The sequence below is a fragment of the Polypterus senegalus genome, chromosome 8 (assembly GCF_016835505.1).
Source record: "Polypterus senegalus isolate Bchr_013 chromosome 8, ASM1683550v1, whole genome shotgun sequence".
NCBI lineage: Eukaryota > Metazoa > Chordata > Cladistia > Polypteriformes > Polypteridae > Polypterus > Polypterus senegalus.
Window position 1 is genome coordinate 111,267,215 of NC_053161.1, and position 970,000 is coordinate 112,237,214.

Consider the following 970,000-nt stretch of genomic DNA (forward strand, 5'->3'; position numbering starts at 1 on the left):
AAACTCCGCCCCCCCCACGTCATTGCCAGCTCAACTCCATTACAGTTAATGGAGAAAAATACCTTCCAGTTATGACCATTAGGCATTAGAATTTCGAAATGAAACCTGCCCAACTTTTGTAAGTAAGCTGTAAGGAATGAGCCTGCCAAATTTCAGCCTTCTACCTACACGGGAAGTTGGAGAATTAGTGATGAGTGAGTGAGTGAGTGAGTGAGGGCTTTGCCTTTTATTAGTATAGATTTACATATGATGACGATATCATTTTTAAGGTGAAATGCAGCAAAATATGTTTGTTAAATTATACAGATAAAACTTTAACTTCATTTAAATAATCTATATTCTTCACTGGGAGTGTCGTTAAGGATAGAATAATTAAACAAGTACTACGAAGATATTTCAATGTTCTTTAAACGTTTTGAAGACTCGGCGCTAAGCTTACAGGTGGCTCAACTTCTGTTACAGAGCTGATTGTGTGGCGATCGGTTACTTGGGGAAAGAAAAGCACTGACTGCAGTGATGGCCACGCCAATATATATTGAATATAAAACAGAAAGAGAAAATAACAACATAGCTAAAAACGCAGCGACATATTTCGGCAAACGTTAAATGCTTGTGTCATGAGCACAAGGCGGCTATGCTGTGTCTGCAATGGACGTGGCCATCCACCGTGCATTCGCTGCCTTACTGACATTGACGGACGAAGGAGCCACCGATTCTTTCTCTGCCCAGTGTCACCACAAGCCTAGAGCCGCCCCTGACTACTGCTGCAATAAATTATTTAATCGAAGTGAAACACATGTTTAATAACGTGCTTTAACTATCATCATGAAAATGACATTACGTATACATCTCAGTATTTTAGTTATTCAGAGAGCTGTAATATCACGAATGTAATGGACTCTGTGTCCAGTTGGAGGAAGAGAGCCGGTTTAAGAAGCAAGTAGTGATTCACACACACAGAGCACATAGAAGATCAAATACAAAGCAAAGCATTTAAAGTGCTACTTTAATTACGATGTGATTTGAGAAACTGGTTAATTAAACGATTTTAAGATGAAGTTTATGATGTTCTACTTTAATGACAAAATAAACTACGTGATTAAAGTGGAAATGTCGAGATTGAAGTTGACATTTCGTGCTTTTTCCCCACCGTGTGCCTTTTTTCTCTGTACCCTAATAAGCTTTCATATGACAGTGACATCAGACAGTGGGCTTACAACTCGGCTTCTCACAGCGACTTTAATAAGGCGTAATTCTGGGAGGAGTTGGGGCGTTACATAATGCGCGTGCACGAGCGTTAGTTTTCACGCTGATCGGGATTTATGTAGCGGAAGAACGTGGAAGTTGGAGTACGCACAGATTCCTGCATCTGGATTTTTCTGTGCGTAAGCACATTTCAGCTTTTGTGCTTACGCCATGTTATAGTGTGAGTTCTACGCACGGCGTTATACATGAGGCCCCAGGTCCGCAATAGAAGTAAAATCTTGCAGTACTTCTTTATATTCCCTGCTTTGTGCCCCAATAAATGCAAGTTATCTGCAATATACTATACTAATAACCCAATTGTGCTTCACTCACTCAGAATATGGAACCAATGTAAAAAGCATTTTAAGATGGAGAAGCTGTTATCTGTGGCACCTCTGCAAGAGAAACACCTCTTTCAACCCTCGCAGTTTTTAATATCTGGAAACATTTGGGATTAAATTGCTTAGAGATCTTCATATAGACAACATCTTTGCATCCTATGAACAGTTACATTCCAAATTTAACTTTCCAGCTACACATTTCCTTCGCTATCTTCAAATTCGGAACTTTGTTAAACGAAACCTGCCCGATTTTCCTCATCTTGCACCCTCGTCCATGCTGGAAAAAATATTGCATAATTTCAAGGACTTAGACACCATCTCTGCAATATATAAAATTATTTTACAGTCCCTCCCTTTCAAAGATCCAAGAGGACAATGGGAAAAAGATCTCTTAATCAATATATCAGAAAAGGAGTAGAAAGTAGCAATGCAGAGACTTCACTCGAGCTTCATATGCGCAAAGCATACAATTATTTAACTCAAAATTATATATCGAGCACATCTGTCTTACCTAAAACTGTCCAAAATGTTTCCAGGGCAAGATCCAACCTGCGAACGCTGCAATCAAGTCCCAGCTTCACTGGGTCACATGTTTTGGGCCTGCACCAAATTAACAGCATTTTGGACCAAATTTTTAAGTGCCTTTCAGACAGCCTTGGTGTCACAATCCCTCCTAACCCATTAACAGCTGTGTTTGGTGTTCTTCCAGATGAGTTTAAAGTGAAGGACAAACAAACTGTGATTGCATTCACTACACATTTGGCACGCAGACTTATTTTGCTAAACTGGAAGAATCCTAACTCTCCTCTTTTAAGTCAGTTGGAAACCGATGTTTTATACTATTTGAAATTGGAAAAAAATCAAATATTCAGTTAGAGGATCTGTACAGAATTGTTTTCAAAATCTGGCAGGATCTTATCAATAATAATTTAGAATAAGCTCTTAAAGCACAGCGGAAGCAATTATCTCCGCATTTCTTTTTCTTCTCCATTAATCTCTATTGGCTTATTAAACTCATCAATTTATGTATGTTTAAAATCCTTAACTTTTACCCCGTTGGCCATGCTCTCTCTCTCAGGGGTGGGGGTCGACTTGTTTTCAGTCCTGTTTTTTGTAAAAATTGATCAATTTGTATGGAATGATTACAATAAAATAAAAAAAAAATGGGGAGGGGGACTCTGTAAGCTGATTCACAAAGGTCTAGCTTGGTAATCTTAATTATGCTAAAGTACATTAAACAAAAGACATACTCACAAGAGCCCAAGATATACTTATTGCTATGCTATTAATTCTACATATTATTGCAGTCAAAATATCATGACTTTATTGTAAAGTATCATACATTGTAAGTTACCAAAACACACCCAAGTAAATTAGTGTTAATTTATGTGCCTTATACGCCACCCCTTTGGCGCTTCTTATTCATATTTTCAATAAAAAGTCGCTGCACCTTTGCTCTCAATCTTGCCAAACCTAGTAGTTCATGATGTAAATGAATGGTAAAATTCTGTACTTCGGCCAATACCATGTACTGCATGGGGAACTCATACAGGTGTCATTTTTATTAGTCATTTGAATTTAGTAAAAGTAGGAGTAATGCTGGCTTTAACTTTTTTTATTTTTATTATAGTATAGGCATAGCAGAAATCCAAGCAAAATGTAATCCAAAAAGAATACTTTCATCAACATTATTAAATGTACTTTAATATTCAGTATTTTCACTTTACTTTAAGTAATCTGAGCTATTTTACCTTTAGAAATGTTGAAGCATACAGGAGTTTCTTATAAAAATACTTTCTCATATATTCCAGAAATTCTTAAATTTGAATTTGCTGCCAATTTCTATAATGCCTTTCCCGAGTATAACCTCATTACTTTTTGTGATACAGCACAGTAGCATGTTTATTTCTTTTAAGAGTGAACAGAGAGAAGCATTAGGAACATTAATAATTTGCTTCATTTTGTTTGTCTGTACATTAACTTCACTTACATGTTCTAGTGTCACATCTTAATTCTTTTACTCTGTTGCAGCACTAAAATTATGTCCTATGCTACAAATATTAAGCAGGGCACACCCTGGAAATTCAGGTTTCCTACAACAAAGCACTTAATGAGAATGTTTACATACATGAGAGAGTGCCAAGAGTGCTAGCTGCAGTATTCCAGTATTAATTGTAATAATTGTAAAAAGTAAATTCAAGACTTTAGAAAATTATTTTGTCATGTGAAAGTGTTCAGGAAATGCACTTTAACTTCTAAGATTATCTTTATATTGGTGGACAAGTTAATGCTGGGATTGCCTAAATTAATAGCATTGATTTACAACTACCCTGAAGTAGTTTAACTTTTTCGCATTTACTTATTGCTTATGTCACAAACACAATGGCCAAGGGGCATGTCACTGCCCCTGCCAGTATACAGGTCCAGTACAAAACAAGAATACCTTAACAAAGAGACCAAGGGTCTATCGCTGCCCTGGGTCACTTAAACTAGAAGGGCTATACAACTCAATCAGCAAAATAATCGAGCATGGAAACCTCAGCCTCGCAACCTTAGCAAGAACTACAGGCTGTCTACCTCATCATTACCTCTGAAAAGGCTGCATTCTAATACAATAAGCACAGCTCATTCCAGAACAAACATTTAAGACATATGCCATTAAGGCCAGATCGCTACATTATCAAGAGCTAAATAAATTAAAAACCCATGTTGGGGCAGATGATATCAATAAACAAGGCAAGTTTTCGTGAGGAAATATTTTAATTTTAATTTAATTGTTACTTATGTTTGCTTACAGGGAAACCAGGCATTAGACACTAAAAGTTAAATGTAGAATCACATACAATATATTCTGAACAATCCATCTATCCATCCATTGTCTAACCCGCTGAATCCGAACACAGGGTCACGGGGGTCTGCTGGAGCCAATCCCATCCAACAGAGGGCACAAGGCAGGAACCAATCCTGGGTAGGGTGCCAACTCAACGCAGGACACACACACAAACACACCCAGACACCAAGCACACACTAGGGCCAATTTAGAATCGCCAATCCACCTAACCAGCATGTCTTTGGACTGTGGGAGGAAACCGGAGCGCCCGGAGGAAACCCACGCAGACACGGGAGAACATGCAAACTCCACGCAGGGAGGACCCTGGAAGCGAACCCAGGTCTCCTAACTGCGAGGCAGCAGCGCTACCACTGCGCCACCGTGCCGCCATTTAAAGAGTCCATTCTTCCTAATCCAACTAAGGTGTTCTTTAAAAGTATTGACCTTCAAGGCAGAGCCATGGTCAACTTCTTGGTTGAGACTCTGTTTAGGTGGCGCTACACTTTCATGTTTGGACACTGTAAACCACCTTAACATTCTAATGCTGCTTTCCCATTTCTTCTCCCATCAACCTGAAGTTGGTCTAAGCTTATTATAAGATACATTAAACAATAAATTCACCATGGGCCCCTATTTCATGTTTTCTTACAAGCATACACTGTACATACTAGTTAGATTATATGAGCCTAAACATACAGTACTTCTTCCTAATGGTTTGCCTTATATTTGTATATCTTACCCCATAATGCTTGCCTCAGTTGCATATTCCATAATTCAACACAGTATTAAAATACATCATTTATCCCCATCAGTGTGTTTAGGTGATGATTCAAAAGAAAAGCAAGTCTAACAAACCCCTCTTCTAGAGTGGGCTCATATTTAGTTCAAAATGTTTTCTAAAACTTTTACATTTCCCACTAGCCCTTATTTTCATGCAACTTCCTCGAAAACAGCATGTTTTTGCCAGTCACCATTTTGTCAGCTTTTCTTCCATAATCAGTCCCTCCATGAATTTGTGGGCTGTTTTTGTGATTGTTACTGCCTAAAATGCCTCACTTTGCGGCATTTTTTTTGAAAAAGTTGTGGTTAAAGTTGTACTAGGGTGTTGTACAGTGTTAGCCATTCGGAATGTAGTGAAAAGTCAAGTCAAGCAAAATGACACCTTTTATTGACTAATTAAAAAGATTACATTATACAAGCTTTCGAGACAACTCGGGCCCCTTCTTCAGGCAAGATGTAAAACAGAAGCTGGAGTTCCCCGTGTATATATGCACACTAGGACAAGAAACAACATTGGTAAATCTTTAAGTGAGAAATCTATGTAAAAAATTAATAGACTCCTTCAGGCTAGGGTTCATTTAACAAGAGAGAAGAACAATGTACAGTATGGTCAGGATTTTTGGATAAAATCTGTCCAACAAAGTCTTTTGAAGTTTCTATTGAGTTTTTCCATACAATATGGATCTGTAGTCAGGTTGTCTGTGTCAGTCTGAGAGATGAAAACAATCCTTATACCTGGCCATAAAGCTCTTGTCTCTATTCAAACCATGTTGCAATGTGTTAAATTTTAGCATGAGTTTAACTTCCTAGGTAACTTCAGATCACATGAAGAGAGAAAAGAATGGGAAGCAAAGTTCATTTATAGATCCACAAGACAGTCAAAAAATCTTGGTGGTTATATGGTGTCAGGTCTGGAAGATGTTGAGAAGCTACACAATAACTTTGTACTTATCTGCCTTGAGTCTGATCTGGACCAATGTCTGGATTTTGTAGCATTTCATGGAGCCTCGCCATAGACTGTGGTTAGCTTTTGCCACACATCTGTGGGTAGAATAACAATTTAAATTAGTCAAGTGTTTTAATGCAATTAACTAAAGTAAATCAAAAAAGCACCAATGTACTTGGCAGCTGTAAAAAATACATTTTTCAATATGTGTATTTAGGTGCAAGTTAGCGCGAGTAGGTGTAAAGTATGCTTACAGATATTGATTAATTAAGATCCTTTGTTAAGACAGGGGAAAATGGTCTTTACCTGCATTTCCATCTCTATGAACGTCTTGTAGTGTATGAAGTCCTGTGCTTGGTACTGCACTAAACCCAGAGTTCTACAATGTAGATCATGGATTTGGAGTCATGGTTGCCATCCTTCCTGCTGACAGTTTTTTGTCATGAACTCCAAGTATCTTTTGCAGGAGCCAGCTTGGTAGAACACCTGCAAGAAGCTCAGCATGAATGCATTCAGATTATCAACAGTTTTGCAGAAGGCATCGTCAATGAAGTTCATTATGTATGCCATGCATGTAATGTGCACTGAGTTTGGGAATAAAAATTGCAGCGCAACTTTAAATGCTTTCTTCTTATATGCTGCGTTGTCTGTGTCAAACACAATTACATTCTCATTGACTATGCAGTATTCTTGCAGTTCATGTCAGAGCACAAACCAAGCATGAAGTCAAAGGAATTGTCTGTAGACCTCCGAGACAGGATTGTCTTGAGGCACAAATCTAGGGAAGGTTACAGAAAAATTTCTGCTGCTTTGAATGTCCCAATGAGCACAGTGGCCTCCATCATCCGTAAGTGGAAGAAGTTTGAAACCACTAGGACTCTTCCTAGAGCTGGCCAGCCATCTAAGCTGAGCGATCAGGGGAGAAGGGCCTTAGTCAGGGAGGTGACCAAGAACCCGATGGTCACTCTTTCAGAGCTCCAGAGGTCATCTGTGGAGAGAGGAGAACCTTCCAGAAGGACAACCATCTCTGCAGCAATTCACCAATCAGGCCTGTATGGTAGAGTGGCCAGACGGAAGCCACTCCTTAGTAAAAGGCACATGGCAACCCAACCAGTAGTTTGCCAAAAGGCACCTAAAAGACTTTCAGACCATGCGAAACAAAATTCTCTGGTCTGATGAGACAAAGATTGAACTCTTTGATGTGAATGCCAGGTGTCACGTTTGGAGGAAACCAGGCACCGCTCATCACCAGGCCAATACCATCCCTACAGTGAAGCATGGTGGTGGCAGCATCATGCTGTGGGGATGTTTTTCAGTTGCAGGAACAGGGAGACTAGTGAGGATAAAGGGAAAGATGACTGCAGCAATGTACAGAGACATCCTAGATGAAAACCTGCTCCAGAGCGCTCTTGACCTCAGACTGGGGCGACGGTTCATCTTTCAGCAGGACAACAACCCTAACCACACAGCCAAGATATCAAAGGAGTAGCTTCAGGACAACTCTGTGAATGTCCTTGAGTTGGCCCAGCCAGAGCCCAGACTTGAATCCGATTGAACATCTCTGGAGAGATCTTAAAATGGCTGTGCACCGACGCTTCCCATCCAACCTGATGGAGCTTGAGAGGTGCTGCAAAGAGGAATGGGCGAAACTGGCCAAGAATAGGTGTTTCAAGCTTGTGGCATCATATTTAAAAAGACTTGAGGCTGTAATTGCTGCCAAATGTGCATCGACAAAGTATTGAGCAAAGGCTGTGAATACTTATGTACATGTGATTTCTCAGTTTTTTTATTTTTAATAAATTTGCAAGAACCTCAAGTAAACTTTTTTCACGTTTTCATTATGGGGTGTTGTGTGTAGAATTCTGAGGGAAAAAATGAATTTAATCCATTTTGGAATAAGGCTGTAACATAACAAAATGTGGATAAAGTGATGCGCTATGAATACTTTCTGGATGCACTGTAAGTTACCCATTCCACTCTTCCCCTCACTAATAAATATTACATGAGTTTATTTGTGTATGTTCTCTCCTCTGCATCATTGTATCAGTGACATTTGACACACACACTCACGTGTACATCATTAAAACATTCAACAAAGCATGTACAGTACATTTAATCGTTTCATTTAATATTTTTATTTGTAAACATATTTATTTCTCCTATACTCGCTCGCATACACCTGGATCAGTACCAGTATGTATGAAGGCAGTTATGTGACCCTGTGCTTCTTCTTGCCCTCTTAGGTTTTCAAATGAACAATGGCTGGTGGTGTCAAATCTCAATCCATACTCTTGTCATGTGTCTCCTAGCTGGTGGAATGAGCTGCCCACCTCTATTCAAACCACTGCCACCCTCACTGTGTTTAAGAAGTGTTTAAAGACTCTTTGGTTCAGTGAAAAGCTTTCTTATTGATCATGGCTTTATTAGATTATTGTAACTAAAAGAAGTAAATAGTTTTGCGGTGTTCTGTTGGTTCAGAGCTCTTCCCTTATGATGGTGAAGTTTGTAATCTTTCCCCTTAACACCTCTTACATAACTGTCCCCCAGACTCATGTTTATATGTTTGTGCTCAATTGTAAGTCAGATGAGTAAGTAGTCAAATTGTAAGTGTCTGCTAAATGCGGAACTGTAAATAAGTGCATTTGTCAGTTCAGAATCAAATATATCTCCTTTTGATTTTATTAGGTTAGTTTCATTTTACAGTACATAGCTGTAATAAAAATTTTAGACTTGCATAATATTGATGTTTAAATTAACATTGTAATAATTTTGGGTGTTTGCTATTTATTAGTTTCTCCATTCTCATCTACATCTCCGCTTGTTTTTTGTCTTTGCAGCAAGCAGTGAAAGTCAAGGTCAGATTCTTCAGCGCTTTCCAGAGAAAGACTGGGAGGATAATCCCTTCCCTCAAGGTATTGAGCTGGTGAGTAAGTTTTTAAACTGAGTATTAAAACCAAATAATGAATACAGTAACTATGCAAAGTTTCTATATTGTTTTGTCAGTTTGTGAAAGCTTCTAGGCTGTCAAGTGTATTTATGTAGTTTTTCAATAAGGCAGTTTTCTTTACTTTGTCTTATTGACTTTGTGAGCTGTTAGATCCTACATCTTAGTGTGTTCTTCATAACATGGTCAGTTACAAATAAATGAAAAGAATATACTATGGACAATGTAAAGTGTTCCAATAGTTTGTGCAATCATATAAAATGGATTTCTGAAAACGTTTTGCTGTATATATTTTTATATAAGAATCCCTAGCATGCTGATGTTTAGTTTACTATAATTTATGTTAAACATGAAAAGATACCAGTTAAAATTGGCTTGTCTGATTCTCTAATTTTATATCTTTTCTTCTATTTATAGTTTTGTCAACCCAGTGGATGGCAGCTGTTATCAGAAAGAAAGCCACCAACTTTCTTTGTAGCCGTCCTGACTGATATAAACTCTGAGCGCCATTACTGTGCCTGTTTCACTTTCTGGGAGTCAGTTGGAGATCTACAGGTTCGCATTTAACACTTTGATCATGATATGGACAGAACAGATACAGTGGGGGAAATAAGTATTGAATGTGTCAACATTTTTTTCATTAAATATATTTCCAATGAGTCTATTCACATGAAATGTTCGCCAAACTTTAGTATTAACTCAAGAAATTCACAAAAATATAAAACTCACAACATTAAAGGTCATAAATAAAGGTATGTGTAATAAAGTGGAATGACACAGAAGAAAAGTATTGAACACGCTAATTTAATACTTAGTGGAGAAGCCTTTGTTTATAATGACAGCTTCAAGATGCTTCCTATATGAAGAAACCAATCACCTGCAGTGCTTAGGTACAATATTGACCCATTCTATTAAAAGTGATTATCTTTAAATTTTGAGGACTCCAGAGGCCTCTCTTGTGAAACCTGATCTTTAGTTCCTTCTACAAGATTTTCTTTCTTTGAAACCAATTGAGAGTTTCCTTTGTTGTATGTTTTTAATCGTTGTCCTGCTGGAGATCTATCCTTGTCTCATCCTCCTCATCCTAGTGGATGGCAACAGGTTAATTTCAAGAATCTTTCGGTGCATGGCCACATTCATCATTCCTTCACTTACGTGAAGTCTGCAGTACTATGAGATGAGAAACAGTCCCACACCATGATGCTGCCACTTCCAAACTTCATTGTGGGTATAGTGTTTTTCGAGTGATGTGAAGTGCCATTTCTCCTCCAAACATGGTGCATAGTGTGACAGCCAAAAAGTTCAACTTTGGTCTTGCCTGATCAGAATACATTCTCCAAATTTTTCATAGGCTTGTCCAAAAGTTGTGTAGCAAACTTTATATAAGCTTCAACATACCTTTTTTTTATAGTAATGGAGTCTTGCGGGTGAGTGCGTATCAAGGCTGAAGTACATTGCCTATTGTTACATTTCTTTGTAACAACTGCACCGGCTGCATCCAAGCCTTCCTGGAGCTCTTTCCAAGTGGTCCTTGTGTCTTGGGTTGCTCTTCTGACTATCCTTCTGCCTCTCTGGTCAAAAATCTTGCCCAGAGCTCCTGTGTGTGGCTAGATGATGGTAGCTTCCTTCCACTTGTGGATAATGGCCCCAATGGTGCTTGCTGGAAGATTCAGAAATTTCAAAATATGTCTAGAACCAGTTTCATTGATATGGTTGCAAAAACAATCAGGTTGCAAAGGTGTTGGACGAGCTCTTTACTTTTACCCATCATGGGATGTTTCTTTTGTAACACCATGGTAGCAAACACCAATTTTTAGCCCATCAATATTTACCAACCTATCTGATATTAATTTGCACAAAAAGGAGGATACTCTAGTTTAGGGTATGCTAAACTGAAGTAGTGAGTCTTTAGCTAGATTTTGAAAGCTGAGACTGAAGGGGCCATCTCTTATAGTGGCAGGCAGATCATTCCACAGCTTTGGGGCCCTTTAACTATAAAGCTCAACCTCCAACTGTTATTTTATTATTCCTTAGAATCATAAGCAGACTTGCTTCTTGAGATCTTAATGTGCGCTAAGGTTTGTAAGTAATGATAAGTTCATATGAGTATTCTGGATCATGGCCATTTAGGGTTTTATATGTTAAACATAGGATTTTGATATCCACCCTAAACTTAACCGGGAGCCAGTGTAAAGATTTATAAACTGGAGTTATGTGTTAGTATTTGCTTGTTGTTGTAATAATTCTTCCAACAGAATTTTGGATTAACTGGAAACTGTATAAAGGACAGTCAGCATCACATTGCAGTAGTCAATCCTACTAGAAATAAATGCATGAATTAATTTGTCAGCATCCCGCATATTTAGAAAATACCGTCATTTCCCAATATATTTAAGATGAAAGAGACAGTTTTAAATAATATGCAAGAGTCAAAGATAACACCTAGAGTGCGGGCTGATTCAGTAAAACTAATTGTGATTCTGAGATGACTGACAATTTTAGCGCATCTGGTACTTGCCATGCAATACTTAACTGTTGATAATGTTAGCAATAGGTGCTGCAAGGACATACATTGCACTTTTTACTAGTTTTGTTGCCACTGCATCTAGGACACCAGTAGTAGGTTTAATTTTAGAAATTAAAATTAAGACTTCCTGTTTTGTTACAGGATTAAAAATTCTGTTTCCACCAGCATTATCATAGTTCTGCCTTTTTATGTTAGTTTTCATTTCTATATTTTTTCTGACTTGACTTGGAAAATCAGTTTAGATTTAGTTTTCGTTCATCATGTATTTTTAATTTTAATTTAGTTTTAATTTCACAGACATTTCTATTTTATTTTTATATCTATTAGTTTTAGTTTTAGTAATTATGGGCATGATCAAAAAGCTACTATGGTTTTAGTTTTTTGTCACAATCAAGACAGAACTGTACACTTAACGGGTTTGCATATAATGTGAGTTTTATGTTAGTGGACACTTACTACATTACACTACATGGTTTACTATCTGGGTTTTTTTTATCTGATAAAACAAGCATAATCAAAATCAGATACTTAATATGATCAATTTTATACAATTTTTATAATTTTTAAAACGATTTTCTATGTCATTTGTGCTGAACAAATGTGCACTGAGTATTGGCCCTGCACTTTTCATCTTTTCCTTTCTTTGTCCAGAACGGGTCAATTTGTGATTAAATTTAGGTGAATTTTAATGTTTGAGGGTTTTTTACTCTAAATGTCTATAGCACACATGTCCTACTCCAAATCACTAGTCAAGTGTCCATCCAGTTTTTTGCGACATTTTGTTATCGACAAGCACAATATACGTAAAAAAAAATGTGCGAAATTTGCTGTCTCCAGCCTGTTTCCATCCAACTGACTTTTTATCCATAAAATGGTGTGCATGATGACGTCATCCCCTCCAAAACGTTTTGTTGTAAAAAATCTGCCCTTGAGCCATTTCCATACATAATTTTGTGTATGTCACAAATTATCTACCGTTTGTTTTCCACGTTACACCCCCTTCACTAAACAAAGAAATGGAGAGATTATTCAGACAGTTTTTTGAAATTTGCCAGCTTACTGTTATTTCAGTTTCATAAATAATTGGAATTGTACATAATATCTGAAGACGACAGCAGAATGAAGCAGTTGCTTGTCTGATAGCCCTAGTACCCCAGTGCGACAAAACCCACGGGTATGGGAGAGACGACGGAATAAGACCATCTGGAAGGAGGTGGTGGGGAGACACTTCACAGAAAATCTCTGGCTGCAACATTTTAGAATGACACGGCCGATGTTTGAGATGTTGTGTGGATTCATCAGTCCTGATGTTGCGCCCATCACAGGTTGTCACCGACCACCGGTTCCAACCCCAAAGCGGATTGCCATCGCCCTTTACAAGCTGGCAACCTGCGCCGAGTATAGAGTAGTTGGAGAAACTTTCGGGGTTAGTAAAACTACCGTCCATCGATGTGTATATGCTTTGTGCACCGCTATTAAACAAAAATTAATGCTGCGTTATATCAGACTTCCGACTGTAGCGGAGGCCAATGAAATTGCATACCGCAATTCCTTGGTGCATCTTGTGCCACAGATTTACGGTGCGCTGGATGGCACGCATGTGCCTATTCTTCCCCTGACGGAAGGCTACCGCGATTACATTAATCGCCAAGGGTTGCCATCTATTGTTCTCCAGGCCCTTGTTGATGACAGGTGCATGAAAAGAGACATTTGTGTTGGCACTCCTGGAAGTGCCCATGATGCAGCTGTATTTGCAGCATCGGATCTGTACAGGTGAGCCTACCTTTCAACATCCCTTCTCAGTGCGATAACAACTGAATTAGTACTGTAACCCGCTTCCCTTAAGGTTTTTAATTAAAACTGAAATTTGAATTAATACAAAATAACGTTTAATCAAAAAACTAAAGTTAATATTAATGAGAGAATTTCTCATATATGCTAAAACATCTGCCATTTAATAATAAGAAAAAAATGTTTAGATAATGAAACACACGGTTTATTAAATATTTTGAATGGCACAGTAAATTACCTTTGCGGTTTTTGAATTATTTAGACATCCTGAGAGACACCCCCAGGCTACGGTTGATGTGGGGGGAGTTCAGGTACCCCTTTTAGTAGCAGGAGACCCAGCTACTGCATTGGCTCATCACGAGAAATAACGAGTCTCTTCATCAGACCATGCGAACCACTCCGCTATTCTTGTTTTGATTGCACGTGATGAAAATGTATCATGTGACACATTTATTTGCGTTAAAGCCCTTTTTTCCGACAAAAAGTCTTTCCAATGTAGTTTTGCACATCTGAAGTATCGATATGGAATTTATGCGCTAAAGTTAAACGGAAAAATATTATGTTGACATGTACAACATTTTATCGATAATTAGCATTTCCATCAGCTAAAATTTGAAGCGCTAAATATTTTTTTGCAAAAACACCTTGGATGGAAACCTGGTTAATGTGCTCAAAATTAATGCCTTCAATATTGCATTCAAAAATGTCCTTTGCTGGGCTTTGTTATTTTCCACCAGCCATATTGATCTGTGATTCTCATGCACATTAAAATTTATAGATAGAATTTTACCACCTGCAGGCCTGAAAAGATATAAAAAAACTAGAAAATTGATTCTTCTGTGTTCTGACAGGTGTGATCATGAAAATCATGGGGGCTTAGGAAGAACAGTGCTCTTAGGTTTGAATCAGTGGGTTAACCCCACCTAGCTATATTAAGGGAAACAAAGAAAAGCAATCATGTAGTGTCAAGGTTAGTGAGACTTGAATAGCCCATGCATAAGAACAGTAAACTCTTAATGTGCAGAGTAAGAGCAGGTAATAGGAATATGGACAGCCACAAAATGACAGAAATAGCATCTGAGATTAGGAATAATATATGCATATTTTCTAAACCCACTTATCCAGAGCAGGATTGCAGGAATCCTAGAGCCTATCACAGCAGGTTTGGATGCAAGGCAGGAAAAATTCTTGGCATGCATTATGTATGATATGGCTGATGTTATGAAAAAAAAAGTGTATGATGTTTCAACTATCTACTTTGAGAGAAAGATAGCGAAAGATTGAAAATAGGGGGACAAATATTTCAAAACATAATTCTGCTAACAGATTATTTTAACAATATTAGGTATTTTGAGCTGTGAATGTAAAACTAAAAAAAAGATAAATTAAATAAAGAATAAATACAAAAACACATTAGTAGGTTTAGTTTTTTACCAGTTGACAGACTCTTTTTACCTACCTACCTCTACTTCAGTGGAGACATTGCAAACTCAAGAATTTTACGTTTGTATCGTTTCATTTTTAAATTACCTTTTTAAAGCAAAAGTGATTAGTCATCGACATTATTCTGATCTTGTACAATACAATACAATACAATTTATTTTTGTATAGCCCAAAATCACACAAGGAGTGCCGCAATGGGCTTTAACAGGCCCTGCCTCTTGACAGTCCCCCAGCTTTGACTCTCTAAGAAGACAAGGAACAACTCCCAAAAAAACCCCAGTAGGGAAAAATGGAAGAAACCTCGGGAAAGGCAGTTCAAAGAGAGACCCCTTTCCAGGTAGGTTGGGCGTGCAGTGGGTGTCATAAAGAAGGGGGTCAATACAATACAATACACAAAACAGAACAAATCCTCAATACAGTATAAAAATAAAAGTACTTGTATGTTGACCTTGTCAGTCTCTTGATCAATGCCATTTTATTTTCAAAAAGGATCTTTCCTGTGTGAACTGGCAGGTGAATTGTTGTCAACAAACAAACAGGCACCCGAGGAATTAACTGAAACATTTTTCTTTTGTGATATTTCTGTCTATACAGTAAAGTTTTTGTTGACCAGCACATTCCGACTTTAGGCATTTAAATTACATGTTGATGTATAAGAAGCGCAAAGAAATGTGACAGTTCATCATAACGGACATCAGACGTGCAACCTGGAATTTGGCTTTGTGTGTGCTGCTGTATTAATGGCTGTGTACATACTGTATCTTGGGCTCAGTCAGAATTGCAGCTAACATGCTGTCATTTATTAATGGGTTGAAATTCTGTATGGGATTATCTTTATCTAATACTTATCTCTTGAGCCCCAGAAATCCAGTGAGTGGCAGCTTTGAAAGCTGCAGAGAATATCCAAGGCAAAATCATCACCTTGGTATTCTTCACGAGCACTTGAGCCAGAATCTATCATGCTGTCACTGTCAGCTCCTTAAGAACTGTCACTGTTCTCACACAGTGAATCACTTTCTTTTTCACACACTTTACGCACCCGTATTCATCTTGCTGTGGTACCGCAAATGCTGTGTCAACACCTGCTCTCTGTCACCAGCCACTGTTGACTGGGTGAATACATGCAGGCAACTTGTGGTGTATTACTTTCCATTTTAGAGTTAAAAGTTACAAGGGTTAAAAACTAGTGGCAGGAATATTTATTTAAAAACCAAATATGAAATTCTTATTAATATATGCATCCTAGGTTAGCTTTTGTGTAAGTCCTGTTGTGACAAAAACTACAAATATTTTTTAGTAAACTATTATTCTATTTCAGGTAGTCTTTAAAGCTATTTTTATAGTTTTGTTTAGTTTTAGTTTTCCATTTCGGTTTTGTTAATTATTTTATTTCAGTTTGCAAAAATGTTTTCTAATTAATAGTTATTAATAGTTTCAGTTTTGATTTTAGTTTTCGTTATCTATAATAACTTTGGTTTATCGAGTTATTCCTAGGCCTCCTCCTTGACCAGAATTTCTAAATTTATGAAGGAATGTCTATCTGTCTAATGACACCTCAGCTAGGGGAACAGTGTCAGATTTACTAAGCCAGGTTTCAATGAAAAGATACAGACCAGATTTTGCACTTAGTCTAATATCATTTACTAAAACAGCTTTATTTCCGAGAGAGAGAATGTTTAATAAGCCACATTTAAAACCGCATAATTCTTTCTGAACTAGTGATATATTTTTGCTTTCCACACTTCCCCACTATAACCTATTGTCTGTGGGGGAGGAGCAAAATCTTTCGTCAATAATTTTGATCACCGGTTTTTTATGAATCTTGATGTTTTATGATCCTCTGATACAGAACACATCAACATCTCAATGATGATTGTGTGTCTGTCTGTGTGTCACAGTTTCTTGAGGACGGTCTAGAGCTTAAATGGCTGGACTGAAAAATACCAAACTCGAAACTTAAAGCTGTTATGAGATGATGATGTGCTGATTAGTTTTTGATCCAAATCGTACAAGAGAAAGATGCACTCTAGAGGAACCCTCAAATACCGTAATTCTACAATTAATTATGAATTCTTCCCATCAATTGTTATTGTAATGACCTATTTTATGATCAGAAAGATCAGCATCAGAGCGGTAAATAATGACTGAAATGTTATAGAATCGTTTGGGAAACTTGGTTCCTAGGGTGCAAAACCTACTCATTCTCATGTCTGAAGTTTTTTTTGTTTTAATTTGAATTAAGTTATTATTACAGGTGCCGCTGGTGAAGGATCTGGATTTACAGTCATATGAAAAAGTTTGGGAACCCCTCTCAGCCTGCATAATAATTTACTTTTAACAAAAAAGATAACAGTGGTATGTCTTTCATTTCCTAGGAAAATCTGAGTACTGGGGTGTTTTCTTAACAAAGATTTTTAGTGAAGCAGAATTCAGTTGTATGAAGTTAAATCAAATGTGAAAAACTGGCTATGCAAAAATTTGGGTAATTTTGCTGATTTGAATGCATGTAACTGCTCAATACTGATTACTTGCAACACCAAATTGGTTGGATTTGCTCGTTAAGCCTTGAACTTCATAGACAGGTGTGTCCAATCATGAGAAAAGATATTTAAGGTGGTCAGTTGCAAGTTGTGCTTCCCTTTGACTCTCCTCTGAAGAGTAACAGCATGGGATCCTCAAAGCAACTCTCAAAAGATTTGAAAACAAAGATTGTTCAGTATCATGGTTTAGGGAAAGACTACAAAAATTAATTTCAGAGGTTTAAACTGTCAGTGTCAACTGTAAGGAATGTAATCAGGAAATGGAAGGTCACAGGCACAGTTGCTGTTAAACCCAGGTCTGGCAGGCCAAGAAAAATACAGGAACGGCATATGCGCAGGATTGCGAGAATGGTTACAGACAACCCACAGATCACCTCCAAAGACCTGCAAGAACATCTTGCTGCAGATGATGTATCTGTACATCGCTCTACAATTCAGCGCAATTTGCACAAAGAACAGCTGTATGGCAGGGTGATGAGAAAGAAGCCCTTTCTGCACTCACTCCACAAACAGTCGCTTGTTGTATGCAAATGCTCATTTAGACAAGCCAGATTTATTTTGGAACAATGTGCTTTGGACTGATGAGACAAAAATTGAGTTATTTGGTCATAACAAAAAGTGCTTTGCATGGCGGAAGAAGAACACCGCATTCCAAGAAAAACACCTGCTACCTACTGTCAAATTTGGTGGAGGTTCCATCATGCTGTGGGGCTGTGTGGCTAATTCAGAGACTGGAGACCTTGTTAAAGTTGAGGGTCAGATGAATTCAACCCAGTATCAACAAACTCTTCAGGATAATGTACAAGCATCAGTCAGAAGGTTGAAGTTACGCAGGGGTTGAATATTCCAACAAGCCAATGACCCAAAACACAGTTCGAAATCCACAAAGGCATTCATGTAGAGGGAGAAGTACAATGTTCTGGAATGGCCGTCACAGTCCCCTGACTTGAATATCATCGAAAATCTATGGGATGATTTGAACAAGAACAAGAAGGCTGTCCATGCTCAGCAGCCATCATATTTAACTGAACTGGAGAGATTTTGTATGGAAGAATGGTCAAAAATACAGTTGTACTTGAAAGTTTGTGAACCCTTTAGAATTTTCTACATTTCTGCATAAATATGACCTAAAACATCATTAGATTTTCACTCAAGTCCTAAAAGTAGATAAAGAATAACCAGTTAAACAAATGAGACAAAAATATTATACTTGGTGATTTATTTATTGAGGAAAACGATTGAATATTACATATTTGCGATCCGCAAAAGTATGTGAACCTCTAGGATTAGCAGTTAGTTTGTAGGTGAAATTAGAGTCAGGTGTTTCAATCAATGGGATGACAATCAGGTGTGAGTGGGCACCCTGTGTTATTTAAAGAACTGGGATCTATCAAAGTCTGCTCTTCACAACACATGTTTGTGGAAGTGTATCATGGCACGAACAAAGGAGATTTCTGAGGACCTCAGAAAAAAGAGTTGTTGTTGCTCATCAGGCTGGAAAAGGTTAAAAAAACATCTCTAAAGAGTTTGGACTCCACCAATCCACAGTCAGACAGATTGTGTACAAATGGAGGAAATTCAAGACCATTGTTACCCTCCCCAGGAGTGGTCGACCAACAAAGATCACTCCAAGAGCAAGGTGTGTAATACTGGGCGAGGTCACAAAGAACCCCAGGGTAACTTCTAAGCAACTGAGGGCCTCTCTCACATTGGCTAGTGTTCATGAGTCCACCATCAGGAGAACACTGAACAACAATGGTGTGCATGGCAGGGTTGCAAGGAGAAAGGCACTGCTCTCCAAGAAAAACATTCCTGCTCATCTGCAGTTTGCTAAAGATCACGTGGACAAACCAGAAGGCTATTGGAAGAATGTATTGTGGACGGATGAGACCAAAATAAAACTTTTTGGTTTAAATGAAAAGTGTTATGTTTGGAGAAAGGAAAACACTGCATTCCAGCATAAGAACCTTATCCCATCTGTGAAACATGGTGGTGGTAGTTATCATTGTTTGGGCCTGTTTTGCTGCATCTGGGCCAGGACGGCTTGTCTTCATTGATGGAACAATGAATTCTGAATTATAGCAGAGAATTATAAAGGAAAATGTCAGGACATCTGTCCATAAACTGTATCTCAAGAGAAGGTGGGTCATGCAGCAAGACAACGACCCTAATAACACAAGTCGTTCTATCAAAGAATGGTTAAAGAAGAATAAAGTTAATGTTTTGGAATGGGCAAGTCAAAGTCCTGACCTTAATCCAATCGAAATGTTGTGGAAGGACCTGAAACAAGCAGTTAATGTGAGGAAACCCACCAACATCCCAGAGTTGAAGCTGTTCTGTACGGAGGAATGGGCTAAAATTTCTCCAAGCCAGTGTACAGGAATGATCAAAAGTTACCAGAAACATTTAGTTGCAATTATTGCTGCAAAGGGTGGTCACACCAGATACTGAAAGCAAAGGTTCACATACTTTTGCCACTCACAAATATGTAATATTCGATCATTTTCCTCAATAAATAAATGACCAAGTATAATATTTTTGTCTCATTTGTTTAACTGGTTTCTCTTTATCTACTTTTAGGACTTGAGTGAAAATCGGATAATGTTTTAGGTCATATTAATGCAGAAATATAGAAAATTCTAAAGGGTTCACAAAGTTTCAATCACATCTGTACCTCCATCCAGAATCCAGACATTCATCCAAGGCTATGGGGGGTGTCTAGAGGCTGTTATATTTGCAAAAGGAGGCTCAACTAAGTATTGATGTAATATCTCTGTTGGGGTGCCCAAATGTATGCACCTGTCTAATTTTGTTATGATGCATATTTTCTGTTAATCCAATAAACTTATTGTCATTGCTGAAATACTACTGTTTCCATAAGGCATGTCTTATATTAAAAGGAAGTTGCCTCTTTGAAAGCTCAGCCAATGATAAGCAAACATCCAAAGAATTAAGAGGACTTTCCAAACTTTTTCGTATGACTGTATATCTTAGTCTAATTATACACATTATTTTTTAGTTGTAAAGTAATTTAAGGTTTGCATCATAACTAAATTTATCAGATGCCCCACAACAGGGATTGGGAGTAAAAACTACAATATAGTAGTGCTTTGGTTTATTTGATTGGTTAATGTGATTAACTTACTTGAATTTGAATTCATGAAAGTTTTTTGTGAAAATGTTAAATGAAAATGAACTATCTTAAATTTCTTTAGACCCAGAAAAGCCAACCTAGAGAAGCTGTTGAAGATGAAGATCATGGGATTGTGCAGCCTACACAGTTATTTGCACCAAAGAGCTTGGTTTTGGTATCTCGTTTGGACCATACAGAGGTCTTTCGGGTATGAATTATTATTGAAGTACTGTTTAACTCTGTATTTTTCTTTGACTTTATTTGTAAGTACTTTATTTAACTAACCATATAAATATATATTTTTTAGAATTGTTTGAGCCTAATGTACACTGTACATATAGATCATCTCAATGTGCAATTGGAGACTTTAATCGGAAACTTGCTTACCTGCATTATTCCCATTGCTGGAGGATCTCAGGTTAGTAGAATTTATAAATACAATGTATTTGTTCATGAAGTATATGAAACTCTTGCCTCTTTTTCATTAGACTTGAAGCTTTAGTTTGCACTACTACTTTAGAAGAGAGGCTCAAGCTTCCACATCTTTTTCATATATATACATCCTATGTCTGTTTTCAATTTTTATTTTCATCTAGTGCCTGTTTGAGTGTTCTTCATTCCTCTACTCACAGGCAGCATGCTTCTGGGCTTTGAAAAGTGTCTTTTTATAACCTCCACCCATTGAGAGGATCCTGCTTTGCTTATTCATTTTTATGTAATTTATTGCAGTCATGTTTTCTTTGCATCTTATTATGTTTTCCAGCAATATCATACAGACAGATGCAACTTTGTTGTAAAATAACAGGAAACTCCTAAATTTACTATGTGCTTTAAACAGAAACAAAATTAAAGTTTGGAACATGTAGAAAAGGAAATATTAGCTGAAAAATCTGAAATGAAATGCACAATTTTAAAATATTTAGACCATTCATTTTTTTGTATTTTGACATATTATTACCTTGTTCTTAAATCATTTTAAATAATTTTTCCCCACATAACATAACACTCAATACACCAGAAGGCCAAAGTGAAAAGAGGATTTTAGAAATTCTGTTTTCTCCCTGTCCATCTGGGGTATGGAGTGTTACTTGATGTAGGTAAAAATTAATTTAAATAATTTTAGCACAAGTGTGCAACTTAGCTAATTGTGAAGGGGCCTGAATACATTCTGAACCTACTGTGTGTGCGTGCGTGTGTGTGTGTGTCTATTTATACTACCTATCAATAGTTTGCAATCACGAAGAAATGTTTGTTTTTGATAGAATTGATGCTTTTTTATCAAGTCACCATTAAATTGACTTAAAAATATAGCCAAGACATTACTGGTGTTTCTAATGGCTGTTAATTCTTGAAATGGCTGATTCTTAATTTGTTGTTCACAGAAGTCTTCAAAGTCAAATTTTCAGTACCCACTTAACTTAACCTTAGTTATCATGTATAAATGTTAATTGGTTATTAGATAAACCTTTGCAATTGCATTGGCACTTCTGAAACATGTTATTATGTTCACTCGGGTTGCAAAGTTCTGGCATACCTAAAATTCAATTCTGGGTTCAAAAATGGCCAAAATAAAACAGTCTTTTCAAGAAACATGTCAATCTATTGTTTATGCAGACTGAAGGGTTATTCCATGTGAAAAAGTTATGTCAGTTTGGCCATTTATGGACCCAGAAATTAACTTTAAGATGCTAGTACCTGATAACTCAAGTGAACAAAATAATCGATTTCAACAGCCTTCTTTAAATCCCACCAAAGATTTTCTATGGGATTTAAATCCAGGGACTGAGAGGGCCACTCCATGACATTCAGAGAATCTGTTTCTCTAACATGCTTTAGTTGACTTGGAGGGTATGCTTGGGATCACTGTCTTGCCTGAGAGCCCAATAATCACCAGGTCCAATTTCCAGACAGAAGGCATCACATTCCTCTTTAAAATGGCCTGGTATGTTTGGGAATCTATGATGCTAGTTACATGGTTTAGATTGCCAGTTCCTGCAGAAGAGCATCTCCACACCATCAATGACCCATCTCTATGGTTATTCCTCTACTTCAAGAGTGTGTCTCTGAGTCCAGCCATAAAGTCCTTGTTTGTTCAGTGTTCATCTAATAGTTGCCTTTGAAACAGTTGCCCTGGCCCTCCTCAGGTCATCATGAAGGTGTTTTGCAGTAGCACAGGGTTTTTGGTAGTTGTCCTGTTGTGATGCTCTGATCGATTGGATGATTCTCCTTAAAAAAGACTCAATTGGTAAAAAGACCAGTCACAAAAAATGATATTTTCAAAGCTTTTCTAAGCTTTATAGTAATTTTGTTGCAGTGCTCCTTTATGCAAGGTATTACAGTAGTTGAACCAGTGCATGTCTTTTTTTCTTTGAATGAGAGGCAATTGGTATATTAGCCTTTACGTTAAAGTTAGTGTAGTAATAAACTAAAAAAAAAGTAATCTGAGAAGTCGTCCTGTGCAACTAGAGAAACAGAAAGAAAAGCTACGGTAAGGAATTTATGCCTTTATTTTGTCCTTTCAATTAAAACAGACACCGCTTGAGTTTGGACAGCGCCCTGGTTTAAAATACAGCAGCTTACACTTTTAGTTGGGAGAGGAAATAAAGATAAAATATGAATTTGAAATTGCTGCTTATTAAATAATAGTTTTTTTTTTAAAAGATATGTGATGTTTATTTGTTAGTTTGTGTCATATAGCATATGTTATGGTAAAAAAAACAACTACTACATAATTAAAATGGTAATCCATATTTATATTTACACCTGAAGAATTCCAAACATCTAGATGATACAGTAAAGAAAAAACCTACCTGTATAAATATAGTTAATGTATCTTTTAACCGCAAAAAGCTGTAGTGCAATTAATGGTTTAAAATGAATAAAATGTATAAGTGCATGTATATTTATATTTAAGCAACATTTACATGCCAATATCAATTAAGTGATTGTGTGAGAATATATATATATATATATATATAATACATATATATATATATATATATATATATATATATATATATATATATATATATATATATATATATATATATATATATATATATATATATATATATATATATATATATATATATACTGTGTATATATACAGTGGAACCTCGGGTTCACGAACGTCCCGGTTCATGTACAACTCGGTTCACGACCAAAAAGATCGCCAAACTTTTGCCTCAGTTCACAACCACACACTCGGTATACGAACAAGCCAGGTTCCCTTGCCTGCCTGCAAGCTGAGCTGAAAGAGAGAGAGAGAAAGGGCGAGCGAGCACGTGCCTGCTAGGGAGGTGGAGGAGGAGATTGCTTCACGTGTTTGCTGAACAAGCCAGTTTCCTTGCGCCCCTCAGTTGAGAGAGAGAGAGAGAAAAGGGCGAGCGAGCACTTGCCTGCTGGGAAGGGGAAGGAGGAGATTGCTGCACGTGTTTACCTGCCTATCTGTAGGCTGTAGTGCAAGCGAAAACATCCCCTCCCCCCACAGGCAGCCTGAGAGAAAGAGAGCTGCCATGCTTTTTCATTTAAGCAAAGCCGCTCCTTGTTCATTGTTTTCAATAAGACGTGCACTCTCTTTGTGCTCTACAGTATTTCGTGTGCTTTTGCAGTTAACTATGGCTTCTAAGCAAGTGGAGAGTTGTCAGAAGAAAGTTTTGAAGAAAATTGAAATCGAAGTAAAGAAAGAAATTACAAAAGGTGGAAAAATGTTTACCAGTTTACTCATTTACCAATCGGAGAACCCTCGTGCTTTCAAGCAGCATAATGTAAACAAAGCCAGACTGCCAGTAATGTGGAGGGTCACAAGAACGTTCTTTTTGGAATGGCTGCATGAGGCTTTCACTCCCACCAGCTAAACCGCTAAAAGCACCAGAAACCCAAGAAATCACAAGAGAGAAAACACCTGAAGGAAAACACTTCATGCCAGAACTCGTTTCATGCAAGGTTAGTTTTCTTGGTGGTTTTTGTATTACGGATTTTTCAAAAGTAATTTTTTTAGTTCATAATGCGATTTGTTGCAATGTTATTTTCTCTTTTTCAAATGTTCGCTTTTTCCTTGTGCTTAAAACTCATGAAAGGTTTACAGATGGAGTTTTTCATAGCGATTAGGTGCGATGTTACATTTCTCTTTTTCAAATGTTCGGTTTTTTCCTCGTGCTTAAAACTCATTAAAAATTGTTTACATGGAGGACTTCATCGTGTGATTTGTTGCAATGTTACTTTTTTGGTTGCTTGCGAGTTGGTTTTTAAATGAAGTTCGGATTTGTGCGATGTTTTTTTCTGCTGTGCTTAAAACTCATTTTAAAAACATTGTTTACAGCGATCAGGCTTTAGGTTTAATAGCGCGATCTCCTGCAATCTGACTTGTTTGCTTGTGAGTTGTTTTTTGCAAGCGCTTCGGAATTGTTCCTTTTTTTCTGCTGTGCTTAAAACTCATTTGAACAACATTGTTTACAGCGATCAGGCTTTAGGTTTAATAGCGCGATCTCCTGCAATCTGACTTGTTTGCTTGTGAGTTGTTTTTTGCAAGCGCTTCGGAATTGTTCCTTTTTTTTCTGCTGTACTTAAAACGAATGCTGCGCGAGCACGTGCTACAGAGAGATTAGAGAGCACTAGCGCGCAAGCGCAGATAGAGCACGGGCAGCTGACAGGGAAGGGATGGGGGGAGGATAGGTGTGTGTGTGCGTGTGTGTGCGTGTGTGTGCGCTCGCGCTACACAGAGAGAGAGAGAGAGGCGTGAGCCAGCCTGCTCCTGTAGCTGAGGGAGGGAGGGTGGCAGGCAGGCAGGGAGGGAGGGAGGGGCTTTGGTGGTGTGTGTGCTACAGAGAGAGAGTGTAGCTGATCAGGGAGCCTGGGTGTTTTGTGTCAGTGTTATTCAATGTTTTTACATTAGTTTACTATTACACTGTGGATTCTATGGTGTAATTAACTATATTTGTGCTTAATCTTTACATATTTTTACATATTTACATACAGTTTGTACGGTCTGAACGGATTAATTGTATTTACATACAATCCTATGGGGAAAACTGCTTCGGTTTACGACCAAAGTTCTGGAACGAATTATGGTCGTGAACCGAGGTTCCACTGTATATATATATATACTGTGTATATATATATATATATATATATATATATATATATATATATATATGTGTGTATATATATATATATATATATATACTGTGTATATATATATATATATATACTGTGTATATGTATGTATGTATGTGTATATATGTATATATAAACTGCTCAAAAAAATTAAAGGAACACTTTGAAAACACATCAGATCTCAATGGGAAAAAGATATCCTCCTGGATATCTATACTGATATAGACTGGGTAATGTGTTAGGAACGAAAGGATGCCACATCGTTTGATGGAAATGAAAATGATCAACCTACAGAGCCCTGAATTCAAAGACGCCCCAAAAATCAGAGTGAAAAAATTATGTGGCAGGCTAGTCCATTTTGCCAAAATTTAATTGCAGCAACTCAAAATTGTACGCAGCACTTTGTATGGCCCCTGTGTTCTTGTATACATGCCTGACAACATCGGTGCATGCTTCTAATGAGATGACAGATGGTGTTGTGGGGATCTCCTCCCAGATCTGGACCAGGGCATCACTGAGCTCCTGGACAGTCTGAGGTGCAACCTGGTGGCATTGGATGGACCAAAACATAATGTCCCAGAGGTGTTCTATTGGATTTAGGTCAGGAAAGTGTGGTGGCCAGTCAATGGTATCAATTCCTTCATCCTCCAGGAACTGCCTGCATACTCTCACCACATGAGGCCAGGAATTGTCGTGCACCAGGAGCCACTGTACCAGCATAGGGTCTGACAATGGGTCCAAGGATTTCATCCTGATACCTAATGGCAGCCAAGGTGCCTTTGTCAAGCCTGTAGCGGTCTGTGTGACCCTCCATGGATATGCCTCCCCAGACAATCATTAACCCACCACCAAACTGCTCATGCTGAATGATGTTACAGGCAGCATAATGTTCTCCATGGCTTCTCCAGACCCTTTCACTTCTGTCACGTGCTCAGGGTGAACCTGCTCTCATCTGTAAAAAGCACAGGGCACCAGTGGTGCATCTACCAATTCTGGTATTCTATGGCGAATGCCAATCGAGCTGCATGCTGCTGGGCAGTGAGCTCAGGGCCCATTAGAGGACATGGGGCCCTTGGGTCACCCTCATGAAGTCTTTCTGGTTGTTTGGTCAGAAACATTCACACCAGTGGCCTGCTGGAGGTCATTTTGTAGGGCTCTGGCAGTGCTCATCCTGTTCCTCCTTGCCCAAAGGAGCAGATACTGGTCCTGCTGATGGGTTATGGACCTTCTATGGCCCTCTCCAGCTCTCCTAGAGTAACTGCTTGTCTCCTATAATCTCCTCCATGCCCTTGAGACTGTGCAGGAGACACAGCAAACCTTCTGGCAATGACACGTATTGATGTGCCATCCTGGAGAAGTTGGACTACCTGTGCAACCTCTGTAGAGTCCAGGTATCGCCTCATGCTACCAGTAGTGACACTGACTGTAGCCAAATGCAAAACTAGTGAAGAAACAGTCAGAAAAGATGAGGAGGGAAAAATGTCAGTGGCCTCCACCTGTTAAACCATTCCTGTTTTGGGGGTCATCTCATTGTTGCCCCTCTAGTGCATCTGTTGTTAATTTCATTAACACCACAGCAGCTGAAACTGATTAACAACCCCTCTGCTACTTAACTGACCAGATTAATATCCCATAAGTTTCATTGACTTTATACTATACTCTGATTAAAAAGTGTTCCTTTAATTCTTTTGAGCAGTGTGTGTATATATATATATATATATATATATATATATATATATATATATATATATATATATATATATATATATATATATATATGAAATGTTAAATCCGGACTAATTAAAGAAATAAACACTTATGCAGTCTTGCTTGGGTTGAAATTCATTTTCAAAAATGTTACTATTGAAATGTGCAGTCAATTATTGTTTGGACAGTGATATAACTGTTACTAGTTTTTCTATTTACCCAAGCACGTACTGAAATGAAACAAAGATAATATAACATTTTAGTGTAGAATTTCAGTATTAAATCAAGAATATTTACATAAAAAAGGTGAATGGTGTAGAAATTGCAGCAATTCTTATGTTAGATCCCCCTATTTAAAGAAACCAAAAGTACTTGGAGAGACTAATATTAAATAAAATTGTCATATGTAATGCCTGCCTAATGTGTGGACCCCATAGACATCACAAGGCATTTGGTTTCTTTCCTGGTGATGCTCTGCCAGTCCTTTACTTTAGCCATCTTCATTTCCTGCTTATTTTAGGGGGCTTGTTTTTTTTTTCAGTTTTTTCTTCAGCAAGTGCAATGCATGCTCAATCAGATTTAAGTCAGGTGAGTAACCTGCAATTTAAGAACATTCCACTTTTTGGTTTTGAAGAATTCTTTAGTTGCTTATAACCTTATAATTTGGGTTATGGTCCTGCTGCAGTGTGAAGTGCCGTCTAATCATCTTTGACTCATTCAGTTGAACCCAATGAGACAAGATACCTCAATAAACCTCATTATTTATTTTCTTGCTTTTATTGCCAGTTATCTTATCAATAAATAGAAATGATTCAGTTCAATTGGGAGCTGTGCATGTCCAAACATATCTTTGTCTCTGCCATGACATTCTTAGGATCATGAGCTATCCCTTTCTTTCACAACACCTTTCTGTTTTCATCACCATGGTACAGATGAATCTTTGTTTCATTTGACCATAAAATGATGTTCCAAAACTGTTCTGATTTTTGATTTACTTAGCAAACCATAACCTAACATTTATCTTCTTAAGGCTTACCATTGGTTTGAATTTTGTGCTAAACCCCAGTCTGTATCCTGGATAGTATTTTTGATTTAGTTGACAGTTGAAAGAGCTTTTTTTTTTAATAAACAAGTACAATTATTCTTCTGTCTTCAACTGCTGCAGTCTTCCTTCTCCTATTAGGTAATTTTATATACCTTGGCTTACCAGTACATTCTTTATTTTTAACAATGTACCAATTAGTTGATTTTGGCAAGTTTTTGCTAATTCTCGGATTTGTTTTAATTCTTTTTAAGGCTCATGAAGGTTCTCATTTTGAGTGATAGCTGCAACAAATCCAAATGAAAACACTACCTTTAGAACTACCTACCAGCCTTTTATCCAGTTAATTGTGCATGGTTTGACAATGCAATATCTACACCTGACCAATGAACAGTTAAGCAGCAATTGTTCAGTTGCTTTTGGTTTCTTAAAATAGGCAGGACTACATACAAGGAAGTGCTGCAACTCTAGCTCCCCTGGAGGTCTACACTAAAAACTCAAATATTTTGTTTCATTTCAGTACCAGTATGCTAGGTTAAAGAGCCACACTAATAACAGTTGTTTTATGTCCAGATACTTATGGACAGCATTGTAGTTTGTTACGTTAAGTCAGAATGTGAAGGGAAAGTAGTGTGGTAATGAAGCAACACAGTAGATATCTTCCTCTGCAGAGGGGAGTTTAAAATAGAATACTGATATGAAGCAAACAATAAGTAGATTCAGGAATATTGGTAACTCTTCTCTCTCTCTCTCTCTCTCTCTCTCTCAGCACAAACCTCATTCTGAGCAGATCTAGTCCCCCTCACTGAATTATGTACATATAATGTATTAGTTGTACCTAATTTGGTTATGTCTGCAAGTGTTCTTGGATAGCCAAGGATGGCCAAAAACTTCTGCAACTCTGAACCTGAATAAGAGTTTGATAATGAACTAGTGGATGAACTCCCATTTCCATTTTAATTAAAGTGTGATTTGGATTGTCCTTAAACTGGATGATTTGTAATTACTTAATGTGTCTGTCCAACATTAATTATTCTAAATGATTTACCTTACCTTATATTCATCCATTCATTATCCAGCCGGCTATATCCTAACTACAGGGTCACGGGGGTCTGCTGGAGCCAATCTCAGCCAACACAGGGTGCGAGGCAAGAAGTAAACCCTGGGCAGGGCGCCAGACCACCGCAGGGCACACACACACCCACACACCAAGCACACACTAGGGACAATTTCGGATCGCCAATGCACCTAACCTGTATGTAAACTTAATCACTGTTTCATTATACAGGTTGCTGTCTCTAAATGCTAGTACTGTACAGATCGTTAAATTATGTTTCTGTTTTTAATCTATTTATTACACATTGCTGATTTTAGACCAACACTTTCATTCAAGTACTGTAAGTTCTGTCAAATTTGACACTGGGTTATATTGCACATTTCACATGCTTCCTGAAATGATGGCATTTTATTCAGGCTCTTTAATATAACTTTTGCTCCCAGATGCCATCTGTTGGTGAGAGGAAATGAAATAAATTACAACAACTTAAAAATAGTTGCCCAATGCAGAGCCTATCTGCTGCAGCTTATAACTTGCCAGGATTTTCCACTGTTTATCAAGCTTAAGACATTGTACATTTATGCAGTTGCTCTGACCTTTGGCTACCTCTGCAGGATTTAGTAATTAAGGAATAATTAATGATATTCGGAAATTACTTTAACTCTTGCAGTTTTATTTTTTCGTTTTCTTTCTATATGTTTTAAAGTAATTCTTGATTAATTCAACACCCAGTAGAAAATAAAATAAACATGATAGTCTGTATTTCAAAGTCTGTGCCATTTATGCATTGATTATAGTAATTATCTTGATATGACTTATTGTAGATTGAAAAATTAACATTATGTTCACAGAACTTAAAATTTATTTTGTTATTTACTTTTACTAAATGCCATTCATGGTAATGAATATAATCCACACATTAACAAACTGCAGAAATATTAGGAAATGTCAAGTAGTCCTCTCTTGCAGTTTAACACTTCATTAGTACAGTGACTTGTCTACACTATCTTGTCACTTAGTAGAAACATCTTCTTAATAACAGGAAACATGTTGCCATAGCTATAGTGATTAATTATTTAGAGAACGTTACCTGTCTTTTCCAAACAACATTTAGACTATAGTGTATGTTTAGTCAGTTATAAATGTCGCAGCCCCTTCTCAGAAGTGAATTGCATCATTACTACAAATGTAGCTCAAGAAATGTAACACTTTTTTAAAATTACAAAAAAGAGGGGGTGGATAAAACTTCAACTGGGCTAATTGTATGAGGGCAGTAACAATGACACATTATAAAGGAGTACTGGTGAAGGTTTGGAGGAACCTAAGTAATATTTCTTGATGCACTTCTGATGAATAATTCTTTAGCTAAATGTACTTAATGATAGTCTGCTGTGGAGAGTATTTATCATATTACTGAAATTAAGTGATCTTGAGAGCATACTTTTCAATATTCAGAATTCTCTTTCTACAGAAATCAAAGTTTGTGGACAATTTAAAAATATATTCTAGTAAAAAAATTATCATTATTGGTACCAAACAAAACATCTTCCATTCCATTGCTTTGTAACATTGAAGATATCATTTCAACATACTGTACATGGATCAAAAGATGTAAAAATCTTGATTATTGTTGGTTACTTGTAACTTTATACTAAAATTTTTCTCCTTGTAAAAAACTCTATGATGCCCCTTTCCTCTCGATGCCCTATACATGTTCTTATTTTGCCTAAGGGTTAATGAAGGGCTACCTTATTATCATTATCATAGACTGTGGAATGCAATTTGCAAGCATATATTAAATTACATCACAAATTTAGTTTATGTTGGCAGCACAGTATAATTGTCATTGGTTTGTATTACTTTATTTTCCTATGCTGGAGGAAGGACTGATGTACAAACATAAGCATACAGTGGTGTGAAAAACTATTTGCCCCCTTCCTGATTTCTTATTCTTTTGCATGTTTGTCACACAAAATGTTTCTGATCATCAAACACATTTAACCAATAGTCAAATATAACACAAGTAGACACAAAATGCAGTTTTTAAATGATGGTTTTTATTATTTAGGGAGAAAAAAAATCCAAACCTACATGGCCCTGTGTGAAAAAGTAATTGCCCCTTGTTAAAAAATAACCTAACTGTGGTGTATCACACCTGAGTTCAATTTCCGTAGCCACCCCCAGGCCTGATTACTGCCACACCTGTTTCAATCAAGAAATCACTTAAATAGGAGCTGCCTGACACAGAGAAGTAGACCAAAAGCACCTCAAAAGCTAGACATCATGCCAAGATCCAAAGAAATTCAGGAACAAATGAGAACAGAAGTAATTGAGATCTATCAGTCTGGTAAAGGTTATAAAGCCATTTCTAAAGCTTTGGGACTCCAGCGAACCACAGTGAGAGCCATTATCCACAAATGGCAAAAACATGGAACAGTGGTGAACCTTTCTAGGAGTGGCCTGCCGACCAAAATTACCCCAAGAGCGCAGAGACGACTCATCTGAGAGGTCACAAAAGACCCCAGGACAACGTCTAAAGAACTGCAGGCCTCACTTGCCTCAATTAAGGTCAGTGTTCACGACTCCGCCATAAGAAAGAGACTGGGCAAAAATGGCCTGCATGGCAGATTTCCAAGACGCAAACCACTGTTAAGCAAACAGAACATTAAGGCTCATCTCAATTTTGCTAAGAAAAATCTCAATGATTGCCAAGACTTTTGGGAAAATACCTTGTGGACTGATGAGACAAAAGTTGAACTTTTTGGAAGGCAAATGTCCCGCTACATCTGGCGTAAAAGGAACACAGCATTTCAGAAAAAGAACATCATCCCAACAGTAAAATATGGTGGTGGTAGTGTGATGGTCTGGGGTTGTTTTGCTGCTTCAGGACCTGGAAGGCTTGCTGTGATAGATGGAACCATGAATTCTACTGTCTACCAAAAATCCTGAAGGAGAATGTCCGGCCATCTGTTCGTCAACTCAAGCTGAAGCGATCTTGGGTGCTGCAACAGGACAATGACCCAAAACACACCAGCAAATCCACCTCTGAATGGCTGAAGAAAAACAAAATGAAAACTTTGGAGTGGCCTAGTCAAAGTCCTGACCTGAATCCAATTGAGATGCTATGGCATGACCTTAAAAAGGCGGTTCATGCTAGAAAACCCTCAAATAAAGCTGAATTACAACAATTCTGCAAAGATGAGTGGGCCAAAATTCCTCCAGAGCGCTGTAAAAGACTCATTGCAAGTTATCGCAAACGCTTGATTGCAGTTATTGCTGCTAAGGGTGGCCAACCAGTTATTAGGTTCAGGGGGCAATTACTTTTTCACACAGGGCCATGTAGGTTTGGATTTTTTTTCTAACTAAATAATAAAAACCATCATTTAAAAACTGCATTTTGTGTTTACTTGTGTTATATTTGACTAATGGTTAAATGTGTTTGATGATCAGAAACATTTTGTGTGACAAACATGCAAAAGAATAAGAAATCAGGAAGGAGGCAAATAGTTTTTCACACCACATTAATCTCCTGTATGTTTTTCAGTTATTTTCCTTTTATGAAAGGACCCTGATCAAACCCAACTGTTAGCTATGAGAGATGATGGTCTTCCCTCTTCATCTTGAAAGGAGATTGATGTTCTCTGTGGGAAAGAGTGTGCTTTATTGTGCCTACCCAGATGGATGCCAATAAATGTAGGAATGGAAGAGATGAATTTTAACTTGGTTAATTATAAATTTTGCCTTCAGCAGTACCGCTAATTAATCAAATAATTCGGTAGGATCCCCCACTTCGTTTATCTTACCTTTCTTTGTTGTAGGAAGTGGCCTTTAGACTTGTATCATGGTAACTGAAGCACATTCATTTTAAGAAGCAGTATAATACAATTTCTGAATAAACACAAGAATTATATGATATATGTCAACATATATATGCAGTTAAGACAGGACACTGACAGACTAGACAGACAAACATGTAACACAGAGAGGCTAGCTGTGTACTTGCTATTTAGAGTTCTGATTTATCTTGGCATAGATAAATAGTTTTATGGTACCAAGTCTTTAAAAGTGATGTCAGATATTGTGTGGATTTGTTGCTTTGTTATTTCTCCAGGTTCAAGTGAAGGATTCTTCTTGTGTTGGAGTACACTCTTTCTCTTTGCTGCATGATCCTTTGTGGTGTACTATGATGTTGCTTTCTCAGTTTGCTTTCTGCAGTTAGGTCCTTTGCTTTGTCAAAGAGTTTTACATTTGATATTTCTGTCCTTAGAATAATTTTTGAAAGCTTGTAGATTATTCAGGTATTTCATCACAAATGCGAGATGAGTACTGATGTTACCCTTTGGATAGCAAAGGTTTCCGCCTTGCTACTCTCCCAAGAATCACATTTTAAACAATCTTCTTCTTATGGAATTATGAGCACTGACCTCAACTGAGGCTAATGTGGTTTGTAGTTTTTTGGATTATCTTGTTGAAAGTGTCATCACTGAACCCTTACGGTCATTTTGGCAATCCAGCCTTTCCTGTGAGACTGGGAAGATTCACCATGTTATGTTCTCCATTTGTATATAATCACTCTCATTGTGGTGTGGTAGAGCTCCGGAGCCTTATAAACTGATTTGCAACCCTTTCCTGATTAAGTTTCAAAACCCCTATTCCTCATCTATTCTTCTGTCATTTAACTTTGCTCAGCTGTTTCAGTGAGTAATTAAGGAGACAATCATATTTATAGCAATACAAGTGTTTAAGAACTTTGTTACTTAAATATATTTAGTTGCAATTTTTAAATGATTGTATATTTACGCTGGTTCCCTTTTATTTAATACTAACTGTACTACCCATCCAAGATGTATTAAAATCTAAGTAATCAACATAGTCTTACGTGTTAACATTTGCAGTGCACCGTGCAATGCATATTTCTCTAATATGTGCCATTTGGTATGAGATTTGCAAAAATATTGTTAATGTTTGTGATGTGCCATCTATTATAATGACAAATTTATCAAATTTTATTACTGAAAATATTTGTTATGTACCATCTTTTGCTATGACAGAGATGTAGTGCCCGGACAGACATCCTTTTGTTTTGGTGGGTTACATTTTTTCTAAAGATCTGAAGCCATTTATTGTGACAAATTTATAAAAATAGAGGATAGCAGGAATGATGCAAAAACTTCTTCATGGCACTGTTTGAAACAGTATGCTTGTGGAAGACGCTAAACAGGTTACAACAGTCTCTATACAGTATATGGGATATTCTTTTAAAGGTTTATGAGGATTTTAGGTTCCTTTTGGTGCAAATGAATCCTTTACAGCTGTTTCAGCTAGTATTTTAACAGAAGTTGCTTTCACTTGCTAGGTAGTTGTGTGCAGCTAGGGCTGCTGCTTTATTTACAGGTAGTTCCTATAAACGACTAACATAAAAATGTATCAAGCGTTAAATCTGTAGATCGCCCTTAATCAGCATGTGTGGTGGAACTCCCAATAGACAGGCAGGGTGAAATTCATTTATGAACAGATAAACAAGTAAATTTGAATTAAAAAAAAAAAACAAAAACATTACATTGTTTATCACAGGTCTTTGAAAATGTATTTATTATTTTTAATAACTGTTACTATAAAGTATGACTTTTGAGGGGGAATCGAGGCTTGAAAACTGTAATAGTTTCATCATTATTTCCAAATGTAAAATGTAGAAAACTGACTAAAAAGGAACAAAATGATTATTGAAACATTGATCATCTGTATATCATCTTTTATAATACTAGGAGGCTCCGCCCCCTGCTTGCTTTGCTCGCCCAACCCCGTGTTTGGTTTACTGGATGTACAATTTAAAGAGATTGTTATTTTCATGGGAATTGTTGCATATGCATTATTTTCACTTGTACTTTAAAAAATTTTGCAAAAACAATACTTGTCCTTTATTTCTGGCCCCGTGCGTAGTTACATCACTTTCTCGCCAGAGTTATAATGCTGCTCGCATTGTGAGGGGGGGAGGTGGGTTATGGGGTGGCTGAATGCACGCTAAGGATATGTGGTCGGTTCATCTGCTGTCTTTTTGCTGCTTGCGAGCTGCCTGTTCTGCTTGTCGCATGTCGTTGTTTTAAGAGCTAGGAGCACATGATACTTATCTGCCAAAAGCAATCCAACAACTGCTAGGTTAGATGTATGTGGACTTGTTTTAAATGATGGCTCACTGCCTTGTCTCGTATGACGTAAAAACAATAATTGTCCTTTATTTCCAGCCCCGGGCATGGTTAAATCTCTTTCTTGCAGGACGTATAACGCTGCTTGCGTTGTTAAGGGGGTGGATAGCTGCTGTCATGCTGCCCTTCGATCATTTTAAAGCCTGTACAGCCTCCGTCCTTTTTGCTCTCATATTGCTTGTGTTGTTAACTCTTCTCTGTGATCGTAAATATACACCTGAGCGAATTGTGTTTTCTTTTAAATTAAACTTGTCGTTGCTTTAACTGTTGCGGGACCACAGATTCTCATAGCATATGTTCCATTATTGTATAAATCTACTTTTTGTGCATTGAATGATGCAAATGTGAAAAGACTTTGTTTTCTGCTCTTTGCCTTTTATTTCTAACCTCACTTTGTCCTGCTATTTTTTCAGTTACTCCTGGTCCTGATGATTAATTTCCTTTTGTTTGCGCTAATGTGATCTTTTATTCGTTGACATTTCATTTATAACGTATTGTCCTTTATACGCTTTATATGCACTGAGACCCCTGTATCTGTGTGTGCAGCGTGCCTTTACACTACTAATTTTTTTTTTTTTGCCCATTCTCTTTCATCTCACGGTTCTTTTTATTTGTCATCTGTGATCTTAACGTGAAGATCACGTATTGTCTCCAAGTCATTCATTCCACACGATTTTTTTTATAAATAGAGAGACAAGTAATATGAGCCTCATACCTATTCACATGTCTACTGTTTAAATTTAGTAAAAAATTTACTGAGCATTAGAGAAAATGATCGAGTTTCAGTTTTTTGCTTTTTACTTTACTTTCATTCCCATCGCATTAAGTGGACCTCAGCTTTTTAGTAATGTTGGCTCATAAGTAAATTAGGTTTATATCTGTGGCATGTGAGAGAAAGTTCTTGACTAATAGGAACTGCTGAATATTGTAATTTGCTGATTTGGAAAATTGAAGGGATCAGATTGCCCTTGGGGAGCTATGTTTCAGTTGTTAGTCAACATGTTTCAATTTGTGATAAATATTACATTATCATATTGATAATAAATGTACCTTTCTTCATCTATATTCCAAGCTGGTTTCTTTTCCTTTGCATCTGATATATTTCTCTACAGAAGAATTATGTTTCCCTTGGCTTTTACTTCTAGCTTGTTAAAAACACTTTTGTTTAGATTCTCCTATGTTTATCCTTGTAGTATTCTTAAATTTGACAGCTGAGAAAGCTCCAGTCTTGTGAAGTATTCTGCTGTGAAGTGTACTCTGAGGTAGCAAGTACAGTATATCTGAAGTGAGCATATAGCCTACTTTGTAAAATGGTGAAACACAGACAGAAAAACATGTTTCAGTGGCCAGCACATGAAATATATCACCTTACTTGTTACAGTGACACAATAATACTAGAACTTTAGATTTACTATATTGGTATTAGATATGTGTTATAAATTAATTTAAACACTGCTACAATAGTGCATCATACTCAAGTACTGAAAATAGCAAAGGCAGTGAGGGGGAATGATGTTTAGTAGCTGTGTGTTATGTTTTAATGGGTATTCTTTTTTCCCTTTTCAAGTAGTTCAAATCAACTTACTGGGCTACAACTGATCAAATCAGAGATCCTTCTGCTTTACTTCAAATTAGTTGCATTTCTGTAAGAGGTGTGATGCAGGATCAATAATGTGTTGTTTTTTTAAATTGGCATGTTGTTAAGAGTGAATGAAATAGTAGTACTATGCATATGTTCATGTGAAAATCTTTATTTAAACTAAAATAAAATCAATGAAAAAACAGTTCCTCATCAAAAAATATATTTTCATATTGGTGTTTTCATAATTTATTGTTGTTTTCAGTAGCATTTGTTCAAAGTAACACATCTGTGAATTTTAAAAGTAATTAAAGCTTCACTTAACCATTCTAGGCTACAGTAATTGCATAGGTTTAAGGAGAAATACCAGTAATTTTATTGTTACTGTAGTACTACATGCATAACACAATGTTTATTTTTCTTCTTCCTCTTCTTCTTGAAAGAGGTTCAATTTTAAAATTAGCTCAGTGGAAAAAAAAATTGGTTATGAACACTATGATCCTTTCAGTGTGCTATATGCAGAGAAAAAAACAACCCTTTGATTAAATGCTAGACACAAAATAAGTTTTAGCAAGATAGCCCTGTATATAATACATGAAATGGAATTCTTCAGCTGGTAATTTCAATTCTTCAACAAACACTTTTAAATGTAGGCTTTTTTCTTTTTATAACATACATATGTGCATGCTTATTTTTTACCTTTTTATTGAAATAACAAACTGTATACCTATGTGAAGTAAATTTGTAATAAAGTCCTATTTAATGCCTTCACCTTTAACCAACGCACCCTAATGTAAGTAATTTAATTCAGGCCAGCTGTTTTTGCCATAGAGGTGACCATATGCCTTTGTAAAAGGATTACAGAAAATTTCCTCTTTGGTATTCATACTTACTTGTTAATTAAAACTGTAACAATAACTGTGTGTGCAGTGGAGAAGATGAGCTTTATTAGAAATTAAAATAATTAACTGGAAAAGGATTTCAAACTAATTTGCTGTAATAATTTTTATATTGCGTAAAGGTTTTAATTTTTTAAATTTTTGTTTAAATACTGTTAATATACACTTTGTATTATTCATAGTTTGACAATTGTTATAGATTTGTACAGTTCTACTTGGCAAATGTCTTTGAATTGCTAAATATTGAGGAATGGTATTATCTTGACATGCCTCTGGACGATTTAATTTTGTTTTGAAACCATTCACTTTTTTTCAGGATAAAGTACCTTATTTCAATCTTTGCCTTTTAGTGCCTGTAAGAATACAGTAGTTTTGTATTACTTATGGTGAGACACTGTGAGCATTTCCATTTGCCATTCTGATAAAGCATTATTTCTTCTGCTTTTTTGTACAGCATCTTTCTTAACCACTGAGCAATTTTAGTGAGTGAAATTCAGTTTGAATGTTGAAATAGATTTTAATTATTTTGCATGGTTACGTCTCTGGACACAATAATTTACTTTTATCTGGTAATGCTAAAAAGTGTGATCACCATTAGCTAAAATACATCACAGTAAAACAAAATATGGTATGCAGTATATAATGTGCCTATTTAATGTACAGTAATTATATTTTCGTTAAAATGTAAAATCTAGTAGGCCTTTCACTATTGCTCCACTAAGCTACACTATTCTACAATTATACAGATGATTTTTTTTTCTGTGCATGTTTTCTTACATTAATACACACATACTTACTGCGCAATTTATTAGGAACACCTGTACACTTGCTTGTACACGCAGCTATCGAATCAGCCAATCATGTGGCAGTAGCACGGTATATAAAATCAAGAGATACAGGTCAGGAGCTTCAGTTAATGTTCACATCAAACACCAGAATGGGGAAAAATGTAATCTCTGTGATTTTGACCATGGCGTGATCGTTGGTACAAGACTGGCTGGGTTGACTATTTTTATAACTGCTGGTCACCTGGAATTATCCCACACAAATGTCTCAGAATGGTGTGGAAAAACATCCACTGAATGATATTCTGCAGAGAATGGCCAGACTGGTTCTAGCTGACAGAAGGTCTATGGTAATTCAGATAACCACTCTGCTGTGAGCAGAAATACATCTCAGAATTTGAATCATGCTGTAACCTTGAGGAAGATGGGCTACAACAGCAGAAGACAAAGTCTGGTTTCACTCCTGTCATCCAAGAGGTTAAAGCTCCAGTAGGACCAGGCTGAGCAAAATTAGAAAAATGTGGCCTAGTTTGATGAATCTAAATTTTGGCTAACATACACAGATGGGAGAGTCTAAATTTGGTGCCAACAATATAAATTCATACACCCACCTTGCCTTGTGTCAACAATCCAGGCTGGTGTTGGTGATGTAATGGTGTGGCGAATTTTTTTCTTGTCACAGTTTGGGTCCGTTAACACCAATTAATCATTGTGTGAATGCCACAGCCTATTTGAGTAGTGTTTCTGATTATGTGCATGCTTTCAATTTACTCATATTCTAATAGCACAGAATAAAAGTCACCTCCAAATGGTTTCATGAACATGAAAATGAGTTCATTGTTCTTCAGAGGCCTTCCTAGTCACTGGATCTGAATTCAACAGGACACCTTGTGGATGTAGTAGAACAGGAAATTGCAACATGAACGTTCAGTTGACAAATCTATAGAAGTTGTGTGATGAGATCTTGCCAAAATGAACTTGAATTTCAAAGTAATGTTTCCACCATCTTGTGGAATCCAGGCCGTGAAGAATTGAGGCTGTATTGAGAGTAAAAGGAGGCCTTATACAGTATAATTTTACCATTCCAAGTAAATTACTCTGTAAGTGTATGTTCTGATAATCAACCTTTATTTTTCATATTATAGTTTAATTAAAAGCATTAGAACAACAACCACATACATTCCTTTAGCACCTTTTCATGCACAGAATGTTGGTCAATGTGCTTTACATGATGTCAAAGAAATACTTAACAAACAAGGGAAAAAAGTGGATAAAAAGCAATAACAAATAAATAACACATAAAAAATAAATAATACACACTTACATATATGATTGATAGAGATGCATTACTTTTGTTGAGTTGCCATTCGTCAGCTCAGCCATTTGCCACATTGTCATTATTGAACTCAAGTTACTGTATATTCTTTCCATGTTCTGGAGTGAACTCACATTCAAAACCCATTGCAGAGGTCTTTGATTTAAAGTTAGTTAACATTAAAATGTCTTTGCAATGCTTCAAACAATGGTGTAAAAGTTTAAAGAAGGAAAGTGGTTTCATATTTAAAGAAGAATGGCTGGAAGAACTGTTTGAAACTGATATGCCAAATACGTCTGGTATTTAATATTAATTTTGGTAAATATTTGTAATAATAATAATAATATAAGTATAACTCTAGAAGCTGTTTAATTATTTGCATCATCTGTAGACAAGTGAGCAATGATTTGTGATAAGCATTTTGTCAAACTTTTGGGTGAATGGAAACTGAACAATCTATAGTGTTACTTGTTTGAAAACATCACATGTCACCTGTCAATAAATTGCTCACACATTAAATGAGACTCCAGAAGATAGTGAAAATATAGTTGAACTGTCGGAAAGGAAAATTGCCACTCCTGATGAAGTAAAAATCTATATTCACAGCACATTTCTTGCCATAAAATCAAAGTTGTCAATCCAGTCAGTTCAGGTGATACATAGCCATGTTTCTAAGTATGTTAAAATTCTAGAAAAGTGGAGAAGCAAAAATTATCTGTTTGGATTTGTTGAATGCATAAGCAGCTAAAGTTGTTAAACGATAATCGGTTAATTATTGGTGGGGATCATTTTTCCAAACTCTGATCAGTGATGAAAGTAATACTCACATTTCTGAGGACAAAATATGAAATTTAAACAACCAGAGTAGTGTTTTTATCATCGTATACTTGCATTGAGTCTTAAGTCGCTGAAAAGCGATAGTGCAGTTATTAAGAAACAAATAGTACTGCTGGGACAACCTAAAGTTGGTAATGCTCAAATCTGATGGTGCTTCTGCTTTGGTAGAAAATAAGATGTTATAGAGCTGTTGTCCTGTGTTAGTCTATTCCACGGGGCTTGAGTAGCACAATGTGGCACAGAGAGATGATGTAGGAATTAATGGATTCTACAGTAAAACACATTGATCCTCTAATATAAATAATTAATCAAATTTTTAGCAAGTCTAAAAGAGAGATATTAAAAAACGAAAGTCTTGAACTGCCATAGATCTTTTCAGCAGTTTAATGGCTGAAATGTAAATGCAATATTTTGAACTTCATACATTGCAAGAGACTTTGCCTCATTCTGAATCACAGAATTATAGAAGGGCACCTCTACAATTATGCCACTGATACTGGACTGCTGTTACACATTCTATTTAACATTTCCAGCAAGTATTAGGTAGTGGCTTTACATTGAGTATTGAAACTTTGTCTTTAAAAACTTGTGAGCACTTTGCTGAGGCTACAAATAGTGTATACCTTTTGAATAGTCCCAAAAAATGTCATGGCTTTAGGGTAAGATTGTGCCACTTATCATATAGTCAAATTCAAATTTTGACATGGATGCACAAGGGTTTAGTCAAATAATGTGAGCTTGTGCTCCTTAATGCTTTCTTCTTATGTTTGCACAGTTGTCACTTCTGGGACTCCCTCAGTTACTAATGTTGGGATTAAGCCTACCCAGTACACTTAGAATAATATCTGACAGTCTGGATCCACTATGATTGGCAGCTAACCTAAACATAATAAAATATTCTTTTACACACTTGTCATCTTCACAAAGACACGCAGAGTGATGACATTTGTTCCTGATAATTAGTATAAAGGTTCAGTTTTGGCCATCATTTGAAAAGAGATCCAAAATACTGTATTACCATTGCTTGGTTCATACAGTTTAGAGTTTGTCTCATGACACAGCTACCAGCCAGTGAGCATTTTCCTTGCACATTTTTCTATGAATATGTTGTTTGATTGTTTTCTGGTGACCATAAAGTTCTTTTTCTTCCAATCACTTCTTTATAGCTGAGTTTTGCGCTTTGAAGCAGTTTTTGGAAACCTGAGTAACTCAGCTAAATATTTCTAGTCACTATTGCATTAAATAACCATTTTTCTAGTGATTGAACTAAAAAGTTTACAAGAAGCAAAAGTCTGCATTAAGGTTTTTTGGAGTAAGTTAACCCTTTTTTGAACAGTCTCTCAGTCAACCAGTTTTCTATAGTAAACATCCTCCAAAAACAGTCTCTACATACTGTTTTTAGGTAAATTATAGTGTCTATTGTAAGTCTTTTTGGGTCTGTTATTTTACTGTTCATGTGAGCCAGACAGGTGGCTGGATCCTGCTGTATAGTTCTCAAATTTGTGTGGTATTGTTGAATTACATTCACAAGAATTAAGATGATTGTATTGCTGTGTACTGGGGAGCAGAGGTGAGATTTACCTTTGTCTCAGTGCTGGCATACTTATCAATCACTATATGTGTCCATTTCTTCCTTGTTCCTGATTTTTGAAGTGAACCCTCCAAAGACCTTTTTTCTTTCTTTGCATCCACTGTGGTAGTTTCTAAAGGTATCCATATCTCTACTTGTGCTTTAATTTTTTCAGCAGTTAACTTTTTTTCAAGCTAATTTATGTATATCACATTCTGTAATAACATTAAGCATGCATCTGAAGACCTATAACATAATTATTGCATAATGGATGTGCATCCAGTTCGGAATACAGTAATTCCTCCTCGATCGCAGGGGTTGCGTTCCAGACCCCCCCGCGATAGGTGAAAATCTGAGAAGTAGAAACCATATGTTTGTATGGTTATTTTTATATATTTTAAGCCCTTATAAACTCTCCCACACTCTTTATAAATATTCCCCGCAGAGTTATACAGCATAATCCCTTTGTATTCTCTTAGATATTAGGTAAGATTCATTTAAATTATGTATATAAACACACTGTTTATATACAATTAAACCTAAATATTATTTTAAAGATATCGAGTGTCTCCGATATCACATATGTTACAGCCATTGTGAATTAATAAAGTATCTATCTATCTATCTATCTATCTATCTATCTATCTATCTATCTATCTATCTATCTATCTATCTATCTATCTATCTATCATTAAAATAGACAGGCCACCAGCAATAAATACGTAAAATGCAAGAAAAATAGTATACAGTAAATGTGTGTACAGTGATACTAAACGTATGTACATGTACTAAGTTCTGTAAGTAGAAAATTAATTATGGTTACTCACCAACAATGACACGAGGACTTGTCTGATAACAATGAGTTTAATTTTACTGCACAACAAAGGAGAGCGTTACAGCCCTTCTAAAGGAGCCACTTCAGGCGATTGTGTAGCACTGCTGTTGTTCTTCTTCTGGCAGTCTTCAATCCAAATCCCTAAAGCAGATTCCATCCAGACTACTGCCTTATTACATCCACTTACAACTCGTTTTGCACCCTGGTTAAAAGGACACTGTGGCCGTAGATCTTATATTCCTTTCCTACTTTTTAAATAAAAAGAATCATAGCCTCATTGATGCTGTAATGGCGTCCTACAGCGGTGTAGCTTTTCCCTTCCTTCAACAAATGCAAAAAGTTTACCTTTTCGGCAGTCGTTAACATCTTCCGCTGCCGCTTGGGCACGGCCCCTGAAGCAGTAGCAGGAGCAGATCGTTTTGGAGCCATAATGAAGGGCTTGACTATGCACAAAGATAAACACAAAAGAGCAGAAAAGTTAACTCTTTACACAGCGAAACACGTTGATGCTGAATGAGCGAGACGAGACTTCCTTGTTAACACTGCATTCAGCACACAGGAACTTAACTGCATGCTCTGATTGGTTAGCTTCTCAGTCATCCGCCAATAGTGCCCCTTGTAGGCAAACCAACTGAGGAAGCATGTACAGGAAGTAAAAAGACACATTGTCCGCAGAACCCGCGAAGCAGCGAAAAATCTGCGTGTTATATTTAGTTATGCTTACATATAAAATCCGCGATAGAGTGAAGCCGCGAACGTCGAAGCGTGATATAGCGAGGGATTACTGTAATGCATCTGCTCTTCCGCTAACTTCAGTTTTCATACACAAGTAAAAATAAGAGAATTTTGGGTGTTGCTTTAAAACAGCTATAAATTTCTGTTTGTATGGGAAGTGAGAGTGCAGATGAGGGCAATGGTAGAGATGGGGCCTTGTGTAACTACCCATTGTACCTCCATCACAACCACTACCACTGCCTTGAGATAGCCCAGGGTTTATTGACTGTGATTTTTATCTTTGATTTGTATTTCTTTGGCAGAAAAAGGAGTTGATTCTGATTATCTATTTCAAGGCTGTGTACCATCTGTACAAGTTGTAGATCAATGAAACATTCGAACACTAAGGTTTTATGCAAAGATTAAAACATAGAAAAATGTTTCCAGTCTTTAAGTAACACAATGTAACTGTCGATTTTCCTTCCTCCATTTTCTTGGTTGCCTAATCCATTTCATCTTTATAGAGCCCCTGAACTAGTTCTGACAGAAAAGGACTTAAGGCAGGGATGCCTCTGGAGCACTTACCAATACCAGACACATATCAGTCATTATTTGAATCAATTTTGTGTAGTACAAGGTTGAGGTGTTCAGTATCCTGAATTTGTGTCCAGCAGTATTTGGAAACTTTTCATTTAATTTCCAAATGGCAAATTTAAAGGGGCGGAATGGACTACATCCTCAGTCTGTTAGGGACTTTTATAGCTAGTTAAATTACAGTTCTGCTGTGTGTGTTGCACTATTGAGTTTTTTTTTTTTTTTTGGATGTTCTCTAATTTTCATAGTTTGGGCATTAGGTACTAATGGTTTATGAGTACATGTATGTAAAGTAAAAAGTTAGTAGTGTACTCTGTGTTATGTGTTTGATCAGTTTGAGTATAGTTTGCCCCATACCTGCATTCTAACTTAATTTTCCTAATTTTCTCATTTGTATTATGCAAATAGCTTGAAGGCCAGTAAACAAAAATAAAATTAATTTCTTAAAATAACAACCCCAGTGCTATACAGGATGCTCATTATAAAGCATCAAACATCTAACTACCTTCTATTAGAGCAAACCCTACATAACCAAAACAGAGAGTTGTGAACAGTGTTTATAACTGATTGGTACTTGCCTGAAAACAAATACACACAATCAGCACTTTGCTACCAGCTGCTCCACAGATGCAAGTAGCATAAATCATAAAATGAAAAAAAAAAACTCATGCTGTGTATCTGAAATACTCTGCCCAAAATTAAAATTAACCAGCTACACATGCATTGCCAAGGAAAAAAGAAAATCTAGCCTCCCAACAGCAGGATATTTGGACCTTTTTACTTATTATTACAGTGTGGTTATGCATCGTGTTTAGCATATGATCTTGCATATATTGCAAATGTTCAACTAACTGCAAATAATATTTATTAAATTGTAATTTAACATTTCTTTTTACAGTAATTAAGTGTAATTGCAGTGTCTACATCTATGTTTTCTTCTGTACATCCTTGCTAATCTCCTGCCATTTCCTTAATTTTGAACTATGGTTTGAAAGGGAAATTAACAATGCAACAATACAGTCTTTAAACAGCCACTTACACCACTGTTAGGGCCAGTAAGACACAGATGTCAACATCTTGACACACCTGTGATGCTTTTTCAATGCTGATGCTAGTCTTTCAACCTAGACCCCCATTTTTCATTTAATTTTATTTATTTGTATATGAAATAGTTACTTATATATGTATATATGAAACTCATTGTGCAGTACAATGTGTATTGAAATTAACATAAAATAATATGCAGCTGGTGATTTTTTTAAGTCCTTCAGATACTAACTAATAAATACATAAGTTGAAAGTATATGGGATGTTATTAGCCTTGTATCATACAAATAAAGCAGAGAAATGAACAAAAACAAAATTTTCTTTTAGATTTTGTGCTAGTGATGAAATGCTTACTTGTACTCTGAAATTGGCTTAGATCAGAGTTTGACAAAATGTATTCTAATAAGTTAGAAGTTAAAGGCAACTAAATTAAACTGTAAATAACATGAAATAAAGTGCATCTGTCCTATAGGAATAAAGGCAAGCACAGAACATGCCTGAAAAATGTGGATGGCATTTATTATTGATTAATTAATGTCCTATATGCAATTAAGTGAAAACAAAAACTTAATTTGAAATTCGCTTGAAGGCCTACATCTGCTGTGAACAAGCTGATTCACTTTAACTCCATATGCACTTTTTAAAAACTTGACGACCAGTCTTCTCCACTTATGTTTTTTCACACTTCTCTTTAACTAAACTATGCATTTACTTAATAAGATAGGGTTGGAAGAAAACCTGCTTGTTAAAATGTAGTTGAAGATAATAAACTGCATTATTCAGGTTTGCTGAAACGGATATTAGCTATTCCCACAACAGTTGGTGCCAGAACACCAAATAATGGGGATCATGAAGTTTTTTTTTTTTTTTTTTTCCTTATTTCGCCTTATACAGTTTCTTGTATTAGGAATTTGTTAGTTTTTGCATACCCCTTGGGGTCAGAGTCAGCCATTGTACAGTGCCCCTGGTCTTGCTCAACGGCCCAGCAGAGTAGGATCTCTTTTGGCAGTGATGGTGATTCGAACCGGCAACCTTCGGGATACCAGCACAGATCCTTAGCCTCAGAGCCACCACTCCGCTCTGTTAATGAAATGCCAATTATTTATACGAGTATTGATTGAGTATGAAGAACAAACAAAGGCCAAAACTATCTGTCTGGATGATTGCTTGATCTCTAAGCAATATAGTAATTGAATTATCAATGTACTTTTTCTGTTTTTTTTTTTTCTTTCCTTTAAAACAAATTGGATAGATAGAATAATCCTCATGATTAAATATACAAACAATACTGTAGTTTACTCAGATTTTTTTTGAGCACTGTTAGTCCATTTAGTTTTTTGCTGGATTGTAGTTGTTTTCTGTGTATTCATGTTTTCTTTATTCCTTTAGATATCTGTTATGACAGTTTCTGCAATGTGTCCTTTAAGATTCCATCAGCTTGTTTTGTTAAAATGAATCATGGATGAAATGTAATTAATTTTCCCACATTTATTGTTTCTAACTTCTGTCTAATTTCCTGTGATGTCTCTGTCTATCTGTTCTAACCCAGCCTTGCCTGGATGAAAAGGAGGAACTTTCGGTATGCCTTTCCTTTGTATTCTTTACAAATATTTTTTTTTTTCATATTTGTTCTTATTTAATTTTATCTCTTTTCTGTCTTCTTTATATGTGTAAAACATTTATTTCTGTTTGACGTCAATGACTGTTATTTTTTTCAGTTTGGTGTTGTTTATTGAAATGTGAAATACTTTAAAGTAACTTTATATACTATACTAAATTATAAAATTAAACTGTAATGGATAGTTACCATATCCAGTTCTGTTTCCTGCCTTGCACCTGCCAGAATAGGTTTCAGTCATTGTGTCTCTGAATTAAATTCTCCAGGTTTAAGAAAAAACTTAATAAATTTAATGAAGATATACAGTAAATAGCAACATAATTAGACAATTGACTTTTCAGGCAGTGGCAGCATCTTATGCCTCTGGAGGAGATTTGGCCAGAAACAGCCTTTAATCAAATCGGTATAAAAATCATAATGTAAAATATCTAACAGGCTACAGTCAGACAAATAAAAAGACAACTGTCAGTCTTCCACTGATGTCAGGTGAAAAGCAAAAATTGAAACAGTAGTTCACAAATAATATTAGACACTGGATGAATGGATAAACATCAAATGGTCGAAAAAAATCCTGGTTCCTGTTAATTCACAAGAATAACATGGATATGATGTTTTCAATTTCTCTGATAGGTTTTCAATTAAAGTTGGTATTCTTAAATGCCTAATACCATAAACAGAGCTAGGAAGAGGGTATAGGGCTCTCAAATCAAAAATTATAGTATGTTAAATAGACGCTTTTTAATACAGTAGACAAAAGATATTGTTTACCTGAAATAAATATGTAAACTTAGCCAGTAAAAGTGTCAAAAAAGTTAGTGAAATGTTTAAAATGTAAGCATTTTTCCTAGTTTAAGGAATGTATAGAAAGAGAGTTAGAGAAGAAAAAAAGCAACTTTTGACAAAATACCTTTATAGAAATCTGGTGAGTCATATCAATACTGTAGCAGTCTGACTGAAAAGGTATTAGAAAAGCAGTATTTAATTAAGAGCCTTGCTCAGAACACCACCTGGGGCCTCATGTATAAACGCTGTGTACGCACAGAAATGTTGCGTAAGAACTTTTCCACATTCAAATCGTGATGTATAAAACCTACACTTGGCATAAAGCCATGCACTTTTCCACGGTACCTCATACCTTGTCGTACGCAAGTTCTCCACTCGGTTTTGCAGACTGGCGGCACCCAGCGTCAAAGCAATGCTACTGTTCCTGGTGGTTACTCTTTATTTTCCTGACGCGGCTTTATAAATACACTGAAACTAACCGCATATTGTTTATTAGTGTAATGCATCTGATTGTAATTAACTTGTAACAATATAATGGTCCAGGGAATAGCCATAGTATTCCAAATACCATAACTGCTTTAGCATTGTTACTCTAACTGCACCTTATTCTTCTTTCAGCTGCTCCCGTTAGGAGTTGCCACAGCGGATCATCTTTTTCCATATTACTCTCACTGCACCACTCGGAGTATTTATATCACTGTATCTGAGTGGGGAATCACAGCAGCAGCTGATCGGAAAGAGAATTATCGGTATACAGCTTCAAGCACACGCTACCTCAGCCACTGCAAAATGTTTCAAAGCCTTTCCTGTACGGACCTCGCGGTTCAGAAACAGTTTCATCCCAAGAACTTTAAACGCACTCAATCAAGTGCTCCTTGTAGAACTGTTTGTACTTATAAGTACAATTACCTCACTGTAAACTTGCACTACAGTTATAATGTTACACAACCTGCGCCACTTTATAAAGCGCGTATTTACATATGATGACAATATCATTTTTAAGATGAAATGCAGCAAAATATGTTTATTATATTATACAGATAAAACTTTAACTTAATTTAAATAATCTATATTCTTCCCTGGAACTGGCGTGAAGGATAGAATAATTAAACATGTACTACAAAGATATTTCAATGTTCCTTAAACGTTTTGAAGAATCGGCGCTCAAAGCTTACAGATGGCTTAACGTCTATTACAGAGCTGATTGTGTGGCAATCGGTTACTTGGAGAAAGAAAAGCAAGGACTACAGGGGCGGCCACGCCAATATATATCTATACTAATAAAAGGCAAAGCCCTCACTGACTGACTGACTCACTCACTCACTCACTCACTCACTCATCACTAATTCTCCAACTTCCCGTGTAGGTAGAAGGCTGAAATTTGGCAGGCTTATTCCTTACAGCTTACTTACAAAAGTTAAGCACGTTTCATATCGAAATTCTATGCGTAACAGTAGATAACGGTCGATAACGTCCGCCATGTTGAACTTTCTTATTTATGGCCCCATCTTCACGAAATTTGGTAGGCGGCTTCCCTGCGCTAACCGAAACCGATGTATGTACTTATTTCAATGGTATGGCGCCACTGTCGGCCGCCATATTGAACTTTCCAACGTCTACTAATTCTCCAACTTCCCGTGTAGGTAGAAGGCTGACCCCATCTTCATGAAATTTGGTAGGTGGCTTCCCTGCGCTAACCAAAACCGATGTACGTACTTATTTCGGTGGTATGACGCCACTGTCGGCCGCCATATTGAATTTTCCAAACGTCACTAATTCTCCAACTTCCTGTGTAGGTAGAAGGCTGAAATTTCGCAGGCTCATTCCTTACAGCTTACTTACAAAAGTTAAGCAGGTTTAATTTAGAAATTCTACGCATAACGGTCAACAACGTCCGCCATGTTGAACTTTCTTATTCATGGCCCCATCTTCACCAAATTTGGTAGGCGGCTTCCCTGCGTTAACCAAAACCAATGTACATACTTATTTCGGTGGTATGACACCACTGTCAGCCGCCATATTGAACTTTCCAACATCACTAATTCTACAACTTCCCGTGTAGGTAGAAGGCTGAAATTTGGAAGGCTAATTCCTTACGTCTTACTTACAAATGTTAAGCAGGTTTAATTTCGAAATTCTACGCATAACAGTCAACAACGTCCGCCATGTTGAACTTTCTTATTTATGGCCCCATCTTCACGAAATTTGGTAGGTGGCTTCCCGCGCTAACTGAAACCAAAGTTATGTACTTATTTCAGTGGTATGACGCCACTGTCAGCCGCCATATTGAACTTTCCAACATCACTAATTCTCCAAATTCCCGTGTAGGTAGAAGGCTGAAATTTGGTACTTTTTTCGGTGGTATGATGCCACTGTCGGCCGCCATATTGAACTTTTCCACCGTCTTTCTTACTTATGGGCCCATCTTCAAGAAATTTGGTACGCGGGTTCCCAACACTAACTGAATCCTACTTACGTACATATGTATGTCCATAGCCTGCAGTTCAGTCACCGTGTGAGGCGGCGTTGGGTCCCCCATCCCAACGCCTCCCACGTTGTTGGCTGCTTCCCTTCCTTGCTTCGCCACGGGATTCACTTCTCCCTGCTGATAACTACAGCCTTTTTATTTAATCCACGGCTTCTCCGCTGTTTTATTGTTCCTTTATTAAGATTATAGTTATTGTGTAGGTATTTTAGACTTACTTTACATTGTTCAGGTACCCATTTCCTTTATCATTCCAACCGTACCCGCATTAACATGTCTATCGAGGTGATCATCATCGATCAAAGAACTGTCACTTACTGAGTGGTTTCCATGCCCGGAGATGGCACCTACCTTTTCCATTCTCTGTGTTACATATTGCACGGCTATATCAGGCTCACTCTTGATATCCGGAGAAACATTGTGTCTTATGTATTGAATGACTGGGACAGGTTCAAGGTGTGGACTGATGACGGTACAGGAGATAATTATATTACACAGGAACACTATAAGAGTGAAAGGCTTAAGCCCTTCACCTATGGTTCTGCATGTGAGTTGATGGCTGCTGCTGAATTGTTCGGTTGTTGCTTTCAAGTGGAAAAATATTTTACACCTTTGGACAACCGCCAATGCCTCTTAAACATCTTAGATTCACAGGTGACGATTTCAGTAGTGGACACTTTGATGTTTATGAATGTTTAAACTCTCAAAAGCTGTATGTGAAGTTATTGATGAAACTGGTTGTATACTTACAACGCTTGACAGATGCCAAATGTCACTTCAACACAAGTCCTACAAATACTGTTGTAATTGAAACAAACCTTGAAACTTAAACCGATTATGACAGCAGCAATCTAAGCTGTGAGATTTGAAACAAGATTACTGTTCACATGGCCAACTGTACATTAAATGCTCAAGAGTAAGCTCAGCGCACAGCTTGGTCATATTACAACCGGAGGGCCTCACAATGTGGTATACAAAGAGATCCTTAACAAATAATTATTGGTATATTTTCCCTCAGTTTAAAAAGGTTTAATTTTCTTCTTAATAAAACTTTTAGCAGTACTTGCTGCTAAGCACGGTATTTTTATATATATATATATATATATATATATATATATATATATATAGATATAATGTGTGTGTATATATATATATATATATATAGAGATATATATATATATATAGATATTAGATATATATATAGATATAGATATATATATACTGTATATATAATGTGCGTATGTATGTATGTGTGTGTATATATATATATATATATATATACAGTATATATATATATATACTGTAGATATAGATATAGATATATATATGACAGCAACACTCATAACAGTGACAAAACAATTACATTGACAATCATGTTACGTTATTTTCAAAATGTTGCCTTTAATTTTTGATTACTTCTTTAACACACTACTTCTCCGCTGCGAAGCGCAGGTATTTTGCTAGTTGAATATAAAACAGAAAGAGAAAATAACGCCACAGCTAAAAATGCAGCGGCAAATTTCGACAAAAGTTAAACACTTGTGTCATGAGCACGACAGACGGCTATGCAGTGTCCGCAACGGACGTGGCCATCCACCGTGCATAAGATACCATATTGACATTGGCGGGCGATGGGGCCACCGATTCTTTCTCTGCCCAGGGACGCCCAGGAGTACTGCTGCAATAAATAATTTCATCGAAGGTCGTGCACAATCACTGCGCCGTGAAACCCATGTTTAATAACGTGCTTTAACTCCTATCATCATGAAAATATTATGTATACATCTTAGTATTTCAGTTATTCAGAGAGCTATAATATCATGAATGTAATGGATTCTGAGTCCTGTCGGAGGAAGAGAGCCGGTTTAAGAAGCAAGATGTGATTAACACACACAGAGCACATAGAAGATCACATACAAAACAAAGCATTTAACGTGCTATACTTTAATTACGATGTGATTTGAGAAACTGGTTAATTAAACGATTTTAAGATGAAGTTTATGATTTTGTACTTTAATGACAAAATAAACTACGTGATTAAAGTGGAAATTTGGAGATTGAAGTTGACATTTCGTGCTTTTTCCCCCACTGTGTGCCTTTTTTTTCTCTGTACCCTAATGATCTTTCATATGACACTCAGACAGTGGGCCACAACTCGCCTTTTCACAGCGACTTTGATAAGTGATTTCTTTTTTATTTCCGGCACTGTGCGACTTTGTGAACCTGAGCTTTCAAGTTTCTCCAACACACTATATCACTCGATCAACTTCCTTTTGTTGATTATACCATGGTTTTATTTAAACAAAAAGTATGTTTTTCCTTTGCCTTCACTTTGTATTCGCTGAAATTCTTATATTTTCCCCCGTGCTTTTCCCATTGTCTTTTCACAGAAGCTTGAGCTTAAGGGCGATTTATATTGATTTGCATATTCAAAGAGGCGTAATTCTGGGAGGAGTTGGGGCGTTAAATGAAGCGCGTGCACGAGCGTTACTTTTCACGCTGACCGGGATTTATGTAGCGGAAGAACATGGAAGTTGGAGTACGCATAGATTCCTGCATCTGGATTTTTCTGTGCGTAAGCACATTTCGGCTTACGCCATGTTATAGTGCGAATTCTACGCACTGCGTTATACATGAGGCCCCTGGTCCCTACTGCTACCCGTGTGGTCTTCTTTTCAGAAATTTGGGAAAAAAAGGAACATTAATTAGGCTATCCATTTTAATTTAGTTTCCTTTATCGTACATTGTTTCTTTCAACCCTCTGTTTAAGGTCTTGTATAGTGTGATTTCTTTACATTTCCACTACTTGTTGGTCTAAACATAATTGGCAATTCTTACAGATACTCAAGTTTTCTAGATCAGTCGTTTTAGTTCCTTGAATTTTTTTTTTTTTTCTTTTTGTTTTTATGCATGCTCTTTTTTACTTCTGTTTCATGTTTGGTGTCAGTTATTTATCTGTCTTGTTCAAATACACAGGCATAGATGGGAGAGACCTGTTCAAAGTGAGTTAAAAAAAATGTGGTTTTATAGTGAGACATTTTCAATTTAGAATATTATAAAAGATAAATGGTTACCCAATCCAGGTTATTTTGTTGCAAAGTAATAGCAAACATGAAAAAACAACGTCACAATATTTTTGGCTCTGTACTGTCTATTTAGAGTTCTCAGTTGGCACAGATACATTTTCTAATTAAATAAAAGAGTTTTCAGTGCAAGGTATGCTCATCTGTGGACTAATATTTCCTGTCATTTAATTTTCAGTGACTGTCATTTAACTGCGACAAGTGCATTGTGTTTGAACCTTTTTTTCTTGTGATGTAGTATGGTTAGTTTGCCTAGGGACATTCTGGGACATCCTTTTAATTTGTTTGTAGCTGTCTTTCATCTAGCAAAGCATAGAAAAAAAAAGCTTTTTAAGCATGACTTTATAGTAAATAAACCAAAATAAATATATATTCATTATATATTATATATAATGAATATTACATATTCATTACTAGTGATGAGCAAACCCTATTGCATTCACTTCATGTTGACTTCAGCAAAAATGCAGAAATGTTTGGGAATTTTGGCAAACTTCGTGAAATGCATTGAAATCAATTGAGAAGAAGAAATTAAGCTAGTTGTGAGTGGAGTGTAAGGATGGAATGGTCTTTCAAGTGTCCGTGAACGCTAGGGAAGCATCTACCATCTATGCTGGACTGATTATTGTGGGTAAAACTGTGACATGAGTGTTGAGCCAGTAGTGCTAACCTCTGCACTTCCCTGAGATAAAATTATGTCCTGCATCATGCTTCATTGTCATGTCCTAGAGCTGGCTCAGTTATAGCGAGTACAAACTTTTATAAAGACAGAGGTCATAGAAATGCTGAATCATCGTGATCACACTCTCATATCTTACAGTAGTAAAAAAACAAGTGATTGATTATGTGATGCAATTGGCATAACCTGTCTGAGATGCTTGTCTCATGTTCTATGTTGTGCAGAAAAGCAGAGAAAAATAAAATATAGTAATTTTATACTAAAAGTGTCGTGGCTGATGCCTTTTAGCATTGTGTATAAAACTGTACTTAAATATCAGTGCAGTGTGTATATCGTGCTCCTGTTCTTTCTTTACCTTTCCTAAATTGCTTCACTTCAGATGCCCCTGTTGTTGAAATTTGTAAATTGTGTTTATAAAACATGATTGATATTTTTTTGTTTTTTTTTCACAAAATAATTACTGTCTCTCTCCTTCAGCATGCACTTGCCTGCATTTGCATATTTGTGATACTTGACAAATCCTCTCCTGCCACTGTTATTGACAGTACTGAAAATTGTTTCCCAGATGTGAATTGTTGTCTGCCTTCAGCAGATAACTATGAAATAATCAATAATTCACATTGGTTGACTATGCATGAAGAAGAAAAAACATCTGAAAACTGTCAGCACTCCAGTTTTTTTAGTTAGGTAAAAAACAACTATAAACTCACTTTGAAATGCCATTGCAGTGTTTATCACATACTGTGGAATATGAAGTACACAGCCAGCATGAATTTGGTGTGGGAAAAGTGGTACATACTGGATGGAGGAATCAGACTGTGAGTAAAGAGTGCAGTGGTGGATTTTGGTTAACTCACAGAATTTTTACAGACATGGCAAAACCAACAGTGAGAATAAATGGCATGTGTGTGTTTATATATATATATATATATATATATATATATATATATCTTCATGAAAATGAAAGGGCCGAAGCACATAGTGCTTAACCATAAATAAAGCACCTTTTAAGAGAACAACTATATAACATGAGTACATTTATATTGAAATGCTGGTAATGAATTACGTATTTAAACAATCACACGTATTGAATAGCATGCATGATTTGACACAAAGAAAAACAACTGATTGTACCTATATTTGCATACATTGTCATGTCTACTGTGTCCGCAAAAACATTTCAAGTGAACTGCATTCACTCATGGATTGCTCTGTCTATAATGTGTTTACATTTTCTCACGTAAAACTTGCATTAACTGTGCAATTCATATACTGACAGCTTTGCTGCTATAGCAGCCACTTGGCAGACTTTGTGCAGAACTGCATAATGTGTTATATTTTCAGGAAAAAATGTTCAGTGAACATGGTCACCAGAGACTCTAGCAAATTCACAGTGAAAAATGCGTTGGCAAATTAACATTAGTCATTACTAATCCTAATTTTTCCTGTGCCTTATTTTTAGAGAGTGTTTTTCAGAGTATGCAATGACATAATGATACAGAAGTGATACTTGTATTAATTTGATTAACAAATGTCAATAACTCAGTAGGAACTGCCAGGTTAGCTTTTTATTTGTAGTTTGTATTGTGCATAGTCAGCATCAGAGTCTTCAATTTTTTTCTAGTAGAAACACCACTTCATTGTTTTAGTTTCTTGAGCAAGCCAAAGATATTTGCTATTTTGGCAAGGTAAACCAATACAGCTTACTGGAAGTCCACTTTTTGTTTGCACCACACTAGCAATAGTATGCATTTCTGTGGACCTGGTACTTTTTGTCTCTTTCAGGAATAGTATGCTGTTCATTAAGGGAAGCACAGTACCACATAACTCACTCAATCACACTAGCTTCTACACAGTATTCTATTTTTTCAAAACTTTGCTACTGTCTTACATTGTTGTTAATTCCAGAACTCCATATTCCTTACCATTCTTGCTTGCCTTGTATCAACCTGTAAAACACCTGAGATTGTTAGATGCTGGTCTGTTCATTGTTTCAAGACATGTAAAGCAACACTGCAAGAATGGCCATTGAGGCTTAAGTCTTCGGTATTTTGGTTTGCTTTCTGTATGTTCTGCTCCATCACTGGTCTTATTCAAATCACATTTAAAATACATGCCTTCTGTTTTAGGCAGTTTATAAAGTTATACTATTAGCTCCATTCACATTCGCTTTTACATTGATATTTAATTAAACCTATGCAGACTGGCTAAATCTGAATTTTACGAAAACTAACCTAACAGTTTTATATTCACAAAATGCTAGTGATTGTGCCTGAGAAGTGCAATTAATAACTGGTCATTTTTGAAGTTTTGTTTTCTTTAGGTATTAGATGGAAACATAGTGATACAGTGGTTAACACTACTGTAGATAAGGTGATTCAAACTCAACTTTATGAGTTCAGTTTGTATTTTCTCCTTGTTTTCTTAGATTCTTATATGTATACTTTGGGTTTGTGTAAACATATCAGTGATGTGGTTGTTGAGGTAATAGGCAGCTGTAAGTTGGCCCTGTAAAGAGTAAGTGTGTGTGTGTGTGCTTGCATGTCCTCAGTGGTGGACTAACATATTTTTCAAGTTTGATTCCTGCCTTTTGTCCTTTATTGCTGGAATACCCCCTGTCTGCACATGCTATTAAATTGGACAATAAATGTACTGAAAATGAATGATTAGATTAGATGTAATTGTCAAATATAACTGTTGTACACAAGTGGAGGTGAATGAGCCAAAACTGAAAAGGAAAGCCATTTGCTGTTACAGTATGTATGATATGTAGTTTTTCAGTGTCTTCCTAGTATACAGTTTTGTGGAGAAGAGGCATTTGTATACTTGTAAAACTTTGAATTTGGAAATATAAACAGATTTTTTCCCCTTCTAGAGAACAATAACTTTAGGAGCTGGCGACCGTCAAGTGATCCAGACACCAGTAAATGATTCACTGCCTGTGAGTGGGTGTAGTGTAGCACTTCTGTTTAGACAATTAGGTAAGTCACTTTGTTTGTGTTTAATAGTTTTTTTTTTCCCAAAAAATAAAAAATAGTTTTATAATCAAGATGATGTTTACTTGCCACTAATTATACTTGACATTTTTTTTTTATTTTGTACTGTATTCATTAAGGAAATAAGGTTAAGATACAGGAAAAAAATGTAGTAATAACCTCAAAGTCTTTACACCTACAGACCTTAAAATCTCTAGAAATAAAATCATAATCTGTTAGGTTGTCTGCTTTCCAATTATGCAAAAATGGCTGAATCTATTTTTCACCAAATTTTACATATGGTTTGCTATTTGTTCAACTTAAAATACTGTATAGTTATATATGGTGTATTAGAGAGAAGTGTTCTAATGAGGGTTGGGGAAGTAGTTGGCAATTCCAAAATCAGTTTCAATGTGGGGTCTACAGTTTCCAGCAGGCATCAAGAGTGCACTGGGGATAATATGAGGACCACCATCGTCTTGGGCAAAGTTTTGGACTGGCTAAAGCAGAATATCATGTAAGACCGCGAGTACAGCATTTTTTTTTCTCAACTAATTTGGATATGAGAATGCCTTTTTATCTCATCATGGGTTGTTGTTAACCATGTTGAATTTCCAAAATACAGTTTTACCCATTTTATTTTCATCTCATATCTTTTCTGAGAAATACACCAGTCCAGGGTTGTACAGTGGCAAACCCCTAAAGGAGTAATCCCCTTTTCTCTCAACCCCACAAAATAGTTTTTAGAACTCCAAAACACCCATTTTAATCAATTTTGCAGTTGTGAAACTTTATGAGTAACGGAGTTTCGATGTTGTTTAAAACTGAGTGTTTTAAGGTTGGGTTAACAAGTCTTTTTATTTTTATAAGTAGTAATTACCAAACTCAGAGAGTACCCTTAGATTTTTTTAACCTTTTTCAGTTGGCCTAGTTGTTTTATTTCCAGTTGGATTGTGACAATATTTATACTAGGGATGTCAAAAGAGCTGATACTGAAAACAAAACAAACACAGGCTTTTGGTATTACCAATATTATCCCATTATGCAGTCAGTTCATAAATAGCTTCATGCATGCTTTGTGAGCATAATGAAGTGACTGATCAGATATGTGTTTTAATCCTTTCAACCTGTAATGTCATGGTGTTAGAGAGGAGACAAAATGATGGCATAATGAATTACTTTTACCAAGACCTATAAGGACCCTAAACGGAACAAACATTCTCAGGTTATGTCAAACTCATCCACATGTGTGCTTTTAGACATCTATCTATTTTTTAAACAGTTTATATAGTTAGCAGTCATGAGAAAACATCACAAGCATCCTGTACTGGCGAGGAAACATCCATCCATTTTTCAACCCACTACATCCTAACAAGGGTCACAGGGGTCTGCTGGAGCCAGTCCCAGCCAACAAAGGGCGCAAGGTAGGAACAAATCCCAGGCAGGGTGCCAGCCCACCACAGGACACATACACTCACACGCCAAGCACACACTAGGGACACTTTAGGATCGGCAATGCACCTAACCTGCATGTCTTTGGCCTGTGGAAGGAAACTGGAGCTTCCGGAGGAATCCCACGCAGACACGGGGAGAACATGCAAACTCCAATCAGGGAGGACCTGGGAAGCAAACCCAGGTCTCCTTACTGCGAGGCTGCAGCGTTACCACTGTGCCACCGTGCTGCCCGCAAGGAAACATGCACTGTGCATATATGTATGACTGTGTGCAATGGCAATTGGAACAGCTATAGCAAGTAAAATTCAAGGCGATGAAACAAACTGCTCCAATTCTTAATGCCAAAATAAGATTTGTTTAGCTCTTCAAAGCACTGCAATTATGCCAGTTAGTAGGAATGACAAAACGACACACTTCATTGCTAGATATGACTATGCAAATGTTAAATTTGTGTCATTCATTTGGGGTTTGAAGCCAAACTAATGTCCATTCATATACTCCCCAAAATGTGATATACATAGTGAAAGCACATATGTCATATATTTGAAAGGTATGTAGATTAGTGTAACACAGTCAACCAACTAAACTGTAGGTTCAGTTAATATTCTACTTCTGGATTAGTACAGAAATAAGCAATTATAAAGAGATCATTCATATAAGATACTTTAAAAACAGCTCATCAAAGAGTGTTTTACAGGAGTTTTGAAACAATGGATTAATGTAAAGCTGACAAGCTTGATTTCACACTGGAAAGTAAAGTTGGGACAAGTGTAAAAAACAAAATAATAAAAGGAGAAATAGATTTGGAAAATTAAAACTCTTGTGACATTTTGAAATTTGAATCAGTTTATCTGTTCTGTTAGCTAATGATGAAAGTATAAATCTTACAATATCAGGTGTTACAAAGTAACAGAGTGATTTTCTGGCAAGCCAAATTTTAAGAAGTATGCTGTTACAAAACGTTTTAAACAGTTTAAGTTGAAATATCCTAAATAGTTTTGGAATTCACTCATTTGATTGTGTCCATGGTAAGATAAATTAGGTTATCTATGTTGATATTATCCTTTATAAACCCTTTACTGAAATCCTTTCAAGATTATAAAATTTCTCCCAATTTTTGTTACACTGGGGGGGATCCACATGTCCATCACACATTAAATTTCTATCCCAGAATTGTATTTTGATGTTTATGAATGCCAATACTAATTAAATGAAATGAGAGTTGGGTAACCTGTTGATGCGTATACAAGTACTTCAAAGCTGCTGTCACTACTGTGGCAGTGTGGCATAGAGATTAAGGCTTCTAACATTTAGCTCTAAGGTTGTGGATTTAAATCCTGCTAGTGACACTGTATGACCACTTTGTGTTTCTGTGCTCCATTAAAAAAAAGATATGGAACCAGTTGTATCTCAGATGTTGTAAGTCACCTTGGATAAAGGCATCAGCCAAATAAGTGTTATTAGTATTTATGTATTTTATATTTTGTTACAAAAAAGGCACAATATTGTTCACTTTGATAATGAAGGTACCTTTAATAAAAAGTGGGGGAATGGAATTTCTGTTTTTGCAATGGTATTGAAAAGTATTGAGTATTGTGAAATTTAATTTCTTCGGTATTGGTATAAAATACTTAAATTTTGGTATTGTGACATCCCTAATCCACACTAACCACAAACAAATGTAAAAAAAAATAGTGAGATATGTACCATAACAGTATCTACAAATTTTAAGATTCGATAAAATGGAAGGTTGCATGGGCTCAGCTGCATAGCACTGTTGACCAGACATTAGAGAGAACATGAGTGTGTACTTTTTTGTTTTTGGAAACAAAGATTTCTTCACATTGCCAACACATCTCTGTAAGTTTTACTTTAAAAAATATAAAGAAGGCATCTTATAAAATATAAAAGTTTTCCTTTTATATTTTAAATGCTGGTCTAATGAGCTAAAAAGTGATGTAATTTTCTACAAAACATTTACGTTTAATTCCCCCTGTAGTAGCTTTAGCTTTGAAGTATCCTCTGGTCAAGTAGCATTTGAGTAATGTGTAATTATATCCATCCATCCATTATCCAAACCACTATATCCTAACCACAGGGTCACGAGGGTCTGCTGGAGCCAATCCCAGCCAACACAGGGCGCAAGGCAGGAAACAAACCCTGGGCAGGGCACACGCACACCCACCCACGCACTAGGGACAATTTTGAATCATCAATGCACCTAACCTGCATGTCTTTGGACTGTGGGAAGAACCCAGAGTACCCGGAAGAAACCCACGCAGACATGGGGAGAACATGCAAACTCCATGCAGGGAGGACCCGGGAAGCAAACCGTGTAATTTTATATACTTTTAAATTTCCTGGTATTTTTTACATTTAAAGACAAGATCCTAATGAATAATTATGTATTGTTAATCATTAGCTATATAATGTAATTGGTTTGGAATTGCAATGCATACTTTTGGCAGTGTACCTAAATACTGTAGCATTACATGAACATTTTTTTAAGTTTAACTCAATATATTTATCTAAAATTATATTTTCACCTTTTCTGCAAATGTGATTCCTGATATTGCAATTTTTAACAATGTTATGCAGACACTATCAATTTTATATACATAAATATTTGGTTAAAGACCTGTTTTCAATTCAAGTATAGTTAAATTGTGTGGAAGTGGGTCTAGACTGTGTTCTTATGCTTTATAAACCTAGGACATAGATGCTACAAAATGTAGTGGTGTGAAAGGATTTTGACTGGAAGCAGAAAAGTATGAACAGAACAGGAATTTTAAACGTAGTATGTGAGAAAAGAATTGTAATCTGCAGATAGGAAGATATTGCAGAAGTGGAAGAATTAAACTTTATTTGATTTATGTGAATTGAATAAGAAAGGAAAGAACTAGAGTTGGTCACAGAAGTTGGAGGCATAACTGTTTTGGCATCCAAAGTGAGGAAAAGAATGTATTAAAAAAAAGTGTTTGGCCAGTAATATTTAATATGAGCTGTTTTGCATTTTATTTTTGATACATTTTTCCAGCAGTTGTAGTTTTACTTGCCCAACACATATAGCATATTAGGTATTGTCATATATTCAATTTCCAATTAGCAATAATCGCATGTACCTTCCATGGCACAGATGATCTTTTGCTCATCAGAAGACATTACCTGACACCTCCATCTGTTTTTTGATAATGATAAAAAAAAAGTATAAATTAAAAATTTATAAAACTGAATTAACTGTGCTGCCGTCATTTGAGCCACATCCAGCTTGAATGATCATATTGTCCATTGTTTTTGATGTCATCCACTCTTCCTCTCACTGTAAGTAATGCTATAGCATTCGCAGTGTAAATGTTATGTATGCTTGCCGTATCGCTTTAAATATGACCTTTATTTTGCTTAATACAGTAAAACCTTACTATGGATTTCCTTATCCGCTTCTTTAAAAGTACAACCCATTTTGAGACAACTGCAGTCTACTCGTGCCTATTCCTGGCTATGCACAGTCAAAAAACAGTTTTGCAAGGCCTATCACACAGCAACAATAACAGATCTGTAATGTCCTTAGATTGTTGGTGACTTCACGTGTGCTGCACTGAATGGATCAACATTTGGTTACCCAGCACTGAGTGGTTTGGGTACGTTTTTGAACCCCACTCGGGCCAGGGCTTGCAATTGTTCCTCACAAATGAGGAATTCCCAGTAAGTGCTAGTCTTAAGTTCGCACTGAGTCCCTGCTGTTTGTTCACTACTGATTGGATGGCTTACTGAGGTATACGAATCAGCACTGTCATTGTCCTTCACAGGCTTTAGCAGAGCCCTAGGAGATGATCAAACTGACTGTATAGGAGATAAAAGTCAACAAGTTTTCCGAAGGTGAACCTGCGGAGGGATCATTATTGAAATCTGGTTAATGCATGCATGAACATCCATTTTAATTTTCAGTAGGCTCATGTTAAGTGGTAAGCATAGAGTGATGAAAATTATTAAAGAATGCATGTATTATTGAAATAGAAATTTTATCATTTTAAACCACTAAAGTGTTGAAGTCTTGTTTAGCTGTAAACTTATTTTTTGTATATCAAAGTTTCATTCTTTGAACAATGGCAATTTGGGTATTTATACCAGATGCATGTCTTGAAACAGTTTAATAACTTTACAGTAGTATGGAATAGTTATTAAAGAGCCTTTCACAGAGCACATTAACACAGGGTCTTTCAAAAAAGAAATAAAATACACAGTAACAAGTTAAAAAAGAATATCATAAAGGAGATTTTACACAAGTAAATAGCTCATGTGTGATTTTTATATTGATAAACCTTTTTTTTCCTTAGGGATTTTGAACGTGCTATACCTGTTTTGTGCTGCTCTCACAGAACAAAAAATTCTGTTTTTGTCAAGTAGTTATCAACGTCTTTCTGATGCGTGTAGAGGTATTCTTTCAATACTGTTCCCACTAAAATACAGGTATGTCTGTATGTTACATATGTATTTGTATATTTATGTTTATGTAATATGTATTTTATTTGTGTTTTTTCATTCTTTAATAACGTGTAAGTCATCAAATTTTGATATGTTTTAGTAAGAGATATTTTTTAAAAGTTTACTATTATACTTTTGTAATATTGTTTTATTCTTTACATTAATTGCCTTTAAAACCCATTTTTAAAGAAGACTGCTCCTTCTAAACCTAAAGCAGACTTGAAACCAATTACACTTATGAGTGAAATCTGATTAGGGAATCAAAATTAGAGAATAATTAATTAGGTCTTTCAAGTGTCTTTAGTATAGTATTACATGTATTCCTAATTTTTATTTAGTAGTCTTCAAAATATCTGTTTATTGTGAAATCCTCCATGATAATTAGGTAAAATAAACCCAAACAGAAGCCTTCCGATAATGTTCTTGGAAAAGATATTTAGGAGAATTAACTGTTTTATGCTATTTATTCAAAAATCTAATTACTATACTGAGCAATTCAAACGTGTGAAGTTCTGGTACTCTTATTAAGCCTTTGACATGTTTCCTCTTTTGTAGTTTCACATATGTTCCAATCCTACCAGGAAAACTTTTAGAAGTTCTCAGCTCTCCAACACCATTCATCATTGGAGTGAATTCTTTTTTCCGTTCAGAAACACAAGAACTGGTGATTTTTTTTTTTTTGCTTTTTGCAGCAGTCTTCCAGACAAGTCAGAGTTTAATATCCTCAGTTTTGTTAACCCTATTAAAGCTATTCTTTGGTACACACTGATCTTAGCACTGTTTTACCATTGTAAGAACTGTTTATTTGTTTTGTAAGAATCTCTAAATTGTTAATTTAAAGCTGATTAAAGTACTTTTAAGTGAAAAGAACTACACTATTTAGCAGATGTGAGTGTCACTTTATATAAAATTTAGTGTTCAGGTTCACATTCCATGTCTGGAAACACTGCTTGTGAGGTTTACAGCTAAGTCTAGATGTTTTTTTTCTGTCAATCAGCATGAAAAAAGTGTGTGTATGTTAGGTTAATTGGTAGCTGTAAATTGGCCAAGTGTGAATGAGTGTGTGTTTGCTACAAATAAACAGGTGCCCCATCTAGGTTTACTTTCTGTCTTGCACCCAGTTTTGCTATGATAGGCATTTGATCTCCACAACCTAAAAGTGTACAGGCACTATTACTGACTGATTCATCTTAATAAACCCACTTTATTTTGCTTGTTTGCTTTTAGTGATTTAAGTATTAAGTATTAGTATTGTTTATAATTTGTCTTATTTTTTGTTTTTCTTACCTAGTTGGATGTAATTATAGCAGATCTAGATGGAGGAACAGTGACAGTGCCGGAGTGTGTCCATGTGTCTCTGTTGCCTGAGCCACTCTTACATCAGACTAAGACTGTCTTGTCAATGGCAAGTAAAATAATACTAATTTTAAAGATAACCTCTGTGAAATTGGTAAAGTTTTAAGTTATGTCATTAGCAGTTGTCAATGTTACTTACTTTTGTTATAGTAAAAAAAAAAAACAAGCAGTAAATTCAGTAGAAGTAAATTGGAGATCCAAAAAAATAACACATCACAGATAATCTGTAATTAGAACTGAACAAAAGAAAGTATCTTACTTGTTACTAATCTTTTTTTGGGGTGAGTGGTTGAAAACTGAATTTTTCCAGAACAGTTTTACTAAATTATTTCAGTGATACAAGGTAGTACAGTGGTGTAATTGTTAGTGCTATTATCAAAAAGATCCAGCCTCCTTAGTATGAATCTCTTATCACCTTATTTTGAAAAGTAATGAAATACAGTAGTAATTGCTTTTTACTTTTATCACCTTCTTTTATAAAGTTATAACAGTAAAGAGTCTAATTGACTTGTCACAATGAAGGTAATTTCATAGAAACAATTTTCTGATCACATACACATACAAATATAAAGATAATATGAAACAACAATATGAAAATAATGCAATTCAAAAATATTTTTGCACCTATTCAAGCATATTTTGGAATTACTGTATATTTTTGGAATATTATATGCAATACTTTCTAGAATAGTCAGAAAATTGATTCCAGTTTGTCTAAAGTTTTGTTTGTAAATAAAATGAACTGATAGATAAACTTCAGTGTAAATAAATGTAAACTATGACATAATAAAGGCTAATTTGAGCAGCAGGTGGTACCAGTACTTATTTGCATTTTACTTCTCATTATTGCTGCTTCATTTTGTACAGGCTGAAGATGAAATTGCAAATGGTGTTATTTCAATTTATTTTTAATTTTTACAGGATTCTTGCGTGTAGACTTTGAAAATGTAATTGCAAAAAAAATAACATTTTCATTTTTTAATTTTTAATTTTCATTTCACTTTTTGAAGAAAATTACTCCCAAAGGTTCTAGTTAATATAGATGTGTGGAAGGAAGGAAGCAATTTGGGGAAAAAACATTGATTCCACAATAATTTTAAATAATAAATAAAATTAAGAAAGAGACAGCAAACTTTCTTATTTTGGGCCAAACCAGAAATTGAGTAAGCATAGAAATAGCAACAGACCTAAACAAAATATTTCACTTTTATTCTTAAGATTGAGAGATTTTATTTTGCATTAAGGGCAGACATTTCATTCCTACAACCCCTTGATCTTAAATAAGATGGCGTCTCATAAGTCATCAGATAACACACGTATACTACAGCTAGAAAGCACCTTTGAAAATAAAATGCTGAATGCCTTGTGACAGTGCACTTTCTTAAACAGACTATATAATGAATATTTATTGCCTTTTTTATATAGGCAACAGTGACAAAAACAAACCAATCATCACAACCTGCGTTTTCAGCAAATAATTTACATTCCACCAAATTATTTCCACACAAAATCCTCATTTCCCAAGTCAAGGGTCAACCTACCATGGAGTCTGTTGACACAGTGATATCCAATTAGATATACAGTTGGGTGTTGTGCAGAAAGATGGCTGTCATTCCTAAATGGCTCATACAATATTTTAGGTAAACCCCTTATATTTAAAGCTGAAAGTCTACATTTCAATCACATAATGATTGCTTTAGTGGTGAAGTACAGAGTCAAAATTATTTCTCTATCAAATTACTTATGGGCTTAGCTGTATGCTCACCTTACCTTTGACTGTTGGCTGTGTAACACAAACTTGTTCCACCATCTGAGAAAGCAATATTATGCCTCATTGAACTTATCTCCCCTTATGGCTGAGATATGAAATAAAACAACATTTAATGTAGATATTTTAATACAGTCATTGTTTTTCGCTGTGCTTACTGTGATGAAAATAGGTTAGGAGAGTGTTGAAACAATCCTAAAACAGGGATTGTTTAAGGAGTTGGAGACAGCCTCAATTGGGGATTTTGCTTCTGAGCTAGCATTCTGTAGCATCTCTGGATGCAAGATTGATTAATTGGTATTATTGAACCGGTATAGGTTTGTAAATTAGTGTCCCCTTCTTTTTACTGATTTCTCTTCCTGGATTGGTTCCCAGCATGCAGCCAGGCCAGTGCTGCAAAAATAAGCAGTGGCATCCCACAGCCTGCAACTGGATAAATGGATTACCAAATGGATGGTTGACATAATGGATTTTTTCCTTCTGTATCGTTTGTGTCTTTTCACATTTTAAGCTTATAGATCATTAGAATTATATATATGTTTTAGGTAATGGATCCTGAATTGCAGTATGCTGACCATGCCTTTCCACCCACTTCAATACAATCATCAGCCCTTAAAATTCAGGTAATATTTATTAATTTTCACTCACTATTTATATAGGAATTTGTTCAAATGTTTAATTCATGTATATTAACTAACATTTATGAAGAAAATGTGTTATTTAATAAAGAGAAAAATGCTAACCTGTAATGTTTTCTAATACATATAACAAAACATGTCCAAATTTAAGGCATAATAATATATAAAATAGACCAGTGTTAATATGTTTTTTAATTTTTGGAGTATGGCAGTGTGATGTAGTGATTAAGGCTTTGGAACTCATACCCTAAGATTGTGGGTTCAAATCCCACTACTGACACTGTGTGACATTGAAGAGGTCACTCACCTGCTTGTGCATCAATTAAAAAAACAGCAGAAATGTAACCAATTGTATCTCACAAATATTATTAATAGCCTTGGACAATGGCGTGAAACAAATAATAAGTAATAATGGTAATTTTTTTTTTCTTTTTTTTGTGTTTTGTAAAAATGTATATCTTACGCTAAATCTTTATGTAAATATTTATTGAATTGCTTTAGTAATTACTATAGTAAGAGGGTTAATATAAAGGTAGAGATCAATATACAGTATGTGTGTATGTGTATATATAAATGTAGATATAGTTATATACTGTATATAAAAATAGAAAAATAGTTTATCACAGTTTAACAAGTTAGTTAAAAATAGTGTCATTTGTTTGTTTAATAGTTTATCATTTAAGCTATTTAAAAATCATCTTTGTCAAACTCCTTACAAGTGACTGGTTTTCTGTTTTAGTTGCTTAAGTATATGTTGTTTATTAAACTGTTCTTTCTATTTCATTTATTCAAACGATTGTTGCAGGACAAAGAAATCCGTGCTGTTTTTCTCTGGCTCTTTGCACAGTTGTTTCAGGGATATCGTTGGTGTTTGCATATTATTCGCATCCATCCTGAACCTGTAATTAGATTTCATAAGGTAAGTTTTATCTATTTATATTTTTCATTTTTGCACATAATCTTTAAAGGTTTTATAAAGTTAAAAAATATTAACAATTTTGTATAGTAAAACATCATGCAAATTTAAATATCATTATTTAAAAAAAACAAAAAAAGAGTGCAATTCTTTGTGCCTGAAATAATTACTATTTTTAATTCATTAGTCCTTAAATGGAGAATGTTTTTTTTTAATTTACCTGAAAACATGCTTTTGATGCTTTCTGACTTTTTATATTATTATTATTATTATTGCATTATGTCCTTTAAGTCAGTCTCTAATTTAAAAACACAGTGTGTTTGTGCTTGTCTTAAAACATATGTGTGAAAAGACAGAAATTAAATGACACTTGTTTCAGCTGTCAGTATTTTACAAGATCAGAAACATTATATCACAAGAAAATTTCCTTTCTATCCATTTTTCATATTCTTACATTACAACACAATACCACAAAATATCTGAAATTCTATTTTACCTTCTAAATATGATGATTACCCACCTGGTTTCCTTTGTCTTTTTTCCAAAAGGTAGACTTCTGGCTTAATTTAGCTAAATAAGAATGAGAATCTAGCAAGTTACTTTTCTTGTAACTTTCAGTGTTAAAAGAACAGGTAACTACTAAAGGGATTTTTTATATAATACTTACATTATTTACCATTTAGTTTAGGACTAAGACCACAAGCAAGTAAGTAAGTTAAAAGTATATTCCATTGGTATCACAGCATTTCCCTATAATTACAACAGAAATGGTTAAAGCACTTTTTCTGTAGTTACAAAAATGGTAAAAATAAATCTTCCACAGGGTGATGTCAGTGTCAGAAAAATATTTGAAAGAACAAAGCTTTCAGTAACATATTCAAGTCATGTTTATTTAAACAAATAGTTTGGATTGTGGTAACAATTCCTCCAGTTACTATTTTTCCACCTAATGTCCCAATTTTTCACCATTTAAGTGTTTTCTTTAAAGATCCTTTTTCAGTTAATAAAAATCTTTCTAATTGCATTGGATATTTATCAGCTCTGATTCATCATCTATGGTAACATGTTCTATATCATCATTGGCCTACATGACTAGAATCTGATGTCATTGTTGTTGTTGTTGTGAATTTCCCCTTGGGATTAATAAAGTATCTAATCTATCTATCTAATCTATCTATACAATATTAAACCACCCTTGAAAATCAATGCTCAAAACAGAGGCACGGCAACATTATCAAAGTAACATAATAACAATTATATTAAATGTAACATTTTAATAAATAGTGCCTACATAGTATTTAATGCATTCTTGACAGTGTCTGGTGCTTATTCTGTATAGTATCCCTTTTATTGTTGTCCCATGTGTATTTTAAATAAATATGCATGTTTGTAACATTTTGACATAGGTACAACAGTTCAATCAACATAACACATCACAAGCAAATTACAAAAGAAAGCTGTTTCAAACAAAATTAACAATTTCTTACAAGATAGCAAAACTAACAAAGCCATACTTTGTCTTACTAGTAATATGATGTTTCTAAGTAACTGAACAAATGCTTCAATTATATTATGATTTAAAAAAAAATCATTTACTGAGCTTTTAACAACTATTGGCCAAATGTACAATGTGTGTACAGTTCCATGCAGAAATTTGGACATCCCTGGCCAAATTGCACATTTTCTAAATATTTAAAGTAACAATTTAAAAATGCAACTCCAACAGCAAACTAAAACAATGGCATTTTAATGTAAATGTTAATGTACAGTTAAGATTTATTTGATGAACAAAAAAATGTATTAAAAATAAATAGAGTAAATGTTGCATGGTTTGGGCACCCTTTCAGTTGTAATATGTCAGAACTTGTTAGGTCATTAGTCTGGTCTGGCTTAGCTGCTAATTTGTTACTTTGGTCAAGAATTGTCATTAGGAATTGTCAGCTGATGACAATTCCTTAGCCTAATATGCTTCAGAAGTTGTGCAACACTCAATAGCCATGGGCTTTTCTAAAGCAGCTGAAATTAAAGCAAACTGAAAATTATACTAGTTCATGCTTACAAAGCATTGAAAGGCTTAAAAAGATATAAAAGTGCTTCCAGCTAGAAATTCCCATGCCTGAAATGCCATTGAGAAATTACAGTTAAAGAAAGCCAGAGAGGTCAAGATAAGATGTGACAGACTGACAGACTGGACAGCTCATATACTGTGCAAAAGCAAACCTGCATATGACTGCAAGTAACTGAAATTATGATAAGTAAACACAGCTTTTCATGATTTCCTTTAGTATCAGTAATTGAATGAAAATGCCATTAGTATATAATTTAAAAAATAAAATCAGTGGATTTTGAAATATCGTGCTTAAATTTAAACATTGCCTATAAAGGAGCTGTCTTAGTAAAATACAATTATGATTATTCAAATTGGAAAAAATAAATAAATGTATCTCAGTAATTTTTTGAAAGCTTGTTTATTGGTTTTAAACTAGGCAGCATTTTTGGGGCAAGGATCAATGACTGAAGATGACTTTCTTAATAAAGTCTTGGATGGAATGGCATTTGCTGGATTTGTATCTGAAAGAGGACCCCCTTACAGAGCAACAGACCTTTTTGATGACGTAAGAAAAATTGTAATTTATTTTTAGTTAACCTAAATTAAATACATTTTGACAGTCTGTTTACACAGTGCAAAATAATCCTCACTGTTTCTCCACTTCTCCTGTAGCAAAAAAATCACATCATATTCTAGCTTTAGTTTAAAATTTCCACCAAAAAAAGTAAATGCATTGTTGTTTTACTGTAGAAATATTTCAGTGTTCCATATTTGTGCTTGTACTAATATTACAACTTAGCAATCATTTTACGTTAATAATATTTTTTTATTCAAGAACTATGAATTTAAATATTTTTCTATATAAGAAAAAAATGGTAATTTGTGCTTTTTCCCTTTTTTTTCTTCAAAGCTTATGGCAAATGATATGGAACGTATCAAAATGGAAGAAGGACATCCCTGTAAAATACTGAAGCACATCAAAGAGCTGGCGGAACATCTGTTTAAAAATGTATGTCATACTTCACAAGAGTAACATGATTAAATGCACATTTTTAACATAATGAACTGAAAGGTGTGAAAATGTATAACTTTTAAAAATAATGTGGGACAATATTTTTTTAAAGAGGTAATGTTAAAAGGCAGGAGGTTGTTTTGATAATTTTTCTTCATTTATTTTTGTATACAAAACATAACTAGGATCAAGACAAAAAGGTGGATGCAGACTTGATTTGAACTAGTGCCACCAACTTGCAGTTAGGCATATATCATCTGAGCTCTTCTGCAACTTTCATGGACTAACACAAGTCTTGCTTTCTGACTATTGTTGATTTTCTCACCTAAATTATTTATTTATTTTTGATGACTGAATTAACTTCTCGGTGAGACTTGATTTTTCTTATCCTTGAGGCCATAAAGACTGTTCTCTCTTAGTGAAAACTGTTTTTCCTTAGGTTGTTAGCAAGTAGTCAAGAATTTCTTGCCAGTCTGTCAGTAAGTCAATAAGGGACATGTAGCTTTAATGATATATCTATACTAATAAAAGGCAAAGCTCTCACTGACTGACACATCACTAATTCTCCAACTTCCCGTGTAGGTGGAAGGCTAAAATTTGGCAGGCTCATTCCTTACAGCTTACTTACAAAAGTTAGGCAGGCTTCATTTCGAAATTCAATGCATAACAGTCATAACTGGAACCTACTTACGTCCATATATACGGCATAGCCTGCAGCGCGGTCGCCGTGTGAGGCGGAGTTGCATCCCGCATCATCATGCCTCCCACGTAATTGAGTGCCTGCCCATATAAGGTAAATATTCACGGGTGAAGGACTGTGCTTATGCAAACGAAGATGAGATGGTCAGGGAGACACGCTGCTGCTAAATATTCGCGGGTGAAGGACTGTGCTTAGCATATTCATAAGTGCAGCTACTGCGGAAACCCTCTGACGCTGAACAAGCCTTTGTACACATATCAATACGAAAGCAAGGTGTAAAGCTTAAGTTTAAATTACGTTCATAGATACGCTGCCGCTAAATATTCGCAGGCAAATCCACAACTTAATACCGGGAATGCCTGTTAAACATCTTAGATTCACGAGTACCGATTTGGGTAGTGATCACTTCGATGAATGAAACCTGTTCAAAAAACACATTACGCAATTGAGAAGGCAGCAAAAGAATATGAAGCGAGTGACGTATACAAGCATATTCATAAGTGCAGCTACTGCGGAAACAAAGCACGGTGTAAACCTTAAGTTTAAATTAAGTTCATAGACAGGCTGCCACTGGCGTTTGTCATGCCTACGATGAATACGATATTCGCGAGATACAAGTTTAATGAGAAGACACAGGGTATAAACGAGGCTTTTGATCATTTTGTAACACAGTTAAAATTGCTGTAACGGAGTTAAAATTGCTGGTGAAGGACTGTGCTTATGCAAACGAATAGGAACGCAGGGTATAAACAAGACTTTTCATCACTTTGTAGCGGAGTTAAAATTGCTGGTGAAGGACTGTGCTTATGCAAACGAAGATGAGATGGTCAGGGATACAATAGTGTTTGGCACAAGAGAGAGAAACTTTTAAGTGCCGGGTCTGAGCTAACATTAAATAAAGCCGTGGACATCACAAGACCGCACAAGATAGCACAAGCACAGCTGAGAAGCTTCGAAGCATGTACTCCGAGCAGCTCACGTGAGCTGCCTTAGCAAGACTGGGAAAGGTAAACCCGTGCATGCAGTGTGTGATGTCTCAGATAAACAGGAGGACGAGCTGTTTATTGATGCAGTAAGAAAGGAACAACCCTCAGGTACCACGCCAAACATCAGGTAAAATTCCAATAATTCTCCTTTTTATTATAATAATTATGTGCACCAAGCACCCTCCACTCCACACTACTTATTAATAAACACAATAATCACAATAACAATAAACTCTCCACCACTCCCAAACGCGTTGCCCTCCAACCGCCTAGCTCAGCTCGTCGTCAGGGAGTTCCCAAAGTTCTTATATAGTCCCTGACCCGGAAGTGTTTCTCATCCTTCAGTCCATGATTCCTTATCACTTCCGGGTCAGATAATAAGTCCTTTTCTTTACCCCAGAAGTGCATCATTCTTTCCGTCCATGCGAGTCGTAGGGGCGTACGGCAAATAGCAGTCCCTGGTTCTCCCTGGAGCGACCCCTGGTGGTCCCGATGTTATCCTGCAGGGCTTTACAGGAAAACTCCATAGTCCATGATGCCCTGCTGGAATCTGAAGCATCTCCATGTTTTAGGGATGGCTCCCTCTGGCGGCCTGGGGGTATTGGCCAGAATAGAAAGCCGGCCATGGACCACACTGGTTTTGATTATGCTTGTTTTTAATCAGACAAAAACAAAACCAAATAATAAAGTGTGTTATGTAGTGTCGTAAGCTTCCACTAACATTAACGCGTTTGGATATAAAACGAGTTTAAGTGTACAGTTCTGTCTCATTGTGATACAAAAGCTAAACTCCATAGTAGCTCTTTAACCATACCATAATTACTAAAACTAAAACTGAAACTAATATACAGTATATATAAATATAAAATAGAAATGTCTGGTAAAATAAAAACTAAATTAAAATTAAACATACATGATGAAGGAAAACTAAAACTAAACTGAATTTCCAAGTAAAGTCAAAAAAATATATAGAAATAAAAACTAATATAAAAAGGCAAAAGAATAATAATCTTAGTATAGTGCACCAATACTGAAACAGTACCACAAAACCCAAAATTGAAAACCACATAGTACCAGCATTTCAAGATTTTCATCAGCTTCTCTCACTGACACTCAATGTAGTAGTTGGGGCAAAACATAGTTAAAATTGCAGGTGACTTCACAAAGCTACTTGCTTCAACATGATAAAGAATCTACTGCATCCCATCCCACACCTAAGATAAAAATAAAATTGATTTGACGCGATAAGGCTTCATGGGGTGCCCACCATTGCTTTATTGTGAGTGAGACTTCACTGGGAACCCCCCTTCCAACTGTCCTATTGCTTCTAAGCACACTTTATTTTATCAAGAGGGACGTGGTATATGCATTGTGCATTGCAACAGGGGGGCTGTTGTATAATTTTGGAGTTCTGAAAAGCGATAACAAAGTCAAAAGTTTAATACTGATCCAACACTAATCCACACTTAATATTTTAGCTTCTAAAGGAAGTTACCAAGCCATCACATTTAGTGTCTCTTTTTGCCAGTTCCACTGGAAATAATTGCTTATGATAAAACTTGTATGTCATAAAGCTGCATTTAGCTTAGAAGCATCCCCAGTAATCCCTCTGCCCAAAACGCATTATAATAGGTGACATGTATTTCCTTGCAGTCTTTGTGACCCAGGAATGTAATTTAAATTATTAGTCACTCACTTCTGCTTTCTGTACTTACCCATACTGTATGTATTAGTTTTTAGGGATATTGTGTGTCTGTGAAAGGATTAAAATAAATACCATGCAGAGGAATAAAGAAAAAATAGTTACATCAGCTAACTTTTCACAATGTCTTTTACAAGCTTCCCTTTAAGTTGTTCTGTATCTTCCACAGTAGACATGAGTAAAACGAACAGAATGTTTGTGTACTGAAAGGTAATGAAAGCATATGCAATAGTAGAATAATAGGAAAAGAACATAGAAAATGTAATTTAACTTGAATGAGTTAGTTATTTTTAAAAGCAGATATTAAGCTAACAAGTAAAACAAACAAAACTTTTCTTTGCTTTTGTAAATTATTTCTGTTTGTTTATTTATTTATTTTGTGGTGCAGGAGAACCCTTATCCATCTGTTGCCATGCATAAAATTCAGAAACCCACAGAGGGATCACATTTAAGGATACATCAAAAAATCTTCCCCTCATTAGATGAAGTTGCAGTACAGTTCCGCATTGATCATGCTGCATCTAGTCAAAAAAGTGCACCCCCAGTTGTCAAACCTGAGAAAAAGTGTCTGGTGCTGTCAGGCCCGCCCATTGGTAAGTGTATTATTAACTATTTGTCTGTATCATCTTGAGATTTACTTTCAGTTAAAAATGGCTTTTAAATGCTCTTTAAAAGTCAACCCATGCTAATACAATCTGCATAATGAATTCACAGATTTTTGTTGATATGCTTTGTTAATCCCTATGGAGAAGCTGACTTCTTGCATGACAGTTACTGATAAATATCCAACCTTTAATCTATCTGTGTTCATTACCTTCTTTGCTGTGGGTATTTAGGTTCCATTCTAGCAGCATTGCATATAAAATGTATGTTTAAATGATAGTCATTTCTGAAGTAAAAAAGATTTTATTTGCATTAATTCCTGCCAAGCAATTATTTTCATAAATTGCTTTTGTTTTTCCAGCTGCCATGGTTGACAGAAATGGGAGTGCTCTTGCTAATAGTGCTCGAAGATTAGAAGTGGTTAGGAACTGCATCACTTACATTTTTGAAAACAAGTTATTGGAAGCTAAAAAGGTAGGAAATATATTACAGTAGATCTTAATTTGACATTTGAAAAACTACTCTATATAGGTAACTTTCTGGTTTTGGTACTTTTACAACTACATTAAGGTTATGACTTGAACAAAAATTATTTTATTTATCTCCTAATTTTTGTACTCTTTCAAATTGATGTTGGTTATTAAATAGAATTATGAAAAACTATGCAATATTAGTGACTTGAAGGTTTATCGACCTTATGATTTTCCTTACATTGTGCTTCCCATAAAATAAAACTCTGAATTCTTTTAAGGAGACAAATTATTGATCTACACAATATCATAGTGTATTATATAAAATCTTCCATATTTTTGAATATATTGTGATGACCGTAGTAAACTAAGTAGCCTTCTAAGAGGATTGACATGGAGATGCCAACTTATCCTGCATCTGAAGCTGGAGAGTTGGAAGGACTATGTTGTAGTAGAGAATAGGTGGACCTGGCCCAGGTGTCCTTTAGAGACATAGTGTGCCATCCTTAATGGTGCGTGGTAGGACATTCAAGGCCAGAGAAATAGAGATAGATGGGTCATAGTCACAAGGTGCAAGACAAAGGGTCCAGGGGCATTAACCCTAGGTTGGAATTGTCAAGCCAGTTTTAGGTCCTTTCGGAGATGGACATTATAACTGAAGATTCTGAGGTTGTAGGCAAGCATGAGAAGCCCCAACAGATCACCTCAAGACCAGCCCTCAGAAAGAAAAAGGTTATAGTAGTTGTCTCAGTCATTAGGGGGATTGAAGCACAGGTGGTTCCAGAAATGGAGAGTCACACACAGTGTGTTGTTTTTCAGTTCACAAGTGGGAAACCTCCCAGGAAGAGTGGATAGGCTCCTGGTTAGAGTAGGGGGAGGATCCAGTTATCATTGTCCATGTTCGAACAAATGACATACACAAGGCCAGTCTCTCAGTTGTGCAATCCAAATTTAAAGAGTAAGGTGCCAGGCTGAAGAGCATAACTGACAATGCAGTCTTTTCCGGTGGTCTATATGTGCCTCATGCCAGTAAATGCAAGACTGAAGAGATCAGAAGGCTTAATGCATGGCTGAAATCTTGATGTAGGGTACAAGGATATAGGTTTATGGAGCACTGGGTCATCTTTTGGAGCAAATGGGACCTGTTCTGCTGAAGTGGGTTACATTGGAACAGGAGTTGTACCAATGTGTTGGGGAGGTGTATGGGTAGATTAGTCGAGGATTGTTTAAACTAGGAAATGGAGGGACAGGTAGTTTAGGACAGGAGAGGTTTAGAATTGTACATGAGGAGATGAATAGTCGTATAAATACAAACGTTCACAGTAAAGTAAATTCTAATCCAAAGTTTAAATGCAAAAATAAAATAAGTAACACACAGAGTTGTAGTTGTATGTAAATGAGCATAATTATGATATTGTAGCAATAACACAAACCCGGCTAAATAACAAAGTTTGAATAGACAGAACAGAAAAGGAGGTCGGTTTGCTGTTTCTTTAAAACAGAATTTAAATGCAAGTCTTTTTCAGTTGAAAAATGAGCCACATCTTAGTGAGGTTGTCTGGATTAATCTGGAAAGCATGAGGGAAAGAAGCCTTATTTTAGGAGTGTGCTGTCGCCTTCACTTTTACAATACACATTATTTTAAGAGTTTCAAAAAGGCAAGTTTATAAGAGAATACTATACTCACAGGCAACTTTAACTACCCCACTATTAACTGGGAGATCCCTTCAAACAGTGGAGTACAAGTGCAGCAGTTTATAGACGTAATCAGTGACTGTTTTTTAACACATTGTGTTACAGCACCAACATGGGGGGGGGAAGCCTGTCTAGATTTAGTATTTTGCACTAACCAGTATAGAATTGAGAATGTAGCAATTAAACCATTAGGGTCATGTGATTATAAATATTACACAATTCTCAGTGTTTTGAAAGAGAGCAGATGCAAGGACAAAAACTGTTATATTTAACTGCTGAAGAGAAGACATGTCATCCTCATTGAGTACTTTTACATATGCTTTAATAACCCAATTATTCACAGAAACCAGGTTTCAGAAATGCCATGTATACCCATATTCCAGCTAGAGAAACTTTCCCTTATTCCAGCCTGACAGATTTCTCTGTGAGTAACCAAGTTATGTTATATTGTAAACCCTTAACCAGGTTGCAGTTAAGGATTTCGTAGTTTCTGCATGTTTGTTGCACACTGTTAGCCTGTGCATGTGTCTTACTTCATGCACGTGTCCAGCACCCACAGGTAGAAAATGGAGGAAGTGGCCACAAAGATAAAGTTACTGAGGCTAAACTTCTGGGATATTGATTTGGTCAGTTAAGTAGCACAGGGAGTTGTTAATCAGTTTCAGCTGCTTTGCTGTTAATGAAATTAACAACAGGTGCACTAGAGGGGCTACAATGAGATGACCCCCAAAACAGGAATGGTTTAACAGGTGGAAGCCACTGACATTTTTCCCTCCTCATCTTTTCTGACTGTTTTTTTCACTAGTTTTGCATTTTGCTATGGTCAGTGTAACTACTGGTAGCATGAGGCGAAACCGGGACCCTACAGAGGTTGAACAGGAAATCCAACTTCTCCAGGATGGCACATTAATGTGTGTCATTGCCAGAAGGTTTGCAGTGTCTCCCAGCACTGTCTCAAGGGAATGGAGGAGATTCCAGGAGACAGGCAGTTAGTCTAGGAGAGCTGGACAGGACCATAGAAGGTCCTTAACCCATCAGCAGGACTGGTATCTGCCTCTTTGGACAAGGACAAACAGGATGAGCATTTCCAGAGCTCTACAAAATGACCTCCAGCAGGCAACTGGTGTGAATGTCTCTGACCAAACAATCAGAAACAGACTTCTTGAGGGTGGTCTGAGGGCCCAACGTCCTCTAGTGGGCCCTGTGCTCACAACCCAGCGCAGTGGAGCTCGATCGGCATTTACCATAGAATACCAGAATTGTCAGGTCCACCAATGGCACCCTGTGTTTTTCACAGATGAGAGCAGGTTCACCCTGATCACATGTGACAGACGTTGAAGGGTCTGCAGAAGCCATGGAGAATGTTATGCTGTCTGTAACATCATTCAGCATGACCAGTTTGGTGTTGGGTCAGTGATGGTCTGGGGAGGCATATCCATGGAGGGACGCACAGACTTCTACAAGCTAGACAAAGACACCTTGACTGCTATTAGGTATCAGGATGAAATCCTTGGACCCATTGTCAGACCCTACGCTGGTGCAGTAGGTCCTGGTTTCCTCCTAATGCACGACAATGCCCGGCCTCATGTGGCAAGAGTATGCAGGCAGTACCTGGAGGATGAAGGAATTGAAACAATTGAATGGCCTTCACGATCCCCTGACTTAAACCCAATAGAACATCTGTGGGACATTATGTTTCGGTCCATTAGGCGCCGCCAGGTTGCTCCTCAGACTGTACAACAGCTCAGGGATGCCCTCATACAGATCTGGGAGGAAATGCCACAAGACACCATCCGTCGTCTCATTAGGAGCATGCCCCGACGTTGTCAAGCATGCATACAAGCTCGTGGTGGCCACACAAGATACTGAAAAGCATTTTGAGTAGCAGAAATTAAGTTTTTGAAAAAATGGACTAGCCTGCCACATCTTCATTTCACTCTGATTTTAGGGTGTCTACACAATTGAGCCCTCTGTAGGCAGAAAACTTTTATTTCCATTAAAAGACTTGGCATCCTTTTGTTCCTAAGACATTGCCCTGTCGTTATTTGTATGAATATCCAACTTCATATTGAGATCTGATGTATCTAATGTGTTTCTTTAAAGTGTTCCTTTAATTTTTGTGAGCAGTGTATATATATATATATATATATATATATATATATATATATATATATATATATATATATATATATATATATATATATATATATATATATATATATATATATACATATATACAGTGGAACCTCGGTTTGCGAGCATAATTGTTCGAAACGTGCTCGCAATCCAAAACACTCAGATATCAAAGCGAATTTCCCCATAAGAAATAATGGAAATTCAGATGATTCGTTCCACAACCCAAAACTATTCATATAAAAAGGATTACAGTAATACAAAATATAAAGTAAAATACATAATACAAATTAACCTGCAATTTACCTTTAAAAAGAATCATGGCTGGTGTGAGTTTCTAAACTCATGTGGAATTCCACCCAACGGGACGACACGCTGAAGATTGTCCCAAAGCAATCGCAGTCTCCCAGCGCTGTAGCAGTTAAGCCGTATAAGCGCATCCAAAAAGATCAAGGAACATTATAAAGATCCTGCTGCAATAAATAACAGCGCTGTTGCTGTTTCAAACTGAATAAACTGGTGTTTATTCAGCTGGTGTTAAAGTACTGAGACTCAGCTTCGTGTTTTGGGGAGCAAGATGAGGACTCGCACTTCACAGCGCACACACACAGTCACAATGCTGTAGTAAACAAAGGCGCTGGGCGAGCGAGATAAGAAGAGAGAGAGAAGCGCTGGACGAGCAAGATAAGGAGAGAGAGAGAAAAAGACCACTGGGCGAGCGAGCGAGATAAGGAGAGAGGGCGAGCGAGCAAGATAAGGAGAAGAGAACGCACTGAGCGAGCGAGCGAGATAAGGAGAGAGAGAAAAAGACGCGATGAGCGAGGGAGCAAGATAAGGAGAGAGAGAGAGAACCACCATCAGCTCAGTTGTGATCACATGACGCTCAGCAGACAAAGTGTATCCATACTACTCGTATTGCAAGACATCGCTCGTTTATCAAGTCAAAATTTATTAAAAATATTTGCTCGTCTTGCAAAACACTCGTAAACCAAGTTACTCGTAAACCGAGGTTCCACTGTATATATATATAAATTAAGGCAACTAAACTAAATGTTTTTTAAGAACATTGGTGTAAATATACTATCATTAATGAAGTATGTGATGTTGCTTTCATTATTTTAGCTTCTGCCAGCTGTTTTAAGAGCTCTGAAGAGTCGTGTGGCCCGACAGTGCCTGACACAAGAACTTAACCTGCATGCTCAACAGAATCGGGCTGTTTTGGATGACCTGCAATTTGATTACATAGTCCGAATGATGAACTGTACTCTCCAGGTAATGCTTAAACTCTCCGTTAAGTTCTCTTGTATATTTGTGGAAACCTTTTTGTCCAGAACCTAGTTAACTGCACGCTTGTTTATTTGTGAATTACATAAGTAGTAAATAAAAAAGGCAACTGTAACACATCTGTCTTTTTTTTTAAATAATAACATGCCATGTAATTTTGGGTATGTTCATTGAAATGGACTTGAAGCAACAACAGCAAGCTTATTAGAGGCAAATTATATATCTATGGTGTTATACATAAAAAGCATATCTGCATTCTTTATAGTAAAGTACAACTCATTTTTCTGGGGCCTGATGATGCAATCATCTTGCCTGAAGAAGGGGCCTGGGCTGCCTCGAAACTTGCATTTTGTAATCTTTTTAGTTAGCCAGTAAAAGGTGTCATTTTGCTTGACTTGTCATGAAATGAAGAAAAACAAGTTTCCAATGCTGCTGCCAAATTAGGAGACTGTTTCTTTCCAATTTATGTTGTAGTTTCTACTTCGTAGCACACCATCAACTGTGAGATGTCATCGAGCAAAATCCGTCAAGCCTAAAAGTTCCCTTAATTTTTCAGTTGTTTAAACTGCCACTAGAATTTTCAGAATGACTTGGATGTCCTGATAACAGTCAAATTTTTAAATGCTTTGCATGCTAGCTGGAGTTAATAATTTTATATAAAAAAAGTTGTTGGAGCTAATGTAGCAACAAGAAACAGAAGTCTTAAAACTTATTTAAAATTGTCAATTTTCTGGCACATTGACATTTCAGAATTTCTCATATGTTAAATAATTATTTATCTAAAGGTTAATTATACTTCTTGAGTCTCCGGCATTATTGAAAGAATTTTGTGTGTTCTTATGTCAGTTACAGTACATGTATGATATCCTTTCATCCTTGTTGGAGTGGCTACTGAGAGCTTGTATCCCAATAATATGGATGCAGATTTACTTTTTTAACAGCTTTTGTGCATTGGTTATTGCTTTTGTTATTGGTTATTTTTTTTAATTTATAAGCATAAATAAAATAAATTTCACTTGTACCGACAATATCTTAAACTGCAAAATTAGTAATGACAATATTGATAAGGAGAAGATTGAAACAAATTGAGTGATAGTAAAATGTAGAATCTGAGAAAAGGATGAAGAGATTTCATAACCTCTGAACCTTAGAGTGACTGGTGACAAATTCTACACATGGGAGGAAACTTATACAATAATACTTGAAAATATGTGCATGCCAAAAAACAGAAAAATGTGTATGGTAAAAAAAAATCAAATGTATAAAACCTTGCATTTACACCTTTCTGTTCAATTTACCTTTATAATTCACAATTATCTTGTAAATGTGCATTCATATGCTAATGCTAATCAACCTAATACATATGTAATCATGGTGCTGCAGATGTTCCTTGGCTAGAAGAGCAGCCTCTCTCCTGACACGTTGAGGCCCTGTCCCCTGTATTTCAATGCATATGGTTACACTCTGCAACTCAACTTGTAAAATCATATGTACCATTATAGCACCTCTCTCCTGTTTTTGGTTTTTGGGAAAGGTGTAAGGTGCCAGCATCTAAGCGGGTAGCCATTATGACCTGACACATGTAATGGCATGATTAGTATAGAGCATATAAAAACTGAGGGTATAGCCAGTTACTTCAACTAGCCAGCAACCGCATATAGTACTGCCATGTCTGCCAGAGCTAGTTTGCCACAAAATAAATGAATCACAGGTTCACCCAGGCCATGAGTACATTAATGGAGTGTAACAGTTTACGGTTAACAAAAAAAAAGCTTCATTCCCTCTAGATGCCCTTTTTGCAATATGAGTGAAGTAAATTGATCCAGTTACATCAGGATACTGCTGCAGATTTCTTTTTTACTTTGGCTAAAATATGTTATGTTTTATGTATGTACACTCACACCATAGAAAGCTTGGCTGAGATATTCCCGACCTGAAGGCCAGTTCCCTGAAAAGTGACAACACGTAGGCCTTATAAACTAATGAAAAACCAAGGGGTTTTCACATTATTGTGCCTAAATTACATACCTAAAAATTAATGTCTGTTATTCTGCTTATGTAATAAAGGAGCTTCAAATGACCAACTCCATATTAAAATGTATATATTTGAATGCAACATCATTAAAGTCCCTGTTGGTGTAAAGGTCAGGTGTTCCAATACTTTTGTCCATATAGTGTAGTTTGTCCAGTACAGTTATTAACATTATTGCGGTGTTCAGTACCTTTGATTTTCATTTATTTCTTCTGGCAGTTAAATTAAATTTTCAAAGTCAAAGGCCACCTAGGCATGTTTGTCTCCTGCAGCCTGGCCACTCATATAACATGTTTCTAGTAAACAAAGTTCCATTAAATATACACAGTTCCACTGCATACTGTATGAGCCAACAAGCTGCAAGTGGAAGAAAATAACGGATACAAACATGGTCTATGTAATTTACATTCTAAAAATTTGTAAAGTTTGTATTTTGTCAATGGTCAGATAACTGCACTAACAAGTAATTCACACCAAAACTGACAGGTCTGTGCATCATAAGCCCTCACTCATCCATTTTGCTCAGTCTCCAATTTGTACTGAAAAGTTAGAAGCATGAATAAAATCAGCAGTTTTTGTAGTTTTCTTTTGTGTAAATTATTCAGTATTTATGTATCAGTTGTGGGGTAATCTGAATTAGTGTTCATTTTGTTTTCATTTTTTGTTTAGGTAAGGAATTGGATTTCCTGTACAACTGAGCTTACAATAGTTGTGAATGTCCAAGTTAGCATGTTCATTTTGAAATAACATTTTTAAATACTTTGCCTTGGTGACCTCTGAGTCTGTTAAAGTTATTTGTAAATTGGAAGAAGTCAAATAAATAACCCTATTACTTTTTGATTAGCATCTAGTAATAGGATAATGCAATGTCAGTTAATTAAATAAAACTGTATGATTATATAATAACAAATTGTAATATTGAGATTTTACTTTAGTGTTGATTGGGATTGAAAGTGAAAATAAAGTCTCTCTGGGTAGGTACAATGGCTTTGCTTCTACCAAAATATTATCTCCTTCCTTAGAGGTTTTCCCTGGTACCAGTCTTGTAAGGAACCTATCAATATTGCAGAGAAAGAAAGATTCAGAAAGCTGTTATGTACACTTTTTTTGCAAAATACAAGTTGTCTGGCCACAAATGCAGTACTTATAATACTTATGAATGTTATAAAATGAATGCCTTCACGCATTATACAGAATAAGTTACAGACTAGAAAAATCACATAATTGCAGATACTTAATTTGAAACCAATAAAAATGACATGTAACCAAACATACAGTTTATTTATATATAATCTACATATATTGAGATCTGCTTTTACTGTTGTAATGAATCAAGCGGTTTGTCTTTCTTTTATAAAAAAGTCAAATAGATACAGAGCAATGTTTGCTAAGATGATAGTATCTGGCAGACACGTACTTGTAAAACAGGTAAGATGTTAAATGGAGTGCATTGCAGATTATGCAAATTATTATAGGAGAGAGTAAATAACTAAAGAAAAGTTCTTTGAGCTTAATTTCTGCAGAAGTGATAATGTATTAAATATAGTATAACTCTGACATTCATATTTTTTATTGAGTGATCTTCTGTGCAAAAGTATTTAAACGATTATTTGAAAATATGTATAATGACAGGTAAATTTGCTTTTATTTAATCTAGATAGATTTCTTATTTACTTTTTTAGAACTGTTCAGCAATGGGAAAAAGGGAAATTGGATAATTAGTGATCACAAATTTGATGTTATACAGTACTGCACAGTAACTTCTTAACTAACATTGTAACTTCTTAACTAACAGTGTGTAAAAGGTAGTGTGTTTAAATAATATGAATTAAATAGTTGTGAAATTATTACTGAGGTAAAATTAATTTTGTTTACTTTTATAGGATTGTTCTCACATGGATGAGCATGGAATTGCAGCAGCACTTTTACCTCTTGTTACAGTCTTTTGTCGAGTAAGTATCAGTAGTACAGATATTATTTTTTAGTAGAGCCAAATGATTAACTTTAATTTCTTTATCAATTTCTGTTTCTAAGTGCCATGTTCAAACATTTTAAAGCTAATAGTTCCATAGTTAAATGTTTACTTGAAGTTTGCTTAATTTTAGAAACTTGGAGCAGGAATCACTCAATTTGCTTACAGCTGTGTTCAGGAGCACAGTGTATGGATGAACATGCAGTTCTGGGAGGCTATGTTTTACAGCGATGTTCAGAATCATATACGAGCACTTTACATTGAGGAGAATGAGAGTTGTGATCAGGTGAGAAAATCAAGTGTTAATTCATAAAGAGAATTTATTATGTTACACTCTTAATAACAAACATCACAGATTCTTTGGAAATTATTAAATTTGTCGTTCACATTTTATTATAAAAAGTCACCTGTAAGAATATAATTATGTCCACACAAGGGAATACATATATACTTTACGTCATTAAAAATAGCCTCTGTCTCTCTCTCTCTTTCTCTCTCTGTCAAGCAGGACAACGGGGAACAAATGCCTGGTGGTAAGAGTGCATTAGAAATCGCTGCAGTACAGCGTAGACTGTGGCCAACGCTGTGCAAAGAGAAACAACTTGAACTGGTTCAAAAGGAGGAGAGTACCGTATTCAGCCAGGCAATTCACTACGCAAATAGAATGAGTTATTTGTTACTTCCACTGGACACAAGTAAAAATCGTCTCTTAAACCGATCTGGACTCGGTGATGTGGAGAGTGTTAGCAACAGCTATGTCACAAACAGGTATTTTAAATTCTCAGTGTAATGTCATTTTTAGCAACAAAACAAATCTATTGAACAGTACCACAGTGTGTGTAGCCTTTGATTTTTATGACTGTCATAGTGAAAAACCCTCACTAAATAAATAATGTGGTGGTGAAAGGTAACAGAAATTTGATTACCAGATGTGAGAGAGAGAGGGATCTTCAGTGGTAGCCAATATCTAAAATGCAGCCTGGTCAAATTCTGCATGTTGAAACTTCACACTGCCTGCTGATAGTTCCATCAGCTTTTTTTCCTGCACTGGAAAGTAAGATATTTTCTGATACTGCATTCAGCAAAATAGGGTCCAAAACCCAAAGATTTATATTCCAGGTGGTCGTCTTGGAAATAAACTAAACATTTTTTTGAAATTGGAGTTAAATGCCTGGTGACAGTGTTTTAGAAGTTGACATGAGAAGACTTTTGCAAAGTTTCACCTAGGAGTGGAACATTTCTTTCTATCCCTCTTATGTTCCAATGGATAAGTTTTCTTGAAATCCTTGATTTTCTCTTAATCAAAATACTGTGCTGTTTCTCTCTTGCATTGGCATACTCACCTGATTTGTAATGATCAAATATATATGTTAAGTTGACACATTTTTTGCAGAAGTCAACATTAATTTAATACTGTTGACATCAGAAATGCAAATACTTCTTTTCTCAATTCAAATACTTGGTTAAGTACATGTCCTTTTAAAATTCGTTTCACTTGGAGGTTTTTTTTTTGTTTGTTTGTTTTTCTGTCTTCTCTGGCCATCGAACCTTATTCTTTGTTAATTAGTATTGCCTAATTTTATTTTTACATTTTTCTTTTTTCTTCATCATTAAAGCACTTTTTGTTACATCATTTGTATGAAAACGTGCTATATAAATGTTGTTGCTGATACAAGAGTTACAAAATTCATCAATTCCCTCACTTAGAAAAGCAGACAAATCTGAGTAGATTTTTTAATATAGTTATCATTTTACCCACTTAGAACTAAAATGTTATGCAGTTCTAGGCGCTTTTTCATGACCAGACTTTCACAATGTAAGAAGCGTTGTGTCCACTTTAACTTTGGTGCCCTCTCCTGGATTTGTTCAACAACACCACAGTGTATTCATACCATTAAACATGTCCATTCTGTGCAGACACTGAAGTTATTTTTCAGTGATATAACCATCAAGGCATTACATTAAAGAGCAAGTTTGGTATTTTTTAATGTCAAAGGTATTTATTCAAAAACATTGTATATATGTTTGAGAAAAATAGTACTTGAAATATATGATAGTATGATTATTTTCAGATCCCTTTTGTTGTCACAAATATGTGCCGGAAAAAGACGGAAGGCATGTTTTCTTATATTGAAACTTTTGCCACTTCAAAGAGAATGTAATCAGTATAGTTAGGCTTTTATTTTCTGGTTGAATTCTGGGCCCCACAGATTCCTACATAATACACCAGGACTGGCTATGTATTTTTCATAGTTAATAGAAAACACATAACTTTAGAACGCAATTTTACGTGGCAAATGCATATATGTCATGTTTGTGAACAAACAGCACTGACTTGAAAAATACCAAACTTCTCCTTTAACTCATCTGCTGTTCTTTGTAATCTTTGTTAAAATTACTGTTTTAGTCCAATCTTACAACACACAAACATACAAAACAAAGCAGCATTGCTAATGTTATTCAACTCATCCAAGTATATGGTATAATACAGACTTGATTGTACTTTCCCCAAAAGCTTGCTTTCAGTTTCATCACTCATGTCAATAATTCTACTACTCCGTGTGTTGTTTGATAATGGTATGGCCGATATTTTGGGTGCTTATGCTACTCCCAGTAACTCTTGACACATTTGTAAGTTATGCAAGATGATCTCCTCCGAAACTGTACATAAACTCCACTTGGACTGTAAATGTGTTCTTACAACAAGCCACACAAGGAAACGGGGAACTCAAATCTTAAAATAGCTTTTGATTGAGTTGATAATAATTACTTTCTGTTGAATTTGAAGTCCGTCGTGCTTCATGCTGATGTTTTTAGGCAGTACCTTTGCAGATTATCAGTTGAGATTCGCAGATTTAATACCAGTAGAATTTTAAATGTAAACCTGTAGAATTTTTCCCTAAGTCTTAGTGATTGTTTGATATAACAGTTTTTTTGTCAATACATGCACATCAGCCTGTGCTTGCAGCCTTTTCGACAGTATGTTCTCATATCATAGTGGCATTCAGGTCTTTCTCTAATACGATAACTGAAATCTTCAGCCAATCAGATATCAAGTGAGACCTTATATCTTATTCTGGAGTGAATCCTTCAAAAACAATTAAAATGAAAAGTTTCCCAAGGTTTTTTTTTATTATTATTTATTTTTTAGGTATTTTTTATTTTACAAGTATGTATGATTTTACAGGGCATTGTGTTGTAAAGTTTAAACACTGTACAAATCACTAAACATGTATACATTCATAAAGAACAGTGCCTGGCCTTTACTTTGAGACAAAGAATAACTGTTGAGTAAACTTAATGATGAGGCTGTGGTTAGTTATTTGGAAATAGTAATATAAAAAATTCTAAAACACAGTAAAACTTTACATAATAGCATAACAGATTATCAAATCTTATTCCATCACGTATAACAAGAAGAACGCCATTCAAAGTAAATTTTTATTCAGCTGCAATTTATGAACACAGCATACTTCCTTCACCAGGTGTAAATATTCTGAAAGAGGAATATCTGCCCTTTATTTAAATACATGGAACATGAATCAGTCATCAGTAGAAAAGAGCCAGAAATGAGAGAGAATTGAATCCAACCATGTATTTTTAATCCCTTTGTGACCACGAGGGTGCCCCAGTGAACCCAAAACACAGCAATATACCACACATTTTAAAATAAAGGATGGTTATTCTCACAAGGCACTTCTGTCTAGTAATCAGCCAAAATAACAAGACATAATCACAATAATAAACAATTCTTCCTTCTCCCTACCGCAGCTGAGTGTTGACCGCTGCCTCCCGACTCTGACTCTCTGATGTGATGCAGTAGACTCCTTTTTAAAGTAGGACCCAGGAATGCTTCCAGTGCTACACTATATCCTTGAGGAAGCACTTCTGGGCTATAGAAAAAGTAGGGACGTCCTCCCCCGACATCACCCTCTAACGATACCCTGGGACCCTCACAGGGCTGCACTTTTATTCTCCCAAGTCCCAAGCACCTCTGCGGGTATCCCAACTGGGTTACCATATGGAGACCACTGCCACCTATTTAATGTGGAATGGAACAATTACCGATCCTCTGCTTTTCTTAGTCCATCCAAATTTCTTAGTCCATCCATTAACACTAGAATTACCAAAGCCTACAAAAAAAACCTCGTAAAAATGGCCCACCTTAAATGCCTTTGCTTGAAAAATGTTTCTGTTTTAACAATACGAGGTGTGTCAGAAAAGTAATGAGACTGGTAACACTGCAAGCGATCTGGCAATGCTGCGCTGTTGTCCTTGATAGAGCACGTGTATCAGTACCCTCCCATAGCTCAGTGCGAGTTTCAACTCCTTCCGTTAACTTCGTGATTTTTGTGACTGCTATTAGCGAAGTTGTGTTTTTGATTGTGCGTCACGCAAAATGGAACAGCGGAATTTGGAGCAACGTTGTGCCATTAAATTTTGTGTTAAACTTGGAGAATCGGAAAGTGTGACGTTTGAAAAGTTAAAACAGGCCTATGGGGAACATTCTTTATCCCGAGCTCAAGTTTTTCGCTGGCACAAATCATTTTTGGAAAGCAGAAAACACGTTGAAGATGAACACCCTTCAGGGAGGCCTTCAACTTCGAAAACCAATGAAAACATCGAACGTGTGAACAATCTTGTGAGATCAGACTGTCATTTAACATTAAGAATGTTGAGTGAACAATTAAATTTGAACAGATTTACCGTTCATCAAATTTTGACTGAACATTTGCACATGCGAAAGGTCTGTGCCAAAATGGTGCCGAAAAACCTCACAATTGAGCAGAAGGACAATCGAAAAAACAAGTGTCTTGATCTTCTTGACAGAATCGCTAATGAGCAAGATTTCTTTAGTCGTGTGATCACAGGTGATGAATCATGGATTTTTGAATACGATCCTGAGACCAAGAGGCAAAGTCAGGAGTGGCACACTGCAAACTCTCCTCGACCAAAGAAAGCTCGAATGAGCAAATCAAAGATCAAATAAATGCTGATTTGTTTTTTTGACAAAAGGGGAATCGTCCACAAAGAATTTGTTCCTCCAGGACAAACTGTCAACCAAGTTTTTTATAAAGACGTCCTTGAAAGGCTCAGAAAAAGGGTCATTCGCGTGAGACCAGACATTGCAGACAAATGGATGCTCCATCATGTCAACGCCCCATGTCACACTGCCCTCTCCATAACAGAATTTTTGACCTCAAAAGGCATTCCTGTGGTTCCCCAGCCCCTTATTCACCTGACCTCAGTCCGTGTGACTTTTTCCTTTTTCCTAAACTGAAAAATGTCCTCAAAGGACGTCATTTCAGGACTTTAGAAAACATCCAAGAGAGTGTAACGGACATGCTGAAGACCATACCGGTTGAAGACTTCCAGAAGACTTGCACTTTGGTAACTCTAGTGTTAAATCATATTGGCCGATTATTTAATTGAAAGATTAAACACAAATGATATTTATAACTAAAATATTTGTCATTTTTGTCTCTGATATGGATGAGAGTAAAACTAGAGCACCACAAGGAAGAGTCCTGTCTCTTTTTCTCTTTACGCTGTACACCTCAGACCATAAACATGGTCACGTCACTTGCAGAAATTCTCCGATGATTCTGTACTACTGGGGTGTAGTGAAAAGGGGAATTAGACAGAAGGAGTCTGGTGGAGAGCTTTTTTTCCAGTGCAAAAAGAATTGTTTGCAGCTTAAACCAACCATTTATTGATATAGGCCGCAACAAAGGGCCCAGTCACTTTTCCAGGAGTAAATGTGGAGGGCGTGCACTGCTACAGGTACTTGCGGGTCCACATCAATGGCAGACTGAACTGGTCTCGTAACTATATTAGAAGGGACTGAGCAGAGTGTTTTTGTTCATTAGAAGCTGCACTCCTTTAATGTAGGTAGTGATATCCTCTTTATATTCAAAATTTTTGTGGTAGGCACTGTGATTTTTCTACGCTATGGTGTGCTGCTGGACCAGTAACATCACTTCAAAGGAGTCACACCAAATCAGCAAGCTAATGAAGAAGGCAGGCTCAGTTACAAGATGCACTGTTTTCCCCCAGTGGTTGTGGCATAGGAAAGAATGAAACCAAAACTGAATGCCATTATGAACTGTGCTACACAATTTCTTTCTGACACTCTAACATTGAGTACTTTCAGCTAGTCAAGTCAAAAATTGTCTTACTTTTTATTCAACATTTATGTGTATTTGAGAATGATTTGTTGTTTGTCATAACATAATATAAAGCAATATTTATTTACTGATTTTTGTTAGGTTGAGTTTCTGTAAAAAAAACAAATTCCCGCTATGGACAAATAAAGTGATATCTGTTTTTGCTAGAATGAAAATATAAACAGAATGTTTGTTACATTTGCTTTATTTTTATGTAAACTGATGGTTGATTGTCTTGTAACAGTATTGCAGGTAGCATGGCAGAAAGCTATGACACAGAGAGTGGTTTTGAAGACGCAGAAGGCTCTGATGTTGCGAATACAGTTGTCCGTTTCATTAACAGATTTGTAGACAAAGTTTGCACTGAAAGTGGTGTGACAAATGAACACTTGAAGACGCTTCACACTAACATTCCAGGTTACGATTTTGAAAGTTACCTTTTTTAATTACAATTGTTACCTCTTTATGTAGCACCTTAACCAGTTCATTGTTGCAGATGCAACAGTATATGCTTAATTTCAAGTAGTTCTGACTAATTTACTTTTTGCCTTACAGATATTGTCCAGATGCACATTGAAACGTTGGAAGCTGTACACAGAGAAAGTAAGAGGCTGCCGCCAATACAAAAGGTAACCAATTCTTATTTTTACTTGGGGCTGGAAAAGGATATAAAGCCCAGTAACCAATACTACAAAATCAAGTGCTAAGGTAGCTGTGTTAAGAAGGATACAGTCAGTTTGCTTGCAGGTGAAACTAGATTTTTTTTATAAATCATCAGCTCAGGTTTCATTCAGTGTTTTATATATTATATGAATGACTTAACAGAAAATGTTCAAATTTATAATGGATTTTGAAATGAAACATTAAAACCTTTTCTCATTTTATCATGAAATAGTGGTATTTTTTTAATCCAAGTTTACTTTACATTCCTGTATATACAATCCTTCTTAAGAATAAATATATATATATATATATATATATATATATATATATATATATATATATATATATATATGGGCTGAGTGCAATGTGACCTGCACTGACCAGGAGTTAAAGGCAAAGGTCTTGGTGGACTGGAACCCAGACACACAAACTGACTGTTGGAATGTGAAATTTCACTTAGTGTGAGGAAGAAGCATGGGTTGGTGTGTTGGGCAGAGCTTTACTAAAAAGATATAGTTGGGCTAACGTACCCCCACTCGCTTGGTTCTGGATCCAAACCTTTCGACAGGGGCTGGACTTTCCTTTATTCTGGAATTGCAAAGGGTGAAAGATGTAGGGTGGGTGTGGGCTTCTTATTGATGACCTGCCTGGTCAATGCCATGTTGAAGTTTATGCTGGCGAATGAGAGGGCTGTGTGTGGCTAAAGGTCACAGAGAGAAGAAGTTTTTACTCCCGCATGTGCTTAAGCACCAAATTGCAGCTTGGAGTGCCTGGAAGGCATCCTGCAAAGGGTCGAAGCAGGGGACTCCACAGTTCTGCTGGGCAACTTCAACACTGAAGTGGGTATCAATGGCGTGATTGGGAGGAACTGTGACAGTCCAGGTTGGCTCAATGTCATTTGGCAACTCTGGAACCCAGAAGCTGTCTGTAACATGTCCAAGGATGAGCTGGTGCAACACTCTAAAACTGATGTCCCCTCCACTTATACCATACATCCAGTGACAGGTATAATTAGCCCATTAAACAGGCTTGGGTTCCCATTGCCAGTCCTTCAGCATCTTTGGGTCACAATTCCAAGCCACATTCATATCTACCCCCACCAATCCCTCGATATCCAAAAGAGACATAATGCAATGGGCCACTCTTCAGCTCCCTTCAAGCATCAGCCACATACTGTTCCATCAGGGCTTCTTTCCTGTCCACCTGCCTCCACATTGAACTGTACCAACTCTCCTGATCCAGCCTTTCTCTCTTGCATTAACCTCTGTTCTCTCGATCTCCTTATCTTTCTTTCTCCTTATCTTACATTCTTTTTCTCTGTTCTTCTCATTTTCTTCCCAAGTTCATCTTTTATATCTTACAAGAAAGCATGTTCAGCCTCAGCCACCCTATAAAACACAGGAACCACACCATTTTTTATCCATCCATCCATTATCCAACCCACTATTTATGTAAAAATTGCACATTGTCACGAACCCGCTATACCACAAAAACAGCTTGCCTGAACTAAACCTGAGCAGTGTTTTATTGTTGGATTTCTGTGCTAGGCGTGATTTGACTGATTTGACCTATTCGAACATAAGGTGTACTTGGTACCAGAACACCTTAGGCTAAAGATCTGTGATTGATTTTAACATTATCAGATTTGTTGTCATTTGTTCTGAACATGCGCGTTGAAGAGAGAGGCAGGATGGTCAACTGGTCAGATGGTGAAGGGGGTGCCTGGACAGACCTGGAAAGCTCAAGAGAGTAGTAAGGGTAGATGCGAATGTCTGAGGGATGCCCCACTCCAGAGGGCCAGCCTCCCACCTTTGAAATAACTTTTCCCACATCCTTTGGGGGGCAGAGGATATAGAGTGTAAATGGACCTTGTTGAAAAGCCTTCATTGTGGAAGTGGCTGCTTAGAGCTGTGGCTTGAAGGCCATAGGCGATTCTCAAGGTGGCAACATGAGAAGTACAGATAAACTAAAAGGTGGTCATTGAAGCAAAATCGTGGGTGTGCCGCAATAGAAATAAAACCCTGCAGCACTTCTCTATATTCCTTGTTTTGTACCCCAGTAAATACAAGATATCGTAAATATACTAATGACCCAATTGTGCTTCATTCTCTCAGAATATGGCACCTCTGCACGATAACCACCTTTTTCCTCCCTCTCAAACATATGCAGCTTTCAATGTCTGGAAAATGTTCAGGATTAAATCACTTAGAGATGTGTACATAGACAATGTCTTTGCATCCTATGAACAATTAAACTCCAAATTTAATCTTCCAGCAACACATTTCTTTCACTACCTTCAAATTAGAAACTTTGAAAAAACAAAACCTGCCCATCTTTCCTCCCTCCAACCTACTTCTACTCCGGAAAAAATATTGATCAGTCTTGAAGACTCAGTCAGCATCTCTGTAATATATAAAAACATCTTAAAGTCCCTCCCTTTCAAAGACCCCAGAGTACAGTGGGAAAAGGATCTCTCACTCAACCTTTTGGGAAAGGAGTGGATGGCAGCAATACACATAATTCACTTGAGCTCCATATGTGCAAAGCATACTATCATTCAACTTAAAATCATCTATCGGGCACATCTGTCTCGTTTAAAATTGTCCAAAATGTTTCCAGGGCAAGATCCAACCTGTGATCGTTGCAATCAAGTTCAAGCCTCATTGGGTCATATGTTTTGGGCATGCATCAAATTACCATAATTTTGGACCAAAATCTTTAAATGCCTTTCAGACAGCCATGGTGTCACAATCTCTCCTAATCCATTAACAGCTGTGTTTGGTGTACTTCCGGATGGTGTTGAAGTGGAGAAGGACAAACAAACTGTAATTGCCTTTTCTTCACTTTTATAGACTTATCTTGCTCAACTGGAAAGATCCTACCTCCCCTCTTTTTTGTCAGTGTGTAACTGATATTATGTACTACTTGAAATTTGAAAAAAATGCTCAGTTAGAGGATCTGTGCAAAACATTTTTTAAAACCTGGCAGGATCTAATTAATAACCTTTTAGAATAAGCATTTAAATTGAGGAAGCAGACTTTCTTGCCCTTTCTTATTCTATTTATTTACTTATTTTTTCTACTAAGTTTCACTCTGTTGGCCTATCTCTCTTTCTCGTGGGTGGGGGTTGACTGGACTTGAACCTAGCAGCTATCAATTAGGCTCAAAGAGATACTGGCACAGCATGAGGTGGCTCAGAAGGGAAAGGCAGGGCTTCACCCAGGCTGTTGACCTAGATGGAGGATGTAGTCTGTCAGTGGAAGGAAAACTTTGAAGAGGTCTTCACCCTGATGGATATGCCCTCTGTGATGGAGGCAGAGCCAGAAGCTAATGGGGGTTCAATGCCCATTTCTTTGAGGGAGATCACTGAGGTAATTAAGCAGCTCTATAGTGGCAAGGGTCTGGGGGAGGATCTATAAATGAGATATGGAAATGTCCAGTGTTCTTGATATTGCTTGTCTGTTATGGCCGACATGTCTTTTCAATCTTATGTGGTTGCCGTGAGCAGTGCCCTAGGAGTAACAGACTGTGGTAGTGGTCCCCATTTTTAAAAATTCAGACTGGAGTGTGCACTCCAACAGTTAGGGGATTACACTCCTCTGCCTCCCTTGGAAAGCATACACCAGTTGTACTGAAAAGGAGAAAACACCCAGTCATAGAACCTCAGATCCAGGAGGAGCAATTTGGAGTTTGTCCAGGCTGTGCAACAGTGGATAAACGCTTTACCCTTATATGGATCCTGTTTGGAGACATGGGAATGGTGGCTCTGAGGCTAGGGATCTGCACTGGCAATTGGAAGGGTGCCGGTTCGAATCCTGTAAATGCCAAAAGAGACTCTGCTCTGTTGGGCCCTTGAGCAAGGCCCTTAACTTGCAATTGCTGAGTGCTTTGAGTAGTGAGAAAAACGCTATATAAATGCAAAGAATTATTATTATGATTAATTATTATTACCCAATCAGTCTACATGTGCTTTTTGGACTTAGAGAAAGTGAATAACCATGTTTTACAAATGGATTTACGGGGAAGCTGCTGGGAGAGTGTGGGGTTGTGGGCCCCTAATAATAGTCGTTCTGCCCCTATATAATCGCAGTGGGAGTTTGGAGAAGCATCGGCACTGTCCTCAGAGGTTGTGGTACTAATCCATGGCTGTGTTTTGTTCTCTATTCTGTTTGTAATTTTCAAAGACAGGATGTCGAGGCACAGCCTGAGAGGGAAGAGGGTTCAGCGCAGTCACCTTAGAACTGTGTCACAGCATTTTGCAAACAATGTGTTTTTGTTGGCTTCATTGGGCTGTGAACTCCAGCACACGCTGGGATGGTTTTTAACTGAGTGTGAAGTGGCAGTGGTGTGGAACACCCCCTTCAAATATGAGACCATGGTCCTCGGTCGGAAAAATATGGACTGTTCTCTCCAATTGGGAGATGATTTAGTAGCTTAAGTAGAGGAGTTTAAGTATTTTGGGTTCTAGATCACGAATGAGAGGAAGAGGAAATAAAAGACTGACAGACAACTTAGGGTGGGAAGCACAGTTCTGTGGTCACTATACTGATCCATAGTGATGAAGAAAGATCTGAGCCAGAAGGCAAAGCTGTTGATTTCCTGTTCGATCTATGTCCCTTCACTCAACTAAGGTCATGAGCTTTGGATAATAAGTTAAAGGATGAGATTGTGGGTGCAAGCGACCAAATTGAGCTTTTTCTACAGGGTGACTGGGCTCTCCCTTAGAAATGGTGAGAAGCGCAGACATCTGGGAGAGGCTAGGAGTAGAGCTGCTGAACCTCTGCAACAAGAGGAGCCAATTGATGTGGTTCGGGCATCTGATATGGGCATGACCATCTGGGAGGAGACCCTGGGGAAAACCCAGGACTCGCTGGTAGTATTACATCTCCCAGATTGCCTCGGAAAGTTTTGGAATCCCACAGTATGAGTTGCAAATGTGGCTGGTGAAAAGAACATATGGGCCTCACTGCTAAGACTTTTATCCCTGCAAGCCAGTCCCTGATAAGTGGTGCTAAAATGAATGAATGAGTAAATGTATTATAAAATATGGTGAGTGCTTTTTGTTGGATTATATTTAACATTTAACTTTCACCTGCTTACAGCCAAAGCTTTTAAGGCCATCCTTATTGGTTGGTGAAGAGCTGGTGATGGAGGGTCTTAGGGTGAACCTGATGTCAGATGGTCGAGATGAAGCAACTGGTGGTGTAAGTGGAGGGCTAGCATTGCTTCCAGCTGAGGGTGCGATTTTCCTTACTACGTACAGGCTTATTTTCAAGGGAACTCCTACTGACCCACTGGGTATGTTTAAAGTAAAAAAAAATACTTCTTTCTTTTAAATTCTACTTATTTAGAATAGATTTCACTTTCATGGTATACTATAGTCAAGATGCTTTACATTGTCCATTTTTTTTAGTGGGAGAGCAAGTGGTTACACGTTCATTTCCAATTGCTTCTTTAACAAAAGAAAAAAAAATATCTTTTCCTGCACAAATGGAGCCGTATTTTGGTGAAGGACTGCAGCTACGATCTTGCACGTTTCAGGTAAAACAAATTTTGTACTTATATATATGTATATAGTTTTCTATGCATGTTATGTGCATGCAAATGATACTAGTAAGGATTTATTAACATAAAGAATAGCTGACTTTCATAGTTTTTGATGATTTGCTATAAAAGTGATTTCAGTATGTTTTATTGTTGTCTTGCCATTCTTGTCACCCAACTACTACAACAACAACAACAACAACATTTATTTATATAGCACATTTTCATACAAACAGTAGCTCAAAGTGCTTTACATATTAAAGAATAGAAAAATGAAAGACACAATTATAAAACAAAATAAATCAACATTAACATCGAATAAGAGTAAGGTTCAATGGCCAGGGGACAGAAAAACAAAAACTCCAGACGGCTGGAGAAAAATAAAATCTGTAGGGATTCCAGACCATGATACCGCCCAGTCCCCTCTGGGCATTCTACCTAACATAAATGAAACAGTCCTCTTTGGATTTAGGATTCTCACGGAAGGGCTTGATGATGATGATGGTCACGTAGACTTCTTCCTTTTAATCCATCCATCATTGTTGGAGCATCATGAAGCTTTGAGTAGGTGGAGGTGGCGCAGGCCACCACCACAAAGAAACCGGAAAAAGAAACAGAAAATAGAGTAGGGTCAGTACCGATTTTAGAGCCACCATGAATAGTTATTATGATGAATTGAACATACAGAGTATCAGGATTAAGTTAAATTAAGATTAAAATGAAGTTATAAAAAGGCCATGTTAAAGTAATGTGTTTTCAGCAGTGTTTTAAAGTGCTCTACTGTATCAGCCTGGCGAATTTCTATTGGCAGGCTATTCCAGATTTTAGGTGCATAACAGCAGAAGGCCGTCTCACCACTACTTTTAAGTTTTGTTCTTGGAATTCTAAGGAGACACTCATTTGAGGATCTGAGGTTACGATTTGGAATATAAGGTGTCAGACATTCCGATATATAAGATGGGGCGAGATTATTTAAGGCGTTATAAACCATAAGCAGAATTTTAAAGTCAATTCTGAATGACACAGGTAACCAGTGTAGGGACGCTAAGACTGGTGTGATGTGTTCTGATTTTCTTTTCCTAGTTAGGATTCTAGCAGCTGCATTCTGCACTAGTTGCAAACGATTTATATCTTTTTTGGGTAGTCCAGAGAGGAGTGCATTACAGTAATCTAATCGACTGAAAACAAACGCGTGAACTAATTTCTCAGCATCTTTCAGTGATATAAGAGGTCTAACTTTACTTATGTTTCTTAAGTGAAAAAATGCTGTCCTAATGATCTGATTAATATGTGATTTAAAATTCAGATTACAGTCAACAATCACCCCTAAGCTTTTTACCTCCGTCTTGACTTTTAATCCTAATGTATCCAGTTTATTTCTAATAGCCTCATTGTATCCATTATTGCTGATCACTAAAATTTCAGTTTTCTCTTTATTTAACTTGAGAAAATTGCTATTCATCCATTCTGAAATGGCTACTAAATAAAGCATTAAAATAGATGAACTATTTTAATAATGAGAAAACAGTTTTAATATTGTGTTTACTTGAAAAAGGGTTATGAATCTTTTACATTTACAGTAATACTTCAAATTTTTTTTATTAAATATATTGTTGGCAGACATGGCTACAAATTAACTCCTGTGAAATACACAAGGTTTCTGTAAACACATACATGAACAATACACAGGTACATTTGTGAAAGAGAGTACTCGATAATCTTTCCTGCTCTTGATTACTTTATAATACTTTCTTCCACTAAAGAGTAGTACAAGGAAGTTAGTCTGCAAATAATATATTAATAACAACAACAGCAGCATTTATTTATATAGCACATTTTCATACATAAAGTAGCTCAAAGTGCTTTACATAATGAAGAATCGAAAAAATAAAAGACACAGTAAGAAAATAAAATAAGTCAACATTAATTAACATAGAATAAGAGTAAGGTCCAATGGCCAGGGTGGACAGAAAAAACAAAAAAACAACTCCAGACGGCTGGAGAAAAAAAAAAACACAGCTGCAAGCATAGTAAAATATATAGCCAAGACTTTATGAATTTTCTTTGAGGTAATAAATACAGTTGTGCATGAAAGTTTGTGAACCCTTTAGAATTTTCTATATTTCTGCATAAATATGACCTAAAACATCATCAGATTTTCACTCAAGTCCTAAAAGTAGATAAAGAGAAACCAGTTAAACAAATTAGACAAAAATATTATACTTGGCTATTTATTTATTGAGGAAAATGATCGAATATTACATATTTGTGAGTGGCAAAAGTATGTGAACCTCTAGGATTAGCGGTTAGTTTGAAGGTGAAATTCGAGTCAGGTGTTTTCAATCAATGGGATGACAATCAGGTGTGAGTGGGCACCCTGTGTTATTTAAAGAACAGGGATCTATCAAAGTCTGCTCTTCACAACACATGTTTGTGGAAGTGTATCATGGCACGAACAAAGGAGATTTTTGAGGACCATCAGGCTGGAAAAGGTTACAAAACCATCTCTAAAGAGTTTGGACTCCACCAATCCACAGTCAGACAGATTGTGTACAAATGGAGGAAATTCAAGACCATTGTTACCCTCCCCAGGAGTGGTCAACCAACAAAGATCACTCCAAGAGCAAGGTGTGTAATAGTCGGAGAGGTCACAAAGAACCCCAGGGTAACTTCTAAGCAACTGAGGGCCTCTCTCACATTGGCTAATGTTCATGAGTCCACCATCAGGAGAACACTGAACAAAATGATGTGCATGGCAGTGTTGTAAGGAGAAAGCCACTGCTCTCCAGAAAAAACATTGCTGCTCATCTGCAGTTTGCTAAAGATCACATGGACAAACCAGAAGGCTATTGGAAGCATGTTTTGTGGATGGATGAGACCAAAATAGAACTTTTTGGTTTAAATGAAAGGCGTTATTTTTGGAGAAAGGAAAACGCTGCATTCCAGCATAAGAACCTTATCCCATCTGTGAAACATGGTGGTGGTAGTATGGTTTGGGCCTGTTTTGCTGCATTTGGGCCAGGACGGCTTGCCTTCATTGATGAACAATTAATTCTGAATTATATCAGAGAATTCTAAAGGAAAATGTCGGGACATCTGTCCATGAACTGAATCTCAAGAGAAGGTGGGTCATGCAACAAGACAACGACCCTAAGCACACAAGTCGTTCTACCAAAGAATGGTTAAAGAAGAATAAAGTTAATGTTTTGGAATGGCCAAGTCAAAGTCCTGACCTTAATCAAATCAAAATGTTGTGGAAGGACCTGAAGCGAGCAGTTAATGTGAGGAAACCCACCAACATCCCAGTGTTGATGAAGCTTTTCTGTACGGAGGAATGGGCTAAAATTCCTCCAAGCCAGTGTGCAGGAATGATCAAAAGTTACCGGAAATGGTTAGTTACAGTTACTAATGCAAAGGGGGGGTCACACAAGATACTGAAAGCAAATGTTCACATACTTTTGCCACTAATAAATATGTAATATTCCATTTTCCTTAATAAATAAATGACCAAGTATAATATTTTTATCTCATTTTTTTAACTGGTTTCTCTTTATCTACTTTTAGGACTTGAGTGAAAATCTGATGATGTTTTAGGTCATATTTATGCAGAAATATAGAAAATTCTAAAGGGTTCACAAACGTTCAAGCACAACTGTACAGTGGGGGGAAATAATTATTTGATAACCCTGCTGAATTTGTAAGTGTGCTCACTTGCAAAGAAGTGAACAGTCTCAAATTTTATGGTAGCTTCATTTTAATGGAGGGAAACAGAATATCAACCAAAAATCCAGAAAAAACACATTACATAAAAGTTACTAATTTATTTGCATGTCATTGAGTGAAATAAGTATTTGATCCCCTACAACCCAGCCAGAAATTAATTGATTTGCATGTCATTGAGTGAAATAAGAGATCAAATAATTATTTCCCCCACTGTAGTTGCAGGGACTACACCTTTTACATTTTTATTAGTGCTCCTAGCCAAGGATAAATATTATTTTTTACAAAATGTTTTAGTAATTTTTTTAAGAATGTGATAGTGAAGACCACTTGATACTGAATACATTTAGAGAACAAAAGTTATAAATGATGGAGAATTGGCATTCTCAGAGCTCAGTTATTGAATTCATTAAACCATTTGTTGATGGACCAAATGCTGCTTCAGTTTCTGAAGCCTTGTTACTTCTGACAAGTAAATAATTCTTCTGTTTTCCGTACATGTATAGATATTACTTTATAAACACTACACATTATTAATTTGTTTGTTTGCAGGTGCTTATTTGAATTTTAACTGTTGTTGTGTTCCATAAACCTTTTAATTAAAGATTTAACTCCACCAGTATTAAGACAAGTGCTCAGTCTAATTAGTCATTTACCGTGCCTGTGTTTAATTGCATTACATTATTTGGAGTTTACAAGCTTGTTTATTCATTTTCTAATATAATATTTAGGTTTGCATAATATGTCAGTTTTACTTTCTTAATGTGCTTGCAATTGCTTAAAATTGCAGCCTCAGCAGATTTCACTATTACATGGAAAATGCTTTACAAATTTATAGTTTTGAGCTCTCCATTGCTGAAAGGCTTCAAGGTTGAAACATGCTTCATGTGGAGCTGAAATTCTGCAGGTCTGGGTGAAGCTAAACACAAATCAAGAAGTATTTATAGATCATTCACTATAGCATTGAGCATAGGTGATGATGGCACAACTGAATGTAGAGGGCAGGATGTGAATTTAATGTGCTGGTGAAACAAATGTGGATTTTAAAGTATGAAATTTGCTTTTCCTCCTTTAGGATGTTGTCTACTAAAGCTTGGCATTTTGTTGAATACGTATATATAGACAGCACAGATGCATCATTTTGAGCACTCACTAACAGTATCACTTGGAATACATCAGTGCATTCATTTTTGAACAGATATGAACAGTATTGCTTAGTGTTTGAAGTTTGCATATTTATTTATTCTTTGCATCACCTTATAGAGTGAACTAATTTTCAATGCAGCTGTCATGTTATAGTCAGCAATGTTTATGGTCAATTAGAAGTCTTTCCATGTATGCCCTCGAAAGTAGCAAAGTTATTAGTTACATAGGAAAAATTAAGCACAATTGTATATTATATAATTCAGTTTATTTATAATACAGTTCTTCATTCTCTTAATTTCAGTTCCCAAAAAGATGCATATACTATAACGATTGTGATTGCATACTACTTCTAGTACTAGATCTGGTTGAATTCAACAAAACTATTTTCACTGGGAAGTACCTACTTTGTATTTGTTTTCACTATTTTAATAGTTAATGAAAATTGCTTTTGATGAAGAAGTTTCATCTGATCTGGTGGAATTATTCAGGAAGCACCTCCATAAACTGAGATACCCACAACAAGTTCAAGGAACTTTTGCTTTTACTGTGGGACAGTCTGCTAAAACGTTGGTTGAAACCAAAAGTAAGGAGAAAAACCAGTCATTAAAGTAAGTTACAATACAGTACCCTTTTTACTTTAATAAATGTTTTCTGAGCTAATTTGTTTTCATTGAAGCACTAAATATATTGTGTGGAGGTATGACTTTAAAATTATATTGATTATGTTGACTTACTGTTAGGAGCTTCAAATTTAGAATTGCAGGTTCACATATGTCATGATCATCATATTGTGCCTTCTGTGTTTAAACATGTTTCCAATTGTTAATTTTAAAGCAAAAATTTAAAATATCCATAAGTATCAACCGTTTTCCTTTTATTTCTGATTTGTAAAATGACATCCCATACACTGGAGGACCTACCCCAGTTGTCCCATCATGCCACCCAACCAGCAAGCCAACAGAATGTATGTTCTCCAGAATACATTAATGCAGTTTCTACTTGTGGCACATTTTAATATCATAGTTTAAGGATTGTCTACAACTAGTTTTAACTCTTACAATCCCTTTTATGTGTGAGTTGAGATATGTAATCTTGACATCTGATCAACTCAGATCTAGTTAGGAAATGTTTCTTTGTCTTTAAGTTTGCAATATTAAGGTTTTGTTTCTAATTTTATTCTTCACACCATGGACTATTTATTTTGCCATGAAAGGCATCTTCTAAAAATATTACATTTTTCCTATCATGAATATAATCCATTTTTCTTGCAGTAATCTTAAAATACTCCTAGAGGGATCATTGTTCATGATTTGCTTCCCTGAGTTTTCAGAAAGAGTATAAACATTTAGAAAATGGCATAAGATGTATGACATGTAATAATCATTATGTGCATTTCAACTATAGTACCAAACTCTACACTATATTAGGGAGAATCTTGTTATCCAAGTTAAGATGTACTGTAAATACAACACAGCATAGGGGTACACAGGACAGCACTAAAATTATGTCCAATGCTGAGATGCATTGTTTTGAATCATTCCCCTGGACCAAGTGACCAGTGGACAAGGCTACAACTGGCATTTATGCTTAAGTTTCAGCCGAGTGCTGTATGAAATCAGGAAAATATTTGCAACAGACCATATGATTAGAAAATCCACACATTGAATTTAAATTTACTCATTTCTTTGTTTGTTGGAAACATCAACTGCCCTTTGACAATAGTGATTCAGACTTGAGATACTTAATTTAAATGCTTTTCTGTACTAGAATGTTTAGAGATACTGTATATCTTGGCAAGTAAATGGCATCTGGTTTTCTTTTTCTGCACAGAACAGTAAATTATGGTCATCTTTTATAAAATGATTGAAGAGAGAGAGAGCAAAACATGATGTCAAAGTATATTGTTGTTTAAAAGATACTGATACACTTAACATCAGATTTTTAAAATTTATTTCAATTTACTGGCTTGAGTCAGTTCATTACATTTAAATAATTCTTTTCTTTAAAAATGAAAGTTGATTTGAAAATATCAACAATTGTCATAATATGAATGGGAGCATTTGAGTATAGTTCATTACATACACACACAGGTTAACTGTCTGAAATTACTTCTGCCTAATGCCTTATGAGATGAGCCCTTATTTTAGGCAGAATTGTCAACCAGTAATTAAGAACAGAATATTTCAGAGTCAAAATATGTACTGAATATATTTGAATATATTCAAAAGTCAATTTGAAATTTAGGAGCATAAATGCATGTAAATTGCCATAAGAGATACTTTCATGATCACATTAATGTTTTGCTGTCATTATACATTATGTTTTTATCGCGTTAACACATTAATTGATTGATTGATTGATTAATTGATTAATTAATTAATTAATGCAGACAGTTATTTTATTACTCAGGAAGGGCATCCGGTGTAAAATTTCCAGAGGAAGGAGGAAAAGGAAACCTGGAGGTGGAATGAGGAAGTACAGGAGAGTATACAGAGGAAGAGGATGGCAAAGAAGAAGTGAGATAGTCAGGGAACTGCAGAAAGTAGACAAGAGTACAAGGAGATAAGACACAAGGTGAAGCGAGAGATGGCAAAGGTTAAAGAAAAGGCATATGATGAGTTGTATGAGAGGTTGTACACTAAGGAAGGAGAAAAGATCTTTACAGACTGGCTAGACAGAGAGACTGAGCTGAGAAAGATGTGCAGCAAGTTAGGGTGATAAAGGATAAAGATGGAAATGTACTTACTAGCGAAGAGATGGAAAGAGTACTTTGAGAGGCTTTTGAATGAAGAGAACGAGAGAGAGAAGGTTGGATGATGTGGAGATAGTAAATCAGGAAGTGCAACTGATTAGCAAGGAGGAAATAAGGACACCAATGAAGAGAATGAAAAATGGAAAGGCCGTTGGTCCAGATGACATACCAGTGGAAGCATGGAGGTGTTTAGGAGAGATGGCAATGGAGTTTTTAAACCAGATTGTTTAATGGAATCTTGGAAAGTGAGAGGATGACTGAGGAGTTGAGAAGTGTACTGGTGACGATATTTAAGAATAAGGGGGGTGTGCCGAATTGTAGTAACTACAGGGGGATAAAATTGTCGAGCCACAGCATGAAGTTATGGGACAGAGTAGTGGAAGTTAGGTTAAGAAGTGAGGTGATGATTAGAGAGCAGCAGCATGGTTTCATGCTAAGAAAGAGCACAAAAGATGCAATATTTGCTCTGAGGATGTTGATGGAAAGTTTAGAGAAGGCCAGAAGGAGTTGCATTGCATCTTTGTGGACCTGGAGAAAGCATATGACAGGGTGCCTCTAGAGGAGCTGTGGTATTGTATGAGGATTTTGAGAGTGGCAGAGCAGTACGTAAGAGCTGTACAGGATATGTTTGAGGGAACTGTGAATGCAGTAAAGACTGTGGCAGGAGTGAGGGATACATTCAAGGTGGACATGGGATTACATCAGGGATCGGCTCTGAGCCCTTTCTTATTTGCAGTGATGATGGACAGGTTGACAGATGAGATTAGACAGGAGTCCCTGTGGACTATGATGTTTGCAGATGACATTGTGATCTGTAGGGAGCAGGTTGAGGAGACCCTGGAGAAGTGGAGATATGCTGTGGACAGGAGAGGAGTGAAGGTTAGTAGGAACAAGACAGAATACATCTGTGTAAATTGGGGGTTGATCAGTGGAATGGTAAGGATGTAAGGAGTAGAGTTGGCGAAGATGGATGAGTTTAAATACTTGGGATTAACAGTACAGAGCAATGGGGATTGTGAAAGAGAGTCCAGGCTGGGTGGAATAGGTGGAGAAGAGTATCAGGAGTAATTTGTGACAGACTAGTATCAGCAAGAGTGAAAGGGAAGGTCTACAGGGCGGTAGTGAAACCAGCTATGTTATATGGGTTGGAGACTGTGGCACTGACCAGAAAGATGCTAAGATTTGAACTGGATGTGACGAGGACGGACAGGATTAGAAATGACTACATTAGAGGGTCAGCTCAAGTTGGACAGTTGGGAGACAGAGAGAGGCGAGATTACGTTGGTTTGGACATGTGCAGAGGAGAGATGCTGAGTATATTAGGAGAAGGATGTTAAGGATAGAGCTGCCAGGAAAAAGGAAAAGATTTCAGTATGATTGTGAGATAGCCATTGTTTGTAGTGTTCCAGAATTCTTAATGTTCATATGTGCTTTCTAATATTATTCTCTTTTTTCCCTTCTGAAACTAAAATGAATCAAGTGGACCAACTTAACATGGACATACCATCAAAATCTTTCTGGCCAAATAAAATTAGTGGTTCCCATTAGTTTTCTTAAAAAAGTAAATTTAAATTGTTTCCTGACCATTTCCATTTTTATGATAGAAGCGCACAATCCTAAAATGCTTCCCCAGAAAATCTGATACTTGTTTTTAGTCTGTCAGTGATGAAAAATCTTGCATTACTAAATTCGATTGATTCATGTTTAATACTTCTACAAAGTCCTGCCATCTTTCAAAAAAGTGTATAATGTCAAAGAGCATTTATAATTAATATCTGTAGTGATACTATGTATGTGTTTTTTATTACAGTGTTTTTTTTAAAGTGTTTCAGAGTTAGAACATATGTTATAAACCTCTTTACAACTTGTGATTGAAGCATTTTTCTTTGTTTTCTTTAACTTCTTACTTTTGCGCTGCTAAAATAACTGCATTTCATTTTGCTGAAAAAATTTTTACAAACTGAAATGACATGTGCTTTTAGAAATTTTTTAGAGGCCAAGTGTGGTATAGCGGGACCGCGGCTCAGAAGTAGGTGACAGTTTTTAAGTAATAAGTAATTAATTTGCCGACTTATTCTCCGTTGTTGTGTGTGCTCAGGCAGCTGGGGGGGAGTTGGTGGAGTAATTGTGAGTGAGACATCCCTGCACGTTAGGGTGTGGTCTGTCTCAATTACTTCATTGGCTTCCTGTGGAGCATGATTGAGACGCTGCACCAATGGAGGCCTATAAGAATGAGCCGGTAAGACAAAGAGAAAAACGAGAAAGACTGGAGGATGACAAAAGGAAGAAGAAAGGCAGGAGTGAGAGTGAGCTGTTGATTAGAGAGAGAAGCAGGCGGAGAAGAATGAAGTCCCAGGGAGTAGCACATGGCCAGCGCTTAGGATGAGACTCAGGGATCACACTTGTTGAGTGACTTGAGAGCAGGAGTGTCCTCTTACCGGGTGGAGCCTACGATAGGCAGCAGTGGGAGGATGGCACGCTTTTGCCGGGTGGAGCCCTATAGCAGTGGTGAGTGTGGAGCCGAGCAGGGTCTGGTGGCTCCACATGGGAACGCGTCTGTTGGTTGACATCTCTGTGATCTGCGAGGCCCAAGTAAGATAAGCTAGAGAGGCTTCAGTTTTTAAAGGAAAGCACCGGGGGCTGAGAATTTTAAAGGAGACTCCTGTATAGTTTTAACCTTGTTTTTAATGCATTATTTCTTTGAATTTTAACCTCCACTATTAAAGACTTTTTATGGACTATTTATTTATTTATTATAAGTTGCACTTTACTTTGGAACACTGTTTGGATTTTGTTTTAGTAAAAGCAGAGTTCACTTTTGTACCTAGCCCTTGCAATGCATTGTGTGTTTTGTCCTTGTCTCCCAAGCTCTTACTGGTCTACTGACTATTGATGATGTGGGCTTCAAAAGGATCCCAAGATGAACTGGGAGCATGGCAATGACCCACACCCTCTAACTGAGATTGATTTCAGTTTAATAATATAAAATAAGCAATGTAGCCCCATCTTAATAATTGTAATTATTCAATTTCCACATTTTACTAATTTGTCTTGAGTTTGTATCAGTATGTTCAGTATGATATGAATCAAATATGTTATATGTGAGATCAAAATTTGATTTCTGGGAGATACTCAAGGGATAAATCAAATATGTACAGTCTGCTTAGGTTTAAAACTGTTCTGTGTTGACTTTGAAACATACTACTTTGAAGTAATTGCAATAAATCTGTCCACAGATGCATTCCAAAAATAATGAAAGATTCAGCAATTGTTTCATATCAGAATATTTTTCTCTTTATTACCTCTCTTTGTTTTCACACCTTTTTTTAAGCAGCAGGTTTTTGTAGTTATTTTAGGTATTGATCATTTTTCTTTTGTTAGAAGTTCTTTTCAGATTTGTTTGTTTAAAATTACTAGTTTATATCATTTCTGTGTTTGGTATTTATTTGAATGTATTTTTTAATGTTTTATCAAACCATCCTAGGTTTAATATTCAGTTTCTTCTCATTTTGGTAAATAATTAGAACAAAGGAATGAAGTTTGTTTGTTCTTGTGTGTTTCCTTTTTCTTTCTTTGTAAATATTTTAGGCTTTAGGGGCTTTGGGAACTTTGTTTGTAAATGTTACTTTGCATAATTTGCTTCACCCAGTTTTCTCTACAGTCAAGCAAGTGCTTGCAATATGCATTTGTTACGCCAGTTTTAATACTGGGATAATGTGCCAATAAGAATTTATTTATTTCTGCCTCAGTCCTTGGCAGATGAATGAATTCCTCCACGGTCTCAAGATTGGTTTAACCATGGGTCATATCAGCCATTCAACGACGTAAGACTATGGATACTCCTACTTTGTACTATACCTGTGCCTAACGTGTGAAATAAATTAGCCCTGGCGGATATGCAATGCTAAAAGCTGTAAAAACATCAGTATACTATTTGCAGAAGTTCCACTAAAAGTTTCTTATGCTGTGTTAACAAACATGGCAAAAAATAATGTTCATATACAGCAATTAGTTTTGATTTCAAATTTTAATGTATTCTAAGACAAATAAATCTGCATATCTGTTATTGATGTTATTGCATATAATCTTAGCTAGTGCTAGTAATACTTTCACACTTATGAGCAGCCTCATTTTAATATTTCCAAACATTTTCTCTGCATGACTTTCTTGCACTTCTAATTGGGTTTCCTATTTTTTTTTATTTACTATATGTAAGGCATGTAGTAATAACTGAGAATTAGTGCACTCTAAATTCATTGGACTTCTAATATTTTCATCAAATATCTTTTCCAACTTTTAGGATTTTCTCTGAATGGCTTAATCCTTCTCTTAAAAGCTTGTGATTCATAAATAGTGTTAGGTGCCTTTCTAACATAATGTGGTGTTAGTGGTCATAGAGTGCATTTTTGTTATAGTCTTGCAACACATGTTAATGAATTGTGCATTTGTTACCTTGTTATTAAATGTATTTTAAAACCGAATTAAAGAAATAGTTATTATGTGCAATATTATTGCTGTCATTTAACTTCAGCTGTTAAATATTTAGTCCCACAAAAATGCTGGCACGTTTCACTTTTGAGTTAAACTGTATTAATGAATATCTTACTATTTATTGTAATTTTCAGTTGAACTGTATTAATGATTATCTTATTATTTGTAAAGATCTCTTAAGCAGATGTTATGGATAAACTCCACATGATGAAAAAGCATTTCCCTTTATAGAGAAATTGAAATCATCAAGCTTCTAGAAGCTTAAGAAACTTCGTAGTCAAAAATGTAACAGTTGCTCTTTTATGCAAGTACTTTTAATATTTTTATTTTGCACACTTAGAATAAATTTAATTTTGGCCATTTGTAGCAGCCCATCATTTCCCATTTTTGTTGTACATTTATTACAGATATTGTTATGAGTATAGTAATGAGCAACTTCAACCTCAATCAAATGTAAGAACTGGGAAACATTTAGGAACTCCTAGAATTAATAATAGTCTCTCAGATTTCTTGTAAATGAACATTTAGGGTGTTTTTATTTGTAAAGTTGAGTTTAAAATCTAAAGTTTCTTATCAGCATCAATCTGAGCTGCCTTGAATAAGGCAATAGTAGGTATAGTTAGTCTATCAGTGCTTCCACAAAAATGTTGCTTCACTGAAAAATCACTGCAAAGATATCATTTCATCTTTTTTTTTCTTTTATTCAAATAAGCATGTTTATATGAAATTTAGAAGTCCTGTTTTCTTACAGTTCTACATCTGTGTTTGTGAAGGAAAAGGCTTTATAAATGTGGAGTTCATCCTGACCCATGTGAAGGCATCAACCTATGTCTTCAACAAACCATATAATCATTCTGTAATGTGTCTTCTTTTTCTTTATTCTGGTAAAGAACCCTTTCTAAGAACCTTATGAAGAATGCTAAAAAGACTATTGGACGTCAGTATGTGACAAGAAAAAAGTATACACCACCCACGTGGGAAACCAGAAGTGGAGCACAGTTTGCTACTGATGAAGATGACATTTCAAGTAGGATGAATGTTATGTTATATTTATTCTTTAAAAGCTTTTATTTTAGTTATACTAGTTAAGGTCTATATTGTGCCTTTTTAACAGAAAAGTCTTTAAGATTTACCCTTGGACATTTTGATGACATTTTCTGTGTCATTTTGACAGTTCACATTTCAGCTATGACAATTGTAAAGAAAAATTTTCCCCTTAATCCTCAGATTAGTGCCCATATATTTTACAGTAGAATACTTTAAAATTTAAATAGATAGGCAAATAGGAAAACAAAAAAAGATGCATTGTAATTAGATATTGTTTTTTTTTTAATGATTTTTCCATGTAGTATTTTTGTATCGTTTTCACAAATCTTAATTTGAGAACCCTGAAATGTCCTTTTAATGAAAATGTGCAATTGTATTGTTTTGTCTCAAAAATTCTGTCTTGCTTAGATTTATAATTATATCATTTTATTGCAAAATGCCCAATATTGCAAATATGTTGGCTGGTTTTAATGGGAAGTTTTAGAATGACAGTCGGTTTTCTGTTTTTACAATTTATTATTAAATAATTGTTAAGGTATATTTTATATGGAGTCAATTTCTTTGGAGAGGCTATGTTTGTCTTTTCTTTCCACATAGATGATTATTCTTAAACAGTCATAATATTTTATTAGGTTTAGCATATGTTGTTATAAGGCTGTTGGATGTAAAACTTTAAAGACGCAATGCTGAAGCTACTGTTTTTCCTCTTTCCTCATTTCTGTTTCATTGACAAATATTCACTAAATTTAGTCAACAATGAAGCTAATACAGGATTGCATCTATTTCTGATGTACAACACAGCTGTGGTTTTAACATTGTGCTCATTTTGTTTCTTTTATTTTTTTAACAGTTATTTCTTTACCAAAACCTCCAGCATAGAGTTGGTTGTTATATGTTTGTTTTTTGAGGTTTATAGTGTCATTGTTGTCATGTGTACAGAGTACAGTGAAATTCTTACTTGCATTTGCTAATCAACATGCAACATGTCGCCATGATCAATAGATACGTAGATAAATTGTGTCATATACAATATGTTATATAACTGACAGTTTTGTACAATGCAGCTGAGTATACCGTGGCTCCTTACAATCCTGTTTTGGAATCTGCAAATTTACTAATACAAATTAATTTTTAAACTGCCTTGTTTAGGTTCCCTGTACCCCTGAAAGAGTGAAAGAAAAGAAATTTTAAAAATAGGTTTATCGATGTATCTGTTTATAATTATGTAATTTAAGCCTAAATTTTTAGCTTATTCTTAATATTACCAATAATTCAAAAATTCATTAGATGGATCTATTTATATCGACTCTGAGTCTATATTAGGTACATGATAACTCTGTACTTTTGTTAAAAACTACTTGGACATTCAGCATCATTTTCTGTTTTTTAATTAGGTGGTTTGAAAACAGATTCATTTTTCTTGTACATAAGTATAAAAACTATTACAAGAAATTAATTGCTGTGCACCTAAAAAACTGATATATAATACTAGGACAGAATATAAAAATATTGGACAATTAATCTTTTTTAGTGATTATAGCTGCAGCCTGTTGTATCCAGGGCTTGCTCCAGTGTTGATCCCAAAAAAACTGTTTCTTTTTCTAATTTAAAATATCAACTGCTGTACTTGACAGAAGCTCACTAATTGTTTACACTCATACAAGGAACATCATTTTAAATTCTTTTTAGTTCAAGTACAAAATGAAAAGGTTTTTATAACTCATTAATACTAGAATTCCTGAACCCTACGAAAAAACTCTTACTCCTGGCCACCTTAAATCCCTTCGCACCTCTCCATCAGCGTCTTTTGTTTTGTAAATGCATTGATCAGCACAAGCAGCCTGCTGTTCCATCCCCTGCCTTGATGAAGCTCTGCTCAGGAAAAAAATTCTCCCAGCTCAAGCCAAGGCTCCTAATCTGCGTGTGAGATCTGAAGGTACAGGGTAAATAATACAGTACATCGTTATTTGGAATACATGCGTATTTACACCGTGGGATGCACAAACCATTGTATTTCTTTGTGCTGGTCCCAAGCCCGGATAAATGGGGAGGGTTACTTCAGGAAGGGCATCCGGTGTAAAGTTTTGCCAAATCAATATACGGAATGCAATACAAAACAAATTTCCTTACTGGATCGGTCGAGCCCCAGGTTAACAACAACCGCCACTAGTACTATTAGCCAACAGGGTGCTGGCGGAAATTGGGCTGCTGTTGGCCGAAGAAGGAGGAGAAGAAGAGGGGGAGACATGTCTGGAGGCAGAAGAAGAGGAGGATAGTAAAGAGAGTGGAACTGAGGGTAGGAACTTTGAATGTTGGCAGTATGACTGGTAAGGGGACAGAGTTAGCAGATGTGATGGAGAGAAGGAAGTTTGATATATTGTACGTGCAAGAAACTAAATGGAAGGGGAGTAAAGCCAGGTGGATCGGAGGTGGATTCAAATTGTTCTATCATGCTGTGGATGGGAGGAGAAATGGGGTTGGAGTTACTCTGAAGGAACAGTATGTCAAGAGTGTTTTGGAGATGAAAAGAGTATCAGACAGAGTAATGATTATGAAGCTGGAAATTGAAGGTGTGATGATAAATGTTGTTAGTGCCTATGCCCTGCAAGTTGGGTGTGTGATGGATGAGAAAGAAGATTTTTGTAGTGAGTTGGATGAAGTGATGAACAGGGTACCGAAGGGACAGAAAGTGGTGATTGGAGTGAATTTCAATGGGCATGTTGGTGAAGGGAACAGTGGAGATGAGGAGGTGATCGTTAGGTATGGTGTCAAGGAGAGGAATGAAGAAGGTCAGAGGATAGTGGATTTTGCCAAAAGGATGGACATGGCTGTGGTGAATACGTATTTTAAGATAAGGGAGCAACATAAGGTACGTACAAGAGTGGAGGAAGATGCACACAGGTGGATTACATCCTATGCAGAAGAGTCGATCTGAAGGAGATTGAAGACTGCAAAGTGGTGGCAGGGGAAAGTGTAGTTAAGCAGCATAGGATGGTGGTCTGTTGGATGATGTTGGAGATCAAGAAGAGGGCAGAGCCAAGGATCAAATGGTGGAAGTTGAAAAAGGAAGACTGCAAGGTTGAGTTTAGGGAGGAGGTGAGACAGGCACTGGGTGGCAATTTAGGAGTTACCAGACAGCTGTGCAACTACAGCAGATGTAGTAAGGTTGACAGCAAGAAGGGTGCTTAACATGACATCTGGACAGAGGAAGGAGGAAAAGGAAACCTAGTTGTGGAATGGGGGAAGTACAGGAGAGTATACAGAGGAAGAGGGTGGTGAAGAAGAAGTGGGATAGTCAGAGAGATGCAGAAAGTAGACAAGAGTACAAGGAGATAAGGCAAAGGTGAAGAGAGAGGTGGCAAAGGCTAAAGAAAAGGCGTATGATGAGTTGTATGAGAGGTTGGACACTAAGGAGGGAGAAAAGGACCTGTACTAATTGGCTAGACAGAGGGACCGAGCTGGGAAAGATGTGCAGCAGGTTAGGGTGATAAAGGATAAAGATGGAAACGTACTCACAAGCGAGGAGAGTGTGTTGAGCAGATGGAAAGAGTACTTTGAGAGGCTGATGAATAAAGAGAACAAGAGAGAGAAGAGGTTGGATGATGTGGAGATAGTGAATCAGGAAGTGCAACGGATTAGCAAGGAAGAGAGTAAGGACAGCTATGAAGAGGATGAAAAATGGAAAGGACGTTGGTCCAGATGACATACCAATGGAAGCATGGAGGTGTTTAGGAGAGATGGCAGTGGAGTTTTTTAACCAGATTGTTTAATGGAATCTTAGAAAGTGAATGGATGTCTGAGGAGTGGAGAAGAAGTGTACTGGTGCCGATATTTAAGAATAAGGGGGATGAGCATGACTGCAGTAACTACAGGGGAGTAAAATTAATGAGCCACAGCATGAAGTTATGGGAAAGAGTAGTGGAAGCTAGGTTAAGAAGTGAGGTGATGATTAGTGAGCAGCAGTATGGTTTCATGCCAAGAAAGAGCACCACAGATGCAATGTTTGCTCTGAGGATGTTGATGGAGAAGTTTAGAGAAAGCCAGAAGGAGTTGCATTGCGTCTTTGTGTACCTGGAGAAAGCATATGACAGGGTGCCTCGAGAGGAGTTGTGGTATTGTATGAGGATTGTGGTATTGCATGAGGATGTCAGGAGTGGCAGAGAAGTATGTAAGAGTTGTACAGGATATGTACAAGGGAAGTGTGGCAGTGGTGAGGTCTGCAGTAGGAATGGCTGATGCATTCAAGTTGGAAGTGGAATTACATCAGGGATCGGCTCTGAGCCCTTTCTTATTTGCAGTGGTGATGGACAGGTTGACAGACGAGATTAGACAGGAGTCCCTGTGGACTATGATGTTTGCTGATGACATTGTGATCTGTAGCGATAGTAGGGAGCAGGTTGAGGAGACCCTGGAGAGGTGGAGATATGCTCTAGAGAGGAGAGGAATGAAGGTCAGTAGGAACAAGACAGAATACATGTGTGTAAATGAGAGGGAGGTCAGTGGAATGGTGAGGATGCAGGGAGTAGAGTTGGCGAAGGTGGATGAGTTTAAATACTTGGGATCAACAGTACAGAGTAATGGGGATTGTGGAAGAGAGGTGAAAAAGTGTAATTTGTGACAGATGGGTATCAGCAAGAGTGAAAGGGAAGGTCTACAGGACGGTAGTGAGGCCAGCTATGTTATATGGGTTGGTGACGGTGGCACTGACCAGAAAGCAGGAGGCAGAGCTGGAGGTAGCAGAGTTAAAGATGCTAAGATTTGCACTGGGTGTGACAAGGACGAATAGGATTAGAAATGAGGGTCATCTCAAGTTGGACAGTTGGGAGACAAAGTCAGAGAGGCGAGATTGCGTTGGTTTGGACATGTGCAGAGGAGAAATGCTGGGTATATTGGGAGAAGGATGCTAAGGATAGAGCTGCCAGGGAAGAGGAAAAGAGGAAGGCCTAAGCGAAGGTTTATGGATGTGGTAAGAGAGGACATGCAGGTGATGGGTGTAACAGAACAAGATGCAGAGGACAGAAAGATATGGAAGAAGATGATTCGCTGTTGCAACCCCTAACGGGAGCAGCCGAAAGAAGATGAAGAATGTTATTTAACCACTAGATGGCAGCAGGATACTGTCCCAAGAGTTATTTGGGCTTAACCCTTTAAAGGAGATTTTACATATTACCCTGAATCTGGTTTGGTCTTAGCCCTAATGACCAAAACTGTGAGCCTCAGTCACACTTGGGTTAATGCCTAGGAGGTTAAATCAGATGACTGCCATGATGTTTCCTGACAGTTTGTGCACAGACACAAACAGCAAGGCTGCCTGTGTCTCTGTGTAGCGGCTTTGATAAACAAGAATACCAATACCAGGATTAACAAGAGACCCCACAAAATACAGTAGTAGCAATTAAATATCTATCTATCTATCTATCTAAATGTTCACAAAAAAAAGATGATTAAAAATGGTAAAAACAACAAGACAATATTAGCGATATAAAATTCTGACACCTGCAGTAAACCCTGAAGCTCCTGTTCCCCTGACAGTTGGCTGTCTGTTCTTCTCAAGCAGCTTCAGAGTTTCGAGACTTGAAGAGTCAACACACTTCTTGCTTCTTTTATCTGAGGCCCTGTGTTGTGTCTGCAGCTTCTTGGGGAGACACTACACACTTCCATCCAGGATATCCCACTCTGTTTTGTACCTGGACTTCTACCTAGAGATCTTCTGTAAAGCATTTTGAGCTGCATCCTGTGAATGAAAATGTGCCATAAAAATAAATGTTGTTATTGTTTTTATTTATATAGATAATATTTCCACATATTTATTATGTTTACATATTGCATATAATTGTATGTATGTGTTTATTTTTACAGTATCAATATCTATATATGTGTGTGTATTGCATACTATGTATACTGTTGTTGTGTGGGTGTCTTTAGTTGGTGTTGTGTGTCTCCTCACAACAGCTGACAAAAGCACAAACAACAATGTCATTGTGCTGGGCACACATTACAATAACAACAACAACATTTATTTATATAGCGCATTTTCATACAAATAATGTAGCTGAAAGTGCTTTACATGATGAAGAAAGAGAAAAAAAGACAAAGTAAGAATTAGAATAAGACAACACTAATTAACATAGAATAAGAGTAAGGTCCAATGACCAGGGAGGACAGAAAAAACAAAAAAAAACTCCAGACGGCTGGAGAGAAAAAATCAAATGTATGTTTTTATCATATTGTAGAAATAATAATAATAGCCGCTCACTACTCAAAATGCAGAGTGCCTGGTCTCGAACCTGGGACCTTTGGGTTATAAGGCAACAGTTCTTACCTTTGTACCATTCGAGAATATGTGTAAATTACCTGTCGATTGACATTTGAGCTTAAATTTTTAACTCTTTAATAGCCACATATAAATCGAATGCTTTTTTTTTTCCTTTGGTTATATTCTTGAATAAAACGGCACGTGTTTATTTGATAATCTTGACTAAAGTCTTCACACATTATACTTCATGTCATTACAGTAATCCCTCCTCGATCGCGGGGGTTGTATTCCAGAAACCCCCGCGATAGATGAAAATCCGCGAAGTAGAAACCATATGTTTGTATGGTTATTTGTATATATTTTAAGCCCTTAGAAACTCTCCCACACTGTTTATAAATATTCTCCGCACAGTTATACAGTAAACCCTCATTTATAGTGGTTAATCCGCTCCAGACAGATAAATGAATTTCCACGAAGTAGTATTCTTTATTTATAAATCTAATATTTTCGCAGTTAGAGCATAGAAAACCTTTTTATGACCTTCTAAATACGCTTTTTAACATTATTAGAGCCCTCTAGACATGAAATAACAAACGTTTAGTCAAAGGTTTAAACTGTGCTCCATGACAAGACAGAGATGACAGTTCTTTCTCACAATTAAAAGAATGCAAACATATCTTCCTCTTCAAAGGAGTGCCGTCAGGAGCAGAGAATGTCAGAGAGAGAGAGAAATGTAAACAATCAAAAATCAGTAGGTCTGTTGGGCATTTAAGTATACGAAGCACCCGCGATAAAGCGGCTGCAATGAAGGGATCAATGTGAAGGTAATCTTTCAGCATTTTTTACAAGAGCGTCCATATCTTCTAAGCAAACAGCCTCTGTGCAAACAGCCCCTCTGCTCACACCCCCTCCATCAGGAGCAGAGAATGTCAGAGAGAGAGAGAGTGAGACACAGAGAAAAGCAAACAATCAAAAATCAATACGGGCTGTTAGAGCTTTGAAGTGTGCGAAGTACCACGCGGGAAGCATATCGTATATCATTGAGGAGTTTTATTTAATACGTAATACGTGCTCTGATTGGGTAGCTTCTCAGCCATCTGCCAATAGAGTCCCTTGTATGAAATCAACTGGGTAACGTGCACTTCCTCAAGTACCATAATATTTTTTATTCAATTCACCTTTATTACCATAATAATTAGAAATGCAAATGATGGAAAAATTTGGAGAAGGCAGATCAAGTCCCAGTTGAGTCTTTTGGAGTAGAGTTTGGCCAATCAAGGTGGTTCGTTCTGAGCATAACTAAAAGCTACATTTATTTAAAAATAATATAGTGACCCGTGTATAGGAAAAATAAGTTAACCATTTAATTATTAGAGGGGCTCTTAAACTTTGTCCTAGTGGTTGGTTGTTTATGTTCCTGGTTCTGCTTATGCTTTTGATTAAGCTAATGAATTTAAATGCTTTCTTTCATGAAAAGTATGAACTAGTTTTAACTTAGTATAAATTGTATAGTAGTGTATTTAAAGTACTAATGTAGCTATTCATAAACTTTTGTCAACATTATATATCACCTCCTCAAATAACTGGAGATGTTCTTGTATGTTTTAGTAAGAATATTAGGTTTGAAAAGGAAATCATTAAAGATATCCTCAGTTAAATACCAGTATCGCTATAAAATTAATAGTGCTATAACAAAAAAAAAAATCACTTAGGTTGTTATATTGTGATTATTGACTAAGGAAAAATGTGATAAATAACTTCCATAAACTACAAGATTTTATGTAATATGTTTATCTTCATAAAAAGGCAAATAATACTAAAAGGTATGTTTCAAGTATGGTTCTAAGGTTTTTTGGTAAAAGAACAAGTATGGAAAAGTTAATCATAAACAGTGCCTTCAGAAAGTATTTCCCTTTTTACACATTTTATGTTGCAGCCTAAAACAGCATTTTATTAAAAATAAAAAAAACTGAAATATCCCATTGTCAAAAGCATTCAAACCCTTTGTTATGACTCTTAAAATCTGGCTCAGGTGCACCCTATTCTGTTGATCATCTTTGAGATGTTTCTACACCTTGTTTGGAGTCCTCCTGTCATTATTCAATTGATTAGATATGATTAGGAAAGGCACACAACTTTCTATGGAAGGTCCCACATTGGATAATGTGTATCAGAGCAAAAACCATGCAGTGAGGTTAAAGGAATTGACATGAAGCTTAGAGACAGGATTGTGTTGAGGCACAGATCAAGGCAAGGGTGCAAAAATGTCTGCAGCATTGAAAGTTGAGCACAGTGGACTCCATAATTCTTAAATGGTTAAAGTTTGGAACAGCCACAAGCCTTCCAGAAACTGGCTGCCCAGCCAAACTGAGCAAGCATATGAAAAGGGCCTTAGTAAGAGGTGAATAAGAACTCAATGATCACTCTGATTGTGCTCCAGAAAACCTGTATGGAGATGGGAGAATCTTCCAGGAGGACAAATACTACTGAAACACTCCACTTATCTGGGTTTTATGGCGTAGTGGCCAGATGACACATGAAAGCCTGCTTGAAGTTTGCAAAAAGGCACCTAAAAGGACTCTCAGATTATGATCAACAAGATTCTCTATTCTGATAAAACCAAGATTGAACTGTTTGGCATCAATTTAAGCATCATGTTTGGAGGAAACCAGGTGTCATTTATCACCTACACGGTGCCATTCAAACAGCGAAACATGATGGTGGCTGCGTCACGCTATGGGTTTGTTTATCAGCAGCAGGTACTGAGAAACTATTCAGGGAAAGCTGATTGGTGACATGTACAGAGATATTCTTAATGAAAAACCTGCTTCAGAGTGCGCTGTACCTTAGACTGGGCAGAAGGTTCACCTTCCAGTAAGACATTGACCATGAGCATAAAGCAAAGACAACACACAAGTAGCTTAGGGCCAACTCTCTAATTGACCTTGAGTTGCCCATCCAGAACCTGTACTTGAACCCAATTCGAAATGTCTGGACACACTTGAAAATAGCTGTCCACTGAGGGTGTCTATCCAGCTTGACTGAACTAGAGAGAACCTGCAGAGAAGAAACACAGGAAGTCCCCAAATCTAGGTGTGCAAAGCTTGTCGTGTCATACCCAAGACCACTCCAGGCTGTAATTGCTGTCAAAGCTGCTTCAATGAAATACTGTGCAAAGAGTCTGAATACTTAAATGTGATATTTCAGTTATTAGTTCGAGGCTGCAACATAAAACAATGTGTCCTCACAGGTGGCACAGTGGTAGTGCTGCTGCTTTGCAGTAAGGAGACTGTGGAAGAATGTGAGTTCGCCTCCCGGTTCCTCCCTGTTTGGATAGCGAGGTCTGAATACATTCTGAAGTCATTGCACTAATTAATTAGTAAAGTCACCAGAATCAGTTCAATTCCTAGCATCCTCTACTAAATTAATTATTATGTTATTGCAGAACTGGATACTGGGCAATATAGCACCCACTTTATTTTTTATTTTTTTTTTAAAGTGGTAAATGATTATTAAATAAACCTGGACTTGCAGGACCAATGTTATTAAATAATACATTCATTTTTTTAGTTTCAGAAGAGCCAGACCAGAGTTCCTTAACTTTGTCTTCAACCATCAAGTCTTCTGATCGCCAAACAATGAGCAATGTGGTTGAACGAGCCTGTTGTCGAGATTACCAACGCCTGGGATTAGGTACACTTAGTAACAGTCTAACTCGATCCAAAAATGAACCTTTTAGGATATCCACTGTAAATCGCATGTACACAGTATGCAGGAGGTAAGTCTATCAGAATTTCATTTTATTAAAAACAATACATTGCTGAAGCATTATTCACTTGACATTAACATTATCAAACTTTCTCCACAGTAGTTTTAGATAGAAACCTACCCAGAATAGGGCACCAGTCCATTACATGGACACGTTTAATTCTTAATATAATATTGTTCAACCCGTTTTGTCCAATAATGTGTCACGAGAGTACACAATGTTTTCCAAAAGCAACACATGTGAGGCATTAATGATCACAGGGACATGCATAACTTCTGCTTTAGTTAGAGTATATACTGAATTGTGTACTTTTAATACCGAAATGTATTTTGAAACTGATTATGTAGGTACCTGCAAGATGTTAAATCAGCATCACTATGTCATTAGCCTGACTTGCAAATAATGGTTTTACTGTATATTTTTGTGTATTTAACATACATTACAAAATAAAAAAGTTCAATCAAAGAACATTTATCCTTTAATTTTAATACAGAAAGCATGACTATCATATAGATTTTAACAGTATTGAATAAATGTATTATTTTATCAAAATTTAATTTTTAAATACCCCCCTACCTGAAAAAACATGCCATACTGTATATTAAAATATTGTGTTTTCTATAGGAGTACTTTCTGCATTTATAATCCAGTTTTCCTACATTGGCAGTCCACTGGCCTCGGTTCAGTTTCAGTTTATTTTTGTATACACTGTGTGCACAATTATTAGGCAAGTGAGTATTTTGACCAAATCATCATTTTTAATGCGTATATTCCAACTCCAAGCTGTATTAACTTGAATGCTTATTGGATTTAAGCACGTCAGGTGATGTGTATTTGTGTAATGAGGGAGGGTGTGGCCTAAGGAGATCAACACCCTATATCAAGGTGTGCAGAATTATTAGGCAGCTAGTTTTCCTCAGGCAAAATGGGCCAAAAAAGAGATTTAACTGACTCTGAAAAGTCAAAAATTGTAAAAAGTCTCTCAGAGGGATGCAGCACTTTTGGAATTGCTAAGATATTGGTGTGTGATCACAGAACCATCAAACATTTTGTTGCAAATAGTCAACAGGGTCGCAAGAAACGTGTTGAGAACAAAAGACGCAAATTAGCTGCCAAAGATTTGAGAAGAATCAAACGTGAAGCTACCAGGAACCCATTATCCTCCAGTACTTTCATATTCCAGAGCTGCAACCTACCTGGAGTGCCCAGAAGTACAAGGTGTTCAGTGCTCAAAGACATGGCCAAGGTAAGGAGGGCTGAAACCCAACCACCACTGAACAAGAAACATAAGTTGAAACGTCAAAACTGGGCCAAGAAATATCTGAAGACAGATTTTTTCAAAGGTTTTATGGACCGATGAGATGAGAGTGACTCTTGATGGACCAGATGGATGGACCTGTGGATCAGTAATGGGCACAGAGCTCCACTCCAACGTGGAGGTGGGGTACTGGTATGAGCTGGTATTTTTAAAGATGAGCTAGTTGGACCTTTTGCATTGAAGATGAACTCAAAATCAACTCCCAAACCTACTGCCAGTTTTTCGAAGACACTTTCTTCAAACAGTGATACAGGAAAAAGACCATGATTTTTATGCAGGCCAATGCTCCATCACTTGCATCGAAGTTCTCCACTGCGTTGCCAGCCAGTAAAGGCCTTAAAGATGAAGGAATAATGACATGGCCCCCCTTCCTCATCTGACCTAAACCCTATCGAGAACTTGTGGGCAATTCTTAAACGCTAGATTTACGGGGGAGAAAAATAATACACCTCTCTGTAGAGTGTCTGGGAGGCTGTAGTCACTGCTCCACAAAAAGCTGATCATCAACAGATCAAGAAACTGACAGACTCCATGAATGGAAAGGCTTATGACTGTTATTGGAAAGAAGGGTGGCTATATTGGTCATTGATTGATTGATTTATTTTTTTTTGAAATGTCAGAGATGTTTATTTGTAAATTTTGAGGTGTTTGTTTATTATTCTCACTATAACAGATGAAAATAAACAAGTGAGATGGGAAAATTTTCATTTTTCCTTTAGTTGCATAATAAATCTGCACACTAATAGTTGCCTAATAATTGTGCGCACATATGTATTCCCCTGATGATGTTCACACTCACATTTCCGTTGTGAAACATTCAGGTTTATTAACATTTTGGATTGACTGATAGCACTGTGTTTGTTCCATATTAAAATTAATCCTCAAAAATACAACTTGCCTAATAATTCTGCACTCCCTGTAGAGCTTTACTGAGTGTAGGCTCAGAGTGCTGCAATATGTTCACATGTAAAATTCAATTATAACTTTTCAGTTTCAGGTATAATTACATTTTTCTATGTTTTGCCTATGGGGAGAACTTTTCTCAGGAACAGCCAAAGCAGAACAAGCATATGAAAAAATAAGATAATTACTCACTTTTGACCTAACCCAAATAGTCACTGCTATAAAATAAGCAGACCCACTGCACAACAATTTTTTTGAAAAGTCTTGCTTCCTGAAAAGTTTTTTCTGAGTCTTATAGGTACCTACTGGGTATGCACAAATATAGTTTTACTGCATCACGTAGGAATTCTGAGAAATAGACATTTATATGTTTACTGACAATAACTTATTTAGTCACGTTTATGTTTCGCATAAGCTATTAAATTCAACAGAATTAAAAGTGTTTTGCTCCCGATTTTCTTTTGTATACAATGTTTGGTGCCTCACATTGCAGTGTCCAACAGTAGTCAGCAAGCACTGAGGGATTCCATTTGCCCTGGTATCGGTTCTCCATCGTAGCAATTTCCTGGTGAAACCTTGCACCGTGTTCGTCACTGACAGCACTGAGATTTGCTGGGGAAGAAGTCCAAATGTGGGTGGAGCAAATGAATCTTGAGTGACATGTTGCACTTCATTGTCTTGTATGCTTTGAGAAGTTTGTATACCAGCTGAATGTAGTTTGAGGCTCTATAATTGCCCAGAAAATTGTCAACAACATCTTTGAAGGCTTTCCAGGCAATTTTTTCTGTCCCAACTAACAGATCTTCAAACTGCTTGTCACTCATAACATGTCTGATCTGGGGACCAACAAAAATGCCCTCTTTGATCTTGGCATCAGTTATTCTTGGGAACATCTGTCTTAAATAACGAAAACCTTCGCCTTCCTTGTTCAGTACTTTCACGAAATTCTTCATGAGTCCCAGTTTTATGTGAAGAGGAGGCAAAAATATCTTTGCCGGGTCAACAAGCGATTCATGTGCCACATTTTTCTGTCCTGGAACTAATTTTTTACGAAGTGGCGAGTTCGTGCAACTCTTTGGTACGGCTGTCCCATTCACAGATGAAACAACAATACTTTGTATAGCAGAGCTGCAGTCCTAGTAACAGAGTAACGACTTTAAGATCTCTACAGATATTCCAGTTGTACCTGCTATGCTGGACGTGCTTCAGCAATAATTCCATGTTCTCATACGTTTCTTTCATGTGTGCTGCATAGCCAACAGGTACTGAAGGGTAAATGTTGCCATTGTGTAGCAGAACAGCTTTCAGGCTTAACATTGACGAATCAATGAAGAGACGCCACTCTTCCGGGTTATGCTCACTACCCAAGGCCGAGAACAATCCTTCAGTGTCACAACAGAAACAGATTGTTGACTTGTGAAAATTTTTTTTTAAATTTTCAAAAATTAGTCAAACAGTAGTATCAGTCCGTCACATGGTCTTTCTGTTCTCGCCATATCATCGGAACAGCAAACCGCATCATCTTTCGAGTGCCTGTGAGCCAGGCTCTCAGACTGACAGCACAAGAGACACAGCAAATGTGAGGTTCCCATTCCTTGTCTTGATCACCAATTTTGCAGCTGAAATACAGATGATTAGCTTTCTTCACTAGAGCAGTCATCCAGCGTCTCTGAGGCGCATGTGTAGAGATATAGCACAGATATAGCAGAATGTGTCATGGCTGTTATGACATTGAAGAGATATATGGCCGACACTAAAATATCTATAGCATCAAACTTACTTACTGTTATATTGCTACAGATACTATACAGTACTTTACTATACTGATACTATATATACACACTGACTATCTAAATAAACCAAATGAGCAGGATCGGTGTATGCAAGCCACCTTTATAGCATGCTGAGACAGTGTCAAGCTCGTTCAGACCTGCCCAGGATGTCAACTTCCACAGAACAGCTTCCAAACTGGCCTGATTCCATGCCTGGACATGCACAGGCTGCACAAACCATTGTTGATAAGTCACTTACGGGAGCGAAAATGTTTGGATACAAATATATAAGGAAAAAATCATGACAAGACTGAAATGGTATGTAATGGGTAAATTTTGATGTGATGTTCATGATCAGTACCCAAAAATCTATAAGAAACACCCAACAGTGTTCAAGAAGCAAAAACTTTGTTGTGCAGTGACTGACTTTTGGTTTTGTTCTGTGTTATATTTGCCAAGATATCCACAGAAATTGCTAATCTATTATAGAAATTAGTACAAAAAATATAATTTTATTTATTTGGACTCCTTTCAAAATTAAACTTCCTGTAGACTGCAAAAATATATGAAGTTGTGTGCCTTATGTGAAGTTATTTGAAGTGTTTTTTTTACAATGTTTTGTTTTTGCTGCAGCTATCCTGGACTTCTCATTGTACCACAGAGCATTCAAGATCCTACTATCCAGAGAATTTCTAGATGCTATCGTCATAACAGATTCCCTGTTGTTTGTTGGAGAAACTCTCGAACTAAAGCTGTTTTGTTGAGGTCAGCTGGGCTTCATGGAAAGGGTGTTGCTGGGTTCTTCAAATCACCTAACGCACCAACAGCAGGTAATATTTAAAATTATGCTTCTTCTGAGCTTCAGTTACTATCAGAGCAAATAATATTTTGTATTCATCATACATAAATTTAGCATAGGTAGATCTGCAAGATCATTATGCTTTTTAAAAATGGTATAAAGTTTAAGCTTAAGAAATTGACAATTTTTATAACAATGACTGAAATGATGAGAAAAATAATTACTGAAACCCTCCACATTATATAAGTAAAATAAGTATTTAGTTGTTTTGATTTTGAGTAAGTCATAGTTGTAGTCGAAGATTCAAGGCACTATTAGTTTGAAATGCCAGTAAAACAGCTCTGTTTAAATTTTGCATAATTACCACTATAAACCCTAAAACCCTGTAACACCCTGTGTAAATTTATGGTACCTGTAAAAGTTAGCACTGAAGGAATAAAAGCAGACACACAAGCGTAGCTCAGTCATTTCTTCTTGGTGTCTTGTTGAGTAAACAGACACTGCAGTGTCTGTGGTGGATGTTACTTTTCTTTGCTCACGGACATTCACATCAACATGTCATTTGAATGATTTTTTTATTCAAGAATAAAGCTGAATAAAAAAAATCATTGAATAAATCGTTAAAATTCAGTTTTAATCAAGAATCCAAGAATACAACTGAATAATCACTCAAATGACATGTTGATGTGAATGTCCATTTACAAGGAAAAATAACATATTTTAGAAGTACCATAAATTTGCACAGGTTTTATACAGGATGTTACAGACTCGCATCAAATGTATATTTTATTACATGATAATAATAATAATAGCAGCTTGTTACTCAATGTGCCAAATGCAGAGACGACACAGGATTCAAACCTGTTACCTTTTGGTTGCTAAAATACACCTTATCCACTGCACCATCTGCGCAGATCTGTGACGGAGCAGTGTTACCACTGTGACAACTGGTTGAAGATGAAACTCGCAAACACACACATATGCGAACATCTTTTACATTATACCAACTGATAGTTGGGCTTCAACGACATGTCAATTGAGCAGTTTCTTTTTGTTCTATAGAATTTGTTTTATTCTTGGACAAAAGCATACTTGTTTTGTTACACCTTTTGTGAAAGTGTTTCTTGGATATTTGGCCTTCAGTCTTCACACATCCTACACTTCACATTATGTTGTTATTACTATAACATCTAAAATCTTTTTCTGTTTTAGCTGTGTGTTCAGCATTTCTTGCCTAACATTTCTTCTCTCATTCTATATTTACACAGATCGTTGTAGACACTAAACACACGTGAAATGTATACATTTCAAATCACAGTATTTCATTACCTATATAATTCCTTGCAAACGCATCGCCAGATAAACACTTCAAAAACGACTTCTGCTGTGAGGATTGCAGCAGAGTGATGATGCCTTCATCTGAGTGAATGGGGGGATTTGTAGCAGGCTGCATTCTGCTAATCTACACCTTTGTTAAACAAAAGCGGGCTATTAGTGCAATGATAGGGACCTACAAGCTTATGGCCGTATGTCAGGTAAATTTAAGGAGGGCAGGGACAATGAAAAAAATCGTAAGCTTCAGGGATTCTAGTGTTAAGGATAGCTTTATGTTTATTTAACTATTATAATGACTTTGTTTCCTGAAAATGTGCTGTCACCAAAAATTTAAGAACTTTATTAATTTAAACCTTTATTGCTTTTATTATATTTTTGTTGATGTCTCATAGGTCCTTCTCAGACTGACTCAACTAGTTTAGAACAAGAAAAATATCTTCAGGCCATCATAAAATCGATGCCTTCATATTCAGAGGCAACTGGGAGAAATACACTAAGTGGCTTCAGTTCTGCCCAAATGAGCAGTTCAGGTAAACATCTTAAAGTGTAAAACAATTGTAGGAACCCCAAAAGTAGTAAACAAGTTTGTTTTAAGTATGCTGTGTGTCAGAAATAGTACAATGTACTAAAATGTATTTTTTTTTTTTGTTGTTGTTTTATTATTTCTTTTTTTTATTATTGGGAAGATAAAATAATAATTGTGTTTCAGTATCCAATAAGAAAGCTCATTCAATATAGGTGTACTTATGCAAGCCAATCGATGTTGAGCTTGAAGTTGCATCATGATTTAGTCACGCGATGAGGCAGTGCGAGAGAGCATGGTGAGCATGTGCGCTGCCAGCGATATCTGCTGTCTTTACAAGGGAAAGAAAAAGAGTGCGTCATCTGTTTTGGAGACTAGTATATTCACTGTGATATCAGGCCCAAGTGAAGAGTGACGACGCTTGTTTATTTTTTTTTTCCGGTTGTATTTCAAGTGCAGTTATGTTTGTTTCTCTACGGTAGCGGTCGCGATATTAAGTCATCACTTAGTTACGCTGCGAGTGTGTGTGTGAGACGCGAAGGCCTAGAAGCTGGAGAAACATTTGTTCGCAAGGAGCAAGAACTGCTGATAAAGCCATTATCACCGCCGAAGTCTTCAGAAGGGCAGCAAAACAGGACAGAGCGTGCATTTCTTTTTTCGAAGTGGATTGGCTGGATTCATTTAGGATTTCAAGACGGCTTGTGAACGACGCTGAGTCTTCGTGTTGTTCGGTGAATACGATTGTTTCATTAACTCATCGGAGAAAGTAAGTGGATTCATTTTTCATGCAGGATTGACATTGGAATTCATTTTCTGTTTAATGTGCACCCACGAATGGGCCCCAACGTTAATGATCGATCCAACTTTTGAACTATTTGACTGACTCACGTACTTTTGAACTAGTTGACTGTGGTCCTGATGATGACGACACCTGGTACCAGGAGGCACACAAAAATAAGAATTGCGTAGTGAAGCCCTTTGAAGTGAAAAACAAGTCAGCATGACCCTCTGGCCATATTCCCAGTACTTTTCCTTCTTGAAGCTGGTTTTGCTGAGCGACCAACGCCCATCTGCTCTCTTGATCCCCCTCTCTTTAGAAAAATCCTTCCATTACATTCGCCCTCGCTCAGCACAAACCCAGCTCTTGCCCTTCTTGTTCTGATTGCAATTTTTCGTAAAGCACAAAATACATAACAGTTAAATATAGTCATTAAAGCAATAATAATAAAACAATTGTCCATAATAAATGCTTTTTCTTCGCTTGGAGAAATATTTTTCCAGTGAAATTACAATTTTTCTTCAACCCAGGTACTTTGCACGTAGAGGGTCACCTCCTGGGGAGCGTTACTAGCACTTCACCCAAGGAGTTTCTTCTGATTTGGTATTTCATCATCCACATTGTCATTAAGAAAAGAATAAAATCTTTAACTGAAGGTGTCCATGGTTCAAGAAATTGGGTGCACACCTGTTTGACAGCAACTCTAGTAATAACTAATTAGGAAACTAGTAACAAGCAACAACGTACTATTAAGAGAGTAATTTCTGCTTCACTAACATGAACCCCCATGATACCCAGGTTCAAATAAAGTTAATACTAATTAATATTATTGGTGATGATACAGATGGCATAAATATTTATCTTAAATAACTCAAAAGTTCTCAGTTTTAGGTTGCCACCGCTGTGCACAATGATAATCGGAGATAAAGTCCTTACACACCTCACCATGCTCACATCTTAATACACTCATTCATAAAATTGCCCAAATATACACCCAGCTGTGGTCTCAACCTTGAGCCACCTTTATCACATTAATGCAACCATCTTGTGGACAGTAGGTGTCAATCCTCCCTTCGGAAGATGTCAGCACTACTTCCAAAATGCAAATCACTGGGTCATTTTTGAGGTCACATTTATTTCAATTTCAATTTCAAGGGTTGTACCCAAGCTTCTTATTAAGGATTCATATCTTCAGAGATCTTCAAACTTCATTTGGGCTTTTAATTCACGACCTCACACTCACCACTGTATGTATAAGACACTCCATCTCCTATGAGCCAAATTATTACTTCATTTCACTGATTTCCATAACACATATACTCATCAAGCCATGATGTTAATCATTTGACCTGTATCACCATCAACATGCTAGCCTAAACTGTTTTATCCTCTTCTAAAAGCTATAGATGTCCTGACCTATAGTATGTGTCCCTTATCCCCAAAATACTAGTCATGTGTGTCATCCCATATGCTTACTATTATTCTTTTCAATTAATTAAATGTACCTAAATGTAAAGTTCTACATTATTTGCTATAACACTACAATCAATAACCTAGAATATCTAAACTGGACTGACCCTGACTAGTAATAGTGCATTGTCCCTTCAATGACAATCACTTAACAATCTCTAATAGATCCCTTATGTTAGATTAGATTCAATTCTGATTAACTTTACAAATAACCAAATCATTGGTCCTTAAAGGTGACTTATTATCTCATACAAAATATCAGAAGGCATATCAAAACATTTATCTAAAAATACAAATTATATAGTATTCCCATTAATGCAAACATTCATTAAATACATATTATTTAGGAATCCCTATATTCTGCTTTGTCTACAAATAATTAGCTTTCCCTTCTATATCTTTCACAGTTCAAATACTTTTAACCCAAAAGATGTTGCCATTTGTCAAACAAGTGGACAGTCAAAGCAGGCTCCAGCAAGAACATTGAGCCCTGCAGAGTAAAAGTGTGACAGATTTTCTTCTCTAATAAGGACCAAAGCAGGTGTTGGGGTCCAACATCCCAAGCAAAAAGGACCCAAGTAGGCAGATGTCATCTATGATTCGGAATCCACGATGATCTTTTGGGCTCAAACATCACCAGCATAGCTGAGCTCTTGGCAGCAGGTATCCATGATGTCTGGAACTGGAATCAAGTCGTTGTCCAGTAGTCAGCTGATCGATGGCCTGATTCATGACTTGATTCCCTCTTTGGTATGGCTGGGTTCTCCTTGGAGTCAGATAATTAGTTTATCTGCAGACCTTTATCACAGCCCAATCTCTGGTTCAACTTCAAATGCTGTCATCTACGATGCACTAGGAAAAAAAACAGCTTTCACCTGCAGATGTAAAGACTTAAAATGCTCATTTAAATAGTCAGCATATTAATTCTTCATTGGTAGCTACTTATGGATCCAAAAAACAATATGTCATAAGATGTCAGATCTGTTTCGTTGGGGGTACCCCTATTAAAAATATTGCTAGCAGTGAAACAAATGGTCAGTTCAATCCAGTCTGTGCTTGTCTGAGTCAATTTGTCTTTAAACAGTCAGAGTAAAAATTTAGATTGATAAGCACAAAGTTCAAGTCCTCCTTTATAGCTGTTTCCAGTTTGGCTGCGGTTGCAATTTCCACTCAATTAAAAAACATGTCCCAAGTCATTAAAATAAAGTCAATCAATGTATTACAAAAGGAAAAGTACTCAATAATAAATCATTACAAAAATTGGTCCCAATAATATTGACATAATATTCAAATTATCTGCATTTGTTCCAAGATTTAAACTGGTTTCAAAATGTAAAATTTAAACAAAATTAAACATAACATATCAAGCAGAGTCAAGAAAGAAATCCACAATCTAGACGGGTAAATTCTTAATCTTTTCCTTGGTGACATTAAATAACAAAAGAGTTAGGCTCCACACTTCTTCCCCCATGTATCTAATCACAAACCATTGTTCAGTTATGCAAAGTCCTAAAAACATTTTTCTTTTTACACAAGGTGTTCATTTTTAAAGTTTCTATGCATGTATAAAAGTGAGCCTTCCATTAGTTTTGTTGTGATCCCAGTATTCCACTGTATTTCACACAAACATGTCAATATTACACACAAAGGAAATGAGGAAAGAAATCAATATATCAAAATGCCCTATAATGCAAAATGTGTCTTTATTTACTATAAAGCCCTCTAAGAAATTTGCACATTTCTACCCATATTTAGAATGAAGAACCCACTTGTTTATCAGGTAAACTAAGAAAATACTTCAAATCTACTTCAATTATATACACTGATTTTCTTTTCCCCATAACCTTCTGTCAAAGACAGTTGATCTTGCACATTCTTTCATTGTTATCTTCCAGATGTTTTATTACACGTTTTCAGAATGTTGACTCCAAAGAGTACAGTCTGTTTTCCTCTTAGTTAACCCTCCTTATTCCCTTTCTTTCACTTACAGTTTGGCATTGGCTGGTTTTATACTGCCACATGCCATTCTTCATACCATTGTCGCATTTGACCATCACCAAACAAATGCACACCATATTGTCACTTACACTTACCTTCATTACCACATACAAGTAACCCTCACATTATAGCAGCTTTCCTTGTGCTCTGCCTCTCCAATATACAGTAAATTTTGTTTTCTAAGCAGCACTAATCAACATAGGCTTTGAAAGGAGTATTACCAATAACCTGCTTCATTTTGGTAAAAGAATGTCTCCTTCAATCGAAATTTACTCATTTTAATTAAAATCCTCCCTTTTATCAGAGTCTGGCCAGTACTCAAATAAAAGGGGTGCTCATATAATATGCTTAATCTGGAGACCTTTTACACCACCTGTTCAAATCTTTTTTAATTTAGAATTAAGAGCTCTTTTAATTTCAACATTTACATTCACAATAATACCAATTATTTAATTCTTGCAAACAACACATATTTTTACACATTCTTTTAAGCACACTGAAACCTATTTAACATACACACACATAGGGATCCCTCTAATACACTATATAACATACAAAAAACACCCAAAACCATTGTTTTAACACATTCAACTTTACCTCAGTTTTGTTACTTATTATCACTTATTACTAAAAGTGATTGCATTCTTCATTTTATCAAATGTTACTCATACTCACATTTATTTTAACCCATATTTACTCAGAGCTCTGGCGTTTATATGCACACGGCAGCTTCAGCAAATCATAGTTGAACTACATTACCCAGAAGTCTCCATGTTTTTGCTTTCTTACTCCCAAACACACGTACGCACCCACAGAACAAACAACAGGCACGCTCACACATTTTTAGCACAAACATATTTACACACACACAGAGAACAATTAATGCTCAGGCATACACATAGTATACAGGCACACACATTGAATAAGTTCAGCACAGACATATTCATATACACAAACATTAGCGGCGCCAGGTACCTTTGATGTTAAATACAGTGCACTTTTTCTTTTCGCATTATATTCTTCTCAACGCTTGTTATTCTTTTTGGTGCTATCCTCCTACATTTTTCTGAAGGCTGCTTTACTTATCAGACTATAATATAAAACAGCCTCTCATGACGTTAACGGATGTTAACTCTAACACGATTCTACTCAGCTCGAAACGGCGCTGGTTTCTAGATCAAGGAGACTCCATTGGCGAAATGACTCGGTGACAACGAGGAATTGCTTCCGTGGCGATCCATTCCTGCCAATTAGGGCAAATCCAACTATCAAGAAATCACGCGTTCGATACTACAGCAAGACGGCACTCTCGTCAAAAGACTAAACTGTCATTGAGAATATTAACTCAAAACAAACAACATGTAAGCTTCAACATAAATCACAAATAAACTCGAATCATGGCATAAGTGCTAACTACTGCGCCACCACACACTATAACACTGAGCGATCGTTGCTTATTCTATATGGCATTCTCTTTATACATTGCTACGAGTACTGCTAGCTGCTCGCAAATTTTTAGCCAGGTATTTATCTTGGCTATGCATAAGGCTGCCTTTTCCGTCATCCCTCGCCCGCTGTACCGCGGCAATAATACAGCTACCTGGGATTCGGCCATCGAGGCCCGCCCTAACGCACCCACCAAGTCCATTTGCATTTTCTTAAGCGCGGCTAGTACATTCACTGGTGTTGGGGGCCTAAACTTTGCCAATATTGTGCTAATCCCCCCCCACATCTCAATTCTCTGGCGCAGTCTTCCCACACCGTTTCCTCCCAACCGGGAAGAGGTAAAGGAGCTGCCTCAGGGTCTTTATTCTTCTTCTTAAACATCTCTGATTTCTTTTTGCCTCACTCAATAGTTCAATATTTTACCAGATTCCCCAAAATCCTGCAAGTGACGCCAAAATGTTTTGTTACGGGAAAATGGTTCAAGGGATATGAACATAAGTAGGCAAAGAATCAGAGAGAAGAGGTCCAATACTTCTGTTTTATTTACTTAATCAACTATAATAATCAAACACATATAATGCAGACATACAAAACAAAACAAAACAATACTTACAGACATACAAAAAGACATAGAGCCATCATCCCAGACCAGTAGACTGAGGGGGCCCGCTTGTCAGTCTTGTCAAAGGACCAGCCCATTTTGCCTTTCATTTACGGGCGGTGCGCTGTCCCACGGTTGAGCCTCCAAAGAAACTGAGGGCGTTGAAGTGAAAAACAAGTCAGCATGACCCTCTGGCCATATTCCCAGTACTTTTCCTTCTTGAAGCTGGTTTTTGCGCTGAGCGACCAACGCCCATCTGCTCTCTTGATCCCCCCCTCTCTTTAGAAAAATCCTTCCATTACACTCATGCATGCTTTGAATGGATCCGAATATCTATCCGTCTAGTGTCTATATGGTACCTATATACTGTTGTGGTGTGAACTGCACGTTTTCTCGAGTCTTAAACTCACCTGGGATGGATGATGTGTTTTTTTTTGGTTTCTTGTATTAGATAGTTCTGAGGGGAAATGAAGTCCTTGAAAAGTGTTCTAACTGGTTTGCTATTATTGTGATTCAACTAAGGTATTCCAAAACAGAAACATAGACAAGTTAAAAAGATCAGAGAAGAGGTTTATGTCTTTTATTTGACCACAAACTATTACATTATTGTCCTACAATAAATCGTTATTCTTTTTCCTTTTTTTTTTTTTTACAAATTTGTATTCTGGTATTTCATTGAGCCAAGAGAGTTATTTAAATCTAAGAAGAAATCAAGTTACTGCTAAAGTTTAAAACCGAAAGTAAAGAAGTTACCGGCCTAACTCACCATTCAACTGCCGGGGATCCAGGATTTTTGTTGAGTATACAATTAAATTAACCCCTAGGGTTAAGAAAAGAGTTACACAATGAAATTATTATTAAAAATATTATCATAAAAAAGTACAAGTTCCTGATTGACTGAATTTTTTAACTTTCATCATTAGATCTATTATTTATAGTAGCGGTATTCTACATTTTTGTTTCAAAGTTTTTATAAAGGTAAATGATCACTAAGTGTCATTCTATGATGCTGCTGTCTACGAAGGAAAATTAAAGTGAGGTATTTGGGTAGATTAGAGACATCTCATATCTTTCTGGTAGTCAATGTAATAAAACTATAATATATATACATTTTTTTGTATTTGTCGTTGTGTCTCCGTTCTTTTCAGAACAGTAATAAATACTTATTGAAAAATTTCCTTAATAGGCTTACATCTTCTTAATCTTGTGGTAGAAGATTTTGTAGAAATACTTTCAAAATCATGTTTTTTGGCTGTCTATTAGACAGGACTGCCTTTGAGTAGTTGTAACATATGTCCTGGTTCTCTTGAGTTGCAAATTTTGAAATGAGAAGTATGTTACTGTATTGCACATATTGCTTACTAGGTTGTGTGCATGATGTGCCCATTGTATAAACCAAGTGTGCCCTTGTTGTCCTACACATGATTCTTCCTGCAAGATTGAAGGATGGAAATTGTATTTGTCTGAAAAATTGTGCTTATGCACAATCTCTTATTATTGCTTGTTAAGTTTTCTTGCTTTTTAAAAATCCTCCACAAATCTGTTTTGAGTGTTTAGTGTTTTAAAACATGCTGCAGCCATGGGTTGAGATATTTTTTGTATGAGTTTTCATAGTACTAGGGGCAGCCTCGACTGATTTGCTGTTAATTAAAACTTGAACTGATGTGGAAAATATACTTTCTGTAAATAGCATCTTTTTCTTAAAAACATCTTCCCACATCTGTAAGTGAAGAAAACCTTTTATGAACCTTTCAGTTATCAAATGTGTGCTTTTCATAGATTAGGTTCATTTTAGAATTTATGCCAATACTGCAAATAAAATGTACCAAAACCCTCAAGTAATACTGCATAGTTTTGAGTTATTTTAAAGGATAACAGATTTTGAATTGGTTCCATTTCATGTCATAGTATACAGGTGCCGGTCATAAAATTAGAATATCATGACAAAGTTGATTTATTTCAGTAATTCCATTCAAAAAGTGAAACTTGTATATTAGATTCATTCATTACACACAGACTGATGTATTTCAAATGTTTATTTCTTTTAATTTTGATGATTATAACTAACAACTAATGAAAGTCCCAAATTCAGTATCTCGGAAAATTAGAATATTGTGAAAAGGTTCAATATTGAAGATACCTGGTGCCACACTCTAATCAGCTAATTAACTCAAAACACCTTCAAAAGCCTTTAAATGGTCTCTTGGTCTAGTTCTGTACGCTACACAATCATGGGGAAGACTGCTGACTTGACAGTTGTCCAAAAGACGACCATTGACACCTTGCACAAGGACGGCAAGACACAAAAGGTCATTGCTAAAGAGGCTGGCTGTTCACTGAGCTCTGTGTCCAAGCACATTAATAGAGAAGCGAAGGGAAGGACAAGATGTGGTAGAAAAAGTGTACAAGCAATAGGGATAACCGCACCCTGGAGAGGATTGTGAAACAGAACCCATTCAAAACTGTGGGGGAGATTCACAAAGAGTGGACTGCAGCTGAAGTCAGTGCTTTAAGAACCACCACGCACAGACGTATGCAAGACATGGGTTTCCATCTGTCGCATTCCTTGTGTCAAGCCACTCTTGAACAAGAGACAGCGTCAGAAGCGTCTCGCCTGGGCTAAAGACAAAACCGCTGCTGAGTGGTCCAAAGTTATGTTCTCTGATGAAAGTAAATTTTGCATTTACTTTGGAAATCAAGGTCCCAGAGTCTGGAGGAAGAGAGGAGAGGCACAGAATCCACATTGCTTGAGGTCCAGTGTAAAGTTTCCACAGTCAGTGATGGTTTGGGGTGCCATGTCATCTGCTGGTGTTAGTCCATTGTGTTTTCTGAGGTCCAAGGTCAACACAGCCATCTACCAGGACGTTTTAGAGCACTTCATGCTTCCTGCTGCTGACGAACTTTATGGAGATGCAGATTTCATTTTCCAACAGGACCTGGCACCTGCACAAAGTGCCAAAGCTACTAGTACCTGGTTTAAGGACCTTGGTATCCCTGTTCTTGATTGGCCAGCAAACTTGCCTGACCTTAACCCCATAGAAAATGCATGGGGTATTGTAAAGAGGAAGATGCAAAATGCCAGACCCAACAATTCAGAAGAGCTGAAGGCCACTATCAGAGCAACATGGGCTCTCATAACACCTGAGCAGTGCCACAGACTGATGGACTCCATGCCACGCCGCATTGCTGCAGTAATCCAGGCCAGAGGAGCCCCAAATAAATATTGAGTGCTGTACATGCTCATACTTTTCATGTTCATACCTTTCAGTTGGCCAACATTTCTAAAAATCCTTTTTTTGCATTGGTCTTAATTGATATTCTAATTTTCCGAGATACTGAATTTGGGATTTCATTAGTTGTCAGTTATAATCATCAAAATTAAAAGAAATAAACCTTTGAAATACATCAGTCTGTGTGTAATGAATGAATCTAATATACAAGTTTCACTTTTTGAATGGAATTACTGAAATAAATCAACTTTGTCATGATATTCTAATTTTATGACCGGCACCTGTATATGGTGTATGTTGGAGGTCAAGTTGAGCTGATATCCAGGAATTTATTTTTACATCTTCATTTTCTAGGTATGCAGTTTTTTTTTTTTTTTTTTTTTTTTTTTGAGACAGTTGGGATTGCAGCCATGTGTGACTGACTGCAAATAGACCAGTTACTTCAGTAGGGCACAGTAAATTGTGAGGAAAATGTGAATAGAAACTACATTAAAAATTGGATCACAGTGGTGATGATACAACACCGCATCAACAAATATCAAAAATCAGAACATGTCTAGGATGTTTAGTCTTCAAGGCAGCAGAATTTTAATGCATTGCTGTGGTAATCGTACTTATTATTATTTTAAAAATGCCGCAACACACAAAAAGGCTTTTGTTATTATCACTATCGTTCCATTATGCAGTTACTTCAGAAATAACTTTATGCGTGCTTAGTGAGCACATTGATGTGACTGATCAGATATAGGTTTTAATTGTTTAACTTTTTAGTGTTAGGAAACCGGTGATGGCGCAATGAATTATTTTTTAAAAAAAATGTGCCTTTTACGGTATTTAGAAAGGAACAGAGGCTTTGCATTTATTGTTTGATTGTGTCAAACACGTCCACAAATGTGCATTTAAGTATCTTTCAATTTTCTAACCAGTTTATACAATTCACAGTCACAAGGGAAACATCGCATGCACCATGCACTGTTATGCGTAGAGGACTGTATACACTGTCAGTGCTAAAAACAGCTATAGTTAATAAAAACAGAAACAAGTTTCAACAGACTAGCATGGCTTGCCTTCATTGGCAATGAATGAGCTTCTCCTTTTGTTATTACTAAAATAAAATTTAGCATTGTGAACTTGCCAGTTAGCAGGGTGAGCAAAGCTGAATACATCATTGCTAAGTACGTTTGTGCTGAATTTGTATCTTTAGTTTTGTTTTTGAAGCCAAACTAACATTCATTAGTATAATCCCTAAAATATGAAAAACATAGTTAAAGCAGATATCTGATATTTTAAAGGTATGTTTTTGAGTGTAATGTGCCAACCAGTTACACTGCAGGTCCAGTTAATAATCTAATTTTGAACTAAGATACTTTTAAAAAAAAATCTCAACAAAGGGTGTTTTACAAGAGTTCTGAAACAATGAATGACAAGATTGATTTCACACAGGAAATCTAACACAGTTATTCTCTGACAAACCAAATTTTAAAAGCATGATGTTATAAAAACGGCTTTAAGGAATTTTTTAGATTAAAATGTCCTGATCGAATTTGGAATTCACTAATTTAGCGGTACAGATATAATGATGTATAAACTATTCTTATTAGTATTAATATTCATATTTTTCAGTTACTAAGAGAAAATTTCAGAGAATAAATTTTGGAATTTGCAAATGGTAAGATAAATCAGGTAGTTCATGATTATCACACCCTTTTTAAACCTTATGCTGAATAGCTGGGTAACTACTTAATGGGTATAGCATTATTTTAAAGCTGTTTTTAGTAGTGTTGTATAGTGGCTAAGGCTTTGAACCTCAAACACTATGGCTGTTCATTTAAATCCTGCTACTCAAATTGTGTGACCATGATCATATCTCTTTATCTATCTGTGCTTCAACTGAAAAAAAAAACAATGCTGCAAGTCATTTTGGATAAAGGTATTAACCAAATAAGAAAATATATTAGTATTTACATATTGTGGCTAGAAGAGGACATAACTGAGCCCCAAACCCCAGACACAACCTCACAAAGACAATCCTGGGTAAAAATCAAGTGCTTTTTTGCATAGCATAGCTTTAACAAAATTCTTTTGCTCAGTACAGCATATCACAATTCTTCTTTTCGTTTCCTTTTTTATTCCACACCTCTCATCAAAGTTTGCTCTGACTCCCTGGCAAAGCAGAGGGCTCCAATTCAATCCTGACCAGGGAGTACTTTCTGTGCTAAGTCTACTGTCTCCAGGAAGCACTTTCCATCAGGCTGAACCGAACCCCACTTAGTCTCAAAGCACTCAATTCCCAACAAGTTCCCCTGGCAGCCCAATGGGAACACAATTTCCCATCTTCCTTCTGGGCATCCAAAACAGGGTTTACGAGACGGGGTACTTCTACCCAGTGTATGGTGGAATTTATCTGCCCCTAGGAGTAGTTTAGCACTGTCCCAAATTTCTGGCTTCCTGTCAGGCTGCTTTCCCCTTCCAGGAGATCCATCCACACATAATGGGACACAAGAACCAGTACACCCACTGCTGTAGTGTCTCTTTATGCCCACTTTCTTACCAAGCAGGGGAACATCGCACCTCCCTAAATGACCATTACAGCCATGCAAAGAAATATGGTCTGTTTTATATTCTATTACAGAAAAATGCACTATGTTCTTCACTTAGAAAATGGAGGTGGTATTAAATACATTTTGAATATCATTATTTTTCACTGGCAGTTGTATCAGATATTAATATTCTAGTATCACAACACCCTTAGTCACTAATACAATGATTTGCGAATAACAGTATACAGGTTTTAGCAAGTGTGGCTGTTGTTTACTATGATTAAAGATACTCTTAGAAGAATACATCCAAAAATCATTTCTTTGTATAAATAGTAAGTTTATTATATATACTTGTTTTTTTGAGATCTGGTTGTATTTCACTAATAGGTCTATTTGTAGTAAATCCCATTCTTTAAATTTTACAGTATGAATTAATGTGCGTCCGTGTAGCTGTGGATCTCTACTTTATTTGATGTGTGTATTATAATCTTATTTCTAGCACCAGTAAATTTTGAGATGTGGATGTGTCTGAAGCGAAAGGAGACAGTATGTGCTGCCAAATGACCACTTAGTAACTAAGCAACACACACCCAGGTCTGATTAGCTTGTGGTGGACCTGACCTGCCTTGGCTGAGGGCATCTTGAGGTAAAATGCCAAAAACCCCTATGAGGTCAGACTGACTATATACTGTACTGGTGAAAACATTTAAGTTTCTAAAGTTATTTGCTGTTGCATGCTTGTCTGATTGCCATGCTGTGTCTGAATTTAAAGAGAGAGAAGTGAGAAAGAAGCTGTACTTTCATCACTTCGAGAGAATTTGAGTAGCAGGGCATTATTAAGCATTTATTTTTAATGATACTATGGTAAGGCCGTACTTCCCTACGTCTAAGTACATATACACCTACCTTTGCAAGCTAGTGTCTTTTACAGTTATTATGAAGGGATTTATTTACCTGTTTTAATTGTGCCATGTGCTTGAATGCCTATCCACCTTCTAGTGTCTGTAGCTATATGTTGAGAAATCCATATTTTTGCATCAATGGAAGCTTTACATTCCTCTGTACTTATTGTCATTAGAGATAGTTCATATGCAGCCTTTTCTTAATCTGATCATTTGTAGCGGGGTAGACAGTGTGAGGAATAGATTCCAAGATGTATTAAGAATCAGAGACATTGTGTATTGGACTGAGGTTTGGGCTCTTGAGCCTGCTGTTATAAAATGAAGCCATAGAGGTAAAATACCAAAATAAATTTTGCTTAAATAAATTTCAGGGAGGAATGAACAAAGAGAGTAAACAAAGTACAGTCACATCAATGAAAAAACAGTAACACTGCTGTCTCGCTGGGCCTGTATACATGGGTGGTTTTTTTATCTAACCATTGGTGACAGCCCACTTATCCAAACTTGTACTACACAAAGCACTCCCTGTATGACCTCCATCTCTTTCTAAATACTTCCTCCCTTCAGTCTGTATGCTTTCCAACCTCATGATCCAAGCTCACATGGTCTTTGACCAGAAGTGGTTTTTAGTTCCATCTTTGGAAAAATATTGAGGTTGAACTTCTGGTCCAGCTGTCCTTAGGAACCCCTGAGGGTGTCTTTATATGTCTCTTTTTAGTGGCACTAGGTGTCCCAATTTAAATTTAAAGAGCTAGGCAACCCACAGAGGCCTTTCAGTTATAATACAAAGTATTAGCCCCCTACTTCTCACTACTAGGGTGAACGTTATAACTCTTGTAAACTTTATTTCTAGGTTGTATTTGTATATATCAATCAGTGTTTGTTTCAGGTGTATCATAATAAAATAAAAATAAAAAATCAGCTGCATTTAAGTGACTACAGATTGTGCTTGCTGTTGCTATCTAGCCATTAATTTGGTATGAAAAGCACTGACCAGAGGGCTTGAAATTCATTTTTGAATTTGGAAGGACAGAAATGCCCCCCCCAACCTCTCTCTCCCCTTAAATAAGGGGGAATTTTTGGTCTTTATGGGGGGAATGAGGGGGTGGTCAAAGCCCACAGTTTAAAACTGCATTTTGAGGCATTCCTTAAATGTTATAACTTATTCTTCCTGGTGTTTACTGTAGCTTTTAAAATTTTGAAATGATAAAGTTATCATCCAGTCTTTCAAATAATTGTCATTTTCACTTTAAGTAAATAAATGTTCCATTTTTGCTGTAGAGATTTTCACTCTTATTTATCCAAAAAGCCAGATGTACCATGGAAAATTTTCATCAGTAGACTAATGCAAAACAATTTACAGAATATAAATATAAAATATACTAAGAAAAGTATACATTTTTATATCCATACCATACTCTTTTTCATGTCAGCGTATAATTTTCTGTAGGTTTAAGATTGCTGTTAACTTAAGAAATGTAGGTATTTATCGTATATACTCGCATATCAGTCGGGTCTTGAAACCCGAAAAAATCTATTATGAAGTCAGACCCAGACTTATACGGCCATTCAAAAATATGACACTTAAATTTTTTTTTCTTGCTTCCTCCAATGTCACACCAGTTTCTCAGGCACATTGAATTTTGTTGCAACAGCGCAGTTACCAATTTCTTTCTCCACTTCAATGAGTTTTAATTTAAAAACAACTTCATATTTTTGTATGAGGGTGTGAGATACAAAAACACAAATCAGTGCAAACGTTGCTTTATAATAGTTTGGGTATTACGTGTGGTCACGTAAGCGCAATGCATTAAAAAAAGGCTGTGTGCTCCGTGATTACTCTCTCGGGTGGGCGTTAGCATATCATAATCTCTTGGACCAATAGCGGGAGTTTTCCACATTTGAATTATACGACTGACATTATAAAATACTGAAAATTACACAGTACAATCAAGACCTGACTTATATGCAGGAGTACTTAAACGCGAGTATATACGATAGTTGAAATACCGTTAACAAATTTGTAGCTTAGGTGGCACCATTGTGCACAGTGATTTGCACTGCCACTTAACTGATCTGGTGTGCTTGATTAAAATCAGCACCGGATTGTCTGTGCAGAGTCTGCATGTTCTCAATGTGTGTCTGTGGTGTTGGCCCTTTTCCTGCACTGTGTCCAGTTCTGCCAAGATGGGCTATTGCTCCCTGCCCCTCTGAATTGGAGTAAGTGGGTTTGAGAATGGCTAAGACTATTATTAGTTTGCCAGTAAATATGACATATTTTTTTGACATTACCCTGATCTTTTAAAACAGGGGCTGGCAACATCAGTCCTGGAGGACCACAGTGTCTGCAGGTTTTCATTCCAATCCAATTGCTTAATTAGAGACCAATGATTGCCAGACCTTATTTAATTTTATGGCATGTTAGTCTGCAATGTAATGTTCTTATATTGTAGATTTTTTTTCCTTTTCAAGGAAATCATCCAAATACTTTCAAGTATAAAATGAATCATTTTCTGTCTGTCACATTTTTCTCTCAACTGTTTTATTAAACCAAATAGTGCATGATGAATTTACACAGGTGTGAATGGAAACAAGTTAGATGGAGAACTGCTGAATCCTTTGTAATTTGCATCTTATTGCTAGTAAGGAGCCATTAAAGTACTGAATGCAGCTGTTTAAGGCTGAAATAAGCAATTAAGGCTAGGGAAGCTTAACAAGCAAGACCACTAAAATGAAGCGGAAAATTGTCACTTGAGCAATAAACAATAATTAGCAATAGTAATATAATAACCATGTAATAGTAATAATAGTAATATAATTAGCTAATTTATATTTAGTATAAATAGTAATATAATTATAATTATTAATTAATGTAATATAATTAGTAATATAATTAATAGTTAATAGAAATAATTGACTACTGATTAAGAAACTGGGTTAGAACAAAAACCTGCAGCCAACACTGCAGCCAACTTCACTTAACCCTGTTTTTAAAGATCATAAGAAAAAATAAAGGTGAATTGTGTTATAACATGGAAAGGAATCCTACAAAGTCCTTACTGTTCCACTGAAATCTTCTTTTCAGAGGTAGATGGATGCCTTAGCTGTGAGTATATCTACTGCCGAATTTCTTGAAAGTTATTCTTAAACAGGGTTGTTGGAACAAACTTTTTGGTAAGGGATGCTGCCAACTACAAAGACTATACAGTGTCAATACATGATCCATATAGGCCTAAATGAACTACATATAATATATGCAATGTGTTTCCATGTCTAGCCTTACTGCAGCAACGTCCACCATTTAATGTTTTTATTTAGAAATTGAATAAATTAAAAATGCAAATACACCAGACTTTTTTTTCCAGTTTGTAGAATCTTTTTTCAAACCTCTAGTAGACTTGTTGTTCAGAAGAATGGACATAGTGCCATTTCAGTGTTTGCCCAATGTTGGTATCGTGATTGCAGGTAACAATTCAAATATCTGAGACATAAACTCAAACGCTTTTCAGTCATGATCTGCTGGCATTTCAAATGATAATTTTGTTGAGCAGTACATCTCAACCTTCAATTCTGAAGTATATAGACTGAGTATAAAGAAATCCAGCAGCTCGTTATAACATCAGAGCTTATGAACAGCCTGAATTTTCCTTTCATTGTGTGTCAGTTGGTGGGTGCTGGTGCAAGTAAACGCAATAATCTGTTACTGACTGCCCACCAAAAAGACAGTACACACACAAATTAATAGAAATTTATATGTGAAAGTATAACTGTATTCCATAGGTCCATGTACCAGTCAAGAGCGACTGTAACAGATAAGCTAACATCATATGCACATGAGCTTAACAAAATTTACACAATAAAAATGTTAATTCATAAGTTAGAAATTAGACACGATTATAAAATAGTAAGTTGAAAAAGATGTTTTAAAATTAAAAAAAATTTAAAAAGACAACAACCAAGTAAGGTTGCTTACCAAATAGATATGTGTGGGAAATTCACACATTAAGAATGAGAATTTGCTTGAATGACATAATTTGTGCAGGATATGCATACTCCCACTCCAAATTTCAAACCATGACTTACTATACAGTACTATTAAAAAGTTGAGACTGATTGTGCTTACGTGAATACCCATACTAGGGTTAAGGTGAATAACCCTGTAAATTGTCATTTACATGGGCAAGTAATCTTCTGGAGTTCTCCTTTGTCAAAACACTACAGTATAATTAAACCATGCAAAAAAAAAAGAGTTAAACGTCATCATCAACCACAGTGAATTCCAAAAATAAGCATGACGCCTGTGATCAATTTCTTGTGTATTATATGCACACAGCATATTCTATTCTGCTTGGCTGTGTGACTGAGTCCTGTAAAGGATCCAATACCTGTCCTTCTTGCCTTACACCCAGTTCTATTGGAATAATAATAATGCAGGTATTTGTACTTCAATAGAATAAATATTTGGTTAGGTTACTCATTATTTTAAAAAGTAATCCGTCTACTTAATTTGCATTACTTTTAACATGATTCTGCTCTTGATTGTGTTGGTGAGTTTAGCACTGTATGGTCACCTTTTCAACATAAATTTAGCAATTTCTGAAATATTGAGACAGATTATTTCAGCCATGAGAAAGAATAATGCAATAGCCCGAACATTTACCTTTGGAAATGCATCTTGTGGACTCTTCTACCTGTGACTGCTAAAATCGTATGCAAAGCTAATACACATGCAGGCTGACAGAGTCCAATGGACACGTGCAAACTACAGAATCCTTAACAGTAACCTGGTTTAGGATTTACTTGGTCATATAATCGGGTTACTTGAGGAGAAATGTACTTCTGTTAAAGAGGTTTCTCAGAGGCCAATAACCTGATTTTTGTAACCAGGGTTTTACATGGCATTTTAGAAATCAGGTTTCTGTGAATAACTGGGTTGTAGAAGTACATGTAAATCCACTGATTCAATAATCCCAAGCACTATGCTGATATTTACTGATTTATTGTCTGTGTACCATATTACCAAATTGGTTACTTAAGAATTGTTTGATTTCTTACCCTCTTGACAGTTAACAGGATATTTAGAAAACATTCTAATGCAAGGTTTAGACCAAATCAAATGTATGTACATTCTGGTGCTTTATTTACTGAGGCCTGCTATTTCATAATTTGAATAATGCAATCTTTTCAGTACTTTTAATACAAAGAATGTAATGGAAAAAAGTTTAAAATGTTAACTGTGTAGAAAATAAAAATGTTCATAAGGAGAAATAAAAATTTGCATGAGCATTTTCAATAACCAAAACTTATTTCAGTATTTGGCAACCCTAGTTATTATGACTAAGCTAAAAATAACTTGTTGCAGTTAATTCATTTGTTAGTTTAAGTTTGTTATTTTGTAATGTTAATTTAATGAGCTACATATTACCTAATTTATAAAAAGTAGGCTATGTGTGTTTAATTAAATATTATATCAAATGGTTATTTGTTTTTTGTGCATGATACATTAAATATGAATTTTCTGTTTGTTTTTGTTGGACCTATTTGATTTGGATATTGCACGATTTATGAAATGGCACATTTTAGACTACCAAAGAATGGAGTTCTGATGAAACAGGTGATGGGCACTTACAGTGCATCCAGAAATTATTTGTAGCGCATCACTTTTTCCACATTTTGTTATGTTATAGCCTTATTCCAAAATGGATTAAATTCATTTTTTCCTTAGAATTCTACACACAACACCCCATAATGACAACGTGAAAAAAGTTTGCTTGAGGTTTTTGCAGAGTTTTGACTAGACCGTTTTCTGTTGAGTATTTTAGTTGTGTGTAGAATTCTGAGGAAAAAAATGAATTTAATCCATTTTGGAATAAGACTGTAACATAACAAAATGTGGAATGAGTGATGCGCTGTGAATACTTTCCGGATGCACTGTAAGAGCTTCCAGGTTTGTTTAGTAAGGGAATTAGACTTATTGCTCTCCATGTCTAAAACATACAGTGGGTACTTTTATTAAGGTATATATGCACTCTGACAAAACACAGTTATACCCAGAAATGGTATTTGGATGAAAATTTGCTCTGAAAAATTACCCTGTTTGAAGATACTTTGAGTTTATTTATACGAGTTTAGGTTATGGTTACTTTAGGATATGTAAACTGCCAAGATGTATGTTTATCATCCATATGAACTATTACCTAAGTCTGATAAGGTTGTTCTTTTTGTTAGGTCTGGTTGTCATCTTGAAATAGTGTAGCATGTTGGCCATAAACATATGATAGTGAAAAAATGCTGACTATGCAAGCCATGGTACTGGAGCTCTGTTCGCGACATTTGCTATGTTATCTGCCACCAACCCCTTGCAGTTCTTGGCTTTGTCTGCTGTGTCTATTATGTATGTAGGTCATTGCATACAGATGGATGTCAAAGTGTACACAGACATTAGCATTCCGACTAGCCAGTTCATTTATTTGTATTTTGTCACAGTTTGGAATGTTTAGTTCCATTTGTTTATCAAATATTTTGTATCTATTTTGTCAAATAGTTTGTGTCTAATTTTGTATTGGCCGCTGTTCTTTTAAACAAAAATTTTTTTCAAAATTGATTGCAAGTTATAATTCATAAAAATACAAACAATATACAGTACTAGTTCTCTTCTCTCATCCCAGTGTCATTTGGTCACAGTTCAACAATGGATAGATGGTCATTGGCTCCATTTATGTTAATCAGTTTCAGACTGCTTTGTGTCTTTATGTAATCGTTATGTAATCAGTAAAGTATGTATTTGCAAACTTTTAACCTTTTCCAGGTTTTCCACTTTGTAAAATCTTTTACTTTTTAATCTGTAAGTTCTGTCAATTTAATTAGTTGAATCAGTGGATATTTAATTTTTTTTAAATATATTTCATCCTTATTCAAAGTATGGCAAATCATTACCATCAGGCCTAGTATGAGTGAGTGTGCATTTTTTGCTTGTTGTAATGAATTGTCTTCCTGACCTTGAGCTTTGTACAGGTATAGGCTACAGCTGGCCACAAATCCTGCAATTTGAGGTTTGAAATTTATATTGATACATTTATTACAGTGTTATTCCCATTAACTAAAACAAATATGGCATACTATTTGCAGCTGCTCTATCTTAGGTCCTGTGTTACATCCCAAAATTTTTAAATGATACATCTGTACAAATAATAAATAGGTTTTCTTGTTTAGGGGGTGTCGGTGTGTGCATAAATGGATCCTGTAATTGACTGACGTCCAATTTACAGTTGTTTTCTGTCATGCATCAAGGACTTGTAGGATAGGTTCTGTTCCTCTGCTACCCTGAACTGCATTAAGCTGCTTTGACAGTATCATTTTTTAAAATTGAAAAATATATCTTCTTAAAAATACATTCTTCTTCCGTAAATTAGAACATTACAACATAAGAATTCTAATATGAACAAGCCCCACACCACCTGTCTACCCTAGCCACCTAATTCCTCCAAAATAGCTCAGTTTTGAATGCCCCTGAAGTCCTAGTGTCTACAAAAACACTTATTAATTTATTTCATATTTCAGTTGTTCTTTATGAAGAAAAACTTCCTAACACCTTGGTGTGAAATTTATCCTTAAATTGATATTAACTGTGCCCCAGTGTTCATGTAGAACACATTTTAAAGTAACAGTCAAGATCCATCTTTACTAATTCTTCACATACTTTTAAACACTTCAGTCCCCTGATGTGCTACAAGAAACAGAAAAAGCAGTCTACTTTAAAGATTTTGCTCAAAGTCTGTTGGCTTCTATTACTTTACAATGATAATAATTTTTATTTAGATTAAGTTTTTCAGTTTTGAGTTATCACGTCCACAAACGTGATTCCTTACACAAGTGTAGACACAAAGTCATTGCTTTAAATGTGGTCAAAAAAGGTCGAGGGAGTACTAATATGTGCAGATCTGTTGGACTGAAACTTTGACCCAGTTAAAATACTTTCCCTAAGTATATCAGCAGTATGTTTGTTCCAACTTTTCTTTTCACACCCCATTTCTTTCTGATCAATAATAATATTATATTTAATTAATCCGTGCCAGCATACCTGATATTTTGTGTAAATTACACACGTGAAAATAATGACAGCTTCATCTGCAGGAAAGATCTAGGGAAAGGAGAGGATGGATTTTGTATGTTGTGCATATTGTTGTGGGAAAAACATGTTACTGCAAACAATGCTGTTTTTATATACCTACTATAGATTCTTCAGTTTCTGCACACTTTATTGTGTTGTAGACTTAATTTTAAATGAATAATTTAGCCAATCTACACTTAATTGTCTATAATGACAATATGAAAATATGTTTTAAAAAAAGTTTATAAAAAAGCTAAAATAACAAATTTACCAATTTAAAATTAAGTCTATAACACAATAACATGTGCAGAATGTGAAGAGACCTTAATACTTTCTGAATTTACTGTATGTAATACATGTATGTAGAATGTGTAATTTTTTAAAAATTCGCTGTAGTCTTCCACAGTTGTACACATAGGGTCCACAGAATGTTATTCATCTCAATGGGGGCCTGTAGGCTATTTGTGGTGTGTGACTGAAGATAGTGGATGTGTGTACAAGGTTTAAATCACAAAGCCCAAAAAAGTTAGATGAAATAGCAACACCACATAGAAATAAATGTTACTGGGCAGTCATGTTAAGAGTCTGGTCAAGATCCAGTGAAAAGCAAAATATATGTTGAATGCCTTAAACTTTCACCCATCAACAATCTCAATTCAGTTCATGTATGGTTCAGCAGCTAAAGAGCAAAATGAAGAAAAACACTGCAAAATCATGGTCTTTTCTTTTGACTATAGTAATAACTGTTTTTACTATGAGTTTATTTGTTACAATAAGTGAATACAGGTAAAAAAAAACTTATTGTAAATCAGGTTACGTAAAATAAAAAGAAAAAATTCATATACATGCTGTGTGTGTACATTTTGGATTTTTGCGGTTATTAATTTCATATTGTTTTAAGCTTCACTAGTATTTAGGTGAAGTCAAACATGCTATTAAACTAAAGTCAGACTAATTCTTCTAGACTGAATTTTGGGAATGTATTTCCTTGTTTTTAGATTTCCTTAGCAACAAATCCAATATTCAGCTTTACTTTCTAGTAAATGTTGTTTTTTTTTTTTCCTTTTTTCAGCTTCTTTAGAATTTGATTTGATTCTTGTTTTTTGTGGTGCTATTATTCTGAGACATAGCAGAATAATATTTTTTTTCAACTTGGTAATGAGGGAATTGTTTCTGTCCTGTTCAGTCTCAGTGATAGGTCACAGAGCTAGGGTCATCTCTCTCTCGCAACCTAGAGCAACGGTGAAAGCAAGAAAATCTCCGAGAGGTACAGTAGATAATACCATTAGCTTTAGCTTGCTCTTACTGAATCTTCTAACAGTGGAGGAAACCCTCTCTTAAAATGCTTTATCTAAATCATTGTCTGTTACTTACAAAACTAATTCTTTATATCAGTATAGATTTGTTCACCAAATATAATCTTCTGATTTCTATACTTATTTTCCTAAAAATTGCATTTAACACTTCTTCTGATTTCTTAAATCTGTAAATAACTTACAGATTAAATTTAAAATGCAATTCCAAATTCATTGTTTGTCCGTGTCATTGTTCTTTGTGTCTTGTTAATTTTGCTTAGCCAAAATAACAATTTTTGCAAACAAATCATAAATTTAAGATCCTGTGATTTTTCTAAATTTCAGCTAATCGTAATATAACCATATATAATTTATTCACAATATAAATAATTTCATTATGTGTTGTTTGTCTGTTCTTTTATTATTATTATTATTAATTCTATATATATACTATCTATATATATATATATATATATATACAGTATATATATATATATATATATATATATATATCTTCTTACACACTGACTATGGCATACAGTGCATCCAGAAAGTATTCACAGTGCATCACTTTTTCCACATTTTGTTATGTTACAGCCTTATTCCAAAATGGATTAAATTCATTTTTTTCCTCAGAATTCTACACACAACACCCCATAATGACAACGTGAAAAAGCTTACTTGAGGCTTTTGCAAATTTACTGAAAATAAAAAAACTGAGAAAGCATATTTACATAAGTATTCACAGCCTTTGCCATGAAGCTCAAAATTGAGCTCAGGTGCATCCTGTTTCCCCTGATCATCCTTGTGATGTTTCTGCAGCTTAATTGGAGTCCACCTGTGGTAAATTCAGTTGATTGGACATGATTTGGAAAGGCACACACCTCTCTATATAAGGTCCCACAGTTGACAGTTCATGTCAGAGCACAAACCAAGCATGAAGTCAAAGGAATTGTCTGTAGACCTCCGAGACAGGATTGTCTCGAGGCACAAATCTGGGGAAGGTTACAGAAAAATTTCTGCTGCTTTGAAGGACCCAATGAGCACAGTGGCCTCCATAATCTGCTAGTAGAAGAAGTTCGAAACCATCAGGACTCTTCCTAGAGCTGGCCTGCCATCTAAACTGAGCGATCGGGGTAGAAGGGCCTTAGTCAGGGAGGTGACCAAGAACCCGATGGTCACTCTTTCAGAGCTACAGAGGTCCTCTGTGGAGAGAGGAGAACCTTCCAGAAGGACAACCATCTCTGCAGCAATCCACCAATCAGGCCTGTATGGTAGAGTGGCCAGACAGAAGCCACTCTTTAGTAAAAGGCACATGGCAGCCCGCCTGGAGTTTGCCAAAAGGCATCTGAAGGACTCTCAGACCATGAGAAACAAAATTCTCTGGTCTGATGAGACAAAGATTGAACTCTTTGGTGTGAATGCCAGGCATCACGTTTGGAGGAAACCAGGCACCACTCATCACCAGGCCAATACCATTCCTACAGTGAATTCCTACAGTATCATCATGCTGTGGGGATGTTTTTCAGCGGCAGGAACAGGGAGACTAGTCAGGATAAAGGGAAAGATGACTGCAGCAATGTACAGAGACATCCTGGATGAAAACCTGCTCCAGAGCGCTCTTGACCTCAGACTAGGGCGACGGTTCATCTTTCAGCAGGGCAACGACCCTAAGCACACAGCCAAGATATCAAAAGAATGGCTTCAGGACAACTCTGTGAATGTCCTTGAGTGGGCCAGCCAGAGCCCAGACTTGAATCGGGTTGAACATCTCTGGAGAGATCTTAAAATGGCACCGACGCTTCCCATCCAACCTGATGGAGCTTGAGAGGTACTGCAAAGAGGAATGGGCGAAACTGGCCAAGGATAGGTGTGCCAAGCTTGTGTCATCGTATTCAAAAAGACTTGAGGCTGTAATTGCTGCCAATGGTGCATTGACAAAGTATTTAGCAGAGGCTGTGAATACTTATGTACATGTGATTTCTCAATTTTTTTATTTTTAATAAATTTGCAAAACCTCAAGTAAACTTTTTTTCACGTTGTCATTATGGGGTGTTGTGTGTAGAATTCTGAGGAAAAAATGAATTTAAACCATTTTGGAGTAAGGCTGTAACATAACAAAATGTGGAAAAAGTGATGCGCTGTGAATACTTTCCGGATGTTTTCCTTACAACAGCATGATCACAGATGCAGCTGCTGACTGCATTGACTAGATCTGGACTTTCTACAAATAAACTGTAAAATGTGCATTTTAGTAGAAAACAAAGTTGCATATTACATTTACTTACACCCAATTAAGCTATAGCACCTGATAAAATAACCATTAAATGGTGGAAATGTTCTTGATATTTCTTGGAAGTTTTTAGTAACATTTTTATTGTATATATTTAAGTTAGTAGATTATCTATCTATCTATCTATCTATCTATCTATCTAAAAACACAATTGAAGAAGGTCAGTGATCAAAATAAGAGAACAAGTTGTGCTAGTTAACCAATGGCACTAATCTGATAGTGTCTTGAAATACCAGGCAACACCACCTATTTGTCAACATTGATATGCATTTTGCAAGATGGTGAGCTGCTTTAGGGTAACTGAAATGCTGTGATGTTGGATTGTTCAGATGAAGGCTGATGGGATGTTCCTTTCAGCCATTGGAAGAGAAGCTGGTCATTCCCAGAGCATAATTTCTCAAATATGGAAGCTGTACAAAAAAAACAAAGTCATTGAAGTCCCAGTAAAAGGCCGGTCTCCCTCATAAGCTGCAAGATCCGGAGATTCTCAGTGTGGTTTGTTTCAACATTGCTTACCAATTCAGTGCTGAACAGGGCAAGAGTTTGTCTTGACAGTGTCTCGTAGTCTAAGAGAATTGGAACTTAAGGCCCACTCTGCTGTGACCAAGCCTCTTATCAGCAAAAAGAATTAAAACGCTAGACTAGCCTTTCCTGAGGACCATGTTATGTGGACTACGGAGAACTGGTCCAAAGTTTATTTCAGTAACAAAAGCAAGTTTAATTCAGTTGGCTCAAATGAGAAACATTATGTTCAGTGTTGAATTGGGGAAAGACATCATGTTGCAGAGGATGTTCTCTGCAGCAGGAGTTGTGCTTCTCATACAGCTACATGGCAAGGTGAATGCTAATGTGTATCAGAACCTTCTTCAACAGTATGTGCTTCCATCACTGCAAACATCATCCAGTCAGCTAGCCATTTTTTTATATGCCAATGTCCCTTGCAACACTGAAAAACAATTGAAGCGATTCTTAGAAGCTGAAAATATTAAAGAAATGAAATGGCCAACCCAGAGTCCTGATCTGAACCTGATTGAGAATCCCTGCAAGATAATTAGTGACAAAGTTATGGCAAAGAACCATTGCTACAGCTAACGAAATGTGATATGAGCTGGAAGACAAGTGGAACAAAATCAAGCCAGAGCAGTGCAAAACCTTAGTCAGGTCATGCAGATGCTGATGTGCCAGAGTCATTTAAAGCAAGGGCTTCTACACTACCTACTAAGTTTTCAAAGCTGTTAAAAAGCATTGACTACTATAGTTTTTGCTGAATGACTTTTTCCTTTGGTTATTTTTTTTAACATTCTAGAAGTACAGTAAACCATATCTACAGCCATTCTGACTTTCAGTAACAGTCACCAATATTTGAAAGAAGCAATTTTTCATAAATTGTTCTCTAATTTTGATTGCTAGTGTAAATGTAATAAATGCTTCAGTTACACTTTGTTTATAGGAATTTTTAAAGGTCCCAATAATTATGGTATATATTGTTTTGTTAAAAATAATTATTTCTTCATGTGGGATTATATTATCGTAGAATGAATCTTTTTGAATTAAAGGTTGGATTTCACTCATTGTTTTCTGTACGAGATTAAGATAAATCATCAAAAGGTGATTTTTTTTTTTTTTGGACAACCCTTTTTACTCCTCTTTATCATGGGTGCCAGTGATTGTGGAGGGAACTGTATATTTTATGGGACATTGGACAGTTGACCATCACTGTCATATAAGTGCCTTCCCTCATATTTCTTGTGCTTTTTTTCTATTCTTTCATCTATATTCTTAGTATATTTCTAGGTTTAGTTTTAAAAATGAGTTTTTAAATAAACAAAATAGCATATGTAGTTATCATTTTTAATTACTGTATCTCTGTTAAAAACTGCATGTGTCAGGTGTTTCTCCTTTTTATTATTACATTGTATTGTAGAAGTAATGATATTAAAAAGAAATTGTGGATTTCTTTTTACCCTCCATACACATGTCCTACTGGGGGATTGTGGCATTACACTGAGTTTGACCAATCAAGTCACCCTGTTCCTAACAGCAATCTCTAGGTACCTGTGGAAAATGATCAGGTTCTCCCTGGCCAGCCAAGAGAGAGAATGAGTCAAATCTGGCATATTCTGGGTCTGATTTTTAGGTAATTTCTCACCGAGTAGTCAAAAAACACAGGAGATCATTTTCACTACATGCCCAAAACACTTCAAGTTTCATATTCTCCAAACCTTGGGTTTACCTTAGCAAACTGTCCTTTCTGTGTAAAGACACATCTTTTTAGTTATTTTCTCACATTAAATTAACTTGAATGATCACCAAGTAGGTGAACAAATGTCTTGCTTCTTAAATACTGGATTCATAATTACACAAATCAGCAATCCTGGAACCTGGTAAATACTTTCAGCTGCATTACAAAACATGTGTGTTCATAAATCATCTTAGTTTTTATACAGTGTATGTATGTAGAATTTGGACACTTCCCAAACCCTTCAAAAAGTCATCCCAATGTTCAACAGATAAAATAGAATTTGCATTGTCCTTTCTTGATATGTAATTGACTTATGTAAGAGTGTCTGTCTCAGTCTGGCAGTCAAGAAAGTCCTAATCCAAGCAGTTTTTTTTCCAGTTCTGACTTCCCTTAGGAGGGCATATTCACCAGGTTTAGTAGTCCTTTAAGGTGATCTTTCCACCTCTTGATGAAATTCTCAATTTAGGTCACCTTTACCTCAGCAGTTATTATTGCATAGTTTCCAAGCTGCCATTAAAGCATCCTACTCACTGCCTTCTGTGTTGCTCCAAGTACAGCTGCTGCTGCCTTCTTAGCCTATCAGTTGCTCAGCCAGTTCTATCCTCTTTGAAAGCTTTACAGAGATCAATTTACTGTTTTAACGGCCTGTAAATGTGTATTAGTGATTTCCTCTCCACAAGAAGGAGCTCAGCAATTGTCTATTGTTTAAAAGACTAACCATGAAACCCCATCTTGAGGGTCAGCTCTGCAAATGTAAGGAAATTAATTGTTTTCTCACATTGCAGTCACAGGCTGGATATTTCAAATTAACCATAGAATTAGTTGCAAATGTTCCTATACATTTTAACAGACGTAATGTATAAAGAAGTACTGGAACATTTTGGGAAACTTATCATAGTATCGTATGGTTTTCATTTAGGAATGACCACTATCGTATCACCATTTTCTAACTAACTAACTAACTAAGTGCCTCTTGTAAAAGGAGTCTGTTAATGTGTTTTATTGTGCATTACAGGAAAATGGGGAAGTATTCGTGTTAACAATCGGATGAGCAGCTATAACCCAGACATTGGAACTAGATTGGCAGCAAAGGATATACCACCTCCCCAGGCCAATGGAGGACCCTCTGAAACACATTTTTTGAGGCAACAAAGAGCATACCTGTACATCATCGGTGATAAGTCACAATTGAAGGTACAGTAACCAAAATAGGAGCGTTCAGACCTGAAATCTTTACTCCTCCATTGAGTTAATTTTTTTGCATTACTTGATCCAGAATATGTTCAAAGATGCTTTGGCACAATATATTCTTCTTTGTTTTTTTATTACTGAAACTACTTATTTTTTTGGGTTCTCCTTTTGTGCAATAGTTGTACACAAATGATTGTGCATCACTTATGGTCAATGTTTTATTGAATCTTTAATTAAAAAGTAAATAACATTTTCTGATTAATTAAAATGTAAAATAATGAATACATAATTATTAAGCAACTGCTGGATTTTAAATATTGAATTCAATAAAACAGAAAATAGGATCTTATTGTTAAAGTGCTGAATGCTATGTGCTGCTGTTGTTATTTATTTTATTTTATTCCCTCTCCAAATTGTAACTTAGCTCATTGGTGAGATACCTGATATTTCAGATAACATGAATATGACGGAACAAAATGACATTGTTTTGCTAAAGCTGTGTGAATCGTTTTGTCCTGTTTTCCTAGGTGCAAGTTGACTGTAAAATTTCAGAAATGGGAAAGGAGAAGTGTAGTAGTAGTAGTAGTAGTAGTATCATATATGCAAAAGCAGCTCTGCTGTTATAAAATAAACTTTATATAAATATCTTGCTGTAAATGTGAACAGCACAATTCATTAGTGGAATATTTTTCCTATTAAAAAGGAGTAATACCAACGACAGTATTTTTTATGTGAGTGATTTCTACCTATTTTTATAAAAAACTTATGTTGTTCAAAGGCTAGACAAAAATATTGAAAATATTGAAATTCAACGCAGAGTTAGAAATAGTCTGATACTTCATAAACCTGAATACATTCGTAAAGGAGACAAAACCACTAAATGATTCAAAGTGGATGATTAAATTGAGGTAATTTTTAGAGAATAGGTAGTTCAAGTATAATTTCCACATTATTATATACAAGGACTATCACCGATCATTTAAATGGGTATATATTCCAGAAAAGGCATTATGTTTCAATAGGAAATGTTGAACAGAAAGCAGAAGAAGAAAAAAAAACTATGGCATAATAGGTTTTGGGAGGCACAGAATGTGCTGATGCCTCTCAAATATACCATCACATGTTTTGCAGCAGTGGTTCAAGTATGCCGTTAATAATATAATGAATTCCCTTCATGCGGGTCTGCTAATTCTGGGTGGTTACAGACTCTTGTATTTATCTCAAGGGCTGTGGAAAAAATATTAAATATACATATTAACAAAGTTTAGTAAATATTTAATATAGTGTAGTGGCTATTTATATTTTTAGCAGTTAAATGTGTCTGAATACCTAACCACTATAAAATATCCATGCAGCAGTGTGTTTAGCTGTATTTGTTTTTTCAGTGTATTTTTACCACTGTAGTAATTGGTTGGCTTCTTAAAATTTAAACTTTAAAATACGTTTAACCAGTGTTATGAACCTTTTTGTAAATGAGAACAGATAGAAGTTGTTATTTTATGTTCATAATTATTTGAATTTTTTAACCATGTAATATAATATAAAGTGCCACCTAACTGGATTTATTTCTTTAAATGTATGTTTTTTTTATGCTACTGAGATGCATGTTTTCATTGTAAAATGGACTTTTTTTCCACCCAGGGCACCAAACAGGATCCTTTTCAGCAATGGGAAGTTGTTCCTATTGAGGTGTTTGACATACGACAAGTGAAAAATAGCTTTAAAAAGCTTATGAAGGCTTGTGTTCCCAGCTCTGTATCTAACGAGTCAAACATGACCTTTTATCGATGCCTTGAAGACTCAGAGTGGCTTTGCCTGGTCAGTGTTGTTTGACTGTTTACTTAATACCAACAGAATGAATTCTTTGATCAACAGTTTGTCTATAATACTAAATACAGTGGCCTCAAGAATTATTGTCATCAAGATCCTGCACAAACTGTTCTACAGACTTATTAGAATTATCAGGAAAGGTTATTACACACATACAGTACATATACCAAAAAAGGTTTAATCAATTATACTTATGGGATCCATTAATTGTAAATGTTTTAAAATGAGTAACACAGTTTTCTTTCTTAAAAATCTTTCTTTAAAATTCTCAAATTCCTCGGCTGTGTTATTTTTTTTGTACTGTCTGTGCTACTTATTTTATACAGCTTGTTTGTCTTTATCATAGATACCCTTTCATGTAATGCTCATGTCAGTTAAAAATGTTATTCAGCTATGATGGTGAAGAATTCTTATGTCTTTATTTGCTTTATTTTAGCTTCACAAAGTTCTTCAGGTCTCTGTTTTGGTGGTGGAGTTGTTAGATTCATCTTCCTCAGTAATGGTTTCACTTGAGGAAGGATGGGACATAACTACTCAGGTAATGAGCCGTAAACTTTACTGAGGTACTATTAAAGTATATCATTATTAAAATGCACTTTGAAAGGTTGAATCAAAAAATAATACTCCAGTCTGAAGGAAAACTGGCAGGGAAAATCAGTATCACTAGGTATTTAAGTGATTATATTTGGATGCTAGCTACGCATAAGAACTCCATTTCATAGCTGGACATCACATATAATGTAAATAAGAGACAACCAAAATGGAATTGTTCTTAGAGACCTTGACATTTTTGTACTGGTCCTACAGCAGCACATTATCAGTGCCTCAATCACTCATTTAATCTTTTATACAGTCAATTGACAGAGTTTAATAGGAGCCAAACTGCCATTTTTAAGAACATAAGATCATATTAAAAGTTTTTATGAGAACAGGCCATTCGGCCCAAAGCAATTTGTCAATATCTGTTCACCAACTCTTTAAAAAAAGAAGGCAAGATTTGAAGATCTACCCCTACAGTAATCTGTTGTTCTCTAAATGAAGAAAAACTCATCTTTTATCAGGAATGTAAATCTGCATTCTGCTCTAGATACCAGCTCTAGACAGTCCCAAAGGCAGTATATATGAATATGTTGATCATATAGATAGATAGATACTTTATTAATCCCCAAGGGGAAATTCACATACTCCAGCAGTATACTGATAAAAACAATATTAATTAAAGAGTGATAAAAATATGTACAGTAATGTCAGACAGTGCTAATAATAGTGCTTGCTGGGAGGATCTTCCACCCATTGAAAGAAGTTGTGGGGGCTAGAAAGTCCATTACCATTTGAAGAGAGACAAATGCAGCAGTTAAAACTTTGAATAACCACATAATAACTTGGTTATCTTTTTATGTAATGCATTAGTATTTCAATTGAGAGTGCAAGGAAGTAGTTTATGGAGTTTTTAGTTAAGTAAACACTGAATGTTCCATAGAAGCAATTTCAAATGAACAGTTCAAGGTTTTTATTAATCCCTTCATAAGTTCATATTCAAGCAAAGCCAAAAAGTATTAAATCCTAATTGTGGAAAGTCGGTCAGCCCAAATTGAGACACGCTACTGGAATATTCAAGCACATTTTCTGCTTCTGCATGTTAATATTTTTTAATTTTTACTTTATCTTTACTTACAGGTGGTGTCCCTTGTCCAGTTGTTATCAGATCCATATTATAGAACAATGGAGGGCTTTAGACTACTTGTGGAAAAGGAATGGTTGTCTTTTGGGCATCGGTTTAGTCATCGTGGGGCTCAGACTTTGGCTAGTCAGAGCAGTGGATTTACCCCAGTCTTTCTTCAGTTCCTTGACTGTGTCCACCAGGTAACTGAATTATTGCTCATCACAACTGCTTGCCATTTTCTTTAACCTAGGTCAAATCTTGAGTAAGCACATCCCAATATGAAGTTCACATTAATCTGTATAAAGCTATATACTAAATGCTCCTTTATTATTGTAAAGATTTACAACAAATTATTTTTAAAAAATGACATTTTAATCAGCAGTGTTATGATCTCATTTAAACTTGTAATTTGGGGCAGCTTTTAGTGAGCATATATTTGAAAATGCTAATTTCAAAATATGTATATAAAGGTGTTAAAAAATGAGATTGCATGTTTCAATAGAAATGGAATCTACAATTTCAAAGATGTTCATAATACATCAAAGAAGATCAAAGACCCTAATGAACAAAATAGAAATGAAACCTTTTTGTTTAGTCTGCTTATGGTGTTTTAAATTCCATTACTTATATTTACAGTGCCCTCCACAATTATTGGCACCCCTGGTTAAAATGTGCTCTTAGACTTCTAATAAATTATTTTTTTCCCAAAAATATAGGTTCACAACACAAAAAAGAGAAAAATCCATCCTTTAATTTAAAGTTCATTTATTCATTGGGAAAAAAAATCCCACATTAAGAAATACATTTTGTTACATGAAATCATGTGTGCCACAATTATTGGCACCCCTAACACTTCCTATAAAATAAATGTAATGGAAGCATTTTTGCAATTTTTAGTTTAGTTTTTAAAGTTGATCAGAGTAAATTGGAAATTTTAATTAGTAATTAATGACTTCCTGTGTCCCTGGGGTATAAACATGACGTGACACAGAGTCCTATTACTTTTAGTCACTTTTCAACATGGGAAAGGCCAGAGAATATGCTGTTCAAGTAAGGCAGATGTGTGTCGACCTTCATAAGTCAGGTAATGGCTACAAGAAAATAGCTACTCGCCTAAACCTGCCTGTATCTACAGTCAGAGGAATAATAAAGAAGTGTAAAACAAGGGAACAGTGACAAACAAGGCTGGACGAGGACCACCACGCACAGTGAGGAAGATAGTAAGAGAAGTAAAAAATTCTCCAAAGCTTACTGTTCGAGAACTACTCCAAAGAGTGGTATTTTGGGGTCACAATGTCTCCATGACAACCATAAGATGCTATCTCCATGCCAACAAGCTGATAGATAGATAGATAGATAGATAGATAGATAGATAGATAGATAGATAGATAGATACTTTATTAATTCCAAGGGGAAATTCACATAATCCAGCAGCAGTATACTGATATAAAAAACAATATTAAATTAAAGAGTAATAAAATGCATGTAAAAACAGACTAATAATAATAATAAAAGTAATCTCGCTAATAATGTTAGCATTTTCTCCCCCATCTGGAATTGAAGAGTGGCATATTGTGGGAGAGGAACAATCTCCTCAGTCTGTCAGTGGAGCAAGACAAACTGTTAAAACTGTCCAGCTTTATTCCTACAATAGAGCCTGCCTTCTTAACAAGTTTGTCCAGGCGTGAGACGTCCTTCATCATTATGCTGCCTCCCCAGCACACCACTGCGTAGAAGAGGGCATTCGCCACAACTGTCTGGTAGAACATCTGCAGCATCTTATTGCAGATGTTGAAGGACGCCAACCTTCTAAGAAAGTATAGTCGGCTCTGACCTTTCTTACACAGAGCATCAGTATTGGCAGACCAGTCCAATTTGTCATCCAGCTGCACTCCCAGGTACAGTAATCCCTCGCTATATCGCGCTTTGACTTTCGCGGTTTCGCTCTATCGCGGATTTTATATGAAAGCATAACTAAATATATAATGCGGATTTTTCACTGCTTCGCGGGTTCTGCGGACAATGTGTCTTTTTACTTTCTGTACATGCTTCCTCAGTTGGTTTGCCTAGTTGATTTCATACAAGGGACGCTATTGGCGGATGACTGAGAAGCTAACCAATCAGAGCACACAGTTAAGTTCTCCTGACTGAGAAGCTAACCAATCAGAGCACGCAGTTAAGTTCCTGCTTGCTGAATGCAGTGTTAACCAGGAAGTCTCGTCTCACTCATTCAGCATCAACGTGTTTCGCTGTGTAAAGAGTTGTGCTCTTTTGTGTTTATCTTTGTGCATAGTCAAGCCCTTCATTATGGCTCCAAAACGATCTGCTACAGCTTCAGAGGCCGTGCCCAAGCGCAAACGGAAGATGTTAACGATTGCCGAAAAGGTAAACGTTTTGGATTTGTTGAAGGCTACGATTCTTTTTATTTAAAAAGTAGAAAAGGAATATAAGATCTACGGCCGCAGTGTCCTTTTAACCAGCGTGCAAAACAAGTTGTAAGTGGATGTAATAAGGCAGTAGTCTGGATGGAATCTGCTTTAGGGATTTGGATTGAAGACTGCCAGAAGAAGAAAAACGGCAGTGCTACACAATCGCCTGAAGTGGCTCCTTTAAGGGCTGTAACGCTCTCCTTTGTTGTGCAGTAAAATAAAACTCATTGTTATCGGACAAGTCATCGTGTCATTGTTGGTGAGTAACCATAATTAATTTTCTACTTACAGTACACTGTACTTAGTACATGTACGTACGTTTAGTGTCACTGTACACACACATTTACTGTATACTATTTTTGTTGCATTGTACGTATTTATTGCTGGTGGCCTGTCTATCGTAATGGCTGTAACATGGGATATCGGAGACACTCAATATCTTTAAAATAATATTTAGGTTTTACTGTATATAAACAGTGTGTTTATATACATAATTTCAATGAATCTTACCTAATATCTAAGAGAATACAAAGGGATTATGCTGTATAACTCTGCGGGGAATGTTTCTAAACAGTGTGGGAGAGTTTATAAGGGCTTAAAATAAATAAAAAATAACCATAGAAACATATGGTTTCTACTTCGCGGATTTTCACCTATCGCGGGGGGGTCTGGAACGCAACCCCCGCGATCGAGGAGGGACTACTGAGGGGCCTGGGCCTCCTAAAATCCACCACCAGTTCCTTGGTCTTGCTAGTGTAAGTGGTTTGAATCACACCATTTAACAAAGTCTTTGATTGGCTTCCTGTACTCCTACTCCTGCCCACTCCTGATGCAGCCCACAAAAGCAGTGTCATCAGACCAAAAAAAAAAAAAAGGAAGAACCTCACCTCACCTACTATCACAAACGTAAATGTCTGGAGTTTGCTCAGTGGTACTGGTGCTTCAACTGGGACAGTGTGCTGTGGTCAGATAAGACTAAAATTTTGCTTTTTGGCAACAAACATTTTAAGTGTGTCTGATTTGAATCCAAAAATGAGTATGCGGAAAAGCACCTCACGGCCACTGTAAAGTATGGTGGAAGATCTGTGATGCTGTGGGGCTGTTTCTCTTCCAAAGGCCCTGGGGACTAGGGTGCCTGGCATCATGAAACCCTTGAAATACCAGGACATTTTAAATCAAAATCTGGTGGCCTCTGCCAGAAAGCTGAAGATGGGTCGTCATTGGGTCTTCTAGCAGGATAATTATCCTAAACGTGGCAAAATCTACACAAAAATGTCTCGGCAGACACAAAATCAAGCTCCTCCCATGGCCATCTCAGTCCCCAGACCTCAACCCCATTGAAAACCTGTGGGGTGAGCTGAAGAGGAGAGGACCCAGGACTCTGGACGGTCTAGAAAGATTGTGCAAAGCCAACCGTGTGAAATGTTATAGGAGAAGATTAAGTGCTGCCTTGTTGGCAAAAGGGGGTTGTACAAAATATTAACAGCAGGAGTGCCAATAATTGTGGCACACATGATTTCATGTAAAACTTTTATTTTTTAATGTGGGATTTTTTTCCCAATTAATAAATGTACTTCAATTAAAGGTTACATTTTTCTCTTTTTTGTGTTGTGAGCCTATATTTTTGGTGGAAAAAAGAATTTATTAGAAGCCTTAGACCACATCTTAACCAGGGGTGCCAATAATAGTGGAGGGCACTGTAAATATCTTCACGTATATCAGTATCTGGTACCAATTACTAGACAGTCATATTTATATCTGTGTATTGAATTAATATTAATTTTGCATCTACAAGAGTCACTAAGCTTGACGAACAAGTAGCTAGCCTGTGTTATAGTAAGGAATTGGTAGATGTTTCCCAGGTGTCATTTAGGTAGATAATATGCTTAAGGCACAAGTTGCATACTAATTAAGGGGATCAGCTCCTGGGTTGAAGGTGTGCAGACATTATCAGGACTAAGAAGAGCAGGACTGTGACTCTGATAACACTGAGGTGATATGTAGAGATCAGAAACCCAATCGGTCACCTCTAAACTAAGCCAATACATGAGGAATACAGAGAATCTTGTACGATGTATTGCTGCCTAGTGGCAAGGATGACAACCTCTTTGAAAGGGTGGATAGGGTCCTGAAAACAGTATGGGTGGATCCAGTTGTTATCGTCCACTTGGAACACATGATATAAATTAGGGTGCTCTAGCCCAGTGTTTCCCAACCTCGGTCCTAAGGGCACACTGTGGCTGCAGGTTTTTGTTCCAACCAGATTCCTAATCAGTGACAACACCTGATAACACTGATCTCATTTAATTAGCTGAGATTATTTGAGTTTTATTTTACATTCAGAAAGCACAGCAGCATGAGTTTTATATTTATAAGACATTTAGAAATATTTCTGCTTTTGCTATAGATTTAAATGCTTAACTCTGTTTTGTTGATTTAATTATATTTTGCCCTTTTTCTGTGCAGTTTTTCCCCTTCGTTGTATCTTATTTATGACAATTAAAAATGAGCAGAACAGACACGCTAGCAAACAACACTGAATAATCAAAGGCTGCAACTACTTTAGCATCAGACCCACTAATTAGTAAATAATGGATAAATTAAACAATTAGAACACCTAGAAAAAGTAGAATGAAAATGAAGATGAAAATATTGTTAAAGAAAAAAATACATTATTCACATATAACTGCTTGATACATTTTTATATAACTAAAATATGTACAGACAGTAAGTTTACAAATGTGAAGACATTGATAGCCTCCCCACAGTTAAAGGGAATATCAGGAATGTACTTAATGGTTTGAAAATTAGAGAGGGTGAAGTGCTGTGTACAATAAAGAGGAATGAAGTCCAACAAATTGCTGGGACTAAAAAACATTTATGTTAATTTATCTTAAGTAGGTTAGTAAGTACATATATAATCTATAGACGGTTATCTCTGCATATGGTAGAAATTTCTAAGGGCTGCTGAAGCTGTCAGATATCTTCCTATTATTAAAAATAGCTGTTAAGGCTGATCCAAGTAACTATAGCCCAGTATGTTTACTATGCATCATGGGTAAACTGATGGAAGCAAATATTAAAGAAAAGATTGAGCATCACTTGGTTAGAACAGGTGTATTGGGTCAGCATGGGTTCAGATGGGGAGATCTTATTTCACAAATACTCTGGAATTTTGTGAGAAAGCAACAACTGAAATCTTTTCATAAGACAACACATGAAAAATGTTATTAAATTAAAAGAAGTAGGATTTAAGGCACATTAGGTATATAGCTGCAAAACTGGCTTAAGCTCTGGGAACAGTGAATTATGGTAGTAGGAGCTTTTTCAGAAATAGGAGATAATCCGTGAGGTGTCCATCGGGCACAAATGCTGGGAATATTACTATTTTTAACATATATAAGTGATCTGGATAACAGTATAAAAACAAGATGGTTAAATATGTATATGATCCCAAAATGGCTGAACAGCAAATAATCTAGAATCAGCTTAATCACTGTAGAGGAATCTGGGCAGATTTGTGGCAGATGAATTTTAATGTAATTAGATGTAAGATATTACATATTGAAATTAAAAATGTTTCATTTTCAAGAAAGATTGGAGGAGTTATGCTTTTTCAGTTTGAGCAAGTTTAAGAAGTAGGGATGTTAAAAGCCAAAAACGTTGGTAAACATTTTATATAAACTGTTGAACATATGGAATTCTGAACTTGTTAATGTCAAATTACTACAACTCAAAATAGACAGATTAAGTTATGGTCTTACTCTTGGCGAATACTGCCAAGTATTGAAAAGTCACATGGACTGTACTGTGTATCTAAAATGTTTGCTAGCATAACACAAAGTTTCCACAATGTATACCATGCTTTTTTTTGCTAATGTCAGTGTTTGGTGTTTCAACATTGGGAGCTGGGGTTTAAGACATGCAGCATCCATTCCCCTTTTTGGTATTATAGTCTCTTTTTTCTGGGTTTGCCCACTTGTTGTGCATGCACTCTCTCATGCTCAATTGCTCGCTGCATGCGGGGCAGGCACAGAGAGGCTAATAAAATTGCTCAATTCTATTTGTTTTTTAGCCATTTAAATTCACTGTGTAAAAAGTGGAATAAAGTAAAAGGGAATTTGAACAGTGGACTAAGTAAACATTACTCTACTAGATATAACCTGTTTCTCTAATGCTGAGTAAAACCGTTCTTAGTTTACATGCACAGTGTTTACCTCCTCAGCAAATGCCAAGAAGTAATTGACAAACTTACAAAAATTATTTAGTCCTTTATTGTGGGATTTTACATATTCCGAAATGAAAATGGCAAAACAACACAAAAAACTGTGTTGCTGCATGAAAACTATTAGGCCACAATTAGCCCTTTTGTTTTAAACACAACTTGCGTAATTTTCTTTTACAAAAGCTAAAATCTTGAGCAGTGTACCTACCAACGTGCCTATAAGCAGAATAATAGCCCAACAGCCAATAAATAACACTATCAATGCTTAAAATTGCCTGTTCTGGGCCTGCACCAAATTAACATTATTCTGGACAAAAATTTTTAATTACCTCTCAGACAGTCTTGGACTCACAATCCCTCCTAACCCATTAACAGCTGTGTTTGGGGTTCTTCCAGAGGGTCTTAAAGTGGAGAAGGACAAACAAATTGTGATTGCATTCACTACACTTTTGGCACGCAGACTTATTCTGATAAACTGGAAGAACCCAAACTCTCCTCTCTTAAGTCAGTGGGAAACTGATGTGTTATATTATTTAAAATTGGAAAAAATCAAATACTCAGTTAGAGGATCTGTGCAGACTTTTTCAAAACATGGCAGGATCTAATCAGTAATATTTTGAAATAAGTTTATAAAGCACAGAGAATTTGTTGATTTAGGTATTTTTTAAAAGCCTTAAATTTTACACCGTTTGGCTTGCTCTCTCTCTCAAGGGTGGGGATCGATCTGTTCTTAGCATAATTCTTTTTTTTTCTTTTTTTTTGTAAAAATGTGATTGCTATGTATTGATTGTAATAAAATTAATAAAAAAAAAAATTGCCTTTACTACACTATTGGCACGTAGACTTATCTGGCTCAGCTGGAAGAATCCTAACTCTCCTATTCTAAGTCAGTGGGTATCTGATGTTATATACTGTACTATTTGAAACTGGAAAAAAAATCTAATTCTCACTTAGAGGATCTGTGCAGGACTTTTTCAAAACCTGGCAGGATCTGATCAGTAACATTTTAGAATAAGCTTTTAAAGCATTGTGGATTTTTCTTCTCCATTTATCTTTATTTACTTATTAATTCATATACTTATTTTTACTAGCTTTAAGTTTTACTCTGCTGGTTTAGCTCTCTTTCTCAGGGTTGGGGGTTGATTTGTTTTTGATCTTATGTTTGTAAAAACTGATTTATTTGTTTGGAATGTTGTGTGACTTTAATAAAATCAATAAAATCAAAGAAGAAAATAGTTGAAGCAGCTTCTGCTCATTGACATCGATAACTTTTATAAATTATTATGAACATTGCTCCAGCAGACCACCGTGACCCTGTGTTCGAATTCAGCAGGTTGGAAAATGGATGGATGGATGGATAGATTGCTTATTGTACTCCGCACATTGTGTTAATACTTGAAAGTTCTGCCACTTTTTTCTAAGTATGAACACCAATACTACACCAGTCAGTATCTCAGTTTCACTAAAATACACTACTTTATTTGCTCAATGCTTGACTATAATCAAATTGCTCCTTCCTCGTCTGTGTTATAAAAAGTGCAACTGCCAGTGTGGCGTGCACTTGCTGGATTTGTAAGTTCTAAGGATGAGTGAAAAAGTGTTTCAAAACCCTTTTTACTGTAGTCTGCCAGAGTTTGATTTTGTTGTTACACTTTGTTTGATTCAGTTGTGCAAATTTGATTTTGTTTTATATAATTGTCATGCAATTTGACAAGCAGGCTATGTTGCAACTTTTTCTTTCTTTTTGTAACTGCTGTTCAACATCAAATTTATTAAACATTTATGTATTTTGTATTTTACTCACAATTCTATTAGGAGGCAAAATTATGAGCAGGATTAGTATGGTGAATTCCAGTTATACTTTAAAATGTTCTTAAACAAGCATGTAGATTTCACACAGACAGTAGAAGGTTTTCACACAGAAAGGTGAGTAAATGTAATGTGGTAGTGAGTGGTACCATAGGGACATTGTCATTTTGGGGGAAAAAATAATCAAATAGGATTGTCGATCGTTGTTAAACTAAATGGCCTTTTCTTGACAAAATTGGTCAAATGTGCATTACAGTGTGAATATGTAAAGGTTCATGCATGGTGGCCTCTGTAACCACCATTTCAGTTGGAGATATCAACTGGTGCATGGGTTTCCAGTATTTAAACTCCCATTGATACATTTCCATGCAAAACTCTTGGCAACCCTGGCCAAATTACATGTTTTGTTGACACTTGATGTAAAATAGTAAATAAAGAAAGAAAACTGTAGCAATGGCAATTTTATGAAAATGTGAATGTACAGTTATGGGTTATGTAATAAGGTGAAAACAATGTAAAAGAAATTAAATGAAAGATTAAATGTGGGATTTGCACATGTTTTAAGTAACATCTCAGAACTCACTAGGTTGCTAGTTTAGACAGTAGCATGCAATATTCCTGGTTGGCCTTAGTGACGCCACTCCCTTGTCCCTTCACCACCATCCCAGTGTGCCTGGTTTTCTAGATGGGAATAGACTTCAGCAAGTCACCAAGCTAAGTTTTTCCATGCTACTCTGCTGCCTTGCACATGCTGTTGAGCTGTGTGTTGGCCACAAGATTTTTTTTTTGTTAATATGGGTCTCAGCCCAACAGAGGGCAAGGAAGTCTAATCTAGGATGCAGCTTGTGAGAACCAGGGGGTGTGCCAACTCCCCAACACCCATCTAAACAGACACAGGCACAAGACCAGTACACACAAAGCTTTTATTAAACCGTGGAAAACGCTTTCCTTTTTGTTTCCCACCTAAAGCACAGTACAGTTAATAAGCACAACACACGGCACTTTATCTCTTCTCTCTCTTCAGTTTCTTTCGCCTCCACTCCTTTTCCAGCAAGTTTTGCCCTCCACCTCCTGACTCTGGCTCCCTGAATGAAGGCAGGCGGCTCCTTTTTATAGAGCCACTCAGGAAGTGATCCTGTGTCCTGTGATCTCCATCCGGGCTTACTTCTAGTTGAGCTTCCATGCTCCAAACCCGTGGTACCGTAGCAAGCTAGGGGGCCTTCCCACTGTTTTCCCATGGTGGAGTTACTGTCCCTTGCAAGCTCTTTCCCCCGGTCTTCCTCTTATGCATCCCAGCTGCCTGTTACAGTAGCTAAGAAGAGAGTTATTGGTAATAAATCATAGAAAACAAAATGAAACTGTAAAATATCTTCCAGAAAAAGGAGTACCGTGCTTTGTGACTGAGTAACCTCCTACTTATTTTTCAGATCCATCTTCAGTTCCCTATGGAGTTCGAGTTCAGTCAGTACTACTTGAAATTTCTGGCGTACCACTATGTGTCTAATCGCTTCAGAACCTTTTTGTTGGACTGTGACTGTGAGAGGATTGAACTTGGTATGGCTATTGCTTTATAAATGTTTATTTTATCTCTCTTCTTTTAGCTTAATGCTTATAAATTAAGCTTATTTAAAACATACAAAAATATATAAAGGAAGATTTCATGCAACTTTTGGCAAGATATATGCAGCTTAAAATTTTTTTTTTTTCCTAAAGCATTACATAGCTCACATGAGTACTAGATGTACAATAAACGTTACTTATTTACAACTCTGTTATTATATTTCAAGTGTCTAAAACTTAATCATGTAATTGTGGATAACACTAAAAAAAGGATTTTTTTTTTTTTTGGAAGAACAAGCTAATATATTAATTTTTAATAAAAAAAATGTGGTTTGTATAGTTGTATGTATGCTTTATAGTGATTTAAGGCTTGTGCTTTGCAAAATCTGTAAAACCCATATTTTTGAGTTTCAGATTACACAGTAGAAAAGCACAAGATAATAAATTGCTTCCTAACTTTAAAATACAAGGTTATTGAAAAAGGTTCATCCAATTTCAAAGTGCCATATTTTTACAGCTGTGAGGCGCCTAGGAACCAATCACATAACAATTGAAAGAGGGGGATCATAGAGTTTCTGATTGTCACTGGCATTTCTCAGCAACAGACTCCCTCATCACTGGATTGGCTGTAATGGAGCCCACAATTTGGAACTCCACTTCTGGTCCCCAAAATCACCAGATCTCACGCCATGTGACTTTTTTTTTTTGTGGCGTACGTTAAGGATTCTGTTTATGTGCCACCACTCCCAACAGCACTGGATGATCTCTAAAATCGCATTGAAAGAGCCGAGAGTACAGTAACATCCAACATGCTCAATCAAGTATGGGATGAATTTGACTATCATGTTGATGTTGTCCCTACAGCTGGAGGAGGTCATATTGAGCACTTGTAAAATTACATGATAAACTTTATGCTTACGTAAACCATTTACAATTTACTGCATTGTTCTGTGCTGTTTTACAAGTGAAATAAATCATTTTGAAATCTGATGAATCTTGTTGAATTACCGTGTATAATTGTTGCATGCTTTAAAAGAAAATGACCTGCCGTTTCAGTTTATTAAATTGAACTAATGAATAATTTTTTTTATTCAAGAACAAAAAGTTTCCAGTAAAAGTTTTAAATTCTAAGAAAATCAAAAAGATTATTTAATGCAGAGAACAAATCTTAAGTAAATGATAATCATCCTAAGAAATACAGAGAATGAGAAGCTCTTCATTTTTAGTCTTTTCTTTCATTCATTCTTCATTTTTTATGCAAGCTGTTTTGCAATGTTCGTGATTAAATGGTTTGGCGTGTAAAACAATTTAGCATTTAAATGACAGGAGAATAACAGATTGTGTAGGGAAATGTAGAAAAGAATGACAAAGCATAATGACTATCAAGTATAATTTGCATAATATATTTAAGACACCATATTTTATTTTGTGGAACATAATATCAAAATTTAGTGGCAGTTGTATCAGGTATATACCTGCACAATAAACAGTATACTGAATGCATGTGTTATACTCAAAATCAAAATCAATAATGACAATACACAATGACTTTCTCCGTAACAGTGCCACAAAATTAATATAAAATGCTATGTACATCCAATATACATTCCAATTTCTTATTATTGATATGATCTGAGTAAGGAGTTCTCCAAGTCAGTTGTTTGTTAAACCGCAATGTTTGTGTTCGATTGATGGCTGAAACATAATGAACAGTCTCAAATACCTGTAAACCACTGAAAGGTCTTTCTAGCATTCACCAGTTATGTAATGTGTACAATACACAAACAATGCTTTGGGACCATGTTTACAGCAAGCATTCTCTTGATATTATCTAATATTGATAAATGTCCTTAATTGAATCTCTGTTACTGCATTTCTTTTATAAACTGCTTTCGTAAAGTCATGTATAGCTCATTGCACCATCAGCTATTCATCAGCCCATTGTGAACTGGAGTGTTAGTATTCACTCCACACTGAAGCCTCTTTTTTTCTACAGTGGTTTCCCTTTCGTTTTAAGAAATAATCTTACAACATTTCAAGAGCAATTAAGTAAAAACACAAAGCGTTTGTATGTGGGTTTTAGCATTGGGTGAGTGCAATAGACACTTTGCGGCTGAGGTGTTATTATCAATTACACCCTTTCAGGACAGTCATACTGTATATATATTTTCACCATCCATAAAGTGGATCATATTTAACTTGATATTCACTTAGTACTGAAAATTTTGAAATTTGTACATGGACATTGTTTTTAAATTATTTTAACCACTGCAGTTAAAAAAGTTTATTAAACAAACCATGGTCAGTTTTCCCAGCTTTGTCTTGAAATCTACTGTAGAAACTACTTTTTAGCTTCAATAAAGGTATCGATAGCATCCACAAGCCATAGCTGAATTCCTCAGAGTGAACCACAAGATCTATCAGTAAAATTTTCATATCATCAGTGAAAGTCAGCCCATGATTACATTTATTAAAGCATGATCTAATCCTCCTCAATTTGTTTACTCCACATATGTCTTTCTCAACTCAGACTGACCTAAATGTACATAGGTCAAGATCATAAATGTGACTGCTGTTGTCAGGCACCCACTGGGTCATAAGTTTTGGGAAATTCCCATGCTGAGACATTGGAATAAAATCTTTGCTTATTTATCAAATATTGTTGAATTCATAATAATTAATAATCCTCTAACAGCATGCTGTCAGATCTTTTTCTAATGCAAGAATTCTAAACTACCTACCATAACACAATGGAAAAAAATAAAAATATAAATAATTACAATGAGTATCTATAGGACACATCAAGATATCCGAGTTATAACTTCAAATGAAGCTGTCTTTCTTTCTCCACAATGTGGGTGTGAAGGGGAGGAGGTATCAGATCTGATTTAATAAAGTATAGTATTGTTTAATTTCCTGACTTGTAACTTACTCGTTCTGTTATAATCTTTGAAATTATTTTTAAAAATTGTAAAATTACAGTAACTACTCTCAGAAAATAGAGCATTTCTTCATATAAGTCGGGTTTGTTTTATTCTTTTTCTTTTTTGAAACCAAGAGTTACCACAAGATTTGAAAATAGAGGCAGGACTGTTTTGTAATATTCACATTCGTAAGATGCAATCATGCCTTTATAGTTTCAGCCTTAAAATGTCAGAATTAATTTGGACTGTCTTTTGCACAAAATTGCCATTGTATAGTATTTTAAAAAGTTTAAATTACATATGTTTAGCCTTAAGTACTTCACAATTTTAAGGTGATTGCTCATCCCAGATGTTGAAAAATACCAAAATTGTTTAAAACAAATGTTTTGATGTGAAACTGAAGTGTATTGTAAATGTGTAGATATGTAAAATGATGTATACAATCTGAAATCTCTCATTATAAAAACAAGATTCTTTGTTCTACTGCATAGTAATATTTAGAAGAACAAGTTTCTCTCCCTTAACTACTTAAGTTTCTAAATACAGATATGTCTTCATAATGCTGAAGTGCCTCACTGTTTACTAGCATCCTAAAAACATACTACAGGTTGAGCATCCCAAATCTGAAATGCCTGGGCCTTAAGTGTTTTAAATTTCAGATGTTTTTGGAGTTTGGAATATTTATGTGTACATAATATATTCTTATTCATAAAGCTTGAAGGTAATTTTATGCAATAAGCTTAATAATTTTATGCATGAAACAGTTTGTGCACAAAAGCAACAGTAAAATGCCTGTATAAGCTGTTAAACAACAGCAACAACAAACAATGGCAGGCTTTTGGTCTGCATCTATGGTGCTCTGTTTTGATTTCAAGGTTATTGTACACAGAATAAGTGAAAAACACAGTGAATTGATAACAAAACTTTTGCCAACACAGCTTCAGAGTCTATTTCCCCCTAAAATTGTGCCTTGTAGCATTTTTGAATCACACTGCTTACTCCCCCCACCAAATCAGAGTTTGGAAGTGGCATGTAGCTTTTATTGTGTCATTCATCAGTGGCTCCCAAAAACATTCATGTGCTGGTGCATCTCTTGAAATTCAAAGGGGAATTGAAAAGATCAGTCATAAAATGTTAAGCACACCAGCTCATGTGGTGTAAAAAAAAAAAAAGTGAGGTCAGGTGAGGAGTTTTCCCACTTACGGCATCATTTCAGTTCTCAAAAAGGTTTGGATTTTAGAATTATGAATTAAGGATACAGGGCCCATATTTAAAACAGTGATGATACCAGAGTTGTTGTCATAAATTTTACAAGATGTTCTACTAATATCTTTTTAATCTTGTCAGGTGTAATGTATGAAGAAAAAGGTGAAAGGAAGAATCAAACTGTGTACAAGTCTGTGTGGGATTATATAGACAAGCTAAACAAGAAGACTCCCATCTTTTTTAATTACATGTTCTCTCCTGAGGATGGAGAAGTAAGTAGTTCTAAATTAATATACAGAATTTCTAAAAAATAAACAAATTTTATCTGAGATGCTAGACTTGATATAACAATATTTCAAGATACTAAAAATGTATGTGGGAACCTATAATTTGAATTGCCACAGCATTATGTTAAGCTTATGGTCAGTGGTTAAACATGATTGCATTCTGTAAATTTGCTTCTTGCACAATGTTAAATATTTTTCTTCAATCTGTCATCCTCAGTTTTTCATATATTTTATGCTTAACATCTAACCAACAAAACTATTACATTAGAATTGCTGAGCTACTTTTCCATATGGTAAAAATTTTATTTACCCAAAGAGACCATAGAGTGCATCTCATTATCCTTGTTTTGTGGAATAATATGTGTAATTTCATGCACTTACGACTTGATAAATAGTCTCTCTGGCAAGAAAGTAATATGCAAATAAAATTATATTGATCTCTAATTATGATGTTAAGTTTTAGTTGTAAAAAATGTAAATACGTCTAAAGTGATTTAGCCTTTAATGTTTATCAAAGGTTTTGGTTGTGCAAAACATTTTTATGTACTCTTACAATGCATAGTCTAAATTATATTTTTTGTATACAGAATTTAAAATTCTGAAAATAAATAAGATAATACTGCTGAAGAGAAAATTATTTCTTCTTTTGATTTGTATTGGAGTTAAAAGGTTTTATTAAATAATGTGCTTGTTTTTAGAAATCACAATGTTTAATAGTGATTAAAAACTTTTTTTTGGCAACAGGTGTTAAAACCATACAGTCATATTTCAAATCTGAAGTTATGGGATTTCTACACTTATGAAACACTATCAGAAGGCCCATCATATGACTGGGAATTAGTGCATGGACGTTACGAGCAACCAGATGAAAGTGATCGTCAAGACACAGCCTCTCAGAAGTCTCAGCGTAAAATTGTTTGGCCGTGCTATGACAACAGAAGTAAGGTTGAACCAGATGCCATTACTAAGCTTTTGCAGGTATCTATTGTATTTTTTATTGGTTTCTTAGATACCTTATGTATTTCATCCATCAATAAATTCTATATTATATGTAAATATCTAAAACTATGTTAAATTCTTATGCCAAAATACTAAGAGGCCATCTTTATCATGTTGTTTTTGCATTTTATAGCTTACTTTTTTTACACTTTTGTGGGCTTCCCCTGTTACTCTGAATTTATTGACAGGCCATTAGGTATAGTAGTATTTCATAAAGGCACATAAGTGCATAAAATTGTGCTTGTCTGCTGTTAAGTTAATTGGTATCCTACCTGTAAGTACTTTACGTCTTTTGAACAGTGGTATCTCAAAGACATGAAGTGAATAAAGTAAAATTTGGATAAGGATAAATGGGTTATTTAGCTTAACGGTTTCCAGTCAAGAGTTTAATGACTAGAAGCTTACCATAAGTCATGGCACAATATAAAGAAATATTTATTTTTTTAAAAGTTTTATTCCCTTTAATGGAATCAAACATAAATTGTTTCCCGTATTTTAAAACACTGTAAACCTGTTATGGTTTCTCAATACACATACCAAACCTTGACATACAAATAAAAAAAAGCTAAAAAAAATTAGTGATTTTTATTTAGAACACTAAATTCCTGTGTTTTGTCTTATTTGTCATGTCACAAGAGTTCATATGAGAGTACGTTCTTGTAGGGTATATTGATTTATTCTATTCTTGTATTTTTGTGTTTTCTCTACTATAGTTATGTCCTCTCTAGTGTGACAAAGAAACCCTTGTACTTAGTTTGTGTTTTGCTTCAAAATATTTTTAAACATCTTTAAATCTGTAATCTATTTGTAAAATATTAATTGTAAAAGCATAAATATAAAATAATGTTACCAAGCATACCACTTAGATTACTTTGTTCTGTTAAAAAGTGTAAAATGTAACAGCATGTCAGGTGTATTTGCCCTTTTGGTTTTATAGTTAGTTACTGAATTATTTACTAACCTCAAGAAACACCCTTTCTGAGTTACTAACATAAAACTTGCGTCATTCATGATCTGTTAACCCAGCAGTTTACCATTTTAGTGCCTTTTTTTTCCTTCTTCTTTTTTCAGCTATAAGCAGTTGTTTAATTGCAACAGAACCTTGCCTTGTCATGTGGTACAGCTTTAGATTTGTATTAGATATAACATTTGGCAGACATTAATTAGATTAGAAATTTTGACATGATTCATTAAAATAATAATAACTGACATACTTTTTATGCATGCATTTAATTTTATCAAGAGTTGTAGGGAGAAATGTTTATTGAAATCATGGAAATACATGAGAAAAGCTCAAATTTCACTTTATAATGTTTTTAAGATTCCTGCCTTAAGAATGTATATAATATTCTGTTTCACTTTCTTGGAAAAAAATCAAGTTGTTTGCATAAAATGCACAATTAATGTCATATTTATTATTATGTTAAAGGAGCTCCAGTCACTGGAAGTTGAACTTGGTTTAGTTTCAGAGAAATGGAAGGACACGTGGGATAAAATCAAAGCAACACAACGAACAGAGACAAAACTGGAATCAAGGGTAAGATAAAAAATTAAAGTAAATATAGAAATTTATAAATAATTATTTGTCTAGATCTAGTAGTAACAAACTGCCCATATCTGTGCATTTGTTTCTAATTTACTACATTGCATGGGAATTCACATATGTCATTTTTGTTTTACATTTAAAATGGCTATACTGTAGTTATAAAATTAATTAACACATTCATACCTCTAGGCTTTTCCACATTTTATTGTGTTATGATATGAAACCCTGATGTATTTAAAATGTATTGGAGATTTTTTTTCCCATTTATCAGCATAAAGTACTATGTATTGCCAAAGTGGAAAAGATCCAGTCTTTTTTCTGAATTACTTAAAAATGAATAAGTCTTTGACTTGGACCAATTTAAGTTGCCAAGTACTAATATCAGTAAGCTTACAATCATTGTGGTGATATTAAAATTTCACTCAGTAAAATAAAATGCGTCCTTTCTTATTAGGTTACTTGCTTGTAATTTTTCATGTAATGAATGATCTTTTACTGTTCTTCATTTTGTTCCACTAAATTATGCTCATATTTACTTTAGAAAGTTTTCTGTGCTAGTGTATGCTGGCAATATGTGGTATATAATTTAAATTTATTTTTTTTTAATTTTTTCGTGGTGAAACGTTATAGTGTATTATTTTACATATGGCTAAATAATCATATTTAAATATGTGTATTTAGTTTTCCTTCTTCTTTTATACCGTACTCATTTTTTTTATGATGTGTGTTATGGATGGTATTACATGCATTTCATATTTTCTTGATTTACTCACGGGAAGCATGAAAAAAGAATTCAGTTGTCTTGTGTACAATAGACTGTGTTTCTAATATACAGTAATCTTTGTTATTATTTCTAGCATTCTTTGTTTAGTCCTCTGCTCTTGTCATCAAATCTGAGCCATCAACGACGCACCCAAGGCATGTATCTACAAGAAAGTGTAGGCTCTTCCATTAACCTATTGGAAAGTGAGAACATTGCTACCTCTACACCATCAGGTAGCATGGCAAGTGGAAGGCGAAGTACTAGCACCCTGTACAGCCAATTCCAAACCTCTGAAAGTGAACACAGGTAATTTTTCACTCTGCCACGCATTCAGTAATGAAACCTTATTGCAGCTACAACAGTAAAAGCAGTTTTATTTTCACATGTGCAGATTGCAGTAAAATTAGGGGACATGCATCTAATGCTGACTCAGTCTTTTTAAAACAGTATGTGTTTTTCACTGTCTTGTTACATGTCAGTGAGCTGTTTGTGATTCTTGATGTCTTCTTGCATCTCAGTTCTGATGATCAGCAGCTACTCCCTTGGTTTTGGTCCCTTTCAGATTATTTATGTACAATACAGAAATGCAAAAATCATCAGAGAATCACCTAAAAAGAAGTTATTTAACCTGCTGTTTGATACGCAACAGGTTTTGTGTTATACTTTGAGTATCTTGAGATTATTTTTACTGAGAAACAAGCTTCTTACCAGGCAAATGAGAGACAACTAAGTTCTACTGTGTAGCATATATTTCAGAGGGACTCAACTTAATACTTAGCAACATGGCAGCAATAGAGTTTAGGAATAATATGAGGCACTAATATAACTTAAGTTTTTAAGACTTCTGTAATCCATGACTCTAACATGCCATCTTTTTTCTTGGAGTTACGTTGCAATTTATGGTATGCTGAAATAGGAAACTGTATGCAAATTTGACCAGAACGTGTCAGCTGTCCATAGATAAAAACATAACCTGAAATTCACAATCTATGTGATGTGAGGTGGCAAAGCTTCCCTTTGCAGCACTTTGTTTTTTTAATACTAGTGTCATAATAAACAAAAAAATGTAGCGTTTGTCACTACTTTGTATCCATTAAATACACCTGACCTGACATGAACCGTTGGACTGTTCATCTTTTTTGTGTAATTCTTATTTTAATTCTGTTTCTCTGTGTTTTGGTCATTAACAATTTCAGTCCCTTATCACTGTGGTATATGTTGTGTGCAGGAGACTGGAGGATGGCTTTGAAGAGATTTCTGTCATTCTTAACTACAGACATTTATCCCTAAAAGATTGTTGTTTAAACCTTTAATTCACACCCATTGTTAAGAATTTAAAATACTACAGGTTTTAGAATTTTTTTTTCTTTTCTAGATCACTTGAGGGTGTCCTCTATAAGAAGGGTGCTATCCTAAAACCATGGAAACCACGTTGGTTTGTCCTTGATAAAACAAAGCACCAGGTACATATTTAAGCTTGCTGTATAAGCAAATGAGGCATATTAAATAATTATGTATAAGAAAATGCTTAGGTTTTGTCTGTCTATTAAACACACAAGTACTTGTGAGCTATTAGAGCTAGAATTCTGATCTTGGTCGTAATCTATTACCTCATAAGTTCTGAAAATTACAGAAATTTTAATTAGCATCAACTTTGGCAGAATGATCTGTGGTCATGTGTTTATTTTGGAAAAATAAGCATACAACCTAGTAATGTGGCAGAAAGAAAAAGAAGACCAGTGAGATCTGCTGATTGACAATTACAGCAGAAAAGGCAATTAAGCGTTGCAGAATGACAACAAATAAACAAACAAGATGCTCAAGCACATAGATAAGCAACCGCTAATCCTGAATATAGCCTGATTTGTTCTTGAATTTCAAAATATTTAGGTTGTGGCAACCTGCTGGCCACTGGTGGCCAGAAAGGCTTGTTGTGATACAAGTGTGCTGTCAAAATAGAAAGGTTTCAGTGTCAAATAATCTAAACTTTTGACCATAAGCATGCATTGCGTTTATATCTTTTGATCAATACTTGTTTAAAGAGCTCTATTTAGGAGTGTTAGATCTCCATTGTGATCATATGAAGCAGCATTTTAATGGTGAAAACTATACCAAAATGGAAAAGTTCAGCTTGCTGTTTATGAACCACCTTTATTTTAGTACCATAGGGTTGCATTTTTCACTAGTTTAGCATAATTTATGCAATATTGAAAGATTTATTTATGTCGTTGATAGCACTCTCTTAAAATGAATGATTGCATTTTCCCCTTATAATAGTTGAGGTACTATGAAAGCAAGATTGATAAAGACTGTAAAGGTGTGATTGACCTGGCTGAAGTGGAATCTATCATCCAAGGAACCCCATCAATGGGAGCTCCCAAAAATATAGATGAAAAGGCCTTCTTTGACGTAAGTAAACACCTGTCACTTACTGACTCTGCCATTTTTTGAAAGGTAGTCACTGTCTCCATTCTGTCTGTCTTCCTTTCAGAGTCTACATTCTTTTTCCATACATAGTTAAAAAATGCTGCTTTTTGTTTAGAAGCATTTAAATTACAATTTGGCACAATTAAATGCATTTTTTTTCCTTTGCATTCCTTTTCAGCTGAAAACAACAAAGAGGTTTTATAACTTCTGTGCGCCAGACAGCCATAATGCCCAGCTTTGGATAGACAGTATACAGAGCTGCCTGTCTGATGCCTGAAACCATAGGAGTTGAATGAAGACATACTGAACTCTGTGTTACATAAAGTCATTCCTGCCTGGAAACAGAAAAGGATTACTGCAGCACTCTGGAAAGGAAATTCCAAATACTGCAAATTAAACCACTCCAGCCTGCAGTTGTCATGGCCCAAAAGCAGAATGTTTAAGGATGGTTAGGGAATGTTTTACAGTAAAGGTGCCATTTTGATTTGTGGTATCTCACGTATCTCAACTTTTCTTTGTTGTCCCTTTTATGCTCATCAGGTACAGGTTACAGCTACTATAAACCAAACAGAGATTAACGCTGTATTTCATACTCTATACTCGTGACCCTAAGATGAAAGGTTATACAGTAAATTCACTTGTTCTGGTGGGGACTATTGTCAAATCCTGAACTGGCATTCCTTTGTGTTTCAATCAAGCCAATATCCAGTTTACTTTTTTAAACTAATTCTTGCATGATAGGCTTTTAAATGTTGTTCATGTTAAAATTGTGTTTCTTGCAGTTCACACTGTTTTAATTAAATTATGAAGGACTTGTGCAGGATTTTGTGATTTGCATTACATAGTTTCCTTAACAGCATACAGGAAAATTCTGTCTCTAAGGAGAACATTATGTTAGTGAAATTCCACAGCACAGTCAAGATTTCTAAATATTTAATTGTAGAGTTGGAATGCATTGCATTATTCTTTGAATGGAGCTGTGGTGGCAAAAACTATGCATGAAAAGTAATTTTAGTGAAGATAGTCTGATTTAGGGCCTGTGGCAGGTTTGAAAAGCCAGTGTCCTGTTTTGCTCATTTCCAGTAAAAGCTTTGATCAAAAAAACAAGACCACTTCAAGAGCTCACATAGTTTCCTTAACAGTTAAGGTTTTAACTTTGAAGTTTTTATCTACTTCTGTGATATATTTAGGTGTTGCTGCCCCTAATTCTGAGCTGGCACAATGGATGAAGTAAATAATATTTTCGTATCATGAGATACTAGAAGAGGACTCTTAAAATTAAGAACTACGTTTTGCACAATGTATATATTCAGGTCTTCTGTGCTTGCCCGTCTTCTCAAGAATGCTTCCAAAGATTTTTTTTGTTTTGTTTTTGTTTTGTTTCATTTTTAACACTGGTTTGTTTGAACAGATTTGGGGTGCCAGTTTAGGGCTGGGAAAGTCCACCAGACAAAACAAGTGCAGAGTTAGTAAAACTGATGATCTAAAAGCAGCTACAGCTAACATTTAATGTTCTTCCGTGTTTTTATTTAAAGAACCACTATTAATATTTAAAATGTAAGGGATGTATAAGGGCAAGGAGGGGGGTGTGTTTTATTTTCATTATTAACTTATGCAGATTCAAAATGTGTTAATGAAGCAGGATTGGTGATGCTCAGAGTGACAAAGGGAGGCAGGCATTGTTTACAGGGCACAGCTGTGAGAGGCTTCTACTGCTGCTTTGTTGAAAGGACAAGTGTGTTGGTTATTTATCTCTTTGGATTTGGCTGCTCCACAATCTTGGTTATTTGAAAAGAGGAGACTGGCGTACAAAGTGCTATAGTCCCCTGTCTTAAAACATACAAACATTTAACAGTTTTGGTTTTTTTTTGTAAATATTATTTCCAATAAAAACAATAACTTTCTGTGGGTTCACTTCTGTAGCCGATTAAGTGACTCAGGTAAAAATTTCTACATTTGAATTACTGCTGAAGATGCTAGATAGTGTGAGTATTTGAATTCTACACTTCATCACATTCCACCACATAGTTGGGATGGTTCGCTGAACGTTTAAGGAATGGGAACATTTCTTCCAGCTGTTTTCTAAACCTGTGGTAATTTTGTTTTCTAATTTTATGATAGTTTTCTTGTGGTTTGCTTAATAAATTGCACCTTTTATAGGAAGAGGCAAGATTAAGAGCCGAAGCTTGTTTGCATTCTCTTTCTCTGACTCAATTTGGTGCACATCCTCTAAGCAGTCAAGTACAACCGAGTTGTGTGTTAGAAGCAATGTCAGTGTGTTTGTGTGTATATTTGTGTCATCAGATGCTCCAAATTTTACTTGTTACTTTTTTTTTCCACTTGGCCAGTTACTTCCTGCCTTGGGATGTTAAAATCAAAATGTGGGTTATTAAATAGAAAGGTATTACATAAATCTCAGTTTTAACACATTACCTCCTTGGGGGCGTCATGCTGTTCCTGCCCCCAACTTCAAAAGAACATAAACACACAAAAGTATTTACTCTCTTCAGGCTTCAAGCACTAATGTACCTTAGGTAAGAAGAATGGAAATAACTGGGTTGCAAAAACTTCTTGTGCCCACACCACCTTCTTCTGTTGGCTTTTGGCAGTGTCGACTCTCACAGCTGTAGGTATCAAGCAGTGTTGTAGCTAGAGGTGAGCTGTTACATTTTGTAATGCTTGTACATAGTCGTCCCTCAGTGCTTCTTAGGAAATGATCTTTCTGTACAGTGTACCGCTGACTGTTTACAAAAGGCATTTTACCACATTTTCCAGTTTTTTTATCCTACCAATCCAAATCAAGCTATGCACCTGTCTTAAATGCTCTCTCTAAATGTTGAGCTTGAGCAGAGTGCAAACAGCACAACCGTATCGTCCTTGGTATCCGTCATTTACTGCAAAACTCTGCACAAGCTAAAGCTGGCAGATGTGTTTACTGCTTTGCAGAAGGTAATCCAATCCAGTTTGATAGCTTTCAATGGGAATTTTGTGCTCTTCACGACTCTTTTAAACCATTCACATTTTTTTTTTTTTTTACACCATTTTTATTCTGATGCCTTAACAATGAACATGACAGGAAAATCCAGGTGAGTGCGATTGTCATCTCAGATGAGCCATAACATTGTAACCAGCCACATTGTGTGGAAATGTTATGCAAGTAAAAGCATTTGTGCAGAGCGTTAAAGTTTGGCCTTTTTTACCCATCGGTTAATAAGTAAGTACTAGACTGGTCGTTGAATAGCTGATTCATAATTTAGGTTTGATCCAGTTAAGTACAAATAAACATACTAAAACAACAACTGTTAACACACGCTGATGTTCCATTTCATAGCTGAGCATTGGCCATTTTAGTCTCCTAGTTGTAATCATGACCTGTTTGCTTCATGGGAGAAGTTAAGTGATCTTTACATCTGAAGGTTCAGTAGATCAGGGCAGCAAAAAAGAGGGAGCCCACTGAAGCAAAAGTCACAAACCACAATTGTAGGCCGGTTCCTTTAAAAAAAGGTTGCTGGGCATTTCATAATAATGACTAACTTGTGTTTCACAGAAAAGTAATAATTTCACAAAGACTGTGCTTGTCCAGACTCAGTTTTACATAATTTCTACCAAAATTGGAGAGTCTGTCTGATTAGCACGTAGGCATGAAATCGCTTTACACATGACTGGCCAGTTGTGAAAGAGCAGCCTAAGAAGTCTCCTCAGGAGCACAAAGGGCCCTTTATTTTTCAAAAGGCTCACTCCAAGTCCTGGTCCATTCCTGTTATGCTATCATTTGTGGCTTTGGATCCAATTCCGTGTCATAGTCTTAAGCTTTCTGACAGTGTTTCTTATGGATGGTGCGATGAAACTGGAAAATGTGGTCATATTCAACAAGTTTGGCTAAGAAAAAACAAAAAAAAAATCTTATTTTTTATTCACCTTCACCAGACATTTAGATGTTCTTCTAATAATAGAATCTATCACTGTATATAATACTAAGATTTTATATAATGTAGTAATTTATTTAACTCTGTCATATGTAAGAAAGATTAAAATCCCCTTTAAACCTCATTTTTTATTTGTGTGAGTAGACATGCAGTATGTGCCATTATTGACTTTATTAACCCAGCTTTATCTTTGCAGATTCTTTTCACTTACACCTTCTGCTGTACACCTCAAGCTTAAACCCTGAAATTGTTGACAAATTTGCTCAAGTTTGTAAAATGGTAGTATTACATGTGAGCACATATCAGAACTATTTCAAATGTCTAAATGGTAAGAGAAGTCATTTCTCTTTGTTTTATCTGTACAAATATGTCTTCATTCCTTGTTCATTCTCTTAATTTAGCATTTAGGCAGATGCGCGTGATGCAGCTTTTCATTAACTTATGCAACTGGTAATGAGGATTCACTTTTTCTTCTCACCATATTTGTTGGATTTATTTATTTAACTACAGAAATGTTAATTTAAATTCTGACTAAAATGTCATTGTTTGTATGAAGCTTCAAGTATAAAGTTCTGCTTTGAGTTTATATTTGCATGAACCTTCTAGCCAGGTGTGTTTGGAGAGCTTCTAATTCCAAGTACTTTGACTCTTTTCATGATATTTCTTAAACAGATTAATTCTCTGAGGTTGTATAATGCACCATGTTAAACCACTGGGTGGCAGGCACCTCCTTCTCTGGCCCACAAAGATGTCTGTGTGCCATTTGTGCTGAGGTCGAGGCTGGAGCAAATCATAGGACAGAATGGGCACGGATGTCACAGAGAATGAAAGCCACCTCCGTTTTCTCCCTTGCCTGCCCAGTTTTAGTTAATACTACCATTTTATTTTTGTCCCTTAGGTGTATAAGGTAATGTCAACTTATGAAGGGTACATGTCTTAGTACCTTTTTTTCCATTTTTTTAAAGCAGGAGTTTCTGGGGCATGTGTTTGCCAATTTTTAATGTATTATAATATAGCTATGTAGTATAAATATTTGTTTTCCCCCCTTAAAAAGATTCTCCTCTTCAGCGGAGTCTTTGCCCACATCTTATTTTTTTTTTCTTTTTTGCTTTACATTTTTAAAGGAACTGAATGTTTTATGATTTTTGTATATAGTCTTTTTTTTTCTTTGTATAAAAATTTGCCTGGCAAATAGATGGCACTATGTGGAGTTTGTAAAATACCTGAGCAGCAATGTAGAGTACTCAAATTGTATCAAAGTTCTGTACATTGTGTTATACGTACAGAGTTCTTGTATTGTGCCTAGGGAAACAAAAAAAAGTCTAACTCAAATTTAATAAAATTATATATAAAGAGGCATTTCTGGTTCTTTTCTGCAAATGGGTTGATTTCAGCAAGGGGATGATTTTTGAAACTCTCTGCCATTTAAAGATGTTTGGGGACGTGTGTGGAAGAAAACGAGTTTTAGTGAGGGCAGCAATGCTGAACTGGGCAAATGTCTGAGGCCGCCCAAGACAGTTACGTTTGAAGCATCGGTAAGTGCTTATTTGCTGAGAAAATGCTATATATCATTATAAAAAACGCAAATAGGCAGTAATAAGAATGTGTTCTGTTTTTCAAACACATCAGTGTTTTGTATGACATCCCATAAAATGAAGAATTAAAGCAGTTTGTTCTACTGTACCACTGTAATTTTTCTGTTTATTTGATTCTTTCTCAAATGGCCCAGTGGTAAATTCTTCCAAACATCTTACAGCTTTTGCTTGCCTTTTATTCTTTGTTCTTTAAGTTAATTTCAGATCAGGGCTCTAAGGTGGCCACTGGCCATTCTAGTATTGTTGGTGTGCCACTACAGGTAGGTCCTAATGGTGTTTAGAGTCAATATTAAGTTGAGAGATGACATTTCCAAGTCATTTTCTGAGGGTATGTCATGTCATATCATATAATATCATGTCTTTTTCAAACCCACTTACTCCATACCAGGGTCACTATAGGAAGCTGGAGCCTATCCCAGCTAGCATAGGGTACAAGGCAGGAGCAAACCCGGGACAGGGCACCAGTCCATCATAGTGAAAGTGTATCTTGATGAATCAAAGTTTGATGTTATTTTTCGGCTGTCATCATCCTATTAATTCTGCCCCCAGGCCACAGAATGCATTAGATAGACATTCATACAACAACAACAATTACTGTATAATGTAGCACATTTTCAATCACGGAATTTAGCTCAAAGTGCTTTACAACATGTTAGATTAGGCAAGAATAATAATTAATAAATAAGACTTATGTAAAGTGGATATATACAGTAATTAATAGAAAAGTAGAGGTTTAGCATCCCTAATGCCAAATGCTCCAAATTCTGAAACACTGACACCTCTAGTGGAAATTTCAACAGCAAGGGGTCTGTTTTATAAAATTTTACTTGGATTCAGTTGTGAAAATAGGCTTACAGCAAAAGGTGGACGTGAACACCATAACGTGCAGATTCAAAGTGGATTTGTTCTTTTAGAGCAGGTTGGAGCGGGCCCCACCAAGCAACTGCATGTGATTTGTGGTCCTGGGAACGCGTACGAAGCAGTGAGCACTCTGCGTGCGATAGATGATGTGGGGATTAATTCAGAGGTACCCCATGAAGCATCTAGTGCTGCTAAACAACAAAACACAGTTGAAGAGCTTTGTCCTCAGTGGCTTGAAACAACAACACCCATGTTCAGAGGTGCTGTGCTGCAGCGTTAAATATGTAGATGACTTGTGTGTTAATGGGATGTCACAGCTTTGAGGTTTAATGTGTGGCTTGTCTTTGTACCTTATAATAATATTTGCTTGGTGATACAGATTGTTAGTTGTCATTTAGCTGGTTTGGCTGCTTTTCCCTACTTGACCAAGGGTGTCCTCCAGATATCTGAATATGTATATGCAAATATTTCAAAATACTTATGGTCCCAAGTGTTTCAGATTAGGAATACTCAACCTATATAGAGAATCATTTTTAAGTCTGTAAAGATGAGTCAGATGATAAGGTCAAACAACTGGGAGGGCACAAAAAAATGTAAACATAATTCAAGAGGTAAGATGCTGGAGAAAAATGAAATTTGCAAGGTTTCAAGGCTGAAAAATCACCCAGCCGTAATTCCACAAGATGCTGGAAAACATTCCCTTGAGATTCTCCTCTATGTTGACTTGATTGTTTCTGCAGATTTGTCAGCCGCACATTCATGCTGTGAATCTTCCACATCCCCAAGGTGTTCTGTTGGATTCTCATCAAGAGACTGGGAAGGCCACTGAAGAACAATGAACTCATTGCCACGTTTATGAAACCAGTCTGAGATGACTTTTGCTTTGTGGCATGGTGCATTATTATCCTGGAAGTAGCCATTAGGCGATAGGTAAATTGTGATCATGAGGGGAGGTGTACGGTCAGCAAAAAAACTCGGATGGGCTGTGGCATTCAAGCTATGACTGCTTTGGTATTCACATCTTCAGAGGGTGTCAGGAATCCTTCTAGAAATAGCTGTAATTAAGCAGTTAAATGTTTACTTGATTCAACATTTTATTCTTGACAAATTTCAGTCCGTGTTTAGAACAAACTGCAGTATAGAAACTGTGCTGGTTAAAGTAGGAAATTATCTCTGGGATAATGCAGTCAGAGGCCACATATCTGTTCTTGTTCTCTTAGACTTGAGTGCAGAATTTGACGCCATAGAAATCGCTTTAGATAATGGTGGGCCTCACTGGCGGTGTCTTAAATTGGTTTGAGTCTTACTTAACAGGTAGAAAATTCTTTGTTGGTTGTTATGTGTGTACGTTGAAGACTCATGATAGTGTGTACGGTGTACCAAAAGGATCTTTCGTGGGTCCACTGCTCTTTTCAAACTACATGCTTCCATTAGGTCAGATTATCTCAAAGCACAAGGTAAGCTACCACAGCTATACAGATGACAGCTTTATTTATGGATAGCACCTGATGACCCTGATGCTCGTGACTCTCTGACCCTGTGTCTTGCTTGTAAATTTCTGAAAGGATGAGCAGTAACTTTCTCAGACTAAATAAGGAGAAAAGAGAAATCTTAGTGATTGGCAAAAATGGATATTGTGAGAGTAATACAGTAAATTGGATCAAGACGAGACCAAGGTAACTATTAACTTTGACCTAAGTTTTAAATCACATTTGACTGAATTTTTTTCTTACCGAACCGTCTGTGTGCCTCCGCAGCAATCGATATTCATCAGACCAGACTGCGTTTTTCCAGTCTTCATCTGTCCAGTTGTGTTCAGTCTGTGCCCACTGCAGCTTTAGATTTCTGTTCCTGGCTGGCAGGAGTGGTCTTCTGCTGTTGTAGCCCCTCTGCCTTAAGGTTCTGATCGCCACAGTTGTACGGAGCTGTTTTCTGAGTTACTGTAGCCGTTTTGTCAGCTCAAACCAGTCTGGCCATTCTCCTCTTTCTTCTCTCATCAATATGGTGTTTTTGTCCAAAGAATTGTTGCTCACAGGATATACAGGTGCCGGTCATAAAATTAGAATATCATGACAAAGTTGATTTATTGTAGTAATTCCATTCAAAAAGTGAAACTTGTATATTAGATTCATTCATTACACACAGACTGATGTATTTCAAATGTTTATTTCTTTTAATTTTGATGATTATAACTGACAACTAATGAAAGACCCAAATTCAGTATCTCGGAAAATTAGAATATCAATTAAGACCAATGCAAAAAAAGGATTTTTAGAAATGTTGGCCAACTGAAAGGTATGAACATGAAAAGTACGAGCATGTACAGCACTCAATATTTAGTTGGGGCTCCTTTGGCCTGGTTTACTGCAGCAATACGGCGTGGCATGGAGTCGATCAGTCTGTGGCACTGCTCAGGTGTTATGAGAGCCCATGTTGCTCTGATAGTGGCCTTCAGATCTTCTGAATTGTTGGGTCTGGCGTATTGCATCTTCCTCTTCACAATACCCCATAGATTTTCTATGGGGTTAAGGTCAGGCGAGTTTGCTGGCCAATCAAGAACAGGGATACCATGGTCCTTAAACCAGGTACTAGTAGCTTTGGCACTGTGTGCAGGTGCCAGGTCCTGTTGGACAATGAAATCTGCATCTCCATAAAGTTCGTCAGCAGCAGGAAGCATGAAGTGCTCTAAAACTTGCTGGTAGACGGATGCGTTGACCTTTGACCCCAGAAAACACAATAGACCAACACCAGCAGATGACATGACACCTCAAACCATCACTGACTGTGGAAACTTTACACTGGACCTCAAGCAACGTGGATTCTGTGCCTCTCCTCTCTTCCTCCAGACTCTGGGACCTTGATTTCCAAAGGAAATGCAAAATTTACTTTCATCAGAGAACATAACTTTGGACCACTCAGCAGTAGTCCAGTCCTTTTTGTCTTTAGCCCAGGCGAGACGCTTCTGACGCTGTCTCTTGTTCAAGAGTGGCTTGACACAAGGAATGCAATAGATGAAACCCATGTCTTGCATACGTCTGTGAGTGGTGGTTCTTGAAGCACTGACTACAGCTGCAGTCCACTCTTTGTGAACTCCCCCACAGTTTTGAATGGGTTCTGTTTCACAATCCTCTCCAGGGTGCGGTTATCCCTATTGCTTGTACACTTTTTTTCTACCACATCTTGTCCTTCCCTTCGCCTCTCTATTAATGTGCTTGGACACAGAGCTCTGTGAACAGCCAGCCTCTTTAGCAATGACCTTTTGTGTCTTGCCCTCCTTGTGCAAGGTGTCAATGGTCGTCTTTTGGACAACTGTCAAGTCAGCAGTCTTCCCCATTATTGTGTAGCCTACAGAACTAGACTGAGAGACCATTTAAAGGCTTTTGCAGGTGTTTTGAGTTAATTAGCTGATTAGAGTGTGGCACCAGGTGTCTTCAATATCGAACCTTTTCACAATATTCTAATTTTCCGAGATACTGAATTTGGGACTTTCATTAGTTGTCAGTTATAATCATCAAAATTAAAAGAAATAAACATTTGAAATACATCAGTCTGTGTGTAATGAATGAATCTAATATACAAGTTTCACTTTTTGAATGGAATTACTGAAATAAATCAACTTTGTCATGATATTCTAATTTTATCACCGGCACCTGTATACATTATAAATATATATTTTTTACACTATTCTGAATAATTTACAGACAGTTGTATGTGAAAATGTAACTGTTTGCTACAGCAAGCATGCCACAGTTAGAATCACTGAGATGACATTTTTTCTCCATCAGGGCCGGATTTTCCTATAGGCTAACTAGGCTTCAGCCTAGGGCCTCAAGATCAAGAGGGGCCTACATTCAACTTGTTAGTAGTTTGAACAAACTTAAAAATGGGAGGTGAAAGGGCCTCATAAGTGGAATAGCCTAGGGCCTCTTTTCATCTAAATCCGGCCCTATTCTCCATGCTTGTGTTTGACGTGAATATTAAATGAAGCTCCTAACCCATATCTGCCTCATGATTGGCCGATTAGATAACTGCACAGATAAGCAGGTGTTCCTCATTACTAGCTCAGTGAGTGTATGTGGTGTCAGAGACCGAGATCAGCCGATGTCGCCTGGAAGTGCACTGCTCAGAGTTAAATGAATGAATGAATGGATGGAGCTCTCTGTTCAGCTCACACTGTAAAGCGATTGTTTCTAAGCTGGAGATCGCAGGTTCACAGCTCACCACCGATTCTTCATGGGGTGAGTTCACAGCATAGTGGACTGTTAGTTTAGTTTTTCTCCATTTATGTTCAGCTGTGTGACATTCTTTCTAAAGATCAGACACTCTCAGTTTTCCAGGTGCTTTTAGCTACTGGAGGACTTCTTTTTTATTTTTTGTTCATTGCTGACTGTATTAGAACAAACACTATTATTAGAATATTAGCAAATATAGAAGCTGCAGAGGCATCAAAATTTATGCTTTTAACAATATGCTACTCTTTAGTTCTAGTTACCAGTATTTGTACGTGAAATAAATTGTAAACATGTATTTGTGAAATTCCCCTTGGGATTAATTATCTATCTATCTATCTATCTATCTATCTATCTATCTATCTATCTATCTATCTGTCTATCTATCCACAACCTCCCTCATGTTCATTTTAATCCTTTTGAAATCACTAAATCCAGCGTGTGCCCTCCCTTACATGTAGGCTCGCTAAGATCAAAATAAATGCTGTAAGTTAATAAATCCTCTTGCATTGGGTTCACACTGGTTATCAACCGAAAATCTGAAATTATCTACAATAAAGAATCTGTCATAATTAGTTATTATTATAGACACTAAGACTGAATTCCTTGATAAAGGACAAATTATATTTTGAAGGTCTATAAATGGTCAATACTAGACACTGTGACACTTTGAATAATTACAGCAAGATACTCAAATGACACAAAAATACCAAAACTTGCATCTTTACAGTTTAATTGGCCTGTGAAAAAACTCGTTAAACCGCCTCCTCTTCACTCTTAATGAACTGAACAAACAAAATGATGTTTCGGAGGTGCACTTCAACTTTTCACTGCTGAGCCATGTTTCACTCAGTGTTAGAAAGTCTATTTTCCTATCACTGATAAGATCATCAATTTAAAATGTCTTACTGCTTAATGCTCTGACATTTAGTAAAGCCACATTTACGGTCTTGGAAGAACACAGCTGTTTTCCCCTCCTCTCTTTTCTGTTTCTTTTTCCGGTTTCTTTGTGGTGGTTTCCTGCGCCACCTCCACCTACTCAAAGCTTCATGATGCTCCAACAATGATGGATGGATTAAAAGGCAAAAGTCTACGTGACCATCATCATCAAGTCCTTCCGTGAGAATCCTAAATCCAAAGAGGACTGTTTCATTTATGTTAGGTAGAATGCCCAGAGGGGACTGGGCGGTCTCATGGTCTGGAATCCCTACAGATTTTATTTTTTCTCCAGCCATCTGGAGTTTTTTTGTTTTTTCTGTCCCCCCTGGCCATTGGACCTTACTCTTATTCTATGTTAATTAATGTTGATTTATTTTGTTTTATAATTGTGTCTTTCATTTTTCTATTCTTTAATATGTAAAGCACTTTGAGCTACTGTTTGTATGAAAATGTGCTATATAAATAAATGTTTGTTGTTGTTTGAAGTGTTTGGGCAGCTTGAAATAACAATTAGGTTATTTGCATTTGTGTTTTATCCCGATATTTTAGATAAACTATGATCCGTTATTATAGTGCTAATATGGTGCATATCTATAAGTAAACCTACTGCAATATGATCACATCCTAGCACACTGCTTTATTGTTAACAATAGACCTAAAGTTACAGAGTCAAAAATGACAAATTATCTTAGAGATGTTTTCAGAGATGACCCAAGTGCGCAATCTGTTTGGATGCCGTCCATCAAGTCAGAAGAAATGTGGACTCTCGCAAAAAAAGATCTTATCTCACTTAATTCACATACCTCCGTATTTTCTTCTGATATGTTTGTTTTCTTTGTGATACTACATTTTAAGTTTGGAGTTTCTGCTCTGTAACATTTTGTGTCACCCGCCGGCTCCTTCTCCTCCATATGTGATGGCGTTTTTCAGCCTGTACAGAACCTCAACACACATTTCTTTTAGGACTTGTTTGGAATGTCAAAGCTTGTACTTGAGTGCCATAAGCCAGCGTTTCTCAACCTTTAAGTGTTTTCATAACAGTTTTAATTGCGCCCCGCTAACGTTTTTTTGAAACCCTAATAAAATGTATTCCTATGTTTTTTGCTGCCGATACACCGCTACAAGTTTTATTATACCTACTTAACTTTTATCGACATTTATCTAACTCTACATTTATTTTTCTAGTATCAGAATGTAGTTTAAGTTCATTTGTTTTGGTTTCAATCGATGTATTTTTCATATTTTCGAGTCTTCTTTTCTTTTTTTCACATCTTCGCGCCCCACAGGTTGAGAAGCGCCGCGCTAGGCTTAGTAAGAACGTCACTCGATGTCCTGCTGTCCTTTAAAGCGGTGGTCACTTGATGCTGATGGGCTTTCGTGTCTTTCAGTGCATCTTCTGCCTACCCAGTTTATTCATTTTTTATGACAACTTGCACACCATTTTTTATTCTACTGCTGGTTGATCACAGATTTGCTGATAGAAATGTAGATTTTTTTTATCTGTAAAAGAATGCTAGCTTAGTCTTTGAGGCACCCGAGTCTTTGTGGTTACAGTCCAGAACACCCGTTTACAGTGTGCTGTTTGTGGAATTTCAAAAAAAAAAATGAAATGGCTGGGAGACCCTGATAAGAGATTTGAGAACCAACCCTGGGATATTTTAATCATCGCCAAAGATATTCATACGTTTTTGAGCAACGCAAGGAATGTTGGGATAGCGTAGCTGTGATCGAAACAAGTGAGCCTGGTGGACAGAGTGGGCTCCTCTTGTTCGTCAAAGTTCTTACGGGGAATGCCAGCTACTTTGTATTGCGTCAAAGTTTGTTTTATTTGCAAATCTAATAAGCGCTGGCCGGACCTGAGGATTTTACGGCGTCTTCTTCTTTCTCTTTGCACATGTGAGTCACCCGAATTCTTATCGCGCTAGTCGTAGTCGTAATGCTTGAATCATTCTGATGACCAACTCATGCGCACTGTGTATGAGTACAGTACTTGTTTGAATTTATTTGCTCTTGTATTTGTCTTAGTGACAGCATACATCAATGCCCGGAGAGCACAAGATACATGAAAACAGCAGGCAGGTGGCAAAAACGAAATGGTGTAAAAATCCACTGCTCAGCCACCACAGTAAAACCGCCCGCCTAATACAAGTCAAATCCTCTTCTAGTGAATACTGGACTGAAGTAACGACATTTGTTGAATAACAAATACACTTTGTTGGCCCAAACAAACGTTAATAACAACAACTTGTGAAATGAATTTCGTTAACTTTTTTTCAACCAAAAAATGGCCACCGAAGATAATAATGTGATATAAAAATACTTAAGGCTGTGCCTACGCTTTTGGCCAAGTGTGGAGAGCGGGCCGTCACTTACGTGTTAGGCCAACAGTTAGGCTCAGTGAGCGGGTAGGCCCGACAACTTATACTAACGGCCACATTCGGAGGTCGTGCGCACACATACTGTAATGTTCAAGTTACACTGCACTTGTCAAAGTTGAGAAATAATATTGTAACGACCCGGCAGCAAGCGCTGGCGGAGTGACGCCGTATGGGTAATTTATGTAAATAGTTTGTGGGGAATTTATGGGTAATTTATGTAAAGCTTATTGTTGTGTCGAAAATAACTTGAAACCTAATTGTCTTTCTTGTTGTAAGTGTTGTATGTGTTTGTGCTCAATCAGTGGGGTGGGTTGGGTTATTATGGCGTTATTTCAGTGCCACTATTCTAAGCGCACGTAAAAAAATATTGCAAGTGTTGCATTTTGAGGAGAAATTTATTTTGAGCGTACAAAAGCTGAATTTGAGTGAACAAAATTCATTGCTGCGTGCAAAAAATGTATTTCAGTGTTTGCGCTTATCCATATACACACACACAATAGCACCCCTCTCGCTCAGTTTTTCATTTGCGCTTGCTCGCAATGTGTTGCTTGCGCTCACAACATTCTCTGCTGCGAGCGCTCAACTCTCTGTACACCGTTATAAGTGTGCCACAAAACCAACCAATCACAGACTTGGTTTCAAAAATTCTGATTGGCTCTTACGGTCTCCAATCAGCTCGCTAGCTGCTGCATTCCGGAAACAGTCCGAAATGTAGCTAAATCCAGCTAAACTCAATTAAACCCCAATTTGCGGATAATATCTTTAATTATTTTATTTTAAAATATATTATTTGTTAAGACTATCGTTGGTGTAGTACTCTCCCAGTCAATGCCTGGATCCTGAAGCTCCTTCAAATCCACAAACATATATAATAGTCATTATTCCAGAATAGGTACTTTTGGGAGTAATGTTATTTTGTGTAAGCGTTTTTTCCAATAAATACAACAATTTAAAAAGAATGCCTTTGTTTTCATGTTCTTCTTACTGTGATTTACATTAGTGGTAATTGATAGGCAAGAATGTATAAAATCACCAGAAGCATCTCGCAGATGTGCCACAATGAATGCAGCAGCTAGCGAGCTGATTGGAGACCGTAAGAGCCAATCAGAATTTTTGAAACCAAGTCTGTGATTGGTTGGTTTTGTGGCACACTTATAACGGTGTACAGAGAGTTGAGCGCTCGCAGCAGAGAATGTTGTGAGCGCAAGCAACACATTGCGAGCAAGCGCAAATGAAAAAACTGAGCGAGAGGGGTGCTATTGTGTGTGTGTATATGGATAAGCGCAAACACTGAAATACATTTTTTGCACGCAGCAATGAATTTTGTTCACTCAAATTCAGCTTTTGTACGCTCAAAATAAATTTCTCCTCAAAATGCAACACTTGCAATATTTTTTTACGTGTGCTCAGAATAGTGGCACTGAAATAACGCCATAGGTTATCGCCGTCCGGGGTTGTTGTTATTGTAAATAGTCACCATCAATGAGAAAGATGGCTCTGTAAATGACCTTGACCATGGCTATACAATGAGTTTTGAAGCTTTGTTTTACTGGCTATCTGTTAATAAAAAGATACAACAGGACAGAGCTGTATCATTGCTAAGATTCTATCTAAGCATTTATTGCCGAGACACTCGGAGTCGTGCGGTGTATGGGACATGAGTGCTCGTTATCTAAAGAGCTGCGTGCATAACGCTGGCAATCCGCTAGCCGACAGCTTGGGAGAGGTGCACGGCAGAGTTCGGCTCTAAAATCTTTAAAGACTCCACCACGGGTCGCTACAATATCAGTTTACATTGAAAGAAAAATTTAACAATCCTGGAAAAAGTTTACAGTTTAAAAGGAAAGCATTCCGAATCACGATTTCAATGATGTCAACTGTTTTGAGGGATTAAAAAAGAATAGAAGGCAAAGTTAAAGATCGGGCATTGGGACCTGAACAGGAAAAAAAAAAAGAAGTGCGTTTGTATTTCTATTAAAAAAATTAAAAAAGTTAATCTAATGATGCAGTGGGTAGCGCTGCTTCCTCGCAGTTAGGAGACCCAGGTTCATTTTCCAGGTCCTCCCTGCGTGGAGTTTGCATGTTCTCCCCGTGTCTGCGTGGGTTTCCTCCCACAGTCCAAAGACATTGTCCCTAGTGTGTGTGTGTGTGTGTGTGTGTGTCCTGCGGTGGGCTGGCGCCCTGCCTGAGGTTTGTTTCCTGCCTTGGGTCCTGTGTTGGCTGGGATTGGCTCCAGCAGACCCCTGTGACCCTGTAGTTAGGATATAGCGGGTTGGATAATCGATGGATGGATAATAAATAAAATATTTTTGCAGTTTAAGAAGTGCTGTTTTTTTTTTTGTTTTTTTTTAATATATATATATACAGGTATTGTAAAGCATGGATCACAGAGTTGCGCAAGAGACAGGAAGCAGAGTTCAGGTTTTCCAGGAACATGCAGGTACTTTATTACCTTAGAGAGAAGGTAGATAAAGTCTCAAGACTTCATTCAATATAGGAGCCTTTAGAAACCGCATCACGGGCAAGTGTCCTGCTTTAGCTCCCATCTTCAGATTGAAAGAACACCAGTGGCTCGAAATCATTGGTGTAGCAGATGTGGTCTGATGAAGAGAGTTCCAGAGAGTGCAAGGAAAAGCAGCGTGCCTAGTGTAAAATGTTCTAAACATTGTGCGACAAGCACGTTACACGCTTAGCCCAATCCTGCAGAGAATGACCAGTTTACCCATGGTTTATTGTTTACCAGATACAGCAGACTACCTAGAGAGCTGTCCTTGCGCTGCTGCCATTAGAGATGGCGAATCATAGGCAACCCTGGTTATACCTTTTCTCCATATTCATAATAACAAAATATTTTTGTGGTCCCATGAGTTTCATTACAACGGGATTCCACCCTGTATTGTGTAGGTTCCCCCTCGTGGCACCAAAACATCTCTGACCCGTCAAGACAAGGACTGCAGGTATCCTGTGGTATTTGGCACCAAGACATTATCCACCGATCCCTTAGGACACGGGTGTCAAACTCCAGTCCTAGAGGTTACAGTGGCTGCAGGTTTTCATTCTAACCATCTTCTTCATTAAGGGACCAGATTTGCTGCTAATTAACTTCTTTTGCCTTAGTTTTAATTAACTTGACCCAGGCCTCTTACTTGTCTCTTTTTCCTTTATTAGCAGCCAAACAATAATGAGACACAAAACAAGCTGCCACATGACCAGCTCACCTGTGCCCATCACACAATATCTAAAAATAAAGAAAGGTGAAGGTCTCAGTAAGGTTGATCTGCTCAGCTTACCAAAACAGTTTGACGTTGTTCTTAGAAAAAACAGAAAATAAACAGTTTTGGAAATGTCTGCTGTGGCAGAATAAGAGCAGCAACAAGCCATGAACTGAATATCGGGTTTGATTAACAGTAAGAAGATTGGTTGGAGTGAAATTAGCTGGAGTTTGAAATCCCAATTTAGCTGGTCATCTGTTGGATCATTTCACATGTCATTTCTGTTTGGCTGTCACTTAATGAAGAAACAAATGAATTTAGAGGACTGAATCCTTAAAAACAGGGCTATTACAATGAAGGGTAAAGGAGTGAATTAGCAGTGAAAACTGGACACTGATTAGGAAAAGGGTTAGAATGAAAACCTGCAGCCACTGCAGCCCACCAGGACCAAAGTTCGACACCCCAGCATTAGGACCTGCAAGTTAGTTTGGGGGGTCTCCATGGATCAGACTTGTCTTTCCAGAACATCCCACAGATGCTCGATCAGATTGAGTTTTGAGAAAGTCAACACCTTGAACTAATTTTTTTTCCATGTCCCTCAAACTATTCCTGAATTGTTTTGCAATGCAATGCATTATCCTGCCAAAAGTGACCACACCATCAGAGAATACCATTGCTGTGCAGTGTTGGACATGGTCTGCAACAGTCTTTAAGGAGGTGGTACAAGACCCAAGGCTTCCCAGCAGAACATTGCCCAGAGCATCATACGGCATCTATTGGCTTGCCTTCTTCCCTTATTGAATCCTGCTGCCATCTCTTTCCCAGGTAAATGGCTCACACGCACTCAGTTGTCCGGATGATGTAAAAGAGAACGTGATTCATCTGACCAGGCCATCTTCTTCTATTGCTTCATGGTGCAGTTCTGAAGTTCGCTTACCCATTGCAGGCACTTTCTACAGTGGACAGAGGTTAGCACTGGCACTCTGACCAATCTGCAGCTATCACCCCCAATTACAGTCAGCAAGCTGTGATGCACTGTGTGTTTTCCGATACCTTTCTCTCATGGCCAGCATTAAGTTTTTAAGGGATTTGTGCAATAGTGGCTCTTCTGTGGGATAGAAGCAGACGGGCTAGCCTTCACTCCCCACACACATCAATGTGCCTTGAGCTCCCATGACCTTGTCACTGGTTCACCAATTGTCCTTCCTTGGAGCATTGTTGATAAGTGCTAACCACTCACTGCACACTGGCAATACCTTACAAAATGTGCCATACTGGAGATGCTGTCACCCAGTTGTGTAGCCATCACAATTAGGCCCTTGTCAATGTTGCTCAGATTCTTAAGCTTGCCCATTTTTCGTTTTTGCAACACATCACCTTCAAGAAATGACTGTTCTCTTGCCGTCTAATATACCCCACCCCTTGACAAGTGCCACTGTAATGAGATAATAAATGTTAGTCACTTCACTTGTCAGTGGTCATTGAGTGCTGTGGATTTTAATGCCTTAAATGTGCAGCCTAAACAAAAGTCTGTGGAGACGTTCAAAGGGATTATGCAAATAAAATTGGATGGGAAATAACGAGCAGGCAGAGAAGAAACAAGTCTGATGGTCTCCATGCTTCAAGTACAGATCTGGCTGTCCGAGCCTGGGGTCACATTCAGACTCGTGTCACTTTGAGGACCCTCTGCGGTGCTTCCCACACAATCAACATCCATCCATCCATCGATTATCCAACCCGCTATATCCTAACTACAGGGTCACAGGGGTCTGCTGGAGCCAATCCCAGCCAACACAGGGCACAAGGCAGGAAACAAACCCTGGGCAGGGCACCAGCCCACAGCAGGACACACACACACACACAAAGCACACACTAGGGATATTGTTATATATATATATATTATTATTATTTATATATATGCAATTTATACTATATATTATATATATTCTGCATCTCTTTGGAGTTCTATTGTCACATCATTTTTGTTGGACTTGTTTTTCTTCTTCATGTCCACTATCCTCGACAACAACGTGGTGGGATTTTCCAGGCTCTCGCAGTGCCTTTTGCATGTGTGACGGGGTATCAAGTTGCAGTTTTTAGTTTGGCCGCTTTCTTCATTAGTGACCAGTTAGTGCTGCTAATGAAGCTGACTCCTTGTGCCCTGATGCAAAGTTAATTAAAATGAAGGGCAAAGATGTCTGTGCTCCCAACACCAATATTGGTCACTAAGGAAGAAAGTGCCTTGAAGGAACAGCAACAGCAAACTCCGGTCCTGGAGGGTCTCAGTGGCTGCAGGTTTTCATTCAAACCCTTTTTCTTAATCAGTGACCTGTTTTTGCTGCTAATTAACTTCTTTTGAATTAATTTAAATTGACTTGCTCTTGAAGACTCAAACCCAGACACTGTTTCTTTTTCTTATCTGAAAGTAAAAAGGGTTGAGGTCTCATGAGGGCTCAGTAATGCTGTTCTGTTCAGGTTCCCAAAGCATTTTAATGATGCTCCTAGAAAAGTAAAGAAAATAATTCAATAATTTTGGAAATGTCTTCTATTGCACAATGAGAGCAGCAACATACCATGGAATTAAAGAACAGGTTTAATTAAGAACAAGAATCAGAGCCCAATGAAGCAAGCGGATGGAGTTTGAGGCCCTGACTTAGTTGGTCTTCTGTTAGCTCACTCACTTCATATTTCATTTCCGTAAAAGGAAAAAAAAGAAGCAATTCAGAGGAACAAAACTTTAAAAACAAGTCAAGTAAAATTAATTCAAAAGAAATTAATTAGCAGCAAAAACAGGTCACTAATTAAGAAAAGGGTTAGAATGAAAATCTGCAGCCACTGTGGCCCTCCAGGACTGGAGCTTGAGCCCCCGGTTTGTGAACCACACATGCTAAGGACGGAGCTCAGCCTCCAGAGCAGGACAATACTGACCCCTAGTGCTCAAAAGTGGATGTGTTGCTCTATCCTGCTGCTCTCTGCTCCTGGCCCCAGCCACCGACTCCTACAGCAGATGCTGACCTGGCCTCTTGACAGCACAGCATTGCCATGAGCAGCTACAGGACACCACCGCTCCAGATATTTTTTCGTGATGCTTTCCCACAGGTGGCACAGCTGTTGAGTGTGATATTGCTGATTTACAGTCTTCAAGGGGAAAGAAACACCATGAACAAGTCTGCTGATGTGGAGAAATGTGATGATCGCTGTCCAGAAAATGAACACTTGTAGAAAAAGAAATCACCAAAGTCACCTGCAGAGTATTATAATAAACAAGACTGTTACTCTCGTTGAGCTTGACGTACCGTATCATGTATACGTCTGGAGCCAATCACGAGTGAATTGTGCTTAAAACTGGGTGGAAACAATTAGACCAGTCACTGAGTGTCACATTTCTAAACTAATCCCAACTCCTCAACGTAGGGTGAAGATTTTAAACTGCAAAGAGCAGTGGTGATCTTGTTAACTTGATCTGACAGGCAGCAAGCGTCTGGTTACAATAAACTGTAGGTCTTTGGTGGTCCGTTAAAGCCTCGACGTGCACAGCATGACCATGAAGTTGAATTATGCCATAGAGCTCAGTGCTTAAAGGGAGCCTCTAAGTGTTTTAAAAGGGCTGTTTTATCAAGTGCTCGATGGAGGGCTGAGTTATAGTAGTCATCAAGTGGTCTGACAATCACCTCGAGCTTCACTGGTCACAGTTGTGGCTCACACATTAACTGCAGGAGCGCAAGCGACTTTTCTGGAAAAAGGCCATGACATCTGTTGTGATGCGAGATTTTGCATATAACTTGATAAATATTTTGTATGTATTTATTTGTAACTTAGACAAAGCAATGTAATATTAGTGTTATATTATTGATAATAACAGCAATGGTTTGATGGTTAAGAGCCCCTTCTCCCCTTTTAGGAATAGGTTTGGCCAATATTTCTCTGCTGAAGTCTCTCAGTCAACCCCCTGAGGAAAGCCAGGCTGCCTAACTTCCAAGCTTTACCTTAACACATGGAGGGCAGGTATGAAGGTATTTTGTCCCCACCCATTTGTCTGAAGTATGGCTATTTGGAATTGGTTTGTATCAGAAACCTTTAAGTACCATGATGCCCTATTGGCTGTAGAGGTTGTATGGAAAATCTGTAAATTTTCTTGCTTTACCCCCACCCACCCTCTCTTTCTGACCAAGTGATGCAAGACCATCTCACATCATGAACTGAAAAGGACAACAAAATGAAGAGCACAGCTCAGCAGCCATATTGAGACAGTCATGTGGCCTGTTCTGAAGAAAGCTAACCACAAATGATGCCTTAACTAGAGACATTATAAGTAACTAATAAGTCTGTGTGCCACCTGAAACTACACATCACCATTTATCAGGTTGTATGGTTGCCAATATTCAAATGTACTTTGCATCGTGTTATTATTTATGAATATTATCAATAATACAATATTTAAAGTGCAACTTAACTCCTGCTTGTCTTTTACTACACGGAATTGCCTGAGGTTATAGATGTAGAAGGGAAGGTGGGGAGACGTTATTTGGTACAATACCTTATAAACAGTGGTAAGTCTGTGAGATTTTTTTCTACCAGGACAAAACATCATCCGATTTGGAGTTGCTAATCTCATCCCAGCATCATCATCATCATCATCATCATCACACTTGGCGGAGGATCAGCCATCTCTTCTTTCTGTGCTCTGTCTTGGTATCCCTATAATAAAGGCTGACCCACTTTTACATTTCAGTGGACTCTCTATCAAGTACTCTACAGTGGCTTCCTTTGAGTTCTGATTAACCCTGGAAAAATGGGGAAAAAAAAAACACTTTTTTTTTTCCAACATGAAAAAACGTTATATGTGGCTGAAACGTAAAAGCAAAAAGTCAACACGAATGCAGAAGGAAAGGCGTCTCAAACGGCCACCGATTCAGATATTGTACACATCCTTCATGTGACAGGTTTTGGAATTGCTTTTACTTGTTCAATTTTGCTCTGTTTCCTTATGGTTCATTCAGTTTTGGACATTACGTATATTTATATACATGTAGAATTTTGAGCTTCTTTAAGTGATTGCAATTCCGAGGATTCGAGCATTTCATTTATCAGCCTTCATTTTCAGTGTTACAAGCCTCACTCTGGACGACTGATACCATTTGTCATCACCTTTCTCTGCTCCTTAATTTTGGTGCAACTTCAGTTATGTTTTTACTTTTGGTGGGATCTGTTTAAAGTTTTTAGTGCACACAGAGGTTTTCTAATTGTCGGAGGGAGGCAGCCTGCCTGCAGTGCTCTCTTTTCTCATTTTTTTATTTTGTAAAAGGCAGGAGATTTGCCTTTTAGTTTTTGTGGTGGCTTCCTGTGAGTAGGGTGGGTTATAGGAAGGGTTTAAATGCCTAGAAGCTTATGGTGCTTTCTGTCACACTATGTTAACTTCTATACTCGTCTGTTTCCTCCGACAATGGCTAAGCTTAACACTTCTTGGAATGTCAGGTCACCAGCAACTTTGCATGCTTGAGCTCCTCAACAGTCACACAGGGGTCTCACCTACTGGCCCCAAACGTGTATAATAAATACTACCATGCCAAAGCCTCCTCTTCCTCCACAAAAAAGGTACACTGTTCCTATTAAGTGCTTTCTCCAAGTTACAGGCAGGTTTTGTTTCCTGCCGGCCAAAATTGGTGAATGCAAACGGCTGTTCATTTCTGCATTTGGACCCGCTCCATTCTGCCCTTCCCTAACACATGCACTGCTGGAACACTTGAACTCCCACTTGGTACGGACGTCAATGCTGTAATGAGCCCAGTCCAAAACAGCTGCCCTCCCACCTCAAGCACCCGCTCTCATCTTTCTATGCTTTGTGAACATAAGCTGGTATCGCAGCGGAGTTTGTTGGACTCTTTCCTCCCTCAAGAAGCTTGTCTTCACTCTATATTGGTGTGCTCTGTAGTTGTCCTATACTCATTCCTCCACTGCCTTCTCCTCTCTGCTGGCACAATATTTTTAACAAGGTGAGATTTTGTTCCAGAAACTAGAAATTCGTCCGATTTTCACTACAAAAGACTTGGATTGATAAATTGGTCACTGCCATTTTGAGACCCTACTTCTCTAGGGATTAAAGTAATTGAGTTGCTATGCTCCTTTACACGAGGTATTACGGTAGCTGAGCGAGCATAAACAAAGACTAACAAGTCGAGGATTGTTTTACACAAGAGCTTAGCCTTAATGTCAAAGAAAGTGGACTAATAAACCAAGAAAAAGGAATCGGAGAAGTCATCCTGTACAGTTAAACAAAACGGCAAGAGAAGCTACTGTAAGGAACTCAGACCTTTTTATTATAACAGACAGTGAGCTTCTTTAAAATGCAGAAGCTTACACTTTTAATTGAAAAAAGAAAAGGCAAAGACAAATGTGAAATTGCTGCTTAGTAAACAATAGGCTTGTTATATTAACAGCAAAATGTATTTTACTTAACTTGTTAAGCATGTTAGTCTTGTGTTTTCTTGATAAAAACTTATGAACATTTGACACATTTGTGGCTTTTTTTTTTTAAAGATTTGTACCAGATTATTTGATGCTGGTAAGAAACTTCTACATAATTAAAATGGTAACCCATATTTATAACACCTTGAGAATTACAAATGTCTAACTAACTCACTGAAGATCCATCCATTATCCAACCCACTATATCCTAACTACAGGGTCACGGGGTCTGCTGGAGCCAATCTCAGCCAGCACAGGGCACAAGGCTGGAAACAAACCCTGGGCAGGGTACCCGCCCACCGCAGGGCACACACACCAAGGGCAATTTAGAATCACCAATGCACCTAACCTGCATGTCTTTGGACTGTGGGAGGAAACCCATGCAGACACGGGAAGAACATGCAAACTTCACGCAGGGAGGATCCGGGAAGTGAACCCCACCATGCCATCCTGTATAAATACAGTAAATTAATATTTTAACAGTAAAAAAGCTGTAGTGCAATTAATGATTTAAAACTGAGCACGGTTTAGCTGTCAGTACCAATTAATTGTGTGAGTATGTGTGTGTATATTAGGCATATACTGTACAAACAAAAGACCTGTGTGTGTATGGAGCAGACCACTCAGCTCACACTCAGCTACTGCCACTAGATGGCACTTGTATGCACCTCACTTCTCACTATGAAACACCAGTATGCAGCTAACGCCGCCGCTCAATGATGAAGTTGTGCTAGTGATGCAGATGAAGAAAGACAACGACGAAAGGAAGCAAACACCACAGCTCAACAACATGCAAGTGAAAGACCTCAGCAACGGAGGGCAAGGCTTGAAGTTTTCATTAAAAACATTGTCTATCCGGAGACATTTGCTTGAGACAAACATTTGTAGGACGCATACGTCAGAGATACGGCTAACACATGGTATTGGCAGTGTCTTCTTACAAACGCCAGTGGGGCAGCAAGCACAGGTGAGTTCACGTCTTCTGCTTTAGGTAATTCCTATGAGCTAGCGAAAGTCCCTCCAAGTTCACAAATATAGTAAAACTGCTAGGGAGTCTTCAGGTGTTTTTTTTGGTTTGAAGATCACATGCAGTTTGTGTGTATGAACTGTATATATAAAAACTTTTTTTAATTAAGCCTTGTTTCAGTAAGGTACATTAAATTAAAAAAATAAACATATGACAGTTTGTAATTGTAAGAAGAATTTTGTTTTCTTTAATGCCATATGTATTATGAAGGACATTTTATTTTAGTATTTTTATGCTCCTGAGCAATAAGCCTAGAGAATTTCAGTTTGTTAATAAACAGTTAACACCTCTGGTCTATAGTTTAATTACACAAATCCACTTTAACATCAGTCCTACTCCTCCAACTTGGCTTCTGTTGGATCTTTCCAAACCTTCTGTCACCTCTCACGCATGTGAACTGCTCTCTTGGTACTTCAGTGACAAAATGACTTCTTGCCTCTGAATGGAAATCTTGAAGATTCTTTCTTTTGACAGCTGGCGGGCTTTGTTTTTTAATCTAATTTTTTTTGAACTGCCAACCTCTCACATTAATGGAGTATCCTCAGAAACCACAGAGACAGTCGCTATTCGGAGTGTACGGTTTTTCCCTTTTTTTCAAATGACCTGTGTGTATGTTAAATTCCCTGAATCAATAAAAAAAAAAAAAAAACTGATCACAAAAAAAACCCCAAAAACACACAATGATCCACCTGATCAATACAAAAGTGAGTATCATATATCAGCATCAAGAATAAAGACTTGTGTTGAACATTTCGAAGAACACATTGGAAACTTTCCATCAACAAATACATAAAAACCAACAGAATAAGCACCATGCAGAAGAGGAGCTTAGTGCCCTTCAGGGAGGTCTTTCTTTGGAGCTCCTTAACTCATTCCCTAATTTACTTTGTCCAGGGCCAAATTAGTGACCATTTTCTTCAACTATTACTTTCTTCTATTAGATAAAAAGAAGGGGATCTAGACACGAAATATGTATATTAAAACATATACAGTAAAATAAATTGCTTTAATCATCTGTACATGTACAGCTTATCATGGATATATAACTGAAACCACCTTATTGGCACCTTGCAATATTATTAATATAAGTACAAATGTACGTATATGTTCATTTACTCTACCTCAAACAAAATAAATGAGCACTTTCGCTTGGAGAATCAATTCTGTGAAAATACAGAAAGTTACATTTACTGTTTCTTGAAAAATTTTAGATTTGACTCCAAAACTACATTTACCATTACCAAATAAACCTGATTATTTCAATTAGTATTACAAAATGTGAGAGTGTACAATTTAAATCCAATGGTAATGTTTCCGTTGTCATTCATAATGCCATAGCGGTAACTATTTTAAGATCTCGTTAATTGACAGACATTGGGCAGTCCTGACTATTACTGCTAAGACGCACCAGTTCTTCTTCTTCTTTACGTCTGTGATACTGTGCTAGGTTTCCATTTTTGTTTCTGCAGCACTGCCTTCTGTTGAGCTTGAAGGTCCTGCTGCCACTAGTTTTTCTCGGTTCCCAAAAGCAGCATTCACTGAAATGGAACCAAAACATCATGGTCAAACAAGAGAAGACAGAACTAGAAATACTGGTCACATTGGCACAACAACATTTGCTGACAACTAAATACAAAGCCATAAGCCTTACAAATATAAATGCATGGTATTTTACAGAAGAAACACAGGTACCTCAAAGTAAGCAGTAGTAATGTATATAATGTACAGAACCAATAAAATGGCCCCCAGAAGCTGGGAGACTGTGTTGATCTAGACAGCTGCAAGTCCACATTCCTGACTTCAAATAATCCAAATCCACCCAACCCCAAAATCAGAAAGGACTGTTAAGTACTTGAAAGCTATTTAGAAGAAAAAAAATAATACTATCATCCTGATGTGTAGGGTGGAGGCTAGAGATCTGTGTTGGCAATCAAAATGCTGCCAGTTCAAATCCCGTAATTTGCCTCAAGTGATTCCACTCCTTTGGGCCCTTGAGCAAGGCCCTTAACCTGCAATTGCTTCGCCCAGGGTATGACAGCATTCTGCAACCACACCTGCAAGCAGTTCCTCCAACTTGCAGGGACAACTTGGTGGCAGGATTGGCACTCCAGTCACTGAGGTGTCACCCACTGCACTCAGGTCCCAATCTGGGTGGTTCATCGTGTGGTGGGTGTAGCAATGTGCTGCATGCTCGCAACTTCTGTGGTACCCAAAAAAACTACAACCATCGTAATTATCCAGGAATTAACACGTGTCAAAAAGTCTGTAACTAGAGCATCTAACCCAAAAAGTTTTATCAAATATCTCATAATATATTTCCGAGGAAAAAAAATAAAAAAGATCTACTGATCTTTAGCAAATATTACTGAATCTAAAAATAAATCCATGTCTTTGATTTGGGATACTCTGCTATACATTTAGTGCCAAGTAACTGATGAGGCATAGGAGGTGACATCTTGACTTTAAAAAGGCTTTGGGGTGCTTTAAGTGTTCATTTAAGTTCATTTAAAACAACAGAATTCTAATAGATTTTGAATTACTGCGTAACAAAATCAACTGTAAGTTAAAGCACATACAATTTTTAATGGTTGATGGAAGATGTTTTGAGAGAAAAGTAATGACATCATACAAGGGGGGACCCAAAAATAACAAGAATGAAAAAAAATTGTATATTTCTCAGAACACTTCTAAAATTTATTCACCATCAAAATACTCTCCCTGAGACCCAATACACTTGTCCCCCCGCTTTTTCTGTTGTTCAACACTGTTCTGAAATTCAGCTTTCAGTGCCTTTGTCATTTGCTTTGCGTCCTCCTCTACATCCTGAAAACACTTTCCTTTAAGGTCCCTCTTCATTCTTGGGAAAAAAGAAAAAAATCACAGGGTGCAAGGACTGGGAAGTAGGGTATGGGGTGGGAAACTGTCGTCATCCCGTTTTACGTGAGAAACTGCCGCCCACTCAATGCTGTGTGAGCAGAAGCGTTGTCGTGATGCAGAAGCCACTCGCCTGATCACTACAATTCGGGTCGTTTTCTCCACACTGCATCACGCAATTGCTTGAACACTTCAAGGACACCGTTTGGCCAAATGATGCAGCGGGCAGTCTAGTACACACACATAGCGGCAAACGTCGGAAATAATGACTCTCTAGAAAAATATTCTCCTTATTGTTGGGTTCCCCATTGTACAATTCAGATTACACACAATCAAAATATATATTTGAAGTAAAATATATATATTTTTGTACCTGCTCCTACATCGCTTATGTTCCAAACACGCAAACCTCCTTTCTGTCCTCCAAATGCATAGACAAATGGAAAGTCTGGACAGCATGAGGCACAGAACAAAACTCCCTGTCAGATAAATAAAACAACGTAAAATTAAAAACCATTAAATAAAAACTCATTCATGGTCAAAAGTTAATGAAATATTTTCACAATAAACAGTAAAGAGAGAAACTGCCAGATTAACTAATAAATAAATATTTTTATGTTATCAAAATAATGTCAATATAAAATTAGTTAAGTGGAAGAGGATTCATATTTTTTGATAAAATTGCTCATGTGAATAGTAAGGACACAATTCTTAAATTACACAACAGAAATGAAGGCTCACCATTTTCATGTCTCTTGAATAAATTAGATTAGGCTTGTTCCCAAGGATATCCCATATTTTAACATATTTATCTGATGATGATGTCACTAAGCATCCATTAACTTGACTGCTTAAATCCAAACCTGTAAAAAAAGAAAAAATAAATAAATACATCCATATAAATGTACTTGTGTCTGCTATACTTGTACTCCACGTGCATTCCTTATAAAGACAGAAGTGAGAAGCATTAAAAGATGACACTGTACAAATGAGGACACCCACTTCACAACAATCACAACCCTGGGCTGAAAGTGAAGTAGGTGACTGCATTACAACTGCTGCAGTAAATGATCACTTGAAAGTGGGAGGAACACACGACTGGAAAGCAAAGATTGACTGTTTAATGTCAGCAGTAGGCAGTGTTTGGCAGGGTGCACGAACCCATAAAAGGTTAAAGAAATCCTGAAAGTGATTAAAAACTTAATGAAAGTCAGTACAGAAATGGAAATATATAAGAAAATACTTTCTGGTACTTATTATGACCCTTGCTTTCATATTTTGATTTAACTGTTCTTTGGTTAAGGGGGAAAAAAGTTTCCCATGTGACTCTTGAGCCTTTGGTGAAGTACCTATATACACATACATATACTGTATATACATACATACATATACAGTATACATTTGAAATTGTTATATAATTGCAACAAAACTCATAAGTGTGTATATTATATATATATAAATATATATGTGTGTGTGTTTGTGTTTGTGTATATATATATACTGGATAAAACAGTGGGTCAACACACTTATGAGTTATTTGTTGCAATTATATAACAATTTCAAACAATCTAAATCTAATTCAGAGTCAAAAGGGTCTGAGCCTATCCCAGCAACACTGAGTGCAGGGCAGTTAACTGACCTAGACATGGTACTAGTTCATCTTAAGGCCTACTGTATATACACATCCACACTCACACTTGCAGTTCCACTCCAACAGGGGCCAAAGTAGAATTGGAAAATACTCTCTCTCTCTTGTAAAACACTAACAAGAATACCTTGGAGGATGCAGGTCTTTATCAGGACTTCACAGAAGAAAACCCATGTAAACACAGAGAGAACAGGTAAGTTCTGCATAGAGAACCCAGGCTCAAGATAGACATACCTGATACTTCACCATCATGAGCTTTGATAGTAAAGATGGGCTTATCTGATCTGGCATCCAGACAGTACACAAAACCATCATCTGTACTAGCCTGCATAATAAAACACATCAGGGGAAAAAAAAATCAATAAAAAAAAAAAAATCAGAATTTGTATGTTAAAACTCATAACATGAATATATCCTTTATTTTGTCTTATAATGTATACAACAGTAAGTTCAAGAATGTAAAACATTCTGTACAAATTCTGTACCTAATATTACTTTTAATGTAACTGTTCTGTCTTATATTCAAATGACCAAAATGAAGAAAAAAAGAATAACAAATTAAAAGGTATAAAACACATGCTTTCCATATACCAACAAACATACAAAATCAATACAACCTAACCTGTGAAAAATAAAGTGATTGCAGAAAAGAGTGGATACATTGCAATCTATTCCAGTTAACAAAATAACATTTTATTATCTGTATTTTCTCATTTTACTTGAGACGGTGACATTGTGATCACCATGCAAGGTATCATTTCACTTAATAGACTAGTAGAACTCTGCCACTTGTTTCTTTGGAGAATTTACTTTTAGAGTCTTTTTTTATTTCTCATCAGTATCAGCTGCCATTAGGACTTTTTTTTTTAAACATCATTACAATATTGGCATTCTTGAATGTCTTTATTTTTTGTTGTTGTATGTAGAATTTTGGAATTACTGTATATGTGTTTAGTGACAGTTTCACTTGGGGCATTTCTACTTGTAATGTAACTCTTATTTTTAACTTCAAGATATTCACCTTTTACTTAAAATATCATTGACACTGTATGTTTATAGAGAGAAAAATGTTGTGAGGTGTCTGAAAGGCTTATGGTTGGCCTCTGACAACAAAATAAATAAAAGCATAACAACTTAGTAATCTCTATGCAAGTCATAGGGACTTTCAGAGGGTAACACTTTCACAATCTATCCCAAACAAACACTACAGTATCAGCTGCAGCTTTGGTTGCTAATACTCCTTTACTTTTATAAGCCAACTTTATTTGAAACTGGAGTTGTAGTCTCAGTCCTATGTCAAAAGGGTCAAAGCACAATTAATTTTTAAAACCGCATAAGCTGGGCAAAGTACTGTGGTCAAACATCAGTGTCACCATCTACATGGTTCTGTCTCCAGATTTAGCATTCTTGGTTTAACACTAGAATTACCAGAGCCTATGAAAAAACTCGTAGATCCGTCCCACCTTAAATCGCTTCGCACCTCTCCATCAGCGTCTTTTGTCCTTTAAATGTGCTGATAAGTTTTCTCAGCTCAACTCTGTTTACCTGCGTGTCAGTTGCTTAGAGTTGTATAGAGTGAGAAATCAAGCAAAATCACACCTTTTATAAATACTATATCGTTATTTGGAACACATGCATTTCATGTATTTTCCATGTCTACAACAATCTATGTAAACACATTGTTAAAAAAGAAACGTTTTTCATGTTTTAGTAATAATTAGCAAAATGTAGATATGAAGTCACGCTTGGGTCACAGATTTGCACAGAAACACAGGAGGTTGTAGAGACAGGAACTTTATTCAAATACTGCAAACAAACATTTGTCACTTTTTCCAAAAGTTTAAACGTACTCCATGACAAGACAGAGATGACAGTTCTGCCAGTAGCAGAGAAAGAGAAGCAAACAATTCCAAAGCTGACAGGTGCTGTTCAGGCTTTTAAATATGAGTACCACCACACAGGAAGCATTTCGTGCAACAGAGCAGCCCGCAAGAAAAGCCCAGCAAGTAAGGAAGCAATGTGAAGGTTGTCTGTCAGCGTTTCTAGGAGGGGTTTTCCCAGGAGCGTCTGTATCCTCTAGGGTTGCGTTCAGCCCCCCAGCTCATACCCGCTCCGTCAGCTTTATTCACATTTTCGTGAATCAAGCAACTCTCCAAACGAGGTTTAAACAGGCGTGACAGGACATCAGCATTAACATGTTCAGAACCAGGTCGATGCCCAACTGTAAAATTGTAAGGTTGCAAGCCCAAAAACCATTTCATGAGATGAGAGTTGGTATCTTTCTGATGGTATAACCATTGAAGTAGGGAGTGATCTGTCACTAATGTGAAATTTCGATCCCATAAGTAATAACGATGCGCTTCCACAGCCCATTTAATTGCCAAACATTCTTTCTCAATAGTCAAATACTGTAGATCCTGTTATATAAGCCGAGAATTTCATCCTAGATTTTTGGCTTGGATTTTGGGTGTTGGTTTATACAACGGGTATTGTTTCAGATTCAAGATTTCCAGCGCAATGGCGGTTTTGCCAATGAATACGGAAGTAAATAATGACGAAACCACAGAGCCATCTTTCAGATGAAGAAGTAACTTTGCATGCCGGTACTTTAAATTAAATAAAGAATTTATTCAAAAAAGTGTTTTAGTTGTTGATTTTATTAATAAAATTTATAATAAATTATCGGGAAGTTTAAAATAAAAATTTTGTATTGATTTACGACCAACATCTTGCATTACGACCCGGATGCGGTCACGTGTATCCGCTTGCGCGATTGTAAACAAACAACCAAGAGCGTTAGTAGCGTCAGTCGGAGCCCAGATACATGTGTTTGTGGATGTAATTTAGGTCATTGCAGTGATTTATATATATATATATATATATATATATATATATATATATATATATATATATATATATATATATAATTCATTAAGACCATGTAAGCAAGACAGATAATTGCTAAGGAAGGAAGAGAAGGTAAAGAAAGCGATCACAATCGAAACGAAGATGGAAATTGTGTGGAAATATGAGAGTGCTGTTCGTGTGACCGATCTCGCTAATATGTACAGCATGTCGAAATCCACCATCTCGACAATTTTACAAAGAAAAGATTTGCATAAGGAGGCTCCTTCTAAACAATAACCACCTTCCGTTTCATTCTCCTCCTCCTCCCTTCCTGCAGCCCAAAGATGTCAAATTAAATGGTGAGTACAGTATGAAATTGTTGTTTCTAGAATAGAATGCCTTTTATTGTCACTATACACATCTACAATGAGATTAAAAGCAGCTCCTTCAGTGCAGAAAAAAAGTTGTGCATAGGGCTTGTATGATTGTTTTTTTAGCCTTAGCATAAACGGCCCCGCTTCTGCTTCGTTTCCCTCCTCCGTCTGTGTCGTCTCCTAGACCCGACAACAATCCACAGAGAGCCCGCTGGTCTCGCTACGTTGTCTGGGATGTTGTGCGTGTGATGAAAAACACTCGAATTAGATTTCTGGCTCTGGACACCGATATCTATAAGGTTCTGATGGGTGTAGCGGATGTTTGCCGAACCGATCGTACACAAACAAGGAAAAAAAAAAAAGTACAAAAACAACAAAAAAGTGCACTGAAAAGGAGAGCCCTGAGCTACTGTGACCATGCGCGCCGCCATGCTCCATGCTAGGCTAGGCACTTTTTATAACTTTTTGGTTAGTACATTAGCCATGCTAGGCTAGGCACTTTTTATAACTTTTTGGTTAGTACATTAGAAAAATGATTGGCGTTTTGGTAAATTATGCACATTAAACAACCCTTTTTTTATTATGAAAAGGTTAAGTAAGTGTTGCAGTGGGTGGATTCGGAACGCATTATGGGTTAGCCTTTCGCGAACGAATTAAGTTCGTAAGTCAAGGGTCCACTGTATTGCGTATTTAAGGTAATCAAATTTATAACGAGTCTCCGGAAATCCACCCACCAATGTACCGTATTTGAGTATATAGTTTCAACACAAAGGTTTAATTTTACCAAACTTCTCTGCAATCACTTCCTGGTTTCCATCAAAAATGCCAGGAGTCTCAAATTCTCGCCGATAAACATGATAAATATACCTGAAGAGACACTTTTAAGGAAATGTAGAAAATTTTGCTTGGAGAAGGGGGTCGGCTTAAATACCGGTCATCGGCAAATACATGTAATTTAGTAGGTAGAGAAGGGGGTCTTCTTCCCCATCAAAAATCTGGGACAGGACAGCGCCTACACCAAATGCACTTGTGTCTGTCTGAAGAACAAAATCCTTAGAGAAGTCGGGATTCCGCAAAACCGGATAAAAAGACAAAGTTTTCAAATCACAAAAGGAATGTTCACAAATTTCTGTCCATAAAATAGGGCGATTCTTCCTGCCTCTAGTAAGTTCTGAAAGAGGAGCAGCCCTATTTGCAAAGTCCTATCCATTCCTCTCATACAACATCCAGGATGCCTCGCAGGCGCCTGCCAAATAACAACTCGAACGGACTCAAGCCAGTGGACACCTGCGGCGATTCCCAGACCACGAACATAACAAAAGGCATGTTGGATCATCATGAGTGACTCGCCTGATCATCTGTTTTAAAGTCTTGTTAAATCGTTCAGTCAAACCATTCGTCTGTGGATGGTATACAGTGGTACTCAATTTCTTAATAGCAAAGCTGTCACACAATTGTTTCATCACGCGAGAAGTAAAAGGTGTGCCCTGATCAGTAAAAATTTCTTTAGGGATGCCAAAACAAGTAAAAATCTCGCACAGAGCTTTGGCTACAGTGGAGGAATTGGCTTTTTTCAGAGCAGCCACTTCCAAATAACGCGTTGCATAGTCAACCAACACCAGCATATATTGATACCCATTTTTAGTCTTAGGTAGAGGGCCTACAATAACTAATCCCACCTGCTGAAAGGGGACTTCCAAAATAGGCATTAGACAAAGGGGAGCTCGAGGAGGTTTCTAAGCGGAGACAATCTGGCAGTCAGGACATGAAGTACAGAACCGCTCAACATCTTTTCCCATATTCAGCTAATATAATCATTTTGATAAACAATCTCTAGTCTTATCAGTCCCCAGGTGGCCTCCCAAAATCTGAGAGTGGGTTAACTGCAAAAGAATGTCCCTATGTACTTCAGGTACAACTAGTTCAATAAATTTCCCCATTAAATAATCCGAAATCACTCTGAAAAGGCAGCCGTCTTTTTCAAGACCCCGGATTCACAATCTTGGTAATAAGAGTCACTAGCAGAGCAAGCCTGTTTAAATGCATATTCTAATGAGCTATTGGCATGCTGCAAGCACACAAAATCTGACTGCTCACTAGTGCTCGGTTTGTGTTCGGTGGCATTTGCAAGTTGAGAAGCTGTAGATAAGCCAGCCTGCCACTCTGGGAAATCGGGGGTGTCTACCTCGGTTTCGCTGGAGAGATCAGTTCAATATCTATTTGGTGCTCGAGATCTTCCCCGACCGCCACCAGTTCTTCTTCCTCTCCCCCGCTAAGCTCAACAGGGGACTCGATGACTGGTGCCCGACATTCAGTAATTAGTCTAGGAAAAAGGGCATTCCTCCTGCCTAACAGCAAGGGCCAGGGGAGGAGTCCGAAACGGCAGACCAAACTTTAAAGTGACAACCCTTATAAGTCAAAGGAAGAAACAATGTCTGATAGTCTTTAACATCTCCATGTACACAACATATCTTTACAGTCTCAGTGTTACCGAGGTATCTGTCGTTAAGACAGTCCCATCTTACAACACATTGGTCACTTCCTGAGTCCAATAATGCCGAGATCTCATGGCCCCCCAACTTCACCGAGATCAATAAGCCATCCTTTTTCTCTGAAGAATAAGGAATACAGGAGCAACAAACCACTCTCTCGCCAAGTGGCCGGGTTGATCACACCGGAAACATCTTCGCTTAGCCCCACCGCCAGAATATCCATGGCGACTTCCACGACCTCCCCCTGTCTCCACAGATATGGGCACTACATCAACAACTGGATCCCCCGAAGGCCTTCCTGATAACATCCAATTCTCAGGTCTTGATGCCCGTTGATGCTCTAACCTCCGTTCAAAGCGACGAGCATTCCCTGGGCGATCTCTCGTAGGCTGTAAAACAGCATAAGGAGCAGCAAATCCACCGCTTTTTCTCCAAGCAGTCAGAACCCTCCAAGCATTTGGCCAAGATCGTCAATGACTCAACATTATGACGAAGAAACTCATCTCGGAGAACTGCAGGTATCCCGGCCAGCAGTATATTCATGACAACTTTTTCCACAACACGTTCAATCTCGTCTCCCTCAAACCAGCAATGTACTTTATGAATCAAATCTTGTATTTGCGCACGGATGGGACCGTCCATGTTCAGTCTCCAATCATGAAGTGGAAAACCTTTAGCCAAAAAGCTCGTAGTCTTAACATAAAACAACCTGCCGCTTCATTTGTCGCATCCCAGCAAAGTTGTCTCATGCTCAAAGGCTAAAAGAAATATTTCTGGGTCATCAGAAGGACCCATCTTCGTCAGCACATCCTCAGAATTATCAGGAAGAGCAGGAATCGGATCATCCTCCGAGTCGTGATGAAGCGGGTCATTCTGAGCGATTAGAAACAACTCCTCAGTGTTCATCTGTGCAACCACTTCTGGTACCACTTGTTACGCTTGGGTCACAGATTTGCACAGAAACACAGGTTGTAGAGACAGGAACTTTATTCAAACACTGCAAACGAACATTTGTCTCTTTTTCCAAAAGTTTAAACGTAGTCCATTGACAAGACAGAGATGACAGTTCCGCAAGGAGCAGAGAATGTCAGAGAGAGAGAGAGAGAGAAAAGCAAACAATTCCAAAGCCGACAGGTGCTGTTCAAGCTTTTAAATATGCGGAGTACCATTCGGGAAGCATACTGCGCGACGGAGCAGGAGAGCAATGTCAAGGTAAGTCTGTCCTGGGTTTTCCCAGGAGTGTCTGTATCCTCTAGGGGTGCGTTCAGCCCCCCAGCTCACAATATATATTTTACACATACACACACAGAAACTGAAATGTGTATCACCTTTTAAGCTCCATAATTTGAACATTTTTCAATTATAGTGTTATCTTGCGACTTAAGGATTCACAAATGACACTTTTCTCTTTGCATTTCCAGAACTGGCGTACTGGTAAGGAATGTTAAGGTTTCAGAAAATAAGCACATGATGTTTTATTTATCAACAGCTTATTTACAAAAGGGAAGTTATTTTTGTGACTGTGTATAAATTTGCAGTGTGCTCAAAAAGTACAAATATGTTGCTAAAACCTACACACATATGTTGCCAGAAGTTTTAAAACAGAAAACGTACCAGAAAATTGTATGGTGAAAAGTGATTCCAGGTGACTCTTTCAACTTGACCACTAAATCTCCAAATTCTGTGGTTGTCTTGAGGATTTCTGCAGTCATACAGAATGGCTGACCTGAAACAATGTGCATTTGTGTGAAGATTAGGCATAGCATGCAAATCTAAAGTTTCATAAGACATTTTAAGCAAAATAATTTTACATACTTGTCAAAAGATCCAGATATAAGAGTTTGTGCTTCAAATGGATGAAACTTCAGTGTTTGAACCTGAAAATAAAAAAAAACCAAACTAATATTTAAATTATATAATTTAAATATTTAAATTTACAATAAACATTAAAAAATACAGTGAACACACAATCAATAGCTCACATCACATTCTCTTAAGCTAAATGAAAATATGAATTTTCTGACCACACTACATCAGCTTAAAAGTAGTGATGGGCAAACTGACAAAAGCACACCATTTATACAACTGTAAAATCACTCATTTTCAATATGAAAGGGAAATTAAATCCCTTGTTGCCAGCAGGCTGATTTTTTCATGGCAGAAAAAAATGTATTTGTATTTGTTGGTTGGTTTCCTATATTTCGAGTCCCTATCTGGAAAGGGAAGGGTGATCGCCTGGACTGCAGCAACTATAGGGGGATAACACTATTTTTGGTGCCGGGTAAGGTCCTTGCTAGGGTCGTCCTCAATAGGATCCGTGATCACTTGCTCACCTACCAGCACTGAGGGTTCTCATGGAGCGCAAACGCGAATATTGGCAGAGTTTCTTTGCAGCCTGTGTCGATTTTTGCAAAGTGTTGAACTGAGTTGATCGAGCTGCCCTGTGGGACATCCTGAGGGTTTGTGGGATTCCCTCGAAGTTGCTGGATATCATGGCTGGCCTATACACTGGTACTTTGAGTGCTGTGCAGAGTGGAGGCAGGACCTCTGCGTTTTTCCCAGTTGATTCTGGGGTTCGTCAGGGGTGTGTTCTTGCTCCTACTCTGTTCAATGCTTGTATAGACTGGGTGTTGGGCAAGGTCGTGGTGTCCAGCAGACGTGGGGCATCTGTTGGTGAAGAAAGATTCATGGATCTTGACTTTGCTGATGATGCAGTGATCTTCGCAGAGTCAAGGGAGGCTCTGATTGGGGCACTCAAGAGACTGAGTGAGGAGTCCGAGTGTCTGGGCTTGCGAATGTCCTGGATAAAAACCAAGATCCAGGCCTTTAATGACCTCTTAGGCACTGCCATCAGCAGTGTGTCTGTTTGCGGAGAGTGTGTTGACCTTGTTGAGAGGTTTACTTACCTTGGCAGTGACATTCATGTCTCTGGTGACTCTTCCTGTGAAGTCAGTAGACGGATTGGGGGTTTGGGGGTTCATGAGGTCACTGGAAAGGGGTGTGTGGCGCTCCCGATATCTATGCAAAAGAATGAAGGTCCAAGCGTTTAGAGTCCTGGGGCCTCATGCATAACGGCGTGCGTAGTATTTGCACTATAACATGACGTAAGCACAAAAACCAAAATGTGCTTACGAAAAAAATAAATCCTGATGTAGGAATCTGTGTGTACTCCAACTTCCACATTCTTCCGATACATAAATCCCGGTCAATGTGAAAAGTAACGCACGCGTATGCGCCTGATGTCCCTCCCCAATTCCTCCCAGAATTACGCCTCTTTGAATATGCAAATCAACATAAATAGCCCTTAAGCTCAGCGTTCTGTGAAAAGAAAATGGGAAAAGCACGGGGGGAAAATATAAGAATTTCAGCGAATACCAAGTGGAGGCAAAGGAAAAACATACTATTTGTTGGTTTAAACAGTGGTATAATCAACAAAAGGAAGTTGATCGAGCGACATAGCATGTCGGAGAAACTTGATAGCTCAAGTTCAAAAAGTCGCACAGTGCCAAAATAAAAAAGAAGTCACATATCAAAGTTGCTGTGAAAAGGCGAGCTGTAGCCCACCATCTGAGTGTCATATGAAAGCTTATCATGGTACAGACAAAAAAAAAAAAAAATAGGCACACAATGGGGAAAAAAAGCATGAAATGTCAACTTTAATCTCGAAATTTCCACTTTAATCACGTAGTTTATTTTGTCATTAAAGTGGAACATCATAAACTTTATCTTAAAATCATTTAATTTACTAGTTTGTCAAATCTCATCGTAACTAAAGTAGCATGTTAAATGCTTTGTTTTGTATTTGATGTTCTATGTGTGTGAATCACTACATGATTCCGTTCTTTCTCCGACAGGACACAGAATCCATTACATTCGTGATATTACAGCTCTGAATAATTAAAATACTGAGATGTATACGTGATATCATTTTCATGAGGACTGGAATGAAACCATGTTATTAAACATGGGAACATGATGGCACAGTGATTGTTCATGTCTCATACAAGATGCTGCTGTGCCATGTGCGACCTTCGATGAAATAATTTATTGTAGCACTACTGTCTCTTTCAAACGTACTAACCTCCAATTCCTGTCCTTACTTTTCTTTCCCCAAATACCCAATCGCCACACAATCAGCTCTGTAACAGACGTTAAGCCATCTGTAAGCTTACAACGGCGATTCTTCAAAACTTTTAAGGAACAATGAAATATCTTCATAGTACGTGTTTAATTATTCTATCCTTCTATCCTTCCAGTGTCGCGCCAGCCACAGTAAATATACAGCACAAGGCAGAAACAGTACGTGAACTTGCTAGCGCTGTGGTACCGTGTCCTCACATGTTTAAATTATTAACAATACAGATTATTTAAATGAAGTTAAAATTTTATCTGTATAATATAATCAACATATTTTGCAGCATTTCATCTTAAAAATTATATCGTCATCATATGTAAATACGCACTTTATAAAGTGGCGCAGGTTGTGCAATATTATAACTGTAGTGAAAGTTTACTGTGGGGTAATTGTACTTATCAGTACAAACAGTTCTACAAGGAGCAATTGATTAAGTGCGTTTATAGTTCTTGGGATGAAACTGTTTCTGAACCGCAAGGTCCATACAGAAAAGGCTTTGAAACGTTTTGCCGTGGCTGAGGCAGTGTGTGCTTGATGCTGTATACCAATAATATAAGATACAGATACACCGATAATTCTCTTTCTGATCAGCTGCTGCTGTGATTCACACTCAGATACAGTGATATAAATACTCCGAGTGGTGCAGTGAGAATAATATGAAAAAAGATGATCCGCTGTGGCAACCCTTAACGGGAGCAGCTGAAAGAAGAAAAAGAAGATGGTGCAGTGAGAGTAACAACGCTAAAGCAGCTATGGTATTTGGAATAGTTTGACCATTTCATGGACCATTATATTGTTACAGGTTAATTACGATCAGATGCATTAAACTAAAAAACAATATGCGGTTTAGATGCAGCCGCGTCAGGGATGTTGATCTAAAACAGAAATATAAATCACACAGGAACAGTAGCATTGCTTTGATGCTGGGTGCTGCCAGTCTTCAAAACCGAGCGCAGAACTTACGTACGACAGGCTATGAGGTACCGTGGAAATGTGCGTGGCTTTACACCAATTTAAAGTTTTATACATCACGATTTGAACATGGAAACGTTCTTACACAACATTTCTGTGCATACGCAGCGTTTATACATGAGGCCCCTGGTGCTTCCGTTTCTTACTATATAGTTGTGAGACATGGACGCTATCCAGTGAACCGAGACAAACACTGGACTCCTTTGGTACTGTGTCTCTCCGGAAAATCCTTGGGTACCGTTGGCTTGGCTTTGTGTCGAATGAGCGGTTGCTCATGGAGTCCCGAATGAGGCACATTACCTGCATTGTGAGGGACCATCAGTTATAGCACTATGGCCATGTGGCGCGTTTCCCCCGAGGGTGATCCAGCTCATAAGATCCTCATTGTTGGGGACCCAAGTGGCTGGACCAGGCCAAGGGATACCCACGTAACACCTGGCTGCGGCATATAGAGTGTCATTTCCGGAGGGTAGGACTGGACTGCTTGTCTGCCTGGGGGGTTGCCAACCAGGATCCTGAGCTGTTTCGACGTGTAGTGAGTGCGGCAACGCAATGTACCAGTGCATGCTCCCCAACTTGACTTGACTTCCTATATTTCAAAATTTTAAGTTATTACTAAAAAGCATAACATTTTCACAGCATGGTATCACCGTCAATTAAAAAATAATGACTATTTCAGCCTAAGATGAGAATCCCTCATGTTGTCTTTCAACTAACCTCCATGAGTTTGAAAATGTGTCAAAATGGCTTTTCTATTACATTTAAGAACTGTTATCTTTGCAACATTATCAAGAAACAAGATAGAGGAATATTTTTATTTTACATTGACCGTGATGTCAGCATGGGCACTTGAGAGACTTCACAGTATTTTTAAAAAAAAAAAACACAAGGATAGAAATGAGAAAAAAAAATGTAAAAGAATTTGTAAAACGTCAGTCCAGGGCATGCCCTTCGGCATAAATGCTGTGTGTATCAATCATTGTAAGAGACAATCTTAGAATGTTAATGTTAAATTCATCTAAGCATTTTGCTTAACACTAGAATTACTAGAGTCTACGAAAAAACTTGTAGATCCGGCCCACCTTAAAACCGTTTTCACCTCTCCGCCACCGTCTTTTGTCTTCTAAATGTGCTGATTAAGACAAGCAGCAAGCAGCCGGCTATTCCATCCCCCACCGTTGCAGAACGCTCACGAAGTTCTCCCAGCTCATGCCTTGTTTGATTATCTGGGAGTGAGTGAACTGCTGGAGTTTTAGAGTGGAAATAATAAATCGTTATTTGGAACACATGCAGCGGGGAACTCGGGTCTCTGAGGCACAACAAGCCTGCTGCGTTCTGAGAAAAAAATCTTAGCGTGCTACACCATGGAAGCTGTTGTATTGTTCTTGAACCTTTTGTGAAAATGTTTATTTGATCTTTGGAAATCAGGTTTCACACATTCTATAGTTTATGCCTATATTTTGTAACATTTATTATTAAAATATGAAAAAGTTTCTGTTTTAACAATGTGTTTACACAGATTACTGTAGAAACAGAACACACATGAAATGCATCTATTATTTCAACGCTAAAACTCCAGCAGTTTTGTCACTCCCAGATAATCAAACAAGGCATGAGCTGGGAAAACTTAGTGAGCATTCTGCGACGGTGGGGGATGGAATAGCTGGCTGCTCGCTGCTCATCTTAATCGGCACATTTAGAAGACGACAGTGGTGGAGAGGTGAGAACGGTTTTAAGGTGGGCCAGATCTACGAGTTTTTTCATAGACTCTGGTAATTCTAGTGTTAATTTGAACAGAATTTAGGTTTAGCATACCTACACAGATAATAAAAGATTTTGTTTTATCCCCTGTAAACTAACTTGGTAATGTAATATTCTTAATACTCTGCTATATTCCTCATGTGACAATAGAATGCTATCAGACTGTTAGATAAATAAATTACAAAACGAACTGTGAGATTAGATTGAGGTATAGAGGCATATAGCTTTACAACTTTACACATAAATGCCCAAAGGTATGTTCTAGTGAATGTGATAGAAACATAAAGAAATTATGTACAATGCGTACAGTTAAAGTTAGAAGTTTACACACACCAAGATTTTTTTTAACACTAAAATTCCCATCAAAAATGTTGTTCCCCAACACACGCAAGAAAAATCGTATGTCCTTATCAGCGCAGCAGATAACCGCCTTTGTTTTGCAAATGTGTCAATTAGCAATGCTGAACCTGCACTTGCCCATCCTCCATTCAGCCAGCATAACACCTGGAATATAAACACTTTCACCCAAGGTATAACGAAGTAAGTACAATTTTATTCAAGAATAAAAAATGAATTAAAAAGAAATTGTTCAAATGACATTGCTGTAAAAGAGTTCAGAATGTCCAAATGGGAAAGTTGCTATATAAATAAAATGCATTGTTATTATTTTATTAAATATCGTTTTCAAACAAATGTGATTCAAATTCAAGCAGTTAGATTTAATATGATAAATAAATTTCATATGAGTAATAGTCTGTGTCTCAGTAAGTCATTTACACAGATAGTTGCAGATATGGAATACATTATCAAATGTTTGAACTGTATTTCAAATAACAATATTTCATTACCTATACAATTCCTTACAACTCTTTGCTATGTAAAATCTTCCATGTAAACTTGAGCTGTAAATGACAGAAGTCTGGCTGTGATGAGGAGGGTCACTGTGTCAGGAAGGGCATTATGTTGTCTGAATGGGGGATGGGTGAGTGCAGGTTCAGCATTGCTAATTGACATATTTGCAGTTCAGTGGGCAGTTGCTTGCCTGTGTGCATTTGGGAGGCTTTTCAGGAAGAACGAAAAAATTCATAGACTCACTAAGTAACACCTCCACTGATATTATACCAACAAACTATAAACTTGGCATATTGTTTAAGACATCTACTTTGCACAGGACAAAAGTAATTTTTTCCAACAATGTTCACAGTCAGATTATTAAACTTTTTGTTGACTATATCACAGTTCCAGTGGATTACAAGTTTACATGCAATTTGTTAACTGTGCCTTTAAACAGATTGGAAAAATTTTAAAAATGGTATTAAAGCCTTCAGCAATTAAGATATTTGGAATTCAGGTTTCACACTTTATACACTTCATGTCTACATTTTGTCAATTATTACCAAAACATGAAAAATGTTTCTGTTTTAACAATGTGTTTACATAGAATGTTGTAGACACCGAACACACATGAAATGCAAGTGTTCCAAATAACAATATAGTATTAATAAAAGGTATCATTTTGTTTGACTTATCACTCTATACAACTCTAAGCAACTGACACGCAGGTAAACAAACTTGAGCTAAGACAACTGTACGGGGGGTGATAGTAGGCTGTTTGCTGCTTATCAACACATTTAAAGGACAAAAGACGCTGACAGAGAGGTGCGAAGCGTTTTAAGGTGGGACGGATCAACAAGTTTTTTCGTAGGCTCTGGTAATTCTAGTGTTAATGACTTGTGACTTGACTCAGACTTAAGATAAATGACTTATGAAGTGTGAGGTTATAGCACACTACAAAGAATAGAATGGTCAACTCCAAGATCTGCAGGTCAAAAAAAAAACAAATCACAGATGCAGCAACAATATTAAAAAAAAAATTATTTCAAGATGCATAAATATAGTTATGCTTGCTAGAGAGCTGACCATAAATACTGTGATTAAAGCATCACTGATCTAATGAATATACCACTTTAGTGGTGGAACCCACAGCCTGTTTAGATACTGTGTGTATTAGACACACTGCATAAATGAGGAAACAATGGAAAGCCAATAATACACATGCAAATTACTTCAAAGTAAATCTATTATTTTATATAACAGTTGCTGTCACATCTTATTAGGAATTTTCTTCCCAGCGAAAGTCTATTCTTACACTAGATCTTGCTTTATTAAATCCAGCAACCTGATTTGCTTGAATATATTCACCATAAACTTTGAGACTTGACTTGAAACATGAAGGTCAGGACTTGAAGGTTACACAAGACAGCTGTGTAGTGTGCTATAATTTTCTATAACCTACTAAAATGCAGACTTTATGTAAGTATATTAAACTAGGAACTTGAAAGCAAATCTTCCTGAATGATGTAGGTTACATTTACACAAAGCATAAATTAATGTTAAAAAAAAAAAAAAAGTTAGAAAAAAACAAAAGTTTTTTAATTAAAATGCAAGGCTCATATTTAAACTGCACATAGAAAAAAACTACATTTCCTACAAGATTAAAAACAATATAAACCAGATATTCCAAAAAACTACTATAATAGAAAACTCTAATAAAGAGCTATGGTAACTTGTAACTTTCTCATTCAGATAACTGTTGCGGCAAAGTATAGTGGGCAGAACTTCACTTCCTCACATTTCCCATCATGAAGATTTGACTATCACTATATGTACCACTTCTGATCATATAAGCCTGCTACTGCAGCTTTCTAGTATAGCATAAATTAAACAACTCCTATTGATAGTTACTATTAAGGAGATAATAGTTATGGGGAAAAAAAGGGTAGATGCTGCTATAAAATAATTTATATAATTTATTTTGATAACTTAGAAACAATTTTCCATCCAAAATACTATAGCTATTGGCATTTAAATGATATTACCAAATTTCCATTTCCTATACAGGACAAAAACTTGTGTTTGGAAATTTAATAATATCAAGGCAATTAATTCTGAGACAATGGTACAAAAAAATTGCCCTAAATGAAACCACAGATACAGTGGGTAGCATTGGTCAGCACCTCCCTTATCTATGTCATTCATCACCTTTTTAGTCCACTGTCATTTTTGTTGTGGGCAATGAAGCTTGGTAAATTTGTTGGCCACGGACTTCAAATGCTTTGGTAAGCTACTAGAAAAGAGCCGCAGACTTTCACACCATTCTAAACATGCAGAGGGACAGTTGGGTTGATACCATCATTTCTCTTCTTCAGGTCAGTTTTTAAAATCTTTCTTTTCTACATATTATTTCATCTAAAATTTTAGAAATATAAATGAAAATCACTATTAATGTAATAATTGTATTGCCTTTCCATGTACAAGTTTATTAGTCTACATTTGCTCATGGTACAATTTCACAATGCAAATAATTGTTGGAATATATCTTAATAAAACTGTAAATACAACTGTTGTTTTTAATACCATTATACTTCTACAGATAAAACTTTGCACTCTCTTTCTAAAACTCATGCGGAATTATTCTCATATTCTTAATGCTTTCACAAAACCAATACACAAACAACTTTTCCACTATCAAAACCCAGCCCTGTTGAATGCACTGAGGGCACATTTGTTTCCCATCGTTAGCATCATAGACATGTAGTTAATCATTAATGATGAACTGTTCAGGTGGCAATATACGGTTTGGAACATTGATAAAAACATTCTACTCTCTACAATAGCTTATTGGGTTAAAAGTAACTCTGAAAATAAAACAGCAGAATAGAGGAAACAGACAAATTATACGTAAACTGTGTGCTCTATAATATATTACCTACAGGATGATAAGAAAATTGTACAATTCCCAATAGTTTAATCATTTCCAAAGATGTGGTTTTGGTTTTGAAAAGAAGGTACTACGCAAGAACATAATTAGAACAGTAAAAAAATATTTTTTTTAAAAAAAAAAAAGTAGCATTTTAAAAAGTATGTGAAAAAAGACATATTACTACATTATTTATTTCAGCACTGACATAGATATATTATTTATAGTTATACATAGATTTCTTTAATCCCTTGTCATTGCATATTCTGTTAGATGTGAATGTTACAAGTTATTTTTATGCAACATCATACATGTACAATTATTGCCAAGCTATGCAGAATACAGAGTATGCCGATTATTGTCAAGTGTAAAAATGTTTTAAGTATCCCAACTTTACTATGGAGTGATGATAATTTAAATTACAGGGTTCTCTGTTAGCTCTCCTGCAATCTTCCATTTAGCCCCCCAAGCAAAACATTCTGGTCTGGTGTCTGCTCTTAAAGACTATTTCACTCATATTCTTGGTTAAATGTGCTATTGGTCTGACATGCATGAACAGCTAAATAAGCATTTAGTTTAACGCATTCTCTTGGTGCACACAACCGGACAAAATGTAAGCACATTCAAAGCAAATCTGTCTTCCATTGAGCTTTTCTTTCTAATGACTTGTATTAGTTTTGACAGTGTTGCAAATGCTGTTCCTAACTGCATATTTATACATGTACTTGATCATGCAGAAACTCAATGGGTCCAGTTCTCAGGCTCAAGTAGGTTTTGAGAGGAAAATATGCTTTGATAAAAGTACAAATTATAAAAGTGGAAGAAAAATAAGATCATTTACAATACTAACAAAGTGTCCATGTCTGTCACTGTTTGAGATGATTCTCTAATCAGCTTACAAACTTGCCACTGTTCTTCTGTTTCAGCAAACAGCGCACAGATTTGAAGATGGTCTAAACAAATAACATTTTGCAAAAGTACTGTGTAGAGCTGCTCTCTATTTTAAGGCAGAAATACAAAGTTACTTACATCAGGAAAACTGAATACTGTATGTAGGGCAAAAAACCCTTACAAGATCAAACCGTGCAGCACAATGACAGAATGTCCTTTTCCACTATCATTTTTCTTTGTAGAAGTAGCAAATGATCAGTATTAAGAACCAACGTGGACTTTTGCAAAGAAAGCTCAAATCATCTCAATGAGCTAGAAAACTGAAGAAGAAACATCTATGATGACAGAAACAATAATAAATTTTAAAAAGTCTGCATATGACCAAAAAATGAAGCAAAATTACTGATTTTGCAAAATCAAAAAAAAAAACAAAACAATATTACAGTCCTTAACATAAAAGGATAGATAAAGTTCACAAGCTGTATTAGTGTCCTACAAGGGACAAAAATGTCTACAAGCCCTGCTCATGCTACTTTATTGTTATGTATTGACCTGTTTTTCTGTTGTCAATTAGTACTAACACCTGCTGCCTCAATTCTCAACTTATTTTCATCGATAAAAAAAAAAAAAAAGTGAATTTTGCACAATTATCTTCCAGAACAATTGTATACTTTTGAAGATGTAATAATGCAATAAACATGTGAAATATATGAATACAATTACACAAATGCATCAGTAAAACATTATAATTACTGTGTTATAAGTTTTAAAGCATGACTTACTATAGTATAGGAGCAAGACAGAACATATTTTCATCACTTTGTGGTAGCCTAATTTTACAGACGTCAAACTCCTTTTTTTCTTCACATTCACAAAGTTCTTTACTGGTAGAAACAATATAGTCAAATTCACAATTTGGTACTGATCTCTACCTGTGTCATTTTTATTGTTATACCACTCACACCTCATTTTAAGTGGAGATGGAGTTCTCCACAGTCCTGTTGGGATCAGAGGTGGCCACTAGGGGGTGCTGCATGGGTCCCCGAGCCTGCATGGACGACTCTGCAGCCCTGCCCGGAAGTGAAATTGGAAATGGGTGATCAAGCACCTGGAGCACTTCCGATGTGGGCTATAAAAGGGGCCAGCAACCACCACTCAGCAGCCACAGTCGGACGGAGGAGGATGAAGGTTGACGGGAGGAGTGGTGGTGCCAGAAGAAATTGTATTGTGTGATTTACTGTGAGTGATTGTGGGACTGTGTTGTGGCTGTAGGGATTATGGGGAAGACAAGCCCTCCAGCTGAAGAAAAGAAGTCTTTTGTGTGTTTTACAAGTGCCTCTGTGTAGTCTGTGCTGGGTCGGGCACAATATAGCGTCTCATATCACAGTGGGTAGAAAAGGAAATGGTTATAAAAAAAAAAAAAAAAAAAAATAAAAAAAACAATGACTAAGTGTATATTTAGCGTTATTTATTACATGCAATTATGTGTTATAACAAATGTGTTATAAAAAAACAAAATCTTAAAAAGTCTTGGATAAATGTGGCATTTAATAGCTATTACATATAGGTAAATCAGTAAAGAAGAAAAATCATTTTTATTTAAACAGTTTAATACCATGTTCAAGCTTAGTCTCTGTAATGTGGTCACACTGCAGTGAGTGTGTACAGGGGTCAGGAGACTTCATGATGCTAAAAGATATCACTGCTATCAGGAGAAAGTGCAGGGGATGAAGTCTAACCAGCAGTACAGATTTTTATTTGGCAAATGTTATATTAGGCTTCAATGAGTATGTACTTCAATATATACCTTGTCAATACTAAATGCAGTTTAAGAAATAATTTTGTTGAAAAGCGTAGCTCATATAAAAGGAATATACCTTTTACTCAAGTGAATTCTAGAAATTATAAAATGTACATGCTAATAATTATTCAATTTCATTTTTTGTAGGTATACATGGCGACAAAAACAGTTTTTCTCTTAATCAGCTTGACTATCGTCACAAAGGGTTGGACAGGATCAGCTGACATGCAATCAGAGATGTGCTTAAGTTATCGGTCTGCTTTTTCCGCAGCCAGGACAAGCAGTATGGTAGGGGGACTCCAAAAAACAGTCACTTTTGACAAGCTATTTGTTAACATTGGAGGCGATTTCAACCCAGACACAGGAAGGTTTTGCTGCAGGATACCAGGAGCCTACTACTTTGCATTTACAGTTGGAAAGTATCCTAAAAAGATACTCTCTGTTATGTTAGTAAAAAATGGCCAGGAGGTTCAAGCTATTGCCTACGATGAACACAAATGCAAACAGCGCAAGGTACAGAGTCAAAGTATCATGCTTAGCTTGGAATCCATGGACACTGTATGGCTTCTGCTCCATGACAATCCTAAATTTGGACTGTATAGTAATGCAGGGACATATACTACCTTTACTGGTTATTTGGTGTATCCAGAGATCTACAGCATTGACCTAAATAACTATTTATCTCCACACACCCACAGTCATTTTTCAGGATGCTCAAAAGTTGAAAATACTGATTCTACGAAGGAGTTAAGAGAAATACATCCACAGAAAAAATTTCACTCAGCATTTTCTGTGGCAAGAACTAAATCATTACTTGGAGAACGCACAAAAGAAGAAAGCAAAAAAGCAATTACCTTTGATGTGGAATACATCAATATTGGGGATAACCTAAACAAGTCATCTGGTCAGTTTATATGCAAGGTTCCTGGGGCTTATTATTTCTCCTTTAATGTTGGAAAACACCCTTTAAGGGCGGTTTCTGTCAAGTTAATGAAGAACTATAATGAGGTCCAAGCCATGATATTTGATGATAACAGTTCTATGAGCAGGGAGATGCAAAGCCAAAGTTTAATGCTCTCTTTAAAACAAGGTGATGTGATCTGGCTATATAGTCAACAAGATGAACAATATGGAATATACAGTAATCATGGCAAGTATATAACATTTACAGGATTTCTCCTCTATCCTGATGAAAGCAGACTATATACCAACAAGCTAGAAAAAACATAATCATACTGCCTATTGCCTTCAGAAAGTCCAACAACTGGGACTGTCTTTCATAACATAATAACATTGCAATAACAAATTTAGCCAGTGCAGCATTTATCACTTTAAGCATTTCCTTTTACATGAGTTGATATATTATTTTCATTATAATTTGTTGCTATTTTCAAATATTCAGTGTTTATCTTGTTAGTTCCGATACTGTGCATTGCAAACCGCTGTGCAAAAATACTTTTACTGGTTTTTAATGTGGTAGTGATTTAACTTCTTTACACCGAGAGCAGTCACATTTTGTTAACATTACCTGAAACTATTATTTAGTGTGATACATATATGTGATCTTTATTTCTTTATTTGAATATGCCTGGAAATATGTGGAAAGTGACATTAATTAATAATGTTAAATTTGCTATATTAGGTAGTATGTTAATAAACACAAATTTTAGTAATCTTACTGACAGATAATAATGTGATCAATATAAAAAATCATGCAAAACAAAAAAAAAAAAAAAAAGAAAGAACTGAAGGAAAGAAGCAAAGCTTTAACACTATACAGCTATATCATCATCATGATAAAAACCTGGTCAGAAAAACATTGTGGAAAGTGACATGCACAAAAACCAAATAGTACATTAATAAAGAGATACATAAAGTATGAATTAATTTATGAATATTATGAAAAGGTCTGCTTAGATACAAGGTTTAGAAAAAAGAATGTGAACATTAGAATGCAAATCATAATGCTTTTTACATCATCCACATTTTTCAGTCTTCATGTGCATATGTAACAATTATAAGGGAACCCATCTATCATTTTATTTCTGTACATCTGATAAAAAGTTTGTTTACCATCCACTAGCTCTGGCCCAAATGCTGCCAAATCAAAAATAGTACATTTTGCAGTGCATGGTAGGGAATGGTGACATGGAAGGGCATTTACATGCACATTTGGGTTAGATTAAATGCTAATATATCCCAATAACCTAGAACAACATTAGTTTACAATATTAAAACAACATTTACACTATAATTAAACTCAAATCAAATTCTACCAGTAATATTTAACCCACATCTGAATTTTGTACTGTTAATACAACTACTGGTAAGGAACATTTCTGTTCTGTTGCTGTAGGTGTTTAAAAAAAGTATATCTGCCGTCTTAAATAATCAACTTGCTGCGATACAGACTACAAAACATCTGTGAATAATAAATTATAGTGATGATTTTACAGTGGTTTCCAGCAAAAATGACTGAACATAAACTAAAATCAAGTAACTTGAAAGTAACAATAGCTACAAAAGCACTGATCACATTGACAGTTTTACATTACTTCCATAAGTATACTTTTGGTTACTTCTACTGCAATATCTAACTTTTAGAAATTCATGCCACTTAAGAATACAGTAACTGAACACAAAAATTAGACATTATGATACCAATAAGAAGTTTTAGGTTCGCTCTCTCTCATTTAATAATTTTAACTTAAAAACAAGCAGGATGTAGCCCACCTACCATGCTCGTAAATTAAGTAACTAGCTGTATGGCTCACTACAAAATGGCTCTGCAACAGCCACGAAAGGGAACTCCATTTTACTTTACTGTAGATTACATCCATTTTTATTTACATTCCACTCCAAGTGGACAGTAATGCATGCTGCTTCAGTGTGGTCATTCTGCCTGCCACTACACATCTGATAAGCTACTGCATATTACTGGCTGAAATATTGGGCTCTAAATTGAAAATGATGGAGCGGTTTTCTATTTTTCACATAAAAACATGTGATAAAGTGGTAACTATGGAATTTATGCTTCAATAATTTTGACTTTTATATACAATAAGTGGTCCATAGTGTCTTTTAATTTGGTAAAGTGGCTCTCAGTTCAAACTATTTGGAAACTACTTTATTAGAACAATGAAGATACATAAAGTTTCACCAAGCTATGATTAGCAATGCCGAAATAAGAACTGACTGTAAAAGCTGAATTTATTAAATGAAAATATAAAATCTCAAATTTTAAATGTAATAAACTCCTGATATTTTTTTCAAATCTCAAATCTCTACCACCTTTCTTATAACTGTTCAAACTTTAAGACCATCTTTGTACATAAAATGTATTATTCCTATTATTAAATGAAAACTGCCCAGTTAACATTACTACTACGAGATTTCCGAATTCCTAAAAAACAGTCATTGTTCTGTTGTTTTTAAGCAGCCTTACACAACTAATCAGACTTTATTATTTTTGCCCATATTCCAAGCCAGAATGTGCCACTGAAATGGATGGCAAGAATTACTCGCAACTGAAGGCTGCATTCCATTCACTCCCATACCATCCAAATAGGCTTGGAATGTGCTCTCACTACATTTGTAACATTTTTGTTGTTACAATAATGAACATTAGTTTGATTTAATAAATATACAAGCATCATTTATGTAGTGCTTGCTGATTCAATTTTCAGCAATTAGGTATTCTGTTTTAGCCGGCTCAACAACAGTGCGACTCTGCGATAATGCACTTCCGACACATAATTTACTAACAGATTATTAGTGACATGAGCTGAGCCACACAGATGATAGAGGAATGTTTTGAAACATTAACTACATCCATTTTACTTCGGAATAAAACACATGGAGCAGCTCACTCTGTTATCATTGATATGTGAAAGGAAGGTGTCCTGAAAAAACATTGCCTTTCTCCCATCTATTACTGGAAGGACAAGCACCCTTCTTCCAATGGTCCTTAACTGGATATTTTGGTTATAAAATCTAAAAATATTGGTGACCTCAGAGAAGACCTGCTACTCCTTGAGTGACCTCTGGGTCCTCCCACAGAACAAGTACTATCCATCCATCCATTATCCAACCCGCTGAATCCGAACACTACTACAAGTACTAGGTATAGTAAATTACAAGATTATAATGTGTTGTCTCAGGAAATTAGAAACGGTTCCCTTGGCTGACCTAGAAATGCCCCACATGTATCTAGATACTGCAGCTAGGTGTAGGTTTGCATGGTCTGTAAAACAACATAATTATTTAAATGAATGAAAAAGAAACCTCGGGTTACAAAATAAGTTTAAACAAATGGCAGCCATAACTCTCCCAAATAACCAGGACTGAAAAATGAAAAACCTTTTGTTTGCTTAAAATGCTAGATGTTTATCACTTTTTTTTTTTTTAATACCAGGTATGTTATAGGAGCAGCGGCATCTTGTATACTCAATGAAACATCACTGTGCATCTTCACTAAAAGCATATAATATCACAGCACAAACTAAGTGTTCTTTTCTAGCTGATGTTTTGTGCAGTCTCATAGGATGTTTTTACTGCATAGAGTGGAATTTTCATTTAACTTAAAAGTTGAATTCTTCTATTATATCTAGTAGTTTCACAAATATACATTACACTCTTGTCAAAGTAGAATACAGTACTAAAGAAAATTCTACAGTTAAAACGCTGCCTAATTAAGTTTACTCTTACTCTTTATGTTTAGTGAAAAGAGTGAGCATTTGTAACACTTTTCCAGAAATCCATTCAAGTCAGTTTGATATAGTCTGAAGTTAGCGGTTTAACTTCTGTTTGTAAATCTAAAGAAAAAGAAAATTACACTAATTTAATTTTCTACTGAAGTTAATGCTAAAAATAGAATATTTAATACAGTATACATCCATTGACATGGCAGTTTTCAAAACAATTTGTCTAAGAATTGGTTTTTCAAATTCATTTTCCTTTTCAACATTAAGTTTGCCCTTACATTGTCTGTATGCACTGTGAGAGTTGATGCCATCTTGCCTTGAGCCATATCCCACAAAATTACAGTATTATCTGCAGATGCGCTTGCCAAAACATTCCTGAAAATGAACAGAACAAAACAGTCAATAGTTGTAAAATAATTAACATGAATTACAGAAATGTAAAACTGTTTTGTGAAAGGTAATCACAGTAGATCTAATCACGCATTTCATTCACAGGTGCAATGGGCCAAGGTCCTATTAATAATATTGTCCTGAGCAAGGCTGAGGTTTGTTGGGGAGGATTTTTTTTTTTTTTTTGTAATTTAAATTGCATTTATTAAACTTTCAAATTTCAAGTTCTAAAGTTGCTCTAAATAAAATTTAGGTCTTTAATATTTAACTGCCAAATATCTAAGACAGCACAGAAATCCACTTGGAGTCCAAGTTAGAGATGGATAACATACAAGTGCTTTTCTGTATGTTAATCAAAATGTTTCAATTTCCTGACTGATCACACTCACCAGATTCATTAAACCCAACACATTCTACAAGGTTATATCTACTGTCTTCCCACCAACCCTCTTTCTCTTGCTAAAAGAAGTGAACTGTAGTAAACCTACATTGAGCAATGTCTATATAAAAAATGTATAGAGTAAGTGTTCATCAATCTGAAAAGACACATCAGTGTATTTGACAAAATAACAGTCATATCATACCTAATGTGTTTGTTCCAGGACAAATCCAACACAGCATCTGAATGTCCCACTGTAGATTCTGCTGCCTGATTCTAAAATAAAAATCGACACAGCACTTAATTTACCTTTGTTCAATTAATTATCGCAAAAGGATCTGTTTGTTAACGCAGTCTTACAATATAAAATTGCAACAATTTTACTAGTTAATTCCATTAGAAATAAAAACATAAAAAAGACTGCTTGATATTTTGGCTGGTTTCCAAAGAAGGCATATTAATTATAAATTATTTGAAATGAACCTTTTTTTTGGACTTTTTCTTCTTTGCTTTTTTAGCATTCCCAAGAGAAAACACTGGTTCCAGGCAATCCACAACATCAAGGTCCCATACATCTATCACAGGAGTCATATTACCAACAGCAACATAATTACCTGGTGAATGATGGGGAAAAAAAAATAGAATAGCACATTATCTGATGGATAATCAAGACAATATAAGAGGTAGCTCTAAAGTACAATTGTTAGACTAGGACTGTTAATATAAATGTATAAATAGAGGAGGTTATATTTCATTAAAAGTGATGAGTGAACCCTGTTGAGTTGCCTGTGCTGAGAGTTCAGCAAAATCACATCAATGTTTGGGGACTATGCCGAACTCCTGGGGAATGAGGAAGGATGAACTGCACTAGTTTTGAGCAGATTATCATGGTGCAATGGTCTTTTAAATTTTACTGCAGAAAGGAAAGCACCTGGCAGCTATGCTGGACTGATTATTGTGGCCAGAAATGTGTTCTGCACTGTGAGGCAGCAGTGCTGACCAATGAGCCACCATACCTTGCCAAGATAAAATTATATCATGTATCGGGCTCCCTTGTCACCTTCTGGAGCTGGCGGAGTTACAAAGAAAAACTTTCACACAGCCTGAAGTCAGAGAAATGCTGGCTCAACTTCAGCTTTGCACAAATCATATAACCTGCTGTAATAAAAATCATTACAAGTGATTAACTACTTGATGCAATTTGCTTTACCCATCTAAGAAGCTTGGCTCATGCACTGTGTAGCACTGCCCCTCTGCAGCAAGGCAGCAATCTACAGGATACCTTTGAATTGTTCTAATTTCAGGAAGATAAACACACTCAGACTCCTTTAAAAATTAATCAAGTTGTGTTTTTTCTCTTGAAAGACTCCAAGTTCAAGAATAGTGTTTTCTTTAAAGAACGTATTTATTTGTGCAACTCTGTACCTGATACATGGCAATTAACAGAATTTAATATAAGAAATGTATCATTTACTGCAGGCAAAAGTATCAGGAAACATGAATTGAATGAGGATTGGCCCCACCACACCCAGTGCGCAGAAGAGCAACAAAAACTGAGAGACACAAAGTGGGACAGACAAGAGACCAATCTAGTCCCTGGAATTGGCAGTAGGGGCTGTAAATCTCTGCTGATCTAGGACTCATTCATTTTTATGAATGCCAGTTAGCCCACAGCTCACTCAGGTTCTCTTGTCCATGAGCACTCCACTCACAACTCTGAAAGACAGCTCAGACAGTAAAATGGAACACATGCAATCCAGTGCTTCTACTGCCAACCTGTGTCTGACTGGCTCATTCAGGATAGAAATGGTCTCTCCACACATCCAATAGGCCTCAAACAAGCGGCATATCCTCTGTTCCTTCTGGCTAGACTCCATAAACAACCCCATCCTGGTCTTTTACAAGGGTTCAAGGAGTGTGGCCACATGGTCATCATCCTTCTCTTTAATGGCTGTAATCCAAAGGTTCCTTCTAAAACATCACAGCATATGTGCAGTCATGTGGAAAAAGTGCACCCATCTCTTTCACCCCCCACTGCTGCTCCCCAGTATCCCTCCAACCCCTAACAAATGAAACAACACTCTTCACCAGCTCTCCATCCTGCTGTTGGTCCCATGCCTCCTCCTATTCTTTCTTCTTCTCCTGGCCAGGTTGTTTACTGAGCATATTTTCCTCTAGGACCTTTCCATCAGAAACACTACTGGTAGCACATCATTCCAGCCAGCATTATTCCGGCTGACAAACTTGGTAGCCTGCTCGAAAGGAGCACAACACTTTGCAGAGGTCCTCATCTGCTGCCACTGATCCACAGTAAAATATCCCAGTGGCAGTGCTTGGTACCTGGTGCCCTGCTATATCAGGCAGTGGCTGACTGCCCTATGCTGTTACAACAACAGTTCAACCATATAACAGTGGAGTCCCACTGCATTGCTACATCATAAACCAACCTGTGGTGGGAAAGGTGGTGCTGGTGCTGCATTTTTGCAAACAACACACTCACAAGCTTGTCCGTCCCCTCATAAGTTTTGAGGAACCTCTGGACCACAAGGTTGAGTATGTATGCAAAACATGGCACATGGGTCAGTTTGCCTAATCGCAGGTCAGCCAAGAGGTTTGTGCCTTTGTCTGACACCACACTGCCTGGCTGAAACGGAGGACGGACCTTCCACTTTAAGGCCTGGCTCCAGAAGGCATTTAGTCGCAGAATCTCCTCTTACCCAGACATATCAGCTCTAGCACAGCCTAACAAGTGGCACAATGATGCCACTGCATAGCTGCAGGGGTGTTTGCTGGGGGGTTCAGCATAACTTGTACTTGGGGTGGAGGCAGCCCTGGAGGAGGAGAAGGTGGAAGTTGGAAAAGGACAGGAGTGGAGCTGGTCTCAAGTTGACTAAAATGACACCTTTTAATGGCTAACACACACCCACACGGTGTGTAATGGGTGAAATCGACATTACATATTTGGAAGGGAGGTCCCATCCAATATTGACTGCTGTAATGTAATGCTTAACTCAAGCATCATGAGGCACAGGTAAAAAAAAAGTTTGTCTAAGCTGCCTGCATGACTAATATCCAGTAAAATATTCTCCAAACAAGGTCACTACAAACATAACCCATTTGCTGTCAACAACACTATGACGAATTTCGCTAATCAACACTGTTTAATAATAAACCATTGGCTTATAAGGGCACAGTTCTATGAGAAAACATACTTTTTAGGAAAAACAACTTTTTTGTAAAGGATAAAGTGAGATTTATACCAAGAGCATAACAAAATCATTGCTGATTGACAAGTGATAGAGTAAGTACAGCTGTAAATTAACGAGGAAAGCAATGAGGTAGAAAGGCTAAACAGTCCCAATATAATGAATGAAGTGTGATTTCATAAAGTGCCAGTCACATTTTTCCAAAAACTTCAATGTTCACAGATATCCTTCCAGCATCACCACTTCCTGTTTTGTGGAAAATGCGTTTGTTCCCATGTCAACTGGAAAATCTCTTCTGCATTGCAAGTAAGTTTATTGTGAACATGCTAATGGTCTCAGTTCTAATCTGTTTTATAGGGAACACACATGAAGCCCCTGAAATTAACCCATATTCACATATATTTGAAGAAATACATATTTCTTGACATAAAACCTTCAAATATCAATTACTGGATCAAACGACAGTCTGCTTACCTTGAAAACCTTTACTCTAAGAGTGTTCCCAATTGGATTAATATTATAAAACAGTAGCACAAAGGTTGGCAGAAAGCACAATATATACAGAAACAAATGGTCCCAAATACTTTGTGCTTGAGACTTGCATCCCAAGTGTGGTTGATACTAAGTCAACAGGAGATTAAAAGTCTAATAACTCAATTGATTCAGAAAACTGACAAAAATGTATTTTTTTATATTTGTACAAAAAGCTTATTATTACCTGGTCCCTCATCCAGATTTGGATCAAAATTCAACCATTCAACACACAATGGGTAGGCAGGCAGGAGGATATCATGGTGTACATAAAAAGAGTCTTCTTCATTATTATAAACTACCAGGGGAAAAAAAAAAAAAATCACTCCTTTGAAAAAGCATATAATGTATAATATAACACACCATCACATTTAAAATGACACTTCTTAAAAGGTAAATAAAAATACGCATTACATAATTAATGAGCTAATCTTGCTACTGTTACTAACCATGAATCTCCAAATTACAGCAGTCCTTCTCAGCTCTTCCAGCCAAAATCAAATTATCATTCGATTTTATTTCAAAGTCTTCTCTTTCATAAATATCCTGCATTAAAACATACAAATTGAATAATGAAGTGTTGTACCTTGAGCAGTATATTCACAAAGTACAGTACAACCTAAATTTTCTCAGAACAGTAGTTAAACAGTAATTAATGCAATTATTTTCTGAAAAGCACTGGAGAAGTATTTAAGTACACACTGAATATCAATTAACATGAAAATATTGCCTTATGTATAGCTTATGATTCTACCTGTACAATGTACTTTTGTGTTTTTCCTTCACAGTCCAAGTAAATTCAACAAAAACAGACATCAACAAAGTGCATGTGGCCTCTTCCCACAAACAAAGAACATTTACTTTATGAAGGAAATAGCGATACTAAATGGAAAAATGGTTATACTACACTATTGGCAAGCTGATGTATTAACAAAAAGGCAGCCACTTTCTTCCTATATGACATTGGCCATGGTTTTTAAACAATCTAGCATTTTATATACCAATTGAACATACTGTATTTGTAATAGCTTTGTTCAGTAATCCTGCTCTCAGACAGCCAGCCGAACTCCAGCCTCTGACCGTTACACTAAAGCTCACATTGCAGAATCTCACATCAGATAATGTTGGTCTCACAGTATTATTACAGAAATGCAACTCTTTAATTAGAACCATAATATTTTTAAGATGGCATGCAGTGTTCCACAAGGAGCACAGATTATAAAGATTGTGTTTAAACAAAATATAAGAATGTGTCCTTATAAATGATAGATCCAAAAATAAGATATTTAACATATGCTACCAATATTGTTTACAGACTGTGCACCCTAGTAAATTTTTGCAGCATGTTATTTATGTTTAATCTATCTATTCACCCATTTTAACCCACTATCCAGTTCAAGGTCGAAGGTGGGTGGCACACACAGCCTGGCAGCTCAGACTGCACCAGTCCAAAAAGCACACTCACTCAAAAACTTCAGACAGACAGCATCCAGGCCTAAAATTCTGGAGCTATGATGTTGTGGCACTGACCACTGTATCATGGTGTTGCCCTGTATTTTCTAAAGATACTTCATTTAAAATATGTACAGTACTTTAAACTTTAAAAATGGAAATTCACTAGAAAAGAATACATTGAAGTTAGATTATTTTATCCATTACAAATACTGTAAACTTGCTACTTTTGATAGTTCGAAATATTAATAAATATTACAGGTTACTTACTGTGCTTTCAAATTACTGCAATCTGCTCACTAGTTTTGCATTTTTATGAAAAAGTCAATTTAAATATATTTTTGCTAACATGTTATTCTATGCTTTACTTAAATTTCTAGTAGCTTAACACTTACAGTATCCTTAAGAGTAATGTAAGGATCCTCTTCATTATTGCCATAAACAGTCAGCCCTGCCAAGGTGTCCCCCAGGTTATTTGTATCTGGATAATTAATAACACAAACATTTTCAATGTTGCATATGTCATAAAGCACTATTCTCCAAACCACCTTAATCTAATTCAAGGTTGAAGGGTGTCAAAGCCTATAATGGCATCATTAGGCACAAGGCAGGAAAAAGCCCCTGTACAGGACTCCAGCCCACTGCAGGACTCACTCATGAAAACATCCATATTTAAACGGTCAATTGGGACTTACCATTTAACACTAGAATTACCAGAGCCTACGAAAAAACTTGTAGATCCGTCCCACCTTAAATCGCTTCTTAAAACCGCTCTCACCTCTCCGCCAGCCTCCTTTGTCCTGTAAATGTGCCGATAGAAACAAACTGCAAGCAGCCGGCTATTCCATCCCCCAACCGACTCAGAACGTGCACAAACTTCTCCCAGCTCATGCCTCGATTATCAGGGAGTGAAGTGGAGTTTTAGAGTGGAAATAATAGATTGTAATTTGGAACGCATTTCATGTGTGTTCCGTTTCTAAGGTAATCTGTGTAAACACAATGTTAAAACAGAAACTTTTTCATATTTTAGTAATAAATGTTACAAAATGTAGACATAAACTATAAAATGTATGACGCCTGACAGCCAAAGAGAAAATAAACACTTTCATAAAAGGTTCAAGACTTTTACAACAGCTTCCGTGGTGTACTGGTAAGATTTCGTCACTTAGAGCGCAGCAGACTTGCTGTACTTCAAAAGATCAGAGTTCGATTCCCCACTGGAGAGAAAATTTATTTAAATTTTTAACCTTCGCCATTCTGCCTGCCGGAACTCCTTGTCTATCTATATTGTAATAACAGTAATTTTATTATTATATAGGAGCTTCCCTGTCTGCCTATCATTAAATGCCTTTCCTTCCTACCTATCTATATATCTATCCCCTTAGCTGTTTTTTATATATCTATTATACAGTGCCTTTCCTGTTTATTTATATATCTAGTGCCTTCTCTGCCTGTCTGTCTGTCTGATTGCATATAGCGCTGAACTTACTGCTCTGTACTATTCTGTCCTCTGCATGTCCTGGAGTACAAAAGAAACACCACCATACAGCAACATGTGCGAACTGGCAAGATCGGGGAAAAAACACGCGGTCACGGATTACAAACCACAAGATGAATGAAAGAGACAATATATGTAAAAACATCATCGCACTACTGCAATATTATTTGAAAACGAACAGCGTCAGATCAGGCTCATATTCAAACCCGATCTGACGCTGTTCATTTTCAAATAATATTGCATGTACTGAACTATTTTAGAATAAAAACATACATTTGATTTCAGTCAGTCTGTAAGAGCCAGTGTAAATGCATGATAATTGTAAAGGTTAGCTTTTTTTTTTTTTAATTCAGTTCCATTCTCTCAGTCGCGTTCACGATCCCAACCCCCCCCATGTGATACTGCCGTTTTCACATAAAGACGCGCTATAGCTCAAATGTGATTTATTTGGAGATGCGCTATACTCGAATGTTATTTATATAGGGAAGAAAGTACAGTACAATGTCAGGTGCTCATTCAGAGTAATAGGAACCATAGCACAGAGAGCTGTCTACACTGCAACAAGTACACATGTCGTGAATGTAGGAAGGGTGTGTGGGAATTGATAATATTTGAATGTGATGATTTTATATAGCACGGATCGGAAATCAGCAGTTCTTAGCATTGCACCACACAAGCTGTCGTATCAACCGCCTACTGTAACTTGCTTTATTTTTTCTTCACTTATAGTCTAGAATAAAAGTGCACTTGTTTTGTTATACTTGTACACCAACATATGTTCCTGTGTTTGAGCGACACGGGCATGCTCAAAAATAGACGTGTAATGCCACGAAAAGTGCACGCAGGCACTTCAGTTCAAGCATTGATGCGAGAATGCAGTCACAAGTATGCTGCAGAGCTACAGCGCATCTTTATGTGAAAACAGCATTCTCAGATTGGGGTAGGGAAGGATCCTGAAGACGACTAAGAATGAAAAGTGAATAAAAAAAAAAAAAAAAAAAACTAACCTTTACAAGTATCATAAATTACACCGGCTGTTACACACTGAAATCAAATTAGAATAAAGAGCAGTTTACTTCTCAAAACTGAATCGTGCGGGATCAAACTAATGACCTTTTGAATACTAGTCAGCGGTTGATACCATTACGCTACCGTGGCAGCTGCAGTTCGAATGTGTCAATGTGGCATGCTAAGGCGGTTTTTTCTGCAGTTATATTTTTGAATAAAAGCATACTTGTTCTGTTATATTTGTACCTTTTGTGAAAGTGTTTGATATTTGGACTTCAGGCTTCATGCATTATATAGTTTATGCCTACATTTTGTCATTTACTACTACAATATGAAAAACGTTTCTGTTTTAAAAATGTGTTTACACGGATTACTGTAGAAACGGAACACACGTGCAATGCGTGTATTCCAAATAATGATCTATTATTTCCACTCTAAAACTCTACTTCACTCCCAGATAATCAATCAAGGCATGAGCTGGGAGAAGTTTGTGCACGTTCTAAGTCGTTGGGGGGATGGAATAGCCGGCTACTTGCAGCTTTTCTTTTATCAGCACATTTAGATTAACAAAAGACACTGGCGGAGAGGTGAGAACGGTTTTAAGAAGCGATTTAAGATGGGACGGACCTACAAGTTTTTTCGTAGGCTCTGGTAATTCTAGTGTGAATCGAAGATACACACCTTTCGGCATGTGGGCAAAACATTCAACTATACACAAAAAAAATGACCAGGAATAGGATGCAAACCCCACTACACTACTGTTCTCCACAGGGTTACATATTTTTCCTACAAATACTTTATTTGGAAAAACAGAAAAATTAAATGTATAAATTTGCACTTAAATATGAATTTATAGGAAGTATGGCTTTGGATCAGATTTTGTATTGTACTGTATAATGAAACATAAAAAGTTATAAGGAACATCAACTCCATAGTGCATTGGGAAATCATACAACCAAATCCTTATTTTTACAATGGAAGCAAAGCACAGTTCAGTTCATTATGATTATGATATATTTCAATACAGAGAGCCTCTTAAAAAAATCATCACTGAATGATAAATTGAAACTCATCTATTACAGCAGAACAATAAGAAAGTGTGAAACAAGCTGTCGGCAGAAACACCTTCCTTTGAGTTTCCTGAACAGTAACTAGCAGTCTTGTAATACATTAACACATAGGGTCTCTTAAAGAGATTGTTTCCAACTTGTGTTAATGCAGAGGTATTTTCCAAATCAACAGGACTTGGATTATACCAATTACTTATCTTATCAATAGTCTGTCTGTCTCATTTTGTTTTCTGCTTATGATGCTTCCACCTAACTGCTGGCACTCCAAGAAGTATTATATACATATAAAATATCAAAGCATTACCTAAAGAAGAAATCACTAATAAAAAGTAATCAGAAACAGCCAGATCAATCCCAAACTTTGATTACTGAAAATGCTGCAATGAAGATATCACTTTAAACACATATCTGTACAATAACATCATTTGCATTTCTCACAACTAAGCTAGGTAAATATGGAGAGAAGGCAGTTTCCACAGTTCAATTAGCAAACAATCCATCTGATTACCATTAATAATAATTGTAAAAATATCTTTCAATTATTACCTGTATCATTATCATAATTATCTAAGTCGTATTCTGCAAGTTCATCTACATCTGTTTTCGAATGAGCATTGGAATCATCTTCACAATCTTCGCCTGCAATTTCACCACCTTCCTCTGCATTTTCCACAACTTGTCCACTGTCATCATCATCATCATCATTATCTACTTCTTCTCTGATGGGGAGAAAAAAAACCATTAAAAACTATTTAAGGAGGACAGATTATCTCATATCTTTCCCACAGAAATAAATTGGAAACCAAGCAGGTATCAAAGCTAACCAACGAAATTATTAGAATAGATCAAGAACATGCCAGGTGTCCAAGTATGGCTCAACATATTAAAAGGCAATCATTACTATGAACATGGAGAGAAAGCTAATAAGCTTTTAGCTCAACAATTCCACAAGCAAGAAGTTCGCAATGCAATCCCAGCAATTACCAACACAAATGGAGACATAATCATTGACCATAAAAATATAATGCAAACATTTAGAGACTACTATAAATCCTTATATTCTACTGAGTTTAAAGAAAACAAGACACAATCTAATGCATTTCTGGATGCGTTAGAGATACCACAAATAAATACTCTTAGTGCAGAGGAATTGGATAAACCATTGGCACTATCAGAATTACTAGATGCTACAAAGTCGCTTTAGAGTGGGAAAGCAGCAGGTCCCGATGGTTACCCTGCCGAATTTTATAAGAAGTTCTCCACTCAGCTATTAGCGACATTTACAGAAGCTAGAGACAATAAAATTCTACCTCAAACTTTTTGTCAAGTATTAATCACCGTCTTTCCTAAACAAAATAAGGACTTATTACAATGTGCATCATACAGACCTATTTCACTTCTGAATAATGATGTTAAGATACTCTGCAAAGTCCTAGTTAAGAAAGATGGAGAAAGTGCTGCCTTCAGTAATATCACAAGATCAAACTGGATTTATTAAAGGCCGACATTTAGCGCCCAATCTTCAACGTCTGTTTAATGTTATATACTCACCTGCAAAGTCAAACATACCAGAGATTTTATTATCCTTGGATGCAGAAAAAGCATTTGATATGATTGATTGGCACTACCTTTTCACTACATTGGAGAAATTTAGGTTTGGCCTGAACATTTGTGCATGGATCAAACTACTATATACCAATCCAGAGGCTTCAGTTTGTATTAACAACATTAATGCAGACTACTTTAAACTAGAACATTGTAACACACAAGGATGCCCCTTGTCACCACTATTTTTTTGCAATCACCATTGAGCCACTGGCAGTTCACTGACGGAATGCTTACCAGGTAAAGGGGATTATCAGAGAAGGATTTGAACAGAAAATGTCTCTATATGCAGATGATATGGTACTGTATATATGAGACCCACAAAATACTGTCCCTGCAGTCCTAACAGCACTAACAGAATTTCAAAAGATTTCTGGTCTCAGAATTAATTTTGACTAAAAGTGTGCTCTTTCCAGTGAATTCTCAAGCACACATTAGATTGGTCACCATCCCTTTTATCATTGCAGATCAATTTAAATATCTAGGGGTAAACATCACAATTAAACATAAAGCTCATTATCAACATAATTTTGCTGTCTGAATGGAAAAAAATCAAGCAAGACTTGCATAGATGGTCTACCCTTCATCTCACTTTAGTTGGAAGAATTAACATTGTTAAGATGAATATCCTCCCTAAGCTTCTCTTTCAAAATATTCCAATATATATCAATAAATCGTTCTTTAAGAAATTAGATTCAACCATAACCACATTTATTTGGAATTCAAAACATTCATGTATCAAAACAGCAACCCTACAAAGGCCAAAGGCAGAAGGTGGCAAGGCTCTACCTAACTTTCAATTTAAGTACTTGGTAGCAAACATACAACATATAAAAACCTGAACTTTGACACAAATAGATGAACATATATAGGCTTGGTCTGCAATAGAAATAAAATCCTGCAGTTCCTCTTTATATTCTTTGCGCCCCAATAAATGCAAATTATTGCCAATATACTAATAACCCAATAGTGCTTCACTCACTCAGAATGTGGAACCAATGTAGGAAGCATTTTAAGATAAAGAATCTTTTATCGGTGGCACCTCTGCACGAGAACCACCTTTTTCAAACCTCGCAAACATATGCAATTTTTAATGTCAGGACAACACTTGGCATTAAATCACTTAGAGATCTGTACATAGACAATGTCATTGCACCGTATGAACAATTACATTCTAAATTTAACTTTCCAGCAACACATTTGCTTCACTATCTTCAAATTAGAAACTTTGTTAACTTGCATCTCTGCAATTTATAAAACCATTTTACAGTCCCTCCCTTTCAAAGATCCAAGAGGACAATGAGAAAATTATCTCTCCCTCAACATATCAGAAAATTAGAGCAAGGTAGCAATGCAGAGAATTCACTTAAGCTCCATATGTGCAAAGCATACAATTATTCAACTCAAAATTATATAATCAAGCACATCTGTCTCGCTTAAAATTGTCCAAAATGTTTCTAGGGCAAGATTCAACCTGCGAACGCTACAATCAAGTTCCAGCCTCACTAGGTCACATGTTTTGGGCCTGCACCAAATTAACATCATTCTGGAAAAACATTTTTAAATGCCTTGTGTGCCTTGGTGTCACAATACCTCCTAACCCATTAACAGCTGTGTTTCGTGTACTCTAGGGCTGCAACTAATGATTATTTTGGTAGTCGATTAATCATTTATTTTTCGATTAGTCACGATTATTTCATGCCTGACTATTTTGATGCCTGTGACCTGTGGTTGCACATCCTGTTCTGGGCTCCAGTACATGTCTTACCTCATCTGTTCACGTATGTCCACCTGTGAATGTCACCCTGATGTCTCTGCATTAACATGATTAAAATTAATAATAATCAAATTAAAATAACAACCACAGAAACATGAATTTGAAAATAATCAATGTTTTATATTAGGCTTTATCTTTGACATTAATATGTCTTTTAAAACATACATCGCAAAATAATCTAAAACCTGCATTATAAAATTGAGAGCTTTCGAATAAGGAGGATATTGTGACATTAATATAGGCACCGTAATTATTTCTAATAGGATTAACTACTGCAATGCATTATTCACCAACTGTTCAAACTTTTCTATAAACAGCTTTCAGTTCATTTAAAATGCTGCTGCAAGAATCATTATAAGAATTAGAAGGTATGACCACATAACTCCTGTTCTTAAGTTGTTATATTGGCTCTCAGTTAATCTTAGAGCTCACTTCAAAATGCTCCTTCTTGCACATAAAATTCTCAACTGGCTAAGCCTTTGCTTATTTTTGTGAATTTATTGTTGTTTACAAAGCAGAACGTGCATTAAGATCTCAAGAGGCCATCTTAGTAAAGATACCAAGAATTATTAAAATAAAAATAGGAGATCAAGCCTTAAAACTACAGGGCCCCAAAGTCATGGAACAATTTGCTTGCTTATATAAGTGATACTGTTTTGGTTTCAGTGTTCAAGTTTAGGCTGAAGATTTACTACTTTAGCTGTGCATACTCTTATCAGAGGTGCTGATCAGCTGTGCATATTGCACATCTGTTTGTACTCACCTGCATAAAACTATAAGTAATACAATAAATATGAATGGCTTCTAAACCTCAATTTTTTTGTATTCTTGCTTATGTAAACTCTCCTTACTTATGTTATGCAATATAGTGATGCAATAGACAAAATGACAGAAAGATATTATGACATAAGCACTTCTTAGACTCATGGTGCCAAGTAGCTGCAGTGCGCCAAGTGTGTGTGTTAGGGCTGTGTGGTATACTAGTACTGGAAAGGATAGAAAAACCCAAATATTAAAAAGGTATGGTTGGTATGGTACCAGCATTTTGTGATTTTTGGTGCCAGAAGTAAATATCAGCTTTACTCTCAACTCACAATACTTGCTATTGCAGTTGTAGAAAAATAGATCGTTTAACACACTCCACAAAATAAAGGTATACGCCTTGACCCAATTGGATCTTATGGCCTCCCACCACCTCCCCATTGCCTCAATGTGATCTGGATTTCAAATATCAAGTTGTTTATCAAGTGGTGTATAGCACAATGCACCAGTGAACCTTAAGTATGACAATTTTGGTAGTTGTACTGAGGCTTCAAAGCTGGTATCGATACCAAAAGTCAAAGGTTTTGTACTGATCCAATACTAGTGTGCGTGTGTGTCTGTCTCCCCTAGCACAACACTCAATACAACGTACAAATTAATCATTAAGCTTCAGTTACCTTCTTTTATTTTCTGTAAGCATCAAGTCTTTTGCTAGTTTCTTTTGCTTTCTCCCTAACACCCTGCTGGGTTAGCTATTGCAATGCAAAGTGCTACATATGGGCAAAAGGAATATACATGATAAAAACAAGATGGGAGACACTTATTTAGGAAGCAAACTCTGAAAAGGATTTAGCAGTATAGCCTGACGCAGCATTTTCATCAACTAAATTTAATTCTACAGAAGCAATTAAAAAAGTAAAAAAAATGTTAGTTTATAATATAAAAACTGTTGAATGTTTAAACTATGTAATGAACTAGTAAGACCACATCTGAAGTATTGTGTGTAGTTCTGGTACAAGAAAGACTTAGCAGTGCTAGAAGTTGTTCAGAGGAGTGCAACTAAGTGAACCCCAGAACTTAATGACATGCCCTACTCAGAAAATTAAACCTATTTAGTCTCAAGCAGAGGAGACTGCGTGGGGATCTAATCCAGGTATTTTAAATCCTCAAAAGGCATTATTTTAATTTTATTGACTTTATTGTAATTATTCCATACAAATAGATCCATTTTTACAAAAAATAGGACTGAAAACAAATCAACTCAACCCCCACCCCTGAGAAAGAGAGCATGGCCAACGAAGTAAAAAGTTAAAGCTGGTCAAAATACATAAAAAAAGAGAAAAAAAAAAAAGAAATGCGAAGAGAATTATTTCCTCAGTGCTTTAAGAGTTTATTCTAAAATATTATTGATTAGATCCTGCCAGGTTTTGAAAAAGTTCTGCACAGATCCTCTAACTGAGAATTTATATTTTTCCCCAATGTCAAATAGTATAAAACATCAGTTACCCACGGACTTAAAAGAGGAGAGTTAGGATTCTTCCAGTTTAGCAAAATAAGTCTGCATGCCAATAGTGTAGTAAAGGCAATCACATTTTGTTTGTCCTTTTCTGCTTTATGCCCATCTGGAAGAACACCAAACATAGCTGTTAATGGGTTAGGAGGTATTGTGACACCAAGGCACAAGGCACTTAAAACATTTTGTCCAGAATGGTGTTAATTTGGTGCAGGCCCAAAACATGTGACCCAGTGAGGCTGGGACTTGATCGCAGCATTCGCAGGTTGGATCTTGCCCTGGAAACATTTTGGACAGTTTTAGCAAGACAGATGTGCTCGATATATAATTTTAAGTTGAACTGAATAATTGTATGCTTTGTACATATGGAGCTCGAGTGAATTCTCTGCATTGCTACCTTCCACTCCTTTTCTGATATGTTGAGTGATATATCCTTTTCCCCATTGTCCACTTGGATCTTTGAAAGGAAGGGACTGTAAAATAATTTTATATATTGCAGAAATGAGTCCTGCAGACTGAGCAATATTTTTTCCAGCATAGAGGGAGGATGGAAAAATGTTGTGTATATAAAAATCTCTAAACAATTTAATACCAAATGTTTTCCAGATATTAAAAACTGCATACGTTTTGCAAGGGCTGAAAAAGGTGGTTCTCTTGCAGAGGTGCCACAGGTAAAGGATTCTCCATCTTAAAATTCTTTCTACATTGGTTCCATATTCTAAATGTGAGTGAAACACAATTGGGTTATTAGTATATTGGCAGTAACTTGCATTTATTGGGGCACAAAGCAGGGAATATAAAGTAGTACTGCAGGATTTTATTTCTATTGCTGACCAAGCCTGTGTATGTTCATCTATTTGTGTCCAGGTTTTTATAGCTTGTATGTTTGCTGCCCAGTAACAAAACTGAAAGTTAGGTAGAGCCATGCCACCTTCTGCCTTACGTCTATGTAGGGTCGCTCTTTGGATACGTGGATGTTTTCAGTTCCAAATAAATGAGGTTGTGGCTGAATCTAATTGCTTAAAAAATTATTTATTGTTGTATATTGGAATGTTTTTAAATATAAGGAGAAGCTTAGGAAGGATATTCATCTTAACAATGTTAATTCTTCCATCTAGAGTGAGATGAAGGGTTGACCATCAATGCAAGTCTTGCTTAATTTTTTCCATACAGACAGTGAAATTTTGTTGATAAAGAGCTTTATATTTACTTGTGATATTTACCCCATGGTACTTAAACTGATCTGCAATGATAAAAGGGAAGATGTCCAATCTGATATTGTATGCTTGAAAATTCACTGGAAAGAGCACACTTTTATTCAAATTAATTCTGAGACCAGAGATCTTTTGAAATTCTGTAAGTGCTGTTAAGATTGCAGGCAAAGTATTTTGTGGGTCTGATACATACAGTACCATATCATCTGCATATAGAGAAATTTTCTGTTCAAGTCCTTCTCTGATAATCCCCTTTATCTGATTAGCATTTCGACAGTCAACTACCAGTGGCTAAATAGCGATTGCAAATAGCAGTGGTGACAAGAGGCATCCTTGTCTGGTAGCACATTCTAGTTTAAAGTAGTCTGAACAAAAGTTCTTAATACAAACTGAAGCTTCTGGATTGGTATACAGTAGTTTGATCCATGCACAAATATTCGGGGAAAACCCATTCCATTCAATCATGTCGAATGCTTTTTCTGCATCTAACGATAATAAGATCTCTGGGGTGTTCTGACTTTGCCGATGAATATATTACATTAAGGAGGTGTCGAAGATTGGAAGCTAAGTGTCGGCCTTTAATAAATCCAGTTTGATCTTGTAATATTACCCAAGGCAGCATTTTCTCCATCCTTCTAGATAAGACTTTGGAGAGTATCTTAACATCATTATTCAGAAGTGAAATTGGTCTGTATGATGCTCATTGTAATAAGTCCTTATTTTGTTTAGGAAAGACAGTGATGAATGCTTGGCGAAAAGTTTGAGGTAGACTTTGATTGTCTTTAGCTTCTATAAATGTTGCTAATAAGAGGGGAGCTACCCGAGTGGAGAATTTCTTATAAAATTCTACAGGGTAGCCATCACGGCCTGCTGCTTAGCATCTAGTAATTCTGACAGCGCCAAAGATTTATCCAGTTCTTCTGCACTAAATGTATCTATTTGTGGTATCTGTAGTGTATCTAGAAATGCATTAGATTGTGTGTTGTCTTCTTTAAACTCAGTAGAACAGAAGGATTTATAGTAGTCTCTGAATGTGTGCATTATATTTTTATAGTGAATGATTTTATCTCCATTCGTGTTGGTGATTGCATTGCGAACGTCTTGCTTGTGGATTTGTTGAGCTAAGAGCTTATTAGCTTTCTCTTCGTGTTCATAGTAATGATGTCTTGATTTAAAAATGAGTTGTTCAGTTTCTTTGGCTGTTAAGAGGTTGAGCTCTGAATGCAGAGCCTGCCTTTTCCTATGAAGAGACTCACTTGGACACCTGGCATGCTCTTCATCTATTCTAGTAATTTCGCTGGTTAGCTCTGTTATCTTATTGGTTTCTAATTTATTTCTGTGGAAAAGATATGAAATAATCTGTTCTCTTAAGAAGGCCTTTAGAGTTTCCCAGAGTATTACTACAGAGACCTCCGAGAATGTATTTGTCTCTAGGAAGAAACGGTTTGTTTGGATATAAATTCTGTACAGATCTCGTCTGCTAATAGAAGTGGGTTAAGACGCCATCTGCAAGATGAGTGTGTGCGGCCTAATGATTTTAGCTCCAAGATCAAAGGGGCATGGTTAGAGATAACAATAGCATCAAAGGCATTGTTAAAGTATGATCCAGCAACATTTTTTGGGCTTTAGAGTGAATCACATACTCAAAGACATCAGTGGAAATTTAGGTGTATTTAAAAACATAAGACAGGGAGCACTTCTTTACACAAAGAATTGTGGAACTCTGGAAGAAACAACTGAGACATTGAATTGAAGCAGAAGCCTTGAGAACCTTTAAGAAAAATATGGATGAGATATTGGGACAGCTTAGGTATCACCTAAACAAACGAGCTTGATGGACTGAATGATCTACTCTCATTTCTCAAATGTATTATGTTCTTATTTCACTGCTATTCATTACAAACTTTTTAATGGATTTTCCAAGCAACATTACTAAATTGTTAGATTTGTTTTGTAATTCTGTTTCAAGAATTGGTGGACAACTTTTTCAAAACAGTTTTAACTTGAGCTATCAAGTGTAAAGATGCTGTATTTTATTGGCAGTTTCATTATTTATTTTTGAACACTCATATAATAAATATCATCAGACTGAATAAGTGGATTGCTTTACATTTAAAATACAGTATAGGCAATAAAAGGATTAGATATACTGTTGTTCTCTGTGCTCCATTCAGTGACTCTGACCAAAGTCACAAAAACCAGTATATGCAAATATATAATTTGAAAACATTACAATTTATGTAAATCCCCAAAAAAATATGTGCAATATGCACATGGGCATGTATTACTATCTATGATTCACCAGGTAATGAATTGAACTGATTGACAGACACTGATGCCACATAGCAGGCAAGGATTCGAACACAATACAACTGAAACTCAAAATTTAGTTTAAAAAACAAAAAAAAACAAAACACATACTGTAAAATAAAAATGGCTTGGAAAAAAATGCTTTTTGAAAATATTCTTTGAGGCATGGCTATTCGTGAAATTGAGGAAAAAAAGTTTCCTTTGCAAATATTTAATGTGAGAAAATATACCACATATTTATGGTGCTGATCTTCAATCTTTAAGGTGTTTTGAGAACATCGAGATGTATGCAGTGATATTTTCATAACGAAAACAAGAACTTGAACTAAAAATAGTTTTTCATTTTACAAGAACGAGAACTGAAATTAAGGTAAACAGAGGAACAAAAACTAAATAAAAATAAAAATTAGTGATATGTGAATGAACTAAAACGAGAACTAAAACTGAATAAAAATGGAAAAAAACAGCAAAAGCATTTTCATTCAATCCGGTTCAGTCATGCAGAGTGGTTGTTTGTAGGTTGCTCTGAGTGTTCCTGTTACATTGTGCTGTTTACTATGTGGTGATTTTGTACCTTGGGCTTACTAATGTCAGGTGGTGTAACTTCCGTACAGGACCATTTTTTGTTGAGCACATTTGGTTTGTCGGGTTGAAGCAGTAAGCACTTGTGGTTGACGATGGAGAGTTTTGCACAGATATTTGCGGGTAAAAAGTAAGAAAGTAACATGTCGAAATGCTTTAATTACAGCGCAGATGATAATTAAAGCAAATGTAGCATGTGAGAAGAAGAAAAGAGTCTGGGTGTTTCAGTGCAGGGCCAGCTGGATCAGAACTCAATGGAAGTTCAGCACTTCAGTACAGGGACATGCAATAAAAGAAGTAAAAGAAAGAAAAGTAAAACAAAAAAAAAAACCCTAATAATGATAACATAAATGTGTCCACTGGTCTGAGCTATAAATTTGTTTTCTGTATGATTCCAATAACTGATTATTTTTATAGTCAAAATCTCTGAATTGCCGCATTTCCTGTTCAAATACGGGGAGGAAACGTGAGGTGCTCAGACTGCGCGGTCCTTCACACACGGGGTTGACGCATGTAATCGGTGCGTGCCTGTTGCTGTCTCTCTGTATGTCGTCAATTAAACGTTTGTAGATACGTTTATTATAAACCATGACTTTCCACAGTCTGGCTGATATATTTAATGAATGTGTGTGACATATTTAGTCTTGCTGATCGGATATAAAACCACACTGAAAAGGCACAAGGTGAGGCAGACAGTTCCGTGCCATCCTGAACAGGGCGCATGTGAGCCCAACAGGTGCTTGTTGCTGCTGCTGTTCTGCGCAGACGCTCTATGCGCCAATAAGTTAGAGATATCAGAAAGTCAAGTGCACTGCAGCGGCCTGTTTATTTTTATTTTTTGTTCCGACTGACTGCCAAAAAGGATGACTAAGACTTTTAAAATTCAAGGAAAATAACAAGAACTTTTACAAGAAAGTGACAGAGATTTTCGTGGAGAAAGATAGGTGCATGGACTTCATCTATACTAATAAAAGGCAAAGCCCTCACTCACTCACTCACTGACTCACTCACTCACTCACTGACTCATCACTAATTCTCCAACTTCCCATGTAGGTAGAAGGCTGAAATTTGGCAGGTTCATTCCTTACAGCTTACTTACAAAAGTTGGGCAGGTTTCATTTCGAAATTCTACGCCTAATGGTCATAACTGGAAGGTATTTTTCTCCATTAACTGTAATGGAGTTGAGCTGGAATGACGTGGGGGGGCGGAGTTCCGTGTGACATCATCACGCCTCCCACGTAATCACGTGAACTGATTGTCAACGCAGTGCGTAGAAAACCAGGAAGACCTCCAAAAAGCGCTTAAGAAAACATGCATTATATAATTGAGAAGGCAGCGAAAAACAATAAGAAGCGAGCGAGTGACATATACTACCATATTCATGAGTGTTGCTGCCTCGGAAAGAAAGAAAGGTGTAAACCTAAACTTTAAATTAAGTTCATAGACAGGCTACCGCTGGCGTTTCACATGCCCACAGGTAATGCGGGATACAAGTTTAATGAGAGGACGCAGGATATAAACGAGAGTTTTGATCACTTTGTAACTAAGTTAAAATTGTAGGTGAAGGGGTGTGCTTATGCAAATTCGAGACTGTGTTTGTGGGGATTGACAGTTAAGGCGGGTGGGGGAGTCACGTCATCATCTCCCCTCCCATTCATCTAATTTCGGTCTGAGCTGAGCTCCGCGGCTAATGCCGTCTTCAAGCAACCGTCAGACTGCCACCAAATACTCACAGAAAAATCCACAAGTTAATACACACGCTATCTCTCGAGTTTCTCCACACTGAATCCTCCAGGCACTACTTACAAAAGGTCACATTGACAATCGTGTTACGTTATTTTTAAAATCTTTCCTTTTCTTAGCACAAGCACAGCTGAGAAGCTTGATGCATGTGCTCCATAACGCGTTAAAAAATAATGCATTTAATCACACTTTGCATTACAAGCAAAGGGGAGCTTTTGTCAATGCATGATTTCCTGGTACACGGATTACATTGATCAGCGCATCCCGATTCATTTTACCCTCGCACCACCTTAGTTTGAGAAGAAGTCTGAAAAATATGAGGTTAACACAGAAAAACATCACCAATTCAAGCTTTATGAATAATCGATTCGCCATCAATAATTGTTTTGGTAAAGCCATCCTCCTTCCATTTTATAATTTTTCCGCCAATAGCCATGATTAAATGAACGGTAAATAAAGTAAGAGCAAAGCAAGGGTGACTTATTTAGGCAGGCATATATATGACAGCAACACTCATGACAATGTCAATCATGTTACGTTATTATTAAAATGTTTCCTTTTCTTTTCATTACTTCTTTAACACACTACTTCTCCGCTCGTAGCGCGGGATTTTGCTATATATATATATATATGAATGACCTCCAAAGAGCGCTGAGACTTTTGATATCATGAACGTGTCTGCAAAAACTGTGGTCTCCTGCTCAGCAAAAGTCGAGCAGCCAGCGCGCGCGCATAGCTGTGCCGGCCTTTGAGACGCTGACTGCGCTTCTGCCTTAAGTCAAAGTGAGCACTTTTAATTTTTTTCATCCTCCCCCTGCGCTATAGCCCAGACAAGTGCAAACACGGACCCCTTTTCTACACCACGGAAAAATAATATTAAGGCGATTCACACTTTCTTTTGCACGTATACGATTATGAGGTCATCACCTCGGATCAGGGCCGTTTAAAGGAATTTGGGGGCCCCAAGCAAAATGGACATGGAGGCCCCCCACACACACGCACGCAAAGGAACCACAGCATAGCCATACAGTTTAAATTCGCTCACACTTTATATAAATAAAAAAGGTTTACAGTGCAAATACTGCTGTTGCATATACTGTGCATAAATAAAAAATGTTTAGAGTGCAAATACTGCTGTTGCATATAAAGTGCATAAAATTTGAACATTTTCAACAATTGAACATTTGCAAAAAACACCACTGTACAAATAAACAATCATTAATAGAAGGTAAATTGACAGTTAATTAATCTTTAGTCTTTAGCTATGCATTTACTGAATGAGCACTGTGCAGCTGTTCGTCCGACTGTACTGTATTTTATTTTTCTAAACTGTTTTAATTATTCTTATTTCTTTTTATTATTTTAATTTCTTCTATGTAAAGCACTTTGAATTGCCATTGTGTATGAAATGTGCTATATAAATAAACTTTTTACTGTTAACAAACAGTGAAATTATAATTAAATGTTTACTAATTATTAGTAGTGCTGTGAGTCGACTACCAATGCTTAAAAACATCCCAAGCTAATGTTTGATGCACAGAATTTATTGTGTTGTTTTCCTAAGTAGATTATCACAGACGTGGAATAGTTAGTATAGCATGCTATGCCACTTTCATCAAAACATATTACAAAGCTATAGCAATGTCATGTCATTTATGTATGATACATACAGTAATCCCTCGCTATATCGCACTTCGACTTTCGCGGCTTCACTCTATTGTGGATTTTAAATGTAAGAATATCTAAATACATATGACAGATTTTTCGCTGGTTCGCGGATTTCTGCGGACAATGGGTCTTTTTAATTTATGGTACTTGCTTCCTCAGTTTGTTTGCCCTGTTGATTTCATACAAGGGACACTATTGGCGGATGGCTTAGAAGCTACCAAATCAGAACATGTATTACATATTAAATAAAACTCCTCAATGCTATAAGATATGCTTCCCGCGCGGAACTTGATTGTTTTCTTGTCTCTGCCTCTCTCTCACCCTCTCTGACATTCTCTGCGCCTGACGGAGGGGCTATGAGCAGAGGGGCTGCTTGCACAGAAGCTGTTTGCCTAGTGGATACGAACGCACCTCTAAGAAATGCCGCTTTATCACGGTGCTTCCAAAAACACACTTATTGATGTTTGGATTGTTTGCTTTAATCTCGCGCTCTCTCTCTCTCTCTGACGTTCTCTGCACCTGACGGAGGAGATGTGAGCAGAGAGGCTAAAGGCAAACTTTAAAGCACAAGTATTGATTTTTTGATTGTTTGCTTTTCTTTTCGAGCGCGAGCTCTCTCTCTCCCTCTGAAATTCTCTGCTCCTAAAGAGAAGATCTATTTGCATTCTTTTAATTGTGAGAAAAAACTGTCATCTCTGTCTTGTCATGGAGGACAGTTTAAACTTTTGACTAAAATGTGTTATTTCATGTCTAGAGGGCTCTAATAATGTTAACAGTGTGGGAGAGTTTCTAAGGGCTTAAAATATATAAAAATAACCATACAAACATATGGCTTGTACTTCACGGATTTTCATCTATCGCGGGGGGTTCTGGAACGCAAAACCCATCGATCGAGGAGGGATTACTGTAAACATATTTCTGCTAGCCTACCTGCTGCAAAATTGCACCATTTGTACAAGACAAGTAGAGCTATTTTATGTGTGTAATTTATCACTTACCACTGTCTTGTTTTTTCTTATCCTCCTCTTCCTTTCTCTTCTTTCTTTTTTGGCTTCCTGAAGCATAATTCCGCTTCCTGACTGCCGAGGAAGTTTTGTATTTTGCCGGCAGCAGAGATCGCGTGGTTGGCTGGCTGCTGTCAGCAAGGGGGGCCCCCTTGAGGGGGATCCCGATAACAGTGTCATTGCACTTTACTGCATTCACTATCAATGGGGCTCACACAGTTTGTCGCTGCATTTTATTCTTAACCAGTCGTTGTCTTGGGGCCCCAGGCCAGCTCGGGGCCCCAAGCAATTGCTTGGTTTGCCTGCCTTGTCGCGACGGGCCTGCCTCGGATTATGAAGACACGCACACGAGTGGAGGACTGACAGTGCCATCACAGCTGATTAATGGCAGGGACGTCTCACCAGTCTACACAAGACCCACCGCGACTGTCCCCAAAAGGCGATCATAACGTCAGCGAACACATCTCTCTATATTATATAAAAGAAAAAGGCAACTTTCCTTTCTTTACACCTTTTATCCCAAACCAAACTCTTTCTCTCTTAACAGTGCAGAGGACACAAAACTAATTTTCTTTAAATGCCGGTAAGGCACATTACCAGAGGCACAAATTTGAACGTTCACATAGAAAATGTAATTTCAATGTACCTGTACTTCTTAAAACGTTAATGTTTTACTGTTTAATAACTTATAGACTATTTTATTATTTTTCCCTTGCACTCAGTGACCAAAGCTATACACACACATATAGACACATACACATATATATACTTGTGTGTATGTTTGTATGTATGTGTATGTATGTGTATGTATGTGTATATATATATATATATATATATATATATATATATATATATATATATATATATATATATATATATATATATATATATATATATATATATATATATATATACATACACACACACACACACATATATATAATTTGTGTGTGTGTATGTATGTATGTATGTGTGTGTATATATGATGTAGATAGGTATGTATATATATATGTGTATATGTAGATATGTATATATAGATATGTAGATATGAAGATATCTATGTGTATATATATATATGTATATATATATGACAGCAGCAATCAAGCTTTGAGAAAACAGTAAAAGGAGGCGTGTCAGGCGTCGTGGTACATTTTCTGATGCAGCTACCGAAAACAACTTTGTGACGCTGCCTGAAATACACAAAACAATTACTTTGACAATCATGTTACATTATTTTTAAAATGTTTCCTTTTCTTTTTCATAACTTCTTAAACACATGACATCGCTGCGAAGCGCAGGTATTTTGCTATATATATATATATATATATATATATATCACAGCGACACTCATAACAGTGACAAAATAATTACATTGACAATCATGTTACGTTATTTTCAAAATGTTTCCTTTTCTTTCTCTTTCCTTCTTTAACACACTACTTCTCCGCTGCCAAGCGCGGGTATTCTGCTAGTTTACAAATAAAGGTAACACCATATACAGTTTTCAATTTTATAAAGAATGGAATCAGACTAAGAAAAAAAAATCCAATATTTAAAAACTAAATTTTGACCTTAAAATATTCTTTTGTTTTTCTTGTTATCCTTTTGTTGAACAGTCTCTACTAAAATGGATTTAAACATCAGAATTAAAAGCTTTTAAAAATAGCTAAAAATATTTCAATTAAGGTCAAAATTAAAATATTTTTTTTTTATTCCACTCAATACTTTCATTTTTATTGAATTAGTATGAATTGTGGAATTGCAACAGCAAATTTAGAACACATGGAGGGTGCAGAGCAAATGCTCTCTCTCGCCACTATAAATGTAATGTTCTTTCTTAGCCAAATATGAATCTTACCTGTGTGTGTGTAAAGAAAGCTGATGAGATATGAAACATAACCAATACTCAATGTGCACGCTGCCATTTGAATAGTGAATAAGCTACGCTTTCACGTTCATAGATTTGTAACTCTGACTCTGAAGGAGTCCATGCCTCACCATCCATGAATCTCACTGCACGTCACTGTTTCAGTACTGGCAGCAGAAATCGTCAACATGCAGTCTGCTGGCACCAGTGACCGAGGACCTTGTCTGTGCACCTGCACTACAGGTTATCATAGAGAGAATATTTTCACTGTGTGGCTATTTGTGCCACGGACATCGTTACAACATGAACACATCTCACTAGAATTACCAGAGCCTACAAGAAAACTCGTACCTCTCCGTCAGCATCTTTGTCCTGTAAATGTGCCGATTAAGACAAGCAGCAAGCAACCTGCTATTTCATCCCCCACCGTCGCTGAACGTTCACTAAGTTCTCCCAGCTCGTGCCTTGTTTGATTATCTGGGAGTGAGTGAACTGCTGGAGTTTTAGAGTGGAAATAATAGATCGTTATTTGGAACACATGCATTTCATTTGTGTGTCGTTTCTACAGTAATCTGTGTAAACACATTGTTAAAACAGAAACTTATATATTACAAAATGTAGGCCTAAACTATGAATTGTGTGAAGCCTGAAGTCCAAAGATCAAATAAACACTTTCACAAAAGGTTCAAGGACGATACAACAGCTTCCGTGGCGAAGCAGCAAGATCTGCTGACTTGTAATCAAGGAGCCACCGGTTCGATCCCCACTGCCTCCTATATTTGCCGTTTTCAGTAGTGAGCTGCTCTTATTGTTAATATTATACAGTACGCAAATACATTTGGTTTGCGTCTGTAACAGACTGTGTACATTTATAGTACTGTACTTGTAAAAGTTACCTTTTTTTTTTCCACTTTTATTCTCTCACTCACGATCACGATACATACTACCACCTTAGGGATCTGACGCTGTTAGCTTTTATTTGAAACTGGGAATAACTGTAGATGTGACTAGTGTTTTGAGGCAATGAAAGTGGACATTCTCTGATCTGGAGAGTTAAAAGCTGACAAACAAACGCTGGTGAAATTGCCATCTTCGTATCTCACAGTCACTTTATTTTTTTTTTATTCAGTTTTATTGAGTGTTCCTGCTCACGCAGAATTAGTATGCACCTTATGGCTTATGATGTCAAAAAAAAAAAAACACAGACGTAGGTATATATGATACTAGCAAAATACCCGCGCTTCGCAGCGGAGAAGTAGTGTGTTAAAGAAGCAATGAAAAGAAAAGGAAACATTTTGAAAATAACGTAACATGATTGTCAATGTAATTGTTTTGTCACTGTTGTGAGTGATGAGTGTTGTTGTCATATATATATATATTATATATATATATTTACACACACACATAAACACATATATATATATACATATCTATACATATACACATATATATATACATATATATATCTACATATATACACATACACACACACATAAATACATACACACACAAATATATAAACATATATATACATATACATACATATCTACATATATACACACACAGCTATTTCGTATCAGTGCAATACGCTGCTTGTTAAAACGGATAACTCCCGCTCTTACGTGCAAGTCTGCGTGGATATTATGAACTATCATATTTGTTCAAGTTCTATTTAAATTTTAAATAGAAGGAATTTTTATTTAGTCGACAGAAATATCTTTGGTAGGAATGGTAAAAACAGACAGGAATATTATTCGTGAATAAATCAACTCAAACCTTAAACAACTTATAATATTTTGCTCTCCATAAAAATTTATCCTGTCTAAATTATACAAGTTAGAAATAAAGTAAACGTTAAAAGAACAAACATTCACATTTCTTTACTCTTATGTAATTTTATATAAAAATAAACTTAGATTTTAAATATCCCAAAAGATTTTGCTCTCCATAAAAATATATCCTGTCAAAATGATACAAATTCAAATATGAACATGCTGCATAACAAAACCTAGAAATATAAATGAAATGTGTTCTTTTCAGCAATAACAAATCAAATCATTCAGTTTTCTTTGCTCATATGTCATTTTAGAGCTGGACGCCTGGCATCTTTTTTTGGCCACAGGTTCGTTTATGTTTGGTGTGAGGTTCTGTGTTGTGGAGATTCTCAGGATGGATTGCAGGTGCTCATCAGTGAGGCGACTCCTGTGTGCTGTTTTGTTAGTCGCTTCTCACACAGATATGTGCTACCAAACATGCATAAGGTTCGAGCCGCATGTAGACTGACTTTTTTTGTTCTTCGAAGTCACCAAAGCGCCGTGCAAACTCAGTGCGCTCAGTTTATCAGCAAAGTGCGTATTTGGGAACACCGTAGTGACGACTTGGTTTAACATTACTTGGCAACAGGGAAAGTGAGGCAAGGTGCACTGGTGCATTTGTGTCTCCCATAAAAGCAGCTTCACTTGAAATCACTTTGTGATTGTGCACGGGTTAAAGCGTCCGCTGAAGTGTCAGATTCTTATTTAATTATGCTGCTTTCTGTATCTTCTGCATTGCATTCAGGTTAACCTGATGTTTTGTCTCATAGTGCCGTCTTAGATTAAATTCTGTAATTACAGCCACATTAGCTCCACAAATGAGACACACGGGTTTAGTAAACATATACTCAGCCTCCCATCGGTTTTTAAAGGCTCTATTTTCAGAATCAACTTTTCTCTTCAGCATCGTGTGAGCTAGCCGCAATAACTTGATTAACTTCGGTAAGTGTTGGCAAGGCAGCTGAAGCGCTGCATTATGGGATCTGTAGTTTATTGTGTTACCAGCGCTTCATATACCCGGCTTTAATAACAATAATACAGTATATAAAATGATCTCGGGCGGATATAATTACGCCGGGCGGATGTGGCCCTGCCCTTGAGTTTGACACATATGGACTAAATAGAACTTGATATATTTTTCAAATGTGATCGCACAATTCAGATAGAGTTGACGCACTACAGCCTGCATGCCTCAATAAGTCATCCTTCCCTCGCTCTTACTTTTTTACCGTTCATCTAATGAATACACTGAGTATGGCTTTACCAAAACAATCATTGATGGCGAATAAAGTATCCATTATTCGAGTATGTAGATCGGGTTATATATATATATGTATATATATATATATATGTATGTGTATATATACACATATATTATATATATATACACATATATATATATATATATATATATATATATATATATATATATATATATATATATATATACACATATTACATACACATATACATATATATATATACACATATTACATACACATATACATATACATACATACATACATACATACATACATACATACATACATATATATATATATATATATACCCAGCGATACATGCGGAGAAGTAGTGTGTTAAAAAGCTATGAAAAGAAAAGGGAACATTTTAAAAATAACGTAACATGACTGTCAATATACAGTATTTGTTTTGTGAGTGTTACTGAGTGTTGCTGTCATCAAGGATTTGATTATCATTATTTCTTTCAATCAGGTTCGTATTTGTAGGATGTGTTGTGTTCAAGTTACATTCCGTGTTTGTCAATCGTTGTAAAGATGACAGGTTTCATTCATCGATTCGTTTCTTACTGCATCAATAAACAGCTCGTCTTCTTCTTTATCTGAGACCTGACACACTGCATGCACGGTTTTTTTTACACTGTCTTCCTTTAGCGGGACATTGACTTTTTCCAACGTGTGCTTTGTTTTGGATTTATGAATATGCTTGTATGTATCAAACGCTTCATATTTTTTGCTGCCTTTTCAATTGTGTAATTCGGTTTTGTTCAGCTCTTTGGAACTGTTGCTTTTATCTGTGCACTGCGCCAGTTCACGTGAGCGCCGGTGTACATGCATCAAAGGTTCCCAGCTGTGCTGGTGCCATCTCGTGCTATGTCCATGGCTGTATTTAATGTTACCTTAGTCCTGGCACTTAAAACTTTCTCTCGCAGTTTCGCTGAGTTTGTACCAAACACCACCCTGACCATCTCATCTTCCTCTGCATAAGCACAGTCCTTAACCCGTGAATATTTAGTGGGAGTTTGCTATTGGATTGCCGCTGACGGACGGCCTTATATGGGCAGGCACTAAATTACAAACGCCAGCGGCAGCCTGTCTATGAACTTAATTTAAAGTGTAGGTTTACATCGTGCTTTGTTTCAGTAGCAGAAGTCATGAATATGGTTGTATATGTCACTCGCTCGCTTCTTATTGTTTCGCTGCCTTCTCAATTATATAATGCATGTTTTCTTCAGCGCTTTTTTTAGGTCTTCCTGGTTTTCTATGTACTGCGTGATTACGTGGGAGGGGTGATGATGTCACACGAAACCCGCCCCACAGCGTTGAAGCTCATCTCCATTACAGTAAATGGAGAAAAACTGCTTCCAGTTATGACCATTACACGTAGAATTTCGATATAAAACCTGCCCAACTTTTGTAAGGAAGCTGTAAGGAATGAACCTGCCAAATTTCAGCCTTCCACCCACACGGGAAGTTGGAGAATTAGTGATGAGTCAGTGAGTGAGTGAGTGAGTGAGTGAGTGAGTGAGTGAGTGAGTGAGTGAGGGCTTTGCCTTTTATTAGTATAGATTTTGAAGAAATCATTTTATGACATGAATAGTACCAATCAGAAAACATCATCGCACTAATGAAATATTATTTGAAAATGAACAGCGTCAGATCGTATAAATTTATGGTACATGTAAAAGTTTGCTTTTTTTCAGTTTTATTCTCTCAATAATCGATCACGCTCTAACAACCAACCTCCTCTCCTGATCTAATCCTACGTAACAGTGCCAGCGTAAATTCACACCTGATCTGACGCTGTTCGTGATATCCATCGCCCATAGGCAGGCCACATAGTGGATGTAAATAAAAATCAGCAATGGACACCAAACATTTGCTGAAATTTCAACAAAGCTCCAAACTGCAACTGTCACTTTCTCGTTTTTTTTTTTATCTTGAGCACCTCACAAAGAAGCGGTCAAGCATTAATAAGACATTTTCACATTTAGCCCATTTCCATTACTGTGAAACAGGTCATGATTTGTTACTTTGTTTAAATTTCTAGTTACTTCAGTTGTTTCACACTGAAAACTTGCAATATTTGGTTTATTTATCAAACACAGCTCTGTGAGCAAAACGCTCATTATCGAACAAGTGGGAAAACTACTTCAAAATTATGTTCTACTACTCATGGGAGGAAAAGGACATATCTGAAATAAGCAAGTGTATAAAAGAATGCCAGCTTTGCTGAGGGCATGTGCTTCATTTCTTTGACAGCAAACACAGCAGGCGAGTTTCATTTAAATGTATGAAGTTCTTCATTTACTTTGCAGTTGCCACCATAGGAACATAACCTTGGTTTATTTTATCTCAAAGCACGTCTGCTGCTCTTGTGTGTGATTATATATATATATATATACATATATATATATATATATATATATATGGATTGTTTCATTAACATTTACTACGTACATCAAAGTTAGTGTGTGCATCGAGAGGACACCCAATCTCATCTAGTTGTATCACTTTCACAGCATAAAATTAGGGGATGCGATTGTCAGTTTCACAGGCACATACTATTCATTTCTTGCCACCTCTGTATATGTTTTGAGCAACTTGATCACAGGTGAATTTACAAGTGCTATCTTATTGTATGCCCAAGAGAAGCAGTAAGCCTAAAACAGGTGCATGGCTTGCTCTAACTAGCTGGAAATAACACAAGCCGTTTTATGCGAATTGTTTTATATTTGTTCCTATGCACATTTTTATTTGTACCTTTTTAATTGTTTTTAACGCTACAAGTTAACCCTTGACTCATTAGGCTGTGAATGAGATTCCCTATTACTTACAGCAGAAGCTTAGCATGACTACCCAGTATGCACAATTTCATCCATAATGCACAGTGTTTCATATAGTTAGATTGGTCCCATGTCAGATCATATTTATGCATCATGAATACTACTCCAGGATTCACCTGGTACACCACCGAGACCAAACTTTCTAAAAGGTCTTGGTATGGCTGTTTTGGAGCGCATCAGGGTGCTAATAACATGATCACATCTACCTAAATGAACTGGACATTTGCAGAAATCACATCAAAGTTCAAAAAAGCTGTTCTAATTGAACTAGGTGTGAAAATGCATATACAGTATTCACAGCAGAATTCGTGTGAATTAAAGCAACCTAAAACAACTGTTGAAATAATATACGGTGTGTAGAAGATTCAGTTAGATGTTCTCAAAGGTCCACCAATCATACACAGTTTAATAAAAAATATCTTACATAAGAAAAAAAAATCTCATAGATACACAAACTATAGAGACAGCAACTTGTGGTGTGTCACCAAAGGGAGGACCCATCATAACTAGGTCTCATACAAATAAACATTAAGTGCTGAACAAAATTAAAATTAATATATCTACTTAAAGCACAAGTGTCTTTCAATTTCATAACACAAACCAATTCTTGTGGTTTGTGGAACATGCTGTTTGATTAGAAGATCAGCTTTTTTCATTTGTTTATTGTACTGTGTGAAAAATTTCCACCACTGAATATTTTACTTTCTGGGGGAAAAAAAATGTTACATGGAGCAGAAGGCATTATAATTCCTACTTTTTTTTTGGTAAATAACTTTATTAGATGAGCTTTAGTACAGCACACATAGGTTGAAATGGTTCCAATTTAACTAGTTAACTGTAGAGTGAATTGAGGTATACCGCTACATTTCATGCAGGTTACCATAAAAAAGAAATAAAGAACCACTGCATTCTACAAATGCCTGCCGACAGCTATACAGAGGGCTATGGCACTTGTTCTGTCTTGGCTACTTTTGTGGAGAAAAAGATGTGGTAGCTAGGAGTTTAATATTAACCCGATGTTGATTTATCTAGTCCATCTGGCCAACTATTTTTCTTGCAGTCCTATCAGGCAATCAAATTGCACACAATCTGAGTATGCTCAAAGCTGCGGCTTCCAAATAAACAGATGCACTTTTCTGGAGTTGGTTTTTGGAATCAAGTTTAATTGGATTGAGGTTTTTTTTTTTTGCAAAAATAGGCCCATATTCTTTAGACAATTGAGCCTAGTAGCTTTTTCCCCATTTAGATCATTCTTATAATTAACTGACTGATCTCTGAACAATCAGCCTAATGAATACTGCATAAAGGGACTAATGGGCCTAGGCTTGTGGGAATCGCACCAATTATTTAAAACTCCCGTATGGTTTAACTTAATAAAGCAGGAAAATCTGGCTGCTCTATCAAGGCAAAAAAGGCTTTTATTATTGCCATTTCATCCTTCGATGGAATTAGTTCATAAACAAAAATACATGTTTTGTGCATGCCATGAGAGGACAAGGATGTGTCCAATTAACGGTAACTTGTAGAGTTATGTATTAGAGTGGAGGAGTTTAAAATGGATATGATTACAGTTGCCTAGTATTCAACAATCCACGGCAATCACATTAATCTGTATAAACCATATGCTAAAATTCCCCTAATCTGTAATTACCCAGAGGGGAATGACTCTCCCATACAGGTGCTGGTCATAAAATTAGAATATCATGACAAAGTTGATTTATTTCAGTAATTCCATTCAAAAAGTGAAACTTGTATATTAGATTCATTCATTACACACAGACTGATGTATTTCAAATGTTTATTTCTTTTAATTTTGATGATTATAACTGACAACTAATGAAAGACCCAAATTCAGTATCTCGGAAAATTAGAATATTGTGAAAAGGTTCAATATTGAAGACACCTGGTGCCACACTCTAATCAGCTAATTAACTCAAAACACCTGCAAAAGCCTTTAAATGGTCTCTCAGTCTAGTTCTGTAGGCTACACAATCATGGGGAAGACTGCTGACTTGACAGTTGTCTAAAAGACGACCATTGACACCTTGCACAAGGAGGGCAAGACACAAAAGGTCATTGCTAAAGAGGCTGGCTGTTCACAGAGCTCTGTGTCCAAGCACATTAATAGAGAGGAAGGGAAGGACAAGATGTGGTAGAAAAAAGTGTACAAGCAATAGGGATAACCGCACCCTGGAGAGGATTGTGAAACAGAACCCATTCAAAACTGTGGGGGAGATTCACAAAGAGTGGACTGCAGCTGGAGTCAGTGCTTCAAGAACCACCATGCACAGACGTATGCAAGACATGGGTTTCAGCTGTCGCATTCCTTGTGTCAAGCAACTCTTGAACAACAGACAGCGTCAGAAGCGTCTCGCCTGGGCTAAAGACAAAACTGCTGCTGATTGGTCCAAAGTTACGTTCTCTGATGAAAGTAAATTTTGCATTTCCTTTGGAAATCAAGGTCCCAGAGTCTGGAGGAAGAGAGGAGAGGCACAGAATCCACGTTGCTTGAGGTCCAATGTAAAGTTTCCACAGTCAGTGATGGTTTGGGGTGCCATGTCATCTGCTGATGTTGGTCCATTGTGTTTTCTGAGGTCCAAGGTCAACGCAGCCATCTACCAGGAAGTTTTAGAGCACTTCATGCTTCCTGCTACTGACGAACTTTATGGGGATACAGATTTCATTTTCCAACAGGACCTGGCACCTGCACACAGTGCCAAAGCTACTAGTACCTGGTTTAAGGACCTTGGTATCCCTGTTCTTGATTGGCCAGCAAACTCACCTGAACTTAACCCCATAGAAAATCTATGGGGTATTGTGAAGAGGAAGATGCAATACGCCAGACCCATCAATTCAGAAGAGCTGAAGGCCACTATCAGAGCAACATGGGCTCTCATAACACCTGAGCAGTGCCACAGACTGATTAACTCCATGCCACACAGCATTGCTGCAGTAATCCAGGCCAAAGGAGCCCCAACAGGTCTTGTGGGAACTAACGAGCCCATCATTCACCCTTCAGCACTACAGCTTTAGGTAGTTTCCGTTAAAAACATTAAGTATTGTTCCTGTTCCAAAGAAACAAGGTGCCACTTCACTTAACAACAATAGACATGTGGCCCTTAAAACTCACATAAATGAAGACTATCAAGAAGCCAGTTCTTAAATTATAAGAGTCCCCTTTTAAAAGACCACTTGGACACAATGCAGTTTGCCTATTGGACAAGACTTGGACTGAATGTTTATTGATTTCTCTAATGTCTTCAGTACCATTCAGCCATCCCTGTTAAATGGTAGGCTCAGGGAAATTAATGTGGACGAGCCTGTGGTGTCCTTCAGAATGGACTCTGTGTCTGGCAGCCTGCAGTTTGTGAGGCTCAAGGACTGTGTCTTTGATAAGGAACTAGGTAATGTTGGAGCACCACAGGGAGTAGTAGTCCTGTCACCTTTTCTGTTTACCCTGTACAGCCTGAACAACAAATATAACAAGTAGTCATGTCACTTGCAGAAATAGTCTGATATTTCTGCACTAATGGGATGTACAGACAAGGATGATGAGGCAGAGTACAAGACTCAGATGGAGAACTTTCTTTTTTGGTGTAAAGAGAACTGTCTGCAACAGAACATCAGCAAAATCAAAGAACTGGCTGTTGCCTTCCACCGCTCCAAATAGTTTCTATCATCAGTCACTATTCAAGTGGATGTGGAGGTGGTATATTGCTTCAAGTACTTGAGTGTCCACATCAGTAAAAAGATGGACTACAATAGAAAAACAGAGGAACTATATAAGAAAGGACAGAATAGACTCTTTTTACAGGAGGCTGTGTTCCTTTAATGCGAGTAGTGACTTCCTTTACTTGTTCTATAACTTTGCAATAGCCAGTGCACTTGTCTACAACTATAATATGCTGGGCCAGTAACACCACTTAGAAGTGGCCCACCAAATCAACAAGTTAATTAAAAAAGGCCGGCTCAGTTATGGAATGCACTCTGGTTACCCTGGAGGTAGTACTGGAGGAGAAAATGAACACAAAACTGATGGTCATTATGAACAAAGATGCACATCATCTCTATAACACACTACAATTGAATACTTTTTGCAAATGAATTATTCAGTAGAAGTGTGTCAAGAAATGCTACTGGTGCTCCTTTACACTAACAGCCTATATACTGCCTCACTGTAACTGCTCTCTTATCTTTAGCCAAGTCACAATTTTTAGTCTTTTTTTGTTCTTCTTGGGTATTTTAAAAGGGGATGGTTATCTTTTTTTGTAATTGTTTTTTCTATTATTTCTTAACCTTCTGCAAAATAAAAATTTAACTTTGTTTGTCCCAAGGGGAAAGTTATCTATGAAAACCACTGTCAGCCATACATTAGCAACAGACAAGTAGTACATCTAACTGCAAGCAAGAGTTCTGACAAGAAAATCCAACCAGCCAAAAACTTTATATATATATATATATATATATATATATATATATATATATATATATATATATATATATATATATATATATAAATAGCTTACTTAACAGGTTTGTTTAGTGCTTACATCTGTTGGTAGTATAGCCTGACATATATTTGCTTATGTGGATACACATTCTGTACAAGCCTGAAGTATGATCTCTCCCAGTTTTATTTATCTGAATAATACTCTTTTTATTCATTCTTCCCTTTAATTGAATATAAAGAACTTTATTTGTCTGAAAGGGGAAATTTGGCTTTTTAAAGAAGCTAAATAAACATTATAACAAACACACACACCAGAATTTCTTTAAAAAAAAATGGAAAACTTCTGACTTACAAAAAAATTCAAATCAGTCACAATCATAACGAGGCATTAAAAAGGAATGTTGCCATACGTATTAAAAAGCCTAAGGACATCATTGCTGTTGACACAGAGCAGTGGAGACGGATGAAGTCGCTGGGTAAGGAAATGTGGTCGACATGACCATAGAAGGTATGGTACTATGACCAGTATGTCCACTTTCCCCTACTTATTCTATGCAAGTTAGATCCAATTCACTTTCTTCTCTCAAGACAGTATCAGACACCACCGTATAAAAATTGACAGTTTCTTGGCAATTTATCACATTGAACAACAAAAAAATAATAGAATGGCACATTCTTTGAGAAAGCGGTTTCATTTTGGCCAAACCAGTGGTACCCAAGGATTCGTCAAAGAGACACAGTACCGAAAGAGTCTAATCTTCATCTCACGTCACTGGATAGCATCCATGTCTCACAACCATAAAGCAAGACAGGAAGCACCAGGACTCTAAAGACTTGGACCTTCGTCCTCTGCAGGGATATCAAGAGTGCCACACACACCCCCTTCCAGCAACCTCATGACCCCCATGCTCTCCCAATCTGTCTACTGACTTTACAGGAACAGTCACCAGAGACATGAATGTCACTGCTGAGGTAAGTAAACCTCTCAACAAGGTCAATACTCTCTCCGCAGACAGACACACTGATGATGGCAAAGCCCAAAAAGTCATTAAAGGCCTGGATCTTGGTTTTTATGCAGGACACTCGCAAGCCCAGACACTCAGACTCCCTTGACAGCCCAGATCGGGGCCTCCATTGTCTCCATAAAAATCACAGCAATATTGGCAAAGTCAAGATCAGTGAATTTTTCTTCACCAACAGAGAAAGTGACTGTTAAAAAAAAAAACCTGATGCAGTCTGCAAGAAACCTGCACCTTTGGAGATTTGCCTTCCAGTAAGATGACAACCCAAAGCGCAACAGGTGCACATGGAATGGCTTAAAAACAATAACACAATTCAGATCGAAGTCCAATTGAGAACTTGCGGTTGGAATTGAAAAAGGCTGTCCAATCACTGCCACCATGCAACGCAACACAAGCTTGACCAGTTTTGTTATGCAGAATTGTGGGGGGTTGGGGGGCCTTTTGGTTCAGTGCCTTGTCCATATGTGCAAAGTTGATTGGAGAGCTATCCACACAGACTCATTGCTGTCAAAGGTCCATCCACTAAGCATACTGACTTGAGGGGGGCAAATATTTATGTGATTTATTATTTGTAATAAAAAGAGATCACTTTGCAGGGATCCTATTTTCACTTTGTTATTTTCTGTTAATCACGCCAAATTAAATCCACTATTATTTACTATTCAATAAAATGTGAAAACTTCCAATGGTGTAAATACTACAGTACATATACTACTTATTAAAAAACTTACTTGCACTACCGTATAAGCAAGACTAACAATTCTGTTTTAAGCAGCAAACCTAAAACATATGAAACACATTTGGAATTACGCAAAAAAAGCCCAATGCTTGCATTTCATTGTAACCATCAAATTCGAACTCCTCTGCACTATTGTGCCAAGAAAGTGCCAAGTGTACGCATACATAACGGTTAGAAACGACATTTATACAACACAGAAAAGATCCGTCTTACTCTAGTTGTCTCCTTGCTTCTGCAATGAGAGTCTGCAGCTCTTCCTTCTTCAGTTCCACCTGTCAAAAATTAAACTCTCTATTAAACGCTTGTTTCCAATATGAGTTCTAATCGTTTTTAAATTTACTTAACATGAGACTAAAAAAGACTGGAGAATGCGACATGTTGAAGAAGCTTCATTTGCTTACCTTGTCAGGATTCGCTTTTGCGATGCCTCTCCTCACCCAATTCACACAAGTAATCTGACAGCTCATGGTGAACGTATAAAACACTAACAATAACGCTACTAACCCTCAGCTGTTATGCGTTAACTAGAAACTCCGCTGCCGATTGTTTTAAATCTGCTACTACTAAGAAGATGATGTCTCACATGGACAAACACCACTGTCATTACCACGCGTACAGTCTCAACAAGTCGGGGTCCTACTTTCAGCCAACGATGGCGTGTGACGACATTATGGTGGCTATTCAATATGCCTGATTAAAATAATAATAATAATAACAACAACAAGGTTAGATTGTGCTCTCCACGGCACTATTTGTTCTGCTAACTAAAACAAACTTACAGAGCGACTCGGTGATATAATGGAGTGCATAATAAGATCCATCAGTGATAGGGAAAAAGCGGTAAAGGGAGTTTCCGATAATGTCCAGGAATCGGTGTCAGTTGTTACTGGACATTTATTTATCCTCAAGCAAAAAGAGTTAAACTAAGCCTCTGACGGTGCAACGTATTGTCGAGACCAAAGCACGGAAAATTGCGAGCCAAACAGGGAAAAAGCTTCAATGGAAAACCATGATTTAAATTAAAATCTTAATTCTTTTACAATTTTAAAACCCTTATTAAAAATAGTGAAAAGCTATTTCGCACTTACAGTTCCCTGCTTTATAAGTCCACTTTATACTATTTCAAGAACACTCGAAACCTGTAAAAAAAATATATTTAATAAGCCGACCGAACCCTTCCAGGAGTCAATGGGGCTGGGGGGCTAAACCTTTGCCACAGCACTGAACTAGAAAATGGTCGATGAGTGGGTAGTACTGGCACAGGGAAGCGTCTGGGTAAGTAGGTAGAATTCTATTTACGATTCTCGTGTTCGTGGTTCATTATTTACAACCGTAATTTCTCCCCACATCACTGGATAATTTGGGATGAGGAAAGCATAACCTTCAGCAGGAAATGTTTAATTTTTGAAAATGAGCATGGGGTGGTAATATTTTATTTCTAAGTCAACTTTTTTACATATTCTGAATTCCTGCTTCAACAAAACATCACAGTTTCTTCAAAGGATTATAGCGCTGCGATAGTAACAGTTAATGATGCATACCCTTGCAATGACAAGTCAAGCAAAATGACACCTTTTATTGGCTAACTGAACAGATTACCATATAAAAGCTTCCGTGACAGCTCAGGCCCCTTCTTCTGATTACAACCTGCCTGAAAAAGGGGTTTGGACTACCTCGAAGGTCTGCATATTGTGTTCTGTTCAGTTAGCCAATAAAAGGTGTCATTTTGCATGACTTCTCTTTGTATCCACAATGGCTAACACGGTACAACACCCTACTACTATATGCATACAATTATGTTTCCAAAATACTTCATTCTCGAAAGCCTTGGAATAAATTCTGTCAATGGGATAAGCGTAGCAGAAAACAATTAAGCTACTAGTTTATTAAGGAGCTATTAATTCTAAAAACTCATCCTGCAATGTAATTTAAGTAGGCATCAACATACATGGTTGATTAGCAAGTGGTATTAACCCTTCCTCATTGATACCGCAGTGCCAGAGCTGAGTGCCACACTAGATGGAATTCTTCACTTTAGGGGCTTGCCATTTTTTTAGCTGTTGGTGATGGAATCCCAGCTCCTTCCATGGATGACTCTTCTCCTGGCTGATGCAACTTGCAACACCATTACATAGCCCTTCCTTCAAAGTGTCTTTACCCCAAGTCTTAAGTTCTTGAAACGACACACAACTCTTAGACATGGTGGACAGGTCTTTGTTTCTGCTGCAGTCATGCGGCCAGTGACAAAAGCACATCAGGTCTTGAGCACTCTGCGGTCTCAGTTTTTGTCACCCAGACGATCTTTGAGTTTGCCACTCCTCCCCCTTACAAAATTAAACAATCATACAAAAAATAAAAACGATAAAAATTTTAACTACATTTTTGATTATTAATCATAATTGAGGTATTTCAATAATGCCCCTTCGTGCTTTTATAATACTTCTTCCTTCACCTTTTTCTTTTTTCTAAAAGCAGCACCACTCTGTTTTGTTCACTTCATCTTGAGATTGAGAGAATAATAAAATATTAATAATGAGATTGAAGGGTTGTCCTTTTGGGTCAGAATAAGTTGAAGCAGAGAGTCTTCAGTCAGAGCAGATCGGCAGAGAGAGTGTTCAATCAGAGTAATCGGCAAACTAATCACATTTGTAAAATGTAACTTTGCAACATAAGTATTTGTAACAGTTTTTAAATATTAAAAATTGTGTAATTTTGACATAGATAAGACACATTAACTTGCTAAAGCCCTATCTAACAAAATTGTCAAAAAAAGTCTAAAAAGTCTAGTACTAAAGTTTATTAAAAAGTGCCACCGGGGAAGTCTGTGGTCAGCCTTGTCCTTTGTCTGCTTAGTTTTACCACCAGAACTGCTTTACATGACTCATCTCGGGTCAGTAGCAACACAATCTGCTACACTTTATCTCAGTTCCATGATCCAGAAGCACCACTGGCGTCCATGCACCTGGGAAAATGGACATTAGTAGATGGAGACATTAGCAGATCCTTTACCCTTTACATGGCTCTTTTAGATGGTTTGATGTCCTTAAAAGGACTGCTTGCCATTGCACTTGCTTTATATATTAGATTATTTACATTTATATTGATTATTTTTATAATAAAAAAATACCCAATAGGTGTATTTACCCAAAATTAGCTTTTTTTTATGCAAACCTTTGCTTACTGCGTAATGTCTTACTTGTGGCAGGCTGGGTGTCCCATAGTCCATCTCACCTTATTATATTAGAGTCTCACTTGACTGTATCAGGTCTAAACATAAAACACCATTGGATGGGGTGCCAGACTATTTCACATCACACTCATTCGCACACCCACTGACTTAGGACCAATTTACAGTCATCATTTAACCCATCCTGAGAAATCAGAGTGCCCCGGGAAAATAATGCAACCATTAAAATATATACAGAATTGGCACAACAGTTCCCATATTGGGATTCAGACTAAGACAAACTGAGCTATGAGGCACCAACACTAATCACCGTGCCACTGAAAATTTATTATATCTTTAAAATTGTAAAAACCTTATTAATTACCTTCTGCATTTACAGTCTTAATAAAAATCCAAAAAGTAAATTTTCTGTATTCAGTGGGCTAGTGATGCAGCCTGCAAAGAATGTAGACATTGAAAAAATGAGGACATAACACTATGGTGACAAATGGAAACGGTCAGCTGGGCCGATCATCAGACAATGTGGAATAAAGAGGTTTAGAGGACAATCGCTTCTCTAAGGCATCCTAGGATGTCAGGAAGCCAAAAAGAAGAAGTCCAAGGATTTTGATTCTGAATTAAATGATCAAGGAACAACAATGCAGAAAAGGAAAGGAAAAATCAAGTGCAATACTGTAATGGAATGAAAGCATTAAAACGTTTGCATTGGCCTCTATTTGTTTAGCAGTGCCAGACTACGGTCCCCAGTACTTTGACTGAGCTCCACACTGGTCACTCATTTTCAATTCATTTAATTATTAATGCTTTAGTTGACCAACCATCTAAAGTAGCGGCCTGCAAGGAAAAGTGCTCAAACAATCAAGGCTTACACATATACAATTGTACAATAAACTGCCTCTGGCCATTTCATGAAATAAAAATCAACCAGGTTGTACAAAGAAGCATTTAATACAAGATCAGGAAAAGCTAAACCTTGTCCCAGCAGCACTGGGAACCTTAATTGGGTGGCACCAATCCATCACATGGCAAACCCAATCCCACTCTAGATGTGCGAATGGGCCTAACTTACATAACTATGAGACGTGGAAGATAACATGGAGAAAATTCTTCAAGACTCATGGAAAACATGTACGCAGTACACAGGCAGTCACTCAAAAAATGATTAATTTGTGGAATTTACTTCAATTCCATATGAAAATTTCCCATAAATCAATAGAGCATTTCAAACTAAGATCACTATGTTACTTCATGTGCAATAAATAAATTAGGTTAACATAACTTGTTTGAGGTACTCATACTTATTTTAATTGATAACGTAATCAAACAGTTCTGTTATTTGAATGTTGCCTGAAAAAAAGGCAGAAGTTTTGATTGCATATTGTCAGAGATGGCTGGGGTGGCGATCTGGCCGGGACGCCCAGAAGAACCGGAGGAGGGCTTGCACCTTCCCCAGACCATGTGGGGGCAACCACCCTGGTACTTTTCAGGGCCAGGGGTACATAGCTTTGAAGCTCCACCCTGTAGGGGCCAGTGGTCACCGCCAGGGGGCGCCCCTATGCCTTTGGAGCCCTGGACCTCAGCACTTCCGCCACACCTGAAAGTGCTCAGGGGAAGAAGAGCGGGGACACCCGGAGTGCTTCCGGGGATGCAGCCGGCACTTCCACCACACTGGGGCGTGTCGGTGGAAGATTGCCGGGAAACACCTGGAGCACATCTGGGTGATTATAAAAGGGGCTGTCTCCCTTCATTCAGGGCTTGAGTCGGGTGAGGAGAAGGACAGAGCTTGGTGGAGGAGGCAAGGAGGCGGCCTGAAGAGAGTGAGGCATTGTGAAGAGGCCAGGACTGTGGGGACTTGTGGGGTTTGTGAGCACTAAATTGTAAATATGGAGCACTTAAATAAACATGTGTTGGGTGATTTCAACGTGTCTGCCTGTCTGTGTCCGGGCCAGTCTCCACAATATACTTACATTGCATGATCACTTTACAATAGGTCAATTAAGTAATCCCAAAAAATTCAATTTTGCTTTCAGAAACAATATTTCTTCATATCTGATTATTTGGTAGCCATATGCCCAATCACATCATTATTAACTAAGACTAACATCTAAGTAATTGAATGAGATGAAGTAATTAATACCTCCTATCATCATATAAAGAATAAAAGACTGGTCTTGTGATGCAGGGTGTTCTGTGGGTTTGCTGAATTATCTTAGTTAATCTATCCAAAAGCCATTTTCAACACATAAATGTTCAACACTTAAAAAAAATAGTGTTATGTGCAGTGTAAAATAAGACACAAACATTAAGAAACTTGGGGCACCACCTTGCTGACCCCATGTAAATCAAATGCTTAAAGCAAAAGAAAAAAATGCAACAATTGTGGAAACATCTATACAGACGCAAGTTCATAATAGAACTGACTCAAGATGGCCAATTTCCAGGTTATGAGTTGACGAAGCAGGAAGTGGGGGGAAGTGATGTCAGAGATGGAGTGGCTGTCAATCCACCATTCTGCAGAGGGAGAAGAAGAGGAGGCATTAGGATACAGTGCCAACCCCTGGCCCAGCGGGTAATTACCATCACCAAAGCCCTTAAGCTCTCCCTCGTGTACACATACAGTATGTTACAACGGTCTTTATTTATCCCTGGCAAATGGGTGGAGATCACCAAAATTCTGTTAAAGGGTGTTCTCTTAAGGTAAATGAATTAAAGTTGTGCTGATAAGGAGTTTTTGACCAAGAAAACCACAGAAACACTGGACAGACATTATAGAAAATATTTTTAAAAAGCAGCACTTGACCAAAGCTCCTTTTTCTCCACTGGAAAATGTTTTAAAAAATCACCTAATGGGTGACATTGCTGCTTATCATTCAAATGTGAATGGCGATTCTATGCCTGTGAGATTTTTTTGCTTTGTTTCAACATAAATGAATGAAATTATACTTCAGACAGCTACATAAAGCCTACAGACATTAGCAGGTGTTGTATCTTGTATCTTCACACATTCTGTTTCTTTTTGTATTTTTTATTCTTTTCAGGTTAGCTGTGTAATGGCAAATTTTCTCAAAAATTATTTTTTAAAGATTTTAGAGTAAAGTCATCCTAAGACATTTGGGTACTGGCAATATGTATTAGAAACTGTTTTTGTGAGTGCTGCTGGTTTCTAAAGCAATCCCTTCCTATTGTTTCTAATAATTATTAATAATTATAGTTCTTAATGTGGTATCCAAGAGGTTTAAGTCAGTTGTGGTAGAAATAAATATGCAAAGCAATTGAAACCTGCTAAGTTTGAGTAAAGTCAATTTAACTTAGCTAAGTAATAGCACCGTACCCCAAGAATAATTCTTTGAGTTCTCTGGGATCTGAACTTCACGGTCTGGAGCTATGAGACAACAATACTAACCACTGTACCACCATAGTTTCTCAAAAATAGATATGTTAAATGTACTGTTATGTTTGTTGTGCTGTTTCCCTGTCCATTACTTAACAGATCCCCTTCCTTGGGAAGAAGAGTGCTGAGTAGGGTGCAGAAACAAAAAAAAATTATCCTTTGCTGCAAAAGAAGTATACAGTTATACCAGGATAAAAAATCTGAAACTGTCTTTTTACGTATTAAACAGTATGAGAAGCAGGTGCTTACATTTGTATATATAGTTTTCACTCTTAAAAGATTACATTTTTACACAGCCAAGTGTGAAGAACTTATTTTTTTATTAGCAGTGTACACTATGGTCAGGATCCTTTGCAAGTTAAATGTGTTGCAGTACATTTACGGCAGTTTGTTCACATTTTGTTTCTTTGAAAATGAATTTTACTCATTAATTAGCTGTTTAGTTGTTGTCATCTGGTCATGTCTGTATATTTGGAGGCAGAGAAATATACCCCAAGGAAAACCCACAAGGACAACTGTGTGGGCTAAATAAGGACATAGATATTCCTTTTGTAAAATGTGTTTACTTTATTGTTATTACCTAATACAAAACCAGGTCACCATTATAAAATACAAATAAAGTTAATGTGTAAATGAGTTACATTTTTTATGCTAGTATGTCATTTCAGGGATGTTTAACACTTTAGAGCATGTGAATTTATATCTAAGGGGATAACACCTCTAAAGTGGGGTCCTCAGGTTTGGTTCTTGAGGACTGCAGTAGCTGTAGGTTTTTGTTCCGACCCTATTTCTTACTAATAATGGAAGTTATTATCTAATTTTATGGCTTGTTAGTGTTTTAATTCACTCATGTCAAATGATTTCTATATTTCAGATTTTTCCTTTCCAAAGATATCATATAAATAATTTGTGGCACAGAGCAATAGATTAGTAATGATCAATTGTTCATTCTTCTTCTCTTCTATTTCTTTCCTGATACTTTAATAAAAACAGATGCTTTGTTAGAAACACAGACACAAGTGTAAATATGGCCAGTTTAGATGGTGAGCTGCTGATTTTAGAACATTTATGAACAGAACAATTTATGATGAGAACAGGCCATTCAGCCCAACAAGCTCTCCAATCCCATTCATCTAGGTTCTTTATTAGAACATTAAGACAACTGTGACGAGAACATTTGCATCTCAACTTTAATTGTCAAATAATTAAGAAAACAAATTGCACTTAAAAATTGTGAATGCTACTGTTTAGTAAAAAATGCAATTTATGGTTGTGAATCTTAACAAGCAAGTTAACAAAAATGAAGTACAAAAATATCATCAATCCATCAACCTGCTGTATCCTAATACAGGGTCATGGGGGTCTGCTGGAGCCAATCCCAGCCAACATAGGGCGCAAGGCAGGAACAAACCCCGGGCAGGGCACCAGCCCACTGCAGAGCATACACATACACACATCCACACACCAAGCACAATTTAGGATCACCGATGCACCTAACCTGCATATCTTTGGACTGTGGGAGGAAACCCACGCAGACACGGGGAGAACATGCAAACTCCACACAGGGAGGACCCTAACTGCGAGGTGGCAGTGCTACCACTGCACCACCGTGCTGCCCACAAAAACATAATCTGAACACTAATTGGTTTAGCAGCAGTATTTGATTTCTAATGAAGTACTTGGGATAGTGCAAAATCTAAAGCCCCAGTGATCATCCAGGCCCAAACTTCAGCACTCCAGCTCTAAAGTGGCTTATGGCACAATGTAATGGAGTGTGTGGATATTTTCATATTTCAATGCTGTTTAACTTGAGTCACCCATAAACCTCACCTGACCATGTTTGGGAATCAGAATAAATCAATCAAATTGTTTTTTATATTCAAATGAGGTCACCACTGGAAGTGGCTGTAATTGCTTGATAGTGTTACTTTTATGGCCGTAACATCATGGGAAGTGGTAAGATGAATAACAGCCTGGACTAAACCTTGGGCTCTCAACACCACGTCAGTTTATTCATCTGCTAAAATAAATATACTTTGCTTATTTCATTGGAGGTAGCTGACAGGTGACCTTACTGACAGAGATGTCTGCTCTGTAGAGCAAAGTGAGTATTACCCATTCTGCTAAGCTTTATTGGCAGACCAGGCCAGTTAAGGTAGCAGATTTTGCAGATATCCAGTTGTGCCTTCCAAACCTAAATGACTGAATTCCAGCTTGTACCAGGATCTGCCTGATGTGTCATCTGAGAACAAAGGTGTAAATCAGAGTTGAACTGACATCTTAGCAGAGGCCTCTCTGCAACCCTCTTGAGCCAGAAGAAGTGAAATGGACTCAAACAGGAACAAAGACCTAGAATTCAAGGAATGACAACTGGAATGGACAGAATAACTCTCCTATGAAAAAACACTGATTTTATAACTGTAAGTGACTTCATTCCAAATCAGAAGAGGTTCCATCTTCTTTCATAAATCTTTTGCACTCACCCCATCCAAAGATTCCCTGTGTAATTCTGTGGGAACAATGGGGATACTCTGGGACAGTCACTCCTGAGCACACTCATTGATCTCTCAGGAGAATTCTGAGGGCCCTCTGAGGAAACTCTCAGGGGAGCACTCTTTTCTCACATTCCCTAAAATGACATTTCTCTGAAACTGAAATCTGATGGACCAGAATGCCTAGTTCCAGTCTGCTAAACCAAAACTGTGTGTCAGTAGTCTGAAAAGGCTGAGAAACTGTTATTACTCCAAGAAAGGAACTTCAGCATCTACACTATTGTGCCAAAAAGAGTAATGCTTTTCTCTATGAAGTTGCAGACAACACAGCAAAGAGTCTAAATGAGAAAAGCACAGAACACCACATACAAAGGATCATGCAGCAAAGGGAAAGAGTATGCTGTAACAAGAACAATCCTCCGTATGTACCCAGAGCAGCAACAAAAGCAACAACTCCACACAACATCGGACATCATCATTTTCAAAGGCTTGGTTTCGTAAAACTATTTATTTGTGCCAAGATAGATTAGAACTCTAGATAACCAGTAAACAGCCAGTCTCTTCTATTGTATATGTTTGTCTAGTGTCACACAGGCAAGTCAGAGAATCGCCTTCTGGGCTCATCTCAGGTAGGTAATAACACTTCTGGGCAGAGAGAGGGTGCGGTTACTAACTGTGTCATCTCCTTTTTCTTCCAAAGTTCTGAGAAGATGCCCAAAGAAGGTAACTGACTCTGCCCCTTCTGTTTGGAAGGAGTCATCAATTTGTAGACTGAGCAGACTGCAGGATGGAGCTCCTACAATATCTGACCTGCTCAAGAGAGCAGGCTACGTTTTGTGATTTGCTTTACTTGTTCCTTTTTAGTTGCCAAAATGTGCTTGTTCTGTTTTTGAGACCATTACTGATTGAACAAGATGTCACAGTTGGCACCCCAACATGTCCTTTTGGACATGATCATTCCCTCGCCCAAACACACTGTCTAGTCTGTCTTCATCCTGTCTTATATATTAATATATAACGTTATTGTATTTCTAGAATCCATGTGTTTATCAATAAATTGTATTATTCTGTTTCTTAAAAATGAGTATTCCTCAGTTATCTTAATATATGTCTACTACCTCCTACAAAAGAGAAAGATAAGGTAAATAAAGCAGGATACTTTCTGAATTATTTAATTAATTACCAGTAATGCCAAAAGCAAAATGGATATTTTATTAACCAAGTCAAATCTTTCCTCATTTTTTACTGCACGCCTCAAAACTTTTGTGTCCATATGGATTTGGTGGCATTCACCAAGCGTATGAGACTCACACTCCCAACAAAGAAAGATGGATGTTTTCCAGGAGCACTTGATAACAGGCATGTGTAAACTGTAAGGCAATTGGCTTTACCGTGAAAAGCCAACTATCTGAATTGTATGTGTGTTTCTGTAAACCTGCAGTGACATCCATTGTTTTCATTACAGTTTTTCCCATTTGCTTAAATACTATATCTTGAACAGTCAGCTAGATAACCATTTGCTTTAATTCAGTCCTGAAAATTATCACACTATTCTCAGAATTACAAACTGTGTTCCCGTCGTTAACGTCATGTCACAGATTGGTTGCACCATTTGAGCAGATCTTCAAATACAAATCCCATTGGTAAAGCACACTTATCACCATACAATTAATCTGAAAACACTCCTGTAATCAAACGCAATATGTCAAAACTTAAGTTCAATTAGCACTCAGCTATCCATCTGAAAACGCTGTATGTCAAATTGCTTCACATTTGATGCTAAACTACTGACTGTTTATAAATGAAGCTCTGGGTGTGTTTACTGTGGTTGTTTTTCCTACAATAGATAATAGATGGAAGAGGAAGAGTAAAGCAAAGGACTATAATATCAGATGATATTCATGCTACTGTGGTTGACCATGTGCTTGTCCATGGTTTGACAATGAAAGAAGCTGGGCAACCTGTGAATCCAAATCTCTGTCGCTAAACACTTGGATCCATATTATGTTCATATTTCTTCAGAACTGAGAACAGGTAAAGCTCTTTATCTTTATGCCATTTAGCAGACTTACAGTAAATTGCATAATTACAGTTTATCACAATTGCTAACAGACTAAAATGACATGCATAGCACAATTATTCAAACTGACACACAGAGAGCAAAACCTCTTCTCAAGTCTCTAAAACTCTAAACACATTTCCTGCTTTACACACATTTTGCAATTCAAAATGGCACTTTCTAAATGCACTGAACACGGTTCTCTGCATAAGACACAACAATCTGACATAAAGTCACATGTTTGCCATTACAACACACTGCCATTCAAAAGGACAGAACATGAGCTAATTGGCCAATATATGTGCCACCTGGCCAAACACCTCAATGGTTAATTGTTACCACTTCAATCAGGAAGTAAGCACTATAAAAAGACCACAGGTGAGCACCTTTTTTTCAAGAACAATGGAAGACATTGCAGAGAGAGGAAGAGGAAGAGGTAGGGTGAGGATGAGAGGGGAAGGAAGAGTGAGAGGTAGGGGCAGAGCTGGTATAGGAGGTCATGGGTGAAGAAGACAGCAACTGTCAAATGAAATCAAAGCAACCTTAGTTGATCATGTCATCAACCATGGGCTGACAATGCAAGAGGCTGGACGTAGAGTGCGGCCCAACTTGAGCCGTTTTACTGTCACCTCTGTCATCCGGACATTTAGACTGGAGCACAGGTATGCAACCAAAATGTCTTTCACACTGTGTAGTACACCCCATGTCATAGTGTATCAGTTGGCTGACACCCGTGTACTTCATGAATGGCTAATGTCATACACTAACTGTACAAGTTTCCTGTCCAATTTACTCTACTGTGGGGGAATCATTAGGCTGCATTGTCCAAGCCCTATATTTTTGTTTTTTGTTTTTGTAAAGGACTGAGAGACGCAACCATGGTGGAGGAAGGGGCAAAATGTTCACAGGGGTACAGGAAGCTGCCATTGTAAACTTGGTCTTGGAGAATAATGAAATCAGATTAAGAGAAATTCAAAGCAACATCATCCAAGACAACACCATATTCACCAACATTCAACGAGTCAGTCTGTCCACATTGGCTTGCATTCTCAAGTGAAACCAAATCAGCCTGAAACAATTGTATAAGGTGCCTTTTGAGAGAAACTCTCAAAGAAACAAAGAGCTCAGACGAGTATATATGGATGTAAGTACAATATTGACTGCAGCACATTACACGCAACATTGTTTCCCAGTGTACTGGATAACACCATATTGACTGATTTTAGTTCATTGTTTTCAGGGAGTACTGGAAATGGATGCTCATGCAATCCCACATGAGTTCATCTTCATAGATGAGGCTGGTTTCAACCTAGCAAAGACCAGAAGAAGGGGAAGAAACGTCATTGGCCACAGAGCCATTATAGATGTTCCTGGCCAATGTGGTGGGAACATCACAATGTGCGCTGCCATCTCCAATATGCATGGTGTCCTCCACCATCATGCCAACCTTGGACCATACAACACAGGCCATATTCTAACATTTCTGGACAGACTCCATAACATTCTCATTCCACCAGAGCGTATGAATGATGCAGACCATGCAAGAACCCAGTATGTTGTAGTATGGGACAACGTGAGCTTTCATCATGCAGCCCCAGTCCAAAATTGGTTTGCTGACTACCCACTGTTTCTCGTGCAATACTTCCCACCATTCTCACCATTTCTGAACCCCATAGAAGAGTTCTTTTCGGCATGGCGGTGGAAGGTATACGACTGGCAGCCCTATGTGCGCATGCCTCTTGTGCAGGCTATGGAAGAGGCATGTGATGAAATTGATATTGGTGCGATTCAGGGTTGGATAAGACACTCAAGGCGCTTCTTCTCTCGATGTCTGGCAAGGGAAGATATTGCCTGTGATGTGGACGAGGCATTGTGGCCAGACCCAGCTGAGAGGCAAGATGCTGCCTAATTATTTTTCTTGCCTCTTTTTTTCTATATATTTCTTCTGCACATTTTCTTTTTCAGTTTACTGTTTTTTCTGAGCATATTTTTGTTCGCTCCAATGTAAATATATCTGCTGTGCATGTGTTGCACTGACTTGTTTGGTGAAAAATAAAAAAATAAATGCATGTGTGTGTATCTGCAAATATTTCTGTGCATGTGAACACTCTAATTTTCTACAATTTGGACTATTTTAGTATTGTGGCAGAGCATACTAAAGATGAGAGTGCTTTTCATTTTGCCCAACAGTGTGTAGTTGGTTAGACAAAAATCTGGTTATATGACTGACATGTGTGCCATTTAGTGCAGTAGTTTTATTATGATCATTCTATATGTAGTTTGGGTTGCAGTGTTTCATTTTGCAGGATATGTGAGGTGTTTTGCTCTTTGGGTGAGGTGTTTTGTGAATTGTGCTAAATGATTTGCAACAATGAGCCTTGTTGTCAAAATTGTACTTTAGCAATTGTAAAAAACTGTATAGGGACAGTCTTCGTGAAGCTGTAGAAAAATGTTCATATTGCCAGGATAGATCCTACACAAAAATTACACTATGCTTAGATCTTACACTGTGTTTTTTGTACACTGGATATTGATTGCAGCTCCAAAAGATGCATTGTGTGTGTGTGTGTGTGTAGAACTGAAAGGCAACCTCATAGAGGAGGCAGACAACAACTCCTGTCAGATGCAAAAAGAAAAAGAAATAGTGAATATGGTAGTGACCAACAATATTATTCGCTTACGAATTCAGAGCAGAATCATAGAAGATCAGCAAACATTCCAGGGTATAAATCAAGTCAGCATTTCTGCTATTGACTGCATACTACGTCATAACAACCTGAACATGAAGCAGGTGTACAAAGTCTCTTTTGAAAGAAAATCAGACTGAATCAAGACAATATTCTACAGGTAAAATAACTGTAACCTCGTACAGCATGTAGTACCATGTCATGATGCAGTAAAAAGTACAATTCTGATTTAGTGTACATACAAGTTTCAAACCTTTTACTGTACAGTGTGCTTATCTCTGTCCTTTCATTGGAGAAAATTTTTGAGCTTGATGCCAGCAACTCCACATGAATACAACTTTGTTGATGAGGCAACATTATTGGCCAGTGTGCCATTGTGGAAATCCCTGGGTAGCAGGGAGATAATGTGACCATGTGCGCAGCCGTAAGTGAATATGGGTTTCTCCACCACCATGCTATATTGGGGCCCTTACAACACAGCACATTTGTTGAATTTTCTAGATCACCTTTTTCAGAAGAATGGTGAGCAACAACAATAAAATCAGGCTGGAAGGGCAGAGTTGTCACAATACTTTGTGATTTAGGACAATTTCAGTTTTCACCGAGCTGCGGCCATACGTGACTGTTTCACTGATCATCCCAGGTTTTCCAGTTTGTTCTTGTCAGCATATTCCCCATTTCTCAACCCCATAGAAGAACTCTTGGCATGATGGGAAAAGGTTTATGACCAAAATCCTTATGACGCAGGGAATCTTCTGTGGGCCATGGAGGAAGCCTGTGGGAATATCACTTTAGAGTCCATCCAAGCCTGGATGAGGCACAACTGAGCATATTTCCCCTGCTGCCTTAGAAGAGCAAACATGTTCTGTGATGTGGATGAGGATTTGTGGCCTGACCCAGCCTGGAGACATGATGTTGATGAATATGTCTGTAATGTACAGTATTTGGCAGGCATTATTCATCAGCTTCGTGTACATTTGATTAAAGTTTTTTTGTCATTTATTTACTGTACCTTTTTAGTTTAGTTTTACAGCATATTTAGAATTTTTTTTCTTTCATTGTGCATGAGTTTACATTCTGTTAACAACCTTTAGAGCAGTGCATTCAAGAAAACTTAAAATATGAAACTTGGTCTTGCACATGGTTGTATCTGTACTGTACACTTTCACTATGATATTTTGAGAACTATCAATGGAAATCTTGGTCAGGTAGAGGTGCATGCACTGCTACAACATGTTTCCACATACACCAAACAGCGAAATAGCTCGGGACCCTGGTTGGCAACCCCCCAGGCACACATGGTCCAGTCCCACCACCTGGAAATGACCATCTATCTGTCACAGCCAGGTGTTACGTGGGCATCATCTTGGCCTGGTCCAGCCACTCTGGTCCTTAACAATGAGCAGCCTGTGAGCCAGATCACCTTCGGGGAATCACGCCACGTGGCCGTAGTGCCGTAACTGGTGCTCCCTCACAATGTAGGTAATGTGCCTCATTCGTGAATCCGTGAGAAACTGTTCATTCAACACAAAGTCAAACCAGTGGTACCCAAGGATTTTCCAAAAAAACACTTTACTAAAGGAATCCAGTCTTCATCTCAGGTCACTTTATAGTGTCCATGTCTCTAAACCATATAGCAAAACAAGAAGCACCACAACTCTAAAAACATTGACCTTCGTCCTTTTGCCACACACCCGTTTCAAGTGAACTCATGACCCTCATATACTCTCCCAATCTGTCTACTGATTTCATAGGAAGAGTCGCCAGAGACATGAATGTCATTTGACGAGATTGGCAGTCTCTCTGCAGACAGACACACTGCTGATGAGGTTGTTAAAGGCCTGGATCTTAATAAGTTTGAAATATACAGTTCCTGGTTGTATCAAGTTTTTAGAGTAGTGTTTTGAATTGATTGTTGTTATGTCTTGTGGTCAGTGTAGGTGTGATCATTTTTGCTTGCTTTTGTGTGTCATCTGAGTGAAATGCTTTAAGTGACAGAGTGAATTATTTTGAGTTTGCTTTTGGGCTGGAAGACTGAGATTTGAACAGATGAGTGAGAAGTTATGATATTGTGCTTAGACCTTTGAGAGAATAAGGGCACTTTCAGTGAAAAGTGTTTAAGCAATTGGGAATAACTATGAAAGCAGCCTATTAACCAAACACATTGTTCTTAGTTCAAGATGGAATTACTATTCAAGTCTTTCTGTGGGCACAAAATGAGCCTGCAGTGTAAAATAGAGCTAATTTGGATTATTCTATTGAGACTTTTATTACACAAGGGGGCACAGTAATTTTTCGTATTCTTATTTTCCTATTTGATTTTTAATTTACATCCAACAGGCAAAGACAGTAATGAGAATAAATTATCTGCTGCTGTTTTGTGGATTCTGTTCATTTTAATTATTTACCTTAATAAGTACATTGTGCTGCCAACACTCCAACAGGGATTTGCACAATCTGAAAATGGTTGAATGGATTAAGCACCGTTTATGAAGTGGGAAGATCTCTTAAGAGGGAATTACAGACACAATGAAGTTAAATTTCTTGACTGCAGTTCATAATCATTAGATATCTTGTGAAAAATAAAACACCTTACAATTTGTGCCGCCGTCACGTTTTTGGCTAAAATTGATAATGCATTTTAAGGGCTTGGCATTGTTCCTGTGTCACTAGGTGGCAGCAGAGAACTACTTTTGACAAGTGCTTTGCTCTATCATAGAGAACTAGAGTTCGTCTTGACAGTATTTGACATAGGCAGAACCCAACCCAGGACATGCAGCCATCCACTAGAAGGAACACTTTAAATATTTGGAGTTTACAACCAACCTTTGTTTAATTTCCAGCCCAGTTACTCATTGTCTGGATATTGACTGCATGTTCATTTTCTATTCATTACATGAGTTGGTGTGTGTAGAAGTGTGCCCTTGAATTGAATGATTTCCAGTCCAGGGCTGGTTACCACATTGTGCTCAAAGCTGCAAGGATTGGACTGGCTCATGCAAACTAAGCCAGGGCACAGTGGTCAATTACGGAGGTGATCAATTGAGATTTATAAAATAAATGGCTAAGTCATGCAGGAAATATTTTATATACAGTAGTGACTGAAATTCAGAATTCCCATTTTCAGGTATTCTGCCTAGAGTGACACTGCCAACTCATGGCATGTATACATTCAGCAGTTGTATAACCAGACCCCTGATAAAAAATGCTGCCTTCTGGGGTTGCTTACTCATTTTTCTTAAATGTAACTTTCTTATTTTTTCACAGGAAGGTGAAAAGGTTAAATGCATGCATTGAGAAACATTTGGGTGAATTCGGGGAGTATTTAATATTGTTTATCAAAAAACAAAGTTATGGACTTTTTTTTATGAAATATTATTGCAACAATGAGTCATATTAAAAATAACAGTAAGAATAAAATGTAATTATATGCTGTGAAGTGTAAAAGAGGGATGGGAGAACCAAAGAAAGGTTGGGGTGCCAACTGGGATATCCTGTTTACTTCCAAAGTGCATAAATAAGAAATAAGGCGCAGCAGCTGCCTTCCTAACCTCTGCGGCTTGTCAAAGGTTTTAACTCTCTCAAGCAGGTCTGAGCCAAGGAGTCCCGTCATGTGGGGCAGCAGTCCTCAGATTGAGTCGCCATTTTCCAGGAGCCCTCCAATTTATATTGTTCCAGCCAGAAGAGGCGTGAATCAGTCCAAAGCCGGCAAGACTTAGGTACAGTCACTGGGCAGATTCTTAGAGCTGCAGAGAAGAAAGACATGTTAGTATTGGTGCCCCCTATTGCTCAGCAGGGTATTGCTTACTTTGTTTGAAACTGGAAGGTGATCCTCAGGCCCCCATTGCATTTTATTTTTTTCTAATTAAAGACAATTTTGAGAATTCACCATTGCTTTTTAATAGTTTTTTTTTATTATTTAAAAAACATGTACAATTTACTCTGTGATAATTCACCAAAAATAGCCCTTTCCCCAACAAATTTCCTTGTGCACCTTAATTTAATGAAATCAGTTAACTGGTAGCTGAATTGCTTTCTGTAGACAAACAGACATACAAATCAAAACATCGGTGACAGTAGTTGCCTTTGTATTTTGAGTGAACACACCTATAAACAATCATAATGTACTGTATATTATTTATCTGTTAACTGGAAAGCATTCATTTGAGCTACCATTATATGGAATTGTAAGCACCTTTGCTGCACAAGTATGTCCAACTTCTGTAAATAGTTACTTTTTTTTGATGTATCACTTTAAAGGTTTTTGCATCAAACACTCAAATGAACATTTGCCAAAAGCTGCTAAGCAGGTTAATATAAAAATTAAGAAGATGACCACGATGTTAAATAAGTTATAGTAATTTGGTATAATCACTGTACAGAAGTGTGCTGGATTTTTAGAACAAATGGCTTTAAAAGTTAATAAATATTTTGCAAGGGTCACACACTGCCTAAAAAACAGATTATTTCATTTTGTAGCCATCCTCCTCATTCCACACACATACAAATGAATGTTGAGGGAAACAACACTTAGTTTGAAGTTTAAACTATTTAATTTTAAAAACAATAGCCAATAAGGTAGAGGAAGGCAGCACACTGTAAGAACAGGAATCTCCAATCCAGCAGTGAAAACAGGAAATTGGGCAAATGTCTGCTGAATTCTTGGATTTCCAGCTGTGCCCAGAAGTCTCAGTTCTGAGGAAAAGTCCAAAGGCTGCTGGACAATTTAATGAGATCCTAAAAGAGAGAATCCCAATGTGAATTGTGAAGACAGATAACCAGAGGCAGCTTTAGGGGTGTGCAGGGCCTATGGCTGATCAACCCCACTCAGGGCCTGTTATGTCAAACGCTGTTACCGGTATGTGTAGACTGTATAAACTTATGTGCAAATTTAATAAAAATAATATTAACATACACCAGATTTTCTCATTATAGTATTCAGCTAAATTTTTGCAAGATAACACATGGACTTTATCAAAATATAACGATATAATCTATTAAAAAAGTGCAATTCATAATTCATGACAATACCACGATAGCGCGAAATGCGATGTGGAAATTAGCAGGACCTCTTCTAGGAAAGTACCCAAATTGCAAGTATACTCTGAGTCTTGATATGCAGGATTTCAAAGTCATAACTCATGTTGATGTCATGTCAAAGGTTATCATTAGCTATACATGTTTTTGTGCATTAATATTCTAACATGTTTATGGCCTACAAATAAAATGTGAGTTTCAGTGTTTCTGTGATAGCCCATTTGATTGCCAAGGCTTCTCGCTCCACCGAAGCATACTTGGTCTCCCGTTCCAACAATTTCCGGCTAAGGTACATAACGGGGTGTTCAGCACCGTCGACGCATTGGCTCAGCACGGCACCCAATCCTGTGGCCGATGCGTCGGTCTGGAGAATAAAAGGAACAGAAAAATCAGGAGACTTTAATACAGGTGCTGACATAAGAGCCAACTTTAAGTCACAGAATGCTTTGTCAACCGTATCATCCCATGCCACTTTTAAAGGCGCATTTTTCTTTGTTAGATTAGATAAGGGCAAAGCAATTTCAGAGAAATGCGGTACAAAACGGCGATAGTAACCCGCCAACACTAAAAATGCCTGCACCTGCTGCTTATTCATTGTTCATTATTATGCCAATTCATGATGGCATCAATTTTATTACATTGCGGTTTAACAATACCCCCACCCACCACGTAGCCTAAATATTTGGCTTCTCTTAAACCGAAGAAACATTTCTTCGGATTAATACGAAGCCCTGCTGACGCTAGTGTGAAGAGCACTGTTTTAACCTGCGATACATGATCCTTCCATGTGCCGGAATAAATTACAACATCATCCAAGTAGGCGGCACTAAAGGAATTGTGGGGCCATAGCAATGTGTCTACCAGACGTTGAAAAGTAGCTGGTGCCCCGTGCAAACCAAAATGAAGATCCCTGTATTGCCAATGTCCATTGGGTGTACTAAAAGTGTTTTTTTCTTTTCATCTGATTCCGTTAAAGTTGTCAGAGCAATGGGTGGTGACCGAGCTACCTCCTTCCGTATTCGTGCTGCAGCACGAACCTCCAATTCTGCTAATTGGGTCCTCGTCTCTCCCATTTGAATTTTTAAAGTTTGTAGATCTCCCATTATGGTGGAGAGAACTGTATTTAGGTCCTGTTCCTCAGACATACTGGAACAACAATCCTGCCGGCTACGCCAATTGTGGTCGAATAAACGTCACACAGTACAAAATAAAGATTTGGGGACCGTCCCCGTATATTGTCATCAGACAATAAGAAAATAAAATGATTCAAAGCCTTGTAAAAAAGTACAATGAACTGTTTTCAAAATGGCGGTTATATAGGACGCAAAACACATGTGACAGGAAACGGTTGGCAATGTGGTGATGTGGCAACAGGATCCGGAAGTGAGGTGTTTTGTGGGGGTGGCCGGAAGTGATGTCATCGTGGCCATTTTGGAACCCGGAAGTTGCAGTATTATTTTCCTTCTTGTTTTCTATTGATGAGAGAAAAGAGTTCAAGTAAGTACCACGTGACAACCCCTTATCTCGCAATGTTTTACTCACCTTTAGGCTTTTTGACTGCCTCCTAATCGCCCATGTGTGACAAGGGGTAATGTGGTCACTGAGTTTTGTTCCAGCTGAGACACAGAAAGCCACTTTTTAAACACTAATACTAGTAATCTGTTCATCTTTCAGAAGAGCAGCCATCACAAAGAGAATTGTCATTAGATTAGAAGTACAGAGTGAAACTATCAACACCTGAAGAAGAGGTCATTCAACATTTGGGTCAAGTGCTGTTTTAGTGCTGTAATGAGACTAGAACCCAGACATTGAAAGATTTAGAATAAATGTTATTTGTTAGAGGATGATTAAATGAAGAAGAAGATATGTGTTCAGGTGTTTCTGATATTAAAGAAAGACTGTATTAAAAATAGAGAATAAAGGGAACAGAAAGCACCAGGCTTTGTTTCTACCATGCTGGTACAACTCATCTAAGCTTGATGTCAGTAAGAAGTGAGCTGGTGATAAATGGAGAAGTGTTGTTGAGAGGACCCTCAATCAAGCCAGGAACAGACCTCATAGCAGTCACTCAAAGAGGAACCCTAATAATGAATCTCACATCCTGCTAGTTGTCCCATTCCACTCTAACATTCTATCCCTCCCATATGTCATTAAACAAAATTTCCTCATTTTGCATACTGATCCTTCCACAGGAGCCTTTTTCCTAATTCTCCTTTGATCACATTCTGTCAACCACCAGACTTAAACAAACTTCTGGTCTGCATCTCACTTTACAAAAGAAAGCCATGTAACCCACCAGGCATTTCTATATGTAACAGGAGCTTGTAAATATGTCACCAACAATACCCTTGGATCTGGTCTCTCTGGTAAATTCAATATTAAACAACAGGCCTCTTGCCTGTCTAAAAATCTTATCTACTGCATTTCTTGTAGGATGTGTCCGACTATCTACATAGGTGAAAGAGGAAGACAGCTAGCAGATCATTTTATGGAGCAGGTTCAAGCTGTTAAAACCAAAGACTATACAAAGCCTCTTCACACCCCTTTATTATAGCCACATTGATCTCTCTGTTTGTGTTTTTTTTACAAGACTGCAGAGATGCTTTTTAAACAAAAACAAAAGAAGCTAAGCTCATTCTCAGCCTAGGATCACATATTTCTCCAGGTCTTAATAACTGAATAGCTCTCTCTTCATCTTTTCTGATCGCAGCTTTTCACAGTTACTCTCACTTTTCACCCTTTTTACCTGGTTTGGTCCTCCACCCCACTTCATCTCCTGTATATGTTGCCTAACCTTTTCTCTTCACCTACACACTTGATCAAGGCTATAAAATGCTGACACGTTGTGCCTCTTACCTTCTTTCCTTTTCAGCATGGAATTAACTGTAACTTTTTTTTTTCTCTGAATAAAGAAGTGTAAAACAAAGGGCAGGCACACACTATGCCACGAGTTGGCAACTCCAAAGTAGTTTTCCTAATTGATACAAATCTGAAAATGTTGTTGAAGGTTGTAATATAGTTACTTACAATGTATGAGATTTATTCCGACCCAATCCTAGTTGCTTATGACATGTCAAAACAGTTTGGCCACTATAGGCTTAAGTTTGCAGGGTGTGAGAGATCATGCAAGCCTATTCTGCATTTTAATTCTCAATGACTAATTAAGAAGCAACTCTGTATTTATGCTTTTGTAAACATGGCTGCAGAACACTGAGAAGGAGAAAAATTGGTTGAGCTGTGGCAAGGAAACTATCCATTTCTTCCATGAAATATCATGATTGTGTCTTCAAAGGAGAAAAACTGAGGAACCTTGCAAAGCTACAAATTCCTGATAGCATTTCATATTTATGCTTTTAACAGATCAAAATAAGTAAAATAGTCCACTAATCGGAAGATACAGGCTAAATAAATGAACACTGACAGTGAACTTAGCTACACTTAGCCTACTTTAAAAACAAAAGATACAGTTAAATATCACATAGCATCAAGTTGCATGGGTACCGGGAGTCTCACCACACAATTTTGTGTGATATTGGTTGAAAGGCCTCCAACCTTTCATAAGCCTCTAAAAGTTAAAGCGTATGCCTGCCTCCAATCAGCTATCAATACAAGTGTATTGTTAAGTGTGAGAGGGTAACTTAACCTTAATGTTGTAACACATGAGAACAATCACATAATGATTGAACTAACAAATGCATAGGTAGGTTATCCTGTGATGTTAAAAAGAGCTACCAATGAGGAGGTTGCAAGTACAGATTAGGAAAGATGACTTTTCCAGCAATTTTCGGTCTTAGTCTTCATTTGCATGATCTTCAGCAGTTGGGGGCAGTCTGCGGTGGGCTCCAGTGAAGTTGATCGTCTAATGCAACATGCCTAACGACTAAAACCAACTAGTCTGTGACTGGCTAGGATAAAATGAAACAATTTTGATTTTCTCATTAGTTAGTGGTTCAGGCCATATACGCTGGAGAGCTAACAACCTAATAACCCAATGAATGTACATCCGAAAGTAAAATGCATAGAATGTCTTGACAATGAATAAGGAACACCGTGTTTTGAATCTCACAAACAAAAGAGAAGCTGTCTGATTCCTCGTATTTTACATCCCAGAACAGAACAGCAAAAGAATTAAAAGTTAGAGACTGCTGTTGATCTCTATGCAGCTGTCAGTTCTTCATAAAACCCTTCTCCTGTTCTAATAGATTTGATATCTGGTGTTAACCTCTCTCAAAAGTGCTGTTTTTTTACTTACTCACTTACTTACTCATGCTAGCGCTGCTGCTGCCAAGCAGACACAGCACAAGATGTGGCTTCTTTTTGTCCTACTTTTCAGTTTACATCAATTCATCAATCAGGCTGAACTGCACAGCACTTTGGGTAATATATCTGTACCTACATGAGTATGCTCATGTATTGTACGCAGCTAATGCACAAAGCCATAAACAAAAACATTACTTTCAAGAAACTTATACATTGACAGAGAATCACATTTCCCATTTCATTTTGCGTATATGGATTTGCACAATTTTGTGTTGTGCATTTAATTCTGTTTACAAGGTTTCTACTAATTTTTTGCATTCCAGTGAAACTTTTTTATGAAATCCATACTAGAAGAAGCATTTTATGCATTACACTAAATTAACATTCCTAAATGTTCACACAACAGTTGTGTTTTTTTCTGTAATTTTTTAATGTAATCTAAGAACTATGGATAAGCCCATATCAAGTAACATCTATGGTGAAGCATTAGCGACATGAACAAGAAGAACTGGGGTGCTATAGGGCAGACCTTGTACCCAGAATAACACTACAGAAATCCACACACAGTAGGTATTAGTAAGGGTACTGTATTTATTAAGCATACTTAAACTATACAAGAGAGGGAAAACACAACACAAAAGAAATAACAAAACAGCAAAGAGTGTGTGCCTCTTGGCTTTCTACAGTAGTAGACTACATTTACCGTGGCCACATACTCAAGCAATAATCAAATTAGACGCCCACCTCTTCGCCTTCTTTTACCAAATCCACTGGCCTCCATTTTGTTTGCACCAAGTGACAGCTAAGGAGGTGGAGGCCCCTAATTGGTCATTGCTGCAAGTACTGCCAGTGTCACTTCTGGCTACTGGAAAGCACTTCCAGATCACTTCTATTTCCACATTTGCTACACGTCCCAGGAGCCTCTGCTCATTAGTGCTCTAGGATGCTGTGTTTTCCATTGAGCTGAATCCCAGATAAAACTGTGTGTGCTTGGTATCGACAATCTCTCCGTCCTCCTGCTTTCTTTATAACACAGTGAGGCTGGAGAAAGTAACAATGAAACCACCCATTGTAAGAAGGTGTGCTCTGCATGGTTTCCTGCCAGATTGCAATATAAGATATTTTAAAATAATTCAGAGCTTTGCTTAGAAAACCAGACACATCATTGAGACCAATTTTAGCCATCAGGTGACCTGTTGGCCTTAGTCTCTTTTCAACACATACTGCACATCCATTAAAGCGAAATTCTGGATGAAAGACTTGACTATTAGCATTAATATTTCTTCACTTCTGCCTTTGTTATCTTTCTGAAAGAAAAAAGATTCAAACATCAATTTTCAGTATGTGCCTATGAAATAATTACAACTTTCAGCAAAATCCAGAGTTATTATTGTTATTATGCCTTATTTAGCAGAAGCCATTATCAAAGGCGAGTTAGAAAAACATTATTACACATCTTATACACAGACCAACATATATTAAAGCTTTCAGAGAAACAAATGGAATGTGATCAAACATGGTTTGAGGGTAAAAAAATCTTATGTATAAATTCTTCATAACATTGATACAGTATATTGTGGACAGTCAGGGCCATCCCATAGCTTAAACCCCCAACACAGCTATCCAGAAAATAAGAAAAATATTATTCCAAAGAATGCTAAACTCAAAACAGACCCTCAAACCAGTGACTTTGCATTTCTACTGTCCTATCTCCTTCTCCTCTTCTTCTCATAACTCCAGCACATCTGGCTGAAGTACAGAGGCTTCTTTTCAAGGCCTAACAAGAGAGCCTCCAGCCGGCTGCTCCCTTCAGTGCCCCAATAGGATTGCCTGTCATAACTACAACTTCATGAAGCCCTGCTGGTGTCCAAACCTGTATGGTCCCAAGAGGCTGCCAACTGAAACAGATATATACCATGCAGAACTTCAAAAAGGCTTTGAAAGAAAAGTTAAGAAAAATATATTAGGTCTACTGAACCCTAGTGAACGCAAGCATAATATAACGTTCTAAAATCGTTATAGTCCAATTCAGGGCAAAGCGATGATGGCAGCCCAGGCAGTGTTGGCATTAAGGCAGGAAGCAACACTGGATTAAAAATCAAAATGCTACATCCATGAGGTGGGGCTGCTACCCACTGCCATCATGCCACAGAGGCCCTATTTTGTGTTCATATATTGTGCAAAATGCAAAGACACACAACTGCAATATTACTATATAGTCACAAAGATAACATTTTGTCATGCTAATGATTTTATTTCAGAACTTTATGAGTTATGGGAACAGATGACTTCTGTGTTATTACTTTGTTATGTGTGGTTGAATTAAATTTCCATCTAATAGTATTTTGTGTTGTCTTTGTCATTGCTTCTATAAAGGTATGTTCATTTTAAATATAATATATCACTAATAATCTATGCCACAACAAACTGTTATGAAGAAATACATTAGCAAGACAAAGTTGGATACGATGACATTTCAAATACAACTAAATATTGGCTCCAAAGTAGAGGCAGTGCTTGTGTCTTGTAATATTAAACATTGCATTACTGGCCCTTATGGGTTATTCCAAGTAGACTGTTTAGGTTTTCATGAATCATGTGACATAACTAATTTAGCAGGACAAGTGACGAGGCAGGGTGAGTCCAGAAATAGTCGGGATGCCAAACCCTGTTTAATATGAACAAAAAAAAAAGGAAAACACGTGCTCAATGGCACTACAACGGTTGCTGGCTTGATGCCTTCTAAACCACTCTGATGGTATTCTTAAAGACCTTTCCATGTAGTATTGCCCCTGTTAGTCATGCTGGCAGATTCAAATGATAAACCGCCTTCCAGGAATGTCTCGCTTTCATATCATAAGAACTGGAAAGGGTGGAGCTTCTTTATCTCTGTTACCCTCAAGAGGTGGTTTCTCGATGCTGTAAAGGAAAGAGGATATGAGACTGGTAGCAACAGTGCCCCCTCTTGTTCTGGGGTGGTACCACATACCTGAAGTGAACCCAGAAGGTGATCCTCTGGCAGTCATACGTGACACTAATATACTGCAGTAAGTGAAATGTACAAATGTTCTGTCACAGTATTAGACTTTTGTAATATATGTATAGCTTATAATAACAAAATAACACCTGTAAACAATTTCAGGTTTCTTGTAATTTAAAGACTGAATTAGGTTTTCTATTAGTTTTTTAAGAAATCGTTGTTTAGTCACTATTTATAATAAATTTTAGGTAATTGTTATTGAAAGACTAAAAACAAAAATAGCCCAGAAAAATACATTTTCCACTTCAGTTGTATAATGTTATCCAGTGGCTGGCAGTCAGGTTGGATTCCATGATTCAAAAGCATACAAATATAAATACCCGTACACATGTAGGATTTGTACCCTGTTATGAATCATTCAACTTGCAAAACATCAGTAAAATTTACTTTGTTTTCATCTAAAAATTAATTCTGTGCACCTATCTGACTGAGCTGAAAGACACTGTGGCAAGATGCGAGATCCTTTAAGCTTTATGTGACTGGAGGCTAGGCCGTGTCCTTTATGACACAAGACCACTAAGAAACAATCTGACTAGAGGGTAACACTTCCACATAAGCACTGTAATTGTAGTGATTTTTAGTGTTTGATTTTTCAGTCTGTGTGAAATTCAAACAGATTTGTTAATAATCCTGCAGGATCTTCTTGATATTATTGAGGGTAAAGGCCTGAGATCATCTGTTGTTGCATTCTGAATTCCATACTTGGGTTGACTTTTTCAGGACATTGCATTTTAAAAATGGATTTAACTTGACTCTTTCAGTGCACTTCATTTATCAAGAGAAACATTCATCCATCAGCCATCTTGTCCACAGGTTAAGTGCTTTTAAATGGTTTCACAGTGAAATGGTAATCTAAATTCCGTATGAATCACCTGCCTTGCTACAGTAACTGATTAAAGTAGATATAAGAAATCCTACATGTATCTACCATCTCTGTATTGTGAAATTTCTATAGCTTCACTTCTTTGGTCATGTTAATTTTTTTACCGCCAAAGCAGTGTGTTGAGGCCATTATACCACTTACACAGTTATACTGTTCAAGCCTTTAAATTTCCTAAGTCATTGTTAGTCCTGTTCTACACTGCAATCATTGAGTTCATCCCTATATACTCCATAACTGGTTTGGCTCCATCACAGCTGATGACGTGGCAAGACCTCAGCATATCATTTGGGTGACAGAGAAGATATTTAGTTGTGACTTGCCCAAACTACAAGCTCTAATTAACTCGAGGTACAGAAAGTCGATGTCCATCCTGGACATCAAACCCTTCAAGCCCCCACTTCGGAAAAATGTTACAACAACAAAGTTTATTTCAAACAGCACATTTTCATATAATGCATGTAAGCTCAAAGCATTAAAGAGCATATTGGACATTAAAGATTAGGCAGTAAATTTTACTATCCTTTGATCAATTTCAAACAGCACATACCATGTTACAATGGTCACTAGATGATGTGTTGTCAAAGATTGTTCCCTTACCATTATTGTGTTAGGTGTTTGCATTTAATATACCCGTGTAAGCAACCATCATGGCAAATTCCTTATACTGTAGGTCTAAACGTACTTGACTAATAACGTGATTCCAATCCATTTAGTATGTGTCAGTAGCTATTTTATGGCAGGTCATACAACTGATTTCCCTTGTTTACTTAGATACATGGCATCAGTTAAAAATATCCTTCATAAATCTATCTAGAGGTCCTCACATTAAAGCACCTTAAAGTACCCTCATAGAACATTATAAATGTAAATATATTCTCTTGCTTTGTGTTTCCTAGAAAGTCCTACTAATGAATCCACCTGAATGGTGAGCCTCGTTGGATAAGACCAAGTCCACATACATCTGGTATTGATGTGCTGTTAAATTTACTTTGACTACTTGATATAATTGAATAGTCTGGCCAGATATTAGTCCATTTCTTACCTGAAGTTATCTAAGTTTGATGTGTAAAGCTTGTCAGTGCTTTTCTTGTAGGTCTGATTACATACAAAACATACAAATGCATTGTTCTTAAGTGCCAAAGTTAAACATTTTTGCAATTACGGAGAAAACAATGAGGTGCATTTAGTTTTCTTTCAAAGCTTTTATGCTCATACATTCAGTTATTAATTATAGTACTGATGAGTTGACTAGTTTATAACAACTTTCCTTCATCTTTTTGAGTTATTGTTCACATTTTACTGTTATCAGTTTTTCACAGTATTGCATGCAAATTAATTATTGGTCATAAATGTATGTTACTTGGTAACTCATTTGGTTTTAACTTATCTCTTAAAAAATAATGCATGCTGAATCACTGTTTTTGCACAGAAAATGGTAGAAAGGAAACAACTGAGGATGCTGTGTTCGATTAAGTAAAAGCAATTAGTAACTTCTATCCATCCATCCATTGTCCAACCCGCTATATCCTAACTACAGGGTCACGAGGGTCTGCTGGAGCCAATCCCAGCCAACACAGGGTGCAAGGCAGGAAACAAACCCCGGGCAGGGTGCCAGCCCCCACAGGGCACACACACAATTTAGAATCGCCAATGTACCTAACCTGCATGTCTTTGGACTGTAGGAGGAAACCAGGGCACCCGCAGGAAACCCACACAGACAAGTGGAGAATATGCAAACCCCACGCAGGGAGGACCTGGGAAGTGAACCCAGGTCTGCTAACTGCAAAGCAGCAGCACTACCCACTGCGCCACCGTGCCACCCTAGTAGTTTTTAGTTTCCAAAAATTTTTTTTGTAATTTTCTTGTTGGTAGAAATTTATTCAAACTGATTTTTTGATGAGGCAGATCTAAATTTTATAGTTTTGTGCCAATATGGCGTTGTGATTTGTAGCAACTTTAAATGAACTTGGAACTAATTAGCTTTGATTCATATCAATAATATTACTGAATACAGCTACACGTGTTGAGTTGCAGCAATCTGTGAAACAACAGGAGTACTGTGTCCCGAGCTACATCGCCTATCCCCTCCACTGCCAAGTGTAGACACTTTCGATGGTACATGGGTGGGGCAGCTAATTATTCATAATCCATAAGCATCTCTCCACCACTCCATAATAACAATGGTATTGTACATTGCTGTTGTTTTGAAATGGCATGTAAAGTGACGTTTTGAAAGTGTAAGGCATCACACAGCCCTATTCTGTTAATTAGGAAAAGCTGGGTGCATAAGGAATGAAAACTTCTTTTTTATCTACTTAAATTAAGTTACAGTGAAAGAATTATGCTTCACATAGGATTTTATAATGTGTACAGTACCTCTCATTGTCATTATTTTCTATATAGGGATTTTAGGGCAATTTCGTACAATCAAAGTGAATAACAAAAAAAATAAGTTGAGCTCTGGCCAGTGGATAAGTCAGACACTATTTTTTGGGTCTATTTTGGATCCTTAAACTCTCATGTTATCCGTGAATATAAATGGTATCTGTTTAATCTGGCTTGTCTCCTTCAGTGTACTATTTTGTGATTAATTATGTTTCTTTTTTCCTGCCTTTCCTGTCCTCTGAAAGGCAATTTTTATTAATTTTGTGATTTTATGAACCCCATTTTGTGTGTGTTCAAACAGGCTTAAGCTTACCTTTTGATTTGGGACTAGCCTGCCTGGGGTGAGGCCTTTTGAGTGAGTACTGGTCTGGCCTAAGATTTTTCAGGGATTACACCCTTTTCATTGCACTTTTGTGGGGGAGTACAGAATAACTAGAATTGAAAGCATCAGATAATGTGGTAAAAATGACAAAGTAAGGACCAAAAAAGCCAGAAAGTCAAGATGAGATTAAAATGACAAGGCAGATACATTAACAAAAGTCAAAATAAACATGTAAAACATCTTTTAAAACCTGGTCAACTATAACACAGCTAGAGTCTTTTTAGAAATATCCAGACTTTTGGACACCAGAAAGAGAATACAATGGCCTTCCAGGTACCCACATCATAATGTGCAACTTTCTGGAATCACGTGATGGCAATGAGACTTGCCTTGCGAAGCACAAAATGGCTAACAGTAAACAACACTTTTATCAAAATGTCTGCGATCTTAATATAACAAAATGGTGGTTGAAAAGTAATACTGACCAAAATAATTGATTTCAAATCACAAAATAAACAACAATAGCTAATATTCATTCAAAATACAAGAGATAAAATGTACACCCCATAACTAGCCAATAATTTTAACCTTTGGACTCCAGTGCTTAATAAGATTTTTTCAATATACAAGGAAAATGTAAATTTTCATTTGTTAATCTGAGTATAATAACTTGATCCAGTTAAACAGAAGGGACCTCGTGATTACCACATCTTCACAAACTGAGGGCTGACATGGCAGGCTTAATAGCACCGCTGTGTAACTGGTGCAGATGCCCTGGGTATGACACCATTAATAATTGACCATAAAACTAAATGGGCCTGTTAATAACAACACCTCTCAAATGGAAATAAAAGTTTTAGATAAGAACAGTAACATTAAGTAGGAAACAGTTTTACAGTTTTTGTGAAGTGCTAAAAAAATGAATCAATGTTTTCACAGGACTAACACCCCTGTGATGTATTTCTAAAATGTATAGTTTTAAAAATAAAATGTAAGAACCTGATGGTGAATCAATCAGATTTCATTTTAGTCTCAGTCTCTATCCTCACTGTCAGTCCTGGTGTTATTGTGGGTGAACTCGAGGTGAAAGCTCATGAAATATGAAAGTGAGATGGATGGTGACGGCTCACATCGCAATGCCTCCAGAATAAAACTGGCAGGTAGAAAAACGTAAAGGGGTAAACTTTTTTAAAACACCATTAACTAAATAATGTATTTGTAACAGCCAAACTGAAACCATTTCCTAACTCAACAGCAGTTATCGAATGATTAACTTCTCAGTCATTTTGAAACTTGGCTGCACTGATAACAGATCATTATTATTATACATAATCATCCTACCTGTGCCCCGAACACAATAAAAAAAACAATCATATGATGGACGCACCCTACTCTGCATCGGTATTAAAAAAGATGGCAGCAGTACATCTTTGAAGCATCTGTGTGTCCACCATCCGAGTTTTATATTTTTTATAGTTCAAATGGAGAGAGTGCAGCGGAGGATGTTCTCATGAGACTGTGGATTTTGTTTCAGCAGCTTTGCTTTGGTGGGGTCCTTTGTTGCAGTTGCCATCTAACTTTCCAGTTGGCAAACAAGGCACAGCTACACCAGGTCTAAGGCAGTCCTTAACCTGTTGATCGTCTCTGTCACAAAGTTTACACTCCTGCTGGTTCTTTTAAAATTATAAGAAATTCAATTTGCTCATAAGCAAATGCTGTATGTTCTTTTATACATATTAAAGTGTCAATTTATTGGGTACAAGCTCCTTACTGTACACATATTCTACATTCCAACACGTGGTGTGGTATAAATCAGCCAGATAAGCATTTCTAGCCTCAGTTAGTGTTTAGTTTTACATAATGGACAAACCGAGTGAGCTTTGTGGCTTTCAATGCGGCATGATTGTTGGCGCTTTTGTGTTAATTCTCCCAGATGCTTGTGGTTATGAGCTTTTTAATCACAACTGTTTCAAACGTTTACAAATGATTGTGCATTCACCACTTATTGGATTTGAATGGGCTACAACAGTTGAAGATAGGGTTGCCAGTTGCTATGGCTGGCTGAGGACAGCGACACTCTCACCGTTTTGCTCTCCAGCCGCGCTGCTGTGCAGTTCTGTATCGGCATTGCAACATACAGCATCAGCAAAGTGTGTTGTTACTACTTGTCACGGCCCACTATTTTTCCAACAGCCTGTATTAAATAATAATGATATTTCTCTGTTGTCTGTATTAAATAAATATTTTCAAATGATTTCACTTTTACAGAATTCTTTTTTAGCTTGCATTAAATAATTTTCAAATGATTTTACTTTTGTTTTCCTCATAACCCATTTAAATCCTTGCTTTATGTTTTTAACTTACAGTATGTCTCTACTCTTATATAATTATATTGGTCTGGATGTGTAGGGGGCATGTATAAATTTATATATATAGTAATATAGAAAGAGATTTTAAGAGTGTGCTAATTTCTAATTTTCTAATCTGGCAACCCTAGTTGAAGACGAGATTGAGGGCTGATGATGTCAGTGAGAAGCCTGAAAATATGTCTCCAGTGGGTACAGAAAAATCAAACTTGGACCATGGAGCAGAAAAAAAAGAGTTGCTTGGTTTGACAAATGCTCATTTCTTTTGCTTCATGCTAACAGAAGGATCAGAAGCAAGCAACATGAGTTCAATCTATTTGATATCAAGAGTACTGCTTGTGGTGGCAGTGTGGTGCTTCACATTTGGGACCCTCATACCCACTAAAGAATGTCCGAGTAGCAAAACATATCTGAACATTGTGGCTGAAGAAGTGCATACTTTTATCGCTTTTTTGCTGCATCTCATCCACACTCAGATGGCCACTTCCAGGATAATAATCTACCATGTCACAAGTCATGTATCATCACCGAATGGTTTTGGGAACATATAGTGAGTTTTCATTGCTTCAGTGGCCAGTGTAGCCTCTTTAGGATGAGATAGAATGGTCTATTTCCAGCAATAACAACAAATGTACAATGATACAACATATTTGGGCAACGTATCCGGAATCCTGTAGATTCCATGCCCAGATAAATTCTTTCTGTTCTGAAGAAGGAGCAAAACAGAAAGGTGTACCTAATAAACTGGCCACTGAGTAAACTGAGTATAACTGTATAACAATCACAGTTCTTTGGAGCCATGCAAATCATTGTACTGCTTATACATGGCAGGAAAGTTGAACTAACTAAGGGCTAATGTATTGTATAGACCAGGCATTTGAATCCGCTACATCTGCCTGTCGCATTCCACCAACATGATAAAAATCAAAGAAAAAAACATTATATCAATGCTGTTAAGCAATACATTTTGAATAAAAAAAGAAAAAAGGAACAAAGAAACGTAAAAAGACAGATTTTTTGATCTGACCAGAAAGGTGTTGCTGATAAGAAATCATGTTGGCTTTTATTATTATTGAATTTCCCAAACAGGCAGAATCATAAATTTCAACTTCACAGATTTCTTTCCAGCTGCTGACTCTACTGGACTCACTAAAATCAATGGCTGCCTGCCCTGCTTGTATGTAGCACACTGCATTACTCACTCAGTGTTGCTGCTAGCTGTCCTACTTATACGGGGCATTACAATTCCCAGCACCCACTGCTGCTACTGACTGCATTGGCGGAGCATTGACACTCAAGCTTATGTGACATGAGGAGTCATAATGAGATTTCTGTAATGTAGCCTGCAGATTGAGAACTATTGACCAGACACTTGAAGCTCCATCCTAATTGCATCTTGCTTTGAATAGTTTTGTTTAGCTGTCATTACCCAAGTTAATCAAGTATAATCCATATTTTTAAATGTGTAATCTGTTGCAAGTAAATGCAGGACATTTCTAAATGCTTAATTGCACTGTTAGGTGCAGTCCCCATGCTTGGCACAGAAACAAAAACCTGCCTAATCCTTCCCATCCATGTATGTGTACCTCTATAAACTGTGATATGCTCCGGCTCTCTTAATCCTTGGTAATATACACCAGTAATTTACTGGGATTCATATTCACGAACGCCATGCCTCAGCACAGCTAACAGCATTCGTAGATCACAAGGGGAGGACAGAGATTTCTGAAAGATACACAGCCATGAAATGTTTGTGAGGATGAGTTGGAAAGTGGAAAAGGTTTCCTTTAAGAGAATTGAAATTATGGGCTGGACGAAGGGTGCAGGAGATTGGAAAGCTGGAGAAAAAGAGGAGAAATAAAACAAGCAGGGGATGGAGCTTTATGTTGCATACCTCTATGTGGGTCATTTATAATACAGTATGTAAGAAGTGATATCCCCATGTTTTTGATTAACTCATTTTAAAATAACAGTTTTGATCCACTGTACTAATTCCTTTCATAATTTTAAAAACTTTAATCATGTCTCCTCTTACTCTTCTTTTGCTTAAACTGAAAAGTCTCAGCTCCTTTAATCCTTCCTCATAACTCATCCTCTGTAGCCCTGGAATCAGCCCAGATGCTCTCCTCTAGACCTTTTCTAGCGCTGCTATGTCCTTTTTGTAGTCTGGAGACCAAACCTGCTCACAGTACTCAAGATGAGGCCTCACCAGTGCATTATAAAGGTTGAGCATAACCTCCTCGGACTTGTACTCCACACATCAAGGTGCTATATAACCTAACATTCTGTTACACTCTGTTACAGATTCTGAACACTGAGTGGAAGCTGATAGCTTAGAGTCCACTATTACTCCTAAATCCTTCTCAAAGTGTACTTTGATTTTCAGATCTCCCATTTTTACTTTCCATGTGTAATAGTTTATATTTACTTACATTAAATTTCATCTGCCACAAATCTATCCAAGCCTGTATGCTGTCCAAGTCCTTCTGCAATGATTTAATACATTCCAAATTATCTACCAATCCTCCTATCTGGGTATCATCTGCAAACTTAACCAGCTTGTTACTAACAGCAGCAACCCTACCACTGACCCCTGTGGAACACCACTCTTAACATCGGCCAGTTCTGATGAGGTTCCTCGCACCATCACCCTCTGTTTTTTTGTTTTTCCAATTGGAGCTCAGGCAAGTGAAGTGACTTGCTCATGGTCACTCAGTGTCAGTAGTGCAACTTGAACTGATAGCTTCAGAATTTGAGGTCCACAGCTTTAACCACTACACTGCACTTCCTGCCTTATTAATATTTCTGAATTATTTTTCTTATTTATCATTACAGGTGTTTAATGGAGTGGGCCTGAGGAGACAGTGCCACCCTGATGTAACCATTTCTGGGTCCTCTTTATGCCTTTACCTGGAGGCCGAAGTGACAGGGCCAGCCAGGGGCTCATCTCACTTTATATTTGGAGTTGTTTTGAGAGTATTACTGTTTTATTATTCGGCTGTTTTTTCTTACTACATTTGGCAAATTTTGTTTAAGGATTGTATATTGGACTTGTTGCCTTTTAGGCATCGTTGTCTATTATTTTTGTTTTATATTTTATTGAATTTATTAAATGCAAATAACATTCCATAGAAGCAAGTCAAATTTTACAAAACTAGGTTCAAGTCAAATCAACCCCCACCCATAAGAAAGAGAGCTAGGACAACAGAGTAAAACTTTAATAGAAGGAAAAATAAGTAAATAAATACATAAAAAATAAATAAGTACAAATAATTAAAATAAATAAGGGAAGAGAATCCAGTTCTCAATTTAAATGCTTATTCTAAAATGTTATTGATTAGATCTTGCCAGGTTTTGAAAAGGTTTTCCACAGATCCTCTAAGTGAGAATTAGATTTTTTCCAGTTTCAAATAATATATAACATCTGTTACTCACTGTCGTAAAAGAGGTGGGTTATATTCTTGCAGTTGTGCAACATAAGTCTACGTGCCAATAGTGAAGTAAAGGCAATTACAGTTTGTTTGTCCTTCTCCACTTTAAGCTCATCTGACAGTACACCAAACACAGCTGTTAATGGATTAGGAGGCAATGTCTGAAAGGCATTTAAAAATTATGGTCCAGAATGATGTTAATATGGTGCATATGGCCCAATGAGGCTGGAGCTTGATTGCAATGTTCACAGGTTGGATTTTGGACAATTTTAAACAAGACAGATGTGCTTGATAGATGATTTTAAGTTGAATAATTGTATGCTTTGCGCATATGGAGCTTGAGTGAATTCTGTGCATGGCTGCCAGAAATGTACTCTGCCTTCCACTGCGTTCCATTCCTTTCTTTTCCCACTGTACTCTGGGATCTTTGAATGGGAGGGACTTTAAAATCCATCCATCCATCCATTATCTAACCCGCTATATCCTAACTACGGGGTCATGGGGGTCTGGTGGAGCCAATCCCAGCCAACACAGGGAGCAAGGCAGAAAAACAAACCCCGGGCAGGGCGCCAGCCCCCACAGGGCACGCACGCACACACACACACACACACTAGGGACAATTTAGAATCGCCAATATACTGTACTGTATATCTAAATATAATATATAGCATTATTTTACTAACTAATGCCTCAAGATTTTTTTTATTAAATTCTAAATTGTAGATGTCAGGACTAATGGGCTCCCATCTTATATAATGCCTGTGCGATGATGTCATATAATGCAACTTCTTGTTGTCACATGCCAGCAATGGAACACCATTGACAAAAAACAACATTTAATGCGAAAAACAAAATGGAAAAGTGATAAAACCACAATAATAAAAATAAAATCAATGAAGTTATAATTTTTCAGACTCCAAAATATTATTTTCAGATTTTTGTTTTTTTGTTATTTTTGTAATTGTGTACAGTTAAGAATTTAAAAAAAAATCCAATATTTTATTAATGAAGTCTAAATTATGCTTAGCTTGAAGATTATTTTTAACTTTTGAGTGGTTCATTATGTTGTTATGCTGTCAAAAACTTGACCAAAGTGGTGTGATCCATAAAGACTTGACAGTACCATCACTTGCCAGCCCAGATGAGAAATAATGAGTCCAACTAACTCCCAATTAAACTACTTGCAGGCTTCAGTCTAATAAGGCCTAAAGTTAGGAAAACTAGAGTAAACTTCAAAATATAAAGAAATGTCCTTAAATATATCAAAATACCCTACAAGAGAAGGGATAACTGCACACCCCCTTGCTTGTAAACAGAAGGGCAAATAAGAATCTTTATAAGTGAAGAATATTAATTAACAAAATAGAAAATAAAGCAGGGATGCTCAAAAGACCAAACATAGACAATGATAGCAAGGCCAGTTGGAGTCGGTGTTACCGGCTCACTAGGGGTAGCTGACAGCTCAGAAGGTAAGGCCATGTTCAGTTTCACTGAACCTTCTGAAATCGGCGAGGACTCCTGGAACAATTTCACTTTCGCGCCCACTTTCACTCTCGGCTGTAGACGATGCAGCATCAGGTCCCGGGAAATCTGTGCTTTTGCCTATCTGTTCCAGGTCAAACTGGCAGGCTGTACCTCGAGCTTGAACTTGATGCCTATTTAAATTTGAATGAAACTTTAGCTGACTTTTTCGTTTCTTTCTGAGCCTCTTTTCTACCACTCTTGCTTATATATGCTTGCTTATAATATAATTGAGACTGTCGGGTAAATACAGCATACCCACAAAACACAGAGAGGACCAAAATGAACAGTCTGACCAATCTTGGGGGGTGGGGGACATAAAGGAGCTCAAGAACAATATAAAGAAGGATGTAAATGATATAAGGAATGAAATAAAGGACATTCACAAGACAAACGAGAAGCTGCTTCAGGATATTAGACACCAGGAGAAACATTAACATTTAAGTAATCGCTTTGAGGCAACCTTTAAAGGTATTCTAGAAAAAAATTGAGGAAAAAATACCGGAAAATGCATCTAAGTTTGAGAATAAACTTAGAGCACTTGGTCCTCAGTTTGAAGACGTTAAGCAAACGTTCATGACTTGTATTGAAATAGTGAACAACTGGCATCTACCACTTATGTAAAAGCAACGGCTGCAAATTCCAAATGTAATGTGCTTGGAGACAGACTAGCTGCAGTGGAAAATGGATATAGAAGGAATAATATCAGAATCTAAGGTCATCCTGAAAACCGTGAAAGTCCAAACCCCATGAAATTTGTAGCTGAACGATTCTCTAAAATAATTGGAGAGGACTTTAAATCAGACACCAAGATAGCAGCAGCTTATCGCATACATGGATCAAATGCCTCAAAAGCTAGAACTCTCATTGTGTATTTTGAAAAATTGCAATTTAAATCACATATAATGCTACTTCTAAGACAGAAACAAGAGATTATATTTGAAAATAACCACATTCGTATTTCCCTGATTTCTCACCCTTAACAGCTGCTAAACATGCTGCCTTTTACAACATTAAACAGTGCTTACAGAAAGCTGAGATCAGATACAGTCTTTTGTATCCCACCAAACTGAAAGTGGACATTCAAAATAAGTTCTACATTTTAACTCCTATGGAGGAAGCAGAAAAAGAGCTAAGAAAACTAATCCCAACACTTTTTTGAAATACAATTATGAGTCCACATCAGGTCCTGGCATGGCAAAGAAGATTATACATCCTGTTTACTTTGTAGCGACTGGCCCGGATACAGACAGGCAGACACGTTCAAATCACCCAACACATGTTTATTAATCATATTTACAAAGTCCAGTGCACCACAAACCCCACAAGTCCCCAAGTCCTGGCCAAAACACCAATGCCTTGCTTCAGATCGCCTCCTTTTCTCTTCTCTTCTCCAGCTCTAGTCCACTCCTCACCCGACTCCAGCCTTGAATGAAGGGAGGTGGCCCCTTTTATAATCACCCAGATGTGCTCCAGGTGTTTCCCGGCAATCTTCCACCGACACGCCCCAGTGTGGCCAGCTGCATCCCCGGAAGCACTCCGGGTGTCCCCGCTCTTCTTTCCCCCAGCACTTCCGGGTGTGGCGGAAGTGCTGAGGTTCAGGGCTCCAAAGGCATAGGGGCGCCCCCTGGTGGTGACCACGGGCCCCTACAGGGTGGAGCTTCAAAGCTCTGTACCCCTGCCCTCCAAAGGTGCCAGGGTGGTCGCCCCCACATGGTCTGGGAAAGGCGCAAGCCCTCCTCCGGTCCTCCTGGGCATCCCGGCCGAGTTGCCACCCCAGCCATCTCTGACACCTTCTTGGCCACTTTTTATTTACATTTTAATTACAATTATATGCATATGTAATTTTTTTTTCTTCCCCGAAAGCAGACTGTTTAACATCATACCCTTGGTTTATGGTATTAGGACTTACTATCATACTCTATCTGCTTACCCAGGACTCCTGTTTAACATCATTCCATGGGTTTAATCTTTCAAGACTGTTATACTTTACGTTTATAGTAGTTGGTATGTACTGTCAATAGATATCTCTATTTTAATCCTGCTTGGGGGCTTTTTTTATTTGGATGTGCTATGTCTCTAGGTATGTCAGAGGACTGGGACTTTGTGAAGTGTGATTTAGCATCACGTAGGAAGGCAAAATGGGGTGATGGGGAGAGAAAGAGAGCAAGATATTTCTAATCTATCCTTTTAATCCTTGTAATTGTAAAAGCCAACGTAATGATAGGCTTCATGTAATAACTCCCATAAAAATTGGAAATTAAGGTCAAAGCTGTCTTATTTAATAATGTACTATCTTAAATTAAGACTACAAAATGTTAACAAAAGTTCAGAAGCAGTGCCTCCATGACCAAACAGTTAACTTTGTGAGTTGGAATGTTAAAGGTCTCAATCATGAATTAAAAAGAGAGTATTCTCTCACCTAACAGGTCTAAATTCTAAAATTTTATTTTTACAGGAGACCCATTTATTAAGCAAGGATCAGTTTCAGCTACACAGAGACTGGACTGGCCAAATATTCCATTACAGCTTTACAAAGAAAATGGAGTGGGAATTCTTATACTTAGAAAAATCTCATTTGTAGTATCAGATATAGTATCTGATCCTGAAGTGTGATATATGATCATCATGGGTAATTTATTTAATTGTAAAGTGATTTTGATAAATATCTATGCAAGCAATGTGGATGATAGAGACTTCATCCACAAAGTATTTCTATCAATGTGAAAACTCATAAAATGATAATGGTTAGTGACTTTATTTTTGTTTTAAATGCAGACCTAGAAAGGTCTCCTGCCATAGGGTGTATGACATCTAACACTGCAAAAACAATTACAGTTTGTAACCAATCACAACTTATCAGACCCCTTGAGATCTCTAAACCCAAAGTCAAAAGAATATTCCTTCTACTCACCAGTACATCACTGTTACTCAAGAACTGACTATTTCTTTATAGACACAACAATTTCTTGCCTACAATTGAATCGTGTAAGTATGTCACTATTGTTATCTCTGACCACGCCCCCTTGATCATGGAGCTTAAATCACTATGCCCCACATACTCATCGCACAGCTAGTGTCTTAACCCACTTTCATTAGCACACGAGATCTGTACAGAATTTATATCCAAGCAATTCAATTTCTTTAGAGACAAACTTATCCTCAGAGGTCCCTGCAAGAATACTCTCTGAAACTCTGAAGGCTTTCTTATGATGACAGATTATTTCATATCTTTCCCACAAAAATAAATCAGAAACCAAGAAGGTATCAGAGCTAATCAGTGAAATTACCAGAATAGATCAAGAACATGCCAGGTGTCCAAATGATGCACTTCATAGGGAAACACAGGCTCTGCATACAGAAATCAACCTCTTGACAACTAAAGAAACATCATTACTATGAACACGGAGTAAAGGCTAATAAGATCTTAGCTCAACAAATCCACAAGCAGGAAGTTCGCAATGAAATCCCAGCAATTATCAACACGGATAGAGACAATATCATTAACATGAAAATATAATGCACACATTTACTTACAATATAATTCTACTCAGTTTAAAGAAGACAAGACACAACCTAATGCATTTTTGGATGCATTACAGATACCACAACTAGATACCCTCAGTGCAGAAGGATTGGTACTCTCAGAACTACTAGATGCTATAAACTCACTTCAGAGTGGGAAAGCAGCAGACCCTGATGGCTACCCTGACAAATTTTATAAAAAAAATTCTCAATTAAATTAGTTTCTCTTTTATTAGCAACATTTGCAGAAGCTAGAGACAATAAAATTCTACCTCAAAATTGTCGCCAAGCATTAATTACTGTCTTTTCTAAGAAAAATAAGGACTTATTTCAATGTGCATCATACAGACCAATCTCACTTTTGAATAATGATGTTATTCAAAAGTCCCAGCTAGAAGGACTGAGAGAGTGTTTCCTTCAAACTGGATTTATTAAAGGTAGACACTTAGCGTCTAATCTTCGATGCCTGTTTAATGTAATATATTCACCCACAAAGTCTAACAACCCAGATATATTATTATTGTTGGATGCAGAAAAAGCATTTGATATGATTGAATGGAACTACCTCTGTACTACATTAGAGAAACATAGGTTTGCCTGGACATATGTGCATGGATCAAACTGCTGTATAACAGTCCAGAAGCTTCAGTTGGTATTAAAACCCTTATTTCAGACTACTTTAAACTAGAACGTGGTACCAGACAAGGATGCCCCTTGTCACCACTGCTATTTGCAATCACCATTGAGCCACTGGCAGTTCACTTTCAAAATGCTTATGAGATAAAGGGGGTTACCACAGAATGACTTGAACAGAAAATTTCACTATATGAGGAGATACCCAAAAATAACAGAAATTGAAAAAAAACATTTTTTTAATAATTTTTACTTACTTTAGTCTCCTTCAAAGTACTATACTGTCCATGTGAATGGATGCACTTGTCCCAATGGTTTTCCCACTAGTGGAACATTTTTGGAATTGCTGAAGAGGAACATTGTCCAATGCTTGCAGCAATTTTTCTTAGACTTCCTTCATGGTACAAAAACACTTACCTTTGAGCTCTTCTTGCATATGTGGGAACAATAAAAAGTCATACGGAGCAAGATCAAGTGACATTTCCCCTCATTTGAAACACGTAAACCACTCATAGATCTGTGTTTTACTTAAAGTTTCCTCTTTAAAAGCAGTTTCAAGCATCACTACAGTTCCAGCAGCTGTTTCCCTAAGAGAAAACAAAATGTAATAGCAGAGCACGTTTAATAAGTACCAAGAAAAACCGACACGGAATGCCATATGAACAATAAAGAGCAACACCACCTGGTGGACTGCCACAGAATACTGTAAGTATGCTATACCTAACAGTGAAATTCGCAACTAAGTCTAGATTGCAAGCCAGGTGCAGGTTCTGGTTATTTCTGGGTTACCCCCTCGTATGCAGATAATATGGTACTGTATATATGTCAGATCCACAAAATACTGTGCCTGCAGTCTTAACAGCACTAACAGAATTTTCGAAATATGTCTGGTCTCAGAATTAAGTTGAATTAAAGTGTGCTCTTTCCAGTAAACTCTATACACACAATATTAGATTGGACACTTTACCTTTCTTCATCGCAGATCAGTTTAAATACCTAGGGGTAAACATCACAACAACATTTATTTATATAGCACATTTTCATACAAACAGTAGCTCAAAGTGCTTTACATAATAAAGGATAGAAAAATAAAAGACACAATAAGAAAACAAAATAAATCAACATTAATTAACATCGAATAAGAGTAAGGTTCAATGGCCAGGTGGGACAGAAAAAACAAAAAACTCCAGACGGCTGGAGAAAAAATAAAATCTGTAGGGATTCCAGACCATGAGACCGCCCAGTCCCCTCTGGGCATTCTACCTAACATAAATGAAACAGTCCTCTTTGGATTTAGGGTTCTCACGGAAGGACTTGATGATGATGATGGTCACGTAGACTTCTGCCTTTTAATCCATTCATCATTGTTGGAGCATCATGAAGCTTTGAGTATGTGGAGCAGGCCACCACCACAAAGAAAGCGGAAAAAAGAAACAGAAACAAGTAAATATAAAGCTCTTTATCAACAAAATTTTGCTGTCTGCCTGGAAAAACTTAAGCAAGACTTATATAGATGGTCTACCCTTCATCTAACTTTAGCTGGAAGAATTAACATTTGTAAGATGAATATCCTTCCTAAGCTTCTTTTTCGATTTCAATGCATTTCAATATACATCAATAAATAATTTTTTAAGAAGTTAGATTCACTCATAACCTAATTTATTTGGAATTCAAAGCATCCACGTATCCAAAGGGCGACCCTAAAAAGTCCTAAGGCGGAAGGTGGCATGGCTCTACCTAACTTTCAATTTTATTACAGGACGGCAAATATATAAGCTATAAAAACCTGGACATGGACACAAATAAATGAACGCAGGCTTGGTCTGCAATAGAAATAAAATCTGGCAGTACTTCTTTATAATCCTTGCTTTGTACCCCAGCAAATATGAGTTATCACCAATATACTAACAACCCAATTGTGCTTCATTCACTCAGAATATGGAACCAATGCAGGAATTACATCAAGACAGAGAAGCTTTTATCTGTGGCACCTCTGCACAAGTAACCACCTTTTCCACCATCTCAAACGTACACAGCTTTTAATGTTTGGAGAACATATGGGATTAAATCACTTAGAGATTTGTACATAGACAACGTCTTCACATTATATTAACAATTACACTCAAAATTTAACTTTTCAGCGACACATTTCTTTCACTACCTCCAAATTAGAAACTTTGCTAAACAAAACCTGCCCAATTTTTCTCACCTCCCACCTACTTCTATCCCTGAAAAAATATTGATCAGTCTTGAGGACTCATATAGCATTTCTGTAATAAACAAAAACATTTTAAAGTCCAGTGGCACGGTGGTGCCTTTTTAGGAGACGCGGGTTCGCTTCCCGGGTCCTCCCTGCGTGGAGTTTGCATGTTCTCCCGTGTCTGGGTGGGTTTCCTCCCACAGTCCAAAGACATGCCGGTTAGGTGCAGTATTATAGTTTCTATATTATATATTATGGGGTGCCAAACAGGCAAATATAATGATTTTTGGAATATATAAAGTCAGTGTTCTGAATATATAACACCAAAGCCTGATTATATAAAGTCAGCGGTGGAATATATAAAGTCAGTGTCGTAATGTATAAAGTCAGTTTTGAATATATAAAGTCAGCGTTGGAATATATAAAATCATTCCCTAATATATAAAGTCAAAACTTGAATATATAAAGTCAGCACTGGAATATATAAAATCATTTCTGAACATATAAAATTAGGACAATTCAAAAATAAAATGGTCTAGTTCCATCAAATATTCCCTGATTTCCATGCTTGTCATTTCACTCGTACTAATGAAAGATAAACTTTGACAGAAGCCACTCAGAGTCGATCAGGCTTGTGAGGTTTGTCCAAAAATAAATATAGTTTTCAAATTGCCAGGCACATACATTATTTTGAATACATTAACTGAACAGTGCTTTTTTTATATATTTTTCTGAAGATATTTTTGTTAACTTATAAAACGTAATGAACTTATTGAGTTTACTAAAAATGTGCCTGAGTCGTTTCAATCAATAATCAATATCAATTGTCACAATACCGAGTGTCACAATAACGAGACATACTCAAGATAAAGATTTGGGGCAGCCACCCGTATAATCTGGTATCTCGACTGCAAAGTCGTTCTTATTTATGAGAATATACAGCCCTGAAGTGCATACAAACGAGTCCAAAACAAGACTGAGGGAAAAGGGAAAAGGGGCACATTTTTAAAGGGGAAGACAGGAAGTGAGGTCATAAGGATCGAGCACGTGGTCTTCAACCATTGGATCACAGCCGGACGTGACATCAGAGGGGCCGGAGCTGGTGAGGTCGACTTCCATTGGCTCAGTCCCGGAAGTGATGTCAATAGAGCCAGGTGGACTCCCCCGGGAATGGTCTACAGGGAAGTGAGAAAAGAGTCAGTGTACTCTGCCACATCCTGGCATGCCTCCGAACTGCCTTCACTCAAGCCCTTTAGCTGCCTCCCATGCACACGTGTGTGACACAATATAATCTGATTTTAAATTTATATATTCAGGAATGAGTTTATATATTCCGACACTGACTTTATATATTCAAGTTTTGACTTTTTATATTCCGACATTGACTTTATATATTCCGACACTGACTTTATATATTATGAAAATCATTGTAATTGCCTGTTTGGGACCCCATATATATATACTGTATATATCCATCCATCGCCCAACCCGCTATATCCTAACTACAGGATCACGGGGGTCTGCTGGAGCCAATCCCAGCCAACACAGGGCGCAAGGCAGGAAACAAACCCTGGGCAGGGCGCCATCCCACTGCAGGGCACACACACACACACACACCAAGCCCAATTTAGAATCTCCAATCCACCTAACCTGCATGTCTTTGGACTGTGGGAGGAAACTGGAGCACCCAGAGGAAACCCACGCAGACACGGGGAGAACATGCAAACTCCACACAGGGAGGAACCGGGAAGCAAACCCAGGTCTCCTAACTGTGAGGCAGCTGCACTACCCACTGCACCACCGTGCCGCCCTACTGTATGTGTATATATATACTGTATATACTCTTGAAAGTACCCAGTGTCACCTAGGAATATCTGTATAATGGGTTAAGGCAAGAAAGCAAATATTTATGTGTTTTTCATATGTTGACCTCTATGATAATTATTGGTTTCTCTGCTCTCGTGAGCTGAGAATGTGTTCTTTTGCGTATGATTGAAATTTCATAATTATGTTACTACTTGCCAGGTTGGGGCCATGAACGCTACACCTTTATACATTCTGTGTAGTTTCATGAGTATACTATAAATTTAATCTCACATTAATAAACTAGATGGCTTGTTCAGTAATTGAATCCGTTGATTATAGTAGCGGGGGATAAAGGGGATTGGTGTTCACAGGAGACAGCACCAGTGTACTCAATATTGTTATAAAGATGATTCAAAGTTGAGGGGTCTCATTGCTGTAAACGTGTAAAAGTTGGTGGTGCATGGTCCTCAGGATCCAAGCTTTTTTGCTTGACAATTCAATTATTTTATTTATATAGAAAAAGAAATTTTAGTGACAGTTTGGATTTTTTTTTTTTTTTTGCTTTTTTGCATTTTTTGACTTTTGTTTCACGTTTTGTTCTCTATGGACTTACATTATTGTTCTCTTTTGGACTTCCTGGTTTTGGCCAATTCCAGTTTTCTCGATTATCCTTTTAGCTAGCCTTGTGATCTTTTCATCGTTTAGTCTTCACTCCTTGTTGCACCATTTTTTTCCTTTCCAAGTCACAATATGGGTTATAATAAGCTTTTTATACCACCAGTAAGCTAAAATATGTCAAAAAATTATCCATTTTCTAAAAAATTATATTCATTTTATGGCAGATGGCTGGCACCCTTATCTGGCAAGGATGACTGCTATATGGAAGGACCGAGGGAGAAAGCGCCACACTCATTGGAGTTCTGCAGTTCCACAGATTTCCATAGGGTATGCTGAGACTTGGAGTTTGGTGGCTTCGCCCTGTTGGTTTCTGGGGGTGCCACCAGAGGGTGCTACAGGGACTGCAGAGCCTTGCTTCATCAGGCTCCCACCTTACCTGGAAGTACATCAAAATTCCAAAAGTAGCATGTCTAATGTTAAAACTTAAAAGCAAAACTGTGATTTAGAGTTGATGCTGCTTTGGTACAAAAGATTTAAATGTCTGATGTAACTAAAATGTAAGCAGTATCGCAGGATACCATGTCCCTTTGTTAGAGAAGGAAAGGAAAAATAATTTAGAAGCATTCAGTGATCTCTTCAGTCTAACAGTGTGAAAAGGGAGGGAGTGGTAATATTATATCTTGTGTTGATTAAGTGCAAATCAGAAACTTGCATGGAGTTTTCAACGTCTCAGAGAAACAAGAAATAACATTGACGTTAGATTGTTTTCTAATATATACTGTGGTCCCCGGCCGGGGCTGGAGCCCGGCCGGGACGCCCAGGAGGACGAGAGGAGGGCTTGTGCCTCCTCCACACCGCGAGGGGGCGCCCGTCCTGGTTTTGTTGGGAGCCACGGGTTGAGGGCATGGAAGCCCTACCCTGTAGGGGCCCGTGGTTACCGCCAGGCGGCGCCCCGATGCCGGTTGATCCCATGCAGTCGCCGGCCGGAGCTGGAGCCCGGCCGGGACGCCTTGGAGGACGAGAGGAGGGCTTGTGCCTCCTCCACACCGCGAGGGGGCGTCCGTCCTGGTTCTGTTGGGGACCACGGGTACAGGGCATGGAAGCCCAGCCCTGTAGGGGCCCGTGGTCACCGCCAGGCGGCGCTCCGATGCCGGTTTATCCCGACGGTCGCGGCTGGGGCTGGAGCCCGGCCGGGACACCTTGGAGGACGTGAGGAGGCGAGTGCCTCCTCCAGACAGAGTGGGGCGTCCGTCCTGGTTCAGGGGCCTCGGGTACAGGGCATGGAAGCCCAGCCCTGCAGGGACCCGTGGCCACCGCCAGGCGGCGCCCAATGCCTAATTATCCCGGGAGCCCGACACTTCCGCCACACCAGGAAGTGCCGGGGGGAAGACTTTATGTGGCGCCCGGAGAGCTACCAGGAAGGCAGCCGACACTTCCGCCACGCTGGGGCGTGGCCAAGGAACAGATGGCGGAAGCACCTGGGGCTCATCCGGGGCATTATTTAAGGGGCCGCCTCCCTCCAGTCGGGGGTGGAAGTCGGGAGGCAGAAGGACTGAGCAAGAGGAAGGACTGGAGGCGGCCAGGAAGGCACAAGAGACTGTGGGCCTGGACTTTGGGGAAATCGGTGCAAGAAGGCACTGGGGGTGCACGTGAGCCATTTTTGTAGATAATATTAGTGAAAATAAATGGTGTGTGGTGAAACAATGTTGTCCGTCTGTCTGTGCCGGGGCCAGGTTTCACAATGGCGCCCAACGTGGGGCCATCCGTCTGGTGCAAGACGGGGGCCCCATAACGATAAATATTTTGTGAACGGCCCGGCGCAGCAGCGGACCCCACACACTGGCCGCGGGAGCGGCCCGTGCACGGCCCCGGAGGCGTTTACCCGAAACGCCGCCGGACTGAAGAGAGGCCATCCCGGTGCGGAGGAGGAGGGCCTCGCTGGAGCGCAGCGGGCTCCGAGAGACGCGCTGTTGAGATGGACAGCCAGGCCGGCGTTGCTTCGCTGAAGGCCAAACCGAGGCAGGGGCCTCGGCACGACGGGATTCGGGAGGTGAGTACCCTGCCCTGCGGGGTTGGATGTACCTTGTTCTCCGCAGGGAGGGACGAACCGGATCCGCGTCTGTGGCAGGAGCACGCCGGGCCACGGGCTGTCGACAGCGCGCGCGGCGGCGCTGAGGAGGCCAGCGAAATCGGCCGCAGCTGTGGTGCGGCGAAGAGGCACGTCTTCGCAGCCAGAACAGGGGAGACAAGATGGCGCGGGCGGAGGTCCCGCCCGCTGACAGGCACGGGATTGGCGGTGTGTCTTGTGTGCCCGCCGATGATTGGATAGAGGCGGGCCCAAGGAATGCCAGTCTCGTGTCAGAGAAGAACCCGATTGGGCCAGAGGGAGTGGCCCAGAGGAGGCAGGCGTCGCGTGGAGCTGATGAACAGGTAAGCCCACCGACGTCTGTCTCTCTCTCTCCACCAGCGGCTCGGCGTGTGTCGGAGGAGTCCCTTCGCCCGCCAAGCCGTCCTTAGAGGAGCTGCTACGTGTTCTCGCCGCTCAGTGTGAGCAGCTGATGGAGATGGCGGTCGCGTCGAGAAAGACACCGAGTGAGACGGAGGATCGGGCGCGGCGCTGGAACCGGAGGCAGGCAGAACACGGCGGGAGTGGTGAGTGTTGCCGTTCCGTAGAGCAAGTGGGGGTTCGCGAACATGGCGTGACCGATTACGGACGCGACCGGCTCCGAGTAGGCGACCTCCCAACAGCGGATGCGGCGGTGCAGACAGCTAGCGAGGCGAGGAGCTCGAACACGCAAGGGCTGGTAGGATCGGGGCTGCTGAGTGCCCTGGGTCCCAGCGCCCTGCGCTTCAAGCCTGCAGCTGTCTCCTGTCGCTCTGCCTGGACGCAGACGGGGCTGGATTTGAGCTTTTGCTGTGCTCAGACCCAGACCGCCAGCGTCAAGAAAAGAAGGAGGAACCAAAGGGTGAATGCGGTTCCTCCGATAGGAGAGGGCGCGCGCTGCGCGCGTCGGAGAAGGGCCGTCCTCTGTGCGGGCAGAGGAGATCCCCTGGGCGGCTGGGCGAGCCGCCTGCGAGAGCGTGCCGCGGACAACAGGCGGACGGGCATGGAACCTGCGACGGAGGACTTCAGCAGGCCCGAAGCCCCGACGAGCGCTGGGGACGACGTCGTCAGGGACCTGCCCTCCTGAAACGGGCCGCTCCGCGGGAGGGCTCCACGCCGGGAGGCCAATAGTGTCCCAACTGCGGGGAACAGCGGGGGCGAGAGCGGCGCAGACCATGGGGGCACGTTTGCGCGGAGGGTGCCGAGCGGATGTCCCAGGGTGCCGTGTTGGACCCTGGGGGCATAGTAGGACCCTCACCGGGGACGTGCTGCCCTTTCGGGTTGTGCCGTTCGGACCCACGTGTCCTCGCTAGCGGTGGGCACTGTGGTCCCCGGCCGGGCTGGAGCCCGGCGGACGGCAGGAGGGCGAGAGGAGGGCTTGTGCCTCCTCCACACCGCGAGGGGGCGTCCGTCCTGGTTTTGTTGGGAGCCACGGGTTGAGGGCATGGAAGCCCTACCCTGTAGGGGCCCGTGGTTACCGCCAGGCGGCGCCCCGATGCCGGTTGATCCCATGCAGTCGCCGGCCGGGCTGGAGCCCGGCGGGGCGCTGGAGGACGAGAGGAGGGCTTGTGCCTCCTCCACACCGCGAGGGGGCGTCCGTCCTGGTTCTGTTGGGGACCACGGGTACAGGGCATGGAAGCCCAGCCCTGTAGGGGCCCGTGGTCACCGCCAGGCGGCGCTCCGATGCCGGTTTATCCCGACGGTCGCGGCTGGGGCTGGAGCCCGGCCGGGACACCTTGGAGGACGTGAGGAGGCGAGTGCCTCCTCCAGACAGAGTGGGCGTCCGTCCTGGTTCAGGGGCCTCGGGTACAGGGCATGGAAGCCCAGCCCTGCAGGGACCCGTGGCCACCGCCAGGCGGCGCCCAATGCCTAATTATCCGGGAGCCCGACACTTCCGCCACACCAGGAAGTGCCGGGGGGAAGACTTTATGTGGCGCCCGGAGAGCTACCAGGAAGGCAGCCGACACTTCCGCCACGCTGGGGCGTGGCCAAGGAACAGATGGCGGAAGCACCTGGGGCTCATCCGGGGCATTATTTAAGGGGCCGCCTCCCTCCAGTCGGGGGTGGAAGTCGGGAGGCAGAAGGACTGAGCAAGAGGAAGGACTGGAGGCGGCCAGGAAGGCACAAGAGACTGTGGGCCTGGACTTTGGGGAAATCGGTGCAAGAAGGCACTGGGGGTGCACGTGAGCCATTTTGTAGATAATATTAGTGAAAATAAATGGTGTGTGGTGAAACAATGTTGTCCGTCTGTCTGTGCCGGGGCCAGGTTTCACAATACGTATTTCTTTTAGCTGTTTTCTTGACCAAAAAGTCTGTTTTTTCAATGCATCTTGATAACATTGCAACACACCTGCCTACTAACTCTTAAGATAGATCTGGCAACATCTGATTAAATCCTTCAGAGTGAGGAGACATTTGTTCCTTTCTTTAATATTATCATCTACTGTATGAGCAGGGCCTGCCTACTCACTTATCATGTAATCCTGAGGATTTAAGTTGTAGTTCAAGCACAAGAAAATCACCAGATGTTTACCAGTACACATTGGTCTTTCAACACCCTTGTATGTTATTTTTATATTTCTAGTATATTTTTGTCATTTTACATGTATTTAAATAATAAAAAATGTAATTGTGGAGGTTGAGATTTTTGGTAATCTTTTTCTGTCTATTAGCATTATGACACACACATTTCATCAATGATTTTTTGGTGATGAATTGTTTGTATTTATGCCAAAATTTCATTAATGCAGGATTATTTAAAAACCCATCTGTTAGCGGCAAAATGAGAAACTGACTTATGTAAAAATGTACTCTTTGCAAGATGTTCAAATTTAAAGTAAGCTTGAGTGTTTTCAACAAGACATAATCATTATTTAACTCACATTAATATTTTCTGCCAAAATCTTGCCTAAAGAACTTTCTTTGTATAAATACCACATTGTAGTACATTACATATTGTTACATACAGTATGCATCCCTTGTTTTTATTTGGTTTATCTTTAAGATTCCAGCATATACTATACACTGTTGAAAATGAATAATACATATGAAGAAGAAAAATCATATTTTCAAATTTGTAACACTACCCCATATTTTTCTGCTTTATTATGGAAGATGTCATGGTAAGCAATCACTAAAAAAGCAAAACTAATAAAATAAAAATAAAATGTTGAAACACACAATTCTTTATATTGGCTTGCCAATATTTTATTAATGTTTCAGAAATGGAATCCAGGAAACTGCTTTGCCATTACGAAAGAAGAGGTGGGACAGTAGAAAAATAACCAGGACCAGGGTCCTCATTTATAAAACATTGCGTGGATTCAAGCTTGAAAATATGTATGCACACACCATAAAAACAGAAAAACGTGTACACCAGAAAAAACAGATTTATAAAACCTTGGCATATACAACCTTTCTATGCAATTTATCCTTTCACCTTGTACATATGCTTACATGAACGTGTCCTGAATGCCAACCTCAAACATCCATATACTATATATATGGCATGCAAATCAACCTCATACAAAGCTGCAGGAGTTCATTGGCTGGTGGAGCATCTCCCTCCTCATGCATCGAGACCCAGCCACTTGCATTCAAGAGTATGTGGAAAATGCAAGATCGTGCACGGCTTAATTATGCCTCTCCTCTGCGCTCTGAGAGTCTGGGAAAGGCATAAGGTGCCAGCATGTGAGAGGGCAGGTACTATAACCTTGCACATGTAATGATGTGATTGCTGTTATAATGAATAGTACAAGCCATATGAAACACTAAGGGTTATGTTACCAACATGCAAGCCACCACAAACAGCACCATCACATCCATCAGAGCTACTTTGTCTAAAAATAAATGAATCATGGGTTGACCCAGGCCATAGGGACATGATGTTTGCCAGAAAACATTTTTGGTAACTTGTTTATTAATAGAGTGTAACTTCTTATAGTTAAGAAAAGCAGCTTCATTCTCACTAGGTGCCCTCATTGCAATACCAGCGCAGTATGGTGTTGCAATTATGTTAGGAGAACCGAACAGTGCTGCAAATTGCCTATTTATGTAGGGAGAAACATGTTATGTTTTATGTATGTGCACCCACACCATATCCTTACCTGCTGGTTAATGGCTACCAGCACAACATGCATGATGGAGAGAAGCTTGACAGAGATATTCATGACCTGTAGGCCAGTTCCCTGAGAAGTGACAACATGTAGCTGATATAAACTGACGATAAAACAAAAAAGTTCTTCAGTGCAAATATGTAGCATTGGCCCTCTTTAAAGTGAACTACAATACAGTCCATGCATCTTATTTTTCATTTTGGACACATAATATTTTGTCACATCAATGCATATAACAATAACAGCTCGATAATATGAATTACTATGCGTACGAGCCACTATTTAGCTGGTTTGGCTGCATTTATGTGTTTGATCAAGAGTGTCGTAATTTCCCAGCTTCTCTGAAATGCTGAGTATGTATGGATTAGATTTCCCATAAATATCTGCATATTCCCCTGTCAAGTTTTTCTTTTATAAATCCTGATGTTTACATACGCACATTTCAAGCCTCTTTTTATGCATATGCAAGCTTTGTTAATGAAGCCGCAAGAGATCAAGCCAAACTTAGATTGTTAAAGCATGCCAGGATCAAGAAGCCAGAAAGACACAGTAGTATTTAAGAGCGTAACCTAAAGGGCTAATCAGAAATCAAAGTGAAAAAACAAGTCAAAGATTTGGGGCCCCAAATGAAAATAAACATCACTACACACCAAGAAAAAGTGATTTTAAAATGTGAAAATCTGAATAATGATATGCTGGCTTAATTATCTTCACTCTGATTATGACATGTATATAGTGTCGTGTAGTGCAGTGGTTCTCAAACTGTGGGGTGCACCAAAATTGTGGGGGTCATCAAAATTTATTTTTTACATTTTTATTTCAAATTTAAATTTGCAAGCATATAATCACAACGAATGCATTATAACTAAAATTAAAATAATACATTTATTTAGACACTCTGAGCTCCTTTTCTATTTGAAGTTTGTTTCTATGACGAGCAGCACCGCTGCTGCTGCTTTTATACTCATTTATTTTCAATCCCGAAAGCTCGAGACGTATTTGTATCTGTCGTAAACATTCGGTTAACAGTAGATCAGGTGATAATGCGGCACGACTGCACCACATTGGCAGTGTAGCCAATATTGCCAAATTGAGTTAAATAATTTACTGTGTATTGGGTTATTTTCATGATATAACTAACAGCGGTATAATATTTGTCAGACAAAAATATGTTCGTCTCACGCAGATTGACTTCATCAGTGTCCTCGTTTACGAGATTTTTAAAAATTTAAAACATTTAATCATTTCTTTACATAAAAAAAATTAAATAAGAATAAATTATTTATTCTTTGTTTTTGGGATTAGAATTACTACCAAAAACCAAACAAGGCATTTAACAGTTATTAAAGCAATTAAAAAAAAATAAATTGCAAATATGTCATCGAAGTTAGCCGAACACATGCAAATCTTATGGAAGTAAAAATCATAGGACACTGCGATACTGCACAAGTATCATTCCACTGTAATTATGTTGTTGGACTTAAGTGCAGCATTTGACACCATTGACCATTCTATTTTACTGCACAGGCTAGAAAATGATGTTGGGCTTACAGGCCCCGTGCTCACTTGGTTTAGTTCTTATTTATCAAATTGATTCCAATATGTACAGAAATGTGCAGACAGTACTCCATCATTATACACAGAAGTTCAATATGGTGTCCCGCAGGGCTCAATACTGGGACCTTTACTGTTTTCACTTTACATGCTTCCACTGGGATCTCTCATTAGGAAACATAATGTTAATTTTCACTCGTATGCAGATGACACCCAGTTATACCTTTCATTTAAATCAAATGAAATTTCTCAGATATTGTCTTTAATTAGTTGCGTTAGTGAATTAAATGACTGGATGAATGAGAACTACTTGTCTTTAAATACAGATAAAACAGAGATGTTAAGTATTGGAGGGAATGACGCTGATCACAGCAATATTTTGTCATAATTTAACTCAGTTGGAATCCTAATTAATTTTACTGAATCAGCCCGCAATCTAGGAGTTATTTTTGACTCTAGCATGTCATTTAAAGCGCATATTACAAAGTTGTCCAAAACATGTTTCTTCCATCTTAAAAATGTTAGGAAATTAAGGCGCTTTCTAAATAAACAGGATTCTGAGAAATTAATTCATGCATTTATCTCTAGTAGGATTGACTACTGCAATGCGGTGTTCACTGGCTGTTCAAACTGTTCTCTATACAGCCTCCAGTTAATCCAAAATGCGGCTGCAAGAATTATTACAAGAACAAGAAAATACAAACACATAACTCCAGTTCTTAAATCCTTACACTGGCTCCCGGTTAAGTTTAGGGCAGATTTCAAAATCCTCCTTTTAACATATAAAGCATTAAATGGCCGAGGTCTGGCTTACTTGTCTGAACTTATCATGACTTACAAACCAGAGCGCACATTAAGATCTCAAGATGCCGGTCTGCTTAGGATTCCAAGGATTAATAAAATGACAGTGGGAGGTCGAGCTTTTAGTTACAGGGCCCCTAAACTGTGGAATGGTCTTCCTGCTTCTATAAGAGATGCCCCTTCGGTCCCAGCCTTTAAATCTCAGCTGAAGACTCACTACTTCAGTTTTGTATATTCTGACTAGAGCTGCTGATTAACTGTACAGACTGCATCTCTGTTGTTAGTCATTAGCACTAAAACATAAGTAACATGACAGTTAAAATTGAATACTAACCCTCACCTATTCTATTTCTCTTCTCAGTATTCAAATGTGGCACTTGGTGCCATGGCCCACCTGCCAAGTTGTTTTGCCTGCCTATGGTAAAGTCATCCTTGATGGAGGATCGCAGGAATCATGGGAAAGAGGGGTCTTTTCATTGGATTGGCTGGTCCAGCATTGTTTTAGCCGTGGAATGGCCAAATTGGGGAGGCAGCTTGATGGATGAGGTCTCCAGGACTCTAAAAATATCCAAATCTTATTATGTGATATCATCTACTGTTAAATTCTACTCCGTGCTTCTAAATCTTTTATTATTATACTGTATTAAGGATTTGTTCTGTTCTGTATATTGTATTGTATTGACCCCCTTCTTTTGACACCCACTGCATGCCCAACCTACCTGGAAAGGGGTCTGTCTTTGAACTGCCTTTCCCAAGGTTTCTTCCATTTTCCCTACAAGGTTTTTTTGGGAGTTTTTCCTTGTCTTCTCAGAGAGTCAAGGCTGGGGGGCTGTCAAGAGGCAGGGCCTGTTAAAGCCCATTGCGGCACTTCCTGTGTGATTTTGGGCTATACAAAAATAAACTGTATTGTATTGTATTGTATACCTTTGTTAGTTGTATCATGGGTTATTCTCATTTTCTTATATTATGCAGGGGTCACAGAATTATTCCAGGTAGAAATACGAAAGTTTGAGAACCGCTGCTGTAGTGGTTAAGGCTTTGGACTTCAAACCCTGAGGTCCAACATGTCAAACATGATCTGCCTTTGCTCCAAACAGGCTTACTATATACAGTAAAGGAAAATGGTTGACCTTGTATGATAGTGGTTACCTTGTCAGTATTCAGCAGTCATATTGGATTGAGAGAACAATGTAGTGCTGAACCATCAATAAATAAATATGTAAAAAATACAAACACACCATGCAGTGCCCTTAGTCAGGCAAAACATCTGACAGAAGGACAGTAGATCATTTGTGAACATTCCAAAATTGAATGATTGCAAAGTTTTGGAAATATAAGTTGTTACAGCTTCATAAGTTATGTCAATTTAATAATTTGAAAAGATTAATGTTGATGGAATGAACAAAATGCCAGGGCAAAAGTACATTTTAGTGAAAAAACTAAGAATAAATCAAAATCAGGTAAGGAAAAAGAACAAAACAGGTTATAGACAAACAAAGGAAATCAATGCTGATCTACAAAAACATATTTATTAACTAAATTTTGAAATGTTTGGAAACATGGAGGATACAAATTTCTTGAGAATTTATTTTTCCTGATATTGTGAGCAAATAAACTTTCAGTGTTTAATATCGGACACATTTAAGTTGCAGCTTAAGTTAGTGTGTACTAGAAAACACACTCACCTTTTATAATGCTCAAATTATTCAACTATAATTATGGTAATCCAATTTAGACTGAATCTTTTATTAGCACACACTGCCTTGTTGCCACTATATAAACTTTATTTAATAAAGGAAAGGTTCTCAAGGCTATAACAGACTATTTGTTAGCCTATAAAGAACTTAAGAACCCTGAACTTTGCTTTGTTTGATTTTGATTTCTGTGGTTGTTTTGCTTTTACCATTTTGTTTTTTGTTTTATATATCTTACCTGTTATAATCTATTCCTTGGAGAGTCGCAGTGAGGTCGGCTGATGGAACGGTCCTTACGGATGACACTGCAGTTGTGACCCATTGGGCTGGCTACTTTGAGGAGTTGTTCAAAGCTGATCCTCCGGCTAAGACACCGGATATCTCTGGGTCCACAGTTCTTGAGGCTGATCCTACAACTAGCTGTGAACCACCCAATCTCACTGAGATTGAACAGGTGGTGAACCAGCTGAGGGGAGCAAAGGCTGCAGGGATCTGTAGTATCCGGGGTGCACTTTTCCATGCTGGTGGTAAGGCTGTCCTCCTGGCATTACAAACAATGTTTGCTTCCATTTGGGAGACTGGCATCATCCCAACTGACTGGAATATGGGACTTGTCATCCATGTCTGGAAAGGGAAGGTCGATCACCTGGATTGCAGCAACTATAGGGGGATAACACTGCTCTCGGTGCCGGGTAAGGTCCTTGCTAGGGTTGTCCTCAATAGGATCCGTAATCACTTGCTCACCAGTGACAGGAATAGTCTGGTTTTACGCCTAAGAAGTCTACCATCAACCGCATCCTGGCATTGAGGGTTCTCATGGAGCGCAAACGCGAATATCGGTAGAGTTTCTTTGCAGCCTTTGTCGATTTTTGTAGAGCATTCGACTCAGTTGATCGAGCTGCCCTGTGGAACATCCTGAGGGTTCGCGGAATCCCCTCAAGGTTGCGGGATATCATGACCGGCCTGTACACTGCTACTGTGAGTGCTGTGCAGAGTGGAGGCAAAACATCTGTGTTCTTCCCACTTGCTTCTGGGGTTCATCAGTAGTGATTTCTTGCTCCTACTCTGTTCCATGGCTGTATGGACTGGGTGTTGGGCAAGGTCATGTGGTCCAGCAGCTGTGGGGCATCTGTTGGTGAAGAAAGATTCACGGATCTTGACTTTGCTGATGATGCTGTAATCTTCGCAGAGTCAATGGAGGAGCTGATCAGGGCGCTTCAGAGACTGAGCAAGGAGTCTGAGTATCTGGGCTTGCGAGTGTCATGGATAAAAACCAAGATTCAGGGTTTAATGTCCTCTTGAGCACAGCCATCAGCAGTGTGTCAGTTTGTGGAGAGAGTATTGACATTGTAAAGAGGTTTACTTACCTCAGCAGTGACATTCATGTCTCTGATGACTCTTCCTATGAAGTCAGTAGACGGATTGGGAGAGCATGGGGGTCATGAGGTTGATGGAAAGGGGTGTGTGCCACTCCCGATATCTATGCAAAAGGATGAAGGTCCAAGTCTTTAGAGTCATGGTGCTTCCTGTCTGCTATATAGTTGCGAGACATGGACGCTATCCAGTGACCTGAGACGAAGACTGGACTCCTTTGGTACTGTGTCTCTCCAGAAAATCCTTGGGTGCTATTCGTATGACTTTGTGTCGAATGAGTGGTTGCTCATGGAATCTCGAATGAGGCACATTACCTGCATTGTGAGGGAGCGTCAGATCCGGCACATAAGATCCTTATTGTTGGACCCTGAGTGAGCTGGACCAGGCCAAGGGGTCACCCACATAACACCTGACTACAGCAGATAGAGGATCATTTCCGGAGGGGGACTGAACCGCGTGTTTGTCATTGTACCAGTGCATGCTCCCCAACTTGACTTGACTTGTTATAATCTTGCTCAGACTGAGCAATGGACTCAGGCAGTTTTTAAAGATAAACATCTGGGAGATAAAAATACCATATTGGACCGTTACGTTATTGAAACCATTACTTGTGGCATAGGCTGAAGGACAAAACATGGAGAGAGAAAAACAATAAACTATGTGTACTGAGTAAGCGTAAACCAGAATCAGACCGCAGTCAAAACCAAAATAACCCAAATAACCAAAACAAATGAGCCTAATGCATTACCCAGAGATGAAGTCAAATATAGAAACAAAATGTCTGACTGCAAAAGATTGTTTTAAAGCTCCCTTGCGAAAAGATATTCGTGAATTATTACAATTACAGTAATGGCGGAATGCACGATAACGTGCAGTGAATACACTTGACTTGAGCATTCATAGTTCTCATCCTCTTTCTCTGTACGTTTAGCATTCGTTTGCTCAGAGGTTGATGCGCTTTTTGCTTCCTGAGTAGCTCAATTTCTCAACTCTAGTCGCCCGCTTCTTCTCTTCTTCCATCGGCATCTATTTGTGTTAAAAGTGATTAAGTCATTTTTTGTTTTGCAATTACTTAGCATGTTTTTCTTAATGTTTCACTTAAGCTGGCACTTAAGTGTTCCTCTACCTCTTCATATTTTAAATCATTCTTGAAGCAGACTGAAGTGATGGCAAAGGTGGTGGAAGGTGGCCCTGCGGCCCGCTGCAGAGAGTTGACTCTGCAATAAAATAAAATAAAAATGAAAAGAGTAATAAAAATCATCTCCCCGAAAGCGGACAGTAGAGGTCATGTATACAGTCATATAAAAAATTTTGAGAACCCCTCTCAGCCTGCATAATAATTGACTCTACTTTCAACAAAAAAGATAACAGTGGTATGTCTTTCATTTCCTATGAACATCTGAGTACTGGGGTGTTTTCTGAACAAAGATTTTTAGTGAAGCAGTATTCAGTTGTATGAAATTAAATCAAATGTGAAAAACTGGCTGTGCAAAAATTTGGGCACCCTTGTAATTTTGCTGATTTGAATGCATGTAACTGCTGTGGAGGATGGCCGGTCGTTTATCCCGGCCAATACCCCCGAAGCCGCCAGGTGGAGCCCTCCTTGCAGCATGGAGGTCCCCAGAAGACCAGCAGGGCATCATGGACAATAGGGTTTTAATGCACCGCCCTGCTGGATGCCATGGGGGCCACGAGAGGGAGCTGCAGGGAGGGCCGAAGAATTCTTTGTGCCCTATGACCCGGAAGTTTGTCATAGGAAGAGTGACGGGCTTCCGGGTTGAAAAAAAATACTATTTACCCTGACCCGGAAGGAATAAGGACTTGAGGACTGTTGGCTAGGAACACTTCCAGGTCAGGGAGTATAAAAGGACTGTGGGAGCTCCCAGACAGCGAGCTGAGCTAGGTGAAAGGGTGGCAACACGTCTGGGAGCTGGAGGATTGTATTTATATGAGTATTGTGGAAGAGAGTGTGCTTTGTACACTGTGGCAATTGAATAAAGTCGATTTGAGGACTTTTACCTGGTGTTTGGAGTCGTGGACAGGGGTTCAAGGGAGTGACAGTGCCCCCTATCTACCACACTGCTCAATACTGATTACTTGCAACACCAAATTGGTTAGATTAGCTCATTAAGCCTTGAACTTCATAGTCAGGTATGTTCAATCATGAGAAAAGGTATTTAAGGAGGTCAATTGTAAGTTGTGCTTCCCTTTGACTCTGATCTGAAGAGTGACAGCATGGGATCCTCAAAGCAACTCTCCAAAGATCTGAAAACAAAGATTGTTCAGTATCATGGTTTAGGGGAAGACGTTATTAATCCCAAGGGGAAATTTACATACTCCAGCAGCAACATAATGATAAAGAACAATATTAAATTAAAGAGTGATAACTATGAAAGTATAACAGATAGACAATAATTTGCCAACCTTCTCAGAAAGTATAGTCTGCTCTGACCTTTCTTACATAGAGCATCAGTATTGGCAGTCCAGTCCAATTTGTCATCCAGCTGCACTCCCAGATATTTAAATGTCTGCACCCTCTGCACACAGTCACCTCTGATGATCACAGGGTCCATGAGGGGCCTGGGCCTCCTAAAATCCACCACCAGCTCCTTGGTCTTGCTGGTGTTAAGGTGTAAGTGGTTTGAGTCGCACCATTTAACAAAGTCTTTGATTAGCTTCCTGTACTCCTCCTCCTGCCCACTCCTGATGCAGCCCACAATAGCAGTGTCATCAGCGAACTTTTGCACGTGGCAGGACTCCGAGTCATATTGGAAGTCTGATGTATATAGATTGAACAGGACCAGAAAAAGTACAGTCCCCTGCGGCGCCCCTGTATTGCTGCACACAATGTCAGACCTGCAGTTCCCAAGACGCACATATTGAGGTCTGTCTGTAAGATAGTCCACAATCCATGCCACCAGGTGTGAGTCTACACCCATCTCAGTCAGCTTGTCTCTAAGGAGCAGAGGTTGGATGGTGTTGAAGGCGCTAGAGAAGTCCAGAAACATAATTCTTACAGCACCACAGCCTCTGTCCAGGTGGGAGAGGAATTTGGATTTGAGTACACATCTGCTGTGATTCAGAAAGTATAAAAGCACTGGTGTCAAATACATGCTCAAATCGTATTATTTTTTATTTTGTCTGATGACACACTTAATGAATTACATAAAGACACAGTGGTTTAATGGCAGAAACACACCTAAATCATATGATGATTTTCTTTTTCATAAACAGCACATACGTTTCCCATTTAGGTTGTAACTATGTTACTTATGTTTTAAATAGTCTACGGGCTGACATTCACTTTCTTCACCAACAGAAACCCAAATGAGACACTTTACCTGCATAGTGAAAGAGCATCAGTTACGGCACTATAGCCATTTGATGTGACTCCCTGAGGGTGATCCGGCTCACAGGATCCTCATTATTGAGGACCCGAGTGGCTTGACCGGGCCAGGGTGATGCCATGTAACATTTGGCTTTTGCAGATAGATGGTTATTTCGGGGGTGGAGAGACTGGACCGCATGTCTGCCTGGGGGGTTGCCAACCAGGATCCCGAACTTTTTCATCATTTGTTGGGTGCTGTACCAGTGCATGGTCCCCAACCTGACCTGACCTGTGAGTTTCACACCAAGTCACAGAGTGGTGCGTATTAGTGAAGCATGCACATAAAGATTTCACTTACTTTATAAACCTAACAAAAAAAAAAATCTGGACTAAGCTGATTATAGCTCATTGCATTTTTTTAAACCCCAAGCTTTTTGAAGGCCACTTGCACATCAATACAATCAATACACTTTCTGTAGTGTGTCAAGCACCCACATGATAGATACATACAGTAAATAATAAAAAAATGAATAATGTCGCTTACTGTATGTGATAGAGCCAACCCACAATAAAACAAGTTGAAATGCCAGAAACCAGTTATTGGAATTTATAGCGTTCAGTACATTCTTCTTGCTGAGGATTTGGTAATAAAAAACTGAGCACAATATATTTGAGTGAGTAAATGTAAATAGTAAGTTTCACCCCTTCTTCCTGGTTGTCATTTACTCAAGCCCATAATATGACGAGGTAGTACCAAGTTATGATTTATGGCAACTTTAACCTTTTAGTTATTTTTATCAGATTTAGTGAAAGACTGTGAATTATTATGTGACTTTTTCAGTGATTATTGCCTTCTTGTCTACAAGACAGAGACAGCAATTCACATCCACAGTAGGTGTCAATAGCCAATAGTGTCAATAACAATGCTGGGAGTTGACTTTTTGAAGTGACACCAAGCTCTTTGGGCTGAAATTTAAACTATTAGCGAGATGAAGCACATAACCAGTGTCCTTTTAAAATGACGGAATCTTACAACATTGGCTTGCTTTTTACTTTTTTCCTCCGTACAAAAATGACATCGATACTCTGTTATACAATATATTTGCAAACTCAAGACATGGATCAATGCGTGAGAGCACCCTTCGCTTGAAAAATGGACATATTTGTTAAGTTTGAAGACTTTTGTTTTTATGCCCCATCACTTCCATTTTAAAATACAATTTTAAAACACATTTAAAAAAGCTTCACCTTAGAGCATAATTTCACGTGACAAATTCAAAATACTGAACTTATCCTTTAACAAAGTTGGACAAAGCCACCAGTATACCATTATGTTCTGCACCAGCAGTGTTTTAAAGTACGTCCTCACTGAATAGCAATGGCAGCTTTTACTAGCAGCAAAATGATCGCGGTCAAGGAAAGTTTTAGTGATAAAATTTTACTAAATTCTCAATTGACCAAAATACAAAAAAAAAAAAAAAGTGAAAAAATCAAATATGTAAACTCCACCAAAACACACAACACTACTGACTTTGATTATTCATTTTATTTGCCCTTTCAAAAAATACTCAGTCTTGCTTAGACTAAATTTTGACCCTCCGTCTACAGAAGGATCATTATGATCGGGACTGTCAGTTTAACGTTTGGTCAAAACAGCAGCTGGCCATAAAACACCATTGATCTTGTTTTACCAAGGCTAGCCTGGACCCAAAAAGCTCTTGTTATTCTCTCTGCTCTTAACTCTCCAGGCACAATGACTTTATAGGCTGGATGTTAATGGCCTCTGTCAAGAGGAGAGAAGAAAGAAGGAGAGAATGGCAATTAAATAAATGCTGAAGGGGGATACACTGAGGCCTTACACAGCTGGTCTTTGTTGAAAGAGAGCAGATGCAAATGTTAATTAGAAGTTAATTTTTCTTTCTAGATTTTCACTGTAACTCAACGTTTTATTTACACAGAAAAAAAACAAAGGATGCCTGGGTGGCAGTAATAAAGTTAATTTAAATTCTTCCTGCAAATGTATTGCCAAACAGATGTGTGCTAATATTAATTATTGACGCTTCTAAGTTGCTGACTACTTGGGATCTGCGATTTGCAGCTGGATTAACCCAATATAAAGTCTGCTGCTTAACACGAGACTTATAAACAGACTGGTGCTCCATAATGAGGCGTGTAGAAACCGTGGAGGCTGAAATCACATCCATTAAAATGTCTGCTGAGGATAGCAAGAAAGAGTCTGAAATCATTGACAGTGACAACTAGGGGACCAAGACTTGTAGATCACGCAGTATTCTACATTCATACAGAATGATAGTCTGATCACTTCAGTAGGTCATATTGGCATTCCACAGAAAACAAATGACGTGACCAAAGTAGCTGGGAGGACCAGCAAATTACATAGTAATATGTTTCTAATTAGAGATTGAGGACTTATTAGAATATGGATGCTTGATGCTGAATGGCCAAGTCACCTGCAGGTTTGCAATTCAGTTTGAGTAGTAAATGAGCTGCTTGCTCACTTGGCTCTCCTGTTCACTTGGCTAGTGTGAGGTTTCTTTTTTTCTATGCTCAGGGCCCTTTGTGAGGACAAATCCATTCCAGGGCACCCTGTCCTTCACCCAGAAAGTAGAATTCCATGCAGCCTTTCTTGAATTATTTGTGTCACCATACTGAACACCCAAAGGTGTTTGTTGACACCACTTAATATATGGGGATACGAACGCAACTCTCTCTTTTTTGATAGGCCCAATGGTGAAAGAGGTACTGTAGTTGCTCCATATTTTATCCTCCCTAAAGATCTTCATGTCCATTTCATTTCTTTTTACATTTTTGGAATTATTCTGGCATTTTAAGTAAAATGTTATATTCAGTTACTTGTGTTTGATGCGTTTTATTCTTTTTTCCTATTGATTTGTAGGAAGATAAAGCTCTTTTATGTTTCAGATATATTTGGCATACAGTGAAACCTCGGTTCACGAACATCTCGGTTCACGTACAAATCGGTTTACGACCAAAAAGTTTGCCAAACATTTGCCTCTGTTCACGACCACACACTCGGTATACAAAACAAGCCAGTTTCCCTTTCGGTTTGTACGTGTTCAGTCTCTCCCTGTGCATTTCCTGTGCAGCCAGCAAGAGAGAGAGCAAGAGAGAGTGCGACACACATGAGAGAGAGACACACACACACACAGGCGCACGAGAGAGACACACACACACACAGGCGAGCGAGAGAGAGACACAAGCACACACGAGAGAGAGAGCTGGACGCATAAGGTAGAGAAGGCAGTTAAAGAATGCACTGGGCTTGTTTATGTTTTCAGTTCTGTTGACAGTGATCCGTTCGTAGCGTGCATTGTTGCAATGTTACTGTTTATTAAATTCTGGATTTTTCAAATGTTAATTTTTTCCCTGTGCTTAAAACTCATTAAAAAAAAGTGTTTTTAACGAGCAGTTCTTAGCGCTATGGCGCAAACTCTTGCAGTGTTAGTTTTCTCTGTTGTTCAAGGTTTTCTCAGTGTTAATCAATGTTTTTACATTTAATTTACTATTATGCTGTGCATTCTATGGTATAGTTAACTATATTTGTGCTAAAAAACTGAAAAAAAAAAAAATATTTACATACAGTTCGTACGTCTGGAACGGATTAATTATATTTACATACAATCCTATGGGGGAAATTGCTTCGGTTCACGACCAAATCGGTTTACGACCAGAGTTTTGGAACGAATTATGGTCATGAACCGAGGTTCCACTGTACAAGGAAGAGGTAAACAAAGCACGATCAAATAATACAAATAAACAGAACATAAAAACCCAACTGCCATTCTGGAGCTATCAATATGGCTGTTGAACTTTTGTCCGACAGATGTAGTGGCTCACAAAAGCGACATTTCACTTGCCTTAAGTTTCTCTTACTTTCTTGCTCTACCATATCACATGCACTTAAGAAGAGGTCATTCACCTGGAGCGAAGCATGTTCGAGCCCCACCAATACTTGGGTGGGAGACCATCTAGGAAAAGTTTGGATTGCTTTGGGAAGAGGTGTTGGTGAGGCCATTTGGGGCAGCTTACCATGTGCTCTGCTAATGTAGCAATGGGAACATTGTGCTGTAAAAATGGTGTTGCCTCTCGGAAGACCAGACTTTCTGTGGTCAGAAAAGAATCCTGGGTATGTTTCAAAAAGAGTAGGATGTTTCCCGATGTTCTGGCTAAACTGCCCTTCACAGTCTTGTCATTCTGCCCTCCTAATCATCTCCTGTTTCTAATTGGCTATCTCTCTCACCTCTTCACTATCTAATAGTTAATGTATGGTGAGCGTCCTGGCACAAGAATGGCTGCCCTCACATCATCCAAGTCGATGCTACACTTTGGTGGTGGTTGAAGTGGTTCTCCACAGTCTATGGAAAGTATTTTGAGTAGTTTAGAAAAGTGCTATATAAATGAAATTAATTATTATTACCACCATCTCATGTCTAAATTCCATAATCTCTCTAGGTGGCACATTTTACTTTTGGGTGTCAGATTAATAATGTCAAAAGCCTTGTACTTGCTCTTGTTGTAATTGATGAGATCAGTCTATTAAAAACAGAGAAAGTAAGTATGGTGTTCATTTTATCTTAGAGAATCAGAACTTAACATTAAGAAGCAAGGGCATAGTTGTTGACAGAAACCAGGAATGGCTCAAAATGAAGTAATAACAGTCCTTTATCAAAGACATTAAACATGCACAAAAAAAACTAAAAATCACAATATGTCCATTTCCTGAAATGTTTAATTTTAATAAAATACTAAAACATTGCTTTCAACTTTTATAGAGTTTGATAAGATTGAATACAAGGTAGCAACCAGAAGATGAAGAAATTGAGGGTATGATATAAATAATGTTGAATAAGCAATCAAAAGACAAAATACCAAAAGGGCAAACCAGAAACACAAACCAAAAGTCCTTAGAGTCTCCCCAGAACTACTTGACATTTTTCACTACCACTAATAGAAAAAGGTTGAGAAATGTGAGAACGAGATAAAATATGATGAGTCAAGAAGCTGTGCACCACCATCTTTTATAGGAAGTACATAATGATGCAAAATGTTATGTGACCTGCGTATGACTAGCTACAGACATCATAACAATATGGCCACAGCCATGCCAAAAGAGCCACAAAACGTTGGTGACCATCTAATAGAAAAACACAAAGTAGTGCAAAAATAATAATAAAATAATGCAAATATAACAAAAAACAAAGTCTGAATATATACAAACTCCAAAATTGAGGTAAAGAAGTTTCAAAACCATGTTACAATTGTGTTTAGAGGAGTTCTTGATGTGGAGCTCATACTTAATCCAGGACTCACTCTAGCTTTTTTGCTGCCTTAGGTGAAGGTGAAAATGTTGTACCCAAAATACAGGGCCGAGAATGAAATTGTTTTATTTAATTATCATGCGAGTGTTCAGAGCTCAATTTTAATTGATATAACAGAGGATTGGGGCCCCACTTGGATTTTCAATTGTGATGTTACACATTTCTTAAATAGAAGAGAGATGGAGGTCCCTACTGGTGTTGAAAATTGGTGTTCGAAATTTTTATAGTAATGTGTATGACAATTGAAAAAAATGCCACCCTCCATTTAACTTTGCCGCCTTACGGCATGGCCTAGTTTATTTTAGATTTTCATCATTATAGCTTGAGTCAACTAATGATACAGTTTCAGTTTGTTCTAAAACTGGCTTTGTAGCTTCTTGTTTACACGCCATTGTATTTTGGTTGAAGGCTCCATCCCATTCATGAATATTGATAAGTTTACCTTAGGGTGGTAGAACCATTCTTGATCTTGTGAAACAATGTTATTGGTGATGGACAGGTTGACAGATGAGATTAGACAGGAGTTCCCGTGGACTTTGATGTTTGCTGATGACATTGTGATCTGTAGCGATAGTAGGGAGCAGGTTGAGGAGACCCTGGAGAGGTGGAGATATGCTCTAGAGAGGAGAGGAATTAAGGTCAGTAGGAACAAGACAGAATACATGTGTGTAAATGAGAGGGAGGTCAGTGGAATGGTGAGGATGCAGCGAGTAGAGTTGGTGAAGGTGGATGAGTTTAAATACAAAGGTCTTAAATACAAAGGTTTTGATCAACTGAGTCATGGGGAATGTGGAAGAAAGGTGAAAAAGAGAGTGCAGGCCGGGTGGAATGGATGGAGAAGAGTGTCAGGAGTGATTTGTGACGGACGGTTACCAGCAAGAGTGAAAGGGAAGATCCACAGGACGGTAGTGAGACCAGCTATGTTATATGGGTTGGTGACGGTGACACTGACCAGAAAGCAGGAGACAGAGCTGGAGGTGTCAGAGTTAAAGATGCTAAGATTTGCACTGGGTGTGACAAGGATAGATAGGATTAGAAATGAGTACATTAGAGGGTCAGCTGAAGTTGGATGATTGGGAGACAAAGTCAGAGAGGCGAGATTGTGTTGGTTTGGACATGTGCAGAGGAGAGATGAGTGGTATATTGGGGAAAGGATAGTCAAGATAGAGCTGCCAGGGAAGAGGAAAAGAGGAAGGGCTAAGAGAAGGTTTATGGATGTGGTGAGAGAGGACATGCAGGTGATGGGTGTAACAGAACAAGATGAAGAGGACAGAAAGATATAGAAGAAGATGATCCGCTATGGCAACCCCTAACGGAAGCAGCCGAAAGAAGATGAAGAATGTTATTTAACCACTAGATGGCAGCAGGATACTGTCCCAAGAGTTATTTGGGCTTAACCCTTTAAAGGAGATTTTACATATTACCCTGAATCTGGTTTGGTCTTAGCCCTAATGACCAAAACTGTGAGCCTCAGTCACACTTGGGTTAATGCCTAGGAGGTTAAATCAGATGACTGCCATGATGTTTCCTGACAGTTTGTGCACAGACACAAACAGCAAGGCTGCCTGTGTCTCTGTGTAGCGGCTTTGATAAACAAGAATACCAATACCAGGATTAACAAGAGACCCCACAAAATACAATTGTAGCAATTAAATGTTCACAAAAAAAAGATGATTAAAAATGGTAAAAACAACAAGACAATATTAGCGATATAAAATTCTGACACCTGCAGTAAACCCTGAAGCTCCTGTTCCCCTGACAGTTGGCTGTCTGTTCTTCTCAAGCAGCTTCAGAGTTTCGAGACTTGAAGAGTCAACACACTTCTTGCTTCTTTTATCTGAGGCCCTGTGTTGTGTCTGCAGCTTCTTGGGGAGACACTACACACTTCCATCCAGGATATCCCACTCTGTTTTGTACCTGGACTTCTACCTAGAGATCTTCTGTAAAGCATTTTGAGCTGCATCCTGTGAATGAAAATGTGCCATAAAAATAAATGTTGTTATTGTTTTTATTTATATAGATAATATCTCCACATATTTATTATGTTTACATATTGCATATAATTGTATGTATGTGTTTATTTTTACAGTATCAATATCTATATATGTGTGTGTTGCATACTATGTATACTGTTATTGTGTGGGTGTCTTTAGTTGGTGTTGTGTGTCTCCTCACAACAGCTGACAAAAGCACAAACAACAATGTCATTGTGCTGGGCACACATTACAATAACAACAACAACATTTATTTATATAGCGCATTTTCATACAAATAATGTAGCTGAAAGTGCTTTACATGATGAAGAAAGAGAAAAAAAGACAAAGTAAGAATTAGAATAAGACAACACTAATTAACATAGAATAAGAGTAAGGTCCAATGACCAGGGAGGACAGAAAAAACAAAAAAAAAAACTCCAGACGGCTGGAGAGAAAAAATAAAATCTGCAGGGGTTCCAGACCATTAGACTGCCGAGTCCCCTCTGGGCATTCTACCTAACATAATTGAAATAGTCCTCCTTGTATTTAGGGTTCTCATGGAAGGACTTGATGATGATGGTCATGTAGACTTCAGGCTTTTAATCCATCAATGTAGGGACATCACGGTGCTTTGATTAGGTAGTGGTGATCGCCACCACAGAAAACTGGAAAAAGAAACAGAAGAGAGAGTAGGGGTCAGTATGGATTTTAGAGCCACCATGAATAGTTATGATAATGAATTGAATATACAGAGTATCAGGATTAAATTAAAGTGAAGTTATGAGAAGGCCATGTTAAAGTAATGAGTTTTTAGCAGTTTTTTAAATGCTCCACCATATTAGCCTGGCGAATTCCTACTGGCAGGCTATTCCAGATTTTAGGTGCATAACAGCAGAAGGCCGCCTCACCACTTCTTTTACTAATAATAAACTTCAGTTGAGATTATTGGGACTTTGTGTGTTTTTCATTATGAGTTTTGGTTAATCTTTCAGCTTCTTTTAATATTTTGGTTTATGCTAGCAGTTCTTCACCTGATTTTTTTATATACATTTTTCCTTCTAATTTTACTCTGGCATAATGTTCACATTCAGGTTTCCTTTCTGCCTTGTGGTTGATGTTCCTGGGATAGCTTCTGTTTCATTGGACCAGGATTTGCACATGAAGTCAGCTGGAAGTGGAATCACCAGCAATGCCATTTTCTTGTCCAATGGCGTTCCTTTCAATTCACTCATCAGTCACATTTCATTGGAAATGTAAATGGAGAAGGATTTAACTAATGGCTGACCATGAAAGACATATATTCAAGGCAAAATGGAAGAGAAAGGCATTTGTTGTATCATCCAGAGAGTCTTTTTTGCAAGGAAATGACAGCAGCCATCAGTGCCCACTATAAAAGGCACTGCATCACTGTTGATATACTGTTATCTTCATTTTTGTGGTTGGATGACCCACTGATCGCTCCTTTAATGGCAGATCTCTGAGGCTACGCTCACACTACTACATTTCCATTTAAAAATGTAAACATTAGTCTCCATTTTTCATCCACACTACCCTGGTTTATTTTACCTCTGAATATGGAGACTTTTGAAAACGCTCTCCAGATCCCGGTACTTCTGAAAATGTTGGCTCAGCGTTGCAATGTGAAAAGTGTAAAAGACACAAGAACAAATAGAAAACTAACGCACGTGCACATGCCTGCAAAAAAGAAGTGGTCAGATATCAAAGTCGCCGTGAAAAGGCAAGTCATGACCACAGTCTTAGTGTCATATGGAAACGTACAGAGAAAAGAACAGTGGGAAAATTCCAATTTAACTAAAGTAGCATGCTAAATGCATTGTATTCTGTGTGTTCTTCTACATGCTCTATGTGTGTGAATCACGTTGTGCTTTTCAAATGGGTTTTCTCTTCCGCTGACAGGACACAGAATACATTACATTCATGATGTTGCAGCTCTCTGAACAATCATTTTAATGATGTATAAAACATTGAGGCACATTTGTGCTGTGGTAGTGACGAGCTGGTGCCCCTTCCAGAGATTGTTCCTGCCTCCCGCAAGATGCTTGCTGCCCCGTGCATGACCCTCAATAAAATAATTTATTGCAGCAGTACTGTCTCTTTCAAACGTACTAACCCCCAATTCCTGTCCTTCTTTTTCTTTCTCCAAATAACCAATTGGCTATTTAATAAAAGTCAAGCCATCTGTAAGCTTAGAACGGCGATTCTTCAAAACTATTAAGGAACATTGAAATATCTTCATAGTGCATGTTTAATTATTCCATCCATCTAACCATCCAGGGTCGCGCCAGTCTAAGCAAGAATACAGCGCAAGGCAGGAACAATCCCTGAACGGGGAGCCAGCTCATCACTACTGCTGCACCACCAAGTCCTCGCATATTTAATCATTAGCAATATACATTATTTAAATGAACTTAAAAATGTATCTGTATAATGTAATATATATACTGGATTTCATCTGAAAAGTGATATCAAGAGCTCCAAGAAGATAACGCCTGGAAATCTAAATTGATTTAGAAGCCAGTCATCATTATCTATAAATACATGCTCTTTTCTATTGAATTGATTTGAATTCCTTTATTGTAATTGTATGGTACAATGAGATTCAATATGCAAATCCTCAATAAATTTATTTTCTTATAAAATGGTAAAATAATAACAACAATAATAATAAGTTAAAAAAAAGAGAATATGAACAGAGAATACAATATGAAAGCATACAGTAAGTGGCTCAGGTTGTGCAATATTACAACTGTAATGCAAATTTAAAGTGAGGTAATTGTACTTATAAGTGCAAACAGTTCTACTGGGAGCACTTGATGAACTGATTGAGTGCGTTTATATCTCTTGGGTTGAAACTGTTTCTGAACCACGAGGTCCGTACAGAAAATGTTTGCCTAACGGGGGAAGTTCAAATAGACTGTGCACATGGCTGAGGCAGTGTGTGCTAGAAGCTTTATCCCAATATTTCTCCCCATTCTTGACACAATCTGTGGTAGAGCTTTCCGATCAGCTGCTGTAGAGCTGTGATTCCACACTCAGATACAGTGGGTTAAAATACTTCGAGCAGTGCACTGATAGTAACAATGCTATAGTGGCTATAGTATTTGTAATAGTTTGGCCATTTGGTGCACCATTATATGGTTACAGGTTGATTACAATCAGATGTCTTGAACTAAAAAATGATATGCGGTTAATTTCAGGGTATTCGATACAGCCGTGTCAGGGATGTGAATCTAAAAAATAAAAGCAAACCACACAGGAACAGTAGCACTACTTTGACGCTGGGTGCCGCCAGTCTACAAAACCAAGTGGAGAACTTGCGTACGCAAGGGATTGAGCTGGTGTGAGAATGTGCAAGGATTTACCTCAAGTTTAGTTTTTATACATCGCGAAGTGAGTGTGGAAATGGGCATACTGTTTATACATTAAGCCCCAGATGTTCTGTGGATGAGGGAGAAAAGGCATTAGTGCAGTTCATCAACCCCTGATTCTGCATCTTACCCTTTATTAAGTCCTTAGAGTGCCTTCCATGCACGTGTGTGTGACTGCAGGTAAAAACAGAGACTTTTGAAAACACAGACTCTAATTACGCGCTGATTTGTTCATGCTTATTACATAGCCCTTGCCTGTTTGGATCCCACTCATGATAACGAACCTGATTGGTCACCCTTCGTGGAAGAAAACCAGATTCCAACATAGCAGACATAGAGGAGTTGATTTTCATGACACTTGTGGTGTTGTTTACTTGTATGCATCTACATTGCACTTTGTACAGAAAGAATGCTGCATCCATGCACAAAAGGCAAATCGGTTGCTACGATTTTATATTAAATCTCGTGGTCAGTTCCATCACCATCCTCACGCGTGCATGGCCAGTGTGGGCAAACATCTATGTCATATGCGTTTTCAGTTATTTTAGTGTGGATACTTTCATAAATTAAGTGAAAATGCTATTGTGTGCGGATATAGATTAGCGGTTTTTAAACTAAAATGTAGTAGTGCAGACGTAGCCTAAGAGTGGGGTCAATGCCCTGGGGTGGTGATGTTGAAAAACAGGCTAGAAGCACATTCAGGAGATTGTCAAACACATAAGGCATCCTACCTGAAATACCTGCCTTCTGTACACAAAGGACTTTTATGAAGTTTAGTGTCTAGGTAATGAAATAATTAATATTGCAGTCAAAGATGTTTTAAAAGCAGGTTACCAACAATTGCTAAGTGTCCCCTTTCACCTCTGTGCCTTGTTTCATTTTGAAGTGCATCCTGCATGTCTTTCCTTGACTTCACAATTCTTCCTTAGAACCGAACAACAAGAGTGAACCTTGAAAGGAAATATCATCTGGAGTTTAGATGGCAGTTATAAAATGGGAAGCATCAGGAGCACACGGTCGATTCATTTTTTAGAGTTTATTTTTTGTCTATTTGTGTCAAGTTTTTATTCCCATTTGTTACTGTCTTTCCTTATCATTTCTATAACATCATGGTCAGGGACACACTCATATTTAATTTGTGATGTTTTTGTTTTGTTCTATTATTTCATTAATTTGTATTTCTTATTTTACTTTGTTATAGTTCTCTGTGTTCCTCAGTATGTGCTGCCATTATGTGCCCACTGAGACGGCATGTTGCCAGTCAGTAATCCTGTAAAAGAAGGCAGCGCAAGCAGTGCAGAGTCTACTCTTTGATTCATGCTATTGTCTAGCAACTCACCTGCTCATGTTCTGCCTATTCTCCAGCCGCCTTTTAAATGAAGGACCTTGACATTCATCACTGCTCACAAAACACATTTATTGTTTAAGGTTTCATACAAAGTAACACAAAATGCCTCAGACGATATACATAGCCATTTTATTGTTCATATCACATGACTCTGTGCATATTTAGTGTTTAGTGCAATGTGAATATTCTGGTAGGCAGCACAAAGTCTGAGGTGTTGCTGTGGCCTGTGAACATGGCTACTTTTTATACGGTTTGGTTATTAAGGTTATGCCTCCAACAGGGAACGCACACTCCCTGGGAATATGTTCATTAGAGAGTGCAGCATTTACTAAACCAAACGTGTGTGTATATGTACAGTATATATATATATATATATATATATATATATATATATACTGTATATATATATATAGTCACACATGTGCGCTTAGGAGGCAGTCAATAAGCTCAAAGGTGAGTGAAAGGTGAGGGGTTGCTATATGGTAACGGTGCCTCTCTGTCTTTCTCTCCCTCAGGCAAAAAGAAGAAAAATAAGTACGCACTGATGGATTCCAAAGATGGCTATCGAAAACATCATGTCCGTCAAACCCAGATGACGTCACTTCTGGCCCATTCACATGACATCATTTCCAGCTCGACCTGATGACATCGTTACCAGTTCCACATCACTTCTGGTCCACCTTTGATGATGTCGCATCCGTCCCACAGCTTCAACGTCATCTGCCAACTCACTGCCTGTCTCCATTTTGTTTGTCCGTATATAAATGCCATGTTTTCATGTAATGATTGTCAAACATGATTTATGTGTTTGATCACAGACCAGGGGGTGGCGAGTTGCACTGTCTCTCTCTCTCTCAATCATCTGCAGAGCATCCACGAGAAATCCCACTTGGCACTAGCGCAATTGATGACATCACTCTCAGTACCGGCCCCAATGATGACATCACTCCCAGTACCGTTGCCATTAAAGACATCACTTTCCTTTCAACGCAGATGTCACTTCCTGGTCCGGTGCTATTAAGGACGTTACATCTGGTCCCAACGACATCACTTTTGGTTCTGGTCCCGAAGACGTCACTTTCTGTGCTGACCTTTAATCCACAATGTTCTCACCATCAAATCAGTTCGGTTTTAGAAGTTCTACCATTCACTACTATAAAAATACCCATTTTGCAGCCTGGGATATTATATGGGTGGCTGCCCCTGTGTCTTATTGTGACAATATACATATATATATATATATATATATATATATATATATATATATATATATATATATATATATATATATATTCCTAGTGGTACAGTGGTAATTCTAAGATGAAGAAAAGAAAAATAATGCTAAAGAAAGGATATACTTGGCTTCTTTTAATATTGGCTGGACAATACACAATAATACAATTTCAAAGGAAAGCTCCTGGCAAAAAGCATGCAGTTGTGGGGTCCCTGAGTCGGCTCTGACCACTTCAAGAGTGTGGCAGGCAGGACTAATAATAGGAACAATAATAAATTTTATTTCTATAGCGCCTTTCCCATGCTCAAGGCACTTCACAGAGTTTAAGAAAGAACTGCAGGGTACACAGTATATAGCATTGTATTAAACCAGATAAATACATAAAGAAGAGTAAGATAGTAAATTCAGAGAAAAAAACCTAACAGACAACGTAATGGATGGTCTAGCACACACACACACACAGGTTACATGAGCATCTTGATATAGAGGTGAACTGAAAGAAGGGTAATAAAGTCAAGTAGAGTTAAAAGCCTTCCTGAACAGATGAGTATCGAGTTGTTTTTTAAAAGAATTCATGAAGTCAGCTGATCTGATTAATTTTGGTAGGTCATTCCAGAGTCTGGGCGCTATACAGCTGAAGGCCCTGTCACCCATGGAGTGTAGATTAGTGTGGGGCACAACAAGATTGCCAGAATCAGAGGACCTTAGTGGGCGGACAGGCACATAGTGATGGAGAAGGTCACTGATGTAGTTTGGCACAAGGTCGTTTAAGGCTTTGTAGGTTATTTGTAGGATTTTATATTCGATTCTGTAAGACACAGGGAGTCAATGAAGACGGAGCAGGATGGGTGTTCTGTGCTCGCTGCTGCTGGTCAGTGTAAGGACTCTTTTAGCCGTTTTGAATAAGCTGGAGCTGTGATATAAGATTAGAAGGGGCCTGCCAGCAGCGAGTTACAATAATTGATGCAGGATGTGATAAAAGCATGGACAAGTTTCTCAGCGTTAGAAAAGGAGAGGAAGGAGCGAACACGTGATATGTTATGGAGGTGAAAGTAAGAAAGTTTCTTAATGTGATTTATGTGGGTGGAGTAAGAAAAGGAGGAATCAAAATGACACCAAGATTCTTTGCATTAGAGGCAGGTCTGATGAGATCACCACCAAGATTGACTGGGAAGGAGCTCATTTTATTAAGTTCCATTTTAGTCCCAATTTGCAGGAGTTCAGTTTTGTTCCAGTTTAATTTTAAAGAGTCCTGCTCCATCCAGGTTTTAATTTCACTAAGGCAGGTTGTGAGCTGAGAAAGCTCTGATGAAGTTCCACTTTTAACATTGAAGTAGAGTTGAGTATCATCTGCATAAAAATGATAGCCCAGTCCAAAGCTACGAATAATATGGCCAAGGGGAAGCATATAAATGCAGAAGAGAAGAGGGCCGAGGACAGAGCCCTGAGGAACTCATTGTGTGACTGGCGCTGAGCTGGATCTGCTGTTGCCAAGACTAACAAACTCTTGCCTATCAGTCAGATAAGACTTGAACCACTGGAGGGCAGTGCCAGAGATACCCAGCATGTTCTCCATTCTGGACAGTAGAATGTCATGTCTGACAGTGTCAAATGCTGCACTGAGGTCTAACAGAATTAATATGCTAGTTTGTCCAGAGTCTGCTGCCATCAGCAAATCATTGGTTACCCGTAGCAGAGCAGTTTCACAGCTGTGCTGCGCCCTGAAACCAGACTGAAAGGGTTCCATCAAATTATTAGACATTAAGTAATTGGTGAATTGGGAGGCTACAACATGCTCAAGAGCTTTTGACAGGAAAGGTAAGTGGGAAATAGGCCGGAAATTGTTAAGATTGTCAGCATCAAGACCAGACTTTTTTAACATTGGGGTTACAGAAGCGATTTTAAAAGTGAGCGGCACAGAGCCAGTGTCAAGGGATGAGTTTATTATTGTTGTAATAGTTGGGATTATGGCATGAAGACAGGATTTAAGAAGTGTGGTGGGGATGGGGTCCAGCACACAAGTAGTCGGCCTCATCTTACAAAGCAGGTTATTAACAAACGCATGTGACTGGTGAGAACTTAGAGAAGGAGCTGGATGGAGTGGAAAAACAGGGAGAGATATAAACAGATGATGTATTTATGTTAGTTGAATTATTTAGATCTTTAATTTTGCTAAAAGTGGAGGAATTTCTCACAGACTTCAGTAGACGAGGTAGTTGGGCCAAATAACAACAACAACATTTATTTATATAGCACATTTTCACACAAAAAGTAGCTCAAAGTGCTTTACATAATGAAGAAAAGAAAAATAAAAGACAAAATAAGAAATTAAAATAAGACAACATTAGTTAACATAGAAAAGGAGTAAGGTCCGATGGCCAGGGTGGACAGAAAAAATAAAAAAAAAACTCCAGACGGCTGGAGAAAAAAAAAATAACATCTGCAATTGTTCCAAGGCCACGGGACTGCCCAGTCCCCTCTGGACATTCTACATAACATAAATGAAATAGTCCTCTTTGTAGTTAGGGTTCTCACGGAGTCACTTGATGTTGATGGTCATACAGACTTCTGGCTTTTAATCCATACATACACCTGCTCTCTGTTAATAGCCTGCCTGAGTTGAATCTCCACTTGTCACTTACCATCTCCCTGGCAGAGTACTTACATGGCAGTAATGTTTTCTCCCTGTCAACAGGTTTGCATAGTTTAGGTGTTTTTAGCCATGTCAATTCATGGCCTTAGTTACTCGTTTTGAGTAAAACAATTTACTGTGCAGAGATCACACTTCAAACCTGCAGGTTAAAGTTACAAAAGAGTATTGTAGTAGAAGTATTGTGGTTATGGTGAAGGTTACAGCAGTGAGATTTTGAGAGTTGGTTTCAATACCTGAGCAGGTAAAATGAGGACACATAAAATAAACTGATTAATTTTTAAAATTTTGAAAATTTTTAAATGAGGAAGACATTGCTAAATTTCAGCGCCCTGGTTTGAATCTCACAGCCAGTCATCATCCATGTGAAGTCTGCATGAGTTTTTAACTCAGATACCATAAAACATGCAGGATCTTTTAACTGGCTAGTCCAAAGTGACCCCATGATGGCGTGTGTGAGTGGGCCCTGTCATTGGCTGGCACCCTGTCCTGCCTTGTAGCAGGTGCTGCTGGAATATGCTCCAGCTGCCCATGACATCGAACTGAATGAAGCAGGTTGTTAATATTTTATAAGGGAAGTAGTCACCTACATTAAGAACAGATACTGGTGCACCAGAGCCAGGGGGTGAAAGCCATCCCAAAAGCAGTATGTGATAAGTTTGAATAGGCAGTGAGTCCATCACAAGACACAAACATGTACCAGTATATGCTCCAGACAGGGCAAGTTAGATTTGCTAAAAAAACAGCAATTAGTCATTGGGAAAAAGAGAACATGGCCTTCCTTCCATGCATTCTCTGATCCATCTACTGCATCTATTTTGTGGTGCTGAATACCACACAAAAACACTGCATAAAAGGAGGGATTTTCTGAGGGAAGAACACCAGTCTGTTACAGGGTACTCTCACATCCACATCCACACTGGGCAAGATAATCAAAAACACACATCATTGAAATGTTGAAGAGGACCAGGGTACCCTGAAGCTGTGAGGATGAATTGCACCACCCTGGATCATGCATACAAACCAAAGCGAATGTATTTAGACAGGTCATGTTCCTCTTCAGGGTGAGCACGATTATTACCTTGGAGTTTATATCCCAAAGAGAGTCAAGTCAAGTCAAGTTGGGGAGCATGCACTGGTACAGTGTGTTGCCGCACCCACTACAAGACGAAACAACTCAGGATCCCGATTGGCAACCCCCCAGGCAGACACGCGGACCAGTACCACCCTCTGGAAATGACCTTCTATCTGCCGCAGCCAGGTGTTACATGGGCGACCTCTTGGCTTGGTCCAGCCACTCAGGTCCCCAACAATGAGGATCTTACGAACTGGATCACCCTTGGGGAAATGTGCCACATTCGGGACTCCATGAGCATCCGTTCAGTCAAACCAACGGTACCCAAGGATTCTCCGAAGAGACACAGTACCAAAGGAGTCCAGTCTTCGTCTCAGGTCACTGGATAGCGTCCATGTCTCGCAGCCATATAGCAAGACAGGAAGCACCAGTACCCTAAAGACTTGGACCTTCATCCTTTTGCATAGATATCGGGAGTGCTACACACCCCTTTCCAGTGACCTCATGACCCCCCATGCTCTCCCAATCTGTCTACTGACTTCATAGGAACAGTCACCAGAGACATGAATGTCACTGCCAAGGTAAGTAAACCTCTCAACAAGGTCAACACTCTCTCCGCAAACTGACACACTGCTGATGGCTGTGCCCAAGAGGTCATCAAAGGCCTGGATCTTGGTTTTTATCCAGGACACTCGCAAGCCCAGACACTCAGACTCCTCACTCTGTCTCTCGAGCACCCCGATCAGAGACTCCATTGACTCAGCGAAGATCACAGCACCGTCAGCAAAATCAAGATCTGTGAATCTTTCTTCACCAACAGATTCCCCACAGCCGCTGGACCCCATGACCTTGCCCAACACCTAGTCCATACAAGCATTGAACAGAGCAGGAGCAAGAACACACCACTGACGAACCCCCGAATCAACTGGGGAAAACGCAGAGGTCCTGCCTCAACTCAGCACAGCACTCACAGTACCAGTGTACAGGCCAGCCATGATATCCAGCAACTTCGAGGGGATCCCACGAACCCTCAGGATGTCCTACAGGGCAGCTCAATCAACTGAGTCGAATGCTTTACAAAAATCGACAAAGGGTTCAAAGAAAGCTGGTGAAAAACACTTTCTCATTTAAACAAACACTCCATACAAATATGAAAATCATACCCAGCAGCAATGGTAGTGATTACTGAGAAAAATGTTCTCATGGAGAACACAAATTCCTCATACAAATGGTCTTCAGTGGGGGTCGTCCAATATCAGTTGTGTTGCATAAGCCCCACAGTTGTCCAGTCATATGCTTACAATGTCCCACACACATAAAATATTGCTAATAAACCACTTCTGGAAGTACTTTTGCGTGTTCTAATGAGATTACTTTTGAACTGAAGCTCCATATTCATTTGTCATTAAATTTATGCTTGTAATATGGGACACGTTGAGATTTTTTTCACAGACATCTTGATTGCTGTTTGTCCAATGTTGGTCACCTTTGAAGTCTGTTGTGTCAGACGCATTATTATCTCCATTCTCTATACAGATGGAAAGAAATTTTTTTTTCTTGGCCGTCACTTTCCACAACACGGGGTTAGTATCAGATAAGGTATAATGATTTTGTTTAAAATTGCCAGTTAACATGAGTGTCTTCAAAATGTGGGAGAAAAACTGGAGCACCTGTGGAATATGGGGAGAACATGCAAACTCCACACAGTAGATGGGTTTCCATCTCAGGGATCTGAAGCAGTGAGAGTGTGGTGGTAAACACCGCACCACCGTACTGCTCTGAAAACAGACGTACTCTGGAAATATGTGTATATAAATATGGTGGAGGGGTGTACAGTGGGGATAATACTGTGTGAAGTGTGTGTGGTAAAGAAGAAAGAGCAACCAAAACAAAGAAATCCACAGACATCAGGCATGAGTTATTTGACAAACCAACCTTTAGTGGAGTAATCATTTTTTATTGCAATTAATTTTAAACAACTGCAGCACTGTAAAATGTGCACATATCTTTGTGAGAAAAAATGTAAAAAAAATCTTGCATTTGTGCAAAAAATTGGAAAATGTGTCATATCACCTACTGGGTACAGCATCAGTTCAGGAGCACAGACAGCATTGGCCATTTTGTTAATAAGCTAATCCAAAGTAAGCTTTAGAAAAAGACATTTAATTCACAGTCTGAGAGAGCAGCATTCTCCTCCAGTGACCTCTGAATGACCACTTCTGGCTGCCATACAGTAGGCTAGGTGTGTGGAAAAAACAGTTTACAGGCAATGGAGTCGGAATCACCACAGATAAAGAACTAGATGGCCTCGCCTCGGCCCCCGGCAGTGTGACACCAAACTGAGCGCAGGCAATGCTCGCTAGCTGAGGGACACAGTCATACCTGCAGTCATGCATTTGGATTTCATGGCAGTTTAACACCAAAGAGCATAAGAGCACAACAACAAGAACAGTACAGTACAGAAGCAGCAAGCCAAGCCAGATATGCACACACACGCACATACAGTACAGTATATGCGTATATATATATGTATTTATATTTACATTAGTTTACAGAAAGAGAAAACAAGATTTTTGTCAGATTTACACAAAATATTTACAAAAATGGGGCATTGCTGGTTTGACAAAAAAAAATATGAATGTAATAAATAAATATAAGAGCAATTGTTTTCTGTATAATGACAATAAGAACATTTAGAGATAGGACACCTTTGGATAGAACTTGCAAATTAGGCTAATGCTTAGAAACCAAAATTTATAACTACATCAGCTTTGATTTAATTCTTTGATGAAGTACATTTTGTCAGTTTTTTTTTTTTTTCCACCATGTGTATTAAGTTTAAATTCCAGCCTTGCAATCTCCTCTTTGGTCAGTTTGTTACCGCCAGGCGCCCCTTCCTTCGCTCCGTGCTGTCGAGGTTTTCATTTCTTTAATGTAACATTACACTCGAGGCCGGACCTTTCTAAGCATACGTCGGGTAGTCCTTGTCAGTGTTTATCTGTTTATGTCAGTGCAGGGTTACAGGTAAAAACCAACCATGGATGACACAGTAGTCCTTTGCAGGGTACACTTGTTCACACAGGTCTCTGGAACATGCAAACTCTAGCCAGGCAGTGCGAGAGTTGGGCAGGGTGCCCCATCATGCCCCCGTGTTATAGTTCTGTTCTATTTGAGTGTTATAGGATGGTGCTATATAGCCAAAACAGAATTTCCTTCATTGCAGTTATCTTATAAATACAATTACTGAAGAAATGTTCTCATGCCCCTTGTGTCCTCCTAGATATCTGAATCCCCTACTGTAGGCCAATCATTATTTACGTCCTAAAATGACCAGCAGTAAAAGATTACAAGGCTGCAATTAATAGTAGGGCCGATTTTGTTTTGTTCTGAAATGTGTTTCTTTTTATTGTTTTCTGTTGCATGGCTATTACAGATACAAACTAAATATATTATTTCATATTTCACAGCATGTAGGGCAATTTTGCAGATACAATTAGTTTGTAAAGATCCTTAAAAGTTTGTTACAAAACAGAATAGTTTAGAATGACATGTACCATGTTTAAGCGCAGTGAGGGAAATCAGTTGCTTGAAATATTACAGACAGTGTTTATTCTACTGTTCATAATCTTCCGACAGTTCATGCACATAGCACCCAAAGCACCACTGAATTTGAGTTTTTTATTTACACAGAATGCACAAACCCTGTTCTTTGACTGGGCAAGCCAGTTAAAGTGGGAAAGAAAACACAAGAATTGTCTCAACTGAAGAATCCACTGCATGGATATGAATGCTGTTTTGGTGAGTTTTATGAACAAAAGTGGGAGAGAAAACACAACAATTACCCAGAAGTGTTTTGAAAATTGCCTGAACTGACCATTTACTAATGGATATGAATGCTTTTTTGGTGAATTTTACAAACGAAAGTACAATAAAACAATGAACCATGGGAAACTATGGGCTTAGAAGAATCTAGGTGGAACTTTCAGGAAAAATGGCAACCTAAATGAAGTCTTTGGCAAATGCTCCATGAGACCTCAGGATGAGTAGGACCTTTGTGTGGGTCACCGATGCTCATTGTGCCAAAGTACTAACTACACGGTAGTCGAGCAGGGCACATGCAACCTGTGAGATACGGGATGAGCTGAAACGTGCTGTAGCATCATGGTTGGTGTCTAGATAACATGTCCTACACTCACAGAGAGTGGCGCAGAAAAAGAATTGGACCAATAGCATTGGTCATGCTGCGTGAAAATAAAAGAAACGAGTGGACACACACCATCCATCATGAGCTTTGTTCAGGTTACATCTCTTAGCAGGTATTGGCCCTAGAGGAGAGTCCGGACACTAGCAAGATGCCAGATAACAAAACAGTGTAGATGATGAAAGAAAAAACAACTCAGTTATTAAAAAAAAACCAAAAAACTTTTTTAGTGATACCACAGTGATTTCCAGGTGGATAATCATGAACAATTTTTGTAGAAGTGCCAGGAACAGAAACCAAAGGAAGTCCAAGTCCATCCACCCATTTTTTGAACCCTTTTAATCCAGTATTTTTAGGAGCTTATCCCAGTAGCACTAGACACAAAGCAGAAACCAAAACCAGACCAGAGTGCCAGTGTTTTACAATCTCATTTTAGAGTTGCTAAATAATTATTGAGAAGTGGGATAAAAGCGAGAACCTCTGGGAAAAGAATCCTCAAAAACATACAGAGAACAAGTGTAAGATCATATAGACACTGATCCAGCTCCCCAACCAGAATGCTATCCAGAACATTTTATGCGTTAGTAGAATCAATAAAATAATTTCTACTGTTTGCTGATGCTAGCAACATTTCTAGAAGAGATCCAACAGGTTGAGGTTAACAGAAAAGTATTTGTTTTGTTCAACATCACGGTAAGGAAAAAGAATCGAGCTGAGACAGAACGCGGTCAATTCACAAAGAAAGACACTGAAGTAAGTCTGGACTTGAGATAAAAAGACTTTACGATCATTCTCAATGCTATGGCTACATTGTGCAAGTTGAAGGAAGGACTCCACTGTTGGTGAGGAGACAGGAGTGATGACACGGTTCCCAAATCATGGATTTATTGATACTGCTTCAGAAAGGAGCACAAGTATGTGATCATCTTGGTCAGTTGATCAAGATTCATTTCCAGTGACTCTTTTCACAGTGAACCCTCCAACAAAGGGCTTCCTGTAATAGTGGACAACATTGCAGCTCAAAAGTAATCAAGTAAATGAACTAACTTTGTGGTTGGGAGATATGGCGCCTGAAGGTCATCAAGAACTGCAGAAGATAAACAAATCACGACAGGTCTGCTTAAACTGGACACGGATACACATTTAAGTCTTATAGTACACGTACAAAGCACCAACATGACTGCTACAAAAGGCTACAGTCGAGCTTATCCCAAATTGAGTGTCACATTAAGTTAGGTGTAACAGCAGCATGGCCTCTTGGAGTGACCCTTTACATGCACTGTATTGTCCAAAACACAAATGCTAGCATAAGTAAGCCAAAATATATGTATCTTTACAACTAATGTCTATATAGAGCCTTTCCTACTGTACTCTCACAATATGATTAAACTAAACTTTACAAAATTAAAACATTTGGTATTGCTTGTCTAGAAAGCATCTTTGTTATGAAAAAGCTACTGACGCCAAACGTGCAGAAGACTGGCTGTGAACCAGTGTGCAGTTAGGGTTCTGTGCTACATAGTAGATATCTTAAAGCCATATTCTTTTAAAGTCTAAAATATACATATTCAAAATATACATTTCTAAATAAAGCATTCTTTAAACTAAGGAGATACTCTTGTTACTATACAATGGTAGCTGCTGTTTGTCTTCAGTGACGCAAGCATGAGATTACATTCCGCTGCACATCGCTTCAGACTTTTCTTCAATTTCAGCGCCCTGAAATTTTTGAAGCAAATTCAAATTTGCAGGACAAAAAAAGAAAATCAATGAGGGTTTATTTCTCTTTATGTGGTACCACCAAATGGATCATAATAAGTAGACAATGCAGACATTTTTATGGTCCAATCTTTAAAGGCGTGCATATTAAATAAAAAATGTCACTGTAATATTTTCTCCCAGTGCAGTTATACAAAGTATAAAGAATACTAATACCCAATAATAAATGGTATATTTTATGTCTTTAGATTAGTCAAGTATGTACACTTCCCTCCTTACTGAAAGCACAATCTCAAGGTAACAATAATCAATAACGTGAATAAGCATCATTTGGCCACGTTCCAAACATTCTGGCACCATTTCTAAGAATGAAATGCATGGCTGTCCTTAGAATGTATAAAAAAAAAATAAAAAAAAAGCTGATCAAGATGATATTTAAAAAGTAAAAGTTTCACATTGCATGCGTGAAGGTGTATACCTTATGAGTGTTATATCCCATTTGGTCGGAAATGAAACACAGGTTAGATAATACTCCAGCAGTAAATGTGGGGAGAAGTCAGGAGAGAGGTAACAATTTAAATTGCTGCATGGAGAATAAATTAAAGCAAACCAAAACCAAAAATCTCCTTTAGCTGCATCACACAATAGAGCCTTTGGAAGAAGAGAGATGAATTGAATGGATCCTGGTTCCAAGGGTCTTCTCAAGATCATGCAGCACATCTAACCCTGGGTTCTCTGCAGCCTTGTCATACAGTAGTTGCTTGAAGGCTTCATTTTCAATGAGAACCACCATATTCTTTAAGAAGTATCCCTCGATATAGGCAGAAAGCTCTGGTGCTCCAAGAAACTATTGAAACATAAATAAACACATTGAAATATGTAAAAAAATGAGTGCAATATAGTAGATGTGCTTTAGTAATTACACAAAACATGGTGAGTGTAGAGTTTTCCAGGATATCCTGGTACTGCACAATCACTTCATCAGCAAGGACAGAGAGGAAATGCCTATTTTTGCATCAAGTGCAAATGCTGCCATAACTGAAATTTCCACCTCAGATTATCAGTTATGAACTTTGGTGCCTATAAAAAAAAGTATTCGTCTCCTTGGAAGTTTTCATGTTGTGTTATACCACATTTCATCACTGTGGATTTAGTCTTGCTTTGTTGGCACTGATCAATAGAAGATGACTGTAATGTCAAAGTGAAAACAGATTTCTGTAAAATATTCTAAAGTAATTATAAATATAAAAACACAAAATAACTGACTGCATAATTATTCACCCCTTTCAAGTCAGTATTGAGTAGAGGCAGCTTGATCAGCCGTGACAGCCTGTGTGCTCAGGTCTCTATCAGCTTTGCACATCTGGACATGTGTCATTTTCCCCCATTCTTCTTCTTCATAAGTGAACAACCTTGTTCAAGTCCAGCCACAAATTCTCAAGTAGATTGAGATCTGGACTCGGGTCACTCCTAGCTATTAACATTGTTCTTTTGAACCATTCATGAGTAGCTTTGACTTTATGCTTGAGGTAGTTGACTTAATAGAAAACAAATCTTCTCCCAAGGCACAGTTTTTGATAATGTGCAGTGTTTGGCTTGTGACAAACACGGAGTTTGGTCTGATTGCCAAAAATGTCAATTTGGGTCTCATCAGACCATAGATGTGAATTTGTGAATTTCCCCTTGGGGATTAATAAAGTATCTATCTATCTATCTATCTATCTATCTATCTATCTATCTATCTATCTATCTATCTATCTATCTATCTAACTAACCTTCTTCCAGCTGACTTCAGAGTCTCCTGTGTGCCTTGTATAAACTCCAGCCCAGATGTCACATGGCTTTCCCTTCCATAAAATTGCAAATGGGCAACAGCTGTTGTATGCACAGTCTTTCCAACCCTAGCCAATGAAGTTTGTAACATCTTCAGAGTTACCATAGGTCTCTTGGTGACCGCTCTCAATAGACACCTTCTTGCAATCACATAATTTTTGTGGATGACCTGATCTAAAAAGATTTATAGCTGTGCCATACTCTTTCCATCTGGACTCATAAGGGTATTAAGTGACCTGGATATTTTCTTGTCTCCATCTCGACTATTAGGTTTCAATCGCCGTTTTATAGAGTTGTTTTAGAGTATTCTTCTGTCTTCATTGTGTAGGTTAGGCCTTGACACTCCCTCCCCACAAGTTAAATCTTCCAGATAAGGTGCATTTAGACTACCATTAAATGAAACTCCATGACTACAGACAAGTCATCTGCATTTAGATAATTATGTGACTTCTACAATTAATTGGCTGCACCAGTGATGATGCAGGTTTGCCATATTAAAGGGGTGAATATTTATGAAAACGATTATTTTATAGTTTAAATTTGTAATTAATTTAGACCCCTCTGTTTGCAAGGAAGAATCTTTTGTTGTTAATCAGTGTCAGAATGTCAAATTAAATCCAATGTAATTCAGTGTAGTAGAAAGATAAAATATGTAGTAAAAACACTTCCAATGGGATGAATACTCTTGTGGGTTCTGTATTAACAGTACCAGCTAAAATAAGAATTATACTGAGGTTACATTCTAATAATATACAAGACTGTACCAAAGGTAACAAGCATATTAGCATTACTAAGGAGTGCCTGACATAAACGAAATATCTGGTACTATAACTAATAGGTTCATCTGTTATCTGCATTTCCCTTTTAACTCACAACTGCACCGAGTGCTCCCAGCTTACTTGAATCTACCTTCATACCGCGTGTATGTATGTGTTGCGCTCCTGTTGAAGTGGAAAAATAGGTTTCACAGTTTTATAAGTGCTCACAGTTCAATGCAAAAAAATGACTTACAAGAACAAGATCAAATTTCTTGTGAAGAAAGAAATCATGCATGAGTTTACCATGTACATGGGGACACTGTGATGAGAGGACCGTGGCATAGTGCAGTTTTTAAATAAATAACTGTGACCCAGGCTCCAATCGGGTGCACTCTGGGGATGGCTGGGGTGCTTGGCTGATTGCGTACTCGTGTGCAAATGCAAGCGATCAGTCAGATTGCCTCATTCCCACTGGGAACCCAATCATGCCATATATCTGGAGCCCACACAACAGCAAGGATTGGAGACAGATAAAAAGAAACAGAATGGAAACAGAGAGTCGTATGAGCAATTTTGGGGGGTAAGACAGGATGAGACAGCCTGCAAGTTAGTGAGAGGCAGAATGGTTAGCCCTGATGAGGAGCGAAGGATCGGGGCTCTAGGGGCGGATTGCCCTGTTGATTGTGGTGGAATCCTCCCCAGGGACTGGAGGTATGCCAGGGGAGCAGGAAGGAAGAAAGCAGAACGACTGGCCCCAAGCCGTCTAGATGAAGCCGCTTGAGACAGCTAAGAAGGAGGTTGGTGGAGAGGACTGTGGCTGCTGGAGTCTCCGCCGGCTGAGCAAGTTATGGGTGAGCCAGGGAGATGGACAGGGAGTTATGCTAGGCTCGTTTGGGATCAGAGAAGGAACATTATGGACCCGATGACTGTGTTTGCTTTAACCCTGCTTTTAGCTGAAGGACTGTCACTGTTTTTAATCAATTATTTATTGATTAACTCTTTGAACAATTGCACTGTTAGTACATTTCTCAAGATTTTTAATAAAAGCACTAAACCTTTTTTTTTGCACAAACCCCTTGCTGAATGCATGTGTTGTCATTGCCCAGTTAATCTGGGTCTAAGACTATCGACTGTTTCAGGTTGAAGAGGGTCCAGGAAGTGTTGAGCCAACCCAGACTGCCACAGATATGCAAATGAATATAAATTGCCCTTAAACTCAGCCTTCTGTGAAAAGACAATGGGAAACGCACGGGGGAAAATATAAGAATTTCAGCGAATACCAAGTGGAGGCAAAGGAAAAACATACTATTTGTTCAAATAAACCGTGGTATAATCAACAAAAGGAAGTTGATCGAGTGACATAGCGTGTTGGAGAAACTTGAAAGCTCACATTCACAAAATCGCACAGTGCCGGAAATAAAAAGAAGTCACATATCAAAGTTGCCGTGAAAAGAAGAGTTGTAAGCCCACTGTCTGAGTGTCATATGAAAGCTTATTAGGGTACAGAGAAAAAAGGCACACAGTGGAGAAAAAGCACGAAATGTCAACTTTAATCTCGACATTTCCACTTTAATCACGTAGTTTATTTTGTCATTAAAGTAGAACATCATAAACTTCATCTTAAAATCGTTTAATTAACCAGTTTCTCAAATCACATCGTAATTAAAGTAGCACGTTAAATGCTTTGTTTTGTATTTGATTTTCTATGTGCTCTATGTGTGTGAATCACTACTTGCTTCTTAAACCGACTCTCTTCCTCCAACTGGACACAGAGTCCATTACATTTGTGATATTACAGCTCTCTGAATAACTAAAATACTGAGATGTATACGTAAAGTCATTTTCATGATGATAGGAGTTAAAGCAAGTTATTGGTGCTTATGGTGGCACTGGGCAGAGGAAGAATCGGTGGCTCCTTCGCCGCCAATGTCAGTAAGGTAGCTTATGCATGGTGGATGGCCACGTCCGTTGCAGACACTGCATAGCCACCTCGTGCTCATGACACAAGCATTTAACTTTTACCGAAATTTGTCGCTGCGTTTTTAACTGTGTTGTTATTTTCTCTTTCTGTTTTATTTTCAATATATATTGGCGTAGCCGTCACTGCAGTCCTTGCTTTTCTTTCTCCAAGTAACCAATCACCACACAATCAGCTCTGTAATAGACGTTAAGCCATCTGTAAGGTTAGCGCCGATTCTTCAAAACGTTTAAAGAACATTGAAATATCTTCGTAGTACATGTTTAATTATTCCATCCTTCACGACACTCCCAGTGAAGAATATAGATTATTTAAATGAAGTTAAAGTTTTATCTGTATAATATAATAAACATATTTTGCTGCATTTCACCTTAAAAATGATATCGTCATCATATGTAAATACGCGCTTTATAAAGTGGCTCAGGTTGTGAGATATTATAACTGTAGTGCAAGTTTACAGTGAGGTAATTCTACTTATAAGTACAAACAGTTCTACAAGGAGCAATTGATTGAGTGCATTTATAGTTCTTGGGATGAAACTGTTTCTGAACCGCGAGGTCCGTACAGGAAAGGCTTTAAAACATTTTGCAGTGGCTGAGACAGCGTATCCTTAAAGCTGTATGCCGATAATTCTCTTTCCGAACAGCTGCTGCTGTGATTCACACTCAGATACAGTGATATAAATACTCTGAGTGGTGCAGTGAGAGAAATATGGAAAAAGATGATCCGCTGTGGCAACTCCTAACGGGAGGAGCTGAACGAAGAAGAAGAAGAAGAAGGTGCAGTGACAGTAACAATGCTAAAGCAGTTATGGTATTTGGAATACAATGGCTGTTCTCTGGACCATTATATTGTTACAAGTTAATTACAATCAGATGCATTACAATAATAAACAATATGCGGTTTGTTTCAGTGTATTTATAAAGCCGCATCATGAAAATAAGGTGTAATCACACAGGAACAGTAGCATTGCTTTGACACTGGGTGCCGCCAGTCTGCAAAACCGAGCGGAGAACTTGCATACGACAAGGCATGAGGTATCGTGGAAAAGTGCGTGGCTTTACGCCAAGTGTAGGTTTTATACATCACGATTTGAACGTGGAAAAGTTCTTACACAACATTTCTGTGCGTACGCACCGTTTATACATGAGGCCCCAGATGAGGTGTCTCTGTTGTATCTAGGCCCATTAGGTCAGTATACTTCTGAGTACAATAAAAAAAAACAATATTTATTTACCTCTCCTCTGTTGTCAACTAACAATATCTCAGTATTAACACTGATAGACTTGCATTGTCTTGATTAGTTTATTTTATATAATCATTCATTCATTCCTACCTTAGCATGGTTGTAGATGTCAACACAAGTGTCTGTATTGATGTTTTTTGCACAGATGATTTCACAGTGACGCTGGAGAGCTTCTAGTTGGAAGAACTTTGCTGCTGACAAAAGCTAATAAGATAAAATATATTAATATAAGTGGTGAAACTGAGAGTCCCAAGTTCACGACTAGACATGTATAATTGAACTATTGAAGTGGAAAAAAGTCTATTTCTGCTTTGATGATCCTTTAAAATCTGACATATTAAGTGACACAAAGAAATTTCTAGTACTGCATTTCTGCACATACTGTATGAATCCTTTTTAAATATTTACTTCAATTTCATTCATTCATTTAATCTTTTATTTTCTGAAGTTACTTACTTCAGTACAAGATCTCATGGGTTATAACCTGTTCTTTCAGAACAGGCTGAAAAGCTGGAACCAACCCCAGGGAGTGCACCAGCTCACTGCAGGGCACACCATTGCACAATGGACCTATTTTGGGTTGCCAAAAATGTTAATATGCACATCTTTGTGATGTACCATGAAATTACCAAATGGACATAGAAATTGTGTCCCCAAAGGCAGAATCCAGGCTAGGGTTTCAGCTTAGAATGGTGGAGCTGTGATACATCAGTGCTAACCACTGCACCACTGTTTTGTCCCCTTTTATTTAAAAGTTACAGCTAAATAGGACATACATTTTTGGGGAACATTACATAAATTATATAATACTTTTTATTTCAAGTATTATTTGTATTAGCCTTTTAATATTTTTACTTTGAATGAGCTTCACCAAATCCATGCTACTGACACTGTAAGAGCAATAATACATTTATACATTTTCCTTCATTGTGCACAGAGCAAGGACTGCTACAAAAAAACACAGTGATGTCACAGATTTAAACCAGAAATGGCTTTAATGTTCATGCAGAAAAAGAAACTGTCAAGAGGCTTGGCAGGGAATTTTAAAAAGATGACAACCTACCTCTAAGATCTCGGTATTCCTGATATGAAGAGACTCTGTTCCTCCACAGTAGAGGTACTGCATTACCAGCTATAACAGAAAGTATAGGTGACATGAAGTAATAGTTGGTTGCTAATGTTTGTTTTTTTCTAGCTCATAAGCTTTAGTAAAATTTCTAGTCCATCACATTCTTTAGTGTTGCAATGGACATGACATGCATTTAATAATAAACAAATGAGCAAATTTCAATGGGCACTATGCAGTTTAAGATACCAGTCAATCAGGCATTATCTAACCCGCTATATCCTAACATAGGGTCACGGGGGTCTGCTGGAGCCAATCCCAGCCAACACAAGGCGCAAGGCAGGAACAAGTCCCTGGGCACATGCACACACACACACCCACACACCAAGAACACACTAGGGACAATTTAGGATTGCCAATGCACCTTACCTGCATGTCTTTGGACTGTGGGAGGAAACCCACACAGACACGGGGAGAACATGCAAATTTCACGCAGGAAGGACCCGGAATAAGATACCATGAATAATGTATATTAAATAATTGTCTTGTGAAAATCTATTCTTATTCATATATTTTTACTGCCAGTTACAAACACAAAGTTGTACAGTAGAACTGATCGGGGCCGGCTCTACGCTGGGGCAAGGGGGGGCAATGCCCCCTTAAACAAACGTCCTGCCCCCTTAAATCAAACTTTTAGAAGCTGAGAGAGAAAATAATAGATTACCCACACACAAGATGTACTACAGTAGCTGAAAAATCCACTGGAAAAGGCACAAATGAGATGATAGGTTTCACCTCTTGTTTGCTCTTTCCCTCCATGCACTGTTTGTCCGCAGCTCACGCAGCACTCCGCAGAGATCCCCCACTCACCCTCCCCCCAGCTAAACATCCAATCACTGTTAGTATGCAAATGACCCGGTGTCAGGTTTCTCAGTAGGCAGGGCTGCGCAATAGCGGCAGGCTTTGAGGAAGCAGCAAGTCTCTGTCGTCAAAATCATAGCGACTCGTGAGATAATTAACAACAACTAAAAAATACATCCATATTTGTACAGTCAATGGGGGACTAGTCCATTGTTCTTCTCACAGTTTCAGTCTGGTAGAGAAGTGTTTCTTTCTCGATCCCACAAGCACCACTGCTGCTGCATAGAGCCGACTGGAGAACCCGTGTCTGTCTGTCAGACCCCGACACAAAGCCCCGCCCCAGCTTTCAACTCTGCACTCAACAGTTTTCTCGTTTCATACACTGATGAAATCACAGAGATTTTAGTAAAGCTTAATTACTTTCCTCCCCAGCTTCCAGCAGTTCACAAAGGGAAAGTTAATGCTGTGAGATGCATCCTTTTTCCCAAGCTTTTAAAAGTGTGCGCTGCCCTGCCTGTACCAATAGCAGTAGCAATGATCAGAGACAGCAACTAGCATGTCTACTCCTGTGGCATCAACAGGCACTGCTTCTCCTGTACCTCTGCCAACAATTGCTGCCCCAAAGCAACCCGCTCAGCTACCCAGTGAGTTAAATGGTAATACACCATCCCAGCCAATACTGGGTAGTTACCCCAAATGTGTATTTGGTGGTACAACATTAAGATCGTTCAATCCTGCCTGGTACCACACACGACCATGGCTGGAGTACTCTGTTGTGCGGGACGCATGCTTTTGTTTCCCATGTCGGAAATATGGCAGCACAGTTAATGATAGGGATGCAATTTTTACCTGAACTGATTTTACCAGCTGGAAAGTAGCACTTGATCGAGACAAGGGGCTACAGAGGCAAGTGTCCAGCCACAAACATGTGCATGCTTCAACCATCTGGACTGAGCATAAAAGCAGAGATGCCACTTGGGGGTCTGTGGATTCAATGTTGGTTGGTAAAACACAACTTGAATAAAACCATTACTATGTCAAGAGTATTGGTAGTGCTATAAGGTTTCTCTGTGTAAATGAGTTGGGGCTCTGTGGGACTGCAGAAACCTTGAGACATGATGCAGCGGGTAATGATGATGACATTGCTTCAGGTATATTTCTAAAACTGATGGAATATACCTTAGAGAAGGATGAGAAGCTAGCAAGTATTGCTAAGGGTGTCCCACAAAATGCAAAATACACATCTAAGGATATTCAAAATGAAATTATCCAAACACTAGCTGACATGGTGCTTGGAAGGTCAGGAAAAAATATGAAAGTGCTGATTCTGCAGGGTTTTGCCTCAAAAGTGATGGGACCAGGGATAGGTGCAATGTGGAAAATGTGTCTGTGATAATACGGTTTGTCAGAAATTCCATGCCAGAGGAGCATCTTATTGTGTTGCTCGACTTGCAACAACTTGATGCAGAGTACATCACCTCTGAGATCCTGTTACACCTTTCTGTTGCTGGCTACAGTGCTGACAGTATACTTAACCAGTGTTATGATGGGGTTAGAGGTGATGTACAAGCTCTGCTCCAAAAGAAGCTTGACAGATATGTCCCATACATCCACTGCTACAACCACCAACTGCACTTAGTGGTTCTGCATGCTATGCAGAGTGAGCCGTGTGCAAAAAGATTTTTTAGCCTATCTAGTTCACTCTACAACTTTTTTCACCACCACTATGTGCTCAATAAACATGATGCACCTTGTCTAAAAAGGCTGCTTGAGATCAGATGGACAAGTCACTATGAGGTGAGGTGACAAGGTGCACTGTGGACAATCAAGAACAAATCCTTAGTATCCTATCTGAGATGACAGAGGATGATGATGCTGCAGTTGACCTGTGCACCGAGGCATGAGGCCTGCTATGCCAAATTAAGAGGCATCACTTCTTTGAGATTGGAAAGTTCCCAGTGCGGGTGCTTGGTGTCTTGAAACCAGCAAATGCTATTCTACAGTCTCAGTCAGTTGATCTGTGCAGTGCTTCTGAGGTTGTTAGTGCAGCACGGACTCCTTAAAAAACATCCGTGAGGAAGACTGTTGGGAGTGTCATCTCCTACTGAGGATGAGTCACATTCAACAAAGAGAAGGAGAACAATGAGCAAACACCTGGGTCAAAGTGTTGTGCTCTCAACTTTGGGCCATACAGACTCTGGTGACCCTACCATTTCCCCATCAGTCTCTGAAAAGATCCCTGCTCAACATCCTTGACAGGGCCATTTCAGAAATGGAAACTAGATTTTCACACAAGAATATTGACCTGATGAGAGCCATATCTAGTCTTGCACCCAAATCTAGTGCATTTCTAGATCCCACCCTCTGGCTGTGATGGCTGGCACTGTAGCAGATGTTGTAAGTCTGAAAAATGAAGTTCTTGTGGCAAAACAGATGCTGCTCAAAAAATGTTCAAAGGAAACAGACCTGTCCACTGTGTGTAAACTCCTGCAGGAGTACAAGGAAGCCTTTCCTGAGTTGCATAAATTGTATGTAACAGCCCTGGTCATTGGTGTGTCTTCAGCATCGTGTGAGAGTTCCTTCTCCACTTTGTCACGGGTCCTAACCCCCTATCGTCACACCATGTTACATAAAAGAAAGAGGAATTTGGTGATCTTGGCCCATGAGAAGTCCATAACAAATAACTTGATATGGATGAATTTGTAAGAGTTTTTTTGCAAAGGGAAACAGGAGACTGTTGTTGTAGAGTGGATTGAGGAGAAAGGAGAGAGGAGCTGTTCAATTGCAAATAGAGAGTTCAGTTGCTTGCAAAACAAACAAGCTTAAAAACAAGACAAAAAAAGAAGAAAAAAGTTCAAATGTTCTCTTCTAAATCTGTTGTGTTCTACAACTTAGTTTGAGAATTGTGGGAAAAGACATGGTGAATTTTTTTTTTAATTACTATGCCAACCCTTTTTAGTTTTGTAAATATTGGCTATATTGAGAGGTCTTATTTTATTCTTACTTTATTTTGCAAATTTATTTGAGAATTAGGCCATCCAATTAAGATAATTTTTATGTTGTTGGTTGTAAAGATCTGGATGGATATTTTATTTTATTCTTTATTTTATTTTTTTACTTTTCAAGACTTGGTGAATTGATTTTTTTTTATAACTTGGCCTACCCTTTTTAGTTTTGTTAGTATTGGCAATAGTGAGAAGTGTTATTGTTGGGTTCGAATATATTTGATATAGGCCATAAAATTAAGGTAAATGTCATGTTTTTAGTTGTTATAATCTGATAAGGAATATTTTATTTTACTTTTTGTTGTTTTATTTTTCAGTTTTCCTCCTGAGGGATTGCCACCTTATTGTGGTCAGGGGGTTTGCGTGCCTCAGTGACCCTAAGAGCTACACCAGCAGAAGCTTAGCCTTCAGGTGGGACACCCAAGTTGGACCGGTCTTAGGGTAGAGGCCTGAAAAAGTGCAATTCAATTACATGACAAAAACAGTTATCCAGAGCACCCCCACCCCTTTCCTGCCTCCATCGTCACCATATGCCCCCTTCACATTTCTGTCTGCCCCCTCATATATGCCTGTCTAGAACCGGCCCAGGAACTGATACCAGGTTACTTTGAGGCACAGGACTGCATGGCTGTTTGCTGGACAGAGAACAAAAAGACTAAAATGGATGATGAGGATATACTTGGAGGGCACATCAAATTCAGGATGAGCGTAACTTTCATCTCCTGAAGAAATTCTACCCTGTCCTAGAACACAGAGGAGACGCAGTTATAGAATTGTGATTGACAAGTTATTAAGAAGAATGCCTTCCATGTACTTTTTGAAGGTCTGCCTTTGGACTTGACTGCATTATAATACCAGGCCAAAAAAAACAACAGCTGTGGCAGTGACAAAATGGAAGACCTAGTTGTGCGATGAGTTTGTGATGAAGCCTTGGAGAATATAATTGGATCAGAGAAGTTGTGGTAAAGCATTTTGTCAGTTAGGACAGTGTGGGAATGATGTTAACGCATTTTTTAGGAAGAAAGGGGAAAATATTGATTCAACTGAAGGCATGGTCATGAGGTGAAACGTGAACATGAAACAATATTTAAAACTGTGTGCAGTGTTAAAACTAGGAACTGAGATGCAGCAGAAAATATTAAAGGAACTGTATATTTGGGGTATATTTTTATTGCAGCCTTTAAATATTACAAGGAAAATGATGAAAGCACCTCAGATTAAACGAGATTGACTATCTCCATGTTCTGGTTACAGAAGGGATCCCACCGGCTGATGTCCCTATGATGATTAGTATAGTCAGTATTTACCTCCTTGTCCTCTGCCTTCTAGAGCAAGCCTATCCTAAAATGGCGGGAAAGTAAACCAATTAAATATTAGATTAAGGAGGACCAGTGCAGATTCTTTCCATAATTCTTTGACTATGTGTGGATATCTGAATTTTACAGTTTACTCTGAGTGAACATTACAACATTACAAGCATGAAGAAGCCTAATGAGCAAGATTTGTCAAGGATTTTGTGAGGAAGTCTGAAAGATTATGTGATTCTGGGAGTTTCATCGTGTTACTCTATTTGTATGAGATGACTCGTGTCCGTCTTCTTGGTATTTATTCACATCTCTTTAAGATTCTGGAGAAGCTATCAAGGTACAGCTATATTTAGGAAAAAAAAAAACAAAGTGAGATCCATAGGTTTGCATTTCTGCCTGTTTGAATTAGGTGATGTGCTTTATGCCTCATCCAACTGTGATATATGGTGTGCACTTGAGTGGTCCAAAGCAGGGCATGTAGTGGTCAGAAGGAGAATCAGCATGACTAAATCTCAAGAGAAGAAAAGGTGACATGCTCTCTGCAGTTGAACACTTATCCATATTTTTGTGTTAATAATCAGTTAATGCAGAAAGTATTATGTTGCCGAGTTACAAACTGCTGCAATGAGAGAGCAGTACTGTGGGCTGGCTGGATGTTAATGGAAAATAATGAACTAAATATTAGATGAAACACCCAAATTCTCTCACTGTGCTCACCTCTGGTTACAAACTGTAAGTAGTCACCAAAAGAATGAGAATGTGAATTATGTTCCTTCACAATGGGAAGCTTGAAAGTCAGATTTCTTCAGTGTACAGTCACAGCTTACCAAGGGGAGCACCTGGGCACACTGGATAGACCATATCTTTCTGATGGTCCAGGAGCTCAAGAAAATTCTCCAAAAAGTGCTGGACACTATTGCTAAGGATAGAGAAGTCTGGGCATCCCAACTACTCATGACACGTATTAAAAAAGTAGGACAGAATTGAAATGAGATGTGATATACTGCATTAAATACAACACCCCCAATCAATCAAAGTTACAGTACTCCAGACACTTGGAGGAAACCTACATAGACACGGGATAGCCAAGCAAATTCCACACAAGGAAAGGAACTGAAAAGGCAAGGAATTAAACACTGAAACTAGAGATGTAAAAAAACAGTGTTAGCCTCTGCACCACCATGCAACCCTTATAAAAGCTATGCACAGAAAAGTTTTATTTACGGAATGTCTTTTTCTTCCTTAGACTTTACCTGAAATATATTGTATTTAACATGGCTGATTTCAATGCAGGTATTCTCAGTTCCTGGTCTGTTGGAGAGCAAAGTTTTAAATCTGAAAGAAAATATGGAGATTAATTACTTTATTATCTTGACAGTCAAGCTGCTTTGCTAACATGAAGTAAATAGAGTTTCGATCAACAAAGACCTTAGATCAGAAAGATTAAATGGTAGGGTTTCTATTATGACTAACTCATGTGTGAATGTCTATAAAACTCGCTGAATTATAGCTGTTTATTACTAAAAGATATCTTCTGGTGACTAACGCACTAATTATTGACTTCATGAACATCATATAAAACTAAACTGGGACATTTCTGTAACAGAGGGAATTATATGTGATCGAAATTTACATATCTGTAACTGGAAATACTTTATGTTCAAGGCAAAGGGTTATTCGTTCCAAGTACATCATGGGAAAGAAAGCTAAAAACAGTATTGCCAGTGATGCAGATGAAACAGAAAACAAGGCGCAATGTAATTCTATGATGTTTTAATAGTTTGCTGTTAAATTATACATCTAATGTCTAGCAGGAAACACTTGTGAAAGTGACAATCATGGAAATATAAGCTAGTAACCACTCGCCTTTCTGTAATGGAATACAATTGATGAAAAAGTAATAGTTTTCAATTATAGTTTAAAATACACATTGCTGTATTTTTAGCAGCCACTATTTACAGTCTCTTCAAATCAAAGTCTACTTAAGAGATAACATGTGTTTGTAGATGTCCACTTTTCACAAAATAAAAGTGCCCACTGACCTGTCCTACTGTATACACACTGCAAGAACAACCTCAAGTACCTGTCTCTGAATATCACTTGTACTTTCTTTGAATAACATATTGGAATATAATCTAAGAAAATGCAATATTTAATTTTAAAAACAAAACTCAAACTGAAAAAAAAATCACATGGATCTTTAGTTTAATAGACCCTGTGTAGTCTCCTGGGCTACATGGATCAGCAAGTCTGACATCAGAGATCAAAAGTATTTAACTTGCTGAAAAGATTCTTCATTAGATGATAATTCACAACTTTAGAGCATTACTTTGTTTTTATTCTTATCCAGCCTACAGCCGTGGCCAAAGGTTTTGAGAATAACGCAAGTATTTGTTTTCACAAAGTTTGCTCCTTCTGTGTTTTTAGATCTTTTTGTCAGATGTTTCTATGGAAAAGAGTTTATGCAAAGAGACAATATTTGCAGTGTTGGCCCTTCTCTTTCTAGACCTCTGCAATTTGCCCTGGCATGCTGACAGTCAACTTCTGGGCTAAATCCTAACTGGCAGCCCATTCTTGCATAATCAATGCTTGGAGTTTGTCAGAATTTGTGGGTTTTTGTTTGTCCACCCGCCTCTTAAGGACTTAATGGGAATAAAATCTGGGGGTTTCCTGGTCATGGACCCAAAATTTCGAAGTTTTGTTCCCCGAGCCACTTAGTTGTCAATTTTGCCTTAAGGCACAGTGCTCCATCATGCTGGAAAGGTCATTGTTCATCACCAGACTGTTCTTGGATGGTTGAGAGAAGTTGCTCTTGGAAGGTGTTTTGGTACCATGTAAACTGTGAGGATGGAGACTCGGATCACAGCCTCACACAGGCTATAATATGACTTCAACCATGTGACTTTAGAAGAATCATTGCCACAAGTACTTGGGGGTCCATATCAATGACAGGTTGGAATTGTCCCATAACACACAGGAACTACACAAAAAAGGGCAGAGCAGGCTCTTTTTTATTTAGAAGATTTTAAAGTAGGAAGTGACATCCTTCACAGCTTCATCAACTCTGTGATGGCCAGTGCGAGTTTCTATGCAGTGGTGAGCTGAGCTGTTAACATCAGTTCAAAAGAGACGTCACAGAATCAACAAGCTAATTAAAAGGGCCATTCAGTTATAGGACCCACTCTGGAACCCCTGAAGATAGTAGCAAAGGAGAGATTTAAAACCAAACTGAGTGCCGTTATGAACAATGCAGCATATCTTCTCACTGACACACAAACACTGAGGACTTTCAGCCAATGAATTATTCAGTAGAAATGTGTCAAGAAACACTACTGGGGCTTCTTTATATCAACAGCAATATGTTTGCATAATGCCTCACCGAGACTGACTGCTCTATTTACCTTTTTATAGAGGTTTTCTTTCTTTTCAGTAATTCTAGTGTGTATTTATTATTATTTATTTATTAACTGAGTGTTTGTGTGACAAGCCAAGTTCAGCGGTGGTGGAAGTAAAGAAAATACAGGTCAAATTCCGTTACAATGAATATCTTTACAACAAAATTTTCATTACAACGAAGTGTTTTACGGTCCCGACAGTTTCCCCATAAGACAGAGACTATAAAAATCTTGTTACTACGAAGTATATTCAGCAGATACTTTCATTATAACGAATTGCCTAAAAGACTTTAAAATGCCTGAATGAATCATCCACAGAGCAGTCAAGAGAATGAACCATCACAGAGCAGATAGTTCTGTGGTCGCAGCTCAGTTATGCACAACAATTCCCGAACAGAAACATTATAAATTTTTCTCTTTCTTCAAACTTTTTTCGTACTGTTTATCATTGTTTGTTTGTTGTGGTTTTCAGTGATACCTTTTGCTTATTGCTCAAAAACATCCATTGGAATTTAACTCATTGTCACTGTCCTATAGAAATGGCAGATACCAAAAAAATGACAACGGTTCACATTAGAAAAAAAACTTGAAATTTTTGTGGCTCTCAATTCCGGCAAAAAGAAAAAAGACGTTGCCAGTGAATTCAGAATTTCACCATTGTCATTGTCACCTTTCTTGAAAGACCGAACAAAAGTACAAGAAAAATCTTGGGATGCAAACCTTGGCCCTCAGCGAAAACATATGCGAACTGCTGCATTTGAAGATGTTGAAAAAGCAGTTATTCCTCTCATCATTGGCTTCAGCCATTGGATTTGGGCATCATTTGCACCCTGAAAATGTATTATCACAAAGGAGATGCTGAGAAAAATTCTCATCAGCATAACTTGCAGATAGGAGGAGATGAAAATTAATGTGAAAGAAGCTATTGAAATGATTGCAAACGCTTGGATGCAAGTTAAAGAAAGCACTATAGCAACAAATACAGAATCACATTACTTTGAAATTTTCATTACCACGAAATATTTTTTAGGTCCCTGTCCTGGTTCTAGCGACCGAGTGCGGAGGCGCTCTTCCACAAGCGCTGCAGAACTGAATGAGAAAGTGCTATTTGAAATTCAGAGAAACAGATAAGAAGGATGGAGAGGTCAGTTTCAGAGTAGCTGACAATGTGGATTCACACGGGTGGTAGAGAATGGAAATAAAAGTGGGTGTAAGTACACAGAGGATGAATGAGAATTCATCACGTCACCAAGACAGACAGATAAACACGCCCGTGTGCGGGAAGGTTTACAGTATATAGGGTGGACTGCACCTGAGCAGGTGTTAACGCTTGGCAAACATCCCGACATGACAGTTTATTTAGAGACCTCGGGTAACGTAAATGAGGACTGAATAGACAAAAAGAGCTCATGGTATAAAAACACGGTCTGAACGCCAGATGTTGTCATTTGACCAGGTCTTCGGGCTTGAGTATAAATCTATGCTACTGATTTGCTTAGTTTAGTAGTGAAGATATGCATCGATCCTTGTGTAGAGTAGGTGCTAAAATCAGATTCACTTCCCGGATTAGTTTTGTTGGAAGAATTTTCTGTTTAATGGTGCTCAGTGTGTTATTTTTTCTTGTCCTTATACTGAAGTTTTCACTTTTTTATGTTTATGAACATTCTTTTAGATAGACGAAGGGAGGAGGAAGAGTTTATTTCGTTGTTTTTTTTTTTATTTTTACACTATTGTTTTGGAGCCACTGTAAATATTATACATACCACCTGCACTAATTTTCTTTTGTTTGGATGGTCTCTTTACACTGGACTTTGTAAATATTTTTGCAAGGTAATTGTTTTGTAAAATGTTTAGACACAGCTGGAATACTGTTTTTGAGTAATTTTTTTTTCAATCTGTGTCTCACATTCTCCATCCCCTGGTCGTTCGGTCACGTCGTGTAGCGCCCCAAGTTGGTAACTGTACAACAGTGTTCTGGCATGGGATGTCACAGTTTTTAAAAGCTGCATTTTCCCCTTTGGGACAAATAAAGTTCTACAAATCTATTAATGGTATGTTGTCTTTCAAACCTAATCATAGTTATACGTAAGTGTCTCTAGAAATAATATTGATGAGTACCGTGTTATAGGAATTGGTTCCTCCATGGAATCAAATGTATGTTTATGTTTACTTTTTTAATTTGCTTCTCCTTCCTATTGCAGTTATCAATTCTAATTGTGACACGTCATAATTATGTTGACTAACACTACTATTTTAAATTAATACAGGGTGGTCCAGATCTAATTATGCAGATCCAGATCATCTGGATGCCTTTGATTTATGTGGGGACGATTCCAGTTCGGTGCAAAAGACAATTCTTCATGTTGTCAGTTTGCACACTTCTTGACGGTCGGGAATTTTCGGGTGATTTAATAAACTTAATAAGTTATAGCGTAATGAAAATTGCATAATTAGATCTGGACCACCCTATACAGCTTAAATTCCTTTTTCATTTATGAATATCTCGTCACTGTCCCACTGACTGGCTAGAGTAAATGTAAAATGTAACAAATGATCACAAACGCCTTAAGTCTACTACTAGTTTTTAGGGAATATATAAGCATTTAGAATCCAAAACAATCATATTTTTTTTTAACTGATGTATAACAATACAATGTTATTGATCACAACACTGACAAAAATGCAGAGGTAAGAAAGCTTTAAAATTAGAAAATTATAATAAAGTCTGGTACCTGCACACACACAATTTAAATTCTAAAGAGAAAGGCACAGATTCTTATTCTGAGGATGCAATACTATATTAAAAGATAAAGTTTTTTTCAGCCAGACACCAGGTTTTGTACATTTTTCATACCCATAAACATGGAAAATGCTACCAACATAAACACACATACATATAGGTACCATTTATCTAATATTGTGAGTTGGTAAAGACCTGAAACTATTTCATTTTTTAAAACTGCAATAATATAAGAAACTCAGGAAGAGGCAAGTGCTTTTTCACTGCACTGTATTTGGAACAGGCACACTTTGGCTACTGTATGGACATAATGAGCAGATGGTTTTGTCACTAGATTCATTTTTACGAAAGAAAGATTTTCTAAGGAATATTTTGGCAAAACACTTCAAGTAAGATAATCATGCATTAAATGATATAAACCATATTGTGGCATATTGGCACCTAGCCACCACTGGTGGTTTATCCATTGGGAAAGGAAATTGATTGCATAAGCTCACATGAAATTTATTGTCAAGGAGATTTTCATAAGTTCTGAAGTGCAGCTCATACCTGGGAGAGGCAGTGAAGAGGAGGACTTTGTGCGCATAGAATGGCTTTCCTTCAACAAGGAATGTAACATCAGACATTTCTTTATTGTTCAGAAAATGAGGATCTAGAGAGAGGAAAAAACAAATAAGCCCAGAAATATTACCTTTAAGCTTAAGCAATTAATACATTTTTCTGCATTTTGACCATAGCAGCATCTGATATAAGTATCTGTAAAATTTGGTTTATGGAGGAATTGACCTGTTTTGTCCTACCATGCTAGGCAAATGCCATCCTATAACAGGCCTGTATCTTTACATATACAACCACACTCGTTCTTCAGTTTGGCTGCATGGCCAACATGGAAGGGGGTAACTTACTGCCAGCACTGCGGGAAAGCACTAATGGTGTTGTTTTAATGGTGATAAGAGCAGTGAGACAGATGACAGTATGGAGATTTGGTAAAGAGAATAACACAAGGAATGGGCAAAAATGGGGTCAGATTTAAGCAAAAAAGGGTTAATGTCAAGTTAGTGAGTGAGGCATTTGCTTATTGTAATTCTCTGAAGCATGTCTCTAAAGTGTAGAACCAAAAGCTCAAAGTTTTGGAGTGGGACAGCACCATGGAATATCCGAGTAGCAGTAGTACACAGACAGGTAATGCAGAGGGGAACTGAAAAATGGAGAAGAACGAAGCACAAGCAACTAGAAGAAACACAGGGATCAAAAGCAGGTGAAAGACAAAAAATCAGAAATAAGCAAGAATAAAAACTATAGTCAAAATAATTCTAAACTGAAGGCTTTCATGGAGGCTCCCTCTCAGATTAGTACAATGCCTATATTCTTCACTCTTTCAGTTGTTCTGCTGCATACAAAGTAGCTTAGAAAGGTTGTCTGTCTACTCTCAGAAGAGGACCACCTTTAGCAGATAAAGAGAAGGGAATAAAAAGGGTGAGATGCTCATTTCGAGCATTTATGGTATCTTTACTATCCCACTCTTTGGAAAATATATGATACGTTTTCAAATGGAAATCAGAAAAAATGACACACAGAACTACACAAGAAAGGGCACAGCAGACTGTTGTAGTGACATCAAAACACATTCAAGATTGTTGTATAGTAATTTGGTTTTTTTTCTGTGCTTCATAATTAAGGCAATGAAGAAATAAAATCAAAGTTATCATACTAGTAAAACTTGCAAGTACAGAATGACATTGGACTTCTCGGCTCTTACTCTGTCTTTTGCAAACCTCAAGTCCGCAATCTTGGTGTTATCTTTGATAGTAATCGCTCTTTTGAGAAACAGATTAATTCTGTAGTCAAGAGTTGCTTTTTCCAACTCCGTCTGTTAGGTAAGATAAAGCCTTTTTTATCTTCTAGGGATCTTGAGAAAGCTACTCATGTTTTTATCATTTCTCACCTTGATTACTGCAACTCGCTGTATTCTGGGATTAACAAATCCCTGATACACAGGTATACTGCTGCTCGCTTCCTGATTGAGACTAGAAAGTATGATTCTGTTTCTCCTATTTTAGCTTCTTTACACTGGCTGCCTGTCAGTTTTCAAATTGATTTTAAAATCTTGTTGCTAGTTTTTAAATCTTTACATGGGCTTTCTCCTGCCTATTTATCTGAATTGTGTGCTTTACACCAGCCATCCAGAGTGCTTAGATCTTCTGGTCAGTTGTCTCTTCTTGTCCCTTGTACCAAGTGTAAAACTATGGGGGACAGAGCTTTTGCAGCTGCTGCTCCTCGCCTGTGGAACTCTTTACCTCATCATATAAAGGAGTCGTCTACAATTGAACTGTTCAAAACAAGATTAAAGACTCATTTCTATTCACTTGCTTTCTAAGACCTTCAGGAATACTGATGGTTTCCTCTTTATTATTATGTAACATTGCTTCTATTTATTATTTATTTTATTTATGTTCATGTATTTTATTTCTATTTATGTTATTTATTTGTTTTCTTTTATTCTATTATTGTAAAACACTTTGGCCACAGCATTCCTATGTTGTTTTAAATGTGCTATATAAATAAAGTTGACATTGATATTGCCATGGTGAACGTTGCTTATTTGCTAAGTTTATTGTATGTGCAAAAATTGAGCATGTATGGCTTACCTTCATGTGACTAATGTGGAGATTTTGCTTGTGGCATAACTGTTGATTCATCTGCATCACCTTAACAAGGTACCAGTACTTTCTTATTAGACTTTTTAAATGTCATGTGGAGAAAGGTGGGTGGCAAGGTTTCCTCAAGTCAGATTGTCTCAGTTTGTGTTAAACCACTAAAGCACAGCAGGCCACATTACTTTACTGAGGCAAAGAGAGATACTGTATGTACTGGAATTTCAGCTCTGTGCTAGCACTTTAATGGTTGCATGGTTATTTTGAAAGGTGAGGGGCAATGCAATGTATTGAATAAGGTTGGACAACCTAGAAGATCGCAGTGGCTAACATTTATTTTGGTTGCCATTAAAGCAATTTCTGTACTTTTAGATTACCGTGTTTACCTCTTTCTGTATTCAAAAGCTACGCTGAAGTATTTGAGGCTTTGTCCTCTACAGTATCTTCATGGTCATCAACTCTCAACTAAGTAAGTGTGGTTGAGAGTGTTGTGTTGTGTTACGTTACTGTCTTGAAGTCAGCATGCCCATGGCTCTTTGTCTGAAGTCAGTAAACAAGTGGCAGTCTTTGATAATTTGTGTTGTATAAGAATTCTGCTCTTGGCTATCCTCTTGAGCTCTTTCTATCTAATCTGAACTTGAGTACCTCTTCGACTACATCTGATTCATTTCTTATTTCACATTAGAATTCTGTAAAAGCTTTATGCTTTGACCTATCCAATTTACTTTCTTGCCACTCCACTAGCTCATTTCAAATAACTCTGACCTGCTTCTTTCTGCCTTATCACTAAAATCTCTGAACTATTTAAAGCTATGCTCTATCACATTGTTTTATTTTTTTCTTGAGCCCCCTCCTCATACCTGTAAATGAACACCTTTCTTCTTTTACTAAACTCATCTCTGGCCACAGGGAATCTGGTTTCTTCTAAATGTAATTAAAAAAAAACTGCATTGGGTGGCCTTTATTTATTACTGTAATAATTAGCTCTCAGTATGTCAGTCCACACTTGTTTTGATTATCACACATTTACATCTGAGGCAGCTAAAATAACACAAACTGATTTACACCTAATTAAGAAAACCATAAGGATATACAGTATTTTCAAAACAAATGTTTTGGAGAGTCAGAAAGCACAACCTTATAAAAAAGACTTGGGGAGTCTTTGCTTGCTTGCTGATATTCTACTCTGGTTGTTGTTTCAGGTGTAAACCTGGTTTTCCTTTTCTTACTGCTTTTTGAAAAGTTAGACCATATAGTGGTCAGTGGCTAGCATGGCTGCTTCAAGCTCCAGAGTGAGGGGTTTGTATCCTAACATGCAGGTTGGGATACCTGTCAACTCCAAATCGACACAGTGAATAAATGTGGGTGTGAGTGACTGTGCCTTTTAATGAAATGTAGGTCTGTCCAGAACTGGTTCCTGTCTTGTGTCCAATATAGCTGGGTTAGGCATTGATTTCCTGTTATCCTAACATGAAATTACGGGATAAAAAAACAATTGGTGTAAGGTACATTGACTTTGACATAAGTGTAAGTCAGACTTTAAAAATAATATTCAACACATACTCAGAAAGTCTTCACACCTTATTCTGCCAGTAATTTAAGTTTGATTAGTTGGAAATTAGACCTGATAAATTATTATATTATTATAATATATATAATATATTATTGTATTACATTAACAAAAGAGGCTTTCATTTCATCTCTTTATATTTTTTTCTGACCAAGCGGACCCTTTAGAGACTTACAGCCTATTCAGAGCTTTAAAACCCATGTTGTACATATAGTGTGACACTGGCTACACTGAAGCAATCACTCTCTCTAGCTAGTCAGGGAGTGGATGCAGATGTGGAGGTAGTGAAATGCTACAGGTACTTGGGGGTCCACATCAATGACAGGTTGGACTGGTTTCATAACACTGAGAAACTACACAAGAAAGGGCACAGTAGACTTTTTTCTTGAGAGACTGCACTCCTCTAATGTGGGTAGCGACATCCTTTACATATTTTACAACTCTGTAATGGCCAGTGTCATCTTGTAAACACCAAAGAGGCCCACCTTATCAACAAGCTGGTTAAGAGGACAGCCTCAGTTATGGGACGCACTGTCAACCCAATGAAATGCTGAAGTTCTACTGGAGCTCTTTATACTAACAGTAATATGCCCACATAATGCCTCACTGTGACTCTGACTTTTTCTTTCTTTTTAGTAATTCTGGTGTGTATTTTAGAGGGAATGTTGTTGAATGTTATAATATTCAGTTATTTATTGAACTTCTGTAAAATGCTACACATTTTACACATTGGGACAAATGAAGTGCTATCTATCTATCTATCTATCTATCTATCTATCTATCTATCTATCTATCTATCTATCTATCTATCTATCTATCTATCTACACAATATGGACAAAACGTATTGGGACACACCTCTTAATTACTGAACTCAGGTGTTTCAATCAGACCCATTGCCACAGGTGTATAAAATCAAGCACCTAGCCATGCAGTCTACATTTACAAACATTTGTGAAACAAAATGGGTCATTCTGAAGAGCTCAGTGACTTCAAGCATGGTACTGTGATAGGATGCCACCTTTGCAATAAGATGGTTCATGAAATTTCGTCTCTGCTGGATATTCCACGGTCATCTGTGAGTGGTATTATTGGAAAGTGGAAGCATTTAGAAACAACAGCAACTCAGCCACGAAGCGGAAAACCATGTAAAGTCACAGAGCGGAGTCAATGACTGCTAAGCTGCATGGTGCATAAAAGTGATCAACGCTCTGAGAATTCAATAGCTAAAGAGTTGCAAACTTCCACTGGCATTAATGTAAGCACAAAAACTGTGTGGTGGGAGTTTCAGGAGATGGGTTTCCATAGCAAAGCAGCTTCATGCAAGCCTCATATTACCAAGTCCAATGCCAAGTGTTGGATGGAGTGGTGTAAAGCACACCGCCACTGGATTGTAGAGCAGTGGAAACGTGTTATATGGAGTGATAAATCATGCTTCTCTGTTTGGCAGTCAGATGGGCAAGTCCGGGTTTGGTGGATGCCGGAAGAATGTTACCAACCTGATTGCATTGTGTCAACTGTGAAGATTAGGTGGAGAAGGAATAAAGGTGTGGGGCTGTTTTTCAGGATTTGGATTAGTCCCCTTACTTCCATTGAAAGGCAATCTTAATGCTTCAGCATACCAAGACAGTTAGGACAACACTATGCTTCCAACTTTGTGGAAACAGTTTGAAGAAGGCCCTTTTCTATTTTAGTATGACTGTACCCCAGTGCACAAAGCAAGGACCATAAAGACAAGGTTGGATGAGTTTGGTGTGGAAGAACTTGACTGGCCTGAACAGGGTCCTGACTTCAACACCATCAAACACCTTTGGGATGACCTGGAATGGAGATTGTGAGCCACGCCTTCTTGTCCAACATCACTACCTGATATCATAAATGCTCTACAGAATGGATGGGCACAAATTCCCACAGAAGCACACCAAAATCATCTGGAAAGCCTTCCAAGAAGAGTGGAAGCTGTTATAGTTGCAAAGGGGAGACCAACTCTATATTAATGTCTATGTATTTGAATGCAATGTCATTAAAGATCCCATTTGGTGTAATGGCCAGATCTATCTATCTATCTATCTATCTATCTATCTATCTATCTATCTATCTATCTATCTCCCTTGGGATTAATAAAGTATCTATCTGTCTATCATACTGCACCCTCTCTATCTATCTGTTTAAACACTGGCCAAAAAAGGTATGGCAAACTGGATGCTTGTGTAGTGTGTGTTAAGTTAAAAAAGTTAAAAGTTAATTATATCTTATATCTTATATTTCGGAATGTCTTACACCTTACACTCCAAATCGTAACCTACGATCTTCAAATGCGTGCCTGCTTAGAATTCCAAGAGCTAAACTTAAAAGAAGTGGTGAGGCGGCCTTCTGCTGTTAGGCACCTAAAATCTGGAATAGCCTGCCAGTAGGAATTCGCCAGGCAAATACAGTAGAGCACTTTAAAAAAGTGCTAAAAACACATTACTTTAACATGGCTTTCTCATAGCTTCATCTTAGTTTAATCCTGATGCTCTGTATATTCAATTAATTATCATTACTATTCATGGTGGCTCTAAAATCCGTAATAACCCCTACTTTCTCTTCTGTTCTTTTTCTGGTTTTCTGGGGTGGCAACATGCGCCAACACCACCCGATCAAAGCACCGTGATGTCCCTACGTTGATGGATTAAAGGCCAGAAGTCCACGTGACCGTCATCATCAAGTTCTTCCATGAGAACCCTGAATAAAATGAGGACTGACTGAGATCATTTATGTTAGGTAGAATGCCTAGAAGGGGCTGGGAGGTCTCGTGGCCTGGAACACCTGCAGATTTTGTTTTTTTTTTTTCTCCAGCTGTCTGTCCTCCCTGGCCATCTGACCTTACTTTTATTCTATGTTAATTAGAGTTCCGTAATTTTAATTCTTATTTATTTTGTCTTTTTTCTCTTTCTTCATCATGTACTACAGCACTTTGTGCTACATTGTTTGCATGAAAATATTCTATATAAATAAATGCTGTTGTTGTTAAGTGGTGTATAAGTTAAATGAGCCTATGATTTAAACCATATAACACACTTGTGTGGCCATCTTTGCAATCATGTGTGTATCACTGATCTCTGTAACGCAGAAAATGTCTGGAAAAGCCCAGCATTACTCTTGGAGAAAGCAAATAGGGACTATGATGACATGATACAATTACTAAAATCATGAAAAGTTGATGCAGGCTCTTCTTTTACAATAACTTTTATTAACTAGGACAGAGGGCACTGCAAGAACATTTCTTTACATGATGCAGATCAGTAGTGCATAGCTTTTCTGAATATTTTTGGGGTAAAATGAAGGGGGTTTCCCCTTCAAGGTTTTGAAGAAAAAATAAGTATGCCTGCTCTGTAACTCACAGCATGGCTAAACCAGAGTTATACTGTAGTTGTGAAAAGGAATTTCTGAAAGGAATAGTGCTTTTGTGTTGCACCCTTTTGGATCTTGTGTTTCACAGCCCTCAAACTGAGAACCATCGATTTGAGGCATGTAGCATCTTGTCCTTGAATCCTTGACTTAATACATTTCTTGGAAACACTAGATAAACACTAGATAATTTTAAATCGATATGCTGTATTCAGGGGCACTGCCTGCTCTTGTGATGCTGCTGTTTTATTTCTTAAAGTAGTCCTAAACATTATACTTGCATTTGCCTGTGTACATATTCTAACAGTTTTTTACACCATTGAGTCCCTTTTCAATAAAATACTTTATTTTTAAAATGGTGGACGCTGCATTAAGTGGTGTACAGGACACATAGCTCCTAGTCTGGGAATGGAGGCTCCTCCTTTTGTCTATCAATGTTATTTCCTCTACCTATTTCAGTAGCCAATGTTTCTACAGACTATGAGCTGCTGTGCTGTGAGCAGGACACAGCTGAAGGCTTGACTGACATGTACTTACCTAAGCGTGAAGCCGGCTTCTTTTTAATCTCTGTCAACTTTGGAATCGGGTATGGTCCATAACACTGTGTGAAAATAGCTGCCAACTGCTGGCTTATCACTTCATTCTGCAAAGAAGAAATGAAACATAAAAAAAATTGTTTATTTTTTTCTTTTTGTTCAGTTAGTTAATTATTTGGCAACTTCTTTGAAGGTTGAATATTGACAATATTTAAAAAAATATGACCTGCCTAAAAACAACAAGATGCAGAACCTGCAAAGAGATGAAAGTAATTACTGATCAGTCATTTAAGCTACCATTGCTGCATTCATAATCTAAGTTCCTACAGGCATGTCCATCAGACGTCTGCCTCCCTGGCTAAATTATACAACACCTGCATGACATGACCACACAGGGGATGTCACAAAAGTAATCCACACATACGCCACAGAAATGAGACAGGACCTCTGCTCTTGTACCGCTTCTCATTACAGACTTTATCTCATTTCAGGGCATTTCTGTCACTTGTAATTTAAAGTAAACAGAGGGTCTTAGCAGTCTCTGAGCCAGACACTGACATGAGACTCATCGATCAAAATGGAATTGACCTTTCATCCAATCTAGAGACAAATACAATGGTTAGGACAAGATTTTTGAGGGACAGGATGTCTGCTGGGAATATGAGCCACGGGGGTACTAAGCACAGTGAAACAATTATTCACAACATCTATGCAGTGAAAATCAAGGCCACTAGGGAATCATACCCTTTCTTTTTCAGTTAAGGTACAAAATGCTAGTACATTCTAAACAATGATAAGCTTTGTGCCATACTTAACTGTTCTATGGGTTGAAGGGGTGGTCAAGAGCTGTATAGAAGTCCACAAAATGCCATAGATAGCATTTCAAGAACTATTCAGTTGCAGTTTGTTCTTACATAGTACTCCTCTTATCAACAAGTTTAAGCCTAGTCTATACTTGATGCGTCCCTGCTGGGCACAAATGCCATGCAGTGAAAATGATGTCAGATTTGGTATTTTTGCCACATACTACATACACACAGAAAATGTTCTAACTACGTGGCACAGCAGCAGTTTATTCAAAATGGTGAATGATGCGGGTGAAAGAATGATGAATGAAGTGTTGTATATGATGCAACAGGTCATCAGAGCACAAAACATTTGAAATGCATTTACTCGTCATGTAGGTTCCCTAGTCACGAGAACATTACACTCACCCTTCCTTGACCACTTTTGGTCAATAGGGCTGACACTCCACCTTTTTTCTTTCTCTTAAAGGCAGTAATAGCAGGTACTGTACAACTTTTCTTCCATCAGCAGAGTCTCACATCCTCTGCTGTGACATTATTATCTATAAATGTGATTTGGTTGTTCATCATGCACGGTAAGCATAAACCAGGCTTTTTAGTTATGTAAGTATTTCTGTCAAAAAGAAAAAAACAAATAAAAAAAACAAACAGACAACTCCTTCATCAAACCTAATTATTTCACGTGAGGGTGAGACCTATTGTGCCAAAGCCAATCCTGGGAGCATCAGGTGCCAGACAGGAATCAATTCTAGATACTCACACACAAAAGAACAGTTTAGAGTTCTCCATAATATAAACTGCAAATCTTGTGGAAAGCCTTCCAAGAAGAATGGAAGCTGTTATAGCTGCAAAGGGGGGACCAACTCCATATTAATGTCTATGTATTTGAATGCATTGTCATTAAAGATCCCATTTGGTGTAATGGTTAAATGTCCCAATACTTCTATCTATCTATCTATCTATCTATCTATCTATCTATCTATCTATCTATCTATCTATCTATCTATCTATCTATCTATCTATCTATCTATCTATCTATCTATCTATCATACTGCACCCTCTCTATCTGACAGTTTAAACACTGGCCAAAAAAGGTATGGCAAACTGGATGCTTACGTAGTGTGTGTTAAGTGGTGTATAAGTTAAATAAGCCTATGATTTAAACCATATAACACACTTGAGTGGCCATCTTTGGTATCATGTGTGTAACACTGATCTCTGTAACCCAGAAAATGTCTGGAAAAGCCCAGCATTACCTTGGAGAAAACAAATAGAGACTCACAAACAAGAGACCAGTTTGGAGTTCCCCATAATATAAACTGAAAATCTTTGGCATGTAATAGGAAGAGTGGAGTATATGGAGAAAAACTCACACAGACACTGGGTGAATGTGCAAAGTCCCTACAGCCAATGACCAAGCTGGGATTTGAACCCAGTTGCCTGCATATTTACAAGTATATAGTTACAATTAAATACAAAAATAAAATACTCAATAAAACAAAAACACCCATACAACATGTACTGTTACAACATGTTCATACATTTTAGTTAGACTGTTAGATCTCCTAATAGTGATGATGCAACTAAATGTTAATGTAGAGCTCTGCTATGCTTAAATGTACTGAAATCAGGCTAACACGATATTTAAATAAACTACATCCTATGCATTTTTGGTCATGCTATATTGAGCACAGTCATTTTTACGGTGTTTTTATAAACATATTTTAAAGACTAAGACAGCGTTTCTGAACCTTTACGTATTTGCGACCCGAGTTTTCATAACAGTTTTAATCACGCCCCCGTAACGTTTTTTGAAAGGAGCCCACTAATACCAATTTGTTCTTTTTTAATTAATGATATATCATAGACTTTTAGTTATTTATCTAACTCTATATTTATTTTTCTAGTATTAGAATGTAGTTTAAGTTAATTTGTTTTGGTTTCAATAGATGTATTTTTCATATTTTCCATTCTTGTTTTCTTTTTTTCACATCTTCGCGCCCCCCTAGGGGGGCCCGCCCCACAGTTTGAGAACCACTGGACTAAGAACAATTACTAATAAAGCAATCCAGTAGGATAGCAGTGTGAACTACAGGAGTAAACACAGCCCAGATGATGTTGTCATTTATTTCCATTCTCAGTTAGGGATACTCTACAGCAAAGTAGTAGTAACCTCAGTTCACTCATGGGCAGTAGCACAACTTCCTGCAGAGAGTCTTGGGAAGTGGTGTTTTTTGCAACAGGTTATCTATGGGAAGTGCTTCCTAATTTGCCTTATATAGGCCTCCACCTACTCAATCAGGTGAACTTGAAGTTCTGAAAGGAGCAAAGATAGGAGCTTTGCTGGACTAGACCAGTTAATTGAAGAAGGAGTATATTACTATCAAGAGTTAGGTAGTTAGGTCAAGTATGTTTAGACAGGCTGAGAATGGACATAGGCTATGTCTACACTACTACATTTTGGTTTTAAAAAATGTAGATTTTAGTTTCCATTTTCGTCTTTTGTCCACACAACCCAGCATTTTTAACCCCCAAAAACACAGACTATTGAAAATATTCTCCAGTGCCATATACTTTTGAGAACAATGACTTGGCTTTGCATTGTGAACGGTTAAAAACATAGACTTTTGAAAATCCAGACTCTAATCTTGCTCTGATTTGTTCATGCTTATATATAGCCATTACCTGATTGGATTCTGCTCATTACAACATCTCATTCCCTGATTTGTCACCCTGACAGAAGAAAACTATATTCCAACATAGCAGACATAGAAGAGCTGCTTTCCATGGCACTTGTTGTGTTGCTTACCTGTATGTGCCTAAATTGCATTCTGTACAGATTAAACGCTGCAAACGTGTAAAAGGCATATAATTTACCAGTTGCTGCAGTTTTGAGATAAATTCAGTGGAGTTATCATCCCATTAAGAATTTTTCTTCTGATGTAGACATACCCAATGCAGGCAAATGTCTACATCATATGCGTTTTCAGTTGTGTTAGTGTTGACTGACAGTAATGTGGAAGGTGATCATTTTCATTAAAATGCTGTTTTTAAATGAAGATGTGGACATAGCCATAGTATTATTACTTTATTTACCCTCTTTAATTGTTTTCCCTCCCTTGTTAATCCTATTTTTCTTATGAGGAGAAGAACCATGGATTCTTCTAAGAAGAAGAAAAAAAACAAGTCATATGGAGGTTAGGTTGGAGGACAAAAAAAGTTGTTCTCAAGCAGGAATGGAAGGGATGATGTTAAAGTGCGGCCCATCCTCACAATAGAACTTAGACTAAAGTGAGACCTAAAGGCACCTCTTGACAGGGAAGAGATTGCATCTGGAGTGAAGAGTAATGTTTGATACAAAAATGCATAATGGTGAAGGAAGAGCTGAGGACTGTGTAAAACAAGAACAGAGAGGAAGAGAGTGGATTGAGAGAGAGGGGGATAAATGGCAAATATGAAGAGAGCGTGTGAAACTTAATAGGTGGCAAGTAGATAAACATTCCACCAAGCACACAGAAGTTCAACAACCATGTAGGAGTGCACAGTTATGCTGCAGGCTACTTTATTTCCTTGGTTTTTATTTCTTTTCTTTCTCCTTTTGTTTATCCACCCCTTCCATGTTATATTTTTAGTAAATGCACCACTTGGATACATCCGACCTCCTTGGCATCATTATGGGTGTTGACAGTCAACCTCTCTGATTAACAACACAGCAGGACAGTCTCACAGCCTCACAGCTCCAGTTATCCAGGTCCTATTCCTGGAACAAACATTACCTTGTTGAAGTTTGCACAGTATCTCTGTACAAAGGACAAAGGTGTCCAGAATGGCATGATTGGTTATGTTGAAGGATGAGTGTGTGAATGATGGGCAGCCATTAACAAAGACCGGCTTCTGCAATTTTCGAAGCTGTTTTATCTTTATCTATGTAGAATATATAATTTAAAAATTGAAGCAGTATAGTAACTTGGGCTATAAATAATAATAAAATATCACTGACATGTTTATCCATCCATCCATGAACACACATTATCCAAATTGTGGCCTGTTGGAAGAATATCACTATTAAACATAAAGCCAATAAATATTCACCATTACATCTCTTTGCTCATCCGCTTGTGTAATTGTTCTGACCTATCTAAGCCTGAGCACCACTGCCACCCAACCCTTTACCATGAATTCTCTGCTCAAAGATTAGCAACAGGCTTTTTTTTTTTTTTTTTAAGGCTGCACGCTCACAGCATTTAGAAACCTAAACAAAAATGGAGACCGTGGTGGTGATGTCATTCTACAATAATCTCCAGAATTACTCAGTGGCACAAGGTGATTGATTTGTTAGCTCCTTGCCCTTTGCTGCTGTACTCATGAATGACCTCTCCGAGGATTTAATCTACAGCACAGACAGCAAGTGAAAAACAAAGTAGGTGACTGAAGATAAAATGTACACTCTCTGTCTGTATCAATCAGAAATGTCTTCTCCAGGGTGCCAAGGGGTCTGGCTTTGCAAAGTTTCAGAACACTGTCTTGGGATCTCCTGTACAGGTGATCCTATCATAATTTGATATAGGACACAGGTCAGACGAAATAGAAAGCAGACATCAAACCTGAAGAGGTGCTTGAAATAAGTACCTTATATAACAATTAACCACTCTGTTTCTTCTTCTTTTTGTTTCCCTCTCTCTCCACTGCTCTGCTATTCCTCCACTCAAGTGTTTCCCGCTCCCAGCTCCATCTTGCCTGGATAAGGCTGTGCAGTCTCTTTTACTGAGGACCAGGGTGTACCCCTGGTGATGTCATGTAGCACTTTCGGGTTATGAGAAAGCCAGAAAGAGCCTCCCCTGGCAGCACCCTCTACCATCCGCCAGGGGCCGCAACAGGGCCGCTGCTCTGGACTCCAATTCTCATGCAACTTTGTGGGTATCCAACCTTGAGCTCTGTATGAGGGATACTGCCACAGCTATTAAAGTGAGGGATGAACTGCTCCATGATGTACTCTCCTGCCAGTTCTTGTAATCCTCGGGCATTCCACCCAGGAAGAGGATCATTGAGGGTATTGCCCTCAATTAGTCGATCCTTCCACTATGGCATCTCAGCTGGGTAAGAACTCTACCTCCATCCTGTTATGGGACACCCAACCATCCACTGGGGCATCTACAATAAGTATTTAGGAACAGTGTAGTTCTTAGTAGGAACGATTTAACACTAGAATTACCACAGCCTACAAGAAAACTTGTAAATCCGGCCCAACTTAAATCCGTTCGCACCTCTCTGTCAGAGTCTTTGTCCTGTAAATGTGCCGATTAAGACAAGCAACAAGCAGCCGGCTACTTCATCCCCCATCGTCACAGAACGTTCACTAAGTTCTCCCAGCTCGTGCTTTGTTTGATTATCTGGGAGTGAGTGGACTACTGGAGTTTTAGAGTGGAAATAATAGATCGTTATTTGGAACACATGCATTTCATGTGTGTTCCGTTTCTTCAGTAATCTATGTAAACACATTGTTAAAACAGAAACTTTTTCATATTTTAGTAATAAATGTTAAAAAATGTAGGCATATTATGTTACGCTGACGGAGAGGTGCGAACGGATTTAAGGTGGACCGGATTTAAGAGTTTTCTTGTAGGCTCTGGTAATTCTACTGTTAAGAAGAGCACAAGGGAAAGATGTGGATGCAGCACTGCCATTGCAGCCTCAGTCAGCAAAACTAGGACCTGAAAGAAGGCCACTGGAACCAACCATAAATAGGCAGCCCATATCTGGAATAGCCTGTGCACGTCTCTGCCGGTCTGGGTTTGAATCCCACCACTGACACTGTGTGACCCTGTGCAAATCACTTCACCCGCCTGTGCTCCAATTGGAAACAAGAAATGTAACCAACTGTATCTCAAACATTGTAAATCGTTTTGGATAAAAGCATCAGCTAAATAAATAAATGTAAATGCAAGCCCACACACACAATGAGATCCAGCAGTGTTCCTCATTACACCACTCTATCTCACTTTATAATTTTGCCATATAATTTATTCTAACAACCATGTCTGGCCAGGTGCCTATCTGGTCACTGCTGCATACAGAAAGTAGAGCTGATAAAGAACTGTTGTTAATTCACTTGTTTCTGTGATAGGACACTGCCATTGGGGATATCTAAGGGTAATGGTGGGGGAAGGGAGAAGGAGTCCTTCTTAACAGAGGTCTGCCTTTTTGAGATATAAATGATTTTATCTCAAGCTTGAGCATATTATCATGAGTGAGGAAGTAGACTGTATATCTTAAATATTATGCCTTGTCTATGTTTTGAATAAAAAAAGAGTAACTTGAGGTTGGCAGGAGTCTGAGAGTTCAGTAATGCTCCTAGCACTTTCCATGTGTAGCCATGGTAAAGTAAAGGTAAAGGACATCTCTCTCATACAATAATCCCTCGCTATATCACGCTTTGACTTTCGCGGCTTCACTCTATCGCGGATTTTATATGTAAGCATATCTAAATATATCACGCAGATTTTTCGCTGGGTTCTGTGGACAATGGGTCTTTTTACTTCCGGTACATGCTTCCTCAGTTGGTTTGCCCAGTTGATTTCATACAAGGGACGCTATTGGTGGATAGCTGAGAAGCTAACCAATCAGAGCATGCAGTTAAGTTCCTGTGTGCGGACTGGCTCAGCGACGGTGCGCCGAATTCGATTCTGTGGCGTTAACCAGGAAGTCTCGTCTCGCTCATTCAGCATCAACGTGTTTCGCTGTGTAAAGAGTTAACTTTTGTGCTCTTTTGTGTTCATCTTTGTGCTTAGTCAAGCCGTTCGTTATGGCTCCAAAATGATCTGCTCCTGCTTCAGGGGCCGTGCCCAAGCGCCAATGGAAGATGCTAACGATTGCTGAAAAGTTAAAAGTTTTGGATATGTTGAAGGAAGGGAAAAGCTACACCACTGTAGGATGCCATTACGGCATCAATGAGTCCACAATTCTTTTTATTTAAAAAGGAGGAAAAGAATATAAGATCTATGGCCGCAGTGTCCTTTTAACCAGGCAGCAAAACGAGTTGTAAGTGGATGTAATAAGGCAGTAGTCTGGATGAAATCTGCTTTAGGGATTTAGATTGAAGACTGCCAGAAGAAGAACAACGACGGTGCTACACAGTCGCCTGAAGAGGCTCCTTTAGAAGGGCTGTAACGCTCTCCTTTGTTGTACAGTAAAATTAAACTCATCATTATCGTCATCGTGTCATTGTTGGTGAGTAACCATAATTAATTTTCTACTTACAGTACTTAGTATATGTACGTACCTTTAATGTCACTGTACACACATTTACTGTATACAATCTTTTTTGTATTGTACGTATTTATTGCTGGTGACCAGTCTATCGTAATGTCTGTAACATACAGTATGTGATATCGGAGACGCTCGATATCTTTAAAATAATATTTAGGTTTTACTGTATATAAACAGTGTGTTTACATACATAATTTCAATGAATCTTTCCTAATATCTAAGAGAATACAAAGGGTTTATGCTGTATAACTGTGCGGGGAATATTTATAAACAGTGTGGGAGAGTTTATAAGGGCTTAAAATATATAAAAATAACCATACAAACATATGGTTTCTACTTCGCGGATTTTCACCTATCACGGGGGGTTCTGGAACGCAACCCCCGCGATCGAGGAGGAATTACTGTAATGGCAAAGTGCACACAGAGCTGCATTTCGATTACAACTTGTGATCAGCAAGACAGCAAACTGGTCCTGATATGCACCACCATACAAATGATACACAGACCACTCATTAGGAAGCTTGTAGTGGTGGTGCGTTGCACCTCAAAGGGAGTAGAGATGCTCGGTAACTCATAGGACCTCAGGCAAATCTTGCTAGCTGTAGGGTAGGACACACACTCAGTGCCCTTGTGCTTTCCAGAAGCCATCCTGTTGCCTTTAATTTTTAATGTCTCTTATCTCCAAGCTTATGATTTTTCATTTCCAGATAGTAAATGCAAAAAAGAAGCACAAATTAAAACTTGAAGCCTTCAGTCTATTTAGTTATGGAATATACACTATTTATTGATTTAGTTAATTGTGCTGTATACATTTCTCTGAGGCCAACTTGGTTTTGTGGTAAACAAAGAAATGTTTAAAAAGTTATTTTCAACTACAGCAATAATACTTTAGACTTATTTAGAATGCTCTTACTATATACAGGAATATTTGCTTTTGGAAATGAAAGGACTCAGCAACAATGTTGTGGCTTTCAGCTCTGTGATGTCTCTGCTATGCCAGAACTTAACAGCATTTACCAGCATGCAGCACATAAGAACAGTTTTGATGAAAACATATGCCCATTACAGTGGAATTTATTCTGTGAGACATTTAAATTGGACCTGGTGCCAAAAGCCTGTTTTATTTTGTTTTCTTGTGCTTTGAAATTACCCTAATGGAGACGACAAATGATATGGCTCAGTGGTAAATGGCATGCTGCAAGACCTCCTAAGGGTTATCATTGCCCCTGAAATAAGTGTCAAAAAATGAATAAATGGAGAAGAATTATTACGAAAAGAACAAACACTGGGTCCCCAGCTAGCCCAGTGGGGCATGTGGTTTTCATGATATCCTGTCAGCACAGAACAGCCCTTCCTTGTTTCTGACCTCTGCTGACTGCTCTGGTAATCAACATTTCATTAGAACAACAGATTACAGGGGACTACCATACGCCTACTTCACTAAAGGTATTTTCTTCTGATTTTGGTAGTAGTCTTATTCAACTACAGCTGACACACAAATAGCTAACTCTGAAGAATGTTGTGATCAATCAATTATTATTTTATATGGCATGAGTGAGCATCTGTTTATGCATGTTTCTCCCTGTAATGGGCTACAAAAGTAAATTAACAGATGGAGAGACCTTCTATAGTACGCACCATCTCCAATGACTTTAAATGTCCAGGCAGGAAGTGCTCTTCTATAATGTTAATATCAACATCTCATTTATTGTTTTCTAATTTGTTTACATTTTTAGTGTCACTTTTTTGTGTTAATGTGACATCACCATGGCACACTACATGATGACACAAGTGATAACACAATTGATGCTGGTGGTCATTTGAGGACTGCTTGTATATATGGCCTTAATTATCTGGACTCTGTGATTAAAATTAGCTCAAACTGCTGAAGGGCAAGGTTGAAAACCATGGGGAAATGGTGGTTCTCATCTGGGCTTTGGTTCTCTGGCATCAAGAAAATTTTTGTTGTTGACATAGCACATTTCAATACAAATTTAAGAAAGTTTGGAATACACCTGTATTTCTCCTATTTGGAAATATTTAATACTTAACATCTATTGCACATGCTACTTAAATACTACAATTTTTATACTTTTCATCTTTAATTTATGCAGTAAAATGAAGCGTCTGCCCTGTGGTCACTAAGAGTGAACCTGTGTCCAGGATGGGCTGGACCACTGAACAAAAGTGTCACATCTCTGTCACTCTGGCCAAGTGATTAATAATCTGACAAAAGGTGTTCATCAGTGAAGAGTCTGTGATTAAAGAAACTATGTAATGTATGTCCAAAGATGAACTGATTTTCTTGCTTAAAACAAGAACATGGTTGCTATAAGTTCTACATCTCTGTGATAGTCAGTATGATTTTCTACGCTGTGGTGTGAGGGCTGGTAACATCACTTCAAGAGAGGCCCACCAAGTCAACAAGCTAATTTTAACTGCAAGCTCAGTTACAGGATGCACTCTGGACCCCCTGGAAGTGTATCAAAAGAAGTAATTATAACAAAACTGAGTACCATTATGTACAATGCTGCACATTCTCTCTCTTACACACTAACACTCAGAACTTTCAGCCAACGAATACTTCAGCTGAAGTGTGTCAAGAGACACTGCTGGGGCTTCTTTATAACAATAGCAATACCTCTGCATAATGCAGTACTGGAACTGGGACTGCCAAGTCGAAGGTTCAGACCATAGTGTGTGTATATATCTATTTATTGATCTATCCATTTATAACAGTATATTTACATAGCTTCTGTAAAAAGCCAGATTTCTCTGTGGGGACAAAACCATTTCTATCTATCTATCTATCTATCTATCTATCTATCTATCTATCTATCTATCTATCTATCTATCTATCTATCTATCTATCTATCTATCTATCTATCTATCTATCTATCTATCTATCTATCTATCTATCTATCTAAGTATCTGTCTCATCTGCTACATTAGTGCTTGCCTGCATCAATTAACTCAGAATTACATAATACTTAATTATAGGGTATTATAGCCACATTTTTGTATTAAAACAAATACAAACTCACCTGATGATGGAAGTTTAACAAAAAATAGACTTTTTTAGTTGCCTGTAGTATATCACAATTTTGAGGCTTTTCATGTACATCATTTGAGTTACAGAACCATATCAAAAGCTACATTTAGCCCTTGAAGTTCCTATTTTTTCATCAAATAAAAACACTTTCAAACTATGCCCCTTTGTTCCAACTTCACCCCCATTGTACCTACAAAATTTCTACCTCTGTGGCGAGAGTTACTGAAGTAGTGATAAGTGGAAGCACTACACCCACCATCTCTTTTATTTGTTTCAGTTGAACTGCCTACTAAAATAACTGCATTCCAATAGTACAGTAATTCCATTATCATAATCTAATAATGACATGAAATAACATTTTTAAATCCACTTAATCCATTCAGGTTCATGGGGGCCTCAAGGCAGAATATCTTGCACAAGACGTTGAAATGGGGTAAATGAAAAATCGCCAAGTAACCCAACAATCATGAATTTGGGATAGGGGATAAAACAAATTTAATATTTGGGGAAAAAACAGACATGTGGAGGATGTGCCACATGTGACCAGGATTGCAACCCAGAATGCAGTAGTCATGAGGCCTAACTACGGAGTCATAATAATATCTTCAGCTACTAACTAGTTTTAGATAATTTGGTTGACGCATGACTGTTGAACTGGATGCAATGTTATTCTATCATATCTGTTTTGATATTTTAAAAAAATATAGTCAGTATATTTTTTATAAATTATTGCAAAAAATCTAATAGTGTTGTGTAAAATATACAAATATTCTGTGATCAACAAAAGAGAACAGAAATGTTTTCATTATACTCTTAGAGCTCTTTTAGGAATTGACTGAAATCATGAGTTTCCTTTTTCAGAGTATAAACCTTTAACCAAATATGTGACTTTGTGACAATGTGGGTTCGACTCCATGCTCCCATCAGCTGTTTGGAAGCCCTTGAGCCCAACACCGTTGATAGTTATAACCGAGATGAGCTAGACAGTGGAGCCAGCAACATAGCAAGGGGATGGTTCAAATGTGCAAAAGTGCTTTGATTAAAACAGTCAACAAAACAAAGTGTTCAAATAAAGTGCAGTGATTCAAAAGAGTCATTAATTAAATAATCCATTAAAAGAAAAACGTGGAGGTTAAAAATACTACAAAAAAACAATCCTTTAAAAAACGAGGTTAAAATGTTCATATAGGAAGCAGTCTTTAAAAAAAAACAACAAGCTCAGTGCTTCTTTCCCGTTCGTATTAGCGTCTCACCTGCTTCTCCCGACTAGGCTTTGCAGCAGGCGAGACGCTCTCTCTGCAGCCGCCCTTTTCCATTCATTAACACAGGTCTGGAGACCTCCCGATCCTGACTTCAGTCTGGCACTCATCCCAGACCTGAGACTTGAACTCCTTGGTCTCCAGGACGCCCACACCAAGGACTGCAACTCCAAGCCTCGCGACTCCCGCTGCCTTTCTGGTCTTTTACGGCCAGTCGCCTTTCCCTGGTCACTCCCTCTACCTGATCGCTCAGCGGGAGCGACTTCAACATCAACACCTGGGTGTCGGCCTAACACCCGGCTTCCTCACAGCTGCCCACGAACACTCATTCGCTCGCCCACACGCTCCGTGTGTCTCTGTCTCTCTCTTGCACTGGCTTCCTCGCTCCCTGTAACCTCTGTCCTTTTTGTTCTCATTTTTTTTCTCGTTCCTTCTGATCTTTTTTTTTCTCTCCTTCCTGCCAACCGACTCGCGCTTCTTTTATATTGCGAGGGGCCATAGCAGCTGCAGCACATTAGCCACGGGAACAATCACTGATGTGGGCAGTCCCTCACCTGTGCACTCGGTGAGAAACGCCCACACCGCAGATCGCCCCGTGGCTTGCTACGACTACTATGCCCCCTCACGAAGCCGCAAGCGCGGTGATTATTTATTTAAAAAACGGCTTTTGCTCAGCAAATTGTGGACCCATAACACCACAGTCTTAAATTTGGTTCTAAGTGCACACAATACACAGTTTGCACTCAAGGTAAAAAGATTACCTTTGGAATCACAGAGAGCTAAGCTTTTAATGCAGGATAGGTTAGATAGGTGACTATGGATGGCTTTTAGCCCTGGGTTCAAATCTTGGCTCGATTACTCCTTATGGGGAGACTGCATGCTCTCTCTCCTACCTGTGAATTTTCTCTCATACCCCATAAGTGTGCAGGTCAGGCTAATCTGCAGTCTACACTGGCCTAGCGTGAATAAGTGTGTCCTCTGATAAAGGTTTCTAACTCAATTAGACCAGGATAGTCCCCTGTGACCGTAGATCGAATTAAGCAGGTCAAAAATTCAAATCAATGAAAAAAAACCCAAGGCTGGATAGAGTTAAGTTGGAATAGAACTGAGCAATTTCAGTTAGACTTCGTGGTAAGCACACAGCTATGTTATTTTCAATTATATATAAATAAATGCATAATGTCAAAATTATGATTTCAGCTACATCTTGCATATTTATAAATACAAATTGTCTATTACTACAGTAGGAAAATGTTCTTTATTTGTTCATGAATATGAATACAATTAACTCGTGCTGTATCAGCTTCATATGCGCATAGGAAATCATTTAATCTTAGTTCAAATAAGCTCAATTCAGTTGATTTTAATTCATCCTTTTATAGTGTTTTTCACTGAGTAGAAGGCACAATACACTAAAACAAATTACAACTATAATATGATAATAGTGTAGTACTAAAACTCAAAGCATTTATTTATATAAACACAAATTTAAAAGTTTAATCATAACAAAATCAGGCCAATAGTCCCAGTAACTATGGTTCATTGGCCTTATGGATTCCCTTGTGTTTGTGTTCAAGTACTTGCAATCAGGAAGCTGCTTTGGATGAAAGCTTCAGGACGAATTGATGCAAAGTATATATACTGCATGTACCGTATAAGAGGCAAGTCTTCCCACGCCATCCCTGCTACAGTAACAACTCCAACCAAATCAACTGGAATGGCCAGTGATGAGTCCAACTCTGACCATTGCTGTGGTCTGTCCATAACTGAAGACCAAGTAAGGAAACAACTGAGGAAGCTACACAGGAAAAGCTTCAGGGCTGGAAGGAGTCAGTCTTCAAGTTCTTAAGCCCCAAATGACCAACTTTGTGATGTCCTCTGTCACCTGTTCAGTCTGTCCCTAAGGTTTCATAAAGTGCCACTGCCATGGAAAACATCCTGCAGTGTCCCTGTTTGAGAGAAAGAAGGTACCTTTTCATCTAATGACTGCTGACCGGATTCACTTAAGTCTCACAACATGAACACCTTTGAGAGACTGGTCTTGGGCTATATGAGTCTTTTTGTGGTTAACTACCTGGAACCCATTGCAGTTTGTCTATCGGACAAAGATGGGAGTGAAAAGTGCAATTATCTATTTGCTCCACAAGGTGTATTTTCAAGCTGGCAACACTTTGAAAATTATGCTTTTTGATTTATCCAGTGCCTTTAATACCATCCAGCCAGTCCTGCTAAGGGGTAAACTCAGAAATATGCAGGTGCATGAGCCTATGGTGCCCTGCATAATTGACTATGTGTTAGGTAGACCACAGATTGTCAGGCCTTGTCTCTGACATGGATGTAAGCAACACTGGAGCACCATAAGGAGTACACCTCAGAATATAAATATAACACTAGGTCATGTTAATTGAAGAAGTTCTCAGATTGTTCTGATTCTTGGGTGTATTTATTAAGGAGATGAGACAGAGTATAGAAGTCAGATGGAGAACTTTGTTTCTTGGTGCAAAGGGAACTGTCTGCACCTTAACATCATAAAAAAAACAAAGGAACTGAGTATTGACGTTCGCCGCACCATGTCACTCCTACAAGTACTTGTGGGTCCACATCAATGACAGGTTGGGATGGTGTCGAAACACAAAGGAACTACATAAGAAAGGGCAGAGTAGATCTTAATCCTTAGCAGACTGTGTTTTTTTATTTGGGAAGTGAAATTCTATCCATCTATCCATTTCTGCTTGGAAACTCTATGTACTCAATATACTGTACTATTGAATTGAAGGAGTAAAACTGATGCCCGTCATGAAAACGGTAACATGTCCAACCCAAAATATAATCCCACACAGCTGATGGTTAATGTGTTGTCTATGCCAAAAGAATTACGTGAACTAAACCACAAAGCCCTGCAGAAAACATCTGGAAATCTTGTGTTTTATGAACAATCAATGTTATGCATGCAATCAAATCTTCTAGAAAGTAGGCTTTCTCAAAACAAATAGTTTGGGGAATCAACAAACCATCTGAAAATGCTGAAGTGTTCTTGAAATAAGAGCCATAAAGACACCACAGGCATATAATCATGTCCTCTAAAAATGCCAGCTCTCTGTATATATGAGGCACCCTCAGGAGATGAGAAAGGCAGTTGTTTAAAACACAAAGGCCTTTGGAAGCATAAATCAAATTAGTAATGCACATGCTCACTGAGAATGCTGTTAAAAGCTTTCTGAACCAAACAACCCTTGCAGATATGGAGCACAATAATACACTTCCTTCTGAAAAGGCTGTGCTAGAAAACAAACATTTTCACAGCAGTCTAGAGATGGCCTTGCTTGCAATTTGTTATGAACTGTATGTTGGTACAGTTTTGCTTCTTTTACAGTTAGGCCTTGCCAGGGCAGCATAATAATGTATTGCTTAGTTCTGACGTCTCAGTTTTTGAGAGTACAGGGTTTCAATCCCATTTGAAGTGCCATCTGTTAGGCAGAGAACCTGGCGATTGTGCATCCTCTGAGATGGATGCTGCTTCATGCCCCATTCATGATGCTTCCTGTTCCCAATACAAATACAAAGTGACACTGTTATCTAGCTTCCTCAGCACTAAATTATGGCAAGTAGGTAATGAGGACTAATGGGTATTAAACAATAGATAACTGGATGTACTGACATTCAGGGGCCATAAAAATATTCACACAACCTTTAACTTACTCAGGCTTTTCATGTCACATTATTGAGGTTTTAATTCATAGACTGTGCTATTGCTGTTTTGACATGAGGCCCATAAATCCCCTGATCGTGAAGGAGCTACAGCTTGTGAACAGGGCTGGAAAATACTATACTCAGAGTCTGCCATGGCTGAGGACTGTTGCTGGGATGGGGTGGCCTGGTTTGCCCATCTTGGCATACTACCTCTGCGACTCAAACCAGGATGTGCAGATGGAATGGGAAAGTGAAACGCTGCAAGACATGGGAAAGTATAGGAAACTGTCCAACACTTTTGAAAATCTTGCTGAAGAAACTAAAATACACTATACTGTAATGGAAAAAGCATTTAACAACTGACAGTCTACACAGAAGAGATCTTTCTCACAAATCCACTTGTTTTTCCACTTGTTTAGGGACACGAGTAAGAGGTTTGAGGTTGCACAATAAAAATTATAATCTATAAATGTAGAAAAATGATAGCAAGGAAAGCAATTAGCTGGGTGCTAATTAAACTTAGTCCACACTAAAATGGATAAATCTGAATACACCATTTTTGTTTTAAATGTTTTCCATCCACACTAGCATTTTTACATTATTTTCTAATAGTTTGTCATCAACACTGAAATGGCAAAAACACGTAAATCTTGTCTATTGGGCATGCATGGTTTACAGCCAGGTGCACCATTTACAGAAGGAGCAAACTGAAATAAATCTAAATACCAAAAGAATAAGGAAGAAACAAATACCTCTTTGTCTGGACTGATGATGATGTACAACTGCTATTAAAGGTTACAAGCGAACAGAAGGTTGCTAAAGCCAAAATAAATACAGAGAAATATTTGCCAGTTTGAAGTTACAGTACCCATCAGTTGATAAGAAGATGTTATGGAGTCTCCACAGTAAACATGTGATCACAAAGGGAATTTTCAAAACAATCTGATGAAGCGTCTAATCACAAGACAATTATGCATTGACTCTTTCCAAAATAACTGTTTTTCTCATTGTAAATGCCCAAGACAGGCATCCGGGCTGGGATGGAGAATGGGAAGCCATAGTAGAAGGAACGGCAGGAGCTGGGACGAAACCTGGCCTGAATGCCTTACATTCTTCATCCTGGCACAGAGAGTAGGGTGATAAGTAGATTGGGCGAATGTGAATGCCTGGAGCAGTTCATTGCCCCACACTGTAGGTGGCAGTGTCCCTTCAGACTAAACCCAGTTGAGACACCCAGAGGGTGGGATGGGACTTGGAGTCCAGAAGTACAACCCTGTCGGGGTCTTTGGGTGGTGCAAGGGGGCACTGCCCGGGGAAATCTAACCCAGTTTTCGCCTGACCTGGAAGTGTTCCAGATGACCAATCCCAGGATACCAGAAGCAGTCCTGGGTTCAGTTTAAACAAAGCCCACAGACTCAGCTCAAGGAGTCGGAACGCAGAGGCAGCGGGCAACATTCAACTGGAGGTGGAGGGAGGAAGAGAACCTGTTTGTTTTAAGTATTTTCGCTGGTGCTTGTTTAAAGTGCTGGTAACAAATAAAAAGCCTTTTATTTGAACCCAGAATTGTGTTAGGTAACATTATGTCTGTACTTTGTGGCTCAACGGCAGGCACCCCCTTGTGTTTACATCACCTATACTGCGATGCAAGTAAAAAAATTACACACCTTGGAAGGCATTTTCAAAATGATGTTTTCAGTGGTCAGAATTGCCTTTTTCCGGGTTGCTGGGAGGCCAAAATCAGTAAAAAAAAAAAAAAAAGCGCTGTCTTTGTTAGTATGAACTGGTCTTAGACACTGTAGAGAGGTAATAAAACAAAACCCCTTACAGAAAAAAGCCTCAAGTGGGAGTTTCTAAGTTACAGATGAGAAGTGCCTGTCCAAATGTACATATTTTTGGGCTCAATGTCAACTATCTATGTGTGGTGCAAGTGTACCCAGACAAGTCATCCAGAAGGTACCATCATTACTGTGAAGCATGGTAATAGCAGAATCATACTATGAAGATGCTTCTGTGCACATATGTGTTGCAAATATACAGTCAGACAGAAGGCAATAAAAATGTAAAGAAGTAAGAAAAATTCTTTAGAGAAACTTTGTTATTGCCTGAAATATATAATATTTACAGAACAAAAAAGAAAATTCACCTTCAAGAAGTAGCCCAAAACACAGAGTCAAAACTGAAAATGAGGAACTGAAAACAATGATAAATAAATGCAGTATTCTGCAGTGGCCTTGTCAAAAGCATTGACCTTAGTGTAACAGAATATGTGGCAGAAAATGAAATTTTCTATTAATTGATGTTGTCTTTTCATCTTGAGGTTGTAAAGAAAATGGGAAATATTTGCAGTGTAATCCCCTGATGTCTTGTAAATTCAGTAAAAATTATTCCTGCTAATATTGACTTAGTGAGGATAGAAACCAAATGAAGCAGTTATCATCTAGAAAGTATCTTTGGAATTTAGCATTCACCTTTTTTAAAAGAAAAATTCCTGGGCCCAAACAAGTCCAATATCCTGCAGCACAGGAAAATGCTGGAATGAATATATATATATATTGTGTATATATATATATAAATATATATATATATATATATATATATATATATATATATATATATATATATATATATATATATATAAATATACTGTATATAGTGATAGACCCAGTCGGGATGCCCTTCTGAGGAGAAGACTGGGAGAGAGGACATATCAACAGCAGTACCTCCCCTGGGACACAAGAGGGCAACCCTCCTGGGTTACATCAGGGAAATGGGCTTGGAGCTTAGAAACTCAACCCTGTTGGGGTCCGTGGCCCATGCCAGGGTGGCGCCTGGACCATAGACAAAAAAATGACTAGATGCCGCATGACCAGCAGCATCATACGTCAACATCGCCACCATATTGCGAGTGGCACTGCTGTGGAGTGAAGTAATGGATAAAGATGCCTCACGCATGTGCTGCTTGGGATTGTACAAACCACTGTACGCTCCAAACCAGATCCAAGGGGATTACATTTCATAGGTAAGGCTGAACAATTGTTTTGGTTATATTTGGTCATTAGAAAATCCTGTTTTATAATCTTAGCAGTCAAGGTCACCTTACAATAAAATTTAACAACATTAGAAAAATTAAAACAAGAGAATGATAAATCAAAAAGCAATAATTAGCAAACAAACAAAAAAAAAACTGGCAGTAACAGTGAAAAATTCGCAATTGGTATGCCAGTTTGAAAAGATAAGTTTTGAGGGCAGTTTTAAGATGTGTCATTGAATCGAGCTGATGTATATGAGAGAGAAGAGAATTCCCGAGTTGAGGCGCACTATGAGAGACGCTCGAGCTGCCAGAGCACTGAGTCTGATGTATGGTACAGAAAGTACAGCTGCAGATGAGAATCAGAGTGAGCGAGACGAGTGCAAGTCTGTAGGAGATCAGTAAGGGTGTATAGAGCTTTAAATGTTCAGAACAGTATCTCGATATATAATTGAGTAAATCGCCTGACCATGGGGTACACATAACAGAGCCACGGCCGCCAACTCACAGAGCCCCGCCCGCCAACTCTAACCCTCCTCCCGCGTCATGGGATATGCACGTCAGAGCCCCGCCCACCAACTCTAACCCTCCTCCTGCATCCACCCTCACTCTCGAGGCATGCACACTGCCTGCTCATGTGCCCGCACGCAATACCTCACCAAAAACAGCCTCAGTCGCTTTCATCTCTGCTACAGTCCATATGCACCTCTGAGCCACATTGACTTTTCATTGTTCTTTTCGGTTCCGGCTGCTTTTCTATATATATAATCGACCAAGTCGCCAGACCATGGGGTACGCACGACAGAGCCCTGCCGCCAACTCTAACCCTCCTCCTGTGTCCATCCTTGCTCTCGAGGACTTATCCCTACCGACGAAGTAACTTTCACCAGCATTGACTCCATCGTCACAGATGATCCTGCAGGCCTCCGCCTAAACTCAAAATTAAAATTGGTTCAGTCGTCATGCTTCTCAGAAATCTCATGCCAGCAAATGGTCTCTGTAATGGCACTAGACTTTCTGTTATCAGCATTTACCGCAATGTACTGGAGTGTAAAACTATCGCAGCTGCTACCTCACAAACTGTCCTTATTCCCCAGATTTCCCTGACCCCATCGGATTCAAATTTGCCTTTTACTTTTACACGCAGACAATTTCCTGTTAGATTGGCCTTTGCAATGACAATTAATAATGCACAGGGCTTCAAAAAGATATGCCCTTATCTGCCAAAACCTGTTTTCAGTCACGGACAATTGTATGTTGCTCTCTCCAGAGTTCCATCTTTTCATTCACTCACAGTCGTATCCTCAAACCCACCCCATTTGGACAACTGTATCTTTCAGGAAGTGTTCTCCCATCAGTAAATAATTATGCGGCGTATACTACACCGCAGGTTGGCTAGTTTAGTATTGTATGCTGTAGTTAACAGGGAGCCAGTGAAGTTGAGAGAGAGTAGGTGTGATATGTTCAGTGGATTTAGAACAGCAGGTTATTATCCTGGCAGCAGAATTTTGAATAAGTTGTAAGTGATGGATACGTTTTTGTGGGATGCCAGATAGAATAGCATTACAGTAATCTATATGTGAGGTGACTCGGGCATTAACCAATACTTCAGTACTGTGTTGCGTAAGAACAGGACAAAGTCTAAAAATGTTTCAGATATGGAAGAAGGCAGTCTGAGAAATGTTACTTATATGGGAGGAATTATTTAATAATATTAATAATTATTATTATTATTATTTATTAATTGCCATTATTAGTGTATAAATGGATATAAATAATTGCATGTAAATGATTCGCCTAAATCTACTGTATGTAAACGATAATGTTTTAAAAATTATTGTTTTTTCATCAGAGAACCAGTTTCCACGTCTACCTGTATTAGTTTAAATGGCACTTTTGCCACTTGCAATATGGCGGACGCGCTGACATATCATGTTGACTAGGCAACACAGTGAATGCGGCGTCTACCTATATATGTCTATGGCCTGGACAGCTCCAGAGCTGTGATCTGCATTACTTCCACCACACTTGGAAGTGTTGCCAGAAGAGGAGCTGGATTCCTATGTAGCATTTCCACCACACCCAGAAGTGCTGCCGGAAGTTGATAGGAAAAGCACCTGAAGCACTTTTGGGTGCAGTATAAAAGGGGTTGCCTCACTCCATTCAAGGAGCTGGAGTCGGGAAGCAGAGGATAGAGCTTGTGGGATAGGAGTGGAGACAGCCAGAGCAGAGAAAAAAGAGAGGAAAAGAAGAAAAGACTGAGCACTGTTGGTGATTTGTGTATTGTGTGTGCAGAAGAGAACGTGTGTGCTTTCGGACATTGTGTCTGTCTTTAGCCGGGCTGATCTTAGACAGTATATATTTTATATACATACCCTATATATATATATACATATATATATATATATATATATATATCCATATATCCACCTTAATACAAGGACAAGTGTCTGTGTGTGTCTGTGTATTTGTCGTTCCAGTGGCTATGTCTCTATGTCTGTTATATGCCATTTAGTATGGGATTTATAAAAGCAGTGTTAATATTTGTAATGCTCCATCTGTTGAAATGAAAAATGACATGCACTTTATTACTACATGTATCACAAAATACATTCCAGTAGATCGTGCACTCTTTGACAGGTAGCACAACCAGTATATATATAACATGCATGAACTGTGCTGAATATTTTTGCATACACTACTAGCTACTCATGGGTGCACAAGTTTGAAACATCAATCACATGAAAGAGACAAGTTCTGTCCAATCAAATATCCTTTGACTATGCCTATGTCAACCCGAATGACAGCATGCTTGATCCTCACAAAGGATAACTTCAAGTTAAACACAACCTTCTGACAGAGAATGAGAAGTTCAGTGCCTCCAGCTAAGAAAGAAACTTTAAATTCTCCGTTTGTAAATTACAGAGCAGTGGTCAGTGATGCTGTCAGTAACATTTCTGACTAGTTTTGATATAAAATTGTAGACTTTGTGGTTAGTGGTTTTCCTTTTTAGTTGTTGTTGCTGGTTTGACAGGCATAGCATTGAGTCTAGAGTGTACTACTAATGTAGACTGTGGCTATACAGGGCTCTTGGGAGCAGTGCAAACGTGGGTGAAACATGAGTGTGTGCTTTAAGCAACATCTACGTGGAGAGCACAAAACTGTATAAGAAATATACTTACACTTATAATTAATCACTTAAATCTAGTAAGGCGAGAGGAGGATCCCTGTGGGCATCTCAGTTCTAGTGTTAAACGTCCACCAGGAGTGAACCACCATGGGGACTGTCGTAGATGGGAAGTGTGACTGAGGCGGTGCACTGCCACACCATAACACATGTGTTCTGAGGTGAGCTTAGGGATGGCAGAATCCTTTCATGGATCTGAGGAGATAAAGCTCTCGGCATTGAATTTCAGTTTAAATGTAGACCATGAAAGCAGGGCCTCATAATTGTTCTGGCATTTTGGGTTTTAAGCAGGAAACCAAAAAAAAGCTATCTTTGGGAAAATGGCTATGGGAAGGCAAAGTGTGTGTAGCAATGTTGGTTTATGATTATCTTTTTTGTTACTGTGAAGCAGAATACACTATTTTTCTTTTTTTTTAACTTTGCAGCACTAACTTAAAACTCTGTAATTGTGTTATGCTTCGGTGCAGTTGTCATTAGAATAGCTTCCCAACTTTATGATCCAAATTTAATTTTTGGACCTCAGCTTGAAATCTGGATGTTGTCTCCAGTTTCTTTGTTGGATTCCTTCCACAGATATAATGTGACACTAAATTGGTGGGTGTGAATCAACATGGGTTACTTTCATGGGCTGGTGGCCTGTACAAGGCTGATCTCGACCTTGTGTACACTGTAGAGATAAACGGTATACAGCAGGCTACAATTATGATTAGAAAAAGCAAATTACCTAAGTTGGATCAGAATAAGAGAGAAAAATCGGATATTTTTCTGAATGCCTATTGGAATATGTCATAGTTTAATACAGACATGTGTCAAGGACATGATTATCTGTTTGAGAGTTTTTGGACTAACCCATAGTGAAAAACGGAGCTTAGGAAAGGACTAGAGAGATCATGTATCAATCTGCTTCCATTATAGTTCTGATGTCACTGACTTCCAAGAAGAAGAAGAACTATGTCCTCCCAACCAGCTCTGCCTACCTGTCTGAACACTGTCACTCTGTCATATGGCTTTCTTTGGCAGCACCTCAGTAACAACTTGGGGCTGTCTGAGGATCAAAAGACAAGACGACTTTCCACTGCGACCAGAGCAAAAGGCAACATTGCTGCAATCTTATGCTGCTCCTGACTTTCACTTCCATTTTTCAGTTTGAGTTTCCCATCTGGTAACACAACTTTACTTTCACCCCTCTCTTTTTTCCTTTTACATACAGTATGATAATTTCATTTGAAATATATCAGCTGCCTCAAAATGCTTGTTGAAAGAACATTATTCAAAAATACAACAGAGATTTTTTATTAGGACTTATTAACATTGGTGTTAAAGGAAACAACAGAAACTTTTGAAGTTCCTTCTTACAAAGCAGAAATCAAATCTTTATGTAGGGTTCACCTTAATCCTAGAAGAATGCCTACATGGAGGAGACTCAGTTTGATGTCACATATCATTTATGATGGAAGTTTTCTCCCCTGTGGTTTCAAGCTAACAGCAATATGATTAAATTATAGTCCCCTCCTGTGGGGTGTCACAGATAATTAATGCCTTAGCTTTTAAATTGCACAAACTGCTAAAGGGCTAGCCCTGTAATGAATGCGGCTTTGGTTACCTTGCTGGCTCTCAAGATTTCAAACATTAGTGGCAAGCCATGGGTAATGAGCTCCTCCGTATATTCGTCTTCCTCAATTGAGCCAAATTCCTTCAGGAGGCACTGGATGAGAGGTCTTCTGTGCTGGTGAAAGGAGGTACGCAGAGACTCAAGCCAGGTATGAAGAGTCCATGGCACTCCTGAAAGCAAACAATGAACTTGTTGGTCATTGTAGAAACAAACAATATGGGGATCCTAGTGGAATCATCATGGCCTAGGACAGAGATTTTCAACCAACAGAATCATTAGCTACCTTGTTTAGCTTATTAAAGAATTATCTTGTGACTTTTTTGAGGTGGTAAGAGTCTTTTTCCTATGGTTTTAGCCTTATTGTTGGCTATAATCATAACTTTATTTCGCAGTTATTCTAAACATGATGCAAAAACAGGATTTTATTCCTTTCACTGCAATGTAAAATTGATACAGAATTTCAACAGGTTTTGAAGTTCTCAGAGACTTTAAGGTACTCATTGACTCCAATGGCAGCAGTGTATGGTATACAAATAGTAAATAGTAAAGTAAGGTAAGCTAAACTGAAATAAGATTGGATAGCAAAGGAGGAGAGGACAATAAACCACCATCTTATTGATATCAAGAGAAGACAGTGTCTATGGGAAAGTTAAAGCTGATGTCTACTGGGCTAGATGAAATGGCTGACCACTCCTTACCTAGGCATTCTGCATTATACTACAGAGATGACTAGTGCACCAAATAGTAGGGCACTTGCTTAGGAACAGTGTCAAGATGTACTGGACTCTTGAATATTCCATGAGGGCACTGATTTCTTTCAGCTCTTTATTAAACTTAGGCAGCTACTTGTATTACAGAGAATTAAATACTACCATAGATTTAAGAAGGCTATGTTTCCTGTAGCGTGCTACTGACCTAGACTTCGAATGTCAATGGTCACATCCAGATAGCTGTGCTCAGCACTGTGGTACATGGCTTCCCTCAGAGCTTTCAGTTTGGCCTTGCTGTTACGGGTGGGGTCAAGACCGGGTGGCTTCTTTTCTCCCAGTTCAGTGCCTTCAGCCAGGATCTCCTCCAATGACAACACATCATTTTTGCCCTTCTCAGGTTGAGCAAGCAGCTTCCGGAAAACATTCCTGAAAGAGACCACATGCAGAATTAAATTGTGAACATCTTCATCTTTAAAGCAATTTTATACACTGATTGCTCATTTTTTCATTGTTTATCTGCAACAAAGGAAAATGTTAAAAACTATAAGCTATTGGTCTGGGCAATCTAAAGACACAATCTTTGCTACAAGTAATTAATGACATTAGAGATGAAATGATGATGTTATATTATCTCCATGTTGCATGAGTGGCTCAGTTTACGACACAATAAATATCCAGCTGTGCATAATGTACTAGTTTAATAAATATATACTAATAGAGACTGTTGTCATCGATCGATTGATACTGATCCATTTGATTATTTCATTTTGCTGTTTTATATTAATGTACTCACTGTTTCCGTTTTACTTCTTTATTGTTTCATGGCAGATTTTAAGTACTACTGTGAGAGAATAATTTAGAGGTAACAGTAATATTTTGGTTTCCAAAGCACAGTGAAATTTTTAAGTATTTGTTTTAAGAAATGTCATGAAGAAGAACTACTGAAATGGTTAAGTACACAAAAGACAAGTATGTACCAGAGGAAGGTTGATGTCACATACAAAATGTACTCAGAGATCATCAGATGTCCTATAAACAATGACTGCACAATTGTCATATACACAGAAATGCCAAAGATAATAGCTAAACCTAAAGATATAAGAAGAATAAGAGAATCATTAAAATCAACTTTTATTTTCTAAGTTATCTGAAGTATAAACCAAATTGTATTATATGATATCATCTGCTGTTGAAGTCTGCTCTGTACTTATAATATTTCTATTGCACTATTATATTGAATTGAGGATTACTTGTGTTCTGTTCTGTGTATTGTATTGTTTTTACCCATTTTGTTGACACCCCCCGCACGCCCAACCTACCTGGAAAGGGGTCTCTCCTTAAATTGCCTTTTCCAAGGTTTTTTCCATTTCTTAGAGAGTCAAGGCTGCTGTCAAAAGGCAGGGCCTGTTAAAGCCCATTGTGGCACTTCTTGTGTGATTTTGGGCTATACAAAAATAAATTGTATTGTATTGTAAACCAATGAACCAGCCAGAGTAAAATGTATGCATTGATTGACAATGTATGTTAATTGAATTGTTTATAAAACGGACCTGTACTCTTTGTTTATCGATCATTCTGACCATGCTGGAACAGACTGCTGTGATGGATGCTCCCTCTAAGGCATTTGCAGAGGAGTAATAAAATGACAAAATGAACAGCTTTTCTCCTGTCTGATTACTAACTCAAAAAGGTTTTATAAAACATGTCCCAGTTGAGAATATGTTTCTTTCTTTAATTAAGATGTTGATTTCTACCACACCACACATTCACAGGCACAAATAAAAATGCACCCTGCAGAGCAGCATCTAATTCTGTGCCATTAGTGCTTGTACAAGCATTAAAACATTTAAGAGATAAGACAACAATTATTTAATAAACAATACTCAAGTAATCCACTCGTTTGTTGAAAACTTACAATTTAATATTAAAATACGTACCACTGTGTAGGGCTTGGGTCATTGTGGCACAATGGTTATCACTGCTGCATCATGGGTACAGGGACCAAGGTCAATTACTAGGTTTGTTACTGTCTGTACAGAAATTATACATTCTCCTATACGCAAGTATGTGGGTTTTATTTGAGCATTCCCGTTTGTCTCTCACATTTCAAAGATGTATACATTATACTGCTTTACACAGCGGCATTAAACATAAGGCAGAAAACAACCTTGGATAGGATGGCACTCCATCACAGGGCACTCCGTTACTTGGACCAATTTATAGTCAGCAATTAATCTGAGGCACACATTTGTGAGGTTATGGGAAGAAAACTCGAGTACTAAGAGAAAACCCCATGCAGTTGTGGGGGAATGTGAAAGCTCTACACAGGCATTGAAAGGGCAAAGGATTTAAAGGCAGAATGCAGGATGCATGAGGCCACGGCATTAAACATTGCACCACTATACTGCCATAGGTTAAATCCATTTCACTTAGTCTATTCTTATAATGTGCAGTTCTACTTATATGCTCAGTGCACTATACGTTATTACAAATACAATGTGAATAACATAAAACATAAATGCTGCTCTAAATTGGCCCTCTTATGAGTTTGTGTGTATGAGTATGCTGTCAGATGGACGTATTACTCCATTGCACCTGATGCCACGGCAGTCAGTGGCTCTCGGCCACTTTTTAAAGTAGATTGAGGGCTTAGTAAATGGGTGGATGGATGGATAAGTGGATGTCTGTCCTAGCCTCTCATCTAGGGATATCTCCAGCTTTGTTTCAGTCCTCTGTAGCCCTTCCTCTGCTAATGAAGTGGATGGCGAGATAAACCACTGGCTTTTTGCTAAAGGCAGAAGCCACCTGTTGAATTAAAACAGCTGAAGACAAGAAATGACTGGAAATTTAGACATTTATATGGGAGGATATTAATAAGTGACCACCTGCTATGCCAGGACCAATTTGAAATCCTTGGCATACACAACTGGAAATTTAATGAGCACCATGCAGGTTCTTCATTGATGGAAAAAGCATGTTTTATAAAAGCATTTCTAAAATCAACAATGTATTTTCCATTAAGGTTTTAGCTGACTTTACAAAAAGATTCAATATTTATAACCTCTGGTTTAAATGAGAGTTCCTTTCTCTTGTATCATAAAAGGCTGTAAAGAAGGCACCATCAAAAAGGTGTTTATGAAGCCAAAAAAAAAAAACCAATAACTGCCACCTGAAGGAGTCACAATCTGGATTTAGATAATGACCATATTACTGTACTTATGGTTAGCCACGTTTTACAATATTTTAGATATTCAAGATGAACCACATCATCACAAGCCCTTTAACAAAGCAATCTACCAAATATTACAAAAAAAAGTCTCAGTATGAATAAGTAACAACAACAGATGTTAAGTGTGTGTGTGTCTGCTCAATGTACAGTATATCATTTTCATTAAATGAGATGGCCTGCAGGCTGATAATGTTACGAGAACAATATAAGTCTTTGTTAAAATGCTGGACCTTTCTGAGTGACTAGTGTAGAATGTGTGAAATGACACCCAGACGCTAGCTGCAGAAGACAGACTGTCAGGTGACAAGCTTCATCATGAGTCAAAGACTTGGCTCTGTGGAGCTACACTGCTGTCTGGTCTGTGATAATACTGCTTACATTTAAAAGACAGGGAGAGACAGCACATCACACCTGGGGGGTTTACATTTTACACGTGGTGTTTCCCTTAGTAGCATGTATTGTACGTTACAAGTAGCCACTTTAATAATTGTGCATATACATACTACACTGTATATATAAAATCTCAAAGCCGCTTAATGAAATTCAGGATCCTAATGCCAAACAGCCTATCAATGCAACACTTCGTATAAGGCAGGAAGCAGGCCTGGACCGGGTACCAGTGCATCACAGGCCACACACTCACACACACACACAGAATTGCCATTTGCCCTAACCTACACATCTTTGAAGATGAAAGAGCAAAACTTGAATACCAAGAGGAAAACATTGCAGGCTTTGAGACAGCATGCACGTTATACAGACAGGGACTGGCCATGGGAGTTAAACCCCAGAAACTAGATCTGCGAGACAACGGTGCTAGCCACTTAGGCACCCTGTCACCCTCATTTTATTGGATTGTAAACCAATTTAAATTGTGATTGTAGTGTGATTGCATAAAAATGAACCAACTGGCAATGGCATAAAAGAAATGATACCTTGTCTCCAGTCTGTCCCTCATCTCTTGCCTATATGGCCCTTATGCTTCTACCTTTCACTGCTTATTCTTAGTGTAATGCAACATGTAGTTAGGTGTCAATTATGACAACACAGAGAATTCCCTGTGAATCCCATACTAGACATGAACAGTTCAAGACGTAAGGGCTTGGGCCAAAAATGTGCTTGTGATACCCGGGATGCCTGCAGTGGGCAAACTCCCCTTGGAACCTGGGCCATCGATAGCCATGAAACCATGATGGATACTCAACAATAAGATGAGGTGTAAAACAATACTCCGTGCCTTTTTTCAGTTGAACAAAGTGTTCAAAAAGTGAAGTGCAGTCTCCATTAATAAATAAGCCACTAAAGAATTCATTTAAACTAGTACTCTTCTGTGGGAGACAAAATCAACGAATAAATAAATCCAAATAGACAGGTTAAAAATCAAGAATAAAAACACCATGTTATCCTATCCTTCCAGCCCAGCATGTGTTTCTCCTTCCATCTCCCCAGCTCACCCTGCGGTCCTTGCAGTCAGGCGGAGACACTGACAGGTAAGGTCTCTCTCTTTCTATCTCTTTCTCTGCCTTTCTTCAGGACCACCAACCCTTGGCAACTATTGTGGACCCCAAGTACTTGCAAGAGTGGGCACCTCTACATCCACTCCCTAAACAATGACTGTACATTGAGGCTTTTAAAATATCAATAACCAGTTCTTTGGTTTTGCTGATGTTAAGATACAGACAATTCTTTCAGCACCAAGTAAAACTGCTCATTTACTTAACTTTACATAGGAGAATCAAAATCATTAAACTTAATATCCTACCTAAATTGGTATATCTTTTGTAGCACATCATTTTTATATAATTCCTTCTTTAAAAATGTGATGCAGTTTTTATATTGTTTATATGGAATAGAAAGAAGTCCCAACTAAACAACTTGAGACACAAAGCAGAGAGAATTCTGATAACATCCATACTCTGCCATCTAGAATGACACATGCAACACTGCACCCCTACTAGTATGACTTAATACAAAAATAAGATTCAGTATTTTTGCCTCATTCTAAATACTACTCTTCAAACATGTTAAAAGTACCATGCCTTATGTAAACAGATTACTTTTTACAGTAAGGAGTATCCTACTATACTCTCCGGCCATCTGGTGGCAACTGAGAGAAAAGGTAAGCATGTCCATAGGTGAAATCAAATGAAAAGAACTGAGCAAATGTTATAAGTATACATTTAATTCTGCACGTGGTGCAATCTGCCCAGTTTAGGGTCAGACTGAGACAGGGATTATCGCAGCACCAATGGGTATAGGACAAAAAGTAAACGTGTTTGATGGTATGCCAGTCCTTTGCATGAGTCAAATGCATAGCCAATCAAAAGAGAGTCTGCTGCATTCAATCCAGTGCCAGAAAACTAAAAATAAAGTATCAGTGATATTTTGTAAAAGTGTGATCAGGTGTCACAGCAGCCAGTGTTCACACTGCAAACCTTCAGGTGCTTGGGGTGAGGACAGAAGTTATTAAAAATTATTCTAACTAAACATATTTATAAAACAGAAGAAAATTAGAAAATTTCTCTGTGTTTCTGGTGAGTTTAACAAAGGTTCATATTGTATATGTACTTAGCATTTAATAACAAATTCTATCTGGTGAAATATTCAGTTTTTCATGCAAAAGAAGAAAAAGCAATGCAAAAGTAAAACACAGTTTTTAACACATCACGTTTTGTAATAAGTAACTATATAGCATATTTAGTTACTACTTTTGTAAGTAATGTATAAAGTAACTAAGTTACTTTAAAAGTAATATTCCCCTGCATTGCTCTGCACACATGGCAACATCTACAAATAGCAAAAATCCTATGGTTCAGTACTCACCAAGAATCAGATGTAAGCAGAGTCAACACTTGTCATTTTCAGTTACACCTTTTATTAGCTAACCACATACTTCATCTCTCCCTAAAGTACAAGCCATATAACATATCCATCCATCATCCAACCCGCTATATCCTAACTGCAGGGTCACAGGGGTCCGCTGGAGCCAATCCCAATCAACACAGGGCGCAAGGCAGGAAACAAACCTCGAGCAGGGCGCCAGCCCACTGCAGGGCACACACACCAAGCACAAACTAGGGACAATTTAGGATTGCCAATGCACCTAACCTGCATGTCTTTGGACTGTGGGAGTAAACCGGAGTACCCGGAGGAAACCCACGCAGACATGGAGAGAACATGCAAACTCCACACGGGGAGGACCCAGTAAGCGAATCCAGGTCTCCTTACTGCGAGGCAGCAGCGCTACCACTGTGCCACCCCCCATACAACATATGCAACACACTTATAGTTGAGGCCTTTTGGGGATTACATATAGATAATGTTTTGCCATCTTTTGAACCACTTCATTCTAAATGCAACCTCTCGCAAAAAGCATTTCTTCCAATACTTGCTAGTCAGAGACTTTCCTAAAGGCAACATAGCTCACTTCTGTGAATACCACCCCCCATTGTCATCTTCTGAGGCTTCATTGTAAAGTATCATTACTAATAAAGGAATATGTTAAAGCCAGGCGGCACGGTGGTGAAGTGGGTAGTGCTGCTGCCTTGCAGTAAGGAGACCTGGGTTCGCTTCCCGGGTTCTCCCTGCGTGGAGTTTGCATGTTCTCCCCGTATCTGCGTGGGTTTCCTCTGGGTACTCCGGTTTCCTCCCACAGTCCAAAGACATGCAGGTAAGGTGAATTTGCGATCCTAAATTGTCCCTGGTGTGTTTATGTGTACCCTGCCTGGGGTTTGTTTCCTGCCTTACTCCCTGTGTTGGCTGGGATTGGCTCCAGCAGACCCCTGTGGTTAGGATATAGTGGGTTGGATAATGGATGGATGTTAAAGCCATACCAGTGATTTCTGAATAACAGAGCTTTAGACAAACCGAGGTAGCACCATTAATGGCACCTTACAAACAGATCTGAAAATAATGAATGGAAGTCCTAGACAGAAGACTTTCATTGTTGGTTTGTGCGTGGCACAGTCTAATTGCACACTGCACACATCTCTCTTTACTTAGCCTGTCAAAGGTTTCCACTAGATTAGACCCCGCCTCCCTCAACCACATGTTTTGCTTATGCCTCTGGCTTATTCTGTATTGGACTACAATTTTCCCATCACCAAAATCATTTCAAATCCTCACCCTTTTTGACGTTCAGGAATACCAGAAGCAGCAGTAGTAGACTACTAGCTTGGCCTTCCATACTACAAGGCAAAAATGTCCTGTCTCATATAAACTCAGAAGAGAATAATTTACTTAATGACGACCAATCGACTGCATCGGTCTGTCATGGTGAAAAGGGAGCTGAGCCGTAAGGCAAAGCTCTCAATTTACCAGTCGATCTACGTTCCTACCCTCACCTATGGTCATCAGCTATGGGTAGTGACCGAAAGAACGAAATCGCAAATACGAGCGGCTGAAATGAGTTTCCTCCGCAGGGTGTCTGGGCTTTCCCTTAAAGATAGGGTGAGAAGCTCAGTCATCCAGAAGGGGCTCAGATTAGAGCCGCTGCTCCTCCGCATTGAGAGGAGTCAGATGAGGTGGCTCGGGCATCTGATCAGGATACCTCCGGAGCATCTTCCTGGCGAAGGGGTTCCGGGCACGTCCAACCGGGAGGAGGCCCCGGGGAAGACCCAGGACACGCTGGAGGGACTGTGTCTCCCGGCTGGCCTGGGAACGCCTTGGGATTCCCCAAGAAAAGCTAGAAGAAGTGGCCAGGGAGAGGGAAGTCTGGGCATCTCTGCTCAAGCTGCTGCCCCCGCGACCCGACCTCGGATAAGCGGAAGAGGATGGATGGATGGATGGACGACCAATTTAGAAATTTTTCAGTACTGGGTAGTCCTTTATCAACGCCATGCTTCATTGACCTTCTTTAAAGTAATCATTGATCACACTGAATCTCTGTAAGCCTTGGTGCCATTTTGATATTTCTATCAGCTTATTGTCTATATTGTTTCTTCATATTTTTCTCCTTTTCATTTACATAACATCTCTCATTTCTTTTGGTCTATTTTATTTTTGCTTCATTTCTTAGCAAGAGGGTTTTGAATTTGGCCACTTGATCATAAATTTAATATACAATTGCATTTAATTTACAACGTGTTTATTGTATAGCTACTATGAGTTTGATCCTTAAAGCAAGGAAGGGGTTTTCGAAAGTAAAAAGAACCATCAAAGCTGATTCATTGTCTTCAGAGCTTGTCAGGTAGTCAGACAAATGCACCAAAATTTCAATGTGTAGTGATAAAATATGAGAGTGACATTCGACAGCATAACGCACATTTGCTGCAGATTTAATGTAAAGACACCTTTCAGTAGTTCTCATCTGAGAGAAGTGGGCATTGAAAACTGATGGAGATGTACTTTTACTGGACCCTAAAATATGTACACATTGTTGTTAGGAGACAAAACACGAAATGAGGCTCACAATGCTATAATACTCAGTTCACATATTTATTCAAATAAAAGCAAAAAAAAGATGTTTTTTTACCTGTGTCCATGTGCCGCAGCTTGGCTGTATGAGTTCATATCCCCATGAGGCATAGCGCAGATCCCATTTCTGTACATTGTCCCTATCATTGGGTCTGCTCCTCTCTCCAACAGCAAATTGACAAGCTCAAAGTTACCTGTAGAGAAAAATTCATTTTTCAGGACATTCAGTTTGCTTGAGAGGAATTACTACAGTGTATCTAACCACAAGAGCAGAACAAATGGGGACTAGGAGAGAAATGACTGAGATTTATTATACTGTTATATGTCTATTCTACTGTCTTCTACTGTATACTCTGTATTAAATTTTCATCCATTCACATCTTAAGCTGCATATACAGTTTAGGGTTTTGGGGTGCTGATCCAATTACAGGGCATCCCTACACCCACACACCCACACACCTACACTAACTTACAATTGACAAATTTACAGTTGACAGTAAACCTAATTTGTATGTGTTTGGAAAATAACACTCAGGAACCATCAACCAACAGTGTTACCTACTGCATCATCATCCCACCTTACACTAAATACATAACATAACTGTCTTAGACCTGCTTTATCCAATTCAGATTCATGGGGGAGCCTAATCCTATTATGGCAGCAATGAGCGCAAGCCAGGAAACAACCCTGGACATTGTGCCAGTCCTTCGTAAGACACACGTGGACACACTTCTAGACTCACAAAAGCCAGTTATCCAAATCTGCATGTTTTTGGGGATATGGGAGGTAAGTAAGAGTACCCTGTGGAAAAATAAGCAGGCACAGGGTGAACAGATTCTACATGGATGTCTGAGTGCAGGATTCAAACCCAGGTTACTGGATCTGTGAGAAAATAGCTTGACTCCCTGTGCAACTATGCCATCCCTTAACTATAAGAATATAATCTTATACATAAACGTTTATGCGTGTGTGTGTGTGTGTCTGTCCGGCCCGAGAGTGAAGGTGTAGTTGTGGTAAGGGCTCGCTTAGAGAAAACTCGCTTAGCCACTAATAACAAAAGCAGGACAAGCATGTCAGCAAAATGAAACCTCAGAAGAAAGACAAAGTTGCTTAGCCGCTAACATCGGCTTTTATTTTTCCACCCGCCACTAATGCATAAGCGATGCGAGCACATGTACAAAATGAATCCTCCTAGGAGAGAGACACCCAGAGTAGTTCCTTTCAATTACCTGACATCTCTACATTTTAATTTTTTTCTGATGATTTTGATAGTTTCTAGGGCCCAGGGCTTTTTGCAGCATGGGCTTACACAGCTAACATAATATAATATAATATAATATAATACTGCGGTGGGCTGGTGCATTGTTCGGGGTTTGTTTCCTGCCTTGTGTCCTGTGTTGGCTGGGATTGGCTCCAGCAGACCCCTGTGACCCTGTAGTTAGGATATAGCGGGTTGGATAATGGATGGATGGATAATATAATAAACGTCTACACGTGGAAGTGTGTGTGTCTGTCTGTCTGGCCTGGAAGTGCAATGTTTCAACATGAAGTGAAACCGCTGAGAAAAGAGAAACTTGCTTAGCTGCTGATACAAAACGAGGCGAGCACATCAACAGAACGAAACCTGCCAAGACAGAGAAATCCACTTAGCCGCTGATAGAAAACAGAGGTTAGCACGTTGGCAAAGCGAAACTGCAGAGGAAAGAGAACCTCGCTTAGCCACTAAGGCACAACTGATGCGATTGATTGATTGAAGTGCCAGAATTGAAGGGCCTTGCTGTCTGCATAAACCCCCTTGTGACTGTGTTAGCTTCCTCTGGGTAACCCCGCTTCCTGAAACATTTCAAACATGTGTTATGTGTCCAAGGCGCCTGGGATAGGTTCTGAACTCCTTGAACTTGAAAAGGATTATGCAGCTGCAAAACTTAAACTGGCCCTGTTTCCCAAAACCCTAAAAGCTGGACAGCCTAGTCACAACAATCACTTCAAGAGCATATGTGCTAGGATGTGTACATTATTTGATAAGGTGCATGGAGGTGTTTCATTGTCATGATTTTGTGGAACTCCCATTATAAAAATAAACCTTAAAATTGAATCTCTTTCTTCACCTGGGTACTGGGAACTACTTTGAACACTATAATGCTTCAAAAGAAGTCACTAGTGAACCTATGTATTATGCTGAGGGATACTGCATCTGGATGACCCCAGAAGCATGGGATGATCTCAGAATTTGTTCACCACTCACTACTAGTGTCCATGGACATACCAAACTATACAGTAAGTGCAGTGTATTCCCCCCAGGGTTGTAGAAATCAGGCTTTCGTTGTTTTTTTTTTCAATTATGCTGAGTATGACTTGGCTAAGTCTTAGGTTTGCTGATTCCTGAGTAATTTAAAACAAAATATTCAATCAGGATAAGTAAGCAGGGCACTGCAGTAAACACTTTCCATGCCATGTGTGTTGATTAATAGTCTGTATTTGCTTATTTTAGTACCACTTTGCTTTGACATTAATCTAGTGGTCTACTGTAAACCTTACTCACCTGCTGCAGAAGCTAACTGTAAAGGAGTTTCAGCATAATTTTCTTCTCCATCTTGCAAAGATCCCTCCACATTTGCACCTGCATCCAGCAGTAACTAGACAAAGAATACCAAAAACAAAACCGAGTTTTAGGACAGAGAATTCATTTGGGACCTAAACCTGACTGAATATTTTTTATGAAGTGCTTGGGTCTAAAAGATATATCAAGACCAGCAAGTTTGGCATGTCCAGTAACTGAATTTATTAAGCTACTCTTCCTCAAATGCAGCCTATCATTGTGTTATTCTGGGAATAAGTCAATCTCTTGTTCAGTTCTGAACTCTCTTATATAGTTTTGTAACTTTTTTCAGATACCTACAGTATCTATAATTGTCTATCAATTTACCTATCATTAATCACTCCTCATCTATCTATCTATCTATCTATCTATCTATCTATCTATCTATCTATCTATCTATCTATCTATCTATCTATATTTCTATCTATCTATCTACAGTGGGATGCAAAAGTTTGGGCAACCTTGTTAATAGTCATTATTTTCCTGTATAAATCGTTGGTTGTTACGATAAAAAATATCAGTTAAATATATCATATAGGAGACACACACAGTGATATTTGAGAAGTGAAATGAAGTTTATTGGATTTACAGAAAGTGTGCAATAATTGTTCAAACAAAATCAGGCTGGTGCATAAATTTGGGCACCACAAAAAAGAAATGAAATCAATATTTAGTAGATCCGCCTTTTGCAGAAATTACAGCCTCTAAACGCTTCCTGTAGGTTCCAATGAGAGTCTGGATTGTGGTTGAAGGTATTTTGGACCATTCCTCTTTACAAAACATCTCTAGCTCATTCAGGTTTGATGGCTTCCGAGCATGGACAGCTCTCTTTAACTCACACCACAGATTTTCAATTATATTCAGGTCTGGGGACTGAGATGGCCATTCCAGAACGTTGTACTTGTTCCTCTGCATGAATGCCTTAGTGGATTTTGAGCAGTGTTTCGGGTCGTTGTCTTGTTGAAAGATCCAGCCCCGGCGCAGCTTCAGCTTTGTCACTGATTCCTGGACATTGGTCTCCAGAATCTGCTGATACTGAGTGGAATCCATGCGTCCCTCAACTTTGACAAGATTCCCAGTCCCTTTCAACGATTTATACAGGAAAATAATGACTATTAACAAGGTTGCCCAAACTTTTGCATCCCACTGTATCTATCTATCTATCTATCTATCTATCTATCTATCTATCTATCTATCTATCTATCTATCTATCTATCTATCTATCTATCTATCTATCTATCTATCTATCTATCTATCTATCTATCTATCTATCTATCTATCTATCCCACATAACCAGAGCACAAGGGAAGCAACTAGAAAGTGGGATATTAATTCTACACACCTCAGAGTGTTTCCAGTGTTCAGGGAAAGACCAAAGTGCATCAGGAAGAGTTATCTCAGAGAGGTTACTGGATGTCCCAGGGAAGATGCTCAACCCAAAGAAGGTTGTAGGTCAAGCAAGATTACTTCCCCTGTGGTCATGTAGTTCCAGAGAGGTATAAAGGAGGCCAAGTAAGTAGTTCAGTTATGATAAAAAATATGGCTTAGAACTCCACCTGAGAGGTCACTTCAGGTTAAATATCTACTCTAACCTCACTCTGATAATTGGATATGTGGAAGCACCTTTGAGTTGCCAATTAGGCTTTTAATTTGCTTAAGAGCTACACACTGATAATTGGGGGAAAAGAACAAATAAGGACTGCATTAAAAGAACTGCATCTAGAGTAAAATGTTTACTGTAGAATCTCGAATCATAATTAGCTAGGTGTACTGTCACTGTCTACCACATTTAAGTTAACTGCATGTATCTGTCATTCATCCGTAAATCAAAATCATTGTGGAGCTAGACAGAAATCAATGAGCTTCTACATTTGCCTTGCCTAAGTCTCACATCTTACTTTGCTACAGGTCTCCAAGTAGAGACGAGCTAAGTTAATGTTTTTTGCATTCATATGCAGTTGGATAAAACAATCAGGTAACAAACAGCTGTTTGAGCCCATAGTTTGCAAACTTAGGGACTGTGAGCAGGAAGTTAATGCAGTCACTTTAAAATTATGGAAAACAAAAAAAGGAAAAAGAAAGAAAACTTAAATCTTCTAACCTGCACAACTGGGATGTGGCCATGCAACACAGCAAATGTTAGCGGTGTCCAGTGTCGGGTCTCTGGGTAAACTGAAGGATATTTGTGCACCGTATTAGGAACCTAAAACAACACAGAATGCAAGAATAAGTTAGAGGGTGAAAATATGAAATATTAAAGTAAAACAAAATATCTCATTTGGTCAAGGCAAGTAGAATTGTACTCACAAGTCTAGCACCGTGCAACAATTTTCTTACCAGTGCAGAATAGTGATACTATAAAAGTCAACAGCTGTTGCAAGAAATGACTATCTTTCATGCTCAGAACATGACACATAAGGCAAAAGATACAGAGAAGTGTCACTGCTACTGAACAGGTAAAGATACACACAATGAAGAACTCAAAATACAAATCAACAATAAGAAAATACAAACTACCTGCTGCGTACGTGGGCCTAGCTGAACAGGCCTTGCAGTGCATCTGTTTGGTGAGGTGGCTCATCCACATGCCCATCACAGTTCTACAACAAGCATTTCCTTTACCTGGCATTTATTTTCCTCTTCAGACCCTTGTCCTTAGTGAGTTTAATGTTCATGTCCTCTAATCCTAGCTTTTTACTCTTAACAGAATCTGGCCATAATCTGTTCTTAAATCCCATGCCAATGTCACCTTTGGCTAAACCCTGAGATTTCCAGGATTGGGGCAGCCTTCCATCTGCTCCAGTAACACCAGCCTAGGACTTTCTCCAGTGATGCCTGCTTTCCCTGAACTTGCATTCTCTTTAAAGTCCACGGCCTCCAAAGCAGCAACCCAGCTACATTAAATAATACACACTTACCCCTAGAGACATGTTCCTACCCCAGAAACCCCAGTGAAATTTTATAAACTCAGGACCTTTTGTAGCTTTTCCCACTATAGAAAATAGGGCCGTTTGTAGTTCCTGGTACCTTTTTTAGCCTCTACACCATCATACGTATTTTTCTTTCGACTAGGAACTCTCATTGGTAGGGCTTGGATGTGAATTGTGCTGACTGTCTGACCACATGCTCTGTCCCATCTAACAAATTAGTAGTAGTTTGGACTTTGGAGAGTTATCAAAAAAGATGGACTGCTGCACTTCGTACCAAATCACTTTTTTATAGTTGCCTCGCTGGTGCATCACACCATGCACTTCATTATAGCAATAATTTGTGAAGTTGTAATCATTCTGAAGCAGTAAAGTGGAGGTATTTCCCAGTAAACATCCAATTGCACTGCAATTTGCACCACGTCATCCTTCATAGCTGCCTCCCTATTGCACTGTGCTATACAACACATCAAAGCAATTATAAACCCCATGATGTCACAATTGCTTTGAAGAAATAAGGTATGGGGGTCCCCAGTGATCTCTCCTAAATGTATGTCACCTAACACTGCATCACTCTTTGCACTTCATATATTTTGCATAAAAGGTTACAGTTTCTGTTGTATGGTGGGAATGTAACACATGAAAGTAGTCAGGGACCACAAGTGGCAAATGTCATACAGGAACTCTTTGGTTTCTGAAAACAAAGTTCCTGTAATGGGATAATGCATTTTGATTCAAGTTTCTCTCCTGTATTTCTCTCCCTCTCATGTTGGTGCTCCTGTACCTTCAGGAGCTCTTCATGCTTTCAGTGTGCTTTCTCCAGCCTGGAGGTCTTCCATAGGATCCAGCCTTCTGTTGTGGATGTCTATAGCAACCTCTAGGCTACCAGATACCCCCTCACAACCTAATTAAGATATTTTACATTTACATTCCTCTTCCTTAATTATTCAACATTCAAGTAGTCTCTTTTGGGGACTTAATAACATATTTTTGAGTGTCTTCACAAAGCTACTACATAAAAGAGCATATACAGTGCCATGTGTACAGAATTCTGTGGGACAGGAATGTATTTACATACTCCCTGCTGCTAACTAGCTTCATGTCACACAATTCAGGAAACCACAACAAAGCTTGAAAACAGGCAGTCCGTCAATAACACATTCCATGCTGACAAGGGAGATGAACTTTAAGTCTTTTGTTACATGTCCCTTTGATGTAACTCAATAGACTTAGGCACTGTTAATCACATCCCACAAAGAAAATGTATCTTTTGACATTTTCAACAGCTAATGCTGATGATAGGCAAATTAAAAAGTAACTTTCTAAAATGCAATGCTTACTGTCTGAGATTTCCTCCTACATCCATCCATCCATGCATCCATCAGACCGATGCCACGGCTCTCACATTGCACATGGTGGGAGATCACTTAGTGTACAAGCAGAGAAACTTGCAATCATCTGAAATTACACCTCCTCACAGTGTGTGGCTGTATTGAACATTTGATTGTTCAAGATTTATTTTACACTGATACTTCTTACAATAAGAGTAAAAGGTGGTTACACATCTTTCCAAATGCACAGTAAAATTGGTAGGTTGTGAAACCCCTACAATTATTTAACAAAGCCAATATTCACTCGAGGGAGACACAATTGATTGGCATTATTTTCACAGTTAAGCTGTACCTTATTGCTTTACTACTTAGTATGTGGTGCATTAATCCTGGTAAACACAGTGCTGTTAAGAAACTAGATGCGGGATATAAATTCAGAAATGTGAAGGTCTGCTTTCTGAAGCCATTGTCATTATTTTCATATTATTTTAGAATGGATTTAAATCTAATATGAAGGGGTGCCTGTTGTGGGAAACAGTTTACCAGTTGCAATAGTGGAGTGTAGTGGAGTATTGGGCAGGATAAAATCCAACGGTAAAGCAAGCCATCAGCAATGACTAGTGACTGTACATGGCAGGCGGGGATGGTGGCAGGGGGTTTTGACAGCGGTGGTTGTGGTGGGCAGAAGGAATCACAAGGGGCTACGAAGATAACAGTTAAGGACAGGCAAAATTTTCATTTTACAGTTAAAAATGTTTATAATAAAGTAAATAAAAAAGCATTTAGCCTCAAAACCTGTGATAAAACATGTTTAATTGTGACCAGGGTGGCTTGATAATTATATCATTAATAGCTTTTTTTATGAAATGGGGCACTATGTGTGTTATAGAGATTGATGGTGTTAGATTTAGGTTCCGAATTCATGACTTTACTGCGGTGGGTTGGCACCCTGCCCAGGATTGGTTCCTGCCTTGTGCCCTGTGTTGGCTGGGATTGGCTCCGGCAGACCCCCGTGACCCTGTGTTCGGATTCAGCGGGTTAGAAAATGGATGGATGGATGGATGGATGGATTCATGACTTTAGGTTTTAATTTAAGTATTGGATGTTGTCACCAGGTTTTCTTGCTACTGTGGTAATGTATTTGACTTTGTTTGTTGAGAATCGTTTATCTTCTGGTTCATTCTACAGCTGCCATGGTGGTCTACCTGATTGTTATAACTGCTGGCAGCCTGCAACATTTTATAACAGCCCACCAAATCCAACAATTTAAAAATAAAGAAAAATAATTCAGAAAAATAAATCAGAAAAATTTAAACCAACACAAACTCGAATGAAACATGACAGCTATTAATTTGGAAACATCTGTACCTTAGAGTAGCTGTCTTAGCTCCTTACTCTAAATCTTTATCACACAAAAGTTGAGAACACTGAATAAATTCCAATGCTTTCTTCTTTTTTGAAGTCGTTCTGTAAATCTGTGCATGAGACTTCCTCAGTTGTAACATTTAAATCAAGACATTTGTCCTTTATCTGCTGCATTCTGGGTTATTTTTCTCATTTATTCTTCCTAAGATTGTCTTTGTCATGCTTTACCTGTACATCGCAGTGCTACTTTAACCCTTATTTTAAATATATATTTCATTATTTTTCATTATCCTTAGTTCATGGTGTCTTGATGTTTTTCTATTTTCCATCTATTTATTTTATAGCCCATTGGAATAAAGAATGGCGTGCACTTGTAGTATTTCTCATGAGCCAGAAATATTACAATTAATATATTTTGAAACAGAAAAACAGAAAGAGTCCAGAAATAACTTGTCATTTTGGACCTAAATAGAAAGGTCTCACAACCCTTCCTACCTAGTCCAGTGGCTTACCCCCTTGTCTTCTTATATAATATGCAACTGTAAAAGGCTGTCCGTTTCTCTGTCCAGGAATTTAAATCATCTGTCACCTGGCACTATCCACTTTCAGGGTGATGATTGACCTCCAAGGTTATTCCTCTTTTAATTTTTATTTTATTTAATTGTAGAATCAACTCTTGGCAGTGGCCAGCAGGGCGGCCATGTGGTGCATGTGTATGGACACCGTTCTCATTCCCTACCACCTTTGCCGTCTCTTCCCCTACCTCTTCATACATTAAATCATTCTTGAGGCAGATTGTAAGTAATTGCAACACAAACACTGAGTTAATCAGTTTTAACGCAAAAAGATGCCAATGAAAGAAGAGAAGAAGTGGGCCGCTAGGGTGGAGAAAAGAAGAGCTGCTCAGGAAGCAGCAACTGCATCAACCTCTGAGCAAATGAATGCTAAATGTACAGAGAAAGATTATGACAACTATGAATGCTGAGTATGAAAACTATGAATGCTCAAGTCAAGTGTATTCACTGCCCGTTATCGTACAGTGCCCCGTTATTGGTACTGTATATTTTACAGTACTCACAGAACTTGCTTCCTCTAGTGTCTCTTTCACATACTCTCTTTATCCTTGTCTCTCTTCCTCCTGCCAGTTAGGTCCAGCCTAGCTCTGCCCCTGGACAGTTAACCAGTTCATCCATTAAATAGTATCCAGGGGTTATTTGTGAGGCAAGTCCCTCAAATCATTACAGGGATAAGGCCTGCTCTCTGAAAGTCATAGAGTGTTTACCTCTTAGCCAGCTCACTTTGGTGGCCTAAGGTATCCTTGTATCACTGTGGCCCAATTTTATACCCATAGGGTCAGGTACCACTGGTGGCTTCCATAATACCTGCCCTTGATAATATGCATCAATTGCCACATAACATTCTAGGGGATTTCTCCAGGCATTTTGTCTGTCCCGAAGACCTGCTTCTATGTCAGGGCTCAGAGTAAACATCATGTCAATACTGTTCCTTGGAAGGGTCAGTATCAAGTAAATTACTTCTTCTCTCCCCTAGAAGACCTTACTGGGCTCCAGTCCTGTTCTGTGCTACTCATGTCTGTCTAAAAACTCCTTGTCCAACAGGCTACCCATTACACAACATAGTATAATGATAGTCTTGCAGGGCCAAACAAGAATACACATCGGGGGACAACCTGTTACTAAGTTTGTAATGAAAAGTGACCAAATCCTACGCCGCAAAGGTTACAATCACAGGGTTTCTTCCTAAAACACCCACTCCCAATTCCTCCAGTCTGTGCATTTTAAGCCTCCACCGGAGTTTTAGGGAAAGAGCAAAACATAATGAACAAAAGACTTGACACTGAGAGAAAATAAAAAGCTAAAATTGCTGTTATCCATTCAGTAGCACAAGGTAACTGAAACTTAAGAATTAATTTGCAGATTGTCATGAGTGTGGCATCAGTGGAAAAAGACAGACAGACAGTCACACGTACACTCACACACACACACACACACACTTTTGTTAAGTACCTCTCTCTGCTACGATAGATTTCTGTCATTTTAACTTTTGCATCACTATATGACATAACAACAGTAAATAGAGTTTAGGTAAACATTGTGGTTTACTGACATACGATATGTAAAAACGCAGTGGCTATTTTGTCATGGCATGTTTATATGTCCAATTAGATGGTAATTTTTCAATTCCTTGGTTATTTGTTTAGATGTACAGTCAGAAGGTGGATGCTGTGCAGCCTTCTCCCTGATTTTACTCGTGTTGTTAGGCAGATTAGATGAATTGGATGTTTTGAGTACTGAAATCTGCATCTCCTTTGCTTCCTCATTATTAGCCCTCTTATAGGCAGTCCTTTTGACAGAATGTGACACACTATTATTTCAAATTCATATTTTGAAGTTTATATTTTCACAAGCATAGTTGCCAATCTTTTCAAGCTTACATCGATTACATGGATTGATTTGACACTCAGTGAGCCCTCTTATTGTTCTCACCTAGTTTTATCCAAAATTCACTCTTGGTTGTCTCCAGACTTATATATTATATGTGTGGCTTCAGTGAGACTAGTACAGTATAGGAGAGCCTATCTTGACAACATTGGACATCAGTTAGGAAGCAGCCTTGGACTGAATATCATGTGCACATCCAACACTCACTTGCATGGCCCAGCTTAGTAAGCTAATTAATTTCATATGGATATTAAGCTTTTTTTATATTTGCCCAACCAGTCTACATGTGTTTTGTGGACTTGTAAAAAGGTATTCGGTTGTGTCCCTCGGGTAATCCTGTGGGGGGTGCTCCGGGATTATGGGGTACTGGACCCCCTGATAAGGGCTGTTCGGTCCCTGTACAACCGGTGTCAAAGCTTGGTCCGCATTGTCGGCAGTAAGTCAAACCCATTTCCAGTGAGAGTTGGACTCCACCAGGGCTGCCCTTTGTCACCGATTCTGTTTATAACTTTTATGGACAGAACTTCTAGGCACAGCCAGGGTGTTGAAGGGGTCCGGTTTGGTGGACTCAGGATTGGGTCACTGCTTTTTGCAGATGATGTTGTCCTGTTTGCTTCATCAGGCCGTGATCTTTACCTCTCTCTGAATCTGTTTACAGCTGAATGTGAAGCGGCTGGAATGAGAAATAGCACCTCCAAATCTGAGACCATGGTCCTCAGCCAGAAAAGGGTGGAGTGCCCTCTCAGGGATGAGGGTGAAATCCTGCCCCAAGTGGAGGAGTTCAAGTATCTCGGGGTCTTGTTCACGAGTGAGGGAAGAATGGAGCGTGAGATCGATAGGCGGACTGGTGCGGTGTCCGCAATGATGCAGGCTCTGTATCGGTCTGTCGTGGTGAAAAAGGAGCTGAGCCATAAGGCAAAGCTCGCAATTTACCATTCGATCTATGTTCCTACCCTCACCTATGGTCATCAGCTATGGGTAGTGTCCAAAAGAACGAGATTACGAATACAAGGGGCTGAAATGAGTTTCCTCTGCAGGGTGTCTGGGCGTTCCCTTAAAGATAGGGTGAGAAGCTCAGTCATCAGGGAGGGGCTCAGAGTAGAGTCGCTACTCCTCCGCAATGAGAGGAGTCAGATGAGGTGGCTTGAGCATCTGATCAGGATGCCTCCTGGACGCCTCCCTGGCGAGGTGTTCCGGGTACGTCCAATCGGAAGGAGGCCACAGGGAAGACCCGGGAAATGTTGGAGGGACTATGTCTCCCAGCTGGCCTGGGAACACCTTGGGATTCCCCCGGAAGAGCTAAAAGGAGTGGCCGGGGAGAGGGAAGTCTGGGCATCTCTGCTAAAGCTGCTGCCCCGCGACCCAACCTTGGATAAGGGGAAGAGGATGGATGGATGGATGGATGGATGGATGGATGGATATTAAGCTAATCTGAAGAAATATTTGCTCAGATATGGGAGAATGCAAAACATATATATGCACATTCTGCCCAGGTCAGGATGTGAAATCAGAAATGCAGACTGGTGATTAGTAAAAAGTGTTCTAATATGCCCTGCTTTTGCTACTATAAAGCAGTTTTTGCTTTAAAATTTCACTGTATTCATCATTGCATAGGTTAATATATTTTAATCCTGCTTGGTTTATAAAACATCTTGTGATGCTAAATGTTAATAATGCTACACAATATAAAATGTTCATCTGTTGATACCAGACAGAGCAAACATGCCAGTATCAAATTCACAGAGTTAAAGTAATTTTTATATATACTGTACTCTAAGGATACATACTGTGTTCTGCTGTTTTGCTGTGTTCAATAGCAATCTATTATCTATTAAAAATTTCAAAGGGCATCGACTTGATAGTAATAGAGTGCCCAGCGTTAAACTGTTGATGTGCAGGTTTTTTTTTTAAAAAAAAAAAGTTTGTATCAAGCTGAAGTTAAGCTAAATACCAAAACCTCTTGTGACCTGAACTGTCTAGGAGGAAAATAAACCTTGTTATATAGCTTGCTAGATTAAGAGCAGCTGTACAAATGTTTTGTTTTCTTCTTTTTTTTCCCCAAGTACTCCTTTTATATGACAAAGAATATACAAATGCTTTGGCTCCCCTCTGATCAGAAAAGTGCAGGTACAGAAATAGAATAGCTAGAAAAGATTCATTGGTAATTGCAAAATGGCAAACACCATTAATTTCATGCCTGGTTGTATGAAGCACTATAGTAAGCTGCTGCCTCAAAGCAAACAGTCTAGATAACATTCAGATCAAAGGAGCTAGTGGACATGTGGTGTAGAAATGCAGCCTGCGATTCTAAAAAGATGTCTGTATTTAAAGATGTCAGCACTTCACGTATTCCTGTGTGTGTGTTTAACTGTTATTAGCCATGCTGGGCTCAGCCAGAAAACAGAAGCACTCTGTAGCATAAGGAAATAAGGAGTCCTCAGTCCAGTGCTTACTTCTGATGGTTCAATTATCTTTAAAATGATCAGTTACTACAGTTAATACTGCAATAACATATAGTAGGATTTCTAAAAATAAAGTCAATTAGTTAATCAATTTTAGTCATCCCAGCATCTCTTATTGTTTTTGCAATGATAACCAGACATTTATCTACCAAGATTTTACATTAGAAAGCATATAAAATATTTAGTCCACATACACTTATTAAAATCTAACATTCTAAAAGTACAAATCTGAAAAATGGGTTTGCAAATACATGATTTGGTAAACATTTTGTTCAGTTGATTAAGATCTGCATATACAGTATGTCTGGGATGTCGTAAGCACATTAGTGGATACTTCGCAGATGGATTTTGGGAATCAAATAGTTCAAGATTCTTCCATGGACATTTTGATATTGTATAATGTTGTTCAATCTGGGCTGAAGCCGACTGTATCAAGAAATTTGCTATCTTCATGAAACCATGAGTTAAAAAAAATTTTCTCGTTCATTGCTATAAAAAACTCAGGCTGAGTGACAAATACTGTAGTAATCTTTGTTTAGTGTAGTAATCCTTTAAGAAAAAAAAACTGTGGACTTTTCCATAGGCTTTGTGCCATACTAAATTTTGTTTTTCTTCTCTTTTGTTAGCAAATAAACAATATGGCACTATTAATAATAATAACAATAATTCTTTACATTTATATAGAGCTTTTCTCACTACTCATTATTAATGATATTTTAACTAAACTAAAGGCAACTAATAAAAGCGTAAATATTTAACATGGAATGCTAGCTTGTGTATTCATATACGCTACAACAACAACATTTATTTATATAGCACTGTTTCATACAAATGATGTAGCTCAATGTGGTTTACAAGATGAAGAAATAAAAAAGAAAAATATAAAAATATAATTAGGCAATACTAAGTAACAAAGAATAAAGTAAGGTCCGATGGCCAGGAGGACAGAAAAAACAAACAAAAAGAAACTCTAGAAGGCTGGAAAAAAAACCCAAAATCTGCAGGGGTTCTGAGGCCATGAGACTACCCAGCCCCCTCTAGGCATTCTACCTAAAATAAAAGATCTAAATCAGTTTCATGGTTTTCACATTGGTGTTTCCCAACCAGTGGGCAGTGGAGTAATTATAGGTGGACCATGGCTGATTCTGGATGAAGCTTTGACCCTGACTGTGATGATCATGAGTGATTCATCTATTGGTCTGGGACAACAACAATCATGCTTAATTCACCAAGGGGGATCACCCCATGTCCCCCACTCGGGCAATCAAGCTAAATTCATGGAGGGTGAAACCTTCCCCCTGGGTAGGCTGTGAACACATTGGCATGTGAAAAACTGAGCTGTGACACTACAATGTTTGGGAAATACTGCACTAGTAAATTATGTAATAGCTATTTCAACATGGATGGCAAATAAGGTAGGCCTGCCACCTCTTGGATTAAACATGCTAGGTTCGGTCCTGCACTTAGACATTGTCAGCATGGAGTTTTCACAGTCTCCCCTTGTCTGTGTGAAATATCCTTTGGATACTCCAGTTTCCCTAAAGGTCGTGTTAAGTCTAACTGGCCTTTGTGTGGCTGTGTGAATGACTTACATTCGGCTGCAACTGTCCAAGGTTGCACCCACATAATACATCAAGACTTGTTTAGAAATGACGTTAAATTAGGAGGCTGGTTGGACCCTTTATTCTGTATGCATATTAGCAATGAATGTAGAGAATTAGCTGCCTCTAAAAATGGCACATTGACCTGCATGACTGAATCGACTAAATTTCCCTCATAACAGTTTTAGAGGAATATACTGTAATTAGGGATGTCCTCCATTAATATGCTGCAATATAGGCATTCTACACATTAAGATTTATTTTGTTGTTACAAGGATATGCAAATACAAATTTCCCTCCCTATTTCTGCCAGCTAGGAGAAATGTGCTTATTAGGGGAGACAAATATGTGCATGCATTATTTACCTAAAAGATACTGTACATTCATGTCAAAAGATGGAAACAAGGTCTTGCTGTCTCTGTAGGTCTTTACATGTTGCTTCTTTGACTATCTGGCAGAGTGGATTAACCACCTCAAAAATACAGTGACAAAGTTCAAGATTATTCTGCTGTCTCGCCTCATACTGTCTGAAAATTACCCTGATTGTAATGCTTCCTTGCCATTCCACATCTTCGCTTAGACTTATCTCCATCCCCAAATCTCAGTAGTTGGTACTGAGCAATTTATATGACCCAGTCATAATTTACTTTTGCAACAATTCCTTGAATTTTACGATAGAATTCCTCAGATCACTTATTTGAGTGCCCTCTTATGGTTATAGGTGTACCTGTGTCCCTGAGCCACAATAGTAATTTAGAAGAGTGTGCAGAAATGAAATACTCTAAACCCATCTTTTCATTGAATGCTGTACATAGTATTTTTATTTGTAGGTGTGCCACAACTAACGGCATCTATGTTCCTAGAGTTAAACAATCTGCATTTTTTGATTACTATTCTCAAATTAAGATCAGCAACTAGCATGCAGAAGAGCAAAGCAGAGGTGGCAGTTATTGTAAGAAAACTGTTACTGTTGCAGTTGTAGCTTTGCACTTCAGTTATGTGTTTAATTTAATCTAGGATTTTATTGATGTATTGGGTTATTATTGTCACATGCAAAGAGCACAGTAAAATTTTAAACTTGCATGTGCCAATCAGCTTTTGCATGATTTATCAATTCCATTAACAGTAAATATTAAACAGAATTACATGGTCTACTGTGTAAATTATATTTATTAAAATCACTAGGCAAATTAAGGTCAGAACTGATAAGGATATAATCTAAATCCTATTTAAGAAAATTAGTGAATGTTGGTTCTGCAGTTAGAGCTATAAAATTCTACAAAATAGTTATTATCATTACAAAAGCATATTTAGGTCAGTAAGAAACGCAGTACACAAGATCATAGACCAATATTCCTACTATTAAAATAACCCATGTTTATCACTGGAAGAAAGGAAGGGTGTGAGATGGGTAATAATTATGGCAATAGAGCAGACTCTGACTCTGCTGGAGTTTCACCTTGCTTTCCTGTTTTACTTTTTGTTTGTTTGGATCTCGAACTGGTAATACACAAGCATAAATAGTACAATGAAATTGTTGATAACTAGCTGTGCTACCCATCTAAGACAGGGTGAAATCAAAGTAATCAACATAGACCTCAGCATTAATATTTGCATTTTACCATGCAATTCATAAGTCTCAGTTATATGCCATTTGGTATGAGAGTCATAAAAGCAGTGTTAATTTGTGTGATGTGCCAGCTGTTGGTATGACAAATGCAATGTACTTTATTACTAAAATGATTGTGATGTTCCATCTTTTGGAATGGCAGACACATAGTAGCAGACAATAATAATAACAATAATAAAATATACAGATGAAATATTGAAAGGTTAAATGTCTTGTTACGGTCACACCAACAATCAGTGATAGGGACTAACTCATCAGTGTTTTAGTTTAAGATTAGTATTGTGTGTGATTATGCCGCATTTCATTCATAGAGTAAACTATATAATAAATAAGCAATACAATGGATAATAAACTACTAAACAAATATTAAACATTACCTCACTGTTTATATTTGCTCCTGCATCAAGCAGCATCTGTACCATTGCCTCATCACCACGAACACATGCATACATTAGTGGAGTCATGCCCTGGAAATGAAAAGTGAAAATACATAATGAGGATTTCATCAATTATAATGTCAAGGACATTATAATTCCAATATGGAACGCACACCATTATTTGGACTGTCACTTAACAGTAAGGAACAAGAAACTAAGGGTATGATTAATGTATTTTAAACAGAAGAAAACTAGGCTGATGTGAGCATAGAAAATTTATTGAAGATAAGTTCTTAAATCATGCTGAGAGAACACTTAGGTGCACAGTAAAATCAAACAGAACAGTTAGTTTAACTCTTTTCTGTGTCAATTGAGTTCTACTGGGACCAAAAAGAGACTAGTGCCAAAAAGAAACTTGCAAATTTATTATATAGCTTTGAAGTCGAACTCAATGCTATACATTAGAAGTTTATTGAAAAAGAACATTTGCATAATCTTATCAAGACAGCCACTACAGAAATTGGAGCAGAATTTTAAAAAATGCAGTTCACAGAGATTCAACAACTGTATATAAATACACACACAGACACACTTGACTTAGCAAAAAAAAAAAAAAGTTAATTCCAGAAATGGTGATCCAAACTTCACAAATTGGTTTCTATCCCTGACAATATCCAGACTTTAGCCATCCTCAGCAAAGGATTTTACCTTTGCTCATCTCACTGTTGCTCCAGATCTGATCTCATGCAGTCACTAAGGTTACCACCTGAAATATCGTTTTGGACACTGCTCCCTCATGGCTTGCTGCAACCTCACGACACTCACAGTGAAATTATTTCGGTGGGGATTGAGCCATCTGCCTTTTGTTTTCAAACAGTTACCTCCACTTCAGTTTAAGATAGGGACATGTCAGGTTTTCAGTGTTTTTAACCTTGCTTCTTTCATTATCTTTGAAAAACTGGACTGTCTTTCTATTGCATTAGTGGACTTTGCCCTTGTGATTTATTTGTTTTATATGTGTGGGGGTGGTGGGGTTTTGATGGGGAATACAATTCATTATGTGCTTTGCTTATTGTATCATATTGTTTTGTTTATCTGACTGCTTGTTTCTTTTGTATACATATCGCTTGCACACCCCCAAACCAAGGCTTGCGTTGTGAAGGGGGGGATGGGCTGAACGCACACTAAAGAGATGCGGACGGATCAGCTGCTGGCTTGCAGCTGCTGCTACCGAGCTGCGTGTTCTAAATATCGCGCTGCGCAACGATCATTTAAAAGCCTGTACAGCAGCTTTCCTTTAAGCCAGCTGCTGCTTGTGACGTGCTGTGTGATCTGCATGTTGCGCTATGCGTTGATCATTTAAAAGCCTGTACAGAAGCTGCTGCTGCCATGCTGCATGATCTGCATGTCACGCTGTGCGATGATCATTTAAAAGCCTGTACAGCAGCTGTCCTTTTGCCTCACTTCCTTGTCTCGTGGGACGTTAAAGTGTCTCAGAGAAATTGTTTGTAAGTAGGACGTGATGTGCAAGTAGTCTTGCGGGACTTCAAAGTGTCTCTCGGAGATGATCACATCTCAACCCAAGATTTTTTTATATAATAGATAGATATGTTTTGTTAGATGTCTTTTGTATAATTTGTTGCAGGGTGATCAGGAGGGCTAGATATGGTGAGATGTTGACTACGTCTGGCATATAGTATAATAGCTCAGATTTATAGTCGGTCTGGGAAGTGTGGCAACACATTTGTGTTCTTTTTGAGCGAGTCGCTATAAAAACACTAAGCTCTGTCTCTGTTTAAAGTCCCTCTCTCATGCAGAAAATGATGCCTGAACCATGTCCTGAGTTAAGTGTATTAAGGAGTTGAATTAGAATTTAAATACAAAAATAAAGGTGTTGGTCAATCAGACCTGATTAAATGTTGCTGTCTAATTATTTAGCAAATTACATTAGCTTGTTAGCTGAATTGTTTGTAAAACATATCATTTGAGATCTCTGAATTAGTCTTTTCTTTGAAAATAATTCAACTATTAAATGACCAACTAAAAGTAACAACACTAGTAATGAAATCTGTCTAATAGAAAATGAATTTCTTTTGAATTTATGTCACTGTAATTTCCCAAAAGGAAACCAAGGTAATAAAAATTGGGATCTTCTCTGTGCTTTAGTATTGATGCTTCTAATTGCTTCTTTATGAAAAAAAGAGGCATGTGGATAAGTTATAAGTTATGAAATTTTATCTTTTTTTATTCAGGCTCTGAACTAGCCACTAAGTACCAATACCAATTGATGCCACATTAGTCACAATAAACACTGGCATGAAAGGTGCATAATAATGACAGCAGTTGCCTATATTATGAAATGGTGTTTATGGGTTTAGTTCAAGTTTAGTTACTTATAAAGTTCCTTGACTTAAGCACAAAATTGAACATTTTGAAGTCATCTTCAAAGAAATGAAGGAAACAGAGATCTAAAATATTTAACTTTAAAATTAATTTAAAAAGAAGACTGTCATGTTCACTTCATACTCATATTTCTGGGTTTGAATCCCAGCCCTTCACAGTCACTGAGGAGTTTAGGTAGGCTTCAGGGAGTGACCATTAAAGGAATATTTAATATATTTTTATATATACAGTATATATATTGTCACACATGCATATCGGAGGATCCTTATGGTCTAATCCAAGGTATTTAATACCGCCACGGGAAGAGAGAGAGCAAACTATATTGTCTTTTTTGCCCTCCAGAGTTAGGCTGGGCGACTAACCCAGCCTTTCTGGTCTGAGCCCTATAAAGTCTGGGCGTCTTTGGAAAATGGCATCTCATTTTGGACTGAGAAAAGCACTGGATGGAACTCCTCTAAAATTAGATCCGCTAAGAAAGAACCAGTGAATACACTAAGCCACGAGAGCTACTCTTTGTTTTGTTTGTTTCTTTTGATGCACTTGTTTTGTATGAACCAACAACATATTAAAAGGGAGGACCCGGCTTGCTCCCCAAAATTTCTTTTGAGGACTCTGTCCTTCACTCACCTGATGACATTATATATACATATATATATAATAACCTGTAGGTAAAGCCTCAGAGCCCAAAACCTCTAACCCAGCCACACACCAGTCCAAAATACCTTTTATTCACATTTCTTTTACTGGTTTACTTCCAGAAGACAGTTCTTCCTCATTTACATTTTTCCATTCCTTCTAGACAAGCTTTATTCACCTCCTCCTGACTGTAGCTCCCAGAGTGAGGTGAGGAAATTCTTTTTATACTGAGCCTGGGGTCTCCCAGGATCACTTTAAGGTCAGGCAGAAGTGTCATAAAACATGGGAGTGTTCCCTGGAGGCACCTGGGAAGCCCAATAGGGATGCCATTCTGAATTATACTTCCCATGCAGCCATGTGGGTGTCCATAACAGGCCCATTCCACCTATTCTACTGTGGGGAACTGTTCTAGGAATGCAGTCTCCCTCAGATCATCCATTACATATTTATCCCAACTGGGAAATGGATTAGGAAACTTCCTAACAGGGATGTACTTTCATAATGACCCCTCGGACATCCATTAGTCTATCATTATATATAGCTTATACAGTGAATCTGAAAGAGAGCAACAACATGGTCCCTGAAGGTCATCAAGTCATTGATCACATGAAACAAATAAGTAAATAAAGTCTACATAAGCTAGAGAGATATAAACTGGTGCCAGAGAGGAGGAAGGGCAGTTGGTTTATGACAACAGAAATGTTTAGAATTCAGTCTAAATGGTTGCCCACCTATGCTGGAGAGAACCTCACTCTACTAACTGGGGAGGGATTCTATAAATGTATCTTATTAGTTGGGCGCATAATTTTCCTAACAGCCTCATCTGATATCTAAAGAAAGAGAACTGACTATTTCAGGAATGAAAGTATCCACAAACTATGGAGTTAAAAATGTACTCCCTTGCTTTATTTCTTGGTCTGATGAGTGCACTCTGCTAGTCACAGCTCATTAAAACAGTAAACACCACATTCTGGCAAAAATACGTCTAGACAGCTTGTTTTTTTTTTTTTTTTTTTTGTATATTAGACTTTATGAGCTACACACAGAAGAGTATAAAAACAAATTTGACCAAAAATGACTTTTAGCTTTCCATCAGAAAAAAATACTCTTCATATCCACTCAGTGTTTTATCTGCCGTGACTGTGTGTTTGTGAATCCTACTATAGTTTGACCTACTGGTTTGCTAGCCTGCTTCTTCAGCCCCTTATAACATACCTTACCAAGTGAGACTGTATTTAGCTGGATAAGTACTACTGCACACAACATCCTTTTGTTCAGGGGCATAAAAATGGTTCATTTAGATAAATTCAAATACATTTTATTAATATAGTGCCTTTAAACTGTTACACAAAATCATTGACTGAAAGGTGCAATGAGTGGTTAATACAGCATAAGAGGATTATTTGATTTTCTGTGTTCCTCTTAAATATTATTTGACAGAACAATACCTGTTCACTCATGCTGTTGATACCATCAGGACCCAAAAGAGATATTGCCTGTTTTACAAGATCTGTTCTGCCACAGTTCAGCATCCTGAATCCCAAATCTTGAAGAAACTTGGCTTCTGTGGTGGCTGCATCCAACTTCCGGGAGGCACAGAAGCAGTCATCTGTCCTAAAAAAATAACTTATTTCTTAATAAAGACAAGGTATTCCTATTTCATGACTGTTGACAGATGTTATGCATTGCCATTAGTAAACCAAATTAACTCAATTAAGGCTGAGGTTAGGATGCTCTTTTAGGTATTATGCTGAAATTGTAAGAATTATAATATTTGATCTCTATAAACCGATTTAAGTCCAAGTGCTTTGAGACACAGGAAACCACATTAACCAAAATATGTGATAATTATGGTAATATTTTGTCTACATACAGTATATGACCCTGTCAAGGTAGTTCAGTTAGAATGACAGGATTCATGTAACAAACAGAACTGTTAACTGTCACTCAAATATCTAATATACAGAACAGCAGCTCTAAGTTTTGACTTTCTTCCTAGAGCAAAGAGATTACATAGAAAATCTCTTCTGCTACATGCTAAGGTTTCTTAGTCAAAAACTGAGTGAATCCAGACTTGTTTTATCTTATAGAGCTGGAGTTTTAAACAGATGTGAAACTAGGAACATAAAAGAAAGTTTGACTAGGGGAGCTCAGTACTGCATATAAAATACATGTTAATCTATAAATATAAATACAGTAATCCCTCGCTATATCGCGCTTTGACTTTCGCGGTTTCACTCTATCGTGGATTTTAAATGTAAGCATATCTAAATATATATCATGGATTTTTGCTGGTTCGCTTTCTGGACAATGGGTCTTTTAATTTAGGTTACATGCTTCCTCAGTTTGATTGCCCAGTTGATTTCATACAAGGGATGCTATTGGCGGTTGGGTGTGAGCAGAGGGGCTGTTTGCACAGAGGACACAGACGCTCTTCTACAAAATGCCGCTTTATCGCGGTGCTTCTGTATACTTAAAAGCATGTATTGATTTTTTGATTGTTTGCTTTTCTTTGCGAGCGCTCTCTCTGACATTCTCTGCTCCTGACGGCAGCTCCTTTAAAGATAAGATATATTTGCTTTCTTTTAATTGTGAGAAAGAACGGTCATCTCTGTCTTGTAATGGAGCACAGTTTAAACGTTTAACTAAAGGGCGTTATTTCATGTCTAGAGGGCTCTAATAATGTTAACAGTGTGGGAGAGTTTATAAGGGCTTAAAATATATAAAAATAAATATACAAACATATGGTTTCTACTTCGCGGATTTTCACCTATTGCGGGGGGGTCTGGAACGCAATCCCCGCGATCGAGGAGGGATTACTGTACAGTGGCATGCAAATGTACTGTATTCAATTCCCTTGAAAGTCACCATAATTTTCTGCATGACAAAAGATTTGTAGGCATATTCATCAATTCAGTATTTTTTATGCTGTAACAATACACTACCAAAGTCAAAATAAACATTTTTTTTGTAGATATTTAACTGAAGAAGAAAAACTCAAAAGTTAGTGTTTTCATAAGTATTTATACATCAGTGCTTTGGAAGCTCCAGATTTACACAAATGACAAAAAGACAATAGTCATTTGACCATAATTAAACATAATTAGATACTACTTGTGAGTCCTTTATATCCTTCTGGATATAAAAAGCACTATTTGTGTGGGCCATAGACTTTGTTGAACAATCATTGCAAACATGAAGACAAAGGAGCATTCTGCTGATGTGAGAAACAAAGAGATTGAAATGCACAAAAAGCAAGAAATGAGTACAAAAAATATAAAGAGTTTGAATGTCCTGTTGAGCACTGTTGGATCCATCGTCAGAAAATGAAAGATTTATCACAGCTCCCAGACTCTTGACTCTTGCTAGAATAGGCCTAAACATTAGAGCAAGACATTGACTGGTGAGAGAGGCTACTAAAAATCCAACTGTCACTCTCAGAAGTTTGCAGAAGTCTTTGGCTGAAACAGAAGTGAAGGTGCATGAGTCCTCAATTTCAAGAGTTCTCCATAAAACAGGCCTCTATGGGAGGGTAGCGAGAAACAAGACATCCCTTAAGATGGTTGAAATAACAGCATGTATAGCATTTGCTACAAAGCATGAGAAAGACCCAGCTAAGATGTGGCAGAAGGTTTTATGATCAGACGAGACCAAAATAGAACTTTTTGGCCAGACTTCAAAGAGGTACACATGGTGTAAAACTAACACAGCCTGTTGCCTCAAGGAATACCGTTAACTATGGCGACACATGGTGGTGGCAGCATTATGCTATGGGGTTGCTGTTCATGTGCTGGGACTGGGAATCTTGTCAGAGTTAAAGGGACAATTCAACAGGCACAAACACCACTCAATATTGCTGGAGAACTTGTTCCAGTCTGCTATGAACCTTTGGCTTGGGAGAAGATTCATTTTTCAACATGACAATGATCCTAAGCATAAGGCTAAAGCGACACTGGAATATCTCAAAAACAGAAAGGTGAATATTTTGGAAAGGCTAAGTCAAAGCCCTGATCTTAATCTATTGAGAATCTGTGGCACTATTGGAAAACTACTGTCCAGAGGCACCATCCCACCAACCTAGAGGATTTCTGTAAATTCTGCCAAGGAGAATATGGAAGAATCACTCCTCAACAATGTACAAAACTGGTACATACGTACCCCAAAAGAATTAAGGCTGTTATTACAGCAAAAGGGTTCTCGACAAAGTATTAAATACTTATGCAAACACTAACTTTTGAGTTTTTCTTTTTCAATTAAATATTTACAGAAAATGGTTTATTTTGACTCTGAAATTGTATTGTTACAGCATAAGAGTTTACACTTAAAATACTGAATGGATAAATAGGTGTACAAATCTTTTATCCAGCAGAAGATTATGATGACTTTCAAGGGGATTGAACATTTTTGCACACCACTGTATATATATTAAGTTACTCTAGAATTTATTTTAAAATATAAACTGTATTTTTAAAAACAACATACAAAAACATACACTGTAAAGCTGGCATTGTATCTAACAATTAATTCCAGCAATTCCTACAGTATAAGTTATTAGATACATTATTGAAGCATACTGTACATGCAAGCACTGTCTTTGTTATAACAACATGCATCTTCTGAAACCACTTAATTCAAGCATGGCATTATGGAGGGCAGCACCACATCTTGGAGAACCACCCACAAAACACAAGGAATATAACAGAAAATACATAGACATTTAGAAACTAAATGATCAAAATACTGCTGAATAATATATACATATACAAGTAATAAACAAGAACAACAATCTCTCTATATATAAAATCCAACATCAGTCTGTCTGTATGTCTGTCTGCTTTTCATGAGAGATCTACTTAATGGATTTAGATTGGGGTTTTTTCTATAATTTGCTTGTCTTTGCTTCTCTCATCGCTCTAAGTATCATAGTTCACTTGTGGTACTGATTTATTTGCGTGAAGTCAAGAAACATGCAGAGGGCCGAGGGGAGGTGGGAGGGGCCCTTCTCACTCACGCGCCAACCTCAGGGCGTTCCTTACCTCCACTTAGCTAGCGAGAGAACTAATGAACAGATTTAGAATATATTCATGTTAATCTGAGACAGAGGCTGTGGGCCAAGGGGAAGGGGAAGTGTGACGTCAGGAGAGAGGAGCCAGCGCAGGGCCCTCCTCACAGTCCTGTTTCACTATTATGCGGGTGGAGCTGCAGGTGACGGCTAGTACTAACATAAATAAAAGAATCAAAAACTTACAAAAAGACATATAAAAAGGGAATTTGAATCCCAGCAACATAGCAGGTATCTGTTAAATAAACAAACCCGTTCTGAACTCAGAGTGCTGTGTAAGAAAGTCTGACTATGAGAAAAAGAAATTGTAATGACTTCCTTTCTCAGCAGCACATTTACAACAGCAATGCTCGTAGCCAACATTAATGAGCCAAATCTAGCATAAGATGTGGTCCTTCCAAAGCTAGAGACTGCACAATTTGCCACAAATACATGAAGCTGAAAAATAAGCTTAGGAGTCCTGATTTAAAATGAACACAAATGACAACATTTTCACATTCATTAGGTAGAAATCACTGCTGTGTACAATGATAAACAATTGCAGGTATTTTATATATAAACGTCTACGTGTGGAAGTGTGTGTGTCTGTCTGTCTGGCCTGGAAGTGTGAGGCTACAGCATGAAGCTCAAAGAGCCGGCAAGGTGGCCCCAAGTTAGAAAAAAGTAAGAAGTACGAGGCTATAGAATGAAGCTGAAAGAACAACGAGGGCGAGCATGTCTGCAAAACAAAACCACTAACTCTGCATTCCAAATTTTTTTCTGACAATTTCAATTGTTGCTAGGAGCCTGGGCCTTTTACAGCAGAGGCTTACACAGCTAGTTATTTGATAATTTGAAGAGGATAAAATCACATAATGGGAATTTCCACAACCAGTAAGGTAAATAAATTGACTGTCCAATAAATGACCATTAAATAGAGTTTGATCTATCATTATTAGAATTAATTCATAAACATACTATATGATCTCTCACAGAATATCGTAGCTGTTAGCTTAGTTCTAGCTGAAGTGAAATCTTGGTTGAGCTGGGATACTCTTTCTGTGTTTTCGTGGGTTTCCCCCCACAAGCCAAAGAAATGTAGAAAGACGGTTGTCCCCAAAAAGGCCCATTGTGTGTGTGCCAATAGCACAAGAGTCAGGTCTCTTGATGTATGCAGCAAGTTGTTGGAAATGTTCTATCAGTTTGCAGTAGCCAATGTTTTGTTCTATGCTGCAGTCTTCTAGGGAAGCAACTTGAGCTCAAAAGAAGCACAATGCGTGAGCAAACTTACAAGGTAAGCCTGCTTAATCCTAGGGCAAACCCTGGACACTGTGGAAGCTGTTGTTGGAAAGAAAATTGTGGCAAGTTGGATGTCATCATGAGAAATCCCCAGTAACCCTCCAGGAGCCACTCTTTTAGCCACAGGCTCATTCCACGGTGTGCTAAGAAGCACCTCTGAGGCTTTTTTCAATGCTATTAGGCAATTCAATGCTTTCTCCCGATGTATGCTTAGTTTATTTTAAAATATCATCAAAATATGCATTTATTGATTGACTGAATGATTGATTGATTGATTGGCTGTATTATTTGTCCTGTGAGTCTGTATCCTTGTTTTTGTATGTTTCTGCTGCTGCATGCATCTTAATCTCCCCATGGAATTAATAAAGTTTATCTAATCTAATATTATACCAGTCTGAAAGTCTCGTACTCAGTGATGAGGATGCAAGGAGATGTGTGCTTGAGTTGGCTCCTGATTCAAGTGCACTGCGGCCTGGGTCTGCTCGCTTTGTTTTGCTTTACTGCAAAAGTGCACATATGGAAGGATCAATCAGTGTACTAGTACAACAATCTACTGAATAACCAATATAAAACCATAATGTCTTCAACAGTTTAATCGCATGATTTCAATGCCTATAATGTATCCTCTACTACTAGTACAGTTGCCTGGTAATATGGGTGGGCTGTAATCCTAAAGTTAAGGGTCTGGACTCTAATAGGGCATAATCAAAATATGGTATATGGTATCGAGACATGGACGCTATCCAGTGGCCTAACATGAAGACTGGACTCCTTTGGTGCTGTGTCTCTACGGAAAATCCTTGGGTACCGTTATTTTGACTTTGTGTCGATTGAGCGGTTCCTCATGGAGTCCCAAATGAGGCACATTAACTCCATTGTGAAGGAGCGTTAGTTACAGCACTACTTCCATGTGGCGCATTTCCCCAAGGATGATCTGGCTTGTAAGATCCTCATTGTTGGGGACCTGAGTGGCTGGACCCGGCCAAGGGGTCGCCCATGTAACACCTGGCTGCGGTAGATAGAGGGTCATTTCCAGAGGGTGGGACTGGACTGCGTGTTTGCCTGGGGAGTTGCAAACTGGGATCCTGATTTGCTTCGTTATGTAGTGGGTGAGGCAACGCACTGTACCAGTGCATGCTGCCCAACTTGACTTGACTTGTAATCTCAGTTTCTTGTACTGTGCATAGTGGAGCTTATCAAATGAAAGAAAACATGGACAGATATACAAAATATCTCGGGAATTACAAAGAAGATTTTGCTGAAATGGAATTTTTACCTTGGGGAGAAGAATGACTAGCAGGTACCTGTTGCGGTAAATATCTACAACACAAAGTCAGAAAGTGTAAGAAAAAAGATGATGAAAAATCATACTTGAGCTGACGAGGTTCACAGTCCACTCCAGGGAGTAAGAGCCTTGCTGCTTGCCGTACATCATCACTGTCCACTGAGAAACTCCTTCTGTGTTCAGCATGAGCAATGGCGACCCTGATCCATTCCATCAAAGGAGGCAGTACGAGGAATGGCCTGCAGAGAGGGGTAAGAGTATCACAATAGAGATAAGAAGTACAATCATGTATAACTTAAGAAAGTGTGGCAACCACAAGTTTTTTATTTTATCTTGTCAATATTCAATTCATTTGTAGGAAAAAGGTGGAAGTCATGCAGTCAAAGTGACTCAACATTAAAACCTTTTGATTTAATACATTTAACTATGAATAAAATCTAAAAATACAGTACAGGTTGTATAGCTGATCGGATGCAGGCGACTGAGCCCCAGCCATCATGTTCCCATCAGTCTGACTGGCTGACCTAAGAAGGTGTGCTGTAGCCTGGGACGAGCATATCACAGCTACTTGCACTCTGCATTGACACACAACACAAACAACAGAAATAAAGACCCTCCCTTTAACTAAAAAGAAAAAGAAATCCAACTATTATGTTGGGCACATATATTTTATTTTCTTAGAAAACATTTTCATCATATTCTTGTCAGGAATATTTAAAGGAAGGGAGAAAGAATGCTATTCTCACTTTCCACAAGTTGTGTTTCAAAGCCTTAAGAAGCCAAATATACACTTAAGGTTGGAATCAGAGGCCTTCAATGTTCCTTATAAAGGGCAGTTCAAAGCATAATTGAGGAAATGTGATGATAAGTGGCAAGAACAGTTTCAGAAAGCCAGTAACAGGCAGCCCCGGCACATACATCTTTAGATTACAGGGGAAGTGCCCTGGGATCAAGGCTCTCTTACAACTTAAAGCCAGGTGTGCACACAGCTGTGTGCTTCTGTGCCCCTGCACAGACAATTTGGATTATCACCTCTTCATTATTGAAGGCCATGTCAAAAAGTGCACTTTTGATTGCTTCTGTTTTGATCACAATAGTTCAGAATGGAAAAGTCATTTTTAACTCAAGGAGGACCATACATGTTGAGGTTCCACAAGCAGAAATTTAAAGGAAGTACTACAGTATGTTAGTTCAACAGTCACAGTCTGCGAAATCCATCATTGTCACTATAAACAGTTGACTTTATTCCTATTCACATGTGGTGAGACACAGCGCTTGATGTAATCTTTTACCACACAAATGTCATTATTTCAGAGTCAATAAAGCAATTACATGCCTCGTATTGTTACAAGTAGTATTGTAGTGGCGACCATGAAACAAATATAACAGGCCAGTGTTTGACGTTCTGCCTAGCCCACTCAGCTGCATAGCTGACAGTTTCTTAGCTTTATTAAAAATATTGAAAAAACGATGCACAAGGACACCGATATAACTTACTGAGATGGAATCTAAGAAGCACCTCTTCATAAAAATAATGGTAGGATTCATGAACAAACTAGAGAGTTATGAACTATACAGTGGTTGAAGTTGTAATCTTACAATTCTTGACTTTATTAAAACACCAATGCTCAAGGATACCTATTGAACGTAAGGAATAAATGCACCAGAGACAGAATCTAGGAAGAATGTCTTTATGAAAATAATGGTGGGACTGTGGAAGAAACTACAGAGTCATACACTGTACAATAGTTGAAGCTGTAATCTTAACATTAGTGGCTTTATTAAAAGACCAATGCTCATGAGCACCTATGGAACTTATGGAAAAGTGCACCTAAGGTGAAATCTAGGAACCAATTCTTCTTTACAAAAATAATGATGGGATTCACAAACAAACTACAGAGTCATACACTGTACAGTGGCTGAAGTTGTAATCGTAACAATCTAAGGAACTTAAGGAGAAGTGCATCTGAGATGAAATATAGGAAGAACGTCTTTATGAAAATAATGGTGGGACTGTGGAACAACCTACAGAATCATGCACTGTACAATAGTTGAAGCTGTAATCTTTTAAAATGCATCCACATGAGACTTTAGGGTAACTTATTAGCAAAGCAAAAAATCTTGATGGACTGAATCAGACTTTCTGCGTTCTTAACATATGTCCCTTACATTCATCCACATATTTTCAAATTCTCTGGGAAGGAGATGGTCTTTTTATCTCATCGTTTCATTAGGTCATATTCTGAATGCAGTGACTAAAGCACTTCCCATCAACCTTACTGTATGCCATATAACTAAACTGTGCCCTCACTCAAAAAAAGCTTTTACCTTCATTTTTTTGTGTAAGGGAGCCATATCTGTAACAGCAATAGTTTCATTTGGCCCTGTTTTAGTTAACATCCAGCAAAGCCTGCATAAGCATAAAAAATATGCCTGATGAACATCTAATGATGCACTTTCATTTATCTAAGCCTCCTGAGGCCGCTAAACATATTCAGAATACTGAGTGCTCAGTAGAGACAGCTTCTGTATTTAATGGATTATTAATAATAGCTTTCTGAAATCTAATACTTTTTACTGCATAAGGCACATAGGTATGATCTATCGCATATTAAATCGAGGTGGTATTAGTAAGTTTTGAAGGGATGCAAAAATTCTATCAAAAAATGGCTGTTCTGTTTCTTTTTTATTGGTAATACTGCAATTGCTGTCAGTAGCTAAGACCAAGAGGGCTTTTGGAGGAAAGGGTATTATGAGGAAAAAATATCTTTAATGATTTACCACTTTAAGGTAAAATAATTGTATTTCTCCAATTAAATGGAATGCCATTTGTGTCAAAATTAAACAAATAATATGGCATTTATGAAGTAAATAATTATAAGACAATCTACAGCAATATATATATATAAATGAGTCAATAAATTTAAAAAAAGAATAATTAAACAGTCAGCTAATTATCACGAAATACAATGTCATCATTTGATTTTGGCTTAATGATGGTAGTTTGCATTTAATTATTGCAATTCTTTTTTTCTCCAAATTACTTTGTTTTTAAAAGCATTTTATTTAACAATGTGACTTTTCTGAACTGCACATTTACAAAGAAGTCTTTTAATGTCACAGCCATTCATTTCAAAATGTTTCTGTCCATGAAAATTTCATCACTTGTCAATCAAAACAAAAACCACCAGGCTGAACGTGTTCCTATTGGCTGATCTTTTCCTGTCAATAACTTTTCACTGATTGTAGGCAGTAGGCTACTAAAGATCATCAATGCTACTTGCTTTCCAAGGAAGAGGAAATTAAAAGTTGGCATAGTTAGTATTGTGGACTAAACAGAAAGAGATAATTTAGCTCATAATACCACGGGTGTCAAACTCTGGTCCTGGAGGGCCACAGTGGTTGCAAGTTTTCATTCTAACCATCATCTTCACTACCTGACCAGTTTTTGCTGCTTTTGCCTTAGTTTTAATTAACTTGACTCAGGCCCCTTAGCTGTCTCTTTTTCCTTAATTAGCAGCAAAACACTAATGACACACAAAACAAGCTGCCACATGACCAGCTCACCTGTGCCCATCACACAATATCTAAAAATAAAGGAAGGTGAAGGTCTCAGTAAGTTTGATCTGCTCAGCTCACCAAAACAGTTTGACGTTGTTCTTAGAAAAAACAGAAAATATACAGTTTTGGAAATGTCTGCTGTGGCAGAATGAGAGCAGCATCAAGCCATGGAATTGAAAAACGGGTTTAATTAACAGCAAGAATTGGCTTCTCATTAAGAGATTGGGTGGAGTAAAATTATTTGGAGTTTGAAGCCCCCATTTAGCTGGTGATCTGTTGGCTCGTTTCACATCTCATTTCTGTTTGGCTGTCTTTAATGAAGAAGAAATCAATTCAGAGGACTGAATCCTTAAAAACAGGGCTATTACAATGAAGGGTAAAGGAGTGAATTAGTAGTGAAAACTGGTCACTGATTAGGAAAAGGGTTAGAATGAAAACCTGCAGCCACTGCAGCCCACCAGGACCAGAGTTCGATATTCCTGAATTGTACTATTCTGCGACTTATTGAAGATATACTAGAAATTCTCAGATGGACAAGAGCTCTTCGAAAAATGATACTGATGAAGAAGTCATTAGTATTTTAAGACTGAGCACTGTGTCTCTACAGAAGGTGTCTGCCAAGAAATCACACATAGGTATGGATTAATGTTGAATTTCCACAGTTGTAAATTCCAGGTGATTGCTTCCAGAACCACTTCCATGAGAATACAGTGCTCAACCAACCTTAAACTATTTAAAACCTCTTCATTAATATGAATATTTTTTAAATATTTGAATATTTTGTCTGAGCATTCTCAATGTATTCCCAATATGTTGTTAGTTTGACATAAAATAGCTTCATATGGTGGCCGACATATAGCAGGGACTTAGTGGTTAATTGACAATGACCCATAAACCTTATCTCAGGTGGAATGTTCAATAAACTGAAAACAAATATTACATTCTGAAATGAGGAACCATCTTGTCTATGGCATAACATGGTCAGTGGTACTTTGTGTGTTTCTCACACACCATTTGCTATATAAGTTTCTGACTTTGGTTTCCTAGATGACTAGTCTTGACCAGCAGGTCCATTGACTAGACCTTTGCCTCAGTAGGTTCTAGATCCAGTCCAATATCTTCTTCCTTCACTTTTCTCCCTCATCTTCTCTTATCCACAGACTACTGCCTACTCTTACATCATTGTCACACTTTTAAGAGGTTGATTGTCCATTTGGGGACAGCCAAACAGCAAAAAGTCCCACTTACTGGTGTGCCAATAGCCAACAAACTCCATCAATCCACATGCACAGTAAAAATCATGCACAAATAAAACAGTAAATAAGCCCGCAGAGATCTAATATCGCAATTTTCTTTAAATCATTACCAAAAGTGACAAAATGTGGAGCAGGTGGCACTGGGAGATTCAGAAAGTTGATGCCTTCATAAAATCCATTATTTTCTGTGGAAAATATTAAAGTTTCAGTGTTTGTATATATAAGAAGCATGGAGGATGAAATGAGAAAAAGCTGCCTGGTGGGAGACTAGCAGTGTGTGTGTGATTGAAAGAAAGAGAAATGAGAGAGAAAGAGAGGGGGAGTCATCAAACCAGAAGGCGTATTAAATAATTTATTCTCCTTTTGATGTACTTTAAAGAAGAACATATATTTGGCGGACTAGCTCCATCTCATTCCCATTTGAGGATCAGTGACCCAATAATTCACAGGGTGGCTTTTGGACTACTTCACAGCTTGAGTGCATCTGGATCATCACACCCACACTGACCTCTCCACTCTCCCTGGGGCCTGGTGGGAATGTTTCAAGGAAATTTACAGTTTACAATTAATCACTAGGTACAGCATCATGATAAATTCAAGATGCTAGTTCTTACTATGAGGGGGAGTCAAGCTAAAATTAGAAAATGGGATTTATTAGAAAATGGAATGAACCTTAACAAAACTTATAATGTCATTTCTCAATGTCATCTTCACCCTTCTCAAAGCACTTGAGCCACCTGCCTGGACGTGCCTGGATTCCAGCAGAATAAAAGGTTTTGTCTTGACCTCACATCCACTCATGCACCCGAGTATCTGTCAAACACTAGATGCCGAGGGGTACTACAGTCACTAGTGCAAGTTACTGTGACTTGCTGGACACCAATGTGAAGCCTGCTATTCGGTCCAAGCGGAGGGGACTGCTGTCTCAAGGAGTCATTTTGCTGCAAGATAATGCCCACAAACTGCTAAGAACATCAAGGGTTGTCTGGAGAAACTGAAGTTTGAGGTATTGCCACATCCTCCTTATTTGCCAGATTTAGCACTATGTTATTTAAACCTTTTCGGACCTCTAAAAAAGCATCTGGGTGGTCATTGATTCAAGACAGATGACAATGTGTAGAAAGCAGTGCACGAGTGGTTGTGAGGAGAAGACAAAACCTTTTATTCTGTTGGAATCCAGGCATTTCCAGGCAGGTGGCGCAAGTGCACTGAGAAGGGTGGAGATGACTTTGAGAAATTACATCATCAGTTTTGTTAAGGTTCGTTCCTTTGTCTGATGAATTCCATTTTCTAACATTAGCTTGACTCCCCCTCATAGGTATCTTTTCAAAACTACATAGTGATTAAAAAAAGAGAAATTATGTCTTAAGAAACAGTGAGAAAAGCTTGTAATGTTCAGCAAACTGTATTTGCTAACCAACAGATACTACACCTTAGACAACCTGGTAAAATTTGGCTTCTGAGCCAAACAACCCACTTTAGTATCACTGGATTATTCTCCGACCTCCAAAGCCCCATGTTGCATTTGATTTCCATTCATGTTTTTTTAGGGGTGAAGCAGATGGTACTTGTATGAGGGTCACATCTTTTACAATTATTAATATCTGAGCCAACATGTCAGATTAGGACATGTTTTATTAATTTACATGTATTGTATAACTGGAGTAGAAACAGATTAAATGAAATACACAGGCACTGTGATTCACATTGGAGACTTAGCTACTTCACCTTTGCTTTTGATATGCAACTATGATTTGGTGTGCTTCATGCTTTTGAAAATATAACATACTCTTTAAGAAAGTGTAAAGAATATATACCCTGAAATCCTGTAAAAAATGCTTGGGCATCTGAGTCTATCCTTGGCAGACTGCACATAAAACGTTAAGCAGTCTTGGAAAATATTACCAGTAGGAGAGCAATTTCAGAATGGGTTTCAAGAAGACCAGACTACTTGCTGAAAAATTTACATGGACATTCTGAGAAAAGGCAGCTTTGTCAAACGCTATGCTTCAGAGCTGCCTGTGTAAAGAAACAGCTAAAGTATATACTGTATTTAGTTCAGCTTAGACAGACAATTAAAAGTAGGTTATGTTAATGATTTTATAGTTTAAGGATGCATATTGCAGATACAGAGAAAGGAAAAGAAAATGTATTCTAGGGAGTTTGCAGTATCAATAAATGTCTGAGTAGTTAAAGCAAGGCCTTCACATAACAACATGTGGCTGAGAGAGATGGACCATGAAGAAAGAAATATAAAATAAAATATGTGAAGTGAGACGCTGCTATGAGCTGGACGACACAGAAGTTAGACAAGACCCAGTTGTACAATGGCATGATGCACAGTATACAGTACAGTCAAGCTTATGTAAAAAAAAAAAAAAACTTCATGGAAACCTTCTAGGCTCTGATGCTTGGAAAGGACAAGAAGATATGAAAGATGGATATCTTCAGGCATGATGCAAAATGACTTAGCACTAACCATCCATGCATTTTTGAATCCACTTAAATTAAATCAGGTTCCAGTGACTATAGCCTACCCAGGTAGTAAGAGAAGTTGGTATGGCCTACCATCCATATCTTGGTTTTTCTACTAGTATAATGTATTTGTACACACATGTCAGACTGAAGCTTATTTTTAACAAATAACTTGTATTACTGATTAATGTAACAGTCAAAGGAAATTGATTCCTCTCCATTTGGAATGTTAGTTAATGTTCTGCCACTCAAACAGAGTCAACTGCAGGTATCCACCTTTCTTCAGAAAGTACAATTACAGCTTCATCTCCTCTTTCAGTTTCACTCACTCACTCACACAGCCACTGCTGCCAAGCAAACACACCACAAGAAGTGGCCTCTTTCTGTACTCTCTTCTATTTTGAATCGACTCACATCAGGATGAATCGTACAACAATGTGATAAATAAAAGGGCAGGTTCACTTATTATACACAGTTCACATTTTAGACTAATACATTGACACAAAATGACATTTCAAGCTTCCTTTAACAAGCACATGTTTCAATGTGTTTGTATAGTTTTTAGCATACCAGTTCATTTAGGGATATCTCCTACTACTACCTGGAAGCACTAGGTGCAAGGCAGGAATGATCACAGGATTTGGACTACTAACATACCAGTCTTCATTCATCAAGAGAAACACCCACCACACAGGCATGATTAGAACACACAGACTCCACATGGACAGTAACTGGGTTGAGATTTCATAAAGATTTAAGACAAGAGCACTGAACCACTGCCCTGCACATCATAGTAGTATCTTAGGAGGATAGATGTCATTGGATGTTCTATGACATCTTTTATACAATGTAGACGAGACAAGGTCAGAAGCCAATTTTCCCTTACTTTTATATGATATTCCCAAACACATCCACAAATGTGTAAGGCAGAGGGCATAGGAGAGTGTAAAACTAAACTGATTTGACTGGTCTCAATGGGTCCATCTAAACTGCCAACTGTGCATAAAGCAACAAGCTCATTATTTGCTTTCCCTGGTTTCTTACAACCTGTACTTTTTTGCTTTCATGAGCTACCTCTGTTCTATGGAGGAATATTTCGGACAAAATGAAATAAATAAATAAATGCGTAAATAAATAAAAGTACTGTGAAATGTGAGCATAAATAAATAAATGTGTCATGAAATGAGAGCCTTAATAAATAAATATGTCATGAAATGAGAGCATAAATAAATAAATGTGTCACGAAATATGTTTTTCGTTGATTATTTATTTATTTCATTTTGTCCGTAACATTCCTGCAAACCGTCATGAAATACGGCTTGAAATAAAACTGTCACTTTCACTCGTCAAAGTTGAGAGGGTGGGCTCTAACACGCCCTCTAGTTGCTGATTGGTGAATCGATAGCACAAGAATTAATTAGAAAAATGCTTATTACTGCCGATGAAATGGATTCTGCCGAAGATATTACGTATTTCAGAGAGAGAATTGAAGATTTATCGGAAGAAATTACAATGTTGGCGGCAAACTGAGTATTTGACCCTTGTTTTACGAGTATAAAGTCAGTTGCATATTCGCAGCTACTTTTTCAAACAACTGTACAGCTCTGATCAGTGGTAAAGTTGTTCAGTTCAAAATATTAGGTGGAGCTGCTTTGGGCATTCCATGTCAAAGTACCTAAACTAATACAGCCGTTGCAGCTTACCGTATATCAAACTGGCTCATTCGCCTTGTGATCGTCTTCTCCGATACACCATATAGATCTGCAATCTGTCGTACTTTTAAACCGCATAACAGAAGGTGTTCTATTGACTCAGCTGGAATGTCAAAGGATGGACGTACAGGGAACTGTGTCACCTGAACTGGAGTGTAGTCGACTCCGTTCCACCTGTTCTTCGATAATTTCAAAAACAGTTTCATCTATATCGGAGTCTAAAAGGGCCGCCAACATTGAAATTTCTTCCGATAAATCTTCAATTCTCTCTCTGAAATACGTAATATCTTCGGCAGAATCCATTTCATCGGCAGCAGTAAGCATTTTCCTAATTAATTCTTGTGCTATAGATTCACCAATCAGTAACTAGAGGGCGTGTTAGAGCCCACCCTCTCAACTTTGACGAGTGAAAGTGACAGTTTTATTTCAAGCCGTATTTCATGACGGTTTGCAGGAATGTTACGGACAAAATGAAATAAATAAATAAGCAACGAAAAACATATTTCGTGACACATTTATTTATTTATGCTGTCATTTCATGACATATTTATTTATTAAGGCTCTCATTTCATGACACATTTATTTATTTATGCTCACATTTCACAGTACTTTTATTTATTTATGCATTTATTTATTTATTTCATTTTGTCCGAAATATTCCTCCATACTGTTCTGGGTACAAGTCTACTCTTTATCCCTTGGTGTTTCTACAAAATAAAGCTCACACATTTTCACATATAACATTTCACCCTTTCCGTCCTTCTGCTTTTAACCTTTGAGGTGGGTAATCTTTAGAATTCCTGGCCCCAGCAATGAATGGGGTACTTTAAAGGAACTGAAAGTGGTTCTGATTAAAGCCAAATAAAATGAACAGAATGAATTCAACTTTGTCTTTCTATACTAATAGTGCCATGCCAAAACAAAGAAACTGCTAATAAACTAAGCTGGAATTCAGTTTCTGATTTATCTCTTAAGTCACAATTTCTCATTTCAGGTGGAAAACTGTCAAACCCACATATCTGTGAATGTGCTGTGACTATCACCTACTAACTATCTAACAATAAACACAAAATGAACGGAAGACTTCTCTCTTATTTGATATGTATTAGCTTCTCAAACTTTCTGTCATGCATATATGAATTGTATATCCACTGTAATAAAAGGACAAGTGTCTGTGTGTCCATCTGGATCCTATATCTCTGATGTTCAGCAGATGGTGCACAACAAACATAAGAGAGACATAGTAACCAGACAGACATGCCACACTAATAATGGTCCCGCTGAGGTCCACGTTGATTAATTAGATTTTAGCCCATCTTAGATGGGTACCACAGATGGTATTAAACGCAAGCAGACAGAAGGTCTGAAAGACAAAGTGTTAGATTTGTGTGGCTTTTTTATCAGAGTCACCTGGTGCTCTAGCTTCAAAGTGCAATAGCTTGACACTCCTCTCAAGAAAGCATTTACGTTCCCATTAAGCACCTTGCCGAGACAGACAGCTGCTAGTCATCAAGATCTCCTACACACTAAAGCATTCCAAGAGAGCGCTAGTTAGCTCAAGTGAGCTGCTCAATCTGCTCCGCTCAGATACAATTTATTCAGATAGGAAAACCTGGAAATCTAATGAATAAAGTTGAATATCTAAACTCATTTTAGTCTTTTACGATTTATTTTTGGCTTGCACCACTAACGTTTTGAAGGGTCCCTGTAATAAAGCATCTGCTAGTCCGACAAGCTCCTGACCTTAGAGACAACATATACTTGATGGTGACTTGTTTGTCTTCTGTAAGGCATCATTTAAGGAATAGTAGAAACATAAGAGGCAGAGCATTTAGAAGTCTCTTATGCAGAGGCATAAAGAATGGGCTTTGTACTAAATGTCAGCCATTCTGGTTCTTTTCAATAGCTCACTGTGTGTCTCTGAATAAGTCACTTAAACCACCTCTGCCCCAAGTGTAACAAAATGTAAGCAAACTATTTCAGCATATCCTGGTCTTGTAATTCAACTCAAATAAAGGGAACAGTCAAATATACAATAAAGGTATTAGCCATTAAGCCAGAAGCAACCAGTTGGAGAGAGGATGAAACCCTGAAAAAAGCTTCAGTTGATAGAAAGAAAAGTAATTTGCTTTAATATAGGCGGGTAACCCATATTATAGAGAGAGAAAAAAAGAAAGACTCTATAAAAAGGTGGCCTGGTCTTATGATTAGTGTAGTTATACTTTGTGAGATGAACTTGGATCTGATGCTTATGGTTTATTAATTAGTCAATATTCGCATTATCGTTTATGGGAACACACTTTTGCTTATCACCAAAGGAAAAGATCATGGGATTAAGGAGCTAAAATGAGGATTCTTCACAGACTTGCAGAGTTTCCTCCCTGTGGCAAAATAAGTAGCTTAACAATAATGAAGGATCTCAGTGTAGAGGTGTGGGCTTTTCCAAATCTAAGGTAACCTATCTAAGTTGACCATTTAACAACAATATGTTCTGGTTGCCTCCAAAGTGAGGTGTACCAGAATATGTCAAATGGGATAAGAGTGGAGAAATGTGTCTAGACAACACTTAGATAAGATGGGTGTACCCAGAAGTACTATGTAATGTTGTAATAACAATCAAAAGAAGGAACTAGACAGTGGAGAAGGAAAAGTGTGGTCTTTTCTTCTCAACTCTCACCAAAATAAACACCTTTATCTCACCTTTAGTTATTTTATCCAGTCATGAATTCACATAAACTGCTTAGAGAAATCTTTTAGTTTATAGTCAAGAAAATAGGCAAAGAAGTCAAACCGAAGTAAACTTGCAAGAAGCACAAAAGCAAATGATTTTGTTTTTAAGAGGATGTGTCCTCAAATTAGATAATGAAAGGGGCCTCCAGCCAACCTTTTATCTCACCACACTAATTACCTGCAGGTCACAACCCATGAAACCACACCCCTAGAAACAACAACTCTCAAATTAGCAGCAATAGAAGAACCAGAAAATAGTGTTTGAGACATTAACATTTACAAAATGAAATCACACAGACCTAACCATGATACGCACAATAATCCTGAGACTTACATGTTTTATAATACCTGATGCTCCTCACCCATACTGTCCTGTTACCTAGAAGATATTTTCAGAAATATGTCATCTGGAGTCATCTGGAGAGCCTGTGCAAGTCAAAGTGAATAAAGGATACTCTGTTCCTGCCTTCACTAAAGTAGACTGGGGGCTCTTGTTGTGCAGATATGCTGATTTTTTGTGCAGTCTAAAGTGTTTGCTCTGGGAACATGTAAATAGCATTAAACTGTAAGCCAAGTGCAAAATCTTATCTTATAATTGATATTCTTTCAGATTTTGTGAGCTTTCCAGTTTTTATGGTATCACCCCAAACAGAAAAAGCGAAAAAATGTTGAACACCTTTACCAAGTAAAATAAAACTTTGTTTGATATTAAGTCCATGAAACTTGAAAACAGGCCTACAAATCAGAAACAGGCTTCAAAACTCAAGATAGGCCTTGAAACTCAAAAAAGTAAATTAGGCCAGTATTCAACAGGATAAACACAACAAAAATAACATCATATACAAACTTAATAAAATAAAACAAAGATCACAAACATAGCTCGGATTGAACCATAACAATTTTACATTTTTATTAATTTATAAATTTTAATGAAGAATAAATTATGTCAGCAAGCCAACATGTTTTAAAAGGGAAACCAGGAGTATAAACAAAAGACAGAAAAAAGGGTCAGAACCAGGAGTCTGAGGAAACTGAAGCGCCAAAATGGAAACGAAATGCCAAAAAAATCAGTCTATGTACGTAACTAAATTCATAAAACCAGAGGTCAACTGGGTGGCCTTTTAACCCCATCACTACATTTATCTGTGGCTTATGACCCACAACCCCAGAAGATAGCCAGAAATGATACAAAAACCCAAAATATATAACACAGTGGGATAAAATTAAAAAATAAACTGTAAATGCTACATAAAAAAATCAAACCGAAAAACAAAACACACAAAAAAAGTAAAAATCTGAAAGAATTAACAAGAAAGTGCGTAAAGAAGTCAAAGTGCAAAATCCATTTGCGACACTGTTACAATTAGAGTTATTTTATTAGTTTTTAAGGGGTTTCCTTGAATGTATTTAAATAAGTTATATGTCTATTTGGGTTTGTTGGGTCATACTATCCAATTAAATCATCCACATTCTGTTTAAAGAGCAATATTAAAATGCTTAGCTTAATTACTGTTTCACAGCAACACCATCTTCAATTTGTTTCAGGTGTTGCCATTTTGGAGGCTATGTGTTGGCTGAATCCTTGGAGGTACTTTCTAGAATTTTAGGGGCCTGAGTTGCCTCGAAAGCTTGCATATTGTAATCTTTTTAGTTAGCCAATAAAAGGTGTCATTTTGCTTGGCTTTTCTCTACATTCATAATGGCTAACACGGTACAACAACCTAGTACTATAGAATTCTCCAGGAAGTATGGCATGTATGGTATCTTTGATGCAACCATAATTAGATTTGCATGGGGATTATATCCATATCTTAGATTGATATATAAACCTCTAATCACTTGTGATAAAACTCTTTGAATCCATGTCTCACAGTATTTCAAACTTAGCTTCTGCCTTTTGATTTACAAGTCTAGTTAGCATTTCATTTTTGATGATCTGATCACTTACTTTTCTGACTTTGTCCTCAATTTGTTTTAACTATGTTTTTCTCCTGGTTCTTGCATCAAATTCTCACTGCCTCTTCTGGGGCAGTATGGTCACAAGCCACAAAAATGTAAAACTTCAATAATTAAACACTACAAATCAATACATGAAAGACCACATAAGCAACGAAACCCAAAAGCTACCTAAGGAATTTAACAGGACAGCCTTAAATAGGGGTTCTCAGGTAATTGCTGAACTAATTAAGGAATACCTGACTGCTTTTAATTACCTAGGATTGGAGTGTGGGAGAGGAAACAGGCTAAAGATGACTGAATGTAAATTCTAAAAAGCGAGAAGAAAAAAAGGAGGTGACAAGACAACGGCAAAGCAGTTCAAATACATTGAGTACCTCCTGTTGAATAAAAGCCTCATGCAAATTCTGAAATGGTAAAAGCTAGTGGAATCAAGAGTTTTTTTGTTTTTAATTTTATTAATACCTGGTTAATTGTTAAAACTTTCAGGAGTGCTTCATAAATAATGATAAACTACTCTGGCCATTGCTCACGTTTTTTTTCTCACCACATTTCATCCACATACTTTTGCTTGAGACGTGTGAAATGTTACAGTGACCTGACATTTGCAGGACAAAGTTTTAGAAGACTTTATTGGAACATCTCATTTTGCAAAGTAGCAACCTGGCAGAACTCCTGGTGATACTCCTGTCAGAATGTTTGCTTTAAGACCTCCGAAAGGTTTTTATGAAATTTTATTGGAGTGATGAATCCATTTATGTCAAGTACATTGTGCACAATCTGGAAAATGGTGAAGCAGTTCAGAGTTGATTTGACTGGTAGCCAAACTTTAATTTACGGGCAATACAGGAATTGTTATTGAAGGCATAACCTGAATAGACAGAAACCTTCCAAGAAGAATTTTGAAAGGCCGTAACCTAGTGAAACAAAAGCTATACAAGTTCTTCTATGTATCAGAGAATAGTCAATGTGCCAGAGAATAGGAAAAGGTTCCAAAACCTGTCAGGGATCATAAATTGTCTTAGGAAAAAAGATGTGATGGCTCAAAGAGGCATTAAAAAAATCCAAAGAACACACCCAACAGAGCATTTAGGAGGCAATTACCCTTCAGTGACATTCATGGCAGTCTCACCACTCAAAGTCACATCAGGTTTGCCAGCATGTGGGGGAAGTAAGAGTTGGATTAAAATACAAGAAACCTTTGGCAATCCACACAATTTCATACTGTCAGTAACGTCAATTTTTTTATGGTAATTAAAATTACAAGAAGAAATAATAATAACAATCTTGTATGAATTCTGTACAAGAGCATGGCGTAAATACTTATTAAAAGACTACCATTCAGAGGAGTAGGAAATAATTAAATTTAGAATGTCACATCTGGGCATATTAAATCAACAGCAACAAAAAGAAAGATTTTCTACTTGTTAAACACTCATAAGAGCTTCACATACAATATTCAGCCTAACGGGACACCTTTCTATCCATCCTCAACAAGAACATAACAAAGAGAGATTATCTGTCTGTAGACAGCATGTGATGACATAATACCCAACACAATATGGCAGCAGTCTTACTCAGTGGAAGACCTCCTGGTTATACACCTGTTAGAATGTTTTCTTTATCAAATGGAGATGTGAGAACATCACAAAGATTATGACATACATGAATGTCATCTTCCAAACTAATATAAAAAGGCAAAACATGTACAAAAGTTAATTCTGCTGCTCCAAACACCTTCATTCATAACACATTCTCAGTAAATTCCTTGTCTGGTCTCATCCTACCCCTTTTTGGATGACTGCTTGGTAATTCATTGAACAGACCAAGCAAGGCTCTTCACCTAATCCTACAAAGTCTAGTGGCTAAAAAAATGAGTAGTACACCTACGCTCAGAATACAGAAACCTCCTGTAGCAGCTGCATCTGTGCGATTTATTGCAACAGCAGCAAGAAAAAAGACAAGTAAGACCCGTAATGCACCTCATCCCTTTTGGGGTTATTCATACCTTCTTGAAAAATAAGATAAAAGAAGCCCACTGCTTATATCCATTGTATCCTTCTCAAAGATTCCTTCTTCTTTTGCTTGCATTCTGTCTCTTTATCATAAACTCATGATTGCCAGTGAAAATAACTGCTTCCTGATTTTCTTTACCCATACTTGCTCTGTGCCCATCAGCAGGAATTTGCCCATGTTTATAGCAGCATTATACTGTCTACAATAAAGATGAAATGTCTGTTTTTTTCTTAAATAAGACATTTAATATATAATCTAATTGTTTTATTTAGACAGAATGTAGACTTTTTAATAAATAAACTGTGACCAGAAGTATAACTAGTATATACAGAGCACATTAGTTTTGATTGTGTGTATTTAAATAGGAGTTTAGCAAAAGGTTTGAAAAAAGGCATCATACTGTGTGCATTGAGGGCATGCATAGTGTCATAGATGGCCAGCCCTTGCCCGGCAGGGACACCTCTGCTATGGGAGGACCAGGGGAGCCAGTGTGGACATAACACTATCTCCCCCGAAACACTAGATGGCGGCCACCCTGGGTGGTAGTCATACCTCAGACTCCTGCAAGGCTTCATGGGAGATGGAGTCCGATACAGCCCTGTTGGGATCCGGGGGCGTCTCCAAGGGTGGCTGTTCCTGAGCCCGTGTGGACGGTTCTTCAGCCACACCTGAAAGTGCTTCTGGAACTAGGGTGACAAGCACCTGAAGCACTTTCGGAGTGCTTTATATAAGGGACCAGTGGACAGTACTCGGTGAGCCAGAGTTGTGTGGAAGGTGGACGAAGCTTGCTGAGGAGGAGTGGAAGAGTAAAGAGAGATGAAAAGGAAGTATTACTATTGTGCTGTTGTGCTTGTGGGACTGAGTTGTCCTGTGGAAAATGGGGAAGGTGTTTCCCATGTGGAGAAGAAAAATAAAAGTATCTTTGTTTGATCAGTGTGCCTCTACCATCTGTCTGTGTCGGGTTGGGTGGCTGGCAAGCCCCCTAGAGTTGGTACAGTAGGGAATTTCAACGAGGCAGAAAAAATGGACGTACAGAGGATTAGATGTAAATTGAATTGACAGTAACAATGTGTTTGAAAAGAGTGCTGAAACCTGTGATGCAAATGAATTGATAATTCTGTGAAGGATATGCAAATATAAAGCAAACATTTGGATGAATTTAGTATTATTATCTATTAGCATATTTATGTTTAAGCTCAGATAAACTAACTAGTGTACACAGTGTGTAAAGAAAGCACCTCTGTAGGCATGGTGCTGTACAGCTTTGGAGAGTAGCACAGCACATATGGCTTTTAAAATGGAGGGATGACACGCAGCTTTCAATATAACATAGTGTTGTTATGAGAGAAAGAGGGAAATAGGCAGTTCTGAAGGTGCACGGAACTTCATGCTACCTGAAGATAGAAGTGCAGCGCCACATATGAAATTATAATGTGCCCCAAAGAAGAAGAGCAGGAGGAAGACTCCGCAAAGGCACACACTTTTAAGCAACACTTTAGTTAGATTAAGAAGGACTCTTTAAATTTCATGGACATGTCTCTTCCAGTTATACTGAAGTGAAGACCACTTTTGCAGACATTGATTTGAAATGTTCAGGTTGTATTTTTTCTTCTAATTTTGGCTTCTAGTATTTAATGCCTGGTCTCTCTGCAAATAAACATAAATGATTAAAGTCTGAATATACTTTCCATGAAACTTGCCTTGTTTATTGATATCACCTGCCCAGTAATGAATACAATAGTGAAGTGTGCTTGTTTGAGTGATTGTTATTTGTTCAGGCCTTTCAAAGTTAGTGGTAAAGGTAAACAACCTGTCGACAGCAGCCTTACCTTTGTTGGGGTATATCTTACATGTTTGTTCTATTAGATTTGTACAGCACTTTCAGGAGATTTGCACAGTCCCAGCAGGAGTGCAACTCTTGGAGCAGCTCTTTGTCTTTGCTAAGGTGGTTTCAAAATGTAGCAATTCTGGTGTCCCAACAAGAATGTGGCTCATTAGCAGAGTGGCTTCCAGCCCTTGGTAAAGTATTGATGCCGAGGTAGCCAGCCCCTTAAAACTGAGATACTGAAGTTAAGGTAACCAGCCTCTGCCCCGTCATGACAGTGAGTGATGAATGAATGGCGAAGATGCAAGTACTATGGGGAGTACATGCAAATCATGGCCATTAGTTTTCATTTCAAGCATTAACTTGTCCACCAATATAAAAAGAGCCTTAAAGGTAAAGTACCTTTTCTGTACAAAACACTGTCGTACACCACTTCATTGAGTAAAGATAAGAAAATATGGCTTATTGGCATATAAGCTTGGCCTTTTACCACAAGAGTTATAACTTAATTTTACCTGCTTGTCTGGTAATTGTATTGACCAGGACTATGTAGCTTTATTTCAAAGCATGCAAATATTCCATAATTAACTGAATCATGTTTTGAGTTTTTTAATGACTCACCTACTGTTCTACATGGACCTCTTAAAAGGAAAAAATTGGCATGGTAAGCATATTTAAATTGTCTTTTCAAGTAAAAGAAGTGATTTTTAAATAAAAATTGTTCTGGCGTTTTTCATATTGCTAGCTAAGCTAAGAAGAGAGAGCCGACTCTTTTAACATTTCAAAAAGAGAAGTGGGTGTGGTTGGTCAGTTGGGGGGGCTTCAAAAACTCTTGTGGTAGCATAGTCTCATAAATCACCCGTGTCGAATTTTCAACATTGGAGCTTTAATTCCATAAAGGCACAAAATACGCTGCACTCATAATGCAAGTAAGCAGCACGCATTGCTAAGGCAGTTATTCCTTCAAAGTGAATAGTAACTATAGTTGCAGTTATTATGCTTCAAAAGTTCAAGAATTTCTTTTCTTGGTTTAGCTTTAAACTTCCATTGTCTGGATACATCATATAAAGAACATGCAATACATTCAGTACCTTCATTTCCTACTAGAAAAGCCATTTAAGAGCAATAGAAAAATGTTTTTACAGAGTGCAATGAAGTAGTAATTTCTTTTCTAACCTGTTTTCTTTCTCTTGTTAGCTGGCATGATGTGTTTCTGCCACTGTTAAATAAATGCAAGGGACATTAACACCACTCTTGAGGTCACCTTTCAGCTTGCCAGCCCTGCTGAGCTGGTTTACAGTATACAGATCCTAATTATCAGTGTTTTGAATGAATGCTAATAAACACAGAGCAAATGAAGCCTTGCAGAGGGATTAGCAGGGAATATCAGTTTAAAATATAGGGTATAGGACCAGGATGCTGTTAACTCATTCACAGGCTCACCAACTTCCTGTGGTTGCTACTAGTACTATGAAGTCTGAAGCAGGACCACCAAGTAAACATCAAGATTTTCTCATTATTATATAGTAGGTTGCTTTTTTTCAGTTCCATTATTTAAAACTAAACCAAATATTTACAGTAGTGGGTGTGACCTGTAATAAACTCTCAAACTAATTCCTAATTCTTTGTACCTGATACTTCCAGTATTTGCTGAGGTCCGTCATAGCTCTGTAATTAGAGTTTCATAAAATGGATTTTGTGATGAACAGCTAAACACTACCACTCTCAATTCTTGATTCAGCTTTTAAGTAGGCTTTTGCAGCTTACACTTTAACTGTGCTACTTCATTTTACTTCATCAACATCCATTATGTTATGTTACAGCCTATGTTTATTTTCTGCTTTATTGTTATTATTGGAATATTACTTTTAATTCATTTTTTGTGCTTATGCATTTTTTGCTAATACTGTTGTATTTATTATTTAGTATATATAGGTGTTGTGTATTGAAGTTGCTTGAGTATGTTCCTTGTATTCTGAGTGTTGAGAGAGGGTCACCTGATTATACAGCCACGGGACAGCCCTATAGTATAAATGGAAAAGCTGCTGATGTAAGATCCACTTTGATATTGTGACATTTGTGATTCTTGTGTTGTTTGGACTCATCCTCATTCATCACCCTAAGGTACTGTTATTAGGTCCCATTTTTGAAAATGATTAAGGTTTTTTGCCCTTTGGTCTGCCTTGCCTTTTGTTCAAACCTTTTGAACCCCTCAATAAAATGTAAAATATTTGAGGAACATTGTTTATTTGTCTGTTTGTTTTTTAATTGCTTAGCCAGATATTTTTTTCCTCTTCCCTGGATATTATTTAGTATTTTTCAAGGTTTAGGCAGGTTTAGAATCCTACCTCTTAAGTCTGGTGCTAGGCTGTCTGTGGTAAGGCCTAATTCTGAGGCTTAGACTAGTTAGGTTCTGATCTGGCTGTTGTGTAACTGTAAGGCCTGATCACCTTGATTTGATATTTTCTGCTTTGTTGTGCAAAGATATCACAACACATTATTTGTCTTTTCCTCTTTGTTGTACTGTCCAATTTTCAATAATTTTAAAATCTAATCTTTTCATCTCTTTACACAATAGTTTTACACATTGTATTACTTATCTTGAACTTGTGATGGACGGCCGGCAGCTCAATCAGGCCGGCACGCCTAAAGAGTGAAAGGATGGGGGAATGCAGCTACTTTGGGACACTGCCTTTCCCAGGACGCTAGATGGCATTTTCCCTGCAGCATAGCAGTGCCCCAAATTCCCGCAGGGCACCATGGGATAAGGAGTTCGACTTCACAGCCCTGCTGGGTACCGCCAGGAGACGCTGCAGGGAGACAGGGGGATTTTTGCTTCCCAAGTTCTTGTCTGAAGAAAACTCAAGCCCTCCATTTGACCCAGACATGCTGGCAAGTCACGTGGGAGGAAGAACGGAAGCACTTCTGGGTCAAAGACTATATAAAGGACTGTTGGGAACCCAGCAAGTGAGCCGGAGTTGGGAGGTAGTTGACAGAGCTTGCTGGGAGGTGTGGAGGAGAGAATTGTGCATTATTATTGTAGTTTACTTTTATTACTTGCCTGTGTATGGTGGTTGGGGTCCTTGGAGGCACTATTACAGAAAAGGAACAAATGAAATTACCTTTTTGTGCTTTTACCTGGTGTCCTGGATGTTTGTCTATCGGGTTTGAGAAGTGGCAGTACCCTCTAGTGTCACAAGCTGTAATGTTGGAAGGTGCTATATAAAATGGCTCGATCATACTTTATGTGTGTGTGACTTGTATCCACTTGATCTAGTTCATCATCTCAGGGAGCCTAAGCTTTGCTTTGAAAGCAGGAAACAACAATAGATTGGGTGCCACACTCACATCTTGTCTCACTTGTGTTTGGCCCAATTTATCTGGCACTTAACCTGACACATATGTTGGTGGGAACTTCTACAACTAGGTCAGAATTTGAACCCAGAAGTCTGGAGGTGGGTGGCGGTAAAGCTAAAAACCACTCTACCATGCCACCCCTTGCTTCATAAGAATTTTTTTATTTATATGGCACCTTTTATATGACTTATTACAGGGTACTTTTTAAAGAAAATGGCAGTATGGTACAATACAATAAAAAGCAAAAGAAAATTACAGGGCAGATAGTATCTAAGTAAATTTACAAGATAATTCATACTCATACTAAACCACAAGGAAATAATGAGACTCTGGGAACAGGTTGTAAATATCGCTACATTAAACTAGAATAAAAATCAGAAAAAAAGAGTGTATGATTGAGGTGTTAGAGCATGTGGCATAATACCAGCAGTGTGGAGAGACAGAAAGGGCCTACTTAAAAGCAACTCAATACAGAAATTTAGTGGGTTAAAATAACTGGCGACTCTAATCTGGCTGGCAACTCTTACCGTGCATAACCTTTACTGCTCCAGACCAAAATGTAAGACCAGAGCCCTCTTTTCTGAACTGTTGCACCCTTCCACTCTGCCCACCTTGCACTCACTCTCCTTTACTATGGTAAATAGTCAAGGTCAGTGAAAGACTCCCAAATTTCTTAGCATTAGTTACCCACAAGCTGTGAGATGCAATCATGCAGACTTTAAGAGTTTTCTATACTAATTTGATGAATATATCTTAAGGATATTTGTGATAAATTAGTTTAAGAAATGATTATCGTTGTCTTTATATTGTATGTTTGCATTATCCTTTCATTTGATATGAGCTCTCCAAAAGATATTCAATGCAACTGTCATTACATCAATAAAGTAAAGAAACATAATGTTATTTGTGTTTTTTTGAGTTAGACTGAAGATCCCACAAGAAACTAGTTGGTTGGGTTAGCATTAAGCTGAAGTTGCACTGATTCCTTTGTGGCATTCCAAAACTACAAGTAGAGCTGTATGTCCTCAGCACACTAATGTAACAAGAGGTCTTGCTAATCAATCCAGTACCTGGATTAGATATTACAAATACTGAACACTGAGTGGAACCACAGCAAATGGACTGGAAGAAACTGTATTCACCATCAAAAATGATTCACCAGCTAAAGTAGTCACTTTACAGCAAGTCCTTCACAGTATTTTAGGTCAGGTCAGGTTGGGGAGCATGCACTGGTACAGCGTGATGCTGCACTCACTACACAACAAAACAGCTTGGGATCCCAGTTGGCAACCCCCAAGGCAGACACACAGTCCAGTCTAACCTTCCAGAAATTACCATCTATCTGACACAGCCAGGAGTTACGTGGGAGTCCCCTTGGCCTGGTCCAGCCACACGATCCTCAAAATTTAATATTAAAAATTACAGTCAAAATGTAAGATTCTTGATTGAGCATAAGCAGCTTATGATTTGGAATTCTTACTCCTTCAGCAACACTCATTTCACAGATGGTAAGTAAAAAGAGGGCAGACAACTGTGCATTGCAAAACAAAACGGTGCAACAAGTCAATATTGCATTAAAAAGTAATACTGAAAAGTGCATGTGCCAAAGGTAGACCTCTTCTTGATGAGAATGGCTTGGGGGGAAAACTGATCCTGAATTTAGTTGTCAGTGCCCTTTTACCAGACTCCAGAGGAGAAAATAGTTTTGACCCATGGTGATTTGTGTCCTGGAATATATGTTGTACTTTGCTGTGGCAGTGATTTAGGTAGATGCTGTCAGCTGAAGGTAGTTCTATCCCTGCAATATTCTGAGCAGACCTCACAACCCTCTGTATGACTCTCCTGCCCTATGCTGTGGCTCTGCCGTTCTATACCATAATATTAATGGTGAGAACACCCTCAGTTGTATTATAGAAAAAGCTTTTAATTGTCCCCTTGGTCATGTCTCATTTCCTTAGCACTCTAAGGTGCTGATAAGTTTTAAAAACGATGAATCCTCTGGTCTTTTTCCATCTGTGTTTTGTTGATGTTTAGGCTGAAGTTGTTATTGTAGCACCATTCCACCAGCTTCAATACCTTGTTCCTCTATGTAGATCTGTCATCTTTTTTGATGGGACCATGTGGTATCATCAGCAAACCTGATGATTCTGTTGATGCTAAATTATGCCATACGGTCACCGGAGCTGATATTCTGAGGGGATGAAATTTTATTCTTCACCCTCACCACCTGATGTCTGCCTGGTAGAAAGTCCAAGACCTACTGTATTTGCAAATAGAGTTATAGAGCCCTAGTCTTGCGGGGTCGGACATGATTCTCAAATGAGAATATATGTCTGGGGACAATCCGTTAAAAAGTATGTAGTGGATAGCAGTGAAATCCTGTGCTGCAAAGGCCACACCACTGGGCTTCTTCCTAAAATACCAGGCCACAATTTCTCCAGTCCGTACATTTTAAAATGCCACCAGGGTTCCAGAGTCAGAGCAGAAGATAACGAACAAAGGACTTGACACACAGAGAAAATAAAAAGCTAAAATTGCTATTTTCCACTCAGGAGATCAGTGCCACAAGTTAACAGAAGTTTAATGATTAATCTGCACACTGTAATAATCTCTGTGACAGAAGAATCAGACAGACAGACAGACGTACATGTACTGGGCTCCACACGTTTGAGAAGCGTTTGTCGGCTATGATATCTTTCTGTCATTTTAACTACGGCATCACTTTATGACATAACAGCAGTGAACAGAGTGGTCTATGGAAATACAACATGTTATAACGGTGGGGCTATTTAGTCATGGCATCTTTGCATTTCCAATTAGACAATAATGTTACATTTTTTTAGTTATTAATTTAGACACGCAGTCAGAAGGTGGATAATTTATAGCCTCATCTGTGCATCTATGGGTGTTTTGAGTACTGAAATCTGCATCTCCTGTGGCTCTTTCTTATCAGCCCTCTTAATGGCAGTCCTTTCAACAGCATGTGACACACCATTTATTTCAAATGCACATTTTGCAGTTCGCATTTTCATGAATATAGCTGCCAGTTCTTTCAAGCTTTCATTGACTCCTACAGTATTGTCATAATTTTAAACAACACAGAGCACATCTGTGACAACATATCGTTCACTTTTACAGTTTGTCCATTGGTGTCTTTGAATACCAATGTACACTATAATTTGATGCTACGGAAAGGTTTTTCCATTGCAACAGGTTATGTTTATTGTTAAAATGTGCAATGGGGTCTCTGCACATACAACACACATTTATATGTCTAATAGGATTTTTTCAGAAGACTTTTCAACTGTAGATAGTTCACCGTAAGCAGAAGCTTGCTTTCTGTCAGACCAGATTAATATGAGCATCTCTGATCTTTAGAGTTTGAAATCACCACCCCTGCTTTGAGCACCACCTACATGAGGTGTTGGATTGGTTAAGAAATGTGATACTCAGTGAAATGCCTAATTGTTCCCACTCATTTTTAAGCAAAATTCATTCATGGTTGCTTCCGGATTCAGCAATACTATAGAAGCCCTAACTCCAGATTACCAGGAACAATTGTGCTGAAGGCAGAGCTGAAGTCAATAAACAACAACCTGATATAAATGTTCCTGTTGTCCATGGGTTTGAGGGTGGTGTATAGGGCCAAAGAGGAAGCAGCATCATCCACCGATCTGTCGCTATGGTAAGCAAATGCAGTGGATCCAATTCACTTTATATGTTCCATTTCCAATTGCTCTATACACTTAATTTCAAGAACACACTGTGTTATGCAGTGTCAAAGGCAGAAGTGACATAAAAGAGAAACACAGCATAAGAATTTCTAGAACCATCCCTGAATATACAGCAAGTACCCTTCAGCTTATCGGGTCTTGAAATATTTTTAATTGCTTTGTATAGCATCCTATGCCTATAGTCAGTATTAGTGTTGATCAGTGAATTTTGCCAAAGTTTTATTCACAGCGAATTTGCTGCGTCAGCATTCACCCTTCCTCATTACAGTTATTTACTGATAATTTGGCCGGTTTAGGAAAACTTTTTTCCCCAGTGCCCCATAATGCTTTGCGCAGCCAATGAGACATTCCCTGGAGCTGTAACAGCCAACACTGGATGGGTTGTTGTCAGGTTGTCAAAATTGTATTTTTATGAAAGATAATGTATCTCTACTTGTTGCCAAATGTGCAGGTCGATCTTCAAAGTCCATGTAAGTATACAAGAAGGAGGAGCATGCCCTATGTATGCATAATTAACCACGTGGAGATAAAAAACAAACCTTGAAAGAGCCTGTCCACATGCCCAAACACAAGAGACACAATGAAATAATAATAATGAAAGATTCATTACTATTTACAAGACATTTCTAACTTTTTGAAAGAAAAAAAGTACAAAGCACAAACAGTTTGGAGAGCCTTCAGCGTGACTTCAAAAACTAGAACAAGCCAGCGGCTTCAATCATGACACGCCACTTTAAATTTTCTGCCTTTAAAAGACTGACATATTTTTTTCAGATCTTTGACTACAGTTTCTGCATTTTCGCTTTGTTTTGATGAAATATACATTTGTACGTCTCTGTCTGTGTTCCTTCTTCTTTGATCTCACGGAAGCATGGTGGTACAGTGGTTGGTACTGCTGTTCAGTTCAGGTCACCTTCTTGGCCACAATAATTGGTCCAGTATAGTTCACAGACTTTACCCTAGTCTCGGGGACACTTTAAAATGATTGCACCATTATAATCCACTCAAATCCAGTTCAGTTAGTCCTTCTCCATTAGCTTCAATGAATTTAGCTGAGCTAAAATGAGTGTGTCCTTAGAATTCCAAGAGCTAAACTTAAAAGAAGTGGTGAGGTGGATTTCTGCTGTTATGCACCTAAAATCTGGAATAGCCTGCCAATAGGAATTCGCCAAGCTAATACAGTGGAGCACTTCAAAAAACTGCTGAAAACACATTACTTTAACATGGCCTTCTCATAACCACTGTAATTTAATCCTGATACTCTGTATATCCACTTCATTATAATAACTATTCATGGTGGCTCTAAAATCCATACTGACCCCAACTCTCTCTTCTGTTTCTTTTTCCGGTGTCCTTTTCCATCTACTCAAAGCACTGCGATGTTCCAACAGTGATGGATTAAAAGCCAGAAGTCTCCATGACCATCATCATCAAGACGGTTCGTGAGAACCCTTAATACAGAGAGGACTATTTCATTTATGTTAGGTAGAATGCCCAGAGGGGACTGGGCGGTCTCGTGGCCTGGAACCCCTGCAGATTTTATTTTTTTTCTCCAGGCGTCTGGAGTTTTTTTTGTTTTTTCTGTTCTCCCTGGCCATCAGACTTTACTCTTTTTCTATGTTAACTAATGTAGTCTTATTTTAATTTCTTATTTTGTCTTTTATTTTTCTTCATTATGTAAGGCATTTTGAGCTACTTTTTTGTATGAAAATGTGCTATATAAATAAATGTTGTTCCATGATTTCTCCGAACTTGAGGTGAAGCAAACACAGTGGATTTCACTCATCACTAGTCATTAAGAAAGGTGCTATGTAAAGTCTAATGACTAAATCATTGACTATCCAAGATAATCTACAGAAATTAGATCTTCCAGCAGGGGGAGTAATCACCCCATGAAGACACTATCTGCTCTTGAAGAAGAGGAGGTATTGGTGTACCCTTATCAGAGTGCTAATGCTGCCACCCTCATCAGGGCAAGTGGACGACACAATGGAGGGAATGGTGGAGCCTACTGCTATGAAAAAGGGCACTCAATTAAATTGTTGTTAAACACTTTTAATTTAATTTTAGTATTACTTGATTAAACACTTAAAATAATTAACCAATATAAAATAATGACCTGTTAATCATCAAATGGGTTTATAATGCAGTGCATTCCTCTGTCTTATCATACATAAGGATAAACTGTATTACTCATTATTTGTATAAAATACTTCCATTCTTTTTTAATCTAAATCTAAAGTCACTGGCAAACCTTTCAAACTCTTCACATCTACACCATTTGTCAGCTGCAATATTTTTTCCTGATGTTATAGCCCGCTTTCTGAAATGACTTGCAAGGAAATTGCTGGAAGTGAAGCATTTGCATGTATAGAGTGCACTCCCGATCAGCTTCTGTATCAGTGTTCACGCAGCAGGCTGCGGGCTGAAATAAGACCGAAAGGCTCGACAGTACTGTATAAAACCTTATCAAGTACATGTCAGTTTTGAGGCCAAATGGCTCACGGGAAGAGACTTAGATAATAATGCAGGAAGCCTGCAAGTCTCAGGGTACTGACAGAAACATGAAATTAAAGAGTTTTGTTTCTGAAATACAGCAAGCAAGTTGACAAATAGTATAAGCATACAAAGTGAGTATTAGCACCCCTTCCTCAGGGTATGAGAGGAAGACAGGCTACTGACGGAAAACAAGGCTTTTTGTCAGCAGTGCAAGTACAAAAAAAAATAATAATGATACAAATAACATGTGTGACTGGAGTCTAATAAAAGTGGACACCCTATCCAAAAATCCCTAGAGGTCTCAAAACAAGTGGTATGTTAGCTTCTTCCTGCTTTTCCCCTCTCCTCCTTTTGGATTTCCTTTACTTTTTGATCATTAGGCCTAAGCCACTATGATCTGAAAATAGCTCAAGGCTTAATCATGTTCATCATTACGCAAGTCTTCAGCAGCTGACTTCTACAAAGCAAGCAGCTGAGCCCTGCTCTCAGCCCCTTGTCATCTTGAACTTTAAAAAGCCTGACAGGTCACATGCTATGACATGGTATCTCCCTTGCCGACGGTAGGATGATATAAAGACTTGCTGCACACTACATCATGTCCTCTCACCTTACTGACTACAATATCACAAGACAAGACACACTGGAATCTACAGTAGCTAATACTGTGACAAATCAAAGGTCTAATAACCATCCATCCATCCACCTTTAAAATGTCAATCTTCCATTCCATTCACGTTCACTGCGAGCTTTGGTCTACCCTGGTGTGTAAGATACAGTGCCTATAAAAAGTATTCACCCCCTTGGAAGTTCTCACACTTTATTACTATCCATCCATCCATTATCCAACCCGCTATATCCAAACTACAGGGTCACGGGGGTCTGCTGGAGCCAATCCCAGCCAACTCAGGATGCAAGGCAGGAAACAAACATTTTATTCAACATTTTCATTTCAGTTCCACCATAAATGCGTTTGTAATCAAGGTGATGCAATAATGGCCGTTTCCTTTAAAAATTCAGGTGAAGCATTTTGGTCCATAGAAAATATGGGGAGTGCATTGTGATGAGCAACACACAAAATGGTGAAATGATGCGAGGCCTCCAAAACACCCAAAGAACCAGGCCATAAAATTTTCACTGGGTTGATTATAAGAGGCCTCACCACAGGTAGCCTGACCCCAAATTTTGCAGACAGGCTATGGCTTATCCAGGCCCAAAACAATTGAGAACAGTACCCATATTTACCAAGCATCTCAGAGTAGAACTGGTTCACAAATTTCAGAGTGATGCAAATTTGGTCCTACTCTTAGGAGAAGGAGTAAAAGCATTTTATCATATTTCCTAATTTAGAAAACTACTCCTGACTTTACCAGAAATTAATAGAGCTTGTGTGCTGTCCTAAGCTGCTAGGAGCTACCAGAAGATGGTGTTTAAGCAAAGATCAGCGCACACATCCCAGAAAAGACAAAATATTTCAGAAATGCGAAGCAACAATAAACTCATAAAAAGATATTGATTAGGCAGAGATAGAATAATTATCAATGTGATCACTCCCTCTACACAGAGACACCATGCACTGTCTGTCAAAATGAAAGTGTTGGTAAAAGTATACTTTTGGTCAAAGGAAAAATACAGCTTTGAAATAGTAATGATTTGGACATGTTACAACCAACCTTCTCATAAATTTTTTACCCAATATTGACCACCCTTACAATGTCTGAAGTAATACATAGATTCATACATTTCCCCACAACTCCATGTGAGTTAGTATTAAAGCAAGACACATTCATGCAAAGTAGCCCAAACATGAAGATCATTTAGCCAAATATAGATAAGCATGCATATGTGAATCACAAGTGACAGTATCATCACATGAGTGGTCATGGATACAAAATGTATTGTATAGCCAGTATATTACTCCAAAAATAATCTGGGCTGAATGGGTGATTCACAGTAAAATGTCACACAGGTACAATGATCTTTGCATTACATGAAGCCGGGGGGCATTTGTGTTACACTTTACAAGCCCAGGAAGGTTAAAAATGCAGCATCCATCCATCCATTTTCCAACCCGCTGAATCCAAACACAGGGTCATGGGGGTCTGCTGGAGCCAATCCCAGCCAACACAGGGCACAAGGCAGGAACCAATCCCGGGCAGCATAAGATAAATTGAGTCTTGCAGAGGATGAATAGAGGGATATGGCACACAACTGCAGAAGTTATAGCCGTGGCTACTCAATAAATGCTACTTTATGAGATGCTTTCTGTGGCCATAACAGTGTTTAGATGATACTTTTGAAAGTACGGCTGTGGATCATTCACTCATTCACTGTTACTATGTCCATTATCAGGCTTAACTCTCATTCAGTGTGTATGTCTTGGTCCTTCCATCTTGGTGCTTATTATAGTATTATTCTTAATGTTGTTATGTAGTTGCCACAATCATGTTTAGTCTGGCGCAGTATTTTACTTTATTATGTTTTCCTACTTGTTCTTCTTCTCCTACTACTTTGAATATTATTATTATTATCTTTCCGGTGAAGCCTTAGTGTTAGTATCAGGAAACTATAAAACGTCAACATAAGTGGAAATTTATCATTCATTCTTTCTCAAATGTCACTTGCTACTTACTCATTGCTTGGAGTGGATGCACCTCACAAATAATTTTTATGTCCTACTCTGAGGTAAGACAAATTGTTATCCTAGTCAGACTACTGGTGCATTTTCTAGGAGTATTTGGAGACTCTTGATAATTACTGGTCCAGGATTTTAAAGTTAAAAATACTTTGAATACCTCAAATCATATAAAATGTACCTTCAGTGGAAAGGAGAACTGTAAAACCTTTGGCTCAAGAAACCAGTCCATAAAGAATATTTATAAAAATTGTAAATTTATTTAAAACTATTCAAAAATAGCAACAAAAAAATGACAAAAGCCAAAAGAAGCCAAAAAGTTTGCCTAAATCCCAACAAACAAACATGTCCTTATCTGAAACACAATAATCATAAAGTCAAAAATTCAGAAAAATAAAGTAAATGTACCTCTTGAAAAATAACCTCAAGTAATTAAATTGAATCACTGAAGGATCTGCTATTCATCCTCACAATAAACAGGATGAAGGGGGTCCTTCAGCTGTGACACCACTGTGGCCCTGCCCCTTGAGGATCCACCCACAGAACACACACGACATAAGAGAAAACATGTATAGATGGTAAATAATTAAGTACAAAAATGGTTACAAAAAAACATTAATATAATAAAACACATGAAAAATAATACAAAGAAAACACAGAAAAGGAAAATAAAGTCAGGGAACACATCCTGGCTGAAATATAACACTGTGACATTCATTGTTGTGTCTTTTCTTTATGTCTTTGAAGGAACAACAATATCAATATCAACATACTAGCAAATTTTAGTTTTGCAAAACAAATAAACTTGCAATCTCTCTGCTTACTTATCATCAACCATGAGCTCTCCAGTTTTTTAGGAGCTGTTGACTTGTCTGCTATGCCTGTCTGAAAGAGGAGCTTCCTGATTCCACTCTGCACGGATCTAGAGGCGTATATTAGAAGCCAAGACTGAGGAAACAATGCAAGGAGCATAACTCAGTGAAGTTTTATCCAAAATGTGTCTGTAGTCTGAAACAGGCATAAAGAGCATTCAACTAGGTGTAGATGAATGCAGAAATTAAATAGCTAGGAAAAACCAGCAAAGGGTGCCAACATCACATAAATGAAGTAAAAGGAGATTCTGCCAACACAAGAACTTTAAATTAACATGAACAGTTTCATCCCAAACTTTATTGCCAGGCAGTATAGCTGCTAGGCGTTATATTGATACACATAGCAAAAGTAAATTCAACTAACAGCACAATATACAATACATAACACTATCACAATATTATATTCACTAGAACTGATTAATAAAATATCGCACAAATGGTCTGACAATGTAGAATTGTAGGTCCTTATAAAAACATCATTAAGGTTGGGTGGAGCAGTATGGAGATCAGAAAATGACAGAAGAATCAGAGAGTGACTACAGTAAGAAAGAAACTCTTTATGTGTAGAATAGACCTTGCTCTTAGTGACTGGGAAAGTTTCCTTGATGTTAAAAGCTGAAAGAGCTGGCTGACAGTCTTTGATTATATTTCCTGACCCGTGATGTATGTAGGACCTCAATGGAGTCCACTTTCAGGCCCACAATTTTTTCTACTGTCCAAATAACACAGTGCAGCTTATGCTTCGAGTGATTAGATGCATTGCCATATCAGACGTTTAGGAATTTTTCCAGTAACAGCTCTTACTAGCATTGATTGAGGAAGGTTAAACTTTTTAAGTTAATGGAAAAAATATACAGTGCTGAGTTTTGTTGATGGGAGAAGTTATGTTTTCATCTCAGTTCAGACTGAGACATAGCTGTGCCAAGAATGTTAAAGGATTCAACCCTGTTGACAGTAACACTATTTATAATCAGTAGTGTGGGATTTGAGGAGAGTCTCCTAAATCCACAAGTGCTTCAACAAAAAACAATGCCTTTCAGATCTGCCCTACACCTTCACAGCCTACTTCATTTTTCAGTTTCCAAGAAAAACACTACATTTTGTGCTGCTGTGAAAAATACCAAACCATATTATTTATCTTCAAATGACTTTTAATATGAAATTGTTCTCCATTCTATAAAGTACTTGTTCTGCCCGTCCCATTGTTCCTCAACTTTCCCTACAGCTCCATTTTTTGCTTTGCTGCATTGCTTTATAAACTATGGATTAAAAAATATTGTGCACTAGGCTGACTTGATCTGTGTTTGCTTCCAGGGCATGATACACCTCCAGGGTTATCCTCTCAACAGTGTCCTCTACTATTATTATCAACTTCAAATTTATGTGTTAAAGCAAGCCTAGACTTGTGCAATGCTGATGACCTTAGCCAAGTGATAAGGCACACATGATAAATTGTGTCTAGGCGCTCTGTACGTGGGTCCCATTAACGGAAATTAGTTTTGCTAAAGGGCTTACTTTTGCTGGATTTTGTTAGAAGCATTCTACTTAGTATGATATGGGCTCATGTGAAGACACACCAATGTAAAATTCAAAGCAGAAAAACACAAACAGACGGGTCCAACCAGTAATTAATTTATCTGGTGTACTGTATATCTATTGAAGTAAGTTTTATCCATTAATTTGGTTATTTTATATATATATGTGCAAACTTCTTAATTAGGATATGTTGATCTAGGTTGGGCTTTTCCACTTGATTCTCAGTTCTTTCATAGATTTAATTGAGTTCCTGTTGGTAATGTGGTGTAAAGGACAACAATTGCTCTTAATCTTCTTTTTTGTGTATTTTGTTTGCATGAGTGCTTCTACCTAATCAGGGACCAAGCACTAACTGAACAATCTTTGCATCTTTGTACTATACAAAAACACCTCCACCTCATACCTGAGAGCCATCCAGCCAGCAGTTGAGTATCTCGTAAAAAGTAAATTATTTTTATTAGCAGTAAATAGGAAAGATTGCACCATAAGACAAGACAGCAGTTTCGTTTTATAAAATGCATCTGTTTAAAATGGGCATGTCCTGAGGAGACCATTTTGTGACTGCAGACATTTTTTTGCGTAGGAGGCCACAATGGAGTGCCTTTTTCTGCAAGTTTTGTTCAGATGAGCAATTATAAATTCTATTAGAATTCTTGAACTTTACTCACAGATCAGCACCGTGACACCCTGTGAGTGGCACCGTGTACTTTGTTTTATTTGTGTAAGTTTAAAAGCAACACGTTTTCTTTCATTTCATCTCAGCATGCAACTAACTTTTTAATCTTATACTAGAATGATCGCTCAATTTATCTCTTAAATGGCAGGTGGGATGTTTCTATCCCATGGGAACTGGCTACAGTATAGATAAACAGTCATTACAAAGTAAGGTGCCTGCACCTATTTTTGATGATTAAAGCTTTTTGGACAGGCTGTCCATCACAAGAGTAATCAATCAATTATCTGTGTGTAACATTTAGGGTGGACCATTTGGGCCTACAGTTTGAGAGAGGTAACCATCCACCTAGATATTGGCGACATCATCTACACATTAGCCTAACTTCTGAGTCAAGACAAGCCACCTGAAAGACAAGCCTCCTGCCTTCCCTTTGTTCTCACTCACTCTCACAGATATTTCCTTTAGAGCTACTCTTCAGCATTCTTATTCTTATGGAAATTATTGTTTAAGCTTTCTGACTTTGAAACAAGGGTATACCTATCTTAGGGCTTTATATCCGAACATTTCCATCCATTTACATTTTCACTCATTTACATTTTTTGCTGCTTTTTTTGTATTTTAACAAACATTGCTTAGTTTTTAAACTTCGATACTCTGAACATCTTGAGTGACTGAATTAATAAATACAGAGCCACTGGTGTGGGTGGATAGCTACTTCTTTCCAACATGGTTAGCGGCTGAGGAGAGATTTCTCCCATAGTAAGCAAAATGGAAAGGAGTAATGCACCGTTGCTTAAGTGGATTTAACTGTGGTGTGTCAGTTTTCACTGTCTAGGGTACAACTGGGGACAAAGGTGTGTCAGCTTTCAGTGTCTACGGTACAATTGAGGACCAAAGTGTGTCAGCCTTCAGTGTTTAGGGTACAACTGGGGACAAAGGTGTGTCAGCCTTCAGTGTCTAGGGTACAGCTGGGGACCAAGGTGTGTCAGCCTTCAGTGTCTAGGGTACAGCTGGGGACCAAGGTGTGTCAGCTTTCAGTGTCTAGGGTACAACTTAGGACCAAAGTGTGTCAGCCTTCAGTATTTAGGGTACAACTGGGGACCAAGGTGTATCAGCCTTCAGTATCTAAAGTACAACTGGGGACCAAGGTGTGTCACCTTTCAGTGTCTAGTGTACAACTGGGGACCAAGATGTATCAGCCTTCAGTGTCTAGGGTACATCTAGAGACACCTGTGTGGATCACTCAAGCCAAACTAATGAGTCTCTATGTGGAGTACCAAGGAGTGACAGGCTGTACAAGCATCACTCATAATCAGTACTTGTATGTGTGTTTGTGTCTCAGAAAAAATCCATTAAGTGTCCATTAAGAGTTGGCCATTCAATAACAAACTTTGCAAGTCCCACTCACCTCATGGTAATACGAGAGTATACTAGAAATACCTGAGACAGAAAGGAGGAGAAAAAAATGAGATAAAGAGAAATTTAAGTGCTCTAAATATATATCTAAATATACAGTATATGTAAAATTTGCAGAATGAACCAGTATCAATGTTTATTTGTAAACTCAAAATACAGAATCTGTCAAAACAATCTAATTTCTACAAAGGAAAATGTATTGCAAGTTCAGTAGCAATCCCAAGTTATTTTGTCGTGTATTTGCTTTTAATTTTATTCATAAACCATCCCTGTTGCATTTGTAAAATGAATGTTTCATTTTACTTTTGCATTTTTAATCATTCACATTTGACATATTTGGTGGACTAATACCTATTTAATGTTAACACAGTGCCTTAATGTTTGGCTCTTGTATTTATGATTTTTAAATTCCAAATATTCACCCGTTTTGTTGACATACTTTATCCTATTTGGGTCCTATACTTGGATTCTGTTCTGTCAGCAGTCTAACAGCAGTATGGCAGGAATCTGGTCTAGTCAAGATTGAATGCCTACATTCAAGAACACATATGTCCATCACCAGAGTAATGTATAACAGGTGTCACACATATGTGATTAGGTGGAAGCTGAGTGGACCAAGTGGAGGTAATTACCTGCCAGGCCAGGGGGTGATGGGGTGCACTAAACCTACTTCTGTTATCTCTGCAGGCCAAATACGGGAAAATCTATCTGATTTAACAGCAACTACACCACTTCTAGTTCCGGTGCCCAGAACGACATCACTTCTGGTTCCGGCACCTTGAATGATGTTACTCCCAGCTCCAGCGCCTAGAATGATGTCACTTCCTGTTCCGGCCTTTTGATGACATCATTTTCTGCTTTTGGCATTGAAAATCACTATCATCTCACCACTGAAATTAGTTCAGCTTTGGAACTCAAACAGAGCACTACTTCTTTTATTCATTACCCTTTTGCAGCCAGGGACAATATTAGGGTGGCTGCCCCAAACCTTCTTTGTGTGTTGAGACTAATTCTTTTACACAGGATTGTGAAAGGCAACAATTGGTCAGCCATATGAACCCATGGAGAACAAACTCCAAAAACAAGATATATTAGCCAGGAACCAGCTGTGATCAAAGGGCTATAAGGAACACTATCTGCAGCACCACCATGCCACCTGATTTGAAAGTGACAGTGAACAACAGAGAATGATTTATGGAATTATCTTTCTGTTCCACATGGCCTGTTCTCACCTGGAGAAAGCTGGCAGCAATGTGAGAATTTTACTTTTTGATTTTTTCTGTGCCTTTAGAACCAACCAGCAATCCCTGTTAAGGGGTAAGCTCAAAGATGTGCAGGTGGATGAGCCCATGGAATCCTGGGTAATGGAGCATTTGTCAGGCAGGGTGCAGTTTGTTAAACTCAAGGACTGTGTTTCAGATGTGAGCAACACTGAAACACAACAAGGATCAGTCCTGATTCCTTTTTCCTTCACCCCAACACATCAGACTATAAATATAACACCAGGTCATGTCAGGAGATTCTGCACTTATCGATGTGAAAATGTAAAACTCAATTGAAAACTTTTGACTACCTTTGGTGAAGCAATTTTAAGGAAATTTGAGAAAATCACTTTAATATAATAATTTTGAGTGGGACACAAGGGTGAAGTGAAATGTCAACAAGTCTGTCTTGTAGTTTTGGAGAGGCAAAGATACAGTTAGTTTAGTGGGTGAGCTCCGCAGAGGCCTATGTAATTGGCTATTGGACAACACAAGTAATGAGGATGAGAAAGACACGTGCAGTGCATTTTGTTTTCTTTTTAAATTACTTCTTTGGCTTATTACTAGTTGATAAGTATTGTTTAGTGGACTTGATGTATATATTTTAACTTTACGTTATCTGACACTAGACAAATGATCCAATGTGCAGACATTAGCAAATTGTATTTGTTTCTTTAATAATTTTAACATGTGCCTGAAATCTTCCTGTCAAAAGAAATGTATATAGACAAGAACATTTTGAAAAGATCTCTATAATAAACCCTACTGCAAATCTCCTGTAGAAGTAAACTGCAAAACTACTGCGTTAAATATTATAAATGCAAGGAGAAATTTGGAAATGTCATTATGAAGTGCTGACTGCTGGATTGTGCTTCCACCCCCACCATTCCCCTCTACAGCTGACAAAGCTGAAACAGTGTTGGCAGCAGAATCCCAGAGATCGCGTCACTTTGGTTAACTTCCGCTGCTATGAACTAGAGAGCTGTTCCATCCAGTTTGACCTTGTCAATGATGATGAAATTTACAGAAAATAAAAACAGACATTCCAGCCTTTTTTTCTTTTAATGCCTAGAGCTTAATCAAGTGCAATTAAAACAATGAATGTCCTTATTGCTTATAATGCAGTGCCAGGGAGGACTCCAATAAAAAAGAAATATTTATGAGCTGTGTCCAGGTGTTACAGATTTATTAGTACAAATACTGAGTCCTGTAATATCTTTGGATGTCACAAATGCTAAAATCTGTTCTCATCCCATGTCATCTGCAGTACCAGTTTTACTAGTGAAGGCATTAACAGGCCGAGCAGGGCAGCCTAAGCACATCTAAGTACTTTTAACACATAGCTGAGATTGTATATGCAAGCTGTAATGCAGGGGAAGACACAGACAGTGAGTAGATATGCTTTAGAGTAATGAGAGGAACAATATATTTGGCTAAACTACTCCAATCACCCATATTATTTTCTTATTGAATATGCAGATTGTCACATGGTAGGCCTAACTGCACATTCAATACTGACCTTCAAGATTTAAATAAAAACAATATTGAAAAGGGACAAACTGTATATTGCTATTGAAATTATAATCAGAATCAGAATATCTTTATTGTCATTGTAATAATTACAATGAAATTAGGTGCAGTCCCTGCGGTGTCAAAATATAAATAAATATAATTACAAAAGGATAAGAAAGGATAAGAAGAAATAAGGTAGAACACAAACATTCAACATAAGACCCTAATTGCACATGAACACTACTGCACAAGATGTCATCTATTGCATTGGAGGTGATTAGGTGGCATTCAGTGCCCTAATAACAACAGGGTAGAAACTGTTATTTAGTCTATTTGTGTTTGTTTTGATGCTCCTTTATCTTTTGCCTGATGGCAACAGTTGGAACAAAGCATGAGTGGGGTGTGAGGAGTCTTTTAAAATGTTTTACACTTTCCTGAGGCAGCGAGAGCGAGAGGGTAAAGAACAGCCGATGATCTGCTGGGCAGTCTTTACGATCTGCTGAAGTGTTTTCTTCTGCGCTGTTGTGCAGCTGGAAAACCACACGCAGAGGCAGCAGCCCAGGATACTCTCGATAGAGCAGCGATAGAAGGACACCAGCAGTTTTTCAGGGGTGTTATTTTTCCTGAGAACTCTCAGGAAATAAAGTCTCTGCTGAGCCTTCTTCGCCAGCTCTGCTGTGTTCACATCCCAGGACTGGTCTTCCATCGTGTGGAGTCCCAGGAAGCGGAAGTCTGACACCCTCTCCACACAGTCCCCTCTGATGCAGAGTGGTTTGATGTTCCTTTTCTTTTCCTGAAGTCCACAACAAGCTCCTTGGTCTTGAGTAGGTTGTGGTCAAGTGCACCATGCTGTCAGCCGCTCCACTTTGTCCCTGTAGGCGGACTCATCCTTCCCAGAGATGAGCCCCACCACTGTGGTGTCGTCTGCAAATTTGACGATGGTGTTGCTGTGGTGGGCAGCATGAAGAGCAGGGGGCTCAACACACAGCCCTGAGGAGAGCCGGTGCTGATGCTGATGGCCGAGGAGATGTGAGGGCCCACCCTAACCCTTTGTGTGCGGTCTGCCAGGAGTCTTTAATCCATATTCAGGTTGGAATACGGGAGTCCCAGGGCTAGCAGCTTGCGCAGCAATTTGTGAGGGAGGATGGTGTTAAAAGCAGAGCTAAAATCAATAAAGAGGAGACGTACGTAGCTTCCCCGGTGCTCCAGATGGGACAGGGTAGCATGGAGAGCAGCAGCAACAGTGTCCTCAGTAGACCTGTTAGCCCTGTAAGCAAACTGGTGTGCATCAAAGGTTGGAGGGATAAAGGACATGATATGACCCCGGACCAGTCTCTCAGAACACATCATCAACACCGGGGAGAGTGCTACTGGCCGATAATCATTCAGGCAGGTTATGGGTGATTTTTTTGGTAAAGCGAGTAAGATGGAGGATTTCAGACAGGGAGGAACTGAGGTATGGGACAGTGACAGGTTAAAGATCTTTGTAAAGTCCCCAGCCAGCTGCTATAAATAGGATTTTTCAGTGTAGACATATGCATTTTCAGCAGCTCTTTTCACCAAGCTATGATACGTGCTTTTTGACAGTCACTGTGTATAATGATGAGTTTGGGCATGCACTCTGGTGTCATAAATTGGACTATTTATTTCCTTTTAGGCATTTTAATACCAAATGGCAAGTTCTTGCTCTCCTTTTGTTTTTTTTTTTCAAGACAAGAAATCTATTTCTTAAGTCAGTTTATTGAATTACAGTTTACTTTTTGTTTTGTGAATTATTTTATATTGTATTTACTGCTGTTTCGGTTATTTACGGTGTAGATACTCCAGGGAATGGTTAGGTGTCCCGCCCAGAATGGAGGTGGAGACTACAATGGGTTCTGCCATTTTGTGTCTCCCATCTTTAAGAGCCAAGTTGTATGAAGCCCTCAGAGGTTTTGACTTCCTACTACCGACATGTCAGGTTAAAAGGTTGTCTTTAAAGAACACTTCCTCATTGGAGTTTGCAGATACAAAACCCCTTTTGTTGAATGAATGAATTCTGAAAACTAATCTCTAGATAGTGTTTTAGGTGCTGACCCTTTCCTTAGTTATTTTTTGACCATGATTTTTCTCCCTTGTTTTGATTCTGATGTGTGATTGTTGTTCTCCAGGTTTTGACCCCTATTCTGCCTATTGAATATGTCTTATCTCCTGGTCCTACTCAAAATTATCCTTGCTAGCATAACATCTGGCCAGACACCTACTTTAATGTCCTTGGATCTTGCCATCACTGAAGCATTATTAACGCTGCATGAGATAATAGATACATATTGTACAGACAAGGGACAAACTTGACTAACAGTCTCATGGACAAAACCAAAACAGCAACCAGAGAGTTGACTGAATGGTTTAAAAAGACAGAACACCTAACACTCAGCATGATGTAAACAATTTCCAGGAATCCAACAAAAAATGTCACAGCTTCTGACTGGCAAGAGATGGTTAACATACAGAAAAAAACTAATTATAACAAATGGCTCCCGTGCTAAATTTCCTGGTGCCCCAACTCAATCTATGGCATTAGGTCCCTAAGACAAGAAAACAAAGAAATAATAAAGGAATAAATAGAAGAAAGGCTTCTTTCTTTCTTGGTAGAGGAGCTATCCTTATGTATTTTTGCATATAATTGAAGCACCACTAAGGGTTTTGTGCTCATCACACAAATGCTCCCAACGCTAAGAGACACACACGAAAAAGAAGAAAATGAAGAATAGAAAAGTCAAAACTAAAAATGGCACTTTGCAAAATTTCACAGCGCAAGCACCAAAGATCCTGACAGGATTGACTCAAGTCTTGATGCAAAACTAATTCCCAGAACGAAAGTGCAAGTAACCTCTAACAGTTTTCTAAAATGTGTATGTCTTAATGCAAAATAGCTGTCAGCCTTACTGCAGAAAGAGCAAATGTGGCATTTTATTAAAAAAAGAAAAAAAAAAAAGCTAAGAGCAGCACTGTACTGTGTTTATCCCATCAAATCCATATGACATTCAGTTTAAACAAGCACAGATTTCTTTGACAGTAACAATGACATAAGGTTTCATAATACACACATTAAGCAAAAAAATACTTTAAATCAATACCTCATAGAATAGATATATGAATCTGTTTCAAAATGCTGAAAGCTATTACCAATAAAATATGGAAAAATAAACTAATTACCTAATTAAAAAAACAACATAAAGCGCAATGCACTATTTATTGAGGGATCTGTATTCACTTCCAGGACTTCTAATGTGGAGCTTAAATGCGCCCATGTATTAAGATTATGTGTGTTTGAAAACATTTCTTATCACATATTTCAAGTTATTGTTGTTCATAGCTACATTTGTGCGTTGGATTATATTTTGTACTCCATCGATATTATTAATATTATTTTGTGTTATTACTGAAATAATTTTGCCATTTCTGTCCCTATTTTATTTTTTAGGGGCACTGCCTTGTTGAGCTACTCTCAAGATGTGGTGTCAGCTGCTATGGAGGGCTGCTCTATAAATACCATAATTAACAAAATGGAAATATAAAAAGTGGCACATCAGACAAGTCATTGTCCAAGTTTCCAGATATCTCTAAGAAACGATCTTTTGTGTGTGTGTGTTTAGATCTTCTTCTTTAGAGTTCATGGTTTCTAACTCTTTGCTTTTGTCTCCTAACTATGATTCTTTGATTAATGTTTTGGTAGCTGTGACCTACTGGGTAAATCTGTAGTTTCAACTTTAGCGTCTGTCAATGTTCCCAGTCTCCCAGTCATATCCATTTCTCAATCAACCTTTCCTTGCTCACGAGAATTTTCTTAGGGCACTCTAGTTTCCCCCAAATGCAAAAGATGTGTTCGCACAGTATAAGGGATTAAGTCAGTTTTCTCTATATGCCAGTTGCTGATTGGGTAGACCTTTGCCCCCGTGATTATGTAATAGGAAAACTAGTTTTAGAAAATGAATAGATATATGGATTTGCTGTCTTAGTTAACCTCATTATTCACAGCTCTTCACAATAAACTTAAATATTAACTATTAGACAGAAAATTAAATCTTTTAATTATGTTATAAGGTGTTATAAAGTGATTTCAGACCAATGATGTTATTAATTTAAAGTATTATGATTATTATTGATTTAACAGTAATAATCAATTTTAATCATGGTTTAAAAATGTCACAGAAATGTAGGAGTCAGGATGACCATAAAAAGGATGGTTTATTTTAAGCAATTTAATTCAGGGCACAATAACCCCTAGCTGAATTGAATTAACAAAAGAAAGAAACTTATTAATGTGATTAAAATTAAATTGGTATTAGAAGAATCGTTGCATTAAATATTATATGAGAGGGATGAAAACAGCATTTTAGGTCCATGTTGTTGCACAGTAGCTCTTTTTTTTATTTTATTTTTTTTTCTCCAGCCTCTGGAGTTTTTTTTTGTTTTTTCTGTCCACCCTGGCCATCGGACCTTACTTATTCTATGTTAATTAATGTTGACTTATGTTTATTTTTTATTGTGTCTTCTATTTTTCTATTCTTCATTTTGTAAAGCACTTTGAGCTACATTTTTTATGTGAAAATGTGCTATATAAATAAATGTTGTTGTTGTTGACTCTACCGTACTTGAAATCATTTCATGAACAACACTCTCAGTTTTCATCAATGTAGTGAGAAGTCAAGCAAAATGACATCTTTTATTGGCTAACTAAAAAGATTACAGTATGCAAGCTTTTGAGGCAACTAAGGCCCCTTCTTCATGTAAGATGTAATACAGAAACTGGAGTTCCCTGTGTTTATACAGACACTAGGACAGACACAACATTGGAAAACCTTTAAGTGAGACATCTTAAATGTAAAAAATGAATAGACCTCTTCAGGCTAAGATTCATTTTGCAAGAGAGGAGAATAATGTATGGTCAAGATCTTTGGATAAGACAACTGTCCAACAAAGGTTTTTGAAGTTTCTGATGAGTTTTGCAGTACAATGTGGGCCTGTAGACAGGCTGTTTGTGTCAGGTCAAGAGATGCAAACAATCCTTATATTTGGCCATAAAACTCTTGTCTCTATTCAAACCATGTTGTGATGTGTTAAATTTTAGCATGAATTTAACTTCCCATTCTTTTCTCTTGTGCTGTGTTTTGAAGTTGCCCATAAGCACTGAGACTTTAAAGTCCAGCTCACAGTGTCCACGGCTGTTGATGTGGGCTGCTACAGGAACATCTGTGTTGCAACATTGAATGTGGAACCTGTGCAAATTCATTCTCTGGCAGAGTGTTTGTCCAGTTTCTCCCACATAGAGTGCAGTGTCAGGACATTTCATACAGAGAATTAGGTTGACCAAATTAGATGATCCGCAGCAAAATGATCCCTTTATGAGATGTTCTAGTTGGCAGTGTTGTATAATTACACAATCTGTATTATACATGTTTTACATCTTTACTGTAGGCAGGGAGTTGTGCCATTTTCTGTTGGTTCACTTAGGGAGCTTTGGACAATCACTATATTCATAATGGCTAACACGGTACAACACCATAGTACTACAGTGCTCATTAATATAAAAGATGAAGTGAATTCCCCATAGTGCAGGAGCCAGGTAAGAATCATTGTGTTGGGACCAAAAAGATGTAAAAAAAATTGTACCAAACTGTATAGAATAAAGACCTAAATGTCACACAACATTTACATTTTTTGGTTCTATATTTGGACAGCACAGAATGACCCTAAAAGAAAAACACTGTTCATTTCATCAAAGGTTTTTACTGATAGTGAGAGAGAGAAAAAAAAATGTCATTTCTCCTTCCCACCTGAGCAACACTTGCATCAACTTTGCACATTTTTAGCATTTACAAAATTCATAAAGTGGAAAGGAAAGTGCCATTTTGTGCCCCTGCTGTACATTTTCAGGGGTGTGATGTTGTGATGTCTAGCAGCCATGGCATAATTAGCTCATGGCTTTCTTAACATCTGCTTGATTTAATACACTTATTATAAAATACTATACAAAGACCTTAAGTAGCAAACCCAGGGGGCAAACAAGCCCAACTTGGTGTTGGTCCCAAGCCTAGATAAACAGAGTGGGTCAGTGTTAGAAAAAGTAACATGGCTGTAAAACTTTATGCACAACTTCAATGATGGAATCAATAAAAACAGCTACAGATAATGCTAGAGCATACACTGTGGACGATGAGCTCCCGACCACTGTGGGAAATGAGTGAGGGCTACTGTGCCAAGAGAGGGCCTGGCTAAAGAAGTTAGTCCAGAAGAAGAAGACAGGGAAGGGGAAAAAAAAGAGTAAGTTGAAGGTAAGAGTGGGGACACTAAATGTTTGGAGAATGACTGGGAACAGAAGAAAGTTAGCAGATTTCAGGAAAAGGAAGACTTGTGTGTGCTGGAAACTACATGGAATGGAAATAAGGCGAGAGACATGGAAGAAGGTTATAAGTTGTTGTACAGAGGAGCAAATGAGCAAGACAAAAATGAGGCAGGTACAGTATAGTAGTATCCAAAGAACTAAAGGATAGTCTTGTTCAAGTGAAAAGGAGGAGTAATAGGGTGATGAGTTTGGGCCTTGGTGACACTGTGGTTAATTTAATTTTGTGTATTTCCTCCTCAAGAGCACTGTGAGGAAGAGGAGAAGGAAGAGGCAGAAAAGGTGATTGTTGGTGGTGATCTAAATGGGCGTTGGGGAGAGAATAGAGAGATGAAAGAGTGGGGACATGAATGATGAGGTATAGGGGAGAGAAATTGGGAAGGGGAGAGGATAGTAGATTTTGACATGGCATTTGGTTTGAGAAAGTTTAACACATTTTTTGAAAAGAAAATCGATCAGCTTATGACTTACAGTAGTGTAGGAAGGAAGAATCAAATAGACTTTCTAATGTGCAAAAGATCTAATTTGAAAGTGATAAAGAAATAAAAGGTCATAATGTGTGACAGTCCAGTATAAAGTGGTGGTGATAGACTGTGAGATCACAGTCAACAAGAGAAGAAAACCAGAGCAAGCAGCACCAAGGATAAAGTGGTGGAGATTAAAAGAGGAAGCACTTAGGAACAGGTTCAGGCAGAAAGTACTAACTGAAGTCATTTGAGAGTATTGAGGAATGGTGGGAGAAGAATACCACAGTTGTATTCAGAGTAAATAAAGAGGTGATAGATAGGATGAAAGGAAGAAGACCACCTGGGCACAAAGATATGTAACAAAAAGGAGAAAATAAAGAGAAAGTTGGAAGAATTGAGAAGGGCTTTGGAAAATAGAGGATTGAAGATAAATAGGAAGAAGTCAGAATATATGAGGCTTAATGTGGAAATAAAACAAAGAAACATTTAAAACAGATTTAGGGAGACAGTTATTATTCAAGGATTCAGACGTTAGCCTGCAGAGAGACATACTGGAAAGAGTAGGTAAGTTTAAATATCTATGATAAGTGGTAGCCCAAGATGGACAATTAGATGCAGAGATAACCCAAAGAGTGCAATGTGGATAGAACAATTGGAAGAAATTATCAGGGACTTTTTGGGATCAAAGACACTATACAATGATCTGTTTTAGAAGGTTATCTCTATTTATGTTGTTCTCTTTATTGGATGTGTGTTGAAAGTTGAATTCTTTTTGGGCTATTTATGAAGCATATCTCTTCTACAATTTTGATATGTGCATTTTTATAATGTTTTGTGCTTTAGTAAATATAAAACACACATGTGTATTACATATTATCTACTAATTATAACAACTACTAATTAAATTACTATTTATAATACAGTACAATAGTATAATGTTATAATATACATCTATAGGGTGGTTCAGATCTAAGTCTATCTTAAGTTTATTACACTGAAAATCACCCGAAAAATCCCGGACCATCCAGAAGTGTGCGAACTGATGATGTGAAGAATCGTCTTTGCGCTGAACTGGAATCGTCCCAGCATAAATCAATGTTATCCAGACGATCTGGATCTGCATAATTAGATCTGGACCACCCTGTATTTTCTGAACTCACTTATTAATTTGGAGTTGGAATCCTTTGCAGTCACATTGGGCACAAGGAAGAATTTTAATCTGAATAGAAGGCTAGTTCATCGCAGGATACAATCCCACATACAAACACACTCTAGTTGAACAGGTGAATTCTACAATATTTGTTTACACGTCTCCAACTCAGTAACATTTGCTAATAACTCCGCCATCGTAGGCCTGATCACCAACAATGCTGAGGTGGTTTACATGGAAGAGGTCTACTTGCCAATGCAGTGATGCAATGACAGCAATCTCACCCTTAATGTCAGTGATCCAAAGAGCCAGCCACTTCCTCAGACATTTGTGAAAAGTTTGTATTTCTGCCATGTGTTGTCACGAAATTAGGAAGGTGCACAGAGAAGGCACTCATCAATGGCTGCATCACATCTTGTTTGGGTCAAGATCGTAAAGCCCTGCAGAGTGTGGTTAAGGCTGCAAAAATTATCACTGCATAGCTGTTTTCTGTTCAGGTCTTGTATAACACACACTGCCTTGAAATGAAACAGGTAAACTAAAGAACTCAGCCATTCTGCATATTGACTTTTCTCACTTTCCCCAATTGATAAACAGTATAGGACAATGGCTGCCGCATACAATTATTTTATAAATGATTAATCTTTCAATTGTTTTATCAATTAATTGATTAATCTAATGACTAATTTTGTCCAAATAATTGAACCAGGCAAATTAATGAATGTGTGCTCTATTTAAATACAAGATATTCAAAAAAAACAACAAGACAACACTATTAACAATAAAATACTTATTTCAATAAAGGCTAAAAGTAAAAAAAAATGAATTAATTTTTGATTAATAATGGACTTATTTACTTAACTTGATGTTAGTAATCCAATATGAAACAAGAGGAAATAATTGGGCTTTTCAGACCTCAGTGTTACAATGGATCATTTCACATGTATTTCTTAAACAATTCCATTGAGATGAATCTTATTCATAGACATCATTAATATAGCTGCTAGGCATAAAGTGGTTTAATAGTATTTGCAAAGTATAAATGATACCAAATTAAATCATATTGCAGGAAACAAGCAACTCATATCTCTTAAAGAGAAGGGTAAAACCAATATTCTATACTTTTGCAAGCCCACAACATTAAATGAGTATAAGTTACATTTCATAGTAACAGTTCATTTTTTGTACTATTAACTTTGGTACAGCTTTGTACTTTGCTCTGATAGGCAATGACTGCACAACTAACTAACATTTATAAAATTCTTGTTAGTTTATTATTGCCATCATCATATTTAAACATTTATTTATTATTTATAAAAACAGTGACGATCAGGGCTGACAAAACATGCATAAATCTGTTCATTCACATTAAATACTCCATGTTCATTCGCAATTTTAATTCCTTCAAAAGCAACCCATCATAATTAGTAGGTTACCAGCATTAATAATACATCAAAGATCATGTGCAAAGTTTCTGTGCAATACAAAAATGAGTTCTCACACAGCAGTTCTTCTGCTAAACAATGTACTATTTGTTTCAGACATTGGAGAAGATGTTCACACATTCAGTATAAATCACACATGGCTCTTCCAGAGTGTGCATTTCCAGCGAGATGATTATACAGCCCAGCCTTTCATCGAAGAGCATGGCTCTTTATAAGACACAATTACCTTTTTAACATTAAAGCCAGGATACTGTTAAGCTGCACGGTTTGTGTATTTTGCAATCTAAACTGCAGTAGAAATGGAGTGTCTTTTCAAAAAAGCCATCTTCCGAGCAGCAGCTTCACTATGAAAGAAAGCTGCTTGCTGCTGTGCTGCAAACTCTCTTTCAGTTTGGATCACCTGCATCAAATGTGTTTGATTCAAAAAAATAATTTTATGGAGTCAGCCTGATTGTTTATTGAATGTGATTATTTGCAATTTCATGATAGGAGAAACTACCAAAAATAATTTAAAAAGCAGACCTATGTTTACATAGGATGTTAATTCTGCTTGATTTTGAATATTTTTCATAAAGATGACAAAGAGTTACAAGTTACTGACACTGGCATAATTATATGACAAAGGGATGGAAATGCAACTCTACCCGAAACAAAGCCAGCAAGTGCATTTAACAGATTAGTCTTTCATATTTAGCTAGCCTTGGTACTGAAACATTATTTTACTTCAGTCCACTCGTGGGTTGCAATGGTGACAAACATTTGTATTTATCAGAATACTTATCTGTTCTGTTCAAAGAAATACTGTGGCTCTAACCTTCATCCTGGTGCTCATTATCAGAATGAGGTTCTCAAGGCAACCTGCTTCAAAATACTCAAAGAACTAATATCAAAAAATTTAGTAAGAGTATGTGGGTTACTTACAGTATCATTGTCTTGTCTGTTCCTATACTTTCAGCAGTGCTTACTCTTCAGGTGCTCATGCATCTGTTTTTTATACAATGAACTTAGAAGAAAAAAATGCCTGATGTTTGAAGGAACATTCTAAATGTGGTGCAACTGTCACCATGATATGCCTACTCAAAAAAGGGCCCAGAATGTTGCAACCTGCTGGCATGCAGCATTGGGGAGAGGCAGGGACAGCTAATCGATTAAGAGAATACAATCTGATTAAAGTTTCTAGTCGACTACATTTGTGGCAGCCCTATATAGGACCACTGGTAGTTGAACTGGTCGATTCAGGAGCAGATTTTATCTACAGGTCAGAGGGTTACTGAACAGCCAGAACAAATACTTTCAGCTTTCCTACTCTGCTTGTGTTTGTCTATGTCTGTGTGTGACATCCACTGAAGTCCAGTGAGCTTTCAGGTCACATGATACTAGAGAGATTAAAACCTTCAATGTGTGCCACAGCATTTAAGAGCTTTGCAGAAAACTTTTGCAAGCAGCAAAAATAGTAAATTGTAAGTGATTCTTCAAATTTGTGATTACTAACAACTGCACTGTAGTGTTTCTTACCTCAGTTTTTTACAGCTTTACAATTAATAAATCTATACACAAAAATATCTCAAAGAAAGCTCATGATCATTACATACCTTAAATAACCTGCACTATTATACCAAACCAAATAAAACCAAAATACACAAAAACAAAGTTTACAGTTGCTACATCTGGTGCACATCTGCTGTTTTATGAGAGGCTAGAGTCTGCAATAGATCTTCATTTATTGAAGCAAAAATGTTGCCCACATCTGTATCATACTCTCATGCTGCTGAGTGGATGGTGGCACTCTGCCATCAGATACACTTCCTCATCTGTATGACACCTTTAGCTCAACTCACTGACTCCTCATCCTGATCTTTATTTTTTATTATACAAAAAAAGTAAACTGAATATTGGTTTAATATTTCAAACCTGAAAAGTAACTCTAGTAATATTAAGCACACCCTGTATCATCCATTCATAAATGCTTATAGTAAGGAAATTAACATCAGGTCAATTTAGAGTTCCTCATCCAAACACATGCATTTCAAGTGAAATTTATTACATAATACAATGAAATTCTTATTTGAATGCCTCCCTAGAACAGTTGACAATAATACAATAACAAGAAATGATACCTTCAAAAAAGTATGCATAGCCTGAAAAACACTTATATGCATATCCATAGGTATCTATACAATATTATGCATACTTGCAGGTAATTACATATACAGTGATCCTTCGCTATATCATGCTTCGACTTTCACGGCTTCACTCTATCGCGATTTTTTCTCATACACGCTTACGTCACTATGCATGCGCTTTCTGAGAACTTTTATCTAAGCCCCACGATGGCTCCTAAACGTGCTGCTTTTTCTAAGCCTTCTGACAATAAAACTAAGCGCCGGAGGAAGATGCTTACTATCCAGGAGAAGGTGAAACTCTTGGATATGATTAAAGACAGCAATACCCTACAAAAGCCTCCTCACGCATATGAAAAGACAGCGCCAGCAACTGCCTATCAAGATGTTCTTCAGCCGCGCACCCAGACACCCACTGACTACTCTTAGTACTCCTTCAGAGGAAGAAGACAACGACGCACCTGCTCAAGATACTGCACCACCTGAAGACTCTCCTACTGAGGTCGTGCCTTCATAGGTTAGTGGTTGTGTGTAAGAACTGTGTGTGTGTGTAATTAAATGTACAGTACAATAATCTACTATTATTGTATAATATATAAAAGTGGTCGGGATTGTCCTACCTGTCCCATGAGTGCAAAGCGTAGCGGTATTCCGCTTATCACAGACTTACTACTTGTGGCTTGCAGTATGAAGCGACGGGATGTGAGTAGAGTTCTGGTGCTCCAATCGTTCCCTTGCTTTTGTGCGCGATGTGCTGGAAAAATAGACAAAATTATGTCTCTGGAAATAATTAATGTTGATGGAGTACAAATGCCTCACCGCGTAGTAAATATCAGGGGAGATGGTGCTTGCTTATTCTCATCTATAGCTTATTTAGTGCATGAAACTCCATCTTTAGCAGTACAGATTCGGGCTGACATTGTACGACTTTGGACAGGCACTCGAGGGGATAAAAAAACGCACGTTTTCGGGAGATGTTATGAATGGGCACTTTGATGTTCTCATTCCCTACACTTACATGCCTGATGTACACATGGAGCACACACAAATTGAGGATAAAAGCCGGTTGCCTTAAAAGGCAGGTGAGCCTAGTAATAATATGATATTTGTAATGTCTAATATGTCTTATTTTCTCTTATTTTGTCTAATATATTGGGTAATACGAGTGTAATGGTGACTAAAGGGTGTTATTTCATGTCTATAGGGCTCTAATAATGTTAAAAAACGTATTTAGAAGGTTTTCTATACTTTAACTGCGAAAATATTCAATTTATAAATCAAGAATCCTACTTCGTGAAAATTCATTTATCACGGTAGAGTCTGGAATGCATTAACCGTGATAAACGAGGGTTCACTGTACCGAGTGATTTAGGAAAAAATGTCCCTTGAATTATTCAGAGGATATAAATATAGTGGAAGGTCAATGAGGAGGGAACATTGAGGCTCCTGCAGGCTCGTCTGGCCTTTTGGTTGGAAATGGGCAAGCAGTATGTAAGGGATACCAGAGTGAGCACTGTGCAGGGAACCCTTGAGGTTTTGTAGGGCAAGTCCTGACATGGAGATACTTCAGAGGAGACCAGAAGTGACCTTAGAAGTAGTCCAGGGTCTCTACTGGGTATAAAATAGGTCAGTGACAATGGTGTCAGTGAACTTGGAATAGGGAGGAGTGTGACTGAGAGTTCAACTGGTAGGGAGAAGGAGAAGATGAAAGGTGCAAGAAAAGATAAAGGTAGAAGGTGTAAACAGGTGGATGTGTAAAGGATCTTCTCATTATTGTTCAATTGGCTCTTATATTGTGTTTTGCCTCAACAGTCATGTAACCTTCTTTATTAAGTACTAGCAGGAGTACGTGGTGTTGCCCAGGAATCTATAACCGGTGAATTTCCCAAATGAAAGAAACAGAACATAGAAATAGAACAAACAGTTTTCTGATTGACATTTTATTGTAAGTTCCTCAACTCTGGATTCTGTCTGTTGTAGTGTTTCAGACGTCCTTGAAATAGACTTTCTTGTGGCATCTGAAGTGAATCTTCCAATTGTACGTCTTTTTTTCAGTGGCATGGGTATATTAGCGAAAAGCAGGGCAATTATAATGTGTTACATGGTATTACATACGGAATAAGCACCACATTGAGATGAATTTAACTTATTTACAATACGTCAGAAAGTGAGCAAATAGCACCAGTCAGTCAGAAAGAGCAACACTGAAATTGTACTGTGAGTCGGAGCGGTGCTGCATTTGGGGAAAATGGTGGGGGAAGGATACTGTCTTTATAAGGGAAGTCTCTGTTCAAACTTGCTTGCATACAATGGACATTGGCGAAATAAATACAGCACTATCAGTGTGTGTGGAAGTGTGACGTGTGGAAACGCAGGTGTGTCAGCCGGTCACGCTTACTGGGTTGTTCACGTTTTACATCCATATGGCAATTCCCCTTCACCCGATCAAAGCAGTCTGTCTTCTCATACTTGGACACTTCCATCATCTCTTGGCAATTTAAAGAAACATGGGTAAAGAGCGACGCACAAAGACCAAAGCTGCCACTAGATGCCGCCGTGGTGAACATCTTTTGCAACGTGTGGCCATCTTGATAATAAGTACAGAGACGTGTGCCAAACGTTGTGTCGGTGAAATGGTGCCATGCGGTTCACCACGAACATTTTCCCCAACCAAACATACCCCATGACCTTCTCCTGGTCACAAAGGAGTCCCATCTCCGATCGGATGCCCAGTACAGATTTGTATGGTGGACAAACAAACATACATACACACATCGACTGCTTTATATATAAGACTAGCAAAATACCCGTGCTTCGCAGCAGCGAAGTACTGCCTTAAAATTTTTATTAAGGAGAAAATTAAACCTTTTTAAACTGAGGGAAAATATACCAATTATTATTTGTTAAGGATCTCTTCGTATACCACATTGTGAGTTCGGCCCTCCGGTTGTAATATGACCAAGCTGTACGCTGAGCTTACCCTTGAGCATGCAACGTACAGTTGGCCATGTGAACAGTAATCTTGTTTCAAATCTCACAGCTTGGATTGCTGCTGTCATAATCGGTTTGAGTTTCATGGTTTGTTTCAATTACGACAGTATTTGCAGGACTTGTGTTGAAGTAACATTCGGCATCTGTCAAGCGTTGTAAGTATACAACCAATTTCATCAATAACTTCACATACAGCTTTTGAGAGTTTAAACATTCATAAACATCAAAGTGTCCGCTACTGAAATCGTCAACTGTCAATCTAAGATGTTTAAGAGGAATTGGCAGTTGTCGAAAGGTGTAAAATATTTGGCCATTTCGGTACACTTGAAAGCGACAACCGAACAGTTCAGCGGCAGCCATCAACTCACATGCAGAACCATAGGTGAAGGGCTTAAGCATTTCACTCTTATAGTGCTCCTGTGTAGAATAATTATCCCCTGTACCGTCTTCAGTCCACACCTTGAACCTGTCCCAGTCATTCAATACATAAGACACAATGTTCCTCCGGATATTAAGAGTGAGCCTGATATGGCCGTACAATATGTAACAAAGAGAATGGAAAAGGTAGGTGCCATCTCCGGGCATGGAAACCACTCGGTAAGTGACAGTTCTTTGATCGATGGTGATCACCTCGATAGACATGTTAATGGTGGTACGGATGGGACGATAAAGGAAATGGATACCTGAACAATGTAAAGTAAGTCTAAAATACCTACACAATAACTATAATCATAATAAATGAACAATAAAACAGCGGAGAAGCCGTGGATTAAATAAAAAGGCTGTAGTTATCAGCAGGGAGACGTGAATCCCGTGGCGAAGCAAGGAAGGGAATGTAGAGACTGGAGCGACAGACAGTTTTATATAGGCAGGCAGCCAACAACGTGGGAGGTGTTGGGATGGGGGAACCCAACGCCGCCTCACACGGTGACCGAGCTGCAGGCTATGGACGTATATATGTACGTAAGTAGGATTCAGTTAGCGTTGGGAACCCGCGTACCAAATTTCTTGAAGATGGGCCCATAAGTAACAAAGACCGTTGAAAAGTTCAATATGGCGGCCGACAATGGCATCATACCACTGAAATAAGTACTAAATTTCAGCCTTCTACCTACACGGGAAGTTGGAGAATTAGTGACGTTGGAAAGTTCAATATGGCGGCTGACAGTGGCGTGATACCACCGAAATAAGTACGTACATTGGTTTCGGTTAGCGCAGGGAAGCCGCCTACCAAATTTCGTGAAGATGGGGCCATGAATAAGAAAGTTCAACATGGTGGACATTGTTGACCGTTATGACCGTTACGCGTAGAATTTCGAAATTAAACCTGATCAACTTTTATAAGTAAGATGTAAGGAATGAGCCGGCCAAATTTCAGCCTTCTACCTACACGGGAAGTTGGAGAATTAGTGATGAGTGAGTGAGTGAGTCAGTCAGTGAGTGAGTGAGTGAGGGCTTTGCCTTTTATTAGTATAGATTAATATAATCTTCATTACCTTTTATTGTTAGTTTCTTTGTCATATTTTGTAGATTGAGGGCTACAACAGCATCCCCCATAGGTCATAATATATAGATTAACATACAGTGATGTTATGTGTGCTGTACAATAATAATACTTTATATAACATTATGTGAGTAATCATGAGAAATGGTTATATGAAGAACTGCCAATAAAATCATATTAATTTTAACCAGTTAAGTTTACTACTATTTTTCAGTCAGATCAATTCAATTACATTTTTAAATCAAAGCCATTTCTATAGCGGTTGCTTGGTGGAGAATTGAATTTACAGTATTAATCAAAAAATCAATTGTATTTGACATAACACTTTTTTCAGCCATTACTGTCTCTAACCAATTTACCAAGTGAATAAAACTTTAACGTTAAATTAAGTCAGTGAAATTCTGTTTAGTAGGATTGGCAGGAAATTATATGATTCATTACACCAAGGTCACTATCTGATAAATTTCCTCTGTGAGCTACTTTACTGGATTAACACACTCATCATTATTAGAAGTCTAATCACACCAGAATTCTAAAATCACAGTAATAGTCTCTTTTTCCTTTTTGGGGAATTCCCAGAAATACCCAAGGCCAAAAGACAAATATAATTCCTTCATTTTGTCTTGGGTCACCTCATTGGACTGCATATTAGAGGAGTGGGCAACATAGCAGCTGATTCAGTATACCAAATTCTCCTGGTATGGATTTAGAAAAAAATGCTTTACAGATATGCTAAAAATCAGTGGAGAACTTGCAAATACTTTCAAAGATAAAATATAAAAAGTTGAAATCTGTACATTGTTATACATATCCAATTGGAAGACAATCTAAGGGTTCATCTGATGGTAATTTCACCTGGGTTGAGAGTTAGCACTGTTGCCTCATGCCTTTTGTTTCGTTTTGTCTCCAGAATGGATTATTGATGTGATGAATAGTAGCATCACTTAGGTGTGAGGAACAGTAGGTTCACTTCTGGTTCCAGTGACCTAAATCTGCCTTTTCCTGCAAGAAGCCATCATAAAAGAGCTTCCATCACCACAACAGATTAGTCAATGGAGGCGCATCTGAAAAGATGTATTGCAAAAGTGTCAATTGCTAATTTTTTTTTTCTGAAAACCTTACTTTGAAACCTTCAATCACACAGGGCTCATCTGTGGTACCCGAACCCTTCAAGTTGTCTCTCTCTTGTAATTTACATCATGCAAAAGTAAAAAGGAATTTTCTGTCAGTATATTTGTATCTTAAAGGTGATATTTTTTTGTATGTACTTGCATGTGAAATCTGTGCAATAAGTTAGTCTACCTACCCACCTTAATAAAAGGATAAGTGTCTGTGTGTCTGTCCAGTCACTATATCTCCATTATTCCAAAACAAAAGGCATATCACAAACAGTTTTAGTAATAAAATACATTGCATTTGTCATTCCAATAGATGGTGCATCAGAAACACTAACACTGAATCCCATATCAAATGATTGATAACACAGACATGTATTGCAGGATTCAATGCAAATGTTAATGGTGAGGCCTATGTGATTACTTAGATTTCAACCTGTCTTAGAGGGGTAGCACAGCTATTTTAAAAATATTTACCCAGAGTGCCATGACACCTGATAAGTGAGTTGATGCATACAGGAATGCAGGACGTGAAGAAGCCATGTCTTGTGTTGTGTTTACTTGGCAGCATCACGAGTGAATGAGAAAAAAACAGTACCTTTATTGGTTCAAGGAACTACTAAATCTATCAGAGTAGAAATGCATTAACAAAATCTATAATAATAGGTGGTGCAGCCGTTAGTCAGTCAGTCATTTTCTAACCTGCTTAGTTGTGAACAGGGCCATAGGGGTCTGCTGGAGCCTACTATTGAGTGCAAGACTGGAACAAACTGTGGACTGGACACCAGTCCATCACAGGGCCAACACACACACACCTACCCCAAATGCAAACTCCATGGACCCAGGATGTGAACCCTGGATTCCTTAGCTACCACTGCGCCACCATGCCAACCTGATGCACATGTGTGTACAATTAATCACTAATGCATTTGAATTTTTTTAAAAATGATGTTTTCATTATGAAAAGTGTAACATGATTTCGATATTTACCAAAATGGTGAAAAATTTCATTTATACTGTGACATGGGTTTTTGCCCATACTGCCCACTGCTAAAGCCAGCTACAGTTACATGGACTCTCGCTAGATGAACAAATCATTTCAGTCCAAGAGGACAGTGTCCCTATTCCAAGTTCCTTCCACACTGTCAATTTCTCGGCCTGTTATGAAAAGTGAGCCTCTTGTACCCACAATCCCATTATTTCAACCACTGGACAAGGTTTCCATAATATTGTATATTTAAGGATGGAGATGTGTATCAACTGGTAAAACAATAGCCTTTTGCAAAGACACAGCTATTGCTCTACCCACATACAGCAGATATAAAAAAAATCTATTATTCATAAAATATGGCAAAAAAAAAAAAAAATTTAACAGTGACAGGGAGACAAAGAAATCTGCAAACAAAAAAGCTCTGACAGGCAATATTGATATCCTGAAAAGGAAGGTAAATGCCAGCTCATGAGAGATTGCAGTCAGTGTGGACAGCTGTCTAATTTGCATTAAACTCCTAACACGTACAACCACCACAGTGCTGTAAATTCAATAAGCAAGAAAAAATAAGTTTACAAAAACATGTAGCAAAAACAATGTACAAAAGCACAGAAAAATGGAGTAAATAAAATGGTTCAGAATGATCAAAAAAGAAGTCTGGCTTTACTGAAGCAGATCTGAAAAGAATCAACCATCTTACAATTCTTCATATACTGCCAAAAGAGGAAAGGCAATGAAAAGGGAAAGGAAGGCAACCGTGTAGTCAAATGATTATAAAAGTCAAAACCTAAATATCTTTCAACAACCTAATAACCAGAGGCCAATAAATTAACCAAAATTCAGTCAGTTAACACATGAGTTCTAATTTCTTTGAATAGAACTGCACTTCATAGCACTGTGAAAGCTTTTCGTTTACAAGTACAAAGTCATGGATGCCACTGCCATCTCAAATCCTATTGATGGTAGTATGTTGCATAACTTTTGGATATCATGTGGTGGCAGTGATTCAATCTTGCTAACATGTTTGTCAGTTCACAAAAAAAGAAAATGGTGGTGGCCATGGAAAATAAAATGGCAGCATGAAAATAAATAAAAATAACGATAAAAATGAAATTGCTTGAAAATTGCACATAAACTGCATAACAAGCAGGAGTAATCTAAAGTATACCAGCTTCCCCTGAATCACAATACTTCTATTCCATGCAAAATTAGAATATAATCAAATCTAAATGAGATTACTCATAATAAAATACGCTAAATCAAATTATATTTTATTTACCACATGCAATTATACACACTTTACAAATTGTAGTAAAATGCTTAATTATAAAAGCTCAAGAAAAACATTACTATTACAAAAAACAAACCTAAGAATTTCTGGGTTGTTGCTATCAATAGTGAAATGTGGGTGGCAGTAATTCTGCTTAGTTGTGCCACAGGTTAGCATTAAATATATTTTCATTTGAATAAAGCAGATCCAGCTTGTTGCGTCCGCAAATGGAACAGGCTTATAGAAGTTGTTGTCACTGGCACTGGGGGTTTATCTGTGGAAGATCCAATCCAATAAATTAGATTTTCATGAAGAGTCAACAGGTGTAGTAGAAAAAAGAAAGGCATACAGCACATTGTAATTAAATTTTTAAAAAGACTAGGGTGCTCTGGTCGCCAACCCCCATGGGGGCCCTATGCGCTAGTCATTTCCCGAATCTGCTGCTTACGACGAATCATGCTGTGCTTTTGGGTTAACAGGAATATCAACCCTGTCTTTGATATCTCCGTATTTCGAAACTATTATTGCTGACAATTCGTCACATATTGGTTTATTATACATTCAAGCATGATCTTTCGGATTTATATAGAAATAATAATTCTTTGCATTTATATAGCACTTTTCTCACTACTCTAAGCACTCAGCAATTGCAGGTTAAGGGCCTTGCTCAAGGGCCCAACAGAGCAGAGTCCCCTTTGGCATTTACGGGATTTGAACCAGCAACCTTCCGATTGCCAGTGCAGATCCCTAGCCTCAGAGTCAACACTCCACCTGAGTGGTTAAAATATAATTCAAGAAAACTTCTTTGTTTATGTTTTTCAGATAAATTTCGTGTAAAGTGCAATACTTTTGGACGCATGGATTTGTATCCTTATTCACTGTAGAATTTCTAATAGTCTGATTGTTTAACTCTTTCGATTCTCTGTTGCATCGCTTCTTCGTGATCATAAATATAAACCTGACCGAATTGTGGTTTCTTTGAAATTAAACTTGTAGTAGTTTTAATTGTCGCAGGACCACAGATTCTCATACCGTATGATCCTGAATTGTGTAGATCTATGTTTTGAGCATTGAATGATGCAAATGCGAACAGTTTATTGTAACTAGCTGAAATACCCTGTATTGCCTGGGATGAAAATAAAGTTTTTTTTTAACTGTTTGAGAAAAACATAATTAAAAAAAACACAACTTTAAAAATAAAAATAAACTGACAATCAATAAACCTGGGTTCGCTTCCTGGGTCCTTCGTGTGTGGAGTTTGCATGTTCTCCCAGTGTCTGTGTTGGTTTTCTGCAGTGGGCTGGCGCCCTGCCCGAGGTTTGTTTCCTGCCTTGCACCCTCTTTGGCTGGAATTGGCTCCAGCAGACCCCCGTGACCCTGTAGTTAGGATATAGCGGGTTGGATAATAGATGGATGGATAAAGACTCACTAATGTGCTTGTCATGCGGTGTTGTATGCATGTTATCACCCAGTTCACGCTCGGAACCGGGCAACTGGATTTAATTTGACAAGCAACAGGGGCACGGTGGTGCTCAGACATAAAGAATGCTGGCAGTCACCTCCAGTTTGCCCTCATATTTTTTTTTAATTGTTTGAGAAAACATATTTAAAAAAACACATTGTTAAAAATAAAAATAAATTAAGAAACAAAGACTCACTAATCTCGTTGTCTTGTGGTCTTGTATGTATGTTATCATCTAGTTGACGCTCGGAACCGGCCAACTCTATTTAATTTGTAAAGCAACAGAGGCGTGGTGCTACTCAAAAATAAAGAATGCTGGCAGTCGCCTGGTATATACTAACTATGTAAGCCTGTGCTGTTAAAAGCACGGGATCCTATAAAGTATTTAAATCATCAGAACTACTCTGGGCATCTCTCTGCTAGAAGGATTCATGTTGACGAAGTGCTCTCATCGTTTGTGCATTAGCAGCTAAGCGACCGTCTTTCTTAGGAGGTTTCCTTTTGCTGGTGTACTGGCCTCGCTTGGGTATCCTTGGAACTGGAGTTCTCACCCCGACTCTACGTCTCACTTCCGGGCCGGACAGACACACACACTTCCACGTGTAGAACTCAATTTAATTTCAAAAGCAACAGGGGCGCAGTGGCACTCAAACATAAAGAATGCTGGCAGTCACCTTCAGTTCGCCCTCTGGTGGTCGTTCTGAGTGTCAACTGGATGATAACATGCATACAAGATCGCAAGATCACCCCCTTCCCTACCCAGAAGGGGTGGGTTATGGCTGATTTCACCCTACAGTATTTTTAGTCGACCAATGAAGAACATGTGTACCAAGTTTTATGAAAATCGCTCCAGCCGTTCGGACGTGATGCTGGAACATACATACACACATTGACTTTTATATATATAGATTAGGATATTTTGCTTGTAGTATTTGTGGATTTCACTTTCAACAAATAACAAATCTCGTATTTCTGGCGGATACGCTTCTTCATTGGGAAGAAACATTATTTTTCCCTGATGGCAACATGAATTTGATGATCTACAAGTCTCCAGCTTAAACTTTAAAGCTGAGAAATATGTACATACTTCTGTCATATCACATATGTCCATGTATTCAATCTCTTTTTGCTGTTCTGTTATTTCACAGAGTAATAATTTCTGTTTGTTAGTGCTAATGCGAACTTTACCATCAGTTTTTTGAGAATTTTAGCACTTTCATAATTTCTTACCTGCTCTGCATCTGTATTGCGCCAACGTTTTCGAACTTCTTTATGACATTCTATTTTGTTTTCTACTCTTTGTCTTTTATTTCCACCCTCACTTGGACCCGTTAGGTTTTCAGTTCACCTCTTGGCACAGTCTCATCTCGCGGGACGTGAAATTATTTCTCTGAAAATGTCTCGTCTAATCTCTATGAAAAAGTGTTGTCTCGTTCAAAGATTTTTTTATATAATATAGAGACTTTAACTAGATTTCAGTTTGGTTAACCGGCAAATGGACAAAGGAGAACCACATGGGCCATCAATTGGGACAATTCCTCAGGGGTCTGTCCTTGGATGAGTTTCTATTACTAGTTTACCTGAATGACATTGATTCGGAAATAGCAAAATTGTGAAATTAGTAGTTGCAAGAAAAAAGTAAATTTGGAGGGATGGCAGATATTGAAGAGGCAGCAAAAGTAATTCAAAATGACCCACACAATCTTCAAAATTGGGCAAATACTCGAGTGGTGCTATATGCAAGTTGTGCGAGACAAGACGTGTAACAGTCATCTATAGGATGCAATGTCTAAAATACAGTATATTTAGTGGTTTATATTCTGATGAATATTCTTCATGTAGAAATGGCAATGTTAGGTTATACTGTGAAAACTGTTGAATATCATCCAAGGGATTTTATGTTACATTATTTTATGTTACTGTAGTTTTGGTTACCACACTACAAAAAAGAAACAGCATCACTAGAAACTCACAGAGACTAGCAAAGATTTGCATCTCGGGACAAAAGATCATATTCTACTTTGAGTAGCTCTGAAAATTAAACCTTTTCAAGACCTTTGTGGAAACCTAATTCAGGTCTTTAAATTTGTAAAGGCATCACTTGGTAGCAGAGTTTTTTCTGTTAAATGGTGAATCACAAACATGAGGGCACCAGTACAAATTAATGGGGTGTTTATTTAAAACTGAAGCCAGGAAACTCCTTTGTACAAATGATTATGGTGATCTGGAACAAATGCGTTGATGAAACACAAAACCTTGACAACTTCTAAAACAGCATCTTGTTGAAGTTTTGAGACAAATATTAGCAAACCAAATGAGCTTGATGGACTGAACTGTGCCCTCTCATACCTCAAACCTCTTATGTTTTTTTCTGTTCTTGTGCCAGTAAGCTTTTATAGTGGGGAACAAATGGCTGCCAAGAACAAACAACCATGCCTGTATGACATGACATTCTGGCAACACACAATGAATCACAAAACCATGCCTTCTAAATACGTGAACAGTGCATGACTGCTACCCAAACAATATAAAATCAAAATAAAGAAAACATTCTTGGGGAGGAAAAAAAAATTAACATTGACTGCATTGAACTGGTAACATTTATCTTTTAATGGTTTTTGGTTGACCATAATACCTTCAAAATGTCATGAACATCAAAACCTTCCATAGCAGTTGTCTCAGATAGCTGTAAGGGGTAAGTGGCATAGAACTCTTAATGGTAAATCAAAAAACTGTCAGACAAAGAAGAGGTGGATACAAAAATGTCTTAGATTGACAACCAAAGCTCTCAGGGCAAAACAAATCTAAGATGCTGTGTTAATCCATCTTTTATGATGGTGTTTCTTAAAACTAATGGTCAAGAACAAGTTTGTGATGGTTTGCCACATGATTATGTAAAGCTTCTATTAGAACACTCTAGACGAGAACTGGCCATTCAGCCCAACAAAGCTCGCCAGTCCTTTTCTTCCAAAAAAAACATCAAGTCGAGTATTGAAAGTGCGTAACGTCTTATGAAAGTCCCTAAAGTCTTAAGTCTTACACTAACCATCTGCACTGTCAGTGATATACCTTAAAATGTTTTGAATGATATTTACTGTTTTATTCACAATATGTTTGCTTTTCACTTCTGTTTTAGTAATACTCACGTGAAAAGTAAAAACTAATAATCCTCTTCTTGGGTCCTAGTATGATATTGATTTTATTATTTGAGTAAACAGATTATAAAGTTTAAGAACCCCTACTTCATGACATGGTCTTCATGATGTCACGGATCATGCAGCATGTGCATCACTTGGCTAGCAACTAGGTTGCATCATAGAGAGCTGGGACAGAAAACGGTATAACGCATAAAAACAAACATACGAAATGTAGAATATAAACTAATATGTGGAAAAGAGTATCTGGAGAGTGTGCGCAACTGTGCATTTCACAGGCTGGCCTAAAAAAGACTCGACATGCAGCTTAATAGTTAGAACATTATCAAAGTAAGCATCATACCTTTCTGTCTGCAGGGTAACTTTTGAAGGCTCCACATTTGGATTCTCCCACTCCATCTGTGGACAGTGCATGAAGTAGCAGAGGGTGTACAAGGCTTCAGGCTCCCAGTAGACTGGTCCCTGCTTGTGGTGCATTGGAGTACCATTCCCATGGTTTTTCAGATGCAGAGGCTGGAGATGATGCATTGCCCGGGACACTAAATCACCTACAAAATGAAGATTTAAATTAAACTCTACTGGATTGGCAAGATCAATGTTACAAACCACAGTTGAGAGTTCTGATTAGTAATGTTTAATGGTGTCTAACCTGTGGTGAGACAGCTAAATACTCCTCAAAGCATCAGTCTGCATAAATGATCAAGTGAAGAAAATAACACAATGTATTTTTCAAGAATCTCAGTTGACAGATTACTTTTTTAATTTAGTGAAAGAAGCAGAAGGTGGACATGAAAAGTCAAACTGGAAGAGACTGATTCTTTTTTGCTGCATAACACTGAAACTGTCCCTGTTCGGTATGTTGTGTACGAATAAAGGAACATAAGTGCTTGAGCATACCACGTTTTCGAGAAGTACAGTAAATGTTAAATGCAGGAAATGGAAATTGACCATCAAAGTTTAACTTTAGGGCTTCTAATCAAATTACAAATGCATAAGAACATCTAACAAGGGAAAATGTTACATTAAAAGTGCTGATGGGTGAAACATGTTCATTTGTACATTATTAATCCTCTATTAATTATTAATTATTAGTTGATATAAATATCTTTATACTGATAGTAATTAGGAACAGATTTGTACTTTAAATATATAACACTTAATCAAAAGGGCCAGTGCTGCTGTTTCATAGAATTGGTTGTAACTCAGCCACGTCTTTGTCTGGGAGAAGTCCACATCTTGTCCCTGAGTCCTCTTGCAATTTTCTTGAGGTTGGTAATTAAGGACCCTCCATTACTAAAGTATGAGTGAGACTGAATTTGTGCTTGAGTGTTTTCGGTGACAGACAAGCCACCCTGCTCAGAGTTAGTTCCTGCCTTGCACATAACCTTGCAAGATAATCTTCAGCTCTGTATTGGTTTAGCCAGGTGCAGACAATTAATAGATGAACAAAATGGAAAGTGAAAAAAATGGTATGCCAGTGGCTGATGTTTTAAGGTGTTATGTTGTCAAATGCTATGATTAGTGTGTGAGCTTTGATAAGGTGATTCATTTGTTCGACATACAAAAGAAAGCAGCACAGTAGATACTGTAAGGTTGGAGTAGGAGAGACACATTAGTGAATTGGAACTGCCACAAGAGTGTGTGTAACAGGGCCTAAGAAGCAAATTAATCACTGCTCTAGACATACAGGAACAAACAGGCAACCTAGACCTACCTATACAGGTACATACATTCCCTGAAGATTGTCATTGACTAATCTTGGTACATTCTGGGGGCTTCCAAGGCCTAAAAAAACATCTAGTTAGGATACACAGTAATCCTAATTCAGCACAAAATAAAAGTACCAGAGTGGTTCTTCAGAGTAATGCCATGGGGGAGCCATTTTGGGTTCCCAAAAGACCCATCCACATGAAATTTCCAGACTGCATCTTTATTTATATCTGTAACAGTTCCCATAGCGTGAATAACCACTAATAGACTTATGATAAACCAATATGTCATGTTTTTAAAAGGACTCTTCCTGAATAAAATAACACAGGTTAAGTCCAGGTTTTCTTAATCAGTTAGTGTCCTGTTAGGTACCCTACCATACATTAAATATTTCAGGGTTTTTCTACATATTAGGAACTTTTTCAAATCACAAAGGACCAACTATATATGCAGAGAACCCTTCCCAGAATGGAATGGTGCTTTGCCAAGTAATAGTTCTATGAGGAACCATAAAACCCAGAAAAGAACCATAAAATGCCATGAAAGAACCAATATGTTCAAGGGTGTATGATTAAGACATTAGTGGTACCTTAAAGCCAGCATATCATCTAGGGTTAACTTACACCTCATTTCTTCTGAACATGAAAAATGTATTACAAAATCGATGGATGTATGGACATATGATCTTGGTTAACTCCATTATCTATATTTTGTCATAATTATTATAAACAGTTTCATGATAACGCAGTAATAAGCACTGCTGTCTCACATATTTAGCATTCTCCATTTGAATTCTACATCTCGTTATTTCCTTTGTGCAGTCTTTATGTACTCTTCTTCTCTTTGTGAGTGTTCCTCCCAAATTCCAAAGGTAAATACGTAAACATCTGATGCTAAAGTTGGATCCCGGTAACTGTAAGTATGGCTATGTGCATTAGTGGGACCTGGACTGGCATACCATTCAAGGTTTACTCCTACCTTGTGTCCATTGCTGTCACTATTGGCTCAGGCTTCCAATAACCCTGACCTGGATTAAAAAGTATGCTATTTCATAATAATAAAAAAGATCCTTGGGAATCAGTCTGAAAGTTTCATTATATTTTCAAATTATGTCATAAAGTAAGTTCAGAGAACAGATAGAAAGTATTCTTCTTGTTCCATTTACATGTATTTAAATAGATCTTTAATGAGTAAGCAAGTATCTAAACATGAAATCATGTTGGCATCCATGCATTTCCTAAACCTGCTTAATTAAATTATAGGGTCAGCACCCTCAGATACAAGACAACTCTGAATGGGACAGTATTTACCCTGGTTAATGAACATTTATTTATTTAGTTGCCACATTAATTCATTGTGATGCATTGCAGTGCAAACATTCTTCTGTTGATATTTTTTAAAAATAGTAAACTAGCAGGTTGTGACATGCCCAAAATCCTTCAGTGGGTCAGGATGATGGGTGTCCTATGAAGTTTTTTTTCACCCATCTAGTAATTCTGTCTCAATTACACTATTTGATTTCCACAAGCCTTTCCTATTTTTGTGTGAAATACACATTTTTGTTAAATTTTGCAATGTTTTCCACTGAATTTCTTATGAGGAGAGGGCCTATGGCTGACTCTCCAATACCTTGGCCTCCATACCTCGGATGCTGACAGTGGCTGACAGTGCCATTGAAACTCATAATAAAAAAAAAAGAAAAGCACTTAGCCTTACCTAAAACATTTCATTAGTCCAGATATACATAGCCAAGTGAAACTGAATTAACAATTGATAAGAGTCCAAAGGAGCAGTTTTATGCAAGAGAGATAGTTTCCCATTTTCTAGCATATGGAAGGGTGAGGGTGTACAGTTACAAATGGAGCCCCTTTCTTAGCCTTTGGCAACATTGCATAAATGAATAAAATAAAGGGAAAAATGAAGATTGGGACTCAGTGTTGACAGTGTTGTGCTTTACTGTTTATTTTTAGTATATAGTAATTTTTCACACATATTCAGCAGTTAATCTAAGTTCTAGCTGCTGAGATTGCTTTTTATGAGTGGTGGGGCCCAATCCATCCCCCTAAATGTCACATTTACATAAAACAAGTGCAGATGTGTATGTGGGCAGGTGAGTATTATTAGGCCAACAATTGGTCCGGTCTAGAGAGCAGGAGGGTCATGATCGGAAAACAAAGTTCTGTGCTTCTCTAAGTAAAACTGCCCATTTATAAATGAGGGATGGGAGTTGGGCTTTAGCACAGCATCTTTACAATTTCATGAACCCTGATGCATTTGCTTTTTTTTCATCCATTTACAAACTGCTGTATCCTGGTTAATCTAGTTCAGGGTTCCAGTAGCTACAGCTTATTCTGTCAGCACTGGATGTATTCGATAGGGTGCCAACTGATTATTGTCTTTTGATTTTTAAGTAACTAAACTTTTGTATCAATGTCATGACAGGGGTCCGTGGTGTTTGGTATTTTATAAGTAAATAAATATGAAGAATTAGGGCTTTGGAGGAATGCAGATGTACATGGTAGTGTGGTGAAGCGACTCAAGAAGCTGATGGGATGATTGACTGATTGGGCCTTCACATGGTTGACTTGTTAGCACTCTGGAGTCAGTAATCAGTGTACCTGAATCCTTTACTGTATAAAGGAAGTCTGAGCAGGAAAACAGGAAATGGACAAGAAATGACAAAGGAAACAGAACAGGAGTTAAAAAAGGAGAACGGCAGAATCAGAAAGCCTGTGTAAGTACGGAGAGAAGGCAGCTGTTGGGAATGTGAGCCCTGCAAAGGAGTGTGTTGCTGACACTTAAAGGGTAAAGTGGTCGCTCTTGTTGAATACATCAGGGAGCAGGAGTGACCTTCTGGTCCGAAGGCTCCCATAGAAGCCAAAGGGACTGTGTCTGAAGGGAGAGAGGAGCAAAGCTCAGTACTATGTGTCACAGATGCCAAAGAATTGGCAGCAGCAAGGACCTGAGCCACATCTGAGAGCTGACTGCATCTGTCGGTAGAAATCTCTCCACGCTGAGGAGACCGCAAAGGTAAAGCGGAGGAGATGTCTGCTGCAGAAAAAAAAAACACTGGGGCTCAATGGTGATTGAAAAGAATTAACAGATTCTGCCTGGGAATTTAACTTTGTTTTCTTTTTCTCTGTATTATTTATTGTTGATTTTACACTTTAAACTTAAGAACACCTGTTCTTAATGAAAATATTAATTTATTTGAAGATTGCACTGCACTTTTTTAATTGGTGAACAATGGAAACAAAAGCACTAGCTCTTTTTACAACATCTGCTGTTGTCATGTGTCCTTATTGCACAGCTCATCCTCAAGACATTTTATTGATGGCTATGGGTTTAAGAACTGCCATGGATCATCGAGCTAAGTCATATCTCCAACATCAATATCAGCCTTTTTTATATACAATACTGCCATTAACACAAAGAACTTACCAGAGGAAACAAGGCTATAGAGTACAGTAAAAAATACACTGATCAGTAGAACAGCAAATGTGAAAAAAAATAAAGAATGCCGCACTAATAGATTCCGGGAGGAATGTGGGGGACCCTGCGCTTTTCTTTTTTGAACAAGGCCTAAATGAGTGTCCAAAATGAACAAGGGCATTCCCATTTACAGACATTTCTAGTCACAGATAGCTCTGCTTTTACTAGACTACTCTGTTGTTGAAGCTATGGCTGTTCCTGTGATATTAAGCTTTGAGCTTGTGTTCCAGCTAAAGTAAACCTCCATGTTTAAAGAGAAGGTATTATAGGCCCTCCATTTAACAAGGCACCTTTGCAGCAGGATAACAAAGAGCTTTTGTTTTGATGTTTTTCTTCAGGCCGGCGGATGACACGTTTGAAGCTCCCTGTGCGGCCAGCTTTGCTTTGATGGTGTTGCCTGAAGGATGCTCTTCCCTTTCATTTCAAAGTCAATACTCTTCAGTCAACTTATCATTTTATTTTGTTTTTGTGGCTGTCAATATGAGGAAAAGATGAGCCATAAAACAAACAAAATAAGTCAGAAACGAGAAGCTGTTTTTCTAACCATAAAGCATAATTTCAAAAGTCGCACCTCAATATGAAAAAAAGAAATGGAATAATCCGTGCTTCAATTTATGGCAGCTCAAAATATGCATCCTTCTTTGGCACCTGCATGCATCACTCCATCTAACCTTGCCTTTCCGAAATCTAATTAGGTTTTATTTTAGTAAAAGCCTCCAGGTATCCAGTTAAAGCCTCATTAGGACACCACACTGTGACACAAGGACGGCTCTATGTGTTGAACAGTGGTCAGGAATTAACGGCCTTTGATTATGACAGCGAGGTTGCAAATTTTCTGCTTCTTTCCTTTTTTGAATTTCCAAAGTAATTCAACTGTTTGAAGTAATTTCACTCTACATTAACTCTGCATTCTTATTTGTAAATACATTAAGAGCTGAAAATAAGAAAAAATTGTATTACTTCATAAAACAACAAAGCTTAACAGTAGAACATATCATGTAGCAGTACTTGATTTGGTTTCATTTAAGTTGTTACTCCATATGTTAGCTGGTACTTGTGAATCATCCATCCATCCATTTTGCAAGCTGTGTAATCAACTTAAAACACACATGGGGGTCAGAGGCTTACCTCTCCATGAATCAGCCCATCAGATACAACAAGTCCACATCTATACTCACCCGCACACATTCACTCCCCCTAGGCCAATTCATCTAACCCATATGTCTATGGGATGTGCAAGGAAATCTATAGATGTGGTGAAGCAAGTTATGGGTCTGTGGCAGTGCTGCATTTTTAAATAAAAACAGCGCAGCTCAGGCTTGTGGATGCTTGCTGTTGCATTGCCGTGTGGCCCTGAAATGTATAGTAAGGAAACTTGTTGATCACACATTCTCACCTGCAAACATGATCAGCACAACTGGTTTCTTCTTTGAGACTCATTAAGGAAAGCATCTGCACTCACAAAGTATAAATGAGTGTGAGTAGGACAAAGAAGGAGATTGTCAGAATAAGAGACGGAGAACAGGGGAGCAATCGCTAGTGTGAGAGTCAGCAAATTGAAAAGGGCAACATTGGCTTGATTGAACAGTTTTATTAAGGAGTGCTGCAGATTGTCCGAACTGGTGGTGATCTCATCAGCTGAGTGGAGGTGATAAGGGGAAGCCATCAAGGACAGTTGGGGGAAGGAGTTAAAAGACATGGTGGCTTCTGTTAGATTGTAACTATGGCTGGGGAGATGGTGCAGCTCAGATACTCTTGTTTGATCAGGATATGATGAGAGGTGTTATGGGAGGTGTATAACATAGCGGCATCTGGTGAAGGGCAAGGTGCATGCTGTCACAATTCAGGTCTGCGTTGGTGGACTTAGGGTGTCGATGGGTAACATGGTTGAGGACTCCCAAAGATCTGACAAGGACAGAAAGGAAAAACAAAGAACAGAAAAGGTTTTATAGCTCTCTACAATTTTGGATATTAACCTATTTATTTGGATATGTTTATTTATTGGTTTTATCTCCCACGAACACTTGTTTTTATGGGTTACTTATTTAATAAAGAATCTGCAATAGTTATTTATTTACTGAAAAGTACTTTCTATCTCTCCATATATAAAATTTAACTTCTGTCTGCCTGTATGTCTGTCTGATTTATTTACACGAGTGAACCAGGGGGTTGCCGTCCTCACTCATGTGTCAGCCTTGGGGCGTTCCATACCTCCGCTTAGCTAGCGAACGAGAGAACTACTTAACAGACTTAGATTGGGTTTTTTTCTATAACGAGCTTGAACATTCTGGTTGATTTTGCGACTTCTCTCATCGTGCTAAGAATCATAGTTCGCTTGCAGGAGTGATATATTTGCACTAATCCGAGACAGAGGCTGTTGGCCTCTTCCGTTCAAGTCGGTCTACCTCTGCGTTTTGGAGTGGACCTTGCTTGCGATAAGCTAGCGATACCTGTTTGTTTATTGATTTTTAAAGTTTGTCTGCGGTGGACGTCTAGTTTTAAATATACAGCACAAAGCACTGCTTACACCAATCTTGTATGTGTGTCCCCACATGCTCTAGTCTATACATTGATAACCTGGATTTAAGATGATGCCACGGCTGGGGGCAGCTTGGGCATCACAGGACCAACAAAGGAAGACTTGGGGAAGACATTCACAGTCTACACAGACAACACTCAGACTAGAATTTGAATCCTGTCTTCGGGAGCTTTGAGGCAGAACAGCACTACATCATTATATGCCGGTTATGAATAATAGTTATAAATACATCTTCCACATAGCATAATAATTTCTGTTTTACACATCTCTATATTCTAGTCATTATATGGAGCTTTGGGTGCTTTTCATAAGGTGTTGGCAGGGCTAACAAGGAGGCTACGCAACAGCCTTTTAGGATGTCCTTTCCATCACCCATTATATTTAGGCAAATTAAAGCAACTACAGTCTGAGAAAATGGAAGACAAATGTTGAACAGAAAGGAAGACTCACTGAGAGACCGAGTGCTACAGTCAAACGTTACCTCCTTGTTGTTGCCTGTTTGCAGTAACTTTGGTTTTCTCACATTATGTAAATATGCTTGACTTTATAATTCAGACTCTCTCTTGTTGTGTTTCTGATAAGTGCTAGGACACAGCAGTCCTCCTGTAAGGCCAAGATTAATGTATCAATGTCAGCTAAATAAATTTGGTATTGAAAATGTCCAGAATGGAGGACTGAGCCACCCAAGACAACAGGCTTCCTGTCACTGTGTGGCACATATGGGACATAATCCGTTAGATTCCAATTGAACTGTTACAAGCAGGGTATGAACTCATCCAGTTTACAATATCATGTCTTGAGCTTTCACACCAGGTAGTAAGGTAGGAATAACACGACGGCAGGTGATAACAGATGCCAGGTGATAGGCCTTGTCACGCATGTGTGCATGGGGGACAGCTTAACGGCTTGGACGATGGTAATTCTCCACTGAGGCGGGAGGTGATGTGGGGTAATAATGATCACTCTTTTTCTGTTTGTGCAGAAAAGAAGATTGATGGCTTTAGCACCTTTGACGTCACTTCCAGGGTCCATCCACCTCGACCTACCTCTTCTCCCTAGAAAGCCTCATAAGAGGAAGAGCCACAGTCTCGGGCAGTCGACCTGAATGACACAGAAGACTTGTTCTGCATTTTAAATGCGTTTTCTTTAAATCATTTTTTCAGTTATACAGGGTTGGCCACATGGTACGCGAAAATACTGATGTTGTCTGGCTTTCTCTTTACAGCCTTTACTCTGAAGTCTTGTCCAACTGAACAGGAGTGCTGTGCATGCTGGGAAAGCTGGAACAAAAAGACATATTCTAGAGTGTTATGCTTAGTTAGAATTGAGTCCCAGAGAAATAACCTTGAGGTGGGTGTGGGAAGTTGTTTGTTTTTATTTCTTTTTTTGTTTATTAGTGACAGTGATGTCTTGTATCATTTTCTGGTCTCTTCTCTGTACATTCTTTCAATGTTTTCTGGCTGACTGTAAAATGTCAGCTGTTGCCTTTTATAAAAACTGAGTTTTGTCTTTGCTTGGACTGAGAACACAAACTCTGTAACTAGGGAACAGGACCACCTGTAATGGTCACCAGTGTCCTGCTTTTGCTAATGGCACTACATGAAAACTTTACCCATAGAGGTTATATAATTCTATATATCACTTTATACTTGCTTATATTGTTTTTAATGAAAACAAATATGTTTTTTAGTGAAACCTTAAAGCCAGTCTCTCCATCTAACTGCTACTTCTGGGCCGGGAGGTTACAATATTCTTTGTTTTTCTAACTGCGGTTTCTTAAGGGTGAGCTGGAGAAAGACGCGCTGGGCTTGGACAGTGTGATTTTTAAAGGGCTACCCGATTCTGGATGATATGTTACTATGGGATTTAATCATATTTATTGTTCAATTTTAATCTGCACAAAAGATGGACAGATTGTTTAATAATGAAAGAACTCAGCAGTGCACTTTAGTAATGTTGGACGTTTTACTGTTTTTAATAAAAGCACCAAGCACAACCTCATGTTGCTATGTATCTGGATTGCCCACCCCATGTGATTATTTATTTCCCAGGTTGAACAGGAGTATGCCAGCTGCAGGAAACTCGGGCATCACAAGGCATGATAACTCAGTTCCCAGCACCAGTGAGGCAACAGCACCACCAGAATGTGATGCCCATCTCTGAACTAGTACCTTGGAAGCAATTCTGCATTTTGGGGCTCAACATATGGCAGTGACCATCTTGCTGATGATTATACACCATGCTGAGCAGTTATCACACAATCAATCACGTGGTGTGTTTTCAACTTCTTTATGGTACATAAAAAAACACAAACTTATCTTTGTTTTCTTATCATTTTTGTTTAAACCCTTCTTAAAACAGTGCAGAATTCTTACTGAATTACTGAAATAAGATTTTCAACATTATTTATAACCAGAGCTTGAAGTGGGCAATGGTGTACCAGCCATAAATGGCTCCATATCAGCAACTCCCACACTGAACTTGAAAGCCGATCCCCTCAGCTCCGTTACAGAATTGTGTGAAATTTTGGAGAGGACCAAGATGCTGACCAAAACAAAAAAGTAACATCACTTATTTGTTTCTACATCAGACATTGTTTATAACAGTAGTTCATTTTGCAGATTGCCTGTTTTTAAGCAAAAGTAAAGAGTCAAGGCAGTACTTGTGTTCTAATGGCAGTGTGTACTGTTGTAAGGCTAAAAATCTTTTAATCAGGATGGTGGTACCTGAAATAATCATGCTGTGCCTGAGCTCCTCACTCTTGAAGGAGCAGATAGCAATGGTAAATCAATTTAGGTCTATTTATGGATTTTGCTATTTTTTACCCCTCCCAGTGTCCACTGAAGTAGATCTGAAAAATCTTGACCAAACAACTCTACAATAACAATTTTTATAAACAATTGTCACGGCATTTTGAACATCCCTGTACACTGCAGACTGTCAATGATTCTAAAGTGGAGCAAGTGAGCCCAGGCAATAATGACTCAATACATGGATCTCTTCAGTACTTTAAGACTTCACTCTGCACTTATGTTTTCTTTTTAATTAAGTTCTTTGTATATACTACTTATTTTCCTTCACTTTTGTTCAAAAGACAATCTTTTGTTGTGGGTGGAAGATTTTTAACTCAGACTGTGGCCTTGCTCATATTTGTACTAAATAATGCAACCTGCTAAATGTCTTCTTTAACTATATACACTCTATGGGTCCTTACCTCATAAGCTATTCAAGATGGATGAATAGTAGCTCTCTCTTCAAATATTACTGTATACTAAAATGCAAATCAATCTTGAGGTAAAATGAAATAAAGCAATAAGAACTGTAAAATGTTTCAGAAGATGACAACATAGTGTCCCTAAAGTAAACCCAATTCTTTAAAGAGTTACAGGTGAAAAGAATCCTGTCCAGGCAGCTCTGACTTGTACAGACAATAAGGACTCAATCTGTTCAGTCCAGGGAGATGAGAATTTTAAAATTACAAAAGGCAACAATAAAATGAATCCATCTATAAAGTGAAATTTACAGGCAAACGCAAAAAGTAAGGTCTTCGTGTGTTGCTGAGGTTTTCCTAGGTTTGATTAAGCTGAATGCAGCTTGTGAAGTGAAAAAAAAAACTATACTACATAGTTTTCATCTGTGGTAGATAAAAAGTGCATAGTAGATCCACATTTGGTTAAATAATTGCTGGCATCTTTTGAGGAGAAAAAGAATGGCAGATCTGAAAGCTTTGCATGAAAATGTGATAAAATCCTTGGCAGCTTTTTCCAATCAATGTCACATTTGATTGAAAATGAATCACAGAAGCTTTAAAAAAACTCCATTTTGAGAATATGCGAGGAGACTGAATTAGCATTAAAACAAGTGGCTTAATCCTTTTTATAGTTTAGTAAGAATAAAAGTTTTTTTTAGTCTTCCTTCTAGTCATTTCAAAGCATGCTTGATCTAATTTTTAGAAGTGAGGGGGTACAGTTGCTAGGCACAAGGCAGGCACCTAAGCTGTATGGGGCACCAGTTCACTGTAGAGCACATCATTTCACTCAGCTATACTCAGTCATATAGGCTGGTTTAAAGTCTCCAGTTAATCACTCACATCTACCAGATGTACCAAGAAAACCTAAAACTGAGTTATTGCTTTCAATATAAAACTACAGATTACAGATATCATGTGACCATGGCCCTGAAGCAGATCAGGTCAGAAAAATCATTTCATCTTGAAATGGCATTTATTATGAATTAGGAGTCCCAAGGCACGTTAAGTCTGAAAAAGTTGCAAAAGCACTTCCAATAATACCCACTAAAGGGGAATATACCGCCAAACCCTGGGTAGGCAAACTGGCAAACACAGACGCTGCATAAAAATAATAGATTTTATTCTTCACAAAAGATGTTCTGTGATACTGTAGAGTTCTAAAGAGCACAATGAAAAAATGGAGTTGCCTAAAACACAAGGTAATCCAAGCAAAATAAAACCACACATCCAGAGAATAATCAGAAAACAGAGCAAAAAGTCAGGAATCCAGAAAAAAATCACAAAAAATTCACAAAAGCACAGCAAACAGAAGAACTCACCACAACTGCCAGAGCACATTCAATGACCCACCAGGAACAATAGAGACCCTCCAAATTATAGGGTGGAAGGTAGTTCCTGACGATGATTGGCAGGTGGTCCAGCCTCTTGTGGAACCGTCCACAAAACACGTGGAACATAACCAAGGCATAGGACACAATGCAAAAAATAAACAAAAGAAACATTGCCATAAATAAATGTAAAACAGTTTACATCTCAGCCAGTTGAGGATCCCTGGCTGAGACATGACAGCATTGCAAACTAAATGCACATTCTACCTACCGTATATACGTGCAGATAAGTTCTCCCACAGATAACTCGGGACTTAATTTTACCGTATAATTTCTGGTATTTTATAATGTCGGTTGTATAAGTTGTGGTCTATGGCCGGCTTGTCATCACGGCCAATACCCCTAGGCCACCAGATGGAGCTCTCCCTGCAGCATGGAGGTGCCCCGGATGCTAGCAGGGAATCATGGACTATGGAGTTTTCCCTTACAAACCTGCTGGATACCCCAGGGGCCAACAGAGGACGCTGCAGGGAGGAACAGAGAGTCATATATGCCCTATAACCCGGAAGTGTGTCATAGGCAGAGCGACAGCAGAAGTGACGTACTTCTGGGATGAAGAAAAGGACTTTTTATCTGACCCGGAAGTGATAAGGATCACATGAACTGGGGATTGGAACACTTTCGGGTCAGGGACTATAAAAAGACTGTGACAGCTCCCAGATGGCGAGCTGAGCTGGGTGGTAGAAGGGCAACGCGTCTGGGAGTGGAGGATTGATTATTGTAGTTATTGTACTTTATTAAATGAGTATAGTGGTGGAGAGGGTGCTTTGTGCACTGTGGATAATAAATAAAGTCAACTTTTGAACTTTTATCTGGTGTCTGGCGTATTGGACAAGGGTTCAAGGGAGCGATAGCGGCCCCTATCTGTCACAAAGTCGAATACGGAAAACTCACGCTATTGGTAGAAGGGATTATGATATGCTAACGCCCACCTGAGAGAGTAACTTTTTTTTCTATGTGGGAGCGGCAATTCACTATATCAGAATATGCTCCTAACCTCTTTCTCTATATTGTGCCTACATGATCACACGGAAATACCCAAACTACCCCAAAGCAATGTTTGCACTGATTTGTGTTATATCACACCCTCATACACCTTTATTGTAAGAGAATTATCTACGATGGAGTGTCAGAAAAAAATATGAAGCTGGTTGTAAAATTAAATGTCGTTGAAGTAGCGTAAGAAATTGGTAACTGTGCTGCTGCAACAAAATTCGATGTGTCTGAGAAACTGATGCGAGAAAGATGTAGAAAAAAAAAAATATATTTTTGAACGGGCGTATAAGTTGGGGTCTGATTTTATGATCAATTTTTCGGGTTTCAAGACCTGACTTATACATGAGTATATACAGTATTCCTTTGGTCAACCATTTGTAACATGTCAGGTTATCCTGTGGTGAGTCCATTTACCTAGTATGTGCAGGACCTACCAGCTGAACTCTTTGTATTATAAGTGTGTTTATTTCTCTTCTCCAAAATGATATCTTTTTAGGCCAGACCAAACAAACTTTAAAAAAGAGGAAAATGTTACATACATTTTGAAAGGTTCATGACAAAATCTGAAGGAGGATTGATGAGGAAGGTTTTGCGAGAAAACAAAACAATGACAGTTTGCGAACAGGCTAGTTTCAAAGCAATGAAAGGGCCTTACAAACCAAAACAACTAAATCAAAATTCAAAGGACAGAAATAAAGTCAAAACCAAAACTAGATTCACCAAAATATATCTGCAGAGTGTGAATAATTTGTTTAGAATTATACAAAAAAGTGGCTACCTTAGTATCCAAACTTTCATACTGCTCATGTGACCATAAATAAATATAATGGAAATGGAAATAATGGACTTAATTGTCTTTTATTTACCTTACTGTATGAAGGCAACAATGCAAAATGAGCAGGAAATGCCCACACGGTGCCCACAATAAAACATGTTTGAAAATACCTCTACTGTAAATATAATGAATAACAACAAAAAAGTATATTTTGTTTAACGCTGCAAAAATGATTCCTAGAAGTCCAATCCCAAGAATTATAACAGAAAACAGTTTCTTTGAATTTTTAACAAATCTGACTGATCAATGACATTTTTGAAGTAACTATCTGATCATTTTGTGATGCTATTTGGATTGGAAAATATAAGAATAAACTACCTTAACTAACAAGACAGATGGAAAATTCTCCACTAATTTGTACATTTTTCAATTTATTTTATTTTCTGGCAAAAATAAAAAAGTGTACTGAACAAAACCCACTTGCTACTCTAAGACATTACATGCAACCTGACAGACAAGCAAAATGCAATGGCTACATCAATAGTCCCTCAGAACTAATCCAATGAAGAATTTTGCCAATTTATATAAATTAATGCATAGTCCCACAAGTATATTAGTTGATAATATAACAAACAATTCCTTTATTTGCAATAGAAAATTAATTGCAATGAAATTATAAAGATGGAACATACTTCAATCTATTCTCTTATGCTAGGGGTAACAGGATTATTGTAATCATCATAGACATGATGTCAGCTTGATTGCAGGGCAGGGCCCAAAAACATACTGTACGTGCATGCAAGCTGAATGTATGTGTTCTGAATGTGCCTGCCGCATGGATGCATGCTCAGCCCACACTAAGATGGGATTTTACCCTCTTTTGATATTAATAGTTAGCCAATTTTGAGACGGGCGACAGTTTGTGAGCAATCAGAGGATTGAACAAGTTTTGACACTGATGGAGGACTGATTCAAAATTGCATAACTATAAGCCAGAAAATCAACAAACATGGGCATGAAGGAGGAAGTTTCGTAGGCTAGTCCAGTTACGCAGAACAGGCCAGAATGCACTTAAAGCTTTATAATGCACTGGTGAGGCCTCATCTGGAATACTGTGTGCAGTTCTGGAGCCTCATGTATAAACGGTGCGTATGCACAAAAATGTTGTGTAAGAACGTTTCCACATTCAAATCGCGATGTATAAAACCTAAACTTGGAGTAAAGGCACGCACATTTCCATGGTAGCTCATACCCTGTCATACGCAAGTTCTCTGCTTGGTTTTGTAGACTGGCGGCACCCTTCGTCAAAGCAGTGCTACTGTTCCTGTGTGGTTATCCTTTGTTTTTTTAACCACATCCCTGACGCGGCTTTATAAATACACTGAAATTAACCACATATTGTTTATTAGTTTAATGCATCTGATTGTAATTAACCTGTAACAATATAATGGTCCACAGAATGGTCTAACTATTCCAAATACCATAGCTGCTTTAGTGTTCTTACTCTCACTGCACCTCAGATCCCACATTGGATCATCTTTTTCCATATTACTCTCACTGCACCACTTGGAGTATTTATATCGCTGTATCTGAGTGTGAATCACAGCTATACAACAGCTTATCAGAAAGAGAATTATCGGTATACAGCATTAAGCACATGATGCCTCAGCCATGCTGTCTATTGAACTGCTCTTATATGAAAAACGCTTCAGAGCCCTTCCTGTACTGACTTCACAGTTCAGAAACAGTTTCATCCCAAGAACTCTAAACGTACTCAATCAGTCCATCAAGTGCTCCTTGTAGAGCTGTTTGTACTTATAAGTACAATTACCTCACTGTAAACTTGCGATACAGTTATAATATTGCACATCCTGAGCCACTATGTAAAGCACGTATTTACAAATGATGATGATATCATTTATAAGATGAAATGCAGCAAAATATGTTTATTATATTATAAAGATAAAACTGGTGCTCCGTTCACGGATTGTACCTGCCTCAAACTGTATTCTTACTGGTGCTGACGCAACACTGGAAGGATAGATGGATAGAATAATTAAACACATACTACGAAGATATTTTGATGTTCCTTAAAAGTTTTGAAGTATCGGCGTTCTAAGCTTACTGATGGCTTAACGTCTATTACAGAGCTGATTGTGTGGGGATTGGGTATTTGGAGAAAGAAAAGTAAGGACAGGAATTGGAGGTTATTATGTTTGAAAGAGACAGTAGTGCTGCAATAAATTATTTCATCGAAGGTCGCACATGGCGCAGCAAGCATCTTGTGTGAGACATGAACAATCACTGCGCCACCGTGTTCCCATGTTTAATAACATGCTTTAACTCCTATCATCATGAAAATGATATCACGTATACATCTCAGTATTTTAATTATTCAGAGAGCTGTAATATTATGGATGTAATGGATTCTGTGTCCTGTCAGAGGAAGAGAAAGCCGGTTTAAGAAGCACGTTGTGATTCACACACATAGAGCACATAGAAGATCAAATACAAAACAAACCATTTAACGTACTACTTTAGTTACAATGGGATTTGAGAAACTAGTAAATTAAACGATTTTAAGATGAAGTTTATGATGTTCTACTTTAATGACAAAATGAACTACATGATTAAAGTGGAAATTTAGAGATTAAAGTTGACATTTCATGCTTTTTCCCACTGTGTGCCTCTTTTTTTCTCTGTACCCTAATAAGCTTTCATATGATACTCAGATGGTGGGCTACGACTCACCTTTTCACGCCGACTTTGATATCTGACAACTTCTTTTTTATTTCGGGCACTGTGCGACTTTGTGAACGTGAACTTTTGAGTTCCTCCAACACGCTATGTCACTCGATCAACTTCCTTTTGTTGTTTATACCACTGTTTAAACCAACAAATAGTTCATTTTTCTTTGCCTCCACTTGGTATTCGCTGAAATTTTTCTATTTTTCCTCTTGCTTTTGCCATCGCCTTTTCACAGAACGTTGAGCTTAAGGGCTATTTATATTGGTTTGCATATTCAAAGAGGTATAATTCTAGGAGGAGCTGAGGCGGGACAGCAGGCGTGTGCACATGCGTTCATTTTCACGCTGACTGGGATTTACAGTGGTGTGAAAAACTATTTGCCCCCTTCCTGATTTCTTATTCTTTTGCATGTTTGTCACACAAAATGTTTCTGATCATCAAACACATTTAACCATTAGTCAAATATAACACAAGTAAACACAAAATGCAGTTTTTAAATGATGGTTTTTATTATTTAGGGAGAAAGAAAATGCAAACCTACATTGCCCTGTGTGAAAAAGTAATTGCCCCCTGAACCTAATAACTGGTTGGGCCACCCTTAGCAGCAATAACTGCAATCAAGCATTTACGATAACTTGCAATGAGTCTTTTACAGCGCTCTGGAGGAATTTTGGCCCACTCATCTTTGCAGAATTGTTGTAATTCAGCTTTATTTGAGGGTTTTCTAGCATGAACCGCCTTTTTAAGGTCATGCCATAGCATCTCAATTGGATTCAGGTCAGGACTTTGACTAGGCCACTCCAAAGTCTTCATTTTGTTTTTCTTCAGCCATTCAGAGGTGGATTTGCTGGTGTGTTTTGGGTCATTGTCCTGTTGCAGCACCCAAGATCGCTTCAGCTTGAGTTGATGAACAGATGGCCGGACATTCTCCTTCAGGATTTTTTGGTAGACAGTAGAATTCATGGTTTCATCTATCACAGCAAGCCTTCCAGGTCCTGAAGCAGCAAAACAACCCCAGACCATCACACTACCACCACCATATTTTACTGTTGGTATGATGTTCTTTTTCTGAAATGCTGTGTTCCTTTTACGCCAGATGTAACGGGACATTTGCCTTCCAAAAAGTTCAACTTTTGTCTCATCAGTCCACAAGGTATTTTCCCAAAAGTCTTAGCAATCATTGAGATGTTTCTTAGCAAAATTGAGACGAGCCCTAATGTTCTTTTTGCTTAAAAGTGGTTTGCTTCTTGGAAATCTGCCATGCAGGCCGTTTTTGCCCAGTCTCTTTCTTATGGTGGAGTCGTGAATACTGACCTTAATTGAGGCAAGTGAGGCCTGCAGTTCTTTAGACGTTGTCCTGGGGTCTTTTGTGACCTCTCGGATGAGTCGTCTCTGCGCTCTTGGGGTAATTTTGGTCGGCCAGCCACTCCTGGGAAGGTTCACCACTGTTCCATGTTTTTGCCATTTGTGGATAATGGCTCTCACTGTGGTTCGCTGGAGTCCCAAAGCTTTAGAAATGGCTTTATAACCTTTACCAGACTGATAGATCTCAGTTACTTCTGTTCTCATTTGTTCCTGAATTTCTTTGGATCTTAGCATGATGTCTAGCTTTTGAGGTGCTTTTGGTCTACTTCTCTGTGTCAGGCAGCTCCTATTTAAGTGATTTCTTGATTGAAACAGGTGTGGCAGTAATCAGGCCTGGGGGTGGCTATGGAAATTGAACTCAGGTGTGATACACCACAATTAGGTTATTGTTTAACAAGGGGCAATTACTTTTCACACAGGGCCATGTAGGTTTGGATTTTTTCTCCTAAATAATAAAAACCATCATTTAAAAACTGCATTTTGTGTTTACTTGTGCTATATTTGACTAATGGTTAAATGTGTTTGATGATCAGAAACATTTTGTGTAACAAACATGCAAAAGAATAAGAAATCAGGAAGGAATACACCACTGTATGTAACAGAAGAACATGGAAGTTGGCAAACGCACAGATTTATGCATCTGGATTTTTTTGTGTGTAAGCATATTTCCGCTTTTTTCCATACGCCTTGTTATAGTGTGAATTCCACGCACAGCGTTATAAATGAGGCCCCTGGTCTCCAGGCTGCAAATGGACATAGCAGCACTAGAAAAGGTCCACAGAAAATCGTCCTGGTTCATTCCAGGGCTAAAGGGGATGAATTATGAAAAAAAGTTTAAAAGAATTAAATAAATAAATAAATTTAAGAGTTGACACGATTGAAGTGTATAAAAGTAAGAAGCGAATTACTACAGTGGATCAAGAATGTTATTTTAAAATGAGTTCATCAAGAACATGGGGACACGGTTGGAAACTTTTTAAGGTTAAATTTCGATCAAACATGTTTTTCTTTACACAGAGAGCCATAGACACTTGGAATAAGCTACCAAGTACCATGGTATATAATAAAACTTTAAAAACTTTTAAAACTAGACTTGTTTTTTTAGAAGAATTAAGTGAATAGGACTGATGAGCTTTGTTGGGCTGAATGGCCTGTTCTCATCTACATTGTTTTAATGTTTAATGTTCAAATGTTCAGTCTAAAAAGGCAAAAAGGTCAGAAACAAAAATAAATTAAATGTCAGTGAAAAACCTGTAAATGCAAGTGGTCAAACAAATAAACATTAAAACAAGAACCCAACACTAAAAATTTGAAAGACTTCAAGAGAGTATGAAGAGTATTAATCAGGAGTTTGTCAATTAGATCAACATTTAAGCCATCAAGGTCTTTGTGCATTGTGAAGTAATTTTAGTTGTCAAGAAACTACAAGTAAATGAAGTGGCCAAAGACAATCTTCAGTTGGACGGGTTTGTCCAAAGGTGTGACAGAGTATGTGCAGAGGCCTGAGGCGTGACAGCATCAGGGTGATCCAACAGCCTCAGAAATGTTAAACCTCATAGAGGAAGAACAGATTAGGAGGGAAGTTTCTACAGGGAATCTCCATTCCCTTCTCAGTTTAACTCCAAGTCTGTGGGATTGTCTCCCTTTTAAAGAAATCCTTCCATTATGGCTTTGTGAAAGTCTATCATTTCTATCAAAGCACTACCACTCACCAGTCAAAAAAAGTTGAAAGAAAAAACAGACTTAATGCAGTACACTCTTACATAGTACTATTTCAGCATCTTACCTTAAATAACCTCAGCATATTTTTTTTACTATTTTCAATGATTTTAGGGCTTGGTAGTTTTAAGATACATCTACTACTGGAACACAGGGGGAATAAACCAAGTCATAGACAGAAGGAGTCTTTAGTCAGACACTAACCTGGAACCCAAATGTTGTGATGTAAGACAATGGTTATTTTCAAATGTCTAAGCTCAGCCAATATATGCACACAGTGTGGGGTAGTGGTTAAGGCTTTGGACATTGGACCATGAGGTTTTGGGTTTAAATTTCACTACTGACACTGCATGACCATGAGCAAGTCACTTCACCCACCTGTGCTCCAGTTGGAAAAAAAAAAATAAATTCAACCTATTGTATCTCAACTGTTGATAATAAATGTTGGATAAAGGTGCTGGTGAAATGAGTAAATATATGCTTCTTAGGTGCTTATGGCTTAGTTTCTCTCTCTCGGCACTAATAAACACACTCGAATTTTCAAACAATCACTCAGGGTTTAATCAAAGATGGCAATTTGTGATACAAGCAGAATTTTTAAAATCTTCTGTTTATATTCTAGCAGTTATTAGCTGGTAAAGGGAGTAGGAATGTTGTCTAAAACTATTAAATTAGGATCTGGAAATTTGCTAATTAAACATGGATATTAATGTTAAAATATCAGTATGTCAAAAAAAGCCCCTGGCTGATAAGTACTGAAAATACAGAGGTTTAAAAAAAGGGGAAAGATGAAAAAGACTGAGAGCCCTAGGAAATTAGGTTATGAAAAAGTCTGTGTATTGCATTTTTATGAGATACAAAATGACAGCTAATTAAAGAGGCAGCATTTCATTTCCTTCCCTCAGATCAAGCTTGGTCACTTACTGCTTCATATTATTTGATTACATGGTAATTAAATTTTCACTGTGTATTTCAGTAATTAGGACACATAAAATGTGATGAGCAGATCCCTTGTGGACGTGTAAAGTAGGGCAGACCAAGCTATTACACCTCAGCACCTATGATCATTAATGTGGCACAGTATTTACATAACTTTATATTACCAATAATCATTGGTTGCAATGGGTTTTATTAGTATGTTTTGAAGCCAGAAGACTTAATTTGTAAAACTAGACCTGAGCTGTCAGTTCTCAAAAGGTCTGAGCTCATCATTTTCAAGGTTGCCACCTGGCAGCTGTGACACCACAATCCATGACATAACAAAATCAGTTAGGATAAAACCCAAACTATTTCATTTGAATGGCACACAGACTGAAAGGGATGGCATGCTCAAGTAAATTCTGCTGTCCCTGATTTAAACACAGTCCATCATCAGAAGCTACTCTAGGTTCATTGTCTGATTTGCTTTCCATTTTCATGTCATGTCATTAGTTGTCTTTGGCCTAAAAGACTAAAGCCAGAAAATATTTTACAAATGCGGTATAAATGTTACTATCTGGTGGTCCCAGTCAACACCATGACTAACAAACACATTAGTTAAAAGTCCACCATGTCTTATTTTAATCCTCTAACAATAATTTTTGACATCATTTGGTTTTACACCTTTTCAGATTTTTGTATCCTTTAAACTTTGATGTGAACTGAAAATTTCTTAAGTTTACTATTGTCAGAGACGGTGTAATTGATATAGATCACAAAAAGTAACAGTCCAAGCGCAGTTCCGCGAGGGATTCCACTGATGACCACACGAATGTATCGCATGGGAGGCAGCTAAAAGGTTCAAAAGAGGGAAATACCATGCCAGGCCAGGGAGTGGCAGAGTGCAATAATCCTCTCTCTATTAGCTCTGCAGACCAAACACGAGAAATCCTGCCTAGGACTGATGACATCACTTCCCGGATCATGTGCAGATGACGTCACTTCTGGTTCCTGTTTTGATGACATCACTTATCTTCCTTAACATCTTATTTTGCTCTTTTACAGCCAGGCTTAATGGTACAGGTGGCTGCCCCAAACCTCTTTTTTTGTGTGTCAGGGCTGATTATTTCACACGATATTCTTTGTCATGTTTTTGCACGTTACCACTAATCCCAATGACAATGTTTGTTATGAAACTGAAAAAAAGACTTTTAAAAAGTCCTATGATCCCACGTTGGTTGTCATTTAATAACTATTTTAAGATAATAAAGTATTATTAAACCTATCATCTTGCACCTCAATCTCATATTTCCCCCTTTCCTATGTGTAAAACTTTATATTTAGGCTCTTAAAATTTTATTTGGCACATTACAGTCACAGTTGATTAAGGAGAGCAGAATAGTAGAAAACTTACATGGCCCTGTTGTGAGCACAGTTGGAAGTGCACAAAATTATTGTGAGGTAAATAACCAGTAGATGAATCGAAAGGCTGAAGATGTGGTCGAGAATGTGCCAGGATCAAAAGACATATATTAAGGACTTGCACAGTCTGTCAGACTCAGAGAATTAAGGCTGTTTAGTTTTGAATGGAGGAGGCTGCATGGGGACGTAATCCAAGTCTTCAAAATCCTCAAATGAAATTGATAAAGTAGATCCAATGCTTTCAGCTTAAGGGAGAATACTGTATTTGAGGACACCAGTGAAAATTAAGGGGAAGTGCACTTAGGACTGAAGTCAGGAAGTACTTCTTTACACAAAGTGTTTTGGGAGTCTGGAACAAACTATAGAGGCATGTAGCTGATGCAGAAGCCTTGACAACCTCCAAGATGCCTGAGATATTGGGACAGGTTAGCTGTTAGCTAACAAAAAAAGCATGAAGGACTAAATTGTCTCCTCTTGTTTGTCTGATTTCTTATGTTCTTATATTCAGGATTTTCATTTTATCAATACAGAGTTTTTCATGCCAAATAAAAGCAAAACCAAAAAAAAAATCAAATACAGTACAAAATTGCAGCAAAATAAAATAGGAGCTGTTAAGTGTTGGACTACCTATTCTATGGAATTTACATCCTTTATACCCTGTTCTGCATCCTGTCCTGTTTGATTATTTGTCTCTCTGCTAAGTTCCAGTTCAAGTTTATTGTCATGTGTATATAGTACAATGAAATCTGTACTTGCATTTCTCCTCAAGATAGTGACTGTCATACATATAAATACAAACACAAAAGGATACGTGGAATGCAGCATAAATACAACTACTGTATACTTAGACAGGTTAAAATGCAATGCAATACACATGTTTCTATTATTTGGCATTTGCTATAGGATTTGTAAAAGCAGTGTTAATATTTGTGATGTGACATCTCCTGGAAATACAAATACAATGCATTTTACGACTAAAAATGTTGGGGATTCGCCATCTGTTGAAATGAAAGACTCATTGCAACTGGATGGACACACAGACAAACTCACAGACACTTATCCTTTAAAGTTGATACAAGACACAGTGTGCTGGAATACATGCAGTATTTGCTATAATTGGCTGTTCAGCCAGCTTGTGTTCTGTGAGTAGAAAGTATAGAAATATGTCACATAAACATAATTCTGTTTAGAGAAACTGGGTTATTTACTGCTGAGAAACCTGTTAGATCCCTGTACGAAAAACCCGATTATGTGGCCATGTAAATCCTTAACCGAGTTATTGATAAGGATTTTGTAGTTTATGCATACCCATTGCACTCTGTCACCCAGCTCATGTGTTTGCATAGTGATTACTTTCTGATTCAAGGCTGGCTGATGATGACGTTGAACTTCTTTGTGCAGTTTAATGACGTTGGAGCATTTTGACAAGATTACTTGCCCAAGTTAACGCAGATTATGAAGAAATCAGGTTTCTGCCTTAATTATGTTTGTGCCTAACTGCACTGACTGTCTCTGAATCTACTGGAGTGGGCGCTAAGCTGTCCTGTACCTGGAGGGAACGGTGAGAAAAGCAACTGTGCAGAATGGCTGTGGTTTAAGCACCTTGAGCATGGGAAAGGCACTATATAAAAAAAACAAATTATTATTATTATTATTGTTATTATTATTATTATTACTGTTTGGCATTCTGAGGGGGTAAGTGTTGTATAGGTCCAGAAGAGAAGGCAATATTGTGAATTTACAGAAAGCATGAGGTGCAATGTAAATGTGTGCTTGAATGTATATAAACAATTAAATATTTGTTTTGTGGATTTATTTAGAATGTTTCTTTATAAGTACTCAGGACTAAAATCAAAAGCAAAGCAAATTTTAACACATCTCATAACAAGTCAGGCAAGATATAACTCTTAGGACAGGATATTTGATAATTCGATATTAAAATGGCAAAATGTTATACCATTAATCATGCTAGCTAGAATGTGCTTCTCTAAATGGAGAAGCAATTTAAAAAGCACTGAGATGAAACTAATGTTACAGAAACTAATGTGCGATTTCTAGTTTGTGTGCCCATATGTTGTGGAGAATGTTCTATGCACTTGGAATAAAAGCAAGAATACTGTATTCCCAATGCAGAAGTATAATGTACAACATATGAGGCTGTCAAAGGCACATGCATTTTGTTTCTGCATTGGATATCCTGGATACCACAGTTAATATTTTAAGGTATGGAATCAAACAGTCTCTGCAACAAGACTTGAAAGCTATTCACTTTTACAAATATCCTTCAAGTCAGCTGGAGCTTGAAGGGAAAAGACATGCCACTCATTCTTTGTACGAGTAGTAAGCTGTCAGGAAAATACATATAAGGCAAACATCACTCCTCTCTTTTTCTTTTGATTTAAGTAGATAGGCATGCTAATAAGCAAATAGGGCCCTGACCTAAGAACTTTGATAAGGGTTGTGCTAATGAATAAGGCTGCCATGTTCTGTTGTAGTGAAGTTACTTTTTTTCATTATGTATCTATTTTATACTCGTCTTTAATACTAAAGCCAGTAAGTCACACTTGTTCTGAAAGAAAAATACTGTTTGCTCAATCTGCCATTTTATTTGTGTCTCTTGTCACACACGTGAGATAGGGAGAAAGCTGAAAGGCCTTAAGAATAGTACTACCATGCCAGACCAGGGGTTGGCAAATTGCATTAACTCTCTTTCTCAATCTTCTGCAGACCATCCACAGGGAAATCGCGGTAGGTCCCGAGTGATGATGTCACTTCCAGTACTGGTGCCATAGATGATGTCACTTCCGGTCTCGAAGACATCAATTCTGGCTCCGGTGCCAGTGATGACGCCACTTCTGGTCCAGAAGATGTCACTTCCGGCTCCGGTCCCTATGACGCCACTTCCTGTCTCGGGCTTTAACGCTGCCGTCTTTTCATTGTACAATCAGTTCTGTTTTGGACTCAAACCTGTGAACATCACAACCAATACAATCCACTTGTAGCCAAGGTACAACATAGGGGTGGCTGCCCCAAACCTTTTTGATGTCTGTGGTCTGCTTTTATGACACTATTATCTGGAAGATAATGTTTTTGTTTCATTTGTTTTATCATCCAAACCAAGACACTTATTCAGTTTAAAATGGAAACAAATACTGGATGGGAGTGCGGTCAGCCTCAGTGAATATTCATCACATGCATCTGCACACTTGCTCAATACAGGCCAGTTTATTGTTAATTAGCCTAAGATACAGTACATACCTTTTGAGATGTGAAGTATCTAGAGATATGATTAACAAAAAAGCAGATGCAACAGCATGCTACACCAGAAAAAGCAAATTTGAATTTCAATTTTATGTTCAACTTTTGTTATTGTTGGACTTTTTTGCAGTAGTTTTAAAACATGTACATTCTGCCCAAAGTTTCTTATGAGTTATGCTGAATTGTAATATTAGAGAGCTTCATATATAAAAGGAAATTTGGTGATCCCTACATTTATCTGACCTTGTTAATTTAACTGTAGAGTTAAAGGGTGCCAGGGTCTGTCCTGGCAGTAGAGGGTGCAAAGCAGGGTAGGTAACAACGCTTCAAGAGTCTGTCATAATTTTAGATGCTATGCTTTATAAATTACCCAAGATTGTTGCTATCTTACAGTATATTCTCTAGTCTTATCTTGCTGAACTGGCTGTTCACATGGCACAGGTTCCCTCAAGCTTGTTGTAATAAACGATGTTCATCTTTGGAGACATTTATAATTGTGATCTTGACTATACTTTATTTAAGATAGTAATTTTCCTTACAGAATGCAGGACCTTTTACCATTCAGTTACGTGTGCGCTAAGGCCATTTTATTCATTAATTTTTCAAACCTGAACCTTCTTATGTATAATATATAAAGTACACTCTTAAAAATACTGATTCTTTAATGGAACTTTATAGTTCTTAATTGGATTGTGTGGTTCTTCCTAGAAGCACTGCTTGATCGTGGATCATTTCATTCTGGGAAGGGTTCTTTGCATATGAAGTTGGTTCTCTGTGCTTTGAAAAACTTCCTCTTATGTTAAAAAAACATCTTGACTGTTTGGTAGGCTACCTAGCAAGATTAAGAAAACCTGAACTTAGTCTGTGGTACTGGATGAAGCAAGAGTACTTTTAAAATCATTTTTTTTTTAAATCTGTCACCATCTATGCATGGTTATTTACTGTATGGAACCTGTTACTTATCTAAATAATTAAAAGATCTTTCTTGAACTTTCATGTGGATGGGTCTTTTGGGAGGCAAAAATGGTTCCACTATGGCATTGCTCTGAAAAACCTTTATTTTTAATAGTGTATGTGATGTCTTTGATGATATTGCATTAAGGTACAAAGCTTAAAATTGACATTTTGAGTGACATATAGTATACTGAATAACACTAGCCAGAAATAATGTATATTAATGTAAGATATGACCAGAAAAGATCCCCTAAATGTGAGAAATGCCTCCAATGTCACAAAATCATAATACACCATAAGTTAAGCTGAGAGTGCTTTCAATGGGCATGTGAGCCTCTGGTAGACAAGTGTTAGGGTAGGTCCAGTGGCACAACATGTCTTTGATGTGATACTGGTAAGGTTTATTATTAATTCATATCACAAGTTTGACGTAAAATAGTAGAGGAATCTATATGAAATTTGAAATATTTGTTCCAAATATATTAGGCTGATTTTTAAATGTACTTTAAGGCAAGAAGGCAGACAAGCTGATAAGATTCACTGACACAAGTAAAGTAAATTGATTGCCCATTTAAAAAAGGACTTGACTTAAGAATTTCCTGATTAATATGGAATGCAGCTTGTCAGCGCTTGATATTTATGAGCTTTTGTCTTTATCTCTTCTCATAAACTTTATTAGGTTTGAGCTGGTAAGGCAGGTGAAGAATGTCAATGCAAGCAGATGGACGGGCTGATCACTGGATGAGTAACGCAGTAAGAGACAAAGCAAGAGAAAGGATGGGTTTAGCTATAGCACATTTAAAAGGATTAGAATGACAGCAGACTATATCAAGCACAAAAGAAAAAGATAAAGAGTTAATCAAATGTTCAAATGGAATACAAACAAAGGGAGGAAGCCTATGGGGATTTCTAGGGGAAATACAGACACAAGGTGATTGACCAATTCATTTGAACTCTAGTAGTTTTACAGCCTATGGTTTACTTTATTCAATTATCAATTTTCATGTCTTAATCTTCAAATTCCACAGTGAAATCGATGAGAAAAAGAGTGTAATGGTTGCACAGGGAGGCAGCAGTTTAAAGTAAAATGGAATAAGAAGATGGTTCATAATTGTAATAACAAGCCAAGGCAGGAATTACATAAACAAAAGCCAAGACATGAGAAAAAATTGTAGATTAAGAAACGTAGGGAGAGCAGCAGTAACCAGAATCTTTCACATAGCCTAATCTGAAATGCAAGACATCATAGACAAATAACAGTAAAAGGTTTGTAGCCAGAGATACAAAATCTTTAACAATAATAATGCAAGGGTTTTTTTTCCTTCTGACTTATCCCAAAACTTGAACAATTAGGAAGTGTATGATCTTTATACCATCACGGTAATGATGTCACACCTTACACACTTCTGGTCGTGAGCTTAGTAACAGCTCTGTCAAACCAGCATCACAAACAGCAAAAAATGGCAGTGCCTGTAATAGAAATGTGATGAAGTAGCAGGAAGACGTGCTTCAAAAATGACACCCTCAAAAACATTTAAATCAAAAAATGATTTGACTGTTTAATTCCTTGGCCTATAGAACCTCCAGAATGATATCTCCATTACTTTTAGATGTCAAGGAAAAGGCTGAAAAAATATAAAACAAAATCCATGACAAAGAGTCCTAACACAGAAGTTTTCCTGACACCACTGCACTACTCTATCTGAATTTTGTCTCTAAGTCTGGGGTTAATTGTGGGCAATATACATTGATTTAAATATTTTAAATTAATCAAGTCAGCTAAATATTATAGTGTCGTGTAGTTCTAACCCATACTGACCATTGGAGTTTTACTCATTTTTATTTTTTACCAGTTTGCTGCCATTAAAAGACCTGTTTAGCACACCATACTGTAATGGCGATGACGTAGGTGTGGCACGTTTATTTCTTAGCTGAATCCCCTAGTGCAGCTTTAAGGTGCAGCTCTGCAATGTGTACATGGACATGTTATTACAGAAGACAAGCTATTCTTGTTATTGAATCATTAAGGCCCTCAGTGAGAGGTGTGAAGTAAACTCAGGGATGCAAAGAAACTATTCCCTAGGACACAAAAATGTCTAAATGAAGCAGCATCTCCGGCTCTTAGTGCCATTCTATATATTTTACATAATGGAGGAAAGTCGTGTTCTTAGGGGTTATTTTTATCAGTCTGAAAAAAATCATATTGTATTTTAGTTCAGCATTTCCATTCAGTGTCTCTTTCAGATCAATCAAAAACTACTGTATCATCCATAATCTGTGAAGTTTAGGATTCTAGGATTCCAGGGTAGTCATTGTGAAAAAGCAACTCCAATTCTATCATATATAACACAATTAAATGTTTAAATTTAATATGCTCTCTTACTTGCATGGTCTTGTTTTTTATATTACTTATGGCTGAGTCATCAAACAAATAAGTTAAACACCAGCATAGTGGCAAGGATTGTGCAGTAGGCAGCTAATGATATATGATGAACATGTTTAGAAAAAGATAAAATAAAACCATTACTACTAAGCTCAACCAGTGGCACTATGTGGTGCATTCATATTTAATAGTAGACCTCCTACAAAACTCAACTGCAATTGTTATTCAATTTATTCAACCAGATATGAGATATGAGAATGCAATGACATGGCCCTACCGCTCAGGTACTTAATGGTCCTATCTTGCTTTTTCCTCTTTGATAGAAATATGGAAACAAATGCACTACCCACTTTTACATTTGACTAACAGAGAGTTTGCCTCAGTCTTTTTTAGCCTAACTAGGGGGCTCTGCACCCTGCTTGCTTCGCTCACCCACCCCGTGTTTGGTTTAACGGATATACAATTTAGAGAGATTGTTATTTTCATGGGAATTGTTACATATGCATTATTTTCACTTTTACTCTAAAACCTTTTGTAAAAAACAATACTTGTCCTTTATTTCTGGCCCCGGGCATGGTTACATCTCTTTCTCGCAGGACATATAATGCTGCTCGCGTTGTGAAGGGGGGCGGCTGAACGGACCGTAAGGAGATGCCGTCGGATTATCTGCTGTCTTTCTGCTGCTGGCGAGCTGCCTGTTCTGCTTGTCGCATGTCGTTGTTTTAAGAGCTGGGATCACATGATGCGTGTCTGCCAAAAGCAATCCAACAACTGCTAAGTTAGATGTCCGTGAACGTGTTTTAAATGATGGCTCACTGCCTTGTCTCGCGTGACGTTGTAAAAACAATACTTGTCCTTTATTTCCGGTCCCGGGCGTGGTTAAATGTCTTTCTCGCAGTACGTACAACGCTGCTCGCGTTGTGAAGAGAGGAGGGCAGCTTCGATCATTTTAAAGCCTGTACAGCCGCTGTCCTTTTTGCCACTTCGTGTTTCTGCTGCTTGCGTTGTGACCGCATCTCCGTGATCATAAATATACACCTGACCGAACTATGTTTTCTCTGAAATTAAACTTGTTGTTGCTTTAACTGTTGCGGGACCACATATTCTCATAGTGTATGATCCATTATTATGTAAATCTACTTTTTGTGCATTGAATGATGCGAAGGCGAAAAGACTTTGTTTTCTGCTCTTTGCCTTTTAATTTCTGACCTCACTTTGTCCTTCAATTTTTTCAATTACACCTGGTCCTGATGATTAATTTCCTTTTGTTTGCGCTAATACGATCTTTACTATCTTTATTTTTGATACTGTAGCGAATGATGTAATAAAGTGTCACAAACGTTTTACTTGAACAATCGACGATTTCGTAACCCCAAACACAACTTTCTAACACCCTCTCCAACCCCACCTCCCCCGGGTCTCGAACCCCCTTACCAAATCAATCAATACCCCGCTATCAGTCTTCCATGCTGTACTCCGCCCTCCCTCAATTAGACCTAGCAGTCACTTAAAACAAAAAAGGCTTCAGCCTGGCTGGGACACTACGATACTTTCAAATTTTATTGCTTTCATATTCTTTACCTTTCTCTGCATGTGTATTGCACCATCGTTTGTTTGAGCCATTCGAATTCCACTGCTTTCATAATCTCTTATCTGCCTTTTTTTCTCCTCAATGCTTTTGGGTCTTTTTTCTTCGCGCTGCTCTATCTTCTTTGCTTAGTCATTGATGTATCATCTAGAACGTATTGTCTTTATAAGCTTTATATGTGCTGAGAGCACAGGATCTGTAAGTGCTATGTGCCTTTACACGACTGAGTGTTTGCTGGCTGTGCTGTTTTATTTGATATTGTTTGCATCTCGTAGGTCTTTTAAGTATCTTCCGAGAAGATCTCATCTCGTCGCCCTGCTTTTCCTTTCCAGGATTTTTTTTTTTTAATAGAGAGTTATAATGAATATTATAAAGAGTAGGCAGCACTAATATTATAACTAGTAGCTAGTTATTTGTCATCTTTGTATAATATTGTTTCTAGCTCATGTTATGCCAGTTGCGAGTATCAAAAGAGGACCACCCAGCCCACAGCTTAGACAGAGTACAACTACCAGCCAACTTTCCTAAAGTACCTGCTGGCAAAGGGAATGAGAGAAACCATTAGAACTGTACCAACAAATTCATGTCCATTATATTTACTTATTTGGCTGGTGCCTTTATTCAAAGCGATTTACAATATTTGAGATACAAATGGTTACATTTCTTTTTCCAATTGGAGTACAGGCAGGTAAAAAGACTTGCTTATGGTCACACAGTGTCATTAGTGGGTTCTGAAATCCCAACCTCAGAGTTTGAAGTCCAGAGTCTTAACTACTACAATACACTGCCTGCGTTAAAGAAAATGTGCTGAGTTACTGTTAATATATAATCCTCTGTGAATCCTCTGTAAAAAACTGACAAGCTGGACAGAAGTCATTAACTAGAAGAAGTGTTGTCACCATGAATGAGACGGTAAAACCATAAACCAAGTCAGGAAAATTCCATGGGCCTCTGTCTGACAGGGGCACTCAAAAATATTGAACATAATTTTATCAGTTTTTATTTGGCAGATATTAAAATTACATTTAAAAAATTATTAAAATTTAGAAACATACATTTTTTTTTACCAAAAGTAGCTATCAAGGCTGTCTCTACATTATACCCAGCCTTTAAGCAAGAATGGTTCAGTCTGATCCTCACAAACTTGAATCATAGGGCAGTAATTCGCACACGTGCTCAGGATTGCCAGATGCGTGGTTTTCACTCCAAACTGGTCTACTTTTGAAAGCACTGTGCAGATAAAAATTTTGATTTGGCAGTGTGCAGGTTTTTGTGCTATATTAAAAAGTTACATATGGCTGCCCCAGTGCCAAAACCCCAAGGGGGAAGAACGTCAACAGCAACAAAACTCCAAGGGGAATCCAACCTGGATATCTGCAGCCCCCAAACTCCACCTTGTCATTAACAGCATCAATCACTGAGCTGGTCAATGGCGCCATTAAGTGGGTTTCCAGCTGTCACTGGGCTGGAAATATTTCCAGGACCTGGCAGCCTAACACTTACTAGCCAATGTTAGATGCGTTTTAACTTTGCTTAAATTGAAATGTCAAAGCCAAATTTCAGGTTTCAAAAAAAAAAAAAGAAAAGGTTAAAGCGAGAGAAGAGAGAGTGATAGTTGGTCACCCAGTTTCTCTGAAAGATAGGTCAGTAATATTAGTCCATTCTCCACATGAGATGCAGAAGAACCGGTTTACACAATGGTTCAACCCAACAATCAAAAGATCAAAAAAATCTATTTAGAAACCAATTAAAATAAACCATGCAGGCATATGCTTATTATTAAATAATCCAAAAGGAATGGGCTGTATCACAGTAAATACACAATGCCACGTTCGTTTTGCTAATGATTTTAATGCTAGATAGCTTTTTCTATAAGAGTATGTGTAAGCTAAATCTGTTCTGCTCTAGTGTAATGCACAGAAGCAGCTTCAGCAACCCTTTTCGCTAACATTTAATTGTAAAAGAATAATTTTGGCATTGTGTTATGCCAGCTGTAAATATTTTGAAGATCTGTTTTTCCACATTACTACTATGATCAGCCTTTTCATAATTTTGAATAGTTATCTTGTTATCCTCATTAGTAAAATGTACATCTACTGCTCTGCTTTTCATCTGAAAGTGTATTCTAAGTATATTTTGTGAACACTTCTCCTGTACCCTAGAAGTATTGTTCTACATTTGATCCTGTTGACTCTTTCATACTGACTTTCTCATTAATGCAAGTGGAAAATAACTGTCATAATTCAGATTTTTGTTTTGTTATTATAAAGCTTTAATATCCCCACTTTAAAGAGCTTCTTCAAGGTCAGTAATGTTTATTTAGATCTCTCATCCAACACATGGTGTCATACAATTCATTTCTGTCTTTCATGGCTGTTGACTTGATACATAATGTTTAAAACTATGAGGCCTATATAAAAATTTTCAGGCCACCATTATAATTTTGCTGCAGTCATAAAGAAGAAAAATGATACCATTTTGTTTAATTCTGTTATTCTTTGACTGCTTGCTCCCATTGCAGCTCACAGTTGGCACAGTTAACAAGCCATGGTCCACACAGCATGCCTGCTTACCACCAGCTGCATTTTTTTAACTAACCACAACTTACACTTATTGCGTTTTTTTTTTTTTTATTTTGCTATGTATTGTTTAACTTATTCTTTTCCTGGTAAACACTCAAGCTGATTTTACAGAACTGAAGTTGATTTGAAAATATCTGCTAAAAAGAGGGCAAAATGTTTACAGATAATTACAATGCAGCATTTAGTATATTCAGTTACTTAATTTGTGTGATGCAAATCATCTTATTCAACTGAGTCACAGTTACCTCCATTTAAATCAGAAAGATCCTCTTCCAGCATCAAGGAGGAAAAATCCACTTATTTGGTGAAAAATAAAGTAATGAACGCATTTAGCTTGTTTATGTCAACAACATACAAATGATTTTTTATGAATCCATCCATTTTCTGGACTCACTCCTGTACAAGATTGCAAAAGGCAAAAGCCTATCCAAGCAACGTCAAGTAGAAAGAGGGTCTCTTTTCCATTGATGGGCATACTTTTTCCCACATTTTTTACCACCCATATCCCCTCTTGCAGCACTACTTTCTTTAAAACCACAATAAAAAACCCACATGCCAAATGTAATCTGTTTTTAAAAATAATCACAACTGAACAGAAGATGGGAGCCAGTAATTCAATTATTTTGCTTGCCTTTCAATTTCCATGTTGGTGTGTGTTTAACTAATTTGCACAGCAATCTTCACTGATTATTTTTCTCATGTCTTAATCTATTTGAAACATTATGCTTAATTATCAACTGTAATATGTAATAAATAGAGGAAAAACAGGAAAAATAAAAAAATATTTACTTAGGTTCATTCAGAAACAGCGTTGTATCTACAGAACAGTACATCACAGTATATGGGAGAGACATGGACAGAATAAAGACAATGATATGGCCAAGAACTGAACCTGTTTAATTATAATGTAGAATTTACAATACAGCACATTTGACCTTGCACATACTATAGGTATGGATAGAATTGAGGCAGTCTTTGGCTGAGATAAGCATTGAGTTCTATTTACTGCAAGCACCCCAGCCAGATAAGACAAAATACAAGTGGTTTATCAAGATGGATGAACAGAGCACTGCCTGTGTGAATGTTATCATTTGTGCATTTGGCTCAAAGTGTTAAGAGAGAACAACACTAATATAGTCTTTGGCAGGGAGGGGAAGTGTTGCGGAAGTAAACTAAATGTGGTTCAAGAACACACAGACACACTGAATGTCAGCTGAAATGTACTCCTTGAATAAGAAAGGACAACAGACCATTTTCTACATATTAGTAGACAGGGTCACTTCATGTTCGCTGTGGGAACCCTAAGACTGACTATAGTATGTACAGTATAATGCTTCTCAAAATATTAAGAAATTAGCTTAACCTGGATTGTTTTTTAAAGAAACTAGGGGGCTCTGCCTCCTGCTTGTTTCGCTTGCCAACCCCCATGCGGGCCCTACACGCTAGTCATTTCCTGGATCTGCCACTTGCAACTAATCATACTCAAAACCATTATCGCTGACAATTCGTCACATTTTGGTTTATTATATATGGGAGCGTGATCTTTCGGATTCATATAGAAATCCAAGAAAACTTCTTTGTCCGTGGTTTTCAGATAAATTTTGTGTAAAGTGCGACACTTTTGGACGTATTGATTTGTATCCATTATTGGCTGTAGAATTTCTAATACATCCAATCGTTTAACTCTTTCGATTCCATGATCATAATATAAACTTGACTGAATTGTCGTTTCTTCTAAATTAAACTTGTAGTAGCTTTAATTGTTGCAGGACCACAGATTCTCATAGTGTACGGTATAGAATCGTGTAAATCTATGTTTTGAGCACTGAATGATGCGAACACAAACAGATTATTGTAGATGCAGATATTTTGCCTGTACTGTTTGTGGATTTCACTTTCACCAAATAACAAATCTTGTATTTCTCGCAGATATGTCTACCATTGGGAAGAAACACTACTTTTCCCTGATGGCAACACAAATTCAATGATCTACAAGTGTCCAACTTAAACTTTAAAGCCAGACAATATCTACATACTTCTGTCATATCACCTATGTCCATATATTCAATCTCTTTTTGCTGTTCCGCTATTTCACCAAGTAATAATTTCTGTTAGTGCTAATGCAATCTTTCCTATCAGTTTTTTGAGACTTTTGAATTTTAGTAATTTCATAATCTCTATCCTGCTCTGCATGTGTATTGCGCCAATGTTTTTTGGACTTCTTTACGACATTCTACTTTGTTTTCTACTCGTTGCCTTTTATTTACGCCCCCACTTGGACCTGTTAGGTTTTGAATTCCACTTGGTCCGGACTGATTATAACTTTCCTTATTTTCCGAATTTGCAGTTAGATTATTATTGTTCTTTTTTGAATTATTTTCTCTCCAACACTTTTTGGCCTCTTTTCGACACTTTGTCCTTTTTTCTTCGCTTAGTCGTTGATGTTTCATCTAGAACGTGTGAAATTATTATCCAAAAAAGGACTACATCGAAGGAAACAAATGGATTGTATGTCGTGTATTAAAATTAGGAAAACATAAAAATTTATAAAAGCTGAGAGCACAGGAACTGTGTCTGACAATAGCATTCACACGAATAAGAGGTAAGTGGACCGTGGGCATGGTTAAATCTCCTGGCACAAAGTCTCATCTCGCGGGACTTGAAATTATCTCTGTGAAAAAGTCTTGTCTCGTCCCAGGATTTTTTTATATAGAGAGACATACATCACTCTTCTGTTCAGCTTGAATGAACAGAACATTTCTTTATTAACTCTTTTAGGGTGGATGTCAACACGTAGCCGTAAAGGTAGATGTCGACTAAAGTCGACACTCAGGGGCAAAGGGTGAAAAAAAGCTGTGAATGTTGATAAAATTCACTATTACATTATAGGTAGACCCTCTTTGCTAGGAAGACTATTAGACTCGACTTGACATTGAATCCCTGCGTGTGAGTAAGTAGCACCGAGTAAACAAGGTCTACAAAGGCATCGACATTGGGAAAGAGATTGAAGCTAATGCACAAAGCAAAATACTCACTGCTTTTTTTTATTGCTGAATCAGACTTTATATTATCAAACTCCAATTTTGAAGCAAGTGATCTGGAGATTGGAAACGAAAGTCAGGTACCTGCATCAGCTGATCGAACCGCAGGTGATAGTACCGCTGACATGTATACGGCAATGTTTCCCTGGGAGGACTACACAGAAATTTATCGAACTCTGATTTTGATGCAAAAGATCTGGAAACTGAAAATGAAAGACAGGTACCTTCCTCAACTCATTGGTCTCCAGCTGACTGTAATGGTGAACACACTCATGTAGCTGGCACACATATGGCAATGTTCACTCTGGGATGACTACACAGACATAGATCCGTGGGAGGCAAACTGGCAACTGGACTTCATCAAAGAATATGGCATACCAATGTACCCCATGGATTACCAGCCACTCCACTACTTCAAGCTGTTTTTTTCCTAGAAAGTGCCTTTTAGCTTATGAGTGTTGAAACAAACAGGTATGTACTGTAGTATGTCTGTGAATCTACATACTGAACAGGCTAATGGAACATAAAGCTGAGTGACATTTGTCATAAGTAAGTATTTTATGTTGATTTATGTGTGAAACAATTGCTTTTCAGAAAACTTTTTTGGCAAAACATTCAGCCCTAAAAGAGTTAATGTTGCAATTTTCATTAAAAGTGTATAATTTTTCCAAGCAGCATTATCCATAATTTACCACTTTGTGCCACATGAGCAAAGCCAGTGCATCACCCAATCAATCACTGGTAGGGGATGGGAGAAGAGGACAGGAACCTTGTATTCTGAGCAAGGCGGAAGCAATAATAATGGGATTAAGTGCAGTAGACGAACTGCTGCAGTCAGTTAAATAAATTGTGAACCATTTAACATAGAGGCAAATTTATTTTAATTTTATTTACACAATAACATAACATTGCCCAACACACCTAATGCAATTTGGGATCGTGGGTAGAGCAGCATCAGGAACAATAAAGAATACAAACCTAGATAGGCTCCAGTCCATCATACAGAACTACAGAAAACAAACTTGAAAACCTGCAAGTGGATATAGTCCTCTGAGATCAGATCTCCACGCTAAACATCTGCCTTTTCTTACCTTCCTGCCCAATTAAGCTGACTCCAGGCACAGTATTTGTGTTTATGTGTGCGTGTGTGTGTGTACTTTTATACTGTTAAATAAAATAAATAAAAAGAAAATAATATTTTCAAATATTCATTTATTTTCCAATGCATGGCCGTTTGAAATTTCAGAATGTATTTTTTTTTTTTGATCTATCAATTTTTTTAAACAGATTTAATGCAGTCTTTTACACTGGCCAGCAAATAGAGCCAGTCTTATCAATCTTCCCAATGATACAACAGTACTAGGATGATGTTCTGTGTTAGCCGTTATGGATGGAATTCAAGGAAAATGACAAAATGATATTTATTGGCTAACTAAAATGATTACAATATGCAAGCTTTTGAGGCAAATCAGGCCCCTTCAAAAGTGTAATCTTTTTAGTTAGCCAATAAAATGTTTTATTTTGCTTGACTTCTCACCACAATCATACAACATTCAGCCCACTGGGCACACAAACACACCTCATTGGAAGAGTCCATGCTACAGTTTGTTCACTAATACTTAAGCTGTCAGAGTAAAGGATCAAAATAACACATAGGTTGCTGAAAGCGGTGGATCTCCCCCTCCTCTTTGACTGCATAATTTTGATGATGTGCAAGCCTCACACAAAGCCTCTGTTGATTTAACTCAACCAGAAACTCTGCTTACTCTGCTTTTTGTCCTGCAGATAGTAAGCAGCACTTTGTTGGAATTTTATCCCAAGATGTTCAGGACAATGTAAAAAAGACCATTTCATTTGTGCATATATTTTTTCTATCTACATTGATGTTTCTAAATGCTCCCCCATCTCTCATGAAGTTAAAATGCTGCCTCAAAATTAAATGTATGCTTGTGTCCTGTGATGGTTTAAATTCTAAATTGTACCTAATAACTACAGCATCTCTGAAATGGTAGTTTGTTTAAAAACTGGATATACTGCGTGTCGTAGATGAAGCAACACGTGTGTCGGGGTTAAAGGCTTCATACCATGCTATATATCGAAAACTGGGCTCGTTTCTTCTGGTTGCATTGTACCTGGTGTACGACAGCACACACTTAAAGAGTTTAGTTGCTTTTTACTATCACAAAAATCTGATCTTTAATTGCTTTTTATACATATTTGGAAGCCAACAATGACAGTGAACTTGTCTCACTGTAGATTCAACAACAAAAAATGAATTTGCATGTGTCTATAATTATGGAGAAATGTCAGAAGACACAAGTACTAACCTAGGCAATTTCCATGGCAAATGAATGCAGCAAATTGCCAGTAACTTTCCTCAAGTAAAAACTGCAGTTGTGCTGACGGCATGGGGCATCAGCAGAATTTATTTAGAAATGTAATTTGGAGATGAACTGTAATGAAAGTAACACACAGTGACTCGTAACCATAAATAACCAAGGCATAATACATATGACAAAAATCGGAGTCAAATAGAGAGGTGGAATTTTTTTACCAATAGTGATAACACCAATACTGTGGAACATTTTTAAAAAACTCCTAAAAATACAACTTTTTAATTTGTCTTTTTTGCAGTTACATTTTAGGTGTACTGTTAATAGACTGCATAGACATAGAATAATATTCTTCGGGATTTGCAATCTTTAGTAATCTCCACTTTTCTCTGCTTTCTGTTCTGGTACTTCTGTGATGGCATTTTGTGCCACCACCACCTGATGGGGGCACTCTGCAGCCAGTCCTCTGGAAAAAAAGCTTGGAAACAATGAGAAATGATTTAAACACCTTTATGTTAGGTAGAATTGCCAGTGTGGGCGATGGGTTTTTTACCTTGGAACCCCTACAGATTTTCTTTTTCTCTGGGATATTTTCTTATTTTTTTCTGTCCTCCTGCCCATTTGACCTTATCTTTGTACTCATCTATAGAGATTTACAATGTGATATTGTATATAAGGATGTTATTTTTCTACTAATTATATATCAGCCTGTGGATTTATTTATTTATTGTTAATTATCTTGCCGAATTTAACTTGTTTTTCTTTTCTTCTTATTTTTTTGACAATGTAAAGCACTTTGAGCTACTTTCTTTGTATGAAAATGCATGCACTATTGAAATAAATGATGTTGTTGACAGTGCTAATAGCTTCAGGTGGCACATAAACTTGACCCTTTCTGGCCAGCTCATTTCTGGTCGGTTCTCTTGAGGTCATCATCTTGTCTGCTCTCTTGAGGATGGAGAATGGCAGAAAGATAGATAGATAGACAGAGAGAGAGTGAAGTCCCCACTTGTGATCTGATCCCCTGACTCACCAATGGAACAGCTTAGCGACAATCCCTTCCCATTTCAGCTGCTGCGGAGTGTGGGGATCGCTGACTGAGGAAACTGTTCAGGCAAACTCAGCTCCCCAAGTCCAGCATTTTCTGTAGTTTCAATAAATAAGAATGTCATAAAATGGCACAAGTGCTCTTCTCATCAATTAAACTCTGGTCAATTTACCTGATCTTATCTTTGAAGTTAATGTAAATGTCCCCAAGAATGGTCAGTCAGTCAGTCATTTTCCAACCAGCTATATCCTAACACACACTAGTAACAATTTAGGATCGTCAGTGCACCTAGCCTGCATGTCTTTGGACTGTGGGAGGAAACCGGAGCACACCCATGGGGAGAACATGTAAACTCCATACAGAGAGGACCCGGGAAGCGAACCCAGGCCTCCTTAGTGCGAGGCAGCAGTCCTACTGCGCCACCGTGCCACCCCCAAGAAAGGTGTAGCCCATAAAGCTTCCTTGCATTTATTTTAAGTTAGACATTGTTAGACACAAAAATTATTAATCTTTATGCTAGATATTATGATGCTCTGTGCAAAAGAGGACAGAGCCGACTATACTTCCTTAGAAGACTGGTGTCCTTTAACATCTGCAATAAGATGCTGCAGATGTTCTATCAGATGGTTGTGCCCTCTTCTACATAGTGGTGTGCTGGGGAGGCAGTATAAAGAAGAAGGACGCCTCACGCCTGGACAAACTGGTGAGGAAGGCAGGCTCTGTTGAAGGCATGGAGCTGGACAGTTTGACATCCGTGGCAGAGTGACAGGTGCTGAGCAAACTCCTGTCAATCATGGAGAATCCACTGCATCCACTGAACAGGATCTCCAAACAGAGGAGCAGCTTCAGCGACAGACTGATGTCACTGTCCTGCTCCACTGACAGACTGAGGAGATTGTTCCTCCTCCACACTATGCGACTCTTCAATTCCACCCGGGGGCTTAAACGTTAACATTATACAAAGTTACTGTCTATTTTACCTGCATCTTTAATATTGTTTTTTTATCAGTATGCTGCTGCTGGAGTATATGAATTTCCCCTTGGGATTAATAAAGTATCTATCTATCTATCTATCTATCTATCTATCTATCTATCTATCTATCTATCTATCTATCTATCTATCTATCTATCTATCGATTCTCCAGTACAAAAAATTTGATAGCCGGTAAACACATGTACATAACTAGAGCCAAAACATTAATTAATCTTAAATCAATGTCAAAAAGCAGAGTTGGAATTTGTTAAACAGAAATGTTTCAAAGCAACAAGGTAATAATAGTTTTAAGGTATGGAGTGAATAAAATCAGAGACATCCTGTGTTATGTTTTAGCCAGGATACCCTATTATGGCTTATGTTGAAATTCCCTTTTCATTTCTTTTTCATTTATTTTTAGTTCTTTAACTATTATTGTAATTTATGCTTATTCTTTCTACAATTCTTTATTTTCTGTCAGTTCTATTTATTATTTAGTTTGTATGCATGAGAATTTGCTCTAACCAAGTTTTTTTGTAATTTTTCGGTAGTTCTCCAAGTGGCAGGGCCTTGGTCTTGCACTTGGTCTTGATGAGCTTGCTTGTGTTTTGCTTATTATTGTTGAATTAATGAATTTTTTTGCCACTTTATTCAGATTGTTTCTCACTTACTAAATTGCCTTTTTTTAGGCAACTCCTTTTGAGCCTTTCTGCTATTTGAGCTTTTTTTGTTATACAGAGCATTTTTTTTATAAATATCTTTTTGTCTACTAGCCAAGGGTTTATCATCATCCCTTTACTAGTTGGCCATTTTTGATATATTTGGGATATATGAGAATATATTTTTGAACTTTGATTTAGAAGTGTATTTTGGTTCTGGCATCTTGGTGGATGTCAGTCTTTCCTTGTCTACATCCTCTCTGGACAGACTGGTGGAGATTCCACTCTGTTTTCCTGTTCACACAATGCATTTAGGAGACAGTTTACGGACTTGAAAATAAATGTTTCACTGCTGAGCATTCTGGCACTGTTCCTGAAAGGTGAAGGGCAGATGACTTGTTATGACCTCTGTGAGCAAGATGCCTCCAATTACGATACACTCAAAACCTTGATCTTAAAGTGCTAAGGGGTTGCTGTGGATCAGGAAGCGAGGTTATGCCGAGAGTGGTGATTTGACCTGAAGCAGCCATCCAGTCCACAAACTTAATATGTCTGGAGTAAGACCAGACGAATGTTAAGTTCAGATATAAATGATTCAAAACAGGTCACTGAGTAGGTGTCTTGTGACCTATTCATAAATGGCTTACTTGATTTCCTCGCCTAGGCCATCTGCAGACAGGCATATAAGAACATGGCTGTACTGATAGATACGGTGGAGTGTCATTGGGTAGCAGCTCAAGCTGAGTGCTCAGAAAAGTCAGCTCACCAAACCTGGTTGGGACGCATTGCCCATCCTGAGGCCTCCCACTGTGACATGGACTGCGCAACGAAAATGAAGGACAAGCGTGCGCACTGTTTCAAGTGTGGGGAACTCAGGCAAACCATCTCCAACTGTCTTTAACTTGGACAGCCCATGGACTGCAGCTGGCCGAAAGGAAAGAGATACTGTGCTGTCACTAACTCTTTGTCTTTTCCTTGTACATGACTGGTGCTAGTTAAGTTTACCGCAATTATTGATTCTGGCAGTAACATTTCTATTGTCATCCACTGTTTTATGATACTGCAACAATGGCTTGTGGGAAGGACCAGTCTAACTTGTATTCTTGGAGAAACCTGCTGTTATTGTTCTGCAACTTGTATAATCAACTATGATGGTTCCTTCAGGGTGTTGCAGGGGGTGGTACTCAGAAATCCCCCTTTTCCCATAATATTAAGGTGAGACTTGACTGAGGGTAAACACAGTAACCACTCCAGTCAAATCTTTGGGCCTTGTTATTGACGGAGATAATCTGACCCAAACTGTGTACAAGCTGGTTGTGAGGAGTCACATGGCCACTCAGTGTGATGGGGTTGAAAACATGCCAGCACACATAGCCATGACATCTTCAGATGCTGCGTTGTCACAGTCTAAAACTCCGGCCGTTGAGGTCAAAGATTTACAGTTTCAATTTAGACAAACATTAGCCTCTTTTAAAAGGGAGCAATGGAGTGACAACTCTCTTAAACTTGTTATTACAGTTATCTTATCCAAAGACCTTGACCATAGATTGTTCTTCTCTCTCTTGTTAAATTAATCTTAGCCTGAATGAACCTATTAATTTTTTACATTTAAGATTTTTCATTTAAAGATTTACCATTGTTGTTTCTTGTCCTAGTGTGTGGATATAAAAACAGGGAACTTCAGTTTCTGTATTACATCTTGCCTGAAGAAGGGGCCTGAGTTGCCTCGAAAGCTTGCCTCCAGTATTGTAATCTTTTTAGTTAGCCAATAAAAGGTGTCATTTTGCTTGGCTTTAAACTTGTTAGAAATGCAGTACACATCATCCCATGCCAGTTCGCTATTGTAAATATCAATGACTTATTCCATTGGGTATCTAACGGGCATCCCTAAAGAAATCCTAACAGACAAAGGGATGCCGTTTACCTTGGAGACATACAGGAAGGTTGCCAAATTACTCAAAATTAAGCATTTAACAACCATAGTGTATTATCATCAAATTGACGGTCTAATGAAGAGGTTCAATCAAACTGAAACAAATGCTATGCTATGCTCCAAGGATGAGAGGAACTGGGACCTATTGGGATGTGCCCCAGGCTTCTATGGGTTTTTCCCTTTTTGAACTCCTTTATGGGTGTCAGTCCTGCGGCATATTGGACATCCTAAAAGAAGGATGGGAAGAGGATGCCCTTCCTTCTACAAACATTTTGAAATATATTGTGCACTTATGCCATCAATTTGAAAAAATTTGGCCTATTTTAAAAGAAAGTATGGAAAAAGTGCAAGCAGCCCAGGCCCGTTGTTATGATCGTGGTACGACCTTTTGGGAGTTCTACCCCTGATACTGCGTCATGGTCCTCATTCCTACTTTCCATTCCAAATTATTGGTCCATTGCCAAGGCCCTTATGAAGTAAAGGGGCGCAAGGGTCTCATTGACTATTTAGATAAACAACCTAATTGTCGATTGAACGACCATATTTATCACGTTAATTTGCTGGAAGGAAAGAAAACTGAGATCCTTACTCCATTCAGCCCTGTTCCCTTTTCGCATGCAAAACCAAACTTAACTTTGGCCTCAATCTGATAGCCAATCAAAAATGGGATCAGACATTAGTAATCCTGTATGTCCCGGAAGTAGTGAGTGAAAAATTTTGGTAGGACCTCTCTGGTTGTGCATGACATCATAACAGAATCAGGTGATCACATGTGAATGGCTATATCGCCTCCTGGAGGCAAAAGGAGCTAAAGTGTTGCTTGAAATCAAATGAATGTTGGACTTACGTATAATAGAGGAAAGTCATAGTTCATGGTCCAGCCCTGTCGTCTTGGACCCTATGCCAGACGGGAGTTGAAGGTTTTGCAACAACTTCTGTTGGTTTAATAGTGTGATAAGAGTAAAATACTTGACTACCTTTGACATGATGAAAAGGTACTCTGCAAAAGTCAAAACTGCATTTAGTATCCCTAGTTGACACTGGCAATATTGTGTTCTTCCATTTGGATTGCACAGGGAACCAGCCGCCTTCCAGTGTCTGGTGGATAAAGTGCTCTGTCCCCAAATTCCCATAGTGCCACCTACTCATATGACGTTGTCATTTATTCCGACACCTGGAAGAAATACCTAGAGCAGGTCCGATCTATGTTTCACACACTTAGAGGCCAGAGTCCGAATTAATCAGAAGAAATGTTTCTTTGGATGAAAGGAGACAAAATATTTGGGCTACTTAGTGGACAGAGGTTTGGTACGACCACAGTGTTTGAAAGTAGATGCCATACTGAAATGGTCTCGCCCAAAGACCAAGAGGCAAGTCTAAGTCTTTCTCTGGTTAGTGGGGTACTACAACCAGTTTGTACCTCACTTCTCAGAGAGTGACGTGCTTGACAAATTTTACAAAGAAAGGGGCTCAAAATTATGTAGTATGGGACGAGAAAGCCAATGCTGCATTTTGTGACTTTTAAGCAGTCCCTCATGTCAGCAGTTAGTTTTAATGACTCCTAACTTTTCTCTGCCTTTATTCTCCAGATCAACGCTTTGGAAATGGGACTGGGTGCCGTGCTGAGCCAAAGCGTCAATGGTGTTGAACACCCTGTTATGATCCTGAGCCAGAAACTGTTGGACTGGGAAACCAGGTATGTAGTGATAAAATGGGAGGCTTTGGCAATTAAATGGGCAGTTAAACAGCCAAGGTATGAGTTCACCTGGTCACTGTGCCGCCTTATAGTGAATGGCAGTGCACAAAGAGTCGAACCCGCAAGTTGCAAGGTGGTTTTTAGATCTACAGCCTTTCGTTTAATGTTATTTATCGTCAGGACTCTCTCCAGACAAATGCAGATGCTCTTTCTCTTGTTCACTACTTTTTGGTTCAGGCCGCCTGACCCTATAGGTCTGGATTAATGTATTACACACATGTAATTAGAAGACAGTTCACAGGTTTAAAAAATATATATATATATTTCTCATCTGGGCGAAGGAATGGTGCTGTCCAGTAATATTTGGTCCTCTTTTCTCACTACAGACCCTCAACAAAACCGACCTCATAATGACATCATTTTCACCTGCCAAGATTCCCTCCTTCTGATGACATAATTTCCAGTTCTGGTTCCATACACTCCCTCTTCTTCCTGTCTTCAACATACTATATATATCCTCCATTTTGTGTATTACTTCTATTTGAACTCCCTGTCTGTAAGGACGTTGTTTTATTTTGTAAAGGACTATATGGATACAAATTCGCCAAAACATTATGGCCATTCCTGACTGTTATTACACCTGGCCGTACACCACTTTGGCCATTTTAAGTTTAGTGGATTACTTCATTCAGGAAGTGCACAATGTGACTTTATACTCTTGACCCAGACATAGTATGCACCATGCACTTCTGGTTGACCTTGTCTAACATAGCATAAATACTCCACAAAAGTTTAATGCCTATAACAAAAGCAAAATGGTATCACAGGATAGCACTAATTATTTTCAGATATGCTAAAAATGTATCAAGCACAAAAACAGATGTGACTACGAGATGACTGCTTAAAATCTCTAAAACAAGGTAATAATCATTTTTTGACATCAATGAGAATTTATAAAAAATCAAAAACAAAAGCCTGGTCACGACAACAGTGATGGCTCATTTCCACCATCTGCTCGTAGGATGATAATCTCCATGTAGTGAACTAAAGGAAGAAGGCACATACCTTGGCCAGTTCAGCCTTGTGACATTTGTATGGACATGACTGAGCCTCATGACGGTGTATGAAGTGGGGGCATGTGTGAATTTTTTAACACATTGTGACTGCTAGCAGTTTCAAGTAAAAAATATTTTTGGAAATGTTCCAATCATTATATAATTTTTATAGAGGAAATTTGAGGAAAGTTGGTTGGAATCAAAACCACAAGGTGCCAGACTAAACTCCCACTGACTGTGATGCTAGGCAAATTTATTAACCTGACCGCATTAAACGTGTAGGAATATGCATCACATCATGCTAGCGAAATGATTTTGGCTCTTGTCCAACTTTGAACATGATATTTCAAATAAGAGGTGATATCAGTTCTTTGTGATTTTATGTACCAAGCTGTTTACTAAAGGATTCATAAATGACTGACAAAAAAGCATCTCATTTACTAAATGAAAGAACAGAAATTTCGCATCCCGTTTTCATCATTACAGTGCAGGCAGTGTTTTGTATTGGCTGAAGCATTAGACATTAAAGCACCAGTTCACAAGTCTTTCTTCTGACTCACCCTGAGCAAGCTTCTCAACCTACTTGTGCTCAGTGTTTTAACGAGTCACCTTGTATAAAGATGTCACCCAAACACACAATATTAATAACTTTGAGTCTTCTTATAGCAGCTAAGTAAAGGAAGTGCAGCACTACATCATTCCATGTCCATCAGTAGCCATATTTTTTCCAAAGAATCCTTAACTCACGTTCCAGAAGTGTGCAGGAAATTTTCAGCTCTTTGAACAAAAAAATACAATCATTTTCCTCTGAGATGACTCATTTCAACAATAAACATCTGTAGGCGTACAGCAGATCATTTTTGACAGTTTGCTGCTCCATGCATGGGTAACTTTTATGCCAGCTGCAGCTCCTCAAGGGAGATGACCATCTCTTTTGTTCATCACAGTGCAAATTTTCTGTAATTAGCATTTTAATCAGATGCTTCTGATTTGTCGTGGCAAACAACATCTGAAACGTGAGACATTAGGAAAACTGCCCATTGTATTAGGTATATTTATATTTTTCAAACTGAGCCAGTGTGAGTGTGGTGTGGGCATGAGCTGGAGTAGACACGGGCTTCCCAGGACTCTGCATTGGTTAAAAATCAGATGCTGAAAAGAATACTGTCTGGATTTAATTATCTAGACAACAGTTACATGCAAGTGAGGGTGGACAGGAGCCAAACTCATTTCTCCAGCATGTACTGATGTATATTTTTATCAGTTAAGTGCAGGCAGGTTAATAGATTTGTTCAGCATCACACAGTCAGTGAGCAGTGGGATTTTACGTCTGACACCCTTGTAGTTCCCAGTTCAGCCACCTTTCTGTAGTTCTTAAACATTATGACATAAGTTCCTTTCTATAATAAGCGCTACATTATGGAGTGCATCACACAAGTGACGGTGGGAAAGAAATACACAAATTAGAGACTTTACTGGAAAGACCACATCCACAGACACCTAGTGAACACGCAATTTGGTGCGTAATTGCATTCTGCCCATTTCACTATAACATGGCACCCCTTGGGAGGTAAAGAAAATAGCTATTACTGGCTGCTTGTCAAACTGCAGTATCAAGGGAAAGTAAAAAGGAAATATAAATTACTCTGAGCTTTGTTACAGCACACACAATTTAAGAAAATTAAAAAGCAGCCTCTTGATTTGTGGGGGGTGTGAAAGTTGATCGGTTTTTTGTGTTCCTTCAAAGCCTAGTTTAGCTAGGATTTAAGGCAGGAAGTTTCAAATGATAAGAATTGTATGTAGAGATTGTTTCGGTGTCCTTCTGGATATAAATAGAGGGGGCACTAGACAGATAAATAGATAGATAGATAGATTGATAGATAGATAGATAGATAGATAGATAGATAGATAGATAGATAGATAGATAGATAGATACCTTATTAATCCCAAGGGGAAATTCACATACTCAAGCAGCAGCATACTGATAAAAAACAATATTAAATTAACAAGTGATAAAAATGAAGGAATAACAGACAGACAATAACTTTGTATAATGTTAACGTTTAACCCCCCGGGTGGAATTGAAGAGTCGCATAGTGTGGGGGAGGAACGATCTCCTCGGTCTGTCAGTGGAGCAGGACAGTGACAAAAGTCTGTCGCTGAAGCTGTTCCTCTGTCTGGAGATGATACTGTTTAGTGGATGCAGTGGATTCTTCATGATTGACAGGAGCCTGTTCAGTGCCCATCGGTCTGCCTTCCTCACCAGTTTGTCCAGGCCTGAGGTGTCCTTCTTCTTTATGCTGCCTCCCCAGCACACCACCGCGTAGAAGAGAGCGCTTGCCACAACCATCTGATAGAACATCTGCAGCATCTTATTGCAGATGTTGAAGGACGCCAGTCTTCTAAGGAAGTATAACTAGAATACTCTTACACAACAGTTTCAGTTACTCCATCTATCCGTCCCTGCAAATCATGACAGTACCCTGTTTCAGACATTAGGCAACCTCAGGACGCACAAAAACACATTGATTGTCATATCAGCATATTTTTGGATAGTTAAGTCAAATGGACGAGGGATAAATAAGTAAAATGCATATAGGTGACATCCTGGGTCAACAGCAGACTTGGAGGCAGTAGCAAGTCCTGCACTTTCAGCATGAAGCTTCTTGGTTATCCAATTAATATTTATTTAATACAATGAATTTTTCAACAGTGCTCTGTAGAAGTAATATACTAGATAATAAAGGGCAAAGTCACATGTTAAAATCCCACTTCTGCCACCATAACTCTCAAAGTATAAGTTACCTACTGACTGGGAAGAACAAACACAGTGTATTATATCTCCCTTAAACTGTACTTCAGAAAAGAGGACTATACAAATGTCACACTGTTGTCCCACTAAGAATTAGTTCCTGCTTCATGTCTGATTTGCTGGGTTAAATCCCAGCTTAAGCATGTAATGGATAAAGCAGATTCAAAAAACTGCAGAATGTATTAGTCTAAGAAATCCTAATCTTAAGAAGGTGAAAGACTGCAAAAATATTATAATTAATGTCCTTAAATACTGAATTTATGTGTTTTCAGTTTTGTCAAGAAAAGAGCCCATTAAAGGCAAAATGTCTCTATTCCTATTCATTGAATTCTTTCAAATAATATTTAGTAAGGAACCCCAAGGTACTTGTTTTAACCACATTTCTAAGCAGCTGGTGCCATATATTTGTAATAAACTGCTAAGTGAAAAAGCACTGTGTGTGAAACTCACTTTAAAACCCTAAGCCGACATCCTTGTTTAATAACTTATTTTAAAGTTACAGCTGCTTTCAATCTAATTCAATCCTATCATTATTTTAAAAATGTCTTTAACATCTCCTCCTAGTTTTTGGTTACTTAAACTCAAAAAATACAATCCATATTGTATCAATCCATATACCCTGCATTACTGGAAAAAGTCAACCTGCACATCTCATTTATTAGCTCGGTTGTGTCCTTCTTATACTATATAAATCTAAGCAGCGGGAACAGTAGAATCAAATGGTCATCATATAGTTCAGAAATGACAGCTATGTGTTCTGTGTTATTCAAGAACCAGTTAAATCTCTGGTAGCGGTCATGTTTGAAGCCCTCAGGATGTCCAAGCTCTAAACACACTTATTGTGTATATCAGGAAAAAACTATTAAAAGTTGATTCTACTCCAGACAGTAAAATGAAAATGAAATATATGATGTTGAGACTATTGGGCCTTTATTAGGTTGGATTCAGTTGAACTTTTCAGATGTCCACCTACAATGAAACACCTCCATATTCCTAAACCTGAATCAACTGTACTGTTGTCCATATATGTACAATAATGCAGTCAAGAATGAAAGAAATGTGAAGATGAGTTTGTAAGTGACTCAGATATAACAATGTATGCAAAATGTCCTTGGGATAAAAATGAATACCTTCAATTCATAAGCCAGCATAAAATTAACACACTTTGGTTACCTGGGAAAGGAAATGATTAGTGAATAAACTGGGGTGCTGGTCTAGCTATTAAGTCACACTTTCTAGTACTCTAAAGGGTAGAATTCTTATAAACTAAGACAAATGAACACCATAAAATCCAATGTCTGAATCCCATTTAAGCAAGTTTGTAGGGCCACAGAGAGCCAAAACCAAACTCAGGGGCACTGTATACTAGCCCTGCACCAACCCTAGAAGAAACACTATCACCGACACACACACTGGGCCAGTTTAAATTTGTCAGCTTACCTGATAAGTACAGGGTGAGCAAAAATGAAGTATCACATTTCTCAAGGTCATTGCACGAGGTAGAGGCAGCTGAGTGGGTCAGGGTGGGGGTCCTTTGATAGGCAACCCCTTGTAGTTTTCAGTCGGGAACATGCCTTGGTCTGGTGTTCACTGTGCTTTCGCAGTTGAAGCGATCTTCAAAAACAACAAATCCATCATCAATATGCAACACGTCTTCAGGATGCATTTTAGCATTCCTCCTAATGGTGACGTCCCAAATTGGAAAACAATTCTTCAGTGGGTGGCTAAATTTAGACAGATGGGTACAACATTGAACAGAAAATCTCCAGGCCGGTTTCAAAACAAGAGCTGCCAAGACTACACTCGATGCAATTGCACTACTAAGTGCGCAACAAATCACTGATCGCCCCATGCCATTTCGCAAACTGGCTGGACAAATCCTGAAATCAAGGAAAAGATCGGACATTGGCATGTCAATTTACAGCGACACTGGCCATTTCACGATTTGGCCAGACACTTCCCGCTTTGGCCAATTTCGGGTTTTGGCCATAACATATATGTATACCTTGTGAGATTTTTTAACTCTTTTGAGACCCACCCCAATGGGGTGACATGCAGAAACGCAATTGACATGTCTGTCGAGGGCTGCTTGTCCATCGCAGAGGCAATCACAGATTCACAGGGCCCTGCAGGTTTACAGCACCCCGCAGGTTCACAGTGCCACAAACGCAACTGCAAGCTCATTGCCTCCACGTGCAATGCATCTGTTACTTGATGGGTGATGCAGGGAACATTATAACTTGGCCACTGAGCTGGCCGTGGTCTTGCCTGTTTGCTGTGTCTGCGTGTAGTATAGTGGTAGCTCCTGCTTCCATAATTAACCTTGCTGCTCCTATTTCGAGTTGAATAAAGCTGGTTTTCTTGAAGTACTTACACTCAGCAATGTCTTTTGGGTACAAGACAATGACTCACGAATCACAACCTACAGTAGTTAATGACATCAGCTGCCACTTTAGCCCCAAGAACAGCCTGAATAGGTCAGGTCATGAATTTTATGGGGTGTTAGAATGTAACTCTTCAACTGCTTGATCATCCATGTTGTATCACTCAATTTCTTTAACTGGATGGTGACAAATTCAAGTGTGTCTCACAGATGCTCATTTGGATTGAAACTTCACAATTAAGCATTTATTTATTGTAGAAAAAACAATTACATCCATGAAGAGATGCCCCTGGTCTGTAAAAACGTTAAAGCAGAGTTTTACACTACTACATTTGGTCTACAGTCTGCCAGGAAAGCACTACTCACAACATTAACCATAATGACCAACCTAGAGTAATGGCACCTGGCAAAAGAGAGTTAAAGCTCTCATGTAATAATGATAATAATAATAATAATAGTAATAATACTAATAACACTTTCTATTTATTTACACCTTTCTAGACACTCAAGGACACATTATAAAAGAAAAAACCATAAAAAGTGCAACTAAATAAATACATTAAATGTAAGTGGAACCAAGGCTTTGCCAAAAGGTAAGCTGATTACAGCACCCAGAACTGGGGATCACATTTTAGGGTTTTAGGAGTTTTGTTTTTTATATGCCCCTCTGCACATCACTTCTAGGCTTTACTTTTATTTCTGTGATTGTGGAAGTCAGTCAGCCTCCAGAATTATGATAGTACGTTGGCCTATAACAGGAATTGCATTTGGTAACTGGGCCATTCTTAAAACAAACTAATCATAATGGTGCATACAAATCTGTCAGAAATGTCTCCACTAGCAAATTAGCCAATACTCTCAATATTACTGTGTGATAATTCTGTAGCAGACCTGCACGAGGCCAATATGTCTAAATCCAGCGTAATGACCTGGATATAGTTGGGTTTGTACCACATGATTTTACTTAAAATCTATACATAGCAGAACATAAAGCTGAGAGAATGAGTTAACACCAAAACCGACAGATATTTGATGAAAATTTGAAGAAAGATCCATGCTGCTTTGCATGCTAGAAGTGTAAGGTCTGCAGAGATACTGTTAGTGGACACCCTTTAATATGGTAACTTTGTTCTCAGAAAGCTGCTCAGAAGCAGTCCTACAGGCAGTAAGTTTGCAGCATCAAAGCTTAAGCTTGAGTTGCATGATGAAACCCATCTGCTATATAGAGAAGAAGTGCAAAGAAAGCAATGCTTCATAACCAGATTATATAATGCTTCACATGGTACAGTACGTTGTTTGCTGGTGTACATAAGGAATGCTTACTGTATTAAATAGAACCTACCATTATCTTTTTTGAGACAATGATGGTATTATATACTGTACAGGGCACTATATAAAATGACTGATAAACTAATTGAAACACAATCTAACAGACAACTGTTGCTGTCTGTAGGAATAAAATAAAATCTGCCTTGAGTATCTTTGCCTCAGTCTCTTGCAGTTTGTCCAAAGATGTTCCTTTGAATTGTTATCTTAAATACTATAAGGCTGCTAAAGCTAATAGCAGATAGAACATAAACCAGGAGCACTAATACAGAAGTGCTTACATTGAGTTTTTCAAGTGTATTAAATTCAGTTTTGCAGTGCTGCATTAAATTTTATACCACCAGTATAAATATATGTATTAACAGTAAATTTATATGTAAGTGCTTGAATAGCATGCCCTTTAGAACAGGACACAACCTACCATATCCCAGTTATCCATTTTCTAACCTTACCTCTTCTAATATCTTCCAAACCTACTTCAGGGTTGTGAATGCCAGAGCAGAAGGCAGGAACAAACTCTTGTCAGGGTGCCTGTCCACTAAAAGATGCAGTCACACACACACACACACACACACACACACACATATATAAAACCACAGTCACTCTCACAGGGACAATTTAGATTCACCAACTAACTTAACACACATCATTGAGATGGAGGAGTAAAAACAGTGAAAAAGATTATGCAGGCATGTAGAGTACATGCAAGCACAACACAGACAGTAGCCAGTCTTCTGTGAGGCAGCTGTCCACTGCCATCCATTTGCAACACCCATCATACGTATATACTACTATATACATAATAAAAAAACATCATACATTTTTCACATAACACTTAATGAATTCACTAGTGTATTTCAGAATAGGCAATACTAAAGTTTTAATATTTATCTTCTGGTTTCAGCAGGCATTGATAGGTTTTATTACAACCTAAAATCAGAAGAAGATGGGATGGTGTGGAAAATGCAAAGAAAAAATAAATAAACGCAGTGATTTTCAAATTTACTTTGACTTTTATTTCATTGCAGACAGTATGAACCCAAGATATTTCAACGTTTTGTCTGGTCTTCATATCATTTGGCAATATACACTACATACATTCCTGCATTTCAGGCCTGCAACACATTGAATGGGGCAAATTAAGGCCAGAAATGAGGTAAATAATTAAAAAATGACGTGATGTCAACAAGTGATTGTAACCATGATTTATCAGAAAAGCAGTATCCATGAAAGGCTGAGTCTTTAAGGAGCAAAGATGGGCAGAGAATCTCCAGTTTCTCAACAAATGAGTAAGAAAATTATTGAAATGTTTAAAACCAGTATTCCTCAAAGAAAACATGAAAGATATTTGCATATTTCTCCCAACACAGTGTATAATATCATTAAATGAGTCCAGGAATCTGGAGGAATTTCAGTGTGTGAAGGGTAAGGGCACAAGCCTAAGCTCAACAGTTGTGACCTCCAATCCTTCAAAGGGCATTGCATGAAGAACCATCACTCATCCATAGCTAATATCACAACATTGGCAATTAATTACTTTGACAAACCTTTTGTTAGCACTACAATACAGAGTTAAATTCACAAATGCCACTTAAACCTTTACTCCACAAAAAAGAAGCCTTTTGTTAACCATGTCCAGAAACTGCATTGATTTCTCTAGGCTTGGAGGCCTAGTGTGCTCAAACAAATCAGTATTCCAGACCTATTCTAGAGAAATAGACGCTGTGTACTCTGGACAAAAGATGAGAAGGACCAGGAACATCCAGACTGTTATCAGCAACAAGTTCAGGGTCTGTCATGGCATGGGAGTCATGGCAGTGTCCTTGGCCAAAGTAATTTATACTTCTATGATGGTAGCTTTAATGCAGAAAAGTACACTGCAGCATTTTTCTACAAGACAATGTAAAACCACATTTTGCACACATTACAAAAGCATGGCTACAGAAGAAGAGGGTCCAGGTACTGGACTGGCCTGCCTGCAGTGCTGACCTTTCCCCAGTAGAGACGGTGTGGAGAATTTTGTCATGTAAAATGCAACAACAAAAACTCTGTACAGTTGCACACCTTAAGATGTGTTTGCAGGAAGAATGGGACAAAATAACACCTGAAACAATCCATCGGTTGGTATCCTCAGTGCTAAAATGTCTTTTAAGTGTTGAGACAAGGAATGACGACATTACAAAGTGGGGAATGCTTTACCATCCCAACTTTTCCTGGAATGTGCCTGAAATGCAGGAATGGATTGACCAGACAAAATTTGAAATATTTTGGGTCCATGTTGTCTGCAATGAAATAAAAGTCAAAGTAAATTGAAGAATCACTGCTTAGTTTTTTTTTAATATGCATTTTCCATAACATCCCAACTTTTTGTGATTTAGGGTTATAAATAATTAGCCTGAATGAAGTTCACTAAAAATGTTAATTTTGCATTTGAAAGGTAATGTAAAATCAGACGAGAGCTCTACTTATGGTATTTGCAATTCATCTGTTACACAGGCCTCCAAGACGTAATGGTTGATCTTGTGATATTAAACATCTTTGGTGATGGCTCAGGTATTTTAAAACCAGTGTAATTCTATCACATAGTATTCTTATATATGTCGTCTTTCCAAAGCTCCCTATTCTTGTCTACAGTAGATTTTCTTTAGCTCATCCATTTTTGTTGTTTGAAATTCTAGTCTGAAGTGGTGAACAAATCACTCTAAATCTCTATCATGGTTACAGTAATGTCAGATGAGGGAATGCCCTTAAAATGGAAAGCAAAATTTGAGAAGGAATGAGTTAATGGTACAGAAAAGTCACCACTCCCATTGATAATTTAGCATGTATTATTCAGGTTCCATGTTGATTTTTGTACAAGCAGTACATCCTAGGGCTTAGACATTGGGCTTTAAGCCACAAGCTTGCAGGATTAATCCCTTACTCTGATTCATTGTGTTGCCCTGAGTAAATCAATATACCTATCAGTACTCCAGCTTAAAAAATGTAAGCAATTCAATAATAACTTGAAGATGGTAAAACACCTTGGGCCTATAGAAAATTATTTATTCATCTAGAAACTATATTCGTGAGACAGCCAGCTGTATTGTTGGCACTGTAGTAAGCAAACTCTGCCCCAGAGGACTCCCCTCATCAAACTGCATTATAATATGTTGCTCAGCTGTACTAACAATGGCCATGTAGGATTCCTATCCAGTGGTATTTTCTTGTCTTTTCATTTTCCATGTGTGAAATCAGCTCCTCTAAAGTTTCCATAGTTCACAGTACGACTAGGGGGACCAGGATATTTTGTGTTAATTATTTTTGGTATTATCAGAATGGCTGGGGCAGAAGACAGTGACAAGAAAAAAACAAAACCAAAAGACTGGTGACAATTGGAACAAGTGAGCTTTTTAGAAAATAATTTTGGTACAACAATTACAGTTGAGGGTGCTTAAAATGGAAACCTGGACTTCTTACAAAACTTTCAATTCTTACTTAGAAAACAGTTTTTTCTTTCTTTATTAAGGCAAGGTTCAGACAAAATTTCCTTTATGACCCCTCACTTGAGTCGGAGCACATTCACTCACCAAAATTATCGCTAAAGTGCAACGCAACTACACTACACTACACCCTGGGCAAAAGAATATGCAAAAAATAAAAGACAACAAAAATAGTGACCCCAAAACATAGGAATAGCTACAGAAGAAGAAGAAAAGTAAAGAAAATTCCAAACACTCCAAGCTAGACCAAAACAACAGGAGTTCATAACACCCTACTCCTACCAAATAAATACTATGGCAATGAATACTGTATGTTTTGCTGTCATCCATATAGTGTACTAGCAAAATACCCGCACTTCGCAGCGGCGAAGTATTGCCTTAAAATTTTTATTAAGAAGAAAATTAAACCTTTTTAAACTGAGGGAAAATATACCAATAATTATTTGTTAAGGATCTCTTTGTATACCACATTTTGAGTTCGGCCCTCCGGTTGTAATATGACCAAGCTGTGCGCTGAGCTTATTCTTGAGCATGTAACATACAGTTGGCCATGTGAACAGTAATCTTGTTTCAAATCTCACAGCTTGGATTGCTGCTGTCATAATCGGTTTGAGTTTCATGGTTTGTTTGTTACGACAGTATTTGCAAGACTTGTGTTGAAGAGACATTCGGCATCTGTCAAGCGTTGTAAGCATACAATCGGTTTCATCGATAACTTCACATCCAGCTTTTGAGAGTTTAAACATTCATAAACATCAAAGTGTCCACTACTGAAATCGTCAACTGTGAATCTAAGATGCTTAAAAGGCATTGGCGGTTGTCGAAAGGTGTAAAATATTTGGCCATTTCGGTACACTTGAAAGCGACAACCGAACAATTCAGTGGCAGCCATCAACTCACATGCAGAACCATAGGTAAAGGGCTTAAGCATTTCACTCTTATAGCGCTCCTGTGTAGTATAATTATCTCCTGTACCATCATCAGTCCACACCTTGAACCTGTCCCAGTCATTTGAATACATAAGACACAATGTTCCTCCGGATATCAAGAGTGAGCCTGATATGGCCGTGCAATATATAACACAGAGAATGGAAAAGGTAGGTGCCATCTCCAGGCATGGAAACCACTCAGTAAGTGACAGTTCTTTGATCTATGGTGATCACCTCGATAGACATGTTAAAGAGGGTAAGGTTGGAATGATAAAGGAAATGGGTACCTGAACAATGTAAAGTAAGTCTAAAATACCTAAACAATAACTATAATCGTAATAAACGAACAATAAAACAGCGGAGAAGCCGTGGATTAAATAAAAAGGCTGTAGTTATCAGCAGGGAGACGTGAATCCTGTGGCGAAGCAAGGAAGGGAATGTAGAGACCGGAGCGCTGGACCGCCTTATATAGGCAGGCAGCCAACAACGATGGGAGACCCAATGCCACCTCACACGGTGAAACACGGTGAAATTTCGTGAAGATGGGGCCATAAATAAGAAAGTTCAACATGGCGGACATTGTTGACCGTTATGACCGTTACGCGTAGAATTTCGAGATGAAACCTGCTTAACTTTTGTAGGTAAGCTGTAAGGAATGAGCATGCCAAATTTCAGCCTTCTACCTACACGGGAAGTTGGAGAATTAGTGACATTGGAAAGTTCAATATGGCAGCCGACAGTGGCATCATACCACTGAAATAAGTACGTTCATCGGTTTTGGTTAGCACAGGGAAGCCACCTACCAAATTTCGTGAAGATGGAGCCATAAATAAGAAAGTTCAACATGGCGGATGTTGTCGACCTGCTTAACTTTTGTAGGTAAGCTGTAAGGAATAAGCCTGCCAAATTTCAGCCTTCTACCTATACGGGAAGTTGGAGAATTAGTGATGAGTGAGTGAGTGAGTAAGGGCTTTGCCTTTTATTAGTATAGATACACAATATTGTATAATGCACTTGCTCAATCACTTATCAAAAAAAAACAATCTTTTCCATTTAGTTAAAAAACTGACAGGATGGGATATCTAGGTCGGTAGGTATCCACAAAGAAAGAACATTTCAATAAATCAATATATTGGGTGTCATACATGTGTATACATGTGTTACAGGCTCAAATAGTGTTTTTTCTCACTCTGACCGGTGGTTAGCGCTGTTACATGATCCTTCCTCCTTCTGCAGACCAGCTGAAGAACCTGCCTTTCATGACATCACCACCAGTCCAGCTCCTATTAAAGTCAATTTCAGCATTATCTGATGTCGTCATATCTGGTACCCAGAATCCATCTTCCTGCCACATCAGTTCATGTTCCGGCATCCCTAACTCCATAGCTTTCTCAATTTAGCCATATTTATAGAACAGCCTTCAACCTGTTAGTGAGGTCAGTTTTGCACTCATGCTCATAAAGATGTGTTTATTTTTTTCCCAACCTTTTTTCAAGTATACGGAGTGGCCATCCCCAAACCGGGATGTTTGTGACTCATTATCGTTCTTATTACAGGGGTTAAACCCCTCCCCACAACAAAAAAAAACCCCAAAATATCAAAAAATGTTTAGTGACATTATAGAAAAAAGAAAATTAGCCAACCCTTGTTTTTATTTCTCATCCAGTAACGGTAGACTGCACGATAACGTGCAGTGAATACACCTGACTTGAGCATTTAGAATTTTCATACTCTTTCTCTGTGCATTTAGCATTTGCTTGCTCAGAGGCTGAGCAGCTCTTCTTTTCTCCACCCTAGCGGCCCTCTTCTTCTCTTCTTTCGTCAGCATCTTTTCACATTAAAACTGATTAAGTCAGTGTTTGTGTTGCAATTACTTAGTGTGTTTTCTTTAAGAATGATTTAAGATATGAAGAGTTAGGGGAAATGATGGCAAAGAAAGATGGTAGGGATGAGAGTTGATTGTACAATAAAACAAAATAAAAATAAAAGCAGTAATAACCTTGGAGGTCAATCATCACCCAGGAAGCGGATAGTAGACATCACGTAGTATATGTGTACCAAATTTCAGGTCAATAGTTTAAAAGGTTTGCAAGCTACAGGTGATTTAAAATCCTGGACAGACAAACACACAACCACAGTAGAGTATTATATATAAAGATATGTGTCAGCGTATCCTTTTTTGCTTCAGGTGTGATTGCATGCCGAAATGGGGTATGTAGTTCATGCAAATTAATCCAGCAAGCAGAATAGCGTCACTGTACAAACTGTGGCCGTAATCTTGCAAGGAAATGGGACTGGCAGAAGTTGAGGAAGGGCAGCCGCCCTGCACATGAAAAAGAGACAAAGTGGCAAACTGTGTAGAAAATGAGGTGGACAAAGAAAAGTTTGGCAAAATTCGAAGAAGACGTGGTTAGCAAGTGGCATCCTTGAGCATACACACTATTCTATATTCTGTTGGCTCCTTCTTACTCCACATCATGCGGTATAAAGCACAAGGAAATTCAAGTTGGATCAGATTCTCAAGAGCTGCTACATTATATATATAAACTTCAAAGAATGGTGGGTTGGGGGGACCCTTGGTGGTAAAATACATGCAGTATGGGCAGTACTAAACTGTCCGTCCCCATGGAGGTCAGACCATCTTGTGCCATTAATCTCTAATTAACAAAGCAGAATAAGGGAACTGCTGGTACAGCATACCAGCCCACTTCTAGCCTTCAGTATAACAAAAACCAGGAGCAATGGCATGCCTTGGTCAGTTTAAATGCTCACCCAGCTCACTAAAGGGGTATCCCTTGAACAGAACATAAAGGAAGTTGACATTGTACGTTCACAAGACCTTATCTGTACAGAACATAAAACATTCAATTCATTACATAGGCCATGCAAATGTGCTTTCTGTAATTGTCAATGCCGTATATAATGACTTAAAAAAAAGCCATTATACAGTGTATAGTGCTTTATATCTGAACCCTCAAAAACTCTGTAGTGGTACAAGATTACAGATCATAGCATTACATTGAAATCTGACTGAACCTACCATTTTCACAAGATCTGCTACACAGTGAAATTCTATTTATACGCAAAGTAACCATTATTTCTACTAATTATTTGAATCAGTTTCTTCAAAAATTATATTTTGTAATGGCCATCAACAAAAAACCAAGTCACTAAGAAAAACAAAAAATGATCTACGGCACAAATGATTTACTTATGGGCATTTGTAGGCAACATGTTCAAAAATAAGGAGTGGCAGTGAACTAATAATATTTGCCCCGGTGGTGAAAGAAATACAGTATACAGAAAAGTACAATGTAACTAACTTCTGATAAATCCAATGAACCGCTGTAACTGAGGCCCACTCTCTTAGGAAATATCCCAGATGAAGACCAAGTAACTCAGCTAGTTTTCTAATATTAATCCTGCAGTAGGTTGTACATCTTTAGACTGGTGCTTCTACAGTATTTGATAAATTCGATACCATTTCACCCATTCTCTAATTATCTCATCTGAATTTAATCATACTACAATTTGCACAAATGTTTTATTATTACTGCACTTCTATATGATAGATTATTTGGCATTTCATCTGTGTTCTCATTATCTAACATAAATCCACCATAAATCTTATAACATTTTGCACTAATGTTTCATTAGTCTACTGTTTCCATTTGATAAATTCTGTGATGTTTCACCTCTGTTCACATTATCTAATCTCAGTCATATGGTATTTTGCACAACTTTTTCATTACTTTGTGGTTGCATTCTATTAATACTGTGCTTCTGTTTAATACATTTGACGTCATTTCTTCTAGTAAAAATCCTACAGATTTCTACATTTATGTTTTACTAGTCCAGTAGTACATCTGAAATCAATGGATATCCTTACTCATTATATAACAGAGACTTGATGTAGTTTTTCACCAATGTTTCATTAGTGAAGTGTTTCTTCTTAATATACGTAAAAATGTTTTATATGTTCTCATTCTTTAATCTAAATCGTACTGCATTTACAATAATGCTTAATTAGTTTGCATTTTGATTTTTATTAGTCTAGTACTTCTGTAAGATAGGACTGAGGTAATTTCAGACCACCATTCATTACTTAATATAAGCAGTATGTCACTTTGCAACTACTTTTTATTAGTCCACAGCTTGTACTACATACACTGAAAAACATTTCATATGTTTTCTCATCATGCTTCTGCTTGATAAATCCTGAGCCATTTCTTACAGTATGTGTTGACTCACTCTGCCTTTTACGAGAACTGACTTGCAACACTACTTCTGACATCAATTAATCTTCTTTATTGCCTTTCATTTTCCTCAGAACACAATATTGGATTGTAGGCAGACAATTTATTAAAATAATTTTAAAAATTACTAAAAGTCACATGCAGCATCAAAAAACCTAAACATTATGCTTTCAAAGAAAGGGATTTCATTTTATAATAGGCAAATTTTAAACATTACTTTTGATAAAGTGCCCTGCGATGAACTGGCACCCTGTCCATTGTTTGTTCCTGCCTTGCGCCTTATGCTAGCTGGGACAGGCTTCAGCACCCCACACCCCACCGAACCCCTGCCCTACGACCCTGGTCTGGAATAAACAGTCAGAAAATATCATGACCTGATAAAGCCAAATCTCTATCTTGGTTAACTGAGAAAGACACAGGAGTAAGATCTAAACAATCTATGTGTAGGGTATTTGTCCAGTGGACCAGGGGTTGGCACTGTCACCTAACACTTTCTCTCTATCCTCCTCTGCAGACCATCTGAAGGAAGTCTGACCTGATGACCTCACGTCCTGTCCCAGCTCTCCTGACCTTACTTCCTGTTCCGACCACATATAAACTCCATCTTTGTTATCCCTACTCAGTTCTTTATTAAGCTCCGTCTGAAAAGACATAATTTCATTTTTCTTTACATCTAAGTTTCAAGTATACGGGGTGGCTAACCCGTGTTTTCAGTATACTTGTGTTTTCTTGACAGTAAATATTTTAAATGAATCAGTAAATATTGTATTTCACATAATAGCTTGCACACCAAGCAACATACCAAATGACTCTACAAAGCAAGAAAACAATAAAAGGCACCAGAACATAAAATTGTACAACATAGGATTGGCCAAATACAAAGACAAATTTGTAGTCTCCAACAGAAATGTAAAGAAATAATTCATTACTAAAGACATTTTTGTTCAGTTAGATGCAACAGTTACTGTATCTTCACTGCATTGCATAGGCTGCTCTTTCTTTATAATAGTAATATAGGAGCAAGTTTCTCTATAAAGAAGCTAAGGTTCAAAGTGTTTATTTAGTCATATTTGTACAAAATGTGCCTTTTCAGTTCCATCCAGTAATACAAAAAAAAAACACACACACAGACAAAATGTTGCACACAATTCCAAAGTATTTACATCATTTGAATAACAGTACTTTGCTAACTACGTCTAACCATTGTGTTATCATCATATTGATAATGGAGCAATGGCCACTGTTCTGGTTCAGATCACCAGTATAAAGTGAAAACAGTAAAGGAGACAAGAACACAACTCTGAAATTACATCCATACTACTACATTTTCATTTAAAAATGGAAATTTTAGACAAAAATAATCTCTATCCACACTAGCATTACACATCATTTATGAAAGTATCTCCATCCACAATACAATGATCAAAAACACTTATGACATATCTGTTTGGTTACACAAGGCACACTAGAAGAGGGAGTTCCCACCTTGAACTGTTAATGACCCTGTTGGTAACAGAATTTATCTCAAAAACTGTAGCAACCAGTAATTTCATTGCCTTTTGCACATGTAGACACCTTTCAAACTGTACAAAACACGATTTAGGGAAACCCGGGAATGCAGCAAAACAAGCACCATAGAAAGCAACTCCTCTCTGCCTGATATATTGGAACAGGGTTTCCTCCATGAAGAGTGACCAATCAGGGAATGAGATATTGTAATAAGCATGATCCAATCAGGGAAGGACTAAATAGTAGGCATGAACCAATCAGAGTGTGATTACAGTCCATGTCAAAACTCTCCATTTTTACATATCCACATTGCAATGCTAAGCCTTTCAGAATTACACGGTTCTGGAAAGCATTTCCAAAGTATCAGTCTTTGGGGGTTAAAAATGCCAGGGTAGTGTGGACAAAAGATACTAATAGATAGATACTAATTTCTGTGTTTTTATATGGAAATGTAGTAGTGTGGCTATCTTCAACATAATTTAAAAGAATGTCCAGTATCCATAATGTAGTAAAGAGGTTAACATTCATACTATTCAATCTCTCAATCAGTATGTGAGTCTGGATGATATGGACTATTAAAGAAAAATCCAAAATAGAATTCTTAAATATAAAGAATGCTTATCAAGAAAAGAGTAGTTCTGCTTTAAGATAACAAGCACAACATCTTCCACATTTCCGTTAGCACAATAAGCAAATTGGTGGTTATCTTGAAAGGGTTTAGTCTCTGCCATTACAAGGTTTTTCACCAAATCTTTTCAGCATTTCATTGGAACAGAAGTGAGTTGCCCCTGGCCTATAGTCAATTAGGCTGCTAAACTGAGGTAAGCAATGGTGGTTTCCAGTTTTTGAATACACAACACACAGCAGACAGCATGGACAGTTCAACAGTGTTTTGTTCAATATTCAGAGTACAGATGCAATCTCTCACAGTGATATTATTATATTACTTTTATTACAAAATTGCCAGATACTGACACCCGTCTGCTTACTAGAAGCTGAGTTTCTCTCTTGTCAGTTACATACAAGTCCATCTTTTTCCATATTTTTGATTGGTATTCTTAAACTAGGTCTCAATAAAGCACATTAGACAGCTTTCATGGTACTTGTGGAGGTATCACGCAAATGCCATCAACTGGTCTAGTTTATTCCATAAGTAGCAGACAGGGGAATACAGTAAGTATAGGTAAATACAATAAAAAACAAAACAAAAAAAAAACAATGGAAGGTAGGTAAAGATTATTAAGATTTTGAAAATTAACAGTACTAAACAAGGAGTGCACAGAGAGTGATGAGCCTTGAATGTGATGTTGATGAACAGACGTCAGGAGAAGGTACCACAGAGGGGGTTCCACAAAGCAGATTAAGTGCTCATGAAGAGTAATTGAAAAACAGCCAAATCTTAACTTCCACTGTCACCCTGCTTTGTAGGTGTATTCATACTTTTTATCTGTTTCAAGTGATTCACAAATAGGCAAAATGGTACAAACATGTAAAAAGCACATTCATAGATTACACAGATAACACTAAATGCAGACAAATGTTAAACATTACACAATATTCGTTGAATATTGTCCCAAGCAGTGGGTGGACTGAAGGATAAGCACACACAAAAGCTTTAGAATTTTTCTTATTTAATTGTGTTACAATATGGAACCTCCATTAACTTAATATTGATTTTAGCCAGATTTCAGAACAAAAAACAATAATATCAAAGGGTTCAACAGCTATTTGGAAAAGGAAGGGCCCTGATGGAAGCTACTTACTTGCAGAATAAGCAGACCAAAAGTAAGCAACACTAGCAAATTTCTTAACAAAATAAACATGGAGGCGGATGAACACAGGGAGCAAAAAATTTCAAATAAAGCAAGTGCGACGACAACCCAACAGCCTCCCTGTAAATATGCATATATATTTATTTTAGGTGGAGTGGCCATTTCACTTGCTTGGTACCAAAAAGCACTCTTCTTCTCACCAATCATTTCTACTCTCTCTAATCCTAGTGTCATTCCACCCTGGATGGGGTTTACTTCCAAGGAAGTCAGGAGCAGTCCTTCATTTTCTACATGGACACCAGGCTCAACTCCTATTGCAGCTCCTGGTTTCCTCACATTACTGAGCCTTAAGTTGCACTTAAAGACCTAATTGTGCATTGCTGGTTTTAAACTGGCCATGTCCCTAAACAGGAAAATGCAAATCTTCCCTCTAGAAGATGGGCATAAAAGGACTGGACACCTGGCAGCCTTTCCTAGGCTCACCTTTGAAGGAGCAATCAGACCTTACGTTTCCCAGCTAATCACATGTTAGCCAAGAGGACCTTTAGCCTCTTGCTTGCCCTTCCCTGTTGTGATTCCATTTCTCTTTTGGTAAATGGTTAAACTTCTTTGGTGTTTTAAAAATGGCATTCTTCCTCCCCCACTACTGCAGTACTACCCAATTTCTATTAGATATACAAGGCTGCTGGCATCATCCCTTTTATTGAAATAAAAGAGTCCAATCCCTGAAAAGTAGACCTGAAATTGATTGCAAAGAGTTCATAATTAACCTATCAAACTCAACCACTTCATCCCATTCCTGACCATGTCTCTAGCCTGTTATCCTGCCTGAGAGGAATTAAGTAAGAAGGCTGGATTTTAGTCAAAAAATCATTAATCACGCTTTCAGTTTAGCAAGAAGGTACCTTGTCTCCAGCTAGGATGAAACAGATTGCTCATTAAAATGTTTTGCATCTATCAGAGGAAAGGCTCAATCATTATTTAACATTCCAAATTATCACAGAAGTAGTTAGAGCTACAGGAAGAAAAGGGAGAGACATGCAGAGGATTTCAAGCTGGTTGTCATATCCTGTATTTAATGTCTTGGGGTCACACTTAAGATATATTGTCTGTTTCTCTAGAGGGAGTGAGGCATTAGGGTTGAACTCACGAGGTTTTTAAATTCCATCCCCACGTCACCACTGGTCTTGATTCCAGGCAAGTTTCTTAAATTGACAGCAGTCCAAAAGTAACTCAATGTTCCAGAAGAATAAATTCAGCTATTTTCAGATTTCCACAAATACTCTGATTTTGTCTATGAATTTTTGAGATGGATGCCACAGTGGCTAGGGCTGCTTCATGGCTTTTAATTGTGACTTGATCACTGCTTAAATGGACATTTTACGTCCTCCTTCATGCAGGTGTGGATTAGGGTTCTGGTTTCATCCCATATCCCAAAAATTCATAGGTCAGGTTTTTAAACTGGCTTTGAATGTGAAAGTGAGCTCTAAATTGGACTGGAAGCCATTTAGAATTAGTTCCTGCCCTGTATCTGTTACTATTAGGATACACTTGGGCATCTTATGACCTTGTATTAGGAATACATAGGTTCAGAAAATGAACTGGTGTTGTTTTCCAAAGTTATTGGGCAAATAGCAGCACTATATGACCTGGGTCTTAGGCAACCATGTTTAAACTACAAATCTGCAAATTTAGTTCTGATTTTGGCACAAAACCTGAACAAATCTTATCATGCTTCAATACTCCAAAAGAAAACAATGAACAATTTTTCCTATCTTATCCAGTAAAGTGGTTTAATGGTTAGTGCTACTGCCTCACAGATTCCAAGCTAAGTCGGTGTGGAGTTGGCATGTTCTACCTGTGTCTGCATTTGATTATCTTCTAGAGTTTGAGTTTTCTTCCCACATTCCCAAAGACATTTCATGTTTCTTTAATTACTGAGTCTAAATTATCCCCATTGTAGTGTAAATATACGTGTGATGAACTGGTGTCTTGTCTCAAGTTGATTCCTACATTATGCCCAAATCCCTACATTATGCCTAAATCTTCAATAGGTGTTAGTGCTCATTAATGCAGATATTCTGCTTCTCCAAACACTCAATCATGTGGATGTAACTCAGTACAGAATCAATAGATTTATTTGTTCAACCAAGCTTAAGAATGGGCAAGATGCATGATCTAAGTGGCGTTAACCAAGATGTGACTGTTGTTTCTTAAATAATCTCAGAAACAGCAGTACTATAGTCACTAGATTTTACTGTACAGAGAATAATGAGTCAACCAAAAACATCCAATGAACAGCAGTTCTGTGAGTGAAAACACCTTGCAAAGAAAAGAGCTCGGAGGAGAAAAGCCAAGAGGAAGTCTTCAGATACTCAACTAACAACTCTTTGCAATAGTGTTGTGCAGAAGGTCATCTCTGAATGCATTACATGTTGAAAGTGGAAGTTGATGGGCTACAGTCCACACCAGGTTTTACTCATTTCAGGAACACAGGTGACCACTAAACCTGGACAATTGAATGACTATAAGCTTGTTCCACGTTAAGACAAATCTTGATTCCTACTGTGACATGTCATAGAATTCATAAAGGCTGTTTTTAGCAACTTGTTGAACCCATATCTTGAAGAATTTGACCCTGTCCCAAAGGCAAAAGGAGCTCCAGCTGGGCCATGATTGGAGTACTAATACACCGACCACTGAGTAGGCTTTATCCAAAATATATGGAACTGTTCTTTGTGATTCGGTGGTAGCTTTCTAATATTGCTTGCATATTTTTCTGTATGTGTGCTCTAATATAACAGATTGGTTCATAGTTATACTAATTCATAAGCTCACAGATGCATGGATTTAACATATTGACCTATAATAAATTGATGAATATGTCTAATGGTATTTTTGTTACATTGGTTGTTTGTGGGTTATTGGGTATGATCATTACTGCTGTTAACATATTCCTCATCTGTATTGAGGTTGTATTATGAAAGATTCCCCAAATTACACTCAATGCAGCTAGCAATGTTATGGAAAATAAGTAATGTGTCCATCTGTCACAAGTCTATAGGTGTATGGCACTAATTCAAGAGCATTATCAAGAAAGAAGTGACACAAGAAACACTTTACTATGACTTATCAAACCCATATAATCCAGCTGGAGATCACAATGACTGGAGAAGACCCTGTCAATACTGGCTACAATGCAGGAACCAACCCCAGTCCATCACAGGATGCATGTTCTCAAGTCTGAGTGACTCATTAACAGAAAACTGTAAGTGCTTACGACTGCTGTCACAAAGTGTTCAGTTGTTTGGAGACAATATTGCTTCTTTAGACTGCCACCAACACTCCAGTGCCATCCAGGTCTCCTCCTAATTCTTGATTCAACCATGAATTCTAAGTAGTGGCACATACTGTATGTGGGCAAAAACATTTTTCCTGATTGTGTGCAAAGTTGCGTGTTAAAGCTGACTTTAATGATAGCATAACTGATATGAGTTTGTCCCTATAAACAGTATCAACAACACTATGACTGTGAGTTCAAAGACGCTACATAAGAAATAAAATAAGGTTGATGGGTTACATCATGGAGGAAAAACATTGCTGTACTGCTCTAACACTGGAACACAAGCAGAGTGAATTTACTGGATACACTCACTGTCTGAACGTTTACATCTTTATAATTGAATGTCAGAATTACAGTGCTGGCAATATATCATTGGTGTGACTTTGTGATGCACTACCGTCTGCTAATGTATAACTGTGATTAGCAAACAGGCTGCATAGCCTCTCTCCAGCCCTGCTCTCCATGCTTTGCTTAACTCAGCTGGGATGCTATTTAAGACAGTTCCTGGTGATGCCAGAGCCAGTTGTATAAGCCTGCTAAGGCACCAGAATACTAAATACGTATGTGCATTTGCCGCAGAGCGATGCAAAGATCATGAAAACAACAACAACGACACCAGCGCACCAAGGGGGTTACATAATACGAAGTACTAATCTTGTAAGGTGCTGGGAGAAGAAATAAATCTCTTTATCACAGGGGAGGCACATGCCACATTTTGTTACTGAAAGAGGCTGACTTATCTGTGCAAAATAAAATACAGGGATGCTGTAATATGAAATATCAAAGCCTTTCAGTAACTGTACCCACTAGCATCTCAATAAATTGTTACCTAAAAAATTAGTGTTAAAATTAGTGTTAAAATTAATGTTAAAATTCCCCGAACCTCCAATAGCACATATAAATATATATATATAGTTTTACCACATAACAGCACATGGGCTTGGGTTCAAAGTCTGCTTTGGGTGCCTTTCCTGTTGTGTTTACATGATCTTTACATCCCTTCAATGAACTTGCGGATACCTCCCACAATCCAAAAACACAATGTAACGCCGTTTGCTGCCATTAAGCTGTACGTGTGTGGGAGTGTGCGCTCTGCAACGTGCTGGCATCCTTTCCTGTCTTGCACCTGCTGCTGACCCTATACTGAAAGAAGCCATTCAACAAATCGATTTTATAGCAGGATGGGACTCATTTCAGCAGTTTCATTTTTAACCCTTTAGGGATGAATCACATTCATTTCCAAACAAGATTTTGTTAGGTAAAGGCAAGTTTACAAGGCGGAAAAAAAATTATTTATTGATGCTGTTAGGCACATTGAAGAATTAACATATACACAAAACAAAAACTCTTGCTAGGCTAATTTAATAAGCTCGCAAAAATGTGTCTCGTTCAAAGATAAGAGACACATCATGAGCGCTAGTTTCTTATCAAGTTCTTTGATCTCAATATCATGCAGGTTTGTCACTGGAGATTTCTTTGTTTCAGGTCACTGATGATGCCTGAGGTTTGGGATGGTGTAACAAATACATTTGCTATTGTAGACACAATTTGGTTTTTGCTTTCGTCTAAAGCCCTAAGAGATGTTTTTCCCATGAAGCATTTTCTTGTAGAAATAAAACCAGCAACTGCAAAATTTCTCGCAGACTGTTTCCTTTTTCTTATGATGTGTACGACCTTTGAATTTAAGTGAACCCAATTAGCACAATCACATTCACCTTTCCTTAGAATATTAGAACAATTACGATAAAAACTGGTCATTCATCCCAGCATAGCACACCAACTTCTATTTACCTAATTCCTGCATTAGAACATTGGAACAAACACAATCAGAAAGGCCATTTGGCTCAACTGTCGAAGCAGAGGCAACAGAAGCTTTTGATAGGTAGCTCTGATTCCTTTTCCATTACTAACCTGTTCTTACTCATTATCTCCTCATATCCCAATGTTTTATTTGGCTTGATTGTTTAAATTCCCGGATGAGAGTCTTGCTTTAATAATGAAATATCTTCAATATAATTTTTCAGTATCCTTCAGTCCTTTATGTTCTATGCTCAAGTTATGTTTCTCTCTTACAGTTACATCACTGTCATGTCAGATAAGAACAATACTGGGACTTGAGTGACATTTCTCCACTGGTGCTTGTCAAATCTGTCTTTTTTGATTTGAATCTAATTTTGGCTTCATTTTGTCTATTGTTACTATTCCCTGTCTGATGTATTATTGTCTTAAAGATAATTTACACAGCACGACTAACATTAAGAATAATCATGAAGACAATAGTTACCTTGTGGCCTGAGATGAAGAAAATGGTTTGAATTTCATACTGATACTGATAATATACCACCAAGGTTATGTCCAGTGCAAGTTCTGGCATGAAGGCTGTTTTGAAAATGCTGACTTTACTATCCATCAATCCACCTCCTTTTAAAATGTGAGTCAGAGCCATTGGGTACAAGGCAGAAAGCAACTCAACTCTCTCAAACTGGTATCCGATTTAAAGTCATAAACCCAACGCACTAGTCTTTGAAATGTAGGAGGAAATTAAAGTAGCAGAAGAAATCCAGCATGTGGAGAATGAGCAGACTTCACAGAAATATTACAATATTTCTTAGTTATAATTGTGTCAACGCTTACCTCAGGCTAACTGATAGTTTTATTTTTAAAGTCTGGCATATGTCTGTTGAGGAGTAAAACATTTTTGTTCCCAGAAAGTGTACACGTTTCTTTGGAATGTATTCTTTAAGAAATGATCCTTATTAAAAACATTAATTCTGTTTCCCAAGAACATTACCACAGCACACTACTGAATCAAACAAATAATAATAAGAGTATACAACCAATTACTTCAAGATAAATACAGAGAATAAAAAAGAAAAATAGAAATACAAAGAAAAAAGCATAATGTATTAAGACATAGAAAGTTTGTCAATAAAATAACGATGCATATACAGTGTTTGTTAGTTTAATGTCAACTTACAAAAAAAAAAATCACCAAAACTAAGATCATCAATCAATGTAATGTTATATTGGGGTCTCTGATGCTCATCTGTGTTCTCTTCGGCGTAGCAGGAGACGTCATCCTACGGCTTAAGGCTTTTTTTTTTGTTTTTCCAAAATCTCATGGGTCAAAAGCAAAGATATTTCTTAAAAAATGACATAATGTGACTAACATGTTTTTTCCTTTCTCAGTTTCTTATAAGCAGAAAACAGACCATTTATCTTTCCTGCACTGAGCTTTAGCTTGCTGGAAAATTCAACATTTTGCTTGTTAGGTGGAAGTCTGCATGGATTAACCCAGTCCTTTCTTCTTATTTAGTATATAGTACCTGGAGTGCTGAAATTGGGCTCAAAGACCGCAACAGTTCATTGATTGTTGCTTTTTCTTCACCTCTAGATGCACTATTGTTGCAGCACTGGGTACACAGAAGTAAACAACCAGATCTCTACAGAGGCCGAGCTCAAACTCATTCATTTACACAACAATTTAGACACACCAATCAACAGGATCGACACGTCTTTGGGAATCCAACATGTCTTTGGAATGTGGGAGGAAAAGCAGATAAATTCATATAGGGAGTTACTAGCCGGGTTCATACTTAGTCTCTTGGGGCTGTGGAATAATAGTGATAACCACTCTGCCCCCATGCATTCTTTTTAAAACTAGATAAGTACAGGTTTTCAGAAAACAGTTTTTCCTTTTTATGTTAAGCAGCAATTAAAATATCAGCACAGTTCTTTCTTTTGAATTGTATTTGGTTTTACAAGTCTAATGTTCTGTATTAAAAATGTATTCCAAAATTCATTGTGGATATTTCAGAGTTTAGAAAAACACCTGAAACTTAAAATATTAGCAGGACTTAAAATACACACTATTTGATATATGATAAAGAATAAGCACCATTTGTAGCTTGTCAAGTGAATAAAGTAGATGCTCCTGAGTATTGAGTTACATGGTATGCCTAAATTGTAAATAATTTCTTTACAGTATTATTTTACTATTAAGATGACTTCAGAATAAAAAACATACAGCATGTAAGACTTAAATACCCATATTATATTCTCAGCAGGTTTCACTTTCCACATTATGAGATCAAAAGTTATTTTTGCATGTGACTGGTAATTACCTACCCAGTACAGTTCAAAATCTCCTTTACCTCACTGTGAAACTCAAGCACGTTCAGATGGATTTTGGCTAGTATCCTACTTTTTATAATTTTGCCTTTAGTTTGTCAGAACAGATGTTAAATTTGCTGCAGGTACAGCTACACACTGTCTGATGCCAGCACTTAGCGCCTGCAAGAAAAGTTTCATATTCAATTGCACTCACGTGTCAGCATCAATATAGATGAAGATTGTGCAAAACATTTTCCTCTTTTATTTTCTTATTCTGGAGCAACATATTTACTGCACCTCCTCAAAGCTGCCCGTTACTGAAACATTTACAGGGTCTTCCTAGGTTTCTTACAATATATCCGTAATATGAGGGCATCCTCCACTCCTCTCTTGAAGCAACAACAAGTAAGAAATGAGCAAAGTAAGAACACAAAATAAGAACAACATTTATTTATATAGCACATTTTCATACAAAAGATGTAGCTCAAAGTGCTTTACAGGATGAAGAAAAAGAAAAAAATATATAAAAAATAAAATTAGGCAATACTAATTAACCTAGAATAAAAGTAAGGTCCAATGACCAGGGAAACACCAGACGGCTGGAGCAAAAAAACAAAATCTGCAGGGGTTCTGAGGCCATGAAACCACCAAGCTCCCTCTAGGCATTCTACCTAAGATAAATAATTTCAATCAGTCTCAATGTTTTTAAAATAATCAAACAGACAGAAGTCAACAAAAATCATGCCACCCCAGTTGGTCTTGCTATGCAGGCTGTTGTCCTGACGGCCTTGTGAAGTAACTTTCTCACTTTCTCACTTTTCACATTCTCACACTCACTTCCCATCTCCCACTATATTTTGATGATGTCAGTTAGCTCTGCTGACTTCTTGACTCTAAACTGATTGAGGATTTAACAAGAGGGGGCACATTTAAACCAAATGCTGGAGTCAATTCTGGATATCAATGTGAAAGGGTTACTTCTGAGTACCTGAACAGACTAGGAGATGGTAACAAAAGGCAAAAATCAGAGTCAAAAAGAAAAAGCTGGGTCAGAGTTAGAAACCCAAACCAAAGGGCTAAATGAGGAGCATGGCCTACTTTAAAGAAGAAACTATCTGACACTAAGAAGGTGTTTTCTTTATCCAACTGAAGGATAATTCACAACTGAAATGCCACTGTATTTACACGGTTCCAGCAACTTTACAAAAGCAATGGTCGTGGTCACATGATTCAAAACAAATCAACTTGGAGAATAAAACATTCATAATGAATTCTTCTTTAACATAAAAACACAAAATATCTTAAAATACACAGAATGTGTGAGCTTCGCTCCCCTGTAGATAACAGAACTTTAAAAGAGTCTGGCAGCTTCTGACCTGCCCTGTCTTGGGTAACAGGTTCCCGTCTATCCCTAGTACGATCTTCCCTCAACTTCAATTTATGTATTTCACACTCAGTTTATTGCATCTTTTGACATCTGTCAGGTTGAAGGAGTTGAAGTGGTTTCTACAGCCTTGCTTTCACAGTTAAATGGTCAAGCAATGTAAGCAAAAACAGGTTTCCCATCCTCTGTCATATAATGAAATGTTGCAAAGGTTTTCTGGGGCACTCCTCAAGCATGCCTTGTAATAAAACTGCCTACCTCCTTGTAGTGAATCCAATCACCAGTGTATATCTTTCCAGATTTCCAGTTGGACAACTCTATGTAGAGGTCAGTACACAAGGTGAAAGGGAATGAAGGGGCGCACACTTAGAACTGTGTGTATTTAGAAGACTCAAGGGACCAAATATATGAGTCATGTAGTTGAAACACAAACATATCTGGATTTTAAAAAATGTCTGGAGGACATCTTGGGACAACTGAGTTTTTAGATAACCAAACAAAGTCAATGACTTGGACGGTGTCTCCTTTTGTTTACAAAACTTCTTATTCTTATGTTCAGGGTAACTCCATATCGTTTGATAAGAGGAGAAACTGAATAAGGAAATACACACTGTATATAAAAAGGAGCAGCAAATTAAATAAAAATAAAAGGGAGCATTGAACAAATTTAATTAATAGAGAACACCAAGGGAAGGAACAGCAGGATAATCCTAAAGCATATGGAGAAACACCCTGGTAAATCCGAGGAAACCCAGAGAGTGGCTTCTGCAAGGTTTCTAATGCTAACAGTGAGAAATCTATAATTGGTTGAACTGGTAGGATTTCAACAAAGATGTGAAAATTACTAGTAACACCTTTTCATTCATAAAATCCAGAAGGAAGAGAGATTTGTCTTTTGTCTTTAATGTTACTAACCCTGAGAAACCTGTAAGAAAGTCTGCATTATTACCAATACAAATTTGAGACTTATCCCTTTCGAGAAATAAAAAAAAAGAATAATCACAAAAGTATAAAGATTAAAAAGAGAGTTTAAAAAATTAATAGAACACCTTTTACATGAGATGCAAGTAAGAACTTGGAGGACTGGATAGACACTTGAAGTTAAATATGCCATTAGCACCATAGAGAATCAAGATAAAAAGCACAAATGATGTCTGAGAGACAACATAAATGGTACACCTTGCAGTGTATGAGGGACATTCATTTGAGATTCAAAGACATGTTTGTACCAGATCATGAAAGCATAGCTATCTAATATAATATTTTCAAATTTGCCATATCCAATTCAGGATCATAGGGGATCAAAGCCTATTCTTGCAGCGCTGGGCACAAGGCAGGATATGGCCCAGGACAACACACTAATCCACCGCAGCAGCAACGCTAAATAATCCTTTTAATTCCTTGTGCCTTTTGTTAGAACATGGTGTGTCAGCATATCCTCTAAATATGTTTGAAATTTAACCTTGGAACCTAATTAATGTCTTTGTCATATGGATTAAGAACTAAGCCAAGAAATTATAATGTAATATAGTTACTTTGAACTAAGCACAATCAGCACGTGATTTACAATTCAAAGCACAAACAATTACTCACAATGGTTTCATTTACAGTTGCCAATTAAATTATCATTCACATCTTTGTGATCTCTAAGGAAACCAGAACAGTAGCAGCATACTTGGATTGGAACTGTGATTCCTTCGGTAGTGAGGTAGTAGCCATCACAAATGCAACCCAAAGCTGCCCTTGATATGTACAATCTGTTTGTTTTCTGCAGATGCTGTCTCAACTGTAGGACTTTGTGGAGTCTATCTCAGCAACATCTGCACATGCCAGGTACCAAATCTGGATGGGATGCCAGTCTGTGGGCACATGGGAACGGGAAGAATCTCATGCTTTGTACTTCTCATCAAAACGAGCTGGAAGAAGCATGTTTAAGACCAGATGTTTTTTTTTCTGATACTGACCTAATTTTGTCACCTTTTATGATGTGCAAGAGGGATGGTGGAATTATTCTAACTTCAGATCACCGAGTGCCATGGACTGAGAGGATCATAAATACTGAGATCATAAATAAAGTGCACAAGACAAATACATTGTGGTGGTTTGACAATGTGGAACTAAAGGCAGGAGGAAGATGTCTGGGTCAAGATATGGACTATGTTGGAGATGGAAAAGAGGAGTCCCTGAGGGAAGCAGAAGAAGATGTGAATTTAAGTGGGGTGGATGACATGAAAAGAATCGTTTTGAATACACAATAGATATGCAAGGCATCTGAAAAGGGAGGTAAAAACATTTAGGGGCAACTGGCCAAGGCAGGGGAACCCAGAAAAATCAAGGACAATGTCTTTGTGGGATGTGAGGGATAATTAAGTATGCAGAGAAAAAGCTGCATAGACATAGAAAATTTAAAATGTACACAGATAGTGAGTGAGCTGGGGTTCAGACACTGAAAACTGTGAATGACACAATACAGAAATACCACTATATAAAGTAACAATTGTTGGGTGTACATAGTGTACCAGTTTCATAAACCATTTCAGACAATGTAGTGGAAAAGCAAAGGCAAAAAAACTCGTGTTTAGGAAGTATTACATAAGCTACATTAGGCTGTGAAGTAGTTTAATTACTAAAAGTCAAACATTTTTAGTCAAATCTTAGATGGAAGTATTCAAGAAAGATGTAGTCAGTACATTGCCAGTCACAGTGGTTAAAGTATACTCTCCCTTTTATGTGTTTCTATTTGTAACTACACTTGGTTCAATTTAATAAAGTGAAACCAACAGAGTCAAAAATCCACAAGGGGCTGCCGCAACAGACGTACTCAGTCTGCTTCCCAGACCCTTCAGAAGCACTATGCAATGAAATTGTTCAGGAGTTTCACCAACACTTCTGAGACGCAAGTATGTAGTAGTGGCCCTGTCTGGCAGCCACAGCTGCTTAGTGTTACTCTGAAGATGATTAGTTTTCACTCCATCAAGCTCCAGGGCAGAAAGTGACTTGACAATCTGTTAGGTGTCTAAAAAGCAGTTTGAAGTTGTGTGAGCATGGTGGGGAAGGGCAAAGATTGAGTAACTTGATCTCTAAGGCCTAGAAATCACTTTACGGAATCCACCCTTAAGTCACTTTATTTGCATTAGATACATGACGTTTCAGATTTCTTAAAAAAAGAAGTAAATTAAATCAAGTGTTGGCAAACAAAGTTCACTTTTCTATGGAGAAACGAATCTATCAAGAATGAATAAAGGAAGAAGCCATAGTGAAAATCAAAAATGGTTACCCATTTAACTGTGAATGTCTTAAAAGTTCAGATCTTAGATTTAACAAACAGCAACACCCCCCGCCAACCCAAATACATACAAAGAATTACAAAAAAAGAAGAAAAATTATGACTTGGCTAATAATTAGACAGCAATCACAGTGAAGCATTGGAAAAGCGCATTACCGTAGAATAATGAAGGAGCCCCAGCCACTTCTTCTGAAAGTTCTCAATGTTAGTGTGTCACAGGATTGTTCATAATGGCCATTAGACTTGCCTTCTTTCTCTACTTCACTACTACCTCCAGTGGGCCCAGAGTGTGTCCCATACTAGTGCCCTCCCTTATTATTACCACATATGGACCTTGTCACTATTTCATTTTCTGGGAAAGCAATACTTTATAAATATTCTTCAGCTTTGTCTCCCTGCTTCCTAAGTTTTTTAGTTTTTTGTGAAACTCCATCAATGCTGTGATCCAGAATGAAGATTCACCACACCTCTTACTATTTAAATGCTGCTCTTCTGTTCACAAGATTCAAAAGTCCTGTCTTGAAGTGCTGCCACTGAGATTTTATAGCATGCAATGTAGTAGTGACAGCACCAACTCAGTCTGCTACCCTAGAATAGGTTCTGTGAATGAGTAATAAAGATACATTCTCATTCTAAAATCCTCAATTTGGAGACTTCAGGCAATATTTACAGAATTTTACCTACTAAGCCCGGTACTCTTATATTTAGCTCCTTCCTTTCTGCTACCTTTTAAAAACTACTGCTCTTGAATTGTGTCATCAGTACATTACTTGAGGCATCTTCTTGAGATACTCTGATCTGTGAATCCACAGAATGAAATCATTAAGGGAGACAAGCCCCATCCATCCCACCCCACCACCTGGATGGATGAAACAATGAAGCATCTGCTGGCTGAAACCACCAAAGGGAACCCCACTGAACTGGTGAAACGATCAAGTGCCTGTATGCCATTAATACTGGGAATTACAGCACTGCAATAAATGGCCAGGTGCCCGGAACTGAATAAAGTATGATCAGCTCTCTGTTAAGCGGGTTCTATTCTTTAAGTCAATCAGGGGCCTGTGACGGTCTTAATTCAACCTTGGTTAACGCACTGGGTGACACCAGCCCTAATGATGCCACAGCCTGAGCATCAGAATATTTATAGAGATAATACCACTATTGCCTTCACTATAATACTACGTATTATGCTATAGGAACATTTACCTGTTTCTCTTTCTGTCCTTGTAACTTTTCCTTTGTACATCCTGTAAATCACTTTGAGCTACATCCTGTGTATTCAATGTGTATTCTTGTTGTGATTGCAGTATCTGTTGTTTAATAACTCAGCTGACAACAGAGGATTTAAGAGGGTCCTTGTTTATTGTGTCATTCACAGAACAGAATTACTCAGTTGGCAAAAGACACATATCTAAGTATAGAAGTCTAAAGGAACACACTGTGACTCACACACAAAATAAAAACTGTCTCATAATATTCTTTGCTATACATAGTTCACAAAATTCCAGTTTCAGATTTTACAAATAAAGCACAGCTAACTATAAATTGAAAAAGTAAAGTTGGAATTTACACAGTCAGCATTCCGAGTTGGTATCGTAGCTATGGCACTGTGTATTATATCCTGGAGTTGATGGAGGAATTTTGAATCTTGTCAATGGAGAGACAGTAATTAAAGAAGAACAGGTGAAAGTGAAAATGGATGGAGTCTCACAAAGAGACCTATTCTAGGGGAAAGGGGGCAAGTAATTGATCAAGATTTTGACAACAGTTGAGTAACAAGACTTTGGAATGGAAAGAAGATCAACAACTAAATAACTCAACTGGTTTCTGTGCTATGAGCAATGCAGTCATATATCCTGGAGTGTTAGAACAGTTTTTCTAAGTAAAGAGCACAGTGTTCAAGATGGTTCAGTACTGGACAAGATGCTAATGTGGATGAGCCAAATGCAAAGTCATATGGTCACAGTATTTTGTTCAGGTCACGATTCTAGTAGAATTGTAAACTCATTCATGCAATCTGGACATATTTTTTCTAGGCAAGCACACTACACTGGTAATGAATGTGTCTCATTTTATTTTGTAATACCGTATGCATCATAAACATACATGTGGAAACATTTTGCAAAAGAGACCTATTGAGTCACTGCCATCCTCATAAAAGCATTATTGTATACTGACTTACATGTCTTGTGAAAGTTTTTATAGTTTTTCCTAAAGAGACTGTAAATTGCTTTTCGTTTCACCAAAAGCCAAAACGTTACGGTCAATGGAATTAATGTATATCACATCATAAATGTCATTAGGCAGTGAAGTCATATTGACACTGTTCTAGCTTTAAAACTTGTTGGAATTATTACAATCAAAACATTACGTATGAGGCTTTACATAGCCTACAAAGTGTACAGAACCTGTCGTGAATGTTCTCATATAAAAGGCACATATACTACAAAGTACCGCTCATTTTTTTTGGAATTCAGTCTGCAGGTGATATTTTCAGGACCAGCCATGAATCCATTCTACCAATCCAGAGGTAATCACAATTGAACAAATTATTAAATTGAAGCTTTACACATTTGCTGACTTTGCAGACTTAACAGAGGTATTCACTTATGGATCCTGAATTGTTTTGTAGTAAATAACAACGGTAGAAGGTCTTGACCATGACTTTGGTCAATAACATATGTATTTCTTAGCATATTAGGAGTAAACCTTTCTAAATATTGTGCTACCATTAGAAAGATTCAAAGGTCCCTGATGTCATCAACATTGTATAGCATACAGTCTGATATGGTGATGGACTATGATGGATTATAAATATCATGGACTAGGAATCATTATGTGCTTATCCATCCATCTATTATCAGCCCGCTATATCCCAACTACAGGGACATGGGGGTCTGCAGGGTGCCAGCCCACCGCAGATTATGTGCTTATATTTTTTCTATATCTTACACATGTATTGATTAGACACGTAATATAACAGTGATAAAAGCATGTACTAAATAAACGTGTACTTCGTCTAACAACTACTCTATGATATGATTTGCTTGGCTGCTTGGCTTTGCTGAATGCCCAGCTAGAGCCAGTAAGGAGGAGTGTTTGATGTTAGCAGAGGCCGAAGGTGCAAAAGAACCAGGTATGTCCTATGAGTCTGTTGTCATGATTAATGACTCATGTCTGTCGTCAATTGAATAATGGAAGAATTCAGAAGAAAGGTAGGACCTAGACCGTATTGGTCGAGGGGCCAGAGGCCACGTCGACACCCTATTGACCCAAAAGATGCAACAAGGAAGTGCAAAACAGACATAAATACTACGGCAAATCAACAGTTTTCAATTACAGCCGGGGACCCTGCCAGAAAGACAGACAAGCTTGCTGCGTAATGGAAGAAGACCTTAACACTTAGCACACTGGGTGTCTAGTCTGCTGCTGTCTATCCAGGATGCATTTGTGGCAAATGCCTCACCCATAATCAACTGCTTTGCTTCTGCTTCAGGCATACCTTGGGACATTTATGTTTATGATTTAGTATAATTGCATAAAATATGTTGAGCCTGCTTCTTTGCTTCATTGCTGTGCACCCTGTTAATCTTGTTTTTTCTGCCTATAACTGAGGTCAGGGAAAGATATTCCAGTTTTAACACCTGACTAACAGATAAAGAGGTAGAAGTTAAATAGGGGATATTATAGGTGAAGTAGGGTTCCACAGTGGTACCCTCATGATAAAACACAACAACAGTGACAACAAGGTTTGCAAACAGAGGGCAATTTCTGAGATTACATCCAGTTTTTCAAAGCAACAATTTGGGATCTTAAGGTGGAATTTACAAACAACTACAACACTATTATTTTGTTCAGTACATTACTTAAGGCATTTTGTCACTTGCAATGTAGGATGCCATAAAGACAGACTGCTTGACTGACAAATAGAAAAAAAAAAACTTACACACACACACACACAAAAACACACACACAAAAACACATATTTAACAAACTTAACATTTTTCACAATTTGTTTTTAAGGCAATGGCACGTGCTTCATTTAGCAGTACGCTATTCCTTTCATCAAAATTCAGTTTGTCTCCCTGTTAGAACCAAGTTAGGAGCACAGTGGAAACCGTGGGAGAATGGATGAGGAAATCCAGATGCCTCAAAATATGTTGTTCTCTCTTTTCTGGAGAGGATCAGATGAGCCAAAAAAAAGTTATGTTCCAGAAGGAGACTGGAAGTTTCAGGGAGTCTGGCCAGCCCATTGAGATCAAAAACTGGAGTCACATAAGCAAGGATCCTTAAAATGAAGGACAGTCTCAGAGAGAATTGGTTCTCCTCTGGCAGATGCAAACGGAAGAACTCTGTGACATCAGTTGAGGGGCATCACGAATACTAGGCAACCTAACCTTAACACTTAGAAATAATCAATTTCTACATTCAACGAAGGACTGAAGTTTGTTGCTTTGTATTGGAGTTGGAAGATGACCAAGTCCAATAAATGGCATAAGCAGAACTGTTTATTGCTTATTCTATTTTCTAATTAAATGCATCTAACTGCTTTAGAGGCTGGAAACCTTTTTTAAAAGCCTTGGCTTACTTGGTTGACCACCTCTCAACTGTCACAACATCCATGTGTTCATCAGACTGTTTTCTGAACCTTGTAAACTCATTTCAGTTATATAGAGATATTAAAATTACGTAATAGAATGTACATACTCTGTCTCTGCCTCATCATCTATGAATATTTTCACATTTACAGACAAGTGTTTCATTACATAAGAGTGGGTCGACTCTCAGGTGGCACTAGGATGCAATAGTTAGCGCAGCTGCTTCATAGCAACAGGGTCTCACATTTAAATCCCAGCTTTGCCCTGCCTGTGAGTAGTTTGCGAATTCTTTTTGTTTGTGTGTGCTGTGTTATTTGAATGCTCAGGTTTTCGTCCCATGGCCCAAAGACATCCCTGTTAGGTAAACTGGTCTTGAACTTTCCTGCCAGACAATGTGGTTGTTTGGAAATTACAACCACAGTTGCATAATGCAAAAAAAAACACAACCAACAATACAATATAAAACAGATGGCATTATCAAAATACTATGTACAACTGCAGTAAAAAATTGTATAATGCATATACTGTAAACAAAACAAGTCCACAAGTAATATTATAAATAACACTCATGCCCCCAAACAAAAAAAGTAAAAAAAAAATGGAGACCTGGGGATACAGAGGTAAACCCAATGTTGTGATTCACCTGAGTGACTGAAGAATAAAAGAAATATTTACATGCCAAAATTAGTTTCTTTAGAAAGTTTTATGAAGAGACTATGATGTAACATTAAAAGCACACCATGAAGAATACAGTCAACAAAGATAAAATAAATACAATATTGCAAGGAGCATGATACTTATTACATATACTTAGATCATACATATTACACATAAAAATGAAACCAAAATTAAGACATGACTAATGATCGATGCAGCTGATACCTTTTCATTCTGTGATTTAAGCCTTTGGATATTTATTAATGTTGTATTATTTAGAGGAATATTAACAGCATTTGCTTTATATCCTAGGAACCTTGAACCTGTGACTTGATAGCAAAAGATGAAATTGAGAATGTAGATGGAGAGCCCAGTCTGACAGAATGTAGTCCGCTTTCTGTAATACCTGCTAATTAAATTAGGTCTGCCAGAGACCTTGTTATTTTACAGCTCCATTTTATAATTTGATTTACTCTATTTTTGTTGTTGACATGAAATTGTTCAAACCAGGCCAGGAGAACACTACCTGAGTAAAGACAGACTCAATATAAAAACTCAAAAACTCCCAGTCAATAGTACGGTAGTAGGGTGTAGTCATTGACTGGTTTGCTAGGTATCGTGTGCCTACAGTTTTGTTAATTAGTCTGCCGAGTGGAACGCCGCTGAGCTAATCCAGTTTATATTTCTTACGTTATTTTCTACAACTGTGCAGGTGACTTTGATGATTTTTTTTTTCCAAGTGGAAAAAAGCATGTCCTGTCACATCAAACATCGAGACAAAGATGAATGCATTTTTTGACATTAACAGACTTGTTAATAAAGAGTTTGTTCCCTGTCAAGAGACTGTTAATTAGCAACATTGCACTGAAATGCTGAAGCACCTGTAGGAAAGTGTCAGAAAAATAAAAAATGCACAGGTAACACTGTATTTTGCAGCCAGACAATTCACCTGCACACACCGGTGCACTATGACAGCTCACCAGAACATACCATGTTCTCAGCCAAAGAGGTTTTGACCAAAAACAATGTGGTTGTTGTTTTGCACCCTCAGAATTTACTAGATCTTGCTCCCTGTAACTTCTTTATGTTCCTGATATCAAATATGAGACTGAAGGAAGATGGTTTGCTACCATAGAAGAAATTTAGGAAAAAATTGCAGGAGGCTGTAGACATGGCAACAAAAGATAAGTGCAGGAAATTTTAACAGGTGTGGAAGAAGTGCTGTGACAGGTGCGTTGCATCTGAAGGGGAATAATTTGACGGTGACTAAAATTTATAATAAGGTATAATACATTTTTTATTTATTTTTTTTTGCAAGCCAACAATCCAAATATGGGGGCAGTTGATGTCTTTGGCTACACCTTCAAATTCTTGACAAATACGTTGTACATTTATAGTATCTAGCAATTACGTAAAGCCAATTTTATGCATCTGCTGTGTTTAACTTGACCTTTGGCTCAAGAACAGAAACATCCTTCAACTACATTTTGTCTATTAGCTTTAACTTTTTGCTGCATTTAATTTGCATGGATTTTGGTAACCATTTCTCAAGCAGAGGAGACTGTGTGGGGACATAATGCAGGTATTTAAAATCCTCAAAGGCATTGTTAGAGTAGACCCAGCAACATTCTTTCAGCTTAAGGGTGAATCAGGTACTCAAGAACATCAGAGGACACTAAGGGGGAGTGCATTTTAAACTGAAGCCAGGAAGAGTTGTGGGACTCTGGAACAAATACCAAGACATGCAGCTGAAGCAGAAATCTTGACAACCTGCAAGAGGAATCTGGATGAGATATTGGGACAGCTTAGCTATTAGCTCAACAAATGGGCTTCATGGACTGAATGATCTCCTCTAATTTGTCAGATTTCTTATGTTTCTTATGGCTGCATGGTTGACTGTATTCTTTACCTTTTGTGATGGGCTAGTGGCTTCATTCCACTTTAAACATTTCTCCATCATCACAACTCCCTTTTCTGTAAAAAGTGTAGCCACAACAAAACAGGTAATAATGACTACAGTAAAATATTTGTTACCAGGCAGGAATGTATTCAAAATGTAGGCATCAGAATATGAGAAAAGTAAGGGTAAAAAATCACTAAGTAATAAGGTTGTCAAAATTTGGAGTAAAAGGTCAAAAATGTAGGAATGCTGAAAATAACATTCATCTCCAGCGCTTCAGGCAATTTTCTGATAATTGCAGTTGGTTGGTGTGCCTCTTGGAAGATTGGGTCAGAATCATGACAAGGCAGCATGGACATCTGAAATCAAACCAAACCTGTACCTCAGAAGAATAAGGTGACTAATTATTCAAATCAGTGATGAAAAAAATTGGCCAATTAAAAATATTTAAAAGTAATGATTCAGATTAAACTCGCAGCACTCCAGGTTTATCCCAATGTAAGTTTTTACTAATGAGCACTAGAATGGCTAGATTAAGAAATGATGAGAAAAGCACACTCACAAGCATGTCCACCATTACTCATATAGAGCAAATTTAGAGTTACGCGAAACCTATCCTTCATGTCTTTGGCATGTAGGAGTAAACTGACTAGAGAAAAAAAAAATTAACATGGGAAGAAGGTGCATAAATAGTTTATGAATCTGAGATGGGGAATTGAAAACTTCAGAGCTGTGAGGAACACAGCACTAATGCCTTACATTTCACTGTAGTATGATTATCATTCTGACTAAACATTACAGATGACTCACAGGGAATCATCAAATTTTAAATTTAAAAGTTGTCCAGTCATAAAAAAAGTAAGAGTGTTATTCATCATTCTTTCACAAAAGTCAGTCAGTTCATCATTGACCTGCTTCAGAGTAGATTTTTTTTAGACAATAGACACCGCATACTGAATTCAACAAGATGCCTTTATTCTAGTAACTGAATGTGTGTGGGAACAGGGAGGAGGGAAATCCTTTCTCTTCCAGGCACTACAATCTCTGCCACCCCTGCAGAATGAATACATGTGATGTAAGCACAATGCAGCACTCTGCTCATTTCTTAAGTACTTTAAGAACAAGGAGTTTTTACTTCAAATCTGTTGGACTGTCCCATTTCTTATTAACTTAAAACAGCAGTGCCCCTCTGTCTGCCAAAAGTGCTTTAAACAAATCACAGACAGGAGGTGAGTCCGCACCCAAGGGAAGCCTTAATCAGCAGTTTAGAGCAACCATTGCCTTTAGACTACACAAACACGTGGGAGGAAAGCACAGACCACACAAAAAATAATCCTGCTTGTAAGAATCAAACACAATAAACTTCTTAGCAAAACAATGCAAATTAAATCTCTATCTTATTATTATGCTATATTTTGCAAACTTCACTAACAAAAGTCTCTCATATCCAACATTCTTTTATCTATAATTAATTTTATTCCTCTCCTGCTAAACTTTGTATAGGCAGTGAACTGTCCTATTTAAAATTAAGTTATTTAGATAAAGCATGGTTTTGATTGCTGATGTACTGTATGTATACAATGCACTATTAAGAATTTTGGAATCCCCCGTTTGTTAGATGAGTAGGTGTTTGAAATCACATTAAGACAAGGGGATAGCCAAGGCTAACAGACAGACACCACTATCTCCATGCAGATGTGTTACAGTTTTTCACAATTGCTAACAGACTAAATTGACATGCAACTGACACACAGAGAGCAAAACCTCTTCTCAAGTTTCTAAAACTCTAAACACATTTCCTGCTTTACACATATTTTGCAATTCAAGATGGCACTTTCTAAATGCACTGAACACGGTTCTCTGCATAAGACACAACAATCTGACATAAAGTCACATGTTTGCCATTAAAACACACTGCCATTTAAAAGGACAGAACATGAGCTAATTGGCCAATATATGTGCCACCTGGCCAAACACCTCAGTGGTTTATTGTTACCACTTCAATCAGGAAGTAAGCACTATAAAAAGACCACAGGTGAGCACCTTTTTTTCAAGAACAATGGAAGACATTGCAGAGAGAGGAAGAGGAAGAGGAAGGGTGAGGATGATAGGGGGAGGAAGAGTGAGAGGTAGGGGTAGAGCTGGTATAGGAGGTCATGGGTGAAGAAGACAGCAACTGTCAAATGAAATCAAAGCAACCTTAGTTGATCATGTCATCAACCATGGGCTGACAATGCAAGAGGCTGGACGAGAGCGCCCAACTTGAGCCGTTTTACTGTCGCCTCTGTCATCCGGACATTTAGACTGGAGCACAGGTATGCAACCAAAATGTCTTTCACACTGTGTAGTACACCCCATGTCATAGTGTATCAGTTGGCTGACACCTGTGTATTTCATGAATGGCTAATGTCATACACTAACTGTACAAGTTTCCTGTCCAATTTACTCTACTTTGGGGGAATCTTTAGGCTGCATTGTCCAAGCCCTATATTTTTGTTTTTTGTTTTTGTAAAGGACTGAGAGACGCAACCATGGTGGAGGAAGGGGTCAAAATGTTCACAGGGGTACAGGAAGCTGCCATTGTAAACTTGGTCTTGGAGAATAATGAAATCAGATTAAGAGAAATTCAAAGCAACATCATCCAAGACAACACCATATTCACCAACATTCAATGAGTCAGTCTGTCCACATTGGCATTCTCAAGTGAAACCAAATCAGCCTGAAACAATTGTATAAGGTGCCTTTTGAGAGAAACTCTCAAAGAAACAAAGAGCTCAGACGAGTATATGTGGATGTAAGTACAATATTGACTGCAGCACATTACACGCAACATTGTTTCCCAGTGTACTGGATAACACCATATTGACTGATTTTAGTTCATTGTTTTCAGGGAGTACTGGAAATGGATGCTCATGCAATCCCACATGAGTTCATCTTCATGGATGAGGCTGGTTTCAACCTAGCAAAGACCAGAAGAAGGGGAAGAAACATCATTGGCCACAGAGCCATTCCTGGCCAACGTGGTGGGAACATCACAATGTGCACTGCCATCTCCAATATGCATGGTGTCCTCCACCGTCATGCCAACCTTGGACCATACAACACAGGCCATATTCTAACATTTCTGGACAGACTCCATAACATTCTCCTTCCACCAGAGCGTATGAATGATGCAGAACATGCAAGAACCCGGTATGTTGTAGTATGGGACAACGTGAGCTTTCATCATGCAGCCCCAGTCCAAAATTGGTTTGCTGACCACCCACTGTTTCTCGTGCAATACCTCCCACCATTCTCACCATTTCTGAACCCCATAGAAGAGTTCTTTTCGGCATGGCGGTGGAAGGTATACGACTGGCAGCCCTATGTGCGCATGCCTCTTGTGCAGGCTATGGAAGTGGCATCTGATGAAATTGATGTGGGTGCGATTCAGGGATGGATAAGACACTCAAGGCGCTTCTTCCCTCGATGTCTGGCAAGGGAAGATATTGCCTGTGATGTGGACGAGGCATTGTGGCCAAACCCAGCTGAGAGGCAAGATGCTGCCTAATTATTTTTCTTGCCTCTTTTTTTTCTATATATTTCTTCTGCACATTTTCTTTTTCAGTTTACTGTTTTTTCTGAGCATATTTCTGTTCGCTCCGATGTAAATATATCTGCTGTGCATGTGTTGCACTGACTTGTTTGGTGAAAAATAAAAAAAAAGAAATGCATGTGTGTGTATCTGCAAATATTTCTGTGCATGTGAACACTCTAATTTTCTACAATTTAGACTATTTTAGTATTGTGGCAAAGCATACTAAAGATGAGAGTGCTTTTCATTTTGCCCAACAGTGTGTAGTTGGTTAGACAAAAATCTGGTTATATGACTGACATGTGTGCCATTTAGTGCAGTAGTTTTATTATGATCATTCTATATGTAGTTTTGGTTGCAGTGTTTCATTTTGCAGGATATGTGAGGTGTTTTGCTCTTTGGGTGAGGTGTTTTGTGAATTGTGCTAAATGATTTGCAACAATGAGCCTTGTTGTCAAAATTGTGCTGTAAAAGAAATGTAAACGGATATGGGCCTGGTCTTTACATGTTTCCAGTAAGCAAAAGATTTCCTTAATTGATTTACATTGGATTATTTTCCATTGTGAGTTTTTTTTTAAATTATGGGCCAATTAACTCTGTAATACCATATATCTGATGCCACAGTTTCAAATTGAAATTCACATAGTCATGCATGGGTACCTAAGGATCACCTTCCAGGCTCAGGGTATGCAATACCCTGCTAGGGCAAGAGGGGGTAACCCCACTAACAATGCTTTTTCTTTTCTCCTCTGTAGCTCCAAGAAGCTGCCCAGTTGGGGAACCAAAGCCATGCTCAGCTAAAAACTATCTGCTCCTGTTGGAACAATATATATTTAAATAGATCTCAAAAGATGGCATTTCAGTGTGAGAAACACAGTCCCAAGTCACCGACCCAGACCCACTTGAGAGAGACGATTTATATGAAAAGCCACAGAGGCTTATTTTCAGAGTAGGTCTTATTTTCGGGGAAAACATGGCATATGTTTATTAGTGATTTCTATTGTGCCACCGCATGCACATTTTCTTTCTGTGTTTTGGACGCTTGAAGTAAATGGGGTGGCCCAGTTGGCACCCCAACTTTTCTTTGGGTCTCCTCTCCCTCATTTGCCCCTCACAACATATAGTCAAACATCACAAAGTGAGATATGGCATCTAAAAATCTTATGATGAATGAGCACTAGTGTATTTTAATATGGCCTTAAAATAATTTGACATGTCGACCTGTTCTTGTTTGTTGTGACACATAATGCGCTTGCATGGGCAATGGACTTGAACAACCAAATGCCAATGGTACAATGTTGGTTTAATTGGGAAAAATATATATTATATATATAAATCGAGGATATATTTGGAAAACATACTGTGTTTCCCTGAAAATAAGACCATTATTAATTTTTGCTCCAAAAGATGTAGTAGGGCTTATTTTCAGGGGATATCTTATATTTATTCATGTACAATAATATTCATTTATCCAAATACAGTCATATCATCTTCTTCTGAAATATTGTCATAATTCTTCACATTCAAACCCTGAATTCCAGCTTGAATTTCTTGCTACTCCAGCTGCTTCTCAGATCAATATGCCTGCTTCGATGTTTGATGAATGGTTCAATGTGGTGAAGCAAAATGCCGATATACAAATGTATTCATGTTGCCTTTATATTCAGGCATTGCATATTCCCCAAAGTAATGACACGTTATATTTTAAAAGTCTCACATACCATCTTCTGTGCCGTCTTTTTTTTTTGAACATTTCAATACCATCAGAATGTACAGCGGCATATTTGAGCCACAGAGAAAAAAATAAGGACATAATGAAAATGGTTATTTTGTAATTAAAGTGGAAATTTCGGCTTTAAACACGAAATGTCCACTTTAATCCCGTAGTTTACTTTCTCATTAAAGTAGACTGTCGTAAACGTTATCCCAGTTGTTAATCGCAACGCGCTTCTGGGGTTTCCTCCTGACCTGACAGCAGCAGCAGGCAGCAATAGATAACCACACAGAACACATTAAATTTATAATATTCCAGCTCTCTGCACATTTAGAATCCTTAGATTTATACTTGATATCACTTTCATGATGAAATGCATTAAAATATGTATGTTACATTTACAGATAAATTGTTAACTTTATTTAAATAATGAATACTCTTAAGTTACACATATGGGGTGGCACGGGGGCAGAGAGGTAGCGCAGGGAGTCACATCCCTTGTGATTCCTGCCTGGAGTTTGCATGTTTTCCTGTTGGGTTTCCACAGTGTGCTCAGTTTTCCATCCAAAGACATGAAGGTTTGGGGATTTGGTGACGCTAAAATGGCGCTAGTGTACGTGTGTGCTTGTGTTCACCTTGCGATGAGCTGATCCCTCGTCCAGGGACTTTGTTTCTGTCTTGCACTGATGTTGCTGGAATGGGTGCATCTCCGAATTGATGGATGTAATCATTAAACATCCTTTTCAGAGATATTGTGGCAAGGTGTCCTCGGAATGTAATGGATGTTTTGGGCACACACGTCACATCGCGTAAAGTATGAACCTGGCCTTAGGCGCCTTACGTTTCAGCTGACGATCTTGACTAGGGTATTTTTTCGGAGTAGGTCTTATTTTTGGGGAAACACGGTATATGTGTATCAGTGATTCTGGCATGCCATGGACATTTTTCTTCATTCTCTCTTTCTCCTAATTGACATTTGGAAAATGTAGCTTCATGTTTGCTAATTAATTTGATTTCTAGTAATAGGTGACATTAGGCATTACGTCGTTAATAAAACATGACTTTCAAAATTAATCTAAAATCAAAATGGAAAATTACAGTCTAGTAGGTGAACTGTGATCATAGTTTTTATTGGAATATATTATATGTTGAATATTTAGATTTTTTCATTGATATTATGAATGTATAATAATAAATTGGACTGATCAATCAGCAGTCTTTGTATATGAAATATATATCATCATGAGAGAACTGCAGTTCACTTGACTGGTAAAGGCTTAAAACTTCCAATTATAATTATATTCTATGTAAAGGAATCAGAGTACTTGGGGTTATTTATCTAACTAGCAAAATACCCGCGCTTCGCAGTGGAGAAGTAGTGTGTTAAAGAAGTAATGAAAAAGAAAAGGAAACATTTTAATAATAACGTAACATGATTGAGAATGTAATTGTTTTGTCATCGTGATGAGTGTTGCTGGCATATATATATATATAATATATATATATATATATATATACATATACACATATATATATACACATATACATATATACATAGATATATACTGTAAATATACATATATATACATATATATACACATATATACACACACATATATATACATATATATGCATATACATAGCTACATATATATATATATATATATATATATTAGGGGTGGGACTCAAAAAATTCATCTAATTAATTAGGGGGTTTGTAATTAATTAATCTTGATTAATCGCATGTAATCACACAAGAAAATTTGTCCCAAAGCGCAAATGTTTTTTTTAATTTAAAAGAGTTTTAGTGGATGAGAGAATCAAATAATAGACATGGACATGAATATTGTAAACTCAATGTCTTTTAATTTTTGAAAAAAAAAATGCATTTAAACTGCATTTCAGTTCAAAACAGAAACAAAAATATCATCCCTGGCTAAAATTGGGCAGACTTAAAAATAAAGTGGTATTTCAAGTACTTTAAATACATGTTCAGAATGGCATTGTCTTTAAATAAAAATAACAAAAATTTCAACATAAAGTGCGGTTTTCCTTCTTAAAACAATAAGGCAGAAACATAAAAGGTAATTTGACCAGCTTCACCTTTAAACTCTGAGTAACCTTAGGCAAAATTATTTAGTACATTAGGCTAAAACCGTGTGATCATTGAACATTTTGTAATTAGATGTAATTAGAATTACTAACGGTCACGGATGTCCAATGAGCCCCAGTAAGAGCCACAAAGTCCGCTTTCTGTAATGCTTCTAAATTTGCTTGCTTTTCAGTGTCATAAAGCTGTTGAATTTCGCTTGAAATAGTCTTTCGGCATGGCATTTGGAAAGTTGGATAACCTGACGCTAACTGTAGCACATTTTCCAACCCCCTATCTTCCACCACTGTTAGTGGTCTACAGTCCAAAGCAATCCATTTTGCGAGAGAATTTGTAAGTTTGACCGATGTTGACTTACGAATTTTGGTCCTGAAGCCAGTCATTTCATCAGGTTTGGGCCGCCAACACCTTTTGTTGGTACTCAAACTCGTACTGCTAGTGCTAACATCATACATAGTTTCTGTGCTCGCTGTAACATGTTTTGCACTTAGATGGCACCGTAAGATTGAAGTGCGTCGGTGGTATGCAAACTCCTTTTTGCACAGTTTCCACAAAACCACGCTTTTATCAAGGCTTCTGTCGGGTAGTCTTTCGAAATGAAATTTGCCTCCGATCAGTCCTAGCAACGCGCTTTCTTCAGACTCTTCCATTTTTGTAGCTCTGATGTGTGCATCAATGTAATCGATGTACCAGGAAATCATGCATTGACAAAAGTTCCCCTTTGCTTAGAATGTAAAGTGTGATTAAATGCGTTATTTTTTTAACGCGTTTTGCAGCACATGCATCGAAGCTTCTGAGCTGTGCTTGTGCTAAGAAAAGGAAACATTTTAAAAATAACGTAACATGATTGTCAATGTAACCTTTTTTAGGGTCTGTCCCTGAGACTTACCAATTGTCATCGCAAAGCAGAGCCTCACTGGAAATTGGAGGCATTTGAATTGAAATGGGAGATCAGAAGGTGTAATGGGGATGCGAGGAATACAAACTCTCTCCCCTGAGCAACCACCAGTAAAAATAGTTGCCTCAATTAGGTTCTTTTGCAGACACGTGACCTGAAGTCTCATGCCGTTACAAAGTCTCTGTGGCTGTTAAGGTTTTCAGTAATATTATTGGTGTCCCAAACCTCCAAATTAGATTATGCTCAGTAGTGCCTGGAGGATTCAGAGTGTGGAGAAGCCCTAGAGACAGCGTGTGTATTAATTTGTGGATTTTTCTGTGAGTATTTGGTGGCAGCGTCACAAAGTTGCTTCCGCAAGACCGTGTTAGCTGCGGAGCTCAGCTCAGAGTGAAATGAAGTGAATGGGAGGGGAGATGCTGACGTAACTTCCCCTCCGCCTTAACTGTCAATCCCCCCACAAACACAGTCTCTCGAAATTTGCATAAGCACAGTCCTACACCAGCAATTTTAACTTAGTTACAAAGTGATCAAAACTCTCGTTTATACCCTGCGTCCTCTCATTAAACTTGTATCCCGCGAATATCGTGCTAGTCGTGGCATGACAAACGCCAGCGGCAGCCTGTCTATGAACTTAATTTAAGGAGCGTGTCTACAAACTTAATTTAAACTTACGGTTTACACCGTGCTTTGTTTCCGCAGTAGCTGTACTTATGAATATGCTTGTATGCGTCACTCGCTTGATATTCTTTTTCTGCCTTCTCAATTGTGTAAAGCGTCTTTTCTTCAGCGCTCTTTGGAGCTCTGCCTTGTTCTCTACGTACTGCAGTTACAGTCAGTTCGCGTGATTACGTGGGAGGCGTGATGATGCGCGACACAACTCCGCCTCCCATGGCCATCGAGCTGCAGTCTATTACAGTACATGGGTGACAAAATAGGTTTCAGTTATGACCATAATGCGTAGAATTTCGAAATGAAACCTGCCCAACTTTTGTAAGTAAGCTGTAAGGAATGAGTGTGCCAAATTTCAGCCTTCTACCTACACGGGAAGTTGGAGAATTAGTGATGAGTGAGTGAGTAAGTGAGTGAGTCAGTCAGTCAGTCAGTGAGGGCTTTGCCTTTTATTAGTAAAGATTATACAAAACTGCTGATGTAGAGAACTAAGCACTAGTGGTAGAACACTTACTAGCAGCCAGACTCATGTTGACTGACAGTCATCCACTAAGTTTGTGCCTCCTTACTTACCAAAATTGGTACAAATGTGGTGCCTGAGAGCAAAGAACATGACTGCACCCTGTCACACTTGCTCATCTACACAACTTGTATTTAAAGAATGGATTTGGATAGGCATATTCAGAAAAAATAAGCCATGGCCAAAATGAGAATTTAAAGAGGATAAACAAGTGAAAGTCAATAAAACTGCAGTAATGGTCAGTCGACACTCAAACCTTAAACTGTTGTCAAGAGGTGACCAAAACAAAATGAGATCATATGTACAACCAGCCAAAAACAGCATCCTGCACAAAGTTTTGGGTCTCTGCCTCTGATTAGGAGAAGGGCTCAGTAGGACAGAAAGAACTCATATCATACATATTGCTTCTCTGGATCAAGAGGAGAGAGCTGAAGCAGTTTGAATATTGTTAAGGCATACTGCTGTCTTTAATGGGAATACAATCAGGGGAACACAGACTACCTTGGGACCTTCATCAAAGTTGTTAAAAAGTCTGCCTGCTTTACTGTCACAGAAAAGGTTGTCTGATGTATGGCCTAATTTCACTCACTGGTATGCTTATAAAAGATCCCCCTCGATGACAATGACTGCGTAAAGCGCTGGAAGGCAGTTGCAAAGCAATTAGAAAAGACTCACTAGGTCAGAGAGAAAAAAGAAAGACAGAGACCTTGACAGAGCCTGGGTATATAGATCTTGCTTTAATGGTTGCCAGCAGTGCATTATAGTGTCTTCCTACCTCTATAAAAAAAATGACAAATTCTGCTTATCATCTGCTTACAGTATGTAAAGTACCTGCTCCATTGGCAACTTACAAGGAGGGGTGTGCCAGGCATAGTCCACTGGAAGATGACCCAGTGTTAGAAATTGTGCAGCACTAGAAGGGTTTCATTTCTAGGTAGGGCTAGAAGAGCTGTGCATGGGATTGGTTTGTCTGCTTAATTTCTAATTAGGATCATAGTGGCAAGATAAGCAGACGGTAAGTAAAAATGTCATCCAAAGAGAGCAATCTAAGACATAAGCAGGCAGTTAAAACTCAGAAAAGTGTGAAAAACAAAAATATATAAAAAACTAAGCATAAATACAAATTTCAAAGCACCAAAAAAAAACCAGAACTCAATGCAGGCCTATACACAGGATGCTAGAGCATCACTAAGAGGTGTGCTGGCTTTGAGAACAGGAATCATCCCATCACATGTCTATTAGACAACAAAATGAGATAGGTAGAGATAACAGTTGCACAAAGGAAGGACCCCCAGCCTGTGCCTAGCAGTAGCCAGCTTGAGAATGCGGCTATGAACAGCTCTTTTGTACAGTTCCATTATTTTACAGGCATAATATTTAATACTTGTCCACCAGAATTCTCCGTCTGACTTAATTATTCATTACTTTCTGCATGATGCGAAGAGTAAAATACAAGAAATTGTAGAGGACTTGACATTGCCCATGTTCAGACAGTATATAAAAACTACTGAAGTATAAATGTGTTTAGAAGCTTGTTAAGAGTAAATCTCTCGCTATTGTTAAAAAGGTTTCTTCCACTGATATGTAAAACAAATTACTAATTAGGTAAGAAGATAGTAGCACTTTAGTCATCTCCACATCTCTACAGGATGACATTGGCATGCATTGTGTAGTTAGGGTTTGTGACGCTATGCCAAACTAAATGGCCTGTTCTTACCAAAACAGTCATGTTCTTAGATCACTTTTGCAGAACATAGTCTACTTTAAGAATATACTTACTGAGCTCAGCAATACTGCCCACCCGGGTTGCAAGCAAGGACTGCTCAATTGTCCTGAGTTCAGACTGGCTGTACATCTGCATGTCACCAGGCTTGTTGGCTCGCTGCTGATCTCTGTGTAAGTTCAGGCTGTCAGGAAGACTAAGCACTCCTGCAGGAAGAGAAAAATAGTAGACGTTGATCAGTATTAATGGCGCTGGGAGACTTAAGCCCCTGATATATTATGCCAAACCCCTGATCTTGCATTAATTTATTTCACCCACCTACCCCCAACTAGACTGCTCCCGGCTCTGCACAATAGTAAATTTATTTGACCACAGTTTTTCACAAAAATATAGTTATATCAGCAAACTGTAAAAAAACGAAAAGGGACCCCCCCCCTCGCCCTCTCTTCAATGTTATATATATATACAGTGGAACCTCAGTTTGCGAGTAACTTGGTTTACGAGTGTTTTGCAAGACGAGCTAAAATTTTTAATACATTGTAACTTGATAAACGAGCGATTTCTTGCAATACAAGTAGTATGGATACACTTTGTCTGCTGAGCGTCATGTGATCACAACTGAGCTGATGGTTCTTCTCTCTCTCGCATGTGTGTGTGTGTGTGTGTGTCTCTCTCTCGCGTGTATGTGTGTGTGTCTCTCTCTCGTGTGCGTGTGACTCTCTCGCCGTGCCTCTCTCATATAGTCAACATCCGTACAAGCGTATACTGTTTACTACAGCATTGTGACTGTGTGTGTGTGGTGTGTGCGTGTGCACGCACGTGTGCTGTGACGTGTAATTCCCCATCTTGCGCCCCAGAACACGAAGCTGAGTCTCAGTACTTTAACAACTCCAGCTTTAATAAGCTTGAAACAGCAAGAGCGCGATTATTTATTGTAGTGGGATCTGCCACTCTCCTATACACAGACACAGCAGTCAGGCAGGGTCGTTGCCAAGTAGTACTGTGCCCTGCGCATTTATAATGTTCCTTGTATCACCCATCGACGGCAGGCGCTTATAGCATGTCCACGATCTTTTCGGATTCACTTTTACAGCAAACTGCTATAGCGCTGGGAGACTGCGATTGCTTTGGGACGCTCTTCCGCGTGTTGTCCCATTGGGTGGAATCCCACAAGAGTTTAGAAACTCACTCACACCAGCCATGATTCTTTTCAAAGGTAAAGTGCAGGTTAATTTGTTTTATGTATTTTTACTTTATATTTTGTATTAATCATTTTTATATGAATAGTTTTGGGTTGTAGAACGAATCATCTAAGTTTCCATTATCTCTTATGGGAAAATTCACTTTGATATACGAGTGCGAGCACGTTTCTGGAACAAATTATGCTCGCAAACTGAGGTTCCACTGTATATCAACGCGAATGAAACTTGGAGTAGTTTAAGAGTGCATCAGGAGGAGGAACAAGGCATTGAAAAAACATGGAATTCTAGTAGTAATTTTGCTGCAGTTCAAGCACTGATCAAGATGGTTTGAAGTTAAATGTGTGTGTGAGAGCTTGGAGAAGGATGTCTCTAGATACCCTGAAAGGAAACTGAGGCCCTATTACTATCAATCCTTTGAAACACTCCTGATCAGTATATGACCATTTCATATAACTCAGTCTACCTTGTCTATCTGAAATAAGCACCAATTTTAATTTGAAATAAAATTCTTTGGTGATTACTGTACATAAATTATACTGTGCATGAAATGTCAACAAGTTAATTTAGTAATGGGATTAAAATAATAAAGTATAATCTAAAAGAAAATGTACGACAGAGTACTGTGAAATTCTTAATTGCATGTGCTAATCAATACACAACACGTCAACACTCACTAGCTCGGAACTTCTGTCTTCCTTACCTGAAATAACTACCCTACATCGAGGAGTGTTACAGTAATACTTCTCTTTAAACACCCTAATGTAAACTGCAACAACAAAATAAGAGGTGCAAGAACTTAAAGTCATAGTTAAAACACAATTCTAGTTTGTGCCTTAGTAGTCGAAGTGATTTATAAAAAGGAGGAATTTGGAATGGAAGCAGTTAAAACTGCTTTCCAGACAATGCTTGGCATTTTTTAAACATTCCCATGTTTACTAGTGTGTGATGAAAATCACATTTTTTCATCTTTTAAAAGAAATGTTCTTCACTAGTGTCAGAGAAACATGATCAAACAGCAGGGTCTATAATGCTTCCACAATTAAACTTGCTTTCTAAATGTTTAAATATAAACCTCTTGGATGCTGCGTGTAAATATTTGATAATCCCTAAAGGCAGCAACAACACTCTTCTGTATGTTTTTGTTCACTGAAGACCCACAGTGTTTTTAAAGGGATTTTTCTGTTAGTATGAAAAAAAAACTGAACACACATGCGGTGGGGATTTTTGTTCTAAGTCTATATAAACATGGTGTGGGAGTCTTGATTCTCTTTAAAGGGCAGATTTACAGAGGAAACACTGAAGTGTGACAAGTCAAAGGTTATGTTTGGATTCATTCTTTCCTTTCCATAAAAGGCACCGATCCTCATCGAGCACCAACAGCCAAATCCTCAACATGTGAGCAATACTCCCACCCCATAACGACTTAGTGCAATGTAGGGCCTGCCAAGCAAATTACAAGAAACTCCTAACATTAAACTGCATGACTGAAGTTATTAACCTTAGGAACACATTGTAGCTTAGTGAATAAGACTGGAACCCTGAAACTCCTGCATGTTGAGAATCTGAACAAGTCATTGCAAGAAACACACCAAGTATGCCTGAGTAGTCAAGCATGACAATAATTTGTGGAAATGTTGTTCCTAATTGGATCAGTGCACTTTTAAAGCAGTTCAGTATTGAAGTCCCAAGTTTGAATGTTGACACAATCACTACCTAATTGGAGTGTGTAAGTACTCACTATGTGTGTGCAGGAAGGAAGATTTTCAGTTTAGGATAACTGACAATTCTAAATTGACGCAGCATGAGTGACAGCAGGGATGCCGACTTATCATAAAAATTGGTGGGGGTAAAAAAAATCAAGGCTGTAACATCAATAATAATAATTTAACAGCCTACAACTGACAATACGTATTGTCTGAGTTCAAAGGCTGGTCATTGGTATTGACAGATTCATCAGCATCGTACTGCAGTAATGCTGTTATTTTAATGAAGCATTAAAAACTCTGACATGTGTGAGAAGCCCGGTCTTTGGTATGCAGTGGAGTGGTGGTTTTAAACACTTGAAGTTATTGTAGGTTACTTGGGAGATTTTATTAAAACATTTTCAATTATTCATAACATTTATACAAATTGGAATTAAAAGATTAATGGAAATTCATTGCTTCCAGCTTGCACTTACTGTATATTGTTTTGTTTTCATAAAACAACAATCACAACCTTAAAAATAATAATGATAATAACATGACCAGAGTAACATATGAGAGACAAATGCAGCAAAATAAAAAATCAACACACCAACAAGACTGTGACTCTGTGTTCTTCAATTCAAATTATAAGCATTTACCAAATCGGTTTACATTAAAACTTGCAAAAAACTTGACAAATATCATCCTCTGTGGTTCATTACAATGACAGATGGCACTATTTTTATATTCATTGTTGGCTGGTGAAAAAAGTTTACCGTAGTGTCTCATTGTAAAAATCTCTGGTATCATGCACTGAATAGATGGTGATACTGCATTCTTTGTGTACATTGGTGTAGACAGAGTAATTAGGAATTGGTAAATGTTTCAAAATGATAATTATATTTGGTTTCATTGTGATTATATTGGACTATTACGTTTCTTTGCAGGTTAGGTGCATTGGTGATCCTAAATTGTCCCTAGTGTGTGCTTGGTGTGTATGTGTGTGTGTGCCCTGCGGTGATCTGGCACCCTGCCTGGGGATTTGTTCCTACCTTGCACCCTGTGTTGGCTGGGATTGGCTCCAGCAGACCCCCGTGACCCTGTGATAGGATATAGCAGGTTGGACAGTGACTGACTGACTGACTGTTTTCATACATGTGCTTTGGAGGATCTTCTTTTGGGCCTATCACAGGTATGTAATTCCACTCCAGCATGAATATTACCACTTCTTCTGCCTTCACAGCCAGTGGGGGCAAATGACTCTGTCCCTTCCAGGCCAAGTCCTATAAACCTGGGCATCCCCAGAAGGAAGTGTCTAACGTTGGTTCAGGCCAAACTGGAAGACAGAGCTCCTCAAAGCCAGACCAAAAAATTTGGCAAATTAAGAGAAGGGTATAGCCTATATTTCTATAGTTTAAGACCACCCCACGTTTGTTTTGTTTTAAGTTTGTTTGTTGAAATAAATGGGAAGACCCAGCAGGTGTCCCAACATTACTTTGGAACTTGTTCCTTATTCCTGTTCAAGCACAATTTAGGTAATGATAAAAAAAATGCACTCTATACTTGCTGGTTCAACTGCTTATGATTCTCTGCAACTGTTATCTGCCTCTACAACCAAATTGCTATGTTTTTTGACAGAAGTGGTTCACCTTAAGCACATATTTTTCTAAGATAGTTTTACAGACTGAGAAACTGCATCAACATTGTGAAATTTTTAAACCACTGTTTTTCACCAAGCCTCCTTACAAATCTTGCTCTCACCATTCCTGGTTTCTCTCTCTCAGGTTTTTATGCACAGTTACAGCAGTTGTAACTGTGAGGAAAGAGGCAACTAGATTTTTTTCCATTTGCCATTTCCCTTTCTTGGCATGATGAGGTGACAAATTTGCAGATGTCTTGCAAAGATAGATAAGTAGTCAGTAGCCAACATTTTTGTTGACAGTTGTCTGTTAGGTTGCATACAGTGTATGTCTGACAAACATGTTTTTATACATTTTGTACATTCAGATCAGATATCTGTATAAATTCAAATTAGAATATGATTTCTCACAACATTATTTAGAAAAAAATCAAAGATAGGCCAAAAAAACTGGATGTGAGTGTGGAGTAGTAGGTCCACGCCTAAGCAACAACAGGTCCATTTTTAAATAAATAATCACGCCCCAAAGAAGGTTCATCGGATGAGGGTGTACAGGACTGCATTTCACTCTGCATTCTATTGAGGTGCCGCAATGGTGCCGCAGAGGGAGCGGCTCCTCACCCCTGCAACCAATTAGGCATCAGAGTTTAAGAGGAGCCTGAATGGCAGAGAGAGAGAGGAACGAAAAAAAAGAGAACCATAAAGAAAGATTGGGAGGTTAAAACATAGGCGAGAGAAGCAGGCAGGAAGATGGGAGAGTACCGGTGCAAGAGTGAGGGAGCAAGAGAAAGGAGAGCCATCAGGGGAGCGTGTGGCAAATGCTTAGGAGCTGAAGAGGGTGACTCTAGCTGACTTGATCCTGTGTAAGTCCGGGGAAGGCTGTTAGAAGGATCAAGGTGAAGTTTGGATTGGGAGCCCTGTTGGGCAGCCATGGGACAGCAAGGACCCGGGCCTGTGGAAGAAGTTTGGTTGTGCCTGTTAGTTTGACATCTCTCTGGGCTGTGGAACCTAAGCAGGTAAGCTGGGGAGATGTCCATTTGAAAGGAAAGCACCAGGGACTTGATTTTAAAGGTTAGGCTCTTGCCTAGGGTCTTAACCACATTTATAAAAGATTATTTACAGGATTTGTTTTTAACCTCCATGAGCACTGTTTTAATGGATTATGTATTTATTGAATATCTAAACACTGCACTATTTGGACACTTTTATTTTGATTGTTGGATTTTAATAAAAGCACTATTCACTTTATGCATCTACCCCTTACTATGTGTATGTGTCCTCATTTGCCCGGCTCATCACTTGGTTACGTTATCGACGGTGGCAGGTCTAAGAGGCTCCTGGATGCAACAAGATTATAGATTCCAACCCACACCATCACAGTGAGCCAAAAAATTGGAATAGGATTGCTTTTAGCTACTGTCTGAAAGTAGCCTTAGTAGCCTATAGAAATGTATAGACTTAAGTGCACCCTATCAAACGTTTTTCCAAAGTGACTTTTATCTAGTGTTGCTCTGGACTGGGGAAATATTGTCCCACCTAACTTCACAGTGCCTGTGAGTATGTCAGTGCAATCTGTAATGGACTGGAACCATTTTCAGAATTGGTTCTTGCCTTACACTTGACCACAATGGGAGCGACCACCAGTAAACACTATTAAACCTGACCATGACAGAATAGACTTCCAGTAAACACTATGAACTGTTAAATACAAAGTGTAAAAGTAAAGTAATAATAATTCATTACATTTATATAGCGCTTTTCTCAGTACTCAAAGCGCTATCCACACAGGGAGGAACCAGGAAGCGAACCCACAATCTTCCACAGTCTCCTTACTGCAAAGCAGCAGCACTACCACTGCGCCACCTGTACATAGAGCTAACCTCTAATGATTTTGTTCTTTTTACTACAGTTGCAGCAGTACCAATCCAAAGCAATTGTACAGAGAGACTGTCAAAAACTCATCTTTAAGAGGCACATATCTCTAGGGTGATCTTCGTCATGCTGCAGGGCAGCTGTTGGGCTGGTTTGAGGAGCTGCTCAACAAATTAATCATCTGAGAGATACTCCTTGAGCTACTTTTGTTTGTGAAAATGTGCTGTATAAATACATGGTGTACATTATACATATAGGCAATTATTTTAGTGAAAGGAAGGAGGAACCGTTATTCAAGTTAATAACTACATTGAATAGATTGCATATCACATTTGCTTACAGAAGGCCTAAGAGTAAAATTAATGAGCACAAAGCAAAGAGGCAGATGACTTAAAAGGAGAAGAGGGACACAGTTCAGTAGACAAACTGTGCTACACATAAAAGACTCCAGAAAAAAGATCTTACTCCAGAGTGCACATTGCTCCACCCTGGAATTCTCTAAAAAAGGCACTTATCCTCACTGCTATTCTCTGAGATGGCATGCCTACAATTTTACCAAAGAGGCAAACAGAAGTGAGAATAACCTTCAAATCCTAACATACATGCAAATGTCTATGACGGAGGGGCCTGGACATAAAAACTGAAATAAAGGAAAAACGTTGGACATAAAGGTTGAAAAATTCAAACCATAAACGTTGACTTCTTTACAACATTAAGTACAACATCATTGTGATATGTAGTGATGCAAGAGGTGTCAGTTACCTCTTTGTTCCATCTTAAAATTTACATTCATTTGTCATAACCAGAAACTGTCTAACAATTCTGGCAGGCCAATGTGTTGTTACAATACCACAAAGCATTATAGGGTTATTACCATGTGTAGAGAGTACAGTGAAAATATTACTTACATGTGCTAATCAAAACTAACTGTCATCATGATTATCTATCTACTCTATATACCTAAAATCCTAAGCCTAAAAGTGCCACGATTTTGTGCAAAGATTTTATGTGATGTTTTTATGTCATGCTTTTTGTCACGCTTTAAATCAGGTTTATTTTAAAACCTACATGTATATGTTTGGTATCATTCTTTTCAGAATTTAATGTGTTGTTGTTAGATTTTCACATTCTTATTCCGTTTTTAAATTATAAACTAAAAAATATCAAGAACTCACGTTCCCTGAGGCAAGACTTTATGCCAAGAGATTTAACCACGTACGGGGGTTGGAAATAAAAGACAAAGAGTAGGACAGCTGCTGTACAGGCTTTTAAATGTTCGAAGCACCGCGTGAGATGCAGATCACACGGCAGGGCAGCAGCAGCAAGCCACCAGCTGATCGAGTAAAGAGGAGGTAAAAAAAAAACTGCATTTGTTTCCTATTGTATCACCATTTAAAAGGGGATTTCGGAGTAGTGACCGTGTCTACTTGGGGTGTGTTCAGTCCCCCTCTTCACAACGCGGGGCAGCAGAGACGCAAAGTGGCTGGCATGTAGTGCAGGGTGGGGGGATTGGTGAGCGAAGCAAACAGGGGGTGAACCCCCTAGTAAGATACAATTAACCATCTTAATGTTGAAAATTCTGTCTTCCTAACAATACACATTGTTTATAATAAAATTCTTGAAATTAATTGAATTAGTTTAAAAATATAGTATTGATTATTATTTATCTTTAACAAAAGAAATTTCCCTTATAGCTATTCCACATATTTCCCCTTCAAATGATTATATCAGTATTTAATTTTATAATACTGCTTTGGCAACTTGTACTCCAATGTTTATGCAGCTCCCCATTTTAACTTCAAAATGGGAAAATGGATAAACATTTAAGATCTTGAGTGTTAAGTATCTTTTAAAAGGGGTTTAAACACTGTGCATGTACTTTCCTTTTTTCCTTACTTGTGTTTGTATCTGAAGCTGAATGAAAATCTTACACTCTAGGAAAACTGCAATTAGGCTCAGATGAAAGATATGAAATCTTTAGTAAGTTATATAAAATATAAATGGAAGGCAGGCAGATAGACAGACAAAGGGAGAGAACAAGGTGGGCAGTTGAAGTGGAGAATAAACACCTGGAGTGTGTCACTGGGAACAAAAAGCTGCTCTTTTCTCTTCTTTTTAATAGATCTTTCTCTTTTTAAGCTGGCTACAAACTCCACACTGCAAGGATCTTACAATTACATCTTGGTAACTGGGAGCAAAGCCTAAAGGAGCAGTTACAGATGCGAGAGTAATCAAAGTAACAGTGCCAGCATGTGGGGCCAAGTAAATGCCATTCAATGCAAAATGCTACTATCTTTCATCAGCCACCACAATACTGTTCAATTCGCTGATAATTCGACACTACAATAAAAACTGTCATAGAACTGTGAACGCATGCATTGCCTCTCCCGTTCCAGTGTGCTCTCTGCCAGCTTCCATTGGGTTACCTAGCAATGCAGCAGTTTCACTAATGTGCATAATAAGCATTTTAAATAAAAAAAGTATTGAGATTTATAGGACAAAATATTTTTTTCTCAAGTTAAATTGCATTTGTCATGCTTCCCTGGCTGGGGTTCAAAAATCTCATTTATGCTTATTTTGTTTGTTTTTTATTTTAAACTTGTTTGTAAATTTAGTTTCTATACTGTATGCCAAAGTATTGTCTGCTATTTTCCTTGTGTTTTCTGGGTGGTTCCCCAAGAAACAAAGCCACCTGCCCATCACTACAAGGGACAGCCTTCAGCCCTTAGCTTCAGGCTAAGGGAAACACACAGTCCCTTGTAGTTCATTGTTAATGTGCTCGTGGTGTGGTGAGTTCTGCTGTGTTTTTTTTTTTTGCTGTTTGGATATTTCTGTATTACTGGATTTTATGACTTTTTGCTCTGCCTTTTGACCACTTTTCAATTTTGGGTTATCCTTCTATGCATTACTAGACCTCTGTAGCCCAATACATTTCCTTAACTGCAACAGGCGGGCCCACCAATATCATTGCTGAGGGTCTGCCCTCAGTGTATATATATGGGCTAAGTGTCACAGAGTGCTGATGGATTAGGACCATTTGTGTAAGCATTAGTTGGCTTTTCTAGTATTCTTTGATATTGTTAGTCAGTCTTTGAAATCGTGTTCAATTTAATTGGATTCTCTTCTTGGATCATGAATTGGATATATTTGTTTTGGGTTGTCTTTTAGATTTTTTTTGCTCATTTATTCCTGCCTTGCCTACCTTGTGCTCGTTTTTATTATTTAATAACTAATAAAGAATAACAAAATAACAAAGAATAATGGAACTTAGTTTTGTTTTGTAAAAAGGGCCAGGGGTTTTGGATTACTGAACTTTAAACTCCACAGACCCATTTTGTTCCTGTGCAGGCTAGAAAGCTGGCTTTTTGAGTCTGGGGCTAGGCTGCCAGAAATGAGACTTGTTTCTGTGGCCTAGACCTAATGTAAACTTTTGTTCATTTTGTGGCCTATGTCCACCACTTTGAGAGTTTGCGGGCTGGAATTACAACAAAATGACACCCCACAAGAATTTAGCCCCAATTCTGAAAATATAGGCTGAAGGTAAACTGTCAGTAGTGATATCATAGTGGGCCTGCTTCTTGGGAGTTCCGCCAAAGTGCAGTATGCAAGGAATATAACTTATTCATTTTACATTTTAGAAAAAAGAAAATATAATAGAGAAATAACAAAGACATAAAATACTAAGCAACTATGCAACAATTAACAGAAAACTCCTTAAACAAGAAAATACATCACAGACAAGGTCCAGGCTAAACCATAACAGAATTTAGAAGAGTAATGAGCAAGACCAAAAGGTCAAAATCAATTGTCATGTGGACAAACGCTGCAGTATAAAAGTTAAATAAAACAGGTTCTGTCAGAAATGTCTTATTTAATGTATTATGTTTGCTTTTGGTTCAAAATGTTATCATCAATATTTCCATTTGTTATTGCATCATCATTATTACGATGATGTCATTATTAGATTATGATGACACCGATTCTTTTATTTGTTCCTCTAAAGAAAGACCTGTTTGATTCTCTGCCACTTGCATTGAAAGTCTTTCTCACAGTATGCTCATTATATAATACTCAAACAACTAATGGTACATTAAACAGATGGATTAATAGTAAAAGCAAAGAAGCAGTTTATTTAAGGAACAAAAAAAACTGGACATCTTTTGGACATTTTTAAAGTGACAGTTTAACAGAGTAGCAGCCACAAAGATGCATCTGCATTCACTTGAAAATTGAGCTGTAAGGCTTTATGTGCTGCCATCTGCGGATCCCAGTTGTCTCATTAGTTTTTATGGAGATCACTGACTGCTATTCTTGAATCTTTTTGAGCTCAGAAGTCTAGTAGATTGTTAAAACATTGATCTAAAGAACCCAATATGTGGTATAGTACATGCTGAGGATAAAGTAAGGAAATGCAAATACTGCCTCTCTATCCATTGTTAACAGATTTTGAAGAGGTGTTTCATTCATGAGCTCCAGGTGTGTGCTTTATGCTTTTCAGAGAAGTTCACATCTGCTTGAGAGCTTAGAATAACTCCAGGAGGGCACTTGGTGACAAGTGACTAGGCAAGAGGTGATCAACACATGACGTTCCAACTTGCTCATTACCACCTACAGTGTATGAAAAGAATTTTTTTTTTCTTTAGAGCTCTCACTGGAATTCTCAATATTGCGTTTTTATAATTAGAACATAATTTTTTGCTATGTAACTGCAGTTATTACTTGACCCTGGTAAATCTTTCTCTTAACAATCTACAGTATATATCAACTGTTACTCATATGACAAACAGTTAAATCTTCTGTAATAAAAAACTATGACTAGGGAATAACCTTGGTGCTAACGACTCAACTTCACACTCAAAATGTCTCCTACTGGTAAAAGACCAACATACTGAAAGTTAAGGGATAAGATTTCTGTTTCAGGAGTCAAATCCAAGACAAACCTGGCTTGGTACAGAATATCCAGAGATGTTACATAGTTGATGAAAGTCTAAAGAATTCCTAGCAGAAAGACCATCAAGACATCAGAAAAAAAACTGATACTTCTAAGCTTTGGAGGAGGAAAAGGTTATTCCTAAATCCTTGAACTGCAAGGACAAATAAGTTTATTTTATATGAGATCAAGCTCCATTGCTCACAAGAATTATTATTTTTAGTCATACAGAAAAACACTGAAATTTTAAAAAAGGGCTATACAGAAGATATGTGAAAGAGTGACATAGAGTGATCAGGCCAGGATGTGAACCCATCATCTGTAAGCTGGGGTAACAGTGCTAACCACAGTGCCATGGTGCTGCCCAGCCCAACCAGTGTAATGGAAAAAAAGTCATTCATTAATTATTACACAGTGAGGACAGTACACTCTTACAAATAATGGTTCCTAAATGGTATTTTACTGGGTTGTGTGGTTTCTTGTAGATTCATTGCTTGACAAACAACCATTTAATTCTGGGAATGCATACAAGGTTGATTCTTTGTACAAAACAGAAATCTTTAATTAATATTAGATGACCTAGCAGGATACTAACAGATCAAGAAAATCTTAACTTAGCCGGTGTTATTGTACGCAGTAAGAGTCCTTTAATAATCATGAAGCCATTGGGATTTCACACATCTGTTTTCATCTATTCATAGTTATTTATGGAACCTGTCTTACTGATCTACAGTAAGTAGATAAAGTTCTTTTTTTCCCTGCGAACCTTCACATGCACAGTTCTTTAGGTAACCAAAAATGGTTCCCTTGAGGCATCATTTTGCAGAACCACTTTAGCACCTTTAAAAAGTGTAGGTAGAGATTTAAGACAATACTGAGGAGGATATTTGGGTCATACAGAAGCAATTTTTCAAACAGAAGGAAAAAAGAGCAGCTTGTCACAGGTAAAGATTACTATTTTAGCACATTTATTTTCTCCACTATTTAAAAATGGAATGGTAGATATACATCACTGTTTGTTACGTGATTTGATGCTATCCATTATTTTTTTAAATAATCCAGGGCTACAGAATTAACATCCACCAGCATCACTGGCATCCAATAATGATCCACGTGGACTGCTGGATTTGCTTTATATTTTTCATACTATTATTTAAGCTTTTGTAGTTGTTGATTTATTTAGTGAGTTATTGGTATGAAATTATTTTTATGTAATGTTAAAGCACTTTCCTAGTACCAAACCTTTGGCCATTTTACCTTTCAAAATCGGGTGGTCTGTTTGGACACATGACAAATTCAACTTATTTTTAAATGAAAGAATGAAAGAAAGCTTTGTTTTTGTATTGCATCACCTTAAACTGAGAAATAAAAGGAAGTGGCTGCTAAAGATATAAAATATCTGAGTCGCCCATGTGTTTAAAAAATGATAGCTTGACACAAAATGATTACTACTTTTACCCCTTTTCATAAGTCAGAGTAACTAATTAGAGGCAAAGAGAAAATGGGATGTTCACTAACTGCAAATGCAACCTTAAGAGAAGAGAAGGAGGCGGAGAAAACAACAACCGACCCAATAGATGCCCTGAGCTACTGGAGAAGCAGATGCCCAAAATGCACTTGTAAAGACCTGGCTCTTTATTTACTAGTGATAGCCATTTTGATTCATTCACTTTACTGATTCAATCCTTTCGAACTGCTTGTTTAAGTGAATCAATTCTTTTGAATCATTTGAATCATTTTGAGTATGGCATATATGGGAAGAGTATGGGATATATGGAATGTACAAATGATTAAATTATTATTTTTATCATTATTTTGATACATATATAAAAATAAAAAGTACATCATTATTTATTAAATTATATATAACTAACGATATATAAATATATAATTAATTATATATTTAACATGATAATTCATATGCCATTGTCCTGTGTCTGTACACAAAGATACATCATTAAAATAAGACATTTCGTTACAGAATCACAAGTGAATGAGAATCAGGAAACTAGCAATGATTCACTTGCGTGAACGAGAATTAAATGAACAAAAATCGTTAAGACTGTTTCTGGTAGTGCGTCATTCACGAATCAAATCACGAGTCAAGACTCATGACTCAGGGGGTCCTTGCACATGTGCTTTAAACATCTACTAGCTTTAGTGAAACAAAAGATGCTGATGACACGGAACACGCATTCACTTTAACACTCCTGTTCAAGAGTTGTTCAAAAGAACAAACTGTTTATGAATCATCCATCACTGTTATTTACAATGTCAAGCCTAGGTTGGGGCTGAGGCAATGGCTGGCCACATTGTCAATATACGTGAAAATCGTCAATTGGCTCCTGACATTTGCAGACATTTCCTCAAAGTGTCAAACTGCAGCCAACACATTTTTTTTTTCCCCAGTGGGGAGGCCATTATGAGGGAAGGACAGTAAAGCGACTGCCTCCCAAGGTTTTGTGTCCCCCCAGAACACTGGGTGGCAGTGTCCCTCTAGTATGGTTACCGTTTGGACACTCGCAGGGCTGCATGGGAGTTGTAATATGTAGTTTTGCTGAGCAGCCCTGATGGGGTTCTTTGGTGCAATGAGGAGGAGCCGCTGCGAGCAGGATCCCCTTCACAACAACAACAACAGTAACAACAACATTTATTTATATAGCACATTTTCATACAAATGATGTAGCTCAAAGTGATTTACATGATGAAGAAAGAGAAACAAGACAAAATAAATAAGAAAATAAAATTAGGGAACATTAATTAACATAGAATAAAAGTAAGGTCCCATGGCCAGGGAGGACAGAAAAAACAAACAAAAAAATAAAATCTGCAGGGGTTCTTTACAGAAAAGATCCACTGGACCCCGAAGTTCTTCCAGGTGGCAATCCTGTTGCACCAGAAGTACTCCAGGGTTGATACTGAAAAGCAGCTGCTGTGCCTCATCCAACAGTCAGAGTCAGGAGGAGGTGGACAAGGCTTACTTGGAGAAGAGTGGAGGTGTTAAAGGAAAGGAAAGGAAAGAAACAAAATGGAATTGTGATTGATTTACCAGGTGATTAAACCTGTAAAAGGCATTTTGTTTGAGTATAATGTCTTTCCTTGAACCTGTGACTGTGTGGTTTGGTTGTGTTTGGGATGGAGGTGTGCCCCCTACAGGACATAATACTTACATATTGTTTATTAGTTGGTCACTTTGGGTATGTCCTTATAATCACCACTCCCTTCTACCTTACTTATAAAATATATATTTTTGATAGATTTTAATCTTCTTTAGCATTTTAGCTTGGGCCAGGTTTCAACATGTACACAGCCAAATCACACATACTGTATTGCACGTGAGAGAGAAATAATATTGTAAATAAGATGGGGCTGCATTTTTCACACACAGTTTATCATGCAGTGAGAATAGGATGGACTGCTAAGGTTCTAATAAAACTGAAGGGGATATAATTCATCTTCACTTTTCTGTTTACGCTTCCAGAGCAGTCTTTTTTAATGGTTTTCTCATATAAATACATTTATTTTGTCATTTATTTTTTGCTCTGCAAAACAGATGAAAAAACATTGCATCCATATTTAACGACAAGTAAATCTAATAACATTGTATATACAGAAGTGCACTGGTGACATAAAGCATAAGAATTTTACAAGTCAGATTCCCCTGCGCCGGCCCGTGCTAAAGCTTAACCACCATTTGATGTTCTTGCAATCAAGCTGGCATCAAATCTTCATGAACCATTGCAGCTCATGTGTGGGTTTTTATTGAACCATTACATATTCGTGCTTTTTCATTTCTCTTTCTTCAGTAACTTGGGGAAAACTAGTTCTTGCACATAGCCTGGAAATCCCAAAACACGAGTATACACTTCTGGCCAGGATCACAAAAGCAAAAAATATATATATATAAAAAAAAAAAATCCTTTGAAACCAGGGCCAGAATTTCCAGTGGAGCCTTTTACTAACAGTGTTTGGTGTTATTGAGCACTGCCATTTTAATTTTTGCTGTGTTATTTTAACTTGACAGGCAATTAAGCAAGAAAAGAAACACCAGACTAAAATATGTTAACCACATACAATAAAACCTTCTCTCTCTAAAGGGAAGGAAAATATTCAGCGTATAAAGATGTCAATATTAGTACCTGCTATTTTTGGGTTACTCCCTTCAAGAAGTACTTTTCTCATGGCAGTATTTTCACTTGAGCAAAGCTATAATTGTATATCTTTTGTGAAAAAAGGGAACATTTATTTGAGATTATGTAAACAGACCGAGCTAAGCTGTGTTGACTGACTTCATCTCTGCTGTGAGGCCCTGAAACGGAAATCCCATCGTTCAAATTATTTATCTAATGTAATCGTTTGCAGCATGCCCATGTTTTTTTTTCTGTACATTTGTTTCATAACACTGAAATCACCCAACATTACAACCTCTAAACAAAGGAATCCAACAGTGTTAAAAATGTTTCCCTTTAATTTACATTTCCTGAAGCTCTAACAAATATTAATGCATCTAAATGAACTGTACAATTAGTAAGGCTGGTTACAAAAGGGGAGAGTTTCTGTGTAAAATGTGTTATATTTGCATAATTTATTTGTACAAGCAAAAAAGGTAAATTGTACAATAGTCTTACGTTGCATAAAGTCCCTGCACAGTCTTACTATGAATTGATATTCACTGGTTTCACACTAGAGAGCATGTGTGAGTTCAAATGTCTGTACACAGCCTGGCGCCCTTGTGAAGAAGTACAGCACAGTGTCAATGGAGCACATGGGCAATCACTTCAGAGAAGATTTACTCTCATGCTTCAGTTCACACAACACTCTAAATGTGAGTTTAGCATGGGTGACTGCCAATGCACACACACACCCTTTTAATCCTGCCATAGGAAATAAAAGGGCATAAGTGCCCTGTTCCCTGTAACATACTGCTATCTCCTACTAGCGCAGAATGGCTACATCAGGATGGGTTCTCCCCAATTATAGCACTCAGTCTCTGAGATACTTGTGTGTATGTTTTTCCATGTTTAAAGGCCCCACAATCAATCCAAGGATACCTCAAATTTCAATGTGTCAGTACTTCCTTATTTTACATGTGTTCTTTCACACAGCACCTCATTACCAGCTAAATCTAAACTAAGAAAAAAACTTAAATGAGTAACTACCTAAATTTCAGAAACCATCACAAGGAGAGTACTGACAGAATATACTGACAGCAAAAACATTTTTGTTCAAATACTATTTGCAATGTCATCTAACAAGCTAACGGCACTACTCACAATTATCAATGTATCAAATAAAAGGATTTGCATTAAAATTTCACGACGGTAAAAATAACAGACAAATCCAAAAAAGGCAAAATTAGGGAAGGTGGAGAATATGTTCTCTAATCCTGTGCAAATTATTAAAATGCATTCCATGTGAACTTAAAATGAGCGTAAAAAATAAAAGTGAAAAACCTGGGAGTTGGTGGTAGGATTGGCACTCCAGCCACTGTAAAAAAAACTAAGACTGTACCAAGTGTGGTGCTGAGGTGTCACCCGTTGCAGCTGGGTTCCCAATCTGGGCGGTTCATCATGTGGTGGGTGCAGCAATGTGCTATCAGTGCATACTCCCAATCTCTGTCTCTATCTCTAATGACAATATTATATAAAAATGAATGTTTGCCTTTAAAGTCTTATCCCTTTATCAAGGTGGTACAATATGGAGCAATGACAGTGCCACGCTTAACTTTAAAATCAAAATTCTACCAATAAGCACAGACAGTAGGCCATGTTTGAATAACTGCATGAGCATGTCGGGCTTTTTACATGATAACAATACTCTGACCTTCAGTGATTTAGAAGTTTACAGTTTACTTGATATGAACCTGCACTGAAGTTTACATTGGTTATGCCATATTGGGCAGTGACTTCAGATATAAAGGAACATATTTAACTCTGAATGTAGTTTGCATGCTCTCCCCATATTTGCCCTTCTGCTTCTGCATTTCTAAGAAATGTATGTGTTTGTTAAGTTTATTAGTGGCTATAAAGTGTCTTGGTGTAAGTAAGTGTGGTTGAGTGCATAAGCGTACGCGGTGTCAGACATGCAAGGCACTAGAGTGCTTTAGAGGGTCGGTTCAGGTAAAAAAATGGGGTAAATACTGAGGGCGCTTCACTATCGTTAGCTTCCTTTCCCCCCTAAACTTAGGATGAAAGGGGACCCTCTGGAAGTATCATGATGTCACTTCTACCCGAACTCCAGAAATCTCAGCACTTCCAGTTCTTTCCCTACTGAAGGAGCACTCAGTCTGGTAGTAAATGTTCATCACTGGACCTGCTACCCCAACAGGATGGATCCTCCCTGAGAGAAGCAACTTTTTGCTAGCCACATTGAGGACTGGACAGTCTCTCTTCTTGAGTTTTTGCTTTGAACATTTTATTTTTTTTTCCCTTTAAGTAAACACGTCTGCATATTTTATACCAGTTATGGACTTTTGACCCATCTGTGGTTGGTTTCAGCCTTCTACTCCGTTACACCGAGATAGGCTGTGGCTCCCATGAGGTGGAATATAAGGGTTGGAAAATGGCTAGAACTTTATGTGGTGTGATCATGAGATGGAAAAAGAAAATGTTCAATGTGTTTCCCTCTAACTCTGAAATAAAGAACACATTGTATAGCCCACCATTTTGCAATGAAACAGGAGCATAAACATTTCATTTATAAAGTGCTGTTCACACAACTATTAAAAATATATAGCATAGCACACACAGAGAACATTTATTTAAAAATACTAGCTAAAAAGCTACACAAAACAAACAGAAATATCTGCAATTATTTAGTAGCTTATGATTTAATGGCAGTCAGAAATGGATCAATGCAGACTTCATGATGGGATCAGTTTCTCTGCATTGGGTCAAGTAAAGGAGAAATACAACCCTTTCCATATTCCTTTTGAGAAAAACAGAACATTTACATGATATTCTTAATGTGGCACTTGAAGAAATTGAAGTGTGAAAGCTGCCAAGCAGATTTTTAACAAAGGTAGAAGGAGTAACACTGTACACTTCAAGCTCTAAACAAAATCACTAGCTTAATTCAAGGCAGATTTTGTGAAGGTCACACATATACAATTTCATATTTAACACATTTATATGTTGATGTTGTAAATGTTGATGTTCTGTTGCTCCCATCATTTAATTTTGGCTCGTTATTTTAAAAACTGGAGAACCAATAGTGGATTTCATGCTAGTTTATGTTAAACTGATGTTGACGTGGCAATCCTATTGTAAGATCTACAGAGTTAGGAATAATAAATGGCCATAGGCTAAACATTGAGCCTTAAAGAACACCCTTAATCCTACCAGTAAGATCAGCTCTATGGTGTTGCTTTGAGACAAAGAACATTCAGAAGGGTAAATAAAATTTAAATCAATGAAGGGTGATTTCACTAAATTCTACCATGCACAAAATGCACAAAAGCAGATCATGGCTAGCACTGTCAAAAGCTGCACAAAGATCAAGCAGGATCAATATTTGTAGAGCCCTCGAGTCAGCAGACATTAACAAATCATTCAATACCCTAACCAAAGCTGTGTTGGTGTTTGATGGGAGAGAAATCCTGATTGAAAGGGATCAGGCGGCTCATTGTCAGACAAGTGCAGTGGAGAGTAGGAAGGTAGCAATCTTTACTAATAGCTGAGCTGAGAATACTGAAATGGCAACAGTCATACAATGTGCCTGTGCGGAGGCCTGGCTTCTTCAAGCATGGAGTGATTCCTAAAACTTTAAACATAAAGTGATCATTTCATAGCCTACATTACAGAAATACTTAATAATAATGGTCCTGAATCAGCAGGAATGAAATGGAGCAGCGTAACATGAGGGAAGTGTTTTAGCAGAATTATTAGCTTAATGACAGAAGAGTTCACCTAGACTAAAGTAAAAGGCCATACTCAAAACCAACAGCAGCCAAATATTAATGGAAGAGTACTAAGTTATCAGGAGCATATCTAAAAGAAATGTGGCAGCATACTGTATATTCAATTTTATCCCTAAAACATCTAGAAAGATCAACAGAATCCTCAAGAACAGCAAAAGATGGAGTTTACAACTATGAGCACTTGGGTATAGTCACTGATAATGATAATCCAGCATGATAATCTGGCAGTATTCCTTCAAGCAAATACTAAACAACACATTTGGACACAAAGACGGAAATTAAGAGTAAACACATTCAAGATAAAAATCTGTAAGCACTTTTTCACAGAAGGTTCGCACAAGTTTGAAACAAAATTCCAAGCAAGTCCACCAAGCAACCGAATACCCTTGATATTAGGACAGCTTAGCTATCAACTAACCAAAGACTACTGTGTATACAGCTAGCTAAACACTAGTTTACACTTGACACATCAATGCTAAGTGCGAAGTGATGTCAGATTTGGAGACATTTTTTAACTACACAGTGTGGTGGAGATGGTGGCGGAGTATCTAAAATGGTACATTTCAAGGACTGCCTGGTTACATGTGTGCTAGGATGATGAAGGAAGGGCTGAATATGCCGCAAAAATCATCAAAATGCAACCAAGACATGAAAACAGATTTGAAAAGCATCTGCTTATCATGTAGGTCTTCTACTCACAAGAATATTACACTCACCCTTCCTTCACCCCTTCTGGTTAATAGGTCTTCTTCCTCTTAAAGTCAGTAACAGCAGGCACAACTCTTCTTCCATCACCAGAGTTTCACATCCTCTACTGTGACATTATTAGCTATGCAACTGACCAAACATTGTCACTTATTGACTAGGATAATTTTAATGTGCAGACTGAACAAGCCCCAACAAGTATAAATGTGTTTTGGTTGCTCACCTTGTGTGGGCTTTGTATTGTGGTCTGCACACTGGCTTCATGCCGTATGTATAAACCAGGCTTAAGGGCACTGCACAGACCCCAAAAAGCAAAAGCATTTTTTTATGCAACAAATTAAAATATAAACATGGAGTTAAGGCCATAAGCTTCATCACAAGAGGATGATAAAAACCTCCATTTTGGAACAAATCCTCCACAAGAACAAACAACAGGTGATTCAAACTAAGTAAACATCCAGTAGACAAATGGCAATTTGGACACCCAAGATTCCAATAATGAACACAAAGCTGTTCATTCTGGTGTTGCAGACTACAGTAATAATGTAGCAGAGTATAGGTGGCATAATAGCATGCACAGTACCATTGCCACCTTCTCACTTAGGGTGCCTCCTGTGTGGATGTTGGGTGTTCTCACCATATTCATGAGGGCTTTCTCTGGGGACTTCTTTCATTTCCTGACTTCAAAGACATGTTGATTCACTGGTGGAAGAGTCTAAATAGACCCTTTCTGCCTCTGTGATTTTGCACTGTGTTAGACTGACATCCTGTCCCAGACCGGTTCCTTCTTTGCTCTCAGTATTTTTTACAAATAGAACAGCTAACCAGAAAAATCCAAATATGAAGAAAAATGAACAGTGGCTGGATAGTGCAATTTTCTGTTAAATTTCAAAGTATTTTAGACTTGCTACATTACTCTTCTCTCCGGATTTTGGCTTATTTTCCTCTAAACATTCCTCATGCCAAAGACAAGTGTGTGAAGTTCACAGTTTACTCTAAATTGGTTCTATGTGGGTGAGTGTGAGCATATGTGCCCTGCAATACACTGGTGTCCCTTCCAGGGCTGCTTATTGTCCTGTGCCTGATACAATCTGCATAAGGTTTGACCCCCATTACCTAAACTAGACATTGTGTCTTTAAAAATTACAAATGGGTGAAAATAATGTGCAACTCTGTCTCTTTTTCACTTAAAATTAAAGCCACACACTGCAAAGTCAAATTCAGAAAAGATGTGCTTCTGAAGGAAACAAACCACTTTCAATGAAACCTTTTTCAAGCACTGTATTAATACCCAACTTCCACTTTTTCTTTAGAGTGATTCATTCCTTCATATAGAAGGAAGCTCATCACTGTCTCTTAAAATGATAGTAAATACAAACACTAAGAACACAGAATTCAGATTTGTACAGTCTGATATTGGCACTTTTTATTTTGTACTAAGTAAGCGATTGCTCCTGGTTCTGTTTTTTTCTATTTTCAGTGGCTAATGGAAGTAAGAGAAGAAATTCAGAATAGGATAGTTTATCTCACGACTATGAAGAACCCTCTATGGTTGGATGGATTGAAACATAAACAGAAGAAAACACACAAACACCAGTCAAGATATCAGCATTACCAGAAAAAGCAAGGAAGATCAAAATCCTGCAGCCAGTTATCCCACAGGAGGTTCCATCTGTAATGCTGTACAAGCTTTCTGTTTTATTCAGTGTTCTTTACACTAACAGAAGAGTCTCTAAAGCTGTCCATGTTTTAATACTCTTGACTTGCCATTAATTTGTAGGCTGCAGATCTATTTCAGACAAGTCCTACCATCCCTGATCCACCTCTTCTAGACCCTAGGAAACCCAGTCAATCAATGTGTGGCACAAAAAACACTGTGCCATTATAACAAAAGAATCCATAAGTAAAATCCGTTGAACTGAAACAGGTCTTCTTCTGACATTTTATTTTAACAATAGCAGGTCTGGCTAATTAAGGGAAAACTATCTTTGAGCCTCTGTAAGAGCAACATTAAGATCAAAAGCATGGTGACATTATAAAGCTCAAGGGGTTAAATGAGGTTTAGGTGCGTTTTTACAAATCACTATGATCTGTCAAGAAACACGAGAAGTGGGACAACTGATATTTTTGGCAAAGGTACAAGGGTGTAGCAAAGTAACATAATAAGACCATAACATGTATGAGCATTGTTAATGTTCGTATTTTGGGCCAGTCTGACAGTTATTTTTATATAAGTTCATACAGATGACATGCAGTGTAATGAGCACCAAATAATCTTGGTGAAGCAAACTTTGTGAAATGGTTTTCAACAATGTAATCTGAGTAATGCATAGATCACACACCTCAGAAGCCTGAAACATGTCTGAGTTTGTCGTTGTTTCAATGGAAGCGCTCTTTAGAATCCAACAGAAAAGGTCCGATAGGATAGACTCAATCCAAACTGAAATTCTGATCTCTGGTGCCAGTGCTAAGCACTGTGCCTCCTTGCTGCACCCATCATGGTAAAAAAATTGCAATGAATGAAAAATCCAGGCCAGGCCAGAAATCAATGGTATAAATGACTAGAAACTTGAATCAAGCAGGAACAATGTTCATGTTACCAGCAGGATTTTTGAAATGTTAAAATCTACCCAAAAGACGTAGACATGTGAAGACTGCAGCTTTAAGTCAAGGTCCCAGTCACAATTTGGGCAACATTCTTGCTTTCTTCCGAATTGGTATTAATTTTACCAAGCACTGCACTGTCATTCTCAGGGATGCTGTTAAACAATTAAACAGTGCAGCTTAGTAGTCTTCATATTGCAAAAAGAAATGCAGAAACAATAGGAGCAAATAAAACATAACACTGAAGTCCTGACTCTCTGTGGTCATAAAAGAACACTCGGCATGTTTTGTAAAGAGTAGGGCGTTTCCCAACGTCCTGGCTAAAATGCCCATCACAGCCTGGCCATTCTGGCCTCCCAATCATTCCCCTAACTGTATCTCTTCCCTCTTCGTCACCTAATAACTAATGTGTGGTGAACGTACTGGGACAAAATGACTGCTGTTGCACCATCCAGGTGAATGCTGCATGAATGTTGGTGGCTAAAGTGGCTCGCCCTCTCGATTTAAAGCACTTTGAGTGTCTTGAAAAGTGCTATATAAATGAATGCCTTCTTCTTCATAGCTCTGTACTTCTGAAGCTCCCCAGGATGGTGTTCACTATACACAGGTATTACTTAAAATTGGTACTTTGCTGCTTTCAGGTGTCCGAATGATGCAAATTCCAGATGGATTTGGTGTTCAGAAGTCTGGGAAAGCACTGGAAAGCACAGGGCCTCTTCCAAAAGCACAAATGTGCTGACACAACTCTGAAGATTTAAAGGCTCACCAGCTTAGTACAGAAAGTGTGTGTGAATAGCTGCTGTCCATGCTCCTGGGAATTCCCTGCAGTTTATTTTGTCTGTGACTGCCTTTATTTTAAAGCTCCTTAGCTGATGAGCTAAGATTGCACATCTAATTATCTGTGGATAAAGCAGTAGAATGCAGCTCATTTAACACTAGCAATGAATCCATTTTAAGAAATGCCTGCAGACTGTATGTGTTTGACAAATAACGAGTGTGCAGTACTCAGAGGTAAATAAGGTTTACCTGTCTGGAAAGGCACCTGTTTTAGTTAAAAAATATCACCATGGCAACAAGACTAAGCCTCCATGTTCTTTCTGTAGCCTTCCCACACTTCACAGTAATAAGTCCAATACAATCACACACGATAACTAAGCCTGAGAATGCCATTACCAAAGTACATGAAAATTAGTCAGTAATTAATGCCTAAATGTAAATTCAGTTTATCAACAATTGACTTATTGTGAAGTGCTGTGTTTTATGGCAGTAAAACATTTCCTAATTTATCCTGTGCTGTAGCTCCGTTAATTATGTGAGGGTCAAGGCAGTACAAGGCAGTAGAAAGTAACGGAAAGGAGAAAAAAGAGACACTACTAAACTATCAAAAAGGATAGTATTGTATATTCCAGTATGGGAGTCCAGAGGTCACTGAGGTGTAGTAGACACTGGCAGGTATGACATCCAAAAGTACAACGGGCAGGTGCACCTTTGCAAGACAGCAGCAACACTAGCCAAGAACATACAATGTTCCTCACAAACACTAGAGGGCAGACGACTGCCGCAATACCTAAGCCAACTGCTGACGAAATGTTTGACTTCCTGCCTGCTGAACACTTGACAGGATACACAACAGAAGTATTTAAATTATGAAGAGAATTAGGAGATCAGTTTTTTTGGTTTTGTTTTTTCATACATCTTTCAGCAAAAACAGAAGTTCAAGGATGAATGTTAGTTAAGGGTAAATTTCACAATAACATTTCAATGTATTTCATCACACAAAGAACAAAAGATGATGTGGTAATTTACAAAAACGTGGACTAAATACAAGTAGTAGCCCTTTGGAGACCTTCAAATCTCAATCAAAAAATGTTATGTGTGTATTTTGGACTTATTAGAACATTTGATCAATTCATGCTCTATTTATTGATCCACCACTGCACACACATGTATATTTTACCAAATATAATATTACATCACATATAAAACTTTCAGTTACTTCCACTGGGATGTAATTGACTTGTATTTTATTTGTTTAGATTTTTTTATTTTCCTGCAAAAGTGAAACTTTGATTACTAGAGCACTGATATGCAGACTGAAGCTCATTTTGAGTGCTCTTCTTTGCTTATCTAGACATCCTAAAGTTGCATCACTCATATAAATAGAAACCTGTTATCTCCTCTAGGTTATTGTGATGGAAGGCACTGGTCATATTTGACAGGATATTGAAGGACACCGGAAGATTAAGAGATTGGAATACCACTTTTATTTGAAGAGGAAACTCTTACTAAGAACATAATACTGTATCTGGCTAGTAAGAAAGTAGTAAGTATCTTTGCTCCATAAAATAAATTTCAAAGAATTCTTCATCTAAATTTGCCCAGAAGGGACTGGGCGGTCTCTTGGTCTGGAATCCCTACAGATTTTATTTTTTTTTCTCCAGCCTCTAGAGTTTTTTTTTTTTGTTTTTTCTGTCCACCCTGGCCATCGGACCTTACTTATTCTATGTTAATTAATGTTGACTTATGTTTATTTTTTATTGTGTCTTCTATTTTTCTATTCTTCATTTTGTAAAGCACTTTGAGCTACATTTTTTGTATGAAAATGTGCTATATAAATAAATGTTGTTGTTGTTGTTGTAAATTGTAGGAGGGCAACGATAACATCAAATGACAAACAAGAGTGTTTGGACTCCTATGAATTCATGTGGCTTCTCCTGGTTGTTACTTCAAGATGCTACATACTTAGTCAAGTCCATAACAGAACTTCACCTTGTTCATAGTTGGGGCTTGTTAAGAACAGGTTATTAATCATTTCATTAAATATTATGTTTTCATGTCTTATTAATTTTTATTTTTGTTTATTTCCTTGATGTCCTCATATTATAATTTTTGCTTTTACTTTCTCATATACGAAGCATAGGGAAAATATTTTAAACGATCAGAAATTCAACCATGAGATTTTGATGAATGTCGACGTTTTAAACCTCCCTGAGTCTGATTTACTTTCTTGTAGGGAAGGTATTGTAATCATCCAAAAATTTGATTTTGAGATTTTGATAAATTTGATTAATACGAAAATACCATTTTTGGAATTATGTCTGTGTGTATGTAAACACGATAACTTGAGTAAGTTTTTGCTTAGGTCAACCAAATTTTCCATACAAGTATTAGGTACAAAACGTCAACTGTTGAGCTATTTCAGCTATCCCGAGGTGGTACTTTTTTATTCATGCAGCTGCAGAGTCCGATTTATTCAACTTTACTTTTATAATAATTGTTCAATATATTATTAATTTGATTTGATGTTGATGGTTCTTTAATGTATATAATAAAATATATAATATAATCATTGTCTTATGGTTTACTCCTCAAATATCCATCCCCATATCTGAGTATCCGAGAAAGTCTAGGGGAGACCACTACCAATTTTTTTTTTCATAGGCACCATCTTTTTGTGCTTCTAGATTTCAAGGGTACTTCTGTTTCATATGATGATTCTGCAGTTGCTAGGCACATGATGAATGTGCCATATGACCCATGGGTTTGTGGCAGCCAAAATACTTAAGACAGCCATTTGTCTTAAACAAATATCCAAGTTTTAACACTGTCTAACACTCCAACTCTCAAATTAAACAGTTATTAGGGAAAACCTTCTGGTTTTATAATCTCATTTTCTTTTGACAGAACACTATGTTTTTTAGGACTTATACACACAGTATTGCAGAACCATATATCTGGTGTTGACTTTAATGACAATAAAAAGAATTCTCAAAGGAATTAATTTGCTCAAATCCTGAATAACTGGCCTCCATTCTTTTCACTCTAAACAACACAGAAGTGAGATCATTCAGGAGCAAAGAGACATCACCCAGTCACAGAAGGTTAAAACATTGAAAGAAGGACTCAGAAGTATGGAGGTTGTATTATCGTGAACTTTGTGAGACTTACCAGGAACATTTATTGGGTTCATCTACTCATGCCTTTAAGGATTAACATGCACACAGATACACACACATACATATAGAGATCCTACCCAAGCAAAGTCTCGAGTGGTGCCAATTGCCAGTCAGCCTGCAATATTTCACAAAGGATTCTCAACATAGGGACTCACAATCACCAGCACTCACAAACATGCAGACCCCCTCACAACACATATAAAAGCACACCTGTTTTGATTATATGCAACTTACTAACCAAACAATGTCTTGCTTTTACTGCAGTTGTCATAATTATTGAAGAGAGACCTCAAAAGCCTTGATAACTGTGGCTAGAAAATGGCAATTTTGCCCACACTTGGCACCCTCTTATCATTTCAATCACTCTAAATAAGTAGACAAATAGAAAATATAATAATAAATAAAACTGATAGCTAAGTGTGGATATAAACAGTCCTAGAAACGTTTACTGAAAATCAGCAGTGTCAAGTAGCGGATGTTGTCCTAGGCAGCTTTTCGTTTAGCGATCAGTGTTATTCATAGATTCTTTTACTCTTCATTAATAACATTGCTTCCTATGTTGCCCTTCTTTTGTTTTCTTTGTCTTTGGTTCCGCAGGCAAGTTATACTTATGTTAAAAAGCACATATCGGTTTTTGGGACACGTGACATACACATCTGATTGGCTATTTTGTCCTTATGACGAATGACTCTTATCAAAGTGTTTGATCTTTCATGTACCTCTTAACTTCTTCCTTTCTCAAGCCTTAAACTAATTCTGTAAATTCTAGTCCTGCAGCATCCATCCATTCCCAGATTATAACTTATTTAACAGATTCTGTGGCTCTACTTCTTTTATCTCCACCATTAAGTTGTAAATCAATTGACACAGACTAGTGCAGCACAGGAAGAATGTACAAGAAAAGATGTTTGCAATGCCTGTAATTACCGTTCTGTAAATTCAGTTCATAGTGGATAATTTGAACAAAACGTAATATAAACAGTCTGCAGTTCAAAAATTGAAGATGTTTAACTCCATTACAGAGGTACATGGTGGATAAAAAAAAGTTGCAGCCAGGTCATGGTCAGAAAGACAACTGATGTAGCTACATAATAAAGAAGCAGACAAGGGCATGGCTTACATTAGGGAAAATGACCATAAAACAGTGCAAGCCTGGAAGGTCAATAGGGAACAAATCAAAATTTGGTGAAAAGCAACAGATTTTACAAGCAGAGCAAAACGATGAGTGGCACTCAATGACAGAGCACTTGGGTCAGGGCACGAATGTGTTTATCTGGCCAAAAGAGGTCATACAAGCTTTAAGTGAAGGTGTAACAATTTTCCCCAACAGGCAACAGTAAACAGCAGACATGGGGACTGAGAGCATGCATTTGGAAGATGTATAAAAAGAGGTGATGATAGGGAAAAATGAGGCATGAAGCCATTGGCATATTTCTTTTTATTTTTATGAGCAGAAGTTTAATTCACTCCAATAAACCATATATAATTTTGAACTAAGGTACATAATTTACTTCTTATTTATTTCTTATATTGCATTCGCATACCTAGGGGCAAATGGGAAATACCATTTTCCAAAATGAGAAATTTCACAATAACACTCTTCAAAGCATAGCTCCCAGTGGGACAATTCAGTTCATATAAAACAATAGATTTTTCAACTCATTTAATATTAAATAAGAAAACAATAACCCAAACAGTCGGAAATGGCAATCTGGGGTCTAATTGCATTTGGAGTGATGGGTTTAGTTTGGTTTTAATGATCACAGTAAAAATTAGTGCTTACCTTTTATTACTTTTGATGCTGACCAAGAAGAAAATCAACAATGACTTTGTGCTTCAATCAAAAAATTCACACATTAATTTAAGTGAACACAATGAAGTGGGGAGGTGAGATATCACAAATGGTAACTCGGAAAATTTCCATAGCATGTGAACATCGCAATAAATCACTTTACTCAGCAATACAGGTAGGTACAGAACGCATCACTATCTATTCTTCTGCACAGATGAGAACAACTGCCATCTTATGAACAGGTCTCAGTAGGAAAACTGCTCCCACTGTACAGTACAGTAGACAGCAGAAAAGGATTCATGCACCAGGCCCGCACCTAGGAAATTCTGGGCCCCAGGCAGCTGACAGAGTTCGGGCCCCTTTCGTGTTTCAAATATGTGCATCTAAAAAAAAACTTGAAAAAGGGCGGGCCCCTGACAAGTGTCATGGTTGTAACCCCCCTAGGTGCGGGCCTGCATGCACCATCTGCACGTCTCTTTGCAACTGACAATAGACCTCCTCTATGTCTCACACTGCCTACAATGTCTGATGCCATTCAGAAACTCATAATAACTATTAGTGTTCCAGATTCCAAACTAACATGTAAGTAGCTTCATGAGAGACCTTTTTGTCACAGGACATCAAATGGGTCAAACAAATGGAAAGCCTGATGCCAAGATATCACAAAAAATGGAAAAATGTTAAAAGATGCATGCTTGGAACATCAATGCTTCTATGTCAATTTTTATCTCCTTAAGTTTTATGTTTTTGGCAGGCAGTTTGGCACAGCAGCAAGGAAACTGAATATTTAAAGACAGGATTGATGGTCTAATCCCCTTCATCTTCCACTCACAGTGTTAACCTGAGCTACTCATATATTCTCCCAGTGCTCTTGTAGTTAAAGAAATATGTAAACAGTTATCACCTTTGGGTATATATGTCAAATGTGGAAAAATAATCCTGAGTGTCAATAGAGGTTTTAATTTTAGTTGGTTAGGGATGAGGTATTAAGTTTTATCTACATTTAAAAAATGAGGTAATTACTGGTGAGAGGCAGCACACCATTGGAGAATTAATATTAGGTGATGAAAACTGAAAAATTGTGGTAAAATTACTGACAGCAACTTTCTCAGTTTTAATTTTGTCTATGTTGTTATATTTCACTAGCTGTGCTACACGCCTAAGACAGGTTGAAATCTAAGTAATCAACATAGACCTGAGTGTAAAATTTGCAGTGCACCATGGAAGGCATATGCCTCCATTATATGCCATTTGGTATGGGATTTGTAAAAGCAGTGTTAATGTTTGTGATGTACCATCTGTTGGAATGATAGATGCAATGCATTTTATTCCTGAAATGGTTTGTGATATGTCATCTTTAGGAATGACAGAGTCACAGCAATCAGACATACACACATACTGTACAGACAAACAGCCACTCATTTATTTATTAAGATGGATGATTTGTGTTGGTCAGATTAAAGAAAGCATAATAGGGCACTACCACATGTGTGGTTAGCCACATGATTTTTCACGTTATAATCTATTGTTCCTCTCTTGTTGCCACCACCAGATGGATAAAACTACTTTCAGAGCACTCCTATACGTGGTGTGTGGAAGGCATATTGTTTGTACTTTCGCTAACTACAATGGTTCATCAATGTGTTTTCTGTTCACTAATATTGATGGAATGTTGTAAATGGGAAAGGCTAAAGGATGCACTATGTCAGCTTGTGTAAAACAGAGTGAAAGACCATCCTGTCATAAGAAAAAGGAGCAACTGTCTTTTAAGCAGAATAAATGGCATAGGAGTGCCATCTATTTCTATTCCTCACACGGTGTCCTCAATGTCTGGTTATTTTATATTCAGACACAAGCAGTAAACCAAGAAAAAAGCAGTGTCGAATAATAGCTTAGGTAAAGTAAAAAGTCCATGTTGAGAGCTCACTAGCTGAGAAAGGTAGATGGGGGAATAAAAACGGCAATTTAAATATGTATTTCTTACAATAACCACATTGCTTACCACAATGCAGACAGGTCCATATTTTCCCAGGGTGTACTATTGCAAAGGGACAAGCAGCTTGACCTTGCGCAGATTCTTACCCTACATTTATGTCTATTTTTAAGGGCGCTAGCTTTCCAGCCCAGTGCCTAGGAACACATTCCCTGTTTCTGCAGTATTTTTCTTGGACAATCTCCATCCTTCAACAACAGCTAAATCTTTCACAGGGCTCAAGTGAGCCAAAGATCTTGGTTCACTGAAGCGATGAATTACTGTCTTGTTTAACATCTGGATCCTCTTTATTATGTTTGCTTATTTTCTTAATTCTTAGTACTGTATAGAGATTTCTTCATTCTGTTAATAAGGCAAACATACTAACACACTAATGATGAAATACATAAAGTAGTAACCACGCAAACTGCCTCAGAAATTTTGAATGTTTAATAAAATTATACCAGCAAACAGCTGGGCAAGATTCAGAATCTGAAATTCCATCTGAGGGTTTTTTTACCAGCATGAGACAGGCAGCATCAAACCGGCTGCTGTAGGCAGAAAGAAAACACAGCAGGCATCCTTTACATGCCCCGATGCGCTGCCATTACTAAGTGCAAAGGAGAAAATGTCTCACACGGGTAGCAAAGGGATAAATGACTATGACACCCCAGCCTGACTCTGTCTTAAATTAGGAAGAGAAATCACTGGATTTGTTAACATCTCTTCTTCCTGTATTGAGTAGGAGACTGGGAGTAAGACACACCATCTGCTTAAAACACAAAAGAGAGGCTCCAGTCCAGCAAAATGGCTTGAGTGGAAAACAACAAGAAAAACCACCAAAACCACAAAGGAAAACAAGTAGACTCCACATGGAAGTCATCCTATGGTCAGGGATCAACCATGCCATTCATCAGAGTGGAGCAAAATAATATTCAGTGAGGTTGGCTGGATAAAACCTTTCAGCTTGAAGCTGTGTGCAGCTGTTCTACACATTTTTAACAGACAGGCATTAATCTGCTCCTATATCAGGTGAATATAAATTTCCTCTGCTATTATTTTATTGTAGCCGCTGCTTTATTAGGATTAAGGTGGTAGATATATAGCCATAAGTGTTTAGGTTCAGATTTTACTGTTAGCTCAAGTATCAAATACTTTGACCAAAGCTCACATGTGGGAATATGTATGCCTGGAAGCTGTGAAAATATTGGGCTCTACCGCATTCAACATTACATGTGCCATATAAATTAAAGATTGAGCAAATTACTAGTTAGTGCTGCATTTGTATATAGCTATGCTACTAGAGCTGGTGCTGAGCTGTTAACATTCAGTTTTAACTTTGAAAGGTGTTCAAGGATCACAACTGGGTCCACTTCTCTTTTCTCTGTACATTCATTCCTTAGACAGTTTCACCTCATGGCTTCTTCTAGAACCTCTATGCTAATGACACACAGATCTTCCCCTCATTTCCCTCTTTCAATCTACAGGTTTCAGCCCAGGTCTCCAGGTATCTCTCTGCAATCTCAGCTTGAATGAATGAATGATCAACACCTTAAACTTAACCATCCAAAGTCAGATATTTTGTACTTGTCCTCAGATTCTCCTTGCTCAGATTTGTCTCTAAGCATCACCCTCGTTCTTAGTCGTGGTCAGGAATCTTAGTGTAACACTGGACTCCTCGTTTTCATTCATCGAACATGTATCTTCAAAGATCCAGTCCTCTCATTTCTTTCTTCAAAATATTCAGAGGATTCAACCCTTCCTCACTAATTATGCCAAGCAACTACTTGTTTTTTCGCTGGTTCTCTCTCAGCTGGACATTCTCCTGGTGGAACTTCCTTCAGCTGCAATCAGACCTCTCTAGCTCCTCCAGAATGCAAATGCTCAACTAGTGTTCTCTATTCCTTGCTTCACTCCTACTACTCTTCTCCATAGGACTATCCATTGGCTTTCTGTTGCCTCAAGGATCCAGTTCAAAACTCTTGACTTGAACTACAATTCTCTGATCGGTTCTGCTCCTAAATATCTCACTTACTTCTGGTGCTGACACGAGTGGCCTCCTGCAACAGCAGCTCCATGTTTGTCTTCAGTGTTGCCTTTATTGCTTTTTCACTTTTTTTATCGATGACCAGAAATGTGATTATGGACTCACACTCACTTATACTCATGTGCACCAGATACCATCTCTTGAACTTGAGGAAAGCAAAGCATTTTTTATTTTGAAAGATCCACTTGCAGTTAGAGAAAAATGGAAAAAAACAGGAGCTGGATTAGCTAAGTCTATTTCACAAGAGTGGAGGCAGCTTGTCACTATTAAACAGGCATTAATGTTCTCAACACAGAAAACATGTGAGAAACAGGATGGAAGCTGGGATCTTGAAAGGTAATATGAAGTCTGAGGAATGGCAAATAGTAGCAGCTCTCTTAAATATGAGTTTTAGGAAACCAGGATTTGTGAAGCCATTGACATGAGCAAAGCAAAAATATAAAGGAGTCTTGCTGACCAAAAAGAGAGACAGAGAAACAGATAAACATTGGCTGATGGATTTTGTGACTGAACAGAAATCATGTCAGCCTTGTGTACTTCCTTTTTTACAAGTGCACAGTATAGGAACTTGCAAAGTACAATAAAAGTGCAGTGCTTTGGGATGGTGTTCATCATGAATGGTGCTGTGATAACAAAACATTCATTAATTGAGTATGTGACACAGCTGACAGAAATGTAGCTGGATAGAAAACAATATAGTCTAAACAACTGTACAACTTATCTAAATCATTTTCAATCTGCTTTCCAAGGAGAAGTCAAGGTGGCGACATACTGACATGGGCTGACCAGGCTACCCTATCTCAGTAACTTCACCATGTTTTACCTGAGATAATTCCCTTATGTTAAAAGGCCAGCCAAGAGTTAAAACACTTCATTATGTCCTGTTTCTGCTTCTTAGCCTTCTCCAAGTGGAGGTTATGCTGAAGCTTTATAATGCACCGGTGAGGCCTCACCTAGAGTACTGCGTAGAGGTTTGGTCTCTAAGCTGCAAAAAGGACATAACAGTGCTAGAAAAGTCCAGAGAAGAGCGGGTAGATTCTAAGGCTACCGGGGATGATTATGAGGAAAGATTAAAAGAGTTGAGCCTTTTCAGTTTAAGCAAAAGAAGATTAAGAGATGACATGATCGAAGCATTTAAAATTATTAAGGGAATTAGTACTGTTATTTTAAATTGAGTTCATCAAGAACACGGGGACAAAGTTGGAAACTTACGGGTAAATTTTGCACAAACAGTTGAAAATTTTTCTTTACACAAAGAACCATAGACACTTGGAATAATCTACCAAGTAGCATGGTAGACAGTAAGACTTTAGGAAATTTCAAAACTAGATTTGATGTTATTTTAGAAGAATTAAGTGCATAAGACTGACAAATTTTGTTGGGCTGAATGGCCTGTTCCCATCTAATTGTTCTAATGTTCTAGCGAGCCAGGGGTCAAACAAAATCTGTGGGAGGAACGTTATAATGCTCTTTGTGATTTCCTAGTTAATAAACTCTGCTCTTGTTTGCCGGATTCTGATTAATGGATTGTGGACTTGATTTTGTCAACTGTTGGCCTCACTGGAGCCATGTGGCTTAATTTTTGAAGTGCAGACCACAATGACATATGAGGGCTAGTCAGCAATGAGGCAAAACATGACAGGCAGCAACCGAATTGCCAAAGTCTGACATTCCTATAGTCTCTACTACATCTTGCAGTGATAGCATGTTTTGGCATGCTTTTTATTTAAGAAAAGTGCATATAAATATTATTTAACTCTAAAAGTCTTACTGTGAATTACAGCAAATTATATTACCAGTCTGTTTTTCCCTGTACGCATTTTTAATACTGGAAATTGTAAGGTGGGAATGCATTAGGTTTTAGGCGTAATGCTAGTAGTACTAATACCATCACATGTCCACAGTACAGGAAATTCTTGCTTGCATATCCAACCAACATGCAACACACCACTACACTCCACCACCATTAAAATACATAACTCCATTTTAAACCGACCATGTAGTATTAATTTTTTGGCAGATTTCTGTTGCATGACCCATAAATTATGGTTAAACAGTTACATGTGATTTAGGGGTTTACCCAATTGAAGACTCTATGTACTCAGAAAGTCATTATATACATTAAAAACTAACAGACATGTGAGTATGTGCACCTATAAATGGACCTCGGTGTTAATACTGAGCACTACTTGATGTGTTTAACTGCTTAATGCAAACTACACGTTTGTCATTGCATCTCATCCATACATTAGCTGCGTTGTTTATGCTATTGCTGTACTGTGTTATGCAGGATGTATTAAATTTGGAGCACTACAGGCTGTAAAAGATTAAAAAATACAAAATATGTGATGTAATATATTGGTATGTAGCAGTGTTCAAAAACACATTGCGTTTTAAACCTGAGCTTAAAAGGCACAAGCAATATCAATCCCACAAAAAAAGAAAAATGTCATTTTTTTCCATAGCTGGGAACAGCAGCTATAAATAAAAATCAACTCACTGCTTATTTTGATTTGAAATGACATTTTCATATAGTTACTTTCCCAGACAAGGTTTATAAGCCTATCAACTGCAAAATTCATTTTACCAAACTTTGCGAAAGGTGTAACATATGCCTGCAAATCCATTTTTGTTTACTTAGGCCATTTTTTTAAAGAAAATCTCTTTTGCAAACTGACATTCAACTCTGGACAACTTGAGAAGCAGAGCCAAAGAGAGCTATTACAAAGTAATAAAGAAGTGTGGTTAAAGTGAGGTTAGTTTCTTTCCATCTCCTCCTAATTTCCATCTAACGAAGCCTAGAGCGCAAAGCAGAAATATGCGGTATTATGTTTCTTTGTCTTAATTTTACCAGTCTTAGGGAGATAATTATCTTGTCTGGCTGGTAGATAATTTGTCTTATAAAAGACAGATAAATTTTAACTTGAGAGATTTTTCATTTGCAGCAAACTCCACCCCCTATGACAATATAGTGTCATCTGTTGGCTTCTTTGATATTTTTAGTAAACCAATACTTTAAAACACAGCTCCTTAAACCACATTTCATTGACTACTGTGTTGTGCAGTTGCCAGTCACATCAACCAGTAGCTCCCTTGAGACACATCTGAAATCAGTTGTGCCATCCATCCATCTATTTTCCAACCCGCTATATCCTAACTACGGGGTCACAGGGGTCTGCTGGAGCCAATCCCAGCCAACACGGGGTGCAAGGCAGGAAACAAACCCCAGGCAGGGCGCCAGCCCACCGCAGTCATTGTGCCATCACTCATAATATTACTGTGAGCACAAAATATGTCCAGATTTAAAGGTAAAGACACATGGAAGTCCCTAATGTTGAGCTTCTTGTTATTGTTATTAAGCCAATGACAATATTTTCTCCAGTCAAGCAATCTCTATTTGACCTAATGCCTTCACAGCAAACACTCTAACAAGGCACTTTTATCAAATGAAAATGATATCCACAAATCACATAACTGAAGACTCCTCATTTTCACTGGCATATTTCTTTAAGCGGACACCTAACAGTAATAATTTCTGTGAAACACCACACAGACAATAACCATAAGTCAAAATTTGCACAAATCAGAAGTGAAATCTACATAATTCATTTTTATGCCCATGTACCCTTGGCCTCCAAATTTTAACTGAAAGGTTTTTATTTCCACTAAACAGAGGAGTGTATAAAAACAGATGTGAGTATTCTCAACAAATTCTACCAATAAAGAAAATCTTTAAAATTAGATCAAATAAAAATTAGGAAAATGCAATACATTTTTCACTATCTGCTGTGCTTATTTGCTGACGTTAAGAAAAATATGACAAAGCCTACTAACATTTGGGTTAAATTTCACACCACCGTCCCTTTATTCAATTTCATTGTACTTGTGCAATGAGAATAAAGATATTCATTCATTTATTCACTCACATCCCAAGGATGTGCAGGGTATGTTGATCAGGAATTGGCAGTGAAGTGTGCATATCTATGTAAGTGTGTTTAGTGAAGAAATGGTTAGTGTCATGATCAGGGCTGAATTTAGGGGTCGTATAGCCTTTATCTACAAAGGAAGCCATTTTGCATAACCACTTTTAGGATTGCATCACACATTTCAAGGGGTGTGGTCTCCGGGGTCGTGATCTTGAGTTCATCATCAGATGATGGTATTATGTTTCTTTGTCTTAATTTTACCAGTCTTAGGGAGATAATTATCTTGTCTGGCTGGTAGATAATTTGTCTTATAAAAGACAGACAAATTTTAACTTGAGAGATTTTTCATTTGCAGCAAACTCCACCCCCTTGGCGTCAGCATGGTCAGCAGTTGCACTTTACTTTTTCTGATCTGTGGATAAATCCTTCAGAACCTTTGTAGTAATTCTCTTTGTGATTAAAGTCTTGCCTGGTTTTCGACTTCTTGCCTGAAATTTGACCCTGATAATTACCTCTTGTCTGGGTTTCAGTCATTGTTTTTATTGTATTTGTTTTGTTTTGCCTTTTGCATGCATCTCCCAGTGAAACTCAAAAAATGCAGTCATCTCTTTCCTGCTGAGTCAGGACAGTTAAGTGTTTTATTGATTGATGCTAAAATTTAGATTTTGGCACTGATACCAATTTCGCACCTTAGTACCAATGCCAAACTGATACCGAAGCAAATAATGGATAATCCCTCACTTTCCTCCCTCCCCTAGCTGCTTTGTAGTCTCTGGTCCACACACATACACACTGCCTGGCACCACTGCTCTCGATTATCACATTTAACTTGACTGACCACCTGAGACTCATGCTTTCTTAATTGAGCTTTTCCCTCCTTGAGTTCTGAGTGTGACGATATGTGCATAGCATAACCAAGAGTCAGGGGGATGGATCAACCCTCAGAGTTCCAAGCTCAATGATATACACCTATTATAACAAAGAGTTAGGGGGTGGCTGCCCTTTTGAAGCTTGCTAATGTATTGGGGTGTCAAGCTTTGGTCACAAAGTTGGACAGGAGAGTTCAGCAGGTTTTCTAAGGAGTAGAAACTTTATTACTGTTCTGCCACTTACAAATACAAGTCTCTTTGGCGATCCAGCCTCACAAGAAATAGCTGCCCCAATTCCTGCTCAAAAGAACACAAAGTCTACTTCAACAAGGGGGTACAGTGGCTCGGTAGCAGTAGCTGGAGCAGAGGGTATCTGGGGGAAGAGAGACAGGAGAGTGAGACCTCAGGATGGCCACGGCTCAGTTTTTTAAATGTTCAAAGCCCTGCCTGAGGAGCACATCAAGCGTCAAGCCAGCAAGCCTGCAGCTGATCCCACAAAGAGGAGCTGTAAGAGTGAATTTGTTTCCCATTAAAAACTGTTTAAGATGGGGTTTCTGAAGGGAAGTCGTGTCCCCCTGCAGCAGTGGTCACACGGCCACCCTCAGTGTTGTTAACAAGGGGAATGGGTGTGTTTAAATCAAAGTTAATTCTGATACTGAGATTAGCATAATGTTAGTATTGTACCATTTTAAAAATCAGATAGTTCAGTACTAGGTCAATGTCAAAGTTTGCATTATTGCACCTGATCCTGGGAGGATCGGCTCCATGATCCTTACCTACTGTACATTAAGTGTTACTGTCACTGGAATGACAACTTAGTCTCTGAAGTAAACTAAAGCAGGTGGTGCATAATGAAAAGCACCATTAAACAAAGGCAGAAACAATGTGGGTTGCACTGTACCAAAAATTATTGCTGTGTCCCCAAAACATACACATCTTTGTATATGTGTACAAGTGGGCACTAACAACTGAAATAATTAAATATATATATTGTTTCACCATAGTCAACACACTATATCCCATTCACTGTACTAAGGAGAGCGGCTTTAACCACTGCTTATCTTTGATTTTAAATTTAAAATGTCACAATAAAAACAGGCAGACATTAATATATAGATTTTGTCAGTTGTCCCAATTTTCATATGTTTTATGACACGACATGCTGTCTGCTCTAAACCATACCTTCCATTTGTGAGAGATGTCCTTAAAGGAAGGACAGGGGGAGATGGCTTTTGAAGAGGTGCTATCTTCCCCAACCAGGTATTTGGCAGCCCCCTCAGATTCCCTCAAGGCTGTATGGGAATTACTATTTGCGGCACAGCCCTGTTGGGTTCCGTTGATGCCGCCAGGGGGAGCTGCAGTGCCCTACTTTGAGCTTCAGCCACTCCTGGGAGCAATTCCAGACCTGCGTCTTAAAAAGGAGCCAGCTGCATCACAGAGATGATTCCTCCAGAGTTGGAGGAAGAGGGATGAAGCTTGCCTGTGGAGGAGTTGAGGTGAAAGAAAGAAAGCGAGAGAAGAAGTGCTGTATTCGTGGGCTGTACTGTGATTGGTGCTAGTGGCAAACGACTGGAAAACATTACCCACGGAATAAAAGCCTTCTATTTTACGGCACTTGTGTCTGTGTCTGTTGTGTCGGGTGTATGAGTGGCTGGTGCGCCCCCTTTTGGTCCACACATGTTTTTCCTGCCCAATCAATCAAGGCAAGTGTACTGATTGGATGAATATGTGTATTTGAAATGTAAGTACAGCATTCCTCAAAGGAGCAGTTGGCTCACAAGAATGTGACAGCTGGCAGCAGAGCACAACTTTGGAATAGCAACACTGAGTTTCCATGCTTGGTTCACTGCAGTTAAACATAGCAGATGGCACACCTAAATATGTTCAACAGCAAATAGACAGAGATAAACTAATAAAGGCTGATGGGTATGTGCTATTGGTATGTGCCATGGCAAGCTAGCTAGCTAGCCCACCATGGTCTTCAAATACTATATACTTAAACAAAACTCTCTCATCTTAAACCCTGTGGTCAACTCTTCGAGCCTACCTTCTGGCAGTGTTGCCTTTTAGAACACAATCAAAGGTTGACCTAAAAATGTTCGGAAAAAAATTCCATTCCATTGCGTTACCTAAATTCCCGAAATAATTTTGCATCCAAGTACTGTAAAAATTATGTGACCAAAAAGATTATCTTCACATGAGAAAAGAAGTTTGTTGATGGTAGATTTATTTATTTTATTTAATGAGTGGTGAGGTAAGAATGCAAAGAATGAAATCAAAATCATGAGAAAAAATGGGTTCAGTCAGGTAAACATTCTTATACTGGACTGAACCCCAGACATTAATTAATGCCAGAAGTTTGAAAGATAATTCACTTTTTTCCTATATTTCTTATGAGGGACACACAATTCCTACAACTTTTCATTCATATACATCATCACATACAGTATGCAGCAAGCACACCAAACAAGGACAAATTATCCCAAAAGTAATTTAAAGCAGCAAATGATTGTGACATATTATTTCATGAGGTCGGCCATCCAGAACAGCTTCTATGCTCTCTGCACAGTACAAATCGGGCTCCTGCAAAAATGCTTATGATTCCAAATCTCACTTTCAAGGAGTTGCCTATTGATCTGGCCTTCAGGCCACAAGAAAGAAGATGTGTGCTGTCCATAAGTAAGACCAGAGACTTGGCTGGGATAGCTAACCACCATGGCACCCACTGGGTTCTAGGACTTTAAGTAGCCTTGGGCCTCCCGTCTGACTGCTGGCAGCACCTTATGAGCATATCACCACATTGATATCAAGTATTATCTAATCCCTATAAAATATGACAAAATGACTCTGTCATCAGTGTGACTGGGTGAACATCCACTAACCTCTGTGGAAAGAAGAAGCTGTCAGAATTTTGGTCAAATTAGTGCACATATATCCCATCAGCAGCAGGTTCAAGACAGAAAATTAGCCAAGGATGAGGTTCCACTTTATCATAGGCATACAAAAGCACAGAGCTAAAGTAGAATAAGTAACTGTCCCTATGATGTCTTTGGACAAATGGAAGTCCCTAGAGCAGGACTTCTAAACCTGAGGTCCATGGACCCAATAGGGTTTCAGGGGATCTGTAAGGGTCAGATAAAAATGAACATTTATATTCACTCTGCAGCCCGATACTGTTCATTTAGAGTAGATGCAGCAGTAGTAGTAGTAATGGTAGTAGTAAACCTAGTAGTACTAGATCTGTTTTAATTTGCTAATCTGTTTAGAGTGGCCATTACTTTTTGCATAAAAAAGGAGTGTTTTTTTAAGAGTGTCTACTTTAAGGTTTAATAATACTCTGTGTATGTCATTTATGTATGAGACAATCAAATCTAAATAAATAAAGTGCATTATATTCATTGCATGCAATGCTATGTTTATGTGAATATTTCTAGAGAAGGGGGTCCATAGCTTTCATCCAATTCTTAAAGGTGTCCCTGACTCAAAAAGGGTTAAGAATCACAACAACGCACAAACATTTGGAGAGCATACAACATACACACAGAGCGCACACAAGCCTGCGACAGAATGGGAGTCCAAGTATTCTCCAACAGAGCTAGTTTTAACATCTAGGGTAGCATAGAAAAAAAAAGAGTAATATTTTTGAAAGGATCTTTTCTTTTTTCTATATAGATTATTAATAGCAAAACACTTCTTTACTATTTCTGCAGTTGATTCAATCAACATTCAAATTAGTAAGATCAAACGGCCACATTCATAATATTCAAAATATTAACCAAGGCTATTTCATTCAAAGATGCCATTTAATTCTTAAGCAATGCCTTTATTCAACTCTAAGTAGTGCATGTTATTTTTTTAAGTGCACTTATTTCCTTAACTTGCGTTTATCCTGCCTTTCAAAGAGCTTTGTGGTGCTCACCTTTAATTAGGTAGAAGCTCCCAGTAATTTACTCCCAAATATGCCTCAGCAATGTTAGTGCCGATTACAAGTGTTAGATCATTTTCTGCTCCAAGGCAGTAAGATATCTTAAAACCCTGTCAAACCTTCAAAATATAATCTCCATGTTGTTTAAGGCATTACATTCTGCCAAGGAGTCCTAATACTACTACACGGGTGGCTGTCTTTGGTCTTTTCATTTGCCCACCCAAAGTGTGTTTACCAGAAACAAGATGCAGTATTAAAAGCTTTCTGGAAAATGGTTAAGGAAACGAACAATCTGGGTGGACAAAATGGCAACTTGTAAACTTGTGCAGTATTCTTATCAGCATTGCAGCATTAATTGCAGTAAATGGTTTGGTGATTTTAAAATCATTTTAAAAAATGACTAAACAGCTTCAGTTTATACCCTACAATTAGCTTTTTGAGCCTGTTCTCTACTTTGTACCCAGTACTGGTAGTAAGGGCTCCAGCCTCCTTAACCTTAAACTGGACGAAAAATGGACGGATGGATGGATGGACATGTTCAATTTCAACAACTGCATTGCACAATGCAAAGTATCCTACTGTGATTTCTTGTGATAAAGTCAAACCTTTAGTGGTAACAAGCATAAGTAACTTGGTACATCTAATGGCCTGGTTTAAGCCCAAACATTAAAGATAATTAATCTGTTACTCATTGTGAGGGAAGGTTCAAAACAGATGATGCATGTTATAAGGACCTCACAGTATCCCAATCTGCAAAATAAAATGAGCACCATGTGCTAAAAGATCAACAATTGGAAATTTAAAAGTTTAAAATGGCCACCTAATAATCTGGGATTAACCAAATGAAGTAATATCAGAATGTGACATACAGACATGCAATACACACCTATACATATTCTGGACTGTGGTTTGCAGACATGGGCACTCTTTGCATGCTGATGCTTTTTGAGATCCATGTTTGGTGCCATCTTCATCATTGTCTGCACAGAATTCCATAAGCGATGTTAGTTACTAGGCAATGACAGCCACTTTGAGCAATTATGGAGGTTTAATAAAAGGGTGATAGACTGAAATCCCATAAAAGGTTTGTCCCTGTCTTGCCAGAATGCCACCTGGCTCCGCATGGGACTTTGGTATCAACCAAACACTGTCGTGTTTTAAGGAAACCAAAGCCTTCTGATAAGCAACTTGGAGTCTTAGTAAACAAAAATGTCCTACCTTTTCATTTAAAGGTCTAGGTCTGCTACCAATATCGTGTCAAAGAAGCGGTGTTTATTAATTTATTTTAGAGTTAAATATACATTTTAAGTAAAAGCAAGAGAGTAAAACACCACAGCAGATAAATACTATGAATAGCTGGTGCCTGCCTTACAACTCGACATGGGGCATTTTAACATGGATCTGATAGCTTTTACACTTTGAAGCCACCAGATTATTTAATAAATGGTCTACCATGACTATCAGAAATCTTTTGATATTTCTTCTGGACAAATAATTGAGCTGTAAGCAGCAGGGATTCAAAGTTGTATGTGCATGTTGGTATACGTTTGCAGCTTAGAGGTACAAATAAGAGTCATATCTCAGTGTAGGCCAGCACAGAGGGTGATGTACCTCATCATTTAATGCAAAAGATTAAGATAAAAGCGGGAGTAGTAAGGCACATCAGTTTTGCTGCTGGCATAGAATTATAATGTATAGTTAGCAGTCTACAAACGTCAATACGATAAAACGTCCTCAATGAGACAAAACAAGTATGCTATGCACAGTGTGTGTTTCCTCTGTGTTCTGTACCCTAAGTATTATACACAGGGTGATGTGCTATGACAGTGACTAGCACTGCTGCCTCACAGCTCCAAAGTCCTGGGTTTCATTTCTGGTCCAGTACCTGTCTGTGAGGGGTTTGCACAGTGCCCCCCCATGGAATTTCTTCCACCATCTCAAGATGGGCATATTACATTAACTGTTGATTATAAATTATAATGGGTAAATTGCATAAAAATATGCATACACCTGGTTTTAGAAATCATTTTTTGTTTTTTTGCAGGACGTATTTTCCTGCTTTTTGGCACACACATATATTCACGCTCGAATCCACACAAAGTTTTATAAATGAGACCCCAGGACCTGGTGGTGTAAAGAAGTAAAACTGTCTGGTCGCTGCGACCTCAGGCCCACTATGAAATAGACAAACACAAGTATCCTATTTGGTTGAGCTATTGAAGATCTTCAGTAACACCACCTGGCAGCACCATTACCTGTATGGAGTGTGCCACCTTGGCATTGTAACCAGATTGAGCACTGAACACTGCTACAGTATTTTACTCCATATCTGGTACATAGGTTTTGAATAATAATTTTTGCTGCACTTAGGTGAACACATTGTTATTACAGTTGTACTATTTTCTGTTAATTTGTAGCCATCATTTTAGACTAGTATATGCTGTATGTCACCAGAGGAAAGATCACTGTTAAGGTATGCGCATTCCTGGTCCGGGAATAAAGGAAGCACTGTTAGCTTGCATCTATGAAGAGTAACTAAGGCACTCATTATAGCACATCTTCATCACTTCTAACCACAACTTTTATCTGGCATCTTCATGTTAACTTTGACCTTTATCACTCTCCATTGTATCATTAGCTGTCCAAAACCCTACTGTATATGCTAAGGGCTGAGTAAACTTTTCTTTTGGGGAAAAATGGGGACCAGAGAAAGTGCTTTCAAAAACTTGTTTAAGTACAACAACAAGAAAGTTTCCTTATTCTATGACCATCTTTATTTCTCAAAAGCACATATTGATTACTTGTGGCTGACAATGAATTGGGCCCTTCTGTAAACACAATCAAAGCTAGTAATGCTGGGGACCCAGTTGGCCAAATACTTGGACATCTTGCTCTGTGTGTGGTGAGATTTAAAAATAAAGAAGCCTGTAAGCTTGGTCAGGTGTTAGAGTTCACTGCCATGAAGACATATATAGCACAGTGGGGAACAACAGACTGAGATACTAGGATTTTGCTAGAGAAGACTGACCAGCTGCTTGCACATTTATTTTCTTGCTTTTGTACTGTGTGATGTTCTTCTTGGGCTACATTGTATTTGTGTATAATGCATACTTTAATATTGAAATGCTCCTAATAGAGTATGTATATGCTCGCTGGCATATAATTCAGAATGCATTAGATACTTGGCAAGGTGCCCCATAACAACGTGTAACAGAAGGGGGCCCTCTTGTCAACATAAAAGGTGCTCAGAACAACAAAATAGGAAGGGAAAGAATAAAAAACTGGTACATGTAGTAAATAAAAATTACTATAGGATGAACAGTGGGAGAACACTACAAATGAACAGAATAAAAACAACAACCCTGCTACCCATAAGTTCTGAGTAAACAGATCTCCAAGGCAGCATCCCAGCTGCCAAGTGCCAACACTATGTGTGGCTCAGCATAGTCCCATACATTTTGGTCTGAGATCATGTGCCTTCTTGGGACCAGGAGGTGTTCTCACCTCTGGTGCTTCTTATGAAGAGCATCCCTGGAAGAAGCCTGGTTTCATACCCCATAGTGTTATCATTACTTCCATCCTGAATGCTTTTCTTTCTTTCTTTCTTTCTCTCACTCTCTCTTTTCATATCTCTGTCCTATGCTGGTGCCCTGCCTAATGCCGTTCCTGGGCTCATAGCATATATAACTGTGTCACGCATGTGTGTTTAGGGGACAGTTGAAGGCCTCTGGTGTGATAATGTCTTCTCTTTTCCTCGCTCTGCAGACTGAAAGGCTGACGGATTTTCCACCACTGACGTCACTTCCAGTGTCTGTCTGCCTGGACCCACCTCTTACTGCCGGAAACCATTATAACCGGAAGCTACCTTAGAGTAAGTTCAATATCAGACTTCAGTCTAAAAACATGTTACTTTAATGCTCTTGAATCGTGTTTTCTTTATTTTTGAAATTCAATTGTATAGTTTTTGCCCCTGGGTGCCCCATCCCTCTATATTGTGTCCTCTTTTTCTAATGTCAGGTATGCCATTCCCCCTAACGGCCCCTGTGTTTCAACCAATTTGTACTACCAGCGTGACTCTCATTCTCTCTCACAATCTCCTTTTTGGACGCTATCTTTACTCTGCCCTCTGTCATTTTCCTTTACTCCTGGGAACATTTTACCAGCTGAGCACCTCTTGAAACCCATAAAACATGATTAAGAAGAAAACAAAAATGGTAAATTTAGGCAAACTCTTTTTTAATAGTCAGCTCAACACAGGAAATGGTGCAATAGGCACAAGTAAAATAAGGGTATGTCCACTCACCTCCAGAAAAAATAACAATTAAAAGAATAAGCAATAGAAGGGGCCGGCATGGTGGAGCTGAGTAATGCTGTTGCGTCTCACATTCAGAAACAAGTTGGACTTCCAGCTGGGATTACATGGTTTTTGAATGTTTTCCTCATGAATTCAGATATTTCCTCTGGGAAGTAAGTTTTCCTCCTGCATCCCAAACTCATGGCATTGAACTGTGACTCTAAAGAATCTTTGATTGAATGAATAAAATTAAAATTGGTGGACGAAGAACTGGTGTTTTTTAGTATAGTATGCAGACATTCTGTAACGTCATCATCATTCCATTGGAGGTATTTTGTGAAATACAGATAAAGAACATATATTGTTTGGATAACCTGTGAACATACCAGATATGTAGATCACAGTGGAAAGCTGTATTGTATATCAAAGGTTGCAATACAGACACCGTACATCATTTTCTTTAGGAATGTGTTCAGACTCAACATGTCATTGTCAGCAGACCTGTTTCTTTACAGACACCTTGCACAGCAATAACCTCAGCCCACCAACTATGCACAGGTTGAATTTCATTGTGTAAGGGGATACCAACGGTCAGCAGAAAGACTTGCTGAGGTACCTGTCCTACATCTTTTAAGATCTTTTATCTTTTAAAAGTACTTCAGCTGTGGGATGGATAGATAGATAGATAGATAGATAGATAGATAGATAGATAGATAGATAGATAGATAGATAGATAGATAGATAGATAGATAGATAGATAGATAGATAGATAGATAGATAGCCTATTTAATCGAGTTGTTTAAGAAATGGAGTCTGTCTTTGGTGCCACAAAGCTGCAACCACCCTGATGGGTCTGTCAGTTCATCACAGTTCAACCACAGTCAATCGCCAACTGATCTAACATGCATGTCATTGGAATGTAGGAACATTACAGAATACCTAGTAGACAACCCATTCACTGCATTCTCTTCACACAGACCAGGAGAGAATGTGAAAACACCACACTATCAGTGCCAAAGTTGGCTCTGACGCCAGTCTTCCAGAGCTTTGAAGGTGTAATGCTCTCCACATTGCCAACCTGCAGCCTGCAAGTAAAAAGTTCTTTATGTAATATACTCTGTTTACACTTCATAGCACATATTATTTACCATGCTTAAGTGTCTTTTGATGTCCATTGGTCATTAGCTATTAATTTATTTCTGCTTTTATATATATTATTAGTAGTGGTTGAAGTGGCTCTTCACTCACTGTGAAAAGCACTTTGAGTAGGAAGAAAGGTGCTATTTAAAGTTGTGACGGGTGGCCTCAGCCATTTCCCAACCTATACGTCACCTAGATGGAAGGACCAGGTGGGCAGAGTATCTGCGAGGCAGTACCTCCTCTTGGATGCTAGAGGGCAGCCTGCCTTTGCAGCTGTGGCACCACAGATTCCTGAAGGGCACACCAGGACTTGGAATTTGGTACAGCCCTGTTGGGTTCCATGGGGGCTGCCAGGGTGAGCTGCCAAACCATATGATGGATTTCCACCACACCTGGGAGTGATTCCAGGGAATCCTGATGAACCACTTGGAGCACTCCCAGAACCTGAATACAAGGAGCCACCTCACTCCAGTCTGGAAGCCAGAGTTGGGAGGAGGAAGACAAAGCTTGCTGGGAGAGGAGTGGAGGTGGCACAGAAAGAGACAAGGAGGAGGAAGAAGAAGACGACAAAGAAGATGAAGAAGAAAGAAGGGACTGAGCATTGTGTGCTTGTCTGTATTGAGATGAAGAGCAAGGGAAAAGTGCTGCCCCATGAGAAACAAACGTGTGTTGCTTTAGACTTGTGCCTCTGTGCCTGTCTGTGTCTAGGGAGTTGAACGCAGTGGTGGTCCAAAATGTAAAGAATTATTATTATTATTATTATTATTATTATTATTATTATTATTATATTTTACACATTCCATTCCCTGACATTATGTGAGGTCATTTCTGTCATTTAACAAAAATAATAAGATACTGCACAACATTTTGCGTACTTCATGAGAATATGAAAGTTTACTTTGCTGCCCAAGGCTATTAAAATGAAACTCTAAAGACCTTGAACTAACCCTGTGTGTTTACACATATCTGCACTTAAACAGAACCACAGAGCCATGCCTCTTATGGTGTGAAAAGTGAAAAGTACTTGAGTAATTTTGCTTCCAAAGAGATAAGCTCTAAATAAAATTTGCTTTACTGCCTGAACGACAAACACAACAATACAAAAAAAATATTAGTGATGAAAGCAAGCATGATAACACAAGACACTAAAAGATGAATTCATTCTTTTGATGTTTTAAAGAAATATAATATCTACTGTATACATATTGCTAAAATCATGATGGGTGCTCAGAGGACAAGGGTTGGTTTGTCAAGCAAGACAGGATTGCACAGAGCAGAGGTCATGGCCAACAATGCCATAAGGCAGAGAGAGAAGCATGCAGCAGTGATGACGCATGTTGTCATGCCAATGCAGAAAGGAAAGCTGTTTCAGGGTTTCAAATGCTACATGCTCAAAACAATATATTAATGCTCCTTGTATTTGCAAGGAGTATTTGACCCTTTGATAAGAGTCCTAAAGTTTCAATTCAAGAAGCAATTGAAATCTCACAAATGTAAGGATGCCAGAATTGGATATGGAACAGGTTTACCAGGTGTACTATGTGTTAAGCTTGGGTTTTCCAAGGAAAATAATTTTATTGTTGAGCAGGCAGGAACAGATTCAAGGCTCTATTAAAAAGAGGAGCTTTTATTTCAACACATAATCACACAAGATACCAACAGTGATGAGGGCCTTCATCCTACTTTAGCTCCCTTCTTCAGATTAAAAGAACACAAAGCCTTCTTCCTCAAGCAGGTTCAGCGGCTGGCAAACGTTGACTTGGGCAGACACAGTCTGCAGAAAAGAGGAAAGGAAGGAGCAAAAGGGCAGGTGAGGGCTCAGCTTTAAATGTTCTAAACATCGTGCGACAAGCATGTTACAAGGTAAGCGTGCAGCTGATCCTGCAGAGGGCAAGTTAAGAGTGTATTTTTTTCCCATTAAAATACTGAGTTTCAACGCACAGTTAACAGAGTGTCAGCATGCAGCCGGGAGCAATGTACAGTAGTGTAGCTACCAAACTGTCATTGTGCAGCTGCCACCGTCAGAAATGGCAAATAGGCGGCGACACTGGTCACTTATGATAAAAGTTAGGCCATTCAAGATTCTGGTTCTCAGCCTGAAGTGACCCCAAGTTGGGGTTTAAAACCACCTCAAGAGAGAAGGCCTGTTAACTAGAGTTACAAGATAAGATGGGGCAAGGTATGAACAGTGGGTTGGACAGAGGCCATAAGTAAGAAACATACTGTAGTATCTAATTATATGTGATTAGATAACCAAGAATGAAACTATGATGGAAGAGAGCAAGGGAAACAAATAGGCTAGGTTGCTCATTCCAGGAAGATGGGCAGGTGGCCAGTAGCCTCTGATCTCTCCACTAGGGGATGTCCTCCTGTGTATCTGATGATTTACTGAGCTAAACCAGTAGAAGTACATAAAAAATGAAACCAAATGATGTAAAAATAAACCTAGCTACCAATTCCTAAACAAAGACCAGAATCGAAGTAAAAAAAAAAACATGCAAGAGTTCAAACCAAGTGAAACTCACGAGAAACACTATAGCAAAAGACTTCAGGTAACAAAAAGACGCCCACCTGACCTTTTATCCTGTTGTGCTGATTTTTCATGGTCACAACCCTAAAAAGCACACCCATAGCAACACAGGAAGAAGTGCTGACAACGGCTCTGAAAAAGGAGGCAAAGAAAGACCTAAAACATACCATTCAAGTCGTTAAAAATTTTTTATGACAGGGGGCAGGACACAGTCACTGACTTGGAAGAGAGGGTCATATTGCTCCTGTTATCTGTACGGTTCTAGATAAAAAACGCAGCAGTAGTTTTTTGAAAAGTACCAGGAAATAAGATATGGAAATGAGCTATGGCAAGATTCATAGCCAGAAAGTTATGATTCTTGATTAGGTCCCAAAAGCCAAAAACAGAACCCTAAATTGGAAGCAAAAATGGTTACACCACTTTTAACCAAGAAAATCCCCACAAAATACACACTCTCTACTCTCTACTTTGTTTTTCTCACACAGAACTTTTCCACGTTCAAATCGTGGTGTATAAAACCTACACTTAGCGTTAAGCCACGCACCTTTCCGTGGTACCTCATACCTTGTCGTACGCAAGTTCTCCTCTCGGTTTTGCAGACTGGCGGCACCCACCGTCAAAGCAATGCTACTGTTCCTGTGTGGTTACACCTTATTTTCCTGACGCGGCTTTATAAATACACTGAAACTAACCGCATATTGTTTATTAGTGTAACACATCTGATTGTAATTAACTCGTAACAATATAATGGTCCAGGGAACAGCCATAGTATTCCAAATACCATAACTGCTTTAGCGTTGTTACTCTCACTTCTTCTTCTTCTTCTTCTTCTTCTTCTTCTTCTTTTAGCTCCTCCCGTTAGGAGTTGCCACAGCGGATAATCTTTTTCCATATTACTCTCACTGCACCACTTGGAGTATTTATATCACTGTATCTGAGTGTGAATCACAGCAGCAGCTGATCGGAAAGATAATTATCGGTATACAGCTTCAAGGACACGCTGTCTCAGCCACGGCAAGTTTCGTGAAGGATAGAATAATTAAACATGTACTACGAAGATATTTCAATGTTCCTTAAATGTTTTGAAGAATCTGCGTTCTAAGCTTACAGATGGCTTAACTTCTATTACAGAGCTGATTGTGTGGTTATTGGGTATTTGGGGAAAGAAAAGCAAGGACTGCAGTGGCGGCTACACCAATATATATTGAATATAAAACAGAAAGAGAAAATAACACAGCTAAAAACGCAGCGACAAATTTCGGCAAAAGTTAAATGCTTGTGTCATGAGCACGAGGCGGCTATGCAGTGTCTGGAACAGACGTGGCCATCCATCGTGCATAAGCTACCTTACTGACTGGCGAAGGAGCCACCGATTCTTCCACTGCCCAGTGCCACCACAAGCCTAGAGCCGCCCCTGAGTTCTGCTGCAATAAATTATTTAATCAAAGGTCGCACACAATCACTGCGCCGTGAAACCCATGTTTAATAACATGCTTTAACTCCTATCATCATAAAAATTATATCACATATACATCTCAGTATTTTAGTTATTCAGAGAGCTGTAATATCACGAATGTAATGAATTCTGTGTCCAGTTGGAGGAAGAGAGTCAAGTAGTGATTCATACACATAGAGCACATAGAAGATCAAATACAAAACAAAACATTTAACGTGCTACTTTAATTACGATGTGATTTGAGAAACTGGTTAATTAAAAGATTTTAAGATGAAGTTTATGATGTTCTACTTTAATGACAAAATAAACTACGTGATTAAAGTGGGAATGTCGAGATTAAAGTTGACATTCCGTGCTTTTTCTCCACTGTGTGCCTTTTTTTCTCTGTACCCTAATAAGCTTTCATATGACACTCAGACAGTGGGCTACAACTCGGCTTTTCACAGTGACTTTGATATGTGACTTCTTTTTTTATATTTCCGGCACTGTGCGATTTTGTGAACGTGAGCTTTCAAGTTTTTATGTCACTCTATCAACTTCCTTTTGTTGATTATACCACGGTTTATTTGAACAAATAGTATGTTTTTCCTTTGCCTCCACTTGGTATTCGCTGAAATTCTTATATTTTCCCCCGTGCTTTTCCCATTGTCTTTTCACAGAAGGCTGAGCTTAAGGGCGATTTATATTCATTTGCATATTCAAAGAGGCATAATTCTGGGAGAAGTTGGGGCGTGCGTTACTTTTCACGCTGAACGGGATTTATGTAGCGGAAGAACATGGAAGTTGTAGTACGCACAGATTCCTGCATGTGGATTTTTCTGCGCGTAAGCACATTTCGGCTTTTGTGCTTACGCCATGTTATAGTGCGAATTCTACGCACGCCGTTATACATGAGGCCCCAGGAGTGGCTAGAGTAATGTCTAGAAAATCAGTTGAGTTCCTTGAGGCCAGCAGGTGGTAGCAATAGGGATGTTAATGATTTTATGTGGGATTAGCACTGAACCTGTCACCTATGATAGAGGGCAGGCATACCAAAAGCTTCCAAGACTGTTTGTCTCAAAAGTTAAGAGGGCTTCAGGAACACAGCATATGCAGGGTCTGCCATGGAACCAAGGGATTTCTTGGAAGTGTATTTTATTAGATAAAGCAAGGTTCAAAGTTATTCCATGCACAGCCACAGTGAGTATAGACTCAACAGAACAGTGAGCAAAAGGGCACCAAGTGAAGGGAGGTTCATAGTTCAGAACTAAGGACAAAGAGATAGAGTGGAGAGTAACTGAGGCAGTGCAGTTACCTGAGGAGAACAGGTGGCCATGCCACTAAGCCAGATAGTCAGGCACGTCTAACCTATCTTACAAAAACTAAGCAGGGTAATAGCATTATATTATGTATTAATATTTTTGATTCTTTGTTATGCCTTTGACCATCCCTATCTTCATGTGTTTAAATTAATGGATCTTATTGTTGAGTTCCATAACAGTTTAGCTCAGTTACTTGCATTATTATAATTGCTCTGTATACTTGCTCTGAAATTTTCTGATGTTTATATATTTTAATCTGAAAATATTGCATATTAACTGGGATGGTTATGTCCATTGTTCCATGATTTGTTTAGCAATTTGTAAACATTTTGTGGACTTAAACAATATACTATACAGTATATTTTGGGAGAATTAGGACACATGGATTTTGATTCTTATATTGTTTTTTCCATTGGTGTTTGCATTAGCTACAATAAAAGATTTTATTATTACTTTTGCTGTGATTGCATCTTTGTGTTTTTCAAGGATGCTAACATTTTGTGACATTTACGCTGGCTGTCTCCTTCGCAACATCTCTCTCTGGGTAACACAATGCTTCTGACATCATTGAAGTGAAGCTATGAAGTTCAACCCAGGCAAGTTGTGGAATTTGTGGGAGGAAAAAAATCTACCCCTTGCGATTTCCAATATCCCTGTTAACAAAACTTTTTTTCTCTTACTTTCGGTTCTAACCTTAGCTTGTTCTCTGACTATGCATATTTCCTGGCCATCTTCATCAAAACTAATTGCTTCTCTTGAGTCTGTACAGATCTGTGTGTGCTGAACTAACATTGTACCAGGGGACTAGTGAAAAATAATTTCCATTACTCTGGAAGGTATTTAAATTAAAGTAAATTAAATTAAAAAGTACTCATTAATTAAAGCAAAGGTATTTCAATTGAGGTAACTGAATTAGACTGAAATGAAGACAGAAATCAAACTTCATCCAGATGCCAGTTTATTGCAGGGCATGCTCATTCGAGCAATATAATGAATGACAGCCACGCTAAACAGGCATATGCATATGGTAAATGTATACTGCTCAGAAAAATTAAAGGAACACTTTTTAATCAGAGTATAGCATAAAGTCATTGAAACTTCTGGGCTATTGATCTGGTCAGTTAAGTAGCAGAGGGGGTTGTTAATCAGTTTCAGCTGCTGTGGTGTTAATTAAATTAACAACAGATGCACTAGAGGGGCAACAATGAGATGACCCCCAAGACAGGAATGGTTTAACAGGTGGAGGCCACTGACATTTTTCCCTCCTCATCTTTTCTGACTGTTTCTTCACTAGTTTTGCATTTGGCTACAGTCAGTGTCACTACTGGTAGCATGAGGCGATACCTGGACCCTACAGAGGTTGCACAGGTAGTCCAACTTCTCCAGGATGGCACATCAATACGTGCCTTTGCCAGAAGGTTTGCTGTGTCTCCCAGTACAGTCTCAGGGCATGGATGAGATTCCAGGAGATAGGCAGTTACTCTGCTCTTTTTTGAGCAGTTTATTTCTGTGTGTATATATGCATGAGCATATTGGATTGCATGTGTATAAGGCTTCAGCCTGTGCAGCTGCCATGAATTGCTTCCCTAATGAATGAACAGATGGATTGACATTTATAAATGTATGTCCATATATGAATATATATGTATGAATGCACATGCACAGTTCAAAATATGTATGTATATACGGTATGTATATTAACATAACACAAAACAGCAGGCAAATCTCTATGTTAGGTAAAATGCAGTGCTATATTTGGGGCACAAAACATAGCACGCTGCAGAAATCCCTTTTTCCTGTGCTGATTGCTCTTGACAGCCTCATGAATCATAACTGCTATTACAGAATGACTGGCCTTTCCCGCAACAGACAAAAAACATTTCTGCTTGACTAATACTGTATTACATTTAGGATAACCTCTTTTTAAAAAGGGGCTATTCCGGTTTTAACTTGCACTTTCAAAATGTGCATTTAGAGCTAGGGAATTAGTAGCTAAATTATACAGAACTTAGAACCTCCACATACCAGACAGGAGAGCAAAGAAAATCTAGTTTAGATAGATATTTAAGTAGTACATTTATGACTATGTTTTAAATATACATTATCATGAAGCACGAGATCTTCCAAATTGTTCTGGGACTGTACTGTGGTGAGCTGGTTAGCATCTTCAAGCTGCAGCACAATGACACTTTGAAGCATCCATGTGTGCCAGTAGCTCCCTGAGACATGATAGAAGATATGACTGGAGGGGATAGTCATTCCTTACGTGACCTTCTCACTCAATTATTTAAGACTGAAACTGATCTGTGCTAAAGGTCTTTTTAACAGCAGGCAATTATTGAGAGTCATTTCCAACAAAACTGCATGACTGAGAGATTCCAAATCAGCAAATAATCTGCACCAAATTCCTTAGCATAACTAATACTGTAATACAGTATAAGCAGATAATAGGTATATCTCAAATGAACATGAGACAGGAGGAGTGAAAGTCAAATCATTTAAAATTATAACACAGAAAGAGGTTGACATTGATGAATTTGAAAGCAGCTGAGCAAACACTGCCAGCATGGATGTAAAGAGTGTGCATGACCCTTGAGTTAGGGAGCTTTGGCAGGCAGGCTTGCAACTTTACTTAAAAAACCTTTTTTTATAGTCATCATTTAAAGGCGCAGTATGAGCTGTGTGACTATACTTATCAGTTATTATCAATAACATATCAGGAATGCTCTCTCACACGTCCATATTTATGAATTTCGCAAAAAAAAAAGTATTTTCCCTAAAAATATTCAAATTGGTAGTTACGGGAATCTAATGGGTACTGATCTTTTCTCACAGAGTACTAAGATTTAATCTCACCCTGTGTGAAGTTTGCATGTTAAACCAGTGTCTTTCTTCTGAACAACCCGGGCATCCTCTCAAAGGTTAACAGGCAACAACTCTATACTAGTCCAGAATGAGTCAGTTTTGGGTGTGCATATGAGTGTATCCTAAAACAGATTGACATCCTGCCCAGGGTTGGTTGACACCATGGACACAGTCCTGCTGCGAAAGACACCAGCTTCTGCCAGACCTGAACTGGATAGGCCAGTATAAAATGAATGGATGTGTAAACTCCAAAAGGAAGATTTTGAATTGTATGAGAAAAGGAGACCATTATTTATACTGGATGCTTGGAACTAATTAGAACATTGACATCACTCTTTAAAGATTATCAGCAACCATATTACTTATGAAATAATCCTTACCCATATAATTGAATCACAGTTTATTAATAAATAACATAAACTGATGAATGGAGAACAATATATTAATTGCCAGAAAATGGTGAGTAAGGTTGGAGTTTTATTTGGGAAGTCTGTCCCCAGAAGAGTACAATGAAACTCACATCAAAAGGAAAAGAAGAGCTTCTTCTTCTTTTGGTTGCCCCCATTAAGGGTTGCCACATCGGATCATCTTTATCCATGTCTTTCTGTCCTCTGTATCTTGTTCTGTTACACCCAACACCTGCATGTCCTCTCTCACCACGTCCATAAACCTTCTCTTAGGCCTTCATCTTTTCCTCTTCCCTGGCAGCTCTATCCTTAACGTCCTTCTCCCAATATACCCAGCATCTCTCCTCTGCACATGTCCAAATCAACGCAATCTAGCCTCTCTGACTTTGTCTCCCAACCGTCCAACTTGAGCTGACCATCTAATGTACTCATTTCTAATCCTATCCATCCTCATCACACCCAATGCAAATCTTAGCATCTTTAACTCTGCTTCCTCCTGCTCTTTCTCCTGCTTTCTGGTCAGTGCCACTGTTTCCAACAGCATGATTTCTAAATGGCTGGAATATGAAAGCATGACATTCTGGGGTTCTTATTCACTACTATTTTGATGCCAAAAACAAGTTCATGGTGGAACTGCAATTCATCTTTATTATGGTTTGGCTACCACTAAAGTAAAGAGGCACATTGCAGGGCCTAGTATTGTAAACAGGAATTTGTGACCCCGGGTCTTCAGACGAGTACACAGCAACACAAATAGATGGTGACTGTAGGGAAAATTTTCTATATGCTTTTATGTGTAACAATCATTTTTTATATCCATTATTTCTAGCATGTGCACCATGGAGATGGTGAGATCATATGATATTTAACCCCTTCACCAACTGTAATGTCTGCATGAATTTGACCTATTTAATGACAAATCAAGGACATTTCATTGATCTAGATATATGGTGCCTTTCCTATCCCATAGAAGCTATAGGGTATGAAACGGACTATACCAGTGCTTCCCAAACTCGAACCTGGGGACCCACTGCTTCACAGATTCCTAATCAGTGACAACACCAGATAGCATGGATCTCATTTAATCAGCTGGTATTTTTTTCTCATATTCTACATTCAGAAAAGCACAGCAGGATGATTTTTACATTTATAAGACATTAAGAAACATTTCTGCTTTTGCTAGAGATTTAAATGCTTAGCTCTCTTTTGTTGATTTCATTATACAGGGTGGTCCAGATCTAATTATGCAGATCCAGATCGTCTGGATGACTCTGATTTATGCATGGACGATTCCAGTTCGGCGCGAAGACGATTCTTCATGTCGTCAGCTTGTACACTTCTAGATGGTCCGGAATATTTCAGGTGATTTTCTATGTAATAAACTTAATAAGTTATAGCGTAATGAAAATTGCATAATTAGATCTGGACCACCCTATATTTTGCCCTATTTCTGTGTAGTTTTCCCCCTTTGTTGTATTTTATTAATTACAATTAAAAATGAGCAGAGCAGACACACTGGCAAACAACACTGAATCACTGAAAGGCTGCAAGTACTTTAGCATAAAAAAGTAACCTAGAAAAGTAGAATGAAAATCAAGATGAAAATATTGTTAAAAAGAAAAAAATACATTATTCCCATAAAACTGCTTGGTACATTTTAATTTTTTTTTTACCAAACTTTGTTTTCTAATTTCTATATTGTTATAGTTATAGTATTGTATTCTATATATATATATATATATATATATATATATATATATATATATATATATATATATATATATATATATATATATATATATTCTATATTTCTACATTGTTATATGATTACATCCTGCCTGAAGAAAGGGCCTGAGCTGCCTCAAAAGCTTGTATATTGTAATCGTTTTAGTTAGCCAATAAAAGGTGTCATTTTGCTTGACTTCTCACTACATTCATAATGGCTAACACGGTACAACACCTTAGTACTATATTGTTCCCAAAACACAGAACTTGGTCAATAACAGTTCACTTAATTAGCCCAGGAGTCCAATTAAAAACAGAAGCTGGTTGGAACAAAATCCTGCAGCCACAGTGTGTCCCCAGGAAGCACTGGACTGTACTATTCTCTTTATTGGTGTAGAATGATGTGCTTTACAGCTATGTTATACAAATAATCTCAGCCTTTATGAGTTCAACCAATTCCAAATTTGTTAGCATTTGGCATAGTAAACTTAGGCTGATCATATGGCAGAGGTCCCTCAAATCTGTTGAATAAAAGATATTGACTGAATATCAGCTATAAAATAAAATAAAAGCTCCCAACATCACCTCACAACACTGACCAAAAACACTTTGGTGATGTTGAATGAGAGACCTTAGGCACCAGGGAACTTTCAAAAGAAAGGAGAGTATATACGGATATACGAGTGGAAAATGAGAGTCTGTAACAATCTCTACACATAGAAAGCTGTTAGAAATATTCATAAACTATTCATAAGATCTTAAGGAATGAAGATGCAGATGCAAGATGGTGATTAGTTTATTTTATGGAGGTCGGTGTTTCTTCTACTTCTGCTGCCCTTTATGATGTACTGGGATTATGAAATAGCACATCAAATCACAGATGCAACACATAGTTAAAAAAATACCTTAAAATATAAATAAAACCTTGAAGCAGAAATCAAATATCTTGACTAAAAATAAAGCACTGCACTTACAGCTGATGTAATGATTGCCATGGACAGCCCAGATGTGCCATTATTTTGATTTTCTATTGATATTGCTTTATTATCCTGCCAGAGAAGCGCTCAGGTGGTCTGTTGGCCACTGGTCTGTGCAAAACTGATAGAAAAGTGTAAGTAACTGCAAGAGGGAGGGTCATGGCAGCTTGCTGTGCCTGAATTTCACAATGGTGACTAAAGCAGAAATCAAAAGGAAATAACACATTTTAAATGAGTCTTTCTGATATTTCACACTTGAAAGTTATCAAACACATGCCACCAGATATAAGATAGATCATTCACTGTCTCACCATCTAAATTCAGCACACAAATGTAAACAATACTGTCTACTGTATGCTGAGTCCTCACCTAAATGTCTTTTCTACACTACCTTCTGGCCACAGGCCAGGAATGGCTCCTTTCCATTCTGTGGCCTGCGCCCCCACTAGTAGCCTCAGTTCTCCATGCACCTCCTATCCTCAGTTTACAGTTAAAAGGTCAGGCACCCCAGGATGCCCCTAACCTTTCTGTCCCTGATAACAGGGTACAAAACTATACCCATGTAAAATGGGAGGCCTGTTCCATCACCTGACAGATGGGTGGGGGAATCTCCCAGGCTTCTAGATGTTCTCCTTTAACCTCTCCAACAGTCTAGTGCTATTGGAAAAAATACTTTCAGGACAATTCAGGTTTCTATTTTTTAATAATTTCCTTAGTTTTATTTTTAATAAACATGACTAAAGGGATTATAAATGTTAGTTTGACATTACAGTTGACTTAATCTCATACTGCAAGACTAATGTAGGAAAATATTTGTTCAGTCCAGTCAGTTATCAATTAACCATTCTTGCATGGAACTGGCAAATAATACAGTTGTACAAAGAAACAAATAATAAATTAATAATTACTATAGTGGGGAATTCAAGCAATTTTGAGGTAAATAAAGCTCAGTGCAAGACACTGTTCATGGCGTCCTACAGGTATAACTCCTGGAGCAAGAAAGTCTTTAATGCTTAGCCTTACTGCCCTTGACAAGGACATTACTAATAAGAAAGTACGGACCAAGTTGGGCCCATTTGTTAACGAGTCCTCACTTTATGATTTTGATACCCCTGTTAACACACTTTCAATACAAACTTCTTCCATCCATTCTTTGACCCTGATTTTTCACAATACAATGTGGCAGGTAGTCTCAGGCTATCTTAGCAGAGGAGGGCGGTAAGTGAATATAATTCTACAGTATGTGGGCTTTAAAGTGAAACACTGTTTAGTAATGTTTCATAACATGCTGCTGACTGTGTAATCTGCCCATTCTTCGGGTGTCTGTGTGAGTTTCCTTTGGGTTTTGCGGTTTCCTCCCATCATTTTTAAGACATGTAAGTTACGCGAACTTCCGATTCTAACGGCTGGGTTTTGTTTTTGACAATTTCTGCTCTTCCCTAATTCATCTATCCTTTGTGTCTATGTTCACTGTTTTTTGTCATTAAAATGAAAACATGTCTATATTTTGAAATAAATCACAAAAATCAAAACACATTTTCAATACAATTATGCAAAAATTGACTTTATGTATTGATTAAATGCTTAAAGGTTTTCAACTTTTTGTAGTTATTATTGAATACTGAATCATAAGCAGAGAGTTATCCATCCTAATAGCACATAGTTCAACCATACCTGGATGGATTTCCAGTCCATAACCAGGCACATTGTCAATTTTACTACCACAGAGAAAAAATGGAAAATTCACAAAGATGGCACCCAGCTCAGGAACTAAAATCAGATCATTGGACCTGTAAATCTGAGCCACCACCAGTTGAGCCTCCAGCTCTGTCAGAATAAATACGGAATAAACAAATTGAGAAAACACTTTAGTGGCCTTTAATGGGCCCCTTGAGGCTAATGGTTTCTCTTTAAAATCCTTATTTAAATATATCATGTTAACTCAATCATACCCAGCTATGTCTGTTTTACAGTTTGGCAACAACATAGCCAAGCATGTGCAGTAAAGAAACAAGTGGAGAGATGCATGTTTTTCTTTGCTTGAAGTAAAATGTTGGTATTTTAACTGCCCAGAAGATCAAAGCTTTCAATGAAATTCTGCCAGAAACTACTGTGGCTATGACCACGGTTCACACAAACAATAGTATCCAGTTACAAAGTATTGTTTATTACTGTACAGACAGCTCACTCACTCAATCCATCTGCTTGCCCTGTTGGGCATTGTAATACCCACGCATTAGCCTGGGCAGCATAAACCACTGAACTTTTAGCAACAGTTGTCAGCACCTCCTCGGGAGGAAGTGTCCGATTCTTCTTCCAGAGGATCTTGGAAATGAACCTGGGCCTCCTCCAGAGCCCTGCAGAAACACTTCAGAGAAATTAAGTGGATATACTTTGGATTTTTAAATAATAATAATAATTTTGAAATATTACTGTCCATTAATGTTCATACTGTAAGTAGTATAAACCCTGTTTGCACGCACTGAATGGCTGCCATTTGCCTAAATTTTTGATGGTTTATGAGCTCTTATGTACATCCTTTATGCTGCACATTAACGTCATTGCTTTACATTTGAATTGGATGCTTGTATCTCATTAGTTTTTACTTATTTATTTTTCATTTTAAGTCAATATCACATTAAGCAACTACTAGTCATTGAGTTTGTTTGATTTGCCGACTGCCGTTGCTAATCTTGTCGCTGGACCATGTCAATTTACATCATTGAAAATTGCTGGGCATGTCGCATTTACCAAGTGCCAAGTTTCCAGCATATTCATGCTTGCCCTTTTTTGTGACAGCCAATAGCACAAACAGCACAATAGCTGGCACTGTATGAAGGGTTCACAGGTTAACAATGTACAGTGAGTTCAGCAATAGTCTCAGCTCTTTTTTTCTTTTTTCCATTTTGTTTTAGTATGTAAAACACAAGACAAAAGGGCTTCTGCCGTTTGTGAGGTCCAAAACACCCACATTCCTGATTGCTCCATTCTATGCAGTGTACATCTCGATCAGCATCCATTGGTTGTCAACCCTCGTGTACACAGCACCTGCTCCTACGACCAAAGACAATATGAGGTCTGTTTGATTTTGTCGGAGTGAGTCATAGACTAGTTGGAGTGAGTCGCTGGGCATGTAACATTAGGCAACTTACTTCACAGGAGCACCCAGCCAAATGCCTCCAACTCGCTAAAATTATGTAAATAAAGGCTATGATTGAAAACCACTAGAAAAGTCGACTATTTTGACATGGCCTTAACTGTTTCCTTTTTGAACTTGCTTGTGTTTCAAGCACCTATTGCCATAAAAAATCCAAATTAATGGACTAGTCACCATCAAAATACAAAATATTAAATATTAGTTAGTCTCGATTGCTTTCACATTATTACCAAACTTATTAACTAATAATAATAACAATTATTATTATTTGCATTTATATAGTGCTTTTCGTACTGCTCAAAGCGCTCAGCAATTGCAAGGTTAAGGGCCTTGCTCAAGGGCCCAACAGAGTAGAATCCGTTTTGGCATTTATGGGATTCGAAAAATCCCAAACCATACCCTCATCTACCAAAATACAATCTCATTTCTTGAAACTATAAACACTATTCCCCTATTTTGACACCTGATGTTTTGTGCAAAACCCTACACACAAATGCCTTCATGTATCATTGGCTTCACTATGTGCTCATTTTGAAAGCACTGGCTTCAATATCATTAATTCAAGTCAGCAGAGCTGGAACACATTTAGCATACAATTCCCCAGGTGCAAACACTACAAGTCAAAATTTTTAACACACCAGTCATAGCTTTAGGATAAACAGATGAAAGGGCCATGTATCACTTCACTTCTTTTTACTGTAAGCAGTTGATCAACCAGTAAGGAAAAGGAAGAGGATACAGGATGGGAGGTGGAAGAGGGCAAGGAAGAATAAGAGCAAGGAGACAAATGGGTTCAAATAAGGTTTGTACCACTCTTGCTGACCATGTTCTTGTGTATGAGATGTTGATGGCAGAAGCTGGTCAAAGAGTGCAACCAAACCTGAGCCTTTTCACATATGAATGAAAATAGGTAGGTCATTTATATAATGCTCTCTACTGTAACTGTAGAGTACTGGACACTCTTATGGTACTGTACAGGTACTGTAGGTGTTTGCTCTGTTGGACTGTATGCTGTCTGAAATGCATTGTATTACTGCACCATTTCACATAGTTACTGTATGTTCCTATTGTAAACTGTAAGGTTTTACAGTTAGTACTTGCAGTATTTTGGTTTCCAGATGAGAGAGATGACCACCTAGTGATGGCAGAAGAACCCTATTTTCTGAAGAACAGGAGAGGGCAATGATCAATATGGTTATAGCCAATAACACAATTTGCTTTTGGCAGATACAACAGAGGGTTATTGAGGACCAAGAAATCTTCTGAGGGATTAATAAAGTCAGCATTTCCACAATTGACCGCATTCTTCAAAAGAACATATTGACGATGTAACAGACCTGTCGAGTTCCTTTAGAAAGCCAACACCTGGAATATGTTCAGGCATGATTTTTTCATACTCTGTGAAATATTTGAGCATAGTTACAGTATGTATTATAGTACTGTACAGTACTATATAGGGTAGAACAAACTGTATTTATGGCCTCCTTTTTCGTGTACTCTACCCATGTGTTACAGAGTAGTTATTTACTGTAGTGTGTGTCATCTTTTGTAGAGAACTGTTGAAATAGAAGCAAGATACACTCCTCATTAGCTCATCTTTGTTGATAAGGCATGCTTCAACCTCACTAAAAGGAGGATGATAGGGTGGAACATAATTAACCAAAGGGCCATTGTGAATGTTCCTGACAACCGAGGGGGGAATATGACAATGTGCGCTGCCATCAACCACCAAGTGGTCCTACAGCACCATGCCATCCTTGGTCCACCATGCTTCTAACTGCTTTCCTAAATGGTCTCCAAGATCATGTATGCCAACTTGACCAGAGAGAGCCAGCACAACCAGAGCAGCCAAGCTACACAGTAATTTTGGACAATGTCAGTTTCCACCGGGTTGCTCTGGCTCATGACTGGTTCACCAACAACCTCAGATTCAGCAATACCTTTCTGCCTGCATATTCTCCTATCCTAAACCCCTAAAGAGGAGTTTTTTTTTTCAGTAAGGTGCTGGAAGGTCTACATCCGAGACGCCTACAATCATGTTCACTTCCTCCAGGCCATGGAGTAGCTTGTTTGGACATCACAGTTTAGCCTTGTTTAGATGGATTAGGCATGCAAGGATTTTTTTCCCCTGCTGCCTGGCCAGGGCTCATATAGCATGCAATGTTGATGAGATTCTCTGGCCTGACCCTGACAAGAGAAAGGATAATGTGGTCGATTTGAATTTTCTTTATCCTTCTAATGTATTGTGTTGTACATTAAAGGCCAAAATGTTTTTAGAAAATGTCTATATTTCTTGTTTATATAGTGTTCATTTTGTAAAACAGTAGTGTTTTCAATTGATTTTAGCATGGTGTAAGGCAATATTATACTGTATGTGTTTGTGAGGGCTTTTGTGTGATATCTGAAAGCAAAGTTTGGTTCTGATATAAGATTACATGGTTTTGACTTAGAACTCTGAAGTTTGCATAATTGAGTGTGCAGTTATGAAATTGTGTTTAAAGTTTTGGGAAATAGAACATATTTTCAAGAAATCTGTGTAAGTTTTTCTACTTCTTCTATCGGCTTCTCCCGTTAGGGGTTGCCACAGCAATCCAGAAAAACTGTAATAACAACCAGGAACAATAACATGTTGTTCCTATTGAAAATAAAACTAATAAGATGAAATTTGCATAAATAAGCAAAACATATTAATTCCTGCAGTGACAAAGTACTGACTTCTGGGAAAAGACAATTGATTAAAGAGAGATAGAGAAAATTGATAGACTTTGAAAGATGGATCTCATAGAAAGTGCCATCGCTGCTGGAGTGTGCTAATGTAGACACAGGTCAATGCCAGCATCAGCTGGCTCAGAAATGTATAGTAATTTTCCCAAGCTGAGAGAAAACAACATTTCCCAGAAGATCTAAAATGACAAATCAAGCAGGCAGGCAGCGGGCAGTTCCAGTCATAGGGATGCTGCAGCATTTTCTAGTTTTCTATCTGTCCCTGGCAAATTTATTTTTTTGATGAGATGTAAAATGTATGATGAAATTCTTACAGATTCCAGAAAGTTTTTAGCTTTTATTAAAGTTGATTAAAAATGTTTTTATTGTCATGATTTATCTGATGGTCACATTTACTCAGGACACCTTACATGATCCTGTATTTGCTATATGCTTGTTAACTTTGTAATTTGCAATCACTCGAATGTTTTGGATACCTTTTGATTTTGTAAGTGACAATGGATAGACGTGTCTGCCAAATAAAAAATAATATTTTTTTTTACCATTAAAGCATAGGCAGATTAAGTGACATTATTGAAGTAACAAAGTGAGTCAGAGGCAGCGACCAAACCGGCAACCTTTTGGTTTAAAATCCAAACCCATTCATTAGTCATCAAAATAAATGGTCAGCCTGTGTGATGATGCTGGCACAACTTTGAATTTCACAAAGACTGGATGGGTCAGTCGAAGTAGGATCTGTCGTGTTGCTGGAATTAAGATCTCATGCTCTTTTACTGTACATCCTTGTTGAAGCTATTCATTAGAGGTTCTTCAAACCTTCTTTCCCAAATCCTGAAAACAGCAAGATTAATCCAATAAAAAGTCTAGACATAAACCTGACTATGGACATCGTTGTTGCTGAGTCAAACACAAGAAATAAGGATAGGATGGATACTAGCAAATAAAAACAAATCACAGTTAAAGTTGTTACCAGGAGGGCTAAGAGATCAAAAAAAAAAAAACAAAGCCAAAATTTGCCAAGCCAACTCAAAGTTGAAAAGGACACTTAAGAAAATTATCCAAACATGAATAATGAAATATGCTTCATGCTGTTATATAACTTGTCGTGCTAATAACGTCACACATCACATCGTGCAAAACCCACCGCTGGCAACCTGGACTAGCATCTTGATGTCCGTTTCACAAAATTGTGGAGCACATTTTAAAACAATCACTTATGCAATAAATAAGGTACATAAAGTAAAATAAACATTTTCTTACAGAGAAAAAATAATCACAGAAACTTTTCCCTAAGGTACTTTATAGAGAAAAATACCATTTCCAAAAGAAAGCATGCAAATAAAATTCAGGGAGGTCCAGGCCATAATTTTAATAATAGTGACGTTCACTACAATGCATGTTATATGGGGGCTTTTCTGCCCATGTGCCATGACATCTCTTAACGAAGCCATCACCAAAGAACTGCAGGCTTCATTCTTTCACTGCCTTTCTTGAGCTCTTCTGGCCTCCATCTTCAGATCCCAACTGAAAATATCCTTCCTTTATATTTGGGAAAATCGTGTCCTTAATATTTTCCTGATGATCTTCAGATTCTGTTTTCTTCTGGCCTTTCTGTTTTTGGTGGTTTTGATTTTTTTTGTGGACTTTTGAGCATTGCCCATGTTAGCTATTTGTGTAAATGACTTTTAGATGCTATTCCTTTCATGAGGCATTATGTAAAATAAATAAGGATTTAATAAAAACTGATAGGACAAGCCACTAAAAATATCTTTCTCAGTCAGGGAGGTTTTAATTGAAAACATAAAGAATATCCTATCCCTGATAATCCAGCCGTTTCAGCTCACCTGTAAAATTTTCGGATGTCTTACTGATGTGACCTTCTTCTTACAGGTGATTTCTTTTATTGTCTCACTAAACTGTGTTTTTTAATTTAGCCAACACGGAGGCAAACAAGCATTTTAAGATGGATGTCTTCCTCCATTCATCCATCAACTTGCTATACTACTTAGGGTTGCCATAGTAACAACACAAGTAGCTAAATCCTGATTTTTTTTTTCCTAGAATACCTCATAGGGATTCCCAGGCGTTCCCTTACGACAAATGAGATCTAATCCCAAAAGCATATACAGGGTTCTTCATGGAGTGTATCATTTCTTGTACACCTCCAGTGGGAATCATCCAGGCATACCCTCACCAGGGATACAAAGGTAATCAGTCTAAAGAAGGACTGGCTTAATTCTGTGGTGCTTCCATACTGATGAGCCCCTTTTTCTCCCATTGAAAATGAAGCTAGTAATCTATCAAAAACTATTTTCTATCGCTTACACCGACCATTTACCATTCGTGATACTGAGATCTGCAGTAGGAGCTAGGCTGGGGATGGTATTAATCAGTAGACATTTATTTAGTTGAAAAATCGGTTAAAACTAAGATGGAAAAGTTTCATTCATCACCTTTAAGGGAACAGGATGTCATTTTTTGGTAGGATGTTGGCTAGGTGAAATCAGACAGAACACAACCTCGCAAAAACGAACTACTTCTTTTTTAACTGCTCTTTTTAATATGTCAAACAAAAAAAACATTCCTATACACTAAAAAAACTGAAATGTAATGTAACCAATTAGCTTTATATGCCCTCATACGGCAAAGTGAAAATAATTTCCAGGCATCTAATACTGGTCAACTGAGACCTTCAGGTATAAAAAAATATATTTATTTTAAAAGGTGTCTATTATAATGAACACTATCTAAAAATGTGTAACATTTACGGTATATTTTGACAGAGATACATATAATCGTAAAGTCAGAGAACTGGCACGAAAAGTGAGATGTTCATGTTTCACGCATTGAGTAATGGGTGGATACAGAACCCACAGCCTAATTCTTTCCATTCTCTTTCTCTAACCACTAGGCCACACTGTGTGTCAACACCTGAGGCATGTTGGCACCTTTCGCAGTATTCTTTGGACAATCACTTCTTTCACAAGTGCTCTTGATTCTTGCCTAAGAGGAAAGGGTTTCTACCAAAAATAAACATCATAAAATATGGGCAGGCCAAGTGCTGCACAGCTGCAGGGCCCCCACACTTGAGGTCAGGTCTGTCAGTGTGACTACAGAATACAGGGCTAAGGTTTCTTCTCACTGCTCACAGAAATGTTTAGGTGAATTTGTCAACTAAAGTTATTAATGTTCCTCAGTGGGCCTACAGGGGAAACCTCACTTTCTTGCCAGGATATGCTTTAGCCTGCATTCACTATGAATAGCTACTCCATCCATTCCTCGGTTTACTGAAATAGTTTTTTCACTGCAGGTCAGTGGGAGTATGGGCCCTATCTCAGCAGCATTAGGCATGTTTGGTAATGCAAACAGCTATGAGTTACTGCATTGAATCATACAGGTGCATTCAATAAGGCACTGAGTCACTGCTTCTCAAAGGAAACAATGTTTGGCAAAAAGTGTAAAGGAAATATAGCTGATGGAGGGCAGCATATTGAAGTTGTGTATGGTCCAGTTAAAAAAACAAACCCAGGAACACCATTCAAAAAAAATGTCATACAATAGGGTGACAGAATTTCCTCAGTGCATTCTTAGGTGGCCAAACTTCTCTTGATGTACCATTGTAGAAGATGGTGCTCAATACCATCACTGTTGTTATTCTGGTGATGTATAATTTGAGAATGCTTTCCAGAATATGTCATCCCCAAGTGGGATTTTGATGTTCTACAACCCAGGGCGAGAATTCTGACTCAACACAAACCAATTATCAATTCAGGTTGCTCAAGTCAGATAAAGTCAACAGAAGACATCTTAAAGGAAGCAGTAGTCCAGCTGCTGATATTAATTGACTCATGGAAGTACAACATTTCTTTGGAAGCTTTAAACAATTGACGTAAGAACTGTTGCACAATCCATCGATGCTTTGAGCTATTGCCTAATGTGGAGATGACCCTTCATGCAACCGCCCTTTAGAACATGACTCATGTGATTCATTGAGCTGACTTCTTGGATTCATGAGGATCAATGGCATGATTTCCATCTGACTCATTTAGTAATTTGAGCAACTTACAAATGTGTCATTAAATGCATGTAGGTGTATAATGAGCATCCTGTGTTTACTATGAACCAAACACGTCCAATCATTGTGAGTTTATGGAATTCTAATATTCAGGCTTGTATTGATAGTCATGAGTTTAACTGACATGCATACCTATCTGTTGGGCCAAATTACAGGTAGATTTTCCACCTGTCTTCCCTAGTGCTTGTGCAGATTTCCTTCTGTAATCACAGTTTTAACATTGGTCCAGTTTTTATGTGTTACAAGACAGACAACTTTAAAAATATATTGTGTTATTTTTTATTCAGGGACTCTCCTTTGCTCTTTTGGGGATTTTGGAAATCACATATTATACTGGATGTTTTGGGAGCCTCTGGAATTTAGTACTTTTTCCAATTATCATATATTCTCATTATCCTGACACCATTTTATTTTGTTAAGGGGCGTCAACATTTCTGGTGGTTCTGTCTTCAAGGAGCCACTCTTATTTTTTAGTAGAAGGAAGTTGCATCATGCTATGTTTTCAAACCAGGGCCACAGATGTTTTACCACCAGATTAAGGAATAGAAAATTTAAGTACAATTATATATTTGAGTAACTTATGGTTTTCAGAACTTATCACACTATATTTACTCTACACATGTGACTTAGAATTTTAGTATTGGTGTCTGATTCTTGGTTCTCCTGGTATTGGCTTTTGCTATGTTTATGGTTATAGTCCATCTTGTGATCCCTATAATAAATACCCCACATTTTTATGCAACAAGCATAACATTGTGAGTGTGTCCTTCAATGGCCTGATGTTCCATCAAGGGCTGATTCATGCTTTGTGCTCTAACCAGATGTCACTCTTCAATATCCTGAGCAGCAAACCAAGGATATAGAAAATGAACTGGTGAATATGTAATAGAATGTCACCATATTCTATACAGAACAGTTGTCCATGAGTTGAAAATGTAAAAACATGTTCAGAAAATAGAAAGATGTATTATTAAAATATTTTAATTTTGGTTAACACAGTCGTAAAATGTTTACTTCCATTTACTTGAAAATTGATGGTTCGAAGTGTATTACAGATTTGTTCTTTCCTATATACAGCATTTGACTTTGGATCAAATGTGTAGCAGGCCAGGAACAGTATAGTTTTAGACCACTGAAGGACAAAATGGAGCAATTCAGTGGAAAAGAAATATGAAACACACATTAGTTTTAATTAACAGGAACCCCTGCCCTATTTGCAGAGGCATTTCAAGGGAAAAGAAGTGCCTCAGAATGATCAAATGAAGCCTATGAAAGGTTCTTTGAAAACTATAAGTGAACAGCGACACAAGGTGTGTCCCACTTCCGAATATCGTATAGCCATGCCTAAATCTACAGAAGAGAGCTTTCCTTTTCAGCCTTGTGTATATTACATCCATTTCATTGGACACTGCACCAGAGAATGGAAGATGGAATCCTTGTAAACACACCCACATCTTGATTTATGAGATGATTCCTGAAAGGTGTTGTGTAACTCAAAATAAATATAAAAAAAAAAACAGTACAATATAAAATAATGAAAGTACAGGGGATAGGCTCCAGTGATCTGGAAAAAATACACATGCTCTTTATTTGCCATTTGCTATGACTTATACAGAAATTTGTGAAGGATGATGTCTATGAATTAATGAAATTTCCTCCTTAGTATGGCTGTTACCAGCTGCACCTTGCATGGATATATTTTTATAGGGACCCCCCATTCCCCACTGTAGTAATTATTAATTTATTATTTGTTTCTTTGTGCATCTGTATTATTTGCCAGTTCCATCCAGGAATGCTTAAGTGATAACTGACTGGATTGAACAAATATTTTCCAACATAAGTCTTGCAGTATGAGATTAAGTCAACTGTAATGTCAAACTAACATTTATAATTCCTTTGGTCATGTTTATTAGAAATAAAACTAAGGCAATTATTAAAAAATAGAAACCTGAATTGTCTTGAAAGTATTTTTTCCAATAGCACTAGACTGTTGGAGAGGTTACGGGAGAACATCTAGAAGACTGGGAGATTCCCCCACCCATCTGTCAGGTGATGGAACAGGCCTCCCATATTACATGGGCATAGTTTTGTACCCCGTTATCAGGGACAGAAAGGTTAGGGGCATCCTGGGGTGCCTGTCCTTTTAACTGTAAACTGAGGATAGGAGGTGCATGGAGACCTGCAGGCAATAGAATGGAAAGGAGTTATTCCTGGCCTTTGGCCAGAAGGTACGTGAGTTTAGTGTAGAAAAGTCATTTAGGTGAGGACTCAGCATATAGTAGACAGTACTGTTTACTTTTGTGTGCTGAATTTAGATGGTGAGGCAGTGAATGATCTATCTTACCTGTTGGGCAAGGTATAGAAACTGTGAGTTAGACTAGTTGTTGTATCTAGGACTTATATTTTCTTTTTTTCTCCCTAGCTTTTTGTTTCATCATCGATAAACAAATTATTGCAGGGGTCTACTTACTGTCCAAGTTCCAAAACGGAATTTATAGTGGAGAAGATAAGAATGTATCACTATGTTTTTAATCAAGCCTTTCTAGAACCAACCATCCAATCAGTTTTTGAGTGGTCCACTAACAGGCCAGTCTCGGATAATTAGTTAATCCTGCTGTGCTTCTTTGGGAGGACTGAAACCAATGAGTGAATCAGTTTAATGGTGACTGAGAAAACACAGACCAGAAAAACTGAAGCTTGGTGGCAGTCCTACCTATCAATGGAGCCTGGAGGAGCGTGTAATCAAATGGAGTACAGGTTTCAAGAGCGTTATAAGTTTCTTGCGTCAGTAGTTTAAAAAAAAGAGGAGAGGGCTGTGTTAAATCACAAGAGATGCTTTGTTCAAGTTTTCCTAAAGTTTAGATGTGGAGCAGACTATATTAAGATAACATAATGAAATTAGAAGTGCTTTAATGTAGCCATGTGAAAATCTGCTCCCTGCCATAACTCAGATTGTTTAGTGAATTCGGAAGAGATATTAGAAACAGAGTAGCTTCCATTTAGCCTTTTTAAAATAAAAGAGCACTGTCTGCTTTTCAGAACCTCAAATTAGATTATATAAAATCTTATCATCCATTGGGAAAATGGCTATTTTTCTTACTCCTTCTCCTTTTAGCAGCAGCTGTATGACAGCAGATGATTACTGCTGAAAGAGTTCAACACAGATTGTCATCTCTGCCCAGCTGCATATGATTCAGACTGACCAACCTAATTCCAACCCTCACAGGAACACAGGCACGCACACACATTCACACACACGTATGTGCTCACAGAAAATGTCATGTGACAAAGCATTTGTTACTTGGGCAGGCTAATTAGCTCAAAGATCAGAAGACAAGACGCAGTCCCACATACATAAAGGGATTTGCCAAAGGCAGTAATCCCACAGAGGCCCATTATATTCAGTACTGCTAACTGCTTACCAGAGTAAACGGCAGACAATTGTTTTTTTCTGGCCTTAATTTTACAAGTACTGAATAAAAGACAAACAAGAAATTGCAGGAAATAAAAAGGGCAAATCAATTCATCTCTTGCAAAGAAGTAAACAATGATGCAGAGATGCATGACAAAGCTCCAAAGAGCTGGCTGGCAACGAAGAATTTCAAGAAAAGTGGATCAAGTGGAATAATAACGCTGGCTATTTTAAAACTAAAAAACACACACTTTGAGGATGTATAGCGCTTTGGACTTTTCTTGTCATGAAATTCATCTTGGCACAACCTGTCTCTGATTTGCATGTCTGACTGTCTGGAACCATTCTTATCGATTTGGCTTTTTACAGAAGCTCAAAAAAATTAAGGGAATACTTAATCATCATATTCTAACACCATGTCAATTAAGCTTCAGGGATATCAATCTGTCCAGCTAGAAAGCACAAGCAAGTGTGAATCAACTTCACTTGCTCTGGTACTAACGAAAGTGATGACAGGAGCACTGGAGAGGCAAAAAAACCTTCAAGAATCCTAACCGATTCTTCTATAGTTTTGCATTTTGCTATTAGTGTCCTTGTCACTAATGATTGCATGAGGCGGTACCTGCAGCTAATTCAAGTTGCACAAAGAGTCCAGCTCCTCAATGATGGCACATCCATAGGTGCCATCACAAGAAGGTTTGCTGTGTCTCCCAGAACAGTCTGAAAAGCATGGAAGAGATACCAGGAGACGGTCGAGGACAGCTGGGCAGGGCCATAGAAAGGAGTCAACCCAGCAGCAGGACCGGTATCTGCTCCTTTGTGCAAGGAGAAACAAGAGGAGCACTGCCAGTGCCCTACAAAGTGACCTCCAGCTTGCTACTGCTGTGCACGTTTCTGACCAAACTGTCAGAAACAGACTCCATGAGGGTGGCATTAGGGCCCAATGTCCCCAAGTGGGACCTGTGGTTATTGCCCATCACTGTGCAGCTTGATTGGCATTACCCAGACAATACCACAACTGGCAGCTTCACCATTAGCACCCTGATTCTTCACAAATGACAGCAGGTTCACAATGAGTACATGTGATAGATGTGAAAGAGTCTGGAGACACCATGATTAACGTTATGCATCCTACAACATCAACCAAGATGACCAGTTTTGTGGTGTGCCAGTGATGGTCTGGGGAGGCATATCCTTGGAGGGTCGCATAGACCTCCATGTGCTAGGCAATAATAGCCTGACTGCTATTAGGTACCAAGATGAAATCCTCAGAGCCATTTTAAGACCCTACACTGGTGCAGTGGGCCCTGGGTTCCTTCTGGTGCAGGACAACGCCCGGTTGTTTTTGACCAGAATGTATATGAAGGTCCTGGATGACAGTCATTGATGCTATTGACTCTGACAGTGTCAAATGCTGCACTGAGGTCAAGTAATGTATAGAATTAAACTGCCTTACTGACTATGAAAATTGAACCCACAACATTTGTCATTTCAGTCCCACCACTGCCACAATGTGACCAGAAGCATTTCACTATAGATGCCTGTCCTTCAAGTGTGAGACCATGCACTGTGTGTATAAAATGCTTTACCATGAAAGATGCAATACGATTAAATTGACTGAAATAGCAACTTTCAATGTAATCACTATTACTGAACTACTATTAAAGCAATAAAGATTTATCACACATTGTGTTCAAAGATTTGCTCAGCTTGGACAAAAAATATGTTTGATTAAAAGAGATGTGATTGTTTTAGAATGTGGCTTAGAACCTCCTGAAGAAAGAAACAAATCTCCTCAGTTGAAGTTGTATGGAAAACAGGGCACCGTCTTGAACAGTAAACCTGCTGTTCTCATTTGATTCTACCCAAAAAATGCCAAGCTAAGCAGTGAATATTGTTCACTGTGTACTACAGGATATCACAAAAGAGCTCTCTGCACAAAGTGCTGCTATCTCGTTTATTTTCTTTTCTTTTCCTCCAGATTATTCATATAAATATCCTTTCATAAACTTAACTGTGGTGTAGAATTCCAATGAGAATAATTTTCTTAGCGGCCCAATTCCCCTTCCATCTTAAAGGAGAGAAAATGACAGATTGCCTAACATTTTACTTTTCGAAGAAAGTAGAATATGACATTTGCCAGGACACATGTCGTTTTACCAAGTTGATTTTTGGTGTTTTGTAAATCACTCTATGATAGTACTCACTAAGAATGGTGCTAACTGTATATACAAGAAAATGCAAATGGTCAAAAATTTCTATATTTCTGTCAATTTTTTTTTTTACGTATGCCCAATTGATGTCAGTCCTCTGAAATGATTTGTTGATTTGTTCTAAGCCACCAGGGAAGATCTTAGGAGAGTGCAGGATCTTTTCATCTCCTACATTCACAGCACTCTTCTTAGGATGACTGACTTTATAAGGCACTTTCTTTTTTTTAACACATTATTTGTTCCATGTCTACAAGGGTTTATTTCAAGACGTTTGGTTTCTTGCTATGTTCCAAACTTATGCAAGATAAGATAACTGGCAACTCTAAATTCCGCCAGTGTAATTGAGAGCAGGGGGTGAGACACTGTGCCCAATGCTGCCAGAACAGACTACGTCCCCCAGAAACTCTCTAATGGAAAAATCAGGAGTAGAAAAAGGATGGATTCCTTAGCACTAAAGAACGGGTAAAGACTATTTAATTTATGTTCATAGTCAGCTGGGATATCAAAGACTAGAAATATTCATTTTGTTGATTATGGGAAATTAATTACAGTTTTGTGGACCTGGCCTACAAAGAACACATCATCAGAGGCTGAAGTGTTTTGTTTGTTTGGCCATTTCCATAATTAGACTAATCAGGTTCCTAAAAATAAGGGAGAATCCAGTGAACAGAATACAAGATAACCTTTCAGACTGGAGGCGTAAAGAACACCACACTAAGAAAAGCAGTTTAGTATTGTTTGGTCATAGCTGCATCATGTATTTTTATTTTACCTGTGTAAACTCCCGCATGCCATTGAACTGCATATTAACATAATAATTGAACTCAGTATGAGCAAGCGTGGGTGCACACATCTGCTGACTCCATGGTAGACTCTAGCTCTTAATGACTCTGTAATTGTGGGTTCAAATTGTGTGACCATGAGCAAGACATTTGAACTTCCTGTGCTCCAATTGGAAAAAAGAAAAGAAATGTAACTAATTGTAGCATAAATGTTGTAAGTCTGTTGGATATAGGCATCAGCCAAATAAATAAAAGTAAATGTAAATGTAATGGAAACGGGGCATCAGAAAATGGTCACTTGGCTCGATAGAAGAGGAAAAGCTTTGTTTCATGGGTAGTATCTGGCTGGAATCCATGGTAATCAGTGCAAAGTGAAAAATAATAAATGACCCTAAATATAATTTCCTCACTGCCGCAAGTATTTTGGAACAAAGAGAGATTTCATTTTAAAGTCCTAATAAAACCCACAGTATCTTGACTACACACATTTGGTTCACTTCCATAGGATCTACATGTGCTTCAATATGTTTGAGTTTATTGTGCCATTGGGTATTCCCAGTAGTCAGTGGATTGCTACAGCAAATAGCAAAAGCCACAAGTGGAACCACAAACTTTTCATGCAATAAAATAGCCTTTCATAAAAAGTCGGTCAGGTGCTATGCCATGCTGAAAAATCTACATTAGTTTTACAAAATGATTGCTTACAAAAATAATATGTTTAACTAAATGTGTTTTCCATAGTCCTAGCCTTAAAGTATTGCCATTAGCTGAAAGTCCTCATATGAAAGGATCCTTACAATGACTTCTGCTTCATACGTGATGTGTTCATAATCCTTTTCTCACACAACCTGGAGATACTTATGGTAAAAGCTCCTCTTCACTTTGGAATTACACTAAAATCTGACTGTCCTATCAAACATCCTCGCATGACCTGTACATTTCCAATCAAAGGAGTGATGAACATTAGGAAAAACTTCACATTTGTGAGGAGATAGCAAAATAAATTTCTGATAATTAATCGTGCTTAATGAGGCTGACTCACAGACTTGGAGTTACTCTGGCTTTCCTGTCAAAAACATTGCAACTGATGACTTGTCAATTCCTGATGTGAATGAGTATGGCATATGCACAATCTTGTATTGTGATGGACTGGCACCCCATATAGGGCTAGCTCCTGCTTTGGTGTGTGTGGCTTCCCATCCAGGGTTGTTTTTCACCTTCTAAAAGTTAGAAAATAGTTGATGGATGGATAATTTACAACAGATAAATTCACAAAGAATCATAAAATACTTATTGAATGATAAAGCACAACAAGAAGAAATTTAATCAAATATAAGTAAGTATTCAATGAATGTTCACCTAAAACTTTAGACCATTTTGACAGTTGTGGACTACCCAACACTGGCTTAAAGCCTTATACCTTGCATCCAAATCACAACTGAGGGCTTTTCAGTCCTGTTTGCAAAACAGAAAACCTACATGCCAATTCTTTTCTTGAGTAAGTCATTATAGCAGTCATGATATATCAATCCATACAGAACACCTTTCATACTGAAAAAGTAATACTAAAAAAGAAAAGAAAATGACTGCGCACCTATTGTCATTTAGTTGCTTCTGATCTGGAAATTGGGTGGCACGGTGGCGCAGTGGGTAGTAATTAGGAGACCCTGTAGTTAGGCTATAGCAGGTTGGATAATGGATGGATGGATGGTTAATCTGGAACCTGGAATAAATTCATACACACAAGTATAGATATTTAGTTAACAATAGGTAGAAAAATAAGGATCACTGCTTTTATTGAGCAAAATTCACATTATAGCTTATATTTTTGAAAACAAGAAAAAATGCAGGGCCATTCAAAATGAAAGAGCAGATTTCAAAAAATTATTTCAAACAAACTGTGTAAGACAGAAACACATTCCGCACATCACTGGATACAGGAAAGTTCAAAGTTTGGTCCTATGGTCCTTGAGGTTGCATGCACTCAACATGAGCACCATGTGTAGCGCAACAGACATCAAAACGGTAGACCATTTCTTGCTACACACGAGTCAACTGGTCCCTATTCACTGAATTCACAGCTTCCTCAATTCGATGTCACAAATCTTGAAGATTTGTGGGCATAGTTGGAACCTTCCAATCCATCGTCCTGGAATGGTGTTGTTCAGGTAACGCTGGACCTTCATGCAAGATGGCGCCCCGCCTCATTTCCACTTGGAGGTCCGGCATTACCTGAACAACACTATTCCAGGACTGGATTGGAAGAGGTGGACAACAAGATCTTGCTCATCGTCTATGGCCTCCCAGGTCTTCAGACCTTACCCCCTGTGATTTCTATCTATGCAGGTACATTAAAGAAAGAGGGTTTGTTCCACCTATGCCTGCTAATCTTCAAGATTTGCATCATCGAATTAAGGAAGCTGTGAATTCAGTAACTAGGGACCAGTTGACTTGTGTGTGGCAAGAAATGGTCTACCATTTGGATGTATGTCGCATTACACATGGTGCTCATGTTGAGTGCATGCAACCTCAAGGACCATAGGACCAAACTTTGGACTTTCCTCTATCTAGTGATGTATGGAATGTGTTTCTGTCTTATACAGTTTGTTTGAAATAAAGTTTTGAAATCTGCTTTTTCATTTTGAATGGCTCAGTATTTGGACTGTAAAGGTTTCATCCAGTGTCTAAATTCATATATTCAAAAAAATAAAAAGTACAACTGGCTCTATTAGTAATATCTTTCAATTAAATTAATATCTTCTAATTTAAATAAACATTAAGAATGTTCTATATTATATGAACTACACAGAATATATTGTTCTGCTAATGTTATTTAGTTAATGCTGCACTTATATTCCTGATTCCCAGATTTTACCATAGAGATCCTCAGTGTCAGCCTCTTTGCTATCCTAAGCACTGCCAAATAACTTCCAAATAATAGTACTTACTGCATTTTAGTACTTATAAAATATGTAGGGATGAAATACAAAGTAATAAAATAAAATAGCATAAAAGATCATTCAATACACAATAAATAAAAAGGCAATCAACTCTAAAGGACTTGCACAAGTGCTTTCAAATGTAAGGGAAGCCAGAAAAGGGAAATGAAAAATCTAGAAAAGAACTTCCAGGAAGAAGCGAGAATTAGGCTGGCAAGTAGGGCATGTCCTGTGTGACATATAGGGGGCACTATCGCTCCCTTCAACCCCTATCCAAGACGCCAGATGCCAGATAAAAGTCCAAAAGATGACTTCATTAATACAGCACAGTGCACAAAGCGCCCTCTCCTCCACAATACTCATTAAACAAACCAATCACAATCAATAATACTCTCCACCACTCCCGGACGCGTTGCCACCCTTCCACTCAGCTCAGCTCACCGTCTGGGAGCTCCCACAATCCTTTTATAGTCCCTGACCCGGAAGTGTTCCAATCCCCAGTCCTTGTGATCTTCTATCACTTCCGGGTCAGATCAAAAATCCTCCTCTTCACCCCGGAAGTATGTCGCTCTGCCTATGACGCACTTCCGGGTTATAGGACACATATGACTCTTTGCTCCTCCCTGCAGCTTCCTCTTGCGGCCCCTGTGGTATCCAGCAGGGCTGTGAATGAAAACTCCATTGTCCAGGATTCCCTGCTGGTCTTCGGGGCACCTCCATGCTGCAGGGAGGGCTCCATCTGGTGGCCTGGGGTATTGGCTGGGATAACAAGCCGGCCATAGACCACACCTGCTAATGCTAATGTGTGAAAGAAGGCACTGATAAGTAAAGGCATGATATACTGTACTGTAAAGATGTGCCTTAAGCACCCAAAAGGGCAAGAGGCACACAAGATACAGGGGGACAAAATCTGGGTGGAAACGCAACATTTTGGCAACTTACCTGGGATGTACTGGGAATGCCTGACACTTTACTGAAAAGCACAGCAAGGGCAGGGAATAATTCCACATAAAATATGCTAGAAACACAGGGAAAATGACATTGGCAGTAGAGGTGTTCTTGCACATACCAGTTTTAGAATTGACCTGAAATTATACTGAATGCACTGGAAGTGTAACAGACTGGTGCACCAGCAGCAGATGCAGATGAATGCAGGCAATGCGATATTCCCCTAAAATACAAGTAGGCAGGCGACTCATCAAATCAGAAAAATGTCTGACCCTCTATCCAGAGAGAAAGTGTGAGGTCAGGAGGTGCAAGAGGTTAGACGACCACCTGGCTGAACGTGTGCATCGACTATGGTGGTTGGGGTCAGTCTGCTCATTCATGAGGGAGTTCAGACAGGACTGAAAGAAAGCCAAGGGAAAAGGTAAGGTTATACCTTTTCTCAAATGGGTAGCTAAGAGGCAGTTTTGGAAACCTGATTCTTTAAATGAGTTTCAGACTCATGTCCCTATAGTAAAAGAGGGGCCACCACATCCCAAAACCAGTTCTGAGACTTGCATGGCTGAGGTTTAAATTAACATTACAGGAAATAAATGATCAGCTAAGTCTAGCGTTAGGAGACAAGTAGGGAGGAGATTTCCTGGCAGGCGAAAGTGGCCAGGGTCAAGAGAGAGAGAGATATCAGAAGTGAACAGGGGACTGTATAGTGCTTTTGGAGGTGGGCAAATTGGTGAGCCGTCACACCTGAAAGGCAGGGGTCAACACCTATTTAAGTAGGCTTGGCCACAGAGACTGCAACTTTGATGATTTCATCTGTTCATTTTGATTTTGTGTTCATCCTTGGTTTTTCCACATACTCTGCTTTGTATACGCATATTTACGAAATTTTGATATTTTTCGTATATGCACACTGATTAAGTTGTTACTCTGACTCCATTCTGTTGTCATGCTGTATCATTCATAGCAATCAAATTACACTTGCAACCTTATCTTTTTTATTTATCTTCTATATTTTAGACACCTTTCATACCAAAGCTGGTATCTTGGTAGCTTATTCCAAGTGTCTATTGTTCTTTGTGTAAAGAAAAACTTCCTAATGTTTGTGCGAAATTTACCCTTAACAAGTTTCCAACTGTGTCCCTGTGTTCTTGATGAACTCATTTTAAAATACAAGTCTCGATCTACTGTACTAATTCCCTTCATAATTTTAAATACTTCAATCATGTCACCTCTTAATCTTCTTTTGTTTAAACTGTAAAGGCTCAGCTCTTTTAATCTTTCCTCATAATTCAACCCCTGTAGCCCTGGAATCAGCCTTGTCATATATATTTGCTATTGCATTTATGGGAGCAAACATCAATATATATCCAGTATACTATGAGCAACATTGTGAAACAGAAATACAAAATAATTGTCACCTGGTCATTACAGTATGTTGATGTATCAGTGAACATTACTGTCTCACAAATCCAGGTACTTGAGTTCAACTTTTGACCCAGTCACTGTTTGTGACACCTTCAACTAAGTTAAGGAGCAACTGAACATGAGTGTGGCATGGTGGCATTACGTTTAGCATTGCTGGTTGACCACAATCCTTTTTAAATTAAGATGGAGCAGAAGAAAATGGATGAATAGTTTCCTGTTTTTTACACACCATTATGTTTGTCTGCCAATTATAGGTTTATAGGGTGAATACTGTCACACATACAGAGTACAGTGAAATTCTTACCTGAATGAGCTAATCCAGCGTCGTGATTGTCAAGTATAATGACAAAAGTGTAAATGGAATAACTGCACAATACTGTCATTTTATCGATAAACTGACAACATAACTAAGTTATATAAAATTAGAGCTAATGTCATATGAAAGCTAACGTCATGAGAGTAAAAAGAGGAGTCTGGTCCTATACTGAACATTTAACAAAGTACAGGGATAAAAGCGGAGTTGATCTTGACTATCCTTCACACTGCACTATTAGCAGCATTACCTGTCTGTCCCACTTGACTAAGATTCAAATATGCAATGCACTGGATCTGTGAAAACAGTCAGAAGACGTAACGAGGTATAAGACAGCACAATACAGATTTTTTTATGATGCATAAAATTTAGATATGCAAACTGCCTGCTTATCTTACCATTTATTCAACCATTTCCTCAGAGTGTTTAATCTCTTTTTATAAAATCTGTTTAATACATATGGCAAGTAGGAGGAAAATGTAGCAGTGAAATTTAACACACATATCACAGTATAAATATTTAAAACCTACTAATTCAGTGCCACTAGCAGAGCAGGAACCAAACCTGAAGTCAGTGCTGGTCCATTCCACCGCCCATCCTCACACACATCTACATCTACACTCACAGGAGACATTTGCTGTAACAATTCACCTAACCCTCATGACCTCAGGAGGTGGGCAAAAAAACTGAATTACACTACAGAAAAACAGAGGCAAGGGGAACATGTAAAGTCCTAGAAGACGACTTGGCTCCTCTGGGTTCAAACCCAAGATACTGGATCTGTGAGGCAGCAGTATTAAGCAGTGAAATGATCCATAAACCAAATTTCCGTTAAAAATATTCATTTTGAGATTTGTGGCATGATGCACTAACTAGATGTAGTTGGTTCAATTTAATAAGGGTCTATGCATACATTTTAAAAGTGGCTGTTTCTGAGAAGATTAAACAAAAATTGTTTCAATATGCCTTAAAATGAGGCCCAAGTTTAAAATTTGGATATAATTAAACTAAAAAAAATATATCTGGCACAGACAATAGAAAAAGTGTTATTTTTACACAGCGTTTGTGGGTGGGTGTGGGTATAAGTACATAATTAATGTAAATAAAATAAAGAGAGAATTAACATTTTTGCATGTTACTTCATGCATATCAGGATCTACTTCTGCAACAGCTACACTAATGCTGGGTCGCGCAGGGATGAAACAGGAGAAAACAAACCAATTGTTTTAGTCTTCAGTCATGCAGTAGATTGTTGGAAAGCAGATGGTGTATTAGTTAAAACACAAGCAGTCAAATATATAGATAGGGATGCCTTAACAAAAACATTGAGCACTCCTCGTCTCTGTTTCACATTTGTAAACATTTTTGTAAAACTTCACATTTGAAGAATATTGCAGGCATTTTAATTAGTCTCGATGGTATAGCACCTGTTACAATTAAAACAATTAGAAACAACTAAAAACACAATAAAAACAAAGAAACCCACACTTTTCTTAATTTACACTAATTTCAGTTCCAGCAAATGATTACCATATTATTTCATTCACCTGCTTACAGAATGTGATTATTTAATTTCAGCAATCATCAGGTACAAATTAAGAAGCAAACCTGTCTACTGACAGTCCACCATAGGGTTATGGGCACACTGATTTTTAATTAACCAATAGCATATAACATGTGTATGTGGTTAGAGAATTCCATGGAGACACAGCAAAAATTACTATAACAAGCTAACAATTTACAAAAAAGAAAACTCCTCACAATCATTGGCAGAGATTGTGGAGAACTGAGGCAGCACATCACCACTGCGCCACAATGCTGACAGTGCACCAACTTCCCTTCAGTTATAAAGGTAATCTTCCTCTTACATTTTATTTTTGATCAGAGTTAATTTTACTGTAGACTACACAACTAAACACCATCATACTAGTGCAAATAATTAACTATGGAACAGTCTAAAGAGGTATTACCAGTATGAAAATCTGTCTGCCCTACCTATAACCATGGCCAAATCCACTATAGCAGGAAATTGTGGGTGGGGCTTATGCTAATTATGATACAAAGGATGACAGACAGACTGTGCTACTCATGGTCCAGGATGATAATCTTTGACATGTCGTATGATGTGCACTCTTGGCTGTAAGTTATCTCTGACCCTGGCCTACCATGTCTTGGAGAGGAAAATTCACAGACAGTTTGTCAAATTTGGTGAATTCATAAGCAAAGAAATTATCAGTTTGCTAAAGCAGTATATTGAAAATATTTTACAGGTGTTACGATTGTGAGCCTTAAAACTCAAAAATACTTGAATGTTGAAATATAAAGGCCTAGACCCGAATTCTTCTAGTAGGTCAGCGGCTTGCAATCTTCAAAAATAGTCTCTAGGACTAAAAATCTCAAAAGAAAGATGGAAACCATTTAAACCCCTAGCTCAAAGAGATTACATTCTCTCAGGACCAAAAGTATCAAAAAAAAAACAAAAAACAAGCACACACACCCAGAAACAAAAGCTGATACTTTATATTGTCCAAAACAAAAGTTAAACCAAATAAAGAACTAAATTTAATCCTAAATCAGAAATTAAAAAACAGAAACAAGAGCAAAAGCTGTAAAAACCAATAATCCAAACAAGATCTTACAATTATTTTTGTATTTAAAAAAAGGAAGCTAAAAAACATGAGCTGGAACTAATGCTTCAGCCTAGTCCTGTAGCATCCAACACCTTTATATAGGTCACTGATTCAACAGCTGCTAGGTCAGAAGGCTTTGCTCACTTAGGTTTGAGATACAAATACCAAGGGAAGACTACTATAAAATAGACATGACTAAAAGAACAAAAACAATTACAAAATAACTAAAAAAGCAAGAAACACATTACAAAAAGTAACAAAACATTTTAATTAACCATTATGTCTTTCTATATAAAGCAGTAAGACATCTATCCATGTCCATGCCCCTTCCTGGGTAGAATGTTGTCCAGCATTCACAAAAGGGCTAGAATGCCCATGAGTAAGGGCAAGTGGCTGGCATAAGATAGTAAACCATGCAGTGATTGTCTGTGCGTCTGGGCGTCACATTGTCTGGCATCCACAATAGGGCTGGAATGCTCAATGAAGAGAAGCAACACAAAGCACAAGGAAAAATGGATCTAAGAACTGGAATGTCTAGTGAGAAAAGGTCATAAGACATACAAAGGAAGAGGGTTGTGTGGAATATCCGGTGAACAAGGGTTTGTAAATACACAATGGGATCAAAACAGACGGACTTACCATTGAACCATTAAGCACATTTTCTATTCTAATTTCAAAGTAAAATACAAACAAGTCAGAATATCTGCACATGGTGTAATATTAAGGTGTGTTCAAAGACTTAGTTAACTGATTTGAAAGTCTGAGTATTTTACAGTTTTTTTAGATTAATTACCACATTTTGGTTGATTACATTTCTTTTTAACAATAGGTCACAGTAAAAAATAACAACAAAAGCAGAATGTAGTTATATGAACTGGTCAACTACATTAAATCCATGCTCTTAACAGTACTTTACAATCTCATGTAGTTAAAAATGAAGTCTAAATAGGCTTGTGGTAGCTTTCATAGAGTCCAGATTCCAATTCAAGTGATGTAAAAAATGCCATCAATAGCTGTCCTATTGTTCATCGTTGGTTGTGGAGGGTCTATGAATAACTGTAATTTAAAATTCTTAATCTCAAGGTAAAGTTGTTGATCATGATGGAAAGCTGGTCTGGGGCTTGCTATTAAATCATAATGTGAGAGAAGTCATTACAATGTACAGATAATGCAGTCATGAGGTTCAACGTAACTAAATGAGTCCAAATTTATTCAATCAGCGATTAAGGAGTAACTGCTCCTCCAACATTTATTCCTATTGAAGTGACCTTTTTTTTGTTTATTTTATTTTAATTAACTTACCCAGGTAGCAGAAGAAGTGAGCTGGTGATCTGTTTTGCTATCCGGAATGGCAGTCAGACAAGTAAAAGAGGAAAATATACAAAATATAAAAGACGAAGGATTTCTCTTGTTTTACGAGTGTTTCCCTGGTTTAAGATAGACAAGAATTTTGTGGCATTTAGAAATAGTTTTTCATTTTGCTGTATTAATCACTGAACAAAACCCAAAAAACATTACTGCCATATATACTCACGTTTAAGTTCTCCCACAGATAAGTCTGGGCTTGATTTTACCGTATAATTTCCAGTATTTTATAATGTTGGTTGTATAAGTTGAATGCGGAAAACTAACGCTATTGATCCAAGAGATTATGATATGCTAACGGCAACCTAAGAGAGTAACCACAGAGCACACTGCCTTTTTTTGTATGTATTGTGCCTACGTGACCACATGGTAATACCTGAACCATTCTGAAGCGACATTTGCACTGTTTTGTGTTTTTTGTATCTCATACCCTCATACACCTTTATCATAAGAGCACCCCTTATCTACGATGGAGCATTTGAGCAGAAGAAAATATGATGCTGGTTTAAAATTAAAAGCTGTTTTCAACAAAATTCAATGTGTATGAGAAACTGGTGCCGGATTGGAGGAAGCAAAAAGATGTAAAAAAAATAATTTTTTTAAATGTTTTAAATGGGCATGGGGCGGGGTCTGATTTTATGATCGATTTTTCGGGTTTCAAGACCCAACTTATATGCGAGTATATATATTAATTTTACTGAGGTTCTGTAGAATATAGAGTGTTAAAGCATCTTACAAATGACTGATGTCACTCCAAGGTTAGAAACATTAGAATTTAACATGTTTCTCACATCTTATGATAATAATGGACAAGTATCTCATTAGTCTGCATTAAACTCTGTACAATCTTTCAATAATTGTGCACATTTTTCCTGATTGGATGAACAGTATACATTACCATTAAGTCTGGGTTCTGGGAAGTATGAATGTAATGATATGGCAAAGGTTTTCCAGTGAAGGGTCACAATGACTGAAGTCTACCGCAGTAGGAGCCAGTTGTGGACAGGACAGAAAGACATACTTTCAGCCTAATATCAACCTTATATCATCAGAGTTCCCACAGGATATTTATAGCAATGTGGAGATGTAGTAGTAGCAACAGTAGTATTGTCACATGTAAAGAGTACAGTCAAATTCTTACTTGCATGCTGAAAAGTCAACGAACAGTACTGGCAGTTAATACCTTACAATATTCAATTTCCTAATTACCTTATTCAGTTCTAGCTTTTAGAGAGCCGGTGGCTATTATTTTCCCAAGAAGGAAATTTAGTTTATCAGCAAGGATACCATACACATAAATTGGTATCATAAAAGGTAAAACTGAAAGGCAGGAATTATAGTCCTCAGGCATTATGTACTGATATCTGCTACATCAAAATACTGCTTTCCCTGTTATTTTAAATAAATACAAGAAAACTTTGCATCTTTCAAGGTTGAGGACAACTTAATGGCCTGAATAAATTAAGCATTAGAGTGCCAGGAAAGCACAGAGCAACCTGCTGTTCTTGAATCACTGGAGGCAGAAGAAGCATTTGCTCCATTACATAAAAAAATGTAAACCCCTGAGCTGCAGTATGCACAGGTGAGAACAAAAGTCCTTGAAATTAGCTTCTTCAAGGGCTGCATCAAGAAGTGAAAATTCAAACCACACATACTTTCCCCAAGAGTCTCATAGATTTTAACCTTGATGAATGTTGCATGTCATTGAACATAAAGATTTTACTTGAGTGTCTGGTTCTGTGATGGTTCACCACAAATGTGTCATGAAATCTCAAAATCTCATGACCCTTTTTGAGCAAAATCTCCATGGGACAATAGTCCTCACTTATCATCAAGCTAATCGTGTCATCTACTAATTGTGTGCTGTAGCATTCCCTTTCTACTGATCTGCATACAGCCCACCCCCTTTTCAGCACAACCGCAGTATCAGGTCAGCGCATATGTGTGTGGCATAATTTCACTCTGAACAAGAGTGGCTGTAGTCTCAATATATTGCAAGACTCTACCGAGGATATCTCACAATCGTGTTCTAAACATCTGACCTCTTCAATCTGTGCAATACTCACAGCACAACAAAAATATGAAAAGAAGTAGCTTCAGAATATATTACTCCATCACGTTCTTAGTTCAATGAGACCAATCAAAAATACTATGATATTATTATTTTATAAATTATGTTCTAGTACTATGGTTTATACTGGAAGGCTGGCTTTTCTTGTGATACTGAAATAAGGATCTGTGCCGGTATCCTGAAGGTTGCCGGGTTGAATCCCCATCATTGCCAAATGAGATCCTACTCTACTGGGTCCTTGAGCAAGGCCCTTAACCTTCAATTGCTTCAAGGGTGCTGTACAATAGCTGACCCTGCGCTCTGACCCCAAGGGGTATGCAGAAACTAACAAATTCCTAATACTGTACGAGAAATTGTATAAGGCGAAATAAATAAAAAAAAAATTATCAACCTAGTGAATAAACTACTGAACTTATATTAACTTAAAAGAAAATCTAAATGCTTATTACAAAGATGGTCTGAGAGTGTATTTAAAAAAAAAGGTTGCCAATTCTTTACACATTGCATATTTTGTAGTGTTGTATCTGAAGAAACTGAAAGTGATAGTAAGGCTGATACCAGTAGAGTCCTGTGCCAAACAAGATCCAAGAATGAAGACTTTTATTAATGTTGCTGCTGTTCCCTAAGTCAAAAGAGAACAATATATTGCAGCCGCTTTGTGAATATCTCTTTATCGATTTATTTTGCTCCACTAATCTGATTTAGGCTTTATCTAACTCTTCACCGATGCCTTTTAATGTTGACAGTTTTTTTTAGGTATGACCCTTAATTTTCTCTGTTATTTCTCTTGCACTAATAATGTGCAGTGGACTTCACTTTGCTGCCCATATCTGTTTTTGTGAATGCTTGATTCACAAGACAGGTATTTTCCCATATGAAATCATCTATTCAGTTATTTTCTGAAGCTGCACATTCCCATATTCTCAGAAAACAACGAAATAAACTGACTGATCAAGGCTGAAACTTTAAAACTGTGACTACTGTGACACACTGGTTCGCTGCCATCTGGGGATGATCTAGTGCTGATTTGGTCTTTGCACATATTTACAGTAACAAGACAACCTTTTGGGTTTATCACTATTGCAGTGTGGATGGATCAAAGCTACAGACTAGCTGGGGACAAAGAGAAAGACTAAGTGCAGTTGCAGTGTGCTTCTTGATGCCGGAGAAGGGGAACAAAGTTGTCTACTGACTTAACCCTCCTTGTGAGCAGGTTTAACAGACATACGACTGTGGGTAATGATACAAAAAGGAATTCCACATGCATCAGACAGACTGTTACTGACATAAAGAGCCCAAATATCATTAAACAAAATATTGAAACCATATTTTTGGACTGAAGTATATAGCATGATATTGAATTAGACATATTTAACTCAATGCCACAGGAAAAAGACAAGCAATATATGGAAAAATTTATATTGCATAATATAAGAAACCAGTAACGGCGCACTGCACGTCACACTTGGCTTGAGCATTCCTAGTATTCAGACTCTTTCTCTGTACGTTTAGCATTCATTTGCTCAGAGGCTGATGCACTTGCTGCTTCCTGAGAAGCTCTTCTTTTCTTTGCCCTAGTGGCCCGCTTCTTCTCTTCTTTCATTCGCAACTTTTCATGTTAAAACTGATTAAGTCAGTGTTTGTGTTGCAATTACTTAGTACATTTTCCTTAATTTTTCACTTAAGCTGGAACTTAAGTCTTCAATCTGTCTCAAGAATGATTTAAGATATGAAGAGATAAGGGAAGTGACGGCGAAGGTGGTAGGGATGAGAACGGCACCCATACGCTTGCGCCACACTGCTGCCCCACTGGCCGCTGCCGAGAGTTGATTCTACAATAAAATAAAATAAAAATTAAATGAGGAATAACCTTGGAGTCAATCATCATCCCGAAAGTGGATAGTAGATGTCACATATTATATGTGTACCAAATTTCAAGTCGATAAGTCAAATGGGTAGCGAGCTGCAGGTGATTTAAAATCCTGGACAGACAAACGGACAGCCACAGTAGCGTATTATATAAGTAGATATAAAAGATAAAACTATTAACCTTTAGTAAAAAGATAGAGTTGGTGTACCTAATTAAGAAATTGCTCAGCTGCCGAATTGAAAAGAGTTTCTTCCGTGTAATACTCCTTCAGCGTGTTGTGGAGGTGTAATTTGCAGGTGCCCTCCAGGTCTGATATGAGATCTCTGACATTATGTATTATATAGAGATTGTGCTCTACTGTGAAGTGTATGCTGCGATGACACATTGTTCATGAATATTGCCCCGACTCAGGTCAGGTACTGATCAGGTACTTTTTACAATTTGGTGACTGTTGGATTAATCCAGTTATTCCGAAAAGCTCGGTGCATAATAAATGACAAGTATCAACTCTTCTGTATTATCTACGTAATTGGGAAATGATTTACAGCAAGACCAGATTAAGAGTCCCACAGGCCCCAAGGTGTCACATACACAGACTGACACTCTATGAGCATTTGACATAAAAATAAAATGAGCCAGGGGTGGTCGCCCTTGGAGATCTGAGTGCAATGTTACTCATATATAACATTGAGCTAGGAGGCAGTCCCGCTGGGAGATTTAAGCAATCGGTCACTCATACATTATACCAGAGGGCAGCAATACAATGTGCAAATAACCACATACATGAGTTGCATGGAACAGCACAAGTTACTGCTGAAACAGAAAAATGGCAGCATTGCTTTTTTCTCGCATATGCCAAGACCCCCTGGCAACCTGCCCCACAGGGTGTGCACTCAGATGAGTTACAGAGGGACAATTATGTTTTTGACTTCATTCTATTAATGTACACATCTTGTCATCATTACTTTCCATATAGCAATTTATGGACCTTTTCACACGCTCAAAGTGAATAATATTAACAATAACGACAGCCGACCTAACGAAGCTTAATGACTGCAATAAGTTTTTTTAATAAGTTTACATGAGGAAACACTTCTTCCCTGTGCTCTGCCCCTTTAAATTAAGAGAAATGTGTGGCAGCATGTTGTTAACTGAGAAAGGGCGCACCCCCGTCAACTAGCTATCAGATGGCCAGCTGAGAAAACCGAGGAGAAACACAAAGCCAAAACAAGAACAGCTGTGGATTAGTTCAATTTAGGACTGATCTTGTTCCGCTCTTTCTTAGACCTGAGGATCACTTTGTCTTAGTTCTGCGCTACACAGTCTGATCTTCATCCACAGCTAGTGTGATACTATCTCAGGTACACTGCAACTGACCCACTGTGCTTCCACATGGGTGCAGGGAATATTTTACAGCCAATCAAAGAAGCAAAAGTGTGGATGACTTAAGATTGTGTATTTTCCCATATAAATCCTTCCATCTACTCATCTTCTAAACCTGCATATTCCAATAAACCTTCACAAGAAAACTGAATCCATCATAGCACCATTTATCAGGTTCTGACAGTATAAGAAAACAGATATAATATTATTATTGCTTTTATATATGAATTGTTAATGGTTTATTTTATTTACAATACTATGGCTTAGTGTCAAATGTTACACTCTGAAAGCTGTGTGCTTCACTGCTGTTTTCATACATGCATACATCAGCATGTGAAGGAAGGAAGGATATTTTGTATTTAAACATGAGTCTGGTGGGGATTCATTCTCTGAATGTTGTGCAAACTGAAGTAAGGCACAATTCTGCACATTTTCTGAGAGTTAGGAAGAGTTAGCAGATCAAAACCACAAAAGAATACAACTCAGTTTCTATGACTATTTTCCACTGCATAGTACGGCACAGCACGGTTCAGTACAGCTCACCTTGGTTCGGCTCAGTTCGGCTCGGTTTGTGTTTCGACTGCAGTTTAGTACCGCTTTAGAGTGGGCGGGATTATTCACATGTCGTTATAGTTGCGCCGCCTCTACTGCCGTGACATCATCGTAAACGCGCCACAAACAAACACACAACAATAGAGCATATCGACGGAATGGTGTTCTTCATTCTTGGCATGTGGATGTTTTTAACTGTTTGTAAGTCTGATGGTAGCCGTGTGCGCCCAAGAGCTTAGCGACCTCCTGAAAAACTTTTTCATTCCGCGTCGTCCCATCCAGCTCTCGCTGGATCCGCTCCTCGGCTACCAACGAGAGGAACGTCTGTACGTCCTCAATAGACCACGAAACAGCCATTTTTGGTTAAAACAAAATGGTGCGTCCGAACCTTCGCTGGCTGTGCTAAAAATCTAGCGGGTTTGTTGTGTCTCGTGTCGCAAGTTCAGTGACGCAGTAATGACGATTTTCTCCGGCCAAACAGTGACCAGCAGAGTTTACACGTCACGCTTTTGGTAACGGTTCGGCGCGCTTGGATCCTCGGCTGAGGTGGTACTAAAAAAAGGACCAGGTACCAGGTACTGTTCCCAGTGGAAAACCCCCCAAAAGTGAGCTGAACTGAACCGTGTCGTGCCGTACTATGCAGTGGAAAAGCGCCATATGAGTTTGGTTGTTCTGACTTATTTTGGGAAATGGGTATCACCAACAATTTTTTTCTGAAACCCACCATGTTTTGTTTTAACATAGCTTATCAACTTTTACCAAAAACCATTTCTGATCTGAAGAAAGCTTGTTTTTGATCAGTTAGATTAAGATAATATCATAGATAATACAAGATAGCAAACCTAAATGGGTCATCAGTCAACTGCAGGTCACAATCACGAAGACACACCTACACTTAAGTATACTCTGTCATCCTTCCCTGCATATATTTGTTTTGTCGAAGGAAGCTAAAATGCTCTGAAAATAAAAACACACAGACACAAGGACAATGTGAAAAAATCGACTCAAAAGGCCACTCCAGTATTTAAGCCAAAATCACTGGAGCGAAAAGGAAGCAGAACTGCTTCATATGTGACAAGTATACTGGAATTTTTATTTGTGCCAATTCAGTTCAGGACCATCAGTCACCAGTGATGAAACTCCTGTATTTACACGCTTCTGAACAAAACATATGAGATGTAATGTCGGTCTTGATCAGCAAACAAGGAGACTGATATATGGTTTCTCCCTTTAACAACACAAACAGAATTCTCGAAAGTATCAGTAGATTAAAGTACAAATGTCTTGGTGTTGAGGTTAGCCACATTAGTACTCTATATGTGTAAGACCCTATTAATCTCCTAACTCATGTTCCAGATAAACAATTACAAAAACCTTCTTGCCTGACAGAATTGCCTCTGCAATGTTAGACTTACCTCCAATATCCCTTGAAGTGGGAAATGGGATAAACCTTTAAACAAGACTTTTTATGTACTCCACTTCCAAGAACCTATAGATATATGATTTGTAATGCTATTTTTTGAGAAACTAATAATTCTCCTCAAACATAATACAATTTACCAAAGTATATTAAAAATCTCCATTTTAACCGCTTTTCATAAGCTGTTATTAATATAACCACTCTTATATGCTTCAATGAGAACAGAATCAACTAATATTAGTTAGTCATTCTGAGTATTTTTCCTAATTTTACCTCATTTTATTGTCATAGCTTTCTTTAATTTTGCAGCTTCTTTTACTCCATCTAGCCCACCCACACCAATCTATCACAGCACCCTTGATTTATAAACGCTCATATATCTAGCTTAGGTCTACTCCATATTTCTTATAAGGTCGTAGGATATACACCTTGTGAAAGTCAGTTAATCAATTCAGTGGTTAGTGCTGATTCTGCATAACTCCATCTGACGCCGAATGCTAACTATTTTATAGCTTTCCTTTAAGCCGTAAATTATGTCAGATGGAACTTAAAAAAATTGCTTCCACCCAGAATTTACAAAGTGACAGCTTTAAAAAGTTGTTTTAAGAGCATTTGCTTATTAAGAAACACATTAAATAAATAACGCTGTACTGTACAGACATAGGAAAATATCTTTCAAAACCTGTCAAACAACTTTTTTCAGGAACCCAAAACGGGGATCTTAACAACTGTAATGCAACATGAATTCACCAGAAGTGAAATGCGTTGTTTTAAAATTTTTAAATTTCTCCAGCCAGACAGTTCTTTTCACTACTTGTGATTTTATTACTTTTTGACGCATACAACTTAAACATCCATCCATCCATCCATTATCCATCCCGCTATATCCAAACTACAGGGTCACCGGGGTCTGCTGGAGCCAATCCCAGCCAACACAGGGCTCAATGCAGGGAACAAATCCCACCGCAGCACCTTAAACATTCCCAGAAAAATACTGTAGGTGACTATTTTGCTTTCAAGACTGAGCTAGCCTCTTCCTCTTGATATTTCTGTCGTCCATTTCTCAGAATAATACAGCCATCACTTGCTATTATGCAGGTTGACGTGAGGGCTGGCAGGCTGACCTAGAGCTATTTAAACCTTTTTTCAGCAAGGAGCAACTTCATTAAGCCAGAAGACATTAAATTCTATTTCTCTATTTTGCTGTAAGGGTCACATATCTCCTGATATTACAATGACCTTAAGATTACTTTTTGTATGTCAATTTTCTATTACAGTCCCACAGCGTTAAGTAAAGAGAGGAACCACAAATTCATGCATACACCCATTTCAAGTAAATTTAGAGTTACCAATCAACTAAATAATAATAATGCATTTAATTTACATTGCGCCTTTCCCATTCTTAATATTTGCTTTGCTTATTGTATGGCTATTTTTCCCTACAGATGTCAGACTGTATAATGCTATGTTTTTTATGGTTGCTATACATTAATTGATAATTGGCTATTTTGTCTTTACAATTTTAGGTCTTGTACTTGTGTAATAGTTTTCACTCAAGGTTACATAAATTTCCCCCATGATTAATAAAACTCTATCTATCTATCTATCTATCTATCTATCTATCTATCTATCTATCTATCTATCTATCTATCTATCTAAACTGTGCTACTCTAAGAAAAATGAATGTGTACAAAGAAACAATCTTAGGTGGAGTGGTGGCTCTGTGGCTAAGGATCTGCACTAGTATCAGGGAGGTTGCTGGTTCAAATCCTGTTACTGCCAGTAGACCCTTGAGCTAGGCCCTTAACTTGGAAATTGCTCCAGGGCTGCTGTACAATGGCTGACCCTGAGCTTTAACACCCAAAGGTCATGTGAAAAGACAATTTCCACTCAGGGTTTAATGACTGGTTTGTCCAGGATCTGAATCCAGGTCCTGGTGGTAGCAACTCTGATGTAAGCCAGCATCAAATACTCTAATGTAGTTTTATAGTCGGCTGAATATCAAACAATATCAAAACAAACTCTTAAATTGTGTGTGACAAAGGTAAAAAAGATAAAATGGAAGTCAATATTGTCTGTCTGGGGAGCTTGTTCAGACCCACTGTAATCAAATCCAGGCTAAAGGCCACGTCTTCTCTGGCATTCTCAAACTGACATTGAATAATCAGTGACACATATAAGAGACAATTATCTTGCCCTTGCCCTTTTGATGTACTGTCTTGCTAGGTTTACTGTTTAGTCTCTACTTGCTTTTAATTACATTCACAAACAGTGCAGTGGAACAGCAGGTACTGCAGTTGCTTCACACTACATTGACCCACTGTTCATTTGCTATCTGGGAAATCTCATGGTATTATTATTTAAAGGATTTGCTTTGCTCCAATACTTTAGAAACACTCAGTGATTTAATGTGCCTGTATTTTTGTGTAGTACCATTAGTGTACACTCAGTAGAAGACTGGCATCCCGTGTAGAATAGGGTCCTGCTTTACAGTTTTTGACATCAATTTGGCCTGTGACACTCCCTGGCCCAGAAGAGGACTTAGAAGATTTTAAAAAGGTTATATATTTCTTGGTTGGCATGTTTTAAATAGTAGACATTAAATTATCAGTGTTCTTCTATAAAAATAATTATTAAGAAAGAAGAGTGGTTTACAATAATGTATTCATCACATATGGATAAAAAATGTCAAAAAATATGCGGGAGATGATATGAGAAACACTTTGATATACCCTCAGTGAGCAAGAAGTTCACTGAATCCTCGCTATTACAAGCCTCTTGACTGTGAGCTGCAGAAGCCCTATGTATGAATCTAATCTGACTGGAGAGATTGTTTGCATGACCCATTTTTTTCCATATGCAAAGGAAGAGAATTGGGTGGCCAACCTGGGAATTCTGATATTTAAAGAAAAATAGCAAATTTTCCACTGACTGGAGCTGGAGGTGCATGTAATACTCAAGGCTCAGAATTCATTACAAGCTGATTTTCTGACTGTTCATCAGCCTTTGCAATTCTATCAATTTAGTTTGTTTTTTTTTTGCTGTTTTTTCCCAAACCCATTTATTCCATCACAAGTTCGTGGAAATTCTGGATGTATAAGACTTGAATCCATTCTGGATGGGTCTCCCATCCAACACAGGGCTCACTCATACACACATTGGGTGAGCTGAAAGATGAAAAATAACCTAATTGGAATATGGGAGGAGACCAGAGCACCTGTAAAAAAGTTATGGGGGCAGGAGGAAAACCTGAAAACTCCACAGAGACAAAAAGAAGGCCATTTATACTTTGTCGTGAATCTACAACCTAGGAGATGGGAGACACAAGTGCAAATCACAAGGCCATTATACTGCCTTCTTCTCTTACACTGTTACTGTGTATGAGGCACCTTTAACTTCCAAATTGAAAAAGTGTTCCTACTTCTCATCCTGAAATAATCCTTTTTCTTGCTTAAGCAATAATGTGCAGATTTTTACTTCTTTCTGATATTTCCACTGAAAGGCCTTAATGTAATACATTTTAATGAAAGAATACATAAAACTAAAGTTAAGGCTGCCACTAAATTTTCATAGTAAGCAGTGCACCAAATATGTTACTGAACTAACATATGAAGATTTTTTCCCCTGAGGCCTGCTCCCAGATATAAAATAACAATCCAACATTTTAATTATTTTTTTAATTAATCAGTGTTACCTATACAGTGCCCTTCACATTCCTCTAACAATAACAATATGATAAATAAACATATAACAAAACCATAAAATGTGTTACTTACAATGTACAGCAGTTCACTGTTATTTGGATTTGAAAATGACAAAACAAAACGACATTGCATAGCACCTTTCTATATTAAAACACTATCCCAAGGCACTTTACAAGTACAGTACAACTGTTTAAAAGCATTTTTTCTTTTGGAGGGCAGGAATGTTAAATTGGGTTATTTGGTCTCCCTCACTGTATCAGATTTGGCAACCTAATAAGAAACATTAGGGTTTAGAGTTCAGTTCTTTAGCCATTATGGCATGCTGGCCAATAGCATAAGCTGAAGTCTTATAATCTGATAAAAACATTATTTTCTGCTAAACTGCATATCAACAAAGCATTCTTCTTCTTCCTTCTTTCTTTCTTTAGGGGCCGCCGCAGCGGATCATCTTCTTCCATATCTTTCTGTCCTCTGCATCTTGCTCTGTTGCACCCATTACCTGCATGTCCTCTCTTACCACATCCATAAACCTTCTCTTGGGCCTTCCTCTTGTCTGGCAGCTCTATCCTTATCATCCTTCTCCCAATATACTCAGCATCTCTTCTCTGCACATGTCCAAACCAACACAATCTTGCCTCTCTTGAGCTGACCCTCTAATGTACTCATTTCTAATCCTGTCCATCTTTGTCACCCCCAGTGCAAATCTTAGCATCTTTAACTCTGCCACCTCCAGCTCTGTCTCCTGCTTTCTGGTCAGTGCTACCGTCTCCAACCCATATAACATAGCTGGTCTCACTACCATCCTGTAGACCTTCCCTTTCACTCTTGCTGATATTCGTCTGTCACAAATCACTCTTTTTCACCTCTCTTCCACAATCCCCATTACTCTGTACTGTTGATCCCAAGTATTTAAACTCATCCACCTCTGCCAACTCTAATCCTTGCATCCTCAGCATTCCCGTGACCTCCCTCTCATTTACAAACATGTATTCTGTCTTGTTCCTAATGACCCTCATTCCTCTCCTCTCTAGAGCAGATCTCCACCTCTCCAGGGTCTCCTCAACCTGCTCATTACTATCGCTACAGATCACAATGTCATCAGCAAACATCATAGTCCATGGGGACTCCTATCTAATCTCATTTGTCAACCTGTCCATCACCATTGCAAATAAGAAAGGGCTCAGAGCTGATCCCTGATGTAATCCCACCTCAACCTTGCATGCATCCGTCACTCCTACCGCAGACCTCACCACTGTCACACTTCCCTCATTCGAGGTGTGGCAGAAAAGTAATGAGACTGATTTTTTATTTACCAAAGTTTTTATTTTTTTCAAACATCAATGTTATCCCCTTCAAAGTAGTTCCCTTGGGCAGCTACACACCGATGGAGACGTTGTTCCCACTGTTGGTAGCAGCACAAGTCTTCAACCGGTATGGTCTTCAGCATGTCCGTTGCACTCTTTTGGATGTTTTCTAAAGTTCCGAAATGACGTCCTTTGAGGACATTTTTCAGTTTAGGAAAAAGACACACGGACTGAGGCGATTCTGTCAAGAAGATCAAGACACTTGTTTTTTCGATTGTCCTTCTGCTCAATTGTGAGGTTTTTCGGCACCATTTTGGCACAGACCTTTTGCATGTGCAAATGTTCAGTCAAAATTTGATGAACGGTAAATCTGTTCAAATTTAATTGTTCACTCAACATTCTTAATGTTAAACGACGGTCTGATCTCACAAGAGTGTTCACACGTTCGATGTTTTCATTGGTTTTTCGAATTTGAAGGCCACCCTGAACGGTGTTCATCTTCAACGTGTTTTCTGCCTTCCAAAAATGATTTGTGCCAGCGAAAAACTTGAGCTCGAGATAAAGAATGTTCCCCATAGTAACACTTGCCGATTCTCCAAGCTTAACACAAAATTTAATGGCACAACGTTGCTCCAAGTTCCACTATTCCATTTTGCGTGATGCACAACCAAAAACACATCTTCGCTAATAGCAGTCACAAAAATCACGTAGTTAACGGAAGGAGTTGAAACTCGCACTGAGCTATGGGAGGATACTGATACACGTGCTCTATCAAGGACAACGGCGCAGCATTGCCAGATCGCTTGCAGTGTTGCCACTCTCATTACTTTTCTGCCACACCTCGTACATTTCCCGTACAACTCTTACATACTTCTCTGCCACTCCCGACTTCCTGATACAATAATACAGCACCTCTCGGGGCACCCTGTCATATGCTTTCTCCAGATCAACAAAAACACAATGCAACTCCTTCTGGCCTTCTCTAAACTTCTCTATCAACATCCTCAGAGAAAACATTGCATCTGTGGTGTTCTTTCTTGGCATGAAACCATACTGCTGCTCACTAATCATCACCTCATTTCTTAACCTAGCTTCCACTACTCTTTCCCATTACTTCATACTGTGGCTCATCAATTTTATCTCCCTATAACTGTTACAGTCCTACACACCCCCCTTATTCTTAAATATCGGCACCAGTACACTTCTTCTGCACTGCTCAGGCATCCTCTCACCCTCCAAGATTCCGTTAAACAATCTGGTTAAAAACTCCACTGCTATCTCTCATAAACACCTCCATGCTTCCACAGGTATGTCATCTGGACCAGCGGCTTTTCCAATCTTCATCCTCTCCATAGCTGTCCTTACTTATTCCTTGGTAATCCGTTGCACTTCCTGATTCACAATCTCCACATCATCCAACCTCTTCCCTCTCTCGTTCTCTTCATTCATAAGCCTTTCAAAGTATTCTTTCCATCTGCTCAACACTCTCCTCGCTTGTGAGTACATTTTCATCTTTATCCTTTATTACCCTAACCTTCTGCACATCTTTCCCAGCTCCGTCCCTCTGTCTAGCCAATCTGTACAGGTCCTTTTCTCCCTCTTTAGTGTCCAACCTCTCATACAACACATCATACGCTTTTACTTCAGCCTTCGCCACCTCTCTCTTCACCTTCCGCCCTATCTCCTTGTACTCTTGTCTACTTTCTGCATCTCTCTGACTATCCCACTTTTTCTCCTTTCATCCTCTTCCTCTGTATACTCTCCTGTATTTCCTCATTCCACCACCAGGTTTCCTCATCCTCCTTCCTCTGTCCAGATGTCACGCCAAGCATTCTTCTTGCTGTCACCCTTATTACATCTGCTGTAGTTTCCCAACTTTCTCGTAACTCTTCACTGCCACTCAGTGCCTGTTTCACCTTCTCCCTAAACTCAACCTTGCAGTCTTCCTTTTTCAACTTCCACCATTTGATCCTTGGCTCTGCTCTCACTCTCTTCCTCTTCTTGATCTCCAATGCCATCGATATCAACAAAGCATTAAAAAAATACTTGACACGTGCACATATAAGAATATACAGAATTGCTGCTTCATGATGCAAGGGTTGACATGACACTGAAGAAGTTCTCAGAACAACAGGGGAGATCTTAAAGGAGACAGAGTCTTTTGACCACAAGACAATGGTGACAAAAAGGTCCTAAAAGAGGTCTTTAAAGTCTTTTGATCACCATGTCACTCAGCCTGGTTTATTTGTGCTTTCAAGCATACTTAAAGTATTAGAAATGACATTAAAGTCTGCTACAATTTATTGAATCACTAAAGAAGGATATTGGCATTAGTGGAGAAAAGGTTTGAAAAAGGACCAATAAACATAAGAAGAGGCAAGAGTCATCCTCTGCAAACATGTCTGATGCTTCTTTTGACATCTGCAGCTTTTATCTGGGGTCCTTGAGACACCAGCCTGTTTATCAGCTGAGGAGAACATGGTTTTGGTTGCTCTATTTATATGTCAGCAGTACAAACTCCTTGACACCTCAGGAGTGATCTCTGCCTACTGCAGTGGGCAGTAAGTTTGCATTGTGGGACACTTGGTATCTGCACCGTATTAAAGTGACGAAGGGGACATAGTGAATTGTTTCATTTTTAATTGCCCACATGTTGTATACTTAGTAACACACTGCATTTCCACTTGCTGACATGATACTGAAATGCACAGATAATCTGTTTTATCCCTTTATGTCATACAATGTTGAAGAGGTAGCCATCAACAACATTCCAAAAAATTTGCCAAACAAACTGTTTATGTGAAAATTTAACATTCAATGTAATGATTAATTGTAAGTGAATAGTGACAGTGAGTCGAACATGTCTTAAACTCATCCTTAGTCATACTGATCAAGCAAAAACAGTAAATACAAAGCAAATTCAAAATTCAAAGAATATGCAAAACATGAAATATAAGAACACAAGTACAAACAGCACAGGAGATCTAAGGATACATTAATGATAAAAGAAATTAAGAAAAAAGTCAGCATAAGTAGTCAGTTGATTGCTAACAAAATTGGTCCATTCTGAAATGAGTTGTTACATGTGAAAAGAAAGACAGAAAGGCAACCATGACAATGACAGTAGGTGTTTAAGTACCTGCAAATCCCAAAATTTAAATGAAAATATTCTAAAAAGACACATGAATCAAAAAAAAATCTTTAGAGAAACAAAAAGTCTCTAAAGAGACAGGAAAAAAGCCAAATGCATTTAGAGATTAATAAAAAGAAGCCTCAAACACAGCAGTTGAAAGTACAGTATGTTAATGAAACAGCAAAAATCTGGGAATGGCAGCAATCTTTCATGGTCCTCTCAAGTGACTGCCGTGTCTGAGAGAACTAATCCAGTTGGTGGCTCTTCCTCTATAGAACCAGAATAACGTTGGGAAAAGGGATCATGGAAAAACTAAAAATACAAAATAAAAAGTACACAGACGAATAGAAAGGGCTGAAACAATAGCTTTAAAGATAAGTTGCTACATAGCAGTGGAGAAGTAAACATAAAATAATATAACATTCTCAAACCTGGTAATTCTGAAACAGGCTTTTGGTTAAGCTGAAAAATTTTACAGGTAAACGCAAACACACCAAAATAAGCCCAGAGAGCTAATTTGCTTAAAAACTATGCATGTCAATATGGCAGTATGAAGTAATTTTAGTTTTGTTTCAATAAAGGTCAAGCTAACTGATGACTCAAAATTGGCCTTATGTGTGAGTGAGAGTGTGTGTGTGTGTGTGTGTGTATGTGAACCCTGTGATGGGCTGCCGCTCGCTAGGCATGGTTACTGCCTTGGATGTGATGCTGCCAGGATTGTCTCCAGTCCTCTTTATCTCCAAACAGGACATACATTATATTATATTATATTATATTATATTATATTATATTATATTATATTATATTATATTATATTATATTATATTATATTATATTATATCATATTCAACTTGATTATTCAGTTTCAAAATGAACGGATACTATATCTATATATATAAAATAATGTTCGAGTTTGAAATGGAAATTACGTATGACCACGAAAAACGGAAATTACGTATGACCACAGAACATATTATAATACAGGAACTAATCACTTCGAGGACACCATTTTTATATCGTCTTTACAAATTGTTATTATTTGTGTGAGAGTTATTTTACTGATATTGAAAAGAAATAAACACAAACACGCCGATCTATCCCATAGAAGTGCACCCCGCATCTCCCTCCACTCTGGACTCCAGCGCTGACCCGTCCGCCGCCAGGCGCATTCTGACAGAGAAGTTTTATTTATTCGTCCACGTGACTGTCGCGGAAACTGCCACATTATAACTTTTTTTTTAATTGGCAGTACTTGATTGTAGAAGAGATGAGGAAAACACTTTGCATCTTTTAACTTTTTAACTGCGCCGAGCTGTAAACAATGTGAAGACAACATCGCCTTCAGCGGCGAGGGGTCGTGAGAACAAAGTGAATGCTCGGAGGCGCAGAATGTTGGGCTGCTCCGCTGGGTTGAGAGCTTTACAGTTTCAGGCAGCATCCCCTCTTCTCACAATGTTTGTGACACTTCGAGCCCCCCTCGGCTCCTGGGAGAGTGGAAATCTTTCCGAATGAGTGTGATCAGCGCCATTGAAGCAAAACTCTCTTTGTAAATTGCACTTCACAACTACTTACTGTCCCTTAAGGTGAGTTTAGGTCACTAAAACGCCGCAACATTAAAGGTTGCTTTTGTGATAAATTCTTTTAAGACGATGGAGGGTTTACATCTAAGAAGATGTACCGATCTCTTCATGTTAAGTTTTGGACTTGGGAATTGTTTGGACCTTCTACCCGTTAAGCACGGAAGGGCAGCTTCCACATTTCTCAGAATAATTTTTCTCTTAAATCACAGGCACGTAGTGCAAAGTTGTCAGGCAGAAATTTGCAGGATCGCATAGAAAATGTAATTTCCATACCACAGCGGTTGTGTAGCGCCTTTCACAAGGGATCTGCTACCGAGAGATGATCCAAATACATTTAAGCTGCTGTTAGTGCTACTTATTGCTGTTAGTGCTACTTACAGTACCTATTGTGTTATAGCGCCTTTAAAATTTAATTTTGAAGGTGCTGTGGGTGGAGTGGTGGCTCTGAGGCTAGGGAACTGCACTGGAAATCAGAAGTTTGCCAGTTCGAATCGCGTAAATACCAATAGGGACTCTGCTCTGTTGGGCCCCTGAGCAAGGCCCTTAACCTCCAATTGCTGAGCGCTTTCAGTACTGAGAAAAGTGCTATATAAATGCAAAGAATTATTATTATTATTATTATTACTTTACCCGAAAGCACTCCAGTACTGCTCAATGTATCTTTACTTCTTACATGTTAATGTTTTACTGTTCAATAATTTATATACTACATTTTATTTTTTTCCCTTGCACTCAGTGAGCAAAGCCACTGGGTAATCAGCTAGTTATAATATAAAAAAAATAACTTCACAATGATTCTGACTGTGAGATCATTGGATTGACTAGGAGTACTCTCTGTCCGTCCTGCAGTGGGTTGGCACCCTGCCCAGGATTGGTTCCTGCCTTGTGCCCTGTGTTGGCTGGGATTGGCTCCAGCAGACCCCCGTGACCCTGTGTTCGGATTCAGCGGGTTAGATATTGGATGGATGGATTGACTCTCTGTCCTGTGTCAACAGAATCTTCCCACTACCTTATATTTTTATTTAAGTTATAATTTCTAAACTTTACCACAAATGAACACTGACAAATAATCCAAGGGTGTTGGCACTGCTAAATTCTGATCTGCATTTTTAAAGGATTAACGTAACCAGACACGGACTGCTGCTTCCATGTGCCAACTTCATTAATTTCTAAGGCATTTCATCAAACTGATAAGCTCCTGCATACTGTTGGTTCACTTTCATGCTCGCTGGATTTATCACAAAGAAAACTACAAGGAGAAATTAGGCCAAGAGATTGAATTAATCATTTCAATGGTCACAAACAGAGTTCAAATATAAGTCAGAAGTATTTTGTTAGAATTCAAAAAAAGAACAAAATAAAAGAATATGTAGTCATAATAAACATTACATAGCTAAAATGTTTCTGACTTTTGCCAATATTTAATATTAAAATCCTTCAGTAGGATTGACAACAGAATTGTGAGCTCTTTCCTTATTTATCTGCTTGAGCAGTCTTTTTCAAGATTACTGCCCCCAGCCCAACCCCTGTACGCTCTTGTTGTTCTCATCGTATCATTGCGATGATCTGTAATGGCTGAATGACTGTTTCATTAGCCTGTTGCCAGATGACAAAGGCCCAGTTTTCTTCTGTTTCACCACCATCTCATGGGCATGTGTTTTTTATGTTCCCATTGCCTTTCACTCACAATATTCAGCACATCTGGACTGCAGGCAGCTCATCTGTTTTCTTATACCAACAATCTCAAGTACAGATTTTTAGCCCCTTCAGGTGACAAAGTAAAGAAACCATGATGGTGACAACGCAAGCAGCACAATGCCTTTTTCTCATAGGCAAAGCATTTAGGACATATTTTGGTGATTTAAAAAAAAATCTTTAATAAAAACTACAAACACTATTACATTTTCTTGAAGGAAAGACAGCTGTGTCTTACTCTGCCTCGTGCAATCATGCTTGACTTTCAAAATGATCAATATCTCAAAAGATTTCTCAAAGATAATTTTAACACTGTAGTTCAGAAGAAATCTGATAAACTACAAATAAGTGGATCCATCTGCAAAAGGGGACATGGGATAGAAAGAAAAGTGAGTATGAGGGCCATACTTCAAATAAGGAAATAATAACTGAAGCACTACCTCCAATAATAAATGAAAAGCTAGATCAGGTAGTCCAAAGCATAAGGTAGTCCCCTGCCTGTATGGATGTTAAGGACGAATTAAGCATTACATCTAAACTGTTCAATGAACTACAAAGGTGAGGTCACTGGAATGACTTTGACAAACAGTTAACCACTCTCTTGGACAAACATGACAGAATCCAAAGCAAAAGGGGGATTATCATCATCATCTTACATATACCTAGAGCAGTGGTGGCACAACCTGGACCAGTTGTCTGTTTTTTAAGATTCAGTACTTTAGGCACCACACTGTCTGGCTAACAGCTAAGTGCAGATATTGTAAATTACCAGAAAGAAGAGATTTCAGCTTCTTCAGCTCAAAGATCGATGTGCGTGAAACTGCGGTGATGATATAAGAAGATATTTCCTTCTTTCGGAGATGATGCATTGAAAATAAAGGTCAGACTAAGTAAAGCAATGGTCCCCACAGGAGTAATATGTTGTAGTATATCAGGGTCTGGCTGAGCAGGCCATCTCTCTTTAGTGCTATTGCTATAAATAATGTTTCCATTTTGATATAAAGAGTGTTTTCTTTCCAGTTTGCCTCTTACAAATCATGCTGCTATTGGTGACAGGTATGGATTTATGTATGCACAATTTTAGAATTTCTGCTTGTTTTGGCTAAATATAACAGGATCTGGAAACTATGACATATTTTGCTTGTGTCTCACATAATCTCCTGTTCTTAGCATCTCACAAAAATCTTTTTACATCTCTAGAAAATTCTAGCTTCTTGTTTTCATTTTCTCTTTTGACTTGAGTTCATTGCTGTCTCTTGGTAAATGTTAAGTAACCAACAGCTATAAACTAGGAAAGCTGGTTTCTGAGAAATTATTTAGCACTACCAATTCTGTCCAAACATTGTAATTAATCTTAACAAAGAATTATATTCTGTGATGGAGCAACTATGTAAGACCGAAAACCGTGAAAGCTGAACTATTAAGAAAGCAGAGTAGGAGAACACCAAAGAACAGTAATGCTGGAGAACTGGATCTGGAAGATGGACAACAAAGTAGGTTTTAAACCAATCAAACTTGACTGTACAACCAAATGACACATATTTAAAATGAAGCCCCATTAGAAAAGGAGGCTCACGAGGGAATCCACTGGTTTAATGTCAATGTTATTGTGGAAGAAATCCCCCGAGGAAGACAGGAATAGTTCAACCAAGGCAGAAGAAAACTTCCATTTTTAAGATTGTCTTTTTATCATTTCTTCTTTTTAAATTATCGTTTACTTATGCATCTTATTTTAATAACCTTATCATAGGTTAGCTTACTGCACCCTGTCTTATGACTGACGCCTGTATGAATAACCTGTCGTTATAGTAAAATGGCTTTGTCAGCTATTAACTCTAAGTAGCTTGCAAGCGGTTAATTTTTCTTTCACATTATATAAATATTTTCAGGTAGGAACCATAAAAATAAAATGGATCAATACGACCATACTGAAATGCATCTCAGAAACTTAAACACTGTTGTCATTGACTGAAACATCTGCCAAAATATTGCTAATTTGGAAGCTAAGAGTTGGAAATATGCAACTGAAAAATCAAAAAACAAAAATATTTTTTACAGGCTATGTAATTTTCTGCGTTCATTAGGATGTCAATATGGTATATTAACTGGGTAAATTCAAAAAAACATTTTTCATGCAATGAAAATGAAGCAGGATTTACTTTAAACAGGGCTATTTACTGTAAGCTTAAATATGGCAATAAAAAAGGTGACAGCAGTCTCATTCAATCAGTCACAACTACCTCAAAGCAACTGAACAGACATTGCATCTGACTCTCATGCGCACAATCAGTTCACTCAGTCTCAGAAGAAAAATACGGTGGTGAGGCTACAGCCCTCCGGCCATTTGGTATCAACTTTAGCTCCTCTAGAAAGGTCCCCTCCAGACAGCAAAGAATGTTGACTTTACACTCTGCTGCATTTTGCAAGTTTTGAGTCTAGGCTTAGGAGCCTGTGGGCAGAACCAATCACATTTGTAACAAAAATGGACTTATTACAAAACTGGAACTGAAGGATAGTGTTTTGGGGCATCTAAGCAGAGAAAAACTGAGACGTGAAGGACAGAATGTGCTGAGAGCAAGTCAAGGACACATCACTTTGACCTTTGATTCTTCTCTTGCTTACAGATTACTTTACTGATCATATAATGGATTTATATAGAAACTTATATTTGCCTTGAAAACAATGATCTCATTCATTACTTTGCAATGGTTGAAAATAAAATTAGGATTTATTGACTAATTGTTCAGTATTTTGTTACTGCAAATTAATGGAAAGCCTCCCAAAAGATGACCTACAGAAAGAAAACACTATTTTTGGCTCTTCATTATTTATTATTGAGTTGGAGGTCCATGAATTAAAATGTGAAAGTGATTGTCTGAAATGTGTGGAACACATGCAATTGGGTGTATAATAAAAACTCCACAATCCTGAAATCAGAAGCTTAAGAGATACAGTACAGTACAGATTGAAGGATGCTGATGCAAAAGAAGACTGCATTTAACAGAAGAAAAGGTCTTCTTTAGTAAGATGTTCAGTGGTAACCACTGTACCAATCAGCCATTCATATTTAATACCACAATGCTTGAATCTGACAGTTTGGCATTGACAGGATACTATGTGTTAATCTAACAAAGTATGATTATTTCATGGAATCATGCACATCAATGTTTTTTTTTTCTGTCAAAGTTCTTTTAAATAATTTCTGACAAGATGCTAAGACCTTCAAACATGCCAAACTGTGCACCCGTCACTGCCATTTAACGCTCTACAAAAATTAACCTTGAATAATTGAGGTTAGTCTTAATAACAAAGAACCGCATCATTAAAATCTCTTGATCATATCTACAGCTTTGAATGCTTTATTCATGTGCATAGCTAGAATTATAATGGAGAATCTGAATGAATGTACTGTACAGCATATAAAGACGTGGTAATGTTGGCAGGTGATTCTGAATTCTTTGTCGCAGTCAGCTCCAAGTCGAGGGCAGAAGGAATTTGTTGACAACTGACCGGTCATAGCTGATTTTCAGTAATATCGAGGTATGACTTGAACAAGGTTGGGCACATAGTTAAGATTTTCCCTTTGTCTCCCATGAGAAATGTACTGAGTTTAGCCCACCAGAATGCAATACAAAGTCACTCTAGACACAACAGGTGAATTGTATCTCTTGGCTGACCTGGGAATCTCCTAGAAGGACCTGAAAACTATTTCAAGGGAAAGTGAAATATGATTTTAGCTGCTTAGTTTATCACAATCACAACCCTTACCAGGACAAGTGAAAGGAAGCTGACTGAATAAATAATGCAGTTTGAAGATATGCTATACTACAACTTGTCTAGAATGAATAAGCTTTGCAGAATTTACTTTTGCCTTTCCATTAGTGTATCTAAAAATCTACAAAGTAGAAGAAGGTGTAGTTGAAGATAGTTATCTATACTTAGTGAAGTTCTCACTACCATAGCGACCACATCTTTGGGCTAGTATATACCTTTACCAAATTTATTCAGCAAAATCAGCAAGGAAAAAATTTAAAAATTGCTTGTCTCATCAAAAAACAACTTACAAAACGAAAATGCAAACATACAGCAGAAGAACATCTACAACTCTAATATTGTGTAAGGGCTTTTCGACAAAGGCTAATGAAGATGCAATTGTAGAATAGGAAGAGTTTAAAATGAACAACAACACTGTCTGCTTCAATATATGTTTCCAAGACTGATGGACATTCCTGCAACAGTTTCTTTATTTTAAACCTCTCAACCCAACATGATGAAACATCTGGGAAGAAGATGTTGCGGCTATCCATTTTTAAACATTTAACATAGCAGTTAATCTCAGCAAATAAAATCGTAAAAAATTAATCCTCTGCTAAAACAAACACACAAGAAAGTACTTTAATACTATATATATATAGTGAAGGACACCTGCTGAAGCCTTCATTATGGAAGGACTGGGGGAGAGAGTGTGCTTAGGGTATTAACTCCCCTAAAATGCTAGATGGCAAGGGTAACAGTAGTCCCTTGGATTCCCACAGGGCTCCATGGGAGTTGGGGTTCAGCAAAGCCTGGTTGGATTCTGTGGGTGCTTCAGGGACTGCAGAGCCCTACTTTGTCAGGCTTCCGCTTAACAAGGAAGTGTTCCAAGCCATACTAACAGGCCACCAGAAGTACTCCTAGGTGCAGCATTAAATAAGCCCGCTGCTTTCATTCCGGGAGCCAGAGTCAGAAGGGACAGGAGGAGTAAAGGTGGAGAGAGAGAGAGAGAGACAGAGATAAATATTTATATATATAAGATATATTAAGATATTGTCAGGGATGCCAGGGGCCATGACCCGGCCGGGACGTCATGAGAAACCGGATGTGGGTCTGTGCCCACCCTGGATCACGTGGGGGTCACCTTCCTGGTTGTTTTGGGGGCTACGGGTACAGGGCATGGAAGCTCCACCCTGTAGGGGCCCGTGGTCATGCCTTGGGGACCTGTTACCCCAGCACTTCCGCCACACCAGGAAGTGCTGGGGGGAAGAATTAGGACGGCGCCCGGAGAGCAGCCGGGAGGACAGCCGGCACTTCCGCCACGCTGGGGTGTGGCCAGAAGAGGAATGCCGGGAACACCTGGGGCTCATCCGGGGACTGTATAAAAGGGGCCGTCTCCCATCATTCGAAGCTAGAGTCGGGTGGAAGGAGGACAAGGCAGAAGAGAGTGGAGGTGGCCCGAAGAAAGGCATTTGTGGCCAGGACTGTGTGTTTTGGGGTTTTTTGCACAACTGGGTCTTAGTGACCATTATTTGGGTCTGCGTGACCATTGAACTTATTGTAAATATTGTAAATAAAGGGTGTGTGGTGGTATTTTAACAACATGTCCGCCTGTCTGTGTCCGGGTCGGCTCCACAATATATATTTATACAGTATATATACTTCTGGTCTGCAGTGGGCTGGCACCCTGCCCGGGGTTTGTTTCCTGCCTTGCGCCCTGTGTTGGCTGGGATTGGGTCCAGCAGACCCCTGTGACCCTGTAGTTAGGGTATAGCGGGTTGGATAATGGATGGATATACTTCTGGTTCAGGTTGCTTGCACTGTTTCAAAGTTACTCTGCTTTCCTCTAATTCTTTTTTTCCTTCCAAATGTTCCTAAATGCAATAAAAATAGTAGTACAGTAGAACGTCGGATAATCGAAAATGTCGGATAATGGGAGGTGTTACGAAAAAGCCTATTAAACGTCAAACTATGTTATAATTTTACACATTATGAATCTAATACAGTGTTCTGGTTCATGAACATCTCTGAACACGTACAAATCGGGTTATGACCAAAAAGTTTGCCAAACTTTCGCCTCTGTTCACGACCACACACTCGGTATAGGAACAAGCCAATTTCACTTTCGGTTTGTGCTCGCCGATGATTTCCGCACGAGTTCAGTCTCTCCCTGTGCATTCCCTGTGCAGCGAGAGAGAGACACAGACAAACACACGCACACGCGAGTGTGAGACACGTGCGAGAGAAAGAGAGACACACGCACACGCACGAGAGAAAGAGAGACACATACGCAAATACGCACAAGAGAGACACGCGCACAAACCCGCATGAGAGAGATATGTGCGCGCACACACCTGCGCATGAGAGAGACACGCGCGCACACACCTGCGCGAACACACACACAAGCATGCTCGAGAGAGACACACACACACACAAGCAAGCGCGCAAGAGAGACACGCAAGTACACACGCACGAGAAAGAGACACGCGCACACACGTGCGCACGCGAGAGAGACACGCACACACACACAAGCCCGCGCGTGAGAGGGACACACACACACACACACAAACGCGCACTAGAGAGACACACACACACACACAGACACACAAGCGCACGCGAGAGAGACACGCACGCACACATGCCAGAGAGGGCTGGCCACATAATCCACTGTAATCATGTTTTACAACAAAACAACATCAAAATTTAACTGAAAAAGTTAACTTAACAAAAAATAGACTACGCTCACGCTCTCTACTGTTGCCGATTGATGCGTTTTTTTGCGGTGGGACGTCGGGTAATACAGAATGTTGGATAAGCAAAGGTTGAATAAGCGAGACTCTACTGTAGTAGCAAAAATACAAAAAAAAAATACAAATCAAGCAAGCAGTCCAACTGCCGAGGCTAGTCACAGTGCTATCTTAAATTTACAGCTCCTGAGTCCTGAATTCAAATCTCAACTTGGACAATTTCTGCTGTCATGAATTTTCCTCAAGTGCTCCAATCCTCTCACTACAGTGGCCCTGAAGTGCAATGCAGAAAAACAAACTAACTCATGCAAAAGCAAAATGGAAAACACAAAAATGCAAAAGAGAAAACGCAAAAAAAAATCAGAATGCACAAAAACAAATTGAATAAGCAAAGGCAAATAAGATAATGTGCAGTGGGTTGGCACCCTGCCCAGGATTGGTTCCTGCCTTGTGCCCTGTGTTGGCTGGGATTGGCTCCAGCAGACTCCCGTGACCCTGTGTTCGGATTCAGCGGGTTGGATAATGGATGGATGGAAATAAGATAATGCAAAAACAAATCAGAAAATGCAAAAACAAATTGAAAGTAGCAGCAGGCAAACAAAACAACGATTGAGCAAGCAAATTGGGAATCATGAAAACAGAAATCGCAGCACATAACCCAAATCAAAGGGAACAAAACAGTGGTGTGGTGGAAACGAGAACGCTGAAATGTAAAAGAGACCTCTTATCTGTTTTAGTTACTTTATAAACTTTTGCAGAAAAGATTATGTTTGCTTAACCTTGTTTAAAACATGGTGTACATTTAGCTTTCACTGTTTTTCTTTGTTTTTGCACGTTCAATTTGTTTTTGCATTTTCTGATTTGCTCCAGCGTATTCAATTTGTATGCGTATTCTGATTTGTTTTTGTGTTATATGACATGCTGTTGCGTATTTCTTTTTGTGCATTGCATTTCAGGGCCACTGTATCTCACACCACCAAAGACGTCTTGGACAGATTGAATAGCAAATCTAAAAGTGGTGCCAAATGAATTATTGTGGATTTGTTAATGAGTTTGCCCCGTCATTTGCTAGTTTTACTATCCAGGGCTGAATTTTACCATGGCAGGCTTTGTTGCCTTTAAGCACTGTACAGGAATAAGCAGACTTGGAAAATAAATGAATGAATGAATGAATGTATGTTCGGGTCAGGACAACCATCAGCCTCTGCCCCGTGTAACTGCACAGTAATTCAGATAAGTAGTTAGGAGGGATGATCAATTGTTCCCAGCTAGTGAGGGCAAAGAATAAAGCCAAAGCCAATGGCTCTGGGCTGATTCAGTATTGTGTTTGTGACCTTTAATCTGACAGCATGGAATTAAACTACACCTTACAATCTACCTTTCAACTTCTCTTTTAAAGTATTCCATAAACCTCATTGTGCACTTCTAAATATATAAAAAGCAGTTCTAAAATTTGCATCAAAATTATAGTTTTGCTGCATAAAACATTTGTCATAAATTACACCAGGCTTCACAAAGCACATAAACCAAGTTAATTTTAATGTTTTCAGCAGAAAGTACAGATTCAACTAATATATTTAAATAAATGCCTCTTAGTTCTCTTTTTTAACAATGACAATCTAGTTTTCAGCAGGGAGAAAGGCAGATATGGTTTCTGAGCATCAGTGTCATGCACTGCAAATGAGAATAGCTCCATTACAATAAAATTCTCCCTAAGCAGCAGTGCATAGTGGCACCAATGATCTTTTAGACTATTAATCATTCACTCCTAGTAAATTAAGTACAGTGTGAATGCAAGCACATACCTGGTGTACAGTACATAAGCATGTGTACAGTATATAATTCAACAAGAAAAAATATATTTTCATATATTTCTACATCTACCTAACGTGCCTAATGCATGTTTTTAGCTTCACATTTTGTTAACTGTGCTGACCTGAAGCCTTTTCAGTGTAAGTCAGTTTTTACTATGTAGCCTTTTATCAAAGTTTACACTATGAAATGCTACTTTACAATTAAAAAACAGTTTAAGCAACCAAACATCCAATCAAGATATATTCTTCTAAAAGAAACTGTAAAATTCCAGCAAATCAATTAATATGGTCTGTTAAAAGTGATGACGGATTTCTGCATAAATGAATAGACATGGCTGTGCTAGTACAGAGTCTGTTTCTTGTACAAATACGTACCGTGTCATGAAATAAATGGGCACCAATTATTTCTGTACTAGATATTACAGCATGTAACCTAATACTCCCACAGAAGCAACGCCTATGCTGCAAAATCATTTATTCCAATTAAATTGTGTAAATTATTTTGTTGCTACCAGGCAGCTGAGGAAGAAATAGTTACTTATTTCTTTATTTTACTTCAGTGTCTTTGTTCTTCTGTCTTGTCAAACTGTAGTTTGTGTGAGTTTCCAGACAAAACAGTTATTTTTTATTACAGCGTTAATTAGGCTTTAATTGAAAGAGAGTGAGTTGGTCTCCTGAACATAACTTCAAGAAACAAATTAACTGCTAACAGCTTTCACAGCACAGGGAGTCTGGGTTCAAATCTCACCTCCAGTTGCTGTTTTTGTGACATTTTCACATTCTTCCCGTGTATTTGTGGGATTTCCTCCAACTTATTCTATTTTCCTTCTATATCCCTATATTGGACAAATTGCTGGTCCAAAATTAGCTCTGTGTGTGTGTGTGTGTAATGTGCCTTGTGACACTTCTACTTAGAAAAAAGTTAAAAATCATTAAAAAGACAGAAACAAATTATATCAACTCCTGATCTCTATGTATTGTGACAGCTTTCTTAGGTAGCTAATGACTAAGCTTTGTCCTAAATCATTTAAGTAGTGCTCATTAAAGAAATGCTCAACAACTAACAACAAGGCCTAATTTGAGGAAATTTTATAAAGCGCAGGATTTGTGCCTTGAACTATAACAGCACAGACTGGAACTTAATGGCCTGGTAAGATAAAAAAAACAATCTCACCTTGAATGGTGATGGAAATAAGCCATGATGTTCTTTAATAAATGTTCAAACTCATTCTACTGGATTGTGACTTTGAAGAATGCAATAAAACAGAAACTTTAACAAATTTAAAGGGACTGATTAGCAAGCAGTTACAAAGACAGCAAATGTTCAAAGCAAACATTTTTGAATTGTGAACTGATTAATTAGTGGCAATAAAGATAAGCTACAATGATGCTTTTACAAACATTCTTCAAACTTCAAATTGTTTGCCCAAACTCAAACTGCAATTATAGCTGGTGAAATCTTTTACTTAATACTTTACATTTTATTATTATTATTATTATTATTATTATTATTATTATTATTACACAATTCTATTCAACTTGTCCTGTCTGTTTGTCTGGGTCAAATTTGGCAATCAATTTTTTACCCACTACAGTATTACCAAACCAGTTTCCTTCAAACTTTGCATGCTTGCTGATCTCTGGTGACAATGTAATATTTCATCAGTTTTGACCTGGCATATGTACGTTAATTACACCAAATTTAAATTTCTTATTATATTTTTAACAATTACACACACACACACACACATATATATATATATAGTGCTTTTTGCCAAAACAAAAATACATGAATTAGAATGTTGGTCAGGTGGTTAGCATGTTGGTCTTTTAATTTAAACAGTCAAAGGTTCAAGACCAATGCTGACAAATTAATTAAAAAAAAATAATTTTGATTAAGTGATATTGAAGTTTTGTCAGATTACCTACTGTAAATATGACAGTTAAGCAGCATTTGGTGAAGTGGTTAGCGTGTCGGACATTCAATCAAATTGTCAAAGGTTCAAGAACAATGTACATAAACCTTTTTTTAATTTACCAATTTTTCATCATTCATATATAAATTTGTCAAAATACTCTTTTCAGTGGTTTGGCGATATTGTCTCAGTGGTTATAGTGTTGGGCTTTTCTAAGAAAGACTGAAGGTTTGATTCTCCAATAGACAAATGCACATTTCCAGTACTTTACATGTGTAAGGTTTCACCATGGTTAGGATTTTCTATAATGAGAAATAAACATGAATGAATGTTACATTTCACTTTAAGAGTGTAGGCTCAATTCCACTCTGTTGCTAATGTTATTTCTGTCAAACCACCTTCCCACCCAACTCAAGGTTTTTGTAACATGCCGAGGATTCTGTATGGCATTGGGATGGCTAAAAATATATATATATATAAAAAAGATTTTAAGTAACAGGATTTGATTCAAAAATACACCAAAAAGTAAAACATATTTTTTTTTCTTGTACTCATGGGCTTTGGTCTCAGTTTGTTTATGTGTGGATAGGAGACATCTTAAAAGCTTGGATGACTCTAACACGTCTACACGAGACCAAGAGAGGGTGCTCTTACTGTCTGCATGTTTCTTTTAATCCACAGTTCCCAGGCTTGTTCCAGAGAGGATAAGTGACCTAGTTCTATTTCCACCCTGTAGCTCTGCACCTTCCGGCCTGACTCCATATCAACAACCGCAAAGCCATAAGTCTTTGTTCAGCCATGATGGAAGTCAGAGCGCTCACGACAACCAGATAGAAACTACTGTGTAAATGTTTTGCACCCTCATGTGCCTCTTTATGTTTGCTTGTTTTTCCACCAAATATATGGGGTATTCTAATAGCAGTGCCAAAACACTTTGGTGTGACATTCTTTGAACCCTTTACAACATTTAGAAAAAGTTGTACACATGGGGTGGTATAAATCATATACATTTAGTATTCAAACACAAGCCATAGTTAGGTACAACAACACAGCGTAGGTGAGCTGAAATAATGAACAGAGGAATTTTGACAATAATATGAGCCTCCATTGTTGTGTCTATACAGGAGTAAGATCCTTTAACTACAGAGATGTGCTACATTACAATATCCTTGTAATTACTATTGCTGTTATCAAAGGTGACCAATATGGAGTGCCCCATATCTCCAGTCTCCAGATACAAGTGCAGAGATGCAGTCAAGGGTTCAAATAAAGTACTGTATATTTTTATTATACAAATTTATTTTCTTAGGTTCTTCTTCCACAGCACAAGTATTCCCAAGCACAATTCCAATTCCAATTCTTTCTCTCCTCTCTCTTCCAGACAAGCCTTGTCCACTAGGCTCCAACACCCTGAGTGAGGTGAGGTGACCTTTTTATCCTGGACCTGTTAGTACTTTCAGTGCTAGGGCATTGTTTGAAGGAAGCACTTCTGGGTCAGCTGGTAGTGGGCATAATCCTTCTCTGTAGCTCTCCCTGTAGGCACCCATGAAATCCAGCAGAACTGTCTAGTGGGAATGCAGTTCCCAGTAAGCCCTGCGAGCATCTGCATAGGTGCACCAGTCCTGGAGTGCTGCCACTTAGTGTGTCAGAAGAGCAACTCAACCTGTCTCCACCAGGCATTCCAGGTAAGGGCCTTCTGTCTAACCCAGAGAGAATGGCAGTTCATACATTCCAGCACAACATGCCAGCTACCTGGCCGAAACACAGTACATGGCTCATCCCAGCTGGGATTCCAACCCACCCATGCCATCCTTCATACAAAGCAGACTTGCAAGTTCGAATAACAAACTCCAATTCAAGTTACTCTTATAAAGTGCACTACTTAAATTCTAGTGTGCTACTTTGTTTCCAAACTTCTAAAAATGGGACACTAGCTAGTTAAGTAACTGTCTCCAGCTGAAAAAGTGAGTGGATACTGAGCCAGCAAACTTTAGTTTTGCAGGCTAGCACCTTATCTATTACTCCACAGTGCTTGTTATTTAATGGTGAAGCTAAAATATAAAAAAGCATGACTGAAGCTCACTTATCATGTTCAAAATGGGTCAAAAACACAGCATAGACTAAAGGATTGACAGAAGTCAGGGAGCCAGGTACATATTTAGTTTTTGCAGCTGATCTGAGAGCTGGCACAAAGTACAATAATCCACAAAGAAAGGGCAAAATTACCTTTATGTTAGGAGGAAATGTTCAAATTCAAACTCAGAAACAGCTTTACTGCCATGATGACATATTTTGTGTTGCCAAGGAATTTATAATAAATTAAATAACAATGATTATAGATAGAGGGAACTTTAATTCTTTAATTTTGTGAACCTGCTTATTTCAATAAAACCCTATATTGATACAATTGAGCATAAGGCTGGAAACAGTCCTGAACAGAATACTAACTCAGTTGATTCAAAATTGCGGTTTTGTGGTGGAAACTTGAGGGTCTCAGCAAAGAGTAAGGATAATCAGTGCAAACTCAATGGAAGAAATGAATCTAGGTCTCTGAAGCTATTAAGCAACAGCACTAACCACTACATCACAGGACATGTAGAAATAAGGACAAGAGTCCTTTTTTTTTGTTAAGGGTAAATTTCGCACAAACATTAGTTTTTCTTTACACAAAGAACGATAGACACTTGGAATAAGCTACCAAGTAGTGTGGTAGACAGTAAGACGTTAGGGACTTTCAAAACTCGACTTGATGTTTTCTTGGAAGAAATAAGTGGATAGGACTGGCGAGCTTTGTTGGGCTGAATGGCCTGTTCTCGTCTAGAGTTTCTAATGTTCTAATCAGTAAAGAAAAAAAATACCATTGAGGTCCCTCTTGGTAACACTGTTGGTGTGCGGGCATTTGGTACACAGAGTGTCTGCCTGTCACTGTGTTTCTGTCTCTGTTCATAAGTACTGTGTACACATTGTCATTTTTGGGCTTCCCCCTAACAAATGTGTTGCTCAAGGTTTCCTTTTAAACAAATGGAGGAAGAGATCTTATTGAAGACTACGGGAGTCTGGGTTCTTCTGTCAATTAAGGTAGCCATGGTGATGCCGCACAAGATTTTATCACTGGGCCACAAAGGCTAAAAGACACCTCCTACATTCAGAATTATTCTTCATTATGTGTCATGCAGAAAGCCCACTATGCTTCATATACAGAAAGCAAAAAAGTGACATTTAGAAAAGCTGGATTTAACTGACACCTGCTGAAGGTCAAAGGCGTTCAGAGATAAGGCTTGTCAGTTTTTTACAGTCAAAACTATCAATAACATACATATCAAATATAAGCAGGTATGAAAAATGGCAAGTTTATTATTTACATTCCTGCTATCTTTCATAACAATGTGTTTTTTGGGGCCTCTGTAAAGCAGCCTATTCAAAATGTTACTGACTTATTTGTTTAATTATAAAATTCCTTTTATCCTTCATTTAAAATATTGAAGCTGTACTACCCTAATGCTCCTGGCATGACTCACACACAACAGGGAATGTGCACATTACATAATAAAACAGATGTATAAATTAGGATTCATTTATACATATGTATATAATTTATTAAAGCACAACATGCAAATTAATGAAATGTGTGTGAGAGCGAAACTAAGATAATAAAAACATTACAGTTTATTAATTCTATTTGAAAGCGACTGATTGATATAAACAAAAGATGTGTGCAGATTCTGACAGCACATTTGTCACAGTGTAGGATTGTATGAGTATCTGTCAAAAGGACTCTAATTGATGCTGAACACACACATTGTCTATGCTGAAGACGAGAAATAATTAGCAAATGTGAAGAATCTTTAATAAAACAATCATAAGTAATGAATGTAAACTTAAAATCAAGTATGATGCTTCGAGGGTTCATCCATCCATCCATCCATTTTCTAACCCGCTGAATCCGAATACAGGGTCACAGGGGTCTGCTGGAGCCAATCCCAGCCAACACAGGGCACAAGGCAGGAACCAATCCCGGGCAGGGTGCCAACCCACTGCAGGACACACACAAACATACCCACACACCAAGCACACACTAGGGCCAATTTAGAATCGCCAATCCACCTAACCTGCATGTCTTTGGATTGTGGGAGGAAACCGGAGCGCAGCACAGTATAAATTAGATCCTGTTTGTGTGTCTGTGCACTCATTGTGCTTCAGTTCAAAAGCTGTCTAAATGCTGGCAAACTGATCCAGGCCTATAAGAATTTACTTTGGTGTGCTCTAAAAAAGAGAAAAACAGCTCATGCTTGGGAAAGAATTTAAACTTTTCACTTTTGCCAGCATGTAATGATTAGATTTTATCCATTCATTTAGTGAGCACACTTTTTCTCATGCAAAGTAGGAGCCAATGCATATCATGACTGCAAAACCATCATCCTGACAGCACTGGCCATCAGGGAAAAATTAAACATGGACAGGAGATGCTCACTTTATACAGGCTGCTGAATCCAATGGCCACAAACCGCACACAGTAGGCTACCAAGCCAAGCATTCAGAAGCGGAAAAGCTACCTACTACACTCCTAGCCCACAGCAACTTTATTCACATGACTTTTTTACACAGACAGACAGACAGACAGACAGACAGATAGATAGATAGATAGATAGATAGATAGATAGATAGATAGATAGATACTTTATTTGTCCCAAGGAGACATTTTGTCAGTACAGTATTTGGACCACTTTTGAGCTTATCACCGAAAATGCAGCTCTTGAAGGAAGAGCACCAGCTGTTCTGACCGGATCAAGTTAAATATTTATTATATACAGTAATTAGCCAATCGACTCTAAAGACACTACCCGGGATAACACCAGAGGATGAAGAGCTAAAAACAGAGGAGGAGGAGAAGGCATGGAATCACCATTGTAGCCGAAGAGTGTGTGCACACTGCAAGTTAACATCTGCGCAAAACCTCACTATTAATTGACTGCAGTGATAAATCTATAAAAAACACAAACCTTCAGTATGGATGTAAACTAATTTTTCCCCAAGTTTAAATTCTTTCCCACCAAGTGAATAAAGCAACCTCAGTTAAATAACAAATTCAATTCAAATGAAATTAGCCATAACTGGCTTTTGAATTTTCCCTAATGAAATATAATAAAGGCTGACTTTGTGGTCTAAGATTAAATTAAGGCATTTAAAATAAAATGATCTTATTTTACATTTTGCTAATCAAATCAGGTAAAATATAATTAACTCTTCATTTAACACCATGTCAGTAAAACCATGAACATTACTTTAGTAAACCAGTTTTTTAATATTTACTAGATTACAATGCATAGTACCCATACAGTTAGCAATTTATGTTGTTCAGAAATATGCGATTAAAATATAAAACCATAACAAACAATTACAGGCCATTTATGCCATCAAGCTCATTTGGCTATCAAGTTATCAAGATTTTTACTTTAACTACCTGCCTTGGTCTTTCATTCCAGAATCTTATGGTTCATTCTGTGAAGAAGTGCTTCCTTCTTTGACTTTGTTCCAAATGCACTTCTCTTTAATTTCCATCTGTACCCACGACTATGTGATTTATCAAAAATAATTTTGTGTTCATAACAATTAAGTGGTGTGGTGGCTCTGAGGGTAGGAAGGCTAGGGCTCAGAAGGTTACAGGTTTGATTTCTGTAAATGTCAGAAGAGATTCCACTCCATTAGGCCCTCGAGCAAAGCCCTTAACCTGAAAATTGCTCCTTCCTGGGTATGATGTTAACATGCATTCAGCCCAGCAAGCAGGTCTTCCAACTTGCATGGAAAACTCAGAGGATTGGTACCAGGATTTGCACTCCTGCCACTGTAAAAAACCTCATACTGTTCCATTCCATTCAACCTAGTGGGGTGCTGAGGTGTCACCCATTGCATAGCTGTGCTTGGGTCCTAATTTGGGATCCTGAGATGTTGTTGTGTGGTTGGTGCAGTAACACTCTGTATCAGTGCATGCTCCCAACTTCCTCCTCACCTTGAAATCACTTTTTTTTGGCCCAGCACCTCCTGAGTCACCAGTACGAGAAAACCCTAAAATATGATATACAGCACACCTCATCTTGATGTCTAGTTGTGGAAAATGGCAAGCTTTTTGGGGTCCACCCCTACCCCATATTGAGCCACTTAGACCACATAAACACTCATTTTGAGCCCATATTTGGACCATTTTTCACACTGTTATGATAATGAGTAAATCAATAGGTTCCCCCCCTATTCTCAGTGCTCTAGACACCAAAACATCATTTGTAGCTCATTTTTAGACCCTGTTTAGTGCAAAAAAATTACACTGTTATAATAAAGATTAAACCAATAGGTATGTTCAGAAAAAAAACGATCAGAAGGACTTGAAGTTGAGCATGACAAAGGTTCACCCCCAATGCTATGGGGGGGGTCAAAGTTACTTCTTTTCACAAAACTTTGAAAAATGGGCTGGTGTAGTATTGGCAGTGGAGTGTCATTTAATGCCATTTCAAGGTTGCTGATCACAAAAACAATAATATTTATGATATTTGATTCTTTACCCTACACTCCCAGAAAGTTAAAAATGACAAATTTCAAACATAAGCATGTGGGGTTTGATGCCAAAGTTAAGGTCAGTAATTAAAAATACAATGTTACTTTTTTTACCTTTTACTAAGGATTTAGCCCTCTATGAAACTGTCAAATATAATTTTAATCTTTACACTTATTTCAGCCCTCACATGACAATGTGTATTGAATACTAATAAACTATTTTATATTTTCATGGTGGAGTTGTGGTAGCGCTGCTGCCTCGTAGTTAGGCGACCTGGGTTTGCTTCCCGGGTCCTCCCTGTATGGAATTTCCATGTTCTCCCCATGTCTGCGTGGGTTTCCTTCAAGTGCTACGGTTTCCTCCCACAGTCCAAAGACATGCAGGTTAGGTGCATTGGTGATCCTAAGTTGTGCTTGTTGTCTGGGTGTGTATGTGCCCTGCCTGGGGTTTGTATCCTGCCTTGTGCCCTGTGTTGGCTGGGATTGTAGTTAGGATATAGCGGGATGGATAGATGGATGGATTTTAATGAAAAGAAACTTCCACCAGTAGGTATCAATGTCATCCCAGCTTGCCACAATTCATTAGATAACTGAAATGTGTTAATCACAAAATCTGTGTTTTTTAAATCCATAAAACTGCCTATTCTTTGAATCAACACTTTCCTTTACTAAGCATAACAATCAATAATACATATTTCAACAATGTTACCCAGTAGGATTCTTGAACTCTAAAGCATTTATATTTCAGTACAAATACCTGTGAAGTCTGCCTTTATCCTGAGACTCAAGCTGTTTTTTGTATCAACCGTACTATTAAAAAGCTAAAGAGTATCATTGTTAAAAATTAAGATTAATAAAATGAAAATGCAGGAAGGGATGTTCAAAGGGAGTGACTCACAGTATCATGAAAACAAAAAGTGAAACAAATAATATTAATGCACTAACAACCTGATCAAATTAATTTGCCCATTCCAAATTAATATACAGTATTAGACTTGGGCTACAGAATTAGTTGTACTAAAGTACTAATCTTGATTAGTTTATCAATATCATCTAAATCTAAATGAACACAGACAATTCTGCAGTATTTCCATTCAGACAATCAGTACACAAAACATTCTCCGATGGTATCAATTGTATCATAGACATCCTGAATAAGCTCCTCTTGTTAACAGTAACCAAATAATGTCCATAGTATGTGCCACTTAACTTCAAGCATTGTGTGATTTCAGGATTGTGGAAGAATGAGGGGGCAAAACCTTGCATACATTTCAAAATGAGTGATGTTAGTAAAATGCTGCCTTTTTATGAAAATAAAGAAAAATAGTTTTAATAACAAAAAAAGTCTCTTCATTTGTATGTAACATATTCAGTATTAAACGCAATGCTGACAGTCAACAGACTGCACTGTAAAGTGTTTAGTAGTAATGGCGGCACCACAAGTCAACTCCACAAATATACAGTAAACAGCCACCTGTATAACGTAAGGAGTCTATAAGGTTTTAAGAAAACTCAATCCTGACTTGCATATCATACTGCTTAACAAATCTTCACAGTGGACACATCAATCAGTGTATCACCATATCAGTCAAGCTCCAACAGACAGACAACAACTAGGTAAAATATATCGCTCCCATTAATACTAAAGTGAACAAGGGTTTAAAAAAATGATTAACATCCCTGAAAGATTCCACAAAATCCCATCTCATAATAATTTTTCAAAAGTTGTCTTGCTCACTTAATTTACACCAATTTTGGAATAGCAGAATCATGTAGTTTAATTGTAAATGATATTAACAGTTTTATTAGTGCACACATTATGGTAAGAAGCCATTTTTCCCCTGATGATCACATGAGTTAAAGGATGCTCTCGCTTCATAGAATCTCAAGAGGATAGGACAAGCTGCATAACAAAAGGTTAAAGCTGTTTTTTTCCTTTTAACAGACAGCAAAATCTAGTGTTTTGGGCACAGTTTTACACTTTTCAGTATTTTGTCTATAGTCTATTTGAAAGTGTGCATTTAATAATGATCATTATAATCAGAATCGTGAAAAAGAATGTATGAATTAACGTTCAGGTTTCCATTAAACTGTTTGCCATGTGACAAAAAACAGCCATGAAACATTTTCAATTTATATATTCAGGACCTTTGAGTCACTTCAACACATATACACACACTGTGTTTGCCTTAAAAGTAAGACATTTATGTAAGGCTCTCTACAGGATTATTGTAATAGTTTTATTTTTTATTTTACTTTTAAATATACTTAAATTTGGGTTGATTTTATTTCAAGAGGGTTTGTATCCATAGTTTTGTTAATATTTTTGTAAAAACATGTTATTGTACACAAATCAAGAGATATGCAGTGTAGGTTAATAAATACATATTGTTCTTTGGAAATTGGGGTATCAGAGAATCATAAGTTGGAATCATGACTTAAGCGTAAGCAAAAAATTACTTATTGCCATTTAATCAAAAATCATGCAGCCCTAGGCAGTGCCAGTGCTAGGTTATTTTGTCCCCTAGGCCAAGCTTATTATTGTGCCAAACTAGTGTGGCTGGGTCCCGCCCCCTTATGATCTGCTCCCTAGGAGAATGCCTAATTCGTCTTAATAGTGGTGCTAACCCTGGCCCTAGGATGAACCAAATATCTGCCTCACTACTCAAAGCCAAACACGATCTTTCTAACTTACTAGTCTCTTCTTGAACTATTGGGACTGTCATCAAAGTCACCTCCAGTGATTTTGGATGTTGTTTCACTATAGAAAGTTTGATATAAAATGAAGGTTGCTTATTGGTAATGGAATTTGTTCTTCATAAGGGAACATGCTATCAATCAAACTGAATAAAATATACAAGGGTATATCAAAAAGTAAAGGTAATTTAAAAATTATGCCTTAACTGCAACAGATAGGAGCTGATGCATTTCAGCACGTTTGCAATGGTTTATAGGGTAGTTTGAACACTCACAGCATTGCGATCTACCCTTAGATTAGCTGAAGCCAAGGTCAAATTAACATGATTGCACCACTGTTTAACAATGTGCCATAGTCAGATTTTTTTGAGCTGATGGACCAAAGGATGTTGGCTCAGTACAGAAGTGAAAACAGCATGACTCAACAAAAAGTTTATAGAATAGAAAGTTTAAAGCGATAAGAACAAATGTAACTGAAGCTCTATCTGGCTGACCATTCACATCACACAAACACGCCCACATCAACATGACGAATGTCTTCATCAGCGAAGACCGATGGATTACATGGTCTGCACATTCCATAGCTCATGATGACTTTAAATACTGTAAAGATTGCATAGGAGGCAAATACACCCGGTGTGCTTCCGGGTGCTCAGGCAGCAAATCCGCCACACCCAGAAGAGCTGCAGGAAGATGATCATCAAGAAGCATCTGGCACACATCCAGGTACTGCATAAAAGGGGCTGCCTCACTCCAGTCGAGGAGCCAGAGCTGGGAAGGAGCAAGTTGAAGCTTACGAGAGAGAAGTGGAGGCGGCAAGAAAGTAAGAAGAGAAAAGGAAGGACTGTGAGTTTTAGTGCACTGTGTTGATAATTGAAAATAAAACATGTATTTTGGACATAAGCTGTCTTGGTGTCTGTCCCCGTCGAGCCTGGTTCCCACAATGGTTATCCAAACAGCTTACTGATCTGCACAAGGCAACATCCTTCAATAAAATGCAGCAGGTTTCATTTCTTCTGCCCACTGAAATCTCACTATGGCACACAGTTCAACAACGGCGCAATGGAGTGTCCATATTCATTTGACCTTGACTTCAACTAGACTAAAAGCAGAGTACTGTGTTGTGCATGTTTGAACTACCCATAAGCCATCACGAACATGTTGATTCGTGTCAGCTTATATCCATTGCAATTACTGCATAATTTTCAAATTACTTACTTTATGATTTACCCTAATACATTAGGAAAGTCTGATGTTTCCTTACAACAACTGACAAAGGAAATGGGGCTTCATCTTGCCCAACCATCTTTGGATAAATCGTTTAAAAGTAATGATACATACTGTACAAGAGAGTTGCTGCCCTAGCAGACTCTTACACATTGCCACACATGATAAATTCAATTTTGAATCTTTTCTATTTGTGCCAGCTACTAGAAGGCCATTTTTTGTTTGATCTCTCGGCTTCTCTTTCAAAAAGGTGTTAGTAGCACTTTTTCCTCATCTAAATCAGAGTATCACTCACCCTGTCTGTGACACTCCTGATGAAACATAAATACAAATTATCAGTGAAGTAAGAATCTGCACTTGTTATTGTCCAGTATGGGCAGTAGGGACACACTGACATCATTGGGTGTGAGACAGAAACTGGCATTGAAAGGTGCAGATCTGTGTGTAAATACTGTACAGTATATACATAACAAGCAAAATAATAACTCACCCCAAAACCAGACTCATCTAAAATACAGAATCTAAAGTTCCATATTATAAGAATGGATCAGATTTCTTGCCATTTTTTTAATAATCCAATGAGAAGTGTCAGAATGCCCTCTGAAGTCTCCAGTGTCAGCGGTGTGCAGATCCCACTGTCATCATTGCTAGTGTAACTACCTACACAAAACCCCCACACCAATCTGTCAACAAGGTGCCTGCGGCTCATACTTTTTCATTAACAGAGCAGCACTGCTGACATATTATGGTTATTAATGGTTTTAAAACACTCATGAATTCTATTCGGTAAATGACAGGTAATGAAAACTGGCATATACAGCATATACAGCACTGCAAGAAGCAAGCCTAGCACATTGACACTGCACCCTGGTCTTTAATTCTAAGCCATTTATTTTCTGAGCAGCATAAACATTAAAAACAAGAGGCAATACAATAATTGAAACAATATTGATGTCAAGTGTACGGGTTTTGACTAAAATTAAACCACAAAGTAACATAAGGAAGTACAGCAGAATGGATTTTAGGGAAGAAACTCGTTATAATTCTTATACCTGATTTAGCAGCTGTACATAATAATACTGCCTCGCAGTTAGGTGACCTGGGTTCACTTCACGGGTCCTCCCTGCGTGGAGTTTGCATGTTCTCCCCATGTCTGCGTGGGTTTCCTCCAGGTGCTCCAGTTTCCTCACACAGTCCAAATAGTTGAAGGTTAGGCGCATTGGCGATCCTAAATTGTCCCTAGTATGTGCTTGGTGTGTGTGCGCCCTGCGGTGGGCTGGTGCCCTGCCCAGGGTTTGTTCCTGTCTTGTGCCCTGTGCTGGCTGGGATTGGGTCCAGCAGAACCCCGTGACCCTATGTTAGGATATAGCAGGTTGGATAATGGATGGATGGACATAATATTTAGAATAAGGAAGAAAATAAGAACTTCATTCTATTATTGTGTACGTCAGCAGTATTATAAGATGATACGTAATGTTATCACATTAATGCAATCTGGGCCTATCTTTTCAGAAAATGATATATAATAGTAAGTTCAAACTTCAATTTTATATACAACATGGATGGTACAGTGGCATAGTGGATTATAGATAGATAGATAGATAGATAGATAGACAGACAGACAGACAGACAGACAGACAGATAGATAGATAGATAGATAACTATAAACAAGAACATCTCCCCCTCAAACACACAAAACAATTGCAAAACAAAAAATAACTTGGTTATTGTTATGAGAGCTGTCACAGTGAAGCATTTTGCGGACATATTGCTGCTGGTATAAAGGAGTCCCTGTAGTGTTTCTTGACACGCTGAAAGTCCTCAGTGTTAGTGTGTCAGAGAGAGGATGTGCAGCATCATTCATAATGGCACTCAGTTTTGTTTTAATTCTGTTTTTGCTATAACCTCCAGTAGTTTGAGAATATGCTGTATAACGGAGCCTGCCATTTTAATTAGCTTGTTGATTCGGTGGGCCTCTCTTGTAGTGTTACCAGCCCAGCACACCACAGCACAGAAAATCACACTGGCCATCACAAACTTGTAGAACGATGTCATTGCCCACATTAAAAGAGTACATTCTTCTAAAAAGGAAGAGCCTGATCTGCCCTTTCTTATATAGTTCCTCTGTGTTGTGAGACCAGTCCAATCTGTCATTGACGTGGGCCACCAAGTACCTGTAGAAGTGCACCACTTCAACATCCACTCTGTGAATAGTGACCAGGCGTAAAGGCTCTTTGGTGCGGTGAAAATCAATAAGCACTTCCTTGTGTAATGCCCTTATACATGAGTGTATGGGTGAACTTAATTATTTTTAAATAATTAGCCTCAGTAACCCAAGTTATTGTTATTCAAAATTAGGAAGAGAGGGGGAGAAAAAAGGAGAAAGCAGACTTAAATTTAATTGGTGCTCTTTTCTACCAATCAATGTATAGTGCACTGTCAGCTAGCCAATGAGATACAATAACTGTACCTTGGAGAATAAAAAGAAAAAAAGAAATGTTGTGGAGGCAGAGAAAGACGGCGCAGAGAGTTGAAATGATGGCATATGAAAAGATTAATCAAAGAAGGCATGTCCTAGAATTAAAAGCAAGCTAACAAAAGGAATTTTTTACATTAATTTCATATTAATGTGAATCGTGAGGAGATACTGAGCAGGCTGATTCAATAGAATGTGAATGCGAAAAAAGTTTGCCTTAGAAAAAGTTGTTGGGGGCTGCTGCAGCAGTTAATGGCCACTGTCTTGTTGGTTTTTGCTACCTAAAAGAAAGGAGCAATGGGGACCTGAATTTATGACACAGAAAGACAAAGATATCAATATTGCCATGGTGGAACCGTGAGGGCCTTGTGTTTTATCCAGGATATCAATGTGGACTGTGACGAAAGTGCCAGAAGGACACAATGAGTAGCCTATGGTTTTGTGTACATCACTTGAACTCCAACAAAGTGTGTCATTTTATTATTATCAATGTATATGTTTTTACCCCCTTGAATACTGACTCTGGCATAACATTGACCAAGTAATTGAAATGATCTAAACTATGGGGATATTTTCCTGAACATTTGTTTAATAAATATTTTTTATCCTATCAATTATTATGTTGAGTATTAATAATTGATGTGAGTAGAGATATGAACAAATAAGCAAATAAATGAATAAGTACTAAGTAATAAGTATACTGTGCATAAAAAAAACTGTGTATATTGTATAGTTAACATAAGGGTGGGTGTTTCTAAAGCATTACTTTGCATTATTTTAACAGCAGTTATAACTATAATTGATTCATTGAACCCTTTGGGGGCGGCACAGTGGCGCAGTGGTAGCGCTGCTGCCTCACAGTATGGAGACCTGTGTTCACTTCCTGGGTCCTCCCTGCGTGAAGTTTGCATGCTCTCCCCGTGTCTGCGTGGGTTTCCTCCGGTTTCCTCCCACAGTCCAAAGACATGCAGGTTAGGTGCATTGGCAATCCTAAATTGTCCAGTGTATGTGTCTGCCCTACGGTGGGCTGGCACCCTGCCTGGGATTTGTTCCTGCCTTGAGCCCTGTGCTGGCAGGGATTGGCTCCAGCAGACCCCCATGACCCTGTGTTAGGATATAGCAGGTTGGGAAATGACTGACTGAACCCTTTGGTTATTTAATTGAATGTGAGTATATTAGATGTGCATCCCACCAGTAAATTTATCTTATGTTTTAAATAATAAGCCAGTTTAATGTTGGGAGGGCTACACTTGCTTTTGCTGAGGTTAAACTGCAGACAACTCGTTCTGCAGTAAGAATTAAACTTCTCCACCTGTTTCCTATTCTTTGTCTCATCTCCCTTATCAATACACCCAATAAGAGCAAAGCCATCTAAGAACTTCTGCAAGCAAGTTGACCTGATGTTATATTTGTGTACAAAGTGAAGAGAAAAGAAGTCAGGATTGTTCCTTGTGGTGCTCCAGTGTTGCTCACATCCGCATCAGAAAAACAGTCCTGGAATCTCACAAACTGCGGTCTGCCAGACAGATAGTCCATTATCTAGGACACCATAGACTCATCCATCTGCACATCCCTGAGCTTCCCCATTAACAAAAATTGCTGGATGGTACTGATGGCACTGGAGAAATCAAAATATATAAACCTCTTAGTGCTGCTAGCTTTGTGCAAATGGGAATAAACCATGTGGAGCAGATTGATAATTGCTTCGTCTTTTATACAAATCTATTTCCGATATGCAAATAGCAGTTGGTCCAAGTGGTCTTTCATAAAATGAATGATATAGTCCAGAACCAGTTTCTCAGAGGTCTTCATAATGTGGGACATAAAGGCCACTAGAGCTTCTGCCTCATAATTCTTGGGATTTGAGTTCAAATACAGGCCCAAGTCACTGCCTGTGTGGAGCTGGTATATTCTCCATTTGTATTTGTTTCTCTCTGACTGCTTCAGTTTCTACATGGCATTTTAAAAATATTCATGTCAGCTGGAATTGTGCATCTAAAGTGGCCAGGTATGAGTGTTCCCTGGTATAAAAATTGGTATCTCATCCAGGCCTAGGGACTGCTTAGCATCCTTCTTATACTTTATCGGAATAAGCAGATTTAGAAAATGAGACCATAGAAAATAACCATAATTGCACAATGCAAATAATTCTGCTGAAGCAAATACTCTGTGCTGATCTAGCCTGTACTGAGCAAAACGAGTCCAATTTTTAACTTTACAAAAGAAAAAAACTGAAACATATATGAAAGAGACTTGAAAGACAGCATTTTTACAGTTCAGTGAGATTACACAGGAATATCCTGGGCAGCTAGAGACTAGGGGGCTGGAGCTGGCCCAAAGGATGCACAGAACAAGAACAGTGATGTCAGTGAAGTTAAGCATGCCGTCCACCATTCTACAGTATCCTTACAACTGAGAAAATGGAAAGAAACACACAGCAAGACATAGTGGCTCAAAGTTGTGGAGCTCTATTTTTACCATAATTATATGTGCATTGAGTTCACTGAGCTCACAGCTGATTGTCGCTTTGAAACATATTGGCAAACATATTGCTCTTATTAGCAGCGTAGGCATCCTAATGTACTGTATATATGTGATTTTGTGAGGGCGGTTTCATTTTTTTTTCAGGCAAGTTTGTGTTTTCCATGCATCTATCTTATTCTACTTGCTAATTCAGTGCAGAGCTCTGAAGCTTAGCCCTTCACCAGTGCAACTCCAGGCAATCACAAATACAACCAGACAAAGACCCACATAACGGACAACATAGAGATGCCAAACAACCCAACAGCATGCCTATAGACAAATGACATGAAACTGAGTTCCTCAAAGAGGACCAAGTAAATGCTCAAACACTACCATCATGACAAATATTACATTCCTTTCAAAGTAATAAGTAAGTAAGACAGAGATCATTTTTAATCTCCCAATCATATGCCACTAAAATGTGTTACTATGTGAATGAGATGTGCCTGCTGAAAGAGGGAAGGATAGCTGGAAAGAACAGAGATAAGAATGGTCATGTGGATGTGTGGAGTGCACAATGTGTGAGCACAATGATATTTTTTTTCACAATAATAGCAGCATCAGTGTAGGAAGGAAGACAGTTAAGAGACTGCTACCTCTGCAACTTCATCATCACTCCTCTCATTGTTTCTATGCAGAGTGTATCATTCTATAACTGGCAGCACTGCCACAAGTACAGTAAAGTCCAATACATACGAACAAGTTCCATTCCGAGAGCGTGTTCGCAAGTCCACTTTGTTCGTAAGTTCAGCAAAGTTAGCCTAGGCAACCAACGAACACAATGCAACCCCCAACTCTTAATTCCTATAGAAAACATATACTAAATGTACAGCTATATGTACATAAAAAATGTTTTTAAAAGTTAATATTTATACTGTATTTTGTTACAGATTTATTGTGTATTTTAACAATAAACAACAGAAAATTAATTTTTGTTTCCATGGTTTTCAGTTAGCTGCTACTGCTGTTTACGCTATCTGGTAACCTACATATGCAGATCTAACTGTCCTCTCCTCAAATCCTATTGAAAACATATTTGTACTGTACAGTACACAAGAAAAAGCTTTTAAAAGTTAATATTTGTGTTTTTATTACAGATTTCTATTTCATTTTAATAACAAACTGAAAGTTATTTTTATTCCCATTGTTTTCTATTGAACTCAGTACAGTAGACTCACTTACATCTAGCAAACGAGCCTAAGTGATTGTCTTCAAATCCACTTCCTGCCACCACAGAAAAAGTGAGCAATTGGATGGCATCATCATTCGACACATACTGCCCATCAATTAATATTGATACCCAGTAAGTGTTCATAGTGAAGGTTCATGGAAGGATTTGAAGCAAGGAAAAAAAAAAAAAAGCATCACAAAAAAGTACTTCCAGTAACTCCAGTTTCAGTGCATTGAAATAAAAGCCTACAGGATGTCCATATCTGAAGATCATATATTAGAACAAGTCGACAACAACAAGCTGTTCACGAGATCTGATCGAAGGTCCCTATTGCGCCTGCACTCCACCACACTATTTGGTCTTGTATGGCATGTTAATGTAGTTGTCTGAGTGAAGAAGAACTTACCCTTAATACCCTCGCATATTAATCAGATCACTAGGACAGCATTTTTTCACTTAAGAAACATAAGTAAAGTTAGACCTCTTATATCACTGAAAGATGCTGAGAAATTAGTTCACGCGTTTGTTTTCAGTCGACTAGATTACTGTAACGCACTCCTCTCAGGACTACCCAAAAAAGACATAAATCGTTTGCAACTAGTGCAGAATGCAGATGCTAGAATCCTAACTAGGAAAAGAAAATCCGAGCACATCTCTCCAGTTTTAATGTCACTACACTGGTTGCCTGTGTCATTCAGGATTGACTTTAAAATACTGCTTATGGTTTATAAAGCCTTAAATAATCTCGCTCCATCTTATATATCGGAATGTCTGACACCTTATATTCCAAATCGTAACCTCAGATCCTAAAATGAGTGTCTCCTTAGAATTCCAAGAACAAACCTTAAAAGAAGTGGTGAGGCGGCCTTCTACTGCTATGCACCTAAAATCTGAATAGGAATTCGCCAGGCTGATACAGTAGAGCACTTTAAAAAAACTGCTGAAAACATATTACTTTAACATTGCCTTTTTATAACTTCAATTTAATTTAATTCTGATACTCTGTATGTTCAATTAATCATAATAACTATTCATGGTGGCTCTAAAATCCGTACTGACCCCTGCTCTCTTTTCTGTTTGTTTTTCCGGTTTCTTTGTGGTGGTGGCCTGCGCCACCTCCACCTACTCAAAGCTTCATGATGCTCCAACAATGATGGATGGATTAAAAGGCAGAAGTCTACGTGACCATCATCATCATCATCAAGTCCTTCCGTGAGAACCCTAAATCCAAAGAGGACTGTTTCATTTATGTTAGGTAGATTGCCCAGAGCGGACTGGGCGGTCTCATGGTCTGGAATCCCTACAGATTTTATTTTTTTCTCCAGCCGTCTGGAGTTTTTTTTTGTTTTTTCTGTCCCCCTGGCCATTGGACCTTACTCTTATTCTATGTTAATTAATGTTGACTTATTTTGTTTTCTTATTGTGTCTTTTATTTTTCTATTCTTTATTATGTAAAGCACTTTGAGCTACTGTTTGCATGAAAATGTGCTATATAAATAAATGTTGTTGTTGTTAATGAGCTTACAACTGTGTCCCTGTGTTCTTGTTGAACATGTTTAATTCCAAACATCCTGGGTTTGAAATAAAGCGTGTTAACTCAAAGTAAATGGAGATACAGCCGAAAGCACAACCACTTGTAGTGGATGCACGCATGTGACTGGGAATATAAACAATAATATTGTGGGTTTTGTGCGCCAGATACACAAACTAACTTCCACACTGCTGCAAAATTTTTAATTACGCAACAATTTTAAATTTTTCACTTAATTTTTACTTTATTGGACATGCCAATTCACAATTTTGAAATTTCGTAACTTGAAGGCTTGTATGTAGGGAACTTACTATATGTGATAAACAAATGCCATTTGACCTTTGCAGTGTGTAGTGGCTGGTTTTAGAAATTTCTACATTGTCCTATTGCTTTACTATGGCCCTTGGCCGTAAGTATGAATGGTCTGAATTTGGTTGACCATAAATCAGCACATGATTATACTATTGTAGAAGGAACCAGTTAACCTGATGTATTACTTTTAGCAGTGCAGGAAGAATTTGATGTACCTGCAGAAACTCAAACAGACAAAAAGAAAACCTTCAAAATTCACACAAACTGAAACTAGAGCAGGAATAAAATCCATTTGCTCAGAGCTACGTGACAGATATCCTAACCTTCTAGACTTCCATGTCAAGTTAAATGGTGTCTCAGAAATGGCTGGGTATTAGTGAGTGAGTGTGAAAGGGTGTTTGTGTCAACAGATAGATAGATAGATAGATAGATAGATAGATAGATAGATAGATAGATAGATAGATAGATAGATAGATAGATAGATAGATAGATAGATAGATAGATAGATAGATAGATGAACAAAAAATGAATATTTCTGACTTGGCAGAAGATATATCCTCATTGATGAACTACCATTCAAATCAGAGTTGTTTCCTGCTTTATGTCTGACTCTGCCTTATGCCCAGTCGCTGACTTCCCATGTCCCCATGGTTGAATAAACAGACTCTGAAAATGAACGAATAGGCAGGTAGATGGGTTCACTGAGGAACCTATATTTCATATATTTCATTAACCCGACATGTGGAAATCACATTAATGGGCAGTATGATCTAGCGAGTCTTTCTTACCACATTCCATGATTTTGTAGATGCAAAAAAAACACAACATCTGACTGCATTTTTGTGCAATAATTTGAAAGCAGTAACCAGCATGTGAGACATAAAAGAGAGACTGAATTGAACATCCTTTGTGCTATTTCTTTTTTCTCTCTCAGTTTTCAATTGATGCTCACCAAGGTTGTCCATTATTTGAATACACAAGAGATGATAAGAAAATGACTTGCAAAAACATACATTGAGAAATTTTTACTCACGCATCTCACAAAAAGATTCTTGCTGCTTTGTTGCTGCTGTACGTATGCCCATTGGCAAGCAGCCATTTTCTAACCTTTCAATATGTACTGATATTCCATAAAATATGCTTTATTGCTTTTGCACATTCTTGTAATCAGTGGGTGGTAGAAGTGATGTAATCTGTTGCTCAAATTCAGATTCAAATATAAGCAAGCATTTCCTTAGTGAAAAGTTGCACAAAGTAGTCCAGTAAGTGCAACAATACTGAGTTCACAAGAAGAAATGAGAAAGACACAAGTTTTGTATTTTTCTAAAGAATACATTAATGAAACATGTAGTTTAATGAAATGAATGAAATACTAAGGGATTGTGAAAGGACAGTATTATCATACAAAGGTGTATCTGCAGAGGTTAACAGGGCCAAAAAGCATTGTACAGCACCCCGTCTAACACAAGTTACTTATGCTGCATCTGTTACTGGAAGGTTCTGACCAGGTGACCTACAGTATAATATTTTAATAAGGAGTTACTTTCATGATGTCTCTCATTACCAGGCTCAAGTTTAATGTTTTTTCCAGGTTTTTGAGGGTGTTCCATGTGAATTTAGCTTCTTCTTGCACAGCGGAGCAGCATTAGCCTGTATTACCCAGGCTGTTTCTCACCTAACTTTCCATTATTAATGCTAAAAGGGTTATACAGCTGATCCTACAGGGAAATATCCAAGAAAATAATTATGGAAGTCCACATATTTTTGCCAGTTTTCAGGAAGCTTTCCTCCAGGGTCAACAATTTTCAACTCCAGTTCAAGAATGTTCTGTTAGGTTGGTTGATAGTTCTCAATTAGCTCGTGACTAACTCTGTAGCTGGCTGAAAAGGGACTAGACAATGATTTAATAGGACTATTCCATGATTGTTTCCTACCTTGCTTTCAATGCTTCCAGGATTGGTTCTTACTCCTAGCAATACTACACAGGAAATTGAAGGTATGAAATTAAATGGATGGTCTTCCATACACTTAGAAAAGAGATACCCAAAGGCAGCACATACAATGCAAATTTACAATATTATCTCTTAATATATTCTTTAAATTACACAGAAAAGTGACATTCAGATATGTTTGATGACTTAAAGCATTTTCACAATATAGTGTTTTTGCTTTGTTCTGAATCATGGAATGTTATGTTACTTTGTTTCAATTTACTGATAGTTCAATTAACTAAACATACCAATAAACACCCAGCCATCATATGTTGTGGACTTCTTTCATTGGGCAGAAACATTTTGTTCTGGGAAAAAAATGATGTACGGTTGAAAACAGTTGTTTTTCCATGTCACTACATTTTCCATAATTATTTGGTGTAATTACCAAACACATTTGTGAGCAAAATGCCAGTTTTGAACAACTGGAAAATGGCATCAAAATTATGGTAAGAAAAGGACATGTTTCAAATAGGTGAGTGTACAAAAGAAGGCAAGCTCTGCTACGAGGATACTCTGATGTGCTTCAGTTTTATGACAGTACAGGTGCCGGTCATAAAACTAGAATATCATGACAAAGTTGATTTATTTCAGTAATTCCATCCAAAAAGTGAAACTTGTATATTAGATTCATTCATTCATTACACACAGACTGATGTATTTCAAATGTTTATTTGTTTTAATTTTGAAGATTATAACTGACAACTAATGAAAGTCCCAAATTCAGTATCTCAGAAAATTAGAATATCAATTACGACCAATGCAAAAAAAGGATTTTTAGAAATGTTGGCCAGCTGAAAGGTATGAACATGAAAAGTATGAGCAAGTACAGCACTCAATATTTAGTTGGGGCTCCTTTGGCCTGGATTACTGCAGCAATGTGGCGTGGCATGGAGTCGATCAGTCTGTGGCACTGCTCAGGTGTTATGAGAGCCCATGTTGCTCTGATATTGGCCTTCAGCTCTTCTGAATTGTTGGGTCTGGCGCATTGCATCTTCCTCTTCACAATACCCCATAAATTTTCTATGGGGTTAAGGTCAGGCGAGTTTGCTGGCCAATCAAGAACAGGGATGCCATGGTCCTTAAACCAGGTACTGGTAGCACTGGCACTGTGTGCAAGTGCCAGGTCCTGTTGGAAAATGAAATCTGCAACTCCATAAAGATCGTCAGCAGCAGGAAGCATGAAGTGCTCTAAAACTTCCTGGTAGACGGCTGCATTGACCTTGGACCTCAGCAAACACAATGGACCAACACCAGCAGATGACATGGCCCCCCAAACCATCACTGACTGTGGAAACTTTACACTGGACCTCAAGCAACATGGATTCTGTGCCTCTCCTCTCTTCCTCCAGACTCTGGGACCTTGATTTCCAAAGGAAATGCAAAATTTACTTTCATCAGAGAACATAACTTTGGACCACTCAGCAGCAGTCCAGTCGAGATGCTTCTGACGCTGTCTCTTGTTCAAGAGTGAATTGACACAAGGAATGCGACAGATGAAACCCATGTCTTGCATACGTCTGTGCGTGGTGGTTCTTGAAGCACTGACTCCAGCTGCAGTCCACTCTTTGTGAATCTCCCCCACAGTTTTGAATGGGTTTTGTTTCAAAATCCTCTCCAGGGTGCGGTTGTCCCTATTGCTTGTACACTTTTTTCTACCACATCTTGTCCTTCCCTTCACCTCTCTATTAATGTGCTTGGACACAGAGCTCTGTGAACAGCCAGCCTCTTTAGCAATGACCTTTTGTGTCTTGCCCGCCTTGTGCAAGGCGTCAATGGCCGTCTTTTGGACAACTGTCAAGTCAGCAGTCTTCCCCATTATTGTGTAGCCTACAGAACTAGACTGAGAGACCATTTAAAGGCTTTTGCAGGTGTTTTGAGTTAATTAGCTGATTAGAGTGTGGCTCCAGGTGTCTTCAATATTGAAACTTTTCAAAATATTCTAATTTTCCGAGATACTGAATTTGGGACTTTCATTAGTTGTCAGTTATAATCATCAAAATTAAAAGAAATAAACATTTGAAATACATCAGTCTGTGTGTAATGAATGAATCTAATATACAAGTTTCACTTTTTGAATGGAATTACTGAAATAAATCAACTTTGTCATGATATTCTAATTTTATGACCGGCACCTGTAAATGTATCGAATAAGTTCCATTTACTTATATGATGTTGTGTATTTACTGTGCAGTTGCCACTATATGAACGTAAACTCAACTTAGTTGATCTTAATTCACATGTCTACTGTCTTAACTCTTGGAATGTTTGATTAACATTTACTACATTTGACAAAGATAGTGTGCCTCCATTCCTGCATCATGGCTGAAAAGTGATTGCACTGACAGGATGCCCTACCAGTGCACATCACTTTCAAAGTGTAAGTTTAGGGAATTCAATCATCATTCTCACAAGGCACTGTTATTCATTTCTTGCCACCTTAGTATACCTTATCACAACTGAATTTACACCTTTTTTTCTTTATTCATCTGGAGAAATAAAGAAAAAACAGAACAAATAAAACTGAAGTAAACAAGAATTAACCCCCCAGTTTTATAGTTTCTTTACTTTATTATGATTAACTAACTAGGAGATGTAAGCAGCTATACAAAGGGTTTGTGCACATGCACCTCTCCCGGCATTTGACTAAAGTGTTTTGGGGATCTGTTCTGTCATTAGTAGTGGATGAATAAAATAAGAAAATCTACAAAATATTGAAAAGTTGAAGTGATTTCTCAACGTAAATTTGAAACAGTAAACTAATCCTTAACTGCTGCACACAAACTTCCTCTGTTTCAAGAGTTCACATATTTGCCAAAGCTTTTCAATGGAAGATTTTAAAATTTCAAAAATGTATACTGGCACTCTATTTGAGACATCTCAACAAATATTGATTTTTCCCAACAAACTTCTTTGAGAAATAAGTTTGTCAGATTTCAGCAAAATTGATCTCCTGGGAGCTGAGTTGTTTCATGCAGATAGACAGACAGACAGAAGTAGGTGATGTTTGCATTATATGCTAACACATCTAATAAAGAAACCATAATAATGTTATCATATATAGGGGTGGGGGTTTATTTGTTTCAAACTATTTTCTTTTTTTAAAACTCGAGTTATGTGTATGGAGTGTTATTTGATTTTTAAAAATTCAATAAAATTTAAAAAATAATAATGTTATCATATAGCCCATAGATTCTTAAACAATGGGTCATGGGTTGTCCCATTTTACGTCATGCAGGGGTGTGACTTGCCATTGTATTCAATGTTAAAAGAATGTGTACGGTTTGCGAATTGCCTCACAATGGTTTGTTGTGGGGGCTTTAACACTAGAATCCCTGAAGCCTACGAAAAAACTCGTAATCACGGCCCACCTTAAATCCCTTCTGACTTTTGTTTAGTAAATGTGTCAATCAGCACAAGCAGCAAGCAGCCTGCTATCCCATCCAATGGGCCAAGATTACGATTTTTTTCGTAGGCTTCACGCATTCTAATGTTAAGCAATTGACATTGGTCCTCTATGACTGTAGGCGGCGATTCCCCAAAGGGTAAGATCGGATGGTGGTCATGGATACTAAGAAGGTCAAAATTGGGTCACTGATATACAGCATTAAATGATCTGTCAAACAATCAAAATACTTTCTCTTTAAAGGTTTTTTTATATTGTAGCAGAGTAGCTGGAGTTGAGCTTTACAGTTTTGAATGCCACCTTTACTTATTTGAATGACGATGGAAAAAATCTATATCACAATTACTTTGATCGTGAGAATAAAGAATAATTCAATATTACCCTGTTTAAAGAAGCAGTGGTGGTGCTGTGATTAGTGCTGTTACCTCATAGCTTGGGATTCTTGGGTTCAATCCCTAGCCTTGGACTTTTCCTATACCAGGTACAGAAGGCACATTCTCTTTGTGTTTTCTCTGTCCACTCTTGTTTTCCACTCATATCCTAAAGATACATGATAGATCACTTAACAATTCTAACCCTAAACATAGGTGTATGTAGGTATGTGCCCTGCACCTTCTAGAATTTGCTCCTGCCTTGCACCCAATGCTCTCACGCCTACAGTCCTAAACAAGTTTAAACAGGTTTGATGATGGATGGAAGTGAAATTAAAATTGTAGCTCATACTTACCCAGAGAGACATACAGCACTTCTTTTCTTAGTAATGTGAAACAAAGGCACGTTTATTAACAACCCAGTTATTGTCACCATGTTTTCCCATGGTTTTACTATACTTCTTTTTCATATTGCATTATTTCATTCGGTTTATTCCTCACCACTCTGACAACAATGCAAAGCACCCACCACTGCAGCAAAACAGCTAATCATTAAGCCAATGCTTAACACAGTCGAAATTTATCTCTGAAGAACAGCTGCTGATTGTTTCAATGCTCGCAATGAACTTTCTTCACATTGAAACCCTGGCACAATGTCTGTCATAGGAGTGCCTGTTTGCAGCAAAAGAGAGATACATTCTATTCTATTGAGATTTCTTTTCAAATCTTCACAAGAGGATGGCATAACAGTGTCAAAGAATAACCAGGCACAAGATGCACAATCATAAAGAGGCTCTTCTTCTCTTAGCGTTCCATTATGCTTTGTTCTCACATCTTAAAAGTGATCCCCACTCAGTGAATAAATTTGTGTTTCATACAGTATCGTTTATGAGGAGCATTTAAAATACAACTTAATGTAACCTTGGCTGTTTTTAAAAAGATACACATTGAGTGGTATCTGAACCTGAAATTATTTTGGGAGAAGCGGCACAAGAACATTTTGCTGAAACTTTTTTCAGAACTGAAAAAATTATCAAAGGCTAAAAAATAGTAATAATTTACCTTCTGGGTGACAGAAAAAATTTGACAATTATAATAGCTTAACAATAAATCTTTAACTACATTAATCAATCATAGTTGCATCCTTAAATGAATCTGCCTGCGGTGTTTAATTGGTAATAGTAAATAACTGGTAGATTATTGGACGTAATGTTTAGTATGCAAGTCCTGAGACTAAAATCCACAAAGAATTCAGTCTTTAGCATTAACCTACTCAAGACGTGAGAGCAACACACAATTGCTTAATGACAATGGTGCATAGTGCCAGAGAGGCACTTCTGAATGGTGTTTTCCATGTGTGATGATACATAAAAAGGTGTAATAGACTGAGGTGACAGTTTCTTCACCTGATACATTAATTTAATAACATTAAATATCCCCTTGAGTATGAACCTCTATCCACTGACAATAGAGGCAATAAACGCTTTAGCAAAAAGCAGGTGTTTTGTGGCAATTTCAGGGCGCAGCAGATGTGATACTGGAGGAATATAAATAACGCACTTTTAGCAGTAAAAGATAAAGTGGCTGACAGGGGCCCTGCTGCTGGCATGGGGTTCACAGTCAGGGGCATTTATATATCTAAGCTGAGACCTCGGCACCTGGCATAATGCCTCAATATTCCTCATTCTTATTTATTAATTGCTCACAAAACAAATAAGAAAGGAGGATTTAGGTTTCAGCAACTGGACATAAACAAACGTAATCTGAGCAGAGAAGAAATTGTACAAAAAAGGTTAGAATCAGCAAGGCTAGTCTTCTGAGAATTTCTATTACAAATCACATTGTCTTAACAAAAAGGCCATAAAAGAAAAAAGAAATTAGGATACAGTGAGCTTTCATTTATTCTTTGTCAACTCCATCCTGCCAACCAGTGTAGAAAATTTAAAGGGAGCTTCACCTCACAGGAACTCTTTGAAATTTATGATGATAAGTATAGACAGTGGACACAACTCAGCCAAGCGCTGACATCATTTTGTTGACTGTAGTTGGTAAGCTGGTATTTTTGCACTTTATTATGAATCTGATTTGAACTACTTCAAGAAAAAATGTCTAATATGAGCTGCCACTTTGACCTAGCACAACTACTTCTTTAAACCTTTATTTCCTAAGCTAAATGTTGAGGTTTTCTAAAGGGAAAAAATTGAAGAATTTTGGGTATGACTGCATTAGATCTTTTCTGAACAATTAACGCTGCCATTAACAGTGAATACATTGTCAACAATTTGCTTCATATAATGTGGAACAACCTTGTAAACATACAGGTGATAAAATTCAATTTCTTTTGTCACTTTCACATAGTTTGTGTTTTTTTAACACAAAAAAATGATGATGCCATAGATATGTTTTCTAACTAAAACTTTTCAGTGTTGAACTGAAAATTAAATAGTGTATTCCATAATTACTGAGAATGTATGCATTCTTTTAAAAGCTTTGAACAGGACAGGCCATTTGGTGTAGTGGGTTCAAATCACACTACTAACACTATGTGACCATGAGCAAGTCACTTCACTTGCTTGTGCTCCAAGGGGAAAAACAAAAAAAATGTAACAGGTGGCATCTCAAATGTTGTAAGTCACTTTGGATAAAGCCATCAGCAAAATTAGTAAATTTAAAAAAAGTTAGAAATGCCACTGTTGAATAGAATGGAAGAGAACAGAATCCATTATTTGAACACTTCTATCTATCTAGTTCAGGGAGTTGATTCCTCTACCAGTAGGGATGGTAACAAGGTAGGGATGAACAATGTGCAGGACACCAGTTCTATGTGGGGCACACTCACACACTTGGGATGTTGCAAATAAACCTAACACAGGTAAATAAAATGAACAAACAGAGTCATTAAAATAGGCTGGATGTTTCAACCTAGCACTCTGAAGCTTTGAAATGGCAATGCAAACCAAGGTGTCCCTTTCCATTATAACATAATAGTCACAAATATGTTCAAATTCAACTCAGGGTTGCAAGAGGCCAGAGCCTTTCCAGTAGCACTGGATGTAAAGCAAGAACCCTGCACTGGACTCACTCATTTACTCACACATGGCTGATTTAACCCAATGCAGGTGTAGGGATGAGGGCGGAAAAACAGGTACCAGTTTAATTTTCTTTCCATCTTACCTAGATTTTGCTTTTTTTTCCACCTTCCACGTTTTGTGCTAATTTTTTGTATGTGACATTTGTCTGTCCCTACAAAAATGTTATCATTTGGAATGGGTGTCACTTAATAGCATGATGAATCAATGGTTTTATAGTCCTGGGTTTAATTTATTGCATTTTTTAAATTTGTGTATGTTAATTGATGTTGTGTATTAATCACACTGTTATTCTGGTGACACTATTTCTGCTTTTATTAGGATCACCACAATTTTGTGACTTCTGTTGCAATACTTGTCATCATGCTCTTCCTATTTAAGATGCCATCATGCATGCTTTGCTAACTCAGCATTGTATCTTCTCCAAAACAATTTACAAACCTTAGCGATAGATAAGGAAAATCAAGCAAATTAGTGTGGGGGCCTTTTTGCAACCAACTCCTGAATATGACATTGTTTTTCTAGGGTCACTGGCGTGGCCTGGGATTTAACCAAGCTCCTCAGTTCACCTTCAGGCATGAAGGGTACTCTGCCAACCACTTAGTATTTCCAAGGTCAAAGGCCCCCATGAAAATTCTAAGTTCTGGTTTCTGCTTGAAGCTTTGTTTATGGGGGTCAATCATTCTAATTCTTTTCTTTTCTTTTTTTTTTTTTGTTTATTAATTCTATTGCAATCCATACGAATCAATCAAGTTTTTACAAAAAGAAAAATTGAGTTAAGGACAAATCGATCCCCACCCCTGAGAGAGAGCAAGGCAAACGGCGTGAAATTTAAGGCTTGTAAACATACCTGTTGAGGATTGGAAAAATTTACATCACGCCATAAGAAGGATTAATACTTTCTTAATTGAGAAGTATTACTGACATAATTCTGTCTATATAATACAGATATTCACCTACAGTTAAGTACACTCAATAATAATCAGTTCAAAAATGCATAAGCAGAACATGTGGTACAGCTCTGCCTATATGTTAAAACATCTACTGTATACTAAACTTACTAAGCTTCAGCTTGATTTAAAGCTAAATACCTATATCGTCTGTTCAGTTCTTATCATTTGATTGCAAGCTACGTGCGTATTTGGCCTCTTCTTCAATAGCTCTCTCCAGATGACAAAAGCACACACACATGCACAACAAAACCAACTTTTTTTATTCGTTTCATCCAGGAAATGGCACTGACTTACTGCAAAAATATCTCTAAAATGCTCTTTGTTTTTTTTACACGCATAACCATGTATTTCAATAGACAAGGGTTTGGCTGAAGACTCTCAAAAACTACTGCATGCAGGAGTATTCTAAACCACTTGATGCTAAAATGCTTACGTGTGAACAGTGTAATTGAAGATTATGTCATATAACGTTACAAACAGTTTAGGTGCATTCTCGTCTACCGATAAAACATTAGAAAAATGCTTAGGTGTGAAATTCAGAGCTACTGAGTATTGTTCTGCCTTATTTCAGCCATATATTCTTGTAATAGGGATTGGTAATGATTGTACAGTTTGTTTTTATGGTACATGTAACCATTAACCGTGTTTCTAAGTAGACCTTTCGAGCAACTCTGACATCTCTTTTGAACCCTAAGACATTCCATCTAATTGACAATAAGTGGTCCTCGATTAAGGGAAGTGTCACTTGAATGGAAGTATCTATCTGGATGTTTGAAAATTCTGATTTATTTCTGCTCCTTTTTAGTTCAGAGTGAATTGACAGAGAACACAAACAGAATAGAAAGTAAGACCAAAGTGACACCATTACCTTTTCCACTTCATTTTATCATATTCCTTTTCCTGTATGTTCCCTCCATGTTACTAGTCCTCTTTTCATGTCAGACATTTAAAACTGTCTTCTACAATTCAACACCCAGGAATTGCCATTTATACAGCAGGAGTTATGTCCATCATCAGGTGTTAGCCTCAAAAAGCCCTGTATCCATCATGTGGAGCTGTCTCATGATGAGCACAGGACAGACACCTTCCCCGAGTAAATCTCTTCAAGGGCAAGACAAATAAAATTAACTCTCTTCTGAGCAACAGGCCTGCCTCTGTTTCCCAAAAGAAAATAAAGGTAGGCAGGGTTCCATTTAAAACACAAAGACCCTTTACCCATGATCACTGTAAAGAGTTGCATCAACAAAGGTTACCGGATATGAGCAATATTATAACAATTTATGATTTATACCTTATGTAAACATTACTGTTTCTTCATGTTAAGAAAGGTTCTTAATATTGTTTGGTAAAGAAACGGCTATATAAAATAAACTGGAAGACAGAGAATGTTCGATTAGTTTAATATATAAGCTAAGAAAAAAGACTGCATCTACTCAAAGTTGCTAAAGGCCAATGCAACACAACATGCCTGTACTGTTATCCTGTCATAAAGACCTCTGCAGGATGACTTAGTTCTCCTGTCAACATCAATTCAAATCCCAGAGTTTCTGCAAGCCTGGCAATTATTCCAAGTGTACGTTTTCTGTATGACCGATCTGATGATAAATAATGGAAAAGAAATAAAGAAAAGAATTCCCGTTATAGATAATTTGTCCTACAGACAGCATTGCTCTTGACAGCAAAAAGGGTTTTGTAAAGTTCAGCAATTTAAATAAATGTTCTTAAAAATACAAGGCCATTAATAATGCACTATTTTTCCAGTGTATAACAATTTTAAAGACATAACAGCAATTAAAATAAATGAAAAGGAAGCAAACATTTTGACTGTTTACATTATTAACAGTTTTTACTTCTCAGTTTGATATTTTCCCTGAAAGGATCAGTAGTACCTCACTAGAGATCAGCTCTCCAAAAATGAATGAGATAAAAGACTCCATAGCCAAGAAAAACGCAAAGTCTAATGTATCTAATCATCTGTGATTTAATAGCTGTGTAAAAATATAAACATCGCTTACATATTAGAAAACCACTAATTCAACTTGATATTGTGTGACGTGTGACAAAAAAGTAAAACATGTCATCCTGCCCTTCAATAGTTCATGATGTCAGTTTTGTCTGAAAATCTCTCCTCCAGATACTGTGTGAAATATTAGATCAGTCATATGGGACTCCAAAAATGACAATAACATTCCATGCAAATGTTGATGTTGCAAAGGCAGTTACATAAAAAAGGCCAGGGCTAATTCAATATCTATAATGGACCTGGGCGTGTTAATAAAGAAAAGCCACAATGACTTCATCTCAGTAGGAAATGCCCAGGCACAGCCCTAACATTCTGCCGCATTGCCAATCTGTCAAAACAACACGTCTGGCAGGTAACTTAATAACTAAGCTGTCAGATATGTATGGAAGCTGGGCTCTCACTGTCTAATTACCTGATGAATCAGCACGAGAAAGCCAGCAAGCAGTCTGCATCATAACCAAGCAAAAAGAAAATAAAGCAGCATAGAGCATAGAAAGACCAAGTGCTAATTGATCCTAGCCTGGATCTCTTAAAATGAAAACACCACAGTATACTTAGAGCAGAATTTTTTTTTTTAGAAAATACATATTTTTATCCTACTTTTCTTTAATATTCAAAGCTCAAAAGTAAGTTGGAGAATTTATGTACTGTACTTTTAGCCATTTTGGTTCAACTGAGCTTTGTAAGGCTCTCTTTGTCAATCAGTGCTGCCTCCTAATGGCTTATACTTGTACTACAAACAATGTCACGTTTCAGTGGCTGCTCTGGGGAGCCTCCAAGCATTTTAATGTGTATAGGCCAACATGTTATCCATGAATTAATTAACTAACCACAGAAAACTGTATACATAATCAGCAATGGCCAATTTCAGGTAAAAACTGACCTGGCACCCCTATGAACTGGGATTAAAATGGGATTAATTCAAGTTTATAGTATAGTGGGTTTATGCTATTATCCATCCATCCATTATCCACCCCGCTATATCCTAACCACAGGGTCACGGGGGTCTGCTGGAGCCAAACCCAGCCAACACAGGGCGCAAAGCAGGAAACAAACCCCGGGCAGGGCACCAGCCCACCGCAGGTTTATGCTATTACAATTCAGCAAATATTTATAAAATTAACATTACTTTTGACATATAGTCTGTCCTGATACATATAAACAAGATTAGCATGGATGCCATGTGATTTTAATTTTTTCATAGATTCACTTACTAACATTTACAGCTTAATCATTCATGTCACAAATTAGCATTGTATATTTATTCATCCTTTTACTAAGCCTGTCTAATCCAATTTTAGCATCACACAACTTGGGTTGAGAATTATATGTTATCTGTATAAAACCAGAGTTTCTCCCAGCAGCACCAGTGGGCACACAGCAGCAAAAAACCATAGACAGGGCACCACTCCACTGCAGGGCTCACATGTACGCACAAACTGATTTAGAGCTATTCATTAATTTTTATGTGCACATTGTTGTAATGTGGGCAGAATACACTAGTATTACTTATCGAGAAACCTGCCAGCAAATTGTGGGGAAAGCATGAAAACGCCACCGTGAAAGTGAGAAAACATAGAGAAATGAAATAAGCGACACTGTTAACATAAACTATGAAAAAAATTTCATTCAAAATGACATCTGAACCAGAGGGTTAACCCTGGCTGAAGTACAAGTACAGAAATTATTTTGTGCTGTCATCAACACCATTTTGTTTCTGCACCTTTTTGTAAGTCCTATCATTAGGATGCGACTCCTGGTTGCCAGTGGCATGGTGTTAGAGGTCATAACTTCTGAAAGTTGTTTGTGCGACAGATTAAAATATCAGCTCTGGCAATCATTTCCTATGCAAGCTTAATAAATAAAAATTACTTTTTTTTAGAATCTCTGTTTTGGCTCTGAAATTTTGACTATGATTTTCAACTCACATTTTAGATTTGATAACACTATTGAGTAGAGTATCTTCATGGTCAAGAATTTGCTTTATTTTTCAACTACCTGTATGTTTAATCTCCTGGTCCAGCACCATTCCAAACTACTAGCTCTCAACCTCTGTCAGAATTTTGCAGTACCAGCCAAAGCTAAAGGGAGGATCAGTGGCATTGATTGTGATTAGTTCTGGTATCTCACTTTGTTTTTCTTATACTCATTTAGATTTTCTGGTTTTGATCCCTGACTCTTTGGATAAGGAACTGACTTTGGATTTTGTCTGGATTTGTTCACCTTTTTTTGCTCTGTTTTTGCCTTGTTATTCCCATTCTGCCTTTTCCGCTCTATTTTGTGCACTTTTTTCAATACATTCTTTGTTGATTACATATTTTATCGTGTTATCAGATCACTTATGACATGCTCAAAACAAGAAAGGTGCCACCTCACCCCTTAGCTTCTTTTCTTTTCTTTTTTTCTGAAGTATTATTAATTTTATTGCAAAAAACCAAAAAGTTATGAAAAGTGCCTAGCCTTCCAGAAACAACAATTTCATACTGTACTCACCATTTAAGTTGACATCTTTGGCTTGCTGGAAGGGAGGAGAAGGAAAATGAAATGGAAGGTAGTTATTGTTTGGAAGGAGAGCCCCCTTCCATAGGAACATCAGGACTCTGGCTCTCTGGTGTCCTTTCTCTCATTGAGAGAGGCTGTAGCCACACTAAGACCTGCTTCTGGCTCACTAGGTCTCAACCTTTTCGGAAATAAAAACTGGTCTAAGGTTGTCTGTTTCTGTCTTTTCTTCAACACAGTTCTGTAGTATGACATGACATTGTCATTAAGCAAGTTAATGCAACGATTAACTTTTTCTCTGTCTGGGTGGGTCTTCTCTACAAATGTTTGTAACTCTGTCCATTTTTTTTGTTTGCATGTCAGGCCGATCGTATATCAAGGGTCGACTGTATTTTTTAAAGTCAAAACCACTAGCAGTAAATATAAGTGATACACAATGAATTATAACACATGCAGTCCAAGCAGTCTTCATTCAGTTCCAGATGACACTTCCAAGTGACTTCCAAGAACAATTACTTTAGGTGCTGTTATGATTCACACACAAGATAATGGCAATAATGTGTGAGAACTCTAAAATATAACCACCAAACAGGCCTAACTCCTAATCAGCCTGACCTGATAGGGAAACCCTAGGGCAGCCTGAGTTCCTACTTTACAGGATGGCTTCAACCTAAACTAGGCAAAATGATTTTGGTTTGAAAACTTCAAAAATATCGAAGTAATGTTCACAAAATATTGCACAAGCCCCACTAGAGGGAGGATGACCACAGATTGGCTTGTAGATGAAAGGGCAAATACAGATTTTTTTTATAAAATGGAGATTTATTGATTTATTGACAAAAATCACAAAACAAAAAACTAAAAAGACCAAAAAAGAGGCAAAAAGAATTTGTCTAAGAGAAGACAAGTCCTAATACAAAAGTATAAAATCCTTATACAGGCAAAAAAAATAAAATCCTTATACAGGCAAAAACGTAAAATACAATGACATTACCTCAATACATCAACAGTCTAACAAAGTGCATTCAATGAACCGCAAGGGACTACAGTTTCTAGCCTGCCTCTGTTCACTTGCGGCAGTCTCTTAGTGGTGAGGTAAGGGTGGTCCACCTCTTGGAGAACCTCTGACAAAATACAAGGAACATATGAGAACATAACTGCACACACAGATATTTGCAAACATAAACCAGTATAAAAAGTGAAAATTAAATATTCTTAATCAGACAATGAAAAGAAAAAGATTTCATGCTGAAAGCTCCATGAAAGTGTCTAATTTCAGTTAGAAATAGGCTCCTTGCAAGCATCCATTTTTTCACCAAACAGCAACCGAGTTGAGCTTTTTGCAAATCTGTCAGAAGAGCAGCATTAGAACAGAAAATGCAACTTTTGCAATGCAGCAAGTGAGAGAAAACTCTTCTTGAAAAAAGCCTATAAAAGAGCTGCTATCCTTTTCCCTTCTAGCCCAAAAATGAACACCTGGCTTAGTTTTTTTTTCATAACTGCTAGCAAAGTGCACCATAACACTTTTCTGTTTCTCAAAATATAGAATGTTACTGAGCTATTAGCACACGCTCAAGGTTATTTTTCCATGAGAATGAAAAGCTACACAATCTAACTATGTAAAATATTATGGATCCTGCTTTGCCTTTCAGCTTTCTCATAATACACTTTCAGGAAAGGGTCTATCATCTGAAATCTGTTAGTCAAACAGAATAAAGTACTTCTCATAAACTCAATTTTCCTCTTCTCTATTTTTTGGTGACCTTTTGGTTATGTTTTAACTTTTAATACCCTCAGCCCCATTCTGGGCCCGTGCAGGCCAAAGCCTGCATTTTGTGCAGGATTTAGGTTACCTACGGTATTTGCACTTTTTGTACTTCATGGTGGCTCCATGTAAAATAAATGATAGGAAATTAATGAACTGTTACAGAACAGGAATTTGGGGGTCGGGGTTTCGGTATAGGGTTCAAATTTGTGGATACAGATCTTTAATTCAAAAGCACATTCTCATTTCAGCTTTCTCCCCTCTTGTACATGAAAGGATTTTAAGGAAATAGTTTACTTAACATTGGGACATTGTGGACATACCACTGGATATCTGATGTGTGCATTTGACGACATAAGTAATTTGTGCTTTTTAATATTATTTGCTATTGTTCAGTATTGGTCTTCAAAAGTGCCTTTTGTATCGCAAATTTTGTTATTCTTGTTCTGCACAAAAACATGAGATTAACCATTTTCAATCGCTATAAATACAAACAACACAGGGTAAATAACAGAAAAAATACAATTTTTATTTGGAGTATTCCTTTAAAATATGGTACTTGACAAACCAATATTATTGTGAAATGTAATCCCATGAATCATAATATAAATGCATTTCTGGCTAACCAATCAATCTATCTTTGTTATATACAGCACTTTTCAGATTGCACATCATCATAAATTCTTTCACAAAATAAACATGAGGATTAGCAAAAATGGGAGGATACTGAGAACTACAATATCATTTAATACATAAGAAACTACAAGGAAATAACTCTGTATGAGTGTGAATTTGCAGTATGAGATGATATTATGGTTGAGCAGAGATTGATTAAGTTTGTGTAGACAATTCAAATTAAAGAATTTGGTTAAAGGTACTGTACATCTGATGGTGTGACAAGATGGCACAGTGATTGGCATTGCTGGTGCCGCAAGGATCCATTGTTCTGGGATCAAATTCTGCACTGTGTGTTTTGAGTTGACATGTTCTCCCCATGTATGCTTGGGTTTTCACTGCACATCCCTAAATGTGTGAGGTAGGTGAAATGGTAACTCTAAATTTGCACTAAATGCACCAGGACAGTCACCAGTTCTCCTTGACCATAAATTGGATTAAGTATTTACAAACTAAAAATGCAACTGAGGAAAGCTGAGTTATATAGCGTGATTTGAATGTGACCACAAATGAACGTAATGGTTTATTGTAAATGTATGGTTTGCATTATCTTTGTTTGCTGGTACTGTATTGTCATATCTGACTCTAGTAAGGGAAAAAAGTGATTTCAGAATATGGATGAGTGGCTAGATAGCAATTGTTATAGTCTGAAGTTTTTAGATAATTGCCAGAATTATTATGACTAGTGGGTGTTCAACATCAACTGGGGTAGCACCCAAAAAAATGCAAAGGACCTTGATGCACCCTTTCAGCCCTTGATCCCATAATCATTTTGTGTTCTCATATCTAAGGAGGGTAAAAGAAAAACCTGAAAAGGTTTTTCAAGAAAGTGAACAAAGCCTCTTGGGGTAAAGATTTTTGGAGTTAAGAGAAACAGAAAGTAATTATCCATGTTGCTGCATCATAGCTAAAGAACATAACAATGCATAGTAAGAGTTGAGCAATTGACTGAGTTGGAAGATTCTTTTTTGATTGATTTTTCTCACAAGTGCTGTATGTTTTCCCTTCCATAACCTCTTACTCTGTGTATTTTCATGAAAGGCACACATCTTCAAATAAGAGAATTTCTCTTTGAGTCAGTTCCAGCCTGTTGTGCTCTGGGGCACCATATAATGAAATGGACAAGGATTCTAGAATATATTCTTCAGAAATGTTAAGAGAATAATGTGAAACTGAAATGACATTATCACACATCTTAACCCTAAAAGTCAGATGTGAACAGCTGCTCTAGAAAGAAGGCCTGCACAGCCTGAAGGATTACTTTACTAAATGTTAAATGAAATCCTAGGATTCAGAACTGCTTTGTAAGCATAAGCTGTGTTGGGTACAAATCTTTCTGTCTCTCACTGTGGATGCTCGACTCTCCCATTCACTAAATGTGTGTCCTCTTATCTTTACTAGCTTTACTGGTTTGTCAAATTACAAGGCTACCTCCAAACTTCACAACAAAATTCTCATGTCCATTCCTAGAACTGCAACTTCTAGTCAAAGGGTTATTTGTCACATAAGAGTAGGATCCAGTTCTCTTTTTGCCTGTTCAACTGCCTTCTTTCTGAAACCAAGATTGACTACATGAACAACGTCAACTGGGTCTTTCTAAAAGTGAAGGTATAGGACTACATTTATAGGAAGGGAAAAGTATGATTCAATAAATAAATTTATAGTTAACTATTTTGACATTTCTCTAATTTAGTATTAGTGATCATCAGTGAATCTCAATTAAATCACTTCAAGTTTGGAAAAATCATGTAAATATTCTGGAACGTTGCCGAACTCAGTGAAAAATGGAGCTAGTTTTGAGTGGATTATAATGGTGCAATGGTCTTTTAAGCAGCCGTGACTACCGGGAAAGTGTCTGCCAACTATGCTGGAATGGTCATTGTGGCCAGAAAATGTGACCTGAACTGTGTGACATCACACATACCATGCCTCATTAAGATAAAATGAACAGAATTCAATAAGAGAACAGTAACATTTCTTGAGACAGTGGCAGATAGTAAGCATGGATTCACCCAAACTTGCCTCCACGGATTTAACAGCAGGTACTCACCTCTGCTGAACCAAAAAACACAGTTCTTTTTTCTTCCCTAACATTTTAGCTTGTTCACTGTCACCGCTACCGAAAGCACAACACGCACATGGATTCTTTACTCCTTCCTGTATGGATTAACTGCACAGCAGTCTGGGTAATACTACTATAAATGGGTTGGCTCAGTATTCTGCATGTTTCACATACAAGTCCAAACAAAAAGATGTTACCTTTAAGTCACAATTACAACAACACATTTAGAATTTCCTTGTGTGTTTTGTGTTTAAATGTGTTCAGAAGTTTTATGATAATTTTTAGCCCAACTACTAGGATCACCATTATATACTGATGGGAGCTGTCCCATGCAAAATTGGCTACTACAAATATAATGCTGACCTTGCAAAACATCATGGAGTACTGGGAAAAAAAAGTTTGCCAGAACAAGGTCACCAGAAAACAGAATATTTTCAGTACAGAAAACACTTTGGCAAATTTCGCTCATTAACAGTACGTAGTATATAGTCTGTGATATCATGGACTTTTAAAAGCCAAAATATCTATTTTTGTTTTGCCCCTATTAATATTTCTTTATGAAAAAATAAAACATAGAAGAGGGGGAGAAACAAAGGAAAACCCCAAAGAAGCTGACAAAATTAAAACCCACTGATTTACTGGGCTTTACTCACCCAGCATGTTCCTAAAGTGAACATGTGACTCCATTATTATCCTAAAGTGACTCCATTATTTACCACCCATAACTTTCCCTCTATTACGTTTCCAGTTTTATTCGAATTGCAACATTTCATTCTTATGTATTACTAGTAAACACCCTGCTCTACATTCAAAGTAATGAATGTGTTATATATTATAAAACACAAAGTATGGTAAAGCATCAAAAGCTGGGGTACTCTGTAAGGATAAAACATTAAACAGCCCTTGAGGTAATTAAAAAAAACCCCAAAACATTGCAAGTGTTGAAAGCCTAAATCCATAATGGATGAGCTTGGGTGCCAATACTTGACATGACAGAGAAGGAAAAGATTTTCCTGTGAGTCACACCAATATTAAGGAGAAATGTTGAATAGACTTTACAATGAAGAACTGCATTGAGAAACAGATTTCCTGGAACATGCTAAAAATAAATTTGCTTTCTCTAGAATACTGCAAATCGTATCCAACAGAACACTGGGAGCACACTAACATCTCCAACTTGAAACTTGCAGTAAGAAAAACTCACACAATAACAGAACTTGACAGCAGAGAGAGGTCAGGCAATTTTTCAGACTCATACCACAGACTATACACAGTACTGTAGCTGTTAAAAGAACACTTTTTTATTCTTATCGTTCAAGAAATCAAACATAAGTAATAAAAGATTTATGTGGTCTAGTAAGCCTTTTAGAAAGTGACCTGGCTTTCTTGCATTTACTGTACATGCAGTGTAAACAATGTCACTCTATTTTTTATTTTATTCATATATATTCTAGTTATTTTCTGCCTTTGCAGACTGTTGTCAATTGTTCAGACTACTGCAATGAATTTTAAATCTCAAATCTTTCAGTATTACTGTCATATTTTGCTCCTAGATCCTGGTCCAATGGCTAATTCCCACATTTAATTCTAGTCACATTTGATTAGTTACCTTATTTCTTCTTTGAGTGTACAGTGTGATTTGGTAGAAGGTAGAATACTTCATATTTTTGTCCCAACACTTTAACTAAAATGTTAGAAGTTTGTTTCAAGGATAGATTATTTGGACTATCCAACCACATTAACCTTTTTGACATTAAACTGGAGCTGGTAAAGCGTCGACAAAGACAGAGAAGACCTGATCAACAAATGCTGGAAGGTGTCAGTGTTTGAGTGCTATATTGTTAATTTCTAAGAGTATCTCTCTTGGATGAAACAACCATTTATGCATTTGTATGGCTACTGTCCTGGATTTTTTTTCTTATTGAGTGATATTCAGCACCTAGAACTTAAATTATTGTTCATTAAGTATAATGACCTTATCTGCAATGATAAAAGCCACAGGCCAATTTGATGTTGCTGTGGTTATTAGGTTTAGATTGGTTCATCAGCTGCCAGTTATATATATTATCAAAACATTTCAAATGTAGTATATCTTCTGCATGAAATTCTAAACATATACTTAGGTAAATAAGAACATAAGAAGTTTCATAAACAAAAGTAGATCACTCACTCCAAGCTTTTTTGGTTAGCTAAGTTGTCTCAATTTCTCACCCACCTATTCCTTAAAACTTGTCAAGATACCTGCTTCAGTTACAGATTTCCACAATGTTTTGGAGGAAGAGGTGCTTCATGACTGCCATCTAAAATATTCTTCCACATAATTTCCACTTGTGCCCTTGAGTTTTACTATTGAACAAATGCAGTTCTGATGGATCAGTTTAATGGAATGTTTTAAGAAGACCTGGATTGGTTCCTACGCAGCTTTATTTGCTCAAGACAAAAAAAAACTTGATTTCTGAGAGTTGGACAAGCCCTTTAGTCCCAGAATGCAATTGGTAGCTAATTCATTCCCATTTTCGATTTTAATTTTGTGATTCTTTTTCACTGTTTTCATAAAATAAATGTTCTTGTCAATGTAATGATGCAATAGATAAGCAAAGAGGCAAAAATCAACCAAGGCTTCCTATCAATTCACCTCCTTATCGAAAGTTAATGTGGTTTGGCATAAAACAATATAATGTGATAACATTACAACACTTGTAACACTTTAGTGTAGCAACTAAAAAATGCATCTATTAATCATATACTGTTATATAACAAGACACGAATAAAGGCATTTTTTTGGTATTAATCAAACAATGCCTCAGTAAAACTTGCATTTATCTATGCAATTTGGCCTACTAAAATTTTACCAGCACATCTCCGAATCTTAATATGCCATGCTGTGCAGAGATGAATAATCAGTTTACTGATGTTTTATAAGAATAATTAAAACCAAGAGAAGCCTTCTTTAAGGTTTTGTTACATAAGAGTAAAAGAATATTAGATTGAGGAATAGGATTGATAGATTCACTATCCGTGACAGGAAACTTGATAATCCATAAGGACTTTGGAGTACAGCTGTAAAGCTCCGTAGAGAAGTAGCATCTTGTGAAGATGCCCCCTGTAGATTTTCTATGGGTTGATTGGACACAAAAAAAAAATACTGTGCAAAAACTGGAGGAACTTTATGAATCAAATGGCCCCGGTGTGCATGTGGGTTTCCCAGGAGAAAACTACCTTATAGTGAAACTCACACGGAGAAAAGTGAATAAGAGAGTGTAACAATGCTGTAAAGAATAAAATATAATGTAAAGTACTTTTGGTCTTTATTTATTAAAACTCAGGATTTTGAATCACATTGTATTTATATCTATAATTGTAGCACTGTAAGGTGAAGTGACTCTCCTACAGAAGCACAGCAAATAAGCAAAGGAGCTTTAACTGTCAATACAATGCTTTACTATCTAAAGGTTTTGTTATGAGATATTCCTGACATTCTCCTTATAAGCAGCATTTTCTTCGCATAATTTAAGGCAATGAAGCTAAAATGAATGTTCTTTAAGTTCTATTATATTGTTTTACTTGATTTTCATTAGAGCTGTTGGTAAATGTTGCCATTGATGCAGCTTACTTGTTTGTCTTCTTTTGCTGCCTACCTTGATGCTTGCTCTAGAGAGAAACAACTTGCTTATTTATTCAGTTTCTCTCCAACATACTTCAAATAAACATGCTTTTTCATGGTACATTTTTAGTAAAAACAGGCTTGTATGATAAATATTGGATGAGATAAATAGCTTAGGAACGTTCCACTGCATGAAACCAAGTAGTAATTTGGCTTAAACAGGCTGGGGACAGTGGCAGCAACTCAGAGAAACAGGGAAAGAACTTGGGTTGTGATTTGCTGGCTGTTATTAAAAAAGGTACACAATTATGACGATCAGATGACCAAAAACCACACATCCCTGATGATTAACACATGGTGTGACATACTGAGGTCATGACTGTCAATTTCACATTCATGTTTCTGCGGTGCAGAACTTGCCCTGACACTGATGAGTATAACTCCTACTTCAGCATAATTGTTTTTATTTTACAGCATTAGGGCTGGCCTTAAACCTTAAACTGAACCATTTACAGGAAATATTATAAAACTTGCTTATAAAATGGTTACTTTTGAATACAGTTTTTTCATTTTAAAAGACTGCCATTCTACTGCAAAAGTAAAGGGCTTAGAGCATTTATCTGATTTTTTTTCTCAAGGATCTTTCTCTGCATAGCCTAATTTGTTACAAATCAGAGGAATTTCCATGAGATCATAAGCCATCAGAGCCAACCGAAACCCCAGCTATTGACTTGTAATATATTTTACAAACCTGCTATTATGGCTTAGTGAGCTGGTTTCCACAAAAATTGGCAAATGGATAATTTGGTAATGCATTTGCGCAACATTTTACAAATGAAGCCTCATGAAAGCAGAGAAAGAAGACACAGTGTATTAAGACAGTTTCCTGAATGGTGTTTAAGTAGGGCTTTACAGCAGGGTTAAATTTACACTAAAAGTGCATACTATACATGGTGCAAAAACATTTTTTACTGACTGACGTATTTAAAGATCATATCTAGTAAGAGTACTATAGTCCAAAAGAGGCATTTCTGGTTGTTGATGGTGTTTTCATGCTCACAGTTGTCTTGCTTATGTTGGCCAGCTGCTCCCCTGTGGCATCCTGACTCCCTCCCCTTACATCTCAGACACTAACTTCTAAAAGCACATGCCCATCTCTGAGGTAGAATAATGATTGAGCAACTTGCAAAAGAAAACTATTGTGTTATATAGCTTCATTATAACCTCCTTTGACTTGCACACCACATGTCAGGCTATATATAACTTAACATCCTACTGGCTTTCTTAATGGCTTCTTTACCCTGTCTAGATGTAGACAGAGAACAGAGCACTGCAACTTCTAGATTATTCTCGTGGTGCATACTTTCAAAGTTCAGGCAATTACTTTTTTATTTCATACCTAAAATATTAACTTCCCATTTGTAATACTTTATAGTTACATTTGCATATGTCTGAATTCTGTCCAGATCTATTGGTAATGATGTGGCTGATTTTCCCTTATCTGCCATTCTTCCTAGTTTGGTATCATCTGCAAATTTAATAGCATGTTATTTATTTTCTTATCAAGATAATGGTATCTTAGCCTTCTGAAAAATTAAGATAAATAATATCATAGGCACTTCTCTGGTCCCAAGTTTATGTTGCTTTCTTAAAGAATTCCAAAAACAGTAGTGAAACACAATCTCCCCCATAAGTCAGTTTTGACTGCTCACTTTGTTCTTAATGTATGTATTGCACAAATTATTACATAATAATTACCTTTGATAATTTTCCAGTGATACATGTTAAACTTACTGCTATATACAAACATAAATTATCTCAATCACCATTTTTTTATAACGGGCCAACAATTGCTAGCTGCTAGTCTGTAGGAAACTCCCCAGTGTACAGCGACGTTTGAAAGATGTGTGCAAAGATTTTATATAAGGACACACTAGCCTACTTACATACGCTAAGACTATGGTTTTCCAGTTCAGTGCTGGGCAGTTTATTATTCCGTCCAATTTCACAATCATTGTATCTAGGATTTGATTTTAGTCTTTTTAACCCAGCCAGAACTCTCTCTACAATTTCCAAATTTCTATGTTCCTCCTTAGCTCCTTTAACTGTTGAAAGGCCATCATATGAAAACTATCGGCCTTTCTAATATTTCACTGTCTTAAGCCTGAATATTTTAGATCACCCTTACCATTCCTACTGCACTTGACCTTTTGCTTCACTTTCTTTTAATACTAAATTACTAAAAAATAATCTGTTGGGTTTTGTGTTTTGCTTTTCCTACGTTTCTCTCCAATTGTCTTTTAGATTTCTTAATTTTCTTTCTAATAGATGCACACAAAAACTTATAAGTCCTACTAGCTATTTTTCTCGTGCAAACTACATAGTTGTTTTAAGTTCATTTTATATATGTACTCTCTAAACTCCTTACATACTCTAAGACAGTGGTTTTCCACTGTTGTACTTTTGTAAATACCAATACTTTTTTTAAGATACTTATTTATCCACTGTAGAGTTCTCTTTAATTTCTTACTTGTTTTACATTTTTGCATTGAATGCAAAATTCTTTTACTGTGCTCCACTGCTCTTCGACTGTCCACACTTTGTTCTACTTTGCCCTTTACAGACAAATATGTATTACTAAAGTTAAATTTAACAATTTTAGTTATAGAACATTTTTTCTTCCAAAACACTATGAAATTAACTATATTATGGTTATTAGACTGTGGAGGGCTGGTGCCCGGCCCAGGATTTGTTCCTGCCTTGTGCCCTGTGCTGGCTGGGATTGCCTCCAGCAGACCCCCGTGACCCTGTGTTAGGATATAGCGGGTTGGACAATTAGATCCTGTGTAATATACTGTGTTAAAAAGTTACTGAATAAATTTATGAGATCCTACTCTTGTACTCTAAAATTTGTTAGGTGTTTGCTCGTTAAAATTTGGATAAAGTCCCCCATTACCCCTAATATTTTCTAGTTATCACCCACTTGAAGAAGCCAACACACATTCAATTTCTCTTATATATAAATGGTAAGTCTTACCTTTTCAATTTTGCCTATACTGTACTTTCTAACTAATGTCAAAAACATGCAATTTTGATGTGTTACTTATTTCTTTCTGCTGTATAAACTGTGTAATTTCAAAGTTATCTTAAACATGTGTGTTAATGCTACCATTCCTTTCTATATGTTTAGTTCTCTGCTCCATTCCCTAGTTTAACCCACTCAAATGCTTCCTCAAAATTTTGGTTGCCCTCTTGGTTCAAATCTAATGTGTCAGTGCAAAGCAGGTCTCATCTGTTCCAGAAGGATCTCCCAAGTCCATAAACCTATGCCACACTACCCTGCACCAAAATGTGCGTATAGAAATATGAATACTGCATATATATCAACATGGGAGACAAGATGCAAGACAATTTAGAGACAAATGTGTAGCATGTCTGTGATGTGCTGTGATTTTCTCAGCTAGGCTCTTTGCTGTGTCCTCTGCAATTTCACAGTGAAAATCGTTACTCTTTCAGGTATAAGAATTTAGGCTCTGAAGTTCCCTTTTTGAAGTGATAGCTGCTTCTCAGTCTTCTTAGACTGGGCTCAGTCACTGGCACAAAGACCAGCTTGGCAGAATCGATTTCAGTTCTCAGCTCCACAAAGAGAAGCGATTGTCAGTTTTCAGCTTCCCATGGGAGAACGGCTCACCATCCTTTTTGTGGTTTCAGAGAGCAAGCAGGTTTCAAGGAGTTTAAGCTAGAAGAGATGAATACATTTAGTATTAAAGGAAGGTGTGACCCTGGGTGATTTGATCAAGGTGACTTTCAATTACAGAAGCAATGCCTTCTCATATGCATGTTATTGTGTCCATCAAACTTGCCCATCATTGAATTATATTTATTTGAACTTGGGAGTCCATTTGGGTGCCTTCATACCTGAAGAAGTCTGAAGAGATATCAGTTCACCTCTGATTTACACCTTTATTATCAGATGAAGGGCATAACTGATCAAGAATCTTATGAGCTGCAGTTAAGCCATTTTCTCAGGAATGCAGGTTGGAGTGAAGCTGCATGTCTGCATCCCTGTTATATCTACTGTCTTAACAGAACTTGTGTGCCATTAAAGCCCAGAAGAATGGGCACTGGCCACTTTGTCCTACAAGTATCAGACCAAAACATATTCCTCAAGACTAAGGACTTATTATTAGCAATAAGCATTAGATTTGCAAAAGAAATTTAAAAATTAGTAATGTGGACATGTACACTTTACAACTTAAAAATGAAAAAGTAGAAGAACCAATAGAACAAAGAAACTCACAAACAGCATTGCTATTTGACCTGATAATACATAAGTCAAGAAATAAATATAAAATTATTATTTGCCATTTGATGATGAGATAAATATTAACTGATACATAGTTTTAATAGAGAAGCTGAACCTCCGATAATTCATACATGCTGCTTAACCTCATCCCCTTGGCATGTGTACAGCTACTGATTCACTGCATTTCTAACTTAAAATCTGGAACTTCTTATAAAATAAGGAAAGAGAAAAAGAAAATCAGAGCTCTATATAAGAATAATCCATACTGGATTATCAGAACTGATTACAGAAATAATTTAGTGCCCATTGCTTGATAAAAAAAAACAATTTCTTGGGTCCTAGTTTCCCTGGGGCGGCACAGTGGCGCAGTGGGTAGTGCTGCTGCTTCCTGGGTCATCCCTGCATGGAGTTTGCATCTTCTCCCCGTGTCTGTGTGGGTGTGCTCCGGTTTCCTCCCACAGTCCAAAGACATTCACGTTAGGTGTGTTGGTGATCCTAAATTGTCCCTAGTGTGTGCTTGGTGTGTGTGTGTGTGTGTGCCATGTGGTGGGCTAGCAGCCTGCCCAGGGTTTGTTTCCTGCCTTGCACCCTGTGTTGGCTGGGATTGGCTCCAGCAGACCCCTATGACCCTGTAGTTAGGATATAGTGAGTTGGATAATGGATGGATGGATGGATAGTTTCCTCTTCTAAACCTCTGACAGTAATGACTATCCAAAGCCTCTATAACAGAAGACTTCCATTTTTGTTTTTAGTTTCTTTTTCCAGCATCGTTACTGTAATACAGGATGCTGTTCTGAGAATTGCTGTGCTCAGAGGACTGAATTTTCATTTTCACACTTTAAATCCAGATGGAAATAAACTATTGCCAACAAACTGTTTTGGGCACTAATTTCTGTTTATCTCTAAGATTCATTATAATAAATCTGATTCAGTGTATTTTGCAGACAGCACTTGAATAGATAACAGTGTCAAGTGGAACTATTAAGCAAAGTATAGCTGAAAGCTTAATTAGTGCCACTTTATAGACTATACTTTATGACCTAATAAGTGAAGTGGTATATTATATCCAAATTAAACAAGCAACCTCTACGCCAACATCTATACCTGATATTGTTCCCTCTGTAATTTAGAAGCATGTAAAAGTCCTTGTTCACATCAAATCCATGTCTTCCTCTTTAAACACATTTACTACAGGTGCAGAGATACAGAAGCTCTGCTGTGGTGCTTCAGTCAGAAAGAAAGTCGAGTATTGGATAACAAGTTTCCCTGGCATGCCTTTAATCCACCATTTAATCAAGCTCATTGTACCACTAAGATGGCATCAAGCTACCTGGCAGGCCCAGCTACTTCAATTTTCAAGGCTTGCAAAACCATCTTTTTTGCCAGAAGCATCAGAGGTCTATGCAGTACAAAGATTGTGCTCAAATATGCCAGCGCCCTAGGAGCAATGTAGGCAGAAGATAACAGAGATTTTTAAATAGAGATTTTGGAACATTGAATATTAATATTTTGCAATTCTTCCAAGCATCTGTACACTATAACTGGCTTTACAGAGGTAAACAATTACTAGAATATAGCTAATTCAACTCCTAAGAGAAAACAGGACCAGGGGACAAAATAAATAACAAAATTAGCCTGAAAATACTGCACATCTCTATCATAATCAACCACCAACTAACACAAACTTTACATTTAACAATATAAATAAATATGAACAGATCAGATTTAAGGAGTAACCTCTCTGAACACTTTTCTTTAATCACTTGTTTTGCTTTTATGTTCAATGGTACACCTACAGTACTACTATGGGTGCAGGTTTTCAATGAAATAATTTCTAAATTGGAAGCTCATCTGTTCTGTTACTGGAAGTTAAGAAGATGGTTTGGTGCATGTAAGAAGATGCTATAAATGATTATTTAGCTTCCTTGAGAAAATAAAAAAAAATTACAAAACAGAGTGCATTACATCCTGTAATCCTCACTTTATTTTTCTCAGTTTTTTTCCTCAACTACTTCATCATGAGTGACAAATGCTTAAAAGTTTAAATGGGAAAAAATGAACTGTCTAGCTGTTAATTACATTTTTATTTGCCTCCACATTAACCACTGAAGAAGGAAGGAGAAACACTCAAAAACTCTTGCCAAGAGGGTGAACTTAAATAACGGAAAGACATTAATGTCCTCACACCAAAGCATGTAAAACACCTTATTGGATTTCTGAGATAATTAAAACCCAGACTATTGGTAATTTTTAAGACTGAAGCAAGTCATTTATTTGAATAAGAATCTGAATTACCAGCAGGAACCTTTCCTAATAAGCCTCAGCTCTGAGTCAGTGTTTAAAAGGCTTATAGTAGGGAATACTGTTTCAAAGGGGATACTGCGCATTCGGACCCTTTCCCCCACCAATAGCCTACATATGCAAGCTGAAAAGAAGCTCTGCTAGCTAAGAGCTGCATTTTTATTTTGTATTTAATTTTTTGCACATAATTCACACATATTTTATGCCATCAGTGAAAAAACAACTGGCTCTTTAATTTGTATTGAAGGACTATGACAAAGAATCTTTCTTTGCTGGTTGTATTTGATATTTTCATAATCTCTTACAAAGCTTTATTGATTGCTTTACTTAATGCAATAAAAAGACAAAACACTCATTATCTTGGTTATCAGCCTCAGAAAAAACAAATTAAAATACATTTTAATATACACCAAACACACATAAAAAATACATTGTAATATGCACCAAACATGCTTTGTAACAGTGAAAAAAGTATATCCTCCTACACTACCTTTATTGTAATTACAACAAAACTTTTAACAAATCCTATTATTTCTTGCATTCACGTTTAATGTCTAAAGCATCCAAGTTAGGGTCTTGGGGGTGCATAGACTTTCCAGGGTGGGACTGATGAAAGTACTGATGTGATAAGAGTTTATGATACATTTATGGACCTACATTCACCAAGTATGTATAGTTCTCTGTTAAATGAATCATTCTGTGATCTTCCTTTAATTTAAATAGAAAAATAAAAAATGGAAGTATAATTCATTTTTCTGTTCTTTTGGGAAAGAAGTATTATTTACAAGAATGCTTATACATAAACTAAAGAAGCACTAATAGATAGATAGATAGATAGATAGATAGATAGATAGATAGATAGATAGATAGATAGATAGATAGAATGATCTTAACACACACCGCAGCAAATAAACAGGAAGAAAATTTTTTTAAAATACAGAAAGGAAAAGTCCCGACTTGGCTGTCACAGTCATAGTGAGGCATAATACAAGAGTATTGTTGTTGGTATAAAGTAGTCCCAGTAGTGTTTCTTGACACACTTTCTGCTGAACAATTTGTTGGCTGAAGGTTCACAGTGTTAGTGAGATGATGTGTAGCATTGTTCATAATGGCACTTTGTTTTAATTCTCTCCTTCGCTACAACGTCCAGGGGGTCCAGAGTGCTTGCCCGTTTATTCAGCTTGTTGATTCTGGGGGCCTCTGTTAAAGTGATGTTACCAGCCCAGCACACCACACAGCTTAGAAAATTACACTGGCCATCACAGAGTTATACAAGATGTAAAGGATTTCACTTCCCACATTAAATTTATGCAGTTTGCTAAGGAAAAAGTGTCTGCTCTGCCCTTTCTCATATTGGTTATCTGTGTTACAAGACCAATCCAACTTGTCATTGACCCCCAAGTATTTGAAGGAGTGGACCACCATTACTTCCATTTCTTGAATAGTGACTGGACATAGAGGCTCTTTGGTGCAGTGAAAGTCAATAGCCATTTTCTTGGTTTTGCTGATGTTAAAATACAGACAAAGTTCTCCACATTAACTCTTATACTTTCTTTCAGCCTCCTTATCAGTACACCTCATAAGTGCAGAATCATCTGAGAATGTCTGCACATGACATGACCTGATGTTATATTTATAATCTGAGGTGTACAGAGTGAACAGAAAAGGCGACATGATTGTTCCTTGTGGTGCTCCAGTGTTGCTCAGCTGTGTGGATGCAACAGAAACTGATGAGGCTGACTGAAAACCTCCAAGGAGCTATGGATTTACTAATGGACCTAATGTACTGTATTGTATATATAAAAGCTTTATAATTTAACACATTACTTGTATAATATAAGAAATATGTTTAATACAGTACTTTTTAACAAAATGAACACAATTTAGATTTCTTTAAAAGCTCCCATATCTACCAAGTATGCAATTTGTGATGTACACTGTTGGTAGCTAGTCTATACACTGGTACTTGTAGTCTGAATACAAAGCTTCATTCCTTATTCTTGTCCTTGATCTCGAGCACAAGTGTGCCTCACTTTACATAGCTGCCATTTACTGTAGTTCTGGTAGCTGCAACAAGGCATTTCAGAGCAAATGTGCTGGTGTGACATCAGTATTCAAGCACCTTCCTCTTTCACAAACCAATTAAACATTTCCCTTCTCTGCACTTGATTTGTCAAAAAAATGTATTAATAACACGAGGAGGGTGTCGTTTTTTAAGTTCTGTTACTCACACTGCAAGAACGTCTGATTAAACTAATGTTTTACGATTTACCACTGTAAGAATTTCTTACTATTTAAGAAATTGTACATGATTTTGTGTTTGCCATTAGTCGTGCACATTAATCTGAAGAAAACATCAATAGGCTGTGTATTTTGTCCGGAAAGGTGAAGGGAAATGTATTTTTGATTATAAAGAGATAGGGCAGTGAAATATTCAAAGATGAAAAGAGACACAAAAATGCTAAAAAGGAGACATAGACAGGCTTGAGCTGTGAGTTCTTTTCTGTCATTAGTGAAAAATTCTGGCAACATCACATCACAAAAGAGAGAGAAGAATAAGAGTGAAAAAAGAAGAAAGGTAGGTTTTATGGCAGTAGATGTTACAGTGGTAACCAGCAGGAAACAAAGAAAGCTCTGATCAACCCAATGAGACAACATGAAAAAACAAGCCGGCTGCTTTTAGATTCACAGAAGTTAATTAGAGACCCGAGGTGCTCCAAGTGCATGTGCTGCCACGGCCACATAATTCCCCTCAAAACATTAAAAAATAATAAAATGGAAGCTACTTTAAAAATGTTTGAAAGAATATCAGAAAGAGAAGGGTGGCTACAGCAAAAGTGGGGTTGATTTTGAATATTGCTTGATGTCTCATGTGCAAAAGTCTTTCGTGGTTTAGCTGTCTGACGGGGAGAAAATATACATTTATTATACATATCTGTTTAACATATACATATAAAGAGAGATGTGAGAGAATATTCACAGAAGAAAAAGAGTGTTTAAAAAGCTTTAAAACGAGACATATATACGTAAGTCATCTTTGTGCATGACATAGAAGAATTAACATGAAATAGAAGAATTAAGGCTTTAATGATAGGAACAGAATAAAAACTAATAATTATTTTAAAAAGATTAATATGCATTTTTAAGATCTAAGGACGCTTTTATTTATTTTTCACACACTCATCTATCTGTTGACTAAACCAATTTAGTCAATTTTTTGACATTCTTTTTTATTATTGAGCTTGAGCATTAAAATGAAAAATGTGAAACTCAGGGTTAAAATGTTCTGATGCATATAAAGATACAATCATTTTAACAGCTTACTAAACATTTAATTGTAGGACATAAAACTCATACAGGCTTGAAAATATTCATAACCTCGAGAAACAGCAACACACGTGTATTTAATGATGGGCACCACTAAAATATACCACATATAGGATCAAAGCATGTGTGATATTCAGCAAGAGACACGCTATCACTAGTCACTGCAATTCTCAAGAGGATCCAGTCTTCCATCCATATTTTGAATCGCCGAATTATTCAATTCATAGTCATAGTCTACCCAAGTATCATCAAGTTACTCTTGTAAGTTCTTCATATGAAGTTCAAATGTGATTTTGAAAAATGTCTTTATTCCCAGGAGTGAAGGACATCATTAATTCTTGAATGACAAGAATTTTAATGTTTACTGTGAAAGAAAACTGGCAAAAATAGTAATGCTTTTAGCAGAGGCTCCCTCTGGAAATTTATTGGAAGGAAAAAAATGTCTCCCAGAGTTATTTTGGAAAGAGTCAAGGTTAAGACACAATTCTCATCATGTTGTACTTTAAAAGAGGATGAATGCCTGACTTCATTTAAATATTTAAAAATGTTACTTTGTTTTTGTATTTCTAATGTCTGATAAAAGTGAAATGACTTTTCTGTTCCACAAAGTCACATATGCTGAGATTCACAAAGAAATGTATTTAGTCAAACTTTTCAAAAAAATAGTCTCTAACTTCAAATGTAGTCAAATACTAATCTGCTGCTTATTTGTTTGTTTTTGGACACTTTCATTTCTCTCCTTGTTTTCTCCCTTGGCAAGCCTGCATGAGTCACAATGACAAGTTGGGACTTTTATATTTTGTTTGGCACATTAAATAAGGCTGCACCTTAATTGCGATGAGGACACCCTACCACGATGCATTAATGAAGCTCTAATTTTATTTGAGGTTTTTTCTCTACATTCCTCCACCCTGATGAGATTCATGGGTGCTTCATTCCATCCCGTCTATTTCAGTTACCTCTCATTGACAATGTGATGCAGACATTGACACTGAGCACTTACCAAAGTGTGGCAACAAATTGTGGGTGTTCAGCTTACATGAAGATTCTGTTGTTGCTTCACGTTTCTTTTTCAATCTATCTGCTATTGCATAATTTAGGTGCATGCTGAGAGACTATGTGAAATGTAATTTTTATTTAGTATATGATGAGACTCCTCTGTTTTGTTCAATTAATTTTTTTGTTTTGGGATGACAATGTCTTCTTATCATTGTCACACTGTAATTTAATAATGGTATAGTGATGAGTCACTGGGAAATGTCACATAACTTAGCAGACACTGAATTACAGAATACAGAAAAATAAGGAAAAACTATTTAAATGCACTTATTAACCATAAGAAAAGAGACAAGAATGAAAGAAAAGCAGCTGCAGAGCAAAAAGCCATCCATATCTAAATTTCCCATTCTGATTAAAAATGTTATACACAAGGAAAACAAAAGCAATAACACATGTTCATAGATAAATAGCATAGAAGATCCAGACAGGAGTCACTGTTACAAAAATGAAATAAATGTTCACAAAAAATGTGGACATATCTTTTACTATATAATGTACAAGATAAGTAATTCAAATATAACTTTAAGAATATACCTGAACTATATATTTTACTTACTATATTGTAACAAATTTACTTTTAAATATATATAAGCATGTAACATACTCTGTGTCCAGATCCATTTTACTGATATATCATTACAATACTTGGCTTATCTTTTTACCTGGAAGAAATTAAACCCAGTGTTTCCAATTACTCCAATTCATTTGAACCCCCTGCAACTGAATCAAATGTTGATAGCTGCATCAGCATACAAGCTGAAATGTGTTTCACACTAATGTACTTGTGTATGTTTTATTTATTTATTTACCCTAACTTTTCATTTTCTCACCATAAGTACTCAGATTATACAGTAAGTTAGAACAATTAGTGTTGTAAAGGTACACAGGTTGAGCAGCAATGGTTTTTACAATATCTCGTATGGCCGTGCTTATTAAAGCAGGAACATCATAGCAGAAAGTTGTTAATGTTTCATTCCCCCACATCAGTTGCTGGCAGCAGAGCAGGAGGCTGCTCCTGCTAGTCAGGATTCTACATTAATGCCTATATTTTTGCAGCAAAATGAAAAAGTGTGAATTAGCATACAGTAAGTCATCCTAATTCAATGTGTTCATAAGAAAGTAATGATTTGCTTGAGGTAGAGCTACACAATAAACAATAAAAGTTCAAATATTTGAAATATTAAATGTGTGCTTCAAATTAAATGGTTAAATATTGTGGACCACCAGAGCGCATACAACTGCCCTAACCCAACACAGACAGGCAGGACACAAGTCTACACACAAAACACCTTTACTTACAGGCGGGAAAGCGATTCCTTCGCTCCCCACAAGTGCACAATGTTCACAACACCAAAACGCTGTCTTTCTCGCTTCCACTCTTCCTCAGTCTTTGTCCTTCTTCCTGTTGACTCTGGCCTTTGGATTTTTGGTAACTGGCCACTTTTATAAAGTTCCCCAACAGGTGCCCAACAACCTTTTTCCGGCAGCACTTCCTAGTGTGACGGAAGTGCTGCCAAGCAGGGCCCTGTAAATGATCAGACGCCCCTTGGTGGCTGCCATGGGCCCCAGCAGGGTTAAGCTTCCATGGTCCAGTTGTAAGCCAAGGGAGCTGACCTCCATCAGGGGAGAAACTGTCGTGAAAATACTCTCTCGCCCAGTCCTTCCATTGATGAAGATCCACAGAGGGCTAGATCTCTAGTATTTTTTGATCAAAAATCAAAAATAGCACCATATTCAATATCACTAATTTATGAAATAGTCTAAAACAATTCTCCACATGCTATGTTTTGAAATATGACATTTTTATCCTTCCGGGAGTGGTTCTTGGAAGGAAAGGACCACCAGTAAAGAATCAAATATCAAAAATATTACCAGAGTAAGGATCAGCAACCTCAAAATAGCATAAAACGATACTCCACATGCCTATATATCCAATTCCCAATTCCCATTTTATCAACGTTTTGTAAATAGGAGAAACTCCCATTAGCAGGATGACACGGTATGCACAACTTCAAACCCTTCTGATCATTTTTTCTGAAAATAAAGACAAGTATTGGTTTACTCTTTATCATAAAGGTGTGATTTCCAGCAAAAAACATGGTTCAAAAATGGGATAAGAATTAGGTTTTTTAGGGTCTAGGCCAAAATTGGGAGAGAACACCAAAAAGCTTGATGTCTTATTTACTATAACTAGACATCAGATGAGCTAAAATATTTAGGGTTTTTCTTATACTGGTGAGTCAGTAAATTGCAGACAATAAAAAATGAAGTCATTTCAAAGTGTTCATAAATAACTAGAGGGGGCACTGGAGCTAATCATGTCCACTCCTATTCCCTTCACAGCACCGAGAAGGCGCCCAGTGAGGTCATCTGACTCCTTCTGGTTTCCTGCCCATAAATCAAAGGGACGCATGAAGGAGGCGTAGCTCTGTGAGCAAAGCACACTACATGATGGAGCTCCTGCATACCTGACGTTTCCAGAAGGAATCCTGACGTTGAAGTTGTTTTGCTGCCTACTACAACTTAGATAGTGTAAACTTTTTGTTTAATTTTGTTTGAAGTAAACAGGGACAACTGGGTTGGAGTAAGATTTATTGAGCAGACTTGTGTTTTCTCAATGTGTGTAAATCTTATTCTAAATGCAAATATTGGAATGTGCCAAATTACAAATTTTGAAAAATTTGACAGCCATAGTGCTTTGACCATCTGTGCAGTGACACAGTGGCATAGGCGTTAGTGCTCTCACATCATTAATCCAGTGACAGTATATTGTTATCTTATGGAGTTTGCATGTTTTTTCCTGTGTCTTTGTGGGGTTAGTTATGTTAGTTCAATTTTCTAAAGATCACCATGACACTCACTATGAAAAGCAGATAAGAAATCGAGATGAGATGAGATCTCTAAAGATACGCAGATTAAGCTAATCGTTGATTCCAAATTGGCGTGTGTGAGCACTGGGTTTCTTGTGAGTTGGCTCAGTTATGGACTGATATTCTGTCCAGGGCTGTGTCTTACCTAGTGCCAAATAACACTGGGATAGGTTCTGGCCCCTGTGACCCTAAATTTGATTAAGAGAGTCTTGAGAACGTTATATCTTTTATAATAGAGCAACATTTTAAAGCATTATGTGCAGTGGTGGCAAATTTCTCAGAATTAAGAAAACATTTTTTCCCACATAGTGCCCACCAGCACCACTAAGGAAGCATTACAGTCTAAATATATTAGGTTTGTACCCTGCTTACATTATATTTATTTAGACCATGGATTTACCCAAACTGACTTATAAATTGCATTGGAATAAAATAAAAGATTGGGAATGGCAGGTTTAGTGACTAACTCAAAGTCAGGAAGAGATGTAGTGCTGAGGATTTTCCAGCAATTTTGTGGTATACAGTTCAAAATCTTACCTACTCGACCATACTGTATTAGGAAGGCACTTGCCTACCATAATTAAGCACTAAATGCTTAGCTAAATAATTAGTCACCTGCTTTTGATTAATATCAAATAATTGCTAAGAATGAGGGCCCACAGGGAAATTCATTTGATAGCCTCATGATCACCAGGGACAAAAAACGTATGTATAGTACATTGAATGATCATTACGCAGAAAGTACAGTATTCATGTTTTTTAGTTTGAGCTTCCATTCAATCATGAAGCTACTGAAGTTGAAATTTGTACAAAGAATAAATAAGGTCTAATATACTTTTTTAAAGCTAAAATGTCAACAAGTACTGAATATAAGCTGCATTCAAGGAAACTTCAATGCTATTTGGATGTGTGCACTAAGTATTCAGCTTCAAATAACACCACCCTAAATCAATTAAAGATAAAATGGAAGGTGATATCATTCTCTCTGTATTCTCTGTGAATGACCTATCATCAAGCCAAAGAAATACAGAAAGACTGCAGTTCAAATGCGTGAACATGATCAAAAACATTTCCATTCAATTAAGGAAAGCTGATAAACACATGTCGAAAAGAACAGCAAAGCCCTCAAAATCTGGCCTGCATGCATAAATCTTGCCTGGAGGTTGATCCTGAGAATTTAATTTGTATAGTACCGCCTAAACATTTTGTGTACTGCATAGGGAGAACTGTACAACTGAAGAGGTACTGGAGGCCTCAGACGGTTGAGTAATGGAATCATGGCAATCTGGCATCCTAGAAAAGAAGAAGCATGTATGTATGTCTGAGCATGTGCCCATTAAACGAAAATGAGAACTCAAGTGCCACCAGGGGACTACCCTCCGTTGTCCATGCATCCATTTTCAAATTCTTTGAAAACCCATTGCTTTACAAGGTTGGAATAGCTCATGGCCCCATATAACTCTCCCTTAATCTTAGCTAAAAAACAGGATAACTCAAATTATGCAATGGAGCAGGAAAATAACGAGATCCCAAAACCTGACTAACCTATGCAATAAGCAATTATTGAAGAAAGAAGAGTTTGTCCTCTCAGACAGCACTCACCCACTACATTTAAAATTCCAAATATTTCTATCAGATTACAAAAAACCAACAGGTTCAAATACTCTTTTATCCCAACTGCTATTCATCCATCCATTATCAAACCCGCTATATCCTAACTACAGGGTCATGGGGGTCTGCTGGAGCCAATCCCAGCCAACACAGGGCGCAAGGCACACAAGGACAATTTAGAATCACCAATGCACCTAACCTGCAAGTCTTTGGACTGTGGGAGGAAACCGGAGCACCCGGAGGAAACCCACGCAGACACAGGGAGAACATGCAAACTCCACTGAGAGGAACCAGGAAGCGAAGCCGGGTCTCCTAACTATGAGGCAGCAGCGCTACCCACTGGGCCATCGTGCCGCCCCCAACTGCTATTAATCTATTAATTCAAATAAATTACATGTGGAACCAAAAGATTTCATTCATGGTAGTCAATAGGGAAACCTTAATGCTGGGTTAATGCAGTATGACTTGAAATTCTAAGTAACATGTTCACTTACAATAAATTGTATTAATTTCTATAACGTTATGTTTGATGGTTGAGTTTTTGTTTGCTGTGTTTAAATGTAATGACTTGAGCTTTTGGTAAAAACGCTGGTAATAAACCAAAGTTCTACCCATGGTGTGATAAACCTGAATTAAACTGAAATTTAATTGAATTAAATTTTATATAGTAAAAGCCCTTAGAATAGGTGTTGCCATGTCTGTGGTTTTCTCACCCAGTTAGGCTATTTTCGATCATCTGGGAAAACAAATGTGCTTTCATGGTCTGTGTTTTTTCAGGCTACTTTTTTTATAAAAAATAAAAACAGTACTTTGGGCTATTTTTTTCAAACCCCCTTCAACAAATTTTACCATGTTTTTCATCCATCCGGCACCCCTGCCCCTGCTATTCACATTTATACATTTCATTACCATTGTAAAATCTCTGAAGGGTAGCCCCCCCAATCCCTCCCCCCAAGTTGTATGATGGTATATACCCATCCTATTCTACCACTAGGGGTGTGCGATATTGGAAAAAAAAAAATCTTGATATTTTCTGGGACTTAACGATAATTCCAAGATAATGTATTATTTGAAATTATATTGAATTATATTTTTGTCATCTATAGCTTTACTTATGAGGTCTTTTTGTATTTTTAAACGGTATAATAAATAAGATCAATTTAACCTAAACTGGATTTTATAGAGGAACCCCAAAATACTCACCAGTCACAATATGAAGCCTATGCCCAAAACAAGGTAGCCTCTTCCAGTTATTAATCCGTAGTGCACTGACAACGTTAGCCCTGCTGTCTATTGTCATACAAACCATGCGGTCTTCTCGCAGTGACCATGATGCCAGCGCATCTTTCAGACCTTGTGCGATGATGTCACCAGTGTGATCTTGTGGGAAGTAGAATGTTTGCAAGCAGAAGCTTTGCAGTTGCCAGTTTTCTTCAATGAAATGCACCGTCAGGTAAGGGTATGGCTCAGATGTTCGGCTTGACCATAAATCCATTGTTGTGGCAAAATCTGAAACCTTTTGCAGTTTATGCGTCACAGTTTGGCAACACGAATCATACAACTTAGGCAGAGCTGTTTGACTGAAATATTTTAGGCAAGGCAGTGTGTACCTTGGGTCTAAAGTATTCAAAAGTTGTTTAAAACCATCTCTCTCAACCACTTGAATTGACACCATATATTTTGCAATGTAATTGGTGACAGCGTTTATTATGTCATGCCATCTGTTGCTTTTCTTGTCGTAAGGCACTTTTTTGCAGAATGAGTCCACTAAAGTTTGCTGAGTGTGTTTTTGTGCTTGTACCTTGGTTACTTTAGACTTGTGCTGGACAGTTGACTCCTTAAGCTTTTCGTATTATTCGTATTCTGTACGGTGGTTAGTTCGCAAATGGTGAAACAAGTTAGTTGTCGAGCTGTCTTTAACGGCAACCGGTTTACCAAATAGTTTGCAGATTGCCGTCTTTTGAGCAACATCAGTCTTTTTAAAACCAAATCACTGCCATGCGAGTGAGAATGAACCACGTCTGGCAATTAACTGTTTTATCATCTGGTGCTGTTTATTCACTCATTTTGAGGCAGGGAGCAATGCTAACTTTGGGCTTGCTGGAAGTGCACGCCTACTCAACTCGCTTTGTGCACACGCAGTGGTCTATACTGTTGCATTAGTGAATGAACTCTGTTATTTTTTTTTTTGCAAAGCGAGTTACATACTCGATAATTTAATCAAACAGCAATTAAGATATAATCGTAAACGATGTACTGTATATCACACATGCCTATCTACCATTCTGAAATATCTCAGAGGGGAACAATGAGCTTTGATGGTATATACCTAACTCTATCGCTCTGACACCTAGATTCCCCCTGGTTTCCACTGCCCCATTTTGTCTACCTCAGGTGCTGGGCTATCTTTTTGGACAAATTCGTTATTTTGAAGTGAAAAGCGTATGTTAGCTATATATTTTTTTTATAAACCTGGCAGCCCTGAATGCAAGAATGCATGCAGAATGCAACAAAAATAACTGGCCTTCTCTGTGTTTTTCTCTTTTCTTCCACCTCCTAATTTTTTAGCTCCATTTTGGACTTCTGAGTTACTACTTTAAGTTACTGCTATCCATTTCCTTAAGATAACATTAGGCTTTGTAGGGATCACACTGGTTGGTGCAGCCACTCACCAATGATAATTACTATGTTAATCAATTCACTGGGATACCATTTGTGCATTTCAGTCTGCCACTTTCTGATCTTTAGGCATAATATTTATGGTCTAAAGCAAGATTTTAACAGCACATGTAGCACAGCTGCTATTCTTGCAGAATTCAGTTGTTGGTCTGCACACTTTGTTTTGGCCAGCACTTCACGCTGTAACACTCATGACAAATATCAAACAATCACCCTACAGCTGAATTATACAACAGTTGTTTCAGAACATCAGAATTTCAATGGCTAGGTCATAGCAACAGCAAATGTACTAGCGGCTTGCATAAACACCAAAGAACTATTTGCCAGGAACCAATCGGCCTCCCACAATAAGTGGCAGCTAATTTATGGAAACTTTCCATTTTAATCAAGTGCTTATTGTCCAAAGAGATAAATCAAAGTTCCTTTATTGCAGCTGTGTGCTTGCAGTGCATAGCCTTCGTCTTTCCAGTCCAGGCTACAGTATATACAATGATCCCAAATCAAATTAATGTCTAGATGCACTAAAATGTATTTCACAATAAATGAAAAAGAGACGATCATTTAAGTCATGTTTTAAAATTACAAACTGTATCACCTTTTATACCGTTTTCTTGACATGCAGGCATTCTGCATTAGCAGATCTCGTGCTTACTGATATTTGGGTACTGAAAAAATATATCTGACCATCAAATAATGAGTATAGGTTGGAAGACAATTTGCTTATTTTTTTTTTTATTCCTTTATAATTTTGCATTTTGTAATTTTGAGAGCAGTACTGTATGTGGAGTAAATGAAGCATGTTCCTTGTCACAGATGATTTCAACTTTCAGGCTTTTCTGTATTTACAGTGATCTAAAACATTCATGTTCTGGAATCTGCTGCTTTATTATAATAAATAATAAATAATCACAGCAAAAAGTGTTAATAAATAAATGATTGAACATTATTTTGTAACTTATTATTCATAGTAAAATACCTTAATTATGTTATCTGACATAAAGTATCAGTTTCCAGGTTTGATACTGCATGTGTACTCATTAATAATTCTGACTAAAAACAAAACATAACATTCTCAAACCTGCTTAATGAAAGTGAGACCTGCAGCTTATCTCAGCATGAGGTTATATTTTTGTAACTGGCTGACGCCTTCATCCAAGGCGACTTTGAACATTTATGAGACAACTGGCTGCATTTGTTTTGGTTTCCATTTGGATCACAGGCATGTCATGTGACTGGCTCATGGTTACACAGTGTCAGGAATTGAACCCACAACCTCAGGGCTTGAAGTCCAAAGCATTAACCACAAGACCACACTTCATGTTACACAAAAGTAAAAGTTAAAAAAGAATTCAAAACGTGAAAACTAACTGTCAAATAAGGGCAGGAGTTAAAGAATTGATAGGTTTACATGACCTACAATAACATGAATATAAAAAGGAATCCAGCTTATTTAGCAATAAGCTAAAGAAGAATACACAGTTTCCTGAAACATTTTTATATATTGTGACAGGCACTTGACGTCTTTACCCAGCCAGGACACCCCTGCATACTATATTCAGTGGGATCAGCCATGGAAACTGCAATACCTCCCCCTGGACGCTAGATGGCCGCCTACCTGGAGTGGAGCAGTACCTCGGGTTCCTGCAGGGCATCCTGGGAATTGCAGTCAGGTGTAACCCAGTTGGGTCCTGCAGGTACCGCCAGGGGGCGCTGTGTTTGGGACTCCTGAGCCTTCATGGGCAATAAATTCATCACACCCAGAAGTGCAACCAGAAATCAAAGATCAATCACCTGGAGCACTTCCAGGTGAACTATAAATGGAGCCAGCGACCACCACTCAGTGGCCAGAATCGGGTGGGAGGAGGACAAAGCTTGGTGAAGAGTGGTGGTGGAGGAGGAAGAAGAGAGTGTGCCATTTATATTAAGTGCTTGTGGGACTGTGTTGTGGCTGGAGGGTTCACGGGGAAGACGTGCCCTCCAGCTGAAGAAATATAAAAGTTTATTTAATTTTACACGTGCCTCCCGTGTCCAATCTGTTTCGGGTCGGGCGTTATATAGCATTATTCTTAAAATATTTATCAGTGCCACCTACTTTATAGTCCAACCACATCATTCTAAAATAAAGAGTGATTTTTATGTAGGAATAAAGTATATTAACTTAAGACTTTTTTTTCACTTTTTTACTTCTCAAAAAAATTAGACATTACATGCCATATGGATGCTCTCAATATTGATCATCATATGGATACCAGTGGCACTGTACATGATGATGTTGATGATGATGATGAGCATGATGTAATGTGTATTCTCAAATAATGTAACATTCCCAAACCCACTTGATGTAAGCGAATATTGTTATTTCTGACTCATTAAGGACTTAAGAGAAGCAGGTCATTATGGGATTGAAATTGTAGATTAGATTTCTACTGGGCTGAATTAAAAATATATTGTTTTGAAGAGTTTTTAAATGTTTTTCACTTTCACACTATATAAACCAACTACAAAAACAGAAATCTAGGATCATCAAAAAATGGACACTGTGAGCTTCTCTTAAATTTTTATTATACTCCTCACATTTGAGAAAGAAAGAAAGAAAGAAAATCTCAATTCTATTTACAGCCTAGTTAAATAATATTTTTTCTCAACTTCCATATGACACCTTTCACATGTTGAATATCTAAGTATGAATAACAGGTGCCATTGTTCATCGAATTATTAATTAAATAGGCTTCCTTAGCTAACAAGAAGACAACTCACTGTTTTTCCTATATAATGAGTACAGTTTAAAAATTCAAGACATATCTGCTTACAAACAATTCTGTTTGGTAAGGTATGAAAAATGTATCTGTAAGGAATGCAAACAACATGCTAAATTGGAGCAGATTATAAAGACAGTCTGTTTACATTGTTTTCTTATATTTTAATATAACAAAGATGACTGAAGATATTCATATCACTAATTAACAATACACTGCATTATATTTACCACATACAGAGTAATTTTAATAATCTATAAACCAACAAAAATGTTGTGGCCAGATGAATAGAGACCTTACAACAACAATAACATTTATTTATATAGCACATTTTCATACAAAACGTAGCTCAATGTGCTTTACGTAATGAAGAAAAATAAAAGACAAAATAAGAAATTAAAATAAGACATTAGTTAACATAGAAAAAGAGTTACAGTGCTTGGAAGCCTGACTGAAGTTCTTTGCATACTTACAGTAGTTAGCAAGCTCTCTGCAGTTCATGTAGGTTTCCTCTCAGAGACCAAATAGATGATGCTAGGTGGACTGGTGGCCCTGAACTGACCTGGTGAGTAGAAGCATGCAAGTGCATTCTATGTATTACATTTAGGCATGGTACAGAATTTGAACATGCTGCACATGTCAGCCTTGACCAGGAAAAGTTCAATTTTCTGCATAGGTTTCTATCGAAAGTCATACTTAACACCTGATTCATCTTAAACTACATTTACTTAGCAGGCAGTCATTTTCTTTTAATCTTATTCTAGCTGGAAATCTGTAGATGACACTCCCTGCCAATTATAAGGCTGATGTATAACCTTCTTCTCTTAGATATATGGTCAGAATCAGATCAGTTGCTTTCAAATGACTCCTACTGAGTGGGTGTTGAACATAATGCAGACTACAAACGAGCTTGTGGAATTAGGTAAACTGCAATGTTTGTGGTAATGGCCCAATCTTTTACACTAAAAATGATAGTCTAATGATAGTCAGTAATATTTGCTCAGCAGAAGTGTTTTCTTACCTCATGTATGCATGTGAAAAAAAAAAAATGAAAAGCATCATAAACTCTGTTTTACCTATTTACTGCATCAAACGGAGCAATGACAGCTCATTGGTAAAGGTGTTGAACTCTTTCCACACCAAGTTTCTAATAAATAAATCTGCAGTGACCACATCAGAAAGCTGCCGCAGGAGAGAAAAATCATTAAAAGTTACCAAACAAAGCAATTAAAGTGTGGAGTTCAGGCAGCTTGCTAATAATCACTCTGAAAAAGCTCACATGATAAGAATGTTTCAAGAGGTTTCGATTCTGTTGTTAGAGGCTCACACGACCTCTTTTTAATATTCTGCAATGTTCTACACCAGTGCTGCAAGAACAGCTGAGAAAATGCATCCAGTCCCAGTTAACTCAGGACTGGCCCCCAGGCAAAAGTGAAAATGACGCGCCAAAACCACTGACTGGCTGACTGAATAGTGGCATGGGTGTGTCCCCCTTTGGCTTTTGTGCAAATTGAATCTGGCTGTCAGAACAAACAGCAGGGGTTCGGGGGAACAAGCAAATCATACCTGACTGTCAGATTGAAGAGTAGGTGCTGGAGTGGGTGTAATTTGCTTTTCAGGTTTTGTGCAACTTATACCTGACTCTACAGTTGAAGAGTGCCTGGTTCCCCTTGAGGTTTAGCATGATTCATACTGGAGTTAGATCAAAGTCCACTACCCACTTGGGGATTTGTGTAACTTGGACCATATTTTCAGATCTAATTTGTGGTGGTTTATCCTCTTGGGGTTTTGTGCAACTTGTTCCTGACTGTCAAATCAAAGAGCGAGAGGCCTGAAAGAGGTATCACACCTAGGTAAGATGTTTGATAAAATACCAACCCACAGAATCTTTGCTGCCAAGTTCACCTCTATGTTAGAGTCAGCCCAGAATTAACCACATTAAAAGACATCTTGTATCACCTTCTACTTGAAACAACACTTATTAATGAGTTTGATGGAACCACTGTGATGTTAAACTATACATGTTAACAAAAGGAAACTGTAAGATGCCCACAAAAATAAAATTAAAGTTGGCTTTTTAATGTCAATGTTTGACAATAAATTAAAGAATAACACATGGGGAATACACATTTGTCATGTACATTATAAAACTAGTAGATTTGTATAAGTTCATCCAGTGTCAGAGACTTGGCATGGAAAATTAACATGACTTAGGAATTTGTGATACACCCACTTCTTGGTAAGCCATTCCTGAATGACAATCAATGTATATAATTTGCCTCACTGTGCCTATTGAGTCAAGTCTGTGCATTATCTCTATTTTTTATTTCAGACAGAAGGTGTCACTTAAGGGAGGAACAGAAAGGATTTCATGCATATTATAACAGGAAAACAGCCACATCGAATTAGGGATATCTTATTGTCAATCAAAGTGAAAATGAAAATAAGGATTCAAATAAATTTCAGTGTCTTAAAAAAGATGGTTAAATGATATTTTATAAATAGGATGTAAATAATAAATGCATAATTTAACTCTTTCCTTTAACACTTTAACACATTCACATTGTCATAAAAACTTTGCCTTTATACTTCAGTACCATCTTTTTCTGCAAAGTTTCTCTATTTGGGTCTTTCCTACTGCCAAATCCATAACTGGTCTAGCTGTAATTTAAAGAGGTGTTACATACAGTTCATATGTGAGTAACACACAAATAACGTTACTTCCTCTGCATTCATTTGATGATAACATAATTACATGCTCATGACAGCAAATATATATATATATATATATACAGAATATATATATATATATATACTGTATATTGTCACACATGCGCACTTGGTGAACAGCTAACGGGCTCAACAATGCGGGATAGCACAAAGAAAGTGGGTTCTGTACAAGGCACTAACATCTCTCTCTCTCATTCAACAGAAAAGGGGAAGAATAAAACGTACCGTGAGAAGACTGGCAGACGATTCCACTCACCCGTTAAACCCAACACTTCCAACCTTACCTGACGACTGCACTTCCAGCCTCACCATTCCACATCATGTCCGCTCGTCCTTCTTCCCAGCATTCCCTCTGTATTCAGTTTCCTGCCAGTCTAATTATATAAACGGCTCTCATGCATTGCAATTTGTCCTCTGTATGATTCATTTTTTTGGTGAATGCATAAGCCAGGAAAGGCTATTCTGGACATAACAGTACACAGGGCTCACACCCCAAACCTTTATGAGCGTGTTGTCTCAAGTTCTTTTCACAATATATATTTATTGTGGTAACTGGCCCGGACACAGACAGGCAGACATCATTAGCTCATCCAACACATGTTAGTTTACCATATTTACAAATAAAGTGCCACACACAACCCCAAAACTCCCCCAAAGTCCAGGCCTCACACAATGCCTTTTCCATCTTCAGGCCGCCCTCCTTTCCTCTCCTCCCGAGCTCCGTCTTTCAACGCTCCTGACTCAAGTCATCGAATGGAGGGTGGTGGCCCCTTTTATACACACCTGGACATGCTTCAGGTGCCTCCCAATTAGCTTACGCCAGTACTCCCAAGTGTGATGGAAGTACCAGCTGCGCACCCAGAAGCACTCCGGGTGTCCCTGGTCTTCTTCCCCCCAGCACTTCCGAGTGTGGCGGAAGTGCTGAGGGCCAGGGCCCTCAGGTGACCACGGGCCCCTATAGGGTTGAGCTTCTGAGCTCTGTTCCCATGGTCCCCAAAGCTAACAGGGTGGTCACCCCTTCGTGGTCTAGAGGAGGCGTAAGCCGTCCTCCGTTCCTCCTGGGCATCCTGGCTGGGTACCACCCCCAGCCACTCGCCACTATATATATATATATATATATATATATATATATATATATACGTGTGTGTGTGTGGGAGACTAATTTTTAACATTTGCTGGACTACATAATATTCTTATCCAATTGTAAGCTCTGAAACTAACAAGTGAAGTCCTAGAAAGTATCAATCCACCAATAGCAGAACTGGATTGTATCACTTTGTCAATTTTATGTTTCTAACTCTTCGCTGGGTTACATCAATATTGCTTTATGAGGCTTCTTTGGGTTTTATGCTCAAATCCAACCTGAAGACCCAGCTCTTCCATCACAAATTCAAAAAACGTCCTCCTCTTGATACTGATATCGAACCTTCACTTGTAAATCTGTGCTTGCCCTTTTTGGGTACTGACACCTTGGCTTATACAAAATGTACTACACATTGTTTAATTTTAACATAGTGTTCACTGATACTACACTGAATATTTCTGAGGCTATCACACCATAGCATTGTGTACATCAGTGTCACATGAGTACACTACATTCATAAGGCAGGCAAAATGAGTATGTGATGAAATACAAGAACACAGGACAGCAGTCATGTTCAACACAAAATATATTGGGTGAAATCGGTCAACTGTTACTGACTGTAAATAAGTTTTACACACATGTTGAAAGAGCATGTTTAGCCCTCTCACAACTATTCTGAATCAGTTGCCATCACCTTCCTGAAGGAATGGAATGTGCCATTTATATACCAAACAAGCACAGAACTACTTCAGAACAGCCTCTCTCCATTGTTAAGAACAGAACTCCACAATCCTTTATTGAGGTCCCATTCTGCAATTTAGTGTCCTAGGGTCCTTTGCTCTTTGAAATTCATCTCCTTTCACATACAGGTATAATTGCCCAAGTTTGACTTTTTCTGCACCATCTGGTTTTTGAAGGGGTTACACTTAACATCATTGCCTATTACTTTTTTTGTTCTAGAAGCATTTTGGGACTTTCTCCTCTCTAGTACCATTTTAATAGGCCAAGCAAGCAATATGTTTCTATAAATATCACTGATTATGAGGAAGTCCCTTAATGGATGTAATTGAATATTTTGCAGCATAAAGTAATTCACAGAAATGTGTAGGCTGAACAATGGGCCAGTAAGACAGAGGAAACTGTTATTAAAACTTTTCTGAGAAAAGACAACAAATGTTTGCCATATCTGAGCTAGCATAGGTCTACCCACTTTAACATTCCACTTACATGAAACAATGCACACATTATTTTATAGACATTTTTGTTTAAGTGCCTTTAGGAAATGTTTTAATGTATAGATGAGCATAATTACCTTAGGGCTCACTAACAGAGGAGTTACTATAATCCAACAACACTTCCTAAATGAAACAGCAAATAAAGGAAATTGCATTTAACAGCATTTAATGATATATATTTGATTCAGTTGCAACCCTCACTGGAAAAGAGGTTGAGAAGGTGAGACGAGACTAAAATAGCACAAGGCCATATAATGCTGTTTCCCATCTCCTCCCTCTGCCCTTCAATATTCTGCCCAAAGCATTTCACCTTTGATGTGACCCCTCAATTAAGGGTGCACCATACTATTTTTTTTAACAGAGCTTTGAAGTTTTCTTTTAATAAATGCTTGCAATGAACATCCACATAATTATATAGAAACTGCTAACTTAAAGTTTGCGCACCACAGGATAATGAGTGTCAGTTCAGCTTTACTTGAATTTAACATCAACAGAGCTGATTTGGCAAAGTGAATGGATAACATAACATAACATTCCTGTTTAATCCAACTCACAGCCAGTGCTACAGACGACATACTTAATGAATCTGATGTAAATATTTGATGTTGTGCTTTTTATAAGACTTCTTACTTCAAACTCTTAACATTTTGTGCTTCTGCTATACAATCCTAGCCAAGAAAATGCACTACACAATTACCAGAACTGAAATATTTGCCTCTCTCTTTGCATAATTGGCACATAATGGCAAAACCAATGTCCATCAAGCTAAAAACTGAAACAAGAAATATGAATAAGCTTTCATTATGTGTGGTACACTCATTGTCCAATAACAACTAAAAAAAATAAGAGAAATCCTAAAACCTACCACTATTATTACCATACCATTTTTCCTCCAGGCATATTTTTAACAATTTTTCTCAATCTGAGCAAAAACATTAAATCTAATTTTAGGAGCTCTCCAAAATAATAGTCTAATAAAGTAAAATTTGACCAGTGTTCAACATAGCTATCAGCAGCAACACTGAAACAGGTAATAATCTCAGATATTTCAGGCAAATTGTAGACTATCTCGTCCAGGAACTCAAAACTTCTGCAAAGTTTCTTTTAAAAGAAATATTGAGAGAAATTACAAGCTAAAGCTGTATACGGTTTACAGCCATTTGTTTTTGCAAACTCGAGAGCAAAATGCTTGACTAGAGCAACTGTGATCTGTGCACTCAAAAAAACAGGAAGTAGCCAAATGTTAAATAATATAACCGTAAGAGCCAGTCTTACAATTTTTAGTGTTAACATTATAATGCACATGAATGATTGCTTAATTTGTTTAAAATGTGAGTGTCATATAGCTACATAGATAATAGATGATTCAGTTTAACCCCTAAAGCTAACATAATGGAACTTTCCTAATGCTTAGCTTTACCTGAACTGCAGTAATAGAATTTTAGCCAATCTTTAGTTAGCAGGAAACATAACTGTTTGATTTGCCTTGTTTTCAATGGGGTAACAACGGCATACAGTTTTCTGACCGTTCATGGATCATGTCTGCAAGTGTGATGTATGAACATGTGACTGTATGTTATACACAGAACTTTTAAGAGAATCTCAGAGAGACATAAGGTATACAAGACTTGAACAGAAACATCTTATATAACTTTAGTTTTGTATCATCAATTTTCCCCTTTATTTTTATGTAAACTGTTTTGGTTTGAATTTTTACTAAAACTTTTAAAACAAAGACACTTGAACTGTGGAATTATTTGTATACATGTTGATGCATCACATTTATTGCCTGAAGGCTGAAACCCTTTAGAAAACTGAAGCTGTGGAAGTTTTGGAAGCCAGACAAATGCAGCCAAAACAACATATAACATAAAAGTCAAAGTGGGTGACGGGGATCATATACTGTATCTACAGCATATGCATATAGTGAATCTATAAAGATTAGTACATTTTTTTCTATTTAAAGCCTGAGACACCTCCATAGAAATGACATAAATAAATGCTAATACCAAAATATATCACTATTGTTACTGTATACCTGGAACATGCCTTTGCCTGTACGACAACTGTTCACACAGATGTTGCTTACAACTTATATATTGGAAGGCTAGTATAAGTAAGTCTGTCAGTGTCACACAGTGAGTTTAGAACAAAGGTTGAACCTGCAGCTAAGTGGTTTACAGAAAATTACCTCTGTCATTAAACTACACTAAACTATCTGTCTAATAAAGCTAAGAAGAGCTGATAATTCAGGAGTAGTTATCTGGGAAATTAAACTTCTGGTCGTTAGAAACAAGGAAGTCAATGTCTTCCTGAAGTTGACCTTTGGACTACACAGCCATTGTCTGGCTGTTTGACAATATAGGATTAGGTTTAAGTTTAATGTTTAAAATTTTTAAAGAGACCACATGTGTACAACATTAATTGGGTAATTTTATATTGCAGATATGACCAAAAAGCCAAAAACAGAAGAAAAACACTACCATTATAACAAGATAGATAGATAGATAGATAGATAGATAGATAGATAGATAGATAGATAGATAGATAGATAGATAGATAGATAGATAGATAGATAGATAGACAGGTTATTTGACACATTTTGTCCTTTTAATGTGATTTACTACTTAATCAATGTCAGTAGCATGTGAGCAAAAGTTATTTAAAGCAGGTAGAAACCTACTCAGTTTGTGTTTGTGTCTGTTTTGTTTCAGGAAAAAAATATATAATTTGTGCTCTGTGTTGGAAATGTGCATTTTCTTTTCATTTTAGCTTACTTTAGGTTCATGTAATTAATTGTCTTTTGTGTTACTAGTGGGTTATGATAAACTCTATTCTATTATTGCTTAAAATGACAATGCAGAAATGTAAGCAATTACAATGCCAGTGGAAGGGTATTAGAAATAACCCTAAACCCTTAGGTCAAAAATAGAGGTCCATCTCCTCTTACTTCATTCAAAAATCACAAAAACAACAAATTTCTTTCCTCCAAAGAACTGTTTTGAAGTGCTACCTTGACCTCATCTAGGTCTGCAATACTTTACCAACCTTAAATAAATGAGAAGCGTACAACTGATGGGTCATTAAACATTAGCACCAAAGGAAATAAGTGCAACTGAGAAACTGTTGAATACAATACAAACCAAATTCTAAGTTCAGTTAATTAAATACTAGTAACACAAATTAGACATCTTATATTGCCCTTGCATTATAGCTGAACTTTGTATTTACAGTATTTTCTTTATCAAGCATTAGAGGTGTAATCTTTTCCTGTCATATATTACCAAAATTCTAAAGACTGCATGCATAAGCTGAGCAGGCATACTATACACACTTTTTTTCTGCAAAAACACAATATTTCTGCAAAATAATGAAATCATTCTATAAAATCATGCAATATATTTTTATTCATGTATGACGCAAATAAGGTTTCAGACTAAATCCTCCTGATGCACAGGGGATAATTTTCCTTTCAAGCACTTGATCTTCCCACATATGCACCACAACCCTTATACTGCTGTGGTGCAACTCAAATTAACAAACTCACAGACAGTAGCCAGCAAAGCTGGAACTTCTATGCCTGTAATATTCTGTATTCATTTGCTCACACTAACTTTTGGATTTAAATAAATCCAGCCCTTCGGATCTTTTTCATTGATTAGACTTTTCATTAATGTACAGCTTTCATTTTTTTGTGTGACTGAAGAAATAGATTTTTTGCTTTATGACATGACTTGATGCAGGGATCTTCGTAACATACCTCTAAAACTTAAGTCAGACAACTTGGAGAACATGTTTCCATTTTCATTTTAAAGATTCACTGGAGATTTATAAACAGGGGGGAAGCAATCACTAGGATAAAAATATGGCAAGTTAATATATAACAACCTTCTCACCCATCTCTTTGCTGAACCTGCACATGGAAAGAACCATTCCTGGGTAAGACCCTACAATTTCATGGTCTGGAGGAGTCGCCAAGTACTCCACTATATGTTTAGGATATGGGAGGAAACAAGACTACCTAGAGAAAACTCATGCACATAAAAGTAGAAGGCTTTAGCTCCCAGGCAAGAACTGGACCCCAATCTCAGGAGATGTAAGGCTGAAGTCCCAACCACTATGGTCGCTGCAACATAATTAAAACCATGCGCAGTAAATTGACATTTTTCCTGTCTGCATGTTGGGGTGATGTTTGTCCCCATGTCTAAGTTTCAAGCCCACATTACTCTTCCCAGTTATATATAAATCCCACCGCTAAGTTCTGCCTCTGTTTCCTTTAAACTAGTCATCCTCATTCTGCCATATCTACCAGTAACATAGTGAGGACATACTCACAGCTTTATGACCACCATAACTGAGGTCACTATGAAAGTTCTGAATTAACTGTATAGTACTGCCTTCTGGAAGGTCAAGTTGGTATTACACCTCTTACTGTTGTGACTTAGGAGTCCCAAAGCACGAAAGTCCTAAAAAGCACTTCCATAAACGCCCACCAGAGGGGAAAACCATCAAACTGTCAAGTAACAAGAGCAAACATCCATCCATTTTCCAACCTGCTACAACAACAACAACAACATTTATTTATATAGCACATTTTCATCCAAACAGTAGCTCAAAGTGCTTTACATATTAAAGAATAGAAAAATGAAAGACACAATTATAAAACAAAATAAATCAACATTAATTAACATCGAATAAGAGTAAGGTTCAATGGCCAGGGGGGACAGAAAAAACAAAAAAAACTCCAGACGGCTGGAGAAAAAATAAAATCTGTAAAACCTGCTGAATCCGAACACAGGATTACAGGGCCCTGCTGGAGCCAATCCCAGCCAGCACAGGGCACGAACCAATCCCAGGCAGGGTGCCAACCCACCGCAGGACACACACAAACACACACAAGGGCCAATTTAGAATCACCAATCCACCTAACCGGCATGTCTTTGGACTGTGGGAGGAAACCGGAGCGCCCGGAGGAAACCCACGCAGACACGGGGAGAACATGCAAACTCCACGCAGGGAGGACCCGGGAAGCAAACCTGGGTCTCCTAACTGCGACACAGCAGTGCTACCACTGCGCCACCGTGCCGCCCCAGAGCAAATATATAACTTTTAAAAATTAAATGGTTTTATTTCCACAACAGTGGTCTGTCAAACAGTAATCCCTAGGAAACACACTCTCCCAAAAATCACAAATTCAAAGTATGGTCAAAACACGGGACAGAAGGGCAAAAATCAAGAAAAATCAAAAAGAGCAGAAACTCACCAAACTCCCAAGCACATTCGAAATGAACCACCAGGAACTGAGGGAGATATCTCTGAATTTAAAGGGTGGAGAACAGTTCCTGGCAATGATTGGCAGGTGTCCCTGCCTCTTGGGGGACCAACCAATAAACAAACGGAATATAACCTAAGCAGCTTATAGACAAGAACAAAAACTAAGAATAATGAACATAATCAACAAAATCAACATTAGCATAAATAAATGGTACAAAAATTAACAAAAAAGACACAAAAGAAGACTGTGAACCCCAGGGTGAAACATGACACGAAAGCATTCATTTAATATGTTAAGCAGTAAAAATGTGATTGTGAAATCACTACATATACATATTTAGGGTTTTAGAAGTCAGGAAATCTATTTTTACATTAATTCTTTGCTACAATGTTTGGTTTATGGTTTTTCTGGACTGTTTCCAATGTCATTTTGTTTTTGACAGGTGTTGCCATTTCTGTGTTGCATGTGGCTGGAACCACAGAGGTTGTGAATCTGATGCCAACAACACAATAGGTTAAAAGGTCTTCCTCAGACTCATTTCTCTATCCAAGTTTGTACACAGAAAAACCTCATTTGTGCTTCACAATGTAAAAGTTTTGTCATTTTAATCAATTGGTAACAAACCTTTTGCCTTTCCATTTGATTTTGATTTTTGCTTCTTGATTTGGCTTTGTTAAAACATGCTCTCAGTTTCCCAGGTCTCTACTTTTGTTTTCACTTTGACTACGTCTTTCTCCTGATCCGTCTTCTTTCTGCTGTATTGTATAGCGTAACAGCGTGTTGCTGGTTATAGTTGATGACACGTGCACAAAACAATTAAAAGTGATGAAAGGATCCATACTTTGCAGTACTATTCCTCACTGTTAGTGATAGCTGCTACATATTTATCTGAGTTAAAATTAGTTTGTTTCATTTGTAAGTAAAAATATTGGAAGTTGCTATATTAACATAAACTGAATTTTGCTGAAAAGAAAAAATTTTGGATTCTATGTTCTTGTTCGTATCTGTTGAATTGTAAAAGACCCACACAGATACAAACAAGAACAACGAAATTTTAATTTATTTTAATATAGTGACTGCATATGCATATATACTGTGTGTGTAAATGTATAAATATATTTTTATATATTTAAACATTTTTTAGCATATTACATACTGTATATATTTAAAAAAATATATATTTTTTGCATTGAACAATATTAATGTTTTTATTTTTATTTTCTACTTTTACTGCAGAGTATTTGTTATTCTGCATAACTGTTAAATGGATTAAGCCGATTAATGTGGATGGATGTGTTGCAATTATTATGAGGGGCTTACAAGAGGGGGTGTGATACATGTGAATAGACTAAAGTAAATTGAATTAAATTAAATATTATTGCCTTTCTCAAAGCTTTCTGCTGCAACATTTATCAACCAGCCTTTATCCTTAATAAACATAAAAAATAAGTAAATTAATTCTCTAAAACAATCATGTAAATATCACATTTGCGGATTCTGCATGTACAGAAAACTTCCAGGCAGTAATCATTTAGATTCATTTTATATTATGTGACCTACTGTTATTATTAAGACCACTACAGGAAAAAGCACAGCAGTTAAATGTAGACCTCAGCTTCCAGCTATTACTTAATACGAGAGACTTCCAATTTAATTTTCTTCCAGCTGGGCTATAGTTTCAACAGAGGAAAATGGACAACTGTTAGCATTTTTTGTCAAAGCTTAAGATACAAAATGAAAAAAGACCATTCCGAATACATTTCTGTCACCTCACAGCTAAAGAGCAAGTGATTTTTTTTCAAGGCTGCACATCCATTTAGGAAGCAAATCTGTGTAATCACTTGTAATCCCCCTTAAATATTTCCTGCTGCAAATTACAGCAATACACTGCAGTATGTTGCTTTCTCCCTATAAGTGTCTATCTTGATCTTCATTACTAAGAATGAAACAAGCTGTGAATTACAGAAAATCAATTGGTAAAGATTCTTATAATCATTCGCTTATAAAGAAACTGAACGGAGTTAGTGGATACATTTTGGGTAGTGCTTTAAAACAAGTAAAGTTAGTATTGTAGTGTTTGCTTGTCACAGAATAGCAAAGTATGTAGCTCTGCAGCTTCACTGCTCCAAAAGACATTTGCTTATTTGGCTGACGCCTTTGCCAGTTTGAGATACAATTAGTTACAGTTGTTTCGTTTTTCCAATTGGAGCACAGACAGGTGAAGTGAATTTCTGATGGTCACACAGTGTCAGCAGCAGGATTTGAAGCCATAACCTCAGGATTTGAAGTCCAAAGCCATAACCACTATGCCATACTGCATGCCTAGAATCACCTTATTGCATGCGTTTACTTATTTGGCTGACACCTTTACCCAAGGCTTCTTAAAACATTTGAGACACAATTGCTTACGTTTCTTTTGCTTTTCCAGTTGGAGCACAGACAGGTGAAGTGACTTGCTCACGGTCACACAGTGTTAGTAGCATGATCCAAACCCACAACCTCAAGGTTTGGAATCCAAAGCCTAAAGCACTATGCCACACTGAGGCTGCAGGCTAATCGTTCTGCATGTGTTTTTTTTTTTTTTAAAAACATAAAGACAATATAGCTATGACCACCAAAAGTGTTAATATGTTGCCAAACTAAATATTTACACTAAAGATGAACTACCCCGAAAGCTGTAGATGAATGCCAAACATTTGACTTGTCTGCTAGGCATTTGTTTCTTTAAAGACAATCCACTTAGATAACTAGTAATTATGGACTTGCTTCAGGATGATGGGATGTGGTGTAATAAATATCACCAGTGTATCTACAATTAAAAATCTATTTCAATTTTCATCTGCCTTATTTTGTCGAGTGCCACTTAGAGGTCACAGTATTCATTAATATCTATGTAAATTAATGCTGTACTTTACTTAAGAACTGGGACAACAAATATTAGTGTACTAAACATCATCATTTTCACCCGAATATAAGTGCTATAAATGCTATATATACTTTAACCAGAGCTATTCCACAGAACTGGTTTGTGCAAAGGGTTTTCATCACAGTCCTCCAGGGAGGTTTCAGTTGCAAGTCTTGTTCATTGGATGCCTCAGAAGAACTATCAGATGGCTGCGTTGCTGTTATCCCAGGAAATGCAGCCTCTGGGACTATTCTAATTGTGTGCATTTAGGCTTTTTTTCAAGGACACAGCAGGCAGTGCATAACTATACATCAGTAGCATGACAAAACTGTGGAGGAAATCAAAAAAAGGCACACACCTTCAGGTTGATAGGAATGAGAACAGATAGACCTTTTATAGTAAGATCAAAGAAGCATTAAGGAACACCAGAGGTTAGGGGCCTGGTGGTCTTTTCCTCATGCTCTGCTTCCCCTATTCTTCCTGTTTACTACTCTAAATACAAGCCACAATGTGACATGTTGAGTGCACTTTGTGTTTTTACACCCAAGAATGCTTTGCCAGGCCAATTGCTATATCTGATGGATGACTGATGGATACAGCTGAATGTGCAGTTTCATTTGTTTCTGTTGTATAAGGCCATTATTCTTGTGTTGGAAGATACAATTGTGATGACTCTGAGAGGAACAAAACTTTTACTTGCCTAACTAGTTCATTTCTTCTTGATGTAAGTAAGCTTTTAAAATACAAGTATTGTTTTCAAATATCACACACAGAACAACAAAAAACTCTCCACATTTCTATTTGTTTGTTTTAAGGATTCAAATCAAGAAAAAAATTAATAGGAAGGTAAGCTACTGTATATCTTAACTAGTAGATTCAAAACTCAAAGCATGTCTAGACTCCTGAATTAAAATATTACCACATCTAGCTTAAGAAATTATATGCAGCAAAATGCTGTTTGTTTTTTCATAGAAATGTGCTTTCTCTCTGATTGGTTGACTACCTCACCAACAGACAGCAGTTTGTGAGGCTGAGAGACTGTGTGTCAGAAATGGTGGTGAGTAATACTGCAGCAACTCAGGGAACTGTCCTGTCTCCCTTCCTTTTTACCCTCAATGCAACAGACTTCATGAGTCAGAGTACAGGAAGGTTGTGGAGGACTATGTCTTGTGGTGCTGAGAGAACCACCAACTCAACATCAGCAACACAACTTTACATCACCAAGATAAAAGAGCTGGTGGTTGACGTCCAGCATGCCAAGGAAACTTTGAGAACAGTCACCATCCAGGGGAAGAATATCGAAGTGGTACAGAGCTACAATTACCTGTGGGTTCACATAAACAGGAAACTAGACTGATCTGACAACACAGTGTTGCTATCCAAGAAAGGCCAGAGCAGACTGTACTTTCTGAGGAGGCTTTGATCTTTTGATGTATGCAGCAGTTACACAAGGAAGCAACTTGAGCTTAAAAGATGCACAATGCCTGACCAAACCTATCAGGAAAGCCTGCTCCATTTCCTGGATACACTTGTAGCTGCTGCAAAAAAGAGGATGGTGGCAATATTGGATGCCATCATGAAACGTTTCCTCCATCCCTCCAGGTCACACTATCTTGAAGCACTTTTAGCCAGAGGCTCACTTCCACCACAGTGTGCTAAGAAGCACCTCTGGGGGTCTTTTCTGCCCATTGATATCAGGCAATTCAAATCTTCCACCCAGCATACTCTTGAAATTGATTTTGAAATTTCTGCACAATATAAATTTATTGATTTATTGATTGATTAGGTGTATTACTTGCCCTGTGAGTTTGTATCCTTGTTTTTTATGTTTCTGTTGCTGTATGCATCAAAATTTTCCCATGGGATTAATAAAGTTTATCTAATCTAATCTAATTTAAACTAATCTAATCTAAAATTAAACAGCCAAGTTCAAACACACAAGCTCTTACAAGTCTCATGGATTTTTCACATTTTTAAAGTTTCGAGAACTTATCATATTAATTTCTGTATGTTCTTACTTTTATATTAAATTTTATTGCAGCTCATCAATGCACAGTGACACCCCATACATTTATGGGAATGCTTTAATAAATTAAACTACTGGTTTATTCTCAGTTATTCAGACACTAACTGATCTTAAGATGGCAGCTAGCTGAGCATTTACTCCCTCAACCTAATTGCTCCTATGGTGTAAAAGACCCTAGATAAATCAGTCCATGATACTCCAACAGTCAAAATATCTAAATATTGCCTGAAAATCAGTCTGTTTTATAACTTACAAACTGAAATACCCAGCGTTGCCCAGGAGGAATAAAAAGTGTTTGTTTTTTAATTGTTTGAGAAAAATATAATAAAAAAAAACAAAACTTTAAAATTAAAAATAAATTAACAAATAATTAAGACTCACTAATGTGCTTTTCTTGAAATCTTGTATGCAGCTTATCATCCAGCTGACACTCAGAACCGGACAACTCTAATTTCAAAAGCAATACGGGTGCAGTGCTGCTCAAACATAAAGAATGCTGTAAGTCACCTCCAGTTAACCGTCTGGTGGTCATTCAGAGTGTCAACTGGATGATAATATGCATACAAAACTGCAAGATCACCCCCACCCTACCCAGAAAGGGGCGGGTTAGGGTTGATTTCACCCTACAGTATTTTTAATCAACCAATGGGAAACATGTCTACCAAATTTCATGAAAATAGCTCGAGCTGTTCAGAAGTCATGCTGGAACATACATACATGCATATATACACACACACATTGACTTTTATATATATATATATAGATTGACATATTTAATTATTGAATAATCTTGTTCACCAAATGGATGAGCAAATATTGTATGAGCTTTTATTTTTTTTAACTGCAGCCCCTTTCAGTGTCATTTATGTCATTATTAGTGGTCTTCTCCTCATAAGCAATCAGACATTAAACTGAAAACTGAAAGTTATAAATGACAGCATATAACAGAATATTAGTTCTTTAATATCATCAGGTGAAAGTTCACTAAGTCTGATAGTTTCTTCTGTGCTACCTTTTGACAAAAACGAGGAACCAACCATGAAACTTTACAGCTCACGTGGCTCCAGCTCAGCATGCATGACTAGTGCAAATCTAGAAATGTCTTCAACAAGGTGGTGTTCATATTGAGGTAACTGATTAGTTTCAGCCTTGCTGCCATGCGGGTGAAATCACAGTAGTAAATGTTGAGAATTTTAAGACTGTTTATCAAAGCAGAGCACACTCTTAAATTGTTAATACAAAGGATCCTATTTTTGATATTGAATTGATATTTTCAGCATGTTTAAAGATATAAATAATAATCAATTCTAATACACATGGCATTGTGTCTACAAATCCAACGACATTCTATCTCACGTCAGCCTGACTTTTGGGAAATGACTGCTCTAATACAAATGCAACCTGAATTTAATGTAGTATTCAAGTGAAACAGAATATTTTCACCTCATGTTTATAACATACCAATTTAACTGAAAATGGGTGTTTAGAGCAGACGCGGATAAACAAAGTTGGTACTTTGAGAGCAACTACAGTGTATGCATGGTGTCACAAGACAAATGTTTGTGGAAAGAAATGGACGCAAATATGAAGTAAAAACATTAACCAATAAAAAAATTTAATTTTCTTCTGTACGTTTTTTTATATAGCCTCTGTCACTGACAACAGGTTCCAAGGTGCTTTACTTGACAATTATTAGACAACATACAGAAATACCTAGCTTTTAGCTTAAAGCTTGGATAGGTTAAGAAAATTATATTCTAGTGAACAGTCTTAAAGCTTTAAGCCAATCTCCTTAATCATTAAAGTTCAACCAGCCAACACTGCCTGAACTTTCACAATAACCTTTTAAATGAATGAATAAATGCATTTTAGAATTATCTTCCAGGATATGTACATAATGTCCAACTGAAGACATATTATTTGAACACAGCCAGGTCCCACTCAATTTTTGTGTTTTCTTGATCTGTACTCAGTCACCTGGTAATGACCTCTAGTAAAGGTACATTGTTTTAAGTGACATGATTAACAATGGATTTCCTCAATTGGAGCTGCTACACATGTCACACTTGAACTTGCCTGCACAGTGTTGCCTACGCTCAGTTTGAATGCTGTTTGTTGCCAAAGACTTTGGGTTCCCAGAGGGTTGTTTTTCTATGGGAATGACAGCATGCTGGAGTTCTTTTACACTTAATTCAGCTGCCTGACAGCTTTTGGCAAATTAGTCTACTGAAAACTGTTTAAATGAAGTATCATGCATGGACAGAGAGTATCAAACATGCCATGTTACCTGGAGCCATGCAACTGAATGAATAATTTACAAATTATCTAATAAGTAAAAATATTAAGCAATGAGTAGCATTCATTTCATCTTAAAGAACTTTATTTCAAATAATATTTTTACTAATAACAAATAATTGTTAAAATATACATTGTATGTGGTTTTAATTCAATAAATATTCATTTGTACTTAGAATAAAATACTATATTATATATACATGTCCTTCATTTCCCCATTTTTACCATTTTAGCTTAGCTCTTATGACATAAGCACTTGGTGATCTTGTCACCTTTCTTTACATATTTATACAGCTATTACAATGAATTTCAAAAATAAAAACAAGAAGAATTGACCGATTTTCAGTCGACAGTCATCCTAACCTACAGTACATGTTCTTTGGAAAGTGAGGCAGGCAGTGTGGCATATCGGTTTAAGGCTTTGGTCTTCATACCTTGAGTAAGTCACTTCACCTGTCTGTGCTTCAATTGGAAAAATAGAGGAAGTGTAACCAACTGAACTTCTCAAATGTTATAAGGTGTGATAAAGGTGTCAGACAAATAAATAAATAATGGTAAAGAACTGCAGAAGATATAAAAAAAAACCCACAGACAACATGAATGTCCACAAAGATTGTTCCTGGACAGGGATTTAAACCCAGGACTCTGGAGCTATGAAGTATTAAATCTTAAAATCTCCATAAAAATCCCCCCAAATGCATTTCATACAGAGATACTGCAAGGTGCTTAGAAAGAATACTCTTCAAAATAATAAAATACAGTCACAGGTGTAGTGGTTTTTAAGATCTGTTACCATCATGTGCTTAGAGAATACATGCTATTAATCTAGAAACACAAAATCAAAAGCCCATGCCTGTTGACATTTATAAACATTTTTGAAAACTACTCAAATAATGTCCAAATTGTTCACCTCTACTCTCAGCATCCATCTATTCCTAAATTTTCTAAATCAACTAGTTTTGTGGAGACTGGGAGCAAAATCTTGCAGAATTAAATTGGCTAACACAAGTGTTTGTTAACAATAAAGTGTGGGGAGAGACATCATCTTCCATCCAGAAACACATCATTCTTACTTTAAGGTTTACTCGTATAGCTGGTACTAACCAAAATGAGAGATCAAATAAATGGCCACTGTGTATACATTGAGCGATGTGTAAGGCCATTAGTTAAAAGTTTACTACATCATTTATAACTATGAGGGCTCTGTAGGTTGGGCTTACATGAGAGAACATAATTAATGTTTGAAGTAGCAGATTTGAAATTGATGGAATGTTACTATAGTATATAATAGTCTTCAATTGTATTACTGTCATGTTCGGATTTTTGTTTAAAAGCCACAGAATAATCATAACAATCTCAGAGAAGGCAAGAATATATAGAACCCACTTGGTGTTATGCGACAGCATGAATAACACGAAGAAGAACAGACAGACTCGCATTCTTCACTATGATCAGAAATATACATGACTTGTAAAATTTAGAGGTGTGATCAATTGCCTTCAATAAGTAGCCTTTCTCTGTTGAAAAACAATGAGCAAAAATTTTGGTCCGTGCCCAATCAGATGAAACCTCCAAAGTAAAAAATATAAAAACTACTTCCAAATATGAAAAACTCTAACACAATTGAAGCCTAATACATTTTATTTTACAGGCAAATGTTACAACTAAATATCCCTCAATTCTGTTGGTGTAATGATTTAAAGACACAAGAAAAAAACAGACTGTGCTGTTCAAAGTTAATGGCCCCAACCAACAAGCAGTAATATCAAACAATATCAGTTGTGTGTAGCAGCAGATAATGAGCGTAAAGTTATCAAGTCAGGATATTAACAAAGTTAGACAACTGGAACAATGAGGTCCCACATGAGGAAATAGATAAGTAACAGTAAAGGCAATGTCAAATTGCAACTAAGCAGGGGTGTAATCTTTATGTTGGTGTTGGATGTTAACAATTTAGGAACTTCATGAACAGAAAATAGGCAAGAAGTCCAGAAGCTTATACAGAGTAAAAGTACCTGGAGTTATTGTGAACAGCTGGGTAATGAAAATACCACTGTAAACATTTACTTCTTTGGCCTGACAAAATCAATTAGGCAGTCTTACAATACAAATAAACAATACATATTCATGAAAGAATGAGAGTTGAGTAATGCCCATGTTCTAAAATCTTACTCAGAAAAAACATCTATCAGGAACGGTACACATATGTAGATTACCAGCCGTGACAGTATGTTGAGCCTTTCGTGGAAAGAAGGCTATAATACTGGATTGGTGTACAACCCAAGAGAAGAACACAGATAACAAGTAATTTGTACGTTTACATACTTCTATATATACATACAGTATAACTGATACGCTTCAATGCTTGTTGTATGTATGCTTGTATGCTTACATAACTCATTAAATTAAATAACACAGGCAGACAATACTTACACACAATTTTTGAGTCTTCATTGGGAGTTAGTTTTCCTTGCTGTTCTGTATCAAAAACATTACCTTTAGCTTTGCACTAAATGTTGTTGGAGATCAAGTAACATTTGCTTAGCCAAGTGTAAAAACCAGCAATGATAAATAAATACCAAAAATATGTAATGTTTGCTGAGTGACAGAGATGGCACACATGGTTGCACACCAAAAGCAGTATGAAAACGAATGCTGTAATATGGTTATGAACACATATATCTGCATCAGCCTCAAAATCTGTATTCTGTATGTGAGGTATTCAAATTGGAGTTTCTGATGTGTGTTTATTACTATCTTCATATTCACTCCATTCATTTCCAAATGTTGCATAGTTTATACTATACGCTGCTTGGGAATATATGTGCAAGATTCAAATATGTGAAATCTAAAGTGTCGACCATAAGCTATACCTAGATATTGGGAGGAGGATGTTTAATGCTGTGCAACCAAAAAGTCAGAAGGGATAGAAGACATTAAGGCAGACAAGGCCGGACACACATAGATTAGTATCCAAAATGACAGTTGAAAGTTAAAAGCAACCTTGCAAATTAATGATTTAAAATCAAACCCTTTTTTATTTAAAATATGACCTACAAAGTCAAGTAAAGATGTAAAGATGCTCATTTACATCTAGAAGATCATTTGGCAGAGCTACAGTCACAAAGCCACAAATCATGTGTGTGCAGAAAAGCTCTGGTGTTTCTCCAAGTGATTTTAACAAGACTGTATTTGAAATATATACAAATGTACAAAGCAGTTAATGCTCATCGTCATAGTTGTCTTTTATTAAATATTCACCTGAAGCACTTCTGGCAGATTGGTAATACCCCAATTCTATAGTATGTAAAAACACATGCAAAAATGCCTACAAGAAGCTTGTTAGTATAGATCTTTTGCTAATGAAAGATGTTTTTTACTGCACTGCATTTTTCCTAGTGTGTTCAGTCATCCATGCCCTAAAAACATATATTAACTCATGGCACAGGGACTGTAACAGCAATTGGGCACAGTGACAGAGTTCATCCACATTCCAAAGGTGTCTTGACATGCCTTGTGTATTTTACATCAGTACTGCAGAGAATCCACCCTCACAGAAGCACAATGTTATATACAGGAAGTTAATTCATTACTGGCAAGCACTTCCACCTATTCTTTGATCATTTATGTAGCAAGTGCATCTCTTTCTTATATCTAAAATCATTAGACACAGTTTGTTTAGCTAATATGAATAATTGATAATGATTTGTAAAGACTCCCAATGCACCATATTTTATCTTGATGTGAGTAATTTGATTCTGTTTTTGTTGATTCTTACATACGTTGCTGCATCAAATAATGCAAAGCTTCCACATAATCAGTTAACAACTGCAAATTGTTTCAGTTTCAATTACTCTCTAAATGTTTGGTTGAGAGACACATGTTTTAAAGTTAATCTGTTAAATAGATGTGATAATAATTGATTTCATAAAATAAATTTTCTCTCATTAAATCCTCAAAGTCCTGTCTGTTCAGCACAGTTCAACTGCAAGCACAATGACAGACAGACAGACAGACAGACAGACAGACAGACAGACAGACAGACAGACAGACAGACAGATAGATAGATAGATAGATAGACAGACAGACAGACAGACAGACAGACAGACAGACAGACAGACAGACAGACAGATAGATAGATAGATAGATAGATAGATAGATAGATAGATAGATAGATAGTCTCTAGGGAGAAATTTGGCTTCTTACAGAATCTCTTTAAATAAATAAATACATATATACACTGTGGTCTCCGGCCGAGGGACTCCTCCAGACCGCGAGGGGGCGTCCGTCCTGGTTATGTTGGGGGCCTCGGGTAAAGGGCTTGGAAGCCCAGCCCTGTAGGGACCCGTGGCCACCGCCAGGCGGCACCCAATGCCTGCATATCCCTGGAGCCCAGCACTTCCGCCACACCAGGAAGTGCCGGGGGGAAGACGACAGGGGACGGCTTCCGGGTGCGCAGCGGCACTTCCGCCACACTGGGGTGTGGCTAAGACTGATTGCCGGGAAGCAGCTGGAGCCCATCCGGGTTCCCATATAAGGGGCTGTCTCCCTCCAGTCAGCAGTGGATGTCGGGTGGAAGAGGACAGAGCTGGAGAGAGGATGGGAGGGGGCCAGAAGAAAGACATTGGACTTGTGAGGCCTGGACATTTGGGGGAACGGTGCGGGATGCACTGGGGGTGCACGTGAGCACAATTTGTATATATTATTGTAAATAAACGGTGTGTGGTGGAACTATGTTGTCCGTCTGCCTGTGTCCGGGTCCCAGTTCACAACATACATACATACAGTATATGTATGCATAGGTACATCAATAAGTACATAAATATGGTATGAACACACACCAGAATGACTAAAATGCAAGGAAATAAAAAAAGTCTGACTTGGCAGTCACAGTCCCAGTGAGACATTATGTAGACGTATTGCTGTTGGTATAAAGGAGCCCCATTAGTTTTTCTTCACACACTTCTGCTGAATAATTCATCGGCTAAAACTACTCAGTGGTACTGTGTCAGAGAGAGGATGTGCAGCATTGTTCATAATGTCATTCAGTTGTGTTTAAATGCTCCTCTTCACTACGACTTCCAAGGGGTCCAGAGTACACCCCATAAATGAGACTGACCTTTTAACGTGGTGGGCCTCTCCTGAAGTATTGTTACCAGCACAGCCCTCCACAGTGCAGAAAACTACACTGGGCATCACAGTGAATACTACATTGTAATAATCACATTAATTCTAATGAAAAATTCATTTCTCTAATTCCATCATTATTTTCAGATATGTTGTTGATGGAATACTTAACTGCACTTCAGAGGCTTCAAAAACCGTTCTTTCATCTAAGAAATACGTCTGATGTCCTTCCCACTCTTTTTACCTCTGTGCTACCACGCAATTTTCTTTTAACTATGTAGGACAGCAGAAGGGGTAAACTACAAAAGACGTCAGGAGTACAGGAAGGGATATAGAAACATGTAATTAAACAACAAAAAAGAGTGTTTGCCTTGTCTAAAGGCTCCAGGCCAGGTGATAAGTGTGTTGTCTTTCTCTTGACCAATACTTTTTTTCAATAGAGGTCAGAAAAACAAAATAATTCTATGAAAGAGAGCTTGTGATTCAAAAGAAATTATCTTTATTAGAACACTTCTCTTGTCTTTTATGCAACACTTTTCTACAGTTGACTACTATCCCTAGACTCTTTACAAGCACAATTACAGTACCATTGTTCTGATTTTTTCTTCGGTTGAATCCCAAATTGATTTATTTAAGGTCAGTGAGTTGGACATAGAGTCGAGTGCTTACGCATTTGGCCACACTGCTTCCAAAGACTACATTTGGAACCCAGTAAAATCGCTTTCATCATAAACAGTTTTCTGCTGTAATTTTTTACCACATTGCAATGCTGTTAGGCATCTGCTGACCTACTTTCAAACAGCAATAGAAAAACAAAGACCAAGAAAGTAATCTAAACAGACCAAGAAATCTTTCTTAATCCTGCATACCTAGTTTTCACCCAAAAAAACCTTTGTTAGAGAACCGCATGTGCAGCATGGACTTCACCATATATGTGTTTGCATGCCAGCTGAAAGACTACAGCTGACCTTCATGACAGGTAAAATCAATTTAACCATATCAGTACTGGGCAATAAAGTCAAAATATAGAGTCTGCAACCTCGTAATTTATTAAAATTTAGGAAACTGGATATGGTTTATTATGTTATTTTTAGGACCACTTCCTAGTTTGATGACTGAGGTTCATGGAGAACTTCCGTGTCAATTGAATCTGTGCGAAAGTGTATAAGAATTCTTTTCTTACAGAAAATCATTCAAGAATTTTTTAATGTACATTTACATTTATTTGATTAGCAAACACTTTTATCCAAAGCAACCTTTCAGCACAAATGTTACAGGATGAGGTTACAAAATTGATCATCACAAGTGAAGAGATATCGCAACAAAATGCATGAAAACTACAATTCCTAAACTACAAAACCTAACAGCTATCAGTAAGACCGAACTACAGCAACAAGAGAGTCATCAAGTGCTTCTTAAACACATTGAAGGAGTCAGAATTTCAAATGGAGGTGGGCAGCTCGTTCTGCCATTTAGGAGCTACACAAGAAAAGAGTCTGAACTGAGATTTGATTCCACACAGAGGTGACACCACCAGATGCCATTCATTAGCAAACCTGAGGGGTCAAGAAGAAGCTTAGGAACTCCGTATGTATAGGTGCTGATCCACTGACTGCTCTGTAGGCAAGCATCTTGAATTCCCAAATCATCACTAGAATTTTGAAAAACAAAGATCAGACAAAGATGCCATGTGGCCATGAAGCCACATATATTCAGGATTTCACATTTTGGTTATATTTCTTGCTTGTCTGCATATTGTGCTTTAATGACATCCTTAAAGCTATGTAACAATCTGCAATGCAATCAACAGCCACAGTTCAAAAAACTAACCAAATCTTCCTGTTAGATAAACAACTTTGTTTTTATAAACTGAGATACAGATATGCCTTCAGTACTACTGTCACAAATAAATGCCCAGTAGGTCAATGTAACACAAAAATACTTTTACTGCAGTGCTTTGAAAGTGATCTTTCACTCTTACTCAAACTGGAGAAATGCTCACACCATCTTTCTGCTATAGAAAATGTAAGTCATTCAGCCATTATCCAATCCGCTATATCCTAACACAAGGTCATGGGGGTCTGCTGGAGCCAATCCCAGCCAACAAAGGGCGCAAGGCCGGAAAAAAAATCCCCAGGCTGGGTGCCAGCCCACCACAGGGCACACACCAAGCACAATTTAGGATCGCCAATGCACCTAACCCTACATGTCTTTGGACTGTCGGAGGAAACCAACACAGACACAGGGAGAACATGCAAACTCCACACAGGGAGGACCCGGGAAGCGAACCCAGGTCTCCTTACTATGAGACAGCAGCGCTACCACTGCACCACCCCTAAAGAAAATGTTTTATGAAATAAAGAAGAATCTCTGTGCTTTCTATTTTCAGATTTATTACATACTCCATGATAAAGGCAGTTAAAGCTGAAGCTGAGATAACTGAAGAAATATGCATCCTGAACTATTGCTATATTTATTCATGCCCACCTAACTCTTCATTTGAGATTAATTATGTGAGATGCTGAAGCAGCCTTGATCTACTACACTGAATTGGAACCAGAACAGATTTAAATATATCCACCCACATCTTAACAATAATAACTTTAATTAGATGTCAAGCATTCAAAATGATAATCTACATTGTTTTATAACATCTTACTATGAATAGCATTAATAAAGGTGTTAGGAACAAGTAAATATGAGTAAATCCCTAGCTTTATGAAAATTCCTGGCTCTTTATCTATATCTATATCTATATTTAATAATGTTGTAATGTTCACAACTGGTACAAGATGTGTAAGAAAGAAAATACGTAACTAATGACTAATGATCAAATTTTTGAATTGTACACTGGTAACAACAACCCACTAAATAAAAGTGAAACTGTCTTTCTGGGCTCCCAGAATGTTCCTTGAACATTTCATTTTGCTGGCTGGTGCAAGGCTGTAGGTTCAAGTCCCTGATGGAGAAATCTTGTTATAATATAAATGAACAACAACGGCAGCGTTAATTCAATATTTTAACAGAACAACATGTGGTTAATATGTTGTATGAATAATTCTGCAGTTCCATATGCTGCTTATGTAGTTTTTGTTTCACTTTCTTTCACAGATACGATAAAACAACAAATCGCAGTCACATCTTCATAACTTTGGAGTCCTATTCTGGATGAGTAGCAATGACCGATGTTCCTTATGGTTTTGTTTTGAGGGTCAAAAATAAAGGAATTTAAATATTAAGTCTGGTTTTGGTTCAAAAAGGTGGGAACAACCACTTTAAGAAATGGTTCTCCTGTCACCTACAAGGTGTGAATTTCTAGCATTACTTTTGCCTTCTTTCTTTAATCCCTGGCTCTAAGTTTTACCTTGGTGCTTCTCGTCACAAGATTTTTTACAACTGGCCTCTAAAGAATTTAGAATTAGTGGATACCATTAGCAGACAGCTGATGAAATAATAAAGTAATTCTTATTCTATTATTGCACAGTTCACAACTGGAAAATTCAGATTTCTAAAGACCGGCCTACAATAATGCAGAGTCCAGAGCATTAGTAAACTAGACCATTAAAAATGTTATGCCACTAATGTGTTTAATCTTGAAAGAGGTCATAAAGGAAAGCACAGGACCTTGACAATGGATGTTCTTTGGTCCCAAAATTACACAGAAGACAGAAATCATTATGGAGAGCACAATAAGCTAAATCAGCTGTGAAAATGTCTTTCTACACATCTGACAGTCTACCAATCTTCAGAGGTCTTCCTACTTCTACCTATAACATTCTCCAGCACTCTGCATTTGCAGAGTGAACTACAAGGTATCTTACAGATGAGTCCTTTAGACTCAGTGCCATACGAGACAACAATAAAATATATTATGTTACTAAGAATTATACAGACAGAAAGAGATAGTTTTTTCAATGTAAATTGTAAAAATGATGTGTTGTCAGTGTGTGATTTCCTCCCACGTTCCCAGTGTGGTGCCGTTAGTTTAAGTGATGATTCTAAACTCACCCTATGCAAGTGTTTGGATGAGAGGGTTCTGCTATGGTCTATTATACCAGGCTGAGATGTTTCCTACCTTATGCCTGGGGAAGGTTCTGGCTTTCTGTGACACTGAATTAGACTAAGCATGTTTGAGAAGTTTATTATTTTTTCTAATTTTAATAAATAATAAAATTGGGCAAACATTAGAAGTTCTAGGACTCATTGTCTTCATATAGCGTGTGTAAATCTTGCTAAGATATTAGTCCTACACTATAAATAGTTAAAAAATACACTGTTCAAGTAAATGATATTTATATTTTTTCAACTACAGTCATAATTACCACGTAATCTAAAAGGGCTATGAACCTTTCCACACACACACTTCAATACACAGTTAAAATAAATCTTACTCTACTTGCTACATTTTTTCTCTCTTTTAATGGGCTTCTTTAATTCATGAAAGCTGTTCTGAGATATCAGTATCTAGAGCTCCTAGAGCTTCACTTCTCTATTTTCTGTCATTTTTTTGTGGGTTACACTTATGTATTTATGATTTTTTTAATCAGGTTGCTTGATTTTTCTGGCTTCAAGGCATCATACATTGGGACAGCATCAAGAAGGCACCGCATGAGACTGAGAGTGATGCCACTGCCATATTGAGTGCATGAGTAATTATGTCGTGCCACAGTGTACATTTTGTGCAATAAAGCAAGGCATGTCTTTGAATAATATTTGTAAAAAATATAACAAATTTTAACAGAAATTAATTAAAAACGTTTTGATTTTTAGAGAAAAGAACTTTAATAAAATAAAAACATAATAAAATTATGAAAATTTGGATTTGGTATTGCACAACTGTGTACTTCACTGCCACAGTGAATAGGCTTTCAAAGCTAAGCACCAAAGACAAGGAAAAGAATATGCTGCTGTTTAAAAGGTGTAAGTATGCTTTGCTCTTAAGGTGACTGTCAACCTACAGGACATTGGTCTTCATATGGGCAACCCTTAGTCTGTGCCTTGGGGAGTGACAAAAAATGTTACAAGCTTTACAGCCGCCTTGCTTGTGCAGCAAAGCCATAATTAGGTTAAATAAAAATTGTCAAATTTCTGGGCTGCAGCAATCACTCTTTAATACACTCTAATATTTCAACCACCTTATTTGTTAAAGCCTCCCCCGTAATATTAAGTTGCTTATATTTGTCAGGCAGGAATAAAATAAAGATTTATACTTCTGAAACAAGATTGAAAATGAACCCTGCTGGAAAAACTTTTAAGTAAACAAAACGAGAGCAGCAAGAGATAAATGAGGCTTTCCTGCTTTACAATCACTGGGGACCGCATTTATTTATTGATGATGGTCTAAATAGGAGTGAATATGACAACTGAGATCGCTTTTTTTTTTGTTATTTTTCCTCCATCCTCCTACACACAAAGTTATGACTCTGGAAGAGTAATAACTGGCGCAATGTTTTATAGCCACAGAATCCAATGGCCTGGGAATGTTGGAAATTGTTATTAAACAGAGTGACTTTCAATGACCTCCACAATTTTTTTTTTGTATAAGCCTTAGAAATGCTACCAAAAAAGGGGGAAAATATCCTTTTGCATTTGACAGTATGCCTATGATTTTATGGCACCCACATCCTGACATTGGCTTTATGTATTATGGTGTAGTGTCCTAAATGTTTCACCCTCCAATTTACTCTGTGGTACAGAGCTGATCACTTTAGCTTGCTGTGCTTCAATTTCAAAAAATGTTGTAACAACTGTAAAATTGTAGGACTGAATAAAGTTGTCTGCCAACTGTACACTAAAAAAAATCACTTTAATAAGGCTCCAACAGTCCTGCAATAGGCACATATTTTTATTATTTGGTTTTTCAAAAGTTGTCACTCCCATATGTGTATTTCTATGTACCTTACTGATGCACTGCTTCTTGGATTTCTCCCTTTGTTTTTCACACACAGCTCTCTCCGTCTCTCTCTGTGAGTCTCTGCCTTTCACTCATCCAATTTTAATTGTTTGTTTTAATTGCCTACTTAATTTTCCTTTCTAGTCCTTTATGTAGATGTCAATATATTGTTTTATTTCTTTTCAGTTATAATGCTGTGTTAAGATCCACAAAGCTATCTGAGAAATTAAATGACATAATATCAAATAAAAACTTGCTAATTACTTTGCACTGTTTAATTGGCACATTGTGACCCATTTAATACTGACGTAATTCTTCATGCACTGGTCCTTGAACAATTTATCCATTTATTTGATAAAGAATCACTAATCTACCTCCCAGCTTTAAAGCATGAACCAGCATCCAAAGCACCCTTTGTCTCACACTAAGCAAATTTATAAATGACAATCAACTTCAAATATAAGTCTCAGGACAGTGGAAATAAACCAGATTCCCAAAGTGAAAGTAGAAGCCACCCAACAGCTGCACACTGTGTTCAACCCAGTTGTTTTAGTTTTTTTTCCTTCTACAGCAAATACGTCACATCTATATATATAATCCACCAAGTTGCCCAACCATGGGAAGCACGGCCATGGGGTACGCACGACGGAGCCCCGTTCTCCAACTCTAACCCTCCTCCCGCGCCCATCCTCGCTCTCGAGGTATGCGCACTACCTGCTCATGTGCCCGCCCCCAACACCTCACCAAACACATTTACACGCTGCATACAGTGATTCCCATCCGCGACAAACATGCTTCTTCTTAGATGGTCCTTCAGGAACAGGGAAAACCTTTGTCTACAAAACCCTGATTCATACCATCAGAGCTAGGGGAGATATTCCTACAACCGTAGCATCTACAGGAATAGCTGCAACATTGTTACCGGGTGGACGTACTGCACATTCCGTTTTTTAAAATACCGTTGAAGCTGACTACTACTTCCACATGCAACATCAAACCTACCTCGCTCAACATCTTCTGCAATCCAAATTGATAATATGGGACATGCATATGCATTCCATGCAGTTGACAGGTTATATTATGTGACCTCAACGGTGACACGCAGCCATTTGAAGGGAAAACAATACTATTGGGTGGAGATTTCCGAGAAATACTCCCCATCATTATGCGTGGCTCCCGAGCACTTACTGTCGGCAGTTGCATTAACAAGCAACATTTGTGGCATCACATGCATGTACTTACACTGACGACAAATATGAGAGCTGTTCCTCACGAACAACATTTCGCAAAATGGCTCCTCGACGTTGGAGACGGGAAAAACGGAACAGCCGTAACATTACCTTCACATTGTTTTCCTTTAAATTCTGATCCTGTTCAACAACTATATGACGACATCGACTTCTCAACTGCCACACCAGAACAACTCAGTGCGCGAGCTATATTAAACGTCACCAACGAAGACTCGCTACACCTTAATGAACAAGTACTGAAACCTATCCCTACCGATGAAGTAACTTTCACCAGCGTTGACTCCATCGTCACAGACGATCCTGCAGATCAACTTTCATTCCCTGAAGAATTTCTTAACAGTCTTACTCCTACTGGCATGCCTCAGCATAAACTCGGAATTAAAATTGGTTCAGTCGTCATGCTTCTCAGAAACCTCATGCCAGCAAGAGGTCTCTGTAATGGCACTAGACTGACTGTTACCAGCACTCACCGCAATGTACTGGAGTGTAAAACTATCGCAGCTCTTACCTCACAAACTGTCCTTATTCCCCGGATTTCCCTGACCCCATCAAATTAAAATTTGCTTTTACACGCAGACGATTTCCTGTTAGATTAGCCTTTGCAATGACAATTAATAAGGCACAGGGCCAAACTTTCAAAAAGATATGCCTGTATCTGCCAAAACCAGTTTTCAGTCACGGACAATTGTATGTTGCTCTCTCCAGAGCTCCATCTTTTCATTCACTCACAGTCGTATCCTCAAACCCACCCCATTTGGACAACTGTATCTTTCAGGAAGTGTTCACCCATCAATGAATAATTACACTGTGGGTCGACTAGTTAGTGTTTAATTACGCAATGAAGGTTTGAAATAATAAGTAAATTACTCCAATTACAACATTTTGAGTGAGGTACACTATGCTGCTACTTACTTATACATTTTATACATTCAAAACTCAGCTATCAGAATTCTTAGTGCAAGTAGATAGAATTTTTTATTTTGTTGACTTACGGTATGATCTTTTCCCACACAGACTAAGCTGTGTGAGCACAAAAAGCCTTTGGAGTATTATCTGTGCTCTTTATTTGCCTTTCTTCTGTCTTTCTCTAAAACTATAATTACCTGCACTGCATTGAATATTCCATTTAGTATTCCATCTTATTCTTGCTAGGCTTAGGTCATTTGAATTTATATTCGTAGTTAAGGGTAAGCATACTGATTAGGGGTTCCTTTCCATGCCTGTGCCCATTGTTTGTGTAGGAGAGTTTTCTTTACAAGTTACATCATATTTTTATTCTAGTAATGTTCTCTTTATACCGTGTGGTGGCATAATGAGTAATAGTTCAACATCCTTGGTTTGATTCGTGGGTTGGTATTGTGCGGAGTTGGCATTGCCCCTCTATATCCAGCAGAGCTTTCTCTCAAAGATTGCATTATAATAATTGACATATCTAAACAAACTCTGGAAAGTGATTCTAGATGTGTATAGCTACTTAGCTACACAACTCAGCCCATATAAAGTTACAGTGGGTATGAGTTATCAGGAATGTGCACTTAAGGGGCATCTTTAAGGCTTCAGCCAGGAAAACAATACCATTCCAACTCGAAAGGGGGCACTGTTGCTGGTTTAGGGGGACATTGACCAGAAGACGAGTAACTTCACTTCCTCACAAGCCCAGGAAGCCCCACTCCTTCTGGGAGACCATTATAAATCCTTGAAGGCCACCAGAAGTGGATAGTTACTGTATTTCAGACCCATATCTGAGGAAGACAGAGCTCCTACTCAGAAGTGATTATTTATCTCTTTTGCTTTAAAGCAATTGCAAACTTCTTGCATACTCATTGTGCTCCACCATCACGGTTGGTACCAAAGTGGTAGCCCAACTCTTTGGTTGACAAACGTATTATTCTCACAATGGTGTAGTTACCAGCATTCTGGAAAGATGACTGAACATGCTAAAAGTTAAAGAGGTCATTTATTATATGGAGGAACAGCTGTGCCATTTGCAAGTACAAGTTACTGCGCAGCAGGTGAATTTTGCAGAAGCAGAAGCCCTCAAAACACTAGTGAAGCAATGTGTACCAAGTGGGCATTGAGCCTGTCATTATGGTGCCAAGATTACATCAAAGTGCACTTGCTCATTTTTTAGCTCATTTTTGTTTCCAACAAAACTGGTTGCAGGAGGAGACAGAGCAAATCCTCACATCCTCTTTGGCAGAGCAGGTGCTGCACGCTTATTATGATCTCAAATGAGACTACAGCATATTAATAAGAGATCCTGAAAAGTAGAGACTGACGATCCCATAAAAGTACAGATGTAGGGGATGGCAGTTTAACTGCATATTTGATCTGTGAGGCAAACTAGCTAGGTGGCTGAAAACTGACAAACATACAGTTGAAAAGATCTTAGAGATGATATCCAATCACTTAGTGCATGCACTGCAGGAGAATCTCACTCATCTGGTCTGAAGACACTCTTGGGCGAACATGGAAAGATTGGTTAACACTATAGAAAGGCACTGAACAGCCATGCAGACAGAATGACCCAAAGGAAAAGAGACAGTCCCATCCGTTATGACCACAAAGACAGAGAGACTGAGAAAAAGGAAATTGAACTGGAAGTACAGAGAAAAGAACAGTCGTCACCATCTTTGTGTTGCTACAAATGCTGGGAGACCAGTTACATTGTACTTCCAGTTTGAACACAGGCATGTGAAGAGACTTGCTCTTGGTCACACAGAATCAATAGCAGGATCTGAATATGCACAGAGTACAAAGACATTACCACTATGCCACACTGCCTCCAAATTCAAATAGAAATTCCATTTTCCATGTTTAATTCCATCCCTATAAATCTTTTGGCAATAATACAATTTGTAGAGGCAGTCTGAAGGCAAGAAAAGATGATTTGATTGGTTGTTAGCAGGCCACCTGCTTTAAATTCCTACACCAGTAAATAAAATTAAAGATCAAATCAATATTGAAAAGGGAAGTGAAGAAGTTGGTTGTAGAGCGGATCTAATGGAGACTACAAAACAGGTCTTCTATTTTTTATTTACAGAAGAGTGTCACATTTGAACTGTTATTTCACCAGGCATTATGAATTGTCAAAGAGATTCTGTTCTTAACGTGCTGAATATTTTTATTAAGTGGAAAATAAAAAATCCCATGCATGTTGCCTTCCACACTGCATTCAAATGAAAGGCAGCCTAAAGTCTGATTTCTTGCTGTCCTGCTCACATCTAGTTTAGTTTTCTTTTAGCTTGTGATACTTCTTTTCTTATAGAACCACCATATATATTCTTGCATAGCACATTTACCTAATCATGGGAACAGAATGCCACAGCACTTTTGGGAGTAAAAACAGAGATGGCTGTGATGGCTTGGTAAATCTTTTTAAAACTCTGTGGTTCTTTTCATGGGAATGCAGAAGCGAATTAATGTCCACTAATTTGGCTTCTTCTTCCTTTTTCCATGGTTTTCTAGCAAAATTTTGCAAAAGTTAATCAATCATCTAGTAATTTTATTAGGTGGGTAATCGTCTACAAAAAGATATTAACTACATGAATGTCCACGCTCAGTTCTAACATAAAAATTATACTTCATATATTTGGGTGATTCTATATACCACAAATGAATGATATTATGTCAGAAATGTGTTGCTGAAGGTATTACATATAATATATACATTTGTATTTTAATTGGAATGTATCTCCTTTAATAAATATACTATAATCAAAATAATAATTCAGTGTGTCATTTTTCTAAAGCTGTAATTTTGTTCTTGTTATATTCAGTTATATTCTCCATTATAGAAGGAGCAAGGAGACCTTTGTGCCTTTAACTGAAAACATATCAAGAAAAAAACATTTCTATGATTCATTCCATAACTGTGTTGAAGTAAAAGCATGGTCTCTTTTTCATCACCTTTCGTTTATATGCTATTACATAATTCATGAAGATACAAAATATATCAGAAATAAATGCCAATTCTAAAACTTTCAGGAAGAAAAATTCAACAATAAGTAGTATTTTTCTTTTTTGATAAATACCTTTGAGGGTCACAGTGTTGTCATGGTTTGCACTACTCCTTTGAAGCTACAAGACCCTAACTTCAGTTTCCATCCCAATAAAGAATTATTTAGTAAGCTTCTTTTTCTGAAGTACTGTATACTATATGCCAGTGGTAAAACTAATATTACAAAAATAGCATTTAATTAACTAATGGTATTGATAATAACTTCATTACTGCTCTTATGTTTTAAAAAGAGATAGTAAAAGAGCCTTTGCATTTCAACCATAGTAATTCTCAAACATACTCAGTATACATACATTGTATCATACAATATCATAAATTAAAAGCTTGACAGTAAAAAAAGAAAAGAATTATACCATGCAATCCTAAGATTTTTAATAAGGTATGCTAGCTATTAATCTGCTTCCTCCAGGCACATAAACTCCAAGTATCTTTAACAGAAAGAAACACTATTAGTTAATGAAATGTAAACATCTGAAAGTTGAATTAATTATATTAAAGCTTATTTAGCAATAAATCCCTACTACAATTGCTTGAGGCAAGTCTGGCATGCTTTCTGGATCAGAAGGATTGTGATCATCAGAGCAGAAGGGCCTCGCTACTCAAACAAGGCACTCAGGTAGGCAATGAGTACAAACTGAGTATCACTAAATTCCTAAAAAAGCTATAAAGCAAATAATAAAGAAGCACCCTATTCCAGGGAATACAATCGTCTTTAAGATCTAGTGTTATACACATTTTTGATTAGTTCTATAAATCTTACCTTTACTGACATTTTTCCACAGGTAGGGTGGATTATAACATTTACAAATAGATGTTTTACAAGTTATTAATAAATACATCCATTCGTCCAACTATATCAGACCTGCTTAATCCAGTTTATGCTTGTGGAGTCCTCAGCCTATCCTAGCAGCATGAAGAGCATGTCAAGAGCCAGTACAGCATTAGGCACCAGCCCATGACAGTATTCACTCAGGCTAGCATTCATATATCCAGTGCCATTTTAGTGTTACCAATTAAATGTGTTGCAGTAAATCATGTGATCCTGTTTGGGTGTTAAGTAAAAAGAACAAGCACTGAAGTAAATTATATTATTGTTGCAGATAGGCAATATTGCAAACTGCAACACATTTCATACTTCAGTGGTCTTAAGTCCTTGTTGATGAAATGCAAAGGGTAAAATTGAAAAGTTGCTTAGTACAAAATGATAAAAACTGAGTAGCACAAGGCTGTTATGAAGGCAGTCTGAGCACCAATATTAAATGGATCATTTCCCCCCAAAATCAAATCTTATTTTTAGCTTAGGTAATTAAACATTTCCAAAAGCAATCTGTGTATCCAAGTACTGCTGAAGCAGTGAAAGACATGTTGAAGCAAAGAACAGTTCTGTGCAGGTTCCAGCATGATGAATGTCCCTCTACATACAGTAAATTGACTGCATGTAATAGGCAGTCAATTCCCTGGCACCAAAGACAGCTCTAACAGCAGACAAGTGTAACTGTTCAGATCAGTATTTAATGACAAGGGTAATTAACCTGTGTTAAATTTCCTCTCACATTTTACAATTGTCATATCATAATATAATAAATAACACAAAATCAGACAATTAGGACAAAAACCTGCACTGTTCCAACACAGAAAATGACATAGGGCTGGGTATGTTCTTACCATTACCTGTAACTTCAAATCCTCATCTCATGATAAAGGTTTGCAAAGATGTAATAGATCTTGGAACAATGTATAAAATTCCAAATATCACCTCACAGATCAATTTTCTGACAGTGCACAGCCATTTGGCATGTTCCACCTTTATATTCATTAGACCATTACATATGGATGACAACCCTTTGGGATGTTTTTCTTACATGTGAGATGTTTTACATCTGTGGGCCCACTATGTAAAATATATTAATACATAACAGAGAGAATAAATGACTATATGTCCATTATTAAGGTGAGGACGGGGATCATACAATAAAATTAAAACTTTTCCACATCAATAAAGCAATTATAACTAAAAGAAAATTCCAGTAGAGAAAGAGATGCAAACAAATGGCTAATTTCATGGTTACAGTTTAAGATTTACATGTGCTGCTTCTGATTTCCAATTGCATCTGCTTATATGAACATATTCAATTTTTAACAATTAGATTTTATCTGCTAGTAAAATCTATTACCCGAAAAATTGTAAACATCTTCAACATACATTATACTTCCAGTGAAACCTGTGAGAACATTGCTGTATTTTTCAATCAAAAAATTAATGATATTAGAGATAACATAGTATATCTCCCCAACACTGCAGAACCTCCAAAGCCCCGGTACTCCGTTATAAACAAATTAAATGCTTTCACCAGGATAGATTTACCTGAATTACATAGTATAATCTTTTAACTGAAACCCTCCACCTGCGTCCTTGACCCAATACCAACAAGGTTTTTCAAAGCAGTATCAGGCGGGCTAATTGACAATATTCTTGACATAGTTAATTCATCATTAGATACGTGGGTCTTTCCAGACTGTCTTAAGACTGCTGTAGTTAAACCCCTGCTCAAGAAAAATAATCTTGACCCCTCTGCCTTTGAAAATTTTAGACCCATCTCTAACCTGCCCTTCTTAAGTAAAGTTCTAGAGAAGGCAGTCATTATGCAGTTAAATGACCACATCAATAAACATGCTATACTTGATACATTTCAGTCAGGCTTCAGAACAAATCACAGTACAGAAACTGCACTTGTTAAAGTAGTAAATGACTTGCGGGTAAATGCAGACAGAGGCCCTTTATCTGTTCTCATCCTCTTAGATCTGAGTGCTGCATTTGACACCATTGATCACAATATTCTTAGAAATCGCCTTAGTCAATGGGTGGGCCTCTCTGGCAGTGTCTTAAATTGGTTTGAATCCTACCTGGCAGGGAGAAAATTCTTTGTGAGTTGTGGTAATCAAATCTCAAAGACACATGATATCCGATATGGTGTTCCACAAGGCTCTATCCTGGGTCCGCTGTTATTCTCAATCTATATGCTTCCGTTAGGTCAGATTATCTCAGGTTACAACGTGAGCTACCACAGCTATGCTGATGACACACAGCTGTACTTATCTATAGCACCTGATGACTCCGACTCTTTCGATACACTAACACAATGTCTTACTGGTATTTCTGAATGGATGAATTGCAATTTTCTCAAACTAAATAAAGAGAAAACTGAAATTTTAGTAATTGGCAACAATGGATTCAGTGAGGTTATCAGAAATAAACTTGATGCACTAGGATTAAAAGTTAAGATGGAAGTAAAAAATTTAGGGGTAACCGTTGATTGTAATCTGAATTTTAAATCACATATTCATCAGACCACTAGGACAGCATTTTTTCACTTAAGAAACATAGCTAAAGTTAGACCTCTTATATCATTAAAAGATGCGGAGAAATTAATTCATGCTTTTGTTTTCAGTAGACTAGATTACTGTAACGCACTCCTCTCGGGACTACCCAAAAAAGACATAAATCATTTGAAACGAGTTCAGAATGCAGCTGCTAGAATCCTGACTAGGAAAAGAAAATCCAAACACATTTCTCCAGTTTTGATGTCACTACACTGGTTGCCTGTGTCATTCAGGATTGACTTTAAAATACTGCTTATGGTTTATAAAGCCTTAAATAATCTCGCTCCATCTTATATATCGGAATGCCTGACGCGTTATATTCCAAATCGTAACCTTAGATCATCAAATGAGTGTCTCCTAAGAATTCCAAAAGCTAAACTTAAAAGAAGTGGTGAGGCGGCCTTCTGCTGTTATGCACCCAAAATCTGGAATAGCCTGCCAATAGGAATTCGCCAGGCTGATACAGTAGAGCACTTTAAAACACTGCTGAAAACACATTACTTTAACATGGCCTTTTTATAACTTCACTTTAACTTAATCCTGATACTCTGTATGTTCAATTCTTCATAATAACTATTCACAGTGGCTCCAAAATCCATACTGACCCCTACTCTCTCTTCTGTTTCTTTTTCCGGTTTCTTTGTGGTGGCGGCCTGCGCCACCACCACCTACTCAAAGCATCATGATGCTCCAACATTGATGGACTGAAAGCCAGAAGTCTACGTGACCATCATCATCAGGTCCTTCCATGAAAACCCTAAATACAAAGAGGACTGTTTGATTTATGTTAGATAGATTGCCCAGAGGGGACTGGGCGGTCTCTTGGTCTGGAACCCCTACAGATTTTATTTTTTTCTCCAGCTTTTGGAGTTTTTTGTTTTTCTGTCCACCCTGGCCATCGGACCTTACTCTTATTCTATGTTAATTAATGTTGACTTATGTTTATTTTTTATTGTGTCTTCTATTTCTCTATTCATTTTGTAAAGCACTTTGAGCTACATTTTTTTGTATGAATATGTGCTATATAAATAAATGTTGATTGATTGATTGATTGATATACTGTATATATATTGCATAAATATACGGTTATACTGCATTGATGTTACTCTGTCAGTCAAGCACATGAGTGCTAAATCTGAACTGGCTGCCACGTATATCTGTTTTATCTTTCCGCATCAAACAGTAACAGCCTGAGGGCAAACGAATATTTTAAGATTTTTGACATATATACTACAGTGTGCATAATAAGGGATTCTAATATTTAAAAAACAGGATGGCACAGATATACACATTTGCATAACTGTCAAGCACTGTTTTCGCTTCACAGTACCTTGCTCTGTTGGAGTATAAACTTGAACATATCATAGCAGAATAACATAGAGTCAGTGTATTTCTCATATACTGTATATAATTCATTTCAGCCCTTAATGGCTCTAAAAAGATGATTTGTAATTATATCCGGTGTAATCTTATTTTTTAACTTTGGGTTATTGTTTCAATTTGCTATGAAGGATGTGATTATGACAACATTTTCAATAATGAGATTATAAGTAGAGGGTTGCTGGCATTGTTTATTCTTTTTTTTCTGGTTTTTTTTTTTGATGAAATGCAATTTGTGGTCCTCCTGATCTATGCATTGTTTGTCTCCATTAGTTACAAAATACAAATCTGGTTCACAAACCTACATTTTTCATTTTGATCTCCACTTTTTAAATAAATCTGAGTGTTTTGCACACCCCAAAATGATGCTACTGTGTAGTGCTGTTTATTAAGTTTTATTTCCATTCAACTGTACTTTTACTTCAATGTATTACTTTAAACCGATCCTATTTATGGACAGTCTCTGAGGTATACCATATATATTCATTTAGCTGTAATCTGTGTTATTTATAAAAATAAAATATTTTTGTTTGATCTATAAATTTCAATGTAAAAGGTTTCACATAAAACAATAGCTGATTGACCAATGAAATGATTAATCAACTGAATTGTTCAGACAGCTAAAGTGAGGCAGCTGCAGTTTCAATTTCGACTGGCTTCCTTCCACATGCAAAGACATACTGTGCTGTATTTGTACTTTGTCCACCCTCCAACAGACCAACAACATACATAATGTCTGTATCATATTTTGATGGTAAAAGCTCTACACCACACAGTGAAATACAGGAGTATGGTTGTCTAAAGTGTATTATCCATCTATTTAGTCCAAACCTGCATTGGAAAGCCAGAACCTACAGTATCTTGGTAGCTTGGGGTACAACACAGAAATCAGTTCTCGACAAAATACCAATCCACAACAGAGTACCCTCAAGCACATCCCCATACTTGCTCAATCACATAGTCAAATTAGAGTATCCGGTTAGCGTGAAAACCAAAGTACCTGTAAAAAGTGCTATGTATGCACACAGAGAGACACAGGGTCTTGCATTTAACCCCGGTCCCTGATTCTATGAGGCAGAAGTACTTACTCTTACCAATATGTTAACTCAATGAAGAATAAAGTAATAAACATTTATAATTGCTCTTAAATGACTATTTAATGTTGTCTCAAACTGGTAATAATATACCAGTATGAAGTAGCCAAACACATGAAATAAAGTTCTGTTTATATACTATTACTTAACATAATACTCTCAGACATGTCCAATTCATAGCTTCGGGGCTTGATGTGCAGGAATCAGCCTTCTACATAATCCACTTTATCACATGGACCACTCAAGCTTATGCCCAGACTTAAACACACAGCACCAATTTAGAGTTGGCTATTTACCCCAAAATGAAAACTTTTAGGATGTGGCAAAAAAAACAGCATAGCCAATGAAAACCCAAAGCCTTTAGTAAAATCTTTCATCTTTTTTGATGTAGTCATCAGTACACTTGTTCTGTGAGTGCTGTGCAGAGTGGAGGCAGAACCTCTGCATTTTTCCCAGTTGACTCTGGGGTTAATCAGGGGTATGTTCTTGCTCCTACTCTGTTCAGTGCTTGCATGGGCCTTTAATGACCTCTTAGGCACAGCCATCACCAGTATGTCTGTCTGCGGAAAGAGTGATAACCTTGTTGAGAGGTTTAATTACCATGGCAGTGACATTTATGTCTCTCATGACTCTTCCTATGAAATCAGTAGACAGATTGGGAGAACATGGTGGGTCATGAGGTCGCTGGAAAGGGGTGTGTGACACTCCTGATATCTTTGCAAAAGGACAAAGATCCACGTCTTTAGAGTCCTGGTGCTTCCTGTCTTGCTACATGGTTGTGAAACATGGACACCTTCCAGTGACCTGAGATGAAGACTGAACTCCTTTGGTACTGGATCTCTTCAAAAAATCCTTGAGTACTGTTAGTTTGACTTTGTGTCGAATGAGCAGTTGCACACAGAGTACCGAATGAGGCATATTACCTGCATTGTGAGGGAGTGTCAGTTACAGAACTATGGTCATGTGGCGCAATTCCCAGAGGGTGATCCAGCTCATAGGATCCTCATGGTTGAGAACCTGAGTGGCTGGACCAGGTTAAGAGGTCACCCACGTAATGCCTGGCTGTGGCAGATAGACGGTCATTTCCAGAGGGTGGGACTGGACTGCAAGCCTGCCTGGGGGTTACCAACCAAGATCCTGTGTGGTGAGTGTAGCAATGCACTGTGCCAGTGCATGCTCCCGAACCTGACCTGTCCTGATCAGTTAATTTGTCCAGCAGTGCCTATAATTGTAATTGTAAAATAGTTAATGAATTAGAAAAATCACCATCAATGGAAAAGGTAGTATATAAGGTAAATTTCTGACCTACTTGTACACATCCTAGCTTCGAGTGCATTTAGTAATCACAAAGAGATGAATAAGTAAGTATGAATAAGACTACATTTTTTCAAGAGAAAGGAAAGAAAATAAATAGCTTTTACTTTAAGTACAAAATCCTACCTTCCTTTATATTATACATCACATTTATGGAACTGAAGTACAGACTTATTATGTAATTGGTTAAGCTCAAATAGCAACCTAGTGCTAACGATTAAACCTACAGGCTTGTGGTATTCAGTCTAAACTGCTTGGACATTATCAATAAAGGAAGACACATTTTAATGTGAGTAATGAATTCAGTCAGGAGTGAAGGAGAAGGAGACCACACAACCTGAGACAACTGGGAATATCCTGCAGTGAGGACAGCTGCCACTGGGATTTATTTTCACTGAAACAGTTTTGCACTATTGCTTGTTTGGCTCAGAAATGATTATCTTCACATCTCCTTAAGGTATACTGAGCTTTCCACAAAATACAGTTAAAATGAATTATTTTGCTGACCCTAGGCGCCATCCACTAGTTAGATTAAAGAGTTTGATTACCTATGCTGGTAACATAAATTTTGTCTTTTGATTGCTTGGAATAAGAAGTATAAAGGAATCAAAGTTTATGCAGTTTAAGTGCAAGAAAGCATCAACCTAGCAGTGGCTGGATATTGGAGAGAAAAATAGGGTAAAACTACATGAATAAAGATATTATATTAATAAGAGGCATTATACAAACAATACAGCAGCAACACCCAGAAAAGCTCATGAATGTCGGCTTTAATTACTGCATAAATCTCCTGATAAAAAATGGAGCTCTGAGATATTGGAAACTCTTCACTGTTAATTTCTTTTTAAATGGATTTCCTTTTGATTCAGGTAAAGCAGTGAAATGCTCGTTGTATCATTCATATATTAGAAGCAATTAAATTAAAGCAGCACAAGAAGTTAGCAGAATTTGACAGAACATTTGACCTGTTGTTTTTTGTGTCAGGTTTCTCTAAGCAACTTTTTTCATTCTCAGTGACATGCAAAACTGACTTTGTAGCTGGAAAAGAAGACAGTAAACTATTGATCTGTGTGGTGCATTAAATAGTATTCATCAATATATCTATTCCCCAGACATATTCAATTCCAATCATAAGGCCACATGAAGCTAAAGTCTATCCCAGCACCATTGGAACAAGGCATAAACCAATTCTACAAAGGCGTATTCCCATCACTCTAAAAACAAACAAACAAAAAAAAAAGATTGAGTTATTTCACTAAAGTATTGTGTTATTTTGCAATGATTCTTGCATTATTCTAGAATAATTATTAGACTTATTAGCATTAGTCTAGTGACAAGAACTGAAAAGACATTATAAGTATACATTTAGCTTTAGTCACGTTGAGGTTTGGTACAGAAGTTTTAATACAGACAGAGTGGTAGTGCAGAGATGTCATTCCTGCCTCACAGCACCAGGTTCTTAACACTAGAATTACCAGAGCCTACAAGAAAACTGTGCGGTGGTGGGGGGATGTGATAGTAGGCTGCTGGCTGCTTGCTGCTAATCGACACATTTACAGGACAAAAGACGCTGATGGAGAGGTGCAAAGCAATTTAAGGTGGGACAGATCTACGAGTTTTTTCGTAGGCTCTGGTAATTCTATTGTTAATGAGTTTTCCATGCTTTCTCTGTGCACTTATGGGTTGATTGGTAGCAGTGGGTGTGCTTAACTATGTATAATTACCTGTTTTAACACTGAATACTGGAAATTTGGCAGTAATGCGTATCTATTAACAGAGTATATTAATGTGCTGTGAAGTAAATAACATCCACCTCCTTTCTCTATCCCCAACCCGAACCTCCGAAAATTCACAGTATGAATATTAGCGGCTGCGCTATCTGATGACACTGTTTCAGAATATCTATTTGTAAAAGAACTGCTTTAGAACAAAACTGTTACTTTGTTTATAAGTTTCTGTTGCTAGATGGCATTGAGAACACTCTTGAGTACACACAGATGCAAGATGTTATTACAGATCCCAACAGGCAGAGTCTCTATGAAATGATGCAATACTTTTGTAAAATAACACAATTATTGTGAAATAACACAATTCTTTTGCAAAATAATGCAATAAAAATGTACTTTTGAGTGGTGGGAATAAGCTTCCATGCAATTGTGCATGGAACTCTACCAGAAAATTCTATCTTTAGTATAATTATTCTAATCAGGGTTGGTAATAGATGAAAGCTATTCTCCCTCATCAAAAGCAGAGCTGGAACCAGCCCTGTTTGCAGCTCATATACTAAATTGTAGTTCGTCCAAACAATTATTCTAAAACAGCACTAGTCATAGCAGCAAGAGGTGTGTCCAGGTTCTGCCTGTGACTCACGTTCAAGCATTTTAAAGAATTGATAGCACTTTGCCCTGAAAAAAAAAGTTTACTGTGTTCTGTCATGCATGCAGGGGTCTGTGGATCCCCATTAGGACTCCTTTAAGGTTTTTGGTACTATTAAGGGTCAAGAGGGGGTGCTATAGATAATCATATCCTCTCTTATTTCTCCCAAAGCACCAACACCCACTGAGGGCACCTGTCTGCTTTCCCGGTGGAATGAGAAGAACAACACAGACAGAGCTCCTGTAATACAACTTGAACCTAATACGAGCCCAAGTGGGGTTATTTTGTTTGATTTAATTTGTTTCCTTCATGTCATCGGGCACATGTATTTTTCATTAAAATGTTTTGAAGTAGGGCGGCGGGGTGGGTAGCACTGCTGCCTCGCAGTTAGGAAACCCAGGTTCATTTCCCGGGTCCTCCCTGCGTGGAGTTTGTATGTTCTCCCTGTGTCTGCGTGGGTTTCCTCCGGGTACTCCAGTTTCCTCCTATAGTCCAAAGACATGCAGGTTAGGTGCATTGGCGATTCTAAATTGTGCTTGGTGGGTGTGTGTGCGTCCTGTATTGGGCTTGCGCCATGCCCGGGGTTTGTTTCCTGCCTTGCGCCCTGTGTTGCCTGAGGTTGGCTCCAGCACACCCCCGTGACCCTGTAGTTAGGATATAGCGGGTTGGATAATGGATGGATGGATGTTTTGAAGTAAATGGGGATAACTTGGTTGGAGCTTCAACCTGTCCTTTGTTGAAACTTACAGTTCTTCACTCGAGTTCCTAAAGTCACACAGGACCATATGGTTTTTTACATTTTCAGAATTCTTACAAGCCACTTCTATTCTTCAGAATATCCATCTATTCAATATCAAAACTGCTTATTCTAGTTAGAAGTTAAAGTTTCCACAATCAACCCTAACAACATCAGGAGCAAGATAGAAACTAACCCTGAATAAGGCTGGGCACACTTACACAAATGCACACATTTACTGACATCTGGCCATTATAAAATAATAATCAATTAAATAAACCCATGTTTATCAGGAGTGTGGGAGTTAAATAAGAGTACCTGAAGGAAAACCCAGTCAGAAACGGAGAGAAAGTTTAAAATCAGTAACTGGGGTCTGCAAAATCAATCCTGGAGGCCTGTAGTGTTTGCAGGTTTTTGTTCCAACCTGATTGCTTTATTACAAACCAGTCCTTGCCAATACCTGATCTTGTTTCGTTTTACGGCATATTAGTATTTTCATTCTGCAATGTCAGGTCATTCATACATTGTAAATTTTTTTTCTTTTCCAAGCATATCCTCCAAATGATTTGTAGCCTGAAGCAAATTAATTCTCAGCACTTCACTTTTTTCTCCTCAGTTTCCTGCCAAAATTTTTATTAAGCCATGTAGTTGACAATGAATACACCCAGGTACAAAAGGAAACAAGTTAGATAAAGAACTACTGCTTCCTTTGTCTATTGCTAACAAGGAGTAACTAAAAACAGTGAATGTGGCTTTTTAAGACTAAAATAATCTATTTAGGGTACAGGATTTTAACAAGTAAGACAATTAAATTGAAGCATAAAAATTTTGCTTCAGCAATAGGTGCTTTAACAGTAATAACTGACTTCTCATTAAAGAAATTGGCCTGGAATAAAAACCTGCAGCCTCTACGGCTCTCCAGGACTGACTTTATAGACTCCTGAAACATTGATCAATCCAGGATTACAACCAGACAAAATAACAAAAAGTTTGTGTTCTTGCATGTAACTTTACTAAACAGTCAGTCATAGTAACAAATAATGCATTGGTTCTCTTATTGCAGTAAATATCACACACACTGTATATAATTATACTGTATATATATTACATTCTGTGTATGCTGTTTATTAATATATTGCATGGGTACATTATGTGTGTGTCTTTTGTTGTTATTGCATACCTATAACTGGACTGAGGAGACATGCAAGTAAGAATTTCATTATACTGCATACACATGATCGTAAACTTGAACTGAAGCAGAGATGTAAGAGAATAGCACTAACTACAGCACCACTATGCCACCCTTTTTCCTACATATTTATCCATCCATCCATTTCTCAACCTGCTTTGATTGCAACACTAGTCAGCAAAAATTCTGTCACCGAACAACCTGGGGATGTTTTTATTTACTCAGAAGTGTTCTGTTCCATAGTTTTTAAGTTCTGTGTTTTAGGGCTATATTTAGTATAAACCCTTACTAGGGTGTACAGATTTTTTTGTAGTTCAATTCAAGATTAAAATGTTTTTATTGCTGCTTGGGAACATTTTATAACTTTCCAGAAGGGCGTAAGATAAGTCTGTTGTGCCAGAGTTTCCAGGCTGCAGCATATTTGGAGCCTGCTACCCGACGTCTGAGATCCAAATCCATGCCAGTTGGTGATCAGATGTCAAAGTGTACACCTTTATGTTTTTACATCTTTAAAAAATAATAACTTGGATTCTCATCTGGAGTTTTTCCCCTGTCATGGTTAGTGACAGTTTCATCAGAACATTTCTGAAATGGAAAAGTGATAAAATGCATGTGGGATCCCAATATGTTTGCTGTCTACTGCTGGAGCATTAACAGGGATATTCCTGAGGCCAAGTACAGCTGAAAATTGTACAATTCTGCCTCTTATATAGGCTGTAAATATATCTTTGTTGTAAATTTGAATCATCCATCCATGATCCAACCCGCTACATCCTAACACAGGGCACAAGGTAGGAACAAATCCCGGGCAGGGTGCCAACCCACCGCAGGGCACACACACTAGGGACAATTTAGGATTGCCAATGCACCTAACCTGCATGTCTTTGGACTGTGGGAGGAAACCCACGCAGGCACAGGGAGAACATGAAAACTCTATGCAGGGAGGACCCAAGAAGCAAACCTGCGAGAATACCGCTACCACTGTGCCATCGTGCCGCCCCAATTTTAATCATGCATCATTTAAAATCTTTGAGTAATATAGAAAGTCTGACAAGGTATCTGAATTCAGCACAAAAAATGTCAGATTCAACTACATTGATTCATGGGGGGAAAAAAAAGTTACAGTTTGTTACCCAGTGTCATTCAATAAAAGGAAGCTAGAGCACATGCCAACAGCACAGGCTGCATGACAGGAACTGAAACTGCAGGGAGAGCCGACCATTTCATGTCATTCTCACACAGGCCCACACTTACTCATGACTAACTAAAAATGATCTAACATTAGTTGGCCTTTATTTTATACATTTACAGGATGGTACATCTAGGGCACCAGGTGTCCACTAAGAAAGGACACTCTGTTAAATAGTCATTTAGCGGTAAACTCAAGCAACAGAAAAACTAAACGCTTGGCTATTTTGGTTGAAATTTGGTGATGTTTTAGAAAAAAACAAAATTAGCCAACCCGTGTTTTTTCATTTCTTGATATTTGCCAGTAATAATGCTGTTAAGAGTGCAGAATTCTTAGGTGATTCTTAAAAGTGATTGGAGAAATGGAGCTTGCAGTTCAAACAAATGAATGCAACAAGCACAAGAATCCCACTTAACAAGCTGTAGATGTAGTCAAGCAGAGAAATGGGGTTGCCAGCTGCCTTTGACAGGAAAAAGAGACAAGGAGGCGAGGTGTGTGGAAAACAATATGTGAAGTGGACCAAGGAAAGTTAGGCGAAACCCAAAGATGTGGTTAGCAAATGGCTTCCTTGGATGCACGCAGAATTGCCTGTTCTGTCAGCTTCTTCTTACTCCTCACAATGTTGTATAAAATACACACAAAATCAAAGTGGATTGGATTGTCAAGAACTCTTATATGCATAAACTTCAAAGAATGTTTTTGGCAGGACTTATTGATAAAGTACGTGCAATACTGCAGATAACATGTGGAGTCTCCTTCAAGGTCAGACCACAATGTGCCATTATACTGTGGTTCACAACACTTGTACACTTGCACAGGTCAGTAAAATGTTCTCAAAGACCATAGAGGAGGTGGGCAATTTACATGGTCCATTATTATTAATTTTCTCAAGTTCTTTTCTGTGCAGTGCTTAAAATGTTCAGTTCCTTGCATGGGCCATTTAAATATGCAGCCTGTCAATATCAATGCTGTAAAAGAAAGTGTATATTTTGATCTAAACCCTCCACAACTATGTAACAGTACAAGATAACAAAACATTTCATTCAAATATGATTGAAGCTACCAAAACAAAAAATAAAAAACTACAGTTTGCTCTCAAATTGTGTTTTCCAATGACCATCAAAGAAAAACCAAGGTCTCTAGAAAAAGCAAGAACTGATCTATGGTAGGGTGGTGCAGTGGTAGCACTGCTGCCTCATAGTAAGGAGACCTGGGTTCGCTTCCCGGGTCCTCCCTGTGTGGAGTTTGCATGTTCTCCCCGTGTCTGTGGGGGTTTCCTCCGGGTTCTCTGGATTCCTCCCACAGTCCAAAGACATGCAGGTTAGGTGCATTGGCGATTCTAAATTGTCCGTAGTGTGCATGTTTGTCCTGTGGTGGGCAAGCACCCTGCCCAGGGTTTGTTCCTGCCTTGCACCCTGTGTTCGCTGGGATTGGCTCCAGCAGACTCCTGTGACCCTGCGCTAGGATATAGCGGGTTGGACAATGACTGACTGATCTATGGTAGGAATGTTTTACTCATCAGCAATTGAATGTACCTGTAGTATATGCAAGAGTAAAAAGTTCCAGTGAATTAATAATATTAGTCCATGGAAAAAAGAACAAGAAATTTACAGAAAAGTACTCAGTTTCTCAGTTACCTACATACAGCAGCAGTAGCTCAGTCGGTAGAGCGGGTTGTCCAGCAATCGGAGGGTCACAGGTTCGATCCTGGCTGCCGGCATGAGAATGCAGCTGTTGTGTCCTTGGGCAAGACACTTAACCTACCTTGCCTGCTGGTGGTGGTCGGAAGGATTGGTGGCGCCAGTGTTCGGCAGCCTCACTTCTGTCAGCTACATAGTAGCTTATCATCACCAGTGTATGAATGACTGTTGTGTTGTAAAGCGCCTAGGGGGGTTCTTGAACTCTAGTTAGGCGCTATATCAAATACAGGCCATTTACCATTTTACATACTAGTTCTGATACATCTGATTAAGCATTACCACTATAAAAATGGCCTGTTTGGCACAGCTAGTAGAAATATATAAAGATCTTCACTATAAAAGTTTTACAATATTTTTTAACATTTAGTTGATTGGCATCAATAGATATTATATCATAACCAAGATTCCATAAGCAGGCTTGTGGCTTAATGTTCAAAGTCTTAGCCACACAGCCATGCTGCCTGACATCATGCATGTCTTTGGGATATGTCAAGAAGTTGTGGTGCCTAGAGAAAATGTACAAACTCAGCACAGACAGTGGCTCAAGAAGAAACCAAATGCAACACCCTGAAGCTGTGGGTCAGCGGCAGTAAGTACTGTGCCAACATGCCATCCTTCCTCAAGAGAGAATTTAAAGAAGGAATTCTAACATTTGCAAATGCTAGGCATGAATGTCTATTACAACAGCTGACTTTGAGAGAAGGAAAGACTTTGAAACATTATGTTAACTGTACCATTATTGTTATAAGGCTGTGGAGCTGCACTCAGGCTATGTGGCATGTCTTTCCAAGTCATCGGTTTACATTATTTTAATTTTTGTTCAAAACATGCTCAGATATTTCAAATTAAGACAGGAGGCTGTGAAGGGAACTAACTGATCTGAACTCTCTCATTAGCCTAATAACTTATATACAATCATTTACACAATGAGACCCTCGCTATGGATGTCACTAATCAACTGCACCCCAGGGAATGGAATTTCTTTTTTATAACAAACTAGGTAATTTAAAAAGTACATGAATGGGTTTTGTACCAAAAAGAAATGTGATTATGGTTTGCCCAACCCCCTCGTCTCTTTAGTACTAAAAATAATACTTGCATATCTGGATCTAATATAAAAATGAGCATCTCTACATGCCAGAAGCAGCTTCCTGCACAAAGCTGATGGCTGGATTTGTAATCTCTGCCAAGGCAGTACAAATGCATTTGGGACACCTCATCTGCGGGTTTAGGAGTAATTAGACAATAACTGTTGTGTCTTGATGTGGTGGGGATTACAGCTTTGTGTGAGGCGGTTATCCACGTACAGGACACGCACCAGAGTGATGCGGTACTTATTTGGCACAGAACAGCATGTCGGCGAATAAAAGGGTGGCAGCCTACGCACTGCTCTTGGCGCGGCACATAGTTTAACTCTCTAAAGGATTAGAAGAAGTTCTGCCTGTTTACTTCACAGACTTGTCAAAATTCCAGGGCTCATGCACTAGTGGCAGAGACAGCAAATGCTCTGTATATGGCAGAAAATAAGAAAGGGAAGTGTGTTACATTAAAAACAGAGCAAAGTGTCTGTTTTTATGAGCTATGAAAATAAACTGTCTACATCAGTAGTACTTTTATCTGCTATTCATTCAACTCAAGTTCTTATTCTTGCTACTAATTACATGTCTTGCTTGATTATACTGTAAATTCCTTATCGTTTCTCCCTTAATTAAAAGTCTCTCCTGATAATCTTTGAGTGCTGGTTTTTTTTCAGTTTTGTATTTCTATGAATGTTTTATTATTTTTCAAAGCAGGAATGCAATTAGAAGCCTGCACTAAGGCAAAATGAACCTCACATAGGCTAGAGTTAGGGTTAGGTACACTTTATTATTCCAAATGGAAATTTGTTAGCAACATTAAACTACAAAACATATGGAACTGTTACACTGTCCTGTTCCATGCTTCCTCTTCCAATTTTGGGTGCCTCTTGAATCCAACACCTTTGGTAAAGTAACCGGATGAGCTGTGCAAATGGGGACAAAACACTCTTGGCCCAAGGGGAAGGTGCAGAGTACAAAAGTTCTTTTATTAAAAACAAAAACAAAACCAAAAACAGTGTCCACAGTACAGTGCTCAAAGTTAATAAATAAATAATTCATAAAAACGTGAAATGGCTGGAGGTTAAAAATTCAATAAATATGCCCATTAAACGAGGTTAAAATGAATAGGCTGGAAGCAGTTCCTTTTTTAAACACCAGGTGCCTTCTCCTTTTAACTGGCAGCTCACCTACTTCTCCCATATAGGCCTTGCAGCAGGGGAGTCACTCTATCTGCAGGTGTAGCTGACTCTCCTCCTGGTCCGGTAGCCTTCCATCACCTGGCTATGTACAGCTCACTTGCCGGACAGAGACTCGGGTCCCCAGCGACCCAGGCACTCACACTGGGGCTCCCCCTCCCAAGCCTCCTCAACTCTCGCTATCTTCCATGGCCTTATGCGGCAAGTTGTCCACACTGCCAATTACTCTATCTCCTCATAACTGCTTAGCTGGAGCAACCGCTTCCTACTGCCCCCACCAAGCTCTCCTCCTAGCTGCCTGGATTCATCAGCGAGCCTGCTCTCTCTCTCTTGCTCCTGCACCAGCTCTCCGCGTCTCACTCCTCCACCTCCTTCTTCTTCTTCTTCCTCTTCCTCCTCCTCCTCTAAACTCCACTCTCTTTCTTACTTGTTCTTTTTCCTCTCGCACTTGAGGTTCCTTTTAAAATGGAGACGTGGCACAGGTGTGGCGATTAGCAACTCCCAGCATTAATTACGGAGATGGGTTATCCCACACCTGCGCACTTCAGTGCGGAATCCCCCGCAGTGTGCCTGAGCATTGCTCCTGCCACACTACCACGACCCCTCCTTAAAGTCGTAAGTGTGGCAATTTTATATTTAAAATCTGGCAATGCATTTAGAGCTGCGGACCTGCTATATCACATACACAGATACAACAAAATAAGCCAAGACACAACAAGTGACAAGTGCAGTCACAATTACACACACCCAAGATTAGTATTAAGAAAAATAATTACCTTAGTACACAAAACAACAATTCAGAATTCAGCAGCATCCCTACAACTAACAGAATTCAATATCCTTATGGCTCATAAGCTTCACAATGAATATGCAAAGATGAGGATGTTTAACAGAAAAATACCAAAAATAAATGTTTGAAAAAACAAATAATTAACATGAATAAATAAATAATGCCAATGGATAGGCTTCTATACACCAAGAAATAATTAAATACAGCATCTTGCTAAACTGAATAGAACAATAGGGGAGTCACTACCATCTCTGCTTCCTCACAGGTTGAATTCTAGTCTTGGCCCTGCCTGCATGACATAGCCATATTCTTTCCACATCCCAAAAATGTATGCTTAAGCTGTTTTACAGCTCTATACTGGCTGGGTGTGAGTGACCGTGGGTATGTACATGAGTGAACATGTTCTTCGATTGACTGGCATTCTGTTCAAGTTAGACTTCTTCTTTGTCTTCATGTTGCTAGAATAGGCTCTGGACCCATGTGATTCTGAAAACAGGATTAGACAGGTTTAGAAAATGGACAGATTAGAACAATGGATTTTAGCAAGCTTTCCAGAAGTGAAAAAGAGGTGCTTGTAGGTTTATGAGTAGACTGAACAAGTTTATTTTAAAAGGGCCCCATGGCTGATTGTAAAACAGGCTTTTTAGGAATTTTTTTCTAATACCATCTAACACAATCTCTCAGTTTAGCAATTTTTTGACAAAATGCACACTTTCTTTATTTCATATAACATTCTAAAAGTATTTTGTAATGAATTTGCTTTACAAACATTTCAAATTATGGATGGTATTAAAAACTATTAATTCTAAACTTCATTACAGATGTCATGTAATTTTGCATAAAAAACAGCCTGGCCTGACTTGCAAAGTAGGTTATCATTTTAGTAGGCCGTCTCAAGTAGATTTTGCATTTGAGTAGATTTGTTGTTATAGTTCTCTTTACTGAATATTGGCAAAGAGTATTCACACAGATTTCAAAGTGTAATGTACTATCATACAATGTTTACATATTGCATAATAGCACCAAGTAAAATGGAATAGATCTTGATGGTTAACACAAACAAAATGTAGCAACATAAAGTCCAGTATCAATGAGATATGATAAATGGGCAGTTTTTAAAAGAGGAAAGAAAAACAAAAGCCCTAATCGATGGCATTCCTGGAAAAAATAAACTGAGGGATCCACATGACAATGAAACAATGGCAGAAGGTTCCACAGCAAGAATACCAGAACAGAAAATAAGAAGAGGAATGTCAGTAACAGTTCAAATCAGAAGTCCTAATCATGGTATACTACACTAAAGTAGTTGGTCTTCGGCCTATTTAAATGTGGAGACCAATGGGATAGATCTTGCAGGCTTGGGGCCATATAGCTAAATGCCTGGCCTGAAACAATAGTTTGTTTTAACTTAGGAAACTTTAAAAGACCATCATCTTGAGAATGTAATGTATGCTCAGGACACTGATAGGTTCTGTTACCAACTAGGGCCCAAATCATGTTAAAGTTTATATTTTAGAAGAAGAATTTTGAAAGCAGCCCTAAACATAAGAGGAAGCAAATGTAGTATGTGGTCCTACTTTCTCATCTTAATAAAAATTCTTGCAGTAGCATTTTGAACAAGCTGAAATCTACATGTAGAACAATATGACCAGTATATAAACAATACATTATAGTAAACAGTTCCATTAGTTCTCTGTTTCCTGCATAATTTGATAATGTCATACTTTTCTTATATTTTTTGCTGAAAAAACAGATGTTGTAAAGTGTGGTAATATATGGGGTGAAAGACAGACTGGCATCCAAGATAACACACAAGCTGGATGATTCAGTAAAATTAATGTTTAGGCCTACTGATTTCAAAAATGACATTGTTGTCATCTGCATTGCACCCACCAATTAATATTACTTCTGTTTTTTTCTATATTTAAAGACAAGCTGTATTGTTCAGCTAACCTTTAAACCTGTTGACATAATTAATATTCTGATTCTTAAATTATCTAGTTTACCTTTCACAGAAATATGCTATGCAAACCTTTTTTGTAAAATTTCCCTCTTTCTGCTCACCAAGCTGCTGATTGTCAGTTCTTGACATAACTGCCAGATTGGGCTGTTTCACGTCCATTTGGGCTATTTTTAAATCCATTGTGCATCAATAAAATAGCATGGCTGTTACTCATAACTTTAGGCTATTTTTCCTGAAATTGTTCATATTTTATCAAGAATAAAAGTGTCTATTTGCATTTTAACTCCTTCTTAGCCTATGAAACCACCTCTTTTTCTTTTCAATCTAATGGCAGTGAAATATCACATAACCTCCTGCATTTAAAGTTAAATCCTGTCAGATTCAAAGATAGGAGTTTATTCAACCAATGACCTGTCACTCAGACCTACTGCTACCCAATTTTTGATAAAATTGGCAAATGCTGTGGAAATCAACCAATTACTGCTAATTAAGCAGTTTGTCTAAAAAAAGTAAAGCACAAATGGTTGTCAAGAACTGGAGTGCAAAAGTGGAATAACTGCATTAAAGAAAGTGTTTCATGGTAACATAATTACTGTTGAACCATGTTTTGTAAACATGTAAGATTTTTTTTAATATATTAAAAAATAGAAAAAAATGTATTTGAAGATAAAGAAAGCAACTCTCGATTTAAAACAATTAATTGCTTTTATTCTTTGAGACAATATGAAGGTTAAATCCCGCAGCCTAGCAACATTTATAACAAACATTCATAATCATTAATAAATAATATTAATAAACTGCAACATGTATAATAAACCATTAAACTGTTAAAACATGTATGCATTTGGTAGCAATTTTTTTTAAATGATGGGTCCTTTGTGAACAAAATGTGCTGTATATTATCAAGATGTTTGTAATTGTATTGTTTGGGTTTAGCAGTGTTATAGGTTTCTAATTAAAAGATGAAATTATTAACTCTGCGCTGAATGAGAAAGCAGGTAAGAGGCACAACTTCTTGGTGCCAGACCTAACAAAGGCTATACATCCAAAATGCTGTATACATCTCTATACATCTTGTTTAATGCAGAAATAACCTTTTAACTTTTTTGTTTTGCAGATGTACACGGACACAGCCCTTCACTCTCTGTTATGTAGTTTCATGATAAAAGATAAAAAAAAGGCAGCACACACAGCCAAATGAGTTCTTGTTATATTTTTTTCTGCAGCACATCATATTTATTTAAAGAAAGCCATTTAAAGGCTTTGCTTTGTGAACTGTATGCTTGAATGTATGCTTTGCCATTTGGGAACAGTATTCTCAAAATTAAACTCTCTGGCCTCATCCACTCATTCAAATTAAGGACGAATTGGCCAATCAGATGAGTGACTAATCAATACTGAGTTAAATTTGTATGATTGGGTGGGATTTTGACCATGATTGGGCTGTACAGTGCCCGTCAAATTGGGTAAAAAAAGGACTCATTGATTCCTGTAGTAAGTAATTATTTCATAATAATAGCCTGAAGAATATCAGTAAAATGGGCAATACAGCTGGATGCTCTGCATCTCCGTTTTCCAGTTTGGCTTGTTCATCTTTTTATAATATAATATATAGATAATATATATATCTTTTTATCAACTAATTTTGGAAGTAATGGCAATAAGTATATGAAAAAGTGGAATAAAATCACATTATTCTGCATTCAACCTTCTATTAAAAGGATTTTGATAATAAGAAAAAACAGATAAAGTCTAAAAGCCGTCTCCTACCTGTCCATCCATCCAGGTACATTCATTCTTCCTTGGCTATGGAGAGTGTGCCACTCTTTTCTGTAGCAGCATTCTCAAAGGATAAGGCAAATTTGATCAAACTCCACTTTTCCTGCTTGCAATGGGTTAGCAAAACAAATTAACACATAGAACTCAACCCTAACTACTTAAACTTCAAGTTTGTAACTCCCACAAACCCTTCAAGTTCTAGAACGTGCTTTGTATTAAAATAATAAATATCTGGGCCTACAATGGGCAAAGTTAAAGTTTGCTAAGCATAACACAAAATGCATACGTGTGGGGGAGAAGCACTTTTCTCCATGGTTTAAACGTGAAGCCGAATTTCCATTTAGTCTAAAGAATTCCATTGTGATATTATCATTTTGTCATTTGGTGCCATGTCGAGCAGCTCATACTGTTTTTTCCAAGGCAAGCTGCCTGGGCTAATCATTTCAGAAAAACATATTATATTATATTATATTTTATATTATATTATATTATATTATATTATATTATATTATATTATATTATACTAGCTGTGTAATCCCATGCTGTAAAAAGCACGGGGTCCTATAAACTATTGAAATTGTCACAAAAAAAATTGAAATGTAGAGATGTCAGGTAATTGAAAGGAAATATTCTGGGCATCTATCCCCTAGGAGGTTTCGTGTTGCCAACGTGCTGGCATCGTTTGTGCATTAGCGGCTAAGCAACTGTCTTTCTTCGGAGATTTCGTTTGGCCGCCGTGCTCGCCTCACTTTTGTGTTAGTGGCGAGAGGAAAAGTAAAAGGGATACCATTTTGCCGATGTGCTCGCCTAGCTTCTGTATTAGCCGCTAAGCAAGTGACTCTTTCTTCAGAGGTTTTGTTTTGCCAACATGCTGGCCTCGCTTGCGTATCCTCAGAGGTGGACCCCTTACCCCAACTCCACCTCTCACTTCCGGGCTGGACAGACACAAACATTTCCACACGTAGACATTTGTATATAAGATTAATATGTATCCATTTTACTAATTGCCATTGCTCCATTTAGCAACCTGTGTCTACTACACTGCCATAATAAACACTGTGTTGTCATTTCTCAATGTTTCAACACCAATGAGACTAGAAACAAATATTTTAATTGTGATGAGAATAAAATTAATTAATTTATCATAGTAATTATCAGTAATATAAAGCTGATGAAGAATATAAGAGCTTGCCTCAGACAGCAGGCACAAGATTGCTCTTGAAAAACATGTACTGCAGGACTTGGAACCACTGAATTTGTACTGCATGTTTCTATAAATGGCATAGTCAGTGTAGATTTTCTCCTTACATTCATGTCGAATGAAATCTTAAGTTCACTGGTATGTCTAAATTTACCCAGTTTGAGTGAGTTTGAGTATGTTTATTAATAGCCTGGTGTTCTATTTAGGTTCAAGTCCTGACTGTTAAGGGAAGATAATAAACCATTTACCAACAGTAGGACACAACTGTAGATATTTTAATGTATTTATTTAGCAGATGCTAAACTCCAAATCATTTAACAACTGTACCATTACCTAGATACGGTTTTCTGCATATGGAGGCATTATCTCAAAAAGAATAACAACTGCGTGGTGTTAACTCTTAGTCCACTCTCTACTACTACTATTTACTCTTCCTATCTGCTGCAGGCATTCCTCATCAACTCGTTCACCAAGTAGTGCTACCAAGAGAATTCTCTCAGCAAAAATGGCTACAAAAAATGTTCACATAAAAAATAGAGAGCAGGTTGGTACAGTTCACAATGTTTCACTGCTGAGGTAAAGTGATGACTGGCACTATCTGCCAAGCAACTGAGAAAGCATTCTCTTTAAGAAGACTTGGTCTATGTTGACTGCACTGCTACTCCTGCATTGTCTTCCTCTGTTATGGTATTTAAGTCTTGCTTTTGGAGATTTAATGAAGGGTAATTAAAGTGTACAAAACCATGAGTCAGCCTACAGCATATCAACAAAAACCATGCACAGAGTAATCCATCTTTCGTTTTTGTATGGGTCTTAATGTCTTTCTGGAACAAGTGAAAACACAAACACATAATAAAAAGTAAATAGTGTTCTCTTAGTTTCATACTCTGGGGGTTGTCTGCATGATTTGTAATTCAAAATAGATGCATTGTGCATGTCTGAATAATTATTATTTGTATCACAGATTACATCAAATTAGGAGGAAATTGCAAAAGTAAATGGATGTTGTCTGAAAATACTGTTGCCACCAGCTTTACAGTCCTGATTGTGAATCTCAGCCCATTTCATGTTTGTAGAGTTTGCACATTCTCTCCATGTTCATGTGGGCTTTTCTATAGGTAATTTGTTTCCTTTCCTTTTCCAAAAGATGAGAAATTTTAGTTTTGAATGACAGTGTTTCTTCCGACGAGCTGGCACATTATTGTCTAGGGTTGTCTACTTTGGTTACTGCCTTATGAATGATTTCAGCACCACTTTTATACCTTTAATTCTGCATAGTATTTTACATCTGTTAGATTAGCTATGACAATTCTCAAACTATGATTAAAAAGATCAATAGATTAAGTATTGAGGTATTACCTTTACTATGTTTGATTGTTTTACTAGAATATATTAACATATATCAAAATCAATCTAATAAACATGAGTGATATTTAAATAAATCTAAGTAATATGTGAGATATTTATTTTCTGAAAGAGAAGGGCCCTTTAATTAGGTCATACTTTATCAGAGTAAGCATATATCTATAATGTATTATTCCAATTAACGTCTTTTTATACTACTGTAAATACAAATTTAAAAAATGATTATGTCCTATCAGCATTTAAATATTGAAACATATTAGCAAATTTGAAGGGCTGCATTTAGGAATTAAAACCTCTCACCCTTAGCTTATAAAGCATTAATTAGATATAGCTGACAAGCAATGAATTCAGCAAATATTTGCCTGAGATCTTATAAGAAGGCTTTTAACTGAATACTTTCTAAGGATATTTGTATTTGTTTGAGAAAGGAGACAAGAAGAAGTCTTGGCATTTTAAGCTGTCATTAAACATCAAAATGAGAGAGTTTTCTTCATCTATACAAACTGCATCTCAAAGTACACAAAAAAGAAAGGACTGATGGACTATTTCATCTTCTTTAAATAAAAGGTAAAAGATGAAAAAAAACAGTCATATCTATTAGCAATTGACACATTTAACATATGCAAATAAGGTCATCGCCTGGTGTAGCACCATATTATTGATTTTTTCTTAGACAATGGATGTTTTAAAGGGTTTAAGTATAAGATCGAGGCAGCCAGTGAAATGCCATTCACAATTATTCTTTATCTATTTGTGCATATGTTTAACTTGTCTACTTGATGGTTGATTGTTTATTTCACACATAGGCACTCATGGACACTGCCAGTCAACAGTCAAAATCATAATTTGTCTGTGCTTCATGACCATTTTGATTTTTGTGTGTTTTTACACACAACTTATGAAAGAATGCCCCCAAAGCCAAACACATGCTGATGTTTGTTTCCATTTTAGAGGTTTGCCAGGCATCTCTGTTTTAAGATCCAGTTCATATTTGTTTCTGCAGCTTAACAGAAGAGGTAGCACAGCTTAGGAGGCCAATAAAAGAGGCCTAAAGCCCACTACTCATTCTTGCTACTTTCCTATTTGAACTGTACAATTTCCAGGGAACATTATTTAGATGAATCAAGCAATCAATCAATGTGTACTTTATATTAATATACCCGAAAATACAATATTTTAAAAACTTTTCAGGGGTTATAAGACCTTATTTGCTGATATCCACTTGATACTCTGTCACAGCAACATAGATTATTTAATGCAATATTTCAATTGCACAAGTTTAAACTATATGGTGCCTTTGAGCTTACTTCACAGGCCTATGCTCAATCCAGAAAAGAAATTTATTCCATTGTATCTCAAATGTTGTAAGTTGACTTTAGTCAAATAATAAGTAATATTATGAGGTTAGTGGACTTGTTTACTCTTGAACATGCTATACACAATTGTACATTAATAAAACATTACGGTATTAGATCAATTTCTCCTTTTTTCTAGTTTTCCCAATGACTTGGCTTTTGTTTATGGTCATTGCAAAACGCAATTTTCCTAGAAATTGTATTATTTTAAAATCAATTGAGGTATCAGTAGTGTGGTATATGGCCGGCTTGTCATCCCGGCCAATACCCCCAGGCCACCAGATGGAGCCCTCCCTGCAGCATGGAGGTGCCCCGAAGACCAGCAAGGAATCATAGACTATGTAGTTTTTATACACGACCCTGCTGGATACCACAGGGGCCTCAAGAGGGAGCTGCAGGGAGGACTGAAGAATCATTTGTGCCCTATAACCCGGAAGTGCGTTATAGGAAGAGCAACAACAGAAGTGATGTGCTTCCAGGGTGAAGAAAAGGACTTGTACCTGACCTGGAAGTGATAAAGAATCACATGGACTGGGGATTGGGAACACTTCCGGATCAGGGTGTATTAAAGGACTGTGGGAGCTCACAGATGGGGAGCTGAGCTGGGTGGTAGGAGGGCAACGTGTCTGGGAGTGGTGGAGTATTATTGTTTATTGTATTGGAGTATTTAATGAGTATTGTGGAGGAGAGGGTGCTCTGTGCACTGTGGCTTATGAATAAAGTCATATTTTGGACTTTTTTCTGGTGTCTGGCACATTGGACAAGGGTTCAAGGGAGTGATACTGCCCCCTATCTGTCACAGTAGGAATAATTTGAGTATATATTATTACCATTATTAGGTGTTAAGGATTTTCACTTGTTTACATTGTTCAATCGAGTATTTCTTTTTGTGTTTTTGATTTGCGCCCTCCCCCACCATAACCTATCATCTATAGATTAGACTATTAGATTCATCAAAAATTTCAATGTCTAGTTTTTGATGGACCTCGACGTTTTAGAATCCCCTGATACCAAAAACGTAGGTATCTCGATGATGGGTGTATTTCTGTCTTTCACAGTTTCTTGAGGACAGTCTAGAGCTAAAATGGCTGGACGGAAAAATACCAAACTCGAAACTTAAGCCTGTTATGAGATGAATATTTGCTGATTTAGTTTTTGAGCCAAATCATGCAAGACAAAGATACCGTAACATGAAATTCATCTCATAATCATGAAATTCAACTCATAATGAGTTGAGGCAATAGACTGGCACTCCTTTCCACCATCTTCTTTCAATTAAAAATGGGGCTGTCATTGCATAAAATATTCTTAAAAGGTGGTAATGGCTCAGCAAAACGTATCAAATACTCTGTTGTATAAAACTATACATATACCAGGAACATGCGTCATCGAGCTTCAGCCTGGACAGGAGTACAGTATATTGTGCAAGGTGCTGTAAAACATGTTGCTAAAGCAGTTAATTACTTCAATAAGAAAAACAAAAAAGGTGACCTCTGAAAGTGTAAATGCAAGGGACACTTGAGAAGGTGTCACAGTAAACACAGTTAAAAAAGCAAAGCTTGAGAAAAACCCAATCCCCCCTCACCACAATCTAATTGCTTACCAGTGCTAGTTTATCCTCTGATTGATCCAGCCTGAACTAACAGCAGTAAGCTTGGCTTCTCTCCCAACTCATTCAACATGTAACCTGCACCTTCTCCATAAATCATTGAGAAGCAGTGTTTTAATTATTCTCCTCTGTTAACAAAAATGTAAACTAGAAATCCAGCATTTTTTAAGAGTTTTTTGTGCTGTTCTGTATCTTTAACAAAGAATTTTCAAAAAGTTGCTTATTTAGAGTCACAGCTTTCATTGCACTCATCATGTACAGTAACATAATTATGCTCACCAATTATTATTATATTTTAAGGTCAGTCAGTCAGTCATTGTCCAACCTGCTATATCCTAACACAGGGTCACGAGGCTCTGTTGGAGCCAATCCCAGCCTGCACAGGGCCCAAGGCAGGAACAAATCCCAGGCAGGGTGCCAGCTCACCGCAGGGCACACACACACCAAGCACACACTAGGGACAATTTAGGATCACCAATGCACCTAACCTGCATGTCTTTGGACTGTGGGAGGAAACCAGAGCACCCAGAGGAAACCCACGCACACACGGGCAGAACATGCAAACTCCATGCAGGGAGGACCCGGGAAGTGAACCCAGGTCTCCTTACTGCGGAGCAGCAGTGCTACCACTGTGCCACCGTGCTGCCCTATATTTTAAGGTACAGTATTATAATTTCTTAAAATATATGTAATTGCTAAGAAAAAAAATCTGAAATCCCTCTGAAATTAAATCTAAAAAAAAACCTTACAAATACGTTCAAGTTAGCTTAGACAAAGATGAATTTGCTGGGACATGTTCAGAGTAGCTTTGTTGCAACCCCTAAGGCAGAGTGTATGCATGAATTCACTCATTTAATACTTCCTCTGTATAAAGGAAAAATGTTCTCATCTGATCCTCAGGCAGAGAACACTGGAATGACCGGCTGCACCACAGTAGTTTACCTTTTTTTATATAAACCAACAGCACAATGTTGTAGGCAATGGGACTTAATGTAAATGATGTAAAACAAAAATGTATTCTGTTCTGTATAGGTCAATAGCTGCCTAAATTCCACTGTTTTGGAAATTAATCTACTACCTAATGTTTCCTGACACAACACTTTTATGCTCAAATGAAAAGCCTTATGACTCTATAAAAATATAAATTTACAAAAATGCCTAATCATGATGACGGCACTACAGAATCCTAATTGTTCTGAAGACTTGCAACACTACTCATTTAATAGTTTGAAATGTCGACTTTCTCCAGCAATGTCTTTCATCAAGCTGCTTCGTTCTGAATATTCAAATCCAGGCTAAGTTACTTGTCCCTTGTGAATTGTTGTTTAAGCTGTAGCTCTCATACTTTTTTGTATATGTCTGAACACGCAGTGTCTTCTTGCAGATTTTTTTTATTTTTTTATTTTTGTAATATGGTAAACTGCATAGGGTGTTAAACACAAAATGAAAATTGTACACTCAAATCAGCTAATGATGAGAAGTGCTATGCTAAATCTGGCTTGATTAAGCACTGAAATGTCTCTGATTGTGTTTATTACTCAATATAGGGCCATTCATCTAACACTTTTTTTACTCTTGTTTAACCCAATATATGCTATATAAAATATACATCAAATATAAAAACCGCTTTGAAATTGTTTTTGACTACAAAAGGTTGTATGTGAACTAAAAGAAAATGATTAGAACCAGTACATGATTTTTGGTGATGCTCGTCATCAAAAATACGAGGTGTGGCAGAAAAGTAATGAGACTGATTTTTTATTTACCAAAGTTTTTATTTTTTTTTAAAACATCAATGTTATCCCCTTCAAAAGTACTTCCCTTGGGCAGCTACACACCGATGGAGACGTTGTTCCCACTGTTGGTAGCAGCGCTGGAAGTCTTCAACCGGTATGGTCTTCAGCATGTCCGTTACACTCTTTTGGATGTTTTCTAAAGTCCCGAAATGATGTCCTTTGAGGACATTTTTCAGTTTAGGAAAAAGGAAAAAGTCACACGGACTGAGGTCAGGTGAATAAGGGGGCTGGGGAACCACAGGAATGCCTTTTGAGGTCAAAAATTCTGTTATGGAGAGGGCAGTTTTTCGGCACCATTTTGGCACAGACCTTTCGCATGTGCAAATGTTCAGTCAAAATTTGATGAACGGTAAATCTGTTCAAATTTAATTGTTCACTCAACATTCTTAATGTTAAACGACGGTCTGATCTCACAAGAGTGTTCACACGTTCGATGTTTTCATTGGTTTTCGAAGTTGAAGTCCTCCCTGAACGGTGTTCATCTTCAACGTGTTTTCTGCCTTCCAAAAATGATTTGTGCCAGCGAAAAACTTGAGCTCGGGATAAAGAATGTTCCCCATAGGCCTGTTTTAACTTTTCAAACGTCACACTTGCCGTTTAATGGCACAACGTTGCTCCAAATTCCGCTGTTCCATTTTGCGTGACGCACAATCAAAAACACAACTTCGCTAATAGCAGTCACAAAAATCACGAAGTTAACGGAAGGAGTTGAAACTCGCACTGAGCTATGGGAGGGTACTGATACACGTGCTCTATCAAGGACAACAGCGCAGCATTGCCAGATCGCTTGCAGTGTTGCCAGTCTCATTACTTTTCTGACACACCTCGTATATAAAAATATAGCTCTCCACAATCCAAAAACAGAATGAAGTGGGTCTGGAAAATGGCACAATAGATGGTTCCAATCACTGAATTTCAATTGTGCATTTTACATTTTCAGAAATCTCCTGAGGTTACTTTGGAATTGGGCACCACAACAAGAAATGAAAACATTTCTTCACAGATTCTGGAAACAAATAAAAAGCTAATTAATTAATTATTTAATGAAAGGTGCTTTATAAAATTGACAATGAAGTGCATTTTCATTGCACTTCTTTTAAAGATGCTACATAAAAACACAAACATAAAAAGTAAAACTACTTGTTTTAAAAAATCCTATATAAAATGAAGATTACATATAGATTTTATTACACTTCTATTAGAAAATACACATAAACAAAAAAGCAATTTGCAATTGTGCTCTCTGTTTTAAACACCTACTAACCTAAAGGCCTCAGAATGGAAAAAACAGTGATTTGTATCATTATAAGAAAGATACTTTTTAATTAGTTTATCTAACTTTAAATTATACAACACCCTCTAGGAGTACCATCACAAAGTACAGAGGAACATACCTCAAAGCAACACAAGATATAGAAATTTTGAAGGACAACTTGACCTTAAGGTTTTCTTCTCCTCTTTCTGCAGAACAGACATTGACAGCCACTCCATTGTCACTCTCCCCTTCCTGCTACATGACCACTTAACCCAGAAACCGGCCATCTTGTTTCCAGTCAACTTCAACGTCTGAGAAAATGTCTCCACAATTGTTGTGTGCTGTTGTTTTCAGTCAATGAATTAATTATACATGGTCACCAAGGCGGTGCCCCAACTCTTTACTTTTGTCGGTCTGCTCTTTTACACTGACTACAATATACTGAATGAGGTGTCTAGTGCATTGGAACCTTTAAATTGGGTCAGTTCAAGTTTGTGTTTGAGTCTGAACTACAGTGGATCTGGGAATTCCCAGCTGCTGCTAGAATAGGCGTTGACTTCTCATGACACTTCCATGTAAAAAGCTGGTTCAAAAAATGTATAATATAATGACTGAAAACTGAATCACACTTTCTGTATAACATAAAGAGATAAAAATGAAAGCACTTTGTGTTTGTGCTTATAATAAAAACTGCAATAAAGTTCTTCTTAAAGGAAAAAAAAAAGATAAATAATTTAATTCTAGGGAGTCCAATTTGAAAAATAATGGTTGAAGACTAAAAGTGAGTACCTTAAGCTTGGAAATTTAAAGCATCATCAGAAGAGACCTGTTCATCCCTTTATAAAAACTTCAGTAGATACATGCCATGAACACACTGTGAGGTTTGAAAACACATCAGAACTGTGGTTTATCTTCAAAGCGGGAAAATAATAATATGCGTTCTGAAGTTGCATATAAAAAATGAATTCTGAAATTGAGCCAAACTATTTTATTGCTTTTTCCTAGTCATACTGAATGTGTAGTTTGCTTTCCTTAGAAAGCCATGTTTAAGCAATGACTTGGCAGCAGCCTTCTCATCATCACTAAGTGAGTGACAAATGAAAGGCTTTCAGCACACAGATGACATTGAGCTTTTCACTGTAAGATCTCTTTATGCAACTTAGCAAGCAACTGATTCCACAACTGAAAAAAAAACAACAAACTGCGTGTAAATTGTAATTTTCCATGCATATTACGCTTTGAATGAGACCTGCTCTTCACATAAGTCAATCTGCTCAACATGAAACAAGGAACAGAAAAATGACTGCACAAGAAGAAATCTAAAAGAAAACTGACAGGTTCAACCAGGATGGTATATTTCCTTAACTGGACAAACTTGTTCCATGGATACAACATACAATTCATCAGTGGTTTCTCTAAATGAATCTGTATTGAGTTGAAGAGTAGGAACCACAATCTCTGATATAACTAACACCTGTGAAGAGGTGTCCCTATAAGCCTTCTCTTTGGAACATTTATTTCTGTTAACAAGGACCGCATGACTTATTCTTGTCAAATGATAGATAGTACTGAATTTCAGAATCATATATTCAGTAATATATATATATATATATATATATATATATATATATATATATATATATATATATATATATATATATATATATATATATATATATATATAACTACATTGCGCGTCTTAAAGTTGTCTGTGAAGGGCTCCCTGTTTAAACACGGCTGCCAGTCATGAACTGGGCCCTTCGTCACACTACATTATGATTTTTTATTAGGGAAACAAAATTACAAAAGAAAACCCTTGGATATTGATTCGACAGGAACGGTCTACTCGGAATCACTGTCCGAATCGTAATTATGTGGTGGTGTAGGAGCATTTCTGCTTCTGTCCGTTCACAGTCCGTCTCGTTTTCACGACGCGGTCGTTTCTTCTCACGATGTCTTCTCAACCTTCTCCAATCTCGCAGGTTGCTTTATGGCAATCCAAAGAGTAAGGCAAAATACACGGAGCAATGGTTATAAAAGGGGGACACATAGGAATCGAGGCTCTTTAAAGCATAAATAGGGATCACTTCACTGACATGTGAGCAAGTCACGGTACAACTGTGAGATGCGCAGCACTCGCCGGCTACAACGTAACAATAATAATTTCCGGAACGTGCTGTTACGTTGTCATTCATTTTACCCACTGTCTTTCTTTCATTCATATGTTACGTAGGCACGTACCTTTTATCTTCGGCAATCTCATTCTCTAACCAGGCCTCAGGAGCTAACCAGCGTAACACTGTCCACCACCCCTTTCGTTATTCCGGCACATTGTTGACATCCGTGAGTAACAAGAACGTACTAAACTGGAAGGTGGTCTACGCATGCATGGAATTTGCGGACAAAGATCAAGATCTAAATGAAGATCTCTTTAGTTAATTTAAAGCACAACCATTTGTTTAGTTTGAATGTCTGTGTTTTGAGGTGTGACTGGAGTACTACAGTCTTCAGTAGTATAAGCCTGGAGGAGATTCTAAGGCAATGCCTATGTTTTAGTTGTCTCTCTACTGCCATCTAGTGCTTCTTCTTCTAATTCATTCACGGACAAACAAAGATCAAGATCCAAATGAAGATTATATATAGAGATACTTGCTGAAATACCCGGTGTTGTCTAGGAAGAAAATAAAGTGTTTTTTTTTTTTTTTGAGAAAAATATCCTTAATAAAAACACAACTTTAAAAATAAAATTAAATTAACAAACAATAAAGACTCAATAATGTGCTTGTCTTGCAGTCCTGTATGTATGTTATCATCCAGCTGACGCTTGGAACCAGCCAGCTCTATTTAATTTCAAAAGCAACAGGGGTGTGGTGGTGCTCAAACATAAAGAATGCTGGTAGTCACCTCCTGTTCGCACTGTGGTGGTCATTCCGAGTGTCAATTGGATGATAGCATGCATACAAGACTGCAAGATCACACGCCACCCTACCCAGAAGGGGGTGGGTTAGGGCTGATTTCACCCTACAGTATGTTTAGTCGACCAATGACAAAAATGTGTACACAAGTTTCATGAAAATCGCTCTAGCCTTTCAGAAGTGATGAACATACATACATGCACACATTGACTTGTAATATATATACAGTGGAACCTGAAGTAATTTCCCTCATTGGATTGTATGTAAATACAATTAATCCGTTCCAGACCGTATGAACTGTACATAAATATATTATTTTAAAGATTTTTAAGCACAAAAATAGTTAATTATACCATAGCATGCACAGCGTAATAGTAAACTAAATGTAAAAACATTGAATAACACTGAGAAAACCTTGAACAGAGAAAAGTAACATTGCAGGAATTCACGCTATAGCCTTACGAACGCTCGCTCTAAACACTCTTTTTAAATGCTGTTTTAAGCACAGGGAAAACATGAACATTTGAAAAATCCATAAACACTCTTTGTTAATGCTGTTTTAAGCACAAGGAAAACATGAACATTTGAAAAACCCGTAATTTAATAAACAACCAAGAAAAGTAATATTGCAACAATGCACGCTACGAACTGATCACTGTAAACAATTTTTTAATGAGTTTTAAACACAGGGAAAAACATGAACATTTGAAAAATCCGTAATTTAATAAACAACCAAGAAAAGTAACATTGCAACAATGCATGCTACGAACCGATTGCTGTAAACAGAAGTGAAGTGGAAGTTAAAATCAAATAGAAAAAGGTGTTCATTAAATACTTTCTTTAACTGCCTTCTCTGCCTTACGCGGCCAGCCCTCTCTTTCTCGTGCTCTCTCGCGCTCTCTATCCCTCCCTCTCTCTCTCTCTCTCGCACTCTCTTGCTCTCTCTCTCTCACTCGCTGCACAGGGAATGCACAGGGACAGACTGTACACGTGCGGAAAATCACTGCATGTACGAACCGGAAGGGAAACTGGCTTGTTCGTCACCCAAGTGTGTGGTCGTGAACAGATACAAAAGTTTGCCAAACTTTTTGGTCGTAACCTGATTTGTATTTGGTTCGAGACGTTCGTGACCCAAGGTCCCACTGTATATGTATATATATATATATATTGGGAACCAAACCCTATGAAGTGTACATTGTACATAGCGTACACAGGATCACATTTGATCACTAAGTAGATGTAATATTTGATTTTAAGAAATGTTAAAAAAGACATGCACTCTAGTTAACAAATGTGCCCACAGTCAGTCGGTACACATGTTACCGAGTGGGAGAATTTGTGTCTGGTTCTCCTGAGATAATCAGAGCACTTTATGGCACTCAGGGCACCTAGCGAGAATGATGTTGCCTTTGTTAACTGTAAGTTATTACATTCCATTAACACTCAAGTCATCAATGATGTTAGTATGAGCTTTAGGGCGTGGTTTTCGACACACATGTACGATATGTTTGTGATTTATTAATTGAAACTATATAAAAATGTTCATATGCCATCCATCCATTCTCTTCCGCTTATCCGGGATCGGGTCGTGGGGGCAGCAGCTTGAGCAGAGAGGCCCAGACTACCCTCTCCCCGGCCACTTCTTCCAGCTCTTCCGGGAGAATCCGAAGGCGTTCCCAGGCCAGCCGGGAGACATAGTCCCTCCAGCGTGCCTGGAACACCTCACCAGGGAGGCATCCAGGAGGCATCCTGATCAGATGCACGAGCCACCTCATTTGACTTCTTTCGATGCAGAGGAGTAGCAGCTCTACTCTGAGCTCCTGCCAGATGACTGAGCTTCTCACCGTATCTTAAAGGGAAAGCCCAGACACCCAGCAGAGGAAACTCATTTCAGCTGCTTGTATTCATATGTTCATATGCCAGGTTTTATAAATCAGATTTTTTTTCTTGCATATGTATTTCCTGCTTTTTGGCATATGCATATTTTCATGCTCGACTCCAAGCAAAGTTTTATAAATGAGGTTACTGGGGTGGAGTTTTCTACTTGTGGAGGTTTAATCATTTCGCATGTCATTAAGAAAGCAGTATATTGAAGGTACTGCACAGCATCTGATCTGAGCTGCGGTGCTTCACAAGCGACCCCTCACTCCCTGATAGCCGATTGAGCGATAGAGCTTTGTGTCATTCGATGCTTCACTGGGGACCAGACCCCATACTGATCAGAATTAATAAATTCATTTTGAATTTAGGAGAAACACAGACAGCATTATGTCAGTGCTCAAAAAGTTTCGGATTTTGGTGCATTTCATATTTGGGAGTCTCAACCTATAACAAAATAGTGGAAAAATTATAAATAAAATAATAATCTGGCCAATATCTTTTACAAAAGGCACTATTAAATTTTCAGGACCAAAAACTTAAGAGCAACATTATCTATGAGTTCTATCATTATAGTGCCTTTAATTTTGACCATTACAACAAAATTCAACACAGGTGATCAAAACAAATAATAAAATTAATATGTACATCTGAAAGCACTGTAAAAGAATCAAGAGTGAATTAACATCCATCAGTTCAATTTTGGAAGAAGCCTAAGCAAATTTATGTCCTGAATGTTCTTTTCATTGGTGTATTCTCAAGTCCTATTAAAATCATTTATATATTATTATTATTATTATTATTATTATTATTATTATTATTATTGTAATGGCTTATTGGTTAACACTAGTGCCTCACACACCACCTAGATGACTGCTCTCCACTCCTTTGGCTTAACTATATGAATTATTATAAACTACAACAAACAATTTTAACACTTCACCTAATCTAAAAACAATCCCTTCTGGTTGTCTGTTAACATATTCCCTTAAATATCTGTCCCTTTAAAAGCAACAATTTAAAAACACTCTCCACTTTAACAATCACTTTGGGATACCTAAAGGGATGAAAAAAGCAGTAACCAGTGGATAGATGATTCCAAACAACCTGTTATCTACAAATGAATTTTGAAATAGATAAAAGTGAAAAATAATAATAAAAATGACTTTACTTTTCTAAAGTAGTGATCCTTTTCTTCATGCCATCTTTGTAATTATTGTATAGCACATTGTGCTCATAAGAAGAAGTGGATTTAATAAGAATAAGTTGTATTGAAATGAATTAATTCTGGACAGCCTGTTTGGTGTATGATGAAACTACACATTGCTGGTAATTGTGTTTTATGAATTCTATGACAGGATGTCTGGGAGTCTTTCAATAGATGCTCACAAGAAACAAGAAAACCAAATAATGCATTTTGCAGAATTTAATTTCCAAACAATCAAGATAATTATTACATGACTTTGAAGGTAGCATCTGAAAAGTAGGAGGAGGGGATCATGGCACATAAAACTGGTAAAAAATAGTAAAACAAGCAACAACTAAAGAAAAGCAAAACCTAGTGTGAAAATCTCTGAGCACTGCAAAGTTGTCTTATAAGACAGCTAAAATACATTTATGTGTATTTGCTTCATGATTTCGTTTACTAATTTAGAAAGCAGAGCATGAGGAATCAGATGATTTAAAAAACAGATCTAAGGTACACACAACTCTAAATGAAAGCTGAAAGTACCAAATTATGAAACAGTCAAAGGAATTTTACATCTTTTGTAGTGAGTCACAAACAGCTATATTTTACCACAAGGGATTTCTTATAGGGTTTTTTTAATGTGTCTTACCATTTACCTTATCTTTCTGGATGCATCATAGCTAACGTGTTTATGACGCATTGAGGAAGTTTGTAGCACCTTGTGACAAGATTCTTCAACAAGATGAAAAAGAACAAACAACCAAGCATACTGTTAGGATGCATAATTCCAGTGATCCAGTTGAAAAAAAAACAGAACTAGACTCACAGAATAATAGACCTATTTCAAATGTACAAAATACTTGGTAAAAGTAGTCGCTATGCAGCTTCAGCCTCACCTTACACATTATAATTTATTATAAGGAATTTTAGTGTGGCATAGTAGTTAGGGATATTTGGATTTCAAACCCTAAGGATATGGATTCATTTCCTGCTACTGACACTATTTGACCATGAGAAAGTCACTTGACTTGCCTGTGCTCCAATTGGAAAACCAAAAGAAATGTAACCAATTGTATCATAAACATTGAAAGTTACCTTGGGTAAAGATGTCAGCAAAATAAGTAAATGGAAAATGTAAAGCTTGGCTTTCTCATATGTACAGGAGATACTTTAAACTGTTAAGGTAAGAGGACTTTTGCTTCTAGTCTGAGCTCCTGTCAAGCTGAACTGAAGTACAGTGTGTGCTGAGGAAATTGGAACATGAAGCAGGACTTTAACTTTTTTTTTTTTTTTATACTTAGCTGTGAATCTCAGAAAACAAACCTTGATAATGTCTGAAGCATTTACTGCATTTACACTCCTGTTTAGGCGAGAAGGAGGAAGCTGATGCTGGAGGAATGCTACAACCTACCCCCAGCTGATTTTTTTAAATACTACCAAAGGGTCACCTACCTCTTTTTCTCTCTCTTTGCTTGAGAACACATAATTTGCAAGAAATAAAGCCACCTGAAGTGCAATGGTCATCAGCACCTTATTACTTCTGCTTGGACTGTATGAAAATTTAAAACAGCCAGGTTTATGATTCTGTGTATCTGAATATACTGTATTTGCTGTTAAAGGTTTAAATGCAAATAATCACAATTTTCATCTAATAGCTTAAAAGTCAATGCCTTTGTCTAATTATTACTATCGTAGCCAAGAAGCTTATTTAACCATTCTTTCTCGTCCTCTGATCCATTAAGGAGACATGATGACTCTGGTTTGAAGTGAAGGTTTATAAATGTACAGTACCAGTTAGAAGGAAGCCTGTCTTTAGTAGCCTCTAGTGTTGAATACGTGGGGAACAACAGGAGACAGGTAAAAGGATATGTTTTAACAATAAGATGCTGCAGATGTTCTACCAGATGGTTGCGGCGAGTGCCCTCTTCTACGCGGTGGTGTGCTGGGGAGGCAGCATAAAGATGAAGGACACCTCACGCCTAGACAAACTTGTTAAGAAGGCAGGCTCCATTGTAGGATTAAAGTTGGACAGTTTAACATCTGTAGCAGAGAGATGGGCATTAAGCAAACTCCTGTCAATCGTGAAGAATCCACTGCATTCACTGAACAGTGTCATCTCCAGGCAGAGGAGTAGCTTCAGTGACAGACGTTTGTCACTGTCTTGCTCCACTGACAGACTAAGGAGATCGTTCCTCCTACACAATATGTGACTCTTCAATTCTACCCGGGGGAGTAAATGCTAACATTACTCAAAGTTATTGTCTGCATGTACATGTACATGTACATTTTACATGCTGCTGGATTATGTGAATTTCCCCTTGGGATTAATAAAGTATATATCAATCTATCTATCTGTCTCTATCTAACATGTGTATAACTGGTTTTGAAAGTTCTTTCTATCCCCAATTAAGAAAGGAACCCAAGAGGCTAGTTGTACCTTTTGCGTTAGGTGATCCAAAAACAAGATAAAACAAGCACCAGTCACAGGGCAGAAATGGCACTAACTCGTACTATAACTAATATTCTAATATCTACGAATTAAGTAAATGTTACACTTATTATGGTGTTAGATTTAAGTGCAGCTTTCAACACCACTGATCGCTCCTTTTGGTTATATTGTTTAGGCAAGAAAATTACATTGGACTCTCAGGCAGTCTGCTTGCATGGTTTAGTATTTATCAAATCAGTTTCATTATGTACAGAAATGTGCTAACAGGGCTTCATCATTATATTCAAAGGTTAAACATGGTGTCCCACAGGAGCCCAATACTTAGACCTTTACTGTTTTCACTTTGCATGCTTCCATTGAGGAACCTCATTAGAAAACATAACATTCACTTTTACTTGTATACAGATGATACCCAGCTGTTCCATTCATTTAAAACAAATGACATTTCTCCAATAGTGTCCGTAATTAATTATGTAAGAGAATTAAAAGAGTGTGGATGATAACAACTTATCTTTGAATACTGAAAAAGCTGAAATGTTATTTACAGGAGAAACAATGCAGACCCTTATAATAGTTTTTCTTTTTTTTTTTTCTAACTCAGTTTGTTTAAACATTAGTTTACTGGCTCTTTGAGGGCAGGTCATTGGGGCTAAGAAACAACAGCTGCTGCTGGAAGGTACTCACAAAGGTCCAACCTTATTGAGAAAAGTGATTCTGGTGTTGGGCTTGAAATACCCCAATGAGAGGATCTGAGTTTACCCCTTACAAGGAAAAAGTTGGGTAGAAAATCTGGGGTGCCATCACTGATAGAAGAAAGAAACAGCAGAGGATTCAAGAAATGGAAATTGTGAGAATGCTGAGAAGGAATATCTGTTGGAGTGTGGTCACAAGCTTGGAAAGTGAACCTAAAAAGTGTATAGTAGCTGACCAAGCCGAGTCAAGTCAAGTTGGTAAGCATGCACTGGTACAGTGCATTGCTGCACCCGCTACATGAAGAAACAGCTCGGGATGCCATTTGGCAACCCCACCAGGGCAGACACGTGGTCCAGTCCCACCCTCCGGAAATGACCCTCTGCTACTGCCAGGTGTTACGTGGGTGACCCCTCGGCCTGGTCCAGCCACTCAGGTCCCCAACAATGAGGATCTTACAAGCTGGATCACCCTCAGGGAAAAGCGCCACATCTGACCTAAGGATAACATTTATGTCTTTGGTTGTACTTTTTCTCTATATTTCTTTTTTATCATGAATGAGAATATTTTTTTCATTTTTCTCTGGGAATATTACACTTCTGCTGTTTTCTGCTATTTGGCGTTAGTTTAATCCATTGAACTTATTTATTTGATTAATATTTTGGTTTAAGGTATTTTTGAGGTACATAAAATATTTGTGTCTTGGCATGCTGCCATTTATTTTTTGTTCCAGGCACCGCTATTTTCGGTTCTCTTCTGTGGACTGTTGCTACCATGGCCGCTACTATATATTACCCGGAGGTAGCGATAGATGATGTCACAAGGGATATGCTCACTTCCTGGTTATTTAAGATTCTAGACTCAAAAAAAAAAATTGAGCTGTAATTTTGTAAGTAAACAAAAAATAGTAGTGTAATTGTACGTGTTTTGTATTTTGAAACTTTGGCATGCTTACTTTGATCTTGATTGCGTCTTTGTATTCTGGGCTAGCTGTTTAGGCACTTTTAACTTTCATTAACGACTTCCACTGAGAATATTTGACTTTGATTTTTGGAACGTTCATGTCCCATTTCTTTGTGTTTTTGTTTTATTTTTTTGCCTTCTTCTCATTCTTGACAAAACTCTTTATTTATTTGCTTTGTTATTCTGAGTTCTTTTTGTATTTTGTTTGGAAAACAATTGAAATACCATGGCCACTTTGTAATGGTACAATAGAAACAAACAGGTATATATTAGCCTATATCAATACTTGCTTTTTACATATAAATGCTTTCATGTCTGTTTTTCTGTTCATTAAAAAATAGCAATATATTGCTTCCTGTTAGGTAAAAAACAATAGATGAAAAATTTGAAACACTACAATATACTCAAATGGCATATTTATCACTGAAATTAATTTATTATGCAATACATTGTAACTAAAAAGGAGAGTAAAACAATAAAAATTGTTCCTTTCAGTTTCTTCTCAAGCTCTAAAAGAGCATAATAACATCAAAGCAATACAATTACTAGAGGCGATATTGTTTAAGACACTACTTTTATTCTAATGCTAAATTTTTTGCTTCCTAAAACAGGAGCACAGGCCAGGTAAGCAGCTTGCTCAGGGTCATTGAGTCAGTCAACAAAGACAAAGAGCAGGCAACATCTTAGATTACATTTCAATACTCTAGCTGCTAGGCATCCTTATATAAACTGACCTCAGCATACAAATCTACTCACAGTGACATTGCACAGGGGTATTTCAATTTTATTTTTATATTGTATAAGATTTGTTTATAATTGTTTTATATTTTTTTATTTACTTTACAAAATTTTGAAATATTTATTATAAGCTCTCTCTCCCTTTCTCTTTCCTTTTTTTCTGTACTGTCCTATAAAAGGGCCGGTGTATCTTCTGCCTGCTAAAAACATTTGCATGTGATTCTTTTTGGTCAGAGCTACAGAGAACCAGCATCTAAAAAGGGCCAATGGCCGCAATGTCATTATTATTATTATTATTATTATTATTATTATTATTATTATTATTATTATTATTATTATCCATCCATCCATCCATTTTCCAACCCGCTGAATCCGAATACAGGGTCACGGGGGTCTGCTGGAGCCAATCCCAGCCAACACAGGGCACAAGGCAGGAACTAATCCCGGACAGGGCGCCAACCCACCGCAGATTATTATTATTATTATTGTATTTGTTTATATTATTATTGCTCAGAGATGAATACTAGTATCTCACACCTTAAGATGACTTGGTAAAGATCTTGAATTAATCAATGTCTCTGTGAAGTTTGCATATTCTCACAGTGGATGTGAGGGTTTTCTCTGGGTAGCTCAGTTTTTCTTCCGCTTCCCTAAAAGATGACTTTGAACAGCTGGGGTCTCTAAATTGGCACAATATAAGTGGATGTGGATACCCTTATGATGGACTGACTCTGTTTTGAGGACTGGCCTTTGTCTTGCATACAAGGTTGGTACTCAAACTAAGTCCTAGGGATCAGACATGGCTGCAGAATGTTGTTCCAAACAGTTTCACAATCAATGAGTCATTTTACTTTGAAATTATTGCACTGTTTAACTTACTCTGCATTGAGAAGTGTGATTTTTACAGTTAGAAAGCATTTCAAAATATTGTGTTTTTACTCTAGCTTTAAATGCTTAATTCTCTTTTCCTTTTTTGCATTAATTTGATTGTTTCTGTGTAGTTTGCTTCCTTAATTTTATCCTCATAATGAAAATTAACAGTAAGCAGAGCAGGCAGAGCAGGCACCCTATCAAATGGCAGTAACTGCCAAAAGTATTCAGAGCCACTAATATACTCTTTAGTAAATAACTAATTCAATAAGCAAAACACCTAGAAAAGCGGAAAATCGTGATAATAATGAAAATCTTAAAAACCAATTAAAAACACTAAATTACCCCAATGTAATATACAGTATACAAATGCTTGCAAGGCACATTCTAAGAATAATTTACCAAAGTTACTTTTGCAGTTTCTACATTGACCCCAAAACATAGAATCAGGGAAATAACATCTTGCATAACTAGACTAGAACTCCAACTAAAACCAGAACTTAGTGGGAACAGAAACCTGAGGCTACATGGGTTCTCCAGGATTAAGTTTGAGAATGACTAACATAGAATTGTTATGTTAGTTGTTGTGAATGTTGTGAATTTCCCACTTGGGATTAATAAAGTATCTATCTATCTATCTATCTATCTATCTATCTATCTATCTATCTATCTATCTATCTATCTATCTATCTATCTATCTATCTATCTATCTATCTATCTATCTAGACTGCTCACAATATTACATCCGAATTACAACTACTGCAAAAATTAATGGATGGTTTATAGTTACCATTTTCACTTACAACATTGAGCACCATGACAAAGCATAGAAATGTACCTTATCTTGGTCAGGAATTAATGCCTATCAGTCAGCAAAGCATTTTTTTTATTTTAGACCTCCACAGTTTAATTTACCCATTTGAGAGCCAGACAGCCAAGTAATAAATATGGCAAGGTCTTTTTTTAGCTATTTCCAGTAAAATGTAACTGATACACAGCGATCCTCTGAGTACAAGGCTGCAGGCAGATACAAATGACTTTAAGCAACAGGTAATTTGGTATGATTAACAATTACATCCCTGCTTTAGATTCATATATTAATACAAATAAAGAGCTCATCCAGTTTTAATGAAAGTGACATGCAGGTGTCATCTGGACCTAGTGGCTAAAGAGAACAATTCAGTTTTAATATGGCCTTGTGTAATAAAATGATACATTTCTGTTACAGCAAGCAAAAATTCATTCTAAATAGGATGAGATCTTGCAGCCCAATGTGAAATTTTAACGTGTTACACTTGAGAATCCTCTAAATTGTAAAAAAGTGAAACCAGCCTAAAACAATTATCCAATTATGCTAAGAGAACCTTGCAAAAAAGCCCAGCAGGGAGACATTCAATCAAGCTCTTATTAATTAATTTTCTGAACACAGTGGGATTGTACATGGAAGCATCTTCTCTTTTCAAGTATTCCAATATGTGACTTGTGTACTTTTATTGCATATAAGAAAATGACACCATATTCAAATTCTGCTTTAAAAATGCATGCAAGGAAGAGCCAGGTTGACCCCACTTTGTTTCTCCAAGGTCACAATATCTGCTCATGTTTATTTTAGTTTTATACAAATCACTGAACAGTTAGTCAGAAACAGTTGACATATTGTCTTTCACATGTGACAGAAGTGAGTATTGCCTTCCATTTAAAATTCAAATCCAATAAAATCTATCCCTAGCTTGCAGTAATCCTAACATCAGGTCATTTACATTCTGAATTCACATAATCCCAAATGGTGTTATTGGAATCAGAGCCCAACGTTAGATACAATTCATTCTATCACCTTTACATGCTCACAATCATACTGGGCCAAATGAGAGCCACCCGAGCTGACATGTTTTTGGTATGAGTGAAAAAACTGAAGAATAAGGAAAAGATTATTGTAACACTGACACACTGTTAAAAGTCATTTTATGCCTAATAAAAAATTTTAAACTGCTTTCATTTTTCTGTTTTTACATGCATATCACTTTGGTGAACACTTGTGTTTTGCTATACATTAGAAAATATAAAGTACTTTTTATGAGCATAATCAAAAAGTGATCTTCACTTTCTTGGAGCCGTAAGGCAGCAGTGCTAACCACTGCTATGCCATAAAAACACAAGAAATTTGTCAAACTAGAAGACAACATTTAGTCCAGCAGTCTCATTTGCTTATATAATAGCTAAACTGTCCCAATTTCGCCTCCAGATTCTTCTTAAAGGTTGTCAAGGTTGCTGCTTCAACTACAAGTTTCAGAAGTCTGTTTCAGATTCCCACAAATCTTTGATTAAAGTGCTTCCTGGTTTCCTGGTTTCATTCCTAAATATATTTCCTTTCAATTTACACTGGTGTGCTTAAGTGTGTGATTCACTGTTAAGCTCAAAGAATTCAGCTGGATATACTTTACCTTTGAGAATGTTGAAGACCCACCTGTGTTTGAACCTAAACAAATTTAATTCTCTTAGTCTGTCAGAGTATTGTTCTCCACATTCTCAGTTTGCTGATGACATTGTGATCTGTAGCGATACTAGGAAGCTGGTTGAAGAGACCCTGGAGAGGTGGAGATATGCTCTGGAGAGGAGAGGAATGAAGGTCAGTAGGAATAAGATAGAATACATGTGTGTAAATAAGAGGGAGGTCAGTGGAATGGTGAGGACGCAGGGCGTAGAGTTGGCGAAAGTAGATGAGTTTAAATACTTGGGATCAACAGTACAGAGTAATGGGGCTTGTTGAAGAGAGGTGAAAAAGAGAGTGCAGGTAGGGTGGAATGGGCGGAGAAGAGTGTCAAGAGAATTTGTGACAGACAGGTATCATTAGAAATGAGTATATTAGTGGGTCAGCTCAAGTTGGACGGTTGGGAGACAAAGTCAGAGAGGCGAGATTGCGTTGGTTTGGTCATGTGTAGAAGAGAGATGCTGAGTATATTGGGAAAAGGATGTTAAGGATAGAGAGGAAAAGAGGAAGGCCTAAGAGAAGGTTATGGATGTGGTGAGAGAGGACATGCAGGAGATGGGTGTAACAAAACAAGATGCAGAGGACAGAAAGATATGGAATGTGGCAACCCCTAACGGGAGCAGCTGAAAGTAAAAGAAGAAGTCTGTCAGAGTACAATATGTCCTTAAGTCCTGGGATGCACTTTGTTACTCTCATCTGCATAGCTTCAAGTGCTGCTTTGTCCATCTTTTAGCACAGTGACCAGAACTGCATACAATATTCCATATGAGGGTTTACTAAATTTCTAAATTTACACTTGGGATTAATAAAGTTCATCTAATCTAATCACCAGTGCATTATATATTCTAAGCATAATGTTTCTTCATTCATATTAAACAGTTTTTATGATTAAATTCTAATATTCTATTTGTCATTCTAATAGCTTCTGCACATTGTTTAGATGATGAAAATATTGTGTCAACATAAATCCCTAAATCCTTTTCAGAGGTGGAATCCTGTAGAACGGCGTCTCCCATCTTATCTATCATTACTAACTGACATTCCTTTTGCCCATGTGTATAGCACTTTGCGCTTTTCTAACTTAAATTTCTTTCTCTATGTGTTCACCCACTTTTGAAATTTGTCTAAGTCTTCCTGAATTGTTTTTGTTGTCTCCTCAGTGTCACCCGGTCCTCCAATTTTATTATCATCGATTGTGCTGCCCCAAAATAAACACAAGAAATATATCACCCAAATGATAAAGTTATTAAGAGGAATGCAAAAAACTTAAACTCTGCCACATAGACTCATGCAATTCAGATTATGCTTTTTTTTTCTTTTATTTGGCTCTGGTGAAAAACTCCATGAAGTACCCAACTATTGTATCATTTAGGCATTGATCTTCCTAAAGTATGACTGTAGCTTCAGTCGCTGTATCTAATGAAGACTTAATTACCTGCACAAAATAGGAACAGAGTGAATCTAGAGACTAGGAAGATGCATAATAGACCAAGCGATTGCAGATCTAAAATCTACTAATGACTCACTGTGTTAAAATGAGCACCTCAATTAATTTGTCTTTGCTTTGATTAATGTATTCTGTAATAAGATGCATAATTAATTGTTTTAAAATGGTGCAGCAAATGTGCCAAATGTGTGTAATGTGTCCAAAATAATGTCAGTTTGAGAACTGATACAGTGATCCAATTTTCTGCATCTCTTGTAACAGTTAGGAAACATACAGCACATGACATGCATATGTGCTCCTTTCAATAATCTGACCTTGCTTTCTTGAAATATCAGATGTGACCACACAAGAAGGCTAACTTTGACTCATGAAATTTCCAAAAATAAATGTTATGTTATGTTATGATACTAAGCTTTACAGTTAGACTCATAGTAGTTCCATCAGTGGCCATGATCAAACATCAGGTGGACTTTTGCATATATGAATCACTATCTGAGAAAAAGCATAAACTACACTTTGATTATATTCGTAACAAAAACAAAACCATTAATATACTGAATAATGTTTTAAGCAATACTACTAAGACCTTTGTCAATTTGTAATTATATTTCTTTATGATCATCAAAATGTTTAATAGCTTACAATTCTTCACATTGCTTTGGACAAATTGAAAATTTTTATTTACTCATGAAAATGTTGTAAAATGGAATTAAATGACCATTTATATTTGCGCATTTTCCTTTTTACTATGCTACCTGTAAGAACAGTTATGTGTTGCTTTCCAGAACTTTGTGAAAGATATTTGGTCCACAAAAAGACTGACATCTAATTCCATTTCCATTCAAGTACCTTGAATTATACTATTTCATGGGCAAACAGTATGGACTACAGAAACGAGACTGTTCAAATCGCACAGAATTACTCATTACTGTATGTGTTGCCTACCATGCTTATAGAGTAGGATATAATAAACTGGATTTCCAAGTGTAACAGCAAAAGAACTTAATAAGCCATGATTTCACTTCATTAATGCAACTCACAGATCAATTAAAGTAACATTACACTAGGTAATGCTGCAGACAAAACAAAATAAAGATTAAATACAAATTAATATAATAAAGTAATAATAACTGATATTGCACTAGTAAGACCCCATCTGGGGTACTGTGTGATGTTCTTATCATTATACGACAAACTAAAGTACAGCAGCATACAAGCCATGCAGAGAGGAGGAACAGAGTGCATTCCTGTGCTAAAGGAAATGTCCATCTCTGACAGGCGAAGAGAATTAAACATCTTTATTCTTCCAGAAGAAAGGCTATGGCGGGACCTACTACAGGTCTTCAGGTTTCTCAAATGTAGTGTCATATTTGATCCAAAAGAATTCCTTTGATTTAACAGTGAATGATGTACGCAAGGACAAGGAAAAGTGTATTTTAGAACAGAAATCAAAATGCACTTCACACAACAGTTTCTGCAATATCTACCATGCTAATGAGTTGTATAATTAAAGTTAAGACCCTGAAGATTTAGAAAATAATGTGCACTTGAGATTTATGAACAAGTTTTCTGTCCAAATAAGAAAGGTCTTCGATCATTTGTAAAATACCCCATGTTCAGTATAGGTTTAGTGTGAAATGCAGTATGCAAAGGTTTATAGGGATTCTAGGTAAAAGTTGCGAAACTTTACCTTAGTCTACTCTATTTTCATAATACTACATGTAATTTAATCATTCATTTTTTGTTTACTTGTTTTTTGTATTTGCTTTGTAATTTAGCCAGATATCATGGCTACAGATTGTGAATCTGCACAAATAGGAAGACTGCAGATGATGAAAATGGTATGGGACAGAATATTAGGGTAGACTTGTTTTTAATGTTCTGAAATAAGAACACTGATGATGGTAGCCTCTTGTTTTTGTGTTTTTACAGTACTGTGTTGGTTAAATTCTCTTTTACAGTCATAGGATGAACATGATGGACTAAAAACACATTTTTTCTTCCTCATAAGTTTTTATGTTCTTTTCTAGAGCAGCCTGATCTGTTTAAGCCACAGTATAGACACGCTCTTAAGAATAAAGGTGCAAGAGTGGCTCTTCAGAGCGATGCCATTGGGGAACCATTTTTACCATTAAAGAATCATTGTTTTTAAGATTGATGCATGACCAATTCTTATGACATCAACCTTTCAGGGAATAATATTACTTAGATGTCAATCCAAAGTCATATTTTTGGTGAATAAACCCAAAATCCTATTTTTCAAAGGTGCATTGCAATAACACCCAGATTAAACATTGTTTTAGTTCACTGAATGAAGCTGCTAGCTCTCAAGCATACGTGAATTTCATTTGCATAAGTGTTAAAAAATATTATCCATTTTAAATCGCTTTTATCTTGGTATGCATGCTGCGTAAGTAAATGCTGTAGTTGAGGCAATTATGACTGTTGTCTTTTTCTGGTGGCACAGAAGGAGTGACTAATTAAAGAGGTGTTAATAGCTGCTTGATTTAAACAACGAAGCACATTACCCTAATAAATTGGGATTAGGTATACTGTGATCAGATAAATAACTTTTATTTTTTAGGGTCTTTCATGGTAAACAAGATCCAACTGTTTTTTACATGTGTACCCTCTAGCAAAGTGTTCCCAGAGAATGTTCATTAAATATTTAAATTAGCAGAGTATTAGAAAAATGGAAGAATAATGTTTACAATACATAATGCACTAAAAACAATTGTGTATGAATAAGCAGAATTTAAAGGTGACAACGTTTCACTAAAGGTAATACGTAAAGTAAACTGAAAGTAGGTGTTTCCATAATGGTATGCTTATCCAGTTACTTTTTAGGCATTTTCAAAGTTGAATATAGATATGCAGAGCAGGGCCCTAATTAAGGCCAAGCACAATTACTGGTACTACCAGCATGGTAGTGGAAATCAGGCGTACCAGCAAGAGATGATTAGTATCAATCTTTCTTCATGTGTTAGAATGCACAACAGGGTCATGAGTGTAAAAAAAAATGGGTGACCTCTCAGGAAAACGTCCATTAAATGGCAATCCTGTATTGAGAAACAGGCTGATGGGTGCTGGCACTACTTCTGCAGAATAATAAACAGGCTACAGTCAAGTAACTATTGGCTAAGTAAAACTGTGGTGATGAAAGAACCTTATGAAAACACAGACATGTTACTCCCATCTGCAAAAAAGTCCCATAAGTGACTGGAAGTGAAATAATATTGGGTGTATGTTTGATTAAGATATTAGGTTTCTTGACATGAAGAGAGCAATGTTTCAATGCCACAGGACACATAAACATCACTGCCAATCACAGGATTATTCTTAGGGCAGAAGAAAACCTTTCTGCAAAAACTTTCTCAGGAAGATAATGCCCATACAACAAGCAATAGGAGAGTCCTAGAACGGTCCAGGAACATGTGAATTCAAATTAATGCAATGGCATTGTCAGCTGATCTCAAATCAATCGGACACAGCATTGATACAATGAGATGCAACATGGTTAGCACCAACTAACTTGCAAAAATTAAGTGTACCAAGAGACTTAACATGGGCCACCAACAGTGAGCAATACTTCCAATACCCTGCTGAGTATGGACAAATGTGACTGAATAAAGGGTATATCCTTTAATAATAAAGTGTTAATTCATTACACAAACTCCTCAGATTGTACTTTGGGCTCATCTCCTTATTGTGTGAGCTAACAATATTTTTTTTCATTTTATTGTCCAAGGATAAAGTGGTGGAGATTAAAAGATGAAGGGCTTAGGAACAAGTGTAAAGTTTTAAATGAAATGAGTCATTTAAGATTGTGGAGTAAAGGTAGGAAAAGAACAGTAAAGACGTTTTGAGAGTAGGTGAAAAGGAGTTAGATAGGATGAAAGGAAAAAAAGATTACCTGAGGACAAAAGGGCACTGTGGTGGAACAGAGGGGTGGAGGATATGATGAAGGCTAAGAAGGAGGCAAAAAAAAAAACATGGTATAAATCATGAAGGGAGGAAGATAAAGAAATATGTAGGAAGTCAAACAAGGAGGCAAAGAGGGCTGGGGCAAGGGCCAAGGCACTGGATTTGAAGCACATGTATGAAAACCTAGAGACAAAAAAGGGAGAGAGAATAATTTTTAGAATAGCTAAGGCTAGGAACAAGACAGGGAAGGATTTAAGTCAGATAAAACAGATGAAGGTTGAGCAAGATGTTGTCTTGAGAAAATATTACAGGATCAAGAACAGAGAAAAGGGTTACTTTGAAAACTGTTGAACAAAGAAAGTCCAAGAGTAATATTTGGAAACTGAGTTCCAAATAAAGGGCTAGTACCAAGAATAAGAAGGGAGAAAGTGCAGGACGCACTGAAAAGAATGAAGAATGGAAACGCAACAGGACCAGAAGAAATACTAGTGAAAGTCTGGAGGAGTTTAAGGGAAGAGAGAACAGATGAGTTGTGGGATCTAATGAAGATCTATGGACAGGAGAGAATACCAGAGGATTGCAGGAACAGTGTGATTGTACTCATTTATAAGGAAAATGGTGATATTCAGGATGAAGGAAACTATAGTGCGATAAAGCTGATGTCACGCACAATGACATGTGTTATAGAGATAAAGCTTAGAAAGGAGACCATCATAGTAGAGGAGCATTTTGGCTTTATACCAGGCAGAACAACTGTTGCCTCTGCATTGAGGCAGCTCATAGAGATGCATCAATGGAGTGTCATGCTCCAGAGTCCCTTATCATAGGCTTTAGCACAAACTTAGGGACATGAAGTATCAGGACCGAAAGTCAGCCGGACAATAAGGTAGGCAGACACCACTGATTTAACAACTAAAAAGGAGTATTTATTGAAGAAAGAAAAAAGTCCATAAAGAAATTATAAAAATGGCACACTAACACTGCAATAATGAATTAAGATGAAAACAGAAAATAAAAGTTCAAAAAAATGCACATAACAAATGGCACGCACCAAAAAAAAGAATGTTCCAAAAAAAATATAACAAGGATCAATTACCTTTTTAATATGCTCTTCAGAAAAAAAATTGCCCGCTTTCTCCTCTTACAAAAAAAAACTCAGGGTTAAACATGACATGTTCTTGCAAATGGAAATGGGACCCTGCGGGTCACATATCGCCCTTCACGTGTTCTGAACTGAACTCACCTTTTCTGACATAAAGACCGGCTTCTCTCCCGGGTCACCTATCATCTGACTCGGGTCTAACATCCCTCATGTTCCTAGCCTAAACGTTACGTGTGTTGACTTTCCGCACCACGTCCTTCTCTAACGCCCTCCCCGCGCCTACTTGTTACTTCGCAGCGGCGCAGCTACCAAATTCCACTGCCACAACAGAACAGCAAGACGAAGCATAACGGGTAGCAAGCACGTGCCCCCACCCGATGGCCTTTCGTATGGAAACACGCGCTGCTCCATGCCTGACAACCCGAGGAACAAACCGGTAAGTAACAAAAGTTTTTTTTTCCTTTCTTTTATTATAAGGACGGTGCCTGCAAACAAAAACGGCTCAAAGTACTTTCAAAATTACTTCATTGTATGGCGTATCCTAACAGGGAGACAGAAAGACTTTCATAAGGTGTTTATTGATTTGGAGAAGACTTATGATACGGTGACATGCCATGAAGTCTGGAGTTGCATGAGAGAGAAATGAGTACCACAGAAGTATGTGAGGATTGTTTAGGATATGTACAAGGGAGTGAATATCCAGGTTAGAAGCAGTGCTGGGGTAACACACAAGAAACCTAACTAACGATCTTCTTTAAGTCATAACCTCTTTAATCTGGTTAGGGATATTTTGACTAAAGGCATAAAAGACCAATCCCCCTTGTGCATGCTTTTTGTTGGTGACATTGTGTTGTGTAGCACCAGAAAGGAGGAAATGAAGAGGAAGCTGGAAGAATGGAGAAGAGCTTTCAAATACAGAGGACTGAAGACAGAAGAATATTTGGGGTTGATCGATGATCAGGATTCAGAAGTGAACCTGAAGGGAGGACTACTGAAAAGAGTGCATAAGTTTAAATAGTGTGGTAACGCAACACAGAGAACTGGATGCAGAGATATTCATCAAAGTGCACTATGGATAAAACAACTGGAAGAAGGTATCAGGAGTATTATGCGATAGAAGTAAGATGAATGTTAAAGGTAAGACCAACAATTATTTATGGTGCTGAGGCAGGGGCAGTAAAGGGAGTGCAGAAGAAGAATATGGACATGGTGAAATGGATGTGTGGAATTAGAAAGAAGGACAGAATAAGAAAGTGGACAATCAGAGGTACAGCAAATGTAAGATCGATATTAAAGAAAGTTCTGGAAAATAGAATAAATTAATATAGACATGTAATGAGGAGAGACAATGTGGACAAATGAATGATGGGATTGGAAGTGGGGGAAGTTGAAGCAGAAGTAAATGGATAATATAAAAGATCTTAAAAAAAAAGGGTCTGACTTGAAAAAACTGCAAGGTGAGGGCCGACCAGGTACATCGACCCCACATAGAAGTGTGAAGAAAAGAAGAGGAAGAAAACGATTAGCCTTTACTACTGCATTGCATAGAATATAAAGATATGTGACAGTTATCCCAATCACATCAAATATTGTCCAACATTAGTAAATATTTTGACTCCTATAGATAAGGTCCAGCCTAGCATTTGATATGGAGATAAGATTTAGACTGAAAATGCAAGACTTATGCTCCAAAATTGTACTATATAGTGTAAAAATAATAATAAGATGAAGGTAGAAATCTAAATTATCTTACTTTGTTGTTTTGAGTATTCATATGATGTATACCGACTCTGCAATCTCTGCGATCAGATTATCTCTATCTTTCCTAAATATTTATTTGATTTCACACCAAACAGATGGACATATGGAACCTGGACATTTCTCCCTCAGTTCTGGGTCTGTTAGTGCTGCTTCCCATGAGGCATACACACTGCACTTTAACATAACTATGCATGGAAATACTGTATATAATATAAACAAAAACTCTGCATTTGTATTTTCAGATGAAAATTATTTCTATCAGCAATTAATATAATGAAGGCACAACCAAAGACACACAAATGTTTCGCAGTTCAAAACTAGGCTACTTCAGTCAGTCAGCTATAAAAATACTAAGACTTTTCTGAAAACTGTTGGTTATTAACTCCATTAAACTTAATTGGTACTATAGAAAACAAATGTCCTAAATGCATTACTTTTCAGCCAGACGCCACATCGTCTCCCACCAGTATATCATACTGGACAGCTTTTCAGACTTCAAAATAGATCTATAAATCTTTCCTCTAACAAACATTCTTTTAAAAATGTTTACAAAGGAATAGGGTACATAATTGACAAAAGGACATGAAATCATTTAAGTCCATTGTACAGCCCATTGTAATTGCAATGCAAGAATCTAAATTATATTGCACATATTACTAACTGGGTGGTACAGTAGTGCAGTAGTTAGCACCTCACAGTAACAGTTCTCCCCTTATCTAAATGGGTTTCCTCCCATAGTCCAAAGACATACAGGACAGGTGAACTGACAATGCTAAATTGCTCCTAGTATGTGTTGATGTGTCTGTGTTTGTGTTCATCCTGTTATGGACTGGCACCTTGTCCAGGGTTTGTTCCTGCTTTGTGCCCTATGCTAGCTGGAATAGGTTCCTGCAACAATGGTCTGGACTAAGGAGGTTAGAAAATGACATATTAGCAACTTGTGTTAAATACAACTTAGTAGTCCATTCTGTCTTCACCTTAATACAGTGAACAAATGTTTTTATAGCCAGAATATCTCAACATAACATGGGAGTTATATCTATATGTGGGTGACATCTTTGACCCTGATAAGGCCACTAAACTATTAGTTTAAATACAGTATAAGAAAACAGCCAAACAATACCAGAAAAGCACTGCAGTCTGGTACTGACTAAAAATGTACACAAATAAAATGAAAATTAATAATTACTCTATACGATAAGCAAGTAGTGTAATTACTTCCTATTTTTAGTTGTCATGTATTAAACCACCAGCTAAGCTTGATGAAATGCAAATGCATATAATTAGAGCAGAAGTGTAGTAGGGTAAGTGATAAGCTAAGGTTCAAACCTTGAATACTATGAACCAAAGTAGTACCCACTTGACCCAATACCTGCTTGAATCACAAGATGGCCATCAGCTTTCCATTATCCACACTATCAAGTGTGGAAATACACTTTCTGTCATACCAAATGCAATAGCCTATGAATACCAGAAAACTAAAGAATTCAACAAGAACTATATGAAGGCAACAGCACTGATGGCAAATGATAGCAACACTATGACCTCTGTAATCAATAAGATAATCAACAGCAGAGAAGAATATTCCACTGCTCGATATTGATCAATAACACATTTTTTCTGCCTGAATGGCCCTTGAGCCTTCACCTGAGATGTAATTTGTAATCTACAAAGAATAAAAGAAAATGCCACACATAAAAGACAATGAAATGACAAAGTAAAACCTTATAATCAACAGTCAGGTTAATGTGAAAAGGCTTAGATTTTTACCACCAAAAATAAATCAAGCTATTCATTAGAGTTTAAAAAAATGCAAGCATACCAAACATGATGAAAGTATAACATACTACTTTAAATGTGTTATATAAATGAATATTATATATAAATTAAACAAAACTCATGCACAATGGGCATTTATGAAAATGTTACAAAGGAAACTTCTTCGTGAACTAATGAACATTACTGTTAGGCTGTTGCCCCACTGTATGATAAGTGGAACTTGAAACCAAAAGGCAGGCGGCTCAGCTCCCACTGCTTGCTCATCATATGACTCGTAGGGAGTACAGTACGTTGAATGTGCTTTAAATGTACAACTACATAATGTACCTGATTACTATACTGTATGTCTCGGGGACTTTCTCAGAAAAAACCTGAATAAATAATGGATGGATTCTTACACTTTACATAGTTATGTCATGCTTGACCTTTAGCAAGAATTAATTGCATATCTGAAAGGAAACATTTTACAGGATAAAAAATAACCACCTATCAATTTTACATGCCTGTTTTTAGCTGTAGGGTTGCTGGAGGGCTATAGCTTATCTTGGTAGAAAAGGTAAGAACCAACCTGTAAGAGGACACTCTTATGCATGGACCTGTGCCCACTCACACTAGCCAGTTTAGAAATGTTTGCCATTCTAATTGCATGCGTGTGGGACAATATTAGGATAACTAAAGAAACTCCCCACAGTCACACTGAGAGAATGTGCAAGCTCCACAAAGAAGCATCTCAGGAAGAAACACCACTAGGAAACCTAGTAACTCTGAAACAGCAACAATATCCACCATTCATTATATTACACAAAATTATTTGTTTAAATATTTGATTATTTGGATTGTCAACTGTCTACAGAAACAATAGTTACAAGGAGGACCCAGATAGAAGGAGGGACAGTCTGTCAACACATTAACTTGCTCACACACCCATTGTCATGCATAACAGGCCAACTTAAATCAGCCTACTGTAACAGCAGGTATTTCGATTGTAGAAAGAAGCTGAAGTACCATACAGAAACCAACATGAACATGGGGATGCACATGCAAACTCATTACCTTGTCTGAAACCATACCAGGTTCCAAATGCTGTGAAGTACACTCTTAAAAATATTTGCACTTTACGGTTCTTTATTGGTTCCTCGTACAACTATTGACAAAGTGTCATTTTATTCTGGGAAGGGTTCTTTAAATATGAAATTGGTTCTTTGGACTTTGAAAGGGTTCCTAACATGTGAGCAAAACAGAAATCTTTAATGCACAAAAAACCACATCAAAAAAACCTGAACTTAGCATGTGTTATTACATACAGCCAGGCTCCTTTTAAAATCAGGAAATCAATGGTATTTTACAAATCTGTTAGAATCTAGTCATGGCTATTTATATTAAATAAAGGTTCTTTCTGGAAACTTCCAAGTGGATGATTCTTTTGGATGGCAAAAATTGTTTCCCTATCTCATCACTCCAAAGAACCATTTTGCCACTTTTATTTTTAAGAGTGTGCTGTTCTCTCCAATTAAAAACATACTATTCTATTAAAATTTTTTACAAGTCTTAAAGAAAGCATATTATGTTTATACACTTTTAAAATGATTATGATAGAGAGCTTCTAAATTGGACTCAATCAAGACTGGTTACTGTGTCCTGAGCTTTCAAAGTACACTCTAAAAAATATTGGTTCTTTAGTGGTACCTTACGGATCTTTACTGGGTTGTATGGGTCTTCGTAGAACTATTGCATGACAAAGCACCATTTCATTCAGGGATGGGTTCTTTACATATGAAGTTGGCTCTTTGTGCATTGAAAAATGTCCTATTATGTAATAAAAAAATCGGAAATCTTTAATGTATGGTAGGCAACCTAGCAGGACACTAACAAATCAAGAAAACCTGAATGTACAGTAGCTTCTGTTACTGTATGCAGCAACAGTCCTTTAAAAGCCATGATCATTGGTATTTCACAAACCTGTTACCATCTGCTAATGGTTATTTACTCTATGGAGCCTAAATAAATAAAAGTTTTTTGTTTTTTTTATCCTGGGACCTTCATGTAGATGGTTCTTTTGGCAACCAAAAATGTTTTCCCTATGCCTTTGCTCTGATAACCCACTCAGGCACAGTTTATCTTTAAGAGTGTAGGCTCTGGCTGCTGTAGCCTGCAACTAGATACAGTGTGTTGTGTCACTAATGAATGGATATACAGTAAGAAAGACCAATATAGCATACAATAAATATCACAGTAATTAAACAAAACTCCAAATTAAGTAATACATTCCAATACACTGGAGATATTGCCTGAAAGAATGACAGCAGGAGGAATTCTGAAAATAATCATTTTTCTTTACTTTTTCAAACTTGTCCTAAAACTAGATATAATTTTTAAAAAGGCAAGACAATGAAGAGGTTGAATTCTTGTTTTGTTGGATTTTTAAAGTTATTAGTTTGTAAGTTCTGCAAATGGTATTTCCTTGATTGTATACTATGTTACTTTACTGAAATAAAAGAATATAAGTACAAATCAAGAAAATAAGCATGTTTGATGATAGATAGATAGATTTAACCTCACGGTAGATAGATTTAAAAAGTATTATGTGATAATTAAAAATAATAATACAAGATCAAATGTGTTTGATAGATACATAGATAGATAGATAGATAGATAGATAGATAGATAGATAGATAGATAGGAAAGGCACTATATAATAGATAGATAGATAGATAGATAGATAGATAGATAGATAGATAGATAGATAGATAGATAGATAGATAGAAGTGCATATACAGTTATTACAACATGTCAACATTTGGATGACAACCTCATACTACGTATCCGCCAGTATACGATACGTGCTCCCTAAAATGGTAATTTTTGAAGCCATCATTGAGTGTACGTTCATTATTTCGCCTTATACAAGCACGCATGTGGTTTGCCGTACAACGGCTAAGCCTCTCCTTTTCCCTAACAAATCTACATTTGAATAAAGTAAATATTAAGAACAACAGAAGCATGGTGACTGAAAAGCAAAATTCCATAAACGTGCAGCATAGTGAAAAACCCTCAGAAGAACAAGCTTTAAGATGCACCCCGACTCTATAGTAGCCCATTCTCCCTCAGTTTTGTATTATTATGATTATTATTATTATTATTATTAAAGACCCATACGTCCTATATGCGAAGTGTTTTCCGACGTATGCTCGCAGGGTGAAGCAGCCGTTTCGCAGCTGGTGTCCTTTACTTCTCTTTCTTTAGGCACTTACACACACCTGCAATAAGGCGGAACGAGAATGTATTACCGTTGTATATTTTATTTTGCACGACCCCGCCAATAAATAAACAGTAATTTGCCGAACATATTACAGATGCATTTTCTGTTACCGCTCTGCCATTTTTCGTGCCTTGCCACATTTTATTGCCACACAAAACATGTTGGTTCATTTTTTAAATCGCTCTTTGGGATTAATGAAAAAGATGGTAGTATATGAAGAGCTTAAAATAATAGAGTAAAACTGAACCATTGGGAGATTTCAAAGTAGTTGTGATAAAACACGTTTTCCGCTTAATTACGGTACTTCAGGTGAGCTGGATGCGATTTAACAATAAAAAATATGCATTTTCAGCGAATAATGTAATAAAAGAGAAATGCCGTTACAATTATAGCTAGGTGGTATAAAATACTATACTCGTTACGACACTTGTGGACATACAGTAGGATGTGCAACCAAGATAGGATTGCGCATCTGCCCCAAGCACAGCTGCGTTAAAATGCCACAGAAATGATCGCATGCACCAGGATCAGGACCCTTGTGTTTTACTATTTTGCCTCCGGAGTATTAAAACAGGATGATGCAGGTTAACGACGGGGTTCAATCTGCATAGAAAAACTACCCCTACCCCAACTGATTAAAATGCTTTGATACATGTGCGTATACGCCACTACAGTCTCATTGAGTTAATAATATGCAGAATATTTTTGATCCTATTTGACAGAAGCACAACTAGATTTTTTCATACTACTTTATCAACTTACAAGGGCAAACAGACGAATACCAATGTAGCCATACATTGTAGGTGCATGTTTTACAGGTATATTACACAATGAACGCGATAAAATTTTATTGAAAATAAAGGATTTAATTTGAGTAATTCAATGACTAGTGCATTTTACATTGCGTTGTAGTTCACTTCTATTGTGCACTGCATAACTACTTTGTCATTTGTTGTTTGCGCTGTTACAGAAGCACCACTGTCTGAAAGTGAGACGATTGACTGCAGCACGACAAGCGTCCTATCAGCAGGTTTCAAATAAGCGCTCCAGACATCTGACACAGGCAATCATCCGCCCACCCCCGCCTGGATCGGTCGCATCCAAAGACTACTGCGGACCCACACAGGAAACTCACCGCTGGCGTTTTTCCCGCAGATGAGATGCTGATAGGGCTGCAAGAGTCCCCAGAGTTCGGAGTCGTTGTTGATTGCTTGCTCCAGGCTTTCAGGGGTAAACTTTGGGGTCCCGTTCTCCTTCTGGGCTTGAGCACCGTGCGTGATTCGTGTGTAGACTTCTCGGAAAAGGCTCTCCATGCAAGCGGTCAGATAGATCGCCGCGTGTTCGTGGATGCGCACCGAGACTCTGCTGTCCACCATCCACCTGAAGAACTTTCCAACCGAAAAGAGGAGTCCGCAACGGGCAGACTTGCCCTTGCTGAACTTATCCACGGTGCTCATGTTGTACAGGGACAGGGCACTGAGAGCCGCCGTGATGCAGTTGACAGAGAGGGTCCAAGAGAGCACCACCTTGATGGCGCTTTGAATTTCATACTTGGTGCACTTGGCGTACCGCAGGCTCAGCCTCTGCGCTTCTCGGGAGATCCTCACAAGCGCCCTGCTAACCAGGGTGGAGAGCTTCGCCAAGCCCTCCTTGGAGAAGTGGCTCGGGGCTGCTTCGTTTGCCTTTTTGAGGGTGCATTCTACCTCCTCCAGGCTCCAAGGCACATCATCCAGCTCAGGTAGCTTGGCGCACTGTCCAGAGCACTCCAGGATCTCGGTATCTTCAGCCAGGACGGTGTTCACAGTGTCTAAGCTGTTGTGTCGGCTGTGCATGGAGTCAGTTAGATGCCAACAGTTTCCTCCATGAGCGTAAGGCAGGTGAGAGTCTGAGCAACACAAGGACAAGCTGGACGACCTGACTGAGTCCGCTGCTCCACCATAACCAGAATCAAGGGTCAAGTCCTCCAGGGTCCTCACGACTGTCTTACCCCTTCTTGCCATAGCTGCACCTCATGCTGTAGATAGGAAGTCTCAGAAGTGCAGCAAACACCACCAAACCTTTCCCAGCGAACCCGATGTTGTCTTCTGAAAATAAAACAGAATTGAAAAAAACAAGCACCGCAACAAATGTTATAAAGTCCTAGTCCATGATGAAGTCGTACTCGAGGAGCGAAAAGCAAAATATAATACCAAAGATCACATTAAAAAGTAAAGATAAACACGCCAGATGTTTACAAACCCAAGTCCGTGCTCGCGGCGAGACAACGCAAAGCATAGCATTGCAACACAGTCTGCAAAGCGACTTAGGGAGTGAAAGGCGGAGCTATGCAAAACAGCCTCCCCGCGCGGCCAATAAGATGAACGGTCTGCCTTCTTGACAGCAAATGAGTGACAATTCTGAATTTTAAACAACAGTAAAAGCGAAGTACTCAAATATTGATCAGATTCTGTGGGGCGGGGTGGTCGGGAGAGGTGACTGTTTCGGGGTTCCTGCGTGTTTCACGGCAGCACAGATGATCGTGAGCTTGTAAGCGCACTCGTTGATGCATCGCAATGAGAAAAGGCGATGCAAATACGACACGCTAAAGCTATGAGAGAAGCAGGGCGTGCTGAACATTAAAAGGCTGTACGGCAGTAAGACGATCGCGTTACCAGTTCACGATGTCTAATAAAGACGCTGCTTTCTATCTCAGAATATTTAGTGCATCAGCAAGTGGCGGACTAGCTGCAGAAAACAAGAACGTGCATTATCTAAAATGATGAAGTTACATTACTGCATTGAATGAAATTAGTTATAATAAAGATTTTTCATGACAAGCTTACACGTGTTTTGCAAAAGACAATAAAAATCGAGAAGGATAGGAAAACAGCAAACTACATTTATATACCATATATAATATATACTATGAAGGCCAAATAAAGACGAAGAAACAATCCATCACTGAACCGTTTAACCTACTCTAGGGTTGGGGCAGTACCTGCAGAGCAAAAACAACCCTTGACGTGCCGATAAAGAAAAAAAAAACTGCAAATTAGATTATTCACAATAGCATAACCATGATGAAACTTGGAAAGAATATATATTTTTTAATCTATTGCACCTTCAACAGTTTCTTAAATCCTATTTTCTTAAAAGAAGAACACCATTTGCTCAGCTGGGTTAATTGGGCCAGGAATCACCTTTGCTTCTGTCAAGGTCACTACATCAAATCAGGCTGTTGTGGCATTTCAGAAACATATAAGTGTGCAAAGTCATTAAGTCATTAATACCTGTTAATCTTCCATCTTTTCTGTTTCAAAAAAGGGCAAAACAGTTATTTTTATACCAGGTCCACGTTTGACACAGAAGCTTTTCAACATGAGTGCATGGTGTGATCTAGTAATCTTGAATATCTATAACATACGAAATCAATCTGTTTTTAGACTCAGAAAATACTCTACATAATGTTTTATGGGTTATTGTAATTTAGGCAAGCAAACATGTGTTATGTTTAGCTTTTTTTGCAGTCATGAACAGGCTTTCATGGTAATGCAATCTTCTTCAATTAATAATTAATAGCCTATATGAAACCAACACTTGAAAAGTAGCCCTTTTATCCCAGTGTTCCTCTAGAGCTGTAAAGCTCTACATCTTTATGTTTATTGGAGCTTCTTGTTCATAACTGGAACACAAAGGTTATAATTACAATAAGTTAATTACTCGGGTATGCAGATAATATAGCTTAATATGCTTAAATATAAACATGAATTAAAAAAAAAAAAACTCATCTTAGCACGCTCTTTTTATTCCTGGAGGACACACTTGAAGCATGTGGCTGTCAGTATCAGAATTTAAAGGCTATGTTTGCTGCTGTTAAGTAGTAATCTTCTCAATATACAGTACCTTAATGGCAAAATTTGATTCCATCCAGTCTGGCTTTCTGTTATGTAGTCTTTTGAATGTTTTCATAAATCGGCTCAAACTGAGAAACACCAATTTAACCTCCATTATTTAGAAATACTAAATATAAAATAAAGAAAGACCTTAAACTGCACCTTTTGGGTGGAATTGAGTAAAGCAGTACCTTGGCTAGTCCATGGGGTGGTTGGCCCACTTATTGTTTTATACTAGTCAATAATTATCCACATTTTTGTGATAATTTTGTTTGGGTTATCTGTAAATGACCCGGGTTCACTTCCCGGGTACTCCCTGCATGGAGTTTGCATGTTCTCCCTGTGTCTGCGTGGGTTTCCTCCGGTTTCCTTCCAAAGTCCAAAGACATGCAGGTTAGGTGGACTGGCAATCCTAAATTGTCCCTAGTGTGCGCTTGGTGTGTGGGTGTGTATGTGCCTGGCGGTGGGCTGGCGCGCCCTGCCCGGTGTTTGTTTCCTGCATTGCGCCCTGTGTTGGCTGGGATTGCTTCCAGCAGACCCCCGTGACCCAGTAGTTAGGATATAGCGGGTTGGATAATGGATGGATGGATGTCTGTAAACATTTAAGGGGGAAATAAAAGTGCAAACCCTATCCTAAAGAATTACTAAAAAGTTACATCTCATGGTTTACTGAACAGGAGTTTTCTGTCACAGCAGATTCATAGTGTTCACCAATGGCCATATCTGAACTCTCCTTTAATTGTACAGACCTCACATGAATTTCATTATTGTTGGGAACAATAGACAATGTAAAGTATCGGGGTCTACCAGAGATCTCCATTTATTCGCAGCAATACTGCTAAAATAAAAGGAAGAAAAAGAACAAATAATTATGAAGGGATCTTCAGGCTTGTTCCTATACTTTGTGACAAGGTTTTTTCTTCTGTGGGCTAACAGTCAGGTATCCAAAATGAACATTTTTTTTCTGGTCATCCTAATGGTTGTTTGGAGCCAAGACCAGAAAGGGCATGGAATCCTGGGTTCCTGGAAATGGCATGATAGATTTTCGGTGCACTCCACTTGCATTCTCGGGCTGGAAAAGGAAGAGATGCTAGTTATGTGTTTCACCATAACCTGTTTCCATTGTGGGTATCAGTTTGGAGCTCTTAATACATTTTCTCTATGTACACTATATGTGACACACAAGAGCTGATCAATCCATTATACAATGTAGGTGGATACCTAGGGTGTCTTCCTATGAGGGACTCCAATAATGACAGTTAGGGGGCATTTATTCCATACATTTATTGGGTTGAACTATGGTGATACTGAGTGGTTGCCAATTATGAAATTAAAAGAGTGCATGCTTCATACACCAAGGGGCACCATTTGTGCAATTGAAGGGGTGTGCGCTCTGGAAACTGAGACAGAACCCAAAACAGGTTGTCAAAGTCTAATAATACCAACTGCCCTTTATAGACAACACCAGGGGCCTCATGTATAAACGGTGCAATGCTACTGTTCCTGTGTGGTTACTCCTTATTTTCCTGACGCGGCTTAAATACATTGAAACTAACCGCATATTGTTTATTAGTGTAACGCATCTGATTGTAATTAACTTGTAACAATATAATGGTCCAGGGAATAGCCATAGTATTCCAAATACAATAACTGCTTTAGTGTTATTACTCTCACTGCACCTTCTGCTTCTTCTTTCAGCTGCTCCCGTTAGGAGTTGCCATAGCGGATCATCTTTTTATATATTACTCTCACTGCACCACTCGGAGTATTTATATCACTGTATCTGAGTGTGAATCACAGCAGCAGCTGATCGGAAAGAGAATTATCGGTATACAGCTTCAAGGACACGCTGTCTCAGCCACAGCAAAACGTTTCAACGGCTTTCCTGTACTGACCTCGCGGTTCAGAAACAGTTTCATACCAAGAACTATAAACGCACTCAATCACTGCTCCTTGTAGAACTGTTTGTACTTATGAGTACAATTATAATATAGCACAACCTGAGCCACTTTATAAAGCGCGTATTTACATATGATGAAGATATCATTTTTAAGGTGAAATGCAACAAAATATGTTTATTATATTATACAGATAAAACTTTAACTTCATTTAAATAATCTATATTCTTCACTGGGAGTGTCGTGAAGGATAGAATAATTAAACATGTACTACGAAGATATTTCAATGTTCCTTAAACGTTTTGAAGAATCGGCTCTCTAAGCTTACAGATGGCTTAACTTCTATTACAGAGCTGATTGTGTGGTGATTGGGTATCTGGGGAAAGAAAAGCAAGGACTGCAGTGGCGGCTATGCCAATATATTGAATATAAAACAGAAAGAGAAAATAACAACACAGCTAAAAACGCAGCGACAAATTTCGGCAAATGTTAAATGCTTGTGTCATGAGCACGAGGCGGCTATGCAGAGTCCGTGGCCATCCACCGTTCTTAAGATACCATATTGACATTGGCGGGCGAAGGAGCCACTGATTCTTCCTATGCCCAGTGCCACCAGTGTGTCACACACAATCACTGCGCCATGAAATATGCTTTAACTCCTATCATCATGAAAATGATATCACGTATACATCTCAGTATTTTAGTTATTCAGAGAACTGTAATATCACGAATGTAATGGATTCTGTGTCCAGTTGGAGGAAGGGAGCCGGTTTCAGAAGCAAGTAGTGATTCACACACAGAGCACATAGAAGATCAATTACAAAACAAAGCATTTAACGTGCTACTTTAATTACGATGTGATTTGAGAATCTGGTTAATTAAACGATTTTAAGATGAAGTTTATGATGTTCTACTTTAATGACAAAATAAACTACGTGATTAAAGTGGAAATGTCGAGACTGAAGTTGACATTTTGTGCTTTTTCCCCACTGTGTGCCTTTTTTTTGTCTGTACCCTAATAAGCTTTCATATGACACTCAGACAGTGGGCAACAACTCTTCTTCTCACGGCGACTTTGATATGTGACTTCTTTTATATTTCCGGCACTGTGCGATTTTATGAACGTGAGCTTTCAAGTTTCTCCAACACGCTATGTCACTCGATCAATTTCCTTTTGTTGATTATACCACGGTTTATTTAAACAAATAGTATGTTTTTCCTTTGCCTCCACTTAATTCTTATATTTTCCCCCGTGCTTTTCCCATTGTCTTTTCACAGAAGGCTGCGCTTAAGGGCGATTTATATTCATTTGCATATTCAAAGAGGCGTAATTCTGGGAGGAGTTGGGGAGTTACATAAAGCGCGTGCACGAGCGTTACTTTTCACGCTGATCGGGATTTATGTAGCGGAAGAATGTGGAAGTTGGAGTACGCACAGATTCCTGCATCTGGATTTTTCTGTGCGTAAGCACATTTCGACTTTTGTGCTTACGCCATGTTATAGTGCGAGTTCTACGCACGGTGTTATACATGAGGCCCCAGGTGAAGTCCGCCAACCCCGCCGAGGGTTCCACACGGGCTTCAACAAGCACTGTCTTTTGCTAATAATTAATGAGATTTGTAAGTTCACTCACCATTTCTATCACCAAAAATCTATCAAAAAATAGGATGCTAGCACTCTGACAAAATACAGTAATAGAGATTTAAATGTTAAGTTAACTGAGAGCCTCATGACCACTCACTACCCAGGAAAATCAATTGCTATGATTTGCCTAAATTGAAACAGCAAAACCTCAAATTTAGAAATAAATGGCTTTGGAGTGAAAAAGGGCAAGTGAAAGTAACATGAACAGAAAACACAGACTTCACACACTGTAAGACTCAAACACAAGTCTCTGAAGTTGCCCAGTAGCAGAGCTAACCACCATGTAGTCAGTTGTTTACTGAACAACATAGGTCCAGCAAACAATTGAAAAAACAATGGTGTATGTCCGTGTTTCACAACTTGGGGTACACATAGCCTGTTGACGCGGCCCGGACACAGACAGGCAGACATGTTGTAATCCACCACCACACGTTTATTTACAAAGTACTATTTACAATAATCAAGTGCACACAAATCCCAAACACAGTCCTGGCCACACAATGCCTTCCTCTTCGGGCCACCTCCACTCTCTCTCCTGCTTCCACCCGACTCCAGCCTCGAATGAAGGGAGACGGCCCCTTTTATCTCGTCCCGGATGAGCTCCAGGTGTTTCCCGGCATTCCTCCCTGGACACGCCCCAGTGTGGCAGAAAGGCCGGCTGTTCTCCTGGAAGCTCTCTGGGTGTCCCTTCTCTTCTCCCCCCCAGCACTTCCTGGTGTGGCGGAAGTGCTGAGGTCCAGGGTCCCCAAGGTATGTTTGAACTTAGACATGAGGTCCAGGCTTTTTTTTTTTTTTGAAGGAAATCCTTTTCTACTTGTTTTCAGATTACAAGATGGTGATTGACTTCAAAGTCTTCCATACTTATCAAATATTTTCCTACAAATAACTTTGGCATTTCAAAATAGCTCTGTAACAATCCTCAATATTTCAGACAAAATCAACTCTCAATTAAAAAGAACATATTTTTAGAGGTTATGTATTGATAAAAGCCAGCGGGAGGTATTTGAAACTCTACACAATTTCCTATCTGAGAATGAGCTGCATTTCTCCCAGGAAATGAACGATAAAGTAACAGAACACTTGAAAGTGTTAAATCATCTTTTGGGAAGTGCTTCCCAAAGCCCGGAGAAGAGAACAACTGGGCTGTAAGTCTCTTTGAAGAAAAATATTTCCAGGCAGCCGGTTTATCATTTAATAAAAAAGAGAAGTTGATCAAACTTGCCTTCATTAAATTTAGGGCTGTCATCAGCAGAGAATAGCTGACCAACAAAACAAAGCTCTTATGTTTCTGATGCCGTTTACAAAGAAAGAACTAGTGGAGAGGGCTTTCTTTCTCATAGAGACAGAGGTTGGGAGCATGTACTGTTACAGTACGATGCCAGACCCAGTAACTTTATCAAAAATAAACACTGCAGTAAGATGAACGCAAGTCCAGATTTGGGACTTTGTCTTGCATCATTTGAACCTGATTTTAAAAAAAGCTATGAGTCACAAAATAAGGTCAAGCATCACAGCAAACATTTATTGTGTGCTTTGAGGTTTATAAAAAGTTATTTTAATTTCAAAACATATTTTCATAAATATTAATAAATGTATTCATACAATAAATGTGTTCTGTGCACTGCACTGTTTGTTCACCTCATTGTTACTTTGTTTTTTAGTCCCATTTTTGGCCCATTTACTTACAGACTACAAACTCTACATTATAAATAACAGCAACTATATGAATTACATACATTTTGCTAATATTAAAGGTACAATTTACGGAAATGGGTTGCCAAAGGGTACGCAAGTGAAAAAAGGTTGCATCACTTCTTTCTGTGCTAGGACTCAGTTCTTTGAAATAGGGGCATCATTTCCTTGGTGGCTTTTTTCAAAATTTAGCACCATTAGGCAGTTCTTTCCAGCAATGGGTAAACATCAAAGTTCCTCTCAAACCCATTCTGATCATAATAATATCATGTGAATGATTCATTCCTGATATTGATCTCTGTTCTTTTTTGTAATTACTATGGCTACCTTTATGGGAGGAAATGGTACTGGGCATTTTGTGCCTCTTTACTGGCTTGTGCTGTGTAACCTTTATAGGGAAAGCTCAAAACAGAAGTGCAAATGTGTAATTAAACAAAAATGACAAACAAAATGTGTCCTCAATTTTTAATGCTGATAATGAGAACTTGTGGCCTTTACACTCAACTGTCAAACTTTAAAGTGCAAGACACACATGCACAACACAACCAAAGGTAAACTGAGAGCAGCGCCGATAGAGCTAGCCCCTCAGCCAGAACCAGACTTGCAATACTTGGTGGAGACAATTTCACATACAACAAAAAGCAATACATTTTCTGCATGAGAAATTACATGAGCATAAGATGGAAAACTGAAGCAAATGTTTAACACAAAGTTTATGATGGTTATTAACATTTTAATAATAAGTTAAATTATTGAAGGCATCTTATTGCTCATTTTGCACAACATCTGGTAGGTCTGTGTTGAATTATCCTTTACTGCAGCTACACCACTAGTTGTCACATAATTTTTCCATTTCTTTATTAGTGTTTTGAAAAATTTCTTACACCTTTCATGCTACACCTGGCTTTTCCATAAGCTTATCTCAGATTTACTCTGAGCATTAATTTGTCATCCAAAACTCTGTGACTTCTCAGAGTCAAGCATGTTTAATCTGAACTTATTTGTGGCTAATCAGTGAAAGAATGAACCATGGAAAATACCCACATAAAGGTGGCTCTATTCCACTAAGTAACAGGTTTTGCTGAGTTAATTTATGTGTCATAGCAAATGTATTACTTATTAACTTATGAATATGAGTAAAATAAATCAAGGATATAAAAATGAAAGATTTTACAGTGTTCTGTGGTTTGATATATTACATTAACTGTGGCCCATATGTAAAAGGAGTAAGCATAAATACTCCATCATTATATTCAGAAGTTAAATATTGCCTCAGTACGGGGACCTTTACAGTTTTCAATTTACATACTTCCTTTGGGAACTGTCATTAGAAAACATAATATTCATTTTCACTTGTATGCAGATAATATCTAATTATGCCTTTCTTTTAGATCAAATGAGGTTTCTGTGATAAAATCCACAATCAATTGTGTCAGTGAGTGAAAGAAGTGGATGGATGACAACTGTTTGTCTTTTAATACAGAAAATGCAGATATGTTCGTTATTGGAGGGAATGATGCTGACTGAAACAACATTCTGTCACTCTTTAACTCTGTTGGAATCACCATTGGTTTTACTGAATCAGCATGCAATTTAGGTGTTATATTTGACAATAGCATTAGTCATTTAAAACACAAATTATAAAACTATACAAAACATGCTTTTTCCATCTTAAAAATATCGGAAGATTAAGGTAAGATACTGAGAAATGAATTCATGCTTTTTTTTCTAGTAGGACTGACTACTGCAGTATGTTATTTACTGACTGTTCAATTCATTCTTTATACAGCTTACAACTAATTCAAAATGCTGCTGCAAGAGATATTACACAAATCAGAAAATACAAACACATAACTCCAGTTCTCAAGTCCTTGTACTGGCTCCCAGTTAAACTTAAGGCTGTTTTCAAAATCCTTCTATTAAAATATAACACCTTAAATGTCCATAACCTTTCTTACTTATCTCAGCTTACCATTACTTACAAACCAGGACGCACATTGAGATTTCAAGATGCTGGCCTACATAAGATTCCAAGGATTAATAAAATAACAGTATGGGGCCAAGCTTTTAGTTACATGGCCCCAAAGCTGTGGAATGATCTGCCTCTTAATATAAAAAACTCCTTCTATCTCAGCTTTTAAATCCAGGCTAAAGACTCAATACTTCAGCTGAGCATACCTTGACTAGAGCTGCTGATTAGCTGTGAATACTATATCTCTGTCTGTTAGTCATTTATACAGAAATACAAATAATACCATCATTTTAAACTGTTACTAACCCTCCTCTATTCTGTTTATCTTCTCTGTATCTGTATGTGTTCCTTCATATGGAAAAGTCAACATAAATAAAGGAGCATTTCAATCATTGAATGGAAAGATTCTCCCATTAGTTGGGATAGCCAGCACAGACTCCACTGTAGAAAACCCAGGAGTTGGTAGGCAGCCAGTTGGCCAAGGTCTCCAATACTGACTTTATTTATGACTTTCTCTTTTACAAACTTAATTTTCAGCATTGTCAACTGACCATGGTCCCTCAATTAATCAATGGACATACAGTATTTTGTTGGTTTCTATTTATACTGTATTTAATCAATTCTGTCCTGTTCTTTGTGTGTTCTAACAAATGCGTTCCAGTTCTGTATTTAGTAATTAGTATAATCTATACTTGTATTTTATGTGATTATTGTTCCCAGCACTTTGCTCCTGCAAAATAAGTTGTATTGTAAATATTGGGTTGCCTATCAGAGGTTTCTTCTTGGGTTAGACAGTCACTTCAAATTCCTTTAGTGGTAAGCAGTGATAAGTAGTAGGCAAGGCAAAGAGTTTAATCCAGGAAATGACTGTCTCAGACTCAGTTTTTGACTCAGAACAAGACACTTAAAGTGCTTGAGTTCCGAATGCAATAATAATTTTTACATAATTGAATTATACTTCTGAACATGTAAAGGATCTTGGCATGGTCTTCATTCTGGAAACCCGTTATATAAAATATATACTGAAGTTAGCTGTGTGTGACTGTGCCCAGCAATGGCCAGTTCTCATTATGACAGTGTAGCTTGGATAGGCTCCAGCTGTACTCAACTGTAATGAATTATGAGGTATTAGATAAGTAAGCAATAATAATGATAATGACAAAACTCACCTACACTCTTAAAAATACTGGTTATTTAATGCCACTTTACTGGGTTGTGTGGTTCCTTATTGAGCTATTGATTGACAAAGAACCATTTCATTCTGAGAAGGATACTTTACATATGCAATTGTTTCTTTGTGATTTGAAAAGGTTCCTAATATATGTGTAAAACAAAAGTCTTTAGTGTGTAGTATACTACCTAACAGGATACTTAGAGATCATTAAAACATGAATTTAGCCTACGTTTCTGTAGGCACCAAGGGTCATTTTAAATATCACAAACCCACTGGCATTTCACAAATCTTTTACCATCTATTCATCAATATCTTTGGAACATGTTACAGATCTAAATAAAAGGTTCTTTCTGTGACCTTCATGGGAATGGTTCCCCTATGGTATTGCTCTGAAGAACCACTTTTATTTGTAAGCATGTACCTTCTTTTGCCATCCAGTAGTGCCCCAGTGTAAGTGCTGTGACAACAGATAATATCAATTTATCAAGACACCCAGTTCTTTGCACATATTTCCAGAACCACATAATAAACCTAATGAGGCCTGAAACAGATGCAACAGAGCTACTGCCGCCTTGATGTTTTACATTGTGACCACTGAGGATTGTGATAACTTACTATCGTCTTTAAAATATTACACTCTTCTTGGGTAAAACTCTATTTTTATAGCTATATGATAAAATGTTCTTTCACATTCCAAATGACATGTGTTGACTGGTGATACTAAATTGTCCCTTTATGTATGTGAGTGTGGCTGTGTGAATGGGGCTGGCTTATCCAAGACTGGTTCCTGCTCTGCACTGAATGCTTCTAGGATAGGCTTTGGATCACCACAACTATGAATTGGATAAAGTTAGCTTGAAAATGTCAGGGAATGAATGTCAGAAAATAAAGTCATACAGCATTTAACAAAGAGCATTTATATGTTTATTTTCTTCAATTAGGCTTAGACTTATTATTTCAAATTCAGTATATTATTTTCATTATGTATCAAGTCAAACTGATACAAATAACAAAAGCGTATGTTGATTTTCGCTATATTTTGCTTTCTGGTAAGAGAAAAACTGAAGAACTTTGCATCTGTAGATTATTTGAAGGTAATGGAACATGACTTCATTTTTTTACACCACAACTGCTGAAGCCTTTTAATTGTGCATCAGTGTCAGAATCTTCTGTTAGGTAATTATCAGTCTTTAGGCTCATCAAATCAAGAATGTGTTCAGACATGTCATGTGAAGTGGTGGGATTAACTGAGAAATTCCAAGAGAAGCCTCATTGCCCTCCAGTGCTCGTAAAAGACAATGCAGAACACCTCATCTAGAAAGAGGGACGCAAATCAAAGAAGTGGAAGGATGGGTATCTGGAAGTAGCTAAAGTCATTGTTGGTCTTTCATTAATCTAAACTGTTACAATATACACTTCTGATTGCTCCCTCCACTCCAAACTGATCTTGAAGTCACAATATTAACATGTTGAAATGTATAGGCACACAATTAGCTTTTATAGGGATGGGATTCTCATACTGAGTCACTGGTGATTGTTTCAAATCAGTATTTCATGTTCTTATTAAATAAGAATAGAAATAGTACAACTCAAACAAAATCTGTGAGTTAAGGTAGGTGCACTGGGATCAGGGCCTTAGTTTCATTTGAAGCTGTTCTATATATATTGATATTTTTTGCTATTTATTAATTTTTTTTAGCAATCTACATTTCTGCAGTATGTTATTGTATCTTGTATTGTATTGTTGCTGAATTTTATGCCTTTCTTCACCAGTGGAATTAGCAACAAATAGTTTTCATTCTACTGTAAGGTACGACAATGACAATTACAGTAAATTGAATGAATTCTTATAAAAGGACAAAGCACTCTGGTTAAACTGAATCAGGTTCCATACAAAAATTGTTCATTCTTTAGAGACATTTGCTGTATATCTGTATTTTAAATAAATTTTCCACCAAATTTGCTTTGAATCTTTCTTTGTCTTCATGACATTGTTAGATGCAAAGGTATGGGAGATAGGCAGTATAGCCTGAATTCACCTGAAACTATTTCACTGCCTTCATGTGGACTACAGTTGGTGCTTTTGTAACATCTAAAGATGTCATTGGTTGCTTAATGAATATATTTGTTGTTGCTCCTAGGCACATCTTCAGTAATGTTTTATCCTCAGGATTTTTCACCATGTGAAATTAATCAGATGCCGGGCTTTGTCTAGGTGGCAATAACTCCTCATGGTTCTCCAGAGGTATTTTGAACCTCTGTGTTCCAATTCAGATATTTTGAAGGGCTTTCCTTCTCTAATTCTCCATAATGCTCTGTGTGCTAAGAGCCTTATAAAGGAAACTCTTAGTATTGGGTAGCAACTAGCATGCACCTTGCTTTCCGACTCCGCTATGATAGTAACTGTTTTGACAATCATGTTTGGTGACTTTTTTTGGTGTTGAAACATCCAGTAAGTTGAATCAGAACCAGTTTAGTATATAGCAAAGAAATAAGAGTAATTTGTTTTTTATTTTTATATAATTAACTTAGCAAGGTCAGTAGATTTTTTTTAGTTTCACATTGTAGTCCTATATGTTTATCAATGGCCAAAAATCCTAGTTAATTGCTTTAAGGCTCTGTATTGTAACACAATAAAATGTGAAAATATTCAAGGCAGGTGATTTTATTTTTTAACCACAGCACATCAAAGAGACAGTGAGAATATGAAGTGTTATAAACTGAACAAAGATTTCAGTCTAAGAATACAGTACAGATTAAATCTGTACTGCAGCGTAAAAGGCATTTAATATCTTATTATTTACAGGATATTGGAATACAGTTGTTCAATGCCATTTTCGTATTTGATGAATAACTACTTATGAGTTTCCTGATGGAAATAATCTTGCCTTGTTTCCTTTTTAAGTGCCCTTGTGCTAAGGCATTTTTTCACAGTGGATTAGCATTTGGGCACTTGTTTTGACTGAGACGTTGAGACAGCAGACAGCGTCTGATTTTTTCACACCCAGATTGGGCGATGCAGATAATTAATTGTATCTCATATTTTAATGTGAAATTATAATAATGTGTTACAAAAAGTAGATTTTAGAAAAATATGCTTTGCACAAATGTTAAAAAGAAGGAAGATTTACTCTAGAAGGTAGTGCTACAAAATGGGTAAAATGCTTGAAAACACAAGATTATAGGATCAAATTCTAGGAGTATCCCATTATGTGACCCTGAGCAAATAATGCAGTCTGGCTTTTCTCTGAATTATCTCAATTGTGCTTTTTCATGAGGTATCATATTAAAAGTTGTCTAACTAAATAAATATTTTGATTGACACACATTCTATTTGCCATTTGACAATTTGTCATTGTCACTTTCTCTACTTTCTTTCTGGTCTTAATTCTAGATTCCTTACCCTGCTGAAAGAGAACTGGAATTGGTTGATTATAGGAAAGCCAGTCCTTTCAAATTAAAACTTTCCTTTTTTGCATAAAATTGAAAATTTATATGCAAGAATTCTTCTTTTTAAACAACTTTTGAATAATGTATGGATTTTATGATTCTATAGCCCAATTGAAATTAGTTATTGTCTTTCCATGAAAGGAGGTCTGTTTTGCAATAGAAAAATTATGGTTTTTCATCTGCAAAACAAGGAGATTGTTGCATAATTTGGATTTGTTGGTCATATGAACACTCATATAGCATGAAATATTTTGGATTATTAATTATTTGTATTTGTAGTTGATGAATATACATTTTTCAACCTGTCAACATAAAGTTGTTGTACATTGTCATTACCATGAAACCACTGTAAACTTTTACCATTTCTGTCATTGTCAAAGATGCGAAAACCACCAAGAATTACTTAATTCTCCTTAGATTTTTTTGGAAACGCTACAAATGTTTGGAAGACCTTGCAGGAATCATGTCTAATTTTAAGTTTCTGCTATACTATAATCACACAGAAGCATTTGTGGAGGTGTCACTTAGCTGGAATAATGGCATAAAGGGAACATAGAACTAGGGAACGACCTACTAATGGCTTGTGGAAAGGGAGAAAGAAAAGGAGACAAAGAGAGAAAGAAAGGAACCCAAACTGTCTGCCAGAGTTCATCATGAAAAGCTATAGATGTTTTTGTGTATAACAACAGCATCACTTGCTGGGAGAAGCTATGGGAACTGGCATTACAGTGACACAACTCATCTTCTTCATTAAAAGGCAGTTCACTGACCCTAAATGAGACAGTTAGGACCATATTACCCTGTGAATATGTAGTCCGGAACTTTCTTCAGTAGCCTGGTACACTTAAGGCAAATCAGGAGGCCACCAAAGTCACTTTGGCATGAAATCCACTGTACAAGGGTAATTCAAAAAGGTAAAGGCAATTTGTAAATTGCACGGTAACTGCAATGGATAGAAGCTGATGCAATATGACATGTTTGGTATGGCTTATGGATAGTTTGAACACACACACAGCAGTGCTCTCCCATTAGTTTAGTTGAAGCCAGGTTTGAATAAACACATGCACTCCACTGCAGGATTGCACCATTGTTGAACAACACGCTGTAGTGAGATTTCTTTGGACACAGGAAGTGAAACCTGCTGAAATTCACCAAAGGATGGATCAGTAGGGAAAGGAAAACAACATAACTCAATGAAAAGTTTATGAATGAGTAGAAAGTCTAAAGCTAGAAGAACAAGTGTAACCCGGTAAGCTCGAACTTTTTGACCAATTGTGAACATAAGCCCATATCGGCATGTCAAATGCCTTCATCAGAGAAGATCAAGGGATTATGTTTTTCACTATTGCTGCACATTTGGATATCAGCTATAGATCTACACAAGGTAGATACCAAAACAACATCTGGAGGTTGCAACCCAATTCCTGAAACATTATGAACAAGATCCGATTCCGATTTTTACCTGAATTTAGACCTGGGTCCATCAAAAAATGTTGCGAAAATACCGGAGAGCCTGTCGACTCCAGAAAAGACAATAGCCTTCTGCCAAGAAAATCATGGTGACATTTGTTTGGTGCATTTTCGGAACATGGACCATCAGTGACCAATGCAACGTGTACTAGACTATGCTTAGACAGGAAACTGAACTCCATGCAGCAGCCGCAACAGTGGAAGCAATGCAACAGCTGTGCTTTGAACATCTTTCACATCCCCCTTATAGCTCTGATCTAGCACCATGCGACAATGAAACTGTGACCCATATTAAAGGGTAACTTGAGTTCACTTTTTGATTCTCCCTTGTACTTTACATATTTCTATCCTCAGAACATTTTAAGGGATTGCTCAGAAAGTAATTTTTGTTTGTCTTTAAAAGTCATCCCTTACCAGGAACAAAACAGAAATAGATACAGTCAATTCCGGATAATTGGACCACCGGTTAATTGGACCAGCCACTTATTCGGACCGAATCCTAAAGAACCGAAACAGATCATATTACATAAGCCTAATATTGTTCGCTTATTTGGACCAAAATTCCGTTTAATTGGACCAAAGAATGTGACAGAGAATAAGAAAAAGAAGCCACAAGTCTCCTGCGGAAAGCGGATGTAAAGTGGGTCAGCAATCTTCGGGAGGATCCCTGGGCTCCCCAGGAGAATTTATGCTTTTATCAAAGATCAGGAAGTCGGAAAATTTGTACCAAGTTCAAACCAGTGGGGGTGAATATGCCTGCCCTTTCTTTACTAAAACGGACCGCCCAGTAGCCGGCGACATGAAGTTGAGCGTAAACAAGTGCAGTGTGTAAACAGAATGCGTCATATCACACTAGACAGGTTCTTCAAACGTTGACTGGAATTTGGTAATGTAACCTTTTTGATTGTGCTTCGCATGCTGAGTGTCTTGTAGATCGTTTCGAAGAATTTGTAGATTTCTTTTTCAATAAACAAAGTTGAACTACATGTATATAGTTCTTGTTTGTACGTTCGCCATACACGTGTGCAGCACAATAAAAGTCATAATGACACTTTAATATGTTACTTATAGCACGTCCCATCTTGGTTGCACAAGTATAGGGCATGTTTGTGTAATCGGACCAGCCGGTTATTAGGACCAAAATGATCGCATCCTGATGTGGTCCGATTAACAGGAATCGACTGTACTTATTCCTTATTACATATTATTTATCCATCCATCCATCCATTATCCAGCCCACTATATCCTAACTACAGGATCGTGGGGGTCTGCTGGAGCCAATCCCAGCCAACACAGGGCACAAGGCAGGAAACAAACCCCAAGCAGGGCGCCAGGCCTCCATGCTACCTACCTTGCTGTGCTAGAGCACTTTTAATTATCTGCCCAGAGTACCATACTGCCTTTTCTTTATAATTTATTAAATACTACCAATTTCAGTAGGTACTGTCATAAATAAGGAACATTTTGTTTAATTCTTATGTAGTTACACAAGCACGATTACACAAGTTCAGTTTATTGTTCTAGGAAATACTAGTATCATATGGTCCAGTACCAACTAAAACCATTTGCAATCACAGTTCTACCAAATTCTCCATCACATACTGTAGCAAAGAAAAGACATGTACAAACTAAGATAACATTATAATATCGCAGCATAGACTGATATATAGTGAACGCACTGTTGCCCCTTAAACCCAACAGACAGACACGCAGGATACAGGATTAGAGCACCAAGAAGTAATTTTTAAATTATTTCTTCCTTAAACAATGCCTGCCTAGCACCACAGCCACAATAAACAGGCAAGTAATAAATAAAATGCACAATATTCTTCTCTCTTTCTCTATTCTTTCTTCTCCACACCTCCCAGCAAGCTTTGTACACCTCCTCCTGACTCTAGCTCTCATCCTGGGTGTTCCACAATCCTTTATATATTCCTTAACCCGGAATGGCTTCTGCTTTTCCGTCCACATGAACTTTCAGGACTTCTGGGTCAGATGGAAAATTCAAGTTTTTGATCAGCCCAGAAATACTTCGGGGCTTCCATCCTTGTGACTTCCTAGGACTTCTGGACTACAAGGGAAGTATGACTCCCCAGGTACTTCCACAGCACCACCTGGCAGTACCCATGGCACCCAACAGGGCTGAGAGACCAAACTCCAAGTCCCAGAAAGCCCCATGGGAATCCAGGGTACTGTTATACTCCAGGAGAGCTGCCATCTAGCATCTTGCGGGAGGCAGTGTCCAAAAGTAGCTGCCTTCCCCCATCCTTCCATTCTCGGGGCTGAGCTGCCGGCTGTCTCATACAATATATATATATATAGATATATATAATATATATATATATATATTAATAGAATTGGACTATAGCACAGGAGTAGAATGCAAGTTGTTAAATATACCATTAGCTATCTTATGCCTACAGCAGGGGTGCCCAATATGTCAATCACGATCGACTGGTAGATCGGAAAAGCAGTGCAGGTACATCGCATTGCATTCAAAAAAAAAATTTTTTTAAACGTTAGTCTATGTATCCTCCCTATGGCATTTGCCATTTGATTGACATACAGCGTGGCCAGTCTGAGATCTCTTTTCTTCTAACACACTGGTCTTCCCGCACACGATCAAATGCGTGAGCTACTGCAAAACTCCAGCTGTGATCTAGTTAGCCTTCCAATTTATATCAACTAAAGTAGGGATTTAAAAAAAAATTGTCTGGGGAGGGTATGGATTGGATGTAGAATTGGAAGAGGATTTTTTTTCTCTCACAATGTCACAATCGAAGTACGTTTGTCTGATCTGTCAATCTATCATTGCTATTCCAAAGAAGGAAAATGTGGAAAGCCACTTTTGAACTGTTAAGAAAACTACGAAACTGACTTCCTTCCAAAAAGCGATCTGAGAAAGAGAGAGGAGAGGGAACTAAAATCGCAGTTAATAAAACAGCCGTCATTTTTCACTCGGCTGAATTCAAAAGCAAAGGCAGACACACCAAAGCATCGTTCCGGGTGAGTCACTCGATCATTAAGCATACGAAGTCCTTCCAAGTCAGAGCTGGAGACGCAATGGAAAGCGTGTGCGACTTGACAGCATTCGCTACACAGAGCAGAATAAAAATTGCCTGTCAGACTTTGACAGACGGTTTCAAGGCTCAGCTTTACTTGAGCCAATCGCTATATTTATGTGCTATCCATTTAGGGAAGTGATTCACCCACATCAAAAATTGCAACACTGTTTCACCTAAAACTCCTCTACAGTGGAGGATGAGATTTTGACACTACAGGATGACATTCAGCTGAAGTCTGGGGCACTTGGACAGTTTTGGAACTTACTCACAGAGGAAAAGTACCCAAACATGAGGAAATGTGCTACCTCCTTGACTGCATTATTCGGCTCTACTTATTTATGCGAGTCAGCCTTTTCCCACATGAAGATTATTAAATCCAAATACTGTAGTGACCATAAATGTATTGAATTGTTATTGTGCCATAAAGGTTATTCAGTTACGCAAGGTACAACAACATATATTTTATGTATAAACTATACTCATATATATATACAGTATATATATATTGTAGCGACCCGTGGTCGAGTCTTGAAGTTTTTAAAGCCGATTTCTGCCGTGCACCTCTCCCAAGCTGTCGGCTAGCGGATTGCCAGCGTTATGCACGCAGCTTTACCCAGCTCTTCAAGTAGCGAGCACTCGTGTCCCATACACCGCACGACTACGAGTGTCTCGGCAGCACGCAGCTGTACCCAGCTTCTTAAGTAACGAGCACTCGTGTCCCATACACCGCACGACTCCGAGTGTCTCGGCATTAATTGCTTAGATAAAATCTTAGCAATGAATAACAGCTCTGTCCTGTTGTATCTCTTTATTCACAGATAGCCAGTAAACAAAGCTCGACATTATTGCACTGCCATGGTCAAGGTCATGCACGAAGACACATTTCACATAACCGGTACTTTTACAAAATAAATAACCCGGACGGCGATGACCCAAACCCACCCAACTAATTGAACACAAACACAACAATTATTTACAAGTTAAGACATTAATAAATACAACAGGAAAAACATTATAAAAAGCAGTGAACGTACAACCTTCCCACAATGCATCACTCCGGCAGCGCTGACTGCCGGGTCGCTACATAGCCCCCTCCCAAGAGGGTTTAGTGTCCTCACAACCCTAGTCGTTACATTCAAAGTCTAATAAATATCCCGGTCGGCGACCGACACGCTTTGGCCTGCTTGACTCTCCACTACTCGTGTCAGGTTCAGTCCGGAGACTTTCAATGTCTGTCTCGACACCGAGTGTGGAGGTTGGAGAGCCACTTTGAGTTCTAATTCCTTCTGGTGCTGGGGCCAATGGGTGGTATGGTGCTAAACGATCTTTATGTAGCACCACCCGTCTGCCCCTCCAGGCATTCGGACTCGAAAAACAACTTCCGAAATTATGTCCAGAATTTCTCCCGGTCCCTGCCAATGGTGTGTCAGTTTTGGGGACAACCCCCGTTTCCTTTGTGGGCAAAAGACCCACACTTTGTCCCCTTGCTTGAAAGTTGGACCATGAGCCCGAATGTCATATGCCCGTTTCTGACGGGCTCCAGCTCCGCTAGGGCCTCCCTGACCAGTTGATGCACGGTGTTCAGCCGCTCTTTTAATTGTCGGAAATAGTCCGTCTCGTGACCGCCAACAAGCTCAGGCTTCAGGGCGAGCCAAACACCAAGTCCACCGGCGCGCATCTCTCTTCGAACATCAGCCCGCCGGTGTGCACTGACTCGATTCCTGAGCGGCCGTCCTATCGCCCACAAGACCAGAGGCAAATGTTGGTCCCAGTCTCTCTGGTGTTGACTAGTGAGGATGGCAAGTTGGGCGGCCAGGGTGCGGTTAAACCGTTCGACCAGTCCATCGCTTTGAGGGTGAAGGGGAGTGGTTCGGGTCTTCTTCACCCCCAGCCGCTGACACACCTCTTTAAACAAGCGGCTCTCGAAGTTCCGCCCTTGATCGCTGTGCAGTTCATTCGGCACCCCGAATCGAGTGAACATTTCATCCAGCAATTTTTGAGCGGCTGTGGAGGCACTTTGATCTGGAATGGCATATGCCTCCGGCCATTTAGTAAAGTAGTCCATCGCCACCAAAACAAAACGATTTCCGGCCTCGTGATAGGGAAAGGACCCAGTACATCTACCCCAATCCTCTCCATGGGAGCCCGACAAGATACTGTTGTAGTGGCGCGTGAGAGCGTTGGCCAGGTCCTTTCTGCACCGTATAAACGTCACAGCAGTGGACGTGCATCTCCGCATCTTGTCGACATCCGGGCCAATAGAATCGCTGCCGCAGCCGGCGCACTGTCTTTGCATTTCCAAAGTGCCCAGATCCAGCTGCTCCATGAACCCAACGGAGGACCGTTGTGCGTAAAGCCTGGGGAACCAGAAGTTGCAAACGGTCAGTACCCCCCCTTGGTGCCTGCCATCTTCTGTAGATCACACCATCGTGCAACTCCAGGCTGCCCCACTGCGAATGTAACAACTTGAGTTCCGGCCCCTGGGAAGACACGGTTTGCCAATCGGGGCATTCCTGGGTCTCCAGCCAACCCCTTACCTCCTCTAGCACTTGGTCGTCTGCTTGTAGTTGCCGTAACTGGTCGATGGTGAATGGTTCCCCTGCTCCATCAGTGTCCTCTAGCCCGGCTGCTGATGATGATGGTCCCATACCCCTTTCTTCTTGCCGGCGGCAATATCGACAGTCGTCGAGGACGCATGGTTGCCTGGAGATGGCATTAGCATTTGCATGCTGCCGTCCTGGTCGGTGTTGCACCTCGAAATCATACTCCTGAAGTATCTCTATCCACCTTGCCACCTGGCCCTCAGGTTGCGGAAGTTTAACAGCCATGTAAGGCTAGCATGGTCAGTTCGAATTGTAAACTTAGTGCCCAAAGGTAAGGCTTGAAGTGTCGTACTGCCAGGATTACTGCCAATAGCTCCCGCCGGTGCGCAGTAATTTTTCTCCGGTCGACTGAGGCTGCAGCTATAGTAGGCCACCACTCTCTCTCGGTCTCCCCTCTGGGAGAGTACTGCGCCAACCCCCACATTACTAGCGTCAGTGTCCAAAATAAAGGGTTGGTTGGGGTCAGGGTAAGCCAGGACAGGTGCACTGGTAAGAGCAGCTTTTAGTTGTTGGAAAGCGGCGGCGCAGTCCTCCGTCCACCCAAACTGTTGGCCCTTACTCGTCAGCTGGTGCAAGGGGCTAGCAATGGTTGCAAAGTTTCTCACGAATCTCCGGTAGTATGAGGCTAAGCCCAGAAAGCTCCGCAGCTCGGTGATGTTGGCTGGTGGGGGCCAGTTGCTCACGGCAGTCACCTTCGCTGGGTCGGTAGCCACTCCACTCTGCTAACCACATGTCCCAGAAACTGAGTCTGTCGGGAGAGGAGGTTACATTTGCGAGGTTCAACCGCAACCCGGCGCTTCGAATGGCTGTCAAGACTTCCCTTAAATTGTGGACAGCCTGATCAAAGTCTCTGGCATGGATTAAAAGATCGTCCAGATAGACCACACATCGGGTTCGGGGAATGTCTTTTAGGACCCGCTCCATCAGTCTTTCAAAGGTGGCGGTCGTTACACAGTCCAAAGCGGCATCACCTTGAATTGCCACAGCCCTTGTCCTATGGTGAATGCGGTTTTGTGTCGGTCCTCTGGTGCCAGTTCCACTTGCCAATACCCACTGCGCAAGTCCAAGGTGCTGAACCAACAGGATCCAGCCACATAATCCAATGCATCATCGATGCGTGGCAGTGGGTATGAGTCTTTTCGAGTGACTTCGTTTAACCTCCGAAAGTCCACACAGGGGCGCCAACCCCCGTTTTCTTCCGTACCATGACCATTGGTGCAGCCCAGGGGCTGTCCGAAGGCTCAATAACGTCGTTGGCTGCCATCTCACAAATCATTTCCTCGGCAGCTTGGCGCTTCGCAAGAGGCAATCGGTGGGAGCGCAAATGAATGGGAGCGGCATGGCCAGTGTCTATGTGGTGTTTCACTAAATTCATTCTAGTACAGTCCTCCTCTCGAGCCGCAAAAATGTCCACAAAGTCTCTCAATAGTTGTTGAAGTTGCTCCTGCTGTGGCGCGTTCAGATGTTCCCCACTTCGACGGCCCAATTCCTCTACAGCGGCAACTGTCTCAGCTGATGGGTGGTCGCGTGAGGAAAACCGTTGGGAAGCACTGGTCTGAGCTGCAACATTCTCCTGGGGGTCCCCTTGAGTCTCTGCATCTTCCGAACAACGGTCGGGAGCCGGTGAGCCGTGGTATCCAGGCAAATCCAAGCCAGCAGCCCTTCCAGGACGGTTCCAGCCCGATTGGAGCGACAAAGTCTCATTACCTAGGAAGAGGACGGCCCTAGACACATCAACACATGCTCCCCAGTGGGCCAACAAGTCCAACCCAATAATGCACTGGTCTTTAATGTCCGCAAGCCAGAATTCGTGGTTGGTCTGACTCGTCCCTACCAACACAGATAGCAGCTTCTTTCCGGGCATTACTGTCCGTTCACCCGTAACCGTGCGTAGTTCGCTATTTGTGGGGGTCCAGCTGTTTCTGGCAACACTCCTTTTTTAGCAAACAAATAGTGGACCCCGTGTCCACTAAGGCACTGCATGGCCGTCCATCAATAGTGCAGTCTAGGTATAGTCCAGTGGAAAATCCACAGCGCCCAACTTTGAAGCAGTCTTTGTTGAGGGTGCTGAAAAACGGAGCGAGGGTCCCCTCACGGCCTCACCCCGATGTCGTTTCCCTGCGGTGATGCTGTACGAGGCAACGGACTTGGGGCAGGGCAATCCCTGGCAAAGTGCCCTGGTTCTCCGCATCGAAAACAGCAGTCCACTCGTTGTCTCTGTTCGGGGGTTGATGTTGATTGGGCGCGGCTGACCTCCACTACCTCAGACATGTCCCCTTCTGCCCTTCGTTCAACGGCTCTTGTTAGTCGACTCAGTCGTGGCGTTTGTCTCTTTCGGTGACTCAGCCTGTAGTACATCTTCAACCCGCTCAGCCTCTTTTAGTGCCTCGCTCAAATCTCGGGGTGACGATAGACAGACATGCTGGCAAAGACGTTCTGGTGTGAGGCCCCGCAGGAAAGCATGAAGGCTGAGTTCTTTCCTCACTGCTGTCGAGAAAGTAGGGTAACCTTTTCGTGTATATACCCTGACGTCAGCGGCAAAGGCTCCTATACTCTCACCTTCATGCCGACGTCGGCTAGTCAGCTTGTCTCTGTTGCATTCTGCTGAAGTTCTTTGTCCGAAGCGACGGGTGAGAGCAGCGGTGAGAGCCTGAAGATCACGACACTCTTCCGATGACAGATCAATGAGTACTTGAAGTGCGGGACCCTCCAAGGCAAGGGCCAAGTGTGTCGCAGCTTCCTCGCGGTTCCACTCATTGTGTATCGCGCCAGATCCACTTGTGCGAGGTATGGTTCTAAAGGAGTCAATCCGCTGTATCGCGGCAGCTTAGCAGGTGACCGTGAGAAGCGGACCGTCCGACTGGTAACCTGGGGTATCGCTGCGGCAGCCGACGGCCCCTCTGGCCGTGCTCAGAAGATCGCAACGCTGTCCGGGGAATACTGGTACCATCAGGCGGTCTGCCGCTTTTCTCCGCACAGCTCCGCTGATCAGGCGCTCTAACTAACGCTGTTCTCTAAGATGGCACGCTCTAATTCTTCAAGACTCTGTTCCATAACGGCGTCTTCTAAACAGCCTGGTCTCCCACTTCTGACACCAATGTAGCGACCCGTGGTCGAGTCTTGAAGTTTTTAAAGCCGATTTCTGCCGTGCACCTCTCCCAAGCTGTCGGCTAGCGGATTGCCAGCGTTATGCACGCAGCTTTACCCAGCTCTTCAAGTAGCGAGCACTCGTGTCCCATACACCGCACGACTACGAGTGTCTCGGCATTAATTGCTTAGATAAAATCTTAGCAATGAATAACAGCTCTGTCCTGTTGTATCTCTTTATTCACAGATAGCCAGTAAACAAAGCTCGACATTATTGCACTGCCATGGTCAAGGTCATGCACGAAGACACATTTCACATAACCGTACTTTTTACAAAATAAATAACCCCGGACGGCGATGACCCAAACCCACCCAACTAATTGAACACAACACAACAATTATTTACAAGTTAAGACATTAATAAATACAACAGGAAAAACATTATAAAAAGCAGTGAACGTACAACCTTCCCACAATGCATCACTCCGGCAGCGCTGACTGCCGGGTCGCTACATATATATATATATATATATATATATATATATATATATATATATATATATAATTTTTAATGCAGGTAGATCATTTTGACCTGGTCATTTTAAAAGTAGCTTGCAAGCCAAAAAAGTGTGGGCACTGCTAGCCTACAGTCTTGTCAATCAGTCTGCCCAGTGGCACTGTGCTGAGTTGATCGAGATTTGCATTTCTAACATTTATTTTTTAAACATGCACATGACTTCGGTGATTTTTTTTTTTTTAAATCTCAGAAAAAGCATTTCAGGTCATAGTAAACATCAAGACAATAATGATTGCATTTTCCATTGTTCTGCATGAATGGACTTGTTAATAAGGAGCTTCCTCTTGTGACATTACACTTAAAAGCATTTGGAAAAAAGCATTTGAAGTGATGCTGAATGCAAAGTTGCATTTTGAACTGTGACAGCTGACCGAAACAAATCGCAAACAACCCCACGAATTCACCAGATCAGGTGGTTATTTCATACATTCAGAATATAAAATGTAACAAGATATACTTTCATGTCTGGTTTAAAATGGAGCCTTCCACATTGTCCTTTGAAATCGGAGACAGGAGAGGAGGTGGACAAGACTTACCTGGAAGGAATGATGGAAAAAAGAAAAGCAGAAAGGATTGTGTCTATTGTGAAAGAAAAGAAACCTGTTTATAAGGTATTGTAAGAAATAAATGGTCTTTTGATTCCATGACTTGTGCAGTGGTATCTGTGGTTTGGGCTGTGAGATGCTCCCTACAGACAATAAGAGTATAAGATATTAATATTAAAATATTAACAGTATAATTCATGATCATGTGCTGTGAAAAGCAGATTCAGTTGATGAGTTGAAGAATAAGGAATGTACTGATAGAAACATTTAAATTAATAATTGGCAACAGTGCTTAGTCTGTTAATTGTACATAGAATTAACAATAAATAAATACCTAAATGCACAGTAGTACATAAACTGTATTTCTGTTCAGCATTGTAAGTAAGAATGAGCCAAGAAGGAAAGTTTTCATGGATCTTAGGTCATGCCCAGCAATTTCCCAATTACTGTTGCTGTACTGTGGATGCTTCTCAGTTCAGTGCACATTTCTCTGTCTTCAGAGCATTCATTTCAATATTTTACAGTTCAGAGTGACTCAGTGTCTATAGGCTGCAACATACAACACATTGTTGGAGTAGTGCAGCCTTTGGGGCAATAATGCTCCAAATAAACCCATCATGACATATCCACTCATGTCAAACACAAAGTGCTTCTGCAAACCTAATAAGCAGTGTACCTTGAATGAAATGCAGTTTTTCACAACAGTATTAAAAAAAATAAATGATATAATGGTAAAACTAGTAGAGAATTTCTTCCAATGATGAAAATATATGAAATATGCTACCTCTTTATTTTGATATGGAAAGTTAAACTTCTATGCTGCATTCCTTCATTGTTTCTATGCACTTGGTCAGTCCCATTTTCACTTAGGCAGCTCTAATTGCTCATCAACGTTAGACACAACACACTCATTTGAAGATCTTCAGCTATTAGCTACAATTTCTAAGGGAAACCTCAGTCTTTACTGAAGGTAGAAGGAGACCGATGACACATCCTCGTGGGCAAATGCTGGAGGCTCTTACAAAACTGCAGGGTCTATAGAAGTGCGCAGTTTGTGACTTCTGACCACATACTTGTTGCTGCTCTGAAGATCCTGCTTACGTCCAGTAGACTACCACCTACTAGGAAAATGAGGCTGGATGTGGCCAAACTCCAAGATCAAGCTGTTTCTAATGAGATTGCAAGCAGTTTGTGTGAGGAACTTAAAGACTTGCGGTGCAACTGGCATTTCAACCAATCTTTGCTTCTGTTTGGGAGACAGGTGTCATCCCAACTGACTGGAAAATAGGTCATCTCTATATGGAAAAGGAAAGGTGATCACCTGGATTGCTGCAACTACAGGGGGATAACATTGCTGTTGGTGCTGGGTAAGGTCCTTGCTAGTGTCAATAGGATCCGTAATCACTTGCTCGCCTACCAGCAACAAGAGCAGTCTGGTTTTACACCTAAGAAGTCTACCATCAACTGTATCCTGGCACTGACGGTTCTTATGGATCACAAACTTGAATATCAGCATAGTTACTTTGCAGCCTTTCTCGATTTTCATAAACATTCAACTCAGTTGATCGAGCTGCCTTTTGAAAAATTCTGAGGCTTCACAGGACCCCCTCAGAGTTGCTGCATATAATGGCTGGCCTGTACCCTTGTACTGTTACTGCTGTGCAGAGTGGAGGCAGAACCTTTTCGTTTTTCCCAGTTGATTCTGGGGTTCATCAGGGGTGTCTTCTTGCTCCTGCTGCATTCAATGCTTGCCTGGACTGAGTGTTGGGCAGGGTCATGGGGTCCAGCAGCTGTGGGGCATCTGTTGGTGAAGAGAGATTCACTGATCTAGACTTTGCCGACAATGTTGTGATGTTCACAGAGTTAATAGAGGCTCTGATTGGGGCTATCAAGAGATACTGAGTGAGGAGTCAGAGTGTCTGGCCTTGCAAGTGTCCTGGATAAACACCATTATCCAGGCCTTTAATGACTTCTTGGGCGCAGCCATCAGCAGCGTGTCTGTCTGCAGCGAGAGTGTCAACCTTGTCGAGAGGTTTACTTACCTCAGCAGTGACATTCATGTCTCTGGTGACTCTTCCTATGAAGTCAGTGGACAGATGGGAAGCAGTGTGTGGCACTCCCAATATCTTTGCAAAAGGACAAAGGTCCAAATCTTTAGAGTCTCTGTACTTCCTGTTTTTCTATATGGTTGCGAGACATGAATGCTATCCAGTAACCAAAGGATCCTTGGGTACCACTGGTTTATCTTTGTGTCAAATGAACAGTTGCTCACGGAGTACTGAATGAGGCGCATTATCTGCATTGTGAGGGATGGTCAGTTATGGAACTTCGGCCATGTGGCGCGATTCCCAGAGTGTGATCTGGTTCGCAGGATCCTCACTGTTGAGGACCCAAACGGCTGGACCATGCCAAGGGGACACCCACGTAACACCTAGCTGCTACAGATAGATGCTCATTTCCAGAGGGTAGGACAGGACCTCTTGTCTCCTGAGGAGTTGCCAACCAGGATCCCAAGCTGTTTCGTTGTTTGGTGGATGTGGCAATGTGCTGTACCAGTGCATGCTCCCCAACCTGACCTCTTTTATTCTTGTTTTCTAAAATGTATTACTTAAGCCCTACTTCTGCCTTTACCTTGACTCTTACTTTTTGTTCTTTAGTGCTTCAACTCTTTGCATTTGTTTATGACCTTCCTTCATGCTTAGTCCCAATGTTACTGCTTGATCTAGTTTATATGCTGATTCAAGTACATCCCAACTTATTCTTGAATTGGCTGTCTTCATACTACTTTACTTTATGCTAAAAAAATCCCTTATGTGAAAACTTCACTTTTTCCTTCATGCTAAAGATTAGATGAAGTTTAACCCCAGGCTATTATGTCGATGTTGGTTGAACCCACTCAATGTCAAGTCTTTTGTGTAATAACCCTTCCCCTTCTGTTGGTCATCCAGGCTTATGAAAGTGCAGTGACCTCCATACACAAAGAAAAAACGAAGGCTGGAAGATACAATGCTTAAATGAAGATTTGATTTAGTTTAATATATGACTAAAGAATACTGAGACAATGCTGGTAGGTAAAGTTCTGTGCATGAATCTGGCATAAACAGCCACAATGTAAAGTGTAAAGTTATAACTATAGAATGACTAAAAGCAAAGGAGGTGAAAATATACTAGAATTGTGCCTTCATTAGACACAATATTAATAATAGAATTATCAGAGAGAGAGATGACAAATGAATGGATAAGCAGAATATAATGCAACAACTAATGCTACCTTCACCAGTTTTAACCATGCTTATCAGATAAGGTGGCTTGTCAAAGTGACCATCTCAAAGTACCTCAAAGACACTTTTCACCTCACCTACTGTCCTATTTCTCTCACTCTGTCTGTAACCAAGCTTCATATGTCAGTTAAACCTCTGCAACTTCCTCATGTAATTTTCTGTTCTTCCAGTCTGGAAATGTGTGTTGTACTCTTGGCTTGGAGGTCAGTTAGGTTCTCTTGCTCTCTCTCTGTCTCTTTGAGGAGAACCAGGCATTTCTAGAAGATGCTGGGTACATTTGCCCTCTGGTTTCCTGAAGGGATAATTCATGTCCAGGCTACAGATCACTGTTTGTCATACACATACAAGGTGTACTATTCATGGGGTTGTCTTAGAAAAGAGAAATGACAAAGAGCACAGCAAAAGTCAAGTCAGAAAATCAAAACAGAAAAAGCTTGGAATAATTAGAGTCAAGGGAGCTGACTTTTGAGTAAATGCTATGTCCGAGATAAGAATCTGTATAAATGTACCACAATAATTCTAAAGTAGTGTAATTGCTGTTGGCAAAGGCAAATATGATTGAAACTTAGAAATGTTGTAGAGGTCACAGTTGGGCATGAGATATAAGAGATGTAGAGAAATAAAAGTGATCAGAGTGACTCAGGAGCTGGGAAACTAGTGGCTTTGCAAAGATAAATCTTGGCTTCCAATAGGAAAACTTTACACTCCATCTTTTTTTACATCCCTCCTAACAACACTACTCAAACAAGTTGGATGGGAGTGCCCAGTACTCAGGGTAATTTTAAATTGAGGCATTTATTCCTGCACTTAGCCACTTCTTTATTCATTAGTATGATATTGGTTTCTGAAAGACTGAAAATGCGGCAGAAAACTGGAAACTCATCCGTTATTAGGAAATGTACAGCAGATGTCTGCCACACTCTGCTTTATAGTTCCTTACTTTAGTTTCTTCTCTGTCTTTGGTGCACTTTGGACTTGTCTGCTGCTAAATTGATTCCTTTTTTTTGCTAATGACTTTTATTGTTGCTTAGACTTTGTACTTTTGTTTTTATTAAACCACATTTCTACCTGGGTGACCTGCAGCTTGCTTTTCATCCTCACTGGTCCTTGTTACTCAAAGCAAAGTAAAGGTACTAATAATTATTCGTTTTAAAACTGCTCTATTTATTCAAATGTGTGTATTTAAAATGATATTTGTCATTGTGTTATAGCTAGAAACATGGACAAGCACTATAAAAAATAAACTGAATTGGATTAATAAAGATCCAGCTATCTGGTGTTGGGATACTGCAGGTCAGACATTACTCATTGAAGTAATTTGGCTCTTGAGATGTATAAAATGATTTTGCCCTGTAAATAATGATTCATAGATGTGATAAGTAGCAGGTCCCTGCTGCTTTCTTTAGGCCAAGGTTACCTTAGTCCCCCTTTCACTAGATTAGTTGCAGGATTGTAGGTGAAATAACAAAAAGCCTGGAATCTAAAGATAAGCTTCCCTTAGCTTTTTCATCTTTATCCGCAGTTAAGTGGCTTACCTGAAGTTTTTTGACATTCAGAGAAGTACTTAAGAAGCTCTGAAGCCAGCCTGCCAGCTGCATAGAATTCTCCCTAGGCTTCATTCTCTATTTTTTAACTTAAGAAGTTCATTCTATGGAACACTCCATCATTTTCACGGACCATTCTAACGAACAGTACTCTTCACGGCATTCACAAAATGATCTCTGCATCCCTAATCTGTGACACGGTAAGTACTGTGGTGCTCAGATGTGTCAAATACATTATTTGCTTGTAAACTGCTGCTCTGCTTTTATTTCTAGTTTTGGTTTGAGTGTTGTGATTTGGTTTGGCTACATCTTTGAATCCTAAACAAACAACCTTTATTTCACATAGATTCTTTTTATATTAAACATCCTAAGCAGTGGCATTTTTGACATGAAAATTCTGTTGGGGCCACAAAAACATGGGATTGAAACAATGTGAGAAGAGCTATCCTGAGTATCCATGCAGAAGGTGTGCGTGGATGTGTTTGTGTGATCAAACACCCACTCCTCTGCTTAAATCCATTGGTCTGGATGCATGGCAGCTGAAAACTCCCAGAAAGGAATTAGCTCACAAAAATAGGTAAAGCGAGTACAGATGGTGTTGCCTCTAACACCAACTGAGGGGTCTGAGGTTTAGACGGTGATGTGAATATGTAAGCAGTAGACGTGGCAGAGAAAAAAGATCATTGCATTGCCCGGCCGGGATGCCCCTTCAATATATGTACTGGGTGAGCAAGCATGGGCTACCCAATACCTTCCCCGGGACGCTAGATGGCAGCCCCCCTGGGTTGCGGTGGTGCCTTGGACTCCCGCAGGACTTCATGGGAGTGGGAGTTTAGTGCAGCCCTGTTGGGATCCGCAGGTGCCGCCAGGGGGTGCTGCAGAAGGAGCTGCTGAACCCTTATGTGTAGTGTTTTCACCACACCTTATAAAAGGAGCCAGTAACCAGAGTCGGGAGGAGAAGGACAAAGCTGCCTGGGAGGAATGAAGGAAGAACAGTGTGTTTTGGTGTTTTCTTTTTGTGTGTTCTTGGGGACTGTGTAGGGTCTGTGGGACAAAGGGAAGGCATGACCCACGGCTGAAGAAAAAATACATTTTTGTTACCCTTTTGACGTGTCTCCGGTGTCAGTCTGTTTCTGATCAGCGCTGATATAGCGCCCTTATTCCACAACAGCCAAATGTATGGTGCTGGATTGGCAACTGGACGACAGTCAACTCGGCGAAAAGACAACTCGGTAAAAAGACAACTCGGCGAAAGACAACCTGCCGAAAAGACAACTCGGCGAAAGACAATCCGGCGAAGAAACAACTTGGCGAAATACAACTCAATGACATCCTTTACCAGTTAGGTAGTAGTTAGGTTCAAAGAAATTTTTTAATTATTAAAATGTTGAAAATAAATTTATATAATTGACAAACAAACTTTACTCTGCAGATGGAATAAATTCTATCTTACATTATCTTCTGCAACCAAAATTGCTAATCCTTTATATAAATTGTATTGATTGTAATCGCATGATAACATTATTTAGAATACAAAAGGTGACCTGCGAGTACGGCGAGTACTCTCAACGTATTGGGACTCTCATAAAGGAGGTGATTCTGTGGATTTTCCGGCGCCCTACGTTGTCATTTAAATATCATTAAAAAATCTCTTTGAACCTAACTATTACCTAACTGGTAAAGAATGTCGCCGAGTTGTCCTTTTGCCAAGTTGTCTCTCGCCCAGTTGTGTTTTCGCCAAGTTGTCTGTTGCCCAGTTGCCCCTCAAGCGCTTGATCAGAGTGGCAGCAGCACTGCTAAGGGACGGCTGAGGAAGGAGACAGCAACCAGCAAACCTAATGTGAGGGAGAGACATTAGAACATTAGAAAAAAATTATGAAAACAGCCCAACAACTCTCACCAATCCTATCCACCTAATTCCTCCAAAATGTCTCTAGAGTCCTAATGTCTACCACACTAGTTGGTAATGTATTCCATGTGTCTATGGTTCTCTGTGTGAAGAAAAACTTTCTAATGTTTGTGTGAAATTTAACAAGTTTCCAAATGTGTTCCTGTGTTCTTGATTAACTTTAAAGTTAATTAAAGTTTACTTTTAAAGTAACAACCTTCATTCACTGTACAAATTCCCTTCATAATTTTAAACACTTCAATCATATCTCCTCTTAATCTGCTTTAGATAAAACTAAAAAGGTTTAGGTCTTTTAATCTTTCCTCATCACTTCTCCCTGCTGTCCTGGAATCAGCCTAGTTGCTCTTCTCTTGACTTTTCTTGTACTTGTCTTTTTGTATCCTGGAGACCAAAACTGTACACAATACTCTAGATGAAGACTTAAACCGGTGCATTATAAAGCTTGAGAATAACCTCCTTGGACTTGTACTCCACACACAGTGCTATATAACCTAACATTCTATTTGCCTTCTTAATGGCTTATGAATACTGTCTGGAAGTTGACAGTGACAAGTCCACTACAAGGTGTACTTTTGATTTTCAGACATCTCATTTTGTTTTCAAACCAAACATTTTTGCTTCCTATGTGTAATATTTTACATTTACTCACATAAAATTTCTTCTGCCACAATTCTGCCCTAGCCTGTATGCTGTCCAAGTCCATCTGTAATGATTCAGTTGATTCAAGATTATCTGCTAGTGGTATCATCTGCAAATTTAACAAGGTATTTTTAAAAAAAAAAATATAGTTCTATCCAAATCATTTATAGTTTGATGCCCAATTTGACTTTATCAAATGTTTTCTGAAAGTCAAGATAACTAATATGGTATGCACCACTTTGATCATGTTCTTTTGTTGCTTCCATATAGAATTCTGACATGTTAGTAAAACGCAACATCTCTTGCCTGAAATCCATGTTGATTGTTCATTAGCGCTTCTGTTCTAGCCATGTACTGCTTGATCTTTCCCTTGATAATTATTTCCGTTACATTACCTGTGATGCTTGTTAAGCTTACCTCCCATAGTTGCTTGGATTTGCTCAATCATTCTTTTTATATAATAGGATAATATTTGCTAATTTGCAGTCCTTAGGGTTTTCCCCAGTGCACGGTTATATGAAAAAATATAAGTCAAGGATTTATATATGTACTAATAACCTCCTTAAGCAGTAGAGGAGAAAAACTATCTGGTCCTTTTGATTTGTTAAATTTCAGTCTGTTTAATCTAAGCAGTACTTCTGTGTTTCCAAATCACTTAGTACCTCCTTAGTAGTCCACTCCACTTGACCAAACTACTGAACTAGTAGTCTAGACTCTGCGTTTCACAATGTATTAGGTTAGGAACAAAATGTCAGGAACATAATGCCATAAAAATGTAAAAAATTAAAATCTATCAGCAGCATACAATACGGTATATCAACATTACAGTGAATACGCCAAAAGCAGAAATGCAAATGCATATTCATAAATCTCCAATTTTTGTTCAGTGGATAATGTGCTAAATTTCTTTATGCATAATTAATCAAAAGTATTAATTATAATGATGATTGACTCCAAAATAGTGAGATGTACAAATTCATGCTCCATTTAAATGGCATTACAAAAAAGTATTCAATAAGTAATTTAAAATGGCTCCAGTATTCAAGTTCCAAGATGAAACTGAAATGTTCAGGCTGCACATTCGTAAACATGAGAAGAACTATATTGAGAACATTGTGGGGCTGAAGGTCTGCTCCAATAACCTGGAGAAAGGCTAGAGGTGCATGGCACAAGTAAAAAAGTAATCACATACTACAAAAAGAAATATTTTTCTAGGTAAGAAATTGCATTAAGCATAAGATGGAAAATTGTAAAAATCTGATTATGAAGACAAAGTTGAGCTTGCTTTGAGCATTTTAACAATATATTGAATTATCAAGGTGAGCTTACCACAAAAAGTCCATCTGCTGGGAAATGTGAGGTGGGTGTTCTACTTCACCTTTATGGGGAGACATCACAGATCCTAAGGAACTACTTCATTACAAATCATATTACAATTGGAGGACAGTCAGGTTAAGTGACATTTTCAGGATCACACGGTGGGTTGAAGATGAGGATTGAACCTGTGTCACTCTGGTGTAGTGTACAGCATGAAACTGAGCAGGAAAATATGGGCAAGAAAAAAGATAGTGGTGGGATGACATCAGAAACACTGTGCCAGTCATCTGTTCAGCATAATCGTTCTGACATGAGGTCTCCATGATGTAGAAATTGAGCCTCAAAGGAAGACAGCAGAACAATGACCTTTTGCAAATGGCCATAAGCACCAATCAAAGGTATGGTACAAATTAGAAGGGGCAGATGCAACATGAAAATCACCATTAACAAGCAGAGCTCAAAGCTAAGATGCACATAGAAAACTAAATAATAATTTTATTGTCTGTTAAGCCAGTGTCATACTACACAGATTCTACCCATACATACAGTAATCTTAATGAGTCATGGGCAGTTGTGACCATGGCTTCCATCTGTAAACGATGGCATTTTCAGCACCTAAGTCATAGTGGTCTGTGACTTGCCATGACAAAAATCAAACAGGTGGGCCACCCAAACAGGAGATAGACCTGTTTGTCTGATGTTTTGTGTTTGCTGTACCACAACAAAATGTAAAACAGAAAGAAAACACTGTTACTGAACTTGCCATACCTGGAAAACATTCATGGAGGCATTGGTGTTTAGATGTATTGCATTAATAGGCTGTCAAAACATGGATGTGAGCAGGTTCAGTACTTTGTTGTCTCCTGCAATTCGTAGTCATGTAATCTCAAGGTGAGAAGATCCAGAAACTACAGTTATGCTTCACTTGCTCTCTGTTTCAAAGTCAAGTAATGTCCTACCGGCTTTAGTACGAAAGAAATAGGATAGGTAAGCAAAGACAATTACTTTTGCCAAAGAAAGAAAACAGGCAAAAGGTCACAATGAAAAATGCATTTCTTGAAAGATATTGGCCTTGGTTCTTCCTCTTCATTTTCCATGCTCTACTCTTGAGTCTGTTGCTCCTAAATGCTCATGCAGCAGATACATGGTGGGGTCATGCAAAATTAAAAGGGGTTAGCTCTGATGCTGGCATTGCATTAACATTGGGTAAGATTGCTTTGGCATCTGCTGCCATCTAGAGCTTCCTTCATGTTTTAGTAATATAAAGATTGAACACAGGATGATCACCTAGGTTTGGGGCATCAAAATAATAACTGTTATTCATCCGACATGATTAGCCTCTGCTCTCTTTTTATGTCTTCTGCCTCCATCATATGACTGCATTACATTACAACAGACACAGAGAGGAGCTGCTGGAGAAAAGCATGGAAAAGGAAGGGCTAACCGTGCTGCCCCCAGTGAATTTCTGACAATACTTGACCAGATGTTTCTAGTAAAAATTTTGGCATTTCCAGTACACTGCGTGTAGCTGGTGCTCCCTTTTCATTTGCCCTGTCCCTTCCATCATACGACTATAGTATAATTAGTGTTCTCAGTGTGCCAGGTGGGCAGGGTTACAGGCAAAGAGCCCATATAAGGAGTGTGACAGAGTCACAGGTGGCTGGGTGCGGTCAGCAATCAGCCGACTATTTAAGGAGCCGCCCCCCTGCAATCAAGGCCAGAGTCGGTGCAGAGGAGGAGAGGAGAGGAGAGGAGAGGAGAGGAGAGGAGAGGAGAGGAGAGGAGAGGAGAGGAGAGGAGAGGAGAGGAGAGGAGAGGCCAGGCCAGGCCCAAGTGTGATATGTGTGAGAAGAAGAAAGTGGCTATTGAGAGCCTGGACTTTGGGAGACTGTGGGGCTTGGTGGCGGTGCACGTAAGACTTTGTATCTAGTAGAACTGTGAATAAACGTGTGGTGATGGCTTAAATGGTGTCCGCCTGTATGTGTCTGGGCCGCCCTATTTCACAGACAGATTAGCTTTTTTGATGGATGCCATGCTTACTAAAAATATTTCTCAGAGTCCCAGGTTGACTCATTTCAATGTGATTTCTATGTGGCGTTCCCCTCATGCTAAAGTGGATTCCAGTTTCATACCATAGTCCAAAGACTGCTGTTGAGTGAACTGGTGAGTCTGAGTTACACTGACCAGATAAAAGCAGGGCTTCAGAATTAATGGATTCATTTTTATTTCTGCTTGAATTATAGCAATTCTGAGTGCTTATTAAAGCACTTTGTGGAAGGGTGCTCTATAAAAGACTTGGGTAAAATAAAAATTGATTAACATTCATTTAAATTTATAACACATTGCCAAGCTCTGCAAAGCATTAATGTGTGCATATAAATTAGGCCTTAAGTTGAATTTGACATAATGAATAAATACAGAGCATATACAACTCTTTCTGCTAACTATTACAGGTATATATTCTTTGTGCTGCAGTATAATGCGTTTTTGAACCTTGTTTATTGTTATATGGCACTTTCATCCAAAGTTATTTCCTAGTTGCAGGTAATTGTGTATGTGGGTGAATTTTGGCTGGCTGGAGGCTGGTAAGTCTTGTCTATGAGGATGGTGCCTTGGAAGGAAATTCAGCAAGTTCGAGTCCTAGTGTTTTTCAGTGAGCTTGATGCGGGGAGATAACATGGGCAAAGGGTTGCTATTGTGGGAAAGAGTGGTGTCATCTGGGGGGAGAGAGCGATCAACATGGCTGCATTTGAATTTTAAAATTTTAATCTAGATAGAGACATATACGTCTATATATATTTGATTTTTTTTATTGTTTTCAACCTATCATCGCAACATATGCAACAAAACACCTCTATATATATTAGACTAAGGGGCTTTGCCCCCTGCTCGCTTTGCTAGCCAACCCCTGGGCTGGTGCTACACACTAGCCAAATTGTGTATCTGCTACTTGTTTATGGGGATGCGGATGTACAATTTCAACAGTGTTATTTTCATGGGAATTGTTACATATGCATTATAACTATTTTACGCTACAGCAAGTAATTAACTATAATAAAAAATATTAAGACTTAGAAATTTGAAAGTAAATTGTTTCATGTTGCATTGGAGATCTGTTGCATTATACAATTTCATTCTGTTTGGCTTTAAAATTAAAATGCAAATACTTTTTAAACTTACACTTTTACTGTAAAACTTAAGTAAAAACTATTTTTTAAATTATAGTCCATATCGCATTGAATTTTGATTCTGTGTTTGGACTTGCATTGTAACAACGCAATGTATAACTGCCTGTGAGTGAATTTCATTTCTTTCTCTCTAATTAATAAATCAACTTTTTCGAATGTTTGTCTCTATGATTTGTTAATTGTCTTACCGTTTTAATACAAATAGTATATCAAGATCTCCTTTGGTGTCTAATTTTATTCACAGAAGAACCATTACCTTTCCTGGATACATCCTCCTTTCAACTGTAATTTGGCCGGTGGAAAACTGGACAGTGTTAACAGTTGTAGATATTCAGGATATTGTAAGTTGATGATTTCATCTTCCATACAATCACCACCAACTGTTTTAGCATAGTCTATTGGTATGCATTTAACCAATTTACCGTGTAACCGATCAACAATTTTCACATTAATTAGTTTGACTTCATCGTTTCTCTGTGCTAGGATTGCCCGTGTACTAATTTCTTCAATTGATAACCCTTTGGGATGAAATTCTTCAATAAGATTTTGACATAATAAGTCTATTTTATTGGAAATTAAAGTGAGGAAAATGTAAAAATTTATAAGAGCTGAAAGAGCAGGAACTATGTCTGTCAAAAGCATTCATATGAATGAGAGGTGAATGGACCGTGTGCATGGTTGAATATGGTTGAGGAGGGTGGGACTTGAAAAATATGGCAAAAGTCTTGTCTGGTGGGAGTTGGAAAAAATCTCTTGGAAATAGTCTTGTCTCATCTCAGGATTTTCTTTTATAATAGAGAGATTCTGTGTCATTATTTCTGGTTTTAGAAATACCTTATTACAATTCTCAATCAGGGAACCTTTAAAGGATGTTTTCTATAGCAGTTTAACCTCATTCCTGGGTATTTTAGGTTTTTTAAATCTGGATATTTTTAAATATGTTTACATGTGAACCAAATATGCATTACACTTATAGCCATGGAATTCTCTGTCATTGCTGGTCTAACTGGGACTCCAGTATCAATGTGGGCACCATGTTATTTAAGAGCTAAGGGTTACAGATAATCTCTTTCCTGTGGTTATCTAAAACATAATGGAAATATGGAATCTCCTGAAGGAAGAAAAATACTTGGTTTCTGAATAACATTGGTTCCCATATAAACCATTCTAACAACTTGTATCCTTGTTCTGTCTGTTTAAATAAGCTTACTTGATCGAATGTATTCTTGTCTTTAAATTTTCATTTATAGTTTCTAATTTCAACTAGAAAACAATGAAACCAGCAATATTACTTTTCTTTACTGAGACTTCATAACAGCCTAGTTGAAGGTTCTTTGTGTCAGGTGGTTCACAAACCATTGCAAAGAGGTGATATTTGTAGAATCACTTCTCAACAAGGCTTATTTTTGTCTGTTTGGGGTAGCTTTCCTACCTGTGAAATTTAAGCCTGATTGTGAAATATTTAAAAGTCACTACATTCTAATCATTTTATTTATATTGTTACTATGTATATACTCTTAGTAAACAATTAAAAGAAAAATGAAACAAAGAACAATCTAACACTGAAGTGGAATTCCCAGACAATTCTAGTATTAAGTAGGAGTTTCTGTTTTAGCCCTTTCTGATGACAGAGCCTCAGCAAAAACAAAGGAAAAGGTGGTGCAAAGCCTGCACTGACCACCATTACCAGACATTCCTCAATGTCTTAACCTGATAAATTTGAACAGCTGAAGCTGGATGATCTGTTAACAGAAAAAGCAACCTCCTTCTTTGATATCCTCATGGGAAAAGGCAAAGAAAGCTCTGAGTCATATCTCATTAAACTACTACAAAAGTGGACAGATTAACTAATCTTCAATAAATCTTGTGTCATGCCAACGCACATGACACAGCCAATGGAGGAATAAGTCTCATCATAAAGTACAATGACATACTGACAAAGGATGAGGAGCAGAAACAATTTATTTTTTGACTGGCCACAAACCATCACAAGGGTTTTCCAACTTAATCAAAGACTGCTAATGTTGTAGACCTGCAAAGTGTGGAACAGTTATCTTCTGTTCAGATCAGATGACATAAAACTGCCAAATGGAGTGACCTCTAAATGTTGTTTATTTTCATTTGAATGTTGTGTGTTTGGTATAAATATGATAAAGAACAAAGCTAGCCTTACGGAGAACTTGAACTTGAAATTTCTCTGGAACACCCTGTTGTCTTGGCCATCTCTTGGAAGATGCAATTGCATTTGAGTTTTGACACCATGTTGAGTCCATGTGGATAACATAAACAACCAAGTAACCTTCGGCTTTCACAGCACAAAATACTGTGAATGCTGTACAAAACTATATCCATTTTACTAACATACAGTACATTCAAAAGATGTCACCCCCAATGAAAAATATATTGCAGATGAGGGATTATTGGAGGATTCAAAATGTCCTCTTACACTGATGGTTATAAGGAGCACACACTTATCTTGTCTATGGTCCTCTTGTGTAACATTTTGTTGAATAAATATCTGCTTTTAAATCAGTTTTTCCTTAATGCATTCCCTCATTGTTTCAGGGTTCAGCCACTGAGCTTTCACATTTTTTCTTGTGTAGGTTTTGGTTTCTGAGAAATCTAACAGACCTCGGGTCCGCTCAGCAAATGTAATTTACAGAACATGTTTCCTCTCTTTACGAGTTGCTACTTACTAGCACTTCTGCCGTGCAAATTCTCTGAAAAATGACTAACTATATCAAATAGAGGCAACGAAAAATACAAATAATTTATCCATGAGAGGAGCAGATAATCCATTTTCACTACAAAATGCATGTATTTTAAAGGCTATTTTCTGAAAGATATAAGAAGAAATTATACTATTGTAAATGGACAAAGAAAGAGTGTACTAAAGTAGGTCTTTACAAGCAGAAATGATGTGAGGTACATTAGGTGATGAGCACTGTGCACAGCGAACCTACATTGAATGAACAAGATAAAACTCAAACCAGAAAAGCCACTTTTCTGTTTACTGGGAAATGAACTTGCCTGCACCTGTAAAACCAGTACACAGACATAGGAAAGCAGTTATCCTTGATGATGAAAGAGTCAACAGATAAAGGGTGCATGCACAAGCATTGTTGTGAGACAACACTGTAAATCTATTTTAATCAGCTGGTGGGTTCTGCCATTGGTAGGCTTGTTGAAAAGGTCCTTATAGTATTGCGAGGTTAGACAAATAACAGTCAATACATACCCTCTCCATACATACACACAAGTATATGTTTAATCTTTAAATAAGTTATTTTACTATATGGCTATGGAGAGCCTAACCTTGTAGTTTTGGGTACAAGGCACCCAACCCAACTTTCAGTAAGAAGCCAATCCACTGTAGTTCACACTCTCACACAACACACTGTGACTAGTACAAAGTCTTCTTAAACACAGTCACACTTCCAGTCCCAACATCCTCCAATCCTCCCAGGCCAGCTTTGCCCTGTTCCACCCAACTCTTAACTCCCATGTACCCTTGTGGATGTCCAAACTGGGCCGCCTCAGGAGAACCACTGCCACCTGTCATATGGGGGATGGAACTGCTTCTGGTCTCTTTCTTCTGCAGGCCCATCCTTTAAAAACCTCCCACCAGGCAAAAAGTAATTTTCCCATCCAGCCGGCAAACTCGTCTGGCCTTGATGGCACTTAAAACCATCAACAGTCCACATTAGTTTTGCCAGCTTACCTACCATGCATATCTTTGGCATGTAGGAGGAAACGGTGCACCTGATGAAAAAAATCACACGGACACAAGGAGAACATGCAAATGTAACACAAGAATCCATTTCAGATCAGTGGACTGCCCTTCTGTATTATGTTGAAATCCGTCAGTGGAATGTAATATGGAGTGTGTCCTGCTTTGTGATAGTTAACAGCCTTACCACACAATCACAATTTCTTCTATATGAATATTTTAACAGATAATTTTACAGATGAGTGAAAGCCTTTCAATCTATCAAGCTTGTTCATGTAAATTGCATCCAGATAGTATCTGAAATCCATTAATTACATGATTTATGACTCCTTGCTTTCTACTGGTGTCTTTAATTTGACAGTCTCAATGTTGTTTTAATTAATATTACACAATTACATTACAATGCTATGTTCAACAAAGTATATAGTTGTTTAATAATGCTGGCTCATAACAAGAGCTACAATTAAAAAAGTCTGGTAAACATCCCATGTAATGACTTTGGTTACCAAGAAAACAAGTGTTTGATACTTTCAAGGAATTTCTAAATAAAACACACATTTTGGTGTAAACATTTTAATGGTGTTTAAGAATTTGGTAAGCAGACCAATAAATATCTCTGCTGAAAGTCTATTCACTAAGGCAAATTGTAAGAACTATTTTATTTATTTATAAATAAAGCACTTTAAAAACAACATCAAGGCTGACCAAAGTGCTGTACAGTAAAAACCCAACATATCAGACACACAATAACCAAGGGTAAATGAAACAGAAACAAATAAACACATACTGTAAGAGCTGAAGAGATTCATAATAAAAAGTAAACAGATAGCCAACATATCATACTGGGTTAAGAGCTAGAGAGTAAAAGTGTGTTTTTAGATAAGATTTTGCATAAAGTCTTCAAAGACAGGCACTCATACAAATGCAGGGAAAGACATGAATTATTTAAAATAATTAAGCACCAAGCCTTTCAATAAATTGAGCTTCAAATTGCCTTTACATCTGGTGAGAGATGGTGATTGTCTATTGAATGTTCTAATGTGGGAGTCTGGACTGTGATGGACTAACATCTCATTCAGAGTCAATTATTACCTTGCATCTATTGCTGCTGGCATGTGCTCTGGCTCACTAGGACTCTGAAATGGATACGATAAAGGACATTTCTTCCTTTAAGTGTCAGAAAGCCTCATTCGATTGTTGTGGGCAAAAATGGACCTTCTTCTCACGATTACATTTTTTAAAGAAAAATTCCATTATGATAGTTACTGATCTACACTAAGTTATTAGGTATTTAAGTCTACCAAGGCTATAGTGCTTAACAACAACTAGTGTCTTTAAGACTAAGGTTCATTCTGTGAATGTTAGCATTTTGCTGTCAGCACCAAGCTGTAAAATATTGTCATGCCTGCTTCAGTGCTAACCCAGTTATTCTTCAACAGTTTGGTCTCATGGGCCTTACAGGATTAATGGCTAGCATTAACACCTGCAGGGTTGCTTAGTTATTTAGCTTTGTTTTTCAACTCAAATAATTTACTTTGAAATCTTCTTCTAGTGTATCGGATCATTGACTCTTATTTCACTGTGATCCTTGGCTTCTCCTTAACTATGTGTTTTGTGTTTGAATAATTACATCAAATAAAGGATTAACTTCCATTCTGGAGTCAATGAAATTAGGACACTTAATCAGGAGCCTGCTGAATTCAGCTCTGAAGTAGAAAGATATTATGCCTGGCCTCCACCTGATGCATTCCCAGTGGTGAAGAAAGCATATAGTGCCTTAAAAAAGAAAAGGTTTGTAAAACACCATGGATACTATCAGGGCAGGTGAGGCAGTGAAATGCTCGACCCCTACTATAAAAGGCAGTCAGTCGTATGAGCCTTTCAATGAGTTTCATAAATCTACGATTATTGCTCTTTTACCCTTTGATATAGAATTACCTATACAACACTTTGTTTGTATTTTGGTAGTTTAAATGGATTATGAACTGAATAATATATTCACATTCATGTATACATTTGATATTCATTAAATGTATATTTGTTTTGATAATTTCACAATTCATGGTAAATAATGCTAAAGAAAACTTGCAGTTTACAACCGGCATACACATATGGTAAATGAATGTAAATATATTTTAGACCTTGAGCATATTTTATTAACAAAATGTTTAAACATAAATATAATAAAAAATATAAAGCAACATAATTAATGTTGCTTTATAATCTAATATTATGTTATTAATTATAACAATTAATATCATAATACGAATAAATAGGGTAATTATTCGATTGTAGTCCTGTTTCACAAAAAAATCAGTAAATAATAATAATAGTAATATGTTTATTTAAAGTTCTTTACAATTATAAAAATACAAATCACTGAAATTCCAAACTGCTTTTTTCTTGAGGTTACCTTTATGAACTTAAAGGCAATTTTGTAATATATATATATATATATATATATATTGTGACAGATAGGGGGCGCTGTCGTCTCCTTGAACCCTCAGATCAGATGCCAGACACCAGATAAAAGTCCAAATAATGAAATTATTATAATAATAATGTGCACAAAGCACCTTTCACTCCACAATATTCATAAACCATAAACTAATCACAATAAACAATAATCATCCAATCCACCCAGCAGCTCAGTCACCCTTCCTCTCAACTTGGCTCAATCTGTTGGGGTTTCCCATCGTCCTTTTAAAGTCCTTAACCGGGAAGTGCTTCTGATCCCTCAGTACATGTGATTCTTAACACTTCCGGTTCAAGTGAAAACTCCTTTTCTTCATCCTGGAAATACGTCATTTCCTCTGTCCCTGTGACCAGGACGTACTTCCGGGTTATAAGGCAAATAAAAGTCTCTGAGCCTCCCTGCAGCGTCCTCTGGCAACCCCCATGGTATCCAGCAGGGCTGTGAAGGAAAACTCGAATGTCCATGATGCCTTGCTGGAATTCGGGGCACTTCCATGCTGCCGGGAGGGCTCCATCTGGCGGTGTGGGGGTATTGGCCGGGATGAACGGCTGGCCATATGCCACAATATATATATATATATAGTATGTCATTTTCACTAATTTCACATATTTTATATATTAATAATAACTAGCAAAATACCCGCGCTTAGCAGGCTGGCGAAGTACTACCTTAAAATTTTTATTAAGAAGAAAATTAAACCTTTTTAAACTGAGGGAAAATATGCCAATAATTATTTGTTAAGGATCTCTTTGTATACCATGTTGTCAGTTCGGCCCTCCGGTTGTAATATGACCAAGCTGTGCGCTGAGCTTACTCTTGAGCATGCAACTTACAGTTGGCCATGTGAACAGTAATCTTGTCTCAAATGTCACAGCTTGGATTGCTGCTGTCATAATCGGTTTGAGTTTCATGGTTTGTTTCAATTACGACAGTATTTGCAGGATTTGTTGTGTTGAAGTGACATTTGGCATCTGTCAAGCGTTGTAAGCACACAACCAGTTTCATTGATAAAATCACATCCAGCTTTTGAGAGTTTAAACATTCATAAACATCAAAGTGTCCACTACTGAAATCGTCAGCTGTGAATCTAAGATGTTTAAGAGGCATTGGCGGTTGTCGAAAGGTGTAAACTATTTGGCCATTTCAGTACACTTGAAAGCGACAACCGAACAATTCAGTGGCAGCCATCAACTCACATGTAGAACCATAGGTGACGGGCTTAAGCATTTCACTCTTATAGTGCTCCTGTGTAGTATAATTATCTCCTGTACCGTAATCAGTCCACACCTTGAACCTGTCCCAGTCATTCAATACATAAGACAGAATCTTCCTCCGGATATCAAGAGTGAGCCTGATATGGCCGTGCAATATGTAACAAAGAGAATGGAAAAGGTAGGTGGTATCTCCGGGCAGGAAACCACTCGGTAAGTGACAGTTCTTTGATCGATAGTGATCATCTCGATAGAAATGGTAATAGGGGTTGGAATGATAAAGGAAATGGGTACCTGAGCAATGTAAAGTAATTGTAAAATACCTATACAATACCTATAATTGTAATAAACAAACAATAAAACAGCGGAGAAGCCGTGGATTAAACAAATTAGGGCTGTAGTTATCAGTAGGGAGGCGTGAATCCGTGGCGAAGCAAGGAAGGGAATGTAGAGACCGGGCGACGGACAGTCTTATATAGGCAGGCAGCCAGCCAACAGCGTGGGAGGCGTTGAGATGGGGACACAGCGCCACCTCACGCGTGACCGAGGTGCAGGCTATGGGCGTATATATATGCGTAAGTAGGATTCAGTTAGCGTTGGGAACCCGTGTACCAAATTTCTTGAAGATGGGCCCATAAGTAACAAAGACTGTTGAAAAGTTCAATATGGCGGCCGACAGTGGCATCATACCACGAAATAAGTATGCGTACATTGGTTTTGGTTAGTGCAGGGAAGCCGCCTACCAAATTTCGAGAAGATGGGGCCATAAATAAGAAAGTTCAACATGGCAGACGTTGTTGACCGTTATGACCATTATGCATAGAATTTCGAAATGAAACCTGCTTAACTTTTGTAAGTAAGCTGTAAGGAATGAGCCTGCCAAATTTCAGCCTTCTACCTACATGGGAAGTTGGAGAATTAGTGATGTTGGAAAGTTCAATATGGCGGCTGACAGTGGCATCATACCACCGAAATAAGTACTGTATGTGCATTGGTTTCGGTTAGCTCAGGGAAGCCACCTACCAAATTTCGTGAAGATTGGGCCGTAAATAAGAAAGTTCAACATGGCGGACGTTGTTGACCGTTATGCGTAGAATTTCGAAATGAAACCTGCTTAACTGTTGTAAGCAAGCTGTAAGGAATGAGCCTGCCAAATTTCAGCCTTCTACCTACACGGGAAGTTGGAGAATTAGTGACGTTGGAAAGTTCAATATGGCGGCCGACAGTGGTGTTATACTAACGAAATAAGTACGGACATCGGTTTCCGTTAAAAGTTCAATATGGCGGCCGACAGTGGCATCATACCACCGAAATAAGTACCAAATTTCAGCCTTCTACCTACACGGGAAGTTGGAAAATTAGTGACGTTGGAAAGTTTAATATGGTGGCTGACAGTGGCGTCATACCACCGAAATAAGTATGTACATTGGTTTCGGTTAGCGCAGGGAAGCTGCCTACCAAATTTCGTGAAGATGGGGCCATGAATAAGAAAGGTCAATATGGCGGACGTTGTTGACCATTATGACCGTTACGCGTAGAATTTCAAAATGAAACCTGCTTAACTTTTGTAAGTAAGCTGTAAGGAATGGGCCTGCCAAATTTCAGCCTTCTACCTACACAGGAAGTTGGAGAATTAGTGACGTTTGGAAAATTCAATATGGCGGCCGACAGTGGCATAATACCACCGAAATAAGTATGTACATCGGTTTTGGTTAGCGCAGGGAAGACGCCTACCAAATTTCGTGAAGATGGGGCCATGAATAAGAAAGTTCAACATGGCGGACGTTGTCGAACGTTATCGACCGTTATGACCGTTACGCGTAGAATTTCGAAATGAAACCTGCTTAACTTTTGTAAGTAAGCTGTAAGGAATAACCCTGCCAAATTTCAGCTTTCTACCTACATGGGAAGTTGGAGAATTAGTGATGAGTGAGTGAGTGAGTGAGTGAGTGAGTGAGGGCTTTGCCTTTTATTATTATAGATAATAGAAAACAAGCATATTAAATACAGCATTAAATATGCACCTCAAGAAATCCCAAGGCTGTATAGTGTATGCCAACCAGTTCAGCAATTTAGCTGAATTCCAGCCTTTAAGTATTTTTGTTTGTTAAATATTATAAGGATTCATAACAGGCACATAATTATTAAAAAATGCTAGTGATGGCAATACACTGTGTTTGCAAAATATGGAAATACACTTAAAAATGTCAGTATGTACATATTCAGAATCTCCATCAAGCCAATATCAAAATAAGGATGAAAAATAAGATAAAGAACAAATTTGCTGGAAGAAAAATAGTACAAAAACAAAAGTAAAACAAACTTGCACCTGAAGAAAGTAAAGAAATATTTAAGTTTAGTGCAAAGAGTGCCTCTGTGAAGCTACGGATCCTGAGAAGACCACCTACTGAATAAAGGGCTTGTGTAGGACTTCAGATATAGTGCCCAAACATCGCTAATACATGACAATTCTATGAAACAGTACAATAGGATTAATGGGAGTCTGAGTTTCCATAAATAAGGGTCTGCCACCCCAAATGTTACCAAGCTCTGTTGCTGCCTAGTTTGCCTAAGTGGTGGAACCAGACTTGGATACTATGCTATTGGCTTCATGATAATAATCCAGCTTAACAGTCATTATAATGCATTTGAAGAAAGGTGATGGCTGAGAACAGATAACAGTTGAGGAATTTGTGAAGACTTTTCAATAAAAGCAGAAGGAAAACTGACACGCATTTGCCTGAAATTTTGTGCATGATAGACATGAGTAGACCATTCAGTCTCCACTCAGTGAGAATTATATAAATCATAAGGACATATACAGGTATATACATAAATCACACTGATGACTGCTATATTGTAAGGCCTGTTTATTTAGGTAACAGCTAAGTTGTCCCAATATCTCATCCAGATTCTTCTTAAAGGTTGTCAAGGCTTCTGCCTCATCTACATATCTTGGTAGTTTGTTCCAGACTTCAACATCTCTTTGAATAAAGAATTGGTTCCTGGCTTCAGTCTCAAATGCAATTCCCCTTAATTTCCACTGATGTCCTCAAGTACGTGAAAGAACTAAGCTGGATGTACTTTATCAAAGCATTTGAGAATTTTAAAGACCTACTGTCTCCTCTGTTTAAGGCTAAACAGGTTTAGTTCTCTGAGTCTGTCAGAGTACAACATACTCTTAAGTCCTCAGATGAAAATAGAGCTGCTCAATTTATCAAGACACATAAGCATCTGCCTAGGGTGTTGTCACCAGAGTTCCACTGTTTATGTAAATAAGTGCCACATGTTTCAGAATTCTCTCCCCCCATATACCGAAGGGTTCTGTTTTGGACAGCAAGGGGCATCCCAGCCCCACCTAGGGCTGCATATGGGCCTCAACTGGAACTGGATGCACTTGGTTGCTCTCCATTGCACAGCTTCAAGTGCTGCTATGTCTTTGTTGTAGTGTGGTGACTTGAACTACACACAGTATTCAAGATGCAGTTTCTTTTTTTAACATTTTATTGAATTTATTAAAGCAAGTAACATTCCATACAAGCAAGTCAAACTTGACAAAACTAAGTTCAAATCAAATCAACCCCCACCCATGAGAAAGTGCATTATACAATAAAGCTATCTGTGAGGAAAAAATCATTAGGAGCCGAGAACAGGAAAAGAAATCTGCCCACAGTGTCATGCAACTTTTCTCTGGTCACACTTGCTGCCTTCATATATTTGTGGTCCAAATTTAGAAATAACAAAATCAATATCAGTAAGCATCTGCCAGAAGTTCTTAAAAGTATAGACATCTGCTATTGTAACTGCAAGAGACTGAGGATCGATGGAGTATAACCAAGTGGATATGTCAGGCATTTTCTTTCATTGCTCAAAAAAGTTCCAAATTTCAAAAAACAAATACTTCAAACAAATACTGCAAATATTTCTTTTCTTACCTTTTTCTATCACAAACATTTTTTCAAAAAAAGAAGGTCACAGTGACTTTCACAGCAAAGGTTTTCTTTCAGGTAACACAATATGACAGCAGAATGTAAATGTTTGCAAACATTAAGTGTTTAAAATGAAACTTGCAAACTTTTTATTTTTCTGCAAATTTTATTTGTAACTTTATTTGAAAAGTCATTTTAGGTTGAATTCCAGTAAAAAAAAAATTATTCCAGAAAACTGATATTTCCAGCACATTGATCTTGCTCAAAATCAATTGACATCTAGCGTTATACAGTGGTGTGAAAAACTATTTGCCCCCTTCCCGATTTCTTATTCTTTTGCATGTTTGTCACACAAAATGTTTCTGATCATCAAACACATTTAACCATTAGTCAAATATAACACAAGTAAACACAAAATGCAGTTTTTAAATGATGGTTTTTATTATTTAGGGAGAAAAAAATCCAAACCTACATGGCCCTGTGTGAAAAAGTAACTGCCCCCTTGTTAAAAAATAACCTAACTGTGGTGTATCACAACTGAGTTCAATTTCCGTAGCCACCCCCAGGCCTGATTACTGCCACTTAAATAGGAGCTGCCTGACACAGAGAAGTAGACCAAAAGCACCTCAAAAGCTAGACATCATGCCAAGATCCAAAGAAATTCAGGAACAAATGAGAACAGAAGTAATTGAGATCTATCAGTCTGGTAAAGGTTATAAAGCCATTTCTAAAGCTTTGGGACTTCAGCGAACCACAGTGAGAGCCATTATCCACAAATGGCAAAACATGGAACAGTGGTGAACCTTCCCAAAAGTGGCCGGCCGACCAAAGTTACCCCAAGAGCACAGAGACGACTCATCCGAGAGGTCACAAAAGACCCCAGGACACCGTCTAAAGAACTGCAGGGCTCACTTGCCTCAGTTAAGGTCAGTGTTCACGACTCCACCATAAGAAAGAGACTGGGCAAAAACGGCCTGCATGGCAGATTTCCAAGACGCAAACCACTGTTAAGCAAAAAGAACATTAGGGCTCGTCTCAATTTTGCTAAGAAACATCTCAATGATTGCCAAGACTTTTGGGAAAATACCTTGTGGACTGATGAGACAAAAGTTGAACTTTTTGGAAGGCAAATGTCCCGTTACATCTGGCGTAAAAGGAACACCGCATATCAGAAAAAGAACATCATACCAACAGTAAAATATGGTGGTGGTAGTGTGATGGTCTGGGGTTGTTTTGCTGCTTCAGGACCTGGAAGGCTTGCTGTGATAGATGGAACCATGAATTCTACTGTCTACCAAAAAATCCTGAAGGAGAATGTCCGGCCAACTCAAGCTGAAGCGATCTTGGGTGCTGCAACAGAACAATGACCCAAAACACACCAGCAAATCCACCTCTGAATGGCTGAAGAAAAACAAAATGAAGACTTTGGAGTGGCCTAGTCAAAGTCCTGACCTGAATCCAATTGAGATGCTATGGCATGACCTTAAAAAGCGGTTCATGCTAGAAAACCCTCAAATAAAGCTGAATTACAACAATTCTGCAAAGATGAGTGGGCCAAAATTCCTACAGAGCGCTGTAAAAGACTCATTGCAAGTTATCGCAAACGCTTGATTGCAGTTATTGCTGCTAAGGGTGGCCCAACCAGTTATTAGGTTCAGGGGGCAATTACTTTTTCACACAGGGCCATGTAGGTTTGGATTTTTTCTCCCTAAATAATAAAAACCATCATTTAAAAACTGCATTTTGTGTTTACTTGTGTTATATTTGACTAATGGTTTGATGATCAGAAACATTTTGTGTGACAAACATGCAAAAGAATAAGAAATCAGGAAGGGGGCAAATAGTTTTTCACACCACTGTATAATGTAAATAAAAGTGACACGATTTATTGGGATGAGTTGATCTTGTTATGAGTCACGTGAGCCATAGACACACACACACACACACACACACACACACAGATATAGTACTATACAGTAAATGGTTCTTCTTCTTTAGGGATGCCTAAATTAAAAATATCTGCACCTTTACACTATCTACTCCTATATTGCTTACCGAGAAAGTAAAAAGACAAAAAATTCAAAAAAGTCAGGTTAAGGTAAGTTATATTTCTCTCTTTTTAAGCATTTGTGTTGTCCAAAGTGTGACTGATTATAGCGTGCGTGTTTATAGTGCCGTGTGAAAGTCTTCTAACCTCTGTGCATTTTCCATATCTGTCTGACTAATAAGCACAACTCAAAAGGCAGGCACATAATAATGTGGGCCACTCTTAGGGTGGCTGGTGGTAAGGCTGGGCAGCCACTGGCACAGCCGCTTATGCCGCATTTATGTTTGCTGTTCGTCTTGCAAATTAGCTACATTAGTCATCTTGCACTACTATTACAAATGTGAGTACTGGGGAAAAAAAGACTGGTCCATTAGTTTTGGAAGATAAACATATATATCCATTTATCAATTATTTGAATCCATGTTTTCCAATTGCTGGGTCAAAAGAGATCATAGACTGTTCTGGCGAAGGGAACCAATAGGGTGTAGTGGCCTATATTCAGATACTATCATATTAAACATAAAAAGACAGACTTGATAAAATAACACAACAGCATTGAGAGTTATTATTTAAAATATATATTGTGTACATTGCTAGAAGCCCTGTTAGCATCTTGCTTCAAGCATGGAAAGGACATGCCAGTGAGTAATAATGGAATGTGCTACAAGTAGAAGTATTGGTTGAGAGAACTGACTCAGCAGTGATTTATCAGTCAAAAGTCAACTCCCCTTGACCAGAGTATTTCATCAGTCAGGTATTGTATTTATCATTGTTTACTGCATATTGAATTCAAACCCTTAAAAAAATAAAAAGCTTTAACTTACCTGACCTAAGAGTATCATTTAAATCACCAGTCTGGCATGAAAACAGCAAATATTTAAATATTGTGAGTATATAAGTATGTGCGGGATTAGAATATGAATTTATGTGCATTTCAGTATGATTTGTAAATACCAATATTATTTCAGGGACAAATACTGAAGTATTTGCAAGGAAGAGTTAATTAGTTATCACAATCTAGGTTTATTTGGATGGGTTTCTGTTTATGCATTTTTATTTATTTGTTTTGCAGTCATTGATTATTTAGTACATTGTTTTCCGTTCTTTAATTTAGCAATGGTGTTTCTTGCCTCTGTGTGTGAGTGTGTGCAGACTGAGTCACGGCTGGGTGTATTCTTGAAGTCACTGTGTTTCATCAATGAGAAACTGAGTGTCTCGCAGCTGCTACACTAGAATAGGATGTTACTTTTAAGTATCTTCATATATAATGGAAGATTTTTTGCATTCCTTAAACTAACATGTTAATGGAACAGTCTTAATACTCTGCTATACTTCTGAATGATCTCATTTAGGTAGGAAGATAAGTTGTTTTCTTGCAATATAATTTGTAGTAATGTATATAGTAATGTACTTCACAACATACACTAATGAATAGCAATGAATACAGAAACATTTCAAGCAATTTCAATGTTTTTTGTGCATATTATCTTATTTTTATAAAAATTATTATTTTTCTGTTAATTGTTTTGGGAAGTGTTTTTGCATTAAATTTCATTAAAACATGTAAAAACAAAGATATTGGCGCTGTGGAACTTTTAATTTTTGGTATAAATGTCTTAAATTACTTAATGCTCAAACCTTTTCTGTATTTCAAGAATTTTGGAAAAGCTGTTACCTTGGTCTTTTGACCATTTTCATTATGCTTGTTTTTTTCTGACCTTTTCCTTTTGTTCTTGGCTTACTCCAGTGGTATCAAACTCCAGTCCTGGAGGGCCGCAGTGACTGTGGGTTTTCATTCTGATCCTTTTCTTAATTGCTAACCAGTTTTTGCTGCTAATTAATTACTTTTCCTTTCATTTTAATTGACTTGTTTTTTAAGATTTGTTCCCCTGAATTTCTTCATCGTTCCTCTGAATTGCTTCATTTTTTTCCATAAATGGCACCCAAACAGAAATGAAATGTGAAGTGAGTCAATTAACTGAAGGCCAATTAAGTCAGGGCCTCAAACTCCAACCAATTTCACTCCAACCAGTTATTTAATTAGATACCGATTCTTGTTGTTAATTAAACCAGTTCTTTAATTCCATGGCTTGTTGCTTCTCTCATTGTGCAATAGGACAATGTTGATTTTCTCTTTTCTAAAAAAACAAAATGTTTCAGGGATCTGAGGAGGCATTCCTGAATCCCTTATCTTTCTTTATTTTCAGATATTGTATGAAGGGCACAGTTTGCTGGTCATGTTTTGGCTCATTTTATATTATTGTTTGGCTGCTGATTAAGGAAAAAGAGACAAGGGGTTTGAGTCTTCAAGAACAAGTCAATTGAACAGATATTTAGCAACAAAAACAGGTCACTAATTAAAAAAAGGGTTAGAATGAAAACCTGCAGCCACTGCAGCCCTCCAGTACCAGAGTTTAAGACAACTGGTTTACTCTCATTGGTTTGAGCTCTGGCTTGTTTTGAATTTTCTTTTTTTAATTTTAATTTAAAAATGTAATCATATAATTTTAGTCTTTTTATTTGGGCCAGAAGTTTTGGTGGACCCTCTCTTCCTTTTGATGAATTTTCTAGGCCTCGGGCCTTTTTAGAAATTTGTAGGCCAAGGGTGTTTTTCAAAAGGATTCATGTCTTCTTGAGTGTTTGAGGCTTAAGTCATAACATCATCTTACAATTTGGAGTCCATTCCCCTGCATTGAACTTGCTGTAATATTTTATGGAGGGAATCATACAACAGCAATAAAAAGGAAAGAAGCTTAGTTAGAAAAAATAAACTGTAATGCTAGGTATTTCTGCAAACTTTACTCAATAGATACCCACAGTTTTTGATGGATGATATGTTTTAAAGAATTAGAACAAAACACATAAAAACTACAAAAAAGTCAAGGAATCAACATTTCATGCAGGGCCCCTCAGCTCCATCTTCCTATCTTTCTTTTCCTAATGTTGTATATTAACTACTAATCATCTAGATATTCACAGGACGACGTGTACTATATGAACATACTGGAACAAAATGAAAAAAAAAAATGTCTATTTGGAGTATAGGTTGGTGGTGCACTGAATGGTGCTGTCAAGTCACAAATGTAGAGCCCTAGACATTGCCAATGTGGAATATGCAATTTGTCCTCATGTCCTAAAGATGTCCAGGTTAAGAGAACGGGTGATTGATTGTATGCTTGGAGTGAACCCTGAGATGGAGAATGGAGATGGTTCTGTTAGAGGCTGTTTCTTGCTTTATACCCAGTTTAAAAATGTTGTGCAATATTATGTCATAAATGTGTCGCTACAAGTTTAAAAAATAAGATTCTTGTAATCAAAACATTTGCCATTACATTGGACAGTTTAAACAAAATGCATTTAAAAAGTTTAGTTGTGTTTATGGCATCAGGTATTCTCACAGTGTTGGAACAGTCAGTCTGTCTTGCTGGCTTGTGGTGTCACTTTTGGGTAGAACAATTAAAAATTATTAACAACTAGACATTAAGCCCGTTAAAATGATGATAATAATAATAATAATAATAATAATAATAATAATAATAATAATAATAATAATAGAACAGTAGTGCATAAACATTTGTATGAACAGTCTATATTAAATGCCAAGGGACCTTGTATGTGGCTGTAATATGCGTCACTGTATTGTGTGCATTTAAATTTTCTCTCTCAATAATACTGGTTTGTATTTCCGTAAAATGCCAGTAATTTTGTCTGACAGTAATACAGTGGAACCTCGGTTCACGACCATAATTCATTCCAAAACTTTGGTTGTAACCCAATTTGGTCGTGAACCGAAGTAATTTCCCCCATAGGACTGTACTGTATGTAAATACAATTAATCTGTTCCAGACCGTATGAACTGTATGTAAATATATATTTTTTTAAGTTTTTAAGCACAAATATAGTTAATTATACCATAGAAAGCACAGCGTAATAGTAAACTAAATGTAAAAACATTGACTAACACTAAGAAAACATTGAACAACAGAGAAAACCAACACTGCAAGAGTTCGCGCTATAGCCTTACGACCTGCTCGCTAAAAACACTTTTTTTAATGAGTTTTAAGCACAGGGGAAAAAATGAACATTTGAAAAATCTGTAATTTAATAAACAACCAAGAAAAGTAACATTGATGCACGCGTGCGCCTATGTGTGTGTCTCTCTCGCTGGCCTGTGTGTGTGTCTCTCGCGTGTGTGTGTCTTAAGCACGCGCCTCTGTGTCTGTGTGTGTGTCTGCCTGTCTCTCGCCTGTGTGTGTCTGTCTGTCTGTCGCGCGTGCCTGTGTGTGTGTGTGTCGTGTGTGTGTGTGACTCGTGTGTGTGTCTCGTGTGTGTGTGTGACGTGCGCACGCCTGTGTTTGTGTGTGTGTGACTCGTGCGCGCCTGTGTGTGTGTGTGTGACACGCGCGCACATGTGTGTGTTTCTGTCTCTCTCTCTGCACAGGGAATGCACAGGAAGAGACTGAACACGTGCTGTGTGGCCCCGCGCATGCGCACTTCACCAGAAGACACACACACGGACACCTGGATGCACATAAGGGTTTTATTAAAGAGGATTGTGTTCAGGGCAAACTAGCTGACTGTAAATAACAAACTGCAAAACAGTATAGACTTTTAATAATGTGCTTTTCAGCCAACTTTTGAACATGTCAGATGTCTGCAGCTCTCTGTCACTGCATTTATACAAGTAAAGTCAGAGTAGAGGTTGCCAGATTTGCTAGACGCCATATTAACTAAAGCTAAATAGGAAAATCTGAGTAAATTTCAACGCTCAGGATCTCCTGCTTAATTTATCTTTAATTATCTCCTGCTTGTTTGTTGGAGAGGTATCTTTAGACATTAAAAAGTGTTGTTGCTGTGCAAAATGTACAGTTTTTAAATTCACATTACCAGGGCCATAATGCAATTAGGATATGGAAATATGCTGTTCTGGACTGAAATGGAGCATAACTTTATGCAGACGGCCTGCGGCACTATGCTGGGTCAGTGACACTGTGGTATCCCTTTGTTCTGCTGTTTAGCATTGCAACTCAACTGTTATTTTCTGATGAGACAAATTTATTTTCACTGGGAAACAGTGACAGCAGCAAGCAAGATGAAGAAATCACATGCTTGCTATTCATCACATGAAAGTCTGTATGTTTTTTAATGATTTTTTTAATGAAATTAAAGGGTGTACAACAGGAAACATGAGAATGAGCTAAAAAAGAAAACAGCTGTGTTACTGACTTCCCCAGCACCAATTACCACTCACCCCACTCAATGCCTAAATACCCCAATTAGAGGCAAAATTCTTCTGATTCATGGGTAAAGGGAATGAGAGCAAGAAATTAACTATACCACCCAAACTGGCTGGATGAATGATAAGGGCAGATAAATAAAATGTATAATTACTGTATATCAAGGTTTCAGTCAACTACATCAAAGTAGGCCAGTCCTCAATGAATTTAACACACATTTGAATAATTCAGTATGAAGGTGGTTCAAGGCAAATTTAACTGAAAAAAGGGCTGGCAATTGTCAAAATGGCTGAGTTCAGGAATTTTCCAGCAACAGGTAAGAAGTAATCTTTCTGCTAAAGTGCCAAGTTAAAACAGTTTTTGCTGATGTGAAAGTAAAAAAGACGAAGAAAGGTCCAAGAAGAGGAGAATCTGCAGCACACAAGTAACATTCAAAGAAAGGAATGAAGAGAGAAAGTGATGAACTTTTTTTTTTTGCATTTTATTGATTTTTGTTAAATCAAATAACATTCCATACAAACAAGCCAAGTTTTACAAAACTAAGTTCAAAACAAATCAACATGTAGGGGTTTTAAAAAACCCTTCTCATACAGTACACACCCAAACGTTTTAAGCAATGTTGACTAAAGTTGCTGCTGGGGCCCAGCCAAGATTAGTGACCATGAAGTTTAAGCTTCATAAGTTTCATAGTTGATCAGCCCCTGCTCTGATGTAAATGGCAGTGTGGTCTGCCTTCTGCTTACTGAAAGTCTATGATCTGCTCCATGATTTGTTGATATTGACGGTGAGACTGATGTCCTGGCAGCACAGAGTGAACATATAGACCTCTTCTCTCTAAGCCATTATCACTGGGTGATCAGCCTTAAGACAATGGCCACGTAGTCACAGGTGAACAAGGAGTAGAGCACACAATACTGAAAGATGTATTGCTGCCAATACAGTATACACATGTAGTGTGGTCCCCGGCCGGGACGCCCAGGAAGACCGGAGGAGGGCTTGTGCCTCCTCCAGACCGTGAGGGGGCGTCCGTCCTGGTTATGTTGGGGGCCTCGGGTAAAGGGCTTGGAAGCCCAGCCCTGTAGGGACCCGTGGCCACCGGCAGGCGACGCCCAAGTGCCTAAATATCCCGGGAGCCCAGCACTTCCTGGGAAGACGACAGGGGACAGCCGGGTGCGCAGCCGGCACTTTCGGCACACTGGGGTGTGGCCATAAACGAATGACGGGAAGCAGCTGGAGCCCATCTGGGTTCCCATTTAAGGGGCCGCCTCCCTCAAGTCATTGGTGGATGTCGGGTGGAATAGGACAAAGCTGGAGAGGACGGGAGGCGGCCAAGAGAGAGGCACAGAGACTGTGTGGCCTGGACAGTTGGGGGAACGGTGCTGGAGGCACTGGGAAGTGCACTGATTTAAATATTGTAAATATTGTAAATAAAAGTGTTTGTGGGTGAATTTACGATGTCCGTCTGCCTGTGTCCGGGTCCCAGTTCACAGTAGTTAAGAAGTCCAAACTCCAGTTGCAGGAGTAAGTCCAAGGTTGTTGCAGCACAAAAGTGTTAAACACTGAGCTGTAGTCTATAAACACGACTCTGACACATGCTCATCTTATACAGGGTGACACAGAAAAGCGGGAACTTTTGAAATGCGTAGTAGCAGCCATGTACAGTTGGCAGCACTGCAGAACAGGGACCTTGAGCTATAAACAATCTCGCCATTTAGTAATTTAGTAATCAATTGCAAGGCAATCAATGGCAGCTGTGCGAGAATTGTTCGGTAACCGTGTCATCTCAAGATTCGGTGACACTCCCTGGCCCTCAAGATCACCGGATTTGTCCGTTTGTGATTTTTTCTTGTGGGGCTATCTTAAGAGTCGGGTCTACACAACTCGGCCAAGGCTGCTGAATGAATTGAAACAAAGAATTCAAGACGAAATTCGTGGTATCCCAGCTGAGATGTTGCAGCGATCAATGGGGAACCTCAACAGCATATTGGAAGAATGCATATGTACAGGAGGACGCCATCTACAGGACGTAATTCTCAGACAGTGATAATTTGGATTACTGTCTCTTAAAAGGCAAGTTGTAGTGGTTCAATTGTTGTCAATAAATTTTTTTTGTTGGATTTCTTCTATTTTTATTGGGTTTTTCAAAAGTTGCCGTTTTTGTGTGTCACCCTGTATCTTTATCTCTAGCATAGCAGCTTTTATTATTAAGTTCCTCCAGGATTGCATAAAGTGTAATGGATATGGCATCCTCAATGGATTGGTTATGATAACATGCAACTTTTCTGGAATTTTACATTTTAGTGTGTTCCAGCATTTCACTATAACGGAAGTGAGCACAACTGGTCTGTAGTAATCGAGACAGGCCACTTTTCTTTGACGTAACTGTATTTTTGAAGCAGGTGGGTACCAATTATGAAAAATACAATTTAGTATATGAAAGTGAAAACATCAGTAAAAAATAATTTGAGACGGTCTGAAGGAATGTTATTGACACACAAATCGAGAAAAATGTTCAGAGAATGGCTGCCGGGGATGCATTAACCACTGTGCAGTTTAGTCCCAATGCCCATGGGCCAAGTACAATAAAATTAGACAAGTGAAAAAACAAAGTTCAACTAAAAGTCCCAGCAGTCATCCACATCACTCTGGTTTTAAACTATAAATATATATAAAAATATAAACAGGAACTGGAAAAGTATATTAATAAAGAAGTAACATGAATAACTTCCCATATCCAGAATCTCACATAATGATGTGGCACATCAGCTTTCAGTGACTATTTTTTTTAAATCAGTGGACTGACCATATGCAAGCACTGTCCTGTTCATCAATGTTTCATTACAGGAAAAAAAAATCATTAAACAAAAAACAGAATAAAAAGTTCAATTAGAAATGTATCTAGTGCCAAAGGAAAGCTTAAGATGTCCCTGGTGGCTGGATTATGAAGATTACAGCAGAGAGACTTTAGCAGTCTTCAGAGGAGCTGAGCAACTGCATATTTTTATTCAAGTCAGGAAATACATACTTTTATTCTGGGATGTTCATCGAAGCTTAGTAAGTGAACAGCGGGGTCTTGAAGATAATTCTGAAGGAGATGAGGAGGCCGTGCAGTCAAGATATTATGAATGCTACAAGATCATAGTTTAAGACTATGTAATAATTAATGTCTGTTAATGCTTCTTGCGAGAATACCAGTGTGGATAAGTTGTAGTAATAAATCTAAGAGGTTAATAAGTAAATATGCTTTTAGGGCTTAGATACAGAGTAGCAAGGTATTCCTAAAGTTTGATGTTATGGCTTCCCAGTGCTTTGTGTCCCTGCCTGGGTTTGGATTGTCCATCCAGCTATAACTATTCATATGTGTGGTCCTGAGTGGCGCTAAATTGGCCCTGTGTGCTTATGAGTAGAGCGATTTACTGACATTCCAACCCAATATTGCAAGGACATGCTGTGGCTCCTTGCAATCCTGAATTGGAGAGCATCAGGTTATGTTATGTTAATCCAAAGGGGTTTTGGCCAGGGGCTTCATGTTAAATTTAGTCTGTGACTAATAGTTTCAAATAAATTCCTCCTTTATGCAAACTGTTAATTATGCAGTCACTCTGAAAAGATTCAAATTCTGTTTCACAGGATGTAGTGAAAAGTCAAGCAAAATGACACCTTTTATTGGTAACTAAAAAGATTACAATATGCAAGCTTTCGAGGCAACTCAGGCCCCTTACATCTTGCCTGACGTAGGGGCCTGAGTTGCCTTGAAAGCTTGCATATTGGAATCTTTTTAGTTAGCCAATAAAAGATGTCATTTTGCTTGACTTTTCACTAGATTCATAATGAACACGTTAAAACGCCCTATTTTACAGGAAAAGGCTTTTTCAGTCTAAAAAACTCAACTTGTGAACTCAAACCATTTTGAAATCTGAAACCTTATGTGAGCCTTAGGCTACTTTTATGTTTATTTCTGTCTTTATGAATAATCCTTACAAGAAAGAAAAGCTAAATAAATAGCTTTACAGCTGATTGCAAAGCCAATGGACAAACTCAGGCTAATAAGAGGAATACCTGATTTCCCAGATGACAAAAATGCCTGACCACCCGAGTGGTTGTAAGAAACAGGTGATGCAATTATTTCTTCCATTGTAGACTGAGTTGGATTTTTAAAAGGGTTTTCGAAGGTGAAAGCGAGAAAGGAGACACAAGATAAGAGAATACAATACATAAAAGAATACAATACATGTTGTATGAGGAAAAAGGAAGGCATAAGAAACATCAGTAGAAATCCAAATTTCATCTACAATGCATGTATGTAACATTTATCGAAGGTTTCCAAATAATTCAGAATAGTTCAAATGCAGCTACCAGACAAGTATACCTGAACTAGTAAAAAACTCCACAGTCCAAGTGTCTTTTTTAAAGATTTTATTGAAATTCAGAGCAAACAGTTCACACAAAAAAATAGGGGGGACATTTTTGATAAAACACACAAAAACGAGGAAAATGTATGGGATTCTGCTTGAGGATTAAGTATCTAGGTTACATTTCTTATTGTTTCTATATGTTATCTCATTCACACATCTATGTAGATAACAAACAGAATGAATATAATGGTCAGAGAACCCTATACCCTTCATGCCTATCTATTTAACAGTTCATGTTTCTTTCTAGCTTTCTAACTTCAATCTAAGGGCTAGTCTACTGTCACACAGACCTAACATTGCGAACATAGCATTATCTTTAACTTACAGGGGGTTAAACAGAATCTTCCATTATCTATTTTATGTTTTATTCAATTTTAAGAACAAGCAAATTAAGGTAAATTTACCATTAACATTAACTTAAAGTATGTGGCTCTTACAATGCATACTGACAGAAAGACAAATTAGTCCCATGCCTCTGAGTACCCTTGCCCAAGGTAATATGTTACCTATGTGGAGTTTACATTGTCTCTCTGTATTTATACCAGTTTTCTATAAGGTATTTAGACATTAATACGATAGATCGTTATAGGACCATCCTCTTAAAGTTAAACAATGATGTTTAGGGGGAAAATACTAAAGAAACAATAGAGAGTAAGAAAAGAAACCTGCTCTGGGAAAATACTTCTGACGGACCATGATTCAGGCATCAGTTGTCCTCAAGTTCAGATATGATCGTCAGGTCCACCCTTCTTTAAATGCATCAGTGTTAATGTTGATTTATTTTGTTTTATAATTGTGTCTTTCATTTTTCTATTCTTTAATATGTAAAGCACTTTGAGCTACTGTTTGTATGAAAATGTTCTATATAAATAAATGTTGTTGTTGTTGTTGTAGTGTGTTAACTCGGCATAATTGGTGGCAAAAGAGATTCTAAAGATGGAAACCTCACAGCATTAAAGAGTTCTCTCAGCTGTCTGGCTTAAATATGACTCTTTATAGTGCCGTGCTATTACTCTTTATAAACATACTGGCTGCATTGAGGTGTTCAGGACAAAAACAACCTGAAGACTGCCCAGCAGTTTTACTGTATTGTTGAACTTCCAGAGGCGTTAGCTAAGAGGTGGTGGGACAGGTCATATCTTGTCCGAGATGGACGTGTAGTCGAGTGCAGCTGTAACACTAATAGAGCGGGACAGGCTGGAACTTGTCTCAGACAGTCGTATGGTAGCTCGTTGTGTGAACGTACAATGTGTTGCAAAGCTGAGTGTGTCCGCTTGGGCTGAATGAGAAGTGAGGAGCATACAAAAAAATGTAAAAGTACATTCATACACCATCTCACCAAGTGCAAGTCCTTCTTGTATAAGCTTCTAAATCTTCCACAGAATAAATGACAATTTCCGTGGCTGTGGTTGAGCATGAGCAGGGTGGACTGCTTCATACACACACACACACACACACACACACACACACTCACACTCACACACAGGTCTTTCATTTATATGTGTCTAATAAACCTCCTTCTCTGAGAAACTCCCTTTTTAGGTTATTATTATTATTATAACTGCTTTGTTTGGATCTTTGTTTGAATCTTTTATTGCCCAGAGGGGACTGGGCGGTCTCATGGTCTGGAACCCCTACAGATTTTATTTTTTTTTCTCCAGCTTCTGGAGTTTTTTTTTTTGTTTGTTTCTGTCCACCCTGGCCATCGGACCTTACTTATTCTATGTTAATTAATGTTGACTATGTTTATTTTTTATTGTGTCTTCTATTTTTCTATTCTTCATTTTGTAAAGCACTTCGAGCTACATTTATTGTATGAAAATGTGCTATATAAATAAATGTTGTTGTTGTTGTTGTTTACATCATTTTGTATTAACTACATTGAAACCTTTGGAAGTACGATCTTCAAACTCTCCAGTTAATTTTTTGAATGTGGTGCCGTCCTAAGTATAATTTTCATGATTCTTTCATGACACTCATTTTATTTCATTTTTGGATATGTTATTATTGTCATTTTTGTGACAATCATGCTGCCATTTATTTAAGTGACTAGCTGTGCTGCCCATCAAAGACAGGTTGAAATGTAAGTATGTAATGCTGACCTCAGTATTAATTTTTGCAGTGCTCATTACCGTACATATGTCTCCGTTATATGCCATTTGGTATGGGATTCGTAAAAGCAGTGGTAATGTTTGTAAGGTGCCATCTTTTGGAATAACAAATCCAAAACATGTATTGCTTAAAATGTTTGTGATGTGCCATCTTTTGGAATGACAGAGACATAGCAATCTGATAGACACACAGACACTTATCCTTTTCTTATGGTAGATTTCTCACACATGCAACTATTTTCTACATTTTTTTTCCAATGGGCATTATAATATTATTGATAGCAATGATTTTCATTGCTAATTACATGAGTGAGTGGTGCCACCATTATAAAACATTCAGACTGGCATCTAAGTTTTTCATAAATATTAAAGGACAGTCTAAATGATTCTTAAGTACAAGATATTTCAAGAATTAATAACTGTTGTGAGCTGAGTTATAGAACCTACAATGAGCTTGAAGCTACGAAATACAATTAAAAGAAAACATGAATGGACTGACAAATGGAAGAGGAAATATCAAAACAGTTGTCTTTAAACAGTCAAAAAATCTAAGTTTTGGAGGACAAAAACCTAACACCAAGTTTAAAGGTCACGAGCAAAAAGTCCAGAGTACTAGGAAATCTTTTTCCTAATTAAATTTTCAACCAACATAAAGAATTTTATTTAGAAAATACAGTAGAAGTATAATTTAGAATTTTTCTAGGGACCAACTAAAAAAGTGTTAAACACAGGAAGAGTGTTAAGTGAAGAAAAGTATCACTGATTTGTTAATATCACAGTAATACGGGTCTGAGTTCACTGTGTGTAGTTTTTTTAATAGTTGCACTGTAGCTATTTTTAGGATTACTAGTTTTGATCCACTTTGAACATATTCAAAGATTTGTGGAATTATTATTGTCATTTGTCATTGTTGTTTCAAATTCTTATTCCTTTTCATGATTTCCACTGTGCTGTTAATAGCAATGGAGCCTTTATTAATCTACAAGGGCTTGAGGCTTGATTGCAGTGTGCATACATCTTGTTATTTATCAAAAATAAAACTCTGCAGCTCAGTTCCATTTTTTCACATGGGAACATTAAATCAGGGTTCCACTCTATCTATAAACTTGGACATTAACCGCAGTGTGCTGCAATCTTAAATAACAAGCAAGCGATGACACAACAATGCCAGCAGTCGTGTGGTAGCAATGGACACTGGTGTTATATGCAAAATTACTGCAGATCGGAAAATGCACATGAAGCACTGATTTCCTCAATTAAATCTTAACCCAAAGTGGTGACACTTATATCACCATCATTTAAATATATTAAATAACCTAAATGATGAACCAAGGAACAGAATCCTAAATTAATCAAAACTAATAGTTATAACAAAATTATTAGAGGAACTTGGATCCCATTTCTGTACCATATGTTAGTATATCATTTATGTTTGGGCTTTAGTAAGTATCTGTATCTTCTGATACCATTTTGCATTCTGTTTTTGGAGGGCTGCCACCAGTTTTGAATGGCACTGACCATAACGTTCATGGCCAATATACCTGCTTGCTGCTGGTCACAAGACAAGAAGGTCATGCGTAACATATTGTAATTATGTAAGCTGTTCAGATCTGGCATTAGTGTGCTGCATCCTTTTTATTCTTCATTCTTTTCTCGTGTAGACAAAGCTAAAAAGTGCTTCAAAAGAATTCACTCTTAATCCTGACTTTCAACTTGACTTTGTTTCTTGTTCTGTGTTCAGGATTCTCTTAGGATTCTGGCTCTTTCTCTGATTATAAGTCTTTCTTCTCCCATACTCTCCATTATCCTAGTTGCACAACTCTGGTCTGCATTTGGGCTCATCTCTCGCTCTACTTTTACAAACATGACATCAATGTTTGTAGCTGTTACCACATTTACAATAAACTACATATTTTATATACCCAAACTGGACATTCTAAAGTGGTTTAAATGAGTATCTGTATGGATCTAATCATGGAGGTTCACATGCTCACCTCTTCGTATACATAGGTGCAGTCTTTTTCATTTAATTGTCTTTTTTGTATGAATTTTTTCTTGACTGTATGATACAAAATACAGTGAGAATTAAACATCTGATATATTTTCCAGAAGGCAGCCAGCCCCATGTCTAGCTTTTTAATTCTAAATCCAGGGCCAGCCTTAGTGATAGTAAAGTACAAGGCCACTAGCTGGTGTCCCCACTTCCCTATCCTAAAGAAAGGTAAGAAGGTTGGTGAATCAATTTTCTGTTCAGCAAGAGAAAACAAAGTCAATTGGTATAAATGACCTGTTTAGAAGTAAATTGATTATATTTTACAAATGGCATCATGAATAATTTAAAGTTCAAGTAATTCTAAATTGCAAATGATACGCTGAAACTAATTTTCTATTGGGTATTTCCCTCTATCTGATTTATTTTTGATTGCCTATTTGAGCTCTTCCCCAATTCACATTAAGGAAATCTATGTTTTGCTGCACTTTTTTTAGTTCTGTTACCTGTTATTCGATAAGATCAAAGTTGCTTAAAACTGTTGAAAGTAGAATTTGGGTTGCATTAAGTAATGATAGTCTCAAAAATACAGGGCTTAATTAAACAGACAATTAAATTTGTCATCATATTTTCTTTGTTAATGTGTTGACTGTTGAGCAATATATATCTTGGCCGTGAACATTTGAATGAATGCTGGGGTGGAACTCCCAGGAATCTCAAGAAACTGATGCCCTCACTGACCACTGATCTGGAGCTTCTCTCTCACTTACTCTGTCTCTCTCCCCACATCAGCATTCTATCCAGTGACAGATGGAGAAGGACAGGAAAGGAAGCATGGTCTGGACAGGATTTCCACACTGAAGAAAAGCTTTTTAATGCATAACAAAACTCAGTTTGGCAAAGCAAAGTTTAAAGCCCCAGTGCAGAGACTCTGCTTCCATAAGTTTGTGTGGGTTTTTTTCGTAACTGACATAATGCAAATAAAGCAAATTCACACTGTTTGACATAAAAGGATCCTAACACTGCATGTCGATTAATATTATAAATGAGATATGACGAGTGGAGAGTGGACAGTGGAGGAGAAGAGTACAAAAACTCCTATCTACAGCATCCTTGGATAACGTAAACCTCTGGGAGGTCCATGGTCCGTTAAGAGAGAAACTTGTAGATGAAGGCAGCTGGAGTCTCAGTCTTGGAGAGTTAAGCCAACTGGCCACCCACCCTTCTGGACATTCTACAGTGCAATAGAAGTCTGTGCTCAACAGTCTGATAAGAAGACTGAATCTTTTAATACTTGGATTTCAATGCTTTCGTTGTCTCAGGTACATTTTCTATAAAGTTTGACTTCTCAAACAGTGTTTGGATTTCCAGTGAAGTTCAGAAATGCCTCTCATGCTGGGTACTGTTGGATGGCTATGAGATGTTCATTTCAGGCTTTCACCTCTGGCTGGAAAAACAAGTTCACTCCACTGGTTATTTACCCAGTCAGGTGTCAGCTTTTTATTCCAATGGATTTGGTTTTGTTTTTAGCTCCTATTATGTTATCTAAAAATCTCCTCTACTATTGTTAAATGCTGTCATTCAGGTGTGAGATACTCCTGTGTTTCTGCTTCCTAATGTGTAGCAAAAGATTCTCAAAGTAACTTGCTTTTTTTCTGTAACCTATGACTATTTTCATGGAAAAATTGTTAGTGGCCAACAATGGGCATAGCAACAATAAGTAACATGGTGGCAATAGCCATCAAATATACTTCACAAAATGGCGATGACTGCATGACTTTAAAATGGGGCACTGCTGTGATATCATCAAATACAATAAAAACAAAGTCAAAAAATGTCCTAACATGGCCAAAAATAAAATGAACACTTTGTAAAGGTAGCCAAATGAGTACCCATTTCAAGTGTGAACTTTAGCCTCCTTTACAGGTTGTTATGGGGACAATATTCACATTGATAAAGATCATAAAATCCATCTTAGCAAACCTGTGGAAAGAAGTGCAACACAAGATGCTAAATTATACCACTCAAAGTTAAAGCAGGTAGGTGCTGTGTGATTTGCTGAGGGCTGTATTATTTAGAGGGTGATTTATTGTTGCTGGTCGAGTACGGCTTTTTTGAAAAGCTTCACAGAGCCACCGGGGAACTGTTACTGTTAAATGAAAAGATTCTGCTAACCGCTAAATGAAGGAGATGGCCCTTCTGGCACTGAGCAGAGATTTGTCAATTAAAAAAATATATATGAAGGTTGACATCCCGAAGTGGGAATACACTGGAGGAAACCAGCTATCCCAGGACAGATGTGAGTGTCTGTTGAAGGGGGGAAGAATAACTCTCAGGGGTAAAATGTGTAAGGAAACATTTCTTGTTTTTTTAAAATGGGAGCCACTGTATGTTTTATTTCTACCATTTAGTGGTGCTGGCAGGTCAGTGCCAGTAATTCATGATCATGGGCTTTAGCAGAAGAGGCACAAGGTTAGCCATGGCCTTGTCAAGAAGCATACTGGTGATGGTTTGTTACACTGACAGTGAAATACCTGATACTTTGTAAGAGAGTGGTGTTTTATGTTGTTCTGGTATGCTTTTAGGGGGGCCCAGATATCTCTCGTACTTTATATATGAATGGAAAAAGTGAGCTGTAAGAAAATGTGCCTATCTCTCTATGGTAATTTAAACAAGCTACTAGATTTTAAAAATAAATACATATATACATATGGTAAGATGGGGGAAGGCAGCTTCTTTAAAGCACTGCCTCCCCCAAGTCACTAGATGGCAGCTTTCCTGGAGTGTAGCGGTGCCCCGGATTCCCGCAGGGCACCATGGGACATGGTGTTCTGTATCTCAGCCCTATTGGATACCGTGGGTGCTGCCAAGGGATGCTGTGGAAGGACGGTGGGAGACAAGGTTCTTGCCTAATCCGAAAGTACTAGCAGGTCACATGAACGGAAGCCCAGAAGTACTTCCGGGGTGACTAATATAAGTTATCCCCCTGACCCAGAAGTGCTGGCAGGTCATGTGGAAGGAAGAGCAGAAGCTCTTACTGGTTGGACAATATATAAAGGACTGCCTCAAACCCAGTAGGAAAGCCTGAGTCAGAAGGGGGTGAACAACGCTTGCTGGGAGGTGCGGAGGAGAAATTTGTGTGGTTTGCGGTGCCTTATTGCCTGTTTACCTGTGGCTGTGGTGGCTGGAGAGTACTATGAAGAATTTAAAGGAAATAAACAAATTCTTGGTGCTTTTACTCTGTGTCCTCAGTGTCTGTCTGTTGGGTTTGAGGAGCAACAGTGCCCTCTAGTGTTCACTATATATATATATATATATATATATATATATATATATATATATATATATATATATATATATATATATATATATATACAGTAATCCCTCGCTATATTGCCCTGCTACTTTTGTAGCTTCACTCTATCGCGCCTTTAATATGTAAGCATATCTAAATATATAATGCAGATTTTTCGCTGCTTTGCAGGTTTCTGTGAACATGGATCTTTTTATTTCTGGTACATGCTTCCTCAGCTGGTTTGCCCAGTTAATTTGCTCCAGCAGACCCCCGTGACTCTGTGTCCAGATTTAGCGGGTTGGGAAATGGATGGATGGATGGATTTCATAGAAGGGATGCTATTGGCGGATGGCTGAGAAGCTACCCAATCAGAGCATGCAGTTAAGTCACTGTGTGCTGATTGGCTCAGCGACGGAGCGCCGAATTCGATTGCATCAACGTGTTTCGCTGTGTAAAGAATTCACTTTTGTGCTCTTTTGTGTTTAACTTTGTGCATAGTCAAGCCCTTCGTTATGACTCCAAAACGATCTGTCTATTGTAATGGCTGTAACATACGTGATATCGGAGACGCTATGTGAACATATGCTTTTTACTTCGCGGATTTTCACCTTTCATGGGGGGTTCTGGAACGCAATCCCCGCGATAAAGGAGGGATCACTGTATGTATATATATATATATATGTATATACTAGCAAAATACCCGCCATGGCTAAGTACTGCCTTAAAATTTTTATTAAGATGAAAATTAAACCTTTTTAAACTGAGGGAAAATATACCAATAATTATTTGTTAAGGATCTCTTTGCATGCCATGTTGTCAGTTCGGCCCTCCAGTTGTAATATGACCAAGCTGTGCGCTGAGCTTACTCTTGAGCATGCAACGTACAGTTGGCCATGTGAACAGTAATCTTGTTTCAAATCTCACAGCTTGGATTGCTGCTGTCATAATCGGTTTGAGTTTCGTGGTTTGTTTCAATTATGACAGTATTTGCAGGACTTGTGTTGAAGAGACATTCGGCATCTGTCAAGCGTTGTAAGTATACAACCAGTTTCATCGATAACTTCACATCCAGCTTTTGAGAGTTTAAATATTTCTAAACATCAAAGTGTCCACTACTGAAACCGTCACCTGTCAATCTAAGATGTTTAAGAGGCATTGGTGGTTGTCCAAAGGTGTAAAATATTTGGCCATTTCGGTACACTTGAAAGTGACAACCGAACAATTCAGCGGCAGCCATCAACTCACATGCAGATGCATAGGTGAAGGGCTTAAGCATTTCACTCTTCTAGTGCTCCTGTGTAGTATAATTATCTCCTGTACCGTCATCAGTCCACACCTTGAACCTGTCCCAGTCATTCAATACATAAGACACAATGTTCCTCCGGATATCAAGAGTGAGCCTGATATGGCAATGCAATATGTAACAAAGAGAATGGAAAAGATAGGTGCCATCTCCGGGCATGGAAACCACTCAGTTAGTGACAGTTCTTTGATCGATGGTGATCACCTCGATAGACATGTTAATGCGGGTACGGTTGGAATGATAAAGGAAATGGGTACCTGAACAATGTAAAGTAAGTCTAAAATACCTACACAATAACTATAATCGTAATAAATGAACAATAAAACAGCGTAGAAGCTGTGGATTAAATAAAAAGGCTGTAGTTATCAGCAGGGAGACGTGAATACTGGAATAATGGATATTGGCAATAATGGATTCAGTGAGGTTATCAGAAATAAACTTGATGCACTAGGATTAAAAGTTAAGATGGAAGTAAAAAATTTAGGGGTAACCGTTGACTGTAATCTGAATTTTAAATCACATATTCATCAGACCACTAGGACAGCATTTTTTCACTTAAGAAACATAGCAAAAGTTAGACCTCTTATATCATTGAAAGATGCGGAAAAATTAATTCACGCTTTTGTTTTCAGTAGACTAGATTACTGTAACGCACTCCTCTCAGGACAACCCAAAAAAGACATCAATCACTTGCAACGAGTGCAGAATGCAGCTGCTAGAATCTTAACTGGGAAAAGAAAATCCGAACACATTTCTCCAGTTTTGATGTCACTACACTGGTTGCCTGTGTCATTCAGGATTGACTTTAAAATACTGCTTATGGTTTATAAAGCCTTAAATAATCTCGCTCCATCTTATATATCGGAATGCCTGACACGTTATATTCCAAATCGTAACCTTAGATCTTCAAATGAGTGTCTCCTTAGAATTCCAAAAGCTAAACTTAAAAGAAGTGGTGAGGCGACCTTCTGCTGTTATGCACCTAAAATCTGGAATAGCCTGCCAATAGGAATTCGCCAGGCAAATACAGTAGAGCACTTTAAAACACTGCTGAAAACACATTACTTTAACATGGCCTTTTTATAACTTCACTTTAACTTAATCCTGATACTCTGTATGTTCAATTCTTCATAATAACTATTCACAGTGGCTCTAAAATCTGTACTGACCCCTACTCTCTCTTCTGTTTCTTTTCCGGTTTCTTTGTGGTGGCGGCCTGCCCACCACCACCTACTCAAAGCATCATGATGCACCAACATTGATGGACTGAAAGCCAGAAGTCTATGTGACCATCATCATCAGGTCCTTCCATGAAAACCCTAAATACAAAGAGGACTGTTTCATTTATGTTAGGTAGATTGCCCAGAGGGGACTGGGCGGTCTCTTGGTCTGGAACCCCTACAGATTTTATTTTTTTCTCCAGCCTTTGGAGTTTTTTTTTGTTTTTTCTGTCCACCCTGGCCATCGGACCTTGCTCTTATTCTATGTTAATTAATGTTGACTTATGTTTATTTTTTATTGTGTCTTCTATTTTTCTATTCATTTTGTAAAGCACTTTGAGCTACATTTTTTTTGTATGAATATGTGCTATATAAATAAATGTTGATTGATTGATTGAATACTGTGGCGAAGCAAGGAAGGGAATGTAAAAACTGGAGCGACAGACAGCCTTATATAGGCAGGCAGCCAACAACATGGGAGGCGTTGGGATGGGGGAGCCAATGCCACCTCACATGGTGACCGAGCTGCAGGCTATGGACGTATATATGTACGTAAGTAGGATTCAGTTAGCGTTGGGAACCCGCATACCAAATTTCTTGAAGATGGGCCCATAAGTAACAAAGACCGTTGAAAAGTTCAATATGGCGGCCGACAGTGGCATCATACCACTGAAATAAGTACCAAATTTCAGCATTCTACATACACGGGAATTTGGAGAATTAGTGACGTTGGAAAGTTCAATATTGTGACAGTGGTGTCACAGCATCGAAATAAGTATGTACATTGGTTTCGGTTAGCACAGGGAAGCCGCCTACCAAATTTCGTGAAGATGGGGCCATGAATAAGAAAGTTCAGCATGGCGGACATTGTTGACCGTTATGACCGTTACGCATAGAATTTCGAAATGAAACCTGCTTAACTTTTGTAAGTAAGCTGTAAGGAATGAGCCTGCCAAATTTCAGCCTTCTACCTACACGGGAATTTGGAGAATTAGTGATGTTTGGAAAATTCAATATGGCGGCTGACAGTGGCGTCATACCACCGAAATAAGTACGTACATCGGTTTTGGTTAGCGCAGGGAAGCCACCTACCAAATTTCGTGAAGATGGGGTCAGCCTTCTACCTACATGGGAAGTTGGAAAATTAGTGACGTTGGAAAGTTCAATATGGCGGCCGACAGTGGCGTCATACCATCGAAATAAGTACATACATCGGTTTCAGTTAGTGCAGGGAAGCCGCCTACCAAATTTCGTGAAGATTGGGCCATAAATAAGAATGTTCAACATGGCGGACATTGTCGACCGTTATCGACCGTTATGACCATTACGTGTAGAATTTCGAAATGAAACCTGCTTAACTTTTGTAAGTGAGCTGTAAGGAATAAGCCTGCCAAATTTCAGCCTTCTACCTACATGTGAAGTTGGAGAATTAGTGATGAGTTAGTGAGTGAGTGAGTCAGTCAGTGAGTGAGTGAGTGACTCAGTGAGGGCTTTGCCTTTTATTAGTATAGATATATATGTATATATATATATATATATATATATATACATATGGAAGTGAAGGTCTGTGATACGGCTGGAAATCCACAATGAGAGAAAATTAATCACGTATCTTAAGATTGTTTTTTATCCCTAAGTTTCCTACCTGGAAACATCATCAAAGGAAAATGACTAGACTTACAGGGACCCAAGGCAAAATATAGTAAATAAGGAGGGAAGGATAGGTGGATGTGGGTGGGGGATTTATGAGGTGGGGTTTGGAGGGCGTTGGTCATAAAGTCTTATTCATTATTTGCATGTTTTTTCTTTTCAAGCCTGCATATGTTGGGTTATTGTCCAATGTCTCTGCTGCTGATTTCTTGCTTTTAACATTAACAATGGCTGAGGGCAGCATTATTGTAGGCTTGTGCGCTAGTTTGCGCTACAAATAAATATATACATACATACATTTGGGGGTGGGTAAAAGTAGGTTTACAGTTGTGAGTACATGAAACATATGTATCATTTTGGTAATCTGAGCACTTACAAGATTGTGCTTAAGTGCACTTTGCTGCTGTGACATTATTTTCAGCTAATCTATACTAATAAAAGGCAAAGCCCTCACTCACTCACTCACTCACTCACTCACTCACTCACTCACTGACTCATCACTAATTCTCCAACTTCCCGTGTGGGAGGAAGGCTGAAATTTGGCAGGTTCATTCCTTACAGCTTCCTTACAAAAGTTGGGCAGGTTTTATATCGAAATTCTACGCGTAATGGTCATAACTGGAAGCTGTTTTTCTCCATTTACTGTAATGGAGATGAGCTTGAACGCCATGGGGGCGGAGTTTTGTGTGACATCATCACGCCTTCACGTAATCACGCAGTACATAGAAAACCAGGAAGACCTCCAAAAAGCGCTGAAGAAAACATGCATTATATAATTTAGAAAGCAGCGAAACAATAAGAAGTGAGCGAGTGACATATACAACCATATTTATGAGTTCTGCTACTTCGGAAACAAAGCACGATGTAAACCTACACTTTAAATTAAGTTCATAGACAGGCTGCCGCTGGCGTTTGTAATTTAGTGCCTGCCCATATAAGGCCGTCCGTCAGCGGCAATCCAATAGCAAACTCCCACTAAATATTCACGGGTTAAGGACTGTGCTTATGCAGAGGAAGATGAGATGGTCAGGGTGGTGTTTGGTACAAACTCAGCGAAACTGCATGAGAAAGTTTTAAGTGCCAGGACTAAGGTAACATTAAATACAGCCATGGACATAGCACGAGATGGCACCAGCACAGCTGGGAAACTTCGATGCATGTACACCGAGCGGCTCACGTGAACTGACGCAGTGCACAGATAAAAGCAACAGTTCCAAAGAGCGCTGAACAAAAACCGAATTACACAATTGAAAAGGCAGCAAAAAATATGAAGCGTCTGATACATACAAAAGTTAATGTCCCGCTAAAGGAAGACAGTGTAAAAAAAAAACCCGTGCATGCAGTGTGTCACGGCTCAGATAAAGAAGAAGACGAGCTGTTTATTGATGCAGTAAGAAACGAATCGATGAATTAAACCTGTCATCTTTACAACGATTGACAAACACGGAATGTAACTTGAACACAACACATCCTACAAATACGAACCTGATTGAAAGAAATAATGATAATCAAATCCTTGATGACAGCAACACTCAGTAACACTCACAAAACAAATACTGTATATTGACAGTCATGTTACGTTATTTTTAAAATGTTCCCTTTTCTTTTCTAGCTTTTTAACACACTACTTCTCCGCTGCGATACACGGGTATATATATATGTATATATATATCCCGATCTACATACTCGAATAATGGATACTTTATTCGCCATCAATGATTGTTTTGGTAAAGCCATAATCAGTGTATTCATTAGATGAACGGTAAAAAAGTAAGAGCGAGGGGAGGATGACTTATTGAGGCATGCAGGCTGTAGTCGCGTCAACTCTATCTGAATTGCGCGATCACATTTAAAAAAATATATATTTTCAAGTTCTATTTAGTCCATATGTGTCAAACTCAAGGGCGGGCCACATCCGCCCGGCGTGTAATTATATCCGCCCCGAGATCATTTTATATACTGTATTATTGTTATTAATGGCCCGGGTATATGAAGCGCTGGTAACACAATAAACTACAGATCCCATAATGCAGCGCTTCAGCTGCCTTGCGAACACTTACCGCGTTAATCAAGTCTAGCTTATGATGCTGCAAGTTGTTGCGAAGCTAGCTCACACGATGCTGAAGAGAAAAGTTGATTCTGAAAATAGAACCTTTAAAAACCGATGGGAGGCTGAGTATATGTTTACTGAACCCGTGTGTCTCATTTGTGGAGCTAATGTGGCTGCAATTACAGAATTTAATCTAAGACGGCACTATGAGACAAAACATCAGGGTAACCTGAATGCAATGCAGAAGATACAGAAAGCAGAAGAATTAAATAAGAATCTGACACTTCAGCGGACGTTTTACCGTGCACAATCACAAAGTGATTTCAAGTGAAGCTGCTTTTATGGGAGACACAAATGCACCAGTGCAACTTTCCCATCTTTCCCTGTTGCAAGTAATGTTAAACCAAGTCGTCACTACGGTGTTCCCAAATACGCACTTTGCTGATAAACTGAGCGCACTGAGTTTGCACGGCGCTTTAGTGACTTTGAAGAACAAAAAAAGTCTGTCTACATGCGGCTCGAACCTTGTGCATGTTTGGTAGCACATATCTGTGTGAGAAGCTCTTCTCAGTGATAAAGACTAACAAAACAGCACACAGGAGTCGCCTCACTGATGAGCACCTGCAATCCATCCTGAGAATCTCCACAACACAGAACCTCACACCAAACAGAAATGAACCTGTTGCCAAAAAAAGATGCCAGGTGTCCAGCTCTAAAATGACATGTGAGCAAAGACAACTGAATGATTTGATTTGTTATTGCTGAAAGGAACACATTTTATTTATATTTCTAGGTTTTGTTATGCAGCATGTTCATATTTGAATTTGTATAATTTTGACAGGATATATTTTTATGGAGAGCAAAATCTTTTGGGATATTTAAAATCTAAGTTTATTTTTATATAAAATTACATAAGAGTAAAGAAATGTGAATGTTTGTTCTTTTAACGTTTACTTTATTTCTAACTTGTATAATTTAGACAGGATATATTTTTATGGAGAGCAAAATATTATAAGTTGTTTAAGGTTTGAGTTGATTTATTCACGAATAATATTCCTGTCTGTTTTACCATTCCTACCAAAGATATTTCTGTCGACTAAATAAAAATTCCTTCTATTTAAAATTTAAATAGAACTTGAACAAATACGATAGTTCATAATATCCACGCAGACTTGCACGTAAGAGCGGAGTTATCCGTTTTAACAAGCAGCGTATTGCACTGATACGAAATAGCTGTGTGTGTATATATGTAGATATGTATGTATATGTATATATATGTTTATATATGTGTGTGTGTATGTATGTATATATATATGTGTGTGTATATATGTAGATATATATGTATGTATATATGTGTGTGTGTATATATATGTGTATATGTATAGATATGTATATATATATGTTTATGTGTGTGTGTGTAATATATATATATATATATATATATATATATATATGACAGCAACACTCATCACTCACAACAGTGACAAAACAATTACATTGACAATCATGTTACGTTATTTTCAAAATGTTTCCTTTTCTTTTTCATTGCTTCTTTAACACACTACTTCTCCGCTGCGAAGCGCGGGTATTTTGCTAGTAAAGTTAATAAAGCTATTGAGTCAATAAAGCTATCACAATAATCATAACTTGCATGTCTTTTTCCATATGAACAAACCTACCTTTACCCACCCCAGTATACGTACTGTATATATAAATACAGTATTCTAATGTATGTCAGTCAGAATTGAAGCAATCTCTGAACTGAAGAACTGAATCTTAAGAAGATGGGCTTTCAGTAATGTAAAAAAGATATGATGTGAATTTAGTTGGATTACTAGTGTTTATCTAAGTGGACCAATTTTAAAAAATCATTTTATTTTCTGAACCCTACTTGGCCCATTACAGCAGGGGGTCTCAAAGTCGGTCCTGGGGGCCCACTGTGGCTGCAAGTTTTTGTTCCAACCAGATTCCTAATTAGTGACAACACCTGATTGCACTGATCTCATTTCATTAGCTGGTATTATTTTTCTTTTATTCTACATTCAGAAAGCACAGCAGCATGAGTTTTACATTTATAAGACGTTTAGAAAGGTCCGATGTTGAAAGCCCCTGCATTACAGGATTGTGTTAAGACTATATCCATCTCAGAAGCAATGGCCACTCCATCATAGCAGGCCAAGCTAACCTAACACATAATTTTTTGGATGTATAGGAATAAATCATGGACCATGACCAGGCTGAGTTGACACCCAGGTTGTTAGAGTTGTGATGCAGGAGCACTAAGCACTGATCCACTCAGTCAAGATAATATTAAACCAGATGTAACTGGCAGTTAAAGTGAAATACAATCAGAAAAATAGTCTTAATACTATAGATATAAACTAAATTCATTTTTCACAGCATAAGGCATTTGTTCCAAGATGAAAGCGCTATTCTGCTAATGCAGGTACAAACAGCCATCAGCCTTGGAAATTGCTTTCTCAGTGTACATGGGAATTTGCTGCTTTACCAATGAAAGCTGAATTGCATTAGAAAACATAGCTTTTCTGGCACAGCAAAAAGAAATTTCATTTGCAGTGGGATTGTGCTGCCCTCTGTCGGCAGAGGGTGCCGTGCCTGTTGCTGACAGAGTGTAAATGGAGTTAAAAAGCATGTCATTATTAGGTGTCTATGTTCCTGGACTAGTTTAGGTTTAACAAAACGCAGGTAGCTTTAGAAAACATCTGTAAATTAATAGAACTACTGAACAGGTCATGAGATTGCATAGCACCAAATAGGAAAGAGAAAAATCATATGTATTTCACTCTCACAGTGGTGTATCTCTATGTATAATTTATGCTTTACTGTGTGGAATCTGACATCAAAATGCACAATAATTTACCCTTGTTTGTTAAGTGAACATTTTAAACAATATTTTCAAATTCATTATATCTTTAGTTTTTGATTTGAGCCTCTCTCCAATATTGAGCAGTGTAAAAAGGCGCAATATATGCGCCCGACCTGACACAGTTTGGAGGCAGACGTATAAAATAAATAAACTTTTATTTTCTTCAGCTGGATGGCACGTCTTCCCCGTGTCCCCCAACCACAACACAGTCCCAAAAGCCCGACACACAAAAGCAAACTACTCTTCCTCTGTACCACCACTCCTCCCAGGCAACCTCGGCCTCTGGCCGCTAAGTGCTGGTTGCTTGCTACTTTTATTGGGCACCCGATTTCCGACATCCGGCTGCACTTCCGGGTAAGGCGAAACTAGTTCCCAGAAGGGTCCAGCAGCTCCTGCTGCAGCACCCCCTGGTGGCGCCTGTGGAACCCAACAGGGCTGCACAAAACTCCAACTCCCATGAAGCCCTGGGGAAGTCCAAGGCACCGCGGCAACCCAGGGAGGCTGCCATCTAGCGTCCAGGGGGAGATGTTGTTGTGTTTCCCATGCTTGTTCCCCTGGTACATATGCTGCAGGGGCATACCCGCTGGGCAGGCTGAGCCAGATTATTGAAACTTTCTTCATTCACACTCAGTTTGGGTTACATACAACTTCAAGTTCTGTACAAGGCACTTTTTGAAAATATACTAATAGTCTTAGGATGGCACAGTAGTTTGTGCTGATGCCAGAAAGCTCCCGGGACCAGTGTCTGATTGCCATTTAAGCCACTGTTTGAATGTCATTTGCACATTATCGCTGTGTTGACTGGTATGTTTTCTCCTGGTGGTCCTGTTTCCTTCCATATTCCAAACATAATCTGTAATTGCTTACTGAGCTCTTGATTTGATTTAATATACTTTGTTAATCCCCGAGGAAAACTCGTCTTTTTCCATGACCTTTGGGGGGTCAGATTCTAACCTTAATTTTGTTAATGTTTGTTTGCTATTTGCTGTGCCTTGATAGAGTGGAGTCCCATCTAGAGTTGGATCCTGTCTCAAGTCTGATGCTTCTGAAAAAAGCCCAGCCATCTACAACTCTTAAAAAGAAATGGTGGCTTACAAAATGGATTGATTGATAGATAAACAAAAGTTTTAAAAAGTGTTAAACCTACTTAAGTATTCTGTGCGGAAAAACTAGCACCAATGCAGCTAAAGCCTGCTCATAATGGCAATATCTTAGTATGAAACTAAGTTTAGTCAGTGATTTGGCTTAGAGTTAAATATTCCACTGAAATAAGAAGCAACTGTTTGGAAATATTTACTGAATATTCTAAATTACTCCAATGGGATATGTGCACCCTTCTTGGTGTTTAGATTATTTCCCACACCCACCCTCCTGTAGTTCCACTTCTGCTATTTGAAATTCTTCCCTCCTCTTGTTAAAGTCATGGACATTGGATATTTTTAGAGTATGGTTAAATGTTCTTCAGCGTCCTATGTGCTATCATTGTTTTTCGTTATTACTGTATTTTTGGCTGATATTTGTATCCAATTCTATAGATCAGTTTTATGCATTTTGTTTTTACATGAGTAGCACAAGCAGGTTAAGTGACTTACTCAAGGTCGCTCAGTTAGTTAGAGACATGGATTGGGTTAGCTGTCTATTGCCTCAACCTTAAATATGGTACCTCATACTTAATGTCCAGGGCAACAGCTAAAGAGGAGAATAACCAACAGATACCCAAAGCCAATTGTAACTAATGGCAGTCATTTGAATTATAGCTTCATATTTGTAATGGGGGGTATTGTGGTGGACGACTGGTGCACTTACTCACCTGGAACACTTGTAGAATGGAAGGACCGGGGAAGAGAGCATACACAAGGCACTATCTCTCCCAGATCACTAGATTGCAATCCCCCTGGGTTGCTGCAGTGCCAAAGATTCCCAAAGGGCTTGATGAGAGATGGAGACCTGCTAATCAGCCCTGTTGGGTTCCATGGGGGCTGCCAAGGGGTGTTACATGGACTGGGGAGCCCTACTTTATTGGACTCCCAGCTCAACTGGAAGTGCTTCCAGACCACGTTAATGGACCCCCGGAAATACTCACAGGTGTCACATAAAAGAAGCCCACTTCCGCAGTGCCAGGAAGCACACTTTGGAGGCAGAGGACAACACTTGAAAGAAAGAGAGAGTGAGAGAGATGACAAAGACAGAAGGAGAAAGTAAACAAAGTGCTGTGTTTTTTTTATTGTGCTTAATTGTACTGTGCTTTGGTGATGGGAAGCAACAGGTAAGCGTTTTCCAGAACAGAATAGACCTGTCTGTTGTGCTGGACTTGTGTCTGCATCTGTCTGTGTAGGGTTTGGAGAGCTGGAGCACCCCCTGCAGGCCACACTATATTGTAATTTGATGTACGAATATGGACAGCTGCATCCCTTTCAGGAATGAAATACAGAATGGGCAATCACTAGGCACAAGATAGGAACAACAGCTGGACAGGGTGGTTGAAGTAATATTTTTCCAAACATACAGTATCTGACTTTATACATATCAGTGAAAGAAAAGAATCTAAAGTCTGTTTAAATTGCTTTTCATTTATTTTTCAAATTTGTCCCATACATCACTCAAAACAATTCAATGATACATAAAATTATACTGTTGACTTAATTTCATAATGCTGCTTTTCCACTAGCTACCAGGCTAAAACTGTCTCCTGTTTGGTTTCCATTTGTTCATTTTCAAGGTTTTTTGAACTAATCCATTTCACTGTGCAACCAGTGGTGACCTGGTTATGCCCAATAGAAGCCGCTGTAAGATCAGAATCAATGATTGGCTACAGTGTAAGCCTGAACACAAGGCATTACTTCGAGTCATTAGCAAAAAGAACAGTTAGTGCTACAGTAACATACTCCATAACAAAATGACTCCTAGGTAAGGATGAGGCTGTGCTCTGCTTGTATTTGATATAACCAGTGTCCAGGTTTATTAAAAAATACCTCATTATGCACAGAACATTGTCTCTTTAGAAGAATAGTTGAGTAGGATGGGATTAATTTTTTGAGTGGCCCTTTGATCAAATTATACATTATTTTTTTATACTGTGGAGGCTGGCCCGGACACAGACAGGCAGACACGTTCATTTTACCCACCACACGTTTATTTACACTATTTATACGGTCCATAAGTGCCACACAAACCCCACAAGTCCCCAAAGTCCTGGCCACACAATGCCTTACTATCTTCAGGCCACCTCCTTGCCTTCTCCAGCAAGCTCAGTCCACTCCACTCCCGACTCTCACCTCGAATGAAGGGAGGCGGCCCCTTTTATTCACACCCGGATGTGTTCCAGGTGCTTCCCGGCAATCTCCCACCGACATGCCCCCTTGTGGCGGAAGTGCCGGCTGTATCCCCGGAAGCACTCCGAGTGTCCCTGCTCCTCTTCCCCTTAGCACTTCCTGTTGTGGCGGAAGTGCTGAGGTCCAGAGCTCCAAAGACATGGGGCCACCCCCTGGTGGTGACCACAGGCCCCTACAGGGTGGAGCTTCAAAGCTCTGTACCCGTGACCCCCAAAGGAACCAGGGCGGTCGCCCCCAGATGGTCTGGGGAAGGCGCAAGCCCTTCTCCGGACCTCCTGGGCGTCCCGGCCGGGTCGCCACCCCAGCCACCTCTGACAATACCTTAAATGTTTTTATGCTTGTCTTTGGAATTAGGGTGCTTTCATGGGTTCCACGATCACAAGCAAAATGTAAGTGGCCTCATTTACAAAGCGAATGCTTGCTTCTTTCCACAAATATTTTGGCACAGATCACTCTGAATGAGATGGCACATTACTGTGAATTTAACTAAATGGTTGAAGAGAAAAAGAATTACAATTGGGCACACACTTTCCCCACTCTACATAATGGATCTTACTGACACCCTAATCCCAGAAAAGGGTTAAAAAGGGTATTAAGCATGCAGTATTCATGCTGATCAAGGAAGACAATCAAGGTTAAAGAATGACAGACCAGAAGGTATGGAAGGAGCTCAGATGACAGTGATGGGACTCTAAGGGAGGAAGAAACGTGAGAGTGTAGAGATGATGGCATCCAGTAGCTTTGTTATTTCTTGATGACACTTGATTGTTTTCTACAGCTAAACTTTTTTCTCTAGAATGAGAGGACATGCCACCATCTAGAGCAGGCATGTTAAACTCACTACCATTGGTGAGCCGTTTCGACTGCTATATGTGCATCAGCGGGCCGCACTTTAACAAATAATGTTATACAAAGTTACTGTAGCTTTCTTTTTCAATACTGAAAACTTTAAAAAATGTAACACTTAAAATTTAAAGAAAAGCAATTTATTTCCATACAATCTCCGTACAACAGTGTACAATTAGAGTTTTAGCCTCTTAGCTAGATCCTTATATAGGAGTCTTACAGTCTGAGACTTATTTCTTTTGTCCGACACTTGGCATCTCTTGTTAGTAACCAGTTTGTCAATATCAGGCTTGAAATCTTGTGCAGCTGCAACTTTTATGAGGGATGAAAGGTGCTCGACCGTAAGTCTTGAGCGATGTGGGGTTTTGGTAGCTTTCATTAGTGAAAACAATTGTCATAAAGGTAAGTGCTTCCAAACATAGACAGTACTCTCGATGCCAACTTACGGATCTGCACATACGAGGGTGGCAGGTAAGCATACAAGCCTGGCACACCAACTTCATTATATTTTGCCATCAGAATAGAATCTGACTGCAGTTCAATCAATTCCATTTGGATATTCTCAGGCTCATTCTCAATGTTGTTAGAGTATGGTGACGTAAACAGCACAAAGTCCTGTTCGTATGAACTGAAATCACGAGAATGCTCACTAAATTCATTACTCAGTAATTCAAGTTGGAAAGCAAATCCTCCAAAAATCTAATTTAACTTTACTAAGTTGACTTCAAAGTTTATATTGTAAAATAAGCCGACATGCAAAAAGCCCCCTGACCTACACTAATTTTCCAAATTCAAAATCACAAAAATTTTTTAATAAGCAACCCATCAACTTCTTTCATCCAATTCAGATCTTCAGCTGTAGTCTGCACTGTTCGTTACAATACTACCACACAATTACATACAACTAGAGCAAAAAAACATCCATCCTCTTCCGCTTATCCGAGATCGGTTTGCGGGGGCACCAGCTTCAGCAGAGATGCCCAGACTTCCCTCTCCCCAGCCACTTCTACTAGCTCTCCCGGGGGAATCCTGAGGCGTACCCTGGGCAGCCGAGAGACATAGTCCCTCCAGTGTGTCCTGGGTCTTTACCTCACCAGGGAGTTCCAGGAGGCATCCTGATCCGAAGCCTGATCCACCTCATCTGAATCCTCTCGATGCGGAGGAGCAGTTCCTCTCGGATGACTGAGCTTCTCAGCCTATCTTTAAGAGTATAGCGACCCCGGCTGAGTGATGGTCAACTCTCAGACTGATGGTTTATGAACTGTGTTATCGTTTCCGTGACCTTGTTCCATAAACACACCGTTAGAGCTATAAAAGGCAAAGTACAAAATAAAAAGCATGTAAATAATTTAACATAAACATTTGCAACCTTTGTTTTACATATAACACAGAGAAATTAATACCTTGTTCACTTTTCAGCGAGGTGCTTGATTGTTAACCCCATATGTCGCCATTTTCCTTTCCTATTCCCGGCAAAACTGCACAATTAATTATGCAAACTAAAGACACCCAATAACTTGTCAAAATAAAAGTCACACAAACGGTGTGATTCAAGCCTTGCTGAAGCATCATATGTCATTTACAAAGGGAAAGCCCAGACCCTCTGCGGAGGAAACTCATTTCAGCCGCTTGTATTCACGATCTCGTTCTTTTGGTCACTTGTCACAGCTCATGACCATAGGTGAGGGTAGGAGCGTAGATCGACTGATAAATTGAGAGCTTTGCCTAATGGCTCAGTTCCGTTTTCACCACGAAAGATCGATGCAGAGCCCGCATCACTGCGTACGCCACACCGATCCGCCTGACGACCTCCCGCTCTATTACATGAAAATATGCAAGCTATTAGTACTCGTGATGGTCAGTTCTGCCCAGTGGCCAGTCTCAGCAGCCAAGCCAGTAGTGTAGCCCGTCAGGCTGCTACAGCCTAGCACTTCAGTTGTGAAATCGCTCCTAAACTAACTTTGGTCAAGGGGGGGCAGTGTCATGCCAAGGATATCGAGGAGCTGACGTCGCAGCTGCAACTATACTAGCAGATGACATTTCCGGTACCGTAATGCAATGGGAAAATGCGTTTTTGTCAGGAGGCAGAAGAAAGAAAAGTCAATAAGTAACGCCGAAGATGCAGAATGATTCAATCACAAATGATAGTAATCATTTTGTACAAGTTTAGTGCTAACTAGGATCTGTCATGCGGGCTGCACAGATTTCTGTTGAGGACCGCATGCGGCCCACGGCCTGCATGTTTGACATGCCTGATCTAGAGGCTGAAGAATTTACTCTAGCTATAGGAATAGAAATACATGGAAAACTATCAGAAATTTACGGAAATATTTTAAGTGCTTTAATTCTTTCTGTAGGTAGATCAGTGGGTAGCTCCGATACCTCACATATCCATTGTTCGAACTGTTTGAATACCATTGTTTGAATCTCAGTCCCTGGTGTGCTCTGAGCACATGATTAACTGTTTTTTCCTCTTATTTTACTTCCACATCCTGATACATGTGAATGAGTCAATACTTGATGACTTAAATTGGTGTGTGCATGAGAGCGCCCTTCAATGGACTGGTGTCCTGTTTTTGGATGGCTCCTTCATTGTGGCCAGTGCTGTCAGGATAGGCTCTATCTCCTGTGACCCTGAGCTGGATTAAGTGGGTTCCAGAATGGTATGTTATGTTAATTTCTTCTTCCAGCGATAGCTGGAACAGTTAGATGAGTGCTGCTTGATTTTTGTCAAGGAAATAAATATTTAACTGCAATACGTATCTGAAAGTTTGCATAATTGTAAAACCAAAATATGTTAATTTGACATCATGAAACTATTCAAATTTACAAAATGGAATTTAGAGAAAATATACAGTTACTAACTTTAGTCCAGAATGTATCAATTTTCTTTAATGCCATACATTTTGAAATTCCCAGAGTTAGAGATACAGAGTACCCAGTAGCATAAGGTATACTGTATGGGCCTATTAGCAAAATTGTCAGATTCTACTTGAGTCTAAAGAGGTTTGTATTATTTTTTTTTATAGATTTCTGATATTTTGTGAATGAAAAAAGATTTTTTAAGAAGGTTTGATTTTTTCCTCTGTATACTCTTGTGTGATTGTTTTTTTCGTCACATACTTCCAGGTTGTCATGCCAACTGCTGGGTATGCAGTTACCCTTGACTAGTGAATTCTGTGCAAGTCAGAATGACAGGTAACTGGTGATAACTTCTATGGGAGTGGGATTAGAACTTCAATCCATCTATTCATTATCCAACCCGCTATATCCTAATTACAGGGTCACGTGGGTCTGCTGGAGCCAATCCCAGCCAACACAGGGCACAAGGCAGGAAACAAACCCTGGGCAGGGCGCCAGCCCACCGCAGGACGCACACACACACACACACACACACACCAAGCACACACTAGGGACGATTTAGGATCACCAATGCACCTAGGGTTAGAACTTTAAAAAAAAAAAGGAAATATAAACATTTCCAAAGGAAATAAAAGTAATTGTCTTGGAGTTTTACGTTCCAGATTATAGCTTTATGTTACCACAGAGTGAGTGGGGCTCATTTGATTCATTAAACAATCATGCATATCTTATCGTATCAACAGTAGGCATGAGACAAAATTGGACTGTATCAAAATTTTGTATCAAAATACAAAATGCTGTCAATACAAAATGCAGCATTGCATTAAAAATTGTATGACATTGCTACATGACTAAAATGAAACATGAAAGCAAACAAAAATGTCTTTTACCAAAAGCAAGGAATTTAAAAAAACTGAGTGAAAAACTATCCATCCATCCATTATCCAACCTGCTATATCCTAACACAGGGTCATGGGGGTCTGCAGGAGCCAATCCTAGCCAACAAAGGGTGCAAGGCAGGAAACAAACCCCGGGCAGGGTGCCAGCCCACCGTAGGGTGCGCACACACACACACCAAGCACACACTAGGGACAATTTAGAATCGCCAATGCACCTAATCTGCGAGTGAAAAACTAGAATTAAGGTTTACATGATAAGCTGAATGCACTTTGGCAGAAGCCTTATTCGCCACCAGTATAATGCTGTGACGGTTAAAAGTGTCAGCGCACAACATAGACAATACTGTATGTGAAAGTGGGTTTGTGCTGGAGGAAAAGTCACACTTAATTTAGTTAGTTGCATCCTTGGATGAGTATGGTGATTCACAAGATTGTGTCATAAATTCACAACTGCATCTATAGGCTTGTTTTCAAATCTAACTCTTTTGGAACCGGAAAAGTACAAACCTACTATTGCATTGGAACAGTTCTCATGATATGCTCAAACATAACAGGGAGCAGAAAGCTGTAGTTTCTGTGGCTCTCGCATAAACCCCTGGATTATTTGGGATAAAGCTCAGGATGTTTTAAGAATGCAGGCAGAGAATCTTGAAGCATGGTGTATATAAAAGCTGTCACAGAAGATGTGTAGTCTACAGTGGACTGCGGGGAGTGGCAGCTTGCAAAAGTGGAGGACAATCCAAGTAGCAGTGGCGAGATGCCAGTTGGTGTCTGCTATTTTATGAGGCATTGCCTGTTGTCATAACAGCGGGAAGATGGTACTTCTCAGAGTACAATCTTTCATTGGTAAATAAACACACATTTTTGGGCTTAACTGTCATTTGGTATGTGACATTCCATCTTGGTGTTTGTTTACAATATTTAAGATTATTTAATTTTATTTTGATGCAAAATAAAATCCTTAAAAAAATATTCTTATTGATTTGAATCTATTTTGACATTTTTTGATTTATGAATGTCTAATAATAAGTTACACTAAACATACAATATATGTCTTTTATGAAGATTTTGTATCATGGGAATATTGTATCGTGAAGCCTCAATCTCATGCCTATTGTTTAGCATCCCACATGACCTTTGAACAGACCATTCTGGGTTATGGTTTTCATGTGAGCTATACACGAAAACAAAAAATGTATATAAGACATTTAAACAAAAATACATATAGTAATTTAGAAAAAATAATGTAGACATTAAGACAAAGCACATGTGTATGTATTTTGACCTAGAATTAATAAATCAAGCCAAATGCAACATCCTAATAGTCATTGCTCTATATAGCAAATATCTTTAAGTATTAAAGTTTCACACTTCTAGAAAAATAAATCACATTTCACTGCATTAGTCCCATAGGTCACCAACGCTTTTTGAGACAACTTGCAGCTTGAAAGAAATTCACTGTAATTTTAAATACAATATCGGCAGTCAAAAATGGTCATTTTTCTATCCAAAACAAGTTTTCATGACTGCAAAATTGTTATATTTCTCCTTATGCAAAGTCTGGTCATTTAACCCCTGTTTTGTTTTTTTTTTTGGTTTCATTTTCTGATTTAATGATTCCAATCTCAGTCGCACACAAAGAAAATTATTTTAATAGAAAGACATCCCTGTTGGTTAAAGAAACCTTGTTTTTTTTTGCTTTTTATTCAGAATCTTCACTCAGTGCTAGGCAAACCGATTGAAAATGATTTCAAAAGTAAGACCATAAATAAAACACAAGAGAGGGCATTTTTGTCAAAAATCATTGGCCATAATATTGGTATGACTTGGAACTGCAGGATTTCAATATAAGTTCAACCTGAATCTGCGCACAGTGTTAAATGCGTAGCCCAAATTCTATCAAACACCTTATCAGCATTCAAAGATAATAGCCACAGTGGGTTTTCTGAGGTTGATAAGTCAAATATTACATCAGAAAGAAAGTGGAGACTGAAGAAAGAATGTCTGTCTTTGTTACGGTAGATCCTGTTTGGTCTTGTGAAATGAAGGAAGAGAGCAATTTTACTTGGTGTCAGTGTTTATAAGAGAAATAGGTCAATAAATGTTTATAATAAATATTACAAGTTGAACAATGTATTTATTTAGTTATTATTATTAATATTAATAATAATATCATCATCCTCATCACTGTACTTTAAAGGAAGATTCTAAAAAGTTATATTTAAGAGAAAGCTTCTAGAAGCATGCCAGTGTCTTTTTCATAGTTGTTGCTTAGAGCTTCTTGGAACAATGGAAGTTTTTTAAAAATTGGCAGGGTATCCAACTAGTCCCAAGCTTTTCTACTTTACTACTTTACTTTTCTACTATAAACTTATACTCTCAGCAATTCAGAAGGCTTTAATATATTAAATAAATTATTTGAAGCTGACACAGTGATCATTGCTGCTGCTTCCAGAGGCCCAGAATTGATCACCAGCGTGGCTGCTGTCTACTTGGAGTTTCCATTGCCTTTACACATTTATACTGTTTTTTTTAGTGTAGTACTGTCAGTAGTGTGGGTGTTAGGCTAGTTAGACTGTATATCTTTTGTTTTTTTCCTGGGTTAGTCACAGTCATTAAGCACAAAGTATACTGAACTTGTCGCAGTGTCTACTACTTCATTAGTCTTCAGTTCTTTTCAGACTGTGAAAAATGGCTTACCAATTACACATGAAATCATGACAGTTTGTACACCTCAGTCTATTACTATACATGAATGGAACAAGTTGTAGAATCTTCTTGAAAAAGCTGATTGCAGACAAAATATGATGATCAGGAGGTTGTTAGTATGACTAAGTCATAAATAAGTAGTTTACAATGACACTGCATTTCCATTCTACAATTCACATAAAAATTTAAAAACTGAATTAGATTTATTAGCTTATATCAGATATGTTAAAAATAAAAAGGAGAGTCCTGGTCAAAATTTGTAATATGCCAAATCTATAGCACTGTGTTCAGTTATGGTCACCACTATAGTAAATCGATATGACATGTATTACCTCTACAAATTGTGCCTATTAGTAAAGTGCCATTAAAGGAAGGAACCAGCATGAGGGCTTCAAATGATAACTTTTGATAAAGGGAAGTGGAAAAAGTTGATGACTTGAAATGACTTTCAGATTCACAATTCATGATTATGAGGTTGCTTGTTATTTATTTTGGACAAAGACTGATCAGGCTTCATCTGGGGGTGCATATCTACGAAGAAAAGATAATAAGCCCCAAAGATATATTTGATTAAACACAAAAAACACTTTTCTATGAAGTGCAATCAGGTTGTATAAGGACTTCAGTTTTATGTCATTTGTTTTTACTTTAAAAATATTTACAGCATGTTTCAAAGGGTTCATCAAGGTAATTGTTTCCTGAAACAAAAACAAACTCATTAAAATGAAAATGAAAATGAAGTAAAGCCTATCAAAAGCTATTTTTGCCATTAATGGCCACTAAAACACAGGCAAAAACATGGCTTTATGGCCATTAGCCTCTATTAATTTCCTTGTTGATATATGTGTTCATGCTCGGTGAACACAGCACTTGTAAATGAATAGGGGTTTCAAGAATTGACAGTACCTGCATCCTTGTGGCTCTTTCACTTTCAAGGAGATAAAGATTCTTCAAAATCTGTTAATATATTCCTAATGTCAAAGGGTGCTAATGTGCACATGGCATCTCGCCCAGAGATTTTTAAATGTCTTCCTCAGGAAATACGTTCACTAGTTTTTTCGAGTTGAGGTCAAAAAAAAAAGATTAACCATGGCCTTTTAAACATTTGTGACATTAATGGAGTTGTTTTCAGTTTTTAAGTCAGAAATGCACCTTAATGTTCTAAAGGTATTTTGTATGGCAACAGCTTGTAGCATTTTGATTTCCAATGTCTTCTAAATTAAATCTTCATGTTTCCACTAGATTTATACAGTTTCCAGTTTAACAGCAAAATCTAAGGACACACAGTCAAATTAATTGTCAAATGACTTTACCTGCATGAGTGTGCCCAGCAACTGGCTCGCATTATTATTCAGAGTCAAAGCCTAACTATCTCCTTGCAAAACAGTACTGCAAAATTTGATTTAGAAGTTAGTTGAAAGTTAATTATGCTATTTCCTGAGTATTATAACATTTTAAAAGAGAAAGAAAATATTGCAGTGTCTACACAACTACCCAGTTCAACTACCCAGTTAACAGACACACATCTAAATGTAGCAGCCTAATAGAATACAATATGACTCACTGTGACAATGCGGGTTCCACTTCATGCTCCCATCTTACTTCTGGGAGCTCTCGAACCCAACACCATCAGTAATGTCACAGATGAGCTAGGCAGTGAAGTGCAAAAAAAGTTCTTTTATTAAAATCAACAAAACCAAAACAGTGTTCAAATAAATAATGCAGTGTCTCAGAAATCTTCAAATAAATAATCCAATAAAGACAGGTGAAAGGGTGGAGGTTAAAAACACAATAGAAAAAAAATCCTTTTAAAACCGAGGTTAAAATACCGGCTTGAAGCAGTCTTTCTTTAAAAATCTGGTGCATACTTATTCCTTACTGGTGGCTCCCCTGTTTCTCCCTTTCGGGACCTGAAACAGGGGAATCGCCCAACCAGCAAATGCAGCTCCTTTCAATACTGGTCCGGTAGCCCTCCGATCCCCAGCTTTGTTGGCCTCCAGCCAGGCCAAGACTTGGGTTCCTTCCCGAGCAGCCAGTGTGCTCATGCTGAGGCTCAACACGCCCAAAGCCTCCTCGACTCCGCTTCCTTCAACGGCTAGTCGACTCCTTTGCCGGTCACTCCAGCTCCTCAAAATTGCTCAGCTGGAGAGAACGCTTCAATCTGCCCTCTCCGAGAGTTGGCCAAACTCTCCTCTGGGGCTCTCCTACCAGCTGCCTTCCACCTTCATAGAGCCTATTCTTGCTCACGCTCTCTCTCTCACTCTCCTGCACTGGCTTTCTTCTTCCTGCTTCCTTCTTCTCCATTAACCTCCATTCTTACTCTCTCTTCCCCCATCCCCACCCCCGACCTCCTTGCGCGTCTATTATATGCTCCGGGGACGTGGATCAGGTGTGGCAATCAACAGCTCCTGGCAACAATTCTGGATGCGGGCGACTCCTCACCTGTGCACTTAAGCGAGGATGTCCGCATCACAAATCACCTGGGAACCTCTCCCCTTCCCCTCTCTAAGCCGTGTGTGTGGCGATTATTCATTTAAAAGTGGCCTCTGATCTGAGCTGTGGTCCCACTACACCACACTCACACACCGAACATTTAAAAAAAAATTCATTACGTTTCCGCTTATCTGTTGTGACTCGGCCTGGTGCACAAAACTGCAGTTAAGGCTTTACCTTCATCAGCAGACCTCAATATTTTCCTGAGGACTATTATCAAAAATGAGCCTTATCCAGATTTAAAAAGCAGACTTCTGACCCAAAAAAAAGAGTCAGGTTTATTAAATTCCAAAATAAAAATGAAAAATAAGAGGTGAACCATAAAACTCCTGGCCCAAATAATCCTTTATATGTAATAATTTAATTGAAAAAAAAAAAAGTAATAGCAAAAGCAAAAAAGCTGCAAAAAAGGTTATGCCTAAAAGACAAAACAAAGCAAATTAATTCTTACTCTAATAGAAAAATCCTAATTACAAAAGCATAGTTCAGAATCCAGAAAATGAGAGAAAATAGTCAAAAATTGAAATCGACACGAAAACCAAAAGTAGATCTAATAACATAGCAGCCATCTTATAACCTGCTGTGCACTGGAGGGCTATCCCTAGCTTCAGTGTTTAGTGGCCCCACCATTTTAGGTTCAATATAAATTGTACTTCTTGCATAACGTAAAGAATCATTGTTAACATAAGAGTAATTTTAAAAATACTGAGAAAATATTGAGAAAAATATAAGAAAGAAGACAAAAACATTACCAATTATATTAAAATAATATTTAAAAAACACTTAAGCCAGAGGTAAACCTCTGGGTACACTGTTAACATTGCCTTATTGGAAATCAGATATAAAATACCTTTAATTGTTTTATGATTAAGCAAACTACTGTATTACCATAAACCGCAAGCCAGTTCTGTCGATTATTCTGCCCTGTAACAGATCAGGCCATATCTCAGGTGATTTGGGGGCTTTCATGCAAGCAGGGTATCATCTGCAATGTCCTTTTGTTGATGAGGCTTCACACGACTTGTGGAGCATCCTCAGAGGTACCATTAGAGGTATGTTGTTAGTTTGTTTAGGCATGGAGGAAATGACTTTTAAAGAACTTTGAGTAGTGAGCAATGCTGTAGGAATTGCATCTTCTCTGGTATAGTTGGCTTCTGAAGAATCTGATTCTGCTCAAGGAAGTTGACCCATTTGATATTTCTATTCCTATGTAGCCCCAACATTCACAGTATAAGAACTATGTCTACTTTGAGAAGTTACCATTTCTTTTTTCCATCTTGCTCCAATCATCCTTCCTACTGTTCTCATTCAGCAGATTTCAGAAAAAAAGTTTTAATTAAAGTGGTCAGGAGATGAAATAAAGTCAAAAATACATGTAAGGGTTGATACCAGAGAAAACCAGAAAACGCTAAACAAAAATCAAAGCTTGTTATTTAGAAAACAATGATTAATGAAACATGCAGAAAGTCACACATGAAATGTTAAATCAATCCAAACTCAGATGAGAACAAAACACCTTTGGTGACCCTTTAACCGGTTGTGCTGATGATGTCACATGCTGTGCACTCTAAGGGAATCCTGGGAAATCTCCAAGAGGCTTGCAAAATGCAGGTGCTTACAAGCATCCAACGTGACATCAGAAGGTAAAAAATGATAAATCTTTCAGGAATGAAGATGGCAAGAAATAACTGGCAAAACTGAATTCCTAAAGGTAAAAAAAAATCAAGTTAGACTCACTGAAGTCAAAAACACTCTTTAAGAGGCAGAAAGAATGTCTAGAACCGAGTCATTAGTTTTTGCAAAGGAGTTAGGAGTGGTGTATGTGCCTTACAGTAGAGTCCACTTAGCGTGTCAAGGCATTCAAACAAGTGTGTAAATGATGACCCATAAAAGGAAAAAATGGAGATTCTTTTGTTTTACAGTGTGGAGATTTGCAATATGAGAGCAGAAACAGACCCAGACTTTCCTGAATAGTGGTTAGACCCTTAAATGACTTGTACACTTAACTAACAGTTTGTACAAATGTTTCAGCCTAGACATTAATAGTGATATGGTATGAGATGAACAAATATGTCTAACTTTTTTTGCTTTCAAAAACAAAGCATATTCCTATTCTGTAAATGGCGGTTTGTTATCACTAACAACAATTTCATGTATTGCATACGGGCTAAAGTGGTTTCTTAGCACTTAAATTTTCATATCTGTGCTTGAGGAGTCCATTATTTCCTCTTCTGCTTATTTTGATTAAGCATTAACTATGACTGGAAATGTGTTTCCCTCACATGAACCAGTAAAATGTACTGGTAGAGAATCCATTGCTATTGTTTATTTTGAGGGACCTAAGGATAGTATGCTGCTTGGATGACAGGATTATCAACTACCTGTTGCTCAATGTTATTGTCAATTTCAGACCACCATAAATAACAACAAACAATGGCCTTCATCCTTAAAACACTAGGATGATTTGTGTAACCCTGTGAATACTCTTTGATATACCTTAGGTGGAAAGTTAATTCTCACATGAAGCAACATTGTTGCACAGTAAGTTCACTTCACTTATTAAAAAGGGTGACAACACATCATTCATGGTAATGTTTGTGGACTTGTTTCCCTTAGTCGCCAGTTCAAGTACTGTTGAAAAAATAGGAACAGCTTGAGTCTCATTACATATTTCAATAGTGCTAACTGGTAGTGTTTCACTGTATGTGTTCAGTTTTCAGTTTTCTGCACTTGAAAAAAGACAAGAAAGGCCATTTGCATTTGCGTAATATGCTTCTGGTCTACACGGACTTGTGAAGTTCATCACACAAGTGCAAATCTGCATTCAAAAAGGAAAAAGAACAGCTTGTGTTCAATGTTCAGGCTCACTTTGATGAACAACACAGCATTCACATGCCATGTGACACATTTCCTCAGGGCTGACATACAGGGTAAGATGAGGTGACCACCTCAGGTGCCATTTCGATAAGGATGCAGTGGCTGTGAGGCATCTGTTAGTGAAGATTCACTGATCTAGACTTTGCTGATGAAGCTTCAATCTTCACATAGTCAATGGAGGCTTTGATTGGGGGTCTTGAGAGACTGAGTGAGGAGTCTGAGTGTCTGGACTTGCGAGTGTCCTGGATAAAAACCAAGATCCAGGCTTTTAATAACCTCTTAGGCACAGTCATCAGCAGTGTGTCTGTCTGCAGAGAGAGTGTCAACCTTGTCAAGAGGTTTACTTACCTCAGCAGAGACATTCATGTCTGTGGTGACTTTTCTTATAAAGTCAGTAGATGGATTGGGTGAGCATGGAGGTTCATGAGGTTGCTGGAAAGGGGTGTGTGGCGCTCCCAATATCTATGGAAAACGATGAAGGTCCAAACATTTAGAGCCCTGGTGCTTCCTGTCTTGCTATATGGTTGCGAGAAATGGACGCTATCCAGTGACCTGAGACGAAGACTGGATTTCTTTGGTACTGTGTCTCTTTGGAGAATCCTTGGGTACTTCTGGTTTAACTTTGTGTAGAGTGAGCGGTGGCTCATGGAGTCTCGAATGAGGAACATAACCTGCATTGTGAGGGAGCGTTAGTTACGGCACTATGGCCATGTGATGTGATTCCCTGAGGGTGATCCGATTCGCAGGATCCTCATTGTTGAGGACCCAAGTGGCTAGACCAGGCCAAGGGGATGCCCACGTAATACCTGGCTGCGGCAGAGGGTCATTTCTAGAGGGAGGGACTGGACTGCATGTCTGCCTGGGGGGATGTCAATCAGGATCCTGAGCTGTTTATACATTTGTATAGTTTTTAATGCCTATTTTCAGTCTATTTTTATTGTAAAACTATTTGTTTAATTTTTTTTTTTTTTTACATTTTTACAAAGTAATATTGCAGTACATTTATTTATTTATATTTATTATTAATTATTTTCTCCATTGGTCAGAGGATGCACTGAATCATGAGATTGTTGTATATTTGAACCTGTATTGCAATATATATTTTATGTGGATTGGGAGTATCGTCTCATGCCCAGAAAGAATACACTGTATGTTGAGGAGATGGCAGAAACATACCTGGCCTCAAATCATTATTTAACACTCTGGCCCGGCATCACCTTATATCATCAGGCAGGCATTTCTCATGTCCACCTATTTGGGATGAAAATCGAATAGCTTCTGCTTTGAAGACACTCAGCAACGCTAAACAAAAGTGTACATAGACTGAGCTTGAGGCATTATCAGTTATGTACTGTGTTAAGACATTACCTCAAAGGGCAGAGTTCACACTTTTCATGATTTTAATGTTCGGGAAACTCTATAGTCTATGACAGTTACAAGGACGCAAAGATGGGCTCTAATGGTCTTTGCACACCACTAAACATATTTGACAAATATATACACCTTCAGTGAAAAAAGGAGCATGTTTTGTTTGTTTATAATGAAAAATATAATTTTTCCCATTACAATTAACACTTTGCTTTAACATTTTTTTATTTTTTAGTATCCATTATGAAACTGTGCATTAGATTATATTGTTTAAAAACTAACAGTGGGTGACTCAGTCCCTCTCACTCATTTACATGATTTGGATAATTGTTAAATTGTGCCTGTTTTCATAGACCATGCTTCATATGAAAAGGTCCCTCTACCAAACTGACAGGCAGCAAATACAAAAATGAGGCTGAAAAATAAAATAATGTTGGGCTTTGGGACAGCTTAGCTATTAATTAAACAAACAAGCCTGATGGACTTAATGGTCTTCTCTCCTTTGTCAGATTACTTATGTTGATATGCTTTCAAGTTGATTGACAATTTCTCTATTTCCTATTAACATCTACACTTTATGCATTAGGGTTGAGATGGTTTTCGGGTGCCTTGTGTTGTTTTTTAAGAGATGAATTCATGCTCCTGAGCCCTTGGTTTAATTTCTTGTTTTAAGTATGACTTTTATGTTCAGCATGCTAATGACCAAAAAAGTTAATATTATAAGGAGATAAATGTTAACAGTACTTTGGATGAACAGATATAGTTGCATTTATTTTAAATACTGACTTATTTTGGTGGCTAACAAAATTCTTCCATACATGCCTGGTCACTCTGATGCTGTGTGGTAGCTAGCCCGTGTGATCTTATTTTCCTTCCTTGTGCTTGATGTCACTGAGATGGAGTTAACTGGATTTGGCACTGGATGACTAGATGAATGTGTGGATAAGATCTGTTTCTCACCTGGAATTTAGCAGCAGGCTTAGTCTACCTTTATACCTCCTTTGCTACTTCTATTGGAATCAATCTTCTAGTATGCTAGATTTCTGTGCCATGCTTATGATAAATCTCATACATCTTTATCAACCTTTCATATACACATATAGTAAATTGACCATATTAAAAACTGTAACAGACATTTACACCACAGTTGTAGACAAGTGTCTTATTAATAACATATGTGACACTCTCAAATCCACTCAATCCCTAATTAATTAAGATTGCAGTGTCTAAATGACAGAACACTATCATGATTTTAGAACTTTCACAAGTGCCAATCTCGGAGATGACCTGGACATTTTTATCCTGAGATGCTGGACCAATGAAGAAGTTATATTTCTGTCAAAAGTATAACACTGGCCAGAAACCTAGCAAGTGAAGAGTTACTAGAATCACTTCCTATAATATACCTCTGGACATCATTAGATTCATGTTAAGTGGATGGATCCATATTATCTAGGTCATTTCTCTTGAGGATGTTAGAATTACTTTAGGACTTGACTTAACAAAAGTCTTTAATTCTTCATTTTCCTCACCACTGGATTTCAAAAGCCCTGTATCCCCCATTTTGTATGATATTACTCTGCCACTTTTGATTATCAATAAAGCTGCTGCTGCTGCAAGTGAATAAACATAATTTACTATTGCGTTATAGAAAATTTAAGGGGAACACGGTAACACAGTGCCTCATACTGCTGCCTGATGGTTTTAATATGTATGGCATTCACATGTTCTCCCTATATCCATGAGGATTTTCTCCAGCATTCTAACCCAGAGTGTATGAATGTTAGGGTTGATTGATGATGTTAAAGCTGAGTGAGAGTGACTAAATGTACATTGGTGCAGTTTCTTGTCCAAAGTTAGTTTCTACCATGCTTCTACTACCCTACATTGGAATCAAACAAATGAACATTCACCCTCCATCTTCAGGGCTATAATACTTACCTGGTAGGATTGGGCGCAAAACAGAAACCAGGCCAGGGATTCAACCATCAGCCATTAGCTGGTGTTTTTTTTCACTCATTTACACAAGTCTTCTTTTAAAGAGAATCTTGAACAAACTGATGTTCCAGATGGTGATCTTTATATAGTTGTGCTGATTATATCATCAAACAAGGCCTTAGTGACCACAACTCCAACAACAGTTTGCCACATCATAGCAACTGTCATAAACTTGAGTCTTAGATGTACTTTAAGGGGTGTGAGGCCTCCAAGGTAACTCACAAAGCAGACCAGGTCTACCATTGACCTATCCAAGGTTGCCTGACCCCAAATTAGCCAGACCCCCCGCTATCTGCAGGTTTTGTCCTGACTATGCATAAAATGGGAAATATAGCTTTTAAAGTTCAAAATTTAAATTAAAGTTTCCAAATATCTTAAGATGTCTTTTAAGTGAGAAAAACTGTGGAAACTCTGTCTTGTGGTTGACACTCTGAAGCAAAAAATTTTTATAAATGAAAATTTTTATAAACAAAATTGAAAACTATACCAAAAATGCTCAAAGAGTAATAAAAAAAACACAATCCACGAGATGGAGAAATCAATAACCAGAGCAAAATGTCAGAAAAGCCGGTAGATCGAAAGAAAAATAGTACTTACAAACAACTCAACAACCTTCAATGAACCACTTTTGAGATTTCTTCTGTGGCTCAGTATATATAGTCTTGGGCTCTCAGCAGCAATGACATGATGGTGGCCCCATTCTTGGCATACCATTCACAAAGCACAAAAGGCAAATACATTGCAAATAGATATGAAATAAAACATAAACATAGCAATATTATAAACAATTATATGGATAAATGACAAATATTTTCATATAAAAAGACACCAAACAAGAATGTAAACCTAAGCCAGGAAAAAAAAACCCTGGCCACAGCATAATGGCAATGGTTCAACAAAATAGTGTTGAGGTAATTTTCAAAAAGGGCTGCACGGTGGCACAGTGGTAGCACTGCTGCTTCACGATAAGGAGACCTGGGTTCGCTTCCTAGGTCCTCCCTGCGTGGAGTTTGCATGTTCTCTCTGTGTCTGCGTGGGTTTCCTCCAGGTGCTCTGGTTTCCTGCCACAGTCCAAAGACATGCAGGTTAGGTGCATTGGCAATTCTAAATTGTCCCTGGTGTGTGTGCACCCTGTCTGGGATTTGTTCCTGGCCTGTGTTGGCTGGGATTGGCTCCAGCAGACCTCCGTGACCTGTGGTGTAATGGGTCCACAGCTCACGTCAACTGAGCCACTTTTTAAATAAATAATCACCGCACTCACGGCTTAGAGAGGGTGCATGGTGTGTGTGAACCTGGGCTGCCAGTTGCACAGGGTTGGCAGTGATATGGAGCCTTCCCGTGCAGCTGGAGCTTATCAGGGGTGGAATGAGGTGTAGCGGGTCCACAGGTCATGTCAACTGGGACACTTTTTAAATAAATAATCACCGCACTCACAGCTTACAGAGGGGGCTTGGTGTATGTGGCCAAAGTGGTTCCCGGGGTGATTCGTGATGCGGGTGATCTTCGCTTAAGTGCAAAGGTGAGGAGTCGTCCTCATCCGTAATTGTTCCTGGGAGCTGCTAATTGCCACAGCTGATCCACATCCCTGTGATAAATAGAGGCAGCTAGCAGGGAAGAAAAGGATAGGAAAAAGACGAACGGAGGTTGCAGAAGTAGAAGGCAGGAAGCAGGGAGTGGAAAGCCGGTGCAAAGAAAGAGTGAGCGAGCAGTTGAGCAGAGAGCCTGGGGGTTTGGCCGGCACCCAAGGATCAAACGATGTGGTTGCTCAATCTGAGTATATTGTGAAGAGCGGGAGTGACCAGAAGAAGGACAGCTCGCCGCATAAGGCCGAGAAGACTGCGGGAGTCGGGACTTGTGACGTGTATTCCCCAGCATGAGCGCCCTGGTTGCTGGGGAGCCCAAGTTGCTGATTGGTGGAGCCTACCGGAGCCAGGAGTCAGTGAGGCGAACCGACTAACAGAAGAAGGCAAAGAGAAGGACAGCTGCAAGTAGGGTGGCTCCCCTGGTGCATAGCCAGGAGGGAGAAACAGGGGAGTCACCAGCAGTAGGAATGCACCAGGCTTTATTTTTAAAGTATAGCTTCCAGCCATTATTTTAACCTCGTTGTTTTAAAGGATTGTTTTTTTTTTCTGTTGTGTTTTTTAACCTTTACCCTTCACTTGTTTTTATGGATTATTTATTTGAAGACTTTTGAGATGCACTGCACTTTATTTATTTGGACACTGTTTGTTGTTGTTTTAATAAAAGCACTTGGCACTTTTGCACTATCCCCGTGCTTCATTGTTGTGCCTCACTGCCTAGCTCATCAGTGACATTACCGATGGTGTAGGGTCCGAGGGCTTCCAGAAGCAAGATGGGGGCATGGGGCAAACCCGCATCGTCACATGAACCTGTGTTAGGATATAGCATTTTGGACAATGACTGACTGACTGACTAAATTTCAAAAACATTAACAATAATTCTATTAACAAAGTTTCCAAAATCATGACAAACTCTGACAGTCTAAGGAAATTAAACCCCTTTTGTGCTGAACAGAGAAGTATTTGTGGACCTAATCAAGGTCTTCAAAAACATCAAAGCCATCAAGAAAGTTGATACAACTGAATTTTTCAAGCTAATTAGTAACTCGCATAGAGGAAGATATATTTAGAAATTAAGACTAACGCCTGTAACATCTGTTTTTACAAAAGGTTGTAGGAAGCTGGAAAAAACAACATGCAGTTGAAGTGGAAATCTTGACAATACACACTCAAGCACTGTGAGATAATTTAGAGTTCCTGGCTTAACCTGCATTTTTTGTGATGTGGGAGTATCTAAAGGAAAACCTACAAAGACACAGAGACAGTGTGGTTCTCTACACAAACAGTGACTGGGCCGGTCTGATGTTTTAAAATGTGCAATTTATTAGCATGAAGAAATAGTTCAAATCATTAGAGTTAGTTTGCTTATGATTTTAATTTATCTTCTGAAAGTAATAGCATCTTGGATTGCTACTATATCCAGGACTGCTTCCTGCTTTGTGCCCAGACCTTCAGGGACAGTTTCTGCCCCTTTAACTCCACAAAACTGAATTGGTTTAAGTGGATTTGAGATTACTAATAGCAGCTGGCAGCTCTGAGGTTATATTTTCTTATTATTCTCTTTGTGGGCTAATGAAAATCCACTTAATATAAAACATTGATGTGTAGTGAAGTGAAATGTATAAGACTAATTACTTTTCAACTTTAAATGTATTTTTACTTTTACAATAATACTTTAAAATATCTTTCTAAATCATCATATTAAATCATTCCTCATAAAGTGAATTAACAACTGCTGTGGCAAGCGGCTGGGGGTGGTACCCAGCCAGGACGCCCAGAAGGACCGGAAGAGGGACTACGCCACCTCCAGACCACGAGAGGGCAGCCGCTTTGGATGGTATGGGGACCACAGGAACAGAGCTTGAAAGCTCAACCCTATAGGGGCCCGTGGTCACCGCCAAGGGCCGCCCGGATGCCTGAAGAGCCCTGGCCCTCAAACTTCCGCCACACCCGGAAGTGCTAGGGGGAAGAAGACCAGCAGTCACTGATTGGGAGGCACCTGGAGCACATCCGGGTGGATATTAATGGGGCTGCCTCCCTCCATTCGATGGCTGGAGTCGGGTGGAAGAAGATGGAGCTCGGAGGAGAGGAGTGGAGGCGGCCAGAAGAGTGAAAGGCATTATTGAGAGGCCTGGACTTTAATGGTGATTGGTAAGGGGCACTGAGTTGTGTACACTGTAAATATTGTAAAATATGATTAAACATGTGTTGGTTGGTGAACCATCAGTGTCCGTCTGTCTGTGTCCAGGCCAGCATCCACACTGCATCGTTACCCTTTTTGTCCTCCCGTCTAGAATTTGTTCTGAACTTCTGTTCAACACTCCACCTTACTGCAGAGAGTGCGAGGAAGAGGCAGAGCTAGGGAGATCTGACCCTGGCAAAGCACTAGGCGCTTATGGCATCAGGTGTAAAGTACTTGGGGTGCGTACCAACCAATTATATGTAGTTCCTCAGCACATGTTAATCTGAGGGCCCCATGGCTAGGAAAGCCATTTTGTCTGATCCTAGTGTCAAGAAGTATAATCTTAGTGACCTGAATGACTACTGAACTGTAACCTTAACATTTCCCATCATGAAAACCTTGAGTTTGTCATTGGTTTTCATCTACATAGAAATTGTGGTATGGTTAAGGTACAGTATAAAACTATCAGTTTATAGACAGTTTATAAGAAACTGGAACTCAAGAACTGCCTTTCATTCAATTTTAACAAAATAATGTATTTTGTAAAGAAACAAACTGTACTGGCTTAAAAGTGAGTTTGCCTAAGTCATACAGTATACTGTACGTCAAACGTATTATGCTACTTTATTAGGTGTGAGTAAATGTGTTAGACATCTGTAAATATTGCATTTGTTGCATGTAGTGATTAATGACTGGGTCCAGAAACACTTAAAATATGAAGCATTTAAAATGCTGCTTTAGTTACGATGGGTTTTGAGAAACTCAAGTAAGTTAAGCATCAATTTTAAGATGAATTTTACAACTTTCTACTTTAGTGACACAGTAAACTATGAGAATAAAGTGGAAATTTTGAGGTCAAAGTCAACATTTAGACTTTAATCTAACATAGACTTTTTTTTCTTGAGTTTGAGTTTTTTTTTATTTAAAGCACTTTGTGACTTTCTGAATTTGAACTTTTGAGTACTTCCGCCATGCTGTACAACTCAATCAATTTTTATTTTGTTGCTTATACCACTGCTTAAGCCACAAAATAGCACATTTTTCCTTGCCTCCAATGCACTGAGCAGCATGTATATTTCACAATCGTTTAATTTCTTCTCTTTTACACATGCTTTTGCTAATGTCGTTTAACAAAACATTGAACGGAAGGGGCTGTTTATATTGATTTGCATATTCAAATAGGCATAATTAGAACATTAGAACATTAGAACAATCTAGACGAGAACAGGCCATTCAGCCCAACAAAGCTCGCCAGTCCTATCCACTTGTTTGCTCCAAGAAAACATCAAGTCGAGTTTTGAAAGTCCCTAACGTCTTACTGTCTACCACACTACTTGGTAGTTTATTCCAAGTGTCTATCGTTCTTTGTGTAAAGAAAAACTTCCTAATGTTTGTGCGAAATTTACCCTTAACAAGTTTCCAACTGATGAGCTCATTTTAAAATACAAGTCTCGATCCACTGTACTAATTCCCTTCATAATTTTAAACACTTCAATCATGTCACCTCTTAATCTTCTTTTGCTTAAACTGTAAAGGCTCAGCTCTTTTAATCTGTCCTCATAATTCAACCCCTGTAGCCCTGGAATCAGCCTAGTCGCTCTTCTCTGGACCTTTTCTAGTGCTGCTATGTCCTTTTTGTAGCCTGGAGACCAAAACTGCACACAGTACTCAAGATGAGGCCTCACCAGTGCATTATAAAGGTTGAGCAGAACCTCCTTGGACTTGTACTCCACAGATCGTGCTATATGTCCTAACATTCTGTTAGCCTTCTTAATGGCTTCTGAACACTGTCAGGAAGTTGATAGCTTAGAGTCCACTATGACTCCTAAATCCTTCTCACAAGGTGTACTCTCGATTTTCTGACCACCCATTGTGTATTCAAAAAAATACTGGGTGGAGTTGGGGTGGGGCTGTAGGTGCGTGTATGTGTGTTAAAATTCATGTTGATTAAGATTTATAAAGGGGAACTTTGCTTATGCATAGTTTTATGCATCTGAATCTATTTTTGCATACGCACATTTCCAGTTTTGTACATACAACATATTTTAGTGTGCATTATATGCACACCTTCATACATGAGGCCCTGGTTGTTAAAAATAAAGAAGTTAAAAAGTGGTTCTGATTGATGACTCTCTTAAAAGTTTTGATCCTATACATATCTGTTCTACCATTAAGTTGTTAACTGACTGAAACAGATGTACTACAACACTGGAAGAGTATATAAGACAGGATGCTTTCAATGTAAATTGCCCCTGTAGCTAAATTGCCTTAAGGGTCCTGTAAATTTTATTATTATTATTATTATTGTTGTTGTCATTGCTATTGTTTTTGTTTACCCAGGGCCATTATCATTATTAGACTATACAGTATTACATCTACATACACATGTGTTTCTGAACTCACTTAATACAATTTCAGTACATTTTTTTAGGCAACACAAAAACACTCGTAAATAAACTTCACATTCCCTTTCCTGCTTTTAGTACAGTCTAAATCATGTGGAGATGTGCTCAGAGGTCTTGTAAACATTCTGTAATTACACTAGCACATTAAAGACGAAGCACTCATGCTGAAAATTACTAGAAATTGGTACAACTAACAATCTTCAGATGAGCCAAGAAAGCCTCTTCGGCCTTAATACTTCTTTCAGACAGATTCAATGCACAGGTTTTTTAGCTTTTTCTAACTCTTTCTGCAATATGCTTCACAATGCCTAGACAGAGAGAGAGAGAGAGAGAGAGAGAGAGAGAGGTTGGAAGCATACACTGGTACAGCACGTTGCCACACCCAAAACACAATGAAACAGCTCGGGATCTCAGGATTCTAGTTGACAAATGGAAAATAACCACCTGTCTGCTGCAGCCAGGTGTTACATGGGCATCCCCTTGGCCTGGTGCAGCTGCTTAGGTCCTTAAGGTTGAGAAATATCTGCTGGATATAGTCAGATTCACCTATATGCACAACATTTGTTTAGAAACAGAATTTTTGATCAAGGGTAGTCTCTCTCCTATTCTGGACCTTCCCCATGGGCAATCATGTGATGTGTGGGCATAGGATATACAAATGAAACCGTGGGATCGTTTCTTCACTTGAACATTTGCTTCCTATCTTTTACAATGGTCTAAAACCTAGAACTCACCTTATGCTTAGAAGATTATTGTTATGGCATGTTTTTATGCTTTTGGACTTTGGCTGCTTTTTTTTGAATTTTGAAATCTGACTTTCATACTTTTTGACCTTCTACCTGTTTTGAGACTTTGTATTTAAGCCATGATAATCAGTAATTGGTGATTTTTTATGAATAGCCTTCTTCTTCTTAATAGTTTATGCTGTTCTTTTGTATATTAAAATATTTTTCCACTTTAAGTCTGTGTCTCAGTGAGCTCATTCTCTCCTGCTTTTAAACATGAATGTATAGAGTGAAGTGAACTTTTTTTTTTTCCTTTTTATTAATTTTACTAGCAAAATACCCGCTCTTCGCAGCGGAGAAGTAGTGCTTTAAAGAAGTAATGAAAAAGAAAAGGAAACATTTTAATAATAACGTAACATGATTGACAATGTAATTGTTTTGTCATTGCCATGAGTGTTGCTGGCATATATATATATATATATATATATATATATATATATGTGGCCCCGCCGGGCGGGAGCCGGCGGGACGCAGGAGGACGTGAGGAGGGCTTGTGCCTCCTCCAGACCGCATGGGCGCCCGTCCTGGTTCTGTTGGGGGCCACGGGTTGAGGGCATGGAAGCCCTTCCCTGTAGGGGCCCGTGGTCACCGCCAGGCGGCGCCCCGATGCCGGTTTATCCCGGCGGTTGCCGGTCGGGCAGGAGCCCGCCGGGACGCTTGAGGACCGGAGGAGGGCGAGTGCCTCCTCCAGACAGAGTGGGGCGTCCGTCCTGGTTAGGCAGGGGCCCTCAGGTACAGGGCTTTGAAGCCCAGCCCTGTAGGGACCCGTGGCCACCGCCAGGCGGCGCCCCGGTGCCTGATTATCCCGGGAACCCGACACTTCCGCCACACCAGGAAGTGCCGGGGGGAAGACATTGTGTGGCGCCCGGAGAGCTGCCAGGAAGGCAGCCGACACTTCCGCCACGCTGGGGCGTGGCCAAGGATGGAGGAAGCACCTGGGGCTCATCCGGGGCATTATTTAAGGGGCCGCCTCCCTCCAGTCATTGGTGGAAGTCGGGAGGAAGGAGACGGAACTGGAGAGTGAGGACGGGAGGCGGCCAGGAAGGCACAAGAGACTGTGGGCCTGGACTTTGGGGAAATCGGTGCAGAGGCACTGGGGTCGTGTGAGTGTCCACTGGACTTTTATATTGTAAATAGTCTGTAAATAAACAGTGTGTTGGGCAAAAATATGCTGTCCGTCTGTCTGTGCCGGGGCCAGCTTTCGCAGTGGCGTAGTCGTGCGGATGATCCGTCTGGTACAAGACGGGGACCTGCTTCAAAATCAAATATTTCTGTGAACGGCCCGGCGCAGCAGCGACCTCACACACTGGCCGCAGGAGCGGCCCGTGCACGGCCCCGCGGGAGCGCTTTTACCCCGAAACCGCCGCGGACCGAAGAAAGGCCATCCCCGGGTGCGGAGGAGGAACGGACCTCGCTGGAGCGCAGCGGGCTCCGAGAGCCGCGTTGTTGAGACGGACAGCCAGGCCGGCGTGGCTTCGATGAAGGCCACACCGAGGCAGGGGCCTCAGCACGACGGGATTCGGGAGGTGAGTACCCTGCCCTGCGGGGTTGGATGTACCTTGTTCTCCGCAGGGAGGGACGAACAGGATCCGCGTCTGTGGCAGGAGCACGCGGGCCACGGGCTGTCGGCAGCGGCGCACGGCCGCTGAGAAGACCGCGAAGTCGAAGCCGCAGCTGCGGTGCGGCGAAGAGGCACGTCTCCGCAGCCAAAACAGGGGAGACAAGATGGCCGCGGGCTGGAAGTCCCGCCCGCTGACAGGCACGGGATTGGCCGGTGTGTCTTGCGTGCCCGCCGATGATTGGATAGAGGCGGGCCCAAGGAACGCCAGTCTCGTGCCAAACCGAGACCCGATTGGGCCAGAGGGAGTGGCCCAGAGGAGGCAGGCGTCGCGTGGAGCTGATGGACAGGTAAGCCCACCGACGTCTGTCTCTCTTTCCACCAGCGGCTCGGCGTAGGCCGGAGGAGTCCCTTCGGCCCGCCAAGCCGTCTTTAGAGGAGCTGCTACGTGTTCTCGCCGCGCAGTGTGAGCAGCTGATGGAGAAGGCGGTCGCGTCGGGACTGACACCGAGTGAGACGGAGGATCGGCGCGGCGCTGGAACCGGAGGCCGGCAGAACACGGCGGGGGTGGTGAGTAGTACCGTCCCCGTAAAGCAAGCGGGGAGGTTTGCCGAACATGGCTGTGACCGTTTACGGGACGATCAGCTCCAAGTAAGCAACCTCCCGACAGCAGACGCCGCGGTGCAGACAGCTAGCGAGGCGAGGAGCTCGAATATGCAGGCGGGTAGGATCGGGGCTGCTGAGTGCCCTGGGTCCCAGCGCCCTGCGCCCAAGCCTGCAACTGTCTCCCGTCGCTTGCCTGGACGCAGACGGGCTGGATTTGAGCTTTGCTGTGCTCAGACCCAGACCGTCAGCGCCCAAGAAAAGAAGGAGGAACGAAGGGTGAATGCGGTTCCTCCGATAGGAGAGGACGCGGCGCTGGGTGCGCGCGTCCGGAGAAGGGCCGTCCGCTGTGCGGGCAGAGGAGATCCCCTGGGCGGCTGGGCGAGCCGCCTGCGAGAGCGGTGCCGCGGACGAGCGGACGGGCATGGAACCTGCGGCGGAGGACTTCAGCAGGCAAGTTGGGGGCTGTCGGAGGGGGCAGAGGCACGGTCGACACGGAGACCGACGGCGCTTCGGGATGAGTGTCCTGGCTGTGCTTCTGGCCCTCTTTTTCTTTATTTTACAGGCCCGAAGCCCCGACGAGCGCTGAGGCCGACGTCGGCGGGGACCTGCCCGCCTGGAACGGCAGGCCCGCTGGAGTGCTCCACGCGGGAGGCCTACAGTGACCCGCTGGGGAACAGCGAAGGAGCGGCGCAGACCACAGGGGGACGTTTGCGCCGGCGAGGGTGCCGAAGACAGATGTCCCAGGGTGCCGTGTTGGACCCTGGGGACATAGTAGGACCCTCGCTGGGGACGTGCTGCCCGTTCGGGTTGTGCCGTTCGACCCACGTGTCCTCGCTAGCGGTGGGGCACTGTGGCCCCCGGCCGGGGCAGGAGCCCGGCCGGGACGCCCAGGAGGACGTGAGGAGGGCTTGTGCCTCCTCCAGACCGCGAGGGGGCGTCCGTCCTGGTTCTGTTGGGGCCACGGGTTGAGGGCATGGAAGCCCTTCCCTGTAGGGGCCCGTGGTCACCGCCAGGCGGCGCCCCGATGCCGGTTTATCCCGCGGCGGTTGCCGGTCGGGCAGGAGCCCGCCGGACGCTTGAGGACCGGAGGAGGGCGAGTGCCTCCTCCAGACAGAGTGGGGCGTCCGTCCTGGTTAGGCAGGGGCCTCAGGTACAGGGCTTTGAAGCCCAGCCCTGTAGGGACCCGTGGCCACCGCCAGGCGGCGCCCGGTGCCTGATTATCCCGGGAACCCGACACTTCCGCCACACCAGGAAGTGCCGGGGAAGACATTGTGTGGCGCCGGGAGAGCTGCCAGGAAGGCAGCCGACACTTCCGCCACGCTGGGGCGTGGCCAAGGATGGAGGAAGCACCTGGGGCTCATCCGGGCATTATTTAGGGCCGCCTCCCTCCAGTGATTGGTGGAAGTCGGGAGGAAGGAGACGGAACTGGAGAGTGAGGACGGAGGCGGCCAGGAAGGCACAAGAGACTGTGGGCCTGGACTTTGGGGAAATCGGTGCAGAGGCACTGGGGTCGTGTGAGTGTCCACTGGACTTTTATATTGTAAATAGTCTGTAAATAAACAGTGTGTTGGGCAAAAATATGCTGTCC

General features: G+C 38.0%; 4 protein-coding genes across 14 annotated transcripts in view; 2 read left to right on the top strand and 2 right to left on the bottom strand.

The window, feature by feature from the left end:
• Positions 1–183,948, top strand: part of sbf1 (SET binding factor 1) — a 256,856-nt gene extending 72,908 nt beyond the window's left edge. The window contains exons 2-43 of one of the 11 annotated variants that reach the window (XM_039761603.1): positions 8,980–9,065; positions 9,504–9,641; positions 20,603–20,728; positions 20,828–20,938; positions 47,369–47,398; positions 57,343–57,448; positions 63,232–63,364; positions 63,935–64,043; positions 64,671–64,784; positions 67,049–67,126; positions 67,947–68,060; positions 70,544–70,672; positions 71,018–71,116; positions 74,896–75,100; positions 75,472–75,584; positions 80,531–80,680; positions 84,608–84,676; positions 84,830–84,982; positions 85,202–85,464; positions 91,108–91,280; positions 91,419–91,492; positions 96,629–96,824; positions 96,940–97,067; positions 102,369–102,544; positions 108,438–108,512; positions 110,070–110,206; positions 120,053–120,260; positions 124,878–125,074; positions 126,771–126,908; positions 149,163–149,243; positions 154,822–155,000; positions 156,639–156,815; positions 157,264–157,365; positions 158,505–158,690; positions 168,381–168,507; positions 172,785–172,915; positions 173,675–173,908; positions 175,359–175,466; positions 176,333–176,544; positions 177,614–177,701; positions 178,516–178,647; positions 178,844–183,948. In XM_039761603.1, the coding sequence (XP_039617537.1) occupies positions 8,980–9,065; positions 9,504–9,641; positions 20,603–20,728; positions 20,828–20,938; positions 47,369–47,398; positions 57,343–57,448; positions 63,232–63,364; positions 63,935–64,043; positions 64,671–64,784; positions 67,049–67,126; positions 67,947–68,060; positions 70,544–70,672; positions 71,018–71,116; positions 74,896–75,100; positions 75,472–75,584; positions 80,531–80,680; positions 84,608–84,676; positions 84,830–84,982; positions 85,202–85,464; positions 91,108–91,280; positions 91,419–91,492; positions 96,629–96,824; positions 96,940–97,067; positions 102,369–102,544; positions 108,438–108,512; positions 110,070–110,206; positions 120,053–120,260; positions 124,878–125,074; positions 126,771–126,908; positions 149,163–149,243; positions 154,822–155,000; positions 156,639–156,815; positions 157,264–157,365; positions 158,505–158,690; positions 168,381–168,507; positions 172,785–172,915; positions 173,675–173,908; positions 175,359–175,466; positions 176,333–176,544; positions 177,614–177,701; positions 178,516–178,647; positions 178,844–178,942 (5,684 nt within the window). In that variant the 3' untranslated portion in view covers positions 178,943–183,948. The remainder of the gene's footprint in view (positions 1–8,979; positions 9,066–9,503; positions 9,642–20,602; positions 20,729–20,827; positions 20,939–47,368; positions 47,399–57,342; positions 57,449–63,231; positions 63,365–63,934; positions 64,044–64,670; positions 64,785–67,048; positions 67,127–67,946; positions 68,061–70,543; positions 70,673–71,017; positions 71,117–74,895; positions 75,101–75,471; positions 75,585–80,530; positions 80,681–84,607; positions 84,677–84,829; positions 84,983–85,201; positions 85,465–91,107; positions 91,281–91,418; positions 91,493–96,628; positions 96,825–96,939; positions 97,068–102,368; positions 102,545–108,437; positions 108,513–110,069; positions 110,207–120,052; positions 120,261–124,877; positions 125,075–126,770; positions 126,909–149,162; positions 149,244–154,821; positions 155,001–156,638; positions 156,816–157,263; positions 157,366–158,504; positions 158,691–168,380; positions 168,508–172,784; positions 172,916–173,674; positions 173,909–175,358; positions 175,467–176,332; positions 176,545–177,613; positions 177,702–178,515; positions 178,648–178,843) is intronic. The other 10 variants (XM_039761604.1, XM_039761608.1, XM_039761606.1 and 7 more) reach the window with 10 other exon arrangements.
• A 20,320-nt stretch (positions 183,949–204,268) lies between these two features.
• Positions 204,269–270,256, bottom strand: pwp1 (PWP1 homolog, endonuclein). The gene is made up of 15 exons (XM_039761619.1): positions 269,667–270,256; positions 269,479–269,537; positions 241,636–241,808; positions 237,909–237,994; positions 236,511–236,607; positions 236,249–236,359; positions 232,808–232,938; positions 232,530–232,600; positions 231,834–231,930; positions 215,348–215,409; positions 215,147–215,258; positions 208,054–208,144; positions 206,913–207,034; positions 206,545–206,650; positions 204,269–204,835 (listed from the first exon to the last, which is right to left on the bottom strand). Exons 1-15 carry the CDS (start codon positions 269,730–269,732, stop codon positions 204,741–204,743), a joined length of 1,479 nt encoding a protein of 492 aa, XP_039617553.1. The 5' UTR covers positions 269,733–270,256; the 3' UTR covers positions 204,269–204,740.
• LOC120533659 (complement C1q tumor necrosis factor-related protein 4-like) lies at positions 227,006–228,082 on the top strand. The gene is made up of 2 exons (XM_039760559.1): positions 227,006–227,501; positions 227,580–228,082. Exons 1-2 carry the CDS (start codon positions 227,006–227,008, stop codon positions 228,080–228,082), a joined length of 999 nt encoding a protein of 332 aa, XP_039616493.1.
• A 79,660-nt stretch (positions 270,257–349,916) lies between the features above and the next one.
• btbd11b (BTB (POZ) domain containing 11b) lies at positions 349,917–863,903 on the bottom strand. The gene is made up of 17 exons (XM_039761620.1): positions 862,570–863,903; positions 595,962–596,111; positions 501,466–501,670; positions 440,127–440,279; positions 433,864–434,029; positions 429,377–429,466; positions 417,323–417,424; positions 415,165–415,258; positions 412,680–412,815; positions 404,183–404,403; positions 403,259–403,437; positions 379,369–379,474; positions 371,769–371,871; positions 366,338–366,419; positions 359,909–359,977; positions 358,936–359,049; positions 349,917–353,877 (listed from the first exon to the last, which is right to left on the bottom strand). The coding sequence occupies exons 1-17, from the start codon at positions 863,432–863,434 to the stop codon at positions 353,668–353,670; spliced, it is 3,045 nt and encodes a 1,014-aa protein (XP_039617554.1). The 5' UTR covers positions 863,435–863,903; the 3' UTR covers positions 349,917–353,667.
• Between the last annotated feature and the right edge of the window lie 106,097 nt (positions 863,904–970,000).

Excerpts from the sequence above, each read along its gene's own strand:
- LOC120533659 (XM_039760559.1), top strand. The coding sequence starts at position 227,006 with ATGGCGACAAAAACAGTTTTTCTCTTAATCAGCTTGACTATCGTCACA. Across the intron at positions 227,502-227,579 it reads TGGTTATTTGGTGTATCCAG|ATACTGATTCTACGAAGGAG; the intron begins AGATCTACAGCA and ends CAAAAGTTGAAA.
- pwp1 (XM_039761619.1), bottom strand. The coding sequence starts at position 269,732 with ATGAGCTGTCAGATTACTTGTGTGAATTGGGTGAGGAGAGGCATCGCA. Across the intron at positions 231,931-232,529 it reads TCCTGGAACAAACACATTAG|GAATGTTTTGGCAAGCGCAT; the intron begins GTATGATATGAC and ends GTTCATTTTCAG. Across the intron at positions 207,035-208,053 it reads TCATGATGGTGAAGTATCAG|GTTTGGATTTAAGCAGTCAA; the intron begins GTATGTCTATCT and ends CTTTTTTTACAG.
- btbd11b (XM_039761620.1), bottom strand. The coding sequence starts at position 863,434 with ATGGCAAGAAGGGGTAAGACAGTCGTGAGGACCCTGGAGGACTTGACC. Across the intron at positions 415,259-417,322 it reads GCCACATCCCAGTTGTGCAG|TTACTGCTGGATGCAGGTGC; the intron begins GTTAGAAGATTT and ends TTCTTTGTCTAG. Across the intron at positions 404,404-412,679 it reads GCTGCGGCACATGGACACAG|GAATGTTTTCCGGAAGCTGC; the intron begins GTAAAAAAACAT and ends GGTCTCTTTCAG.